Source organism: Macaca fascicularis, chromosome 12, assembly GCF_037993035.2.
Source record: "Macaca fascicularis isolate 582-1 chromosome 12, T2T-MFA8v1.1".
In the NCBI taxonomy this organism is placed as follows: domain Eukaryota; kingdom Metazoa; phylum Chordata; class Mammalia; order Primates; family Cercopithecidae; genus Macaca; species Macaca fascicularis.
In genome coordinates, this window is record NC_088386.1 from 43,128,137 (window position 1) to 44,200,000 (window position 1,071,864).

The window sequence follows — 1,071,864 nt, forward strand, 5'->3', positions numbered from 1 at the left end:
GGTGATGCTAAGTATTACACACACATTCACCCATACATGTTTCTGAAAGAAATTTTATTTGGGCAAAAGAGCAGATTCCATGAATCTCTTCGGAGACACAAGGCTAAGGTATAAACCTACATTTTTCCAGGATGAAAAAACTAAACAAAACCAAACCAGGAGAAATGTTTAAGGTCACATCAGTAGTCTACAATCACTATTCCTAGAGAGTACAGTCCCTCAAATAGAAGAACTTTTTACAACAATTGTAATTTTTAAAGGTTAAATGTATTCCAAGCTTCTAGCACAGTGCCTGACACACAGTAAACATGCAAAAAAATGATGACTATTATGATCCCACACCATTTAAAAGTGAAATCAGGATGGCAGCAGCAAACTGTTTATGCTACTGCTCTCCCACATCTTGCCCCCACTTTTCTGGTTAGGAAGATCAGAGGTTTGCTGCTGGAGGCAGGGGTCGCCTGTTATATTCACTACTCTAGGACCTGGAATAGTGCCTGGCACATAAGAAGATCAATAAATAATTAGTGGCCAACTCACTGGCCCTTCCTCTCTCCCCCTGGCCCCCTTCCAATCAATCCTCTTCCTGCCTCTCCTTCGATTTCATTGGATCCTAAACCCAGGAGACAGGTGGAGGACCGAGAAGGTGGGTAGGTACTGAGTGCCTAGATGAAGGAGGCCTCAAAGCCTGGGACCACACACTCTGGCTTGGATTACGTGGTCTTTTTTTAGCTCTAAGTCGCCTGTAAATGCATTAAAGATTAATGCACTAATGCATTATTAGGACTTGACTGTTCATTATGGTAAATGATGCTTTGTTTGACATTTGTAAATAAAAAGTAATTCCTTCAAGCTTCACAGAGGTTTCCATCCAAATCAATAAGACCCTTGGAATCATTCAGAGTGGCAGGAGATTCAGATGAGAAAACATTTTAAAATGCAAATCAATATAGGAATCCCATAAAATGCTTGAAAAACAGTATCAGTTAAAAAGAACAACTAGGTTCTTATTTTTTGAAACAAAAATTGAACTAGACATGGCATATTGAATCACGTAGAAGGACCATTAATCTCCAGATTAGAAAAATATCACATTCTGGGATGCCATAATATTGGCAGGTTTATAAATTTGCCTTATTTTGCTGAATCATTTGATAAAATATAAGATTTGATCCTATAGTCTTCCTAAGTGCAGGCTGCTTTGGAAAAAAAAATACATACATACACACACACACACACACACACACACACACACACACACAGTGTTATTTACACATACTTACATAGAAAAATATATACACATATAACAGGAAAAAACACATCTACATTTGATCCATATTTTTTAAAGAAACCAAATAACATAAGAAAAGAAGTTGAATTCTATACTTTATCCAGATGGTTTTACTTCCTATTATTCCCTATTTTATTCCTCTGGATAAAATACTGTTTTCCTCACAAATAATGCAGCACAAATATTCTGTGGGCACTGTGAGAATAATGCTAAATATAATCGTTAAGTGGTATTAGAATTCTATTAACACACACACACACACACACACATAAAGGCCAGATATTATTTTCTTTATTGCTGGAATAAAGAATAATTTATTTAACAATGTTAATTACTTGTAGGAGATCTTATGGGAAAAATGTAGAATTTCTAGCTAAAAAAAAAAGTTATGGCTGGGCGCAGTGGCTCATGTCTATAATCCCAGCATTTTGGGAAGCTGAGGTGGGAGGACTGCTTGGAGTTCAAGACCAGCCTAGGCAACATAGAGAGACTCCGTCTACAGAAAATAAAAATAAATTAGACAGGTGAGGTGGCACATACCTGTAGTCCCAGCTACTTGGGAGGTTGAGGCCCATCTCTAAAAAAATAATTGTATTCTAATAGTTATCGGTTGATTTTTTTTACATCAATTTAATGCCAAAGACACATGTCTGGAAACATTTAGGTCCTTAACAGCCTCATATTTGGGGGAGGAGGAGGGAGAAGGGGATAAGATGTTAAACTGGTGTAATGAATTACAGATATTCTCCTCGAATTGAAATATCACTGCTATTAGTAAAATAGGATATAATTCCAAAAGAATGTTGGAATATACTGAAACATATGAGCCAAATTACAAGAAAGATAGAATAGATAAGTAAAATAAGAGGTGTGCAGTCCAGTCGTGATGTAGAAGAATTTATTGACTTCGAGAAGTGTAATTCCCTAAATTGAAAGTCACAGGTCACTCTCTCCACATATATGCACACAATTAATATTGGTTCAGAAATAAAAAGTGAATGAATGAATGAATTGCCACTTTACAGACTAATAAATTGTGACTCAGAGAATTTAAATATCTTGGTGAGGGCACACTTTTAGAAAACTGAACCTAAACCCCAGATCTCTGAGTTCCCTTATCACAAGCACTGCTCCACGAAACGCAGACAGCTCAGGTCTACACCCAACTTTGCAATGAGAAGGGGAGAGAGGGTAGAAGAAGGGTAGGAAAAGAGAAACTGATAGGATACTGTCATTGGGGAGGGGAGCAGTCAGAGTCCAAAATTACAAGTCCAAAGGATAGGAGCCAAATTCAAGTCCATCTCAAGCAGGGATTGATTCCAGGCAGGAGACAGGCAAGAGAGAGGTGACATCAAGACTTCTACAAGGCACTATTCTCAATAGCAAAGACATGATGCCCATCAGTGCCCATCAGTGACAGACTGGAAAAAGAAAATGTGGTACATATACACCATGGAATACTATGCAGCCATAAAAGAGAATGAGATCATGACTTGTGGGAACATGTACAGAGCTAGAAGCCATTATCCCTAGCAAACTAATGCAGAAACAGAAAACCAAATACCACATTTTCACTTAAAAGCAAGAGCTAAATGCTGAGAGCTCATGGACACAAAGTAGGGAACAACAGATACAGGGGCCTACTTGAGGTGGAAGGTGGGAGGAGGGAAAGAGTCAGAAAAAATAAGTATTGGCTAAGTACCTGGGTGACAAAATAATCTCTAAAACAAACCTGCATGACACAAGTTTACCTAGATAATGAACCTGCACAGGTACCCCTGAGCCTAAAATAAAAGTTAAGAAAAAATTCATTTCTTCTTGACAGTCTTTAAAAAAAAAAAGACTTCTGCAAGGGGGTAGTTCTGCCGGGAAGCATGGTTATCAAGTAGGGAGTGAAGGAAGGTAAAAACCAAATAAGAGAGAAGCTCTCTACCTACTGACAAGAGCTCCAGAGTAAACCCTAGAACACTGATGTGCACTTACCTTCTTCATAGAGGAGAGGCAGCAAAGAAAACAGAGGCTGGGGCTTCAATCAGAAGTTGTGTTGGAATTGACTGCCACACACCAGTGAGAAGGCTTTAACATGAGCCTATTGCTAGACTAAGACTATAATACTTTCAGACACTTAGGCCACCAAGCATTATCTCCAACCCAATTACTAATAGGGATGTGGCTATAGATACTGTGTCTGCTTGGTGCCCACTGGTTCAATGGCTGGGAGGGCTGAGTCTGCAGGTGTTGGCTAGATGAAACTGGGATAGGCCAAGGTGGACACAACTCATCCAGAACTATTCCAACAAACCACATGATAGACAATAGCCCTATGTCAAAAAGCTGGCATAAGTGCAGGCTTGGTGATTTCAAGGCCACATAATAATGGGCTGAACGTACAGGACACTAAGAAGGCAATAGAAATTTAGTTATTATCCACCAACTAAGAGGGGCAAAATGATAAATATGCCATAGGAGATGGCATGAGGTTGAAAATGTAAAAACAGTTTTAAACTCACTATGAATTATGTGAAATACTAATATACCATTTTAACAAAAAATTGGCAATTGATTTTTAATAACAACATTATCTGCAGTGAGTGATACTAATACTCTCATATATTAGCAATAAGCATATAAACTGAAGACTGCAACTTGGCTGTGAGTATAAAAAGCCTTAAAAATTGTGCTCATACCCAGTAATTCTACTTCTAAGTATACATCATGAGCAAATAATCTGAGATTCAGATGAAGACTTTTAAGCCATAAAGTCCACCACAGTATCACTTATAATACTAAAAAAGTTGAAATGACCTAAATATTCCAAAATAGGTAAATAATAGTGTGTAATTGAACATTGGAACATCAGGTGATCAGTAAACATGTTGATATTGAAGTATTTTTCATACTATATTGCTGAAGTAGACCATAAAATCATTATATGCCATACAATTCCAATTATGTGTATAAATGTATACAGAAAGGTATACATTTCTATATGTTTGTTCATATGTTTGTACTCATATATATCCACATAGATATAGGTGTAAACATAGGTACAGATGAAAAATACAGAGATATAACATGCAGATAGTAAAAGACTAAAAGTAGCATGGGTAATTTTATGTTATTATTTATTCTGAACTGTCCAAGTTTCCTACAGTGAACCCATGTTGCTTTGTATAATCAGAAAAATATGATAAGCTGTTCCTTTGTGTTGGTCTGTTTTTCATTTTAGATAGAAAGACATAGCTTGGACTTGGGGTCACAGAGCTTTGTACTAGAATCCTATTTTGCCCCTTAAACTAGCCCTGTGGCCTTGGACACATCTTTTATCTTCTCCAAGATGAATTTTCCTCATATGTAAAATAGACATAATATCACCTCAAATGGTTGTGGAGATAAGACATTTAACACAATATATAAAAACGGTGTAGAGACTCAATACATGGCAGCTGTTATAATGCTATTCCCAGTAATTTTTCCCCAACCCCAGTTTCACCCTGCCACTGCATACAACTCCCTAAATGCACACATCTAGTCTTCAGAAACTAGATTTACAGTGATGTTAAATGAGCAGCCCTTTGCCAGGCACTACACTGCCTCCAGGGTTATAAGGGACTAAACCCTGAAACTAGGAAGGACTATTTAGAACACGTGGCTCAAACATGTCAGTTCCAGCTGCTCCCCTATCAATTCATTTCAGCCCCACAATTTCTTCCTCCCATATCCAAAGAGCTCTAGAGCCGTTGCTACTTATAAACCTAACTCTTGTGTGGAATTTCGCAATGTTCTATACTCTCATACTCTATAAGATTAATTTTATGTGTCATAACTTGGCCTCCATGCTAAAAGCAGTCTCCCTCGTCTTTATTTATTTTTTAGAACTTATTTGCTCTTCAATTCTGGGCATATGTTGAGTTAAACAATTTGCTCCACACACAGAGTTCCAATTGCAGTCTCCCCAAAGAGTATGTCCAACCAATAACTCACTGCAAAAAAGGAATGTGCTTATACAGATTAAAGATGATTCAACAGCTGTAAATTAAAACTCAACAAAAAAAGACAGAAGGAACATACATTGTTTATCTTGGGAAAGTGAAAACTATGGCCTGTTAGTCTAAGAGGTTTCGCTATGTCAAGTTATTGTTTATCCTGGTACCACATAAAAGAAACACACAAAACGACAAAAACCAAGGCAACGAGGGTGGGGGATCTTAATATACAGTAAGATAAAGAGTTCCTTTCAAAAAAAGAAAAAAAAAAGAGTCTTCAGATGATAGAGTTCTTTAAATATTGATATAAATGCTTGTTGTACTTTTTTTTTTTTTAATTTAGAGTGGGAGGAGGAAATGGGAAGAAAATTTGGAAATGTTTTCATCTGCTTAAACTGGTGGCTAAAGGTGGGGTCCACCTGACTCCACAGATCATAATTATTTAATTATTATACTTTAATCCTCTCCTTTGAAGATTGTATGCAAAAAATAACCTACATGGTAGATATATTTGCAGATTTCAGAGATGTTTCTATTTGAGGTCAGTATGAGAGAAAGGGAGAAAACAATGCTATTCTCTGCACCAAGTGCCACTTGCAAATCACTCATTAATTCATTCAATAAATATTTATTGAGAACCTGCTCTGTGCCATGCTCTACTCTAGGGCTGGGACTATAGCAGGGAACAAGACCTTCAAGTCCTTGATCTCACGACTACATATTTTTAGCAGTCTTAAAACTAGAAAAATATATGTCACATTTGCAATGTAGATTACTCCAAATAAAGTGATCAGAAATTCTTAGTAAGCTTCATGCCCTGAAAATAAATAAACATATGAAGAGATGGATGGATGGATGGATGGATGCATGAGTATATGGAGGGATGGAGGGATGAAGGGATGAAGGGATGGGTGGGTAGGTGAATGGGTGATGAATCAATGGGTGGATGGAAGGAAGGAGGGAAAGAGGAAGGGAGGAATTGATGTGTGGATAAGTGGAGGGATGGAAGGATGGGTAGATGAGTGAGTGAGTGGGTGGTTGGATGGATGGATGGACCTATGGATGGATGGATGGATGGATGGATGGATGGATGGATGGATGGGTGGAAGGATGGATGGGTAGGTGAGTGGGTAGATAGGTGAATATGTACAGTCAATCCTCATTATTTGCAGATCCTGTATTTCCGAATTCACCTGCTCACTGAAATTTATTTGTAATCCCCAAATCAATACTTGCAGTGCTTTCAGTTACTCATGGACATGCTCAGAGCAGTGAAGAATTTAAGTCACCCAAAGCTCAGGTTTCTAACTGAGGCCAACCAAGGTGACACTCTACCTCCTTATTTTAGCTCTCATATTGTGGACAAGTGTCCTTTTTGTGGTCCATTTAGTGGCACGTTTATCAAATGTTTGTGTTTTTTGTTGCTGATTTTACCATTTGAAATGGGCCCCAAGTGTAATACTTTAGTGCTGCCTAATGTTTCTAAGTGCATGGAGTCTGTGATCTACCTTCAGGAGAAAATATGATGTCAGATAAGCTTTGTTCAGGCATGAGTTATATAGTACATTGGCCATGAGCTCAGTGTTAACAATATACATTATATAAGGTGTCTTTAAATAGAAACTCACATACAAAAGGGTTCTACATAGTTCCATTAACAAAAATAGTGTGACTCACAGGAACCTAATTCTGTATTTCCCCTAAGAATAATGGTTTGGTATTCACTAGTTCAGTATTCACAGAAACTTTATAAAATAAAACCACCACTAATAATGATAATTAATTGCAGATAAATATGGATGGATGGATGGATGGATGGATGGATGGATGGATGGATGGATGGACGGACGGACGGACAGACGGATGGATGGACGGATGGACAGACAGATGGGTGGGCGGGTGGAAAACCGGATGAATGGATGGATGGATAGACAGACAGACAGCTTTTAGAAGTGCAGAAGAGGTCATATACAGTGGAGTCAAGGCACATGGATTTTGTTTGGTGGTAAATGTCTGGCTTCCAGATAGAGACATAATTCACTTTGCGTTTTTCTGGAGTGATCAGCTTCAGTGAGGAGGCTGAACTTCCTGAAAGTGCGTTTTGGAAAAGGAGGCTAACCCTTACAGATTTCCATGTGTGCCAGCTGTTGGCCTTTCCTGCCTACTTCATCAAAAAGGAATGTTTTCCCAGGCCTGCATTTTATTTCAACGCTCAATTATTTTCTTCAACCTCACCCACGTGCTAGTGCATGTCCAATAAAGTGTTGAATTTTTTTCTCTTTAGCTGTAAACACAGTACAAATCCAACTCCCACATAAACAGTATCTGCTGCAAAATCATGTAGCACCCACATATTTGTTTAATGAAACAAGGCCCAAATGGAAAAGTTACAATCTCATTTAAAGTTTAGATGCCTGGGGACAATTCTGATAATGTTTAGAGGTAGATAATTGTGGGAAACAGAAGAAATGAAAGATAAATATTGGCAGTGACTGAAAGAAAATTAAAAGACTACATTCAGATCTGTGAGCAACACCAAGAAATGGTATAATGTAACGTACTAGAGATTTCATGAGTATTTGATGTCTAGGTATATATTTTCCTCAAGTGCCAGGAGCCTTCTGACTTCCACAGGCAGTAATTTATGAAAAGAAATAAGAAGTATTTATTATTGCAAAGCATTCAGGAATGGCCTTGCATTTACAAAATTTAACTAGAAGACCTACTGCTTTCAGAGACTAAAGACTTCTAGGTAGATAAAGAATGCTCTAAGAAAACTTAATCCTGGTATCTGGATAATGCCATGAGGTATAAACAAAGGAAGAAAGAGATGCAAAACAATGGGAGAATGAAATGCTTTGGAAGCCTTCATTTATTCTGACAGGGTTGGTACCACACTTCACAAACATGGAAGAAAGTCACTGAGAAGCCAACATTTTGTAAATGGATAAAGTACAGCAATTAATTACAAGAATCTTCTGTTGGCTTTGTTTTGCTTTTCAAGATTAAAAAAAATTAGAAATTACATAATTAGGCCTTGACGTTTGTGTGGCTTGGAGGATGACTTATTGCAACATTTTGACTGATGTTTACAAGAAACTTTGCAAGTTACTTATTTTCATTGAAGGATCCAAAACATTCAAAATTCATTTGAAAGGGGAATAGCTTCGTAGAAACATCTGATGACCAGATTTGGCTTTAGCTAAAATTATACATTTTTATTATTCCTGTTTTTGCATCTGGTGTGTGTATATGTGACTGACATTAGAGTTCTTCTCCCAGAAAAGACCTTCTAAATATATTCTCGGGTTCTCATTCTCAGTGGCCAGGAAGAACATCCCAGAAAAGTTTGTCATAGCGGGAGTGGGGAATTAGGGGTTCAGAGACAAGGCTGGAAAGGAATGATGGAAAGAAAACAGTTCAACAGAGAACACAGGTGCCAGGAATTCAGCCACAGGGACATGGGCCCTGTGTGCTGATATAAATTGGCCAATCTGTAGGCTCTCAACTGTACAAGAGCATCTCTTGTTCTGTTCCTGACTGTGACCAAAACAACCTGGGCACCCCCAGGTGATTCCATGGTGCTAATAAAACAATAAGTTCAACTGCTGTACAGAACCATTACTTTCCGTCTATTTTAAAGCCAAAGACATCCTCATCTCTGGTACATCACTAATTAAAGTCTTTATCACTTACAGTTTTGTTAAAGGACATGGTTCAGAGTATGAGCTCCAGAGTCAGACTTCCTGGGTTAAGCGCCTGCCTCCACTACTTTACACCACTGGGCCATGGGCAAGTTACTTTACACTCTCTATGTGCTATTCTATTCTCCTCATCCGTAAAAGATGGGCTAGTGAATATTTGTTGTCATCGTTGTGGTTTTTAGCTAACCATTATTTGAAGCTTTTTTCACATTTGGAGAATCTCTTACTTTATGAATCTTGGCATGAGACACAGTTGCCTCTCATTATGCAAACTGGAAATGCAGAACATTTGTCATACCTGGCTCCCTTGCAGCTTGGGTGCAGTCGCATGGTCAGCACTGGCCCATCAAACTCACCCACTCAGAATTTTGCCTCAAAAAAAGCAGAGACAGTGGAGAATCATTTTGGGGGTAGGTGGCACAGCTCTGACCAGAAGGTCCATGCTCTCAGGCAGCAGGGGCTGAAGGGACAGTGAGGATAAGGGGGTTGGCAGCATCCGCACTGCAAGTCGAGGTATCTGAAATTGTAGTAGTGTCCATTCTGAAGCATAATTTTGGCTAAGGCAAAAAGTAATTGCTTAACAGAAATACATTAAGACTAAAAGGAAATCTTTAACTACTTTCCACCCAATACAATAATATGCAAATTGTTAGCTAGGTTCATAAATCTGGCCAAGCCATACTTTCTAAACAAAAACGCTGTTGCTAGATTCACACAACTTAGTCTTAAACCATAACAGATTTCTTTCCAGGTGGCAAACATTATCGTGCACATTCATACTTTCACCACCCACTCCTGTTCACCTGTAAGGGTCCTTCTCAAAAACCCCTTCCTGGGTGCAGCCTTTTCTAACTCTTTTACCAAGGAATCAACAATCGCTTCCTTTCCTATGTTTCCCTAGTCCTTGATAAGTGTCTCCTAAGAGTGTTTGCCACATGGAATTGTGCTTTGCATGCCTGCCCTGGAGGAGACTCGTGTTCTCGTTTCCTGATTCCTAGCATCTAGCTCAATGACAGTCAGTTAATGGGCCCTCAACAAACAAGTATAAGCTTAAGGGTCAAGAGCATAGTTTGGGCAGAAACAAACAAACAAACAAAAAAATTTTAATAATTAAGACACAGCTTGGTTCCAGCCAGGAAATACATTTGGGTTTATACAGGAAAAACAGAGAAATGTGATTTTATGTTATCTTGTTGGCGGAGGAACCACAAAAATTCAGACATCTAACTAGAAGGGGAATTAAGTGAACAGATGCTGACATTCCGGTAAACATTTTTCTCTAACAAACTCCCACAGACTTTTCACATCAGTTCTTGAATTATTTGCAAAGCCTTCAATTGATGGAGGTCAAAGATGTCAAATCTTTGAATGACAAGGAGCCCAGAATACTTCTCCTGTTTAGTAAAGGACATCAGATCAGGCTCCTAGACCATAAAATCAAATATCTACTTGATCAGATCTCATCAAATACTCATTTTACTCTTCTACTTTTATTGGGAAGCATGTGAGTTTTTGTGGAGTTCTAAATATACCTTGCAATACGACGTTCAAAAAAGAGGTTGGGGGCAGTTGGGAAAAAAAAATGCAAGAACCTAAATATGCATGGGTGAAGCCAGTGCCTAAAGTAGGGATTCTTGTTTTCAACGCATTCACTGCAGTAGTCCATGTTCCTCATTAAGGTTTCTAATCCACTGACTTCTCTCTACTCATGAAGAGAGAACTTACGTTCTCACTTCGTTTCTTACCTAGATCAAGTCTGATCTATCATTAAAATGACTCCTGGCAAATACCTGTTAATCCCTCCCACTCTTTGCTTCTGTAAGCCCTGCCTTGCAAAATCCCAACCCTGTTCACTGTGGCATGTTGGTACGACTCACCCTTGATGTACCATCCCTTTCCACGTTCTCAGAGAGGCTGCTCTGTCTCTCTTGCTAATTCCCACTGGTTTCTAAACATGCTGTAGTGCCCTTCATGTCTTCAAAAGTACTCCCTTAACCCATAATTCTCACCAGAGACCACTACTCTCTCTGCTTCCCTTGACAGTCAAACTTTCCTCAAAATGTTGACTACACAGTCTATATGCACTTGGTCATTGCTTATTTACTGTTCAGCCTACTGTAATCTATGTTCTGCCTCTACTTCCAAAACTACCCCTACTAAAGTCACCAATGGCCTCTAAGTTTTAAAATTAAGTCTTCATCTTACAAAACTACTAATCATATTCAACAACTTGGCCTCTCTTTCCTTGTTGAAACACCCTCCTCTGTTCCTTCTATGTCACCATTTCTCCTGAATGTTTTCTTACCTCTCCTACTAGTACCTTCTTAAACTCATTGACAGTACCTTCTTTATGTGATTTTTAAATTTTAGAGTTTTTCAGGGCTAAAAACTCTGGGCTCAGTCTTGTGGGTTATTTATTTCTTATTGTATTCTTTTTCTCAGTAAAATCTTATACACTCAACGTGGCTTTAAGTAGCATCTGTATACCAATGTATTTTCAACCTATATCTTTAACCAGAGACCCTTATGTCCAACTAATTCTTTAACATCTTCACTATAATGTCTCAAAAATATTTCAACCCTGGTATATTCAAAATGAAATCGTTATTTCCCCCTCCAATTTGCTCCAACTTCACCCTTCTCTACTTCAGTAAATGGCATCTTCTCTATCCACCCAATTACACTAGCCCCAAATCCTTCTCCTTCATCTCCTCAACTAAGCCATTTCCAAGTCCTTTCAATTTTACCAACAAAATATCTGAAATCTGCTAACTCCTGCTCATCTTTGGTGCTAACCCTGGAGTCCAAGTTACTGTGATCTTTTCCTAACCTAAGCAGTAATACTCCATCACCTATTCTTATCTCCTCCTTCAATAATTTTCCAGAGTCGTCTCTGGCTAGTTAAATCTAGTTGTGTTATTCCTTTGCTTAAAAGGGTACTGTGGCTTATTGTATTAATCAGGGCTCTCCAGAGAAACAGAACCAATAGGTTTTAAGTATATATATTTAAAGATTGAGAGGTTTATTATAAGAATCGGTCCATGTGATTATGGAGACCAAAAAGTCCATCTGCAAGCTGGAGAACCAGGAAAGCTGGTGATATAATTCAGTCCAGCTCCAATGGCTAAGAACCAGGAGAGCCAATACTGCAAGTCCTGGTCTAAGTCCAAAGGGCAAAGAATCAGGAGCTCTGATACCTGAGGGCAAGAGAAGATGAATGTTCCAGCTCAAGAAGAGAGAAAACTAGCTCTTCCTCGCCTTTTTTATTCTATCCAGGAATTCTATCAATGGATTAGATTATTCCCAGCCACAGTGGTGAGGGCAGATCTTTACTCAGTCTATTGATTCAAATGCTAATCTCTTCTGAAAACACCTCCACAGACACATCCAGAAGTAATGTTTTAACAGCGATCTAGGCATCGCTTAGCTCAGTCAAGTTGACACATATCATCAACCATATGACTTATTCTTCTCATAATCTAGCCCCTGCCCATAGCTCTAGACATATCCCATACTCCTCACTCTCACACATATACCATGTTCCAGCCATCCTGGTCACCTTTTCATTTCACCAATGCTCCCAGTTCTTCCCCTCTCCAGCGCCTTCTCACTTGTGCTTCCATATGCTTGGAATGATTGTCTCTCCAACTCACTTTTTGGCTAACTCTTGCTCATCCATCAAGTAACTTTAGCACCATTGTTAGAAAGGTCTTTCCTGAATTCCCAAACTAATGTAAATTTTAACCTTTGGTTGTACCTTACATTTTTCTGCGGTAGTTTTTGGAACAATTTGAAATTATGTAATTTTTCATTTAATTAATATTTGTTTCCAAAGTAGACTATACATTCTTCGAGGACAAGAATTGTGTGTGTTTTGTTTACTGCTGCATTCTCAGCATGTACATCAGCATCTGGTTCATTGATAGCCGTTTGTTAAATGAACAGGAAGTTAATGTTTTTGTAAAGCTGCATTTGGCTGTCCTCACCTGATTTAAGGAGGGAAGGAAATTACCGATTCCAAAGGGGAAAAAAATAACTATATGCCTCCAAGACACAGAAGGACAATATTCAGAGCAATTGACATGGCCAGGATATTACAGAATAAAGCCCCAGCACAATTCTCTTGATTCCTGTTGTAGAAAGAAGGCCTCAGAATGTGAGATCAGACCAAAGTGGAGTTATAAACTCTGTTAGATACAGTTGCAACTATTCAGCTTAATTTTTGTGTCATGTGCCCCTCTTCACATTGTTTGTGAACTGAACTCCATTAAACCACCAGACCTAAGGCTTCAACTATGGTGTACACACTTTTGCAAGTATTTATAGGTATATACTTTTGTACATTTTGCGCAAAAGAATAAGGCTGACTGCCTCTTATCACTGAACAGCACTCTGATTTCTCTGTCCACAGGTATAAACAAGAACATTTTGCATTTGATTTTATGATTCATCTTGTTACAGATAGAAGATAATGAGGCTGAAAGAGATGGTACATGGATGGAGAAAAAGAAAATTCAGGGTTGTGAATAATATTCCTGTGGATTCCCAAGTCAAATAAAATGATAAACAAATCTCATACCATTCCGGGTCCAGATCTCATGATTAAAGTGTTATAGTCCAGAAATTCCATCAATGTTCATTGGAATTACATGCACTAACAACCAGAAAAGAATCCTCTTATCCCCCATTGCTGTCCCTAAAGGGATAAAAGAACAAATCCTAGAAATTACATAAAGTTTGCTTCACTTTCTTATTTCCTTTTCATAAACTGTCTTATTCTGAAGTTAAAAAAAAAACTATGCTTATGTATTAATATCTTCCTTTTGCCAGGTGAATATTTCCTAAGCATAATTTTTCCTATTCTACAGAGTACTCAAGCCAAATGCATTTAGAATGAGGTGGCTAATAATTCCTTAGCAACATTGGTGAATAAATCTAAAGTTATTATATTACAGCCTGAAAAATATATCTAAGCTTAAATATACTGTCTTCCATGCCAAATGGGAGGTCAATACCATTCAATTCAAGAAATTAGCTCAGCAAAATTTGGCTCTCTTTCTAAAGGGTTAGTAAAACTTAAATTAATCAACATGTTTAATATGAGATTTCATAATAAGGGTTAAGCAAGAACAAACTGAGTTTCAAACTTTGTTGTTCTTAAACATTTTTGAATCTTTAATGACTTGAAGTTTTGTTTTACCTTGGGTCATTTCTGAATATTAGTAATAGTCATGAATGGTAGTTATAAGATAGCAAGTATTAAACAGATTTTCCACTAATCGCAAAGCAACTCATGAAAGTTGTTTTCTTGAACAGAGCACCAGTAGATACTTCACCGGCATTTTTTTCTCCTGAAAACGGATTATAAGAAAATTGCAACCAACAAAACATTCTGCTAAATTAAGGCCTTTGTACTTTTAAGAACAAGCAAAATGTCCCTAGGTGCAGTCCCACAGCAGTAAGGAATTTCTAATAGAGCTATCTTTTGACCCTATTACAACTAGTCCATGAGTTCACAAGTACATCTCTCTCTCTTGGAATTCAAAATAGAGATGCAGTTGTTGAAAAGAGGGGTGCGCTTTAGATTCTGCAAAACACTGAAGCTATGGGATTCAGATTCTAGAGAGCACTGAAGCTATTTTCTCAAACTACTGTGATCTCTGCTTACTGAGTCAGGGTACAGTAGTCCCCACTTATCCATGGTTCCACTTTTTCCATGCTTTCAGTTGCCTGTGGAACAGTACAAGATATTGAGAGAGAGAGAGAGAGAGACCACATTCACATAACTTTCATTACAGTATATTGTTACAATTGCTTTATTTTATTGTTAGTTATTGTTGGTAATCTCTTACTGTGACTTTTTTTTTTTTTTTTTTTTTTTTTTTTGAGACAGAGTCTTGCTCTGTCGCCCAGGCTGGAGTGCAGTGGTGCAATCCCTGCTCATTGCAACCTCTGCCTCCCAGGTTCAAGCCATCCTCCTGCCTCAGCCTCCCGAGTCACTGGGATTGTGCCTAATTTATACATTAAACTTTAGTATTTTATGTATGTACAGGAAAAAAGATACTGTATATAAGGCTAGATATTATATGCAGTTGAAGGCATTTGCTGGGGGTCTTAGAACATATCTCCCATGGGTAAGGGGGTCTATTTTATGAGGCAACTTGTAATAAAGTGAGATGTAGCTTGAGACCCTGCGTTATCACAATCATACCCAATAAACCAGGAGCTTTTACTTCAAATGTCTTACATTTTTCCTTTGCGCCCTGTGTACTTTCCCAGCTTGAGCAACAAAAATCTTATCTGAAAAGCTTATTTTCATTCTCAGAGCTGAGTGCATGAGAACAAGCAACTTTTAAAATAAGCAGAAGTAATGCAAAATATAAAAATAAATTTAAAAGGAGAGGGGCTATGGAAAGTAAAGTAAACATTAAGGAAAATAATGATCATTTGAACTAGGCTTATTCTTAGACCCAAATAGCCTACTCCTACCCTCTGACAGATACAGACCAGTCATCCAAGACACATGATCCATGAAGAGTCAGCTTTCCAAAGGTCTTTGTATAGTGGAATCTGCACTGCCTCACTGGTGACACTGTTCAACTTTTCACCTTTGAACACCCAGGAAAGCCAGTGCCAAAAAGAGCCTCTGTGTTCTCTCCTCACACGGCAAACACTACAGCATTCCAAGTCAGCCTTCGAGAGGCTTCTGAGAAACCCAATTTTATCCATTCTCTCCATTCCTCTTTTCTCAGGCCTGGACGGTCAGAGGGTCACAATCACAGGAGGAAAACTTGAGCCTTGAAGGACTGAGCCATCTTTACCAGCCTCAGGACCCAGTCAGGATCAGAACTGGCCTCTCATTTGAAAAATGAAGAAACCACAGTCTAGAGATGATGTGTCACATGCCCAAGGTCATACCACCAATGGTGGCCCATATTTGGAGGTAAAATACTATTTGGCCCAACAATATGTTTTTCCTTTTCCACCCTATTTCCAACCCTCCACCAAGCTAGAGAGCTGGAAGAAAAGCTGGCGTATGCATCCTTGTGTTTTGCTTGTTTATTTGTTTAAAAATTTTTAAATAATATATGAGGGTTCAGAAGCAGAATAACCAGGGAGGAAGTGCAGCAGTGTGCAGCATTTTACAATTTTAAAGAAGCCACTTCTCCTTGTAGGGTGGTCCAGCTACGAGCTTTCTGCTTCTCCATGTTTCCCAACCATGTTGGCGGCGTATCATCTCTCCAGCCTTGAGAGTTACATATGGTGTAAGATCTCACTGTGTAAACTGACAGCAGAACCACTCCAAGTTCTCCCCCATAGAAAGGGACTGGTGGGATCCCCCTGTGTCAGAAAAACAGAAAGAATTTGTATTGCAAATAGCAACTTTTCTATAGGAGAAGAAAGGCTCCATGGTCCTTATTCTAAGCAAGAGGCCCTAACCTTTTGCACACAGACCTCTTTACAATCAGGTGAAGTCTGTGATGGCTTCTCATAATTGTGTTTTTAAAAGCATAAAATAAAACACATAGGCATACAAAATGAATCATATTTAAATACTAATATCAAAATATTTTTTAAACAAATTACTGATGTATTAATGTACTTTTCATTAATGCATTAAATAACAAGATCTAGTTTCAGGTCTAACAATTATCATATTCTTGCAGCATTGTTGAACCTAAACAATATCTCATGATATAGGAAACAAATATAATGTGATATAAAAATATCTGGGATTTCTAGTAATGACTAAGTCACAGTACTGCTAATACTACTATAATTAGTTGCCTATATTCTAGTGAAAGAAAATACTAAATTTCATTAGTGATTAGTGAAAATAAAGCTGTAGTCTCTTTTTGATCCAATTACACAGAATTCCTGAGTTCTATCCACGAACCCCAGATGGATAATCTCCCCTCTGAAGAATCATTATAACTTTATGAGAGCTGTTTGTCCCACCTAAGGAGTACATACCATGTGCACTTGAGTGTACTCAATTTAGCATTTCTTAACATCATTACCTTTAAATTGAAGATTATCCAGGAGCCAGTAAGAATTAGATTACTCTGTCATCACTTTCACTAAACCAATAGCTAATATATTCTCATTAGCTCAATTAGTGCAGGAGCATTATTTCCCAGAGTGAGATCATCACACCAGAAAATATTGATTATTCACATGTATTATAGCCAGTCTTAGGTGCAGGTCGGTCTGTCCTTGAGGTTGCACATGCAGACCAGATCTCAGTTGAGAATGTGGTGGTGAGACACTGGTTAAATTAGTGTAGAGATCTCCATTTATCAGAGGGAAGTAAAGATCCACTGCATAGCAAATGGAGAGTTTGCCTGCCTTCAGTTTATGGAGTTAGACAAAATCACAACACTGACAGAAATTCAATTTAGTTTATAAAATTGGCTTTGTCTTCTATTGTCTTTACTAATGTTCCTCTCCCATTCTCTTACTCTTTCTCTAAGCCTCTCTAGGTAATGAATGCATTCCTGACTAAACTCTATCTCTAATCATCCTCTCTATGGCTACATATTAGTTTCTGTTAGTTGATTAAATTATGTCATATGTAAGGCAGAATACATGCTTTACTCGGCAAAGCACCGAGCACAGTGCTGGGCACATTATAGTAATTTGTATAGAAATATTTGCCCACTGATCAGAAGTAAATAAGAAATGCATTCAAATGAGGGAAGGACATTTACTAACTTCTTTGATGACTATTCTTTGTTTTCATGGGTGTTCTGTTCTGAAATAAATAAATACATCAGAGGGGTCTGGTGCATTGGGATTGATTGGGCGGTAGTTGATGAGAATAGGTAACATTTTCTTTGGGGCAGGCAGGTTGTATGAGTAAGAACGTTATTTAGAATGGATGTGATGTGATGGTCCTTGGCAACAACAACAGCATAACAGCCTAGTTTTCATTTGCTCACTCATTCATTCATTCTACAAACCTGTTAAGGGTTCACTAGGTGAGAAAAAGGAAAGAAACCTGGTGCAGACCTTAAGAAAACTTAAGCTTGGGAAGGTAACAACAACCCAATTGATGGCCTCCTTTTCTTTACTGCTACTGAATTTAGGCTTTGAATCACTGAAATCTCTTCCAGTCTTTGGCTCTCATTTCCAATCATTTGCTATTTGTGCAACATAACCTTCTTCTCCAAATCATATTGCTGCCAAGTGAATCTTAATAAAATAATTATAACACTATTGAATAATAGATAAATAGATAATCCAAATGTTCAACAATGGGAAATGGCTGAGGAAATAATTGTATTTCCACAAAATATTGTACAACCAATAAAAGCTATATTCATGAAGGGTTTTTAATAATATGGGGCATTGATGTTAAGTACAAAAACAGAAAATAAATTGTACAGTGTGATATCAACCATATAAACACACACACACAAACACACACACACAGAGAACAAAACAAGGCTGGAGAGAAACATACCAATATATTAACCATACTTATGACTATAAGTAATGATAAGAACATTTTTTGTTGTATTTTAAGTTCTGGGGTACATTTAGAGAACATGCAGATTTGTTACATAGGTATACATATGCCATGGTGGTTTGCTGCACCCATCAACCCATCATCTACATTAGATATTTCCCCTAATGCTATCTGTCTTCTGGCTCCTCACCCCATGGCAGGCCCTGGTGTGTGATGTTCCCCTCCCTGTGTCCATGTGTTCTCATTGTTCAACTACCACTTATGAGAACATGTGAGAACATGTGGTGTTTGGTTTTCTGTTCCTGTGTTAGTTTGCTGAAAATCATGATTTCCAGCTTTATCCGTATCCCTACAAAGGACATGAATTCATCCTTTTTTATGACTCCACAATATTCCATGGTGTATATGGGCCACATTTTCTTTATCCAGTCTATCATTGATGGGCATTTGGGTTAGTTCCAAGTCTTTGCTATTGTGAATAGTGCTGCAATAAACATATGTATGCATGCGTCTTTGTCATAGAATGATTTACAATCCTTTGGGTATATACCTAGTAATGGGATTGCTGGGTCAAATGATATTTCTGGTTCTAGATCCTTGAGGAATTTCCAAGCTGTTTTCCACAATGTTAAACTAATTTACACTCCCACCAACAGTGTAAAAGCATTCCCATTTCTCCATATCCTCTCCAGCATCTGTTGTGTCCCAACTTTTTAATGATTGCCTTTCTAACCAGCATGAGATGGTATCTCATTGTGGTTTTGATTTGCATTTCTCTAATGACCCGTGATAATGAGCTTTTTTTCATATGTTTGTTGGCCACATAAATGTCTTCTTTTAAGAAGTATCTTTTCATATCCTTCACCCACTTTTTGATGGGATTGTTCATTTTTTCCTTGTGAAGTTGTTTAAGTTCCTTGTAGATTCTGGATGTTAGCCTTTTGTCAGATGGATAGACTGCAAAACTTTCTCCCATTCTGTAGGTTCCCTGTTCACTCTGATGAAAGTTGCCTTTGCTGTGCAGAAGCTCTTTAGTTTAATTAGATCCATTTGTCAATTTTGGCTTTTGTTGCCAATGCTTTTGGTGTTTTAGTCATGAAGTCTTTACCCATGCCTATGTCCTGAATGGTATTGCCTAGGTTTTCTTCACAGTTTCTTATGGTTTTAGGTCTTACATTTAAGTATTTAATCCACCTTGAGTTAATTTTTGTATAAGGTGTAAGTAAGGGATCCAGTTTCAGTTTTCTGCATATGGCTAGCCAGTTTTCCCAACACCATTTATTAAATAGGGAATCCTTTCCCCATTTCTTGTTTTTGTCAGATTTGTCAAAGATCAGATGGTTGTAGACATGTGGCATTATGTCTGAGGTCTCTGTTCTGTTCCATTGGTCTATACACCTTTTTTGGTACCAGTACCATGCTGTTTTGGTTACTGCAGCCTTATAGTATAGTTTGAGGTCAGGTAGCATGATGCCTCCAGCTTTGTTCCTTTTGCTTAGGATTTCCTTGGCTATATGCACTCTTTTTTGGTTACATATGAAATTTAAAGTAGTTTTTTCTTATTCTGTGAAGAAAGTCAATGGTAGCTTGATGGGGATAGCATTGAATCTATAAGTTACTTTGGGAAGTATGGCCATTTTCACAATATTGATTCTTCCTATCCATGAGCATGGAATGTTTTTCCATTTGTTTGTGTCCTCTCTTATTTTGTTGAGCAGTGGTTTGTAGTTCTCCTTGAAGAGGTCCTTCACATCCCTTGTAAGTTGTATTCCTAGGTATTTTATTCTCTTTGTAGCAATTGTGAATGAAAGTTCACTCATGATTTGGATCTCGGTCTATTATTGGTATATAGAAATGCTTGTGATCTTTGCACATTGATTTTGTATCCTGAGACTTTGCTGAAGTTGCTTATCATCTTAAGGAGATTTGGGGCTGTCATCTGCAAATAGAGGCAAATTTGACTTCCTCTTTTCCTATTTGAATACCCCTTATTTCTTTCTCTTGCCTGATTGCACTGACCAGAACTTCCAATACTAAGTTGAATAGGAGTGGTGAGAAAGGGCATCCTTGTTTTGTGCCATTTTTCAAACTTCCAGCTTTGGCCCATTCAGTATGATATTGGATGTGGGTCTGTCGGAAATAGCTCTTATTATTTTGAGATATGTTCCATCAATACCTAGTTTATTGACAGTTTTTAGCATGAAGAGATATTAAATTTTATTGACGGCCTTTTCTGCATCTATTGAGATAATCATGTGGTTTTTGTTGTTGCTTCTGTTTATGTAATGGATTACGTTTATTGATTTGCTTATGTTGAACCAGTCTTGCATCACAGGGATGAACTTAACTTGATCATGGTGGATAACCTTTTTGATGTGCTGCTGGATTCAGTTTGCTAGTGTCTTACTTGAGGATTTTCGCATCGATGTTCACCAGGAATATTGGCCTGAAATTTTCCTTTTTTGTTGTGTCTCTGCCAGGTTTTGGTATCAGGATGATGCTGGACTCATAAAATGAGTTAGGGAGGAAGCCCTCTTTTTTCTGTTGTTTGGAACAGTTTCAGAAAGAAAGGTACCAGCTCCTGTTTATACCTCTGGTAGAATTCAGCTGTGAATCCGTCTGGTCCCGGGCTCTTTTTAGTTAGTAGTCTATTAATGACTGCCTCAATTTCAGAACTTGTTATTGGTCTATTCAGGGATTGAACTTCTTCCTGGTTTTGTCTTGGGAGGGTGTATGTGTCCAGAAATTTATCCATTTCTTCTACATTTTCTAGTTTATTTGTGTAGAGGTGTTTATAGTATTCCCTGATGGTAGTTTGTGTAATTGTGGGATTAGTGGTGATATCCCCTTCATCATTTTTTATTGTGTCTATTTGATTCTTCTCTCTTTTCTTCTTTATTAGTCTAGTCAGTGGCCTATCCATTTTGTTAATCTTTTCAAAAAACCAGCTCCTGGATTCACTGATTTTTTTTAAGGATTTTTCATGTTTCTATCCCCTTCAGTTCTGCTCTGATCTTAGTTATTTCTTGTCTTCCAGTAGTTTTTGAATTTCTTTGCTCTTGCTTCTCTAGTTCTTTCAATTGTGATGTTAGGGTGTTGACTTTCAATCTTTTCTGCTTTCTCCTGTGGGCATTTAGTGCTATAAATTTCCTTTAAACACTGCTTTAGATGTGTCCCAGAGATTCTGGTACGTTGTGTCTTTCTTCTCATTGGTTTCAAAGAACTTATTTATTTCTGCCTTAATTTTGTTATTTATCCAGTAGTCATTCAGGAGCAGGTCATTCAGTTTCCACCTAGTTGTGTGGTTTTGAGTAAGTTTCTTAATCCTGAGTTCTAATTTGATTGCACTGTGGTCTGGGAGATGGTTTGTTATGATTTCTGTTCTTTTGCATTTGCAGAGGAGTGTTTTACTTCCAATTATGTGGTCAATTTTAGAATAAGTCTGATGTGGTGCTGAGAAGAATGTATATTCTGTTGATTTGGGGTGGAGAGTTCTGTAGATGTCTATTAGGTCCACTTGTCCAGAGCTGAGTTCAAGTCCTGAATATCCTTGTTAAATTTCTGTCTCATTGATCTGTCTAATATTGACAGTGAGGTGTTAAAGTCTCCCACTATTATTGTGTAGGAATCTAAATCTCTTAGTAGGTCTCTAACAACTTGCTTTATGAATCTGGGTGCTCCTGTTTTGGGTGCATATATATTTAGTATAGTTAGCTCTTCTTATTGCATTGATCCCTTCACCAGTATGTAACGCCCTTCTTTGTCGGTTTAAAGTCTGTTTTATCAGAGACTAGGATTGCAACCCCTGCATTTTTTGCTTTCCATTTGCTTGGTAAATATTCCTTTATCCTTTTATTTTGAGCCTATGTATGTCTTTGCACATGAGATGGATCTCCTGAATACAGCACACCAATGGATCTTGACTCTTCATCCAATTTGCCAGTCTATGTCTTTTAATTTGGGGCATTTAGCCCATTAACATTTAAGGCTAATATTGTTATGTGTGAATTTGATCCTGTCATTATGATGCTAGCTGGTTATTTTGTCCATGAGTTGATGTAGTTTCTTCATAGTGTCAATGTTCTTTACAATTTGGTATGTTTTTGCAATGGCTGGTACTGATTTTTCCTTTCCATATTTAGTGCTTCCTTCAGGAGCTCTTATAAGGCAGGCCTGCTGGTGACAAAATTTCTCAGTATTTGCTTGTCTGTAAAGGATTTTCTTTCTCCTTCACGTGTGAAGCTTTGTTTGTTTGGATATGAACTTCTGAGTTGAAAATTCTTTTAAGAATGTTGAATATTGGCTCCTACTCTCTTCTGGCTTGTAGGGTTTCCGCCAAGAGATCCACTGTCAGTCTGATGGGCTTCCCTTTGTGGGTAATCTGACCTTTCTCTCTGGCTACCCTTAACATTTTTCCTTCATTTCAACCTTGGTGAATCTGACAATTATGTGTCTTGGGGTTGCTCTTCTCGAGTATCTTTGTGGTGTTCTCTATATTTCCTGAATTTGAATGTTGGATGTTGGCCTGTCTTGCTAGGTTGGGAAGTTCTGGATAATATACTGAAGTGTGTTTTCCAACTTGGTTCCATTCTCCCCATCACTTTCAGGTACACCAATCAAACATAGGTTTGGTCTTTTCACACAGTCCCATATTTCTTGGAGGATTTGTTCATTCCTTTTCATTCTTTTTTCTCTAATCTTCTCTTCATGCTTTATTTCACTAAGTTGATCTTCAATCTCTGATATCTTTTGGTCCACTTGATCGATTTGGCTATTGATACTTGTGTATGCTTCATGAAGTTCTCATGCTGTGTTTTTCAGCTCCATCAGGCCACTTATGTTCTTCTCTAAACTGGTCATTCTAGTTAGCAATTCATCTAACCTTTTTTCAAGGTTCTTAGTTTCCTTGTGTTGTGTTAGAACATGCTCCTTTAGCTTGGAGGAGTTTGTTATTACCCACCTTCTGAAGCCTACTTCTATCAATTCGTCAAACTCATTCTCCATCCAGTTTTGTTCCCTTGCTAGTGAGGAGTTGTGACCCTTTGGAGGAGAAGAGGCATTCTGATTTTTGGAATTTTCAGTCTTTTGCACTGGTTTTTCCTTATCTTTGTGGATTTATCTACCTTTGGTCTTTGATGTCGGTGACCTTCGGATGGGGTTTCTGTGTGGATGTCCTTTTTGTTGATGTTGATGCTATTCCTTTCTGTTTCTTAGTTTTCCTTCTAACAGTCAGGCCCCTCTGCTGCAGGTCTGCTGGAGTTTGCCTGGGTATCACCAGCAGAGGCTTCAGAACAGCAAAGATTGCTGCTTGTTCATTCCTCTGGAAGCTTAATCTTAGAGGGGCACCTGCCAGATGCCAGTCAGAGCTCTCCTGCATAAGGTGTCTATCAACCCTGCTGGGAGGTGTCTACCAGTTAGGAGGCATGGTGGTCAGGGACCCACTTGAGGAGGCAGTCTGTCCCTTAGAAGAGCTCCAGCATTGTGCTGGGAGATCCACTGCTCTCTTCAGAACCAGCCGGCAGGAACATTTAATCTGCTGAAGTTGTGCCCACAGCCACCCCTTCCCCCAGGTGCTTTGTTCCAGGGAGATAGAAGTTTTATCTATAAGCCCCTGATTGGGGCTGCTGCCTTTCTTTCAGACATACCCCGCCTAGAGAGGAGGAATCCAGAGGGGCAGTCTGGCTACAGTGGATTTGTGGTACTGCGGTGGGCTCCATCCAGTTCTAATTTCCCCATGGCTTTGTTTACACTGTGAGGGGCAAATCACCTACTCAAGCCTCAGTAATGGCAGACGCCCCTCCCCGCAACAAACTCAAGCATCCCAGGTCAACTTCAGACTGCTGTGCTGGCAGCGAGAATTTCAAGCCAGTAGATCTTAGCTTGCTGGGCTCGGTGGGGCTGGGATCTGCTGAGCTAGACCACTTGGCTCCCTGGCTTCAACCCCCTTTCCAGGGTAGTGAACAGTGCTGTCTTGCTGGCCTTCCAGGTGCCACTGGGGTATGAAAAACAACTCCTGCAGCTAGCTGAGTGTCTGCCCAAATGGCCGCCCAGTTTTTTGCTTGAAACCCAGGGCCCTGGTGTTGTAGGTATCCAAGGAAATCTCCTGGACTGTGGGTTGTGAAGACCATGGGAAAAGCATAGTATCTGGGCCAGATAGCTCAGTCCCTCACGGCAGGGTCCCTCACGGCTTCCCTTGGCTAAGGGAGCGAGTTCCCTAACACCTTGCGCTTCTGGGGTGAGGCGATGCCCCACCCTGCTTTGGCTTGCCCTCCATGGGCTTCACCCACTGTCTAACCAGTCCCAGTGAGATGAGCCAGGTACATCATTTGGAAATGCAGAAATCACCTGTTTTCTGCATTGATCTCACTGGGATCTGTAGACCGGAGCTGTTCCTATTCTGATAAAAACATTTTAATGTAAAAGTTTATAGAAAAAAATTATGATAATACATAATTTTTATACATTTTTAAATCCATTATTTTCTCGTATTAACCAAAAAATAATTTGAAAATGTAAATCTGATTATGTAAATCATAATCCTGGTTCATAATCTTTCAGTGCTTTACTCTGCCTTAGTGATCTGACACCAATTCTCTTAGATAGACTAGCCTTCAAAGACCTCTCTGAGCTGATGGTATTTGCAGCATTTCTTCCTTCTGTCTTCTCACATTCTGATCTGATACCCCCAAGCTCTCCAGCCTCTGAACCTTTGCTCAGGCTGTTGCTTCTTCCCAGAACTAGATTAAGGAAAGGGCCAGATGGCAACTACCCCAGCAATGCTTAAAGCTGTAATGAAATGGAACAAACTGTGTTTACTAGGACTCCCTTCAGATACAGCACTGTAGGTGTTAGGAAGGAATAATTTAATAAAGCCACTTAAGGATGAGGAATATTGGCAGGGGTAAGTGTGAATAGCCACAGATGGTAGGTAGCTACACTGCCTTCCAAGGAGAGTAGGTCCAGGTAACTGCAGGGCTTTTCTCCTGCTAAATAGGGTATACAAGCTTGAGGCCAGGTCAGAATGACTTCAAGTGATAGAGAAGAGGCTTATGTTGGGCTTCTCTCTCTCTGCTAAACAAATGCTGAGCAAATGGATTTGATGGCAAAGGCCATCAGTCTGAAGGAACACCAAATCCCAAACTGGTCAGAGCGCTTACACCTCTGCCCTGCTTCTTCTGCAATGCTCTCAATTATGTCCTCCTCCAGGGCCTTCTACCACACATCACCATCTGAACATCTCCCTTCTCTGAACTCCTTTTGCCCTTGGTTGATATAGCACTTTTCATTCCACTCTGCCTTAAAACTGTTTGAGGATGTGCCTTATTTCCTTCAGTAGATGAAAAACTTCCAGAGGACAAGATTTCTGTTTAAGTGTACCTCATGTACTAGCCAATGCATATTAAATATATGAATGACTGAATTAATTGGAGAACAAGTAAACTATCTCAGTACTAAACCAAGAAGACAGAGATTAATGAGTAATGAGAAAAGGTCCTTCAGATACATTACAAAAGGCAACTTACTGAGACAAGTTTGACATAGGGTGGAGTGAGTAAAGGACAGAGGCTTACTGAAGATTCTGCTTTGGCCTGGCCATAACCTAGAGAAATAAAACCCTGAAGTGTCTAGGGCCCTCCTCAGAGCACATTTCAGTGTCACTGTCTGTCTGACAGTTGGCTCTAAGCAGTCCTATATCTTTCATGAGAAAATGTCATTGAAATGTGAATAATTCGAAGCTCCATTGGCATCCCCTAAGTAATTTCACCTAGACAAGCAGCTCTCCCCAGCCTGATGTAACATTGAGTTTTTTGGGTGGAGGTTGGAGTTGAACAAATGCTCAGACCCACATGCTATATATAGGATAAGACTGCCTCATGCATTCTAATAACAATAACCATCCCTAAACTATTTAGCCATTGCCTGCTGTATTTCACACTCTTCATATTTCCTGACTCATTTGCAAGAGTCAGACCTCTGCTGTGAATCACCCTCCATTGCTAGCTCAATCCATTATTCCAGAATTAACCTCTAGACTCAGCAGAAAATCCCAAATCCCAGAGTAAGTAATCCCTTACACAGGTAAATTGGACCATCTCCCTTCCAACCCTCTGGGGGACACATCTCCCCTAGGATACTGTTCCCAACCAAGTGCCTGGCCGGCTCCTCACACAGTCTTTTCCGCAATGACTTTACTGCTCTCTCCAGTCATCACTGCCAAGGCACAAGGGTCTCACTTCCTACGGTTTGTTTGGTGGGAATTTCACTTGTACAGGATCTGGTTGTCCATGTAGACCAGAATTTTCTTAACACTAGTCAATTGGTCTTTTTTCCCCCTCCACATCAGATCTCCACTAATAACATCTGCTTACAAGAATGAACGGCTTATGTATTGTGTCATTCATTTTTTATCTTGCAAGGTTCTCACTAAAAGTTCTACTTCAAACGCAATTCAAAAATGGCAAAAATAAGAATACAACTCAAAGAAGATGCTTCCGTATACATTAGGTTACATGCTGCCCCTTAGTACAATTTATATATCTTAAGTCCATTTTGTCTGTGTCTAATTGACCATTCTAACTTTCACAGTGCTGGTGAAAAAAAATCCAAATGGATCATGTTAAACTAGACAGTCAGTATTACTCAGAAGTCAATATTTTCAGCTCTTCTAAGTGAAGATTCTGCTACGCAAAAATCTTCCTTCTCCAAATACCAGAAGTCAGCCTATTAGGGATCTAATTATGTACTGAGATTTATAGGGACTCTAAAAAAATCCATCATCCCTGTGTCTCCTCCCCACACAATAGGCTGCCACGGGACCTGAAGCTGCTGGAAACACATTTACCCCTTTGAGTAAAGGCCATGAGTTTTCTGGCTATCTCCCCAGTGGAGGGTTTAATGTCCCTTCCAACATGCTAGACCCTGCAAGTAAAGGGAAGCATGCTGCCTCTTAAGTCATTTCATCCTCTTTTGGACAATTCTATTTTCTTTTAAAAAGATTTCTTAATATATAATAGTAAAATCGACCTCCAAATATCTACCATTTAGAATTTACAACTTTGGTATTTTGTCATTTTACTCACTTTTATAAAAGAAAATAAATGTTACAGATTAAGTTGAAGTCTCTTCTCATTAGTTTAGGCCCATCTTCCCCACAGGAATTTAGTGCTATTACTTCAAGGCTATTTCTTAAACGTCTCTATGTTTAATTTAAATAATATGAATTTGCCTATATTTAACTATTTTTTGACCTAAGGAATCTAAGTATGGCCAGGCATGATGGCTCATGCCTGTAACCCCAACACTTTGAGAGGCTGAAGCAGGAGGATCACTTAAGGCCAGGAGTTCAAGACCAGCGTGGGCAACATGACAAGACCCTGTCTTCTACTTAAAAAAAAAAAAAAAAAAAAAAAAGTTTTTTTAATTAGCCAGGTTTGGTGGTACATGCCTGCGGTCCCAGCTACTCAAGAGGCTAAGATGGGAGGATCGCGTGAGCCTAAGAGGTTGAGGGTGAAGTAAGCCATGATCCCACCACTGCACTGCAGCCTAGGTGAAGGTGCAAGACCCTGTCACACACACACAAAATCAATTTATGTGGTTCAGCCGAACATGTATTAATATATTCTTCATGTGTTGGCTTTCAAAATATATATAAATTATATGGTACAATACCTGTCACTCTGTAATTTTCCGTTTTTACTCAATGTTATGGTTTTAAGGTCTATACATACATTTTGAGAGCAAGTACATTCACTTTAATAGCTGTATGGGACCTATTATATCCAGGTGCCACTTTGTATTGATCCATTATGCAGGGCTTGGTTTGCTTGTTTTGCTATTACAAAAAATGGTTAACAATGTATATTCTTGCCCATTCCTCTTCAAAGCATATGAATCAGTTAAAAAAAAAGATTGCCAGTTTGCTCTTATCAATGATCATACCACTCAGACTTCACCAACAATGAGTGAGAGTTCTTATGTTTACCTACTCTCACCAAACTTAACACTATCAGATTTTTAAAATATTTTGCCAATGTAAGGGGTAAAAAATTGTTTCTGTCTGGGTTGTTTAAATTTCATTTTTCTGATGACTAGTGTGATTGAGACAGCTCTAGTTTTCAGATAGTATTTCCTTACCTGGAAGCCACAATCTGCAACTTCCACCCATTGATTTTCTATGTCAGCAGTTCTCAGAATTCTGTCCTCAGGGAGCCTTTAAAACCTTTACAAATTATTGGGTACCCCAGAGAGCTTTTGTGTATGTGAGTTTTCTCTGTTAATATGTACTGTATTCAAAAATTTAATTGAGAATTATTTAAACCTTTAATTAATACAAAATGTAATAAATCAATTATTTATTAACATAAATACTTTAAATAACCATATTATTCAAAACAAAAAATTTAATGAGAAGAGTGACATTATTTTGCATCTTTGCAAGTTGCCGTAATGTCTGACTTAGTAATAAAAGACAGCTGGATTCTCATACCTGTTTCTGCACTCAATCTGTTGTGGTATATTGAGTGAAATAGGTGAAGAAAATTCAACCTCATACAGATACATTCTTGGAAAAGGAGTGAGAATTTTAATAGCCTTTGCAGGTAACCGTGGAAATTCTTTGGTACTATGCAGAACTCAACAAGTGGTAGTGTCTTAAAGGTTAGCTGCAATATGGAATCTGAAACCATATCAAAGAACATTTTACCTTCTGTTACATTAAAATTCACTGGCCTATCTTACACTTTAAATAGATCTTTGGCCCATGAATGATTCTGGGACAGCATACATTGGTCGTTTAAAAAATATTAATTTACTGGGTTATCAGATTTTCTAAACATTGATACATTTTACACAATATCAAAAAATCATGTTTGTAATATCATCAATCTAGAAAAGTTTTTAAGGATTGGGAAGCTGGCAAGCTCATGGTGACAGATACAAGTTTTAAAAAATTCTAATCTCCACTTGAAAGCTTGAATTTTATCACTGGTAACAAATGCTCAGTTTTTCCTTAGAGTGACAGGCTCATTTTGTTGTTAATTTTAAAGAAAATGTCTACCAAATACCCAAGTCTGCATAACCATAGTCTGTCAGTCATGCATTCAATTTAAAATGCCATCCTATGAAAAAAACAGCTAGTTCAGCTTGCAATTCAAATAATTGCACACTTGCTTTTCCTCAAAACAATTATATTTGGATATGCAGCAGAATTACTTTATGCATTCTTCCCATTTTGCCACACAGAATAATAAAGAGATGTGTATTCAAAGTTTGAAATTTCATAAAATTAATAATTCCTACAGCTTCATCAGGGATTCTCAAGAGAAACTGATCATTTATTATATATGGAGGTGAAGAATACAATGACAACTAGTACAGTTTGGTGTCACTGCTTTGTTTTCTGCTTTGTTTGTTGCCGAAAGTTTTACCACCACTGCTTTTGCACCATGAGTGCAAATGTCAACACCATAAATAGGCAAATAAAATTGCAATATTATCATGAAAATAGTCTTGACCTCACCAACCTCCAGGAAGAATTCTAGGATGTCCAGTCATGCACAGATCACATTTTTGAGAATCACTAACTTACTTGCCAGTTTTCAATTATTGCCTCTCAACTCCAAATTCACCCTTCATTGCCTGCTCTGTGAATAGAGTTGAGCCCTGTAAATATTTTCTTTGCCACCTGGAATGATGTCACACTTTGTCAGCAGAGGGTGCTGGAATGACACTGCAGGAAGAGGAGGCCTTCCTCCCTATTTCTGAATCTGGCATTCAAGGCTTCTCTAGTGCCCAGCTCCTGCAGCACATATACCTTCTCCAGCATCTGGCTCCTATAGTGCATAGAGGCTAGTACCAGTCAGTGACCAGCCATTTCTCCTGGCATCTCCCTTTGGGTAGTTTCACAGCAAAGAGCCTCCAGCAATATACCTTCCTGTGAAAAGCTTTCTCTGGCATCCTTGTGGGTGGAATTCTAACAAGTTCTAAAGGACACAGTTTCAGCAAGTTCCACCAGCACAGCTTTACAATTAATTCCCCACTACCCAGGGAACCATGGTCACGCCCTCCAGCAAGGTCTATAGCACAGCTGTGGGCAGTCAGGGGGCTCTTCCTTGGGTGCTCTAGCTCAGCCCTAGGGATAGGGCTGCTCTTTTATACCTGCTCTGTCCATACTCTCTCTCTCTCTCTTTTTAACTTTTATTTTAGGTTCATGGGTACATATGCAGGTTTCTTTCTTATATAGGTAAACTTGTGCCATTGTGGTTTGTTGTACAGATTATTCCATCATTCAAATACTAAGCCTAGTTCCCAATAGTTATTTTTTCCGATCCTCTCCCTTCTCCCACCCTTCAACCTCAAGTAAGCCACGGTGTCTATTGTTCCCCTCTATGTTTCCATGTGTTCTCATCATTTAGTTCCCACCTATAAGTGACAACATGTGGTATTTGGTTTTCTGTTCCCATATTAGTTTGCTAAGGATAATGGCCTTCAGTTCCATTCATGTTCCTGCAAAAATATATGATCTTGTTCTTTTTCATGGCTGCATAGTAGTCCATTATATATGTATACCACATTTTCTTTATCCAATCTGTCATTGATGGGCATTTACATTGATTCCATGTCTTTGCTATTGTAAATAGTACTTCAGTGAACATTTGTGTGCATGTATATTTATGGTAGAATAATTTATTATATATTCCACTAGGTATATAGCCAGTAATCAAATTGCTGGGTCTCCATACTCTTTTAAAGTTCTTTTTAGTCTTAGTATCCAATGCCTCAAACCTTTAATCTCCTGCTATAGTTAATAATTTATATTCATATTTCTTTGTTCAAATAACTATGTGATTTCTGTCTTTTGATTAGATCATGACTGATATAGAACAAAACTTATTTCTCCCATATCAAAAATATCATCTTTGATACCTATTATCAGAAATTTTCCATCAATAGAAAGAAGCCCTAAACAAGGAGACACAGAACAAGTAGGTTTTGGAGAGGAACATATAAGATATAGAGAAATGAAAAGTCCATGGAATGAAGCTTGAAATGAGGAGGATATTAACGAGGACTTAGAATGGGAATGGTTTTAGGAAATTCAGAGGGACAATTGGAAGGCCCTGATCAGCCAAAAGGGAAATTAACTGAGTAATCTATTAAGGTGACCTGTTCTGTATTTACCTTGTGTATTAATTTCCCATTGCTACTGTAACATCTTAACACAAACTTAGTGGTTTACAACAATATAAATGTATTGTTTGTAACAATGTTATACAAATGTAATAATACCTTTGTTATTTACACTGTATTACAATGTATTTGTTATTATATAAATGTAACATTACATTTGCTACATTTGTGTTGTTTTAAGCTACTAAGTTTGTGTTAAGATGTTACTTAAAATTCTGCAGGTCAGAAGTTCAAAATGGTTCTCACCAGGCTAAAGTCAAGATATCAGCAGGGCTGCATTTCTTCCTGGAGGCTGTAGGGGAGAGTCCATTTCCTTGCCTTTTTAGCTCTAGAGGCTGCCCACCTTTCTTGGCTTGTGGTCTTTTCCTCCATCTTCAAAGCCCACAATGGAGGGTTGCATCCTCATCTCACATCTTGGATTGCTCTACTGCCTCCCTCTTTTGCTTTTAAGAGCCCTTGTGATTACCTTGGGTGTGCCCAGATAAAACAGGATAATCTCCTTATTATAAGGCCAGTCGATTGGCAGCCTTGATTCCATCTGCAACCTTAATTAACCTTTCCAGTAAGGTAACAGTTACATATTCCAAGGATTAGAACGCAGAGACCTTTGAGGGACCATTCTATTGCCTACCACACCTTAGGACAGATTGCTTTGTGGAGTTCACTCAACCAGGATCAAAGAAAGAAATGTTGAAGGCAGAAGATTAATGATACCCAAGAAATTTACCATTTTTGAAGACGTATAAGCCTTTCTGACATTGTATTGTGTTGATTTCAAGTGTGTTTATGCATAGGATGCCTCTTTTGACTCTCAAAGAGATTAAAATCTAACATAGAGAAATAAAATGAACCAAATGTTTCTCCAACAGAAGAGAACCTTGTTATTAAAGAGAGAGAATATTTTACTCTTCTTTGTTTTCCTGAGCCCAAAACACAGTGTCTTGCAGATAGGAGCAAATGCTTGTTTAGTAGAGAGGAGGTAGAGAGAGGGTTGATATACAGAATAATATATTTTATACACACACGCACACACACATTCTGGAAGGCAAAGAAGAGGATGTAAATTAAGACAATATTTAAAAATAAAAGAGAGCTGTGGAAATAGAAAAAAGTTGAATTCCAAGTCCATATTACATTATCTTATTTCAAAGGTCTCTCAAAAATAGCTAAATGAAGTAGGCTTTCTATGTTTCTCTTCTAATTTTAACACAGGGAGAAAATGCATTCTTCTGCCTCTTCAAAAATTGCAAAATATCAGCAGAATAAGTTCCAAGGTGATAACTTTCCATTCAGAGGGTAAGTTTTTATAGTCACATTAAATTATAGCCCCCTGAGGTTTCCATAATGGAAACACCAACAGACCCTGAAATGTATTTGTTAGTCACAGCTGGGCACTGTGGCTCATGCCTGTAATCCCAGCACTTTGTGGGGCCGAGGCAGGTGGATTGCCTGAGGTCAGGAGTTCGAGACCAACCTGACCAACATAGTGAAACACCGTCTCTACTAAAAATACAAAAATTAGCTCGGTGTGGTGGCAGGTGCCTGTAATCCCAGTTACTTGGGAGGCTGAAATAGGAGAACGGCTTGAAATCAGGAGGCGGAGGTTGCAGTGAGCAGAGATGTCACCATTGCACTCCCGCCTGGGTGACAAGAGAGAAACTCCATCTCAAAAAAAAAAAAAAAAAAAGAAAGAAAAAGAAAGAGTCAGTCACATAAGTAAGACAAGGACATACTCAAAAGAGCAAACTAGAACAGCAAGAGGTACTGAAATTACACCAGAGACCCCCACCCTTTCTCTCTTTCTCACCCTCTCCCACCTGCCCCATCACTACTCTCATTTCTACCACCGAGAGAACTGAGGTTTTTTTGTTTGTTTGTTTGTTTGTTTGTTTTTACCAGTTTTTTTATTCTGCACTCAAAGTAAACCCTGCATTATATCAGGAAAATGTATGAAAATATTATTACATATTTGTCAAAAGCCATGGTATCTTTGGTTGACTTGTCTGTCCTGGAACATGTTGTTGTTTGACATTGCTACTTTGTGTGACTCCAGACACTCCCAATTAGGGATTCAAAGGGCAAAATCAGAAGAATGACTGCCAACGTTTTATTACTGAGTCCCTTGCTGGCTGTGTAAGAGGCTCCTAAAAATGGCAGGGGGTGGGGGGTGGGGGGACACAGTTGGGAGGTGTCATGGGACTTACTGCCTCTGACTGTTGTCAGAGCTTCCTTTCTCTTTGGAGAGCTCTATGATTCTTATGGTCTCCCGAGATCACCCTCTAGGCTTACATCCTGCTTTTTTGGAGGATTTTTAAGGCAGTGAGTAATTTTTGGGAATTTCTCCTAGGTACAGGGACCTAGGAGAGGATGAATGTGCTCCTGGGTTATTGCTCACCTGGCAAGACTACAGCTGTCTACAGTTCTGCTAAGTGTCATCATTGGGGTTGTGCACAGAAGCAGGTGAGCACTTAGGGGTCAATATTGTGCATTGGCAGTTCTGAATGCAGGCCTCAGACAGCATTGCAAAACCTAAGAGCAGGATTTTCTGATTGCCCAATGTCTTCAAAGTCTCCATATCTCATGCTGGGAATCTTATGAAAGATGCAACATATACCTCTTTTGATACTGCCTTACTGCCTTTCAGCAGCTTTCACCCCCGGATACCCCTGCCTGGGACTGTCCACACCAGCAGCCTCACAACTTCCATGCTTCCTTCCAATCTTCTCCTTTCAAAGTGCATCCACCTGTGTCCCATGCCTTCAAAGCTCTCTTCCCAGATAAAACTTTGTTTTACCAGATGCTTTCTGAAAAAATAATAATAATAATAATAACCCTAAGACAATGAAAATGAAATGAACAAAATTTCAAATCTGAAAAGGGACATGGGTTTGGTATCCCTCAACTCAAACCATATAGTTTGTTAGTAGGGCAGGCATACATGATTTTTCCCTTCTATGTTTCTCATTTATTAAATAAATATTTATTAGTCACCATTAATAGTGAAGCATAGCTGAAGACATGGAGATGACAGTGAGCTGTTGCCTTTAAGGAATTTACAATATAGTGGATAAAAAATAGACATAAATAAATGTAACACTAGGCACAAATACATAAACCGAGTATTACAGGACTCCTAACACTACTGCCTCCCAAAAATCGGGGTGTCTGCATATATTTAGAGCTAAATTCTGACACTATACTCTCTCTCTCTCTCTCTCTCTCTCTCTCTCTCTCTCTCTCTCTCTATATATATATATATATATATATATATATATATATATATATATATACAGTCGTGATTATACCTTTTTCAACTATACACACAAGCCTCACTAAACCCCAACTAGCCTTAACTCTTTTCTGTTTATGATTTAATGGAAGTAATAGCAAATGGAAGAATAAAGTAACCTGATGAGGGGCGAAGAGCAATTACACAGCTTATAAAAATACCTAGGATGATTTTTTTTCCTTCCTAGCTGTCACTGATTTCAAAAACAAAAAGAAAATTTATAACCTGAAAAAGAAAGCACAGAATTAGGTGCTGATTTGATTTTGTAGGAGATTAGGAACGTTGTTAAATGCATTGCAGTCCTTTACACTTAGAGTAGCAGGGTCAGGGAAGGACATCAGATGGTCATTTTCCTAACTCTGCTTATCTATATGTTGCTAGGATAAAATTTAAAATATTCATCAAAAGTGCATTGGAATTATTACTGGGACTGGTAGAGGAATAGCATCCCAGGCTTCTGTGTATTTCATTGTCACCATTTCAGAAATCTCACCTGCCTGGCAGATTGCTTTGCTTAAAGTGGAAAAAAAAATAGTGGTATCTATTTTAAGCATCATGATTCTTAATTTCTTAATCTTCTGTTCTTGAGTTCTATAATAAATCCTTTCAAAGCTGTACATATGCATTAAGAAGCACACAAAAGTCACCTTTTCTTTTCTCCCCAAAACATGAAAGCTTTTTTATTCTGTTTTAAAAGACTCTTAAAACAAGTTCTCCTAGCCAACTTTCTAATCCACATATCATAGAACACTAGGACCCAGTTTTTCTGGATGCAGAAACCGTTGTATCTGGTAAAGTTATTTCACCCCTTGTCATCCCATGGAAAAGTAGTGCTACGGTTTGAGCGTTCATGTTATCCCAAAATTCATAGGTTAAAAGTTTAATCCCCAAAGTGATATCAGGAGGTGGGGACTTTGGAGATTATTAGAGCCCTCCTGAATGGCATTCAGGAGACCATGATAAAAGAGACTTCTCACCACTCCACCATGTGAAGACACAGTGATGAGGCACCATCTGTGAACCAAGAAGTGGACCCTCACCAGATACTGAATCTGCTGGCGCCTTGATCTTGGACTTCCCAGCCTCCAGAACTGAAAGGAATAAATCTCCGTTGTTTGTAAGCCACCTGGATTATGGTACTTTGTTATAGCAGCCCAAATGGACCAAGACTAGTAGCTTCGAGCAGGGTCAGTTCTAGGAAAAGGGAAGGGGAATGTTGTGTTCAGGGTCTCTCTCTCTCTCTCTCTCTTACTTAAACACAGCTCAGTTTTCACCAAAGCCCCTAAATAGTAGTTAATAGTAACTACTAAGAACTAATTAGGAAATACCTTAAGACTGATAATATTTCAAGATCTATTCCAGAAAGACGTCCCTAATCCATATGCTCCTTTACATGCCCAAACCAAAGGATGCCAGCCATGGCCCCAGAAGGTTCTGAGATGGAGGTGTTTGTCCCAAATTATTGATCAGGATAGGAAAGTTAACCCTCTGGATCCCTAAACCTAATATATATATATCTCCTCTCACCTATCTTTCTGGAATGAATGGGTGAATGAATTAATGAATAAATGAGAAAATAATAAAAGCCCAAGCTGTTTTGCTCAAGTACCACATCTTCTATACATTCTTTCCTAACTAGTGGTCTCTCCTGCCTCTTAATAACTGCCTGTTGATTTTATCTTGCTTTGTGAGAGGTCTGGCATAATTAGAACATCTCATATTACCCTGCCCTTTATCCACTCAAGGACACTTTCAAGCTGCCTCTACACCAGGTTTCTCTAGCACTGCTGACATAACTTGGTGACCTCAGCATTTACACAATGGTTCTTTGAACGTTCTCATTCCTCACTGACAAACTCCAATCATTTCCCTGGGCCATTTTCAGTCATTTATAAGTCTTGCTGCAGGACCTCAGTTTCCAAACTCACCATTCTAATGGTGTTTGCCCCCACTCGACACCAACCTTTTCCATATCCCAATCTCCTAGCCGATCAGCTTCATTTATCTCCGCATCCAACCCCAAGGTCAAGCATTGCAACGTTATTCTTGCCAGCACTGTGGGATTCCTCCAGATGTTTCTCTTTTTCACCTATGTAACTCATGTTGCCAACTCCTGTAAAGTGGGCCATGCCTCTATGTTCCTGCCCTAGACCTGCTGACCCTGAGCAAAACCAGCAGCCAGGGGTCTGGCTCCTCTGTAAATGCACACCTGAGTCCCACCAAGAAAGGGCACTGATTGCCTCCTGCCCTGGACAGATATAAAATGCCCTGAAATGTGCTGCCATGGTGGGCCCTGGAAAAGTCTCAAGTTATTCCAGCTCTCTCAGCCTTTTTGCACCCTCTCCTTCAATGCTGGCATTTCCTGAGGGTTACAGCTTTCACTTCCTCTGCCCTGGAATATCAGCGGGGACTTTTTTCTGCAGGAGCCTGGAGGGACAAGAGAGCTCAGCAGTGTGAGCACATTCCTCAAATGGCTTCCTAAGCTAAGGCACAGGGCTGAGTGCAGACATCCCACAGGAAGACTCTTGAGCTTCAGATCCTGGATCTACTGCTTCTTTGCCATGTGACATGGAGCAATTAACTACACCTCTCTGTGCCTCAATTTTCTCATGTGGAAAATGGAGCAAGTAATAGTATCTAACTCATTGTGTTGCTGTGAGGATAAAAGGAAGTTAACACTTGTAAGCGGTAGAGAGGGCCCATGGAAAGTGCTCAGTAAATGTTATTTTTAGCTCGCAGAAAGCTTATTTTATTGCATGGACCTTCAATAACAGTTGCGTCCCCATCAGTGAGCATCCTTGTCCACCTCCACTCACCTTACCCTCTCCCCCAGGATTCTCAGTTCCACATTTAAATGCCCCCCATGCAAGAGGATGTTCTCCATACTCTCTTCTCCCAAAGCGCAGACACTCTAAGGTTTTACTTATTTTATCTTTTATCCTCTGGGTTACATTGGTGAGTCTTAGGACCACTGCTAAATGGAAGGCAAGAGCTTACCTTAGACTCCCTCATCTTCTGAAGGGCTATGACCATCGTGCTCAATAAATATTTCTTTATCAGAATTTGACTTGATTTTTGTATTCAGATTAAAACAATTTCCTTAAGTGACCTGAGATATTCATCCCTCATACCTAAAGAAGCCCAGCCAATCACCCACAAGCCCCAGGAAACCCAAACTCAAAGAGTTTACTTTTCCAGGTCTCATGAGTTTGTTTCCAAGCCTGGACACACAGGTGTCCCTCCACTTCTAAGTGGAGATCTTCTAATGTTTTCTCACTTGCCTTCCTTCAAACTTTGGGGAGATTAACATGGGAGGCTTGTTTCAATAGAAGATCCCTGGGCCAGCATCCCAGAGATGATAATTTGGCAGGTTTGGAGTGAAGATCAGGTGTCTAAATGGTATCAAGTCTCCAGGTGATGCTGATGAGGTGATGACCTTTTGGAAGAGAGGGGAATGGGTCTTATCCTTGAGCTCTTTTTTCCAAAACCTAGCACAATGTCTGGCACAATCTAGAGACAAACCAGTGTGGAATTGAATTAAAGTTGGGGCATTAGAAATGAGTCTGGAAATCCCAGTGGTCCCATGCATTATCTGCACCATTCTTTTCCCTGCTCAGAGCCATTCTCAGTCTCACTTTGCACCTTGTTGACAACTATCTGGCTGGTTCTGGGAGCATCCGGCTCTCTTACATCACCATCTTGGCCCTTGCAGTTACACGTGGGCACGTGGTTCTGTGTTCCACCATCCATACCAGCCTCAAAAATAAGCTCAGGTGACAAGAGACTACAAGCAATCTGGAGGAAAGTGAAGAAACTTGGGCCAAATTCCAAGAGAAAACCGAGCCAAGAGTGTTCAGCCCTCCTCTCTGTTTCCCTTTGGCTTTACAGGAACTGGTGGCTTCGGGAAAATTGAGGCTGTGGCTGCTGGCATTTGTACTTGTTGTCTGATGGGGAATAAGAGGATGATTAGGTGGGCAGGGAGTGAAGCCAATGCAAATGTTGTGGGCTGAAAAAAAAATGCTGAGGAGTTTTGAAATCTTTTACACGGCTCAGTCCCATTGCATCCTGACTGCTGCCCACCCCCATCCCTTACATACTGTAGCTCCATCCAGAAAGCAAAGCAGAGGCAAGGAGAGCAGCTTCCCAGATAATGGAGCGCCTGGGGTGGCTCAGCGTGTGGCACATGACGGTTGAATGAAACCAAGCTTGAAGAAACAGGCAATCTGGGTCTGAGTTACAGGTCCTTCACCCATCATGTGTTCATTTAGGCTTGGTTGTCTCCTTTGAAAAATGAGGTGATGGGAGGCGGTGGACTAAGAGGCTTTTTGCATTGTAGTCTCTCGTCACCTGAGCTTATTTTTAAGGCTGGCACGGGAGGTAGAACACAGAACCATGTGTCCATATGTAACTGCAGGGACCAAAATAAACTAACGATCCAAGTTATTTTACCCACTCCTTTCTCAAAGTATAGTATCGTAGGAAGCTCACCTATGTGAGCTACAGAATTCCTGAATCTGTTAAGTAAGAAAAATTTTGATCGCCTCCATTTTACAGATATTGGTGAAGAGAAAACTAATAAACAAGAGTAAGCACCTAGAAATGGCAAATTATTATAAATGTGTGCAATCATCTTGAGAATGATAGTGTTCTGCTGTCCTCTTCATTATTAACGAACTAGACAACCTTATTTAAAACAGACAATAGTGAATAGCAAGAAGATAAATATTTCACATTTTGCATTCAAGACCTTCTCTCTACAAAGAGAAATTTCATCTCATAAATATCTCATGTTATTTATTCAGTTCCTTCATTGTACATCGCTCTTTCCCACCTCAATTTATATGGGGATAAGAGCCTAGATTGTTTTCCTTTGTACTTGAAACTCAGGGTGGTTCCTGTATTTTGCACTAAGTAATCATCTTAACCCATTTTTCTTTGCCTGCCTTAGATTTTAATATTTGAAAATAGGCAACTGCTTACCTTCTAGAGAGGTGGTGATTTACTACTCATATAGCTCAACTCCAAAGTATGAGAGAGAGCACAGAATTTATGCAGGTAATGACACTTTTTGCTGTACCAATTTCAGCTAGCCCTACTACTTATTCTCCAGTTCTCAAGAAATAACACAGGGCACTAGGTTGAAATCCCATCAACGCCTAAACTCTGCAAATATTCAGTCTTAGTAAAATGCATTGAGTATAACCAGTACTCTTCAATAACGTTAGTTAATCTGACTACTTGTCTTAGTTGCTTGGGGCTGCTGTAACAAAATACCTTAGAATGATCAGCTTACAGACAACAGAACTTTATTTCTCACAGTTCTGGAGGCTGGTCAGTCCAAGAGCAAAGTGCCAGCAGATATGGTATCTGGTGAGGGCTTGCCCTCCTATTCACAGGTGACATCTTGTTGCTGGGTCCTAACATGGCAGAAGAGACAAACTCCCTCAGGCCTCCTTCATAAGGGCACTAGTCCCATTCATGAGCACAGAGCCCTTACGACCTAATCACTTCCCAATCACTTCCCAAATGACCCATCTCTTAATACCATCTCCTTGGGGGTTAGAGTTGAACATACGAATTCTGGCGGGGACGGGGGTGGAAACAAACATTTAGCTCATATTACCACTCAAAGCAGATTCTAGATGAGGTGAGGGCATAATGCTTTGTACTTAAACTGTACTTCCTAGTTTACAAAATGCTTTAACATATCTCATTTGCTCTCTACATTAATGTAGCCATTAGCCCATTTTACAGATTAGATGCTAAAAAAAGGCAAGAGGTCATTCCCCTGCTTTGCAGAAAAGCATAAAACCATCCCATATGAGAAGTGGGAGATATCTGTAGCCCCCTCACTAACAAGTACTATTAATAGAGATAAGGCAAAGCAGAATACACAGAGTGCTGGAAGCCAATATATCTGAATCCAAGTTCTGCTTCTGCCACTTATTAGCTGTGTAGCCTTGGGCATTTCACCCATAAATATTGAGCTAATAATAAGCTACCTCTCTGGGTTGCTGTGATGGTTAAATAAAATAAGTCAAGGAACAGGTCTTGCTTTGATGCTGTCACTCAGTAACCACTCAAAAAATGATGCTTTATAACAAAAGTACACAGTGCCACCTGTTCTTCCTAATTAACACCCCTCATAAACACACCCAAGCAAAATATCAAACCATGTAAAATTCTATCCATGTCCCTAGGAAGATATAAAAAACATGCCACTGTACAATCGGTAACACTGTTCCTATATCTCTTGTAATAATTAGGTCTTTCTCCCGAGGAGCTTACAGAACCAGATCTTACTTAGACCAGATACAAAGAGTATCTCCTCCTATGACAATTTCCTTTACCATCTTTGACCTACACAGAGAGGCTTCCTTATTCCTCTTTACCCTTGATTAATGGCATATTTCACAGGTGATTTACAAGCTTGTAACTCATGATGTCCTAAGAAGCCCGATGGAACCATAATCTTTGGTTTATCCATCCATCACATTTTAGTAACCTAACCTGAGAAATAGATATCATTCTTTGTCCAAAAGAACTGCTTCATGCTCTCAGGCAGTCCAGCAGTCTATGTTCCAGGATTCCTTCCTCCCTTCCTATTCCAGCACAGACACCAAGAAAATGGGATTCCTTCAGGGAGGGCTTGGATGGAATCCAATTCAAAGACATATAATTGGCAGTTTTTTCATCTGAAAGGCCTTTTCAATAGTCATGATGCTACACTCAGACTTGCTTTGATTCACACAAAGCATTGCCTCACCTCCACGACTGTTGCTAGGATATAGGGGATATCACAACTCCTGAATACACGGGTGGAAGGAAAAGATTTTCCTCCTCCTTACAAATGTCTTTCCAATTCTTGCTCTGCTTTTCTTCAAGGCCAAACTGAGGACAAAGAATGGGGTTACCAGAATGAAGTATTCAACATAAAAGTCAGAAACCATAGGGACCAGTGCCTGACTGGGAATGGGGGTAGGGAAGATCCCGGGGGAGAGAAAGTTTTGCCTGTGACAGTTGTGAGGTGACCACTATGTGGACCAGATCCAGAGCCACAGGGTGATTGTGTGCCTGTGTGCATGTCTACCTACATGAGCATGTGCATTGCAGGGAGGAGAGGGTATTACAAATCAACAGGACTGAAACGCCCCATTCTTCTTTGTCTAAAGTCAATAAGTCAGGGAAGGGAGCTCTAGAATCTATTAAGCCTTGAGCAGCTTTAGGCCCTATTAATATGTAAATATGGGATCTGGAAAGGCTAGCATATTAAAGGGTTATCCACTGTGGTCGGTTTTCAATACTTCCACAAAGTCTTCGATACTCCTCCCTTCAAAAGGTGGAGCCCAATTCCTCTTTTCTTAAGTGTGGATTGTATTTAGTGACCCACTTCTAGCTAAAAAAAAAAAAAAAAAAAAAAAAAAAAGGCGGGGAGTAGACCATGTAACAAACCTGCACACATACTTTCTGAACCTAAAACTTAACAATAAATTTTAAAACAAATAACTAAAAAAGAAAAATAAGAAAATTACAGATCAAAATGAATACATATAAGTATATCCTTCTTTTTTATCTTAATCACTATACATGCTGTTACTAGATTAACCACAGAAAAGCTTCTACTTAAAGCCATGTTCCTGCACTTGGCCCATTTTAAATAGGCTAGGATTCTACAGAAAGTCTTTATAATTATATTATTTTTAAAGAAAACAGAATTATTTGAAGTAAAATATTGGGGACTGGTAAAAGGGGCATATTTTTAAGGGTGCATGCAAATCCCAATCACTTATTTTTACCCTTGTAGTTTTGGAGCAGATTGTTTTTGCATCTGTGTAGAAAGTGCTATTAAATTTTCTTGCATGGATTGTATAATTTCTATTTAGAAACTCAAACCACTGATATTAGCTATGATATGTTTCTCTGTATTCCAAAAGGAAAGTTACAATATTGTGAAATATAAAAGACTGTCTTGGGGAAAAAAAAAAGAGTGTGGTAGAGTGACAGCCACACTGTCATGAGATTAGAACATAAAAGGCTGAGTGGCTCCCATCTTATTTCTCTTTCATATCAGCCATTCTAGGGAGAGCCATGCCATGGGGATACTCAAGCAGCCCCGTGGGGCCACTTACAAGGAAAGAAACTGAGGTGTCCTGACAGCAGCAGCCCACCAGGAACTGAGGACTCCAGCCAACAGCCACATGAGTGAGCCATCTTAGAAGCTGATCCCCCAGCTGCTGCCAAGGATCAAGGATGACTGAAGCCCCAGCCAATATCAGGAAAGACCCATGTCAGTGCCATTTGACTAAACTCCTCCCAAATTCCTGACCCAAATAAACTTGAGATAATAAGTACTTGCTGCTTTAAGCAAAGCAGTTCAGTATTGAGTTAATTTGTTTTGCAGCAGTAGAATCTAATACATCAATTTTTCTCCAGTAACATATTAATTCAGATTAGCTAACCACACAGGCACCAAAGAAATTAGGCCTAGGACTAAGGTGTTTGAAAGAGAGGAGAGTCTGACATTTTTTATATCCTTTTATTATTAATGTATGCTGACAGAGAAGACAAGCTGGGGTAGAGCACAGTGGGAAACCTATGACACCAGAGCCAGCAGGCCCAAGAGGCGATAGGAGGGATCCAGAGAGGAACTGTGACCTTTTCCCAGGGTTACCGAGAACTTGTATCTTCGTCATCACAGGTCTGGACCCACCTTCTGCCTCCCAATGATGAGAGTCACCTGCACCCAATGGAGTAAGATGGCAAGTACAGAAAACCAGAAGCAGGAAGACCAATCATGGACAAGAAAGGCCTGAATATCTCCAGTTTGATTACCCTAAGATGGAGGAACTGACAGTTCAAAGTTTCCCAATATTTTATAAAGACCAGCCTGTGCCATGCACCACATGGGTTTAAATTACCAGGCCAGTGAATGTGAACATAACGACGTTCCTATAGCAAGAGTTCCTAGACCTAGCTCTACATTAACACGTGAGGAGCTTTGGGGAAATGCCTCATCTCAGAACCTATGGAATCAGAATCTCTGGAAGTGGGTCCAGGGCTACAACTGAGAAATTATAAGCTTCTCAGAGTCAGAAAGCATCAGAAGATGTTGGATCAGTGGGTTTTGGTCACATGGTTGCCTCACTGGCCCCAGATTTCCCATCCACAAGAAGAAATAAAAACAACTTCCCCACAGTAATTTAGATACTGCCAGAACACCTTGAGCTCATCTGAAGAAAGTTACCACCCAAATACAGGGTTTGTTGTTGCTGTTATTCTGCTCCAGGAGCATAGTTGCTTGTAGACCTCTTTGAGTTGCTGCAGAAGCCTACTTTCCTTTGGAAATAAACCTTTGAAGCTGTTCAGTATCCACCTGCGGTGAAAAACATGCAAAATGGGGCTTCTTCCAAGGACATTTACTCTGAAAGTGGCCTTCAAGGCAACCGGGTTTTGAAGTGTGTGTGTGTGTGTGTGTGTGTGTGTGTGTGTGTGCGCGTGCGCGCGCGCGCACGTGCACACAATTTGGTAGAGGGTCAGAGTCTCAAATCCATGACTTGCTGTTTTTTTGCATTTGTGCCCATCATCCTGGGAACTGGCCTGATATTCTCTGGTAGCACAGGCTCTTATCACAGAAGCTTATCCACAAATTATAGCCCCGAGAAGCCACTAGTAGCATCTAAATGTTTCCCAAAACACAGGGAGAAAATACACGAATATGTTGATTATGGTCATTGCTGGATAGTGGGATTTCAGGTAATTCGACACTTTTCTTCTTATAGTTTTATGTTGTTTACATTTTTTTTACAATGGTCATGCATTGTGTATAATCAGAAAATAATGTGTTGGGGTTTTGTTACTACAAGTGGGAGGAGGTAGCAGGAGGAGGTAGGTAGTACCAGAACCCGCACAGAGAAGCGCGGAAAAAGCTGGATCTAACAAGCTTGTGAGGGCGGGGTGTGGGGGCACAATGGCAGAGCCTGTTTGGAAGTTAGAAACACTGCTGGAGATGCTACCTGAGGCAGAGAGTTGGCAGAATAGCCAGTATCTCCCCTCCTCCCTCTATGTAATTTCCTGCCTGTGCCTCTCTATGGCTGACCCTGACTAGGCAGGGCAGAGGCTGAGAACAAGAAATCAGTCTGAGAGCAAACAGAGAAATGACCGGCACCATCACTTTTCATAATTATTTTCCATTTTATCTTTCGATGTTTGGGAGCAGGGAAAAGATAAGCCCACACTCTCCTACAGCGCTCCTGGCACCATGACACCAAAAAGAGAACGCATTTTTAAAGCACTGTGAAAACCACCTAGCTAGATTGCATAAGTTCATCTTTTTATGGAAAGGTCCTAAGGCACCAAAACCAGAGTGGGAGGAAGGAGTACAATTCACAAAACGAACTGTATTGCTCATTGGAAATGTTTTCTACACAGGTTTAGGTATTTAGGCCTATTCGTAAAATTTATAAACAGGTAGATAAGGTTTCATCACTTATTTGCAAGAGGCAGAAGATAGTTACACAGGCTAGGTTTTCTAGGTAAGTCATCCCTTTCCTCATGTTCTTTGTTCTGTGTGTAACCAGGCACAGCTCTGAACCATGGTGACTCCATTGCAACAGCAACAACAATAATAATCCACTTGAAAATAAGAGAGAAACAAATAGTCACCAAACCACCTAAGAATGTGCAGACTTTTTGTGGTTATACTAGTTCTGGAAGAAAAGCATCATCAACTCCTCCAGTACCTAGTCGTGCACTTCACCTTTTAAACATCAGATTCGATCGTGGTTTATGGAATATCCTGTAAGTATGGGTTAACTAGGTTTCCTTTTTAATTCTTTTTATACACACCTCCCATTCATTTATTAGAATATTTAAAACTGCAGTCTTTGCTAAAAGCCAGTCCACAAACACAATAAAAATTTTCATTAAAATATTTAAAACCCAGAACAGCAGCCATAACATCAAAACGAAATACTAGCAGCCTGCAACAGCAAATCTCAAGTGGCCTTTCCATTATGCAGCCCTGTTAAAAGTGCCAGCGTTTCACACTTTGTCCTAAAAGCTATGAAGCCCAGTTTTTTGAAGGCCAGGGAAGGTAAGCAGAGCCATCCGAAATCTTGAACTGTCTAGAGAAAATGTCTGAAAGGCTTCAAGCCCTTCCCTCTATTCTCTTTATAATGAACAGTTAGACGATTGCTAGATTAGATGGATGGATGGATGGATGGATGGATGGATGGATGGATGGATGGATGGATAGATGGATAGACAGACAGACAGACAGACAGAGAGAGAGACAGAATTACTGCGTGGAGCTGAGCCTACTATAAATGTGCTTAGCAAACTACAGCACCCTAACCATGAATGGCTGAAGAGGATCAGGAACTGTTGCTACCCCAAGGAAGGGCAAGAGGATCAACTTACGACCAGCAGATAGAGGCACTTACATACCCTGCCATCTAGCAAACCCATAAAAATAAGAATTAAGTGCCTACTATGCACCAAACATAATTACATTTCCCAAACAGAACCCAGGAAACAACCCAAAAAATGGTGTGATGTACAGACCAGAATATCTGAAATGAGGTCTGCCCTGGAAACATCGGCCTTGAGGTCTATGAGAGAGGCCCAGGGAACTCCCAGGACATGAGTGTGTGGTTTTCTTCCAGGATTCTGTCTATAAGACCTACCCACATAGGTTCTTTTTCAGAAAGTTCTGGAATTGTCTGAAATCCCTTTAAGAGGGCCAGAGTGCCACAACTGGCCAAAAAAACCAAACAAACAAAAAAACAACTCAAATTGCAAACACACCTGGGAAAGGTAATGTTACCCTGATTTCACACAAGGTCTAAATGGCTGCTTTCTTGAAAGTGGTTTCAGTGTAAGGGTGAGGACTGAGTGATAACAGGGAGGAGATACAAGACAACAATCTTGTGTACCTGAGAAGGTCTCCTGTGGAAGAAGAAAAGGGCAAAAAGGAATGCCTGAAATAACTTCAATTATGCCACAGTTTAGCCCAGGGAAGAACTTCTGTAGCTCACTTTTACACCCCCCTACACACAACAAATACATCATAGCACCTGTCTCAAAAACCTCACTCCAGCTTGGCTTAGGCTTATGGTCACTCCCCCAGATGGAGGTCAGGGAATGGAGGTCAGAGCAGACTCTGGAGCATGGTGTCATGAGCTCGCCTCAGTAGCAGCAGGCTGCCTGTTCTGCAGCCAGGAAGAGAGCATCACCAACATGAAACGCAGAAGGCTGCAGAGGGAAGGGATCACATTCTGAGGAAAGGAACAGAGAACCTCACATTCCTTTAGAATATGTTAGTTGTTTTTGTTTGTTTGTTTGTTTAAGACCTTGTTTCCTGTTTGTTTTGGGGGGTCTAGTGATTCCAGCTCTACAACGCACTTGTTAGTTGTTTTGTAAGAGAGTCCCTACTTTCTCATAATAACCAAGTATTATTTGCTACTACCAGCAATCCTGGAAGGCAAATACTATCACTGCATATTAGAGATAGGGGGCGGAGGTTTAGCAAAGTTACAGGGCTTGCCCAAGGTCACAAAGCTAACGGCAGGTACTAGAACTTCAGTCCAGGTCTGCCTCCTCTTTTGAAACTCTGAGTGCCTGAGAGCAACACTATCAGGATATAAATCTATCCATATTTCAACAGACTTAAAAATAGTTTCCTTATCAACACATATTCTGCAAACAAACATATTAATTCACAGAATGTTTTTACATTGTTTTACGTAGTTTCTCTCCCTCTGCTCTTGTTGGATGACTTTCTTTCACTTTCTCTCCCTCCCTGCCATTTTGTACGCTCACTGCCTTCTCTCCACCCTCTACACTTTTCTTTCCCACCTCTCCCTGATGTTTCTTCACCCTCTTTGCATGACCAAAAGTTCTCAAAGCAAAGATAATTAAGCTAAATTGGTTGAACTTAACAAAAACAACTTCGAAACCTTTCTCGTGTAGCGGTTCCACATCTGAACCACAGAACATAGAGGGACTATTTTCCAAATCTTCCCAAAATGGTACATTGATTATATTATTCTAAACGCATGCATGAAAGGTTCATTCGTTAAATACAGTGGACACTTAACTCTGCTGAAGATCCCTGAGAAAAACATATTCCTGTACCTAGAAAGTTAGTAAGAATTTTAAAGAAAATTATGATTTTTTACCATTCATAATCATATAATCTAGGAGTAGTGAGAAGTCAAATTAGTCATAGGTAATTCCAGTAAAAATATAGAAAGTGAAAACAATGGTTAAATTTAGGAATAAACCCAAGTAGTAAGGGAATTCTGTCATTCTCATAAACCAATTTTTTGACATTTACACACACTGCCTGGGCTATTGTTTACTTAATATTTTTCTATAAATATTTTCATTTTTTTCTACCTAAATTTATTATAAAACAAACTTTATATCATTATGAAAAATGGATAACTAGCATGCTTTACACCAAAAACTAAATAATTAAAGACATATCAATACCCAAATAAGGCTACCCCCATTAAATAATCAGAAAAAAATATAGAGAGAGAATCGGAAAACTAATAACTTTCTATGTGATGGGTCTCAGCCCCATCTAAAATCGTCTTGACCATCACCAAAGCTACTCCTATCCCTGTGGGAAACCCTATATTTAAAAAATCAGTCAACAAATGTCTACTGAGCCCAGGAATGTTCATTGCACTGTACAAGGAATTACAAAGTCTCTTTGAATGAAGAGCAGATATTCTAATTTTAGAAGATCTACTCCACTACAATATGGCAGATGCTCAAAGTCAACTCCATCTGCCTCTTTAAAGGATACATAAAACCTTGCTACATGGAACACATTTCAAGTCCCTAGGACCCCAGAAAAAGCAAGCAGTTGCCTAGACAAAACCCAGCTCTACAATAAACAATCAAGTCTTTGTCAACCAAGTGGTATGATAGGAGAACCTAAGCAAGGGCAGAAACAGCCCAGGGTGCACAGATTTAAAGATTACGTTCATACAACTTATCAGTCTCCGATGACATGGATCATTTGCATGATCCTCATTAACGAAAATTTCTAAAATCCCATCCCAGGGTACATTTCTTCTTCATGTTTAAAGACTCTTGTTTTAAGAGCTTCTCTATGAAATGATACCCTAATTGCTATGAAAATAATCAAGCCACCACTTAACACTCTTGTCACAAGATATTTATTTTTATCCTCTTACCCTTCGCCATGCTGTAGAAACTGCTACTTCCCCAGTCCGTTATTATTCAAAGATTATACATATTAGAGAAAAACAAGAAAATGCCCATCAATAAAAAGGTAAAATTTACTCACTCACCTCACAATTATTCCTATAATAACTAGAAACACAAACACAGGGATCATTATATTTCAGCAATTGTCATGGGGACAAAGTAAGGCCAGACAGCTGCATATGATTTTTTTTTAATGTTTTCATTTGTTAAAATATTTTAAACATTGTTTGGATCCTTATACCAGCTGACCAGAAATGGATTTCAGTTCACTTTATGTTACAACTTCTCTAAGGCCACAGAGCCTCAGACTTTTTGAAGTCCCCACATTAACAGGGTGCACATGTGTAAATAAGGAAAGCCAGCTTACAGCTTGGAGATTTGTAGGCCTGGTTCTCACTCCCACAATGACTGAAAAATTCCCAACTTGATTAACTTTCAGAACCCATAAAGTGCTTTGAGTTCCTCCAAGAAAGACGCTATATAAATACAAAGTATTATTATTAGGTGGCACTGGAATTTATTAATGGTTTAGTTATTCCATCAGTTTCTTGGCATGTAGATTTTGTTCTGGCTTGCAGAAATCCACCTGTAAGGGTAAAACAAAATTCAACTCCATGATTCAAAAAGCCACTCTCTCTGAGGCAGTAAAGAAAGCAAAGATGTTCTCATTAGCCTGAAACAGTTAATTAATCTTGCAGCCTCATGTTTCAACTACCCATAAGTAAAATCATGCTAAGCCATTCCCAGGGTCAGCCAAACCCTGTTATTCTGTTTTGGATGGCACTTTGGTGAGCCATCACAATTACCTTTCATGATATCTTCTACCACAAAAATAAATGCATCCAAAATATTCTTACGTTTTCTTTATTTTTTTCCCGAGACAGGGCCTCATTCTATCACCCTGGCTGGAATGCAGTGGCATGATCATGGCTCACCGCAGCTCCACCTCAGCCTCCTGAGTAGCTGGGACTACAAGTGCATGCCACCATGCCCATCTAATTTTTGTATTTTTAGTAGAGACTGGTTTTGCCATGCTGCCCAGGCTGGTCTCGAACTCCTGGGCTCAAGTGATCTGTGCGCCTCAGCCTCCCAAAGTGCTTAGCTTGTTTTCTCACTCAATAATTTAGCTAAATGCCAGTGCTCTCCCTTTTTAATATACATTTCTGGATATAATGATTTTTATAAGTTTGGTATCAACTATCAGCATTTCACAATTTATTTGCCAATTATATAAGAAATATGTACTGATATACACGTGCCATGGTGGTTTGCTGTACCCATCAACCTGTCTTCTACATTAGGTATTTCTCCTAATGCTACATGTATATCTATGTAACAAACCTGCATGTTCTGCACATGTATTCCAGAACTTAAAATATAATAAAAAAAGAAATATGTATTGATTTTCTATAATAATTTAAAGAAAAACTCACACTGTTCTATGGATAAGGTATTTTAGTAGGTTTTAGAGAGGAAGGAGTGAAGAATATAAAACAGATCCAAAGGATTTACGATTCAACTGAAATTATTAGACATACACACCTTGAAGGATGATGAATGACATACAGCAGATAGTTGGTTTTTGTTGACCGAATTATATCAGACATATTAATTACAAGTGAATGTCTCAGCAGGCAGTCAGAGGAACAAGTGAAACTGAGGAATGCGTCACCAAAGTCGAGTTAGAGCTAAACTGGTGGCCCAGGTCTATTAAAATCACATGGAGAGCTTTGAAATAATTCTGATGCTTGGATCCCACCCTGGATCAATTAAATTAGAATCTTTGGAAGTGGCGCCCACGCATAGTATTTTTAAAAGCTGCCTAGGTAATTCTAATATGTAGCCAGGGGTGAAAAACACTGGGCAAGACTTAGAAGGATTCATTAGGAAAGAAATGCAGCACAGACAAGAGTAAAGGGAAAGAGAGGCCCCCCTCGTGACTAGGAAGGTGCATTTGGGGAACAGTGAACCAACCCAGGGTAGATGGACAGAGAATTCTGATAAGGGAGCAGTGAAGAACAGCATGAGGGAGAAGGGCTGGGACAAACTACTAAGGGCCTTAAAGTCTAGAACCACAGCTTGACTGATCACCTCTTCCTAGGCCACAGCCATTCTAAGCCTAAACTCTTCTCCAGATTATAAGGCTTTTTAATATTTCAAAAATTGGTTTTTTAATTTAAAAAAAAATGGCCTAAAGACATGGTCTCACTCTCACCCAGGCTGGAGTGCAGTGGCACAATTACGTCTTACTGCGACCTTAAACCCCTGGGCTCAAGCAATCCTCCTGCTTCAGCCTCCTGAGTAGCTTGGACTATACCACATCCAGCTAATTTTTAAATTCTTTGTAGAGACAGGGCAGGGTCTTGCTATGTTGCCCAGGCTAGTCTCAAACTCCTGGCCTCAAGCAATCCTCCTGCCTCGGCCTCCCAAAGCATTGGGATTACAGGCCTGAGCCACCATGCCTGGACTTTAATTTGAAATATTTTAAAACATCCATCATATTTCTAGAAACTTCACTTTTTTTAGGCTAAATCCCTCTCAGTTCAACCATTCCTAAAACACTCAAGTTTTCTCAAAATCTAAAGCCCATAAAAACTTTGTTTTGAGAAGTGGCCTTTGCAAGCCTGAGGAGCCCTCCTTCAGCCTTGGTGCTAGACACCTGCCACATAGAAGCCTCAGTGCCTGAGCACTTTGCATTCAGGTCATATCACTGCACGTATATAGAGCTTTTAGTCAACAAAAGTCTCTAAATTTGGGTGGATGCTGTTTTGTCTTGCTTTGTTTTGATTTGTTTTGCTTTAATAAACTGCATAGTTATTCTATGGATATGCAGTCAAAAAAAATTTTTTTAACGGCAGGACTTTGCATACAGCCCTGTTCTATTTCAGCATATTTGTTTTGACCCACTCTCCCAGCCTCCTTCCTTGAAAGTTAATTATGTTTGATTAACATGATCTGAATGTGTCTATTTCCAAGTGCCAAAGTGAAGTGTCCATTAGCCCTTCAGTGAGATGCACAAATTACTCCACCAAACAGTAAAAAACCAATTTGGACCCTTGGAAACAATTTTACTCAATTCCAAGACACTTCCATGCCACTTCCCTGGTATTTCTCCTACCTAACCAATTTACGTGAAGGAAAGGCAGTAAGGAATCCATGAGTTAAACAAAGAAATAAGGAATCATGAACCAGGAGTTTCCTACTGACTTTCCATGACCTTGGAGCACTCAAAGGTGATCTGCACTTGCTTCGTAGAAGTCTTGAGCCAGAAGGCAATGCAGGCTCTCAACTCTCCTTCTGCCCGTGTCTCCACCAACACAGACTGACTTATTTCATTCCAAGATCCCAGACTTTAACCTATTGTTCATTATAAGCCTCTTCAAAATTGAATCTATGAGGAAAGTTTATGTTAGGAAGACAGGTGGAGGAAGGCATTGCCTCCAATTAGCATTCCTTTCCAAAGAGTATCTCCACCTTTGCCTGGACTTAGCTCCGGTCAGGGTCCCCTTTCCTCCTGTGTAAATCAGAAATTATATTGACCTACTTTCTTCAGCATAGCTAATAAAAGGTTGTGTGAAGCACCATCCAGATATAATGTGGCCTATAAATGTTCTGCAAGTGGCATGGGACAGTCATGTATTTCTAAAGCTTAGGAGCCATATGCCTCCAAAGTGTGCATCTTAATTACAACTAAGAGAATTCCATGTGTTTGCAAGTAAGAGATTCTACTTTTTACTTGGCAGGTTCATTTTTCTTAAATAAATTAGATATTCCAATTTGGGTTCTTTTGGTTCTTGTTATTTTCTACTGTTTTCTTCTGAGAAAGAAAGATGAAAGAAAATACAAAGAGTGGGAGCCTAAGGAATGTCTGAGTTCAGAAATAAACATGAGTCTGAGCTTACATTGATGGCTGATCTTTCTGTGTGTGAACACATATGCATATGAGAGTATGTTCTCCAGTACATCTATCTGGGAGGAACTGACTCACTCAACTCTTTGAGCAGTGACAGAATATGACAGTGAAGGAGAAAGGGAGCTCTGGACACCCAAACAATGAAGACAAAAGCCTGCTTCACATTTCATCAGGAAGATTCGAGATGGTGGAACTGACGAGTCACATGGCACCAAGCACTGCATGTTCAAATTCTGCAGTTTCTAAAAGTGTTTGGCATGCTTAATTTTTCCCCTTTGCTGATATTAATAATGATAGCACTTAGCATTTCTAAAACACTTTTCATCTTCAAAGTACTATGTGAACATTACCTAATTAACTGACATTAACTAATTATAATTAAACTTGCCCTGGGCTCACAAATCAGGAGAACTTTGAGAAGGGAGGGGAAAAGGAGGAGAAAAAAAGAACAGCTTTCTCACCAGACAGGTTTCCCAACTTTTCTCAGACTGAATTTTGATTCAAATTATCACAGATTTTTAAGCAATCCTTGAGATAACCTAATGGGCCTCCCCTGCTTCCCAGTGGTTAAATATTGATGAGAATGATGGTAAACGGCCTCCAGAAAAGAAATTTGTCATTCTTATACCAACTTCTATTAATAAAAGAATTTAAGTGCCACTTATAGGGATTTCTCTGAAGCAACATGCTCTAAAATATTGACCCAAAGAAATTTCTTTCCCTAAAGCATCCTCCTCACTTCACCCACACACACACACACACACACACACACACACACACACACACACACAAGCTGTTGAGTGGCATCGAATCCTGACTTCCAGGCTTTAAGTGCAGTGAGCTCACTGCTCTAACTCATGAGCCTATTTCAGACATTTTAATGCATCTATTAAATTTCCTTTTTATTAACCTTAGCAAAAACTTTCAGTAATATTATATCCCAACATCAAATAAAACATCCTGTTTCCATAATTCCTAGACAGAAAAGCCATATAATCAAATGAGCCTATTTGGATGCTTATGTTCTGTACATTACACTTATCTAAATTTATACTTGAAGGAGAGGGTGGGAAGATAGGGTTTAAGGCCTCTTAAAAGTTCCCTCTCGTTTTCATTCTTGAAATGTCCAAATGAAATATGTAGTTAGGCTTCACTGGAAGCTGTTGCTAAGACTTTGTTCTAGTCAGTACTTGCTCAGACTTCGTTGTGAAGTATCCGCTTTAGTAATTTGCAAGTTCTGTATGGTATCAAAATATAATAGTCCTCCATTATTTAAACTCTTCAAATGGCAGTATTCAGTAGGGTAGCTATGGAAAAGCCTAGCAATATGGCGTAATTTATCTTGGTTTTTGCTTTTGTTTTAATTCATGCTGCTTGCACTGGTAAAATTACTCTATTTCCATCGATAAACCAGACATTTGTAATGTTATAGAAAAATCATTGCAACATGCCTGTATCCCTATAGGTTTTCTGACTTTAAAGGCTTCCAGGCTTGAAAGGGATGTAATCTTCACTTCTCTGTGCGTCTTGGAGAGAGACTGATACAGCTGGCTGACAGTGGTTACACTCAGAAGCTGGTTATCGATCAGCTAAGAGGATGATGTGTGTCATTTATCTCTGCTGAATTTGATCTTTTTATTGTGCCCCTCTAGCCTCTATGTAATGAGAGCCCGCGAGCCAGGGCCATCCACTGAAGTCACTTCCACCTTCTTATTGCCCGTGTGTCTCCCTATGAAGATGCACTTCATCTTTCTCCTCTGAAGCCTGAATATCAGAGAAAATAGAGGGTATGGGCATCATGAAGGCTGGAAGCACCATTAAAACATCAACCAATAAGAGGTCAGACTCTCTCCAGAGCTAACATTTTTAGTTTTTCCAGTATGATCCTTAGGCTTCTGCTTTGCAAAGACACACAGGCGTATTTGAGTTCTTTGCCCTCTTAAGAGAATTGGTGCTGCTTCTGCAGTTTTGTGGAGGTTTTTTTGTTTTGTTTTGTTTTTAGCAGCACAATTAATTCAATGCTTAGAAAGTATCCCATATCAAAGAAAAACTATATGGATGTTACAGAATTCAACACGTCACACTACAAAAAGGATAATCCCTTGGGCACCCCAGTCACAGGTTTCTTTCAGAAATGTGAGACAAATAAAAAGGACCACAGAATAAATCAAAGAAGAACATAATTTTGAAGAAAGATATTTAAAATCCTCTCCCAGTGAGGCTAATGGCATGTGCCATTTTTACTTGATGGCCTGAAGCAAAGTCACCTAACAACCCATAATGCTCACAGAATTGCGTCTTTATTTTTAGCTTCTGCCTGGGAAGTTATATGGCTCCTTAAAGCATCTTATAAAATCTCAGTACACAGTACATACAAATCTGCAAAAGCTTGCTCTGCTACCTTAATCCTTTAGAGAGATTTATTCACTACTGATGAAAACCTAATTTTTGAGCCCCGCCTATTTGCTGAATCCAAAATCTCTGTTACACTCTTGATAATTGTTCTATATAATTTCAGTTTCAAATGGTGTAAAATCTGCCCAAGCAACAAACAGCTTTATACAGTGAGACCTTCCTCAAACATTGTTCTAAGTACAGAAAAAAGGAAATAGTTTGTACACCATGTGTACTAAGCTTGACAATACATAATAAGCAACAAAGATTTGGTGTGCAAAGGTAATGCAAACACAACACTAATATTTGGAGGTCAGAACTTGCTGCGCATAGGCTCAATACACAGTCTATTACATAATACTTTTAAATTATTTAAATGTATATGCTCAACACTGTAATTCCTGCTGAAAACTCATGAGGCTGTGATATGCAGAATCTCCACCTTCATTTCTTTGATCTGTTCTACTTGAGAGAGAATGAGGATTCTAATTAGAAGTTGAGTTTTTAATAACTTTTTCTGAATAAAAGTAAAATCACTTCAAAAGCTGAAACCATTATCTTCGAAAAAAGAAAGGTTTCAAGATCAAGGTTGTTTATTTGGGAGTTTTGAAGCCAAGAAGTGTTTCACAAGTGAAGGGCTTGGGAATGAAAGAAGGATCATTTAGAAATTTAATTTTTCAGAGGGAACTATCTAAAATATTCAGAATAGCTGAATAACATACCCATGCCATATGCCAAGATCATCTGCATTTCTCCCCACATTCCCCCCCCCCCAACAAAAGGAGCCCCATGTGTCCTTCAACCTGAAATTTGCATCAAAGTAGGGGAGAGAAGCCAAGCCAGGAAGCCGTGAGCAGAAGAAGAGAAACTGAGGACATGAATTCATGTTTAGTAAATGAACTAAGACAATCTCTGTAATGACTGTTACATTTCATTTGTGTACCCCAAGCAAAATCTGTTAAAAATAAATTATATATGTTTAAACTGGAAGTGTTCCTAGCATAATGGTATAAGGTACCCAGGGCTAAATTGAAATGATCATTCTAAAACTACAAAAATCTCAGTAACATAAATTATAATTTCACGGTATGCCTTGAAATGGTGGTTTTGCAATAAAATTAAAATATATATTCTCAGTGTTTGTCTGGCAAATGCAAATACATGAAACAAACATGGTTAGTAAATGAACCAACAATTTGCTACATTTGAAGAAATCTGTTTTTACACTGAATACTTCAATTGGCAAAAAATCCAGAAATTTTGTCTTTCTAAAGGAATTACCACTGGTACAATTCATATGATAGTCCCTGAATAATCAGAGACGGTAATAAGATTTACTGTTTAAAAAAAAAAATTAAAAAGGAAAAGCTTAAGCAACAGAAGAAATATTCTTGCTACATTAAATTTGTTTGTTTTTTTCTATGTACATTGACTGTAAGTAAGGGCAAACACAAACCAATTCAAGTACCCTTACTAAAAATCAAGTAGTGGTAAAACCAGAGGTTAGAATTACAAAATAAACAAAAACCAACCTACAACGAAGATATATTACCCAGATGGTTTTTGCTTGCTTCTACCTACGTTGCTTGCAAGTGTAAGTAGACAGCCCAGGGACTAAGAACCCTCAAAATGGAGCTGCTGGTGTTTTCACCACTCACCCATTCAACAAACCTGCCACCAAAGAGTTTATTGAATGCTCATCAATTCTATTTTTTAATGTAAACAAACATTCTTGATTTACTAATTTTCGGAGTAATGACACAAATTTAGCATTCTCCTTCAATGAAAAACTTGCTTAGAAGTTACTTCATTCTTTTTCCCCTTTTCAGAAGCACATCTTGTAGCACCAGCTGCTTTTCTCTGAAGGAAAGCTTATTTTTTGACCGGACATACTAGCTATACCGCACCATCATCAATTCTATTTTTTAAGAAAGATATGAGCTTATTTGAAAGATGCCAGTTTGTTGTTGGTGTTGATATTTACTGAGTTTTGCACCAAGCAAGTACAGATGCTGTAAAACAGACACTCTAGGAATCTATAGTATTTGATCATGCAGCTCTGTATCTTCACAGATAAATAAAAGATCTGAATTACCATACCTGTTTAATCTTTTCTGTGAACATCTTATGAACATTGTCTTTAAAACTCTGTTTAAATCCTACCAACTGAAGCCCTTTTGTCAGGAGGTAATAACGCAGAGTGTAGAGACCAGAAAGCTGCTAATTTAGAGACCAGCCTTCACTCTGGTCCTAGCTCTTCACCTGACCACCAGTGGAGCTTTGGCCAATAAGCTGCTAAAGCTGCCATCCTTTTAACTTCAGGATCTTCATCTATAAATGGAAGCTTTTGGGTTCAGTATGAATTCTGAAGGCAATATCAGAGCGTCTGATCATACAGTGGAGTCCGTCAAGTGACTAACCATTGTTTAAGAAGGTTGGTTGATTTTTTTTCAGAGCTCATGAATGTTCTAGCCTACTTAGAAATGCCAGTGGGTAATATGTTAAGTGGTGCCCTAACAGTCTGGAAGATTTTATGCCATCAGATGGGGAGTGGTTTACTCCTCGGGAGAACCATATTATTCAACATACGCTACATTTGCAAACTCAAATTTTGTAGTAGTGAGAGAGAACGACTTTCTGTTTTCATTCAATAGATCTTTCCTCGGGTTTCTACTGTCTGAATTAAATTTTAGCTTATTTAATAATAACATAATTTGCATTTTGTTGTGGTTTGAAGAAGAGAGGAGAGGTGTCATCCAGGACAACCTTACCAAAGCACCTACACTCTCCTCGCCCCTTACCATGAGCTGTTTTTCTGTATAGCACTTATTCCCATCTGGCATGATTTTAAGTATTTATTTACTATTTGGTAATTTTCTGCTTCTCCCAGTAGAATGAAAGCTCCATCAGTTGGGATTTTTGTTTGTCTTCTTTACCTTTATATGTCTGGTATGTAGAAAAATACATAGCATACTTGTAAATGGTATCTTTTGATTATTTTAAAGAAACTATTATATGGAATATCATCATACTAATAAAGTAACATTAAGTGTGCCGTACTTTTATACATTAAGTATATATAAATATATATGTATATATATGTATATATTTATACACACACACACATATATATATAAAAGCTTCATCTCAGGAAAAAGAGAGTCAAGAAGAGTCAAGGAAGAAGAATTCGAAGAACAGAACCTTCTAGACTCTTGCTACTCAAATCTAGGAACCAGCAACATCAGAGTAGCATTACATAGGCAGCTGTTAAAAATGTAGGACCTCAGGCCCTACCCCAAATCTACAAAATTGGAATCAATATGTTAACGAGATGTCATATAATTCAAATGCATGTTAAATTTGAGAAGTACCACCCTGGAGACCTACATAGGTGACCTATATTTTGTGGAAGACACCAGAACATGTCTTTCCTCTCCTGGTACAGGTTTTCAGCATCCATATCTGAGTGGAGTGTGATTCCTAATGATTTTCTTTTGGATCTTTCCGGTGTGATTAAATCAGGTTCACCTCCAGAGACTTACAAGAAGGTCTAGAATGAGATCAGAAGACTGTCTAACCCAGTTCCAGAAAGACTCCCTTCCTGCTTAATGATGCTTGAAATTCCTTGAATAAGGGAGAAAACCCTATATCTCAGCCAGAAATAAAAAGCCTAAAGTGCAAATACCCAGAAAAGGTAAAATAGAGACAGAAACTTAATCATACTAAGGTAAAATCTAACAACAGAATAAAAGACTGAGATCATATTTCTGCAAGCTTTATTAGGGAAGGAGTTGTCAAGGGAGGAGGATAGTATTCAGTGCTTGTAGGTTATTTGCTAGGGACATAATATAACAGAAAGAGAATGTGAGAATCAGAAAGTAGAATTTAAAGTCATGTGAAAGTTTGTGGGGCATTCTTCATCTATTTTGAATAGATCTTGTCCAGATAAACTTACGTTTTTAAAATTCTAACTTCTTTATGTTTAAAGTGCTTTATTCCACAGTTTTAATAATCCAATATTATCCAATAATCCAAAATAAATGTACAGCCCAGTGAACTACAATCTTAGTATTAGCAATTCTACCTGTAGGAACACATCCAGCAAAAATAAGTGAGGGCCCCAGGAGGCCATGTTGAAGAGGAGTACCCTACCAGGTTTGCCATTTGGAGAAATGAGGACAATGAAAGTGTCCTTTTTCTGGGAACTCAACCTGCTACCAGCTGACAGTCATCTTAAGAGGCATCTTTCTATAAATCACTATAATTTAAAAACCAAATGCTTTGAAACTCCTTTTGCCAGATCAAATCAAACTGACTCTCAGTTGGTGGAAGGCCCAGATGTGAGTTTCATAACACATATCAATTACTATCTAATCCATCACTTGTAATGGTTGAATGTGCTCAGTGCCATTCCCAGAACCAGTGTCATGGAAACAAATAACAGAATCTAGGTAAGAGTAGAATTTTAAAATGCTCTCATCACTATCTGCAAAGCATGAGTTGAGCATGTGTAAGCACATTCTCGATTTGGCCTTTTAATCTCAAGCCATATCATCTCTTGAGCTTTTTAAAGTTCAAGCTGTAAGGGGCAAGAGATATTGCCATGTAAAGATATCAGTTTCTCTAATGGCTCCTAGGATACTTTTTTGGTGATAGCCAAAACTTTTCAGGTAATGGTATGTCCCCTAACATACTCATTAACCTCTGTGATAAGCACATGGGTGTCTTTCCACATAGAAAATGTTGGCTAATTTGTGTCCTTTACACTGTTATAGGTTGCTTTCAACAGAAAATAACATTGCTAGTCTACACAATGTAAATAAGCTGACATAAATATGAAATAGTACACAGTCTATCTGAACAACAAAACCATCTTTACAGCTAAATTTCTAATCCACTTTCTCCCTAGAAGAGTTGTGGCAGTCAAAACTTTATTTTCTACTTGGACTGGCTGACTGGACCATGGCCAGTTATTATAGTGAGAGATTATCATGATCCTCATTGTCATCATCACCATCATCATCATCACTAAAATTTATTTAGTGCTTAGTATGTGCCAGGTATTGCTCTGTACATGTTATATGTACTAATTTATTTTATCCTCTTAAAATCATTATGTGGTAGGTATTATTATCCACATTTTACAAATGAGAAAACTGAGGCCAGAGTGGTTAAGGAACTTGTCCAGGGTCATACAAATAACCTTGGATGTGTTGGGTGCCTGACAGAATACAGAACCTGTCCTCTGTTGCTTTTTCCATAGTTCTAAATTTTCACATGCACAAACACACTGCCCCCTAGTCTTTCTGACTAGCTAGAATATTATTGAAAAGAAAGCCAGATGGATAGAGGAGATGTGAAGGTACCACTGGGGAGATCTCCTTGCGCCAGTCATGTTAGCTGTTTAAAGAGAACATCCACGGGGTTGGTATTGTAGATGTCTGGTGTGTGGCTTTGGAGGTCCAATGTGTAACCTAGAACCTAGGAACTCCTTGAATATGCTGCTTGGGAGCATGGCCCAGGTGGCACAATCACATGGAAATCATCCCAATGTGAGTATCATTCCATCTCAGGTGTTACTCCTGTTGTCTGCTCCCTCTGGGCACCAGAATCTTAACTGTACCACTATAAGGGATCCACTAGGTTAAAGATTTCGTGGAGACTACAGATGAGTAACTACAATGACAGATTTTTTTTTTCCTATAGAATGAGAGCCAGAAGCAGTTTTCTATGCTTTTAAGCAAAAACCATACAAAAGAAAATGTAAAATTCACTGGACCTTAGACTACCTAACATTATATGTGGCCAATAGCACTCACTATACAAATGTTTTTCTTTCACCTCAATTCCACTCCTTAAAGAATTGGTGAAGACTCAGCTACATAGAGCTAAGGGAAATGTCCCTATTCTAAAGTTCCTTTCTAGGTCTCTCCTTACACTGTCCATCATATTCTGGTGCCCCACACCACCCTTGTCATGCCTGTACCCTGTGCATTGATGTGTCATTTCCTCATGTACATTTCTTCATTACTAAGTCTAGGTAATTTTTAGTCTTTGGTTTTGCCCTTGCACAGGATGTGGTTTAAGTATAGCATTCATAGTAATAGTATTTCTAGGGACGTTTGCTTTCTCCAGCACATTTTACAGTGCTTCAACCCAGGCAAGACTCCTCTTTCAACGCACATGGACCCGCATGCTGCTCTCACCTGTATGGCCCTGCTTCAGGTCACTCCCAGTCTTGCCCCACGTTTGGCCACTCTAAGATCATTGGATTTTTTATATATATATATATATATATATGTAATTTTTTTTTTTTTTTTTGAGATGGAGTCTTGCTCTGTCCCCCAGACTGGAGTTCAATGACTCAATCTCAGCTTACTGCAACCTCTGCCTCCCAGGTTCAAGCGATTCTCCTGTCTCAGCCTCCCAAGTAGCTGGGACTACAGGTGTGCACCACCACGCCCAGCTAATTTTTTTGTTTTTAGTACAGACAGAGTTTTGCCATGTTGACCAGATCTGCCTGCCTCAGCCTCCCAAAGTGTTGGGATTACTGGCGTGAGCCACCGCGCCCAGCTGAAATTTTTTATTTTGTTTTGTTCCTTTTGTTGACAAAAATATTTCCTAGATTGGAGTCTCAACAAAGGTAACTGGCCTTCCCCAACTCTCTGGGGGAAAATATGCTGTTTCCCTACCCATCCTTATATTTTATTGCTGAAACAATTAAGTGTTCTTATTGACCTTTTTTTTTTTTTTTTTTTTTTTTTGAGACAGAGTCTCACTCTGTTGCCCAGGCTGGAGTGCAGTGGCACAATCTCGGCTCGGTCACTGCAAGCTCCGCCTCCCGGGTTCACAGTACTCCTGGGACTACAGGCGTCCGCCACCACGACCAGCTAATTTTTTGTATTTTTAGTAGAGATGGGGTTTCTCCGTGTTAGCCAGGATGGTCTCTATCTCCTGACCTCATGACCCGCCTGCCTCGGCTTCCCAAAGTACTGGGATGACAGGTGTGAGCCACCGCGCCCGGCCCTTATTGACTCTTCTAAGAGAGTTAGTACATGATCTAGCTAGGCTCAGAAGAAAGAATATTAATTCCCCAAATAATCTGTTTTAGGTGCCTGAACCAGGACACAATAAAGGGCAAGCTGAGAAATCATTTGTGATTCGCACATGGTGCCCCAAAGGAGGATTCTGGTCTCAGTTGGTGCTGTCAGGAGCTCTTGCTGTATTCTCAGCCCGTAGAGCAGTATTTAATGTACTAGGGTAATAAGTGTCCATATGCTATTAGCTAAAGAACTAAAAACATTTTAAAATTCCATAAAGTTGTTAACTTTGATAAATGAGGAAGGAAACTCAGATGCCAACATGTGAAAACATACTAAACAAACTCAGTCAAAACACAAAAGACTAACTTTTATTTATTTATTTATTTTGAGGGAGTAATGGTCTGTCGCCCAGGCTGGAGTGCAGTGCCACAATGTTGGCCCACTGCAACCTCCACCTCCCAGGTACAAGCAATTTCTCCTGCCTCAGTCTGCTCAGCAGCTGGAACTACAGGTATGTGCCACATACCCAGCTGATTTTTGTATTTTTAGTAGAGACGAGGTTTCACCATTTGGGCCAGCCTGGTCTAGAACTCCTAACCTCAGGTGATCCACCTGCCTTGAACTCCCAAAGTGCTGTGATTACAGGCCTGAGCCACCACGACCAGCCAAGAGTAACCTTTTATATTTGTTGAACTGCCAAGGAGAAGTTCATCCTTCAGCTCCTATGTTTGCCTGTTTGTTTGTTTTATATCTAATCAATACTTTGTATTAGAAATAGTCTTTAAAATAACTTTTAGTCCTTCAGTGAAACAAGCCCCTGAAAAAAATCATATAAATAGCAATACAATAGAAAAATCAAAGCAATTTAAAACTTAAGGTATCATTTGGATGCAAGTAAAAAATGTTCAATTCAACATGGATGGAGTTAATAATGAGAGGGAGAAAAATGATTGGCTCACAAAATAAAAAGCTCAGAGAAACCTGAACCAGGAGTTCAAATGGTACCATCTGGACTCAGTTTATCTCCACCATTGGCTCTGCAAACTTCTAGGTTGACTTCATTCCCAGATGTACCCCTTCTTTATGGTAACCTTATAGCTCATGCTTACCTCAACCCAGAGCTAGCAATTACTGCAGAAATGGATAGTCTCTTGCCCATAATTCTGATAAATGTGCCAGAATTGAGCACCATTGTCTTAGACTAGGTTATATGCCCGTCCCTGAACCAACCATATGCCAAGGGAATATAATATACCAGAGTCGGGGTTGGAGGGAGGTGCTGCATGCAAGGCTCATCTAAACCTCATTTACTGAGGGCCGGTTCCCAAAAGTAAAATCAAGGTGTCACTGCCAGAAAAAAAAAAAAAGGGAAACGGATGCTATACAAGATAATAAAAAAATAAAAATGTACAAACCACTTCTCAGATGAATTAACTTCCCAACCTGAGCTTGTACAATATTGATAAGAATTTTTTTAAAAGGAATTAAGCACAGTAATACAGTGTCACAATTCCAACTCTTGACTAATTGGCAAAGGCAGGAATATTTACATAAATGTACTAGAACAGTAGCCCTTCCATTTCAACAACAAGAAAATATGTGGGTCACTCAGATGGAAATTAACATCTGAATCTAGTCCAAAACAATTGTTAACTTGGTTCTAAAATTATAAGCATCCAAGTACATACTAATATGCTCTCATGTCAAAGAGGTCCTATTCCTCCTCACATCAGTTTGCATCCGATTCTGACATTATACCATGTCGTGAGGGCCCACTGCTCTCGTTTGCAAAGCAGGTTCAGAGTAAATGAGCTAAAAATGTCTTATATACATAATGGCTCTTGTTTCAACTTAGCTGTGAATACTAGATTGCTGCAAACACCAAAATAATAGTGCTGCTAATGAGGAGATTTGTTCATAACTTACTACACTGTCAACTTTAATGTTCAACCATAATGGTTATTATTTATTGATATATTGTGTGTATACAAAGCAGTGGCTGAGGCCAAAATCAGCCTCTTAAGAGAGTTCAAGCCTAATAGATTGTGAATAATCTCCTAAAAATAACTATTTTTTTTTTAATTTGGGGGCCCAAAATCTTTGTTGTTAAGACAGAGGTCTAGAAATAAAGTCAGAATACTAGGGCTCATTCTATAGAATAAATTTACAAGTGACAACCTCTAGTGCTGGTGACGATGCAGACAAACACGCACTTTCATACCTCATCAGCGGAAATGCCTTTGATCTACCCCTTTAGAAAAGAATCTGACATATATATTAGAATTTTAAAAGCACATATCCTTTGACTCAGCAATTTGACTTCTGGGAATCAATCCTGTAAAAATTGAAGTACCAGTACATAAAGATATATATAATAAGGATGTTTATTGCAATTGTGTTCGTAATGGCAAAAACTTGAAACAACCTACATGTCTACAAAGGGTGGAAAGTTTGAATAAATAGCAATAGATCCATATGGTGCAGCTTATCATGCAACTGTCAAAAGAATGAGTCTGGCCAGGCTCAGTGGCCCACACCTGTTGTCCCAGCACTTTGGGAGGCTGAGGTGGGCGGATCACCTGAAGTCAGGAATTTGAGACCAGCCTTGCCAACATGGCAAAGCCCCATCTCTACTAAAAGTACAAAAATTAGCCAGTCATGGTGGCATGCCTGCAATCCCAGTTACTTGGGAGGCTGAGGCAAGAGAATCGCTTGAACCAGAGAAGTGAAGTCTGCAGTGAGCCAAGATCACACCACTGCACTCCAACCTGGGCGACAGAGCAAGACTCCATCTCAAAAAGAAAAAAAAAAAAAAAGTCAGATTTACCTATTAACTTCAAGAGATGTCCATGATATAGTATTGAGAAAAGCAAATTGCAGGGAAGAAGAGAGAGAGATATAGAAATAGTGTGATCACATCTTTGTTTAAAGGAACAAAATAGTAGGGTTTGAATTTGGGCTTTGCAATTTAAGCGATCTTTGAAGCTTAATTCTTTTTTTCTTCTTTCTTTTTTTCATTGTTTTGCTGCATTCAAGGTTTGCCTAGAAGAACCTTAATTCTTCATCTGCAAAATAAAGGCAATCTTTTTGTAAGATGATGATGAAAATGACTTGTGAACTGTCAATAACAACTAAATGTCACATAATATTCTTATAAAATGGTCTTGTGTGAGTCTGAAGTTTAGGCTCCACAATGTCCTCAAAGGTAATATCAACTTGCAAAGTTTTATTTGGGTCTATCCATGCCAATATCAGGCACCTCTTCTGGTTTCCAGTTGTGTGCAACCAGATTCACAAGGGAGAAGACAAATGGTAAATTATACTTAAGACCACTGCAGATCACTCTTATAATGCCAAGAAAACAACTGCCAATGTTCCTCCAAGGAGTCACACAGTCCATTCAGTACTTTCAGGACTGACAAGATCATGTTTATTTCAATGACTGGGTAAGTAGAGCGTCATAGAAGATAATAGCTTTGTAGAAATATGGTTGTATATAAAAAGTGTTCTCACCTTTTAAACTCAATATATTCTCTCTTCACCTTATCCTAACAGACAGTTTTAATCATATAATAGACATAATTTTATATCCTATCTCTGGGCCAGATGGCCTGCATTCCAATCCTGGACTCTACTTCCAGCTGTGTAACCTTGGAAAATTACTTGACGACTCTATGTCTCAGTTCCTTTATTTGCAAAATGGGAGTAATAATAATATGTACCGTGTATGATTGTGATAATTAAATGAGTTAAAACATGTAAAGAATGTAAAATTGAGATATTAGCTAATAGGTACTAAATGTTAGTTTATTATTAAATATTATTATTTTAATCTTTCCATTCAACATGAGTATATACACTTTTTCCATATTTATTATATAGTCTTCATAGCCAACATTTTATTGGTGCATAATAGTATATAAATAGCATACTCTGTTAAGTGGGTATGCTATAATTTATTTCAACATTATTCAAGACATGGGAATAATGCTTGCTTAATTTTCAAAATTTTTTACATTTTACATTTATTAATAATATCTTAATGTCTTTGTACAGTCACTTTTTCCATATTCTGGATTATTACTGTAAGCTAGATCCCTAGAAAGAGTTTAGAGGAATAATTGGTATAGCTATCTTTAGGTATTTTGATACATCTTGAAAGTTGGACTTTAGATTTTGAATATTCTACCTTTGCTTATTCTTTTCTGAACCTCTACTCAGAACTTAACACGAGGCTCTTCATCCAGCCATTCAACACCTGCTGATATTTTTTCCTCAAGGTTCATTTAAGAAAGGTCATTATAAGAAATTACCATATTAAAATTCATCTACAAAATTATTTGAGTTTCATCTCTGAAAGATAGTTTTCTAAGTATAATCACTTTCTATTAGAGCTTTGTTGCTAATAAGGCAAATTTGAACTCCAAAAAACACCACCAGAAAAACCCACTTACTCAGTGATATTTTTAGCACATGAAATTCCCCCTATGAATCATATGCTCACAAACCACGCACCCCTAAATATTTAGCTCTTTCTGACTCATTCTGAAACATTCTGACAACTTCTCCAATGAAATTTAAAATTTCCCAATACTGTAAGATACTGTAAGATCCTCCTTTCCTCTAATTAATTAGTTCCCTTTACCATTGGCAAAATGCAGTAGTGATAATCTCTACACTTACAGATTGTGAAGTGGAGCACACAGCTGGAATCTTTCACTGCCCACAAGTCTACATTTTCCCATCTTCCTGGTATGTCTCTCTCGCCTAATACTGGATTTTCATTGCTCTCTTTTCCTGCCACTGACTACCACCACCCACAGGTAAAAATCTTATCCTTCAAAATCTTGGATGTGTCCTAAAACCCCATTTTCATCTGTATTAGTTGACAGTTCTCCAGAGAAACAGAACCAATAGACTATGTGATATGCATATGTATGTGTGTATAAAATAGAATATATATATGTATACATATAGAAAGAGAGAGAGAGAGATTTATAAAGAATTGATTTATATGATTATAGAGGCTAAAACGCTCCAAGATTTGCAGTTGGCAATCAGCAAACTAGAGAACCAGGATAGCCAATGGCATAAGTTCCAGTCAGAAAGCTGACAAGCTTAAGAACCAAGAAGAACCAATGTTTGAGTCTGAAGGCAGGAAAAGACCAATGTTCCAGCTCAGGCAGTGAGCTGGGAGGCATCCCCCCTTACTCAAGTGAGGTTCAGCCTTTTTGTTCTATTCAGGCCTTCATCTGATTGGATGAGGCCCACCCATATGAGGGAGGACAATCTGCCTCACTCAGTCTACAGATTCAAATGTGGATCTCATCCAAAGCACCCTCACAGACACACCCAGAATTAATGTTTGACCAAATATCAGGGCACCCCATGGTCCAGTAAAGTTGACCCATAAAGTTAACCATCACACCATCTGCAGACTCTATGGTTTCTGTGCTCCTCTGCACCGTTTGCTTAAGAAATCACACCCTCTTCACTAATGTCTGTGGATTGAGGCAGTCTTTCTCTCCCATAACAACCTTCTTACTTCCTACCCTACCAACAACACACTCCTGAGTGCTCTGTCTTAGGTAGAGGTCACTCCACACAGAAAACTCCCACCACATGTGAGAAAAATTGAATTCATAATGCTTGTTCTCAATGGCCCCTTCTCTTATTGCCAATGATTATAGTACCCAAAAAATAAACATGAAACTCATTCCTCAGGTATTTTTCTTTTCTGTTGCTACAAATCACACCAGGTTGCTGGTCTGGCCAGCTTTCAAGTTCCTTTGCCACCAATTATTGAATTAATTAATTTTCCAGCAAGCTTGCTCTTTGTTCTGTGTAGCACATAAGTGGTACTCAGGGATGGAAAGTTTATAGTAAGAAAGCAAGACAAGTGTTCATTTAAGTCACCACAAGAAGCATTTAAAACCCCCACACCTTCCAAGTAGACCCTTCCTGACCATTATCTACCTCTCAGGCACGACCAAGTGAGTGGCTTTAGAGACCTGAAAATTTCACCTCAGCGGCCTTGCATGAACCCAAACTAAATTTGAAATTAAAGTCATTCTTTGAAACCTCACTGGAAATGCTAGCAATATGTCTGGGTGATGCTTCTGGCTGGCAAAATGGCAAGTCATTTATCCTTTCTGCCCTTGTTTCCTCATATGTGAAATGAGGAACACTGACTCACTTCACAGGAAGGCTGCATGCGTTTAATTAGTTAACAACACACATCAAAAATACAAACTGCAGAATACCTTTGCTCAGCCGGAAGCTCAGTAAATCTGCCAGGAGCATTTGTTGCTTAGTTGATCTAACCTAGATCTTTCCTTACGTCGTGGCTCTGGTTCTGCTATGACCCATAAACACGTTTTTGTCTACATGTACAGATTCTTACAGACATGTGGATTTTAGATTTCTATTTTAATGTTTTCTTTTCATGACTGCAATTGTTGAGGTTTTATGTTTTCTTTATCAAATGTTCACTAAGATCCCTATTTACTACAGAAAACTTTAGACACCCATGCCAAAAATATTGCATGTCCGACTAGCATACATCTAGCCAAATGAGCCCACATCAAACTCGGCTTTACTTTCCTTACTCCAAAGTACCTTCTGTGACTAGACAAAAGATGATGGAAACTTCATCCTAGAACATCAGACCCTGCCAGGCACATTTCCATCTGTCCTATTGAAGATTGCCAAAAGCATTTTCTGAAGACTTTTTTCCCCATAAAATTCATCAATCAAAAATTCTTTCAGGCAGAAGTTATTTAAGGACTAGGAAATGTAGTGATTCCTTCCCTGACTGACCTTTTGGACTACAGGAGACACACCTAACCACAACGGAAGGAGGAAAACAACTGATGCACCTTCAGGATCTGTTTACTTCCTTCTTTCAGCCACACACTCCCCACCGCCACCAGCACACATACAGACATTTAGCCTAAGTGATCAACAATCATAGTCGTACAAAAAAAGAGGAAATCAGCTGTGTTGAACTCTAAAGGAAGTGGGAAACTTCACAGGTAGAGCCTGAAACCCAGAAGTTAGGAGATAAATCAAATTGATGCCAAGGAGGGAAGCTGAGGCCAACAGCTTGGGTTTGAATGGATCAATGGCTGGCCAACCAAGTCAAAAAGTAGCCTGACTATTTTGACATTGGAGCAAGGGAAAGTCTTGCTGATAAGCAGTGGCAGGGATAGAAAACATTCATATTAAATGTGTTTGTTCTCTTCTGCAGTGAAGACTAAATAGTTGAAGGGGAAAGCCTTCTTAGATTCCTCTCCCTGAACTAGCACTGTGTTAATTTGCTAACCTGTGCCAAATTACCAGTCACCTCTCATCAGTCATCTCTTGTCAGTCCTACTTCTCAACTTTTCCCAAAGATTCTTAGGACCACTAAATCTTCCCATAACCAGTTCTCTTCCTTTTAGGCCCTATTGCTTCAGGCTCTTTTTTTCATTTTTCTCCTAAATAGCCATGGCAGAATTATGCTGGGACATTGTAGTTTCTAGGTGCATTAGTATGTGAATTAGTCTTTATTTAAAGAAACTGTGGCATGCTGATCACCATGTTGGGTACTATGAGAATGCTTTTAAAAAATGAAGTCATTTCTTCTACTAATAAAATTTTCTTTCTAATTAAATAGTTCATACCACCACAAATACAACAGCACTAAAAAAATGCATTAACAAAATGAGGTGTAGGCAAACAGAAGTCAAAATACTACCAAATAAGCAGAATACGGAGGTCCTAAAGGAGCACTCTCCGACCACAAACCCAGGAAATGAGGTCAGAGCTAACTGGGGAAAGTGATCACTCCAGCTGCCTTCACTTCTTACTTCGTAGTCACTCCTTCACCCTCTGGCATCTGGCTTCCTTTCGCCATATGTTTGCTATCTAGCAGCTGATGGTTCTCAAATTTAGCATGCATGAGAATCACCTGGAGGGAGGGCTGGTTCAAACAGATTTCTGAGACCCACTCCTAGTGCATCCAATTCAGGAGGTCTGAGGTGTGGCCCCAAAATTTGCATTTCTGAAAAGTTCCCAGGTGATGATGATGATGTTGCTCTAGTCCTAAATCTTTCCTCCTTGTGAAGCTGCTTAAAATACTGCTTTGGTCAAATCCCTCAAACTCTTAAAATCCACCCTGATTTTTGTGGCCTAAATAATGAATTCCCAAAGCTGACTCAGGTATTAGGGTCTCTACAATCTGCCCTGACCTTCAAACCGAGACCAGATGGACACCTGTTAGGTCAGTGGTAGAACGGACTCCCACACTGAGCAAACTTCCAACTCTCCAATTGTATCAGGTATATCCAAGTTTTAGTTTTACTATTTCTCTGATAAAATCATGGCTTCAACCAATCCATCCTACTAATTTTTTGCACCAAGATTCCATCTTAACTATCACGTACACACCTTTGCTAATAATGTTCACATTGATTTCTGTCTTCACAAATCCTATCACCCGTCGAAGTCAAAGCCCAATGCCTTCTTTTCTACTGGTGTTCATAATACCATAGCTCTCGGGCACTTTGTATTTAGTCTTCCCTTTCCTCTTCCTCTTCCTCTTTTTTATTCCTCATCCTTCCTCCCTCCCTTCTTTCCACTCTTTCCTCTCTCCCTTGTATCATTCCTCTAACTACAAAACATGATTTAGAACCTCTTATCCTTTAAAAAATGGTTTTGATGAAAATAATCACCACTGACACATATGATTCACATGCCTACCATCTACCAGTCGGTCCATTCCTTTATTTGCTTTTACAATTTCTCTACACATAGCTTCTTTTTCACTGGGAATTCATTCCTTCTTTAATCCTCTGCAGTTTAGCATCTAACTCCACTAATTTTCTCATTTTAACTCACCCACAATCTCCTCTGTGCCAAAGTCAACAAAAAACACCTATCTTCTCATCTCATTCACCTCTCAGTAGTAAACATATTTACCGATTTCTCTCTTCTTAACTATCTTCCTTCTCTTGGCTTCCAGGTCTCCACACTCTTTTGCTTTTGTTCTTACCTCATTGGTCACTCATTCTCAGTCCTCTTCCATAAACTCTCTCTTACTCAGCCTCCAAATTTTGGAGTGCCCAGGAGCTCAGTGCTGGACTCTCCTCTTACCATCTACACCCAGTCCCTACATGACCTCATCTATTCTCATTGCTGTAAATACTATCTGTCTGCCAATGACTCCTTGTTTTACCTCCAGGATTAACATCTACTTGAGACCCAAGACTCTATCTTGATATCTTAATTTTGAAACATAATATGAACATTAAACTTATATATACTGAACTACTTGTTGTCCTCCAAATCCCTGTCTTCATTCTACTCCAATCCTCCCTCTCTCAGTGAATGGCACTATCTATTAAACTCAGGCCAAAAATGTAGACATCATCTTAATATCCACCCACATTCAATCTGTCAGCAAATCCTCTACATTATATGAGCACAACATATCTCAAATATATCCAATTCTCTCCACTACCATTGCTGCCACCCGAAACCAAGCCACCAAAATCTCAACCTTCATTTAACCAAAAACAAAGGGTCTCGATCCCCTGTATGGCCTGCATTCCATGGGATGGCCTGGGAGTTCAGATGTTCCTCATGGATAAGAATCTCTTATCCACCAAAATCTCTTCCCTAGAATATCCAAGCTTGGCCTTCTTTCATAGCAGTTATCTTTTAAAAACATAAATAACATCATATCACTCTCCTGCTTAAAATATTGCAATGACCTCCTATTTTACCTAAAATAAAAATCAAGCTTCTTACTATAGCTGTAACATGAGGTTGTTGCCTCTCTGAGCTCAGTCAGTACCACAGCTAATTCCCTGCAAGCACCTTCCTCAGGCCATATTGGTTTCATTTTGTTCCTCACACAAGCCAAGCTCCTTGATCTTAGGGCTTTTACTATGCCCTCTTTCAGGATCACTGTCTCCTAGATTTTAATCTAGTTGACTCTTCCTCATTCTTCAGCTTTTTAGCTACAAATGTCACCTTCTCAGAGATGTCTTTTTTGACCACCCTGTCTAAAACACCCATGAATAAAAAAGCACCCTCTATCTTACCACCTTGGTAGGAATTATTGTAATCTAAAACATTACTAATTTTGTTATTTGTTTACTTGTTTGTTATCTGTCTCCAGCTTCACCTCTTAACCTTCCCTCAACCAGAACAGAAGCTTTAAAAGAATAAGAAACGTATCTGTATTTTTCTATGATTTATTACTAGCATCTAAGAATAATGCTTAGCATTCTGCAAGAAACATTTGTCAAAAAAAAAATTAAATCAATGGGAAACCCATCCATGAGACTGGATGGGTTACAGAAATGTACAACTCCAAAATCTCAGTGGGCTAAAGCCACAGTGATGTGCATCTTATAAACGCTTTAGGGCTCAGTTCATCGTGGTACTTCAGGGAAAGTGAGTGACAGAAGCTTTCTTTCAACATTTGTGTCCAGGAAGATCACCACACCAGTCAGAAAACAAAATGTGGCTAATTGGATGTGGCTATTATGGTTCCCAGCAAGAAGTGATGCATATCAAGTTTGCTTGCTTCAACCAAAACAAATTATTTGGTGAGGCCTAATTTGAAAGAGGGTGAGAAAGTATTATCCTACATGAACCCAGAAGAAGGAAGGATGGAAGTACTTGGTTAGCAGCATTTAGGACTTTCACATTTACTTTCAACTGGAAGGTTTCTTCCATCAGGAAAAAAAAAAAAAATAGAAATATTCGGTCATATGCACTTTTGGCTTCTACATGCTGTATGGTAGATGCACCTGACAGCAATAACTTAACTTAAGCACACCCTGAGAATGACCCTGTATGGCAGATGCACCTGACAGCTATAACTTAAGCATAGCCTGAGAATGACCCTATGGTCTAAGAGGAACATGTGTTTGGAGTTCCAGGCTAAGGAATCTGAGAATAGTCAGCCCAGAGACTCATTTCTTATCCATGAGGAACATCTGAACTCCCAGGTCATCCCATGGAATGCAGGCCATACGGGGGATCGAGGCCCTTTGTTTTTGGTTAGATGAAGGTTGCCAGGTGGAGGTTGCTAGGGGGAGGGTGCTAAGTAAATATTCTATATAAATTGCATGCTTTTTATAAGTGATTGCAGTTCTTCTGTCCAGCCTGCTGCCACTACACCGCCTTATATGTAAATTCCCTCAATTAACCCCATGTCTTGTTCGCTGGCTCTAGGTCTCTTCTTCAGTCTCTTGAACATGGTGCCATCCCTATTGAAGTAAATAGGGATTCACCCTGACACATTCACCTTGTACTTCACACTTTCTGCTACTGAGCCAGTCTAACGTAACCTCTCTGAATACCTCTAGCACATGTTTCTATAATCCTCACTTCGTGTAATTGTTCAATCATCTGTCTCCCTATCTACCTGTAAATAAGGAAGGCAGAGACAAGATCTATTTTTTCCATTGTATTCTGAAAACCTAGCACAGTACCTTTCAGTTTTATTTTTATTTATTTATGTATTTTGAGACAGAGTCTCACTCTGTGGCCCAGGCTGGAGTGCAGTGGTATGATCTCGGCTCACTGCAACCTCACCCCAGGCTCAGCAATTCTTCTGTCTCAGCCTCCTGAGTAGGGACTACAGGCATGTGCCACCACATCCAGCTAATTTTTGTGTGTGTGTTTTTAGTAGAGATGGAGTTTCATAATTTTGACCAGGCTGATCTTCAACTCCTGACCTCAAGTGATCCACCTACCTCTGCCTCCCAAAGTGCTAGGATTATAGGCGTGAGCCACCACACCCAGCCTCAGTACCTTTCACATAGCAGATTCTGAACAAACATTTGTTGGAGGAATGTCTTGTAGCTTTGTGTGTGTGTGTTTATCTGCACAATTAGACTGGATATTCCTTTAACACAGTACATAAAGACAAGAATTTATATTCTACATATCTTCCAGCTGACTCATCCGGAAGATATTCACATATTGGCAGGAATACGGTAAAGAATTGTTGAACTAAACTAATTAGTTGTATTGGGGCTACTCCTCTAGGTGTGAAATGCAAAACACCCCTATTAAAAAGGTGCTCTCAAAGCCCCCAGCACCAACATCTTGTGAACACAAACAGAAGACGCACATTGCCATCCCTGGCTTCCAGCAATAGATCATTGCCAGTTTTCTTTAGCAGGGAAAAACCAACAGATGATTGTGTGGATTTTCTTGGTTCTTTTGCTGGTCAGTCTGTGTCTGGAAGTGAAACTCCCCTTTCCACATGATTTCATCATAGCAGTAACCACAAGGCTCAAATTTTGGTCATTGATAGTGCTGCAGCTCAGCTGTGTAGCCTAATGTGGGTGGGGGAGCAGGGGGGGAGGGAAGCTTGTATTCCACTCCCTTATGCTCTCTTTTCTTATAGTGCCAAATCCTAAAATGATGTCAAGATTAAAATTGGCTCCTTCTCGAGCAGGGTCATCCTGTGTGATGACAGATCTTTCTCTAAGACCTTTACTGCATGAGAGAATACTACAATGTCGTTGAGATTTTTACATTCAGAAAATAGCCTTTGGCTACCAGGTGGTTTCTTTTTCTACTGACAAGTGCAAAGTACAAATATTCAGACATCTTCCCTGCTGCAACACTGTTGAACTCATATACTTCTTTAGACAAAATGCAGTTTCAGTTGACTGAGTACTTCCTTAATCTTCCAAATCACACAAGTAATATAAGAAATCAGTGTGGCATACTAGAAAGACAGAGGCCTTCTTGAATTCCATAGCTTATTATGGGCAAGTTACTTAACCTGAATTCCAGCTTCTTCATCAAAAAATGGGGATAATAATACCTACCTCATAGCATAGGAAGTGTTCATCTGTGTTCCTGGCACACAAGGGATATTCAATAAACGTTTGTTGTTTTCTAACAGCTGCTTTAACTGTTAAACAAGGTAGCAATTTAAAGTCCCTTCAAATAAAATCACCTCACAATCACAGAGTTGTTTTGAGCTAATGAACACAAGCTCCCACAGCAGGGATGGGCAACATTCATTCTGCGCATGAATGTTGGCCATCAGCAGCTATGCTGGGACATGCAACTGTGCTACACTCTGATTTCTGCAACTTTCCCATGTTTTCATCTCAGATATATAGCTTTTCTAAAATGTATCATTGTTTTACGTTGTGATTGGGAGTGTATATAGGTATAACTTGTTTCTATGAAGAACAGTTTAGCAACAGCTACCAAAATTTTTAATGCACAATTCTTTGAGCCAGCAATTCTACTTCTAGGAATTTAGTGTATAGATATGCTACCACATGCACAATATGAAATATGTAGGAAAATACACACTCTATTATTGTTTATAAATAGCGAAACATGGAGAACAATCTAATGCCCATTAATAGAGGAGTAGTCAAACAAATGATGGTATGCACATATAGAATATTGTGAGTGAAGCAACCATAAATACTTCCAGAAAACAGTCTCCAAGGTGTCATTAAGCAAAAAGAACAAGATGCAGAGCAAAGTCTATGATATGCTGTCATATGAAGTAAAAATTATGTGTACATATATGCTGTGTAAATATACAACATCCCTAGCAGGACACACAGGAGACTGATAATGTCAATTGTGTCTGGGAAGGAGAAACAGGTAGCTTTGGCAAAGGGTATAATAATAGTTATTTTTCACAGGATACCACCTTATAACACTTTGAATTTTGTACTATGCACATGTAGTTTATTTTCAAAAAATACGTTACCAAAAGTTCTCCTTAATCCTATCATAAAGCAATGATTAATCTGGAAAGGGGACGATAGACAGAGAAAATGCTATAATGCTTTTTTTAAAGCAAGATATTCATAATACTTGCAATTATTTTAAAATAACAGAAAAATGAAAAATGATGGGAGGAGTAAAAAGAAAGTAACTAGAAAGGAAAAGACAGCTGGTTAAATCAGTGTCACTTCCACACCACATTGACTGTCTGTCAATCAACAAACATTTATTGAGTAGTATTGACTCCTTGATGTTCTGTTGGACACAGTGAGGCGACAAATGCAGCAAAGAAAGAGGGTCCCAGGGTCTCCCCTCAAGGGGTTCATAGTCTGATTGGATGAATGAGACTGACCGGTGAAATAGTGAACAGTGTCCAACAGCAAAGAAGTATCATGAAACAGGAAGGCTGATCTGTTAGAGGAGGCTTGATAAGAAGAAATTTGCTGAGTCTCTGCAACTGAGATAATGATGACTTTGGGGACAAGTTATGGCTCCTCTTCTCTTCATTTCCTTGTCTCTAAAATGGAATCTCCTTTCATAGGGATGCTGTCAGGATGAATGAGGTAAAGTTTGTGCTTATGTAGCGTCTTTCTTCTGGGAACTCAAAGTGCTTTGCAAAGTATTCTTATTAATATTCATAGGGTGGTTTATATGTTTTTCTACCTTCACTTTGGAAGTGGCACATCTATACCTAAACACTCCAGTTCTTCTCTCACTCTTTCTCAACATCAGTCTCTTTTTTTTTTTGCACCAAAATGGTGCAGGTTCAAGCTTTAAAGTCTTGATGGTTTTATATATAGCTCAGGGCTAATGACATCACACAGCTTGTCTGCCAGAGAACCCACCTGTACATTCTAAAATTTCTACAGTATCCATTGTATCCATATGCATGATAAACCTGAGCACATGGTAAGAGATCAAACAAATATGTAACCAGGGGAAAAACTGTAACCGAGACTGTTCTCCAAGAAGGGTGACTCCCAATATTACTAAAGGGCTTGTAAGTCTAGGAACAGAGGCTGAGCCCCACCTCCCTCTGCTGCCCTATTCTGCATAAAAGGGGTAATTTGGGGTTGGGGTGGAAGGCAGGAAATATGGAAAGAGAGAGCAGAGATGAGGGGAAGGAGAATGGAGCCAAGAGAGAGCAGGAGGCCATGCAGAGTAAGAGACGACTCTTTCCCAGATTCCTCCTCCCCAGGTACGGAAAAGTCCCACTACAGCTTACAAAACACCAGGACTGCATGGATTTCATAGGCAACTGGGCTGAGTTTGCACCCAGAGAGATGGGAGCGGTAAAGCTGTGTAGGCTGGGAAATTACAGAAATCATCGGAGATCTCTGGACTTTCCATGTGTTGGGACTGACTAGGATCCAAGCTAATCAGACCAAATCTCTGATGGAGAAAGGGATTTGGCTGACAAGTGGATATACTGTAGATACAGGATGTCGATTTATGCCTGTTATTTAAGCATGTATGCAAAAATGAAAGTTTTTAAAAAGTAAAATTTTTCACTTTGGAAAAGATGGCCCTGTTCAGCTCTTTTCTTGGACCAAGTGGAGAATGTGAGGCAGAGAAGTGAACAGACATCCTCCCAATACCACAGCCAAGATTGGAACCCAGTCTCCTATCTTCCAGGCAGATGCTGGCTCCACGTTAACTAACCCAAGCATCCTCACAATGCAACTTTCTTATGTCTGCCCTGTTTGGATGTGGATAACAGTGCTGGCTGAAGCCTTCCACTGGAGAGGCAGTAGGAGGGCTGCCTACTCATATCACACTACCTGTTTGGCCCTAGGCCAGTATCACAAAACAAAACTTCTTGCAGCAACTGAGAAGAAACAATTTGCATAACTTAAAACTATGTTGGAGTGTTGTGCTTCACGTCTGAGCAGCATAAGTCTTGAGCTTTAAATAGCCCGACCCTAACATATATTTAAGAGCAATGTTCTAAAGACTGTTACATAAAGTAGAGTACTTAGTGACACCAAAGCAAAGTGCAAGGTCCCCTTTCTTGCAAATTGACAGAAGGCAGTATCAGTGAGGCAGCTGGGAGGAAAACCTTCCTGTGATATGTAATGCAAAAGATGTCAACCCTGCTTTTAATTTGAAGAGTCCTACAGTATTCTACCAGCTCCAACTATCTCCTACCCTGGTCTGTGTTGGTCTCACCAGACCTCTGACAGAGCCACCATAAGGTCACTCCTTTGGATTAGACAACAAAAGAACAGTCATAATTCCTGGAAGGACACTTAGGAATGCCTAAATGTGCCATAGGTACAAAGGAAGAGCCTTAGTTGGTGGAGGGAAGTGGTAGACAACACTTTTCTCCTTTTGACCTTCTCCCCCTTAACATACAGACCCAGCTGAGTTTTCATTACTCTCTTTGATTTCCTATTAGTTGCTTCACAGTTTAGAAAGCATGGAAGACCAGGTTGTGCACCAGAATTATCTATGGAACTTTCATAAAATACGCATGCCTAAAGTCCACCCCAAACTTATCCAGTCAGAATTTAGAAAGGGGTGGAGGTTTGACCAAGTATTTTTGAAAATGCTTCCAAAGGCATTGTGACACAAGCTCCTATCTACCAACCACTGGAGGCAGGGTGGAATGTAGGTCAAGGTCAGGGTTGGGACCCAGGTATCCTGAAGACCTGGTGATTGGAGAAATAAGGCTGCTGGGAAGAATAGGTCCCAACCACTGTTCCCCAGGGCAAGTCCCTGATACGAAGGAGCACAGTGCTGAAAGACAATCCCTGTAGAAAGAGTCTGACAATTCCAGACCATGGTAAGAATTAGTGCCCCAGAGTGGACTGCCTGAAACAAATAAGAAACTTTATCAGTGCACACTGCCTTATGTGTCTGCATTTGTTTCTGTATTCAATTTAATATTTGTTAGATACTGAATACTAGGCACAAAGTCAGCTGCTGGGGATAGAATATTGAGCAAAACCAGACACAGTTCCTGCCCTCATGGAGCTTCCATTCTAACAGGGAAGGCAAAGGATTAAGTAACTAATTACAACTAAATGCAATGAGTGGTTTGTTAAGGGAAGTAGAGCATGAATAGGAACACATAATGAGCGAACTAACCTTGTCTAAGGGTAATCAAGGAGGGCTTCTGGAGCAAGTCTTAAGTGGAGACCAGAGGGCTAAGTGAATATTGATCCCATCTACAGAACAGGGGATGAATCAAGAAGCCTCAGTGGTTCTCAGCCTACTCTGGACATTAGAATCACCTGGGAAAATTTCTAAACTTCCAGCTGCATCCCACTCTAGGGTGGGACCCAAACATCAATAATTTTTAAAGTTCTCCAGGTGACTCTAATGTGCAGCCAAGGAGAAGAACTACTGATTTAGAGAGAGGAATTTCCATAAAAGGGACTAAGAGAAATTCAGAGCACTGAATGCCGGTGAGAGAATGACAGGGATGAAGCGGAGAGACCAGGTCATGTAAGCCATGCTCAAGCATTCATATTTTATCTTAAAGTTGTAGGACTCTTTTCAGCAGGGGAATATGAAGTGACTCATATTTAGTATGGGCACTCTGGCTGTGCTCGTGAGACAGGAATAAAGGGGTACAGATGAAGGTAGTGACGTCATTAGGAGGCTGTTGCAATAATCTAGGCAAGAGATGGTGGCAGCTTGGACTAGGGTGCTGACGGAGAGTTGGAGAGATGTGGAGAAATGTGCATCCACTTGCAAAAGGAAGAATCAATAGGATATGGTGATTGATTGGATATGAGGTGTGAGGGAGAATGAAGAGTCAAGAGTGACTTCCAGGTTTTCACTTGAACAGCTGGGTGAACTTGGAACTCTACCAAGATAGGGATTCATAGTTCTGCAAAGACCACTGTCCTGCAAAGAGAACACGTGTGCTTTTCCAAGCAGGTGGGTATTCCAACTGGATTTCACCAGTCCCTAAGGACGTCTCACCTGCTTCCAAGGTAACGCCAAACTGAAAAGATCCGAGGGTGAAGAAATTATGAAAAAGGGCTGGAAAGTCAAATAAATGGAGAATAAGTGTGCTTGCACTGAAGGGAAACTGATCCTAAAACTTTGTCTTTAGAAACACAAAATGTGCCCTTTTGTTTCTGATCATAAAGCTGTGGTTCTATTTACTAGCAAACTGAAGGAGTTTTGGACCATACCCAGGCATTAGTGGCAATAGGATGCTTTCGCCTAGAAATGCCACTCTGGTAGATGCAGCCAGCTTGGTTACCCACATATCATGTCTTCTAACGCAGAGGCCTCAGTCAGATGGCCAGCAAGCCCTCTCATATCCAGAATAACCTTCTATTTAGATTATCTGCAGCCCCTCCCCTGCCTACAACAAGGAGCATGGGCCCTCCAAGTGTAGACAGCAAGACCACACCCAACAGCTCCATCATTCTTCTACATGAGGGGTGGCGTAGGGTTAGTTACTGACACAGGGGCACAGGGGTACTGTATAATTGGGAAACACTGTGGGCCCTGGGCCATATTTTAGCCACAGAAAACCTAGAAGTACCAGGTCCTCCTTTGCGAAACTCTTTTTGTAGGAGGTTCCCCTAAATTCAAGTTCAACAGCAGCTTGAATGATTAACCTCAGTAAACAGCTGTGTTTGGTATCATAAAGCACCTAAAGCTATGGTTATTAACTATTAGAATGAAACTGTTAAGCCATTGTGTTCATTTCCTAGGGTTGCTATAATAAATTACCACAAACTTGGTAGCTAAAAATAACAGAAATGTATTTCCTCACAGAAATACTTTCTGTGAGGCCAAAAGTCCAAAATCAAGGTGCCAGCAGGGTTAGTTCCTTCTGGAGACTCTGAGAGAGAATCTGACCATGACACTCCTAGTCTGATGGTTGCAGGCAATCCTTGGGCTTCCTTGGTTTGAAGATGGATTATTCCAATCTCTGACTCTGTCTTCACATGGCATACTTCTCTGTGTGTCTGTGTCCCCTCCTCTTCTAAAAGGATATCAATTATTGGACTTGGGGCCCACTCTAAGCCAGTATGATCTTAGCTCAATTCTTAACTAATTACATCAGAAAAGACTCAATTTCCAAATAAATGCACAGTTTGAGGTTCCAGATGGATATGAATTTTGAGGGGACACTATTCAACCTGCTAGGGCAACATATCAACTTTTTATGTTACTGAATGGAAAGTAACCAACTACAATGTATAGTTTAGCTAATGGCTAAACCCAACTGCATATGCAAGGTCTAAACATTTTTCTAAATGTATGTCATTCCTTCTCATGCCAGGAATCAAACATGGAATTTCAAATAGCCTATAGTGTTTACTTCTGGGCCTGGGGCAACCCCCACCCCTCCCCTGGCCTCCTGGCCTCTTCCCAATTAGTCCTTTTTAATGAATTGCCCCAGCCATCACCACTTTTCTTTCCTTGTCCTAAATCCCAACCCCAAGTAAACAAAACACAGCTGAGGTTGGGTCCTAAACATTTCTGAACTAATCAAATGAAATAGATTGCCTTGGTTTCCCACTTCTCATATTATTTAAAGAATCCTAACTTTTTTTTTTTTTTTTTTTTTTTTTTTTTTAGTAAAGGGATTTGATGACTTGTAGGGGTCATGGGACCTCTCGGGTAAGAAGAGTATTCAGGGTTAAAGAGTTTGAGAATCTGCTTTAGAAATTGTGACCCCACTGTGGTAAGATATTTGGATACAGATAACAATATTATCTGAAGCTATTCTGGTTTAAGATGTTTAAGTAGCCTAATATATCAGTCTGTTTTAAATGTAATACATTAAAACACACCTCAACACAAGACTATAAATGAAACAAAGATGTCTTAGCGGAATCGTTTAGCTATGCTTCTTGCAGCCTAAATGTAAACTCTGCTTTAGTCTGAAAGCATTAAAATCATAATAATGAAATTTTGCCATTAAGAGCCAGAAAGCACTTTTCTCTTTAAAAAGACAGATGCATTAAAATTTAATTATTGTCTCCCTACCTGATTATCAGACAAGAATAAAGCACATTTGGGGGAAAAATATACATTTGTTCAGCCAGCACAGGAATATTTTTAAAGACTCTTCAAAGAGATGTTCCCCAATACCCACCACAAGTGGAAAAAAACCATAATTGACTAGATACAGATGGGCAAAAATAGGAGAGCCAGTGTACCGGGAGCAAACAGATACAAATCAGGTGCTTAGGAAAGGATTGTAGGTTTTTAATCCTATGTCTGTGCTCACTGTCTGAATAGCCTGAATCGTGTATGTGCATTTCACTCAGTACTGCCCCATCAGAGGGTTCCTTAATCCACATTTTTAACTTCTTCAACATAGGTAAGTGGAGATTCCTTCCTGGAGTGTGAAAGCTCGCAGCAGCAGGAACACAGCATATCTCATCTCTAATTTATGACTGACTAACTGAAACTCCTCACTGTCAGCAAACTCTGCCGTGTTTACTGGTTTGACAGCATACACACATATGGCAGAAGCCAGATGGACCTTCTCCCCCAGCTTCGAGCTAAGGGTGCTTCATTAGGAAAGAGATGCAGCCAGTCTTTGAGATCTTTGAACAAGGCTTTCCAGCGTGACAAGAAAGAAGTCAGTCAGCAATCAGGAAAGAAAAGACCCTCCCCTAGGCGAGAGATTAGGACAGAAGAGAATTTATAGTTGCCCAGTTGAAACTCATCAAGTTTTAAAGAACAAATGGCCTGTCCTCCTATCCACAGAAGTTGGGCAGCTGCTTCCAAAGAAATAGTTGATATGAAATTTGCATTTATCTACCCAGACAAGGATATATAGGACAATAAATCTACTTCCTAAGCTCTGATCAATAGTTTACAGTGTCAAAAAGTTCTGGAAACTCCAAGAAAATAGCAGTGTTCTTTACACTTACAAATATTACAGCAAAGAACTTTCCTGATACAACAAAATAGTATTCATAAGTTATAAAATAAAATACAACCTACTGAACCCAGCTGCTTTATTCTAAAACTTCAAGAAAAAAAAAAAAACCCCACCTATTTTCTTCAGTTTCTCAAACTGTTTTGTTTTTGTTTTTTTTTCCTGGCATGTGATATCCTCTGCACCTTTTCTGATTTCTTAGTCTGAGTCCTTTTTCTCACTATTCTCTGGACTCCAAATTTTAGGATGTGTCTCAGGAGCGTGGGTCTAGATTCCCATCAGAGTCTTTATTATTCACACTTAAACCATCTGGAACAGAGATCTCTGCAAAGTGAGATCTTTCCCTTCCCCAAATCCAGAAAAAAGGATTTCTTGGGTGGTAAAGGATGATAAGAAGAATTGAGGGAGAATGAATACCTTACCAAGGGAACACACTGCCTTAGTCTCTAAACCATCAAACTAAGATGGGCATAGCCACACAAGTTTGTAATCCTAGCTACTACGGAGACTGAGGTGGGAGGATCGTTTGAGACCAGAAGTTCAAGACCACCCTGGGCAACATAGTGAGACCCCCCTCTCTGTAAAAAAGAAAGTTTAAAAATGTTTTAAAAAAATTAATAAACTATCAAACTGACCTTCTGATTCCAATAAATCCATTAATTCCACTTGTCTCAGTACATAGTTCTAAATTGAAAAAGGTCTGTCCCAGGGAGTAGTGTGAGGGAGGTTCATGGCTTAGGGGAATAGCCCTTTTTCCATAATATTGTAGATTTTTTTGGAAATCTAGAAGCCCCTCCACCACCTCCAAGGCCTTTCTGGTGATTAAGCTCTAATGAATGGAAGCAGTGAGGAGAAATCGCCAAACTGTTGAGAACTACCTCTATATACACCCTACAATTAGTTCAAACTGACTCAAAATTTTCCCTTCTCTCAGAGGGGCAAAAAATTATATATTGCTACAGAATGGGCTATAGAAGCAACTAACAATTTTCTCAATATTCTACAATGTAGTAAAAAAAAAAGTTTATTTCTCAAGAACAGTCTTGTAATTGAATGTTGGAATATATAGGGCCATGTCTGGCCTCTGCCATTCTAGGAAGAGTGATTAGATCTAATGCTTTTTGTAGGCACATCAGGACTGCAGGTTGAGTGTAAGGCATTAACCTCCTTTTTGAATGTTATTTCACAGCACTAAAGAGAAGCACCAAGCTGTGAGTGGATTTTAGCCTAGTTCTCTTCCCCTTGCTAATGGGAAACTTTGATATGATTTGAAACACCGTGGTCATTGTTGGTGAAACTCCATGGAACCAAAGCTCCTTCAACAACCAAGCAGCAGCTGAACAGAGTGCTCCGGGGCAGGATGGCATGGGATCCTCAGGGCACTGTGTTTTACACTGGGCCAGAATACCATACTCCTCAAAGGGTTCCACAATCACCCATCGGCACCTCAGAAAAAATGGTGAAATAACCATTTTTTTAAAGTTATTATTAGTCCCCTTTTACAGTTAAAAACACTGAGGACCAGAGAGTTACATGATGATATGCACCCAACTGGTTAGTGGTAGGCACAGAATAAATTCTATGGTTTTTATATCCAAGAATCTAATATCCTTTTACAGAGGATTTCTCCTGATTAAGTGAATACCACTGTTGTTTAAAGGCCTAATATTCATTGAATGGGATTAAGAAACCAATGGATTGGAAAACATAGGCTACATTTGATTACAGTTTAGAGTGTCTAAATGTAATAAAAACAACTCAGAATAAGGGGAGGGGGAAATAAAATAAAGCCAGAAGAGCCAAGTTTACCACTCAGCAAACACTCCTGAATCTCTCCATGGTTTGCACCTCAGACAGCCCCAGTCCATGAGAGTGGAAGTGAAAAGAAAATGCAAATTCAGCTGCATGTTACACCCACAGTAAATGCAAAGACAAATTAACAATTAAAGACAAATGCAAATCACCCTGCTCATAAAAGAAACCTATACAAAAGACAGGGAATGAAAAGGCTCTGACAGTTATGGATGAATCTCTGAAGAGGCGCACAGCGACCGTATTTCGAAATTCAAGTCTTTTAAAAACTAGTGAGAAGAATGAGAACAGCTGCTGCAAAAAAGGGAGGGAAACTGCTGCTAACAGTAAACCAAGCTACAGAGTAAAACTGGGAATTGTGTCCTTATTGTCAAGGTGAGGATAAAAAGCAACAAAGGGCTGAAGCCAAAAGAATTCTCTCACCAGAAACTCAATGGCAGACTTTAAAAGCTAAGCCCCTGGCAAGCCTTAGGCTGGGAGAGATGGAGATGGGAAGAGAACAAAATAAAGAGGCAAGGTAGAAAAAGAGGCGAGTGTTGGAAGACAGAGGAAAACCACAGGATGTCAGATGGGGGAAAGGGCTATAGAGGTCAGGGGTCATTTATGAACTCAAATGATGGACAGGTCAGACAGGTAATGAAGATCTTGATGACTCGGCCTGGGGAGACAGGGGCTGTGGGAAACTGCCTAAAGGCATTCAAATTCACTCTTTTTAAAAAAGATTTAGATATCAGCATAGAATGTGTCTACACATCATCAGTTTACGTCCTTTATAATTGAGTACTTTGGTGCATCTTCTGTTTTAAATGTTAGTTGAATGAGTCAATTGAATAAACAAACCCCTCATTTTACAGATGAAGAAACTGAGACTCCAAAAGATTAAGTGGCTTTTCTGAATTCACTCAATTAGATAAAAGGAGTTATCACTCAGGACTAGTCCCTGACTCTCAATTCAGGTATCCTTCATCTATGCTACAATGCCTCCACAAGAAGAAAAAGAATGTCTCCACCAGAGAGCAGAAGAGAGAGATGAACAGCTGCCACAGGTAGCACCTAGGAGACTTCGTGGGCAGCCTGCCACCCCTGTGCTGGAGTGAAGCATTCAGCCTTTGGCTTTTTGTCAAAGGCCTGCAGGCACCAAGGAGACAACATATATGAACAAAGTGGTCCTCAGCAAACCTATGGTAATCTAGAGAGTACATGTTCCACCTGAGGATCAACTCTACTAGTTCCAGCCAATCAAGAACAAGCGGGGATGTGCACTAGTTCTTTCTAGAACCTATTTTTCAAGAGAGTCCAGAAATCTGTATTTTTATTTGAAACATTCTCATTTTAAAATGTGGCAACTAATTCATTTTTAAACACAGTGAGAGCCAAACAAAATATCACTTTCAGGTCAAAGGTGGCCTGATCACTGCCATGTTGACAAACTCTGGCTGTAGTCATGCCCGCCATTTTACAACAAGGTGTAGTATATTTGTTCTAAAACACTCCCCCCCTTCAGTTGTTTAGAACCTTGAGATCTAAAAATGTTATTTTTATTAAAGGATCAAATATATAAAGCCTGTATTATTGTTGAAACAAGTGCCTTCAATGAGGCCACAGCATTTATACGCTTGTCTATCACATTTCCTGAAGGTTCATGTTCTCTTGATCTCTGGGTGGCATTGACTTGTGTTCATTTTTCTTATCTACCTGCAGTTAGGAAGGTTGTCAAAATGAGACGTTATGACTTTTTCCTTTCTAGAATTTATAAAATACTTACCAGACTTCACATGGCAACTTATTCAGTCAGGTTTAGGCCTTGAGTAGTTACACAACCAAGACAATGAAACCTTGAGCCCAGTCTTTGTAAAAGCATTTGTAATAAGATTGGATTAGAAAATGAAAACTTGTAGCATTTACTATGACCCAGACTGAAAGAATTTCAAAGCTTCCATCCAACAGATAGCAACTTGTCTTTCAGGGCAGCTTATTTATTTAATTTTGGGAAAAAACATTCTCTTATGAAGCTATTAGAAAACTAGTTCCATGAATTATCCAAGAAGTAGGATTCAAGTTGTTTATAAGGCAAAATCAGCCCCTGAAGAATGATGTTCATACAATGAGCTTAGCACTCAGAGAGGAAAAACTGTAATTTAAACTTGTAGAAATGCAGTTTTAGCTTAAGGTACCTGCCCCTTTCTCCTCACAAAATCCCAGGCTGTGGAAAATAAAAGTGGTAAATGTTATATAAATAGTGCATGACATTTGCAAAGGTTAAGAAGAGTCTCTTTACCCCTTTTCTTCTTTTACCAAGTATTATATTTGAGCAGTGAACCCCAAGGTTTCAGTATTCAGGTACAAGCCTGCAGGTCGGATTACTGGTGACACAGAGCTAGATCAGGAATTTCCACCCTGTTTGTTCCTTGGAAGAAAGCAAGGAAGACTGTGCACAAACACCGCCCAAGCAAGGGCGAGGTGGCATTCTGCCAAGGGGTCCTAGTGCTGCTGAATTTGCACAAAGCAAACTTGGCTTTGCCTTTAGTTTTCATAAGGAATACAGGCACAATTTAGAGGCACCGCTTTACAAAACAATCTCCATGCCATCTATTTGTGGCTAGTCTCTGATTTTTTTTTTTTCTTTAATCCTCCTTTTCAAGTGGCTAAACAAAGAACTAGGGTATTCCTGCTACCAAATCGGTGACAAAACATTGCGTGTCTAGGATATTTGAGCAGTGAAGGTGTTGGGTTTTCCAATCCATAAACAGAACGAAACTTGGGGCTGGAAGGCCATACTGAGAGGCCATCTGAGTCCTGCCCTACCTCCAGGCCAAGCAGAATAGAAGCCTGAAAGAAAACTTTGAAATTTGCAGAGAATCAGGTTTTGAAGTTCTTTCCAAAGTGAAATGATCGGAGGCTCCTCAAATCTGGGGGAGGAAATTCTCCTGCATGCCTAATTTACCTAAATTTGCTCCTTTCTTACTGCCTATAAAGAACAACTGTCCCTCACATTGGTAATATGAACACTGGACATTCTAAACTGCATCTTCGTCTGTCCAGCAGCGTGCACATGGAGTTTTAGTGGACTGCTTGACCAAGGCATAACAATTGTCCATCTATACATTCACTCATGGGTCTTTGGGGTGAAGTGGTTTTGTTGGGTGACTAGGGACTCAGTGTCTGGCTCTAGGAAAACAGCAGGGCTTCTGCAAGCCAGGTTTCTTCTCTGACTCACAGGCATTTACACAAGTCATTCATCCCCCGCACTCCCTGCCACATGACACCCACCCGGTTTAGGACTGGGAGGTAGTAAACAGACAGGGAAAAGCTGCATATTGATTAATTAGTGATTGTTGACAGGTTGGCCTCATGGGAAGCCATCTTGGCCCTTTTAAGCCCTTGGCTAAACTTTAACAGTCTCTCATCCCCTGCTTTCAATCGCCTTGCCCAATTAACGTACCCTTACTGTACTATCTTTAGATCCTAACCAACCAGACAATTTGGCACTAAACAAAGACCAGGCTAGCCACACCCTCCACTGTGGTTCATGCTGGATTCCCAATTGCTTTGGTTGGTACTACTTGCTGCCCTGATTGTCTGCACAAGGTCCTCTTTCAATTGTGCCCCAAGCTAGGTATTCTCCTACCTGGCTTCCTCACCTGTGGAAACCTATCAAGAGATGAGCCAGAGCCGATTGCCAGACCTTGTCGGGGCCACTGAGGGCTGGAGACTATAGATCCACAGAAACTGAATTGAATAGGCAAGAGCAAGTGCATTTGTCTAAAGAGAGGAGATGTCAGCCAGCACTATCTTTGTTTTGGTAATTTAGATTGGTCATTTAGGGTGCATGCTTTCTACTCTAGATCTTGCTACTTGAAGTGTAGTGTGAAAAGCAGCAGCAAGAGCCACACCTGAAGCCAGTTAGAAATGCGGAATCTAGAGCCCCACCTTGAAACTACTGAGTTGGAATTTTCATTTTAGAAGATCCTCAGGTGAGTTACAGGCACATTAAAGTTTAAGAAGTACTGAGCTGGAACACTGCTTCTTAATTCTGGCTGTATGTTAGAATCTTCTGGGGATATTTGAAAAAATCCTGATGTCCAGGTACCACCCCACACCACTATCAGAATCTTTGGGTGTGAAAACAACACGCAAGTAGTTTATAAAGGCTTTGCAGGTACTACTTTCTTAGTACTCACTCCCTGGTTACACATTAGACTTACCTGCAAAGCCTTTATACTACTTTCTCAGAGTTTAATTTGCTTTACAGAAGGGAAAATCTGACTTTAAGTAGTTAAATGAACTGCTTTTGGTCCCATGGCTTATAAGCAGCAGATGAAGGTTTTAGATTCACACAGATTCTGTAGTTAAAAGAACACTGACATTAGAGACAGGTTTAAATCCTAGTTGTCACTTTCTAGAAGCATGTTTTGGGGCAAGTTTTTTGACCTCTCTGAGATACAGTTCCTCATTTGTAAAGTGGGATGAATGATAAAAATCTCATGGGGCTGTTGAGGGATTAAAGGAAATAATGTCTATAAAGCCTCTTTTATAGTATATCCTCTCCTTTTTCCTTTTACTCTAATCCACTGAACCTTCTGATAGGCAACATTTGCAGGAGTCCAAGTTGAAATTATTCACTTATTCATTTAATAAACATTTTTGGAGCACCTAGGAGGTAGAAATAACTGAGACGGAAGCAAAGGAAACAGTTCTTGCCCTCAAGGAGCTAGTTCCTGCCTCTCCTCTAGGAGGAGAGATAGGCATGTAAGCAAATTATGGTGCAACTTTGTAGAAGCAAAGCTGGGGTGCTTCAAGGTACAATGGTACAAACAGAATAAAGTTTCTATTTGAGCTTTCAAAGAAATCTGCCCAAAAGATGTGACATCTGAGCAGAAGAAAGGAAGGGAAGGGATCCAAGCAGACAAGGGAGAACAGCATCGCAGAAGGAAGGAGCAGCATGTACAAATGCAAGGGAGTGTGAGATGCCATGGTGTGTTACAGAACTGCAAACAATTCCTTGTTACTGTAGCGCAAAGTGGAAGGGGAGAGGGGCAGGGATGAGCCAGCAAGTAAGTAGAGCCAGGGCACAGAGGGCTTTCTCTCCTATGCTAGGTGGCATGGGCTTGATCCAGTGAGTGCCAAGAGCCAAAGAAAGGCTCTAAGGAGTTTGTTTAGGTGGTGTCTTGTGGAAAGAAAAGAACCTACAAAATTCACTCTGATGTCTCCCAGAGTGTGGCAAGTCAGGGAATAGATTGAACTCAGGGCCTCAACTTTATATGTGGGATTCTGTAGGACCAATTGAATCTCACATAACACAGTTGATAGTTGCACAAGTAAGGCAAGAAGGAACTGGAGAGAAAATCTAGAGATCTAATGAGCATCAGTAATCACTGTCGACAAATTCCATTCCTGTGATGGTACTGACAGCTATCTGAGAGGGTTTTCTTGAAAACAAATACATTTAGAAATAAAGAGCCAGCCACTTTGGGTGTGTGTGTGAAGCCTCTCCTGCCATATTCCCTAGTGATTTAAGCCCTCCCTCCCTGTACCCAAGACCTGGCACATACCTGCTCCATTCTTGGGTTTAGTCCTAGACTACTGGGATTTACCATATGTATTTTACCTTTACTTTTTCTTCAATAATTTTTTTCACAATTACAAATATAGTATATGCTAACGATGGAAAAGTACACATATACTCAAATAAAAGCATTTAAATCACCCATAATCCCATCACTTAGAGATAACTATTAAAAACACTTTAGTGCATTTTGCTCTAGATTTTTTCCCTAAGCATACGTACACATATTAAAATTGTTTATAGAGGAGGATTATACTATGTATATTTATTTATAACCTGCTTTTCACACATATTTATTCATTGAGCAGGACTAGTTCTAGTGAGTCTCTTTTTAAGAATGAACAAGGAAGTAACGTAAAGACAGAAGCGGGAGTAACCCTGTGCTCAGAAAAATATAGAAAACCACTCTCCAGAGTCACACAAACGAAGAGGATAAGCAGAGAGAGGCAGAAACAGGAGACCACAAGATTCCAGAGATCTGGAGAAAATAACTCCCTTCTTCATGACTTTCTAGTTAAAGCTCCAGCATCCTGTGAGCCCCAACTGACTTTCTTCCCTTGGGTTTCATGCTATTGCCTTGTATCTTCCTAATAAATTTCTCCAGTTTTTCTTAAGAAGGGGTTCTCTTTCTTGCAGACAAATAATTCCTAATCAAGGCAAAATTCTGAAATATACTAAAGAAGATGTGGGTATAAGAAGACAGCCTGGGCAACAGAGCGAGACTCCATCTCAAAAAAAAAAAGAAAGAAAGAAAGAAAGAAAGAAAATGGCGTTAAGTATATAAGTAATTTTGTCCCAAAGGTAAAACTTCCCCCAAAATAGCCTAACCTGTTCTTGCTGAAGTTTCTGTCCCATGTTATTTCTCACCCTCAGATGTTAGATGAGAAATTTTATTTAACACACCATGACAACCTGTCAAAAAGAATGACTACTGTGCATTTTGTGGTCCAAGCATCTCAATTTGGTTTTCCCTGGAGTTGGATAATTGCCTTGCTTGTTCCTGTCATCACTGGGGACAAGGTACAATAATAAACTGAATCAGTGTCCAAACTGGGCTTGTTCAGTGGTCCTTACTATTGCAGATTTATATTACTAGCAAAACTAGAACTCTACATACTTTCAAGCCAAGGGAATGATAACTTTCTGGCAATGAGACCCTATGAGAGTTCAAGGTCTTTTTCTAAATATTAGTTTAATGGTAAAGCCAAAGGAATTACAAAATTCCAAAGAAATTCTGGTGAACTGTCTCTCTTAGTCACCCTATGCCCTAGGCTTATAGTACATTGTACTTGCTATTTTTTGCTCCATTGAATTTTGGTACAAACTGGTCCTTTGTTCAAGCGGTATGATCTGAGAGTGTCCTTTCCAAATCACTCTGTATACAAAAGCATTCCTTCCATCAAAATCTATCACCCCCTACCTCTTTTTTTAAAAAAATATATCACTCAGCACCTTCTGACATAGTACCATATTTACTTGTTGGTTGTCAGTCTATCTTACAAGAATGTCAGTTTCTTGAGGACAAAAATTCTGCTTGATTCATCACTGAATGCCCACTGTGAAACACAGAGCCTGGTACGTAATAGACCCTTAATAAATATTAATATTTATTGAATGAATGAACTCCTAGACATAATGTCCCAAAACTTGGGCAGGGATTAAATTCCCGATGGAATAGGATGCCATAGTCATTTCCTTTCTTGCAACGACAACACTAATTCCTACTTAGACTTGGGCAAGAAAGTCAAAGCCTACTCTTTTCATGTCTTTTCCAACCAGTCCATCGGAACACAGAGTTTCCTTTCTTTATTGCCTCAGCTCTTAAACACTACGTCCAACTGTTCCTTCTGAATTACAAATGGAATGAGGTAGCACATGGGTTTCATTTCCATAATGCCATAATTCCCAGCCCTGGGACGCTTCCCACCACAAAGTGCCTCTAATTACCTCAAGGGAGCATCATTAAAACTTCAGAGAAAGAATCATTATAATTCATTTGAAGTTTTAAATAAACATAGACCACATATGACAAAATCAAGCAAACAACGATGCAAGTATTAAAGTGGTAAAAATGTTAGGAAGCCCTGTTTTAATGGATTTCAGAGGTGAGGCTCACAATTCTGAGCTGCAGTTAGTGTGATATACGCCTACTATACATTTCCAAAATGACTCACCTTTGAATTTTCTGTAATTTACACACTTCACCTACTCTCCTTCCAAATTACCAGGTCAAGAAATTTCTCGCGTTTTCCTCCGTTAATCTGCTGTTTTGCCCATTAAGCTTCACATATTAAGTTTTAACTTATTGGCTTCAGTGACACTCAATGATCCCAAAGGGGGGTGGGATAAAATATGTGTTTTTCCAAGGTGCATTCATGCCTGGATTGCAATTTCTAATCTCTGAACTATTGCTTGCTCTATATCTATGTGTCTTGTGGAAGAGCTATTGATCTGTAATCTCATCAGTGCATTTTTCCCTCCTCATAAAATCCCAGGGATGTTCTAATTAAGGATAGATTACAGCTACAAATTGTAGAGAAAGAGGCACTCAGGCATCCAAATAGAATTCAGCTCTTTGGCTGTTCACATCCTGGGCAATTGGGAAACAAGTCTGAAATTTTCCTTAATCAGCCAGATTCTGCTGCATTCCAAAGGCAATAATAGTAAATAAATAATAAACAAACAAATACACAAATGCAAATCAGACTCATGTTATTGCAGACAAAGCTACTGATCCTATGCTATACAATTTGTAAATTATGAGAGGCAGCATGAGGGAGTAGGAAAACATAGGCTCTGGTGTCAAAATGACCAGGGTATCCAAAGACCTGTATTTGAATCCAGGCTCCTTTCCTGCAGGATAAATGTTAATTTTCTCTCTGAGCTTCAGTTTCCTTATCTGCATAATAAAAATAGTATGCATCATACCTCACGGATTTTTCATGGTGAAAATTGATTACTCTGTATAAAGTACCACAATGTGGGCTCAATAGATGATAGTTAACACCCCCATTTTAGATTTCCATATTCTAGACTACAAGTCAGAGACTACATATAAAAGCACTTATGTCCTTATTATTCAAAGGAATAGGGAAAAAGAATTGAAACAGTGGAGAGGCCTGATATTGGCCATAGGAACGTGCTACTGTAAAGATGAGGGGAGGAATGAGATTTGGCCCCAAGAATGAGTAGATTATTTGAGGGCATGTTTGATAAAGGGTGAGAGTCTCCTCCTTCAGGCCAAGGTTATCTGGGCAGGGAAGAAACAGCTCAACAAACCAAAAGTGCACAGCTCTTCAATGCCAAGCATTGGGGACTGAATAGACTCCACTGGATATGTCCAGCAAGGTCACTGGCAACCTTGACCAAGGGAAAGGCGGGGAGTCAGGCTGCCTTAGGCTGAAAGGCTAGAAGAGAAAGTGAAGACAGCGAGTGGAGACTATTGTTTCTGACAGCTTAGTTGCAAAGGGAAAGTAATTCTCATCTGCTTCATTTTAAGGACTAGAAATTTTAATGCTCGAAATAGTGTAAGTGAGAGTACTAAGCTATTTAGAAAGTCTCAGTTATTAGGAAAATCCTCTCCCCCTTCTCCGTATCCCCCCAACCTCCCATCCCTAGTTCCTCAGCTATGTTTCTCTGGATGCCACAAGTGCCTGCCTGGATCTTCCCTGACTCTCTGGAAATTTTTATGCCACGCTTGCCTGACTTTGTCTCCTGCCTTTGGATCTTCCCACAGAATGGAAAGTGTACTAGGAGCTTGGAGTGAGGGATGAGTCAGGCCTGTCTGATATTTTGGCTCCACCACTCATGAACTGTGGGGCCTTGGGCAAGAGGCTAAAAATCTCTGTGTGCTTCAATTTCCCCATGTATGAAATGGGAATAACAATACTACCCAGATGAGATCTTATGAAGATTGGGTTAATATTGTAAAGAACTTAGAATAGCATCTAGCACATTGTAAGTGCTCAATAAATGTAAATTATTACTGTTGTTGTTAGATTTGTGCTAACCTGCATGACTACAGCTAAGAGAGTCCATAGTTCGTCTGACCCTGGATTCTGCCTCGCCCTAGTCCAATGTATAACCTTGTGATAAACCTTTCTTCTCTGTGCCAAGCTGAGCCAACCACTCTCTGGCTCATCTATGGTCCTGGTAAATCCTGTCTCCAATTCAGGCTATGCCACAGCAGTATCCTATTATAACCACAACTACAACAACTGTTTTTTTTGTTATCACTTAGTGCCTGCTGGGCACTGTGCTAAGAGTTTTACTTATATATAATTCTCACAAGCCCAGCAGGTAGTTATCATAAATAAAGAACCCAGCCAGTCAACAACACAGTCAGGATTTGAATCCAGGTCTGCCTGGTTGCACAGTCACACATCTAAGCTCTGAGTTACATTTCCTACACAGGGTATCAGATCTATTACTCCTGCTAGAGCCTTGATTCTCTTATCATTTCTTCTTTAAATTAGATATTTAGGTGTTTGTGTAATGAATTGCAAAAACAACCAATCATTTTCCCACACACTCTGGAAATTCATCAAGAAATACAATTTATTTTTTCACTCCTTCCATCTGGGCTGGTCTTGTAACTTGCTTTGCCCAAAAGATGGGTACAGAAATAACCTTGTACTAGTTACAAGCCTGGGCCTTAAGAAGTCTTGTACACTTCCCCTCACTCTTCTGAGACCCTTACCACTATCACCACGTAAACAAGTCCTGGAGAACAAGAGGCTGCGTAGAAGAAAACCAGAGCACCCCAATCAAAGCCTGGCACTCAGTTGCGGATACATAAATGAGCTCCAGCCAAGAGCAGCCACGTCTGGCTCAGACCATCAGAGCGCTCCATCTGAGCCCAGCCCAAGTTACCAGTTTATGAAGGCATCACTTAAATAGTTATTGTTTTAAGTCACTGTCTTAGTTCAGCCCGCTAAAACAGAAAAAAATAAACAACCATAGGCCGAGTGGCTTAAATGACAAACATTCACTTCTCACAGTTCTAGAGGCTGGGAAGTCCAAGATCAAAGTACCAGCAGATTTTATGTGTCATGAGGGCTCCCTTTCTGGTTTACAGATGGCTGCCTTCTTTTTGTGTCTTTTCATGGCATACAGAGAGTTCTAGTTTCTCTTCCTCTCCTTATAAGGGCACTAGTGACTCGTGCCCTTATAAGGAGGCCATGGAGCTCCACCTTCATGACCTAATCTAAACGAACTTACCTCCCAAAGACCCCTCCCTCAAATACTATCACTTTAGGGACTAGGACTTTAACACGAATTTTGGGGGGAATGCAAACATTCAGTTCATAGTAGCCACTGTGTTTTGGGGTGATTTTCAATGCAGCCAAAGCTCACTGATGCAATCTGAAAGTTTTTTTTTTTTTTAATTATTAACTAATTCATTTTGTTTTCCTCTGTTGGAGATCCTGTTTACCATTTAATTTCAGTTGCTGGCCATGCTGATCCCTGCTTTATACTGCTTTTGATCATGCCTTGGGCAAGAAATAAACAATATTAAACAAGATCTCACTAGCACTCCAGTAATAAACTTTCTTGGATGAGAAGCAAACCTATTCTCTTTACACCAAATTTCATGCCTTGATAACTTGCGTTATAGCAAAGTGCCCAGGAAATTGCCAAACAGAGTAGAAGAATTGAATTCAACCACGAATAATAGAGATCCAACTATGACTTTAGTGCCCATTGATTCCCAAAACATTTACAGGTAAAGGAAGACATACTTTAGTCAACCTAAGGCTAATATTGGGGCTCCACAAAGTCATCAAGGACCCAGGCTTTTTCTTTCTATTCTGCCACACACAACTTTCATAGTCCAAGATGGCAGTTTTCCATCTATTACTTCTGGATTCCAAGCGATAAGAAGAAAGACACAAACTTCTTTCCACCCCTGTCTGCTGTCTGTTAATAACTCTGCCCACACAGCACTACTTACTCTTCATATCTCACTGGCAAGCACTTTAGTCACAGGGCCACACATCACTCCAAAAGAGGCTGGGAATAGCAGCCCAGGTTATGTTGCTAAGGAGGAAAGGTAAATGTATGTTGCAAGGTCATTCACTATTATCTGCAATAGATGATATTTCACTATCGTCATAACAGGGTATCAGGTTGTTGGCAATGCAGACCAACTTGGTGTCCTACATCATAAAAGTCTAATAATCTCTCAAGAGGCATTGGAAATAATATTAATTGGAAGATTTATTTCACAGAGAGGGCTGAGAGGGCCCTTTTGCCAACAATCAAGATCTGAAGTATTGGTTCCAATACCTGAAATGTTTACCCAACCATGATTCAGGCAGTTACTGGCAGCAATTTGCAACCCAAACTGTACTGCTACCTCCAGACTTGTATATCCAGCTACCTACTCAATATCTCCTCTTGGATGTTTTAAAGTCAATGCAAATCCAATGTGTTAAAAAATAATTTTGCTCAAAAAACCCGGTCCTCTTCTGGTATGTCTCATCACAGTGAGCAATACCACCATTCACCCAGAAGCTTAAGCCAGAGTGCTGGGTGCCATCCTCGGCCTTCCCATTTCCTTAGCACTAATAACTACTCAGGCACCACCTCCTGCCAATTTTCACTCCCTAATGCCTATTAACTCTACTTATTTTTATCCATCTCCAAAGCTACTGCTCCAATCCAAGCTGACTTCATCTCTTGCCTGGACAGCAGAAATAGTTTCCCAATTGGTCTCCCCACATCCATTCTTACCATACCTCCAAATCCACTGTCTACATGGCAGCCAAAACATTTACTTAAAAACATAGATGAAATCATAAAACATCTCCTCATAAAACACTTCAATAGTTTTCCATTACTTTTAGCATACACACTTAAATTCTTCACATGGCCTGCAAGGCCAAGTACTTCTCCTGTTCCCCAGTTCCACTTATTCACGATGATCTAGTCACACAACCTTCTTCAGTTCCTCAAATAAATCAGTTTCTTTTTCACCTCAGAGGCTTTACACACACTGTTCCTTTGCATTGAAGGTTCTACTTTTTTCCCTTACCTGGTTAACACACCCCATGCTCCAGAACTCAGTTCAAATGTCACTTCAAGGAGTGAGCTAATCAGGCTAGTCCAGTGCCTGTTGTCAGAGATCCTGATAGTACACCACACTTTTCCTCTGTTGTCTTCTTCACAACTGTAACTGAGCATTCAATTATGTCCACTGCCTTCTCTGCCTGAAAGGAGGCTCTTTGAAGATAGCATTGTTCTGTCTTGCTCAGAGCTCTATCCTCAGTTCCTGACAGTGGTGAGCATTGTAGTCTCAATAAATATTAGCTGAAGGGAAAGTGAATGAATAAAGAAGTACTGTACCATGCAAGCAGAAAGTCTCCTCATCTGAGGATGTCGGCAGTAGATTTGACCCAATCAAGAGAGAAGATTCAGTCATTGGGGAGGGTAGTATGAGGAGGACACCCAGAAATAGGGTGAATAAAGAATACTTTTACTCACCATAAGATTAGAGTTGGACAGCAATTATGACTGGCAAGCAACTGAAACGGGGTTTTATACTCATCCCAGCTAGGACTGGTTAGGTTCCAGGTCCTTGGACTAAAGCCGATGGGTATTTGATAGGCTCAGATTTGATAGGACCCTCATGGTCCCTGCTATGGCAAGTTGTCCTCATCAAAATATAAACTCCATGGCAACAGGGGTCTGATCTAGTCACTGAGTATCCCACACACCTAGAATGGTGCCTGCTAGAAAGTCAGTGCTCAGCAAATATTTGTTGCATAAATCTCAACATTCATAGCCACAAGTAAGAAAGAGGTCAGTATTAACAGTCACAAATTTTAAACAGACACAAGAGGCAGGGAATGATTTAAAAGTACAAGCTTGCATTTAAAAAAAAAAACAAAAAAAACAAAAACAAAAACACCTTTTTTACAAGGGGACCCTGTGCAGTCCTTTTTTGACCCAAGCACAGAAGCTGCAGACCACCTCACTTTAGTCACATTTTTGGTACCTTTCAATTTCCTCTTAGAGCTCTGCCACTTTACTTTGCCTTAAACGTGGTGTTTCAATACCAGTTAGTTCCTTTATAGAGCATATTCTTATACCATTTGAACTACACCACAAACCAATGAGTTAAGGTGTTTTCAGTTCCACTTGGCACATGGAAAAAAAAAAATGAGCATCAGGAATGTTAAGGCATTTGCCCAAGTTAGCACAGCTCACAAAGTGGCATAGGTGAGATGTAAAGAAAACTAGTTTTTTTTCTCTCTACTCACACTCAATGAAGAACACTTCTATTGCCAGAAGTGGCGGGAGTGGTGGTTCCCTATACACTAAGCAATTCTCCAGCAGACACCAACTGCATGTCCTCTAATTCAATTCCATTCTGACACTATCTACCAGAAGATAGTGTCAGATTCCACAGGGTGAGGGCTCAGTTCCACAAGACTGCTTCCCATTGCAGATGTGAATTGCAAGTAGAAGGTTGTCCGCTATACTTGTGACTGACTGGCTATAAATCAGGGTTCCCACTAATCCCTCCTCGGATTCTATTAATTTGCTAGGATGACTCACAGAACTCAAGGAAACACTTACTTGCATTTACTGGTTTATGATAAAGGATATTTTAAAGGATATAGATGAACAGCTAGATAAAGAGATGTATAGGGCAAAGTATGGGGAAGGATGTGGAAACACTTCTATCACTCAGGAAATTTCAATGGTTTTAAGAGCCCTTTGACAGGAACTGGGGACAATTATCAAATATATTCCATGTTACACCACTCTACATGGTATGTATAACAAGGGGACTTAACATGGTCTTTTACTTCTAGAGTCTATTCTTCTTCTGCCACACTCACTACTGGGTGATGATCATGGAGAATGGAATAACACATTGAAAATCAATGTTTAGGTCACCAGACCTATATGTTTAGGTGACCTAAACATAGAGAAACTATTAAAAGTTTAAGGAGATCATCATTAAAACCCTGCTTATAACAGTTCCCTTTTCTTACCTTCAAATGCACAATTTCTGTCTCTCTGACAGCATCTTCTATTATGGTTTAAAAAACAATGTATGTGAGTCTCACCTGAAGTCTATCAGTGTGGAAAGCATATGATGATCAAATGTCCTGCATTGACTGATACAAGATATGGTCACATGGGAATAGACATTTGCTTTCCCACAACATACTTTAATACATTTTAAAGACCCAGTTTTCTAGAACTCATCTTCCAGCTATTCTCAAACAGTCAGCAGAGAGGCAGTTTTCAGCCTCTTCTTCCGAAATTATTCCAACTGTCACCCTAATCTCCACTCTCTGGCTTGCATTTGCTTCAGAGTCTGGCCTGCAGTGTTTGTTCAGGCAGGATCAAGAACCAGACATTGCAAGCTTTTCTCATTGGAATGGAGCTGTGATTCAGGGCCCCCACTGGTTCTACACAATCCTGGTAGACTGGAGCTGGGAGGTCTGAGCCACAATAATCAGATTGAAAGTAGATGCTCTCATGGGATCGCTCTTCTGAGGTGCAGAGCTTGTTAAAATGCAGACTCTGAATCAGTTGTAACTGTGGCAGGATCTTCATTTCCAATAAGCTCCCAAGAGATAGCAATGCTGCAGGTGATGGACCTCATTTGGCATAGCAAGGCCCTAGACTAGATCAACACATCCCCCTCCCAGTTCCGTGCTCTCATTGTGCATGTACTTCATAGCATATTTCAGTGTGTCATTACATGTTTATGAGACTATTTGAATAATATCTGTTCCCATTTTCAAAAACTTTAAAGTATTGAGATTGTAACCCACATTAGTCTGTTCTCACACTGCTCTAAAGAACTATCTGAGACTGGATAATTTACAAAGAAAAGAGGTTTAATTGACTCTGCATGGCTGTGGAGGCCTTGGGAAAATTATAGTCATGGCAGAAGGCGAAGGGGGAGCAAAGCACATCTTACATGGCAGCAGGAGAGATAGAGAAAGTGTCACACTTTTAAGCCATCAGATCTTGTGAGAACTCACTTGCTATCAGGAGAACAGCATGGGGGAAACTGCCCCCATGATCCTATTACCTCCCACCAGGTCCTTCTCTCAATACCTGGGGATTACAATTCTAGATGAGATTTGGGTGGGGATGCAGAGCCAAACCATATCGTACCCCTCAAAGCCTAGTCAGGTAAAGAGAGACCACAGCAGATAGTTTAATGGAAGGAATTTAATTTAGTAAACTAGTTACAAAAGTGTTGGAGATACTGAGAGTGAAACAGCCCAGATTTAAGCAAGAGCAAAAAACAGCTACCATTTTTAGGGCTGGAGGAACAAAGAAAGAAAGGACTCTCACACAAATCCGAAGGCCTGGGTTGCCTGTGGAAGTGGGATTCATGGCAGAAGCTACCATGGGAGCTGGAACACAGAGAAAATGTAGCCACTTCCCAAAGTGGTAGGTGGGGGACAGAGTAAGAAATACGATTGCTCCTCCTCTTCCTCCTGCTCTATTATCTCCTTCTAGTGTCTCCTATTGGTCAAATATACCAAGAAGCCACTTGCCAAGAGTACCTGGAAATACAATTTGCAGATAAAGATTAGGAAATGAATCTGCTTGCAAATAACAGTAAGAGCATGTCTACACTACTTGCATTTAGAGCATAGTGCCTAGCATACAGTGGGCACAGTCAGTAAATATTTGCTGAAAGACTGAACAATTAAAGGAGGAGTAAAAGCCAGATACCCTTATCATACACACACGTATACATGCACTATATAGACACATACTTATTAAAACCATGGTAATGGTCATTGGTGACCACTAGCCTTGAAATTCTCAGCCTCTACATCATCCAAAGTTTACCATCATGCCCAGACTCCAGCCAATTGGAATGAATGGTTATCCTGGAGCAGTGAATGTGGCAAGCAGCTACTACAGTTGAACAAATTTCTTCTTCAGTAGACTGTGATTCAGCCTTGAGAGAATAGGGACAGGTGAGCACAAAGGACTCTCAGGACAATTCGGTTTCACTACGGCATTATCTACAGCCAGTGCAAGCCTGATAGTGGAACAAGCTGAAATTTAATTTCCCCTAAAGATTCATCTTTTGTCAATACAGCATCCAACCAGCCATTCCCTTATAGGATAAGCTCGAGTACTATTGCTTACTACCTGGCTCTTGAGGATCAACACGGACTACAGAAATCACTCATAATAGCAGCCACCATTTACCCAGATCTCATTATGCACTCAGTGCTTCATCAAAAACCCTTCATGTTTTGTCTCACGTAGTCCTCACCACAACTCTGTGAGGTTGGCACTATTATCACTTCCATCTTACAAGACAGGAAGCTAAGCTCACCAACTAAGTTTTCCTGCTTGAGATCATGCAGCAGGTAAAAAACAGAGCTGGACTCAAATCCAGGCAATGTGACTTGAAAGCCACTTTCCACCTCTGATTCATCAGGGAAGATTCCCATCATAAGGACAGGGATTCCCTCATGTGGGCTTTGGTATATGACTTCCTTCTTCAGAGCACAGCACTGCGCTGACTACAAAGTGAAACTGATATTCCTCACATTTGCTTGTGTTGCCTTTCTCAGTGTCTGTATATCACCCTGACTTATTGTCTTAAAAAAGGACTTAGATGTTCAGTACCTCTTCATAATCTCAGAAAGTTTTCCAAGAGATCTGAACAGAGACTAACAGCCTTTCTTAGATTTTTAGCAGCATTCTAAAGCATAGCTATGCAAGACAGAGCAAAATGAATCTTTGGAGCAGTCCTTCCTCACTCCTTTGATGATGGAAACTGACTATGACACAATGCCATCAACTCTGACCCACCTGACCAACATCCACGAAGCTCAGCGATTTTCTCTGGCAGTCTACTTAGCATTTGTCAGAGCAAGCTTTACTAGGAAGGACAGGCTTTCTAGAAAAACTGTCAAATGAGATTTAGACTCCAGAAGGTATATTTGGTGTTTGTCCTCTGTCAACTCCTCTTTAAAGAGAACTGTGTCACCCAGCAAGGTATCCTAAAGCTCACCAGAGCCCAGGGATGTGGGGCAGGGAGAGGCTTCACTTTCATACAGAAAGCCCACAGAGCAACCCACCCAGCCTCCTCACTTTCCCCCTTTCATGGGCTGCCTCTGGGGCCTTTCTCTCCCCATTGCTGAAAAGTTTTAGAAAAGTCATCAGCATTTGTTCAAGAAAGTTCCCATTTTTCATGACTATGTTTGTAGTACAGGCTGAGCATCCCTTACATGACATGCTTGGGACCAAAAGTTTCAAATTTTTAATTTTTTTCAAATTTTGGAATGTTTGCATATATATAATGACATATTTTGAAGATGGGGACCCAAGTCTAAAGATGAAATTCATTTGTTTCATATATACCTAATACATGTAGCTTGAAGATAATGTCATATAATATTCTTAATAATTTTTTGCATGAAACAAAGCTTGTATACCTGAGGTCAGGTGTGGGATTTTTCTACTTGTGATACTATGTTGACATTCATAAATTTTCAAATTTCAGAGAATTTTGGATTTCAAATTTTCAGATTAGGGATGCTCAACCTGTATCAAAATCCCTGACAGTATCTATTAACCTATATCTATCAATTACTAATTATTCAACACTGGTTAAAAAAAAGGAGAAAAGATGTGGTCCTGCCCTCAAGGAGGATACAATCTATTTGGGTAGTGTTTAAGTTCTACATTTCCATAATAACACTAAATAACAAAAAAATCACATGCAAAATAAGTGCTTAGTGCTTGCCTATTGGAGGTTGTTAGGTGGATCTGCTGACCATGACTGAGTTGTGTCACATGTCTGGGGCTTGGCTGGCTACAGGCTGGTCTAGCATGGCCTTGGCTAGGTTGACCAGGGTGACTCGGCTCCCCTCACATGTCGTTCATTCTTCTTCTGGAACTAGTAGGCTAGCCTAGGTATATCCCTCTCATGACAGCAGCAGAGTGCAAAAACGCAGTCAAAATGCACAAGCACTTTTTAAAATAGGTCTGCAAACATCTTATTAGCCAAAGCAGGTCACATGCCCAAATCCAGATCAAGGGAGAATAATAGACTCTGCCTGTCTAGTAAGAGGAACTGCAATGCCACATGGCAAAGAGGAAGGTCACAGAAAAGGGTGAGAATTGGGTCTAGGGATAGAATCAATCTACAGCAGATAGCTGAGAGAGAAAAAGCAGGAGGGAATCTATGACCAAGCTCCTTAGGCATGGCCTTCATGATCTGGCCAGTTCTGACCTATAGCTCAAGCTTCCTGGTCTCCTCTCCATCCATTCTGTCTCCTTCCCACCCGTATCACTCCGTTCCTCTCACTAAGTGACCTAAGTGTTCTCTCGCTTCTTGCTTGGCTTGGGTCCATTTCTGTCTGCCTGAAAGGTCCTTCCTTCCTTCCTTCCCCATCTTACCTGACATTTGCCCAGTAAGCTCCCAGTCACTCCTCCGGCCTCAGCTTGGCCATCAGTTCCTCTGGCAAGTCTTTTCTAAACTCTAGAACCTGAGTTAGAGCCTATCTGTAAGCCCTCCAGCAGCCTGTTCCCACTCCATCGTAGGTATTGTCATTTTCTGTTTACCTGTCTCTAGCTTCCACTAGACTTCACATTAAGTTGTGTGTTCAAAGAGGGTCAGTACTGCAGCCCCAGGGCCTCACGCAGAGCTCTAAAATCAATAAATGCTTGATTAATGAAACTTCTTAGTGCCTTGGGAAGGGAAAGGGGCCAGGTGCAGTGGCTCACGCCTGTAATCCCAGCACTTTGGGAGGCCAAGGCAAGTGGATCACTTGAGGTGAGGAGTTCAAGACCAGCCTAGCCAGCATGGTGAAACCCTGTCTCTACTAAAAACACAAAACTTAGCCGGGCGTGGTGGCAGGCACCTATAATCCCAGCTACTCAAGAGGCTGAGGCAGGAGAATCGCTTGAACCTGGGATGTGGAGGTTGCAGTGAGCCGAGATTATACCACTACACTCCAGCCTGGGTAATAGAGCGAGACTCCATCTCAAAAAAAAAAAGGAAAGGGTGAATTCTTCCCAAAACACAAGAGTAGGAATGGTGCAGGTTAGAGAAGGCCCTGAAAACTAAAATGAACATGTAGACTATGGATGGAAATAAAGTTTCCAAGAAAAGGCAGGTGGGATAGATCATTTTTCAGCAGATACTTGGGAGGTGCACTGTTCAACAGAAACATAATGTGAGCCACAAATGTGGGCCCACTTATGTAATTTTACATTTTCTGGAAGCCACATTTTTAAAAAGTAAAAATAAACAGCCAAAATTGATTTTAATAACATTTATTTATCCCAATGTATCCAAAAGATTATCATTTCAACATGTAATCAATATAAAAAAAGAGTAATAAGATATTTTACATTTTTTATACTACATCCTTAAAATCTAATGTGTGTTTCACACTTAAAGCACATCTCAGTTTGAACCACCCACATTTTCAGGGCTAAATAGCCACAGTAACTAGTGACTACCGTGTTGAACAGTGCAGCTCTAGGGCCAAGAAATCATCTGGGACTAATCCAGGATGATAATAGTAGTGAAAATGATGACAGTATTGAGAATGGAGAGAAAGGCAAGTGCATGACATTCCACTGGCAGAATTAGTGTGTCAGCTTATCTGAGAGCCGGAGCACTGGTAATGTATATTTACACATTTGGCGTTCAGTCTGTATTGGAAAGGAGAATCGGTTCACATACAAGCTGTGATTTTGTTCACATTTCTGTTCTCAGAGATAACTATTTGTTAGTGAAATCTACCACCTTTATCCAAGCCATGAAAATAGTGAAAATACTTTCTGAGGCTGATTCCTAGTGTGGAACGCAAGATTTGTGAAATTCGAGCATACTTGCTATAATTCAAACCCATTTTTATGTACTATGGATCACAATCAATTCAATTCAACAACCATTGAATAAGTTCCTGCTAATTGGAAGCCTAAGCTACTGAGCAATTATCCTTGGGAGAAAAGTAAACAAAAGCATAATTTATTAATATACTTGTTATTCTCCCAGTTATACAATTAGTTAACTGTTGTAGACTTATTTGTGATGTGTTTATATAAGCATGTGCAGATATATTTTATTCGACTTTATGTTAAACCATACTTAGAAGTTATCTATTCTAAGTGTATCTCTAGCTTTAATTTCTTCATTTTGCAAGTGAAAAAACTGAAGAAGAATAAAGAACTTGCCTAAATGTAGTTGATGGAAGATCTGACGAGAGAATACTGGTTTCTTTCTCTTTCCAGGCAAATGCTTCTTTTGGGGTATATTTTACATAATGTGATGAGTTTTATAGAAAAAATTAAATAAGCATTCACACACTTAGGTTATTTTTAAAGATTTCTATGGCTATGTGTGTGTATAATAAACAAAAAATATTAATTGATTAAACAATTTCATGTTTATGGAAGTATTTTAAGTGCACATGTTTCTAATAAAATGGATTTCAAGCAAAGACCTCAAGGCTCTTACCACTAAATTTGATTTGTCCCCAAACTGTATCTTCATATTAGCTGATAACTCTCTTACTCTTACGAGCATCTTTAACATATCTTTTTAAATGATCTGGATTGACTGTCTAGACTGTTTCAAGTTCCCTGGATAATTTTGCAACTCCCTCTTTACTCTGACAGTGTGCATGTGACCTTGAGTTAAATTAGAGAGATTTCTTCTAAGTGCTTCATATGCACTACATACATTACTTAATATCGAAGATTTTTGCTTTATAAGTATAAGGGGAAAATTTCCTGTTGAGAAATATTAAATACCACTTATCTGAGGTTATCAGGTTATGTGACTGCACATTTCCAGCTCTTTCTTTCGGAAAATGAATCCATTGTTATTGAAATTTAAAGAAATTAATGCATTTTTAATCAGATCAATATACATTTACTATAACAAGCACACAATCCATTTTCAGTTGAACACTATGTTTTTTGAAATAAAATTACTGTAGGCCAAGAGACAAATATATGGGAACTTAAAGGTATATATCTTTGTTACCAATAATAACGTGATTTCATCAGGAGCATCTGATAAATCTCAAGGATGTGATAAAGTCAGGAACACCTTGCAATAGGAAGCAGATATTGAGAACATTCTCTTCTGCTTTTTCACTTGGCAATGTGGGCAATTAAGACTTCATAAATTGGCCAGGGGTGGTGGCTCACGCCTGTAATCCCAGCACTTTGGGAGGCTGAGGAGTGCAGATCACCTGAGGTCAGGAGTTTGAGACTAGCCTGGCCAACATGACGAAACCCTGTCTCTGCTAAAAATACAAAAATTAGCCGGGCGTGGTGGTGGGTGCCTGTAATCCCAGCTACTTGGGAGGTTGAGGCAGGAGAATCACTTGAACCTGGGAGGCGGAGGTTGCAGTGAGCTGAGGTCACTCCATTGCTCTCCAGCCTGGGCAACAAGAGTGAAACTCTGCCTCAAAAACAAAACAAACAAACAAACAAACAAAAAAAGACTTCACAAATTAGTTTAAAGGACATTCATTTCAGGATAAACTCATCTCATGAAAATATGAGGATCCTGAAGGCTTTGGATACAACAGGTAGTTTCCAAATTGGACACAAAGAATTTTTTTTTCTTACAAGATTTCGACCCCTTAGAGGAAGGAGGAAGAGATATACCCTGAGGCATCTCACAATTTTCACTAATTATATATAGAACCACAGAATATCAGAGACTCTTGGAATTATTCTAATCCAAGTCTTTCAATTGCAGATTCAGTGTGAAACATAAACAAATCACAGGTCCAGCTGTTAGCATCTCTTGAGGTAAACATCCACAAATCTGTTAAGCAGCCTCTTAGAATTCTACAGCATTTCCTTTGTATCACTAAACTAACGTTTGTAAAGCTGCAGCTAAGTGCAATGAGTTAGCCCTTTAAGCTTCAAGGCATTGACCAGGGCTTTAGCTTTCAGAGATTTGGTGAGCAAGTCTGTATTCATTCTTCCAGACCTTTCGTGACTTTATAGACTTCAATCACAACCCTGCCAGCCTTCATCTTTCATATTAGTCCATCCAAACTAAAGACATCTGAGGATTCGAAACATTTGGAAGCATTCCCTTTCATTTCCAGCCAAAACAAAAATAAAGGGTTCCATTGTGCTCTCAAGGAAAGAAGTCTATGTTTTTGGTACTTAGGGCTGTCTCCAAAAATGGGATCTTACAAAGTATAATTCTGTAGAAGGCATAGCAATGGGAGCCACTTAGACCTAGAAGAGACCCAAATATAAATATCTATATCCACTTTCACCTTGAAAACACTACTCTTGCTAACAGCAACCTTTCAGAAGTGGGGATGCTGCCTCATTTCCTTCTTTGGTATGTGTTGAGAGAAACGTGTTGCCAGAGGAGGAAAGGTACACTGTTTCAAGATATTTCTTCCACAAAATATTTCTTCTTTACCTTTACCTTGCATATAGATATTGCTGATGTCTTTGATTTAACAGATTCTATGGGTTTTTTTCAAGTAAGAATATTTCTCCTAGCATGAGTTGTAAAATGCAACTGCCTCTGCATTAATTTAGCCATTATCTAGTCTCGTTGTGAATTGCTTTAATCAGGTTGCTTTCCTGACTGGTACCCACATATGATGAACACTAAGAACCATGGGTTCTGACTGGGAGAATAAAAAAAGAAGTCCCAGGCACTGACAAAAATATAAGGTTTGAATTGGCACACCAAGAAGAAGCATTGGATCACCAGTGGATAGTCTGAGGTTCATGACTTTTGGGTAGAGAGAACTAAGCAAGAAAACACAGAGAGAAGAAAGAGAGGCATGGAGGACAGAGCGGAAGATGCTGAGACACCCGGACAACTGTAGGTGTTTTCAAAAGAACATTGATTGAAATTTTACACTCATTATGTCACTTAACACTCACGTCTTGCACATTATAAATTATTGCATCAATTTACAAATATAAAAAATGAGGCTCCGAACATCGCATCTAATGAAGTTTCCAAAGACCATAGGGATAATCTGCCAGTAATTGAGTATTGTGTACTAAATCCCTTACATTAATTTTTTCATATAATCCTCACAACAATTCTACAAAGTAGGTATTATTATCTGCATTGTAAAGTTGAGAAAACAGAGGCTTGAGGTGCTCAAGATATTATCCAGAGCTAGTAAGTGACAGCTGGGATTAGAACCTGGTTTTTCTGACTCCACAGCCATGGCTCCAGACCACTAAGCAGCACTTTCCCTCTAGCTCAAAGTCAAACCATTTCTGTTACCCTATAGCAGCCCAGGGCATTGATGGTGAGAACCCTACTTTGCTGCTTAGGGCCTTTAGTCAGTAGTTTTTCTGGGAGGGTCTTTGTGTAACCCAACCTCCCTTCCTTTGCTGATTAATATTACCCAGCAGATTATCACTCTATCTTCCATTATACATGTTTGCACACAATAGTCTTTGTCAGAAAATCAGATGTGTTGGGTAATGGTTCCAGACCTTCCAACTCCTCATTGTATGTTTCTAGATCAACCACAGAGTCACTAGGGACAGACTCACATCTCTGATGTGAGGGGATTTGAGGCCTCCTGGCAACAAATTCCACAATCCTATCATAGCCTTCTGTCAACCTGACGTCCTTCACATCTTCTCCTAAATGTTGAAACTTGGCGTATGCTCAGCAGGTCCTGGAAGAAGTGGAGAATGGAGGCAGAGGATGTGGTGTTTAACCCCCATTGTTTCCTCTTCCACACACAAGGTAGTGTTGTTGAGGATAACATGCATCTATTGTGTTCTTGGTGCAGATACTCCATAACATTAGCTGTGAGGCTTGGATGGTGTTTGCTTATTTTGTTTTGCAAGCTGGATTACACACTGTCACTAAGAGTAAGGCATTTATCCATTCAACATCTATTGAGAACCACGTATGTGCCAGGATCTAGAAAAATAAGCACAAATGTTGATATATGAATTGGCTCCGGTTGGGATTTCACAGTGTAGAGGAGGAGCCACACAATCAATTATTACAGCTAGCTAACTTTTAATGAGCATCCAATATATGCCAGCCAGCGTTCCTAGCACTCTATGTGGATTATCTCCCCGAATCCTCATACCAGCCCTCTCAGGTTAGTACTAGTGATGCCCTCATTTGAAAGAGGAAGAAACTGAGTCTAGGGAAGTTAATTAACTTGCCTAAAGTCACACAGATGGCAAGTGGTGGAGTTGGTATTGAACTTCAGCCTTTAGGTTTTATTTTATTTATTTGAGACAGGGTCTCGCTCTGTTGCCCAGGCTGGAGTGCAGTGGTTTGATCATGGCACACTGCAGCCTTGACTTCCCAGGCTCAAGCCATCCTCCTACCTTGGCCTCCCAAAATACTGGGATTACAGGCATGAGCCACTTTGCCCAACCGGCCTTTAGGTTTTAGCTTATACACTTGCCTTCCTTTCTGTACTATATTTTTATAGCACTTGTAGCAAGAGTCATGTTAAAGGCTTCGATGGGAAACTGTGGGACAAGAGATAAGGGAACACAAGACCTAGCTAGAGTTTCACAAATTTGGGGAAAAATGTAGCTTGAACTTGAGGCCACTGATTTTTCTTCAGTGAAAAGTGGAGAAAGGAAAAGGGTCTTTCCCCCAGTATTAATTTATCAAATGCATTTTAGTTAAATACTACTTATTATTAATAACATTAATATTAGAATTGAGAAAAACATTTATTTCATTAAAGGAAAAGGGATCTGTAGAAACTCATCTACTTTGGAATTATTTAGTCAGGTTATTTGTTTTAATTCAACACAAACTCTAAAACTATTAGGACAAATATCATGAGGATAAATTCTGAATAAGTGCAGAGCTATGGAGCAAAGGATAAACTTAATGACTTCACACATAGTGTTTAACAAACCAGTGAAAGGTGTTTCTTTTTAGGGCTCTCTTAATTGTGCTTTGGTGAAAAAGAAAAAAGAAAAAAAAAACAACTTTTAAAGAAACGTGATTTTGCTTCATGTTAAGAAAAAAAAAAAAAAGAACAAGGGAGGTGGTAAATGTTTTCTGAAAACACCAACCTGAGACTGTCAACACAGAAGTTTACTTTTGACATCCTGGGCCAGCCTCATCTGGCCTCTTTTGGTTATTTTTCCTAAGCAGAACTTGCATTCCAACCCCATTTTCTTCCATTGTTACGTTGTTTAATTCAAAATCAAAGACGAAGTTCAGACTAGACAGTAAAAATATTCTTGCTATTGGGATGTATTTGTAGGGGTCGGAAGGGTAGAAGAGTGAGAACCAGCACTTCCTTGCACATTATCAGCCCCCTGTGATGATACACAGGCCAGTCATCTGTGTAACCTCTAGGAGATGGTGAATTTCTACAGAGCTTTCTCACTGGAAGAAGAGTGGCAAGGAAGCCAGAATAAACCACCCAACTTTTAGGGTCATGCCCATGCATGCTTATGGCAAAGAGCACTGACAAACTCTTTTCTTTGCCACCACTTCTCATGTATCCCTACCAAACCTTAAGGCAGAGTTATGACCCATGCTTGACACTGAAAGCAATTCTCAGGTCCTTGTGTACAATCTGTAGCCCCAAGGCCTAGACACTGGCTAGCTAGAGTCTTTAACCAAGCACTAGCAAGCAAGAGCTTTCAGACTTAATCTTCTCACTTTCCTTTCCCCACTTAACCTATAGGCCCTGTATATATCTCCACAAATCCACAAGACCAGGTTTTATTTACCTATCTTTTCCCTACCTACCTCCCAGATAGTTGTTTGAAGATGACTCCCTGAGGATAATTGACTAGGAAAATTTTGTGTCTTGAAACAGCTCTAATAATTTCCTTATTTTTGTCTAGTTCATGCATGCTCCAAAATGCATTTGAGATCTTTTACCAAACAGATTTTTTATATTAGTCTTTACATCATTTTATTTTTAAATTTATTAATTCTCATTTAGTAAGAAAGCAGAGGACTGAATAACACCATTTCTTTACATCACTTTCAACTTCAAGATTTTATGATCCCATAAGAATTTGCAGTAAAAGTATTAAGGCCAACAAAGAAAAGCAGCTATAAAAGTGAAACAGAATTGGCTTGTGAAACACAAAGAAGGAATTTTTAAATATCTGAATATGTTAAAACCAGGACTTTGTGGAATGCCTTTTTTTTTTTTTTTTTGAGATGGAGTCTCGCTCTATAGCCCAAGCTAGAGTGCAGTAGCACCATCTTGGCTCACTGCAACCTCTGCCTCCTGGGTTCAAGCAATTCTCTGTCTCAGCCTCCCGAGTAGCTGGGACCACAGATGCCCGCCACCACAACTGGCTAATTTTTTGTATTTTTAGTAGAGACAGGGTTTCACTATCTTGGCCAGGCTGGTCTTGAACTCCTGACCTTGTGATCCACCTGCCTTGGCTTCCCAAAGTGCTGGGATTACAGGCATGAGCCACCGCGCCCGGCCTGTGGAATGCCTTTGTATGGTAGACTTTGAGGGTAAACTCATTCTGCCTTTGAGGATAGAAGATTGAACTTATTTCTTGAGCTTCTTCCTCTCCTAAGACAATTTTATTTATACCTTAAATCAGTGTTTCTCAAAATGAACTCAGGGACAATGACTTCAGAATTACTTAGGGCATTCCTAACTATTATGATTCCTGAGCCCTACTTAGAATGTAAATTTTTATCAAGCCTCCTAGTCAACATTTATACACCCTAACATTTAAGAACGACCACTGAATTAAGAAAAGACCTCCAAACAGTATTGCCATGTCTTGCTCACCAGGTGCAAATTAGATATCTAGGTGGAAACCTTAGCTCCTAAATATTGGCCCCTTCTGTTAATACCAAATTGCAATGCTAAAGAACTTTGAAAAAGGAAATTGATCCTTTGATCTTTTAGTCTGCTGAAGTACTAAGTTGAGTTTTTAAAATTCATCACAGAATTTTTAAATGCTGAAGAGAGCCTCAGAGATTCTCCTGACCCAACCCTCCTGCTTTACAGAAGAGGAGACTGAGGATAGAAATATTGCAGCTTACCCAAGGTCAGTCAGCTTGGAGAGTCAACAGAAGGCTTAGAATGAACCTCTTGGCTCCTGTTCCAGTGGCTCATTCTACTTCACAAAGTCAATTTCTATCTACATGGACCATTTATAAAATATATGCGTTTAACAACTGCTCTTTGATTTATTCATTTTAATGACTGCTTGAAATTTATTTTAAGCCAAAAAATGAGCAAGTCACAAAATCAACCACTCAAATTTTACCAAATTTTGTACTTTGGTACAACTCAAATTTTACCAAAATTTACCAAGGCCATCCTTTAGTTTCCCACATTGGGTAGTAACAACAGCTATATTTTGGAAAACATGATAGATAGATAGATAGATAGATAGATAGATAGATAGATAGATGACACACATATACATATGGTGGCTGGGATAATCCTCTGAGACATTTTTAGCAGAGCTATTGAATTTTCTAGAAACACTGTCCTCTGTCACTCTGTTCTGATATTTACACATTCATTTAACCAATATTTATTGAATGCCAACCATGTGGTAGGTATGATGCCATTCCAGTGTAGTTGCATCATGTTCTAGGGCCAGCACTTAAGACAAAAATCATAGATAATCAAAATTATCCTTAGAAAAAATCCATTAGGAAGACATGTCATCCCATTTTCCCTCATTCTTTCATTGACTGTCAGATGAAACTGTTAGTTTGCTTTGAGTGGCCATGTTGTTTGAAAGTCATCTTATTAAACATTCGAATTGCTCATGGCATGCACAGATAATCCATGAGAGAGGCACATAAGAACTGAGACCATAAGAGGAGACATCTTGGGTCCATATCTCCCATCTCAGGCTCATTTGTTAGGTAGAATGGCAAACAGAATCAGTCACCCCATTTAAATTATTCTTTTCTCTTTCCTTTTCCCCCAAGGAGTTGAATCCAAGCCATTTAAATTTAGGTATGTTGGGATCTCTCAACATTTGTCATTTTGCCCTCATTTTGCCGCTTAACCTAGATGCTATTTTCTTAAATTGGCCACCCTAGTTCACTTTGTGCTGCTATAACAGAATACTCAAGACTGAATAATTTATAAAGACAAAAAGTTTGTTTAGCTCACAGTTCTGAAGGCTGGGAAGTTCAAGACTGGATGGCCAGTTCTGATGGCGTCTGGTGAGGGCCTCATGCTGAATCAAAACATGACAAAGAAATGAAGGTGAACATGGTATATGCAACAAAAGAGAAAAAACATGATAGGCAACCTCCCTTTACAATAACCAACTCTGGAGGAAACTAATCTGTTCCCAAGGGAATTTATCCATTCCCACAAGAACCAATCTAGTCTCACAGTAAAGACAGTAATTCATATGAATGACCTACTCACTTCATAAAGACTCCACTTTCTAACACCAATATATTGGCAATTAAATTTCAACATGAATTTTGATGGGATAAACCACGTCCAGACCATAGCATTGGCTTCCTTCACCCACTGAAGAGAAAAATATAAGAGACTTTTTGTCAAGAAGGAGCGCCTCAGTTTCAAACTCTCTATTGCTAGTATATTAAATCTGTTATTCAAGTATGTGCCCAGTGTTTTTCCATCTTCCTGTCCTTGGCCCTCCTGTGTCCTCTGGCCTGAAGACTGCTCACCCTTTCCATAGTGCTCTCTAGCCTATCAGGCTGATGATGGATTCTAGCTTCCTTTGACTCTCACAGTTCTTGCCTCCTATTATGGCCCCATTCTTCATGTAAGCCCACAATCCTGGAACAACTCCAAATCACATATCTGGATCAGTAATAAAGTTTGGTTCCACTTTTTTTTTTTTTTTTTTTCCTATCAAATTGCCTAAGCTCTTAGGACAGGGGAATAAATTGTGTATAAATTGTTTCCAGAAACCATTCCATTCACAGCCCATTTATCAACCCTATGGAAAAAGGGATACCATGTGGTGCTGAATTATGGGGATTCTTGTTCATTAAAAGTAGGATTGACAGCAACAGCTTATTCCACAGGATCCTCTAACTGGAGGTCATTAAACCCAATGTCTTCTTGATTGGCCCTGAACTGAGAACTGAAAGATGAAAGACTCCACATTTCCCATCTCTAATCTCATGAGTCACTCAACCCAAATCCAGGGCTTTATTGTCAAGCATCATACTACATGTAGCAGCATAACAAACCCCTTACCAGATCCAGCTAACCCAAGATAAAGCATATCAGTATTGGCATTAGTAACTTCCAGGCTAGTGACTATAAGCCATGGAAAGCTAACATTTCTCCAGCTTTGGAAAATGTGCAAACATCATGCCACCAAGAGAAATAGTAATGGGACAGCTGGCAAGCACTGGAAACTGGGACTCAGTTGTATTTTATTTTGCTTTTATTTCCCTGTTCTCATTATGTTTCTTGCCTCTCTCCTTTTCAATAAATGTATCTTAATGAAAGACTTCAAGAAAAAAAAGTTACTAGAAACATGTAAAGAAATATTCTTTAATACACAAGTGGTAATTAAAATGTTAGCATGTCCTGAGGGCAGAAAATGGATACTTCTGTTAGGAATTTCAAAGCTAATTAAATACAGCAATATAAACACACCATTAAATTGTATTGTAACCAACAAACAGATATGTGAGTTATTGAGCCATATATAAACTTTGGGATCTGACTGCTGAAAAGGGCAAAAAGCAAACCAAAGGAAAAGGCCCAAATTAATTGTACAAGTATAGGGTCCAGGAGAGCAAAAGGCTTAAAAACGGAACAGCTGACGTATTGAAGCATAGATTCTCAAAAAGAAGAATCCCGAGTAGAGAAAGGTAACAGAAGAGAATCAACATAGAAAAGTTCCAAAGTTGGTCTGGTAAATGTATACCTTGTGGTTTAAAATCTCAGCATTGATGCCAACTTGATTCTGAAGACAGAACATGCTTCTAGAAGCACAGCTGTGGAAATAAACTATGATTCTGTTTTGAACATAATATACAGCACTGTCTGTAACCTTCTTAAAAGTCTACTGTGGGCTTCCACTTCTGGCCATGATGGAGTATTGAGGACCAGATTTACCCTCCCACCTTAAATAACTTTAAATAATAAACTAAACATATGAAAACACAGTTTTCAGACATTGGACAACAGGGCGTGCAGGACAGTGATCCCTGAGCAAAGGGAAACAAACCGAGTGAGTTCCACCTTGATTTCTCCCTTTTATTGCCTGGAGAGACTTCCAAAGCTACACCAAATGGAGGAAGCCCAAACAGAACCTGGCTTTCTCCCTGAGTTGAGGAGGAAGAGTCGAATGTTCACAGAGACCACGATGGCTATAATTCACAGCACACATGACCAGAGAGGAAAGAGTTGCACAGACAGTAAGTACCCTGGAGGTCTCCGTGGGTTCCTCTGTGTCTTCCACTGAGCACTGACCAGTATGTTTGTGTAGGAAACTACTCAGGGCAGATAAAGACCACTGAGAAGGAGCAATCCACAGTGCTCACACAGCTGTGGAAAGAGTTCATGCTTCCCTCCGTCAGAGTGGAAAAGCTCACAATACACAGGGCATCAGGTAGAGTACTCATCTACCTAGTGCCTCAGTAGTGGGGAAAAATGTTCCCTAAATTAGAAGTTACTCTGGGCCCAGCTGAAAAAGTTTAAAAACACACCTACAGGATCACACTGTCTGTGAGTAACTTAAATGTGTCTAGAACAAAGCTCAAGAATATTTGAAAGAATACAAAAATATCCAGCACCCAAGAAGATAAAATTCACAGTAGATGGCATCCAGTAAAAAATTACCAAGTATGCAAGAAGTATAAGGAGAGAAAAGCCAATAGAAACTGACTCAGAGATGATACAGATGATAAGACAAATGGACAAAGACATTACAACTACTCTAACTATATTGCATATGTGCAAGAAGGCAGAGCAGGGCTTCTCATCCCTGGCACTACTGACATTTTGGACCAGATCATTATTTGTTGTGGAGGCTGTCCTGTGCATTACAGGATGCTCAAGAACATCCCTGACCTCTACCCATGAGATTCCAGTAGCATCCCAGATATTTTGAGACAACCAAAAATATCTTTAGACATTTGCTGCTGTGGGGCAAAATCACCTCCAATTGAGAACCACTAAGGTAGAGGAAAACATGAACGAGTTAAGACACATGGATAATACAAAATAAACCCAATTTGAATTTCTATAAATGAAAACTACAATGTCTGAGGTTTAAAAAATACACTGCAAAAATGAACAGGTTAGACACAGCAGAAGAAAACATAAGTGAACCTGAATATATAGCAATAGAAACTTTCCAGAATAAAACAGTCTACCATGTAGTATAGTTACTTATTGTAGCAAATGTTTAAAGAATGGAATTAGGAATATTAGCTACAGGGCTATCATAGCAACCCAAGCTAAAGAAAGCGGACGGTAGGGTGAGAGTAACAGCAGTGATGGCGGTACATTAATACAACTACTGCCATTATATCATTAAAAGGACTACCTAATACTGAGTTTTTGTGTCATACATTTTACCAAATATTTAAAATGCATTTCTCATCAAATATTCACAACAATCTTGCAATGTAAATGTCACTATCCCCTTTTAAAGATTAGAAAGTGGAATTTCAGACAGTTTAAATAAAAAATAAAGATCACAAGGTCACACAGCTAATAGTAGCAAAGGAAGAATTTGAACCCAAATCTGTTCTACTCTAGAACCTGTGCTCCTAACTACAGGGTTTCCTGATACAAATTAATTGGTTGAAAGGAAATAATTTGAGAGATATTTTGAAGATGAATTAAAGTGGAATTTGATGACTGACTTGAACATGGAAGAAAGAGAATACTGTACATGGAAAGTATATTGTCCACAAAATAGCAAAGGGGTCAAAAACATAAAGTTGCACACATGTGCAGCCCATAGAACGTTAGTGTTGAGAGGAATATAAAAGATAATTTCTTCCAGACACATGTTTGTGCACATATGCGTGCACATGCACACACACACTTTTAAACAGTAAAATAAACACAGGTCTAGAGAATTTGCTTTCCTTGCTTACATTTGTTGAGTGCTTTAAACGACTTGTTTAGTACCCCCTACTAGTTAGAGATCATGCCAAGACTAAAGCTCTAATTGTTGTGCCCTTGCTACTTCAATACCCTGCTTCTCCTGAATAAATATGTAAATGTTCCTACCCCATGCCTAGCACATGGCAGATTCTTAATATTAGATGTTTCTATTGACAACCAATTAAGCTATTCAAAACGACTTATGCATATAGACACAGCATTATTGCATAGGCCAGACCCACTCTAAAATTGGCTCAGCCTTTTCTTCATGGAATAATCTTATTTACTATCAAATGATGTAGCCAAGTCACAGTGACTGAGAGAAAGAGCAGATGTTCTTAGGATTATTTTCCCTCATATAGTGTGTTCTTGAAACCCTCTCATGCTACAGTGCCTAACGCCCAAGCAGAATGGGAATAGAATAAACATTTTCACATAAACATTGCCCATGTTTACAATCATTTTCACAGGAGGGATGAGCTGATGAAGGCAGCCAGTCTGAATGTACAATTACATGAGCATGACAGTAGCCAGGTAAGTCATTTTCCACAGGGCTCTGTAATGTTCAGACTGCGTGTCAGCCCCACACCAAAAGGCTGGCCTTAATCACTTTATCCTCACCATTCTACTCACGCAATTGGTGTGCCCAGTTAGAGATGGCTTTCTCTGCGTGAAATTGCTGTCCTGGGCAACATGTGACACAGTTTGTCTTTAAAGAGCCTTTCCATTGCCCTTGGCACCAACATTTCCTAATGTTTATGTTTTTAAGATGAGAGTGTTGGTGCTAACGCTCTCAGTCACACGGAGGTGACTTTTTGCTCTAGCGGTTCACAAGATCTTCAGTTTTATTTAATGGCTTAACTGCTTCATAATTGCTCATATTCAGCTGCTCCTAAGCCTGAATGATCTCAGCTTTTAATATGCCTTGTCTAATTTTTAGGTACATCAATCTATACAAGTAGTTCATCACTACTCTGAAATGCTAATGGTTGTCACATATTTCAATCGCCTCTATAAGACCTTGTTCCTGTGTTCATAAATCTTGTTAACATTTTAGGACCTTTATTTTCTTGTCTAATGATTTAAAGATATATACACACACATACACAAAAGGCCTAATCTTCTCCTCCAAGGTTGAAATGCTTTAAAAATAGAAATTTAAAAGGATAAGAAATCTATTTTTATTTTTTTTCACTAATGCTACTTAAAACAATTTGTAATTATTTGTGGCATTTTATATCCTTACCTAATTTTTATGATTATTTTTACGCTTTCCTCACCTCTCCTTTTTTATAAACACCTTGGGATAAGCAAGGAGAATAACTAAAGGGTTTGGGAGGTTGTCTAGAGATTGTCTGAGAGATGGGATCCAAGCTGGGACCTGAAAACTGGGAAAGATGAGCAGCAGTGAAAACTGGTTCAATATTCGCACATCCTCTAGAGTAACAGCAAGCTGGTCAGCCAGCCGCTCAATGACAGTTGCCTATTTCAATCAAAATGCTAACTTCTTTTTTTTTTTAAAGACAGGGTCTTACCGTGTCACCCAGGTTGGAGGGCAGTGGCTCGACTTCAGCTCACCGCAACCTCCGCCTCCTGGGCTCAGTCTATCCTCCCAAGTAGCTGGGATTACAGATACATGCCACCAAACCCAGCTAATTTTTGCTTGTTTGATAGAGACAGGGTTTCACCATGTTGCCCAGGCTGGTCTTGAACTCCTGAGCTCAGATGATCTGCCCACCTCAGCCTCCCAAAGTGCTGAGATTATAGGTGTGAGTCAACAGCCTCGGGCAAAATACTAATTTCTACAGTGAGGTTAAGTGATGACATCATCAGAAGGGGATGGAAAAAAAGCAAGAAAAAGTTTCCAGAGGTACCCTATAACAGGGCAAACTAGACACCATGTCCAAGTTGAGATTCACAAAGCTCCTCTGAGGTGATGATACCACATCTCTATATTGATATAAGTATGTGCTGATATATTAGTCTCTCCAACTACACTGAGAACTCCTCCAAGGCAGAAACCATTTCTCAAATGTTACCTCTGTGTCATTGTTATTGTTCATTGCATATCACTTACACTAAAATATAAGCTCTAAGAGTGCAGAGACCCTGTTGTCCTAGTTCATAGCTGTATACTCAGCCCTGGAATAAAGGACATAATAGGCACTTAATGTGCTAAATAAATAAATGGTACCAATCTGGTATCATTGTGAACATAAATTGGTCATCAATAAGACTGTATGGCCCCTGGATCAAAAGAGAAGCCTTTATAACTAATTTAAATGGTGTTTATTTTAAAAACCAATAAAGTAACCCTAAAATAATGACTCTTACAATAGCCCTATGTTCTTAAGCTGTAAGTGCTGGACATGGCAGACCTGACCAGCATACTAACCTGCCCCTCTTCCAATGCCATGCACCCCGGAGACCCAGGCCCAGGGAGAAAGCCAAAAAAAAAAAAAAAAAAAAAAAGGTTACTGGAACCTTCTAGCAAGAGCAGGTGCTTATACAGGGCACTTTCAGTGTACCACTATTGGGTTTAGGAAGGCTGACCATCTGGCTCCCAGCTCCCAGCTCTCCTCCTCCTTACACCCTATTCTAAACAGAAAATGTATAGGCTTTCTCTCTCTTTTCAGGAGCCTAATAGCATACAGCACCATAGATTCAATTCCTACATGTAAATATCCATTTGCCTTAAACCCAGTGTCATCACCTTTAAGGACATAATCATTTAGTAAGGTTGGACTAAGTGTTTCGGGTGTATCTACCAGAATTCATCATTACCCAAACACCATAAGATCACTTACAGATCATGATGTTCCCCATGGACTGGAAAATATGATACTTAACAGAATTCTCGACTACATTGACTGGACCTTCCATGAATGTTCCAAGAAAAGAATTGTTCAATCTTACTCTCTAAGTACTTATTACCCTTAATAACACCTGTTATGACTGAGGCCTTTAGCAAAAAGAATGTTAGCTTAAAATTATATGTTGTTAGTTATAATTCACCTGCTGGGGAAAATGTTGCCTAAGTAATAAATATATTTTATTCATACAAAACTAGGTCAGAATGTAAAGACATTCCCTCTCCAGCCACCTTTCTCCTCTCTCCTTAATTTGTGCTACTTTCCAAAAGCTGCAAGTGTTCCCAGGAATGTTTATAGCAGCTGGGGCAGGGTTTGTCTTACAAGGCCATCCCTAGGAAAAATACCTGGATTGGTCAATTGGCCTCCTGTGTTCTGGCCTCCCTTTTCTGCAACACATTACCTTTATCATCCCCCGCACCATCCACTTTCATGAATGTCGCATGGTGTCACGACTGGATAAATGCACTCACGCTAGAACATCAGAGACATCGGAGACTTAGTAAGTCACCCGTTGCAGGGATATTTGTGTTTCAGTAGAAGGTGTGAGAAGGAAAGGGCAATGTTTAAAATGAAATGAATTCCTAACAGTAGAATTTCAAAAATGATGAAGGATCTACAACAGTCCTTCCCATCAACCAATAAAGGCCAACTATTGGCAGATCTTAGAAGGCATTCATTTTGTCATTCATTGATTCAGTCAGTCACCAAATATCAATTGAGGGTTTATTATATGCCAGTCACTGAATGAGGGGCTAAAGATATATCATATGGTGGGCCTAGACCTTGACCTCACAGAACTTATAATACACAATTCTCTTGATCTTGGTTCAAAAAAGAAAAAAAAAAAACCTGAACACTGTTTTCACATTTGGGCCAATATATTCAAATACTCTTCACTTATTAAAGGCCTCCAAATTCCCAAAACTTTTAATACTAATTTTAGTTAAAAAGGATTACTTAGCTGTGATTTCTGTTGTCTTGCATTTATCTTCAGCCTCTGTGGAAGAAAAGATAATCTGCCACAAGTATTCCAAAGCTTTTCTCGGAGCCTTCCAGGTCCGTTTCAAACTTACAAACTAGAGAGACTCCTTAAAGAGTTTCTATGTAAAATGATCCTCAAAGTAGAGGTAGCAGCTTTCTTCAAACAGAAGAGCTGCTCACCACTTTAGGAAGCAAGACCCCTCTTTTCCAGAAGCCCATCACAGAGAAATAAGTAGCAGACCAGCAGCCCCAGAGCTTGAGAGGATTCAGGCAGTAGGAAGAGGCCAGAAGAGGCCACCAGTACCACTAAGCACCACGACAATTGTACCGGGCATTTACATCCAGCCTGTGTTGTGATTGTCAGTGCCTATGACTTACTCCTAAATATACCCGCTTTTAATCACTGGTTTTTAAAAAAATTCGTATAGGTTCTTTCTGGTTTTACTTAACTCTCTATTTTCCTATTTTGTTTAGGCTTATCACGGATAGTGCGTCTTGATCCCTCCTTCAGAACCCTGGAACAAAAGACGATTTTGCGATTGAAGCCCAAAGGTTGCCATCCAAAACATGAGGAGATTTATTTTAAAAAGCAGAACAGGCAGAAGACTCATTCCTACATGATCTTGAGGTTCCAGGCGAAATTTTCAGTGGCTACACAGGAGCACTGTAGGTGAAATCTATGATCAAAAGTGCATTGAACTAAAGAAAGTTGTAGTCATAGTGAAGAAAAAGGATGTTATGGCAGAACAAACAACATGGGCATGGCTAACTTAAATTAGTGGGGTGAGTAGAAAGTTAACTCTTTCTGGAGATAATTTTCTAGAATTTCTCTATCAGACTTTGAGAACTAGGACTTAGAGATACTTTTAAAAAGGGTTTGATCTATACACAGAGAAAAGAAGTATGTAAAGGAAAAGGAAGTACTGAACTGGTCCTGTATGAAGCAGGGCAAAATCTTCTCCAGTGATTTTTTTTGCATGTAGAGCCCTGCTTCAGTTCCTTTAAAATGATTAAGCATAATACCTGGAGCATCCAAACAATATTACAGATCTTTAGGAGGCTGTAAATTGGTAATTATTAGGACATTTGGGAGATAAGTCTAAACAGGTATACAGATCTTGATGGCTAAAATAAATAAATGTTCCAAACAAAAACAAAAAACCTGCAGATAATGATCAAGATTTTATATTTCTCCTTTGGATTTAAGCCAAAGGCATCTACATCTAAATTTGACCTACAACTTTGGTCTTCTCATATCTATTTTTAGTGGGCATCATCCATCTACTGTCTTAAGCTTTTATGATTAAAGCATAAAATCCTCTCTTGCTATTATCCCCAACTTCTTTCTTGCAAGGAGACAGACAAGACATATTCAATATCTGAAAGAAATTCCTTACTGCTGCAGCCCCTGCATACACACACATTTTCTTTCCACACAATCACTCTTCCCAGCCATGCAGAGGGGTTGGCACTTGGGAATGGTGCCCTCACACTGTCCTGACTACACATGTCCTCAGGAACCACAGTCTGAGGAAGGAGTCTAATTTTTCAAATTAGAGTTACGGATTCGTAATCCTTGCTCATGAATTTTTCCCATCTCCATGATTCAGGACACTCTACTCTGTCCCCTCTATCAAGTCAAATTGTACCTGCACTTCAAGGTTTCATTCAAGCTCCACCTCATCTGCACACATTCCCTGGTCCATCTAAACACTTTCTCCACTGAGCTACATGACACCTACAATAAGGACAACACTATAGAATTTGGGACTATCCCAACCAGGTTAAACACTCCTCAGCCACTGACTGTGCGGGGTTGAATAGTGTCCACCCCAAGACTCATATCCAGCTGGAACTCAGAATGTGACCTTACTTGGAAATAGGCTGGTTATACTTCCGGGGGTCCCATGGTTGTTTTGCAGATATAGTTAACATGGGATCACACTGGCTTAGGATGGGCCCTATTCCCATGACTGCTATCCTCATAAGAGAACAGACATGAATACACAGGGGGAAGACAGCCATGAGAAAACAGAAGCGGTTATGCTGCCCCAAGCCAAGGGACATGAAGGAATGCCAACAACCATCAGAAGCCAGGAAAGGCAAGAAAGTTTTCTTCCCTAGAGCCTTTGGAGAGAGCATGGCTCTGCTCACACCTTGATTTCAGACTCACAGCCTCCAGGACTTGAGAGATTTCTGTTGTTTTAAGCCACCATGTTTGTGGTGATCGGTTTCAGCAGCTCTAGGAAAGTGATTATAATAGTTCATGTCTTACATTTGTATGTCTTCAGATTTCACAGAGCTGTGAGCGCATGGTTAGTAATCAATAATCGATACTTGTTGACTAACAGGAAAATGGTCATGTGAGTCTGGGCAGCTAGCCTGTGCTGCCAAAAATGAGAGCTAGTCTTTAAGTGAAGACGATGGACCATTTTGAAGACACCTGTGAAGCACAAGAACGCTGTTAGTGATTTTCCAGTGCTATTCAAGCTCAAGAGGTGAGCAAGAGCACAAGTTTTATGGATTTGTTATTTGTAACAAAATTTGTTACATTAATGTATTTTCTATTCTAAAGCATCTTCTCTCACCTACGTGTCATCTTCTCTCACCTACATATTACTTACTTACTCCTCTTTTGAATGAGAGCTGATAGAATGGGATTATAAGCAGGGGCAAAATTTCGCCTTAAGAATCATTTTGCTCTGAGTCTTTGATATGCTAATTTGATCACTAACTTCAATGACCATATATAGTTTTCAAATTTTCCATATTTATTTTATCATGGATTACTTTGAGTTGCATGGATTTTGAATTGCATATTTTGAGAAGCTGACCTAATTAATTATTCTTGCCTGTTTTAAAATATTTTTTTAATTGACACATAAAAATTGTACATATTTACAGGGTACATAGTGATGTTATAATACACATAATGTATAGTGATGAGATCAGGATAATTAGCATTTCATCATCTCAGACATTTATCATTTCTTTGTGTTGGGAACATTCAATATCCTCCTTCTAGCTATTTGAAACTCTGTGACATATTATTGTTAACTATAGTCATCTGACAGTGCTATAGAAAAATAGAACCTCTTCTATCTTGCCATGAGAGTCTTTGGACTGAAAATCATGGAGAAAGTAATTCAGAGTATCTTAAACCATAAGAAAACTACTTTCTCCTATAAGAACTTTATTAGGGGTCTCTAGGGTGGTTAATTCAGCCAGTCAGTGATGTCATCAAGCCTTACAGACTTTGTCTGTCTTTGTTTTTCTCAATATGTTGTATGCCTCTCCTCATGATTGCAATAGCATCAGCCATCACAACCATCTACCCCAATGTCTACCAGACAAATATTTTCTTTCCCCAACATGTTTCTTTAGTCGGAGAGGCAACCCTTTTCCAAAAAGCTCCTGTCCAGTTCCCCTTACATCTCATTGGCCAAAACCATGTCACACTTCCATGTTTAACCCAACCATTGGCAAGAGGAACTGGACCACCATGATTGGCTGAGATCACTTACAAATCATGGTTTATTGTTTAGAACTGGGACGGTAGCCTCCCAGCATGAGTGAGTCACACTCCCATGATAGTGTGAAAGAGAAAACGCAATCAAACTGTGTTGGTTCATGTATCAGACACTGTTGACTGGCCCCTCAGTAATCATCCACTCCTTCTTTCATACAAATAGAAGCATGATTTTGTGCAGAATAGCAATGTGCTCAGCCCCCATGTGTTTGAATCATGTTTAGCTAAGCCATTTCTAGCAATCTCATTCATTTTTCCCAGATATTTGCTTTGCTAGACTTTTGTATTGTGGTTGACCATAGGACATAGCTCTAGTCAGTCAGATATGAGTGATAGTCTTCTGGGTCCTCTAAATAATGTATCTCTGTATCTGTATCTAACTATATCTGCCTATCAGTCTATCTACACACACAGGAGGAGACACAGGGACAGACACACACACATACACACACACACACACACACACACACACAGAGAGAGAGAGAGAGCATTAGCTTAATTAGCTTAAGCCACTTTCTCTCTCACCTATGCCCACCTCTACTCTCTGCCTTTGAATATGGCCATATTGCCAAGAGCTATGACAGCCACCCTGTAGTCATGAGGTAACCAACACAAGAGCCAATTGCCAGCACACTGAGAAAGACTGAGTGTTAGACAAAAAGAGCCTGGTTCATGGATGTCATCACTGAGCCACAGAATACTCTTTATTTAATACCTATTCCCATCAGGCAGAACATCTACAGAATACAGAAAGCATGACTCTAGAACCCCAAATTCTAGAGTGGAGACACTGCCACAACTGAATAATCCCCTCTCTCCCATCAAGAAAAAAGGAAAAAAAGAAAAGAAATATTGGTTGGAGGAAAGTATGTTAAAGACAGTCAGAAAAGCACTCACAAGGCAAGTTTGCCTGGACTTTTCACTCATCCTACACCATTTGGAGATGCATGAGAGGTACCTCTGTACTCCTCCTGTTGTGGGAAGGGATGCACACAGTGCTTCTGTGCTGCAAAGCAGTATGTTGGAGCCTCAGGGAGATCAGGGATGGGGAGAGGAGGCAAGTATTTCCCTGCAGGGATTCCCATGATAATCATTTTAACCAGATATTGACTGCATAAAACCATGAGGTAGAAAGAAATGACCCACCCAGGATTATTGCACTGGTTCTGAACCCCAGGATGGTCCTGGCAATGAAACACTCTCTTGAGTACCTTCCTGCACTCCTCCCCCAAATCCCCTCACAATCTCCTACTGATTCGTGACCACAGTTTTCTAAAGTGCAGGCAAAACACTGGACTTTGCAAGTATGCTTAGAAAAAAGGAAGTGAAAGCATCAGTAATGAAATAAGATGAGCTGGCAAAGCAAGCACACACGGGAGGCTGAACCACTGACAAAGAGGAACTTGACAAGGGTGTGGAATCAGCCTGCTCACTTTCCTCAAATTATCATGCCTTCATTCTTACCAATAGTACAAGAACCATATCATATACCTTCCTCACGCATCTTCATCATGTATCACGTACGTTTAAAACACTCTCTTTCATTTATTTGTGGATTATATCAGTCTAAGAAATATATGTGTGATTCATGGCTTCTGAAATTTTAAAATCTGAGTTCAGGTGAAATGAAAGAGGACAAAGAGGAAGACTCTGGAATGAAGGATGAGGAAAAGAAAAAGAAGTACACTTTTTAACTGAGGTCTGCATGCAGGTTTCCTCATTTTACACCCTTCTCTATTCAGGCAAAGAACAGAAAAATTAGTTCTGTACCAGGATAAGAATCTGTATTTCTACATTTTTTTTCTCCATTGCTTTTCTCTAAGGACTCATATTTTAATTAAACACAAATTTGTCAGACTGAAGGGTGGGAGAATTTTAATCATAAATTATTTGCCTGGTGGTACATTAAGAACACACCATAAAAGATATACATAAAAGTATGCCTTTCATACCTTCCAGCTCTTTGATTGGTATCATCAGTGATATTGATTAGGCTCATAATAGATGATGGACTAAAAAATGCTTTAGAAGGCTTTGCAAACAGGATCATGTCATCCGTCACTGGACTTTCCAACCAAAGGATTTTCAGGACTGACAAATATTTAGCCAAAAATGCTATCCAAAATCACCGAAGGTCTTGTGAGTCCAGATCAATTCCCCCACATCCTTAAAGAGTGGTAGAAGCAGAGGGAGTTGGGGAGGAAGGTCCCACGGATGCTCTAAGGCTTCAAGAACTTCCTGTGGCTCTGCCTTCCAGAGCTCCCTTCCCAGCCTTCTGGTTCTTGCTGGTTTGCATCTTGCATCCTCTCACGGCCATGTCATTGATTTCCATCTCTACAGTTCCCACAGATGGAAACTTCAATTTGGACTGAACAATGGACTCTCATCTGGTCAGACTTCCGGAGGTCCCATGGCTCTGTTTCTTCACAGTCAGTGAGCCAATCTCACCTACTTCATGCCCCCCAACTCCCCAAGTCCTGCTAGCTCAGGTCAAACCCTTTGAACACAGTTGGGGATCAAACATGAGCAAAAATGAGTTTTGTCAGCTTTGCTTTGAAAGATGAGCAAAGGGAAACAAATGGAGAATGAGCATGGATTTGGCTTGAATATATGGCCAAAAAACCTAATTTGGAAAATGTCTATGTCATACCTGGAAATACCGTTGTACCAGGAGTTAGAAGACCTCTAAATAGCTGTATGACCCTGATTAAAATAGCTCAGTTTTCTAAAGTCTAAGATTAAAAGATTTGGACTACTTAATCTATGTGATTCCTTCCAAATCTAAGATTCCACGGTTTGATGAAGTAAATGGATCAGAAAAGTTGAGTATACAAACTTTCTGGTGACAAAGATTCCTCTAAAAGCACAAGAGGACTGGGGGAACCTAGGAGGAGGCATCAAGCAAACAAAAATTAAGATAACCAAATTCTCCTCTGTTCCCTCATCCCTCTCCTAGAGAAAACAACAGAGATGTGGTTCTAGGAATGCTCACTAAAAACCCAGGAGAAACCAAATATATGTATTTACAGGATCACCAAAACCTAGCCATTTCCACAGATCAGTGAATGTTAAATCATGATTAGGAAGGTATATGTGTGGTATTGTAATCCAATTCTTTTCAAGTTCCAGAGGTGGTTAATTTTATGTGTCCTCTTGACTTGGATAAGGGATACCCAGATAGGTATTTATTATTTACCCAGATAGGCATGGTAAAATATTATTTCTAGATGTGTCTGTGAAGGTACTTTCAGAAGAGATGAGTATTTGAATCGGTAGCCTGAGTAAAGTAAATGACCCTTACTCAATACGGACGAGCATCATCCAGTTCACCGAGGGCCCAAATAGAACAACAACAACAAAAACGACAACGAAAAAAGAAAAAAAGAAAAACAGGAAGGCTGGATTCACTCTGCTTCAGCTGGGACATACACCTTCTCCTGCCCTTGCACACTAGCACTCCTGGGTCCCGAGCCTTCAAATTCAGACTGAATTATACCACCTGCTTTCGTGATTCTCCAACCTGCAGACAGCAGATCATGGGAGTTCTTGACTTCCATAACTACTTGTGCTAATCCGTATAATAAATCTCCTCATATACAGTTGACCCTTGAACAACACAGGTTTGAATTGTGCAAATCCTCTTACATGAAGATTTTCTTCCCCTTCTGCCACCCCTGAAACAGCAAGACCACCCCTACCCTTCCTCAGCCTACTGAGTGTGAAGACAAGGATAGAGACCTTTATAATGATCCACTTCCACTTAGTAACAGTAAATGCATTTTCTCTTTTTGTATGATTCTTTAACATTGTTTCCTCTGGTTTATTTTAAGAATACAGTATCTAATACATATAACATACAAAATACATGTTAATCAACTGTTTGTTGTTGGTAAGGCTTCCAGTCAACAGTAGGCAGCTAAGTTTTGAGGCATCAAAACTTGTATGTGGATTTTCAACAGCTCAGCAGTTGGCACCCCCAACCCCAGCATCGTTCAAGGGTCAACTGTATGTGAATGTCTACACACACACACACACAAGCGCACACACACACAATGTCCTATTAGCACTTTTGTTCTGGAGAATCCTACCTAATACCGAATTACAGAACAATTTTCACCCCATTTGGAATAAGTCTGAATATCAACTTTTAAAGGGTCCAAACTTAAAGTATATACAATGAAATGAACAAAACCCCCTGAATTATATTCAAATACAGTACAGAATATATATTTTGTCACAATTTAATCATGTATTCAATAGAATAAAGAAGCACAAACATACAAATGCTGAGACTTAGCCTGCTAAAGTAAGGAAGACATTCAGAAAGTAAGAACCCCGACAAACCCTGGCCTCCACTTCCTTCGCTTACACATCCAGTTTCTGCTGCTCTTCAACCAGTTTTCATTGCCCAAAAACCTTATTCTTAGATGTTTATCAACCAGGCTCTCTATAGATAATGCCTTTTATCTAATAGTGGTTTGAGGTGTTTCTTTTCCCAGGTGTATTTCCATATATAAGAGGAAGTTTTAAACCATCAGCCTCAGGTTTAATGAACTAATTAGATGAGGGAGATAGAAAGGTAGAAACTAGGAAAGGTTTTTTTGGTGGTTTTTTTGTTTGTTTTTTGGAAAATTCTCAATTGGCCAGCTCTCTTTGTCAAAGTTCAAGGGAAAGAGAATTGCAAACAGATATCAAGATATTTAACCAAAAACTGTCACCTGCTGAACTTTTATATTTCTTTGACTTGAAAGTAACAAAAAATATTGGACTTTGCTGACTCATGATATTCAAGAAAGGAAAGAAGAGTACGACATGGGAAGAGCAGGGACATTGTTGAACTTCTGAAATGCCTAGAATCAGGACTCAAACACTCATAAATGCACTCCATTCTTAGTTCCTGCCTCTTGGCCTGTCAGCTTCATTCACTCCCAGCAGATTGGCATTCTTTAAGTGAGAGGATACATGTCCCTTGACAGTTGCTAATTAAGTCTGTGAGACATCGTGCAGACTTAACCTCTAGAAAGGGGTTGCACTCAATCTCTTTCTAGTTCCCTGTCCACCGAAGGAAAGGATTCATTAGCCAAGCTTGAATTGGCCCTTGGACAAATCACCTGGGGCCAGAGGAAGAGCCACCAGAATTGGGCGTTTTCAGGGTGGACTCGTCGGGTGGGAACTGGGAATGGAGACATGAAAGGTACTCAAGTGTTTGTTCTTGTGTTAACTATGAGAGGAGAGTAGGGGAAGAGGGAGTTCTTAGCAAAAGGATTCTGGCTGTTAATCCTAGATGCCATATACCTTCTGCATCTGGACACAGCACAGTGCTGCTTTACCCTCAGTGTTTCACATTGGCAGAAAATCCTCACTCCTTCAATATGGAACATTACAATGGCTTCAACTCATTGGGGACCCTAAAAAAAAAAAACAACATAGCTTTCTTGGATAGAACCATTATAACTTAGAGGTAGCAGCAAGCCAATATTGAGTAAACACTCAAACAAGCGAAAAGGATTTGGTAGATATACCATATACTGATCTCCACAGGTCCACACTCAACATTCTCTGGGAACTCTCAGAAATAATGTGGGGTGTGGAAAGGAAGAGTTGCCGGAGACTAGAGTTTCTGCAGTAGTAGTTAGGTGCTGCAGCCAGCAATCTAAGAATTATTGCAGTTAGTGTGTGACACAGCATATGGGGCTAAGAGCTGGGGTTCTGGAGTTTGACTTTCTGGGTTTGAATTCTTTCTCTACTACTTCCTAGCTGTGGGACCCTGGGCAAATGACTAGTGCCTCTGTGCCTCAGTTTTCTCATCTGTAAAATGGGAAAAATAGCAGTACTTACCTCACAATGCTGTCTTGAGGACTACATAAGTATCTATCTATCTATCTATCTATCTATCTATCTATCGATCTATCTATGTTTATATGCGTGTGCGTGTGTGTGTGCGTGTAAGAACTTAAAAAACTTTATTTACCAGGCAGGAAAGATGTTCTAACACTAAAGCATGTCCAGATCCAAAGGAATGAATCTCTAGTGGTAAAATTGCAGATGTTAAGAAGGATATTTCAGAGCAGAGAGTTATGCCAAATACCCCTCAATCTACCCACCACATAAACACCTAACACCCTGATTTTGGGTTTCTGTGTCAGGCAGGAAGGGGCTGTTTCCATCATTATTCTCCTGTCACATCTCTAAGGGTCTGCTCTCAAGCAGCTTTATGATGGCTTAGGAATTCTTAGGTCCAAGTCATAAATCAGATCCCCAATTTGTGCCCCCTGATTCTAGTCTCTGAAACCTGGAACTTCAGAGTCCCTATGAATTACTGGTCGGGTAAAAAAAGGGGAGATAAATCCTGAGAGAACTGAGGAATATCTCACCAGGGGCTCATTGAAGAAGAGAAGAAATATCTCACCAGGGGCTCACTGAAGGAGAAAAGTGTATACCTGCACAGCCTGGTGTAATGGTCTAGCCTGTCTCAGAGACAAATCATAACACCTATCTGCCCTCTAGGACAAGGTCAAGGCAAACACATTCATCCTTGACCACCTACCATGGCTCTGAAATACAAGGGAGGCAGAGGACAACCAGGTTAATCCAGGGAAGCTAAGATCAAAGGGTGGCAACAGCAGGCAGTCTCTACACGAAATCAGAGAAGTGTCAACTCAGACACAAAATGGAAAAGTGGACTCCTTTGAACTATTGACTAAAGACAACCATTGGTTGTGAGTGCAATGAGGGGTTTGGGTTTTTTTTTTTTCTCTCTCTCTCTTTAAAGGAAGTTGCTAAACTTGTTACTGGAAAGAGTCTGATTCCTTAGATTGTTCCATATGCCCAAATCTGACAGTTACACTGGCACACTTCGATTCCCCATTTCAAAACCGTGTGTGGAGACAAAACTGAGCGACTTCCATGTCACATCCTGTTCTCTCAACCGAGCTTTGACATTTGCAGAGGACTCTTCCAAGGGAATAAACTAAGCGCAGATAGAACTGAGTCTTTTCCCTTTAAGCCATCTCTTGCTTTAACATATTCTTCATCAAAGATGCACTAGAAAACACTGTCTAGTGCGTAGAGAAGGTGTAATTTTTCAGTTTCTCACTGAGACGCAGGTTGGCAAATAGGTTAATTTTAACTTCGCAGATTGCAAGGTGTGTGAATAGAATAGCTATATCAAGAACAAAATAGAGCTGAGAAGAAAGAGCTGCTCTGAGCTACCAAGCTGTTTCATCCCTAAGGTCATAGAGGGCATCAGGGGCCACCACATTAACTACTGAAACAGCACTGGATTGAGGAACCTCAGCAATATATGCCCTTTTCATTCTTATCAAGAATAGAGAAGTGTGTGGAACACAAAAGGAAAAAAGGGACACCTAAAATTGTCATAGATAATAATTATAGCTAACATTTATTGAGTGCTTATTACATGCCGAGCAGTTGGCTAAGAATATGACATGCATGATTTCATTGAATCCATACAACTCTATGAGAAAGGGACAATTTCAGTCTCCTTATATAGATGGGGAAGCTAGGGCTCAGAGAAATTAAATAATTGCTTGGAATCACATAGCTGTGGATGGTGGAGGTGAGATTTGTACCTAGGTCTGTCTGACTTCCAAACTGGTACCCCATTTCTCTATTCTGGCTTGTGCCACAATCCCAGTGACAAGAAAAGATCATTTACTACCAGCCCTTATCTTCCCAGGGTTCCTTGCACTGTTTGTGGATTATACAGCCTCTCGCTGCTTTCTTCCCAGCACCCATTTGCTTCATCCTCCATCAGAGGAGTAATGAGCAGGGACTTAGGGCACGGGAAAGAGGATACACAGAGCAATTGATTGGACCCACACTGGCACCAAACCCATCAAGGAAGTAACTAAAACCAATAGATAGAGTGAGATTTCAGGATTATCTGCATGTTTCAGTTATCAAAAGCATTCACTGTTCTTCATAAACCTACATAATCAGGTTGGCTCCAAAGCTGTTTTGTTTGCTTTGTCCGTTTCCCAACCTCATTAGCCTACACAAAGACTTCACTTCTGATTTCAGATGAACAAAGTCAATCTGTATGAAACATAACTGGTTCTACAAGTCATACAGCAGCAAGGTCCCTCCCTTAGATTAAATATAATTTAAGGCCAGTAATGAACAAGATCCTTAAGTCATTTTAAGGCCTCTTACTCCTACTGTCTACCAAACCAGGTGTGTTTATTTATTTTCAAATGCCAGAAAAGTCCAAAGAAGCAAATCATGCTCACCTTAATAATGAGTGAGTCTTAAAGGGTTTAGCTTACAAATGACTTTGATTCATAGTTATGTCATTCCCTGGATATAGACCTAATGTTAAAAAATACACACAAACACATACTCAAACCAGTGTTTTGAATGATAAAATATTTAATTAAGTAAATGCTTTGTTTAAAATGTTAAATGCTTTGTTTAAAACTGAGTAATAGCCTTGAGATACTAAATAACTGCCTTGGGAAGTGAAGACAGAATGCTATTCTTGTTTGATTTGGGGGCAAAGCAGCCAAAGTTCGGGCAGCATGTGGTGCTGAAGTTTTGCAAACTTGTACTTTGAAATAAATATATCTCTTTTGATGAAGTCACAGGTATTCCAATGCTTTGGAAAAGAAAGCTGTCTTTCAAATGTTTTTGAGAAAATTCATCCCTTGAATAAAGTATATTTATTTCTACCGATCACAACAGCTATTAATTGATAAACAGACACTGGGCAGAAACTGTTGATTAAAACACATGTTCTCCACCTCTTCCTGGGAGCACAGGTAGACTGTATTTCCCAACCTCCTTCTGCAGTTAGATGTTGCCATGTGGCCAGTGAAATGTGAACAGAAGTGATGGATGACACTCCCAGGTCTGGCCCATACAACCCTTCTATGTTTGCCCCCTTGACCCTTTTCTCCTACATGTTGTGCAAACCTGGAAGCCATATGTTGAATATGGCACAGCCTCCATTGGCCTGAGCCTCTCAATGACTTCATGAAAGAGGCCACTCTGCTGACCTGTTCGCTTGCCCAGTATCATCATGTAAGCTAGAAAAAAACTTCTGTTGTGTTTTAGCCATAATATATGTTGGGGTCTCTTCTTAAGATAGTTACCCTTCCCTAACCAATACAGACACATTTTTCAGTTAAAAATCAGCTCCAGAATTGTTTAAATCATTTCAATCTTGACCGATCTCCTAGGCATTACTCAGGGGAAGCACTAACCATCCATAAATAAAACCCTGTAGTTATTTCTCTAGAAGCACAGCCACATAGAGTTGCCCATGTGAGAAGCAGCTTGACTGCAAACTGACAACCTTAAATCAGAACACCTGCCCTGAGATTTTTCACTTAAAATTCATTTTGAAACAATGGTAGGTTTTCTCTCCCAAGGGTGCCTTGACGCAGGTGAAGCATCTTTCCCCATTCACAGGCCAAGAGTTACTAATGATGTCTTCATTTCAGCCTCTCTGGAAAATAAGTATCTATCTCTTTGAAGTGACCCACAGGAACCTCACAAGTGAGTTTCTGATATGCCATAAAGTGATCATTTAAGCAAAATTATTAAACTTTATATGCACAAATTGTGCATCAATTCCTATCTCAATTGTAGGTGTAGAAGGAATTTTCAATGTTTTGAACAACGTGAGGACCAACTAGAAAAACAATGTGCATACAATCAGTGGAGAGTACGTGCTGTTTTCTTTACTATTCCATACAACTATTCTGAAGTATTTTTTTAAAGTGGTTTCAAAACTGTTTTTAAATTATTTATTTTGTTAATCTGCATAAACAACAGGTATAATTTATTTGTTGAAACATGCGAGTTGTTTTTCTACATAGAAGAATGCCAACCTTTCCTTCCTTCCCTATTCCCGAAGAGCTGGCATTTTAAGGAAGTTATTTGGTTCCTACATTTCTGCCTTCACAGTTTGCTGGAACAGGAAATCAGAATAGGAGGCAGAGCAAAGGTCAGTCCTAGAAACCGGGGAGAAAGATTAGGGAGAAGATAGTAGAGAAGATGTGAGGGAGAGGAAAAGAATCTGAGCTTAAAAGCAAAGGAAAGGAAGTACTATGCTCAGAAAACCAGGGAACATGGAGTTGAGAGCAGGGGAACTGGAGAGTGACAAGCAGTTGGTTATGCAGTGACTGATGGCGAGGTTGGTCAGTGTACAACCCCCTCACAGGTTGCTTGAACCAGCTCAGTAATACAATCGAGGTATTGAGATTTAATTTACCTACAAATTTCAGAGTACATCTACTTTTAATTCTCAAATCACAGTGGCTCTCCCTACAAATCAAGATATCAGCCTCCCTGCCCAACCCCTGCAAAAGGCTCCCCTACATTGCTTGTAGGAACCTCCGAAGGAGTAAGTCCTCTGTGCTTAAAAAGAACTATCTGCTGAGGCAGGAGAATCACCTGGGCCTGGGAGGCATCGAGATGGCGCCACTGCACGTCAGCCTGGACGACAAAGTGAGACCCTGTCTCAAACAAACAAACAAACACAACTATCCACTGGTTACTAGTCAGTGTCTTCTATAGTTAATGCCCACTTCCCTACTAGAAGAAGCTTCTTGGTGGTCGCTATTAGCACACCCTTTATGATCTCTATCACTAACCAACTCACAAGGGAAAGCTGGGATGCTGAAGGCTACGGTAAAATGAAAAAGCCAAATGAATGGCCTGGGTCTGAATATCCGCCTGTCCTCTCATCCAAATTCTGCTCATGTGAAGCACTGGCCAGATTAAGTGACTCTTTGGTGGTATGTTATCTCCACTTTTCAGTTGTTCCTCCGCTTCTTCCAATCTCAATTTCTTTGGACACATGTCTTGTATTAGTCTGTTCTCGTGTTGCTAATAAAGACATACCTAAGACTGGGTAATTTATAAAGGAAGAAGTTTAATTGACTCACAGTTCCGCATGGCTAGGGAAGCTTCAGGAAACTTACAATTATGGAGAAAGGGAAAACAAACACATCTTTCTTCACTTCACACGGAGGCAGCAAGGAGAAGTACTGAGCAAATGCGGGAAAAGCCCCTTATAAAACTATGAGATCTAAGAACTCACTCACTATCATGAGACCAGCATTAGGGTAACCACCTGCATGATTAAATTACCTCCCACCAGATCCTTCCCATGACACGTGGGGATTATGAGAACAAAAATTCAAGATGACATTTAGGTGGGGACACAGCCAAACCATATCATGTCTTCAAGACAAAATAAATCTGATCTCAAAATGGATTATTGTTTTGGTTTTTGAGGTCGGCCCATAATTTGTACCATCTAAGGGCATCGGGAACAGCTATTTTGACCATAACCACATGGCTCCAGCCTCCAAATTATCTGTATCTTCAGCGTAACTTTTTTTACATTCGTTTTATGAAACTTTTTGTGAGTCTATTGGTATCTTTTATTTTAGCAACAAAAATTCCCCCAGGGAACATCTTTATGGCCTCCTCCTCAACTTTTCCTAATAGTTGAAATTGTGAGTTTAAAATATAAATTGAATGATCTGTTCAACTTTATAATGCTGCAAAGAAATATCAGTAACTGTTTAGTCAGCCATGCAATTTATATAGACAAATTAGTCTGGACCCAGAGTCTCAATATCTCAACCTCCTTCCTTTCTCCATTCCACCCCCCCAAAAAAACTTAAGAAGAAAAAAGTAGTAAATAACATATACTATAGATAGATAGATAGATAGATAGATAGATAGATAGATAGATAGATAGATATCATTAGGAAAATAAAGGTTATGTTTAAGCTTGAATTTCACCCAAACTGGTCATAAGATGTGAAGAAGACCCTCAACCCTTTGGGGTTATTATAATAAACAAGTAACAATTGAGATTATTAACAGTAATTGGTGTGATCAGGAGAGAATTTAAATGGAAGCAATGGAACAGCCATAATTACTGACATTGGACTGAAACACATATAAGAATATGCAGTCTCTTTCTCTCTCTTTCTCTTTGTTTAGAGACATGTTCTTCTTTAGAACAACAATACACATGATCCTCATCTCTTTCTCCCAAAAAGGTAGCAGTAGGAGGTGGTTACTGAGAAGTTTACACAAGACCAGCAGATCTTTTGCATTCATTCCAGTCCTTCAACTGGATCTTTGTGCAGGTTGGTGTTACTCTGACCATACAGTGACAAATAATGCCTCTTCCAATAGAGCCTACCCTGGGAAAGACTTTGAATGACAGTTAAAAAGGAGTAAATGAGACAAAAAAGGGAAGGCGGCTGGCTGAGGTGGGGCAGAGGGCTGAGGGTGGAGACGTTATTGTAGAAGCAAATGGGTTGCAGTATTAATCTGCATTCTTCTGCACCTGATTTCATTTATTATACTAGTCCTTAAGTATGTGGAAAAATCACACACTTTGGGTTAATAGACTCATTTTGGAGGTGGCTCGAAGTCTATCCCTCAACTTTGGGGGTCCTTATTTGCACCAATTGTAAATCAAGAACAAATCCTTACTTTTTTTTAGGGAAGCGCTGCGAATTTGAGATGTTAACGTGTTGGTTGTTACATATTTCAGTTTTGTATTGTCGGGATAGGCTGGATATACCGAAGTTAATAACAACAAAAACTGAACTAAACTAAAATATCAGTGACATAAATAATACAAGTTTATTATCTCACACAAAGTCCATGGCAGATAGGAGCCCCTGTACCAGGCAGCTGCCCTCCAAGTCTCAGGGTAGCAATCCCTGCCACTTAGATCCTGGGACCTCACCATCTCAAGGCACACTCCTTTATGACTCTGGTGGTACAGGAAGAAAGAACCTGGAGAGACCAGTGGCACTGCCACCCACCACCTTGGCCATAATTTGTCATATGATGTCTCCCAAATGCAAGGAGGGCAAGGAAGGTAGGGCCCAGAGGAACTGAGAAGTAAGAGTCTCTTTCACAGAGTTATGTCAGGAATACAGAAAGTATATTTTTAAATGATACAAAATACGAAAAGCATAGGTAATAGCTTAGGAAATTATCAGTATGCTCACAAGTACCTAAAAAACAGAATTTTTATGCTCAAGATACAGCTACATGCTAAGGGAGCTGTATTAGTCCATTTTCACACTGCTATAAGGAAATACCCAAGACTGGGTAATTTATAAAGGAAAGAGGTTTATTTATCACAGTTCTGCATGGCTGGGGAAGCCTCAGGAAACTTACAATCATGGCAGAAAGCAAAGAAGCAAGGAACTTCTCCACATGGTGGCAGGGGAGAGAGAGAAGCAAGAGTGCAGGCAAAACTACCATTTATAAAACCATCAGATCTGATGAGAATTCACTATCATGAGAACAGCATGGGGGAAACAGGCCCCATATTCAATCACTCCCCTCCCTCAACACATGGGAATTACAGGTCCCTCCCTCAACACGTAGGGATTACAATTCGAGATGAGATTTGGGTGGGGACACAGAGCCAAACCACATCAGGAGCTGAAGACAATTCTAATAATAGTCCCTTCTTTCAAGGAGCTTTCACTCTTCTGGTGGTGACAAGATATATGCTTCAAAGAATCAAGACAGCTGGAAGTAGTGAAAAGAGCACTCTATTAGGAGCCAGAGTTCTTAGATTCTAGTACCAGCTCTGACATTTACTAGTTGTATCAACATGGACAAGCACCTCAGCCATTCTCAGGTTCCTCACCTGAAAGCCATCTATATGAGTATTTACTTTATCCACCTTCCAGGGCTGTAGCAAGGGCCAGATGAGATGACAGACATACCTGCCTGAGCACTGTAAAGGATAAAGTGTTTGTCACATGTAAGCTATAACTAGAGAACACAGAATATAATGGCAATAGTGCTCAATCCATTTCTTAAGCACCTACTCTTTTATAAACACTTCGCTCTACATAGGATTTCTCTTTATGCAATTTCACTGTGGATTTTAGCAGGAAGGCAGAAGAAAGAAATTCTCTTCCACATGTGGAGAAAAGTTTGAAACAGATAGAGGGGCTGGATTCCTATGAGTTTAAGACAAAAAGAATGTAGGTCTGAGTAGCACAAATAGTTTCTAAGAACTATGTGGAAGAAACTTGAGTGGGTGAAGGAGGAGCCTGTTGGAGAATTTTGAAGGCAGGCTGACAAGAACGGCCTAGATCTAGGGGTTCAGAAGAAGCCACAGTCAGTTCTTGGATAGGAAAGTGACATGACAAAAAATGCTGTTTAACAAGATTAATTGGCACAATATTTAGGGTGGCTTAGAGTAGAGAGAGGCTAGGAGCAAAGACCACATACAATTATGTTTTAAACGGAGCTACGGAGTGGGGAGGAAGAAAATTTGGCTAGGAAGACAACAATTATTGCTGTGCCAAGGTTAGTTAGAGAAGGGGGATAATGGAAAGAGGATAGTCAAAGATGTTCCCAAGTTGGAATCTGGAAGGTAACAAAAGCTACTTTGCACTTTTGATAATACAAAAATGGCAACTTAAATATTTTGACACATGGAAATTATGTGATTACTTAATAATAAAATGAGAGCTAATGACAAATTGTTCATTTAAATCCATTTGAAATGGCTACATGAGTTCTCATAAGAAAAGTGGGGGTCTGAGTGAGGTTTAGAAGTATAGATCATACCCCTGCTTCACCCCCTTTGATGGCCATCTCCTCATTACCTCTGAATAATCCAGTCTGGAGCATAACACTCAAGGCCTTGGAGAGTCTGGCCATGGCTCACCTTTTGAACCTTTAACTCACCACATCCTCCTATACGCCTTCATGTTTTCCACACCAAAAATGCTTCAGGCATCTGCAAGCAGGCCAGGTACTTTCTCACCTCCATACCTTTGTTTCTTTAGTCTCTCTGCATGGAATGTTCTTTCCCTCTTCTCTGTGAAAGAACTTGCCATGCTTTGCCATGTGCCTCAACATAACTTTGCGCTTCTAGCATGCAACTTGATTTATTTGATTTGGGACTATGACTAACTGAATAGATGTTCCTCTATCTCTAGGGTGATCAAGTCACCCAGATTTGACTGGCACCATCACCATTCAAAACTGAAAGAATCATGTCCCAGGAAATCCATCAGTCCCATTCAAACTTGGATGGTTGGTCACCCTATACCTTCCTTGCTGTAGATCACAAACCCAAGGACAGAGAGAACATCCTAGTCTTCTTGAAACTTACACATTGCTGAGCATACTAACCTGAACACAATAGTATGTACTCATGCTATATGTAAGAGGTATTTCTCCAAGAACTTTATATGTATTATTTCAATCACCACAGCCACCTAAGAAAAGTATTGTTATTCTATTTTGCAAATGAGGAAATTGAGGATCAGAGAAGGTTTGTTGTCTATGTAGCATGTTTGGAAAATGGCAGGGCTGGAATTGGAACTTAGGAGGTCTGATTTCTGAGCTTATTCAATGGGGGCTCAGACAAGGAGTTGGAGTAAGACATAGACAGTTGTTTCCCATGTTTGTCCTCAAGCCAAATTCTGTTTTTCTTAATGAAGGAATGTTTGTTCTACATTCCAGTTGTAGCAATGACTAGTTAATAAGTGCTTGATAAATGCTCATTGAAATGAGACTAATTGATTGATAGGTGCCTAATGTGAAGAATAAAAGAAATGGATCAAGGGTAAGGGAATCATAAAGGAGAACTATTAACTAATTTTCAATATTACAAGGGAGAACGAAGGATGCAAATGATGCTTCTTGTTAGCGCTTAAGGTAAAATTCCATCTAGTCTGACTGCTCTCCCAAGTCTCACCTCTTTTCAATCAGATACAAACCAGGCCCTTTTTTCATCATTTTCTCAGAACATTTCCAAGTATTACTTCTCATTATTCTTATGTTATTCCATTTGCATTTTAAGCATACAGTGTAAAGGCTGGAAAACAATGAAACATGCAAATAAGGAAGCTGAAAGTGTTCTTTGAAAAGTTAAGTGATGAAAAGTAATGGCATTGAAATTCTTTAAATGCAATACATTATCTCTTAAATCAACTCTCTGTGCTTCTCCTAGCTTCCCCTTCTATTGTTACACTGTGCTTTTAAATTAAAAAAAATCCACAATAGTATTTTTGCAGGGAAAAGTAACTTTTAGAGATTGAATTATTTGTTTTTAATCTTCTAAGCATAATATCCTTTTTGAAAAAGAAAAGTTTACTTTGAGTGGATAATTCTATGACAATTCTCTATGATTGCTATTTAAGATAGATTATATAATTAACAGAGATGTATATCACACTGAATATTCTTACATTTTGAACTATAATGGCAGTCAAAAGTTTTCTCTCTTTCCAGGTGAGGGCTAATGACCTGAATTCCACTAAAGAATGTTTGTAACCAATTGGATCATCACATGGCCATTCAGAGTTTCACTGAGGGGAGTTACAGTTTATAAAATAAGCTTTTAATTGTTATCTTTAATAATTGTCAAGCTTTTAGAAGAAAAGGAAATATTTCTACTTTATTTTCCGGCTTTTTAAATTGTCTAAGATAGCCCTCCTCATGGATCAGTTGAGGAAAAAATGTATCTACATGATGACAATGGGGACCATAACAACCAAATAATGGATGCTTCCAGGATATATTGGGTATCTATTTTTAAATACGTTAGAAAGATCTCTGCAGCCACAGAATGTCTTACGTAAGCCATGCCCCAATCTTTTCACTATAAGTCCTGGGCTCCCACCCTTGACTTTCACTTCTGAGCCCTGGTCAGACTCATTCTAGATTCTTGTTCTGTCTATGCTGCCCCTAGATAGATAATCTTGGATAGCATCGGGCTCTAGGCAACATATCTTCTGTGTCAGAAAACAATTTACCTTAGTTAGGAAATTATAAATACAGGTTTTGGGTAAACTGTGAAGTAGGTGAAGCTTTTCTCTTGCTCTATCTTTAGGGTCTTACCGTCTCCTCATTCTGCAGGTTTTCCCACACCAAGCCTTCTTTCTCAGTGCCCTGGAAAGTTCCTCCTACTTCTCCTACCTTCACAAGCTACTATCCCAGGTTTTCACCATCTTTTCCTTCCAGGAGTATTTGCATTTTAATCCAAAAATGGCTTTAAATTAAAGAGCTTTATTATTTTAAATTATGAAATCAATACATATTTGTCTTAGTCCATTTTGTGTTGCTATAAAGCAATACTCAAGGCTGGGTAATTTAGAAAGAAAGAGGTTTAGTTGGCTCATGGTTCTGTAGGCTGTACAAAAAGCAGGGTGCCAGCATCAGCTTCTGGTGAGGGACTCCAACTGCTTCCACCCATGGTAGAAGGTGAAAGGAATCCAGTGTGTGCAGAGATCACATGGCGAGAGAAGAAACAAGAGGTTGGGGAAAAGTGCCAGGTTCTTTTTAACAACAAGTTTTCATGGGAACTGATAGAGTGAGAATTCACTCACCCCCAAGGGAGGGCATTAGTCTATTCAGAATGGATCTGCCCCTGATAATCCAAACACTTTCCATTAGGTCACACCTCATACCACCACCACACTGGGGATTAAATTTCAACACAAGATTTGGTGGGGACAAACATCCAAGCCACAGAAATACTTCTTTCATAAAATATAGAAAATTATAAAGAAGAAAATAAAAATTACATATCATTCCACAACCTAGAAATAGGATGTATTCTAAATTATTTTCTAAGCTTACCTGCATATACAAGTGAATGAGACCATATATACACACTCTATTATAGCCTGCTTTTCCACTGTACTATTGAGTTAATAAGGGTACTCAAAAGCTCTTTTACAAAGTGCCTTAATAGGCCGGGTGCTGTGGCTCACGCCTGTAATCCCAGCATTTTGGGAGGCTGAGGCAGGCAGATCACTTGAAGTCAGGAGTTTGAGACCAGCCTGGGCAACATGGTGAAACCCTGTCTCTACTAAAAATACAAAAATTAGCCAGGCTTGGTGGTGGGCATGTAATCCCAGCTACTCAGAGACGCTGAGGCAGGAGAATCGTTTGAACCCGGGAGGCGGAGGTTGCAGTGAGGTGAGATTGCACTACTGCACTCCAGCCTGGGTGACAGAGTGAGACTCCATCTCAAAAATAAATAAATCAATCAAATAAAGTGCCTTAATACATTCTAACAGAATGTGAATCTAATATTGTGTCTTTTCCTGATAGAAAAATATCTGCTGTATGCTCTCTCCACACCCCAACACCACCAACATATTTGGCCAGAATAATGTAGAGAAAACTCTTTATTCAGTAAGTAAATCACTGTTTGCTCTACATGTACAATTCAGAACAATTCACTAAATGTGCCAAATCTAACTCTCCCCTACACTGGGCTCCCCAAGGGCAGATATCAGGTCCTATTTTTTTCCTTTGTGCCACTGGGTCCTCAAACCACAGCCTTTATGGATTCACTGAGTGGGTCCTTGCAAGCTGAACATTGGTGTATTTCAACTGTAAGGAAACTGTTTTCTCTTCCTTGATTATTTCTTCTTCATGTTCTCTGTTCTTTTGTTCGGAACATGTTGGACCTCTTGGATTGGTTCTTTTATCTCATGTGTTTTCACATACTTCTACTTCTTTTTATTACGACTTTACATTCCTGGAACATTCCTCTACTTCATTTTCTAGCTCTTGCACTAAATGTTTTCATAGGCAATAATATTTTTATTCTTTAGAGCTCTTACTTTTCTGTTGCTTTTATGTAATATTTTCTTGATTCTCTCTGTTTTTTAAAGTTTTATCCTGTTTATAAAGATCTTGGTTTCCTTTAAATTTAGGGATATTTTTCTGTTTATCTTGATCTTTCTCTTTCATGGTGTTAATTTTCTTTGTATTCCTTCGCTGTCCTATCACACTTAAGAAAAGGGGATAAAGAGGATGCTGAGGGTTTCACTGCTGCTGCATAAGCCAATCTATTTCTTGGAAGAGTTCTCCCCTAAATTGGAAACCTAATAGATAACTATGTGTCCATGGGTAAAACATAAATTAGCAAGCTTCATGGATTAGTCCATTTTGTATTGCTATAAAGAAATACCCAAGGCTGGGTAATTTATAAAGAGAAGAGGTTTATTTGTCTCACACTTCTGTAGGCTGTACAAGGAGCACAGCACCAGCATCTCCTCTGGTCAGGACCTCAGGAAGCATACAGTCATGGCAGAAGACAAAGAGGGAGAGGGCACATCACATAGCAAGAAAGGGAGTGAGAGAGAGGAAGAGGTGCTAGGCTCTTTTTAATAACCAGGTCTTATGTGAACAAATAATGCGAGAACTCACTTATCTCTAAGTGGATGACACCAAAACATTCATGAGAGATCTGCCCCATGACCCAGTACCTTCCACTAGGCCCCATTTCCAACACTGGGGATCATATTTGAACATGAGATTTGGAGGGGACAAACATCCCAACTATATCACTTCATTTAGGAAATGAGGGTATGAAGCCCACTTGGAGGCTAAAGACGCTACCACCATCCAAGCTCCCAAACAAAGAATAAGAAGGTCTTCCCTCCAGGTCCCAGTACCCACACCAACTGTCCCAACTGTCCTACAAGGGTTTGTTCAATTATTTAAGAGATGAGGTCTCAGAATATGTTTCTGGGAATAAATGGTCCTTTAGGTCACTAGTGATAAATACCAATTCACACTAGTTTAGGAAAAAAAAAAAAAGCCAAGATTGTTAGCATAGGTGCACAATCTCATTTCAGTTCTGATATCCAAAGAGCTCTGAAAACCAAAGTTTGGGGCTGACTCTTTAGGTGGCAAACCTGAACTGAACTGATTGCAGCTATTACGATCTTGGTTCATCTTCTTAGTGTGAATAGGCACAGGCTTCACTGTAGAAATATGAAAGCCTCTGATTGTGAGGTGTTATCCCAGATCTTTCTAGGGTAGTATAATATGTACAGTGTATATTCCTCCAAAACACCTTTCTTTCAAAGGGGTTTCTCAAAACAAAACAAAAAAAAATTGACTACTCAAAAGGTAAACTGAAAAAGACAAAAAACCTGATTTCCATTTTTAAATAGTTATATTTTAGTAGTAACTTTGTTGTTGAAGGTTTTGTTGTTTGGTTTTGGATTTTTTTTTTTTTTCAATTTATACCTATAAAGGTTTTTGGGTTTTTTTTTAAGTCTTAAGACTGAGTACAGGAAAATTATTGGTAATCCGTTAATCTACTTATTTTATCACTTTGAGTTGACTGTATGTTGAGTTTTCTTGCCCCTTTCTAATTTTTTTTTAGGCCTGGATCAGTTCTTTAAAGAACTGACTTTATGTCTTCTGACATATGCATAATGGTGGGATAAATTAACTTAAAATCTATAGTGAAAGATCATGGTGAAAAAAATATGATAATAAAACTTTCACTTAGAAATGGCTTCTCACCCAGAGCCATTTATATCAGCTACATGTAATTCACTAGTTAGCTGGTCAGAATCATATTTCCAGTTGCATGTGGAGTCATAAAGCAGAAATCCGATTAGCCTCTCTCTTAACAGAGCCCAAAGCTATTAATAATAAATCCAAGAGACATAGTTTAATTAAAAAAAAAAAAAACTAGAAACTATTGTCAGACAGAAATCACCTAATAAAAAAGTAATTTATAATGTACACCCTAATTAATAATTTACCTCCTAGGGTGAAAAAATATCAAAAGTAATTACAATTAGAACACACTATTTTTTTTTTAACAATAATAGGATAATACTCAGAAGCTAGGATAATATCAAGTAACAAATTCAACTGCTGCTATCATTCCTTTCTGTCAAAACTCATGCTTAATTTTAAATGCTTCTTTAAACACAGAAGTTCCTTTGCCTCAGCTCACAGTCCGCTAAACTGGTCATTGAGACTTTATAAGTGGTAAAAGCTTCTAAACATAATCTAGTATAATTCTATCTAAAAGAGAGAATTTAAAAGAATTTGAGAAACAAGAACCGAAGGCTTAAAGCTTAGATGAGAAATTTAAATTGGCTTAAATTAGGCCACATTAAATTACTGATCCAGAACCAATTTCTGATTAAACAAGAGACTTCAAGGAAAGAGATTATATATAAACAACCTTCACCAGGCAATAAACATTATAAGAAAAGGAATTTGATGCATATTTTTCATTCATATCCCCAGCCTCTCACATAGTGCGTGGTAAAAATTATATGCTTAAATATTATATTTTGGTTAAGTAAATGAATGATCAAAGAATGACTGAAAAGTACATGTGAATATAAACAGTTGTGGTGGGTGCTCCAATGAGCTGTCCAGATCTCCTTAATCAAAAGGACTTCCTCTCCCCAGCTGGGGGCAGATGCTGTTGGTTGATACCTCTCAGTGGGTAGTCCTCTTCGTGGTTCTATGTATCAGCGAAGGGGCCACCTCACCCACGGTCACACCTTTTTCCCAGGATGGCCTACATCCAGGAATAGATCTATGTAGCTGTGAAACGCCCAGCCTCCCCAACCCCAACTCTGGAAAGGTGATCCTTGCTTCCAAATTCCCTATAGGATTGTCTGAGAAATCAGCTGAAATTGCATCATAGCTCAATTTCTTCCCTCTGTCCAGTTTTGCCTTCTTCCATTTTCTTTGAATATGTTGATACCAAGAGAACTCCCTAATAAATCTGTTTGTTCATCTCCATTCCAGAGTCTGCTTCCCAGGGGACCAACCTATGACCAGATGTACTCTTTAGTTGAGAAAATTAAAGATTTAGAAATATAAAATATGTTTAAGGCAATGCCCAAAGTCCTTTTGTCAATTACTGAATTTACAAGTAAATTTAGTGAGCCAGTGAAGAAAGACTGGAGAGGGCTGATTCCAGTTGAGACAGACAAAAATCACCACAGGCAGACAATCAGGCAATGCCATGTTGTTGGAAGTCAGTCTTGAAAACAAGTGTGAACCTAATTTGTCTGCCTGATGTCTGGCAGCAGTGGTATCAAAGGATTATTGCATGGTCATCAAAAACATGGAATTAGATGTCAAATGAAACTGGACTGGAATTCCTTATCTACCACATATTGGTTCAGTGACCTTGGGCAAGTTACTTACCTTTCTAAGCCTCAATAATGGAGATGATAATACATAAAATTATTGCAAAATACTTAACAAAATAGTGGGCACATAGTATACACTCACTAAATTGCAGACATACTTAATTTTTCAAAATATTGATTACTAAGAAAGCAGAAAGATGATACCCTTCCACTCTCAGTCTCCCAACCTGAAAACTAAATGACTTCTATTATTGACAAGAAGAAAAATAATCCTCTGCACCCTGGTTATCAGCACTTGGAAATGAGAGCACTGAGTACTCACAAAGAAATTGAGGAAGAGGTATGGGAAGAACTTCAAACCTGTTTGCTTCTTGAAGGATAAGTAATGCATGGAGTATGCCCATTTGGGGACATACTGTCAAATACAGTGCATGTCCTTTGGAACATGGACTGAGCTTTTATACTCACATGCAAAGAGTATGGACCAGCTCATATTCATTGACGATCTTGTCACTAAAACTAAGCATAGGAGACTTGCAACTTCCACCATGACACAAAAAGGCAGTCAAAAAAATCCTCTGTCCCAAAAGCAAATATAAATGGACAATACACTAAAATGCAACCATCTCATCACTCTGGAATTTGACCAAAGATATACAACAAATGGAGATGCATTTATTCCCGAAAACCACTTAACTCTGGATAAGAACAGCACACATCTCTGGAATTTTGCCTGGGGTAACTACCATCCCTCCTTCAGGTCTCAGCCCAGTAGTTGAACCAGAGTGGGTCAGGCTGTGAAAATAATATGCTTTCCTGATGCTGCTTCTGCTGCTGCTGTTTCTGTTGCTGCTACTGCTGTTGCTGCTGCAGAGAACTCACTTGATTTAGAGTGTTGTTAATAAAAAAGGAGATCTTGGAGTTTGGGCATAGTGGTGCATGCCCGTAATCCCAGCACTTTGGGAGGCTGATGCAGGAAAATCACTTGAGACTAGGAGTTCAAGACCAACCTGGGCAACATAGTGAGACTTTGTCTATACAAAAAAAAATTAAAAATAGCTGGGTGTGGTGGTACATGCCTGTAATCCCAGCTACTAAGAAAGCTAAGGCAGGAGGACTGCTTGAAAGCCTGGGAGATTGAGGCTATAGTGAGCTACGACTGAGCCATTGCACTCCAGCCTGGGTGATAAAGCAAGACCCTACAAAAACAAAAAAGAAAGGAAGGAAGGAAGGAAGGAAGGAAGGAAGGAAGGAAGGAAGGAAGGAAGGAAGGAAGGAAGGAAGGAAAGGGAGAGATGAAAGAAAGAAAGAAAGAAAGAAAGAAAGAAAGAAAGAAAGAAAGAGAGAGAGAGAGAGAGAGAGAGAGAGAAGAAAGAAAGAAAGAAAGAAAGAAAGAAAGAAAGAAAGAAAGAAAGAAAGAAAGAAAGAAAGAAAGAAAGAAAGAAAGAAAGAAAGAAAGAAAGAAAGGAAGGAAGGAAGGGAGCAACAAAAGAAAAGAAAAGAAAGGAGAAGAAAAGAAAAGAAGAAAAGAGAAAAGAAAATTTTGGTGGCAAGAAAGGGCCAGGACTACAGTAACCTGATGTAATTGGCTTCTTTGAGGCAAAAAAATGGACTGGCAGACTAGCCAGAATTTTAACAGGGAGTTGTGGAAAATGAGACATCTAAAGTGGACATGATAAACTCTTCAAATATCCTGGATTGACCAGCAGCTATGCTACTCACACATTCCTGGTTGACAAAGCTAAATTGAGAGACATGAAAAGATTAAAGAGAGCACAGCAGAAAGCAAAAGCTGGTGCAGACTTGAAAATGGCCTGAAGTTTCAATATACTCTCCTGGCCTACACACAGGTCCATCAACAGAGAATAGAAACCATACTGGCTCAAGGTGTTCAAATACAACCTTTGACCAATAGTTGGATGAACAATAAACCATGTTGACACAGATATGACTCCTAGGAATCCAGGCTTAAAAATATAAACAAGAAAAAAGAAAACTGAGTAGAGGCATCTGGGGCCACACATTTCAGAGGAGACAGACTACAGATTTGGTCCAAACAAGTTATTAAACAATAATAAATCCCTCAGGGGAAAAGGTCACAATTCAGAGTTGCTAAAGCAGATACCTAAGATGTTTGGTATTCAACAAAAAGAAATTATGAGACATGCAAAGAAATAAGAAATTATGACTCATACTCAGGGGAAAATAGCAATCAATAGAAAACTGTATCTGAGAGAATGCAGATATTGGATTTAGCAGAAAAAAGCTTGAAAGTAGTTCTTATAAATATGTTTTAAAAACTAAAGAAAACTTTGTTTAAAGAATTAAAGGAAAATAGGATGGCAATGCTTCAGCAAAAAAGAGCATCTCAATAAAGAGATACATATTATAAATGAACGAAATAAAACTCGAGATGAAAAGTACAGTAACTGAAATGAAGAATTCATTAGAGGATTTCAACAGAAGATGTGACATGGCAGAAAAATATGGAAACTTGAAGATAGATCAATAGAAATTATACAATCTGAAGAACAGAGAGAAAATAATTATAGAACAATGAAAAGAGCCTCAAAGACCTGTTGGTGTGCAGTATTAAACACAGCAATGTATATGTAAAGGGAACTTCAGAAGTAGAGGAGACAAAGAGACAGATAAAATTTTAAAAGTTTCAAACTTGAGAAAAACATTAACCTGCATATTCAGGAAGCTCAGTAAACCCCAAGTGAGACCAACACAAAAAGATCTACATGTAGAAATATTCGAGTCAGACTGCTGGATGACAAACACAAGCAGAAAATCTTGAAAGCATCAAGAGAGAAATGCCTCATCTTGTACAGGTAAACCCAATGCAACTAATGACTAAACAATGGAGGCCAAAAAATAGTGGAATGTCAAACTCAAAGTATTAAATGTATTGAATAGTACTCTTGCCTTGTGTGAATTTTATGGCAGATAAACAATAATTCAATAAAGTTGTTTAAACAAAAACAACTGAAGGGTGAAAGATGACTGCTCCGAAATACTTGAACCACATCTGAAAGTATTCTGCCACTCCCATTCTCTCCTTTTATTTCCTCTTTCCCTTTTTCGATTCCCCCTTTTTCTTTATCCCTCATCACCATCTTTTCCTTTTCTCAGGCAGTGCCATCTGTGGCAGCTATAATCTATGGAGATTGCTCAGGCCCAGAAAAACAGAGAGGCTCCAAACCCTATCTTTGAGTGATAGATATTCTCCCATCCAAGTACTAACCATGTCTGACCCTGCTTAGCTTCTGAAATCAGGCATGTTTAGGGTGGTGTGGCCATAGACAGCATTAGATATTCTGAAATCAGCCTTCTCTGTGTTCAGATCATTCCCCTTTCCTTCTTACAGAAAAATTTGTATTTCCATTGAGCAGTCTGACTTTATAAATCTTTATAAGAAAGCACAAAAGAGGCAAGTTGGATATCCAAAAGTATAATTTCAGGATGCCTAGCATTCAAAGACAGCTTAAGAAATTTACTTGGCTTTGGCTCTACAATTTGGCACAGCAGTAATTTTTATCTAAACCTAGATGCCTCAGCATAATGGTCAACTGTTCACAGTATGCTCTTGTTATTTATGCTGATATTTTCTATGGAAAAAACTCAATTTACTTCTGTGCATTAATTTGAAGCAAGTTTTGGAGAAAGAATTCCTTGGAAATCACGATACACTAAAGGCAGCCTCTTTCTCTAAGATTAGTCAGATACAGGGGAAATTGGGCAGCTTTTTAAAATTAACACTGAACATGACAGATAGGGGCTAGCATCAGGTGGGAAAAGTTACACGATGTTCTTGGAGCCTAGTGATGTTACTGTACCGGCTAAGCTGGTACACTTAGTTGGTGCAGTATGCTACAAGGACATTCAAATTAAGCTCCTTTTCACAGTGCCGAAAGGACATAATGTGATGCAGGCTTCACAAAACAAACTTTTATCAAAAGTGAAATATCAATTATTAGAATTCAACCCAAGCCAGCAGCTTGATCTGGTGGGGAAATCTAAGGCAGCAGGCCCTGATACCAAAGCCTTGGGCTGAAAATCAAGAATTCATTCTGGTTCTACTGCTAAGAAGTTAAATAACCTCAAACATGGCATTTACATTCTTTGGACCTCAGTTTTCTCATCTGTAAAATGAAGGCTTTAGACCATCTACCCTAGGTCCCCTTTCAAGCTTAACTAGGAATGAAGCATATAAAATAGTCACCAAATCTATCTCAATTTTGTTAATTTCTAATTCAGAAATCATTTTTTAAATGTTTGCCCAGTACTGGATGTTACCCTCCCTGAACAATCTGGCAGATGATGATCATGAGGGCTCCAAAGATACCAGGGAACAACTTGTTATAAAAATTTACCAAATTATTTGTGTTATTAAGGAACTTTCAAAGCCAAGTCATAACTAAATATGAAAGAGCTTGAGATTAGCATCCATGAAAATGCCTTCTTCCAGACATATTTTTGTGTGTGTAATTGTGTCTGGAATTTCATCACAAGATATTCAAAATATTCTACCCACTTTCCATGGAATTGTTAGAAGGTTTAGTCAGATATGAAGCGGGGATCAATTTACCAGCCTTTTCTACTCAGGTTATTCACTGCCTTTGTGCCTAACAAAATATACCCCCTTATGCTTCCAACATTTTTTTGGAATGAATTTTCCTACCCCAGAAGGAAATTGCAGAGTGCAAACGCACAGAGGTAGAGGGTCTACCCAAAGATACTCTATTTCACTTCCAACAGAGAGTCAATGTTCAGTGAAGAGAAAGCAGACAAGAGATTAGGAGAAAATGAGAAAAGAGCATAAATTTACAAATTGAGAATCTGGTCATTCTGCTCCCTACGTTGAGTAATAATCTTACCATAAGATTATTGATCCCTATTGCCTCCTATGCTCCCTGAGTCAAAGCTCCTATTTTTGTGTTTTTCTTCAGGAACTTACTGCTGAGAGATTTATGTGTTAAGCTATCTATTTCCCTGAATCAATTGATAGAAATTCTTTAATTTGCATAAGCTCGTCTAGTCCTGGAAACCTGTCCAGTAAAACAGGAACAGGGAAATTTGCATTTGGGCTTACTGATTTCTCACAATTTAATCAGCAGGTGAAAGAGAATCATCTTGCAAAATACACATTATCTTTAGATGGTCCTTGGTTATCAATAAACAAACTCTTCAAGGATTACATCTGACAATAAGCATTGTTTGCTTCACTTTACAGCTCCTTAGAGTAGCAAAGTTGCAACAACCTAGTAAGAAAACAATGATTTATTTCAGCAAATAGTTATCTTCTTTCTCTAAACCATCTCTCTAATATCTCTACTAATTTTTTCTACACAAATTAAATTATTAATAAATCAACAAGAAATAAATTCCTTTCATTAATCATTCCCACCAGCCTCCCACAGACTCAATGTTATTTTACTACTGTGGATTTTTATTGACTGTATTCATTCTCTCCAAGAATCAGGAATAAATGTTCAACTGAAGATGCACAATTGGGCATAATTGAGGGATGTTGTGCTTGAAACTTTTCATGGTCACACCTCCCCTATTTGCCTGACCAAAGCTTACTTATATCACTTCTTATTGTGGGAAGGACAGACTGCCATCTGTGATTTTTAATGAAAGATGATCCCAAGCCGTAAGACGCAGCTAACCCTTACCACAGCAGCTGGGCTCTGTCTCCTAAGAGAGTTACAGGAGAATCGTTGCATGCATAGCATTGCTTTGGAAGAATCTGATTAGTTACAGTGTGGTAATCAAAAATGTGAACAAGCACAGTAATACTTCAGAAAGTGAGATTTACTATTCTATTTTCAGTTCCACATTCTTTCTACATTATAAGTAGAAAGCCATTGTCTCTAAATTTCACAGAAGCAAATTATTTTACATTGTCTATCTAGAAGTAAAAGTATGAAAGGTGAAAAATTTAATGGAGGTGTGAAAATTAAAGCCAAGCTTATTCCTCCATTACTGCCCCTAAAGAAGGGACAAAGTAGAAGGGGCCCTGCACAGGTAGAATACATATTCTTCGTAAGAATGTAAGTTCAGAAAGGAATGAGAGGAAAACTGAGATCTTATGAGGCAGAAGAAGAAAAGTAACATGTCTAATGAATTTAACGAATTTAAGAGTAACTAAAATTTTCCCACAAAGTTCCTTGAAACAAAGCTCAAAAAGTTACATCGTTTTAGAAGATCACCAAAAAAAAAAAAAAAAAAAAAAAAAAAAATCCTGGCAAATGCAAGGATAGCAAATGAAGGAACCTACAGAACCCAGGAAATTGGTTGTGATTTGAGAATGCAAAACCTCTTGGCACCAGATCTTTCCATTTGTTAAGAAATATTAAAATCTTACATGAAATCTCCTGACTTTTAAAAGGACGTGTAGCACCCCCCCCCAAAAAAACAAAACCAAAAAAAAAAACCTGAGTACCTTACATTCAAACCATGAGCCACCAGCTTGCAACTCTCTCATTTCACAAAGTGAGTACACTGAGACTCAAGGAGTTTAAACTAGGTGTCAAATAGTTACTTGTGGGCAAATCCTGATACAAATTCTGTGTTCTGTCCATGTTCTGCAGCAACTGGATTACCCCAAATATGTTAACAATATGAAGACTATGGAAAAGAAAAAATAAAACTACAGGTGATAAAGACCCTTCCATTTTCCCATATTCGCTACCCAATTTGTAGTTAATGCTGCTGAAGATAAAAACCAAAGCCTTCCTGACAGCCATGGGCTACAAGAAGCAAGATGCTTACAACGTGCAGCCATGGATCTTTTGAGAGATATGCAGGGATACACAGGCACTTCTAAGATTAGAATCTGACTCAAGGAGTGTAAATCATCTTCTTCTAGGATTGTGACACTTTCTCAAAATGACAAGCATGTTGACATAAGGCAATAAACACAACTGACCAGTATTTTTCTATGAAGATTTTACTCATTAATGCCTTGAAATAACAAACACTATTTTAAAACATTTAAAAATAACTCATACTGCAGTATTTACTTGTTCTTGTTGAGAACTACAAACAAAAAAAAGAAGACACTCACGGAGACTTGCCTGAGTGTACTGTGTCTTTCAATAAAATCAAGACCAGTTCTCTAAAGTCAGAGGTAAAATCCACAAAACTTTAACAAAACAAAATAATGCAAACTAAGAGTGATATTTCATGCCTTTAAAAATGTTCTATGTAAGAACGTTATTGGGATATTGTTACTTTCATCTTCCAAGAATATAGAATGCATTATGTGTGCATAATAGATTTGCGAAAAAGATGAAAACTGATATTGAACAACTTTGCCTTAAAGAAACCTTCAGCCATGGGCTCTAAGATCTGAGAACCTTAATCTATGAGCAAAAATCAAATATTTTCATGTTAAATGCATATATTCCTTTTGCAAATAAGATACATGTAATACATAGATATTTAATATATTTTTATAATAAAGTTGAATCAAAGCATGGCTTGGCACATTCACTGACTGAAATTCTTTCACCTAGCTAAGAAGAATTCCTTTACAGAAGAATTGATTAATTTCTTTTCAAATGTTACTATCTAGGTGATCTGTTTTCTGCGACTCCATAGTCTCTGAAGACTCTGGAAGTATGAAATAAATCATACTTACCAAAGAACATACAACTAAATATCCTCTTATGTTATCAAAAGGAATCAAATTAGAACAGGGGCACATTGTAAACAGCTGGTCACATGATCAGACATTCAGCTAGGAGGTCATTTTGTTAGGACGTAGGAGCTTTAAAAAGATCTAAGAACACAGGAAACTGAACCAATAACTAAATAGTACCATGATCTCATGCTTCATTTTGGGAAACAGTGTAGAGGCAATAAAGAGAATTTTAGGACTATTTTAGATACAAGTATGCAAGGATGGTGAGCTTGCTGTCTGCAAAGGAGCTAACTGCTCCCTTATAAATGTCAGAACCGACTTAAGAAGAATCTGGGCCAATATAACATCATCTCAAAAAATAACAGCTATTATTATAGATCATACTGCAAATGGTGTTTTGAATCATGCCACCCATACCAAATTAAGTTTGCAAAAGGTAAATTATGTAATTCTATAACACTTCAGTGGCATACAGGTTCTTAAGACCCACCATTCACATAGGCAAGAAATGTTGGGCCACTATTTTTTTATTGTATTTCTTATAGTGAGAAATAATTTTGCTCTTCCAAATGTGCCATACTTTTTAAATGAACATAAAAATTCCAACCTTATATTATAGCATTTGTCATCTCTCACGTACACATTCCTTAAAGGCAGTAACAAGATTTATTCATCTTTATATTTCTTACCATCTAATGGTACTTTTCACATGTATATTTAAAACATGTTTATAAGTTGATATTCATGAAAACTCCCTTTCATTTTCCACTCAATTTGCTATTCATTCAGATAATTCACATTTTTTAAAGATTAAAACATAAAATTTGTGGTATTTGCTTCATATGCTTTTTTTGATACACTTTTATCAGTTAAGTGTTTTTTAAACCAAGTTTTCTGCAGTTCTATGAAGCATGTTTTCTCCCTTGACATTCCTAGATTTAGTGTCGCAATTAAGGGAAAATAAAATACTGGTTCAAATGCTGTTTTATAACAGAAATATGGTCCTTAAATCTCTTCCCTACATGTAATGACATATAAGAGTTCCATCATCTCATGGAGAACTTACAAGGGTTGCAATACCAACCTCTTATGTCATGAAACTTAATCTCCTAATGTCTGGCCAAGTTTAAATTGGAGCACATCCACTATGTTTTCATAATCCAGCAAGATGCAAGCAGGAGTTCTGGGACCATTTATCTCCTCCTTCTTAGTTAATGGGGGTCCCTTTCCCCCGTTACCCTGAGAAACATCCTTTGGCAAGGTCCTTAAGCCACTGCTGCTTTTGGATTTTCAGTTAGCAGCTTGAGCTGACAATGTTAAATTCCAGCTGTGTTAGGGCAGAGACTGTGGCCACTGTCTGAGACTCACACCTCTGCTGATTGCCTACCTCGTACATCTCCAGACCAATTTTCTAAGCAGCATTCAGTAAAAAGAGAGATTAGAGCTGGAAGGTAAAAGACCTGGTTTTTGATCCTAGCTGTCACTATTTTCAGTCAGACAGAGTCATCTTTCAAACGTATTTCTTCATGAGAAAAATGAAGAGTTCAAATAAAAATATTGTCTAAGGTACCTTCCAGAGTTGAAAAATCTATTGTTTCAATCTCTTATGGCCATAATTTTCTCATCTATTAAATGGGGACATTGTACAGATTAAACTAGATAATAGAAATATTAAGGGCCAGGTGTGGTGGTTTATAAGGCTGGGTGGGGTGGCTCACACCTGTAACCCCAACACTTTGGGAGGCTGAGGCGGGTGGATCACTTGTGGTCAGGAGTTCAAGACCAGCCTGGCCAACATGGTGAAACCCCATCTCTACTAAAAACACAAAAAATTAGCCAGGTGTGGTGGTGGACACCTATAATCCCAGTTACTCGGGAAGCTGAGGCAGGGGAATCACTTGAACCCGGGAGGCAGAGGTCACAGTGAGCCAAGACTGCACCACTGCACTCCAGCCTGGGCAACAGAGTGAGATTCTGTCTCAAAAAGAAAAAGAAAAAAGAAAGGAAGAAAGACAAAAGGATATGAGGTCAGGGAATTTAACTCTTGTCACCATGATAGCCCAAGTGACCAGAACAGTGCCTGCCATGTTGTAGGCACCCAATAAATATTTGTGGAGTTATAAATATCAGTGGATGCTTTGACCAGGAGCAACATGAATATAATTCCTTCTAATAGCTGGCTACATGAGTGCTAACCACGGAGATGATCCAATAGTCTGCCTGTCTATGGAGCAGCACCAGCCACAACAGCTGTCCCACACTTTACATCTTGTCCATTTATCTCTGGTGCAATTTAACACCGTGCCTATCTTGGAAATGTCCCATAGTCTTTCCCCCATATCTCCTAACTATCTAGGCAGCAGTGTTAGAATTGTAGGAATGGTCCGGATTACCCCATTTTCAGTATCATGCACCCACTTTTTCAGTGATGTTGCCAATTGCTGAAAACAACTTTGGCAATGGAGGAACAAAGACACTTGTTTTCAGATGGCTGCCTGGCAAAGTTTGTCAGATCTGGACCACCCCCATCACCCTCTTGGCATGAGGCACACATTGATCAAAAGTCCTGGATTATTTGAAGCAGATCCAATATCAAATTGTCTACTATGAGAAAGCATATTAAATTAATTGTACTAATTTTTGCTTCCAGGTATGTATCTTCTCCATTCCCTATTTACAGTTCTTATTTAGGAAATTTAAGATATCATTTTATTTCCCAAAGCATTTTCCCTAAAACCTAGTCCTCAGAAATGTCCTGTGAAGAAAATTTTGTGGAAAATCATTTGGGGAGGATATCAGATACATAATGAATATTACCGTGTTAAAGGTTTTTATAAGTCCTGTAGAGAAGAAATCAACTTGTTTTTCTAGTGGTTCCCCAATCTTTTCACTGAGAAATATTTTTCTTTTCCAGGAACACTTACAAACACCCATGGAATGAAAGGAACAAGTTTTGAGAAATGCTCATAAGTCGATTTTAATTGGGGACAATGAAGTAAAAAAAACACAATTTATGAAAAAGAGACAATCTTAAAATTCATACTGATAAAGACATTTTAAACTTCATAGTGAGGAGGTAGCTCTGTCTTTGATAAATGCTAGCATTTAACTATTGAAAGCCTGGGCCCCACTGAGGTATGCTTTCTTTAGAAGGGAACAGTCTGTAACCTCAGCTATTACAGCCAAATTTGAGGGTGTGGAGGGAGATGCATTTGATAGATTAAAACAGTAAACTGCAACAGAGAAAAGGGCTTCTGACCAATGAGGGGAAATTTTCCAGGAGACATGCAGACAGACCATCTTCTTACTGCCCACATAACTTCCTACAGATTCACTGTAGATATGATCAAAAATTTTATTTTGTTTTGTTTTAAGGTTAGTTTAGAGCATGTATCCACATTGGAGGAAAACAAACATCCCAAATTTGTCCCATTTGCTCCATTTGCACAAGAGCAACAGAAAAAGTTTGAGTCACAGATGAATGCAAATTGACAGAGGTCACACGTGAAGTCAGAAACTATTTGTACTAGAGAATAATGTCCAAACAGGACTGATAACTTTATGGGCACACTGCCCCTGAGAGGTAGACATGAAGCCCGATACCTATGGAGGGATGTTCACAGGTCTCTTGACTGCTTAATACAATCATAAGTGGCTCTTGCCTTCTTCTGACTTGACCAAGGGTTACTCTATGGAGAATTAGGTAAACCGATTAGGTTAGGTGCCCTGTGTGGATTGGGCATCAGGTACCCAGCCACCTACACTTTATTAACAGTTCTACAACTGATCCTGAGGCAGCCAGAATTGAGTACCACTGCTCCGTTCTCACCCAGAAGATGCTTAATCTCTCTGGCAATGCAGAAAAAGAAAGCAGGAAAAGACAAGAGGCCAAAAATAGCCAAAGCCAGAGTCACAAGATTCTTGCTTCTGTGGCAGACATTTCCTTCACCCGTCAGGTAGGAACTCCCTGTGTAACTTGGTAATTGGTTGCAGGGGAGAAGAGATCAGAGCTAGAGAGCTAGAGACTGAAACTGACTTTAAGTGAGACCAGTTTACAGAATAGGGCTGACCACGGTGACAGTGAGCAGAGGGAAAACAAGAAGGCTTTTACAAGCCCCAAGAAGGTTTTTGTATAATAGTATAATACTGTTCCTCATAGCAAATACATGTAACCAAATACCCAGAGACCAGTTTCTTAATGCCATGACATTTTAAGAAAAATCTTTGTTTTGCAGAGTCCTTTGTTGCAATGTCTACCCGAAAGTTCCGACTGCATCTTCCCATCAGATAGCCACTAATAATACTAACATCCATTGAGCCTTCATCACATGCCAGGCAACATGCTAAAAACACTGTAAGTACAGTAGCTCATTTACTCTTCACCACAACCCAATGCAATGAGTAAAGTTATTCTTCTCATACACAGAGAAAAGTGAAGGTTGGAGAAGTGAAGAACTTACTCAAAGGTACACTGCTAGCAAGCAAGCAATGGAGGCAGCATCAAGTTAGACCCTGTCTGGCCAAAGTTCCTGCTCTTAACCACTGTGTCTGACTGCCAGGACAGATGAAGTTTGATTATCTGCTACACCATCTCCAGAGTATGCATCTGTGTTCTGAGCAGAGACCAGGCCGACCTCTCCATCTTTCCTGCTGTGAAAGGATGCTAGAACTAGGGACTCTCCTCCTCCCAGTGCTTCCTCAAGGCAGAATAGTGTTTCCCTGTGGGTCAAATATCTTCAGAACTTACACATTCTCAGATGACCCAGCTTTCATGTTTTCTTGGATTTGCAAGCAGGACCTTTACCCAGCATCACATGAAGGATATGTCTGAGAAACACCATTTCATCCGTGGTGGATCCAGGTGTCATCTGTCCTAGCTTTGTATCTGGTAGTGTTCATAGCTACATTGGTGATCAGCCTTGCTGCTCCCTCTAACAGGGTTCACTCTGTTCTGAATGGTGTGCTCTTTAACCTTCATATGTGCCATGTATCTGACTGACGAGGGAGCCTATTGTCTGTAGACACTGAACACAAATATGTTTTATAATATAAGGAATAATATATTCCTCTCTTCAATTGCCTTTGGCCAAATAATTGCAACAATTTCTAGAACAGCTTGTGAGTTTCATTCCAAACAGGTAAATTATCATTTAATCAGTTCTGCTTAGTACAGCAATTTCCAGGTCTCCACGGTAGGCCATAGTTACAGTGCTTTGCTGATCTAGTTTCCACACACACAAAAATCTATTAAAAGAAAATTCTTTAGAACAGATGTGTTGACAAATCCCTGTCCACAAAGCAGTCAAGCTATTTAACAAAAATGTTAGTTCAGTATTTGTTCTATTTGTTGTAACTGTATGAGTTTGCTGAGTCTCAGCGGGGGTGGATGGAGGAAGTAGACTGGGGGAGAACAGGGAAAGAAGCCTTAGCAGAGCCAGGTGAGGATGAAAGAAAGCAGCAATGGGGTGCCATAAGAAGGAGTCAAAGAGGGAGAGAGAGAGAGAAGACAGGGTGGGACAGTTGAAACCAAAGTTTCAGAGACAGTGCCAGAAAGCAGGAAAAAATATTCCATGACTTTTACCATTCTAGGCAATGCTAATCCCAACAGTCTTTCCTCTGATGCAACAATCTTAAATCATCTTCCACCTCATACCTTCTCCCCCTCCTCTCTTAGGAAGAGAAAGCACTGGATTTTCAAGCCTGATATCTCTGAGTTTTCTTTGACTCCTCTCTCTTTGTCATACCAGCGTTGAGTCAACCACCAAGTTCCAACAACTCTTCCAATTTATTGTTGCTCACATCTGTCCCTTTCTCCCCATTACTGTCATTAGCTCTCCAGCAGGCTTTTTCAGTCACCCCCTACTGCCCTCAGGCATACCCTCCTTCAATCCATTCTTCACTCAGCAGCCCAGAGAGTATTACCTAAAACCCAAAACATCACCTAATTGTATCTACACACAGTCCTTCTACTCCCACTCTCAATTCTTTCCTTCTGCGCTCAACACCAACATGATGCTTAAATGCTCTCCCATGGCATTCCAAATAAAATTCAAATTTTTTAAATGGCAGACAAAACTGTTTTATATTAGACTCTGTCTACACTTCCAGCTTCATCTTTTCTCCCATCACTCTTACCAGTCTTAATGTGTATTCCAGCCAGCATCCTTAGCCCCAGAGTATTTTCTATCCTTATAGCTTTGTACATGCAGAACCCTGTACATAGATTGGACCAGCACCCTCACCAGCTCCTCCTCTTGTCCACTCATCAATTCTTTTGTTCTGGTAGTAAAATTGGAAGCAAGGCAATTTTAGATGATTTTAATGCAGTTATTCCAGCTGAATAATTCCCCAGATATAAAAAAATTGTAGATAGATGATAGATAGATAGATAGATAGATAGATAGATAGATACCATGTACAGAGATATGGCACAGATTGAGCAGACTCTCCCACCTGCCCCATCCCTGAGCTGACACAATCCTTTGGACGTGCCTCTCTTAGAGCCCTTGTAATTGTCTTTTGTCTTTGACAAACCATAGTCTTTTAATCACCAGAAGGTTTTAACCTCTTCAGGATCAATAACTCTGTCAGGATAGTCTCAACATCAGCTGAATTCTCCCCAACACAATAGCTATTGCTTCTTAAATGGAAAAAATTCTTACCCACACCAAAACTTTCAACGTTCAGAAATTATTATTTGCAAAGAGTGCATGCCAAAGTAAAGAGGGTAGAAAGTAAACTTTCCGTATCCTTCAGTAATCAAGTTTTACTTAAACACAATTTGAATTTAACAAAATCATCTAATCCCAAGCAAGCAAAAGCTGAATGAACTCATCCCTACTAGACCAGCCTTATAAGAACTGCTGAAGGGATTTCTGTATCTGAAAGCAAAAAAAATGATAATCATCATAAAAACAGGTAAAATGATACAACTCACCTGTAAAATAGAAATATAAAGGAGAAAGTAAAGAATCAAACCTTATCACTACAAAAAAACTCACCAAACTACAATGATTAATAATGAGGAAGAAAGGAACAAAGGATATAGAAAACAACCAAAACACAATTAACAAAAGGACAGGAGTAAGTCCTCACCTGTCAATAAACTTGAATGTAAACATTTTAAATTTTCCACTTAAATGATAGCTTTTAAGATAAATTCCCCACCAGCTGAATGAAAGATAACATGATACAACTATACGCTGCCTACAAGGAACTCACTTCACCTGTAAAGACACATATACAATTGACCCTTGAACAACACAAAGGTTAGAGGCACTAACCCCCATGCCGTCAAAATTTCCCATATAATTTTTGACTCTAAAAAACTTAACTACCAATAGACTATTGTTGAGTGGAAGCCTTACTGATAACATAAACAGTCCGTTAAAACATATTTTATATGTTATATGTATTATATACTTATAGTAAAATAAGCTAGAGAACAGAAAATTTTATTAAGGAAATAATGAAAGAAGAGAAGATATATTTACTATCCATTAAGTGGAAGTGAATCATCATAAACATCTTTATCCTTGTCTTCACATTAAGTAGTCTTAACAGGAGGAGGAAGAGGAGAGATTGGTTTTGTTGTCTCAGAGGTGGCAGAGCCAGAAGTGGTAGAGAAGGTGGAAGAGGAGACAGGAGGGTTACACTCAGTGTAACTTCTATTGAAAAAAATATTGCATGTAAGTGAACCCATGCAGGTTCAAACCTGTTATTCAAGGGTCAACTGTAGACTGAAAGTGGAGGGACGGAAAAAGACATTCCATGTGAACAGAAACCAAAAGCAAACAAGAGTAGCTGTACTTAAATCAGCTAAAAAAAACTTTAAGTCAAAAAGTATAAAAAGAGATAAAGAATGTTATTATATAATGATAAAGGGGTCCATTTGGCAAGAGGATATAACAATTATAAACATATATGTACCCAACACCAGAGCACTCAGATATATAAAGCAAATATTATTACATCTAAAGGGAGAGATAGACGGAAAAACAATAATAGTTGGGGACCCCACTCTCAGCATTAGACAGATCATCTAGACAGAAAATCAACAAGGAAACATTAGATTTAAACTTCTTTAGACCAAATGGTCCTAACAGACATTTACAGAACATTTTATTTAACAGCTGCAGAATACACTTTTTTTTGTCATCAGTACATGGAACATTCTCCAGGATAGAACACATGTTAGGCCACAAGCCAAGGCTCAACTAATTTAAATGAATGAAATTATCTTTTTGATATTATCAAATATCTTTTCTGACCACAATGGAATAAAACTAAAAACCAATAATAAGAGGAGTTTTTGAAAGTGTACAAATACACGAAATTAAACAACATGTTCCTGAGTGACCAATAAGTCAATAAGAAATTAGGAAGAAAATTTTAAAATGTCTCGAAACAAATCAAAATAGAAACACAACATACCAAAACCTAGGGGATACAGCAAAAATAATAGTAAGAGAGAAGTTCACAGCAACAGACACCTACTTCAAAAATGTAGAAAGATTTCAAATAAGCAACCTAATGATGTACCAGAATAAACTAGCAAAACAGGAACAAACCAAACTCAAAATTAGTGGAATGAAAGAAATAATAAAGATGAGAACAGAAGTAGATAAAATTAGGACTAAAAAAATATATAAAACAAGAAAGTGAAAAGTTTGTATTTTGGAAAGATAAACAAAATCAACAAACCATTAACTAGACAAACCAAGAAAAAGAGAGAAAAGACACAAATAAATAAAATAATAAAGAAGGAGACATTACTACTGATACCACAGAAATACAAAGTCTCATTAGAGACTATTATGAACAGCTGTATGCCAAAAAATTAGGTACCTAATGAAAATGGTTAAATGCCCAGGCACATGTAACCAACAATATTGAACCAAGAAGAAATAGAAAACTTGAATAGACCCTTTGTGAGTAATGAGATTGAATTAGTAATAAAAAGTCTTCCATCAAAGAAAAGTCCAGGACCTGATGGCTTCACTGCTAAATTCTACCAAACATTTAAATAATTATGACCTATTCTCAAACTCTTCCAGAAAATTGAAGAGAATGGAATTCTTTGAAACTCATTCTATGATGCCAGCATACCCTTGATACCAAAACCAGACAGCAGCAAAACAAAATAAAAAAAAACTGTAAGCCAATATCCCTGATTAACACAGACATAAAAATCCTCACCAAAATACTAGGAAATTTAACCAAGCAGCACATTAAAAAGATTATTCATCATGATCAAATGGGATTTAACAGACATTTACAGCACATTTGATGCAAGAATGGTTCAACATATGCAAATCAATAAACATGATACCTTACGTCAACAGAATGAAGGACAAAAATCATATGATCATTTCAATAGACATAGAAAAAGCATTTTATAAAATACAAAATCCCTTCATGATAAAAATTCTCAATAAACTAGGTATAGAAGAGCCATACCTCAACACAATTAAGGTCATACGTGACAATCCCACAGATACTATTATACTGAAAATTATATTGAACTAACATTATACTGAAAAACTTTCATCTTTTCCCCTAATAACTGGAAGAAGACAAAGATATTTACTCTCACCACCATTATTCAGTGTAGTTCTGCAATTCCTAGACAAAGCAATTAGGCAAGAGAAAGAAATAAAGGGCATTCAAATTGGAAAAGAGGAACTCAGTTGTCCCTGTTTACAGAGGACATGATCTTATGTTTAAAAAACCCTAAAAAGTTCACCAAAAAACTCTTTGAACTAATAAGCAGATTCAGTAAACTTGCAGAATATGAAATCAACATACAAAAATCATGCTTTTATGTACCAACAGTGAACTAACAGAAAAAGAAATCCAGAAAGGAATCCCATTTCTAATAGTTACAAAAAATAATAACCTACCTAGGAATAAAGTTAACCAAGAAGATGAATGATTTTTACAAAGGAAGCTATAAAATACTGATAACAGAAATTAGAGAGGTCACCAAAAAATGGAAAAACATCTATATTCATAAATTGGAAGAATTAATATTGAGAAAATGATCATACTATGAAAAGCAATCAACAGAGTTAATGCAATGCGTATCAAAATACCAATGACATCCTTGAAAAAAGAGAAAAAACAATGTTAAAATTCATAGGGAGCCACAGATGACCCCAAATAGCCAAGGTAATACAGAGCAAAAATAACAAAACTGGAGGCATCACATTACTGAACTTTCAAATATACTACGAAGCTATAGTAACCAAAGCAGCAGGGTGCTGGCATAAAAACAAACACATAGACCAATGAAACAGAATAGAGAACCCAGAGATAAATCCATGTATTCAAGACCAACTGATTTTCGACTGGGCACAGTGGCTCACGCCTGTAATCTCAGCACTTGGGAAGGCCTAGGCAGACAGATCACTTGAGGTCAGGAGTTCAAGACAAGCCTGGCTAACATGGCAAAATCCTGTCTCTACTAAAAATACAAAAATTAGCCAAGCTTGGTGGTGCACACCTGTAGTCCCAGCTAATCAGGAGGCTGAGGCAGGAGAATCACTTGAATTCAGGAGGCAGAGGTTACAGTGAGCCGAGATTGCAGCACTGCACTCCAGCCTGGGTGACAAAGTGAGACTCCATCTCAGAAAAAGAAAAAATAAATAAATAAATAAATAAATAAATAAATAAAACCAACTGATTTTCAACAAAGGTGTCAAGAACATTCAGTGGGGGAAAGGACAGTCTCCAACAAATGGTGCTGAGAAAACTGTATATCCATTGGCAGAAAAATGAAAATAGATTCCTATCTCTCACCATATACAAAAATTAAATCAAAATGGATTAAAGACTTAAATGCAAGACCTGAAACTATAAAACTGCTGGAAGAAAATATTGAGGAAACATTTCAGGACATTGGTCTGGGCAACATTTGTTGGATAAGACCTCAAAAGCACAAGCAACAAAAGTAAAAATAGACAAATGGGTATTGGCTGGGTGCAGTGGCTTAGGCCTGTAATCCCAGCACTTTGGGAAGCTGAGACAGGCAGATCACTTGAGGTCAGGAGTTTGAGACCATCCTGGTCAGCACAGTGAAACTTCATCTCTACTAAATATCAAAACAATTAGTGGGGCATAGTGGCACATGCCTGTAATCCCAGATACTTGGGAGGCTGAGGCAGGAGAATGACTTGAACCCAGGAGGCGGAGGTTGCAGTGAGCCGAGATCATGCCATTGCACTCCAGCCTGGGCAATGGTATGAGACTCTGTCTCAAAAAAAAAAAAAAAAGAAAAAAGAAAAAAAGAAAGAAAAAAAGAAATTGACAAATGGGATCACTCAAACTAAAATGTTTCTGCACGGCAAAGGAAACAATCTACAGAGTGAGTAAACAGAATAGGAGAAAATATTTGCAAACTATCCATCCAACATGGGATAAATAACCACAAAATATAAGAAACTCAAACAACTAAAAAGTGGGCAATTGATCTGAATAAACATTTCTCAAAGAAGACATATACATGGTCAACAGGCATATGAAAAAAGTGCTCGACATCACTCACCATCAGGGAAATGCAGAAAAACCCACAATGGGGTATCATCATCTCACCCCAGTTAAAATAGCTATTATCAAAAAGATTTTAAAAAAAATAACAGATGCTAACAAGGATGCAGAGAAAGAGGAATGCTAGTATACTACTGGTAGGAATGTAAATTAGTAAGAACACTATCGAAAATAGTATGGAGATTCCTCAAAAAACTAAAATAATAAATCTACCACAAGCTTCTGCTATCCCACTGTTGGATATATACCCAAAAGAAAAGAAATCAGAACATTGAGGAGGTATCGTTAGGCTTATGTTTATTGTAGCACTATTCACAATAGCCAAGATATGGAATCAACCTATGTGTCCATCAACAGATAAATGGATAAAGAAAATGTGGTACATATAATGGAATACTATTCAGCCATAAAAAAGAATGAAATTGTGTCATTAGCAGCAACATGGAAGGAACTGGAAATCGTATGTTAAGGGAGATTAGCCAGACACAAGAAGACAAATCTCATATATTCTCACTCATATGTGAGAGCTAAAAACATTGATATCATGAAGGTAAAAAGTAAAATAATGGGTCCCAGAGACTGGGAAGGGTAAAGAGGCAATGAGGAGAGGTTAGTCAATGGGCACAAAAATACAATTAGGTGGAGTAAGTCCTTTTCAATAGCTCAGTAGGGTGACGGTAGTTAATGATAAATGATTATGTATTTCAAAATAGCAGAAGAGAAGATTTAAACTGTTACCAACACAAAGAAATGATAAATGTTTGACATGATGGATATCCTAATTACCCTGATTTGATTATTACACATTGTGTGTGTACCAAAATGTCACATGTACCCCGTAAAAATATGCAAGTTATTATGTATCGATAAAAAGCTAAGTAGCCCATCTGATCGATTAAAATGGAATTTTTACCTGCAAATATGAAGAAGGATTTTTTAAAACATTGTATAGTATCTGAATAGTTCTCTTTGATGGTACCTTATCTGGAATTTAATCACAGTGTTCATTGATGTTTCCATAAATACATCTGTATTGAAGCACAGTTTATTTTCTGGACCACAGAGCTCTAATTTCACCCACCCCAGAGAATACTCATCATTTTCATCCAATTCCTTGACTTCATAGGAGGTCTTCTTTCCTCTTCAATGTGACAAATGAACCATTTTCCATCACTTAAGCTCACAGTAGCTGCTACAGTAGAAGTCCTTTGCACAAGAGAAAACGATTCATTAGGCACTCAGCAATACTACACTAAGTACCATGAGGAGAAATTAAGGACCTAGATAAAGACCCTGCCATTGAGAAACATCCATTTTTAGATGCGAATAGTCAGCAACTTTGAAGAAGCTGCTGTTAGTGCTCCCTAATCTTCCTAGTCTATAAACTTCTTTTCTCTGCTTACTTTTTGTTTCCCTTTTCTGCTTTACTGGCCTTAGGCCTGACATTAACACACCCAGGTACTCAAATTCCCAGAGTGATACTAAATTTTTCTCTTGCTTCTTCCTTCAACTTCTATGGCTCCCAGCTCCAAGGTCAGATTCCCAGCACCCCCACCCTACTAGTGAGGAATTCTTCTGTAAAGTATTTAACCTCTCTGCACTACAACTTCTATTAATGGAAGTCACATCTGCCTGTTACAGAAAATCAGATCTGGAAAAATCTGGAACAATCTTACAAAAGTTCACTATATCAGATGAGATAATGAATATAAAAATATGCTACCACCATAAAGTGCTACACAAATCTTATCATGATGACATTTATAATTTTTTCAGTGAAAAGGTAAGAAGTAAGCCTGTGAGCCACCTGGACCAAAATAACTCATTTGATCTTCATTTGTAACTCTGCCCAAATTTTAAGACTATATATGATGGATAGGTGAGAGTGGATAAGGTGGGTGGGTGGGACTGGTGCAGAGGGGATTAAAGATGGGGGAAGGGTAAATTAAGTGATGAAAGACAGGGATTTCCACATAATCTCTTTGGGAAGCACACTCGCATTGGCTAGAAGGACTATAGTAATAACAGAGTTGATACTATATAGGTAGTATTTATTAAGCGATTTGCTATGCGCCAGGCACTCTTTTAAGAGTTTTACATATATTTACTTTCTATCCTCCCAACAAAACTATGAGAGAGGAACTGTTATTACTCTCATTTTACAGAGAGAGAAACTGAGGCACATGAGGTTACATAACTCAGCATCTGAGTCTGAAGCCCACAATTTTGACCAGCGTGCTCTATTGCCTCTCAGTACAGTACTGTGCACTTAAGCACATGGATTTATAGTCCCAAACTGCTAGGGTTGAAGTCTGTGCACCACTTACAATCACCCTCAGATTAATGAGAGAGTAAGTATCAGGTGCGTGGTAAGTACACAGTAGATGTTAGCTAGCAACACATTGGCTCAATTTGCTTTTGTTTGCTCCTCAAACAATGAACTGGCTCTTTTGATTGTCCTAAAGCAAAGCCATTTTTGAAGGCAACATATTTAAAATAAAATGCCAAGTGGAAACTTACACAGATGCATAGTGAACCAGCTGAACTGGGATCATTAAATGTGTTAGACTCAGACCCTCCCAGGCTTTACAGTGGAATGGGGCAGCATTCACTTGCCATTTGTGCAATGCTAAGAGGGTCTACTGTGAATAGAATTAATTGAATTTTTTGTCCCCAAATCAACCTATACAGGATAAAGCAGACACAGCCTAAGGTCTGTCTCTCTAAACAGATAAGGTGAACGAGGGAGCAAGGCAATTTGAGATAATTTTAATGTAACTAGTCCAGTTGAATAATTTAAGCTAAAGCTCCCTGTTTAGCCTTAATGAAGGTTTTTAAAAATGAAATAATTTGGATAATTGTCCCAGATTTCCATTTCACTTTGTGTCTATCGACAGAGCTTAAACTTGCAATTGAGAAACTTGTTTTTAAAAAGGACTGGGACTTAGCTGTATGTTTAGATAGAAGGGAGAATCTTCTGCAGCTTATACTTACCAGATCAGGACCATCCTTAGGTAGTCTTCTTTCACAAGTCCTCTGTCAGTACTTCCCCTCTAGTCTCTCTTCTAACAGAAAAGGTATGATCAATTATTTCATAATAGGGTGTGAGTTACACGGTATGTTATACCTCCCTGGAGTATTTGCAATTCAGAAAAGAGCCACTATATGAGGAAAAAGCTCAACAGAAAGCAATGAATCATTATCAGTGGCATTTCAACTATCCACAGTAGGCCTATATCTTTGAGCAGGGAAACTTCCCAGCTTCCTGTCAAATCCACAGGCATCTATTTACACTCTATCCATCGAAAACACCTCAAAATTGTTGGCATTTTAAGAGTCAGAAATAGTCCATCGTGATATTATAAAAACCAAAGCAATACAAACCTGCATTAATGGAAAATAACAGACAATATAATTATCTATTCAATACACCAAAAAGCTATGAAATAACAAAAAGCATTTTCCCACTACAAATGTAGATGTTTCCTTTGCTTTAATACAGTATGGAAGCTAGAGGAGATATTATTTTCAAACATAATGACACATGCATTTTAAAAGCCCTGCAGGTAAGTCTGACCGTGATATTTGGCACCAGACATGTAACTTTTTTAGATATGAGAGAGGGAAGTGTAGACAAGCACATTTGTCACACAGCGGAGGCACTGACTCATTAAATAATACGTTTTCAGAGGAAGTTAAACAGTCAGAGTATGTGTGAGGTAGCTGTGTCTCCGCATGAACATAACACGTATGCATTTTCACACACAAAAAAGAAAAGCAATTCCAACTAAGCTGTAGAGACATGATGCAGTGTTTTACATTTTTACCGGTTTTCTTAATCACTGTTCAACACCATGATGATCTTTGCAAAAACTGTTTTAATGTGCCCAGACACACCTTCATAGAGTCATATCTTAAATCCATAATTCAAAACAATTGCATTATGTAAGGATTTGGCCCCTTTCATCATTAGAACTACTGCCTTCAGTAGCAAAATTACATTGTGTATGTATTATTGGACATAGCACAATATTATATAGTATTTCAGTTCACCCTCTGTGTGTAAGAATATTATTTTAATTGTGAAAAAATACACATAATGTAAAATTTACCATCTTAGCCCTTTTAAGTGTACTGGTCAGTATTAAGTCTATTCACATTGTTGTGCAATCAATCTTCAGAATTTTCATCTTGCAAAACTGAAACTCTATAGCCATTAAAAAACAACCCCTCATTTTTCCCTCCCCACAATGCCTGAAAACAACCACTCTATTTTCTGTTTCCACTAATTTGATTACTCTAGATACTTCATACAAGTGGAATTATACAGTATTTTTCTGTTTGTGACAGGCTTATGTCACTTAGCCTAATGTCCTCGAGGTTCATCTATGTTATAGTATGTGTCATAATTCCTTCCATTTTGAGGCTGAATAATAGTCCATTGTATGCATATGCCACATTTTGTTTATCCTTTCATCTGTCAATGAATACTTGAATTGCTTTCACTTTTTGGCTACTGTGAATAACGCTGCTATCAACATGGGTGTACAGATATCTCTGCGAGACCCTGCTCTTAATTCTTTTGGATATACAATCAGAGGTGAAATTGCTGGATCATATGTTGATTCTATTTTTAATATATTGAGGAACTGCCATACTTTTTTCATAGCAGCTGCATCATTTTACATTCCCACCAACAGTTCACCAGGCTTCCAATTTGTCCACATCCTCACCAATACTTGTAATTTTCTATTAACAAGTGTTGATACTAGCCATCTTGATGGGTATGAGGAAGAATAATTTTTAAAATACTTTTTTCTAAAGGCAAAGTCAAGAATTATTCTCTGATTGAACTCAGTGCTGTGTTTTGTTTTTTAAGAAAGTATTTGGGCCGGGTGCAATGGCTTACGCCCTTACGCCTGTAATCCCAGCACTTTGGGAGGCCGAGGCAGGTGGACCACCTGAGGTCAGGAGTTCGAGACTAGCCTGGCCAACATGGTGAAACCCTGTCTCTATTAAAAATTTTAAAAAATTAGATGGATGTGGTGGCATACACCTGTAATCCCAGCTACTCAGGAGGCTGAGGCAGGAGAATCACTTTAACCAGGGAGGCAGAGGTTGCAGTGAGCTGAGATTGTGCCATTGCACTCCAGCCTGGGCAACAAGAGCGAAACTCCATCTCAAAAAAAAAAAAGTATCTGGAAGCAGAAATACATGGATTTAAATTGTAACTCCACTGTGTTCTAGTTTCTTCTCCAGTGGTATAGGAATATTTATACCTTCCTTTAAAAATTATTTTAAATACTAAATAAATGTAAATAAAACACTTGGCACAGCAGCTAGCATGTTGTAAGTGCTCAAAAATGGTAGCTGCACTGATACTGAAATAAGACTTATGATACCTACTCATAAGAAACTTATCATCTTGTTGAGAAGAGACCACTAACTTACATGGAACATCTAAATAATAAAAGTGAACTCTGGGGCATTCAGAATGTGTTGGTGACATTCCATAAAGACAGAAATCAACCAGCAGAGTTCAAAGCACTTAATGTTCATTAAACTCTTGGATGGGATGAGAGAAAAAGAGCTTCTTCCATCCCCTCTCTTTCATCTCCATGATTTTTTACCTCTAGGTTCACTCCCCCATCCAAAAGAGATCCAAGTTGACTTTGCCATTCGCTCATTGTACCTCCATATAAAGAGTCAAACAGGGAGTGAGTTGGTGGCAACTCCAGTTGGCAGGACCTGGAGACACAGATATGGCATTAACGAAGGAAACCTGAGATGATGGAGCAGTTTTAAGGAGTTAGGCAGAAGGCAATAAGTAAAGGTCTAGGAGAAGAGGTGCTTAGGTCTGCTATCAAGTATCAAGTCTTCAGCCACAGGAGTTAGGAGACAAGGGATAAGACTCTAGCAATTATATATATTCTACAGCAACTGCTATATCAGGCAAATTATCAAGGTAGGCCCAGAGCTATGTTTTGAATACCTTCTCCAAAACTCATATTGACATTTAATTGCCATTGTAACAGTATTAAAAAGTGAGATATTTAAGTAGGTCATGAGGGTTCTGCCTTCATGAATAGACCAATGCCATTATCTCTGGAGTAGTTATTGAGATCGTGCATTTTTGGTCAAAGAATGAGTTCAGTCCTATCTTTTTCTGTCTGTCCTTCACGGTCACTTGCCTTTCCACCATGTTATGGTACAACACAGAATCCCTCGCGAGATGCCAGCATCATGCTCTTAAGCTTCCCAGCCTCCAGAACTGTGAGCCAAATAAATTTCTATTCATTATAAAACCACCCAGTCTGTGGAATTCTGTTATAGAAGCAGAAAACAGACTATGACAGAAAATTGGTACCAGAGAGGGGTTGTTGCTGTAACCAATATCTAAAATTGTAGAAGAGGCTTTGGAACTGGTAGATGGTTGGAGACTGGAAGAATTTGGAGGAGCAGGCTAGAAAAAGCCTTGACTGCTGTGAGTGGAGCATTAAGGGCCATTCTGGTTAAGGGCTCAGAAGAAGAAAAGCACTGCAGGGAAAATCTGAAACTTCTTAGAGATTACTTAAGTGGTCATAATCAGGATGTTGATAGAAATATAGAAGGCAAAGTTCACTGGATCAGGTCTAAGATGGAAATAAGGAACAAGGTACTGGAGTAAGGGCCATCCTTGTTATACAGTTGCAAAGAACTTGACAGACCTGTATCTGTGTCCTAGAGCTTTATGGATTGCAGAATTTATGAGTGATAAACTAGGATATCTGGTGAAAGAAATATCTAAGAAACAAAGCATTTAATCTGCAGCATAGTTACTTTTAACTCATACAATGAGATGCGAGACCAAAGAGATGCCCTAAAGACAGAATTTATTATTAAAAGAGAAGAAGAAGTGAAAGGTTTGAAAAATTTCATCCTGGCCATGTAAACAATGAAAGAGTATGTTCAGGAGAGAATACCAAGGACTCAGCCAAGTGACAGTTTGCTAAAGGGATTAACATGACTAGAAGGAATTCAGGTGCTGTTCATTAATACAATGGGAGAGAGACTCTGAAAGCATTTTAGAGATCTTCAAGGCTGCCCAGGGCTGCCTCAGGTCTCTGCTCCCTGTATTCTGGTGTAGTGCCCCTCAGCTACCCCAGCCATGGCTTAAATGGACTCAGGTGAAGCTCAGCCCGCTGCTGCAGAAGGTGAAAGCAGCAAGCCTTGGCAGCATCCGCATGGAATTAAGTCTGTAGGCTCACAGAATGTGAGAGCTGTCGGGGCATACGCACCTTTACCTAGATTTCAAAGGATACCACGTACCATCAGGGAACCCAGGCAGAGGCTTGTCACAGGAGCGGAGCCACCTCAGAGAGTCCCCACTAGGGCAATGATTAATGGAGCTGTGGGAGAAAGGTCACCTCAGAGACCCCAGAACTCTAGGGTCAGCAGCATGCAACGCTAGCCTAGAAAAGCTACAGGCACAAGATTCCAACCCGTCACAGCTACTGGGTGGACTAAGCCCAGCAAGGCATAAGGGGCAGGGCTGCCTGAGGCCTTGGTAGCCCAACCCCCACACTAGTGTGTCCAAGATGTGAAACAGCCAACCGAGAATATCATCCAGCTTTAAGAGTTAATGTTGTTCACGCTGTTGGGTTTTGGACTTACTTGCAACCAGTTATCCCCTTTTTGCTTCCTTATTTCTCCCTTTTGGCATGGGAATGTCTATCCCATTCCTGTCCCATCATTGTATTTTAGAAGTAGATAATTTTATTGATTTCATAGGCTTACAGCTGGATATATTTGCTTCAGGATAAATCATGCCTTCATTCTCACTCATATCTGATCTAGATGACTCTGGAATTTGGACTTCTGAGTTGATGCTGGAACAAATTAAGACTTTGGGAGCTACTAGGATGAAATGAATGTACTTTGAGTATATGAGAAGGACATGAATATTGGGAGGACTAGGGATGGAATACTATGGTTTGAATGTCCCCCTCCAAAACTGATGTTGAATCTTAATTGCCATTGTAATAGTATTAAGAGATGAGACCTTTAAGAGGTAATTATGTCATGATTGCTCTGCCCTCATGAGTGGATAATGCTGTTATCATGTTAGTGGTTAGTTACTATGGGAGCAGGATCCCGATGTAAAGGTTGAGCTTGGCCTGATTTCCTCTCCCTGTCTTATATGTTCACTTGCCCTTCCACCATGTTATGATGCAGCACAAACACTCACAAAGATGTCAGGGCCATGCCTTTGGACTTCCCAGGCTTCAGAATCATAAGTCAAAATATTCATTATAAATTACCTAGTCCGTGATATTCTGTTATAGCAGCAGAAAACGAACTAAGACATCCAGAAAAACAATGATATCATTACTGGGATTGAGTACTGAAGCAAAACAATAGCCTAGTAGTCCTCCACAGAATGTAAGAGGTGAACCAGCAAGCAGAGCCTTTGGCTCTCTGGATTATTCCTCTAAAAAACAAAAATAACCCTAACAAAAAGCAGGCTCAAAACAGCAGACAATGCAGTGGCTCCATCCAAAAGAACCAAAAGTGCTATGGGGTCAAGGAATCAGAGTGACTCAAGAACCCTGCCCTCTGCTAAAAATTGGAAATGACCTGGAACATAGACTACAGGGTAAGCTTACACTCTAAACAATAAATACTTGTTGAATCAACAATTTGTGGCTATGAATCCTCTCCAGCATGATGCCTATCACCTTCCACCACAATCAGATTATTCATTCATTTCTCCTACCAACATTCGTTGAACACCTTCTACATACTAGTCCCTGCTGTAAGTGCTATGAGTACAGAAATGAATAAGCCACAGTACTGAATGGCTCTCAAAATGTTCCTGATCTAATGGGCAGTGAAAATCTCTTGACAACCAAGATTCTTTGTATCAGACACTGTTCTCCATGGATTATTTCAGCTTTCTACCAATGTTATACCATGAAACTAGAAAATGAGGGGAACATAATTCATATCCATATGATTTCATATCTGTGATTTCATATCCATATGAATTCATACATTGTACCTCCACGCAGGGTAAAAAGGAAAAATGAGAATTGCTTCATTAGTTTTCAGAACATTCTCCAACCACTTAGGCTTTGGTCAAATAGATGGACTGGCTCCTCTACTTACTAGCCATGAAACAATGGACAAGAATTGTAAATCTCTGAGCTTCACTTTTCTCATCTTTAAAACAGGAATGATAATGGTGTCTACCTCAAAGGTAATATTATACACGGAACAAAATAATCACTCCATAAAAGTTGATATTTTATAAACTTACATTGCTTTTAGCTTCATACTACAGTTATTAAAATTCTGAGCAGTGAGATTAACTTGGCCACAGTGGTTACTTTAACCAGTGGTAAAGATGAAAATAATAATCAAACTTTATTTCTCCAAAATTCCTTCTAACATATGTTCCTGGTTCTCCTCACCACAAATCTGAAATATCGGAAATCTTTCTTCAGTATTACAAAGAAAAAAAAAAAACCTTATATCTCAGTAATACACCACAGCTTAAAAATACATATCTCAATAATACACCATAACATTAAATAAAATAATTATGCAGTATATTTTTAAATAAAAGATAAAGGAAGGGAGAAAGGGAGGGAAACAAGAGATTGCAGTTATATCTGAGGTTAAAATACATTGTGTTTGGTACTTGGAAACTGGTCTGAGATCTTTGAAATGTGTAATTATCTATTATTCATTCAATAAATATTTATTGAGTACCTACTGTGTCCAGGGCACTATTCTAGGTGCTGAAGATTCTACCATGAGCAAAGATAAAATCCTGACCTCATGCAACGTACAATAAATTGAGAGAAATGGGCAATAATCATACGATCGTGTAATATAATTTAGTAAACGACAGGTAAAAGGAAAATAAAACAAGTTAAAGTGGCATATGAGGGGGATACTTTAGAGAGGGTGACCCCTCTAAGTAGGTAGTGTTTGAGACCAAAATGGAAGAGGAAGCAAGGTATGCAATTATCTGGGGAAATCCAACCAAAGAAACAGAATGTAGAGGTTCTAAGGGAAGAATGAGCTTAGTGTATTCAAAGAACAACAAGAACACCACTTTGGAAACTACAGAAAGAAATGACAAGAGACAAAAATCACAAAGGTAGGTAGAGGCTAGATCACCTAGACCATAAAAGGGGGCTGGAATTTGTTATAAGTATGATAGAAAGTCACTGGCTACTTCTTAACAGACATGTGGCATGATCTGACTTGTTAAAAGCTCATCTTGAATGCTGTGTGGAAAATTAACTAGACAGAGACAAGATTGAGAACTGAAGGTTATCGAATTCATCTAGATAAGTAATGATGTTAGGAGGACTGGGTTGGCATAGTGGAAGCAGCAGTAGCAAGAGAAAGGATAGTAGCAGAGGTAGTAATTAGAATTTGTAAGTTTCGGCCGGGCACGGTGGCTCAAGCCTGTAATCCCAGCACTTTGGGAGGCCGAGACGGGCGGATCACGAGGTCAGGAGTTCGAGACCATCCTGGCTAACACGGTGAAACCCCGTCTCTACTAAAAAATACAAAAAACTAGCCGGGCGAGGTGGCGGGCGCCTGTAGTCCCGGCTACTCGGGAGGCTGAGGCAGGAGAATGGCGTAAAAACCCGGGAGGCAGAGCTTGCAGTGAGCTGAGATCCGGCCACTGCACTCCAGCCTGGGCGACACAGCGAGACTCCGTCTCAAAAAAAAAAAAAAAAAAAAAAAGAATTTGTAAGTTTCAGGATAGATTCTAAAGGTGGAGCTGGTAGGCTTACTGATGAATTGGCTATTGAGAGTGAGAAAAAGAGAAATCAAGGATGACTTCTATGATTTATTTTGATCAGCTGCTGGAATGGCAGATCTCTTTAGTGAAATGGAAAGTACTTGAAGTGGAAGGGGGTTAATCAAGAGTTATACTTGAGACATACTAAATTTGAGATGCCTATTAGAAATCTAGGTGATGTAGAGCAGGCAGTTGACAAAAGTCTGGGCAAGAGGCCAGAATTGGAGTTGTAAGTTTGGAAAGCATCACCTCTTATATAGAAGAGGAGAAACTTATATAGAATAGGAGAAACTCATTTGATAATTAGTAAATAAAGAAAAAAAAGCTGGAGACAGAGCACTGGGACATTCCAGCATTTAGAGATCTAAAAAAGAGGAAGACCCAGCCAAGAGACTGAGATCAATCAGCATGGTAGCAACATCCAGAAAAAAACAAATGAGTAAAGGATATGAGAATATCGTTCATAAAAAATGAAATACAAATGGCTCTTGGAAACAAAAAGATACTCAACCTCCCTCATAATAAGAGAAAACAAAATTTAAACTTCATTGAGATAATATTGTTCACCCATCAGATTAACAAAAATCACAAGTTTAATAATGCACTATATTGGTGAGGCTATAGGGAAACAGTCTCAGATATTGTGGTGGGAGGTGGTGGATAAATTGGCACATTCTCTTTCAAGAACAACTTGGCAATATCAAAATTTCTGGTGTAAATATACTCTTTGACTAGGCAATTCTATTTCTCAAAATTCATCCTATAGTATATTTAGACATATGCAAAATGACAAACAAACTAGGACATAGATCCCAAAATTAAATTCAATAGCAAAAGATTAAAACCAATTTGAATATATATCATCATAGAACTATTTAAATAAATTACACTTCATCTTAAAAATGAAATACTATTCAGTTATTAAAAAGAATGAGGTGGTTCTTTAGGTACAATATGGAAGGCTCTGAAGATATATGACTGAATTAAACAAGTCAAAGCTTTTATTTTTAGTATGTTAATATCTTTAGCATGTTACCTATCTCTTATCTAAGAAAACAAAGGAATAAAGAAACATATATCATTGTATATGCCTAGAATATCTCAAAGGATACACAATAACCTAGTTACAAGGTTACCTCTGGGCATGAGAACTGTGTGGGATAGAAGAGAAACTTATTCTCAGTTCACATCCTTTTGTATCTTTTGAATGTTATAGCATATACATGGATTACCTACTCAAAAAGTATTTTTGAAAATTTAAAGAAGGAGAGCTCCAAGAGGTCAAGTAAAATAAGGACTGAAAATCAACCATTGTTAAGGCAAGATGGAGGTTCTTGGTAGCCTTGATAAGAGTGAGTTCACTGGAGTGATAGGCATGAAAACGTGATTGGATTTTCAGGAGAGAACGGGAGGTAAGTGGCGATAGTGAATGTAGAGTTCTATATGGGAAAGAATACTGGACTTTATTTTAAGTTCTGATTCAACCATTTCTTATCCTTTCAACCTGGACAATTCACTTAATTTCTGTGAGCCCCAGTTACATCACAAGTAAGATGAAGAAAGCCATGTTTGCCCTCCCTACTGTAGAGTATCCTTGTTGAGCTCAAATGAGAGAGTGTCTTTTAACTGGTAAGCTGCAAAACTCTGATAGGACATGCCATTATTGTTATTAATATACAAGCACCCTTGCATTACAGGAAAAAAAATCTCAAAATACGTATTTTGGAGAGTTTGAGATTTTGTTTTTGCTGTACTGGTCCATTTTTATAATGTAACCTGTATTATATTATAGGTGTCTCTATACTGTTGCTTTCTTAAATGCCTCTTTTTTCCCGAAGGGAAATATATTTTATTTCTGATTTAAAACTCAATGGTTTTGAAGCCATAGCCCTAGAAAAAATCTTAAAAAAAAAAAACTATTGGTTATCTTTTCTTTAACAATATTGCGATAATAAAGAAATACATAAAGTTTAAAAAATGCAGTATCACAACAGTCTCATTTCTCAGAGATAACCACTATTAACCAGTACACTTTAAAAATCTTTCCAGACATTTCTCTGTCATAGTCACAATGGAATCAATGTCCTTGTATGCATTTACTTTGGATTTAAACAAAAACAAGTTGATCTCTCCTGATAGTTCTTAATCCAAAACTGAAACTTAGTCACAATGTCCCACCTCAAACATACATTACCCATTCAGATTTGACTTATAATAGGAAAAATCGAGAGCTTTTTTTTTTTTTTCTTTTGGTGTGAAAAGAGTCCATGTAAAAGTGTGAATAAAAACAACCACTTTCGATATTAGTTCCTTCCTAAATGTTAAGTTTCTGGTTTGAGCAGAAGTTGTAACTAATTTTACCCTGCCAAATAATTCTTATCTTATTGGAAGCTGCGGTAATAATGTGGATGAATGCCTTGCAGAATAAAGAATTCAAAACTCCCTCTGCTACTAACTTCTTTGACCAAGATAATTAGGAATCACCTAATTTAGCCCTGAACATTCAATAGTGAATAACATACTCTCATTTGAAAGAAAGATTTTAAGATGTAATAAATATTCTTTTTAATCAAATTAATCTTTGTTGGCATAAGCAGACCCATCTTCTCAAGGGCAGGCCCAAGAACAGAATTTGCTCATACATTATACAATACACCTCTGTCTACAACTGTGAATTCGCAAGTTGCAGAAACTTAGCATGCACTGCAGGGATGAGTATGCTTCTTACTTTCTAACTGTAATGTCAATACTTGCAACATCACCAAATCAATGGGAAAATAGCCGAATATGGCCATATGAAAAAAAGTACTTTTTAATTAGTTGTTGGCTGCTCATCTCTCATAACAAAATGCCACCTACTATGTGACTTTAACAACAGAAACATGTTCTCTCACAGCTATGGAGGCTAGAAGTCCAAGATCAGGGTGCCAGCATGGTCAGTTTTTGGCAAGGGGTCTCTTCCCAGCTTACAGATTGGTGCCTTCTTGCTGTGTTCTCACTTAACAGAGAGAGGGCCAGCAAGTTTTCTGTTGTCCTTTCTTACAAGGGGCTGTAGTCCTATCATGAGGGCCCTATCCTCATGACTTCATATAACCCTAATTACTTTTGTAGGAGTCCTATATGCAAATACCATCACACTGAGAATTTGGGGCTTTGACATCTGAGTTTGGGGGAAACACAAACATTCAGTCCATACCATTAGTCCTTTCTATGGTGATTTTATAATTAAAAGAACTATTAAAGAATAAATGAAAAGTAGTGAAAAATGTCCTGGATTAGAAGTCAAGAGATTTGAGTTGTATTTATAATCCGTTTTGTCCTTGAGCTAGACATTAAATATCTCTCAGTTTCTTTCATTTGTTAAAAAGAAACAGGTACACAAGAGACTCACCACCAAAGCTAATATTGCATTTATTCAAAGCAAAAGAAATGTTATAGAACTTAATTTTTCTAACAATGGCTGAAATTAATTTCTCTCCAGCTGTGAAAAGGCAATTGAATTATAACCTCCTTTTCCCTTTCAGCAACTATCTTTTCCAAACAAAAATCTAGTTTTGTTGCTAGAAATAAATCCCAATATCTATAGGAAAGACGGTTTAACATTGCAAAACCATGTATAATGTATATCACATGACTGATGAAGAATTAACAAAGAGACATTGGGAACAATCCACTGGAGAAAAAGTTTAAATTATTTCAAATTTCTTATTAATTTTCTTTCATCATCTCACCTTCATCTCTGAATTCATTCCTTCATACTATAATGTTATCAGGACCGGATTTAATAAAATTAGTTAATAATCTTTCCACTTTCATAGTGATACATAATTGCCTAAGCTTCATTTTATGAAGGTGATATGTAGGTTACATGATTGTCACAAGATGCTTTTAGATACCATGAAATTTAGATAGTAAGTATTTGAAGATTTTGTTATTCACAGGATTCGGATACCTCACACTCTAAGAACAAAAACAACAACTCAAAAGTTACTCAATAACTATTTATTGAGAGTTTAATAGTGGCATGTAACTCAATCAATGCTTAAATTTTTTAAATTAGAAGTAGGCATAGAAAATATTCCACAGTGACACTAGGAAGCCATAAAAATGATTTCTACACAACATGGGATCATTTTCTAGGTGGAATCCAACCAGTGGCTGTTTCCTCATATCAAAAAGCCACAGAAATACTTCTAATGACTTTCAACTCCTCAGTATAGAACAGATCAAAACCTCTCAGAGATTCTAAGCTGCCACAATGCTTGCAAAGTACAATCCCACTCCAGGAACCAAAATGGGGATAAGGATTTTGCAGAGTATAGGAGAAGCACAAGAATCCTTATATTTCATGCAATTATAGAGTTGAAACAAATTACATTTGATACAATTAGCTAAAAAAATGGTTTATTAAAGTGCTACTTAGAGATTGTCCTGTGTGATTGTAAATGTAGAAACCAAACATCCTCTTCTAGTCATAACCCAGACTCTGAGGCAATGCGTGTTCATTCTGAGACAGGTAGATGTAGGACACGCAGACTGCAGGACCTGGAAAAGGAGCCATGCAAAGGGGCCAACACTATGTTGGAGGCATTTCTCTGGTTCACACTCACCTAAGGTTTTATCACGTGAAGGGAATGAATGTTGCTGTCAGAATAATGTTCAATATCCATTGTAGTTTGCTGGATACATGTTCTTGTTTAACTTAATTAGAATTATAATAGTACTAATTTTATAGCATGGGTTCAGTTATTAATTGTACACATTTCCTTCATACCTTCTTAAAGAATGTTAACTGGGCTGAGCGGTTCCCAAGGCCCCAGCTAACTGCAGTCAAGATTCAGTTGCCCAAAGTGAATGAGCTAAGTGAGCATTACTCCTAGCAGAGGGTGTCTGAACAAGTCTTATTTCTACCTGGGTGTATATAGAGTACACCAGCCTTTAACTAGGTAATAAATGGATGACTACTCTAGAAACTTGTTACAAAGTTGAGAAGGCAAAAACTAATATACATGCACTCACAAATGTAGCAAACGAGGGTCTATGTGTAAGACACTATGCTACGCAGAATATAAAGATGAACAAGATATGCATGGTCTTGAATTCAAAATGATCATAATCTTGTAAGTAGTAGAGGACACAATAATAACAATGAAATAATAATTTAAAATATATGGGGCTCACATAATGTGGCAAGGACTACACCAAGAGACCCATAGCACATTCTGTTTAATTCTCTTATTAATACTTATGGGGTAGGTATAATTACTCTCAATTTACAGGAGAACAAACTAAGTTCACAGAGTTTAAGTAAGCAGTTCAAGTTTATAAAGCTACTTAGTAGGACTTGTCTGTCTGACTCCAAAGAGCATTAGCTCCTTTCTGTGACATCATATTTCCACATATAGACAGATCACTGTGATATGGCAAACACCACAAAAACAGACCAAAATACTGAAGGACTTTTACAGTACTCGTTTCCAGCCAGAGGAAACTGGAAACATTTGGTGGAAGAGGTGTCCTTTGAGCTGGCCCTTGAGGACTCTAATAGGGGATGAATAACTGTAGAAAGCTGGATTATTCCAGGAGGCAGAAGGCATGGGAGCAAAAACATAGAGGTAGGGGAGCCTACATTTTGCAAAGGAAGAATGATCAATAATCTATTTTGGTGATAACCTAGAAAAAATATGGTGGAGTGGTGGGAAAAGTGGGTTGGAATTATGTTGGAATCAAATGGTAACACACAGGTCTGGAATGTGACTTTAAGAAGTTTAGAATATTTGATAGGTACCACTGACCTACTAAAAAGCATTTGAGGAAGAAGGGCTTAATCAAAACCATGCTCTAGTGTGAACAAGCAAACGATAATCAGGGGATATGTGACAACTTAACAAATATTTGATAAAATCTAAAGTCAGGAAATATTCTTGTTGTAACATAAGGAGAAAACTAGTAGGCCATTTCCAGAGTAGTTAAATGACACATCACATCCTGACCAGAATCATAACAGTCTAGACTAGGCCAAGAAGGTTTACAAACTCAGTTTCATCAGTGTCGCTCCCAGAAGTTTGATCCCCCTGGAAGAAATAACCAGAAAAATAAAATAATAAACTATAATAATAGCTAACGTTTGTTAAACACACATTATGCGCCAGGCTCTGTCTCCAAATTCCTACAATAACAATCAGGTATTCACTCTGTGAGCCCAGGTTTGCTGCAAAGGAGGTAGTAAGTCAGCAGTCCCCAACCTTTTTGGCACCAGGGACTGGTTTCATGAAAGACAGGTTTTCAACCAACCAAGGGGTGAGAGAATGGTTTTGGGATGATTCAAAGTGCATTACATTAATCGTGAGTTTTATTTCTATTATTATTACATTGTAATGTATAATGAAGTAATTATATGACACACCATAATGTAGAATCAGTGGGAGCCCCGAGCTTGTTTTCCTGTAACTAAACGGTCCCATCTGGGGGTGACAGGAAACAGTGACAGATCATCAGACATGAGATTCTCATGAGGAGCGCACAACCTAGATCCCTCAGATGCTCAGTTCATAATAGGGTTCATGCTTCTAAGAGAATCTAATGCCGCTACTGCTGATCTGACAGGAGGCGGCGCTCAGGTGGTAATGCATGTGATGGGGAGCAGCTGTAAATACAGACGAAGCTTTGTTTGCTCACCCACCACTCACCTCCTGCTGTGCGGCCCAGTTAGTTCCTAACTGTCCATGGCCCAGGGACTGGGGACCCCTGCTGTAAACTATTTAAATCAAGCTGTGAGAGATCAGAGAATTCATCTCTTTTCAAGTGATCAGGTCACTAGTGACATCAAATATAGTCTCTTCCTCCTGTTGAGTGGGCATGAATAAACACTGAAAAATACTCTCACCAACTTTTTCTTTCCTAAACTCCATAAGGACCATTTGTCACTAACATGCCTCCATTTCCAAGATTACAGTTTCTTTTACATTAGTTATATTTTGTGGTGCTTGTTTCCCAGCACTTCTGTCCCTTCAGTAAACTCTCTTCTCCAAATCAGACTGTAGGATGGGTTATTTCTAGGAAAAGCTCCTCCAAATAAACTGATTCCACCCACTATGTATTCATTCTGATGTCTTGTTCCTGCAATTTGAAGCACTTTTGGAACCTGAAGCTCACAATTTATAATTGCTTCAACTTTCTCAATGTAAGGAGGGGCAGGGATTGCAAAGCAAAAAGCAAGAGAAAGATTTTGCGACCATTATCATTCTTAACTAGCAAAGGAGAATTAGTCACCCATGTTCTCATTCACAAAACATTATCTGTAAGTAAGCTATGTGCTTACAAGCTCCATAAGTACAGAGTATGGGGGAATAAGCACAAGTTTGGACCACATTATTACATATCAATTCTTTAACAATAGAAATTACTTCTTAATTATTTTTATATCTCTGAATTGCCTAGCACAGTGAACTGCACACTCTAGATACTGAATAAATATCTGGTGAATAAATGAATAAATAAATGCTTTCTTAGCAAACTATAGACTGGTAAAAGGGAGAGAAAGTAAAATTCAAATGTGAATAATTCACATATTTTAACAGTTTGGATTAAAGTATCTCATGAAGAATGCAGATAATGGCTAAATTTGAGCAGAATGTTGGATTTTTGTGGATATTTCATTATCTATTATTTCACATGACCAATGCAATAAATGCCTTTAATAATAATATTAGATTATTTAATCTGACAACTCAGGCTGTTATCAGGTGTAGCCTCCAAAAAGATATGTCCAAGCCCAAATCCCTGAGACCTGTGAATAGTGCCTTATTTGGAAAAGAGGACCTTGCAAACGAAATTAAGTGGAAGTTCTTAACTAAAGATTATCCTAGATTGGCTGGGTGGGCCTTGAACTCAATGACAAGTATCCTAAGAGACAGAAGAACAGGATGCAACATGACAAAGGCAGGCAGAGATTGGAGGGATGCCACCAAGAAATGCCAATGAATGCTAACAGCCACCAGATGCTGAGACACAACATGGATTCTCCCCTAGAACCTCCAGAGGATGTAGAGCCTTGCCGACATGTTGACTTTGGACTTCTGCCATGCAGAACTGTGAGAGAATACATTTTTGTCATTTTAAGCCACCCAGTTTGTGGAAATTTGTTACAACATGCCTAAAAATCTAAGATAAATAATGACCCCGTTTTTCCCCTAAAATCAACCTTGACTTGCATCTTTTGTTCATCAACAATCCATCCAACAGCACTGCTTTTAAAATATACCCAGCATCCAACCACTTCTCACCACTTCCACTGCTCCCACTGATCCTAGCCACCATTCTGTATTAGCCTCTTAAAGAGTCTCCTCGATCCTGCCCACCCCCACTACAATCTATTCTTAGCACTTAGGCTGCAACATTCAAACCTAAGTCATAGAATGTGAAAACACTGCAAGCCCCCACCCCGTACATTGCCTCCAGAGTAAAAGCAAATATCCCCACATTGGCCTACACAGCCCCCAGTAACCTACTGACCTCATTTCCTAGTACTCTCCCCAGGCATCGCTGTGCCCCAGCCTTGGCCCCTAGCCCTCTTTGCTCCCCTCCTGCACTCCAGGCATGGTCCCACCTCAAGGCCTTTGCACTGGCAGTTTCTTCTGTTCTGGAAGTCGTTTCCTCAGGTAGGTGTCTTCTTGTTCTAATGTCACCTTCTCAGTAATGTATAAAAATTTATTGAATATGTAATGAAGAAAATCAATATTGTTGTAACTATCTTTATAATTTTGTTTACTTTATTCTGTTTTCTCTATTATTGTTCTTTTTTTATCATATGACCTGGTCTTCGCGTCCCATGAGTATTTTCTCAGCTCATACAGAACTAGATTCCTCTATAATGTCCCATGTGTTAAATCTATGATTTGTTAATGACTTTGGATATTTGGGAAACACACAGTAATGTCCAACATTTTCTGAAGTAGTACATCATGCCTTGCGCAAGTAATTAATTATTTTTAATTTGTGACTGAAGTAAAATAGTCTTTGCTTTATGATCAGGCAGACAATTGTGTATCTCCTCTTTATTTCCAAAGTTACAAACTACTCTCAGAAGCACAAATAGTGATTAATGAATAATGTAAGAGAGTAGTGAGAATAACATAGAAATTTAGCTTCAAAAATGAGCAAATCTATCAAAGTAAAAGCTATTTCTCCAATATGGTCAGGATGGTAGCAGGTATATTATCACTACAGGAAGCAAATTTGACTGTCAAGTTGATGAGGAATAATTACGATTGTCAGGCAGAGAAATGATGAGATTGTGGGAAATTGAGCATTCCAAAATTCTCATAAAAGTGTTGACTTCATGTCATAGTCCCCAAACTCATTTTAATGCTATAAGATCCAACTCACTTTTCCAGAAGTTATTGTTGCCAGTTTTCATCCTGCCAATTGTGAGACATTCCAATGTGATTTTTGTGTTTGTTTGTTTTATTTGTTTGAGAATTCATTATCACATTGTCAGATTTCTAGGTCATTGCTTGGAGAGGCAATTCTAGTAGTGTTTTAAATCACCCATGTGATAAACCTTTCCTTTGGAAAGACCTCTCCCCCAATCATCCAAAATAAGTTCATAATCTTTCTTGGTTTGAAAGTTTATAGATTTGAGGCCCATATAATTCTTTCCTTGGCTAAGATAATATGCTAAAAAGAACTTTCCCAAACTATATTGAAAACAAAATTGTGACATTCTACTAAGTATCAGTTTCAACAAATACTTCTTTAAAAATGTCAAGCATATCAAATACTTCTACAAGTTAGGCATTGTGGGTCTCCTTCTATTTTGTTAGGTGCATGGCTTATGGAACTCCTAAGACCACAGCGCTTCCTTTGAAGTCAGTATTCTTGAAGGCTCTAGAGACTGTGGGCTCAGAAAAGCACCTCAGTTCTCTATACAGGAGACAGACCTGGTATAATTTGTACAACAGCCCACGGCATTACCAGTTCACCCTTTAATTTTGCCAGATCTTATAAACTAAGCAGGCTTGGCCCTAGTCATTACAGAGATGGGAAGCCTCCAGGGTAAACCCAATTGCTGCAGAAACTATCATTAAAACTATTATTGAACATCTATCTGGTGCCAAAAATACATCCAACTCATTGTAGTCATTTGGATCTGCAGCAAGACGATGCTTCTGCACTTCACAAGAAACACATGAATGCCTTGGCAATTTTAACCTAGGGAAATGCTGAAATGGAAAAGCACTTGTCCCAAAAGGCACTTAGGCAACATTATGCTGCCCCCACAACCCCAAACTGGATCACTGCCAGTTCCAGCATCCTTTATCATTCCCTCATGTAGCCAAGACTGTGAAGGGAGGCCCAGATACAATTTGATCCTATTTGGACAATTTTATAACTAAAATACTTCTCAGTCTATCTCCTCTTTCTTCATGCCAAATACCATTGCCTTAGTTCAGTCCTTCACACCTTTGACCTGGACTAACACAAAAGCTTCCCAATTGATTCTCTTAACTCCTATCTACCTTCCTTCCACACCGCAGATCTATCCCCTTACATACATCCCCCACACTGCAGACAGAATGATCTGCCTGAAACACACATCCAATCATTTCACTCCCGAGTTTTGAATGGCTGTGAATTCACTCATTGATACACTCATTTAATTCATTCAATAAATACCCAGTGCTTGACACTAGGAATACAACAGTAAACAAAACAGACACATCTCTACCTTCTTGAAGCTTACATTCCTGTGGACAAGACAGGAAATAAGCAAACAGATATAAAAATATATATACATATGGAGAGAGAGAGAGTAAGTGATGGGGTGGGGGATTTTTAGAAAGAGTAGTCAGGACAGTCCTTTATCAACACAGAGGGATGAGGGGAGTGAGTCAGCCATGAGGCAGGGAGCGGGGGTGTTTGACCAGCTCAAATGAGGCCTTGCCTTTCAGGCCTTGGTAAGAATGTGGATTTTATTCTAGATGGGGAAGAAGCCATTGGGGGTTTGAGTACTGGGGAATGACATTATCTAACTTGTGTTTTAGAGGAAACACTCTCACTCTGTGCGTGGGGTAAACCACAGAGGGGCAGGAGTGGGAGCAAGGAGACCTGATTACCAGACTAATTGTGGAGCCATTGATGTGATCCTGGTGGAGGTAGAAGTAGCTTGGATTAGCTTGGTGATGATGATCAGATTTGGGATATCTGGCCAAAAGGATTTGCTGAAGGATTGAATGTGAGTATGCAAGAAAGCAACGAATAAAGGACTCAGCACTGCCTACAGAAAAAAGCAACCCACATGTGGCATCTAAGTCCTTCCCGATCTGACTCCTCCTTCTCTCTTCAGCCTCATCTCACACCACTCCACACCTGAAACATTTCCTGTCAGTAATTCTGAATTCTGGGAGTTTCTTCACTCAGGCTTGCAAACAGCAAAGGCTCAATGAATGTTGATCTGAACTAAACTCCTAAGAACTCTCCATACCATCAGGTCAGCCAGATCACAGACCAGAGGAATGATATCATCAAAGAAAAATGGAAAGCAATGCTTTCCTGGATAAATCCCCTTACACGAGAGGGTGTGCTGACCACATGAATCAGGCACTCTTCCTATGGAGTCAAGTCCTGTGGCCAAAGTTAGCCATCCCCAAAACATCTCTGGATGTGACAAAGATAGGCATCAAAGATAACTGGCTTGGGAAAGAAGAGAAAAAGAACACACTTGCCTGTTCTATTTTACAATGAGGGTAACAGGCATCTAGAACAATGAAAAAAAAAAACAAAAAAACAAAAAAACAGGCACTAGCTGCCTGTTACCTCCACATGCAACCTCAACAGCAGCCCATGCTGCTTTTCACAGTCATGCCCAGTAGACAACGTTGAGAGAATCAGTCTGCAAGCTGCAGGTACAAAGCAGTGTTCAGGGGATCTATAATCATGTTACATAAAGTGGGGTTTATATAAAGTTGACAGAATGTGCTGATGTGAGCCATTTACAGTTCAATTGTAACAGAGCAGTCTGGCAAGCAGCTAGCTTTATCTGGGATATGATGTACTCTGGATTCTGCTATCAAGTCAGATTTAGAATAACAATCTGAAGGGAATGCAATCCCCCTTTTAAAAATCCTGCATTTTCTTTCTTGGATCTAGGAAATAAAAAGAAACTAGATGAGTCTACATAATCCCACCAAACTTTTCATTACTTTATAAAGAAATAAAAATCATCTAAAAATTTTGTTCAAGAAAAACATATTCAGTACACAAAACTTGATTTAATACAGTGGAGAGAAATCTTTAAAAATATGTATATGTTTTCTTGAACTTAAGATATTTGCCAGATGAATTAATCAAGTATTTTAATGTATTTCAGCATAGCTTTACTATGCACCATAAAACACAAAGCCAGTGAAAATTCTACAAAGGGATTAAATTATAGAAGAGACACAGACTATCAGTCTATATGTGTTATGTGTGTGAAAAGTTTGAGAATTGTTCTCCTTAAAAACCCAGAACTATATTGTTACCTGATTTTACTGTCAGATGCATTTTCAAATATTTGTTTAAAATGTTTTCCCAATTTGTTTTAGATTCTTCTGGGTTTTTAAATTTTTTTACTTGGCTGAAATTTTTTATTTTTATAGATAAATTCAATATATTCGTGTGTGTGTGTGTGTGCATGTGTGTGTATGTTGGGAAAAGGCTTTCCCCACCACAAGAGTGTATAATACTAGCCACCCTTGTTTGTTTGTTTATACTTCTATTATTTCAATTTTTCACTAAATATTTAATCCATTTAGGATTATACATTAAATACATTAAAGTCAGTATTCGTCTCTTTTTTTCCTGAATGACTAAACAGTTTTCTTCACTATTCATTAAATAATTCACATTTTTTACACTGCCACCTTTACCATAGATTTTGTTCCTTTATTTACATTAGTCTCTTTCTGAACTCATTGTTATATTTCATCCTTCTGTCTATTCCTATGCTAGGAGAATCACATACCTTTACTTATCCCTCATCACTTTTCTTTTTCAGAATTTTATTAGCTATGATATCCATTGACTATTATTATTTTTTTAATATTGCTGGCTATATTTATGTATTTATTTATTACTTTATTTGTATTTGTTGAGGGGGATTGAGTCTCGCTCTGTCGCCCAGGCTGGAGTGCAGCGGCACAATCTCATCTCACTGCAACCTCCACCTTTCGGGTTCAAGCCATTCTCCTGCCTCAGTCTCCTGAGTAGGTGGGATTACAGGCGCATGCCACCACGCCCAGCTAAATTTTGTATTTTTAGTAGGGATGGGGTTTTGCCATGTTGGCCAGGCTGGTCTCGAACTCCTGACCTCAAGTGATCCACCCACCCAGGCCTTCCAAAGTGCTGGGATTATAGGCATGAGCCACTCCACCTGGCCCGTTGGCTATATTTATGATCCAAGATTATCTTTAGAATTATTTTGTCAAATTCCCTCCAAAAAACCCACTTGTGGTTTTGATGAGGATTACCGTTCATATATAGATTTTGAGACCACTGTCATCTTTACATATAGTGTGCTTTTCTAGCCAAGAAAAGATGTCTTTCCATTATTCTTATCTTGTTTTATGCCTCTCTATTAGTCCATTTTCACACTGCTATGAAGAAATACCAGAGACTAGGTAATTTATGAAGAAAAAGACATTTAATGGACTCATAGTTCCACATTGCAGGAGAGGCCTCACAAACATGGCGGAAGGCAAAAGAAGAGCAAAGGTGTATGTTATGGCGGCAGGCAAGAGAGCAAGTGCAGGGTAACTGCCCTTTATAAAACCATTAGATCTCATGAGACTCATTCACTATCATGATAACAGCACAGGAAAAAACCTGCCTCTGTGATCAGTTACCTCCCACTGGGTCCTTCTAGGGATTATGGGGGCTACGATTCAAGGTGAGATTTGGGTGGGGACACAGCAAGACCATATCAGCCCCTCGGTGCATTTTATCCCTCTCTTCATAGGTTATGCACATTTCATGTTACATTTATACCTCAGTATTTTGGGTGTTTGCAATTTAGAAATTATAATTTTGTCATGTCCTATACATCAAGATTCATAAAAAGATCTTAGCCCCTTTCAGTCACATCCTGTTAATGAATCACTAATTTTAATTGCTATCTCATCCCAAAACAAATATGTCTTTACTGAGTTTCTTCAGTCATAGTCTTTGGAATTTTATCATTTATAGCTGCTTGGTATCTTTTAAACACTCTCAATATTTTGATAGATTCTCACATTGTGAATCCATCCTTGCCAAAGTAGAATTAAACAAAACAAAAGAAAAACAAAAAACACTACTCCTTCCAGACTCACTTGCAGCTACAGTACAAGCATCAGACCTAGACTGTACCAAGGAAATATGATAGAAGACTAAACTTGTGGAAGGTAGCAACATGACCAGTGACCACATGGGGGAAACTGATCTGGAAAATGTGGTAATGAAGGCATCTGATTCTTCGGGAGATGTCTGACTGCTGGTATGTGGCACCACACACTATCAGTGAAGGGTGGCAGCTGGTTTCTTGGAGATAGCAACCCTGCAGCATGGTGAGGCAGAGCTTCAGCCTGTATTGGTGGAGAATGTGTTGCATTCAAAAGGGGTTGATGGCCCTTGCAGAGATTCTGTAAGCTACCTGAGATACTGTAAGAAGCCTCTCTCTTCAAACTATCCAGAGTGGATTCTGGGATTTGCGACTAAAAGCCATGACCAATTCATAAATGGAAGATGGAAATTCACGCAATAGGCACTGAGAAGAAAGAACTAGAAGCAAAAGTGGATGGATTTTGTCTATGCTTATCTTTCTAGTCCTCTGGCATTTATTAAATTATGGCCTTTACCATGCATGCCTCTAATTAGTAAACAAGGTTTCTGTTTGAATTCAAGTGCTGGTAAACTTGGCTCCCTGGTGTGAAGAGCAAACATACTTTCATAGCACAGGACTTCGATCCCTCAGTTGTTAAGTTAACAATGCCTTATGGAGAAAATGTGTGAATTTGCTCACTTTTTTAATCCTTATTAATATTGGCCACCAGTATGTCTAGAGAAGATTTAAGTATAGGTATGCTTAAACACACAAATTATGCATTCATATATAACTATTAATCCACAAATAAGACAATAAACATATATATATACTATATACTGGTCTCAGCTACACCATTTACCACCAATAATTCTACATATTTTTACAGGATTTCCAAGCCACATTAATAAGTTAGAAGAGACCAAGCTTTTAGAATCGAATGGGGACTTATTGCTTTGGTTATTGGTTTCCCATTCCTGAACACCAGCTGAAGATTAAAACAAAAAAAAAGCTCTCTTTAAGATTGCTAGGTATAACATATGGAAAAGGGAATCCCAATATATATTCCACTTTTTTCTTTGTCTAATTCCATTTTTCTCTCCCATCTCATATACATAGTTGACCTCTTTCAACTTTTTTGTCTCCTTTCCATTTCCTCAACTATATAGTGAAATCTCTGCTCTGTTCTTCCTTAAAGTTCAAAGACACCTAGGACTTCTATTTGCCTTAACCAAGACTAAGATCACCCCTATTGATTTCCATAAATACACCTCATATTCTGTTTAAGTTATCTGCTAGTCTTTAGAAGAATAACGATTAACAGAGGATTAATTCCCAGAATGTTCACACCACCTCGAGTGCCATTTTATTTCTCAAGCTCCAGAATCTGTAACCTCCATTAAAAAAAAAAAAAAAAATTATGTCTTCTCCAGAGCTTAACACAGTCCCTGATACATATGTGGTGGACAAGCAATATTTATTAAATGATGCTTTGGTATTGATCAGTTTCTTGAATATATGTGAAAATGCATTATAACTACATTTTAAATTTCCAATGCATTTGAGGTGGTCCATGGTTCAAATAGCAAAAATATTCTTCATCGGTGCATATTTTTTCCTTCTGAAATTTATTTTTATAATTTACTTTAGAACAGAGAGGATGAAAGTAAATTCATATTCATCCCAAAATTGCCTTAAATGAATACATTTTTTGAAAAGTTCATGGTTCTGCTCATATTAGCAACTACATACACCAGACATAGCTTATTCAAATGAAGTAATCAACAGAGACCATCTCACAGAGTTGAACTGAAACATTTAGCCAGTGAGAGTCAGTGGGATTATCTTTACTATTTTAATAATATATATTATTAATACATATTGGAATGAGTATTTCTAGACTCTATATTATATAATTATGTGGAAAAATTTCTATCAAATTGAAAAGTCTTTTCTTTTTTCTGATCTTTTCCTGTGAGGACATGGCTAAAATGAGTTTTTAAATACTGGTTTCTTTGGCTCTAAGGTTATCCAATTGTCCCTCTAAAAGATAAGCCACAACTCAGGTAGCTGCTATAAATTTTATTTTTTGTGCAATTGTTCATTTTTCTCCAACTGACCTTCCTTTTTCAATAATAATTGCAATAAAAATTAATAGCAATTGGGAAATCGAGAAGGATTTTACCCAAGAAACTTGACGACGTAAGAAAAACTGAACAAAGGTAGTGGCCTTTATAAATACTTTCTTGAAATCTTGTATTTATTGCTTCAGACTAATCATGTTGCTTGTAATTATTGGCTTGCATATAAATAAAATTAAGAAACATTTTCTTTTCATATAAAAAAGATGGATACTTGTTCTCTAATAAAGCAAAAATGATGACAGAATGAAAAAGAAAAAGAAGGTAAGCTCTCCCAAACCTACAACATTGTCATTCATTCTTCTTTTTAAAGAATACAAGGCCAGGCACGGTGGCTCGTGCCTGTCATCCCAGCACTTTGGGAGGCCGAGGCAGGCGGATCACGAGGTCAAGAGATCGAGACTATCCTAGCTAACGCGGTGAAACCCCGTCTCTACTAAAAATACAAAAAACTAGCCGGACGAGCTGGCAGGCGCCTTTAGTCCCAGTTACTCGGGAGGCTGAGGCAGGAGAATGGCGTGAACCCGGGAGGCGGAGCTTGCAGTGAGCCGAGATTGCGCCACTGCACTCCAGCCTGGGCAACAGAGCGAGACTCCGCCTCAAAAAAAAAAAAAAAAAAAGAATACAAAACGGTCCTTTCTTGGCCCTTTATACACTAGGAATTTATCTCCTCAGCTTCAGTCATATTTAACAGGAATCTTATGGTTTAATGTCTATATATCACATTGAAAAGAGAGGACAAAACTGTAAATAAGCATTGTAAAGTGATGAGTTTGCTGTTAGAGCTCTTTCAAAGCCATGCTGAAGAAAATCAAGTCCATAATCGCTGGAAACAAACAAAAAAAGTGACAGTTACTAATAGTAAGCGGTCACCTACAAAGCAGAGGATTCTTTTACTCCTAAAGTCTCCACATTGTTGACTTCAGTCTGGGTGACCCATTTCTTTGCTATTTCAAATTTGTGTCAACCTCAGTGATCTCTTTTCCTTATGTGCCACACTGCAGATTAAGGTCACTGATTTCGCACAGAGCAATATGAAGGGGAAGAAAAGGAAAACAAAAACAAAACAGAACAAGAACCAATTTCAGTCAGTAACTAGGAGGAAAAAGGTCAGTCTGTTAACAATTATCTATTAAACAGCCACTATGTGTGGAGGCCTGGAATAAATTCTGTATGGGGAAACAGGAAACAGAAGATGGTAACCATACCTCTTGAAGAACTCAAAATCTAACAGCAATAGAACAAATCTAACAGAGACAGAACAATCATAAAAATCATGACATATAAAAATCTAGGAAAATACATATGAACAGCCTGAGTTTTCCATGCAGGAACAAAATCGAAGATCTTCACTGCTTTGTTGAATTTAAGGGGTAGACTGTAGGACAAGAAAGCTGGGTCAAACAAGCACCACCCACATGTATCAACCTTTCATCATGCAGTTGTCCGAACATTTCAAAGTTTATTCCTTATGTGTGAATTCAAAGGTTTAAAGAAACCTTTTAATACCAAAACTATATCCTAGAGAACCATTAACTGAAATCTTCATTGGAAAGTGAATGTTTCCCATACCCCTCTGGTTTAATGAAAACAATTCAATTTTATTACTATTTTTCACTGGATTTCTTGAGAAAAAAAAATTGGAAAAAAAAATTTCTCCATTTGTGAATCCAGGCCAAGCAAGCAGAAGACTATGTGAAAAATGAAAGATGGCTCTGGCTACCCCGTGGAGCATCAGGGCTGTGTAACTGCTGCTTCTCCTCACAGGGAACTGTCCAAACAGAGGGAATTTTTGAAAAATGGTAGAAGATGAACAGTGAACAGCAACCTGGGGAAACTCACCAAGCATGCTAAGCTTGCCAAGGAAGCTTTTCCTTCCTTCTTTTGTGTTGGCAATAAGCACCACCAAGACACAAGGTCGCATGCATTAAAATTTTTCAAGACAAGTTCCTATCTCAAAAATAGCAAGTTCCTAATGGGAGCAGAATAAAAGGTATGTTGATTCTTTTGCAGATAGATGGTTACTGCTGTGAATGCCAGTGTTTTTGTTGGGCTTGAGTTTTTTTTTTTTTTTTTTTTTTTTAAGTACTCAAAAAAAAAAAAATGCCATCCATCTGTCCTTAATCTGGAAATGACTCAATGGTTTAAAAGCTTTTGTTTAAAGCTCACAGGATTGCTATACATTGACTTGACTGCCTAAATGTGAAACTCAGGCCTTCAATTAGACACCCAAGTGAGAAAATTATGAGTAACCGAATTGTGTTTTTTAATAACCATTTATTGTCATCAGTATATTTAACTTAGTATCTTATGTCTTCCTTGACATCTAGTTAAAATGTTAGTCTCATTTCACTGAAATTGATGAAATCTAAAATGTATAATTAATGACCTCCTTTGCAGAAGAGTAGAAAATTAACTTTATTTCTTTTAGAAAAAGGTGTTATTCTCATGAATAACCAAATTTATCTAAGTTGTTGGAAGTAGTTTAGCTTAATAGTCTTATAAAAAAGATCACAGAATTTTTATTCTTCCTTTTGCAAAAGAAATGAAAGCTGCATGTTCTGTAACACTAATGCTCAAAAACAGAAATTTTGTACTAACTACTTTCATTCTTAGCCCCTCACCTCGTTGCTTGCTATAACCCCCCTTTTCTACTCTTTTGTATTATTTCTGCATTTCTCTGTCCCCTACCCCACTCCCACCCTTACAAGACAGTAAGCTCTTTGGAAAGCAAGAAAGGGGTCTTATTCATTTTAAGTTTCAGAGCTTCCATCTCCTAGTCCAACAATGAGTATCTAGCAAGTGCTCATTAAATATTGGCTCACAAATATTTTAAAATCTAATAAACAGGCAAAAGACTTTTATTTTGTTTCTATATACAAAAATGAAAAATTGTTGACATCACAGCCCTGATGATGGCAAGACTTCCAGGTATGCAGATGATATGTGAGCAGTCCCTTGCCCAGCTCCACCTTCCCCATCTGGCCTGGAGCTGCCGTTAGAGTGAATCACATAACATTCCTTCCTATCCTTAAGGCTGCTCTTGATACCAGAATAAGTCATGTGTTCCAAGATTGAGAACCCATGTTGGGAGAGCTTAGCCATGGTAGTGTCTTATTCCAAATACATATATGGCCCTGGCCTGGAGAAACCCCACTAAACTTCCCCAGGTCCCTAATCAGTAGGAGGAGTCCATTGCTTGCCTGAGCAGGAAAATGCAAAGTTCCTTAGAGAATGTACATATGCTTTGGGAGGATGCTCCAATAGCCTAGGTCTGTTTGGAGAAGGAAAGATTTCAAGCTGCTGGAAGTTGGTGATCTAGAGCACTGCAAGCATGGAGGGGGTGAGTATCAAGACTCTGAAGAATGTTTGTCTAAATGTCCTTGGAGTCAACTGTGTTTCTGCAATCAGCAGATCCAGTGCCCCATCACACATGGGTTAGAGTGTTTGGCTCTTCGCTGTCCATTCACACTCCACCCTGGTTAATATCAGGGATCCTCAGTAGGGAATGAAAGGGCTGGAACAGAAACCCTTTGGCTTCAACCTCCCCAGCTCCAAGAGTAATGGCATCTAGGAGAAGAATGATCAGGGTTAGCTTGAGGTGTTGGCCAAATGGGGCTCAAAGTCCCACTCCTGCACTAGATAACTCAAAGCATCAAGCTCAAGCATCAAGCATAGAACAGAAATAATAGTTCTAAGCAGAAGGTTTGCGGTGAGAGGCAGAGGGCCAAAGGGTTCAGAGACAGAGCTGCAATGACATGGCAAGAGTGGAAGCCTTTGATGGAGTTCCATATACAAATCCGCCAACAAGCAGGGAACTGTGAGTGGCCATGCTGGTTTGTACTTACTGTTTTCTCAGTACCCAAGAATATCAGAATAGGAGGAGAATCTTATAGGATCCCAGACCATTCCCTTCCAAGAGGTTTTTAATTTTTGAGTTGTTTCCCAAAATCAGAATCAGAGAAGCACCGATTTGGCTCTGGGAGGAAAAGAGCATTGATGTGGAAGATGACAAAAATGATATGAAGGCAACATTGGTGATGGCACCAGAAAAAGCCCCAGGGAAGTCAGCAAAAACAGAAACCCATCTATGGTTCCAGGAGTGGCATCCCCGACTGAGACCAATCAAGGTGAAGCCAGAATAACTCAAATACTTGTACTAATGTGTTGCCTTCACCAAGTAACATAAGTATTTGAGTTACACGAGGCAGACATAAGGCACAGTTTTCTAAAGGAAACAATCAGCGTGCTACACTCTCCTGTAGTATGCAAATTCTGTGCCTGTGAAGAAACTGCCACAGTTAGATTGGACGGCTACAACTTTCCCTTAAGAAGGAGCATTCATGTGAGAATGGGATTCACCTGGATGCTTCATGCATAGGCAGAGCGGAAGAGAGGCCTTCATTTGTCATCTGCATAAACATTCTTCAGCTATTCATTGAACGACCAGTAGGCACAAGATTTTGTTGTAGGCACTGGTGATAGATAGTAGTGAGTAAAAAAGGTAAAATCTCTATCCACATGGAATTTTCTTTCTACTTGGAGAAAGAGATCAATAAGCAAAACATATTTTTGAGATGGTAGGAAGCACTGTGTAGACAATATATCAAGGAAGTTGGATAAGGAATGTTGCTTGGGGAGAGTTTACAATTGCAAATAAGGTATCCAGACAAGGTCTCACTGAGAAGGTGATATTTGACAGGTGACATCCTCAAGCATTATTTTTTTACCATGAAAATGCATACTATCTTTAAATAAATATGGAGGGCTGTGTAGAAAGATCAAAGAGGAGGAAAGTATGTCACATGGGGTAAGGTGTCTGCTGAGAATTATATGTGGCAATGGGGGAGGACCTGCAGCAGGTCCAGCACTTGCAGCATTTATAAGGAACTCGGGAGTTCACTGGGGTTCCCACCTCCTCCTTCAGGAAAAGGGTGCTTTCTGTCCTCTGGGTGCAATCAGAGCCTGTTCTTACTGCTGTTCCTCTTCAGAAGTGGCTCCCTTCCTGCTGGTTTCTTTGTGGGTTGCCCTTCAGGACCAGACCTCTGGTGTGGAGCTCAGAGTGTGACTGGAACCCAGGAGAGGATGGAATGGAATAGGCATCCTTTCCTTTTGCTGCACAAACCTTTTAGCTTCCATAAAAATAACTCACTAGATTGCACAAAGGCAAATTTCTTTTCTAAAGGATTAGTGGAATTTCAGAAGGGAATAAAACAAGCCAAACAAATATTAAAATTTCATCAATCCCAGCACTTTGGGAGGCTGAGGTGGGATCACAAGGTCAGGAGTTCAAGACCAACCTGGCCAACATACTGAAACCCTGTCTCTACTAAAAATAAAAAAAAAATTTAGCTGGGCATGGTGGCAGGTGCCTGTAATCCCAGTTACTTGGGAGGCTGAGACAGGAGAATCTCTTGAACCTGGGAGGCAGAGATTGCAGTGAGCTGAGATCACGCCACTGCACTTCAGGTTGGGTGACAGTGAAAGACTCTGTCTAAAAAAAAAAAAAAACCAATAAAAACTAAAATATCCACTTGAACTTCTTCCTTGAGTGTCAAATGCACCTCACAGACACACATCGAGACTTAAACCTTCACAAAGGATGGTCCTGACTTTCCCTAGCTCCAAGTATGTTTCTCTTACTCTCACTTTCTCTCTCTCTCTTTCACACACACACACACACACACACACACACACACACACACACAGAGAGACTCATACAACCAACCTTCCCTGCACCACCACCTCCTCACAGATGGCTATTGATGCTAAGGAAAAACAAAAAAACAAACAATGTAAAACAATTCTCTCTGGTTTTTACAGGGTCCTAAATGTCACTTGGCTGGTACATACATAAATCCTTCAGTAGTGAGTCTCCAGGATACTTTCTTATTTTTTAATATTTTTTAGTACTATCTGATAGAAGTATCTCTGTATTTACCCTGTTTCCGACCTATAACCAGCGATTTAGTTCCAAAGTCCTAGGGGTTCATCCTCCCATCCTTTCCTAAATTGACTCTATTTGAGAAATAGCTCCAAGCACAAAAGCAACGTAGAAATTCAATCACATGGAAAAAAAAGATTTGAAATAGGAAAATTAACCCAAATTTTCCTCCATACTAGAAAATATAGTTTGAGATTCATCTCTGAAAGTTCTTCTTTGAATGGACATCCAATTGAATAAAGAAAATAAAGTTACCAGTATATCATTTGTTGAACAGCTGTGAATACTCAGAAGAGTGAAGGTTGAATGATTTGCTATTAAATATTTTTGACCTAACAAACTGTTATAGAGAAAAAAGGGCCAGTTTAAACATAACCCACACTGGACCATGCCTCAGCATGGGAAACACATCAGTGTGGCCACTCAGATTTGTCAAGGGTCATTTTAATATTTAGTAGAGGAAAATGTGACTATTCTTCTAACATTTAATTAGAGGAATGTCATCTTGGAGAGCTCAGGGCACTCATGTTTTCACCTCCATCTGATTTAATGAGCACTGTCCCTTTTTCTCCCTACAGATTATTTTCCTGTAAATTTTTCTGGATAAGATTGCATTTTCATCTAACTAATATTCTCTTTATGCAAATAGATGTTATTTACATACATAAAACTGGTTAAGAAATCAAAATGACATTCAATTGATATTTACAGGCAATTTCATGTGCTTATTTTTCAGTTTCATAGAATTTAAATTTAGCATTTTCTGACTTGGAATCCATTAGGTTGGTATACTTAAGAGTTAAGCTGATTTTCTTTCATTAAAGTTTAGTTTCTGTGGTTTAATCAGTGAACATATAATTGCTTAAAGTATCCACTTTATAAGATTTTTCAATAAATTATCAAGGATGTTTAAATCTAAAAACTGATGCTATTTCTGTACTTGTGGTCATAGATACACAGCACAATTTTTGCAGCTAGTCAGCTTGCTGTACTTTAATCTAATAAGCCAGCTGGAAAATGGTTCTGTTTTCTCCCTGTGGATTCTTTTTCCTATATGAATATGACCATTTCATACTCTATCATTCTGTTTCAAAGGCTATCAAGCTTTACTTTGAATCATTTCTTGATTCATCAGGTATACTTAACGTTGATTGAAAGCTTACTACATGCTAAGCACATAGTAATAGATTAACTCATTTGCTCCTCATAACAACCCTAGGAGATATCTAGAAATAATGCTCACCTTCCATGTCTGCCATGTCTTCAACAAGTGCAAGAATATATATGTAAAGCATGTAGCTTTGTGAGGTCTGCCATGTTCTTATTCCACGTGGTGATATATGTGAAGTGTGCAGCATAATATCCAGCATCTTCTTCGCACTGTAAGCATTCAACTAGAGTTATCTCCTGTTGTACTTTCTGTTTGCATTCCGCTATTATAGCAAGTGGCTCACCATGTTCCAATTATGTATTTAGCTAAATGAACTTAAAGTGCTTAACAGCTAGTAAGTAGCATGGCAGGATTCTTACCCAGGCAGTTCTTGCATTGAGTCCTAGCTCTTAATCAGTACAATATAGTGCTAGATAAACAATGAAATATTAGTAATTCCATCAAATCAACATATGTTCCCCCTTACTACACTATTATGAAACACAAGGGATAACCCTATTACCACAGTTACTGAGAATATCATCCATAGTCATATCTAGATGACAATACCATGGGGTAAATACCGAGGGAAAATATAAATATGCAATAAATGCACACAGTAAGAGGTGTAGTCTGTAGTGAGCACTCTATAAAACCTAGTTAAGATTGGGTAGGACAAGAGCATGAGTCACCTAACTCTGAAGAAAAGGGAAAATGCAGAAACCCTGTCCCAAAATAAGAAAGGGATAATGAAGTGTTTCGTTCATGGCCTTTGTCCTGATAAGACTTTTAAGTCAATAAAGAAAGCAGCGAAGTAATTGTAATTTGTAACACTTTTAAAGATAGAATCATTCTTACCTGCCACCAGATTGCTCTCTCTGAAACACAAATCCAATATTCCTTTGCCGAAACTTTGTGGAGGCTGCTCACCACCCACGAGGTTTCCCGTGATCTGGTCCTTTCTCTTGCAGCTGTCTCTCCTTTCCTCACCTTGCATTAACCACTTAAGGTGGTGGAGAGAACTTGGGTTTTGAAGCTAGAAAGACACATTGAAATTCCTTACTCCATGACTACAAACTGAGTAATCTAGAGGAATTTACTTAACCTGTCTAACCCTACTGAACCTTAACCTCTTTGATTCCTTCTCTGTAAACTGCAGATAATTATACATACCTTTAGGGTAATATTATTAGGATTAAATGCAAAACATACATATATATGTGTATATATGTGTGTGTGTGTGTATATGTATATATGGCATGTAACATAATGCTCAACATACCATAAGTATTGTAAGCATTCAATGAGCTTTAATCCCATTATATTTCATTTGCATATTTTTCTATTATAGCAAGGCTCACACTATATTCCAATGCCTCCAAGGTCCTTCATTTATTTAGGCCCCATTTTCCTCATCTTCAAAATGGTCATAGGAATACGCATTTACCTAGAATTTTGTGGGAATTAAGGAAAATAAGGAAAGTGAGCTGTGTTGTAATCACTCCATAAGTGGTAGCTGTGTTTTATCACTGCTGCTGCTGTCAGCCCATGAGCTTCTCCGGGACAGAACTCTGTGTTCTTTTTATCCTGGTGTCTTATGTAGACAGCATCAAACAGATGCTATGCAGTAGGTGCTCAACAAAATCTCAAAGAGTGAACAAAGGACTTTTATTCACTCCGCCCTGGAGGCAGGATTCCTTGGGATCCTCCAACAACACTGGAATTTACAGCAGTTTCAAATCTCATATTATTAGTCCTATTGGAAATTTCAGAATCCAACTTTATTAGTGAAGGTAAATATCTACAATTGCTATAGCAGGCAACCCCCAAACCTCGATAGTTCAACCCAAAGGGTTTATTTCTTACTCATAGTACAATCTATAGCATGTTGGATTCTCAATGGTTTGTGATGGGGATAAAATTACCAAAAGCTTCTAAGTTCCTGTGGAGTAGGATCAGTGTTGTATAGTATATTTATTTATATATGTGACTTTCTCAATCACCACTACCCCCTTTGTCTATAGATATTAGCAAGTCTCTTGTCCTCTGTAAGAATATTTATTATTTACAAATCAAACTACACAATAAAGTCAGGTTATTGTCCAAATATTTTAGAAAAATATTATCTTATTAAAGAGAAGAGAACTGGAATATAACTTTAGGCAGCTGAGCTCAGAGCCTGTACTTTTAACCACCTCCTCTACTGTAACTGTAATAAAGCATGGATTGAAGAAAAAGAGTGTATTTTGGTTTTCAACTACTGTCTTGGTCTTTGCAAAAAACTGTGTAGAAAACCACCTGGGCAAATTGTCATTAGAAACAATATAAGCACAATTGTCTTTTATTATTTTAGCTTTAAAAAAGCTAAAGCTTTAGAATCACCTAAATTGACAGCACTTGAGTTATGAATTAGCTTGGGAGCTGCTTTCTTTGATGCCAAAAAGGCACTTGATTTGATGTGGCAAAATAATACAATCCAGTTTTAAGGGTAACATTTGAGCGGAACTCAAGATTTGCTTTTTAAAAAACAATCTGCAATCTTCAGTTACCAATGGCTGATTTCCAGGTTCTATTTTGAAAGTGATAATTAGGCCTGAAATTTTTTTTGCTAACTTTGTTATGTAAATCACACCTTTAGGGGGAAAATTGGACAAAATAACACAATAGCAATAAAAACCATTTTACCCTGAATCATTTTTTAAAATCTATTCAATCAGATGAGATATATGCCAGGCTTTTTGTCACACTCCATGATTTCTAGAGCATTTAAAATTTTAGTCCTCAGTTTAAAAAAGAATGGCCCCTATTTTTGTTTAATCCAACCTCAGATATAATCTGGAGTTCCTTAGGTCTTGAGTCTCCATCACTTGACTAGTTAGAGGCTCGTTATAGAATCTCAAATGTTAAACATTTTTCGCTTTTACATCACATTCCCTTCCCCATCCCTCCAACCCCATTTGTAACAACTCTACTCTGGAAAGACTATAAATAAATCTCCTGTTCATAATTTTTCATTTCTATTTCTACACTTTTTTAAAAACTTTGAGATTAAATTACACAACTCCTGAAGACTTTTGTTATTCAAGTCAATGGCCAAGTAAAAACCCTATAGCCTGCACTGCACAACCAATGGGAGGTGGCTTGTTGGGGACAGACAAGAGAAAGAAAGAATAACTGTATCAGTTCTTTAGCTGCAGTGCTGCATCACAGTGGGAGACAAAATAAAAATGGTCCTACTGAATAGCACTGAACATCCAATTCTGACTCCTCAAGAAGCAGTGTCTGGTTTTGATGGGAAAGTCCAATTCCAATGACAGACTCAAGACATCTGCAGAACTAAATATATCTCTAAATACAGCACAGCTTGAAAAACAGACCAGATCTGGTTTCAAAACACTATGTTGTTAACCCTTTTCAAGATGTGGAATTCCTTGAAATGATTATCCTCATAGTTATAGAGAAAAAAAAAGTCATAGAAAATCATTTGGATCCAAATATGTGCTTATATCTTAAGATATGACATTCACATAGTGGCTGCATCCTACCTCAAATTACTTACTGTATGATATCCAGTGACTTACCAATTGCTAAAGCCAAGAACAAAAGCAAATGGATATAATTCTCCCATTCATATGTCGAGGTCAGAACAGAGAGGCTGACTCATCATAGAGTCGTTAGCAAGTCATAGTCCTTGCTACTATCAGTTTGTTCATTTGTTATTATGAGCTATTCAGTTGCTGTTTTGCTTTATTCATTCAGGGCAGAAACATAAGGTCTAGGCCAGAGAGAGTGGAATCCTTAATGGCTCTTTTCTCTCTCATTTCCCCACTTGACAGAATGGCCAGTTGGCTTACGAAGCCAGTTGGATACAAATGCCTTTGTCATTTCACATCCTCATGTCTTCCTGCATTAATCACTTGCCAGTGTGCTTTTGTCTCTTGTCTGTTGAGAGGGTAGTTTTTCTGAGCACATATGCTCTCTTTGTTGCTAGATATGACATTTATCACAGTACAGTTTAAATTTAATGTGTATTTTAACAACGCACCTACTTTAAGGATGTCACTTTCCCTTAATTGACATTCTTCCCGTTGATGAAGATCCTACATGAATAAGGGGACCTTGCTTTTTCTAACTCCAGATCCTAGCGTATCTAGGTTTCAATAAACATGCTGACTCGAAGAAATTTTCTCTAATATCATAATAATATTTCCCTTTTCTTTCCCTTGGCAGTATTATTTGGAGTACATATTTAGTATCTTATTCTATTCTTTTTTAGTCTTGGCTTGCCTGTCAGTAGTTCCCAAACCTGTTGTATATTGGAAATGCTACTCCTGTGCATTCTGACTCAGTAGTCCCCGAAAAACCTAGGAATTTGTATTATTTTTAAAGCTCCTACAATTTTTTCTTATTCTAATTCCCACCCACAAAAAGAGATTGTTTGCATTGCACAATGTGAAATAGATTAAGAGAAGCACAATGTCTATGAGGAGGTGACCTGGGAATATACTTTTTAAGTTCCATTAATGATTCTCAGATAGTCCCTGGGCCAGTAATTGAGAATCTTTGTCAGCAACTTATAGTAGAAATAGGGGATGCTAAAGTGGAGATAGGAATGCAGAGAAGACTAGCGTGGCTGGAGGATACAAGAAGGGACTAAAATGATGGGTTACACTGAATGAATAAGGACCTCAAAATGCTGAGTTAAGGAATGTGGGTATATTTTGTAGATAGCGAAATGCTATCAAAGCTTCTTAGAAAATGGGTGTCAGCCAGGTGTGGTGGCTCACACCTGTAATTTCAGCACTTTGGGAGGCCAAGGCAGGCTGATCCCCTGAAGTCAGGAGTTCAAGACCAGCCTGGCCAACATGGCAAAACCCCATCTCTACTAAAAACAAACAAAAAAATATTAGCCAGGCGTGGTGGCGGACACCTGTAATCCCAGCTACTCAGGAGGCTGAGGCAGGAGATTTGCTTGAATCCCAGAGGCGGAGGTAGCAGTGAGCCAAGATCATGCCATTGCACTTCAGCCTGGGCAACAAGAGCAAAACTCTGTATCAAAAAAAAAAAAAGAAAAAAGAAAAGAAAAAGAAAATGAGTGTCATGATCCAGCCACAATTTAAAAAATATAATTTTGAAAGGATTAGAAGGATGGAGTTGATGAGGGACGAGACTAGAGTCAGGTGAAACCATTAATGGACTAGAGATGAGGAGGGTCTAATTAATGAAGTGGGGGAAAGAAGAAGTAAATGTGAGATGGCAAAGGAAAACTGTCAGGTGTTAACGTTAGAGCAAAGATGGAGAGTCAGGTGGTAGGAGAGATTGAAAATGACTCTCAAACCTCAAACTGGATCACAAGAAAGTTTGTAATCCCATCGCTTTAAAAAGGAGGCACAGGTTTTGAGGGAACGATGATGACTACAGCAATGTATTTCTTACTTATAAATCAGATTCAACTTAATTTTGGAAAGATTCTCGGTAGCCAGCTGAAAGTTTAGGTTCAGAATTCAGGAGAGAGTTGGAAACTGGAAAGGTATGTTTAGAGTCATCTACATAGAGGTACTAATTAAAATAGCACACATAACCACTTCTTAGGGCACTAGAATATTGAGAGCGTAAGGAGATTGGGATCAATGGGGGACTTACCTTTGAGTGTAGGCTAGCTGCATCTTCTTTCCTGAATCTATCAGCTCTGTGAAGAGACCATTGTGGGGAATGTGAGAAGGAATAAATCAAGGAGGAGTAAAAGATCATCTAGCAGCATCAATGGCCGTATCAGGCTTTGCCAACTGTTATCTCAGCCTCCAAAACTCAGTGGCTTAACACAACAATGGTGTATTTCTTATTTATGTCACAGTTCAACGAAGGTTGGTGGTGGCATGGGAGGAGTAAAGGATTACAGTCAGTGATGTGCTTGACTCTGCTCTGTGCACTCATTCTGGGACCCCAGTTTCTTCACTCTTTAACAGTGGTGTTAAGGCCAACCTTGCATCATCTAACCAGAGGATGGGGAAAAGGCATATTGTGGCAGATTTACAAGAAGTCTGGCCCAGAAGAGATTTATACTGCCTCCATCCACATTCCACTGGTCAGAGTTCAGTTAGATGGTTTCATTCAACTGCAAGAGATGCTGGGAAATATAATTTTGCTGCATGACCAGTGGAAAAGAAGACAGACTTGGTGAGCACATGGAATTGTCTCTGCCCTTCTGGTCTCCACATATCTCTTTCAGCCCCTCCTCCTACACACAGAACAAAATCACACCCTCCCCATGAGAAACAATCCCAGTCCCCATTTAATCACCATATCCAGCCCAAAGACCAGGATCTCTGAGTCATGATCGGATGCTCCATCAAGTCCAGCTAAGGTTCCTCAAGTTCTTACAAACTATGAACTAAAAGAGACACAAATTGTCTGCCCCTCAACACACACACACTCCCGAAATTCAGTGGTAGAATGATCACAGAATGACCATGAAAAAACACCTCCCATTTGGGAAGAGAAAGCAGACATGAGTTAAAGCAGTTCTAAAATTGTGCTGGGCAGGCACTGTGAGGGCCTCCTATGCTGGAATGAGGAAGGGGTGGGGCTAGGAGAAGATTTTATTGTGCAGACCCTGATTCCACTCTTTGGGAGTTGACCATTTTATCCACAGCCACTATCCCTTATCCAACAGCTTCTCTAGCCACGTCTGAAACGGGCACTAGGGAGTATTTCCTTCTTACAGACTGCATAGATTTATAGGCTGCTTCCTGTTAGAGCAACTTGAAAGTCTAAAGATTGTCTTATTGCTTAAACATTCAAGTTTTGGGTTTTTTTTGTTTTTTGTTTTTTGTTTTTTAATACGAGTTTGCAGTGTTTATGGTTCCTTCAAAAGCATAGAATGTTTCTGGTCTACTTGACTCATGTTCATTCCATTAGCTAAATAACCATCTCAAAGTTATTTCTTACATGAAATTCTCAAATGTGCTTTGTTTCTTTTTCTTTCTCACCCTGAGCCTTGCTGTCTCAATTTAATGACAGTTACCTCAAAAAGCCATCAAGCTTCATTGTAAAGCCACATCCTTAATCTGATCTTTGCCAAATGCTTGGCTCTTAATTGGTTTTGGGATTTTTTTCAATCTTACTTCCTACTGATAGGAGCTGAGAAATGGTCCTTTGCCAGCCCATCAAAGCCCCAAATTTCTAGACTCTTACTTTCATTTCTGCTTGCTAAGTGGCCAATTCTTTCTTGATCTGATCTTTTAAAAATATTTTTCAGAATGCAGCCAATAGGAGTCAATACACATGGATACTTTCTTTCCATCCACTTCCTCTAGAGTTATTTGCTCAATAGGGATGTCATCTGCCTCCCAAAATATAAGAGGTGATACTTTTACCAAACCATTTACTACAGTGTAACATGGAGTGCTATCTTTTAGCTTCTAATATCAGTTTACTGTCTGCTTCTTCCCCTGAAAACTGCTAAGCCAATGCCATATATTTTCCCACAAAACATGCCAGGAAAAACCCATTTTCTTCTCTTTGCTCATGCTTTTCTTGTCTTTTGGAATATCAACCCCATCCTTCTCTGCTTATCAAGCTAAGTCCTACGAATTCCTCAAGTCTCTTCCATGTCCTCCTCTGTGGAGTTTTGTAAGTATTGCAGCCCACCTCAATTCTCAAGTACTAGAACTCACTATTTTATGATATTATTTTAGCATACTATCCTTACACACCTTTTATGTAGCTTTTTTCAGTCCCCAATAGACTTAGAATAAAATGTATTTTAAAATATTTTAAATACATTTTATTCTAAGTATTTCTAAACTTCTCGGGCTTTCAAAATTCATTTGGTGGCTAGAATATGTTTGCATGAATTACCTGTTTATTTACTTCTTTCAAAGCCATAAATTGGCAAATCTTTTTTCAGTGTGGTGTCTAGATATGGCCTTCCCTGGTCAAAAGTGTGAAATAGATAATGTTGTGTAGTCTTTCAAAGCTTTTTCCTGCATATTTTTCCTTTAAAAAAAAGTGTACTCTTTGCCACCTTCCTACCACTGCCAGGGTATCAAGGGCTGCCTTAATTGCTGAATTGTGTAGTTCTATCTGGGATAGCTCCTATGACCATAGATATTCTTCATTTTTCTCATCTCTTTCCCCTAAAAAATACACTCGTCCTCTCTCCCACCTCCAGGTGTCCAAACCGAATCTGATAAATAATTTTAAAGTAAGGTATAGATGCTCAAGATGGCAGCAGTTTCATGGTTGCAGTTTCATGACATTCAGGATTGTTTGTGCAAATTGTAGGCAGTAAGGTAACACTGGAAGTGGGAGGGCAACGTGGGAAGAACTTTGCATGTCCCTCAAATAACAAACCACATGGGCTAAACTCAGTGGTCCAAGGGTATCCAGTAAAGTATCATCAATGTAAGGGGAAGAAAATTCCCCTTAAAATCGATTTGAGTAGTAAAACATCATAAAATGAGTACTCTGTAGAAATAATTTTAGTATTGAGGATTTGTATTCCTGTTGTAGCTATTGTGGCTGTATGTATATTAGTCTACAGTTATAAAACAATTGCATAGAAGCTGAGCAGCTACTTAATATAAAAGTTTATTTTAAAAAATAATCATTTTCTGACTTATAAACATCTAGTAAGAGAGATGTAATAACAAGCAGTGCTTTAGGGAACACCTTTCTGTTTAACAGTAAATTCATCTAATAGAAAAATAATGACTAGATTTAAGCATGAAAATATCTACCTTCTCTGCAAGTCAGCTGGATGGCAGGGCCACAAATATAATGACCCAAGCCCTCCAGACATAGTCGAGCCAGGCACTGACTGCTTCTGAGAGTGATCTGGAGACGGGCAGGCTCTACTTTTAGATTATGAGCCTCATGTACCTGGAGACGACCGTGTCTCATTGATTCTCCTAGAATACTTTTGCATAGTACCATGTGCATTTTTAACACTCAAATTTCCTTCAATGCTGATATCAAAAAGCTTTTCATCTCTGCACAGCAGAGAAACCTTCACCTACACTCAAATGTTCCCATATCAGTTAAGGCCCAGCAGCTGAGACGTCTTCCCCCACTCCATCATAAAATATTTTATTATGTCAATTATGGGAAACCCAATCACTCAAATAATTCACAGTGAGCTGGAGCAAAGTACCTGGAGAACCATGGGGAATAGTCATAAAACTGGCGATGGATGTGAGTACCATGGTATAAACGTCTTTTTAATTTCAATGATTCCTGATTCCTAAAAATAAAGGAAATTAATCATTCATTCCTCCCTTTTAAATGCAAACCTAGATATAAATGGATTTAAATACAGGAGTTAGGTTGAGCATCATAATCACCAATTTTCATTATGGATGAGGTCAATTCAAAGAAAGAAGAAAAAGACAAAAACTAGCAGCATTCTCCTTCTGTTTCTCTCTTTCTCTCTGTATATATATAGTTCTCTATATATCTCTAGCGAGAGAGAAATATAAACATACACACACACAGTTATCCCTAGTATCCCCGGGGGATTGGTTTCAAGACCCACAAAGATATCTAAACCCTCTGATGCTTAAATTCTTTACAGAAAGTGATATAGTGTTTGCATGTAACCTACATATATCCTCCCATATACTTTAAATCATCTCTAGATTACCTATAAAGCATAACGCAATGTAAACGCTACATAAGTGTTATAATAGTCATTATACTGTATTATTATTTGTGTTATTTTTTATTGTCTTATTATTTTTATTGTTTTTCAAAAATATTTTAATCCTCAGTTAATTGCAGAAACTGCCGATACTGAGGGCCAATTCTGTGTGTGTGTGTGTGTCCATTAGCAAATCAAGCTTCACATATTTTTATTTGATTTTTGAATAAAAGTAATTTAAGGATCTTCGTTATATAACATCAAAATGGAAGACAGAGTTAATCTCTTCTTTCTTTCTTTCTTCCTTCCTTTCTTTCTTTCTTTCTAGAACAGTCCTAACCATTTATAGGTATTTTAAAGCACATCGAAGGATAAATTGCTAATTATAAAACTAAGTCATACTGATTACCTGTATGTTTCTTAGCTATATTTTTCTTTACCACACAAAACTACTATTTTAGTTTTATTATTCTTTTTGTTTTCCATTTCAACAATTTTGCCACCAACTGAATTAATATTAACATGTTTGTGAATTTTACAAACAAACCAACCCCTGTAGAATTTAAAAGTCTGCCTAATAGCCTTTTTGTTGTCAGAAATTCTTCTTTTCCACATCTTTGCTGTAACCAAAAAAAAAAAAAAAAAAAAGCCAATCCCAAATTTTATTATAAATGACAAACATCTTAAAAAGAACAATTGGTTTCAATGATCCTTTCTCAATTCATGGTAAAATAATTTCTCTGATACACCAGTGACAATGTATTGGCACCATTCTTCATGAACACTTTTCTCTGTCCTATAATATCTAACCTCTCTGGCTTCAAATAGCTAAAGGCAGATACAAAGTTGAAAAGAAGCACACCTTTATGCCTTTCCAGAGAGAAAGAATGAAGTTCTGTGGCCACATGGCTTCATCTCTGAATGGGTGATTAGTCAGCTTTCCCTCCCTTGTGTTCTCTCCTCTGCCCTGGAATGTGCACTCACAAATGTAGGTGGTGGAAACAGGTAGGGTGACTGTCACAGGTTCAAACTCCCCTACCCGTGGCTGAGTCAATGGGATCTGTTTATGGCCTCAAACATGTTTGTGATGACAAAAGAAAGGAGAAAATACAAAGAAGGGACTTCTCTACCGTTGGCTATTTGAACACTTAAAGATATCCTGCACCCACCTCCAACAAGTTACTGTTCCTGCAGAGCCCTGTTCAAATTAGAGCTTTCATCTCCAAAGAGTGGCTTTTCTAATGGTCCCAATAGATAACCTACATTCTCACAAGAAAAACACATTCTCATTTATTTAAAAAACGTCTTATGTGCTTGGAACCAAAACACTCTTCTAAACAATATCATGTGGTGAAAAGTGAAAGGAATAAAAGATGTTTTAGTAACTGGGTTTTGTTGTGTTAAATAAATGCAGCATGAAGTTTACATATTTATGTGGGCGTAATGATGTAATCCAATCTCAGAAAACTCATACATTAACAAATCGATGTTGGATTATATGCGTTCCTGAACAGTGACATTAACAATGCATTTATATAAAACGATAAAAACTGTTGATGAAAAAAACAATTGCCACTGTTAAGAGAAGAAAAATAAAGACAAAGGCCAACCATTCATATAAAGTATCTTGATCAATTCTCTGTTAGCTTAAAATTGAATTAGCTCAATTTTCTCCTTCCAGTTTAACAGGGTCCAGCAAATTCTCCTTAAGTACTCCTAAACCATCCTGAATCTTCTTTTCCAATTCTTGTTTCTTTAATTGTACCCTAAAATTTCCTCTTTTTTAAATCATGTTCTATCATATATAGCTATCTACATTTTTTTGAACAATGTGAAAAATACACCCATTCATATATCCTTTCCCCAGTCCCAAGAACAAGATGGCACCTACTCTGCCTTCTTCAGAGGGCCTGTGTCCAAAGCTCACCTCAGAGCTGCCTTGGGAGAATTACTCAGCCCTCATAGCAGCTCCACTGTTAGCTTCATGTGGTGGACAAGTTTTGCAGGGATGTGTGTGGGAGCATTAAAAATCATTATGTAGAAAGCCTGGCTTGAAGAACATACAGGATCAGATACTGTATGTTAGAGCAGCTACGATTAGACCTAGCTCAATTCTGCCCCTTCTTCCAGGGGACTTCAACAAATTGATCACTCCTTCATGCCCTTTCCCCAATAACACTAAACTCCTAAGTGGGAGGATTATGGCCCCAATGCCCCAACACTCTTCGCATTCCTCTTGCATTTCTTATGACCTCATCCAATCCTGTATACACAATGCAAATATTTGTTGAGCACTTACCATATGCCCAGAACTGTTCTACTCCTCTGCATAATTTTTATCCTATGTTTGAATGGTGGCTCTGGACATCACATCCATAGTCAGGACAGAAAGAAAGTAAAGGGAAAACACCAGCCATTCCTTTTATCAAGAAAGCAGTACTTTACCAGAAACCTCTATTTCCACCCCAAGTAGGCTATTACTCATGTATCACTGGTCAGCATTCTGTTACATGGCCACCCATCTAAAAGGAAAGCTGAGGCAGTACATTGTCTTTTCCAGTCTTCCTAGTGAAAGGAGACAAGAGAGAAGGGGGATTGGAAATTGCTATGGTTTGGCCAACCAGCAGTGCCTGCCACAGATTCTTCCCTCCCCATCTTCTTTGCCCCCGTAAGAACGTCGTCTCGGGGAAATTCAGATATATGTGCTCTTTTCACCACCTCTTACCAGTCTACATATCAAAACTAGTTGTACGGAAAGAATCTGCAACTTAGGGTAAATTCTGAGTGACAATGACAATTCTGGTATTTACACGTTAAAATTAAACCAAAGCCTTAAGCTAGACTCTATCAGTACTTCTCACCATATGCAACATTGACCCACATTGACGCTCGGGATGGGATGGGTCGTTCTGTGTAACTGACTGCTCATGCGTAACTGACTCCTCCTGCAAGATATTCTTCATTGTCCCTGTCCCCCACCCCAACTGACTGTAGTAATCCAAAATGTTTCCTTTTATTTCCAAATGTCTCGTAAATGGTTCTCCAGTTGAGAACCATTGAGCTAAAGGAATGGACCTCCAGGGTGTGATGTCAGAAACCAACAGCTGGAAACTGGGTAAGAAATTGGGTTGGGAAAAAGTGTGACAATGACAGTCTAATGAGTCCATAAGACCTCCTCAGAACCCCTGAAAAGCTAATGCCAGCTGGAAAAAAAAAAAAACCTAAATAACTTTTCATTATTGTTTGCCATTAGCTCTTCAGAAAGAAGAGATCATTTGGGATTCTTATCTGACCAACATCACTGCATTCCACAATCCATCAAAGACCACAAATGGAATGAGAACAGAGTTGGTAAAGTAGGTCTGCCACCCAGTTAAAGGAATGGCCAACGCAGCAGGCATTTACACACACACACACACACACACACACACACACACACACACAGGCTATGCAGAATTTTTTTTAAAGTTATATTGCAATGTCATCTGCATACCTTACAGTTCACTCACTTAAAGCATACAATTACAGTTTTCTTTCCAAAGTGGATTTTACTCGTGTCTGAGGACTGAAAGGTTGGGCTCAATGGTCTCTAAGGGATTCTCTCCAGCTTGCTGTGCTCTTCTAATTTTCTTATTTCTGAGAGAATAAAGGATGATGGCAAGAGGATTGCCTAGCCCTGCAATCAGTGTGTGGGCAGAGACTTTCTCTGCTTCACCACCCTGCACCCAGTACACTGGGAATGTCGTGCCACTGAGCAATAATCATAACAGTTATAAATACGTATTTAATAGTACCATCCTGCAAAGAGCTCAAAGATACCATTACATAAATACAGGAGTATTTATTTTCATGTCTGCATTAAGTAGGTTGGGGTTAAGGATGAATATATTTACTTCACTGACAATGAAAATGAAGGCATTTGTTTTAGATGGCTTAATCAAAGTTCCATCATTTTTCACTGGGGCAACTGCACTGATATTTCCAGTGAGAGTAATCTGCTTTTGGCCAGGAGTGGTGGCTCACGCTTGTAATCCCAGCACTTTGGGAGACCGAGGCAGAAGGATCACCTGAGGTCAGGAGTTCTAGACCAGCCTGGCCAATATGGTGAAACCCTGTCTCTACTAAAAGTACAAAAATTAGCTGGGCATGGTGGCAGGCTTCTGTAATCCCAGCTACTGGGGTGGCTGAGGCAGGAGAATTACTAGGACCCAGGAGGCGGAGGTTGCAGGGAGTGGATATCGCACCACTGCACTCCAGCCTGGGCAACAGAGAGAGACTCTGTCTCAAAAAAAAAAAAAAAAAAAAAAAAAGTGCTCTGCTTTTATCTCTTAGGAGAATAAACTTTAATGGCAGTTTTCAACAAAGTTGAAGAGAAAAATTACAATAAAATACAATTTTTGTACAATACGCTTGATGTGCTCTTTCAAACTTGATCTTTTGTTACTAACAATGAAGACTTATCACTTACGTAGCACTTTTAATCCACAAAGCACTTTTCAAATGTTAACTAATTAAACATCATAAGCACCCTAGATACGAGAAAGTTATTATGTTAGAATTATATGCTTTCTGTAACATGTATATTAATTACTTTATTTTGAGTTCATCAGAATATTAGTGACATCGATGAAGGAAATTTCATCTTAACTAATTAGCTGTCTTCTTTACATAAGGCTATAGAAAATGTTATTGAAAGTATTGATTAGATATTCTGAAATTTTCATTTAAATGGAATATATATGGCTTGAGACTCTTAATGTCTATTTGGTGTGACATATTGTGAATTGAAAACACAATAAAGTAGCATCATTAACTAGGATTATTTTAAATCAACCATTGAGAGGGTAAAAAAATCATCAACAATAATAAAAATTGCTAACATTTATCAAGCCTCCTCTATGCCAGATACATTTCTAAGTGGTTTGCATTTATCAGTTTAATCCTGGGAACAACCTTATAATCAAGTATACAATTATTCCCATTGTACCAATGAGGAAACTAAGGAAGAAAGGTTAAATATCCTAAACAAAGTTATGGTTAGGGTCCCAGAATCCATGTTCTATAATTATATAATATACTATTAAATTGTACAATAATATACTGTCAGTGTCAGGACTCTGAGAGGCTGAGGTGGGAGGATCGCTTGAGACCAGGAGTTCAAGACCAGCCTGGGCAATACAGTAAGGTTCCACCTCTAAAACATTTCTTTGTTTAATTAGCTGGACATAGTTGTGCACGCCTGCAGTCCCAGCTACTCAGGAGGCTGAGGCAGGTGGATTTCTTGAGCCCAGGAGTTTAAGGCTGCAAATGAGCTATGATCACAGCACTGTACTCCAGCTTTGGCCAAAAAAAAAAAAAAAAAAAAAAAAAAGAGATCTCCATCTCTTCAAAAGAAAAAAAGAAAAAGAAAAAGATTTTGCAATCTTAAAAGGCCCAAAAAGTTACTAGTATAAAATCTGTCCAGGCACCTTAGAAGTCTTAAACGTATTTAATTGTGAATATAGAAAATGAGCTAAAGTTCTGGCAATGTTTCAAATTTATGGAAAATAATGATAGATTTCATATTTTTCAAGATGATTTTAATGCTTAATATTTACTTTAAATGCACATATATTAAAAGTATTCTCCAACACCAACCACAGTTAAATTTTTGAATTTTTAATTTGTCTGTTAACATCTAAAAACAACTGTTAAACCTAACATTGAGTGGAGAAAAAAAGCCATATGTAAAATGTTTCCTGTAGATATGTAAAGTACCTAAAGATGTGTGTGGTTGTGTGTGTGTGTGTTTTACATAATATAAGCTCAGAACAAGTGGAATAAAATACTTATATCAGGAAAGAACCAAATCTAACCTTGGTAAGCATATACTGTTTCAAATACCATAGTAAATTCAGTGGGTATTCAATAAGCATTCTTCATGCATGCAGCATCTATTGAGCTTCTGCTGTGAATCTTTGGCAAGGAAGAAGAAATTTTTTTTAAAAAATTGTCTAGCATCTTATCTATAATTGAGTATATTACTACAAATATCTTCATAGAAAAAGAAATGCTCACTTGTAGGATTCAATGTGCCAAGACACATGACTTAACATCCAGGTTGAATCAAAATAATGTGTCATCCTGCAGTTAATTGTTTCATTTTACTATGGATTAGATGTATACTTCAATTCAAATAGTGACCTTGAGTTTATCCCACTAAAATGCAGGAAAAAACCTTAAGTTATGAATGTAAATTTCATGTCTGATACCCATGTTATAACAGTGGCTTCATTGTATCATCAATGTTTTAAAAGTCATCTTTGAGAAAGCTACAGAATCCTCACCTCCTTGTTGAACCAACTCAGAGCAAATTCCCCACTCTTTACCACTCCTCTTGTCATCCTTCTCCTACCACAATGCCCTCCCCACCCCTACCCACAGAGTAAGAGGCATACCCCTAAAAAGCCATATATGGTCAAAGACCAAAAAATAGGTCAAATTTTAAAAAACACTCTAGCTATTATGTGACTTATTGGGAAGATACATGCATTATACCACTTTGTTGCTTTTTCTCCCCTGTAGCAATTCATCACTTCCATATTCCTGGAAGTATAAACATACGCTCAAAACAGTTAAAAACAACAAAATTAGTCATGGAGTTTACAAACCAAACATGTCAATGATATTTTGAAATGCTTGTTAATGTCAGCCTTATTAACCCTCCACTAGGAACAACTCATTTCTTTTGATTTGTCAGAAAGACAATTAACTATTTTAAAGGTATATATCACGATAGCAACAATAAAACTTGTAACGCTTAGATAGTGCATAGAAAATCAATAAGACATTTCACATTTACCTTCAAGACTGGAAAGTTTTTCTTTCACTTTCCCTTTATTTTTTAACTACAGCTTCAGGAATAAGAAACATTGTACCTAATATGTGTGTTATGTAAGGCCAGTGGAGAAAATGCCACTCACAGGCACTTGTAAATCTTAAGCAAAGCTTTCTGATTCAAGATATGGAGCCTAACCATCAAACAAATCTTCCACTTAAGAAGTCAATCATTTTGATAAAAAGCACCAAATTTGGTGATGTTAAAAGAAAGTTACAATAAAAAGAAGGAAATGTGACAAAACAGCAGGGCACACTATATTCTAACTTGTCTCACTAGGGAATTAATGTGCTGTAATGTTTGATCACAATCTAGTTGTTAAGTGAAATGATTGTGTAACAAATGAGTGTAACGTAAGTGTCACAAGGACTATCTAGATAGGGAGTGTTTCATGCCTAAGAAGGACAACATCCTATTTTAATAACTCTATGGTAGGAAGGCATTTGTTTAATAAATATTTAGTATTTTTTAACATAAAGGTAATGTTTTCCTTTGTGTGTCCACATAGTTGACATTGTATTCTGTATAGAACTATATTTGTATTATATTTATGAGTATGTAAGTAGGTTTTTTGTCCTGCTTTTTTCATCTTGCATCTAACACCACATTTTCTTAAGAAAGAGTTTTGAAAATATAATTAAGGGATTCCTATTCTGCTACACAGCCTAAGTCAAAAGGAAGGAAAAGAAAGAGTGAAAAATGTACAGCTAAAAGCAGGACTTTCATTTACCATCCCCTCAAAAAGATTCTTGTCACCATTATTGATCACCTCAGGTTTAGGCATATAAATAAGGGTGTGGCATGTCAATACATCACTCTTTATGTTGCAGATGACAGAAAACCCAACTCAAACTGCCTTAAATAATAAAAGAAATGTGTAAGGCTTAAGGAGTTGGTTTTCTCTGGGAAGGCTGGATTTAACAGCTTCATTGATTTTACCAATGAACCAGTTTATCTGTATTTTCTACGTTTTACCTTCCTTGGTGTTGATTTTATCCTTCAACACCATAATCTGCCCCGAGCGGCTGCATCTGCAGCAGCTGCAAGCCTGACATCTTCAAAACACACCAGCCAAGAAAAGAAAGACTTCAAAAGTCAAAGACAAATCTTTGGTTCAGGATCTCCTTGGTCCAGGTTGGGTCACATGCCTGACTCGGAACTAATCATGAGGGCCACAAGGATGAGATATCAATAATGCAATAAAGGCCCAGTCCATGACTGAGAATAGTGTCAAGCTCATCAACCAAACCATTGCCATGGTTTAGAATGGAGGAAGATAGAATGGAAAATGACAAGGATTGTGAGACGGAATAAAACCCAATAATAAAATAGTAAAATATGTACTCTATGCCACACCAGTATTGTTCCACTGTGGTTGCTTCAGATCAGACCTTCTTGGATCTATTGTCTTCACAAAATAAAAAGGGAAATGTTAAAAATGTGCAGACGATTCATAGATGAACAACAAAAATAACAAAGTATTTGGCCTTCTTAGCCTAAGGAAGGAAAATCTGAAATCTGATCCAACAGATTCCACAAGAATTGTTGTTTTAAAAAAGCTACAATCTACTTTGTTTTCCCTTTTGGAAGGACAAAGTTGTTGATCGCTTAGATTTTTCCCCGTGACTGAATTTTTCTTGCTGTTAGACTGCCTATTCTACCAGAGAGCCAGGCTAGAATGCTCTATCGCTGTATTATGGCTTAGAGTGGCAGAATTAGCCAGGCCTCTTAGCTAAGCATATTGTCACTCACAAGTGTAACGACCACAACAAGGGCCAACTTCTATTGACTGCTTACTATGAGCTAGACAGTGTGCTAAGAGCTTTACATGCATGCTTTTTAAGGTTCACAACTCTGTTGGGTGGTAACTGTTATTATCCTCATCCTATAGGTGAGGAAACAAAGTTGAGTTTCTTCTTTGAGGTGACATGCTCTAAGTATTACAGAATTCCTTCTCCATGTCCAAATGAAAAGCAACATAATGAACCTACTTAAAATAAGCCTATTGCAGGACTCTTGGATAAGGTACTACTTTTTTAAAAGAAGAGACTCACTTTTCTTGAGGATGTATTCATGTACTCTTTGAGGATGGCTACCAAGTTTTACCGTCTTTGAATGACTGTTACAGCTATCCTAGGACAATGACCATAATTGGCCCACATAGACTATATTAGTGGAGGATTAATCTGGTCAAAGATAGTCTTAAACTATTGTTCAAATATATCTCTCTATTTTGCAAAGACACATAGACTCAGTTGAGTTTCAAGATTTCTTTTCATACTAAGTCTATAGGTATGGATTTTCTCTTTACAATTAAACCCTTTTGTAACAGATAGCTATTTCTCCTTAACAAACTGCCCCACACTCAAATCAAAAAAATGTAAGCATTGATTCTTTGTCATGTGTCTATAGGTTAGCTGAAGTGTCTTTGCTTCAGACTGGACCAGGACTACTCTGCTTCACTGCTGAAGAGGTATGACTACCTGGGGTGTATATTTATCTTGGTGGAGCCAGAAGAGAAAGAAAAATAATCCTAGTATGGAAGCATATGCCAAAACTTTGCTCACATCATATTCTCTAACATCCTGTTGGCCAAGGCAAGGTACATGGTCAAGATCCACATCAATGAGATAGGGAAATGTACCTCTTTTATGGAGGCATTTGAGGGAGAAGAGACTAAATGTTGTCTGAACAATAATTTGCCACAACTCCTTAAATAAATGAGAAGAAAAGATTAACATGTATTAAGCACATACTCATTTATGCTTCAATTTAGAAAATATTAAAGAGTATGTACAATGTAGCAATTTTGTGCTAGATACTGAGGCTGCAGTAATGAACAATAACCTAGTGAGAAAACAAATGTTTATTTCCTTGTGAGCCATAACAGCAATCCTGCTGCTAGACACACAGTCTTCCTTATTTTGCAGCTGAAGAAACTAAGGCATCAAGTGATTAAATAATTTGGCCAAAGCCACATAGATAGGGTTCAATCAGGTAAGCAGGCCTAATATGAGTGATAGAGAATAAGGAATTCATTTATTAGAGAAATTGGCCCTTACACAGTTGAGGATGTCTGTTGCCTCTAGGTCTGGTGCTGAGCCCAAGGGCCAGCAGTCAGGAGGAGAAGATGGGTATGAAGTAGGAGAGATCAAGGACAAATGGGAACCTTTTAGGAGAAACTAAACATTCACCAAATCACTCATTACCTCAAGTTCCAGTGACATGGTGACTTGTGGGATAGGCCAGCATCCTTTAGCATAGAGCTGTATGCGCCCAGGACTCTCAGAATCTGAAGGAGTCTAAGGGAGTTGTAGCAGCTGTGGGCCCAGCAGCTGCCCCTTGCCAGCAGCAAATCTGTGACACTGCACACAAACTGCAACTGCACCTGCCTGACAGCAATCTTCAAAACCTAAAAATGGTTCCCCTCCACTTCCAAACCCTGCCCAAATAATTATCACGGCCAACCCTAACCTGAAACCACATAGGAAGGGAATTTGAGGAAATTGACATGGTCCAAAGCCAGCATACTCTGTTAGAGCTCTTACTGTGAATCAATTAAAAGTAGTATTTGAAATAGGAAGATATAAAGTAAAATGATTCACTAGAACTTTCAAGTGCTGTAGTGTGGGAAACACTGAGAGTGATCGGAGAGTTTGCGTCCAGAAGCTTTTCCCCCTGCTTCTCTTTATTGTCACATTTGGGAGTTATTCCTTTTAGAGGTTGGTGACAGATTATGAGTACTTTTCATTTATTTAACATTAAATGTCATGCTTAAGGATTCTTTTTTTTTTTTTTCCAGACGGAGTCTTGCTCTGTAGCCCAGGCTGGAGTGCAGTGGTGTGATCTCAGCTTGCTGTAACCTCTGACTCCTGGGTCCCGGTTCAAGCAATTCTCCTGCCTCAGCCTCCCAAGTAGCTGGGATTACAGGCATGTGCCACCATGCCCAGCTAATTTTTGTATTTTTAGTAGAGACAGGGTTTTACCATGTTGGCCAGGATGGTCTTGAACTCCTGACCTCGTGATCCGTCCGCCTCGGCCTCCCAAAGTGCTGGAATTACAGGCGTAAGCCGCCACGCCTGGCCGCTTAAGGACTCTTAACACTTGTTTTTTGTCAGCATAATTCCTCTTTGATGTATACTATTTCGGCTACAAGTGATAGACCTCCAACTCAAACTTGCTTAAGCAAAAAGGAGAAAATTTATTGGCTCAAATGCCTGGAAATTCAAGGATGACTCTTGCTTCAGGCATAGCCTCAATTCAGGAGTACAAATCATATCATTAAGGTTAGGCAGTATCCCAACTATGCTAGCCTCTGCTTATCAGTGTGTGTAAGGTTCACATTTTCCTATGCCAAATGGACTCTCTTCGCATGGAAGAAAACCCAAGTGCCCGTATTCCCAAGTGTGCATCTTTATAGCTTGAAATGCAAAAAATAAATAAGCCATTTCTCTTCCAACAGATACACACACTGACATTCCTGACAAAAGGACTCTAAGTTGTCCTGTCTGGGTCATACGCCCACCACTTGCATCAAACACTGTAGGCAGAAGGAAGAGAGACCATAATCACACAGGCTTGGGTCTTCTGCCCATTGCTACAGCCACAACCGGCCCTTCACTGAGACTGACATTTCCATCAAAACCCCCGGCATGAGGGAAGAGCAACTCCTTAAAGAACATGAGGGTTCTGGTGAAATTAAAATGACTGGTATCTGATTCACACGTACTTTAAGGGAAATAATTGTAAGGCCTCCTTTAATTGAGAGAGGGAGGATGTTGACATGTTGTTATTTTCCCTTTTCTAGAAAGCATGGCAGTGGCATAAAGAAGCACCTTTATTAGTTTTCTGATAATAGATGGAATATAAGGAGACAAACACACACTCGCAATAGAACCAAATGCAATTTTCTATAGATAGCACTGGTCTACTACTATCCCAATTTAAAATACTTTCAAAAAATTGCCACCAGATGAACTCTTTATAGCCAGCTTTAGCTTTGAGGGAAATAAAAGAAATCTAATGGCCAACTGATATCCCATAATGGTTTGCTTTTGTTTGGGATTTTTTATTAACAAATAATCATGCACGCAGCTGTTACGCATTGGTCATTCACAACTCACATTTTTATATGAATTTTCTCATATTCTTATGTGTGTGTGTGTCTATGTGAAAGGAGAGGCTTCTAACAGTGAAGAATGGCCTCTAATTGTAATGGATTTTACTTTTAGGTAAATTGGTAAAAACTAATTTTTACAGCATGACTTTAAATGATTATTTTTCTTAATGATTTTTTTTCCAGACAGAAGGTGAATCCAGAAGTAACATAGTACTGAAGCCATTTCACAGCTAAAAGTACGAAAGGATTTATCATTCACTCCTTCCTTCACTCTGTATTGCGGGGCTACCTTATGTCATGCACTGAGCCAAGAACTAGGGATACTAAAAAGAGTAAGACAGGCCCTTGCCCTGGATAAGCTCACAGAGTGATGGAGGAAAATTCAAGAAGCACAGAAAGTGCTATAAGCCACTTATGTTCAAACGACTATTACAGCACAGAAGAGCAAACATCTACCTTTCCTGAGGGTGTCAGAGAAGTCTTTTTAGATGAGATATTTATGGAAAAATAGTAATTTTCTAATCAGAAGCCTAGAAAAGGGTATTCCAGGAAGAAAAAGCAGTATCCACTACTACAGAGCTCTTTGGACTAACTGGGTTACTGGCAGGACAGGGGACAGTAGGTAGGAGTGCCCAGGAAGCTGATGGGGGTAAGATCAGACAGAATGGGATGAGAACAGTATGTCATGTGAAGGAGTTTGGAAAGATAACTCTGGAAGCAGGGAAAAGGGTTTGTGACAGATGAGAGAGACTGGTCACACTGAGACCTTATAGAGGTTGTAGAGAAGGTTTATAGAAGGTTGTAGACAAGGGGCCTAAAGGAAGACAATGAAAGCCTACAGAGACTTCTCCGATTAGAACGGAAACTAAGTAATGGATTGAATGAAAGAGCCTAGGAGGAAGAAGGAATGAAAATATTTCTCATGTGTCTAGTTTAGGAGAAACTAGTTGTATGCAGTTACCGTTAAATATATTAGGGAAAATGAGAAGAAACAGATATAGGGGTAGAGACTGGGGCAGCAATGAACTAGAAGAGAGAACAGAGCTATGATTGCCTGTGCTACTAGGCATTAATTTTGTGTTCTGTGCAAAAGCTCATAAAATAATGTGTTTTAATCATAACATATTACTCTTTGATATATTTTGATTAATGTCACTTATGAAAGTATTCATCATGTCAATACACGTGTTATTAAATAATAGTATGGATCAAGTCATCTATTTCCATATTCCTAATACTTTATGAGAAGTAGAATATTTTGAGTAGCAGTACTCTCATAATATATTTAGTATTGTCTTCATAATTAGTATATTTATTATAGATGCTTTGGGGGAGGGAGATACTGTCTATAAGGTATATGACTGCACAATATTTTGAGACAAAAAAGTTTTGCTGACCTCAACTGGTGATCTCTTTATTAAAGCTGAGAGCTAATACAGTTCATATTTCCTAAGCTCTATTTTTCACGTACAGATGTTTTCATCTATAGGGGTATAACAAACATTAAACCTTTTCAAATGGTATCTTTTGGTTTAATTTGTAAAACTGGAGGACTACGGATTCTGTTGAACTGGGATTAAACTGTGTGCACCAGAAACAATAATAGCTAATAGTTGTTGAATATACACAGCATTTTTCAATGATGAGAAGCATGCTTATCACTATAGTTTAACTTTCACAGTGATCTTAGATAAGGCAATAAAATGTACTGCAAAAGAGGTAACTAAGATTTTTTTTCTTATCAAATGTCAGGTCGCAGGGGGTGGTTTGGGTGTCTAGTCTTATTTCAGAGTGAGTCTTTTTCATTTACTTTTCTTAATGCATTCAAAAGTTGTTAAAGTTTCTTATATAAAAATATGATTGATTGTTACAGTGACAGTAATTGCATTTTAGCAAAAGTAACCATTATAGTAATTTTCTTCAGGGAAGAGAAATCTAACTAACTAAAGTAGCTAGTTACTTCCTCACACATTAACTCTGAAAATTTTTAACATAAAAATACTTTATAAGGGAAGTACAGAGTGAAGAACATAAAATGGCATGCAATATTTATAAAACTACTTCCATTAGGTGGCTCACAATTTTATGTAGCTGTTAATCACAAATTAAGTGAAACAAAATGGAGAGAAAAACTAAAATTTCTTTGCTATCGGGTCAATTAAACTAAGTCCTCAATTGAAGCCTTTTAAAAATGACTCTCACATATTTTTTTTCATTTGTAAACTACAGAAGGTAATGATCTTTTAAATCAAAAAGATTTATTCATATCATGGCCTTAGAAGACTGAATAAAATAACTACATGAAGATACTATGATTGCAAAGAAAAAAACAACTATTATACATGTGCATACACAGGGTAATGTGGCATACAGTAACTTGTACATGTTAAATCACAAATGAAGCAGCATTAGCATTTAATTTTATGTATTCCACTGCACACCTGAATACTAATCAGCAACTAAAATAAGAAATGTGTGGTACTGCATGTATTGATAAAATCTCAGTTTGGTAGTCTTCAGACACCAATTTAATATGAATTGGGTACTAGGAAAAGATAGTTTATCATTTTTACAGTTTTGTTTCTAAAATCATTTTTCCTTATTATTGAAAGCAATATACTAATTTCAAAATCAGTTGAAAGTAACTGAAATGCTGGCTAAATCTGGAATTGCATTTTTAAATATTTATTGTTAACAATGTATAGACAGCAGCTGCCATAGGAGTACAAAGCAGAAGCTGCAAATTCAGTATGCAAATGCAAGAACAGTAATTCAAGATAACTTAAATCAACTGAGTCAACTCAAATTTTCCTTTTTTAGTGAGGCACAGAGAACACTGGTACTTTGTCTCTGCCCTTCCTTAACCCTGTTTTTGAAATGGCCCCCAGAACTGCAAAAGAAAGATGTATTTTGAAGACTGAGATACAGGAAAAAGAGTTTAAACTTCATGATTTTCCCCTGGCTGCCTCTATTCATCTCTCTCCATCTCCATTCCTTTGCCAGCCTCTGTATTTAAATTGACCTTTGCACTATCATTTGATTTATTTTTGAAGTTATCGTTATAGAAGAAAATTTCATTCACAAAACCACATTTCTTTAAATTAATACCTTCCTTTATTTTTCTATTATCCCCATAGATTACAGATCCCCTTCCATTCATTTGTACCGTTCTGCCCATCTATTGCATCTATAATGCAAACTAGCACTTATTATATATGTCAGGGAGTTCAGTGGGGGAAATTGCAGGGATGTGTGTGTGTGTGTGTGTGTGTGTGTGTGTGTGTGTGTGTGTTTGCTTTTGAGTTGCAGTTGCAGTCTAAGGATTTAGTACACAGTTGGCTTATTTTAGTCTTTCAGCAAAGTCCTATTTGCTTAATGTATGGCTGGTATCTCATGTATTTATTAGCAGAACACAAAGGTAAAAGGTAATTTTAAAATAATCACAGTAGCAGACATCAAAATAAAATGTTTCAAAGAGAAGGACGCAATAAATATCTACCAAGAAAATCACAAGGACTATATCAGTTAGGATTCTTCTAGTTACAAACAACAGGAAATCCAACTCAAATTTGCATGAATAATAAAGGGAATTTATGGGCTCATATAAGTAATAGTCCAGAAGATGGGAGACTTAGGTGCAAATGATGAGCTCCAGTTCCATTGGGCTGCCATTCTCTCGGTTCTTTCATTCTTTGATTTTTAGGTCTGCCCTTAGGCTACTTTCTTTCCAGGTTGCAAAGCTTTAGCTAGCAGCAACCGGGATCATGTTATTTCTCATTTACATCTCCCAAGAGAAGGCATGTTCTCCTTCGGCCAAAAAAACATCAAAGTCTGAGCTTCATTCTGACTGGTCCAATTTAGGTAATTCTTGAGTCATTTGTAGTGGCAAGAAGGAAAGATACATTGGTAGGGACCAACTTCAGCATGTACCTGGCACATGCTGATATAACCCCATAGGTATATAACATATTGAAATGCTTCTGTACCAGAGGATAAGTAGCCAGTATTCTAAGCTCCCCCCTCTCTCCGCTAAAGTGTTCCCTGTACCAGCATCCCAGCCTGGAATGCCCCTGACTTCTCTACTATCCAGCTGTTAAAAAGTTAATACCTGCAAAGCAAGCATTCATTTGGACTCTGTTACAGCAATGCAGCAGACCCCTCTTCTGCTTGGGTGGATCATGTACTGGTTGTTAGACATCTTGACAGTCATACAAGCCTTCAGCTGAGGGCGGGACCAATCACACTATATTGGTTCCATAGGGTTGCCATAACAAAGTACCACACACTGAGTAGCTCAAAACAATAGAAATTTACTCTCATTATTGTATAGCCCTAGAAGTCCAAAATCTAGGTGTTGGCTGGGCCATGCTCCCCATGAAGGCTCAGGGAAGAATCCCTCCTCATCTCTTCTAGCTTCCAGTTGTTGACGGCAATCCTTGGTGTTCCTTGGCTTGATGCATAACAATTCCCATCTCTGCCTCTGTCTTTACATGGTGCCTTTCTTCTGTGTCTCTGTCTAAATTTCCCTCTTCTTGTGATTCAGTTAGGGCCCACTGTAATTCAGCATGACTTCCTCTTGACTTGATCACATCTTCAAAGACCCTATTTCCAAACAAGGTCACATTCACAGGTTCTGAGTGAATATGAATTTGAGGGGAGGAACTATTTAACCCAGTACACTCACCCAAGTGGAATGGCTGTTATGCAGCAGAAAAGTAGTAAAGTGATGTTGGGGAAATGACCACAATGTCCACTACAGATACCGGACTCTCTGGGTCTTTGCTCTCCTCACTTACCTAGTTAAAGTCAACAGCTTCATGGTTGAACTGGCATGTCAACTTTTATTTGCATAAGACTTTCAGAGCTGGCTCCCATACTGCTTAACCTCATTTTTAACTCTAAGGCCTGAATCCATGGACTTCAAAAAGTAGATTAGAGAAGGAGGTTGGCAAAGAGTTCTTAAATCCACATGCTAGTTCACACAACATCAGTAGAGTGAACAAGCAATACATCTCATCTGTGTAAGTACTATTATTTTTCAAGTATATGTAGCTGTGATTAATTAAATAAAAATTTACATAAAACCTTCTTGCATTTATAATATCTCATTGTCATTATGTATTTTCTCTATCAACAGATAATAGAGAACAATTGCTACTGTACTTTAGCACTCTGGCCTCTATTAGAAGGGCCATGGGATTCAAGTCTGGCCTCTGTAGTGAAGGTGAAAACAACAATGGCTCAAATAAATAGTCATTGATTTCCTTCTTATATAAGAGCTGGAGGGCTGGACACGGTAGCTCAAGCCTGTAATCCTAGCACTTCGGGAGGCCAAGGTGGGCAGATCACTTGAGGTCAGGAGCTTGAGACCAGCCTGGCCAACGTAAGCCATTTCTAAATGACTTATGTGGCTCTGCTCACTGAAAACACTGGCCATCACCTCTCAATGTTGTTCATTACCCCACTTTTCTGCTTTAGACGTATTTATAAGCCATTTCTAAATTTACTAATCTTTGTTCAAGGCTTGGTTTTTTTTTTTTTTAGAGACTTTAGTCTCTTCGATATGGAGATAATTTTTTGGTCTACTTTCCATAGAAATGTCCTGAAGTTTTCTGACGTTTTCTGGAGTTCTAAGCTTCTTAACCAATAGATATGCAATATTTGTTATTTCAACGAAGCAAACGTCTCACTCTCTAAAAGTTTGAATTGCGAAGTGAGGTGAATATAGATAGATTTCCTCAAAATACATTCCCCAAATTACGTTTCATTATGAGCAATACATTTGCAAGTCAGGTAGTTCCTCCTCATCTCCAGCTTTTCTTCATCCTAATCCTTGTGCTGGTGGGTCTCTTGGCTACGTATACCCATCTTCTGGTATCCACAGTCTACTTATGTGGCTTAAAACCCTAATGAACATTTTCTCTTCTTAGTCTAATAAGCATTTTAATCTCAAACTTAACATATCTAAATCCACACTTCTGATCTGTCCCTCATTCTCATTTCCAAACATGTTAAGGTCCCAGTCTTAATCTTTCATTTACCAACGACTCCAGTTTCTTAAGCTAAAATCTTTAGAGTCATCCAGAATTTTATTTGTCTCTTTTTTCTCACACCCTACAAAAATCCTTCAGCCCCTATATGCAAAATATATCCAGATTACAACCCCTTCTGACTGCTTCCTTTGCTACCCACAACTCTGATTCAAGCCACCACTACCACTTGTGTGGATCACTACAGTAACCTCCTCATTGATCTTCCCTGCCTCTGTTCTGGTCCTTCTAGCAGTATCTTCTCAACAGAGGAGTCAGACTGCTTTCTGGTTAAACCATAGTCAGATATTATCATTCCTCTGCTCAATCCCCTCCATTCAGAGTAACACCCAAAGTCCTTACACCGCCTCCAAGGTGCCACATGATGGGGCCTCTGCTATCTTTCTGGTTGCATCTCCTACTCTCCCCAGACACACCTGCCTCTTTGCTTCAGGATAAAGTACTTGCCATTGTCTCTTCCACCAAGTATTCAAATGGTTCACTCCCTCCTCTCCTTCAAGTCTCTGCTCAAATGTTACCTGCTCCTGGCCCAACTTGTTCTCCTACAATGGTGATCATCATTTGATATACTATATATTTCACATGTTTATATTTTCAATGTTTGTCTTCCCCAGAAGAACATAAATTCTTGTATAAAAGTAATATTTGTTAAATAGTATTGGTTTTTTCGTTTTGTTTTTTGGGTTTGTTTGTTTGTTTTTTTGCTTCGAGACAGGGTCTCCCTCTTTCACCCAGGCTGGAGTGCAGTGGCTTGACCATGGCTCACTGCACCTTAACCTCCCGGGCTCAAGTGATTCTCCTGCCTCAGTCTCCTGAGCAGCTGGGACTACAGACATGAGTCACCACACCTGGCTAATTTTTAAATAATTTTTGTGTGTGTGTGCAGATGGGGTCTTACTGTACTCCCCAGCCTAGTCTTGAACTCCTGGATTCAAGTGATTCTCCTGCCTCCACCTTCCAAAGTGCTGGGATTACAGGCATAAGCCACTGTACCTGGCCTATTCTAAGTTTTATTTACTACATATTTTCAGCTCTTAAACCTGTACCTGGCATAAAGAAGAGCACAACAATATTTGACGTATGAATGAAAGTATATTTTTTAAATTTTTTAAACATAAACCTTTTCACAAAAATAAATAGGCATGCAAATATCCCAAATAAATTTAAAAGAAACTCATACCTATAGAGTGCCAACCACGCGTCAGGCTCTGGGTAGCACTTTACAAGCATGGAATTTTCATAGCAGGTCCTGTGTGATTGGTCTTATTATAAACACTTACCGACGAGATGTTACATAACTAATTTTAGAAGTGGAAAAAGTCAGCACATGCGTAATATGCTCAAAGTCTGACTTATCTGACTCCAGAGTCCATTCTTTTAACACGCCTCTTTGAAAACAAACAAACAAAAAAACGCGATAACAACAGCAATAAAAAAAGATGGGGTGGGGCTGTATGCGGTGACTCATGCCTGTAATCCCAGCACTTCAGGAGGCTGAGGCGGGTGGATCACTTGAGGTCAGGAGTTCGAGACCAGTCTGGCCAACATGGTGAAACCCCATCTCACTAAAAATACAAAAATTAGCCTCACGTGGTTGTGCATGCCTGTAATCCCAGCTACTCAGGAGACTGAGGCAGGAGAATCCTTTGAACCCAGGAGGCAGAGGTTGCAGGGAGCTGAGATTGCGCCACTGCACTCTAGCCTGGGTGACAGAGCGAGACTCAGTCTCAAAAAACAAAACAAAAAACAAACAAACAGATGTCATCAAATTTTTGTGTAAAAGAGTACAGCTAAATGCCTAACTAGGATTCCAAGTGTGTGAAAATTAGAAACACGAATTTTGAAAAGGAAAAAAAAAAAACTCAGCAGGCCGGGCAAGAGACTGAGTGCAGATTGGAATGGAACACCTGTACAGTCAAGCAGATCAAGAGATTCTGGCTAGAGAAAATACTCTGAAAACCCTATCTTCTCTTCTCTTGTGTGGCCATCACAGAAGCAGTAGTATCCAAAACAAAAGCCAGTCCCTTTGTGACATGTGACCAGAGCAAGAACTGGAAAAGTCATTTCAATGCGCCTTCCCGCATTCACAAGAAGATTATGTCTTCCCCACTGTCCAGAGAGCTAAGACAGAAACGGAACATTCAATCCATGTGCATGTAAAACGATGATAATGTACAGGTTGTCCAAGGACACTACAAAGCCAGGAAATTGTCAAAATAGTCCGGGTTTAGAGGAAGAAATACATGATCTACATTGAATAGATGCAGCGGGAGAAGGCTAATGGCACAACTGTTCCTGTGGGAATTCACCCCAGCAGGATGGTTGCCACTAAGCTAAAACTGGACAAAGAGTGCAAAAATATCCTTGAACCAAAAGGCAAATCTCACTAAGTACAAAAGGGAAAGGACAAATTCGAGGAAGAAACAATTCAGAAGATGCAAGAGGCCAGGTGCAGTGGCTCACGCTTGTAATTACAGCACTTTGGGAGGCCGAGGCAAGGGTTGCTTGAGCCCAGGAGTTCCAGGTTGCAGTGAGCCATGATCACGTCACTACAGTGTAGCCTGAGCAACAAAATGAACCCTGTCAAGAAAGAAAGAAAAGGAAGAAAGAAAGAAAGAAAGAAAGAAAGAAAGAAAGAAAGAAAGAAAGAAAGAGAGAGAGAGAGAGAGAGAGAGAGAGAAGGAAGGAAGGAAGGAAGGAAAGAAAGAAAGAAAGAAAGAAAGAAAGAAAGAAAGAAAGAAAGAAAGAAAGAAAGAAAGAAAGAAAGAAAGAAAGAAAGAAAGAAAAAGAAAGAAAGAAAGAAAGAAAGAAAAGAAAGAAAGAAAGGGGAGAGGGAAGGAAGGAAGGAAGAAAGAAAGGAAGGAAGGAAGAAGGAAATAATCTTATATACAATTTTTATTAAAAACTGCTAAAATATATTTTTAAAAATCTTAGCCCTATTCCTGTGTACACCTGCTACCCCACATTCCCACTACTCAAAAGGTAGAGGATGGTTTTAAGTTCTTACTTAGTGATTTGATATCAGTTTGCACCAGAAGAAAGACATAATCAAAGACTTCCAGGAATACAAGTAGGGCCCTCTTTATGAAAGAGTTCTCCTCTCTTTGTCAATTATAAAACAGTAGAAAGGGCACTCCTTTGCCCTGCTGCTGACCATGTGAAGAAACCTGAGCCCGGCTCTACCTCTGTTCTTCTGGAAGTCTTCTTTACTTTGAAAGATGCATTACCTTTGAAAACAACTATGTTTTAAAAATAATCCAAAAAAGGAAGAAGAAAGAGGGCAAATGTAATGGCACACCCTAGATATAAGGAAATGTTCTTGGGAAACATTTGCAAGTAGGTACCTGAAATTTTTTTAAACCACATCAATAAAAGAAGAGATTATATGAATGACTTTTGAATATTGAAACTTCAAGTATGTTGGCAAACAAGAAGGCCCATAAAATAAGACAACACCCTTTCTAACTTCCCCTAAGGTCTCTAGCCCATAAACAGACATTCTACAGGAACGTTTATAGAAGAAATTTCTATTTGGAGCCAACAGAAGCCTCACAATTGCCAGTATCTCTCAGACAATAACGACAATAATAAGTGCCTTAAGATTTCAATTCTTTATGTTATCTGATCTGAAGTTTCACTGGTTTTATTTCAGAAGTAGTGTCTAGGAGAAAACTAAAATGTATATAAAAATCTGGGATTTTAAAAGCATTTTATACCTTGGCTTTCTTTAGAGAATTTTGTAGAAGACAGACAAAATATTAAAACCATAGCTGAAACAAGGCAATAAATTTGAATTTACTAGAGCAAAGTCAGAATTTTAGTACCAATAGTACAAATCTACATATTCACACATTCATTTCTCTATTGTACATATTTTATATAACACAACTGTCCAATATCCATGCTTATGTTTTCTCTAACAATTAGAAACATGGCTTGAGATGTACTGCAAATGAAAATATTCTTCAACATACTAAATTTCACATTACAATGTCTAGCTCAGTACTAAGACTTGGGTGACAGCTGCAGCTTTTCAGAAGCTAGCATTTAAAGGTAGTAATATTCTAGGAAGCACTTAAAGAAGACACATTGTCCCCATCTAATTTAAGGTAGAGAACTGTATATATATAAAAAAAAAACTGGCAGAAATTCAGCAAACAGAAGCCTGTGTCTCATAGCAAAAGACAGTTGGACAACTTCTTCAAAAGATAGTAAGATATTATTTAAGTCAAACATTTATTTCTCTACTTACTAGGAAAAATTAGATTATCTCATCAAATCCAGTATGTGCCATTTTTTAAAATTACATGCCCATAATTAAGTGGTTGAGTTCACCTACATATTTGAGCTAACATATCAAACAAAGAAAACAGGCTTGGCCACAAAGTCAATAAAAGTCAAATAAAAGGCCAAACTAAACAGATGAGACACCATGCCCTGAAGATCAACAAAGGAGATCACTGTTAGGTGAGGCAGGTTTAGAAACTTTTGGCAAGGAGGATTTGCTGTGCCCATCACAAGCACAAAGCAACTCATTCAAGCTAGTTAAACACAATCGTACTGCAAGATTGATGGATAATTGATTGCCTACAACTGAATTTCTTTTTTTTTTTTTCTTTTTTTTTTTTTTTGAGACGGAGTCTCACTCTGTCACCCAGACTGGAGTGCAGTGATGCTATCCTGGCTCACTGCAAGCTCTGCCTCCCGGGTTCACGCCATTCTCCCACCTCAGCCTCCCGAGTAGCTGGGACTACAGGTGCCCACCACCACGCCTGGCTATTTTTTTTTTTTTTTGTATTTTTTTAGTAGAGACGGGTTTTCACCGTGTTAGCCAGGATGGTCTCGACCTCCTGACCTTGTGATCCGCTTGCCTCAGCCTCCCAAAGTGCAGGGATTACAGGTGTGAGCCACTGCTCCCAGCCGCTAATTTTTCATATTTTTTAGTAGCAACGAGGTTTTGCCATGTTGGCCAGGCTGGTCTTGAACTCCTGACCTCAGGTGATCTACCCACCTCAGCCTCCCAAAGTGCTGGGATTACAGGCATGTGCCACCGTGCCTGGCTGAATTTCTTTTACCATACTGTACTAAAGTTAAACTCCAATAAGCCTTACATAGACAGCCCAGAGATATTTTTTAAACTTTTGGTAATAACAGAGTAGTAACAAATAGGTAGTTTTGTATTTGTTAATTTTTTTAAATAAAGAGAGGGAGATATATATATACACACACATATATATATATATACACACACACACATATATATATATGAGATGTGATGGCAAGAATGACGGCTGATGTTAAGATAATAATGCAGTATTCCTGTTTTAATACAATCCTCATTCAGGTGTATCCCTCCTAAAATAACTCTATACCTTTTGAACACCTGTCATCACGTGGTCTAGTCTAGGGTACCAAAGAATCCATAATATAACCATATTTGCCATTTCTGGGATTTGTCAGAAGAAACCTCCATTCATTAAACTTTGCAAAGCACAATTTCTTCTCCCTCATGCATTCATCAGGATTCTTCCTGCAGGTATTACAATTATACACCTAGAAAACTCAATAGACTTGACTAAAAAACCATTTAGCAAAGTATTAAGGCACAAAATTAATATACAGAACTCAAACAATAAACAGTACGAATATGTAATGGAAGAAAGGACCCACTTACATAGAAAAACAAAATAAAATACACAAAAGTGTAAGGGACTTTTGAGAGAAATACAAGAAATTTTGAACAAAGGGAAGATGTACCTCTTCAGTGGAGTTAACATCCAAAAAATATCAATTCTTTATCAGCTAATTTATCATTTCAACATGAGCCCCATAAGAAAAATATTGACAGTGGGTTTTTGTGAAACTAGGCAAACATCATAGAGTTTATAAAGAAAAATAATTTACCAAAATAAATCAGGAAAACTCTGAGAAAAAGAAGCAGAGAGGGAATTAGCACTATCTGATATTAAAACATATTATAAAAACCTAAATACTTAAAACAGTGTGGTGTTGATTCATCAGTACACAAATTGACCAACAGAACGTTATAGAAAGTCCAGAAATAATTCCAAAAGCATTCTTCAATTCAATATATGATGGAGACAGCATTTCAGATCGGTAAGGAAAAGATGAACATTTTAAAAAATGATAATAGACTATCTGAGGGAAGAGATGTCTTTTTTCCTATTTAGATGGGTACTTTCTTCCATTGTATATTCATACTATTTGTTGTTTGATTTCTGCATATTAATTTTGTGCCCCAGTACTTTGCTAAAGAGTTTTTCTGTCAAGTCTCTTGAATTTTCTAGATATACAATTATAATATCTGACAGGAAGGATTTTAATGGATGCTGAGAGGAGGCATACTCCAGTAAAACCAGTATAAATTTCAAATGAATCAAAGATCTATACATAAAATACAGACAGCATATAAATATTAGAAGAAAGCACAGAATTTCTTTTTAACATTGCAGTGGAGAAGGGAGTTATATTTGTGACTTAAAATTCAGAATTCATAAAATACAATAGTAAATTTAACAAAAAAGCTATGAACAAAGTCAAAAGATAAACGATAAATTGAGAAACTCAAATCATAGACAAATACTAATCTCTCTAACTCATAAAGAGCTACTAGAAACTAATATAGCCCAATCATATAATAAGAAAATCAGCAAAAATATGTATATTCAAGTCATAGAAGAGAATGCAAATGACTTGTAAACATAAATAGATGTAAACATACATAGATGATCAAGTTCACTTAAAATAAGATAAATACACGCTGAAACTACACTGGAATACCATTTTTTTCAGATTGGTAATGGTGTAAGAGCTTGATCGTAGGAAAACAGACCCTCTCATACATTAGGGACAGCTGAAATTAGACAACTCTGATGGAAGGAAATTTTGCAATATTTATTAAAACCAAAATTGCATATACCCATTGATGCTGGATTGTACTTCTAAGGAATTTATACTTACAGATATACTTGCCCACACGTGAAATGACTAATGTGTGACTGTATCCATGCCAGTATTGTTTGAAATTTAAAAGATGTTTTAAATGTTTGAAACAATTTGAAATAACTCAAGTGCCCATCAGTAGGAGAATGGTTAAAAAGTTATTGTACATTTACAGAGTGGAGTACTACACAGTGGTATTTTTTAAAAAAAGAATGAGGACGCTCCCTAGTATTGAGCCTCAAGATGTATTGTTAAATGTAAAATTAAAAGCGGTGTATAAAATAGTGTATATTTTATGCTGCTTTTTGTAAAAAGTGAAGGAATAAGACTGTATATTCATATTTTCTGGTGTATGTGTAAAGAAACTCTGCAAGAACATTTAAGAAAATAATAACAGTGATCATGGTTGTGTGTGTAAGAGAGTTGTGCAAATAGTATACAGAGTGAGAGCAACACTTTTCACTGTGCCTTTTAACTTTTTTTTTTAAATTTGAACTATTTGAATATATGACATTTTAAAGAAGGGGTTTGAGTAGACTGTTTTAGCCAAGAGGAGATGTTCCATCACAGACTTAGTCACAAGCCAAACCATTTGCTGTTAGGGAGAGTGGGAAGTCAATTAAAACTACCTTCTTCATTGACAGAAGACTCCTTCTAAAAAGTACACCACTAATGCCACACTTTGGAAAGAGAAGTAAGTAACATACATTTTTATTTATTTTTGTGGCTTTACCTAAAAGAAAGGGAGTTATGACCAAATACAATGTCTTCTTAAAGTTTCTCTTTTTCTTCAACTATTCTTTTTTTACGGGGGCAGGGGGTGGTGGGACAGAGTCTCTCTCTGTCGCGAGACCGGAGTGCAGTGGTGCGATCTCGGCTCACTGCAACCTCTGCCGCCCAGGTTCCTCGATATCTTGACCTCGAGATCCACTCGCCTCGGCCTCCCAAAGTCCTGGGATTACAGGCATGAGCCACTGCGCCCAGCCTCTTCAACTATTATTTATTTATTTATTTATTTATTTATTTATTTAGCGACGGAGTCTCGCTCTGTCGCCCAGGCTGGAGTGCAGTGGCGCCATCTCGGCTCACTGCAAGCTCCGCCTCCCAGGTTTACGCCATTCTCCTGCCTCAGCCTCCCGAGTAGCTGAGACTACAGGCGGCCGCCACCACGCCCGGCTAATTTTTTTTGTATTTTTAGTAGAGACGGGGTTTCACCGTGTTAGCCAGGATGGTCTCAATCTCCTGACCTTGTGATCCGCCTGCCTCGGCCCCCCAAAGTGCCAGTATTACAGGCCTGAGCCATCGCGCCCTGCCCTCTTCAACTATTCTTAAACGTTTTTTTAAAAAACCACTCCTCGCCTTCCTGGTAACGTTAGTGGTGGTGTTTTGTTTGAAAAGGAGTCTTGCTCTGTCACCCAGTCTGGAGTGCAGTGGCACGATTTCAGCTCACTGCAACCCCCGCCTCCCAGGTTCAAGTGATTCTCCTGCCTCAGCCTCCCAAGTAGCTGACATTACAGGCACCCACAACCACACCTGGCTAATTTTTGCATTTTTAGTATAGATGAGGTTTCGCCATGTTGGCCAGGCTGGTCTCGAACTCCTAACCTCAGGTGATCCACCTGCCTCGGCCTCTCAAAGTACTGGAATTACAGGCGTGAGCCACCGCGCCCGGCCGTAATCTTTTTAATGTTATTTTGAAAGCTGAATTTTCGTCTATCTTTGTTGATTTTGCCATTGACGTGGGAAATGATTTCAGTTTGTCTAAAGAACTTTAAAGTTTTCTCATCAAGGTGGAAACATTGTTTTAGTACAAACTTGTCAAATGAAAAGTGTAGTGGAAAGGATTGTTTCTCAAACTGAATTTATGTGTTTCTTTGTGCTTAGGCTCACCTTGTATGTGTCGCCTCTGATTTCACACTCTGGTTTCAGACTAACATTTTACCAACTTAATCAAGGTCACTTTTCTCTCCTCTAAGGTATTAATTAACAAGCCACCCAGTTCAGCTCCCTGTAACAATATGTTTTGAATTCTTTCATCAGGAAATCAATGAAATATGAAAACAACTACACTCATCACAGCTTTGCACTATCATTTGATTCATTTCCTCTAGAAGCATGGCTGTAACTGACTACTGTTCGGCTGCAAATTTGCCAAATTGTTCAACTACCTAGAAGTGAGGTAAACCAGACTGTACTATTTTAGTTCTTTGAAAGCTTCTTCCCTCTTCTCACAGCTGCTGCAGCTGCTAATACTTCACCATAAGTAGAAATCCTTAGACCTCAACCTGCCTAGATTGAAACTGATCCAATCTTCTGTCCACAGGTTTCACAGAAGAATGCAGCATAGGGTAACTATGACAACACTAGTTTGATTAAAGAAAAGTAAACTCCAATAATCTAGAATTCCCTTTAGCCATTGTTTCAAAGGGGAATTTATCATACTTTGCATTGCAACTTGGCGTATGTGGTAACAATAATATGAAAGAGCTACTGCTGGAATTAAAAGACTTACATGCAATCCATTTTTCTTTATCTCCCCTCTGCCTCACCACTGTTTTTTCCCCTTGTGTTTCAGTTTGGTTTCAGGACTGTATATAGAATAAAGGGCAGATTGATATTGGGGGAAAACCATTTTAATACAATATGGTGACCAAAAATGTTTGTTTAAAAAATAAACATAAGCAAGCCAGGCTTGGAGTCTCACGCCTGCAATCCCAGCAATTTGGGAGGCCAAAGTGGGTCAGGAGTTCAAGACCAGCCTGGCCAACATGGTGAAACCCCATCTCTGCAAAAAACACAAAAATTAGCTGGGCATGGTGGCATGCACCTGTAATCCCAGCTGCTCAGGAGGCTGAAGCAGGAGAATCACTTGAACCTGGAAGACAGAGGTTGCAGTGAGCCGAGATGGTGCCACTGCCCTCCAGCCTGGGCAACAGAATGAGACTCTGTCTCGAAAACAAAAATAAAAATAAAAACATAGCATATTATAATAATTGTAGTAGCTAGGTGGTAAATCCCTAAAGGTTTAATATACTCTCCCTCAACTTTTGTGTATGTTTAAAACTTCATAACAAAATATTAAAATCGGTAAGCATTAAAGTACATTCTCATTCTCTTTTGCTGTGGTGCATCTTATCAGATATCCTCTGAATTACCCTTTGCCTCATTCGCCCAAATTGGATTTAAATCCAGAGACAGGGATTAAAATATAACTGAGGTAAAATGTGCTGTCATTTTATTGTATTTGAGAATATAATGGGGAAAGTACAGAGATAATAGCAAAGTGATAGTGATCCCTGAATGCTAGAAAATGGGGGCCACTCGGGCAAGTTGTTGATGTTGATTCTGTATGTTTAGAGACAGGGAGGAGAGAACATGGTGAGGGGTTACACAGGGTTGCTGTGAGGAAATAAGGGTTTAAAGAAACTCTGAATTCAGACAGTCAAGAACACGAGGGGAAAAAAAAAAAAAAAAAAAGAAGAACACGCTCAGAAGGGGCTGGTAACTAAAGGTGGAGCTCAGGAGATCTCCGGATATTTTTACATTTCCAAAATAAAGGAAAGAAGGCTGATCATGAGATATCTGTGGTTTCAATCCCAATGGCTCTGGATAGGCTGGACACTCAAATGGCTACAAGGATTGCTGTTTTAATCTGAAGCTCATCCAGGCAGAAAAGGACCCTGCATCTATAAGATACAGTTTTTTAAAGAAAGGTTTATTTGCCCTTGGCTTGAGAATGGAAGTAGAGTGAACTAGAAAGGAAAGTGATGTCACGAGTTAGGATTCAAGGGGAGAATTGAGATTGCTTAAGAGAGGTGGTTTATGGCTTTCAGGCTGTACTGAGCTAATGAAGCAACATACAGCAGTAACTTACCTCATCTAGCTATAGTTTGTCCCTGAGATTGCCCAAGAGGATAGTAATATAGTTGTGGAATTGTTCAGATTGTGTGTACTATATTTTGGTGAATATAATGGAAAAGGCATGCTCCGGAGAGGAAAAGGACTATCAGTCTGTAGAGAGGTATTTGGAAAAGAGATCCCTCCTGGCTTGAATCTTTAAATGGTTGAAAGGTAAGCTTTTGCTTAAGATGAAGGTCAGATAAAACCTATGTGAAGTTGCTTTTTGTTTGGGATTTGAGAGTGGTGTTTCATCAAGTATTTAGAACCTACTTGCAAAAGTATAAATAAATTTCTCAATTCCCTTATTCTCTTTATAAATAGCAATTTCTCACTTATGTGCTATTCTTCATTTGCCTGAAAAACAAAATAAGGCTTTCTAGTATCTATCCACAAATACTCAGTAGCTTTGTGGGTCCTGCTTTGTTATTCCCATTTGTGATCTCAGAATTTATCTTGAGAATATCCCTTTGAAACTAGCCAAAGATGCAAAGTTGGAATGCCCATTACTTAAGAAAACATGATTAAATTCTAAGTCATCTTCACAAATCTGATTACCTTTAATAGGGGCAAAAGCAGATTAAATCACTTAAAAGAAATAGATGTCATAAATTTATGTAAGAAAGCAGAATATTATCTAGTGTCATGATGTATCAGAAATAAACAAACAAACAGAAACCTCTACATTGACCACTGACCAGGTCTTAATCAGGGTACTGTTTTTCAGGAGAAATCCTTGTAATGTAGATGAAATGACAAGGCAAAGATCTCTTCTGAAAAGGAGAAATTCAACCAATGTGTCAAGGTTTACTAAATGACAGGAGGAAAGCTTAAATGAAGTAGAGAAAAGATCACTAAGTTAAGAATAGAATCTAATAATCTTCAAATATCTAGAAAGGAATCATAGAATTGTGATCAATCATTCTACATTTGAATATAAGGCAGGGAAAGAGCAAGTTGCAAAAATACTTATTATTATCATGGAATGACTTCCTTATCATAAAAAGTATGTAAGATTGTAGTGAATAAGCATTAAGAAATCTCATCAAAAGACATGCTTAAGTTGGGATTAGGCACGGTGGCTTACACCTGTAATCATAACACTTGAGGAGGCTGAGGTGGGAGCATTGCTTGAGGCCAGAAGTTTGAGACCAGCCTGGGAAACATAGCAAGACTCCATTTCTACCAAACAAACAAACAAACAAACAAAAAAGCTGGGCAGTGGCACGCACCTGTAGTCCTAGCATCTCAAAAGGTGGAGGCAGGAGGATTGCTTGAGCCCAGGAATCTGAGGCTGCAGTAAGCTATGATCACACTGCTTGCACTCCAGCCTGGTAACAGAGTATAACGCTGTCTCATAAGGAAAAAAATATATATGTTTAATTTGGATGACAAATACCCTTCTGTCTCACAGAAAGCATTAAAAGGAAGTTCAAAATTCTTTCTATCCCTAAAATCCTAAGATTATCTGTAGAATCAAGAATTAATATTGTTCTTTATGAATGACCTAATAGAGATTCTGAAACCTCAGATACCTATCAAATTTTGATAAGTTGGTGACTAATAATATTCTAAAGAAACTGACATGGCAGTAAGTGTGGTAGAAAAGCATAATAATCCTAGAGCCTTTCGGCTCTCTGATCAGCACCATGGCGGTTGGCAAGAACAAGCGCCTTACGAAAGGCGGCAAAAAGGGAGCTAAGAAGAAAGTGGTTGATCCATTTTCTAAGAAAGATTGGTATGATGTGAAAGCACCTGCTATGTTCAATATAAGAAATATTGGAAAGACGCTCATCACCAGGACCCAAGGAACCAAAATTGCATCTGATGGTCTCAAGGGTCGTGTGTTTGAAGTGAGTCTTGCTGATTTGCAGAATGATGAAGTTGCATTTAGAAAATTCAAGCTGATTACTGAAGATGTTCAGGCCAAAAACTGACTGACTAACTTCCATGGCATGGATCTTACCCATGACAAAATGTGTTCCATGGTCAAAAAGTGGCAGACAATGATTGAAGCTCATGTTGATGTCAAGACTACCGATGGTTACTTGCTTTGTCTGTTCTGTGTTGGTTTTACTAAAAAACGCAACAATCAGATACGGAAGACCTCTTATGCTCAGCACCAACAGGTCCGCCAAATCCAGAAGAAGATGATGGAAATCATGACCCGAGAGGTGCAGACAAATGACTTGTAAGAAGTGGTCAATAAATTGATTCCAGACAGCATTGGAAAAGACATAGAAAAGGCTTGCCAATCTATTTATCCTCTCCATGATGTCTTCGTTAGAAAAGTTAAAATGCTGAAGAAGCCCAAGTTTGAATTGGGAAAGCTCATGGAGCTTCATGGTGAAGGCAGCAGTTCTGGAAAAGCCACTGGGGACGAGACAGGTGCTAAAGTTGAACGAGCTGATGGATATGAACCACCAGTCCAAGAATCTGTTTAAAGTTCAGACTTCAGTTAGTGTCAAATAAAAAGTGCTATTTGTGAAGAAAAAAAAAAAAAAAAAAAAGAAAGAAAAAGAAAAGCATAATAATCCTAGAGTAAGACAATCCTGACTCTTTCCTCACAAATCTTATGACTGTCTACATCTGAATCTCCACATTTGGAAATTATTACATTTGAAATCCAACTTCAAGAGTTGTACAAATGATAAGATAATATATGTGAAAAGTTTAAAAACTATAAAGCATTGTAAGCATGTAAGTTTTTGTTAGTAGTAGTAATACTGTTAGAAACGAATCATTCCTATTTCTCAGTGACACATGTGTGAATCTCTGTACTATGAGTACAAAGCCTTTCCTCTCGTTGCACAAAACTATGCAAGGGAATTTTTTTTTTTTTTTTTTTTTTTTTTTTTTTTTTTTTTTTTTTTGAGACGGAGTCTTGCTCTGTCGCCCAGGCTGGAGTGCAGTGGCCGGATCTCAGCTCACTGCAAGCTCCACCTCCCGGGTTTACGCCATTCTCCTGCCTCAGCCTCCCGAGTAGCTGGGACTACAGGCGCCTGCCACCTCGCCCGGCTAGTTTTTTGTACTTTTTGGTAGAGACGGGGTTTCACCGTGTTAGCCAGGATGGTCTCGATCTCCTGACCTCGTGATCCGCCCGTCTCGGCCTCCCAAAGTGCTGGGATTACAGGCTTGAGCCACCGCGCCCGGCCTTATGCACGGGAATTAATCCAAGAATTAAAGAAGGGCCTCAAGGTTAATCATTTACTTTTATTTGTTTTTAAAGTTGTTTTTACAAGAATATACATTCATACAACAAAGCTCACAAAGTGTATTTTCAAATAATTTTAATAAATGAATATACCTGTGCATCCACCATTAAGGTCAAAATATAGAACATCACCAACATTCTAGAATGTTAACTTATGTTAATACCTCCTTCTCAAAGATAACTACTGTTCTGATTTTCATTTTAACTATCTTAGAAGTTCACATAAATAAAACCGCACAGTGTGCACTCTTTTGTGCCTGGCTTCCTTGGCTCAACATGTTTCTATGAGATTCATCTATGCTGTTGCACGAAGCAGTTGTTCATTCTTTTATTACTATAGGCTGTTTCAATTTAAGAAAACACCAAAATAGAAGCACTTGTGGAATGACAGAGTAAGGACCTCCGAAAATGTCTACCTCTATAAAAGCAAAAAGAACACTAGTAAAAATGGTCACGATTAACTTTTTCAAAAGTCTGGAAAGAAACAAAAAATTTACACCAATCTGAGTAGCATTAATTAAAATCACAACTGGATTTTGGTAAAAACAGTGAGTTTTGTGGCATTTTAACTTGACATTTTACCATAGTCCTCTTCCCACCCAAATCCAGGGTAGCTTTGAAAATCAGCAGACTTGCATCATGTTTTGTAAAAACCACCCTAGCAGTCACTGAAGTGGGAAGAAGGGTTTGGAGTTCCAAATACTCCTCAGTGAGTCGTCAGTATTCGATCTGTCTGGCAGCTCCCTGGAAAAGCTCTTTTCACAAAACTTGTCATTTTTACCTGACTCAAGAGTTCACTCAGCAAGGAGAGCTCTATCCAGAAGACAATTTTCAGAAGCATTCAGTGACAATTGTTTGACATTATAGCTGCCTAGGAATTTTAGCCAAATAAGAGGTTTGCCAAAAAACTTTCAATGGAAAATCTGGAAAAGGAGATATGCATAGTGGATTTTAAAAAACTCCAACACATTCCTTGAAATGTAGAAGGCCACATGCATGCCCCAGAAAGTCCTGGCAAAGCTCTATTCTTTTATCTCTTGCACAATTTGAGGCTCTGTGCAAGTAGGAAGTGAAGGTTGAGGAAGGTTTATAAGACACCTGAACACTGAAGGCATGTTCCAACACAAACACACATAGAGCCTCTGGGCAAAATCTGGGAGATTTATTATTTCAAGGCACTTAAGAAAATCTTCCTCCAATCATTAGCTGACCACTAAGCTAACCAAGCAGAGACTTCAGTGGCTACATGCAACAGAAAATACAAATTTTACAGAATTAGTCCAGGAAAGTCACCAAACAAAAAAGAACAACAATAAGCAGTAACAACATTAAATGCTGGAGGGAGAAATTCTGATTTCTGAAGTTACCACATTATATTATACCAATAGTCCAGTTTTCAAAAATAAAAACATGTAAGACATACAAAGACACAGGAAAGTAGGTCCCATACACAGCAGGGAAAAAGTAATTAATAGAAACTGCCCCTGAAGTTCCCAGATATTGAGCTTTCTAGGCAAAGCATTTAAATCGGCCACTAGAAATATTTTCAAAAACTCAAAGGAAATATGGTTAATGAACTAAGGAAAGCATAAGAAAGGTGTCTTATCAAATAGAGAATATGAAAGATATATAGAAGTTACTTTTAAAAAAAAAAAAAAGAACCAAAGATAAAATTTGTAATAACTAAACTGAAAAATTTATAATAACTAAATGAAACAACTAAAATGAAAAATTTACCAAAGGAATTCAAGACCAGATTTGAGCTGGCAGAGGAAGAATCAGCAAAATTAAAGAAAGGACAATTAAAGTTGTCAGTTCTGAGAAATAGAATTTTTTATTAAGAAAAATGAGCAGAGCCTGTGGAACACACTTAAGAGTACCAAAACGCACCTAATGAAAACCGCAGAAGGAAGAGCGGGAAAGAGAAAGAAAGAAAAATTATTTGAAGAAACAATGGCCAAATACTTCCCACATTTGAAGAAAAACTTTAATCTATAGATCTAGGAAGCTCAACAAACCCAAATGTAATAAACATGAAGAGATGTATCTCTAGATAAATCATAGTCAAACTGCCAAAAAACAAAGAATAGAAATGTAATTTTGTTTATAACACTTTTCTTCTCCTGAATGATTTAAAAGATATCTGTATAAAATAATCATAGAACTCTTTTGATGGGTTTTGATGTATAAAAGTATAATTGGTATGATAAATACAAATAGCACAAAAGAATGGGGAGGGAAGGAGGTACAGTGGAGCAAAGTTTTGGTACATTCTTAAAATTAACATAGTATTAATCTAACGCAGATCATTTTAACACATCAATTGCAATCTCCATGGCAACCACTACGAAATTAATTCAAAATAATAGAAGAAACAATAAAGGAACTAAAATGTTACACTAGAAAGTAATACAAAAGCAGGCAGTGACTGAGAAACAAAACACGTAAGACATATAGAACACAAATAGCAAAATGGCAGTTGTAAATTCTACCTTATCAGTAACTACATTAAATGTGGATGGAGTAAGCACTTGAATCAAAATACAAAGACTGGCAAAATAGATTTTTAAAATCTAACCTCACTATTGAATCTAAAGTCTTTAAAAGATATACTTTAGATTCAAAGAACAAAGAGATTGAAATTAAAATAACAGTAAAAATCTCTGGGGTTGTTGTAACTAAAGACACTTAGTACTCAAAAGAGACTGTGATTGGCTATATTAATATCAGAAAAATAGAAGTGAAGATTTAAAAAAATGGCTATTAGAGACAAAAAGAGCATTTTATAAGTTATTGTTAACAATTCATCAAGATGGCTAAACAATTATAAACATATATGCACCTACCAGCGTAGCTCCAAAGACATGAAGTAAAAGGTTATAGAATTGAATAAAGAAATAGGCAGTTCAAAAATAATAGTTGGAAATGTCAATATTTCACTTTAAATAATGGATAGAACAAAACAAGAGAAGACTAACAAGAAAATGGAAGACTGGAACAATGTAAGCCAACCAGACCTAACAGGCTTGTGTAGAACACTCTCTAATAATAGCAAAATTCACATTTTTCTCAATGGAACATAGAATAATTTTCCAAGACAGACTGTGTGTTAGGCCATAAAACAAGCCTCAATACATTTTAAAAGACTGAAATCATACAAATTATGTTCTCCAACCATAATACAATGACATTTAAAATTAATAGAAACAATTGAGGAAATATACCAAAAATGTAAGTCATGAAGTAAAAACAGTACTCAGAGAGATGTATAATTATCTATATTTAAAAAGAAGAAAGACCTCAAATTAGTAATCTAAACTTCCATGTTAAGAAACTAGAAAAAGAGCAGCAAGTTAAATCTGAAACAAGCAGAAAGAAATTAAGAAATATTAGCCGAGGGAACAAATAAAATAGATAACAGAAAAATCGAGAAAAAACAAAACCAAAAGTTGGTTCTTTGAAAATATCAACACAATTGGTAATCTTTTAGCTATACTGACCCTCTCTGCCCCGTGCCAAAAAACACTGCAAATAGAAGGTTCAAATTACAAAAATCATAAAGGAAAAATGGACCATTACTACAATCTTACAGAAATATAAAAGATTATAAAAATACATTATAAACACTGTATGGCAACAAATTAAATAAACAAGATGAAATGGACAAATTGATAGAAAGACGAATTATTAAAACTAACTTAAAGAGAAATAGAAAATCTGAATAGACCTATAAAAAGTAAAGAGCTTTAATTAATAATTTGCAAAAAGAAAAGTTCAGGCCCATGTGACTTCACTGGTAAAAATTACCAAATGTTTAGAAAAAAAAATACCAATCTCTACAAGCTCTTAAAATGTTAGAAAAAAGAAAAAAGGAAATCTTCTCAAGTCGTTCTGTGAGGCCAGTATTAACCTGATACCAAACCAGTCATCACAAGAAAAGAAAACCACAGGCCAATATTCCTTAAAAATATAGATGCAAAATGTTCTCAACAAAATACTAGGAAAGCAAGTCTAGTTACATATAAAAATGATTATATGCCATGACAAAATAAGATTTAACTCAGGAATGCAAAGTTTGCTTAACATTCAAAAATCAATCAATGTGTTACATCCTATCAATAGAATAAAGAATAAAAATCACATTATCATCTTAATAGATACAAAAAAAAAGCATTTGATAAGATACAACACTCCTCTGTTAAAAAACACTCAAATGGCTAGGCATAGATTTCCTAAACCTGATTTAGAGTATCTACAAAATGTACAGTTACCACCATTCATAAAGGTGAAAGACTAAATGCTTCCCCACTAAGGTCAGGAATGAGACAAAGATACCTTCTCTTGCCACTTCTGTTCAACATTGTATTGAAAGTTCTAGCCACAGCAATTAGAGAAGAAAAGAATAAAAGACATTCACTTTGCTAAGCAAGAAGTAAAACTATTCATAGTTGCCAATGGCATGATCTTATTATTTATATAGAATATCCTAAGGCATGTGAAAGTGCACTAATACATACATTTAGAAAGATTACATGATACAAGATTAATAAATAAAGTCAATTGTATCTTTATACACTAGCAATGAAATTTCTAAAAATGAATTCAGAAAGACAATTCTATTTACAATAGCATAAAAGGAATAAATAGTTAGAAATAAATTTAACAAAAGAAGTGCAGTGCTAAGACTACAAAACATTGTTTAAAGAAATGAAAGGGATTGGACACGGTGGCTCATGCCTGTAATCCCAGCACTTTGGGAGGCCAAGGCGGGCGGATCACCTGAGGTCAGGAGATTGAGAACAGCCTGAACAACATGGTGAAACCCCATCTCCACTAGGAATACAAAAATTAGCCAGGTACGGTGGCGCACCCCTGTAATCCCAGCTACTAGGGAGACTGAGGCACAAGAATCACTTGAACCCAGGAGGCGGAGGTTGCAGTGAGCTGAGATGGTACCACTGCACTCCAGCCTGGGCGACAGAGTGAGACTGTGTCTCAAAAAAAAATTGTTAAAATAGCAATATTACCAAATTGATTCACAGATTGAACATAGTTTTTATCCAAACCCCAGCTAGCTTTTCTGCAGAAATTAATAACTTTATCTCAAAACTCACAAGGAGGCCGGGTGTGATGGCTCATGTCTGTAACAGCACTTTGGGAGGCCAAGGCAGGTAGATCACCTGAGGTCAGGACTTTAAGACCAGCCTGGCCAATTTGGTGAAATCCTGCCTCTACTAAAAACACAAAAATTAGCCAGGTGTGGTGGTGCACACCTCTAATTCCAGCTACTCGGGAGGCTGAGGCAGGAGAATAGCTTGAACCCAGGAGGCAGAGGCTGCAGTTAGCCAAGATCATGCCACTGCACTCCAGCCTGGACGACAGAGCAAGACTCTGTCTCAAAAACAATAACAACAACAACAAAACTCACAAGAAAATGCAAAGGACTCCAAATTGCCAAAATGATCTTAAAAAACAGGAACCTACTTGGAGGCTAACACTTCCTGATTTGAAAACTTATTACAAAGCTACAATGACAAAAATAGTGTGGTATCGGCATTGAGTTATTGGGAATCCAGAAATAAACCGTTACACCATCTTCAATTGATTTTAACAAGGTTGCCAAGACAACTCAATAAGGAAAGCTCAGTCTTTTCAGCAGTTTCGAGACCACTAGATACCCATATGCAAAAGTATGAAGTTGGGCCCCAAACTCATACCATACAGAACAATTAATTCAAAATGCAACAGAGACCTAAATGTAAATGTAAAATTATAAAACTCTTAGTAGAAAACACTGAGTTAGAAAAAAATTGATGAAATGAATTTTATCAAAATTAAAACCCTAGCCGTGCACAGTGGCTCATGCCTGTAATCCCAGCACTTTGGGAGGCTGAGGCAGGCAGATCACTTGAGGTCAGGAGTTTGAGACCAGCCTGGCCAACATGGTGAATGCTGTCTCTACTAAAAATACAAAAAATTAGCTGGGAGTGGTGGCACACACCTGTGATCCCACATACCTGAGGTCCTGAGGCAGGAGAATCACTCAAACTTGGCAGGCAGGATCATTTGAACAGTGAGCCAAGATTGTGCCAATGCACTCCAGCCTCAGTGACACAGCAAGACTCTGTCTCAAAAAAAAAAAAAAAAAAAAAAAAATTTAAAACCCTAAGTACTTCAAAGGAACTCCACGAAGAAACTGAAAGTGACAGCCTACAGAATGTGAGAAAATATTTTTAAATCATATATATATGGGATTACAACTCTTTTTTTTTTTTTTTTTTTTTGAGACAGAGTCTGGCTCTGTCGCCCAGGCTGGAGTGCAGTGGCAAGATCTCGGTTCACTGCAAGCTCTGACTCCAGGATTCACGCCATTCTCCTGCCTCAGCCTCCCAAGTAGCTGGGATTACAGGTGCCCACCACCATGCCCAGCTAATTTTTTGTATTTTTAGTAGAGATGGGGTTTTACCGTGTTAGCCAGGATGGCCTGTCTCCTGACCTCATGATCTGCCCACCTCAGCCTCCCAAAGTGCTAGGATTACAGGCATGAGCCACCGTGCCTGGCTTATTACAACTCTTACAACTCAATAATAGAAAGACAAATAACCCGATTTAAAAATAGGGAAATTATTTGAAAAGACATTTTCCAAAGAAGATATTCAAATGGCCAATAAGTTCAAGAAAAGATGCTCGACATCATTAATCATTAGGGAAATGCAAATCAAAGCCACAATGATCTATCACTCCACACCAACTAGGATGGCTAAAAAAAAAGATAGAAAATAACAAGTGTTGTTAAGGAGGTGGATAAATTGGAACCCTCATATGCTGCTGATAGGATTGTAAAATGGTGCAGCCCCTTTGGAAAATAGCTTGGCAGTTCCTCAAAATGTTAACCATAGTTACCAAATGACTCAGCAATTCTACTCTTAGGTTCATACCCAAGAGAAATGAAAATAAATACTTACACAAAAACTTGAACATATATGTTCATATAGCATTATTCCTAGTAGCCAAAAAGTGGAAACAACCCAAATATCCATCATCTGATGAATAAACAAATAATATTTATACTACACATACAGTGGAATATTCTTCAGCACTAAAAACATCAATTACTGATATATGCTACTTCCTGGATGAACCGTGAAAGCATTATGCTACATAAAAGTAGCCAGTCAAAAAATACTACGTATTATATGATTCTTTGTATATGAAATGTCTAGAATAGACAAATCCGCAGAGACAGAACATAAATTAATGGTTGCTAAGGGATGTAGGGGAAGTTAGGAGTGACTGCTAATGAGCATAGTGCTTCTTTTCGTGGTAATGAAAATGTTATAAAATTAGATAATAGGCATAACTCCACAACTCTGAACAAACTAAAAACCACTGAACTGAACACTACAAAGGTGAATTTTATGAGTCGTAAATTATATCTAAATAAAGTTGTTTTATAATCACATATAGAAAACTGTTATATAGGTATCATTGTATTTATTCATCCTACTGTTTATGGTTGTTTTTAGAATTTTGCTATTGTAGATAAACCTTTATGGACACTTTTGTATTTGTCATGCACATATGTACCCACTTATCTTGGACATAGAACTAAAATTGTATTTGCTGGGTCATAAGTTAATCAACTATAGTAGACATGTTAGTAGAAAGTGAAGCAGCTTTCAAAAATGCATGTATCAATTTATGTTTTTGCGAGCAACATATGAGAATTTCAATTGATCTACCTTCTTGCCAACAATTGAGTGGTCATTAAAATAAAATTTTCAGCTATTCTGGTGGATGTGCATTAATATCTCATTGTGGTTTCAGCGAGCATTTTCACTCCTTACTGATGATATTACTTTTTCATATGTTTATGAGATATTTGCCCATCTTCTTTTGTGAATTGCTGGTTCAAGAATTTTGCCTGTTTTAAAAAATTAGTCTGAGGAATTCTTTATGTACTCTCTTTAAACAGTGTCTTTGATCACAGAAGTTTTTCATTTTATTAAAATTCAAGCTTTCATTGTTTTTTATGCTTAGGTGGTTTTGTGTTTTGTTTTGGTTATCTTTAAGAAATCTTCACCAACCCTAGGCTCATGAATATATTTGCCTGTGTTATCTTCTAGAAGGTTTGTTGATAAATATTTCTCATGGAGGTCTATAATATATCAGAAATAGAATATGATTTTTATGTATGATGTGAGGTAGGGGACAAGTCTCATTTTTATCTATAAGAATGTCCAGTTTATTCAACTATTTATAGAACATACCAACATTTCTTCACTACATTGCAATGGCACTTTTGTCATAAAACAGGTGACTGTACACATGTGGATATGTTTCTGGACTGTCTGATTTGTTTCTTCAGTTTTTTTTTTTTTATTCTTGAGCCATTACCACACTGTTTTAATTACTGCAGCTTTACAATAAGTCTTAACATCTGGATGTGAGCCCTCTTTGCTCTTCAAGATTTTTTTGAGCATTTCAGACTCTAATTTGTGATTTCATATTTTAAAATTAGCTTGCCTATTTGTATCAATTTTTCTAAATTCTAGCATCACTTTATCCAATTGCCACCAAACTAAAAACAAAAGCACAACCTGTTGTGCTTTTGATTAGCAATGCATTGAAGCTAGAGATGAATGAAAGGGAATTGAAATCTTTATAACATTATCTATTTCATGAACGTGGTATGCCTTTATTTAGATCCTCTCTCATTTCATTCAGTGATATTTTGTAGCTTTCTGTGTAGAGGTATTTTATATCTTGCATTAGTTTTAGTCCTAGGTAATGTATTTTTAGATGCTTCTGAAATTGGTGTTCTTTAAACTTTCATTTTCTAATTGTTGCTAGTATGTTGATATACAATTGCTAATTGACTTTTTATCAAGAGACTGCTGAATTCACTTTGTAATTCTAGCGGTTTATTTGTAGATTCTTTTGAATTTCCGATGTTACAATTATGGCATTTGTAAATAGTGAGAACAGTCTTATTTCTTCCTTTCTAATCCTTATTTATTATAATACTAACACATCCAGCATAGTGTTGAATAAAAGCAATGATAGCAGGCATAAGCTTTCCTTCCCAATTTAAGAGTGAAAACTCTCAATATATCATCATTAAGTCTGATGTTAGCTACAGTTTTATTTTGTTTTTGTTTGTTTTGCAGATAGTGTTTATCAGATGAAGAAAGTTCCCTTCTAGTCCTAGTTTAATAATTATATTTTTAAGTTACAATCAGGTGTTGAATTGCATTTAATAATTTTTCTGGATCTATTGAAACATATCTATTGAAATCAAGGGGGCTTTTCTTGTTCGTTATGTTAATACTGTTAATTACATTTTTTGATGTGAAATTAGCCATTTATTTTTAGAATAAACACAATTTGATTGTGACACATTGCTTCATTAATATATCACTGGATTTTATTTGCAAATTTTTCTATAGGATTTTTCTGTCTCTCCACGAAAGTTATTTTCTTGTGATTTTTCTTTCTTGTAATGTCTTTGTTAGATTTTGGTATCAAGGTTAAATTATCTGGAAGAGTTTATGTAATAATAGTATTATTTTTTAGTGTACTATTTGGAAGAATTCACAGGTGAAATCACGTACACTTGGAGTGTGTGTGTGTGTGTGTGTATGTGTATGTGTGTGTGTGAGAGAGAAATGGACTGTGTAAAAGTTTCTTATTAAATGTTTTATTTATTTAATAGATATAGGATGATTTAGATTGTCTAGTCATCCTGTGTCCATTTTTCTAAGTTTTCTTTTTTAAGGAATTTTGCAATTTCATCAAAATATTCAAGTTTATTAGCAGTTCATGTGATAATATTCTCTAGCCTTTAAAATATCTATAGGGTGATGTCACCTTTTAATTTATAATACTGATAATATTAATTTTTTCTTGATTAGACTTGCTAGGAGATTGCCAATTTTATTAATCATTTCAAACAACCAAGCTTTAAATATTTTCTCTATTTTATATTTTATTGATTCCTGTTTTTAACTTTATCATTTACTTCCTTTTGTTTTCTTGCATTTACTTTGCTGTTCTTTTTTTAGGATCTCAAAATGGAATCTGAGCATGATTTTCAGCATTTATTCTTTACTAAATGCACTTATGACTATACATTTCCTGCTATGCATTTTAGCTGTAAGCACTAGTTTTGGGATGTCACATTTTTGCTAACAGAATTCAAATATTTTCTAATTTCCATTGCAATCTTCACTTTGGTCCATAAGTAATTAAAAAATGTATTGAAAATTTCCTAACATTGGGGATATTTGCTTACTCTTCTGTTAATAGTTTAATAGTTTTTAGCTTAAATCTATTAAGGTCAGAGAATATACTCTGTGTAATTTAAGTGATTTGAAATCTACTGTTACTTGATCCAATTATATATAGTTGATTTTGAGCAATGTTCCATGAGAATTAGCAATATGCTTGCATTCTGCAGTTGTTAGGTATAGTGTTCTTCACCATAATTACTGAAATAGTTATTAAAAAGATCTTCAACTATGGTTCTCTAATTTGTCTATTCAATATTTTATTTCTGTAATGTCTTTCTTCCTGTATTTTAAGGCTATATTATTATCTTTAAATTTAAGTTTAAAATTCTATCGATCCCTTTATCATTATGAAACTATTATTTTCTCTACTAATACCTTTTGCTTTAGAATCTACTTTGCCTGATATGAGTACAGCTGCACCATTTTCTTTTGGTTATATTTTTATGTTATGTCTTTCATACTATTACTTTCAACCTTCAAGAGTCGTTATATTTAAAATGTATCTCTTATAAGCAGCATATTGTTGGGTATTTTTTTTCTTACTTACTCTGACCATCTTCGTCTTTTAATTGGAGTATTAATACCACTAGTTTAATGCAATTATTTACATATTGGGATTTATACTACCATCTTAATATTTTCTCTATTTTGCTGTTTTCTGTTTTTCTTTCTATTAGGTTAATCAAAGGTTTATTATTCCATTTACTCTACTAGAGTGTTAGTTATATATTTATTATTTTATTGGTTACCTTAAAATAATAGATTCCAATATTAATCCTCGCTTGTTACAGACTACCTTAAGTTAGTGCATTTATTACTCCTTGAATAATGCAAGGACCTTACAACACTCTAACTTCATGTATTCCTTGTTATGAGTGGAATGTCCATAATGAAATTTGTGTATTGAATCCCTAATCCCTAGCATAATAGTATTTGGAGGTGGGTGCTTCGGGATGAGCCCTGTGATAGAATTAGTGCCCTAATAAGAAGATAAAGAGATCAGAGTCCTTGCTCACTTGCGCACTCATGCACTCTCTCTCTTCCCATGCAAAGACAGAGCCAGAAGGCAGCTGGCTGGCTGCAAGCCAGGAAGAGGGCCCTCACCAGGAACTGAATCTTTTGGCACCTTGATCTTGGACTTCCCAGCCTCCAGAACTTCGAGAAATAAATGCTTGTTGTTTAAACCACACGATCTATGATATTTTGTAATAGCAGCCTAGACTAAAATACTCTCTTTTTACTTTTTGTGCAAGTGCTGTCATGTATTTTAATCTTACATCTATTTTTAAAACCTATAATACATTATTGCTATTGTTTATATTTAGATTTACTCATATATTTACCCTTCCCTGTGTTATTAATTTTTTCTGCAGTTCCATGTTTAAATATGAAAAATTAAGCTTAGGTCTAGAAACTAGAAAAAAAAGGAAACGAAAATAAAAATGAAAAAAATCCTTACATTCTCTTTTAGTGTGAGTCTACTAGCAACAGACTTGCTCCAATTTTGTTTGTCTGAAAATATACTTATTTAACATTCCTTTTTGATGGATATTTTTATGATTATAGAATTCTTGCTTGGCAATTGTATTCTTTCAGAACTTTGAAGATGTCATTCCATTGTTTCCATAGTTTCCATTGGAAAGTCAGCACTAAGTCTTATTTTTACTCCTTTGAAAGTAATGTGTATTTATTCTCTATTGTCAGTATTTCATTTTTATCACTGCTTTTCAGATGTTTGAATACAATGTTCGAGGTGTATTTATAAACAAATTTTCCCGAATGCAGATTGTGGAGCTTCTCAAATTCATGACTAGATTTCTTTATTAGTTTTGTAAAATTAGTTGCCAACAGTTTTTCAAATGTTGCTTTTGTTCAATTAATGTTCTCCTATCTTTCTGGGATTCCAATTACAGATACATCAGAACTTAAATTGTCCTATATATCTCTTATGATCTCTTCTGTATTTTCCATCTTTTTTACTCTCTATCCTTACATCTGAATATTTACTACATCCTTCCTCTCAATTCACTATTGTTTTTTCTGTTGTGCTTAATATACTATATACCCATATTTTAATTTATTATAATTCTTCTAATTTTGGTTACAGCATTTCCATTTGGCCCTATGTTTTACGTGGTTGGTAAGTTTTTAATGAATGCTGGGCATTGTGAAAAATTGCAAAAGCTCTCCATTAAGTTATCTTTTTCCAGAAAGAATTTAACTTGCTCCATCAGTCATATAATGTATGGACTTATCATATCAATTTAGATTTGGATTTCAGATTTTAGGGGGCTCATCAACTTCCAGTTTGTCCTAAATCTTAAAGCTTAGCCTTTACTTTGCAAAGAATCATCTTCTTGAGTTCTCATCTGACATCCTGAGGTATTTTACTTGGGCTCTCCCTCCTTGGTGGTCCCCAAATTCCCATCTCTGGTTCCCAAGGTCTCCAAAATTGCCAACATCTTGGCTAAACTCTTTAACCTCCAGCTTGCTTCTTTACCCTTAATTTCTCTACATTTCACCCTTCATAGTTGAGGAGTCAGCACCTGCCTTGAAGGGATATTGCACAGAATTTTGGACTCCCTCCCTTTTGGTTTTCTCAACTCCTGCACCTTAGTTCCTCAAGTCCTAATCACTTTGGCACCTCAAACTCCAACATCTTTCTCCCCCACCCAGTGAAACTACGGAAGCCCAGACTGCTACTTTCCTCTTAGCGTCTCTTACTTATGCTGTGAATCTGCAGGTACCAAAGTGAAAAGCTTAGGTGAATGTGGGGCTCAATTCATCTCCTCTCTGGGTTCTTTTCCCCCCAGTACTGTCTTCATTACTTCCTCTCTAGTGGCTTCAAATAGTTGTTGAATAAATTATTTTAAAATAGTTGTTCATAATAGAGAGTTAATGTAATACAAAGTATTCTATCATAGTCAGAAGCGGAAATAGAATTATTTACTTTTAATTTGCAATTTAAAAAGAATCTACTTTCAATAATCTTCTCATTTGTGGTTTTAAAATTACAGAGTCAAAATTGACTGAAAAACAATTATGTACCTGGGTGGACTTGAAATAAGAAAAATGAGTCAGGAAGACATTTATTCAAATATTAAATAAAATTTGTACAATTGCTATTTTTCTATGATTAGCCTAAATAACAAAGGGCAAATTGGATGCCTGAATTATCTTGGTGTTTATCTGATACAGCAAATTCACCATTCTGTGTAACTCAGGTCTAATGACAGCACTGAAAAACAATATCAGAAATTCTTTTGGTTTTATAACTATAAAATTTAGTGCTTTTTTGTAACGGTTATTTTGTATAAATTTTCGAATTGATACCAATTATTTCCTCTTTAACAAAAAGGCATGTTTAACAGTTCTGTGGCCGGGGGGGTGGTTTTATTTGTTTGTTTTTGGTTTTTTGTTGTTTGTTTGTTTTAACTAAGTAAAAGAAGTAGGTCTTTTTACTGTGTTGCATAGGCCTTCTGGATGGGACATGCTCCATTTAGAACTCTGTTTCCTGCTTGAAGGAACAATTAATATGCTTACTACTTGAGAAACAGCATGGCTCATTGGACTAAGCTTTGAGTTAGTAGTTTGGAGTTATAATCCCATTTCTACTACTGATTCAATTTGTGCCCCTGGGCAAGCCATTTAACCTTTGTATTTGTTCACTGGAAAATAGGATAAAATTACTACTTAATTTCAGGAGTAGCTAATAATAACTGCTTTTGAATATAAAGAAATGCACACGATGTATTTTGACCAGATAAAATCACTGCAAACATTCCTACAATTTAGTTTCTCCTAAAGCTTCAGTATGGCTTTGATTAAAATTATTCTGATTTAAGTTAAAATGAAGCACAATAAAGTGCAGTTAAGTGTTTTGTTTAATTTGCATTCTTAAACAGGTGGGAGAATCCAGTGTAGTGAAGCCTAAGAAAACAAAAATTAAAAAAAAAAAAAAGAAAAACAATCGTTCTTTTCTTTACAGGCTTTAAAAAAAACTGTAAAAAGTACTCTATGTTATTCTCTGTCACCAAAGTGCAAAAATTTACATTCACACCAAATAATATTAAACTTACACCTATTATTTTTCTTTTCTTATTTATAATTCTTTAGAAATAGAGAATTAAATAATAATTATTCCTAAAATGTTATGATAATTTTCTCTCAGCACAGATGGACTCATCCAATACCCTGGATGCTTTGACATCCCAATTCTTGGACCACCTCATCACCAGTGACCATTTTTTCTATCACTGCTGTGGTAACTCCCTGGCCATTGTCATTACCAGACACAATTCCTCTCCAAAACCTTGCTAATTTCTAGTCTCTGGCCACAGCTCCTATCCTTCTAGCTCACTTCCTTAAATATCTGCCAAGAAGCAATGGATCCTCCTAATGGTATGAGTCCTCTAATCCAGCGGTCCCCGACCTTTTTGACATCAGGGACCGGTTTTGTGGAAAACAATTTTTCCATGGGGGGATTGGATCATTTCAGGATGAAACCGTTCCACTCAGGTTATCAGGCATTAGAGTCTCATTAGGAGTGCACAATTTGTATTCCTCGCATATGTAGTTCACAATAGGACTCGCGAGAATCTAATGCTGCTGCTGATCTCTGGAGGTGGAGTGCAGGTGATAATGCTTGCTGGACTGCCGCTCACCTCCTGCTGTGTGGCCTGGTTCCTAACAGGCCACAGACCAGTACAGGTCTGTGATCTGGGAGTTGGGGACCCCTGATCTAATCCATTCTCCTATCAATTCTTTCTATTCATGTAGCCTCTTCTAGACTGTCCTTTTTGTCCAACTCATATTCTGTGAGTCATTGTTCCAATGGCTCCCATATAATTCCCACAACTTCATTACTCCTCACTTCCTCAAAATCACTTACTTAATAAATCCAGCCATGTAAGAACTCAATCATCTGCCTTCTCCATGCCTGCCAACACCTCTATGTTGCAGAAAATAATCACACAGCTGGGTAGACTGGAGTCACCAATCTCAAATGAGCACTCAACCCTGGCAACTCCACTATAAACCCTCTCTCTCTAGTCTCACTTAGGACTCTTTTGTACCTTTTCATCATGCCCCTTTTACTTTAAGCTTGCTTTATATTTCAGAGAAAAGAAGAGCCCACAGCTGGGATTGCCATCATTCTCTAGTGTTCAGTTCTGTAAACTCATCTGCTTTCTGCCTCAAAAGGAGGAGGAGGAAGAGGAGGAGGAGGAAGAAGAAGAGAAAGAGGAAGAGAACAGCCGCTGTCTTCTCAAAGGCCAACCTAACTCTCATGTTCTGAAGCTTGTCCTTTCTTGCCTTCACAAGTATTTTACCCATTCAGTTTTCCTTTCTTCAGCATTTTCAATCTTTCCTCCTATGGCACCATACCTATGAGTTTACATATATAATTTATGATGTCTCCTCTAAAAAGAGAAACAAAATAAAACCCTCTCTTGATTGTGCATTTCCCTTTAGCCACCACCCCATTTATTTGATTTTTAAAAAATAGCCAAATGTCTTTAAGGCTTTGTTCTTTTTGTATTTTGTTTTTATTTATGTATGCATTTATTTACTTATTTTTGAGACTGAGTCTTGCACTATCCCCTGGGCTGGAGTGCAGTGGTGTGATCTCAGGTCCCTGCAGCCTCCGCCTCCCAGGTTCCAGTAATTCTTGTGTCTCAGCCTCCTGAGTATCTGGGACTACAGGCATGCACCGCCACGCCTGGCTAATTTTTGTATTTTTAGTAGAGACGGGGTTTCGCCATGTTGGTCAGGCTGGGCTTGAACTCCCAACTTCAGGTGATCTGCCCATCTTGGGCTACTGAAGTACTGGGATTACAGGCGTGAGCCACTGTGCCCGCCAAGGCTTTGTTATTTTTGATGTTTCTAAATTTTCATTTACCATTGACTTCAAATATTTCCATCTAGCTTTTGCTGACACTACCGTCAAGGACATTAATTCCTTCCATGATGCCACATCCAATGGCTTACATTTTTGTTTTTCATTTTGCTGTATGCCTCTATTGGATTCAACACTGTCCCTATCTTCCTTTTGTAAAAGACGCCCACATGTGACATCCATCGCCCCTGGTTTTTATTTCATCTCTGCCCACCACTTCTTTATTCCCTTTCCTGGCTTTTAATCCTCCACTTGATTGCTACATTTCTTCTTCTCTCTCTCTACTCCCTATTTAGAGACTCTTATTCATTTCTATGGCCTTAAATACCATTTGTATGGTGACAACTCCCAGGTTTATATCTGTAGCATTGCATGTTGTTCCAAACTTCAGTCACGTAGATCCACTTGCTTATGTTATATCTATCTCCATTTGAGTGTCTCACAGGCATCTTAAATATAATATTTTAAAAACTGAGTATTTTCACTATTCATCTTTCCAGTTTCTGCCCTATAATGTCTCTTCCCTTTAAATCTTCCCCATCTCAATAAATGACATGACCTCTACTCATTTGCTCAAGAAAAAAAGCAGGAGTCATCCAATCCATCAGCATATCTTCCAGAACATATCTTAAATCTGCCTACTTCTTTCTGTATTAGTTTACAATATTATCGTCTCATGTCTGACTTACTGTAATACCCTTCTAACTAATTTCTCTGCTTGCTTTGGTAATCTCTTGCAACTCACTCTCCATGTAACAGCCAGAGTGATCTGTTAAACATAAGCCAGACTACACAACTCCCTGACTTAAAACCCTCCAATGGATTGCTACTTCACTTTGACTAAAATCCAAGGACCTTACTTTGGTCCATAGGCTGTTGCATAGACTGGAGCCTATTTTCCTCTCTCTCCTTATTCATACTACTCTCCTCATTGCCATGAGAGCCTTCTTTCAATTTCTTAAATACATCATACATACTGTTTCTTCTTCACTAGCTTCTTTCATGGTTATCTTCTTTTCATCTTCCAGGTTCCAGTTGAAATGTCACATCCTTTGTAAGTCCTTCCTGAATCATTTTCTCTAAATAGATTCCCTCTTCCTATATTATCCCATTGCTCTTTATCTCAGCATTCTGGCTGCTTTTATAAATAATCCTTTCCATTTGGGAATTACTTGTTTACTGGCTGTTTTCCTGTCTTCTTCAGGATACTGTCAGCTCAGTGATGGTGGAGACTATATTCATTTCATTTGACACTTGTACAACCAAAACCTAGCACAAATTCTGTACCTAATAGTTACTTGTTGAATAAATGAATGCCACAGACAGTGTAATGGAAATGACTGATCCTTATGCAGACTTGTATTATAGAAAATTTCAGGACTATAACATCAAAGCTTTATTCACGATTTTAAGCACTTGTCAAAATGGATGAAAGACTTTTTTTTGAGAAAGAATTGTGTATGTAGTCTGCTTTCTACTGCAGTAGGAAATCCACTCTTAGATTCTCTATGATGAATTTCCAATCTATGAGACTTTCGTGAAGTCAAAGTACAATAAAATTTAATCACTAAGAACTTGAGGCCAGGCATAGTGGCTCACACTTGTAATCTGAGCAGTTTGGGAGGCTGAGGTAGGCAGATCACTTGAGCTCAGGAGTTCAAGACCAGCCTGGGCAATATGGCAAAATGCTGTCTCTACAAAAAAATGGAAAAAAAAAATTAGCTGGGTATGTTTGGCACATGTCTGTAGTCCCAGTTACTCAGGAAGCTAAAGTGGGAGGATCACCAGAGCCTGGGAAGTGAAGACTGCAGTGAGTGGTAATTGCACCACTGCACACCAGCCTAGGTGACAGAGTGAGAACTATCTCAAAAATAAAAACATAAAGCAAAACCCTTGAAAGTAAAACAATAACAAAATATAAGCTCAATTATTTTATAGTTTCAACAGACATAAATTATTATCAAGTTGCTACAAAATTTCTAAACGATTGTTGTCTATGTCCATGTGTATCTCATTAAATATTAATAAATTGTTTGAGACCAGCACTGGTTTAAGACATACACTTTGAGTAATGCAGGTTTACTCCATCATCCTTCCATTTGATATTGGTTTAAGGTAATAGATCTCAAATCCTGAACTATTCTTTGTTGGGTATGCTAAATGCCCAACCTCCTGCGGAGTATTTAGCATCCTAGTCCCAGGACACTAAAAACCAGTGCCACCACCCTTACAAGTTATTGTCCAAACCAACACCTTTCCCACCTGCTACCTGCCAATGGGGGAGCATCAGTAATGCCATAATTCAGGACCACTTGGGGGTGTGGGTTCTGACAGTTGCTCAGTAGCATTAGAGTAGGCACTGTGGTTATCAGCATGGGGAGGAATTGAGTCCTAGTACCTGGTCAAGAAAATTAAGCAACTGTGGTCATGAATTTAAAGTGGAGGGTAGGAAAGAATCGTTGCCAAATTAAGCCTGTTAGTTTTGTTTCCTACACATTTCTTGAATTTTGAAGGGGGTGATATTGGGGAGAAAAAGTCAAGTATTACCTCTGGGACGTTAGAGAGAAATCAATTGGTCTTTGAGATTTATATTACATCACAGTTTCTCTGAACTCTTCTAACTCACTTTCTTCACCTAAAATCTTTTGTCTTAACACTTTTCCCCTTATCCATTCCCACATTCTTCTCCTTCTCGATATGTCTTTTTGACCCCCTTGGCACAGTGCAGTACTATGTAGATGGACATAAGTAGAAGGGGAGGAATAAATAGCAGCAAAAGCTAGGATGTAGACAATTTTCTTCCCACCTTGGGCACTTAAGGAGAGGGGGTTATTTATAAAAGAGACATCGATCATTTCTCCCTTCCTTGGACTCATCAAGTTACCAAATTTATTCCCCATGCATTATGCCTTACAGCGTTGGCATATAAGAAATTCGTTACTTGTGCCACTTCAAGAATGCCCATGTCATCCGAACACATGAGATTTTTATAGTAGCTAGAAAGCAGCTGAAATGCTCCTAAATCCTTCATTTAAGGGGAACTTAACATCCTTCATACTCCAAAGGTTTTCAGTCATCTTCCTGAAGATGAAGGAAAAGAGATTAGACATGTCTTGCTAAAGTGTCTGTTGGTGGGTCCAAAGTCAAGTTCAATTATAACCCAGTTCATTTCCAGCTCTTTCAGAACTGAAGATTTAAACTTCTTCGTATCTTTTTGAGACATGAGTTTATAACACAGAATCTTTTACTCTGGAAGCAGTCTGTGTCACTTATTTACCTCTATCTCCTCATCCAGCCAACACTCTAGATTGAACTGGCTTCTCAAGATTCTTCCACCTGGGAATAATTTTCAGTTCAATTGAACTTGGCAGGACTCTGAACTTCAAATTCTAGCATTGGAGTGGCCACAAGGCTAGGTCTTGGGGTTGAGAAGTGAATGAAGTTAGCTAAAGATGTTTATCTAATAATGTCCGATGCTCTGATCGATTAGAATTCATATTTCCTTTTCCTTTCCTCTCCTTTCTCATTTTCCTTCCCAAACCAGGTTTTACACCTTGCAGTGTGTTAGGAAGTGGTTGTTGGATTTGTGGATTTAAAAAAGTGATTCTAGAAAACAGGAAGGAAAGAAGGGCAATGGGGTTAGCTGTGGCCACCTCCTTTTAAGCCTTGAAGCTCCAGTGGGAATCAGTCATAATTCCTTGTCATTTTAGGTTACATTATTTTTGAATTAAAAAAAGGGGGGAAGGTAAACAAACACATTTAGGAACAGAATAGCTGCTGTTACTGGTTAATACTTTTCCCATGGGGTTATTTTTTGTCTTTGTTAGAAAGGAACGTCCTAGTGAAGCCCAGCTGCTTCTCTTTAATACTACAGAAAAATATTTTTCATGCTTATTCTTATACTGGCAAATTTAGTTGGTAAGATAAGGAATATATTTTCAAGTTTCAGTTGTATTACTCGCTATTCCAGTTATTCCACTTGCTCTGGTTTCACAATTAAAGAAATATTGAAATGATGCACAGATAAGACAAGAGTGCGGCCTGACCCTGACATGAAATTCTGTAATGAACTTCAAGTGTTTCTAGAGTAAAATATACTCTTCCATTCCAGAACCGTTAGTGCAACTCTTAATTCAACCAGAGAACGGAAGGTTTATACATATTTCTTTGACCAACTCATAAAGATGGGAGTACATGAGATCATTCAGACACCTTTAACACCAACTTGGGACTTTGTAACTGTTGCAAGTATCAGTCAAATTCTGAGCACCACGATTTGAGAACTGGAAATCTTGGAGAGAGTTTAAAGTGCCACAGTGATTATTAATAACCCTGACAAGTTGTAGAAATGGGCAGATAATTACAGGATGAACTTAATAGACAGATATACAGAGTAATTTAGAGGAAGTAAACTGCTATAAGTGAGAAGACTTGGCTTTGTGGGAAAAGGTGGGAATCAGTAAACCACAAGCGAAACATGAATTAGCCATATAGTACAGTTGCTTTATTATTTAAAAACCAAAACTTTGTAGAGTACATTAACAGAGACTGTATTCAAGAGAAAGGCAGTCATCCCTTAGTCATTTAAACAATTATTTATTAAGCACTTATGTGCTAGTTGATACTTCTGGGTGCTGAAATAAAATAAGGAAAAAATCAAGATCTGTACCTTCACGAAGCTCACTAAAGTGTGGTAAATGATACAGCAACTACCTTCAATAGTCTTTAGTTTGTATTCTGCAGCCAACTACATACAGCAAATACTAAAAGCTACTTGAGGTAGGGAATCCATCCTATTTTTACCTGTTGGATCCCATTCCGTGCCTAGCACACCAGCTTGTAAGCAATCAACATGGATTAAGGGGTAAAAACAGGCCCTTAAAGAGCTAAAATTTAAACAAGTAATCACTTGTCTGATCATCAAATATGTCGTTCGAAATTCTCAGTTTTTTCTTCAAAGCGCAGTAAACAAATATTTGTGCACCTATTACTTGCAAAACAGTTCTCAACACAATGCTTTGTGTGTAAAAGGAACGGCGGGAATGGATTAAAGTTGCGCATCGTGATAAATGGCGTGAATATCCTGAGCGGGTGGACAGCCCTTCTTCCGTGAGTTTTTTTCTTTTTTTTCTTTTCTTTTCTAGTCACCAAGACAGCACGCGTGTGCAGAAGCTGCAGCGGTGGGACGCAGTGCTAAGTCTGGGGGCGCAGACAGCAGCTCGCCCGTCGCGAGCTCGCCTGGGCAGCTCGGCGGGCGCGGCGAAACAGCTCCCACGTCCGCCTTCCACCGACTCCTCGGTCTCAGAGCGGACGAGGCGTCCCCCCAGAGGAAAGACTGGGCGCCGCAGACGCCCCTTGGAGAAGTCCCCGGCCACTCGCCCCACCTCGGGGTCCTGTTCCCCTAACCCTTCGGGCGGGCGCTCCAGAGAGGCCCGTGGGACGCGATTTGAAACGGGTCGTGCCCAGCCCAGCCCGCATCTACTCGCCCGGCCACAGCCCAGCCACAGCTTAGGGACTTTGAGGCGCCCGCGCCCCTCTGTCGCGGTATCCCTCGCCCAAGCAGGCCGGACGCCGAGGCCTCGCGGTATCGAGCCTCCGTCCGCCCCGCCTCCTCGCCCTCCACTCGGCCCCGCCCTCGCTCTCTTACCCCTCCCCCTCTCCCGCCTCGCTTCCCCGACAATCTCCTCGCGCTCCCGGCCCGGCACGCGCGCTGCGCCCGGCCGCCGCCGCCGCTGCCGCCGCCGCCGCCGCCGCCGCTGCCGCCGAGCGTTCCTCCGCTGCGCCTGGCTTCCAGCTTCGGGCCGGAACCGGAAGTTTGGGGGGCGGAGCCCGGCGGAGGCCAGGAGACCGAAAACGCGGCCGAGCCCGGAGCCCGGAGCCGGAGCCAGAGCCTGGACCAGAACTTGGCCGCCGCCTGCACCGCCGCCGCCGCTGCCGCCCGCCGCTCCTTCCCCGCGCCGCAGCCGCCTCGCCGCTACCGTCGCGAGCTCGGCCGCCAGTGGTCCTCGGACTTTAGGTGTCCGGGTTGAAGGTCGGTCCGGACGTCGGACCCAGTCGGTTCCCAGACTGTCCGGGCGGCTGCGGACGCCGCCGCCGCCGCCGCCTCCTCGTCGCCTCAGCCTGGCGTTTTGTTCCCAGAGACGGGAGAGGCGAGCGGAGCTGACAGTGATTTTGACAGTGATTTAAACCCGCTTTTGTTGTTGTTGGCTTTTCGTTGTTTGGTTTTGTGTGTTGTGCGTGTGTGTGGCGGTTTTTCCCCCGTGGTGCATTTTATTTTTTATCGTTGTGCTCTTTTTTCTTTTTTTTTAAACAAACCCAGTGAACGTTTTTAAAAAAATTTTTTTAAATTTTTTTATTTTTGGTCTGGGCTTCCGAATATGTTCTATGACGGTTGATTTTACACCAGGAGGTTTGTCTCTGAGGAAGACCCAGGGAACTGGATATCTAGCGAGAACTTCCTCCGGATTCCCCGGCGCCTCGGGAAAATGGGAGCTGCTGCAAAGTTGGCGTTTGCCGTCTTTCTTATCTCCTGTTCTTCAGGTAGGTGCAGCGAGCGCGGCGCGGCGGGGCTGCTCCTGCGGCCGCGGCGGCCGCTGCTGGGGGCCGCGGCTGGTGTCGGGTCGGAGAGTCCAGTGAAGCCTGGGGAGGTTGCCCACTCCCTGCGCCCCTCAGCTGCCACCCCCCTCCCAGGTCTGATTGTGATCTGCAAACCTCCATGCATTTTTCTCCTTTTGAGTTGGGTCGGCGAGCTGATAAGAGTGAGTGCTGTGTTGTTGTGGAAGTGAGAAAGTCATGTTTTGTAGCCATAACACTGGATGACAGCGCTGGTTGGGTTGCAATTAAGCCGCAAATACCACAAGTGACAATTTATGCAAAGGTTGAGATCTGAAAGGAGTATTTAGTGTGGGCTCCTCCAAAACAAGGGTTGCTTTTTGTCATCGTTTAATTAGTGCTTCACCGGTGAATATCACGACATAGATCAGGCCAGTTGCTTCTTAATTTTGGCTGTGAGAAACAATACATCCTAACAGCAATTTAATCTGGGTCTCCCCTCACGTTTTCTTCAACTTCAGTGTCCAGCAGTGTTAAAAATAGTTGTAGTGGTTGTTGGAGTGTTAACTATAACCCAGTGCAGAAGAGGTATGCCGCTTGGTGTTGGTAATGTGCTGGCGTTCAACCACCATTTGTATGCTCTTTTGGGGCATAGATTTTGCTTACCTACGGAATACTTACTTTAACCGCTTTGTATTGAAGCATTGTGTTCGGTTTAGAACAATCCATATGAAATTGATTTTGTTAAATATAGTGGACTCATAAAATAGGTTTTAGCTCAAGGTTGGGGGAATAAACTGGCCATTTTATATTGGAAATTTTGATTTTGTGAGGACGTTCTATGGTTGCAACCAGTGGTTGGAAAAACTATCTAGTCTTTTGTATTTGAAATTCTATAAATGAATACAACATCTAGCTCAAAGGTGTGCAGATGTACATAACGAGAGAGTTAGTTCAATAGATGAAACATTTTAAATAAGTCTCATTGGATTTATTTATCGTAAAATTTAATATTCAGTTACGAGCTTGTGGCATAGAATTACAGGGGACTCTTGGGGGGGGGGTGGCGAATTGACAGGTTTCATGGCCATGTCTTTATCTCGTTTGCCACAGGAAAATTAAAGGGTGGTAGTCTTCTTTGTGTACCTCTGTGGGGTGTGTGTGTGTGTGTTTGTGTGTGTGTGTGTTTGTGTCCGTCTTCCCCACCCCCCTTTAAATAGAATCTTTTGTAATGTATAGAATTTTGCTGAATGGTACATTTCCTTGTGGTTAATAAATGGATAAAGTCTAGTCTTATGTCTGTAGTGGTATTGATCAGTTCCGGGTGGGCTGAATGTGTTGTGAAATGGCGATCATTGCCAGAGATTAACCAAAAGAATCATGTCTGTTTAAATGGAAGAAGGAACATGCTTAAGGCAGGCTGACAGTTCTTTTTGTGCACGGTTTGGGAAGGAAGCTAAACAATGGTGTGTCTGAAATGAATGAAGGCCTTGATAACACTAAACCTCTTGCTTTTGTGACATGACTTAACCATGTAGTTTTTATCTTTCCAGTAGTACTCTTTTTTTTCTCTGCTTCTATATGTTGTGGCTGGTGAACTCCTCTTGTTCAAATCCCTTGTTCTGATCTCTTGCCCTTGAGGAGGGGCATCATGGCCACTGACCAAGGAATTGTGGACCTTATTCCCTCCCAAACCCACCTGAGTCACACTAATTGATGAAGGAGGTTATTCTTGAGCAGTCTCAAGGTATTACTTCTTGAAAAGCAGGCTGTCGCTACAGATCTTACAGCTTCCTCTGCTTGGTTTGGTAGTAAAAATAATTGAGCATTAGTTTCTCGTGGGATTATTTTCATTGGGCCAGAATTATTTTCAGTGGGCCAGGAGGTTAATAGCTGTAATTTTGAAATAAAGTGATTTTGTTGCTCTAGGGCATATAGATATTCCACTTACATTAAACTAATACTATGTTGTTGCATAGGCTCTTTAAGATGAACATTCCCAGTTGAACTAAAATATGTGATTCTGTTGAAGATAATTGAAATAATCATAAAGACCTTAATCCATATTTATACATGAAGATTTTGAGTACTTAAAATGTCTGATTTTTAAAAGGCTTTTGTTATGGATCAGATGCACTCTAAAAAAGGATTATTGTGTTTCTCCAACTAATTGATTTTTCTACAAAATATGTAATCTGACATGTTGGAAGCAGGAGGTGACTGTTTTTATGATAATTTTAAAAATTCTCAGGTTGTCAGTTTTTCATTTCTAGATACTTGATTTTTTTTTTTTTTTTAATCAAAGTGGGAAACAGTAGTAAGGAACAGTTTTGTTCCAGGTATTTAGAAGGAATGTTTACTATTTCGTGGACTCTGATTTTTCAGTTTCCATCCCATGGTATATATTGTGGAGACTGATTATGCAGACTATTCCTGTTGGATATGGCCAAGTGTATAATTTGCTCCTCTCTCTCATTCCAGGGGAAACATTTCAAATTTTGCCCCTATCCTGGAGTGCCTTCAGATTATCTTTGATTTTGAATTTTTTCATTCCTCTCATACTTCCTCAGATTCTGTTTCAAAACACAAATCTTAGTTTTCTTTTTATAGCCATTGTGGTTAATTTGTATCTTTCCCCACAGTTTGTTAAAGTATGAGAATGACTTTAATACTTGCCTTAGTACTTAGATTTATCATATCTACAGTTATGCAGCTATTGTGGTATTTGAGTTGCATTGAAGTAAGTTGAGAATTCCTTTGGATTTTGTGGGAGCTGGAGCAGTATGGTCAGTGTATTTGATGAAATAGGAAATGGAAATATGGTAATTATGTTTTCTTCAGTTCAGCTAGGCAGTACTGTGTATGTGTGAATGTATGTGTGGTTGGAGGGGGAGTTGACAGTACAGAGAATCTTTTGGGATTCTCTTGAACTTTAACAAGTGATGGATGTTAAATATTTTGTTTTCTAAAAGGCAGAATCTCTTATAAATACTGTCTGTGGTCAAATTCAAATATAGTATGTTGAAGCATGGAGACCAGAAACAAAATGAAACAAAATTCTCCCTCCATTCATTTTGTATTTTTTTTTTTTCCTATTTATGATCTAAGCCAATAGTTCTCAAGCTGGGGTGATTCCCCCTCCCTACTTCTCCAAATCCCCATCCATGGGACATTTGGAAACATTTTTGGTTGTCACAACAGGGGGCGGGGTGTGCTACTGGCATCTAGTTGGGTAGAGGGCAGGGATGCTTCTAATTGTCCTACAATGCACGGTACAGCCTTCCACAACAAAGAGTTATCTGGCTCAGTATGTCACTAGTGTAGAGGTCAAAAAACCCTGTTGTAAGAAAACCAAATACTACATGTTCTCACTTATAAGTAGGAGCAAAATAATGAGAAAACATGAAAACAAAGAACAGAACAGCAGACACTGGAGTCTACTCAAGGATGGAGGGTAGGAGGAGGGAGATGAGCAGAAGAGATAACTATTGGGTACTGAGCTTAATACCTGGGTGATGAAGTAATCTGCACAGCAAACCCCTATAATACGAGTTTACCTATGTAATAGACCTTCACTTGTACCCCCGAACCTAAAATACAAATTTTTAAAAAAGGAAAAACTCAGTTCTAAACTCTTAAATTTTAAAAGCATTAGTTTATTAGTAAAAGTGCTCTGCTATCTTCCCCCTAAAGTTAGTAATCTAAATTTTACAAGTACATGGTATTGGTGATCTCCAGGGGACCTTGTATTGAAAGTTTTTAATCTTTTCATTATCTTTTAAATTAGAATATGATTAAATTAGAGAAACAGACTATAGATAAGCACATTCTTTCATCCTATTATACTATACTAAAAATATTCTGATGACTTATGGATAAACTCTCCTATCACCGATTTTGATAGAGTGCTCATGAAGACTGCATGTTCCTGGACATGACGAATGATTGCTTAAGGTGTCAAGTTTAGTATATTTGCTTTAGATTCAGGATTTTCTTTGCCATGATATGATCTTTAAGGATATTTGCCTTTACTTTATTCTTACTGACATCATTGGTTGCCTTATGGTGATACTCGTATGTGTTTAACGTGTTGCCTGAAATATGTTCACTATTACATGTTCCCTGAATAGTTTCTAGGTAGAAATTCTGTTTTTTTAAAAAAGATATTTCCTTTGTCTAGCTAACTTTAATTTCAAGAAACTTTTAACCTAATCTCTTAATTACATAATTACCTTGAGAATCATTAGCTGGGTTTTGGTTACCGTTAGACTAATTTACGATACAGTAAGTAATATTTTATGATCTATTGCAGATCCTTTCCCTTATTAAGGTTAAATCTTGACCATAATTAATAAAATGCTTACCTTGTTTTGAACTCTGGTTTTAAGGAAGTTAACCCAGCCAACCAAGATAAGAATTACAGTGAAACACTTAGCAAATTAAGCAGCATTATACCATAGAGAGGAAAATTCTGAAGTAATTCCCGCAAATGGTGTCCAGATGAGCCTCACCCCAGTGTCTCTGTAACACACCTCACCATACCCTTCACTGATACTGACATTTTCACCTTTTGGGTCCACCAGACTCACTGTTCTTAAGAAGTGAAGCGCAACTAAACCGAATGAGATTTTAGTAATCTCTAAATTGTTTATTTAGATTCTGAGACTCTATTTTGTTGCATTTTGACTTTTTAAAGTGTTACTCTGATTTTCTCATCTTTGATATATCATAAGTCTGTGATTACAATTTGTCTTTTCATGGTCTGTTATGTTGCCAGTTGCCATATTGTCTCAGATTATAGGTAAGCTTGGCAACATTTGATACTAGGGTCACTGGTATGCCTTAACTTTTTGCTCACTGCTCTGTAACTCCTTGTTTTTTCCATTCCCTTTCATCATTGTTCCCTTTCCATTTTGCTCTCTTCTTTGTCTACTCCCTTTTCTTCCCCTGACCCTTCTGTACTTCCCTATACTGCTTGCTTGTGGAACCCAGTCGTTGCTTAGCATCATGGGTGGCTCAAGAGGGCTTACCCATGGTTTTAATGAAAACGGATTGAATTTAGAATGCTTGAGAATTGACCAGATAGTCTTTTCCACTTTCTTTCATTTGCTGGTTTCTGGACTACCTCACACACCCCCTTGGGAGTAGTGTTACTCTCTTGGAATCAAATGGCTTGAACTTTAGATTGCTCTGATTCTCTTTTTTAATATTCAGGTTTTCCTTAACTCTTTGCTGCTTAAGAAAAAGTTTCACTCATATTATTATTCATTCATCATTTCTGTTTAAGCCAACATTTGACTGGACCCAAGAGTATATTTATTGCTGCTGATAGGACCACATTAGACTTCCTCTGTGGTAGATTTAATTCTGTTAGATTGTAAAATAGTCATGTCTAGACAGAACATTGATTTCAAATTGACTATTGAACATGAAAATTCCAGGAATAGTGTATAGAGGAAGGAGGAGGAGGAGGAGAAATCAAGAAGGTAAGAAAACTACTGTAGATAGCAGTTGACTTTCTGTCATTCTCCACCTAGATTTCTTTTTAGTCACTTTTGTATACCCAGTGCATCTAGAGGTCAGGCTTTGTTTTAATAAAGAGACTTAAGGGAAATATGTTTTTGTCTCTGAGGTTGGATTTTTTGAACTGTTAGAGTGGTGGGCCTAAAGGAAAAAATTGGAAAGTTCATATGGATAGTGGTCAAGAATGTGGTCATAGAGGTTGGTAGACTTGAGCTCTGGTGTCAGCACTGCCAGTATCTAGCTTATCTATCATTTTCTATTACTTGATTATTGTAGCACTTTTCTAACTAAGATTCACCAGTTCCCTATCACTACTTCCTTTTCTTTATAGTCCATCTGCATAGCTGCTGGAGTGATCTTATTAAAAAATAAATCTGAATATGTCACCTTTGCTTAAAACCTTTCGCTGACTGTGGGTCACCTTTATCATAGAATCTAAAGTCTTAGAATGTCATAAAAAATCCTTCATCATTTGGTTCCTGCCTATTTTTTTAACCTCTTGGTATTGGTTAAGAGTATAGACTCTGGATGTAGACTTAATTGGTTTAAATCTTGGTTTCATAACCTAGCCTTGGTCAAGTTACTTCACCTTTGTGTGTCTTAGTTTTCTCATCTACACAATGGGGGGATGTTAATAGTGCCTACCTCAGAGAGTGGTTTGAATATTAAATGCTAGGTATTCTGCTGCAGCTTCTCCTCGCGATGAGTACTATACTATATTCCATCCATACAGACTTGACTTGCAGTTTCTTAAATGTGTCATCCTTTATTATATGTCAGTATGGTGCCTTTGTATATGTTACTCTTCCTCTTCCCTTTTTGGTTTTAAGACTGAGAAGTATCACCTCCTTAGAAACATTTTCTCTGTCACCCAACCCAGATTGAGTTAGTTGCTTTCTGTTCGTCTAACACCTTGTAAATGACCTTGATTTCAGTAATTATTACAAATGTTTACTTGCCTATTTCCACTTTAGACTGTGCAAATGTTTACTTTCCTGTTTCTACTCTTTGAAGACATCTTTCCTTTATCCATACACCCATTTCTAGAACCTGGTACACAATAGGTGCTCAGCAAATGTTTATTAAATGAATGAGATGAAATTATTTCACTTCTCTCAGCCACAGTTACCCTCTTAATGTATTGAAGTGGTGAACTTGGATTAGATAACCCCTGATTTTTTTCCCTACTCTGAAAACTTTATGATTCTATAATTTTAAGGTTAGAGTTCAGTGGTGACATTAAGAAAAGATTTTGCTGGTTGTTTTGATATCTTTAAGTTATGTTCAAATTTAAATTTTTAAAAATAATTAAAATTATAATTTGAATTATATAGATTTAGAGGGGATCTTAGGTATCTTCATGTTCCATGGCTTTCATACTTTTTTGATTATAATCCACAATAAGAATTACATATTGCATTATGACTTAGTTCCCATGTAGTAGTAGGGGTGTGTGTATATGTGTGTGTGTGCATCGGAAATGAAAGTTTCATGAACTGTGTACTCTTAACTATGTACAGGACACTTATGTATTTTTATATTATATTTCATTTAAAAATCATTGAACATGACCCATTAATTGATTCATTGACCCACTAATGGATTGTAAATCCCTAAAACCAGTGACCTGGTTCAACAATCCTTATTTTCTGTATTCAATACTCTTTTAGTGGATAAGGAAGCTACCTACATAAATGTGTGCAATGAAAAATATATGCACTGAAAAATATGGTCATTAATTAATCTACAATAGAGAATGTATGCCTATTTAGAGAATATAGGAAAACTGGTCTCAAGGGACAGCGTGGCTCTTCCCTGACTAAGCTCTTCTCTTTTTTGGACTAGTCGAATAAACACGAGGGCACTGAAACAAAATTAGATTGTAATTTTGGGGAGCTGGTATTTTTTAATTTAGGAAAGACTTGCTGGACTTAATACTGGAAAAAATGTCTTAGCAGAAGATTAGGAAGGATATTAATCTTAATATGAAGGAAAAGACATAAAATAGCATCAGGAACACAACAGGCATTTGAGAGTAAACTTGACCATGGATGAAGGCAAGGTGGGATGGAGAAATTTTGACTAAATCTGAGGAAGAGATTTGTGTGATGAAGAGAGTTCATAATTGCTTGATGAAGTAGGACAATCTCAGGGGATTAACTCTTAAATTCAGATGAAAACTAATTAAAACTGAGGAGGTAAGAGTGAATGATACATATCCTGATGTATGTCCCAAATACCCCATATGTGAACATAGGACTGAAAAGCAACTCGAAGACTAAGGTAGGATGGTAGCACTACTAAATGAAATTGGTAAAGAAGTAATGAACCAGAGGAAAATTGAAAGTGCCTTCATAACTAAAAAAGTTTACAGGCAGATATAGTTTTAGATGACAAGCATGAAAAAAATAAAGACATATATTTGGAAAAACAAGAGTACATAATAAAACATGATAGCATGTAATACTCTCTTAAAAGGGCAGGCTGTATGATGGATATGTCTTCATTGTGATGTCTAGTTAAAGAATTCTAAGCATTAGTGGCTCAGTATGTTGTTTATGTTTAAATGATGGTCAGATTTCAGTAATTACTCATACTGGTCTTCCAGATTATATTCTTTGAAATCTGTATGAGACCCTACAGTAAAATATACTGTTCTAAAGAAGTAGATTTAGATACTTTTCTGAACTTGGTATACGGTATTCATGCTTGAAACCTAAACTTTTCAGTGACCATTCTTTTGGACTAGTTTTTTTCTTTGGTTGGCTGTAGTCACACTGGGAATCACTTTATTCCCTAATATTGCTAAAGAAAATAAATGTAAAGCAAGAAGATAGTTACTACATTAGAAGCACTGGCTACACATGTGGGGAGGGGTTGCCTTTCAAAAGATTTAAAAAATGAATCAAGTCTTTACATATTGTAATAAAAGTAAGCCTATTTATAAAGCTTAGAGGGAGTAGTTTTCCTAGTTATGATTATTAACTTTAAAATTTTTATTTTAAAGGAAAAGTCTACTGTTCTTCACATCTTCATAACTATATGTGATATATCAAGCTTGCTCCAAGGCATTATTTCAAGAGGAAGGGGCATGGACAAGTTATGAGATCTTGGCATATTTCTAAAAATCTGAGATTAACTTTTAAAATTTGTAAACCAAGATGTATTAAATGAATTGATACGCCACATAACACAGTAGCTGGTCCAGAATAGATCTTACATATTAGTTTTTAATCTATCTTTAAGTCCCATATAAAAGGATATGGTATGTAAAACATTATAAAGATAGATTTGGTTCTTGGGGGACATTTACATTTGCAGGTTACTTATCAGTTAATGTGCAATAATACTCTGACTGAAGGATACAGCCAAAGAACATATCATTATAGAGAGCCAGATAGCTGCCAATAAATATCTAGAATATTCAAATATCATGGTTCCTTACAAAGAGGTCTTTAAGGTCTCATTGTTTTAGCATGCATTAAAAAGAAACAATGGAGTAAATCATCTCTATTTATTAGTGGGAATTTAAAACATCTTTTTTCTTGGGCAACTTCTCTTAAACTTTTTAAGTGTTTTAGAACTTTTCAGTAGAAGTAAAGTTTTGAAAGATTCTCAAGTCTGTTTTTAGGTACCGGCTACTTTAAGCTTTGAAAACACAAAGCTTTTCAATGACTATTCTTTGAGATCAATATTTTGAATGTGGTATAATATTTTGGACTAAAACTTAAGAGTCTGTCATTCAGATTCCTACTTTCCTACTGACTCTTCTTTGACCTTTGACAGCCATTAAGATTTCACTTTACTCATCCTTAAATTAAAGAGGGTGAAATAGGTATTCATTCACTTAACAAATCAATATTGAACTACACGCTAGACACCATGGTAAGTGCTTGGGATACAGCATTAAATATGAAGACAGATATGATTATGCCTTTCTGGAGCTTATAGTCATAAAGTAAGTAGTCAAATGAATAACATAATTACAAATTGTCATATGTGCTCTGACAGAAACTAACAGGGTGCTGAGAGGATTACTCTTTATTTGCCTTATCACATATCACATCTGTTTACTTTATCTACCTATTTCTCTCTCTTTTTTTCTTTTTTTTTTTTTTTTTTGAGACTGAGTCTCACTCTGTCGGCCAGGCTGGAGTGCAGTAGTGCGATCTCGGCTCACTGCAACCCCAACCTTTCAGTTCAAGTGATTCTCCTGCCTCAGCCTCCCGAGTAACTGGGACTATAGGTGTGCGCCACCATGCCTGGCTAATTTTTGTATTTTTGGTAGAGAGGGGGTTTAACCATGTTGGCCAGGCTGGTCTCGAACTCCTGTCTCAAGTGATCTGCCCTCCTTGGCCTCCCAAAGTGCTGGGATTACAGGTGTGAGCCACCGCGCCTGGCCTATTATTTGTCCTTTCCAATATTAGAGTGTAAGCTCTACTGGGGGTGGGGGAGGGTGTGACTTTTTCTTAATACTTACAGTGCATGGCACAGTTTCTGGCACAGAGGTGAAGCTCTGTAAATATTTAACTAGCTGCCTGAAGCAGTAAATGCAGGGATGGGACTGGAGAGAGAGGGACAGGATCATGCAGGTCTTTGATCTAACAGGGGAAGGAATTAGAATAAAATGCAAAGGGCAGCGTGAAGCAAAGAGTTTTAAGGAAGAGCAGATCTGGGTTATGTGTTAAGAGCACTTTGGCAGCTATCTGAAAAACATATTGGAAGAGTATAGGAGTGAAGAGGTGAGACCAGTTAGGAACCTATTGCTTCAGTGTAAGCTAGAGAGACTCTGCAGGATCCCTTCCAGCTTTGAACATTCTCTGATTGTATTGTAAAGCTTGCCTACACTCATCAGTCTTCCTTTTGTATCTTATTTTAGTCATCTTATTTTTTTTTCCTGCTTGTCATTGCTTAAAAAAAACCGTGAATGGATAGGCTTCTTGTGAACTTCGAATACAAATTCTCAGAAAAAGAAATAATGAAACACAGACTAGAGGTTATTGAATTTTTGTAACAAATTTCTATCTTTAGAGTTTGTACATTTGCTAATTTATATTCTTATTTACTTAAACATTCCTATTTCTCTCTGAGATTGACTTTACTCCTTTTCAGGTGCCTCTTTTTTCATAAGCTTACCACCTCTTTATTGTTTCAAATGTCATATACTATATTGTTGGTATGGCTGAAGATTCAGAAGTAGAAACTCTGTGTATTTTATATCTTAATTCTTAGAAATTTGATATCTTTTCAGGTTATCAAGATCTTACAATAAAGGCTGAAAGGATAAATACTTAATACTTTAGGCTATTAGTTTTACTCAGGGCTACAGCCTCTAACTCTAGGTATTCAGCTTGAATGTTTTTATCTGGAAAGATTTCAAGCCTTTCCTGTTGTTGGTAGAGAGGTGGTGCTTGGCACAGGGAAATAAGCTCTTTATTATGGCATAAGTTCAGCTGCAGCATCTTTGCCTGGGAAAAACTGCATTATTACACACAGGTAAAACCAGAAGAGATGTTAAACTTTACTGAATTTAAAAAATGTAATGGGGCCTGCCTCTTTCCATCTGGTTTCACTTGGATTTTTTCATTTTGGAAGCAGGTAAAGCTAACCATCTTTGATAAGCCACCTTCTACAAAGTTCAGTTTCACCCTATAAATACTATAGTTCATTTTATTTATTATTACCTTAAGTAAAATAGTTCTAGAAAAAGAACTGGATGCTAGGCCTTTCTTTTACTTGGTAGTGGAGTTTCATACTTTAGGATTAGTAAATACAATTTGCTAATTAATTTTATATAATCTAAGACTTGGAGTGAACTTGTAATAATCACTAAAATTGTATGAGGAGAAACAAAAAGTCAGTGAGTAAATGAGGACGATGATGAATAATGAATAATTGCGAGATAACATATACAAGATGAATATGGTAATAGTAAAGTAATTTGATTAGCGGGCATTCAAAGTAGAATAAAACACCTTTCTGAATGGCCAGAAAAATGGTTGAATAGCCGCTGACCACAAGCTTTTACTGCTGGGAGGGCCTAACAAACTGTCAGGTACTATTTTCTTCAGTAACTACCTTTATCAGAATGATTCTTTGGAAGAAATAAAATTCTCAAGTTGATCCTCACTTCTGAAGGATGGAGTAAAAGTAAAAGATTAGGGCCAGAGAAGAAGAGTGGTTATGCTTCATTTTCCTTTTGAATCATTGAAGAGTAGTTTTGACTTTTTACCACCGATCTTATTTTTCACTACTGTAGCCCTAGAATATCCCCACATCAAGAACTGTAGTTTCTAGTTAGTCTAGCAACATATATTTAGCAGTCCTCAATTAGACAGTATTTTTGTAATTAATATATAGCCTTGCATCTATGATGGAAGGAAATCAGCTCACTAAACCAGAGCACGGAAGAGTAGAGGAGCCTACTCTGTTATAGATAATAGAACCATTGAAACGTTGTATTTGTCAGTTAGGGCTGGTTAATAGAAATAAAAGCTCATATTGTTGGTACATATGTAGCTGTTTGTTGGCAAGAATGGTTTTCTTTTAAAAAAAAACCAAAAAACAAAAAACAAACCCTAACACTTGCTTTATCTTCAAATTCAATGCAAGTAGTTAATTATGCAAATTCTTGGGTTGATATAGTAGAAAGAGCAAACATTCTGCCAGGAGAAAACCTGGGTGTTGTGCCTGTCTACCACAGTGTGGGATATCATGTGAACTTGGGAAAATTCCATAAGCTTAGTTTCTGTTTTATAGTACCTACCTCAAAGATTTGAGTAAGGATCAAAGGCTACACACACAAGCCCAAGTGTACTCACATAAAAATATATACATGCAACTTAAAAAAAATTATTTTAAGTTCAGGAGTACATGTACAGGTTTGTTACATCGGTAAACTTGTGTCATGGGGGTTTGTTTTATGGATTATTTTATCACCCAGGTATTAAGCCTAGTACCTATTAGTTATTTTTCCTGATCCTCTCCCTCCTCCCTCCCATAGGCCCCAGTGTTCCCTTCTACTTGTCCATGTGTTCCCATCATTTAGCTTTCACTTGTAAGTGAGAACATGTGGTATTTGGCTTTCTGTTCTGTGTTAGTTTGCTAAGCATAATGGCCTCCAGCTCCACCCATCTCCCTGCGAAGGACAGGCTCTCATTTGCTTTTGTGGCCGTACGTGCAACTTAAAATTTTCTTCTTCTCTCTGACTTTCTGCTGAACATGCAGCCTTTAAAACTTTGAAATGCTATGGCAAATATTTGTAATTAATACAGTGATGTTTTTCAAGGAGTAGAGAGTAATAGGAAGAATTGAAGGGAATTATACCAGCACTTCGAATTCAGAATTTGTGATGCCTGATGGGTCGACATTTATCTTTAGGCTGTCTACAAATAAAGGGGTTAATTCCATAAACAACCGAATATTAGATATTAGAGGGTTTATTCCTTACAGTGACCTTAAAGGCTCTGTATAATATGGACCCTTTCTATCCTTATCTTTTGCCATATTGGCCCTCTGGTAGTTCCTACAACACACCAACTGCTTTTTATTCCTCTGAGCTTTTTTTTACTTGTCTTCCGTTAATATTTATGAGAAGGGCCATATCAGACTTACAATGTAGTTTCCTCCATGCCTGGCACATAATAGATGCTTAACAAATATTTATCAATGAACGTTGAATGCTTTTGAGCACTTAGAATGGGGGTCCACAGACTTTTTTGTAAAGGGCCAGATAGTAAGTATTTTCGGCAGTCCCTTTTGCAGTTTCTCAGCTCTGCCAGCTGTAACACAAAAGCAGTCAGACAATATGTAAATAAACCAGTGTCACTGTGTTCCAGTAAAACTTTATTTGTGGGCACTGAAATTTGAATTTCATATAATTTTCATATGTCACAGAGTATTATTCTTTTGATTTTTTTTTTCAGCCATTTAAAAATGTAAAAACCATTGTTCAGGGCTGTATACAGACTGGATTTTGAACTGTGAGCTGTAGTTTGCCAATCTCTTGGACATTGTATAGGTGGCACCCCTCCCCCAACTTAGAAATATGTTTAAAAAACTTTGTGTGGGAGCATTTTCTTACAGAATTATTGTTATATATGTGGGTTAAGTTCCTAGGAAGACTAATCCACAAGCCTGTTTTACCTCCAGTGTTTTAATCTAGCAATACAACTTTATTTTACCCCCAAGAATAACTCTGTCTCGCCGGATGCGGTGGCTCACGCCTGTAATCCTAGCACTTGGGTAGGCCGAGGTGGGCGGATCATGAGGTCAGGAGATTGAGACCATCCTGGCTAACACAGTGAAACCCAATCTCTCCTAAAAATACAAAAAAATTAGCTGTGCGTGGTGGCGGGCACCTGTAATCCAGCTACTCGGGAGACTGAGGCAGGAGAATGGCATGAACTAGGGAGGCGGAGCTTGAAGTGAGCCGAGATGGCTGCACTCCAGCCTGGGTGAAAGTGTGAGACTCCCTCTCAAAAAAAAAAAAAGAAAAAAGAATAACTGTCTCTGAGGGAAAATAGATTTAGTATTCCTTCTTGGACCAGAGACAGCACGTATTCTCCCCAGCACTCTCACAATTTCCTTCTTCCCTGATCTCTCTTCTACCTGCTGGGGTTTGCATCCTAGGAAATCCTCTTCTAGGGGCTCCTGTAGGGTGGAATGGTAACAAAACTAACAAGAGCTTTCTGTGTGTGATTAGGGAGGAGGGCATGGGAGGAGAAAGGTGGAGAGAGAGAAGAGTGCAAAGTAGTTTCTTTTCAAACTGCAGGTTACAACCCATTGGAAGGTTATAAAATCAGTGTAGAGGGTCGCCACAGACCAAAAAAGAAAGAAAAAAAATAGAAAATGTTAGAATGAATCACACATAGCATAGTATTGTTTTGTGAAACTTCAGTTGTGTGTGTGATTGTTTGTGTGTATGTACCAGGTCACAATGAAAAATGTATTTCTTACGGCGCTGTGTGGTCAGAAAAGTTTGAGAGCCTGAGTTCCAAGGGTTTGGGGTACTGATCCTGAGTTTTTTTCCCTTACTGCACATGAGAGGCACGTGAAAAATGTAAAGGCAGCCTCTTGATTTCTTGCTACAGTACGTTTTTGGTACTCAGTTACCTTATGAGGTGGTTAACTGTTTTACAGATGAGAAAACAGGGTCATACAGATAAAAAGTTTCACAACTGAGATTGAAACAGAAACTCACCAGAAGCTCACCTTATTTTAGAATATGTTCTTCTTCCATTATACCATGTTGTTTTCCTTGTAGGGAAAGGAGTTATGTATGACTTCCTTTGTGTTTCAGAGGACAAAAATCATTCCAGTTGGCCACAGCTCACTGATTTCTTGAGACAAGGCATTGGCTTTAGTAATAGGACAGGGCCACTGAAAGGTGTGAAGAGAGTGGTTAGGAACTCAGTAGAAAGGTTGACCTAGTATCTAAGAAAGGAGGGATTTCACCTTTATTTTCTTCTTTGCCCTCTGTACTACTGTCCCTGCTCCTTCATTCCTCACCGCCAGTTGGGCTCGTAACTCATGCTAGAAATAGCATGGAATTGAGGATGAGGTTTAGTGAGGAAGGGTAATATAATCATGTCTTTAGCTGAAAGGGGAATGAGGAGGGAAACCTAAGTAGCAGGGCCACCTGGCCACCCAGATGGGTTGGCTGTTCCCAGGTGGCAATTTACAAGTGGCTGTAGGTAAAACGGGGCCTGCTATTAATTGTGTTACAAGCAGAAGTCTTGGCTGTGGAAACTGGTAGCTTTGATATGCTAATTGAAAGTAGTTCTTTTTAAAGTTATATTAAGGGAAAGCCTGTCTTAAGCAACACTTGGTTAGTCCAGAGTCAGTTGCCCGTTTTAAGTACTTAAAAATCATAATACAGATCTTTTAAGAAATCTCTTTCTTAGTTTCTGGTAAAAACTAATTTATGCTGATTTTGATCTCTACCTTGATTTGGAATTGTTTTGGGAATAAAAAGGTTGATGGGAAGGCTGTTCTTCACTAGGAAAGTAACAGAACCATAGCAGACAGGTAGGTTAATTGAACGGAAAGATGAGAGACCCTTACAGAATGTGTTCATCTTCCCCAGGCCGAGTTGGGATTCTTGCTTTTACAATGGAAATTAGTGTTTCATGGGGAATGAGTTTTAACTATGTAGTAGTATCTGAAGACTTAGTATTTTTCAGCCCATCACTCGCCCCTACAGTATTGCTTATCATTCTGTATTATAATATCTTGTTAATGTGTCAGACTCCCAGGTGACCTTAAGTTGTTACAGATTTTTCAGTGTAAAGTTAGTGTTCAGCTTAGGTTAAGAGTATTGAAGCCAGATGCCTGGTCCTCATCTGGAAAATGGAGATAATAAGGGTAACCTACTTTGTACAGTTGTTATGAAGTATAAATGAGTTGATATATGCAAAGTGCTTTGAATGATTTCTCACATGTAGCATTCTAAATAACTCAATAAATATTAGTTGCTGATGCTGGTTGGTATTACCCACCAGTGTCTAGTCTGAACTATTTATTGAATATGAAAAAGTTATAATGTAGTGAATGTGTTAATAATATTGAGGACATTCCAGTATATTTAGTGAGAAACTGTACCTTTGTAGATGGCCATGCTGTTTTGTTTAGGGTGCAAGTAGTGTTTGTTTTATTTATAATATTTATATTTATTTGACTGATTAATTCTAGAACATCATCTGGTATTCAGGGAAGATACTAATATTTTCAATTATGTAATTTATTGGTATTGTTTTATGTAAAGATTTTGGGGAGAAACTTTTCAGAAAAGTGTAAAGTAGCATGTCATTCAGTAGTATACAGATTGAGCATGCCAGATCTGAACATCCAAAATTTGAAATTCTTCAAAATTCAGAATGTTTTGTGTGACAGCATGATGCTCAAAGGAAATGCTCATTGAAGCATTTCAGATTTCAGATTTTCAGATTTGGGATGCTCAACTGCTATACCACCAATATTTTGAAATCAAAAAAAAAAAAATCTGAAATCCAAAACACTTCTGATCCCAAACATTTTGGATAAGGCATATTCAGCCTGTATTCCCGAATGAGAGCACCTGAAAACCTTCTTTCCAAAGTGAGAGCAAGATAAAGCGGTGTGATTGTGTGAGGGGAGTAACTGAAATTTCTAAAAGTGTATCTTGTTTTATTTTCTCAGCATCTGAATATTAACATTTCTGGGTAAATAGTTTCTGTGTTTTATAGTTTTTTAAGTAATTTCCTGTCTGTTTCTGTTGATCCTATTTGAGCCTGTTTGAACTAGGTTCTATGTTTTGTTTTAGCTCAAACCCTGAGATAATATAATTTGCCTGAAGTCACTAATCAGCGGAGCTAGAACTAAAACCCTGATTTTCAAGTTCAGTGTTCTTTTGTAGTAGCAAAAAATGCTTTCTGGCTTTTAGAGAGTCCTCTTCCACTGTCTCCCACCCTTAGTGTTTGCAGTGATTTATAGAGTTGGTTGCTTTGCAGATAATCTTTGTACCACACTTTCAGATACCCATGTTTAGAGTCTGGGGAGCCAGAAGTAGCAATATAGCAATAGTAAGCACCAAAGCGAGCTCTTAATTCTAGGGCAGATTTTTTTTTTTCTTTTTGGAGTGGAGTCTTGCTTGGTTAGCTTGATGTTGTAACTGTAAATCCACATATGTTAATTGTTGCCTGAAGTAAATTTGTAGGTAAATCCTGCCATTGATTGCTGCAGATGTGCTTTACTCAATCACTTTTGTTTTTGATTAAGAACATTTAAAATTGTTTTCCTGGGCAGGGTGCCGTGACTCATGCCTGTAATCCCAGCACTTTGGGAGGCTGAGGCAGGCAGATCACCTGAGGTCAGGAGTTTGAGACCAGCCTGGCCAACAGGGCGAAACTCTTTACTAAAAATACGAAAATTAGCCAGGTGTGGTGGCGCATGCCTGTAATCCCAGCTACTGGGGAGGCTGAGGCAGGACAGTTGCTTGAACCCAGGAGACAGAGGTTGCAGTGAGCTGAGATCACGCCACTGCACTCTAGCCTGGGTGACAGAGTGAGACTCCGTCTCCAAAAAAAAAAAAAAATTGTTTTTCTAGTGGTCCATTGCTAGATCAGTCTCATTACACATGTGCCAGAATTTTACATTGTTTTCACATTGCTGCATTTCTTGGGACAAAATTGGAACTGGCGAGTTATGTCACAGCACAACTGTTATGTATAACAATAGTATTGCTAATGATTACCATTTGTTAAAACTGTTGTTATTAACCACCACTTATAGCATGCTCCGTGCTAAGTGCTATTAAGTTTTCATGATAATGTGCCTGACTAGCCCTACAAGATAATTGTTATCCCCATTTTATAGATAAGGAAACTGAGACTCAGTGACTTGCCTAAGGCTACGTAACTAAGTAAGTAGCACAACTTAGGTCTGTAAGGCTTAAATCTATTCTTTGGAGTCTACTATGCTAAAATAATGAATTACCAATTCCAGGACTGTGTGATGTTTTTTGAACCTGTTCTGCCAAGGTTCTATATCCTGCTCATGCTAACAGCAGCTACTGTTGCCAGCACCCCTTGAAACCTATGATGTAAAAACTGCTGACTTATACAATTTAGGGGAATGATGATCTACTATGTTTCCTGTGGCTGATATAGCAGAGCTTTCTCCACCTCTGAAATGAAAGTACACTTGACCCTTGAACAACGTGGGGATTGGGGGTGTTGACTCCTGTGAGGTTGAAAATCCAGGTATAACTTTTGACTCCACCAGAATTTACCTAATAATACCCTGTTATTGACTGGAAGCCCTACTGATAACATAAACAGTTGATTAACACATGTTTTGTATGTTACATGTATTATACAGATACATACTATTTTGTGTGTTATATTGTGTTCTTACAATAAGGAAGCTAAAGGAAAGAAAATGCTATTAAGAAAAATCATAAGGGAGAGAAAATATTTTTACTCTTCATTAAGTGGAAGTAGATTAGTCTTGCTATCTCAGGGGTGGCAGAGGTAGAAGAAAGTCTGCATACAGGTGGATTCACACAGTTCAAACCCATGTTTGAGGGTTGTTTGAGGGTCAGCTGTAATTGTCCACAGCTGCTTAAAAACTGAATAACAGAAGTTGTTCCTTTTGGTTACATAGTGAGCCAGAATCAGAACTAGGTCAGAAATCGTTTGCTCTGATCACCACTTGAATAATTAGAGAATCAGATGTTCAAAGTAAATGCATCTTCTTAAAATGATTATACCTTGACTCAGAGAAGTTGAATTAATTTAAATTTGCTTATGTAGAAGAAAACAAATCCATGTTGCTTTTGACTCATATTTAGAACATAAGTTAATGTTAGTGGTCGTTAATTGCTCATTGGTGCCTATTTCCTATGTAGGGTGAGTGAAGAAGAACATGCTAGATAAGTATGAATGGTTCTGGCATTAGGATTTGTGGTTCCCCTCTTCACATTATTTTTATAGACAAATTGATTAAATGATGAGCATACTTTGTTTTTCCGAATTGAAGGACCTCAACTTTCTGTTACTGTAACTTATTTTTATTTTATTTCATTTTAATTTTGTTTTGAGATGGAGTCTTACTCTGTTGCCCAGGCTGGAGTACAGTGGCGTGATCTTGGCTCGCTGCAGCCTCCACCTCCCAGGTTCAAGCGATTCTCCTGCATCAGCCTCCTGAGTAGCTGGGATTACACGTGTGTTGTACAACGCCCAGCTAATTTTTTTGTATTTTTTTAGGCCAAGGTGATCTGAAACTCCTGACCTGGTGATCCGCCTACCTTGGCCTCCCAAAGTGCTGGGATTACAGGTGTGAGCCACCGTGCCCGGCCTGTTACTGTAACTTTTAAAGTATTGACTAGCTTGCAGAAACTGAGATATGAAGAGAATAGGAAGAAAGGGAGATTTCTTATCTGTGTTTTTTAGGCTAGGGAATATGAATAAAAGGTGGCAAAGGAGTAATGAAGACAAGTAACAAATTCCTAGGGACTTGATTTGAATTTAAGGGGTTGAATTTATAGAAAACCAAATATAGCCATAATCCATTTAGTTATAATTTCCATTATAATTAATAATCCATTTAGTTGTTGAAGTCAACCAACAATTAAGGGGACCCTAGTATGTTCTTCTCATTGTGCCAGGTACTATGGAGCTTACAAAGAGAGTGTAAAGTGTTTAATTGTCTAAGAAAACAGTCACTTTGGAGTGATAAACCATACGCTCTAAAAATACACATTCTGAAACTAAAAATGCAATATAAAAACACGAGACACATTGATTACTAAAATTAATGATATCTGACACCAAGTGACTTTTTTTTTTTCTTTTTTGGGAGGCGTGGCTTATCTTTTAGGATTTCACTAGGTGAGGGATGCATTTCAGATTCTACTCCACCTAGTCTGAGTTCTTGCCCTTGTTTCTTTTTGAATTTATTGCTGCTGAAATAAAAGCACCGTGAGGATAGGGATATGGCCCTCATGTTTTTTTACCACAGTCCTGGTGTCCAGTGCTCAATAAATACTGTTGAATAAATTGATATGAAAGTCTTCCTTTTTCTTCTCACTGTCCAGTTTCTTCAAATGGTTCCTCTGTATGTGGCTCCACATCTGTATCTTTGTTTCCTCTTTAACCAATGGTTAATCTAAAGTAAGTTACATAATTCTCTCAAAGATTGAGGATTTTTTAGTAGTGTAATCTAAAGCATTCTTATTATATTTGATTATGAATTGACTTTTCTGTAAGTTTGACGCTATTGTCTGCCTGTTCTTTCTCAAAGTTCTCTTGTTCTATTACACTCCCAATTCTGTAGCTCCTTGCCACCTCAGTATTCATTCTGCCCATCCTTTTTGTGTTGCTGTTTCTCAGAGTTTAATCCTTAATGGAATTTTGCTCTACATACCCTTCCTGTTGAAGTAATCCCATCTCATCTTCACTTTTTATCTAAGTGTAGGAGATGTCCAGAGTTATCTTACAGATTCCGATCCCCCTCCTGAGCTCCAAACTTATTTATTAGTCATCTAGGAAACGTTAAGTATATGTCAGAACTGGGAGAAGAGATGCATAAGACACAGTCTTTACCCTAGAGGATTCATAGCCTACTGGGAGGAGAATTATTAGTAAACTAGCATTTATGCAGCACTTGGTATCTATGTTACAGTCCCTTGGGATAGCAGAAGAAGCTTTTGGAGTGGGGTCAGGTAATTTTTCCTACAAGGACACTTGAGGTGATCTTGAAGGATGGATGATTAGGAGTTCACCAGGTAAATAGAGAGGGAGGAGTATTTTATGTTTTCACTGTCAGGCCTGGTGAGTTTGCTCCCTGGTGGTGAGACAGCTCAGTATGGACAAGTTTTCCAAGGCCTAAGAACAGTTAGACAGTAGGCCCAGGGGAGTCAATGTCATGGCCAGCAAAATGGTATCAAGCATTAAAGCCAGAGGGTTAGAAGTGACTGAGAAAACAGGGGAGTTAATAACAAACGAAATACATGACTACTCATTCAAAGCAGTATATGTAAGGGAATGATTTAGACTAAGACTCTGAAAGTGGCGTGTGCTGGGTTTGTCCTTTTCAGTGATACCTGTTTTATATTGCCGTAGTCATCATGATAGATTAAAGCAGTGCTTCTCCAGCTTTAATATGCATAGGAACCACATGGAGATATTGTTAAAATGTAGATTTTGATTTGTTAAGTCTGGACTGGGGCCTGAGGTTCCACATTTCCAAGAGGCTCCCAGTGGTTCAGGGACTCTACTTTCAGAAGAAAGAGATTAAAGGAGCCAAGAATGGCCGAATGCAGAGGAAACAATTTATACAGGCACCTGAATAATTGTTACGTGTTTGAGGAATACAGATTAGTTCAGGACACTGACATCTTAAGGCATATATGGGGGATGGAGCAGTGATGGGGGGATGAGTCTGCAGAGGTGGGGTAGGGGTCAGGTCATGAGGGGCTGCATTTGCTAGGGAGTGTTAACTTCATACCAAAGACTGTGGAAGGGCCATTTTGAGCAGAAGAGTTCTATTATCATTAATGCTTTAGAATGAAGAGATGAATTAGGTTTTTAATCAAGTTGAGTTCAAAGTACTTATGGTCCATTCTGATAGGAATATCAAATAAGTAGTAGAGGTAGATCTAAGCTGGACAGAGAGATTTGAGTATTCAGCCAATAGATGTACAGCATGAAATCAACTAGGCAGAATGGGGAATGAAAAGAGACCAAAGATCTAACTCTGGGGAATACATTTTCAGAGCAGGGAGAGAAGTTAAGGAAGAGCTTGTAGAGAAGACCAAGGTGCGTCCGGAAAGGTAGAAGGAAAACAAGTATCGTTTCATTGTAAGAAATCTAGATGGAGAAAGTATTTAAAAAAATGTCAGATCTAATAAGGTAGAGCCTGAAAAATCACCACTAGATTTGTCAATTAGGAGATTATTTGTAAGTTTACCAAGAAACATTTCAGTAAAGTAGTAGAGACAAAAGCCATGTTGTAGGAGACGAGTAGTGAAATGTAGATGAGGAAGTGGTTTCAGCTGTGGTCTATTACTTTTCAAGAAATGTTGGTTAAGAAGGGATATAAAGCGATATAAAGCGGTGGGGAAGAAAGCCAGAGTCGAGGTGTTTCTGTGCTTGAGAGTTGGGTTCAGGAGAGAGCTTACAGAAAGGGGAAAATTAAAATTGAAACCATTTGGGGCCAGAAACTTGGCTGCCATCTTCAACGTGTTTTTCATACGGTTCTTCAAAATCCAAGCAATTACTAAGTTCTGTCAATTTGACTCTCCATGTGTTTCTTGAGTCTATACCTGCTTCCTTCCCGTTACCAACGCGTTAGTTCCATCCTTACCAACTTGTGTCTGGACTCTTAAGTGGACCTGTTCCTCCCTTACTCCAGAAACAAAACAAAGCAAACAAAAATGCACCAGAGAAACAGAAAACTTCCCTTCCACACTCTTTGCTAGAAACCGTGGAGATTACAGAAACTAAGGGATCTATGAAAATGTACAGATCTGCCCCTGACAGTTAACTTCTTAAAACCCCTCACTCACTTCTTGTCACTTACAAATGATGAAGGTCAAGTTTTTTTAACATGACACGCAGCGCCCCCAGGTTTATTCTTTTCCAGCTTCATTTCCTGCTACTCACTGCCTCCCACTTTGATCTTACACCACTAAAACTTCTGATCTTTACTACCCTTGTGCCTTGTGCCTCTACACTCCACTGATTTTGTACTTCCTGCAATTCCTGTGGGACACCTCTATCTCACCTCTTCCCTAGCAAGTTGTTAGGTGCTTCTTTCTGTGTTCCTGTAGCACCTTACTTATTTACTGATTGTTATACTTTCTACATTATTGATACTTTCTCTACTTCTCTCTCTCCACGTTAAGAACTTAACAAGTTTTTCTCATTCATCTCTGTATCCTCCATGAGTGGCTCAATGCTGTTGTAATTGGCGCTCAGTTCATGTTCACTGAAATGTGAAAAGAGTTATACAAGGAGGTAGTGGCATTTGACTGGACCTTGGAAGAATGATAGAATGTCACCAAGTTCCCTTTGATGGGGAAGAGGATTCTATACAGAGTGGCTAGCATACGCAAGAGCTTTGAGGCAGTCAAGATGATGATATTTATAAATAATGCTGAATACTCCTTTTGGACAGGAGAGAAGAGGTAGAAAATGTAATGGCACGTAACGTTAGAAAAATAAGTTGGGCACAGATGAAATGGAGCCTGAGATGCCATGTTTTAAGATTTTTCTTTCCTTTTTTCCACTGTAGCAATGGGCAACCTTTGTGTATTGTTAAAACGTAGAAAGTAACACCAACTCTTGAATTTTGAGGAAAGGTTCTGTATTTTCTGTAAGTATCTGATGTGGATAATCTTTTTTTTTTTTTTTTCCCCAAGATTTTAGTCATTTTGGTTTCTGTTATATTTAATTTCATTTATTTATTTTGAGACAGGGTCTCCTTCTGTAGCCTAGGCTGGAGTGCAGTGATGGGAACATGACTTACTACAGCCTCCACCTCCCAGGCCCAAGCGATCCTCTCACCTCAGCCTCCTGAGAAGCTAGGACCACAGGCATGCCACCACACCTGGCTAATTTTTAAATTTTTTTGTAGAAATAGGGGTCTTGCCATGTTGCCCAGGCTGATCTCCACCTCCTAGGCTCAAGCAGTCCTCCTGTCTTGGTCCCTCAAAGTGCTGGGATTAGAGATGTGAGCCACCATGCCCAGCCTTTATTTTTTTTTCAGTTTCCTTCCTAAAGATAAGATGTTTTGTGTTTGTTTTTTCAGTTCTCTTCCTAAAGATTATAGCATGTTGCCCATTTTGGGTATAAGTACTTTCTGTCATTGTTCTTTCATATCTTTAAAAGCAGTCCTTGACAACTTCTAGATTTCTCTCAGAGATAATTATTTAATAATGTACCTTGCATTATTTTTTTCTTTAATATTAGAAAATATTCTAATACTCTACTTTCATATTCCTTAGAGAACTTTCTACATTTGTTTCCTTTCTACATTTGTTTCCTTTTGGCTGGTAACTTGGTGTTCAGAATTGCTTGTTGAAACTGGTAAACCTGGAGGTGTTGCTATACATATGCTTTTCCAGGTTATTTGTGAAAGTGTCGAAATTGATTTTGCATCATTCTCAAGGGAGACTGACTATTCTTCCTTGATGTTTGCTTATTCCCTTAAGCCAATATCTAGTTTATGATTGCAAGACCCTCGCAATTGTGTTTGGGTGTGTTTAAATGTGGTGTCATGAAGTTGTGGAAGGAAATCCAGGGATTGAATGTGTTTGGGGAACTGTTAGACAAGATTAGGTTAAATAGGGGAATAACATATAGGGTAACAGCCATTGAAAAGCAGTGTGCCTTTTATTTTGTTGCTGTGGAGAAAACAGAAAGCTGTGGCCTATGCTTATGCTCTAGTTGAAGGGAGAATTCTATATATAAATCAACAGTAAATGTTACAATATAGTTTATATTTAAATGCAAAATTGCATGAGAAACCAGATGAATACCAGCTGAGTAACTAAGAAATCCAGGACAAAGAAAAATCAAGAGGCAAAGTAGGCTGGAAAGCTTCATGAAGGAAATGGGACTTCAGTGATCCTTGAAAGATGAGTTAAAATCTATATAGCTGGAAAAGTGGTTGTGGTGGGGGGTAAGAAGTTGCGGGGAAGGCAAGGGAAAGGGCATGGACTAAGATAGGGTGGGACAGTGAGAACAGTATGTTTGCAGTGTAGGGTTTAGAACTGGGTTGGGAGGGTAAATTATTGCTAGGTTATTTATGTAGGTCCTTGAATGTCACAGTAAAAGAGTTGGAAAGGTGTTTGGGGCTGTATGAAGGAGTATAGGCAGGTGTTCGGGGTATATGGGAGGATGTATGAGGAGGGGGGATATGAGGTATGTGGGGGATGTGAAGGTGTTGTCAGGTGTGTGAGAGGGTCTTAATGTGGTATATTCTCTAAAGCAAAAGAAAAAAATTAGTAGAGTGAAAAATGTCTGACGTATAAGAAAACCTTCTATACCATAAATGCCTATTAGTCATTGTGATTAGCATAACATTATATTAAGTATTGGCCTATTTTTTCCTCTCTTTAATATTCTACTTGGTCATCTTTACTTGTTATTAATTTAATAAAAAATGCTACTTTCAATCTGAAATAACTCTGTGTATCTGCCCTTTTTTGATTTAGTCTTTGGGTGAAGTATACCTTGCCAGAATGCTGAATTTAACATGCCACTTCTGATTTTTCTTGTTAGAGTGTTTGAGTCTTGAGAGCAGATGTCACATTTCGTACAATTCTTTGGCCTGTCTAGTACCCTGTGGGCTGCCCAGTATGAAGTTGGCACTAAATATTGGAGATCTATGCGTTAACCCTTACGTCTTCAGGCTTGGTAACCTATAAAGTCAGTATGCAGTAACTCTGAATATCATAGATAATTGTCGTGAGTCTTTTAGTTGCCAGAACTGTTTACCCTGATTTATCTCATTTCATTCTCCTGTTTAATCCACTGACTATATCGTGAAGACGACCCCATTTTTCCTTCTTCCCTTTTAATGAGTTTCCTTTTTCATTACTTCTCAGTACAGACTGCTTTCTGCATATGTGCCATTCTTTTCCCTGAGTACCCTCTTCCTTCTTTATATACTTCTTTTTATACTTTCCAAATATAGCTAGAATCTTTTTCATATACTGCTTCTATGAAGCCTTTTTTAATTAATCTTTTTTATCCCTTTTAGTCTTTCTTCACATTCCTCATGTATTTTGTTTGCCAATAAGCTATAAATTATTTTCAATAAATTTCTAAATTCTTGATATGTTTGATATTCAGAATGAATTGCAGATTCCCCAAGGGCAGAAAAAGACTCTTCTATTTCTTTTGGTGTGTTTCCATAATGTTTTGCATATTCTGAGCATTTAGATATGGTTATTGTTACAAGCTCAGTCTCCTCTCCTGTGCCCAGAGCTCATGTGTGGAAAGGTGCCTGCCCTGCTATATTAAAAGTACTCTGGTTCTCAGACTTGATTTTTTTTTTTTTTAAATAATATACATTTCCTAGGAAGAAATTGTTTTTCCTTTCTCTTTGTCAATGTTGAGTAAATGCCAGTGAGTTAATATATTAATACGACTAAAATTAGTAGTTGAATACGCTTTATTCTGCACTTAGCTCCTGCTAATAATTTTCTTTGCATTTTAATACCTAAATTCTAAGAACCTGAAGGGACATCAAGAAATAATTTAATTTGATCTGCTTTTAGGTCGTGGTTTTATTCAAATAAGAAAATTTGCAGAATATCTAGCCTAGATGCCTCTGCATTTATGTAGATGTGATGTATAAAATTGTAAGTACCTTTTTATTATCAGATATATCAATATTTTGTGAAGAAAAAATAAAAAGAAAGAACATGCTATTTTCTCTATGTTCTAGCAAGCAAAAGTGTAGAATAGCTGCTCTTATGCCTTGCACTGCCTTTTCAGTTTCAGTGGAATTGAGCAGATATATATTGAAAAACTCATTGTGTGATATTCTGAGGACTAAGTCCCCTTGTTAGCCATCTGTTAAGATTTCATTTTAAAGACAAACTTGCCTTCTAGTCTTTGGGGTCACCTAGAGAACTACTTAAATTTTCATCTTCTTGCTCTTCTTTTAATTTACATCTTGTTAATTTTTCTTCTCATTCTCTTCTCTTGTTTCCTTCTCCCCTTTGCATTCCTTATGACTTGATTTCATTTGTTTGTTGGTCTTTGGCATGAGTAGAAGAAAAATAATTTGTTGAATGCCTACTGTATTAGAGATTTTTATTTATGAAGATTGCTTGTTCTCTGATGCAAGTTATTTTACCCAACATAGTGACAGACCTGATCACGTATTTTCCATTTTCTCCTTTCAGTTAGCATTGAAAATATGGAGCCCGTGGTTTGATACATATTTACTTTACCACAGCAAAATTTTAATGATTGATAGCTGACTTCTTAAGTGTGTTCCACCTGCCACTTTTGCATCTACCAAAAAAAGTCATACATTATTTTTTCCACATTAGCCATAGTATGTAAAGCCCAATTAAAAGTAAGCCATGCCTTGATGCAAAAAGCTTATTACGTCTTAATGGAAAGTTAGTATCATGGATATTCAATGTGTTGTGTAATTGATTTAAAGCATTGATAGCTTACCTTATGTTGTGCTTCATATTTTCAGAATACTTTTCAACAGAAATTTCTCTCTCTTGCCCTTTTTTCAGTCTGGCAGCAACAGACTGCAGTGGTTTTTTTATTTGATGTTTTGGTTTATCACTGCCACTTGTGAAAATTCAAGAAAGTTGTCATTGATGTATTTCTTGGCCCATACAATTAAAGAAGTATTGGCTTGATCTCTTCCTTTGACATACATGTTACTAGATGACCGTGGTAGAAGTCTGTGGTCCCTGAGTCATTTTTTTTGAACAGGATTTGTGGTAGATGTTTAAATGCATCCTTTCTGAAAATTATGATTATTTTTTTTTTCTTAATAACACATCTTTTAACTCCCAGCATTTTATATGCATTTAGTTTTACATATAGATATTTTATGAGTAGAAGTTATACTTGTCTTTCTGTAGTTTCCAGGATTTTCTTTTTCCTTTGTTGGAAGTAGCCATTACTTTACCTTCTTGGAGGCACATTTTAAGTACATGGGAGAGAAAGCAATAAGAAACATTCCAGAAATTACTCCAGAGAGTAATTTCCAAGTACAGAATAAGACTATTTCTAGGGTAGGCAAGGTGGTTTATGTGTTCATTTGTTTGACACTTGCATTGGAGACATTCATGGTAGCTTATAGTTTTCCTTGAAATGTCCACGTATATTATTTGTGATGAGACATCTTTTTAGATTTTTTAATTGGATGAACTAGTTGGTACAGCATTGAGGAAATGGTTGAACAGATAGAGTGGCTGTGTTTTAAGAATGCCTCATATGGCATGGGTTATAATGAGGTCATTGGGACAATCAGTGGAGTGTCTCGAGTGGTGCTACAAAAGAAATGCAATGCAAGCAGCAAATACGAGCCAAAAAATGAAATTTCAGATTTTTTAGTAACCACATTAAATGTTTTTAAAATAAAAATAATTTTAGTAATGTATTTTATTTAACACAGTGTATTCAGAATATCATTTCAACGTATAATCAGTATGAACATGATTAATGTGGGGTTTTTTTGTACTAATTTTTTGGAATCCAGTGTGTATCTTGTACTTATGGCACATCTCAATTCAGATTAGCCACTTTTCTAGGGCTCTGTGACTATACATGGCTAATGACTACTGTATTGGACAGCTAAAGTCTAGAGCATTTAGTGAAATTGTGATGATGCCAGGAAATTGGGGAAAGCATAAGAGGAGCAAATATGAATCTCTAAGGTAGACCTTGTGCAGGGAATTCTATATGAAATGATATCTATATACTTTTGGGAGAGAGTCAGAAACTGATGTGAAATGAAACTTTGATGATGGTGAAACCATTTGGAAGATGAGAATGGCAGAGATTCAAAAGAAAATGAAAATAGGAAATGGCAGAACTTGACAATGGTTAATATTCTGTAACAAGGCCAAAATATAATAGTTGGTTATCTTTTTAAGAAAAACATCTTTTTCATCCAAGGGCTTTTTAGCTTAGGTTGTGTCTACATAGCGTGGAGGAGAGAGGTAGTTATTCATGAAACACAAGAGAAACCATTGAGATCAGCAGATAAAATTGATTGCAGAGGAATAATGTGGCTAGCAGGGTGGCATGGAGGATGATATATACTAATATAGTAGAGAGGAAGAGTCTGAGGTAAATGATTGATTTTTATAAACTAAGAACTGGACAAAGTTCTTGGTGACTTAAGAGCAAATGAAAGATTAGGCAGAATACTGTATCAGAATTTATTGCTTTGACAGTGAAATAAGAGGACCTAGTGATAGGGACTTTGGTCACAGTATATAAGTGGTTAAGAGCTCATGCACTTAACTTTAATCCAATCTTGACCACCTAACTGTATTTCTTTGCAACTTACAATTATCCAAGTCTCAGTTTTTTCATCCATAAAATGGGCAGAAACATCTGCTTCATAGAATTACGTGGATTAAATGAGATTATATATGTAGCGACTTTGACTAGTATGACACATCTTCCTGTTATTTCTCTTAGTTTAGGATGTCCAGAGGGGAAAAAAGAGTTACCATCGTGTTTTCTTGGAATACATGTTTATACCACATCTTCTAAGCTGTTACCGTTAAAGCAGTTTTCAGAGTTCAGCTTGGTGAAATCTCTTGATTAGTAGTTGATGAAATTTCCTTATACATAATTCCTATTAGGTGAAGAAAGAAGTTTCTAAGTCTCATTTTGTGATTGGTGTTGATAACGAAAATGAGGACAGACGTCTGGGATTGAATCTCAGCTCCACCATATAATGACCTAATCACTTCATCTGTGTAGGTCTTAGTAGGACTTGAATTGAGTATTTCTCCAACTGTGGTGTGAGGACCTCTGGCATTAGAATCGTTTTGGTTGTTAGATAAAAATTCAGATTCTTGAGCTTCACTTTAGGGCTGCTGAATCAATCTCTGAGAGTGGAGCCAAGGAAGTTTTATTTAACACTGAAATATAGCTGTTGCATATCACATCCAATTGGAGAGCCACTAGAATGGATGATTCTAAGATCTGATTTGGTTCAAGATGAATCTGCTACTCACTGTATTAATCTAGAGTAGGAGTTGGGTAGGAATAATAATACCTATTCCTGTTTACAACGTAGGATTGTTGTGGGGATCAAATAAAGTATTTTTAAGTTTGCAAAAGTAGGATTAAGTTAAAAGATATTTGAAGTTTAGACTCCTGTAGATTGTGACATCTAAAGGGCAGTGACTTTTCTGTACTAGGTGAATCTAGGTGGATCATAGTTCCATTAAGTAGTTTTTAATGACAAATTTCCTGTCTACCAAATTATGAGCTTATTTTTATCTCTTTCATCCACATTTAATTTTTTGCTTCTTTTTCGTTGTGTAGAGGTGAAACAGGATTATAGACGTTGAAACCAGATGGATATATAATTTGAAATATTAATATCTGTTCTAATTTTTAAATTTAGAGGTTGAGAGTGTGTCAGTATTATAAATTTTTTTCTCACAATCTCTGTAACTCATTAATCATTCAAGGTAGATTGTTCTGTTTAAGGATTATCTGTAATCTACCCATAATACTCTTTTTCCATCAGTTAACCCCTTCTGCTCTCAATTAACGATAAAACCAACCCAGAACAAAAAGCCACCCTACCATGGGTGTACTTTATGGGGATAAAATACAATCTCCCATTTTCTCCATTTCCAGAGAGATATATATGCTCTCTTATTGAGCAGTGTAACTACTTTGTATTCATTACAGTGTTTCATGCTTTAAAAATTTTTGTTTAATCCTACACATAACTAATAGAATCTCTTTTTTCCCCCCATGGAAATAAAAAAGCTGCTTATTAAAAATGCAGAGCCCCAGATAAACAATACACTTAGAGATAATTTCAGTGGGTCTGGAATAGGCCTGGAAGTCAGCATTTTGATGATTTTGATGGAGGTTGTACACTGTGAGAAACGTTGCTCTGTTTCTTATTACCTCCAGAGGCATAAAGATGTGGGTACTGGCTACATAAAATAAATTAGGAATGGTATGCTTCCAGATTGAAATGAACAAATAAATTGTACATCAGAACTCCATGTATGTTGGTGTATGTTTTCCATAGGAACTGAAGATGATATTAACACAGATGTCAAATGAAGGGACAAACCTACCATCCACAGGTTACAAATGTTTAGTATTACAGAAAACATTTTTATAAAAAGGAAGATCATAGGACACTTAACCTCTCAAAGTTTATACTTCTCAGCCTTCCCTTTTAGGTTAGCTTCAGGGATCTAGAAACATTACCATCCATTACAGAAAACTGTTAAAGATTATGTGGCACAATAAAGGGGGAAGCAGAAGTAGAATAGACAGTGTATTTCTGTTAAGAAAAGTACTTATATTAAGAAAAACTATTGAGCTTTATTGTATACGGAGTACTGTGCTCTTGCAAGCATCTTCTACAGCACTAGTGTTCACCTCTTAAAAGCATTAAATGATACTGGCATTGTCTTCATTCCCTTCAGTCCTCAGTTTTTGGTCCTCTTTCCTCTTCCTCACTTAAACAGTCTACTCACTGTTATTCTGTTTTTGTAATTTGTCTCATGTTTTTGACTTCCCTGACTTCTTGCTTTTCTTTTTTATTGTATAGTATAATTACAAAATGAATAAAATAACTTCTAAAAGAAAATTTAAAATATATATCAAAAGTGAGCAAAAAATTTAAATTTGGTTTACTAAAACCCATTTTCTTTATGCCAGTGTTGCTGTTTTTTCTGTTAGGTATTTACCCCCAAATTATGCATTGAGGCATAGCCATAAATTGCTTCTTTATATTTTAAAAATGCTAATATTAAAGGCTGAGATCTTGGACTGTGTGGCACCTAGGGACATAATTCTCATCAGCCTATCACTGTCATTCACTTCATCAGACTTAAACAAGGGCTTTTAACATCTGTAGATATTTAAGTTCCTCTTGGGCTTTTTCATTGCAGTTGTTTCCTCTTCTTAATTTGTTTTTAAAAAGCAGAAATGTTCTTCATTAGAAATTGGGGCAGGTGGATGAAAGTGATAAACAAGAAGAGGATATGTGAGTTCCACTAGGAATTGGTCTTCAAATTTAGTGGAAGGCCAGGGATTAGAATTGGTGACCCCTGACTCATCTGCCAGCCAGCTGCTTAAATTGAGAGCAGTTCTGATAGATACAGTTGTTCCTTCTGTCCTTTCAACTGCATTTTGTCTCCTTTTCTTCTGTGTGTTGCTCCTGTCCCTTCCCCATGTCCTCAATGCACAGATACGCCACTGAGTTTGAAAAGGGGTAACTGGTAGCCTTATTAGTAAAGATGCTGTGTCTCTCTATTCTTTTACTTTCTTCTACACATGTCTTGATCACAGAATTTTATGCTCTGGGTAGACCTGAACCTAAAAGTTGGACAACTGTGGCCTTACTTAGTTTTTGGCATTCCAAAAGTAACTTTTAACGTGGAGAAAAGTGCCCTATTATTTGAACTTTTTTGAATCCTCTTTTGGTATATTTCAGTGGCCCACTAGTAAGAATTTTTTTGTCTTATGTTTAAATGTTTCACTAATAGAAGACTGGGAACAGTTCCTAATAATTATTATGGTTCTGTGGATCTCTGTTTTTTAAGAAAATGATGGATGTAAACATTTCTCTGTGGAAAGAAACAGGGGAATGACATTCAGGATAGGCTAACAAAAGTCACGACGTTTTTTTCAAGACATTTGTTTTATTAAAACATAAGCAAGGTGCATGCTTTGGCAGCACATATACTAATATTGGAATGATGGAGAAAACAGCATGGCCCCTGGTCAAGGATGCCATACAAATTCGTGAAGAACATAAGCAAAGATATATTACCTTCTTAATTTAACTCTTCCACTATTGAATTTAAAGTAAGGAGTTTAACTGTATTCTTTAGTTCTACTTTTCCTGAACAAAAAATTTCCTTGACTCTTTGCTTAGTAAACAGTTTTTCTTGTTTTATTAGTTCACATAGATAGCAAAACTTATCAGTCATTGATTATTGTTGAAGTAAACATGACTTTTCAAGTGAAAGTTGTATTAGTGAAGTTGATAAAATTTGTAAACTAAATGTGAGTAATAGGCTTTGCAGATGTTTATATGAAAGCTTTCTGTTTCTGTAGGGGGCTAGTCTAGACTATGTTGTCCATGTTCTGTGGCTGTGTCTTATCTATGTTCTGCTGTAACTTTGATCCTTTCTTTAAACTTTACATTTATCATGCTGCTTTTTTTACTCTTAAAACTATATTTCTCAATTACTGACTATACAGAGAAATATGAATGCTTATAATAAAAGCTGTTGTCTGTTGTGTGTGATTTTTTTTTTCTGTTAAATTATGAGGGCAAAATCTATAGAGCTACTATTAAAATAATTCTTTGTGATAATTAACATAGGACAGAACTGTCTTTTTGTTAGATTTTAGGCAGTGTTAATATAGCAAGACTATAAAAGTGTCAGAGGAAAATTTTTTATTTTGGTTTACAAGACAGAATTAAGCCGGATTTGGAGGAAATATTTTAAATTGTAAACATGAAAGATTTAGATTAAATATACTTTGGAATATTAAACAAAAACATGTGTGTGAATCTGATTATTCCTGCTACTCCTCTTTTATAGTACTTAATGTAAGCCAGTATCGAAAACAATTTTGGTGATTGTTGAAAGGTGTTGGGTTGAGGTATTTACCTTTAAAGTGGACAGACATGACTTTCACAAATAAGACTTTTTTTTTTTTTTTTTTTTTTTTTTTATTAAGAGGCCAGGAACTATGAACTGGATTTAGATATTTATCTGATTTAGAATGTTTATCTGAAATTTTTGGTTGCCTTTTCTCTGAGTTTGAGGGGAAGACTGCCCTTTTTTTGTGTTACAGTGACTTAGAGATTTTTAGAGAAAGGTTTTTTTTTTTTTTTTTTTTTTTTTGAGACGGAGTCTCGCTCTGTCGCCCAGGCTGGAGTGCAGTGGCCGGATCTCAGCTCACTGCAAGCTCCGCCTCCCGGGTTTACGCCATTCTCCTGCCTCAGCCTCCCGAGTAGCTGGGACTACAGGCGCCCGCCACCTCACCTGGCTATTTTTTTGTATTTTTTAGTAGAGACGGGGGTTTCACCATGTTAGCCAGGATGGTCTCGATCTCCTGACCTTGATATCCGCCCGTCTCGGCCTCCCAAAGTGCTGGGATTACAGGCTTGAGCCACCGTGCCCGGCCGAGAAAGGTTATTAAAGTTTTTCCTAGGCTGGGCATGGCAGCGCATACCTGTAATTCCAGCACTTCAGGAGGCTGAGGTTGGTGGATTGCTTGAGCCCAGAAGTTTGAGACTAGCCTGGGCAACATGGCAAAACCCTGTCTCTACAAAAAAATTAGCTGGTATGGTGGCAGCCACCTGTAGTCCCAGCTATTTGGGAGGCTGGGGTGGGAAGATCAATTGAGCCCAGCAGGTTAAGGCTGCAGTGAACTGTTGCCATGCCACTGCACTCCAGCCTGTGTGACAGAAAGAGACCTGTCCAAAAAAAAAAAAAAAAAAGTCTTGTCTCTTTTTGGAGGAAAAGGTAATAGTTATAGAAAAATCATATAAGCTTAACTGATTATTTTAATTTTTTAAGAGTTTAGAGATTAGTATAATAGTTTTTTGGGAGTGGACCATATGGTAAATGTATGTTTTTCAAACTTACTAAATGCAATCAAACTGTTTTCAGTTAAGAAGTATTTGCAGATTAGAGATGATATTTTGCTTTTTTCCATTTGATTTCATGAACTGATAACTGTTTTTCAACTTTGCCTTACTCTGTTTTGTGTTGCTATTACAGAATACCTGAGAGGAGGTAATTTATAAAGAACAGAAATTTCTTCTCTTATATTTCTGGAGACTGGGAAGTCCAAGATCAAGGCAAAGGCATCTGGTGTGGGTCTTTTTACTGTGTCCTCACAGGGCAGAGGGCAGAAGGACAAGAGACAGCCCACTCCTTAAAAGCCCTTTTTATAATGGCATTAATCTCTGACCTAAACACCACCCATTAGGCCCCACCTCTCAATACCAGTACATTGGCAGTTAAATTTTCGAAGGGATAAACATTTAAAAACATAGCAAACTTTTTCAAGCATTTTCTCAATGTTTTACTCCACTCCATTATCTCACCTATTAAAAGGAAGTTAGGGATGGGGAGAAAGTGGTAGAAAGAATGTATCAATGCCTGAGATAGTTTGATGTTCAAAGAGTGTCTACTTGTCTGATGTGAGTTGAGGCTAAAGAAGAGCAAAACTGTGGAAAGCCCTGTAGGATTTGTTAAAGATTTTGATTTTAAGGCCAAGGGTAGTGGGAAGCTGTTGATTGGCTTTAAGTTGAGATAGTGATTTGATTTTGTTTGCTTTAGTAAATTGACTTCTGGATGAAGAACTGATTGGATGGGATAAAATGGAAGCTGGGAGACCAGTTAAAGAGGCTGTCACTATAGTCCAGGGAGAGATGTTGGTGACTTGAAGTAATAACCTTCCAGTGATACTCACATTCTTTACAAAACTAACTTAGATTTTCTAATTCTGGTGCTTATGCCTTAAACCTCTTCCCTCATGTTCTTTTGTTGTTGTTGTTTCAATTATCTATAAATTCTCATTTGACAAGCTAGATAATATGGTTTTATTGTTGTACTGATTAAGAGAGCTAGTGTGAATGGGTGATTTCTTTATGAGCAGTATGAATTCCTTTATACAGGATTTATTTACTTTGTAACGTATCATTACTACCTACCAACAAGAAGCTGTTATGGTTGCTGCTCTGTATTATCAATCAGTGATGACTAGTAAGCATTTTTTAATTAAAAAAATTTTTTTTATAGCAGATTCTTGCTATGTTGCTTAGGCTGATGTTGAACTCCTGGGCGTAATTCTCACACCTCTGCCTTCCAAAGTATTGGGATTACAGGTGTGAGCCCCTGTGCCTGGCCCCAGTAAACATTTTTTAATGGCAACTCAGGATACTTCACTCATTTTTAAAATACTTCTTTATTAATCTTTTTATTTTCTAAAGTCAGTTTTAAGACAAAAATCTACTCTTTCCAGAGGTATTAACATTATTTTAAAAATAATAAAGAACATTGATAAAGATGTATACTTGAAATTCTCTGTCTTTATGATCTTCTGGTTACTTACCTATCATTCCTTCCTTCCTTCTCTCTTACCTTGCAAGATAAATTAAAATAGGCCTTAGTTGAGTTTTAGAAGTATTGAAAGATTTGTGAATTCTTTTATTTTCTACTTTTAGTGTCTTTTGAAAATTGAGCTCATTTTTCTCTTCCTTTCAAGAAGTTAACGATTTCTTAAACTTTGGAATTAGTTTTTTACTATTTCTGCTTAATACCAAGGTGTCAAAGTGCCTGCAACTAGTATGCCAGCATTAGATATTTGTTGAATGCATAAGATGCTGTACCTGTGTGAAAGACATAGTGTCCTCTAAGATTTCTTGTAGCATGTCACCAGAATAGATTTCAAACTGTCCTGCCCAGGGGTAGAAGGGCTAGAAAGGGTAAAAGTTTCTCATCCTGAAAGGAAATCATTGGGCTCCTATTTTTCCCTTTTTGTTTAATGGAACTCTATTCCTTGTATAATGTTATAAGAAGCTTACTTATATTGATTAAAATGAGAAAAAAGCAGGTCTTTTCTTAAAACCATTTCCCCTACCCCCTTTTTAATTATTAAAAAGGCACAGGGAAGTTGAGGTCTAGAACATTTTCAGGCTTTCTTGGCCTATCCTAGCAAAGCGGTCCTAAATGTGGTCCCAGGTGCTATTTAGTTGAATGATAAATCCGAAGGTTTGTGATTTGCTCTTTTCCTGGTTCCTTTTATTCTATATATACTTTTTGTATTTAGGAAAATGAAGTTTTTTGTTAGTTGATTTTAAAATCAGTGTCTTTGTTCTGGGCTACCAACCAAATAATAACAATTTGAAGTATATTTCTTGCCCACAAGATGTCATTTCTTAAGAGTGTTAGAACAGTTACCTTTAAAGATGAAATACTTCTTTGTTCTGATGCCTTCATATTGTATTTTTTCTGCCTGTACATCAGTGTGTCTGTATCTGTGACTTGAATTTTTTTTTCTTTCCTTTAGGTCTTTTTGGAGAAAACATTATAATAGATGTTAGTTATTTAGTAATTGAATGCAGGTTAGTTAGCATCCTTTTTTTTCTCCTCCTCTCTAGAAGAAGGTGCATAGTTGTGTGTGTGTGTGTGTGTGTGTGTGTGTGTGTGTGTTTTAGATTGACAGGGCCTAAAATGTTGCATTGCCAATACATACATTTTATTTGAAAATTTATTCTTTTTTCATATATCTAACTTGCCTATCAAAAGTCTTAAGTTTGTGAGAGGATAGGAAAGAAAGATGCTAACTAACGTACATTCAATTACTAAACTAAATAACAAAAAGCCCTGTGTACAGTATCTTCTGTATCTAGAGAAAGGTTTAAGAAATGAAGTCCTCTAAAAATATCGTTAATACAAAAATGTACCGTTTGTATTGAACTGGATCTACAATTTAAGTGAATTAAGAAATAAACTATAAAGAATTGTTTTAAAAAGGCAGCTGCTTGTGTCTTTTATGAAAGGAAATTCTACCATTAGAAATTTGCCACTCTCTTTGGGACTCTAAAACTTTTATGTTGAGGCATTTTAAGACAGTGATTTGAGAAATTGATGGAATTACTCAAATTTTGGTCTGTATCCAGGTAGATGTATATTTATTTGGAGCCATCTATGTGGGGATAATTAGTCATTTAAGTGTTAACAATATCAAAATACATTTTAGGTGCTTGCCTTTGTAATTTGTCAGGAATTAACATTAGAAGCCCTTAAATAAGGCTGGATGCAGTTGCTCAGGACTATAATCCCAGCACTTTGGGAGGCCCAGTGGGACGGATCACTTGAGGTCAGGAGTTCGAGACCAGCCTGGCCAACATGACGAAACCCTGTCTCTACCAAAAATACAAAAATTAGCTGGGTGTGGTAGCAGGCGCCTGTAATCCCAGCCACTTGGGAGTTTGAGGCAGGAGAATCGCTTGAACCTGGGAGGCGGAGGTTGCAGTGAGCTGCTAAGATTGGGCCACTGCACTCCAACCTGAAACAACAGAGTGAGACTCTGTCTCAAAGGAAAACAACAACAACAGAAAGAAGTCCCTAAGTAACTAGTGATTAAATGTTGACTTCCAAGTATTTTTACTCTCCTTCTTACACATGCCACATGCACATTGTCTAATGCCACAACATACAATGTTTATATTTTTAGTTTATTCTGTGCTAGTTGTGCTTTTAGTTTAGTAATAGAAATATATTACTTTAGTTGGATGGAATCTTGTAATGTTTTGTCAGACTGATAGTAAGTACTAAGTATGGGATATTACAGAGAAGAGGAAAAAAATTTCTGGGAAGAATGCCAGACAATGTTTGTGTTTTCCTTTAGAAGTGATTGTTCGGTGGTGGGAAGGGGCTTAGTTTAAAAAAAAAAAAAAAAAAAAAATTAAATTGACAGGGCCTAAAGTGTTGTATGGCCAATGCAGAAATTTTATTTGAAAATTTATTTTCTTTCTTCATTTATCTAACTTGTCTATCAAAAGTCTTTTGGGACATTTTGGACTTTCTGCTAACTTTTGAACAGTGTTACTTTTCATAATGCTTAAAAGCAACCCAGGGCAGCCAAATAGGAGAGGTGACTGCCTCTAGGATGTGTATCAATACAGAAGAGAAAGGCTATCAAAAGACTCAATGTGTTTATAATTGTACGGAAACCAAGTAGTAAAATGAGTTTTGTTTGTTTGTTTGTTTTTTGTTTTTGAGATGGAGTTTTGCTCTTGTTGCTCAGGCTGGAGTGCAATGGCATGATCTCAGCTCACCGCAACCTCTGCCTCTCGGGTTCAAGCAATTCTCCTACCTCAGCCTCCTGAGTAGCTGGGATTACAGGCATCCACCACCACACCCACCTAATTTTTGTATTTTTAGTAGAGACGGGATTTCACCATGTTGGCCAGACTGGTCTCGAACTCCTGACCTCAGGTTATCTGCCTGCCTCGGCCTCCCAAAGTGCTAGGATTACAGGCATGAGCCACTGCGCCTGGCAAAATGAGTTTTCAAGTAGGAAAGAAACTACGTAATACACAAGAATTTTAGATTTTTTTTTTAATACTCATAATCTTGCTTCTTAAAAGTTGAAGCGACATAATTATGAAAAAAACTGTTGGTGATTATGGCCTGTTAAATGATTCTATATCAATTGTTATTTAAGGTCATTATGAATTATCAGTTTACCATCTTTTACTGTATTTAAAGCTACTCTTAATACGTATTGTTAATTTTCTTCATTAGCTGGTTTTAAATGACCAAATATTGCTTTGATGGAAATGTTTGTCATGAGGTTTTTATGCTTTGTTTTATTTTTGTTCAGATTTCTCACTCTTAACATTGCTGGTTCCTCAAAGGTGATTTCACATTATCTTCATAGCAAGCAGAAGTGATCCATTTTTACTCTTTCTGTAACAGATTGATGTTTTATTAAAAAGAGGGCCTGCATCTTCCCAAGTAAGATAAAGCACTAAAAAAAACCTTAATGTAGGTAGTGTCTTTTCAGTGTAATTGACACTTTTAGGTTGGATTTAGTACGAACTAGTAGGAACTACTGTGTGCATGTTTGTTTCCTTAATCTGTCTATTTTAGGAGCTCTGTTCTGACTTTGAGAATTTACCTTTTACCTCTTATTCTTCTAAATTTCTGCCTGATTTTGGTTTTTGTGCATTCAAAAAAATAGCCTATAAATTCTGATTCAAGTATTGGCCTCTAGCTGCAGTCACCATTATCCCTTCTCCCCGCAAAGAAGAACATCTAATATTAGAAATCTGTTTTGCACAGTCTCGGTAAAACTTGTACTTACTTGTACCTGTTTTGATGTAATTCATCTTATGAGTTAAGGCCAGAGAACTGCATAGAACTATTTTGATCTGAAAACCTGGGCATTTGTAGATACTCTACACATTTTGTAGCTGTAGGCAAAAATAATTTTCTGTTGTGTGTTAGGTATCTTTGAAGATATGTAACTTATTCTGGGCAATATACAGTATATGTTTCGTGATAGTAAGACTAAAATATTGGAAAAAAAATTACCAATGAAGTGAAACATAAGATAAATATATATAGAAGCAAGCTTTGTTTTCTCAGAAGTTTGTAAGATAAAACATTTAGAAACAGCTAACTACCCAACCCAATAAACCAAATCATTTTTATCTTTTGCTTTCTTATGCTTAGGGAAAACAAATAAGGGACTGTGAAAAGCAAAACGTTCTTCTGTGTATTCTAATTTGACAATCCTTTTAATACCTGTGGCCATTTAATCAGCATAGATATTGTATACCTCTTGTTTTTATTTATATTTATTTATATATATATTTATATTTATTTATTTATAGTGTCCTGAGTTTTGTTCTGTTCCAACACAGTTTACTCATTAATCTTTAAAATACTACCTCTATTCTTTTAATGACTTCTAAACCTCTCCTGGCTATACCCAGTACTACAGAATATAGAATGCTCTAGTCCAGTGAGGGCAGTCTTGTCAAACACTCTGGTTATTCACAACCCTGTTTATTTGGTCTTCATCTTCCCTACCTCTGTTCAACTTATAGTTCTGTGTCTCCTTAGTAGCCCTGCTTTAGTTTCATTTTCTCTGTAAAGCCCTCTTTTTTCTTACTATTCTAGGCCTTGTGAATTGTTGATTTAGTGCAAATTTAACTGAATTCCTATACTGTGCTAGGCACTGATGATACTTCATCTGTATGTGTCCAGTATTAAGCAAAGTTTTCTCTAAAAAAAAATTTCTAAAAAAAAAAAGTCATCTTATATTTGAATCCTTACAAAGTTTTTCATATTTTGAGCTCTCTCAATTATTTTGAATAGAAGTATAGTATTTGGAGAAGATAGATGAGCTTGAAATGATGCCAGTCAGTACTAGTTTTAAAAGTCTGTAGAGGTTTCGTGAGGGAATATATATAAGGGTATAGTAAAAAGTTTAAACAAATTAGAAATTGTTTGTGGGCAGGGAGTTAACACTCTTATAATTTGTTGTGAAAAAAGCCTTTAAAATCACTTTTAAAAGAGATATGTAAGAAGTTACATCGTGAAGATCATAGTATGTACCTGTAGAACAATTAAAAAACCAACCATCTTAAAATCATGTGAATGGATATTTGTGGCTTGGAAAAACATTTTCAATGATGGTATTATGACTTCCAAAAGTATTGTTTCTCAGAACGACTTAAATGGAAGTAAAGATTATTCACTTCATGATACTTACAGATTTCTCAGAAAGTAATGAATGATACTTCTGGAAGATGTAGGTAAAGTTTGAATAAAGTTATTTTGTAAAATTTATGTGCTTTGTGATTTTAAAACATTCATAAGACTAAATTAATAAAATTATATATTGGACTGTGTGATATACATGGAAAGGTTTGTATATTTCAAATTGGTAAAAATTTTAAAAAAGAACTTTTTATTGGGGAAAATTGGGAAATCCTTTGTGTTGAGGTTTGCCTGATACTCATTTATTTATGGTAGCTTGCAAATTTCTGGGCAGTAGGATGATTATTAAGCATAGTGAGAGAGTGTTAAATAATACTTACTGAACTAATAAAATTCTGTATACATTTACTTATTGATGCCACGAAAGATTATACTATACCAGAATTTTCCAATTACCTAAAATCCTTTTGTGTAGTATTTTTAATACTTTAAAAAATTTATACTGTGAGATGTTTTGGAATAAAACCATCATTCAATTTAATCCACCTTCTGTAGCTGATTCCTTGGACTTGTGGTTTGTCCCCACAGTGGCAGGAGTAATGACATGTGAAAGGGAAACAAGAATTGCTTTGTAAGTTGGATTTATTACATTTGAAACTTCATTAACTCTTTCCAGAGGACTAAGTTGCCTGTGGTAGGCACAAGTGTTGGAAAGAGATTGTTTCATACCTCTTTATACTATATCTCAATGAGTTTTTGATGGTTTCAGACAGCATTAGAATATTTTTCCAGAAATTCCTCAAATTTGTAAGTTCCCAGAACAATTCTTATTTTTCTGCTTAACATTGGTTGCATACATAGGAGAATTGTGATAGGTGAGCTAGTCACAAGGCTGTGAAAGACATTGTCATCTTAATCAGAAAAAAGTGTAGTGAAATTGATAATTGTAAAAGATTTGAATTTCATCCACCTGTTTCAAAGAGTAGAGGGAAAACAGTAGTAGTTGGTTGGTTTTTATTCAATTGTTGTAATGTGTTTTTGCATTTTATCATTCGTTAAGTACTGTTTGTGTTTAGAACTCAAGTAAGATGGATAGTCTTAGACCCTAGTGGCATTCTTTTTTTTTTTTTCTTTTTGGAACATTTGTTTTACATTGATTTAATTCAAAGCTGCAGACCACAAAAACTCCTTAATGCCAATGATAAAATTGTTAGATATTTCATCATATTGAGAATGACACATTCTAAGCAACTATAACTGTACTCTACAAGAAGACAAGGCTGAGTGCTTGGCTCACACCTGTAATCCCAGCACTTTGGGAGTCAGAGGCAGGAAGATCTCTTGAGGCCAGGAGTTCAAGACCAGTCTGGGCAAAATAGCAAGACCTTATCTATACAAAAAAATAAAAATAATTAGCAATGTGTGGTGGCACATACCTGTTGTCCTAGTTACTTAGGAGGCTGAGGCAGGAGGATCACTTGAGCCCAGGAGCTCAAGGCTATAGTAGGCTGTGATTGCACCAATGCATTCCAGCCTGGGCTATAGAGTGAGATCTTGTCTCAAAAAAAAAAAAAAAAAAAAAAGAAAAAGAAAAAGTTTAAAGAAGGGAAAGTAGTGAAAATGTGATTAAAGAATGTAATAGATGGAAGAGTTTAGAAAAAAAAAATGTTTAATTTTACGTTAAGCTACATCGAGATATTTTTTGATTGACTACATCTATTTGACAATTTACCAAATATTAATTGAATGCCTTCTGAGTTTCAAGAATTGTGGTAGATATTAGGGATTCAGTCATGAAAATATTACACCATTTGCTTGCAAGAAACTGACAGTCTGGTGAAGGACATGCCATTCTATCACCACCTTCTATCTTCTGTCTAAATAAAGACATGTCAGTTTAGGTCATTCTAACTCGTATATCTTCTCTGGTCCTTAAATCAGGTGTCCATCATTATTTTTATAAAAAATTTATTTTTAATTGACAAATAAGAATTGTGTATGTTTATTATCAACATGGTTTGAAATATGTATATGTTGTGGGATGGCTAAATCAAACAAATTAACATATGTATTACCTCATATATGCAGTACTTATTTTTTATGGTGAGAACACTTAAAATCTAACCCCAGTGGAATTCTCACATGTAGAAGAACGTATATAGATAACTGATTTAAAAATCAGTGAGTAAATATAAAACAGTTATATTGGATTGCAAGAAGTGTGCACTTTGGGAGAAGGAGGAGTCCTGATTATAAGATTTTTAGGATTTTATCATGCATACCTTGAGAAAACTTGGAAATTGTCACCATATGAGAGGTTTGCCTGGGAGGCTTTCTACAAGAGCTGGGCTTTCCGGAACTACTGGAATAATAGAGTGAGAACATTCAAAATGTATTTGCCTGAACCATGTCTGACTGCTCCAGCTCCATTTATTGGAAAAGCTATCCCTTTTCCATTGAATTGCCTTAGCTTATTTGTCAAAAACGAATTAGACATATTTGTGTGTGGTTCTCTTTCTGGGTCCTGTATCTTTTTCACTGATCTATGTTTCTGTCCCTCTGTCAGTACCTTGCTGTCTTTATTATTGCAGCTATACTGTAAGCCTTAACGTCGGGAAAGTGGGGAGTGATTTCTCCCACTTTATTATTATTTTTCAAAAAAGTTTAGAATATACTTGTTTATATCTACAGTGAAACTTGCTGAGATTTTGATATGAATCACATTACACCTATATATCAATTTAGGGAGAATTGACATCTTTACGTTCAGTCTTCCAATGTTTGTCTTTCCAAATGTTTAGGTTTTATTTGACTTCTTTCATCAGCATTTTAAAATTTTAATCATAGGGATCCTATACATGTTTTGTTAAATTATACCTCAGGATTTTATTTTTCTTCGGAGCAACCGTAACTGGTATTGCATTTTTAATTTTAGTTTTACTTGTTCATTGTCACCAAATACAAATGCAATTGATTTTTGTGTCTTGTTCATCTATCCCGTGACCTTACTTAATTCACTTATTAGTTCGGGGCTAGGGCTGCTGCTGCTGCTGCTTTTTTTTTTTTTTTTAAGATTCCTTCGGAATTCCTCCATATACCAGCATGTCATCTGCAAATAGAGATGGTTTTATTTTTTCTTTTCTAGACAGTAAGCCCTTAAGTTCTTTTCCTTGCCTTATTGTAGTAGTTACAACTTGCAGTACTGTGTTTCATTTCAGTGTTAGAGTGGTGAGAGTGAAATTGTTGACTTGTTTCTGAGCTCACTGAAAACATTTGTTCTTTCACCGTTAAGTATGACGTCATCAACTGTAGGTTTTTTGGTAGGTGCTTTTTATGACATTAAGTTCCATTCTATTCCTAGTGTACTGATACATTTTTTTTTAATTATTATGAGTGGTATTCAATTTTATCTAATGTTTTTTCTGCAACCACTGATATGACCATATGATTTTTCACTTTTAGTCTGTTGATTTGTTAGATTGTGTGGTTGATTTTTGAATCTTGAGACAGCCGTGTATGTCTGGAGAAGATCCCACTTTGCTGTGATAGAATACTTTTTCTTTTTAAAAATATATTGTTGGATTCTCTTTGCTAAAATATTGTCTAGGACTTTTGCACTTGGGTTAATGAGAGATACTGGTCTGTGTTTTTCTTTTGGTGCTTTGTTTTTGGTACCGAGCTAATACTGGTCTCATAAAATGAGTTGGGAAGTCTCTTTTATTTCTGGAAGAGGTAGTATAAAATTGGTGTTGATATATTAATCATGTTTTTAAAAAACAAAACTTGAATTGTCCTCAGATACAGTTGCTTGAGGTGGAAAGTTTCTCATAGAAGTAGACTTCTGGCCAGGTGCGGTGGTGGCTCACACCTGTAATCCCAGCACTTGGGGAGGCCAAGGCGGGCGGATCGTTAGGTCAGGAGATTGAGACCATCCTGTTTAACACGGTGAAACCCCATCTCTACTAAAAATACAAAAAAATATTAGCCAGACTTGGTGGCGGGTGCCTGTAGTCCCAGCTACTTGGGAGGCTGAGGCAGGAGAATGGTGTGAACCCGGGAGGCGGAGGTTGCAGTGAGCCGAGATCGCGCCACTGCACTCCAGCCTGGGCGACAGAGCGAGACTCCGTCTCAAAAAAAAAAAAGAAGTAGACTTTTGCAGAGTTATGGAAAACATTCTACCAAATTTCAGATTCTGTGTATTGCTATTTTTTTTTAATGGTAGGAAGAATGAAGCAGTCGGTACTAGTCATTAGATCATAAGCAGTATGTTGAATATAGAACTATTATATAAATTAACTCATACTAGATAATGTGATTAGACTTACTGATTTACTGTAACTAAACAGTGTGAATTACGGTTCTGGAAGAGAATTTGGAAATTGAATCAATCTGCTTGATTTTATAGATGTGGAAACAAGGTAGTGAGGGATTTGGTACCTTGTCCAAGGTCACAGTTTGTGAAATAGATTCCAGATTCAGGCCACGGTCTATTAAGCCAGTGGATTTTACCTAGGGAGGAACATTAGATTACCAGTGGGTCCTTCCAGAAAAACAAAAACAACAAAAAACTCCACACATGGGCATATACTATATTCTGTATACGTAGAAGTAGCAGCCCTTCTTTTATATAGTTGAGACAGATTACCAGAGGAGTTTGCAGTATGTCAGTTCATGCTATTTTTTCTTCCGTAGTTGAGAGGAAGTCCATGGCACAATTAGTATAGTGTGTGTGTGTGTGTGTATGTGTGTATACACATACGTGTACTCTCTATATAGTAGCGTGTATATATGTAGTGTATGTATGTGTATATTTATATATATACTCAAAATAAACTTTTCACCTGCCCATTCCCAGGACCTACATAATGGCACTCAGATATCTGAATGTGAGAAAATATAGAGGGGATTGTGATGCACATCATTGGTTAAGAACTGCTGTACTAAACCCTGCCTGCAAACCTTTTATGCTTATATCTTTTGAAAATGTCAATAGTAACTACTTAGAGTTACTTTGATAGAATAAACCTATGGGTAGAGATTTGAAGTTTCAGAAAGTTTTAAATTGGGAGATGTCGTTAAAATTTAATATACGTAAATAACCGTGCCATCCTTCTTAGAACTATACCTTTAAAGTTGTAATGTAAGCTTAAGAATATAAAAATACATATAATTTACTTATTTTTATAATCATTATGTTACTATATTGAGTTCTTTTAGAGACTTAATGGGATAGAGACTGATTGCAGAATCAGCTTGAGGAGGGGTGGGGAAATTGTCACAGCATTCCCCATAAGCCATTTTCTTTCTACTTATGAAAAATATCACTCTAGTTTAGATGTAGAAAACCATCCTGAATCCTATTTACCTTTAAAAAATAGTGGAAATATCTTTTTATTAAGTAAAATGGCCCTTTGTTTACCTTTTATGTAGACTGGGATGGCAAATACAAGACACTAATGCTGCTCCCCTTCCCTTCCAATACTGTAAAATCCTCTCCAAAAATATTCTCACAATCTTCCGTGGTGTAGTGCCCCAGGCAGCCATTATTAATGCTGATTGCAGTCGACACCGAAGGTAAAACCTATTTGGCATTTTTGCTCTGGGCAGTGTTCAATTTTTTTGTCAGTTTTGTTTAGTTTTAGGGGTGTTCCTATGTCTGAGTGGGATTCTTCTTTTGGAAACTGGAAATAGTTGCATAGTGGTTTTTAACATGAATGAAATGGGTGATAATTCACAGAGCCCCCTTTCCCAACAAAATAAACAAAAGTTAGGTTAGACAGACTATTGGGATTAGGACGTTGTTTTAAGCCAGGAGGTAGCAGACTGCACAACCTATGGGCCAAATCCATCTTGGAGCTAAGAATGATTTTTATATTTTTGGATGGTAGCAAAAAAAGAAGTCCAGAAAAAACGAATAATATTTTGTGAGTTGTAAAAACTACATGAAATCCAATTTTCAGTATCCATAAATAAAGTTTTAATGCAACATAATCATGTTCATTCACGTATTGTCCATGGATGCTTTTGTGCTACAAGGGCAGAGTTAAGTAGTTGTGGCAGACCACATGGCCTGTAAAGCCTGAAATATTTACTGTCTGGATCTTTACATAAAAAAATTGCCATCCCTGTTTTAAGACAACAATGGGGCATTGAATATTGCTTTTGTATTATTTGGTAAAGGAGGAAACTTACATTGCTCATATTTTCAACACGTTTCTGAAAATAATTTAGAAAGTGCCTATTGTTTGCATACAGGTAAGTGGTGGTAGCAGCCTTTTTTCTTTCTTTCTTTTTTTGTTTTTTGAGACAGTCTCTTTCTGTTGCCCAGGCTGGCGTGCAGTGGCACGATCTCGGCTCACTGCAGCCTCCACCTCCTGGGTTCAAGGGGTTCTTCTGCCTCAGCCTCCTGAGTAGCTGGGATCACAGGTGTGCGCCACCATGCCCAGCTAATTTTTGTATTTTTAACAGAGAAGGGGTTTCACCATGTTGGCCAGGCTGGTTTTGAACTCCTGACCTCATTATCCGCCTGCCTTGGCCTCCCAAAGTGCCAGGATTACAGGAGTGAGCCACCATGCTGGGCCTATTCTTTTATACACAGTTGAGGTGGAGTTACCAGAACATAGTTTGCACTGTCAGTTCATGCTATAATTTCTTCCACAGTTGAGAGGAAGTCCATGGCACCATTACTGCCCACAAATACTGGCAACTTATAACTACATCGCTGTGCTAGTATATTGTAGAACTACTGTTCTCAAACTTTTTAGTCTCAGGACTTCTTTAGAGCTCTTAAAAATTAAGACCCCAAAACTTCAAAAAAATATGAGTGATATATATCAATATTTACCATATCAGAAATTAAAGAAAATTTTTAAATATTAACTTATTTAAAATAACAGTAATCCGTTATGTTAGTAAAGAACAAGTTTTTATGAAAAATATTTTCTGAAACAAAATAATTAGTAAAATTTTTACAATCTCTTAATGATTGTCATAGTAGAAGAAAACTGGATTATTGTATCTGTTTCTCCATTCAGTTTGTTGTGATATGTTATTTTGATTGAAGCATATGAAGGAAATCTGGTCATACACAGATAGATAGTTAGAAAAAAAGTAAGAGTATTTTAATAATGTTTTTTAAGATATGGGTGTGTTTCTTTGATATCATACCATAACTCAAGATATGGCAGTTTCTTTTCTATTGTTTTTTTTGAAGTCAATTTTATTTACATAGAATAAAATGTGCTTTTTTAGATATACAATTCCATAAGTTTTGATGAGAATATATGAAACATACATATTATACAATCATAATACACCCCAGTCAAGGCGTGGTGTTCCCATTTCCTTCATCCCACAAAGTTTCCTCATGCCCTTTTGTAATCACCTCCCTTTCCCTCACTCCCAGCTTCTGGCAATCTCTGAGCTGATTTCTGTCCCTATATTTGTGCCTTTTCCAGAATATCGTGTAAATGGAATCCTACAGGGCAGCCTTTTGAGTGTGTCTGCTTTCACTTAGCATAATGTTTGAGATTCATCCATTTTGTTGTAGGTATCACTAGTTCATTCCTTTATTATTGTATGGATGTTTGCTTATCTATTCATCATTGATGGACATCGGAGTGTTTTTAGTTTTCGGAGATTATCAGTAAAGCCACTGTGAACAGTCATGTACAGATTTTTACATGGACTTACGTTTTTATCTCTTACGTGGGTATCTACACGTGTGATTGCTGGGTAGTAGGGCAGGTGTGTGTTTTAACTTTAAGAAGCTGTAAAGCTGTTTTCCAAAGTGGCTGGGCCATTTTGCTCTACCACCACTAATATGTGAAAGTTCTAGTTGCTCACATGTTCAGCAATACTTGATATTGTCCGTTTGTGTTTTTGTTTTGTTTTAGTCATTCGAATTAGTGTTAGTATTTAATTGTAGTTTTAGTTTGCTTTTCCCTGATGATTCATAATATTGAGTAGCTTTTTTCAAAAAAAATTTTTATTCTTTGCTCTTTGGCAAAGGACCTATTTGAATATTTTGTCCATTTAAATAATTGGACAGTGTTTTTTCCTGTGATTGACTTGTAAGAGGCTTTATATTTTCTGAGTATCAGTCCTTTTTTAGAAATGTGTTTTGCAAGTATTTTCTTCCAGTCTGGGACTTTTTTCGTCCCCTTAGCCTTCAAAGAGTAGAAGTTTTCATTTTAGTGAGATTCAGTTTATCAGTTCTTTCTTTTGTAGGTCATATGTGTTGTTCTAAGAAATCTTTGATAATTCAAGGTCACAAAGATTTTTCATTTTTTCTTTTGAAAGTTTAATAGTTTTAGGTATTATTTTAGGTCTGTGATATGTTTAGAATTAATTTTTGTATATGGCGTGATATATGGGTTGAAGCTTTTTGTTTTTTCTTTCTGCATATGGATATTCAGTTGCTCCAGCATCTGTGGTTGCCATGACTATCATTTTTCTATTGAATTACCTTGACATCTTTTCTCTACATCAATTGACCATTTATATGTGGGACTATTTCTGGATTCTCTGTTCTGTCCCATTGATACATGTATCTGTCTTTTCACTATAACCATACTGTTTTTATTCCTGAAGTTTTATAGTAAGTCTTAAAATCAGTAAGTATGAATTCTCCTTTGTACTTTTTCAGAATTATTTTGGGTATTCCAGTTTTCTTGTTTTTCAGGTAAGGCAAGACGTAATTTTGTAAATGCTAGTTGCAGTGGGGAAGTTGAAACCATTGATGAACTTTTCGTCTTTTGTAACATTAAAATCTGCTTTGTCATGCACATTGAGTGGATTTTTTTTAAACCCATGAATATTTTTGTAATATCACAATTTATTTGGAAAATATTGTTTCTCTGAATTATGTAGACTTTCTGAATACTGTCACATTTCATTATTCAATATTTAAAAGTCACATTTATTAATATCACCACTGATCTCATCAGAAAATTCTTTGACTATTGGAAAGGTTGACACCATCGCCTACTGCTGATGGTAGTAGATAAAAATTTTCAAAATTTTAATTTTTGCTTGAAAACTTAAATTTTTTCATTGGAAATGCATACTTGTTAGTTGCTTTTCTTGGCGTCACAGGTTCACTTGGTTTACTTTTGAGAACATGCCTGTCAGATACCCAAGTCTAAACAGCCATAGTTTGTTAGTTTACAATTCAGTCATACGTGGGCTTTTTCTTGAGGCAACCATTGTATAGTTGATCCTTGAATAACAAGGGTCTTAATTGTGTCAGTCTACACATATGTGGATTTTTTTCAATAAATATGTCGAAAAAGGCTTTGGAGATTTGGGACAATTTGAAAAAACTCACAAATGAACTTTGTAGCCTAGAAGTATTGAAAAAATTAAGAAAAAGTTAGATATATGTCATGAATGCATAAAATATATGTATAAACCAGTCTTTTGTCATTTACTACCATAAAATATACACAAATCTATTATAAAAAGTTAAAATGTATCAAAAAACTTACACACACACACTTACAGACCATATATGGCACAGTTTGCAGTTGAGAGAATTGTAAATAAATGTAAAGATACAGTATTAAATTATAATTGCATAAAATTAACTATAGTACACACTGTACTACTGTAATAATTTCATAGCCGCCTCCTGTTGCTGTTGCGGTGAGCTCAAGTGTTGCGAATATCTACTTAAAACACCATATGATGCTAATCATCTCAGCTTGAGCAGTTTGTCTCTCCAGTAAATTGTATATCGCGGTCAAAAGTGATCTCTTGCGGTTCTAGCATATTTTTCATTGTGTTTAGCGCAGTACCATGAACCTTGAGTAACACCATGGGACCCATACAGAGTGCCACTGGTGATATTGGAATTGATCCTAAGAAGAGAAAAGTCTTGACATTACAAGAAAAAGTGGAATTGTTTGATACATACCATAGATTGAGGTCTGCAGCTGTGGTTGCCATTTATGATTTATTTTGTGAACAGAAGACATAAACTTATGGTATTGATAAATATAGTTCAGTACTGTAAATGTATTTTATGATTTATTTTGTGAACAGAAGATGTAAACTTATGGTCTCAATAAGCACAGTTCAGTACTGTAAATGTATTTTCTCTTCCTTATTTTTAAAATAACCTTGTCTTTTCTTTAGCTTTAGTGTAAGAATATAGTATATAATATTATAACATAGATAATATGTGTTAATCAACTGTTGATGCTATTGGTAAAGCGCCTGGTTAACGGTAGTCTATTGGGAAAGTTTTTGGGGAGTCACAAGTTACACACTGATTTTTGTTTGTGTGCAAAGTCGGTGGTCCTTACTCCTGAGTTGTTGGGGGTCAGCTGTATTCACTATGCAGCAGAGTTATGTTTGCTTGGTTTTTGTCCCATACAATATTAAAAAGTAGTCTGCTCAAGGGCCAAGGTTTAATAAAATTAATAATTTCAGTGGCTTTTCATCAAGGACATTCTCAAGTGAAGTGAAACTGGTGTTCAGAGAAATATTGTAATATGTATGGTTATTTCCTATTATATAATGGCGATTTTTATATTTAAAGTACAGGGATTAACCTGTAAACCTAAACCCAAAGTTATAAGTGGGAAGACAGTAAATTATTGACACTTTAGGAATACCTGAAGTTGCTATCTTGGGAAACAGTCTTTTATTTTAAGAGCTAATGTGGTTATATTGTTGTTTTTATTATCTTATAGGTGCTATACTTGGTAGATCAGAAACTCAGGAGTGTCTTTTCTTTAATGCTAATTGGGAAAAAGACAGAACCAATCAAACTGGGGTTGAACCGTGTTATGGTGACAAAGATAAACGGCGACATTGTTTTGCTACCTGGAAGAATATTTCTGGTTCCATTGAAATAGTGAAACAAGGTTGTTGGCTGGATGATATCAACTGCTATGACAGGTAAGAACGCATTTAAGATTTTATGGTAGTACTGAGTAATTTTCATCCTTCCCCCCTTTTTGAAAGGGGAAAGATCAGTGCATGAATTTTCCCTTAAATGTGTCTTGCTTTTTTAAAAATGGGAGTATAAAGAATATTATAACATGCTGTAATGACAGTATATTTTAAAGTAATAAAATAAACATGGCATATTTATGTTTTATCTTTGATATATTTTGAATAATCTACCAGGTAGTGAGAACTCTGAAATAAAAACCATTTTCCCCAATGTTGTTAGGATTATAAACTTTTAAAATGCTAGTTTTTTAAGGAAAACATTTAAAAAATTACTTTAAAAGAGTTTATCTGTTGAAAATCTATCCTCAAGAAGAATAAAACTTAATCATGTGTTTAATTTTCTTTCAGTTTCCTTCTTTATGTATCTGGAAGAAATTTATCTTTCTACATTTTTTTCCTTTTTTTTTCTTGCAAAGTAGGCCCTTCGCTCTTTACCCTAAGAGACTTTTTTTTTTTCCCGGAGACGGAGTTTTGCTCCTGTTGCCCAGGCTGGAGTGCAATGGTGCAATCTTAGCTCACCGCGACCTTCGCCTCCCGGATTCAAGTGATTCTCCTGCCTCAGACTCCCAAGCAGCTGGTATTACAGGCATCCGCCACCATGCCCGGCTAGTTGTGTATTTTTAGTAGAGACAGGGTTTCTCCATGTTGGTCAGGCAGGTCTCGCACTCCTGATCTCAGGTTATCCACCTGCCTCGGCCTTCCAAAGTGCTGGGATTACAGATGTGAGCCACCATGCGTGGTCTACCCCAAGAGACTTTTTAACTTGACGTTCAAAATTTCATCAGAACTAACACAGTCCTCAAACTACATACTTGTTTAAATTGCTTTACTCTGTACTGGAAGTAAAATACAGTGGTCATGTTATTGACTGCCTGTGATCTTTCTGTATGGCGTCCCATGGCAGTTAGGGTGATCCGTTCACTGCCTGGGCCACAGGATTTCTGCTGTGGGTAGGTGCTGAAGACAGGCAGAAGCTGTAGTCCCAGATAAACAGACATTTTGGAGCCAGAGAGTACTGCTGTATACAGTGAACACTAGATACTTCTGGATCACTTTTGGGAGCCTCAGTTGATAACCTGGAATCTGTGTTTGATTAGCTATATGTGACTAAGAGCAAAATGCATTGAATAAGCCCTTGAAAATTAGATTAACTACACTTTTCATGAGAAATTACAACACAGTCATTTAGATTTAGATATATATTTTGTATTTAGGATGTCCTTCTAAGTATGTGAATTTTCCAGGGATTATTTCTATGTACTTATATGTTTTAGCTGCATTTCTGATTATCAACCTCTACTAACAGAAGTGGTCGAGTGATATGTGCTGTTATGAAAGGTAAACAGGAAGAAATTGGGGAAAAAAGTTTGGGAATCATCTTTATCCCAAACTGTTTTTTATCATTTAGTTGGAATCAGGGATTCCTATTCTTTTTTGTAGTAGAAAACTACTTTGCTCTTTACCTAAAGACACTACTCCAGCTATGTGAGACTCGATAGTGCCGAAAAGAGTAGTGAGCCATTTTCACTGGAGTCTGCAAGTGTGTTATTCATTGCAAATACTTGCTCTTGGAATGGTAATTAGTATACTACCTTTGTGTCTGGAGGTTAAATGCTAATTTTAAACTATAAAATTTTTGTTTTTATACTCTAAATTTGATTGAAAACAAATAGGATAGTGAGAAGTAAGAGGAAAAGAAGATTGAAGAATTGTCAAAGTGTGGAAGAAAAGAAAATGATAAAAGAAGAATGAAATTGAATGGTGAAAAGTAACTTTATTGAATTAATTAGGCTAAGTAATCATGTTAATCTGTTGTAATTTGAGACATGATTTTAAATATCAGTTTTTAAATTTATATATTTCTCTTTATAAATTGTTAACATTTAGCTTTCATTCGTCTTTAAAAACCTCCTGCCAAATAGATGTTGATGTTGAGTATATTTTAGTTTGATTTTGTTAAACCTCCTATCTCCCTGAAATTTCTTCAGCTTTTCACTTAAGAATTAAATTCTACATTATTATTCTGACAACTATCAGAAAAGTTCAGTTTGTTTTTAAGATACACTGTAAGTTCATCTGATGTTGATTTTTTTTAAATAGGTTTAGCTGTTTATTAGTGGGTGATTAGGATTTGTTCTAAAGGCTAAATCCAGGTCTTTTCATGACTTAAGCTCCTATGTAGAAGGCTACTTTATTTTTATTTTTTTGGTGTGATTCTAATCAGTTTGAGTTAGTAGGTGCTATATAATTATTGTTACATGTTTTTTTTCTACTTACTGCTCATCTCAACCCTGTTCATTGCATTCAGGGAATTTAAATCTACACTCTGAAAAACAATGACAGTATTAATTCCTCAGCCTAGTTGGGGTTTCTGATGTTGAAATGTTTCACCCATGAGATATGAGCTTTTATCATTTAGCATGTGTGTATGTATTTATATGTATACATACACAGTTTTATATATAGTTTTCAGTTTTTGTATTCACAAAATGGGAACGCTATATTTCCTGTGAGCAAAAGCGCTCTTAGACCAAATTGTCTCATTGACTTTATGTCCTCTTCAAGCTTTTCTAATAATTAAAAAAATAAAAAAAGTTGCTTGCCTTAGGTTGCTCATTAAAAACCAAAGTACAGCGATAGTCTCTAGTAGTCAATGTGATTGTTATAAAGTCAGTCGTTGATTTTTTTTTTTCTAAAGAGATTTAGTAACAGGAATCCAGGAATATTTTTGGTTTTTAAGAATTATTAGATATTAATATGAATCTTGAAGTTGAATATAAATGACTAATTTATTTTATTGCAGAATAAAAACACCTGTTGTAGAGTCAGTATAATAATATTGATTTTAATTATTTTTTCTCTGCTTATTTACAGGACTGATTGTGTAGAAAAAAAAGACAGCCCTGAAGTATATTTTTGTTGCTGTGAGGGCAATATGTGTAATGAAAAGTTTTCTTATTTTCCGGAGATGGAAGTCACACAGCGTAAGTTCACAGGGAAAATACATAGGTTTGCTTAACTGTAGATTGGAAACAAAATATATTTGTGTTGATGGAATAATTTACCCCCACCTCTTCATATTCTTCTTTTCCCCCAAAATTTGAGACTATGACAAATATTTATTATAGAATTTTGTAGACCAAATCTGAGTTATTTTCCCCCCCTTTTCCACAGCCACTTCAAATCCAGTTACACCTAAGCCACCCTATTACAACATCCTGCTCTATTCCTTGGTGCCACTTATGTTAATTGCGGGGATTGTCATTTGTGCATTTTGGGTGTACAGGCATCACAAGATGGCCTACCCTCCCGTGCTTGTTCCAACTCAAGTAAGTTATTGTCCTGTACTTTGTAGTGTTTTAAATTTTATATTTTTGAGAAATATTACTGTGGTGAAACCCATTAACTTATTACAAATTATTTTCCTTTGGAGTTAATTTTTTAATGTTTATTGTCATGAGAAGTCTAGCTAACTTTGCAAGCTTATTAATGTACCATGTCCTAAACTTTTCTCACTTTAGGGTTGAGGTCTAGTAGAATGAAGGGGTATTTGCATTTCTGTTCCTCTTTGGAGAGTTTTACTTTCATGCTAATACTTTTCAGTATTAACCTGCTTTGCTTCTTTAGAAGTCGTTTATGATGGAGAAGTTAAATCATAACCCTGTCTTTGCCCTCTGTCCCCTCCCCCGTTTCTAAATTTCTGTGTCTTTTTCAAGACCACTTGGCAAAACATTTTATCCATGGGGATAGACCCAGGAAGGTAACCAAAAAAGTATAGAAAAGAGAGGTTTCATAAAGGCTTCAGGAAGATAAATCCATAAAGATGTTTTTTTAGGGAAGGGGAGCAGAAAAGTAACCTTCCTTACCATATGTTGTTGGTAGATCAAGTATTTTTGTAGATCAAGTATTTTTTTTGGTTGCCTCATATCAAGTGTGTACTGAAGACTAAAAACTTTTTTAAGGTTCTTGATTGTCACACACCACACCCCAAATATTTCTGGAAATATAGGTGTGGAGGGTAATCGGATTAAATTCATTAAATTTTCTGCATTCTCTTATCATGTAGACACTTTGTGCAGGTCTGGTATTTATAAGGACTTTTCATGGAAGCAGTTAGGATTCTACAGGCCTATGAAAGCTGATAACTTTCGGTTTTACTTGCTTGAGACATCTCTGAATTCTAGTAGTTACTGTGTTTCTTTCAACTCTTAAGATCACATTACCTCAGCCTTCTGGATCTCTTGGTGTAACTTTGCTTCTTTAATACCAGAAGGATTAATGGTTAAAACTTGATAAAAGAAAATGGTAAAGTACTATAATTTAGTGACCAAAACAACTCCTTCCCTCTAAGCTTTGTTTATGTAACACACTTATTTCTCAGTGCTTGCAGCACTCTGTTAGCATTAGATCATGGATTCCCATAATCTTTGTAAGATGTGTATATAGAGAAATAAACCCAAAGGTAAAATACCGTGTTTGGTAATTAGGTAAACATTATTTTGTACACCTTGAGTATTTTAACTTTTAAACATTAGTAACTAAGTTTGTGTTCATTAAGAATCATTTCCTAAAAGTGTTTTAAAATAAAAAGTTTTAGTACATAGTCTATGTAGTCTACTCCAAATGACCATAGGATACACTCTTACCTTCTGTCAGTGATAACTTCTAAAAAAATTTGTTTTAGTATCAAAATTTAGAAGAGGGATTATTCATTATTATAATAGTTTCCTGAATTTACCCGATCTGTGATATGATAGAAACAAGCTGGAAACCACATTTATAAATAAATTTGTTATGGTTTTTATAGAAGGAGTTTTAAAATGTAATCTTATAGATAACACTGATCTGTATACAGTATTGTTGCAAAAATGTGCTTAAGGCTTTTCTTAAAGGGCTTTATATCCTATGTATGTGGTCAGTTTTTAAGAAATACTAAATAATTTAAGGGTTTGGGCTTTTAAAAAGGATTGATGTTATTCATAAATAAGAACCAGGGATTTCCTGTGAGTATTCGTACATCTCTGTGGGTTTTAGCTGTTTGTTATGGTTAAAGTTACTGTACACATTTATTTAGTACTTACATGCTCTGTCATGAGTTTATATGAATTTGTATGAATTTCTGAAAAATAAGGAAGAAATGTAAAGATTTTGTGATAGAGTGACCTTGTGTGATCAAGCTTTGGTATGAAAAATACAAGACAGGCCTGACTTTATGCTTTCCTTCTGTCATAAACTATGTTGTGGAAAAGGGGCGTTGTCATCAGTGTGAAACTTCACTTTTGTCATCTCTCGCAGTCTCTGAAGCAGTATGGTTTCGTGCTTCAAGTCTTGTTTTTGCTGAGAGGTTTATGCGAACTGTTCTGCAAGACCACTTCGTGGCCATGATGTTACAAAAGGCTTAGTTTTATCTCCTATTTCACAATAATAATTACATAAAGCATTTATTGAACATTTTAGAGTGTACTAGGGCGCTGTTAAGTTACATTATACATAAAGATGTAAATTATATAGGAACATATAAAAAGCATAAAATTTTTTTTTTCAGTGATTTCCAAGTTGTAAGACTGATACCATCTTTGGAGTTTGTTAAAAAATACAAATTTTGGGACCACACTCCTGAAAGTATGGAATGGGGCATGGGATGGTATGTTTTTAATAAGCTTCCCAGGTGATTCTGGTGACCAGCCGGGTATGGAAAACACTAATTTACTTTTATCTCACAGACTTGTTTATGTAGTAAAATATCCATTTTATAGATAGAAAAATCTGACCCAAGGACTCTTTGTCACCAAAGCTTTGTTCTTATTACTTAGGCTGTTCTGCTGCTTTTTTCAGAAAGCAAATGCCTTTTGTTTCATATAATTCAGTCAACTTTTCTGCTATCTCAAAATCATCCTGTAGGCTAATTTATTTTCCTACTTTTGGATATTGAATAGTTTGTATGACTACTAAAATGAGGAATAACATCATCTTATATTAACATTGTCTCACATAGGACAAAAAGAGAAGTAAAGAAGTCATAGATATATAGAAGGGCATATTCATGTGTTTTCCATTAAAAATTTCCAAAAATTCTAAAGTACATTTTGGAATAGGGTTGATGACCGTTTTTAGAATAGAGTTTATAAACATGTGATTGGATTGTAGATAAAAATTTCTGTGCTCGAGTTGATACTGCCAATTCCTATTAAGACTTTTTCGAAGGGTAGGAGAAGTAGGAGAGAGAGATTCGAAGTCTTAAGGTGACTTCTGTATTTCACCCCATATTCATGTCCCCATATTTCAACTTTAATTCCATACCAGTCAGGAAAAGATCTTACAGTCTTGCCATAGAGTTTTGGAACATTCTTCCTCTGGATTGTTTAAGTGCTTTTAGACAGTGCCATAACATTTGCCATTCTTTTTCTTAGGGAGTCTTTTCCTCAAAGCTTTGGCTAAAGGATGGTTTGTAAATGAACTGGTCTGTTGTAAGACATTGTTCTCATTACTAGTAAGCTGATTCTGGCAGTTAGGTGAGGGATTCTTTATCTCTATGACATTAAATTGTTTAGACTTTTTCCTGGTTGTGTTAGTATTTTATCCTGAAGAAGTGGTGTAGGGGTTTAAGTACTTTAAAATCTGGTCTTTCATTATGGTTCCTAATAACCAATAAAAATACAAATTCTGGAATAAATTTAGCACAGTTGAAGGCATAGAGAAAAGCAGTTTGCTGGTTGTTTTTTTTTTTTTTTTTCTAAGTCCTATATTTCTATCATAGTTGCATGGTATCACTTTATTCTTGTTCATCCTGGATGAAAGTCTTGGAGACAACTATTCTTGCCTCTGTCATTTACCAAATCCTGTTCATTTGCCTTTTCATCCTGATTGATCCTATTGTAGTTCAGGACATTATTACTCCTAAGGCTAAGATTATTTCTATAATCTCATAGTTGGGTTTCTTGCTTCCATTTCTCTCCCTTCATCTGTACTATTGCCAAAATAGCATTTTACATGTTTGATTATGTTACTTATGTGCTTAAAATATGTGTGGACTCTCAGTGAGCCACAGCAAAGAATACCAAGTTTGGAGCATGACATGTGGTCTTCCACACTCTCTTTGTCTTTTGGTACTTTCTTACCATTACACCCCAAGACATCTGTCATATGCATCTAGCATTGTATTAGTTGTAATCCATCCTTGAAAGATTTGAGAAAATAGTGCTTGGGTCCTTCTTTCATTTGTCATTCAGATAAATAACCCCAGTTGAGAAGGGCTGATAATGTGTTTTGTTCTCCCAGTAGATTGTAAGACTCTTGAAGATGAGGTATATATTGTAATTACTGCTGTGTGTTACACAGTATTTGTATGTAATAATCATTCAGTAAGTGCTGAATTGCTGAATTGAGTTTGTTGCATTTGGAATTATACTGAGATAATAATGTAGTATGTCCAGGGATTCCTTTAATAAACATTCAGGTGCTTTAGGGCTTTGCCTTGAGAGAAATCTTGAGGCCATGATTTTGCCGGGGGCTGTAAAATAAGTTGAAGTATTTCAGGCATTTATAAGAGAATGACATTATTTAGTTCTTTCTGTAATCACAGACAAAGCATCCTCTCTGTTTTCATTACCCAGGTCACTTTTCTTTTGCCTGTGCTGAAACTATCTTCCCACTTATAGGAAGATGCTTTTATAATATGCATTGAGTAAACTGAATGCAAACTGGTTTTTCTAGTGACAGTGAGTCATGAATATGAGGGAATTGATAGACTCTATTATTAAAAAGTCTTATTGTGGTTAGAGCTAATGCAGTTTCAGTAAAATGGCGCCGCTTTCATAACCGTACGTGAGCTTGTTTCCTGCTTATAAGATCTATATTTGTGCTGATAAAATACCACTTGATAAGAAAAAGAATTTTAATGGTTAGAAATGACCTGCCTTTAACAAGGCACGATGTTAGCTTCTTGTTTACTTTTAAAGGCTATATAAGTAGTGCTTCAGTATTGAAAATTAATTCTTTCTTAAATAACATCAGCCTGTTCAATCCTTACTTTATGATAGTTTGTCTAGGTGTGGGTCTGATAAAGACTAAAGCTTTGGGATACCTAATTTAGGCATACAAAATAATCCTTTTGACCTTAACATTAAAGTAATAATAGGTTGTCATTTCATGCTATGTCAGATTACTATCCACTGAGAAACCAAGCCATCTGTGAAAATGCTTTGTAGGATTTTCTTCTTGAACATGAGTTTATGTATTTAAAATTAATAAGAATCTGAAAGGGTAGGAAAACATTTTTCTGCCAAGTTAATTTAGGAGAGTATGCTGCTTCCTTATTGCGGGAGGGTGCAGGAGAAATTTACTAAATTTATTTAGTATTTAATATGCTAATAACAAGTTATACTTACAAAATAAATATTACATTCATAGAAACACGTCTTGAAATAGGTTGACTACTGATCGGAGTTTATGAACACATCTCCCTTCTGCTTTTTCTCTCATTTAAAATTCTCTTCTAATTAAAAAATTAGTTATAAATACATGTTTGTGGTATCAAGACAAACTGTACAGAAAGAAGTATGAAAAAATAGAATCATTTTCTGCTCTTCCCTTTTTCTGTCACTTTTCTGAAGTAATCATTTTTAACAGATTGGTGTGTATACCTTGGTACCTTTCTCTAACCTTATATTTTTGAGTATATATGTTTTCTTTTTTATAAACTATAAACTATTCCACAACTGGCTTCTTTTAATTTAACAGTATATGGAGGACAGCTTTTCAGATTGATATTATTAATCTTTTGGTTTATTAAATTTTGTGTTTTTAAGTGAAATGTAGTGGAGTTTTATTATATGCTTATGAAATACCAAAATTTGATTTTTTGGTAAAAATGGTATATATTTAAGGTGTACAGTGTGTTTTTTTAAGCTTAAAGTTTGTATTAAGTTTCTAAGAGATAGAACTCATATCTCACAAATATTTGCAACTTTTTTTTTAGTATGTTTAAAATATGACATAATGCTATTGTCTTATGCATGAACATTCTTTCGTATGTGTGTGGGTGTGTGTATGTGTATGTCTGAGAAATAGTGTAGGGCTACTGTAGATGTTGTTCTGTGTCCTGCCTTGGTGTGTGATCATTTTTGTATTGGTAACCTAAATTACAACTTACTTTAATATATACTTTTAATTGTGGGGAGAAGTGTCGTAAGTTATCTTGACATGCAGCTTGACAAAAGAAATTACTCTCATCAGGCATATATAATTTATTCCACTTACAAATGCTCAAACAAGGCCAGTTGGAGATTGTCTAAAATTCTATGTCCAAAAGCAAAAAGGGAGGAAGGGGAGAAGGTAAAAAATTTTAAACCTTTATCAATAACTTAAAATAAGGTAAAGTTGCACATTAAAATTAATTAATGCACCTTATTTCTAAAAGTGACTTCTGTTTAAATTTTGAAATCTTGAATTCAGGTTTTCTTTGGCTTGTACAGGGTCTCGTCTGTCAATTTACAAATGGATTGGTGCATATGGACCAGACTATGTAATTTATCCTCCTTCTCTGGCAAGGAGATGTGTATTTAGGAGGAAGTGTGTTTGTTTTTTTCCTGTGTTCTTCATTTCCTGGACCTCATCCTAGACCTTGTTCTTTCATTCCTAGTTACTTCATTGCTGTCAAATATATATATATTTAATTAAGATAATAGACGTGAAAAACGTCCCATTGTTAGCTAAAGCTGCTTGTAGCAGATGAACTAGAAATTGTTCAGGGTTTTCGTTTTTGCTTAACTGCTCACCCAATGTTTGATTGCCTGTGGTGTGCCAGGCACCATGCTGTGTATATGGTAAAAGTGGCACGAAGACAGTACTTGTTTCCCCTTCTGGGGCCTATAGTTAATATGTAGGTGAAGTAACACAGGATGATTGTTTGATTGTAGCCTGGAAATGGAGGGTAAATAGTATAAGAAGTGAGTTGCTTCAACAATTTTAGGCAAAGACTGGAGGAAGGGAGGAAAAATGTCTGATTCCAGATCTGTACTGATTGGGAGAGGAGCCACATGTGGGTGCCTAGCTAATGCTAAGTGCTCAGTAAGTATTCACTGTTATTGGTATTAGAGTAACGACTTCAAAATTGAACTCAAACAGAATCGTTTTTACTGAAATTATTGTTGATATATGTTAATACTTTGAAATTAACTTAGTGCAATAGAAGATTCATTTTATTATGTCAGGCACTATACAGATCACATGACACATATTAACTCATTTAATTTGTTAGTACCATGGGGATTCTGTCCTATTTATCAAGTCCATTTTATTTTAGGTTTGTTTTTTTTTTTTAACTTTAAATTCTGGGATACATGTACAGAACATGCAGGTTTGTTACGTAGGTATGTGCATGCCACGGTGGTATGCTGCACCCATCAACCCGGCAACTAGGTTTTAAGCCCCACGTGCATTAGTTATTTGTCCTGATGCTCCCCTTCCCTTGTTCCGCTGCCCCTTGACAGGCCCCAGTGTATGTTGTTCCCCTCCCTGTGTCCATGTGTTCTCATTGTTCTGCTCCCACTTATGAGTGAGAACATGTGGTGTTTGGGTTTCTGTTCCTGGGTTAGCTTGCTGAGGATTATGGCTTCCAGCTTCATCCATGTCCCTGCAGAAGACATGATCTCATTCCTTTTTATGGCTGCATAGTATTCCATGTGTATATATGAACCACATTTTCTTTATCCGGTCTGTCATTGATGGGCATTTGGGTTGGTTCCATGTCTTTGCTGTTGTGAATAGTGCTGCAGTAAACATACGTGTGCACGTGTCTTTATAATAGAATAATATATATTCCTTTGGGTATATACCCAGTAATGGGATTGCTGGGTCAAGTGGTATTTCTGGTTCTAGATCTTGAGGAATCACCACTCTGTCTTCCACTATGGTTGAACTAATTTACATTCCCACCAACAGTGTAAAAGCGTTCCTATTTCTCCACAGCCTCGCCAGCACCTGTTGTTTCTTGACTTTTTAATAATCAGCCATTCTGACTGGTGTGAGATGGTATCTCATTGTAGTTTTGAAGTCCGTTTTATAGATAAGAAAATTGAGGCACTCATAGATGAAGTGACTTGGCTTAGAGTCACCCTAGTGGGTGGCAAAGCCTGGGCATTTATATCCAAGGATTATTGCCCATTGATTGAATGGCTTAATAAATAATTGAGTGGAGTCCATTAAAAAAAACCAAAGCAGGGGCTGGGTGTGGTGGCTCACACCTGTAATCCCAGCACTTTAGCAGGCCGAGATGGGCGGATCAAGTGAGGTCAGGAGTTTTAGACCAGCCTTGCCAACATGGGAAATCAACATGGGGAAACCCCATCTCTACTAAAAATACAAAAATTAGCCAGGCATGGTGGTTCACACCTGTAATCCCAGCTACTTGGGAGACTGAGGCGGGAAATCGCTTGAACCTGGGAGGCGGAGCTTGCAGTGAGCCAAGACCGTGCCACTGCATTCCAGCCTGGGTGACAGAGCGAGACTCTGTTTCAAAAAGAAAAAAAAAAACAAAGTAGGATAAAGAGATCAGAGTATATAAACTACATTTAAAATTGTTTAAAATAGTTTTCATAGTGACTATATGTGGCCTTGTAGGTAAACGACCATTTTACCATCTCACAATTTATTCATGTGTAACATGATCTCCTTTCTGTTTTTTTCAGCTACACTTGCAGAATACAGATATGAAAATAAATCAAAATAAACTTCTGTAGCCAGTCATAAACCTGATTCTTTTAAGCAGCAACCCCGAAAGGAAAATGGGCATGCCTGCGTTTCTTTCAGACTTTTAACTCCAGTGCTGGCTACCTTGGGGTGCTCTACTTCTTAGGGAACATATCCAGAATCTTCATTTCACCTGTCTTGGCCTTTCTTTGCTTTCCTTTCAAGAGGAGTAGGATGAGAGAAACTGTAGGAAGTAGGAGTTAATCACAGAGGAATTTTGATGACCTAATTGGATGGAATCATTGCTGTGCAATTGACATGTCAATATTGTTGAATCTCTTAATGTATGTCTTGCTTTCCTTAGTTCAGAAACATCGTCCTCGCATATACTGTATTATTTATAAATTCTGTTTGTATTCTGCTTGGCAGGATACTCTTTTTAAAATTTAAAATGGTAAAATTTCTTAGAATGTAAAATAATTAGTTGATATTAAGAGGAAACAAATTCAGAATTTGTCAGTTTTCACATAGTTGGGTAGGAGGACCTTCATTCGTCTTGGTAGTCCTAAAAAGTTGTTGAGTGAGGTATCTCCACCCCCAGAAAAAAATCAGTCTCTCTCTCTCTGGATACAGAGATACAGGTATTTTTTGGAATGGTTTGACTAGTAAGTAAAAGAAAACTTACAGTACATATCATATACATGTTTAAAAAATCTATTTTCTAGAAAGATTTTTTTTTGGTATTCCAGATCTGTGTATCTGTTTGCTAAATATCTCCATTTATATGTCTCCAGGCACTTACCATTCACAGGTAATGATTGTCTCTCACAAACCTGGTTCTCAGTAAATGGAACCACTGTCCATTTGGTTGCATAAGCCAGGAAACTAAGATGTCTCAACTCTGTTTTTCACCTTAGCTGCTTCCCCCTAGTACTTACTCCATTTCTCAAGGGTCTTCTCCACAGGGAAATCTTCTCACACTTTACCTGTCATTATAAGTCAGGTTTCTCTTCACAGATGTTGAAGGTACTGAATTCCTTTTTATTAGTGTGAATTGTTGGTTAGGCCTGCCCTGCACTACTGCAAGCTTCATGAGAGCCTGGCTAGTCAGTGCCTGGCACAGACTAGTTACTCAGTAAAATTTGTGGATGAATGAATGAATGAATGAATAAACTATTCTTCATTCTTTTCTGATATTTGGCAGGTTCCCCCCGCCCCCCCCACCTCAGGGGTAAGCAACAAGTAAACTACAAACCTAATAGCTTGATATTAACATGCAGATTCGATTTTCGCCATTACCTACAGTGATAGTATGTAATATCAAGCTACATTTTCTATGTTGTGAATCCAAAGAGTTTGTTTGCTTTTTGCTTAGTTGTATATTTCAGTGCATTTTATTTTACTTTATTTTTATTTTTGGAGAGGAGGTATCGCTCTGTCACCCAGGCTGGAATGTAGTGGCATGTTTTCAGCCCACTGCAGCCTCAGCCTCCCAGGCTCAGGATGTCTTCCCTCCTCAGACATCCGAGGAGCTGGGACCACAGGCATGTGCAGCCATGCTCAGCTCATTTTTAAAAAAGTTTTTGTAGAGAAGGGATCTCTCTATATTGCCTAGACTGGTCTCGAACTCCTGAGTTCAAAGATCCTCCTGCCTTGGCCTCCCAAAATGCTGAGGTTATAGGTATGAGCTATCACGCCTGACCATTTAAAAAAATTTTGCTTTACCCCTCTTATTTTGTCATGTAGTTTATACATTCAGGACTGTTGCTGGTGTCTCTCTGTTTATTCTAATCCTCATTTATTGAGAAGTGTATTAAGCAAACATATATGTGGTTATTTTGTATTTATTTGTGTACTTAAGTGAATGTTTTTTAAAATTCTGTTTTTACCCTTCATATTTTGTTGCATAGTTGATATTTTGAGGCTTGTTCTTGGTGTCAGTTTGGGTTATTTTATAGCTTACCCTAATGTTCATTTCTTGGGAAATGTATTGAGCAGAGAAATACTTTTTGGTAAGATGTATGGATAGCACCTACTTGCACAGTGCTAGTATGGTGGCATCTTTATCTCTGAAAACACCTGTATTTAAACAAGATCTGAGAGATCCTTGAGCCTTTGGAAACCATATTCTAGTTATTCAGTTGGCATGTATTTCTTTCAAGGGATTAATTTTACTCTGGAATACTGATAAGATGTTTTGATAGTAGGATTATCTCAGCCTTTTGGATGAATTATAAATACTCTTGAATCATTATTACAGGAATGAAATCTAGAAGGAAGAAAACTAGTTAAGCAACTGGTACAGATAAATGAGTTGTCAGTTCTGTTTTGTCAGTGCTCTTGTTCTCTATAGAACTGTTGGAAACTGGGGAACATAACCATCATCCATTGGAGGAATTCTCAGCTTCCCTACCACTGGTGATGATATTTCTTTTAATTTTAAATTTAGACCTTAACCTATTTTGGGATGACTGGAAAAATGAAAATCGTGTTCTCTGACAGTGTCTGAGTGTCTTTAGAATGTGAGATGTGTGATTACTTGTTCCCAGGGCTACCACTGCTTAAGTGCTTCACCTTGATGTGCTGGGCAATTTGGTTTGATAATATTCTGTCACTATGTTTTACTTAATTCTGATGATCTTGTTTTCCTGTCTTAGTTTCTTGCCATGGTGTATTATGGTGCACGCACATAGCCACCAGAAACATTTTTCTGTCTCACCATTATGATTCTGTCTTCCATGAAAGGGAAGTAAGGCAGTTCAGGAAATTCTAGAGGTTCTTAAGACAACTGTCAGAAAGTCTGAGAAACTGATTCTAGCTATATATAAATTTTTTGGGGCTGCTAACTGGTTTTTGCTAAAGGCAATACTGCCCTCTAGTGTCCAGAAGGCAATTCCAATTTGTAAATTCCTTGTTTTATGGTTTAGACTCTAGAGGCTCTTAGAAAAATAAATAATCATTATTTAAGACTTGGTTTAGTTTGTTTGCAGGCATGAAGTCGTTGGATCAGTTAACTTGGGATTATACTGGAGTCAAGAATTTGTTTACTACCTATCTCTCATATCTAAGGGGTTCTTTTTGATATTACTTTCCTCTGTTTATAAGGAAAGTGTTCCCTATCTTTAAACAATGTAAAACACTGGATCATTGCCAACTTTTAAAATACTAAACCACTATTCTCTTTCCTTCACTTTTGTAACTGATGTGTCATTTTTCATTTCATTCTGGATATGAATCGTAATTTCTTTTGCCTGTGTTTTTTCTTCACAAGCACGCCTTTCATATAATGATAGAGGTAAGATGCATTGATGTTTGTTTTATGGTTGTGGAACTTTCTGTGGATGCATACTAAACATTTTGTTCTTAGATTTTTGTTGTTACTGCTTTACTGTGCATCCTCTATAACTTATACATTTATGTCATAAAGGGTTCTCCCCCACCCAGCTTTTATTATTAAAACATGATTGATTTGACTTAGTAATGGCTTTTAGTTTTAAGGGACTAACAGTATTTATATTTATTTAAGGTAGGATGTGGAAAAAACTATTTTACTTGATTAGAAGTTAACACTAATGGCTCCATTAGTCTCAAAAACCTTGTATTGGTTAATTTTTATAATATGTCATTAGCTTAAATGTCAGCATGTGTTCATTTTTAACAGGAGTCGATTTTCTAATCCAGCCCATTGTATTTAAATGTGAAATAGATATTTTTAGATAGCTTCATCTTTGGCATCTTTAGTAAATGAACTAGCTACAGGAGTATAACTTTTGATGATATATTGCTATCTGAGGTTTAAGCGTTTAATTAGATTAAAATTCATCCTTCAAATGGAGAACTCAGAATAAGTTAAATGATCAGAGATGACTTTGTAGCTTCCCACCTCTAATAATTTATTCCACTGTTGGTTATAGTAATGATATTGGGTAGAGGTTTGGGGGCAGGGGATTACTTTTTACAGGTTATCATTTCAGTTTGTCTTCTCAACCTGATGTCTTCTGATACCATAATTTTCATATACAAATGAGTAAAGATGAAATGTAATCAGAACCATGTTCTAATGCATATCTTTTTAGTTTTGCAAAATAGCATGGATGTTGTAAGAGAACTGGACATTTAGGGAAGGTTTTAGGAATTCTGAAATCCTTATAGTTGCCTCTCTGCTCCCCATTGGTTTCTCTGTGTAGCCAGGTAAAGCCATATTTTGTGGATGACATCAGAAATTGCTTGTCATTTATGAAATTGGTGTCTACATTTGTCTTCCCAGGGGCTTATATATTTTAAAGGTATACATTTTTATTTTTAGAATCGAGTATTGATTTTTTTGTGAGTAAATTACTATAATAATGCCAATTAATTAAAAATCATTTCTAATATTCTTAGATTATAGGATGAGTAAAACTTAGAGATGAATTTAAAGTTTCATTCTAGTAATTTTTTATTTAAAAAGGCTTAGAGATTTTATAATCTGTGCTACAGTTACTCATTTTTGAACCCAGTCCTTTGAGTATTAAAGAATATTATTTAAAATTCCATTGAAAAGCTCATGCCATTACTAAAGTTTTTGAGATTCTACCCCATGAAGATCTTGTAGACCTTTTTCTCACCCTTTCAAAATTGACCAGTATTCTTTTTAATTGAAGCTTTTACCTTTTAAGTCATTTTGACAATAATATTTTTCTGGCTGTTACTATACAGTATTGAATAAATTATGGTAAAAGGGTGATAGATTATTTCTTTCTGAAATAATGGTAGCTTAGAAACTTGTTAAACAGAGCCTTGGGAATGTATGGGAACTTGAAGTATATACATTTGGAAAATGCATAATGAACTTTTTTTTCTAAATTTAGATATTGAAAATTATGTTTTCTAAAATGTTATACTAAAATCGTAGTTTGAATTGCTAACATATTAATTGTGGATTAAAAAATCTATATCTTATTTTATAGATTGAATCATATTCGTGGTGTTGGTATCCTTTAGAACAAAGAGTGGGTAATGTGTAGATTAACTATGGAGACATTACTAGTCAATATACATAAAAGCTATTAAAAATCTTAATATTGAATTTAGCGCTGTATTCCCTCTACCTAGTTATTTTTCCTCTTCAGCTTTCAGCCATTTTCTGCGTACTTTAGTTTTTAGTTTTTGACATCCCCTCTGGTTTGAAACATAACTCTCTACCTTACAAACATTTTCTATTTAGTTTAAATATGTCTTTATGCAGTTACACAATAACTCTTCGCCCTTGAGGACTGAATGGTTTCCTTTCCTCTAGAAGAGCAGTTTTCAAGCTTTTTTTTCTCCTTTCTCCACATGCATATAAGCAGTCTGCTCCAATCAGTAGAATCTCTCAGACAGAGATGATCACTTGAAGAATGAGGGAGGGAGGGTATAGTTTTTAATAAAAATTCTCTAGAGGTTCTTGTGTCCCCTCCACTGAGAATCACATTTGAGAGCCTATCCTTCCTATAAGATTTATATCTGACTTCCTTGACCCGTCACTCTACTAAACAGAAACGTTCTTTCATGTTTTGAATGTGGAAAGGACAAGAAACTTTGTAGACAAAAAAAAAAAAAAGTCTGAGTTTGAAATGAGTCACAAGAAGTCTTCTGTTTTATCTTACTGTTTAAATAAGAATTCTAAAGCCGTTTTATAAAGATGGTCTCATTTAGAAGAAGAAATTGCATGTTTTTCCTATATAACACCTTGCAATGTTTCTGTTGCTGAGGTTCTTTCTAGTACACAGTACACTTTTAAAACTCCTGAGTGGCACCAGTGAGCGGAGGAGTGATGCCTAAAGAAAGCACTAACTGTCTTTGAGGCATTAGAAGAAGAGATAAAAAGAAAGGCAGAGAGAGATGCATTGATCTGGGATCACATAACATTTCCAAGTGTCTGAAGTGCCACCCAGTGTCATCATATCAGTTGCTTTTGCCACAGAAATTTTAGTTCCTCTTCAAAATACTCATTATGCAGCCCTCCAAACCCTTCTGTTGCTTTTCTCTGGAAGCTTTCCAAAAGGCTTCCTGCGTCTTGCTTTAGTTGCAGATAGGGAACTGAGAGAATGCTTTCAATGAAGGGTTGCATTCTGCTTTGATAGGATTCCCTTGTGATTTGTAGATGCTATATTCCCATTTATATATTATGTTTGCTCTATTTTTAAAAAACTATAGCAGTGCACGTTTCTTTCATATACCATATCCTGTTATCTACTGTGATGACCACTTCTTTTCTGGATTTTTATTTGTACTTCTTTGCCAGTCAGTTCCAGAACACAGATAATTTTTTTATCTCGGATCAAAGGGATGAATTGTTAATATGTTTAAAATTAGAATAAACCAAACAGTTTGGTTAAAGAAATATTTACCTACATATTTCCTGTATGTGCTTTGTATTTAATATACCTATCTGCAATGTGTTTAAGAATGACTTGTGGGTATCTCTGAGATTAATGAAGAAAAAATTTAAACAGTCACTGGAGAAAGTAATAGATCTTAAGGAGAGGTTTTTGCTGATACATAGTCATAATTTGCTGTTTCTGGCACCTTTCAAATCATCCTCCTCGAAGTACACACTGGATGAAACAAATGAAATATTGTTAGGAGTATTCATAGTTAACAGAAAATCTTAGTGGGGAAAATTAGTGAGACTGGATCAGAAAGATTTTAGATCTTTTCTCCTGTGGTACATATAAAGCAATAATGCTGAACGTTATTATGAAAGCTCTTAATTCAGGTTGCCTGCCTTGTGATCACTATAGATAATTAGTAATCTAATTATGGCAAAATTGAAGTTAATGTCATCCATATGTGTTTACTGTTTCTGTCAGTTGACTTTTCAGTATACTCACTTTTTTTCTCATTTCCAGAGTTGATATGTATCATATTCTGCTTATTTATAGTATTATTATTATTTATCTGTAGGACCCAGGACCACCCCCACCTTCTCCATTACTAGGTTTGAAACCACTGCAGTTATTAGAAGTGAAAGCAAGGGGAAGATTTGGTTGTGTCTGGAAAGCCCAGTTGCTTAATGAATATGTGGCTGTCAAAATATTTCCAATACAGGTATGTTTATTGCAGTTTTGTCATCTTACATATATGTTTTATGGCTAGGTCATCATAACTCAGAAATAGTCTCAAAACAGAAGCCATACGTTCCAAGGTGGTTCTTTGTGATACTGGGGAAAGCAGTTAGCTCTTTTAATGCCTGCCTTTGCATCTGAGAGATTGAATTGTTAGTATAACAATCATTATGTTTGTGTGGAGTGGTGGAATTAAATGAATGCATAGGAGATCTTTTGCCAATGAAAATTCTATGGAAATGTTAAATAAAGATAAGGATTCCAATAAACAAGTCTAATTGAGTGGTTAAATTTTAATATCCCCCTACATTGTCAGAAAAAGCAAACAGAAAAACAAAAGAGTAGTATATTTTGTTTTGGAATTGGTATTTGGAGGTATATTACCAGACTTGACTTACTTTCATTCTACTTTGAGTGTTTAATTATTTCAGTTTTTGTTTGATGCATTTTCAGAGGCAATCAAGATTTCAAATAGTTGGTTTATTGTTGAATTGTTTTTATTTTAAAGGTTGGCCGGACTTCTCATAAAACTCTGATCTAATGTACCTTTGAGCTCTTCTTTTGTTCTGTTCTGTTGGTGGTGTAGGTTTATGAGGATTCTGTCCTCCCCGTCTCTTATATACCCTGGCGTCTCATGATATCCGTGGCACTGATGTCTTGGTTGGATTTGGTGTCACAGGCTCTACCACTACACTTAGAGAGTGGATCTTTCTTTTTCCAAAGTTGTCATATAAGCAATTTCTTTGTCTTAATATACCTAGATTTTAAGCTTTTTACCTCCTCTGTTCAGTCTATGAACTGTATTACATAGAGTTTATGAACTATATTACATTTTTTTTGGTAGCTATAAACCACAGTTTAGTTTTCAGAGAGAAAGTGTATTCTATTGTGCCAAGATTCATAAGTGAGATAAGGCAAGAAATTATTTCCATGTGTAAGGAAGCATAAGGATGAGAGAAAGGCATTTGGATGATATTAACTTAAGCCCAACAACAGCAACAACAGTAGCTAACATTTGATTGTATGTTTTTCTTGGGTCAGGTAGGGGTGTTTTACATATATGAGTGCTCACTAATATGTGTACATATATTGCCCACATGTACGTAAAATGCAACATATAATACAACAATTCTATAAAACAGACACTATAATGCCTGTTCTACTTAATGAGGACACTGAAGGATTATGTAACTTGCTAGAGGTTAGTGGGAGAGCCAGGATTTAAGTTTGAACAGTTTGGATGCAGAGGATTTCTAAGGGTTTCTAACCATTATGCTGTGGTACCTCTCACTATTACTGTCTTTTAGTAGTGAAAAGAAACTAATCTTTTATAAAAAGATACTTAGTAGACATGGATCGCTTGCAGGCACAAATGAATATATGGTGTCTTAAATTATTGCATTGCATATGTATGCCCCTTGCTTTCTCATTGACTTTGCAGGGTATGCTAAACATTTTTTGAAGGATGTTTGGTATTATGTTAGTTTTTGAAAAGAAGATGTTTTCTATTTAGAGGAAGTCATTCTGCCTGAATTTCATCTTTCAAGGAGATTATTCTGAATAGTACCACAAGTAGCTTCACACCATGATGAAATTACAATGTAATACTTGCAGTAACTTATGTGTTGCCATTGTAAGATACAGAATGCAGCATTTCAGATCAACTTCTGTGTTTGTAAACTAGAAACACAGAAAAGTACGTTTTGAGGGAATGGACAGGGCAGGCATTTCCTATAAATTTGTTAACCTATTGTCAGAGCTTTTTTCTTATTACAAAACAGAACAAAAATTTTTTAAAATACTTTTTTGTTTTGTTTTGTTTTGTTTTACTTTGGAACTTATTTGAGTAATCTCTTAGACATGGTTTATTTACCCGTATTCCTTGTGTTCTTACTATTCTTTCTTTTTGACTCTAGGACAAACAGTCATGGCAAAATGAATATGAAGTCTACAGTTTGCCTGGAATGAAGCATGAGAACATATTACAGTTCATTGGTGCAGAAAAACGAGGCACCAGTGTTGATGTGGATCTTTGGCTAATCACAGCATTTCATGAAAAGGTAAAACTATTTAACGTTTTACTTTAGTAAAGTCTGAATTGGCCTGCGTACCTAATGTTAGCTATAAATCCCTCAGCGTTATTTTTCGAGACATGTTATAGTTGATTAATATTTAACCTGAAAATAAAAATCATTCTTGAATAAAAATGTTTTGAAAGGTAGTTTATTTTAATAAAAGAGCAAAGATGGCAAATTTTCAACCTAAAACCCTACTCATATAAACCACCCTTTTGTTCCTTATTTCTTGTGCTGTAATTACTCTTACAAACATTTATTTTAGTATAGGTAATGCTTAGTAATTTTCACTTACCATTTACAATTCATTTTGATTACATGAACCATTTTTTTCAGTTTTAATCAGTCTTGCTTAGTGACAAAACCAGCGTCAGGAAATTTATCTCATCTTTGATCTGTCACTAACTTGCAGGGTAATTATCACCAACACATAATTGCTAGTTTTCCTCATTTTTTCTGCTTTTAGAGTCAGTGTGAAAGTACCATTAATGAAGTAGGAAATTATGTTTTTGGTAATTGGTTTCATCATTGTGAAATGTAAGTGGTTCTTTTACTTCTGTTAATTCTTGACCTAAAGGACAACAATAATCTCTAGAAGAATATTCTATATATTAGTTGTTGTTTTATGTTGTTATTTTGTGTTCTGCTAGTCCCACGATGTAAGAACTCTATAGTCAGGATATTTTAACTATTAAAATATTTTCTAGAACCTTAGATATTCAGCTAGTGTTTAAAACAAAAAACTTCTCTTATGGATTGGTGGAAATTGACTATTCTTGTAACAAAAGTTTAAAGCTCTGGTATTTCTTTCTGGTCAAATGTTTATTAATGTGAAATGGAAGGAAATTTTAACCATTCCAGAAAGATTGTTTCTTGGATATTATTTTTCCCTGAAAGGAAAGATAATGCTGCCTTCCACAACTTCTTATAGGTAAAAAGAAAAGTCTCCTTATACATAACGGCCTTTGTCAAGAATGTAAGTTTCTATTTTTCTGTCTTTTTTTAGGGTTCACTGTCAGACTTTCTTAAGGCTAATGTGGTCTCTTGGAATGAACTATGTCATATTGCAGAAACCATGGCTAGAGGATTGGCATATTTACATGAGGATATACCTGGCCTAAAAGATGGCCACAAACCTGCCATATCTCACAGGTAGACTATATTTGTATTGTTTTCCCAGGTAATTGAGTATACATTTACTAAACTTTTAAGCCCATGGGTAAGTTTTAATTTTTCCTTTGTTATTCAGTCATGCTTTACAAGACAGTTGGTTTTCATTTGTTTTTTAAAGTTAGCTTTGAGATTGGCCAGGAAGTATTTTGGATAATGTATATATTAACATTATTGGTAAAGTTTAATGATCTACTTCATCTCATTTCTGAAAGCATGATTGAAAATAAACTATATTTTCTCAATCTCAAAGGAAAAAGACATTTGTTTTACCTCAAAACGTGATATACTTTAAAGATGATTATAAATAGGGATTATTATCCAAGGGCATGTAATGAAGGAGAGACTTTGAATGTCTCCCTTGCTTGTTTTTTGAATGACCTTATTATCTTTACCCTGAGCCAAGGTAGAGGGAGGCATCACTTAAACAGTTGTCCAGTGAAGAAATAGTTCTTAGACCCAATACTTGTCATGCCCGCAAAAGGAAAAATGATTGCGTCTTAAACATGGAATTCAGTTTGCCATGTATTTAATTTTCTTGAACGTGGGATTCAATTTGTCGTCTTGTGTTCAATTTAAAGATGGTTGTTTGAAAAGTAGGCATTAACTGATTCATGGAACAGGTACTTAGCTGAGTGCCACCAGGTGATGTTTTAGGTTGCTGGGAGCCATTATTGTAAGTCAGCCTCTAATTTAAGTTCTGATTTTGCAAACTTTAAATGACGTCTACCTCAGAAATAACTCTTTCTTCTCACTTTCTTACATGCAGTCTATTGGCCTCTTCTTGGATTTTCCCTTGCTCTACCTGGCCACATAGGGAATTAATCCTTAAGAATCCCCAGAGTTATTAAGAAAAGGTCCTGAAAGTCTTTTGAAACTAAGATTGATTGGCTTTTATAGCATTTGGGAGTGTCTACTCTTGCTTTCAATATCCCATTCTTGGTCTATGTATCTGTACGTAAATTTAACCACTAGTCATGGCATAGATGTATTTAATTAGGGTATAGTAATCTCTAGGATGAGCCAGTTGAGACAGGTGTGTAGAAGAGGATATCTTATTGCCTTAAAACTGTTACCCTTTTCAGAACACCAGGATCTAGCTAGAGCAGTGTATGTTTATGGTAAAAAGTTTCTATTATCCATGCCGTAAGATGCTTTTCTACAACTGGGTGGAAGAATATAAGAACCTCTATAATAAGGGATTATTCTAAAATGTAGGTCTGTACCAATAAACAGAAGGCCTCAATTCAGCAATATTTTAAAAATTTCTTCATTTTGGTTTAAATTTCAGTTTCTATGGGAGTTTGCAAGTAAGAACTCTAAAATATTATCTTAGAAAACAGTAGTTTTGTGATTGGTAGGTGGGTGACATAGGTAACATATCTTTTTGACATGGCAAATGTTTATATAACTGCTTTATAGATAGGATTCCTTCTTATTGTCCATGTTATGAATAGGAGTTTGTCACTGTGCTCTTGTGTTAAAGGCTACGTGGGGGCTCTGAGCTTTTTCTTTCTCCCTTTCTCTGCATTTCATAATTTTAAGTAACTATTTTTTCATAGTGTACATATTCCCCCTCTTTTCTGCTTTCAATAAAAAATTTAAAACGTAACTTGTCTAAACTTAATTTGAATACTCTTTTTATTTGCAAGGGACATCAAAAGTAAAAATGTGCTGTTGAAAAACAACCTGACAGCTTGCATTGCTGACTTTGGGTTGGCCTTAAAATTTGAGGCTGGCAAGTCTGCAGGCGATACCCATGGACAGGTAAGGATGATGATTATAAAATATAAGAAAAAATAAACTTGTCCCATATTTTCTTAGAATGGCATGTCAGGACTGAATTAGTCTAAAATTGTTGTGGTGGTTAAATCAGCATCTAACAGTGTTATGTGTTAAAGTTTCTGAGGAAGACATTTTCATACGATGGTAGAGGACTCAGGTGGTTTAGATTAAGCAGTTCATAAAACAATAACTTAGACACGTGTCGTAGGATTGTTTTTGAAAAATTGATCAAAGAATAATCCAGCACCTTTTAATAGACCTCATTCTTAGGGAATTCTTCGTATGAACTCAGTAGTTTTAGTCTGTTAGTTCTTTCACCATATTAAGAAGAGTGGAAGAATAATTAGTCACTATCCTTACCTACAGTGTATTAAATTCCCTGTCCATTTTCCCATGCAATAATAGTTTATTGCTTCTTGTTGTTTATTGCTTCATTCATTTCTTTAATCAACGTGATGGCTTTTCTCCAAATTCTCTCCAGAGTTCAGAGCACTTGTAAACCCCTGAATTAGGTAACTCTGACACCTCTGTATGCCTCTGTGTGCACAGAGATCTTAGTAATAGGAACCTCTAGGAAGGCCAGAAGGGAAAAGAACATTATCCATACATTTTATTCTCAGAAACTTTGAGGCTGGAAAAGATGTTTTCATTCCTACAAGGTCACCTTTTATTTTTATTTATTTATTTATTTATTTATTTATTTATTTATTTATTTATTTTTTTTTTGAGACAGAGTCTCGCTCTGTCACCCAGGCTGGAGTGCAGTGGCATGATCTTGGCTCACTGCAGCCTCTGCCTCCCGAGTTCAAGTGATTCTCCTGGCTCAGCTTCCCAAGTAGCTGGGATTACACGCATGCGCCACCATGCCCAGCTAATGTTTGTATTTTTAGTGGAGACGGGGTTTCATCAAGTTGGCCAGACTTGTATTCAGCTCCTGACCTCAAGTGATCCTCCCACCTTGGCCTCCCAAAGTGCTGGGATTATAGGCATGAGCCACCACGCCCAGCCAAGATCACCTTTTAAATCAGGGAAACCAGTTCAACCTAAAAGGTGACATTTTCTACAAAGCTGAATGATTCAGGCCTTTGACATTATCATTTCTTCACCTTTCATATCATGTAAATTATTTGACCAACTAATTCTTAGCTTTCTTTTCCCTAGCATATCCTGTTGGTTCCTGAGGACACGTTTTTTTAAGCAGTCATGGCACCACAATTTTTGGCAATATTGACTAACGGTTTAAGAATGTAGTTTGGGGTAATGGTCAGTAGCCATATAGCTCTAGAAAAGTTGACTGCAAATGTATATGGGAATGGAGGCAATTTTGTGGAGAATACTACCAAGGTTGTGTAGGAAGCCTGAGGACAAACTTCTAAGCTAATTGAATGATTGACTATCATAAGACTAAATTCTGGGAACATATTCTTAATTTGGTACCTCATAAGCCCTCCTTCCCCTATTTTTTGAGAAAAAAATTTGTGACTCATTCATGTCATATTTTAGCTCCTTCACAATTGGGTTCTATGATTAGTTAAAAATTAATTGCTTACAGTAATGACTCCTCGACTTTAGATTTCATGGACCAGAAAATTTCAAAAATATCTGGAGGGACTTGCATATTATTGCACATTTTATATAGTACAAAGAACACATATAAAAGAGGTGACATTTTATGTCAACATGGTAAATAAACCATAATCTTGTAATAAAAGAGGTAGGTACTTTGGATGGCATACATTTACCTTTAAGAGAAAAGTAGGTTTTAGGGAAACAGTCACTGATAACACAATTAAAATAATTATTCAGAGTAGTAAATTTTTTAAAAGTAGAGCCACTTTTCCCTTTAATGTGTTCTCCTTGAACTTTAATGACCTGTCTTTATTCTTAAAACAATCTCTGTTACATGTATATTTGCATAAATTGCCAAACTTTTAATCTAGAGTAGAGATTATAGCCACCTAAGGATGGAGCTTTATGGACATACCAATATCTAGACTGTTCTCTAGTTCTGATATATCGTAAGTATGTTGTGATGTACCCAGCTATCTCACAAATATTTTTAAGCATTCATATATGAATGTTGTCAAGCACCAACCAAAGCTAGCTGTACTAGCTTAGTAACCATAGTTACAGTACTAAGAAATACCAAATTGTTGGGGACAGATATAAATAAAGGACTCCAAGACAGAAGAATTTATGAATAAACAAATACATAGATTTTGTACAGATAGAACTTTTTAATGTCAATGTGTCCTTTACTTAGCTAATTCTTTTTACAATATTAGTTTTTTTTTAATACAGAGAAAAGGCCTCAAAAAAGTTTTTTTTAAAGCTACATTTCAAACAGTATGCAAAGGTAAAACTGCAAAGTATGCAGCATCCTTCTCCCAGCTGACCATCGGTTCAGTTTCTTGTGATTACATCCAGAAAGGGGAACATAAAAACTTCTAAGTCTGTACCAGCATAATGTCTGTTTGATGTATTCTTTAAGTATACGCAGAAAGGATCTTACTATTTATACGCTATAGTCTGGTATACCTTACCCTGGTAATAGACCACATTTGGTTTTGATTCATCTTACAAAATCATACAGTGTTAGTTCATAAAGTTAATGAATGAGTACTCTTTGCTTTTAACATCTTTTTCAGGTTGGTACCCGGAGGTATATGGCTCCAGAGGTATTAGAGGGTGCTATAAACTTCCAAAGGGATGCATTTTTGAGGATAGATATGTACGCCATGGGATTAGTCCTATGGGAACTGGCTTCTCGCTGTACTGCTGCAGATGGTAAGGGAAAAAATATTTTTAAAAAAGATATATATGCCTACCACACATGTATGAAAAGGGATGATACACTCCAAGGTAATATTTTAAAGTACAGTTTTTTTTTTTTCTTTTTTTAAATTGACTCCAAGAGGTGGTAGAGAATTCAGGAGGCAGAGGAGCAGAGTGTGGGGTAGGACAGGAAAGGAATTGCTATGTATTGATCCTTTACTAGCTATGTTACTGGACACTTCACATACCTTAAGGTTATTTCCTAAAAGAGCTTCAGAGGTAGTTATTATGCTTTACATATGAGGAAATTGAGATGCAGAGAAATTAAGTAGTTTGCCTACTTTAGCCTCAAACTGGTGAATGATGAAACCTAGATTTGAAACTCTGATCCAGACATAGGGAGAGGTCTGCTTTAAGGTCGTATGGGTCGTGCCCCCCAGGTTAAAGGGTTTCTATTACTTGTTCTTGTTATTGAAGCCCATGTTAAGTCTTATAGATATTTGTTTTTATGTATTTATTTTTCTGGGTAAGCTTTCAGACGATATTCCTAGTGTGATAGAACTATAGTGTTTCAAGCACTCTCTCTTTAGTATTCCTTCATAAGGTCTTTACTCTGTCTTCAAGTATGTTGCGGCATTTTTTGTTTTGAATAATATAGGCAAACTTGCTGACTGCTGAACTCCTAAACAGATGTAAATGAGCTCGATCTGTTTATTAAGTTTTAATTTATAATTGTCTAAAGCCTTCCTGTGATTGTCAAAGACCATAGGAAAATTAACAATATTTTATTTTCTGAGTACGGTAATAGGCTCTCATTGTAGGACAGATTGCCACTGGAATATGAAATTCAATATGGGGTACTAGTAAAGGGAATTTAGTAGAGTGCTCAGAAATGGGCACATAGTCTATAGGCATCTTCCAGGATTGAGGGATTGGCTTGGGAGTCAGTGCTAAACCTACGAAAAGTTGAAGCAATTTGGGAATGATTTTAGAAGTCTTTAGGAAGAAGAGTAAGAATTCAGAGTATTTTGACTCAAAGTGGAAGAGGAATTACATTTATGATGTGCATTTATGGAAGCAGAAGTAGGTTAGATGGCAGATATTATAGGAAAATATATTTTATAAGAACTTGATTAATATGAACTCTCCATAGCAAATCATTGGATTAAGTAATTTAGGAGACACAAGACCCTGTTCTCAAGTAACATACAGTTTAGTTAGGGCAATAAAATATATCCTGGACAATTAAATCTAGAGTAAGCTAAGTGTGAGTTGTCTAGCCCATTCCCTGGTACTTAGGTATTCCGTAAATGTTTCTGGATGAGCGCAATACTTAAGAAATACAAGCATGTGTCTTAGGAGTTTAGGGGAGAAATTGCTTTGTTTATGGGGAAGAAGAGTTATCCGAGAAGTTCTTTTGGAAAAAGAAAAGGCTAGATACTGCCTTTTCTTAAATACCATGAAATAATTTCAGAGTCAGGCATTTCTGACTCTTATGTCAGAACCCAATTCTTTAGTCAGAAATTGGGGTAGAGAGGATAGTGTGAGCATTAATTGCTAAAGTAGGTGCTTTCACATTTGTTGATGGTTACTTGTTTGTTAAATGAAGTAGTTCTCAAACTTTAATGTGGCATACCAGATTCTTAGGAATCTTGTTAAAATTTAGATTCTGACTCAGTAGGTCTGGGTTGAAGCCTGAGTCTACATTTCTTAAAAACTAAGCTACCAGTTGACGGCAGTGTTGCTGGCCTGTAGACCACATAAGTGTTGGTTGAATAGACACCTTAGAATGTCAGTACTCTGTCACTGGAAGTGCTCAAGCAGAGACCAACTGTCCAGCCATAAAGAATTCTTATATTTGAAGAGGGGTAAGTTAGATGACCCCTTTATGATTCATTGTATTCTATCCAGGAGTATTTACTGCATTTCAAGAGCTTCACAAAATTTGTGTTTATGCACACATATAGCTGGTCACTGATATTGCTCAGTGGTGACCTGTGTCTGTCAAAGTAAGGCAGTCCAGCAATTAAAACCACAGACTTCGGAGTTATTCAGAGAGTTGGGTTCAATTCCAGCTCTACCGTTTAACAGCTGTATGTCTTTGTGCAAATTATGTAACTTTTCTGAGCTGCTTGTAAGGTAAATAGAGGTAGTGCCATCTTAACCCTGTGAAGTAAGTAATATATGTAAAGTTCCTGATCAGGATAGGTGCTCACTGGATATTAGTTATTATTAACTCCTAAATACAGTTTTCTATTTATCTGAGTAGGCCTAAGAAAAAAGGAATTATTTATATTGTTTAATCTTGTCTATGAAGGCACATCCTGACTTGTTGGAACCCCTAGTTGGAGAGCCTGTTTGTGATTTTCTAAAAAATTAAACGTACTTTTTGGCAGCTGTTGTGAGGGAGTATAGAGAAGAGGTATGACTCTGAGGTGCATAATTCCTCATGTGGGGCATGCAGGGGGGTTGGATATGCCATAGAATAAGCATGGTTATAATACATTGAACCTAGAGTCTCCAGAGATGGAAGCACCACTGTTAACATTCTGATCTGAACTGTAAGGATTGAGTACCCTAAAGGGATATTATATAACCTTAATTTACAAATACTGATTGTTCCTTATGTCCTCTATGCAGATGGAAATAGGCATCCTTTATACCTAGATAAGAAAGCTCCTTATACAATCTTTAAGGAAATTACATGCCAAATTATAGACCTTTTCATTTCTCATATGTTAGTTTGGTCACACTATGGTATAAGTATAGTTGAGAATCTGTTTCTCTTCTGTCCTCATAACATGTAAACAGTTGGGAAAAGGTGACAGAGTATATTTTAGAAAGTTTTTACCAGTTTGAAAGTCAGGAGGATTTTAATGAAAATGATTTATTTTTCTTTTCTTACTTTTCAGGACCTGTAGATGAATACATGTTGCCATTTGAGGAGGAAATTGGCCAGCATCCATCTCTTGAAGACATGCAGGAAGTTGTTGTGCATAAAAAAAAGAGGCCTGTTTTAAGAGATTATTGGCAGAAACATGCTGTAAGTTATCCAGTTAGCTTTTCATTTGAGATTCCAATAAAACACTTTTCAGAGGAATTATTTATCTCTGCACATTTCTCTTTCTTCAAGTATTTTCTGGGAGGTGATCTTCACACAGGATATTCTAGAGTTCTGGATGCAGAATTAGGGCTATGTCTGTATACCCCTGAAGGTGATTGTAAACTTATAGAGCTTTAGAGGGCTTTTGTCTCAATGGTCCTGCGCAGAAGAGTGTGTCATCTAGTTTCCCAGGGAAAAGGCATGCCAGACTCGGAACCTGTGGATAGTTGGGTAACTTTGCTGATGACCACTTCCAATATGATAACATTTTAGAAAGTGTATGAAGCACCAGGTTTTTTCCTCTCTATGGGAGTTTGTTGTAGCCTTTTGATTTCAGCTTAGAGAAGACTTTCAAGTCTTAAGAGTGCTTTAAAACTAGAGACCAGGCACACAACAGTATTGCCTGGTTATTTTGGTCTAAATACAACTAGAAACATGGCTAAAACCAGGCAGATAAATCTCAAAAGGGGCTTTCCGCTCTTCTGTTTAATTGGAAGATAGAAATGCTGATATTAACTAAGAAAACAATAAAAATGATTAGGTCCCCCTTTATCCTTGATTTTTGAGTCCATTTGAAGGGTTAGCATTGAAATGACCTGGTTTGTGAACAAGGGATAGAGTTGTTTTTTTTTTTTTTTTTGGGGGGAGTTAAAAAAAAAATTCCTGTTGTGATAATCTCATGCTTAAAAAGAAAAAAAATAGTTCTCTTTATGCTTTTCTTCATGATTCTGCACATGGTATTCAATAAAAGTGAATGTTGACAGAAACTTCTTTGACCCAGAAAACTAGCCATTTCTTCATGAAATTTTTATTCTATTTCCTAATAGAAAACAAAAATTGCTGTGGCGTTTGAGTATGTTTTTCTCCTTTTAGGGAATGGCAATGCTCTGTGAAACCATTGAAGAATGTTGGGATCATGACGCAGAAGCCAGGTTATCAGCTGGATGTGTAGGTGAAAGAATTACCCAGATGCAGAGACTAACAAATATTATTACCACAGAGGACATTGTAACAGTGGTCACAATGGTGACAAATGTTGACTTTCCTCCCAAAGAATCTAGTCTATGATGGTTGCGCCATCTGTGCACACTAAGAAATGGGACTCTGAACTGGAGCTGCTAAGCTAACGAAACTGCTTACAGTTTATTCTGTGTAAAATGAGTAGGATGTCTCTTGGAAATGTTAAGAAGACCCTTTGTTGAAAAACGTTGCTCTGGGAGACTTACTGCATTGCCGACAGCACAGATGTGAAGGACAAGAGACTAAGAGAAACCTTGCAAACTCTATAAAGAAACTTTTGAAAAAGTGTACATGAAGAATGTAGCCCTCTCCAAATCAAGGATCTTTTGGACCTGGCTAATGGAGTGTTTGAAAACTGACATCAGATTTCTTAATGTCTGTCAGAAGACACTAATTCCTTAAATGAACTACTGCTATTTTTTTTAAATCAAAAACTTTTCATTTCAGATTTTAAAAAGGGTAACTTGTTTTTATTGCATTTGCTGTTGTTGTTTCTATAAATGACTATTGTAATGCCAATATGACACAGCTTGTGAATGTTTAGTGTGCTGCTGTTCTGTGTACATAAAGTCATCAAAGTGGGGTACAGTAAAGAGGCTTCCAAGCATTACTTTAACCTCCCTCAACAAGGTATACCTCAGTTCCACGGTTGCTAAATTATAAAATTGAAAACACTAACAAAATTTGAATAATAAATCAATCCATGTTTTGTAACAAATTCACTGTGTTATTTAAGGGAAAAAAGGTAAGCTATGCTTAAGTGCCAACAGTAAGTGGCCATTCGTAAAGCAGTGTTTTAGCATTTCTTGTGCTGGCTTGTAATGTAGGGAAAAAAAAGTGCTGTTTTTTGAAAAGATGGTGTCATTTCCCCCTTCTTCCCATGTTTTAAAGTCCCATCTTATATCCAGTTCCCAAAATTTGCATACTTACCTAAGTATTTTTTTTAGGTGTGCTGTGTTTGGGGAATATTTGAAAATTTAAAGCATGATATAAAATTTTTTTAAGTGAGCTGTGACACTGGAAAGCTCTTCATTTTGTCTTTTAAAATAGAGTTTTTTCTATTTATATATGTAAAATTGTAGTGTATTTCTTTTCACCAAACAGTGTGTGGGACATTCTTTATCACTGTTTAGGATCACCTCAGGAAGTGTCGTTACCCAGAATTCCTCACTGTCTGCTTTGAGACTTGTAACTTTATCACTATACTTCTGCTTGGTGCCATCTTGTCAGAGTAATATTTGATGTCTGTGATATGTAAAGAATTATCCTAGGATAGAGATATTAAACGTTAAGCAGATTTCAGATGTTACTGCTTTAAAACAAATCAGGGATAACAAATTAAACATATAACTTAAAATATGCAATGACATTTAGAGGTAACCAATGTTGATATAGGTAACATAGCCTAGCCACCGCCCCAAAATTGCTTTTACAACTAACACTGATATTAATTTAGGATAGTTCATGCCTTATCCTTGCTAAGAAAATGGAATTGATGGTAGGCAGGTGCCAAAGTGCTTTTCAAAACCATATTATGTTAGAATACAATTGGATTCTTCCTCAGATTTATACAGGCCAAAGTAAAACATTAATTTCCTGAATTTCCAGATTACCAATCAACAAATAGCCAGTATTATGCCATGTTATTTCTGTCAGGTCATTTTAAAATCCATACATTAATTTTATAAAAGAATTTTTTACATGTCACTGTCAGGAGCTCACTGTGAATGTGTTGTCTTAAAATGGTTATTTAACCACACAGTACACTACATTTTACATATATGTACGTAATCTCTGGGAATAGTAAATTATGTTACTTATAAAAAATACATAGGTCAACAGACTTTAAGCAGGGAGGAAAAGAAGAGTAATAGCGTCTGTGTGCCGCAGACCATTCAGAACTGTCATGCGTGTCCCCATGGTCTCATTGTATTCCTAGCAATTCCATTTTCAATGTTGAGTTCACCTCTATTTCAGAGTACTTGGTCTCTCAGTTTCTTGATCTGGCTTTGCTTCCATTTAAAAACTAATCAAGAAGGGAAAATATTGAGAATGTGCATACAAGAAAATCATTAATTTCCTGAAGATGAATTTCTACCTGTTGTGAACATTCAACTTTCTTTTTAAAAGTTAAAAAAAATCAAAACAAAAATAAACAAGGGATATTATGATGAATGTTTGGCTTATGTGAGTACTAGAGATAAATTTTTTTAAAACCAGTTATTCACCATATAAAATGTTTTCAAGTTAGAAAAAATTTTTAGGAATCCTGGTTATTGTATTTAACTGTAGCTAACCAATTTTAAAACTTGTATTCTTTTGAGAACTATGATTAATAGAAAAACTTTTTTATAAGCAGTAAAATAAGAATGTTCCAGTGACTACCTGTCCTTATACCTAGTCTTGTTAAAACTTTCTTTTGCAGGGTATTTAGTGTTTGGTTTACAGTCAGTGCAGAGTGGGCAAGTTAACAGAAAGTTTGAGCTAGAGATACTGGAAAAAAAGAAAGATCAAAGAATGAGAAAAATGGTGATCCATTTTGGGGCAAACTGAAACCCCCCAAATAACTCTTTCCTCATGTGTATGGTGCTCCTCATGACTCGTCTTGTATTTTGCCTTTCTGATACCCATCAGAACTGCTGCTGCTCTAACTTATACTCTTTACCTTGCCCAGATCTCCACGTAAGGAATGCTTTATGATCAACTTGCCATAGGACTGATGGATTAACCAGTGTTCGGCTTTATTTGAAGTCTATGCCCTGCACAGCTCTTGTATGTATTTTAGATGCTAGAAGTTTTTTTTAGCATGTGATGTGTGATTCTTGTTTGAATTCTAGGTACCTTGTGAATTCCAGAAAAAGAGACTGTGCCTCATGATTGTTAGTCCCATGAACTTGCACTATCTTTCATGGCGATGTTTTGAAAATACAATCAGGAAAAAACCCAACACCTTTGGAATTTAAAATAGAATCATATCATGAAATTTAAAAAGAATCTCTTTGGTCGCGTTTCCTCACCTCTAAGTAACAGCTACATTTAAGTAAAATGCAGGTGGTAGGGAAAAAAACCATGGCCAGATGGTGGTTTAGTGGAATAAACTGATTATTGGTCTTTTTTTTTTTTTTAAAGAAAGAAGCGTCATCACAGATACTTTCCAATTTCTCTTTTTTACTTTTTTGAAAGATTACTTTTTAGGAACATTTGGTATGATACGCATAAAATTATTTATCAATTTGTGGGCAAAATGATACAAGTAGCATCTTGATTGAACATCATTTACCTCAGATATTCAACCAGCAGTACGTTTTTTATGCAGTCTCAACCCATATCCCATTTGTTACCTCTCAGAATATTGGTAAGCAGTTATTTTCGCTTTACTCTGTATTTCTTGTGTTTTGGGCACAGGTTATTGTACTACTGTCAAATCGTACTTGCTATTTTTTCTGCAAGTATTTAACAGAAAGCTTAAAATCCCCATAAAACCCCACCTTGGATAAGTGATTGTTAAATATTGTACAAATAAAATGTATGCTATCCCCATTCCATCCCCAAGTTAAATAAAAAAAAAATGAACATGGTATGATTTGCATATGCAGTTTTTCTTTAGCTATGTGTTCTTAAAGAGGGGAGTGGTAGCTTTGTAACTTACAGTGAGGCTTACACCTTGACAACTGCCAAGAATGAGGATAGTGGTGAGTGAAGGGAGATTTGTTAATTATGGTATTTCCCTCTATTATCGTCTAAACAGATTATATTCCCACTCAAGTATGTGTGTTGGTCCTGCCAGTATTAGGAAGCAGAGGCTTGTTGGCATTGTGTCACACAGCACACACCAATGAATTCTCAGATTTTCTAGGGTAAAGGTGAAGGACGGGGCAGCACTTAGATTATGGTGGTTTGAAAGAAACAGAATTGCTTTCTAAACCAGATGAGGCCGAGAATGCGAACCATGGTGAAATATGCATGGAAACTCTACAGAAAATACTGAAGTGTTTCTTACAGTGTTTTCTGCAAAACAGTGATTCGTTAGGACATTAATAGGTATTATGTTTTCAACATGTACAGCATTATGATACAGTAAGTTTGGACCAAACAGGCATTCATTCCCCAGAGTCTTTCACGTGCACGAGAATCAGTCATTTTAACAAGAATTCTGTTTCTGGTAGGCCACTTGGAGGGAACACAGATGTAAAAAACACACTGAAATATTCCTCCTTCACCTGCTTGTCAGTCTGAGGTAGTCAGATTAAAAAGCAGTTTGTGCTTTTTTGGTTCTATTTTTCCTCCTCTAGTAAATGAAGAAAGTATCTTGAAGCTATATGTGTAAGTTTACATTATTCTTGAACCGCTTTTTAAACTAGGGTTTTTCAGACTTGTTTTTATTGATGACAGTTCAAGCAATTTAAGAGATGAAGTTAGCTCAAAACTCTTGCAAATAGACTTTAGCTTTTTTGTATGAGAGAATATGGAAAGGCCAACAATCAACACTGCTCCTCCCCACAAAAATGCTTCGGGAATATAATACGCATATGCTTCATTTGTGTAACTTTTCCTAATGTATTTTTTGAATTTGCTTTTAACTGTTTCATGTTTACCTCAATTGGTACTTAAAATCTGTATACTTGGTTATTGATAGATCTTCTGTAGCTCTTACGTAGCCAATGAGACAGATGAGGGCTGTCAGCTTTTAAGTGACATCTTAAGCTAATAAGAAATTGCAATCCTCAAGTCATTTCATGAGGCTGTTACCCTTTAAGACAAATAATACTTTCCTCAAATAGTTTAGAAAATTTTTAAAAGGGTCAGTTAGAGCGTAAGTGTAAAATTCTTGCTTCTAGTATATAATAGTGATGTTACCATGTTAAGTATTTTGGTGAAATATCCCCTAAAAATGTGTAGACTATGGCACAGAATCAGTATGCAAGCCTTAGCCTGAATGAGACTGCTGAAAAGTAAATGACAGGGATCTGAATACTTAGAAGGTTTGACTTTTTGCAGGGAAGGAAAGGCTATGTATGCAAAAGAATATGTTGTAACTACTGAAGAGCTACTTTTATGCACAGAAATTTTTTATTCCACTTTGTATCCAAGATTTCATTAAAACATTGTGCCTTAGAGCATACTTTAAAAACTATTTGGTAAGGAATCCACTGTCGAACTTCAGGTTTTAATAGCACTGCCTTTGGTGTTAAACTGAGTTGAATTCCAAGCCTGCTGGCTATTCCCAGCATTGCCACTGCTTTGTTAGTTTTCTAATCTGTAAATAACAGTACCTACATCTCACAGGGCCTCTAACAGTTAAATGGATTGTAAGCTGTACAAGCATAGGGACAGTCTGTCTTTTGTAAACCTCCCATGCACACAGTAGGCAATCAAATATTCTTGAACAAATGAAGTCACTTAAGTGCTTATTAAATTTCATTTTAAATATATGCCTCTGTTAATTCATGGATCTTGGAACTTACTTAAAAGACAATGCTTTTACTGACATTTCCACATTCCTCAGGGATTTACTGTTTGATACAGGTTCAGTTAACATTGCCATACATGTCTCATTACTTTTGGGAGTGCTTTTCCAGAAATCTCTGGTACAGTCACGTCACTTCATGATGGGGCTATGTTCTGAGAAATGTGTCTCTGGGTGATTTCATCATTGGATGAACATCACAGAGTGTACTTACACAAACCCTGATGGTATATAGCCTGTTACACACCTAGGCTATACATACAGCCTAGCCTATTACTCTTAGGCTACAATGCTGTACAGAATGTTACTGTAATACTGTAGGCAACTGTAACACACTGGTAAACATTTGTATATTCAAACATAGAAAAGGTACAATAAAAATATGGTACAGTCTTACAAGACCACCCTCATATATACAGTGTCACGGACCAAAATGTTATGTGGTGCCATGACTATACTTGTTAAGAAGGCAAATTCCAATCCTTTTGACCTATGGTAAGCTCAACAATCTGTAATTTTAGAAAATCCTACAAGGGATTCTGATGTGGATGGTATGAGTACCACATTTTGAGATATCTAGAAGAAAAATCTTCAAACTCCTTGGCCTTTTCCTTCCATGTGAACCATCTTCTGACTAAGCTGGTTAGTCTCCTGAACTAGAAAACCTGAGTCTGGGATAGAATCCAAAATTTGCTTGTGGACAGAAAAAAACCCTGCAGCAAACCTACTGTACCAAAGGTTACTTATACTTCAGTTGTTACGATTGTTTTTTTTACTCCTTTGGTTTAAGGTTTGTAAAGACATCTAGCTGTTAGGTTGAAGTGAGCTCTTCAAATAGACCATTATATATATAAGTGTTAAAAAAGCACATGGTCTAGTCCCTAAAACAGTCATATTTTATTCTTCTGAACTGCTACTTACAAAGTAATCTCAATTACTGAAATTATAAATCATGTAACTGTTCATGATTAAAAGGCAAGACACAGCCAAGACAGTAGACATGCAAGTCTCACATAAATACAAAAATATTTATAGAATGTTTAGTATTATCATGTTAAAGGACAATAGTTTTTCGTTCTCTACAGAAGTATGAATGAAATGCCAAAGTTGAAGTCACTGGTTATATTCATAACCAGCTCAGTGAGGATGTTGCCCACTGCCTCACATCTGTAGGACAGTTGGGATATTTCTGCAGAGCATTCATAATTTGAGTATTATCCAAAAGCAGTTTCATCAGCTGGTACTCTCTCTGTGAATTTCCTGAAGTTCTTTCCATGGGCTTTATTAATTCTAATTGTTGCAAGTGTTCAAAAGCCTGAAAGATGAAAGAAATAGTTTAGGTTGAATAGGAGAGGAGAGTAACAACTCTCCTGGTCTCTCCCAGAGAACAGTTAGTGTTTTGGTCAGCTGCAGAACAGAGTACTGGGAAACAAACTAACAACTATCAACAGGACTAAAAAAACTCTCACAACCCCATAAAAAACTCTATTATCAGGTAAAACAGTGTCAATGCACACTTACTTGTCCATATATTGTTGAATGTAAACATGGCAAACTTTAATTCAATATATACAATAACGGTTTTCTTCCTGGCCTCATTCTCTATCATAGTTCCTCCTAGTACTTTAATTAATAAAGTGTTTCCAGTTGTCTGTAAAAACCTAAGAATCAGATAAGACTTTCTGATCGATTACCTAAGCTACTCAGATTTGCATTTATATTTTGTCTGTCTCTACCTTTGCTTTGCTATGTGAAAAGTTAACAACTGTAACAAAGAGGGAGGCAGAAAAAGACCCTGGAGTCAACTAGGCATATTCAGCTGATCCTGTAAGTAAAGGATTCAACAGGGTGGTATGGACATGGAGAGGGGACAGGCTCCTGTTTCCTCTAAGAAGTCAGACTGAGACTGTCACAACATTCTTCCATTTTCCCCATCTTAATAGGGCTCTTTCCTGTCTGCTTCCTCTTATCCTTAATATTCATGTATTGTATCTTTTCTGACCTTCAGTGTTGTGTTAGGTACGTTATTAGGGTATGAAAAAAACGGAAACCATTAAATCATGATATACTAACCATTAAATAACGATACACTGAAATAGATTCCTGAGGATTCTACTACATTCTTACAACTCACTGTAAAAAAACATCACTGGAGCATATTCTCTATGTATCACATAAATTCTTCTGATAGAGAAACAGCTCAGATACCTTCATATCTGCAAATGAGAAAATACTGGAGGCTGCAGGTATTAGAGCTGAATAGAACTGTGCAGATTTAAAACATTTCTAAATAGCAAAATACTTCATTATTGAAAATTCAGAAATGAGCAGCTACAAATTATTGAGAATTTAAATGCAGGCCGGGCACAGTGGCTCAAGGCTGTAATCCCAGCACTTTAGGAGGCCGAGGTGGGCAGATCACAAGGTCAGGAGTTAGAGACCAGCCTGACCAACATGGTGAAACCCTGTCTCTACTAAGAATACAAAAATTAGCTGGGTATGGTGGTGCACGCCTGTAATCCCAGCTATTCAGGAAGCCGAGGCAGGAGAATCGCTTAACTCGGGAGGCAGAGGTTGCAGTGAGCCAAGATTGCACCCACCACTGTACTCCAGCCTGGGTAACAGAAGGAGACTCCATCTCAAAAAACAAAAAACAAAAAAACTCAAAAAATTTAAATACTTGGGTAACCTTTCCATTTTCACAACTCTCACAAAATAAGACTATTAGGGGAAAAAAACCATCCAGTATTGTAAAATACTTTTCCTGTTTCTTTGAAGAAATGGCAGTGCTCTGTACTTACTTTTGTTGCTACAGGAAATGAAATTCTGATTACTAGGGCCTACAAGGGATGCCAGTGGACTTGGGGATCCACTGTTTTAAAAAAGTTTCATTCCTTAAAATCCTCAAGAGCTGCACTGTCCACACTAGGCTACTCAGCATTTCAATGGTGACTCAATTTTTATTTAAACTTAAAAATGGATATTTAATTCTATTAAAAAATTCTGAGCATGTTTAGAACAATTTCAAAATGTAAATTTACTTTCTCAGCTACAAATTTTATGGAATCTAAACAGCAAGAATTTCCAGTGAATATTTAGGCCACTGAGATGTGCTTTGTAAGTATAAATGTACACCAAATGTTAAAGACTTAATTCAAAAGAATGTAAAATACTTTGTTTTTCTATGATTATAGAATGACACATATTTGATATGTTGAATTAAATATAATATATAATTAAAATTACACCTTTTTTCTTACAGGTACTAGAAAATCTAAAACTACATTACATGGCTCACATTATCTTTGTAGTGGACAATGGTAATCTACATGAAGTCCTGAAGTTGTAAAACTCATGACTCAGCCCTCAAATAACACTTTGTCTGTATCCCCTCACAGGCCAGTGAGATTTTGTCTTTTAAGTTTCTTAATGGCTCTTATTTTCATTTTTTTTCTTTTACTGCTGCGATTATAAAAGCCAATCAATCCTTGGGTTGGAAAGGGAAAGGTTGTATCACACACTATACTGAAGTTGTTTTCAGGATGCAAGTGCTATGAAGAGACAGCAGAGGGCAGTATACCTCCACAAACTAAAACAACTGGTCACTTCCTCAGATTTTTTCAAAATATTTCATTTTTAGATAATTGTTTTAAAAAAATCTCTATAATACTTAATATTTAAAAATGAAAGTGCAATTTTAATACATAATCAAATTGGATGTAAAAAATATACTTGTCTGTAGAAAAATAGCAAACTAAATCTTACCTTCATGACAACAGGTTTTTCAAAATTATAAACAGAATGTGCTTTCCTTTGAACAAACTTCTGAAACTCTGGGTAGAAAGCAATGACAACATTATACCTTCAAATAAGCAGTGGGGAAGAGTCAGAAAAAAGCTACTTAAGTCTCATCTCACCATTATAGACCATTTGAAAATTAAATGGCTCTTCCTCATAGATGTCATTTAAATGTTTCATTGCTATTATAAGACAGATTTCCAAGACTGATAGACCTATAGTAAAAGGGAAAAAAACTATCAGTTTAATGACACATAAGACTGAAAAAACTGTTCTCCAAATAGCAAAATACTTCATTATTGAAAATTCAAAAATGAGCAGCTACAAATTATTGAGAATTTAAATATAGTGAAAGATCTATGGTTTTGAGGGGTGAAGAAGGTCAAGATTCTAGATTTCAAATGTGTTCCAATCACTATTATCTATATAAATTTAAGTTACTTCACCTCCCTGTGCTTAGTTTTCCATATCTGCAAAATAAGGATATTTTTAAACTTTTAGAAATGTCACAAAGATTAGCGACAATATTATTAAGCACTCACCATATGGCCCACAGTAAACAAAATAAACTTCAATTTTTATGTGACTTTAAATCACACAGGGCCTTTGGATAGGCTTTATCCAGAGACTTCCTAAACTGGAAATTATATCCAAATATGTGTATTCCTTTTTTCCCCCTGGAGAGGAAAAGGTTCATTACGTTTGCAAAAGGAAATAACGAACCCAAAATGGCTGAAACCCAGCGAATGCTCTTCAGTAGCTCTTGATACAATGATAACATCAGCAACGTAGTCTTACCTGGATTTCCAATGTGGCAAAAAAGGCAGAGTGTCAAATTTTTTTTTTCATTTTAAATGGGAGTGATAGTACCTTCAAAAGGACTAAGTTAAAGGCTATATGGATAGAAAAGTATTTTATAAAGTATTATGCCCATGTTTACTGTAATTTTAAAAACATTCCATTATCTAAATTCAAAGTTTTAAAAACCACAATTTAAAAAATAAGGCTGGGCTCTTACCATGTACAATATTTGCTTTTGAGTCCATGCTACACAGTTGACTTGCTTCCATTAGATCTATGGCAGTCATAAATGGGTGTGATGCTGTTACTCGATTTAAAGTAAGCATCTAGGGAAATGTGGATCAGAAAAACAATTACGTATTTACATGGGCATTTTGGAGATACTACTGTGCAAAACTTCTGAATTTGTATAGTCAATTCTTAAGGGAGAGTAAATATTAATGCTGAGGAAGGTATTCTCAAATTCAGTTCTATTAAAATACAGTATTTCAATTTGTGTGTCACATAACTGCAGATGTAAAGCATAAAAGAAGTTTTTGCTGCTCTCTCTAGCCCATCCCACTTGCATAACTTGTTTACTTAATGTTCGGAAGAACAATATTTAAAGAGGAGTAGGTCAAGGAGAAGAAACTGAAAATAATTAAGAATACTTACTAATAAAAGCCCCAAACACAAGTCCAAAAGGCAGATCTATGCCTTGTTAACTTTTTCACCACCTAATCATCCAGCCACGTTAGTGTTAATTTACATAGCAGTTAGCTGTTTTATGTTCAGTTATACAAAAGAGAAAAAAAATAGCACATTTATACTCAGGAATAACTCCCCTTGAAAGCAGAGTCTACTTCTCTTGTGCTGCTTCTTTAGTTTCCAAAAATGAACAGAGGTCCTGGAGCAGAGCTGCTACTCAAGTATTTGAAGATTTCCTTTCTTCCTTATTTGTATTTTTCATAAAAGTTAAATTTGGTCATTTAGGGTTAGAAGATTTACCAGATAAAAATGCATGACCTCTTCTTAAATTTCAATTTCAAATAAACAATAGTTTCTTAGTATAAGTATGTGCCATGCAATATTTGGGATATAATTATCCAAGAAACTCTCTCCTCCACCTTAACCAGGGCGCAAGGCGCCAAGTGATTAGCTGGGCAAAGAGTCTGGCAATCCTTGTCCTTCATTCTCCTACTGGTTGGGACCTAGATTGCCAGTGCTCCCTCTCTTTCTCCTTTCCTTTTTCCTTTAATTATGAATTCTGTTTAATTTTTATTTTTTAATTTCATTTTTCCATAAGTTATTGTCATACGGGTGGTATGGTATTTGGTTACATGAGTAAGTTGTTTAGTGGTGATTTGTGAGACTTCAGTGCACGCATCACTCGAGCAGTATACACTGCATCATATTTGTAGTCTTTTATCCCTCGCCCCACTGGAAAACAATGTGGAGATTCCTTAAAGAACTAAAAGTAGAAATACCATTTGATACAGCAATCACACTACAGGGCATCTACTCAGAGGAAAAGAGGTCATTATGTGAAAAAGATACTTGCACACCCATGTTTATAGCAGCACAAGTCACAACTGCAAAATCGTAGAACCAACCCAAATGCCCATCAATCGAGTGGATAAAGAAACTGTGGTATATATATACTGCGGAATACTACAGAGTCATAAAAAGGAATGAACTAACAGCATTTGCAATGACCTGGATGAAACTGGAGACTATTATTCTAAGTGAAGTAACTCAGGAATGGAAAACCAAACATCATATGTTTTCACTGATATGTGGGAGCTAAGCTATGAGGACGCAAAGGCATAAGAAATTTTTTTTTAACAAAGGCAACAGAGAATAATAAATTAAATATCCATGACTACTTTCCCTGTTTAAGAAAATGATCTTAGAGTCCATCTCCTCCGGACGGGACTCTACTCTTCCCCACATAAAAAAACCAAGCATGTCTACACTATTAGGTTGGTGCAAAAGTAATTGCCATTTTTGGCACTGAAAGTAATGGTAACTTTTCGCCAACCTAATACTGTGTACTTCTACATATACATGTATTATACAACAGAGTAATTTTCAACTTTTATATAAATACACTTTCACAACTCTCTTCACTGTGAGGTTTTATCCATGTTGAGGCAGTATCAATTCTGGTTTATTCATTTTTTTGTTATATTTCTTTGTATATACCCACAATTATTCATTTGCTAATTTCCCATTGACAGACATCTGTCATTTCTTTTTTTTCCCCAATTATAAACAAGACTGCAGTAAACAACCTTGGACACGTCTTCCTGTGCATTAGGTAACTAGAGTTTCTCTAGTATAAGTATGTTTCTCTAGTTAACTAATTTGCTAAATTACTCTCCAAAGCACTTACACATATTTATGTTGGCAGCAGTGATAAATATTAAGTCACAGTCACGATACCATCAAGCATAACCTTTAACCCTGCCACTAGATTGGCAAGAAAAAAAGTTTAATTGTAGTATTTCTCTGGTTACTGGAGAGGCCGAAAATCTGTAATCTATAATGAGCTTCCACAGGAAGACAATGACAACCAATAATGGGATGAGCTAAGAATATGAGTAAGCAGCCCTCAAAGTAGAATCCCATATGACAAAAAACAAGCCATTATTTAATTAATTACCATGAATTAAAAATTAATGGAAAAATGGCAGAACAATGGTCATTACTATTGACAATATGGAGGCAGAGATATTTTCCGGATGGAGATACATATATATACACACATACCTCCTCTAAAAATTACTCGTCCTCAAATTCCTTCATGATAAAGACAGTTGTTGCTGAAAATGGCAGTATGCTTTTGACAATAGAGGGAAAGTAAATAGGGATAAAAAGACTTAACTTTCCTCAGCAAAAACAGCAATGAGGAAAGAAAACTTGTATGTAAACATGGGTGAACCATACAGCCAAGTAGGACACAAACTTGAAGCCAGAGAGCTTTGAATTAAGTCCTGGCTTTGTTATCTACTAGTAATGTGACCTTGGGCAAGTTATTAAGCTTTAAGGAGCCTGAATTTCTTTAGGGGTAAGAATAAAAAATAAGATTATTCCAATGGTCAGACATAATATAGGTACTACTAGTATCTACAATACTTGGCTCATATGCTGGTCAATAAATGGTAGCTACTATCATTATTATTCTATCATTATTATTAAAAATGACTTTTCTGTGAAACCAAAACTATCTTCTCTTTCAAAGGTATCTGCCATAATTTTCTAGAAATATTAGACTAAAACCAAATTACTCTTAGTGAAGAAAGTTAATTTTCAGAACAATTAAGTACTTCTTGTTTGATACTGGTATTATGTAAGCTTAAGACATAATTACTTGGCAAAACATCATAACCAAGTAGGATTTATTCCAGGTATATAAGGCTGGTTCAACACTCAAAAAATAATGTAATCAAATATATCAACAGGTTAAAGAGAAATATGATCATGTGAAACAAGAACAAGCACTTGACAAAATCCAACACCCATGTATAATAAACTCTCAGCAAATTACAAACAGATGAGGATTACCTCAACCTGATAATGAACATGTATTAAAAACCTATAGCTAACATCATACTTAATGGTAAAAGTTTGAATCCTTTCTTCCTAAGACTGGGAACAAGAAAGGATGTCCTCTCTCACTGTTCTAATTCAGCATAACACTGGAAATTCTAGTCATTGCAAAAAAGCAAGGAAAGCAATAAAAGGCATACAGATTGGAAAGAAAAAAAAAGTCACTATTTGTGAAAAATGTAATGGTCTACATCAAAAGTCCCAAGGAATCTATTAAAAAACCTCCTAGAATAAGTGAGTTCAGCATAGACTATAAGATCAACACACAAAAGTCAATCACATTTCTATATATTAAAGTGTATATATGTAATCAATCACATATTCTATATGTAATGAATATGTGGGAAACCAAAACTTCAAGCCACCATTTACAATTGTTCTAACAAATTAAATACTGGTATACACATTAAATAACTACATCATCTGTGTAGTAAGAGCTATAAAATGCTGATGAAAGTAATCAAACAAGAAATCAAATAAAAGGAGATATGAACCCTATTCAGAGATTGGAACACTCAATGTAGTGTTCCAATGCATGTCGATTCTCCCAAAATTTACCTACAGGTTTAATCAATTCCCATAAAAACTTAATTATCTAGTGAAAGACAGAAAATGATAAAAGTAGGCTAGGCACAGTGGCTGATGCCTGTGATGTCAGCACTTAGGGAGGCAGAGGTGGGAGGATGGCTTAAGGACAGGAGTTCGCAACCAGTCTGGGCAACAAAGTGAGACCCCATCACTATCAAAAACAAAAACAAAAACAAAGCAACAAGCAATAAAACAAAACTAATACAAACCAATAGCATGTGTAATGACCGCAGGTTTTTGCTGATATTGAAATGCTTCTGTAGTACTTCTTGCACACTTCTATCTTCTGAGAGATACTAAGAGGGGGGGGGAAAAGCCAAAATTGAGGAAAGATGTAGTTTAAAACCCAAATATAATCCTGTGCCTTACTGGTTGGTGTGCCTTATTAATGCTATCTAATATTAATTCATTATTAAATAGATGTTGGTCTTATTTGTAGAACACTAAAACCAAAATAAAGTTTCCAGTCTACTGATTTCCTTATCCTGTTCTTTACATTAATTCAATAAACACTATGATAATACAATCCTTGCTAACCCCAAATTCCTACTTGAATAAAGGAAACTACAGTAATACCAGTGAAATGAACAAAATGCAGCACAAAAACACAAGCACATGAGTTACTGTACCTAGGGAAACAAGGTAAAGCACTACAAATAATGCTTAAACTGGATGAGACAAGAGATTTAAAAAAGAAGGAAGAGCATTCCAGTTACAGGGAACAGCATGAGTAGTAGGAAAATCATCACATATTGGCAGAAAATGAGTAGTCACGTACTGGAGTTTCAGTTACTGGCAAAGTGAATGTACAAAAAGACAAAGGCAGAAAAACCTAATTGGAGGCAGCTGTCCAGACAAGAGGTAAGGAGGGTCTGAACTATCTGAGTGGTAATGAAGACAAAAGAGAATTAAGACACTTATAGGAGATATATCTGGTAGAGAATTAACTGGTAGCAGAAGAGAAGGAAGGGTTTGAAAGGTAGAAGATAAAAATCAAAGATAATCTATGGGAAACAAAATGGCCTGTGAAAAGTGAAATGTGCTCAAGAAATGAATCTTGGATTATCAATATTTAAGTAGTAGGTGGGAAAAGAGAAAAACTAAGAAAGTAAGAAAAATACCAAAGACTGGAAGAGAATCTAAGACAGCAGAGATCTAGAAAACAAGGGAAGAAAGTTTTAAGAGAGAAGTGGGGTTCAACAATATGAACTACTTTGTAAAATTAAGATATATTTGAGAAGAGGCTAATGGCTTTAGAAATTCAAAGGTCACCAGGGCCTTTTGAGAAAGCAACATCTAAAGAGGCAAGTGACTGCAGTATATTAGGGTTGAATGGAAGGTGAGGCACATTGGCATTGAAGAAAGGATTAGATGAAAAGAGAGTAAATTCAGAGGTAGCAGAGCCAAGAAAGGCCTGGAAAAGATCGACATAATTTTTCAAAAATTATCTGCATGGAATAAGAATTCTTTTTTCTTAAAAAAACAAACAAAAAAACCCCAGAAAACTAAGCATTTCTGTATTTTCTAGAGCTGAATTACATGTCTTTACTTTGTCCACTCTAAGAAGACCAGATTCAGAAGTAAGTTCTAGTCTACTGGAATGAAATTTTATACTCTCAGGAAATATATTATTAATTATAGTTCCCACTCCCTTGCTATTGTTTCTAGTCTTTGTATTTTAAAGGACTTCTGGTTACTATATATATCTTTTTCTATCACAAACAGGGTAGAATTTCCTTGGAAGTACACAGGGTGAACATAAAAAAAAATAACTTTTGGAAATTAAAAAAAAAAATTTGTTTAGCTTTTCCACAGTTTTAAAATTGAAATATGGAAGATATGTGGCTAAATATCACAGGCAAACTATAGTCTTTGCTTCTGTAATCTGTAACTTGTAAAAGTTGATGTGGTAAAATCAGAGCACTTAGGAAAACTAAAGAAAATCCACCTGAGACAAAACTGATTTAAGAAATTTTCTCTGCAAGAATCAATTATTTTTAAAACCTGTATTTGCCTCTTTTTGGCATGATGCTTCAAAGGTTAATCTTCTATACTCCATCTTCCTACTTTATCTCTTTATTATTAGTGGTTTGACTCCAGTCCCCCCTCTTTCTAAAAGCTATCACCTTCTTGCTTCTATAATTACTTACTCTGCTTTTTAAAATGCCTACCTTATCTACATGAGCCATTTAAACAAAAAAAAAATTGTCTAACATCGTTTATTATATTTTTAAATCCATCTTGATTCAAACACTATACCCTATTTGAGGATAAGGCTATTATCAACAACCACATGAGCTACAGTACTTTGGTAGATTTCATTTGAGGAGAATAAGGTATGATTCTTTTAAATGTTCTTTTTAAAGGATCTCTCTTATACTGCCATGCTAAGATAGAGTCTACTCTGCTTACTTATTTGACTCATTTGAAGTAGGGCTAAAACAAACCTTCAAATTAGGCAGGATATCAAGGTTTCATCTTATCCTGAAGATATTTTGTGGATGAGATTCCATGTGTGACCTGTTATCTGTATCACTGCTATTGGCTTAATCTTGCCATTAAAAATAACTTCCTGGATAATCAGCACTAAGAGAAAGAATAGCTCCCTTAATGCAGCTACCACCCTACTCCACAAGGCAGGGACTCTGACCATGGTGCTGACAGATTTTTCAAGTGAAGCTCATTTTATTCACATACCAAAGAGAGGCATAAGATAATCAAGATAGGGGAAGAAAATATTAGAACTCAAGAGACACAAACACCAGTGATGCTGCTTCTACTTAATGAAATGGACTATTAAGACTGTCAAAAAGATGACAGGATAGTGCTCACATTCAGGGGATTTAAGGTCTGCAACAAAAGTCCAGAAAGTAGAGTAGTTACACTATTAACATATAGTTACCATTTCCTAAGTCATGCAGAGTTATACTTCTTCACCAGTAACTCCCAGCATCCTCTTTATTTACAGACCCACTTTGAGATGCTCAGAATGCAATACAGTTGGGAAGGACGGTGGATGGAAAATGGCACAATGCAACCTGGACCATGTAGTTAACTTAGGAAGATTAAGTGTGAGCAGGTATGGAAAAAATAAGAGCCCATGTAAAGTACAGAAATTTAAATACTATGAAAGACTACATTTGAATCTCTAAAACAGCCAGAAAAATATACTGGTGGAATAAGACAATCAGTTCAGGAGTTGTAGAAGACGAAAGTCTGTGAAGCACTGAAAAGTAGACCTAAAAGCTGAAGATCCAGAGGTCTGGTCCATACCAGACCCCGGTAAGAGGGGACAATGTGGGAGTACCAACTACAAAGAAAGTGCTCCTATAGATGGAATCCTATAATTAGAAATAGTATCAAAGACACTTGGCTCAGGTAATTGAACTATCCAAGTCTCAGGAATGATTAATTTGAGTGGAAGGGAGGATCCATACCTAATTATATCAAGGCATAGTATCTGAATTTTAAAGATAATGTGAGCTATTTTTACATACAATTATGTATAGTTGTATTAAGAAAAAGAACAAGGAATTATCAGTCATAACAATGGGAAAAAGTAATATAAACATATGTAGGCTTTGAGTCCTTTACGTAAAAACAATATATTTAGCATGTATATAAACTCTGCAATGTTATAGACCAAATAATTACTCCATAGTAGAAGGAAGGAGAATTGATATAGTCTTATGGGAAACTTCCACTGTTTATCATGTATTTTTTTGCACTGATTACATTTTGTTCAATAAACTTTTACGACTTTTTTAAAAAATGAAATGTGTCAAAATTAATAGTGCTTACATGAGCAGACTATATTTTATAATCAAAACAATAATCATTTAAAGAACAAACTAAATGCAAAATGCTTCCAATTTAGTATTAGTATGTAAGAATTCATGGTAAAAACACAATCTACTTGAGGTCAGGTGTGGTGGCTCACGCCTGTAATCCCAGCACTTTGGGTGGCTGAGGCAGGCAGATGACAAGGTCAGGAGATCGAGACCATTCTGGCTAACGCAGTGAAACCCCGTCTCTACTAAAAATACAAAAAATTAGCTGGGCGTGGTGGCAGGCTCCTGTAGTCCCAGCTACTCAGGAGGCTGAGGCAGGAGAATGGCGTGAACCTGGGAGGCGGAGCTTGCAGTGAGCCAAGATTGCGCCACTGCACCCCAGCCTGGGCAACACAGCAAGACTCCATCTCAAAAAAAAAAAAAATACAATCTACCACTACTGCTTTAAAATAAAACAATCTTTTTTATAGAGTCACTGAATATAGACTGTGTAATTCTATTCAAAGATCTAATTATCCTTACCAGTATTTTAATATTATCAATCAATTTTTCCCAATTCCTTCAGAGCCAGGGACTCCATATTATTTTCCACTCTCACGAGGCCAATATTTTTTGAGATTCTACCATAAGGGACTTATTCATTAACAATGTTTTTCAATTAGGTTATTAAATACACATACACATGCATACTTCCTCCTTTCTCTTTGCCAACTGAAGCTTCTTGACAGCATAAGATTAAAATGCTAGTGTGTTGAGAATATTTTAAGCACAGGTAAATTTATAGTCTCAAAGGTGTGGCAAATCTTTAAAACAACATATGAACCTGCCTTTGTATCTAAGATTCTCAGGTCTCCAGGGACTGAGAGATGTGATCACCTAATAGATAATATAACCGGAGGTGCCACAGTCTGTGCTGCCTCTTAAGGCCCAACAAAGTAAAAGCTGAAATTGCTAATGAAAACTGGAAGAAAAAAAATCCACACAGAATAGGTATGAATCACTAACATTTATTTATCATTATTTACTATTTATTATTATTGCTAAATATGTAAAATATAAAAGTAAATTATGCAAATTCACTAATAAAATTATCTGAAATATAAACCACATATAGATAAAACTAAAGCCTCATTAAAGTTTACTTCAAACTAATAACATAAATCCTAAAGCTTGACTGTAATGTTCTTTTGAGATAGAACTTAGCAGATACGACATTTCAACTGTTACAAGAAAATTTTAAAAAAGCATATAATTTGTATTCCTGTAGCTTTATCCCTCAGCAATATTAGAAACTTTGTGTTAATTTACTAATTTCTAAAATTTGTGTTTTAATTGCTTTAAATCATATAGCAAGGAACATTTAGTTTTATTGCCTTTAAGTTACCTGAACATTTTCATTCCACTTCTCAGCAAAAAGCTTGTCTGGAAATTCTGCTGGTAGAGATAACTGTTCTTTAAATATTTTAACATACTGTGGAAAACCAAATGAATTCATTAAGTGTATCTGCCGGTGAGAAAATCTTGACTTCACTCTTTTTTCTAAGAGTTCCAAAATATCCTTAAAAACAAACAGAAATCTCTATAAGCAAGATGAATGTTTAAAAAAAAAAAAAAAACTGTACCAATATTAGAGATATAAGTAAACTATCACCTATAATTAGTAATGTTTAGTCTATAACACATAATTAAACATTTAAAACATTTTATGCAAACTAAATAATCCCCCTCCAGGCAACTGCTGGCCTGGTGATGTCATGCCTTTTTCCTACCATGTTACTCTCAGCTAATCTGTAACATTCCAAGACCCAATATGATTGTTTAAAAAAACTGACTATATTAAATAGCTATATGTCACAGTAACAACAAGAGTGTCAGTAAGGAATTCTGTACATTCTATGAAGAACTGAGATTAAAAAATTAATAGCATGATAGGTAGCAGAAACCAACTTTAGGAGAGGAAAGTGCCAGAAATGCAACATGGCATTTGTAAGTTATCTTCCGGCTTTTTATTTTTTATTTTTATTTTTTATAGTAATGCTTTTAGACTTTATTTGTATTTGTACTATTTTTCCTTAGGAAGAAATCAGGAATCAAATTTACCGTCAAAGAACACTAAAAACCAAAGGATAACTAATATGTACTGCTTGCAAGGACATACGAAGTGTTCTTAAATGAAGAAAATACTTCCACAAAACTGATAGGCATTCAAACTATCCAAGATATCAAAAGCACAATAGGTAAGTTATCTTCCTAAGTCACATAAATTGCAGGAACTGTCATTCCTAAATCTCTTTTTAATATTGAACTTGAGGAATTTTTCAAAATATATTATAGTACACAGTATAATATATATAATATATATAATTTATATATGTATATATACATCTACACATATAGTATAGTATAATATATATTATTTAAGTTACACTCCAAGGTATACAACCAAGACAAATGAAACCAGGTAACTACAAAAAAAGTGTATGTGAATGTTTGCAGCAGTACTATTTTTAATAGCTTCAGAAATGTAAACAACCCAAATGTCCATCAACTGATGAATGGATAAACAAAGTGTGGTATATCTATACAACAGAATATTATTTGGCAATAGAAAGGAATAAAGGGCTGATATATGCTGTAACACAGATCAACCCTGAAAACATGTTAAAGAAGCCAGTCACACAAAACTATACGTTGTATGATTCAAAAATTACTATACAGTCAGAAAGTGGATTAGTAGATTAGTGGTTGCATAGGGCTGTGGAGGGAACAGGGGATTTGGGGTGACTGCTAAAAGGTATGTGGCTCTTAAATTGTGGTGATAAATGCACAACTCTATAAATAAAAACCCTGTTAACTGTATAATTTAAATGAGTGAACTGTATGGTATAAATTACATCTCAATAAAGCTGTTTTAAAAAGCCCCCACCCCCAAATATGAACATGATGTCACTGTTGTTTACATTTCTTAAGCTATTAAAAATAATACCGCTACAAACATTCACATACACTTTTTTTGTAGTTACCTGGTTTCATTTGTCTTGGTTGTATACCTTGGGAGTATACCTTAAATAATACATATTATTTAAGGAATTACAGCTAATATAACAATTATATTAGGGAAATATATTTTTAGAGAGCCCTTATTTCCTAAAAATACATTCTAAAACACTTACTGATAAAATGATATAATGCCTAGTTTTTGCCTCAGAATAATACAGGAATTAAGGGAGATGTTGAGGATAAATAAAACTAGTCTGTAGTAATTGAATCTTGGCAAGGAGTGGAGAAGGGAATTCAGGGCTTATTATTTATTCTTTCCTATGTATATTGTTAAAATGTTATAGAATAAAGTTTTTTAAAAGGGGAGTAGTTTAAGCCCAGAACTATACATTTCCACATCTAGCAAGATGACTCTCATAATACCTAGGTCAAGAAATCATGATATAGAGGAAAGAATTCAAGTGATCAAAATGGGATCATGGTTAGTCTGGGAAGGAGGACAAGAAAGACTAACAGCCTGAGGTAGGAGGCGCGAGGGTGAATAAAAAATTTTGAATGTTTTTATGAGGTCAAAGAAAAGTATAGTGCCAGCATGAGAATTAAAAGAGAAGAAAGGTTATATTCAGAGATTCAGATATTGCACATTTATCTTCTATTAAGAAAGAGTTCTAGGTCACCCATATAGGTAGACAGTAGAAGTAATATCAATACAAGCAACAATTAAGACCCTAAATTTGGGAATGAAAAGAGATGGAAGTAAATAATGTCTTTGTAGTAGGCAGTAATGACAGAAGTTGGCAATGTGGGCATAAAGGAACTAGTAAAAACAAAACAAAACCAAAAAACAAAAATGGAATTACTCCCAATGGGGAAGAAGATGCTTGCTGGCAAAGTCACTACTCCCTCTATATATCTCTCCCTATAAACATGGATACACAGATAAAATTATACTTGAGGCCAGGCGCAGTGGCTCACACCTGTAATCCCAGCACTTTGGGAGGCCGAGGGGGGCGGATCACAAGGTCAGGAGTTTTGAGAGCAGCCTGGACAACATGGTGAAACCCCGTCCCTACCAAAACTACAAAAATTAGCCAGGCATGGTGGTGTGTGGCTGTAATCCCAGCTAGTCGGGAGGCTAAGGCAGGAGAATTGCTTGAACCCGGAAGGTGGAGGTTGCAGTGAGCTGAGATCACGCCATTGCACTCCAGCCTTGGCGACAGAGCAAGACTCCATCTCAAAAAAAAAAAAAAAAAAAGAAAGAAAGAAAGAAAGAAAAAAGATTACACTTGAAAGAACTACACAGTTGGAGAATTATATATATACACAATAAAAAAGGAACATCCGATAACACTGCTAAGAAGTTACTGACATTTTATTTGGTTCTTCATCGGGTCAACAACACTTGCCACAGCCGCTTCCACCCAAAGGAAGTTGTTTTTTTTTTTTTTTTTTTTTTTGGCAAGAAGGAGGGTGCTTCTTTGATCCTTGTCATAGCCTGTTGCTTTTGGCAAGGAGGAATAAAGATATGTGGAGCACCAGCCAGTGATGTATGAGGGGAGTTTATACTAAAGCCATACATCATAAGCTCTAGAGCACAGGGAAAGAGGGGCAAATGACAGTGACTCTATAGAGAAACAGCACTGGAAGGAGGACTGTTAAAATATGAATTAGTAAAAAGTTTCACTTTTCTGAAAAGGAAAAAGGGCTGTACGAAAGGAGATGTGAATGTATACATGTGCCTGAATATGTCTGTGGAGAATGGAGGGGGAAGAGGATGGCAAGCAAGCTATGGAGGCACGGCAGTTATAGCATGAGAAAAGAGATAACTGTGCTATGGTATGGACGTGGTTTGTCCCCACCAAATCTCATGTTGAAATTTAATTGCCAGTGCAACAGTGGGAGGTCACTGGAGTGGACCCTCATGAATAGATTTAATGCCCTCTTACTGGCCTGAGTTCTTGTTCTCATGGGGATAGATTAGTTCTTGAGACAGCGAGTTGTTATAAATTGAGGTTCCAACTACCATCTGGTTCGTTTTTGCACATATCTGCTCCCCATTTGACCTTCCACCATGTCATGCAGCATGAAAGCCCTTGCAACAAATCCAGTGCCATGCCCTTGAATTTCTCAGCCTGCACAGCTGTGAGATAAATAAACCTCTTTTCTTTAAAAATTACCCGTCTCAGGTATTATGTTATAGCAACACAAAATGGGCCAAGGCACTCTTCAATGCCAGTTTATCTGAATTCAGTAAGGAAGTTCATGCTACGAGTGTGTAAGAAGGTAAACACAAAAAGGCCTGTATAGCTGTCCAAAGGTACACATGGTTCAATACGTACAGAGCCTTCACAAAGCAAAGTGATAGTGATATTGAGACTATAGTTAAAATCATTCTAAAATATCCCATGGAATGAAAAAGCCACTATCTACTGTCAGTGCTTGGTAGAATCTTTTCCATTTCTGGAGACGTGTACTTTGAAAGTTGGAATAGTATTATTTAGAGTTGATTTCAATCCTGTTCAAAATATGGAAAAAAAATCTTACAACAAAAACTATTACCAAGTTTTCTCAAATACTGGTGGGATTACTTAACTGCCTCATTACTTGATAATGTAGAAATTATATTTATTAGCATAATCTGATTTCACACTTTTTTCTTCAGTGATTTCACTGGGGGGAGGGAGGTATTCATTAATGGGCTAAGGTAACCATTAACCTGTTTTCCTAAATTTGAATTGAAAAGCAGGATAAATACACCAGGCACTGCTGAAACAAAATTTTTAAAATGCCTAATATAATGACCTAAATAAGTGAAAAAAGACTAGTAGTGTCAGCAATTAAGCTTGAATTTTAAAATATTATAATCAACTTTTTTAATGAAGAAAAAGACTTACCAATCTACATGTAAGGCCAATAACTGCTATTGGGGTCTGTGCAGACTGAGAAATGTCAAAAAGATTATAGAGAAGTGTTTGGTTTTTATGATGAGCAAAAAGATCAAATTCATCTAATATGAAGATCACTGGGCAACTGCTAGTTCGGTCACCTAAGATAAAATAAGAGCATTACATTATCAAGAAATTATATCCACCTTTCCTAAATTTCCAAACTATTTACTATATTTCAGTTTTTAAAACTCAATTCTACAAACATACTGATAGCCTACTTTGGGTAGGGGATTTACTGATGCATATATATTCATTCAACAGAAAAAAAATATTCAAAGGACAAAGACAGCCCCGACTGCTCTCAAGAAGTTCAGTCTAGGCTGGGCGTGGTGGCTCACGCCTGTAATCCTAGCACTTTGGGAGGCCGAGGCGGGTGGATCACCTGAGGTTGGGAGTTCGAGACCAGCCTGACCAACATGGAGAAATCCCATCTCTACTAAAAACACAAAATTAGCTGGGTGTGGTGCTGCATGCCTGTAATCCCAGCTACTTGGCAGGCTGAGGTAGGAGAATTGCTTGAATCCGGGAGGCAGAGGTTGTGGTGAGCCAAGATCGTGCCACTGCACTCCAGCCTCGGCAAGGAGAGTGAAACTCCATCTCAAAAAAATGGTTCAGTCTAGGCCGGGCATGGTGGCTCATGCCTGTAATCCCAGAACTTTGGGAGGCTGAGGTGGGTGGATCACCTAAGGTCATGGGTTTGTGACTAGCCTGGCCAACATAGTAAAACCCCATTTCTGCTAAAAAAAAAAAAAAAAAAAAAAAAAAATTGCTACTTGGGAGGCTGAGGGAGGAGAATCTCTTGAACTGGGGAGGCAGAGGTTGCAGTGAGTCAAGATCACACCATTGCATTCTAGCCTGGGCAACAAGAGTGAAACTCCGTCTCCAAAAAATAAAAAGTTCAGTCTAGTTCCTAGACTCTAGTAGAGTTTGTTGTTGAGAAATGTCAAAAATCATTTAAATTACTAAAGACTATTATTTTTATAATTATGTGAACATAATTCTTATTTAATGATTATAAAATTGAGAAAGAGTTTTCTATATCTGCACAGAATGAAAACACTTTAGGATTAAAATATAAGAGGAGTTATTAATTAATGAACAAAACTAATGCTTTAAAAGAGAGTTGTTTAGTAGAAATACAAGGTACATTTTTTGTAGAAATACTTGTTATAAACAAACTTTTAGATTATAAAGTTCAACTAAAGCCATTTAAACTCCCTTTATGCACAACTTTTAGCATTTCAACTACAATGCTTTTCATTGGGAAAGTTCCACATCACCCTCTGGTTACATTTTTCTCACTTCAATGATGGAAACAACTTTAGTAAAAGAATCCCTTTTACCTTAGGCTTAATGCCTTTACATTTGTGTTAAAAGGTAAAACAAATATCTGATAAAAGAAAGACTTATTTCACACAAATAAATACAGTAGCCTAAATGATTTAATACTGGTATAAAACTAAAGGGATTACTCAAAAGTCTAGAAAGAGACCTATGTACTAATACAGAATTTTAGTATTTGATAAAACATTGCATTATACATCAGTGGGGAAAATCAGTCTATTCAAAGTTAGATCCCTACTTTACAGGTAAAATCAGAATAAATTCCAAACAAATTATAAATTATAAATATATATATTAAATAAAAAGATCAATGTTTTTATAATCTGAAGGAGAGAAAAAACTTTCTAGATAAACTTAACTACGTGGAAAACGTAAAACTTTAGATCATCAGAAAAGTCCAAACCAAACTTAAGGGAAGAGAAAAATAAAACACAAAAATTCCGATAAATAAATATAAGATAAACATTACCACAATAGGTCAAAGACCCAACAGGAAATACAGTCGTGTGTCCCTTAATGACAGAGATACGTTCTGAGAAATGTATTGTTTGGTGATTGCATCATTGTACAAGCATCCTAAGAGTGTACTTAAACAAGCCTAACTGGTGTAGCCTACTAGACACCTAGGCTGCATGGCATAGCCTATCACTCCTAGGTTATGAACCTATGAGCATGTGATAGTGTAGGCAACTGTAACACAATGGAAAGTATTTGTGTATCTAAACATATCTAAACACAGGAAATGTACAGTAAAAATATGGTTTTATAATCTAATAGGACCACTGTCACATATGTGGTCTATCATTGAATTAAAGGTTGTTATGTGGCACATGACTGTACATAAACCAGGAAATTTCAAAGGTCAATAAAAATATGAAATGACAAGCATCACCACTAACAGAATTATGCAAATTAAACAAAGAACAAAATTATTCAAATTAAACTAAGAGATGAAAGTTTTTCTATTATATGGGCAAACATAAAAATAATTGTTTTTGAGGTTGTGAAGAAAAAGGTATTATCAAATATTTTTACAAAGTAAACCTTTAGTTTTTAAATGTCTTTTAAAGACGGTGCCTTTCAACCCAGAATTCTACCCACAGAAATTCCAGGAAATATCTGGATGATCATCTAAGTATCTCTTCTTAATTATAAAAAATTAGAAACAAAAGTCCATAATTGGTGATTAATAAATAGCACCTTATAAAACAAGATGAGAATCATAAAAATGATGCAGATCAAAATTTGCTGATTACAAAATGATAGGTAAAATTTTATTGTAAAAAGTTACATTTATCTCCATCAATAATATACTGATATAAACATCATCAGTATATACAGTATATTATACTGTATATATTATTGAATAAAGAAACCAAATGCTAATTGAGATAATCACTGTTATAGTGGTGGGAATACAGTGATCATTCTTTTTAATGTTTCTGTATTTTGAGAGTTTTTCTTTTGGCAAAAGCTTGTATTACCTTTATAATCAAGGAAAAAATAAAAGTTAAAACATATCTTCTGAAATGGCTGAATATGTTAATATTTACCTTTTTTTAAAGCTTCCAGAAGAAATGAAAGGTTTTCAGCAAAGCTTCCCTGAACAACAAAATGAGATAAAATGATTAAAAGTTTAGTGAAATAAAGAATAAAAGAGGGCTGATTCTCAGATTTTATATAAACACTGTATATCTTCTAGTTATTAGAGTCACTGCCCAGACTTTGCTGAGAGTCTCTATACTTCCTATCTAAAACTTAAATACTTAAGCAAAGATGGCACAACACTGAAAATGGCAATTACAGTGTCATGCTTGAAATTTTATTTCAAGCAATTATTTCAATTACAATGTCATGTTAGAAATGTGAAGGTAGTTTTGTAGAGTTGCCATATTCTAAATATTGTTTCAGACATAGAAATGGATTCTATTTTGTGTCTTCAAACACAGTGGGGTCTTGCAAGTCTCAAATTAATTTGTACTGGTAAAGAAATAACCATGAATTTAAATGAGATACAAAAACAAAAGGCTTTTTTGAAACATTAGATACTATAACAGCGTTTGTCTATTCAAGAGTATACTGAAGAAGTTTTTTATTTTTATTTATTTTTTTTGAGACAGAGTCTCGCTCTGTCGCCTAGGCTGGAGTGCAGTGGTGCGATCTCCGCTCGCTGCAAGCTCCGCCTCCCAGGTTCACGCCATTCTCCTGCCTCAGCCTCCCGAGTAGCTAGGACTACAGGCACCCGCCACCATGCCCGGCTAATTTTTTGTATTTTTTAGTAGAGACGGGATTTCACCGTGTTAGCCAGGACGGCCTCAGTATCCTGACCTCGTGATCCACCCGCCTCAGCATCCCAAAGTGCTGGGATTACAGGTGTGAGCCACTGCGCCCGGCCAAGAGTATACTGAAGAGTTTATGTATATCATATCATGTTTGGCTATGTTTACTTGTAATATAGCCAAAACGTTTTTGGATACAATTAAATATTCTTGATGAAACTTAACGTAGTAGATGCCTTATCCAGGTGCTTCAGATTGTGGGTAGAAGCCCCATTAAAATATTTTTTTCATTAAAGTTATTAATTTTTATTTCATTCAGAGTTCATAATTAAAAGAAACAGCCAACTTTAAATTTGAGGAGAGATAAAGGAGAAAAGAAACGCACTTATTCGTTCTCCAGTTGAGAGATCTAACATAAAAATAGCATACAGTTTTTTAAACTTTCACATATTGTGATGTTGTTATGCTATTTCCAAGGTAGGCAGACCAAGAGGTGTTATCCATAATTTATCATAATATAACATAAATCCTCAAAGAGACAATCTGTTGGGAAATCAGTGGTCAGTTACTCAAAGGTAGTTTGTCTTTCAGGCTTTTTGTTTAAAAGATTATTATATCTGATACTAAATATATACTTCTTTTTGTTTTGTTTTGTTTTTTTGAGACGGAGTCTCGCTCTGTGGTCGCCCAGGCTGGAGTGCAGTGGCGCGATCTTGGCTCACTGCAAGCTCCGCCGCCTCCCAGGTTCACGCCATTCTCCTACCTCAGCCTCCCTAGAAGCTGTAACTTACAGGCGCCCGCCACCACGCCCGGCTAATTTTTTTGTATTTTTAGTAGAGACGAGGTTTCACCGTGTTCGCCAGGATGGTCTCGATCTCCTGACCTCATGATCCGTCCACCTCAGCCTCCCAAAGTACTGGGATTACAGGTGTGAGCCACCGTGCCCGGCCCTAAATATATACTTCTATAAATATGTATTTCTGCATGTATAATATACATATATATGTCTGCTTATATCAAACCAGAAAAGCTGTGGGTTGCATTAAGTGACTTAGGTTCTTATAATGTCTAGCCTCTGCCATTTTATGACCTTTGGCAACCTAATTATGCTCTCTGAGAAGAAACCAAATGTATATAATGAAATAATTAAACTAATAATTTCTATACCAGTATTTCTCTATTCAAGAGTATATTGAAGAATTTATGTATATCATATCCATGTATGGCTATGCTTACTTGGAAAGCCAAAACATTTTTGGATACAACTTAAACTAATAATCTCTATATGTGATGATAATAGTGAAGATTAGAACAGAATGATAAAAAATTGTGTTTATTATTTCACATAAACCAATATGAATATGTAACATTTAAAAATGTCAGAAACACCTATCCAGATCAACTGGGAACCAAAAGCCAAACTGAGCATACTTAATAGGAACTGTCTTTGGCTCAGTATATGCCACTAGCTTCAACATCACATTTAAACAGGAGGTAGAATATTAGATTTATAGAAGGGGCATTTTGAAATTACACTTCAAAGACCTATAGACTATGGAAGGGACAAATTTACTCAACCTTTTAGATTATTAGATTAGTATTTTTATTATGTTAATATTTTCATAGATTAATATATTTATTATATTAATTTATAGATTGTATAATCTATAATTATATAATAATCTATAATTATATATAATCTATTACATAATTATATAGATATAACCTATTATAGATTTATATAGATGATATAATTATATAGATTTATAGATTAATTTTCTAGATTCCTGTTAATAGTAATCTATATTTTATAGATTAATTTTATAGATTATTTTATAATTAATAATAATTTTATAGATTAATTATTAAAGAAAACTCATAAATGCTAGGAGTCTTACACAACTATGGCGGTATCATTGCAGCACAAAGCACACAGTTCAGAAATTAGAGTGGTGCCACTGCATGGTCACCAGTAACCAGAAAATGAAGTTGGAATGTATATAATCCACTCCAACTGCATAAGCAGTATGAGGCTAGGTAATTTCATCATGAAAATTCAGGTAGCTGCAAAATTAAATTATCATGTTTTCCTTAGGCCCTATATATTAAGTGAAAGGTAAAAGTTTAAAACATTTCAAGTCAGTTTCTTTTACTGATGTTCACTGTCCTGAGACTATAAGATATGATAATGATGTATGAATAAATTTCTGAAAACAGAGTAAGATAACTGACATTTGTACAGCACATTACCATCCAGCAAATTATTTTTTAAGTTAAATGATGTGTAATGTTTTCTTTCTTCTTCAAAATAATCCTGTGAAGTATGGATAATAAAATAATGCCCAATTAACATGTAAAGAATCTGAATTCAGAGATACTTGTTAGCTCTGTATTATCAGGTAGTCAAAGGGTTGTAAGGCATGACTGAAACCCACCTATTGCAGCTTCAAATTTAGCACATTTTCTACTATAGACAGGCTACTCAAGTCTCAAAAAAGTAGAAATAGGCTGCTGGAGCATGGTATTTTAAAAAATGTGTTAATCTATCTCCAGAGATAGAGAACCAAAGTATTCACCTTACAGAAAAAGAAATAAACTCAGAATATCTACATAAACTTGGGTTTCTTAGCTATTTTACAGCTAGTATAACCTACTATGAAAAAATCCAAATATTGTAGAGACTTAATGACTAAATGTATCCTATACATTACACATTTTTATGAAAGAATCTTATATATTTCAATTTAGAATTTCTGAACCTCTCCCTACCATTCTAGAAATATAAAAATATATATGGTATAAAGACATTACCTTAAAGCCTATTTAATAAAATAACTGAAATTATACTTACAAAAACTTTATCTCCAACTACATTTTCCAGATTTAACTGCCTCGTGATTTCCTTTAGGGCGATTTTGTCATTGATCTGCAGCAGTCCTAAAATAAAGTCCATTTAAAAGTATTTAATTAAAATGAAACATGTATTTGATATAGCAGGTTGTTTTCCAGTTAAGTAAATCTTCCCAGTCAAAGCCTGTTAGTTCACATCACTTTCTTTTTAAAACTTAGCAATAAAGACATTCTGTAGAATCAAAAAATAATCCTCCTTGGGATTAGAATGATTTAAAAAAGAAGAAAAAAACCAGAGTCCTTCTGAGACTCCTTCATTATTAGTATTTTAATTTCTAAAAATACTGCATATGGTGTGCTAAGTAAAACATGGATCTAGTTTTCAAAATCTATTAAATGAATTTGAAATATACAAGTGAATTTAGTTTCATCATATAAAAACCCCACAAAGTTTATGTAATCTCCAATGGCAAAATAATGGCATACTTACCATTTAAGTGAACTTGTAATACATTTTCACTCACTTCTTCTATTTCCATGAGTTCTTTCAAAGCATGATTTATTAACTAAATATGAAAAGTTTATGAGATAATAATAGGTAAAAGATAAAAAAAAAAGTCCATATTCTTTTTTAAACTACAAGCGGTAAGAACAGAATATAAATAAATTGACCTCTTTAACAAATAAGTTTTCAAATTCTTTACAGATAAAAGGTTTAACTAGAACATCTCATATCTGACTCTTTTTAAGAAACAAGAGCCAGGACTGATACAATATTCTCTCAATCACCTACCCAAACTTTTAATACAAATTTAGAAACAACCAAGTTTTAAAACAAATATGTCTCCATATGTCACATTAAACATGCGACATGGCCCTTATAAACTTCATGTCTCAGTTAGTACATTACACATCTCTCTGACAATTATTAAATATCATTGTAATCAGTTAAAAGCCTATTGAATTAAAGGTTTCTATGCAGCATACTTTTTTTTATAACACTGTACTGCTCTCGTACTGTGATATCATATATATCTCTTCATATTATCAATGCATTCGAATTTGTTTAAAGAATTTGAAAGTGAACAGAATTAAGAAAAGCCAAAAATCTTTTTAAAGAGTAAAGATGGACTGTTCCTTCCAATATTAAAATATAGGTACTATCTAAAATAAGTGAACTGGGAAAAGCAGTTGTATATACAAAATATTAGTAGAGATGGCATCAAAACTTAGGACAAAAAGGATTACTGAACAAAGGCACTGGGACAACTAGTAAACTGTTTTCCAAAACAAAATACTATTTGTATTTGCAATATGCTACTTATTTGTCATTGCAATACCTTATCCAAAAGGAAAAAAGCAAATATGATCCTCATTTTAAATTATATATGTTTCACAACAAAATACCAAAAATAAAAAAATTTTCCTGGTATACCTGCATGGTTTTTAAAGCATAGGGAATTCTAGGTCCTCTGAAAAGGAGACAATCTCAAGATATCACCTGTCATACTACCAGTAATAGCCCAACTGAGAAGTGACATTTAATGAGAAGTAACATTAAAGGACTGTATAGAGGTACTTCTTCACCTCTGGATCAGGTCAGACACTATAATAAGAGTACATCCCCAGATGATATACGGTTGGTCTCTCAAAACAGTGCTTTCAGCAACTTTTTTTTTTTTTTTTTTTTTTTAAGCAATCCATGGTATTTTCTTTCCTCCACCTCTTGATATTTTGCTTAATATATTTTTTCCTAGGTTATGTTTTGTTTTAATTCATAAAATGTTTTATGTTTTGATGAATTATTCAAAACAATTTCAAACCCTTTGCTAAAATGAATAGGGATTTTAATAATATCTTCCATTTTATATATGTATAAGGAGAGTTGTAACAGGTTTACAGCTTTCTTTCCACTCAACTTACTTTAAACACCAACTTATGCTTTGCTTGGATCAGCCCACTAATATTTTATGGGTTGTGTGTATGGTTTGAAATGATAAATATATTAGCAAGTGATCTTCAAACAATGTTACTTCTAATCTGGGTATTGCTAAAATTTACTGTGTAGTTTAGGCAATCAACCATTTAAGTTAGCTTTTTTCTTGAATATGTCGTCATCATTTCAAATATTTAAACTACATTATACACTAAAAATATTTAGTTGGTTATTAATGTCACACTGAGCAACATAACCAAATTTGGTAATCTCCTTTCTATATTCTTTGTGCCTAAAATTTAATATTACAAACATACCAGGATAATTTTCTTAGATCTCCCCACATCCAGTAATTTTTATGCTCACCAATGATTATACTATTTCTAAATATTATAATAAACACAGGTTTCACCAATATGCAACTAGGAGAAATATCCTATTTAACCATCTAGGAAATCTGTCTACAGTAAATTCCATGTGTAAGAGCATTTCCTAAGGGTCGGTACAGTGGCTCACACCTGTAATCTGAGTGCTTTGGGAGGCAGAGGCAGGAGGACTGCCTGAGCCCAGGAGGTTGAGGCTTCAGTGAGCTATGATTGAGCCACTGGGCTCCAGCATGGGTGACAGAGTGAGAGCCTGTCTCTTAAAATCAAAAGGTATTTTCCTGGGCTCAATCTGTCACTTGAAGCTATATCAATTTTTTAAAAATAAAATGCTTGTAATATTATAAGCCACACTATTGCCTTTTTCAATTAACTGTAGAGTTAGAATTTTTGTATTTCAGACAGTTTGGCCAAGTATAGTGTTTTAAATATACTATAATCTCGGGGTTAGGATTAGAGTTTAAAACAAACATAAGACTACAGGTCTTATGTTTTAAAATTTGAATTTGTATAATTATACTAATGAGGTTAGGCACAGTGGCTCATGCCGGTAATCTCGGCATTTTGGGAGGCCAAGGTGGGTGGATCACTTGAGCCCAGCAGTTCCAGACCAACCTGGAAAACATGGTGAAACCCTGTCTCTACTAAACATAAAAAACTTATTAGCTGGGTGTGGTGGCACATGCCTGTCCCAGCTACTCAGGAGGCAGAGGTGGGAGGATCGCTTGAGCCTGGGAGGAGGAGGTTGCAGTGAGCCTAGGGCGTGCCACTGCACTCCAGCCTGGGCAACAGAGTGAGACCCTGTCAAAAAAAAAAAAAAAAAAAAAAAGAGAGAAAAGAAAAAATAAAAGAAAAAGAAAAAAATTATACCATTGAGAGTTCTTGTATAAAAATAAATTGTATCTGACAATTTATTCAATCCATATTTTCTCTCAGGATACTCCCACACATACAACAAATTACAAAAGTAGCAGAAGTCAAACAATGTTCATCTCTTCAACCTGCCAACATCAGAGTACATCAGGAATACATGAAACTATATCAAAATGGAATGCCAGGCAAGGGACTCTTCCAGATTCCACTGTAGTGAAACCCAATAAATGACTGCAAAACACCACAATAGGGCTCTGGTTTAAGAAGCAAAAAGTAGATAAACCGTCAGTGTGGCCAAGAATAACCAATCCATTTTGTTAACTGATAAATACTATGACTTAATGCTTTCGCCTTTAAATTTCAGTACATTGATTAAACCTATAGGGGTTTATCAAAAGGTGCTGTAACATGGAAGGAAGGGAACAACAAGCAGATTAAAAAGTTTAAGCGCAGATTTAAAATATTAAGCAAGATGGCTGTTTAGAGACTCCTGGTGCTCGTACCCCACACAAGAAAGGACCACAGCAATGAATGAACAGCTAAGATTTGACTGGCGTGTTGAAGGGAGAGTGCTGGAGTACAGCAGGGAAGGGGAAACACATGTGTAGTGACTGAAAATCCAGGAGGGTAGTGTGTAGGCACCTGGCCTCTGCAGCTACATCTCCTGTACCCGGATCAAATCTTCCCGTAGTCAGGAGGGACTTCCCATTTTGGGGAAAAGGTAAGCAGAAGATCCCCACCAGTCCTCACTGACACTATAAACACCTACAGTCCTTACCACAGGAGAATTCCATAGTCCTAGCAAGCCCTAAGTCGAGGTGGAGAGCTGCTGGGAATTCAAGCAGTTGCACTGCTCCAGATCATGAGAATAAAGTACGCACTCTCCATCCCTCATCCACCTGTAGGCCAACCTGCTGCAGCATGGCACCGTTGAGGCCAAAGCCACTTCTGTTGTGCGCCCTGCTCCGCGGGCCAGTAACCACTGCACCTTTCCAGTACTAGGGGTCCATCTTCATTCCACCAAGCCCACATAGGTGGTTGAATGCCACAACTCTAGCTGCATGGAGACTGAGCCTATAATTGGTTATGACTCTGGTCCTACACAGCAGGGAAACCAACCTCTTGCTGCCACACTTCCGGCCAGAGGACCAATCTGGCAGTCCCACCCAGGACAAACTCTCGCTTGAGCTGACCAAACCAGTGTGGGGCTCTCTCTCAAGAAGGACAGGCCCCCGAGCATCCAAGCAGCTGATACACCGCTTGTGCTGGTAGAGTGGCTATGCACCCATACTCAGAACCTGAGAAACAGCCCCACAATACCCTGCGCCCCTCACTCCTGCAGACATACCTCTGGCTTGCCCAGTGGTCCTGTGCCCACAATCAGGGCCTGAAAAATAGACCAGAAGGTTACCCCTGGCAGGCATGCCTCCAGCCCAGCTGAGCAGCTGTGAGCCATGACCTGTACCTGAGAGACAGCCCTATGGGCCACCCATGGTGAATACACCTCCCAAAGGGTGGCCAAGCATCCTTGTGAACACATACTAGGCCTGAGAAGTAGCTCTTCAGGCCATTCTTGAGCCTGCCAAGCAGTCTTGTACTCACCTCCCAAACCTGACAAACAGCACAGCCTCCCTATAACCCATCAGACATGCCCCAGAACCAGCCAACCAATCGTGTGCCCACCCTTCTCAGGTGCCCTAACCTGAGAAGTACACTAGCCAACTGGCCCTAACAGACACATTACCCTAGCTGGCTGAGCAGCATTACACCCTAGGTCTACAAATCAGCCCTGAGGGTTGCCTCTGGCAGACACTCTTGGGCCAGTCAAGCAGCCCTGCTCCTACTTCCCAGGTCTACGAAATGGTCCAGTGGGCCATCGCTGCTGAAAAGTTCCCAGGCCAGCCAAGCAGCAGTGTCACAGGCCTGAGAAACAGCCTCACGGGATGCTCCTAGTGGACATGCCCATAAGCCAGCTGAATAGCCTTGTGACTGCATCCTGAACCCCAGAAACAATCCTGTGGAACCCCTCAGCAGATATGGCCCCAAGCCATTCGAGGAACTGTATCCCTATACCTCTGTTGGGATCAAGCAGCCTTGCACCTGGATCCCAGGCATCTCCTGGGCCTGAGAAACAAACCAGTGAGTTGCTCCTGACAAACATTCACCAAGGCCGGCTGAGCAACTGCATGACTATGCTCCCGGCCACATTAATAGCCCCATCTGCCAGTGTGTCAGATCCCAAGGTGGTTAACCCACCACATGCATGCATATGCCCCTAAACTGAGAATCAGCCCAGCAAACCCACCCCTTGCAAAGCTGTACAGCTACCACCAGAAACTCTCAGCCTAGGCCACTGAGACACTTGTAAATGACACTAGTGTGGATTACAGCTTAAAAAAACTATACAAAGACCACACGACTGTATACAACTAGAACCAAGGGCAATGAATCACACCAAACTGACACCTCAAGACACATTCACACAAGTAAGTACTTCCTTATGACATCAATTCTGTCAGATTGGAAAAGGCAATTTTACTTTTCTACCTGAGGCATACCAATCAACATAGGGACACATTAAACATTAAACATAAAAAAGCAAGAAAACATGACACTTCCAAAGGAAAACAATAACCCCTCTAGTAACAGACAAGAATCATACGGAAATACAGAAAATGCCAGAAGAAGAATTTAAAATAATAATCTTGACAACACTCAGTGAAATTAAAGAGAATACAGATAGAAAATTAAACAAAATCAGAAAAACAATTTGTGATTGAATAAGAAATTATCAGAGATACCATAAAAAACAAACAGAAATCCTACAGCTGAAGAAGTTAATTAATGAAACAGAAAATATAATTGAGACCTTCAACAACAAACTACACCAGGCATAAGGATTTCTTAAATTGAAGACAAATTGTTTGAAATAACACAGGCAGATAAGAAAAAAAAATAGAAAGAATGAATAAAGTCTACAGGATTTATAAGGCTTCAGTAAGTGAACAAATATTTGTATTACTGTCCTTTCAGGAGGAGAAAAGAAGGAAAAGGTGAGAAAAACATATTTAATAAAACAGTAGTTGAAAACTTCCCAGTTCTTGAGAGAGGAATGGACATCCAAAGGAAGCTCAAAACTCCAAACAGACTCAACACAAACAGAAGGTCTTCTCTGAGGCATATTATAGTCAAATTGTCAAAAGTCACAGACAAATAATTAAAGCAGCAAGAGTAAAGTGTCAAGTCACTATAAGGGAATCCCTATTATACTAACAGTAGGTATCTTCTTCTTTATAGCAGATTTTTTTAATTAAAAATTTTAAACTCTTTATCATTTCTAAAAATGATATTTTAAAACATCTTTCATCCTTCTTCTTTACATTTTAGCTGATTGTCAGAATATACAACAGCAGATTTCTTAAGAGAAACCTGACAGGCCAGAGGGGAATGGGATGATACACTCAAAGCTCAGACTGAAAGAACTGTCAGCTAAGAATATAATACCCAGCAGCTTCAGAAATAAAGGAGAAATAAAATGTTTCACAGATAAGCAAAAAGTAAAGCAATCTGTCATCACTAGACCAGACTTATATGAAATGTTCATGGGAGCCTTACATCCATAAATGAAAAGATGATAACCACCATTATGAAAACAGGGGAAACTATAAAACTCACTGGTAGTGCAGATACATAAAGGAGAAAGAGAAGCACCCAACTGGAAAAATAAATGAGAGGAAGTAAGAAACAAAGGATATACGAAACAACCAGAAAACAATCACTAAAATGACAGGGTAAGTCCTCACTTATCAATAATAATCTTGAATATAAACCAATTAAGTTTCCCATTAAAAAAATATAGAACAGATAAAAAAACAAAACTCAATTATATGCTGCTACAAGAAACTCACCTCACCTGTACAGACACACAGACTTTTTAAAGGTATGAAAAATTATCCTAGGAAAATGGAAAATAAAAGTGATACGAAAGATGTAAAAACAAAGAACATTATATAATAATAAAAGGATCAATTCAACAACAGAATATAACAGTTGTACATGTAAATGTACCCAACACTGAAACACTCAGATGTATAAAGCAAGTATTATTAGATCTAAAGAGAGATAGATTGCAATAAAATAATTGGAACTTCAACACCCTATTCTCAGCACTGGACAGATAATTTAGACAGAAAATCAATAAAGAGAGACTGAATTTGAACTTCACCATAGACCAAATGGACCTAAAAGACATTTATAGAACATTTCACCCAACAACTGCAGAATGTATATTCTTCTCATCAGCACACAGAAGATTCTTCAGGACTGACCTTATGTTAGGACACAACAGAAGTCTTAAACATTTTTTTTAAAAAAGCAAAATCATATCAAGTATCTGATCTGGCCACAGTGGAATAAAACTAGGTATCAATAATAAAAAGAACTGGCTAGGTGTGGTGGCTCACACTTGTAATCCCAACACTTTGGGAGGCCAAGGTGGGAGGATCCCTTGAGCCCAGGAGTTTGAGACCAGCCTAGGCAACATAGGGAGACCCTGCCTATATATTTTTTTAAAGTAGTAAGAGGAACATTAGAAACTATACAAAAATACAGAAATTAGACAACATGCCCCTGAACAATGGGCAACAGAAATTAAGAATATTACAGATTCCTAGAAACAAATGAAAATAGAAACACAACATACTAAAACTTAAGGAACACAGCAAAAGCAGTATGAAGAGGCAAGTTTATACCAATATATACCTACACCAAAAAACTAGAAAAATTTCAAATAAAGAATCTAACAATGCAATCCAAAAAATTAGAAAAATTTTAAATAAAAAATCTAACAGTGTATTCCAAAGAGCTAGAAAAGAACAAACCAAACCCCAAATTGGTCAAAGGAAATAATAAATATCAGAGAAAGAATAAACAAAATTGAAGCAAAAATTGCTTAGATAGACTAAGAAAGACCAAACTAAATAAATGAGAAAAGAAAAAAGAGACATCACACTGAATATCACAGAAATAAAAAGGATCATTACAGACTACTATGAAGAACTATACATCAATTAATTACAAAACCTAAAGGAAATGGTTAAGTTCCTGGACACATAAAACTGCTCAATATTGAAGCAAGAAGAAACAGAAAACCTGGAGAGACCAATAACAAATAATGAGGTAGAATCAGGAATAAAAAGTCTTCCAACAAAGGAAAATCCAGTACTGGATGGCTTCACTGCTGAATTCTACTAAACCCTTAAGGAATTAATGCCAATTCTTCTAAAACTACTCCAAAAAATTCAAGCACAGGAAATCTTTCCTAATTCATTCTATGAGGCCAGCATAACCCTGACAGCAAAACTAGACAAGGACAAAACAGCAACAAAAACTACAGGTCAATATCTCTGATGAATATAGATGCAAAAGTCTTCAACAATGTATTAGTAAGCTGAATGCAAAAAGATCATTCACCATGATCAAGCGGGATTTATCCCAGGGATGCAAGGATGGTTTAACATATGCAAATCAATGAACGTCACATAGCACATCAATAGAATGGAGGCAGAAAAAAATGTGATAAAATCCAACATCCCTTCATGATAGAAACTGTCAATAAATAGGTACAGAAAAAAAGCGCCACAACATAGTAAAAGCCATATATGACAAACCCAAAACCAACATCATACTGAATGGGGAAAAACTAAAAGTTTCTCCTGTAAGAACTGGAACAATACAAGGATGTTCACTCTCCCCATTCTTACTCAACACAGTACTAGATGTTCAAGCCAAAGCAATTGGAAAGGAGGAAGTCAATTCGTTCCTTTCTGCAGATGACATAATCTTACATATAGAAAAACCTAGAGACTCTACCAAAAAACTCTTAGAATTTCAGTAAAGTTGAAGGCTACAAAATCAATATACAATAACCAGTAATGTTTGTATATACTAACAACAAACTAGCTGAAAAAAAAAATCAAGAAGGCAATCCCATTTATAAGAGCTACCAAAAAAATTGAAGTACTGAGGAATAAATTCAGTCAAGGAGGTGAAAGGTATAGTTTTGTACAAGGAAAACTACAAAGCACTGAAGAAAGAAATTGAGGAGGATACAAACAAATGAAAACACACCCATACTCACAGACAGAAAGAATGAATATTGTTAAAATTACTATATTACCAGAAGCAATCTACAGTTTCAATGATATTCCTATCAAAACACCAATGATATTCTTCACAGAGACAGAAAAAAAAATCCTAAAATTCATATGAAACAACAAAAAATGCCAAATCGATAAAGCAATCCTGAGCACAAGGAATAAGGCTGGAGTCAATGTATTACCTAACTTCAAATATACTACAAAGCTGTAGTAACCAAAACAGCATGGTACTGGCATAAGAACAGATATGTAGATCAATAGAACAGAATAGAGAACCCAGAAATTAATCTGCTTATCAACAGCAAACTGATTTTTACAAAGGCCAAGAACACTCATTAGGGAAATGGCAATTTCTTCAAAAAATGGTGCTGAGAAAACTGGATATGCAGAAGAATTAAACTAGATTCCCATCTCTCATCCTACACAAAAATCAATTCATAATGGATCCAAGACCTCAATGTTATAAAACTACTAGAAGAAAATATAGGGGTAATACTTCAGGACACTAGTCTAGGAAAATATCCTATGAGTAAGAACTCCAAATCACAGACAACATAAAAAATAGACAAATCCGATGACATCAAACTCAAAAGCTTCTGCATAGCAAGGGAAACAATCAATAGAGTGAAAAGACAACCTACAGAATACATGACAATATCTGCAAACTATTCATCTGATAGGGATTCATATCCAGATTACACAAGGAATTCCAGTATCTCAAGAGCAAAAAACTGATTTGCTTAAAAAACAGGCAAATTATCTGAACAGACATTTCTGAAAAGACATACATATAGCCAACAAATACATGAAGAAATGCTTAACATTATTAATTATCAGGGAAATGCAAATAGAAACCACAGTGAGGTATCATCTCACCCCAGTTAGGATGCCTATTTTCAGAAAAACAAAAAATAATAAATGCTGGTGAGGATGCAAAAAAAAGGGAACTTTTATACACCATTGGTGGGAATGTAAACTCCTATAGCCAATATTGAAAACAGTACAAAGGTTCCCCCAAAAACACTACAATTAGAACTACCATATGGTCCAGCAATCACACTACTGAGAATTTATATAAAGGAAAGGAAATCATTAGATCAGAGAGACATCTGCACCCTGTATTTATTGTTGTACTATTCACAATAGCCATGATATGGATCAACCTAGTTGTCCAACAACAGATGAATGGATAAAGAATATGTGTATACACACACAATGGAATACTGTTCAGCCATTAAAAAAAGAAATGAAATCCTGTCATTCACAGCAACATGGATGGAACTGGAAGAAGTTATATTAAATGAAATAAGACAGGAAAAGAAAGTTAAATACCATGCGTTTTCATTCATCTATGGAAGCCAGGGAAAGTAAATACTATAGAAGTCAAAAGTAGAAGAGAAGATAGGGTAGGAAGGGTAGGAGGAAAGGAGGGATAGGGGAGAGATTCAATCACGAATACAAAATTACAGCAAGATAGGAGGAGTAAGTTACAGTGTTGTACTATCATTGTTCTGTAACTATAGGATGACTATAATTAACAATAATATAATTAACAATAGCTAGAAGGATACTGGATGTTCCCCACACAAACAAATCATTAATGTTTGAGATGACTGATATGCTAATTACTCTGATTACTCACTATACATTCTATGTATCAAAACATCACTATATATCCCATCAAAGTGTATGATCAATTTAAAAATAAACTATAAAAATGTTAATTACTATTTAAAATGACTATTTTATGAAATAAATGTTTTGAGCTATTTAAGCCAGACTTAGACAAGAAGGAAAGATTCTCAGAAAACTGAAATGCAGTATCAGATTAGAAGAAGCAAAAGACAGCACTGGCAGTAAAGAAAATCACATTGGCCATATGATAGAATGCTGAGAGGAGGGAAAAAAACATGAAAAAGATGGTAGACACAGAAAAATGAAAACAAAGATTTAAGAACTGAATATTCTAATATTGGATATTCATTGTTTTTCTAATCCTAAGAAAAAATGAAAGAGAATATTCAAAAATAAAAGAATATTATTCTTTAGTGAACAATACCCTCTAAATTTATACTAAAACAGTATGCAGAATATTAGTGAATTTTATGATCAACTGTTAGACATAGTCAATGAATAACTAATGCAATAAGAGAAGAAAAGGAATAAAAGGTATGGAGATAGGGAAGGAATAATTAAAACTGTCTTTGCTGACAGATAACATAACTGTCTGAGTAAAAAATCTCAAAGAATTGACAAAAAAACTAATGGAATTGAGAAGCGATTATAGCAAGGTTGCAGAAAACAAGGTAATATACAAAAGCCAACTGTTTAGCTATCTACCAGCAATGAAGACTTAGAAAAGGAAATTAAAAACACAGCACTCTTCACACTAGCACCAAAAAAAATGAAAAATTAGGTATAAATCTAACAAAACATGTATAATATCTTTATTAAGAAAACTACAAAAACTGACAAAATTCCTAAATACATAGATACTCCATGAATGGGAAGACTTTCCTAATGTGATGTATAAAGTCAACACAAAATCCCAGCAATTCAATACAAAGATTCCCAGAATTTTGTGGGTATGTACAAAGTGATTCTAAAGTTAATATGAAAAGGCAAAGTATGCAGACAGCCAACATAATACTGCAGAAGAACAAGGTCAGACAACTGACAGTACTTACCTTAAAGACTCACTAAAAGTCTACAGTAATCAAAACAATGTGATATTGGCAAAAGAACAGACAAAGCAAGGGAACAGAAAGAGAACCTAAAAATACACCCACATAAACATAGTAGCTGATCTTTGACAAAGAAGCAAAGGCAATTCAACGGATAAAAGACAGTCTTTCTCCAATTCGGCATTCATTTCCAAAAAATAATAATAATAATAATCTAAACACAGACCTTACACCTTTCACAAAAATTAACTCAAAATGAATCACAGACCTAGATATAAAATGCACAACTATAAAGCTTGTAGAAGATACATAGGAAAAAATCTAGATGACCTTCGGTTTGGTGATGAAGCTTCAGACATAACACCAAAATCGTAACTCATGATAGAAAAAACTGACAAATTAGATTACTAAGATCAAAGACTTCAGTTGGGCACAGTGGCTCCTGTCTGTAATCCCAGCACTTTGGAAAGCTGAGGCAGGATTGCTTGAGCTCAGGAGTTCAGGACCAGCCTGGGAAACATAGGGAGAGCTTGTCTCTAAACAAAATTAAAAAACACATCAGGTGTGATGGTGCATGCTTGTAGCCCCAGGTACTCAGGAGGCTGAGATGGTACCCAAGAGGCCGAGGCTACAGTGAGCTGTGATCATGCCACTGCACTATCTTCTAAGTAAATAAGTAAAACAAATAAATAAAAACTACTCTACCAAACATACTGTTAAAAGTATGTTTGACATAGCAAATAGTATGTTTTGTATGTATACATAGCAAAATAGTATGTTTGACAAGCAATAGTATGCTTGACTTTGACATAGCAATAGTATGAAAGACATAGCAAGATCCTGTCTCAAAAATAAAAATAAAATCTTCTGCTCTGCCAAAGACAATGTTAATATTAATAGTATGAAAAGAAAAGCCACAAACTGTAAGAAAATACTTGCAAAACAAAACTGAAAATCAGAAATATAAAGGACTCTTAAAACCTATCAATAAGAAAACAACCCAAATTAAAAATGGACATAAGACACCTCACCAAACATATACAGATGAAAAAGAAGTGTATGAAAAGATGCTCAACAGCATGTCATTTAGAGAATTACAAGTACAATGAGACACCAATCTACACCTATTAGAATGGTTAAAAAGTTTCTTAAATTTAAAAATTTGAAATTTAAAAACATTTCACATAGTTCTCTTGTGAAAACCACCCAAAATAATAGTGAATTCAAATGCAAAGAAAAACCATAATAAAAAACTCAAGAATAAAGAAATAGTGATTTATAGAAGCTGAGTATGAGGACTAAAACAAATTAAACATAGATTTGAAACCTAAAACTTACTGTAAATATGATTATAAATGTGAAAATTTGTGAACTATTAAAAGAAATTACCTAGATCTAAATTCTCAATTTACATACTTTAAACAATACTTGAGATGAGTGATAACAGTAAAATCCTAACATATTCATCATAATAAATTTCAATATATATTGCTTAAAATGTTAAAAAAATTTTACTTATCCATTTTTTAAAGTACATTAGTAAAAAATTTAAATTTATTGTATATAATACATGAGAACAGATTTTACACAGACTACTTAGCATTGAAATTAATTACTTTCAAAAGTTAACACCCATAATTTGTCTCCTATATTGCATAAAGGATATGAAAGAAAAGAGCAAGGGGAAATAAGTAAGAATATCTTTTTGAGGTAACTAAGGAAATACAATAAAGAGGAAAAGGAGACAAGAATGATATAAGATGTGAACATGCATCTTATGTAAAACTACGTAAATTAGGGTTAAACAATAAATAGTAATAATGTAGGAAAAATAAAAAGAATGCATGATATGATAGTTCTCTAACCTATAACAAAGGGAAAAACCCTACCTTGCAGCATTGATGTAAAGAATAAGTGAGAGAACATAATAAAAAGACACATAGTACATGCTCAATAAATGCTATTTTCTTTTTCCACTGGAAATCTCTACTTCTTCAAGGACAAAAGACCATGTTGGAACAAACATCAAGTGACAATTTGTCACTAGGAGGACAAATAAGGGGAAAAAAGGTCTGCTACACTCAAATATACCACCCTAACTTTATAAAGTTTTACATATCTTCTATGATTAAAAAAAGTAAAATGTTACAAAATAATGAAATGAAAAATATTTTCAGTATTATATAAAATAAGAATCATCATACGCCAACAAACACCAGAAATGAACAGCTTTTACCATAGTTTTTCCTGATCCTCGGGGTCCGATAATGAGGACAGAGTTACTCTCTCCATGGAGAGCGGTCCTTTTTAGCAGCTCACTTATGTGTCTAAAATGATATAAATAGGACAAAATTTTAAAAATGAAGCTGGAATACTTTGTTAGGTTGTAGTTTTTTAAAAGGCATATTTGAATATGCATAGAAATTTCCTCTCTTCTCTCCCTCTGGGCACTTGGCCTAGCCTCTGAATGGTCCTAAACAGAAAAATACAAAAGAAATAGGAGGGTAGTATAGACTCTGAAATCTTCAGGTGAAAATGTATCAGATTGGAATATATTGATTTGTATGATCGTGGGGACAACAGTGGCAACTCTCAGGACTCTTGGATTCAAATCTCTTTTCCTACTAATACTCTGAAATTTCACTCCATAGTTGGCTGCTGGGTATTAAGGGCAAGATGGTTAGAATTCTCTCCACAGTATTAGATAACATAAACAAAACAAGATTGAATGTTAAAGTGCTATTGCATTATGGAAATATTTGTATCTGCTTCTGCTTCACGCTATGTGGTGTTTCTATTCACAAAGCAAAATTTTTTACTTCTATAAAAGTGTTTGTTAGGTTTATTTAATATCAAACTTGTTACATAATTTTTGCAAGACCTGGAAGGCATCTGTAAGTTGGTCCGTAACAGTCAAAAGGACAGCTAGACTTACTTGTATTGTACTTGCACTCCAAATAGGTTACTATGTGGACTCTGATGACAAAATCTTTCACGTAAAATTCTTTGTACCTGATGAAAATAAAGTGAATAAATATAAAAATATTACACATGCATGGTGCGAAAAAAAAAAAATATTACACATGCAATAAAAAATGAGTAAGAAAGCACATTTACAATAGCCAGAATTAGTTATTAATGAATCAATTCAACCCTCCCTAAATTCTTATCCTCTAGAGTTATGGCACCATAAGTTAAAAAATTAATGGTGTTCTTATCTATCTCAAGTCCCACAGGAAGAATGAGAATTTAGTTGTGAAGGTTTCAAAAAAGGGAGAATCACTGACTTTAGTTATGTTAGCAACTCAAGGGCTGTTTCAATGCATGTGAATGAGTTCAGAAAAAAATTCTTATAAGGAGCTGTATTTTGAGTTCACCTTAGAAAAAGGGCCTTAGACTTAGTCATGAAAAATTATGTCAGATAATCTACCATACTCTTTAAAAAGATGGACCATTAAAGTCATTCCTTTTTGGATCTGCAGCTAATACAGAGGTCTTTCAAGGACAACCTTAGGGTGCTATCTCAGATTTGGCCCCATGAACTGGAATAAAAAACCTCCAAAAATATTTGCTTCTCCTAGACTGATGGCATGGAACTAATCCTTCATGTATCAAAGAAATAAATCTGAGTTCTTGTTCCATGTACAGAGGCTAAGCAAAGAAAATGATTCACTAGGGACAAAATGATACATACTTGTTCATTATAGAGGAAGTTAAAGAGTAAGGACACTGGTACCAGAAGAGGCTACTATATGAATTTTAAAAGGTTAAGTCTGTTCTAAATTTTAATTTCTTTATCTATAAAATAGGGACAATAACACCTTGTTGCAGGCCTGTTTTAAAGATTAAAAAAGTGGGGTGGCCGCGGTGGCTCACATCTGTAAATCCCAACACTTTGGGAGGTCGAGATGGGTGGATCGCTTGAGGTTAGGAGTTCAAGACCAGCCTGGCCAACATGGTTGAAATACCTTCTCTACTAAATATTCAAAAATTAGCCAGACGTGGCAGATGCCTGTAATACCAGCTACTTGGGAGGCTGAGGCAGGAGAATTGCTTGAACTCAGGAGGCGGAGGTTGCAGTAAGCTGAGATTGTACCACTGCACTCCAGCTAGGGCAACAGAGCAAGACTTGGTCTCAAAAAAAAAAAAAAAAAAAAAAAAAAAATTTAAAAAGGCAAAAGGCAATTATCTGTAACACAAATAGGCTTTGTACAGGTAATAGCTAATATCTATAAAAATACATAAAAGAACATATATATGTACTCAACTAGTGTATTCCTCTACCTAGATGAGATCAAAAGAAAAAACTCAATCCCTTCCTTAAAAACAAAACAAAACAAAACAAAAAACCAAAACTTCATTAAAATCTCTTAGAGGCAGTAATGGGGTGTAAAACATAAGCTAGATAAAGCTGCAGTGACTAGTTAGAAGGTTCACAAATCCCAAAGTGATCTGGCATGGAAGTTAAACAGGTATATACATGTATTGAAATTAATTCAGCTGTACATGGAGGATTCGTGCACTTTACATACAAAGGTACGTAAAGCATATTTCAGTTAAATTTTTTTTTTTTTAGAAATAGAGTTAAACAACTTCCTTCAAAAAGAAAGCCAAGTCTTATGAAGGAATACCAGTAACATTTAATTTTTATTTAAAAACTACATGTAGTTCAGGTCAAGCTAGATACATACAAACGTAGAAATACCATGCTCATTTCCCTACTAGACTATAAGCTTCTTAAGGAAGAGATATACAGATAGATGTTCAGCACTTGGAATACAGTATGCACGTCTGATAACATTCATTATAAAAACACTCGATAGACGAGGAACATTAACGGAACTTCCTCAACTTAATAAAGGGCATCTAAAAAAAAATCCTACAGCTAACATCATATATAATAGTGAAAGACTGAATGCTGTCTCTCTAAGATGAAAACAAAGACAAGAATGTCCATTATTTCCATTCCTATTCAGCATTTGTTCAAGCCAGGGCAATTAAGCAAGAAAAGGGGAGAAAAAAAAGGTATCTAGATTAGAAAGAAAAAGGAAAAGCTAGAATTCTGACTACCCGGACTTAATAAGGATAAAATTAAATTATAGTATAAAACACTAATATTAAAAAAATATATGAACTGACAAAAAGGATAGAGAACAATCATAACAACAAGAAAATCTGTTGGTCCACATTTAATTTTTACAGAGTCTGGAAAATTTTGCTTCCAGATGATTGTTCTTACGACCTTGTACTGATATCTCAAGGTCTTGTACTGACATCTCCTTAAGGTTAGAAAGAGTGATTCTTCTTATACGCTAAAGTGAAAATTCAAGTTAAGAAGATAACTATTTCTCTCAACACTTTTATAGGGTAAAAGGTCTTGAGATTAATGAAAATACATACTAACCTGTGAAAGGCACTCTGCGTGAATTAAGCTGTTACTCTTTGATTTACGACTGCTCATTTCAACAAATTCAAATCCTTAAAAAAATTGGCATAAATATTATAAACATAGTGACTTGAAGAGATAATACCTAAGAATATACTGTTCTAGAATTAAATACAAGTTTTTAAAAGTAAAAAATGCTCAAACCCTAAGACCTTCAAAATCTTCGATGGCTTCATTTTGTCCAAGTACAGGATTATTCAACACTCTCATACCATACTTTAGGTACACTTGGTTTTATTGTGCTTTGCAGACAGTGCATTTTTTTAAGTAAACTGAAGGTTTAGAACAACTCTGTGTCCAACAAGTCGATAGGTACCATTTTTCAAACACCATGTCCCCATTTTGTGTCTGTCAGCATTTTTCAGCAATAAGGTATTTTAAAATTAAGGTATGTACATTTTTTAGACATAATACTACTGCACACTTAATGGACTAGTATACTGTAAATATACATTTTATATGTACTGAGAAAAGTTTTGGGTGATTTACTTTATTGTGATATTTGCTTCACCGCAATGGTCTGGAACTGAACCTGTAATAATACCTCCAGGCCTGTATGTGGTTCTTAACAGCTACTCCTCCGTTTCCATTAAATCTTCTATTCACCTTCCCTTTCTTCCTTTTTCTTTAACTTATATGCTTCCTTTATGATTCTCCCACCCATCCATCCCACAGGATCATCCCTCATAGAAAACCTTCCTTTCTTGCTCCACTCACCAACCATACACAAATAATCATTACAGACTAGGTTAAATGCCTCTTCTTTAATTACTTATAAGTGCTTGTATTTCTCTTTATTATTTAATTATTTTGAACAAAATTATCTGTTTATTTGCTAGTGTTTCCAAATTGAGATTTTTTTATATTCCAAGCATTGTAGCATAATGCTCAAAACAAAGTTGGCAATGAATAAATGGAATGAAAAAAAATTAATGAAAAATGTATAATTCTTGTAAAATTCTCCTCAAGTTACCATACTCATAGACAAATACCTTTGACTAAAAGACCTAATTTTCTTAGCACTGATTTCCTATAGGACTACTTTAACAGTTAGACAGTAACAGCTTAAGCAGTGTTTACTTAGGTATCAGGAATTGTTACAAATAATTTGCATTTATCAACTCATTTAATCCTCAAAACTACCCTATGGGATAACTACTATTATAATCCTCTTTCAAGGTTAGAAGACACAGATAGGCTAACTATGTTGACCAAAATCAAACAGTATGTAAATGGAAGAGCCAGGATTTGGATCCAACCAAGTTAACAGCTTTTTTAAAAAACTGTATTCTGGTCTCATCTAGTCTCCAGAAGGAACACAGCTTTGCTGACACCCTGAATTTTGCCCAGTGAAAGACATTTTGGAACTTTTTTACTGCCAGAACTCATAAAACTCAAGAAAAGCTGACCTATCATCAAATCACCAATGATTAACATTATAATAATGTGAGAATGACGGCAGCAAGATGAAATAGGAGGCCCTTCAGCTTGTGTTCCCAAATAGCAACAATAATTTCACAGCCACCCACGGACAAAAGTGTCTTTGTGTTAGCCTTGAGATGCAGGCAGGCGTCTGTGAAACCCCAGTGGGGCCCAAGACCTGGGAAAGTCAATTTGAGGGCAGATCTTCATTCCCCAACTGTGGTCCAGGCTTCAGACTTGGAAAGGGCCCTGTCCTCCTGAGGGCTTAGCTAAAGCCTGATAGGACCTTGTTACCAGGGGCTGTAGCAGGATATGAAACCTATCTGGTGGTGGACTGGACTTTTTCTAGGACATTGGTCTGTACAGGGGATGAAGATATGCAGAGAAAAGACCTGTTACCAGGTGTGTGGATGGTGTGGCTTTCTCTGGGAACCTGGGAGGGCTCCTACTGGATCACTGAGTGGATAACCTGAGCAGGCACTACTGCCATAGTCCCCAGCTGCGTAGGGCTGGAACTAAGTCACAGGGTTGCTTCAGGGCCTACAGTCAAGACTTAGGTCTTCAGGCCTGTCTAAGGTGTCATGAACCTGCATGCCTCCCTTCAGGTCCTTAGGTTGGTGGGCCTGCTCTCAAGCTGTACTGAGAGGGGCTGGAGCTACTTTTAAGGGGTGTTTCAGGGACTGATGAGGGACCTGGGTCAGGTGGCCTGTTGGCAGGGCTATGGACAGCCCCATCTCCCTCCAGGATGCTGGGTAGGCAGAACCGCTTTCTGACCATAGCTGAGTGGGGCTTATGCCAAGATTCAGGGTTGTTTCAGGACCTGCTGTGGGACTGAAATCTGCCTGCCTGTCCTGAGGACATGGAAGGGTGTATCTCCTGACTACAGGAGAATTTCTGTGCAGGATTTCTGTAAGACTGTGGCTAAGATGTGCTGGATTCCCAATTCAGAGCTTTTTCAGCATATGCTACGGGACAGAGACTGGTAAGTCTGTACTGATAGCACAGACAGGTGAGTCTCCTAGCAGTTCCTTGTGCAGGCAGGGTTGCTCTCAGGCTGCAACCAAGAGTAGCAGGAGCTGAGCTTCAGGGCTGTTTCAGGATATAATGTAGGACCAAGTTCAGAAAGCTTGACCCAGGGATTCAGACCGTTTTGTCTTCTTGCGGGTCCTTGAACTGATCTCAGACCACAGACAAGTTAAAGTGTCTTATCAGGGTCCACAGTTGAGACTGAGGACAGTGGACTTATTTTCTGAGGTACCAGTGTGCATGACCTTTCCTGGGCCTCTTGGTGAATAGTTTCGGTAGCAGGCTAATATCCTTGATGAATATAGGTACAAAAATCCTCAACAAATACTGGCAAATCTAACTCAACAGCACATTAGATCAATTACCATGATCAAGTGGTATTTATCTTTGGGATGCAAAGATGGTTCAACATATGTAAATCTATAAAGTGTGCTATAATGTATTAACAGAATGAAGGACAAAAATCATATGACTGACTCAACAGATAAAGAAAAAGCTTCTAACAGAACTCAATATTCCTTCAGGATGAAAACTCTCAATACATTAGGTATAAAAGGAATATACTTCAACACAATAAAGGCCATATATAACAAACTCACAGCTAACATTGCACCCAAAGGTAAAAAGTTGGAAGCTTTTCCTCTAAGATCAAGAACAGGACAAGAATGCCCACCTTGGCTATTTATATTCAATACAGTTCTGCAAATCCTAGCCAAAGGAATTAGATAAGAAAATTAAACAAAAGGCAACCAAGTCAAAAAAGAGAAAGTTAAATGATCTGTTTGCAGATGACATGATTTTATATAGAGAAAACCCTTAAGACTCTACCAAAAAACTGTTAGTACTAATACATACAGTAAAGTGGCAGGATACAAAATCAACATACAAAAATCAATAAGATTTTTCCACACTAATAACTATTTGAAAAAATTAAAAACCAGTCCTAATTACAATAGCATCAAAAACAAATTAGAAAGAAATGTAACAAAAGAGGTGAAAGGTCTGTCATTGAAAACTATACAATATTGATGAAAGAAAGTGAAGACACAAATAAATGGAAAGACACTCCATGCTCACGGATTGAAAGAATCAATGTTATTAAAATGTCCCTACTACTGGAAGTGAAGGTCAAAGTAATCTACATCAAAATTCTAATGACATTTTTCAAAGAAATAGAAAAAAACCTTAAAATTCATATGGACCCACAAAGACATTTAACAGCTAAGACAATCATGAGCAAAAGAACAACGCTGGAGGTATCAGACTACCTGATTTCAATACCTAGTGCAAAATAAAGATAATTCAAAACAACATGGTTCTGGCATAAAAACAAACATACACACCACCAGAATAGAGAGTCGAGAAATAAATCCATACTTTTATAGTCGACTTATGTTCAACAAAAGTGCCAAGAACACACCATGGAGAAAGGACAGTCTCTTCAAGAAATGGTGTTAGGAAAACTGGATATCCACAGGCAGAATAATGAAATTGAACCCTCATCTCACATCATATACAAAAATCAACTAAAAACGGATTAAAGACAAATGTAAGACCTGAAACACAGGGAAATAAAACACAGGGGAAAAGCTTTTTGACACTGGACTTGGCAAAGATTTTTTTGGATATGACTCCAAAAGCACAAGCAAGAATAATGAAAACAGACATAAAACTGAAAAGCTCCTACAAAGCAATCAATCAACAGAATGAAGAGACAACCTACAGAATAGGTGAAAATATTCGCAAATGTTACATCTGACAACAGGTTAAAATCCAAAATATTATTTGGTCCTCATCAGCAGATTCAACCAACTTAAGAGAGAGAAAATTTAGAGGGGGAAAAAATGCAACAATAAAAATTAATACAAATTTAAAAAACAATACATTATAATGACTATTTACAAAGCACTTACATTGTATTAGAAGTTATAAGTAATCTAGAGATGATTTAAAGCATATGGGATGGTATGTGTAGGTTATATGTAAATACCATGTCAATTTATAGAAGAAACTTGAGCATCTACAGATTTTGGTATCTGAGGGGGGTCCTGGAACCAGTTTCCTGTGGATACAGAGGGATGACTGTATAAGGAACTAAGAAAAAATAGCAAGGAAACAACCCAATTTAAAAAATAGTCAAAAAGATTTCTCACAGGACATAAAAATGTCAAATAGGTATTTGAGAAAATTCTCAGTGTTACTAATTTTCAGGGAAGTACAAACAAAACCACAATGAGATAACATTTCACACTTGCTAGGAAGGCTATTTGTTCAAAAAAGACAAAAGATGATGAGTGTTAAGGATTATGAAAAAAAAGGAAACCCTGAAACACTGTGGATAAAAATGTAAATTAGTATAATCATTATGGAAAACAGTAAGGAGGTTCTTGAAAAAATTAAAAGTCAAATTATATAATCCAGTAATCCCACTGAATATCCATCCATATATACAAAGGAAATGATCAATACATCAAAGATATATCCTCACTCCCATATATCCTGCAGCATTATTCACGGCCAAAATACGGAATCAACCTAAGTGTCCATCAATGGATGAAAAGATAAAGACGACGTGGTGTATATATACACAATGGAACACTAACTCAGCCTTAAACAAAAAAGAAATCCTGTCATTTGCAACAACATAGATGCATCTGGAAGATACTATGTTAGCTGAAATAAGCCAGGCACAGAAAGACAAACACCACATAATCTAATTTATACAGTAGTCTCTCCTTATCCATGGGAGATAAATTCCAAGGCACCCCTCAGATGCCTGAAATCATGGATAGTACAAAACTCTCTCTCTATACTATGTTCTTTTAATCTGATAACCTAGATGGCTACTGAGTGATTAAAGGACACGTAGTATCAGGGGAACCCGCCCCCAATATTTCAACGTCGGTTCTATTTTCCGTAAATGTTGGCTGGCTGAGAAAGAGTACAAAGAGGAATTTTACAGCTGGGCCGCCAGGGGTGACATCACATATTGGTAGGACTATGATGCCCAACTAAGCCTCAAATCAGCAAGTTGTTTATTAAGGGTTTTAAAAGGGGAGGGGGTGTAAGAACAGGCAGTAGATCACATGCTTCAAAGGGCAAAAAGAACTACTGACAAGGGTCTATGTTCAGCAGTGCACGTATTGTCTTGATTAACATCTTAAACAACAGAAAACAGGGTTCAAGAGCAGAGAACTGGTCTGACCACAAATTTACCAGGGCGGAGTTTTTCCCCACCCTAATAACACTGAGGGTACTGCAGGAAACCAGGGTGTATTTCAGTCCTAATCTCGACCACATAAGACAGACACTCCCAGAGCAGCCGTTTATGGACCTCCCCCCAGGAATGCATTCCTTTCCCAGGGTATTAATATTAATATTCCTTGCTAGGAAAATAATTTAGCGATATCTTCCCTACTTGCACATCAATTTATAGGCTCTCTGCAAGAAGAAAAATATGGCTCTTTTTGCCCAACCCCGCAGGCAGTCAGACCTTATGGTTGTCTTCCCTAGTTCCCTAAAAATCGCTGTTATTCTATTCTTTCTCAAGGTGCACTGATTTCATATTGTTCAAACACACATGTTTTACAATCAATTTGTACAGTTAACACAATTATCACAGTGATCCTGAGGTGATGTACACTGTTAGCTTACAAAGATAACAGGATTAAGATATTAAAGTAAAGACAGGCATAAGAAAATATAAAAGTATTATCTGGGAACTGATAAAAGTCCATGAAATTTTCACAATCATGTTCCTCTGCCACGGCTTCAGCCAGTCCCTTGGTTCAGGGTCCCTGACTTCCCGCAACAACGTAGCATATACAGCATGGATATGCTGGACAAAGAAATTATGTATGTCCCAGGCAAGATGGAGCAGGACACTGCAGATTTCATCACACTACTCAGAGTGGCATGCAATTTAAAGCTAATAAATTGTTTACTTCTGAAATTTTCCATTTAATATTTTGGAACCTCAGCTGACCAAAGGTAACTGAAACAATGGAAAGTGAAACTGAGGATAAGGGGGGGACTACAGTAGGTGGAACCTCTAACAGGGGAACTCACAGAATGAAAGCAGATTTTAAATTTTCTTGTTACAAAAAAATGGTATGTGAGGTAACAGATATGTTAACAGGCTTAATTTTGTCATTCTACAACGTATACATATATTAAAACATCATGCTGTATACCATAAATGGATAACAATTTTATTCATCAATTAGAAAAAAAAATACATATAAAATACATATCAAAAAGCGACTAAGTGGCAGAGCCAGGATTTGAGCCCAAATAAGTTATACTCTTATTCAATTGTTACTTATTTAGCCAACTTTTTAAAAAAAGAAGTACAAACACATTTCAATAACCTGAAGGAAGATCAGCCAATATATTTTACATTCACATTTATTAATTTCATATAGTGGCAATTAGAAAGCAAACCATGGCAATGCTGTTTTCTTCTCTAGAAATGTTAACAGGCCCTTAGCTGAGCCAGGCCTTGACAGACAGACCAGCAAGCAAATCTGTGTCCTCCTTAATGTGTAAGCCAGGTAGCTAAGGCCTCAGCCACCAAAAGTCCTCTGGCTCCAGGCTTCCTAACTGAAAACTAAATAACAGAGTACTCAATTATTGTCTTGACCCTTAAGCATCTTCTTTCTTAGAAGAAAAGTGGTCTTCTCAGTTGTCTTAAGATACCTTCTAGCAGTCTTTTATGTCTAAAGTTTTATCTTATTCTATTTAAGTTTTTATCTTCCCTAATAACTATTATGAGAGGGAAAAACCTTTGTAGCTACATTTTATAGTCTCAACTCTGGTTTATGATGCTCTTGACTATCTCTCAGCCAAAACCTAAAATCACAAGGAACTATGTGATAATTGTCTCCTAGATTATAAGGCTAATTAAAATGTAAAAAGGAGAAAGGGTTTTGTAGTATGTTTTATTCTGTAGAACTACATTAGCTATCTTACAGTACTGTTAGAATTAAAAGATTTTTTTTACCCACTTCATGAATTAAGAAAGAATTACTCAGAAAAATGAAATAAATGTCCACAGTTCCAAGGTAGGTATCTAATCTGCCTCTTTGCATCATATATAAATCAGGTATGCTATTAAGATCATTTTTTCTTCATTTGGGGCCAGCATTCAGAAAAGAAACAACAAACACACCACTATGGTATCTACCTTATAACCTACATAAATTTTGACTGTAAATAAAGTTTTAGTCCAAAGGTTATTTTGACATCTTGCCCCTTCATGTAATGGTCAAATATCTACTACATAATAAAGAATATTTCAAAGACAATTCTAATACTACAGATGAGACAAGCTTCATATGGGAGAAAATACTTGCAAACTGCATATCTGACAAAATATCTGTATCTAAAGAACCCTCAAAACTCAGTAATTAAAAAAAAAGCAATCCAATTAGAAAATAGGCAAAACACACACGTAGACATTTCACCAAAGATATACAGGTGGCAAATAAGCATATGCAAAGATGTTTAATATCATTATCCACTAGGAAAATGCAAATTAAAACCATAGTAAGATATCACCACACACCGATTAGGAGAGCTAAAATAACTCAAAGATGGTGAGAATGTAGAGAAAATGAATCCTTCATTTAACCACTGGTGGGAATGTTTCTTGACATGGCTACTCTGAAAAGTTTCTTGTCAGCAGTTTCTTAGAAAACTATAAATACACTTAACAAGCCACATAGCAATTGCACTCTTGGGTACTTACCCGACAGAAAAACTTATGTTCACACAAAAACCTGTAAAATGTATGTTCATAATAAATGTACTTGTAATAGCCAAAACACTGGAACCGATTCACTCAATGAGCCAATGGGGTTAATGAATTAGTTCCACTGATGCTTTTTCACTGAAGTCAGGAAGTACCCAGACAGTAAGGGACTGCCTTTTAAAGTTCTTCTGATATTGGACAATGCCCCTGGCTACCCAGAATCCCATGAGTTCAACACCGAAGGTTTTTGTCCAAGTAGTCCACTGGTCCCCAAACACAAAGTCTCTAATTCAACCTGTAGATCAGGTCATAAGGACCTTTAAGGTTCATTACACACAGAACTCTATGGAAAGGAATGTCAACACTATGGAAAAACCTCCACAGAGAGAACACGATTAAAGTCTGGGGGGATTATCCCATTGAAGATGCCCTGTTGTCACAGAAAAGGCCGTGAAACCCAACAAGCCTGAAACAAATTCCTGCTGCAGAAATCTATGTCCAGATGTTGTGCGTGACTTCATAGGATTTACTACAGTCAATCAAGAAAATCATGAAAGAGATTGCAGATATGGCAAAAAGGGTGGGCAGTGATGGGTTTCAAGATACGGGTCTTAGAGAAATTCAAGAGCTAACAGATACCACACCAGAGGAATTAACAGAAGACAAGTGGAGACAGATGCTTCTGAACCACTGCCAGACAGTGAGAAAGATGCAGAAGTTAACAGTGCCAGAAAACAAATTGACATTAGACAATCTGGCAGAACAGTTCTGAATATACAAGACTGCTCTTGTTTTCTTTACAACATGGACCCTTCTATGATACAGGTACTGGAATCAAAGCAAATGGTTGAGGAAAGGTTGATACTGTATAGAAACATTTTAAAACAAATTAGAAATCAAAAGAGATAGACAGAAATTACAATGTGTTTCTGTAGTTACACCCAGTGTGCCTACCTGTCTTGTCTCCCCTTCTACTTCCTCCACCTCTTCTACCCCTAGGCAACAAGATTAACCCCTCCTCTTCCTCCTCAGCCTACTCAACATGAAGACGAGTAGGATGCCGACCTTTACGATGAGCCACTTCAATTTAATGAATAGTAAACATATTTTCTTTATATAGTAGATATATTTTCTTTCTAAATATTTTTTCTTTAGCTTACTTTATTATAATACAATATGTAATACATATATAAAATATATATTAATTGACTATGTTACCAGTAAGACTTCTAGTCAAGCAGACTATTAGCAGTTAAGTTTTTGGGGAGGCAAAACTTATATGCAGATTTTCAACTGCTTTGGGTAGGGAGGGGGGTGTTTCGACCCCTAACCCTTACATTGTTCAAGAGTCAATTGCATATGGAGGAAATTCTCATTACTGCAATTCCAGAGCACTACTATATTATACATCAGAGAGCTGCTGACCATTTTAAATTTATTTCTGTATTGACAAAGTACAAAAATTATAGGAATTGTAAAAATGTGTCATCTAAAGCTGTCTGCTCTCTGAATGGTCTATGCGCATTTCCCCATGACAGTAAGTCCCCTACAATCTATACCTTTACAAAGGAAGAGATGAATTCTGAAATATCTTCACTGACCACTACTTACTGTATCTGTATTTGAAATTTTATAGTTACATGCTAACCAAAGCAGGATGACTAAATAAGCTCAAGACTAAATCACGTGTATATTCATACTTCCCATTTTTCAACTGAGGTGGCTTATTTGTCGTAATTCTCCATTCCTATGCTTTCCAAGGGTTGCTTGTTGATAAATTCTAAAAATTATGAAGTACATCCTTTACTGCTCTTGAGATTTCATGAGTACTTATAACTCTTCTTTCTCATTATGCCTTCCTCAGATCCAAACCCTCACTCAGTGCCTCTATGTCTACCTCACCAATTCTGCATAACGTATTTTAGACTGTTTGGCCAACAACAATGATAACTGTTTAGTAAACTCTCTTAACATCTAAAGACAGAATTAGAAAATAGCTGACACTAATAACTTATTCCTACATATAGCTCAATAGCCATTCAGATGTCAAATGTTTTCCTACCTTAGAAATAGAATATAAAAGCCCTCCATTTAGTTTGCACAACTAACTTAAGCTCCTCATCTTAGGTTAGTTCTAATCACTGTTTTTTAGACTAACATAATCCTAAACTTTGTGGGAGAAGCAACCTGGATGAATTCCTGATGACAGTCCTTCATGTCAAATTTGAAGTTTGGTCAATTTACCAAATACTTCTCTGCTTGCTGACTAGCAAACGTATACAACTTCTATCTATATTATGAGCAGATTACAACTAACTTAGAATAGCTTCTTAAAAGAATTCAGAATTATCAAATCTTACAAGGGCACACACATGAGACTTGCTTTGGTATACTCCACCAACTCCATTTGAAAATAAGTTGCTCAATAAATTACTGCTGAATGAATACGTTGCAAATATAAGTTTCAAAGTATATTAATATATGTTGACTATGTTAATTAATACAAAATATGTTTTCAACAGATTATTGCTTCACCTAAATAATACTGTTGTCATAAGTCACTCACAAGTCCTTTCATGCAACAGACTGTATGCATTCAACTTGCTACTGTCAGCAATGTAAATAAGATATAAATTTTCTGATGATGCTGAGTTAAGCTATGATAACAATTCATGGTTCATGAAATATGACCAAGCACCACAGATTGGCATTATCTGCTCAATTTCCATACGTGTGTTTCAGTATGGGTAATAGATATTCATATATAAATGAGTTCATGGTTTTAGTTTCCAGCGTTGCTTAAAGATGTATTTTCACTAAACTGAAAGACAAATTTTTACTGGAATGACATTACAACTGATCTAGAAAATGAGCACATTTTGAAAAACGATTAAATAAAATGTTTAATCTACATAAACTGTAGTTAATAAGACAACCAAGTAGCTACAAGTCAATGCCAGACCTTCTCAATCAATTTAACCTAACATTTTAGTGTTTACTTATTACAAGGCTGTGACAAGCATTATGGGAAAGATGAGAAATATAAAATTGGTCTCTAAACAAAACTTACAATCTTGTTGGAATAATATATATGTGTATATGTATGTGTACATATGTATCTCCCACTGATAAGGCAGTATCTGCATAAAACGAGGGATACACTCATAGGGTTAGTAAAGAAAGGGACCTCAAAAAACACATAGTACTACCTATAGAAGTGAAAACAAACACAGAGATTTTAAATGACCTGCCCAAGATGACATAGCTTACTTAACAGCAGCAGTAACTGTTAGGTCTATTGACTCCCAGAGGTTGGTTAGTCTCAACTGGCATGAAAAAAACCCTGCAAACATCAGAAAAGTCATCAAAATCATCATTGTGCTTTTCTTTAGGAGACAAAACATAGCACAATAATACATTGTGAAAGAACACGGTTAGTATAATAGATGTTCAATACCAACAATTCACTTCTCTTTGAAGGTCTATGTGTACAATTTGTATTTTCTTCTGTAGACATCTTTATTTATAGATCATAAACTTTCTTCCCGTCACTAAAAAGGAATACATGTTTCATATAGAAACTTTGGAATTTTAATAAGGAATTGTGCAGATAAAATGGTAAAAAATGGAATCAGAGAATCTTTCTCCTCTATCTAATAAAGCAAAACAAAAAGTTGTTAAACAGAAATACCTTAGCAGTAACTAAAGAGACAAGTTAATAATAAACAAGCCTAGAAAACTCTATAGGAGTTCTCCATAGCTCCTAACTTTAACCTCACTCTTAAAAGCTATACTGGCATCAATAAAATCTCCTAAATTCTCATCAATATTTCAAATATGAAAAGAAGAAAATTGATGAAAATTGTAATTCAATTATTAAATTTCAAGCCAAAAAAAAAGAATTCACTGGGACTCCAGGATGAAAAACACCTACAAGGGAGGAAAAAATGCTAAAATATGGTGTCATAATATCTACAAAGTTCTGAGAGAGAAACCAAGACTCATACGTAGCAAAGATGTCACTCACATATAAAGGTAACAGGTATAGCCTTATCAAATAAGAATGAACTTATTTAGTACACAGAGCCAATAAAGCCTTGTGTTGTGGCGGGATATGGGGAACTCAACAACAAAATCCAGCCAACTAAAGCATAATTAAAAACACAATTTTACACACACACACATATACACACACACACAATAGTGACCTGTGAGTCCACTAAAATAAAAAACTAAAATCAAAAAAAGGTAAATAAATAGTAGCAGGTGGAAACATAAGCCTTCACAGACTGAAAATAATCATTCAACCAAAAAAAAAAAGAAAAAAGTGGCATGAATGCATAAGGTTGCTAATTTCATTTTTCAGAGTAGAAAGATAATAATGTCTAAACTTAAAACATGAAGTGCAAAAAAGGAACTAAAAACAATGTTTTTTTTAAGACCCAGGGTCTCACTATATTGCACAAGCTTGATTTGAATTCCTGGGCTCAAGAGATCCTTCTGCCTCAGTCTCCTAAGTACCTGGGTCCACACCTTGGCCAGCTTGAAACTTTTTTTAACCTAAGATTGAGATCTTTTAAAAAAGGAATCTCTTGGGTTTAATAAATATCTGAAGTCCAGCAATTCCTATAATTTTTATTAGGTTAAAAATGTGGCATGCCTACACACACACATACATTTTTAACCAAAATGGATGCTATTTCATATTTGTCACTTAAAAGAACACGAACTTTCCATAATTTATATGTGGGTGCGTGTATGTGTAATACATATACGTATATGTAATATACGTATATATCACATGTATTAATATATGTATGTATCACATATACATATGTATATATGTACATATGTAACATATGCAATATATGCATACATATACATTTGTATGTGTATATGTGTAATATATACATATATTGATATAAGTATATATTACATATATTAATACATGCACATATGTATATATACATATATGCTTCCCTATACATATACTAATATATAAACATATGTATCTATGTATATATTACATATATACATATATATGTGCCTATGCATACTTTACATATACACATGTTATATATGCGTATATGTGTATTATATATGCATGTATGTACATATGTAATATATGTGCATATATGTATGTATATATGCATATACATATATATTACACATACACGCACAAAGTAACATATTTTAAATTATTTTTTTCTACAGCTGCCTTAAGGTAAAAAACCAAAAATAAGAATTGTTTAAGAAAAAGAACCATGTACCTCAGCTGGATAATCAAAAGTACTTTAGTGTTATGAGCATCTTACTAGTAAGATGAGCAGGAGCTGTAACACTGTGTACCAAAAAAAGCATTTACAAGAGATAACAGGTGTGAACATGTCCTATTTATTTAGTTGCAAAGCTGTCCAAGTGCAGGTCAAAGAGGCAACAGATAAACAATTTTTCCTATATTTCATATCAATGGTCAGTAAGGTGGCTGGCACAAAATAACCCTCTGGAATAAGAAAGTATTATAGGCCGGGCATGGTGGCTCACACCTGTAATCTCAGCACTTTGGGAGGCCAAGGCAGGTGGATCACCTGAGGTCAGGAGTTCGAGGCCATCCTGGCTAACATGGTGAAACCCCGTCGCTACTAAAAATACAAAAAATTAGCCGAGTGTGGTGGCGGGCACCTGTAATCCCAGCTACTTGGGAGGCTGAAGCAGGAGAATGGTGTGAACCTGGGAGGCGGAGCTTGCATTGAGCCAAGAGAGTGCCACTGTACTTAGCCTGGGTGACAGAGTGAGACTCTGTCTCAAAAAAAAAAAGAAAGAAAGAAAATATTGTAATATGTTTACCTATAAATATTTATCTAAAAAATAATAACTAAATTAAGCTTAACTAGTAAATATATAAATTGACATATTTTTACTTGGTCTTGTATCAGCAGGTCAAGTCATGTTACCAAGAGCAACCCAGAAGCCCTAAGGAAAGAGTTCAAGATCAATAACAAGAAGGGGTTCCGAGTGGCACCATCACATATTCATTTACTTTCAGCTCATTAATACACAATGTAGGTATATGAATCCAGTTTGGAGACATTACTAAATCCAGCTGACTTGTTGAATTTTTTTTTTTTTTTTTTTTTTTTTTTGAGACAGAATCTCACTGTTGCCCCGGTGGGAGTGCAGTGTTGCAATCTTGGGTCACTACAACTTCTGCCTTCTGGGTTCAAGCAATTCTCCTGCCTCAGAAGACAGTAGCTGTGATTACAGGCATGTGCCACCACGCCTGGCTAATTTTTATATTTTTAGTAGAGATGGGGGTTTCACCATGTTGGCCAGGCTGGTCTCTAACTCCTGACCTCAGGTGATCTACCTGCCTTGGCCTCACTTGGGATTACAGGCCTGAATTGCCACACCCAGCCTCACTTGTTGAATTTAAAGATGTTATTATTTTTAAAATGTAAGTGAAATATTCTCAGCTGTTCCAACCGCAGCTTTTTCCTGGAATGAAAAATGACTGCCTATCAACAGCATTCTGCTAAGTAAATAAAAAACAAAAAGCAAAAAAAAAAAAAAAAAAGATTTACTTCATCTGGAATTTTAAAATAAAAGTAGGAAAGAAACTGCTTTTTAAAAGCAATTTGTGTTATAGGACATTTTGAAAATATTTCCAACACTGATTTTATCGCCAAAAAATTAGGTATTACCTATAAAAACTCTCATATCTATACACTTAAAATAGTTATAAACAGAACTTTTTATTCTACTCACAAATATTTCTGTAAATAATATAAGTAAGTTTTATATGTGTTGACCTAAAAGGAAGTTGAGGCAAAATTAATAACATACACAGAGACTGCATTTGGACCAAGATTGAGGGTTGCAACCAAGGAGCATAGATTCAAGTTGCCCTGAATATATGCTCATTAGCAGCAGTTACAAGTAGATTTTTAAAGAGAAAAAGAAATGTAAAAAGGCAGGTTCGGAGTTGTTCACCAAGAATCTACATTAATATAACATTAACTATCCATTGGCTACAGATCAGCAGGGGGTAGGGAGTTGGGGGTTGAGTATGGGGGCATAACTGAAGTCCCATACTACTCACATCTCTCTGGGCCAGCATAACTCAGAGCTCAGACTGCTCTGAGCATTTTTTGTTTTCTCATACCCATTTGTTAAAAATATAAAAACATACCACTTTTTGGCTGGACGCAGTGACTCACGCCTGTAATCCCAGCACTTTGGGAGACTGAGTTGGGCAGATCACTTGAGGTTAGGAGTTTGGGACCAGCCTGGCCAACATGGTGAAACCCTATCTCTACTAAAAATACAAAAACTAGCCAGGTGTGGTGGTGCGTGCCTGTAACCCCAGCTACTCGGGAGACTTGAAGCAGGAGAACTGCTTGAACCCAGGAGGCAGAGGTTGCAGTAAGCACTCCCACCGGGGCAAAAGACCGAGACTCCCATCTCAAAAACAACAACAACAGCAACAGCAACAACAACAACAAACAAAAACTATGCACCACTTTCCAAGAACAATTAATTTATATCAAGTTTTTCTTAGTTTGGAAGAAGAACACACACATCAAGAGCAGATGAAATTGGCTAACAATTCCTACAAAAACCTTGGTAAACTTGGTGGATGAGACTGGAAAATATAATTCAAAAATACACAAATGATCATGTATTATTTTCCTTAACAGCCTTATTTTGAGGTAAAACCTTACAGCTCCAGCAGATGGGGGCATTACTTTGTAAAGAGAACTCTTAGTAAATTAAAAAGATGTTTAATACTACTCTGTTTCCAGATGGTGGCAGAAGAAAACACTGAAAACAATACCACTACTCCCCTCCCTTTATCAGAAAAAAGTTAAAATACAAACTCTATTACTGTTTACCTAGGACCTAACTTTATATGGCTGACATTTTTCAAAGACAGGTAAGTATGGACAAAAGGTCAGAACTTTGCCTCTTTTCAGTTAGATATAATGTTCTTGATTTGCTCACTAAACAGTCAAATAACGTAAAATGAAAGGTATTTTAGGAGAAATTTGTAGGTGGTTTCCATGTTTTGTTACTGTCCTTTGAGATGAAACTGAGGCAAGAAAAATACATTTAAGCTGTTTTTCAGCCCATCAGAATTAGTTTTCATTCTTTTTCTTTTCCCAGTTGGATTGTTTGTACACAGGTAAAGATTAAAATAGAGTTAAAAGAATGGTTGAGGGTGGGGAGAAATAAGAGCCAATACTGATATAAATTCCAAGTTAGAAAGTAAGTAAACTCTGTTAGCTCTTCCTAAAGAGATCAGCTCAAAAATGTTATCTATATCAAGTTGGGGCACAGCCTCTGGTGAGAAGTTTCCTTGAGTTCTCCAGAGGTGAAGAATCATTCCACACAAATCAACTTTTGGACCACGGGTGAATAAACCATGGTAATTACTGATAGTTTTGTAAAATCATTTTTTTTCCTCATTTGTTGCCAGTGAATATAAAAGGACACAATTTACTTAAGGACATGTTCAGATCAAATGATTCCAAGCTTTGATAATCTTCAGTCAAGTAATATGATGCCATGATATTTTCTCATTGATATTAAAATAAAGAAAAATATTTTATATTGTCTCGGTACTTAAACTGATTAAATAATTGAAAAGACTTGCAATTCTCCAGAAAAGCCATGTTCTCTCTAACCTCTGAATTTCAGTAGTCTTCACAAGTACATGGCAGTATGTCTGGAATCATATATACACAGACACAACCACATATACGTAACATATACACACATGAATATAAACATATATACATATATATATATATATATATTTTTTTTTTTTTTTGAGCTGGACTTTTGCTCTGTTGCCCAGCTGGAATGCAGTGGCACCATCTCAGCTCACTGCAACCTCTGCCTCCCGGGTTCAAGCGATTCTCCTGCCTCAGCTTCCTGAGTAGCTGGAATTACAGGCATGCGACACCACGCTCGGCTAATTTTTGTATTTTTAGTATAGACGGGGTTTCACCATATTGGCCAGGCTGGTCTCGAACTCCTGCCTTGTGATCCACCCACTTCAGCCTCCCAAAGTGCTGAGATTACAGGCGTGAGCCACCACGCCTGGTACATATATTATCTTTTAATAAGTGTACTTACTTTATAAAGTACCTATTACAGCCTTGATATTCATGAATAAGACAATAAAGTTGTTTTCAAGAACATGGAAGGTCAATAGTTACAAAATAAACAACTCCCAGAATGATAATCACAGAGTTAATACTATGGTATCTTCAGTAAAGAAAGACATTTCAAAATCACTACAGTTGGCTGGGCATGGTGGCTCACGCCTGTAATCCCAGCACTTTGGGAGGCTGAGGCAGATGAATCACCTGAGTTCAGGAGTTTGAGACCAGCCTAGACAACATGGTGAAACTCCATCTCTACTAAAAATACAAAATTAGCCAGGTGTCGTGGTGCGCACCTGTAATCCCAGCTACTCGGGAAGCTGAGACAGGAGAATTGCTTGAACCTGGGAGGCTGAGGCTGCAGTGAGCGGAGAACACACCACTGCACTCCAGCCTAGGCAAGACAGAGCCAGACTCCATCTCAAAAAAAGAAAAAAAGATATTACTACAGTTGTTTTGATTATTAACCATGGAATACACCTTGTAAATGATACAAAGTATCAATTCTGCGGTAGTGTTGATGAAGGAAGGAACAAAAAAGAAATACTACTTGGAGGACTTCTTTAAAGTATATGTCTTAAAATAAAATGCATTTAGTTCTGAATTATATAGGCTAACAAAAGAACTAACACAAATTTGCAACCTATCTAGAAATCCTTTAGAAGCTTTGGAAATGCATTACATGATTTTGCTGGCAGTGACATAACTACCATACATCTTAAATATTATAGTGATCAACAGTAGTCTATGTTCTCTGAGTACATGGAAGTAGGCTACCTTCTCTGACTAAAAACATGCTGAAGAGGAGGAGGATTTAAGCTCGTGAATCCAAGCTAATGTGTTTACTTGGATGGATAAATAGTATAAGGGCAACAGACACTTGAATCAACAAAAACTTTCTTTTTTTGGTTTGTTTTAAGAGATGGAGCCTTCCTCTGTCAACTAGCGCAGTGGCATGATAATGGCTCACTGAAGTCTCCAACTCCTGGCCTCAAGCAATCCTCCTGACTCAGCCTCCTGAATAGCTGGGATTACAGGTGTGAGGTACTACACCTGACAAAAATATCATTTTTGTGAAGGATGGTTGCATTATATGGGACACAAGATTTAAGACTAGGGCACTAAAATTGGTGGGTGAGAAGGCACATGTAAGTCAAATTTTCCTTGAAAAGCCCCAAACTACCCATAAATTACAGAACTGTACTTTCTTGCAATATCAATTACTTCAGGGTATATGTTCATTTGAGAATAATAATGAATACAGTACTATCCACTATTCAAATAAGTTTTTCCTTTGCCATGTTTACAGACTTGAGTTTACTTAAATGTAAGTATGATATTGTTAGGGCTCAGGAAATGATACTCCAAAATAAAGTCCTCTGAAGCAGCTCTCTCTGACCATCTCCTAACTTCCTGTCTCTGGCCTCTCATTCTCCTGAGACTAGCCACCGAAACCACAATCCCTCTTCCCCAAGGCAGTTCACAGAAACCAGAACCCCCTTTCCCCAAAGCCAGCCACAGAACCTAAATACATTACTCTAATGTTCCCTGCCCTCATCTTTCTGTGTAAAAACTAACTATAAAAAAAGTTACCTATTCTGTTTGATTGTAGGTCATACGACCCCCATGCCAGAAACGGTGCTGTACCATACCCAGAAGGAAAGAATGCTGCACAGAGAGGCCAAGAAGAATCTATACAGGCAGGCCTTGCTGGGTTTCCCCACTCAGTACATGGCTGTCCAGACTTTGCTGAACCTAAGCATACCAATGGACAGTTTTTGCCTTTATCTTTAGGTCTTTATTCTGAAGGCTCCCATGTCATGTAAAACCATGATCAAATGAAATCATATGCCCTTTTTCCTATTAATCTGTCTTTTTTCAGCTGATTTTCAAAGAACCTTCAGAGGGTGAAGGGAAGTTTGTTCTTGGCCTCTACAATATGCTACAACTCCAATAAATTACTTAGTAAATATTAAACTATTTTTGGAAGGAAAAAAACTGAATATAACATTGCTTTAGAGATAAATTATTTAAGAATTGCTAAAAATTACCCTAGAAATTATCCTAGAAAAATCTTAAAATTTTCCCTAAAAACTTTTAGGAATAATACATCGTTTCTAATGAGACCCTTCAGCTTATGCAGAAAGCACAGCAGACCAAATTCTAGAGTCAATGAAATGATATTCTCCAATTCTGTTTTACTAATGAATATGTTGTCCACCCCCTCCATTAGCATGCTTAGGTAATTTTGCAAGAATAAATGGAAATGTCAGTTGACATTTAAAATGAAATAGGATTTTTAGACAGTTGTGTTTTTTGGGTTGGAAAAGGACAGCTAAAAGTTTGGGGTGGGGGGGTGCTTTAAAAAGACAGTATTATATGGCTTAGAACTTTGGTACCCTACCTTCATCCTTTTCTGCAATCCCTTTTACTCCCCAAAGTTAAAAGGCTATCAATGGGACAATAACTGATGACCAACTATGAATAGGCTCAAATACATTGTTTTATTATATTTTTATCATTCTTTATACACCTTTTCTCATCATTCTTTGTCCCAATAATATGCTATGATTATGCATGTAGAAAATCCCAAAATAACAACAAAATCACTGGAACTAATAAACTACTGTAGTAAGGTTGCAGGATACAAGGTTAATATACAAATTGTCAACTTCTTTCCTATATATCAGTAATGAACAATTGAAATTAGAAATTAAAATAATACCATATATATTAGGAACAACAACAAAAAAAACTCACCAAAAATGTAGATATAAATCTAACAAAATATGTACAAGATCTCTATGAGGATAACTATAAAACTCTGATTCAAGAAATCAAAGAAAGTCTAAATAAATGACATCATTCAAGAGCAGAAAAAATTCATATTGTTAAAATGTCACTTCTTCCAACCTTGATCTATAGATTCAACGCAATCCCAATCAAAATCATAGATAGTTATTTTGTGGATATGACAAACTGATTTTAAAGTATACACAAAAAGAAAGAAAGACCCAGAAGAGCCAACACGATACTGAAGGAGAACAAAGTTGGAGGACAAAACCTACCCAACTTCAAGATATTATAAAACTATACTAATCAATACAGTGGGGTAATGGTGAAAGAACAGACAAATCAAGGGAACAAAACAGAGTCCAGAAACAGGCCCACATAAACATAGTCAGTTATGCTTTTAGAAATAAGAAAAGGCAATTCAATGGAGAAAAGAACAATCTTTGCAACAAATGGTAATGGAAAAACTAGACATACACGTCCCAAAACATGAATTGACACAGACCTTACAACTTTCACACAAAGAAAACTCAAAATGGATCACAGACTTAAACATAAAATGCAAAACTATAAAACTCCAAAAATGGCCAGGCACAGTGGCTCACACCTGTAATCCCAGCACTGTGGGACACCAAGACAGGTGGACCACCTGAGGTCAGGAGTTCGAAACCAGCCTGACCAACATGGTGAAACCCCGTCTCTACTAAAAATACAAAAATCAGCCGGGCGTGGTGGCGGGCGCCTGTAATCCCAGCTATTTGCTGAGAGGTGAAGCCAGCTGGACTTCCTGGGTTGAGTGGGGACTTCGAGAACTTTTCTGTCTAGCTAGAAGATTGTAAATGTACCAATCAGCACTCTATAAAAACGTACCAATCAGCACTCTGTGTCTAGCTAAAGGATTGTAAAAGCACCAATCAGCACTCTGTGTCTAGCTAAAGGATTGTAAATGTACTAATCAGCACTCTGTAAAATGGACCAATCAGTGCTCTGTAAAATGAATCAATCAGCAGGATGTGGGTGGCGACAAATAAGGGAATAAAAGCTGGCCACCCAAGACAGCAGCAGCAATCTGCTCGGGTCCCTTTCCATGCTGTGGAAGCTTTGTTCCTTCGCTCTTCACAATAAATCTTGCTGCTGCTCACTCTTTGGGTCCGCACTACCTTTATGAGCTGTAACACTCACCGCGAGGGTCTGCGGCTTCACTCCTGAAGTCAGCGAGACATAAACCCACTGGGAGGAACAAACAACTCCAGACGTGCCACCTTTAAGAGCTGTAACATTCACTGCGAAGGTCTGCAGCTTCACTCCTGAAGTCAGCAAGACCACGAACCCACCAGAAGGAAGAAACTCCGGACACATCTGAAGATCTGAAGGAAGGAACTCCAGACACGCCATCTTTAAGAGCTGTAACACTCACCCCGAGGGTTCACAGCTTCATTCTTGAAGTCAGCAAGACCAAGAACCCAATGGAAGAAATAAATTCTGAACACATTGCAAGGCTGAGGCAAGAGAATCACTTGAACCCAGGACGCGGAAGTTACAGTGAGTTGAGATTCCACCACCGCACTCCAGCCTGGGCGACACAGCAAGACTCCATCTCCAAAAAAAACCCCAAAAAACAAAAAACGGGCCAGGCACGGTGGCTCCTGTCTGTAATCCCAGTGCTTTGGGAGGCAGAGGTTGGTGGACCACAAGGTCATGAGATCCGAGACCATCCTGGCCAACGTGGTGAAACCCCGGCTCTACTAAAAATTCAAAAATTAGCTGGGCATGGTGGTGCGTGCCTGTAGTCCCAGCTATTTGGGAGGCTAAGGCAGGAGAATCACTTGAACCCGGGAGGCGGAGGTTGCAGTGAGCCAAGATCGTGCCACTGCACTCAAGTCTGGTGACAGAGTGAGACTCCATCTCAAAAAACAAACAAACAAACAAAACTCCAAAAATGTAACACAAAAGAAAATCTAGGGGACCTTGGTTATGGCCATGTGTTTTTAGATACAACAGCAAAAGTACAATCCATGAAAGAAAATAAAAAATTGATTTAGGCTTCATTAAAATTAAAAACTTCTGCTCTACAAATGGCACTATTAAGAAAATTAAAACACAAAATACACACGGGGATAAAATATGTGAAAAACACTTACTTTGTTACAATATACAAATAACAAGAAAATAAACAACCCAGTTTAAAATTGGCATCAAAATAAACATCTCACCAAATAAGATATGCAGGTGGAAATAAGCATATGAAAAGATGCTCAACATCGTATGTCAACAGGGAATTATATAATCAAACAATGAGATACCATTGCACACTTATTACAATGGTTAAATCCAAAAACAATGACAATACCAAGTACTAGTGAGAAGGTAGAGCGATGGAAACTCTCATTCATGGCTGATGGGAAAGCAAAATGGTACAGTGACTTTGGAAAACAGTCTGGAAGTTTATTATGAAACTTAACATATTCGTTTTACACAATTTAGAAATCATGTACTCTGGTTACCCAAATGAGTTGAAGACAGGTTCACACAAAGACCTGCATCTTCCTGTTTATAGCAGCTTTACTTATAATTGCCAAAACTTGGAAGTAAGCAAGAGTGTTCTTCAATAAGTGAACGGATAAACAAACTGTGGTACATCCATGAAATGGAATCTTACTCAGCATGTAAAAGAAACAAAGCCATGAAAAGACATGAAGGAAATTTAGATGTATATTGCTAAGTGAAAGAAGCCAATCTGAAGAGACTACCTACTGTATGTTTCCAACTGTATAATATTCTGGAATAGGCACAACTACAGAAACAGATCTTTTAGTCATCAGTGGTTGTCAAGGAAAGAGAAGAAGTACGGAACACGAGATTTTTAGGGCAATGAAACTATTCTGTATGATACTGTAATGATGGATCATTATATATTTATCACAATCCACAGACTGTACAAAACAAAGAATGAATTCATTCATATGTTTGTTTTTAAAGAAATAAGACATTTCAATAACATTTATATACCAAAGTAAGCAAATTTTTTATATCTTATTTTTCTTTGTCAACACCAATCATCACACTATTCAAGGGCATAATTCCTAATGGTTGGGAAGAGACTCTCGCAATGTAAAGGAAACAAACATATTGTTATTTTATAAGTATTTAATATAATAAAAAGATGTTATCTATGATTATTTCTTCTCAAAGTACCTGACAAAGCTCTGTGATCCCATGCTGCTATTAAATGTATAAAAACATAGTTTAAAAAGACTAATATTATACATATTAGCATCTTGGAATTATTTCTGGGTGCAAAGGTTATAGGCAATTTTCATTTTTTAATCACTTTCATACTGAATGTATATTACTTATTTTTGTAACTTTAAAAATTTTCTTGCACATTTAAATCAAATCCTGTACTTTACAATTTGAACATATAAATTCCTAAGTGTAAATTACGATGCTAAAATTCTATTTTAACTTTTAAACATATGTTACAAACATAAAATGTGTTTTACCATAAATTTTTAAAAACATGATGCTCACCAGATATTGCAGCAGTGTTGGTATAACAGGTTGGACATAATAAAAAAACCCACCAAAGTCTAATGGGTATTAGCTGAAACCCAGCTTTTCAGGGAAAATAGTTTTGGTATTTACTCATTATAAAGTAAGTTGACTGAGACACATACAAACCATACAAGTGGTCATATTAAGAGTGCGTTTAAGACCGACATTTCTGGGTTATCTATATTAGAAAATATGTATTTTTTGTAAACAATACAAAAAAGAAACAAGGAGAAAGTGAAACTGTGCAAGTGAAAAGCCAACAGATCAGAACTTAATTCTTGAAAAGTCTGACCTCAACTCTTTGGTCATGCTACAATTTGGATATGGTTTCTTTATCACCACCAAAGCTAATGTGGAAATTTGAACCCCACTGTGGCAATATTGAAAGGTGAGGCCTAGAGGGAGGTATCTGGGTTCTAGGGGTAGATGCCTCATAAATGGCTTAGTGCTATTCTGGAGTTAGTGTGTTCTGGCTCTCACGAGACTGGATTAGTTCCCTGGCGAATGGCTTAGTTCCTTCCCACAAGAGTGGGTTGTTATAAGGCCACTATGCACTCCTCAGATTTTCCTCTTTGAATGTTTCTTTTCCTCCTTTGACTTTGTCCACCATGTTGTGAAGTAGGAAGTATGAAAGCCCTTCCAGAAGCTAGTTCTATGTTCTTGAACTTCTCAGTCTGCAGAACTGTGAGCTATAAGACCTCATATCTTTACAAATTACCCAGTCTTAGGTATTCTTTTATAGCAATACAAAGGCAGGTCAAAATTTTACACTATTCTCAATTCCCCTATTAATCAAGAAAGTAGTATAGGACTAAGAATTTGCTATGTTTTATTGGAGGTGAGGAGAGACATGGGAGAATATAAGATAAAGGGTAAAAAGAGATTAGGAAAAGGTAGCAAACCCAAAATATGTTTAAGATCAGCACTTTGGGCAAGATCTGGAATGAAAAGAGAGAATAAAACAGAAATGAAAGGATGGGAACAGCTGTCAATTCCAGGTTTCATCTGCCTTTTGGTTTATAATCTTCAACTCATATCTTATTTTTCTACTTATGCATTTAGTAAAATATACAAAGCCATCCAGTCTCATCAGCTAATACTCTAAATAATATAAACACAACAAATTCACTTAATAACCGGTCTTTTAATTTGGGCTAGAATTCAATGAGAAAACCATTCCTAAAAGACTTGCAGTGCTAACATGGTTTAAATTAAACAAAAGCCTCTAACCCACTTCATCAGAGGCCATGAGGCTTATTTTCTATAGAGGATAAGACAGAAATCTACCCTAGGGACACAAGACACAGCAGATGATGAGGGTATCAGACAAAAAAGTTTTGAGGGGGAGGAGAGGATTAAGATAGTGTTTATATATTGAATATTGAGGCTCTCCAGCTACCTTCTTTCACATAGTTCTCATAGCACTGGCAATCAGACTTATACCTTAAAGCAGGGTTTCTCTGGATAACATTTTAAACTTGATTGTTCTTCGTTGTTGGAGCTGTCCTATGCACTGTAGGATGTAACAAGACCCCCAGATTCTATGTATCAGTTTTCAGTAGCAACCTATCTGTGGCAATCAAATAAGTCTCTAGACACTGCTGAATTTCTTTTAAGAGGCCAAATTGTCCCACTTGAGAATCACTGACTGAGAGGTAGAAGATTGGAGAACTCTTCTTATTAGACTCTTATTAGGCTTCCAAACCTAAAGATAATGACACCAGGGGTTTCCATCCCAAAAATGCCCAGCCATATTCACAGAACTCTAAAATAGCTTTCTAATGCCCTTGACATAAATTTGAACATGCAATCAAAGATTGCTACATAGCTGACGAAAGCTTCAAGATTAAAAAGACCAAAACATATTAACAGAAAGAATAATTTGGAAAAAACAGAGAAAGCAGGAAGCAATAAATTTCAAAACAAAACAACAATAATTTTAATTAAATTCACAGAAAGAGAAAATAACAGAATATAATAAGAAAATTATACAGAGATCAAAAAAGGTCTTTTGGAAATTACAAGTATGATAGCAGAAATGAAAAGTCTCAAAAGTTTGAAAAAGGTAAATTTTCCAGAAAGTATGAAGAAAAAAAAAATGACAGAAAAAAAAATAGTCCCAGGAGGTAGAATGTTTAATTAGAGTTCTAGAACCAAAAACAAAGGCAAGAAAATTAAAGAAAAAATATGAGGAACTTTCCCAGAGTTGATGGACACAAAATGTCAGACTGAAAGGATCCATAAAATGCATGGCAAAATGAATGACTATAGACTCATAATAAGTCACATCGCTGTGACATTTCAGAACTCTAGATACAACAAAGAGAAACATTTGATAAGCTTAAAAATGAGATTGTATAATCTTCCCGAGAGGAGACAAAAGTGATCAGAAGAGCGATGGAAGTAAGAAGGGCTTCTAATTTTACAATAGATGCTACGAATACCTTCAGAGCTCTTAAGAACAATTTCACTTTTATAATTTGAAAGCCAGCTAAACTAATAGTTGGAGTAAAATAAAGACACTTACATAAATATAACACCACAGAACATTTGCCTTTCAGAAAGCTACTAGAAAATGGAATAAAACAAGAAAGTACACAAGCCGAAGGATTAAATAGGATATAGGAAACAGAGGAACCAGCATAGGATAGAGACTGCACCAGCAGCAACTCTATAAAGCAATGGGCCAAAACTGCAGTACATCAGAATGGTCTGGGAGAAATTTCTTGATAATGGATAAACTGATAAAAATACTTGATACCTCTGAATACATGGAGAGGCTATTTTGACAAGCAGCAGATAGTTTGGGTCTAAATGAATAATAAATATTTAGAACTATACAAATGCTAAATGGTTGTATATGAAAAATTAAGCTATCAATGGGAAGAGGGGGGACAATGGATGGGATGTTTGTGGAAAAAGGCTAAATCTACATCACCTACAGTAAGTCAAGAGATAATGCCTAAAACCAAAAAGACAGGAGGTAGCAAAGTAAAATGTTATTTAGAGATACAGAAGTATATACCAGAAGAATAAGCCAAAAAAAGTTTCAAAAGTATTTGCCTCTAGATGGGAAAACTGGGGTAGTGACAGCCACCTCATCCAACATCATAGCCTTCCTGGCATTGAGCAAATAAGGTAATAAAGGCCCGAACATTTTGTTGCACCATGGTATCAGTCTGAAGGAAAATATTCTGGAGAATCTAACCTATGACAAAGAAGTGAGAACTGTTTTTAATAATAAGCCATGGACAAGCAGTTAAAAATGTAAGCATGTGTTCTCTGACCTTTGCAAGAGTTAAAAGAAAAAGAGAAAGAGAAGAAACACGCTGCTTAAAAATATTTTCTAATTTCATTAACTTGGCTTCTTATACTGCAGAGCCAAATGTTATTTTAGAAATCTGAAACCCATCAGACTAACTACGGATCTCTCTGCAGGAACCCTAAAAGCCAGAAGACAGTGGGGGTCAATATTCAACATTCTTAAAGAAAAGAATTTTCAACCCAGAATTTCATATCCAGCCAAACTAAGCTTCATAAGTGAAGGATAAACAAAGTCCTTTACAGACAAGCAAATGCTGAGAGATTTTGTCACCACCAGGCCTGCCTTACAGGAGCTCCTGAAGGAAGCACTAAAAATGGAAACAAAAAACTGGTAACAGCCACTGCAAAAACATACCAAATCGTAAAGACCATCGACACTATGAAGAAACTACATCAAATAACGGGCAAAATAACCATCTAGCATCAAAATGATAGAATCAAATTCACACAAAACAATATTAACCTTCAATGTAAATGGGCTAACTGGCCCAATTAAACAACACAGACTTGCAAATTGGATAAAGAGTCAAGACCCATTGGTGTGCTATATTCAGGAGACCCCTCTCAGTTGCAAAGACACACATAGGCTCAAAATAAAGGGATGGAGGAATATTTACCAAGCAAATGGAAAGCGAAAAAAAGCAGGGGTTGCAGTCCTAGTCTCTGATAAAACAGACTTTAAACCATCAAATATTAAAAAAGACAAGGAAGGGCATTACATAATGGTAAAGGGATCAATGCAAAAAGAAGAGCTAACTATCCTAAATATATATGCACCCAGTACAGGAGCACCCAGATTTATAAGGCAAGTTCTTAGAGACCTACAAAGAGACTTAGACACCCACACAACAATAGTAGTGGGAGACTTTAACACCCCACTGTCAATATTAGATCAACAAGACAGAAAATTAACAAGGACACTCAAGACTTGAACTCAGCTATGGACCAAGTGGACCTAATAGACACCTACAGAACTCTCCACCCCAAATCAACAGAATATATATTTTTCTCAGCACAACATCACACTTATTCTGAAACTGACCACATAATTGGAAGTAAAACACTCCACAACAGATGCAAAAGAATGGAAATCATAAAAAACAGTCTCTCAGACCATAGTGCAATCAAATTGGAACTCAGGATTAAGAAACTCGCTCAAAACTGCACAACAACATGGAAACTGAACAACCTGCTCCTGAATGACTACTGGGTAAACAACAAAATTAAGGCAGAAATAAATAAGTTCTTTGAAACCAATGAGAACAAAGACACAATGTACCAGAATATCTGGGACACAGCTAAAGCAGTGTGTAGAGGGAAGTTTATAGCCCACAGGAGAAAGCAGGAAAGATCGGAAACCAACATCCTGACATCACAATTTAAAAAACTAGAGAAGCAAGAGCAAACAAATTCAAAAGCCAGCAGAAGACAAGAAATAACTAAGACCAGAGCAGAACTGAAGGAGATAGAGACACAAAAACACTCTCAAAAAAAAAAAAAAAAAAAAAAAAAAAAAAGAATCCAGGAGCTGCTTTTCCAAAAATATTAACAAAATAGATACACCACTAGCCAGACTAATAAAGAAGAAAAGAGAAAAGAATCAAATAGACACACAAAAAAAAATGATAAAGGGGATATCACCACTGATTCCATAGAAATACAAACTACCATCAGAGAATACTATAAACACCTCTACACAAATAAACTAGAAAATCTAGAAGAAATGGATGAATTCCTAGACACACACACCCTCCCAAGACTAAATCAGGAAGAAGTCAAATCCCTGAACAGACCAATAACAAGTTCGGAAATTAAGGCAGTAATTAATAGCCTACCAACTAAGAAAAGCCCAGGACCAGATGGATTCACAGACGAATTCTACCAGATGTACAAACAGGAGCTGGTACCATTCCTTCTGAAACTATTCCAAATAAGAGAAAAAGAGGGACTCCTCCCTAACTCATTTTATGGGCCCAGCATCATCCTGATACCAAAACTCTGGCAGAGACACAACAAAAAAAGAAAATTTCAGGCCAATATCCCTGATGAACATCGATGCAAAAATCCTCAATAAAATGCTGGCAAACCGAATAGCAGCACATCAAAAACCTTATCCACCATGATCAAGGCGGCTTCATCCCTGTGATGCAAGGCTGGTTCAACATACACAAATCAGTAAATGTAATCCATCACATAAACAGAACCGATGACAAAAACCACATGATTATCCCAACAGATGTAGAAAAGACCTTCGACAAAATTCAACACGCTTTCATGCTAAAAACTCTCAATAAACTAAGTATCGATGGAACGTATCTCAAAATAATTAGAGCTATTAATGACAAACCCACAGCCAATATCACACTGAATGGGCAAAAATGGGAAGCATTCCCTTTGAAAACTGGCACAAGAAAAGGATGCCCTCTCTCACCACTCCTATTCAACATGATATTGGAAATTCTGGCCAGGGCAATCAGGCAAGAGAAAGAAATAAAAGGTATTCAAATAGGAAGACAGGAAGTCAAATTGTCTCTGTTTGCAGATGACATGATTGTATATTTAGAAAATCCTATTGTCTCAGCCCAAAATCTCCTTAAGCTGATAAACAATTTCAGCAAAGTCTCAGGATACAAAATCAACGTGCAAAAACAACAAGCATTCCTATACACCAATAATAGACAAACAGAGAGCCAAGTCATGAGTGAACTCCCATTCACAATTGCTACAAAGAGAATAAAATACATAGGAATACAACTTACAAGGGATGTGAAGGACCGCTTCAATAAGAACTATAAACCAATGCTCAACAAAATAAGAGAGGACACAAACAAGGAAAAACATTCCATGTGCATGGATAGGAAGAATCAATATCATGAAAATGGTCATACTGCCCAAAGTCATTTATAGATTCAATGCTATCCCATTCAAGCTACCATTGACTTTCTTCACAGAATTAGAAAAAACTACTTTAAATTTCATATGGAACCAAAAAAGAGCCCGCATAAACCAAGATAATCCTAAGCAAAAAGGTCAAAGCTGGAGGCACCACGCTACCTGACTTCAAACTATACTACAAGGCTACAGCAACCAAAGCAGCATGGTACTGGTACCAAAACAGATATATAGACCAATGGAACAGAACAGAGTCCTCAGAAATAACACCATACATCAACAACAACATCTGATCTTTGAAAAACCTGATGAAAACAAGCATTGGGGAAAGGATTCTCTATTTAATAAATGGTGTTGGGACAACAGGCTAGCCATATGGAGAAAACTGAAACTGGGCCCCTTCCTTACACCTTATACAAAAATTAACTCAAGATGGATTAAAGACTTAAACATAAGACCTAAAACCATAAAAACCCTGGAAGAAAACCTAGGCAATGTCATTCAGGACATAGGCATGGGCAAAAATTTCATGACTAAAAAACACCAAAAGCAATGGCAACAAAAGGATATGAACAGACACTTCTCAAAAGGAGACATTTATGCAGCCAACCAACATGTGGAAAAAAGCTCATCATTACTGGTCATGAGAGAAATGCAAATCAAAACTATAATGAGATACCATCTCACACCAGTTGGAATGGCAATCATTAAAAAGTCAAAAACAACAGATGCTGGAGAGGATGTGGAAAAACAGGAACGCTTTTACACTGTTGGTGGGAGCATAAATTAGTTCAACTATTGTGGAAGACAGTGTGGCAATTCCTCAAGGATCTAGAACCAGAACTCCAGAAATACCATTTTACCCAGCAATCCCATTACTGGGTATATACCCAAAGGTTTATAAATCATTCTACTGTAAAGACACATGCATATGTATGTTTACTGCAGCACTGTTCACAGCAGCAAAGACTTGGAACCAACCCAAATGCCCTCCAATGATAGACTGGATAAAGAAAATGTGGCACATACACGTCACAGAATATTATGCAGCCATAAAAAAGGATGAGTTCATGTCCTCTGTAGGGACATGGATGAAGCTGGAAACCATCATTCTCAGCAAACTAACACAGGAACAGAAAACCAAACACCGCATGTTCTCATAAGCGGGAGCTGAATAATGAGGACACATGGTCACAGGGAGGGGAACGTCACACACAGGGGCCTACTGGCGGATGGGGGGATAGGGGAGGGATAGCATTAGGAAAAATACCTAACGTAGATGACAGGTTAATGGCACATGTATACCTGTGTAACAAACCTACATGTTCTGCACATGCATTCCAGAACTTAAATTATAATAAAAAAGAAAAATTTAAAATAGATGTCTTTTTCCTCGCAGAAGAGGCAGAAAAGATTGCCGAAGAGAATCTCCCAGGAATCATCCCCCAGCAGGAACACCAAAATGAACAATTATCCATGCAAAAATAAAAAACAAAAACAAAAACAAAAAAAAAACACCTTCATAAGAATCAGCTGGGCACAGTGGTACATGCCCGTAATCCCAGCACTTTGGAAGGCAAAGACAAGTGGATCATTTGATTTCAGTTCAAGACCAGCCTGGGCAACCCGATGAAACCCTGCCTTTACAAAATGTGAAAAAATTAGCCGGGCATGGTGGCATGCGCCTGCAGTGCCAACTACTCGGGAGGCTGAGGTGGGAGGATCACTTGAGCCCAGGAGGTCGGTCGAGGTTGCAATGAGTTGAGATCACACCACTGCACTCCAGCCTGGGTGACAGAGTGAGACCCTGCCTCAAAACAAACAAACAAACACACAAAGAAACAAATAAACAAAAAATCCAAAATCAAGTGAGCAATCATGACCCCTGGTTTTAACCAGGAAAGAGGCACTGAAGAGGGCAGAAAAGACAGTCTTGCACTGACTACACCACCCCTCCGCCAACCCCAGGCAGCACAACACTGAGATAGAATCTGTGTGCTTGGGAGAGAGAGCGAAAGTAAGTGTGGGATTTTGCACTGGAACTCAGTGCTGCTCTGTAACAGCAGAATATAACACAGGGCATTGTGCTGGCGCCCACAGAAGAAGCATTTAGCTCAGTCCTAGGCCAGAGAGAAATCCTCCACTCCAGAGGAAGTAATTGGCCTTCACCACATTCTGACTAAAGTGGTCTAGGGCCCGGAATAAATTGGAGTGACAGGCCACAAGGACTGCATCCTTTGGCAAGCCTTGGTACTGCACTGGCCTTGGAGGTAATGGACTTGAGTTAAAACACAGTGCAACACCACCTGTGGCAGCTAAGGGAATCCCTGAGGCACCCCTCCCCAACCCCTTCAGCTCGGGGTAAGGAGAAGGAAGAGTACAGAGAACTTTGCTTTGCAACCAGAGTATTGGTTCAGTCACAGTAAAATAAAGCAAAAAGACAGATTTCTGAAGCTTTTGATAGCAAGCTGTTGCTCTGGGATGGCATTTACAGATTCACCATAGGCAGGAAGGGAATGGCTGCCCTGATGGGATGGACTCAGTCTTGAAAGAATTCACCACCTGCTGACTAAAGTGGCCTTTGGCCTTGAATAACCAGTGGCAGTCATGCAGGATTGGCCGTGGCCCTTGGGTGAGCCCCAATACTGTGCTGGTCTGCGAGGCTTCAGAGGCAACTCAGCACAGTTCCAACTGTGGTGGCTACAAAAGTGCCTGTATCATCCCCCACCAACACTGGGCAGGCCAGTACAGACAGACTCCTGACTGAAGGAAAGGGAAGGTAGAGAGCAAGAGACTCTGACTGGTAACCCAGGGAATTCTCCCAATTATCTTCCCAAGTCCATCAGAACTGTGTATGTAGGAGTCTGCAAGAGTCACAGCGTTCCTGTGCTTTGGACGCTTTTTAATGCCAAAATGGCTGCAGTGACTACAGGCTTGAGTCACAACACTCAATCTGCTTTGATTTCTTGGAAAGCCCCCCTGGAGAGTGACAGGAACAAACAAACCCAAACTGTGAAGACTAGCTCTTCCATGCCTAGATATCAAAGAATGTCCACAATTACCAAGAACATCTAGGAAAACAGGACCTCACCAAACAGACTAATCCTGGAGCAGTAAAGATATGTGACCTTTTAGATGGGAAATTCAAAACAGTGGTCTTGAGAAAGCTCAATTTAATTCAAGATAAAAGAGATAAAAAATTCAGAATTATGTAAGAGAAACTTAACAAAGAGACTGAAATGATAAAAAAAACAAGCAGAAATTCTGAAGCTGGAAAATTCAACGGCTGAAAATGCATCAGTCTCTCAACAGCAGAGGCATGAATTAGTGAGCTTGAAGACAGGTTATATGAAAATACAGTCATAAGAGAAAAAAATAATAAAAAACAATGAAGTATGCCTACAAGATCTGGAAAATAGCTCTCAAAAGGCATAATCAAAAAGTTACTGGCCTTAAAGAGGGCGTAGAGAAAGAGACTGAGGTAGAAAGTTTTTTCAAAGAAATAATAGCAGAGTACTTTTCAAACTTAGAGAAGCCAGAAGAGAGTAGGATGACAAACTTTAGCAGAAACCCTGCAAGCCAGAAGAGAGTAGAATAGTATTAAGCTGGTGCAAAAGTAACCACGGTTTTTGCAATTACTTTTCATGGCAATTAATATTGTGGCAAAAACCATGATAACTTTTGCACCAAACTAATACATCTACTGAAATTATCCTTGAAACATGAGGGAGACATGAAGATTTTCCCAGACTAACAAAAGCTGAGGGATTTCATCAACACCAGACTCATCTTTCAAAAAATGCTAAAGGGAAGTTCTCCAATCTGAAAGAAAAGGACATTAACAAGCAACAAGAAATCATCTGAAGGTATAAAACTCACTGGTAAAAGTAAGTGCACAGATAAATACAGAATACTCTAACCGCTCATATCTTTAGTAGGAAGATTAAAAGACAATCCTATTGTTAGATATGTGTTCTAACCTCCACCTTATCTGGAGAAGCTTCTTCTTTTAGAAAATCCAGCAAAATAACTAAGCCAAGACACGTTAACAAAAAAAGTTTGAGGCCGGCACGGTGGCTCACGCCTGTAATCCCAGCACTTTGGGAGGCCGAGACAGGAGGATCACGAAGTCAGGAGATCAAGACCATCCTGGCCAACACGGTGAAACTCCTTCTCTACTAAAAATACAAAAAAAATTAGCTGGGCATAGTGGTGGGCGCCTGTAGTCCCAGCTACTCAGGAGTCTGAGGCAGGAGAATGGCGTGAACCCGGGAGGCAGAGCTTGCAGTGAGCCGAGATGGCGCCACTGCACTCCAGCCTGGGGGACAGAGTAAGACTCCATCTCAAAAAAAGAAAAAAAAAAAGTTTGAAAAGAAAGTTGTAAGGAAATACAAGGGGGAGGGATTGTTAGATATGAGTTCTAAATTTCTTTTCAAAGAATATGTCAGTATGTTCAATTCTTTGCCTTCTACTTTTAAACTTCCTCGTAAAGCAACCTTTTCCGATTATCTACTCCACCCTGATTCATTCTGATCACCTGCTCCACCCTACATTCCAATCACCTGCTCTACCCTAACTCATTCCAATTATCTGCTACCTGCTCTGCCCTGACTCCCACCAAAGCGCTCACTCCGTCATTCTCTTTAAATTAGCCAATCGGAATTAGTTTAGCCTGTGAGGGCTAACTAAAGTCAACAGGGGAACGACAAAGCAGCAGGGGCTACATGCATCAGGGATAAGAACCCCTTACCCTCCCTTGTCCAAATGTGCACTCACCATTGTTCCATCTGTAAGGGCGCACCTTTCTATATAGAAGTAACTTGCCTTGCTGAGAATTAAAAAGAAAATTTTATATTCGAGTGCTATTTCTTTTGTGGCACCGAAACTTTATATATAACATTATCAAAACAAACAAACAAACAAAAAAACAAAAACAAAACTACTTCAAAACTTAAAAGATAATATAAAAATATATAGAGACAAAACGTCAAAAAGTGAAGGGATGGAGTAAAAGTGTACAGGTTTTAAAGTTTTTTCTGTGCGTGCATTTTTTCTCTTCTTTGCAATCAGAGTTGTCATCAGTTGCAAATAATTGGCTATAAGTTGTTATTTGCTAACCTCATAGTAACCACAAAACAAAAACCTCTAATAGGTACACAAAAAATAAAAAGCAAGAAATTAAAACACTACCAAAAAATAACTTTAGCACAAAGGAAGACAAGGAAAAAAGAAAGGGGGAAAAGCCCAAGAAAAGAACCAGAACAACAATAAAAAGGCAGTAGTAAGTCCTTACCTATCCATAATATACTGAATGTAAATGGACTAAATTCTTCACTATAAAAACATAGACTAACAACAAAAAGATGGAAAAAGATACTGCATGTGAAGAGCCCAAGTAGCTTTGTATCTATTTTTAGATAAAATAGATTTCAACACAAAAACTGTGAAAAGAGAGAAAAAAGGTTATCATACAATACAAAAGGTTTTAATTCAGCAAGAGGATATAAAAATGATAAATAATATCTATCCAAAACAGAAGCACTTAAGATATATAAAGTTAAGCACTTAAGATATATTAGAGTTAAGGAGACAGGACCCAATACAGTAATGACTTGGGACTTCAACAGCCCACTTTCACCATTGGACAAATCATCTAGACAGAAAAAAAGTAATGAATTTAATCTGCACTATAGATTAAATGAACCTAATCGATATTTACAGAAGCCATCATACAACAGCTGCAAAATACACATTCTTCTCCTCAGCACATGGAGTATTTCTCAAGGATGGATCCTAAATTCTCCAATCAAAAGAGAGGCGCTGAAGGCCTAAACAAAACAAGGCCCTAGTACCTGCTACATATAAGAAACTCACTTCATTTATAAAAACATAGATAGACCAAAAGATGGAAAGAGATACTGCACGCAAACAGAAACCCAAAAAGAGCACCATCATGTTAGGCTGCAAAACAAGTCTGATAAAAATTATAAAGTATCTTTTCTAACCACAATGGAATAAAAGTAGAAATAAATAACAAGTGGAACTTTGGAAACTATACAAACACGTAAGAATTAAACAATACGTGCCTGAACAACCAATGAAGTAATTAAGAAGGAAATTTAAAAAATTTCTTGAAACAAATGAAAATGGAAACATAACCTGCTAAAACTATGAGATACAGTTAAAGCTAACACTAAAGAGAACGTTTATAGCGATAAATGTGCAAATCAAACAGTAGAAAACCAAGAAATAAACAATCTAGTAATGCATCTTAAAGAACTAGAAAAGCAAGAGCAAACCAAGCCCCAAATTAAGAAAAGAAATAATAAAACAAGAAAATTAATTAAAAACAGAAATAAAATTAAGACTAAAAAAAAATAGAAAAGATCAATGAAATGAAAAGGGTTATTTGGAAAGATAGACAAAATCAATGAACCTTTACCCAGACTCAGAAAAAGAAAAAGAAGATCCAAATAAAATCAGAGACAAAAAAGGTGACATTACAACTGATATCACAAAAATTCAAAGGATCATTGGAGACCGTCATGAACGATCGCATGCCAATAAATTGGAAAACCTAGAAGAAATGAATAAATTCCTAGGCACATACAGCCTAATAAGAGTGAAACATGAAGAAAATCAAAATCTAAATAGAACAATAAGTTTCAAGATACAAACAATAATAAAAAGTCCCCCATCACAGAAAAGGCCAGGACTTCATGGCTTCACCGAATTCCACCAAACATTTAAAGAAGAGCTAACATCAGTCCTACTCAAATCATTCTCCAAAATCATGGAGGATCTCCAATTTCATTTTATGAGGTCAGATTTATTTATTTATTTATTTTGAGACAGAGTCTCACTTTGTTCCCCAGGCGATCTGCAACCTCTGCCTCCTGGGTTCAAGTGATTCTCCTGCCTCAGCCTCCTGAGTAGCTGGGATTACAGGCATGAGTCACCACACCCACCTAATTTTTGTGTTTTTTGTAGAGATGGGGTTTCACCATGTCAGCCAGGCTGGTCTCAAAATATCTGCCTGCCTCAGCCTTCCAAAGTGCTCGGATTACAGGAGTGAGCTACCATGCCCAGCCCCAGATTTATTCTGATACCAAAACCAAACAAAGATAAAACAACAACAAAAAAGAAACTACAGGCCAGTATCTCTGATGAAAACAGATACAAAAATCCTTAACAAAACAGAGCAAACCAAATTCAACAGCACATTAAAAAGATCATCATAATTAACCGGGATTCATCCCAGGGATGCAAGGATGGTTCAACATATGTAAATCAATCAATGTGATACATCATATCAACAGAATGAAGGACACAAAGCGTATTGTCATTTCAATAGATGACAACAAAATCCTTTTTGATAAAATTCAATAACCCTTCATAAAAACTCTCAGCAAACTGGGGACTGAAGGATCATACCTCAACACGATTAAGCCATATACAACAAACCCACAGTTAGTATCAGACTGAATGGGGGAAAAACTGAAAGCCTTTCTTCTAGGATCTAGAAGAAGGATGGGCATTTTCACCATTATTACTCAAGTTAGTAAGAGAAGTCCTAGCCAGAGTAAACAGAGAAGAGAATGAAATAAAAGACATTTAAATTGGAAAGGAGAAAGTAAAATTATCATTGTTTGCAGCTGATGTGATCTTATATTTAAAAAACCTAAAGACTCCAACAAACTATTAGAACTAATAAATTCAGTAACATTGCAGGATACAAAATCAACATACAAAAATCCATAGAATTTCTCTATGCCAACAGTGACAACCTATCTGAAAAAGAAATCAAGAAGGTGATCCCATTTACAATAGCTACAAATAACATTAACTATCTAGGAATAAACTTAACCAACTACAATGCAAACTACAAAACATTGATGAAATTGAAGAGGATACAAACAAATGAAAAGACATCCCATGCTCATGAGTTGAAAAAAAATAATGTTAAAATGACAATACTCCCCACAGCAATCCACAGATTCAAAGCCATCCCTATCAAGAGCAATGACATTCTTCACAGCAACAGAAAAAAAAAATCCTAAAATTGTATGGAACCACAAAAGATCCTAAATAGCCAAAACAATCCTGACTAAAAAGAACAAAGCTGGTAACTGGTAGAGTTATCACACTACCAGACCTCAAAATATACTACAACGCTGTAGTAACCAAAATAGCATGGTATCGGCATAAAAACAGACACGTAGAACAACAGAACAGAACAGAGAGTCCAGAAATAAATCCGTATATTTAAAGCCAATTAGTTTTTTACTAAGGTGCCAGAAACACTCATTGGGGAAAGGGCAGTCTCTTCAATAAATGGTGTTGGGAAAACTGGATGCCCACATTCAGAAGAACAAAAGTAGACCCCTAACTCTTGCCATATACAAAAATCAAAGAAAAATGCATTAAAGACTTAAATCTACGAAACTACTAAAGGAAATCATTGGACAAAAACTCCAGGACATTGGTCTAAGCAAAGACTTCTTAAATAAGACCTCAAAAACACAAGAAACTAAAGCAATAAGATAAAATAAAATATCAACAAATGGGATCTCTCCAAGCCAAAAAGCTTCTGCACGGCAATGAAAACAATAAAATGAAGACATAACAGGTAGAATGGGAGAAAATATTTCAAACTAATATCTGACAAAGGATGAATAACTAGAATACATAAGAATCTTGAATGAACGACTCAATAGGAAAAAATATTCTGATTTTAATATGGTCAAAAGATCTGAGGAGACATTTCTCAAGAAGACATACAAATGGCCAACAGGTCTATGAAATAATGCTCCACATTATTAATAATCAGAGAAATACAAATCAAAACTATAATGAGGTATCATCTCACCCCAGTTAAAACGGCTTTTATCAAAAAGACAGTCAATATCAGATGCTGGTGAGAATGTGGAGAAAGGGGAACCCTTGCACACTGTTGGTGGAAATGTAAACTGGCACAGTCACAACAGAGAACAGTATGGAGCTCCGAAAAACACAACAAATAGAACTATAATCCAGCAATCCCACTACTGGGTATATACCCAAAAGAAAGGAAATGGCAAAGGATGGATAAAGAAATGTGGTACATATACACAATGGAATGTTATTCAGCCATAAAAAAAATAGAATGAAATTCTGTCATTTTCAACAACATGGATGTGACTGGCAGACATTATAAGGGAAAGAAGCCAGATATAGAAAGGCAAGTATCACATGTTCTTACCCATATGGGGAAGCTTCAAAAAAATTGAAGTCATAGAGATAGTGAGTAAAAAGATGTTACTAGAGACTGGGAAGGGTAGTATTGAGAGGAGAATCAAGAGGAGATGGTTGATGGGTAGAAAAATATAGTTAGAAGGAATAAAATATAGTGTTCAGTAGCACATATAGTAATTACAGCTAAAAATAATTTAGTGTATGTTTAAGAACAATTAAAGGAGTGGAAATGAAGTGTCTCTAACACAAAGAAATGATAAATGCTTGAGGTAATGGATATCTCAATTACTTGATTTGATCATTACACATTGTATTTTTGTATCAAATATCACATAATCCCCATATTATGTATCCATAATAATTAAAAATTTAAAAAAATTTAAACAAATATATGAGTTAAGTTAAAAAATTTTTGGCTCAAAGCATAAATATCTTAAAATCAAATCTCAGAAGTAAAAAAGAAAAATAATTAGATTTTATTTATGGTAGTGGCGGACAGGACCAAACTTTCTGCTGAGGCCAACAAAAAAACTAAATAATAATGAATGAAATAAGGTAATGTGAAATTTCATACCAAATTCCACGTGAAGGTAAGCCAGAAACAAACCATACACCAAGTAACTTTTGTTCTGAGGACATTTTCCTATCTAGAAGAAAAGGCTGAGAAAAAAGGCTGAGCTAATGGAAGATGTGCAGGTCTGTGGTAAAAAAAAAAAAAAAATCAAAGCACAAGGCCAGGTGTGGTGGCTTATGCCTGTAATCCTATCCTTTGACAGGCCAAGGCAGGAGGATCAGTTGAGCCCAGGAATTCAGGATCATTGTGCACAATAGTGAGACCTCATTTAAAATAAAATAAATAAATACAAAAAATCAAAATCAAAAATAAAAATAAAAGCACATGGCCCGCCAAAGCTGGGGACTCAGATAAGCTACCTAATTTACGTTCAGAGTTTAAAGACAACATCATTAGGATAAGAGGAAATTGAAGGAAAGTAGAATTCATGATCTTAAAATCTTGCTTAACAACTGTAGAATGGTCGAAGTTGAGTTCTTATGTTGAGTTCTTCAGCAACTTCTCCTGTAATTGTAAGAGGATCAATCTGCTTCAATGATTGCTTTCAGTTGGTTGTTGTCAACTTCCAATGGCCTACCACTACACTCCTCATCCTCAAGGCTCTGGTATCCTTCGCAAAACTTTTTCAACCACCACTGCACTGTACGTTCATTAGCGTTCATTAAGGAATTCCAACTACTGAACATGAATAAAGCAACGTAGGACTGACAGCACTCCTAGAGATCTTTCCTAGAAAAATGTACCTTCTTAAGAAAGAGACTATTATTCTAGGACTCATATTCCTGTAATTTTTTAAATACAACTGGTATCAAGGCACACAAGAAAAAAATATCATGAGCTAGCAGACACAGACTTAGAAAATTTAGAAACTGGAATTATCTCCAACAAACAACAAATGAACTACGAATATAGGCGGCCCTTCATAGCCACAGATTCACTCAACCAAGGATTAAAAATATATGTATATTTAAAAAAAAATGATGATAAAAAATAATAGAAATTTTTAAAAAGTCATGACAGTATAACAATATTTACATAGCATCTACATTGTATTAGGTACCATAAGTAGTCTAGAGATTATTTAAAATATGTGGGAGGATGTGTGTAGGTTGTATGCAAACATTATGGCATGTTATATAAGGAATTTGAGCTGCCTGTGGATTGTGGTGTCTGCATGGGGTTCTGAAACCAATCTCCCACAGATACTAAGGAGCAACTATACTAAGCCAACAAAAGCAAGATTGTAATTTTCAGCAGGTAACTAGAAACAGCAAGAATATCACCAATATCTTTAGAAAAATACTGATGCATTGATTTAATAATCTTGATGAATACAGGGCAAGATAAAGAATTCCACACGATGATTTAACATTTCCTCTACCCCCACAACCACACTTGACTAGGAGGAAAAAAAAAAAAAGAAAAAAAGAATTCCACACAAAAACATCAGAGTGAAACAGCAGAAAAATTACAAACAAAAAAAAAAAAAGAAAAAAAATTCTAAAAGACAGATTTCCTTCAAAGCAGCACGAACTATTAGGTTGGTACAAAATTAATTGTGGATTTTGCATTGTTGGAATTTGCCATTTGATACTGGAATACATTCCTAAATGTGGTTATGTGATATATAATTTTATTTATTTATTTTTTTTTGAGACGGAGTCTCACTCTGTCACCCAGGCTGGAGTGCGTTATATATCATTTTAATGGGCAATTCTCACTTTATGTTTTTTTGCTAATGACTTATTACTTGCTGTTTGTATTTATTTTGGACTATGGAAATGATGCTAGACAAAAAGCAAAGTCGAGTGATTTTCTTATTCAAGTTCAAAATGTGTCGTAAAACAGCAGAGACGACTCACAACATCAACACTGCATTTGGCCCAGGAATTGCTAATGAACGTACAGTGCAGTGGTGGTTCAAGAAGTTTTGCAAAGGATACCAGAGCCTTGAGGATGAGGAGTGTAGTGGTAGGCCACTGGAAGTTGACAACAACCAACTGAGAGCAATCATTGAAGCAGATCGATCCTCTTACAATTACAGGAGAAGTTGCTGAAGAACTCAACGTAAGAACTCAACGTCGACCATTCTACAGTTGTTCAGCATTTGAAGCAAATAGGAAAGGTGAAAAAGCTTGACAAGTGGGTGCCTCGTGAGCTGAGCAAAAATTTAAAATAACACCATTTTAAGTGTTGTCTTCTCTTATTCTCCACAACAATGAACCATTTCTCAATCAGACCGTGAGGTGCAACAAAAAGTCGATTTTATATGACAACCAGCAATGACCAGCTCAGTGGCTGGACCGAGAAGAAGCTCCAAAGCACTTCCCAAAGCCAAACTTGCACCAAAAAAGGGCCATGGTAACTGTTTGGTGGTCTGCTGCCGGTCTGATCCACTACAGCTTTCTGAATCCTGGAGACACCATTACATCTGAGAAGTATGCTCAGTAAATCAATGAGATGCACTTAAAACTGTGATGCCTGCAGCCAGCATGGATCAACAGAAAGGGCCCAATTTTCCACAATAACACCCAACAGCACATTGCACAACCAACACTTCAAAAGTTGAACAAACAGGGCCACAAAGTTTTGCTTCAACTGCCATATTCACCTGACCTCTCATCAACTGACTACCACTTCTTCAAGCATCTCCACAACTTTTTTCAGGGAAAATGATTCCACAACCAGCAGGACACAGGAAAAGGCTTTCCAAGTTTGTGGAATCCTGAAGCATGGGTGGATCACTTGAGGTCAGGAGTTTGAGACCAGCCTAGCCAAAATGGTAAAACTTCACCTCTACTAAAAATAAAAATATTAGCCAGGCATGGTGGCACATGCTTGTAATCCCAGCTACTCGGGAGGCTGAGGCAGGAGAATCACTTGAATTTGGGAGGCAGAGGTTGCAGTGAGCCAAGATCATGCCACTGGATTCCAGCCTGGGCAACAGAGTGAGACTCCATTTCGCGGCGGGGAGAGGCGGAATCTTCAAAAATCAAAAATAATAATTTAATAATTTGAGGTTAAGAAAGGTTTATGTATCTGAGTTGTTCCAAACATAAAGGTTTCACAGTAACTGAATCAAGTGTCAGTTTTTAAACTTAATTGAACACTAAACAAAACTAAAAATTCAGTTCCTCAGTCACACTAGCCACATTTCAAGTGCTCAAAAGCCACACGCAGCTTGTAGCTACTATAATGAACAGCACAAGCATAGAACTTGTTACCTGGAATTTAAACTACATATAAAATTCAAAGAACAATGATAGCATATAAGACCTACATGAAGATAAAGTTGCCATCCCAGAAGAGAGTAATGCTCCAAGCACAGAGAAGATACTGGCCATACTGCTAGAAATCCCTGAGTAAAACAGACAACCCAATTAAAACACCAAACAAACAAACAAAAAACCAAACCTCCACAAAAGATTTAAAAAGACAATGCACAAAAGATTTAAGAATTAAAAAGACAATTCTAGAAAGAGGAAATCCAAATGGCCGGTAAGTTTTTGAAAAAGTGTTCAAACTCTTTAGTATCCTGGGCAGAGTAAATTAAAACAATAAGATAAAGCCACATTCCTCAATTTGGGAAAACGGAAAAATAACTCTTGGTGAGACAGTAAAAGTAAAGGGATCTACCATATACTGTTGTCAGGGTATAAACTGGTGTGAATTTGAAGATAAACATACGTACTCTACAAAAATCCATGGTAATGTACATAAGAATACATGTACAAGAACATTCATAATAGTATTGTTCATAACTGCTAAAAACGAAACAATCCAAAACTTTATTAATATTAGACTAAACTGTGGCTCATTTCCATTAAGACTTTTTACACTATACTTTTTATACTATAGATTACTATAATCCAATATAAGAACTAGAGCTAAATGTACTAATAGAGTTAAATCTTAGCTGTATGAGAGAAAAAGATACATAATGATATGTAATATATAATTCACTTACAATTAAGAAACAGGCAAAACGAATCTAAATTGCTTAGGAATGCTGACATAGGTGGTTAAAGAAATCCTAAGAAAGAAAGCAGTAAATAATTGCCATAAAAATCAGGATAGTGTTAACCTCTGAAAGAACTGAGGAAGGGGATGAACAGGAATAGAATATAGAGGGCAGCTTCTCAGGGGCCACAAACATTTTAATTCTTGACTGTGGTAGCGGTTACATAGAGTTCACACTTTATAGCTATTCATTATACTATGTATCGATGTTTGCATGCTTAAATACTAAATGTATGGAAAAAGACACAAAAGATTTAAAATTGTATCTAAGGCACATTAATTGCCTTGCTGTATTTTTTTTTTTCATTACAAAGTGGCAGACAATTGGTTACACTATAAAGAAAATTTTAAAGCACAGGAGTCTACTTTTGATTCCATCAGACATGATTACCGTACACAGTACAAAAGATAGTAAGAGCTAACAATGGTGCACAAATGGGGTCCACTATCCAAACTTACAGAAAGATGTGGAAAATTAGTAACTTTAACTGATAGTGCACCCCTAAAGAAACTACACCGGCCGGGCGCGGTGGCTCACGCCTGTAATCCCAGCACTTTGGGAGGCCGAGGTGGGTAGATCACTTGAGGTCAGGAGTTCGAGACCAGCCTGACCAACATGGTGAATCCCCCGTCTCTACTAAAAACACAAAAAAATTAGCCGGGCGTGGTGGCACATGCCTGTAGTCTCAGCTACTCGGGAGGCTGAGGCAGGAGAATTGCTTGAATCCAGGAGACAAAGTTGCAGTGAGCCCAGATCGCGCCACTGCACTCACTGGGAGACAGCAAGACTCTGTCTCAAAAAAAAAAAAAGAAAAAAAGAAAAAGAACCTACCCAACAGAATTAAATACCAACATAATAAATATGAAGGATTTTAGATTCTTGGTTTTTGAAAAACGTACAAAGATGATATTCCTTCAAAATACCTTTACAAAACAACTGAGACTGTAATGGTTTATATTGATTGTATGAAAACAATGTGAAAAAGAACCAGTACTATTTCACTATAAAAGCTTTACTAATGTAAATGTATAAATTCTTTCTTAAATATTTGAATTCTAATTTTATGATAGAAATTCATTATTTTCATCAAAAACAGCTGGCATTTGGGAAACCAAAGGCTCAAAAACTAAGAATAGTAACCATAGAAGACGAAACAGTCCTTTTAAAACTCATCATCTACACTACAAGGGGAAACTTTGATCACGTCCTTTCTCTTCATCAATCGTAAAACTCAACATTAAGGACTACACAATCCCACATCCCTCTCCGAGAGAAAGCAAAGGCTTTGTGTTGTAGCAACAATGCAAGACACGGAGGGAAGCTCCACTCAAGACTTCCCTGCCTGCTCCTTCCCCAAAGCCACTCCAGAATACCAGGGAGGGTTAAGAGGTAAGGCATGAAGAGCGCAATATCCAATATAAGCAACGCGTCTGATGCATCTGGTCAAAATGCATACAGAGGACTTGTCTCTGTCCCTAGATACAGGTCTCCCGTTCTGCAGTCATGAGGATCAGCTGCTGAGCCTTCACAGTTCCCTTCTCGGACCGTCACGCTCCTCACTTACCACCCCGATGCAGAGCTAGTCTCAGGACTCCCTGCACGTGTCAAGGATTCGTCGGCAGGCTCATGGGGGTGCCAAATGACAGAGCTCGCCTGGTCCTGGCCTTCCCGGCCTATACAAGCCTGCCCCCTTCCCAATTTCCAGTCTCCACAGCCTTCCATCCTCCCCCTTTCGATTCACCTTTCGCCACTGACGCCCCTGGCCTTCGTTTGCAGCAAGTTTACCCCACCATTACCTCCCGCATAAAAGCCTGCCTTTGCCAGGGCAAAGGGGGGTACCAACGCCTGCAGGAATTGCTTCACAGGATCGGCTGGACGCGTCCTCTGCTAGGCTTCACCTGCTGTTGGCGACGGTACACAACCACTCCCAGCATGCCCCGCGCACGCACCACCTCTCCCACCCCGCCCCTCTCCCGCCCAAACACGTGACCCCCTTTCGTCTCCGTCCACGCCCACTTCCGTTCCTCCACTTTCCCTTAGGAAGGAGGAGGGAGCTGGGGGTGTTAAAAGCGTAGCGACTTCCTCCTCTTCCCCGCCCCCGCCCCTGTACCCCTTGCTACAATGTCTTCCGGGTCGCGAGCGCCTCTGAGCCTTCTGGGAAAATAGCTCATTTCCTCCCCTCCCCCTCCTCCTGCCTTCAACCAACCAGCCACCCGTCAGAGAGGGACATGCGCAGTGAGTGCCTCCCGTCTCTTCTACCCGAACCCCCCTCCCCCCCAAGCAGAGAGACCCCAGCAGCAGCAGCAGCTGATGATGAAGAGAGAGGCAGTGGCAGAGGGGGGGCACCTTTTATTTCTATTTTTAAAGGGACAGGACACTAATTCTATCCCACTTCAACCTTGAATTGAGGGGGGTGGGGGGAAGGCGGCTGAGTTCCTTCCCCCACCCTCCAGCCCTGAGCCCTGAGAGGGGGATTGAGCCTGAGAGAGGAGGAGAAGGAGTTTCTTCTTCTTCGAAAACCCCCATCCACGACTCCTACCCCCTCACCCCTCCAACTCGCCTCCCTCCCGAGTCCCCTCCACCCTCCTCCTCTTTGGCCGTGAGAGGAGGAGAGAAAGAAACCAAAAGCCTCTTAGCAACACAGACCCTTTGCTGCTGCTGCTGCTGCTGTTGCTGCTGCTGCTGCTGCTACTGCTGCTGCTGCTACTGCTGCTGCTTGGCCCTGGCTGGAGACATCTCACTACACCCAGGAGCAGCCACTTCCCCAGCTCTCCTCCTCCTCCTTCGCCTCCTCCTCCTCCACTCCCCCCCTTTATTACCCTTTGTGTCATCCTCCACAGCTCCAGGGAAGGCACTCAAAAGTGGGGGGCAGGAAAGGTAAGTGTGTCTGTGGGGGCTTCATTGCCTTCCTCTGGCTCTGACTTTCACTCCGGGGCAACAGTAGCACCAAACCACATACGCAGTGGAGCTCCGGGGTGAGGAGGGGGTGGTGCTGGGGGGGGGGGTGAAGGAGGGGTTGGAGTAGGGAGGGGTGTGTGAGATGGGGTGCCCATCCTGTCAGGGGAGGAAGGGCACTTTTATTTTTATTTGCTGTTGTCAAAAGTGGTTTCTCTCCTCCAGCTAACATCTGATTGTGTCTTGCTCCAGTGGGGGAGAATACAAAAACAACCCCCTCCTTCCTCCAATGAGGCGCCAGGGAAAGAGACAGAAAGAGGCACACTTTCTAGATGTCACTTAAAAAAAATTCATTGGAGAGCTCTTTTTCCCCAGGAAAAGCTTCACTGCATTTGTTTCTGAGTGGGAAAATGTCGGGATCTGGATTGTATTGGAACTGCTTATCCATTTGTAGACCTGAGTGTTTTCCCCTTTTTGGTCCTGTATGAGATTTGGATATTGACTTTAGTGTTGGAAGACTTGATTGGTTTTTGCTTTAGGGGTTTCATTTTCCATTTTTTCGTTTTGTCTGACTTCCATGGAAAATTTCAAATTTTTAGTTGGTAGAGGCCTTTGGTTAGGTTTTGACTTGCATTATTGCTTTTTTTTTTTTTTTTGTTAAATGTCTGTTTCATATATCAGTATATAAAGTCCAAAGCTCTAAAACGCTTAAAGTTTAAATGCCACTAGTATTGTCTGTTCCCACATATGTTCCTGATACTTATTTTCCATATGATGAGAATATTAGGTATTTTATAATTAATCTGGGTATTTTTGTAATCTTTGTAACTTGTCTGAACAAGTAGTCCCCATTGAAAACTTTATGTTGTTCTGGCTGCATGGAAGGCCAAACCTCTCCATCAATAGTTTGCTGGATTGGTACCACTTTCAGTTTTAGCTGAATTATTTATTTACTGTTGAAAATTGAGATGAGCTTTTCATCTCAATTTCTCTTCGGGTTCTGAACCAAATTGCTCACTATATGTAAAAGGACACAAATTTCTAAAATATGTTTTGATGAGTCAAAGCAATCATGAACTTATAGTTAGTATATTAATTTCGGTTAGCTATAAATTGAAAGGTAAATCCAGATTTAAGTTTATGGAATAACAGTATTGATAAAAATCACTATTCATTTTTCTATAGTATGTTCTTAGTGCATAGCTTTAAAATCCAGTGTTGTCTTTTATTTCACAAATGCTAGAAAGTATGTTTCTGATGTAGGCCTTTTACTAGGGCTTATATTGGAAAGTGTTATTTTGTTTCATATATACATTTCTTTATTCTCTCCTTGAAGATGGATGCACACATGCATATACACACACTCTGTCGCTCTCACTGTCTCTCCCTCACACCCTTTTTTTTTTTGTAACTGCATTGGTATCTCTGATCCCATAATTTATGTCAGCAAAAAATATTCTTCTGTAAAGCAGCAATTTTGTGATCAGACTGGCAATATGAAAACAGCAATTTGATCAACTAGAAAGGATTGAAGAAATACAAATCTAGAAGTATATTTGGCATAAATATTATAAAGACATGGTAATACTTCTAATTTTTTATTTGCTTGATGGTTAAAGTTAAAACATAATATACTCATATTTTAGTGACAGTAAAGCATTGCATATGTAGAAACTTGTTCTGTAAAATTTTAATTATCAACTGTGTGCAAAAGTAGACATTTACATACCGAAATAAAAAAGCTTTATAGCAGTAAACAATATGATCTTATTTCCCTTCTGTTATAAATTTGAACAATTTTTTACCTTTCTCTGAGATGTAATTAGTGTGCTTAAGCAGAAATCTGTGTCAAGTTCAAGTTTTTCTTCCAACATCAATACTGCAATTCCAAGTCCTTGTAAGGTTTCTTGTTCTCACCTTAAAACCTCAGCAACCTTAAAGGTAAGAGAGAGACAGTAGAACTTACTGAAGAAATTAATTTTAAGTAAGCGAATTATGTAGGTAATTGGGGTGGTAGTTGCCCAGTAGGCAGCTGAGTGAAAATTTAGTCTTGAGTTTAATGTCTTTCCTTATTTTGTTTCTTTTTTTTTTTCAAAACATTTTTTATCACACCCCTCACCCTCACCCCCATGATCCTTTTGGTTAGAAGATTCCAGACTTTATCTGAGTTGGATAATGATTTATGTTTAGAAAACCTTGTTAAGTATTAAGAACTGTTGATTCTTTAGGATTGTAATTGTTCAACTGGGTGATATCTTGGAGGTCACTTTATCCAACTCTATATATTGCCGAAGTTCTGAGAACTCGAACTTGCCTGAGGTTCCAAGGCCTGTAAGTGGCAGAGAAGGGAGCAGAGAACTCAGGTCTCCTGATGCTCACTATGCTGCACTACCTCATTTCCTTTGTCAGAAATGAAACTATTATGTACAGTTCTGGGTATACCACTTCAGGATTTCATATGGGGGCATATTATTGTACGAATATTAAGGTGAATAGCTTTAAAGCTATTATTTTGTCTACTTAAATTCAGTAATTTGTTAATTTTTTAAAGAAGTACTAATTGTACCTATTGTAGGTTATTACTATTTTGAAGATAATTTCAGCTTTCTCTAATACTTATTTTCCTCCTGCACTTACAATTAATCAGTAAATATACTTACTGTTGTATTAAGGACCCATACTTATAAGAATAAATGGAATGCATATTCTATTATAAATGCTTACTTGTGAGTCTTGCCCTATGTACTGCCTAAAAACAAACATTTTTATTTTGTTAACACATCCTTCTACTCTCAGCACAATATCTGGTACACAGTAGGTCCTACTGGTAGCTTGTCATAATCCATGTTAGTTTTAGAGTTAGGCATATTTGAATTTCTTTACTTCCATATGTGGAATTCGTTTCCTCTCCTTTTCTTGTCCTCCCTTGCCACAATTTTCACTACCATGAACGTTTTTTCTTTATCCCTACTGTGGCTCTCATTTTATCTAATTAACAGCCAAAGTAAATACTATTAGCTATATGGTACTCATAGTAACAAGACATATTCCCTTCTTATACCGGAAAAAATTTGGCAAAAGTGATTTATTATGAATAAGCAATAATGATCCAACACATTCCAGTTAAAAATATGCTTGTAAAAATTGTTCAGGATGCACTTAAATTTTGTTTCATTGACCGGCACAATAGGTTGTTGGAATGATTAGGCCGCTTTTACCAGCTCTATAAAACAAGTGCTACTTAGGTGACATGTTTCCCTGACTTTGTTTTTTTGGTCCTTACCCAGACAATTATCAACTTTCCAGTTTTCTATGGATATGAAGATATACTCCTAGTCATCAGTGGGACCCCCATGAAGTCAGCCAGAAAGCCTATATCCAAGTTATGTACCTTTGCAAACTTGTCTGGATTTTGACTGTATGTGCAAAACAGATTGTATTTAGCGATTCATTAAACATCTTTTGATCATCTGCTGTCTGCCAGGCACTGTGCTAGGCATCTGAAAAACAAAGATGGTCCCTGCAGTTTAATGTGAAGAGCTACCTTAATTGTATTCCACAAGTGTATTGGTCATATCTTTGTTTTGGTGTTTCTACCTAAATAAATTTTATATTAACTAAACGGATACTGTTAGGTGGAAAAATGCATGTCTAAGAAGAATATTGCTGTTATTTTATTAAAATACAAATATATAAAGAAAAATTTTCCACTTAATACTGTATTCTAGGGATTTATATTCTGTAAATAGTTAACACATTTTAGACAATGAAAATAGTCTTATGTGGCTGCCTTTGCTGGATTTTTATTGCTAACCGTAATTCTTTTAAGATGACCAACAATGTTCATTAAATTATCTCATTAAATTTTTCCGGAAAAAACACCCCAAACTCTCTAAACTTAAATCTTTTTTTCAAAAGTAACTTTTTTCTTTTTTACCTCATATAACAGATTATCATTCATGATTCATTGGAAGACATTGTACATTTTCATTTTGAGTTTTCAGATATTTTCTACCATATTTTAGCAAATCTAACAGCATGATTTAATTATTCTGCAGTAATTAGTGTGCACTATTTAGGAGTTTTGGAACTTTTAGTATGTAGTAGAAATATCATTGCAAAGTCCTCATAAGAAACTTCCCAATTCTAGTTCTAAATCAGTTGTAATTTTTACTCTTTATTAAGTGGTATAGTTTCTATAGCTTTAGTAAAATGAATTAGAATTTTCTTTGTAGATGGATGTTTCAAAAACAAAGAATCTTATCTCAGTGCCTGTCATGGCTTTCATGTGTAATCGAAAAGTGTATTAGAGAGAAAAAGTACTGGATTCAATTTGTCCTTGTTAAAGTATACCTTTTACAAAAGTATTGATTAGCAGTTAAAAAGAAGGTGGGGATGCCTCTGCTGGTGCAGTATCTTGTGAAGATAGACTCCTGAGTGGTGAATTCTGATCTCTTTCACATTCATTTTTAAATTTCTGTTTTAGTAATAATCATAGTTACCATTTATTATAAGTACCCAGCACTGTGATAAATTCAATTCACATTACATTTATTACACTTTCTAATTCAAAACACAGTCACAGTAGAGTTTTTATCAATCTGTACACTGGTAAGCGATGGTAAATTATGGCTCTGATAGCTTGACAGACAAATGGAAAATTTCTGAACGTTTACAAGGATAGAAAAACAAAGAAAAAAAACCCGGTCTTTTATAAGAAATGCAGATATAGACCATTGTACAATTTAAAATATACATAATGTCAGTCTTTTCTTTGTATGGCAAAAATGTATGGCAAGAATAGAAAAACAGAAAAAAAAACCCCAGTCTTCTATAAGGAATGTAGATACAGACCATTGTACAATTTAAAATATACGTCATGTCAGTCTTTTCTTTGTATGGCAAAAATGACATCTGGTAGCTGCTCATGGTGACTCAACACTTGTAATGTAATCCCAGCTACTCCGAGGCTGAGGCGGGAGGATTATTTGAGCCCTGGATTTTGAGGCTGCAGTGAACTATGTTCACATCACTTCAATCCAACCTAGGCCACAGAGCGGGACCTTGTCTCTAAAAATAAAAAATAAGGTCAGGTGGAATAGCTCAAGCCTGTAATTCCAACAATTGGGAGGTGAGGTAGGAGGATTTATCACTTGAGGCTAGTAGTTCAGGATAAGCCTGTGCAATATAGTGAGACCTGATCTCTACAAAATCAAAATAGTAGCTGAGCTTGGTGTGGTGCAGACTGTAGTCCCAGCTACTCAGGAGGCTGAGGTGAGAGGATCTCTTGAACTCAGGTTGAGGCCGCAGTGAGCCATGATCATGCCACTGGACTCTATGCTGAGCAACAGAGTGAGACCCTGTCTTTAAATAAATAAATAAACATAAAAATAAACAGTAAAAAAAAGTTCAGTTCAATCCTTCTCTCTATTAAACTTCCTATAACTTGCATGGAGTTACATTAAATATTTTCTTATATGAAGTTAAAGGGTTGTAACAATTTCTGATCCAATGAATATTTACTATAAAATTTTTAATATAAATGTGTTGATGGTGTAAAAGCCCATAAAAAATGGGAAGTTTGTATTATCTTGTGCTTTGGTGTATGTATACACATTATCTTCTGGACTCTATCATACATTTTCATAATTACTACATTACATATATAGGATTAAGTTTAATGTACTCTTTTTAGTATTAAAGTCAGAAATAGTATAAGAATGATCAACTTGTTGGGTTCTCTAGGTACCTAAATTATTTCATATTTGTACTTAAAAAAAGCTACTGAATTAAAATACTTTATGATACAGCTCTCTTTGGATAGTTGAGTTTTACGTCCTTTACTTTTAAGAGAAAAAAACAATTTTTTTTTCGTATTTTTATTACTTAAGTAACTTTTGTGTCTCTAAGTAAATATATGTTCATATTATAAATTTATACAGGTTGAGTATCTCTAATCCAGAATTCCAAAAGTCAAAATGCTTCAAAATCTGAAACTTTTTCAGCACTGACATGATGCTCAAAGAAAATGCTCAGTGAAGCATTTTGGATTTTGGATTTTGAGGTTAGGGATGTTCAACAGATATATAATGCAAATATTCCCAAATCTGTAAAAATCCAAAATTCTGAATACTTCTGGTCCACAAAACCTTTTGAATAAGGGATATCAGCTTGTATTGACTCTATCATCCTACAAATACTATGCCAGTACATAATGACCTGCAGAGTTTGGAAATATTTTTAAATGCTAAAGAAATATTCTTTATCATCTGTTACACATTAGAAAGAAAAGTTTATTGCAAATGTTTTTTTCCTTATAAGAATAATCTGAATAATCAGTAGTATGATCTTAAGTAATTTCTTTAAACAACCCAAAGATAATTCAGTTAAAAGTAAATATTCTAAGTCTTACACACTTAGAGTATTTCTGTTTGAAGTATTTCTATGTCATGTAAGATGTCAAGCTGGAATGACTCACTATAACTCACTGTAACTCTTCAAAGAGACAAAGTGAGATCCAGGCTTAACTTACATTAAGGTATAATTTATTCAAAGTTGGATATGACAGATTTTGATTTGCGTCCTTATTTCAGTTGACCTATATAACCTTTTATTAGAGAATTTGTAATTAAATTCAGTGTCATTGAGTAGATTATTAGAACACATTGTTTTAAAGGACTAATATGAGTTATGTAAATCAGTCACCAACCTTGAAATGGTGAAAAGTTTGTGTACACACATGCTTCACTGAATTCTTTTGCTAACCAATCAAGATTCTAGCAATGGGAGGAAAATTTTCTGTGTGGTGCTAATGTTAAAACTTAAGTTCATGTGTAGCTTTTTTAAAAAAAATTTTAATGTCTGTATCTCAGAAGTTAGAAGTAATCCCAAAGTGTTTTTTAAGATTGACTGTGTGCTAAATTATATTTAAGGTTATCCTTGTATTCACAACTGCTGTTTTTTATACGCCATGAGTCCAGAAGTATCTACTAATCTGTTGGCCATCAACTAACTTAATACATACATTCTTAATATTATTAGGATCTAAAAATAATAATTTAGACTGTATAAGTACATTTACTGTTGTTGGGGGAGGGAAATATTCCACATTCAATAAAAGCAAATATTGATTTTTAAATAGCTTTGTTACTTGGGATATACTGACCTAAAAAGAGTTCGCTGTGTAAGATATAAAGGATTCTTATTTGAAAAGTTATAAAGTATCATTAATGAGTATTAAATAACATAAAAATATTTAGGAAATCAAATACGTGCTCCTCTAATATTCAGAGGCTATTTTTTTAGTGTTATTCCAAAATCATTTTCCTTCTATATTTGTCACACTGGAGTTTGTGCTGAAGGATTTCTTGGCCATTTTAGACAATGTAATCTAGTTAAAAGGTTTGTTTATGCTTCCCATCTCTGTTCTGCTGATGGTATTAGAATGCAGGCCAGAGCCAGACATCTAACTGTTTATAACATTCAAACTTCAATTAAAGCTACAGTGTTCAGTTTACTATGTATCAGAAAGCTCTTACTAGCTACAAATATCACTAATAGTGATGACAGTGATGTTGATTAGCCATAAGCTTTCCTAAATCATACCACTCCTTAAAAATACTTTTTTAAAAATTTAGGTGTTAACCTTTAATTCTTTCATAGAAGTGTAAAATTAAGCTGTTTTTTTTTACTAGAAGTTATAGTCTTTTCCTTTAACACTTTTTATAATAAAACCTAACAGCGTATATTATTGCATGTATTATTTAAATGGTCCACCTTAGTTGTTTTGAAATTAATAAATTCTGTAGAAGGTGTTACTTTGCTGTTCAATTTATTCAAATTTTCTTCCCAGCTTGAAAAATATAGCAATATGTTGCCCACTAGAAAATAAATCTAACAGTCACATTAGTCAGGTGTTCTTATACGTATGAAAGGAGTCTACTCCCACATAACACAGATTTTAATTTAACATTATATAGCTTTTCTGGGCTGCTGCTGTTATTGTTTTAAGTATTTTGGTAAATTGTTTTAGAAGGGTTTTTTATTTTTAAAAATTATTAGGAATTATTTAAAACAATTTCTTCAACAGGTTCTGTTTTTGTGCAGTTTACCTGGGCCAGTCAGAAAAAGGACTTGAATTTTATGTGTGTTTAATTTTTCTAATTAGTAGGCAAATTTGCTATATTACATTGGTTTATTTTTTTACAAAACCAAATTTTAGTTTTTATTAATTTTAGACCTTGAATGACTAAATCTATACATTCTTTATGTATGTACATGTATTTTTTGTTGACATCCAAGTTTATAAGAGGTATAAGCAACAGATCATTTAGGAAAGATGAAAAATCATATTAAATCGAATGAATTGCTGGTAAAATGCTTTTAATTAAGAAATACTATGATGGAGATATTAAACTATTTTAAGTAATATAAAATGTTAGGGGTTGGGTATGGTGGCTCACGCCTGTAACTCCAGCATTTTGGGAGGCCGAGGTAGGTGGATTGCTTGAGATCAGGAGTTCGCGACCAGGCTGACCGACATGGTAAAACCCCATCTCTATTAAAAATAAAAAAGTTAGCCAGGCGTGATGGCACATGCCTGTAATCCCAGCTACTCGGGAGGCTGAGGCAGAGGTTGCCTCCTGAGTGCAGAGATCATGCCACTGCACTTCAGCCTGGGTAACAGAGTAAGACTCTGTCTCAAAAAAAAAAAGTTGGGAAATACTATCAAGTGTATCTGAAGATAAGAACGAAAAACAACCATGCAAAATTTAGTTTTATAGTTTAAATCCATGGAAAGATCTCTAAGATAAGCTAGGTTGAAAAGCACATCACAAAATAATATACACACTATGATTTCATTTGTGTAAAAAATGTACAGAATAATAAGTATGTAATGTTTACGAATGTATACGTTTACATCCATACAATATGTTTTTTATACTATTTATACCATAAAGACATACAGTATATGCCATATAAAAATACTTCAGTACATTAAGATCTGGAAGATAGGTATCAAATTACATGCTTTGTATACAGAAAGTATATATGTGGGATGTGGGAAGGTTGAAGAATTCTTTTTATGTAATCTTTAGCATTACTTGGATTTATTTGTAGCAATAAGCTTATATTCATGTAATGATTTTGTGATGAGAAAATATACTTATGTATTAAAGAAATAAAAAATGACCCAGGAAAATTGCAGATCTAGTCTAAATAGTCACATGAATATATCCCTAGAATATCTTGAAGAGAATGTAGTATTGGCTAACAGTCATCATTGCTTGATAGAGAATAAAGTCTGTCAGACTTATCTAATCTTATCTAACAGGGTGAAAAGCCTAGTCAATTGAGGAAGGAACAATGGATATAATGTAGTTTTTAAATATTTTGCTTCTTACCGAAAAATGTACTTCTCACTGTCCTGGAAAAAATATAGACTGGGCTGCTGGTTATAAAGGATGTCAGTTATGAAGTGGTAGACAATTTCAATCTGAGATAAGATACAATATATGGGAATAAAATGAACTTTATTATTTTAATCAGTGATCCAAATTATTATATGTTCACTCAAAATACAGATAGTATAATCATGTACTATTTTTGTAATGTTTTCTATAATCAGGTACTGGTTTGAATAGAGGACAAAAATAAAACAGAAGGTTTGAAGACTAAGTACTTTTTTTTAAGTGACTGAAACCTGTACTTGAAAAACACTTTAAGAACCTTTGTAAAATAACATTAAACTGAGTGTGTAAATATGCCTTGTAAAAAAAAAAGCAATTAGAATTCTGTAGAGTTAATCACAGTGTGCTTTTGGGGAGGACCTGAGTTAATCAGGGTTTAGGTGGAGTTTAGATACTAGTTTGTCACAGAAGAGGGTAATTCAGGTAAAGACAAAGCTTCCAATGGGATGAGAGGATTGGGAAGCTTATTTTTACTAGTTTGAAAGCTGGGATTAAAATTCAGAGTAGCCTGGTAAATTAGGGAAATGCTTAGAAATATACAGTACCTTTACTTTTATGGTTCTAAAATTTTATTTCCCTGAATGTAGTTTTGCAAAGAAAGAAGTAGAGAAGGGGAAAATCATTTGCACAAAAAATAAGGAAATGAATAGGTCTTCGCAGTTATGACTGGAAAGTCCATTTGAGTCTGAAGTAAGTGTTTTCTGAATATGAGTTGGAAATGAAAACACTGTAGTTAAGGCAGCAAACATGGAAGAATACTAACTGTGGTTCTTTTTTCTTTCATAAATAAAATTTTTACCCAGGTTGATCCCTAGGATCAATAGTAAATAGTACACAGTTACAACTATAAATCATATATAAATGCTAAAAGTAACAAAGGATACAGCTTATGTTTTCTCCATTTTCTTTATAAGTTTTGTTTGCGTCTACTTTATTTCCAGGTACCCTTATGATGTAAATTACCATCTAGTCTTCACTTACACCCAGAAATTGAACTTTTTTATTTCTTCTGAAAGTTTAAAGAGCTCTTTCTAATATGGCTCTGTATTTTTTTTTAGCTGAAAAGTCATAGTGAATTTCTTTAAACGGTAGTTATTGTTGACTCAGTGTTTATCTCTTTTTCACAAAGGGTTTGCCAGAGTCTTTCTTTGACAAACATATGTTGTTACTATTATGTGCTCAGTGGGATAGTGAGCGAAAATAGACATAGGTCTTGATCTCCCGGAACTTATATCTAAAGATAGAAAAGGATATTAGTGAAATAATCATACAAATAAATGCAAAGTGGGAACCGTTTCAATTGTTGTAAAGAGGTACATAATATTTAATATGAGGGCTTTTAGGAGAATTTACTCAGTGGGATCAAGAGGAATTTTTTTTTGGAGGAAGTGTTTAGCTGAGATCTCAAGTAAGTTAATTTGATCAAGATGAAGAAAAGAGTTTTCTGGGAAGAAGGAGTAGCATATACAGAGGTTCTAAGGTGGGAGGGAGCATAGTAACAAATATTAAACAAAGGTCAGTGTGGCAGAATTCTAGAGCAAGAGGTTGCATGGTAAGTGATGATGCTAGGGAGTTAGATAGGAGCCAAACCGCAGAACTTTGTGTAGGCCAAGCTTTTCTTTATCCTTAGGGTTAATATTTAAACTTAGACTAATGTTCCTTAGGTTTAACAAGAAAAACCTACTATTAGTTATAAAAGGTTTGTATTATAGAAGTTCATTTTTATTTCAGTTTAAAACCAATAATGCTTTTTCCCATAGAATCATAGTTACAGTGTCAGATCTCATAAGAAATCCGTTTAACAGAAATGACACTGGAAACCAGTCAACGTAGTGTCATAAATATAACCAGGTAGAAGTCAGAAAAGAAAAGGAAGGAGATTAAAAATTATGTCTATATGTATTCAAAAGAGAATGCCCTAGGTATGATTGACTAAGCTGTGAATAATGAAGAAAAAAGCCTTACTTCAAGTGCATTAGACTGATGTAAGAGATCCTAACAAATGATGGTGAGGGACACATTCAGCTGGACAGCTTAGAAGATCCTCAGCTGGCACCTCCTTATAGAACAGTGTGATAATGTCGAGCAAACCAAGGTGGAAGGAGAGTAGAAGTATCACATTCATAATTTGTTATGAATCTAGCACATATTCGTGTCAGTTGTTAGAATATAAACATTTAAAAATTTATATACTGGTAAGAAATGCAGAGCTACCAAATGTCAGCAATACAGATGCCAACTTTATTTTGATTATGTCTAGAGTGATTTCATACTATTAGAAGTGATTATAAATTGCTCAGTTGTACTAAGTATTTTAGGCCATAATGTTAGCTTTGAATATCTTAGTGTGTATCACTTGGAGTGATACTTTAAAGAGGAAGTTGAAGAAATTTAATTTTTTAATTCTTATTTTTCTTTTAACTTATAACACTGTCAATAAATTATCTTCATTTCATGTTGATCTTAAGTTTTAAGCCTTTTTGGACACTAGTTTCTGTCTGTATTAAGTAATTAACAATCTATTTAATAACTGAAGATTCAAGAAATGTCCAAAATATTAAGAGCATTATAAAAAAATAATTGGTTAAGCCACTTGTATTAAGAAGAAAATGTCACAAAGATGTAATAAATTGTAAGAGAAAAGGAAGATATGTACAAGTCTTCTTTAAATAAACAGCATATCATGTAACAGTTGGTTGATGAATTCTGCCAATGCATGAAGTTGAAAATTGATGAATGTACTTCATCAGGTGATCTTGAACTTAATTTTCTCGCATTCTCAGGTACAGCAGACCATACTTTTATAGCAGATTGGCATCTAAAAATAAGAACTATAGAATTTGGAGCTTATTTATTTGTTTACTTATATTTACAACATTCTAATTGAGACAGTACCAGCATTGATTCATTTTCCGTGCAATAGCTAGCAGACTAATTTTAATTAATAGACCAACAATGTTTGGAAAGCTTATTAGAATGTTTGACAGCCTGGGCACCATGGTAAAACCTCATCTCTGCAAAAAATGCAAAAAATTAGCCAGGCATGGGGCAAGTGCCTGTAGTCCCAGGTCCTTAGGAGGCCGAGGTAGGAGGATCACTTAAGCCTGAGAGGTCAAGGCTGCAGGGAGCCGTGATCATGCCACTGCACTCCAGCCTGGGTGATACAGTAAGACCCTGTCTCAAAACAAAAGAATATTTGAAAAGACAGTTTACTAAATTTAGCTAATAATTCTAAGAGGTCAGTGTACCTCTTAAATAGAAATGAAGTTTCACTTGTGCATTTTTTAGGGATTGATACATTTCTTCTATTTTACAGCTTTCTACTGTCATTTAGCAAAGTATATTCCAAGGTCCTCTAGTTCTGTGATAACTTAGTAGGTATGATTATCTTTGCGCCTGAAAAAACCCAAAAGGCTGCTTTATCAAATAAGGTTTTAAAACCATGATTATGATTAATGAATGCTGGATAAAGATTTTTACCGCAGTATTTTTTCAAGGGGTCTTAATATGTAATTCTTCTGAACTTCTAATAATGGTCACTAACATTTATTGAGTACTTAACTTTGCACCACTCATTGCACTAAACATTTTATAGACATTATCTTATTTTATCATTGTAACAAACATTCTGAGGAACATACTTAAGGAAGTGTTTCTTCATATTTCACTGCTTGTAAACACCTATCCAAAAACTTACGTGTAGAATACAAAAGTGAGACGAACATCATTTTCTTTTGTTGCATCCTTAACGGCTTTGAGAAAGAAAGGTCATGAAAATTATTTTTAAAGTTAAGTGCTGAGCTTATCAATATGTTTTTACACTCTTCTAATTACCGTTACTCACAGATGACCAATGATAAACATTATACCCTTTTTATTAATAGGCGACAACCTGTAGAGCTTTCAGAGACCTTCCTGGGTTTGAACACTGGCTGCATAGACTGAATACTACAATATAGAACCTTTAATGAACTGTTAAGGTTCTGAACTTTAGTTTCTTCATCAGTAAAATAAGAATGCATATCTCAGAGTTGTCATGACTCTGAAGGATAGAGTATGAAGTCCTAGCATGTTGTGGACATTTACTAAATTTTTTCATTTTCCTTCTCTCCTATTACTAATAGCATCTACTACCATAGTAGATGAAAAAAAATGAAAAAAAAAAGGATTAAGTTACCTTTATTAAGAACAAAATATCACAAAGATGTAATAAATTGTTGAGAGAAGATATGTACAAGTCTTCATTGAATAAACAGCGTGCACTATTAGTAATAGTACAAGGCAAAAATGAAAATAAAATTATATTACTATTAATAACTGTTTTAGAATCTTTATATTATGCATTAAGAAATTTTCTTTTTTTCTTCTTAGCAATAAAATTATCTGTTAATCTTAAAGCTATTTTAAAGCTTTCTTGAACTCCTACATTTTTCTGAGGACCTGATATACTTCATTGTGGGTCTGTTCTGCACTTTGCCAACAAAGTGGACATCTGTAAATGTGAAACTCAGATGGTAGAGAAATTTGAATAAATGCTCCCCAACTTGGTTAATGTAAATATTCAACTCATAACTTACAGCATTGGTTTTCGTGATTGTTGCTAAGTGAACAAATATGTGAATATATTTTCTTTTCTTGTCTTTGTTTCCTCACATTAGGTGGGCAATATTGCAAAAATGTTAAGAGCATGGACCCTAGAGCCAGACTGTCTGGATTCAAATCCCTGCTCTACCACTTAACTAGCTATGGGATATTCTGTGCCTCAGTCTGTTCATTAGTAAAATGGGCCTAGTCAGTTGTGTCCACCTTAGGGTTATTTAGTGATTTTAGATATAAACAATGCTTTAGATGTATACAATGTTTTAAAAATGCCTGGTACATGCTAAGTGACACAAAAGTGTTAACTGTTATAGTGATTATCTGTGTTGTCTTTATATTAGTTGTACTACAGAAAATAATGACTATTATGGTAAAGCTTTAACTTGGTAATATTTCATTTGGTACAATAAAACAAATTCTATTTATAGTTCTTTGAAAAGTATACCAGACTTTTATGTGTCTTTTTACATTTGCCAGATTCTTTACATTATTTTTTAACTTCTTGTTGAGGGAGATAGTGGGAAAAATAATCTTTGTTGTTTCTCATAAGGAAACAGACATACAGAATGTTTAAGACCTTTTAAAGTATAGCAATAAGAAAGTCAGTGGAAAGACTAAAATTAGAACCCAACATATTCCATGTGCCAATGTGTTGAGCCAAGCTATCTGTTCTCCTTATTGAGAATTCAAACAACAAAACTATTAGCTGGCATTCTCCTTATTGAGAATTCAAACAGTAAAACCATTAGTTGGCAAAGTAAATGTAAAGATAGGTTATTCTAGTCTTTAAAAATTGTATTAACTTGTGTCTGCTTTAGATATATCCTGTTACTTAAGGTTGGTTCACTCAAAGATTACTTGAAAAGTTTGATTTAAATGGGTGTAGACAATTAAAGTATTGGGCTAGCTATCCCTTAGGACTTTTAAGGGCTAAATATCTTTTATAGCCGTCAACTGGCTTTTTCTCCATCTTTGATGAACTAGGTCAAAAACTGCTATTTCTCATAGTCAGTACTCTAGTACTATATATGGGCTTAGTGTGCTCTTGTGAGCCATCCTAGAAACTTAACTGTCATTCTTAATGTTTCATTTCTATTATGTGATTCCAAGTTTCAGGGAATAAATTAGTGAGCAGTAAGGTTTTGAACAGCAGTAGATTTATAAGGTGAACAGTATCTATATTTTAATTTACATATTAAAGAACATTTTAAATAGGTTTTTATTTTTTCTTAAATATTGCAGTGTCTATAATTCATAAGTTTAAGAAAGTGATGAACAGTTTGGTTGGGGGACCCAGAAAATAATAAATATTGGCAATCAAAGCATTCAGAAGCACTTTTTAAAGATAATTATGAATGGTTGCATAGATAACAAAAAGTGTCTAATTTCAAATTTATAATTTATGCTCATAATTGCTTAAGACGTAGGGGTTTTTATGTAAAGGCAGAATGAATTTTCTCTTCCAGAATAACCACACTTAACATTTAGTATACTACTCTAAAAATTGCAAACACTTAATGGAGATTTTCACATAAAGGCCACTTTTATTCTAGAAAACTAAACAAAGATAATTTGTTTTTTTCAAATAACCAAGTATAGACTGGATTCTGGTACACAATATCCCTGGTATTTTTCATACGAAATAATGCTTAAATGTTACAAACAAGTTCTACAAAATGTTCTAAAATCTTTTGTGGTATTTTCATATATTCATTCTGCATAGAATCAGGAAACCTAATCATCACCCAGTAACCCAGTTTGAAAACTCATATTATTTTGTAAATCCTGATGTAATTAAGCTACTTTAAATTTCTGCTAAAAAAATCAAATTATATTTAAATATGCTTTTTTAAAGTTATGCCTTGTGAAAAATATTATTATCTTTAAATGAGACAGTTATAGACATCTTAGACAATTAAGGTTAACATCAACTGCTAAGAGACATCAAATCCTGATTCAAGAGAATAGTAATACTTTCATAAGCAGAAATTTTTCTCAAAGAGAAAACACATAGAATGTGCAATGTATTCACATTATAAATACAGTTAGGAAAAACGTATTTACAGAAAGTCCTAGGACTTGAGAAGCAAACTCAGGTTTTTCATAGTGATGTAGAGAAGCATAAACGTTCATTAATTCAGTTACTCATTCTAAAAATATTAAGTACTTGCTGTATGCCAGGTATTCACCTATGAATAAGACAGGCAAGGACTATGGAGATTATAGGCTTTCCATTGAACACCAATACTAAGGAAATATTTATGAGCGATATACATTACAAAAGAACAAACAGTTCTTTCAGCTATTTAGAGAATGCAGATACAAGTTGAGTTGTAAGGCAAACTTTTCTAGGTGATAATAATAGAAGCATGTAATTTTTCATTCTCTCAATGTTTTGGATAAGGAAAAAGAGACCCAGAAAAGGTCTCTTATCCAAGGTTATATAACAACTGATATATCTGGTACCTCGGTCACCTGCCTCCTGTTGCATTAATATCTGCCATAAGAAATGAAGCAGGAATGTGAAAGAGAAGAAAGTCAGGCAGGATGCCTAGAAAGTTCAACCAGACACTGGATTTCAGTGTAGTCTATATAACAGGAGGAATCACATTTTTAAAACTTTTTTTATGCTTATTTTAATTTTAGTGGAATTTCATTAAATTTCTTTTCAGTTTCTTTTAGCATTTATTAAATCTTTCAGGACTTTGCTAAGTTCCATATATCTACAAAATTTCTAAACAGGAGTCTTATGTCCCTGGAAGCTAACTGTGTTGGTACTATGGTTCCCAAGTCTCGTCTCCACAAAAACTTTTCAGGGCTATATCTTTTTTTTTTCTTGGTAAAGAAAGTTGTTTTCTTTAATTACCTTGAATTTAATAAGCTACAGTCTCATCATAGCTGACAAAAAATAAAAAGAAAAAGAAAACTTGAGGATTTGGGGAAATTAAGGACACTTTTTTTTTTTTTCCTGGGGTGGTTTTGAGGTAACACCAGTTTGAAATGCTGTTACTGTGAATTAATCGTCACTGTATCTGATAATAAAAGAGTTTATAATAAGTCAAAAAGCATATCCCATCAATCACATTTAAGGTTTTGACTAAACTAATGGATAAAGATTTGTAAGAAAGTTAGGTGATTTTATCTTACTGTCCATTGTATTTTTTTTTTAGTTTGGTTTTTGATGTTACTGTTTAAATTATCCCAGATTAACAAAGGGTTTGATTTTTGTTTCAAAAAAATATATTAAATAGAAAAACTGAGTACACATCCTAATTCTTACTTTGACTTGGGGACAGCAAAACACAATTATAGGATCACACTTTGAGAAGTAAATAAACTGTTTGAAAATTGAGTCTGCAAAGCTAGACATAGTAACAACAGGAAACATCCCACCTACAATGCATATGGCAAAGGAGAAAGATAGTGCAGCAGACTACAGACAAAAATAATAGCTGAGAGCTGAAAACAAGTATTCTGCTTTACAACCTTAGATCTATCATCTCAAAAATAGAGATAATCTTTCTTCAAAATATAATATGGTGATGTGAGCATATTTTAATTTATAAGAAAAATCTTTTTCTTTAGGTATCCCATTTCATATTTTTGCATTCTTTATAGTTGAGGGTACAATGTCTCCTGTATGTTTTAAACCTTATTATTTTTCTGGTGTCTATTTGTGGTTTTGTCTCCTAGGGACACATACTGTTTTTACTTCATTGTTGTGCCAAATTTTAAGGAATTTAATACGTAAAAAACAATATGCAAAGTTTGTAAAGTAAATGGTGAAAAGATTTCACTGAAGAATTGCTTTAAATAGAAAGCTCTTTTGATGTACTTAAGTGTTTGTAAAGTCACTTCCTACCCTCGGCTAAAAGAGACACAAGAAAACTTGAGGCTTAAAATGTTGGAAATCACTGTTGCCTGAATAGTAAGCGGAAATGAGGGTAAATCATTTCTGAAATTTTAAGTATAAACTAATGAAAAAATGCTCCGCTATAGATATTGCATTTTCATCTAATTGTCTGAATATATTCATTTTATTAAGTGGGCTACTACTGTTTATTCTTAAATTTCATTATCTTCAACATTAATTTATGGAGTCTATAAGAAAACACCATGTGGAATAGGAGTTATATTTTATAAGGAGTTACTATGTTTTAAGGAGTTATATATAAAAAAGACATTATCTGGTGAGTATCAGTTAACCACAAGGGTACTGGCCAGTCAGTTATGTTTCAAAATATCCGTTACTTAGTTTGAGAAAAAGTGTCTTTGGGCACATATCCCTGCTTCTTATTTTGTAAAAGGGAATCCAGTGGTTTGCAATACTATGCTATTGTCTAGTTTGATTCAAAGCACCCTACTCTATTCAGCCTGGGCAACATAGTGAGACCCCATATCTACAAAAAAATTAAAAATTAAGGGTGGGAGGAGGGAGAGGATCAAAAAACTATGTATTGGGTACTATGCTTATTTCTTGGGTGACAAAATAATCTGTGTACCAAACTCCCGTGACATGCAGTTTACCTGACAAACCTGCACATGTGCTCCTGAACCTAAAATAAAAAGTTAAAAAGTAGTAACTAAATAAATAACAACTAAGCTGGACATGGTGGCATGAGCCTGTAGTCCCAGGAGGAAGAGGTGGGAAGACCCCTTGGGCTGAGAGGTCAAGACTACAGTGAGCCCCAATGGTGCGACTGCACTCCAGCCTTTCGCAAAAAAAAAAAAAAAAAAACCCTGCAAACGCACCCTACTGGTAGATAATATCTTCTTTAAAATTATAAATAATGTCATGTTCATTAAATCTGAGTGTGTATACTATATGGACAGAATAGATTATCCAGCCTTTTGATTATTTAATTCCATGTTTCTGTGATCTAATTAAATAAAACTAAATTACTTTGATGTATATATGGGTATTTATATCATTATTAATTCATAATAATTAGGCAAAATAAATAATTGCTATAAGTGACAATGATAGCTTTTTAAAAAATATGGCCAACATTATTTCTGTTATATTTATTCAAACTCCCAATTTTGATAATAAACACAATTTAATCTTTATCATATATATGTATCCATTAATTTATATTTGGCCCCATCCTTAACAGTTAAACATATTATAGCAGTAGTTTTTGTTTTTGCATGTGTTTTTCTCCTAGGTCTGGAATAATGATTCTTGACCCTGTGGGCACACATTAAAATCATGTAGGACCAGGCCCTAAATTTTAAATCAAAATCTTTGAGGGTGGAGGTCCTGGTGTTTTTTAAAGCCCCTCAAGTGATGGCTTTACAAAATAAGCCACAAAAGCATCTTATTGGTAGATAACATCTACCAGTGCTTTTGTGGGGTTTTGTTTGTTTGTTTGTTTATTTTTGAGGCAGGATCTCCCTCTGTCACCCAGGCTGGAGTGCAGCTGTGTGCGATCATGGGTCACTACAGCCTCGACCTCCAGGCTTAAGGGATCCTCTCACCTCAGCCTCCTTGGACTACAGGCTCATGCCACCATGCCCAGCTTATTTATTGAAGTCCAGCCAGTATTGAGAATTACTGTGCTAGGGCTATGATCCCCTGTGTTAACATTTTCTTACCTTGCTCTTGAAGGATCATTAAACACCAGTTCACAGGGTGTTGGAGGATTGACGACACTACAGAATCTGGACTCTGACTTGTTTTGGGAGTAACAGGAGGGTGTGATGAGGAATTTCTGTGAAGGTGACTTCTGGATCCTCAGCTTCAATTACCGAAACTATGGAGAAACAGATGAAAGCAACCCACCCTGGTTCAGGCCAGGAAAGAATTAGGAGAGGGGACTTCTGACTGGTTAGGTGAAATTGAGGAAGGGTTCGAAGTTCAGGAAAGTAATACTTAAAAGTAGCAGATTGTATAGACTTTCATGTTGTGAAGTACCTTGAAATGAATTTGGAGAAGAACCACCACGAGGCCATCATGGATGATCTTTCTCAGGAGAAAGATGAGAACCAGTTTACAACAGGCCATTTAGTTTAACAGCATTCACTCTTGTACCTGTGCACACGATACACACTTATGCATACTCATGTACATCATACACACAAACACTCGTTATTCTAAAGCAAGTAAGATGACATGTTTTGATGCAGAGATTGATTACTGGGGCAAAAGAAGTTTCTGCTTTGGTCTTCACTGCCTTTCTTCTACTTTCCACCCACCTTTCCTGTCTCCAAAAACGTAAAAATCCTTTAATACCTATTTGCTTGTACTTGAAATTTTTTAAGGGGAACAAACTTTCTTCTTAGATAAGAAAGGCTTAACATGGAAATATACACAGAAATCTTCTCAGAGCATTGTATAGTCTTTTAACAAGGTAAAGCCATCTTTATCCTTTCCTTTATTTTAATCTGAGAGAGAGCGATAAGGAGAGAAAAGCTGTGGCCACCTAAAGGGGACTGTCTTCCACTTCGTTGTTTACTATTTACTTTTAATTGTGAAAAAAACATCAAAAGATATGTGCAGAAGTACTTGTAGCCTACCAAACCTCTGCTTAGCACTTTAGTTGCAGATACATCATTAGCATATAATACTCTTGCTTTCAAAAGATGTGGAATTTCTCTTTTATAAGAATCTATGTGGATATAAATAGTAAACACTGTAATAATGAGAAGTGTTAGATAGATATTACTATGATTTGGAAAAGACATACTTTTTCTTCCTCTCTTTTCTACATGATAACCATTAAAAAAAAAAACTAAACATACTGGTGATCAAGGCACTCTCATAAGAGTTCAGTGATGATACATCTCTGTCCTTTCTTGGCAATTTTTCCTACCATTTATTTTTGGTGCCTATATAACATTTTAAAGTTGCATCCTCCTTTTTATGACTGATGAGAAGCATATGCCTCTATGAGGAAGAAAAGGTATTTATGACTTACAGAAAAAACATTTCTCACAGCTATGAGTAAGCTCCAGGGAACTGAAAAGAAGAGGCCAAAGAGCCTTTTTTTTTTTTTTTTTTTTTTTTTTTTAATGGCCTTGGATACATAAAGATATTTAGACCAGCTTTCAAAAATAAGAACAGTTTTTAAAATGTACCATATCAAGCCTCAGCACATTTATTCTAAAAAACAGCTTTAAAGTTCCTCTATAATCTACATTAAATGAAGAGTAAAATAAAACTACAAATTTAGGAAGATGAAGGAGGACAAAAAAAGGTGCAAATAAAGTAAATAAAAATTACAAACCTCAAATCTCTTATAAAGAAAATTATGATATTAATAGTTTCCTTATTCACATTTGGTAATTGTGTAAAGACTGCAGAGTGACTGCCTGTACATCTGAAAAAGGGGAAAAGGGACCTAACTAGTGTTGCTGAAAGAAATTTACAAATAAAGGGATCGATCTGGTAGCTGGTCAGGTTTATTTTTACCTGGGATTTAGGGCCTTCTGAGGCAATGTAGCCTTTACCGTTTTTTAGGTCTTAGCTCCCTTTGAAAATCTGATGAAATCATTAGATTTGGGGGGTAGGATGTCTTGTATGAAAAATTTTTTATGGACTTGTTTATGTATTTCTGGGAGTTCGTGAGTGCTCTGAAAATGAATGAGCCCCTAGACCACCTGTATCAGAATCCCCTGAGTTGCATATTAAAATGCAGACTATTGGACTCCACCCTAATCTTATTGTATTAGAATTTCTAGGCCTGGTGCTGTGGCTCACACCTGTAATCCCAGCACTTTGGGAGCCCAAGGCGGGTGGTTAATGAGGTCAGGAGATCGAGACCATCCTGGCTAACACAGTGAAACCCTGTCTCTACTAAAAATACAAAAAAAAAAAAAAAAAAAAAAAAAAATTAGCCAGGCATGGTGTGGGGCACCTGTAATCCCAGCTACTCCTGAGGCTGAGGCAGGAGAATCACTTGAACCCAGGAGGTGGAGGTTGCAGTGAGCCAAGATTGCACCGCTGCACTCCAGTATGGGCGACAGAGTGAGACCCCGTCTTAAATAAATAAATAAATAAATAGATAAATAAATAAAATAATAGACTTTCTAGTTACTTGGGCTCAGGAATCTAGATTTTAACAAGCATTCCCTGATGGTTCCCTGCTCATCACTGAAGTTTGAGAATCACTGCTCTAGAGCTTTATGGATTATACCAGTTCTGCCTTTGGCCTAGAAGCAGGTTTTCTTATTCTCTGCTCAGTGATACTCACCATACTCACCATATGTTGCCTACCAATTTCTTACCTGTCTATAAAATCAGGATTGTAAAGAAAGATATTTGTGCTGGGTTGATCATTTTAATTGAAGGAAATAAGTCATTAGAAATACATATTTTAGATCCTGGGTCTGTCAGTACATATGATATGCAAAATAAGTAAATTTCACTTATTTCCAGTCTTTTGTAAAATATTTATTTGCTCTAAAAATGTATCTGCAGTTATTTAAGTGTTTAATACGTCAGACTGTGATTTTCAATTATAGCTACTTGAAAATACTGCTAACTCAGAATAATTGAGGTCGGATCCAGTGTAAATTTTGGGGAAGCATGACTTACAGAATTAAATTAAAAATATATGCAGTTTAACTTCAGATGTACATAGTGATATGAACTGTCTCCAAGAAGAGTAATCTGTATATCTGAATAAAGCTTATTTGTAATGCACATATTAAGTAGTGTTATGTAAATTAATGCTTTTAAGATAATTTAAAAACTGCTTGAAAATAATATGCAAAATTTGACCAAACATTTCCTTGCAAATCTTGTTATGGTCTTAATTTATTTTTGCTGGTTTACTTCACAGATAAATTTAGAATTGAACTTTAGACTAGTAGGGACATGCCATTATTTCATTTCCAATTATTGGATCTGGATTAATGAGTGAGTATACCCATGGGGCTGAACTATTTAGTATTAAGCAGAAACATCTTTATACCATGACACTGAGAACCAGGTTATAAGTCTAGTATTCCTGTGACTTTATTAAACACAGAAGAAAAAAATTCCTAGACAAGGATTATGCCATATATTTTAGTCAACTTTCTCATCAGATGCGTTGTTGGGAGTCATGGGAGACCAGGTAAAATAATGTAGATGACTCAGTGAAGGATACTTGTTGCTAAGAGGAAATAAATCAATATAAGATGATTAGTGGGTAGGTCAGAAATACCTTTCCTGTGTGGGAAAAATATATGCTATTGTTACTATTATTCATTTGTATAATAAAAGTACCTATTAATGTTTATCTGTGTCTTTCTTTCTTAAAAGCACATTAAAATTAGTTCAGTAAATATTATGTAAAATCTGTTATTCCTAAAGTCCTTATTTTGGGAAACTACATGAAAACACCTTATAAAAATTTTTCATGTCTCCTGTGGTCATCCAAATTTATGTAAAAATAGTTTCAGTAGTTACTCTACAAAGACTAAAATTTAGTTGGTGATTTTCCTGCTGCCTCTTATTCCTCAGTAAAAAATCATTTATGTTTTACTATAAGATGATACTGCTATTTATGGTATATTATTTGGTGACTGTTGAATTCAATTTCTTGGTTCCCCTTGACTTTGTCCTCATGTATTCCTCAGTGGCACACACATGCACACATGCACACAAATACATCATTATGTCTTTGTAATAAGAGGCGTATTATTTTTTCCTGTTTGACAAAATGGAGTATAATGGTTATAATAGCAGCTTATTTTTGATAAGCATACTAACTGGTACATAGTAAATACATACTGTGCATGCATTATGTCATTTATATCCACACAGTCACCTTCAAATTCAGTACAGTTTTTATTCCCATTTTACAGATGAGAAAGCATATTTTGGTGAACTCAACCAAGGTTACACAACTAGTAAATTTTAAATGACATTTAATTTTGGTACTTAGTAACCACTATGCTTTACTAAATTTGAACATTACTTTAAAATATAACTTCTAAAGTGTTCATATTAGAAACTTTTAAATATACATAGATTTGTCTCCTCTCTTATGAAGAACACATGAAAGAAAGAAAGATACTAATTTGGTTGCTTATCATATGCCAGACATAGATATAGATGCTTGTATGTATGGCATTTAATCCTTATCTGTGAGATAGGTCTTTTTATGCTTTTCTGTAGATTTAAATTAAAGGTTCAGTTTAGTAACTTATTTGAGGTTATACAGAATGAGGCAGAACTAATATCTGACCCCGTAGTGCTTATGACTGGTAAATAAAAAACAACTTGGATTAGGTCACTTTCTCAAGTGTACTGGAGACTAATTGCTCCAAGATAAAAGGCAGATAGACTGTTACCTACTAGTAAATGTAAAGAGGAAATGTCATTTCTCTTTTTTCTTCATTGTCTTTATGCTGTTAAGTATATTAGAATTTGTTGTATATACCAACCTAGAAATTTTGAAAACTTCCCCTCTTAATCCTAGAATGGATAATAAAATTGTTTCCTAATTTATGTACACAATCATGGTTCACACAAGTCAAACAGTTTACCAAGGGTTTGTTGTTAGTATTGTCCTAATGAAGGGCCTTTTTTTTTTTTTTTTTTTTGAGACAGAGTCTCGCTGTGTGGAGCGCAGTGGTACAATCGTGGCTCACTGCAACCTCTGCCTCTCAGGTTCAAGCGATTCTCCTGCCTCAGCCTCTCCAATAGCTGGGACTACAGGCGTGTGCCACCATACCCAACTAATTTTTGTATTTTTAGTAGAGTCAGGGTTTCACCATGTTGGCCGGGATGGTCTCGATCTCCTGACCTTGTGATCCGCCCACCTCAGCCTCCCAAAGTGTTGGGATTACAGGCGTGAGCCATTGCACCCAACCTTAATGAAGGCTTTTTATATACTAGTGATGTTATGAAAGAAATAAAATACAAGATTTTCAAAGATTTTGTGATTGGTTGAGAAATCTACTTAAACACGTTAAAATAATTCAACATATGATTAAGTTGTAGACTGAGTGGTTAGCAGTCCTGAGGTCCTTCAAACTCAGTATTTATATAATTACTCATTAACATCTCCCACAAATCTCTTTTGCCTATATTTACTTTCTTGGATGGTGCCGTCCCTGTCTACCCCAATTCCCCAAGTTAGAAATATCATAGTCCTCTTCCGCCCCTTCTTTACCTCCATAGTCAGCCTATCACCAAATCATATAGAATTATTTTCCTTCCTAATTCCTAAGTCCACTCAGTTCTATCTTTGTGTTATGCATATTGCTGCTACTTTAGTTCATTCCTTGACTAGAGAATGGCAATAAGTAGTCTCCTTAGCTAATTAATCTGCCTCTGACTTTTCTGTCCTCTGGGCCATATTCTGTCTTTTGCTGAGTTGTTACCAAACATAAACCTGGTTATGTCACTACCCTGCTTAAAAACCCTGTGGGTCATTCCTTTTTCTTGGTTTATATAAAATCCTATTTTCAGTCTGATGTATAAGCCCTTCATCTTTATATCTTATGTCAACTTAGACCTCCAGCCTCATCTCCCATTACTTTTCCCCTTATGATGTCTTTCATTGAAGCTAACCAGTCCACTTCCTCTTCAAGATTATGTTGTGCTCCTTCAGGTCGCCCTGGCTTTGTTCACATGCTGTCTTTTGTACAGTGCCTCTTGCCTTATCCACCCTCTACCCCAACATAGTTTTACTGCAAATCCCAAATCAGGTGTCACTTCTTATCAAATCCTCGTGGCCATCCTCAGACAATTTTCCCCTTCTTAGTTAATGATGCACTTATTTAACTTTTATGATCATATAAGATGGTTGTCTTTTTACTTTTAGTGTTAATCACCAAGATTATGAAGTTCTTGCTTTGTTTTCTTTTGTACCTTCAAATCTAGCTCAAGCCATAACTAAGACCATGACCTTTACTAAGGGTCATACAAACGTTAATTGAAGTAAGGGCTCTGCAACGAAAAGAAATGGAGTACGTTTTGTGTGGAGACAGAAGAAGTTTTAAAAAGGATCATGGGCAATGGCAATTCTAGATGCTTTTTACATCCTGCTTGGCCAGAATTAAGCAGATAAAACCTGAATCTACCAGAAGGCCAAATTGGGAGATGTAGAAATTGTTAACTAATATTTTTACCATGTGCCTTGATAAATGTTTGTGTTTGTACAACACAGGCACTAGGGGTACAGAGATGAATAAGAAAGGAACTCTGCCTTTGAAGAAATTTAGAGTGACTGGGGAGACAGACATGTAAATAAATGTATAAGGTCATCTAGAGTGTGCATTTAATGAAGTAATTGTAATGAACAGCAAGCAACTGATGAGAATACCTCCTTTGGCAGAATGGCCCTAAGTTCAAAGTGATACTTTAGCTAAATTTTAAGTTATGAGTTAGAATTCTACAATTGCATAAGATGGTAAGGGCTTCCTAGACTAAGGGAACAGCATGTACAAAGAGACACGAGTTACAAAAGCAACAAAACTAGAGAAACCATTGTTTGTGAGATCTCATACATAGGGTTGTTTATTTTAGAAAGCCTCGCAAAGAAACCTCTAGTAAGATACTAGAGATAATTCCCAACTCAAATATGCTGTCTTGAAACAATCCTCTTACATCAATTTATTCATTGTTCTTTGAAGTCTGATGTGGATAGGTGTATAAACTTTGGTGATGATTAATTTAAGTTCAGATCCTGAAATATTCAGTCTCTAAAACATCATTTTACCTGTTCAAAAAAAGGTTATTAACTACCTCCTCATGGTTTTTTGGAAGATTCAGAGGGATAATGCATACAAAGTTGTTGACAAAATGCCTGGTCCGTCTCAGTAGGACTCGAGAAATGTTAACATGTATTAAGCCTCCTGATAGGCCTTTTTTGGTTTCCCACTCATTTATTTAAGAAATGATTTTTAAAATGCTTACTACTTATTAGGTGCTAGAATTACAAAGATGAGTAAAACACAACATCTGCCCTCGAAGAATTTATAGTTTAGTGAGGATATGCACATACCTATGTTGAAAATCAAGAAGAATAATACAGCCTGGCAAATGCTTTAGTGGAGAGTTTTGTGAGAAAATAAGAACTGAGAAAAGAAGCTACCAAATCTATTTTGGTACATTAGGAAAGTGTTCTTCAGGGAGGACTGACATGAAGAATGAAGAGCAGTTTGCTGGTTTGGAGTTGGAGAGTAGAGAAGAGTAAGGCTTTCCAGGAGTCAGGAAGAACATATTCAAAAGGAGGGTCAAGGTAACATGATTTGTTCAGTAAAAGACAGATGATAAAAAAAAAAAAAAACCACTAAAAGAGAAAAGAGACTGAAACTGAAGGTACTCGGGGGGAACTCTGTGATTGAAAAGTCCCCCAGATGGCCTGAAGTTACTACTTTGCTCCCTTGAGAAAAGAGAAGTGAATAAATTTCCTAGGGTGGATATGAGATAGGCCTCTCTGTGAAAAATTGCCCTGTCTCATCCTGGGATGTTGGAATAGTCTAGTCCACTCTTCTGACACGAATTCCTGTGTAGTCCCAGAAAGCATTGCCATGCTCAAAGGGTGAGGCAGGAAGAGCAAAGAAATAGGATTTCATTAGTGATGTTGGTGTCTGAGAAGTGGTGCCAGCAAGAGTAGTAGTGACCACATCGTGGGAAATGGTTAAAAAAAAAAAAAAAAGAAGCATTTTCCTGTGGTTGCTGGGAGTTTCTGGTAACATATGTGATGGATTGACTGGACTGTGGCCTGACTAGACAGTGGCATTAACCTGTGTATTCACTGGTTCTCAGCTGCCCAGTGGTTGTACCCAGAAATTGGACAGCACCTTAGCTCTTTAAAAGCTAGAAATCTTGTGGCAAGTGGATTTCGTGTATCATCCATCTCTCACTTTGCTTTGACCCAAGGGAGGAATTTGGATAGCACTAGAAATTTATGGAAATCTGTGAGTGGGAGCTAGCCATAGAATAATTGTTATGTTGTGGTTTTGCACTCCAGCTGTATTTCCAGCTAGTTAGGACTATGGCAATATCTTTTGAACAAGAAAGCAAAGAGGAAAAGTAACTGAAATTTGTTGAGTAATTACTGTATACCTAGTACTGTAGTACTTGCTTTCTGTGGGGGAGAGGGGTGGATTTCATTTTTTATTGAGGTAAAGTCCACATAGCATGAAATTCACAATTTAAATCATTTCAGAGCATGCAATTCCTTGGTTTTCAGCATATTCACATTTTTGTGGAGCCATCACCAAATCTAATTCCAGAATATTTCTATCTCCCTGAAAAGAAACCCTATACCTGTTAGCAGTAACTTCCAAGTACCTCCCTCCTTCCCATATCATCTGGCAACTCTTAGTCTACTTTCTAACTATATAGATTTGCTTATTCTGGACATTTAATATAAATGGAGTTATATAATATGTGGTCTTTTGTGTCTGGCTTCTTTCACTTAGAATAAGGTTTCATTCATATGCTAGTGTGCATCAGTATTTCAGTCTCCTTTATGGCTAAGTAATTTTTCATATGAGGATGTACCACATTTTGTTTATCCGTTCATCAGTATTTGATGATGGACATCTGGGTTGCTTTCACTTTTTGGTTATGCATAATGCTGCTGTAAACATTTGTGTATAAGTTTTTGTGTTAACATATATTTTAACACATTCCTAGGAATGCAATTGCTGGGTCTCATGGTGACTCTATATTTAAAATCCAAGGAACTACCAAACTGTTTTTTAAAGTAGCTGCACCATTTTCATTAGCATACAAGGGTTCCAGTTTCTCAACATCCTTACCAACACTTGTTGTGTCTTTTTTGTTATAGCCATCAAGTGAGGTTGAAATTTTATCTCATTTGGTTTTGATTTGCTTTTACTGATGGCTAATGATGTTCCAAATATTTTCGTATGCTTATTAGCCATTTGCATACCTTCTTTAGAGAAATGTTTATTCAAATCCTTTTCCACTTTTTGGTGTTTGCCTTTTCATTATCTTTTTATTATTGAATTGTAAGAGTTCTTTATACGTTTTGGATACTAGACCCTTATCATATATGATTGCAATATTTTCTCCCATTCTGTGTGCTGTCTTTTCACTCTGTTTATAATGTCATTTGATTCACAAAAATTTTGTCTCATTTATTTTTTTCTCTTATTACTTTAACTTTTGGTGTTAATTTAATAAATTATTGCCTAATCCAAGGTTATGAAAATTTACATTATATCTTGAAGAGACTATTTCCCCCATTGAATTGCCTTAGCACTCCTGTTAAAAATCTATTAATCAAAGACATATGGGTGTATTTCAGGCTTTCAGTAATATCCTGTTGGTCTGTACGTCTCTCCTTATATCAATACTACACTGTTTTGATTACTGTAGCTTTGTGTAGTAAGTTTTGAAATCAAGGAGTGTGTTTCCTAACTATAGTTTTTTTTTGTTTGTTTCTTGCTTTTTCTAAGGTTGTTTTAGCTATTCGGGGTTCCTTATATTTTCATATGAATATTAAGATTAGCTTGTCCTTTTCTGAAAATGAAAAATAGACTGTTGAAATTTTAATAAGAGATTGTATTGAGTCTGTGGATCAGTTTGGGAATTATTGCCATCTTAACAGTAGTAACTCTTCCAATCCATGAACACAGTATGTCTTTTCATTTCTGTACATTTCCTTTAATTTTTTAAACAGGGTTTTGTAGTTTTCACTGGACACGTCTCACACTTCTTGACTAAATGTATTAAGTATTTTATTCCATTTAATGCTATTGTAAACAAAATTGTTTTCTTAATTTTATTTTTGGTTTGTTCATTGCTAGTTTTTAGAAATATAACTGCTCTTTTTGCATATTCATTTTGTATTCTGTACCTTTGCAGAACTTATTAGCTCTACAATATTTTAGTGGATTCTTCTGGGTTTTTTTATGCATAAGATTATGTCATCTGCAAATAGAAATAGTTTTACTTCTAATCTGGATTCCTTTTCATTTCTGTTTTTCTTTTTTTTTCACCCAGTTTTCCTGGCTGGAATGCTTAGTAACACATTGAATAGAAGAGGTGTGAACAGACATCCTTTTTTTGTTCCTGATTACTTAGGGGAAAGCTTTTACTGTCTTACCATTATGTTAGTTTTGAGGTTTTCACAGATGTTCTGTCAGGCTGAGGAAATTTCCTTCTATTCTGTTTGTTGAGTGTGCGAGTGTGTGTGTGTGTGTGTGTGTGTGTGTTATGAAAGGATGTTATATTTTGTCATATGCTTTTTCTACATTTGTTGAGATGATCATATGGTTTAATATGATCATTTAATTATGATATAATTCTTCTAGATTAAATTTTATAGTGTTTTGTTGAGTATTCTTGAATTTATAAGAGCTATTGATCTATATAGTTTTCTTGGGATTTCTTTGGCTTTTGTGTCAAGATATGCTGGTCTTATAGTATGAGTTAAGGAGTATTCTTTCCTCTTCTGTTTTTTTAAAGAGCTTGATAAGGATTGACATTAATTTTCCTTGGATGGTAGAATTCGCCAGTGAAGCCATCTAGTCCTGAGCTTTTTATTTCTGTAAGGTCAGTAGTGACATTCTTGTTATCATTCCTAATTTTAGCCTTCTGTCTTTTTTTTTTCTTGGGTAGTCTAGCTAAAGGTTTGTAAATTTTGTTGATTATTTTAATGAACAAACTTTTGCTTTTGTGGGTTTAGTTTTCTCTTTTGTTCTAGCCTCAGTTTTGTTATCTCTGTTGTAATCTTTATTTTCTTCCTTCTTTGGGTTTAGTTTGCACCTTCTTTTTCTTATGGTATAAGACTGTTATTGAGATTTTTATTTTTTATTTTTTTTTATTTTTATTTTTTTGAGACGGAATCTCACTCTTGTTGCCCAGGCTGGAGTGCAATGGCGCAATCTCGGCTCACCACAACCTCTGCCTCCCAGATTCAAGTGATTACCCTGCCTCAGCCTCCCGAGTAGCTGGGATTACAGGCATGTGCCACCATACCCGGCTAATTTTGTATTTTCAGTAGAGACGGGGTTTCTCCATGTTGGTCAGGCTGGTCTCGAACTCTCGACCTCAGGTGATCCACCTGCCTTGGCCTCCCAAAGTGCTTGTGTTACAGGCTTGAGCCACCATGCACAGCCCAGATCTTTTTTATTGTAGGCATTTACAGCTATAAATTTCCCTCTTAGCACCGCTTTTTCTGCATACTGTAAGTTTTCATATGTTATATTTTCATCTTAATTTATCTCAAAGTATATCTAACTTTCCTTCTGATTTGTTCTTTGACCTATTGATTATTTAGGAGTATGTTGTTGAATTTCCACATATTCATGAATTTTCCAAGTTTTCTTCTATTAAATTCTCATTTCATTCCATGTAGTCTGATAAACCCACTTGTTTGGTTTCAAACTTTAAAAGAATATATTGGTGTTTGTTTTCTATATCATAAACATGTGACTTATCCTGGAAAATGCTGTGTATTTACTTTAGAAGAATGCATATTCTGTCACAAGTCCAGGAGGCAGAGGTTGCAGTGAGCCAGTATCGCACTACTGCACTCCAACTTGGGTGACAGATCAAGAGTTCATCTCAAAAAAAAAAAAAAAAAAAAGTGTATTCTGCTATTTGGGGTGGGGTCTCCTATAGATGTCTATTAGTTTATAGGGTTGTTCAAGCCTTCTATTTCCTTGCTCATCTTCTATTAGATTTGTATGTTCATTATCGAAAGGGGAGTGTTGAAGATGCCAGCTGTTATTGTTGAACTCCTGCAATTCTGTGAGTTTTTCCTTTATGTATTTTGGGGCTCTATTGTTAGGTGCACATATGTTGATAACTGTTATATCTTCTTATTGAATTGACCCGTTTTTCATTATATGATGCACTTTTCTTTCATAACAATTGTGTCTCAGTACCACTGTTTTTATAAAATACTTTAGCATTACATTAAAAATTTTATTGCCTAATATTTAATACAAAATAAAATACACAACATGGTAAATTTTGAAGTTTGATAATAAAATAAATATCTATGAACCTGTAATAACCGTAATAGTGAGACTATAAACATTTTATTATCCTGTGTTGCTGTCTTATCCTATCTGCTTGACTCCTCCCAGAGGTAACTACTAATGTGAATTTTGTGTTTAATCATCTCTTGCTTTTTAAAAAAATAGTTATATTGTCTATTTATCTTTAACAGTATATTTAGTTTGGCCTGTTTAGAAAATTTATATAAAGGGACTTACACTGTATGCATTCTCTGGCTTATTTCACCCAGTATTATTATTTGAGATTCACACATATATTGGTATGTGTAGCTATAGTTTGCTCATGTTCAATGATTTGAAGCATTTTATTTAAATGCATTATAATCTATTTATCCATCCTACTAGTGATGGGCATTTGAGTTATTTCAAATTTATTTATTTATTTGCTGTTAGGAATACTGATCCAATGAAGTTTTTTTCTTTTCGCTTTCTTTTTTTTTTGTATCTTTTTATCTTTCTTTTCTTTTCTTTCTTTTTTTTTTTCTATGACAGGGTTTTGCTTTGTCATCCCGGCCAGAATGCAGTGGCACAATCACAGCTCACTGTAGCCTCGACCTCCTGGGCTCAAGTGATTTTCCCACCTCAGCCTGCTGAGTAGCTGGGACTACAGGTGGGCACCACTACACCTGGCTTATTTTTAGTTTTTGTAGAGACAAGGCCTCCCTGTGTTGCCCAGGCTTCTCAAACTCCTAAGCTCAAGGAGATCCTCCTGCCTTGGCCTCCCAAAGTGCTGGAATTACAGACATGAGCCACTGTGCCCAGCGTAATCCAATGAACTTCTTTGATTATGTATAAATTCTCTTGGTGCATATGTTCAGGAATTACTCTGAGGCTGCACTATCTGCAACAGTAGCCACTAGCCATACATCACTACTTATATTTAAATTTTATTTGATTTAAATGAAATTTTAAAAGTTAGTTATTCATCTCTTTTATTTGTGCTTAATAGCCCACATATGACAGTGGACATAGCGGACAACGTAGATATAGAACATTTCTTTTATCACAGTAAGCTCTTTGGATAACACTGCTCTAGCACAATACTTTCTAAAATGTGTCCCATGGATCACAGTGGTGATCTGTAAGCTGTCACTGGTCTGAGACAAAATAGGTACAAATATTGAGACTTTTTAGAAAATTTTACGGCAACTTCATGTTGCTGCAACATGCAAGCACATGATCACTTTTGCAGTCATTTTAGAAATGTAGTATTCTAGAATTTAGTAGTTCATTTTCACTATATTTTTACACAAGTATTAATTAGCAAAAGATTAGAAAGAAAGAAAAACAAGAGTTTGCTCACAATGGATACTTTGAGAAACACTACCCTTGGGTATGTTTAGGTGGAACTGGAAGATCACAGTGTGTGCTTATGTAAAACTTTACAGGATAAATTTACTATGTTTTCCAAAATTATTGTGTCAATATTATTATTCCCACCATTAGAGTATGAGAGTTTCCATTGTTTTGCTGTTTCTCCATCCCTGGCTTTTATGTCCCTCATTTTAGATTTAAATTTTGCCATGTGATGGATGTGAAATGGCATCTTATAATTTTAGTTTACATTTCCCCAATTGCTAGTGAGATAAATATATTTTTATATGTATATGATGCATTCATGATTCTACTTTAGATGATTAGGGATTCTTTTTATGTTCTGATACTGATCTGCTTCGTAAGTGTGTTGCAAATGTCTTCTCCAAATTTGTGATTTGTGGTGTCTTTGAGAAATAGAAATAGTTAATTTCAACTTAGTAGAAATTATCTTATTTTGTGTGTGTGTGTGTTGTGTTTAAGAAAGTCTCCTAGAATTCTTGTTTGTCTAAGTTTTAAAGCTTTATCTTTCACATTTAGGTCTTTATACCCATCTGCACCTTGATTAAATTTCCCTCCCGTGTTTGGGATAAGGATCTAATTATTTTTGCCTTCTTTGATTGACGATCCCTTCATTGCTTATTGAATAGGTTTTTATTTTTATTTTTATTTTTGAGACAGAGTCTCTCTTTGTCGCCCAGGCTGGCGTGCAGGAGTGCAGTGGTGCGATCACGGCTCCCTGCAACCTCCGCCTCCCGGGTTCAGGCGATTCTCCTGCCTCAGCCTCCGGAGTAGCTGGGACTACAGGCGCCCGCCACCACACCCCGCTAACATTTTGTATTTTTAGTAGAGATGGGGTTTCACCGTGTTATCCAGGATGGTCCTGATCTCCTGACCTCGTGATCCGCCTGCCTCGGCCTCCCAAAGTGCTGGCATTACAGTCGTGAGCCACTGCGCCTGCCTGGCCATTTATTGAATAGGTTTTTCTTTACCATTGATTTTCAGTGTCTCCTTGGTCTTATAGTTTATTTCCATAAGTGTGTGGGTCAGCTTCTGAACTGATTATTGTGTTGCATTGGTGAGGTAGTTCTAAAACTTTCCTTAATCGCTGTAAGTTTAGGTAGGTCTTGGTAGTTGATCATGTAAGACATGTCACATGTTAGAAATTTGATAATCAGTTTGGCATGTTCTGTAAGAAATCTTGTGGGGATTTGGATTGGAATTGATCTAATTATTATAATTTAATTTTATGTCCAAGACCATGGAATACCTCTCCTTATATTTTACTCTACTTTAATGTCTCTTGAAGTTTTGAAATCTTCCTTGTAACTTTCTTATGTGTAGTCTTGGTACTTTAAAACTCATTTTCTACCGCTCGCTTATATAAACAAATGCAGTTGTCTTTTGTACATTTGTCTTTTATGTATTTGTTTAGAAAGCTTACTAAACATTCTTTTTAAATCTGATAACTTATTTGTGGATTCTTGGGTATTTTTAAAAGAGATGATCATTCTCAGCAAATAATAATGCTTTTGTTTGCTCTTTTCCAAACCTTATGCCTTTTATTTCTTCTTTTGGCTTTTTGTGGGCTAGAATCTACAGTGCTGATAATGAGCATTTTCTTGTAATGTTGCCAATCATAAAAAGAATACATTCCAGGTGTTGCCTTTAATTATTACTCTTTTTTTCTTGTGGATGCCTTTTATTATATTTAGAAAGTTCTAATTTTTGTATAAAAGTTTATATCATACACAAATATTGAGTTATATTAAATGTGTTTATGGAGATGATGACTGTATAGTTTTTTCTCTTTTAATTTGTTAATGTAGTGAATTATATTTATATGATTTCCTAAATTTAACCCAAACAGACTTTGTCATGTTATATTTTTTAGACTTTCTGGATTAGTTTAAAAATGTTTAGTTTTGGCATTTTGCATTTCTGTTCAGGAAGTGAGATTGGCCTGTAATTGCCCTTTTTAAAAAATGAGTTGAGTTTATACCTTTTTTCTGTTCTCTGGAAGTTTTGTATAAGATTAGAATTGTGTTTCTTGAATGCACAGTGAAATTCATCTATAACCTATCAAGGTTGCTTTTTGTGTGTGTGAGAGCATTTTTAACTTTTGATGTAATTTTTTTTTTTAGTTGTCAAAGGATTATTTAGAGTCTCAGTTTATTCTTTAGATAATATATTGTATTTTTCTGTGAATTCATCTAAGTCATCTGTGTTTTCACATTCATTGGTATAAAGTTCTTAATATACTCTTGTATGTTTAATGTATGCATTATTTGTTGTTTCATTTTAAATATTTAATATTTTTTATTAATGTTTCTCTTGTTCTTGAATAACCCTATAATAAGATTAGCAATTTTATTTATCTTTTTGAAAAGGAACCAGTTTTTTTATTACTGACATTTTCTATTGTATGCTATTTACTATTTCATTTATTTTTGTAACTGTCTTTTCTGCCTTCCACATTTTAATTTTGCTTTATTCATTGTATATTCTGCTGACTTTTAACTTTTAAATTTATATACTTTCTCATTAATTTTCAGCCTTTTGTCTTTTTAAACTTTTAAGTACTTATGGCCATTAATTATCCTTTTAGTACTGCTTTAGCTATATTTCACAGGCTTTGTTATATAAGGTTTTTATTTTTTTTATAAGTGTCTTCTAATTTCTATTGTGATTTTTTTTCAGTGACTCCTGAGTTCTTTAGAAGTGTTTTTGCCCCAAGCCTGTGAGGATATCTTTTTTTATTACTGATTTCTATGTACATTTAATGGCATTGTAGTCATGGAATGTGGACTGTATGAAGACCTTGTTACTTAATTAGTAGAACGATTATAATTCTTAGAAACCCATACTGCAACACTAGGATTAATTTTTTCCAATTTTAAATTCAGTGTGCTAGAAAACCCCACAACAATATGCTTTAGGGTTTGTAATTTAACCAAATGACTGTGCAGTACTCTCATTACTTGGGTTTCTTCCCTTGAACCTGAGATCTTAAAGTTTAGCAGCTGCATGCAGAGAATGTCCACAAAATTCTTTTCTTAGTTAAAAACAATAAAGTTAGATTCTAAAAACGGACTGAGTTGTTGCTGTTTTATTGCTGCTTTATAATTTGTTTGCTTTTGCTTTCTGGGACATGCAATAAGCACTAGTGTAAATCTGGTTCAAGTTTATTGATTTTTAAAGAACAGATATTAAAATCTCCAATGTGATTCATAATTTATTCCAAAAGACATTATATCAAGAATGATGTTTTTTACCCTGTACATTTGAATACTTTAAATTTCACAATGAATACTGTTTTTATAGTGTGTTTTTCAAAATTTCTCACCTCCCTACCCTTTACCTCATTTTGGGTCTGCATTGTTTTCTTTGTATTTCCCCTTGCCCTTACTTTCTTCTTATAATACGTATTACATTTATGTAGCATTTAAACTTTCGATGAATACTTTCCCTTGGCACTATTCCTTGGATACTCACAGAAACCCTACAAATTAGGTAATGTCCATCTTTTCCAGATAATAAATCCAGTACTGAAATGTTAAATTGAATTGTTCAATATTCCTTAGCTAGTAAATGGGAAGAGCCGGAATTCAAATCTATCTCATCGCTTTATACTTAAATTTTTCTTCTGTTGATCTTTTTTCAGTATTTGCGATCTTATTAAGAAGGAAGTTTAGACCATGGGTTGCTTAACATGCCCTAATAGGTGAATTTTTTTTTTTTTGACTTTCCAGATTGCTTTTATTTATTTGCATTGCAAATGCTTTTTTAAAAAAAGAGGTTTTCTGAGGCTCTTAGTTGTTTACTACTTAATATTCTCCACTGTCATTTCTCTTTAATGACTTCATTAAAAATAATTGAGCAAAGTGTTATAAAGTTTGACTCTATCTCCTATTTTTCCATTTTTGCTAACTACTATGTAGGACAGAAAAAGTGCTTGAAGTTTCCTCAAATAGATTTTATTATTTAATTCTGTCGGACTTTAAAAGATTTGCTTTAAAAATGTCTGTTAAGCAAAAAGTATGCTTGAATTACTAATTTAAACACTTCCTGCCAGAATGCATTTTTTTTGCGTATTAAACATGGCATTCCAGAAGAACATAGTGGCCTTATATGAGCTTGATCAGAACTTCTTTTGGACATCTGAGTTTGGAAATTGTCATTGGAACACAATGAAAGTGTTTTATGAAGTGTATTTGATGGATAAGTGAGTACATCAATGAAAAGCTTGCATATAGTTTTTTTTACAATATCTACTTACTTGCACGTGTACCTTTGTGATGTTGCTGATATTTTAGAGGCAACAACAGAACAAAGACTTCTAGATGAAGAACGCTGACAAGTACTTTGTACAAATTGTTTATTGTGATATTATTTGCTTTTATAAAAGTCATGTATCTATTTCTGTAGTTTGCATATAGTCTAACATCATTTATAAATACATATTTAACTGAAGTGTTGGCAATGGCTTTTTTAATATGAAAATATTTTTGAATGTGTGAAAGCTGGTTCTGCCAATTAAAAAAAAAGTTTTCTACTTAGTTTCTACATATACAAGAAATATACACACTTAGTAATTTAGTACTGGTAGCCTGTAAAGAACTTTCCTGTCCTACTGCTATTACCTCTACTGTTAAGTTTATATACAGTAAAACAATTTTACCTCAATGCATTAGTTTACTGGAAAGTTACTGTTAAGTTAGCCATGTAAATATAGTAGCATAATTAAAATGTTATTTAATAAACTGAATGTAAATACATTTAAAAATTATTTTTCAATTAAGAAATGTCAAAGGAAGTGGGGCATGGTGGCTTACGCCTGTAATCCCAGCACTTTGGGAGGCCGAGGCGGGCGGATCACGAGGTCAGCAGATCGAGACCATCCTGGCTAACACGGTGAAACCCCATCTCTAGTAAAAATACAAAAAAAAAAAAAAAAAAAAAAAAATTAGCCGGGCGTGGTGGCGGGCACCTGTAGTCCCAGCTACTCCGGAGGCTGAGACAGGAGAATGGTGTGAACCCGAGAGGCGGAGCTTGCAGGGAGCCGAGATCGCACCACTGCACTCCAGCCTGGGCGACAGAGCGAGACTCCGTCTAAACAAAAAAAGAAAGAAAGAAAAAAGAAATGTCAAAGGAAATTCTTCTAGTTCCTTTAAGGATTTCTCTAGCACAGGATCGGGGAGGATCTTGGTTATTGGTGACTTGTGAGAGTCTTTTGGGTGTTTGGAAGCTTCAAATGCATGGAGTCATGCCTTAAAAATGTCTCACTGGAGGCAGGCATGGTGGCTTACGCCTGTAATCTCAGCATTTTAGGAGGCCGAAGCAGGTGGATGGCCTGAGTGTACTTTGTGAGCACCGTGGGCAACATGGTGAAACCCTGTTTCTACAAAAAGTGCAAAAAAAAAAAAAAAAAAAAAAAAGGCCAGGCATGGTGGTGCAGGCCTATAGTCCCAGATATTTGGGAGGCCTGTGAGGTCAAGGCTGCAATGAGCTTTAAACACACCCATTGCACTCCAGCCTGGGTGACAGAGTGAGACACTGTCTCAAAGAAAAAAAAAAGAAAAGTCTCACTGGAGAGGGATACTTTATGTATCTTTTAATTATATGTTTTGTAAGAAAAACCAGATTTTATCATTCATTCTTGTGACACTTGATAAATTTTCACCATATGTTTCCTTACCACAGTAGTGAAGGTTAATTGTACTTGTCTGCTTTCATGGTTGTATACATTGTAAACTGATTATTTCAGGACCTAACTGAGACATGAACTGCTCTCACATATTCCAAAATATAGTGACATATTTAAACTTAAAAGGTATTTACTTTTTTAAGTATTCTTAAAAATACCCAAAATTTTGTTATACAATTAAACAGGACTTCACAAGCGAAATGGAAAAAACAATTACTTTCAAGTTTCCTTTTTTTTTTTTTATAGTGACTGATAGGGTATGATTATTTTGTTCTGTAAATATATTTTTGCCATTTCTCCCTAAATGCCTTACTTTAGTCAAATCATATGTATGATTTTTGCCACTCTTCACAGAGATATTTCTGCTGTTTATCACAACAGAATTAGAGATAATGCTGCTGTTTATCTCATCGCCTGACCATTTCACTGTCTGTTCATTAGCTTTCCAAAGAGGCTTTATAAGTTTCCAGTAAGATTGTTAAAAAGTTAGATAGGACTAATTCTGGTGCTGATGCTATTTATCCCTTATTTTATTCTTCATATTCTTTCTCATACATTTTCTTCTCCATTGTAAAAAGTTTTCCCAATCCCAGAGTGAGTCATTTTTTGAAATAGATTTTGCAGTTTCATTCTGTCAAGGTATTTAAAAATCAAATACAAATAATTATTACTGACTTTTTATTTTTCTGAGTTTATAATCAAAGAGGATTTTATTTTGATCATTACTCCTTTACAAAATGTTCTTCCCCTTTTTCATAACCCTGCTTTCCTGTTCATGATGTTAAGTCTCAATGATAGATAAGATTATTGTAACTATAAGTAATTGGTAATAGCATTCAAATGATCAGTCGCTCAGTGGCCATTTCTGTTTTTCTTTTAGTGTTTCTCTTTTTAAGTCCACTTCATGCTCACTTTAGCAAATCTAGGAAATATTTAAAATTAGAAGAGTTTGGCATGTTTCTTTGTCTTTTCTCTACCCTTGTCCCAACCCTTCCCCCCTACGTAATTGACATATTGTGCATCTAGTTTTTCTTACTCATTTAAAAGGGGAAATCTACCATATCATAAATATATTTTCATGTTATTAAAAGTTGTCAAATGTAATATTTCTTTATATGTATACATCATAATTTACTTAGCCATTCCCTTAATGTTGAGCCTTATGTTGTTTACAGTATTTCATTATTATACTACAGCAGTGAGTGTGTGTGTGTCTGTATGTCTGTGTGTGTAATACTTTGTCAACATCTCTATTTCCATAGACTAGAATTCTTGAAAATGAAATTCTTGCATCAGTCTATGAAAACTTTTAAAGCTATTGATTCATATCATAAACATAATTTTTAAGAAAAGTGAAGTTGATTTATCTATCCCAGCTGGCAGTATATCAGAATGTCTAGACTGTATCATTGAACGCTTTAGATTTTCTCCTCTTTAAAATCTTTAATTTTAATTTTTTCAGGTCCTCAGGATTTTAAATATTTCCCATGGGTTTTTTTTTTTGCATTTTTATTTCCTTTTGTTTGAGTAAAATATATATTCGTGTACTTTGTTTTTTTTACATCTATAGAGGGCTTAATTTTTTATTCATAAATATGTAAGGATGTATTATATAGTATGCATAGAGAACATTGCATTGTCATGATGTCTGAAAATGTTTTCCCATTTTGTTTACATATTAGATTGAAAGCAGAATTATTATAGAATTGTTCAACTAATTCTCTTTCTGTTGCCATCTTAACCTTAAGATGAATAGATGTAACAATATGTGTATACATACATGTATGTATATACATGTATCATTTTAGCTTTTTTTTTCTGTCAAAGGAAAGCTGCAAGATACTAAAGTTTGACAGTAATCCCTACAATCTTAATTTGTAAAAAGTAAAAAACTACAAGGTTTCTACTTTGAAAACAGTTATAGTCTTTATTCAAAATGTAAATTAATAAATGTAAAAAGTTTGTAATAGTATCATAATGTATAATAACATAATAGTATAAATGAAGTTGCTTAACATGCTTTTAAAATGTATGTAATTTTATGTATTATATTTGATAACTTAAGCATGATAAGCTCTTAACTGTTTATATTCTACAAGCTCAGTGTAATGTAAAAAATTTGCTAAAGTCATTTTGTTTTAACTTCAAGTTAACAATGTTTTCTGAATTTTTTTTGGCATATGTGTGATTACTGTTACAGGTGATTAAATATCTTGTTTGAACTTTGATTTAGGAAGTTTTAATAATTGATAGTTTTTGAATCATAAAATCGCTTCTGAGTTTCATTAACCATGGTGGTGTGATTCTTTGGATGTTATTTCTCTTTTCTTTGCCAACATACTCTTATATGGATTTCTCAGATTTTACTGCTGTATTTACAACTCTAAAAGAAAGAAAAATCACACTCTTTTTCTAGAAAGTTTCTTAAAAATGTATATAGTGGTATTAACCAAATGTAAATACAGTTTCTTATATTTCTTACATAGCTATAACCACCATCCTCATTAACACAATAAAGTACAACCAAGATGAAAAATAATTATAAATTATCTTGGAGAATGCCAAAATTTCTCAGTACATATTTGCAGATTCCTTGAGATCTATGACCCAGTTTGTGAAACAGTTCACTTAACCTCTTTGTTTTAGTATTCAAATAAAAACGTTGTTAATAATGATATCTCCTCTTGAGTATTAATTAATAAAGGAAAACACAAGTGTTTTTCAATAAAGTTGAGGTACATATTCATTTTATAATCTCCTTTAGGAATTGTGGATGGGTTGAGTACAAATGCAGCTTCATCACAGTTTAAGTTATTAGTTTTGAATTTGTGTCTTTCCTGAGATTTCAGTATCTTTACTCATTTATTTTCTTCATTTTAGTATAAATTTTGCTTGTGAAAAAATCCAAATTTTAATTGACCTGAGAAATAGAAATAAAATAAATGACAGAGATGGAAGTTGGGAATCCTTAGGATTCTTTCCAGATTATATTACTCTAATGCAGGGGTCAGCACACTTTTTCTGTAAAGGGCCAGATAGTAAACATTTTACCTTAGGAACCTGGCTCAACTCTGCGTTTTTAGTGCAAAAGCAGCTATTGACAATACATAAATGAATGGGCATTGCTATTTTCCAAGAAAACTTTTTTTTTAAATACAAAAACAGGCAGCAGGGCTTAGTTTGCTGACTCCTGTGCTAAGCATATCTTGGATGACACTGCCTATGTGAATAAGGGCTCACTTACTTATTTTTTTTAGTGGAGATCTTAGCGGCCTTCATATTGGTGGCCCTTCCCCCCACTGTACAATTTACACATCCTGAAAAGCCTGTTAATATACCAGTTATAATATTGCTTCTTTCTTATTTTCCAATATCTAAGCTCTTTGATATTGAAAACCGACAGGTTGGACTCTACCCAACTTGTTCCTGAGTCAAGGTATTTAATAATCCTTTTCTTGGATGGGGATTAATCTGTTTTTAGTCCGGTAATCAGGTGCCTGTGTTGAGTCCATAAGTGCCAACAAGTTGTAGTTTTCTCCTACCATTGCCATCCTGTTTGCTCAGATTGAAGATTGATAATATAATACTAGCAAACTTATTTTTCCTGAGTTCTGGTGGGACTATAGCTTCTTACACCCAAGCAGGGAGTCTTTATGCTCTTGCTCTTTCATATATAGGGTGAATCTCAAGGAAACATACTATTCCCACCACCTTTTTTTTTTTTTTTTTTTTTTTTTGAGACGGAGTCTCGCTCTTTCACCAGGCTGGAGTGCAGTGGCACAATCTCAGCTCACTTCAAGCTCTGCCTCCTGGGTTCATGCCATTCTCCTGCCTCAGCCTCCCAAGTAGCTGGGACCACAGGTACCTGCCACCATGCCCGGCTAATTTTTTTGTATTTTTAATAGAGACGGGGTTTCACCGTGTTAGCCAGGATGGTCTCGATCTCCTGACCTCGTGATCTGCCCGCCTCGGCCTCCCAAAGTGCTGGGACCACAGGCGTGAGCCACCACGCCTGGCCCCCACCAGCTGTCTTTAAGTACCGCCACTCACAAAAATTCTTTCCATAGTGTGCCTTCTACCAGATTAGATTATCTAGAAACTGGTAGTATCCTGGATCAGAGCTATATTCTTCATAACCCCTTGGACACTCTAATTTGGCTGTTAGATACCTCTCTGTGAGGCAAACCAATTCTCCTAGGCCCAACCCTGCCCATTCCCAGCTATTAATTATTTTGTCTAGGGCCCATCAATCCTTACACCTGAAATCAATCTTCTCTTACTCAAGTGACAAATGAATTAAAGGAGCAATAACTTTAAGATAGATTCCCGAAAAATAATTGGAGGCTTTATATTGGCTCATTTTCTTCCCCTTCATTATTTCTTAACTTTCTTCTTCCTAACCTTTCTTCTTTCCTTCTTCTATTTCTTTAGTAATTGATGTATGAAAAACAGAATACTTACAATCTTGACAGTTTTTCTTGTATATAGCCCACTACTTTTTTTTTTTGTTTTTTTTTTTTGAGACGGAGTCTCGCTCTGTCGCCCAGGCTGGAGTGCAGTGGCCGGATCTCAGCTCACTGCAAGCTCCGCCTCCCGGGTTTACGCCATTCTCCTGCCTCAGCCTCCCAAGTAACTGGGACTACAGGCGCCCGCCACCTCGCCCGGCTAGTTTTTTGTATTTTTTAGTAGAGACGGGGTTTCACCGTGTTAGCCAGGATGGTCTGGATCTCCTGACCTCGTGATCCGCCCATCTCGGCCTCCCAAAGTGCTGGGATTACAGGCTTGAGCCACCGTGCCCAGCCTAGCCCACTGCTTGTATATTAATGTATTTCTGATAACATACCTGAGAGCTGAAATTATGTATTACACTCACTTCCTAAAATTATGGTTCCTGCTTGTGTCCTACTTCTTTCAGGCCCCGTACACGAGTAGGTAGGGGAGATTCTTCCCTGCTTTGGAGTCTGATAGAGATGGAGTTGCACAGCCAGCATCCGGAGATAATAAATTTATAATTATCACTTTCTAAAAGGAAGATTAGGGGTTTGATAGCTGCTGACTTTATCCACAGTCTTAAATATGTAAGCCCAACCCCTTGGGTAGTACTCAGGGAAAGGCAAACCATTTCTGCTTTCCTCTGGGCCATGCATCAAGAGGGGCCTAGCAGATCTTTTCAGTCTTTGTGATGAGCCTCTTCTGTCTTCAAATAGCCTGGTATTTCCCCGCATTGTTAAGGTAGGAGGGGGAGGAACATTTTGTGAGAACAGCTTTAATATTGGAGGAGGCTGGACCAGTAGACCTGTGTGAACCATAGGTTCAGTTAGGAGAGCAAACCCATGAGTTTGTGAGATGCTTCTGTGTTGTCCTAGCTTTTGAGCATGCTCTGTCGTGTGGTGGAAACCAGACTATTTCCTTTAACAGTAACAGCTCAGAGGCAGTAATATGAGCATTTGAAATCATCATTCAGCAAAATATGTCAGAAAAATCAAACTCAGAAAAGGAAATTAATATAGGATATCATAGTTTAATGAAAGATCATATGAGTTGCTTCAAAGTTGAATGTGTTGAAGTTAATGACTGCCTATCATGTAAACCATAGATGACATGGAAAGTAGGGAATAGGAACATCAGAAAATAAAATGCTGAAGTTTGATATTCTGTGAATTATAGACTTTTCAGTAGAAAACACTAAACTCTGAGCCTCATGTGAACTTTCTTAAAGGTAGGAAGATTATTTATGTTCATTGCCTGGAATATATACAAAACAAAGCTAAAAAGATGAACTCTACATTTAATTGATGTGTAGTTAATAAGACATCTGTAATTTGTATGTTCCAAAATTAAACTTATTATCTAGCATTATTTTCACTGAGTAGATTTATAAGCACTAATTTTAAATGCCATTGTTGGGCCAGGTGCAGTGACTTCCACCTGTAATCCCAGCACTTAAGGAGGCAGAGGCAGAGGGATCAAGACAAGCCTGGACAATATTATAGTGAGACTTCATGTCTCCAATTTTTTTTTTTTTTTAAATGAGCCGAGCATGGTGGTGTGTGCCTGTCATCACAGCTACTTGGGAGGCTGAGCCCAGGAGGAGGAGGTGGCCGTGAGCTGAGATCACACCATTGCACTCCAAATCCAGCCTGGATGACAGAGCAAGACCCTATCTCAGTCAGTCAATCAATCAATCAATAATAAATGTATACCATTGTTTTACTGGGTAAATATTTTATATTTATCTCCTGATGAAGCCTCATCTTTTCTTACTTCCTCACTATAGTATTGTGTTTTCTTCAGCAATACTAAACTGTTTTTATATCTACCACATATACCATTTTTTTCTTTTCTTTCTTTTTTTTTTTTTTTTTTTTTGAGACAGTGTCTTGCTCTGTCACCCAGGCTGGAGTGCAATGGCATGATCTCAGCTCACTGCAACCTGTGCCTCCCAGTTCTCCTCTCTCAGCCTCCTGAGTATCTGGGCGCATGCCACCACGCCCGGCTAATTTTTTGTATTTTAATACAGTCGCTTTTCACTGTGTTGCCTAGCCTGGTCTTGAACCCCTCAGCTCAGGCAATCCACCTGCCTCAGCCTCACAAAGTACTAGGATTACAGGCAAGAGCCTCTGCGCCCAGCCACCATGTTTTTTTTCACCTCAACACTTTTGCTCAAGCTCTTTCTTCAATGCAGAATGTACTTCACTTACCTGCGCTTGTCTCATTCTACGTTAAGATTTGGCCTAGACATCCTGTCAGAAAGACTTATTTTCTCATTCTTCAGTGCACCCATCCAATTTTATACTCTCTGTCATTGTATTAGAATTTTGGGAGAAGACTTGGAAAGCAAAAGTGATGTTCCCAGTACCTACAACAGAGCATGGCACATAGAGGTGTTCAGAAGTATTTGTTGAACTGAGTGTAGATTTAAGGTTAGCTATGTCCATTCTGGTTAATGCTAAGAAACATTAATTGATACTGATAAAGTTTGGATTTATATATGTAATGGCTGTGCAAAATAGAATGCAAAAGTACAGTTTCTGAATGTTCATCAATTCAGCACTTCTGTTGAGCACCCACTCTGAACCACACACTGTATTAGACATTGAAATATCTATGACCTTTAAATGTATCTACATCAAAGAACCATTTTGAACTCCAGTTTAGAGCCACTCAGCAATTGTTAGTAACAATAATAAGACATTTTTGTCATAATTGATTTTCTTTACAAATTATCAATAGACAGAACAAGCTAAAAAAAAACTTTTAAGATTTTAGTAAACATTTTATTTGCCAAGACATAAAATTTTCTTAAGTTCTGATACCTCTAAGGCTCAAGAGGTAAATCTGTATTTTATAGATTCATTATAGATGAATTATTTAAATAAAATATTCTAGGACCTCACTCTAACTACTTGCTTACAAAATAAAAACCACACATTTAGATCTATTTTTATTAAACTGCTACCTAGAATTAAAACAAGTAGAAATAAGATGTTGTTCAGTGTTACAAGAAAATTTTCTTCAATTCATTTCCCTTGCCTTACATTATCCCCAGCTTCCTATTCTCTCCCTACCCATAGCCCCATGCCCTAAGCTGGCTTCTAACATCTCATAGTAACTGAATGGTCATTCTTATCTCAACTCTTACCAATGCTATAAAAAGGCATATTGCCCTGTGTGGGCAAAAGTTTTAACAAAATCTTTTCCTTCAGCATGAGAAGTTGACCTTCTTTTAACTCTAGCTGTGTTTCCTTGGTAATCTGATAAGGGTAGTATGTCAACTATGTTACTAGACAGCATTGCTCATGGTAGAAATGACCTCTAATTGGTAAACTTCATCTGAACTAGTAGCATTACAAACACCTGGCAGGAAGCCATATCTTTGGGCCTCTGTATGTGGTGACTTATAAGTGGACATGTCCCTTGATTCTGGCAATTGTGGCCATTGAGTTGTTACAAGAGATATTGGCTCTGGTGGGGCATGAAGCCTCTAGGTCAGTGCAGCTCCTTCACCTGCTTGATGTAAATCTCAAGTTGTACCTAAGCCGTGATCTAAGAGGCCAGGAAAAAAAGCTCCCAGATAGCTGTGTGAACCACTACTTGGATTTTTGCAGAGACTCCTGCAGAAGAGGAATACCTGATACTGCCCTGTGCAACATGCATTGGTTCTTGTTCTGTAACATTCTGGGTGGACAGGTGCTCAGGATGGCCTATGGTTGTCCTGTGAATTTGCACGTTCAGTTGAACCTAAGGAGCCCTCCTAGTGGGCATTGAAGATCTGATTACCTTTTGTTTCTTGGATCTTACTGAGAGAGAGAGACAATGTAATGAAAGAATGAAAGCAAGTATTTTTGATGGGTTATTTCACAGTGATGCTGTCTCTGTAATCATAGTACCCATATCTTCTGAATCTAAGAGCTCTTGTCACACTAGATTGTTGAAGGAATGCTTCCAGTAGGTAACTTCATGGCAGAAAGTCTGGTGTGGCTATACACTACAGTATTTGTGTATTCATCAAATATTCTCCTCATCATGTATTGATAGGTTCCTTTTTTACTGTTTTTATGTTTTAGAGACTATCTTAAGTCAGGAGGTGACTGGTGATAATTGTAACTAATTAGCACTTAGTGGATACCTTATTTCACTCTTCACTATATTATTGTTCTCTGTATCATGTTGATAGATTCTTCTTCTAATTTTACTAATAATTTGATTATTTTGTTTAAGATTTGACCTTTAAGGTCATTTATAAGGAAGCTATTTAGTCCTTGACTATAATTTTAAGTAATACATTATAACCAATAGGTGAGAGAAAATATCACAGTTTTTTAATAATTGAAAAACACTTAGACTAAAGCCAGTTTTTCTAGTAGTACAAGATTTACTCATTTAAATTTTTGTCTGTGTTACAGAAACAATGTGTCTTCTCTTTTGGAAAATTAAAATGTATGGATACATGAGAAAAAAATTCAGAATATCTAATTCCCTTAGAGCTACTCAGTGTTAGCAAGCATGTTTTGCGTTCCAAACCTTTTGTTACTCTGTGTATAAATGGAGAGAAAGGTGAAGGGCAGCAAGTAAGACAGAGGAGAGATGTGTTTATTTCTATTATTTTTGTAATGGAATAAGAATGTGCATAATGTTTTGAATCTTTTTTTCACTTGCTCCATCTTGAATTTGTTTTTATGTCAATACATATTCATCAACATTGTTTTAAAATACAGAATAGAAACTAAATGGAAGTACCATAATTTATTTGATCAATCCACTATTGTTGGCATTCATAGTTTTTTTTTAATGATTGGAATCTCTCTTTAACAGCTCACAATAAATGATCATCCAGCTAGTGCTTTTTTCTAGATTTAACATTTATATTAAATATCATTTTATAGTATGTTACTGTGTTTAGAACTATGTCACAATGCTGGGTAATAAGGAGCTTGTGGAGAACTAGAGCAGGCAGTTTTTGTCTATGCAAACTGCTGTTAAACGAGTTTTCCTTGACCTTTTTAATGTCTTAATTAATTAATTAATTAATTAAAATACTGAAGAAAAGCAAAGGACAAAGGCAGACGACTCTCCCTGAAGACCTCTCTTTACATTGGCATAGCACTCTACTTTGAGAAGCAAGATTGTTAAGCCATTAGTGATTCTTTTTTAATTTTTTAAAGTAATACATAGTATTTGTACCTTTTTATGGGTGACAGGTGGTATTTTTTTTACACACATTGACAGTGTAATGATTAAGTCAGGGTATTCAGTTTAGCCATCATGTTGAGTAGTTATCATGTCAATGTGTTGGGAACATTTCAAGTCCTCTCTTCAAGCTATTTTGAAATATGCAATAATTGTTGTTAGCTGTAGTCACTCTGGTCTGCTACGGAACATTGGAATGTATTCCTTCTACCCAGCTGTATGTTAAGGCCCATTTACCAACCTCTCTTCATCCTCTCCATTCCCCCACCACAAACAGCCTACTTAGCCTCTGGTTACTATCATTCTACTCTCTACCTCCATGAGGTCAACTTTTTTAGCTCCCACATATGACTGAGAGCATGTCATGTTTCTCTTTCTGTTCCTGGCTTACTTCACTTAACATAATAACCTCCAATTCTATCCATGTTGCTGCAAATAACAGGATTTCATTATTTTTTAATGCCAAGTAGTATTTTATCATTGGTGCTATGTGATAGTAGACATTTAGTGATTTGATATTGGTAGCATGTTTGCTACTAGTAAGGCAGAGAGCTAATCCCTACTATTTTTTCCAAAAATATTACAACAATTGTTGAAACATAAATCATTAAGAGAGCCACTATAAAAATAAGTTTAAAAAATTCTTAGGCAAAATGACCATTTTGTTTTTATCATGGTGGTACCAAGATTACTTAATAGAGAAATTGGATGGATAAAGGGTATGAAAGTCTGAGGGCCTTATCTCCAGTATATATTTCACTGTTTTGTCCAAAAGTATATGTTGGAAATCTTTGGTTCATTGCTTTGTTAAACTTCATGCCATTCTGATACTACCTGGCACATTTTAGGTTTTTAGAATTATAGAAAAGCCTGGCAACTTCTCTAGTGTGAAAGTTGGAAATGCAGAAATAACATTATACAGGATCTTAGTACTATTTTATTTACACAACAGTCTATTTAAAATGGAAGTGTAAAAATTAACTATAATAATACCATAAATTAAGAATTAAACAAAGTTTTTTTTTTTTTTTTTTTGACGGAGTCTCGCTCTTGTGGCTCAGGCTAGAGTGCAGTGGCACGATCTCAGCTCACTGCAGCCTCTGCCTCCTAGATTCAAGCATTTCTTCTGCCTCGGCCTCCCAAGTAGCTGGGATTACAGGCATCCACCACCATGCCCAGCTAATTTTTGTATTTTTAGTAGAGACAGGGTTTCACCATGTTGGCCAGGCTGGTCTCAAACTCCTGGCCTCAGGTGATCCACCTGCCTCCGCCTCCCAAAGTGCTGGGATTACAGATGTGAGCCACCACACCTGACCAAATTATTCCGAGATTTAACAAAATAGCAGACATATATTAAAATATTGAGAACCGTTTTGTTCAAAGTCAAAAATCACTAACACTGGCCTTTTTCTTTCTCTTTCTGTGTTTAGATATATCTCTGTGTGTGTTTGTGTGTGTGTGTGTGTGTATGTGTAAGTATGGGTTTATGCATATGTAAATGTGTGAATAGTTAGCAGGAAGCCACGGTTATTGAGGCAGGTATTATGCTAAGTCACTTTATATTCTCATTTAATCCTTCTAATAATCTAGTGAGATAACGACTATTTTTATCCTCATTTTTGAGATGAGAAAAGTGACTTCTAGAGAGAGGAAGTAACTTGTGCAGGATTACACGGTCATTAAATTATAGACTTTGGAACTTAGATAAGATCTCTCAGTGCTTTTTGATATTGTAGCTAAGAGATTGCTCAATATGTTTTTACCTGTTGGAGAATCTGGATCATTAAAAGAAGAGATATTTGCTCTCTGATAATTCAGCATTACATTTATCTTAAGTTTTCTCAGGCTTCCCTCTGTCTTTAGAATGCATTCTATGTCTAAACTTTTGAAGAACAAAGCCTATTGCTTTTGTCCTACAAATGTTTCATAGAGGATGCTACATTGGCTCTCTCTCTTTTTAAGTTGAAAATAGAATAAGAATTTAACTTCACATAAGAACATAAGAAGAAGAATGCTCTAGGTTTTTAATCATTAAGTTTAGTTTTTAAAAAATGTTCATTGTGAATTATATTTGTAAATTTGAAAGATTATGTGAAGAAAATGTTAAAAGCTTATTGGACAGTACATTTAAAAAAGTCTGGCATGATCAGACATTCTCATCCTGTAGAGGAAATCATAGCTAAATATACATATCTGTACTTCTTGTTTTAGCCTTTGTATACCAGTGTTTATTCATCTAGAGAATTCAGTATTCTAAATTGAAGATAGATTCTACCCTGCTCATGCTATTCAATATAATAATAGCACTTATCGTCATAGATATACTGGCTTGAGACTTGAAATTCAAGTGAAAAATACCTTTGGGTAATTAAACTACACAAACATATGTGATTACCTGAAATCTACATAGTAAAAATGAATCATCATTTGGTTTAAAATAAATATACTAAATTATAACATCTGACACAATGCCATCCAGTAGGATAACATATTTAAAATGTATGGGCCACAATGTAGACTTTAGTGTTTACAGGTAAGACTTCTATTACAGAAATCATCATCATGGTTTGCTTTGTGTCTAAAAACAAATTCTCTATGTATATAAGTTATATAGTGTAAATAATGGTAGTAGATCCTTTTGGGAATTACTTAGGCTTCGATTTTTTTTTTTCTGGGAGTAGAACATATATACCAACCAAAGGTTTGATTCAGCGGTAGGTTGAATGATTTTAGATTTAATATAACATGCCTCTTCAGTTCTTTGGGCACATATGAATTAATTGTTGCATGAAAACTGAATAAAGTGACACTTGATTGCCCCTGATAATGAGATCTTTACTTTCTGTAAGAGGTTGCTGTGTTGTGAATGCATCAGATTTAGTTATTAACTAAAAAGTTTTATTCCAAATTTTCATGTCCTATGAAGGCTAGATCTGACTGGGGGGTGATATTTCTTTTCAACAGTGGTAAATGTTTATGAATCTTTCCAATAAGCTGTCTAAACCACAGTGATTTGATTGAGAAATACAAATTTCTGGTTGTATTTTGTTAATGTTCTGGAGTACCTATATCCAGCTCTAAAGTTTAGCTTTATAACAAAAAATGATATAGGAGATGAAGTGATAGACAGCTGGAGTGGATATTCCACCTAGGCTTCCTTGAAAACCCAAGGCCTTAGGCACCCTCTGCCCCCACATCACCACCACAGAACTGGCTGAGAAACCTTAGATAGAAATATTTCGGGTTTTTGTACTGATTTAATATAAATAACTTGCACTTCTTAGAAGTGTGAGTTTCTCGCTATCATGGTTTTCTATTACTGTATGCCAAGAAGATAGATCAGCTTAAGACCCCCACTGTGGTGATGAAGTCAGTGTGGAAGAGAAAATTCTCACCATTGCCTTAATTCTAGATTTATCATTTGGGGTGGGGGATAGTAGGTATAGGCAATCACACAGCCCAATAAACATTTTCTCCTGATGTACAAATTAAACTCTTGGAGTTAAGCAGTGGGGATATTAATATAAGGGGTGGTTTTGAAGTTGATGTTAAAAGTCAGTGTCATAGTTTTTCATGAATCAAAACTGTATAAATGATTTTATCACCCTTCCTTGCTCTTACATTTAAAAGCATTGCCTCTGTGGAAACAACTTAAATGTCTATCAGTAGGGGATTATTTAAATATATATGGTACATTCTTATAATGGCATACTGCATAACCATTAAAAATGACTTCTACATACATACAAGTAAAAGTTATTAATATTTGTCAAGCACATACACTTAATGTGCTAGACACTATTCTAAGGAATGACCATGGAATGTCTTATTGTACCTACACAACAACCCCATGAGAGAGGTACTATTCTCATCCGTATTTTAAAGATGATTTACTTGAGAGTGAGAAAAATAATTCATCCAAGGTCACACAGCTATCAAGAAATGCTAAGTTATGGACATAGGCAGTCTGATTCTATAGCAAGTGTTACTAGCTACTATGCCATGTGCTGTAACTACTATGTGGCTAGTATGAAAATGTGCATTTTTAATAAATCAACAGGTAAAACAGCATATCATGTATAGCTTGATACTGTTTACATAAAATTGTTGCCGCTGGTTATTTTGGGCTTATAGGATACCAGATAATCTTTTTTTTTTTCCTTTTAAGATTTTTTTAATCAGTGAATATTTAGGATTTTTCTAATATAAAGATATCAATAAAACTTTTATATTTTGTAAACAATAAGTAAATCACTGCTCCAACTAATTTCTCCTCCACTTCTCTCAATTAAGTGTTTCTTCCTTTCCCTATCAATTTTGGTGCTTCGACTTCTGCGAAGCAGCAATGATACTGCTTTGTCTGCTTACCTTCAGCAACACTCTAAGTGTTAAAAGGACCTTCTACATTTGTAATTTGTTTGTATCTTATTTTTAACTCCTTTGGATTCTTTCTCTTTCCTTTGTAAAACTCTATCATATTTAGCTTGGTGTTCATTGGACTTCCAATAAATATTGATGAGGTAAAAACAAACTCTAATGTGAGCATTCTGGTTTAACAGTTTTATAGATTATACTGTTTCCTTTTAGAAAGAGTTTTGGATATAACTGGAAACTAGTAACCTCAAAGGAATAGAATTTTTTTATTTTTTATTTTTTTATCTTTTTTTTTTTTTGAGACGGAGTCTTGCTCTGTCGCCCAGTCTGGAGTGCCCTGGAGCCATCTCAGCTCACTGCAACCTCTGCCCTCCCCAGGTTCAAGCAGTTCTCCTGCCTCAGCCTCCCGAGTAGCTGGAATTACAGGAGCCTGCCACCACGCCCAGCTTTTTGTATTTTTAGTAGACAAGGTTTCACCATCTTGGCCAGGCTGGTCTTGAATTCCTGACCTTGGGATCCACCCACCTCGGCCTCCCAAAGTGCTGGGATTACAGGCATGAGCCACCACACCCAGCCAGGAATAGAATTTTACATGAGAATATGGCAGTAATGATTTGGAAATGATCGTATGTGGCTAGAGGAATGCTGTTCTTCTCTTTCCTCCAAACTCTGTTATAGTATTATTCTAGGGTCTTGGAGAATAAAGACCTCCTCTAGCAAGGACCACCAGAGAAAAGCATCCTCTGGTTTTCTGTTAAGACAGAGATGTCAAAAAGCATTTTTGAAGACATGAGGCATACAGGATTGTCGATTGTTAATTATGAAATATAGCAGCAGTAATAGAGATGCAGTAGAAAAGCTTTGTGGGAAGAGATTATTGGAAAGATGGCTCAGGGAAGAAGCAGCCCAGAGTAGAACAAGGCAACTAAGCAAGACTATACACTGTGGAAGAGGGGTTTATGTGTCAGCGTGTGGCCAAAGATGACAGGGCTATAAGGAAGAAACGGAGACTTAAATATTCAGTCAGGTTTATTTCTTTGTGTTTTGAGTATCAGAGGCAAAAAACATCTTTACTGTTTGAAACCAGAATGAGGGTCTAGAACCCTGCCTGCCATATCTGTTTTCCTTGCCTCTTTTCCATCCTGTGGCCCATCTTACATCAGGTATTAGCCTGAGCTAAGAGAAATGACAATAGTTTTCCTAAAGAAGTTACAGCATCAAGTTATTAAAACTCTTTTCATCCATAAATATTTCTGTATGTATATCTAAAAGATAAGGACTCAATTTTAAAATTACTACATTATCACACTTTTAAAAAATTAGAAATACTCCTTAGTTATGTGCATTGCATCAGTTTCAGATTTTTCTGATTGTATTATAAGTGACTTTTTGTGGGTTTTTTTTTTTTACAGTTGTTTGTTTGAATCAGGATCCAAATAAGATCCATATGTTGCAGTTGATTAATGTATTCTTAAGTGTTTCTGAATCTATAGGCTTCTCACTCAGGATTAATAATTGATTAGACTTTTATAAGTGCAGTTCCTCTAACTGTAGTGATTTTAAAAAGTAATAATCTATATTGCAAGAGTTAAATATATCAGAAAGATCTATTCTCAGTATGGGCTTAAATATATTTAAAATTCCACAGCTTGGAATCTTATCTAGTTTTTTATTCAGTGCCCACATAAATGTATTAATGATTAAAATAACTAGTTTGTAAGAAATCAGGAGCCACTAGTAATTGGCCAACTTATTCTATTGTAAATAACATCTATATAGTAATTTTCTTAATTTGTCCTACAATCATGGCCTTAGAAAGTAATATTATCCTGATTATCCAATGCTAGTTAAAGAAAACATATCACAAAAATTAAATGTTTAGAGATTTTTCCTACTTTACCAATAGGAACTAATTTGAAAACTCAGTCTTTTTTTTTTTCAGAGTGATAAAGATGTTTCTGTCTTTCTGCTTTGTACTATAGCCCAATATGGGTTTTAAAATAGGCTGCATGTAGCCTGAAGAAGCAATAATGATTGGTAGTGTATCAGTCAAGATGGGCTATATTATGAAGTCGTGAGAAATAACCACAAAACCTCAGTGGTTTAAAAACGACAAAAGGTTTATTTCTTGCTCTCCTTGCATGTCCATCATGGTCAGCAGCATCTCTGCTTATAACAGTCACTTAGGGACTTTATGTAGAAGCCACCGTTTCAATCATTGCTTTCATCATGCTGGAAAGAAAGACAAAAAAAAGAGGCCTCAAAGGGCTGACATCTGCAATTAAATGTTCCGGCTTAGAAGTCACACATTCACTCACAAGGAAGCTGTGAAGTTAGTCTTCTAGATGCCAGTGAGAGAAAGACCAGCTATTGGTGAGCAGTACAGATAACTAACAGAAGTTATCATTGTAATAATAGGTTAAGTGATAATTCTAATTACTAGCTTCTGATGAATATATTCACTCATTTATTCATTTACTCAGTTATTCATCAAATATTTATTAACTGCTATGTACAAGTCACTGTACTGGACAGTGGGGACATTAAAGTGAATAAAACACATCCATCCCTCCTCTCTATGTTCTCATAGTCTAGTAGAGGCAAATGGCAAGTAATTTTATATTGGAGACTGGCAAACTATTGCCTACAGGCCACATCTGGCCTGCAGCATGTTTTTGTGTGGCCCATAAGCTAAGAATGTCTTTCACATTTTTAAAGGGTCAGGAAAAGAAATGAATGAAGGGGAATATGCAACAGAGACTGTTATGTGGCCTGCACAGCCTGAAATATTTACTGTCTAATCCTGCACAGAAAAAAGTTTGCACATCTGTACTATAATAACTGTACTTAAATTTGAAGCTCTTCAAACTAATTGCTGTCTAGCCCATTGTCAAATAAAAGTCACACAATTGTCTTGTAAGCTCCACATATCTCTTAATAGTGTGCCTTTTGTTTAATCTGATACTTTATTTCATGGAAATATAAATCTTTTCCTGTGTTTTTGGAACGACAATTTTATTGGTATCTTGAGTTGTCTTGTTACTGGGCATTGTAGACACAGGTGACTATTTGATTTGTTACATAGTTAGGTAGCTGTGAGATGGCCAGATTCTTAAATGTCTTTATGCAGATATTAAGTAATGACTTGTTTTGGAACAGGAATTATAGCAACCAAGAAGATATCTGCTTCCTTAGTTTTAGAAATCAAAATCAGAGAATGGAAGTACATAAAAGTAGATTTTTATTTTCTCTACTATAAACTGGGTAAGTCTATTGAGGATGATTTTAAATGCAGTAAGAGACTGTGGTTCAAAGTATATAGAATGTAAAAACAATATATAATGTCCTGCTCTGTGTGAAGCACTTGGTGGTAATACCTAAGGATGTGTAAGAATCACTCATGGTACTCAAATCCATAATAGAGGAGGAGGGTATTCTGATTCAGACTGAGAGGAGTGGGATTGTATAAAACAAGTCTGGATTGTTTTAAAGCAGTTTTTGAGGAAAAGTCTGCAAAAGATGTGACTTTTACAGCATGAGGGTAGGGTGAGCAACAGGAGAGAAAAGATGCCTTGAACTTATACATAATATATGCTCATATTGACCATCAGAGCTCAGTTTATGATAGAGTTGGGAAACTTGGTAGATTAAAGAAGTCTGCTAAATTCCACACCAGCTTTAGGATCTACTTAAGGTGTAAGGTGTCCTGTCATGTGGAATGTAGAATGTCAATGCCAAAAACACCTGTTTAGCAACAGTTTGTAGAATTCTAGATGGCCTTGGTAAAGGACATTTCCTATGCCGTTGAGTTGCTTATAGGAACTAGATTTTTTATAGATTTGGTAAAAATCCTCCTTCAGGTCTATTGCTTCAGAGCTTGTATCCTTAACCATCATTCTGAACTCTTGTAAGGATTAGAATCAATTACCTTAAGAGTGAACAAGTGTATTTTTCCAAGTGATTCCTAAGGTTCTTTCTAGTTTTTTGGCTGACTATGACAGTCAAAAATGACAGCCCTGGCTCAGATCTGTGACTCCAGTAACTCTAACCAGATTCTGAGCTTATATACTAGAAGTCCTGTGTATCCAGTGGGTGCTCATTTACTTGTGTGTGAGATTGACATAGTATTTTACCAGCCTTCTGTTTGTTGGAGACTACCAGATAGACACAAAATATGCCAGTGCTTACTATGGATTATATACAGTCCACTTCTCCTGGCTATTGACTGTTGCTATATGTAATTCCGAGATTATAATTTAAAATCTCCTTTCTCTTGTGTAGTCATTTTATTGTTAATTTCCATAAAGTGAACTGCTCGACCACATAGTCCCTGCAAATGTACCATTAAATAACAAGGTCGTATGACTGCTCTTTCTATAGTAGCTAAAATTGTGTAGGTATGTATTATCCGTTGGAACATCTAACACACATTCTTTGACCCTTTCAGAGCTGATATCTACATTACAAATATAATATTTTTGTTGATAATTGTGGGCTTCTTTTGGTTAATGATAATTGCAAATGTAACATCATATAACTGGATATCATAGCCATAAAGTAATTTGGGTTAGCCAATAATCCTGTCTTTATGTTGGAAAATTTAATATTGTAAAAGAATAAGTGTGTTAGTTATTTTATTAACTGCCCCATTGTTCATGGAGATGAGTGCTACAGCCTGGAACAAATGACTCCATACCCAACTTTTAAGACATGCTTATAGGAAAATGTTTAATATTGTTCACTCATTTCCCTTATGGTAGTGATCTTCTTGATGCATAGCTTTATAGCTTCCCTGTCTTTATTTTGACTGTCCACTGAAATGTATTTCCAAGTCAAAAACATTACAGTTTTAAAAACAAAATTTAAGTGGTCAAGTGTCTAAAGTTATTTATTGCCACCTAAGCCAGTGCTAATTCATAAAATGCTGACCTGGGATCTCAGCAAAATTGCTTCTATCTTCCAATTTCAAAATGACTGCATTTGTGTTGGCAATATCCTAAGTACTGGGTTTGGTCTAGCCTCATCCAGCCTGATATCAATGATTTTCAAATGTTTTAGAGGGTGATAGTAGTGTTGGCAGCAATCTCAATGGATGAGGATATTGTTATAGTTACAGAATCATAGTCAGTTTTGATAATATAAACTGGAGAAAGTGAAGCTTCATAGAATCTTCTTGGCTAGTGAGCATTCTACTTGTGTCTACTCTCCTCTCTTAAAACTTGCTTTTGGCCTGGCGCGGTGGCTCACGCCTGTAATCCCAGGATTTTGGGAGGCCAAGGCAGGCAGATCATGAGGTCAGGAGTTTGAGACCAGCCTGACCAACATGGTGAAACCCCATCTCTACTAAAAATACCAAAATTAGCCGAGCATGGGGGTGCACACCTGTTAACCCAGCTACTCGAAAGGCTGAGGTAGTAGAATCGCTTGAACCCAGGAGGCGGAGGTTGTAGTGAGCTGAGATCGCACCATTGCACTCCAGCCTAGGCGACAGGTGGAGACTCTGTCTCAAAATCAAACAAACAAACAAAAAAAACTTGCTTTTACCCATTTTCTATAAAGTCCAGAACCCCATGGCTAGTTTAATAAAGAGTGTTGTCATGATGTTAATAGGTTCTAATTTATCTCTATTAGTTAAAGACGTTGAATAAAATAGTGACTCTTCTAGAATTATTAAAACAAAATAAAATCAAAACAAATAAACAACAAGAATAATAAAAAACTCTTGGTCTTATTGTGCAAAGGAAGTTTAGGATCAAGGTGAAGGTGATGTCAGAAGGCATGGAAATAGGGGCAGCAGGTTAATCTTTCCCTCAATTATAGCAGGCAGGCATTCGTATACTAAATGTTTGAGTAAGTTGTGGTACAACAGAAGCATTTCTGTCTCATAATACAAGAAGTGTATTAAAATCATAATCCTTCAATAAAATTCGTGTATATGGAAATTCATTATATTTCGTATTTAGTTTCAGACACATCTCCTATAGATAGCTAGTTTCCAACTAACTTCAAAAAATGATCTAGGAATATTGAATTGTAAGAAAAACAGAGTTTAGTTTGGATAAATATTCTTTTCTTTTAAAAGTATTTTTCTTTAACTTTTGATTTATATGTTTGGAACCTGATATTTTACTAGTTGCTAGTGAAATATGTTTTAAAAAGTGATCGCATTAATTTGTTTGTCCTAGAAACTATTCTGAATGCTAAGCATACAACAACTATTCCTAGCAGACAAGAACCCCACACTATTTTTTTAAGTGATCTTGTTAATTTTATTCAACAGCAAATTTGAAGTACATATTCGTGATAATGTGAAAACAACATTTTGCTCTATATATAATAATGCTTTTTAAAAAAAATCTGGCATCCACTTTTGAAACTAGCATTGTTTAGGCTTAAATCTTTTAGTATTGAACCCTAATTTAAAGACTAGTTAGGTTTAAATAGACATTTTATTTCCATTCTTAAAGTTTTTAGATGGCCTAGGGGAAAGATAATACACATTTTGCTGTTTTGCTAATTTGTGAATCTACTAAATTGAAAAGGAAATAAAATTAAGAAGTAGTGAAAAATACATAATATACAACCTAGGTCAAAGGTACTTGAAATTATTATATATTATGGTAGCAACTATATAAACTAACATTTAAATATGCAATGATTTAAACATTTAAAAAGTATTAGAAGCAAATGTATGGAAATTCTGAGTGATTGTATTAAGGTGCTAAGATAAGGGCCTTTTTACTTCTAGATTCTGATTTTTCTATAATACAGTTGTACTTTTATGATGAGAAGAATAAATATGTTTTAACAAAATGCAATATAGGAAGCTAAGATTAAATATAGAAAAGCATTTGCTGCTTCTAATTATGGAAAATGTTTCAACGGCACTTATATTAAATATAAGAATATTTCATGTACCCGAAATCCATATTTTCTATAGAGTATATTTCAGCATAAGAAGCAGCTCACAGCTCAGAGTGTCAGGGTGCTGGGCAATCTTCAAAATTAATGTCCAGTAAATTTTAATGGAAAAGGGTCTAAATAAATGTTAACTTGTTATTGTCTCCTCCAAACTTCCTCATTCCCTCCAACAGTTTGAATAAAAGCTGTACAAAGGTAGGGTTCTTGGCTGTCTTTTAAAATTGTTGTATCTTTAGCATTTATAACAGTTTCTGGAAGAAATTAGGAGCTTAGTGGTATTTGTTGAATGAATGAATAAATAACAGATGAGGGAGATAATGCAATTAACTCCTAATTATATATGCACAGATATTTCCAGTATAAATTAATTATGTTCTCTCACCATGTCTCCTGGTTTCGACTACAAAACTAGAGAAATATTAAACTTTTTACAAGGATTAAAGATACCTTGAACTAGCTGAGAAAGAAGATAGCAACTTGGAGCCAAGCAATACCAGCCGTGGTAAGGAGTTACATCCCATCACTCATATCACCCTGACTGTAATAAGGAATGAGAGTACAGTAGATAGGAAAGAGAGGTAAGAGGAGCATATCGTAAGTCCTGATCTGCTTTTTTTCAAATGGACCCTGTGTTGCCGCAGAACCCATGGTGCCACCCACTCAGAAGACTTCCTGGATGGCTCTGTGCGTGCTTAAGAACTGGTCTACATTTTTTTGGTCCTTCCCCATTCTTATTCCACATAGTACATACTGCACTGTAACTTGTGCTTTTGTGGGAGAAATTCCAGGTATCTTAGAATACAGAACCATATAAAAGAGCAGTAACTGCTCATTTTGAGAGTGATTGCATTTATTTCATAAGTAAGTAATTTAATCTTGCCCATAGCTAATATACTTATTATTTCCTTTTATTCACTTCAGCATGATTCTATATAATTCATTTTTAGGCTCTTCTGAATTATTCTGCTTCCATTCTGTAGCATCATTCTTTTTGGTTGCTGTTTTCTTCAATACTTTATTCCTCTTTGAGGAAGTACTTCACTCTTCATATGCAAAACCAGAGGCATTTCTCATGAATCCTTTAGATTATGAGAAAGCAAAATTTCTTTTCACAAACCCCACACATTTCTATAGTTTTGGGCTGAAACTGCTCTCTACAAGACCTTCTGAATGCTTCTACAACAGAATCTCTTATCTGAACCCTGAGTTTTTCAATTCTTTTCATTTATTCAGTGTCTTCTGTGGTGTCTTTCCTGTTCCAGAGCACTTATCATTCTCCGTCAAGCTTCTTTCAAGTATCTTTATTCCTTTTGGCTCTAACAGGTTCTCTGAACTCTTCAGGTCTATGCCATTTGCCCAGTACTACCAGCATCTCAGTCTTTATTATTCATCATCTTAGATGGTCATATTTTCTATTATTCACCTTTTTGTACTTCTGTTTCTTCTCTGATTGGCATTAGCATATTCATTCACTTACTCATCAGATATTTACTGAGTCACTACCATGTACCAGAGCTCTGCTAAATGTTGGAATAAGTGGTAAAAGAAACAGACATCGTCCTAGCCCTTACAGAGTTTGCTATCCACTTGAAGAATAAAACAGTAGGCTCACACATCTACAACTCAGTTATACCTCCATGACTTAATCTGCATGTGATTTCAGAGGAAGGAGTTTTTTTATTATGGAACTCTCTTGTTTATTTGCAACCCAAAAAGTAGTAAAATAATCTTACCTTTTTGCTGGTGGCCTTGGAACAAATTCAAGATCATCTGGTTTCTTTCCAACAAAATACATAGGTTATCCTCTATAAAAGCATTATTAATAATTATAAACAACATTTATTAGGTATCATCTCATTGTCTTTCTTGCCCTTTGTAAGCACAATCTCCTATAGTCCTTCAATAAACTTGTGACAAAACTGGGACCCAAAGATGTTGGCACTTGCCCGAAATCATTCAGATACTAAGTGAGAGAGGGGATTTAAATCCAAGTCTGTTTGGTCCCGGAATCTGAGCTCTCTTGTCATGTTTGCTGGTTTTCATCACTAGTAAAAGGATTCAAAAGTTGAATGTCTAAAATCTGTGTTCTTCCTTTGTGCTTAGTAACCATCCAATAATTCTGCTATATAAAATGTTAAAGAATCTTCATTGCAAAAATCAGGATATCAATAAAATCCATTCACAAAGCAACTTTATAGATGGTTAATTAGTTTGGCTTATTAATGAGATTATGACTTTTGAAATACTAGGAAATATTTACTATCAAGTGGAAAATATTTTTGTGAAAGGATTGATTTCACTTTAGTGTTATTTATTATTTTAAATCATAGCCTCTGGTTAACTGAAATCAGGGAACATATTTTCTTTGTTAAAAATGAAATTTTTATTTTATTTATTTATTTATTTCACAAATAGGACTTTTTTATTTGCCACTTTAAACATCTGAGCATTAAACAGATTCTTGGACTGGTGGTTCATATCCATCAGTTCATTCAACTTTAGCACCTGTCTCTTCTCCAGTAGCTTTTCCAGAACTGCTACCTTTGCCATGAAGCTCCATGAGATTTCCCAATTCAAATTTGGTCTTCAGCATTTTTACTTTTCTGATGAAGACATCATTGAGAGAATAAATAGATTGGTAAGCCTTATCTATGTCTTTTCCAGTGCTGTCTGGAATCAGTTTATTGACCACTTCTTTCAAGTCATTTGTTTGTACCTCTCAGAACATGATGTCCATCATCTTCTTCCAGATTTGGCAGACCTGTTGGTGCTGAATGTAAGAGGTCTTCCGGATCTGATTGTTACGTTTTTTAGTAAAAGCAACACAGAATGGACAAAGCAAGTAGCCATCAGTAGTCTTGACATCAACATGAGCTTCAATCATGTCTGCCATTTTTTGACCGTGGAAAAAAATGAAATTTTTAAAAATTGAGGAGATAAAAAGACATATACATGGTCTGTCCAAAATATATTATTTTAACTTTATACTATTAACATATTTTATTCAATAATAGGAAATAGAGGATCACAATCAAGGTCCTATAATACACCCTGTTCTTATGCAAATAGTTTCATTTTTTATTTATTTTTATATTATTTTATTTTATTTTTGAGACAGAGTCTCGCTGTGACACCCAGACTGGAGTGCAGTTGCGCGATCTTGGCTCACTGCAACCTCTGCCTCCCGGGTTCAAGCGATTCTCCTGCCTCAGCCTCCTGAGTAGCTGGGATTACAGGCACATGCCACCACACCCAGCTACTCTTTGTATTTTTAGTAGAGACGGGGTTTCACTATGTTGCTCAGAAGAGTCTCGATCTCCTGACCTCATGATCCACCCGCTTTGGCCTCCCAAGGTGCTGGGATTACAGGCATGAGCCACTGCGCCCGGCCAAATAGTTTTACTTTTATTCTTTGTTTACATAGTTTATTTTAAAAGTATTTTTGTACCCTTCACATTTTCAATACCAGAAGACTTTTGTCCCTCAAGATGTAGTTTACACAAAAAGATTGAAAACTTGATGTAGAAAGTCTCCCTTGTTTTGCTGTTTGCAATTCAAGATGAAGTTTCACGTGGTAGAACACAGATCTGTATAGTACTTATTGCATTTAAAGTCAAATACTAAGATCTTATGTCACCATTAATATTGGGCAGACCACTTAGCCTTTTCCATGCTTCTGTCCTCCTATGGGGATGCCACCAACTCCTTGTGACATGTCTAGCTAGAAGATTTAATCTTTACATTAGGATTATATTATGTAATTCTGCCCAACTAGAATTAAAAATATTCTAACATGAAGGACATATAAAAGGTATTGTATTATGATTGATGAAATAAAACAATTTTGACAGATCTCAGGTAATATCTATTCTAATTATCTGCCTTTTAAAATATAGTTTAAAAAATACTTCAGTACAATGTTTATTGATTTCCAAGTCATTATTTCAATATAGATTTTTCAGCATTGTTACATTAATCTTTTCATGGAACTTAGGCCAATTAAGACCTTTGCCTCAGAAACAACACAATTATCTTTAATAGGTTCTGTTTTTTTTTTTTTTTAGGGCTAAATAATTAATCTGCAGTATGTGAATATCATGTACTTTTGGTTATTTACATTTAGTTGATTTTTGCTCCTTTTCATTTTTTTAAAACTTTTCTGGACATTAAAAAGTACATTAACATGAAATTTTTGGGAATCAGCCATTATGTAAATACAGGGTATCATGTAAAATATTTTTGTCATTTTTGTTTAGTGATGGCTGGTTTTTTTTAATCCTGAGGCATTTGCCCACATTCTTAAGAAATCCACTCCCCAACTCTGTACCTCTGGCTAACAATATTTCCTTGTTGCCATCATTTTTTCTTAATTCATAAACAATAGAAGGTGGAGTCCAATTTGAAGTCAAATAATTCCATCAAGGCACAAATGAGTTGACTCCAACTACTGAGATAGAAACTGTCACCAAAGGGGTTAGTAGGAAGAAGAGAGAAGGAAACACCCATGCAGATTGACCCAGAAATAGCATCCTCTGTGCCACATATATGTGTTGGTCTGTGTAAACAACACAGCAGGTTATGACCACTGAAACAAGAGCAGAGGTGAACAACATTGCCCAGGTCCAAGGAGTTTTGCTTGAGTGGGAGGAAACAAGGAATGGTGGGTTTTGTTGGCAGTCTGGGTAAGGTAAGGTTCCCCACATCACTATTATTCTTGTTACTGGTAATTGTGGTTGATTGTTGCTAATTTAAGATTAGAAACTAATTTAAACATCCTATTTTGAACAATGTCATTTTCTAACATCCAAAACAAGATAAATTTTGTTCTTTTCCCATTACTGAGACTCTTGAAACTTTTACAGGAATCCTTGGGCACCAGAGCAATTACTTCCAGTGCTTTTAAAAGCTTTGGAGCTGGTTAGAAAGCCCAAATTTCTCTTTTAATGGTAATCATGAATCATCTATATAAAGACATTGAGAGAATAGAAATACTGATAAAAATGTTCATAGTCCTTTATCTATAATTCTGAACTTTCAAAAAGATCTGGAGGGAAAAATCTACTCTTTTATTTATAAGAAAATTTATGTTAATGTATACATAATTCACACAGCAAAACCTGACTTGAACTAAACTCTTGGTGGAAGTACAGAGCTCAACTTCCATGAGACTGTTTATGGGCTTTATATTTCCCATATGTAACTCTTCTTGTATTTCACTACAGACATACTGATGCGTGTGATTCTCAAGTGCTGTCTCAGTCACTTCTGGGCTTTTGCATCATATATATAGTATATGTACTATATAGCCTTTCTAAATTTAAATATATATGGTATATATTTTATATGTTTAAAATGTGTTTGTGTGTGTGTGTGTGAGTGTGTGTGTGTGTGTGTGTGGTTTGTGAAACTTTACTGGCCCCGAGGATTTCTAGAGAGGGATATTTGTGTATCATTAGTAGTATAGTCACGTGACTGTGGAGTCACATATTTTGTAACTGTTAACCATAACAAAGAGTTATGCAATACTGAAGAGACAATACAGTCGGTCTCCAATTTGCATATCAGTTTTGTCATTCAGAATCGATTTTCTCATAGAATTTTTTTTACATGGTGGTTATGCATGGTGATACTATGTTTGTTTAATGTACATAAGGCATGATATTAGCGGATCTATGGAACTTATGACAGTGTTTTAATGCAAAATATTTTGAAGTATACCTGTCTCCTTACCTGACCCTGGCTCATCCCCAAACATAAACAAACCCCTACCACAGCCTTCGCATAATTTCTGAGACTCACTTATCCCACTCATGCAATTAGAGTAGGAATTGGAACAGGCTCAGACCACTGCTAGAGTTTCATTTACCCAACAGGATACAGAGTAGGGGTGGGAATCCTTTTGTCTTTCCTATCTTCACTGTTCCCTTCGTTCTTTTCTTCTTTAGATCTTAGGAAGTGCCCTGCCTAAATCCTTTCCCCTCTATGCTACCTGTAGTTCTGGTATTTATTTGCAAGTAAGTGGGAATAGACTTCCATCTCTCTTTACTACCTCACCTTTATCTTTAAGTTTGAATTACCCATTTAACCCTTCTCTATCTCTCAATCTTCCTTTTATAAGGAAGGCTAATGGTTTTTACCACAATAATGATGTAAAAGAGGAAGCAAAAATACATGATAGGTGATTGCAGTTACAAAAAAAACTAAGGTCAGAGGTAGAGGGAAGATGACAGACAGGAGACAGGGCTGACCTGCAGCTCCCACTTGGATGAACAGAACAGCATGTGGAGACTCACACCATGGACTTTTGCTCCAGGAACCACCACAGAGTATACCAGAATAACTGAAAGAAATCACCAATCCTTTGAAAGCAGCAGCAGGCTGCTGCAAATTCCTGGAGACTGGCAAAAAAAACTCTGGTGCTCTCTCCAAATTGCCACCTTCTGGCTGGAGGCCAGCCAACTCAGGACATTATAGCAACTCATGAACCAACACCCCTGCTCCAAGGAAGGAGAAAACAACAGGGAATTCCACCGCCTGCAACATCCTGGCTAACCAGTGATCCTGAGTTTGTCCATGTGACTGTCACTGCTACCATAACCAGCATTCGAGAATGCCAGCACACTAAACACATCTACAACCAAGGACTCTTACAGAGTCTACTTCACTCCCTGCCACCTCCACCAGAGAAGGTTCTGGTATCCATGGCTGGGAGACCTGAGTATGTGTTGCATCACAGGATTGTTTGCAGACATTCCCTAGCACCAGCCCAGAGTCTGGTAACCCCACTTGGTGGCTAGACCCAGAAGAGCAATAACAATCACTGCAGTCTGGCTCTCAGGAAGCCCTATTCCTAGGACAAAGGGGAATGCACCATATCAAGGGGTTGCCCCATGGTACAAAACAATCTCAACAGCAGCACTCTAGTTCCACATTTTTCCGCTAAAGTAGTCTACCCAAATGGGAAGGAATCAGAAAATTAGTTCTGGTAATATGACAAAACTAGGTTCTAGAACAACCCCAAAGACCACATTAGTTCACTAGCAATGGATCCAAACCAAGAAAAATCTCTGAATTGCCAGATGAAGAATTCAGAAGGTTGACTATTAACCTACTCAAAGAGATACCAGAGAAAGGTGAAAAGCATTTTAAATAAATATTTAAAAAATACAGGATATGGATGAAGAATGCTCCAGAGAAATAGATATCATAATGAAAAAAACAATACGACTTCTGAAAATGAAAGACAGACTTAGAGAAATATAAAATGCACTGGAAATTTCAACAATAGAATCAAACAAATAGAAAGAAGAACTTCACACCTTGTAGATAAGGCTTTTGAATTAACCCAATCAGACAAAGACAGAGAAAAAAGAATTTAAAGAAGTAAAGCCTCCAAGAAATTTGGAATTACGTTAAATGGTCAAACTTAAGAATAATGGTTATTCCTGAGGAAAAACATAAATTTAAAAGTTTGGAAAATATATTTGAGGGATTAATTGAGGAAAACTTCCCTGGCCTCACTAGAGATCTAGACGTCCAAATATAAGAAGTTAAAAGAACATCTGGGAAATTCATCTCAAAAAGATCATCACCCAGGCACATGGTCATCAGTTATCCAAAGTCAAGACAAAGGAAAGAATCTTAAGAACTGTGAGGATGAAGCATCAGGTAACCTATAAATGAAAACCTACCAGATTAATAGCAGATTTCTCAGCAGAAACCCTACAAGCCAAAAGGGATTGGGGTCCTATTTTTAGCCTCCTCAAACAAAATAATTGCATCCAATAATTTCATATCCAGCAAAACTAAGCTTCCTAAGTGAGAAAGAAATAAAGATTTTCAGACAAACAAATACTGAGAGAATTTGCCACTACCAAGTGAACACTACAAGAAATGCTAAAAGTAGTTCTGAATCTTGAAACAGAATATTGAAATGCACCAAAATAGAACCTTCTTAAAGCATAAATCTCACAGGACCTATACAAAATACCACAGTGAAAAAAATCCAAGGTATTCAGGTGACAACTAGTATGATGAAGTACCTCAAATCTCCATACTAACATTGAATGCAAATAGCCTGAATGCTCCACTTCAAAGGTACAGAATGGCAGAATGGATAAAAATCCACCAACTAAGTATCTGTTGTCTTCAAGAGACTCACCTAATGCATAAAGACTCACATAAACTTGAAGTGAAAAGTGGAAAAAGTATTCCATGCAAATGGAAACAAAAAGCAAGCAGGAATATCTGTTCTTATATTTGACAAAACAGACTTTAAAGTAACAACAGTTTAAAAGATAAAGATGGACATTATATAATCATAAAAGGATCAGACCAACAGGAAAATAGTGTAATTGTAAAGATATGTGCACCTAACATGGGAGCTCCCAAATTTATAAAATAGTTATTACTAGACCTAAGAAATAAGATAAATGGCAACACAATTAATAGTGGGGGACTTCAATACTCCACTGACAGCACTAGACAGGTCATCAAGATGGAACATCAACAAAGAAACAATGAACTTAAATTACACCCTAGAACAAATGGACTTAATGGATATTTACAGAACATTATACCTAACAACTGCAAAATAGACATTCTTTTCATCACCACATGAAACATTCTCCATGATAGACCATATGATAGGCTGCAAAATAAGTATCAATAAATTTAAGAGAATAAATTATATCAAGTACCCTCTTAGACCACAGTGGAATAAAATTGGAAATTAACTCCAAAAGGAACCCCCAAAACTATACACATACCTGGAAATTAAAGAATCTGCTCCTGAATGATCTTTGGGTCAACAATGAAATCGAGATGGAAATAAAAAATTATTTGAACTGAACGATAATAGTGACACAACTTATCTAAACCTCTGGGACACAGGAAAAGTGGTGCTAAGAGGAAAGTTCATAGCACTAAATGCCTACATCAAAAACTCTGAAAGAGCACAAATAGACAATCTAAGGTCAGACCTCAAGGAAACAGGGAAACAAGAACAAACCAAACCCAAACCCAACTGAAGAAAAGAAATAACAAAGATCAGAGCAGAACTAAATGAAATTGAAACACAAAACAATACAAAAGAAAATGAAGTAAAAAGCTGGTTCTTTGAAAAGATAAACAAAATTGATAGACCATTAGCGAGATTCATGAAGAAAAGAGATGATTCAAATAAGCTCAATTAGAAACAAAATGGGAGATATTACAAACAATACCACAGATATACAAAGATCATTCAAGGCTACTATGAACACCTTTACACGCACAAAATAGAAAATCTAAAGGAGATGGACAAATTCCTGGCAATATATAAGCCTCCTAGATTAAATGAGGAAGAAGTAGAAACTCTGAACCGAACAATAATAAGTAGCGAGATTGAAACAGTAATTTAAAAATTGGCAACAACAAGTCCAGAACCAAATGGATTCACAGCTGAATTCTATCAAGCATTCAAAGAAGAATTGGTACCAATTTTACTGAAACCATTCCAAAAGACAGAATCTTCCCTAAATCATTCTATGAAGCCAATATCATCCAAATACCAAAACTAGGAAAGGACGTAACAAAAAAAGAAAACCATAGACTGATATCTCTAATGAACATAGATGTGAAAATCCTCAACAGAATACTAGCAAACTGAATCCAACAGCATATCAAAATGGTAATACACCATGATTAAGTGGGGTTTCATACTAGGGATGCCAGGATGGTTTAACATAATGCAAGTAAACAAATGTAATACATCACATAAGCCAAATTAAAAACAAAAATTGTATGATTATTTCAATAGATGCAGAAAAAATATTTGACAAAATATAGCATTTTTTTAATGATTAAAATCCTCATCAAAATCAGCATAGAAGGGATATACCTCAAGGTAATAAAATCCATCTGTGACAAACCCACAGCCAACATCATACAGAATGGGGAAAAGTTGAAAGCATTCCACCTGAGAACTGGAACAAGACAAGGATGTCCACTTTCACCACTTCTCTTCAACATAGTACTGGAAGTCCTACCCATAACAATCAGACAAGAGAAAGAAGTAAAGGGCATCCAAATTGGTAAAGAGGAAGTCAAATTATCACTATTCACTGATGATATGATTTTATACCTAGGAAACCCTAAAGATTCTTCCAAAAAGATCTGATAAATGAATTCAGTAATGTCTCAGGATACAAAATCGATGTACACGCGTCAGTAGCACTGCTATATGCCAACAGCGAACAAGCTGAGAACTCAACTTCTTTTACATCTGCAAAGAAAACAGAATGCTTAGGAATCTATCTAACCAAGGTGTTGAAAGGCCTCTACAAGGAAATAAAACACTGCTGAAAGAAATCGTCAACAATACAAACAAATGGAAACACATCCCATGCTCACAGATGGGTAGAATCAATGTTCTGAAAATGAACTTACTGCCAAAATTAAGCTACAAATTCAGTGCAGTTCCCATCAAAATACCGTCATCATTCTTCACAGAACTAGAAAAAAACAACCCTCAAATTCATGTAGAACCAAAAAAGAACCTGCATAGCCAAAGCAATACTAAGCAAAAAGAACAAATCTGGAGGCGTCACGTTACCCAACTTCAAACTATACTACAAGGCTATAGTTACCAAAACAACATGGTACTGATATCCAAATAGGCATGTAGACCAATGGAATAGAATAGAGCACCCAGAAATAAAGCCAAATACTGACAACCAACTGATCTTCAACAAAGTAAACAGAAACATAAAGTGGAGAAAGGACACCCTATTCAAAATATCATGCTAGGATAATTGGCAAGCCACATTTAGAAGAATGAAGCTGGATTCTTATCTCTCACCTTATACAAAAATCCATTCAAGACAGATCAAAGACTTAAATATAAGACCTGAAACCATAAAAATTCTGGAAGATAACATTGGAGAAACTCTACTAGAGATTGGCTTAGGCAAAGAGTTGATGGCCAAGAACCCAAAAACAAATGCAACAAAAATAAAGATAAACAGATGGTACCTAATTAAACTAAAAGTTTCTGCACAGTAAAAGAAATAATTAGCAGACAACTCAAGAGTATGAGAAAATATTCTGAAACTATGCATCTGACAAAGAACTAATATCCAGAATCTACAAGAAACTCAAACAAATCATCAAGAAAGAAACAGTCCCATCAAAAAGTCGGCAAAGGACATAAATAGACATTTCCCAAAGGAAGACATATAAATGGCCAATAAACATGAAAAAATGCTCAGCATCACTTATTATCAGGGAAATGCAAATCAAAACCATGGTGATATACCACCTTATTCCTGCAAAAGTGGCCATAATTAAAAAATCAAAAAATAACAAATGTTGATATGGATGTGGTGAAAAGGAAACACTTTTACAATGCTGGTGAGAACATAAACTACTACAACCACTGTGGAAAACAGTGCAGAGATTCCTTAAAGAACTAAAAGTAGAACTGCCATTTGACCCGGCCATCCCAGTACTGGGTATCTACCTAGAGTAAAAAGAAGTCATTATATGAAAAAGACACCTGCACATGCGTGTTTATTGCAGCACAATTTGCAATTGCAAAAATATAGAACCAGCCTAAATGTCCATCAGCCAACAAGTGGATAAAGAAAATGTAGTATATAGTATATACCATGGAATACTACTCAGCCATAAAAAGGAATGAAATTATGGTATCCACAGCAACCTGGATGGAGTGGGGACCATTATTCTAAGTGAAGTAACCATTATTCTAAGTGAGTAACATTGTGTGTTCTCACTTACAAGTGGGAGATAAGCTATTAGACTGCAAGTGCATGAGAATAATATAATGGACTTTGGGTACTCAGGAGTAAGGGTTGGAGGGTGAGGGATAAAGACTGCACATTGGGTACAGTATATACTGCTCAGGTGATAGGAACACCAAAAGCTCAGAAATCTCCACTAAAGAACTTTTCTATGTAACCAAACACCACCTGTTCTGCCAAAACTTTTGAAATTAAAAAAATATTAAACAAAACAAAACAAAAACTGAGGCCAGGAAGAAAGAATGTTGGAGTACTGTTGCCAAGAAGTTAGAAAAGCTAGCTTCTTATCTCTCATGACCTTTTTTGTTTGTTTGTTTGTTTTTTGATGGAATCTTGCTCTGTCACCCAGGCTGGAGTGCAGTGGCGCGATCTTGGCACACTGCAACTTCTGCCTCGTGGGTTCAAGTGATTCTCCTATTTCAGCCTCTCGAGTAGCTGGGATTACGGGCACGTGCCACCACGCCTAGCTGATTTTTATATTTTTAGTAGAGACAGGGTTTCACCATGTTGGTCAGGCTGGTCTTGAACTCCTGACCTCAAGTGATTCACCCACCTTGGCCTCCCAAAGTATTAGGATTACAAGAGTGAGCCACTGCGCCTGGCTGGTAGACTGCTTTCAAACTAATGTCCTAGAAACAATCCATGCAAACAGGCAACGTATAAAGTAATCTCATAGGAGGCTATGTGCTTATGTCATTAATGCTGCTTCGCTTAAGCACTGGAAACTCTTAAGGTTGTCTTCAGAGACTTTGCTGTGATTTTGAATGTTATTTGTATTATCAGTCATTTTTTTTTAGGGTTATGTTTCATTTTTACAGACAGCTGTCTTTGGGAGTAATGTCTGATGAGGCAGGTTTTTGATTTTGTGTTTTGTTAGTTAGATTTTTGATCAAAAGCAAGTAAAAATTAAAAATAGATTTTTGTGGAGCTTTAAAATTCATTATCATACTGGGTCGAGAAGAGAGTTCAAAGCTATTTTGAATAATTGTAGCCCTGTGATCTTATACTTTAAATGGAGCAACATCTATTTAGTGTATAGGTTTTAATATATTGATTTAAAATACATGCTCATTATTATTCTTAACTGTGTTAGTGTACAAGTGTATTTAAATATTCAGATATTGACACACATATAATATGTATTCATTGAGATGTTCAAGCTATGGAAATTTAAGTGTAAAAGAAAGAATTTTCTTAAAACCTAGCGTGTATCAATCTATCTTTGGTTGTTTTGAGATGATGAATCTATCTGGAAGAGCAGAAGAAACTAAATTGGAATAACATAATTATTATAAGAACTACTTATTAAGTACCCACAAAATAACAGGTAATTTCTGAATATTGTGTATTTGTTATCATATTTCATTTTCATAACAATTCTTGGAGAAACTTGTGTTCTCTTTTATAGATAAAGAAACTAAGGTGCAAAGAGCTGAAGAGACATGCCCATGATCACATGATTATAAGTGGCAGAGCCTTCCAAGCCTCTGACTTTTTTTAACTGCCCTAAATTTCTTAGACCATGCTTAATGCTGCTGGCACTACACTTCAACTAACTGAATGTATATTGTTATTTGTATGATGATACCTTGTTTTTGTAAATACAGTTCCAACAGATTAATTGTAGTGCTCATTATTTGTACTCTACTGGCAGCATTTTAAAGTGTGGTGTATTGGAGCTCTTTCCTTGCATAAGACTACAAATTATTTACTCTGACCCAAAAGACATGATTGATTTGGCCACCCTCATTTATAATCCAAATTGACCTGCCAATTTTGGACACACCAAGCTTGTTTCCACTTCAGATCATTTACACAAATTGTTCCCTCTGCATGTTCTTACTTTCTGTTATTCAGTGGCTGGTTCCTGTTAGATCTCAGCTTGAATGTCAGTTCCTAAGAGAAGTTATCATAGAAGACTTGAGAGAAATCATTTTCATAGGTACCCTTTAAGTAGTATTTTACTGTACTTAGTGGTATGACTATATAAAGCAGTTCCAAAAAATGAATGAAGCCAGGGTGGTATCTGTATTGTTATTTTGAAATATTGATGTTTTTCCTACCAGGCACAGTACTAAAATCCTTATTTCTTAAAATCTGGATGAGAATGTTATTAAAAACATATCACAGTTATTTTTCTAAAAGTCTAATTAAATATTTAAGAAAAAGAAAAATGACTCATGGAATGCCAGCTACAAGCCAGGTACATACAGCTCTACATAGAGATAATAGGTATAGGATCTGCTGCTCAGAGAGTAGGATAAGTGACTTGACTAAGATTCTGTAGGTACTTTGCTGCACAGACAGGATTTAAACCTAGGTGAATCTGATTTCAAAGCTAGTGTTTTTCCTATAGTCAGTGCTACCTCGTAACTCCAGTATATAAAAGGCCAGGTGAATCATCCTGAATTATTGGAAGCTAGCAGGGTATAAATAATAAATGAATAAATAAAACTGTGGCAAGTGATTTTACTTTGTTCACTAAATATAGTTAAAAGATTGACATTCCCAGCATATGCCTAATCACTTGGAAATGTTGGATCACTTTTAATAAATCCAGATTCAGCAGCCCTGTTTAACAGGTGGAAAAATGTTACTTGTTGTAAAAATGCTCATTTTCAAATTTCTAAAAGAATACAGTGAATATTCAGATAACATTTTTAAAAGTGCTTGAAAGTGAACAATTTTCCCTTATTCTGTTGCTTAATAATTAAACTACTTCTTTGTGGTATTTCTACATTAGATCTTATAGGAAATATGAAATATAAATCTGGTCAAGAAATGATTTATAGCTGACTACCTCATATTTTGTATTATTGGTTTCATTATTTAATCCCTGTAATATACATGCAATCTGTATGTAAGTAAAAAGTGTATATGATTTACTTAGTATTAAAGTGCTATAGTGTATTAGTGCTATAGTGTAAAGTGCTATAGTATATTTAATATAGGGTGTATTTTGAAGACTTTATTTTTAGGTGCATAAAACTAATTCCTCTCTTATAAAAGGTGGAAACAGTTAACAGTTAGATTTAACATTATATTGTGGGGTGTGCAGAATAACGCAGATGTGTACATTTATATAAATTACTTATGAGCAATACATATCTTTATGTATAATATCTATTTTAAAATTAATTCAGTTACTCTGAGTTAGATTTTTTTTTTTTTTAACTTTTCTGGCTACCTTCATCAGACTTGAGAAAAATGCTGTGAGTGAGGAGCATTTTGAGATGTTCTGTGTTTGGAATATTAAATGTTAATTGGGATCTCTGAGCTATAAAGCCACCTTAAACCATCTTGTGTGGGGAGAAAGAAGGGAAATTGAGGTACCCTTTTCTCTTAAAAGAGAATATAGGAAAAGTAATTGAAATACTATTGAAAGTTAAAAGAGTGATATTATTAATTTTTAATTTTCTAAGGACAAATCAGTTGCCCTTGTATAATCAATTTAACATTTACATTTTTCCACTTTATTTTTCTGGTATGCTTTTGACCATTTCAAAGCAAATTATAAGAAAGCACGGGAAAAAAAAAAGGAATGACACAGACTGTAAACATTTAACTAGAAATTTATTAAGCATTCTGGAAAAAAGCTAGCAGATAAGTTGCTAAAATGACAAAGCTGTAGAATCAGACAGTATTCTTATTCCTTACTGCAAAGCAGCAGTCCGCAACTGGGAGTGATTTTGCCCCTCCAGGCACATTTGGCAAGGTTTGGAAATAATTTTGACTGTCCAGACCTGAGTGCTTGGGGTATTGCTACTGGCATCTATTGAATACAGGTCATGGATGCTGCTAAACATCCTACAGTGCACAGGACAGCTCTCAATAACAAAAAAATTATCCAGTCCAAAATGTCAACAATGTGAGGTTAAAAAAACCCTACCATAGAAAGTGATGTACATCTCTCATTTAAAATGTAACAGAAATACAGAGATATGCTTGAGGCCATACAACTACTGAGTGAAGTGGCCAACACTTGAACCTGGATCTTCTGACACCAAGCCATTGTGCTTTCCTTGGCTCTCATTGTTCTGAGAATCAAAACCTCAGTTGTCTTTGAAGTACTATGGGAAAAAAATAAGAGAGAGAAAGAATCATTAAAATCAGTGCTATGTCCCCATTTTTGTTATGTTTCTTTTAATTGTACTGTCATTGGATTTATATTTTGTTCAACGATGTCTTCTTAATACAACACCCAGAAGTACCCTTTGTTTTGAAATTGATAGCTTCACTAAAAATGTAATACATATTATCAATGTTTATTCAAGGCACCTAGTGAAGCATATTATAGAGGTATAACAATATTAAGACAAAATTCAAACTTTCATGGAAACTGCAGTGTAAAAAAGAAAATGAAACCTTTGAAATATGGGGGTAGTTATTCAAAATGTAAGTTGAACAGGGATAGATACAACCTTGCATTTGAAATTGATTGCAGGAAACTACCTAAATGTCCAAGAATAGGGAATATTTGGGTAAGTGACAGTATTTCTATAAAAAGGAATATTATATATTTATTACAAATGATATGATAAATTTGTAATAGCAAAGGTATATGTTTATGTTAAGTGAAAAAAATAAGATACAAAGTTTACACAGCTACTTTTAGCTAAGATGAAAAGTTACAGAAAAATACTAGAAGATAAAGTATTTGGTGGACAATATTACTTATAAGTTCAAAGTGGTGGCACTACTGCATTGTACTAAACAAGGTAAGTTATATTGATCCATTCATTCATATAGTGAATAGTTTCTCAATGCCTTCTATGTTTCAAGCACTTGCTGGATCTTTGTAGTCTTATTAGGGAAGACAGGTGAGCAACACAGGTGTGTTAAGTCATAAATAAGTCCTGTGAGAGTGGAAAGCTGAAGCCGTGTATTGTTATTAGTAAGGGTAGGCTAAGCTAAGCTGTAGTGACCAATTAACCCAGAAACCTTCTTAATTTATCACACAAGGTATTTGTTTTTCATTCAAATAGTGTCCAATTTGCATTAGGTGGCCCTTATCCATCTTGCAGAAGCATATGGTTTCTTAGGTCGCCAAGAAAGAGGAAGGGAGAGTTTGAGAATCCCACAGGATGTTTTGAAGGACCAGTCTTGTAAGTGGTTTGTAAATCAGCTTTATTTCCTCAACCAAACTGGAAGCCAGCCTGGGCAATGTAGAGGAGGTACATTTGACTATTTGGTAAATACCAACTCTGCCTCTGGTCTTTACCGCAGATTGAACAATTCAGGAAAGGTTTCCCCAGAAGCCATAGCATTTAAATTGAGACCTGAAAAATAAAAAAGTAGTTAGCTAGAGCAGGAAGGAGGTAAAAAGATTCTTTCAAGTAAAAATTTTATGCCAGTGCCTAGAGTAAGAGAAGAATGGTCCCTTCTAGGAACTTCATGAAAGTTTAAAACTTGAACATTGAATGTAGGGGCAGAGCAGGCAGGGGCACAGTCCTGAAGGTCTTTATAAACTGTGTTAGGGTGTTTAGAAATTATTCTGATGGCAGTGGGAAGTCACTTGCAGGTTTCATGTGTGATAACATTTGAGTAATGTGAGGAGAGTAATGTGATAAAGTTTGCATTTTAGAACGATCACTCCAGTTGCAGTGAAGAATTTGGATTGGAGGAGAGCAAGATAGCAGGTAGGAGACCAGTTCAGAAGTTCTAGCATCAGTCCAGTTAAGCAGTGGTGGTGACCTGTACAAGGAATGGGAATAGAAAGAAATAGATCAATTGGAGAGATATTTAACAGGTATAGTTGTTGGAATTTAGTATTCTTTTGGATTGGCAGTATAGGAAAGGGTTACAATGAGAGAAAGGGAGTGATTGATTCAGTTTTGGACACATTTGAGTTGGAAACATACAAGATATCAAAGTGTTTATATCCAAATGAGACAAGAGATCTTAGCTAAATATATAGATTTTTCAGCATATAAATCCATGCTATATGCTGAAAGCCATGAGAGTACATGCGTTTGCACAGGGGGAATGCATACTGAGAGAAGAGAAGAGGGTGTATGACGGAGCCCTGTGGACAGTATTTAAGGAAGAGGTTATTAACTTTCACATTGCATCTGAATCACCTGGTAAGCTTTTCAAAAATATCATACCTAGGTTTCTCACTTCAGGAATTGCAAATCAGGTGGTCTCCGGTGTGTGCTAAGGTAATCTACTGTTTCAAAAGTCCCGTGGTGATTCTAGTGTATAGCCAAGGTTGAGAACCATTGATGTAAGGGTTAGGCAGGAGACAAAGAGAGGCCTGGTGCAGTGGCTCATGCCTGTATTCCCAGCGCTTTGGGAGGTAGAGACTAGAGGATTGCTTGAACCCAGGAGTTCAAGACAGGCGTAGGCAACATGGCGAGACCCTGTCTCTACAATAAATTTTAAAAAATTAGCCAGGCGTGGTGGGACACACCTGTGGTCCTAGGTACTTGAGAGGCTGATGCAGTTGGATCGCTTGAGCCCAAGAGGTCTAGGCTGCAGTGAGCCGTGATCGTGCCACTCCACTCCAGCCTGGGCAGCAGAGCAAGACCTCATCTCAAAAAGCAAAAATAATAAGACAAAGATAATACAAAAAAAAAACTAATGGGAAGTGGCCAGTGGACAGGAGGAAAACTATCTGGTATTTCCAAGCCAAAGAAATAAAAGTTTCAAGGCGTGAATTTTTAGCTGAGTCAAAAGCTGCTAAGGAGTAATGAACTTACTTATAATTAGTACTGAGGAATGGAAGTAAAAACTTACAAGAATTAGAGAAAGTAATCTTGGAATCTTTAGTTAAATGTGCATATTTTGGCCGGGCGCGGTGGCTCAAGCCTGTAATCCCAGCACTTTGGGAGGCCGAGACGGGCGGATCACGAGGTCAGGAGTTCGAGACCATCCTGGCTAACACGGTGAAACCCCATCTCTACTAAAAAAAATACAAAAAACTAGCCGGGCGAGGTGGCGGGCGCCTGTAGTCCCGGCTACTCGGGAGGCTGAGGCAGGAGAATGGCGTAAAAACCCGGGAGGCAGAGCTTGCAGTGAGCTGAGATCCGGCCACTGCACTCCAGCCTGGGCGACACAGCGAGACTCCGTCTCAAAAAAAAAAAAAAAAAAAAAAAAAAAAGTGCATATTTTATCTCCAAAAAGAAAATTGTGATACATCTTATAGAAGAATACTTTTGTCAATTCATGAATGTGTTTATATATTTTTATAATGATATTTCTTATAGTTTCAGACTTAATTAATGAAAAGAATAAAAGCAACTAGTACTGCCTTGAAATGTGCCAAGTGCATGATCTTTTAAGTATGGGACACTTTCAGTGGCGGCTCTGGATAAGTTCGGCAATTTTGGGCATTTTGGAGGTTATCATGAGGTTCTACAGACTAGGGTAATAAAAGAAAAGTGAGAGAGTCAGGAGAGAAAGGTAAAATGAGCTGAGGGAGAACTGTCTGATATGTAAAATTTTCTAGAACTCAAATGAGACTGTTTTCACCTCTGAAATTCATCAGATCTGATGCCTTTGGTATATTTTGGGTGTTCTTAATTAGAAAGGACTCATTTGGAAGGATGCTAACTCCAGTTTATCTTTGTTCAGTTCTAACCTACTGAATTTCTGAATATCTACTTCCTCCAGTTTTCCAAGGTCTACTTTTTCAATCCATGTATCTTTCAGCAGGGTATAGGTGGAAAAGATTCATTCACATAAAAATATTAATTCAATTGATATTTATTGATCATCTAGCATTATTTGATGCTAGGTATGAAATGGTAAATAAAAGTCATGCCCTCAAAGAGTTTACAGCCTAGTGGGGTAGACAGATAATTAAACAATTGGAATATAATGTGTTAGCTTACTAAAATCTGATAGACAGGGCACCCAAATACATCCCTTAGCAGTTAGATGAATCTTCTGGGAGAATGTGACATTTCAAGTGAGACCTAAGATCTTTAAGGAGAGTAGGAACTTGCCAAGCAAAGGTCAGAGTGAGTGTTGGGTCACTGGAGAGGAAGAATGTGCCCCAGGCTGAAGGAAGAGTTAGAGGAGAATGTTCTTGAAGCAAGAGAAAACAAAGAGCTGTGTATTGACTATGAAAATTAGATCACGTTAACTTCCCCTTGGCTTTCCTAACTCAGTTATCAGATATACTCAGATTTTCCTATAAGTTCAAACCTCTATTTGTAGCCTTCAAATAATGGCAAATAATAACTGAACCTTCTTTCAGTTATCTCCTGCTGCATAACAAATTACCCCAAATTAGTGGAATAGAATAGCCATTTTATATACTCACAGATTGCGGGTCAGAAATTCAGGCAGGGCACAGAAGGGATGGCTTATCTCAGTTTCATGCTGTTTGGGGTCTCAATTTGAGGACTAGGAGGCTGTGAGGGCTGAAATAATCTGCAACATTGCTTATTCGTGTGTCTAGCAATTGACTGTGGTTGGCTGGGGGGCTCTTTTCTCCAAAAGGGCCTGTGCCATATGGTCTCTCCTCATAGGCTAGTTTATGCCTCTTCACAACACAGTAATCAGATCCCAAGAACAAATATTTCAAGAGGAAGGAAGCTAGGTGGAAGCTTTATCCTTTGTATGACTTGTCCTTTGCCATACTCTTTTGGTTGGAGCGTCATAAGCCTTTACCCACATTCAAGGGATGGGCGCATACAACTTACTTCCCCTCTCAAAGGGGGAGTGTCAGTCACATTGTTAGAAGAGAATGTGGGATAGGATTGATTGATGAATTGGCATCTTTGTAAAGTACAACTTGCACACTCCTCATTTCAGAGTGTTTACAAATAACAAATCTATGTTCCACTGCATGGGTAGGTCACTAATTATCATTTTTAGTTTTAGCTTACCTATTGGTTATTCATCCATGATGTCTTTGACCTTACTTTTAAGGTATATTGTAAAATTTTTTGTGACCCTATTCTCTCTTAATATTTGCAAAAATGGAAAGAAGCCTAAAAGTGGTAATAAGAAAAATTAGGTCAGGCACAGTGACTCCTAGTGCTTTGGGAGGCTGAGGCAGGAGGATCACTTGAGGCCAGGAGTTCAAGACCAGCCTGGGCAACACAGTGAGACCCCATTTCTAAATATTAAAATTAGAATTTTAAAAAATTAGCCTGGTATGGTGGCACATGCCTATATTCCTAGTTATTCAGGTGGCTGAGGCAGGAGGATTGCTTGAGCCCAGGAGTTTGAGGTTGCAGTGAGCTATGCTCACTCCACTGCACTTCAGCTTAGGAGATAGAGGAAGACCCTGTCCCTAAAAGAAAAAAAAATCATATGGTTCCAGTGGAAATCAAAAATACTTTTAATTAAAATAGTGATAAAACTGACTACTGCTTATGTGTTGTCACTTTAGTTGTCACATATATATAAATGGACTTCAATGAACATTCTTTCAGAAACTGTAGGGATTTTAAGTAGAGGATGTTCAGTACTATTTTATCATCTTTACAAACATGCTAGCTAGGTAGGAAAGTTTTTTTTTAAAACTTCATCTTATTGCACTATGCTGTCTGCTAGCTTCAGATGGTAATATAGGCAGAATATTAAACTAGAAAAATTGTGTTCTCTCAGTAAAAATAGGTGCTAAAATTAAAAACACAATATATTACACTTTATTTGTTTTGTTTTTTGGTTGGCCCTGATATTCTTGTGCATAGAATTGTTTAATATCTATGTCTGTGTGAGATATGTGTATATGTGTGCATGCATGTATATACTTACACACACATATGCTGAACAATTTGAATGTCATACTTGCATATTGAACCATAAGTCTGAAATTAATCCTTTTCTTGTTTCTATCTTAACCCATCACTGACTCTTTTGATTTAAAATGTTCCAGGAAGACCTGAATTAAATTGAAAGGAAATTTTTTAAAACTCATATATCTGTTCCTGATACCAAGTTTGCTGTTCTAATACATCCTATCTGCCCTTCTCCTGCCTCAAAATACTGTAAGAACAAGGTTGAACTGTAAGAAGTTAAACAGGATGTTATTTTCACCTACTTTGGCCAAATCTCAGAATCACAGACCTGAAAACAGCTTTCCAATTATTTTATCAGTACCTAAGTTAAGATTTTTCAAAGGCGGTTTCAAAAAAACCAAAAAACAAAAAACCTAGTTTAAGAACATGGTAGTGTCCGCTGTTTCTGTCAGGTGCTTTACATTTGTTACCTTATTTAATCCTCACAGTTCATAGGAGTATGTGTTATTCTTTATTTCACAGAGAAGAAAGCTAAAGCTGGAAGAAATGAAGTAGCTTGTCTGTTACACAGCTGTGACATAGTGAGGTTACACAGCGGTGACATAATGATGACTGCAGAATGCTAGGCCAGATTTCCCTAATTCCAAATACTGTGCCCTTTCAGTGGTATCAGTATTGGTTGCTTTTCTGTAATATTTCTCAGTTATTTTGATTTTGAGTTGACGTTTATATGAGTCAGAATTAAATTGCTTATTTTACACACACACACACACACACACAGAGAGAGAGAGAGAGAGAGACAGACAGAGAGAGAGAGAGAGAGAGAGAGATCCAAATCGTTTGTATAGGGCATTTGTAGAAGCAGTAGAAGACTTAGGAAAGCAGAACATTGGCACTACCAGGAGCTCACAGTCTGTTCACTGGCAGATCAAATGTTTTGTGGGGAATTTTTTTTAGCTCTTTGTTATGACCAAAAAAGTATACAAAAGAAACTATGAAAAGCATAATTTATTATATGTTGTACAAAACCAGAACATTCTAACTCACCAAGAAAAGATAGATGAAAAAATTTAATCAGAACATATTGAATTGTCTGTAAAATATATATATATAACTAATTCTGTAAGAAATCAGACTGTTGTCTTAGAATAAATTTCTCAGATATCCCTGTAAGCTACATGAGGAAAATTAAATGTGCTTTATCCGCTTGTATTGTGTTTTTCTTTATTGTTCCCAAGCCAAACCTGGCTCCAACTGTGTTGCTACTTACTGATTGATCCTTCTGTTATTTTGCTTTCCATCAATGGCTTTTTTTTCTCTTCAGGGTAGCATATACTCTAATGCTGGGGTTGCATTTCTAGCAGATCAAAATTAATCGGATTGAAAACATTGCAGCTTTGAAAATATTTTAATATTTACTGTAGTGTCTCCTGGGTAAATATATCTGGGACCATAGAAAAGTTAAGATAAAAGTAGTGGTGTGAGATACTCTCTCCGAAGCTCATCACTGATAGAGGGAGAGCAGGACTGTGGCCTTAGTTTAGGGAACCTTTCCAGGAAGCAACCCAACCTGTTGATGTTGTGATACATGCTACATGCTAAGTAGGCAAATTAGTGCATATAGTTTTGAAACAGCCTCAGAATTCAGTGATGTGCCCTTTCTTTGCTCTAGACCAGAGATATACCTACCTTTTCCATCCCATCATAGATCCCCTGGATTTTTTCATACAGTTTCTAGCCATACAGTGCATAGAAAACTCAAATAAGATGGATGTGATTTTCTTAAAAAATTTCATTATATTTTAGTCAAACATGAATCTCTGAAGTTTTATTTCAAATTAAATAAAGGTATCTGTGGCAGAGCTAGGAGAATAATTTTAAAATATTGTATAATTCATATTATTAAAACTTGTTTTGGGCAGTATTCAGTAGTAAATTTAAATTCCTACTCCTTATGAAATAATTTTTATAGCAAGTACTATGCTTAACCAAGGCAGTATGGCATATGTTTGCATGATGGGGCTGTGAGAATATGAGATTTTGCATCATTAACCTGAGTACTCCTCCCTTTCCCCTAACTCTAATTTCTTCTTTAATAAACAGCTTAGAAGTCATCCTTTCAGGAGATTATCTTTGATCTCTTCATTTTTGATTAGGTATATCTCCCCTGTGAACATCTGTAGTGCCCTGTGCTTGCTTCTGTCATGGTACATCTGTTTATTCTGTCTCCCTCACTGGACAATAAGACCGTTTGTTGCAAGCTGACTGTTTTTCATCTTGTATCCTTAGCAGCTAATCTTGTACCTGATACTTGGTAGGTACAAACATCTTTGTTCATTAAATGCATACATGAAAAAAATGAATATGAATAGATTTACAGGTATTTTATGAAGCACAAATTCATAGAAGATTGTGTTTCCAGAGAAAAAGGCCTGAATTCATTACTCATGAAACATTAAACCAGTGTCTTTGTTATGCTTCTTTGTCCCAACCTGCAATATTATTTTTGTTCCTTTGGATCTTTATCCTATTGCATTAAACAAAAAATGATTATTTAAGCTAAATTTAAATTTTACAACTTTGTCTGTAATGTTTTAACACCCAATCTTAACAGTTTAAAAAATGAGTGTTTAAAATTTTTCAGCATTCTCGATTTGCAGTTGTATTGTTAATTTTCTTCCCAAAGAATGTGGCCTTAGTTAGTGCATGCCAGTAGCAAATTAGATTTGCCTTATCATGAAAACTTGACTTTTTGTTGGACTCTTTGGAATGTGTCTATGTTTAGAGTTATGGGCTTTCTGATTTAAACCTAAAATTCGGTGAATAATATTTTCAATTTTTATGACATTTTCATGTTTACAAATTGCCTTCATGTACTTTTTAATATAATTCTCAAATAACAAGCTCGTGAGATATTTAATGCTTGTGAGTTAATATAATGGGACATTATAATATCCAATTTTTTGAATAAATAAGCTAAGAATTATAGAGGTTAAATAACATCCTAAATTGTATAGCTACTCTTGGAATTTTATTTGTGGGTAGATTTTTACTGTTTAGCCCATTTATTTTATAGTAGTAGTCAGATTTTTCTATTTCATCTTGAGTCAGTTTCAGTAAGCTGTATTTTTCTAGGAATTGGTCCATTTCATCTATGTTTTCAAATATATTGGCATGAATTTCTTTTAATATTTTCTTATTATCTGTTTAATGTCTGCAGCATCTATAGTTATATAGTTAGATTATAACGTTTCTTTTTCTTTTTCTTTCTTTTTTTTTCGAGATGGAATCTCGCTGTGCTGCATAGGCTAGAGTTGAGAGGCGCAATCTCGGCTCACTGCAATCTCCGCCTCCCAGGTTCAAGTGATCCTCTAGCCTTAACTTCTCAAGTAGCTGGGACTACAGGCATGTGCCATCACACTGGTCTAATTTTTGTATTTTTAGTAGAGATGGTGTTTCACCGTGTTGACCAGGTTGGTCTTAAACTCCTGACCTCAAGTAATCCACCTGGATCGGCCTCCCAGAGTGCTGGGATTGCAGGCATGAGCCACCACGCCCTGCCAGTTATATCGTTTTTCATGTTAGCAATTTCTATGCGCCTACATCTTCCTTCTTCTTATTACTTTTTTGTAAATCTCTCCAAAAGTTTGTCAGTTTTTTAAGACTTTTATCAGGGCCCACTTTTAGCTTTGTTGTCAGTTTCATTTTACTTTTATTTTCTATATCATTAATTTATCTTATTTTGATTATGTCTTTTCCTTTGTTTCATTTTATTTTTCTTATTAAACCTATTCTATTCAATTATCAGATCAGTAACTTTCATCCTTTTCCATATTAAGCATTTAGGGCTATAAAATTAAAATTCTTACCAAATATTGCTTTTGTTATATACCACAAAATTATATTTAGATTTTTGTTTTCATTTTGAGATTTTTAGAAGTGTGCTGCTTGTTTTGAAAACAATTGGATTATTTCTAGTTACATTTTTGTTAATAAATTCTAACTTAATCTCATCATTATTAGAAAATACGGTTTATATGTCAATTATTTGAAAATTGTTCAGTTTTAGTTTTTTATCCTAGTACACGATCAAGTCCTGCATATGTTTCATTTTGGAAATATACTTGAAAATAATATGTATTCTATAACTGTTTATGCAATTGTGTATATATATATGTCCTTTATATAAAGATAATTGTTGTTCAGATCTTCTGTATTATGGAATTGTCTTCTTCACCTTTCAATTACTGACCGTCATTAAATATCTTCCATTTTGGGGTGTTCGTGTAGTTCTTGTTAAATTTTGACTTAGGTATTTTGAGGTCATGTTATTATTTACGTACAAGTAAATAAATTAAATCTTTTATCATTTTTAATGACATTCTTGTATCTAGGAATGCCTTTTTCCTTAGAGTATATTTACCTTAGACTAATAATAATATAATTTTTGCTGGCCGGGCGCGGTGGCTCAAGCCTGTAATCCCAGCACTTTTGGGAGGCCCAGACGGGCGGATTACGAGATCAGGAGATCGAGACCGTCCTGGCTAACACGGTGAAACCCCGGCTCTAAGAAAAAGTACAAAAAACTAGCCGGGCGAGGTGGTGGGCACCTATAGTCCCAGCTACTCAGGAGGCTGAGGCAGGAGAATGGCGTAAACCCGGGAGGCGGAGCTTGCAGTGAGCTGAGATCCGGCCACTGCACTCCAGCCTGGGCGACAGAGCGAGACTCCGTCTCAAAAAAAAGAAAAAAAAAAAAAATTTTGCTAATAATTTCCATGAAAATCTTTTTCTACCTTATACTATATTTTATGTAATTGTCTCTTTAAAAGAAAAACATATAAATAATTTTAAAAATCCAACCTGACAATTTTTATTTTTTGCTGTATCATATGATACATTTATATTTATTGTATTTGCTGTTATATTTGAATTTATTTCCACCACTTTATTTTGTGTTTTTATTTTCCTATTACTTTTTACTTTTTTCTCCTTTATTGCCTTCTTTTTGTATTACTTAGTATTCTTCTTATTACTTGTTTTACCTTCTACTAGCTTGGAATTCCTGCACTCTATTTGTAGGTGGTTACTCTAGAAATGTTGTCATGTGTACTTTTCAATTTATCTGCATACTTTTACTATCTAACGAAACAAAACAAAGGCCTTAATAGAGAACATTTTGATTACTTTTTTCCAATTTATATATTTGTTTTATTCATTTAATTCGCTCATTTTAACAATGTAAAAATAATTATTGTTTTATAACATTTATATTCCTTATGTTTACCAACATATTTATCATGTTTTTCTTACCATTCCTTTGGCATTACAGATCTTCTATTATTTTTGTCCTTTTACCTGGAAGGATAAGACATGAACTTCTCCTACTTACTCTATCTGGTATTTTAGTTGTTTTAAGTGGTATTCATCAAATAATATACTGTGAGGATATTAGAGTAGTAAAACCTCTCAATCCTTATTTATCTGCAAATGACCTTATTTCACTGTGATTCTTAGAAGTTATTTTTGGGGGGTATAGAATTTTGGACTGTGAATGAGCTTCTTTTAGTGTATTGAAGATATTATTTTAGTGTCTTCTGGCTTCTACTATTTCTTTTTTTTTCTTTCTTTTTTTATTATACTTTAAATTCTAGGGTACATGTGCACAATGTGCAGGTTTGTTACATATGTATACATGTGCCGTGGTGCTGTGCTACACACATTAACTCGTCATTTACATTAGGTATATCATCTAATACTATCCCTCCCCACTCCCCCCTCCCCACAATAGGCCCTGATACGTGATGTTCCCCTTCAGTGTCCAAGTGATCTCATTGTTCAGTTCCCACCTATGAGTGAAAACATGCAGCGTTTGGTTTTCTGTTCTTGCGATAGTTTGCTGAGAATGATGGTTTCCAGCTTCCTCAATGTCCCTACAAAGGACACGAACTCATCCTTTTTTATGGCTGCATAGTATTCCATGGTGTACATGTGCCACATTTTCTTAATCCAGTCTGTCACTGATGGATATTTGGGTTGATTCCAAGTCTTTGCTATTGTGAATAGTGCCACAATAAACATACGTGTGCATGTGTCTTTATAGCAGCATGATTTATAATCCTTTGGGTATATCCCCAGTAATGGGATCGCTGGGTCAAATGGTATTTCTAGTTCTAGATCCTTGAGGAATTGCCACACTGTCTTCCACAATGGTTGAACTAGTTTACACTCCCAGCAACAGTGTAAAAGTGTTCCTATTTCTCCACATCCTCTCCAGCACCTGTTGTTTGCTGACATTTTAATGATCGCCATTCTAGCTCGCGTGAGATGGTATCTCATTGTGGTTTTGATTTGCATTTCTCTGATGGTGAGTGATTATGAGCATTTTTTCATGTGTTTGTGGGCTGAATAAATGTTTTCTTTTGAGAAGTGTCTGTTGATATCCTTTGCCCACTTTTTGATGGGGTTGTTTTTTTTTTTTCTTGTAAATTCATTTGAGTTCTTTGTAGGTTCTAGATATTAGCCCTATGTCAGATGAGTAGATTGCAAAGATTTTCTCTCATTCTGTAGGTTGCCTGTTCACTCTGATGGTAGTTTCTTTTGCTGTGCAGAAGCTCTTTACTTTAATTAGATCCCGTTTGTCAATTTTGGCTTTTGTTGCCATTGCTATTGGTGTTTTAGACATGAAGTCCTTGAGCATGCCTATGACCTGAATGGTATTACCTAGGTTTTCTTCTAGGGTTTTTATGGTTTTAGGTCTAACATTTAAGTCTCTAAGTCATCTTGAAGTAATTTTCGTATAAGGAGTAAGGAAAGGATTCAGTTTCAGCTATCTACTTATGGCTAGCCAATTTTCCCAGCACCATTTATTAAATAGGGAATCCTTTCCCCATTTCTTGTTTTTGTCAGGTTTGTCAAAGATCAGATGGCTGTAGATGTGTGGTATTATTTCTGAGGGCTCTGTTCTGTTCCATTGGTCAATATGTCTGTTTTGGTACCAGTACCATGCTGTTTTGGTTACTGTAGCCTGTAGTGTAGTTTCAAGTCAGGTAGCATGATGCCCCCAGCTGCTTTTGGCGTAGGATTGTCTTGGCAATGCGGGTTCTTTTTTGGTTCCATATGAAATTTAAAGTCGTTTTTTTGATGTGCTGTTGGATTGGGTTTGTCAGTGTTCTATTGAGGATTTTTGCATCAATGTTCATCAGGGATATTGCTCTAAAATTCTCTTTTTTTGTTGTATCTCTGTCAGGCTTTGGTATCAGGATGATGTTGGCCTCGTAAAATGAATTAGGGAGGATTCCCTCTTTTTCTATTGATTGGAATAGTTTCAGAAGGAATGGTAGCAACTCCTCCTTGTACCACTGGTAGAATTTGACTGTGAATCCATCTGGTCCTGGACTTTTTTTGGTTGGTAGGCTATTAATTATTGCCTCAATTTCAGAGCCTGCTATTGGTCTATTCAGGGATTCAACTTCTTCCTGGTTTAGTCTTGGGAGAGTATAAGTGTCCAGGAAATTATCCATTTCTTTTAGGTTTTCTAGTTTATTTGCATAGTGGTGTTTATAGTATTCTCTGATGATAGTTTGTATTTCTGTGGGGTCGGTGGTGATGTCCCCTTTATCATTTTTTATTGCGTCTGTTTGATTCTTCTCTCTTTTCTTCTTTATTAGTCTTGCTAGCGGTCTATCAATTTTGTTGATCTTTTCAAAAACCAGCTTCTGGATTCATTGATTTTTTGAAGGGTTTTTGTGTCTCTATCTCCTTCAGTTCTGCTCTGATCTTAGTTATTTCTTGCCTTCTGCTAGCTTTTGAATGTGTTTGCTCTTGCTTCTCTAGTTCTTTTAATTGTGATGTTAGGGTATCAATTTTAGATCTTTCCTTCTTTCTCTTGTGGGCATTTAGTGCTATAAATTTCCCTCTACACACTGCTTTAAATGTGTCCCAGAGATTCTGGTATGTTGTATCTTTGTTCTCATTGGTTTCAAAGGATATCTTTATTTCTGCCTTCATTTCGTTATGTACCCAGTAGTCATTCAGGAGCAGGTTGTTCAGTTTCCATGTAGTTGAGTGCTTTGAGTTTTCTTAGAAACTCAATCAAATCCTGAGGTCTAGTTTGATTGCTCTGTGGTGTCAGAGATAGCTTAGCCTGTTATAATTTCTGTTCTTTCACATTTGCTGAGGAGTGCTTTACTTCCAACTATGTGGTGAATTTTGGAATAAGTGCTATGTGGTGCTGAGAAGAATGTATATTCTGTTAATTTGGGGTAGAGAGTTCTGTAGATGTCTATTAGGTCCACTTAGTGCAGAGTTGAGTTCAATTCCTGCATGTCCTTTTTAACTTTCTGTCTCGTTGATCTGTCTAATGTTGACAGTGGGGTTTTAAAGTCTCCTATTATTATTGTATGGCAGTTCAAGTCTCATTGTAAGTCTCAAAGGATTTGCTTTATGAATCTGGGTGCTCCTGTATTGGGTGCATACATATTTAGGATAGTTAGCTCTTCTTGTTGAAATGATCCCTTTACCATTATGTAATGGTATTCTTTGTCTCTTTTGATCTTTGATGGTTTAAAGTCTGCTTTATCAGAGACAAGGAGTGCAACCCCTGCCTTTTTTTGTTTTCCATTTGCTTGGTAGATCTTCTTCCATCCCTTTGTTTTGAGCCTATGTGTGTGTCTGCATGTGAGATGGGTCTCCTGAATATAGCAAACTGATGGGTTTTGACTCTTCATCCAATTTGGCAGTCTGTGTCTTTTAACTGAACCATATAGTCCATTTACATTTAAGGTTAATATTGTTATGTGTGAGCTTGATACTGTCATTATGGGATTAGCTGGTTATTTCACTCGTTAGTTGATGCAGTTTCTTCCTAACATCAAAGGTCTTTACATTTTGGTATGTTTTTCAAATGGCTGGTACTGGTTGTTCCTTTCCATGTTTAGTGCTTCCTTCAGGATCTCTTTTGGGCAGGCCTGGTGGTGACAAAATCTCTCAGCATTTGCTTGTCTGTAAAGGATTTTATTTCTCCTTCACTTATGAAACTGAGTTTGGCTGGATATGAAATTCTGGGTTGAAAATTCTTTTCTTTAAGAATGTTGAATATTGGCTCCCACTCTCTTCTGGCTTGAAGAGTTTCTGCTGAGATACCTGCTGTTAGTCTGATGGGCTTCCCTTTGTTTGTAACCCGCCCTTTCTCTCTGGCTGCCCTTAAGATTTTTTCCTTCCTTTCAACTTTGGTGAATCTGACAATTATGTGTCTCGGAGTTGCTCTTCTCAAGGAGTATCTTTGTGGCGTTCTCTGTATTTCCTGGATTTGAATGTTGACCTGCCTTGCTAGGTTGGGGAAGTTCTCCTGCATAATATCCTGCAGAGTGTTTTCCAACTTGGTTCCATTCTCTCTGTCACTTTCAGGCACACCAATCAGATGTACATTTGGTCTCTTCACGTAATCCCATATTTCTTGGAGGCTTTGTTCATTTCTTTTTACTCTCTTTTCTCCAAACTTCTCTTCTCACTTCATTTCATTCATTTGATCTTCATTCGCTGATACTCTTTCTTCCAGTTGATCGAGTTGGTTACTGAAGCTTGGGCATTTGTCACGTAGTGCTTGTGTCATGATTTTCATCTCTATCAATTCATTTATGGACTACTCTGCATTGGTTATTCTAGTTATCCATTCTTCCATTCTTTGTTCAAGGTTTTTAGTTTCCTTGAGCTGGGTACGTAGTTCCTCCTCTAGGTCTGAGAGGTTTGATCGACTGAAGCCTTATTCTCTCAACTCATCAAAGTCATTCTCAGTCCAGCTTTGTTCCCTTGCTGGCAATGAGCTGCGTTCCTTTGGAGGGGGAGATGTGCTCTGATTTTTTGAATTTCCAGCTTTTCTGCCCTGCTTTTCCCCCATCTTTGTGGTTTTATCTGCCTTTGGTCTTTGATGATGGTGACGTACTGATGGGGTTTTGGTGTGGATGTCCTTTCTGTTTGTTAGTTTTCCTTCTAATAGTCAGGGCCCTCTGCTGTAGGTGTGTTGGTGTTTGCTTGAGGTCCACTCCAGACCCTGTGGGTCCCTGACCCACTTGAGAAGGCAGTCTGTCTGTTCTCAGATCTCAACCTCCATGCTGGGAGATCCACTGCTCTCTTCAAAGCTGTCAGACAGGGGCATTTACCTTTGCCAAGGTTTCTGCTGTTTTTTGTTTAACTATGCCCTGTCCTCAGAGGAGGAGTCTACAGAGGCAGGCCGGCCTCCTTGAGCTGTGGTGGGCTCTACCCAATTCGTATTTCCCAGTGGCTTTGTTTACCTACTTAAGCCTCAGCAATTGCAGGTGCCCCTTCCCCAGCCTTGCTGCCAGGTTGTAGTTAGATCTCAGACTGCTGTGCTAGCAATGAGGGAGGCTCTGTGGGCATGGGACCCTCTGGGCCAGGCGTGGTATATAATATCCTGGTGTGCTGTTTGCTAAGACCCTTGGTAAACTGCAGTATTAGGGTGGGAGTTAACTGATTTTCCAGGTGTTGTGTGTCTCAGTTTCCCTTGGCTAGGAAAAAGAATTCCCTTCCCCCTTGTGCTTCCCAGGTGAGGCAATGCCTCACCCTGCTTCAACTCTGGCTGTTTGGGCTGCACCCACTGACCAGCACCAACTGTCCAACACGCCCCAGTGAGAGGAACCCGGTACCTCAGTTGAAAATTCAGAAATCACCATCTTCTGTGTCGCTCATGCTGGGAGCTGGAGGCTGGAGCTCTTCCTATTCGGCCATCTTGGTCGCCCCCCTACTATTTCTTTTGAAAACTCATACATTATTATTTCAGTCCTTTGAATGTTTCCCTTTGAGATCTTTTATTTTTCCTTGATTTTCTGCAGTTTCACTATGGTATGTACAGTGTGTATTCTTTTTTATTTATCCAAGTTGGGATTCATTGGGTTTCTTGAATTGAGTATTTTTATCAGATATGAAAATTATTTCTCCCAGTATAGCCTCTACCTTCTGTCTTTAAATAAATTCAACTTTGATATATTTTACTTCTTGTCATGTTATTTTTCATGCCTCTTCCTCTCAAGACTACATTTGGTATAATTTTTTTATTTCTCCATTCCAGTTTTCTAATTCTCTTTTCAGCTATATTGAAGTTGCTGTTGAACTTATTCATTGATTTTTTTGCTTTAATTATCATACTTTGCATTTCTAGAAATTGTTTTGCTTTTGAGTTCATGGTTATTTTTGCATTATTTCTTGAAATATATGAAACAGTTATATTGTATGTATAGTGTGGTAATTCTAATACCTCCATCTTCTTAGAATTGATTCTGTCATATATTTTTGTTTGTATGTTTTACATATAATGTCTTATTTTTTAAATGAATGTAAATGATTTTTTATATCTTGAACTACTCTTTTTTTTTAACTTTGCCTGTGAAGAGATTGTTTCTGTTTCTGTTAGATGCCTGAGAAGAGTATTAGTACAAGACTATTAATGTAGGATCACTTTAAATTCTTAGCTTGAGGTTTTGTGGATCAAATGAGTAGTGAGGATTCAAACTACAGACTTCAATGAAGACTCTCTTGTGGTTACAGATTCTCAGAGAAGATTTATTTTCCCTCTCCACTCAGTTCCAAAGTTCTGTACAGCCAATTTTCCTTGCGTTTCCTTGGGGAAAAGGGTTGGCGGGGGGTGGAAAGGTGAGTACTGTGTCATAGTGCTTTAAAAGCATAGTCTGTAGACACAGACTGTCAGAATTTGCATTTTGGGTCTAATACTAATTCATACTAATCTATACTAATTAATACTAATTTACCATGAGTAAATTATTTAACCTTTCTGTGCTTCACTGTCTTGACCTCTAAGGTGAGGATTACAATGATACCTTTTTTATAATTTTTGTGAAGATTAAACGAGTTGATATCTTTGACACACTTAAAACACGGTAAGCTTTATAAATGTTTGCTATTGTTATCATAATCAATATTGTGTGTCTAGTTTATGCTTGCACTAAGTAGCCTTTTGTGGTCCCAGCATTATGGATAGTCGGCTATTGGACCTCCCACCTTCTGAGGCAAGAAAAAAAAACAAAAACAAAAAAAGCTAATGCTCAAGTTCAGCTGATTCAGCAAATATTCTCAAGGTAAAAACCAATTTAAGTGCTTGTCATACCACTTTCAGTACCAGTCTTCCCTTAGTCTTGTCCTCAGTATTTCTTTTTTTGCTAGCTCCTGGGTACATTTAAGAGTTTTTTTGTTTTTATTTTTGTTTTTTTTTAAATCTATCTGGTATTTTGTTTTAAGTGGTACTCATGTTACAGTAAACAGAAGTCCATCATACAGCTTGTAAATGCCAAAACTAAGGCTAAAATGCCAACTGATTATGAACATGTGCTTCAAAAAATAGCTAGACAAAGAACATATGTAGACACTTCCTAAAGAAGAAGTGTTGCATGGGCATTACACTTGCAGTCACTGGTAATACCAAAACTACCATTTTCTTATCAAATTAGGAAAAAAAGGATGGAAGAGAGGGAGGGAGGGAAACAGAATTTGAAACCTATTATAGAACATTCAAGAATTCAAATGACTTCCTATCTTTTACTAGCAAGAATGCTAATTGCAATAGCTTCTATGCAAAGCAGTTTGGCAATGTATGTCCAAATTGTTAACATACTTATATTTGGCCACAGGCACGGTGGCTCATGCCTATAATCTCAGCACTTTGGGAGGCTGAGGTGGGAGGATCACTTGAGGCCAGGAGGTGGAGGCTGCCATGAGCCGTGTTTGCACCACTCTACTCTAGCCTGGGCAACAGAGTGAGACTCTGTCTCAAAAAAAAAAAAATTATATTTGTGACATAAATTTCAAATCTAATAATTTATAAAAATAAATAAAGATATGTACAAAGCTTTAACCACAGTATGGTCATTGCATCACTTTATAGAAAATTAGAATATTAGAAACATAATTATTTCATCATACAAGAATGGGTTGATTTGACTGTTAAATAGCCATGATATATAGCAATTTTAAAAGATGTCTTTGAAGGATAGGTATGCCGTGAAAGAAAGTTCATGATAATTTGTCTACTAGGAAAAGAGATGATTACAAATGAAAATATACAAATGCTCAAAAATTTTTTTAAACAATGATTATATATAACCATAATCAAAGAGTTTAAAGTATCCAAGCTCATCAAACTGTGTGCATTTAAAATGCGCAGTTTTGTGTGTATCAATTAGAACTCAATAAAGCTGTAGGTTTTTAAATGGTTACAAGTAACAACTCTTGGGACGGTGGCTTGGGATGATTTTCAAAACATTCTCATTTTGCTTATTTGTATTTTCTACAATGATCTGAACATTATTAAAAATAGATAATATGCCATTTAATAAATTCCTCAATAAGTTATATAGATAAAATTATTTTGTATCTATATTTTATAATCTGCCACTTTGTTGGCATGTTCTAAGTACTTTTCCATGTTTCTTCGTGGTTTTGGAATTATCCCCCGATGACCATATCATACTCTATTTCTTTTTTTTTTTTTTTTTTTTTGAGACGGAGTCTCGCTCTGTCGCCCAGGCTGGGGTGCAGTGGCCGGATCTCAGCTCACTGCAAGCTCCGCCGCCAGGGTTTATGCCATTCTCCTGCCTCAGCCTCCTGAGTAACTGGGACTATAGGCGCCCGCCACCACGCCTGGCTAGTTTTTTGTATTTTTTAGTAGAGACGGGGTTTCAGTGTGTTAGCCAGGATGGTCTGGATCTCCTGACCTCGTGATCGGCCCGTCTCGGCCTCCCAAAGTGCTGGAATTACAGGTTTGAGCCACCGCGCCTGGGCCATACTCTATTTCTTAAAGTACTAAAGTTAATATATTTTCACTACTGGTTTAAATATTTACTTTGTTGTCATTTACTATGAATAGTGTATCAATTAAAATAATTCTGAAGATAATAGTAACAGTTACAATTTACTAAGTACCTTTTTGTTGCCCCACAAAAGTTATCACATTTAATTCTTGGAATAATTCTATGAGTTAGGTATTATTAGCCTCTTATTAAAAATGATGACACTGAGATTCAAAGATGCAAGCGATTGATTAGACCTAGTGAGAGGGTGAGCCAGAATTCAGTCTAGGTTTGTCGTACTGTTTCTTGATTTGTCTAAATCTTTTCTGGTAGTGTTTCTAAAACTGTTTTGTGAATGTCGACAGGCAGTGTGATCAGGAATGAGAGTTAGTTTGCATTAATTCTCTTTTCGGGTTCTCATCTGTATTTCAGAATTTTTAAGACTTGTCTTTTCCTTTAGAGTATTGTTATTAATACTGATACCTTTCAGATTCTCATCTTGTGCATCAGAGCTCTCCTGTTGAATCTCTAGAAGCTTTTAAGATCTTTTTCCTTAGTGTTCTATTCTTTCATAATGATAAACCTTGTTTTTTCTGTTTTCATCCTTTGTCCTACAAATTAAGTAAACTTCTTCCATTGGGGAATTGTTCATGTTTTGTTTGTTTTTTTATACTTTCTTGTCTTCTCATTTTGTTTGTGGTGATGTTGCTGCAGGATTGTTTTTTAACTCTCATCTTATTTGGATGCTGGCCCTCTCAGGCTGGTCCTCTAATTGTCTTACCTTTTTTTCCCCCCTATAGTTAATTTCTCTATCATTTAGTTCTACCCTGTAAGAGACTTCTTTAGCTTTGTCTTCTAACCCTCTTTTTATAAATTTATGCTATTTTTATCATTTCTCGTGAATCTTTCTTGTTCTCTGAGAGTTTCATTTCTATAGCTTCTGATTCTTGTTTCCTGGATACAACACAGTTTCTTATTTCTATGAGATTTTTATTTTAAAATTTTTTTGAAGTTTATTCTATTCTCCAGATTTAATTGGGGGATATATTGACTTCGGTTTTCAATTAGTTCATTATTTTTTAATGTGATGACATGCTCAAAAACTGAGGAGACATGTCCAAAGGACTCAGAAGCTAGTTTAAAGGGGATTCCCTCTGGAATATACTTACTAATTGAAAAGGAAAAGATACCTTTAAAATGGAGAAATCTGGCAGATATTGTCTTAGCCAAAAGATTAAATTTCACAGCACCAGTAAAGCGCAGCCTGATATCCTGTGCCTTCAACTATGGTAAACTCCAGAAGAAAAAGATGCCACTTTTGTTCCTGCCAATAATGTTTAACCTAAGTCTAACCATGGGGAATTGACCAGACACATTCAAATTGAGGAACAGTCTGCAAAACAACTGACCTGCACTCTTCCAAAATGTTAGTGATGTGAAAAACCAAACAAGATTGTAGAGTTGCTGTAGGTGAAAGGAGAATGAGAGTGAATTAATTCTAAATTGAAAGGGAAAAAAAGCAGAAACAACAAAAGATTGTCTAGGACACTTTGCAGGCAAATGGAAAATGCAAATATAGATTATAGATTATATCACATTAAACATAAATGTTAAATGTCCTCAATTTATCATTATATTATCACTATCATATATGAGAATATCATTGTTCTTAGGAGATATCTACTGAAGTATATATTTTCATGGTGCATGCAACTAATTCTCAAATGGTTCAGCAAAAATTATAGGTATATATACAGATACACAGTAGTCCCACTTTGTCTGTGGGGGATAAGTTCCAAGGTCCCAGTGGATGCCTGAAACCACTGATAGTTCCGAACCCTATATATACTATGTTTTTTCTATATGTATATACCTATGATAAGTTTAATTTATAAATTAGAGACAGTAAGAGATTAACACAAATAATGGTAAAATAGAAAAATTATAACAATATGCTGTTATAAAAGTTATATGAATGTGGTCTATCTCTCTCTGAAAATATATTATTGTACTGTACTCACCTATTTTGGGGCTGCAGTTGACTTCAGGGAACTGAAACCATGGAAAAGGAGCAGCAACTGTACATATACACAAACACATACCCAGAAATAAGGGAAGGCAAATGTGACAAGAGCCTAGAAATTGCTTAAACGAGATGAAAGATAAATGTTCTATGGGAATACTGTTATTGGAACTTTTCTTAGGTTTGAAAATTTTCAGAGAATTTATGGTTTTCCTAGCCTTTATAAGAAATTATGTGAATATGTGTTTGTGTACACACATGCGTTTTTGAGAACATTTAGGGTATTTACTAAAATCCTATTTCCCAAGGAATCTCCTCAGCATATGTATATTTTATTAGTAGTTCTGGTCTGTCATAAATATCCTAAACTAAAATGCTCTGTTTTTCTCTATAAAATTATACCATTTATAAGATTTCTTAAAGTGTTTTCCTAAAATGGCCTAACAAACCTTTGTACCAAATACTTTCTACTTGGTGCAAAATGAATGTCTTTATGAATTTTTAACACTTTGCAAAATAAAACAAGCATGATTAATTATCACATGAGCCCCTTTGCAGTTCATGGTTTACCCTACTTAATAAAAATAGTCTTAGGTGCTATTTCTTCTCTCAACAAATTTAATTTTAAATGCTTATTGTTGAGTCATTATCTCATTTGTTACCCAATTATACTTATATTTTATTTAAATCTAATTCCCACCATATTCTGTTAATGGCTTGTCCATCTCATTTGGTCTACTATGGTGCTGAAATTGGGAAAAAAAAAAAAATTCAATCTGGACTCAGAAATCCCAGGAGTCCCGTTCTGGCACTTACTACTTCTAAAACTCCCTGTTTGATCATCTAAAAATCTCATTGGCCAGGGATGGTGGCTCATGCCTGTGACCAGTACTTTGAAAAGCTGAAGGAGGAGGATTGCTTAAAGCCAGGAGTTTGAGTTTGAGTTCGAGACCAGCTTGGGAAACAAAGCAAGACCCTGTTTCTTAAATAAATAAATATCACATTAGACCAGTTACTCAGACAGCAATCACCAATATTCTACTTTTGCATACAGTGAGTCAGCCATGTCCCTCATTATTATATGGCTTCTACAGCTGTTCACTCAGAAGCTATAGCTAAAACCTTGTTGCTTTTATCACACAAATGCCTAATACTTGAGGTGCAGTTGGCGTTATAAATAGGTGGTATGACCTGCAGTTTCTTCTTACCCTTTGTAATAATTCATTCTATTTTCTAGTGATCGATGCTTCCCTTTTGTTCATAAAGTTAAACTTTTGCGTAATGTTAGGTGCATTGTGTTTCATCTCCTGGGAATATTACCTTGTGAAAAACTTATTTTTTAAATAGTACTTGCTCTCTAACTTACACTATTGATATTTTTGGCATTTACTATTAACAGCTTCTAATCTTGCTCACTAAAATGCCGTTGACATCCCCAGTTTTGTTGGAGGACTAGAAGATAGAGGAGCTTAAAATAACATGTGTAGAGAAATCACTTCATTGCTGCTTCTGTTCAAGAGGAATGTGAGTAGTCTCAATATACCTTAATCTGTTATAAACAGCTAATTTTCAGCATGAAAGCAGCTGCTAGGAAAAGTTAATCAGTAGGACAGAATGGTGAAACTGGAAAATGATGTGCCCATCACTCTGCCTTTCAACTCCATTTTTTTCCTCTTTGTAAATAATCTGAACTATGTCTACTAAGTGGTTAACATAACACACAAATTTGATTCTTTTATATTTTTAAACTAATTTTCTGTTACAAAGTAATGTCTTTTTTAGGAAACATAGAAGAAAAAGGAAATAAAAATCACATACAGAGATAATCATTTTAGCCCTCATTCTTCCAGATTTTTGAGGGATTTTTTAAATTAGTTTATGTTATATTGTTACCTGATTCTTTTCATCAACAGTATATTGTGAACATCTTTCTAGGTCATTTAATTTTCTTCTGCACTGTTATTGGCTGTATAATATTGTGTAGTTTTTCTATGATTATTTAAACAGCTTCCCATTATTGGTTCAAATATTTTATATACTAGTGCTCTGATTACATTGATGAAATAAATCTTTGGACACAATTTCTTTTGAATAAAAAATACAATTGCTAGGTAAAGAGTATTCCCATGGCCAGGCGTGGTGGCTCACACCTGTAATCCCAGCACTTTTGGGAGGCCAAGGCAAGCGAGATCACAAGGTCAGGAGTTTGAGACCAGCCTGGCCAACATGGTGAAACCCCGTCTCTACTAAAACTACAGAAATTAGCCGGGTGTGGTGGTGTGTGCCTGTAATCCCTGCTACTCACGAGGCTGAGACAGGAGAATCACTTGAACCTGGGAGGCAGAGGTTGCAGTGAGCTGAGATTACACCACTGCACTCTAGCCTGGGCAATAGAGTGAGACTCCATCTCAAAAAAAAAAAAAAAAAAAAAAAAAGAGCATTCCAATTTTAAAGTTTTTGATACGTAGTGCTGAACTACTTTCTCTTAAGGACTCTATACCAAAATGGTTTAATTTAATTGTTAGAGAAAACCAGTCAGGAATGTGGCTGGTTTAAATACTGCCTGAGAATTCCAGATGACCTCTCAGCATGCTGAAAAATTGTTGATGGAAGGTCTGGAGGTGAGAATAAGTTACTTACTGTGTGCTATCATTAGAAATAACATATTAGGAATTACCAGTATAAATTGAAAGGAAGACTTTTGTAACAGTACAGGATATTTTACCAATATATAAAAACTACGAACTATAAGGTATGTTTGATTAATGTAGTTTCCCCTTCTTTTTTCTTAAATTGTAAAGTCTTTATTTTTTATTCTAATAATGAAAATAATGTGTACGTTGAAAAACAAGTCTACTAGTATACAAATATAAAACAACAGAGAATAATAATTCCCACCTGTAGCAGTACTCCTTATAGATAAGTACTGTTAAGTTTGTGTGTATGTATATATATGTGTATGCATATGTATAAAGTATCCACATATACGTATGTATATACAATTATGTATATTTAATTTTTAAAATTTATATAAGTGGGATCATACTCTAATCCCTCTCTATAAGTTGCTTTTTAAATATCTACCAATATACTGGTAACATCTTGTCACATTACTACATATAGATTTATTTCCTAATGATAATCGTTTGGATCATTTTTCATTTTTCTTTGTTACAAATAATGGGTGTATTGATTATCATATACAGACATCTGTGTGCTTTATTATTATTTTCACAAAATGAATATTTCTGCAATGGTGAAATTGTTATTGTTGAGCAGTGATAAGATTCTGATCTCTGCTAAGAGAGCTTGCATCCCAGGCTTCGCTGCCGACATGCTGTGTAATTTAGACAAGCTAATTAACCTCACTATAAAATTGATATGATTCTCGAAGTCACTTTACAGAATTGTTGAGAATTCTGTATTCTTTTTTAACAAGAAAATGCATGTAAGGTATTTAGTATGGGTACCTGGCACATAAGAAATACTAAAATATTCCCTATTGTTAGGAATTTCCTCCTTTAGTGAATTTTCTATTTATTTCTTTCATTTTCTTTTGGATAATTTATGTTTTTTATTGATTATAGGAGAATTTTGCATACTAAGAATAGTTACTATTTTGTGAGCTATAAGTATTTTTCCTAATTTATCTTATCTTTTGCTGCATTTACATTTCGTATTTTTGTTTACTCAAATGTGTCAGTCTTTCATGGTTTTTTGCCTTTGTGTCATGTTAACAAAGAACACCTCTACTGCAGTATTATAAAATATCTTTCTGTATTCTGTTCCAGAGATCTTATCACTTTTATTTTTTACATTTATTCATTGATTTGAGACAGGGTCTCACTGTCGCCTAGGCTGGAGTGCAATGGCATAATCATGGCTCACTGCAACCTTGACATCATTTTTATTTTTATATTTATTCATTGATTTGAGACAGGGTCTCACTGTCACCTAGGCTGGAGTGCAATGGCATAATCATGGCTTACTGCAACCTTGACATCATTTTTATTTTTTACATTTATTCATTGATTTGAGACAGGGTCTCACTGTCGCCTAGGCTGGAGTGCAGTGGCATAATCATGGCTCACTGCAACCTTGACCTCTCCAGGCTCAGGTTATCCTCCTACCTCAGCCTCCCAAGTAGCTGGGACTACAAGTGGATGCCACCACACCCAGCTAACTTTTTTGTATTTTTTTGTAGAGGTGGAATTTTGCCATGTTGACCAGGCTGGTCCCAAACTCCTAGGCTCAAGCTATCCGCCTGCCTCAACCTCCCAAAGTGCATTAGCCACTGCACCTGGCCCCATTTTCTACATTTAAATATTTACATTTACCTACATGTTTTTTAATGTGGCCAGTAGTGTTCCTTCTTCTCTCCACCGAGAGACATATTGGAAATTATAGGGTTCTGTATAGATTATCACCATGACTGAGAAGTCACTACTGGTATTCATTGCTCAGAAGCCAGAGATGTCTGCCAGAGTCCTGTAGTGCACAGGATTGCCCCTCAACAAAGAATTCCTGAGTCCGGCATGATGCTGAAACGTCCTGCCAGACCTCAGAATCTTACTATTGCTTTCTGCCAACAACAAACATGTGAAAACTAAGCATCTAAGAATTCTAAGTAACAAACAACAGGATTCATCTGTTGCTTCTCAGATTAACTGAGCTTAAAAATAATTATACTTCAGGATGTGGAGGAATTCTAAATTTCATGTACCAGGGTGGGTGTGTAGATTAATTCAACTTTTTTTGGTTGTTTTATTATTGATTGCTCCTTTGCTTTGGTAGTATAGTTCGGTTTTATTGACAAAATTCCTCTCCATATAACTGAAAACTAAGTTAGAAAATTTCAGTCACCTCTCCTGATTCTTGCAGTATCTCTCTTCATTGGATACCATTTATACTGATTGCTCACATTGATCTTTCTCTTCTTAGCTGCTGATTCTACTTTTATATCTGGTAATCCTTATTCATGTAAGTCTCCACTAATAGTATTGTTTGCTTTCTTGCCCTTCCACAACACCTAGGTAGGTCTGATTGCAGGGGTTCCCTGGCAGGAGTGGGCTAGGGAACAGTGGTTTTAACTACTGATTAAGTGTGTGATGAACTGGTAAAATGGAAGTTCATTCCTTTTCTATATGTTAAGATAGATCAGTCATTCCTTGTTATTTTATATCTTTTGCTTTAATATAGATAATTACAGTAACTTGAGTTTCTGGTGGTAAAAGTTTATTTAAAAACAGTATCTAAAAGGTGGATAAACATATAACTAACAAATAATTTCCCATAATACCATTTCTCTCATCATAATTATCATTATTATGTTGATTAAGTACTTAACTACATGGCAGACAATAATCTATACGCCTTCAATGGATTATCTCATTTAATTCTTGTAGGAATCCAACATAGTACATATTATTATCCCCATTTTACAACTGTAGAAACTGAGACAAAGAGATTTAGGTCACTTGCTCAAAGTCTGATAGCTAGAGTAAGACCTAAACTGGCTGAGTTAAAAATGTATGCTTACGCCGGGCGCGGTGGCTCAAGCCTGTAATCCCAGCACTTTCGGAGGCCGAGACGGGCGGATCACGAGGTCGGGAGATCGAGACCATCCTGGCTAACACGGTGAAACCCCGTCTCTACTAAAAAAATACAAAAAACTAGCCGGGCGAGGTGGTGGGCGCCTGTAGTCCCAGCTACTCAGGAGGCTGAGGCAGGAGAATGGCGTGAACCTGGGAGGCGGAGCTTGCAGTGAGCTGAGATCCGGCCACTGCACTCCAGCCTGGGTGACAGAGCGAGACTCCGTCTCAAAAAAAAAAAAAAAAAAAAAAAAAAAAAAAATGTATGCTTACAGTATCATCTTCAATAAAAAAAAAAACTCCAGCACATGGGGTAAAAGTTTTGGCTGAGTCCTGGAAATCTGCACTACAAAGCATAATAAAGCATCTTCTGTGCCTTACTAGAGTAGGCATTACCAGTATTCCACTATAGCCCCTAAAGAATGGTCACCACCATTACCCAGAACTTATCACAGTGCCAAGCTCATAGTTGGTAAGTAGTAAATATTAACAGAGAATGAGAGAATATCTGTAATCATGTTCTCATGAACTGACTAAAATGATGAACGACAGAGTCTCATTCTGCCAAATAAGTTAGTGTCAAAATGTGCCCTCCAAATTACAAAGATGAATTAATTTGCCATAGTAGCTTATTGCTGTAAGTCAATTACATTATTTTTTTATTTTTCATTTTTTATTACACTTTGAGATCTAGGGTACATGTGCACAACGTGCAGGTTTGTTACGTATGTATACCTGTGCCATGTTGGTGTGCTGCACCCATAAACTCGTCATTTACATTAGGTATATCTCCTAATGCTATCCCTCCCCCCTCCCCCGTCCCCTCTCCCCACAATAGGCCCTGGTGTGTGATGTTCCCCTTCCTGTGTCCAAGTGATCTCATTGTTCAATTCCCACCTATGAGTGAGAACTTACGGTGTTTGGTTTTCTGTTCTTGCGATAGTTCTCTGAGAATGATGGTTTCCAGCTGCATCCATGTCCCTACAAAGGATATGAATTCAGCCGTCTTTATGGCTGCATAGTATTCCATGTTGTATATGTGCCACATTTTCTTAATCCAGTCTGTCACTGATGGACATTTGGGTTGATTCCAAGTCTTTGCTATTGTGAATAGTGCCGCAATAAACATACGTGTGCATGTGTCTTTATAGCAGCATGACTTATAATCCTTTGGGTATATCCTCAGTAATGAGATGGCTGGGTCAAATGGTATTTCTAGTTTTAGATCCTTGAGGAATCGCCACACTGTTTTCCACAATGGTTGAACTAGTTTACAGTCCCACCAACAATGTAAAAGTGTTCCTATTTCTCCACATCCTCTCCAGCACCTGTTGTTTCCTGATTTTTTAATGATTGCCATTCTAACTGGTGTGAGATGGTATCTCATTGTGGTTTTGATTTGCATTTCTCTGATGGTGAGTGATTATGAGCATTTTTTCATGTGTCTGTTGGCTGTATGAATGTTTTCTTTTGAGAAGTGTCTGTTCATATCCTTTGCCCACTTTTTGATGGGGTTGTTTGTTTTTTTCTTATGAATTTGATTGAGTTCTTTATAGGTTCTAGATATTAGCCCTTTGTCAGATGAGTAGACTGCAAAAATTTTCTCCCATTCTATAGGTTGCCTGTTCACTCTGACAGTAGTTTCTTTTGCTGTGCAGAAGCTCTTTAGTTTAATTAGATCCCATTTGTCAATTTTGGCTTTTGTTGCTGTTGCTTTTGGTGTTTTAGACATGAAGTTCTTGCCCATGCCTACGTCCTGAATGGTATTGCCTAGGTTTTCTTCTAGGTTTTTATGGTATTAGGTCTAACATTTAAGTCTCTAATCCATCTTGAATTAATTTTTAGCATAAGGAGTAAGGAAAGGATTCAGTTTCAGCTTTCTACTTACGGCTAGCCAATTTTCCCAGCACCATTTATTAAATAGGGAATCCTTTCCCCATTTCTTGTTTTTCTCAGGTTTGTCAAAGATCAGATGGCTATAGATGTGTGGTATTATTTCTGCAGGCTCTGTTCTGTTCCATTGGTCTATATCTCTATTTCGGTACCAGCACCATGCTGTTTTGGTTACTGTAACCTTGTAGTATAGTTTGAAGTCAGGTAGTGTGATGCCTCCAGCTTTGTTCTTTTGCCTTAGGATTGTCTTGGCAATGCAGGGTCTTTTTTGGTTCCATATGAACTTTAAAGCAGTTTTTTCCAATTCTGTGAAGAAACTCATTGGTAGCTTGATGGGGATGGTATTGAATCTATAAATTACCTTGGGCAGTATGGCCATTTTCACAATATGATTCTTCCTATCTATGAGCATGGTATGTTCTTCCATTTGTTTGTGTCCTCTTTTATTTCCCTGAGCAGTGATTTGTAGTTCTCCTTGAAGAGGTCCTTCACATCCCTTGTAAGTTGGATTCCTAGGTATTTTATTCTGTTTGAAGCTATTGTGAATGGGAGTTCATTCATGATTTGGCTCTCTGTTTGTCTGTTACTGGTGTATAAGAATGCTTGTGATTTTGCACATTGATTTTGTATCCTGAGACTTTGCTGAAGTTTCTTATCAGCTTAAGGAGATTTGGGGCTGAGACAATGGGGTTTTCTGTTTATAGAATCATGTCATTTGCAAACAGGGACAATTTGACTTCTTCTTTTCCTAACTGAATACCCTTTATTTCTTTCTCTTGCCTGATTGCCCTAGCCGGAACTTCCAACACTATGTTGAGTAGGACTTCTGAGAGAGAGCATCCCTGTCTTGTGCCAGTTTTCAAAGGGAATGCTTTCAGTGTTTGCCCATTGAGTATGATATTGGCTGTGCGTTTGTCATAAATAGCTCTTATTATTTTCAGATACATTCCATCAATACCGAATTTATTGAGAGTTTTTAGCATGAAAGGCTGTTGAATTTTGTCAAAGGCCTTTTCTGCATCTATTTAGATAATCATGTGGTTTTTGTCTTTGGTTCTGTTTAGGTATGTTTATATATTATTTAAACATAAACAAATATGATTATGTTTATTGATTTACATATGTTGAACCAGCCTTGCATTCCACAGATGAAGCCCACTTGATCAAGTTGGATAAGCTTTTTGATGTGCTGCTGGATTCGGTTTGCCAGTATTTTATTGAGGATTTTTGCATCGATGTTCATCAGGGATATTGGTCTAAAATTCTCTTTTTTTGTTGTATCTCTGTCAGGCTTTGGTATCAGGATGATGTTGGCCTCATAAAATGAATTAGGGAGGATTCCCTCTTTTTCTATTGATTAGAATAGTTTCAGAAGGAATGGTAGCAACTCCTCCTTGTACCACTGGTAGAATTTGACTGTGAATCCGTCTGGTCCTGGACTTTTTTTGATTGGTAGGCTATTAATTATTGCCTCAATTTCAGAGCCTGTTATTGGTCTATTCAGGGATTCAACTTCTTCCTGGTTTAGTCTTGGGAGAGTGTAAGTGTCCAGGAAATTATCCATTTCTTCTAGGTTTTCTACTTTATTTGCGTAGAGGTGTTTATAGTATTCTCTGATGGTAGTTTGTATTTCTGTGGGGTCAGTGGTGATATCCCCTTTATCATTTTTTATTGCATCTATTTGATTCTACTCTCTTTTCTTCTTTATTAATGTTGTTACCAGTCTATTCATTTTGTTGATCGTTTCAAAAACCCAGCTCCTGGATTCATTGATTTTTTGGAGGGTTTTTTGTGTCTCTATCTCCTTCAGTTCTGCTCTGATCTTAGTTATTTCTTGCCTTCTGCTAGCTTTTGGAAGTGTTTGCTCTTGCTTCTCTAGTTCTTTTAATTGTGATGTTAGGGTATCAATTTTAGATCTTTCCTTCTTTCTCTTGTGGGCATTTAGTGCTATAAATTTCCCTCTACACACTGCTTTAAATGTGTCCCAGAGATTCTGGTATGTTGTATCTTTGTTCTCATTGGTTTCAAAGGATATCTTTATTTCTGCCTTCATTTCGTTATGTACCCAGTAGTCATTCAGGAGCAAGTTGTTTAGTTTCGATGTGGTTGAGCGATTTTTATTGAATTTCTTAGTCCTGAGTTCTAGTTTAATTGCACTGTAGTCCAAGAGACAGTTTGTTATAATTTCTGTTCTTTCACATTTGCTGAGGAGTGCTTTACTTCCAACTATATGGTGAATTTTGGAATAAGTGCAATGTGGTGCTGAGAAGGATGTATATTCTGTTGATTTGGCGTGGAGAGTTCTGTAGATGTCTATTAGGTCTGCTTAGTGCAGAGTTCAGTTCAATTCCTGGATATCCTTGTTAACTTTCTGTCTCGTTGATCTGTCTAATGTTGATAGTGGGGTGTTAAAATCTCCCATTATTATTTTATGGCAGTCTAAGTCTGTTTGTAAGTCTCTAAGGACTTGCTTTATGAATCTGGGTGCTCCTCTATTGGGTGCATATATATTTAGGATAGTTAGCTCTTCCTGATGAATTGATCCCTTTACCATTATGTAATGGCCTTCTTTGTCTGTTTTCATCTTTGATAGTTTAAAGTCTGTTTTATCAGAGACGAGGATTGCAACCCCTGCTTTTTTTTTTTTTGTCCATTTGCTTAGTAGATCTTTCTCCATCTGTTTATTTTGAGCCTATGTGTGTCTCCGCATATGAGATGGGTCTCCTGAATACGGCAAACTGATGGGTCTTGACTCTTTATCCAATTTGCCAGTCTGTGTCTTTTAATTGGACCATATAGTCCATTTACATTTAAGGTTAATATTGTTATGTGTGAACTTGATCCAGTCATTATGATAATAGCTAGTTATTTTGCTTGCTCGTTGATGCAGTTTCTTCCTAGCATTGATGAATTTTACATTTTGACATGTTTTTGCAATGGCTGGTACCTGTTGTTCCTTTCCATGTTTAATGTTTCCTTCAGGATCTCTTTTAGGGCAGGCCTGGTAGTGACAAAATCTCTCAGCATTTGCTGAGAAATAAAATAAAAGGATTTTATTTCTCCTTCACTTATGAAACTGAGTTTGGCTGGATATGAAATTCTGGGTTGAAAATTCTTTTCTTTAAGAATGTTGAATATTGGCCCCCACTCTCTTCTGGCTTGGAGAGTGGCTTGGAGAGTTTCTGCTGAGAGATCTGCTGTTAGTATGATGGACTTCCCTTTTTGTGTTACCCGACCTTTCTCTCTGGCTGCCCTTAACATTTTTTCCTTTATTTCAACTTTGGTGAATCTGACAATTATGTGTCTTGGAGTTGTGCTTCTCGAGGAGTATCTTTGTGACGTTCTCTGTATTTCCTGAATTTGAATGTTGGCCTGCCTTACTAGGTTGGGGAAGTTCTCCTGGATGATATCCTGCAGAGCATTTTCGTACTTGGTTCCCTTTTCCCCATCACTTTCAGGCACACCAATCAGACGTAGATTTGGTCTTTTCACATAACCCCATACTTCTTGGAGGCTTTGTTCATTTCTTTTTACTGTTTTTTCTCTACACTTCTCTTCTCGCTTCATTTCATTCATTTGATCTTCATTCGCTGATACTCTTTCTTCCAGTTGATCGAGTTGGTTACTGAAGCTTGTGCATTTGTCACATAGTTCTCGTGTTGTGGTTTTCATCTCTATCAGTTCTTTTAAGGTCTTCTCTGCATTGGTTATTCTAGTTATCTATTCATCCATTCTTTTTTCATGGTTTTTTAGTTTATTTGAGCTGGTTATGTAGTTCCCCTTTTAACTCTGAGAAGTTTGATCAACTGAAGCCTTCTTTTCTCAGCTCGTCAAAGTCATTCTCCTTCCAGCTTTGTTCCATTGCTCTCCTTTGGAGGGGGAGATGCACTCTGACTTTTTGAATTTCCAGCTTTTCTGCACTGCTTTTTTCCCATCTTTGTGGTTTTATCTGCCTTTGGTCTTTGATGATGGTGACATACTGATGGGGTTTTGGTGTGGATGTCCTTTCTGTTTGTTAGTTTTCCTTCTAATAGTCAGGGCCCTCTGCTGTAGGTGTGTTGGTGTTTGCTTGAGGTCCATTCCAGACCCTATTTGCCTGGGTATCAGCAGCGGAGGCTGTAGAAGATATTGCTGGACATGGAGTGTTGCTGTCTGATTCTTGCTCTGGAAGCTTCGTTCCAGGGGTGTACCCCACCATGTGAGGTGTGAGGTGTCGGTCTGCACCTAGTGGGGGATGTCTCCCAGTTAGGCTACTCAGGGGTCAGGGACCCACTTGAGAAGCCAGTCTGCCTGATCTCCGATCTCAACCTCCATGCTGAGAGATCCACTGCTCTCTTCAAAGCTGTCAGACAGGGGCATTTACCTCTGCCAAGGTTTCTGCTGTTTTTTGTTTAACTATGCCCTGTCCTCAGAGGAGGAGTCTACAGAGGCAGGCCGGCCTCCTTGAGCTGTGATGGGCTCCAACCAATTCGTGTTTCCCAGCAGCTTTGTTTACCTACTTAAGCCTCAGCAATGGTGGGCGCCCCTCCCCCAGCCTCGCTGCCACCTTGCAGTTAGATCTCAGACTGCTGTGCTAGCAATGAGGGAGGCTCTGTGGGCGTGGGGCCCTCCAGACCAGGGGTGGGATATAATCTCCTAGTGTGCCGTTTGCTAAGACCCTTGGTAAAGCGCAGTATTAGGGTGGGAGTTACCCAATTTTCCAGGTGTTGTGTGTCTTACTTTCCGTTGGGTAGGAAAAGGAATTCCCTTCCCCCTTGCACTTCCGAGGTGAGGCGATGCCTTGCCCTGCTTCAGCTCTTGCTGGTTGGGCTGCACCCACGAACCAGCACCAACTGTCCAGCGTGCCCCAGTGAGATGAACCTGGTACCTCAGTTGAAAATGCAGAAACCGCCCGTCTTCTGTGTCGCTCACGCTGGGAGCTGGAGGCTGGATCTGTTCCTGTTCGGCCATCTTGGGCGCACCCCCCAGTCAATTACATTATTAAGAATAACTATTAGCCTGGCACAGTGACTCATGCATGCAGTCCCATCTACTTAGGAGGCTGAGAATGGAGAATGGCTTAAGCCCAGGAGTTTGAGACCAGCCTGGGCAACATAAAAAAATATATATATATATATATATATTCTTTAAATTAGTCTGGAATGGTGGTGTATGCCTCTAGTCCCAGCCACTCGGGAGGCTGAGGTAGGAGAATCTCTTGAGCCCAGGAGTTCAAGGTTACAGTGAACTGTGATTGTGGCTCTACACTCCAGCCTGGCTGAAAAAAAGAAAAAAAAAAACTATTAAAACTCCTCATTTTGGCTTGTATTACCTGTCACAAAAACTGTATTTCCATTAGTAATCACTCCCCAGTCTCCTTTGACCCTACTGCCAGCTCTAGGCAATCACTAATCTGTTGTCTTTCCCTATCGTTTTGCCTATCCTTGACATTTCATGCAAATGGAATCATACAATATATGGTGATTTGTGAGTGGTTTTTTCATTTAGTGTAGTTTTCATGGTTTATCCATGTTTTAGTATATCTCCTAACTTCAGTACTTTTTATTGACAAATAATATTCCATTGTATGAATATATACCACACTTTGTTCACCCATCAGTTGATGGGCATTTGAGTTGTTTCCACCTTTACTTTTATGAGTAATGCTGATGAGAATATTATGTAGAAGTCTTTTTGTGGAGATATATTTTCACTTCTCTCAGGTATATACTTATTAGTGGAATTGTTGGGTAAATGTATATTTAACATTTTGAGGAACTTCTAAAGTATTTTCAAAAAGCAGCTGTACCATTTTACATTTCAAACAACATGATGAACGTTCCAGTTTCTTTATGTTCTCACCAACATTTTTATCTATTTTTTTTAATTGTAGCCATTTTAGTGAATGTGAAATTGTATCTCATTGTGGTTTTGATTCACATTTCCCTAATGACTAATGATATTTAACATCCTTTTCTGTCCTTATAGGCCACGTTTATAACTTCTTTGGAGAAATGTCTATTTAAATCCTTTGTGCAAGTTTTAATTGAATTGTCTTTTTATTACTGAGTTTTAAGTGTTATTTATGTATGTTGATTATAAGTTTTTAATCCGATGTGATTTACAAATATTTTCTCTTATGCTATGGGTTTTCACCTTCTTGATGGTATTCTATGCTTTTGGTGACATACCTAAAGAGATGGTATCTATGCTTTTAGTGACATACCTAAAGAGTTCTTTAGCTAACCTAAGGTCACAGAGATTGATTCCTGTGTTTTCTTTTAAGATTTTATAGTTGTAGCTCTTACATAAAGGTATATGATTCATTTTGAGTTACTTTTTATGTGTGGTGTGAGGAAATGATCGAATGTCATTCTTTTTCATGTATCTCTCCGCTTTACCCCGCAACATTTATTGAAGGTGATTCTTCTGATTGAATGTTCTTAGTACCCTTGTCCAAAGGCAAGGATTTACTTCTGACTCTCTGTTCCATTAATCTTTATGTGTACCCTATGCCAGTGCCATCTTGTCTTGATTACTGTAGCTTTGTAATTTGCCATTTTTTTTTTTGGAGACAGGGTCTTACTTTCTCATGCATGCTCAAACATGCTCAAATGCAGTGGCACGAACACAGCTCACTGCAGCCTCAATCTCCAGGGCTCAAGCTATCCTCTCATCTCAGCCCCCTAAGTATCTGGGGCTACAGGCACATGCCATCATGCCTGGCTAATCTTTATATTTCTAGAGATGGAGTTTTGCCATGTTGCTCAGGCAGGTCTCAAACTCCTGGGCCCGGGCAATACTTTTGCCTCGGCCTCCTAAAGGTGTGATTACAGGTGTGAGCCCCCGTACCTGGCGTGTACACATTTTGAATGGTAAAGCCTGAGTTTTCTAACTTTGTTTCTCTTTTTTAAGATGGTTTTGGTTATTCCTGCATTTCCATGTGAAATTCTAATCAGCTTGTCAGTAGCTGCAAAATCGCCAGCTTGAGTTTTGATAGGGATTACATTGAATCTGTAAATCAGTTTTGGGATTATTGACATTTTAACATATTAAGTCTTCTAATTCAGAAATGTAACTTGTCTTTTCATTTATTTAGGTTTTCTTTAATGTCATAAAGAAATGTTTTATAGTTTTCTTAGTGTAAGTCTAACACTTTTGGTTAAATTTATTCATAAGTATTTTCTTTTCCATGCTATTATAAATGGAATTATTTTCTTAACTTCACTGTCCAACTGTTTATTGCTAGTGTGCTGACATATTGTTAACTTTTGTATATTGGTCTTGAATCTTGCTACCTTACTGAACTCGTTTATTACCTCTAATTGATTTTTTGTTGATTTCTTACGATTTTCTCTACATAAATCATGTCCTCTGCAAATAAAGATTGATTTAATTATTCCTTTTAAACCTGGCTGTCTTCTATTTGTTTTTCTTGCCTAATTTTCTTTTCTGGAAATTCCAGTACAATGTTTAATACAGACGGTGAAAGTCTTGTTTCTGATCTTAGAGAGAAAGCATGTAGTGCCTCATCAATAAGCATGATGGCTATGACTTTTTCATAGACGCCCTTTATCAGATTGAGGAAGTTTCTTTCTGTTCCTAGTTTGTTGGGTATGCTGTTTAAGTTATTGATTTAAAAATACTCACTGCATTTTTACAATGGATTCAACATTTTATATTTTAGAATCCAGATCAGATGGAGACTAACGTAACCAAAATATCTTTCAACTTTATTAGCAGCATAGTCTGGTGCATCCATTTTCTAGCTATGTTAAATTGGACAACTTTAACTTCTGTCGATCTGAGTTTCCTCATCTGTAAAACAGGGTTTGATTTTAGTGCCTACCTCTTAAGGTTTTGTAAAGATTTAACTATTTACAAGGAAAAGATTTAGAGTAGCAGTTGACCCTTGCTAGTACTAATATATCTGCATTGTTATTAAGAATATGCATAATTTATGCATGGATTTCATCCAATATATTTTTCAAATGTATAGCCTTTTTACAAAGGCACGCCTAAAATAAGTAAGATTTTATTTAAAGCTTTATTTCTATCATTTGGTTTTGTTTTTCTTTTTCTTTTTACAATGGTATGCATTTCAGTAGTAAAATATTCAAGCAAACTTGTCTGTGGCTACATATCTAGCACCTACAAAAGCAGGTAATGTAAGATTCAAGAAACCATTACTCAATTATTGGAAACTTTTTAAGTCAATTTGGTTTGTTTTTATACCTTGCCTGTTTTTACAGGCAGCTTCAGTTTTTCAGGTAATTTTTCTTTTAAAAAGCCATACACCATATCTGAAAAGCTTGAGAGACATCGTCCTGGTTTTGATATATAGTTAGCTAAGCTGATTACTTCGAGAACCTGAATGAATGGATATGAAAAGCAACACATCCTGCCATGAGGGGTTAGTTTCACTAAGGAGACCCTAAAATCTGAAAGAACTACATTTGTAGGCTTTTTTATCCACGTTTTTAAAAAAATTATTTTGTGCTTAGAGAATTCCTTTGGATATAAGTTAAAGAAACGAGACAGATATTATATTTTCTTATTTTCTATTGTTATGTAGACATATAGGTCTAAGAAGAAATTTTAAAAAGAAGTTCTTTTGATTCTTTGGAGTCAACTCTCAGTTTCAACATGTTAATTTCTTTACATTATGGAAACCCTTGCATATGATTTACTATCATCTGATAAGACTTGCATCCCATTTTTAAATCATTCTTTTAAAACTCTAGATTTAACTGACCTCCACATTTTTGGTCAGAAATAAATTTTTGCGCACGTGACCATTTGAGCACAACTCCTAATACAGAGGTAAAATAACGTAAAGGTCCAGAGCCCTGCACATAGTTATCACAAAACTCTTGTTAAAGCAGTTCCCTTTCTCTTTAGACCCTCCCTAAATTTATTGACTTTTAACATTCTAATTATCTGGTATATAAAAGTTTAGAAAAAATACCTAATTATAGAGATTTGTGGAAGTGTTTTGGTAGAAAAGAGATGGCCTTAATTAAAAGAGGAATCTAAAAAATGAGACACAAATGACATGTGAGAGTGTATCTTAATAGATGTACTAGAGTTTTCCGGTAAAGTTAAAATTATTCTTTGCCTCTCTACTTACGAAGGCAGGGAGATACATGATATGTTTTAGAATGCTTTTCTTCAAAAGTTGTTAAAGTTCTAAAAACGGCGTAAATGAAGTATTTTATTTTCTTAACTTTTTCCTCAAGGTGGCTTGATGAAACTAACGGATACCATTACCCATTCAATAGGTTGACTGTCTTTTGCCTGTAGTTAATAAACTATGCTATGTTGCATTCAAAATGTCCAGTAAACAGTGAATAAGTGAATATGTTAAATGCAGTGGATGTGAAAATAGCCTTTGTAAACTGTGAAATACTTTATAGAGTTAAGTCTTTGACATCTTTATCACCTTCAAAGCTACATTTTATTTTACTTTCACTGCTGCCTTCTTTTGTAAGGGACATAGGATAGTGAATGAGAGGCCATATATGAGGCCAAATGACTTGGCTAAAGGCAGAAATGACTGAGGATAGACAGATTGGGTTGAGCAATGAAGAGCTGGGTGGATGTAATTAGAGCTAAGAACATGTAACTTTGTAGTCTCACCAAGTGCTGCTCTTCCTATCTTTTACCTCCAGTCCTAATGGTTTTCTGAAGTCTTTCTCCTGTTTAATCACATATGTGGGCACACAATGAGTGTAATGCGTGTCCATGTGAAGAGACCACCAAACAGGCTTTGTGTGAGCAACATGGCTGTTTATTTCACCTGGGTGCAGGTGGGCTGAGTCCCAAAAGAGAGTCAGTTAAGGGAGATAAAGGTGGGGCCGTTTTATAGGATTTGGGTAGGTAAAGGAAAATTACAGTCAAAGGGGGGTTGTTCTCTGGCAGGCAGGAGTGGGAGTCACAAGGTGCTCAGTGGGGGAGCTTTTTGAGCCTGGATGAGCCAGGAAAAGGAATTTCACAAGATAATATCATCACTTAAGGCAGGAACCGGCCATTTTCACTTCTTTTGTGGTGGAATGTCATCATTTAAGGCAAGGCAGGGCATTTGCACTTCTTTTGTGATTCTTCAGTTACTTCAGGCCATCTGGGCATATACCTGCAAGTCACAGGTGATACAATGACTTGACTTGGGCTCAGAGGCCTGACAATGAGTACTTATTAAATATTTGTGAAATTATTAAAAAGAGTTTGAGCTCTATCATAATGGGAAACTTTTCAAATTTTAAAGTTAGAAATGTCACATGAACAGATATATGTTTTAAGAAAATGACTGTGATATGAATTGACATGAAGAGATTAGAAACATAATTTAGAAAGCTATTATAATCCAAGTATGGGACCTTGAAAGATGGGGAAATGTTAGAAAACAATATACCACAATGGTGGCATAAATTAAACATTTTTTGGTAACTGTTGACTGAGTTGATTGAGAGCCTTGTAAAAAATATAGTCACAGGTGATTCTGAAATTTATAGCATGAAAATTTATGATTTTATTAACCAAGATGTAGAACAAGGGTCAAAGTAGGATGGGGGATGGATAATATAGGTTGTGTTTTGAATGTGTTCATTGTGTGTTTAGTATGTGATATCTGCCTAGAAATGTTCACCAGACAACTGGAAACTTACCTCTAATATTCATACATGAGAGGTTAGGATTAGTGAACAGATTCTGAATAGACATGAGTTGACACTATTAAAATAGGTGAAGTCCCCAAAGTTAAGTATCTGTGCAGGAAGAAGACTGCTGAGATCTAACACTTGCAGCAACATATGTAAAATTGAGTAGAAGAGTGTCCAGTAAAGGAAATTCCATAGAACACATAGGAAAACAGGAACTCAGAAGAGGAAAGGATCAAACAAGACAAAGGACAGATTACTTCAGTGGTGATGGCAATTAACAAAAATATCTGTAGTGATTTTTTAAAAAGAAACTTTAATTTCAAGAACAACTCATTGTGTTGTTAAAAAATTACTGCAGGCCAGGCACGGTGGCTCACACCTGTAATCCAGCACTTTGGGTGACCAAGGCGGGTGGATCACTTGAGGGCAGGAGTTCGAGACCAGCCTGGCCAACATGACGAACCCCGTCTCTACTGAAAAATACAAAAATTAGCCAGGTGTGGCAGAACAAGCCTGTAATCCCAGCTACTTGGAAGACTGAGGCACAAGAATCGTTTGAACCCAGGAGGCAGAGGTTGCAGTGAGCTAAGATCGCCCGTTGCACTCCAGCATGGGTGACAGGGCAAAGTTGTCTCGAAAAACAACCAACCAACCAAACAAACACCAAACAAACAAGAAAACAGTGAAGGTTGGGCACATTTGCTTACACCTGTAATCCCAGAACTTCGGTAGACCAAGGCAAGAGGATTGCTTGGACCCAAGAGTTCAAGACCTGCCTGGGCAACAGAGGGAGACCCTGTCTCTACAAAAAAATCTAAAAAGTTAGCCAGGCATGGTAGCACATGTCTGTGGTCCCAGCTACTCTTGAGACTGAGGTGGAAGGATTGCCTGAGACCAGTAAGTCAAGATTGCAGTGAGCTGTCATTGTGCACTGCACTCCAGCCTGGGTGACAGAGCAAGACCCATTTTCAAAAAACAAAAAAAGGAGAATAATTACTGAGGGTTTTAAAAGATAGAAAGTGAAAAATAGGTGTCTCTCTCCTCACTAAGTTCCTGGAGTGTTAAGGTTAGATTTCTTCTGCATATTTTTAAAATCCTTTTTCTTGCATATACAAGCATAACTGTATTTTCCCTATTTCAAGATGCAAAATTTTTTGTATTTTCATATTTCTGAAATCTGGAGTATCCTACAATTGATGTATATATTCAGTTTAATGGAATTTTTCAGAAAGATTGGTATTTAATACGATTTGAGAATCAAGGAATAGTTATACATAAAGAATAAAAATATATGTACATATATTTATAATATATCAAATAAAATATGGTAAATAAGTATAAGCTATACATGATATATATGTAAACAAAATATATATAAAAGTGGGATCAGGATTATACATATATATTTATTTATATTGATTTATTATTCTAGAACACACTTTTTAAATGTAAGATTTAGTTATATCTAAAATTACTGTATTTCATCAATTCTAAGAGGTACTTTCTTCATGTTTTGACATCTCTGAACTCAGGTTGTATTTAATCATTCCAGCATCTAGATGTGAGGAAAATAGTTGTTAATTCTTTCTCTTTGCTGTATTTTATTCTGTATGAATCTTTCATAATTTTTGTAACCAGTTCTTTATTTAGGAGCTAGGGATTTTTCTGTTTATTATGGTTTTTGGCTTATGTTTTGTTTTTGTTTTTAGCTTTTTACTATTACCAAAAATGGTTTAGTAAGCATTCTTTGTCTACCTCAAATGTTGTATTTGTTTCATTTTATATAATGCTTATAAGCTAAATTGCTATTTTATATATACATTATGAAAATGGAATCATGGTTAAAATCATTTTTTACTTTTTAAATTTATTCCTCATATTACCTTAGTTGACTTTCTGAAAGATAAATATGATCATAACAAACATATAATTCAGTATATAAATTCTTATGATATTCCCTTTGCTGGAAATGCCCTTCCCAGTTTTTCACTTTCCCATTCATACTTCAGGGCTCATCTTTGGTGTCATCTTGGAAGACTATCTACAACCTCTCTGGTTTCTCCAGCACAGCCTGATGGCTTTCTATGCTTAACTCCTTTTATACTTACCACTGTGTAGTGCAAATGCATTACTTAATTTTCTGTCTCTCTTACTAGGCTTCCTTGATGTCTGGAACTGTGTAGCTAACACAAGGGCTATGGCTGCCACTTAATAGGTCAATAAATATTGAAAGAATGAATCATGCTATAAAGTGTTTTGTTTCTAAATATTTTTTTAAAGGTGGCTATGAAAAGTTCTTTGCTATGCTGAAAAGGAAAGTAAAAAGAAAGATTTATAGAGTCCCATGACTAGCTTAGAAGGAAGTGAAAAATACATTGGTAGTATAAGTACATGCTTTCTTTTCTAAAAATCCTGCTTTAAAGGAAGCAGCAATTATTAATAAAATAAAGATGTGTTCAAGAGATCTGTTTACTAGCCAGCCAGTGCATCATGGAGAATTGTAGGTCAAGAAGTAGGCCGGGCACAGTGGTTCACACCTGTAATCCCAGCCCTTTGGGAGGCCAAGGCAGGCGGATCACACCTGAGGTCAAGAGTTCGAGACTAGCCTGGCCAACATGGTGAAACCTGGTTTCTACTGAAAATACAAAAACAATTAGCTGGGCGTGGTGGCGTGCGCCTGTAGTCCCAGCTACTTGGGGAGGCTGAGGCAGGAGTATCACTTGAACCCAGGAGGCAGATGTTGCAGTGAGCCAAGATCACACCACTCTATTCCATCATGGGTGACAGAGGGACACTCCATCTCAAACAAACAAACAAACAAAAAAGTAGGTGTCTTTACAAAAGAAAGATTACCAAAGATTTTGGATGAGGAAATACATTTTTAGTTATTAGATGGCTAGATATTACCTTCCAGCATTTGCTGTATATGCTGAGTGTTTTCTCCCAGGTGTTCCCCTTCCGTATTCTCCATACACACCAAAAGGGAAAAAGAAAGCAATCCTTGTTTATACTTACATTTTTCAGGATGAGGTATCATATGAATTACAGTGTTAAGAGGAAGCCCCTAATCTGGGCAATTTGAAGAATAGAATTAATGACAGTAATGCCATCTTTTTCCCCTGGCTCTTTATTCTTAAAAAGCAGTTGGCAATCTATCTCTTATCCAACATGTTAGATAGTAGTCATATGTACAACACACTGCTTACCCAAAAAAGCATGTCACAATGCACTTTTATTGAGAGAGAATATAATTCATAGTATACTGATAGTGTTGAATCTCTATAAATTAAAAATATGTAAGATGTTTTGCAAACTTCAGCAGTAAATTATTAGTAACAAAGTACTGTTGGGTTTTTGGCTTCAGCTTTATTTCCTTTTTTTTTTTTTTTTTAGACGGAGTCTCGCTCTGTTGCCCAGGCTGGATGCGGTGATGTAATCTCGGCTCACTGCAAACTCCGCCTCCCGGTTTCAAGCGATTCTCCTGCCCCAGGCTCCTGAGTGGCTGGGACTATGGGCACCCACCACCACGCCTGGCTAATTTTTGTATTTTTAGTAGAGATGGGTTTCACCATGTTACCAGGATGGTCTCGATCTCCTGACCTTGTGGTCTGCCCACCTTGGCCTCCCAATTTTCTTCAGCTTTTATTTCAAGTTCTGGGGTACCTGCGCAGCATGTGCAGGTTTGTTACATAGGTAAACATGTGCCATGGTGGTTTGCTGCACAGATCATCCTATCACCCAGGTATTAAGCCCAGCATCCACTAGCTATTCTTCCTGATGCTCTGTCTCCCTCCAGCCCATGACAGGCCGCAGTACGTGCTCTTCCCGCCATGTGTCCAAGTGTTCTCATCATTCAGCTCCCATTTATAAGTGAGAACATGTGGTATTTGGTTTTCTTTTCCTGTATTAGTTTGCTGAGGATAACAGCTTCCAGCTCCATGCATGTCCCTGCAAAGGATGTGATCTTCCTTTTTATGCCTGCATTGTGTTCCATGGTATATATGTACCACATTTTCTTTATTTAGTCTATCATTGATGGGTATTTGGATTGATTCCATGTCTTTGCTGTTGTGAATAGTGCTCCAATGTGTATACGCATGCATGTATCTTTATAACAGAATGATTCATGTTCCTTTGGGTATATACTCAGTAATGGGATTCCTGAGTCAAATGGTATTTGCTTCTAAATCTTTGAGGAATCACCCACACTGTCTTTCACAATGGTTGAACTAATTTACACTCCCACCAACAGTGTAAAACAGTTCCCTTTTCTGCACAATCTCACCAGCATCTGTTGTTTCTTGAGTTTTTAATAATCACCATTCTGACTAGTGTGAGATGGTGTCTCATTTTTGTGGTTTTAATTTGCATTTCTCTAATGATCAGTGATGATAAGCTTCTTTTCATATGTGTGTTAGCTGCATGAATGTCTTCCTTTGAGAAGTGTCTGTTCATGTCCTTTGCCCATTTTTTAATGGGGTTGTTTGTTTTTTTCTTTTGAATTTGTTTAAGTTTCTTGTAGACTCTGGATATTAAACCTTGTCAGATGGGTAGATTGCAAAACTTTCTCCCATCCTGTACATTGTCTGTTCACTCTGGCGATAGTTTCTTTTGCTTTGCAGAAGCTCTTTAGTTTAATTAGATCCCATTTGTCAACTTTTGCTTAACAAAGTACTGTTAACTCCCTGGTTAAAAAACCCTACTTTAAAAAGCATGTTTACATATATTACTTTTTATGCATATATGTGTGTGTGTGTATATATATATATATAAAAAATACAGATATGTATTATTAATTCTTTTAATAGCCTTGTACTTTTCATAGAACAGGTTGTAGCATCCTGAACCCAGTGACAAACAGTTGTCCAAGGTCACACATTAATTAGAGTTGGAGCAAAAACTAAGTCTCAAGTTTCTTTGTGGGACTGTCTTTTTTTCTTCATACCACATTTCTATGTCATGGACTGTAAATGACAGCACAAAAAAGTAATGCATAAATCTTTATATACATATATGCATATATACACATATATGCTTTCTTTTTATACTTAAAAAGCAGTTAGTAATCTCCAACATGACTATATGGTAGATAGTAGTCACATGTACAATATATGCCTTGCTCAAGAAAGCATGTCAGAATGCATGTATGCATGTATTGCCAGTGAGCCACTCTTTAAGTGTCTGAAAATTGCTCTATCAGCAAACATATAAGGCTTTACTTTTACCTACATCTTAGAAAAAAAAAAACTTAAAGTACTGGATTTATGTGCATAAAATGTTTGTGTTTATTCAGTATATAATGACAATTCTTGTTTCCTTAAGAAAATGATCTAGCATCTGATTGAATGTTTCTATCAGCATAACTGTGCAAAGATCTAGTGCACACGTTTGATCTCTAAGAGTTGAAGCTTTAGTCTAGTTATTTTAGGCTAGCAATTTCAAATTGCCTTTTGTCTTTTTTATAAGGACATTTAAAATACTATCCAACCCCAATTTTAATTATTTTCATACTCCCAGGAAATTAAAAGCAACAAAGAACTGTTAGCAGTCTTGACCAAGAAAACAGAACACATGGATGTCTGAGAGAAACTTAAGGAACTTCTTAACCAAAATAGTGACCCAGACCGGGTGCCGTGGCTCATGCCTGTAATATCAAAACTTTGGGAGGCAGAGGGAGGTGGATCACCTGATATCAGGAGTTTGAGACTAGTCTGGCCAACATGGTGAAACCCTGTCTCTACTAAAAAATACAAAAATTAGCCAGACATGGTGGTACGTGCCTGTAATCTCAACTACTCGGGAGACTGAGGCAGGAGTAATCACTTGAACTGGGGAGGCGGAGGTTTCAGTGAGCCAAGATCACACCACTGCACTCCAGACTGGGCAACAGAGTGAGACTGCTTATCAAAAAAAAAAAAAAGAAAGAAAAGAAAAGAAAAAGGAAAAAAAAAGAAAATAGTGACCCAGATATACTCTATCTCTAAAAAGATTGGCTCCATGAAAATACAGCTGATATATTGTACAAAGAAGGTTGTCACTGTATTGAAAGTGCCACTAAGCATTAAAACAAAAAACATTTTATTGGTGGTAAGTTTTAAGAGTATACCAATTTAGGAAAATGTTGAAAATATGGGGAAGAACTTGTATATCTACTTGCCATTTTGTAGCTATATAATATAATAATTGATAATTCAGACATTACAAATATAGTTCACTGAATAAGTGAATAGACAAAGGTAGAATTTGGTATTCATAATTATTTGTTATTATAGAACATGGGCCTTTAATTTTTTAAACTTTCTGAACTAATTTCCATCTACAGACTACTTAAACAAAATTTATTAGCATTCTGAAATTTGGATTACCTCCCTAAATAACACCATCAAAATGTTTGAATTAATAACATTTTTCTATTGTTCCAATAATTGTGATTCAAATACAGTTTTCAAATTTAAGCAATTTCATGACATGGCAGACATTTAGCTGACCTCTGTAGGCCTTAAAATAACTTCATTATAGAACCATGAATGTAGAAGCAGTCTCTGAACATTTAGGAAAATAATAGCTTCAAGCCCATGCATTTTGTCCTAAAAGAGAAGACTATAACTATCATCATTATTTTGAAGAAATGTTCGTATACATTTTAATTTAATTATTTAAATAAACTTTATCTTCCATTTTCTCCCAACAACTCTCAATTTTTCTTACATAGCAGATTAGAACTACCGTACTTCTCATAGCTGACACAGTATAGCAATGGCCCTGTACACCTCAGATGCCCCTAGAGTATCATTCTTTTATAGAATGGTACAGCAAATGATGAACTGGGTCACTGAAACCATGCAAAATTATTTTTGATATGCTGTTCTTTATGATGGATATTTTTGTTCATTATTATATAAACATGTAGAAACAAGCATGTAGAGAATTTTCATTAAGTATGAAACATTTGTATCGGATGGTCTAACAAAATACTGGCTGTGTGATATAAAAAAAAAAATGCACTCTGGGGATCAGAGGAACCTGTCTCACAGACCAGTTAAATTACAATACCAAAGAGGTTCTTATGACTACTTATCCGGAGTGTGTATTAAAACACTGTAGTAGGAAAAAGCAGTCGTGTTAAATATGAGTCTCCAATCAAAAGTTCCAAGGATGGATCTGCCAAATTGCAGGCTTGGTTTGCTATCCAGCTGTTTCTCATGTAGCATGCTCCAGAGTTAACAGCAGCAGGAATTTACTCACTTAGTGATGGTTAATGATTCTCCTGGGCAAGGTTGGGGAGACTAGCTAATATGTAATATATTTTTAAAAAGCTCACCAAAGGTGATTAGAATCAAAATAGTTCAGGCACTTAATAAGTGAAGCTTCACTTAACTGAAAACTCCATCCATCCATAACATCTCATTTCCTGATAATACGAGATGAAAGTGGAGTTCTTTGGCATAAAATGTAGTATACAGGTTATTCAAAGGAACATACTTCTTGCTGTTTTTATAAAGAGGAGTTATAGGTCAAGTTATATTTTCAACTATTGCAATGATTAATTGTCCATATTCTAAGATAGAAATTAATGAGGGCTTACTAGTTTGACAGCACTTATTTTCCTGTCTTTACAAACATTAGACTCTGAGGTGTTTTTTGTTTTTGTTTGTTTGTTTGTTTAGTTCAGGGAATATCTCTTGGTCATTTTTATTTTATTGTTACCTAGATATGCTGTATGACATGTAATGAGTGGTCTACAAATCTTTAATGAATGAATGAATGAATGAATGAATGTCCTTTCATCTTTTCTCACACTCTATTTGGGGTCCTTCTACTTATAAGCCATCACATGCATCTTGTCCTTTTATATCATCACAATGTCATTCTATCTGGAAAGAGATTCCATCTTATTTATGCTAACAAAATATAAGGCTTAAGTGGACAGTTTGTGATCCCATCCTGTCTGGTAACTGCTCTCTCACTATATAGGATACCCTCTATGTTACTGAGCTGTGTGTCCTAATAATGACCAAAAAAACCTAATATTTTAGAGAAATTATTTATCAGTCATTTATCACTATATTTAGTCATTATACTTATTGTAAACATAACCAGCATTTAGCATAGTGCTCGGCACCCTAAAAGAGCCACACGACATTTGTTGAATGAGTAGACAGAAGAGAAGAAAAAACTTTATTTTCTATTTTCCCACCCTGCAATTATTTAGGGAATTCTTTTTCAGTGGAGTGAGGGTCATACCACATAGAGATAGGCATGCTTACAGTAGCCAACTAATAAGAAGAAATAAGAAGATTACTACAAAAGATTTAAGAGATCAAGAGCATGGTCATCTGAGTCCTATTACAATAAAGGCAAATAGTGGTACACTCTTGACAGCTAAAGTCACCCTTATAATTACAGCATGTTGACTATATTTGTGAACCAGAAGAGTTCACAATTTTCATAAGAACTAGCTTGCATTACCAAAAGAAAAAAAGTTATTGGGGGAGTTTGGTGGCTCATGCCTGTAATCCTAGCACTTCGGGGGGCTGAGGTAGGAGGATCACTTGAGGCCAGCAGTTCAAGTCCAGCCTGGGCAACATAACAAGACGGCATCTCTTCAAAAAGATTAAAAAGTTAGCTAGGTATGGTGGCATGCAGCTTCAGTCCTAGCTACTCAGAAGGCTGAGGCAGGAGGATGATGAGCCCAGGAGTTAAAGGGTGCAGTGAGCTATGATTATGCTACTGTGCTCCAGCCTGGGTGACAAAGAGCAAGACCCTGTTTCTAAAACAGGCAAAAAGCTATATTCATTTTTTAAGAAATGAGGAAATTTTTGTATGCATTTAGAAAAATTCTCTTAAATATTTTAAATGGTAAATAGAGTGCTATATTTTATTTATCTGGAAAAAACCTTGAAAGTTTTTTATTCCTTGATGGTTATAGATGAGTGGGATATTACCATCTTTTCAGTATGATGACTTCTTCACCTAAGGGGTGTCTGTGTTTTCATGTGTGTGCTTTTTTGAATGCTATTCACTAATAACTGCTTTGCATATAGTCAGCTTAGAGTTAAATGTTTTTGATAAATGACATTTCCATTATTTTAAAAAGCTTTAAAGTCAGACTTGAGCTGCGATTCTGCTCATGTGACCTCTCTAAGTTTGTTTCCTCACTATTAAAATGACAATAATTATGCTTACTGCATAGATCTATTACAAGGCTTAAATGAGATAATCTACTGAGTATAATGCCTGGCACATTGAAAGTGTTTAATAAATAGTCAAAACTATTGTTAGAGGATCACAAAAAGAGAGTTTTATAAGAACTGTGGGTAGTTTTTAAGGATCTGCTCCTTCGCATTTTTATTTTTCTAGAGACCTTCAAGTCTGCTATTGAAAAACTGAAAAAGAAATAATATATATATAGATGATTCATAAATTATCCTCTGTTGCTTTCACCTTATTGTAAACAAAAACTCTCCAGGCTTTCAATAGAAATGAATCTTCAGTGAAGTACATCCATATGGCAATTCTGAAATGTAAAAATGAACTGCTTTTTTAATATTGAATAAGCATAAAAATCAAATTATGTTGCTTAAAAAGGAATCCTCATACATCTTTTCCCATCTTGCATAACACAAAAATAGCTAACTGCTTTGCTCAAATCATATTTGGAGGGTGACTAAGCATGAGACAGTTCCCAAACAAATCTTTGAGAAAGTTATGCAGGAGTGAAAGTGAGATTTCAGCTGTAATCAGTCTCTTAATCTAGGTTAGCTAAATGAGGGTAGACTGGTAAATTTTTAAATTCATCAATTAATCATACATCATTTTTCAAGATATTTTGGATTTTGCTGAAATATTAAAAATTGATGTGATTTCTTTTAAACCACACCTGGTTTTGTAGGCTATAGCTACTATGTACTTTTGTCTTTACAGGCACATGCACATATTTTCATAAGAATGTTTATTAATTTACATAAAATGCATTAAACAGTGAAACCTTATCTTAAGGCTGACTTAAAATGTAACATATTATATATTGGTTATATAACATATAACATATTATAAAACCTAAAAAGATTTTTTACCTAAAAATAATTGGATGACCCATGTGTAACAAAAACAGCATTTTTATTGAAAAGTGAATATATTGATAGTACTATAACAGACTGTTAATTTTATAAAAAAATTTACAGTTCATGTCTCAAAACACATAATTTAGAAGGATTATGCAATCACTTTTAGAGGAAGCAAAAAAATCTATCTGCTGTTTCTTAGGTTCAATAGTAGTTTAATTTCTTAAAAGATAATACATATATTTTTAGAGAAATCTTTGTTTAATTTTCTCTTGGAGTTGTTAAATGCCATTTAAGGTATGTTAAGATATTTGGTATTGCAGTTTACCTTAATAAGCCTTAGATTTGTTCTCAGTAGAATATTGAGATATGAGTTTGCCCTGGTTTATGTCCAACTTGTGATTTCCATTGTATAAACTTTCCTAATTTGAAGCTTCTGCTTTCACTTTGTTTTATTCTTTTTTTTTTTTTTTTTGTCATTTTGGTTGTCAAATATAGAAAATAGTATGTTTAAGTAAAACCATCCTAGGCTGGGCGTGGTGGCTCACGCCTGTAATCCCTGCACTTTTGGAGGCCAAGGCGGGTGGATTACCTGAGGTCAGGACTTCAAGACCAGCCCGACCAACGTGGTAAAACCCATCTCTACTAAATACAAAAAATTAGCCGGGCATGGTGGCACATGCCTGTAATCCCAGCTACTTGGGAGGCTGAGGCAGGAGAATCACTTGAACCCAGGAGGTGGAGTTTGTGGTGAATTGAGATTATGCCATTGCATTCCAGCCTGGGCAACAAGAGCAAAACTTGGTCTCAAAAACATAATAAAATAAAATAAATAAAACCATACTATTTTCAGGAAATAAAACAAGTTACATATACTACTTTTAAGTTATGTTGAAAAGTTACTGTTCAAAACTAACATGATATTAGGAAAATGTATTTGCCAGTGTAATGAGAGCAGATATTCATCCAGTCAATTGCTGTGAATTTAATAAATATTTCTAAAAGAAAATATCCAGAATATTCCAGAATATGAAATTTTTTTTCTGCTGATGGCCATGTATTAGCCAGTCTTTGAACTAAATTTGATTTTACTTACTGCTAATAATGCCCAGCTCTTATTTAATTTTCATGATTGATTGATAGATGATTGATAGATAGATGATTGATAGATCGATCTACCTATAGAAAGTAATAGAGATACAGATGTACATACACCCATATATACATATATGTTGAAATTCTTGGTGTTAAAACAATGAAAATATTTAGTACTCTCTTTTCAATGTGTTTTTTAATAAAATATCGCATAGCTGGGCTTTACTTTTTAACCCGATCTGAAACTTTCAATATTGGAGTGGATTATATTTCCTTTGCACATAGATAATAGGGAAATTCTTTGCTTTGCATTCTGATATTCATTACCTAACATGTATTTCTCCACAGTCATCTGAAAAGTATGAACTAAATAAACACCCTACAAGTATACTTTATTCTCTTCTCCTAGATGAAGGCTTAAGAATGTTTAATTCCCTATTCCATTCTTCCCCCCAAATTAGACCTCTAGGATGCTTTTACATTTCTCCACCGTCTTCTTTTTTTTTTTTTTTTTTTTTTTTTTTTTTGAGACGGAGTCTCGCTCTGTCGCCCAGGCTGGAGTGCAGTGGCCGGATCTCAGCTCACTGCAAGCTCCGCCTCCCGGGTTCACGCCATTCTCCTGCCTCAGCCTCCCGAGTAGCTGGGACTACAGGCGCCCGCCGCCTCACCCGGCTAGTTTTTTGTATTTTTTAGTAGAGACGGGGTTTCACCGGGTTAGCCAGGATGGTCTCGATCTCCTGACCTCGTGATCCGCCCGTCTCGGCCTCCCAAAGTGCTGGGATTACAGGCTTGAGCCACCGCGCCCGGCTTCTCCACCGTCTTCTAACCCCTCAGTTTTGCTGACGTAGTTCAATACTTTTGGTTCTAGATTTATTAGCTTTTTCCCTTACCATATGTCTCTTCTATTTTAAGAATTCTTACTTAGCTGTTATATTATGAATACCCAGTCACAATTCTTATCCATTTAGTTTTGACGTGTATATTGCAAGGCTTATTGCACTATTTTCTATTCATCTTCATGTGTCTTGAGATTTCTATTCTGATTCATATGTTGTTTGGTTCAAATGCTTCTTGAGTAGTTTCCTCAGACAGGGTATAGGGGTGGTTTTATCTCTCACCTTTGAATATCCACAATTGTCTCTCTTCTAACCTGAAAGATGAATGATAACTTGCTTGGTGGGGCATAGAATGCTTTGCTGGCAGTTCTTTTCTCTCTGTCCTCAACAGTACAGTATCTTCCAGCTTCAGGTATTGAAGATGCATGGTAAAATGCCTGTCTGAATTATTTTTCTGCTGTAACTTGTTTTTTCTAGATATTTGAAAGATTTTCTCTTAATCTTTAGAATATGGGAATTTTACCAAAATATGTCCAGTTGTATGACTTGTTTTGATTAATCTACTTGGAATTTAATGAGCCCTTCTATTCACAAATAAAATTCTTCAAACCAGGGAACTTGTGTTATTTCTTTTTTCCTAATCTCTATTATTTTCCCCCTAAAGATTTCCCTCTCTGCATTTTGCTGCGTATTTTCAGCTGTTTCTTCAATTTGATGTTAAGAGCCAGTTATTGTGGGCTCAAAGACAACATACTTTTTTTAACTCTCTATTTTTAAATTTTAAAAACATATTTTTACATTCTAGAATATGTTTTAAAGTTGATAATTCTTTTGTATTGCTTGTGTTAAAATTTTTCTTCTATCTTCTCCAGCAAGTTTATTCTAGGAGCCCCCTAGGTTTTAGGGCTCTACTTGTTTTTTCTATCTTTGATTTGTGTCCCCTTGAATACATTATTATTTCCCTTTGCCTAACAGTAGGTCTGTATATCCTTTGAGTGGTGAGGGGCCCAGGATTCTTTGCTCTGTGAGCTTTAAAAACACCATTGGTAAGCTTATTCACAGCTTCTTGAGGCAACAGGATTATTTTTGGTTAAAGTTCTTAGGGATATAGAGCAACTCTGACCATGTTTGTGTCTTTTTGCAAGTCTTCCACAAACACCAGATAGACCTCTTAGGACTACACATGTGGGCAGGCCCTTTAACTTTCAGCAAAGGCCGAGACCTCTCAGGGCCCTATAAATTTTGGTCCTACCTTCTGACCCCCAGGCCACAGCACCTCCAATCTCCAGCAGCCTTAGCAGGGAACAAAACTGGTTATCTGATGCCTCCTTCTGGAATTCCAGAATATCCTATGGCCTTACACGTGTTATAAACTATCTAATCATCAGTCTAGTATTCATAGTGGGAGGTGGCGGGTATCAGAATTGGGAGATTAAAGCATCAGGGACACATTCTAAGGTGACCACATTTCCAACAAGTTAAATGGAAAGAATTTGTTTAATTTCAAAGCACAACTTTTTCAGAGAACTACAAAATCATGGTCTTATATGTACTCTAATTGTGATATCTTGTTTTACAAATGAGGAGCCTGAGACAGGAACTGTATTCTGTGTTTCTGTATATTCATATTGAATTTATAATCTGGGGGGTAGGAGGAAGAATGGCCATAGACAAGTTGTACATAGGTAAGTTAAAATAGAAAAGAGAGAAGTCAAAATTTTGGCTAAAAGAAGAGAAATTTCAGGAGATTTGATATTGGGAAGGTATACAAATGAACAAATTAAGCAGATTGTGTTGTGACAGTGGTCTCTCTCTGGGTACATTTGTTGTAGCCATCACCAAATATTTGGAATCTCTTTCCAGAAAAATCTTTGGTCATGTAGCTGTTTCTTTTAATTCTTCCCTTACTTTTGAAGGCATTAGGTCAATAAAGGAGGTAAACAGTCATTAGGTCAATAAAGTTACTTGACTAAAATGTGAAGTTTCATCAGTTGCCAGTCAAGCTGTAGCTAAATTAGGCAGTACCTGGCTTTACACAGCAATCTTGCTTAGAAAATCCTTAATAAAAGAATCTTCTGTCCAGTTTATTAATTTTTTTTTTTTTTTTTTTTGAGACAGAGTTTCACTCTTGTTGCCCAGGCTGGAGTGCAATGGCGTGATCTCGGCTCACTGCAATCTCCACCTCCCGAGTTCAAGCAATTCTCCTGCCTAATCCTCCCGAGTAGCTGGGATTACAGGCATGTGCCACCATGACTGGCTAATTTTGTATTTTTAGTAGAGACGTGGTTTCTCCATGTTGGTCAGGCTGGTCTCAAACTTCTGACCTCAGGTGATTAGCCTGCTTCAGCCTCCTAGAGTGCTGAGATTATAGGCGTGAGTCACTGTGCTCAGCCCAGTACCTTCTTATTTGAGTCTGTTTATACATTATTATTAGCAACTTGCAGCTCTTCTTAATTTCCTTTATACTCCTTGCCCAAGTTCCCTAAATCTCCTGTTTGTAGCCAACAGGTCTGTTCCTCCTGATTTTCTCACTTAACACACAGCATTTCCATATCATACTTGCTAGGCTGAGTCTTCCTGAAACTTTTTCATAATGTTACTCACTACAAGTTTTGCAATGATGACTGGTTCAAAATCAGTCATCACTGACCATTATTTCTATTTTATCCTGAGGTTCATCCAAATTGGGCCACTCTGCCGCTCTCTGTACTATCCTTGCCTTGCACCACCTCTGTTCCTTTTCTGGTTTCTTCCCTTCTTCTGGAGCATCCTCCTTTTCCATCTTTGCTTATTAAAATCTTACCCATCTGTCCAGGCTTCTTGGCTCACACCTGTAATCCAGCACTTTGGGAGGTTTAAGCAGGAAGATCGCTTGAGGCCAGGAATTCAAGACCAGCCTGGATAACACAGAGAGACCCTGTCTCAGTGATCAGTCAGTCGAATCAAGTCGTACCCATCCTTCAAGGTCCATTCTGAACTTTACCTCATAGGATGTGATGGATGAAACTATGGTCATGTGCCACATAACAACATATATGGCAACAATGGAGTGCAAATAGGATTTTGGTCCCATAAGATTAAAATGTTGTAATTTTACTGTATGTTTTCTATGTTTAGATATTTTAGATATGCAAACGCTTACTATTGTGTTAAAATTGCCTACATTATTCAGTATAGTAACATGCTTCAGGGGTTTGTAGCCTAGAAGCAATGGGCTACGTCATATAGCCTACCTGTGTAGTAGGCTATATCATCTGGGGTTTTTGTAAATATACCCTGTGATGTTTACATGATGAGGAAATTGCCTAACCATGCATTTCTCATAATGTGCCCCTGTCGTTAAGTGACACATGACGGTATTTATATATGTCAGGTTACAAATTGCAAACTATGTCTTAGATAAAAAAGAAACTTAAATTTCAGGTAACAACAAGGACAAAAATAACAACAGTAAAATGTAGAGCCACTAGCAATAACTATCTTTACTGATGGCCTACTGTGTGAGAGACACTTGCAAAGACCTCATACACAGTGCCACATGAATTATAAAACTTATATGTATTTTTACATATCTTTATCCTTAAGATGATCATATGAGATATTTCTGTTATTCTCATGTTACTGATATAATAAATTAGGTACATGAAGGGTGAAGAAATGTGCTTACAGTCATTGAAATCCAGACAGCCTAGCCATAGATTTCAGGCTTAAATTTCAATTAGTATATGGAGAAAATGTATTTATCAAGGAATTTTGCCAAGATTCATTTGGAATAAATTTTATTCTTCAAAGAGAATGCACACATAACTTTTTAGAATGTAGCGGGTACCACGATGTGACTTACACTTGTATAGAAGAATGTCACCTCAGGAAAGATAATAGGGAAATTGTTATTTATAGGAATCATTATGGAACATAAAATGAAGTGGGGAGGTTGGGAAGCTATTATACTAACCTAAGCGAGAGATAGTGTGATTTTAAACTAGTCAAGGCAGTGAGAATGCAAAGAAGAATTTGAATGCTTGAGATAAAGAAATTGAACATATTTGACCTGACATTTGAATGGATATGGGTAGGGAAAGATAATACTTAGGTAACTCAAATCCCCAAATTTTCTGTCTGCTGAACTCCACAAGATAAATCCTTTTAGAAAGAACCGCTAAAGCACTGGGGTTTGAATTTTAAAAAGTGTTTACCTTGGAAGAATGATTAAACAATTGATTTGAGTTTCATATCAAGGCAACAGTTCAAATATATTTCTTCTCAGGAGATGCAAATCTCAGAGAATTCAGTTTCTAGTGTTACGTTTTGTTTCTTTTTGAAAGCTAAATTCATTCTTTGTGATGTTATTAATGTATTTGCAAATTATTTTTATATATTGTCTTAGATACATTTTTACATTTTTGAGTTTAGCAAATTTTGAAACTATTTTTATGCCCTATTGATTATCTATAATTTATACAGTTAGAGACTGGGCTCAGAGGATGTGTTGGTCCAGAGGAAATGGTCAATTTCCTGAGAATATTGTCCCAAGATGGGTGTTTTTAAACTTTTCTTTTTTTTAGAAACAGAGTTTCGCTCTTACTGCCCAGTCTGGAGTGCAGGGGCGCAGTCTCGGCTCACCGCAACCTCCGCCTCCCGAGTTCAAGCGATTCTTCTGCCTCAGCCTCCCAAGTAGCTGGGATAACAGGCATGCGCCACCACGCCCGGCTAATTTTGTATTTTTAGTAGAGACGGGGTTTCTCCATGTTGGTCAAGCTGGTCTCGAAATCCGGACCTCAGGTGATCTGCCCGCCTCGGCCTGGGAAAGCGGTGGGATTACAGGCGTGAGCCACCATGCCCAACCTTCTTGAAACATTTTAAGGCAATATATAGATGTGAAAGGTGTTAAGTCTCTGATGCAAAAACCAAAAAAGCAGTGTGAAATCTAGGCCTTGGTATATGTAGAGAAATTGTCCATAGATAAGTCTTTTTCATGTCCACTCTCTCCAGACAAGAAAAAGTACAGAACCCATCATTCTCGTACCTTTCTTCCCAGGATGACTTGTCCACTTTTAAACAATAGCTGCCCCCCTGCACCCATTATCTCTCAATATGTTCACTGGATGTACATGTACGGGTGCATCTCTGAGCTTTGGTTTTGACTTTTCCTGGCTTGGTGGCTGACTTTTCGCCAACATATCTTATTCACCTCCCAGCCTTTAAGGTCAAGCTGCTGCTCAATAGTAATGGCAGAATGAATGATTGTGACAAAACCTAAGCATCCAAATTGAAACCCAAATTATCAACTAGTAAATATTGTTGCTGTGAAAATGATTACATTGGGGTAATTGAACTTTCGGTGATACAGTGGCCTTAAAGATTATCTAGTCTAATGCTTTTATTGAATAGTGGGGAAACCTGAGGCCCAAAGAAATTAAAGGATTTGTCTGTATTTGAAATATTGGTAATGTCCTAGAACACAGATTATTTTATTCCCATTTCAGTGCTCTTTTTACCACATCATATTGGAACTACTATTTAAGTATATATAACTGAAGGCATCTTGTTTTTTTCATGTATGTTGACAATGGATTTTTGCTTTGAATTTTAGAAAAATAGTGCATTTTTAGTGTAACTAAATTGAAAGCACCAAACACTACTACTAATTTTAGTTTTGTTTAAATATTCAAATTTTGTAGGTTGTTTTAGACAAAAGCAGATAAAAATTATGTTATACATTTACTTTAAATATTTTACCACTTTTTTGGTAAGTTTATTTGCATTTTGCCATCCCATGTAAAGGTAGTTAACTAGTCACAATTCTCCCTTTTCGTTAATCTCTTGAGGAAATTACTCAAATACTGTTTATTATTCTATAAAATAAAATAGATGATGTGGAATGATAGCTTAAAATTCTTTCTAGCTCTATATTTATCTGAGTAAGAGCTATCTAAAACTTGAATTTTAAAATGCTGTCATACAAAGTACTTTTTTCCTAATACATTTTCAGATAAGTAGGATGTATAAAACATTGCTAATATATTGTGAAAATCTTTGGAAATGTCTTAAGTAATGTGAACTTTATTGTTGGTAATGCTGTTTTTTTTGTTTGTTTGTTTTTGTTTTTTGTTTTTTTTCCCAGCGGTAGGGTCTCATTGTATTGCCCAGGCTGGAGTGCAGGCAGTGATGTGATCTTGGCTCACTGCAACCTTTGCCTCCTGGGCTCAAGCCATGCTCTCACCTCAGCCTCCTGAGAAACTGGGACTATAGGTGTGTGCCACCTCGCCCAGCTAATTTTTTTATTTTTTGCAGAGATGGGATTTCACCATCATCATGTTGCCCAGGCTGTTCTGGAACTCCTGGGCTCAAACAATCCATCTGCCTCAGCCAACCAAACTGCTGGGATTACAGGTGTCAGCCACCGCACCCAGCTGGTAATGCATTTTAAATTGACAAATTTAAAAGTGTAATCAGAATTAACTATAAAATAATTTTCACAATGTCAGACTAGGTAAATGTATTTATGAAATATCCTTGAGATTGCTATGGGTTTTGGAAAACCTACTCAATGTAAAGTTTCAACTTGTATAGGAAAACAGAGCAAGAAAATGTCACTTCATCATTGAGACAGCTTGAATATTATTCATGCAAGATCTTCAGGTTCTTACAATTGGAGACACTCCTACAAATAGGCCATCTTATCTGATTAACCTGATTAACCCCCAATAAACTCCACCAGTTGACAGGTCCTGCCCACTCACTTCCTTTTGGTGTTTCATTCTTAACATGAATAAATGTCCAACAGTTCATTCCAACAATTTTCTAATAATTGAAGGAAAACCTTTAACATGAAACAAAATGAAACAAATAGTATAATGGAATTTGGAGGAAACTGACAATGAAAGTTGTCAGAAAATTAAAATGCAATAAGGTGATATTTAAAGTTTTCAAATTATATCCACAGGCAGAGCTTTGAAATACAAAATATCATAACATAAGTAAAAACTGAAAGCGAGGCATGGTAGTTCATGCCTATGCTCCTAGCTACCCAAGAGGGTAAGGTAGGAGGATCGCTTGAGCTCAGGAGTTTGAGGCTGCAGTCAGCTGTAAACATGCCACTGAAGTCCAGCTTAAGTGACAGAGCAAGACCCTGTCTCAAAAAAAAAAAAAAAATGTTTTTAATAAAAATGAAAATTCGAGGCTGGGCATAGTGGCTCACACTTGTAATCCCCCAATTTGGGAGGCTGAGGCAGGAGGATCTCTTGTGCCTAGGAATTCAAGGCTGCTGTGACCTATTATTGTGCCACTGTACTGCAGCCTAGGCAACATACCAAGGCACTGTCTCAAAAATAATAATAATAAATAAAATGATTTAGAAACTTAAATAGGCTGGAAGAAAAACTATGGAGAACTCCTAGAAAAATAGGACAAAAAAATTGAAGTGATAAAAAGGCAGACAAAACCATGAGACTCAAGGCTTAGAAGGCCTATCTTATTGCAAATAGGAGTCCCACAAAGGAAGAACCAAAAAAAATCGAGTGAATGAGACATGATCTAAGGAAGAATATGTTAAATTTTCTCAGAACTGAAGGATATGAGTCTGCACATTGAAAAAGCCCACTGAAATATCCAGCACGATGAATAATAAATAACCAAACTCAGGAAAATAATCACAAAATTTAATCATAATGGAGATAAAGAGAAGATTGTGAGGTGCTTCCTAAGGTCAAGGAATGTGGATGGTTCACATTCAGAGTAGTAGAATGGCATTGAACTTCTCAAATAATTTAAATTATGAAAGAGCTTCTTCAAAATTGTAATGGAAACAAATTTTATTACACAGAATTCTATATCCAGACAAGTCAAGTGTGATGATAGAATAGAGAGAATACTACCCTCACACCCAAAAATACTTTCTGTGTACTATTTCTTGGGAAACAACTGTAAAATGTGATTCATTGAGATGAACGAGTAAATCAAGAAAGAGAAACACATAGACAAAACAGGGTCCTACCCAGGAAAGGGGCAAAGAAAAGTACCAGCATGACTGTTATTCAGCAAACTTAAGAGTGAAACCGAGTCCAGATTGTACCCTAAAAACAGAGCCTTCAGGAAGGAGCTCTCCAGGAAACTAAGGAAATTGATATGTTTGAACATACAAAAAAAAAAAATTGATACCCAGACAGCAGTGGTGTTGGAAGAGTATATAAAATTTTTACTAAGTACATATAAACCTAGGTGATTGAAAAAATAATGCAATTAGTAAATCCAGGAGAAATAATAGCCATGTTCCTAGTTCACTTTTGGGCCTATAATATTTATAAGTCATGATAATGTAGACATTGGCCATAAATTTAGCCAAAAATTAAAACATTACTTTGGCATTAGAGATAGGTAGAAATGGCAACTATAGGGATGCAGAAGAGCTAAGTCTTCATATATGATGAGAAGTCAACCAATAGTGTTTAAAAAAATTGTTAAGTGAAGAAGTAGAAGTACAGTAAGTCCTCATTTAATATCATTGATAGGTTCTTGGAAAGTGCAACTTTAAACAACCTACAGCAGGTCCTCTAATAATATCCTTTCAGCTGGTTTCACTATACCGAGTTTTGCTTAAAGTCGCAATTTCCAAGAATGTATTGACTATGTTAAGTGAAGACTTACTGTATAAGAATATCATTTAGAAATAGGCTAATCGCAGAGAAAAAAGACATAAGAGTTGAGGATGTTTGCCTCTAGAGACAGAGAGAGTAGAGAGAAACGTGGCAGAAGAATGCTGTTTTTTACTATGAGTCTCTTAATATTATTTTACTTCATACAGTATATACATTGTATTATCTTGATAAAAATAAAATCAATTTTTTATTATTATACTTTAAGTTCTAGGGTACGTGTGCACAATGTGCAGGTTTGTTACATATGTATATATGTGCCATGTTGGTGTGCTGCACCCATTAACTCATCATTTACATTAGGTATATCTGTTAATGCTATCCCTCCCCCCTCCCCCTCCCCCCACCCCACCACAGGCCCCAGTGTGTGATGTTCCCCACCCTGTGTCCAAGTGTTCTCATTGTTCAGTTCCCACCTGTGAGTGAGAACATGTGCTGTTTGGTTTTCTGTTCTTGAGATAGTTTGCTGAGAATGATGCTTTCCAGCTACATCCATGTCCCTACAAAGGACATGACCTCATCCTTTTTTATGGTTGCATAGTAATCCATGGTGTATATGTGACACATTTTCTTAATCCAGTCTATCATTGATGGATATTTGCGTTGGTTCCAAGTCTTTCCTATTGTGAATAGTGCCGCAATAAACATACGTGTGCATGTGTCTTTATAGCAGCATAATTTATAATCCTTTTGGTATATACCCAGTAATGGGATGGCTGGGTCAAATGGTATTTCTAGTTCTAGATCCTTGAGGAATCACCACACTGTCTTTCACAATGGTTGAACTAGTTTACAGTCCCACCAACAGTGTAAAAGTGTTCCTATTTCTCCACATCCTCTCCAGCACCTGTTGTTTCCAGACTCCATAATGATCACCATTCTAACTGGTATGAGATAGTATCTCATTGTGGTTTTGATTTGCATTTCTCTGGCCAGTGATGATGAGAATTTTTTCATATGTTTGTTGGCTGCATAATGTTTTCTTTTGAGAAGTGTCTGTTCATATCCTTCACCCACTTTTTGATGCAGTTGTTTGTTTTTTTCTTGTAAATTTGTTTGAGTTCTTTGTAGGTTTTGGATATTAGCCCTTTGTCAGATGAGTAGATTGCAAAAATTTTCTCCCATTCTGTAGGTTGCCTGTTCACTCTGATGGTAGTTTCTTTTGCTGTGCAGAAGCTCTTTAGTTTAATTAGATCCCATTTGTCAATTTTGGCTTTTATTGCCATTGCTTTTGGTATTTTAAACATGAAGTCTTTGCCCATGCCTGTGTCCTGAATGGTATCGCCTAGGTTTTCTTCTAGGGATTTTATGGTTTTAGGTCTAACATTTAAGTCTCTAATCCATCTTGAATTAATTTTTGTATAAGGTGTAAGCAAGAGATCCAGTATCAGCTTTCTACATATGGCTACCCAGTTTTCCCAGCACCATTTATTAAATAGAGAATCCTTTCCCCGTTTCTTGTTTTTGTCATGTTTGTCAAAGATCAGATGGTTGTAGATGTGTGGTATTATTTCTGAGCACTCTGTTCTGTTCCATTGGTCAATATCTCTGTTTTGGTACCAGTACTATGCTGTTTTGGTTACTGTAGCCTTGTAGTATAATTTGAAGTCAGGAAGCATGATGCTTCCAGCTTTGTTCTTTTGGCTTAGGATTGTCTTGGCAATCCGGGCTCTTTTTTGGTTTCATATGAACTTTAAACTAATTTTTTCCAATTCTGTGAAGAAAGTCATTGGTAGCTTGATGGGGAAGGCATTGAATCTATAAAATACCTTGGGCAGTATGGCCATTTTCACGATATTGATTCTTCCTATCTATGAGCATGGAATGCTCTTCCATTCGTTTGTGTCCTCCTTTATTACGTTGAGCAGTGGTTTGTCATTCGCCTTGAAGAGGTCCTTCACATCCCTTGTAAGTTGGATTCCTAGGTATTTTATTTTCTTTGAAGCAATTGTGAATGGAAGTTCATTCCTGATTTGGCTCTCTGTTTGTCTGTTACTGGTGTATAAGAATGCTTGTGATTTTTGCACATTAATTTTGTATCCTGAGACTATGCTGAAGTTGCTTATCAGCTTAAGGAGATTTTGGGCTTAGATGATGGGGTTTTCTAAATATACAATCATGTCATCCGCAAACAGGGACAATTTGACTTCCTCTTTTCCTAATTGAATACCCTTTCTTTCTTTCTTTCTCCTGCCTGAATGCCCTAGCCAGAACTTCCAACACTATGTTGAATAGGAGTGGTGAGAGAGTGCATCCCTGTCTTGTGCCAGTTTTCAGAGGGAATACTTCCAGTTTTTGTCCATTCAGTGTGATATTTGCCGTGGGTTTGTCATAGGTAGCTCTTATTATTTTGAGATACAGTCCATCAATACCCAGTTTATTGAGAGTTTTTAGCATGAAGGGCTGTTGAATTTTGTCAAAGGCATTTTCTGCATCTATTTAGATAATCATGTGGTTTTTGTCTCTGGTTCTGTTTATATGCTGGATTAGTTTTATTAATTTGCGTATGTTGAACCAGCCTTGCATCCCAGGGAAGAAGCCCACTTGATCATGGTGGATAAGCTTTTTGATGTGCTACTGGATTCAGTGTGCCAGTATTTTATTGAGGATTTTTGCATCGATGTTCATCAGGGATATTGGTCTAAAATTCTCTGTTTTTCTTGTGTCTCTGCCAGGCTTTGGTATCAGGATGTTGGCCTCATAAAATGAGTTAGGAAGGATTCCTTCTTTTTCTATTCACTGGAATAGTTTCACAAGGAATGGTACCAGCTCCTCCCTGTACCTCTGGTAGAATTCAGCTGTGAATTCGTCTGCTCCTGGACTTTTTTTGGTTGGTAGGCTGTTAATCATTGCCTCAATTTCAGAGTCTGCTATTGGTCTATTCAGGGATTCAACTTCTTCCTGGTTTAGTCTTGGGTGAGTGTATATGTCCCAGAATGTATCCATTTCTTCTAGATTTTTTAGTTTATTTGCATAGAGGTGTTTATAGTATTCTCTGATGGTAGTTTGTGTTTCTGTGGGGTTGGTGGTGATATCCCCTTTATCATTTTTTATTGCGTCTATTTGATTCTTCTCTCTTTTCTTCTTTATTAGTCTTGCTAGTGGTCTATCAATTTTGTTGATCTTTTCAAAAAACCAGCTCCTGGATTCATTGATTTTTTTAAGGGTTTTTTTCTGTCTCTATCTCCTTCAGTTCTGCTCTGATCTTAGTTTTTTCTTGCCTTCTACTAGCTTTTGAATGTGTTTGCTCTTGCTTCTCTAGTTCTTTTAATTGTGATGTTAGGATGTCAATTTTAGATCTTTCCTGCTTTCTCTTATGGGCATTTAGTGCTATAAATTTCCCTCTACACATTGCTTTAAATGTGTCCCAGAGATTCTGGTATGTTGTATCTTTGTTCTCATTGGTTTCAAAGAACATCTTTATTTCTGCCTTCATTTCGTTATGTACCCAGTAGTCATTCAGGAGCAGGTTGTTCAGTTTCCATGTAATTGAGCAGTTTTGATTGAGTTTCTTAATCCTGAGTTCTAGTTTGATTGTACTGTGGTCTCAGAGACAGTTTGTTATAATTTCTGTTCTTTCACATTTGCTGAGGAGTGCTTTACTTCCAGCTATGTGGTTAATTTTGGATTAAGTGTGATATGATGCTGAGAAGAATGTATATTCTGTTGATTTTGGGTGGAGGGTTCTGTCGATGTGTATTAGGTCTGCTTGGTGCAGAGCAGAGTTCAATTCCTGGATATCCTTGTTAACTTTCTGTCTCGTTGATCTGTCTAATGTTGACAATAGGGTGTTAAAGTCTCCCAGTATTATTGCTGGGAGTCTAAATCTCTTTGTAAGTCTCTGAGGACTTGCTTTATGAATCTCGGTGTTCCTGTATTGGTGCCATATATATTTAGGATAGTTAGCTGTTCTTGTTGAATTGATCCCTTTGCCATTATGTAAGGGCCTTCTTTGTCTCTCTCTTTTTTTTTTTTAGACGGAGTCTTGCTCTGTTGCCCAGCCTGGAGTGCAGTGGCACGATCTTGGCTCACTGCAAGCTCCGCCTCCTGGGTTCACACCATTCTCCTGCTTCAGCCTCCCGAGTAGCTGGGACTACAGGTGCCCACCACCACACTTGGCTAATTTTTTGGGGTGTTAGCCAGGATGGCCTCAATCTCCTGACCTCATGATCCACCTGCCTCAGCCTCCCAAAGTGCTGGGATTGCAGGCTTGAGCCACCGTGCCTGGCCTCTTTTTCTCTTTTGATCTTTGTTGGTTTAAAGTCTGTTTTATCAGAGACTAGGATTGCAACCCCTGCCTTTTTTTGTTTTCCATTTGCTTGGTAGATCTTCCTCTATCCCTTTATTTGAGCCTATGTGTGTCTCTACATATGAGATCGGTCTCCTGATTACAGCAACTGATGGCTCTTGACTGTTTATCCAATTTTCCAGTCTGTGTCTTTTAATTGAAGCATTTAGCCCATTTACATTTAAGGTTAATATTGTTATGTATGAACTTGAACCCGTCATTATGATGTTAGCTGGTTATTTTGCTCGTTAGTTGATGCAGTATCTTCCTACCATCGATGGTCTTTACATATTGGCATTGTTTTTGCAGTGGCTGGTACGAGTTGTTCCTTTCCATGTCCTGCTTCCTCCAGGAGCTCTTGCAGGGCAGGCCTGGGGGTGACACAATCTCTCAGCATTTGCTTGTCTGTAAAGGATTTTATTTCTCCTTCACTTATGAAGCTTAGTTTGGCTGAATATGAATTCTGGGCTGAAAATTCTTTTCTTTAAGAACGTTGAATATTGGCCCCCACTCTCTTCTGGCTTGTAGAGTTTCTGCCAACAGATCCGCTGTTAGTCTGATGGACTTCCCTTTGTGGGTAACCCGACCTTTCTCTCTGGCTGCCCTTAACATTTTTTTCCTTCATTTCAACTTTGGTGATTCTGACAATTATATGTCTTGGAGTTGGTCTTCTCAAGGAGTATCTTTGTGGCGTTCTCTGTATTTCCTGAATTTGACTGTTGTCCTGCCTTGCTAGGTTGGGGAAGTTCTCCTGGATAATATCCTGCAGAGTGTTTTCCAACTTGGTTCCATTCTCCCCATCACTTTCAGGTACACCAATGAGATATAGATTTGGTCTTTTCACATAGTCCCATATTTCTTGGAGGCTTTGTTCGTTTCTTTTTACTCTTTTTTCTCTAAGCTTCTCTTCTTGCTTCATTTCATTGATTCGATCTTCAGTCACTGATACCCTGTCTTCCAGTTGATCAAATCGGCTACTGAAGCTTGTGCATTTGTCAGGTAGTTCTCGTGCCATGATTTTCAGCTCTATCGGGTCATTTAAGGACTTCTCTACATTGATTATTTTAGTTAGCCATTCATCAAATCTTTTTTCAAGGTTTTTAGGTTCTTTGCAATGGGTTCGAACTTCCTCCTTTACCTTGGAGAAGTTTGATCATCTGAAGCCTTATTCTCTCAACTCGTCAAAGTCATTCTCCATCCAGCTTTGTTCTATTGCTGGCGAGGAGCTGCATTCCTTTGGAGGGGGAGAGGTGCTCTGATTTTTAGAATTTCTAGCTTTACTGCTCTGTTTTTTCCCCATCTTTGTGGTTTTATCTACCTTTGGTTTTTGATGACGGTGATGTACAGATGGAGTTTTGGTGTGGATGTCCTTTCTGTTTGTTAGTTTTCCTTCTAACAGTCAGGACCCTCAGCTGCAGGTCTGTTGGAGTTTGCTGGAGGTCCACTCCAGACCCTGTTGCCTGGGTATCAGCAACAGAGGCTGCAGAAGAGTGAATATTGCTGAACAGCAAATGTTGCTGCCTGATCATTCCTCTGGAAGCTTTGTCTCAGAGGGGTATCCGGGCGTTTGAGGTATCAGTCTACCCCTAGTGGGGTATGTCTCCCAGTTAGGCTACTTGGGGGTCAGGGACCCACTTGAGGCAGTCTGTCAGTTCTCAGATCTCAAACTCCGTGCTGGGAAAACCACTACTCTCTTCAAAGCTGTCAGGCAGGGACATTTACATCTGGAGAGGTTTCAGCTGCCTTTTGTTTGTCTATGCCCTGTCCCCAGAGGTAGAGTCTACAGAGGCAGGCAGGCCTCCTTGAGTTGCGGTGGGCTTCACCCAGTTCAAGTTTCCAACCTGCTTTATTTACCTACTCAAGCCTCAGCAATGGTGGGTGCCCCTCCCCCAGCCTCGCAGCCACCTTGCAGTTAGATCTCAGACTGCTCTGCTAGCAATAAGGGAGGCTCCGTGGGCGTCGGACCCTCTGAGCCAGGTGTGGGATATAGTCTCCTGGTGTGCCTTGTGCTAAGACCCTTGGTAAAGCGCAGTATTAGGGTGGGAGTGACCCCATTTTCCAGGTGTTGTGTCAAGGTTTCCCTTGGCTAGGAAAGGAAATTCCCTTCCCCCTTGCCCTTCCTGGGTGAGGGGATGCCTCACCCTGCTTCGGCTCTCACTCGCTGGGCTGCACCCACTGTCCTGCACCCACTGTCCGACATGCTTCAGTGAGATGAACCCTGTACCTCACTTGGAAATGCAGAAATCACCCATCTTCTGTGTTCCTCACTCTGGGAGCTGGAGGCTGGAGTTGTTCCTATTTGGCCATCTTGGAACCACCCCCCGTATTTGGGAAATTTTTAGCTATTTAAAGAAATTATTATTACTGCCGCTTTCTGTTGCTTCTTCTGGGACTCCCTTATGCATTGTGAGGAAGCTGGATGATGTCCCACAGATATCTGAGGCTCTTTTAATTTTTTAATTTTATTTGCTTTTTGTTTCTCATATAAGATAGACTCAATTAATCTGTCATTAGTTCATTGTCACCAAGTTTACTGATTCTTTCTTCTGTGTTCTGTGACCTCAAATATGCTGCTGGTCAGACATCCTAGTAAATATTTTGTTTCTGTTATTGCCTTTTTCAACTCCAGGATTTCTATTTGTTTCTTCTGAAAGATAATTTCTTTCTGTTTACTGTTATTTTCTATTTGATAAGACATTATTTGTATACTTTAATTCATAGGCATAGTTTCTTTTAGTTCTTCGAACATATGTATTATAGGTGATTTAACACCTTTATCTAATAAATCTAATATTTTGGTTTTGGTGGGGACAGTTTCAATCAGCTGCTATTTTCCCTGTGTATAAGCCACACTTTCCTTTTTGCATATAATTTGTTGTCAAAACTGAACATTTTATTTATTTATTTTTAATGTTTTTTTTTGTTTGTTTTTCGTTTTTGTTTTTGTTTTTTCTGAGACAGAGTCTCACATTGTCACCCAGGCTGGAGTGCAGTGGCACGATCTTGGTTCACTGCAACCTCCGCCTCCCAGATTCAAGTGATTCTGTTGCCTCAGCCTCCCGAGAAGCTGGGACTACAAGCATGCACCACCACCCCCTGCTAATTTTTGTATTTTTAGTAGAGACGAGGTTTCAAGGTTTCACCATGTTGGCCAGGCTGGTCTCAAACTCCTGAACTCAAGTGATCCCCACCTCAACCTCTCAAAGTGCTGGCATTACAGACATGAGTCACCACTCCTGGCCCAAAACTGAACACTTTAAGTAAATGTTAACTGTCAACTCTAAAAATTAGATGACCTCCCCCCCTTAATTTGTTATTTGGTTTTGTTGTTGTTGCTATGTGTTTTTTGAGTGATTTTTTCCTTAAAACCTGTATTCTTTGTTGTGTGTGGCCACTAAAATTTCTGCTCTGTTATCTTTATGGCCACTTAATGATTAGTGGGAGATTAAGCCAGTAAGTTTCCCCGCCTTTGTGAAGGGCCTCTGTGTATGTGTTGGGGGATGACCTCAATGCTCCAGCAGACTGTCTACTACTCTGTCTTAGCCTTAGCTTTCACTTTCTGCTTGCACAGAGCCTCAAAGTCAATCAGAGGTGAGAACTTAGAGTTTTCTCAGGTCTTTTGTGATCATGCACAAGTCACCAATATGCATTGCTCTATAGATTCCCAGAAATATGTTAGACCTTTTTTAAAACCCCTGTGAACATTTTTCTCTACAATTTTTTTCTTTAATTTTTTTGTAAGCCTCTTGTTAGCTCCAACTATTAAAACCATCTCCAACACCTGCATTGTTAAACAGTTGCCACTGATTATTTTTGACAAATATTCTGTAGGTAGCACTGGTTGCATAGAGGCAGTTCTGAGTCAGCTGAAGTGAAGACAAGTCCTGAAAATGGAGCTTAGTGAGATGGGTCAAATGGTGACTATTCTATGAGAATGGACATTTGGGAACTCTTAAAACGTAGAATGTAGAATTTAAAAAGTGTTCTGACCTCTTAGTGACTGTTCAGCTGCTAGTTTACACAGCTACCATAATAGTGAAGCTTTTGGCTTTTGGCCTAGTCTACAGCTGGAGAAGAGGATGGGATTAGTGCAAATTAAAATGCCACGAGATTCGCTCTTCATATGGAAATTCAGCCACTTCTCTTGAATAAACATTCTTTGGATTATTTTAAGTTTTTAATTTCCAGAGTTCTGAAAAAGGTGATTTTGACAATGTAGCCAGTGTTATTACCTCAGAGGTTCTAATTCAATAAATCTGAGTTAGGGCCTGGGAATTACTTTTTCTTCATTAATATTCTCCCAAGTCCTTTGTCTATTCCTTTTTAGATGTTTTTGCTCTTCTTCCTTTGCCTACTCCTTAAATATTTGGTATTTCCCAATTTCTATGGGTTTTATAAATTCTCTTGATCCCTTATACATTGTCTATGGATATGACATGCTTGATAGAACCAGCTGAAACATTTCCCTTGAGCACCAGTTTAATGTCTCAGAGACAGCCCCTAATTTAGCATATCTTAAAATGAACTTATCATCTTCTACATTTATTTTTATCTCTATATGCCCATGTGTACAACACTGTTCAGTTCTTCATTGAATAATTAATTAATTAAATAAATATTTATTGAGTGCCTATGAGGTTCTATAGGCCCTGAGGGTACAATAGTGACCTAAACAAACAAATATTTACCTTTCCAGAAAGGTATATTTCTAGTGAAAGAGGCAAAGCAAATAATTAAAATATGTTGCGTGTCTGATATTGAGAAATTCTTTGGAGAAAAATGAGCAGGGAAGATTGCTAAGGAGAGCCAAGATGAGGATAAAAGTTGCAGTTCTAAGTAGGATGTTTAGGGAAGTCATCACTGAAAAGTTACCATTTAAGCAAAGATCTGAGGAGGCGATGGAGCAAGCCACGTGGGTATCTGGGGGAAGACTGTTACAGGATGAGGAAACAGCAGCTGCACAGTGTGAGGCAGGAGTGTACCTGGCATTTTGGGAAAATGATGAGGTAGCCATTGTGCCTGGCTTGAGCAATAGGAGAAGGCTCAGACAGGTAATAGGAAATATGATTGTCTTGGTCCTGAATTCCTGTTTTCTTAAAAACTGGGAACTATCCTTCAGAGATTAACTAATTTCTATCATTCTTCTCTTTGTCCTTTGTCCTCTACATCTTGCAAGCTATCACATTTTATTGATTCCAACTCCTATGTTACTCTTCTGCTGTGCTCTTCATCCTTGATACTTTTGCCTTCATTTGGGCTTTCATTGTGGTCACCCAGCTGGTCTGCTGCCAGGCTTACATGCTATTTTCAACACTCATTCACGAGATATTTATTGAATACCTTCTGTGTTCTAGGTCCTGTGGTATGTATTGGAGATAGAATGGTTATTAAACTTGAAATGATCATTGCCCTTAGAAAAGTCATAATAACTGGTGTATACAGACTGTTAATGACATAGCATTGTAATAAGCACTTTGAGAACAAGCACTCTTAGTAGCACATGGGGGGCTGGTAGGTCTGATTTATGAGTACAAACTCTCCAGAGTAAGCTATACTCCTGTTGCTATCTGAAAGATAAGTGGGAGTTAGACCTTCAGAGAGAGAAGAAATACTGTCCAAACAAAGGGACCACTTGTACAAATGCCCAGAGAATGGAACCGAAAACAGTTTAGTGTTACCAGATACAGCATAGGGGAAAGTGGCTCAAAATCAGCCCGGACAGGTACAAAGGAGCCAGATCATACATGATATCTTTAGGCTCTGTTTAAAGTTTTGGTTGATTAAATGATTTGGTTGACCAAAATGATAATTTTAAACGATCATACAATAATTTATCTCCCAGAATTAAAACCCACCAATGATTCCCTGCTGGCTTTAGGTTAAATTTAAACTGTATAACATAGCACCTGAGGTGCTTTGATCTGGCTTTTGCCTCTTCAACATCAGCTCCCACAGGCGCCACTCGTTTGTTTATACACTAACAGCAAAGAACTGCTTATAACTACTCCCCAGAAGAAACATTTCAAGTCTCCAGGCCACAACAGATTCTAAGAGCGCTCTTTGGTCCTTGCCAACCTCATGAATTCATTTTTGTCCTTCAAAATTAATCTCAGATGTCATCTTCTATAAGAATCGTTTCCTGAAAATTCAAATAGAGCTAATCATGTCCTATTCTGTGGTACCACCACTTCTGTATGATCTTTTCTTGCAGTTATCATAATCTGCAAAACCTGTTTACATGTTTAACTTCTCCACTAGTGTGAGCTCTTTGAGGGTCTGTGGATTTTTTTTTTATTTTTATTTTTAGTTTGTGCATATTTTAGCATAGTGCCTCTCACTTAACTGAACTTAATAAATAGTGAATTTAGTTACTCTAATAGAAGGCTTGGTTTATTTTTACCAAAAACCAATGACAATTATTTATAGGAAAGAACATAAATTTATAGGTCATTTAAATCACAAGACTGTGATAGTGCTCGTCACACTTGTTATTTATTGAATGATAGCCAACCTTATTATAACATAATTTTCATGAGAACAGAAAGCTTATCTGCCTGTTGACTGCTCCCCCTCCACAGCTAGCACAGTTCCTGGCATGTAGAAAGGTATTTCACAAGTACTTGTCCCGATCCCACTTGGTACATTATTATAGTTTATATGCTTTTTTAAATTCTTTACTTTCAGTCACATAGCGATATGGTCACCATTAAATATTTAAATAATTTTGTAAGTTATTATTTGAATCAAAACATCTGTTCATTTTTGTTTTACTTTATTTTTTTCTTATTATTATACTTTAAGTTCTGGGATACATGTGCAGAATGTGCAGGTTTGTTACATAGGTATACACGTGTCATGGTGGTTTGGTGTACCCATCAACCCATCATCTACATTAGGTATTTCTCCTAAGGCTATCCCTCCCCTATTCCCCAACCCCTGACAGGGCCTGGTGTGTGATGTTCCCCTCTCTGTGTCCATGTGTTTTACTATAATAATGCGTTAAAATTTCGATTTCTGGTTATTGTTTTTTTAAAAGCATAGTATTTTATCATAGACAATAGGTTGTCTTCTCCAAAATGAGTACTTAAGTCCTAAAAGCATGAAACTACCTTCTAGGCACTTCAGAGACCTTGAGCAGTATCTCTTATCCAGCCCAAGCTCAGGTATTCCTTACATAGCAGCCTGCAAAGCATCCACCATAAACACTACTACAAATGCCTCACAGATAACATCTCAGAATTATCTCATCACTGGGGGCAGTTCCGAAAAGAAGAAACTTAGATAGCAAGTAAATATTTTTAAAAGATACAGCCTTACTAGTAATCACTGAAATTGAAGAAGTAGGATTTATTAAACCTTTCTCACTATCAAAGTTTTTTTATTTCTTTGATACTAATAATACACATAGAAGTACACATAGAAGTAAGTGTGCTGTGAAATGGACTCTCTCAGATGCCACTGGTGAAAGTGTAAATTGGTTTAACTTTTTTATTCCAGAAGACAGTTTAACAGTTTATGTTGAAAATATTTAAAATGTTCATATGCATTAATATCTCAAAAATATTCATCACAATGTAAATGTTTTAGAACTAGATAGAGGTGGTGGTTACACAATATTGCGAATGTATTAAATGTCATTGAATTGTGCACTTTAAAATGGTTAATTTTACATTATGTGAATTTCACCTCATTCTTCTTTAATAATTATCCTAATGAAATAATACACTAACATTAATTAGAGTGTTAATTTCAGCATTATTTACAATAGTAAAAATTTAAAAATAAAATAAATGTTTAATAGAATAGTGATTGTATATGATCCATCATATGCTAGAATACTGTGCAACCATTGAAAATAATATTTTAAGGGATTTTTAATGATATGGGGAAGTGCTCAAGAGAAAATGTCATGAAAAATGTTGAATATAAAATTATACAATTAAAGAGTTACGCAAAACAAGCATACACAGCAAAAGACCTAAAGAAAATTATAAGTGTTACTTGAACTCCTTTAAGCACATGAAGCCCTTGTCTCAGGGGTTTAAATGGCAGGTTTTTCTTTAGTCTTTTGCTGTTTTTTGGCCATTTGGGACTCTGATTTTGTCAGTGGTCTGCTCATTATACCCAGAGCTTAAACCTTCATGGTACGAAGAGCCAAGACAAGAGAAAATGTTACTAGTATACCAACTTGGGAGGTTATACTTGGCTGTTTATACTGTCATTTAACTATAAATTGGTTAAGTATGATTTGGAGGACTAGCTTAGAGCATCAAAGTTATTGAATATTTACCATGTGTCTGACCATATACTAGATATGTTCACATCCATTATTTCCTGTAATCTTTTTTAAATTTTATTTATTTTATTTATTTTTATTTATTTATTTTTGAGATGGAGTCTCACTCTGTCGCCCAGGCTGGAGTGCAGTGGCACCATCTCAGTTCACTGCAAGTTCCGCCTCCCGGGTTCATACTATTCTCCTGCCTCAGCCTCCCGAGTAGCTGGGACTACAGGCGCCCGCCACCACACTGAGCTAATTTTTTTTTGTATTTTTGTAGTTTTTTTGTAATTTTGGTAGAGACAGGGTTTCACTACGCTATCCAGGATGGTCTCGATATCCTTACCTCGTGATCTGCCCGCCTTGGCCTCCCAAAGTGCTGGGATTACGGGCATGAGCCACCACGCCCGGCCCCATCATTTCCTGTAATCTTTATAAAAACATCGTAAAGTAAAAAACTGCTTTTTTACCTACTTTACAGATGGAGAAACAAAAAGGGCCATTTACTTTCTCTGGGTTACACAGGTAGTTAATCGAGACTGAAACACTAGTATTCTGTTTCCAAATCTATGCTTGTTCTCATAAACCACACAGCTGTTATTCCTCTATGCCACACTGGACATCACAACACAAAGCCTCAAATACAAACAGCCCTCAGTTTGCAGATAAGTTGTCTTCTAACTATATTTCTGTTTTGTTGTTGTTGTTATTATTGTTTTGAGACAGGGTTTCTTTCTGTCTCCCAGGCTGGAGTGCAGTGGTGCAGTTGGCTCACTGCAACCTCTACCTCCCAGGCTCAAGCGATCCTCCAGCCTCAGCCTCCCAAGTAGCTGCGACTACAGGCATGTCCCACCATGGCCGGCTAATTTTTTTGTAATTTTTGTAGAGATAGGGTTTCACCATGTTTCCCAGCCTGGTCTCCTGAGCTCAAGCAATCCACCCACCTTGGACTCCCAAAGTGCTGAGTTTACAGGCGTGAGTCACCACACCCTACCCTAACTATATTTCTCAATTAGAAGTATATATATGTAATGCTTTTTCTCATAGGTACAGCATTATACTCATTAAGACTCAACCCCCAAGAGTGTTTCTCAGGTCTGAATTGGCAAATAACTCAAAACTCATAATGCCTCTTCCATGACAATTGCTAATATTTAGTTAAGCTTTCCTTGTGCAGGTACTAACCCTTTTAATCCCCTCAACAACTCTAGTAAACAGGAGCATTATCTCTGTTTTCATAAAAGGAAGCTGAAGTACAAAGTCAGACAGGTAATTAGTACCAAAACCAAGATTTGGATCCAGGCAGTCTGAACTTGCCCTGGCTTTAGTACCCTTCTTAACATGGTGTTTCAGGCAGCAATCAAAATTGGCACTCAAGAAGAAATCTATGTGCTCTTTAAAATTTGTCTGTGTTCTGAAAGTGTGTGATACATACTGGCTCTCAACCCTGGCTGCACATCAGGAGTTTTCTGGACATACAGAACCCAAACCCAACTATGGAAATCAGTGTTAAGTTGCTCCACAGAGGCCGGGCACGGTGGCTCACGCCTGTAATCCCAGCACTTTGGGAGGCTGAGGCCGGCGGATCACGAGGTCAAGAGTCCAAGACTAGCCTGGGCAGCATGGTGAAACCCCGTCTCTACTAAAAATATAAAAATTAGCCAGGCATGGTGGCGGGTGCCTGTAATTCCCAGCTACTTGGGAGGCTGAGGCAGGAAAATCGCTTGCACCCAGGAGGTGGAGGTTGCAGTGAGTCGAGATCGCGCCACTGCACTCCAGCCTGGATGACAGAGCAAGACTCCATCTCAAAAAAAAGAAAAAAAAAGGATGCTTCACAGATTGTTTTGGTGTGGTATATAAGGGAGTTATGAAAATGTGGAAATGTATCCGGACATTACAATAAATAATGAGTAGTGTGGCCATTACATGCTATAGAGAACAATCATAGCTTTTGGAATCAGGTGAGAAAGCTTCCTAGAGGTGATGGCATTTTCAGTGGTCATGTGAAATATCATGGGAAACTGTTGAGCAGCATCATTTCAAGGGATAGGATGTACTATAGGAGAAGGATAAGCAGAAGAGATTTATATGTTTTTTCATTGAAAATTATAATTAGGGATGAACTTGCATCTAAGCTCCTTAGTATTAGATTTTAAATCTTAGTCCACCAAATTTTAATTTGCTTTATATCAGTTCTTTAAGAATTACAAAGGAATTAATAATCCTTCCCTCTTTTTAGCTTGCATGGCATTTTATTTGTACCTCTACTTTTATAGTGATTTGTGTGTATTTGATATCCTCAACTCTGTGTTCTTAAAACATCCAAGTACCTAAAACTTGTTTTGCACGTAGTAGGAGTTCAAAATATTGTTATATTGAATTATGAGAAAAGACTCAGTTATCTTCTGTATTATTAGTTTTATAGAGGAGCTGTGATGTATATATAATGCTAACAATATGGAAGTCTAAATTGGAAACATAAATCCAATTATATGTAATATATGGAAACATATACAATGGAGTTAATAAATTATTTGTAGCTTAGAGAGCCAGGTTTATTAACAAAACAGAAAAGATGTTTGGTAAGTGAGCTTTTGTTATTTGTTCAGAGATATATTTTAGTCATGGTATTTAAATATCATTGTTAAACTGATGATATTTATTTACTATAACCTGTTTGGAGAAGTAATGGAGAAGTAAGCAATACCATATAGAATCTCTATATTTGAAGCATAAAAGAGAGGAAGAAAGGAAGGAAGATAGTTAAGCAGGTAATCAGAGAGGAGAATTTAAAATGTATGTCATTGTAATTTTGTCCCCTCATAAGAGGTTACAGTGACTGGCTTAAGGTAGAGGACCTGGAATGTCAGGTTTTCAGTAAACTACAAAGTACCACACCTACTGAGAAAACCAAAGTGTGTGCTGATCAAGAACATGCCATGCAGATGGGACTGAGCCAGTGTGGATTTAAACTTCATTCCCTTTATGTGTTTTCCACCACGTCTGTCATTGAAGAGACCCAAGAATTTAAGTATTGACAGACACACTGGACATTTTACCCTTTAGCCCAGTTGAGGGGTGTGTCAGTTTTTCACAACAGTGAGGAATTTGTTGTCACAAGGCCCAAAAGCATTTATGGGATAAAAGCCAGGCTAGTAGTAAATCTTGTTATACTGCATACTATTTTTATATTATGTTAAATAGATACACTTTGCTTTTTTCCAGGAGGAAATTGTGGCTTGAATTCTAATTAATAAATATTTAATTGAAAATATGTGTTCAAATGGGTTTTACAAGGTGTTATTTTGGAAAGGGCTTTTAATCCTTAGAAGTTTGAGTTTTTTATGATTTTTTCTTTTCATTTTCCATATATAATATGACAAAAATTGGGTATTAGTATAACTTGTTGAAGCGAGTTTCCTCTGATTTGAATTAAAATCTCTCTGGACAGAAATATGTTAGGAACTGGAAACATCTGTGTAGGTCTCTTCGTCATTGCAGTAGTACTCCCATAGACTTTCTGTATTACTCCATTAAATAGGAAATAACTAAAAACCCCAAGCCCCAAATTACAGATATATTATTTTTCTTTTGAAATTTTCTGTTTTGGAATTGTGAATACATTTTTACTTACAAAACTATGTAGTAAATGGATCTAGATTTCTGGGGAAATGTTCCCAAAGATCACACCATCCGGGGCATCTGGGGAGAAGGAGGCATTGATTGATTTCAGATCATTGTTGAGAACTACACCACTGGAAATGAGAGGAGACCATGGGGAAGAAAATTCCAGAGACAATTCATGCCTTATAACATCCCTGGGCCTCTCATGCAGTTTCTGTTTTGGTAATGATATTTTGAACAAAGCTCTACCTTGATAAAGCAGGTCTTATATATTAATTGTTAGTGTATTATCCATCATCAATAATATATTTTAAACATTCATGTCCTACTGTTCATTCTTAATCTTAAACTTTTGCCACTCATAATTTTCCTTTGAATTACTTTTCTCACTTACTTTTTCGTTTTCTTCCCCTCCCCTTCCCACCTGCAGGGTTTCACTTTGTTACCCAGGCTGGAGTTCAGTGGTGCTGTCTTGGCTCACTGCAATCTCTGCCTCCCAGGCTCAAGCTACCATCTTGCCTCAGCTTCCCAAGTAGCTGGGAGCACAAGTGTATGCCACTGCACCTGGCTAATTTTTTTCTGTATTTTCTTTGTAGAGACAGGATTTCACCATGATTCCCAGGCTGGTCTTGAATTCCTGAGCTCAGGCGATTCACCCACCTCAGCCTCCCAAAGTGCTGGGATTACAGGTGTGAGCCACTGCACCTGGCCTTATTTTCATTTTAATATGTGGTGCTGGCATTTTATAAGCTACCTTGATCACTTTGGAATAAAACAGAGACAAATAAATATTTTTAAAATGTGATAAATAATAGTTTCGGCACAACCATAAGCTATTTTCAGAGGAAGCATAAAACAGCATGAAAAGATGACATAGAATACTAGACCTAAGTTCTGGTTCCAACTCTGCCATTTTCCACCAGAGATTTTACTTCTTAGTCTCAGTTTTCTCATCTGGTAAATGAGGCTAACACCTGTACTCTAAGATACTTTAAGTACCCTAAGGTACTTAAAGAACATTGTATTTGAAAAGGTATATGGCATAAACCAGAAACTTCGTAGTAAATATTAGTTAGATCTGGATCAGATTTTCACAGTTTGGGAAAAAGTATTTTCATTTTTATCCCTTCAAAATCTGCCATTCCTATGGCTAAGTTGTTAATGGTTTGTTCCGTTCATTAGGAATATGAGTCAGGGCACTTTAAATTCAGAGAATCTGATTCATTAAGACCTGATAAATGCTGCATTTGTGCTGTATCTGGGGACCTTCTCCTGGAGAGGAAGTATTACTCTATGAGCCTCCATATTGCCTCTTTGCCAGTAGACAGCATCCACTACCAGAGAAAGGTGTTTTTCTAGCCTTCAAAGAAGAAACATAAAGCACATTTTCTTATAGAAGCTGTGCTATAAATAGCATTACTTTTCTTTTTTTTTTTTTTTTTTTCACCAAAGGCTATTTCACTCTTAACATAATTAAACAGTTGTGCATTTGTGAGAGCATAACTTTGCTCCTACATCTTTTATTGCAAATGGACCTTTCCCTCAGCTGGATGTAGACTAGTCTTGTCAGTTCCACGTTGGCCTTCATTCTAAGCCTGCTTTTTGAAGATTAGAACTTCCTTTAACCTGTTTCACATCCAAGCCAACAAACTCTTATCTCCAGATGATTTGTGAATGAAGTAGGATTATATTGTTACTTAAAAACCTTTTATGGATTAATGAAGAACCGTATGAGTATTCTTTTCACACTTGTATGTTGTTTTGGAGTGGAGTTAAAAACTTAATAAAAAACAATAGGCACAGTGGAGGGGGAAAGAAAAACTTTCGGTTAAAGTGCTGGGATAATTTTTAAAGATGTTAGAATACCCACTTTTCCCCTTTTCCTCAGTTTGCTTTATTTTAGAAGGTATGCCTTTTAGCATATGGCTTCATCTTTGAGACTGGTGACTTGCTATAAATTTAATAGAATAATTTAGAGTATAAATAGAGTAATTCAGATATATTTCGTATTAATGGAATTGCTAAGAATACAGTCAAGGCCTAGTTCTTAATATATAGCCACATATCAATATCTTTTCTCAAGTATTCTCTTAGTAAGAAAATGAATTAAAAGTAGAGATACACAGATTCGAAATATGTTCGTGTTGGGAGGTGGTACAATGCTAATAATACTTCTTGAGGTATTATTTATGTTGAAGGTATTATGTTGTGGAGCTTAAATGAAAAGCTCTTCAAATTGCAAAAAATAAAAAAAAAGAACTACATTAGTAATATTTTTTATTTGTTTGTGTAAAGGACATTTGAAAGAAATGGGGAGAGCTGGATGCTAGCCCTTCTTCTGTCACTGACTATGACCTTCAGCAAATCAACCTTTTTGCTGTGTGTTCCCTTTATCTGGAAAAGGAAGGCAAACTCTCAGGGACTGCTAAGGTTCGTTTCAGATATACATTTCTGTTTCTATTAAAACTTTAGATAAGAATTTAGTCATATACTACATAAAATGTTGCTTTTCTTGGGAGTTATTTATAGTATATAATTTTATATTGCAAACAACTCTTTTACAGTATACAAAAATTCCACTTTATTCTTTTTTCCTAAATGGTTACTGCTTAATACATTGTATTTCTTGTCCAGGTTTTTTCATTTTTAGAAAGAAAATATCTTTTTTTTTTTTAAGGTAAATCTCCTTTCCTTCTCAGTTCCTGCTACCTCTCTCTCTTCACCACCTCACTTCTCCCCAAAAACCCACTCCCACACTTTAAAAGTAACTCTGGCAATCACAGAAACCTACAGAATAATGACATAGGCACCCTGACAAATTCTGGGGCACTACTCTGCAGTAGCAATAGACCAATGCCTGACGACTATGCTGTGAAAATATAACTCAGAGGAAGCAAATGTATGCATAATTGACCCAAATAATATGATTTTATAGCATAACATAGTTTAAGGAGAAATGTCATTTCTCCATTTTCTTGCACATATTGCTTTTCACCTTTTCTTCTCTGTACTCTCTGCAAAAAGTAATCACAACCATGAGTCAGTTTCACAGCTACAAATATTAGTCCTGGTACCAATATATAGTTTACATACACTTAACTTTTTCACTGATGCATTTAGCTTTCAAGAAATTACTACTCTTTAATAAACCCACATCGGTGGGCAGTATGTGACCACAAACACCCCTATCTTTGGGTTAACCATCCAGTCTGTTTTAGCCATCCATTCAGCTGTGAGCTCTAATCCAGAGTGGGACATTGAGCAAAGTGAAGATCCAGAAATAACCCACTGGACTTAGCATCTCATTGACCAAAGAAGCTCTGGCTTTATGGAGATGCTGGGATCTGGACCTGAGCCCTCCTGGTCAGCATCTATTACCTGACCCAAAGGAACACAAATGATGTTGAACAATTCAAAAGAAGGAGGCCCTAAGATTCAAGGCAGAGGACTGTTAATAGGGACCGAGAAAGACTTTAAAGTTAAGGAAAAATTTAAAGCTTAGTAAGAAGAATCTTACTTAGATTGAGGAAGTATTATCCACACAAAGAAAGTATTTGTGGATCCTACAAATGACTTTAATCCATACTTGTTTTTTTTCTTAATAGTATCTTCCTTCACGTTGCAGTAGGAGTGTAGCCGTTTACTAGGGGAACAGACAGGCTGATTATTTGGGACAATGTTTCACATCCTTGACTCTTGTTCTGGTGGATGTTTGTTCTTCCTATAATTTGGATCATACCAGGAACTGTAAGGAGTATTTCTTGAATGAGTTAGAGCATAGACTGATATTATTATTCTTTGAATTTTTCTGTGTTTTCTAGTATCCTGATACCAGGCTCTTATTTTGTTACCATTTTGAATTGAGAAGTTACAAACTACATTACTGTAACAATACTTTGCTATTGTTAGTGTATTTTCAGCTAGTTTGCCAAAATTTCACCATCATTTAGGGCTAAATTTACTTTGTCGGAACTATCACTGTGGTAATTATGGATGCCTAATGGTTTTGCTAATGTAATAAGTGATGTGAGTGGTCTGCTCATATGGTTTGAAATCCCTTGCCATTTTGTGCACATCTGCCTTCCAAAGGCCAGCTCCTGTAAGCCTTTGAGCTTCTAGAAGCCACTAGGGGAAGACCTTAAGCAGTGATTGGCAGGTTTCAGCATACAAACACACTAACTTCTTTGGCCCTTACTTAATCAATTCTAAGGAATGTGCCTATACTATTTGTCAGAGTTTCCTCTACAGGATTAAGCTTCAGTTGGCCCCTGTGATTGCTATCTTAATATATTAGCTGCCTTCCCATCTGTTATCATGTTCCCCACTCCCCTGTCCGTTTACTGAGACCCTCCCAAATAACTTATCTTCACTCATTCCTTGTCTCAGAGTCAGCTTCTGGAGGAACTCCAACTAAGACAACTACCTAATTAACCCAACAATTAGAATCATTCACATTTAGACTGATGTTAATTTATTTTACACTGTTACGATAAATTGTTTAGAAAAAAATTGACAATTTTTCTAAATTGCTATAAGGGTGATCTGTTTGAATTTATTTGAGATGTAAAATATTTAGGATGACAGATCTCTTTTCATTTTTTTGTGACACAACATTGTTAAAATTGCTGGCTATCAAATACTAATAAAAATTAGCAATAGTGTGTGAGTAAAAGGGTGTTACATGGTCACTCTTTTATTAGCATTCTAAACCTAATTTTTAGTAAAATCAATATAAGTAATAAAGTCTTAACACTGATAGAAGTAATGAAAAATACATTCTAACAAACAAAAAAGAATATAATTCTAACAAAAAGTTTATATAGATCTATAGTCTAAACTAAAATGAACCTTAATACCTCTAAAATGCTCAAATGTAAATGTTTAGGGGCACCTAAAAATGCCAAAGAACTGAAAACAATAAAAGATGGTAAAGAAATAAGATCCTAAGACACTAAAAACTATTATTCAGAGAACTTAATGTACCAAATAAACTAATAAAATATTTAACAGCCACCTTGATACTAAAAGTAAGATGTAATAAAATACTCAAATGAAAGTATTAAGACAATCCACTTTATATCTCCACCCATCTTATCTGTCTTGGCCTGCTTTTCCTCAAACCACCAGCATGTTAAGATAATTCAGTATACTTTTCTTGTTCTTTTGCTTAATTTGACCAGTTTTGTTTATATCACAAGTTGAGAAACTGCCACGTATTTTTTCTAAATGTTTTGATTTTTTAAAAATGTTCTTTTATACTTCAAATAACTCCACAGACATTGCAGTATAATGAATAGGATCATAGGTCTTAGAGCCTAAGCATGGACCTTAGGCCCATTCCTGGGTCCAATCCTGGCTCTGACACTTTCTTGCTAAGTGACCCAAAGCACTTTACTTCTTCTCTTAGCTTTGATTTCCATCTGTTAATTTGGGGATGATCAGAGCATACTATCCATAAAGTTGCTTTGAGAATTAAATAACTTTTTTTTTTTCCCCCAAGACGGAGTTTCGCTCTTGTTGCCCAGGCTGGAGTTCAATGGTGTGATCTTGGCTCACTGCAACCTCCGCTTTCCGGGTTCAAGTGATTCTCCTACCTCAGCCTAGCAAGTAGCTGGGATTACGGGCATGTGCCGCCACGCCTGGCTAATTTTGTATTTTTAGTAGAAACGGTGTTTCTCCATGTTAGTCGGGCTTGTCTGGAACTCCCCAGCTCAGGTGATCCGTCTGCCTCAGCCTCCTAAAGTGCTGGGATTACAGGCGTGAGCCACCATACCCGGCCGAGAATTAAATAACTTAAGTGTACAATATATGCCCGGCCGAGAATTAAATAACTTAAGTGTACAATATTTAGAATAGTGCTTGATGTGTATGAATGTTCAATAAATGTTCAATTTTTTTCATGTAGAAACAATGTATTATGGCTGAAATTAGAATTTATAAAGTTGAGTTGAGATAAAAAGTGGTTGACATATATAACCACTTTTATATAATGATTAGTATGGGGAAAATGCATTCTAATTACCAGACTACTGACTTCAAAAATGAGTGTTTGAAACACAACTCGTTTGTAAAATACTACATTTTTTACTAATTTTTTCATGTAGTGTTTACTATTTTTCTAGTAAGGCAAAGGAAAAGTGAATGGTATGCCTTCTGTGTGCAAATCAGCACTTTTATGTCATTGCATGTAATCCACAAACAGTCCTACTAGGTGTCAGAACTTCGTTTAAAAGGAGGAAGCTGAAATTTTACAAGGGTCCAGGGATTTACTCAGATAGTAGCCCTGTTGTAATGTAGTCTCTTTAACTCCAAGCTCAAAGCTTCTGCTACTGTCTTCTGTTATTAACAGGAGAGAGGTTTGATACATGTAACAACTGTTATGCTACAGGCACCAACCATTCTGGCATCACAGTGGATGCCAGAATACTAGAGGATCCCTGCTGTACCAGGTGTTAACCTTAGGGAATATGGAGGTGTGTTGGTGGGGGTAGGGTCCATAGAGAAGGGGCTATTTGGAGAGCTTGGAGCAGTGGCCATTTTCCAACCGATATTTAAGTATTATATTATTTATTATTTTAACAACTAGTACAGCCACACTGTTCTTTCTGACCAAACATTAGCCTTATCAAAATTTTGATATAACTAGTGTTATTATTAAGTATAAGAAAAAATTTAAAGACCACATTAATTTTTGTTTTCATGTTATTTCTACAAGATGTTTTTAGGACCAGGCATAATTGAGAATTTCTTCCTTGTAATTCTTGCTAAACCCTAAGTACATAAATATTTGGTCCTGTTTCACTTACATTGATTGATTAATCACTGGTTGTTTCATTTCCTGTTGCCATAGCAAGAATACCTGAGACTGGGTAATTGATAAGAAAAGATAAATATTTCTTACAGTTCTGAAGGCTAGGAAGTCTAAGACTGAGCAGCCAACATCTGGTGAGGGCCTTCTTGCCTTTATTATTTTCAGCCATTTTTTAAAACCATTATGAACTTGCAGTAATTTAGAGGAAGAAGCTTACATATTAATGTACTCTGTCCAAAATATTTCTTAATCTATTATAAATATCATAAAGGACTTTATTGTTTACTTGTTTTCCAAATGTGAATTTGTCTCATTTATAACTTTCCTCTTGTTACATATTCTTTATCATCAAAGAAGAATAAAACATTGTTACCTAACAATCTACATACTATCTGCTCAAATTTGCTAAAAGATCCAATCTCTTTATTTTGTAATTTGGAAGCAACACAAATCACTGATTATATTTGTTCCTCTTTTATCTTTTTTATGTGGTAGAAAATTTATTTGAATTACAGATGTTAGACAGTGACTATATTTTCTTCATTTATATTGTAATATTACATAGAATGTCATTCATTTCATTCTAATGCTTTTAGCCTGAACCATATGAAATTACCAATATTCGACATTTTTACCAATAAAAAGGACAATTTCACCAATTCAACCCAATTTAGAAGCATATATTGCCAAAAATATTTAGTACTTTTGAGGTAATCTTTTTATTATCTCCATTTATGAAGTGAATGCTTAATTTTTGTTTCAGTTACTAATGGTTAGTTGTTCTCTGTTGCAACTAGCCAATGAATAGATGTTTTTATATATTTTATATTTTATTTTTCCTGAAAATCATACTAAGATTAATTTACGTGTATTGATTTGCAGTCTTCTGTGCCAATTTAAGATTCTATGTAACATATTTTTATATAGGACATATTTTATTATAAATATCTATATCTATATCTGCAACAATATCTACAGCTGTATTCTTAGTGCCATAAAATCACAAGAAAATCATAGCATTATAAAGGCCAGCAATATAGGGAACATTTAATATTTGATTAGTTCTAAGTAGCATTTGAGGCTATGTGTGAGAGGCAGTATTAAGCCTTAAATCACTCATATGGAGCAAAATGGCTGATAATATTTTGGTTTAAACGTTTGAATAGTTATTTTTCTGCATCGTCATTTCAGTTCATTATAAACAGAGAAGATTCAGCAAGTTTCTGGAAATACTTAACATACTTCACATTTTATTTTATGGCTTTTGAATTGTCACCTATGAAATCTAAAATTATGTTCCATTTATTTTTTTGTGTATCTTAAAAAACTTGACAGGACAATTCTCTAAATGTAAAAAAAAAAAAAAAAAAACATCTGATAAACAAGAATGACTTAGAAGTTCTTTATGGTTGCACTTGCTCATATTCAGATTTTATTTTTTGATTTGTGAATTATCACCAAGTCAATAATGGCCCCATCTTTGTTTACTCCTGTACATAATTTGTATAATCCAGACATCTTTTTTTGCTTATAAGGGTTTTATTTTCATGTCAGTGTGTTATTTTCCCTGTCTAAACTCTTCATTATTTGTCAGATTGGCATAATATTGTGCTGCTCTGGGTAAGATTTGAAATATTATTCTCTTCTGGTAAAAGATATCTGTTTCTAGACATGATAAAAATCAGGCATTACTGCTGGCTTACAGAATTCCTTACATAAAATGGTTTCTTTTACTGTTATGAGTGCCTGCACCAAAAATCTACAGAAACTCAGAGCCTAGTGTTTCTCCCCAGTGCTGGCTGTTTTGATGCTGTAGTCACATTTACTTACCTAGTTTTCCTACATCACTGCGTATGATATGATACTCCTGTTCTTCTGTATATTTGCATTTTCTCTGCCTCTCATTTAATTTTTAAGTATTTTTACATGAGGGTACTTCTCCACCTCCTTGCACAGAGTTCTGACACCTCTCCCTGCTATGTTTTTGTGTGTGTGTGTGCCTACTGGAAATTTTTGGAATTATTTGTGCCTATTGGAATTTGTTTTAGTTATGTCAGAAATTTTCGTTTTGCTTTGTTTTCTTCTGCATTTCTTTATTTTATAACTTCTTAATTTATTCCTAAGATGTAGCTACTTATTGCATTTTTTTTTCTTTTGTCAATTATGCTGCCTGAAGTGTTTTCGCTTGAGGATTTATTAATGAGGATTCTTTATTTGGGGGTTTTGTTTCTGTTTTTTTGATAATTTTTAAAGTCACATAGGCTGAAGTACGCATCATCTAAAAGATTATGCTTTACATTCTCAATGTCATAAATACTGGACAGAGATTGTTTATATAAAGTCTTATAACAAATTTGATCTTTGCATATAAGCAATTTATTTGCTAATTTTAATCATCTATAGCTGCGTTTTGACGCTACTCCTTTAAAACATATCTACAGGAAAAGAATTTTTAGTCTTTATGTCCATTAAATGGTATTTATTTAAAAATTTTTTCTATAAATTAATTCAAATATATCTGCCCTCTAATTCATTCCCCTCAAATTAGTCTTAATTATCAAATACTGATTCATGAGTCTATCATATTTTATTGTTTAAACCTATAAGATTTCCTTTTGTTTTTATACAGAGAATGTCTTCTAAGTAGATTTTAAGCTCTGATTCAATATTTTCTGCTTTAGCTCCTACAACACCCTAGTGGTTTGTTCTGTTGAACATACTGGAGTCACTGTTAGACCTATTCATTTCTTTGCTACTACCATATAAATAAAGGATTGTGGTCTACATTCTAGATTTTTTTTAAGCATTGAAGACGATTTATGATAGCTTAATGAAATGTATCTTTATAATAGTGTTTTTCTTGGAATGGTAGTGTGTTACATGTCCAATGCCCAAAAATGTTATCATTGTACCATTAAAATACTAGAAAATATGTGAACGTCCTTTAGGATCTCCTAATTTTTGTTGATAAAGACAACAGCACATCCCTCCGTCCTCTTCCCACTCCAGAGTCAGGGACCCATTTTCTATTTTATCACCAATAAGAACGTCATTTTTTTGTTGAGCCAAATCCCAAATCTTTTGCTGTTTTTTATCTGGTGATTTGTTTGTTTGCTTGCTTTATTTTGTTTGTAATGGTGGCCCACCACCAATTTATTATGTTTGTTTTCGCTTTGGGGTTAGTTAAATATGTTAGGTAATGGACTGCTGACTGGTAAAACTAATGCCTATATTTTACCATATTGCTTAAGCCTCTCTCTCTCTATATATATATATATATACACACACACACACAAACACACACTTTAAGTTTAAATATATACTTTAAGTTTAAATATATACTTTAAGCCTATATATATATATACACTTTAAGTATATATATATGCTTTAAGTTCTAGGGTACATGTGCACAACATGCAGGTTTGTTACATATGTATTCATGTGCCATATTGGTGTGCTGCACCCATTAACTTGTCATTTACATTAGGTATATCTCCTAATGCTATCCCTCCCCTCTCCCCCTCCCCACAATAGTCCGCAGTGTGTGATGTTCCCCTTCCTGTGTCCAAGTGATCTCATTGTTCAATTCCGACCAATGATGAGAACATGCGATGTTTGGTTTTCTGTTCTTGCGATAGTTTGCTGACAATGATGGTTTCCAGCTTCATCCACGTCCCTACAAAGGACACGAACTCATCCCTTTTTATGGCTGCATAGTATCCCATGGTGTACATGTGCCACATTTTATTAATCCAGTCTGTCACTGATGGATATTTGGGTTGATTCCAAGTCTTTGCTATTGTGAATAGTGCTGCAGTAAACATACGTGTGCATGTGTCTTTATAGTAGCATGATTTATAATCCTTTGGGTATGTCCCCAGTAATGGGATGGCTGGGTCAAATGGTATTTCTAGTTCTAGATCCTTGAGGAGTTGCCACACTGTCTTCCACAATGGTTGAACTAGTTTAAGTCCCATCAACAGTGTAAAAGTGTTCCTATTTCTCCACATCCTCTCCAGCACCTGTTGTTTCCTGACTTTTTAATGATCACCATTCTAACTGTGTGAGATGGTATCTCATTGTGGTTTTGATTTGCATTTCTCTGATGGCCAGTGATGATGAGCATTTTTTCATGTGTCTGTTGGCTGTATAAATGTCTTCTTTTGAGAAGTGTCCATTCATATCCTTTGCTTGCTTTTTGATGGGGTTGTTTTTTTCTTGTCAATTTGTTTGAGTTTTTTGTAGGTTCTGGGTATTAGCCCTTTGTCAGATGAGTAGATTGCAAAAATTTTCTCCCATTCTGTAGGTTGTCTGTTCACTCCGATGGTAGTTTCTTTTGCTGTGCAGAAGCTCTTTAGTTTAATTAGATCCTTTTTTTCAATTTTGGCTTTTGTTGCCGTTGCTATTGGTGTTTTAGACATGAAGTCCTTGCCCATGCCTATGTCCTGAATGGTATTGCCTAGGTTTTCTTCTAGGGTTTTTATGGTTTTAGGTCTAACATTTAAGTCTCTAATCCATCTTGAATTAATTTTCATATAAGGAGTAAGGAAAGGATCCAGTTTCAGTTTTCTACTTATGGCTAGCCAATTTTCCCAGCACCATTTATTAAATAGGGAATCCTTTACCCATTTCTTGTTTTTCTCAGGTTTGTCAAAGATCAGATGACTGCAGATGTGTGGTATTATTTCTGCGGGCTCTGTTCTGTTCCATTGGTCTATATCTCTATTTCGGTACCAGCACCATGCTGTTTTGGTTACTGTAACCTTGTAGTATAGTTTGAAGTCAGGTAGCATGATGCCTCCAGCTTTGTTCTTTTGGCTTAGGATTGTCTTGGCAATGCAGGGTCTTTTTTGGTTCCATATGAAGTTTAAAGCAGTTTTTTCCAATTCTGTGAAGAAAGTCATTGGTAGCCTAATGGGTATGGTATTGAATCTGTAAGTTACCTTGGGCAGTATGGCCCTTTTCACAGTATTGATTTTTCCTATCCATGAGCATGGTATGTTCTTCCATTTGTTTGTGCCCTCTTTTATTTCACTGAGCAGTGGTTTGTAGTTCTCCTTGAAGAGGTCCTTCACATCCCTTGTAGTTGGATTCCTAGGTATTTTATTCTCTTTGAAGCTATTGTGAATGGGAGTTCATTCATGATTTGGCTCTCTGTTTGTCTGTTATTGGTGCATAAGAATATTTGTGATTTTTGCACATTGATTTTGTATCCTGAGATTTTGCTGCAGTTGCTTATCAGCTTAAGGAGATTTTGGACTCAGACAATGAGTTTTTCTAAATATACAATCATGTCGGTACAAGGAGGAGCTGGTACCATTCCTTCTGAAACTATTCCAATCAATAGAAAAAGAGGGAATCCTCCCTAACTCATTTTACGAGGCCAACATCATCCTGATACCAAAGCCTGGCAGAGACACAACAAAAAAAGAGAATTTTAGACCAATATCCCTGATGAACATCGATGCAAAAATCCTCAATAAAATACTGGCAAACCGAATCCAGCAGCACGTCAAACAGCTTATCCACCTTGCTCAAGTGGGCTTCATCCCTGGAATGCAAGGCTGGTTCAACATACGCAAATCAATAAACATAATCCAGCGTATAAACAGAACCAAAGACAAAAACCACATGATTATCTCAATAGATGCAGAAAAGGCCTTTGAAAAAATTCAGCAGCCCTTCATGCTAAAAACTCTCAATAAATTAGGTATTGATGGGACGTATGTCAAAATAATAAGAGCTATTTATGACAAACCCACAGCCAATATTATACTGAATGGGCAAAAACTGGAAGCATTCCCTTTGAAAACTGGCACAAGACAGGGATGCCCTCTCTCACCACTCCTATTCAACATAGTGTTGGAAGTTCTGGCTAGGGCAATCGGGCAAGAGAAAGAAAAAAAGAGTATTCAATTAGGAAAAGAAGAAGTCAAATTGTCCCTGTTTGCTTTAGACCTTTTTAAAAATCATGATACCCTGTTAAGTACTTATTGGTTTCTTTTGGCTGCATCCAAAAGGGGGCAGTACAACTTTGGTGTTTAATTTGTGAAAGTGTTTTTTTTCTTGTTTGCTCCTACAAGTTCTAGTGATGGCTTATTCATCAAATCATAGAATTGGAAGAGACCTTCAAGGCTACCATGATGCAGAAGGAATTTAAATATGCCCTCTGGTTGAATTCCTTCTTCAATAGCCCTGTCTCTTATCCAGTAATTCCATCCATATTTTTAGGATAAACCTGAACAGTGAAATCAGCAGTAGTTGTCACTGTTGCATTTCTTCCCTTCCCTTCTTTTTTCTCCTCTATAGAACTTTCTAGCACTGAAAAATAATTTCTGGCAAACTAGAAATGTAGACAATTCCTGTTGGTGGTCATAATGAGAAAAAGAGGAATATGATATTTGAGAAAAGTAAACGAAGATGATGTCAGTGGTAGTGATTTTTTAAGGAAGTCATGAAAATGATAAAGTGGGAAAGTAAACCTGGGATTTCAAACTGCACTCCATTGGTACCAGTGAGGAGGTATATACTGTTAGAAATGTGTACTAGCTGGGCATGGTGGCACACATCTGGAGTCCAAGCTACTTGGGAGGCCTAGGTGGAAGGATCATTTGAGCCTAAGAGGCCAAGGCTGTGGTGAGCCACGATTGCACTATTACAGTCCAGCCTGGGTGCCAGAGCAAAACCCTGTCTCAAATTAAAAAATAAGAAATGTGTCAGAGAGACCACTGAGTAAGGACTCAGTGCAGCAAGAAACAAAACCTGAGAAGATATGAAGAGAAGTTAGTATAAATATACTAGTCATAAATTTCTAAAGGTGCCAATATTTGGATGGAAGCAGACAGTAAGGTTGTGTGTGTATATATATATATATATTCCAAAAGTAAAGTAGCTTCATAAGCATTTCTATAACACTTCCCAGAGGACGTTCTTGAAAGGTACTAGCAAGAATGGAAAAATAAATGGAAATTATCCCTAAAGTTAAAATATGTGAATTGTCATTGATCATATCTTTAGTTTACTATCCTTTTAAAAATTTTGTTTTAGTGACTGTATGCCTATTGACATAGACTTTCATGTTCACATGATCTTAATCACCTAATTCTGTTTTTCTTCACAATATATTAGTTTTCTCAACCTTGAGTTCTTGATCCAGAGAGATTTTCAAGAAACCTTATTTTTGAAGTCAGGGAGAAACTATATAGAATTAGAGGAATGAATGAGCTTCCAGCTTATTCACTGAGTTCCAGCCTTATTAAATCATTAATGTCAACAAGCCCAATATATTGATAAGGTACATGTTCTTGGAACTATATTTGATAAAACATTGTACTTCTTTCTCTCAGAAAAAGCTCTCAAGATGTTTGCATACAAGTTACACAAAAATCACTCACTGGTCTTCCCCAAGTAATGGATATAACAAAGGTGGGCTCTCAGAACCAAACTGCTTATTTATTCCAGCTGAAGAGATCCCCTGTGTGGATCTGATAGACATTCTTAGGAAATGCTTGTGAGGAAAAAAGGAGTGTTTCTTTTTAAATCTCTAATGAAAATATTTCATTTAATGTTAATACTCTGAATAGCCTGGTTATTATGAACTTTCACAGATATATTTCATTTCTTTGTACTTTTTTTCAGTGAGCTCACATTCCACTGAAGCCATATTGTCTGGGCAAGTTGCAAGAGGGGTAAACACAAAGTTTAATTTGGTGAACAGGATTTAGAATTACCTTTGGTTCTTTGTTTCTGAAAGTGACCTGCTCATACCCAATAAGGGATTCTTCTTCTCTTTGCAACAAAAGGATAATAGTTGCATTAAAATCATTTTAAAGTAATTTAAGGCCCACTAAGAGAGTAATCTGGAATAAACCTACTAATAGTCTGAATTAGTACTATGTAGTGGCTGAAATATGCTTAGGCTAAAATCATTCTCTGTGATAAATACAGTAAAAACAATTGATAAAACAAATATTCTGTGGATTGCATGATTAGAGCTATGGTTATACTGAAGAAATTTGGAATATTTTAAAAAGCAAATATAAGCTAAAAAGATTTTTAATTCTTTGAATATTTGATTCCTGTTGAAATGAAAGATTCTTTGCAGTTTTATTTTATTTTATAACTTCTTGCTATGATCGGTTTCCATTCAACCATGTATGATATTTGTGAATTAGAATTTTTTTTAAAAGTCACCTATCAGATCAGAATGACTGGGATCTTGAAGGCTATGAGAAAGTTGCATAATACTAATACTATGAAAACAATCACTTACAAAAGTTTATGATTTGATATAATCCAATAGCTCAGAGAAGTAGAAAGCATATTTTCTTTCTATATGAATTGCCATGTTTTAAAACTAGAATGAAATTTTATTGGAATGAAATGAAAGAGAAGACATTACAACAGATTCTACAGAAAGAGAATGGATCGTAAGAGACGACTATGAACAATTCTACACCAACCAATTAGTTAATCTACAAGTGGATAAATGCCTAGACATACGCAGCCTATGAAGACTGAATATGAAGAAACAGAAAATCTAAACATACCAATGACAAGTAAGGAGATGGAATTAGTAATCAAAATCTCTCATCAAAGAAAAGCCCAGGACCTGATGGCTTATAGCTAAATTCTATCAAACGTTTAAAGTAGAACTAATACCAGTCCTTCTCAAAATCTTCCAAAAAATCAAAGAGGAGATAATACTTTCAGACTCTTTTTATGAGGCTAGCATTACTCTGATACCAAAGCCAGACAAGGACATTACAAAAAAAGAAAATTACAGGCCAGTATCCTTATGTGTATATTATGCAAATATCCTCAACAAAATACTAGCAAACCAAATCAACAACGCATTAAAAATATCATCCACGGCCAGGCGCAGTGGCTCAAGCCTGTAATCCCAGCACTTTGGGCGGCCGAGACGGGCGGATCACGAGGTCAGGAGATCGAGACCATCCTGGCTAACCCGGTGAAACCCCGTCTCTACTAAAAAATACAAAAAAACTAGCGGGGCGAGGTGGCGGGCGCCTGTAGTCCCAGCTACTTGGGAGGCTGAGGCAGGAGAATGGCGTGAACCCGGGAGGCGGAGCTTGCAGTGAGCTGAGATCTGGCCACTGCACTCCAGCCTGGGCGACAGAGCAAGACTCCATCTCAAAAAAAAAAAAAAATCATCCAGTATGATCCAGTGTTATTTAACCCTGGGATGCAAGAATAGTTCAAAATACACAAATCAATAAATGTGATACCTCATCTTAACAGAGTGAAGGGGACATATCATCTCATATAGATGAAAAAAAAATACTTGACAAAATTCAACATCCTTTCATGATAAAAAACTGTCACCAAATTAGGTATAGAAGGAATGTACCTCAACACAATAAAGACTATGTATGACATTCAGCTAACATCATACTGAATGGGAAAAGCTGAAAGCTTTCCCTCTAAGAACCAGAAAAGGACAAACATACCCACTGTTACCTGTCCTTCTCATTATAGTACTGGAAGTCCTGGCCAGCACAATTAGTCAAGAGAAAGAAATATAAAGCATCCAGATGGGTAAAGAAGAAGTGAAACTGTCGCTGTTTGCTGATAACATGATCTTATGTATAAAAAACCCTACAGATTCTACCAAAAAACTATTAGGATAAACAAGTACAGTAAAGTTGCAGGATACAAAAAATCAACATACAGAAATCAGTAGCGTTTCTATTCACTAAGTGAACTCCCCAAGAATCAAGAAAATAATCCCATTTACAATAGCTACAAAATATTTAAGAATAAATTTGCCTGGGCACTGTGACTCACACCTATAATCTGAGCACTTTGGGAGGCTGAGGTGGGAGGATCGCTTGACACCAGGAGTTTATGACCAGCCTGGACAGCATAGCAAGACCCCATCTCTATAAAGAATTTTGAAAGTTAGCCAGGTGCAGTGGCATGTTCCTGTAAATCGCAGCTACTCAGGAGGCTGAGGTGTGAGTGATGTCTGTGATGGCCTGTCTGGAACTGCCCTTGCAAAGAATACAGCTGCAGTGGGGGAGGTGCAGCCAAAGCTGGGTGCTCTGAGGAGCCTACAGGAACCAGGAACAGCAGTGCCCCGCCCTCCTGGGTGTACCTGCAGCCACCCAGCAGTGGCTGCAGACCCTGGCATCCCTGTGCTCTCAGGGGCCTGGGAAGCCCACCCTGCCCCTGGAAGCTCCAAAACACCTGCTCCTGCTGCCTGGCCTCTCCTTGCTCCGGGTGCCTGCTCCCATTTCAGAACAAGGTTGAAGGCGAGCCGAGGCACTGTTGTGATCCAGTCAAGTGTGCACATGCTGGGGGCTGTGCAGACGTGCCAACTCCCCCTGCCACCTCAGCCCCCTCTGAAACTTTGGGAGGGAGGCCTGGGGTTGGGGAAGGCAGAGGGTGGCTGGGGCAGGCCTGTAAGCACCCCTCCACAGGAATAGCCTGGGTGCCCTGGTTGACAGGATTGATGGCAGCAGGAGGCAGACAGGCTCCTGGGTAGAAAGGGGCAGGTCCCTGGTGAAGCCCCACCTTCAGACTAGGGACAGCCTGAAGCATGGGGGCTAGGCTGTCAGTTCCAGATGGAGCCCGCCAGCCAGAGTGAGAACTCATGGTGCTTTTTCCAGACCCGCCATGGCTGCCCATGGACCAGTCACCATGTACTTCCTCCCTTCTGAAGCCCATAAAAACTCTGAACTCAGTCAGACTCATACAGACCGTTGTGACTACCAGCTGCGAGAAGGACCTACCCATTTCAGGTTTCCTTGGCTCTTCAAATTACCAGCCTGCAGAAAGCAGCCACCCACCATGGGTCTCCTCTCCACTAAGAGCTGGATACTCATTCGGACGACCTGCCTGCAGAAAAGAGCTACCCACTTCAGATCTCCTGAGAGCCGCTCTGTTGCTCAGTGAAGCTCCTCTCTGCCTTGCTCACCCTCCAGTTGTCGGCATACCTCATTCTTGCTGGATGTTGGGACAAGAACTTGGGACCCGCCGAATGGCACGACTGAAAGAGCAGTAACAAACAGGGCTAAAACACGCGCCCCAACTCACCACAATGCGGGCGACGAGAAAGAGAGACGAGCTGTGGCCCTTCTGGGAGCCCAGACCAGGGCCAGTGCTGTGACACCCTCTTTGGGGCTCTGTGTATCCTAGCGTCTCCAAGCTTCCAGGCGCCACTGTGTTCCCAGGTGTCTGCGGTGGAAACTGCTTGCGGTATGCCTGGTTCAGCCATAGCCTTGCACGGAGCAGGCACCTGTGTCACTGCCTGGGGCAGCCCACCCTGCTGCAGCCAGCATGCCTGGCTCTACGCAGCAGTCGGCCCCCACACTTGCTCATACACCCGTTGCCACTCCGTGCCAGGCTCACCCTTGGCAAGTGTGGGATCTGGGCCGGTATCATGAGCTGACCTCAATCTGCATGTGCAAGTGGGCAGAATGAGCCCAGTGGGCCTGAGCAAACTTCAGGAAAAGGTGCCACTAGCCACAGAGGTTTCTGGCTGGCAAAGTGACATCCCGAGGATCCCATGATAGGAGGTTTGCTTGTGCCCAGCAGTAAAGAGGCTACAGTGAGCTATGATCCTACTCCTGCACTCCAGCTTAGGTGACAAAGCAAGACTCTGTCTCATAAATAAATAAATAAATCTAACTACACAGGTACACTGAAAACTAAAACATTGATGAAAGAAATTGAAGAAGACATAAATAAATGGAAAGATATCCTATGTTTATGCATTGAAGAAACTAATATTCTTAAAATGCTCCTATTACCCAAAATTATCTACAGATTCAATGCAAGCCATATCAAAATTCCAACATCATTTTTCATAGAAATAGATTAAGAAATCCTAAAATTTATATGGAGCCACAACAAAAACTTGCATAGCCAAAGCAATCATGAGCAAAAGAATCAAAGCTGGAGGCATCACACTGCCTGAATTCAAATTGTACTACAAACCTATAGTAATTAAAAATACTGTAGTACTGGAAAAAAAATTAAAATAAAAATGAACACATCCCCAATGGACTGGAATAGAGAGCTTAGAAATGAGTCCAAGCATGTATGATCAATTGATTTATGACAAAGATGTCAACAATAAGCAATGGCAAAGGATAGTCTCTTGAATAAATGATGTTGGGGAAAGCTGGATATTCACATATAGAAGAACGAAATTGGACCCTTATCTCACTCCATATGCAAATGTCAACTCAAAATGCATTGAAGACTTAAGTGTTAAGACCAGAAACTGTAAAACTACTAGAAGAAAACTTAGGGGGGAAACTGCAAAATTGGTGTGGGTATTGATTTTTTGGACTTAGACCCCAAAACTGCAGGCAACAAAAACAAAAATAGATAAAGGGATTATATCAAATGAAAAAGCTTCTGTACAGCAAAGGAAACAATGTGCAGAGACAGCCTACAGATTGGGAGAAAATATTTTCAAGTCATACATTGGATAAGGGGTTAATGTCCAAAATATATAATAAGCTCAAACACCTGACTAGCAAGAAAATTTAAAAATATAATAATAATTTAAAAAAACATTAAAAATGAGAAAAGGACCTGAATATACATTTCTCAAAAAAAGACATACAAAAGTCCAACTGATATATGAAAAACTTCTCAACATTGCTAATCATTCAGGAAATACAAATTAAATCTGCAATGATATATAATTTCACACCTCTCAGAATGACCATTACCAAAAAAAAAAAAAAAATACAAAAGATAACAAATGTTGACAATGACGTAAAGAAAAGGAAACCTTTGTACACTGTTGGTGGAAATGTACACGTGTGGAAAACTATGTGACGCTTCCTCGAAAAACTAAAAATAGGATTATCTTATGATTCAGCAATCCCATTTGTGAATATTCACCCAAAACATTTTAAATTAGTTTGTTTTAAGAGATGTCTGCACTTCCATGTTCTCTGCAGAACTGTTCACAATAGCCAAGTTACAGAATCAAACTAAGATGATGAATGGATAAAGAAAAAGTAGAGTATGGTAAAATTCAAAATTGCTAAGAGAGTAAATTTCAAATATTCTCACCACAAAGAATATTAAATATTTGAGGGGCACATGTTTACTGGCTTCATTTAGGTTTTTTGCATCGTAATCATAAATCATAACGTCACTTTGTATTTTATAAATATATATAGCTATTGTGAAAATACAATAAAACATTGAGATTGCAGTCATAGTTTAAGAAGGTATAATTTTTATAAGAGAATTGAAAATGTTTTAAAACCGCAAATTTATATCTCAGTATTGAACCATACTTAATGATCTTAATGTGATTAGGCACATAGAATATTACATGTAGAAGCAAGACCAAGGTTTTAAGAAAACTCTTCGTATCATAGAGACCTTATTATTTAGATTGCACAGGAATAATAGAATGTATGTAGAGCTAAGTGGAGCTTAGTAATCGTCTTTTTTGTGAGGAAGAAGAAAAGTTGGAAGTGGAGCACCATGGCATTCTGTTTGCAGATGGAAAACCTGACAAAAGATATCTTCATATTAATTTCTGAGGCTTCCAGAGTTATTGGAGATTTTAGGTTACTGGATGGGGCCTTCAGGAAATACCATAGTTAATTTGTAGACGGCTGGAGTTTGAAATGCAGTTCTTCCAGTTATTAGCTATGGAACCTTGGATAAGTTACGTGATCTATGTTCCTCACTTTCTTTATCTGTAGAATATAGATGATAATAGCACTTCTTTATTTTCTAGTTTTTAAGAACATAAGCACTTCTTAAGATTGTTGTGAGAATTAACTATACTACTTATAATTTAGAACTCAGTGAATGTTGGCTGTTATTTACTATATTTAAAAGCAAGAAATAAGTTTTAGTAATTTATATGACAAATGTTAGTGATACTTAACAATGCCTATTATCTGGAAACTTGTATTTTTAATAATTAGAGATTAATATGATTGAATTATTTTGTGATATAGACTATTTGTGATTTACAGAGCTATTGGTTCTTATTAAAATATGTTGGAAAAGATAAACTGCAATGATAAACTGTCGATTGATTTGTAGAAATCTGCATTTGTAGAAAATCTGAAATCTTTAGCATTACATGCATGTAAAAAGAATACTTTATTAAGAGTACTTCAAACTAGGTAAGGAAGATAAGAGCTAAAGTATAGTTTTCTTTTTGGTTTAGTAGTTTTTAAGGTCTCCATCCTTGTTATGTATAACAAAGACTCAGATAATTACCTCTGTTTATTAGAGTTTTTTTCAGAAAAAAAAATCTTAAATGGTATATGTCTATGAATGTATTTTTATTGCAAAGTATTTGGGGACCTGTTTATAAGAATTTTCTTTCTTTTCTTTTTTTTTTTTGAGACAGAGTCTTGCTGTGTTGCCCAGGCTAGATTGTAGTGGCATGATCTCGGCTCACTGCATCCTCTGCCTCCTGGGTTCAAGAGATCGATTCTCCCATCTCAGCCTCCTGAGTAGCTGGGATTGTAGGCGCACACACCACACTCAGCTAATTTTTGTATTGTTAGTAGAGACAGGGTTTCACCATGTTGACCAGGCTGTTCTCAAACTCCTGACCTCAGGTGATCTACCTGCCTCGGCCTCCCAAAGTGCTGGGATTACAGGCGTGAGCCACTATGCCCAGCAACAATTTTCAAAACTAAAACATTAACAGCCTATTTCATGTTATTTTTAGTAGCTGTGTGTGTGTGTGTGTGTGTGTGAGAGAGAGAGAGAGAGAGAGAGAGAGACCATTCAAGACTTTCTTTATAAAATTTTTGACTTTGTATTTAAACAGAAAATGAAGCTAGAAGTGCTTCTCCCCAGCCCACCACCCCCACTAACTTAAGGAAGAAAAAAAAAAAATTAATTCTGAGCCATGAAGGGAATGTTTCCAGTTATATGTGAGGTTTTCAGTAAAATTTTCATTACAGAATATAACATTTCTCTCTTTTTTTGCCACAGTATTTTATTGATTGTCTACCTCCACAGTTTACCTAAGAGGATAGCAAAGCTTACAAAAGATATAATCCATAAACATTATTTTAATATGTCTACATTGATTTATTGCTGAAGTCCTATTTACTATATGTTCAAAGTTCCTAAGCCAGTGGATCTCGGGATTATCTTTAATGATTAGAAATATAATCTTAGAAAACTCAAGAAGTATTTACATAAATACTAATAATGAGAGTCTAGTAATAGCATTCATATGTGTGCTTTACATCACAATTCTACATGAACTGTAGATCTACGTTATAATCAAGATGCCTATAAAAAATAGAGAATCTGCCTCAGCCTACTTCTGAACCAGAACTGTGGGCAAGCACCTGGGGTTCTATATTTTAAAGTACTACTTTGGTCCTTAAGTGCATTACAGTTAGAGATTCACTCCAGCTACCAATTACATCATGCTTGCATCCTTGCATCTAAGATGTTACATGGTCATTGAGGTATGTTTGTGTGTATCATGGAAGCTTTCAAATCATTTTGACATTTAGCATTTGTATTAGAAGTAACTCAGTATTTTTCATAGACATCTGTCAATAGTATTTTTGGAAGTTAATGTCTTATTAATATGTAGAAACTAAGCTAAATAGTTGCAGTGAAATTGTTTCTCAACTGGAGAAAAAGATATCCTTCCTTCATGCTTTTTAAAAATACCTGAGCCCTGGCCCTACCTCATACTAATTAAATGATAACATGTAAAGAATATGCTGAGTGTGAATATATTTTATTTTTTTTTTTGGTGTCCAGAATAACTTGTTGGTTTTATTTTTCATTTTCAACATAAATATCAACTGCCACTGTGTAATTGAATCACAAACATATTTGAATTCAGGAATTTTTATACTGAAATATTTCTCTGTGAGCAAATCCCATCTCACCAAACAGAAAGCTTTTGTTACTGTTTGTGTGTTCTAAAAGCGAGAAAGCCTTATGTTATATAATTCTCTGTTGGGTATTTTATGTATCTGTATACTTTTTTGTTCCACTCCCCTCTCATTTTTGTATTCCTCAAAATATCTAGGACAGCATTTTTGCATGCTTGTATACAATTAAGAATATAGCATAGTGGTTAAAAACTTGGCTTCTGCAACCAGACTGCTTAGGTTCAAATCTTGGTTCCATAATCTTTAGTGCTATGACCTTTGCGATTCACTCAAACCTCCTGTGCCTTGGATTTCTCATCTGTAAACTGGAAGGTGGATTAACTGTTGTGGATTAAATGAGTCAGCACATGTAGAGCACTTCAAGTAGTAGCTGTTACATATCAGACTCTTAGTAAACATTACCTAGTATTATTTTTAACAAGTACTTATTAAGCACCTGTTACACTGAAACTGTGCTATGGATGCTGGGGATGCCACGATGAACAAGATAGTCATCTTTACTTTTATTATAGAATTTAAAGTTTCGTGAAATATTCAGGCAAACACACGGGTCATTGTAATACAGTATGATAACTGCTATCATAGGGTAGTGTGCGGTGCCACAATTGCCTAATGGAGGACACCTTACCAGAATAAGGGTATCAGGAAAGTTTTTCTGGTCTAAGCAGTGTCTAAGCTGAGATCTGAAGGATGGTGATATAGCTTGTACCCTCCAAATCTCATGTTGAACTTTGATCCCCAGTGTTGAAAGGGGGGTCCAGTGGGAGGTGTTTGGGTTATGGAGGTGGATCCCTCATGAATGGCTTTGTCATTCTTGTGGGACTGAGTGAGTTCACACTCTTATTCCCGTGAGATCTTGGTGTTAAAAAGAGTCTGCCACCTTCCTCCCACCATTTCTTTATTTTTTTTTTAAGATTCCTTCCTTCTTTTTTTTTTTAAAGGATTTTTATTATTTTTTATTTTTTTAATTATACTTTAAGTTCTAGAGTACAGGTGCACAGCGTGGTTTGTTACATATGTATACATGTGCCATGTTGGTGCGCTGCACCCATTAACTCGTCATTTACATTAGATATATCTCCTAATGCTATCCCTCCCGCTGCCCCCACCCCACAAAAGGCCCCGGTGTGTGATGTTCCCCACCCTGTGTCCAAGTGTTCTCATTGTTCAGTTCCCACTTATGAGTGAGAACATGCAGTGTTTGGTTTTTTGTCCTTGCGATACTTTGCTGAGAATGATGGTTTCCAGCTTCATCCATGTCCCTACAAAGGACATGACCTCATCCTTTTTATGGCTGCATAGTATTCCATTATATATACCACATTTTCTTAAATCCAGTCTATGATTGATAGACATTTGGGTTGGTTCCAAGTCTTTGCTGTTGTGAATAGTGCCGCAATAAACGTACGTGTGCATGTGTCTTTATAGCAGCATGATTTGTTTTTTTTGTTTTTGTTTTTGTTTTTTTGAGACGGAGTCTCTCTCTGTCTCCCAGGCTGGAGTGCAGTGGCGCGATCTCGGCTCACTGCAAGCTCCACCTCCTGGGTTCACACCATTCTCCTGCCTCAGCCTCCTGAGTAGCTGGGACTACAGGCGCCTGCCACCACGCCCGGCTAATTTTTGTATTTTTAGTAGAGACGGGGTTTCACCGTGTTAGCCAGGATGGTCTTAATCTCCTGACCTCGTGATCCGCCCGCCTCTGTCTCCCAAAGTGCTGGGATTACAGGCGTGAGCCACCACGCCCGGCAAGCAGCATGATTTATAATCCTTTGGGTATATGCCCAGTAATGGGATGGCTGGGTCAAATGGTATTTCTAGTTCTAGATCCTTGAGGAATGGCCATACTGTACAGTCCCACCAACAGTGTAAAAGCATTTCTATTTCTCCACATCCTCTCCAGCACCTGTTGTTTCCTGACTTTTTAATGATTGCCATTCTAACTGGTGTGAGATGGTATCTCATTGTGGTTTTGATTTGCATTTCTCTGGTGGCCAGTGATGATGAGCATTTTTTCATGTGTCTGCAGATATTTTAAAAGCGTTTCAAGTGTTTGAATTTATAGCTGCAACTGAAAAACTGACATCTGCTCTAATGACCAAAAGGAGCAATGATATTTCTAATCCAAAAATAATTTATGTTTGGCTTGAGAATCTCCAGTACTCAAAACCACTTACTTGGGAGGATAAGATAGGAGGATCTGTTGAGCTCAGGAGCCTAAGACCAGCCTGAGCAACATAGGGAGACCTTGTCTCAAAACAAAACAAAAACAAAAACTACATACTAAAAGTATGGCACTGTAGCATCCAAATCCTGTTTCCCTAACTGCATTGTCAAGGAATTCACAATCAAGTTCTTTAGGCAAAAAACACTCTCTGGATAATCACGTTTGTCTGTTAGAGGGAATTTTATTTAAAGGGCTTTTTTTTAACGCTAAGTTTAGCAGGTTGGTGTAAAGTACGATTGGGGAGGTTTAAGTAACAAGAGAAATAGAATTTTGAATTTTTCATGAGGACAGAATACTGAACTAATTGATTTCTATGATTTTGGCTTTTATAAGCAACTCAAGTGCAATTAAGAATATTTTTGTAATAACTTTGTGCAGGGAAACTGTTTTCTAGAATGGGGCTCTGTTCATGTAGGACATCAGAATTTATGTATTTTAAATTATATAAAAATTTTGCATAGAAACTAGGTAGCCAGATCAAATTAGTATTATAGAAAGTACTCAACCCTGTGACATGGATCATAACATGTGTTCCACAAAATATTCTCATTCTTCTAAAGGGTAAATCCTAATGTTATTGCTGTTTGTATACATAAAATATGTCCTATAATACCCACATCCCTTTGCCCAGGCTTATTATAGAAAGTCATGGAGAATAACTTCAGTTTTTTTATATTTAAAATAAGTGAAGCAATATCTCTAATCTCAAACTCATTATATTTTCTTATGCTTCTCTTTTAGATGTACATTGAAGATGTCAGTTTCTACATGTGGGAAGTAGACATTGAAGGCTTTATGGTTTACAGACAAGATCTTTAGGAGTTAAGCACTAAAGGTAAATAGTAACTATAGCCCCATGTATAATTTCATGTAAATGGTTAGGGTTGTCACATTATAATTTGACTTGTTAAACTTGTTTACTTCTTATCACTGCCCCTAAGTTACCTCACAACTGCATTCATTCATAGTCAGACACAAATTTTTATTCTGTAATATCATCTTGACAGAAAGTATCAGATTTCATTTGTAATAAGCTGTTGATTAAAAAATGATAAATTGTAATGCACAAGTGCAAACCAGCTAAGAATAAAGAATAAAAAAAGTCACTTCTGGCCAGGTATGGTGGCTCACGCCTGTGATCCCAGCACTTTGGGAGGCCGAGGCAGTTGGATCATGAGGTCAGGAGATCAAGACCATCCTGGCTAACACGGTGAAACCCCGTCTCTACTAAAAATACAAAAAAATTAGCCGGGCATGGCAGCGTGTGCCTGTAGTTCCAGCTACGTGGGAGGCTGAGGCAAGAGAATGGCTTGAAACTGGGAAGCGGAGCTTGTGGTGAACTGAGATCGCGCCACTGCACTGTAGCCTGGGCGACAGAGCAAGACTGCATCTCAAAAAATAAAAACTAAAAAAGTAACTGCTATCAGACCTGTGAATACAACTCAGTGAATTTAATGTGAAAAAATAATTAAACAGAAAAACTATCATCCATTGCACTGTTTTCTTTTCATGTATTTATTAGTCAGCCCTTTTAACAAGTTAAGAGCTTGTTCTTTATCCAGTCCAAAACACTCCGTCATAGTTTCATATACTCATAGCATTTTAACCCCTGAATACCAAACCCCTTTTCATTTTGTCATGGCTCCTCAAAAATTTCTCTTTACCTGGCATATTCTTTCATGTAGCACATTCTGTTCATGCCTCCCATGACTGCTTACATACTTACATGACTAAGTAAATTTCTGACCACATTTTGTTAAAATCTCAAGGGAGATACAAGTGGAATAAACCTCCAGAAACAGTATTTTCATGTTGCTTGCCAAATGGGGACAATGGAAGCCTGGAGAGTATGTGACCTGTAAACAGGATGCTCCTATTCAGTTCTAGGATCCTTGCTAAATGGAAATGAGATGCTGTAAAAATCAATTCTCAGTAGTTTTTTTAAAGAACAGAAATAGATTTGAAAAATCCTTATTTTTAAATATCAGCATAAAATATTTTCTTTGAAAAAAAGTCTACTTTTGCTACTACATAAGCCAAGTAAAACAGTTTACAGCCCCTAGTGCAGGAGTGTTTTTTCTTTTTCCTATTTTTCTTTATTATTTTAGAGTGCAAGTATTTAGAGTCTATTTTTTCTCCTTACTTTGTGGTTAACTGTTTAATGATTTTTGCCAGTTTTCTATGATGAATATTATTGTCAGAAATGACTTCTCTTGAAAACATAAGTGATATTACTTATTTCTAATTCATTTACGTAGTTATATATGGTGACTTAGTTACTTGAAAGAGCTATTCAATTGTTTTCTGAATTATAATGATTAGATAACTATTTTTATGGTTCCTTTTTCTCCACAGTCTAAATCAGATGCTTCTAGTAAAAAAAAATTTTATATATATAATTTTATATATAATACATAAATTTTATTATATATAAATACATCATTATATAGAGATATAATAAATTTATTATATATAATAAATTATGTTATAATTGTATATAATATAAATAAAAGATATATATATCTTTATTTTAAGAGATGTAGTCTCTTTAAGTTGCTCAGACTAGATTTGAGCTCCCGGGCTCAAGCAATCCTCCCACCTCAGCCTCTCAAGCAGCTAGGACTACAGGTGTGCATTAACCATCCCGGGAACTTTCTGTTTTTTGATGTTGTTGTGTGTTTGTTTGTTTGTTTTGAGACAGGGTCTTATTCTGTTGCCCAGACCTCCTAGGCTCAAGCCATCTTCCTACCTCAGCCTCCCAAAGTGATGGGATTACATGCATGTGCCACCTCGCCTGGCATCTTTTTATTTTTTTTAAAAAGACTTTTTACACAAAGAGAAAGCAGAGTTAATCACACTCCTAGGTTCATGGGGCACAGTCATTACTGGTTCATGCAAAGCACTTCTTGTTTTATTTATTTATACATTTTCCAGTCTCATTCTCCTGCCCTTGACCCATAGGAAATCATTCTAATATTATGATATTCTAAAATAATATTTATTGTACTGTTCTATTTTGTTTATATTTTCATAATGAGTATTGTTTTGTATGCATAAATTTTAAAATTTTTTATGAGAAATTTCAATAAATAAAAAGGAAAGGGAGAATATTATGAACCGCCATGTGTCTATATGTCAGCTTCAACAGTTATCATCTTATGGTACAATTTGTTTTACCTCTGACCTCTCCTTACCCTGACCTATATACATGAAATTTAAATAAGCATAAGTGATATCATGCTGTGTATCTTATTGTGATTCTTACTATTTTATTTCATGTAACCTTAAGTTTTAAACTTTATTTATGTTGCCATGTTTTTACTGCTTCTTACTGCTACAAGGTAATCCATAGTATACGGCGGCCATATTTTCACTACCCATTTTCCTCAGTGTTTGCCATCCAAATTGCTTTCAATTTCCTTTTACCACAAACATCATAATGAACATCCTCATGTTCATCATGTCCTATCATGGAACTTTGCAAGGATGTCTTTAGAATATATACACAGGAGCAGAATTGCTGGGTGACAGAATATATGTTTATGATTAATTTAACCAATCTCTATCAGATGCTCCCCCACATAAATACTTTGGTCTTACAGCCTCCAGCAATAACCTTCTCATCATCCATGCCAACCCTTAATATTATCCAGCTTATTCATGTTTTCAGCCTAATGTGTGTAATTTTATAGATCATTGTTTTAATTTGGGTTTTTTAAAATCACTATTGAGTTTGAGTATCTCATCATATACTTGTTGGCCTTTTGATTTCCCTCTTCTGAACTTGCTTCTACATATTCTCTTTACATGTTTTCATTTGGGTCCAGTTGTTTTATAGGAATTTGTTGTATATGCTCGATATTAATTTATATCAGTTTAGATATTATAAAATATCTGCTTCCATTCTTTCAACTTTTAAATGTTATGCATGATGTTCTTTAAATAGACATTCAGATTTTAAATATTCCATTAAAAATATTTTCTTGATGTTTATTGCTGGAGTACATGAGTGCTACTGATTTTTTTAAAAGTTTGTCTTTGTTCTAACTATATTGCTAAACCCTCTTATTCTTAACAGATTGCTCTTTTTTTTGGAAATAGATGATTATAATCATTTGAAATTAATGATGATATTTCCATTCTTCCTCTCTTTATATTTAAACTTCTTTCTTCTTTCCTATATCTTTGGATAGTTCCTCTGGAACTATGTTAAAGAGTAGTAGTGACATTGGCCATCTCATGTCTGATCATAAAGGAGGTGAACCTAAAGTTTCTCAATACTTTCAAAATGTTTTTAATATATAACATTTACCAAATTAAGAAAGGTTCTTCTATTTTTAGTTTGCTAAGCAGTCTTATAAAAAGCTATTACACCTTATCAGTGCTTTTTATGATGTGTATGTTAAAATAATCATTTGGTATTCATCCTGTGGTATATTAATGTTATGTATTATGTGTATAGAATTTCTAATATTAAACCATCCATGCATTCATAGTTTGCATCATGAAGTATTACCTGATCGTGATGTATTATTCTTTAATACACTGTTGTGTTTGGTTAGCAAATATCTTATTGAAGATTTTGGAATCTATATTATTAAGTGAAATGCAGTGTAATTTTCTTATTTTCCCTGTTTGGTTTTATAATTAAGATTACACTAGCCTTCTAAAATGAGATGTGCATGTTTGCTCCTTTTAAGAAAGGAATTTGCTGTTTCTTTAATATGTACTAAACTCATATATAAAACTATCTGGTTCTGGGGATTTTTGTGAGGACATATCTTTGACAATTATATACATCTTTAATGCTTTTTGGTCAATTCAGGTTTCCTTCTCAGCTTCTTCCACTCGCCTTCCAGTGGCTTTTGATGGCAGCTGGTATTCTTCTCACCCTCAGGTAGACCCCAGACTGAGTTTCCTTTGAGTCAGGAAATACTGAGCTAATCTCAGTGCCCACATTCAACTGAGCCATGTAATGGTCACCCCACTTTTGTACTGACTGGGAATTGATTGTCCTAACCCTGATCACTGGTCTCTGATCTGCCTGATCTTCAGTTAAACTCCCTCTGCCACATACCTAAATTAATCCTGCACTACAACAGTATCCTGCTTTTGCATAACTAGAAATTTTGGTTAATAATGCCCTGAATTGACTTCCTTATAGCTCTTAAAACTTCTGGTTACATGTGTCAAGATGAATATTTTGATAAAAGAATAAGTAAAGCATCATGTTCAGGAAGGTAAGTGTTGCAGAAGAAATGAGCAACTATATGGTCTGATGTCCTCTACATTTGATATATAGTATGTATCTAATTGTAGTTAACTCCAGGAGATTTTCCCCTTATCTTAGAGTTTGAACCATATAGTGACCATGTATTATCAGAAGAAAAATGAAGGGTATTTCCCCTTACAAAAGGAAAAAGGAGTAAAGATCATACATAGGAAGTTCATGTACACACTAACAAAAATAAATGAAATAGTCAGTAAACATATTATAATTGTTTATACATTACCGTGTGTTTCACCATTTTCGATGTTTAAGTTTTTCCCACACTTTGAATGTTTTCTGAATTTATTTTGAATCTGGATGTGTATATATATATATATCTCCTACAAAGAATCTTGTACATTCTGACATCCCTTTGTCTCTTCATCTTCTCCTACCCCATCATTTGTTACTATCTACTTTAAATCCTAAACCATTATGCTCCTATGTTCTCCTTTTCTTAGCTGTTGGCTATTTTAAAAAAACAACAAATTTTGCCAGGATATTTTATCAGCATTACTTCACACATCTTTTAATTATCTTTCATATTTGTTTCTATTTAAGCATTTTATCAGAAACTGTCTTCTGAGGCCTTGTATGCTTGGAAATATATGTCATCATAGCTTCATATTTGAATGACTGCATTGCCATATGTAAAAATCTAGGTTTTAAGATTTTTCCTTCAATACTTTGAAAATCCATGATCTTCCCTAGTCACCATTGTAAAAAAAAAAATAAATAAAATAAAATAAAATTAATTTAAAAAATAAAATCCATGATTTTTTTTTGTCCTGTTCAAGTCCATTATTCCTTCAAATACATCCTTGTTTTTATTTTTTATTTATTTATTTATTTATTTATTTATTTTAAAGACAGAGTCTGACTCTGTCACCTGGGCTGGAGTGCAGTGGCACAATCTTGACTCAACCTCCTCCTCGTGGACTCAAGTGATTCTCCCACCTCAGCCTCCTGAATAGCTGGGACTGCAGACACACACCACTATGCCCAGCTAATTTTTGTATTTTTTGGTAGAGATGGGGTTTTGCCATGTTAGCCAGGCTGGTCTTGAACTTCTGGCCTCAAGTGGTCCTCCTGCCTTGGCTTCCCATAGTGCTGGGATTATAGGTGTGAGCCACCACACCCAGCCTATTTTTCTTTCTGAGTCTCCTGTTATTCAGATGTTAGCACTGTCAATCCCTTAGCCTTTCTTTTATATTTTCTATATCATTGTTCTTAGGTTTGAAGATTGCCTCAAACTGATCTCCAGATTCATTAATTTACTCCTCATTTAAATTCTATTATTTATCCAGTCTATATACTTCAAGTATTATATTTTTGTACCTAATATTTCTGCTTGCTTCTTTGTTCTCTTGTTCTTATTATATGCTGCTAATATCTTCCCTTATGTCTTTTAGTATGTTTACTAGGATCATTTTAAGTTCTTGGGCTATCATATCTAATATTTCTGCTTCTCTTAGAATCTGTATGCCAATATTTTATTTTTCTTTCAAAACAGTTGTGCTTCTTCAATGTCTTGATATGTTGACCTGTAAGATAATTTTTCTTTGGGGATATTGGCTACTATGATTTCACATGTGGGAAGAGACTAGCACTCAGTCTGTGTCATTTTCAGTGAGCTCAGAGGATGGAAGGTAGGTAGAAAAGCCCCAGGCTACTTGAGAAATCACAGTTAATTTATCAAGTCTACAAAATGACACCTCAGATATCTGCTTCACCATCTCTCCCCTCCTTCCTGATCCCACCAGGGAGAACAGCAGCCAAAGCTATTGGTTGTAATTTACCAGCTTTATGGTTTAGTGGGAAAGGGCAGAGAAATTACTGCCTACGGTTAGTTAGTCTCCACTTGTTTTCCTCAGCTTTTTATAAGTACAGTTTACTTCTGAGGGCATTTAGTCTGTAGTCTGAGTCCCTGTAGATATGGGAACAGTAAGTTTTTTACTCAAGTCATGGAAAAATCAAAAGCAGAACTCCAATAGTTCATTTCCTGTTTTATCCTCCGACATCTTTGAAGGACTGCCTCCTGCCCCAGATCCAAGGCCCAAGCCACCAGCTAGCACACTTACCAGTTCCAAATTATCCTTTTTCACCCCCTTTATTCCCTGGGAGTTTTCGGGGTTTTTTATTTCTTGTTTTTTTTTTCTTTATATTTCCTATAGGAGTTGGTCTTTGGAGAGGGAACTAGACATTGTACTATTCCAACATCTTGGTATTATTTTTCTGAAAGAAACTCAAACAAAAGCTATATATATGTGTGCACCCTTTGACCCAGAGACTACATTTCTAGAAATTTCTCCAAAATGTATTATCAAGAACTATTTAATCATGATATTCGAAAACAATTTAAATATCCAAAAGTGTGGGGTGAAATAGATATACATTCATGGAATAAACTATTCTGAGTAATATACTACTCATTTCTGTTTTATAAAAAATTGATGTTCAGGTGTGGTGGCTCATGCCTATAATCCCAACACTTTGGGAGACTAAGGTGAGAGGATCACTTGAGCTAAGGAGCTCAAGACCAGCCTTTGCAACATAAGTAGAGAAGCCTCCTCTCTACTAAAAAATATAAAAAGTAAAAATTAAATATATATATATGTATATATATATAAAAAAGTAAAATATCAGCCAGGCATGGTAGTACATGCCTATAGTTCCAGCTATTCAAGAGGATTGCTTGAGCCTAGGAGACCTTGATCTGTTTCTAATGACTGTCTTTTCTCTTGTTTTAGGTCACATTTTGCTACCTTTTAAAATGTCTTGTAATTCTTGAATTGATGGGTTTGCATAGGGTAGTCTTTAAGTGTGGATATTTAGCATGATTTGCATATGTCTATTAAAGTACTTCTCAAACTGTAATTATTTCTTTACCTCTATAACACATAGAATGTTAGGGCTGAGAAAAGGATGACTGGAGCTGGCAGTTGAATTGCTGGTTTAGTTTCAATATAGTACTAGAATGAAAGTCAAAAAAATAATAAAGAATGAGTAATATGGTTTGGCTGTGTCACCACTCACATCTCATCTTGGATTCCTACATGTTGTGTGAGGTACCCAATGAGAGGTAATTGAATCATGGAGGTGGATCTTTCATGTGCTGTTATCTCTCATGGTAGTGAGTAAGTCTCACGAGATCTTATGGTTTTAAAAACGAGAGTTTCCTAGCACAAGCTCTTCCTTTGCCCTCCGGCATGATTGTGAGGCCTCCCCAGCCATGTAGCACTGTAAGTCCATTAAACCGCTTTTTCTTCCCAGTCTTGGGTATGTCTTTATCAGCAGTGTGAAAACAGACTACTAATACAATGAGTAAAAGGAAACAAAGAAGAAGCAGTCACAATCCTTTCATGTAATTTGTCAACAAGAGGGTAGATGCAGCATCGTGGAGGAAACACTTTACAGTGCCTTGAATATTACCAAAATCAAATTGCCCTTAAAAGAGTAAAGAGAAATTAAAACAGTCATGCAGAAAAGAGCCTCAAATTAAGATAGAGACTTATGATTATTTAACAGCAGGACATTTTGCCATTGTGATTTGGAGAAAGTTTTTCCTTATAGTTTTTAACCAAGTTGAGAGTAGACACAAAGAGCCAGATGGGAAGACAACTAAATCTAAACATTTTACAAAACCCCGATAGTGATCAGCATCTAGCCAAGAATAATAAGACATGAAAAAGTATGAAAATGTAACCCCAAACAAAGAGAATAGACAATCAGTAGAAACAGAGCAAGAAATGACAGCAATAATGTAAACAGCAAAGACTTAAAAACATCGAATTGTACATATATACAAGGATATAAAGTAAAACATTAAAATAATGAAGAGAGTCCTAGAAAATATATTTTTTAGCTCTAGGAATTCCTGCATCTGAATGAAATATCCACTGGATGGGTTTCTCAATGCAATAAACATCGCCAATAAAAAAGATCAATAGACTTGAAGAATATGAAAATCTGAACCACTGCTGGGTACAGTGGCACATGCCTATAGTCCTACCTACTCAGGAGACTGAAGTGGAAGAATACCTTGAGTACAGGAATTTCAGGCTGTAGTATGCTAAGATCACACGTGTGGATAGCCACTGCACTCCAGCCTGGACATCCTAGCCAGTCCCCAAGTCTAAAAAAAAGTAAGTGAAGTAAAATAAAAACTGAATCAGAGAGTAAGAAAACTGAACCCTCCCCCTCCTCTGTACCAAATAAAAAACCCCAGCACCTAAGTGTCCTGGTACCATGAGGTATAACAAATATGGAATTGGAGTTGCAGAAGGGGTGAGGGCAGAAAAAATATTTGAAAAAATAATGGCCAAAATTGTTCCACATTGGATAAAAAATAGAAACATAAAAATCCAAGTTCATTTAACTTCAAATAGAGAAGAAAACCACACCAACACATATCATTTCTCAAACCAGTGATAAAGAGAAAAGTCATAAAAGTAAATGAAAAAAAAGGCACATCACAAACAAAACGCAAGATAAAAATGAACTGACTTCACATCGGAAACAATGCAAACCAGAAGGTAATGGAATGAGATCAGTATCAAAAGATGAAGACTTATAAACCTTAAATTCTGTATCCAGGAAGAAACATCTAAAATGATGACATTTTGAGAAAAAAAAAAATCTCTTCTTGTTACAAGAAATGTTAAATAAAGTCTTAAGGCAGAAGAAAAATTATACTAGATGGAAACTCGATCTCTGCAGAGGAATGAAGAGCCCTAGAAATTGTAAATATATGGGTATACATAAATTTAAACATAAATATATAAACATAAATTGTTTATATATTTAAAAACATAACTGCTTAAGTAAAAAACACTGAAAAATAGGAACGAATATTTTGTTATCACATATGTAGAAGTAAAATATATGACAACACTACAAAGATTGGAAGGGAGAAATGGTAGTACAGGCGGAATATTCCTAATCCCAGAATCCAAATTGCTCCAAAATTCAAAACTTTCTGAGTGCCAACCCGATGCTCAAAGGAAATGATCATTGGAACATTTCAGATTTTGGATTTTTAGATTAGGGAGTCTCAATCTGTTTAACATAAATATTCCAAAATTTGAAAACATTCAAAATTTGAATGAATTCTGGTCCCAGACATTTCAGATATTGTGTCTTAAGGTCATTATATTATTAGGTAATTATAGGCAATTATTTAAAATTAGGCTGTGATAAGTTAAAGATGCATATTTAAACCCTAGAGCAATCACCAAAGATATAAAACAAAGAAATATAGCTGATAAATCAATAGAGGAGATGAAGTAGAATACTAGAGAATTGGCCAGGCATGATGGCCAATGCCTGTAAGTAAACACTTTGGGAGGCCAAGGGAGGAGGATCACTTGAATCCAGGAGTTTGAGACCAGCCTGGGCAACATAATGAGACCCTGTATCTACAAAAAAATTAAAAATTAGCCAGGCATAGTGGTGTAAACCTGTAGTCCCATAGGCTGAGGCTGAGGCTGAAATGGGAGGATAACTTGAGCCCAGGAGGTTGAGGCTGTGGTGAGCCATGATTGCACGACTGTGCTATAGCCTGAGCAATAGTGTGATACTCTGTCTCAAAAAAAAAAAAAAAAAAAAAAAAAAAAAAATCGATCATTTCAAAAGAAGACAACATTAAAAATGAAAGAACAGGTGGAATAAGTAGAAAACAAATAGCAAGGTTCTAAACTTAGAACCAACTATATCATCATTGTATTAAGTATAAATTGTCAAAACACTCAGATAAAAGGCTTTTTTTTCCATCAGACTGATAAAAACCCAATAAACAACTCCAGGGGTTGGCAAACTTTTTATTAAAAGGACACATTGTAAATATTTTAGGATTAAGGTTCATACTGTTTCTGTCACAACTACTCAACTCTCTTATCAGAGGTCAAAATGTAAACAAGTAGGTATGTCTATGTTCCAGTAAAGTTTTATTTACTGGAACATAGACATAGACAAAATAAGCAATTGGCTTTTTGTAGGGGGGTAGATATAGGGAGTAGACTCCTGCTATACTAAATAGAAGGAGTGGCTTTTAAATATAAAAACACAGGTAGGTTAAAAGTTGAAGGATGTGTTAAATATACCATGCAAACACTAATAATCAGAAAGTCAAGATGGCTAAAATAATATTAGACAAAATGGGTCTGGACAAGTGTTTCAACAGATATAAAGAGGAAATTTTATAATAAGTATTCTACTTATTTATTGATTTAACAGCTATATTTCTTTGTTTTATATCTTTGGTGATTGCTCTAGGGTTTAAATATGCATCATTAACTTATCACAGCCTAATTTTAAATAATATTTTAAATATATATTATATATATTATGATATCATAATATATAAAGGACAATAAATAAGTCTAGGTTTTCTCCTATAGATGAGTTACAGTGATTTTACATGTTTTTGTAGTAAGTTCATCATATATATTAGATATACGCCCTTTGTTTTATTTTTTCATTGTCATTTTTCTTCTTATCTTTTGATCTCATTGCATAGAAGTTATAAATGTTTATTCCTGGAAGAAATGGCAAGAAAAAAAGCTTATAAATGTTCATATGATAATTTCTTCTGCTTCTTAATGGTTAAAAGTACCTTCCATCTACCTATGAAATTAAAATATTCATTTATAAATTATTCCATCAAGAAAGCATCATGCTATGAGCTATATTAAACACAGGGATCATAAGAAGACATGATGACTTTCCTAGAGTAGCTTCTAATCTAGTCTAAGAGGAGGATTGTATTGTTCAGGGTTCTCCAGAGAAACAGAATCAGTAGGGGGGAATATATATATGTATGTGTATATGTATATATCTGTGTATATTGTATATATATGAATATATCATATATGTATTTATCCATGTTTATGTACATTTACAGAAATTTATTTCAAGAAATTGGCTTAAGCAACTAAGGGGCTGACAAGTATTTAATTTGTAAGGAGGCCAATGGGCTGAAAACTCTCGGGCCACACTGTACTCTTGAAGCAAAATTTCGTCTTCAAGTATATCTCAGCTTTGCTCTTAAGGCTTTTCAACTGATTGGATGAGGCTCATTCAGATTGTGAAGATAATGTCCTTTACCTAAAGTCAACTGACTGTAGGTATTAACCCCAGTATTGTTTAACTGAATAACTGGGTACTATAGCCTATCCAATTGAGGCAGAAAACTAACCATCACAAAGGCAAATAGTGTGGCAGACTTCTGACAGTAATTTTCATATTAACACATTTCAGCACTTCAATATTAAGTCATTCTTTAAATTGTGGCCTTTAATAAATAAACAAATAAAGTGAATGAACTAATATGTTGAAAGGGAAAAGATGGTCAGGCACGGTGGCTCACGTCTATAATCTAACCACTTTGGGAGGCCGAGGTGGATGGCTCACTTGAGGCCAGGAGTTTGAGACCAGCCTGGGCATGATGGTGAAACCTCATCTCTACAAAAAATTAGCTTGGCATTGTGGCTTATACCTATGGTCCCAATTACCCTAGTGGCTGAGGTGAGAGGATCACTTAAGCCCAGGAAGTTGAGGCTGCAGTGAGCCAAGATCGCACCACTGTACTCCAGCCTGGGTGACAGAGTAAGACCCTGTCTCAAAAAAAAAAAAAAAAAAAAAAAAAAAAAAAAAAATTGGAAAAGATTTGTTTCCAATATAGATGTCATGGATTTCTTTATTATCCCAGCTCTCTATAACATGTATCCTATGAGTCTCTCTCTACAAAAAGAAACCATCATATGCAGTATACAAAGTGTGACTAAGAAATAAAGTGATTTGACTTTTAAACTACTACATCATGCCATCCAAATAAATGCTAAGTCTTCCAAAATAATCATCTTAGGAAGCTGTACATTTATCTTATGATAGAAAAATTCCTTAATCGTTTGCATATCCTCTTTTAAAATTACCTCCTCAATCTGAAGTGCATTATTTTGACCATACTGATAGTTTCCTCACCTTCTTTAAACTTTTGTTCAAATGTTACTTCCTCAGTAAGGATTACTCTGACCATTCTATTTTAAATTGCAGCCCCCGCCCCTTACCTTGCTTTCTTTTTGCCCCCTAACATTTAAATTTTCTAATGCATGTGTAATCTACATATTTATTGTCTGCCCACACTAGAAACTACATAACACCGAGGCAGGGTTTTTGCAATCTAATAGAGATACTTTCTCAAAGAGTTTGTAGATATACAATCCCAGTTTTTATAAAAATGTAACACTTAAAAGCAAGTGTAATTCAGACTTAAGTTGTTTTCAAACAGAAATGTGATCTGGGGCTGGGCGCGGTGGCTCACACCTGTAATCTCAGCACTTTGGGAGACTGAGTCGGGCGGATCACGAGGTCAGGAGATTGAGACCATCCTGGCTAACACAGTGAAACCCCGTCTCTACTAAAACTACAGAAAAATTAGCCAGGCGCGGTGGCGGGCGCCTGTTGTCCCAGCTACTCGGTAGGCTGAGGCAGGAGAATGGCATGAGCCCAGGACGGGGAGCTTACAGTGAGCTGAGATTGCGCCACTGCGCTCCAGCCTGGGTGACAGAGCGAGACTCCGTCTCAAAAAAAAAAAAAAAAAAAAAAAAAAAGAGAGAGAGAGAAATGTAATCTGGTTTCAAAATAGAAAAAAAAAATGACATCCTACGTATACTGATGACTTTTTAAAATACTTCGCACATCATTAAGGAACACTTTAAATGTAAGAACTTCTAAAGAAGATCTTCTAATCTAAATAGTTGGCCTTTGTATACTTTATTTTAACCTATTAAGGCAATTTTTTTTAAAGTTACTTTAAAACTTTTTTAACATTCATCATTGAAAACGTCATCCATTTATTTATTTGTTAATTCATTCATTTAAAAATAAAGCAAAATTGTGTACCAACCATCTGCCAGGGATTATTCTAGGGATACAGGATTTTTCTTGATTACTTTGCCAACAAGAGACCTCTGGCCAACGATGCCCCTCCCCAGGCCTTGCTCAGGCCTGGCTTGCCACAGGAGATGCCCTGTTTACTTGACCCGCCAGGCCACGCCTGTCTTGCACTCCAGCATGGAACCCACGGCTGCCTCAATTGCGTGCTCAGTCCCTGGCAGGAGCGGATGTGTGCGCCCCTGAATGCAGGGTCTGGCTGGCCATTCCAAGTGCCCGCACAAGATTGGGCTCCACATGGGGCTTGTTCCTGGACCAGGTGTGTTGCAAGCGACTTCCACAGTGGGCTCTGGTCTCCAGACGAGGGGAACACAGGGGCGCCCAGGTAAGGGTGCCCACGACCCTGAAGCCCCAGAGGGGCGTGTTACAACATACTAATGAGCTCTTTTAGTCCCATTGTCTGCAGCCAGACAGACAGAGGTGCCTTAACAACGCTGTCAGTCCGGTTGCCCTGCTCTAGCCTGCGCCTCCAGAGCTGCCTTGGCCTTGCTGCTGCTTCCTGTCATGTGGGATGTGGCCCCTCTGCCAGCAGAGGGCCACAGTGTTACAGCCTTCTGTGTACCCGCCTTCAGTGGGTCCCAAGTTCTTGTCCTGCATCCAATAAGAATGAGGTTACACTGACAATCAAAGGGTGAGAAGGGTGGAGAAAATTTTTATTAAGCAACGAAACAGCTCTCAGTGGAGAGGAGCTGCAGCAGTGGTCCCCCACCTGAAGTTGGGTGGTTTCTCTCTCAGTGTGGCTAGGTCTGGGGCTTTTATGGGCTCAGAACTGGGGAGTGTGTGCTGATTGCTTTGTGACTATGCAAAAAAGGCTAAAACAAAGGCTCCAGGGGCACAACAGTTTAGAAAACAAATTAGGAAACGGTAGGTACATGTAAAATAAGTGAAGGGTAGGGATGAATCAGAGGAAAGCATGCCAAAGAGGAAGAGAGGTTCTCAGTTGAGTCTGTGGATTTACCGGAGATTTGTAGCTAGGCTTTAAACTGTCATCGGCTTGAAGGCCGGGTTTCACTGGGGACCTGCCCCTATCTGCCTAGGCATTTGACTGCCTCCTGCCACTATCACTAGGAGCTGGCATAAACAGTGAAGGAGATGGAGTCCTTGCCTGCATGGAGCTTACTACCTTATTAGGGAAGACAAACAATAAACAAGTAAATAATTACATAATATAATTTCAAAATGTGACATGTTCCAAAGAGAAAAATAAAGCATGGTAAGTAGATAGAAGGTAATTGGGTTTGGAATTGGAAGTCCTATTTTGATAAAGTGGTCAGGGAAGCCTTCCTTGAGGTAATGATATTCAAGCAGAAACTTCCAAGGTGATGGAAGTGGTGGGCAATGTCTAGAAGAGTGACCTAGGCAGCAAAATGAAACAGCAAATGAAAAGACTGTTGATTCAGCAAAAACAATTGTACTTGAGGCTTAGCAAGAAATCTAGTCTGCTCCTATGGAGAAAGTGGGGGGGAGAGAGTGGTTTGAAATGAAGTTGAAGGGATTACAAGGCCAGAAATGTAAGGGGCTTATAGATCATATTAAAGAATTTAAAATTTAGGTTTAATTTTAATCATGAGAAACTATTAGTGAGTTTTGCACTTGGGATTGATGTGATCTGAGAAATTTAAAACATCTTTGGAACATATATTGGATTTTTTAAGAGATAAGTTCGATGATAAATAACTTTTGTTTAAAAACCTGTTCTTCAGGCCAGGTGTGGTGGTGTATACCTGTAATCCCACCACTTTGGTAGGCTGAGGTGGGAGGATCACTTGAGGTCAGGAGTTCAAGACCAACCTGGCCAACATAGCGAGAGCCCATCTCTTAAATAAATAATAAAAAGCAACTATTTAAAAGCTGTAAAGTAGACTGGCCAACATAGTGAAACCAGTCTCTACTAGAAATATAAAAAAATTAGCCAGACGTGGTGTCAAGCACCTGTAATCCGAGGTACTCGGAAGGCTGAAGCAGGAGAATTGCTTGAACTTGGGAGGTGGAGGTTGCACTAAGCCAAGATCGCACCATTGCACTCCAGCCCAGGCAACAGCGTGAGACTTCGTCTATTTAAAAAAAAAAAAGCTGTAAAATAATAAATTTTTAATTTTTTACCATAACAATTTTTAATAATTAGGAAAGTTAACAAATGAAATTAAAAGGCACTAATGAAATTAAAAGGAAACCTAGGAACTAATACTTGGTAGACGCAACAAGGAAGATGCTGATTTTCTTTTTTTTTCTTTTTCCATTTCTTTTCCTTTTATTATTATTATTATTATTATTATTATTATACTTTAAGTTCTAGGGTACATGTGCACAACGTGCAGGTTTGTTACATATGTATACATGTGCCATGTTGGTGTGCTGTACCCATTAATTCATCATTTACATTAGGTATATCTCCTAATGCTATCCCTCCCCCCGGCACTCACCACAGTAGGACCCGGTGTGTGATGTTCCCCTTCCTGTGTCCAAGTGATCTCATTGTTCAGTTTCCACCTATGAGTGAGAACATGCGGTGTTTGGTTTTCTGTTCTTGCAATAGTTGGCTGAGAATGATGGTTTCCAGCTGCATCCATGTCCCTACAAAGGACACAAACTCATCCTTTTTTATGACTGCATAGTATTCCATGGTGTATATGTGCCACATTTTATTAATCCAGTCTGTCACTGATGGACACTTGGGTTGATTCCAAGTCTTTGCTATTGTGAATAGTGCAGCAATAAACATACGTGTGCATGTGTCTTTATAGCAGCATGACTTATAATCTTTTGGGTATATACCCAGTAATGGGATGGCTGGATCTAAAGGTATTTCTAGTTCTAGATCCTTGAGGAATCGCCATACTGTTTTCCATAATGGTTGAACTAGTTTACAATCCCACCGACAGTGTAAAAGTGTTCCTATTTCTCCACATCCTCTCCAGCACCTGTTGTTTCCTGACTTTTTAATGATTGCCATTCTAACTGGTGTGAGATGGTATCTCATTGTGGTTTTGATTTGCATTTCTCTGATGGCCAGTGATGATGAGCATTTTTTCATGTGTCTGTTGGCTGTATGAATGTCTTCTTTTGAGAAATGTCTGTTCATATCCTTTGCCCACTTTTTGATGGGGTTGTTTGTTTTTTTCTTGTCAATTTGTTTGAGTTCTTTGTAGGTTCTGGATATTAGCCCTTTCTCAGATGAGTAGATTGCAAAAGTTTTCTCCCATTCTGTAGGTTGCCTGTTCACTCTGATGGTAGTTTCTTTTGCTGTGCAGAAGCTCTTTAGTTTAATTAGATCCCATTTGTCAATTTTGTCTTTTGTTGCCGTTGCTTTTGGTGTTTTAAACATGAAGTCTTTGCCCATGCCTATGTCCTGAATGGTATTACCTATGTTTTCTTCTAGGGTTTTTATGGTATTAGGTCTAACATTTAAGTCTCTAATCCATCTTGAATTAATTTTCATATACGGAGTAAGGAAAGGATCCAGTTTCAGCTTTCTACTTATGGCTAGCCAATTTTCCCAGCACCATTTATTAAATAGGGAATCCTTTCCCCATTTCTTGTTTTTCTCAGGTTTGTCAAAGATCAGATGGCTGTGGATGTGTGGTATTATTTCTGAGGACTCTGTTCTGTTCCATTGGTCTACATCTCTGTTTTGGTACCAGTACCATGCTGTTTTGGTTACTGTAGCCTTGTAGTATACTTTGAAGTCAGGTAGTGTGATGCCTCCAGCTGTATTCTTTTGACTTAGGATTGTCTTGGCAATGCGGGCTCTTTTTTGGTTCCATGTGAACTTTAAAGCAGTTTTTTCCAATTCTGTGAAGAAACTCATTGGTAGCTTGATGGGGATGGCATTGCATCTATAAATTACCTTGGGCAGTATGGCCATTTTCATGATATTGATTCTTCCTATCCATGAGCATGGTATGTTCTTCCATTTGTTTGTGTCTTATTTTATTTCACTGAGCAGTGGATTGTAGTTCTCCTTGAAGAGGTCCTTTACATCCCTTGTAAGTTGGATTCCTAGGTATTTTATTCTCTTTCAAGCAATTGTGAATGGAAGTTCATTCCTGATTTGGCTCTCTGTTTGTCTGTTACTGGTGTATAAGAATGCTTGTGATTTTTGCACATTAATTTTGTATCCCGAGACTTTGCTGAAGTTTCTTATCATCTTAAGGATATTTTGGGCTGAGACAATGGGGTTTTCTAAATATACAATCATGTCATCTGCAAACAGGGACAATTTGACTTCTTTTTTCCTAACTGAATACCCTTGATTTCTTTCTCTTGCCTGATTGCCCTAGCCAGTACTTCCAACACTATGTTGAATAGGAGTGGTGAGAGAGGGCATCCCTGTCTTTTGCCAGTTTTGAAGGGGAATGCTTCCAGTTTTTGCCCATTCAGTATGATATTGGCTGTGGGTTTGTCATAAATAGCTCTTATTATTTTAAGATATGTTCCATCAGTACCGAAGTTATTGAGAGTTTTTAGCATGAAGGGCTGTTGAATTTTGTCAAAGGCCTTTTCTACATCTATTGAGATAATCATGTGGTTTTTGTCTTTGGTTCTGTTTATATGCTGGATTACGTTTATTGATTTGCGTATTTTGAACCAGCCTTGCATCCTAGGGATGAAGCCCACTTGATCATGGTGGATAAGCCTTTTGATGTGCTGCTGGATCCGGTTTGCCAGTATTTTATTGAGGATTTTTGCATCGATGTTCATCAGGAATATTGGTCTAAAATTCTCTTTTTTTCTTGTGTCTCTGCCAGGCTTTGGTATCAGGATGCTGTTGGCCTCATAAAATGAGTTAGGAAGGATTCTCTCTTTTTCTATTGATTGGAATAGTTTCAGAAGGAATGGTACCAGCTCCTCCTTGTACCTCTGGTAGAATTCAGCTGTGAATCCATCTGGTCCTGGACTTTTTTTCGTTGGTAGGCTATTAATTATTGCCTCAATTTCAGAGCCTACTATTGGTCTATTCAGGGATTCAGCTTCTTCCTAGTTTAGTCTTGGGAGAGTGTAAGTGTCCAGGAAATTATCCATTTCTTCTAGATTTTCTAGTTTATTTGCGTAGGGGTGTTTATAGTATTCTCTGATGGTAGTTTGTATTTCTGTGGGGTCGGTGGTGATATCCCCTTTATCATTTTTTATTGCGTCTATTTGATTCTTCTCTTTTTTCTTCTTTATTAGTCTTGCTAGCGGTCTGTCAATTTTGTTGATCTTTTCAAAAAACCAACTCCTGGATTCATTGATTTTTTGGAGGGTTTTTTGTGTCTCTATCTCCTTCAGTTCTGCTCTGATCTTAGTTATTTCTTGCCTTCTTCCGGCTTTTGAATCTGTTTGCTCGTGCTTCTCTAGTTCTTTTAATTGTGATGTTAGAGTGTCAATTTTAGATCTTTTCAGCTTTCTCTTGTGGGCATTTAGTGCTATAAATTTCCCTCTACACATTGCTTTAAATGTGTCCCAGAGATTCTGGTATGTTGTATCTTTGTTCTCATTGGTTTCAAAGAACATCTTTATTTCTGCCTTCATTTCGTTATGTACCCAGTAGTCATTCAGGAGCAGGTTATTCAGTTTCCATGTAGTTGAGCGGTTTTGATTGAGTTTCTTAGTCCTGAGTTCTAGTTTGATTGCACTGTGGTCTGAGAGATAGTTTGTTATAATTTCTGTTCTTGTACATTTGCTGAGGAGTGCTTTACTTCCAATTATGGGATCAATTTTGCAATATGTGTGATGTGGTGCTGAGAAGAATATATATTCTGTTGATTTGAGGTGGAGAGTTCTGTAGATGTCTATTAGGTCTGCATGGTGCAGAGATGAGTTCAATTCCTGGATATCCATGTTAACTTTCTGTCTTGTTGATCTGTCTAATGTTGACAGTGGGGTGTTGAAGTCTCCCAATTTATTGTATGGGAGTCTAAGTCTCTTTGTAAGTCTCTAAGGACTTGCTTTATGAATCCGGGTGCTCCTGTATTGGGTGCATATATATTTAGGATAGTTAGTTCTTCCTGTTGAATTGATCCCTTTACCATTATGTAATGGCCTTCTTTGTCTCTTTTGATCTTTGATGGTTTAAAGTCTGTTTAATCAGAGACTAGTATTGCAACCCCTGCTTTTTTTTTGTTCACCATTTGCTTGGTAAATCTTCCTCCATCCCTTTATTTTGAGCCTATGTATGTCTCTACATGTGAGATGGGTCTTCTGAATACAGCAAACTGATGGGTCTTGACTCTTTATCCAGTTTGCCAGTCTGTGTCTTTTAATTGGACCATTCAGTCCATTTATATTTAAGGTTAATATTGTTATGTGTGAACTTGATCCTGCCATTATGATATTAACTGGTTATTTTGCTCGTTAGTTGATGCAGTTTCTTTCTAGCCTCGATGGTCTTTACATTTTGGCATGTTTTTGCAATGGCTGGTACCGGTTGTTCCTTTCCATGTTTAGTGCTTCCTTCATGGTCTCTTGTAAGGCAGGCCTGGTGGTGACAAAATCTCTAAGCATTTGCTTATCTGTAAAGGATTTTAGTTCTCCTTCACTTATGAAACTTAGTTTGGCTGGATATGAAATTCTGGGTTTAAAATTCTTTAAGAATGTTGAATATTGGCCCCCACTCTCTTCTGGCTTGGAGAGTTTCTGCCGAGAGATCTGCTGTTAGTCTGATGGGCTTCCCTTTGTGGGTAACCCGACCTTTCTCTCTGGCTGCCCTTAAGATTTTTTCCTTCATTTCAACTTTGGTGAATCTGGCAATTATGTGTCTTGAAGTTGCTCTTCTCCAGGAGAATCTTTGTGGCATTCTCTGTATTTCCTGAATTTGAATGTTGGCCTGCCCTACTAGGTTGGGGAAGTTCTGGATGATATCCTGAAAAGTGTTTTCCAACTTGGTTCCATTTTCCCCCTTAGTTTCAGGCACCCCAATCAGACGTAGATTTGGTCTTTTTACATAATCCCATACGTCTTGCAGGCTTTATTCATTTCTTTTTCTTCTTTTTTCTTTAGATTTCTCTTCTCGCTTCATTTCATTCATTTGATCCTCAATCGCTGATACTCTTTCTTCCAGTTGATCGAGTCGGTTACTGAAGCTTGTGCATTTGTCACGTATTTCTCGTGTCATGGTTTTCATCTCTGTCAGTTTGTTTATGGCCTTCTCTGCATTAATTATTCTAGTTATCAATTCTTCCACTCTTTTTTCAAGATTTTTAGTTTCTTTGCTCTGGGTACGTCATTCCTCCTTTAGCTCTGAGAAATTTGATGGACTGAAGCCTTCTTCTCTCATCTTGTCAAAGTCATTCTCCATCCAGCTTTGATCCGTTGATGGCGATGAGCTGTGTTCCTTTGGAGGGGGAGATGCGCTCTTATTTTTTGAATTTCCAGCTTTTCTGCCCTGCTTTTTCCCCATCTTTGTGGTTTTATCTGCCTCTGGTCTTTTATGATGGTGACCTACTAATGGGGTTTTGGTGTGGGTGTCCTTCCTGTTTGTTAGTTTTCCTTCTAACAGTCAGGACCCTCAGCTATAGGTCTGTTGGAGATTGCTTGAGGTCCACTCCAGACCCTGTTTGCCTGGGTATCAGCAGCAGAGGCTGCAGAAGATAGAATATTGCTGAACAGCGGGTGTACCTGTCTGATTCTTGCTTTGGAAGCTTCCTCTCAGGGGTGTACTCCACCGTGTGAGGTGTGGGGTGTCGGTCTGCCCCTAGTGGGGGATGTCTCCCAGTTAGGCTACTCAGGGGTCAGGGACCCACTTGAGCAGACAGTCTGTCCGTTCTCAGATCTCAACCTCCGTGTTGGGAGATCCACTGTTCTCTTCAAAGCTGTCAGACAGAGTCGTTTGCGTCTGCAGAGGTTTCTGCTGCTTTTTGTTGTTGTTGTTGTTGTTTAGTTGTGCCGTGTCCCCAGATGTGGAGTCTACAGAGACAGGCAGGCCTCCTTGAGCTGCTGTGAGCTCCACCCAGTTCGAGCTTCCCAGCGGCTTTGTTTACCTACTGAAGCCTCAGCAATGGTGGGTGCCTCTCCTCCAGTCTCGCTGCTGCCTTGCAGTTAGATCGCAGACTGCTGTGCTAGCAATGAGGGTGGCTCCGTGGGCGTGGGACCCTCCCGGCCAGGTGTGGGATATAATCTCCTGGTGTGCTCATTTGCTAAGACCCTTGGTAAAGCGCAGTATTGGGGTGAGAGTTACCTGATTTTCCAGGTGTTGTGTGTCTCAGTTTCCCTGGCTAGGAAAAGGGATTCCTTTCCCCCTTGTGCTTCCCAGGTGAGGTGATGCGTCACCCTGCTTCAGCTCTCACTGGTCGGGCTGCAGCAGCTGACTAGCACTGATTGTCCGGCACTCCCTAGTGAGATGAACCCAGTACCGCAGTTGAAAATGCAGAAATCACCTGTCTTCTGTGTCGCTCGTGCTGGGAGCTGGAGACTGGAGCTGTTCCTATTCGGCCATCTTTCTAATGTTCCTGATTTTCCTAATATGCAAAGAGTTGTAACAATTAAATATGGGAAAGACAGCCTATCTGCATAAAAGACCCAAAAATGCAGTTTATCAAAGAAGAAATGCAAATGGCTAATAAACCTATAAAAATAATTTTCCAACCATTCCCTTGCACTCTGATGACATTTTTCTAGTGCTTGCTCGATGTCTGTGTGTTTTGCTATTCTGTTTATTCTTTTCCTGAATTATCTTTGTTATTACTACCGTTCTTCTATTGCTCATGACAGAATATAATGGTTTTATCTGGCTACCTATTTTCAAGAGGTGTGTGTGCATTAGGAAGGAGGGTCAAGGTAAGTGTGGGTTCACATTATTGTTGCAATTTTGCAAGTCTTCACAAGAAGGTAATCTCTGCTGCAACAGAAACAAAATATTTCCTATAAGAATGGCTTGTCTGTGGATCCTTTGTGTAGCCCTATCTTTTACACTTCTCTAAAGCTGAGTCTAGCAGGATTCTCCAGACAACTCATCTCACCTTTGTTCCCGTACTTGTGATTATAAGCAATACCTGTAGCAACATAGTATGTGATATATATGATCAAAGAATAGACTGTGGACATCATTTTCTTGGATCTACACTGCAGAGCCCTTTTCCATGGATAAATTTCTCAAAGACTGCTTCTGTTCATGTATTTTCATATGGCTCCTCCTAATTTTGCATCCCCTTTTGCCTATTTTAGAGAACAAGGGTCAAACCTGAACTCTAATTTTGCTGAAAATATAATGTTTAGCTTTCTTCAGGAAGAAAGAAAAGGAGAGAGGGAAAGAATGGGAGAAAAGAGAAGTGAGAAAATGAATAAAGCAATCACCTTTGTCAGAAAAACCTACAATCCAGAAAGCAAGGACTCTGGAAAAGACATCATGAAACAATAGTAGAAGATGAATTATGAGCTGGCCAAACTTAGGAAAGGAGGATTTATTTCAAATATGATATCGGAAGGAGCACAAGAAAGGCTAGACATCATAGAAAGCACCTTAAGGAATATTGTGGATTAAAATGTGAAGAATGAATAAAATAACCCAAAGAAAAAAAGATTAAAAATAAAATTTTGGGAATGTATATGGATAGACTGAGATAAAGACACAAAAGAAAACCAAAAGAGTAGAAAAGAATGAGTATTTAAAGATAGGGCTCAATAATAATGATTTAAAATATAATTTTGATCTACATATTGAAAGAGCATATCATGAACCAGGGAAAATTGACCTAGAACTGTCAATACTGAGACATGTCCTCATAAAATTGCTGTCCATTAAACATGAAGAAAGAATAGTCAGGTCAATAATGGGAGGGGAAAAAGTCAGACTTGTCTCTGTCTTATCCACATCAACATTTAGTACCAGTTGGCAGTGGAGTAATAGCTACAGGATCTCATAGAAAGGAAAGTATTTAATATTTCAAATGTAGCCCAAATGTCTTCAAGTTTAAATGCTAAAGACAGTTTTGAACTCAACGAATATAAAGACAGTTTTGAACTCAAGAAATACTTTTTGAAAACATTCTTAGAAAATGAGTTACAATAGAAGGACTGTTAGCAAGCATTGAAAGGATTTAACTGTAAAAGAAAGACTAAAATGTGGGAATTAGAGCTAAAGAACAAAATGTAGACACCATATATAAATATAGATATAAAATGTTTCCTAAAATTCCCTAAAAGTAGAATATGTTCCCTAAAAATATACCACTTCTACCTGTTTTCTCCAGTTTTTTTCCCCAGTCTTTACAATTGTCTTATTTTTATTTATTTATTTATTTATTTATTTATTTATTTATTATTTTTTTTTTTTGAGACGAGTCTCTCTGTCACCCTGGCTGGAGTACAGTACCGTGATCTTGACTCACTGTAACCTCCACTTCCCAGGTTCAAGTGATTCTCCTGCCTCAGCCTCCCAAGTAGCTGGGATTACAGGCACCCTCCACCATACCTGGCTAATTTATTTTTATTTTTCTGTATTTTTAGTAGAGATAGGGTTTCACCCTGTTAGCCAGGCTGGTCTTGAACTCCTGACCTCAGGTGATCCGCCCACCTCAGCTTCCCAAAGTGCTGGGATTACAGGTGTGAACTAATTTTCTCATCTTTAATACTTGGAAGTCAAAGAATATCAATTAAAGCTGACAAAAAATAAAAGTATAAACATAATTTAACAATACAAGGAAAAATAGTGAGTAACATTAACTGAAATATGACGGATGAAAGAAAAAGGACAGAGTAATAGAAAGTATGCCAATATTATAATTGCTTATAACAGTGAACTAATAGATTTTGAATACAGAAATAAGGACAGAGATATAAATTACATGTTTATTTGTAAAAACAAAGTTGCATAAAATTATAAACATAACCACTGGAACAAAGATACAGAGAAATTACCCATGGAGAAAAATAGGATAAACAGTACCAATGATATTTTTGTTTAAAAATATGTGGAAAATAGGCCAGCTGCAGTGGCTCATGCCTGTAATCCCAGCACTGTTGGAGGCCAAGGCAGATGCATCCCTTGAGCCCACGAGTTTGAGACCACCCTGGGCAACGTGGCAAAACCCCACCTCTACAAAATATACAAAAATTAGCCAGTGGACCCAGTAACTTGGGAGGCTGAGGTTGGGAGGATTGATTGAGCCTGTGAGGTGGCGGTTGCAGCAAGCCAAGATCGCGCCACTGCACTCCAGCCTGTGCAACAGAGTGAGACCCTGTCTCAAAAAAAATATATATATATATATATGTGTGTGTGTGTGTGTGTGTGTGTGTGTGTGTGTAGAGACAGAGACACACATACTTATATATGTAAATGTATATATGATATACACACACATATATATGTATACAGAGAAAAAACAACAGAATGAAGAACAGTTCTTTTTGTTAGATGTCCACTGTCACATTATCATTTAACATTTTACTAAGGGGAAACAGCCAAGAGAAAAATTAATGTAAGTGGATTTTAAAAACATGTTTTGTTGAAACATAATTGTACATATTTATGGGGTACATATGATGTTTTGATACATGTATACAGTGAATAATGATCAAATCAGGGTAATTGAGATATCCACCACATCAAATGTTTACCATTTCTTTGGGTTAGAAACATTCCATACCTTCCCTTCTAGCTATTTTGAAATGTACAACAAAATATTCCTATTTTGCTATTGAACCCTAGAACTTATTCCTTATATCTAATGGTATTTTTGTACCCATTAACCAGCCTCTCTCCATTTCCCCTCCCCACAACCTTCCCAGCCTCTCACTTTTTAAAAAGTAGATTTCTGACCAAATCATAGAGCACTCTATTCTCTGATGTGTTTAAAAGATACAATAAAGTATCTTATAAATGTCAAAACGTAAAGATGAAAAGCCAGATAAAGGTAAGCAAGGTATTTATATTAGACCAGAGAAATTCAGTCAACAAAAACATTAGGTGAGATGAGCACAGTCTCATTGTGAACACACATGAAGTTGAAGCAGTTATGAATATCTACAAATTAAATAGCATGGCATCACTAATTGGAAAGACAATGTAGGTACCACTGAAAATAGAAACAATGAATACAGGTTCAGCTGCTTCCTGCTTGCAAAACCAAATAACAAAGACGAAGTTCAGTGGAAGAAAAGTGACTTTATTTCCAAACTAGCAGTGGGGAAATAGTCTAGACTTCCTGCCTTAAAGAAACCATTTCAAATTTTTGGCCAGAATACAATAATTTAAAAGTGAAATTTGGTATGAAGGATGTGCAGGAGGGGCAAGGAGATGCAGGACCACGTAACTTGCTTCAGTGCTTTATTCTGCGCTATTGTCTGATCTGGTAAATGGGCTGGCACTATGTTGAGCATATATAGGTTGTAAATTAACTGCACATTCACATAATCTCTTGTTGGGAGAAAATTGCATAGGTACCTGGATTGTCTCAAGATTCAGTCACAGAAACTTCTAAGCAGACATATAATTAGATAAGTGAGCAGTGCAAGGGCGTGCCTGGGGGAAAGAAGAAGAGTAAAGGTCATTATTTTATTATTAACAAGGAACAGGCACCAAATAAGGGAGAGAAGGAAAAAAGAAAAAAGGACAAAAAAAAAAAAAGGCCCTTAAAAATAGGTTACTTGGTTACAACACCACTAGATTTCTCAAAGTTACTAATTGTCCCCTCAGTCCATAACAGATCATTCAGGGGTGGGGGATGGTGGAGGAATGAGGAAACACTGGAAGCATTTGTGCAAAAGTCAGGAACATTGCAAAGATGCCCACTGGCGTGACTATTATTTCACATTGTACTAAAGGGAGCCAGCTGAGAGAGGTATTAGAAGTTAGAGAAAAAAAAAAAGTTAAACCGCCTGGGTGTAGATGACATGATTAGATACCTGCATTCACCACCCAAAATAAAATCAACTAACTATCACAAATAAATTCCCTAAGATATATGGCACAACAATAATGTATGTTCATATACATAACACTTCATGTATACCAAAATAACTTTCAGTTAAACCCTAGCCCCCTAAAGCATATTGTTTGTGTATTAATGTCCTATGGCTTCCGTAACAAATTACCACAAACCTGGTGTCTTAATGCAAAAAATAATTATTTTCTCATAGTTCTAGGGGCCAAGATTCTGAAATCAGTATCACTGGACCCAAATCCAGTGGGTCCAGTGTGTTGGCAGGGCCATTCTCCCTCTAAAGAATAAATCGTTTCTTACCTCTTCCAGCTTCTGCTGGATGCTGCTGGGGAATTATTATTAAGATTAATTAGTTAATCAATTGATTTTATGTAGTTTGTATATTATTCAATCTAGAAAACATGGAATAAGGACACTCTACCTTGTATTTGTTTCCCCTATATACCTACTTTTATTTTATTTTACTTTATTTCATTTTATTTTTTGAAAACGAAATAAATTACTCTGTTGCCCAGGCTGGAGTGCAGTGGCATGATCTCAGCTCACTGCAACCCCCACCTCCTGGGTTCTAGTGAGATTCTGGTGTCTCAGCCTCCCAAGTAGCTGGGACTACAAGCACATGCCCCAACGCTGGGCCAATTTTATTTTAATTTTTATTAGAGATGGAGTTTCACCATGTTGGCCAGGCTGATCTCGAACTCCTGACCTCAAGTGATCTGCCTGCCTCGGCCTCCCAAAGTGCTGAGATTACAGGTATAAGCCACCACGCCAGGCTATACCTACTTTATATGACTGCTCGTCTCTTTTAGGTGAAATGTGTGACTGGATACAATTTTGTGATCTTGCTGCCTTTTCATTTTTGGTTATCTGTTCTGTTGTTTTTTTTTTTTCCCAAGGTTGCCTGTAAACATCACTTGACTATTACAATTATTTTTATAGATTACTTTTACCTGTTGGTTACTTTAAGGGACTCTTCATTCCCCATTCCCTAGCTTTTCTCTTCTCTTTAACTACTTATTTTTTTAGAGACTTTAACTTTTATAGCAAAGCAAATATTTCCACGAATTATAAAATGAATAGAAATAGTATCATCAAATGCCTCTGTTCTATAAATTGTAATCAAAGGAATTTACTTGAAGCAAATGGTATTTTAATTGTCTCTAGTTATGTTTTCACATGGGATTGATGAAACACTTTTATATGTGATACTAATTTTTTTCAAATCCAAATATTATTTTTAACCTTCATTATTACTTCCGTCTTTTCATTGGCATTGGCATAATATATTATAACTTTTTCATTTTGAATTTACCATGAATAGATAGTTTTTAAATTACATTCTAAAACTGATTATGTTGACATAGAAGCATACAGCTAAATTTGCTACATATGATCATTTTATTATATATCTCATTGTGTTATTTGAGATTTGTAGTTTTGTGTATTACTTAGTGCTCTAGTCAGAATGTTTCTGTCTCTGTTGAAAATTCATATGTTGAAATCTAATTCCCAATGCAATTATATTAAGAGGTGGAACTTTGAGGAGCCAATTAGATAATGAGGGCAGATCCCTCCTGATGGGATTAGTGCCATTATAAAAGTGGCCCAAGGAAATTTGTTCTGTCATTTGAGGACACATAAAAGGCACCACATATGAAGAAGAGGCTCTTGCCAGACACAGAATCTACCAGTTCCTTGATCCTGGGCCTCCCATTCCCCAGAACTGTGAGCAATAAACTTTTTTTTTTTTTTAATAAATTACCCAGTCTAAGGTACTTTGTTATACAAGCTCAGACTAAGACACTGTGTTAGGTTATTTTTGCATTGCTATAAAGGAATAATGAGACTGGCATTTATACAGGAAAGCGATTTAATTGGCTCACAGTTCTGCAGGCTGTATAAGCATGGCACCAAGATCTGCTTGGCTTCTTATGAGGGCCTCAGGAAGCATACAACCATGGTGAAAGGCAAAACAGGAGTGGGTGTGTCACATGGTTAGGGGAGGAGCAAGAGACAGAGAGAGGGGAGGTGCTACATACTTTTAAACAACCATATTTCACATGAACTCAGAGTGAGAACTCACTTGTCACCAAGGAGATGGCACTAAGCCACTCATGAGCTATTCGTCCCCACGATCCAAACACTTTCCACCAGGCCCCACCTTCAACAGTGAAGATTACATTCAACATGAGATTTTGAGAGGACAAATATCCAAACACATCAAACACAAATATAAAATAGAAACTACTACCTCTTTGAGGAAGCCATTTGTTTTTCATTGCTTTTTAGTTCCAACTAAAATTCTAATGTGGACTTTAGGAAGCCTAACAAATACTTTTTGATCACAGTATGTTACATAATAGATCTTAATTTTATTTTCATTTCACAAAGAAAAGCCATAAAACTACTTATTTAGAGCTGCAAGCATTAGCCTAATTCCTACATTTTAAATAAGACCTACAGGCTGATTTTCATACAAACCAGTCGCTACTAGTAAATTATCTTCATTTATGTATACCCTACCCCTTTCTACCTCCGATGTTAAGGATGTACCATTTAGAAAAAACTGCTTACTTCTCTTTTTTTGAATACCTCAAACGTACCTCATTTATTATGTTGTTCAAGAGATAATAAGTCTTATAAAATGACTGGCAAGCTCATATTTTGCTAAATTACCCAGATGCAATTATATTTTATAGTTTTTTAATATTGTTAAACTTTTTAAATAATATTAAACTTATATTATCTTAATAGCCCAAAACAATAACAATTTTTTAAAATTGTGATTTACCACATATTAGGGTAAATATTGGGAGCTGCTTAAATTTAGCTCATGTCATATGCTAGAATCTAGTAATCATCTTATTATATTATAAATCAAAGTTTACCCATTTATTTTACTTATATTGCTTAACCTGAAGAACACATACAAATTATAAAAAATAACTTAGATGACTAAATAAACATCGGTAATATAAAAATTTTATCTTGTTAATTTATTTTCTATGAATATTAAAGAAAGTATGCTGAATTTTTGTTACATGTAGACTTTTTTCACTTCTACTAAACTTTCAGTTGTATCTAATTTTGATTATTTAAGATCTTAAAAAATCGTGTCTTTAGATAGTTCCCTTTTTATATGTATATACAGTAGAAGATTATGTGATGGTAAATTCAGTGTAGATTTTCCCAATCTGCTGAAGTAAATTTTTCTCCTTATCCATTGCTAACCAGCTGTAATCCACCAGTGGAAGGGATCATCCAGCATATTTTCATACGTGAATCGACAAACCAATTTGTAAGTTTTATTGAGTGATTTCATGCATAAGCCTAATAGAACATCAGTCTAGGACCCAAATGAATTCAGATAGATTTAGGGGGACTTTGCTGTCCCCTTCTTTCTTCGTTTCTTTTTTTCTCTATGAATTATCCTTTATATGTTAAAGCTGAAGGTTGTTCAAAGTTAGTTTCCAGTTTCTTCATTCTTTCATTTTTCTAGTTGAATCTTCAAATTCACATTTTCTTCAGTTTTCAGAAGCCATAGTTCACAGTGATCCTATTGTAGTGGATTCAAATTCATTTACAAACATTCCTAACCTCATTTGGTGTAAAAAAAAATGTAAACTTTGGACTCAGAGAAAACTACTTTCAGCATTTGATTGAAATTTTCTATTTTTGTTATTTTTTTGGAATAAGGACACTGTAGGCCAGCCTTGTTCTGTTATTTCATTATTTTCCTATGTTTATTTATTCATACTAATTATAGATGTTCCATGATTATATTTATTTTAAAATGTGAAGTATCTGAAGAACTCTTTTACAATTTTTTTTCCAGTGGGATCTTACAAGATCCATGTGGCTATTCAAAGTCACAAACAAGTATATCCCTGCAATAATTCATCTTGACAGCCTATTTTAAATACTTTAAAATGTGCATGTTCACGAGATTAAAAAAATATGAATTTCTTTTTTGAATCAGGGTCTCGCTGTGTCATCCAGGCTGGAGGACAGTGGTGTAATCATGGCTCGGTGCAGCCTCAACCTCCCGGGCACAAGTGATCCTCCCACCTCAGCCTCCCAAGTGGCTGGACTACAGGGGTGTGCCACCATGCCCAGCAAATTTTTTTTCTGTATTTTTTGTAGAGACAGGGTCTTACTGTGTTGCTCAGGTTGGTCTCCACCTTCTGGACTCAAGCAGTCTTCCTGCCTCAGCCTCCCAGAGTGCTACGATTACAGGCGTGAGTCACCATGCCCAGCCCATTGTTTTTTAAAGAAAAAATAACAGCTTTATTGAGATATAATTCATGTCATAAAGTTCAAAATATTAAATTGTACGATCCAGTGCTTCTTAGTATATTCACAGTGTTGTATATCATTCACTACTGTTCAATTCTAGAACATTTCCTCACTCCAAAAAGAAACCCTGTACCCATTTCCTACTCCATTTCCCTCCACTCCCAGTCCTGGCAAACACTAGTCTACTTTCTGTCTCTTTGGATTTGCATATTCTGGATGTTTCATATAAGCGGAATCATACAATACATGGCCTTTTCTTTCTTTCACTCATGGTAATGTTTTCAAGGTTCATCTGTGTTGTAGTGTATATCAGAATTCCATTCCTTTTTATAGCCAAATAATATTCTATTATGTAGATATACAGTACTGCATTTTATTTATTCATCAGGTTCTTGGAGTCTGTTCTTTCTGAATCATTATCATTCGTCAATGATAAAAAGCCTGAAATTATAGTTTGGTATAGAGCAATCTTTGATGTATATTTTAGACATTAAAACGGTGTGTGTATGTGTATGTGTGTATGTTTTGATTTTTATATGTCTTAATCTTACCTTTCAAAACTCTAAAAAATCCTTAGTTCTAAAACACTGTCATTCTCCAAAGGTTTTGGATGGGGGATTTTTTATAATAACTTGAAATTAAGAAGGAAGAGGATTTGGACATCTGTAGAGGAAAATTTTTAGTATATCCCTTTTTTCTAGGTAAACATTCACTAGACCCTTTCTTTCTTCTCCTTATATCTCTAAATATAAGGCATCTCCTTGACAACAATTTTAATTATTTATCTTTCTTCCCTCATCTAATTGGTCAGGATACTCAGTGTGTTCTACCTTACCAATAATTCCCATTTGTTCTTTCTTTTCTGTTCTCACCACCAGAAACTGAGTTCATCTTTATTCTACGTGATAACAGAGTGGCTTACTTTACCTGTATCAGAGAACTTACCAATCTTTGCACTTGTCCCTTCCAGCCACCAGCCAGTAAGCTCTTTGAAAGCAGGAACTGTTATTTTTGTCTTGGCTTTCTTCCATAGTGTCTGGCAAAGAGTTTGTACTCATCTGTTTGCTGAAAAAATAATGATGAACAAGTGGTATGAATAATATTATCAGTTAATTTTTTCCCTCTTCTTTTTTTTTTTTATTATACTTTAAGTTCTAGGGTACATGTGCACAACGTGCAGGTCTGTTACATATGTATACATGTGCCATGTTAGTATGCTGTACCCATTAACTCGTCATTTACATTAGGTATATCTCGTAATGCTATGCCTCCCCCCGGCCCTTGCCACAGTAGGACCCAGTGTGTGATGTTCCCCTTCCTGTGTCCAAGTGATCTCATTGTTCAATTTCCACCTATGAGTGAGAACATGAGGTGTTTGGTTTTCTGTTCTTGCAATAGTTTGCTGAGAATGATGGTTTCCAGCTGCATCCATGTCCCTACAAAGGACACAAACTCATCCTTTTTTATGGCTGCATAGTATTCCATGGTGTATATGTGCCACATTTTCTTAATCCAGTCTGTCACTGATGGACATTTGGGTTGATTCCAAGTCTTTGCTATTGTGAATAGTGCAGCAATAAACATACGTGTGCATGTGTCTTCATAGCAGCATGACTTATAATCCTTTGGGTATATCCCCAGTAATGGGATGGCTGGATCAAATGGTATTTCTAGTTCTAGATCCTTGAGGAATCGCCACACTGTTTTCCACGAGGGTTGAACTAGTTTACAGTCCCACCAACAATGTAAAAGTGTTCCTATTTCTCCACATCCTCTCCAACACCTGTTGTTTCCTGACTTTTTAATGATTGCCATTCTAACTGGTGTGAGATGGTATCTCATTGTAGTTTTGATTTGCATTTCTCTGATGGCCAGTGATGATGAGCATTTTTTCATGTATCTGTTGGCTGTATGAATGTCTTCTTTTAAGAAGTATCTGTTCATATCCTTTGCCCACTTTTTGATGGGGTTATTTGTTTTTTTCTTGTAAATTTGATTAAGTTATTTATAGGTTCTGGATATTAGCCCTTTGTCAGATGAGTAGATTGCAAAAATTTTCTCCCATTCTGTAGGTTGCCAGTTCACTCTGATGGTAGTTTCTTTTGCTGTGCAGAATCTCTTTAGTTTAGTTAGATCCCATTTGTCAATTTTGGTTTTGTTGCCATTGCTTTTGGTGTTTTGGACATGAAGTCCTTGCCCATGCCTATGTCCTGAATGGTATTACCTAGGTTTTAATCTCCTGGTGTGCTGTTTGCTAAGACCCTTGGTACAAGCGCAGTATTAGGGTGAGAGTTACCTGATTTTCCAGGTGTTGTGTGTCTCAATTTCCTTTGGCTAGGAAAAGGAATTCCCTTCCCCCTTGCGCTTCCCAGGTGAGGCGATGCCTCACCCTGCTTCAGCTCTCGGGCTGCACCCACGGACCAGCGCCAACTGTCTGACACTCCCTAGTGACATGAACCCAGTACCTCAGTTGAAAATGCAGAAATCACCCATCTTCTGTGTCACTCACGCTGGGAGCTGGAGGCTGCAGCTGTTCCTATTCAACCATCTTGGACGCGCCCCTTCCCTCTTCTTTAGTATAGTGTTCCTCAATGTTTCTTAGCAGGTAAACCTTAAGATTTTCGAAAAAGGATGTTATTATTTTTGAGTTACAAAAATTTCAGAAACTATATTGTTAAGAATTATATCATTAAATTTATTTTAAATATAAACTAATATTATGCATAATAAAGACATTAAAACATTTTCACTTTTAGTAAATGATCTACTTTTATTTTACTTTAAATTATGTGTGGGGCAGGCAGTGGGGAATAGGAGGACTTACCAACAGTAACTATAAAAGTCAGATGATACTTAAACAGTATTTAACTTTGAGGCCGAACTAGTATTTAGGTGGATATTGAAAAGTAAATTTAAGTTGCCGCATGAAAAGCACATGCAAAACTGTGTTTATGATGCTACATTTTAGAGTTTTTTATATTTTATGCTTTCTAAATCAACTGATTTTAATTTCTAAACAAGAAAATTTAAGATTTGATCATCACCAAATTTCTTTTAACACGGACTTTTAACGTATTTGAGACTTACCTCTTTTAACTACATAAATACACCTTTTTGATGTGGTGATGATTATCTTGAGGCAAATTTATAGACATCAAAGAATGTTTTTGCTTCTCGTTAATTATATGTCACCAAGTGTTTTTTTATTCTGTCTTTAGCCAGCAATCTATGAGTCAGTAAATTATAAAATGTCAGACTGAGAGTTAAATAATTTAAACCTGTGTATTAATTAAAAATACCATGGTGTCCAGAGGTCATCCAAGTGATCAACTGACTGAGTGGCTAAGATGCAAGCATGCTTCTTAGGCCTCTAGGATATTCATTCGTATGACTCCGGTGCTTTCAAATCACTCCATTTTAAAGGAAAGAAATATTTAAATAACTATGCATTTACTCATTTTTAAAATTATAAGTTAAACAGATGTTATTACTGCCTTTAACATTAACTCTGTGACCTTCTGGATGAGAGGCCAACAAATTTTTTCTGCAAATGGCCAGATGGTAATATTTTAGGACTTGAGAGCCAGGTCTTTGTGGAGCTACTCAACTTGGCTTTTGTAGTGTGAAAGCAGCCATAGGCAATACATAAATAAGGATGGCGGTGTTTCAACTGTATTTATAGACACCGAAACTTGAATTTTATGTAACTTTTTGCTGTCAAATATCTTTCCTCTTTTAAGATTTTTTGAACCATTTAAAAATGTAAAACCACTCTCACAGGCAATATAAAAACAGGTAGCAGATTGGACTTACTCCATGGGCTGAAGTTTGCCAACTTCTGCACTAAATGGTTAAATTCATTAGTTGGAAAAATCTACTTTTGTAATTCATTCATAAATTTCCCCAGTATCACATCTATCATACCACCCCGAAGTTCTTGCTAATGTGAGCTTATGCCTGATAACGAAAAGTGTTCAAGTTGTTACCAGTAGCTCCTATATGACCCATGTTATGTTGCTTCTCTGCCCCATGTCACAAGTAGATTATGGAAGTAAATAAAAAGAAATTTCAACGCTGTCTGCTGTGAAACTTGTCTTTGCTTGTGATGATGTAATGTAGTATAAAGGAAATAAAACCAGGAGATGTGAAAACTAGGCTACATTCCTGGTTCTACCGCTAATCAAAATGGTCAAGTTTGGTGAGCCTCTAAGGCTCCATTTTCTCACCTGCCCATCCTGACAGAATATTAAGAAGTTATAATAGCACATATGAAATTACTGGTAAGGTAACCTTAGCATTGCTATTTATCTTTATTGTCACTGTGGTAGTTAGTAGTTGTACTTTATTACTGTTCTTAAACTTGACTATGGCAGGGCTCCCTTCATATGTTAATATATCACTTAAAACTAGATATAGGTTAAGGATTGCACATTAATTTCCTCCAAGCATTTTGTGTTTCTTACCCTCACATTTTAAACTGCTCTAATCTCATTGTGGTACTTGTGCCAGGTTCATTACTAACAGTATTGTGAAATTTTATATTCTGCATATTCTTTCTTACCACTACTCTGTGAGGGCAAAGACTGTCTGTTTTGTCCCTGCTATATCGCCAGCACCCAAAATAGTGTCTGGAATATATCTGAGCACTTCTGAGTAAATCAGTGACATAAATAATCCCATATGTTCACTTGCCTTGCATTATCAAAAGGAGTAAACAAAGCTCAATAGAAGTAAAATGTTTTAATGCATAAAATACATAAGATTACAAAGGATATCTACTTTATTCAGTTTCACTGATATATAGTTTATCCACAGACTCCTTGCGGGCCCATGGACCCTGTTTTTTTATTTGTTTGTTTTTTGTTTTTTTGGTTTTTTGGTTTTTTTGAGTGGGCGGGTTGTGGGCGGGGTTTTTTTTTTTTTTTGAGACGAGGTCTTAGTCTGTCACCCTGGCACTGTTATATCTCAATGCAGCCTGGAACTCCAGGTCTCAAGTGATCCTTCCACCTCAGCCTCCCAAATAGCTAGGAATGCAGGTGTGCAGCATCATGCCTGGCTAAATTTTTTAAATTATATTTTTGTAGAAACAAAGTCTTGCTATGTCGCTGATCTCAAACTCCTGGCTTCAAGTGATTTTCCCACCTTAGCCTCCCAAAGTGCCAGAATTTCAGGCATAATCCACCATGCCCAGCCAGACCTTGGTTTTTGGAAATATGGAAGAATTTTTAACAAATATCAGGGGACACATTGTCCATAACTATAAATTGCAAAACTACTTTGATAGGATATAAAATAAATGCAAGCTTTATTTGGTCTTGTCTTTAAGAAATCCTCCCTCTGCACTTTTAAGTTATAACAGAAAAAAAGCAATGGATTTTTTAAACTTGTTTTGGTTAAATTTCTTAAGATTACAAGAAGAAAAACAAATTTTGGCAAGCTTATACAAAAAGGGTATTTTCTGGGGAAATGCTGGAGTTTCTTATGCAATTGACAGGTGGGAAGGAAGGGAACAAAGATAGCTCTGGGGACAGTAGCTTTCTCCAGAGTGGAGCCAATGATAGAGGTGCCCAGTTATGGGTCCAAATTTGAAAATATTAGTGGCAAAACCTGGGCTGATCAAGCTTAGATCACAGATGCATGCCTCAATTGGTCAGCCAGAGCCAGAGAAGAATCTGCAGTAGATCTGTTAGCAGTAAGGGCCATTATTTGGTATGGGAATGAGCTGGGAAACTACCCCAAGAGCTGTCTATAATGTAGTTCTTATTAATCTGACTCCGGAAAGCAGTGCATTTATTTTATATTATTGATGTCTCAAGATAAAATACATTTTACTCCAAATTGCAAGACAGCTTTGTCCATTTACATATAGACAATATAGACAAAATTATGAATTTTAATATGTGCCAGATTACTCACTAGCATATTAATACATAATTTAATATCATACAATATAGCCAGTATAGTGTAGTGACAATATAGCATGGGACTTAAGAGTATAAGCCCTTGACCAGACTTGCATGGCTTAATATCCTAGCCCTAACACTTAACTAGCTGTGCAGAGTTTGTGCAAGTTTCTCAATCTCTGCCCCTCATTTTCATTACCTGAAAAAAACAGAAGGAGGTTGCCACAATACAAACAACCAGAAAATCTCTCTGGTGTACCACAGTAAGCATTTAGTTCTTCCACAGAAGTTTGTGTGTAAGCTGGATAGGTCTCATCCAGGCTGGGCTCACCTGGACTTGGTTCTTGGTAGAGGGTAAGTCTAGGTTTGTATCACATATCTCTCATCTTCCTTGGATCAACAGATACCTGAGGCATTTTTTTTTTCTTTTTTTTTGTCAGTATGAAGAGCAGGATTGCAAGGGAACAGGCTACTCTGCATAAGCATATTTCAAAGTTCTACCTAGGTAATGTCTGCTATTATTCAGTTAGCTAAGAGAAGTTACATAGCCAAGCTCCAAGTCAAAGCACAGAGAGGTGCACACTTTCTGTGGAGGTATGATAGTGAAACACATGGCAATCTACTGTACCACAGGAGATAATACAGTCATGCATCGCTTAATGACAGGAGTACTTTCTGTATTGTTAGGCAATTTCCTCATTGTGTGAACAGCATAGAGTGTACCTACACAAATCTAGATGGTATAGCCTACTAGATATTTACCCTATAGGGTATAGCCTATTGCTCCTAGGTTACAAACCTGTACAGCATATTACTGTACTAAATACTGTAGAGAATTACAGCATAATGGTATTTGTCTATCTAAACAAAAAAGGTACAATAAAAGTAAGATATAAAAGATAAAAACTGGTACATCTGTATAGAGGATTTACCACGAATGGTGCGTGCGGGACTGGAAGTTGCTCTGGGTGAGTCAGTGAGTGAGTGGTGAGTGAATGCAAAGGCCTAGGACATTACTGTATACTACTGTAGATATGACAAATAATGTAGACTTAGGCTACACTAAATTTATTTTTAAAGTTTTTTCTACAATAATAAATTAACCTTAGTTTATTGTAACTTTTACTTTATAAACTTTAAATTGTGTAACTTCTTGATGCTTTTATAATAACACTTGGCTTAAAACACAAAGCACAATCATGTTGTACAACTGTGCAAAAATATTCTCTATCCTTATCCTATAAGCTTGTTTCTATTAATTTTTATTTTCTTTTTAACTTTTTGGTTAAAAACTAACACACAAGCACACACATTAGGCTAGGCTTACCCAGAGTTGGGATCATCAATATCACTTTCCTGTACCTCCATATCTTGTCTCACTGGAAGGATCTCAGGGGCAGTAACCCACATGGAGCTGTCATCTGCTGTGATAACCTTACTTTCTTCTGGAATACCTCCTGAAGGACCTGCCTGAGACTGTTTTACAGTTAACTTTTTTTTTTAATAAGTAGAAGGAGTACACTCTACTATAACAATTAAAACATATAGTAAATACTAGGCAATAGGAATTTTTCGACTTCATTATAATCTTATGGGAGCACTGTGATATATGCAGTCGATAGTTGACCAAAACAACATTATACAGCACATGACTAATAAGAGAGTTGTAAGGTTAATGGATGTGAAAAGCTTAAAGTAGTTTCTGGTGCATAGAAAATGTTCAATAAACATTTGCTATTATTAGGCATACAGAAACACACAAAAATTCAGTATTGTGTAACTGTTACATAAAATACATATTTGGCGAATGTGTCACTAAGTGACACTTTTTGCTATCCTAAGCAAAAAAAACAAAACTGGGGATATCACATTACGTAACTTCACATTATCCTACAAAGCTACAGTAACATTTAAACAAACAAACATGCTTAAATTTAATTGAAAAGCTAGTGTGAGCCAACTTCTAGGATAGTCAAATATTATCCAATTATTTACTGTTAGCAGAATCAGAGAACGGCTGAAGATCACCAAGTTTTATCCACTCATTTGACAGATAATGAATCGAGCCAAAATGGTGAGATATTTAAGTCAAAGAGGAAGAAGTGGATGAATGGAGGATGGATAGGTGAATAATAAATAGGCAAATAGTTAATAGAAAAAGGAAAGGGATGAAATCAACCTAGATCTCTAGAACTCTAGTTGAGAACTCTTCCCACTATATTACACAGACCAGGTGTTGTTTCCTGTAGTTTATATACTGTTTATCACATTTTTTCTATCCTTCTGCCTTTCAATGAGCCTTAAAAGGAGAAATAATTTTAATAATATTTTTAAAAGTTCAACTATTGCTTCAATTGAGAGATGACTGTAGGACAGGATTTACTTAAAATGTAAAACTAACAAAGCTAATCCTTACAGAGGCCTTCATTTGTCCACTTAACTAATATTTGTTCAGTCATTATTATCTGTTAGGCACTGGACTACAGAGCAAAAACAAAACAAATCTTTGTTCTTGTGAACATGCATTATGTGGAAGAGACAAGCAATTAACAAATTAATTAGTAGTATGTTCCACAATCCCTTATCTGCAATTCTAAAATCAAAAAGCTTGGGAAACTGGAAAATTTGACAACTCGAATAGTGGTAAAAGCTGAATCAGACTCATTTAGTAGTAAAGCTGATATGAGACTAGTCATAGTCTTTTTTATTTTTTATCTTAATTTTTGTGGGTACTTATGTGTATATATTTGTAGGATATATGAAATGTTTTGATACAGGCATGCAACATGTAACAATCACATCATGTAAAATGGGGTATTCATCACCTCAAGCATTTATCTTTTGTGTTACAAACAATCCAATTATACTTTTAGGTTTTTTTCTAAGATATCTTGTTATAAACAATTTTTACTTATTTTTAAATATACAAAATTACTATTAACTATAGTCACCCTGTTGTGCTATCAAACACTAGGACTTAATTCATTCTTTTGGGGAGTTTTGTACCCGTTAACCATCCCCACTTACCCCCCGACCCTCCATCTACCCTTCCCAACATCTGGTAACCATGCTTCTATTCTCTATCTCCATGAGTTCAATAGTTCTGATTTTTAGATCTCACACATAAGTGAAAACGTGCTTTGTCTTTCTGTCCCTGGCTTAACTTAGCATAATGACCTCCAGTTCTATTCATGTTGTTGCAGATGACAACATCTTATTCTTTTTGATGGCTGAATAGTACTTTATTGTGTATCATTACCGCACTTTGTTTTATTCATCTGTTGATGAACACTTAGGTTGCTTCCAAATTTTGGCTATTGTGAGCAGTGCTGCAACAAACATGGGATTGCAGATAGCTCTTCGATATGCTGATTTCCTTTCTTTTGGGTATATACCCAGCAGTGAGATTACTGAATCACGTGGTAGCTCTATTTTTAGGTTTTTGAGGAACCTCTAACTGTTCTCCATAGTGCTTTTAGTAATTTACATTCCTACCAAGAGTGGGGTTCCCTTTTTACCACATTCTTGCCAGCATTTGTTATTATTGCCTTTCTTTTGACTAAAAGCCATTTTAACTGAGGTGAGATGATATCTCATTGTAGTTTGGATTTGCATTTCTCTGATTATCAGTAATGTTGAGCACTTTTTCATATGCCTGTTTGCCATTTCCATGGCTTCTTTTGAGAAATATTTATTCAAATCTTTTGCCCATTTTTAAATCAGATTATCAGATTTTTTCCCACAGAGTTGAGCTCCTTGTATATTCTGGCTATTAACCCCTTGTCCAATGGGTAGTTTGCAAATATTTTCTCTGATTCTTTGTGTTGCCTCTTCACTTTGTTGTTTCCTTTGGTGTGCAGCAACTTCTTAACTTGATATGATCCCATTTGTCTATTTTTGTTTTGATTGCCTGTGCTTGTAGGGTATTACTCAATAAATTTTTGTTCGGACCCATGTCTTGGAGATTTTTCCCCAGTGTTTTCTTGTAGTAAATTTATAAATTGAGGGTCTTATATTTAAATATTTAATGTATTTCTATGTGATGTTTCTATATGGCTTGAAATAGTGGTCTAATTTCATTCTTCTGCATGTAGATATTCATTTTCCCCAGCACCATTTTTGAAGACTGTCTTTTCCACAGTGTATGTTCTTGGCACGTTTGTTGAAAATGAATTTACTGTAGGTGTGTGAATTTGTTTCTGGGTTCTCTATTCTGTTCCATTGGTCTATATGTGTGTTTTTATGCCAATACCATGCTGTTTTGGTTATTATAGCTCTGTAGTATAATTTGAAGTCAGGTAATGTGATTTTCTCAGTTTTGTTCTTTTTGCTTAGAATAGCTTTGACTCTTTTGAATTTTTTGTGGTTCCATATAAATTTTACAAAATTTATGTGTGTGTATTTGAAGAATGTCATTGGTATTTTGATAGGGATAGCACTGAATCTGTAAATTGCACTGGGCAGTATGGACATTTTAATAATATTGATTCTTCCAATCCATGGACATGGAGTATCTTTCTGGTTTCTTTTGATGTCCTCTTCAATTTCTTTCATCAGCATTTTATAATTTTCACCATAGAGATCTTTCACTTCTTTCATTAAGTTAGTTCCTAGGTATTTGTGGCTACTGTAAATAGGATTCCTTTTTTAATTTATTTTTCAGATTGTTCACTGTTGCATTTTGAAATGCTACTGTTTTTTGTATGTGGATTTTATATCCTGCAACTTTACTAAATTTGTTTATCAGTTTGAATAGTTGTGTGTGTGTGTGTGTGTGTGTGTGTGTGTGTGTGTGTGTGTGTGTAGTCTTTCATTTTTTCCAAGTATAATATTATGTCATCTGCAAACAAGGATAATTTGACTTCTTTCCTTCCAATTTAGATGCCCCTTATTTCTTTCTCTTGTCTGATTTTCTAGCTAGGACTTCCAGTATTATGTGGAGTAACAGTGGTAAAAGTGGCCATCCTTTTCATCTTCCAGATCGTATACAAAAGGCTTTCAGTTTTTCCACATTCAGTATAATACTAGCTGTGAGTCTGTCATATATGGTTTTTCTGATGCTAATGTATATTCTATATCCAGTTTTTAAGGGTGTATTATAAAGGAGTGTTGAATTTTATCAACTGCTTTTTCACCATCAATTGAAGTGATCATATGGTTTTTGTCTTTCATTCTATTGATATGGTGTGTCACATTGATTAATTTGTATATATTGAACCATCCTTGCATCCCAGGGATAAATCCCACCTGATCATGATGAATAATCTTTCTAATGTACTGTTGAATTTGGTTTGCTAGTATTTTGTTGAGGATTTTTGCATCAATATTCATCAAAAATACTGATCTGTGATTTTCTTTTTTTAATGTGTATTTGTCTATTTTTGATATAAGGGTAATACTGGACTTATAGAATAAGTTTGGAAGTATTCCCTTTTCTGTTTTTTGGAGTAGTTAGATTAGTATTGGTATTCGTTTTTTAAATATTTGGTAGAATTCAGCAGTGAAGCCATCAGTTTCTGGACTTTTCTTTACTGGGAGACTTTTTAATACAGCTTCAATCTCATTACTTGATACTGGTTTGTTCAGGTTTTGGATTTCTTATGGTCTAATCTTGGTAGGTTGTATTTTTCTAGGAATTTGTCCATTTCTTCTAGATTTTCCAATTTATTGGTATATGGTTGCTCATAGTAGCAATTAATGATCATTTGAATTTCTGTGGTATCATTTGTAATGTCTCCATCTTCATCTCTGACTTTATTTATTTGGATCTTCTCTCTTTTTTTCCTAGTCTGGCCAAAAGTTTGTTAATTTTGCTTAACTTTTTAAAAAACTATCTTGTTTATTTCAATTTTATTTATTTCTGCTCTGATCTTTATTTATTTTTTCTTTCACTTATTTAGGGTTTGGTTTGCTCTTGCTTTTCTAGTTCTTTAAGATGCATTTTTTGGTTGTTTATTTGAAGGTTTTCTTATTTTTTGATATCGGCACTTATGGCCATAAACTTCCCTCTTAGTACTACTTTTGCTATATTCCATAGGTTTTGCTTGTTGTGTTTCCATTATCATTTGTTTCAATAGATGTTTCAATTTTCTTTTTGATTTCTTCATTGACCCACTGGTCATTCAGGAGCATACATACAAACACATACATTTCCATGTATTTGTACAGTTTCCAAAATTCCTCTTGTTATTGATTACGAGTTTTATTCCACTTTGGTCAGAGAAGATGCTTGATATTATTTTACTTTTTTGAATGTTTTAAGACTTGTTTTGTGACCTAATGTCTTCCCTTGAGAATCATCCATGTGCTGAGGAAAAAAGTGTGTATTCTGCAGCCATTGGATGAACTGTTCTGTAAATGTCTATTAGGTCTATCTGGACTATAGTGTAGATTGTCCAGTGTTGCTTTGTTGCTTTGTTGATTTTTCCATCTGGACAATCTGTTCTATCTGATGCTGAAAGTGTGGTGATGAAGCCTCTAGCTTTCTTTTTTGTTGTTGTTTTTTAGTAGAGATGTGGTTTCACCATGTTGCCCAGGCTGGTCTCGAACTCCTGAGCTCAGACAATCCGCCTGCCTTGGCCTCCCAAAGTGCTAGGATTACAGGCGTGAGCCACTGCACCTGGCTGCCTCTAGCTATTAGTGTATTGGGGCTCATCTCTCTCTTTAGCTCTAATAGTATTTGCTTTATAAATCTGGGTGTGTCAGTGTTGGGTGCATATGTATTTAAAATTGTGGGTTTTATTTTTTCTGAATTGACCTCTTTTATCATAATATAGTGACCAGTTTTGTCTCTCTTATAGTTTTTGACTATAAATCTATTTTTTCTGATAAAAGTATGGCTACTCCTGCTCTTTTGGTTTCCATTGGTATGGAATATTTTTTTCCATCCCATTGCTTTCAGTCTATGTGTATATTTATAGGTGAAGTGTATTTCTCATAGGCAACAGATCACTGGGTCTTGTCTTTTTTGTATCCATTCAGCAACTCAGTGTCTTTTGATTCCAGAGGTTAGTCTACTTATAGTCAGTGTCTTTATTGGTAAGTAAGGACTTACTCCTGGCGTTTTGTTATTTGTTTTCTGGTTATTTTGTGGTCTTGTTTCCTTCCTGTCTTCCCTTCAGTGAAGGTGATTTTCTTGGGTCTTGCTTTTTATGTTTTGTGTATTAGTTGTATGTTTTTTTGGTTTGAGGTTACCATGAGGTTTGCAAATACTACCTTATAACCCGTTATTTTAAGCTGATAACAACTTAACACAGTTTACATAAACAAACAAAAAACTGATAAACACTCTATGCCTTAACTTCATCTCCCTGTTGTTTTGACTTTTTGTTGTTTCCATTTATATTTTATTGTATTGTTTATGTCTTGAAAATTTGTTATGGTTTTTTATTGGTTAATTGTTTAGTTTTTCTATTTAAGATAGGAGTAGTCTACACACCACAGTTACAGTGCTATGATATTCTGTGTTTTCCTGTGTACTTGCTATTACCAGTGAGTTTTGTACTTTCCATGATTTATTGCTTATTAATGTCCTTTTCTTTCTGATCAAAATACGCCCTTTAGCATTTCTTGCAGAAAGTTCTGGTGTTGATAAAATCCCTAAGCTTTTGTTTGTCTGGGAAAGCCTTTATTTCTTATTCATGTTTGAAGGATATTTTCACCGAATATACTATTCTAAAGTAAAAGATTTTTCCTTCAGCACTTTAATTATGTCATGCCATTCTTCTCTCCTGGCCTGTGAAGTTTGCACTGAAAATTCTGCTGTCAGACATATTGGAGCTCCATTGTATGCAATTTCTTTTTTCTTGCTGCTTAGGATCCTTTCTTTATCCTTGACCTTTGGGAGTTCAATTATTAAATGCTTTGGGGTAGTCTTCTTTGGGTTAATTCTGCATGGTGTTCTATAACCTTCTTGTACTTGGATATTGATATCTTTTATAGGTTTGGGAAATTCTCTGTTATTATTCATTTGAGTAAACTTTCTGCCCCTATCTCTTTCTGTACCTTCTCTTTAAGGCCAATAACTCTTAGATTTGCCATTTTGAGGCTATTTTCTAGCCTGCTTTGCTTCATTGTTTTTTCTTTTCTTTTTCTTTTTTCTTTTTTTTTTTTTTTTTGTCTTTTCTGTGTATTTTCAAACAGCCTGTCTTCACACTCACTAATTCTTTATTCTGCTTGATTATGTCTGCTATTAAAGGACTTTGATGCATTTTTCAGTATGACAAATTGCATTTTTCAGCTCCAGAATTTCTGCTTGATTCTTTCTAATTATTTCAATCTCTTTGTTAAGTTAATCAGATAGAATTCTGAATTCCTTCTCTATATTATCCTGAATTTCTTTGAGTTTCCTCAACACAGCTATTTTGAATTATCTGTCTGAGAAGTCACATATCTCTGTTTCTCGAGAATTGGTCCCTGGTGCCTTATTTATTTCATTTAGTGAGGTCATGTTTTTCAGGATGGTGTTGATCCTAGTAGATGTTCTTTGATGTCTGGGCATTTAAGTGTTAAGTATTTGCTGTAGTCTTCACTTTCTGGACTTACTTATAGCTGTCCTTCTTGGGAAGGCTTTCCAGATACTCAGAAGGACTTGATTGTTGTGATCTAAGTGTTGTGATCTAAGCTGTATCTGCTTTAGGGGCACCCGAAGCCTGGTAATGCTGTAGTTCTTACAGACTCATAAAGGTACTGCCTTGATGGTCCTGGACAACATCCAGAAGGATTCTCTGGATTACCAGGCATAGACTCTTGTTCTCTTTCCTCACGTTCTCCAAATGAATGGAGTCCGTCTGTCCCACTCCACCCCGTCTCTGTCTCTGCCTCTTTCTCTGTTCTAGGCCATCTGGAGCTGGGGATATTGTGACATAAGCACCTCTGTGGCCATCACCACTAAAACTGTACTGGGTCAGACCTGAAGCCAGCACAGCACTGGGTCTCACCTGAGGCTTGCTGTAACCACTTCCTGGCTTCAGCCTGTGTTCACTCAAGGCTTTGGTGCTCTACAATCCGCAGGTGACAAAGCCAGCCATGCCTGTATCCTTCACTTCAGAGTGGCAGGTTCCCCCAGGCCCCGGGCATGTCCAGAGATGCCATTCAGGAGCCAGGGACTAGAGTAAAAAATCTTAGAAGTCTACCTGGTATTCTATTGTACTGTGGCTGAGCTGGCACTGAACTCAAAAGACGTAGTCCTCCCCACTCTTCCCTCCCCTATTTAAAAGCAGAGGAGCCTCACCCTGTGGCTCCCGCTACCACATTCCATGCGGATTACTGTACCACTGATGTTCCCTTAAGGCCCAAGGGCTCTTCAGTCAGCTTGTGTTGAATGCTGCCTGGCCTGAGACTCACCCTTCAGAGCAGCACATTCTCCTCTGACCCAGAGCAGGTCCAGAAATTCTATTCGATAGCCAAGTCCTGGAACCTAGGACCCCCAGAACCTGCTTGGTGCTCTAACCCCTGTGACTGAGCTGGTAACTAAGGTACAAAACAAAGTTCCCTCTGCTTTTCCCTTTGATTTTCTCAAGTAGAAGGAGTCTCACCCTGTACCCACCACAACTAGGAATGTGCTTAGTCTCACCTGAAGCCAACAAGTCTCACAGTCTCACCCAAGGCCCTCAATGTAGTTCCTGGGTATTACTGCTGGTTGTTTAGGGCCCAAGGTCTCTTCAGTTAGAAGGTGATGAATGCTACCAGGACTGGGTTCTTTCCTTCAAGGCAGCAGGTTGCCTTCTGGCCCAGGTTGTATCTAGAAATGTCATTCAGTAGCAGGATCTGGAAAGGGGGCTTCATAACTCTAACTGGTGCCCTACCCAACTGTGGCTGAGCTGGTATCCAAGATCCCAGACAGAGTCCTCTTTATTCTTCCATCTTCTTTCCTCAAGTGGAGTGGATGGGTCTTTTTCAGAGCCACGAGCTGTACAGCCTGTGGTTAGGAGGAGGTGATGCCAACACTCCCTTCCCCACCCTGGCTGGTGTCTCAGTAAGTCCCATTCCCCCGCTCCCCCAGTCCACTGTCTCTGGCCCAAGTTCAACACTAGGACTTGCCTTGGAGTTGAAGTCCTTATGGCCTAGCCTGCCTTTCCAGTTTATTTTGGGCTCCAGAACACTTTAGCCTGCACCGATGAGTCTTGCAGGGACTCAAGTTTGGACCACTGGGATCAGCGATTCCTTTCTGGCTAAACAGGCCCGGTTAAAATGCTCGCTTTTTGGATGGACATCAGCTGCGTTTGGTCTAGTTTTGTTTTCTGTTATAATAGGGCAGCACTGAGCTCAGTGCCTCATAAATGCTACACTCTCTCTCTCTCCAGCACACCAAACATTCTCCACACCATGCTTCTGCTGCCGGAGAGGTGGCATCAGCTATTTGAGACTGTTTTTCCTGTTCGGTGCCTCATGTAGTGATAGGAAGTTAAAGCCACGTACTGTGAGTGCTCACCTGATTTTTGAGTCTTATGAATATGCTTTTTTTGATAGTTGTTGAATTGATGTCCTTGCTTGGGGGGACAATCAGTGGAGATTTCTATTCTGCCATCTTGCTCTGCCCCTAGTTATAGTCTTTAAAAAATCTCACTTAGAATGAATATATGTTTTACTGCAAGGTTATTAACGTTTTTGACTTCAGGGTGCCTTCCCAGACCTCTTGGATGGGAGGGGAGAAGAGTAGGAGATGTTGCATAATTATAGTACATGTACTATATTACCTTAAAAATACCAAAAATACTTAATTCCAAATGACATCTGGCTTCACCAGGATGGTGGGGCTACATAATATCTAGGAATTATAAACACTGTGAATGGAAATGAAGCAGGTATGGATATAGAGAATAAGGGCCAATGGCGAAAAGGGTAAAAGTCAGAGGCGGAGGTTTTTTAGCTAGACTGGTGAGAGAATCCTCTCTGGGAAGTGATATTTGAGTAGATCCAGAAACATTCCAGGAACTTTCAAGGAAAAAGAGTGTTTTAGTCAGTGGGAACGGACATGTGGTTATCTAAAGAGACATTCCAATCTAAGAGAAGACAAAGGTCAAAGACTTAAATCAAGAGCGTGCTTAGCATGTGTGAAGAACATGAAAGCCACTAAGGCTATAGAATACGAAACAAGAGGAAGAGTCATCAGATAGGCTTTCAGAAAGGTAACCAGGATCCAAGTCCTTGCCTTAGATGTTATGGAAAGTCTTTGGGGAATTTTGAACAAGGGAGTCTGAAATTCAGTTTTCTTTTTAAAACTGTCATTCTGTTTCTCTATAGATAATTTTTAAAAATCACTCGACTTTTGTGGATAGTAGAGTAGTAGATGTTTGCAGTGGTGAGGATTGGAAAAGATAAGTGATCATGACAGTGGATAAAACTCAGAAATTTGATGATGTGTGATCATATGGATACTTTTTTTTTTTCAAGAAAGCATCTCGCTGTTACCTAGTTGGAGTGCAATGGCATGATTGTAGTGCATTGCAGCTTCGACCTCCTGGCCTCAAGTGATCCTCCTGGTTGAGGCTCCCGAGTAGCTAGGACTATAGGCATGCAACACCATATCTCACTTTTTGTTTCTTTCTTTCTTTTTTTTTTTTTTTTTTTTTTTTTGGTAGAGACATAGTCTCACTATGTTGCCAACACTGTATAGATACTTTTTAATAAAATAATGTCCTAGTTATATTTTAACAAAATAATATCTTTTAGGTATCTGTTGAGTGAATGGTGTGCTATGAATTGATAATCTAAATATTATGCTATCATGTTTTTTGGGTTTTGTTCTAGATTTTTCCCTAAGTATTAGGGCTAAGAAATGAGCTTGGTCATTATAGTGCTCTTACCAGCCTGCCTCTCTTTTCTCAAAGAGGGAAAGAGCCCCAGCTCGAGGAAAGAGCCCCCAAACTTGGAGTAAAAAGAACTGTTTTCTTATGTCCGATCTGCCACTAACTGACTATAACATGGTTTATTTAACCTCTTTTGATTTTGGTTTTCTATACTGTAAAGTGGATTGAATTACCTGATTGATAATAGCTCTGTTTGAATCTTCAGTCTTAAATTTAACAAGCCCTTTCTGTTAGATTCTACAATTCTATGATTTTTAAATGAGACTGCATAAAAATCTCAAAACTTCCTTAAATGTGAATGTAAAAGAATACGGAATAACTGGATGTGTTCAAAATTGGTAAATTTACCCTGGTATCCTTTTTAACAGGACCAAGAAAATAAATACCAGAAATCAACAAGAGCACAGACTGTTTCCCTTCATCAATCCATAGAACCCTAATACTTCTTTAGTTCCATCAAACACAGAGGAATGACCACCATGGCAGATGGCGACAGAGGATGTCAACAATTTTTTGGAGGCAAGCAATGAAATATTTCTACTATGAGTTTTCTGTTATTAATCATGTAGAAGCAAGTAGAATTATATTGGGTTTTAGTTTAAAATGAAAAGCCTTATTTACTGTAGGAATTTGTGTATGCATAGCTATTTCTTTATTTTCTTTTTTTCCTCTTTTAACACCCATGCATGTCAGAAGTTACATTAAGATGCATTTGCCCTTACCTCCAGAGTAACAGATAGAATAAGACTATCTTAAATCCTTAAATACAGAACAAGGACTTAAATAACCGAAATTAAGTACCTATATTTGAACACAGGACTTTTTCACATCTATCTTGGACACATATATAACTGTAAGTACTAAATAAAATTAGAAATTAGAATTATTTTAATTATTTTCTATTTATTTTAGAGTTGTTCATACTATTTGTGAATTTTATGTAGTTAAAGGTATCCCAGCATTTTTCCTCCCTTTTCTTTAACAGCTAATATAAAGTGCTCCAAAATCTTGGGAAGCCATCCCTTTACAACTCTCACAGCTTTACATTTTGTGAAAATTCCATATCAAAATATTTACTTGAACTTTTAGTTAATTCTATGACAGCTCCTATTGCTCCCAAAAGAGCATTTGGGCAAGGATTGTGGATCACAATGCCACCTTCAAATTTCAAATTAATTACATTACCTTTAAAAGAAAAGCTTGCTTGGAAAGAAATTCACCATATATATTTTTAAATGTATAAGGAATCTGGCTTTTCTTCATTCATGAAAAATAAAGACTTAAGTAGATGAAAATAAAGTGAAATAAAAATATACACTTTAAAAAATTTAAGTAGAATTCTCTAAAATGTAATCTTTCAAGGGATTTTATACAAAGAAACTATATATATGCTTAGAATTTTTTATTTAGTGTTAATTCAACTCATCAGCCTAAGGTCATCCATAAAAACATGTCTGCTTTTAAGTTTCACATAAGAGGAATGCTTTCTCTAGATAAAGAAGAAGATAAATGTTTAAAAATCCCAGTGTAGAGATTCTGAGTTTTCTTTCAGTAACTAGAGTCAAAATTAATTCTTGCTTTTCTGTTGGGGAAAATTTCATCTAATTACATTCAATTTATTCTGCAACTTTTTGGACAGCAAATCCTGATCACCAAAGAAAAAGCAGCTGTGTTGCCCTTGCCTCACAATTATAACAATAGTATTATTATGCAGTCACCAGAGTTTATGGAACCATGAGGTGGTTATATCCACTGGCTGTTTTCTGACAGAGACACACCTAAACCTTTCTGAATTGCTGATAATGTATGCCTTCTATTTGTAAGGATCTTCAAAGAAATAGATTCTACTGCTTCCTTCAGCAAGCCAATTTAGTATAACAGCTCTCAGAAGCAGAAAATTCTTTCTTATAACCCTTTATGCACTTTCATCAACTGTTTCTAAAACTCATTTTCCTAGAATTGCATTTTAAATATTATTTAAATATTTTCTTAGTTTGGTGTAATTCACTTAAGTATTTTTTAAAACTACTAAAAATTGACCATTGTTTAATTAGTAGAAATATTCCTATAAACCATGCTTCCTCATAAGCAGTGTACATTTCTCCCTCAGTATCTGCAGGGGATTGACTCCAGAACCCCCTATGAATACCAAAAGCCAGGGATGTTCAAGTCCTTTATATGAAACGGTGCAGTTTTTGCATATAACTCACACATATCCTCCTTATACTTTAAATCATCTCTATATTACTTATACTACCGAATACAACCTAAATTCTAGGTAAATAGCTGTTATATTTTTTTACTCTGCTTATTTTTTATTGTTGTCATGTTATTTTTATTGTCTTTTTTCTGAATATATTTGATCCAAGATTGCTTGAATTTTTAGATGCAAAACTTGTGAATACCGAAGACTGACTATACTATCAAATTTCTTTTTCTTACATTCCCTTTTCTAACTCATCCACATACATCTTATTTTGAACTTCAGTTATTCAGTTATTCAGACTGTATCAATGGTATATAGCTTTAACTTATTAACAATTAAGCCCTTTGTTCTTTATTAATTTCATTCTATTTGTGACCAAGTAATTAATAAGCCATAGATATTTATAATTCTAATCCCAGGTGCTATTTCATTTATTTTCCACATTTTTAGGGAAAGTTATACTGGTAAAAACTTTTAGAGGTTAGAAAGGCAGTTGAACATAGCAGGTATGATTTATAAGAATGCTACAGGAATACCTCAGAGATATTGCATGTTTGGTTCCAGACTACCACAATAAAGCAAGCCACACATTTTTTTCCCAGTGCATATACAAGTTATCTTTGCACTATACTATAATCTATTCAGTGTGTAATTGCATTATGTCTTTAAAAAACAATGCACATTTCTTAATTTTAAAATAGTTTTCTAAAAATGGGGGGATGCTTTGGGGGGTTGGGGGGCAGGGTCTCACTCTCTCTTCCAAGCTGGAGTCCAGTGGTGCAATCATGGCTCACTGCTGCCTTGACTTCCTGGACTCAAGTGATTCTCCCACCTCAGCCTCTGAAATAGCTGGGAATACAGGCATGCACTATCACACCAGGCTAATTGTTATATTTTTTTGTAGAGACAGGGTTTTGCCCTGTTGCCCAGACTGGTCTTGAACTCCTGAGCTCAAGCGATCTGCCTGCCTTGGCCTCCCAAAATACCGGGATTACAGGCATAAGCCACACATGCTGGCCTCCTTTTGATAGTGAAACGTCTTACCTGGATGTTGATGGTTGCTAACTGGTCACAGTCATGGTGACCAGTCAGCAGCCATCAACATCCAGGCAAGACCCTTTATTGTGGCTGAAGATTGGGATGGCTATGGCAATATATTGAAATAAGACAGCAAAGAATATTGCCACATCAATTGACTTGACAAAGTAAATTGGTTTTCAGTTTACTTTGCCCAGATCCGTCAGAGGATTCGCTATCTGTATTTGTAAGGCAGATACTATTTGTAAGGCAGATACAGCCTTACAAAATACATTTCTTAAGTAGTCTTGAAAGTCAATGGGCTTTTCAAGTTAGAAGAGTTGATCCATGGGCTACAGAAGGAATGTTATGTTACCAAGCATAAGAACAGCATGAATCTCCTTGTATATCTTAATCACAGCTCTTGGGTGACTAGGTATACTGTTAGTGAGTAGTAAGTTTTCCAAAGGAGTATTTTTTTTTTTTTTTTTCTGAGCAGTAGGTCTCAACAGCAAGCTTAAAATAGTCAGCAAATCATGCTGCAAACAGATGTCCTCTAGGCTTTGTTGTTTCATTTACAGAGCACAGGCAGAGTAGATTTAGCATAATTCTTAAGGGCGCTGAATTATTTGAATGGTAAATGAACATTGGCTGGAACCTAAAGTCACCAACTGCATTAGTCTCTAACAAGAGAATCAGTGGCTCCTCTGAAGCTTTGAAGTGGGGCATTGACTTTTCCTCTAGTTATGAAAATCCCAGGTGGCATCTTCTTCCAATTGAAGGCTCTTTTATCTACACTGAAAATCTGTTATTTAGCATAGCCACCTTCATCAGTGATTTTAGCTAGAGCTTCTAGATAACTTGCTGCAGCTTCTCCATCAGTGTTTGCTGCTTGACTTTGCACTTCTATGTTGTATAGACAGCTTCTTTCCTTAAACCTCATGAATCAACTTGCTCTGCTAGTGTCAAACCTTTCTTCTGCAGCTTCCTCACCTCTCTCAGCCTTCATAGAACTGAAAAGAGTTAGGGCCTTTCTCTGGATTCAGCTTTGGCTTAAAGAAATGTTGTAGTCAGTTTGATCTTCTATCCAGACCTCTAAAAGTTTGTCTGTATCAGCAACAAGGCTGTTTTTCTTTCTTATCATTTGTGTATTCACTGGAATAGCACTTTTAACTTGCTTCAAGAGCTTTTCCTTTGCATTCACAATTTGGCTAACTGTTGGACGCCAAGAGGCCTGGCTTTCAACTTGTCTTGGCTTTTGACATGTCTTCCTTATTGTGCTTCATTCTTTCTAGCCTTTGATTTGAACTGAGAGACATGTGACTCTTCCTTTCATGTGAACACTTAGAGGCAATTATAGGTTATTACTTAGCCTCATTTCAGTATTGTATTTTGGGGGATTGGGAGCCCAAGGAGAGGGAGAGAGACAGGGAAACAGCCAGGCAGTGGAGTATTCAGAACACACAACATTGATCAGTTAAGTTTGCCCTCTTATATTGGGGCAGTTCGTGATGCCCCAAAACAGTTACAGTGGAAACATCAAAGATCACTGATCACAGATCACCATAACAGATATTATAATGAAAAAGTTTGAAATATGGTGACAGTTATGAAAATGTCACTCAGAGTCATGAAGTGAGCACATGCTGTGTGTGAAAACGGCAATGATGGACTTGCTCAGTGCAGAGCTGTCATAAAACTTCCATTTGCAAAGCACAATAAAGCAAAGCACAATAAAATGAGGTATGCCTACATACAAGAACACAAATCGACAGACCTGCATAAGGCTGATTTATTAACCACAACCATGCATTCTACCAGCTGTGTGACCACGGGCAAATTGTTGATTTTTTTCACCCCCAATTTGTAAGTCTTTAAAATTTGAGTGCTAATAATAATGTAATGTGGGGATTAAATGGAATAGATAATATAAGTAATAAGCTTAGGTTCTTAGCACTGCATAACATGTAATTCAATAAACAGATGACATAGTTATCCCACTCTGCAAAATAATTGAAAACAGGTTTCTTCATAGCAAGCTCAATTCTTAAAAAAGAACAATGATTCTTTTTATGCCAAACTTGTTTTACATCACTATATCTGTTTTACTGCTGCTAAATTTTGTTCACATTGAAATGTCCAAACAAGCAGTTTAAAGTTCATGTTTAAAACTATGAAAATGTGATTTATCCAGAAACCACATTAGAAAAATTATACCAACAGTTATTAACCTGAGTCTCATAGAAACTGTGTACATTCCAAATTTTGTTTAAAAATGTAGACAGCATGGACTGTTCTAAAATTTTAACTGAAGTCAACCACTATTATTTGGAGAAATATTCCATTTATAGGACAGAGTGATTTGAGGAATCTTCTTGGGATTAAATCTCTTTTATGTATATGTTGATCAGATGTTTATTTGGTCTGAAAAACTGATTCAATATTTCCACTGGAAAAACAAAAAGAAACAGATAATTTTGTTCTATTAATATTAGTGTTCTGGGTCTACTGTAACAAATTACCATAAATTATGTAGCTTAAAATAACAAAAGTTTATTCTCTCACAGTTCTGGAGTCTAGAAGTCCAAAACTAAGATGTTGGCAGAGCCTTGCTTTTTGAAGGCTGGTGGGGAGAATTTGTTCCTTTTGCTTGGCTCTGGGGTTGCCAGCAATTTTTGGCATTCCATGACTTGTAGACATATTACTTCAATCTTTGTGTTCATCATCACGTGGCATTCTCCCTGTGTGTCTGTTTCTCTTCTGCTCTTCTTATAAGGATTGGATTAGGGCCTACCCTAATTCAGTATGACCTCATCTTAATTACATCTATAAAGACTGTATTTCCCAATAAGTTCACATTCATAGGTACTAGAGGTTAGGACTTCAACATATCTTTGGGGGAACATATACATGTATATATATGATAGAGTATACATAGAGTATATAGATATAGATTTATAACTGGGAATAGAATTAGAAAAGAAAAATGAATTTTGAAAACAAATTTCTTTTGTTCAGCCTCTGAAAAGAGGTTATTTCACTTGTGATAAGACATGATCTATGACTAGATCTACATGTTTTGCTTAGTAATATTTGACACCACCATTTCTTAGACATCGACAGTTCCTCGATCATTCATTTTTCCTATCTACTCTCTAGCTTTATTTATTAAAATTTAAAGCAATAGCTATCATTTTGCTTGCTTTGTTTACTTGATGTCAGAGTTCAAACAATAGGTTTACAGATTCAAGACCACAGGATACAAACTACATGCATCAACAAATGAAATGCCCTACGACTTTAGAGATGGTATACCATTTATATTTATAATCATACTTATAGTTATACTTTGTAAATGAACTTAGGTCAGATTTCCTTTTCCATATTCGCTTAAACCAGGGCCACCTTTTATTATTATGGGTAAGAAATTAAGAGAAATTGTTGACATTTATGGGTAATGTTTATGGATAAGGCTTATGGGTTATATTATGGGTAAGAAACTAAGAAAAATTATTGACATTTCAAAATGAACAAGTTTATTTTATTTACTTACACAAACACACACACACACACACACACACACACACACACGTATATTGAGATAGGGTCTTGCATTGTAACCCAGGCTAGAGTGCAGTGGAATGAACGTGGCTCAGTGCAGCCTTAACCTCCTGGGCTCAAGTGATCCTCCCATATCAGCCTCCTGAGTAGCTAGGACCACAGCTGCACGCTACCATGCCCAGCTAATTTTTGGATTTTTTGTGGAAACGGGATCTTGCCCATTCATCCCATTACTGGGTATATACCAAAAGGATTCTAAATCACGCTGCTATAAAGACACATGCACACGTATGTTATTTTGGCACTATTCACAATAGCAAAGGCTTGGAACCAACCCAAATGTCCATCAATGATAGACTGGATTAAGAAAACTTGGCACATATACTCCATGGAATACTATGCAGCCATTAAAAAAAGATGAGTTCATGTCCTTCATAGGGACATGGATGAAGCTGGAAACCATCATTCTGAGCAAACTATCGCGAGGACAGAAAACCAAGCACCGCATGTTCTCATTCATAGGTGGAAATTAAACAATGAGAACACTTGGACACAGGGTGAGGAACACCACACCGCAAAGCCTGTTGTGGGGTGGGAGGAGGAGGGAGGGATAGCATTAGGAGATATACCTAACATAAATGACAAGTTAATGGGTGCAGCACACCAACATGGCATATGTATACATGTGTAACAAACCTGCATGTTGTGCACATGTACCCTAGAACTTAAAGTATAAAAAGAAGAAAAAAAGAAAGAAACGGGTCTTGCCATGTTTCTCAGGCTGGTCTCGAACGCTTGGGTTCAAGCAATCCTCTTATTTCAGCCACCCAAAGTGCTGGGATTATAGGCATGAGCCACTGCACCCAACCTCATTATGAATTGTTAACATTAATTCAATGGCTTATTCTAGTAAAGCTCATTCTAGTGAAGGCTCTTTCTAATCATTACTACATTTTTAGTATTACGTCTTCTTTTTGGTCATGTCCCATATAGTATTCAGGCAATTGTCACAGATATTTCATGTAATAAAACTTACACAGAACTATTCTTTAGAAATTTCTCTGTTTCTTCAAGTTCACTGGCTGGTTTCTCTGCCATGTCCAATGTGCTGTTAAGCCTATCCAGTGAATTTTTCATTTTGATACTATACTTTTTAGTTTCATAATTTGCATGTGATGCTTTTGGAAAATATTTGTTATGGTAAAATATATATAATATAAAATTTTATCCATTTTTAGGTATACTTGGTTCTTTTTTATTGGTTTTATTTCTCTGCTGAAATGCTATTTAGGCATTTATTATGATTATCTTTTTCTTTATGTTCTCAGTAATAGCTGCCATAAGGTACATGTATGAATCATCTCAGAGTCTGTTCCATTGGCTGCTTTTTCTGTGGACTTTGGTTTGTATTTTTCTGTTTCGTTACATTTCTAAGAAATTTTTTATTGTATATTAGATGTAGATGACACACTGTAGAGACTCTAGATTCTGTTATCTTCTTCTGAAGAGTATTGACCTTTTTCCTAACAGTTAAATCAGTAGCTGCTCACATTTATCTAGTGAAGGTTTGGTTTGATGTTTTGTTAGAGAGTGGATCTATTTTGGTTTTGTTCGTAATCCTTGGGTGACTTCCTTAGTGTAGGGATATAATATTTACTCCTAAAACGTGGTCCTTTATGGATTTCTGTGGAAAGCCTGAGGTGTTATAATCTGCTTTTATTTGATGGGATTCAAACTTGAAACTCTTTGTCTCATGTAACGGGCAGTAGAAGAAATCCTTATTTTTGCTTTCCAGCTGTTACTTTCCATTGGGTTTTTGGAGTCTTCCCCATGCATGCATGTACAGTTTAGGTGCCAGCCTAGGTAGGAATTGATATATAAATATTGTATACTCCTCCTCTGTATTTTCTTCCTTTCTGGACTCCCCCTCCCCAACCCTCGATTTTCAGCCATTCTCTCAACCCTGAATTCTGCCCTCTGATACCTCAAGCAAGTAAGACTGTGGCTTTCTGCTTAAGTTCTACTTGCTCATATACCATTGTACCTCAGGAGAGCCATATAAATGTAGAATTATATGTTGCCCAGTGATGTTATCTTCTTTCAAGGGTCAAATCCTCACTCTTTCTATTTCTGCCTACATTTGGTCACTCTGTAGTATGTCTTCAAATAATTGTGTTTTGCTTATTGGCTTTAGTATTTTTTCACAGTTTATGGTTGTTATCAATGGGAGAATTAGTGTGATTTAAGTTACTTGGCATTACTTGAATTGGAATTACTGGGTCTTTTCACTTTCATACTTACCTGTTCGCTTTATTATTTCATCTCATCATTAGTGTAGTCACTTTGACCTAGGTTTGATTCCTGGTTCTGCTGTTTATTACTGTGTTACTTCAAACTTCTGATCTTCAGTGTTCCTGTATGTAAAGTGGAAATGATCATATGTATCTCAGAGTTGCTTTAGAATATTAAATGTGAAAATATACGTAAAGCCTGTGACACGTAACATAGAAGTTAATTTACACCTGTAAATGCTACTTCCCTTTATTACCATAATTATTTTATAAGGTTGGAAGGTCAAATATTACTATGTAGGATGAATTGCTTAAGATCTTACTACTAGATACCAGAAGTATGGTTTAATTATATTAAATATATAAGGTAAATTTATGCCTACCAGTGATTCATTTCTGCTATATATATATATATATATATATATATATATATTCATTTCTATATTATTACATCAAGAAGAATTACCTGCGATTTTGAGGAAAAATAGAAAAACAAGGGTTAATAACAGTAAGGCATTATCGCATGCCAGTGTTCTGGGCTGTGTCCTTTTTCTCTTCTGGGTACACTTAAAGCCAGCCCACTGTCAGGTTGCCAGAAGATATTACTGCAGTATTTCTTTTCTATCAAAGAAGAACGAGTCCAAGGAAGTTTGTGATTTTAGAGCCAGACGGAATTTGCAGTGAGAAATCAGGCCCAGTGAAATAAATACGTGTGTATGTGATCAGTGAAGAATATATTAAAAAATATACCACTATATAATGAGCTATTCTATCGTCAGAGTTTCCTTATGACTAAAATATGAATGAGTTGTACCCTTGCTAAACACGTAATTTTAGAAACTGCGTATTGAATGGTCTTTGCCACGAACGAGTAGTTAACATAAGCGTCTGTCCTGCCTATTAGAATCATGTTTTGAATGTGTGTATGTATAGATTGTTTTGTGTTATTTTTAAGCAATGCATAGGATTTTATGTGTGGATTTCAAAAACATTTTGCTATAGTGGAAGTAATATTAAGGTGAAGATAACAGGGGAAACTGGTTGAGGTTGCTCTGTAAGCATTATTACAGTTGCCATTCACATTTGTGCCTGTTCAAATAGAAACCCATCAATCATGTAAACTTAGGGCCAGATTCTGATCTCTAATGCACAGCATGAATTGCCACATATCTTTTTTCCACCAAAAAAAAAAAAAAAAAAGTGCTCAGTCACATCTGAGATTAAAATCTGTCCTTTCAAATTGATTTTATTTTTATCTAGACTAAGAAGCAAAGTATAGTGTCAGTCCTGTCAGGATGTGATTTCTTTTTTTACATATAATTCTTACAGAATCAAGTGTTTATGTATTTCTGTAATCATAATAGCTCTGAGAAATATAGAAAAATTATTGTTGTACTTTTTAAAATGGAATCTTTTTATCCCTACGTGATCACATGTGCTAATGTGGATTGTAGGGAAAAGCTGTATTATTAAAAATAAATTACCTAAGGTTATAATATATGAAATGCAAACAAAACCTGTTTACATAGATTATTCTGTTTATAAGAATATATTTTATATTTTCCATTAAAATTTAACAATCGTATTCAACCTTACCAATAAAGTAAAATATTTAAAATAATAAAGTTACCTTGTTTTGGCACTTGTGTGAGGGTTTTTTTAAAAGTTGTGAGATAATTGACAAAAGTTGGAAGATAACATTTTTATTTGAATTTTTTCTTATCCAAGGAAAATTAGTTCAATTTATGTATATTTTTATATTTAGCTGTGTATATTGAAAGCTTCTTATGACCAAAGCACCAGGCTAGACCTTTTTTGGGGACCCAAAAAGATGAATCTGATATCACCCTGCCTCAAAGAAGCATATGGTTTAGTAGGACAAACAAAAGCACACATATCACACATAGATAAGTATAGAGTGGAGAAACTTTCAGACTGTACTTCTCAGCACTATGATTCTATAGAAGAATCTGGGTATGTGCCATTTTTTGGTATGTATTTCTGAATTACAAGTGATCTTTAAGGGAACCTAGCATAGTGCCTGGAACATAATAGGTGTTCAAAAATGTTGAAAGAGTGGGCGAATATTCTCTAGTGCCTGGGATAAGACAACATGCTAGATGTAATGTGAGCCTATGTATGTGTGTTAACTGTCTCTGCTGGAAAACAAGGTACTTTCGAGTTAAACTGATTTTATCTGGCTTTCACCATTTTGTAGAACAAAATAGGCAAATTATTTCTTCGAACTCCAGTTTCTTCATCTGTAAAGTGTGGTGACAATACCTATCTTATAAGTTTGTTATGAAGAGTGAATGAGATAATGTGTATAAAGCTTATATTTTTATGGTGGCTATAAGAGTTTAGGTTAGAAATTAGTGTTACAGTTACTATTACTATTATTTTTACTAATAAAGAGTGGGTAAAAGTACCACATTATGAGACAGTAGTTAAACCATAACATTGACTTTGCATGTCTGTAAGAAGCAGAATTTTTATTTCGAATGGGTAGCCCTTCATTCAATCTTTATTATGTGATTTTTTTAAATTAAGGAAATATGTCATTAGCTTTAAAATTAACATTATTTTACTTTGTACTGTATCATTTTGTCTTTGTATATTGAAAACTCAAATAAATACTTAGGAATTAGTATTTACTTTTTAAAAATGTATTCATTCAACAAATATTTACTAAGTGCTATTTGCCGAGCATTGTAGTGGGCACTGATGACAAAGCAATGAACAAGGCTGACAAAGTCTCTGCCCTCAGAAAGTTTACGTTTTCTGTTTCATTTGTAATGGCCCTGGATTTGCAGATCTGGCCCTTCAAAACTGGTTCACAGATTGTTAATGGTGTCCTAAACAGTGTGCTTGAGATGTAGGGAGTAGTTATCATAGGAGTGAGACATGTGAGGTTTTTTTTCCTGTGACCCATGAATCATAATCAGGCCAGATACCAAGTGTAAAAAGTTACTACATTCAAGCCCACATTCCTGGAAGTTATATGTAATTGTTCTCCTTTGTCATCTTAAAGTAGAGATAAATTTTAGAGCATGCTTTACAAAATTATGAGGGCCTAGGTACAAATGAATAACAGAGTTAGGTAAGGAAGGCACATGATCACTATTAAATCTAACTTGTTAGCAATATTTTACTTCAAAGTTGGGCACTGTGGCTCACGCCTATAATCCCAGCAGTTTGGAAGACCGAGGCAGGAGGATGGCTTGAGTTTAGGATTCAAAACCAGCCTAGGAAACATAGTGATACCCTGTCTCTACAAAAATTTTATTTTTATTTTTTGAGACAGAGTCTCGCACTGTCACCCAGGCTGGAGTGCAGTGGCACTATCTCGGCTCACTGCAACCTCTACCTCCCGGGTTCAAGCGATTCTCCTGCCTCAGCCTCCCGAGTAGCTGAGATTGCAGGCGCCCGCCACCATGCCCAGCTATTTTTTTGTATTTTTCATAAAGACAAGGCAAAAAAAACCTTTTTTTTTTAATTAGCTGAGTGTGGTGGTGCATGCCGGCTTGTGCCTGTGGTCCTAGCTATTCAGGAGGCTGCAGTGGGAAGACGGGTTGAGCCCTGGAGGCTGAGGCTGCAGTGAGTTCTGATGGTGCCACTGCATTCCATCCTGGGTGACAGAGTGAAACCCTGTTTCAAAAAATATATGTCTATATATATTACTTTCAGTATAAAGAATTAAGTTTCTTTTTATCTTTTGAATATTAGAAAACCTTGGGCTTTGGGCTGGTACCTAGATTCACAGTTATTTTCTGTTTGGAAATTTTATTCTATCTCCCCCACCATTAATCACCTTATAGCTAACTTTACTGGTTAAAACATTCTACTAAGCAGAATAGACTATCACTTCTAATTTTCTATGCTTTCCTGTTTGTTTACATCAGACATTAAGTAAACTAAGAGTATACAGTTTTGTTGCTAATTTAATTTCTTACTAATAGGAGAATTTGGGCAAGTTCATCTTTTTTTCCTTCACTGTAAAGTATAGATGATAACGTTTAACTGATTGGTATGTGATTCAGATTTCAAAATGAAAATGAAGTCGTAGGATACATGAGGTTTCATGTAGTTATTATTGGCAAGAAGAGAGATAATGATTAATGATAGAAATTGCTGTTAATTGAGCATTTTTAAGTGCCTGTGCTACATATAGATTATAGTTTGGCCTCAAAATAAATCTGCATGATAGGAATCATTATTTCCAGATTCTATATAAAGGAATATACTCTAAAAAACATTAACTGACTTGCTCAAGGACTTTCAAGTTAGTCAGTTAGTGAGCCAGAATTCAAATTGGGATTTGTATGTATCAGAATCCAGCACTCATGACATCACATTGCCTTTCTTGGGTGCTAAAACACAAGGTCGAGTGAAAATGCATATGCATCGTTAGATTCTCTATTATGACCTTACTCTTTTCTCCTTTTAAAATTTTTATTCATGTATTATGTGTACATGTTAAATAGTACTGAGTGCCCCAACCCTTGGAGTTCATCTGCAGATAACTGCTTTTAATTGTTTGCTACTAGCCAGGCACGGTGGCTCACACCTGTAATCTCAGCACTTTGGGAGGCTGAGGCGGGTGGATCATGAGGTCAGGAGTTCAACACCAGCCTGGCCAAGATGGTGAAACCCCTACCTCTTCTAAAAATACAAAAATTAGCGTGATGGCAGGCACCTATAATTCCAGCTACTCAGGAGGCTTAGGCAGGAGAATTGTTGGAACCCGGGGTGCACAGGTTGCTGCAGTGAGCCGAGATCGTGCCACTGCACTCCAGCCTGGGTGACAGTGAGACTCCATCTCAAAAAAAAATTGTTTTCTACTGTTCAGGTACCTGTTCCTAAATACGTTTCTTTTTTAACTGCTAGCTCTAGGTTTGCCAATATGAGACGTTATAGAAAGAAGTTATAGGTCATTTGTCTATTATCACGGAAGATGACTTAGCATACTTCTACCACCTAGTACCTCTTTGTTATCCCATCCTTGAAATATAGTTAGTTAAACCAAAAACAAATATTTTCCTTATTGATGTTATATAAATATTCTCTGCAACACCAAATAGTTATAATTACATTTCCTTTCTTGTAAAGCTTTTTTTTAATTGTCTAGTTCTTCTCTCATTCTGCATTCAGCTTTTTATAATATAGAAAAAAAATGTCTTCCGCCTATTTATTTTCCTGTCTTTATCACTATTTCTTGAAACCATGGTTGATATAAATATTACTTTTTATTCAGTTTGTTTCTTGAATAAATTTTGCAGCAGATTTTCTTGCAGACTCTATGACTTACCTCTGTCAGAAATTAATTTTAGTTTTTAAAGAGCCTCTGTCCTTGTTTCCAAAAGTTTACCAAAAACTACATTTGAGCCATTTTTGAATAAAATACACAAGCTTTAAAACAAACATTGGCAGTCTTTTTTCACATCAAATAACCTTTATGGTAGGAGGAATGTTTTAACCAGGCCATCCTTTAAATAAGTTACCACAGGTTTTCAGCACGTAGCCAGAGAAAATGGTGGCCCAAAGCCAGTTCATATATTGAGTTCCTTTAACGAGCATAACAGCTACATAGGGGCATTCTAAATTTAAGCTTGTACAGCATATTGAGTGGTGGCATACAGTGGTAAGTCCACTGAGCCTAACAATTTATAAAATTATAAATATTATATAAGAGCCAACAATTAACAGTGTCTTTTCCTTGGGGTTATGTGGAGGGAGGGATGGGGGCTACAACTCTTTACTTTCATACTTCCATACCATTTGAATTGTGTTCAAAATGAGTATTTGTTACTTTTTGAAACCAGAAAGAAAAAGGATTAAAGACATTCTAAAAGCAATAAGGTAAAGGATAAAGCTGAGGGGAAAAAAATAAAATTTAAACTTTATGTCTTGTTAGTATGGTGAACTTAGGTACCCTGATATTTCATGATAAACAACTAAAAATAATGTGAAATATAAAAATAGTGTTTATATGCAACTATGAACTGGAAAGATGGCAAATACTAAGAGGCTAAAACAAACAAACACAAACCCTACATAAAAAATAGTGTTCAGAGAGGTAAGCTTTAAGGATACTTGCTGAACCTGGTAAATTCTGGGTTACAATTTTGTTTTCATGGCCTCCTATTGAAAGAGGAACAGGAGACAGTCAAAATCCTGGACACATCCAAGGTAGAGTCTATTCTTCAGGTCCCCTCAGTATGGACGTCCAAATATCTACATCTTTATTGGAAGGGTACCTATTAAAATCAGCTATCATTTCCCATGACACTGCAAGGAAAATTGGTTAATTTAAACCTTGACATTGTGCATAGGAATGAAATATCTCTTTGATCATTTGAATATCAAGCTGGTATTGTGGGTTTGCTACTGAAGTTCACACTACATAAGTGATACCAAAAAACAAAACAAAACAAAAAACAAAAATTAAAGCCAAGAACTTAAGGTAGTCCCACATAGCTGGCAGAAGCAAACATAAATTTTTGTTGAAGGAATCTGCCTTCAAAATTTCCACAGGTAAAATTCCCCCAAAATATGAATTTACTGTCAAAAATTATAAACCAAGGCATCATGAATGAGTGTCAGAAACCATATTCTAAAGAAAGACTCATAAATATTTTATATATTAAAAATTATCAGGGAGAATATAAAATAAGTCTGTTTAATAAAGAAATACGAGATTAAAGATAATGATATGACATTCCTGAGGAAGAAGAACAAAGTAGGGAGACTTATATGAAGATTTAATATAATGCTATAGTGATTAGTAGAGTGTGATACTGGTGAAAGATAGACAGATTGACCAGTGGAACAAAATAGACTGCTTAGAAACATCTATCTATAGGTGGTAAGTTGGTATATAAAAGAGCTAGCATTAGGATAAGGGTTGACTTTTCAATAAGTGATACTGGGATCGTTGATTATCCATTAAGAGGAAAATGAAATTTGACCCCTACTTTATATCATATGTAAATATCAGCTCTAAGTGGAGTAGAGACTTAAATATGAAAAGCAAAACTATACAAATTTTAGGAGAGTATCTTTCGAGTAGAGAGAAAATGAAAAAGCCATTAAGGAAAATGTTGTTAAATTGTATTGCATTACAATTGTGATATTCTTTTCATCGAGAGTCACCTTAAAAAGAATGAAAAGACAAGTTACAAATTAGAGAAGACATTCACAGTACATCTAATTGAAAAAGAATTATTGCAAGTTAATATAAAAAAGACAGAATTGGAAGTTGGCAAAGACTTTTTGTGTCTTAATCTGACTTTGCTTTCCAATAACCCTTTATTTCTGATCATCTCAACCTGTTTGACCACCTGCCTACCCATAAAAGGGGCAAAATCCACTGCCATGAGTTCTTCGGTTATTGTTTTGGAAAAAACAATAAATAAAATAATTAAAAGGAAAATTTTAATCGGCATACTGAAAAAGTTACTCTTGAGCTTACTCGCTTTCATATCTTTTTCTCTACCCCCACACAATTCATTTTTCCCTTCTCTCAGCTTCTGACCTTTGACACAGTTCATTGCATTGCATTCATTATTCTTGTATGGTATCAGGTAGATACTGTATTATATACTGGAGAATTATACTGATAGTTTTCCTCTGACATGATTTATATAAATATATATATCATTTTTGCATTGATAAGTCTTTTAAAATTGTGCTTCTTTTTAATTGTGAATTTTGTGGGCAGTATTATTACTTACCTCACTCTTTTTCCTCCTGCCTTCTATTACCATCTAAATCAGTGGTTCTCATCCAGGGGAATTTCGCCCCCTAAAGGAACATTTGACAATATCTGGAGACATTCTCAATTGACATTACTGGTGGGGTTTGACTGCAGGCCAGGGATGCTGCTTCGCATCTGACAGTGCACAGGATAACCCTCCACAGCAAAGTATTATATAAAATGTAAATAGTGCCACAGTTGGAAACTCAGCTCTTTAACTTTTTTTTGCTCCTTTCTTATTATGCTTGTCTTCTGTTTTTGGCTCTACCTCTCATAACTACCCTAGTAGACCCACTCATCTTCCTAATACAATAAAGAATACGTTCTCATTTGGCTACTACAATTAATATATAGCCATAAGATACAACTTTTTCAAACAAGATCATGTCTTTTATGGGAACATGGATGGAGCTGGAGGCCATTATCCTTAGCAAACTAATGCAGGAACAGAAAACCAAATACCACATGTTCTTACTTATAAGTGGGCACTAAAGGAGAACTCATGAACACAAAGAGGGTAACAACATAAACTAGGGCCTACTTGAGGGCGGAGGAGGGAGAGGATCAGAAAAAAATAACTACTGGGTGACAATAATCTGTATAATAATATGTACAATAATCTGTACAACAAACCCCTGTGACACAAGTTTACCTGTGTAACAAACCTGCACATGTACCCCTGAACCTTTTTCTTTGCTGGGCCGCACAGAATAGTACTGAAAGTGGAGAATGGATTGGCAGAAACAGTTTTAATTGAAGAAAACTAGGGCTTTTCTGCTGTTGAAGATCAGGGCTTTTTCTCCACAGAGATTATGAAATTTTGACCAGTTAATCTAACATGATGAAAATCTTCACCAGATAGTAATCCTACCTTGTTTTTCATTTCTGGGCTTTATGGACAAGAAACATTTAATGAGTGGCTGGTTTTATGTGCCAGTCATTATACTATGGTGGTGCTTTCAGAGAGCTAGCTTTTTAATTCCCAGAACAACTCTAAGAGAAATGTTATTATTCTTATTTCACAGAAAAGAAAGCTGGGACTTAAAAGAGAAGTAGATGTAAATGCCTTGCCCAATGTCACTCGGAGGAGCCTGATCCCAAGTTTTCTAACTCAAGTTTAGTGTTCTTTCTGCCGCCCTACTTTGCCACTTTATCACTTGCAGCATGCATGCCTGTTTCATCTAGTTCTTTTTAAAGCTTTTGCTCTCTGGAAAATAAATTATTTTTTAAATAGAGGGTTTTTTAACATGGTTTTTTTTGTTTGTTTTTTTGTTTTTTGTTTTTTTTTTTTGCTTTTTTCATTTTTTACCCTGACACAATTCAGAGTGCCTAGTGTAGTGCTATAGGTACTAAAATAATGCATAATAAATATTCTTTAAAAATAAAAAAGGGTGTTGGGCAAAAGGGTACAAAGAGGAAAGGCAGAAGTGCCTGACCTCTTTAGAACAGTGCAAGAAGTCTGCCAGAGCAGTTATTTTATAACAAAAAAGCTTAGATTTTTTCAGTCTAAATAAGGACTTAATTAACATTTCCATTCAACTCAAGAAATACTGTACTTCAGAAGCCCTTGTTACTTGATGTATTTGAATTGTTTATTTCACTGATTTTTTTCTGGTTGCAGTGAGGTTAAATGTTGTAATAAGAAAGGCAAGAATTCCCGTGCATTATGGGCTTACCTGTGACTTACCATTCTTATCATCAAAATACAACATGATTCGTCTTCATTTTCATAATTTTGTTTTACAGTGAGAAAAAAGCAATTGAAAGTATTTAATACCCACTTATGGTATTAAAACTAAAGTTCTCAGTAACTTATACCTCATAAGCCAAAGTAGAATGGCTAACATAAATTTATTCAAAGTATACATTTTGCATAATTCCTGTTCAATTGAAAATACCTCTTGGTCATAATTCTTGAAGAGTTGTTATTTTTCAGAGTCATTCCTTCATATTTTAAGGTGTTCCAAAGTCTGCATATTTAGCTTAAATCTTAGTATGTGTAAAAATGGTTCAAAGATAACATTTAGCAAATGTACGTATGGTCAACAATTAATGCAATTGTTGACTTTTCTAACATTTGATTGCTGTATGTTCAAAATGACAGGTCATTTTGAGAGGGGAAGAAGTAATCTTTGCAATTTCCCTGCCTTGCTATCATGAGTGAGGTATCAGCAGCAAAATAATAATTGTATTAGATAAATCAGTACATTTTAGAAGTTACATGAATGATCCAACTCAAAATTATTCTCAGCCAAGTGTGGTAAATTTTGTTTTCCCACACCTCACTCCTGCCAGAGACAGTTTAGAAATGTGTAGAGGCATTGTTGGCTGCCACAGTGATTGGAGAGAGAGAACTATCAAGAGGGTCCAGGAATATAAAGTTTCCAGTGGATCAGGGGATAGTTCCATATAACAAAGACTTTTGCTGTCCAGAATATCTGAAGTGTCCTTATTAAGAAACACTGGTCACGGTGACTCACGCCTGTAATCCCAGCATTTTGGGTGGGTGAGGTGGGCCGATTGCTTGAGCCCAGGAGTTCAAGACCAGCCTGAACATAGCTAGACACCCTCTCTACAAAATACAAAAAATATATATATATATAGCCAGGCATGTTGGTGTGCACCTGTAGTCCCAGCTACTGGGGAGACTGAGATGGGAGGATCACCTGATCCCGGAGAAGTTAAGGTTGCAGTGAACCCAGATCATGCCACTGCACTCCAGCCTGGGTAAAAGAGTGAGACCCTGTCTCAAAAGGGAAAAAAAGAAATACTGAAAGATACAGACTCATATTCTAGTTATGAATAGGTGTGAAATACCAGATACCAGGTATCTTTATGGAAACCTCTGCGAGTTAGTGGATCTTTAAGGGGAAAAATAAAAAACAAAAACACTTTGTTTGTTTGTTTTGTTTTTTTTCAAGACAGAGTCTCACTCTGTCTCCCAGGCCCGAGTGCAATGGTGCAATCATGGCTCATTGCAGCCTCAACCTCCCAGGCTCAGGTAATCCTCCTACCATAGCCTCCCATGTAGCTGGGACTGCAGGCATGCACCATGATGCCCAGCTAATTTTTGTATTTTTTGTAGAGACAGGGTCTTGTCATGTTAGCCCAGCTCGTCTCAGACTCCTGAGCTCAAGCAATTTGCCTGCCTCGGCCTCCCAAAGTGCTGGGATTGCAATAATGAGCCACTGCACCCAGTCTGGAAAATATTTTAAATTTAACAAATCTCTAGCCATGAGCATGTTTATTGGAAGAATCGCGTTTACCCATGTCATCATGGCATTGTAGTGTCTGAAGAATGTATCTTGAACTATTGTTATGGACATTTTTCTCTAGTGTTCACTTTTTAAAAGAAGGCCCAGAAATGGAAATAGGGACTTAATCTCCTATTATGAGGAGATTATTGGGGTTTGGGTTCTGAAACTGAGCAGTAAAAATTGGCTTTCATCTATGTAAAAAGACTCACCTAATGGCCTGGTACTTCATGCAGAAAGTCAAAATAAAAAGTAGAGGGAACTTTACTAGGAGATTGTAACACCATCATCTTCACCGCAGACTGAGAAAATTGAAATATATTGACCCCTTACTCTTTCCTAGGCATTGAGAAAAGACCTTTATATGTAGTTATCCATTTATTTGTACAATAAAATTTCACTGTAATGTACAATAGGAAAACTGCTGGGGAAATATATAGCTCTTACAATCCGGGGACATCAAGTATGGTGATGGAGACAGAGAAACAGTCAGTTGTAACTACATATGACAAATGCTATAATATGTAATACATATTGGTTGCAGTGGGGGCATATACAGGCATACCTCAGAGATACTGCAGGTTCGGTTTCAGACCACCCCAGTGAAGCAAATGTTGCAATAAAGTGAGCCATAGGATTTGTTTTGTTTTCCCAATGCATATAAAAGTTATCTGTATTCTATACTGTAGTCTATTAAGTATGCAATCTTATTATATCTTTAAAAGCTATTGTCAGGTTCTAACTGAGGTCCAAGGGGAGTCAATGAGTGAGTGGCGGGTAGCTGGAAGTCACTCAAGGAATTGTAGACAGTTTCAACATGGCTTTACTCTTTCTCTGGGCACGAGCAAGCCATATGTACAGCATTAGCAGGGTAATTATACCTTTTACAGACAATAGTGGCTCCAAGTCAAGCACAAGCTCATGTGGGTGATCACCTAATGTGACTCACATGACATGGTTACATAAATGTGCAGGGTTGTGCGCCTATGCTCCAAACCTGCTGAGTCATGATGCACTGGAAGTCTACCCCAGCCTACTCCTGACTAAAGCACAGCCATTTCCCTTACTTTCCACCCTTTAGGCCAGGGACATCCCCTGGGCAGGGACACATACCCATAGGGTAGAGCCCTGAATCCATAACTCACAACAACAATACGGAGAGCAGTAGCTCACCACTAGGATCCCAGCTCTGCTACTCATGACTATTAGGGCCCAGCATAGGCCAGAGCCTAGGATGCCCACCCTCTCTGCAGGGTTCATCAGCAAGGCTCTTGACCGCCTTAATCTCCCATGACACCCCTTGCAGGGCTGCTGTTATGTTCTGCTGATTGTTAGGGATAAAGGTGCAACGTTGTGTTCGTAAAAGGCAGCAGTTACTATGTCTAAGGCCATTTGGTTTTGCAACACCACCTTTCTGATCTAATCAACCTCATCCATTAACAGGAGGAGTGTCACTCAGGTGGAATTCAGAATCTGAGTGGTGTGCTGTGCAAGAGCAGTAACTTGTACTTCTACAGTTATGACACCTGCTCCAGGGATAGTCATTGTCAAGGGGTAGAACCACCAGGGGGCTCGTCGCACTCACAAAAGCTAAGAGCATAGCACCTCCCATTTATGCAGGCATCTGGGCAACATGGGGAGAACAGTGGCAGGTACATAAGGTCACCCCCAGGCACAGCATCCAATTCAGTTCACTGGTAGGTAAGGCCACCCTGTGTCCCCACAGACCCATAAACTCCCAGGGGGGCACAAAATCCATCAGGGACCAACCTTGGTGGGACCGCTTTTCCACCATATGTTCAGTGTGATGACATGTGTTATGTTTACACAGGCTGTGACGGATATCCATCCCACACAGTGGTGTTACCCCAATGTAGCTCTCTGCACCGCGGTGCTTGGGCTGGGGGTACTACATGTTCCCCCACTAGCCAGCTCCACCCATCATAAGCACTATGGGCCAGCCAGGGGGCAGGCGTGCTGTGGGTCTTGCAGTGTCCTTTGTCCAAAGCTTGCTGCATCGTGTTCCAGGCATTGGCCATGGAACCCCAAGTCTCCAGCCATGTCCAGTTCTCCGCAGATGCTGAATGCATGTGCCAAGGCCGGCCGTCTTCAGCTGCTGCTGGAAGGGTGGTACAGAACCAACAGTTGGAAACACTGATCATCTCAGCATAGGTGTGGGCCCAGTCCACAATGCAGTTGGAGCCTGTTAACCTATGGTCAAAATGACAGAGCAGGCACAGGTACTAACAAAGGTAGATCATGGCAACACAGGCAACACAGAGGCTAACTTTTCATCCCTAGATAACAATGCAGCTGCCAAGGGCTTCTGCCCTGGGCGATGGTACCACACCTCCTCAGCTCCCCATGGTTCCTTTGGGTCTTGTATCTGTGCCAAAGTCACAGGGGAGCTCTTAATAGGCCACACAGACAGTACATGTGTCCCCCGGAGGAGGGTTCTTTCCCTGGCCATTCCCCTATGAGCAGTCAACCACGGGGGCCATGTATTGAACACCCAAGGAATAACATGCAAGTCATATTGTTGGCCCTCCACCCAGAGAGCTACAATGGCCAACTACTGGCAATGGGGGGATTGGAGGGTCAATGGCCACAGCCAGGTTTTCTATTCCCCTGCCTTCAGGTGCACTGGGTCAGGCAACAGCAGGTTACCATTCATCATCATACCTGGTTGGAGGAGGTCATCCTTAGTGTGTATCTGCAACTGAATGGGGTTGGCAGCCTGTTGTAACAAAGCCTCCACCAGGGCCGGGCTGTCTTTCCATGGCCATTCATTCGAGGTTTAGAGCACCAGGTCCAGCCTGGAACTCCAGCCCTACAAAGACAGGAGTGTGACATGCAAGTATAACCCCTTCTTCAAGAGCCCATTATATTGCTCAATCATACCTGCAGCTTGTGGGTTGTATGGCACACAGAATCTCCACTTTATGTCCTTTCGTTGTGCCCAGTGTTGTAAGTGTCGTCCAGTGAAACGTGTTCTCCTATCAGTCTCAACGGCCAGAGGGCGACCATACAGGGGACATAAGTGTTTCAAGGCCTGGATGGTGTTCTGTTGGTCAGCCACCCCGCAAGGGTAGGTGAACAACAGGCCTGTGGCTGTGTCCACATCTGTTAGCACATGCATATACCCTTGTGACTTTGGCAGCGGCCCGATGTAGTCTGCTTTCTGCCTGGTCAAGGGCACTCGCCCTGTCGTTACTTGTTGCATAACACTGGACAGGTGCCTCTGTCTGTTTAGGGCATGCCTGAGCACATGCCGGGCACTTCTGAAAAGCCTCCCAGATGTCTTGTGTGGGCAGGGACAGACCCCAACGCTTAGTGACCTGTTGTATCAGTTTACCCCCTGCATGTCCCAGTTTCCAGCGTAGCCACAAGGCCACATCTCATGTAGGTGCCAACTCTAACCATTGGACCTTGGCCAAGGCATCTGCCTCATCATTGCCAGGGGTGGCCAAAGGCATATGGCCTGACACATAGTAAACAGTTACCTGTTTCTGATGACCCATTTCCCAGAGGTCTTGCCACATGGCTTGACCCCAAATGGGTTAGTGGCTGACTAGCAACTTCTGTATTTTCCAGGTAGTTAACCACAAAGTTAAGCCTCGGTAGACCACCCAGCTATTGGTACAGATTACCACCAGGGGGGTGCCACCACTTCTAAATCTGCAAGAGAATCAGTGTCACCTCCTTGGTGATCACCATCCACACTGCTAAGTTCAGCCCATTGGCTACTTTGTCCACACCCGGTTTCAAACCATATGGTATCAGTACTAGGTTGGACTGCAACAGCGGTCCAAGCAGTTATAGCACCTCGACTAGACCCATCTGTGTACCATGGCCTATCGAGAATGGGGGGACACCCTCCTTTAAATGCTGAAGGCTCAGGGTCTAGGGGTGCCTTAGGCCCCATGACCTTATCTTGTGTTAGGACTATAGGTCCCAAGACCGCTTGCAGCTCTGCTGCTAAAGGGACTTGTACTCAGTGCACTCCACTGCTCCAAGTAGTCACTCTACTTTGCCAAAGTGGATATCTGTGCGATCCCAGTCCAGGGGGTCGTTATCCATGAACACACCCATCCTGCTATCGGCTGAGTCATCCACACGACGACTGCACCCTGTCCTGTCACACTCTCACAAGCCTGAAGGGTGGCATATATAGCTGCTAGCTGTTTCTCTCTCAAGGAATATCAGAGCTCAGCTCCCTTCCATAGTTGAGACCAAAAGCCCATGGTGTCCTCAAGTGCTCTGTGCACTGCCACAGGGCCCAAACAAAACCATCTGTGTTCATCTGTGGTCACATGCACATCCAGCTCAAATAGGTGCCCCTGGTCCACTACCCATAGGGCTTATGCTTGCTGAATAGCCCACTTGGCTGCCAGGAAGGCAGTCTCAGCTGCATCATTCCAATCCCAGGTAGCTCCCTTCTTGGATAAATGATGGAATAGTTTTATCATTTGAGCTAAATGGGGCATAAATGCCCACCAGTATCCCAGGAGGCCCACAAAAATTTGCAGCTGCATCATTGTGGTTGGCTGGAGATATGCCTGAATCTTATCAACGATAGTCTCTGGGATGGCCTTTGTCTTACCCGACCAGATAACTCCCAAGAATTTGACAAATGAACCAGGCCTTTGGACCTTAGATTTGTTGACGGCCCAACTGCATGCTGCCAAATGTCGCCACAAGAGGGGTGCCACCACTTCTAAATCTGCAAGAGAATCAGAGGTTAACATATCATCAATATAATGGAATAGGTGGACCCCTTCTGGCATTGGCCAGGCAGCTAAATCCGTGGCAACTAGACCATGACATATGGTGGGGCTATGCACATAGCCCTGCAGCAACACTGTAAAAGTTCATTGTCGCCTATCCCATGTGAAGGCAAACTGTTCTTGGCTCTTTGGAGCGATGTTGATGGAGAAAAATGCATTGTCTAAGTCCACTACATAGTGATACTGTCCCGCTTCCATCATCAAACGATCCATCAAATCCATGATTGACGGTACAGCTTCATGCAAAGGGGGTGTTACTTTTTTCAGTTCCCAGTAGTCCACCATCATCTGCCAGTTTCTATCAGGCTTTCTAACTGGCCACATTGGAGAATTGTAGGGGCTATGGGTGCCATGCACTATCTGCACCTCTTCCAGCTTTTTGTCTCAGTTATCTATGTATGTCCACCCGGCAAGCAGTATTGATGGGTGGAAGTAACCCATCGGTGTGGCAGAACCTGAGGCTGGTGATGCATATGTCTGTGCAGCACCAGCTTCACCACATGCACTTGGAGTTTGAATTCACTGGCTGTGGTTTGTAATGCCAGGCCATGTAAAATGTCCACCCCCAGAATGTATTCAGGTATGGGAGAAACACACACAGTATATAAACAGGGAGCCAAACAACTGATGCCAAGATACAGAGATACAGGTTTCACGTTCACTGACTGGCTTTCATAACCATCAAGGTAAGCAGGTTTGCCCAGATACTTATTCAGGTTCCGATAAAGAAGGCTGCAATCTGCACCAGTATCCACCAGTGCCAGCACCTGCACCCACTGTACGTTGGTGGGGGACGAGTGGATCGCTAATTCTGCATGTGGCCTCCGATCATCCAGTGTCCCCCCAAACTGGGCATCTCGGCCAGTTCCCTAATCAAGCAGAAACAGCTCTACATTTCCACCTGGCTGCAGCAAGTAGTCTTTGAGCTAAAGCACCCGGGTGGGACCAGGTGGCGCAGCAGTGTCTTTCTCCCCCTTGGGCATTTTCTGGAATTGCTGCTCTGGAGACAACTGTCTCCACAAAGCTAAGAGTACTTCATTGGGCTGCTTCTTGATTTTCTCTTGGTCAACCCCAGCCAAAATCCAATCTATTCACATCCATGAGCGTGTCACTTGTTGAGGCCCCCTTTTCTCTCATGGGGAGGGCATTTTCCCCTTCTTTAAGGCGCAGACCCATTGGTCCTGCCAGTAGCCTTCTGCTTCCCCCAAGGCCGCCATAGCAGTGGTCACTTCATGTCTGTGTCACCCTATGTACAGGGTGGGTACAGCAGCTAGGGAGCCAAAGGCACTCGAGTGCAGAACCCAACATGAGACTCCTCATGTGGGAGGTGAAATGTTCATCATCTGGCCTCTGGGTATTCAGGTCAGACATAGCCTGCTGCATACCCATCTCCTGGATGACTTGCACCAAGTCAGCATATGACTGCCATTTACTCACAGTTTCAGGTATTTCACCAGTGTCATTCCACACAGTCCATATGGCTGCACATAGCCACTCAGTCAGGGTGTGGTCACCTTGCCCTTGTGCCAACCGCTCGCCTCAGGGACTGGCTATGTAGTTCTCGTAGTGCAGTCAAAATGCCCATCTAACTCTGCAAGCAAAGACTCGTTCATTCTCAGTGCTCTGTGATTCCAGCTGCTTCAGCATCTTCTCCATGCTCGCTCGGGACCCATCTACCTCTGCCCATGTTTCCATCAGAGCCCATCCAAGCAGCACAGCTGCCACCGGGTATCACAACCCATGTTGTGGACACATGGCCGACCCGGAATTAGTGGAATAAGTGGGCTCACTCACCTCAGGATCGTATTTGTGATGCCAATTGTCAGTTCTAACTGAGGTCCAAGGGGAGTTGGTGGGTGAGTGGCGAGTAGCTGGAAAAACACTCAAGGAATTGTAGACAGTTTCGACATGGCTTTACTCTCTCTCTGGTGCAAGTGAACCATATGTGCAGCGTTAGCAGGGTAATTATACCTTTTACAGACAATAGCGACTCTGAGCCAAGCATGAGCTCACATAGGTCATCATCTAATGCTCCTCACGTGGTGTGTTGTGTACCTGCACCTCAAACTCACTGAGTTATGCTGCACCAGAAGGCCACCTCAGCCTACTCCTGACTGAAGCGCAGCCATTTCCCTCACAGTTATATAAATGCCTTGATTTAAAAATAGTTTATTGCTAACAACAACAACAAAAAAGCTACTGATCACCTGAGCCTTCAGCAAGTAATAATCTTTTTGCTAGTGAAGGGTTTAGCCTCAATGTCGACATCTGCTGACTGGTCAGGGTAATAGTTGCTGAATATTGGGTTGTCTGTGGCAATTCTTTAAAATAAGACAATGAAGTTTGCCACATTGGTCGACTCTTCCTTTCATGTAAGATTTCTCTAGCATACGATGCTGTTTGATAGAATTTTACCCACAGTAGAACTACTTTCAAAACTGGAATCAATTCTCTCAAACCTTGCTGCTCTTTTAGCTACTAAGTTTCTGTAATATTCTAAATCTTTTGTTATCATTTCAACAATGTTCACAGCATCTTCACCAAGAGTAGATTCCTCCTCCAGAAGCCACTTACTTTCTAAGCCATAAGAAGCAGCTGCCCATCTGTTCAAGTTTTATCATGACATTGTAGCAATTCAGTCACATCTGCAGGCTCCACTTCTAATTAGAGATCTCTTGCTCTTTCCACAACATCTGTGATACTTCCGCCACTGAAGTTTTGAACCCATCAAAGTCATCCATGATGGTTGGAATTCACTCCTTCCAAGTTCTTGTTAATATTGATATTCTGACCTCTTCCCATGAATCAAGAATATTCTTCTCTCCTGTCCCCATATTTTCCACACATGAACCAGGCATGGGTACAGACCAAAGGCCAAGGGATAAACAAGGGATTGCTGTATCGCTGGCTGATATGAGATGGGCACCACCAAGCAGATGCTGCTCTACCCAGGTCAGAGATAATGAATATTCCTAATGGCATCTAGATTGGTAAATCCTTTCCAAAAGGTTTTCTATCTGCTTTGCCCAGATGCATCAAGGAAACACTGTGTATGGCAGGTATAGCCTTACAAAATGTATTTCTTAATTAAAAGGACTTTAAAGTTGATGCATTTTCAAGTTGAAAGACTTGATCCATGGGCTACAGAATGGATATTGTGTTGGCAAGCATGAAAACAACATTAATCTCTTTGTACATCTCCATCACAGCTCTTGGATGACTAGGTGCACTGTCAATGAGCAGTAATATTTTGAAAGGAGTATTTTTTTCTCAGCAGTAGGTCTCTCAACAGTGAGCTTAAAATAGCAAATCATGCTGCAAACAGATGTGCTATCCTCTAGGTTTTGTTATTCCACTTATAGAGCACAGGCAGAGTAGATTTAGCATAATTTTTGAGGACCCTAGGCTTTTTGGAATGGTTAGTGACCATCGGCTTCAACCTAAAATCACCAACTGCATTAGCCTCTAGCAAGAGAATCAGTGGGTCCTTTGAAGCTTTGAAGTTGAACATTGACTTCTCCTCTAGCTGTGAAAGTCCTAGATGGCATCTTCTAATAGATAGATGGCTGTTTCGTCTACACTGAAAATCTGTTGTTTGTTCATCAATGATCTTAGCTAGAGCTTCTAGATAACTTGCTGAAGCTTCTCCATCAGAACTTACTGCTTCACTTCACACTTTTATGTTGTGGAGATGGCTTCTTTTCTTAAACCTCAGGAACCACCTTGCTTTTCTAGGGTCATACTTTTCTTCTGCAGCTTCCTCACCTCTCTCAGCCTTCAGAGAATTGAAGAGAGTTAGGGCCTTGCTCTGGATTAGACTTTGGTTTAAGGAAATGTGGCTGGTTTGATCTTCTCCCCAAACCACTAAAACTTTTTATCAGCAAAAAGGCTATTTCACAGCAAAAAGGCTGTTTCGCTTTCCTATTTGTGTATTAACTGAAGTAGCACTTTTAATTTGCTTCAATAACTTTCCTTTACAATCACAACTTGGCTACCTGTTCAGCACAAGAAGCCTAGCTGTCAGCCTGACATGTCTTCCTTACTAAGCTTAATTATTTCTAGCTTTTGATTTGAATTGAGATATGTGATTCTTCCTTTCACCTGAACACTTAAAGGCCATTGAAGGGTTATTACTTGGCCTAGTTTGAACATTGTTGTGTCTTAGGGGAGAGGGAGAGAGGTGGGGGAACAGCTGGATTCTGGGGTAGTCAGAACACACACAACATTTATCGATTGAATTTGCCTTTTTATATGGATATGTGTTATGGCACCCCAAAACAGTTACAGTAGAAACATCCAAGGTCACTGATCACAGATCACTATGTTAGATGTAATAATAATGAAAAAGTTTGGACTATTGCAAGAATTACCAAAATGTGACACAGACACATGAAGTGGGCACATGCTGTGGGAAAAAAAGGCGCCCATAGACTTGCTGAGTGCAGGGTTGTTGCAAACCTTCCATTTGTAAAAAACACAATAGCTGTGAAGAGCAAAAAAAACAAGGTATGCCTGTACATTTATTCCTACACTGGGGAAATGGGAGATCAAGGAATGTTTACCAGAGGATGACATATAACATTAATCTCTTTTATCATCTAAGGTCAAAAAAAATGTGTCATACATATTATTCCTATTTGTAGAAGAGGAAGAGACTGAAGTCCAGAAAGGTTATACATTCTATGTAAGGCCATATAATAATAGCATACGTTTATATGGCTGTCACTCTACAAGAGCTTTATGTTCATTCATGTAACCCTCACAGCCACCCTATAATACAGATGCTTTTGTCATTTCAGTTTTATAAAAAAAAAAAAAAACTGAGCCCTGTGGAAATAAATAAATAGAAAGAAGGGGAAAAAAATGAGCCCTGTGGGGTTAAGTAATTTGTCCAAGGTCATATATGAAGGCAATGCTGGATTTGAACCAAGGCAGACAGACTGTAGTGTCTATGTGCTTAACAACTATGGCATACACTGTCTCTTCTTCCTAGTTGGTCATTAAGCCTGATTGAAAACTCAACAGTCAGACTGGAGAACCCATATAGTTAAGTAACAGAATGCCATTGGTATTTTAGATAGATTGTTTTGACTATAGTAAAAACAATAGACTTAGGTGAGACTGATCTGGAGGTGGGAAGACCAAATAGAGGAAAGCATGGATGCTAGTCTGACCTAAGCTAATTGCAACGAATATCAAGAGATACTTAGCAAATTCAACAATCAACTTCCTGGTTCATGAACACTGAGTGTGATTCAAAGGAAAAGGTCAGGAATCACTCCTTGTTTGACTGACGAGATGAAAAGTTGATATTTGGGTGGAGAATACAAGAAAGAGACAATTTAGGGGAAAAGTTGATGAGTTTTTTATTCTCCATAAATTTCATATTTGAAACGACCATAGGGTGCTCATATGAAGATATCCAGAAGACTGTGGAATTTGTGAACTGAGCTCAGAAGAAATATCTGGGCTGAGAAATAGAGAAAAGGACTAGTCAGGGAAATGTAGGATTGCTGAGCATTTTTAAAGACACAGTGGAGTTTTTAGATCAAAATATGTTGTGGCACAAATGTACACAGTTGTGGTATGTGCATTGGGAGGCCGAGACAGAGAGGGAGATGAAGAGAGGAGGAAACTTCTTGTAAGCCATGGGAGAAGATAAAAGATTATTAATACTTAAAAGTTTATAAGTCTTTCCCTGTTTCTTGCTCAAATTAAGGGCCAATTTTTGGTGCTGTTTTAGGTACTAGGAAGGGAGGAAACTTGAAAGAAGCCAATAAAACTGGAATCACTTACATTAGTAAGTTTGAGGGAGAATATAATCAATCTTGAAAGACCAGAAAAGTGGATGTATTGAAGGAAAAAGTCATATTGGGTGGAGGATAGAGTTTGAGGAATATTTCGGGGTGTGAAATAAGATCCCGGGACAGCTGCCCTGCTGCACAATTAAGGGAGAAGACAAAAGAATCTAATTATCTTTTACTATGCATTAGCAATGGAATTCTACATTAGTGTATCTTCATGAGAGTTCATTAATGATTTAAGTTGTTTTTCATTTTTCAATGATTTTTACATATAGGCTCCTGTTTTATTTGTTTTTAATCTGAACATAGTTTTATGAGTCTGGCCAAAAGCCATCTTGGCTTTTTATGGGTTACTTCTAATTTCTCTAGCAGTACTCCAGCAACCTATGTATTGAAGAAAGCAGACATTTGCATTTATTTGTAAGAGTTTATAGTTTATGCATTTAGTTTATAACCTAGTGAGTAGAAAGAGTTGATAGTATTGACAAGTAGTGTTCAAGATAATGGAGATATATACATCATTTCAAAGTGCACATGTAGATGTGGACCCTGAAATACCAGAAGAAATTTAAGAATTTGAGATAAATATGAAAGATGCAAAATGTTAACGTTGTTGGATGATCAAAAATAGTTTACAGGCTCGGTAGGATGACTCATACCTGTAATCCCATCACTTTGGGAGGCCTATGTGGTACAATCGCTTAAGTCCAGGAGTTTGAGACCAGCCTGAGCAGCATCGTGAGACCTTGTCTCTACTAAAGAAGGAAAAGGAGAAGAAGAAATAATAATAATAATAATAATAATTTACAGATGAAGAAATTAAGACTGAGAGAGGTTAGGTCTATTGTCTAAGGTCACACACAACTAGTAATTATAGTAGCTGGTATTCAAACCTGATCAGTCTGGCTTCACTGCATTCTCTTTCTAGTATGCTTTTGAACTACCTAGAAAAATAGTGGCAGTTTCTGAAATGGAAGACTATGATTCATGATAGTTGCTAGGCATCGTACCAATCAGAATTCTTAGTTTTAAACAATAGAAGCCAGCTTTGTCTAAAGCAGAAAAGGAATATTTGGTAATATCATACAGCCCACAGAATCTTTAGGGGTGCTGCAGAACTAGACTTAAGAAACTAGTAGAAATGAGGAAAGGTAAAGCCCTACCAGTGCCATACCATAGGAAAATTCTGCTTTGAAATCTGCTGCTGATACAGTTTCCACTGGACAATCTTTAACATGCAGCTGGGTTCTGCTGCCTTTGGACACTCATTGAAGTTTGCTGTTTCAGTGTGACCGCAGCTTCCATGAGTAATTTCTGATGGTCTTCTACACCTCTGCCTTACTCTCACAAAATTCAAAGTCCTGGGTGGGAGCATTAGTTTGGTTAACAAAGGTAACATGACTGATGATCAATAACCAAATAACTAGGAAAGGGATTATCCCAGACTTTTTGAGATTTCCCAAAATAAAAAATGTGTTCAGACACTGGGCAGCCATCAACAGACTGTCATTTACATATATGTGTGCATGTACACACACGCATACGCAAACACACATACTTGATGATTACTTCCCAGTGCCCGAGATTTCTCATTAAATTGGTAACAGCATGGTGTTCACATACTTTTCTTTTTAAATTTATGTTTTGCTACCTAAAACATAATGTTTCATGGTCTACAGGAGGAAAAACACAAGGAAAAGAAAAGAAAAACTTTTAAAATTCCAGTACCTGATGAAAACAACAGCAACATTTTTGTGTATATTTTTCCAGGCTTTGTTCAATTCATAGAAATGAACTCTTTAGCCAAAGTAGGATGATACTACATATTATATTAGGACCATCTTTTTAAAATTCACAATGTATTCTAAATATGTTTCTATGGCAATTTTAGAAGTACATACTATTCTGTTCTATGGATGTATCATAATTTGATGAAAAATCACAGATTATTGAACAGTTAGGTTATTTAGTTTTTTGTCATAAGCAATGCTTTAATAAAAAATATTTTTCATCCCTTTGCACATTATTGAATTACTTCAGAAAAATAAATTGCTAGAAATGCACTTGCTTCATCAAAAGATAGCACATTTTAAAGGCTTTTAGTTGTTACCTTCAACTTACTCTTTCAAAACATTATATTAATATATGCATACCTACGTACATTTTGCAATATGGATATTATAAGTTTTTGTATTGCTAATTTGATGGATGAAAAGTAGGATTTCATTTCTTTTATTTGTTCAAAAAGTATTTTTGAGACTCTGCTATATGCTTAACACAGACTTCATTTCTGGAAATAGACAAGCTGCTTACTTTTGTGGAGTTTACATTCTAGGGAGTATGTGAGGTGGCAGGCTGGGGAGAAAGAACAAGTTCAGGAAAGAGAAAAAATAAATGCTTAAATAAATTTGAAAAGAAAGGGAGGATTAAGAGGATAATCCAAATGGTGACTTAGGTTAGTGTGGAGAGGGAGAAAAGTGTTTCAAGAAAAGAGGGAAAGCTTCTCTTTTGATTTTAATATCTAAATCAGGCAAAGATAATACAAGAAAGAAAAATTATAGGACAGTCTCACATGGAAACTTCAATGCAGAAACACTAAATAAAATATTGATAAATCAAAGTGAGTTGTTTGTGTTGGTATCTCCTGACCACGTGGGCTTTATTTGAGCAATTCAAAAATGGTTCAATGTTTTTCTTTTTTAAAATCTATCAGTGTAATCTATAACATTGAACAGATTAAAGGAGAAAAACCATATGGTCATCCCAATAGATACATTAAAAGCATTCAATAAAATTGAACAATAATTATAAGAAAAACTCTTAGCACATTAGGAATAGGAGGACAATTTCTTAATATGATAAAAAGGTATTTACAAAAAATAAGGAAAAAAACATTTTAAGAATAGCAAGCATGCCACTTTAAAGTGTGAAAGAAAAGGTTACCTGTTTTGTCATGCAAACTTTTCCACATTATACTAGAAGTTCTACCCAATGCAGTAAGAAAAAGAGAAATAAGAGAAATAGAAGATTGACTAGCAAGACAGAACTGTTATTTGCACATGTTACTATTGCCTATGTAGAATTAATAGAAAATGTCTGCAAATATACTAGACTAAAAATTACTTTGTAAAATAGTAACTCCCCTATCAATAATCAATTAATAAAAAGAAAAAGCTTACCAGTAATAATAACAAAACCTATAGAATAACAAGGATTAACATAACAGGCACTTATAAACAATTTATCTGAAGAAAACTATAAAACTTTTCTGAGAGACATTTAAACAAATAGACTGGTAAGACTAACACAATAAAATTCAAATTTCTTCCACATTAGTCTGTAAATATAATCCTAGGTTTTCAGATGTTTTGTTCTGTTTATTAAAAGAAAAACAGAAGAACAGATACTTATTCAGTGATTACTGTATGTCACACTCTACGGAGGCTGTTGGGATACAGCAAAGAATGAAACAAGCTTTATCAGGAATCACTGAAGATCTTCTAACATTTAATCTGAATGCCATAAAGAACAAAAAACATGCAGGAGGTATGAGGCTAATGTTGATTTGGGAGGTGAAGGGTGTGAGTAGAAGGAGGAGTTATGCAGGCTTTGACATCTATCCATTTAAAAATGTATTATAAGGGGTATTGAGACCACAGTAGACAGATAAAAAAAGAATTAAAAAGATAGAAATAGATCTGGGTATAGAGAAAGTTACAGTTTGTTTTAAGTGGCATTTCAAATTAAAATAGAGAAAGGATGAATTGTTCAATAGAGTTGTGAAATTTGGGATAAAATGAGTACACTAATCTCACAATTTAGCATCAGCCCAAATAAAGATCAGATGGATTAAAGATGTTTACATTTTTCTGATTTTACTTTTCCTTATGAAATATTTTGAACATATTAAAAAGTACAGAAAATAATGACATTGGTAACTTTTAATCAAATGACATCGCATTGGTTCTGTTTTCTCTCCCACTTTTTTAAAGAAATAATATATTACTGACAAAGCTAAAGCCAATCTCCATTCCTTCCCCTTGCCTCCCTCTCCAGAGGTAACCATTATCCTGAAATCAGTGTGTTCATAGTGTTCATATGAATGGATATTTTTATGTTTTTACTAAATATACATTATTGTTCAATAATATATAGTGTTCTTTAACTTTTTAAAATGTTGTTTGCTTTTATGCGTAAGTCTTTAATCCACCTGGTTTTGTTTTATGTATGACTTGGGGTAGGTATCTAATTTGATTTTTTCCATATGAATTACCTATCCTGCAGAAGAACCAATCCTACGCCCACTGATTCTAATAATACATCTTCTGTTTTATTTATTCCAGGTCTGTCCAGGTCTATATATTCTGGGATGCTATTGTGAACTATTTTTTTTTTTCTTTCTCTCTCTCTTTTTTTTTTTTTTTTTTTTTTTTGAGACAGGTTCCCACTTTTTCACCCAGACTGGAGCGCAGTGGTGTGATCTCGTCTCACTTTGACCTCTGCCTTCCAGGCTCAATCAGTTCCCCATCTTGGCCTCCAGAGTAGCTGGGACCACAGGCATGCCCCACCAAGCCCAGCTAGTTTTTGTAAAGCTGTAGTTTCACCATATTGCCCCGGCTGATCACGAACTCTGAGGCTCAAGGGATCTGCCTGCCTTGGCCTTCCAAAGTGTTGGAATCAGCTGGGATGAGTGCACCCTTCCTTCTTTTTTCTTTTGTACAGCCTTGTCTCCCTAAACGGCCCCCAGGCTGGTCTTGAATTCCTAATCTCAGGCGATCCCCCCACCTAGGCCTCCCAAAGTGCTGGGATTATAGGCTTGAACCACAGCATCCCCCTCTCTTTTCTTTCTGTTATACTTTATGTTATCTTTCTATTTATACGAGGCTCTCCTTGTTTTCATTTTTATTGTATATATATATTTTTAGAAGCCCATCTTTCTGAACTGTTTTATTAATTTAGTTGGTAGGCTGAGGGTTTTTTTCATGTCGATTATTTTATCATTAGTAGTTAATTGTAATTCTAAATCTTTGCCATTATTTATATATAATATCATATTCTTATCTGGTTGTGTTGGCTAATTCTTACAAAATAATGTTAAATAAATGTACCATGTACAGTTTCTAATTTGCTAGGAGTATTTTAAATAAAAATGGATATTGAACATTATCAAATAACTTGAGGCATTTATAGTGATAGTCATTTGGTTTTTGTTTTTTAGCCTATTATTATAATGATATATTTTATTAAATTTCCCAACATAGACATTTCATATTCTCCATTTAAACTCTACTTCATTATGTATTTGGTTTGCTTATTTTTAAAATCTAATATCCATAGAGGTGGGTGGGGATTTCTATTTTTATTTACTTATTTTTATTTATCCTTCATGCCTGGTACAATGCTTGGCATAGAATAGACACTCAGTAAATGTTTACTGAATGAATAAGTGAGATTGGTTTTCAGGTTTTATTTTGTCTTGTCATTGTCATGTTTTGTAGTAAACTACACTAGTTTGATAAATAAAATTAAAGACTTTCTTTCTCTAAGATCATTGAAAGTATTGAAATATCACTAGAATCATTTGTTGTATTCATCTTTAAAAGGGAGCAGCTTTTGTTGCAGTTGTTCAAGTCTGCCTTTCTGTTTTTTGTTTCATTTATTTGTATTTATCTTTATTCATCTCTTATTTTTTTCTGTTTCTTTAGGTTCATATTTTCCTTCTTTTCAGTTTTCTTGAATTCAATGCTTGGTTTATATTTTTCAATTTTTTTAATAAACAGGTTTAAAGCTCCAAGTTTTCTTCTCAGATCAATCCAAAAAAGTCTGTAATTTATTATAGATTTCTTCTTTAATAGAGGTATTAAAGGATACATAGGAGATAAAATTTTAAGTCCTTGTATTTCTAGAAAATTTTTATTTTACTTTTGTATTTGAGAACTGCTTTCCCTAGATATGTGAGTTTAAAATCATTTTTCTCACAACTTTTAAGACATTGTTTCACTTCCTCCAGTGATGTTGATCATATAATTGATGTGTGACCTGTTTCTATCTAGAAGCCTTTAAGATCTCCTTATCTAGTGGTCCAAAATTTTATAGAGATATATCTAGTTGTGAGTTTTTTGAGGTTTTTTTTGTTGTTGTTTTGTTTTGTTTTGTTTTTGTTTTTGTTTTCTTAGTGTAGTATACTTGGCATACAAGGACTTTCAGTCTGAAGTCTTATACCCTTTTTTGTCTCTAAAAAATTATCTTCAATTATATCTATGATTATTTTCTCCTCTATATTTCCCTACATATTCTCATTCTGGGATTCCTTTTAGCTGAACGTCAACCCTTTAGAATCAATCTTCTATAACTGTTAACTTTCTCATATTTTACCCACCTAGTGCTTATATTCCACTTATTGAAGATTTTTCTCAACTTAGATTTCCAAATCACTTATTGAATTTAGCAAGCATATATTCAATTTCCAAGACCTCTTTCATATTTGATGCTTATTCTTTAAGATATCCTCCTCTTGTTCATGGATACAGTGTATTAGAAGTTTTTCAAAGTTATTTTTGTATTTTATAAATATTCTCCCTTTTCTCAGTGGTTGATATCCCGCCCCCCATTTGTTGTCTTTCTTTTTCTCTTCATTGTGGCAGATGTGACTCATGTGTCTGATGCCTGTTTACTTTTTAAATAAAGTAATAGGAAAGCTCGGATCTCTCTGTGTATGAACAGACTAGTGTATTGGTTGGCTTGTCTTGGATAAGGTATGCATAATGTTAGCCTTATATTTTGCAACCACTAAATATGAAAGCTGATGTCTCTGATAGAGAGCATTGCCTCTCATTCTAGCCATCCTTGTTCTCAGCAAAATTGTGTTCAATATTTTGGAGAAGAGACCTCCATTACTTCCTTTCTATTTCTTTTTTCTTTCTTTTTTTTTTTTTCAGAGTTTAACTCTGTCACCCAGACTGGAGTGCAGTGTCACCATCTCGGCTCACTGCAACCTCAGCCTTCAGGGTTCAAGCGATTCTCCTGCCTTAGCCTCTGGAATAACTGGGATTACAGGCATGCACCACCATACCTGGCTAATTTTTGTGCTTTTGGTAGAGACGGGGTTTCACCATGTTGGCCAGACTGGTCTTGAACTCCTGACCTCAAGCAATCCTCCTGCCTTGACCTTTCAAAGTGCTGGCATTGCAGGTGTCAGCCACCATGCTCGGCTGTCTTCTGACTTTCAATTATTTTTTTGTTTTCAGCCTCATAGGTCTCTACTAAAGTTCATTGTATTTTGTGTTTCCAATTTCCCTGCCTTTCTTGGATTCCTACAGCAGGTTGGCCCCTTCCTCACCTTTTGTCCCTTCCTCTACTGCTCTTCTTTATCCCTCACCACTCCTTCTGATTTCCTTCTTTCTGAAATTTTTTAATTCCCTTTTCCACAAACAGATAGCCCTTTATTCCTTTTCCTTATTGTTTGCTATCCCTTTAAAAATGTATTTATTTACCAGTATTTTAAGGAGATCTCAAGAGAGAAAAGATAGGAATATGAGCTCAGCCTCATATCTCATATCTCACTCTCATAACAAAGACCCATCTTAAGAGCTTTTGCTGCCTTTATTTTTATTGTTAAAATATGGAGTCTGTAATTGATGTTTCAGTTTCATCTTTAGAGAATGATTTTTAGGCTCTAGGTAATTTTATTTACGTTCTTTATCTTTAGTCAGTTGTTTCTAGTTTTATTACCCTATGATTAGTGGCTGGCCTATAAAATTTTTAATTTTTGGAGTTCAGTGATGTTTTCTTTGTAGTACGGAATATAATCAATTTTGGTAAACATTCTGTGGACATTTGAAGAGAATTACATTCTCTGTTATATACAAGGTTAGGTACATCTGTTATGTTGGTTAATTCTTTAATTTACTTGTGTATGTTTGATTTGTAAATGACTTTTTGAAAGAAGTTATTTTCCCAAAACAATTATTTCCATCTCTTCATGTTCTCCTTGAATTTCAAATAGCTTTTATTTTGTATTTCAGCACTATGTTATTTCTAGTATAAAAGTTCATAAAGTACATATCCTCATTGTGGATCTATACTTTTTAATCACTTTAAAATAATTCGTTTTGCCTATATAATACATTTTGCTCTAATTTCCATCAGTATGCTATTGATGTTTCCACTCTGCCTTTTATTATTTCTACTTTTTTAATTGACAAAGAAAAATTGTATATATTTATGGTTTTGAAATATGTATACATTGTGAAATGGCTAAATCAAGCTAGTTAGCATATGCATTACCTCCATTTTTACCATTTTGTGTGATGAGAACACTTAATATCTACTTAGCAATCGTCATTGTGTCATAATACACAATATATTTGTATTAACCACAATTGCCATATTATGCAATAGGTCCCTTGGACTTATTTTTCCTGTCCAGCTGAAATTCTGTACCCATTGACCAGCATCTCCCCCATGCGCTCCTCCCCTCCAGTCTGTGGTAACCACATTCTATTCTCTGCTACTATGAGTTTGACTTTTTTAGATTCCACATGTAAATAAAATCATGCAGTATTTGTCTTTCTGTGCCTAGCTTATTTCACTTAACATAATCCCTCCAAGTTCATCCATGTTTTCACAAGTAACAGGATTTCCTTCATTTTAAGGCTAAGTGGTATTGTCTTATGTGTTCATACACCATGTTTTCTTTACCTGTTCAACTGTTGATGGACACTGAGGTTGATTCCATATCTTGACTATTAGTTGTATAATGCTACAGTGATCACTGGAATGCAGATATATCTTTGAAAGACTTATTTCATTTCCTCTGGATAATACCCACTAGTGGGATCATGTACTAGTTGTTTTTAAGTTTTTTGAGGAACTTCCGTACTGTTTTCCATAATTACTGTATTAATTCACATTTCTACTTAGTGTACAAGTGTTCTCATTTCTCTACATCCTTGCCACTACTTATCTTTTTTTTTTTTTTTTTTTTTTTTTGTAATAGCTATTCTGACAAGTGTGTAGTGATATTTCATTGTGGCTTTAATTTGCTTTTCTTTGATGATTAGTGATGTTGAGCATTTTTCCATATACTTATTCACCATTTGTATGTCTTCTTTGGAGAAATGTCTATTCAGGTCCTTTGCGCACTTTTTAATCAAGTTATTTGTTTGCCTCTTGTTGAGTTTTTTGTGTTCTGTATATATTTTAGATATTAACTCCTTATCAATTGTATGGTTCACATATATTTTCTTCCATTCTATAGATTGTCTCTTCACTCTATTGATTGTTTCTTTTGTTGTACAGAAGTGCTTTTTAGTTTGATATAATTCCATTTATCTATTTTTACTTTTTGTTGTCTGTGCTTTTTGTTTGCATTTGCCTGATATATCTTTATATATCTTTGTATTTTCCTTTAGTTTTAACCTTTGCCTAGAAATTGCTAAGGTGCAAGTATCATAAGCAACGTAAAATTCCATTTTGTTTCCTAGACAAGGCTGAAAGTAATATATTCCTAGACAAAGAACTGAATGATCTCACTGTTATTGTGAGAAAAAAAAAAAACATATTCTCATTTTATGCTATTTTTTACACTTCTTTTTAGAAAACATTTCTCTTTCTTTCTTTATTGTCTCATCTCCTACTGAAATCACCTTTGCAAAAATTATGACAATGAGAGAAATCTGACAGAGCTGACTCCATCATGCTTCCAACCTCACAAAATGCCTTTGCTCATTCCTGGGCATCAGTCAAACTGTGCACTAACTCTGGGAGGAATTTAGTTTACAGTTTAACTTTAAAACAAAGATGATTAACAGTCCCTCCCTGAAGCTAACCCCCACTTTGCTTGGGGATTGAAACTGCATTTGTAAAATTAGCAAATTGGCCACACAGTTAAAACTATGGTTCAAGAGTCATGTAGCTGGAGGTCACAAGATTTGTAACTCCCCACTTGTTTCTGTATATAACATCATTATGGTAAAACTTAAGACTGGTGTTTGAGGTATTTTTCAGACCTTGCATTCTGATGGCTGAGCTGGCACCATCCTGACCAGTAACCCCTACCAAGAAACTGACTCAGCAGGTTGTGACGCCCCCACCCTCAGGAATAGAAACAGCACAAGAATACAGCTTCGACCCCGTGTGATTTCATCCCCAACCCAACCCATCAGCATTCCACATTCTCTAGCCTCGTACCCACCAAACTCCTTGAAAAACCCTAGCCACCAAATTCTCCCAGGAGACAGGCTTGACAATTATCTCCTGTCCTGCCACTGGCCTGCCTTATGATATTTAAACTCTGTCTTTGCTTCAACACGTCTGCTGTTCTCATTATATTGGTATTTTTGGGCAGCAGGGAAGAACCTAGTTGGGCAATAACAATACATGTACTGGAAAGTGAGAATGCTTGGATTTTCCTGTGTCCCTTATTGATATGGGAAGTCCACTTTCATCGTTTGTACTTTTCAATGCCAGATAATACTTCTTTGCTATTTTATTTTTCTCTTCCTTTATTCTGCTATATCCATCAAGTTTTTCTTTATCTTTTTCTATTCTGGTTCTCATTTGGAAGTTTTATATCATATTCTTATTCTACTAGTGCTTCATTTCTCTTTCAGTGTCAAGAGCAAAATTGTCTAATACTTTCCCATGTGTACAATGAGACATTTAACATGATTTTGCTTTCTCCTATTCTTATCCTCACCCCCGACACCACCACACAGACACACCACTGTTTTAAAAAAATTATACTCTAAGTTCTGGGGTACATGTGCAGAACGTGCAGTTTTGTAACATAGGTATATGCTTGCCATGGTGGTTTACTGCACCCATCAACCCGTCACCTACATTAGGTATTTCTCCTAATGCTATCCCTCCCCAGCTCCCCGCCCCCTGACAGGCCCCGGTCACACATCACTTTTGTTGAAGTAATCTCAACTTTTAACTTTGGATTAATGTTGCTTATTGTTTTACACTATGTAAATTTTGTTATTTGAACTTAGGCATAACCCGAAATTTTACTGATTTTGTTGCTAATACTCCTTCATAGTTAAAACATTTTGCATTTCTTAAAGTCCTAATTTTTTAAGAAGGATGGTAAAATTTCTGGGTCCTTGCATGACTATGAAATACTTAGTGTCTTTGGAAATGAACGATAAAGCTAGGCTGGGTTTAGAATTCTTTTATAAAAACATTTTACAGTTAAAAATTAATTGAGTGTTTTCCTTTTTGTTTTTCTTTTTTCTTTTCTTTTTTTTTTTTTTCTTGATGGAGTTTCTCTCTTGTTGCTGAGGCTGGAGTGCAATGGCATGATCTTGGCTCACTGCAACCTTCACCTTCTGGGTTCAAGCAATTCTCCTGCCTCAGCCTCCCAAGTAGCTGAGATTACAGGTGCGCACCACCACACCTGGCTAATTTTTGTATTTTTAGTAGAGATGGGGTTTCATGATGTTAGCCAGACTGGTCTCGAACTCCTCAGGTGTTGACCTCAGGTGATCCACCAGACTTGGCCTCCCAAAGTGTTGGGATTACAGGTGTGAGCCACTGCACCTGGCCTGTTTTCTTACATGTAGTTGTGTGAGAGAAATCTGATGTTAATCTGATTATTTTTTTGTTTTAGATTATGTGTTTTCTTATGCAACCCATATGATTTTGTTTTCCTTTATTCTTTAAATTCGTTAAATTTATAAGCATCACTAGGTTATTCTAGTTGTCTTTTTTGACTGCATTTGAATAAGCCCTTTGAGTATGAAAATTTATAAATTTCTTTATTTCAGGAAAATTCCCAGTATTAGTTCTTTGATTATTGCTTCCCCTCCATCCATTATCTTCTCATCTTCTCACATTTTTATTACTGGACTCCTGGATTTGTCTCTCTATTAATCAGGGTTCTCCAGAGAAACAAAATTAGTGAGATGTATGTAGAGAGAGGGATTTATTTTAAGGAATTGTCTCACAGGAGTGTGGGGTGGGCAAGTCTAACCTACAGAGCAGGCCAGCAGGCTGGAAATTTCTGCAGGAGGGGATGTTCAAGTCTTGTATCCCAAAGCAGTCTAGGGAGAATTTCTTCACAGAAGACCTCACTCTTTTCTCTAAAGACCTTCAAGTGATTGGATGAGGCTTATCCACTTTACGAGAGTAATATGCTTTACTCAAAGTCTACTGATTTAACCTTTAATCACATCTAAAAATTACCTTCACAGCAACATCTAGACTGGTGTTTGAGCAAGGAACTGTGTACCATAGCCTAGCTGAATTGACGTATAAAGTTAACCATCACAGCCTGGAAATCACTTTTTTTTTGGCCCTTTTTTCTTTATTATCTTAGTATGAGTTCTAGGAGAATTTGTCAAAACAGTCTTCTAAAATCACCTGTTTGCTGCTTACAGCATTTATTGCTTGCTATAAATTTGTTAATTTTTATTTAAAAGTAATATTTTCTGATTTTATATTTTTCATAGTTCAAAGTTTTCTCATATTTTATTGAAAAAATATTTTAATTTGAAATGTTTCTTGGATATTTATATTTTTGTTTTGACTGTTTTTTAAACCTTGGCCAAGCATGGTGACTCATGCCTGTATTCCCAGCACTTTGGGAGTCCAAGACAGGGGGATCACCTGATGCCAGGAGTTTGAGACTAGCCTAGACACCAAAGCAAGACTCTGTCTCTACCAAAAAACAAAAAAACAAAAAGTTAGCCAAATGTGATGGTGCATGCCTGTAGTCCTAGCCACTTGGGAGGCTGAGGCAAGAGAATAGCCTGAGCCTGGGAGTTGGAGGCTGTAGTAAGCTATGATCATGCCACTGCACTCCAGCCTAAGTGACAGAGTGAGACCCTATCTAAAATAAATAAATAAAAATAGAATTTTATTTAGAAAAATGTCAAAGCTGTGCAATATTTTTATGCATACTGTAATTAATATTATTCCACTTTTCACTTAATCGATTACCATTTGTCATAATTGGTTTATCTCTCACCATACGCATACATCACTTATTTTGCTAAACTATTTAAGAGTAAATTGCCGACCTTATAAACTTTTACTTAAATACTTAAGCATGTATCTCTGAACAAGGCCATTCATTTACATTATTTAAAATAGTTGTGAAATTCAGAAAATTTAACATTGATACAATATTAATAATAGTCTATGTTTAAATTTTTCCAGTTATTTCAGTAATGTCTTTTTATAACAATTTTTTCTCCAATCTGGGTTCCAGTTGAGAGTTATACATTGCCTTTAGTTATCATGTAAGAGATTTTTTGAAGTAATTTGCTCTTTCTTGACATAAATCTGTTTCACAAATATTTTATATGACTCCTTAGAATGTGCCTCTTCTTTTTATATCTATGATGACTTTTCTTTATTACCTTTAAAGAGTAGTTCTGCATGTTTAGTATCAAGATTTCAGAATTTGGGGTAAAAATTCTATTGGTTCTTATTTTTAAAAATTAACTGCAAAGGAGAAGAGAAAGTTTGTATTTTCTCTCATTTTAGTATACTCAGTTGTGGTACTTTTGGCTCTGTGGCTTCGGAGAACAATTGTGTCTCCCTTTCTTCAACATCACTCTTAAGGGGCAATTTTCAGTTGTCCACAGTATTTATAAAGTGTTATGTTAAGTCCAGTTGAGAATACAAAGTGTGTGATCTGGTTCAATGAATAATAATTATTAAGGTAAAGCAAGTAAAGAGCATTTATGAGACATGGTAAGAATTTATGGAAAGTTCAAAGCCTTGAGTCTAAAAATATGAATAATATTTGGGTGATAGGGGAAACATTCCTGATAAGAGTTTAGGATAAATATAGATCATTAAAATTTGGTCTTAGTGTAACACTAGGAAGCATATTGTAGAATTCACTCCTTTATTTAAATTTTACCAGAGAAAACACAAAGTTAAATATGTAGCTAATATATATTATGCATATAATACAAACAAATATAAATATATGTATAAATTGTTCAGTTCATCTAAGCTGTCAAATATTTCCTAAAGTTGTTTTTAATATTCTGTAACTTATTTTTTAGAGACAGGGTCTCACTCTGTTGCCCAAGCTAGTCTATTGAACTCTTGGCCTCTAGCAATGTAGTTTTTCGTCTCTACTTTACCTGTAATTACTTAAGCAATGTAGTTTTTTGTGTCTACTTTATCAGTATTATGTACTGTTTTTCATTCATAATGCCTTATATTTGTGCCTGTTTCATTTTCTTCATCAGTCCTGCTAGAGATTGGTCTATATTATCATTATTGTCCTCTTTCTTCTTTCTTACATTTACTCTTATTTCTTTTCTCACTTATTTGATTGGGACATAATTGATTAGCTTTTGATCTTTGTTTTTCTAATTTAATAAATGCATTGAGGAAATGCTTTTTATTGTTTTAACTAATTGAACAGTTTTAATATCAGGTTAATTAAGACATAATTTGCATAAAGTCAAATCACCTTCTTAGTGTATAGTTCTGAGTTTTGGCATGTGTACACATTCATTTAACCACCACCATAGTCAAGACACAGAACCTCTGTCACCCACGAACATTTTCTTGGGTCCCTTTGTAGTAAATCCCTCTCCCAGCTTCAGCCCTTGGCAATCAATGGTTTGTTTTCTGCCCCTGTAGTTTTACTTTTTCCAGAATGTCATCTAAACATAATTACACCATATGTAGCCTTTGATTCTATCTTCTTTCACTTAATATAATGTATTTGAGGTTCATCCGTATTGTTATTATGATATTGTGATCAGAGGGCTGGTTTATATGATTCTGATTCTTTGGCACTTATTTGGGCTTATTTTGAGGTTTAGTGTGTTATCTGTTTTCATGAATGGTTTGTGTGTGTGTTTGAAAGGGATTCTCTCTTTTTTAGTACAGGGTTGTATATATAGCTGATAGAGATGCTTGTTGATTGTGTTGTTCAAATCTATTTTTACTAACTTTTATCCTTATAATCCATCAGGTTTTGATAGGGTTGTGTATGTGTATGTGAAAATCTCTCACTGTGTCTGTGGAGTTTTCCATTTCTTTGGGTAATTTGTATGTTTTTAAGTATATTAAGGCCACCATTTTAAAATCTTCATACATTTTTTAATGCCACTTTTTTCTCATTTAATGTTTATTTGCCCTAAATTCTATTTTTTAAATTTATTTGTTTTAGTCAGGGTTCTCCAGAGACAGAACCAGTAGGATATATCTAGAGGTATGTGAAAGGGATTTATTAGGGGAATTGGCTCACTTGATTATGGAGGCAGACAAGTCCCATGATAGACTGCAAGCTAGAGAACCAGGAAAGCCAATAGACTCGCTCAGTCCAAGTATGAAGGCCTCAGAACCAAAGAAGCTGATAGTGTAATTCTCAGTCTAAGACTGAAGGCCTGAGAGCCCAGTAGGCCACTGGTATCAGTCCTGGAGTTCAAAGGTTGGAGAACCTGGAGTTCTGAAGTCCAAAGTCAGGAGAAGAGTATCATGACTCCAGGAGAGAAGTGGTGAAAAATTGCCCTTCCTGCACTTTTTTCTTCCATACGGTTCCCCAAGTGATTGGATGGTGCCTACCCACATTGAGGGTGGATATTTTCCACCCACTCCACCAACTCACATGCCAGTCTCCGCTGGGAACACGATCACAGACACATTGGGGCAGCCTAGTCATCCTAATCAAAAGTGAAGCCATCAAGTTGTCGTAGCTCACACCTGTAATCCCAACATTGGAAGGCAAGGTGGGAGGATCACTTGAGGCCAGAAGTTCAAAACCAACCTGGGCAACATAGTGAGATCCCATTTCTAAAAAATGGGAAAAGTTATCTGGGTGTGGTGGCACGAGCCTACAGTCCTAGCTACTAGGGAGGTCGAGTTGGGAGGATCGTTTAAGCACAGCAGTTCGAGGGTGCAGTGAGCTATGGTTGTACAACTGCACTACAGCCTGGGCAACAAGCAAGACCCTGTCTGTAACAAATAAAAATAAAGCAAAATAAAGCAAAGCCATCTGAATTTCTCTTTCAGCAGAAAAAGGTCAGGCACAGTGCCTACTGAAACATTGAGAGTAATTAATCGTTTACCAGCTGTCTGAGTATCCCTTCATCCAGTCAAGATGACACCCACAATCCACTATCACAGTATTGCTTTGCTACTTTTCTTTTGGCTAGTATTTACTTGGAATATCATTTCCTTTCTTCTTTATTTTCATTTAGCTCTAGATGTATCTCATGTGAGCATCATAAAGCTGGATTTATTTTTCTAATTCCATTCCGATAGTATTTTTCCTTTAAGAAGCTAATTTAATTTATTATAGTTACACATTTGGACTCTTTCTCGTTTAAGAAGTGAGATGTCTCTTGTTGGACAGGTGGAGTGCAGTGGCTATTCACAGGCGCAGTCATAGTGTACTGCAGCCTCAAACTTCATAGGCTCAAGTAATCCTCCTGCCTCAACCTCCCCAGTAGCGGGGACTAGAGGCGCATACCACCACACTTGGCTTTGGGCTCATTTTAACCATTGTATTGTGGTTTTGTTTAGTTAATTTTTCTTCACTTTTTTCCTTCTTTCATGACATCTGTTGAACTGATATTTCTCTTGGTTGCTTCTGCTTTTTTCTTTTTTCTCATTTCCTGGTTTGGAAACTACAGATTTGTATTTCTATTCTTTTAAAAACTAACTGGAAAAAAAAAAAAAGAAACAAAAAAATTAACCACCAATTTTAATATACATGTGGACTATATTATATTTCTCAGAGTCTAAAATCATTTACTGTATCCTTTAGTTAAACAATCCTTGCACATTTTATCTGCTGTCTTTCTTTACAGGTTTTCTAGAACTTAATTCACCTTTGTATTTTGTGGACTTTATTTTAAAAGGGACAGTAGTTTGATTTCCATCCTCACAGTTACTTCTTATGTCCCTTGCCTTCCCTCAATGTTCAGTTTTCTTTTTCTCTGCTTTTTGTTTCATTTTTCTTGAGGTGGGTATCTCACTCTGTCACCCAGGCTGAAGTGCAGTGGCACGATCACAGCTCACTGCAGCCTTGATCACCCATCCTTCCACCTCAGCCTCCCGAGTAGCTGGGACCTCAGGTGCGCACTTCCTGCCCAGCTTATTTCTGTATTTTTGGTAGAGAGGGGTTTTGCCATGTTGCCCAGGCTGGCCTCAAACTCCTGCACTCAAGTAATCCATTCATCTCAGCCTCCCAAAGTGCTGGGTTTACAAGCATGAGCCACCACGCCTGGCCTAAAATTGTTTTCTTGCTGTGAAAAGTAGTTATTTCGGCAAGCACATGTAGCAGGTAAACTACTTTTTGTAGTTCTGAAAATATCTTTATTTTGGCCTCTCTAATTAATGGTAATTTAGCTAATTTTAAGTGTTTAGGTTACAGTTATTTTTACCTCAGCAATTTGAAGATCAGACTCTAATATCTTTCAGTATCTTTTGAGAGAAAAGAAATCTCCCATTTAACTGTTGTTACCTTACAGATCATCTTTTTCTCTCTGATAGCATTAAGACTTCTTATTAACCTTGATTTTGTACTTGCTCTGTGGTGGATTGAGGTGTGGATATATTTTTATGGATTTTATATTCTCTGGATTTGATGATAATGATGCTTTTAATCTAAGGTATTCTACTGACCTTTAGTACTAGGGATATCTTAGACATTATCTGTGCAAACATTCTTATCTGCCATGGCTTCTATATTCTATTTCTAAAATTTGTTCTGTGTTAAGGCTTGTATCCTCCATGACTTTTAACGCTGTTTCAGTTTTCATCTCTCTGTATCTCTGTATCACATTCTCAGTGAATTGCTCTATCCTGTTTTCCAGTTTACTAGGTGCCTTTTCTACTATATCCTTTTCTAATATATCCTCTCTACTAGGATTTTTCTTTTTCAAATAATTAATTTCAATTTCCAAGAATTTTTGTCATTTTTTTCTGTACATCAATTCTTATATTTTCTTTTGATTTTGTTTTCAAAATTTCTTTTTCTTTTTTAAGATATTTCTTCCTTGACTTCTGTATGAATCGTCAACTCTTATTTTTATGTTTTATTTTGATTGCTCTGTAAATATATTTCCTCTTGCATTTTTTAAAAAATTCATGCTCTTTCAATTGTGTTTGTTGACTTTCTTAGCTTTAGTTTTCCTCAAGTGCTTTGGAAATCATTTTGCAGGTTCATCCTGACAGTGACTTTTTTTCTATCTATCTCTATCTCCTTCTGTTTATCCCAATCACTGAGTCAGTGGGTGGGACTGGCTTAAGTTTTAGGAGCTAGGATTTGTCTGCCTCCTCTGTCTTCCTGGTTTTATATAATGGTTTATCTCCAAAAGCTTTTTTCAGCTTCTTTTCACAGTTTGGGGAATCACATCTTAGTGCCATTTTTATGCACTGAGACTTGCTCAAGTCTTTTGCCAGGTGGTTCTTTTTAATCTCCGCTAACATGCAATATTAACCCTTGGTGCATCTAACTGCTACTAGACCTGGAGCTTAACTATTCTATAATGTCAGCCTTGCATACTACTTTGTGTTCGGTTACACAGTGACCCTTACTTTTAGTACGGCAGTATCTTGATTTTTTCTTTGCTATATCTCTTATATTTTATTCTTTTATACTTTGTCAATAATATATCTTATACTTTATCTGTAATTGCTGAGTACTGTTTTAAATAGAGACGTCTCTAAAGTGTCTATTGCCAGTACCATCTTGACCAGAAATCCTGTCAAAACAGTTTGCACATACATATTTGGAAATTAGGATATGACCTAATTTCTTTGGCATATATGTGATTCATTCTATTTATTTGTTTAATGCATAGATATGCTACAGCAAAACAAGAATAAGAATACGAATTCATGTTCTCGGGGCATGACTTCCAGACTCAAATTGGGTGGATTCAAATTCTGTTATTGATACTTGCTTCCTGCATGACTCATCTTTTCAATACCTTTGTTTCCTCATCTGTATTTATGACATATCTACTTCATAGACATCTTGAAAGGATTAAATAAAATCTCAAAAACTCATGTTGTTCAAGGTTAAAAAATATGTATATATATAATGTGTGTGTATATATATGTATAATTAGCATAGCAGTGTGAACCCTCAATGAATGTTAGCCATTATTTGTACAGTGGAGTTGTGTGATATACATGTTTAATGTATAAATTCATTTATAGCCATTCTCTTTTGTAAAATACATGTAGCATAATATATTTTAGACATATATATTACTATATATGATATATTAAATTGTACTTTAAAATGAAATATTATCAAGGTTGTTAAACTTCCCCTACACTGTATTTCTGTACTTTCTGGGTCATTTAAATGATCCTCAAAAGTAACTCTGACTACTGGATATTTTTTCCATATGGACTGACTTTTAAGACTTAAACCACCGCTCCCCCCCCCATCAGATGCAATTATTAGTTGTCTCTATACTAGTCAGTGTATTTTTATGTCAGGCATTGGCAATTATATAAAGCTGTACAGTACTGAAAAATCATTTGGGCTCAAAATCAGAAGATCTAGGTTCAAGTCCGGCCTCTTCCATTATCCAGTCACCTCACCTTTCTGGATGTCAGTTTCTTCACTTATAAAACAGAGATGATAACACCCACACATCAGAGTGTGTGTAAAGATTAAATGCAATAAGGTGTGAGAATGCAATCTATAAACTGTGAATCACTAGATAGTAGCTATGATTGCATGTCTTTGTTACAGCAGCTTCCTTCCATATTTATATAGTCCTATGGAAAGTAGGTAACCCTGAGCCTGGAAAGTTATTGGATCTCCAATCCATCGTGGACTTTTTGCAGTAAGGAAAAACTCTCAATGAGAGTTTTATGAATAATGATTCTTTGGGGATGGGAGTGAAGTAGATATACATTATCTGGTATTTGTATTTGACAGCTTTAACTGCTAAGACCAAAGTATTAGAATCCTTTGCTCTTTCAGCCACAGCATACAATATTTAGCTTTTAGCAATTGGAAGCAGAAATAGGAAACCTAATTTTAGTCCTGAGGTAAGTAGAGCAGGCATTTCCTTTCCTATTCAGATAAAATTATTACATACCTGTAGTGGAATATGCTGAACAAATCTAAGAACTAAGCCATTTATCCTTCACTGATGGCCCTATTTTAAGTCACAAGAAATGTGCTCTCCACCAAAGTCCCTAATACAGTTTTCTCCTCCTCCTTCACACGCAAATATAGCCAAAAGTACTCTAAATGGATCATATCTATGCTTCCTAGAGCAGTGCAAAAGTTAAAGTAAAATTTCTGCTTCTGGGAGCCCAGAAAAAGGTTAGCACACGAACATAGCCACACTCAGCTGCTTTATAAACCCTTTCTTTCTTAACTATCTTCCTAACTTGCCACATTTGATTCAAAAATCAAAACAATATTAGAAGGTATATACTGTGTATCCTGCTTTTACCCCGTTCGGCCCCCACTACCACCCACTTCTGGTCACTGTTATCGCTAGTTTCTTTTGTACTCTTCTGGTGTTTGTTTATATAAACACAAATATAACAATATAGATACAGATGTATTTTCCCTCTTCTTACACAAATGGTAGCATACTATATATACTATTTTGTCCTTGCATTTTTTACTGAATAATTTTTATTGGAGTTTCGGGGATTAAATCTCCACACATGGAGAGCTTCTTCATTTCTCTGTAGAGTTGCATCTTATTACATTAGAAGTATATGCCATTGCTTATTTAACCAGCCCCTCATAAAGGAACACTTTTTTTTTTCAATCTTTTGCTGATGTAAAACCAGCACAGTAAATAACCTTAAATATTGTCATTTTGTATATACACAGGATATCTCTAAGGTACATTTCCAAAGGTATGATTACTGAGTCAAAGAGTGAATACATTTTTTAAGAATTTTCCATTATTTCAATCACCTCAAAACAACAGATAATAAGGGCATCAGGGAAGGAACCTGGTGGCCATGTTGTGCAGGCAGACTTGCCTTTGATCTGGGTATCATCCTTGACTTGGTCATGGCTTTGGGCAAGTTACCTCCCATTTCATGGAGCCTTGGTATCACCCTCTATCGAAAGTGGGGGCTGGTCCCTGTCTCAATGGAGTAATTATAAAATTAGAGGAGATAATGGCTGGATCTTGTCTGTACTGCCACCTTTAAGATGCTGGGATTATTAACCAAAAAATGGCTACAAACCTGATGCCAGGCTCACTTGCTTTTTTTTCTTTCTTTTTTGTTTTTAAATTATCAGATTGTAAAATGACTTTTTCTTTCCTTTGATGTACTATTCTATCAATTTTAATATATACATAGATTTGTGTAACTACTCAGAATCAGAATACAAAATAGTAAATGTATTTTTAATTTGGATAGATACGGGCTAGTTGCTCTCCATAAAGGTTGTCTACCCACACTGCACTCTCCCCAACAATATGTGAGTGACTTTTTCCTCACAGCCTTGGCAAATGATAGAGTTGGTTATTTGTTTGCTGTCTGTTATTATAGCCTTCCCCATGCAGAAACATAGCAGCAGACTAGGGCCACAGCAGCTGTCTGGTCCTTCTTCCCTTGATTAAAGTTCCTTAAGCCACAAATCTGAAGCTTAAAAAGAAAAATAAATACTAAACAGAGGCCTCATATTTTAATCACATTTCAGAGCAGCTACTTTCCCCATCTGCTCTTCAAACAGCTTAGTTTACAGCCCTCTGTTATTCTGAATAACTGAAGGATAACTGAAAGAGAGTAGAAAAAGTCATCTCAATGACAGTTGTATACCTTTGACATGGTAACTGTTCTTGTTCACAAGTTCCAGTGCACATACAACCTCTTTTTTCTCATCTGCCTCCTACCTAATGTCAACACATTAGAAATAAAAGCTGATTAAGATCTTATCGTGTTGAATTTTATAAACATACTAAAAGAAAGAATGATATTAATAGAATTGACATGAGAAAATTGGACTAAACTGTTTGAACCATCTACTTTCTTTGTTGTAGATGTAAATTAACCAAACTTAACCAAAATATTAGATTTACAAATCTCTGGCTTATGGGCCAGATTCAGCCAACAGGCTTGTATCGCTGGCCTCACATAATCTTTCAAAATTAGGAAATATTACATTAAAATCCAGATTTTCCTGAATAATGAGAATATCTGAGAATAATATGCCCATATTATCACATCACCACTGTTAGTTGGGGCATACACTCTAATTCACCACATTTTTTTTTTTTTTTAAATAGAGACAAGCTGTCACCATGTTGCCTAGGCTGGTCTGGAACTCCTGAGCTCAAGCCATCCACCCACCTCGGCCTCTCAAAGTGCTGGGATTACAGGTGTGAGCCACTGTGCCTGGCTTCTCATTCATTACGTTTTTATACATGATCACTTTATTCATTTTTTTCTACTTATTCTTCAGAATACTGTATAATTTAATAAAAATTTTAAAAAGTTTTAACAGCAGCAAGCACTTCTTTTTGTTATTAGTATTTTCAGATGTCCATATAGTATTTAGCAATAATATTTCAGTTGAAATAATTTACAGTTATTATGACTAAAGTGTTTGTTCTTACAGACATGAAATCTGCCATTTGATTTAGTAGTTGGATTACTTAATATAAAGCTTTTTTTCCCTTTTAATACGTGAACATATTTTCTTACCATTTTGGGAAACTGATTTTTATTACTTTCTTAATGATTCTTGCTTTTTATCATCTGATATATTGATTATTTCATAATCATGTATGTTATTTGACTTTTAATATATATCTTTTAAAAACTTTAGTTGCTGAGAAATGTTGGGCCAAGGTTCATCAGAGTTATGATCATATTTCTTCTGCATTTCGATCCCCGAGCTGACAAGCAGACTTACCATATAACTTCTCATTGATTTTAATTTTCCAGACTTTGCAGATCCCTGTTTATTTAGGTGAGCTGTAATCACTTTCTTACCCTACTCCCTACACTCTCTGCATTGAAATCTATCATTTTATAAACAAAGATTGCAGATGATGGACATTGCTTTCTTTGTTAACACTGTACCAGAACTATGAATGCTTTGTTTATTAGCACAATTAATTAAGGTTTGCCTCTGTTTTAAAAAAGGAATTAATTTAATCTGGTCATACTCATTTTTAAGAAGCAAAATTATTTTTATGACTTGTTCTTTGTTATTATTATTGTTGTTATCTAAGAATAATTGCTGCCAGAACAAGGAATCTAAATGAAATAGGAACCAAAGACTTATAGTAAAGGAACCAAAGATTTATGGTAAATAGTAGTGGTACGTTTAGTGGGACTTAATTATGAAAAATATTTAACAGAAGGCTATTTAAATGCAAGTTATAATTTTAACTGTGGGAATAATGAAGAGCAACAAAGGATAAATGACACTTTAATTTCCATTTTTGTAATTTCTAACAAAGTTGATGGTAATGCAATATGACATCTTGCCCTTATTGTTTACCTTTCTATTATGGTTTTTAAAGAGGTTCTTGTTTTTTGCAAAAATATTCAGAGGGTTTTTTAGTTTTCCTAAAGGTGTCTCCAGTCACTAATGTTTATATTATTCTCCTTTCAAACACCCATCGAATCATGATCCTTGCTCATTTTCTTTATTTCACTATTCAACTGCTCTTACTGGCTTTGTGATGTGAGTAGTGTTCAAATATAATTTTCATTAACTCCATGAAATCCCACATCTTTCCCAATATTGACTTTGAGTAAATTTGCATATTTTTATAGGCATAGATAGCATCCCAAAAGAACAGACATGTTTACACCATCCAATGATTAGAGAAAGACTGACCAACAAAACTTTTGTCATGAAGAGTAAGAACAGGCTCTTTAGTGTTGAGTAGGGAAGGATATTTGAGAAGGGCCCAATTAGTGAGTGATGCATGTATCAGTCAGTTTTTTATGTTGTTAGAACTTTTGATTGCGTAAAGAATATTCAGGTAATAGGACCTCTCTCCTGTTTTGCCTTCAGTCTTCCGAATATGGGAATTGTCTTAGTCCATTTTGTGTTGCTATAACAGAATACCACAGATTGCATAATTTATAAAGAAAAATGTATTTCTCATGGTCCTGCAGACTGGGAAGTCCAAGGTCAAGGGGCCTACGTCTGTTGAGGACCCACTTGCCATATCATCCCAATGGCCAAAAGCAGAAGAGCAATAGAGCACGTGTATAAGATAGAACAAGAGAGGGTCAAACTCACTTTTATTAACAAACTCACTCTCACAATAATGAACCCAGTCCTATGATAACCACATTAATTCATTTATGAGGGCAGAGCCCTCATAACCTAATCACCTCTTGAAACTCCCACTTCTCAACGTTGTTGCATTGGGGATTATGTTTGCAACGCATGAACTCTGGAGGACACATTCAATCTATAGCACAAACGGTGAATTTCTGGATAGCAAGATTCTGAAGCTTTTCAAGTTTATTATAAATGCTTTCTCATCTCAAATAACTCATCAACTATGGCATTTTTTAAGTACCATAAAAGTGTGTGTTATGTTGGTGTGTGCATGTGTATAAACTTCAGACCTTTAAAAAAGTTATTTCTTCACAGTAATAAGATGGAAATTCATTCATAGCATTGACTAAAGTGGGCTGCCAGTGTTGATAGTGACATTTATTTAGCATGAATAATATTCTACTATCCAAGAAGGATATTTTGCTATGTCATAGATATGAAACAAAAGAACCTAGCGCCAATTGATTCACCATTATATTATAATAGATGCTCCAAAAAAAAATACATACCAAGGGAAAAAAGCCCCGATAATTGGACTAGGTGAACCATAGGTGCAAGTAACTACTCAAAGCAGGGGTTTGTTTAGTGTAATCTATTACAAGATACTTTGTTGGAAGTAGGTCTTGAAGTAGAAATAATAAAAAGGAAAAAAAAACAGTAATCTAAAAATGAAATGATTAAATGTTATAAACACTAAACAGAATTTTTTAAAGGCTGATGCTTATGGTTCAAAGGCTTTTGAATAATTAAAGACCAAGACTTTTCTATATTTTCTATATGTTTAGTAAGTTCTGTAATTAATAAATCTTATCCTAATCTGAAATGATCTCTCGCATCTGAATTTCCAGAGGCTTCATTTTTCTGTATTATATCTTTGACAAATAATTTTGTGCAGACCCTGAACAACTCTTCTGCTGTTTTCTGAAACTATTTGTTTAAATCTCATATGGTTATTGAACTACTTTTGTGCTAACAACTTCCCAAACAAACTATAAGCTTCCTATAATCCTTCATATTTCCTAAAATTCATTACAGTGCCTTGCTAATAGCAGAAATGGCCAAAATAGTTTTTTGATTTGAATCAAGCTGATACAAACTCATTCTTTTACACAATAAGTAAAATTAACTTTACTCTTATTTAATGTATAGTACATTTATCTCATAAAGCTATGCAAAGTCTTTATAGCAAATATTAACAATTTCTGCTTTTATGAAACTTATAATTTCTTCTTTCAATATAGGTTATGAGTGGAATTTCAGATTCATGTTCTAGAGATTTGCTAAGACAATAGTGCTCGTGAGGGTAACATGACATGTTTGTGAAAATGTCCAGAAACAGGTATTTTCTTACACTGTGGGTAGGTATAAATTAGTACAACTCTTGGTAAACAACTGATCTATGTATGTATACCATACCTAAAGATGTTGTTATCCTTTCACCCAGTGTCTAAAAATCTGTTTTAAGGAAGCATAGAAAAAGCATTATCCACAGGAAACTTTACAACAGTATTTTTAACTAAATTTGGAAACAACCTAAATGATAAACAATAGTGAATGGTAATGAAAAAATTACGATGCAATAATGTCTTGTTATTTTACATAATTTTTTCAAATAATTTGCTTAAATGTGGACTTTCTTTTTAAAAACGTACGAAATTTAGTATTATCACTACTTTGCAAAAAATGAAAGCAGAAAAAAAGTCTGAGAAAGATATGCAAAAATATCAACAGTTTAATAGTTATTTGGTTTTAAATAATAGGTCTGTTTTCATTCTTACACTTATTTGTATTCTTTAATAATCCTATAAAAATCGTGTATTACCTTTTTTTTTTTTTTTTTTTTTTTTGAGATAGAGTCTCACTGTGTCATCCAGGCTGGAGTGCAGTAGCACAATCTCAGCTCACTGCAACCTCTACCTCCTGAGCTCAAGCAATTATCCTGCCTCAGCTTCCCAAGTAGCTGGGATTACAGGTGCCCACCACCACATCCAGCTAATTTTTTTGTATTTTTAGTAGAGACGGTGTTTTGCCATGTTGGCCAGGCTGATCTTGAACACCTGACCTCAGGTGACACACCTGCCTCAGCCTGCCAAAGTCCTGGGATTATAGGCATGAGTCACTGCACCCAGCCAAAAATCATGTATTACTTTTTAAATGAATGGAAAACTTAGCTGCTTTTTTTAAATCTAAGAAACAATAATCATTAAATCAAACTTAAATCATTCTCTTGGGAAAGATATATTTCTTTTTTTTAGTTTTTTAGTTTTATGTGTATATACACACACACACACACACACACACAGACACACACATTTAAGTCCTAGGGTACATATGCACAATGTGCAGGTTTGTTACATATATACACATGTGCCATGTTGGTGTGCTGCACCCATTAACTCATCATTTACATTAGGTATATCTCCTAATGCTATCACTCCCCACTCTGCTCACCCCACGACAGGCCCCAGTATGTGATGTTCCCCTTGCTGTGTCCAAGTGTTCTCATTGTTCAATTCCCATCGATGAGTGAGAACATGCGGTGTTCGGTTTTTTGTCCTTGCGATAATTTGCTGAGAATGATGGTTTCCAGCTTCATCCATGTCCCTACAAAGGACATGAACTCATCCTTTTTTATGACTGCATAGTATTCCATGATGTATATGTGTTGCATTTTCGTAATCCAGTCTATCATTGATAGACATTTGGGTTGGTCCCAAGTCTTTGCTATTGTGAATAGTGCCGCAATAAACATACCAATGCATGTGTCTTTATAGCAGCATGATTTAGAATCCTTTGGGTATATACCCAGTAATGGGATCACTGGGTCAAATGGCATTTTTAGTTCTAGATCCTTGAGGAATCACCACACTGTCGTCCACAATGGTTGAACTAGTTTACAGTCCCACCAACAGTGTAAAAGTGTTCCGATTTCTCCACATCCTCTCCAGCACCTATTGTTTGCTGACTTTTTAATGATCGCCATTCTAACTGTGTGAGATGGTATCTCATTGTGGTTTTGATTTGCCTTTCTCTGATGGCCAGAGATGATGAGCATTTTTTCATGTGTCTGTTGGCTGCATAAATGTCTTCTTTCGAGAAGTGTCTGTTCATATCCTTTGCCCACTTTTTGATGGGGTTGTTTGCTTTTTTCTTGTAAATTTGTCTGAGTTCTTTGTAGATTCTGGATATTAGCCCTTTGTCAGATGAGTAGATTGCAAAACTTTTCTCCCATTCTGTAGGTTGCCTGTTCATTCTGATGGTAGTTTCTTTTGCTGTGCAGAAACTCTTTAGTTTAATTAGATCCCATTTGTCAATTTTGTCTTTTGTTGCCATTGGTTTTCGTGTTTTAGACATGAGTCCTTGCCCATGCCTATGTCCTGAATGGTATTGCCTAGGTTTTCTTCTAGGGTTTTTATGGTTTTAGGTCTAACATTTAAGTCTTTAATCCATCTTGAATTACTTTTTGTATAAGGCATAAGGAAGGGATCCAGTTTCAGCTTTCTACATATGGCTAGCCAGTTTTCCCAGCACCATTTATTAAATAGGGAATCCTTTCCCCATTTCTTGTTTTTGTCAGGTTTGTCAAAGATCAGATGGTTGTAGATGTGTGGTATTATTTCTGAGGGCTCTGTTCTGTTCCATTGGTCTATATCTGTTTTGGTACCAGTACCATGCTATTTTGGTTACTGTAACCTTGTAGTATAGTTTGAAGTCAGGTAGCATGATGCCTCCAGCTTTGTTCTTTTGGCTTAGGATTGTCATGGCAACGCGGGCTCTTTTTTGGTTCCATATGAACTTTAAAGTAGTTTTTTCCAATTCGGTGAAGAAAGTCATTGGTAGCTTGATGGGGATGGCATTGAATCTGTAAATTACCTTGGGCAGTATGGCCATTTTCATGATATTGATTCTTCTTATCCATGAGCATGGAATGTTCTTCCATTTGTTTGTGTCCTCTTTTACTTCATTGAGCAGTGGTTTGTAGTTCTCCTTGAAGAGGTCCTTCACATCCCTTATAAGTTGGAGTCCTAGGTATGTTATTCTCTTTGAAGCAATGGTGAATGGGAGTTCACTCATGATTTGACTCTCTGTTTGTTATTGGTGTATAAGAATGCTAGTGACTTTTGCACATTGATTTTGTATCCTGAGACTTTGCTGAAGTTGCTTGTCAGCTTAAGGAGATTTTGGGCTGAGGCAATGGGGTTTTCTAAATATACAATCATGTCATCTGCAAACAGGGACAATTTAACTTCCTCTTTTCCTAATTGAATACCCTTTATTTCTTTTTCTTGCCTGATTGCCCTGGCCAGAACTTCCAACACTATGTTGAATAGGAGTGGTGAGAGAGGGCATCCCTGTCTTGTGCCAGTTTTGAAGGGGAATGCTTCCAGTTTTTCCCCATTCAGTATGATATTCGCTGTGGGTTTCTCATAAATAGCTCTTATTATTTTAAGATACGTTCCATCAATACCGAAGTTATTGAGAGTTTTTAGCATGAAGGGCTGTTGAATTTTGTCAAAGGCCTTTTCTGCATCTATTGAGATAATCATGTGGTTTTTGTCTGGTTCTGTTTATATGCTGGATTACGTTGATTGATTTGCATATGTTGAACTAGCCTTGCATCCCAGGAATGAAGTCCACTTGATCATGGTGGATAAACTTTTTGATGTGCTGCTGGATTCAGTTTCCCAGTATTTTATTGAGGATTTTTGCATCGATGTTCTTCAGGTATATTGGTCTAAAATTCTCTTTTTTTCTTGTGTCTCTGCCAGGCTTTGGTATCAGGATGATGTTGGCCTCATAAAATGAGTTAGGGAGGATTCCCTCTTTTTCTATTGATTGGAATAATTTCAGAAGGAACGGTACCAGCTCCTCCTTGTACCTCTGGTAGAATTTGGCTGTGAATCTCTCTGGTCCTGGCCTTTTTTTTGGTTGGTAGGCTATTAATTATTGCCTCAATTTCAGACGCTGTTATTGGTCTATTCAGGGATTCAACTTCTTCCTGATTCTTAATAATGAGATTCCTGGCTTTTAACAGGTTTTAGGAACTTCAGAATAAAAAAGGGGAATTAGAGCAGTTTAAAGTACTGGGCATCTGATCGAATTCACCGTTACACTGCCATGACTCTTTATCCTTCTAGATGAAACAGGCCTCAATACAAATTATCAATCTCCTCATACCTTTACTGACCTTCTCTTGGCTTATCAATACTAAGCCTAATGACTGTATGTTTTCAGTGTGACCACGCCAGGCTCTTCCCTGCTCATTATTTTCTCATTTCCTTCTTTTACTTAGTACAGTATTTTTAATGTTCATCAGTATTGTAGCATGTATCAGTAATTTTTTCTTTTCTATTACCAAATAATATTTCAGTTATGAATATACCACCTTTTATTTTATTCATCTATTGATGAATATTTGAGTTGTTTCTACTTTTTAGCTATTGTGAATAATAATACTATAAATATTTGTGTACAAGTTTTTATGTAAATATATATTTTCATTGCTCTTTGTTATATATCTAGGCATAGAATTACTGACTCATATGTTAACTTTATGTTTAACATTTGAGAGACTGTTAGGCTGTTTTCCAAAACAGCTGCACCATTTACAGTCCTACCAAGAGTGTATGAGGGTTTCAGTTTCTCCACATCTTTGTCAATACATGCTGTTATTTATCTGTCATGTCTATTTCCTTGATCTGTACGTATCTATCTTTTTGTAGGTACCACACTATCTTAATCACTGTAGCTTTGATATGTTTGAAATAAGGAAGTAAGAGTCCTCCAATTTTGTTCCTGTTTTTTAAAATGGTGTGTTTGGGCTATTCTACGTTCCATCAATTTCCATGTGAATTTTAAGATCAACTTACCAATTTTAGCAATGAAGTCAGCTGGGATTTTGATAGAGATTACATTGAATCAGTATATCAATTTGGAGAATTTTATCATCTTAACAACAGTAGAGCTGAGATCCATGAACGTGAGATGTCTTTGTATTCACTTAAGTCTTTAATTTCTTTCACTGATATTTTGTAGTTTTTAAAATGTAATTTTACTCTTCCTTTGTTAAATTTATTCACAAATATTTTAATTTTTAATACAATTTTAGATGGAATTGTTTTATTATTTCATTTCAGATTATTCATTGCCAGTTTAGAGAAAATAACCAATTTTTTTAACACTGAGTCAATGCCAAAAGAAAATGATTGATTTTTGTATATTGATCTTGTATCCTGCAATCTTGCTGAACTTGTTAATTTTTGTAGATTTTTAGAACATTCCTTTGGCTTTCTTATGTATAAAATCAGTGTAATGCCTATCAAAATACCAGTGACATCCTTCACAGAAATAGAAAAAACAATCCTAAAATTTATATGGAATCACAAAAAATCCAAAATAACCAAAGCTGTTCTAAGCAAAAGAACAAAACTGGAGAAATCACATTACCTGACTTCAAATATACTACAGATTTATATATGTAAACACCAAAACAGCATGGTATTGGCATAAAAACAGACACACAGACCAATGGAACAGAGTTGAAAAACCTAGAAACAAATCCATACACATACAGTGAACTCATTTTTGACAAAAGTACCAGAAGCATACGCTGGGGGAAGAGATAGTCTTTTCAATAATTGGTGCTGGGAAAACTCAATATTCATATGCAAAGAATGAAACTAGACCCCCATCTCTCACCATAAACAAAAACCGAATCAAAATACATTAAAGACTTACACCTAAGACCTCAAACTATGAAATTACTACAAGAAAACATTGGAGCAGCTCTCTAAGACATTGATCTGGGCAACTATTTCTTGAGCAACATTCCATGAGCACAGGCAGCCATAGCAAAAATGGACAAATGGGATCACATTAAGTTAAAAAGCTTCTGCACAGCAAAGGAAACAGTCAAGAAAGTGAAGAGACAACAAACAGAATGGGAGAAAATATTTGCAAACTACCTATCTGACAAAGGATCAATAACCAGAATATGTAAGGAGCTCAGAAACTTTACAGGACAAAAATCTAACAATCCAATTTTAAAATGGGCAAAAGATTTGATTGAATAGACATTTCTCAAAAGAAGACATACAAATAGCAAACAGGTATATGAAAGCGTGCTCTATCAATCATCAGAAATGCAAATCAAGACTACAATGAGATATCCTCTCACCCCAATTAAAATGGCTTATATCCAAAGATAGGCAATAACAAATGCTAGTTAGGATGTGGAAAAAAGGGAACCCTCCTACAATGTTGGTGGGAGTGCAAGTTAGTACAGCCACTATGTACAACAGTCTAGAGGTTCCTTTAAAAACTAAAAATAGAGCTACCATTATGCTAAGTGAAATAAGCCAGGCGCAGAGAGACAAACAATGCATGCTCTCACTCATTTGCGGAATCAAACAAAACAATTGGCCGGGTACAGTGTGGCTCATGACTCTAATCCCAACACTTTGAGAAGCTGAGGTCAGGCAGATCACTTGAGCCCAGGAGTTCGAGACCAGCCTGGGCAACATAGTGAAACTTTGCCTCACAAAACAAAAACAAACAAACAAAAAAAAAAAGCCAGGCATAGTGGCACATGTCTGTAGTCCCAACTACCTGGGAGGCTATGGTTGTCAGAGGCTGGGAAGGGTAGTAGGGGGATTGGGGGAGAGGTGGGGATGGCTAATGGGTACAAAAACTATAAAGAATGAATAAAATCTATAGTCACAATAGAGTGACTATAGTTAATAATAACTTAATTGTATATTTTAAACTTAAAGAATGTAATGGTTTATATCTCAAAGGATAAATGCCTGAGGGGATGGATACCCCAGTCTCCATGATGGGCTTATTTCACATTGCATGTCTGTATCAAAACATCTCATGTACCCCGTAAATACATACACCTACTATGTACCTACAAAAATTCTTTTAAAAAAGATCATATCATCTTAAATAGAGGTAGTCTTACCTCTATCTTACTCTTTCCCAATCTGTGTGCCTTTTATTTCATTTTCTTGTCTAGTTTCTTTGGCTAGAACTTCCAGCATAATGTTGAATAGAAGTGGCAAGACTAGATATTTTTTGTTCCTGATCTGGGGGGGAAACATGCATTCATTCACCATTAAGTATGATATGAACTGTGGATTTTCCATAACTGCCCTTTAATGGGTGAGAAAGTGCTCTTCTACTTCTTGTTTGTTGAATATTTTTAACATGAAGAGGTGTTATATTTTGTCACATGCTTATTCTGTGCTCCTTTATGTTATTCTTGTCGAATATATTTATACATGTGATAGGCCCAACAGTACTTTATCCTACAATATTGTTTTGTACAATTTCTTTTTCAGTCAAGGAAAGAAGGAGACGAAGTATGCATTCGTTGTATCTTTTATAATTACTTTTACTTGTGCTGCCCCTTTTCATTTTCTTGATGTCAAATTATCAACTGGATTCTTGAAGAAGTTTCTTTAGTGTTTCTTATAATGTAGATAGATGTGTTATCAATAAATTTTCTCAGTTTCAGTTTCCTTGGGAACATACTTATTTCACCTTCCTTTTTGAAATAGAGTTTTGCCAGAATGAATTTTTTTTTTTTTTTTTTTTTTTTTTTTTTTTTTTTTTTAAAGATACAGCTGTCTCCATCACCCAGGCTGGAGTGCAGCAGTGTGATCTCGGCTCACTGCAACCTCCACCTCCTGGGTTCAAGGGATTCTCGTGCTTCAGCCTCCAAGGTAGCTGATATTACAGCCACATACCACCAGACCCAGATGATTTTTCTGTATTTTTAGTAGAGACAGGGTTTCACTATGTTGCCCAAGCTGGTCTTGAACTCCTGGCCTCCAGTGATCCACACACCTCGGCCTCCCAATGTGTTGGGATTACAGACGTGAGCCACCATGTCCAGCCCATAATTAAAATTTTTAAGTAACAAGTTTTGGGGTTTTGTTTTCCCGTCAGCACTTTGTTTATATCATCCCACTGCCTTCTGGTCTCCATTGTTTCTGATGAGAAGTCAGCCACTGATCTTTTTGAGCTTCCCTTGTATGTGAGGAAGTATTTTTCTCTTACTGCATTCAAAATTTTCTCTCCCTTGAACATTTTCACTTTGATGTGTCTGAGTATGATTTTCTCTGTCCTCATCCTACTAGGAATTTGTTGAGCTTCTTCAATAGGTCAATTAATGAATTTTCATCAAATTTTGGAAGTTTCCAGCCATTCTTTCTTTGAGTATTATTTTGTTTCTTTCTCTCATCTCCTTCTGGTACCCCCTTATGCATATGCTGCTGTGTTTAGTGGTGTCCCATATTTCTCTGAGGCTCTGTTGTTTACTACATTCTTTTTTCTCTGTGTTTTCATTACATAATCTCTATCAATCTATCATCGTGTTCACTGATTCTTTATTCTGCCAACTGAAATCTATGACTGTGCCCCTCTAGTGAATTTCTTACTTAATTATATTATATATTTATTTCCATCCAGAATTTCCACCTTTCTCTTTTTTCAAAATCCATATCATCAAAATCCTTTGCTTTATTGTGTGCGAAGAGTATTAGTGGCTTTTGACCTTCCTGCATTTCTATTTTCTTGAAAAATTAGTGATTGATCCTCTCCAAAATAACCAGAGGAGAAATAAGGCAGAAAGTATGTCCTGCTCACGGTCTCCACTCAGTTCTGAGACTAATAGAACAGAATGTAACCAGACTCAGAGTTCTTTGCGATATCTGGGGTCAATACATAGAATTCTTCAGTAATTTGTACATTCATTTTTTTCTACAGTGTCATCAAAGGACAAGCAGAAATCTTGATTCTTAACTATTACAATATAATGGCCTCACCTGTGGCCACTTCCACAGTGAATCATAATAGCAACAAGGTCATGCATTCTGTCTGGATTGCTTGCATCCTCTGAAGTGTTACACAGACAAAGTTCCAAACGAAAAACTACCTAGTAAGAAAGTTTCGTACATCCGTGAATTTAATCCATATATTTAAATCTTTTCAGATGTAGAGCTATAATCATGGGTGGTTTTTAAACTTTCATTCATGTGCTTCCTGTTTGCTACAACATTCTTCACAGTAATGTTTGTATTCACTTCATAGAGTTTCTGTGTTGCTAAAAACCCTTAAACAGTGAATAACTGATGTATTTTGTTCTACATCACAGGAAGTTCTTTAAAATCTTCATCTTTGCTCCTATAGTTTCACAAGTAATACATCTGGTTTCATTAGTTAATGTTTTCTGAAAAATTTCATGCACTACATTGGGTCTGGTGTGCTGTTGTTATTTTCTGTATCAATATTACCATTTGGTAAGTGACCATTTTGTTTATCCTGCCTTCTCTCTTCTTATAAAATATCAGCAATTGTATTTAGTAGGTAATTTAAGAACCCATGGGCATCTTGTTGCATGCGGAAAAGCTCATTTTCTTTCTGTAATCTTGTTTTGAACTTCTCGGGAGATATTACTTCAACCTTTTCCTTCTGTGTGGCTACACTGTGGAAGAAAGTTGCTGAGCACATTAAAATTTTCCTTCTTCCTAGGTTGTCTTGTATGCTAGAACTTTTTCCTGAAATGGATGACAAAAATAAAGCGCATGAAGTACTGAATTCCCAAAATTGCACATATTCCCCAAATTGACTAACCCAAAAGTGCCCATTGCAGGTATTCCCAAAATTGACTAACCCAAAATAGTGCTCATTGACTGGAAACCGTTCTGGGCCAATCTCTTTCTCTAATGCTGAAGCACTGGCACTCGTGATCCAGATGGAGGCAGGGGAGGAGAGAAGCCAGGCCACCCACTTGCATTGCAAAGCACAGGCCACAAACCCACGCACCACACCTGGCCAGCCACAATTGCCCGATTTTTTTTTTATAATTTCTGTCTCTTTATTAATATTATATATCTGTTAAAATTTTATAATCATACTTTCCTTTTGTTCTTTAAGCATAGTTTGCTTTAGTTCTTCAAATATATCATATTTATAATGACTCCTTTAAAATCTTTGTTTAGTCTGAAATCTGGGTCCTCTCACAGGCAGTTTGTGTTCACTATTTTTTTCCTGTGTATGAGCTGAACTTTCTTGTTTCTTTGCATGTCTCTCCCTCTCTCTCTTTTTTTTTTTGGAGATGGAGTCTCGCTCTGTCACCCAGGCTGGACTGGAGTACAGCTGCACAGTCTCGGCTCACTGCAACCTCCACATCCCGGGTTCAAACAATTCTTGTGCCTCAGCCTCCCAAATAGCTGGGATTACAGGCACCTGCCACCACGCCCGACTAATTATTTTTATTTTTTGTACTTTTAGTAGAAACAGGGTTTCACCATGTTGGCCAGGCTGGTCTGGAACTCCTAACTTCAAGTGATCTGCCCACCTCAGCCTCCCAATGTGCTGGGATTTACAGGCATGAGTTACCGTGTCTGGCCTCTTTGCATATCTTATAATATTTTATTGAAAACTGGACTTTCTAGATAGCATATTGTAGCAATTCTGAATATTAGTCCTCCGTACTCATTGTTGTTGGCCTCTTTATTCATTTAATGACTTTCCTGGACTATTTTAACAAAGTCTATTCACCACCTATGTGAAGCTTCTGATGTTTCTCTTCAGAACACAAGCGTTTCCCATGCATATAGTCCTCCTGGGATGACAGTAGCTATGACAGACTCCCTTTGACTGTCTCTTTCCCTGATCTGTTATGCTGTTTGCTTCTATTGGTATCATACCTACCCGTTAAGCTCTAGTAATTGCTGGGGTAATGCTCTGTTGTTTCCAATAATACCCCAGGGAACAAATTGCTCTACAGTCTGTTCCAATTAAATTCTGTCCCCTATACTGAACTAATTTTGAGGCCATTCTTTGAAGTTTATTCTGAAGCCAGGAGGATTGTTCTTAGCTGTCTCTTTGATTCTCTCTGGCAAATACCTTCATGTTCTTGGGCGTGTTTTTCTGTTTTGTTTAATAACTGATATCCAGTCATTTCCTATTATTCACTGAAATGACCTACTACTTAGCTTATTTCTCTCATGGAGATACTAGCCTCCTCTTGCTTACCATCAAAATCTTCATTGTTCAAGCACTCTTGGGCTTGAACTCTCCCACACTCTATTCTCGATAAAGTCAGTTCTCTTGGGGAGAGCTTTGGAGTTCTCTGTTCTTATGACATTCTCCTCCCCCTGGGCAAAATCTTGGAACTACTAGCGGTTAGGAACAGCAGCCCACTTTTCATGCAGTGGTAAACCTGTTTTATGAGCAGAGCAGTGTGCAGAGGAGTAGCCTCTAATCTCTTGACTTGCTTCTCCCAGCATGGAACCTGTGCCCTAAGGGTGAGCTGGGGCATGGATGCTTTAAGCTCCAGTGTTCTTAGTCTACCTCACCTGGAGTAGAAGAACTTTTGCTCTACAGATAAGGTCTTGGTGCAGAAAGGGAACCCCTGGCCTCTCAACTGTACTTGAGTGGAATTTTACATCTGCAATACATAGCTGGGGTCATGAGAAATGTTGATGGCTTGCCTCTCTGTGGAAGATATCAGAGCCCTTGGCTGGGAGGTGGGGAGAAGGGGAGCCCTGTAATCTTGACCACACCTGCCTGTAGTGGAGCCTCTGTCCTGCTGAGCTGGTGAGTGGGAGTGAGGAAGGGAGTGGGTTGTGACTCAAGTGCCAGTGATTCTCATTGTTCTTCCCAAGAGTTAAGAAATTGTCTTGCATAAATGTTTCCTCATTGGCTGTGTGCCCTTGAGACAATTTTCAGAGATTTTAAATGATTGTATTTTTATAAATATTTTACCAGTTATGGTTGTTTCACTGGGGAGCTCCTCACTCCGCGTCCATTCCAGAAGTGAGTCTGGGCTATTATCTTTTGGACATTATCCCATAAACCTCTCTTCTTCTTCTCAGAAGGAACTTTATTACTGTGTCATTTATAATTTTTTAATATATTACTTGTAGCTCTAGAAATCGGCATCATGCCATAAACCACTTTGTACACTGCATGTCAATAAATTACAACATCCTCATATATCAATATTGTATGTATAGACTTAGTGCCAACATGTATGAATAGGCACAACCTAACATAAGTACACCTGTTTATATACATGGCATTCTGTAGGTCATATACAAGGAAAGAGAATAAGCAATTCTGGGTTACAGCTAATCTCAGTTGTAGTCATGCTACTGCCTCCAAACCCAGTGTGACAAAGCAAGGATGGGGAAACTTTCTCCTTTCCCCATCCTTGATGGTCCCCCAGTTAACCGAGGATATGCCGGGCCACGCCAGGCCCTTTTTCTTCTCTAGCAGTTTCTTCCCAGAACCTCCCGGCAGAAGGTGGGCTTTGTTTTGTCCTCTGTTTAAAGAACTTTTTCTTTTTTTTTTGGAAACAGAGTCTTGCTCTGTCACCCAGGCTGGAGTGCAGTGGCATGATCTGGCTCTCTGCAACCTCTGCCTCCCGGGTTCAAGTGATTCTTCTGCCTCAGGCTCCTGAGTAGCTGGGATTCCAGGCATGCACCACCACACCTGGCTAATTTCTGTATTTTTAGTAGAGACAGGATTTCTCCATGTTGGTCAGAATGGCCTTGAACTCCTGGCCTCATGTGATCCACCTGCCTCATGTGATCCAGCCTCCCAAAGTGCTGGGATTACAGGAATGAGCCACCATGCCTGGCCTAAATAACTTTCTTTAAAGAACTTTGTCTAAAGTTGTTTGGAACTTTAAGAGTTCTTCTTTGCTCCTGCAACCCTCTATTCTGTCCAAATGTTCACTGACTACTAATGCTGTATTCTAATTTACCTGAAAAAATGAAGGACTGACCTTCTGGATCTATTGCTTGATTAAGCCTTCAGGTACCTGCATACAAGATATATAAAAGGCTCAGTTTTATTCCATTTCCTTGGGTATTTTGTTTTGTTTTAATAACTGATATCTAGTCGTTTCCTATTTTGTTCACTGAAGTGTCATGTTATGTTTTACCCACATGCAGAGTTAACAAGTTTCTATTATGTGTGATCTCCATTCTCAAAAATGTCTGAGGGCCTGTAAAATACACTTTAAATGCTTCAGGAAGTCAATCATAACCTTTTATATTTGCCATAGTTTGCTTTCTTGCCTCATCTCTGATCTCCCTGAGCGCCACTTATACTTACTGCTTTCTCTTGAGCAGACCATCTATTTTATGTGTCAGTGCTTGTGCTTTCACAGATACTTAACCAAATGATTGTCACAGAATATCCTGATAGTAATATGAGATATCAGAGATATCAGGGACCCACTCCACACCTATAAAATAAGTGACTACGTTTCGGGTTTTTTTTGTTTTTGTTTTTTTTTAAGATGGAGTTTCACTCTTGTTGCCCAAGCTAGAGTGCAGTGGCACGATCTCAGCTCACTATAACCTCCGCCTCCCAGGTTCAAGCAATTCTTCCGCCTCAGCTTCCCAAGTAGCTGGGATTACAGGTGCCCATCACCACGCCCAGCTAATTTTTTGTATTTTTTAGTAGAGACAGCGTTTCATCATGTTGTCTAGGCTCATCTCAAACTCCTGACATACGATCCACCCGCCTTGGCCTCCCAAAGTGCTGGGATTACAGACATGAGCCATTGCACTGGCCATGGGGATTGTTTTTTATAAAGCTCTTCATTTGATTCCAAAGCTGCTTAAGAACCAATGCTATTCTCTCTTCTTTTCCTGCAGTGGCCTCCCTATCATCAAGACTTTGCTTGACAAAGTCTTGCTTAACAAAAAGTAGGAAAAAAAAAAAAAAAAAAACCTAGACACAACTAAAATATTACCTTCCTTGAAAAGTTTTTCTCAATTCTGTCTGTATTCCTCAGCTAGCGGATATTTGTTATTCTTGGATAATTAGTATTAGAGCTCTCTTTCTGGGTTTAGGGAGTACCCTACATTCTGAATCAGAGATATTTTCTATCTTACAAGCTTAAAATGCCTACTACTTACTCTCCCAGCCTCTCTTACACATTGGGCATAAGTCCATAAACAGGACTGCCAATCAGGCATACTCACCACAGACTTTGAAACAAAAATTAGAGACATGAAAAAAACGTAGACTACAGACTCCATTTCTGGAGTCTTCATTTCTGAAGCAGCAGTAGCAGCTACTTCCAGTTTCCAAATATAACAGAAAAGTTATTATAGTGGCAACATATATCTTGCAGCTTCCAGACAGTAGCATTGCATGCTGCACGCTCCTTTCCTGGTTGGGTAACTTCCAAAGCTGTTTCTATAGCATCCTGAAGAATTCTGTGAGGTGCTTCCTATCCTTTAATAAATGTATTTTCTGCTGAAATTACAATTTGGCTTCTATTGCTGGTAACTAAGATGGAGGGACACCTCTGTACCCCCAAAGCACTTCATTCATAAGCCAATATCGCAATAAACCAAACTATCTTATCGTTAATTGCCAGTAGAATATCAGTTAACTGAGTCAAGAAGGAAAGAAAGCACATTCTAGCCAGAAAAGCATAGCAGGAGCCTGTGTAGCTGGAAGGGACATAGAAGGTACCAGGGACTAAAGGGACAGTGTGTCTGGAAGATCAAGTGAAGTAACTGGTGAAGAGTGTCCATGGATAGGAAGTTGTTAGAGGAATTAAGTAACTGAATCATACTGTTAGCAGTGGTGAATCCATATGGGTTTGCAACAGCCTCAGTTCTTACCTCCTCAGAAGAAAGAATTCAGCAGGGCAAAGTGAGAGACTGAGGCAAGTTTTAGAGCAGCAGTGAAAGTTTATTAAACAGCTTTGGAGCAGGAAGGAAACGAAGTAAAGTACACTTGGAAGCGGGCCACGCAGGTGATTTGACAGATCAAGTGCATGGTTTGACCTTTGACTTGGGATTTTATATGTTGGCATGTTTCTGGGGGAATTACGTCCCTTTTCCCCTGATTCTTCCCTTGGGGTGGGCTGTCCTCCTGAGCAGTGGCCTACCAGCACTTGGGAGGGGCTGTATGCATAGTGTATTTACCAGAGTTGTACATGTGCTCACTTGAGGCATTCTTTCCTTACCGATCTAGTGTTCTTAGAAGAAGGTCATATACCAGTTAAACTCCGCCATTTTGTCTCTTAGTGTATATGCTTGCCCCCACTTGCCTAACTCCTGAGATCTTACCAGAAAGCAGCTGATCACCAGTTTCAGGTGTTTTTATCTATTGGGAGGCTGCCTTTCCCTGGCACCAGCTGTGACCAATTATTATTTTAGGGAGACAGACCATCTGCCTGACGATCACCTGATGGTTGCCTGACATTCTTGGTTGGGGGTGGGGGGCCCTCTCCTGCCCTGCTCGTGTCTGACTAGCTACCTACTGTAACAATACTAGCTGTATAAGACCATGTGAATATATTTTTAAGTTCAAGAATAACATAAAGCTATTGAGTCTTTATAAATGGCAGATACTATGCTCAGTTTCATATTTTGAAAAAATCCTCTTGCTGTGGGCATGAAGAATAGATTGGAAGTGGGAAAATACTGGTGATTTCAGTTGGATTTGTGATTTGCTCATAGTGTTAAGTTCTGTATTATTGTTCCAAGTGATCACTGCCTCCAGACCATATCTTTCTATGAATGCTCACTTTTTCCTTTTGGAGCAATCTGGAATGAAGACTTTCCCTTCCCATCAAAAAGCCTTTCATTTTAACCTTTAAAGCTGCCTAAGACACAGAACAGGCTAGAGCAATATTTTCTCCATGCTTCCTGCTGTTATTAATAGCTCTTGCTAATAGAGACCTAATTTTTTAAAGTCAATGTTCTGCTGAAGAGACTTAAACTTATATCAAGTCCATTTAATTACATATAGATGTGTGACTTAGATTGGATTATTTTTCTATCCATATATTAAAGCAATTCTGTTTTGGGTTTTTGTTCGTTTGTTTTTTGGGGTTTTCTGGAGACACGGTCTTACTCTGTCACCCAAGCTAGTGTGCAGTGGTGCTGTCATGGCTCACTGCAGCCTCAACCTCCTGGTTTCAAGTGATCCACCTCAGCCTCCTGAGTAGCTGGGGCTACAATGTACACCACCCTACCTGGCTAATTTTTTTTTTAACTTTTTTAGAAATGGGGTCTCACTATCTTGCCCAGGCTTCTGTTTTATTTTGAAAGCATGGTTGCTTTCATCTTACTCTTTTCAAACTAAAGTGAAAAGTAAAATGATATACCACACTAAAATGTATATGTTTCATTATATCATATATACATTATATGTTATACATTATTATATACATTATATATCTTTAAGAGCTATTCAAAAATAAAATTTGAAGATATTATTTATATTTTTCGTGGGTCTCAGAAAGTGAAATAATGATTGCAGATCACCAGATTGCAGATGACCAGCAAAATAATTGGAGCTGCTATTGGTTTTTAATAAGTGGAACCTTCTGAATTTTAGCAAATCCAGCAAATCATTACAAAAGACATTGAGCAGTAAATCAGACAAACAATTTGGTGTTTCGTTAATTAGTATATTCAAGCCATTTAAGCTTCTGAAGAATAAGGTTGCCCTGCCAGAAAATCTTTCCAAGCATACTTAAAAAAGCAATATTCTAAACAAAGGCACAGCATTTGGTTGCTAATATATGCAAAGTTGGTAGGGAAAAAGTCTGTGTGGCTACATGTCAGGCCAGCCGGCTTACCACAACATCACAGCAGGGAGCAAGGGAAAGTATTAGAGGTTAAAGGCAAAGACAAAGAGGAGATAACCAGTTCCAGAGTGTTATTTCATATAAGAAAAATTTTGTTTGCTGTTGTTGACCTTATCTGTCCACATCATTTCTTAGTTATTTTAACTGACAAAAAAAGAAAAGTGTAGAATATGAATAAGAAAAAATAAAAGCATATATTCTTTGTCTAGTAAATTTCAGGAAATACTAGGTTTAACAATTTGAAAAGATCTGTCATTTTTGTGAGTCAAAAATGATTGATTATGGGCAATTTCATGTGGTTCAACCTAATCAAACCTACCAGTGGATTGTAATATATCACAATATACAGCATGTTGCAAATACAGTTTGCTCACTCTGAATAGATTTGGATATCTTTTTCTTTTTTTGTTATCAAAAATTATTTGTAACAGAAAATATTTATACTTTTATCTAATGAATTAATTTTATTAGGTGTCAGAAACACTTGATGTGGACATTTTTAATAGAGATTATCAAGCTCAAAAGAAACCTTTAAAGTACTGAGGGGGCAATAGAGTACAAATGACCTCAAAGCCTAATGCTGATGAACTGAGCCAACCTATAATGCCCTCATCAATCTCTCAGCTGATATTCCAGGATTCAGAGAGTTTCCACAACCATATATCCACACTGCAGATCTCCCTGATTTCTAGGAGTCTGAAATCTCAGGAAAGATAAGAGTCAATGTAAGTAGTAATAATAATAATAGCAGCTAACACCTAAATAGTATTTACTCTACACAGGCACTGTTTTAAGTGTTTTACATATATTAATTCATTTAATCCTCAAAGCAATCCAATTAAATAGGTAATATTAACATCAACAAATAGGTGAGGAAATGCAGGCACACAACAGTTAAGCAATTTGCCCAAAAGTGCCACAGTAAGTAAGTACCTGAGCCAAAATTTAATCCCAGGCTTTCTGGCACAAGAGTCAGTACTTAACCAGCAGCAAATTGCTTCTCAATATTAAAAAAGTCTAGCATCACTGAATCAATTCTAGTACATTGTGGATTGCAAAATTAGTTAAAATACCAACATCCTTAATAAAGCTTTTCAAGCTTCTTTTCATTCTAATAGCTAGTATTTTGGACTACGTTAAAGAAAAAAATATGGATGACATTTGATGAGACAATAAAGACTTTGTGGCCGGGCGCGGTGGCTCAAGCCTGTAATCCCAGCACTTTGGGAGGCCGAGACGGGCGGATCACGAGGTCAGGAGATCGAGACCATCCTGGCTAACATGGTGAAACCCTGTCTCTACTAAAAAAAATACAAAAAACTAGCCGGGCGAGGTGGCGGGCGCCTGTAGTCCCAGCTACTTGGGAGGCTGAGGCAGGAGAATGGCGCAAACCCGGGAGGCGGAGCTTGCAGTGAGCTGAGATCCGGCCACTGCACTCCAGCCTGGGCGACAGAGCGAGACTCCGTCTCAAAAAAAAAAAAAAAAAAAAAAAAAAAAAAAGAAGACTTTGTTCAGGGACGACTGCACTGGGGGCTGCAGTGGGAGAAAGAGATTGGGCCCAACTCTAACTCCAATAAGGGCAGTGGGTATCTATAGCCAAGGAGCAGAGTGGGTGTCAGTGGATGGAAAATTACTGAAAGGAAACATCAGAAGTAAGGAGAATTCTGGCTACACTGACTTGACAGGGTTATTTTAAAAGGCAGGCCATTTGATCAGATACCAAGGATGGGAGATTTTTGCTAAACTGATCCAGCAGGATACTTGCTTAAAGTGGACTAAACAGGCAGAGTCCCTAGACTAAGGATGGAGCCCAAGATTGAAGCCTTGTTGAGAGGAGGACTCAGAGGAGCCTAACTAATGTTTAGTCAAAGGAGGGAGTTTCTGTCAATCCTCCCTGTGGTTCAAAGGAAAGAAGAGTCGATCTTCTTTCCTTTGAATAATAGAAGTCTATTCCTCGTTTGGTAGAGGATATCTGCCGGATGTATGAACAATCAGGTATTTAATGAGGGGCATTTCTATGAAACAGAAAAAGAAAAACCAAGATTAATGTCTACAAACCCAGTTTCTGTGTCCAGAAGGCAGCCAGTCAAGAACATTTCTGGATATTGGGCTCAAAGCATCTTTAAATGATTGACTGAGGGTGAAAGAAGCAACCCAAGAAATTTCCTGGTTTGCAATTTGAATGTGTTTAGCGATGACATCGGGTGAACTTTCTGAGGGGCCCAAACAGCAGCAGCATGATGGTCGCCTGCACACAATCTGTTATGGTAATTTGTTTGAAGTTCGTGTCAAGTTGTCCAGCTTCAGCTTGCAGAGCTTTGGGAAAATGGCAGTTTTAGTTCGTAGTGATGCCAAAGCAGAAGGATGGGAGAAAAAATTAGAATGTTAGTTTGGACACTTATAGCCAGATATCAAAGGAAACTAGAATTCTGGATCCTGTCCAGTTTACAAGAATATAACGAAACCTCAAAGACAATGAACAGAGCTAGAATCTAATAATAGGTCCACTATAGTTTTCCACTGAAACAAATTTTTTTACAATCTCCCCCCTTTTTAATTTTGTATTACAAAATAAATCTAGTGTCATTAGATTTGGCCTTATTATTTAAATAAGCATAGCAAGAATGTTAATCGATCACATAGGCCTTTTAAAATTTGCTTTGTTTGAACTTTTCATAAGGAATCTCAGATTAAACTTTTAAAACCCAGGCTAGGATACCAAGCCAAGAACTCACCATCAGATTTTGCCACCTATTATGCCTACAGATTTGAGTGAATTCCTCTCTTCTCTAGGTCGCCAAGGTATCCAGAGTTTCCTGGGCCTCACAAGAAGAGACTTCTGTATTCAATTTTAAGAATGGGAACCCTGTAAGCCAGATACCAGACTGGTATCTCAAGAGGGCTTTCTAAGCAATGATTTATAAAGTTGACTCTAGTTTCTTAAATCTGTTTAGTCATATCTGATTCTGTGTACTTCATTCTAAAATATGCCATTTCAGTCAAAGCCTTGGTAATATAATCAATGTTTCCAGCTCTGTCTTGCTATAATAAAGACATATTTTTATTGACCTTGTACAAATAACTATATTGTCATAAAAATAATAGTCAATAATAGTATCCATATTTTGGAGAGATTAGGCAGAGAGAAAAAAATAAATGTTTCATTTTGTTTACAAAGGCATAATCTGTAAGATTGCTGTAAGCTATAGATAGTTTAAGATAAAAACATTTCTTTTAATATGGAAAACAAAACAATAAAGAACCAGCAATGTTCCAAACAAAAACTAATAACAATTAGTTCATTCAGTCTCATGTAATTAATTTTTGTTCTGCTTGATCTTGAATTAATAGTTTTATTAGCCCATCAACTTCTAAGGATCTGATAACAGTTTATTTGAAAAGAGAATTTGGTTGTTTCTGTGACACACAACAATAATAACTGGAAAAGAGGGTTTTGACAAAGTCCTATGAATGTCATGCAATTTCTGGAATATTTATATCAAAATTCCAAATTTATTCCAAACTTCTGGAAATTTATATCAATGACATACACTCATACAAATAGAAAATAAATAAGCTTAAACATCACATTTTATTTGACAGTGCTTCCTATGTAATTTAACATGTCAAATACACCAATGTAGGGTAACATCCTTTTTTTTTTTTAATTATACTTTAAGTTCTAGGGTACAAGTGCACAACGTGCAGGTTTGTTACATATGTATACATGTGCCATGTTGGTGTGCTGCACCCATTAACTCATCATTTACATTAGGTATATCTCCTAATGCTATCCCTCCCCAACCCCACGATAGGCCCCAGTATGTGATGTTCCCCTTGCTGTGTCCAAGTGTTCTCATTGTTCATTTCCCACCTATGAATGAGAACATGCGGTGTTAGGTTTTTTGTCCTTGCCGTAGTTTGCTGAGAATAATGGTTTCCAGCGTCATCCATGTCCCTACAAAGGACATGAACTCATACTTTTTTATCGCTATTCCATGGTGTATATGTGCAATATTTTCTTTATCCAGTCTATAATTGATAGACATTGGGTTGGTTCCAAGTCTTTACTATTGTGAATTGTGCTGCAATAAACATACTTGTGTGTGTGTCTTTATAGCAGCATATACCTTTGGGTATATACCCAGTAATGGGATGGCTGGGTCAAATGGTATTTCTAGTTCTAGATCCTTGAGGAATCGCCACACTGTCTTCCACAATGGTTGAACTAGTTTACAGTCCCACCAACAGTGTAAAAGTGTTCCTATTTCTCCACATCCTCTCCAGCACCTGTTGTTTGCTGACTTTTTAATGATCACCATTCTAACTGGTGTGAGATGGTATCTCATTGTGGTTTTGATTTGCATTTCTCTGATGGCCAGAGATGATGAGCATTTTTTCATGTGTCTGTTGGCTGCATAAATGTCTTCTTTCAAGAAGTGTCTGTTCATATCCTTTGCCCACTTTTTGATGGGGTTGTTTGCTTTTTTCTTGTAAATTTGTTTGAATTCTTTGTAGATTCTGGATATTAGCCCTTTGTCAGATGAGTAGATTGCAAAACTTTTCTCCCATTCTGTAGGTTGCCTGTTCATTCTGATGGTAGTTTCTTTTGCTGTGCAGAAACTCTTTAGTTTAATTAGATCCCATTTGTCAATTTTGTCTTTTGTTGCCATTGGTTTTCATGTTTTAGACATGAGTCCTTGCCCATGCCTATGTCCTGAATGGTATTGCCTAGGTTTTCTTCTAGGGTTTTTAAGGTTTTCGGTCTAATATTTAAGTCTTTAATCCATCTTGAATTACTTTTTGTATAAGGCGTAAGGAAGGGATCCAGTTTCAGCTTTCTACATATGGCTAGCCAGTTTTCCCAGCACCATTTATTAAATAGGGAATCCTTTCCCCATTTCTTGTTTTTATCAGGTTTGTCAAAGATCAGATGGTTGTAGATGTGTGGTATTATTTCTGAGGGCTCTGTTCTGTTCCATTGGTCGATATCTCTGTTTTGGTACCAGTACCATGCTATTTTGGTTACTGTAACCTTGCAGTATAGTTTGAAGTCAGGTAGCATGATGCCTCCAGCTTTGTTCTTTTGGCTTAGGCTTGTCTTGGCAACGTGGGGTCTTTTTTGTTTCCATATGAACTTTAAAGTAGTTTTTTCCAATTTTTTCCAATTCGGTGAAGAAAGTCATTGGTAGCTTGATGGGGATGGCATTGAATCTATAAATTACCTTGGGCAGTATGGCCATTTTCACGATATTGATTCTTCCTATCCATGAGCATGGAATGTTCTTCCATTTGTTTGTGTCCTCTTTTACTTCATTGAGCAGTGGTTTGTAGTTCTCCTTGAAGAGGTCCTTCACATTCCTTGTAAGTTGGATTCCTAGGTATTTTATTCTCTTCGAAGCACTTGTGAATGGAAGTTCACTCATGATTTGGCTCTCTGTTTGTCTATTATTGGTGTATAAGAATGCTAGTGACTTTTGCACATTGATTTTTGTATCCTGAGACTTTGCTGAAGTTGCTGATCAGCTTAAGGAGATTTTGGGCTGAGGCAATGGGGTTTTCTAAATATACAATCATGTCATCTGCAAAGAGGGACAATTTGACTTCCTCTTTTCCTAATTGAATACCCTTTATTTCTTTCTCCTGCCTGATTGCCCTAGCCAGAACTTCCAACACTATGTTGAATAGGAGTGGTGAGAGAGGGCATCCCTGTCTTGTGCCAGTTTTCAAAGGGAATGCTTCCAGTTTTTGCCCATTCAGTATGATATTCGCTGTGGGTTTCTCATAAATAGCTCTTATTATTTTGAGATACATCCCATGAATACCTAATTTATTGAGAGTTTTTAGCATGAAGGGTTCTTGAATTTTGTCAAAGGCCTTTTCTGCATCTGTTGAGATAATCATGTGGGTTTTGTCTTTGGTTCTGTTTATATGCTGGATTACATTTATTGATTTGCATATGTTGAACCAGCCTTGCATCCCAGGGATGAAGCCCACTTGCTCAAGTTGGGTAAGCTTTTTGATGTGCTGCTGGATTCAGTTTACCAGTATTTTATTGAGGATTTTCACATCAATGTTCATCAGGGATATTGACCTGAAATTTTCTTATTTTGTTGTGTTTCTGCCAGGTTTTGGTATCAGGATGATGCTGGTCTCATAACATGAGTTAGGGAGGATTCCCTCTTTTTCTGTTGATTGGAATAGTTTCAGAAGGAATGGTACCAGCTCTGCCTTGGACCTCTGCTAGAATTCGGCTGCGAATCCGTCTGCTCCTGGACTTTTTTTGGTTGGTAGGCTATTAATTATTGCCTCAATTTCAGAGGCTGTTATTGGTCTATTCAGGGATTCAGCTTCTTCCTGGTTTAGTCTTGGGAGGGTGTATGTGTCCAGGAATTTATCCATTTCTTCTAGATTTTCTATTTTATTTGCGTAGAGGTGTTTTAGAGTGTTCTCTGATGGTAGTTTGTATTTCTGTGGGATCGGTGGTGATATCCCCTTTATCATTTTTTATTGTGTCTATTTGATTCTTCTCTCTTTTCTTCTTTATTAGTCTTGCTAGCAGTCTATCAGTTTTGTTGATCTCTTCAAAAAATCAGCTCCTGGATTCATTGATTTTTTTGAAGAGTTTTTTGTGTCTCTATCTCCTTCAGTTCTGCTCCAGTCTTAGTCATTTCTTGCCTTCGTCTAGCTTTTGCATGTGTTTGCTCTTGCTTCTCTAGTTCTTTTAATTGTGATGTTAGGGTATCAATTTTAGATCTTTCCTGCTTTCTCTTGTGGGCACTTAGTGCTATAAATTTCCCTCTACACACTGCTTTAAATGTGTCCCAGAGATTCTGGTATGTTGTATCTTTGTTCTCATTGGATTCAAAGAACATCTTTATTTCTGCCTTCATTTCGTTATGTACCCAGTAGTCATTCGGGAGCAGAACATCCTTCTTTTTACAAGATTAGAGCATTTAGGGTTTGATTGGGGAACTTTGTCAAAAATGTTAAGAGTTGTAACACTTGATTAAATGGGATCACAGGTCACTGTGAAACAATACTTAGTTGTTTCTTTAACCATAGTAATTATAAAAGGTTTTGCAGGCAAATACAAAAATTTACATAATTGTAAAAAAGAAACCTTAGGTCTTTTAAAATTGATAAGACTTAGGTTTTTTAAGTAATTGAAAATGGACTAGAAAACTTTATTCTTTTAACAAAGAGAAAATTCAATTGTAGCTTTTCATCAGTAAATTATGAGCTCTATTTTTTTAAAGAACTTTATAAGTAAATCCATCCAATCTTAGCAACTTGACTATACAAAATTTCTTTTTCACAAACCTTTTCCAACCATTTTACGTCCATTCAGTTTTTATCATACTCTTTTCCTTTTTCACATCCTAAAACAACAGTCATCTTACTTTAGTAGAAAACTATCCCTTTTTCCTCAATGAAAACACATTTTTAAATCTTTTATACTATTTCTCACTAAAAACACATCTTCCTTTTCTTACACACTTTGCACACAAAGTTGTTCCCCTTTACCTTTATTATTTCTAGTAGTTTAAATTAAACATATTGGTTATACTTTTTTATTATACTTTACGTTCTGGGATACGTGTGCAGAACATGCACGTTTATTACGTAAGTATACACATGCCATGGTGGTTTGCTGTACCCATCAACCCATCATCTACATTAGTTATTTCTCCTAATGCTATTCCTCCCCTAGCCCCCCACCCCCTGACAGACCCAGGTGTGTGATATTCCCCTCCCTGTGACCATGTGTTCTCATTGTTCAGTTCCCACTTATGAGTGAGAACATGTGATGTTTGGGTTTCTGTTCCTGTGTTACTTTGCTGAGAATGATGAATTCTAGCTTCATCCATGTCCCTGCAAAGGACATTAGCTCATTTTTTTTTTTTTTACAGCTGCATAGTATTCCATGGTGTATATATGCCACAATTTCTTTATCTAATCTATCACTGACGGGCATTTGACTTGGTTCCCAGTCTTTGCTGTTGTGAGCAGTGCTACGATAAACATATATGTGCATGTGTTTTTATAGCAGAGTGATTTATAATCCTTTGGGTATATACCCAGTAATGGGATTGCTGGGTCAAATGATGTTTCTAGTTCTAGATCCTTGAGGAATCACTGCACTGTTTTCCACAATGGTTGAATTAATTTACACTCCCACCAACAGTGTAAAAGCATTCCTATTTTTCCGCATCCTCTCCAGCATCTGTTGTTTCCTAACTTTTTAATGCTCACCATTCTAATTGGCATGAGATGGTATCTCATTGTGGTTTTGATTTGCATTTCTCTAATGACCAGTTATAATGAGTTTTTTTTTTCATATGTTTGTTGCCCTCATAAATGTCTTCTTTTGAGAAGTGTCTGATCATATACTTCGCCCAGCTTTTGATGGGGTTGTTTCTTGTTTTCCTGTAAATTTGTTTAAGTTCCTTGTAGATTCTGGATATTAACTCTTTGTAAGGTGGATAGGTTGCAAACATTTTCTCGCATTCTGTAGGTGGCCTGTTCACTCTGATGATAGTTTCTTTTGCTGTGCAGAAACTCTTTAGTTTAAATAGATCCCATTTGTCAATTTTGGCTTTTTTGGCATTGCTTTTGGTATTTTAGTCTTGAAGTCTTTGCCCATGCCTATGCCCTGAATGGTATGGCCTAGATTTTCTTCTAGGGTTTTTGTGGTTTTCGGTCTTATGTTTAAGACTTTAATTCATCCTAAGTTAATTTTTCTATAAAGTGTAAGGAAGGGGTCCAGTTTCAGTTTTCTGCATATGGTTAGCCAGTTTTCCCAATAACATTTTTTAAATAGGGAATCCTTTCCCCATTGCTTGTTTTTGTCAGCTTTGTCAAAGATCAGATAATTGTAGATGTGTGGCATTATTTCTGAGGCCTCTGTTCTGTTTCATTAGTCTATATATCTGTTTTAGTACCAGTATCATGCTGTTTTGGTTAGTGTAGCCTTGTTGTATAGTTTGAAGTCCGGTAGCATGATGCCTACAGCTTTGTTCTTTTTGCTAAGGATTGTCTTGGGTATACAGGCTCTTTTTTGGTTCCACATGAAGTTTAAAGTAGTTTTTTCTAATTCTGTGAAGAAAGTCAATGGCAGATTGATGGGGATAACATTGAATCTATAAATTACTTCGGGCAGTATGGCCATTTTCATGATATTGATTCTTCCTATCCATGAACTTAGAATGTTTTTCCATTTGCTTGTCTCCTCTTTTATTTCCTTCAGCAGTACTTTGTAGTTCCCCTTGAAGAGGTCCTTCACATCCCTTGTAAGTTGTATTCCTAGGTATTTTATTCTCTTTGTAGCAATTGTGAATGGGAGTTCACTCATGATTTGTCTCTCTGTTTGTCTGTTATTGGTGTATAGGGTGATTTTTGCACATTGATTTCGTATCTTGACACTTTGCTGAAGTTGCTTATCAGCTTGAGATTTTGGGCTGAGGTGATGGGGTTTTCTAAGTATGAAATCATGGCATCTACAAACAGACAATTTGACTTTCTCTCTTTCTATTTGAATACTCTTTATTTCTTTCTCTTGCCTGATTGCCCTGGCCAGAACTTCAAATACTATGTTGAATAGGAATGGAGAGAGAGGGCTTCATTCTCTTGTGCCAGTTTTCAAAGGGAATGCTTCCAGCTTTTGCCCATTCAGTATGATATTCGCTGTGGGTTTCTCATAAATAGCTCTCATTATTTTGAGATATGTTCCATCAATACCTAGTTTATTGAGAGTTTTTAGCATGAAGGGGTGTTGAATTTTATCAAAGGCCTTTTCTGCATCTATTGAGATAATCATGTGGTTTTTGTCATTGGTTCTGTTTAAGTGATGGATTATGTTTATTGATTTACATATGTTGAACCAGCCTTGCATCCCATGGATAAAGTCAACTTGATCGTGGTGGATAAGCTTTTTGATGTGTTGCTTGATACGGTTTGCCAGTATTTTATTGAGAATTTTTGCATCGATGTTCATCAGGGATTTTGGCCTGAAGTTTTCTTTTTTTGTTATGTCTTTGCCAGGTTTTGGTATCAGAATGATTCTGCCCTCATAAAATGAGTTAGGAAGGAGTCCTTCCTTTTCTGTTGTTTGGAGTAGTTTCACAAGGAATGGTACCAGCTCCTCTTTGTACCTTTGGTAGAATTCGACTGTGAATCCATCTGTTCCTGGGCTTTTTTTGGTTGGTAAGCTATTAATTACTGCCTCAATTTCAGAACTTGTTATTGCTCTATTCAGGGATTCGACTTCTTCCTAATTTAGTCTTGGGAAGGTGTATGTGTCCAGGAATTTATCGATGTCTTCTAGATTTTTCTAGTTTATTTGTATAGAGGTGTTTATCGTATTCCCTGATGGTAGTTTGTATTTCTGTGGGAACAGTGGTGATATCCCCTTTATCATTTTTTATTGTGTCTATTTGATTCTTCTCTCTTTTCTTCTTTATTAGTCTGGCTAGTGGTCTATGTATTTTGTTAATCTCTTCAAAAACCCAGCTCCTGGATTCATTGATTTTTTGAAGGGTTTTCATGTCTCTGTCTCCTTCAGTTCTGCTCTGATCTTAGTTATTTCTTGTCTTCTGCTAGCTTTTGAATTTCTTTGCTCTTACTTCTCTAGTTCTTTTAATCGTGATGTTAGGGTGTCAATTTTAGATCTTTTCTGCTTTTTCATATGGGCATTTAGTGCTATAAATTTCCCTCTAAAAACTGCTTTAGCTGTGTCCCAGAGATTCTGGTACGTTGTATCTTTGTTCTCATTGGTTTCAAAGAACATCTTTGTGTCTGCCTTGATTTCATTATTTACCCAGTAGTCATTCAGGAGCAGGTTGTTCAGTTTTCATGTAGTTGTGCAGTTTTGAGAGAGTTTCTTAATCCTGACTTCTAATTTGATTGCACTGTGGTCTGAGAGACTGTTTGTTACAATTTCTGTTCTTTTGCATTTGCTGAGGAGTGTTTTACTTCCAATTATGTAGTCAATTTTAGAATAAGTGCTATGTGATGCTGAGAAGAATGTGTGTTCTGTTGATTTGGGGTGGAGAGTTCTGTACATGTCTATTAGGTCAGCTTGGTCCAGAGCTGAGTTCAAGTCCTGAATGTCCTTGTTAATTTTCTGTCTAGTTGATCTGTCTAATGTTGACAGTGGGGCGTGAAAGTCTCCCACTATTATTATGTGGGAGTCTAAGTCTCTTTGTAGGTCTCTAAGAACTTGCATTATGAATCTCTCAGTGCTTCTGTATTAGGTGCATATATATTAGGTTAGTTACCTCTTCTTGTCGCATTGATCCTTTTACCATTATGTAAAGCCCTTCTTTGTCTTTTTTTACCTTTGTTGGTTTAAAGTCTGTTTTATCAGAGACTAGGATTGCAACCCCTGCTTTTTATTGCTTTCTATTTGCTTGGTAAATATTCTCCATCCCTTTATTTTGAACCTATGTGTGCCTTTGCATGTGAGATGGGTCTCCTGAATATAGCACACTGATCGGTCCTGACTTTCTCCAATTTGCCAGTCTGTGTCTTTTAATTGGGACATTTAGCTGGTTTACATTTAAGGGTAATATTGTTATGTCTGAATTTGATCCTGTCATTATGATGCTGGCTGGTTATTCTGCCTGTTAGTTGATGCAGTTTCTTCATAGTGTCAACAGACTTTACAATTTGTTATGTTTATGCAGTGGCTGATACCGGTTTTTCCTTTCCATTTTTAGTGCTTCCTTCAGGAGCTCTTGTAAGGCAGGCCTGGTGGTGACAGAATCTCTCAGCATTTACTTGTCTGTAAAGGATTTTATTTCTCCTTCCCTTATGAAGCTTAGTTTGGTTGCATATGAAATTTTGGGTTGAAAATTCTTTTCTTTAAGAATGTTGAATATTGGTCCCTACTCTCTTCTAGCCTCTTCTTCAGACAGAGCTGCTATTAATCTGATGGGATTCCCTTTATGGGTAACCTGACCTTTCACTCTGGCTGCTCTTAACATTTTTTCCTTCATTTCAACCTTGGTGAATCTGACCATAATGTGTCTTGTGGTTGCTCTTCTCAAGGAGTATCTTTGTGTTCTTCTCTGTATTTCCTGAATTTGAATGTTGACCTGTCTTGCTAGGTTGGGGATGTTCTCCTGGATAATATCCTGAAGAGTGTTTTCCAACTTGGTTGCATTCTCCCCATCATTTTCAGGTACACAAATCAAATGCAAGTTTGGTCTTTTCACATAGTCCTATATTTCTTCGAGGCTTTGTTCATTCCTTTTCATTCTTTTTTCTCCAATCTTGTCTTCACACTTTATTTCATTAAGTTGATCTTCAATCTCTGATATCCTTTCTTCCACTTGATCAATTCTGCTATTGATACTTGTGTATACTTCACGAAGTTGTTGTGCTGTGTTTTTCAGCTCCATCAGGTCATTAATGTTCTTCTCTAAACTGGTTATTCTACTTAGCAGTTCCTGTAACCTTTTTTCAAGGTCCTTAGCTTCTTTGCATTGAGTTAGAACATGCTCCTTTAGCTCAGAGTTTGTTATTACCCACCTTCTGAAGCCTACTTCTGTCAATTTGTCAGACTCATTCTCTGTTCAGCTTTGTTCCCTTGCTGGCAAGGAGTTGTGATCCTTTGGAGGAGAAGCATTCTGGTTTTTGGAATTTTCAGCCTTTTTGAGCTGGTTTTTCCTCATCTTCCTGGATTTACCTACCTTTGGTCTTTAATGTTGGTGATCTTCAAATGGGGTTTCTGTGTGGATGTCCTTTTTGTTGATGTTGATGCTATTTCTTTCTGTTTATTAGTTTTCCTTCTAACAGTCAGGCTTCTCTGCTGCGGGTCTGCTGGAGTTTGCTGGAGGTCCACTCCAAACCCTGTTTCCCTGGGTATCACCAGCGCAGGCTTCAAAACAGCAAAGATTGCTGCCTGTTCCTTCCTCTGGAAGGTTCGTCCCAGAGTGGCACCCGCTAGATGCCACCTGGAGCCCTCCTGTATGAGGTGTCTGTCGACCCCTGCTGGGAGGTGTCTCCTAGTCATGAGGCACAGGGGTCAGGGACACATTTGAGGAGGCAGTCTATCCCTTAGCAGAACTCAAGCACTGTGCCGGGAGATCTGCTGCTCTCTTCAGAGATGGCAGGCAGGAACATTTGCGTCCACTGAAGCTGTGCCCACAGCTGCCCCCTTCCCCCTGGTGCTCTGTCCCAGGGAGTTCTATGTATAAGCCCCTGACTGGGATTGCTGCCTTTCTTTCAGAGATGCCGTTCCCAGAGAGGAGGAATCTAGAGAGGCAGTCTGGCTACAGTGGCTTTGCCAAGCTGTGGTGGGCTCCGCCCAATTCAAACTTCCCAGCGGCTTTGTTTACACTGTGAGGGTAAAACCACCTACTGAAGCCTCAGTAATGGCAGACACCCCTCCCCGCTCCAAGCTCGAGCCTCCCAGGTCGACTTCAGACTGCTCTGCTGGCCACAAGAATTTCAAGTCAGTGGATCTTAGCTTACTGGGCTCTGTGGGTGTGGGATCCGCTGAGCTAGACCGCTTGGCTCCCTGGCTTCAGCCCCCTTTCCAGGGGAGTGAACAATTGTCTCACTGGCGTTCTAGGTGCCACTGGGGTATGAACAAAAATTCCTGCAGCAAGCTCAGCGTCTACCCAAATGACTGCTGCGTTTTTGCTTGAAACCCAGGGCCCTAGTGGCGTAGGCACCCGAGGGAATCTCCTGATCTGAAGGTTGTGAAGACCACGGGAAAAGCAGAATATCTGGGCTAGAACATCAGAATATCTGGGCTGTTCCTAATGGCACAGTCCCTCAGTGCTTCCCTTGGCTAGGGGAGGGAGGTCCCTGACCCCTTGTGCTTCCCGGGTGAGGCAACGCCCCACCCTGCTTCTGCTTGCCCTCCATGGGCTGTACCCACTGTCTGACCAGTCCCAGTGAGATAAGCTGGGTACCTAAGTTGGAAATGCAGAAATCACCCACCTTCTGCGTTGATCTCACTGGGAGCTGCAGATCGGAGCTGTTCCTATTTGGTCATCTTGCCAGCCACGCTGCTTGTACTTTTAGCCATCAGTAGTCTTTTCCTTACAGAGAAAACTAGGAAGTAGAAAACTGTAAACTGTCATAGATCAGCATTTTATAAACACACCATCTCACAATTCCTACAGACATACGCTTCCTCATACTATAGTTTTTCATGTGGCAAAAGGACTTTTTTTTACAGACCTAGATATCTTAACTTCTTTATATTGTATGAAAACAAGATGCCAAAAGTTGATAAACTTATGTTCAGCAATTAATGTTTCAGTGTTATGGTTTTTGTTTTTGTTTTTGTTTTTAAGACAGAGTCTCACTCTGTCACGCAGGCTGGACTGCAGTGGTGCCATCTTGGCTCACTGCAACCTCCACCTCCCAGATTCAAGCGATTCTCCTCTCTCAGCCTCCCGAGTAGCTGGGATTACCGGTGGTGCCACCACGCCCAGCTAATTTTCTGTATTTTTAGTAGAGACGGGGTTTCACCATGTTGGCCAGGCTGGTCTCAAACTCCTGGCCTCAGGTGATCGGCCCACCTTGGCCCCTCAAAGTGCTGCGATTACAGACGAGACTGGGCGCATTCAGGGTGGTATGGCCATAGGCAAGTGCTGGGATTACAGATGTGAGCTGTGGTGCCCAGCCTGTTTCAGTAGTTTTATCTTTCTTAGAAATTATCTAGATATTCAGTAACTATCTCTTACTCAACATAGCATAACTCTAAAGTTTCCAGTTACCAAAAAGATTTTGGCAACTGTTTTTAGGCATATATATATATATACATATGGTTATTTTAGGGATAGTTATTACTGAAAAGCTCATTTATAAGCTTTTATTGACTTACATCCATTCAATTCACTTGTTTGTAACAACTGTGTATTGTTCATGGATATGGGACATTAAACAAAGCTAGCCATTATCTTTTTTTCTTTCTTTACTTTTTCTGAGGAGAGGGGAACTAAGAACAGAGCCCAAGATTGGAGCCTAGTTAAAAAGAGGACTCAGAGGAGCTTGATTAAAATTTTGTCAGAGGAACTTTTTCCATAGTTCTTTAGCTAGGTTACAGATTGCTCATCTCCATATTCTAGACCAACCTGCATCCTGCTGCTACATTAAGTAAATCATCACTTTAATCCTGTTGGTACCTTGCTCAAATCCCTCTTATGGTCCCACATATCCACTGCCAGAAAAGGATTTATACAAAAGTAGCATAGCTGAAAGCACCTCCCCACAAGCTCAATATTTCCTTGAAGTCTCTTGTTTTACATTAAAAATTCACATGTTTTACATTTCACTCCAAAATACACCTGTTTGTTTTAATATAAAAAGAATGTTTTAAATTAGGTATCACTTAAATCTCTTCACTTAATTCTTCAAATGTTCAAGTAAAATTGAAGAGTCGAGAAGATGCTTCATGTTTATCCTGGGCCTTCCAGTGGACCATGAGGTATATATTTCTACTTGAAAAGCCCAAGTATACAGAGTACATTTTAGGTGACTTCGCTTCATTTTTAAGACCCTCAATTATCTGGCCCCAGTCCAACCTTCCCATCTTGCTGTTTCCCTTCATTAATCCTCTGATAAATCCATTCATCTACTCATCTACCATTATTTACAACATGCCCACCATGTACCAGGCACTGCTTTCTGAAGATGTCTTATAATGTATACCACCCATATATCTTTGCTTTTGTCCTTTCTCCTTACTTAGAATATTTTCCCTCTTTACTTCTGTCTACTGAAGTGCTAATCTTTAAGACTAATTTTAACACTAGTTGTATTAATCAGTTCTCACGTTACTGTAAAGAACTGGTTAAGACTGGGTACTTTATAAATAAAAGTGGTTTAATTGACTCACAGTTCCGTAAACTGTACAGGAAGCATGGCTGGGGAAGCCTCATGAAACTTAAAATCATTGGTGAAGGGGAAGCAGGCACGTGTTTTATGGCCAGAGTAGGAGGAAGAGAGCAAAGGGGCTAGTGCTGCATACTTTTAAACAATGAGATCTCATGAGAACTCACTCCTTATCATGAGAACAGCCAGAGGAAAATCTACCCCCATGATCCAATCACCTCCCACCAGGGCGCTCCTCCAATACTGAGGATTACAATTTGACATGAGATTTGGCCAGGGACACAAATCCAAATCACAACACCTGCTTTTCCTGACTACCCCAATAGGACTCTGAATTCCTATAAAACTTACTTGATACTTATTATACAATAGCCTATATTTTTGATATTTGTATGAGTAGGTCTTGTAAATTTTTTAAGGAAGAGTTCATCATGCAGAGAAGCATGTAGATTACATTTGGGTATATAAGTTGGAAGTAAACATGTATTTATAGTTTCTTATTTATTATGTGCAATCTCATATCCTCAGCTTGCTACCAAATTAGTGGGCACTTAGGAGTTGTTGTTCCCACCAGTAATATAACATTATAACACTTGAAATAGACCCATTCAGTGACTCAAGATTTAAGTTACAGTGTAGTGATACCTTACATTTCTTAAATAAAATCATCGTATTTCTTAAAAAAATTCAACCCAGAATCTAGCATAGTACTTGGTTCATAGTTGATATTAAATAAATACTTCTTACAATAATAAATGAATGGATGAACAAATTGAAAAACATGAAGTTGATGGTTAATAATAAAAATATTTTTAAAAGGAAAAAGGAGGAAAATTGTACATAAAAGATAGAAGCTTATTTTACATCAGAGTGTTTGGTAGTAAGAAAAGTCAAGAATATGCAGAAGATTAAGTTGATTAGTCTTTCAGACCAGGTCAGTTTTTGTGTTGAGCTTGTGCTTTGTTATTTTTTGTTTTGAGGTTTTAAAAGCATTTAGATGGAACTACAGTTACACATCTTCAGTTAATGGGAAAAGCATCAGGGTACTTGAAAACCTAGACAATTTTCTTCACAACTTAAACCATGCTAAAAAAGGGACTAAATAATACCCCAAAACTTGAGCGTACAGTGGCTCACACCTGTAATCCCAGCACTTTTGGAGGCCAAGGAGGGCAGATCACCTGAGGTCGACAGTTCAAGACCAGCCTGACCAACACTGAGAAACCCCGTCTCTACTAAAAAAAAAAAAAAAAAAAAAAATTAGCCAGGCATGGTTCATGCCTGTAATCCCAGTTACTCGGGAGGCTGAGGCAGGAGAATCACTTGAAACTGAGAGGCAGAGGTTGCAGTGTGCCAAGATCATGCCACTGGACTCCAGCCTGTGCAACAAGAGCGAAACTCCGCCTCAAAAAAAAATTATTCAAGTTAACCACATGTAAAGAACCATGTTTAAATCCTTTGAAGTAATAGATGAGGCCAAAGTAATTCTTCAAAAAAATTCTTTTAATTTTTGTATATTTAATGGGTACAAGTGCAGACTTTTACATACATGTATTGCGTAGTGGTAAAGTCTGGGCTTTTATTGTACTTGTCACCTGAATAATGAACAATGTACCCAATAGGTAATTTTTCAACCCTCACCCCTTCCCATCCTCCCACCTTTTGTTGTCTCCAGGGTCTATTATTCCACTCTGTATGTCCAGGTGTTTCCATCATTTACTCCTCGCTTGTGTGAAAACATGCAGTATTTTACTTTCTCTTTCCGAGTTATTTCACTTAGCTATAATGACCTCCAGTTCCACCCATGTTGCTGCAAAAGACACAACTTCATTCTTTTTTTATGGCTGAGTAGTATTCCATGACATATATATACCACATTTTCTTTATCCAGTCCTCTGTTGATGGACACTTAAGTTGATTCCACATCTTTGCTTTTGTGAATAGTGCTGCAGTGAACATGAGTGCAAGTATCTTTTTGGTATAAGGATTTCTTTCCCATTGGGTACATACTCAAGTGGTGGGATTGCTGGATCGAATTTTGTTCTATTTTTAGTTCTTGAAGAAATTTCCCTACTGTTTTCCATAAAGGTTGTACTAATTTACATTCCTACCAATGGTGTGTACATATTTTTATTATCCCCATCCTCTGCAACATCTGTTGTTTTTTCACTTTTTAATAATAGTGCTTCTGACTGGTGTCAGATGGCATCTCATTGTGGTTTTAATTTTTATTTCTCTGATGATTAGTGATGTTGTGCATTTTTTCATGTGTTTGTTAGCCACTTGTGTGTCTGCTTTTGAATAATGTCTGCTCATTTACTTTGCTTACTTTTTAATGTGTTTCTCGTTGTTGAGTTGTTGGAGTTCCTTGTAGATTCTGGATATTAGCCCTTTATTTGGATGCAGAGTTTACAAAATTTTTTCCCGTTCTATAGATTGTCTGTTTTTTCTGTTAATTGTTTCTTTTGCTGTGCAGAATCTTTTTAGTTTAATTTAGTCATATTTGTCTATTTTTGTTTTTCTGGCATTTGTCTTTGAGAACTTACTCATAAATTCTTTGTCTAGATCAGTGTTCAGAAGAGATTTCCTAGGTTTTCTTCTAGGATTTTGTAGTTCCCAATCTTACATTTAGGTATGTAATCCATCTTGAGTTAATTTTTGTATATGGTGATATACAAAAATTCTTATGCATATGGCTATCCAATTTTCCCAGTACCCCTTATTGAATAGGATGTACTTTCTCCAGTGTATTTTGGTTTTTTCCTTGAGACAGAATCTCACTCTTTCCCAGGCTGAAGTGCAGTGGTGAAATTTCGGATCACTGCAACCTCTGCCTCCTGCGTTCAATCATTCTCGTGCCTCAACCACCCTAGTAGCTGGGATTACAGACATGCACCACCATGCCCAGCTAATTCTTTTATTTGTAGTAGAGACAGGGTTTCACTGTGTTGGCCAGGGTGGTCTGGAACTCCTGGCCTCAAGTGATCTGCTAGTCTCGGCCTCCCAAAGTGCTGGGATTACAGGTGTGAGCCACTGCACCCAGCCTCTCAGTGTATATTTTTGTTGACTTTGTTGGACATCAGTTGGTTATATGTATATGGCTTTATTTCTGGGTTCTCTATTCTGATCCATTGATCGTTGTGTCTGTTTTCATACCAGTACCATGCTATTTTGGTTACTATAGCCTTGTAGTGTAAACTGGAGTCAGGTTATGTGATGTCTCCAGCTTCATTTTTTTTGCTTACAATTGATTTGGCTATTTGGGGTCTTATTTTTTAGATCCATATTAATTTTAGGATTGTTTTTTCTAATTCTGTGAAAAATGGTGCTGCTAATTTGATAGGGATTGTGTTGAATCTGTAGATTGCTTTGGGCAATATGGTCGTTTTAACAATACTGATTCTTCCAATCCATGAGCATAGGATGTTTTTCCATTTGTTTGTGTCATCAACGATTTTTTCATCAGTGTTTTGTAGTTCTGTTTATAGAGATATCTCACCTTGGTTAAATATATTTCTAGGGTTTTGGGTGGTTTTCTGTAGCTATTGTCAATGAGATTGCCTTCTTCATTTGGTCCTTTACTATATCGTTATTGGCATATAGATATGCTACTGATATCTGTGTGGTAATTTTGTATCCTGAAACTTTACTGGATTCATTGATCAAATCTAAGAGGTTTTTGGTGGAGTCTTTAGAATTTTCTGGATATAAGATCATATCATCAGTGAACAGGGATAATTTGACTTTCTCTTTTCCAATTCAGATACCTTTTATTTTTTTTTTATCTTGCCTGATTGCTGTGGCAAGGACATCCATTACTGTGTGGAATAAGAATGGTGAATGTGGGCATCCTTATCTTGTTTCAGTTCTTAGAGGCAATTCTTTCAGCTTTTCCCCACCAAGTCTAATGTTGGCTGTAGGATTGTCATAAATGGCCTTTATTATTTGGAAGTATGTTTCTTCTATGCCTAGTTTGTTGAGGATTTTTATCATGAAGGAATGCTGAATTTTATTGAATGCTTTTTCTGCATCTATTAAGATGATCATATGATTTTTGTCCTTAGTTGTGTTTTGTGACGTATTACATTTATTGATTTGTGTATGTTGAATCATCTTTGCATAAATCCTATCTCATCATGTGTTATGTTTTTGATGTGCTGTTGGAATTCTATTTGCTAGTATTTTGTGGAAGATGTTTCCATCTATCTTCATCAGGAATATTAGTCTTTAGTTTTGTTGTTGTTGTGTCCTTGTCTGGTTTTGGTGCCATATGGACCTCATAGAATGAGTTAGATAAAATTACCTCCTCCTTGATTTTCATCTGCTCCTGCACTTTTGTTTTATTGGGAGTTTGGGGTTGTTTTTTGTTTGTTTGTTTGCTTGCTTGCTTTGGGTTTTTTTGTGTGTTTTGTTTTTCTATTTTTTTTGACAGAATCTCACTCTGTCACTCAGGCTAGAGTGACAGCCTGAGTTATGGTTCACTGCAGCCTTGACCTCTCAGGCTCAGGTGATCCTCCCATTTCACCCCTCTCAAGTAGCTGGGACTATAGGTGCATATGTCACCACACCCAGCTAATTTTTGTATTTTTTGTAGAGACAGGGTTTCACTATATTCACTATATTGCCCAGGCTGGTCTCAAACTCCTGGGCTTAAGCATTCCATCTGCCTTGGCCTCCCAAAGTGCTGGGACTATAGGCATGAGCCACCGCACTCAGCCCTGTTGGGACTTTTTTTATTTACTGACTTAATCTTGCTGTTCATTGTTAATCTGTTCAAGGGCTCTATTTCTTCCTGGTTCAACCTCAGGGGGTTGTGTGTTTCTAGGAATGTATCCATCCCTCTAAGTTTTCTAGTTTTTGAGCATATAGTTGTTCATAATAGTTGATAATCTTTTGTATTTCTGTGATATCAGTTGTAATGTCTCCCTTTTCATTTCTTATTGTGTTTATTTGGATCTTCTCTCCTCTTTTCCTAGTCTATCTAATGGTTTATCAATTTTGTTTGCCTTTCAGAAAAACAACTTTTCATTTCATTGTTCCTTTGTATTTTTTTTTCTCTATTTGATACCTTACATTTTAAATAAAGGGAAACTAAAAAAAAGTTTCAAATCAAAATGCCAATAAGAATTTTATAACAAAAGAGTTCTGTGGTCAAATTAATTTGGCAAAATATACTGGATTGAACTGCATTCTGCAAGCATGTATTGCATTTCTGTAGATGTATATTGTTCAATGAAATATAACTTAGTAAAGAGTTACATTATTCCAAATTATTATAGACCAAAGGTGTCCAATCTCTTTGGCATCCCTGGATCACACTGGAAGAAGAATTGTCATGGGCCACACATAAAATACACTAATACTAATGATAGATGATGAACTAAAAAAATTTACCAAAAATCATATAAAGTTTTAAGAAAGTTTACGAATTTGTGTTGGGCTGCATTCAAAGCCATCCTGGGTCTCATGCAGACTGCAGGCCATGCATTGAACAAGCTTGTTATAGACATTTGAATTATGTCCTGTCATGCAGATAGGTTCCCAAGGGCCATTTTTGTGGTACCTGTTTTTGTCCCCTATGTATGCAGATCTGGGAAAGCAGACCCACTCAGATCCCTACTAACTTGCCTAGGAGAAACATCTAGACTAACCCTCAAGATACTACTAATACATCTATCAATCAATCACAAAATCCTGGAATTCTGAAAATACTAGATTATAAATATTTTTAAAGCATCCCCAGTACTTTTTTACCTTTGTGCTTTTGCAAACCTTTCCCATTCCATTTACCTATTCTCTGTTTCCTCTATTTCTATATATTAAAATCCCAACTCTTTTTTTAAGAGATGAAGTCTCACTGTGTTACCCAGGCTGGTCTTGAACTCCTGACCTAAAGCAACCCTCCTACCTCGGACTCCCAGAGTGCTGGGATTACAGGTATGAGCTGCCATCCCCAGCCTCAATTTTTTAAAAATGCTATACTGTCTTTGAACCTTTCTTCAAGCTCTCCAATGGTAATTAAACTATTCCTTGTTTGGTTTACTCATTCTCACTTTGCACTTATTTCACTGATAGCACATCTAACAATCTGCTTTATTGATTGATACAATTATTATGCATGTATGCTACACTAGACTCCGTAATATGACCTCTCTTCCTCACTCTAGAGAAGCTCATAGGCTAGCCGAGAAGGCAGATACATAACCAAATTTCTACAGTGTAAAGTGATATGTATTCATAAAGGTATACAACACTGATGGTAATCAGATTGACCTGGGAAAATATGGACTAAAGTATTTGAATGTAAATTGGCTTATACAACGGAGCTTTTAGCTTCATTTATAACGTTCAAGTCTAAAGTAGAATGTTGTCATTCTTATTGTATGTAACTTACTATTCAACAGCTTGTAAGTGCCTTGAGGACCTGACCTGTGTATTATTCATTTTTCTATTTCCTATTGTACCTAGTACTACTTCAGTTACCTAGAATACACTCAATAAATGTTTGTTAAGTTTCATTAGTTTCTAGGAGTTGCTCTTTTTTATGAAATTTGATCTTAATCTGCAGTTTAATTTATCTTCATATTCAGACTCCTATTTTTTCCTACTTTAAAATGTAATTGTAGGGAAGGAGACAACACACAAAACTTACATACTTGGATTATTATTTGACTTTCTCAGTAGCAGTTTGGAAACCGTAGACTTACTCCATGGGCATTGCCTTTGCACAAAATATTTATGGAATTGCTTTTTTTCCACACTATTTTGAACACACATGTTAGTTAAATCAGAATTCTTAGTCCAACTCAATGTCATCTAAAACTAAGTTTAGTGGGTCAAAAGTTATGTATATATGTATATAACTTTTATATATAAAAACGTGATGAAGAGAGATGCGAAAGTTATATATACCTTTTTAGATCCGACACAACAGGGGCATCTTTAAAGTTATCTTTAATTCAAAAACGTCATTCTTGTTTCATTATTTTCTTTTAAAAAAGTCATTATAGCTCAATTTTTAAATTCTTAATTGAATATTTTTAATTGAGAAAATGTATACATTCATGCTCATGATGATGATTTTTGCATTATTACATTCACTGTCATTAGGTAATGATAATGGATGTGCGACAAAAATCGGCCTCATTAGCTGATTATCTGAACTTTTACCTAAAGGAGCCTAACCTGGAGATAAAACCAAGGATATATCAGATGGAGCAAATACTGTAAAACAACATTTATTTCAACTGCACTTACTCAGTTTCTGAGAAATCAAACAGTAGTTGAGCTGAAGTTTACCTCTCCTTTAGCCAGAAAGAAAAGAAGTGCCAGTCAAATCAATCCTATTAGACATAAATAGATAGATACATTTAAGAAAACAAATGCTTTTTTAAAGCCTGTGAGCTCATTTGGAATATCCATTTACTTCCAATTTTTATTCTGACTTCAAAATATTTTATTTTATAAGTTTATGAAATCATCTTTTTAAAAATATGGACTAGGTACCTTTTTTCAATTTCCCCTTAATTAATGTTTTATTTATAAGTAATAAAGCAATTGTACTTCTCCAGACTGTACTAATTAAGCCCGGCAAAATTCACTTATAAGTAATTAGTACAAAATACATATTTTCATAAGGGTTCAAATAGGTTTATGGAGCATAAATATCACAGGGTAAAAATAGAGGTTTGAGGGGTACTAGCTTAACCTTTTATGTTTGATGTATCAGAAAGGCAAATGAGCTACTGTCAGAGGCCTAACCTGGAGTGATTTGAGCAACAATTGCACATTGTTATATTTTATACAAAATATATATTCACAAATAATATCCAACATGTCCAGACTTTTAACAGGGTACTTTGGTTTTTATAAAAATTATTTAGAACTGTTACAAGGCATACCTTGCTTTGTGTAGGCATTAGGCTTGTTTTATAAAAAATTATGTTAATAATAACAGTTACCATTTGCATGCTGCTTTGAGTTTACCAAATATTTTTATATTTATCATGTCAGTTAATCCCAGAAACGTTGGAGATAATACCTATAAGGTAGGCAAGAGTTAAGACTCCTTTGGTTGTAAGTAAGAACATTCCCCCCACCACACACACACACACTGCCTTAAGCCCTCCTGCCATACACGCGGACACACACACACACACACACACGCTCTCGCTCTCTCTCTACCTTAGGCCAAAAAAGGGTATGTTGGGTCATAGGATGGAATGTTCAGATAGGCTGATATGAGACTCCCAGCTGTTTCTCTCTGGATTAGCGGCATTGTTAACTCCAGTCTTGGTAGCCCTGACAGTTTTGAGTATCACTGGCCGTGATTTGGCTAAATGCCAATCTCTGGACCCATCACTGTAGACAGAGAGAGAGAAGGATATGCTGATTGACTTTGGCAGCTAGATACATCTCTAGAGCTGGGATAAAATTTCCAAAGCAAAATCCATATACGGCTACCAGAGTAGCAGAAAAGAATGGTGAGAAGTCAAACAACAAACATCCACTCCAGCAGATGCAATCATCTCCACTTTACAGATGAGAAAATGGATACTCAGGCTGAATGACCTACTCAAACCTAGGTCTTCTCATTACAAATCCTGCTGTAGATTCCTTAAAGGAAAACAGGGATGGAAAAGAAAAGAGACGTGGTTTCAGGTATGACATCTATTTCTAGTCTATGTTTTGTAGTTAATCAGGCATGATTGTCTTTAGGGAGATAAGTGAGTTTGATCTATGTGGGGTGGTTGAACAAGACATTGTGTGAAATAAAATGTCCCAAGATGAGTGTGGAGGAGTAGGAGGAGGTGCAGTGGACATGATCCTTATGATCCCAAGTTAGGAATTTTGGAATACTAAATAAAAATAGCTAACAAGTATTAGCTACTTACTGTGTCTCAGGCATTTTGCTAATTACTGTTCATATATCATTTGACAATCACCACATTCCTATGAAATTAAGATTTTACAGATAAGGGAGCTTAAGCAAAAAGAGGTTTAATATCTTATCAAGGATTATATAACTAGAAAGAAATAGAGCCAGGATTTGAATCTAGTCTAGAACCTATGCTCCTACCCACAGTAGTGCCTGTTTTTGTCATGGTTACCAAGTAAAGTAGTGATGTTTACATATCTGCCATATGCTGGCTTCCATGGCAGATACTTGTCTGGTACAATACCTGTTTTCTAGAAATTTCTCCTCTGAAGTTGTATGACACAGCAATTCATATGCAGCACACTTAAGAATTTATAAATGCCTACTAAATTTCCACAGACTATTAAAATTAATTGTATGCTTTTTTAATTTATCAAAGTTACACATCAAATTATTTTAAAAATTAAGTAGTCATACAAGATTTACAACAGCAGTCTCCTGCTCTAAACTTCCTTCCATCATTTTCCAATCCCCAGATGCAATCATTTTCTTTTTTTTTTTTTTTGGTAATTTAAGATTTGCTTTTGTAAAACCATGTGGACAAAGATTAAATGTTATGCTTGCATTTTGAACATTATAAATACGAAACACAAAACAGCCAATGTTAAATACTGATTGCTCATGCCTGATGTGGATTTAGATATTGAGTATTTCCCATTTTATAGAAGGAAACTTTCAAAGTTTTGTCAATGCTTAAAGTATGTACTGTTATTCCTCACCAAAATCTTCATGAAATTTAAAAGGCTGATATTAAAAGTAGTTTTTTTCTTAAATATGCTAAGACATGTGAGTTTGGATTAACCTTCAGATTTTCAAGGCATGAAAGATATACAAATAGAGTGCCCAGGAATATGTTTTAACATATTTAGGATAAGTTTGTTTACAGTTGTGGCAGGAATGCCTTTTACTTTCAGACATTGAAAAAAAATACCCTAAGCAAACATACAGGGTGTTTTGGGTCAAGTTACTTCTTAGTACAAATAATACATTGTAGCAATCAATTTTTAAGCCAAATTCTTAAAATCACTCAAAAAACACTTGCATTTTATAAGTGTCAAACAATGCATTTATGTAATAGAAGATACAACAAAAACTAGAAATAAAAAATCTCACACTATATTCCAAGTACCAAAATAAGAAAGAAGAAATTTGCAAATTCTTTTTTAACTGTGTCTTTTGGTAATTATAAAACAGAATATCTCTGAATCACATGATTATGTTTCTACTTCTTGATTTTTTTTTTCAGTTTCACAGATAATCTACTAAATCCTTACTATGCAAGCTGTAAACTTAGATCTCTTTATGATCTCCTACCCTACTGCCACAAGCACACCATCATTTCTATATAGTTATATAAAGATTTTGGTAAGTTTAGTATTCAATTGTGCATGTTATTATAATGATATAAACTCAGTTTGTAGCTGAATCGTATCGTGTATCTAACTCTGCTTTTCCTAAACTTAATAATTGTCTTGTCATTTGCTTGGTTCCCTATGTACTTATTTCTGATTTGGTTGAAAACTGTGTCCCACATAGTACAGATCCCTTTTCACTATCAACTTGAGGCTTATTTTTGTCCCTGTTTTGAATTGGATCTCCCAGTTTTCGTGTCTTTTCCTTGTTGAGTTGGTCTTGCCTGTCTGAATATGTCTTTACTATTTACTGACATTTGATTGATATTGTGCCTGAGTATAGGATTCTGGTTTGTAATTCATTTTCTTTCTGACTTTTTATGGCTTCCCTCCATTGTCATTTAGCCTCCAGTGTTGAAAAGTTGAAAGATATTCTGATTTCTGTTTTACCTATTTTTCGTTTCTAGAAGCTATTAAGATTTTCTATTTCTATCAGAGATTTGAAATTTTATTAGGATATGCCCTTTTGGAGACCTATTTTCATTCATTCAGCCAGGTACTAGTGAGCCCTTTTAATCTGAAAATTCATCTTCTTTAGTGCAGGAAAATTTTTATAAATTATATTTTTGAATTTTTTTCTTTTCATTTTCTTGGTTCTCTCCTTCTGTTATTTGGATGTTGAACCTCCCAGACTAATTTTCTAATATTCATGCCCTTTCTCTCCTATGTTCGTTTTCTTAGTGTCTTTACTTGCTGGGAGATCTGACCTTTCTATTGAGTTCTTCAATTTTATCATCATTTTGTCTCTCAGCAGTACTTTCTTGTTCCCTGAATGTTCTTTTGTTTTTGTTTAGACCATCTATTCTTCTTTCATGGATGTAGTTCTTCTCTTACATGTTAGAAACTTCTTTGAAATTTTATGTCCCTAAGGAGTCTTATTTTCTGTTTGTTTTACCCTCCATCTTTCCTGTTAAGGGCTTTCCTCAGAAGTCTAGTGGTCCTTGACTGACACCTTATAGTTAAGGTAGTAAGGAAGTGGATACCTCGATAACACATAATTGGGGCTTAATGACTATGAATTTCCTAGATCTGACTGCTGTTTTATCCAGGAACCTAATGTTTTATTGAACTTCTTTCTTTCGGGCCTGTTAGATTCACCAAAGAAGTATCCTCCACTTTCCTACCTAGAGGCTATAAGATGGGCTGCTAGCATTGTGTGAACCAAGTAGAAGAGGACTTAGAGTCTCAATATTCAGCAAATAAAATTTCATTCAGTTTTCCCCCTTTCAACAGAGTACCCTACAAAATTTCTCAGTTCAAGGCTGGGCACGGTGGCTCACACCTGTAATCCCAGCACTTTGGGAGGCTGAGGCAGGTGGATCACTTGAGGTCAAGAGTTCAAGATCAGCCCAGCCAACATGGTGAAACACCATCTCTACTGAAAAAAAAATATATAAAAATTAGCCAGGTATGGTGGTGCATACCTTTGATCCCAGCTACTTGGGAGGCTGAAGTGGGAGGATCACTTGAGCCCAGGAGGCGGAGGTTGCAGTGAGCTGAGATCACACCACTGCACTCCAGCCTGGACAACAGAGCAAGATGCCATCTCAAAAATAAAAAAATTCCCCAGTTCAAGACTATTTTACTCATGCCAAAGAGTGAACTTTTGGTCTTCTGCTAGGATGAGAGAGGGAAAAGTACTTGGCTGGTTGTGAATGGTGGCAGTTAATTAGAAAGTATCTAATTCTTTTTAGTTTCTTCTTCATTTGTTTGTTTGTTTGTTTGTTTGTTTGTTTTTGCTACCTATTCTTTTATTCCTCTAAAGAAAGTATCTAATTCTTAAATAAATTTCTAACCAAGTTTTTTATAGTCTTATCTTTATCTTACTTTCATAAGCACTGGCTGTCACCAATTCCTAAGTCTTTTGGAAATTGTAGTACAAAATTGCTCCCTAGCTTTTCATTACCAACTGCTGGTTTAGGAACCAGCTTGCTTGGGTCTGCTAAATCAGTTTGCAGTAGTCCTGCTTTCTAGCTTCCAAATTGTGGTTACTGTCACTCATCTCTCATTCTCCTTTTTCTTATTTGTTTTGATTTTTTTTTTAAGAGACAAGGTCTCATTCTGTCACCAGGCTGAAGTGTAGTGGTGCTAACATAGCTCATTACAACCTGGAACCCTTGGGCTCAAGTGATCCTCCTGCCTCAGCCCCACAAGCATTTGAGACAACATGTGTGTGCCACTAAACCTGACTACTTTTTTTTTATATTTTATAGAGGCAAAGTCTTGCTATGTTGCCCAGGCTGGCCTCAAGCTCCTGGCCTCAAGTGATCCCCTTACCTTGACTTTCCAAAGCACTGGGATTACAGACATGAGCCATTGTACCCAGTCTTGTTTTTGCTTTTCAATAAAATATTTAACATAAAATTGTATTTTAGTTTGGTTTTGGAAAGGGATAGATTTAAGTACATATGTTCAATCTACCATCTTTAATGAATAATAGATACTGTTGATTTTTATTATCTGTTGTGAAGTTTCTTCTTTTTAAAATTTGTTGGATTTGAGGCAAATACCTTTTAAAATGACAATATCTATTTGGAGAAAGTGGAAAATTATATATCCAACCCTTGTACTCAGTCTCAGGGTAAGACTTGAGGAGATTTCTGTTTATGTATCATATATTTTATATTTAAATGTTTATATATTTAAATGCTTATATTATGCTTCCTTCACTGCATGTAAGGGTGTTTATTACTCAGTAAACCAGGAGCAATAACTAGGAGTCATATATTACAGAGTTTAATCTCTTTTAGTTAGGACATGTGATAAGATGATCAAATATTCCAAATCAAAAGCTAGGCAACTGACCAGGTGCAGTAGCTCATGCCTGTAATCCTAGCACTTTGATAGGCCAAGGCAGGCAGATCACTTGAGCTCAGAAGTTCAAGACAAGCCTAGGCAGCAAAGTGAGACCCCATCTCTACAAAAATTATCCAGGCGTAGTGGCACATGCCTGTAGTCTCAGCTACTCAGGAGGCTTAGGTGAGAAGGTGGCTTGAGCCTGGGAGGCAGAGATTGCAGTGAGCTGAGATCCCAGTACTACACTCCAGCCTAGGGGACAGAGCGAGACCCTGTCTCAAAAAATTAATTAATTAATTTTAAAAGCTAGGCAACATAGTTTAAACTTTAAAGGAAGGCTGAGCATGCCTGTAATCCTAGCACTTTAGGAGGCAGAGGCAGGAGGATGGCTTGAACCCAGGAATTTGAGACCAAGGACAACATGGCGAGCCCTGTTCTCTACCAAAAATAAACAAAATTAGCTGAGCGTGGTGACTCTCACCTGTGGTCATGGCTACTTAGGACCCTGAAGTGGGAGGATCACTTGAGCCCAGAGGTCAAAGTTGAAGTGAGCCATGATCGCACCACTGCTCTCCAGCCTAGGTGACACAGTGAGACCCTGTCTTGAAAAAGAATAATAATAATAAAATACTAAATAAATAAATAAACTTTAGGGAAAGAAGATAGGCCCACCAACCATGAACCAGACAATGTGCTTTGTATGTTTTATTGTCTTACATAATACATGTATGAAATGATTTTTGACTTCTATATTTTATGGATGAAGACTCAAAGATTCAGAGAACTTGTTTCCCCAAATTCATACAGCTAGTGCATGACAAAAGTCGAATTCAAATTCAAGATTCATTTATTTCAAACTTAATGCTCTTTGGAAGTGAGTCTGTATAAGATAAGGTGGAAGGTATGGGTTCTACATATGGGACTACAATAAACCTCCCAAAACTTGGAGAAAAGTCAAAGAAAAGTTACTATCAGAAACTGTAATCAGAAAATCACACCATTCTATTTTCTCACACCCATGTCATTGAATCCTTGTAACACCCCTAAGAGCTGGCTGTGTAAGTTTAAGTTTTGTAGTTATTGATCTTTTTTTTTTTTTTTTTTTTTTTTTGAGATGGAGTCTCACTGTGTCGCCCAGGCTGGAGTGCAGTGGTGTGATCTCGGCTCACTGCAAGCTCCGCCTCCTGGGTTCACACCATTCTCCTGCCTCAGCCTCCTGAGTAGCTGGCACTACAGGCACCTGCCACCACACCCAGCTAATTTTTTGTATTTTTTAGTAGAGATGGGGTTTCACCGTCTTAGCCAGGATGGTCTCAATCTCCCGACCTTGTGATCCACCCGCCTTGGCCTCCCAAAGTGCTGGGATTACAGGCTTGAGCCACCGTGCCTGGCCATAGTTATTGATCTTAAATCTGTAAAACATTATTTGCCTATATTAAAAAAATTTATTGATCTCAGTGTCTTTTCCTGGTACTCCCACCAATAACATTTCCACAGATAAATTTGAAGTTACTTGGTCATTTCTGAATTAAAATTGATTTCAGCTTTAAACTAAGATTCTACCCCTCTCTCCTATTTGTATCACTTCTACTCTTCTTTTCTTTCTTTTCTTTTGAGACAGGGTCTGGCTCTGTTGCCCAGACAGAAGTACAAAGGCTCAATCCTGGCTCACTGCAACCTCCATCTCCTGGGCTCAAATCATCCTCCCATGTCAGCCTCCCTTGTAGCTGGGACTACAGGCATGCACCACTACACATGGCTAATTTTTGTATTTTTGGTAGAGGTAGGGTTTTGCCATGTCACCTAGGCTGGTGTCGAACTCCTGGACTCAAGCAGTTCTCCCACCTCAGCCTCCCAAAGGGCTGGGATTACAAACGTGAGCCACCGTAGCTGGCCTCTTCTTCCCTTTCACTCTTCCTCAAGTTCCTGAGGAAGACTGACAAATCATAAGGCATCATCAACATGTTTGGGTTTGCATATTCTTTTCTGTCCTTGCTGGCCTCTTTGAGTAACTGCTTGGCCCTTGGCCTTTTGGTACCATGTGCCAACATCTACTTATGTCAGTTCCACTTGCTTGGCCTCCGAACTTCATTTACTGGATCCACTGCCATAGTCCTTGCTGTAATTTCCAATTGTGAGAACCATGTATTCCTTACCCTTCTCCTTTATGTCTCCCAGTCTCCTTTATGTCTTCCAGCTTAGTCTTAGCCACTTTTGCACCCCTCTCATGATAGAAGCTTCAATAACTTTTCACATGCTCTGCCACAATACAATGGAATGTTTAGGATTCAAAAATGTCTTCAGACAAATCTTCCCATCTACCTTTCTCAGCCTTTGTCTTTGGTACCCAATGCTCAGATACCTTAATCACAGCCCCTCCAAACTCTTCCCTGCCCAGCAGCCAGTACCTTATTTATTTGCATGAGAAAACATCTAATACATTCTCTTGCATTCTTGTGTACTCTGTGTTTTTAATGGTACTCTAAGTTTTTAGTGGTATATTTTTATATAAAGAATACAGCCATATTCTTTATATAAAATAAAATGGTTATATCCTCTTGCATTTTTGTCTACTCTATGGTTTTTATCATGTAAGCTTTATACAATGATGCTCTTAAAATAACAAGGCAGCTTTGTATGTGCTGATATGATCAGGTGACAAAACATCTTACATGAAGAAAGCAAGGTATAGAACAGTATGCATAACCTGCTTCATTTGTGGAAATGTATGTGTAGTATGGCAATGCATTGAACATCTCTGAAAGGACATATGAAAGTGGTAATGGGGTTGCCTCTGGGGAGTGAAGAAAACAGATGGCTGGGGGACAAGACTGGGAGAGAGATTTTTTACTCTCTTTTTGTATCTTTAAAATTCTATGTCATGTGAATAACCTATTCAAAAAATAGACACAAGATAATTATGAAGCATCTGTAATTTGGCTTCTTCACTCTTACTAATGTCCAGATCTCCTATTCTCAGCCACGGATAAAAAGTAGCTTTATTGGCAAAGACATCTTTTTTTCCTTCACTGCCTCCTGACCTTCCATTCTTTCTTGTAGGACTTTACTGAAGGCTGCATAAAGCAGCCAACCTGCTCCAACAGTCTGAATTTTTCCCTTCCATTAGAAGGAAAAATACTTCAGTAGGCAGATGGTCTGAGTCCTGAAATGTAACAGATGATGGTTTAGTTATTTTGCTAACTTGCCAGACTGAGATAGAGGGGTCCTCACTACCCTTCACCTGACCCTTTTGGCCAAGCCAAGTCTGTATTTTAGGTTCTGTTACTTACAAGAATTTTTACCTGCAGGGTTATTACACTGAATAGGTACTTAATATTATTATAAATGCATGAATGAATAATTTTATCTAAAGAAATAAACGACCTAAGATAGTTTTCAATGTGTTTTTGACAGAGATTCTTTTAATCAATATTTAAGATTTCCCAGTTGTCCATTAATTATAGCTGTCTTTTTCCTCCTGATCTAAGGTCCTGTCAAGGTTCATACATTGTATTTAGTTGTTATATCTGCTTAATCTCTTTTAATTAAAAAAAAAAAAATCCCAGCCTTTTGTGTCTGTCATGTTGTTGACATTTTTTAACTTGGCAAAAACATTTATTGGCCACCTATGAAATGGCAGGCATGGTGTCAGGTTCTAGGCATTTGTACATAATAATCAGTAAAATGTTATAAATACTATGATAAAGACCATATAAAGTCCAGAAGGAGCACAAAAGAGGCAGATGTCTGTCCTCTCTCAAAGATTCAGGAAAGACATGTCAGTGGGGAAATGACATTTCAGCTAACTTGAAAGATAAGCAGACAAAAAAGGGAAAGCAGAGATCATCATATGAGCAAAATATAATGTATTACTTTTTATGTTTTTGCAAAGCACACAGTTTAGAGATCTGAGTCACCTGTGAGGATATTACCATGAAACATGAGTCAGGAGAAACACACAGGAGCAGGCCTTTGTATGCTGGGTCAATGTATCTGGACTTCCTCCTGTGTTTCAGAATTCAAAAGCTTTAAGGGACAGGCAGAAAACAAACACAAACATATGATGTGAAATGATAGACCTGTGGCAAACTGAATTGTATGAGTTCTGCCTAAAGACATTCAAATTTGGGCTGACCAAACCATGCCAATGGGCTGGATTCCACAGACAGGACCCAGTGAGGACTTTTGAGTAGGCACTCGTGACAATGTGGAGAGGAGCTAAGTTGGGGATGATGGGGACAGGAGACAGATCACAGGTTGGATATAGATACCCCAGTGTGAAGGAGGACAGACACCTCATGCCTATCAGGTCTCTGTGATGACTGTTAAAATCTCAAGCTCATTCTTGGCACTGGACATACATAGCATTCTGAAGGCAGAGGTGCTTCCATCCCCTTTTCTGCTGTGTCTTCCTCTGGATGAAACACATTCCTCACTACCGTCTCAATACATGATCTAAAAAAATTTTGTTTTTTTCACAAAAAGGATATGGTAGGCTGTTCCTTCCCGTTTCCCAGCTTTGTTTCACCCACATGGGTCAAAGTGAGAGGCCCTCAAGTCTCCAAAGTGAGTGGCCTTGCTTTGCCCCTATGTCCTTCAAGTTTCTCACCCAGGAGTTTTCATTATCTTTGACTATGTTTTCCACATTTCTTCTCAAAGTATCATTTATTTCTGTATAAATAAGCAAGAAAATGGAGCAGAGTTTGATGAATCTCAGTGAACTCATCTGTCATTTTCATATGAGCTTCAGACCACATCATGCCTCCAGATTAACAACAGTACAATACACAGTCAACTCTGGCCACTCAGCAGAAGGCCATCCAAGCACTGCCCTGTCTCCCTCATCCCTAAGAGCAGGAACAAATGTCCTAGTACCTACCAACACCTGAAAGTCTTTCTTTCGTTCCTGTGAACAATGATCACCAAACATTTTGGTCACATACTGTATAAAAACAATAATAATAAATAAAATTTAAAATTTATTGTCTATCCTCAATAAAAATATACTTTAAAGGTACTAGTGTTAATCTATATTATTTATATAATTTTTTTTTATTTTTATAGAAAACAGGTAAGTACTGATATTTCCTCCCCACATCAGCAGATTATTTGTGCATAACTATACCTGCTGTGTAATTCCCAGAGACTGTATAATTCCCAGGGTTCAGAGTTTTTTCTCCTCCCCTGTTTTCTCTGTATCAGTTCTTCTACTCACCAACATCTCAACACTGATTTGAGTCCCTCTCTCCCTTCAGAATCCTTTATTCCCTGGCTGTTTATTCTCAGCAACTCCGTCCATTCTGCCTAAAAACTCTTTTAAAATCTTTAACAAAGTAACAAACAGTCCTTAGGACAAGCCAGGGTTCTCAAGTGAAATTTCAAATCTCTATGAGGCTTCCCAATACCTTCATGCCAGAAGGTAAACACATTACTTGCCTATCCCCAGTGGGACATGAAATTCTAGCCTTTGGGCTCTAATCTCATTGACTTTTTTTTATTAGCCTGGGCCAATTGTTTGCAAGATGGGTTAGTTTAGATAGTTCTGAAATTTTTTATTGTTAAATTTAGGTTAAATATTCTTCATGAAAATACTACACTGGTGATGGTGTGCCTTCTCAAGGTATCATATCATGTAAAAGGAAATTTTTAACACAGTAGACAAGCAGACTACTATGGCTTGATGGGAGGTCTAATTTGAATTTTCAATTCTCCATGTTTTAATTTTATACTAATGAAGTAATTTCTTGGTGGTTTGGTACTTAAGATAGACTTGATATCGATAAATAGTGTTTTATCCAATTCATTGGCTATCATTTTGGAACAACAACAAAAAAAATTCCCTTTTAAGTTGATGAGTTTCTAATGATTGGAGGAGTTGCTAAAATCAAGTTTCTGCCTTTTGAAGCTAAAAGCCAGCTGGCAATAATATCTACCTCATAGGGTTGAAGTGAGGATTACTTCAGATGTTAACAGACATAAAATATAACTGAGAGTAATATGTTGCATGAAAGGGCTCTGTTAATATAATTAACCCCACTCAGATACTTATTTTAAACCACACATACATACACACACACACACACACACACACACACACACACACACACACATATATATAGCATTTATTATTGAAAATGATACTTTAGGTACTTTGTGAATGTTAATCCTTATAACACCTCTATTAGTTGGATACTGTTGTTATCCTCATTTATAGATAGGAAACTGTAGCCCAGAGAAGATAAGTAACTTTCCTAAGGTCATAAGCAAGGAAGTGGTAGTATTTCCTGCTATTTTTCTGTGAGACCCCTCTTGAAAGTAAGCAGCCTGTGTAGCTACAATCTGTATTTGAGGATGATTTGCATTCAGCTTCTCCTCCTAGTTAGTTGCTTTGCCCTGTCATCCTCCTCCCACCGCAGTACTCTTTTACCAGATAATGATGGGTGTTTGAATGGCAGTACCACAGTCCATACAGGTGTGTGACACTGTGTGTTTTGCATGTGTATGCATACATCAGGCGGCTTAAATAAGTTGTTTTTCTTACTTCTTTGTTGCTTTCTCCATTTTAATGTAAGTTTTTCTTTTCTTATTCTCCTTTTGAGATTTTTAAGCATTAGAATTAGGCAGACCCAGATTTAAGGTGAACATTTCTAAGACAGTGTTCTCATCTACAAAATGGTAGTACTAACACTTATATCATAAGATTGAGTGAGGATTAAATTAGGTGATATTGCCAATTATAAAGGCTATATATAGGTATTTTCTATATATTTTATACTACATTTAGATGAGTTGTTGGGGATTTTTTGGTATTTTTTGGTATTTTCCATTTTAACTTAAAAGATTTGGAGTTTATTTAGTGGTGATGGTGATAAGACTAGCAAACTCCTTTTAATTGGGCTATAATAGAAAGAGTAGGTTTGAAGTTAAGCTATTTAATATTAAATCCCAGAGCCTCAATTACCTCATTTTAAAGTGGGAATGTTAATGACTATCTTGTATCATGGTAGTGATCACCATTATATCTCCAGTGTTTCCCGCAGTACCTGGCACAGAGCAATAAATATTGTTGAATAAATATCAGATAAAAAGATGTTGAGAGGATTAAATGAGATATAAAGGATCTAGCATTGTGTCTGGTAGATAGTAGATATACAAAATTATACTACTATTTTTATCAATAATTTTTAATTTATTAAATATATTTCTTCTGGTTATATTATTAAACATATGAAAATAAAGTATATAACATTTGCTTTAATTATTTCTGGTAGTTAATCACAGTATTTCTGAAGGATGAAGATACTAAAACCTTGATTCTCTCTAGTTCTTTGGCAAACATCCATTGATGTTTGGAAGTGAAAAAATGCCAACAATACTATTATTGATTTTGAAAACCAGCCTTTAAATAAATGTGTGTACTCAGTGTTATTTCTGTTCCAGAGAGAAGAGGTACTCCCTTATAGGGACTTGTAAAGACATAGAGCATCTGGAAATTAACCGCCTCCATTACGCTGCTGAGTCACACACAACGCTTGTTATGTTTTCGTCACTTCTCACCAGAAGGTAGGCATCATGGTTTCTCTTCATAGATTCTTCATACAATTGTAGTTTTTGTCTGCAGACTTAGTTTGTATTAAATATGGAAAGTGCCTGACATCTATAGATTAAAATGCTGTATTTCTCCAAAATTAGGATGCTTAAACACGTTGCCTCTAAAAATTATTTCTATTGGAAAATTAATACATGTTTACTATTTTTTTTAAAAAAAGGTAATACAGAAAAATATAGTTATCCTACTACCTTGAGGTAACTATTCTTCATATTTTGTTATATCTTCCTAAATTTATTTTTATATATGTGTATTATGTATAATATGTGGATTTATATAGTTACAATAATTATGACTAGACACCATAGGGCTTAAATGGTGTTTCCCTATCCTGCTTCTTTTACTTAGCAGTTTATTTCAGCCTTTTTAAAAATTTTATTTATTTTTTTCTCCTCCACTTTTATTTTAGATTCAGTGGGTACATGTGCAGATTTGTTAACTGGGTATACCGCGTGATGCTGAAGTTTATGGTATAGATGATCTCTTCACGCAGGTACTGAGCATAGTGCCTAGCAGTCAGTTTTTCAACTCTTGCTCCCCCTTCCACCCTTTCCCTCTAGTAGTCCCTGTTGTCTATTGTTGCTGTCTTTATGGCCATGAGTACCTGATGTTTAACTCCCACTTATATGTGAGAACATGCGATAATTGGTTTTCTGTTCCTGTGTTAATTTGCTTAGGATAATGGCCTCCAGCTGCATCCAGGTTGCTGCAGAGACATGAGTTTATTCTTTTTTTATGGCATGATATTCCATGGTGTATATGTACCACATTTTCTTTATCCAATCCACCATTGATGGGTACCTATGTAGATTCCATGACTTTACTATTAAGAATAGTGCTTAATATTGTGAATGCATGTGTCTTTTTGGTAGAACAATTTGTTTGCTTTTGGATGTGTACCAAGTAATGTGATTACTGGGTTGAATGGTAATTCTGTTTTAAGTTCTTTAAGAAATCTCCAAACTGCTTTCCACAGTGGCTGAACTAATTTAAATTCCCGCCAACAGTATATAAGCATTCCCTTTTCTCCGCAGGCTCACCAACATCTGTTGTTTTTTGACTTTTTAATAATAGCCATTCTGACTGGTGTGAGAAGGTATCTAATTATGGTTTTGATTTGCATTTCTCTGATGATTAGTGATGATGAGCACTTTTTCTTATGTTTGTTGGCCTCTTGTATATCTTCTTTTGAAAAGTGTCTGTTCATGCCTTTTGCCCAATTTTTAATGGGGCTGTTAGTTTTTTGCTTGTTCAATTGTTTAAGTTCCTTATAGATTCTGGATATAAGACAATTGTTGGTTGCATAGTTTGCAAATATTTTAGCCCATTCTGTGAATTGTCTATTTACTCTGTTGATAACTTCTTTTGCCGTGCAGAAGCTATTTGATTTAATTAGGTCCCAATTGCCAATTTTTGTTTTGTTGCAGTTGCTTTTGAGAACTTAGTCATAAATTCTTTCCTAAGGCCTATGCTCAGAATGGTGTTTACTAGTTTTTTTTTCCTACCATTCTTATAGTTTGAGGTTTTACATCTAAATCTTTAATCCATTTTTAGTTAATTTTTGTATATGGTGAAAGGTAGTGATCCAATTTCATTCTTCTGCATGTGGCTAGCAAGCTATTGAATAGGGAGTCCTTTCCCCATTGCTTAATTTTGTCAGCTTTGTCAAAGGTTAGATGGCTGTAGGTGTGTGGCTTTATTTCTGGGTTATCTATTCTGTTCCATTGGTCTATGCATCTGTTTTTGCACCAGTACCATGCTCTTTTGGTTACAGAAGCATTATAGTATGGTTTGAAGTTGAGTAACGTGATGCTTTCAGCTTTGTTCTTTTTGCTTTGGATTTGCATTGGCTACTCAGGCTCTTTTTTGGTTCCATATGAATTTTAGAATAGTTTTTTTCCAATTCTGTGAAAAATGACATTGATAGTTTGATAGCAATAGCATTTAATCTGTAGATTGCTTTGAGCAGTATGGCCCTTTTAACAATATTGATTTTTCCAATCCATGAGCATGTAATGTTTTTTCATTTGTTTGTGTCATCTGTGATTCCTAGCAGTGCTTTGTAGTTCTCCTTGTAGATATCTTTCACCTCCTTAGTTAGATGTATTCCCAGGTTTGTGAATGTGTGTGTGACTATTGTAAATGGGATTATGTTCTTCATTTGGCTCTCAGCTTGAACATTATTGGTGTACAGAAATGCTACTGATTTTTGTATACTGAAACTGTGCTAAAGTCATTTATAACTTCCAGGAGCCTTTTCATGGAGTCTTTAGTGTTTTCAAGGTATAGAATATACCATCCTATTGCAGCAACTTTTACGCCAGTAAATATCATCTACCTTAAATTCCAGTTTAAGGTTATAACGTGAATCATGTAACCACCTTCCTCTTATTAAATATATAGAATATTTCCAGTTTTCTTTGTGTTAAACATGACTTAAGTGATATGTACTCATATCTGATGATTTTTTAAGATAATTTCTAAAAGTAAGTGTTATAGAACATAAGGAAAGACTTGTTCACTATCTTAGAAATGTATGTCCTAGTGTATAGTATTATCGTATACCAAGGTTGTAGAAATCAAACTTATTTAACCATGGAATGCATTCTTAAGATAACATATGCCTTCAAGATGTTGATAGTGAGGGAGGCAGTGTGGAGATGTTTTAGTCAGGGTTCTCTTAGAGAAACAGAACTAATAGGATATATATATTTTTATTGTCTATGATTCCTAGCAGTGTTTTGTGTATACACACACACACACACACACACACACATATATATTTGTTTCTATCGTCTATGATTCCTAGCAGTGTTTTGTGTATATATACACAGATATATACGTATCTATGTATATCTATATATGTATATCTATGTATATAGATATGTATATATGGATATGTATATATAGATACATCTATGTATAGATATATGATACATGTATGTATATATACATATCTATATACATATACATGTGTGTATATATATATACACACACATGAAGGGAAGTTTATTAAGTATTAACTTGCAGGATCACAAGGTTCCACAGTAGGCTGTCTGCAAGCTGAGAAACAAAGAGAGCCAATCTGAGTCCCAAAACTGAAGAACTTGAAGTCCAATGTTCGAGGGCAGAAAGCATCCAGCACAGGAGAAAGATGTAGGCCTGGAGGCTAGGCCTGTCTCTCCTTTTCACATTTTTCTGCCTGCTTTTACATTTGCTGGAAGCTGATGAGATTGTGCCCATCCAGATTAAGGGTGGATGTGCCTTCTCCAGCCCACTGACTCAAATGTTAATCTCTTTTGGCAACACCACACAGACACACCCAGGATTAATACTTCGTATTCTTCAATCCAATCAAGTTGATACTCAGTATTAACCATCACAGGAGGCAAGGGGTATATGGGAGTCTCTGTACTTTCCACTCCATTTTGCTATGAAACTAAAACTGCTCTGAAAAATAAACTCTATTAAAAAAAAAAAAGAAGAAGAAGCAGCAGCAGCAACGGAAAAACTTTAAAAAGGGAAATTTTTTAAATGACATTTGATAAATTTACATTTAAAATTAAGTTTACACTTACACAAACACAAATAACATCTGTCAACATCCCACTATACACTTTGGAAAATGCTAGATTATGATATATTCTTAAGAATGGAATTGGTAGATCAAATAGTAAATAAATTGAAAGGTTATACCAATTTACATTTCTACCAACAGTGTTTGACAGAATGAGAATGTCACTTTCTCTATAGTTTTGTCAACATTTGACATTAACTTTGTTTTTTAAAAAATCTGATACAAGAAAAGTATATGGCATTTTAATTTTCATATGTGTGATTACTACTGAGCATGAGTATCTTTTTATATTTTTATTTGAATTTTAAGTTCTTTTATGAATGTCCCATTCATGAGCCATGCCAAATTTTTCTTGTGGGTGGGGTCTTTGAATTTTTTCTAGATTGATAAGAATCATAATCATATTAAGAATATTAAATCTATAAATTACGTATATCACAATTATGTCTTCTTTTTTATTTTTAATGTTTTGTGTCTTTATTTTTGTTATATAATGTTATCATTTTTATGAGCTATATCTGTCATCTTTATCAAAACCCATGGCTTCTGGGTTTTGATGTTTCTTTATACCTTGGCTTTATTTTTAAATAAAAACTATTATGGAAAGCCAGAAACAGAGGAGTTGACAGGATAATAAAATGAACCCCTATGAACCTCAAGTCTGGCTTCATTAATTGAGAATTCATGGCTAATCTTGTTTCATTTATACTTCCTGTATTATTCTGAAGCAAATCCCAGACACTATATGATTTTCTCTGTCACTATTTCAGTGTATATACTGACTTTAGATGAAATTTTGCCTAACCCATTTCTTTACATCTGCCATAGTTTGGCTGAAATCGCTGACTTCCATTACAATATACTTATTTTATATCAAACATCAGCATTAAGCCTGGGCAACATAGACCCTGTCTCTGAAAAGAAAAATTAACTGGGCATTGTGGTGTGTGCTATATAATTCTAGCTTTTCAGAGGCTAAGATGGGCAGATGGCTTGAGCCGAGGAGTTTAGGCTGTAGTGAGACATGACTGCACCATTGCATTCCAGTCTGGGCAACAGAGTGAGATCTTGTCTTTAAAAAAGAAAATCAGCATTGGATCAGTGTTATTTAATTTACTATTTTTAAATGGCCTCTATAATAATTCAATTATTTTAATATGGCATGCCTCACCAACCTCCCTCGTGCCATCCTCTCCTGCTCTCCCCGCTCTAGCCTTTTAATTCCCTGAGCAAGTAAGCCCCTAGAAACTTCTCTATATGCTATTATCTCTATCCAAAATGTTCTTGGCCCAAACTTCCCCGCCTCCTATGCTAACTTATCCAAAAGGCACAGTAAGCACAGTGCCTAGGGTTCATAAAATTTTAAGGGGTCCACAAAAATGTTTAAATTTATTTTAAAATCAGAAAACAAAGGACTTCTAGGTAAAAGAAAACATTTCAATATACAGTATTAACTAACATATTCATCTTTTTTCACGCAAGTTGCAAAATATAATTTTTAGTTTTATTTTTTATGTTAGAAGGGGCCCATGATGGCAGAAGTACCTATGGCGCATCCCTCAGGTTTCGATGAAAATGCCCCTTGTTCAGGGAAGCTTTGTCTTATTCTTCCAGATTATGTGAAATCCCCTGATACATGCAAGCTCATCACCTTGTACTATGAATATAAAATAAGTAATTGTATAATTCTGTATTTAAGGAAATCAGGAACTGGGCCTACCTCGTTTAACACTGTATCCCCAGCACAAAGCACAATGCCTTGTAGGGAGTGATATTAGACCCTGGAGGACTGGTCATCTTTCACTGTGTCTCTCTCATGCCCTTTTATCCAGTGGTTGTTCCTCCCCAAACCTTTTTGCACACAACTTCAGCTTGTACCTGTTCCTCTCCTTCCCTCTTGATAAAATCTAGATTGCACAAACAGTGGCTACAAATCGGCAAGGACAATTCCTCCCTCTTCCAAGAGCTATCCCTGGTTAACTCTTCCTCAAACTAGTTGGACTTTGGCTGACCCTCCTATACATTTCAACTCACTTTAAATTAGAATACACCCTTGAAGCCTTCTCATGTCCAGTATTTTCGAATAAAGGTTTATATGCCCTGGCTAGTTTTGTTACACAGTGGCCATTCAATGAAGTCATACAGAATAAATTGCTGCTGCATAAATGATAGGCTTGGTGTCTTGGAATAATGAAGACATTTTTTGAGAGTAGCCTTGCAAATCTAAACATACTAAGTAATAGCTAACATGACAGTGATAAATAGTTCTAATAAGAATTTCAATTTAAGTAAATTCAATTGTTTTTATTTGTGTTAACAGAAGGGGTTGCTGGTATAGACATTCCAACACTGTGAGCAATATCCATATAGCTCTGTTGTGGGTTTTTTGTTCTTGCATTCGAACTTGGGTTTTACATTTTGGGGAGACTTTAGAAGTCACCAGAAAGTTGTCCAGTTTTCCTATGTTGCTCACAGTTCAGAACTGGTTTGCTTTCAGTGTCCATAACAGCCCCTGGAATAATGTTTGACAAATAGTAGGGCTTCAATAATTATTTGCTGAATTAACAGAATGAATATCATTTCAAACTAGTCAGGCTCAACTAGAAACAGGAGGAAGGAGGGGTAGCTTAAAAAAAACATCTGAGCCCTATATTATTGTTTTGATTTATTTTGTTATTATATTTAATTTATTCTAAAAATGAAATAGAAACCATGAGATTTTATGTTTTATCAAGGAAAATAGAAGAATAGATTTTATCAAGAAAAATAGAAGAATGTTTTATCAAAGAAAATAGAAGAATAGGGTTAAAAAAAGGTCTCAGTGGTTAAAAAGCACTGCTCTAAATTCTAGGTTTCTATAAGTAGGGTACGTATTAGTCCAATTTTCTGATCCTAGATTTACCGATGCTATTTAATCTCATTGAGTTTCTTATTGACTCAGTTTCTCATTTGTAAAATGGGGATAATGGATAATGATGGAGTTATGAATTAATATACGAGTCAGAATAGTGTTGGTATACAGTAAGCCCTATTTAAAGCCTATTCTTCATATTGTCAGATCATTACTACTGCACTACTATTTTTATTACTATCATCATCATCGTTACTCTATAAATTGAGTGAGTTAAGTAAATGTTTTGATTTGTTAAATTCCCCCCCTTTACTATTTATTATGTAAATATGTTTTTAAAAAGTGGGTGTCATTCACACAACTTAAGTCACAACATTTTAATGACAGGGAAGAAAACAGCATTAATATAATGAGAGCAGGAAACTGAGGTTCTGGTAAATAAAAATACATAATTACCCATGAATTCAAGACTTCAGGGCTTTCAAAATAGCCACACTAACCAGTTCATAATTTTGCATGATTAAATCTGGCTAAAAGAATATTTTTGGCAATACACAATAAGTCAGGATTCTCTGAAATTCAAATTTGCCATGAAAATCTAATAAAAATGAGAGGGAAAATTTATTCTCTTAAATCTTATCTTACTTCCCTTGAATAGGCACTTAACATAGTAGAACACAATTTTCAATAGTGATTTTGGGGTTACAATTTTCACATGTAATTTTTTCTGCAGGTAAATAAAAATATAAACCCAGAACAGTAAAAATAACATAAGGTAACAGTAAAAGCCTACCAAGGCTTTTGTTTAAGTAAACATTTATCTTAACACTAGAGCTTCAGAATCCTGAGAAGACCCTTGGGAAAAAGTGACAGACACAGGTTTGATTCTTCCTGGTATTTCAAACAATGCCCCCACAACCTAAGGACCATTTTTTGAGGATAAATGACTGGCTCTGAGCACCAATGTCCTCAGGCCTTGCTTGGGGCCTATAATATCACCTAATCATTATTCACTCTCCCCCAGAAAAGCCTCAAGCTAAAATTGTGATTGCTATTTAGAACTAAACTTGCAAATTCATTTTTGAACATCCGTTCTTCTGCCCTCATGACTTCATTTTTTAATTCATGTGCACCATTACATAGCAGCTGCACTAAGCATTAAAACCTACAGCAACAGTCAATGTGTTCTGAGTGCTGGCCTTCTTTACTCATTTATAAAAAGATATTCCGATAACAAAAATGCCTAAGGATTACATTGCATAATTCATGCAACTGGATATATAGTCATTAAAGGGGATAGGAAATGCAGTGATAGTGGGCAATAGTTCAGTTAACTCAGAATTTTGCAATACAGTTTTTATAAGCCAGCTTTTACTTGAAAAATCAAAATAATTTTTATAAGTGCAAAAATAAGTTTAGAATGCAATGGTCTCAGAAAACCAGGGGTAAGCTAGAGTCAAATCAGGCTGCAAATTTCCTTAATGAGACCTTTCAGTTTTTCTTACATGGGATGTAAAATATATTATTTCTTAGCCTCTATCCTGCTAAAACTTCCCATTTTTGCTTGGTTTCTAGGATTGAGCATTGCAGTCCTTTCCCTGTTCTTCCAGTAACTCTGTCTGCTTCAGTTGATAGTGAGATACAATTTCTTACTGATTATCACATTTAAGTCTCCTTTATCTCTTTTTATATGCAATGCTATTCTTTTTCCCATTGAGGCTAACTTTGTTTTTCTTTCTTTCCTCATTGAATAAGAACCACAACTGACAATATTGTGAACTCTTTCTGGCATTAGTTATTATGCAATATTTTCCAATTTCCTATGATGAGCTATTACAGTCACTATCAAATCTTAACATTAGACCTTAAGGTATTCCTTTCTTTTAATTTTTCATACCTTAAAAACTAATCAGATATTCATCACATATAATAACACATGAAATTTTGTATTCTATTTAATCCAAGGACTTTTTTTCATTTCGAATATACAGTTTAATATTTTTTACAATTTGGAGTTGTGCACCCATCCTCACAGTTAATTTCAGACCATTTTCATCACTTCAAAAAGAAACCCTATAAACATTAGCATTCACTTTTTCCACAAATCCTCCAGTCCCAGGCAACCACTAATCTACTGCCTCTGTGGATTTGCCTGCTCTAGACATTTCAGATAAATGTTATCATAAAATATGTGGCCTTCTGTAACTGACTTGTTTTACTTAATATTTTTAAGGTTCATCCATACCGTACAGGAATCAGCACATCATCTCTTTCTATTGCTAAATAATATTCCATTGTATGTACATACCACATTTTATTTATCCATTCATCAGCTGGTGGACATTTGGGTTGTTTCCACTTTTTGGCTACTATAAGTAATGCTGCTGCACACACTTGTTTACAAATATTAGTGTATTTATGTATTTTTATTTCTCTATGGGTAGAACTGATGCGTCATCAATCTGGTAAGTTCTTAAGGAATAAGGGTGTAAAAATAGACAAAAGATAAATACTCCTGATGTCTGAAACCCTTTCAAGTAAAAGCACCTCGACCCTAATCCCACACTTGTTGCCAATATGTGTCTTCCTTCTCAATGTAGAGTGCCTCCCAAGGTTCTGCTATGTAAGAACTGGGGCGTTTATCACTACTTCCCTCTACCCTTCATGTCCTTCATGTCAGATAACAGATGATCCCGGCACTGAAGTCTAAAAGTATAATCCCTGACTCTTGGTTCTGCAACCTATGTGTTTAGCGTAGAGATCCTATCTGCCGTTTGTACCCTGTCTGGCTTCCTTTTGAGGTTGTCATTAGATACTGGCAGGTTTGGTATCCACAGAAATGACAGGAGCTTGGGTAACTTTTGGAGTCAAACCCTAATGAGTGGGGCCTTAAAAAGATTTGTGTGTCTTTGCTTGACTGGTTCTCAGTTTTCTTGCTCTTACAAAGCAGAGGAAGGCTCTGGAGAACATAGCTTTGATATCAAAGTGGCTTGATAAAGCTGTCTCCCTCTCTATGTGTCTTTCCTCCTTTGCTTGAAGGTCTGAATTACCACCACCCCACCTCCTTGCTACCAATGGAGAACAATTCATATTTTTATAATATGTATCAGCTTTTTTTCCAAATTAAACTTTTTATTTTGAAATAATTATATATTCACATGCAGTTGCAGGAAATAATACAGACATATGGTGTACCCTTTACCCAGTGTCCCCCAGTGGTAATATCTGTCAAATTATAGCACAATGTAACAACCAAGTTACTGACATGGATGCAGTCAAGATAAAGAACATTTCCATCACCACAAGGGTCCCTCATGTTGCTCTTTTATAGCACACCCATTTCCCTTCCCTCACCACCTGTTTAATCCTTACAACTCCCTAATCTATTCTCCATTCCTATAATGTCATTTGAAAAAGTATTTTATAAGTAGAATCACATGGTATGTAAACTTTGGGGATTGACTATTTTCACTCAGCATAATTTTCTGGAGACTCATGCAGCTTCCTGAGTGTATCAGTAGTTTGTTCCTTTTTATTGCTTAGTAGTGCAGGCTGAGTATCCATATTACGGAATGCTTGGAACCAAAAGTGTTTCAGATTTCAAATTTTTGAAAGTTTTGGAATATTTGCATTATCAAACCCCACAGAAGACCCTAATAAGGTATTGCTTTCTTTTGAAATGATAACATAAAAACTAATCAGATATTGATCACATATAATAACATGTAAAATTTTATATTCTATCTACCCAAGGATTTTTTGAAAAATCAAAACTGTCATGTTTCTGCAGAAAGCATATATAAAATTTTACTCAAAAGACTTGGGAAATTCCATCATAGTATTCTCAATTTAGTACAATACCTCCTGAGGATAGAGAAATAAAATTTATATAATGATGGAGAGAAGAGCTATACTTTCCAACAAAATATTACTTTAGTAAAGAAGGAAACTGAGGGTTTTTCTGTATGTTAAAGGTTCTGCTTTTAACATGAGAGATAAAAGACACTTTTTTGTCACAAGTATTTAGTATAATTCTTATAGAGGCCATATTTGGGATTCTGACCTTTATGCTAAGAGTGATGGAAAACCTCTGAAGGGTGTATATGTGAGCAGATGTATGTGTTTAAATCAGATTAAAACATGTGCGTGGTTAAAATAAATGGTCCTTTGGCCCAGATTTTTCCACGTAAGCCTCACTTCTCTTTCCACTTTTCCTTTGGTACGTACCTCTATTTTTTCAGGTAAAAGTAATTTGCTTCCACCTGAAAATTTTTGTTAGTCATTTTTAAGACATCATATATTAATAACACTCACACAAACACGTAAAGGAGGCATTTTACACTCACTCACTCAACCCTACCTCCACTTTTCCTGTCTCTATCATTCAGCATTTAGTTTGTTGGTGGTGTTTTGAGACATGGTCTCTATCACCCAGGTTGGAGTATAGTAGCATAATTGTGACTCATTGCAACTTCCGCCTCCCAGGCTCAAGTGATCCTCCCACCTCAGCCTCCCAAGTACCTGAGACTACAGGTGTGTGCCAGCAGGTGCAGCTAATTTTTGTATTTTTTTGTAGAGCCAGGGTTTCACTGTGTTGCCCAGACTGGTCTCAAACTCCTAACCTCAAGTGATCTGCCCGCCTCTGCCTCCCAGAGTTCTGGGATTACAGGTGTGAGCCACCATGCCCATCCTCCATTTAGTTTTATCTCTACTTTTAGTTTCTCTGTTGTAACTATAATACCTTTCTTTTTCTGTTCCCTTCACTACAGATACTTCTTTGTGATTGCCCTCATCAGATGAGGATATTAGTGCACCCACCTTCTCCTTCAACTCTTCTTCTTCCTGATTTCATTATCAGGTCTTTCATTTTTGTATTTCTAAAATTAATGCCAGTTACATATTTAAAATTTTTTTTAATTTTACTTTAAGTTCTGGAATACATATGCAGAACATGCAGCTATGCTATATAGGTATACGTGTGCCATGGTGGTTTGCTGCACCTATCAACCCGTCATCTAAGTTTTAAGCCCTGCATGCATTAGGTATTTGTCCTAATGCTGTCCCTCCCCTTGCCCTCCAGTCCCCACCAACAGGCCCCAGTGTGTGATGTTCCCCTCCCTGTGTCCATGTGTTCTCATTGTTCAACTCACACTTATGAGTGAGAACATGTGGTGTTTGGTCTTCTATTCTTGTGTTAGTTTGCCGAGAATGATGGCTTCCAGCTTTATCCATGTCCCTGCAAAGGATGTGAACTCATTCTTTTTTATGGCTGCATAGTATTCCATAGTGTATATGTGCCACATTTTCTTTATCCAGTCTATCACTGATGGACATTTGGCTTGGTTCCAAGTCTTTGCTATTGTGAATAGTGCTGCAATAAACATACATGTGCATGTGTCTTTATAGTAGAATGATTTATAATCCTTTGGGTATGTACCCAGTAATGGGATTGCTGGGTCAAATGGCATTTCCAATTCTAGATCCTTGAGGAATCACCACACTGTCTTCCACAGTGGTTGAAATAATTTACACTCCAACCAACATGTAAAAGCATTTCTATTTCTCCACAGCCTCACCAGCATCTGTTGTTTCCTGACTTTTTAATAATTGCCATTGTAACTGGTGTGAGATGGTATCTCATTGTGGTTTTGATTTGCATTTCTCTATGAGCTTTTTTTCATATGTTTGTTGGCCACATAAATGTCTTCTTTTGAGAAGTGTCTGTTCACATCCTTTGCTCACTTTTTGATGGGCTTTTTAATAATTGCCATTTTAGCTGGTGTGAGATGGTATATCATTGTGGTTTTGATTTGCATTTCTCTAATGACCAATGATGATGTGCATTTTTTCATATGTTTGTTGGCCACATAAATGTCTTCTTTTAAGAAGTGTCTGTTCATATCCTTTGCCCACTTTTTGATGGGGTTGTTTTTTTCTTGTAAATTTGTTTAAGTTCCTTATAGATGCTGGATATTAGACCTTTGTCAGATGGGTAGATTGCAAAAATTTTCTCCCATTCTTTAGGTTGCCTGTTCGCTCTGATGATAGTTTCTTTTGCTATGCAGAAGCTCTTTAATTTAATTAGATCCCATTTGTCAATTTTGGCTTTTTTTTTGGCCATTGCTTTTGGTGTTTTAGTCATGAAGTCTTTGGCCCTGAATGGCAATACCATCCTGAATGGTATTGCCCAGGTTTTCTTCTAGGGTTTTTATAGTTTTAGGTTTTACATTTAAGTCTTTAATTCATCTTGAGTTCATTTTTGTATGAGGTGTAAGGAAGGGGTCCAGTTTCTGTTTTCTGCATATGGCTAGCCAGTTTTCCCAACAGCATTTATTAAATAGGGAATCCTCTCCTCATTGCTTGTTTTTTCCAGTTTTGTCAAAGATCAGATGGTTGTAGATGTGTGATATTATTTCTGAGGTCTCTGTTCTGTTCCATTTGTCTATATATCTATTTTGGTACCAGTACCATGCTGTTTTGGTTACTGTAGCCTTGTAATACAGTTTGAAGTCCAGTAGTGTGATGCCTCCAGCTTTGTTGTTTTTGCTAAGGATTGTCTTAGCTATACAGGCTCTTTTTAGGTTTCATATGAAATTTAAAGTAGTTTTTTCTAATTCTGTGAAGAAAGTCAGCATTAGCTTGGTGGGAACAGCATTTGAATAGCATTGAATCTGTAGAGTACTTTGCAATAGCACTGAATCTATAAAGTACTTTGGACAGTATGGCCATTTTCACTATACTGATTCTTCCTATCTAGGAGCATGGAATGTTTTTCCATTTGTTTGTGTCCTCTCTCACTTCCTTGAGCAGTGGTTTGTAGTTCTACTTGAAGAGGTCCTTAACATCCCTTGTAAGTTGTATTCCTAAGTATTTTTTTCTCTTTGTAACAATTGTGAATGAGAGTTCACTCATGATTTGGCTCTTTGCTTGTCTATTATTATTATTTTACAACCATAATTAACCATGTACATTATTGTGTGAAAACGGCTTTTGCATTTGGTGTTCCCTCTACCTGCAACATAAATTCACTGAGATGACCATTTAATCCCTCTTTTTCTTAAATTCTTGACGATAATGGTAGCTGATCAATAGGGCCTCCCTTGCCATACTTATTTTAAATAGCAACTTCCCATGCCTGAAATTTTTGCTCTGGTTTCCTTATTTTTTTTTCTTCATAGCTCTCATTGTTAACACAAATTATATATTTTATTTTTCTTAATTTTTCAAACTACTATCACTCTCCCCCACTGGACTGTAAGCTTCAAGAAGGCAGATAATCTATTCTAACTAATTTAATTCATTTTTTAATTCATTACTTTCCCCATCATTACTGTATTCCTAGTAACTAAAACAATGCTATATAACCAGCTGACACTAAATATTAGCTTAATTAGTGATTAATTACAGTGCCAAGTAGTCTTCTTTGGTTATATATATGTGTGTGTGTGTGTGTGTGTGTGTGTGTGTGTATTTTTTTTTTTTTTTTTTTTTTTTTGAGACAGAGTCTTGCTCTGTCGCCCTGGCTGGAGTCCAGTGGCACCATCTTGGCTCACTGCAAGCTCCGCCTCCCAGGTTCACGCCATTCTCCTGCCTCAGCCTTCCGAGTAGCTGGGACTACAGGCGCCCGCCACCACGCCCGGCTAATTTTTTGTATTTTTGGTAGAGACAGGGTTTTACCATGTAAGCCAGGATGGTCTCGATCTCCTGACCTCGTGATCCACCCACCTTGGCCTCCCAAAGTGCTGGGATTACAGGCGTGAGCCAGTGCACCCGGCCCTTTGGTTATATTTTCTTAAGTCATTTTTCTGTTTTCTTAGAATTTCTAATTCCCTTTTGTTTTTCTTGTATTATTTTTCTTTATCATATTCCCAGTTCTTTCCAACTCTCCATTATATAAAACATTCTGGTGTATCTCTTTCCTTTTCTTCCCCCTTTTCCTTGGGAACTGCTCTTCCAGAGTCTTGACATCCTCTGGCTGCGCAACTGTCATCCTGAGACTCCCCTTTCTTGATCTTCTGGGTGGTGCTATTTCAACCCCCATTTTTTCTCTTTTCATTTCGTTGTTTTTTTTTTTTTTTTAATTCTGCTATGATGAAGCATATCCCTTAGCAACTCCTAAGAGCAAGTGTATGGATAATCGATTTTTAAAATTTTTATGTTTGAATTTTTTCTTATTTTATTCTCACAAATTATCCATGTTCTAACATTAGAAGATGCAAGCCTAGGGGCAGAGCCTGACAGGTGGCAGGGGAAAGGAGAGAAGTAGTGAGTGTATGCATCCACATTAGAAAAGGAGAAAACAGATTTAAAAGGTACTATGTTTGGCCACCTGCTCTACATGAGACACTGTTTAAAACTGACATTTTGTACCACTTTTACTAACGGTTTTTTATAATATTGTTAACAATTCATCATGTTAAAAGTTGTAGAACAGGCACATCTTTAAAGACTGTGGTGAGAAGAAGCAATTACTATCCATTTTAATTGTTTGCCATGTTAATTCTAGTTTATCTTGGACTCTAGGTTACAAATCTTCCCTCTGAACTTGGAAGGTAATACTCTACTCTCTTCAAACATTCATTTTTGTCCTCTGTAGGTCATCTGCTTTTTTCTTCTGACTTTTAGGATTTACTCTTTTTTTTTTTCTTGGTACTTTGCAATTCCTGATATGTCTAGGTGTAGGCCTTTTAAAATTCATGTTGTACTTGAATTTTAAGTGGGTACTCTCTTCTGAGGAGTTGTGTCCTTCATATCTAGAAAATTATCTTGCATTATTTTCTTATAATTCTCCCCCCACCCACCTTTTTTTTCTTGTTCTTTCCTTCTATAACTTTTATTATTCTATGATGGTCCACATGGGCTGATCACGGTTTTATTTCCTGAGTCTTTCATATTCTCTGTGGTCTCTGTGTGTCATTGTTCATTATACAAATATTCAGTAAATCTCCCCATTTTCAGCCCTGTTTCTCCCTGCTGTCTTCTCACCAGGCATCTCAGAGCCCCTGAACCTCCCTGTGGATCTACAGATCGATGGGTCCTGTATACTGTAGGCTGAGGTTTCCTGTCCCCACTTCAGCAGTTCCTATCGGTTTTCCTGCTTACATTAATATATTGAAATCTCACATCTGTTAATGGCCTATCCTCTACCTACTGTGGTGTTACTTATTTTTTATTTCTGTATTGTCATTTTATTGGGTCTTAAAAGAAGTAAAAACATGCGTGGTCTACCTGCTATCTTTAACTAGAAGTCATTGAACGTTTGCAGGCAAAAAAAAAAAAAAAATGACCAGAGGAAATGCCATTTTACAAAGATCACTCCTGATAAAGTTTGAGTTATAGCAGCATAAACTAGCAGATGAGGTTACCCTGCATGTAATTATGTGAGGCTTATAACACAGCCCAAGATATAGGTAATAGGGCTACTTATTAAAATAATATAGGAGGGATAGAATTAGTATATTTTTACATATAAAAAAATAGGTGCATTAATATTTAAAGGAATGCAACCACCTAGGAACAAGTTAAATACAATACTTTTTCCTATTATAAAGCAAAATAGTCTGGGTGCAGTGGCTCACGCCTGTAATCCCAGCACTTTGGTGAGGCTGAGATAAGTGGATCACTTGAGCTGCGGAGTTCCAGACCAGCCTGGGCAACAGGTGAAATCCCCATTAAAAATACAAAAAAATAGCTGGGTGTGGTGGTACATGTCTGTGGTCTCAGCTACTCGGGAGGCTGAGGGGAGCAGATTGCTTGAGGTGGGGATTGGGAATGGGTAGATGAAGGTTGCAGTGAGCGGTATGCCACTGCAGTGAGCGGGTGACAAGAGTGAGACCCTGTCTTAAAAAAATAAAAAGGTAAAATACAATTTATTCCCCAGGGCAAAATTGAAGTGACTCTTTTCAGAAATAATATAATCTCTACCTACTCTACCAGTGCTTTCTATCACTTGATTTCAATGTTATTTTTGCATAGTTAGCTTTATACCAGCCTTGGACTTCTAGAAATTTATTTTCTGTTGACTGGGTGTGGTGACTCATGCCTGTAATCACAGCACTTTGGGAGGCCAAGGCATGTGGGTCACCTGAGGTCAGGAGTTCAAGACCAGCCTGGTCAACATGGTGAAACCCCATCTCTAATAAAAACACAAAAATTAGCCAGGCTTAGTGGCACCCCCCCATGCCTGTATTCCCAGCTATTTGGGAGACTGAGGCATGAGAATCGCTTGAACCTGGGAGGAGGAGGTTGCAGTGAGGCGATATCACACCACTGCACTCCAGCCTTGATGACAGAGTAAGGATCTGTCTCAAAAAAAAATTGTAGTCTTTTATTTTCAGTTAACAGCAATAAGGATCAAAATGCTATTTCATAGGGTGGTAATGATGAATAAAATGAGATAAAACATATGTTCATTTTTGTTCTTTGTTTGTACCATATACCCATTTTTAAACCACCTCTAGAATATCTCCATAACTATAGTAAATTCTCTAATATCAAAATCCTCCTACTATATGAAAATTTTGGTTCTTTAAAAGGGCGCTATTGCCAAATAATGGAGTGTGATATGTAAAAAGCATTTTTCTTGCCTTCTTAAGTCTTAAGAAAGGCTTTGCAGTCATAAGCAGCTCCTTTGTGTACTCAATTGAAAGATCCTTGTAAGCTTTAGTATCATTAAAAAAAATACATTGTTTATAGCCAGTTCTATAGATCTTTTTGATAATAGGAATAAACTCTTTATCAAAGCACGATCTCTATGAATCCTAGTCATTTAAATGTGGTTTTTCAGTGTTACTCATCTTAATTGTTGTGCTGACATATGTGACTGCTCTTTATGTATTGCTTTTCAAATAGATTAAGAAAAATTCACTTAAAAAGTTGTTTTCATTTCTATCTCCCTTTAAAAGAAGTATACATATATAAAAGTTATATGTGGTAGCAATTTTATTATAGATTATTAGGGACTCTCATTTTGCTGAGTGACATGTTTACTTCCTGTCCTTCACATAAAAGCTTGGAAAAATGGGGGAGAAATTTTAAATCTATAACTGAATAAATTCAATAGATTTCAAGGAAAATAATAAAATTATAGTAAAGATCATTTCAGGTTTCAAATATCTGTAAATCTATATTATTATGGCTGAAAGAAATTGCAAATGCAGTGTGCATTTTTCATAATCAAAATGTATATAAACCCTTCATGTCTCTTTCATATAAATAAAAAGGATTATAATTTCAAATATCATTATTATCATATCTGTTTGCCTTTATTGTAAGTGGAAGCTATAGTTTCTGATTACCTCTAACTACTGCCGGATTTTTCCCTAAAGTGCATATGTTTTTTGGATTAACAACACATTTATTTTTAGTATATGTTCTTTTTACCTGCTCCTGACCATTCAGTGTGCACATACGCACACACATCTCAGAGAATAGGAAAAACAAAAGACATTTTATTAAGTAAATAATACTCTACAAAGGTTTTATTTGGTTTACATAATAGATGAAAAGTTCCTTTTTAGGGTACTGTCTTCTATTTTATGTAGGAATTATTTTTAAAACCATGGTATCGTAGGGTTTTTTTTTTTTTTTTTTTTTGCATGTTATGATTTTCTGGTGGCTATACAGAAATCTTCCGGCTTTTTTTCCTCTGTTCACAGTATTCAAAGTAGTCCATGTGACCCAGATATTGAAAATCTAGGTAGAGTGTGCTGCATTGCTGATATTTACTGTGAAACGTTAGAAACATTCTGGTACCACATGCTGGAATTACGGGGTGCACACTCTTTAATATTGCTGGTATTTTTGTGATAGTCTATATGATCATTTTTTAAGCTGTCATTAAAATTGTTGAAAAATATTCAAAAACAAATAAAAAGTAATGTTTTTATATTTCAGTTAAAATGCACATATAATCAATGTTCATTTTAAAATTTTAGCTCAGACTAGGTAAGTTTTATTATGAATTTTCCCACCATTATTTACCTTGTATTTGGAATTATAATCGGCTAACTACAGAAATCCTCCCTCCCCTCCTCTCCTCTCCTCTCCTTCCATGTTATTACTGGGAAGAAAAATAAGAAAAAAAGTGTTGGGTTGGGGCCCGGCGTGGTGGCTCACGCCTATAATGCCAACACTTTGGGAGGTCAAGGCGGCCAGATCAAAAGATCAGGGGTTCGAGACCAGCCAGCCTGGCCAACATTGTGAAACCCAATCTCTACTAAAAATACAAAAATTAGCAGGATGAGGTGGCACGTGCCTGTAATCCTAGCTACTGGGGAGGCTGAGGGAGGAGAATCTCTTGAACCCAGGAGGCTAAAGTTGCAGTGAGCCGGGATCGCACAACTGCACTCCAGCCTGGGTGACGGAGCGAAACTCTGTCTCAAAAACACAAACAAAACAAAACAAAAAAAAAGTGTTGTATTTACAGGTTTCTTTTCAGTACATGTTCTTCTGAACATCAGTTGGGACACTGACTCCCCTGTTTCATTAGTATTTCCAAACAGAAATCTGTTGCAGAGCCATTTTTAAAAGGTAGGGTATATGTTGAATGGCAGGCTTAATAATTTGTCCAATATAACTAATGTAACCTTTTGCAACATTGCCGAGGATCGAGGCTATGAAACAAGAAGGGCTCACATCATCTATATAGTCAGAGAAACAGGAACTTAACAACAGTTATTTTTAAAGACACGTTGCCAATCCCATAGTTTGAACAACAATCACTAGACGTTAATAAGAGCATCAAAATTGTAGTGGCTGCCAAGATGGCTGAATAGGAACAGCTCCAGTCTGCAGCTCCCAGCGAGATCAATGCAGAAGGCAGGCGACTTCTGCATTTCCAGCTGAGGTACCCAGCTCATCTCACTGGAACTGGTTAGACAGTGGGTGCAGCCCACCCCACCTGGGAAGCACGAGGGGTTGGGGACCTCCCTCCCATAGCCAAGGGAAGACAGGAAAGACTGTGCCATGCGCAACAGTGGACTCCGGCCCAGATACTATGCTATTCCCATGGTCTTTGCAACCACAAATCAAGAGATTCCCTCAGGTGCCTACACCACCAGGGCCCTGGGTTTCAAACACAAAACTGGGTGGCCATTTGGGCAGACACCGAGCTAGCTGCCGGAATTTGTCATACCCCAGTGGAATTTTTCATACCCTTGCTGGAATGCCAGCAAGACAGAACCATTCACTCCCCTCGAGAGGCGGTCGAAGCCAGGGAGCCAAGTGGTCTAGCTCAGCGGATCCCAGCCCCACAGAGCGCAGCAAGCTAAGATCCTCTGACTTGAAACTCTCACTTCCAGCACAGCAGCCTGAAGTGAACCTGAGACGATAGAGCTTCTTGTGGGGAGGGGCGTCCACCATTACTGAGGCTTGAGTAGGTGGTTTTCCCCTCAACAGTGTAAACAAAGCTACCGGGAAGTTCGAACTGGGCAGAGATCACCACAGCTTGGCAAAGCTGCTATAGCCAGACTGCCTCTCTAGATTCCTCCTCTCTGGGCAGGGTATCTCTAAAAGAAAGGCAGCAGCCCCAGTCAGGGGCTTATAGATAAAACAACCATTTCCCTGAGACAGAGCAACAGGGGGAAGGGGCAGCTGTGTGCACAGCTTCAGCCAGCTTAAATGTTCCTGCCTACTGGCTCTGAAGAGAGCAGCAGATCTCCCAGCACAGCGCTCGAGCTCTGCTAAGGGACAGACTACCTCTTCAAGTGGGTCCCCAACTCCCGTGCCTCCTGACTGGGAGACACTTCCCAGGAGGGGTCGACAGACACCTCATACAGGAGAACTCCAGCTGGCATCTAGTGGGTGCTACTCTAGGACAAAGATTCCAGAGGAAGGAATAGGCAGCAATCTTTGCTGTTCTGCAGCCTCGGCTGGTGATACCCAGGGAAACAGGGTCTGGAGTGGACCTCCAGCAAACTCCAGCAGACCTACAGCAAAGGATCCTGACTGTTACAAGGAAAGCTAACAAACAGAAAGGAATAGCATCAGCATCAACAAAAAGGAAATCCACTCAGAGACCCCATCTGAAGGTCACCAAAACAAAGACCAACGGTAGATAAATCCATGAAGATGAGGAAAAACCAGTGCAAAAAGGCTGAAAATTCCGAAAACCAGAATGCCTCTTCTCCTCCAAATGATCACATCTCCTCGCCAGCAAGGGAACAAAACTGGACAGAGAATGAGTTTGACGAATGGACAAAAGTAGGCTTCAGAAGATGGGTAATAACAAACTCCTCTAAGCTAAAGGAGCATGTTCTAATCCAATGAAAGGAAGCTAAGAACCATTTTTTTTTTTTTTTTTTTTTTTTTTGAGACAGAGTCTCACTCTGTCGCCCAGGCTGGAGTAAAGGGGAAAGGTGTTGTCAAAATAAGGAGGAGATCTATCTTGAGTGACTGTATCTTCCTGGGACACCTTTTTTTTCTTGAGACAGGATCACACTCTGTCGCCCAGACTGGAGTGCCGTGGTGCAATATCAGCTCACCACAACCTCTACCTCCCAAGTAGCTGAGATTACAGGCGGGTGCCACCACGCCCAGATAATTTTTTATTTTTAGTAGAGACAGGGTTTCGCCACATTGACCAGGCTGGTCTCAAACTCCAGACCTCACAGACCTCAAATGATCCACCCGCCTTGGCCTCCCAAAGTGCTGGGATTGCAGGCGTGAGCCACCATGCCTGGCCTTCCTGGGACACTTTTACAGGTAGGAGAGTGGTTTACTTGTCTAGGAAAGTTCTGCTGAAAGGGAACAGCACTGTAGAAGCCTTTTCTGGTTCTCCCCTTAGAGCCCAAGTTTTCTGGATCTACTACTGAGAGTGTTTCCTAGATGAATTCCACTGTCCATGAGGCCACACACAGAAGTGGATCAGGGCAGAGTCAGAATCGGTATAATTCAAGAACTTCTAACCTTCAGCCTGAGTGAAGCTGGAACCAGCTCTATAAATAAATAGCTCAGGACTCGAAAAGTATAAACAACCTAAAATCAGTCCAATCAAGGAATGCAGAGTTCAGTACAGGGGAAAGTATATTTTTAACCTGAGAGACTGAAATTTGGGGGCTTAGATCTTGCCACTGACTGGCTCTGTGATCTGTGATTCGCTACAAATCACTAAAAAGATCCTGGAACCAGACTCCTAGAGTGTGGATCCAGTCATTTCAGGAGCTGTGTGACTTCAGGCAAATTCCCCTGCCTTAGTTTTACTAACCTAAAAAATTGGGATAATAGAACCTACCCCATAACATTATGTGAGGATTGCATAAATGAATACAGATGAAACACTTAGAAGGGTGTCTTCTATGTATTAAGTGCTATGTAACTTAGGTTATTGTTACTATTATTACTGTTTTGTTTTGTTTTGTTTCATTTTGTTTTGTTTTGTTTTGTTTGAGACGGAGTCTCGCTCTGTCACCCAGGCTGGAGTGCAGTGGCGCGATCTCGGCTCACTGCCAGCTCCGCCTCCCGGGTTCACGCCATTCTCCTGCCACAACCTCCTGAGTAGCTGGGACTACAAGCACCTGCCACCATGCCCAGCTAATTTTTTTGTATTTTTAGTAGGGACGGGGTTCACCTTGTTAGCCAGGATGGTCTCTATCTTCTGACCTCGTGATCCACCTGCTTCAGCCCACCAAAGTGCTGGGATTACAGACATGAGCCACCGCACCAGGCCGCTAAGAACCTTGAAAAAATGTTAGACAAATTGCTAACTAGAATAACTACTTAAGAAAAGACCTGTTCTGCAGCCTCCACTGGTGATACCCATGCAAACAGGATCTGGCGTGGACCTCCAGACCTGATGGAGTTTAAAAACACAGCATGAGAACTTCATGAAGCATACACAAATATCAATAGCTGAATCAATCAAGTGGAAAAAAGGAGGATATCAGAGATTGAAGATGAACTTAATGAAATAAAGCGTGAAGACAAGATTAGAGAAAAAGAATGAAAAGGAACGAACAAACCCTCAAAGAAATATGGGACTATGTGAAGAGACCAAACCTATGTTTGATTGGTGTACCTGAAAGTGACAGGGAGAATGGAACCAAGTTGGAAAATACTCTTCAGGACATTATTCAGGAGAACTTCCTCAACCTAGCAAGACAGGCCAACATTCAAATTCAGGAAACACAGAGAAACCACAAAGATCCTCCTTAAGAAGAGCAACCCAAGACACGTGATCGACAGATTCACCAAGGTTGAAATGAAAGAAAAATGTTAAGGGCGACAGAGAGAAAGGTCGGGTTACCCACAAAGGGAAACCTATCAGCCTAACAGCGGATCTCTCGGTAGAAACCCTACAAGCCAGAAGAGAATGGGGGCTAATATTCAAAATTCTTAAATGAAAGAATTTTCAACCCAGAATTTCATATCCAGCCAAACTAAGCTTCATAAGTGAAGGATAATAAAATCCTTTACAGACAAGCAAATGCTGAGAGATTTTGTCACCACCAGGCCTGCCTTACAAGAGCTCCAAAGGAAGCCCTAAATATGGAAAGGAAAAACTGGTACCAGCCACTGCAAAAACATACCAAATTGTAAAGACCATTGACATTATGAAGAAACTGCATCAACTAATGGACAAAATAACCAGCTAGCATCATAATGACAGGATCAAATTTGCACATAACAGTATTAACCTTTAATGTAAATGGGTTAAATGCCCCAATTAGACACAGACTGGCAAGTTGGATAAAGGGTCAAGACCCATTAGTATGCTGTATTCAGGAGTCCCATCTCATGCAAAGACACACATAGACTCAGAATAAAGGGATGGAGGTATATTTATCAAGCAAATGGAAAGCAATAAAAAGCAGGGGTTGCAATCCTAGTCTCTGATAAAAGAGACTTTAAACCAACAGAGATCAAAAAAGACAAGGGCTTTACATAATGGTAAAGGGATCAATACAACAAGAAGAGCTAACTATCCTAAATATATACACACCCAATACAGGAGCACCCAGATTCATAAAGCAAGTTCTTAAGAGACCCACAAAGAGATTTAAACTCCCACACAATAATAGTGGAGACTTCAACACCCAACTGTCAATATTAGATCAACAAGACAGAAAATTAACAAGGATATTCAGGACGTGAACTCAGCTCTGGACCAAGCAGACCTAATAGACATCTACAGAACTCTCTACTCCAAATCAACAGAATATACATTCTTCTCAGCACCACGTCACACTTATTCTAAAATTGATCACATAATTGAAAGTAAAGCACTCCTCAGCAAATGCAGAAGAACAGAAATCTTAACAAACAGTCTCTCAGACCACAGTGCAATCAAATTAGAACTCAGCATTATGAAACTCACTCAAAACTGCAAAAATATATGGGAACTGAACAACCTGCCCCTGAATAACTACTGGGTTAATAACAAAATTAACACAGAAATAAATAAGTTCTTTGAAACCAATGAGAACAAAGACACAACATACCGGAATCTCTGGGACACAGCCAAAGCAGTCTTAGAGGGAAATTTATAGCACCAAATGCCCACAGGAGAAAGCGGGAAAGATCTAAAATCGACACCCTAACATCACAATTAAAAGAACTAGAGAAGCAAGAGCAAACAAATTCAAAAGCTAGCAGAAGACAAGAAATAAACAAGATCAGAGCAGAACTGAAGGAGATAAACCCTTAAAAAAATCAAGGAATTGAGGAGCTGATTTTTTGAAAAGATTAACAAAATACAAAGACCACTAGTGAGACCAATAAAAAAGAAAAGAGAGAAGAATCAAATAGACACAATAAAAAATGATAAAGGGGATATCACCATTGATCCCACCAAAATACAAGCTGCCATCAGAGAATACTATAAATCCCTCTATGCAAATAAACTAGAAAATATAGAGGAAATGGATAAATTCCTAGACACATGCACCCTCTTACAACTAAGCCAGGAAGAAGTCGAATCGCTGAATAGACCAATAACAAGTTCTGAAGTTGAGATAGTAATTAATACTCTACCAACAAAAAAAGTCCAGGACCAGATGGATTCCCAGCTGAATTCTACCAGAAGTACAAAGAGGAGCTGGTACCATTCCTTCTGAAACTATTCCAAACAAAGGAAAAAGAGGGAATCCTCCCTAACTCATTTTATGAGGCCAGCATCATCCTGATGCCAAAAGCTAGCAGAGACACAACAAAAATTCTAAATCTCAAGCCAATATCCTTGATGAATATCGATGCAAAAATCCTCAATAAAATGCTGGCAGACAGAATCCAGCAGCACATCAGAAAGCTCATCCACCATGATCAAGTCGACTTCACACCTGGGATGCAAGGCTGGTTCAACATACTCAGATCAATAAATGTAATCCATCACATAAACAGAACAAATGACAAAAACCACATGATTATCTCAATAGATGCAAAAAAAGGCCTTCGATAAAATTCAACACCCCTTCATGCTAAAAACTATCAACAAACTTGGTATTAATGGAAAGTATCTCAAAATAATAAAAGCTGTTGGTGACAAACCCACAGCCAATATCATACTGAATGGGCAAAAGCTGGAAGCATTCCCTTTGAAAACCAGCACAAGACAAGGATGCCCTCTGTCACCACTCCTATTCAACATAGTATTGGAAGTTCTGGCCAGGGCAGTTAGGCAAGAGAAAGAAATAAAGGTATTCAGATAAGAAAAGACAAAGTCAACTTGTCCCTGTTTGCAGATGCCATGATTGTATATTTAGAAAACCCCATTGTCTCAGCCCAGAATCTCCTTAAGCTGATAAGCAACTTCAGCAGAGTCTCAGGATACAAAATCAATGTGCAGAAATCACAAGCATTCCTATACACCAATGATAAACAGAGAGCCAAATCATGAGTGAACTCCATTTACAATTGCTACAAAGAGAATAAAATACCTAGGAATACAACTTACAAGGGATGTGAAGGGCCTTTTCAAGGAGAACTACAGACCACTGCTGAAGGAAATAACAGAGAACACAAACAAATGGAAAAACATTCCATGCTTATGCATAGGAAGAATCAATATCGTGAAAATGGCCATAGTGCACAAAGTAATTTATAGATTTACTGTTATCCCCATCAAGCTACCATTGACTTTCCTCACAGAATTAGAAAATCCTACTTTAAATTTCATATGGAACTAAAGAAGAGCCCATATAGCCAAGACAATTCTAAGCAAAAAGAACAAAGCTGGAGGCATCACACCACCTGACTTCAACTTATACTACAAGGCTATAATAACAAAAACAGCATGGTACTGGTACCAAAACAGATTTATAGACCAATGGAACAGAATAGAGGCCTCAGAAATAACACCACACATCGACAACCATCTAATCTTTGACAAACCTGACAAAAACAAGCAATAGGGAAAGATTCCCTGTTTAATAAATGGCATTGGGAATACTGGCTAGCCATATGCAGAAAACAGAAACTGGACCCCTTCCTTACACCTTATACAAAAATGAACTCAAGATGGATTAAAGACTTAAACATAAGACTAAAACCATAAAAACCCTAGGAGAAAACCTAGGCAATACCATTCAGGACATACACATGGGCAAAGACTTCATGATCAAAACACCAAAAACAACAGCACCAAAAGCCAAAATTGACAAATGGGGTCTAATTAAACTAAAGAGCTTCTGCACAGCAAAAGAAACTATCATCAGAGTGAGCAGACAACCTACAGAATGGGAGAAAATTTTTGCAATCTACGTATCTAACAAAGGGCTAATATCCAGAATGTACAAGGAACTTAAGCAAATTTACAAAAAAAAAAAATAACCATTACAAAATGGGCAAAGGATATGAACAGATACTACTCAAAAGAAGACATTTATGCGGCCAATAAACATATGAACAAAAGCTCTTTATCACTGGTCATTAGAGAAATGCAAATTAAAACCACAATGAGATACCATCTCACACCAGTTAGAATGGCGATCATTAAAAAGTCAGGAAATGACAGATTCTGGAGAGGATGGGGAGAAATAGGAACACTTTTACGCTATTGGTGGGAGTGTAAATTACTTCAACCATTTTGGAAGACAGTGTGGCGATTCCTCGAGGATCTACAACCAGAAATACCATTTGACCCAGCTATCCCATTACTGGGTATATACCCAAAGGATTATAAATCATTCTATTATAAAGACACATGCTCACGTATGTTTATTGCAGCACTATTCACAATAGCAAAGACTTGGAACCAACCCAAATGCTCATCAGTGATAGACTGGATTAAGAAAATCTGACACCATGGAATACTATGCAGCCATAAAAAAGGATGAGTTCATGTCCTCTGCAGGGTCATGGATGAAGCTGGAAGCCATCATTCTCAGTAAACTAACACAGAAACAGAAAACCAAACACTGCACGTTCTCACTCATAAGTGGGAGTTGATCAATGAGAACACATGGACACAGAGAGGGGAACATCACACACTGGGGCCTGTCAGGGGTTGGGGGGCTAGGGGAGGGATAGCATTAGGAGAAATACCTAATGTAGATGATGGGTTGATGGGTGCAGCAAACCACCATGGCATGTGTATACCTATGTAACAAACCTGCACATTCTGCACATGTATCCCAGAACTTAAAGTATTAAAAAAAATTTTTTAATAAATAAAAACAAAAAATATTTTAAAAGAGCATCAAAATGTGTTTCACAATAGTTACATTCTGCTCTTACTAATTCTTGGTAAAGGGACTCCAACTGAAGCAGTACTAAGGCAGTCTTGTGTTAATGTAGTCCCAGCAGCCAAATGTGGGGCAATTTGAGCATTAAAATAAACAATGATAATAATGATTTATAACACACTGTATAAAATGAGAATCTTATCAATCCAGACCAATATAAATGAATACATAAATGAAGGAGAACAGAAAATTCTTTCTTACATCAGAATGCCAACTAATAGAAGGGATAATAGAGTTATAAAATCATTTTCTAACACTATTATCCCTTCTATTAGATGCTAAAATTAGCGAGTAAAATTTTATATTAGTTTCAAAATATTCAAAATTTAATTATAAAGGAAACCTACTAATTTGGCAGTGGAGAAACCAACAGATATCACATTAACGAGGTGATCATAGTTACCGCCACCAGTATTGTAATAAACTTTCATTTCATGGGTCTCCTGATATGATGCATGGAGAAGGACACAGCATCACCTCTGTAACATTCCCACTAAAATGCATGACCTGAATTGAATTATGAGGAAACATCAGACAAATGCAACATGCAGTAAAACTTTTTAACAAAATGACTGGCCTACATTCTTCAAAAGTGCCAGAGTCATGAAAAAGAAAGACTAAGTAGTGGTTCCATTTTTTAAAAAAACTTAAAAAAAAAAAAAGGCAGGAAACTGAAAACACTTAGCAACTAAATGTCATGTGATAATTGATTGGTTCTTGGCCTAGGGTGTTTTTTTAAATCTATAAAATCCCACAAAGGGCATTATTGGGACAATTATAAAAATTGAATAGGGTATGTAGATTAGATACATTACATTTTTTAATTTGATCATTGTAATTATGCAAGAGAATATCCATGTTCTAAGGAAACGAATTATTTAGAGGTAAATTGGAACATTGCTCCAGTTTACTCTCAAAGATTCCAGAAGTACAAATTAAGCAGATAGATACTAAGATGACAAATTAAATAGAGAAAAATGTAAATCGTTGAGGAATCTGGATAAAGAGTTACAAGAGTCCCTCAGCCTATTCTTGCAGCTTTTCTATGTGTTTGAATATATACTGAAATAAAAAGTTGTAATACTTTCTTTTTTTGTTGTAATACTTTTTCTTTTTGTTGTGATTGGTTTTATTTCAATAGCTTTTGGGATACTCCTGTGTTCAAATCAATAAAATTATGAAGCAAAATTACAGTGACTAATCTGCCTCCCTCTAGAAAAGATAGTTTATGTTATATTTGTGAGCCATGTTAAATTCTTTATGTTAAATGTACCATTTGAATTCAGGATATTAATATTTTAAGTGAATGCACTTAGGGGATGTATAATAAATAGCTATTTCAAAACACATAAAACTGCTACATCCAGTCTCTTCCAATCCCCACCCCACCTACCATACATTTACTCATTCTTTATTCCCCACTTTACCTGGCTAATTGAAGTGTAACAAAAGCTTCATCCAGGAACATTTTTCTTCCTCCGTATTTTCTTTTTTTTTTTTCTTTTCTTTTTTTTTTTTTTTTTGAGACGAAGTCTCGCTCACTGCCCAGGCTGGAGTGCAGTGGCCGGATCTCAGCTCACTGCAAGCTCCGCCTCCCAGGTTTACACCATTCTCCTGCCTCAGCCTCCCGAGTAGCGGGGACTACAGGCGCCCGCCACCTCGCCCGGCTAGTTTTTTGAATCTTCTAGTAGAGACGGGGTTTCACCGGGTTAGCCAGGATGGTCTCGATCTCCTGACCTCGTGATCCGCCCGTCTCAGCCTCCCAAAGTGCTGGGATTACAGGCTTGAGCCACCGCGCCCGGCCTCCTCTGTATTTTCTACTAAAGCATTGTCATCACTTTATAAACGTGATAGATTACATATTAAATTGAGAAACATGTGTTGTTAAAAAAGACTTTGTACAAGAAATTGCCTAGTTGTTGATATTTGCTTTGTATCATAAATTACCATAATACGTTTATATTTTTAAAATGGGACAATTATCAAAATATCCTCAATTTTAAATATTTTGCATGCACCGTAGTTTTTAAAAACCTGGCACGATACATTTACAATATATTTTCTTACTTTAATGTAAATTCTGCCTTCATTGTCCTAATGAGCTATCTGGTCTGTATTCCCAGAAATGTAGTATTATACCTTTCTATTCAGAAGTTAAATATTAGTGTTTGGTGGTTTTTTGACAATGAGAGTTAGTAAATTCAGAGTAAAATGTAGACAACTAAATTGCACCATATCCTATTTATTTATTTACTTACTTACTTATTTTGAGATGGAGTCTCACTCAGGCTGGAGTGCAGTGGTGCGATCTCGGCTCACTGCAACCTCTGCCCACTGGGTTCAAGTGATCCTCCTGCCTCAGCCTCCCAAGTAGCTGGGACCATGGATGTGCACCACTACATTTGGCTAAGTGTATGTATTTTTGGTAGAGACAGGGTTTCACTGTGTTGCCCAGGCTGGTCTCGAACTCCTCAGCCCAAGAGATCCGCCTGCCTTGGCCTCCCAGATTACTGGGATTACAGTCATGAGTCACCATACAGGCATGAGTCACCATCCCGGCTGACAGCCTAATTTTTTTAAAGATATTTACCATGTAATAGGAAATTAGGAGAAAAAGACTGTTACAGATTCAGATATTACCTGCTTTAATTTTTTTAATCTAAGAGTCCAAACCAAAGCAAGAACATAGATGAGGGATAACTAGGAACCAAGTATTTGCAAATATATGAGTATATTTGAAGCAGGATTTTAATATTGTTTTGGTGTTTCTGTTTTTTTTTTATTTTTTTTATTTTTTTATTTTTGTATTTATTTATTTATTTATTATTATTATACTTTAAGTTGTAGGGTACATGTGCATAACGTGCAGGTTTGTTACATATGTATACTTGTGCCATGTTCGTGTGCTGCACCCATCAACTCATCATTTACATCAGGTATAACTCCCAATGCAATCCCTCCCCACTCCCCCCTCCCCATGATAGGCCCCTGTGTGTGATGTTCCCCTTCCTGAGTCCAAGTGATCTCATTGTTCAGTTCCCACCTAGGAGTGAGAACATGCGGTGTTTGGTTTTCTGTTCTTGCGATAGTTTGCTAAGAATGATGGTTTCCAGCTGCATCCATGTCCCTACAAAGGACGCAAACTCATCCTTTTTGATGGCTGCATAGTATTCCATGGTGTATATGTGCCACATTTTCTTAATCCAATCTGTCACTGATGGACCTTTGGGTTGATTCCAAGTCTTTGCTATTGTGAATAGTGCTGCAATAAACATACGTGTGCATGTGTCTTTATAGCAGCATAATTTATAATCCTTTGGGTATATACCCAGTAATGGGATGGCTGGGTCATATGGTACACCTAGTTCTAGATCCTTGAGAAATCGCCATACTGTTTTCCATAATGGTTGAACTAGTTTACAATCCCACCAACAGTGTAAAAGTGTTCCTATTTCTCCACATCCTCTCCAGCACCTGTTGTTTCCTGACTTTTTAATGATCGCCATTCTAACTGGTGTGAGATGGTATCTCATTGTGGTTTTGATTTGCATTTCTCTGATGGCCAGTGATGATGAGCATTTTTTCATGTGTCTGTTGGCTGTATGAATGTCTTCTTTTGAGAAATGTCTGTTCATATCCTTTGCCCACTTTTTGATGGGGTTGTTTGTTTTTTTCTTGTCAATTTGTTTGAGTTCTTTGTAGGTTCTGGATATTAGCCCTTTGTCAGATGAGTAGATTGCAAAAATTTTCTCCCATTCTGTAGGTTGCCTGTTCACTCTGATGGTAGTTTCTTTTGCTGTGCAGAAGCTCTTTAATTTAATGAGATCCCATTTGTCAATTTTGGCTTTTGCTGCCGTTGCTTTTGATGTTTTAGACATGAAGTCTTTGCCCATGCCTATGTCCTGAATGGTACTACCTAGGTTTTCCTCTAGGATTTTTATGGTATTAGGTCTAACATTTAAGTCTCTAATCCATCTTGAATTAATTTTCGTATAAGGAGTAAGGAAAGGATCCAGTTTCAGCTTTCTACTTATGGCTAGCCAATTTTCCCAGCACCATTTATTAAATAGGGAATCCTTTCCCCATTTCTTGTTTCTCTCAGGTTTGTCAAAGATCAGATGGCTGTAGATGTGTGGTATTATTTCTGAGGACTCTGTTCTGTTCCATTGGTCTATATCTCTGTTTTGGTACCAGTACCATGCTGTTTTGGTTACTGTAGCCTTGTAGTATAGTTTGAAGTCAGGTAGCGTGATGCCTCCAGCTTTGTTCTTTTGACTTAGGATTGTCTTGGAGATGTGGGCTCTTTTTTGGTTCCATATGAACTTTAAAGCAGTTTTTTCCAATTCTGTGAAGAAACTCATTGGTAGCTTGATGGGGATGGCATTGAATGTATAAATTACCTTGGGCAGTATGGCCATTTTCACGATATTGATTCTTCCTATCCATGAGCATGGTGTGTTCTTCCATTTGTTTGTGTCCTCTTTGATTTCACTGAGCAGTGGTTTGTAGTTCTCCTTGAAGAGGTCCTTTACATCCCTTGTAAGTTGGATTCCTAGGTATTTGATTCTCTTTGAAGCAATTGTGAATGGAAGTTCATTCCTGATTTGGCTCTCTGTTTGTCTGTTACTGGTGTATAAGAATGCTTGTGATTTTTGCACATTAATTTTGTATCCTGAGACTTTGGTGTTTCTGTTTAAGAAGAAATATTATTGGCCGGGCGCGGTGGCTCAAGCCTGAATCCCAGCACTTTGGGAGGCCGAGACGGGCGGATCACGAGGTCAGGAAATCAAGACCATCCTGGCTAACACGGTGAAACCCCATCTCTACTAAAAAAAAATACAAAAAAAACTAGGCGGGCGAGGTGGTGGGCGCCTGTAGTCCCAGCTACTCGGGAGGCTGAGGCAGGAGAATGGCATAAACCCGGGAGGCGGAGCTTGCAGTGAGCTGAGATCCGGCCACTGCACTCCAGCCTGGGCGACAGAGCCAGACTCCCTCTCAAAAAAAAAAAAAAAAAAGAAGAAATATTATTATTCTCAACATTATAAGCATTAAGAGAGAAAGGATTGTCTTCTCATGGAAAATTTAGTAGCTTTGTAAGGATAGATATATGTATAAGCATTTTAACAAATTATTTTTATTTTCTGCTGTTCCTTAGTTTTTTTTAAATTCCATCAAGAATTGTAAAGTCTACATTTAAGATGTACTGCATAAAACATGTTAATACTCTTGCCCTTTTAATGACCATATAATTTCTATGAGAAAATGGTCATGTGTCATCATGTAAATGATTTTATAGAATTAAATCTTGGAGCTCTTATTTACAACAGAAAGAATTCCGCATCAATGTTGACCTACTTTTTTTTCCTCTCAATTAGTTGTTTTTTAGCAAGAGAATAACTGTCTCACACCGGGATATGAAGCCAGAATTCTTATTGTAACATATTAAAAAAAGAAAAACTCTTTCTTGCTGTGTTTCTGTAATCTGAATATAAAGTTACACTGTATCAACAACCAACAGATGGAGAAAAAGAACACTCTAGGAAACTAGGCTATAAATACTACGTTAATTTCAGAACTTCCAAGATTTTCCAGATTTTGCTAAAGCATCCCTAAACTGTGTGATCTTTTAGTAAGAAATTAATAACTTAGGGTGGAAAAGAAGGACACAGAATTTCAAGTCAAGGCCTGTTTATTACATCAGGCGGGTTTCATCATCTTCTTATACTTAATGTGGGAGCCATTTTTGGTTCTGAATTCGTAACTTGTAGGAGTTCAAAATAATAACTCCATCAGGAATTTAAAAATGACTTTTTTCCTCCATCAGTGTTGTGATTCTCTTATACATATGGTGACCTTCCTATAAAAACATCAGCATATTAAATTCACCCTTGATATTGGTAATTGAATACACTATTGAAAAACCTGCTTTGGCTTATATTCATTTAGCTTATATCATATACATATGTACCAAGTACTGTGGTTGAGCTAAAGCTGTAGACTTAGAAGATACAGTCCCCATTCTCAACTTGTTTAAAACAAGCAAACTGGACCATGATAAGGTAATATAATAGATATAAAAGTAAGTAAAACACTGTACGGAGGTATGTAGTAAGAGCTGCTAACCCATATGGGGTAGTTATGAATGTCAGTGATTTTAATTAGCAAAGTTACGAATAGAAAACTATAAATGAATTTTGGATCCAAATCACATTATTTAAAGATAAATAGCAGTCTTAATAACATTACCAATACATTGAATGTCTAGGATATGCTAAGCGTTAACAACAAAAACAATCTTATCATCTACATTAGAGATCTAAAATAATAATAATGAAGATTTTTTCCTAAGAAAATATTTGTCTTATTTATTCTGATTGTTGGGCTCTTTATCGTTAATTGGTATACAGCAATTCAAGCCACACAATCTTGTCATACCCTTTCAGAGGCACCTTTTCAGAGCAACACAGGGAAAAGAATATGGGTTTATTAATGAAAATCCATGCTTTACCACTAGAAACACAAGTCAAATTCATGGCCTACTAATGATTGTTAGATCATGAGGTTCATCCTTATGTAAAGGACAGTAACTCATGATTACACCATGAGCCCTCACCGGTGGGAAAAGCATTATGATATGTTGTTTGAGAAAGACAGTAGTGGTGAATTTGGAGAAATGGCCTTGGACAAAGAGGGAGATTGCCAAATGTAAGAAAAAGTGTGAATATAGAATTAAGATGAAAGGCAAGAGCTTGAGAAAGGTTAGCAAAGGGAATGTGAGTGTAAGTGAAGTAAATGGAAGAGAGTATAGTGGGCTCAAGAAACTCGAAGTGTTTGATAGCTAAGTATCATGAAAAAAAAAGACTTAGTGGAAAGTAACTTCTACTTGAACCTGGAATGTTGGGCAGTCATTGTTATTCTCTATAATTTTTCCTCTGATTTTCCACCAACTCTGCTAGCAAGGCAACTGAGGAATAGTAATTTAGCCTTTGAGCAATTATTCTAATTAGCTCTCTGTAGTATATTAAAGACCTACATCTTTTGGTTACATGCTATAATAAACACATAGTTTACCTGTAGATAGTCTTTACCTTTTTTTAAAGAATTATGTTTTGATATGGCTACAAAATTGAATTTTAACTTTGGTGAATAAATAGATTTTAATGAAAAATGGAAAGTCAGTTCTATTTTACCACAGGAAAGCAAGAAGGCCTGTTTTTGAATAGGTTTCAATACTCAAAGCTTTCAGAGAACAGAGGGAAAGGGTATCTTTGATAAGATTTTATTTATTTAAATTTTATTTCCACTCATGATTTTGGTAGATTTCCATCAATTCTGGATATAATACTCTTGTTCATTGGTAGCATTGCATTACAGTGAGAAGTGCATATTGAATAACCAGATAATGACCTAACACAGTAATGAACCTTGCTGATTTGGATTAATTATAGGGAAAAATACAAATATGTTCTTCTATATTTGTTATTGGAAGGACAAGTTTTACAAATACCATTTTAGCTTTCACTTATCATATATCATATGCATTATCTATCCAATGATAGATAAACCATAAGGCTTTCTAGAGCATGCTATTTTAGAGCCTTTAAGATTTTCAAAATTTCAAATTAATAGTACATATGTGGCATAAATATTGATGAATTTAATCTAAATTTAAAAAACCACCTCTCTATATGCAAATTACCTTTTTTAGAGACTCTTGAGATGAGTAACATTTATTAGAAGATGGTTAATGAAAACACAAACAGAATAAGCTACTCTCAGTGATCAGGTGACTACAATACTTTTAAAAATGTTTGTTGGTTAGAATTATTCATAATACTTTAATTTACTTTGTGGCTTTCCTCTGTCCTCTGTCCTTATTTAGTGTGTTTCTTTTAGTGATGAATCCAGGCTTACCTGATATCAGCAGTAACATAATATAGGCTGGGCATCCGTAACCCAAAAATCTAAAATGCCCCAAAATCAGAGACTTAGCACCAACATAAGGCTCAAAGGAAATGCTCATTGGAGCATTTTGGATTTCAGATTTTCAGATTAGGGATGCTGAACTGATAAGTATAATGCAAATATTCCAAAATTCTTCTGGTCCCAAGCATTTTGGATAAGGGGTACTCAGCCTATATACCAAAATGTTTGATTGGGTTGTAGTGACTTACTAGATGCCGATTTGCCAAACCCAGAACGTTGCTTAGCTTTGTACGTTGCACACAAGGCCCATTTACTTATTCCAAACTAAATATGTTTATACATACACACACACACAGACACACACACACACAGGAACATGCATATGCCCATGTATTTTCTTACTACAAAGTCAGAGGGTCTAACAATTCTGAACGTATATGTAGATATTTAACAGTCCTCAATTACCATATTGTCTCTTACAATGCAAAAGACCCTTGAGCAAGATTAAACAATATGCAACCTGCTTCTATTTTTCTTGTTACAAGTCTTACTAAGATGTCCAGTTGTTGTTTTTTATAACTTCCATAAATTATAGTTAGTTAGCAAGTACTTATTGAATGCTTTCTAAGTGTAATGTAGAATTTAAAGTGATATTAAAGAAAATTAAGGCCTAGCGCCTGTTCACCGTCTGTTTTAAGTTTTTCTCCACAGTAGGTGGGCCTGAAGGTGACCCATGTGCTCCCTCACCCTGAGGTTAAGGTGCAAAAGACAAAATACCTCGTCTCAGGACTCTGGGATGCAGAAGATGGTCTCTCAGGCAGATGTGCAAATTGGTACAATACATACAAAATAATCATAGTACAGATTATACTATCCTCTTGAATTGTCATGTCTAGCTTCCTTTCTGCCACACATGCATATGACTATACTTATATTTTAAATTATTTTTACTCCTATGTGTGCTTTTTTCTTAATATTAGAAAACAATACTTTTAAAATACTTGATCGCTTATCTAACTTAGTGATATTATTTCAAATTCATTTAAGTTCTTAGCTAACATTGTTTAATACCTGGTATGTATAACATTATGTTAAATATCTATCCTGAATGCTACAGTCTCAGACTTCTCATATTTTAGCATCTTCTCCAAAGTATAATACAAGTCATCAATGAAAATACAGTAAGCACCAGATTCAAAACACTATGGTTTGATAGCATATCATAGGCCTCCTAACTGCTGACTCTTCAGTAACTTTTTACAAAAGAATTTAGGAAAGAAATATTTTTTACATTTTACACTTTTTTACCAGTCAGTATTCTTTATTGCAAACCACATAATCCTCACTGACCAGTATAACAGCAAAAGGAACGTGTTAAAGGTATTGACAATGTTGCTAACAGATATCAGCAAGACAAGAGAGCTGGCTTTGGAGTTGTCTAATCAGTAATGTTGTGCAAGCACATTCCAGGAGCTTGATCCACTGCACGCAGCACTTACAATGCACAAATCTGAACACCACTGTCATCCCCAAGGAACCTGATGACTCTTCCAACAAATCAATTCCCTCAGGAAGATTTGCATCCCCAGTTCCTTTGCTTCCAATTTCAAATCATATTCTGTGGATTTCATTGCTGGGATATGGGATCCTTGCCTTGCTGTTAGAAGTCTGGAAATGCTAGTTTTCTGATTTCTGCCTTAAGATTGGAGCCATTTCATAGAAAATTACCAAAATATAAGGAAAGCGTTCAAAATTTGAGGGCTGTCACAGGTGATAAATGTCCACCAATACCAATGAACTAGATTAATTTTCATCTTAAATCTTCATTGCATTATTTGAAATTTTTAGGGGTCAGATATTTCTTTGGGAAATTTACCCCTATTTTTGCCTTCAGTAATCATTCAAATTATTTTCTCAGTAAATCACTCCCACCAAATGTTAGCTGCTCTAACTATCATCATCCGTGCTTGAGTGAAAGAGAGAAGCACATCTGGGGTTGTAGTACAGAATTTTTTATCCTTAGCACTATTGACATTTGTAAATGAATAAGTCTTTGTTATTGGGGCTTTCTTGTGCATTGTAGGATGTTTAGCAGCATCCCTGACCTCTGCCTAGTAGATTCCTATAGCATACATACACATACTCAGAATGATCAACAAGATTGTCTTCCCTTGAGGGGTCCTAAAGGAAATTTCCAAGGTTCTGGTTCTCTATCCTATTTGACCTGATGCTGATTACATGGGTGTGTTCACTTTGTAAAAATTTGTTAAGCTCTACAGGTATGATTTGTATACTTTTAAAATATTCATATTATATTTCAATAAAATGTACTTAGTATTTATGAAGAAAAAAATTGTCTTCATACGTTGACAGATACTAGATTAGGGTACTGTATTGGTCAGGGTTCTATAGAGGGACAGAACTAATAGGATATAGATAGATAGATAGATAGATAGATAGATAGATAGATAGATATGAGTATATATATATAGTTAGCAAGTACTTATTGAATGCTTTCTAAGTGTAATGTAGCATTTAAAGGATATATATATATAGAGAGAGGATATATATAGGATGTATATATGAGATATATATACATATATGGGATATATATAGGATATATATATCCTATTAGTTCTATCCCTATATATATAAAGGGGAGTTTATTAAGTAGATTAACTCACATGATCACAAGGTCCCACAATAGGCCATCTGCAAGCTGAGGAGCAAGGAAGCCAGTCCAAGTCCCAAAGCTGAAGAACCTGGAGTCGGATATTCAAAGCCAGGAATCATCCAGCACGGGAAAAGGATGTAGGCTGGGAGGCTAAGTCAGTCTAACCTTTCCACATTTTTCTGCCTGCTTTATATCCTGGCCATGCTGACAGCTGATTAGATGGTGTCCACCCAGATTAAGGGTGGGTCTGCCTTTCCCAGCCCACTGACTCAAATGTTACTCTCCTTTGGCAACACCCTCATAGACACACCCAGAATGAATACTTTGCATCCTTCAATCCAATCAAGTTGATACTCAGTATTAATCATCACAGATAGTAAATTATTGCTGGTTGAGAACCAGTAAGGGACCGCTATGTCTTTGCTTCATGGGCAACTAAGCAAACAAATAGACACGTTGTATAACTATTACACTTTCTCTGCATTTCTTACAGTTTGACCACTGATGTTGTGATTATGTCTGTCTCACTGCTTCCTCTAAATTATTTTCATCAAAACATAAGAAATTATATAAATCTAAAGAGGAGGCTGAAAATTGTCTCTACTGTGGAGGCCTTCAATAACTCACTCTGCTTCCTCCAATACTTCTTGTTTGTCCTCTGCCCCTTATGGACAGACAGTCTAAGTATTCTCCATCCCCTTCCTTCTTCTAGGGTATCCTTGACAATAGAAACCTACAAAAAGGTAAAGAAGAGAAGGATAGTTAGTTCATACTTTGAATTTGAACTTTGTACTTAAGAAATTTGGTTAGTTGGGTGAGTATATATTTCTTAAGGTTATCATGGGAGCAAATGAAATAAAAGTATCCATTTTTTCATTGCATTAATTTTGCATGAAAAAGTGTTCCCTCTTAATAGAAATTAGCTATTATGTAGCTAAGATTTGGGACTGAGGCTATAAACCAGTAACTTTCCTGTATTTCCTTTTGTAATTCAGAGTATATGCAGGAAACTGTAGATAAGCTGTATGAATTGCCTTTTTCTTTTAATGCATTCTACAGTATTCATTAATTTATACATATTTTCACTCCTTAAAAATGATACTGTCTGTGAGTAAAATGGTTTTATGTGTTAATCCTTAACTATTCTAAGCAAAGATAAAATACTAAAAAAAATCAGTTTAATGACATTTGGTTTCCCGATAAATTTCAAAGTTGGCCTGAGTCATATTGCTGCTTTTTCACATTAACCTCCAAAATTTCTAACCTGTTTTAAGAGTTTAGGAGCCTGCCTTTTCAAAACTGAAAAGTAATATTTCATTTCCTTACTTTAAGCATTTCTTTTACTGCCTAATAAGTTATAGCTCTGCAACTATGTGGACATGATTAAATTTTTTCCTCTCACTTTTAAGTAGAATAAATCAGTTTTTTGTCAGAGTAGTTTTAGTTTTATACTATATCATAAATAGCTCATCAGTTGTGTTCGAGAGAACTTTTTTCTCACGAGAAATACTCAGTTTCTCTACTATTAAAAAAGATACAAAATGTTTATCTTCTTATGTCTTAAATCATTAATTGTAATCAAGTTTTTAAAAATATTCATTTGGCTACCTTTGTCTTAATGTGTTTATGTAGCACTCATATTCTAATTAAAATTCACTTAGAATTTGGTATAGCTTCAATATATTTTAATAATATATGTAGAAAAATGCATATTTACAAATATGCGATTAGGTAAGTACAAACGTATAGTTATTGCTTTCCATTGACCAGTTTGGAAAGTAACAAATGTCTTGTGGCTTGAATCTTCCTATTTTTATATTTAGATGCAGGTGAAGAGACAATTGGTGGATTGAGAGAGTTTTTTTAAATGACACAGAACATAGCGTAGAAAGAAAAATACATGAAGTATATGAAAGGGAGAGATTTGTAGACTAAAATGTGAAAGTCTGAGACTAGTAAAAGACTCACAAAGACAAGATAGAGCAAATGAAAGAAAGATAATATTTAAAGAGCTCATGGCTAATGATTTTCCAAAAACAGTAAAGAACAGGGGTCTACAGATAGTGAAAACAGTGTATAACAAACAAGAAATAAAAAGAAATCCATACCTTGAGATAATATGGCAAAGCTGCAGGTCATCAAATACAAAAAAGATGCTAAAGCAGCTTAAGGGGGAAAAAACACAGATAACCTGAAAAAAAACAATGAAATTTACCACAGACTTCTCAACAGCAATAATAGAAGCTAGAAATCAATGGAATAATATTTTCAAAGTGCTGAGAGATAATACTTGTCAACCTAAGAATGAATGCCTACCAAAACTTTCCTTCAAGCCAAAGATGAAAAAAAGATAATCAAAAACAGAGAGCGTACTATCAAAAGGCATAAACTAAAGAAACCTCTGAAAGATAATGGTTAGAAAAAATTCAGTAACTGAATTTTTATATATACATTTATATATGTATATATAAAATGTATACATTTTATATATACATTTATATATGTATATATAAAATGTATATATAAAAAGGGAAAAATAATTTCAAAGGAGAATCTGAGATGCCAGAAGGAACATTGAGTGAAAAAATTGGCAAATGTGAGTAAATCTAATAAAATCTTTATAAAACACCATTACTGCTGCTATTAATACTACTAATAGGTATTATTATCTTATCTAGTTTCAGAGATTGATAAAAAGGACAAAAATAAAATGTTAGACAAAAATAGCATGAAAGCCAGGGGAGGGGGTATAGCAGGAACCATCAGTATACCTAGTAAAATGTCCAAGGTAACCCACTAAGAGATTATAATCCCATAAAGGATTGCAATCCAATAGAGGGAGGAAATGAAATAAATACAGTTTCAAACAAATAAATATAAATTTTGTAAGTCTATTTTTAAGACAATAAGTGAGATTTTAAGCATAGAAGAAGTGGCGCAAACAGAAAGCAAAAAGTAAGATACTGAAAACAAGTCTAAGAACATTGTACTCTGCAACATAAAAATGTGAAAAGATTGAAAATGAATCAATAGCAAAAAGTTATGCCAGGCAAACACCAACCAAAACAAAACTGGGCATCGATTTTAATGCAACGAATATGACTAGAGATAAGGAAGGTCACTGCATAATAATGAAAGGTACTACTCAGTAGAAAAATATATTCATAAGCCTCTTTATCCACTTAATATCATAACCTCTGAATATATAAAATTCAATTAAATTAAAGGAAGAAAATGGCAAATTCAGTATTATAATAAATCTTAATATACATTTGTCTGTGTTGAACTGTGTGCCCAACAATTAGAGAATATACATTCTTCTCGAGTGATTAATCATTTACAAAAACTGCCATAGTTTTACCACAAAGTCTCAGCAAATTTCAAAGAATTGTCTCATAGACCACATTCTCTGACAAATAAAAGTCCGTATCAAAAAGATAAATTTAAAATTTATTACACATTTAGAAATGTTTTAAATCTTTGAATAACTGTTTAACCAAAGAAGTACTTTTAACTGGGCAAAAACTAAACATGTAAAATTTATAGATACACAGTCTCAACCACTTACATTAGAAAAAAAGAGGCCACAAATTAATGACCTAGGTTTTCAATTTATTGAGTTAGAAAATGAACAACAGCTTTAAAAAAAAAAAGGTAAGAATGAGATAATAAAGAACAGAAACTAATGAAATGAAAACATACATTCAGCCAGTGGGATCCACAAAACCTGAAATTACTTATTTTGAGAGACCCATAAAATTGACAAACCTGTGGAAGTTTATTTAGTTAAAATTTAAGAAGAAAAAACAGAGATAAGTGATGTGCGTAAAAAAGGGAAGCACACATCTCTGTGAGTAGACATTTAAAAGATAAGATATTTTATGCCAATAAACATATGGTATATGTTTTTATATGCCAATAAACTGTGAAATCTAAGATGAACTGTACCCACTCCTAAGAATTATACCTTACCAGAAGTGACTCAAGAAAATATTGAAAGCTAAAATGGTCCTGTAAATATTAAAGAATCAAACATTTAATTAAAAACTTCTCATTAAAAAAATAAAAAGCTCTAGGCCTACATGGCTATAACTGACCCCTGGCCTTTCAAATGAAGGTCATTTCAAACTTACACATTCCTCCAGAGAATAGAAAAAGATGGACTATCTCTAAACTCAGCAACATACATCTATATCAAACCCTTAATAGCCAAACCAGCCAAAGACAGCAAGAGAAAGTAAAAGCACAAGGCATTCTCACTCATGAACTTTAATACAAAATCCTAAACAAAACATTAGCCAACTGAATATAATAATGTATATATAAAAAAGAAAATACATCATGACCAAGGAAGGCATCCAAAGAATACAAGTATGGTTTGACATTGGAGAGGAAAATTATTTAACGTATTAACAGATTAATAGAGAAAAAAAACATGATCATCTCAATAGATATTTTTAATTCAACTGACTCATTCATGGGAAGAATGAAAGAAAAAAACCTCTTTGCAAAATAGAAAGGAAGTCCTTAACATAATGAAGATTGTCTGTGAAGAACATACAGCAAGTATCTTTCTTCCCAATGAAGTACTAGAAGCATTTACTTTAAAATCAGAGCAATACGATTGAACATTTTAGTGGAGGTCAGAGTTCTCACAGCAAGAACAGAAAGTAAATACAAAGTATAAGCATTAAAAAGAAAGAAATAAAACTGCCTTCATTTGTCTGAAGGACATGACAAATGAAAATTAAATTATTAGATTTAATAAATAATTAGAAATAGGAAAATTATTAAAAATAGTAGGAGAATTTAGCTGCCATTTATTTGACTGTAAAATCAGTTTACAAAAATAAGTTGCATTTCTAATACAAAAAAGTTAGAAAAGATAATATTTACTATAGTAACAAAGATATAAAGTACACAGAAATGAAAATAACAAAAATGTGTGTGATCTCTATGGAAAAACCATAAACTTTATTGAGCAACATTAAACATCTAAATGGAGCTTATACTAATATATTAGATCCAATATAATCAAGATGTCAGTTCTCTCCAAATTGATTCATAAATTAATTTGATTCCAGTGAAAAATCCTAACAGGGTTTTCGAGGAATCTAAACTTCATATGAAAAAGCAAAGAGCATGGAATAGACAAGAGATGAGGAAAATAGGATGGAATTGCTCTGTCAGAAAATGAGATTTGTTGTAAAGCTGTAGGATTTAAGAAAGTGTGTTATTGGTGGAGAAGAAGACAGCTTGACCAAAGGAACAAAATGTATTGTTTTGCACTACCTAAATATGTGGTAAAAGTTTTTTTCCACAGCAAAGGAATGATGAATATAAAATTTAGAAGAATGCAATTGAAAAATATGTTCAAAGTTGGATTTTGTAAATGAGTTAAGGGAGAATTGTTGATTCCTACATACAGATAATTTAGAGAAGGCTTCAGTGACTTATATATGAAATCATTGTGGATATAAACTATTAAAAATGTTACTTTTGAACCATTTTATTTAAGATAATTCAATGTTTTCCTGGAAAAATAATTAGGATAATAATTACTTCTGGGGCAGGGAGTTTGAGATTAGAGTTAGTGTGGATTTGTAAGCATGTGTTATTATGCTTCATAGCTCCCATATATGTGTATATATATTTTATACATCATATAATTATATTCATTTTCTAGGGCTGCCTAAGAAAATACCACAGACTGGGTTGCTTAAACAACAAATATTTTATATTCTCACAGATCTGGAGGTTGGAAGTCCAGGATCAAGGTGCTGGCAGGTTTAGTTTCTACTGAGGCCTCTCTCCTTGGCTTGCAGACAGCTGCCTTCTTGCTGTCTTCTCACATGACCTTTTCTCTGTGCATGCGCATCTGTGTTGTCGCTTCCCTTTTTTATAAGGACACCAATCCTACTGGATTGGAACCATGCCATTATGATCTCATCTTTCAAAATTATTATAATTTCAGGGGATACATGCACAGGTTTGTTCAATGAGTATATTATGTAATGCTGGGGTTTGGCCTTCTAGTGAATCCATTACCCAAATAGTGAACACAGTACCCAATAGGTAGTTTTTCAACCCTTACCTCCCACTCCTTACCCCTCTTTTGGAGTCCCTAATGTCTATTATTTCCATCTTTATGTCCCATTGTTTAGCTCCCACTTTTAAGTGTGAACATGCAATATTGAATTATCTGTTTCTGATTTATTTCACGTAGGATAATGGCCTCCTGCTCCATCCATGTTGCTGCAGGGACATAATTTCATTCTTTTTATGGCTCCATAGTATTCCATGGGGGGGGTGTGTAATGTGATATAAATAGGAAAATATATATATATACATATATGTATATATGTATATCTCCAACCCAACCCACCATTGATGGACACTTAGCTTGATTCCATGATTTTTGCTATTGTGAATAGTATTGCAATGAACATAAGAGTGCAGGTGTTTTTTGAGGAAATGATTTATTTTCCTTTGGATATACACCCAGTAGTGAGATTGCTGGATAGAATGGTAGTTCTATTTTTAGTTCTTTGAGAAATCTCCACATCATTTTCTATAGGGATTGAACTAATTTGCATTCCCACTAACAGTATATAAGCATTCCCTTTCCTCCACATCCTCACCAACGTCTGTTATTTGTTGACTTTTTAATAATAGCCATTCTGACTGGTGTGAGATGGGATCTAATTGTGGTTTTGATTTGTATCTCCCTGATGATTAGTGATATTGAGTATTTTTTCACATGTTTGTTGGCCATTTGTATGTCTTCTTTTGAGAAGTGTCTGTTCATTTCTTTGGGCCACTTTTTAATGAAGTTATTCACCTTTTTCTTGTTGATTTGTGAATTTCCTTATAGATTCTGGATATTAGACCTCTGTGGGATGCATAGTTTGCAAATATTTTCTCCCATTCTGTAGGTTGTGTCTTTGTTGATTTTTTCTTTTACTATGCAGAGCTCTTTAAGTCTTATTTGTCTGTTTTTGGTTTTGTTGCATTTGCCTTTGGTCTTAGTTAAAAATTCTTTGTCTAAGCCAGTGTCCAGAAAAGGTTTTTCCTAGGTTTTCTTCTAGAATTTCTAGTTTCAGGTCTTACATTTAAGTCTTTAATACATCTTGAGTTAATTTTTTAATATAGTGAGAGGTAGGAGTCCAGTTTCAGTCTTCAGCATATGGCTAGCCAGTTTTCTCAGCACCATTTATTGAATAGGGAGTCCTTTACCTGTTGCATGTTTTTGTTGTCTTTGTCTAATATCAGTTGGTTGTAGGTGTGTAGCTTTACTCTTGGTTTCTCTGTTCTGTTCCATTGATCTGTGTGTCTATTTTTGTACCAGTAGCATGCTGTTTTGATTATTACATTATGACTTATTTAATCTTAATTACCTCCTTAAAGGCCATATTTCTATATGCAGTCACTTTAGGGGTTAGAGCATCAACATTTGAATTTTCAGTCTATAATAATAATTATATATGTGTATATATACTTTTTGAGATGGAGTCTCACTCTGTCACCCAGGCTGGAGTACAATGGCATGATCTCAGCTCACTGTAACCTCGACCTTCTGGGCTCAGGTAATCCTCCCACCTCATCCTCCCAAATAGCTGGGATTACAGGCATGCACCACACTCAGCTAATTTTTGGTATTTTTTGTAGAGACGGGGTTTCACCATGTTGCCCTGGTCTCGAACTCCTGGGCTCAAGTGAACCTCCCACCTCGGCCTCCCAAAGTGCTGGGAAATCAGGCGCAAGCCACTGTGCCTGGCCTATAGTAATAATTGTTAATTAAATTTTTTAAATAAAATATACATCCTATGCACATCATTTTTGGTGTTGAGAAGTTCTTAATAATATTAATCCCTTTTGGAATTTCTTTTCCTATTTCTCTAAGGAATTCAATTTCAAAGGTCTACATAGGATAGGAATGATTACAGCCTTTAACAGGCACATTCACAAATCACTCTGCAAAGTTCAAAGTCTACATTTCAAGCCAATAAATTCAAACTCCCAAGACTCTTTAATAAACCTAGTAATCGATGAGACAAGAGAAGAAAATGTCCTGAGGTTTCTGAATATTTTATTTAATCAAGTCATGTTTCAGGGTTATTTGTTTCCTCCGTTAAGGGCTTACAAAAATGCTGATTGTTTTTAGATGTTTTAGAATACAGAGTTAAAGAACAGTATTTACTAGGGAAAATCCATAGCTAAAAATAATTTTATCATATTCGTATATATTTTAGCACGAACAGAAAAATTTACAGGTTTAATTTGCAGCTATATTTTTGACATTTTATTGCTTCACTCAGACTAAATGACTCAATGACTTACTATTTCTCTGCACTGCATACTAGGGATTTTAGCAAATACCAGGATGATTTGATGTAATTTATATTATTTAAATCTTTTTCCTGCCTGAATGTAATGTTTGACTTTATAATGTTTTTCTTTTGACATTGTATATTTCACAAGCAATATACTTTGGGGTCACCTAAAACAAGGAATGGATTTCTTATCAGCAGACAACATTCCTGTCTAATATGTTCATCTTCCTGAGTTTAGAAGGTATATAAATAAAAATTAATGGAAGCTTCCAGATGTTTTTACAATAGGCACATTTTTTCAATTATTCTGTATCTCATCAAAGATACAGAAAGCTAATAGATATACTGATGAAGTTATCAGATAAAAGCAAATATTTACAAATCATCATTCTGAAAACAGGTAAGTTAATATTGTCTTAGGTTTTGCATCTGTTCATCAAGGAATAAAGATATACAACATGTATTTCTACAAAGGGATATTTCCCTTGACCCTTATATGTGTTCACTATTTTTTCCTGTTCTTTCTTCTTGTATTGCATTATTGGAAAACTTCATAATTTTTTGTTGTAGCTTGCCTCCAAGCCTAGTATAGCACATTATGTACATTTTTGTTTTTCTTTTTTCTCACAAAGTAGAAATTAGTTCATTGGGTTCTTTTCCTGCATATAACAGTGATACTATTTATTACAAACATCTGTTTTTCTAATAATGTAGACAAAGTTCATATTAGACTATGGGTTTTGGAAGACATGATTATCACATTTCATTATTGCTATAGTTTTCTATAATAAACAATGTAAACAGCGACATAGCATGAATCCAAATTTCAAATCTTTGTTACGGGTTTTGATTGGCTTTTATTAACAAAAATAAACTGGGGAACTGCCAAATACTCTTATTTCTTTGTGATATTATAGATCAGTGTTTTTCAGTTTGTTGTGTCTAGACTTTCACTTCTATAAAAATTACCTGGAGTTGCTCGTTAAAAATACAGATGCCAAAATGCTACCCTAGTCTTCTCAATCTGGTATCTTCAGTTTGGCCTGGAGTTCTGAATTTTCACACACAATGCTGGTGATTCTTAATCATGCTGCAGTTTGAGAGCCACTTATGTACACCATAGCCTGAGCACTGTACAAGCTTTGTTCCCTGACTTTTTTGGTGTGTTTATTTTTCCAAATTACTTCTTGAGGATATTTTATCTGTCTGACAGTTATTTTATGCCTTTGTTTAAATCAAACAGTAACTTAAACCAAGGAGAGCCAGCCTCAGCTCCAGCTCTGTGCTAAAAGGCCTCCCCTACTCCAGTTTACCTGAGGAACTTCTCTTCATCCTTTACTTACTGGTCTGTGTTCGCCTTCATCAGGCCTGGAGTATAGAGAGCATTCGTAAAATCGGACCCGTTCTTTCTTAATACAGTGAGCTTAGGAATTATTTTCTCTTTATTTATTTAAATAAATATTTAGTCCATTGTTAACTTAGAGAATAATGTTACAATGAAAGATTTATTTTCATTTCTTTATTTAATGTCATTGCAAATTGGAAACATTTGTAAAAACTCACTGCCCTTCAACCTCTTAAATATAGCCTGTAATCCTCTGCTAGGGGTTACAGTATATTTCTTTTCTGTATTTCCAGGATTTAGTTAGTCCTAGAAATATTATAGGCCATAGGACGTTTGATATTGTTTTTGTTATAGAGAAGCCAAGGGAGTTAAAGATGAAGGCCTTCTAAAATTATTAAGTTCTCACTCCTGTGTGAGTATCTGGATAAAGGAAAACAAGAAACTATCAGCATGTTTTAGAGAATTGAGAAGTTTGGCAATCCTGTGGGAAAGTATTTCCATGTAATTTTTTAAATTTATGCCCACCCAATCTGTTTTCCATAGGTTTCAGAATCTCCTCTTCAACCTACAATGAAGAGATAAATCACCTCCAACAGTCAAAAGTCTGAAATTAAGGAAAGTAAACAGTATATTACCCAGACTAGTTAAAATAACAAGACAGTAAAGTGGCACAGTCTATGATTGACGTCTCCTTTTCCAAGGACATCTCTCACAGACGTAATCTTCACAGGTTGGCAGGGAGTTGATGTTGAAACCATACCAAGAAACAGATTGTGCACCCCCAAAATAAAAAAGAACAAAAAAAAATTGATCCCTGTGCATCAACGCTATAAACCAGTGCTTCTAAATTGTCCAAATTATCCTAATTCAAGTTAACCAGATACACCAAATATGAGTGTCAGCAGCAAACATCTCCTTGTCCTTGTCCACTACCCTTGTCCATTACCCTGGTCTCTTCTCACTTTATCCTGGTTTTGGATTTTAGCCTCTAGTTTTCCAACTTTGATAGATACAGAAAGCACAGCCTCCTTTCAGATAAATTGCAGACAGAACAGATATTCTTGGTGTTCACGTTCAACTCTAATTCACCTGAAGGATTAGTAGCAGTAACACAATACAGTGGCATGGGAGGGGAAGTTGGTACGTTGAGGGTAATAGGAGTTATTGAGAGTCACTGAGGATATATTGAAATTTTGAATTGAAAAGAAAAGGTCATGCTTATAACTAGGGTAGACATTTAGACAATGTTACCTTATTGCTATCTAGTGTTATTTGTAATTTTTACTGCTTTATGTTACAAATGTTCTAAGATATACAAATAGCAAATGCATTTTTGCACCCATAAATATGTGGGGTCCTATTGTTTTCTGACATCCTGAATTCACTGTGTGGCTATATTGTTTTTTTCTTTCGTGGCATTATTTTAACCTTATATTGGAGTCAAGTTTATGATAGCCTCATAAATAATAACTTGAGTAGCTTTTGCTCTTTCTATGTTTTCTGGAACAACTTAAAATAGGAATTCACTATACCTTGAAAATTTGGTAGAATCTACAGTTATTTTACTCTGGGGTTTCCTGAGAAGGGTGGTCTTTGATTGTCACTTTAATTTCTTTATTTCTTATTCAAGCTCTATATTATAACAATTTGGATATTCTATATTTTTCTGGGAATTCATATATTTCATTTCTATTTTCATATATTTTAGTATATAGTTGTTCATAATAACCGTTCTTATGTTTCTTAATCTCTGTGATGTCTCCAGTTAGTTCCCTTTTTTCGTTCTATACTTTGTTTTTGTTTTTGTTTTTGTTTTTCATTTTTTGTTCATTCCATACCTTATTTGAACATTCTGTCTTTTGTCTCTTTTTAGTCTCAACAAAAGTGTGCTTATGTTATTAATACTTTCAAGTAATCAGCTTTTGGTTTGCTATTTTTTCTTGTTATTATTTTGTTAATGCTGTTCTCAATGTCATTCTATTTTTATATTTGTTATTTCCTTCTTTGTTTCTTTGCGCTTGCTCTGTGCCTCTCTTCTAACTTCTTTGGTTAGATGCTTAACTCATTTAATTTAAACGCATTTTGTTACATGATAAATATATTAGAGCTATGAACTTTCTTCTGACTCCTGTATCAATACCTTTTCTTACTTTCTTCCTAAGATCAATGAAGTGTAGGTTTTTCATTCCTGTTTGAGGCCAACCATTTCCACATTGACTTTTCCTTTCCTATCTCCTCCATGGCTTTGTTTTTAGTCTTTGTCTTGGTGTTGGAGTTCAGGATGTGGAACAGAAAACCCGTTCATGCTAAGAGAAAAGGTGAGTTAGTATAAGGATACCAGTGGACCATACCTGGAAAGCTATGAGATACCAATGCAGTTCACTGTCTCCCCTTAAGGGATATAGTTTCTCACGGAGCCTCTGCTTCTCTCTATTCATCTTTGGCCTGTTCTGCTTTCTCTAAAAGCTAGTGTTCTCATGTTCTACTTCACAGACGTTTTCTTTAGCAGCTTACGGATTTTGTTTCATCTAACTTCATCTTTAACATGGCTCATTACTGCTGCACCATCCTTTCTCTTTACACCACTACCCTTTCATCTGAGTTTCTAGCACTATTCAGCCAATTATTTCCATATTTCTTAGTTTATACTCCTAATAAAGAGAATCCATTGGTCCAACTTTTTTTTTTTTTTTTTTTTTGACGGAATCTTGCTCTGTTGCCCAGGCTGAAGTGCAGTGGCGTAATTTGGCTCACTGCAACCTCTGCCTCCCAGGCTCAAGCAATTCTCCTGCTTCAGCCTCCCAAGTAGCCGGAATCACAGGCGTGCGCCACCACACCCGGCTAATTTTTGTATTTTTAGTAGACACAGGGTTTTACCATGTTGGCCAGGCTGGTCTCAAACTCCTGACCCCAGGTGATCCGCCCTCCTTGGCCTCCCAAAGTGCAGGGATTACAGTTGTGAGCCACCGCGCCCGGCCCCAACTCATCTTTTCATAATAGATAACAGGTCACTAACCAACATGTATGCCTAATGTTAGTCAGTCACCTATATTGATGAGGAATCACACCATATAAGCCACGCTGTCATGGGCAAGGGCTGTGGGCAGGGCATTTCCCTCTCATGATGTACGGTGAACAAGCTCCAGCAATCTCTAATAGCCCTCCAATTCTTATACATTCAGTTTTACTCCATTAGTTTTTTTTTACCTTATACCTTAATGTTATTTGTCTTGTCACTCTAAAAAGTATTCTCTTTTGATGTTGTTTTTTTCTAGCTGTGTTCAACTCATTCTTCTTTTCCCCTCATCCATTGTTCTCAAAAGTATAGAGTTTGCTGTGTTCACATTCTCATCCCTCATTAACTTTTTATCCCATTAAAACTGAGCTTCGTCTTCTATTACATTCCTGGAACTGCTCTCACTAAGGGCAACAGTGATCTTCTAGTTGTCATATCCAGTGGATATAGAGGCAGTCAACTGTGTAGGAGCCTGGTATGGAGACCTCCTTACTTACCCCTCCTCCTTCAGCTAGAGCTTAGTGAGCTAGAGCCAGAGCTGGTGTTAGAGAGCAATGGCAGCATGGTGACCATGCACAGCGGCGGCTACAAACACAGTTCCACTGCCCTGTTTTCAATATCTAACATTCATGGCAGCTTTCTTCCACAAATTTTCTACTCCCTTGATTACCATGAAATCTACACTTCCACAGTACTGCTCATAACCTCTGGATATTCTTTCTTTTTTCCCTTTTGTAGATTCCATGCTCACCTACTACTCTTTTTATTCTGTGTACTCTCCACTTTTGTAGATTCGAGTATCACAGATAAGCTGCTGATTCCAAAATTCACATTTCCAACCTAGACTTATTCTCCACCTTGCTCTTTGTGCAGTCACCTTTATGACTACGTCAAAGAGCTTTCTTGCCTTCTGGCTTCCACTTGGGTGTGGCCCAATGGAAGGCATTTGGAAAAGATCAGAAGGTGGGAAGGGAGTGAGATTGGGGTATTCTTACAAGGTTGCCACAATTTAGCTACATCCATTTACTGAAGGGCACAACTCCTGTCAACACCCAGGAAGTGCCCTTTTCTGACTTAGATATGATAATGGGTCTCCAATATTGCCTGTGTCAGTTCCCCTAAATCTTACCCATGTCTTTGTAGATAAATTTTTCTGCAAATTACACTTTTGAGTGTACTGTCTTGTTTTCCACCAGGACCCTGACTTATATAACAAATGAGTTATAACTCATATGTTATAATTTATTTATCACACCTTTCCTAAACTCCTTACGTTGTCCTCAGGCCCCAACAGTCATGTAATTACTAAGACTTGCTGATTTCAGATGCCAAATATTATTCAAGTACATACCTTTTCTCTCTTTTCACTCTTAAAATCCTAAAGGGTCTCAATACATATATGAAATTAAATGTGAGATAGAAAAGGCTTGATTAAGGTAAACTGTGTAGTAAAAATTGTCAACCCCCAGCAAACTGCTTATATGATCAACTTGATTATATTTGGCTTTATTATTCTCTAGCTAATACATGAATGTGCATCTTGTGGCCCCAGTGTTTCTGTCTTCTGATCCTTATATTTTAAAAGATCATTGAATTGTTTCAGTTTCATTTTATTTATAAACATAGAATGCTTTTATCTAATGGAATGTTGACAGAATCCTTTTTTTAACTTTTTCTTTTTTACTTTTTTTAAATTCTTTTTTTTTTCCAGTAATATGGTATTCCACAGAAAGAACCATAATATACAAAATAAATTAAAGTGGAGCTGGTTCTAGCTAAAGCAGGGTTAGCACCTAAGACACAGCAGGAATGTTACTTCTTTATTACCAGTGCTTGTTAAGTATTTGTCTTCTCCCAGTTATTTTCTTCAACTCTAACTCTATTGCCATCCTGGCCCTGGGCTGAAACTCTTATTCACTGACATAATCAGAAACTGGTTATAATGAGATCCTAACTCCTATTCCATCTGGGCAGGATGATTTTTCAACAAAGATTCTTGTTTCACAGGTATTTGGAATCTCCGTCCAGCATGAAGATTGATTTATTATTTTTTTATATAAGAATTAAAGAAACTTGATGAATGAAATATGGAAAAACTTTCAGTAAATCAGAAGAGTTCCCCATTGTAACATAAGCTCTGAATATCACTTTCTGAAAATTATGATCCTATTAACCCTATTACTAACTATATTGTATGAGTAGACTTATCAAACTTGCAGTTAGCCGAATGTCTTTTTTATGTCATATACTATAAATTATATCTCTTCCATTTTATCTTATATTTAAGGTGATTTTTTTTTAATTTATTTATTATTATTATACTTTAAGTTGTAGGGTACATGTGCATAACGTGCAGGTTTGTTACATATGTATACTTGTGCCATATTGGTGTGCTGCACCCATCAACTCGTCATTTACATCAGGTATAACTCCCAATGCAATCCCTCCCCCCTCCCCCATCCCCATGATACGCCCCGGTGTGTGATGTTCCCCTTCCTGAGTCCAAGTGATCTCATTGTTCAGTTCCCACCTATGAGTGAGAACATGTGGTGTTTGGTTTTCTGTTCTTGCGATAGTTTGCTAAGAATGATGGTTTCCAGCTGCATCCATGTCCCTACAAAGGACACAAACTCATCCTTTTTGATGGCTGCATAGTATTCCATGGTGTATATGTGCCACATTTTCTTAATCCAATCTGTCACTGATGGACATTTGGGTTGATTCCAAGTCTTTGCTATTGTGAATAGTGCCGCAATAAACATACGTGTGCATGTGTCTTTATAGCAGCATAATTTATAATCCTTTGGGTATATACCCAGTAATGGGATGGCTGGGTCATATGGTACATCTAGTTCTAGATCCTTGAGGAATCGCCATACTGTTTTCCATAATGGTTGAACTAGTTTACAATCCCACCAACAGTGTAAACGTGTTCCTATTTCTCCACATCCTCTCCAGCACCTGTTGTTTCCTGACTTTTTGATGATCGCCATTCTAACTGGTGTGAGATGGTATCTCATTGTGGTTTTGATTTGCATTTCTCTGATGGCCAGTGATGATGAGCATTTTTTCATGTGTCTGTTGGCTGTATGAATGTCTTCTTTTGAGAAATGTCTGTTCATATCCTTTGCCCACTTTTTGATGGGGTTGTTTGTTTTTTTCTTGTCAATTTGTTTGAGTTCTTTGTAGGTTCTGGATATTAGCCCTTTGTCAGATGAGTAGGTTGCAAAAATTTTCTCCCATTCTGTAGGTTGCCTGTTCACTCTGATGGTAGTTTCTTTTGCTGTGCAGAAGCTCTTTAGTTTAATGAGATCCCATTTGTCAATTTTGGCTTTTGCTGCCGTTGCTTTTGGTGTTTTAGACATGAAGTCTTTGCCCATGCCTATGTCCTGAATGGTACTACCTAGGTTTTCCTCTAGGATTTTTATGGTATTAGGTCTAACATTTAAGTCTCTAATCCATCTTGAATTAATTTTCGTATAAGGAGTAAGGAAAGGATCCAGTTTCAGCTTTCTACTTATGGCTAGCCAATTTTCCCAGCACCATTTATTAAATAGGGAATCCTTTCCCCATTTCTTGTTTCTCTCAGGTTTATCAAAGATCAGGTGGCTGTAGATGTGTGGTATTATTTCTGAGGACTCTGTTCTGTTCCATTGGTCTATATCTCTGTTTTGGTACCAGTACCATGCTGTTTTGGTTACTGTAGCCTTGTAGTATAGTTTGAAGTCAGGTAGCGTGATGCCTCCAGCTTTGTTCTTTTGACTTAGGATTGTCTTGGAGATGCGGGCTCTTTTTTGGTTCCATATGAACTTTAAAGCAGTTTTTTCCAATTCTGTGAAGAAACTCATTGGTAGCTTGATGGGGATGGCATTGAATCTATAAATTACCTTGGGCAGTATGGCCATTTTCACGATATTGATTCTTCCTATCCATGAGCATGGTATGTTCTTCCATTTGTTTGTGTCCTCTTTGATTTCACTGAGCAGTGGTTTGTAGTTCTCCTTGAAGAGGTCCTTTACATCCCTTGTGAGCTGGATTCCTAGGTATTTTATTCTCTTTGAAGCAATTGTGAATGGAAGTTCATTCCTGATTTGGCTCTCTGTTTGTCTGTTACTGGTGTATAAGAATGCTTGTGATTTTTGCACATTAATTTTGTATCCTGAGACTTTGCTGAAGTTGCTTATCAGCTTAAGGAAATTTTGGGCTGAGACAGTGGGGTTTTCTAAATATACAATCATGTCATCTGCAAACAGGGACAATTTGACTTCTTCTTTTCCTAACTGAATACCCTTGATTTCTTTCTCTTGCCTGATTGCCCTAGCCAGAACTTCCAACACTATGTTGAATAGGAGTGGTGAGAGAGGGCATCCCTGTCTTGTGCCAGTTTTCAAAGGGAATTTTTCCAGTTTTTGCCCTTTCAGTATGATATTGGCTGTGGGTTTGTCATAAATAGCTCTTATTGTTTTGAGGTATGTTCCATCAATACCGAATTTATTGAGCGTTTTTAGCATGAAGGGCTGTTGAATTTTGTCAAAAGCCTTTTCTGCATCTATTGAGATAATCATGTGGTTCTTGTCTTTGGTTCTGTTTATATGCTGGTATTTAAGGTGATTTTTTAGCTTTTTAAGGATATTTGGATTCTACTTCTGTTCTGCATTCATTCTTGTTGATATTGTGTTCATCCTAGTTAATGGAAAATAATGTTTATTTGAATAGAACTGCAGAGAAAGCCTTTTGATCTACCAATAGAGAACTCTCTAAAAGGAAATTGAGTCATAAATCTGTGGATGGTTGTCAATAATAAGTATATCTGACTTTTGAGACATCATCTAGCTCTTGTTTTGCCATCTGGTCCGTAAGGAGATTTTGAATGGCTTTGCCAAATACCTTCTTAAAATCAAATTAACTATGTCTAGAGCATTTTTCATATCTGCCAACCAAGTAATTCTTTCAGAAAATGATTAAGATTAGTCTGACATGTCTTGTTCTTGATGAAGCCAAGCTTGCTTTCACTGCCTTCCTTTCTAAACATGTATAAAACTATCTGTTCATTAATTCCTTCAAGAAATTTTGCAGAGTTCAGCAGCATGGCTTAAAGCCTGGCTGGTTAATAATTTGAGGCCTCCACTTCTTTTCCTTTAAAAAAAAAAAGGAAACAGTTTTATTCTCTAGTCTTCCAGCATGACTTTTATCTTTATAGTGCTTCAAAGATTACCATCATCAATCCAGTCATTTCATCTCCAGTTTCTTGTATTCATTTCTTCCAGGAAATCGTGTGGGTCAGAATGCTTGCCCTAATTTAAAGCAGGTGAAAGATCTGCTACTATTTCTTCATCTGTCTGAGCTTATGATTTATTCTGTTTTTTAAAAAAATTATTTTGAAATTATTTTAGAGTTCAGGAAGCGTTTAAAAATTGTGCAGAACATTCCCATATACCCTTTAACTAAACCCTGTAATGTTAATATCCTGCCTAACCATAATGTAATTATTAAAACTAAGACATTAACATTGGTACAGTATTGTTAGCTAAAGGCTTTCTTCTCATTTCACCAGTTATTCCCTTAATATACTTTATCTTTTTCAGGATCCAATCCAGGATCCCATATTACATTTAGTTTTCATGTCTCCATCATCTCCTCCAATCTGTTAGAATTCTTCAGTCTCTCCTTATCTTTCATGACCTTGACACTTCCAGTACTATTCAGGCATTTTGTAGAGTGCCCCTCAATTTGGGTTCTTCTAATATTTCCTCCTTAGTAGATTAAGATTATGCATTTTGAGGACACATACTTGGAAGTGATATGCCCTTCTCAGTGCTTCATAGTAGGGTGACATGATGTTGATTACATCTTATTATTGATGAGACTAACCTTATTGCTTGGTTTAGAGGTTTACATCAGTCTTCTGCACTGTAAAGTTGCTATTTTCCCCCTTTGTAATTAATAACTATGTGGAAAGAGATACTTTGAGATTATACAAATATCCTCTGTCTTCTTAAACTTTCACTTACTATTTTTAGCATTAATTGTGATGGATCATGCCTGCTGTAATTATTACTAAGGTGGTCATTATAATAGAGTTTTTTTTTTCCTTCGTTTCTTCTACTTTTATTAAGAGAAATTCTTCAGTAAAGAAGAGCTGTTTCTTCTTTTATTTATTTTTAACAGCCTTTTGAGATATAATTGACAATAAAACAGCACATATTTAAAGAGTACATTTTACTGTTTTAACACACGTAAAACATCACAATCAAGATAATGAAAACACAACCACCAGCAGTTTCCTTGTATTTCCTTCTAATTCCTCCCTCCTACTTCTCCCCATCTTCCATGCTGTCCCCAAACACTGTACTGCTTTCTGTCACTATAGATTAGTTTACATTTTCTGGAATTGTATATACATGGAATAATGCAGTATATACTCTTTTGTCAATTGGCATCTTTCACTCGGGATAATTATTTTTATATTTATTCTTGCTATTACATAAATCAATAGTTCTTTTTTCTGAGTTATGTTCTACTATATGGATATACTACAACCAGTTTATTGACTTCTTGATGGGTATTTGGGTGTTTTTTGTTTTGATTATCACAAATGGCTATTCTGGCTTTCTTTTGATTGGTGTTAACAGAAGTTATCAGATAGTTGTGTTGTTTTTTTGTTGTTGTTGTTGTTTTCTTAAGTCTGGGTGCTGGAGATAGAATCAGGTAGCAGAGTTATCAGGCCACTGATAATTCTGTTCATTTTATTTTCAGTTTCATTTCTCCCTCTGTTTCATTTTGGATAGTTTCTATTGTTATATCTTCAAGTTCACTAATCTTTTCTTCTGCAATGTCTAATCTGCTATTAATTTCATCTAGTGTATTTTTTATCTCAGACATAGTTTTTATCTCTAGAAGTTCAATTTGGCTCTTTTTAAAAATAGCTTTTATATCTCTTTATCTCTTTAAACATATGGAATACAATTATAATAACTATATTAATGTTCTTCTTTTTTTTGAGACAGGGTCTCACTCTGTCACCCAGGCTGGAGTGCAGTGGCATGATCTCAGCTCACTGCAACCTCCACTCCCCAGGTTCAAGCGATTCTTGTGTCTCAGCCTCCCGAATAGCTGGGATTACAGGCACACACCACCACACTCAGCTAATTTTTGTACTCTTAGTAGAGACAGGGTTTCACCATGTTGGCCAGGCTGGTCTCAAGTTCCTGACCTCATGTGATCCACCCTCCTTGGTCTCCCAAGGTGCTGGGATTATAGGAGTGAACCACCAAGCCCAGCCATAATAACTGTATTAATGTTCTTGTTGCTAATTCTAAAAATCTGTGTCAGTTCTGATGTTTCCATTGATTTCTAACTAAAAATTTAATGGATTTAATTGTAGATTTGCATGCAATTTTAAGAAATAATACAGAGAAATCCTGTGTGCCCTTTGTCAAATTTCCTTCAGTGGCAACATCTGGTAAAATTGTAGTAAAAAATCACAACCAGAATATATTGATACAATACACTGATCTTGTTCAGATTTTCCCAATTCTACCTGCACTCTATCTGTATGTGTGTGTATTTAGTTCAATACAATTCTGTCCCATGTGCAGACTCATGGATCTACCTTCACAGGCAAGGTATAGATTTGTGCCATGACCAAAAAGATCACTTATGTTGCCTTTTTATAACCATACCCACCTCTCTCTTGTCTCAACCCTCACCCCCATTCCTAACCCCTGCAACAACTAATTTGTTCCCCATTTCTAAAAGTTTGTCATTTCAAAAATGTTATATAAGTGAAATTATAGAGTATATAAATTTTGGGTATTGGCTTTTTCATTCAACATAATTGCCTGGAGATTCATACAAGATTGATTAATTTTTCTCCTCATTATGTGTTATGTTTTCCTGCTTCTGTGCATGCCTGATCATTTTTATTGGGTGCTAGCATTGTGGGGTTTTGTGTTGTTTTTTTTTTTTTCTTGTTGGGTCCTGGGTATTTGTTTATGCCTTTAAATATTCTTCAGCTATGTTCCAGGATGCAGTTAAATTACTTGGAAAAAACCATTTGATCTTTTTAGGTTTTTGCCTTTAAGACTCATTAGATGTTACTACAACAGTATCAGTCTAGGTCCTCTTATTCTCCACTGCTGAGAAAGATACTTCTGAGTATTCTAGCTTATGCCTACAAGTTACAAAGTATTTTAGTTCTGAGCCCTGTGTGACTATCTTTCTTTCAAGCAATTATTTTCTCAGCCTCAGATATCCCCTCACATGCTGAATACTCAAAAGGAGCCTTGAATAGATCCCTGCATTTCTCTCCCAGTGTGTTTCTCTCTTCTCCAGCATTCTGTTCTGTAAACTCACATTGCATTGGTCTCCCTTGACTCTTCAGATAAGCTTCCTCTACTTAGGATTTCTGCTGAGCTCCAGCTAGGTTTAACCTCTTTGCATGCAGCCTGGAAACTCTCTCAAGACAATAAGCTAGGGAAGTTCTAGGGATCATTTCATTTGTTTACTATTTCTGAGGGATTGCTCCTTCATTGCCTGCTGTCCATTGTCTTAAAAACCATTGTTTCATATATTTTGCCTGTTTTATTTTTGGTTGTTTCAGGCAGGAGGGCAAATCTGACCCTTATTTTTCCACGTTGATTTAAAGCCAGAGTCATTACTTATTATTTTACAGTTTATTACTTATTTTTTATCTAATTTATCACTTTGATATAAGGTTGAAAATTGAAATATAATTTTATTTTTATTTTATTATTGCATTATTCATCCAAGTAAAAGTCTTTTCCATACTATTCTTGTTGTTCTGAACATAACTTTAAAGATTTCTTTCTGTATCTTTAGGCTTTTAGTTTGTTCTGGACTTGATAAACTTTTTGATATTTTTCTCACATAGCTTTTCATTTTTTCTCCCTTTTCTTTCTACCTTTATTCCTTCTTTCTATTCAATAAATATGTTTTTGAGCGTGTATAATGTTCTAGATGCCATGCTAAGCACTGGAAATAATGTCATGAAAAGGATAGAAAAAATCCTTGATCTCTTGCTTAAATTCTAGTGATGGGAGAAAGGAAATAGACACATAAATAAAATTATTTTATTTCAGAATATGTGCTGTGTAGAAAATAACGTGCTTTTCAAGGCGATATTTGAGCTAAAATAGTAGCAAGTACCACACCAGTGTTTAGAATAAGTCTGCTTACTTCCCACAACTAAGTAAGATACTTCTGAGTATTCCACCCTATGCCCCATGAATTATGAAGTGATGAGCAAGAGCACTTATCAGAAGAGCTGGAAGAGCATTCCAGGAAAATGGAACAGCACCTGCCAAAGCCCAAAGTCAAGAATAAGTTTGACATGTTCAAGGAACAGAAAGAGGAACAGCATGACTGGAGGGTCATCCAGGAAGAAGGAGTGCTACAAAATGAGGTCAGGAAAGTATTCAGAAGTCAAAGCACATAAGCGCTAAAGGACTGAATCTTAGATTATGTACCTTGCCTTTTACTCTTGAAATATGGCTTCATTATACCTGAGGCACTTAGAAAAATCCCTGTACAACCATTTGAGCCTGTACAGTGCTCTCTTTAGGCTTGTATATTCAGAGAGTCCTTTTTTTAAAAAAAAAAAAAAGTAAATTAATAACTTCAAGACCTTCTTTGTCTTCCACATAACAGTTGCTGGTAGCGGGGCACAGTGGCTCCTGCCTATAATCTCAGCACTTTGGGATACTGAGGCAGATGGATCACTTGAGCCCAGGAGCTTGAGACCAGCCTGGGCAGCATAGTGAAACCCAATCTCTATAGAAAATACAAAAATTAGCCAGGGTAGTTTTGTTTAGTGTGCTGGTTATATACTAAGTTAATTTAAATAAATAAGTAATAAAAAAATAAAAATTAGCCAGGGGTGGTGGTGCATTCCTGTAATCCCAGCTACTCTAGAGGCTGAGGTGGGACAATCACTTGAGCCATGAGGCAGAGGTTGCAGTAAACCAAGATTGTGCCACTGCTCTCCAGCGTGGGCAACAGAGTGAAACCCTGTCTCAATAAGAACAACAAACATAATTGCTGACCATGTACTTTTTTCTGGCTTTGAATACTTTGAAATAGAGTTGTCCAATGTCTAAAATAACTGTAACACTCCCATTGTACACTTCTTAGGCTGTTATAATCTCCAAGAAAACATGACCCATTATTCCCATTATGCCTATTATTATCGGTCAGAGTTAACTACAGAGAAGCAGCTTGAAGAGACAGCTATAAACAAGGCATCCAAAATTTCATCAGATTGTCAGCTTTTCTCACAAAGACTTCCAGCAGATTGCTTCTTCCAGTCAATTCTCAACATAGCAATAAGAGATACCTTCCTAAAGAGCAAATAAGGTTTTGTCACTCCTCTGCTTATATTCTTACAATGGCTTCTCATTGCAATTAAAATAAAAAGCAAAACATGATGATGGCTAATAAGTCCATACATGATTCCCTGCCTGCCTATTTTTCCAACCTCATCTCATGCCAGTCCCACTCTCCTCATTACACTCAAGTTACACTTCATTACAGTGAATTCTTCCTTCAGCTTCTAAAACATACCTACCCAGCTTTTGTCCAGCTCTGTAGTTTTTCGCATCCTGTTTCTGTTGCCTGGAATACTTTTCCCCTGATTCTCTTCTTATGGTCAGCTTGTTTCCTCATCCTTTAGCTCTTGTTGAAATGCCACCCTCTTAGAAGACACTTCCCATTTATCTAAAGCCGGTCTTTCCTACCCATATGCTCTCTTGAACCCTTATTTCTTTCATAACATCACCTGCAATTATTTTACATATGAAGTTGGTTATTGGTTTTTGATCTGTATGCACCATTACAATGTAAACTTCAGGAGAGCAGGGTCCAGATCTCTGTTCTTCCTTACAGAATCCCCAGTGCCTAGAATTATGTCTGATACATAAAGTCCAGTAAGGGAAAAAGGACATTTAGGTGTTGTAAAATCCTCATTATCCAAATATTACTGATTCAGTATGACCTAATAACTCTTATGAATCTATTGTTGAACAAGATGAAAAAGATGAACATAAATGTTATTGTCTCATAACATGCGTTTTTACTAAGTATAATTTCATTTTTAGTTGTTTATGACAAATCTTCCATTTGTACTTTGTAAGACTAATGAAGACTTGATAATGTGGAATTTCCCAGTGGCTTTCTGAACGTGTATGTGCGTGCGTGCATATGTGTGTGTGTGTGTGTGTGTGTGTCTGTATGTATGTATCCTTGAAGTAGATTGAGGCTGCCAGAAATTTCTTCGAAAAACATAATTTATATAGTAGTAAGATGTTTGGCAATGCCTGATGTAAAACTATGGTTGAAAATACAAATCAGCATGGGATTTTATCTCTGTCATTCAGCATCAGTCACTTAATACTGTTAAATTATAGCACTCATATTACAATATCCTAGATTTCTTTCTCAAAAATAATATTATCTTGTTGAAGTGTTCATGCCTGAAACACTAGAATTATCATTGCAAACACATCTATAGATTCAATTGTTTAATCTGAGTAAGAAATGAGTGGACGGTCTAAATTTAAAGTTTATTAGAGGGTTTCAGGGCTGTTTTCCTGTACATTTGTTGGAATCCTTTCATTTGTCTCTCTTGTTTTTAGTGTCAAAATTCAAGGTACTTTTCCAGGTTGCCCACTGTGTTTAATAGATGACTTATATGTCAACATCTGTTTTCTGATTCCATTTTGTATGTTTTTCTGACAAAAATAGCCAATCAATAGCTGGTAATACTGCTTAGCCATGAACTAGAATTAATACATGCTCCCAAACATTACATAACCTATTTCAGAGAGTGACTGTGTAGATCATTAGAGGATAGTTTATTAGCTGATTGGTTAGTCAGACTCATCAGTGTCCATCTTGAGAATCATAAAAATAAAAATTTTAAAGCATCCCAATTGATGTTAAAAAAGAAAAAGCTGCAATAAAGAATAAAATCTTCAAATGGTACCTTCTGTTCAAAATAAAGAAATCTTTATATTTTATTCTGCACCTTTGCTTCTGTATCAGGTTGCCATGGAAATTTTTTCATTAACATTAGATTGATTTGCCTAGAGATAAAATTGCTTGCATCATTTCATCTTTTAATGTTCCTGAAGCCTCCTAAGCCATCTTCAGTGTTTTAACCTCCAGGTCATTCCAGATTCCCAAGAGTTTCTGCCATGCTGAGTATTTTTGAAACTCAAACACAGCACATTGATGTCTTCAATGTTAGCATCAACGTTGCTGTCATGTTTTCATTCTGTATGGATGCAAAAATCATTTTAAGCATTTTGTGTCATCAAATAAAAATCTTGGATTATAATCTGTAGAATTCCAAGGACATTTACATAATAAGTATAAAGAAACAAAGTCAAATGCTTGTATAAAGGCTTCTGTTTAATGTTCTAGCCTTTTCTGCTGTAAAATATTAAAATCCATGTTAATGAGCATAAAAAATAGTACATAATTTGGGTAATTGGGCTTCATACACTCCTATTTATGTGTTAAAATTTGTGATTGAAAGGAAATATAATTGGCTCTCTGTTTCTGAGGATTCTACATCCATGGAATTAACTAACCATGGATCAAAAATATTTGGAAAAGAAAATTACATCTGTACTGAACATGTACAGGCTTTTTTTTCCTCTTGTCGCTATTCCATAAACAATGCAGTATAGCAATCAGTCACATAGCATTTACATTGTATTAGATATTATAAATAATCTAGCGATGATTTAAAGGATTTAGGAGCATAGACATAGCTTATAGGCAAATACTATGTCATTTTATATCAGGGACTTGAGCAGCCATGGATTTTGTTATTCATGAGAGGTTCCAAAACCAGTCCCCCATGGATACTAAGGGATGATTGTATTCAATTTGTGTATATTGTCTAAAATAAACATAATTTTGGCTGGGTGTGGTGACTCATGCCTATAATCCTAGCACTTGGGGAGGTTGAAATGGGTGGATCACTTGAGCCCAGAAGTTTGAGACCAATCTGGGCAACATAGTGAGACCCTGTCTCTACAAAAAAAAAAAAATTAGCCAGGCATCGTGGTACGTGCCTGTAGCCCTAGCTACTCGGGAAGCTGAGGTGGGAGAATCACTTGAGCCCAGGAGGTAGAGGATGCGGTAAGACATGATCATGCCACTGCACTCTAGCCTGATGACAGAGCAAGACCTGTCTCAAAAAAAAAAAAAAGAAAGAAAGACAGAAAGAGAGAGAGAGAGAGGGAGGGAGGGAGGGAGGGAGGGAGGGAGGGAGGCAGGGAAGCAGGGAGGGAGAAAGGGAGGAAGGGAGGAAGGATTGATTTTGTTCTAAGTACTGTGATTGCTTCATGCTACTTAAGTGTAGCTCTGAAGTGATTTCTAAAAGCTATTCCACAGATTTTGAGGGAACATACCATGTATTATTTCTCTTTTGAACACCTAGACATATATATAAGTAGATGCTCCTACATGTTTTATGCACTAACATTTAATTTTAGTGTCTAAAAATGAAGATACAAAGAATAGTTTTACCAAGGCCAACCAGGGAAGAAAAGGTTGAAATCTCAAGATATTTTGTGTTAAAGGAAACCAATTTCATCATCTGTAGATACTCAAATACTATATGTGTGATATTTAAATGTCAATATTTTTACACCCAACATGTTCTTTGACTCACTTTTCTTCACTTGACAGTATGTATGGGAAGTCTTTCCATATCACTATAGAACTAGCTTTTTTAAGTGTTGTATTCTCCCTATAGTATGAATGTTTTATAGATCATTCATTCCCCAATTAATAGGAATTTAAGGTTTTTTGTATTTTTTACTGTAACGCTCAATGCTACCATATGATTTTATGTAACTTGTGCATATGTTTGATTATTTCTTCAGACCTGTTGAAGAACAATTGTTCTTCCAAAGGATATGCACGTTTAAAATTCTTCTAGATAATGATACATTACCTTCCCAGAAGAATATAAGTTTGTCCTTTTACTAGTTGTTTATAACACTACTTTCCCATATCTTTGATAAAACTTCATATTAGCAATCATTTTAAAATGTTTACAAATTTTGTGAGTAAAAAGCAATACTTCTTTATTACTGTATTTTGTATTTTATGATTACTTCTAAGATTGAGCATCATTTATTATGCTTACTGGCCTTTTGCAATTTCTCTTCTCAGTCTGTCCATATATACTGTCCATTTTACTTTGGGGCTCTCTATCTTTTTCTTATTGGTTTGTAGGTGTTCTTTATACATTCTGGATATTATTTTTTTTTGAGAGAGAGAGATTCTTTATACATTCTGGATTTTTTTTTTTTTTTTTTTTTTGAGAGAGAGACAGAGAGAGGGTCTCACTCTGTCACCCAGGCTGGAGTGCAGTGGTGTGATCTCAGCTCACCACAGCCTGGACCACTCTGGCTCAAGCAGTCTTCCTGCCTCATTCCCACTGAGCGGCGAGGACTACAGGCACACACCACCACTGCTAGCTAACTTTGGTATTTTTTGTAGTGACGGAATTTTTCCACGTTGCCCAGGCTGGTCTTGAACTCCTGAACTCCAAGTGATTCATCTGCCTTGTCTCAGGAAAGTGCTGGTATTACAGGCAGTGCTGGGGTTACAGACATGAGCCACTGTACCCGGCCAGGATATTAATATTTCAACTCTTGAATATGTCGCAAATATTTTCCCCAGGCTATCAGTTGAATTTTAAGGGTTTTTTACAGTTCTTTTGCAGAAGAGAAGTTTTCATTTTTTTAACTTTTATTTTAGATTCGGGGTACATGTGCAGGTTTGTTATACAGGTAAATTGCATGTTACAGGGAGTTGGTCTACAGATTATTTCATCAGCCAGGTAATACGCATAGTAACCAATAGGTAGTTTTTTTTACCTTCCCCTTCCTCCCACCCTCCACGCTTAAGTGGATCCTGGTGTCTGTTGTTCCCTTCTTTGTGTCCCTGTGTACTCAGTGTTTAGCTCTCACTTATAAGTAAAAACATGCAATATTTGACTTTCTGTTCCTGCATTAATTTGCTTAAGATAATGGCTTTAAGCTCTACCCATGTTGCTGCAATGATATACTCTTGTTCTTTCTTGTGGTGTCATAGTATTCCATTGTGTATGTATGCCACATTTTCTTAATCCAGTCTACTATTGATGGGTATTTAGGTTGATTCCATGCCCTAATTCTGCAATGGTCATATGTGTGCATGTGTCTTTATGATAGAATGATTTATATTCCTTTGGATATATACCCAAAAATGGGATCGCTGGGTTGAGTGGCAGTTCTGCTTTATGTTCTTTGAGAAGTCACCAAACTGCTTTCCACAATGACTGAACCAGTTTGCAGTGCCACAGGAGCGTGTAAGCATTCACTTTTCTCCCGGAACTCACCAGCATCTGTTCTTTTTTTTTTTTTTTTTTCTTTGTAGTAATTGCCATTCTGACTGATATCAGATGGTATCTCCTTGTGGTTTCGATTTGCATTTCTCTGAAAATTAGTGATGTTAAGCATTTTTTTAATGCTTGGATGTCTTCTTTTGCAAAATGTCTCTTAATGTCCTTTGCCCACTTTTTAATGGGGTGTTTGTTTCTTGTTCATTTGTTTAAGTTCCTTATAGATTCTGGATATTAGAACTTTTTCAGATGAATAGTTTGCAAATATTCTCTTGCATTCTGTAGGTTGTCTGTTTACTCTTGATAGTTTCTTTTACTTTTCAGAAGCTGTTTATTTTAGTATTGAGTTCCATTTCTCACTTTTTGCTTTGGTTACAATTCCTTTTGGCATCTTCATCATGAAATATTTCCCAGGGCCTTTATCTAGAACAATATTTCCTAGGTTATTGGTTATCTTCCAGGGTCTTTATAGTTTTAAGTTTTACATGTAAATCTTTCATTTATCTTGAGTTTGTTTTTCTATATGGTACAAAGAAGGGACTCAATATCAATTTTCTGCATATGACTAGCCAGTTATCCCATCAACATTTATTGAATGGGGAATACTCTCCTCATTGCTTGTTTGTGTTGACTTTGTTGAAGATCGGATGGTTGTAGGTGTGCAGCTTTATTTCTGGGCTGTCTATTCTATTCCATTGGTCTATGTGTCTGTCTTGGTACCAGTACCATACTGTTTTGGTTACTGTAGCCTTATAGTATAGTTGTGTGTGTGTGTGTGTGTCTGTGTGTGGAGAGAGAGAGAGAGAAAATATAGATAGAGATAGAGAGAGAGTCGGATAATGTGATGTTTCCACCTTTGTTTGTTTTACTTAGGATTGCTTTGGCTGTTTGGGTGCTTTTTTGGTTTCGTATGAATTTTAAAATAGTCTTTTCTAATTCTGTGAAGACTGTCATTGGTAGTTTTATAAGAATAGCATTGAATCTGGAAACTGTTTTTAGTAGTATGGCCATCTTAATGATATTGATTCTTCCTCTCCATGGGCATGGAAGTTTCTTCCATTTGTTGTGTCGTATCTGATCTCTTTGAGCAGTGTTTTGTAGTTTTCCTTGTAGAGATCTTTCACCTCCCTAGTTAGCTGTATTCCTAGGTATTTTATTCTTTTTGTGGCAAATGTGAATGGAATTGTGTTCCTGATTTGGCCTCAGCTTGGATGTTGATGTATAGGAATGCTACTGACTTTTGTACATTGATTTTGTGCCCTGATAGTTTGCTAAAGTTTTTTTTGTTTTGTTTTGTTTTTAATGAGATCTAGGAGGTCTTGGGCAGAGACTATGGATTATTCTAGATATAGAATCATATCTTCTGCAAACAGATAGTTTGGCTTCGTCTCTTTCTGTTTCAATGACTTATTTCTTTCTCTTGCCTGATTGCTCTGGCCAGGGCTTCCAGTACTGTGATGAATAGGAGTGGTGAGAATAGACATCCATGTCTTATTCTGCTTTTCAAGGATGAGGCTTCCAGATTTTGCTCATTAAGTGTGATGTTAGCTGTGCATTTGTCATAGATGGTTCTTATTACTTTGAGGTTTGGTATGTCCCTTCAATGCCTAGTTTGTTGAGGGTTTTTGACATAAAGGATGTTAAATTTTATCAGAAGCATGTGAGTTTTGTTTTTAGTTCTGTTCATATGATAAATCACGTTTATTAATTTGCATATGTTGAAGTAATTTTATATCCCAGGAATAAATAAATCTTAATTTATCATGGTGGATTAGCTTTTTGTTGTGCTTCTGGATTCAGTTTGCTAGGATTTTGTTGAGGATTTTTGCATTGACGTTCATCAAGGAGATTGGCCTGAAGTATTCTTTTTTTGTTGTGTCTGCCAGCTTTTGGTATCAAGATAATGCCGGCTTCATAGAATGAATTAGGGAAGAGTCCCTCCTCGCCCACTTTTTTTTTGGGGGGGGGTAATTTCAGTAGAGATGGTACCACGTATTCTTTATACACCTGGTAGAATTCAGCTGTGAATCCATCTGGTCCTGGTTTTTTCCTGGTTGGTAGGATTTTTATTACTGATTCAATTTCAGAACTCATTATTGATCTGTTCAGGGATTCAGTTTCTTCCTGGTTTAGTCTTGGGAGGTTGTATGTTTCAAGGAATGTATCAATTTCTTCTAGGTTTTCTAGTTATGTGCATAGAGGTATTCATAGTAATATCTGAGAGTTTTTGAATTTCTGTGGAGTTGGTGGTAATGTCCTCTGTGTCATTTCTGTTTGTGTTTATTTGAATCTTTTTTCTTTTTTTCTTTATTAGTCTAGCTATCAATCTTATTTATTTTCCCAAAAAAAGCAACCTTAGGGTTTCTTGATCTTTGGTCTGACTTTTTGCCTCTTAATTAATTTCATTTGATTTTGGTTATTTGTCTTCTGCTGGCATTGGAGTTGGTTTGCTGTTGTTTTTCTAGTTCTTCTAAGTGTGATATGCTGTTAATTTGACATCTTTCTAACTTTTTGATGTGAGCATTTAGTGCTATAAACATTACTCTATACACTGCTTTAGTTGTGCCCCAGAGATTCTAGTATGTTGTATGTTTGTTCTCATTAATTTCAAAGAGTTTCTGGATTTTGGCCTTAATTTCATTATTTACGCAAAAGTCATCCAGAAGCAATTAATTTCCATGAAATTTTATGATTTCGAGTGATTTTCTTAATATTGATTTCGATTTGTATTGAACTGTGGTCCAAGAGTGTGTTGATATGATTTCAGTTTTTTTGAAGTCACTGAGAATTCTCTTACAGCCAAATGTGTACTCAGTTTTAGAGTTTGTGCCATGTGCATATGAGAAGAATGTATATTCTGTTGTTTTCAGTGGAGAGTTCTGTAGATTTCTCTTAAGTCCAATTTGTCAAGCGTCCAGTTCAGTCCCAGATATCTTTATTAGTTTCCTCTTTGGTTATCTGTCTAGTACTGTTAGTGGGATGTTGAAGTCTCCCACCATTATACTGTGGGAATCTACATCTCTCTGTACATCTCTAAGAACTTGTTTTATGAATCTGGGTACTCCTCTATTGGTGCATATGTTTTTAGGATAATTTGCTCTTCTCGTTTAATGGAACCCCTTACCACTATGTAATGCTCTTCTTTGTCTTTTTTGATCATTGGTAGATTTTTTTCCATCCCTTTAATTTGAGCCTACGGGTGTCATTAGTTGTGAGATGGGTCTCTTGATGACAGCATACTTTTGGCTCTTGCTTCTTTATTCAACTTGCCACTCTGTGCCTTTTAATTGGGGGATTTAACCCATTTATATTCAAGGTCAGTATTGATGTGTGAGAATTGGATCCTGTTATATTGTTAGCTGGTTATTATGCAGATTTGATTGTGTAGTTGCTTTATAGTGTCAATGGTCTATCTACTTGAGTGTGTTTTTGTGGTGGCCAGTAACAGTCATACCTTTCCATATTTAGGACCTCTTGTAAGGCAGATGAGATGGTAGTGAATTCCCTTAGCATTCACTTATCTGAAAAAGGTCTTATTACTCCTATTTATCAAGCTTAGTTTAGCTGGATATGAAATTCTTTCTTGGAATTTCTTTTTTTTAAGGATCCTGAATGTAAGCCCCCAGTCTCTTCTGGCCTTTAGGGTTTCTGCTGAAAGGTCCACTGTTAGCCTGTTGGGGTTTCCTTTGTAGATGACCTGCGTCTTCTCTCTTGCTGCCTTTAACATTTCTTCCCTCATTTAAACCCTGGAGAATCTGAGACTGTGTGTTGAGGATGTTCATCTTGTATAGTGTCTTGCAGGGGTTCTTGGCATTTCCTGAATTTGAATGTTGGCCTCTCTAGCGAGGTTTGGGAAATTTTCATGGCTGATATTACCAAACATGTTTTCCAGGTTGCTTGCTTTCTCTCCCTCTCATTCAGGGATGCTAATAAGTCATAGATTTGATCTCTTTACACAATTCTGTATTTCTTGGAGGTTTTGCCCATTCTTTATTATTCCTTTTTATTTTTGTCTGACTGAGTTATTTAACAGAACCAGTCTGCAAGCTCTGAGATTCTTTCATCAGCTTGTTCTATTCTGATGTTAATAATTGTGCTGGTATTATAAAATTCTCATAGTGTGTTTTTCAACTCTATCAGATCAGTTTGGTTCTTTCAAAAAATGATCATTACATCTTTCAGCTCTTGTATCATTTTATTTAATTCCTTAGATTCCTTGGATTGCATCTCAACTTCTCCTGAATCTCAATGATATTTGTTCTGGGTCATATTCTGATCTCTATTTCTGTCATCTCAGCCATTCAAGCCTGGTTAAAAAACAGTGTTAGGGAACGAGTGCTATCATTTGGAGGTAAGAAGAGGCTCTGGTGTTTTTTTTTTTTCTTTTGAGTTACCAAAGTTCTTGCACTGGCTTATCAGTGTGGCTTGATGTTCCTTCAATCCTTGATGTTACTGTCCTCTGGATAGGGTTGCTTTGCTTTTGTCTTCTTTCATGCTTTTGCATTTGATTGTGGTCTAAGGTGGGTTCAGTTGATTGACTTTGTTTCTGGAAGATTCTAGGGGGCCAAGGCTCAGCCCAGCACTCACGGCCTGCATGCTGTAACTTTAAGGGGCTGGTACTGGGCCCCCAGCTTTGTTCTCTAGCTCCTTAAGGTTAGAAACCTGCTGCACCAGAGGGGCCAAGGTGTACCAAATCCACTGGCCACAGTGCTCCAATGGATGGTGCCAGCCAAAGCAGTTCATTAGGGCAGTGGCTGCAGAATCCATGCTCACACACATGCCAGCAACCATGGCAGGCAGCAGGTTGCACACATATCAGCTGGGGCCAGGCACTTGTGGGAGTGGAATTGCCAGTATCTGTGCATGTGTTTGCACAGGTACTATAAATATTTATGTAGTCAAATTAACCAATCTTTTGTTTTAGGGCATTTGCTTTTTAGTTTTTTATATATTTAAATTTTTTTATATCAATAGCTCTAGGGACACAAGTTGTTTTCTGTTACATGGATGAATTGTATGGTGGTGAAGTCTGGGATATTAGTGTACCCATAACCCAAGTAGTATACATTGTACTCCAGTAGCTAGTTTTTCATCCCTCATATTCCCCACCCTCCCTCATCTGAGTATCCAATGTTCTTTATACCACACTGTATGCCTTCGCATACCAATAGCGTAGCTCCTATTTAAAAGTGAGAACATGTAGTATTTTGTTGAGTATTTTTTCATATGTTTTTTGGCCATTTGTGTATCTTCTTTTGAGAAACGTTTATTCAAGCCATTTGCCCACTTTTTATTGGGTTGGATTTTTCTTGGGGGCGGGGTTGTTTTTTGTTTGTTTGTTTGGAGACAAGGCCTCACACTGTTACCCATTCTGGAATACAGTGGAGCGATCTTGGCTCACTGCAACCTCCACCTCCTGAGCTCAAGCGATCCTCCCACCTCAGCCTCACGAGTAGCTGAGAATACAGGCACCCACCACCATGTGCAAATAATTTCTTTATTTTCTGTGGAGACAAGGTTTCACCATGTTGCCCAGGCTGGTTGAACTCCTGAGCTCAAGCAATACCCCCATCTCAGCCTCCCACAGTGCTAGGATTACAGGTGTGAGCCACCACGCCCAGCCTTATTTGTTATTTTTCTTACTTCTTTGAGTTCCTTGTAGAGTCTGAATATTAGTCCTTTTTCAGATGCATAGTTTGCAAATATTTTCTCCTATTCTGTGGGTTGTCTGTTTACTCTGATGATTATTTCTTTTGCTGTGCAGAAGTGTTTTAGTTTAACTAGGCCCCAGTTATTTATTTTTTGTTTTGTTGCATTTGCTTTTGGGGTTTTCGTCATAAATTCTTTTTTTTTTCTTTTTTTTTTTAAATTTATTTATTATTATTATACTTTAAGTTGTAGGGTACATGTGCATAACGTGCAGGTTTGTTACATATGTAGACTTGTGCCTTGTTGGTGTGCTGCACCCATCAACTCGTCATTTACATCAGGTATAACTCCCAATGCAATCCCTCCCCCCTCCCCCTTCCCCCCTCCCCAATATAGGCCCCGGTGTGTGATGTTCCCCTTCCTGAGTCCAAGTGATCTCATTGTTCAGTTCCCACCTATGAGTGAGAACATGCGGTGTTTGGTTTTCTGTTCTTGTGATAGTTTGCTAAGAATGATGGTTTCCAGCTGCATCCATGTCCCTACAAAGGACACAAACTCATCCTTTTTGATGGCTGCATAGTATTCCATGGTGTATATGTGCCACATTTTCTTAATCCAATCTGTCACTGATGGACATTTGGGTTGATTCCAAGTCTTTGCTATTGTGAATAGTGCTGCAATAAACATACGTGTGCATGTGTCTTTATAGCAGCAAAATTTATAATCCTTTGGGTATATACCCAGTAATGGGATGGCTGGGTCATATAGTACATCTAGTTCTAGATCCTTGAGGAATCGCCATACTGTTTTCCATAATGGTTGAACTAGTTTACAATCCCACCAACAGTGTAAAAGTGTTCCTATTTCTCCACATCCTCTCCAGCACCTGTTGTTTCCTGACTTTTTAATGATCGCCATTCTAACTGGTGTGAGATGGTATCTCATTGTGGTTTTGATTTGCATTTCTCTGATGGCCAGTGATGATGAGCATTTTTTCATGTGTCTGTTGGCTGTATGAATGTCTTCTTTTGAGAAATGTCTGTTCATATCCTTTGCCCACTTTTTGATGGGGTTGTTTGTTTTTTTCTTGTCAATTTGTTTGAGTTCTTTGTAGGTTCTGGATATTAGCCCTTTGTCAGATGAGTAGATTGCAAAAATTTTCTCCCATTCTGTAGGTTGCCTGTTCACTCTGATGGTAGTTTCTTTTGCTGTGCAGAAGCTCTTTAGTTTAATGAGATCCCATTTGTCAATTTTGGCTTTTGCTGCCGTTGCTTTTGGTGTTTTAGACATGAAGTCTTTGCCCATGCCTATGTCCTGAATGGTACTACCTAGGTTTTCCTCTAGGATTTTTATGGTATTAGGTCTAACATTTAAGTCTCTAATCCATCTTGAATTAATTTTCGTATAAGGAGTAAGGAAAGGATCCAGTTTCAGCTTTCTACTTATGGCTAGCCAATTTTCCCAGCACCATTTATTAAATAGGGAATCCTTTCCCCATTTCTTGTTTCTCTCAGGTTTGTCAAAGATCAGATGGCTGTATATGTGTGGTATTATTTCTGAGGACTCTGTTCTGTTCCATTGGTCTATATCTCTGTTTTGGTACCAGTACCATGCTGTTTTGGTTACTGTAGCCTTGTAGTATAGTTTGAAGTCAGATAGCGTGATGCCTCCAGCTTTGTTCTTTTGACTTAGGATTGTCTTGGAGATGCGGGCTCTTTTTTGGTTCCATATGAACTTTAAAGCAGTGTTTTCCAATTCTGTGAAGAAACTCATTGGTAGCTTGATGGGGATGGCATTGAATCTATAAATTACCTTGGGCAGTATGGCCATTTTCACGATATTGATTCTTCCTATCCATGAGCATGGTATGTTCTTCCATTTGTTTGTGTCCTCTTTGATTTCACTGAGCAGTGGTTTGTAGTTCTCCTTGAAGAGGTCCTTTATATCCCTTGTAAGTTGGATTCCTAGGTATTTTATTCTCTTTGAAGCAATTGTGAATGGAAGTTCATTCCTGATTTGGCTCTCTGTTTGTCTGTTACTGGTGTATAAGAATGCTTGTGATTTTTGCACATTAATTTTGTATCCTGAGACTTTGCTGAAGTTGCTTATCAGCTTAAGGAGATTTTGGGCTGAGACAATGGGGTTTTCTAAATATACAATCATGTCATCTGCAAACAGGGACAGTTTGACTTCTTCTTTTCCTAACTGAATACCCTTGATTTCTTTCTCTTGCCTGATTGCCCTAGCCAGAACTTCCAACACTATGTTGAATAGGAGTGGTGAGAGAGGGCATCCCTGTCTTGTGCCAGTTTTCAAAGGGAATTTTTCCAGTTTTTGCCCATTCAGTATGATATTGGCTGTGGGTTTGTCATAAATAGCTCTTATTATTTTGAGGTACGTTCCATCAATACCGAACTTATTGAGCGTTTTTAGCATGAAGGGCTGTTGAATTTTGTCAAAAGCCTTTTCTGCATCTATTGAGATAATCATGTGGTTCTTGTCTTTGGTTCTGTTTATGTGCTGGATTATGTTTATTGATTTGCGAATGTTGAACCAGCCTTGCATCCCAGGGATGAAGCCCACTTGATCATGGTGGATAAGCTTTTTGATGTGTTGCTGAATCCGGTTTGCCAGTACTTTATTGAGGATTTTTGCATCGATGTTCATCAGGGATATTGGTCTAAAATTCTCTTTTTTTGTTGTGTCTCTGCCAGGCTTTGGTATCAGGATGATGTTGGCCTCATAAAATGAGTTAGGGAGGATTCCCTCTTTTTCTATTGATTGGAATAGTTTCAGAAGGAATGGTACCAACTCCTCCTTGTACCTCTGGTAGAATTCAGTTGTGAATCCATCTGGTCCTGGACTTTTTTTGGTTGGTAGGCTATTAATTATTGCCTCAATTTCAGAGCCTGCTATTGGTCTATTCAGGGATTCAACTTCTTCCTGGTTTAGTCTTCGAAGAGTGTAAGTGTCCGGGAAATTATCCATTTCTTCTAGATTTTCCAGTTTATTTGCGTAGAGGTGTTTATAGTATTCTCTGATGGTAGTTTGTATTTCTGTGGGGTCAGTGGTGATATCCCCTTTATCATTTTTAATTGCGTCGATTTGATTCTTCTCTCTTTTCTTCTGTATTAGTCTTGCTAGTGGTCTGTCAATTTTGTTGATCTTTTCCAAAAACCAACTCCTGGATTCATTGATTTTTTGGAGAGTTTTTTGTGTTTCTATCTCCTTCAGTTCTGCTCTGATCTTAGTTATTTCTTGCCTTCTGCTAGCTTTCGAATGTGTTTGCTCTTGCTTCTCTAGTTCTTTTAATTGCGATGTTAGAGTGTCAATTTTAGATCTTTCCTGCTTTCTCTTGTGGGCATTTAGTGCTATAAATTTCCCTCTACACACTGCTTTAAATGTGTCCCAGAGATTCTGGTATGTTGTATCTTTGTTCTCATTGGTTTCAAAGAACATCTTTATTTCTGCCTTCATTTCGTTATGTACCCAGTAGTCATTCAGGAGCAGGTTGTTCAGTTTCCATGTAGTTGAGCGGTTTTGATTGAGTTTCTTAGTCCTGAGTTCTAGTTTGATTGCACTGTGGTCTGAGAGACAGTTTGTTATAATTTCTGTTCTTGTACATTTGCTGAGGAGTGCTTTACTTCCAATTACGTGATCGATTTTGGAGTAAGTATGATGTGGTGCTGAGAAGAATGTATATTCTGTTGATTTGGGGTGGAGAGTTCTATAGATGTCTATTAGGTCTGCTTGCTGCAGAGATGAGTTCAATTCCTGGATATCCTTGTTAACTTTCTGTCTCGTTGATCTGTCTAATGTTGACAGTGGAGTGTTGAAGTCTCCCATTATTATTGTATGGGAGTCTAAGTCTCTTTGTAAGTCTCTAAGGACTTGCTTGATGAATCTGGGTGCTCCTGTATTGGGTGCATATATATTTAGGATAGTTAGCTCTTCCTGTTGAATTGATCCCTTTACCATTATGTAATGGCCTTGTCTCTTTTGATCTTTGATGGTTTAAAGTCTGTTTTATCAGAGACTAGGATTGCAACCCCCGCTTTTTTTTGTTCTCCATTTGCTTGGTAAATCTTCCTCCATCCCTTTATTTTGAGCCTATGTATGTCTCTGCGTGTGAGATGGGTCTCCTGAATACAGCAGACTGATGGGTCTTGACTCTTTATCCAGTTTGCCAGTCTGTGTCTTTTAATTGGAGCATTTAGTCCATTTACATTTAAGGTTAAGATTGTTATGTGTGAACTTGATCCTGCCATTATGATATTAACTGGTTATTTTGCTCGTTAGTTGATGCAGTTTCTTCCTAGCCTCGATGGTCTTTACATTTTGGCATGTTTTTGCAATGGCTGGTACCGGTTGTTCCTTTCCATGTTTAGTGCTTCCTTCAGGGTCTCTTGTAAGGCAGGCCTAGTGGTGACAAAATCTCTAAGCATTTGCTTATCTGTAAAGGATTTTATTTCTCCTTCACTTATGAAACTTAGTTTGGCTGGATATGAAATTCTGGGTTTAAAATGCTTTTCTTTAAGAATGTTGAATATTGGCCCCCACTCTCTTCTGGCTTGGAGAGTTTCTGCCGAGAGATCTGTTGTTAGTCTGATGGGCTTCCCTTTGTGGGTAACCCGACCTTTCTCTCTGGCTGCCCTTAAGATTTTTTCCTTCATTTCAACTTTGGTGAATCTGGCAATTATGTGTCTTGGAGTTGCTCTTGTCGAGGAGTATCTTTGTGGTGTTCTCTGTATTTCCTGGATTTGAATGTTGGCCTGCCCTACTAGGTTGGGGAAGTTCTCCTGGATGATATCCTGAAGAGTGTTTTCCAACTTGGTTCCATTTTCCCCCTCACTTTCAGGCACCCCAATCAGACGTAGATTTGGTCTTTTTACATAATCCCATACTTCTTGCAGGCTTTGTTCATTTCTTTTTCTTCTTTTTTCTTTTGGTTTCTCTTCTCGCTTCATTTCATTCATTTGATCCTCAATCGCAGATACTCTTTCTTCCAGTTGATCGAGTCGGTTACTGAAGCTTGTGCATTTGTCATGTATTTCTCGTGTCATGGTTTTCATCTCTTTCATTTTGTTTATGACCTTCTCTGCATTAATTACTCTAGCCATCAATTCTTCCACTTTTTTTTCAAGATTTTTAGTTTCTTTGCGCTGGGTACGTAATTCCTCCTTTAGCTCCGAGAAATTTGATGGACTGAAGCCTTCTTCTCTCATCTCGTGAAAGTCATTCTCCATCCAGCTTTGATCCGTTGCTGGCGATGAGCTGCGCTCCTTTGCCGGGGGAGATGCGCTCTTATTTTTTGAATTTCCAGCTTTTCTGCCCTGCTTTTTCCCCATCTTTGTGGTTTTATCTGCCTCTGGTCTTTGATGATGGTGATGTACTGATGGGGTTTTGGTGTAGGTGTCCTTCCTGTTTGATAGTTTTCCTTCTAACAGTCAGGACCCTCAGCTGTAGGTCTGTTGGAGATTGCTTGAGGTCCACTCCAGACCCTGTTTGCCTGGGTATCAGCAGCAGAGGCTGCAGAAGATAGAATATTACTGAACAGCAAGTGTACCTGTCTGATTCTTGCTTTGGAAGCTTCTTCTCAGGGGTGTACTCCACCCTGTGAGGTGTGGGGTGTCAGACTGCCCCTAGTGGGGGATGTCTCCCAGTTAGGCTGCTCAGGGGTCAGGGACCCACTTGAGCAGGGAGTCTGTCCCTTCTCAGATCTCAGCCTCCATGTTGGGAGATCCACTGCTCTCTTCAAAGCTGTCAGACAGAGTCGTTTGCGTCTGCAGAGTTTTCTGCTGTGTTTGTTATTGTTTACTGTGCCCTGTCCCCAGAGGTGGAGTCTACAGAGACAGGCAGGTTTCCTTGAGCTCCTGTGAGCTCCACCCAGTTCGAGCTTCCCAGTGGCTTTGTTTACCTACTTAAGCCTCAGCAATGGCGGGTGCCCCTCCCCCAGCCTTGCTGCTGCCTTGCCGGTAGATCACAGACTGCTGTGCTAGCAATGAGGGAAGCTCTGTGGGTGTGGGACCCTCCCGGCCAGGTGTGGGATATGATCTCCTGGTGTGCCTGTTTGCTTAAAGCGCAGTATTGGGGTGGGAGTTACCCGATTTCCAGGTGTTGTGTGTCTCAGTTCCCCTGGCTAGGAAAAGGGATTCCCTTCCCCCTTGCGCTTCCCAGGTGAGGCAATGCCTCGCCCTGCTTCAGCTCTCGCTGGTCGGGCTGCAGCAGCTGACCAGCACCGATCGTCCGGCACTCCCCAGTGAGATGAACCCAGTACCTCAGTTGAAAATGCAGAAATCACTGGTCTTCTGTGTCGCTCGCGCTGGGAGTTGGAGACTGGAGCTGTTCCTATTAGGCCATCTTGCTCCGCGAGCCCCCATCATAAATTCTTTGCCAGGGAAATCAAGAAAGAGAAAGAAATAAAGAGTATTCAAAATGAAAAAGAGGAAGTTGAACTATCTCTCTTTGCCAATGATGTGATCTGATCTGATACCTAGAAAATGCTAAAGAGTCCTCTGAAAGACTCCTAGATTTAAAAAATGTATTTAGTAAAGTCTCAGGTTACAAAATCAATATATACAAATCAGTTGCATTGGTATAAACCAAAAACAACCAAGCTGAGGATCAGATTGAGAATTCAGTCCCTTTTACAATAGCTACAAAAAAATAAAATAAAATATTTAGGCATATACTTATCCAAGAAGGTGAAAGATGTATACAAGGAGAACTGTAAAACACTGCTGAAAGAAATTATAGATGACACAAACAAATGGAAATATATCCTATGTTCATGGATTGGAAAAAACAATATCATGAAAATGACCATAGTGCCCCAAACAGTCTACAGATTTAATGCAACTTTTATCAAAATACCAATGTCATTCTTTATAGAATTAGAAAAAAAAAATTATGAAATTCATATGGAACTAAAAAAGAGCCAGAATAGCCAAAGCAATTCTAACCAAAAAGAACAAATCTGGAGGCATCACATTACCTGACTTCAGATTATGCTATTATACAAGGCTATAGTAACCAAAACAGCATGGTACGGTTATAAAAGTAGATACACAAACCAATGGAACAGAATAGAGAACCCAGAATTAAAACCAAGTACTTACAACCAATTGATTTTCTAGAAAGAGTACAGTAATATGACTTGGGGAAAGGACACCCAATTCAATAAATGGTGCTGGGAAAATTGGATAGCCACATGTAGAAGAATGAAACTGGATCCCTATCTCTTGCCATATGCAAAAATGAACTGAAGATGGATTAAAGACTTAACTCTAAGACCTGATAACCATACAAATTTCAGAAGAAACCCTAGGAAAAATTCTGTTGGACATACACCTAGGCATTTGCTTTTTATATCTTTTAGAAGGCCATCATAAATATGGCACAAATACACAAATTCTTCTATACTTTTTTAAAAACGCATATATTTTACTTTGGTTTAGTTTTTAAGTCCTGAGTCATCTGGAATGCATTTTTGTGAATTTTGTAAGTTATGAAAATAACTTACTTTTTTTCAAATGGGTATTCAGTTGCTCCAATATCGTGTATTGAATTAGCCAGCCTTTTTTCAGTGGTTTAAAATGCCACCAGTGTCATAACTAAATTTGTTACACAATTTGCCTATTCCTGCACCAACACTATGGCTTTTAAAGTATATTTTACTATTTGGTAAGGTAATTTACCTTGCTTTTTATATGTTAGTACTATGCCCTTCCACCCTACCTACCTTTCTCATTGGTTCTCATAATTTTTTCAGTTTGGGTTTTCTAGGTAACTGATCCTATAGTCTTCAACTACTGACAGTTTTATCTCTTTATTTCTATTAATCATACCCCATATAAGAGTTATGTATTTTCCCAAACATTTAAGATCAATCTAATTCCAGATTAACACCTGTGGAGGAACTCATTTCTATCAACTTCCCCAGAAGTTTTTCTTCCTTCCTATCCATTCCTTAGCCAAAGTTAGTCCTCCTCTATTCATCCAAGGTGGATTTCAGTTATTTTTCCCAATTACTTTAAGCTTGAGTTATTCTAAGCCATATGTAAGCCTGAGGGAGGTAAGGAAGAGATTCAAAAGTGAAATATCCCATTATGATATTAACCTTTTCTGACCTGATATAGAATTGTTTTGAATTGTTTTTCCCCTTCATATGAGCATTTTATGACTTTTTTGTTATACTTTTCATGAGTCTGTGTTTGTCTCCCCAGCATTTTGTCTCTTTCCTGCCAGACTGTTCATCTTGCTTGTTATATGTCCAAAATTACTTTCCTTCTTCCCTTATACCCATACGGCAACTTCTTTAACTTCATGTAAACATTTATTATGGCTTAGAGTCTATTTTCCATATTATCAGTAACACAGTTAGCATATCTCAAACTTTATTACCCCTCTGTCTTTTGTCCCCTAACTTCAAAACCAATCTATTTCATTTTTGTATTTTTCTTATATTTTAAAAACGTTATTTTTGAAATAATTTAACAATGACAGAGAAGTTGCAATAATTCAGAGTTCAACACAAATTCAGCAATTATTAGCATTTTCCCACATTCTCTTTATTATTCTTCTCTGCCTCACCTCTGTGTATTTGTGTTTATGTTTTTAGAACAGTTTGATACTGTATTGCAAGCATCACATGATCTGTTTTGTTTTTGCTTTTTCTGTCACTATACTCAACAAGCCAGGTCCAGCTCTACCCATATTACCCTCTTGTCTGATAAGTCATGTTTTGTTTTGTTTTGTTTTGTTTTGTTTTGTGACAAGGTCTCACTCCGTTGCTCAGGCTGGGAGTATGGTGGTGCTATCTCTGCTCACTGCAACCTCCTGCCTCCCAGGCTCAAGCGATCCCCCACCTTAGCCTCCCAAGTAGCTGGGACCACAAGAACACACCACCACACCCAGCTAACGTTTTTGTGTTTTTGGTAGTGACAGGGTTTTGCTGTTTTACCGAGGCTAGTCTTGAACTCCTGGGCTCAAGTGATCCACCTGCCTTGACCTCCCAAAATGCTGGGATTACGGGCATGAGCCACCACACCCATGAAAAATGATGTTCTGCTAGATAAAGTCACACTTTGAATTCTGCTACAAATTTGTGATCATTATCCTCAAATTGCCTGTTAATACTGCCTGTGAGAGGTTTAAGCTCAAGATGGCTGAATAGGAACACCTCCGGTCTGCAGCTCCGAGCGAGATGGACGCAGAAGGCGAGTGATTTCTGCATTTCCAACTGAGCTACCTGGTTCATCTCATTGGGACTAGTTGGACAGTGGGTGCAGCCCATGGAGGGCGAGCCAAAGCAGGGTGGGGCATCACCTCACCGGGGAAGCACCACAGGTCACGATTTCCCTCCTCTAACCAAGGGAAGCCTTGTGAGGGGCTGTGCCATGAGGACCGGTGACCTCTGGCCCAGATATTGCGCTTTTCGCACGGTCTTTGCAACCCGCAGACCAGGAGATTCCCTCAGTGCTACACCAAAAGGGTCCTGGGTTTCAAGCACAAAACTGGGCAGCCGTTTGGGCAGACACCAAGCTAGCTGCAGGAGTTTTTTTTCATACCCCGGTGGTGCCTGAAGCCAGTGAGACAGAACCGTTCACTCCCTTGGAAAGGGGGCTGAAGCCAGGGAGCCAAGTGGTCTAGCTCAGTGGATCCCACCCCCAGGGAGCCCAGCAAGCTAAGATCCGCTGGCTTGAAATTCTCTCTACCAGCACAGCAGTCTGAGGTTCACCTAGGATACTGGAGCTTGGTGGGGGAGGGGCATCCAGCATTGCTGACGCTTGAGTAGGCAGTTTTACCCTCATAGTGTAAACAAAGCTGCCAGGAAGTTCGAACTGGGTGGAGCCCACTGCAGCTCAGCAAGGTTGCTGCGGCCAGACTACCTCTCTAGATTCCTTCTCTCTGGGCAGGGCATCTCTGAAAGAAAGGCAGTGGCCCCAGTCAGGGGCTTATAGATAAAAATCCCATCACCCTGGGACACAGCACCTGGGGGAAGGGGCAGTTGTGGGTGCAGCTTCAGCAGACTTAAACATCCATGCCTGACAGCTCTGAAGAGAGCAGTGTATCTCCCAGCACAGTGTTTGAGCTCTGATAAGGGTCAGACTGCCTCCTCAAGTGGGTCCCTGACCCCCGTGTATCCTGACTGGGAGACACCTTTCAGTAGGGGCCAACAGACACCTCATACAGAAGAGCTCTGGCAGGCATCTGACAAGTGCCCCTCTGGGAAGAAGCTTCCAGAGGAAGGAATAGGCAGCAATCTTTGCTCTTCTGAAGCCTCTACTGGTGATACCCAGCAAACAGGGTCTGAAGTGGACCTCTAGCAAGATCCAGCAGACCTGCAGCAGAGGGGCCTGTTACAAGGAAAACTAACAAACAGAAAGGAATAGTATCAACATCAACAAAAAGGATGTCCACTCAGAGACCCCATCCAGTGGTCACCAACATCAAAGACCAAAGGTAGATAAATCCACGAAGATGGGGAGAAACCAGTGCAAAAAGGCTGAAAATTCCAAAACCCAGAATGCCTCTTCTCCTTCAAAGGATCACAACTCCTCACCAGCAAGGGAAGAAAACTGGACAGAGAATGAATTTGACAAATTGACAGAAGTAGGCTTCAGAAGGTGGTTAATAACAAACTCCTCCGAGCTAACAGAGCATGTTCTAATCCAATGCAAGGAAGCTAAGAACCTTGAAAAAAGGTTAGACAAATGGCTAACTAGAATAACCACTTTAAAGAACATAAATGACCTGATGGAGCTGAAAAACACACTATGAGAACTTCGTGAAGCATACACAAGTATCAATAGATGAAATGATCAAGTGGAAGAAAGGATATCAGAGACTGAAGATCAATTTAATGAAATAAAGTGAGAAGACAAGATTAGAGAAAAAAGAATGAAAAGAAATAAGGCCTCCAAGAAATATGGGACTATGTGAAAAGACCAAATCTACGTTTGATTAGTGTACCTGAAAGTGACGGGGAGAATGGAACCAAGTTGGAAAACACTCTTTAGGATATTATCCAGGAGAACTTCCCCAACCTAGCAAGACAGGCCAACATTCAAATTCAGGAAATACAGAGAACACCAAAAAGGTACTCCTCGAGAAGAGCAACCCCAAGACACATAATTGTCAGATTTACTAAGGTTGAAATGATGGAAAAAATGTTAAGGGCAACCAGAGAGAAGGGTCGAGTTACCCACAAAGGGAAGCCCATCAGACTAATAGCAGATCTCTCTGCAGAAACCCTGCAGGCCAGAAGAAAGTGGAAACCAATATTCAACATTCTTAAAGAATTTTCCACCCAGAATTCCATATCCAGCCGAAGCTTCATAAGCGAAGGAGAAATAAAATCCTTCACAGACAAGCAAATGCTAAGAGAGTTTGTCACCACCAGGCCTGCCTTACAAGAGTTCCTGAAGGAAGCACTAAACATAGAAATGAAGAACCGATACCAGCCCCTGCAAATACATACCAAATTGTAAAGACCATCAACAGTATGAAGAAATTGCATCAACTAATGGGCAAAATAATCAGCTAGCATCATAATGACAGGATCAGTTTCAGACATGACAATATTACCTTTAAATATAAACAGGCTAAATGCCCCAATTAAAAGACACAGACTGGCAAATTGGATAAAGAGTCAAGACCCATCAGTGTGCTGTATTCAGGAGACCCAGCTTGTGTGCAAGGACATACATAGGTTCAAAATAAAGGGATAGGGCAATACTTACCAAGCAATTGGAAAGCAATAAAAAGCAGGGATTGCAGTCCTAGTCTCTGATAAAACAGACTTTAAACCAACAAATATCAAAAGAGACAAAGAAGGGCATTACATAATAGGTAAGGGATCAATGCAACAAGAAGAGCTAACTGTTCTAAATATGTACGCATCTAATACAGGAGCACTCGGATTTGTAAAGCAAGTTCTGAGGAACCTACAAAGAGACTTAGACTCCCACACAATAATACTGGGAGACTTTAACACCTCACTGTCAACAGTAGACAGACCAATGAGACAGAAAATTAACAAGGATATTCAGGACTTGAACTCAGCTCTGGACCAAGCAAACCTTATAGACATCTACAGAACTCTCCACCCCAAATCAACAGAATATATATTCTTCTCACCACCACATCACACTTATTCTAAAATTAACGACATAATTGGAAATAAAACACTCCTCAGCAAATACAAAAGAACAGAAATCATAACAAACAGTCTCTCAGACCACAGTGCAATCAAATTGGAACTCAGGATTAAGAAACTCACTCAAAGCCATACAACTACATGAAAACTGAACAACCTGCTCCTGAATGAATACTGGGTACATAACGAAATTAAGGCAGAAACAAAAATGTTCCTTGAAACCAATGAGAACAAAGACACAATGTAACAGAATCTCTGGGACACATTTAAAGCAGTATTGCGAGGGAAATTTATAGCACTAAATTCCCACAAGAGAAAGCGGGAAAGATCTAAAATCAACACGCTAACATCACATTTTTTAAAAACTAGAGAAGCAAGAGCAAGGAATTTCAAAAGCTAGCAGAAGACAAGAAATAACTAAGATCAGAGGAGAACTGAAGGAGATAGAGCTGCAAAAAACCCTTCAAAAAATCAATGAATCCAGGAGCTGGTTTATTGAAAAGATCAACAAAATAGATAGACCGCTAGCCAGACTAATAAAGAAAAGAGAGAGAAATCACCTGGATGCAATAAAAAAAATGATAAAGAGAATATCACACTGATCCCACAGATATACAAACCACCATCAGAGAATACTATAAACACCTCTAAGCAAATAAGCTAGAAAATCTAAAAGAAATGAATAAATTCCTGGGCACATACACCCTTCCAAGTCTAAACCAGGAAGAAGTCGAATCCCTGAGTAGACCAATAACAACTTCTTAAATTGAGGCAGTAATTAATAGCTTACCAAAAAAAAGTCCAGGACCAGACAGATTCACAGCCAAATTCTACCAGAGGTACAAAGTGGAGCTGATACCATTCTTTCTGAAACTATTCCAAACAATAGAAAAAGAGGAAATCCTCCCTAACTCATTTTATGAAACCAGCATCATCCTGATACCAAAACCTGGCAGAAACACAACAAAAAAGGAAAATTTCAGGCCAATATCCCTGATGAACATTGATGCAAAAATCCTCAATAAAATACTGGCAAACCAAATCCAGCACCACATCAAAAAGCTTATCCACCATGATCAAGTCAGCTTCATCACAGGAATGCAAGGCTAGTTCAACATATGCAATTCAGTAAACAAAATCCATTACATAAACAGAACAAGTGACAAAAACCACATGATTATCTCAATAGAGGCAGAAAAGACCTTTGATAAAATTCAACACCCCTTCATGCTAAAAACTATCAATAAACTAGGTATTGACTGAATGTATCTCAAAATAATAAGAGTTGTATATGACAGATTCACAGCCAATATCATACTGAATGTGCAAAAACTGGAAGCATTCCCTTTGAAAACCAGCACAAGACAAGGATGCCCTCTCTCACCACTCCGATTCAACATAGTATTGGAAGTGTTAGCCAGGGACATTAAGCAAGAGAAAGAAATAAAGGGTATTCAAATAGGAAGAGAGGAAGTCAAATTGTCTCTGTTTGCAGATGACATGATTGTATATTTAGAAAACCCCATCATCTCAGCCCAAAATCTCCGTAAGCAGATAAGCAACTTCAGCAAAGTCTCAGGATACAAAATCAATGTGCAAAAATCACAAGCATTCCTATATACCAATAACAGACAGAGAGCCAAATCATGAGTGAACTCCCATTCACAATTGCTACAAAGAAAATAAAACACTTAGGAATACAACTTACAAGGGAAGTGAAGGACCTCTTCAAGGAGAACTACAAACCACTGCTCAAGGAAATAAGAGAGGGTGCAAAGAAATGGAAAAACATTCCATGCTTATAGATCGGAAGAATCAGTATCATGAAAATGGCCATACTGCCCAAAGTAATTTATAGATTCAATGCTATCCCCATCAAGCTACCATTGAGTTTATTCAAAGAACTAGAAAAACTACCTTAAATTTCATGTGGAACCAAAAAAGAGTCCATATAACCAAGACAATCCTAAGGAAAAAGAGCAAATCTGCAGGCATCACACTACCTGACTTAAAACTATACTACAAGGCTACAGTAACCAAAACAGCATGGTACTGGTACCAAAACAGAGATATAGACCAATGGAACAGAACAGAGGCCTCAGAAATAACACCACACATCTATAACCATCTGACCTTTGACAAACCTGACAAAAACAAGCAATGGTGAAAGGATTCCATATTCAATAAATGGTGTTGGGAAAACTAGCTAGCCATATGCAGATAACAGACTCTGTACCCCTTTCCTCACACCTTATGCAAAAATGAACTCAGGATGAATTAAAGACTTAAATGTAAAACCTAAAACCGTAAACACCCTAGAAGAAAACCTGGGCAATACCATTCAAGACATAAGCATAGAAGAAAACCTGGGCAATACCATTCAAGACATAAGCATGGGCAAAGCTTTCATGACCAAAACACCAAAAGCTATAACAACAAAAGCCAAAATTGACAAATGGGATCCAATTAAACTAAAAAGCTTCTGCACAGCAAAAGAAACTGTCATCAAAAGCAAACAGGCCACCTACAGAATGGGAGAAAATTTTTGCAATCTATCCATCTGACAAAGGGCTAATATCCAGAATCTACAAAAAAGTTAAACAAATTTACAAGAAATAAAGAAACAATCCCATCAAAAAATGGGAGCAGAATATGAACAAATACTTCTCAAAAGAAGACATTTATGCAGCCAACAAACATATGAAAAAAAAAAGCTCATCATCACTGGTCATTAGAGAAATGCAAATCAAAACCACAATGAGATACCATCTCATGCCAGTTAGAACGGTGATCATTAACAATTCAGGAAACCACAGATGCTGGGGAGGATGTGGAGAAATAGGAATGCTTTTATACTGTTGGTGGGAGTGTAAATTAGTTCAACCATTGTGGAAGAGAGTGTGGCAATTCCTCAAGGATCTAGAACTAGAACTACCATTTGACCCAGCAATCCCATTACTGGATATATACCTAAAGAATTATAAATCATTCTACTATAAAGACACATGCACACATGTGTTTATTGCAATACTGGTCACAATAGCAAAGGCTTGGAACCAACCGATATGCTCATCAATGATAGACTGGATAAAGAAAATTTGGCACATATAGACCATGGAATACTATGCAGCCATGAAAAAGGATGAGTTCATGTCCTTTGCAGGGACATAGATGAAGCTGGAAACCATCATTCTCAGCAAACTAACATAAGAACAGAAAACCAAACACCACAGGTTCTCACTCATAAGTGGGAGTTAAACAATGAAAACACATGGTTAGAGGGAGGGGAACATCACACACCAGGGCCTGTTGCAGGGTTAGGGGGGCTAGGGGAGGGATAGCATTAAGAGGAATACCTGATGGAGATGACAGGTTGATGGGTGCAGCAAACCACCATGGCACATGTATACCTATGTAACAAATATGCACATTCTGCACATGTACCCCAGAACTTAAAGTATAATTTTTAAAAATGCTGCCTGTATATTGATGACTATTTTAAAAATTTGCAAACATATCGGTTTTTGGCAATAACATTTTCTTATGGCATTTTATTTTTATGAGAATTTGATCAGAGGATACATTCTGTGTGATTGTAGTTGTCTGGAATCATTGAGATTTCCCTTGTGGCCAACTATTTATTTACAATTAATGAATTTAGTGCTTACTATTTAATGCTTACTTAGTGCCAGGCACTAAGCCCTTTGCAAATCTTCCTTTATTCCATTTTCTGGACAACCTATATCTTCATTTGGCAGATAAGGAACCTAAGGGTTAGGGAAGTAACTGTCACTAAATCTCACAGCAAGTAGCAGACTAAGATGTAATCCTAGCAGTCTGGATCCAGAAATTATGCTCTTAACCAACATACTGTGCTAACTTTTTTAATTTCATATGTTGTTTTTTAAAAAAAAACATGTATCTATAATTCCTGTAAATTTATGTCATTCCCTGTGTGTTTCTAATAGATTGAGCACATTGGTTTATTATAGTTTAGATCTTGTATATCTTCATTAATTTCTTGCCTATTTTATTTATCCATTTTTGAGAAATGTTTGCTGGCTGACTGTTAGTCAACTTCTCATTGTAATTCTATCATTTACAAATGTCAGTTGTTTTTGGGCTATTGTTAGGTATATTTATTTTCAGAGATTTTATATCTAATAGATATTTCCACTTAATATTACATACTATGTTCTTTATCTATATGTTTTTCAAAATAATAAGAGAATAAAATAAAAAATCAACCTTAAACTCTATACAACTTCATCTCAACATGAAATTCAGATTCTCGCAATTAAGTATTACTTTTGCAACAGTAAGAAAAGGCCCCTTACCCCACACAATCTGAACCAATAGTTGGTTAATGGAAAAGATTTGTTTAAACAGATAATTATCTAAAATTACTTATAATTAAACATTTTGTTTTATCTTGAATAAATTTCTACTGGCTTTGTATGAGTTTACTGATTGGAGTACAGTCTGTCTTTACACATAGTGTAACATAAAACACTTCCCTTTTTCCTCCCCCACTTTGGAGAGGAACAATAACTCAAAGCCACTTGCAAGGTGATCTGAGTACAGAATTATTCCAGATTTTTAGGATTCCTTTCCCTATAATTCTCCTCTCTCTCATTTCATTCAACCCAGGAGGCTGGTGTTAAAACTTTGCTTTCAACTTATTTTTCATGGAAACATTCACTTTTTATATTTATATTTCATCAGTTTACAAAATATTTTATTAAATTTCCAAATTAGACCAATAAATATTATTGGCTTATAACACTTTGGAAACAACACAACTCATGTTGGAAACCATACAACCAGTAAGAGCAGAGGTAAACATTCTGTCTGAGTTTTAACATTTATTTTAGGTTTGGTGTACATGTGCAGGTTTGTTATATAGGTAAACTGCGTGTCACAGGGGTTTGGTGTACAGACAATTTCATCACCCAGGTAATAAGCATACTACCTGATAGGTATTTTTTCTGATCTTCTCTCTCCCCCAACCTCCACTCTCAAGTAGGCCCCAGTGTCTGTTGTTCTCCTTCTGTTATCCATGTGTTCTCGTTGTTTAGCTTGCACTTATAAGTGAGAACATGTGGCATTTGGTTTTCTGTTTCTGTGTTTGTTTAGGATAATGGCCTGCAGCTCCATCCATGTCTCTTCAAAGGACACGATCTTATTCTTTTCTGTGGCTTCATAGTATTCTATGGTGTATATGTGCCACATTTTCTTTATCCAGTCTACCATTGATGGACATTTAGGTTAATTCCATGTATATCCTATTTTGAATAGCACTCCAGTGGACATACACATGCATGTGTCTTTATGATAGAATGATTTATATTCCTTTGGGTATATACCCCAAAATGGAATTGCTGGATCGAATGGTAATTCTGTTTTAAGCTCTTTGAGAAATCACCAAACTGCTTTCCACCATGGCTGAACCAACTTACACTCCCGTTAAACACTCACTTTTCTCCAGAACCTCACCAGCATCTGTTTTTTGTTTGTTTGTTTGTTTGATTTTTACTTTTTAATAGTAGCCATTCTGATTGGTGTCAGATGGTATCTCCTTGTGGTTTTGATTTGCATTTCTCTGATGATTAGTGATGTTAAGCATTTTTTCATATGCTTGTTGGCTGCATATATGTCTTCTTCTGCAAAGTGTCCCTTAATGTCCTTTGCCCACTTTTTAGCGGGGTTGTTTGTTTCTTGTTCATTTGTTTAAGTTTCTTATAAATTCTGGATATTAGAGGCTTGTCAGATGCATAGTTTGCAAATACTTTCTCCCATTCTGTAGGTTGTCTCTTTGCTCTATAGATAGTTACTTTTTCTGTGCAGGAGCTCGTTAGTTTAATTAGATCCCATTTGTCAATTTTGGTTTTTTGTTGCAATGGCTTCTGCTGTGTTCATCATGAAATCTTTGCCAAGTCCTATATCCAGAATAGTATTTCCTAGGTTATCTTTCAGGAATTTTATAGTTTTAGGTTTTACATTTAAGTCTTTCATCCATCTTGAGTTGATTTTTGTGTGTGGTGTAAGGTAGGGGTCCAGTTTCAATCTTCTGCACATGGCTAGACAATTATCCCATCAACATTTATTGAATGGGGAATTCTTTCTCCATTGCTTGTTTTTGTCAACTTTGTTGGAGATCAGATGGTTGTAGGTGTGCAGCTTTATTTCTGGGCTCTCTATTCTATTCCATTGGTCTATGTGTCTGTCTTGGTACCCGTACCATGCTCTTTTGGTTACTGTAGCCTCATAGTATAGTTTGAAGTTGGATAATGTGATGCTTTCGCCTTTGTTCTTTTTCCTTAGGAGTGCTTTGGCTATCTGGGTGCTGTTTTGGTTTCATATGAATTTTAAAATAGGTTTTCTAATTCTGTGAAGAATGTCATTGGTAGTTTGATAGGAATAGCATTGAATCTGTAAATTGTTTTCAGTAGTATGGCCATTTTAACGATATTGAGTCTTCCTATCCATGAGCATGGAATGTTTTTTTATTTGTCTGTATTGTCTCTGATTTCTCTGAGCAGTGTTTTGTAATTCTTGTTGTAGAGATCTTTCACATCCCTGGTTAGCTATATTCTTAGGTATTTTATTCTTTTTTTGGCAGTTGTAAACGGGATTGTGTTCCTGATTTGACCTCGGCTTTGATATTGTTGTTGTATGGGAATGCTACTGATTTTTGTTCTTTGATTCTGTATTCTGAAACTCAGCTTAATTTTTATCAGATTAAAGGAAGGGACTATGAGGTTTTCTAGATATAAAATCATGTCATCTGCAAACAAGGGTAGTTTGACTTCCCCTCTATTTGGATGCCTTTTATTTCTTTCTCTTTACTGAGTGCCCTGGCCAGGACTTCCAGTACTATGTTGAATAGGAGTGGTAAGAGAGGGCATCCTTGTCTTGTGCTGGTTTTCAAGGGGAATTCTCTCAGCATTTGCCAAGTCAGTATGATGTTGGCTGTGGGTTTGTCATAGATGGCTCTTATTACTTTGAAGTATGTTCCTTGAATGCCTAGTTTATTGATGGTTTTTAACATGAAGAGAAGTTGAATTTTATTAAAAGCCTTTTCTGCATCTATTGAGATGATCATGTAGTTTTTGTATTTAGTTCTGTTTATGTGATGACTCACATTTATTGACTTGCATATGTGGAACCAACCTGGCATCCCAGGGATGGAGCTTACTTGATCGTGGTGGATTAGCTTTTTGTGTGCTTCTGTATTCAATTTGCTAGTATTTTGTTGAGGATTTTTGCACTGATATTCATCAAGGAGATTGGCCTGAAGTTTTCTTTTTTTGTTGTGTGTCTGCCAACTTTGTCATCAGGCTGATGCTGGTTTCATAGAATGAGTTAGGGAGGAGTCCCTCCTCCCCATTTGTGTTGTTGTTTGTTTGTTTGTTTTCTTTTTTTTTTTTAATAGTTTCAGTAAAAATGGTACCAAATCTTCTTTATACACCTGGTAGAATGGTAGAATTCAGCTGTGAATCCATCTGGTCCTGGATTTTTTTCCTGGTTGGTAGGCTTTTTATTACTGATTCAATTTCAGAACTCATTATTGATCTGTTCAGGGATTCAGTTTCATCCTGGTTCAGTCTTGAGAGGTTATATATTTCCAAAGTTTATACATTTCTTCCAGATTTTCTTGTTTGTGTTCACAGTGGTGGCCGATGGTTTTTTTGTTTTTTTGCGGCGTCAGTAGTAACGTACCCTTTGTCATTTCTAATTGTGTTCATTCAGATCTTCTTTTTTCTTTATTTGTCTAGCAACTGGTCTATCTATCCTATTCACTTTTTCAAAGAAATGAATTCTGGATTCGTTCATATTTTGTGTGGGTTTTCCTGGCTCAATTTCCCTCAGTTCAGCTCTGATTTTTGTTATTTCTTGTCTTTTGCTAGCTTTGGGATTACTTTTGTCTTGCTTTTCTACTACTTCTAGTTGTAATGTCAGGTTGTTAATTTGAGAGTTTTCCCACTTTTTGATTTGATTGTTTAATGCTATAAACTTTGCTTTTAACATTGCCTTAGCTATGTCCAAGAGATTCTGGTATGTTGTAGCTTTTTTCTCATTAGTTTCAATGAGTTTCTGGATTTCAGTCTTAATTTCATTATTTACCTAAAAGTCATTCAGGAGCAGGTTGTTTAATTTCCATGTACTTGTATGGTTTTGAGTGATTATCTTACTGTTGATTTCTGTTTTTATTGTGCTGTGGTCCAGGAGTGGAGTTGGTTGATTTTGGTGCTTTGCATTTGCGAAGGATTGTTTTATGTTCAAATGTGTGATCCATTTTAGAGTATGTGTCATGTGGCGATGAGAAGAATGTATATTCTGGTGTTTTGGGGTAGAGAATTCTGTAGATGTCTATTATGTCCATTTGGTCAAGAGTCCAGTATAGCATTTTTAGTTTTCTGCCTTGATGATCTGTCTAACACTGTCAGTATGGTGTTGAAGTCTCCCACTATTATTGTGTGGGAATCTATACCTCTTCATGGGTCTCTAAGAACTTGTTTTATGAATCTGGGTGCTCCTCTGTTGGGTGCATATATATTTAGATAGTTAGGTCTTCTTGTTGAATTGAACCCTTTGTCATTTACATAATGGTAAGCATTACATGTGCTCTTCATTGTCTTTTTTGATCATTATTGGTTTAAAATCTGTTTGTCTGAAATTAGAGTAGCAACCTCTGCTTTTTTCTATTTTCTTGGTAGAGTTTTCTCCATCCCTTTACTTTGAGCCCATGGGTGTCATTGAATGTGAGATGGATCACTTGAAGACAGCACACTTTTGAGTCTTGCTTCTTTTTCTAGCTTGCTATTCTGTGCCTTTTAATTGGGGCATTTCATCCACTTACATTCATAGTTAGGATCAAATCTGTACATATCAATAATGTCATTGTTTGGTTAGCTGGTTTTGCAGATTTGTTTGTGTGGTTGCTTTATAGTGTCACTCATCTGTTCCCTTTTTCTGAAGTGACTGGTAACAGTCTTTCCTTTCCATATCGAGGGAACTCTTATAAGGCAGGTCTGGTAGTAATGAATTCTCTTAGCATTTGCTTGTCTGAAAAGGATCTTATTTCTCCTTCACTTGTGAAGCTTAGTTTGCCTGGATATGAAATGCTTGGATGGACATTTTTTTCTTTAAGAATGCTGAATATAGGGCCCCAGTCTCTTCTGGCTTGTAGGGTTTCTGCTGAAAGGTCTGCTATTAGCTTGAAGAGATTTCCTTTGTAGGTGACCTGCCCCTTCTCTCTAGCTGCCTTTAACATTTTTTTCTTTCATTTCAACCTTGAAAAATCTGATGATTATGTCTTAGGAATGGTCTTCTCGTGTAATATCTTGCAGGGGTTCTCTGCATTTCTTGAATTTGAATGTTGGCCTCTCTAGTGAGATTGGGAAAGTTTTCATAGACAATATCCTCAAATATGTTTTCCAGGTGGCTTGCTTTCTTCCCGTCTCTTTCCATTCTGTCTGTGTCCAAAAGGGAATGCAATTTTGATTAATTCAGTGATTTGTTTAAATAGAAGTCAGTTAAGAGAGTTTCCTCTATAGTTCAAATCAGAATATATTCTTCAAGTAAATGAAGGCAAATTCAGTGAAAAGATATTCTACATCTGACAGATGTTATCAAAAAATAGCTACATAGGAATGAAATTGCATTTGTAAGTTAAGATACCTATAGACCAGCAATATTTCTGTTTATAAGGTGTCATGGATTGATGATACCAAGCTGTTTTTAGCTTATCTGTGTAGGGAATCTGCCTGTTTTAGGAAGATTGACATGTTTTCTTAAATGTAATATTTCTTGATACTCCCTAACACAAGTTCTCTACTTCTGTCTGATCAGGCTCTTTCTTCTCCCATGAGTGTCTAATCTCAGTAAATTTGTACAAGATTTATTTGAAGAAATCAAAAAAATCTTTATAAATTATTTCTTGGTTTTTTTTTGTTTTTGTTTTTGTTTTTGTTTTTTGGAGACATAGTCTTGCTCTGTTGCCCAGGCTGGAATGCAGTGGTACGATCTCGGCTCACTGCAACCTCCACCTCCTGAGTTCAAGCGATTCTCTTGCCTCAGCCTCCCAAGTAGCTGAGACTACAGGCATGCACCACCACACCAGGCTAATTTTGTATTTTTAGTAGAGACGGGGTTTCTCCATGTTGGTCAGGCTGGTCTCGAACTCCCGACCTCAGGTGATCCGCCTGTCTCAGCCTCCCAAAGTGCTGAGATTACAGGCGTGAGCCACCACGTCTGGCCCTTGCTTTTCTAGATTATGTAGAAATGATAGAATTGAAAGGACTAGAAAGAATATCCAGTTCACAGGAGGTTCCTCAAGGTTTCCCAAATGTTGGCTGCAACATTTAAATATTTTAAGCATATTAAATATTTGAAGACTGTAATAAAAATAACATGCACACTCAGATGTGTTGTACCAAAGTGTAACACATTAGGGATCACAAAATAAAACTAAGCTGCCCTATTAGTTTATATTTTTATGGACTGCCAATTAAAGCTTCCTTACTAATTTTTATGTAGGTATTTGAACTTCCTATGAATATATGTTTTTATTTATTTTTTATATGTTCGCTCTGTCACCCAGGCTGGAGTGCAGTGGTGCAATCTTGACTCAGTGCAACCTCCACCTCCTGGGTTCAAGCTATTCTCCTGCCTTAGCCTCCCAAGTAGCTGGGACTATAGACACATGCCACCGCGCCTGGCTAATGTTTTGTATTTTCAGTAGAGACAGGGTTTCACCATATTAGCCAGGATGTTCTCGATCTCCTGACCTTGTCATCTACCCGCCTCGGCCTCCCAAAGTGCTGAGATTACAGGTGTGAGCCACCACGCCCAGCCCATATGTTTTTATTTTTAAGTTTATAGCTGGCCTTTTAAAATCTTGGGTGCAATATTACATATCCAAATCAAATTATACAAGCAAGACCACTGCTGCAGCATGTGTATGCCATAGATTTGGGCCAAAATCCCAGAAGCCACAATCCTGAAGCTATAATCCCAAATATTGAAATCCTGAAACATCAAATTCCCTAATGTCTAAAATCTTGAAAGTTACTATCTCAAAAGATCAAAATCTCAAAAATGTTATTCTGGAAAAAGTAATTTTAAAAAGTCTTTAAAGATTTTTATTTACACTTTGAAAAGAAAATCTATTTGATAAACATAAAAACATGTCACAACACTTCACAGGCCACTTTACACAATGAAATAGGAAATAATAACATTCATATTTTTGCAAGCAGAAACAGGTATACTAAAGACAGTCACATAGGTGAAACAGTTATGAGCAGATGAACCATATTCATGAAGAAATAGGCCAAAAAGTGAAATATATAAGCACATGTTACTACAGTTGGTAATTGTTTGCACCCAGCTTTATGATTGCAATCATCTGAAATACCATGACAGACAACGTAAGACTTTTGATGAGATTAATCAAAAGCCTTAATGGGTCACCACCACATATGCCCAAAGAGCCAAGATCACGAGAATTTTAGTTTTTATCTTTTAGAAATGCAGATATACGAAAAGGACCTCTCTTGATTTATTGAGGAAGTTTCAACATTTTATATACACCCACAATGCTTTCACACAAAGTCAACTGGCGATAATGTACTTTCGTGAAGTCAAATTTGCGATAAATGCATAAAATGAATTAGAACTCTCTAAAAGTCTTACACATTTTGTACATCCAGTATTGGAAATGATGCAAAGATGAAATACATAGTGTATCATATTGGTGCTATATGTGAAGCTACAAAGTCATACACAACTGATAATTTGGTAGGAGAGATTTTTTGTATTTTTCGTCTGCCTTTTCACTTCTGTGATCTTCAAAACACTCACTGCACTTGTATTTGGAGAGTCGTAGTGGTCTACACATTTTGTAAGTAAATGCTGTCACTTGAAAGTCTGGTTACTGCCCAGACATTTCAATTAAGCAATTTTCTGCTTTCACACACCAATAATAATTAGCTTTTAAACTTTGTATCTGTCATTATTAAGCAGCCTTGTACACTTACCTGATCACAGCTCTTTTGCAACAGAACAATTTCACAGATCTCTTCCATAGTGTTGTGAGGAATACAGTAAGAAGGAAGGATATTTGGCTTCTTGATACGAAATCTATATTAGACAGAGTTGACCAGAGAGAGAGAACCAAGAGAATATGTATATAGATATATGAGGGGAGATTTATTAGGGGACTTGGCTCATGCTATTATGATGGCTGAAAAGTCCCATTGCAGGCCGTCTGCAAGCTGGAGACCCTGGGATGCCACTGGTGTAAGTCCTGGAGTCCAAAGCCCAGCAACCTGTAGTTCTGATGTCCAAAGCAGCAAAAGAAATGTGTGTCCAAGTTCTCAAAGAGACCAGTTTGCCTTCTGTATTACTTCTCTCTAGGCCCCCATCAGATTGGATGGTGCCTGCCAACAATGAGAGAAGAACTTTCCCAGTTAGTTCACTCAGACTCACACTCCTGGAAACACCATCACAGATACACTAAAAATAATGTTTTACTAGGTATTACTTAACCTAGTCAAGTTAACACCTAAACTTAAGCCCACCAGTCCACCTCTTATCAACCTGACATCCAAACACATCCCCTTAAACTACACTTAACTTCCAAATAAAGACAAGAACAAAGTAATCGTTCCACCTAACATGATCCAACTGTCTCGTGTACAAGTGAAAATCACTAATCCCTTCCTCAAAATTTGGCTTTCAGGATTTCAGCATTTGAAATTTTAAGTTTTTGGGATTCTGATTTTCAAGATTTTAGACTTTAAAGATTTTGATCTTCTGGGATTTCAGCATTCAGGATTAGGGTGTTCAGGACTGTGTCTTTCAAGGTTATGATTGGCACTAGGATGGCACATTAAGTACAAACAGAAATAGGGGTATCTTTCTGCCATGTGTTCTTTGGCACTTTAGTTTGCAATGATAAGTTAATATGATAATACTATATTAAAGAAAGTTTTCTTGCTTAATTTAAGTTTTGGGTGGTTCTTGTCTATTTTTTATATTTGTGACCAGAAATATGAATAATGATTATAGTCCCTCAGTTTTGAAAACAGAATTTTCTATACTCCTCATTCAAGCCACTGGACCATTTTAATTGCAGAAATCTTAATATTGCCAAATTATTTTTTTAATAACTGTTACCATTTGTAATAGTGTATTTGTGGTAATCAGAATTGTATCAACATTGTAAAACCAAAACAAAATACAGAAAATGCCATTGCTGATGAGGATAATTTAAAATTGCAGTTGTCACCTATGTTCATTCTTTTTTTTTTTTTTTTAAGAGATGCACTTTAGCCCTGTTGCCCAAACTGAAGTGCAGTGGCATGATCATAGTTTATTGCAGCCTCAAACTCCTGAGCTCAAGCAGTCCTCCTGCCTCAGTCTCCCAGGTAGCTGGGACTACAGGCATGCACCACCATGCCCAACTAATTTGTAAAAATTTTTTGTAGAGACAGGGTTCTGCTATGTTGCCCAGGCTGATCTCAAGCTCCTGGCCTCAAGCAGTCCTCCCACCTTGGCATCCCAAAGTGCTAGGATTACAGGAGTGAGCCACCGGCCCATTCTTAATAATGAATTTAAATAAGTAGTATCATAACTTGATCTTACGAATTTTTACTAATGAATCTTTTCTGTTTTATTTAATGGCAATTCCATTTACATTTCATTCAACAATGGAGACTTCTGGTAAAATAATTTGAAAACTAGCCTAATCTATTATTTTTACAAATTAAGAAGTTAAAGATCAGTTTAAATGTTTCTTGCTCAAAGCTATAAAACTAGAAAATGGCAGATACCAAACTTTCTACTCCTTAGTTCACTGTTTTTCTGATTTGTTACTTTATTTCTGAGTTCCTATAATACATCTAGTTTATGAAATGCTGTTTAGCATTTAATGACATGGTTTTTATGCAAGCATTCATTTATTCAACAAGTCATTTTCTGTGTGCCAGGCACTCTTCTAGGCACTGGTGATATCCCCTGAAGGTGGAATTGTGCTGAAAATAAAATAAGAAAGGTAGATTCAGCCTCCACTCAGTTTTGATTGAATATATACCTGCAGTTAGCATCTATCTGTGTGTATGTATTTACCACTGGGTGATTTTAATATATTATTAAGAAGAACTTTTCTATCTATGGTTCTATTTTGGGAGAGTAAAAAAGAAAATTTTTTAGTATTTTGAAAGGAGAGAAAAATGGGTAATTAAACTTGAAGCACATTGTTTGCATACTATGTACCTGACAATTTGTTTGGAAACCAGGAACACAAAGGTAAATAAGACAAGTAATGTGTGTATATTAAAATAGAGTTTGGCAAGTGCTGTAACATACATGTAACACATGTAGGATGAAAGAGGAATAAGCAGGTAACTCTAGACAGGATAATAAAAGGTTACTTTAAAGAAAATGGGGGGAAGTTTTTCTATGCCCAGAGAGCAATATATGTGAAGGCTCAGAGTTGTAAACACATTGTTCAGGCATTTACAAGAAAGTTTAGCGCAACAGAATACAATGGTATCTTGGGAGGAGCTGTGAGTAGGCATTTTTAGACATTGTTAGATGATTGAGAATGAAATTATTGACATGTGAGGACTTCTTTTATGCCCTTGGTATTCCTCATGTTTCTTTATATTTCATGCTTCATCCCTAGCTCTATTCCTAAGTGTTATTTTAAATCAGAGACTGTATTTTGTACTTCCTTATCTTACGGCGACTAGTTCAGTGCTGAGGGCTTGGTATATGCCTACTAATTAATAGTGTTCATCACTCACTCAGCAAATATTTTTGGTTCCAGTACGTGCAAGGCTTGTACTTTGTGCTATGGGGGAAGAAGTGATACGAAGCCAACCTTCAAGGAGCTAGTGAACCCAAAACAAAAATTAGCAGAGATTTTTGTCTGCTATGATGACTGCTATATCCCATGTACTCACAGAGCTTACATTCTTGTCAGAGGAGACAGACAATAATAAGATAAATTGTAAAAAAATAGACTATGTTAGATAGTAATAAATACTAAGGAGAAATGAAAGTAGAAAAAATGATAATTACCAGAGAAAGAAAGATAGTAAATTTACGTAATTTCTCATCCCATTTCCACAACTCTAGAACAGAAAAAATAAAAGCATTGCCTTATACAATTGCGATAAGGATTAAATGAGCTTGGATATCCATATATAAAAGATTGAAACTAGACCCCTATCTCTTGCAATATACAAAAATCAAATCAAAACGGATCAAAGACTCAGATATCTAAGACCTCAAACTATGAAACTACTACAAGAAAACATTGGAGAAACTCTCCAGGACATTGGAGTGGGCAAAAATTTCTTGAGTAATACAAGCACAGACAACAAAAGCAAAAATGGACAAACAGGACCACGTCAAGTTGAAAAGCTTCTATACAACCAAGGAAACAATCAACAAAGTGAAGAGGCAACCCACAGAATGGGAGAAAATATTTACAAACTACCTATCTGACAGAGATCAATAACCAGAATATACAAGGAGCTCAAACAGCTCTATAGGAAAAAAATCTAATAATCTGATTTAATAATGGACAAAAGATCTGAACAGACATTCCTCAAAAGAAGTCATATAAATGGCAAACAGGCATATGAAAAGGTGCTCAACATCACTGATCATCAGAGAAATGCAAACAAAACTACAGTGAGATACCATCTCACCCCAGTTAAAATGGCTTTTATCCAAAAATCAGGCAATGAATGCTGGTGATGATGTGGAGAAAAGGGAACCTTTGTACATTGTTGGTGGAAATGTAAATTGGGAATGTAAAGAGAGAACAGTTTGGAGGTTCCTCAAAAAACTAAAAATGGAGCTACCATACGATCCAGCAGTCCCACTCCTACGTAGATACCCAAAAGAATGGAAATCTGTATCAGATATCTGCACTCTCATGTTTATTGCAGCACCATTCACAATAGCCAAGATTTGGAAGCAACCTATGTGTCCATCAACAGATGAATGGATAAAGAAAATGTAGTATATACACAATGGAGTACTATTCAGCCAAAAGAAGAATGAGATCCTATCATTTGAAACAGCATGGTTGGAATTGGAGATCATTATGTGAAATGAAATAAGCCAAGTGCACAAAGACAAACTTCACATGTTCTCACTTATTTGTGGGAGCTAAAAACTAAAATAATTGAACTCATAGAAATAGAAAGTAGAAGGATGGTTACCAGAGGCTGGGAAGGGTAGTGGGGGTTTGTGGGGAGAAGTGGGGATGGCTAATGAGTACAAAAAATAGAAAGAATGAATAAGACAGAGTATTTGCTAGCACAACAGGGTGACTATTGTCAAAAATAATTTAATGGTACATTTTAAAATAACTGAAAGAGTATAATTGGATCGTTTGTAACACAAAGGATAAATGCTTGACATGATGGATACCCCACTTATCCTAATGTGATTATTATGTATTGCAGGCCTATATGAAAATATCTCATGTAACTCATACATATATATATACCTACTGTGTACCCACAAAAATTAAAAACAAACTTACAGGATTAAATGAGCTAATTTGTGTATATATAAAGTGTTCAGTGCAGTTCCTGGAAGTGGATAAGATAAATGGAAATATTATTTATTCATTTGGCTAAAATAACTTTAGCACCACAGCCATCTTCTTCTCATAAGTTATAGACTTCTTTTATTAAAGGATGCACATTTCAGTGGTTTTAAACTACTTTATCTAAGGCTAATACTTTCTCACCCATGTGTTGCTCTTTTTGTCTTCTGAAGAAGATGCACTCACATCTAATATTCCTTTCTTATTGAAGCAAATCATCATTCTTTCATAATACTTTGTCAAAAAAACAGCATTTGCTTATCTAAATGTCTGGTCATCATTTTCTATTTCAGGCATCAGGCAGGGATCCACATCTTCCTTTGGAAAATATTTATTACTGCTTCATCACTTACCACATCTCAAGGTTAAAAAGTCTGACAAAATGATACCTCTATGTTTGTTTACCAGCTAAAAATGAATACGATATTAGAAATGTTATTAACAGACAGAAATATAAAATCTTCAGTATTAATCTTCCAGAAATAAGATCACTTGCAAAGATTAGGTGAAGTTTCAGGTCTCCTACTAACCTTTTCTTTGCCCATCTAAGCTCCATGCAGCCCTAGATGTCTCCTGCCCACACCTACCAATTCTTGAAAACTAGATTAACTCTCTCTTTGAGCTTAATTAGCACGCCATACTTAGCCCTATCATAACAACTATCATTCAGTGTTATGCCCCACTTCCCACCCCTCCGCTCCCCAGACAGTAAGCTCCTTAAGGTGAGGACTACGTTCTCTTCATGTTTGGATTCCCAGCATCCATCACAGTGCCTCACATAGAGTTGATGTCCAATACTTGCAACATTAATTATAATGCCTGGAGGCATTTATTATATCAGGATTATATAATAGAAATGCCAGTTGACCTTGTTTCCACATCCCTTGGTTGCTCCTTTGTCTCTCTTGGCTGCTTTCTGAGAAACAGCACCACCCAAGCATGTTGCCACACCCTGTCCTACACTTCCCTTGTCCTGCTCTGGTTCAAAAATCATTCCCTAGTTTTTCTAGTAATGATGTAGTTAGAGGGAGGTGGCATCCAAACACAAACAAACAAACACAACAATAGTCTGGATATGAAGGGAAGACCTCAATGGTGGGAGTACCCTATGGAGTAACTGTGGTCCAGGGTAGCTCTTCCGGATTAAAAACTTGATTTTGTTCTTGTTCTCAAGAGTGATGAGCCTGGCCTGTGGGATCTAACACAGACCATCCATATTTACAAGAAATTAATTTGTATACCAGATTACCTATGTGTGTGTGTGTGTGTTATTTAATGTATTTATTTATGTGTGTGTGTGTGTGTGTGTGTCTGAAATACTTGAGCTTGCTATCCGAGTAACTTAATTATATCAGAGCACCTATGAAATCCATCAAATAATCAGAAGGTTATCCAGTGGTGGCCATGGAAATAGAACAAAATAAGTTAGACTGTTCCAAGGATTATTTTACCCAGGCTGAGGAAGAGCCTTGTCACACAGAATATAGTAATATCTTCCTGATGACTAAGAGAAAGTAAACAGGTTGTAAGATCTCAAGTATACCTTTGAAAGACTTGATGAATTTTTTTATTTGCTGAAAGAAAACAATTTTTTAATCCAGAAAAAAATCAGTGCCATTTTATATATCCTAAAATAAGTAATTGTACAATTCGATTCCATAATTATTTGATTCCCAAGATAAGTTCCTGAGATAATGATAATGTGATATTGCCAATGATGGTGGAAAGAAAGAGAAAGAAAGAATGGAAGGAAGGAAGGAAGGAAGGAAGGAAGGAAGGAAGGAAGGAAGGAAGGAAGGAAGGAAGGAAGGAAGGGAGGGAGGAAGGAAAGAAGGAAAGGAGGAAGGGGGGGAGGGAGGGGGGAGGGAGAGAGGGAGGGAAGGGAAGGAATGAAAGTAGAGGATTGATATTGGATGGTTCTCTGTACCCTTTACTTCCTCTAAGTCAATAATCACCACAGTCTCAATTTCCTTAGGAAAGTTACCTGTGTGCTTATGGTTTTAGCTGGCTTACTGGCCCTCCTACACACATTGGTAGTGCATAATGATCTACTAAGAATTCGTCATTTACCCTTTTGAAGAAACTATGAAATGTAGGATAAATGGCTATGTAGCAAAATAAATTGTACCTCTTGTTAAGGGCTATAGTGAAACCTTCAGCCTTATCTCAAGGTACTTTCTATTCCAGAAGTTGGAAACCCAAATGCCTATAGAGGCCAGGCTGATGGGAATGAAGCAGGAAGTTATTGCAGTGAACTGGAGAGCCAAGTTGTTTCTGGAGGAGCAGCCACTGCTCCGTTCCAGATAATTGTTGTAAGGCAGGAATGTTGGCCTAGTGTTACCATATTGTCCAGTTTCTCAGGTAAAGCAGGAAATAGAATTGTTATGTGAAATCTTTTGATTTAAATATTGTCAATTAATTTACTTATATTATTATTCTTAAACCATGTGCAAGCCAAACACTTCTGTAGGTGGGGTTTGACCCAAAGTCCTCCTGTGTATGGCTGCTCTTACATTTTGCTTGTCTGTTTGTTAAATTAGAGACTTTTACAGTTTTTGCTTTTTTCAGAACATCCTCTAAAACACTGTATGCCTCATTTGGTTATATTGAAACTCCCTCCCTCTCCAACCTGAGTACTTTGTGCATAAGTTTTCTGTGGCCGCTACATTTTCTCTGCCATCCTCATCATTCCAGTGAACAGTCAGTCAAGTACTGAATGGAGTCTCCTTGAGACACTTTTCATATGAGGCTATTAAACATCCGTGGGTTTTACTACTTGTTTCATTCCTGATATGTGAGCTACAGAAACACAATAAAAGATCACTTATTTCATGGGACTTAGAGATTATATGCTCTTTGGGCTCCCTTTTCTAAAATCTGCACAGAAATAATCTTCCTCCTCTTGTTTATTGAAAGACCTTACCAGATACTTTACTAGACTGTAGTTATCTTGAACATTTAATAATATTTGCTGGAGAGACTTATTGGACTTGGGTGTTCCTAGATACATAGTCAGACACAGTGTCTTTGGGTATGTTTCTTCAGTGGTGGAGGAGTTGTCTTATTTTTCCTTTGAGTAACCTGATTTTCAGGGTTACTAGGGGACTAGTAGGGTATTACTTTACCTCTGTTTGGTATTGATTTATTTATGTTTATTTATATACTTTATATAAAGTATAAATTACTTTACCTCTGTTTGGTATTGATTAATCCAAGTAGGAACTTGGCAGCCACTGTTAAATGAATTGAAGAGTACTAAATATTTTTATAGTAAAAGTGTATGTAAATATCAAGTGTATATATGAATACACCATTTGGTGTGTTGCAAACCCTCAAATAGACATAATTTACATTATTGTATTCTCATCGTACAGGTTTGGGAATAAACAAAATTGATATACATCATTTTTCAGCAAAGATTTGACATTCATATATTAAGCTGCATCCTGAGTAGATAAAATACTAGTCATGCACAGATAAGATGTGAAAATTACCCCCCAAACCTTGTTGGTGTACTCTTAAATAGATTATGTAAATGCAGCCAAGTTTTTTTATCGGTATTCCTTATGAGAAATCACCATATTACAGAAAAGCAAAAAATAACCGCTGTGCTGACAGCTAACATACAGGAATAAATCATAAATAATTTTTCCTTGAGAATTATAGTGAGTTTATCGTTTTGTTCATAGATGTTCTGGTATAACTTGTTACTATTCTTTAAAACAATTCCCTACATTTCTTAAGTACATTCCTAGGTGGATTTGCAGAAAATATAAAAAATAAATTTTTTTTAAAGATATGTATTTGAGAGCTGGTAATTGTTCACTTTTGGCTTTAATGAAAGGAAGTGTTTCATAGTAAGTATTTTCCATATATGCATACAGACCTTCACTTCCCATCTCATTATATATTTTCAAAGGCACAAAGTGAAGCTTTAACCTGAACTTCTTTGTCTCAACTGCTTTTTCTTTTGCAATATTGCAGGATGTCAAGGGCGAAGAGAAAGCTCAGTTGTTTGTAGTAACTTCTGTGAAGCAAAATAACTGTATATTATGTGGGAGAATTACAAGGGGAACCTAGTTTAAAGACTCGGAAAGTTAAGTAAAGATTAGGGAGACGAGGGAAGACTTCTCTGAGAAAGTGACATTTAAACTGAGATAAATGGGCACTATTCAGTGAAGAACAAGAGGGTGAGATGGGAGACAATATTCCAAGTAGAAAAGTGAGCATGACACCCGGAGGCATTTTAGAACCAATCTAAAGGACAGCCTTGATTTTTACTTGCAGTATGTAGATCATAATAGGTTAATGCAGTATTCTTTCCAACTCTCCATATCTTTTTCTCCTTTTGAATAAAACAGAAAGAGAAATAATAGCATATTACTGGGCATGAAGCTTTCCAATAAAAAGCTTCCCTAATACTTCTAAGGATTAGGGAAACATTAATTAGCTCTTCTACAGATATAACACTTAATTTTTTGAAGGTAGTATTTTCCCTGATTACAGAGCTAATATATGTTTATTATAGAAAAATTTGAAAATCCAGAAAGGCAATGAGAAAGTATGTTTATCCATTACCAGAGAACATATAGAGTATAGTGGTGTTCTATTCCTATGTCTATATAAATAGTATCATTTTGTAAATTAAGATGATAATTATATGTATAATTTTATAGTACATTTTTTCACCTAACAAAATCATGGTCTTTTTCCCAGTGCTATTAAAATTTCTGTAATATGACTTTCATAGCTATATATGACTAATAACAATTTGGATACTTACTGTGTGCTAGGCACATCTACATTTACTTACTTTTTTCCCAGAACAATCCTATATGGTTATAATCCCCATTTTATAAGAAATTTTAAAACTTGTGCAAGGTCACAAGTTAATAAAGGGTAGAGCCAAGGTTCAAACCCAGCCAGCTTCTAGCTTCTGCTGTTAACCATTAAGGCTACGTAGCCTGTCAATACTATGATTGGTTTAAGTTAAACCCTATTTTAGGCTTTGTAATTGTTTTTAGTATAGTTTTTGGCTATTTGAAATAATATTTTTCATTCTGTGAGTCGGCAGTTAAGACTGGGCCCAGCTCTAGCAGCTCATCCCTGTTCCACATGGTGCTGGCTATATTTACTTACAAGTCTAGGGCCTCAGCTGGACTGGCTGGACAGCTAGACTTCTCTCTTCATGTGATCTCTCATCCTTGATGGGGCTAGCTCAGATTGTTCACATGATGATGGCATTCCAAGAAACAAGAGCAAAAGTTATAAGGCCTTTTGAGTTTTAGGTGCAAAACTTGAACAGTATCATATGCATCAAATTCCACTGGTCAAAGCAAATCACAAGGCCTGCCAAGATTCAATGTATGGAGTGATAAATTCATTTCCTGATGGAAGGAACTGCAATTTTGTGGCAACCTACCACACTTAGCATTTTGTTCAATGAAGGCTTCTATGTGACTAGAGTGTACAAGTTCCTGAATTTTCGTAGCAAAATATGGCCTGGTATAAATAATCTTATTGACCAAAGATGGGCACAGACAAGCATGCCTGCTACCTTGACTCTGAGGACTGGCCTCACGCTCAGGAGCCTGTCTCCGTACCTTGAGAGCTGATGAAAAATATAGCTTTCCTACATCATTATGATCCCTCATCTCAGGTTGTGAACTTTTACACTTTTCTGCACTGAACGGTCAAGGACATCTGAAGCTAGAGAATTTCTCTCTAGTGAGTGGCAGGGGCAAGAGAGATTTGCCTTTCTAGGGTATCCTTGTACAACTATATAAAACAAATGTAAATGTGCTGGGGTAGTTTGAGTGAATAAGTGGAGCCTGGCAGAGGTATTGGGTCGCTTACAAAGGATGTATCTGAGAGGTATATTTTGGAAGAAATGACTGCACAGTGAAGATAAGCAATGGAAAAATAACTAGGCCAAAAATGGGGCTAATTATTGCACAGTTTAAAAATATGAAAAAGATGTAACTGCAAGATAAGTGTGCTCATAAATAAAAATGCATGTCTTCAATAAATAGGTGAAAGGTGAAACAGATGGGGGAAGGTTGACTGAGGGATTGACTAGGTACTGTGAAGGAACTGTTTGAATAATTGACATGATGGTGAAAGATAATTAGAACGGGGAAATGTCATTTAGGGTTACTCTAACAAGCATAATTCAGCCACTAATGATGGAAAGATTATGAATATGTTCATTTATTATCCAATAAAATGATAATTATGTTGTAGCCACTCAGACTTCCCTCTCCAAAATAGTAATGTTATTATTTTTAATCCAATCATGTCTGTTGTTACATGTATATATTGTTTTGGAATATAAATATAAAGGCGGGTTTTATGTAGGACTTGTTCTCAATTGGAGAATATGAGGTGTTCACTCTTGCAGATATAGGAATAGAGTGGACTTCTTAATTACCTTTAAATATTTCATGAGCTAAATTTATAATCATAGTATTAAAAGTATAAGCCATGATTTAGATATACCAAATATCTATGTTTTACCTAATGTACATAGTCTCATCTTGATAAATCAATAATTAATTGGGTGCTAATTCTGTCCTGTTGTGTCTCCCAGTAGTCCCATCCACTGAGCACAAGATCAGTGTGTGATGTCATTATAAATATTTTAATAGAATTTACTCATAATATCACATGACTCAAAAACCAATTCATTATTTTTATCATTAATCATTTAATCAGAAGAATTTGGCATTTGATGTTATTCAGCAAGGTTTATGAAGAATAGCTATTTACTTATTTTCATGGTGTCACTTCATGTTGTTTTGAGTATAACTTAAGAAATTCACATTTGGCCAGGTGCGGTGGCTCATCCCAGCACTTTGGGAGGCCGAGGCGGGTGGATCATGAGGTCAGGAGATCCAGACCATCCTGGCTAACATGGTGAAACCCCGTCTCTACTCAAAATACAAAAAATTAGCCGGGCGTGGTGGCGGGCGCCTGTGGTCCCAGCTACTCGGGAGGCTGAGACAGGAGAATGGTGTGAACCCGGGAGTCAGAGTTTGCAGTGAGCTGAGATTGCGCCACTGCCCTCCAGCCTGGGTAACAGAGTGAGACTCTGTCTCAAAAAAAAAAAAAAAAAAACACATTTAAGCCAAGCACGGTGGCTCGCACTTGTAATCCTAGCACTTTGGAAGGCCAAGACAAGAGGATCATTTGAGCTCAGGAGTTCAAGACCAGCCTGGGCAAAAAAAGGAGACTCCCATCTCCACGAAAAAAATCAAAAAATTAGCCAGGCCTGGTTTGGGCACCTGTGATCCCACCTATACAGGAGGCTGAGGGAGGAGGATAGCTTGAGCCCAGGAAGTCAAAGCTGCAGTGAGCCGTAATTGTGCCATTGCCCTACAGCCTGGGCAACAGAGCAAGAACTTGTCTCCAAAAAATTAAAGTAAAATAAAATACCCATTCAACACTTCATAAAGTAGTGAGTTTATTCTTAGGTTAACAATAATGTCAGTAAAGCAAAATGAGAAAAAAAAAGATCTATTCCATTAATTAGCATCCTGTTGAAACATAAGTTTAATTTTTATTTTGCTGCATTTATTTATTTTAGGGATTCCTTTATTAATCCAATTAAAATGTGTCTGTAAACCACTTAGTAAATAAAGCTGTGATTAACTTTATAAATAAAATTTAAAGTTAGCATATTAATTTTCTTAGATGCCCTATCACACTTTTTCAACACAGAAATCATCAAAGATTGTGAGATCATCAGGGAAAAATCTAGAGCAAAAGGCTCTTTTGCGGTTTTATCAACATGCATAGTCATTGGCTTCTTTTAAAAACCTGTTTCATTTCAGACACATGTGTTGCTAAAAGTTTATAAGCCTACATGGTAAAAAATCAGAATGTAGGCGGAGCAAGATGGCCGAATAGGAACAGCTCCAGTCTCCAACTCCCAGCGCGAGCGACACAGAAGACCGGTGATCTCTGCATTTTCAACTGAGGTACTGGGTTCATCTCACTGGGGAGTGCCGGACGATCGGTGCTGGTCAGCTGCTGCAGCCTGACCAGCAAGAGCTGAAGCAGGGCGAGGCATCGCCTCACCTGGGAAGCGCAAGGGGGAAGGGAATCCCTTTTCCTAGCCAGGGGAACTGAGACACACAACACCTGGAAAATCGGGTAACTCCCACCCCAATACTGCGCTTTAAGCAAACAGGCACACCAGGAGATCATATCCCACACCTGGCCGGGAGGGTCCCACACCCACGGAGCCTCCCTCATTGCTAGCACAGCAGTCTGTGATCTACCGGCAAGGCAGCAGTGAGGCTGGGGGAGGGGCGCCCGCCATTGCTGAGGCTTAAGTAGGTAAACAAAGCCTCTGGGAAGCTCGAACTGGGTGGAGCTCACAGCAGCTCAAGGAAACCTGCCTGTCTCTGTAGACTCCACCTCTGGGGACAGGGCAATAACAAACACAGCCGAAACCTCTGCAGACGCAAACGACTCTGTCTGACAGCTTTGAAGAGAGCAGTGGATCTCCCAACACGGAGGCTGAGATCTGAGAAGGGACAGACTCCCTGCTCAAGTGGGTCCCTGACCCCTGAGTAGCCTAACTGGGAGACATCCCCCACTAGGGGCAGTCTGACACCCCACACCTCACAGGGTGGAGTACACCCCTGAGAAGAAGCTTCCAAAGCAAGGATCAGACAGGTACACCCGCTGTTCGGAAATATTCTATCTTCTGCAGCCTCTGCTGCTGATACCCAGGCAAACAGGGTCTGGAGTGGACCTCAAGCAATCTCCAACAGACCTATAGCTGAGGGTCCTGACTGTTAGAAGGAAAACTATCAAACAGGAAGGACACCTACACCAAAACCCCATCAGTACATCACCATCATCAAAGACCAGAGGCAGATAAAACCACAAAGATGGGGAAAAAGCAGGGCAGAAAAGCTGGAAATTCAAAAAATAAGAGCGCATCTCCCCCGGCAAAGGAGCGCAGCTCATCGCCAGCAACGGATCAAAGCTGGATGGAGAATGACTTTCACGAGATGAGAGAAGAAGGCTTCAGTCCATCAAATTTCTCGGAGCTAAAGGAGGAATTACGTACCCAGCGCAAAGAAACTAAAAATCTTGAAAAAAAAGTGGAAGAATTGATGGCTAGAGTAATTAATGCAGAGAAGGTCATAAACAAAATGAAAGAGATGAAAACCATGACACGAGAAATACATGACAAATGCACAAGCTTCAGTAACCGACTCGATCAACTGGAAGAAAGAGTATCTGCGATTGAGGATCAAATGAATGAAATGAAGCGAGAAGAGAAACCAAAAGAAAAAAGAAGAAAAAGAAATGAACAAAGCCTGCAAGAAGTATGGGATTATGTAAAAAGACCAAATCTACGTCTGATTGGGGTGCCTGAAAGTGAGGGGGAAAATGGAACCAAGTTGGAAAACACTCTTCAGGATATCATCCAGGAGAACTTCCCCAACCTAGTAGGGCAGGCCAACATTCAAATCCAGGAAATACAGAGAACACCACAAAGATACTCCTCGACAAGAGCAACTCCAAGACACATAATTGCCAGATTCACCAAAGTTGAAATGAAGGAAAAAATCTTAAGGGCAGCCAGAGAGAAAGGTCGGGTTACCCACAAAGGGAAGCCCATCAGACTAACAACAGATCTCTCGGCAGAAACTCTCCAAGCCAGAAGAGAGTGGGGGCCAATATTCAACATTCTTAAAGAAAAGCATTTTAAACCCAGAATTTCATATCCAGCCAAACTAAGTTTCATAAGTGAAGGAGAAATAAAATCCTTTACAGATAAGCAAATGCTTAGAGATTTTGTCACCACTAGGCCTGCCTTACAAGAGACCCTGAAGGAAGCACTAAACATGGAAAGGAACAACCGGTACCAGCCATTGCAAAAACATGCCAAAATGTAAAGACCATCGAGGCTAGGAAGAAACTGCATCAACTAACGAGCAAAATAACCAGTTAATATCATAATGGCAGGATCAAGTTCACACATAACAATCTTAACCTTAAATGTAAATGGACTAAATGCTCCAATTAAAAGACACAGACTGGCAAACTGGATAAAGAGTCAAGACCCATCAGTCTGCTGTATTCAGGAGACCCATCTCACACGCAGAGACATACATAGGCTCAAAATAAAGGGATGGAGGAAGATTTACCAAGCAAATGGAGAACAAAAAAAAGCGGGGGTTGCAATCCTAGTCTCTGATAAAACAGACTTTAAACCATCAAAGATCAAAAGAGACAAGGCCATTACATAATGGTAAAGGGATCAATTCAACAGGAAGAGCTAACTATCCTAAATATATATGCACCCAATACAGGAGCACCCAGATTCATCAAGCAAGTCCTTAGAGACTTACAAAGAGACTTAGACTCCCATACAATAATAATGGGAGACTTCAACACTCCACTGTCAACATTAGACAGATCAACGAGACAGAAAGTTAACAAGGATATCCAGGAATTGAACTCATCTCTGCAGCAAGCAGACCTAATAGACATCTATAGAACTCTCCACCCCAAATCAACAGAATATACATTCTTCTCAGCACCACATCGTACTTACTCCAAAATCGACCACATAATTGGAAGTAAAGCACTCCTCAGCAAATGTACAAGAACAGAAATTATAACAAACTGTCTCTCAGACCACAGTGCAATCAAACTAGAACTCAGGACTAAGAAACTCAATCAAAACCGCTCAACTACATGGAAACTGAACAACCTGCTCCTGAATGACTACTGGGTACACAACGAAATGAAGGCAGAAATAAAGATGTTCTTTGAAACCAATGAGAACAAAGATACAACATACCAGAATCTCTGGGACACATTTAAAGCAGTGTGTAGAGGGAAATTTATAGCACTAAATGCCCACAAGAGAAAGCAGGAAAGATCTAAAATTGACACTCTAACATCACAGTTAAAAGAACTAGAGAAGCAAGAGCAAACACATTCGAAAGCTAGCAGAAGGCAAGAAATAACTAAGATCAGAGCAGTACTGAAGGAGATAGAGACACAAAAAACTCTCCAAAAAATCAATGAATCCAGGAGTTGGTTTTTTGAAAAGATCAACAAAATTGACAGACCACTAGCAAGACTAATACAGAAGAAAAGAGAGAAGAATCAAATCGATGCAATTAAAAATGATAAAGGGGATGTCACCACCGACCCCACAGAAATACAAACTACCATCAGAGAATACTATAAACACCCCTATGCAAATAAACTAGAAAATCGAGAAGAAATGGATAATTTCCTGGACACTTACACTCTTCCAAGACTAAACCAGGAAGAAGTTGAATCCCTGAATAGACCAATAGCAGGCTCTGAAATTGAGGCAATAATTAATAGCCTACCAACCAAAAAAAGTCCAGGACCAGATGGATTCACAGCTGAATTCTACCAGAGGTACAAGGAGGAGTTGGTACCATTCCTTCTGAAACTATTCCAATCAATAGAAAAAGAGGGAATCCTCCCTAACTCATTTTATGAGGCCAACATCATCCTGATACCAAAGCCTGGCAGAGACACAACAAAAAAAGAGAATTTTAGACCAATATCCCTGATGAACATCGATGCAAAAATCCTCAATAAAATACTGGCAAACCGGATTCAGCAACACATCAAAAAGCTTATCCACCATGATCAAGTGGGCTTCATCACTGGGATGCAAGGCTGGTTCAACATTCGCAAATCAATAAACATAATCCAGCATATAAACAGAACCAAAGACAAGAACCACATGATTATCTCAATAGATGCAGAAAAGGCTTTTGACAAAATTCAACAGCCCTTCATGCTAAAAACGCTCAATAAGTTCGGTATTGATGGAACGTACCTCAAAATAATAAGAGCTATTTATGACAAACCCACAGCCAATATCATACTGAATGGGCAAAAACTGGAAAAATTCCCTTTGAAAACTGGCACAAGACAGGGATGCCCTCTCTCACCACTCCTATTCAACATAGTGTTGGAAGTTCTGGCTAGGGCAATCAGGCAAGAGAAAGAAATCAAGGGTATTCAGTTAGGAAAAGAAGAAGTCAAAACTGTCCCTGTTTGCAGATGACATGATTGTATATTTAGAAAACCCCATTGTCTCAGCCCAAAATCTCCTTAAGCTGATAAGCAACTTCAGCAAAGTCTCAGGATACAAAATTAATGTGCAAAAATCACAAGCATTCTTATACACCAGCAACAGACAAACAGAGAGCCAAATCAGGAATGAACTTCCATTCACAATTGCTTCAAAGAGAATAAAATACCTAGGAATCCAACTTACAAGGGATGTAAAGGACCTCTTCAAGGAGAACTACAAACCACTGCTCAGTGAAATCAAAGAGGACACAAACAAATGGAAGAACATACCATGCTCATGGATAGGAAGAATCAATATCGTGAAAATGGCCATACTGCCCAAGGTAATTTATAGATTCAATGCCATCCCCATCAAGCTACCAATGAGTTTCTTCACAGAATTGGAAAAAACTGCTTTAAAGTTCATATGGAACCAAAAAAGAGCCCGCATCTCCAAGACAATCCTAAGTCAAAAGAACAAAGCTGGAGGCATCACGCTACCTGACTTCAAACTATACTACAAGGCTACAGTAACCAAAATAGCATGGTACTGGTACCAAAACAGAGATATAGACCAATGGAACAGAACAGAGTCCTCAGAAATAATACCACACATCTACAGCCATCTGATCTTTGACAAACCTGAGAGAAAGAAGAAATGGGGAAAGGATTCCCTATTTAATAAATGGTGCTGGGAAAATTGGCTAGCCATAAGTAGAAAGCTGAAACTGGATCCTTTCCTTACTCCTTATATGAAAATTAATTCAAGATGGATTAGAGACTTAAATGTTAGACCTAATACCATAAAAATCCTAGAGGAAAACCTAGGTAGTACCATTCAGGACACAGGCATGGGCAAAGACTTCATGTCTAAAACACCAAAAGCAACGGCAGCAAAAGCCAAAATTGACAAATGGGATCTCATTAAACTAAAGAGCTTCTGCACAGCAAAAGAAACTACCATCAGAGTGAACAGGCAACCTACAGAATGGGAGAAAATTTTTGCAATCTACTCATCTGACAAAGGGCTAATATCCAGAACCTACAAAGAACTCAAACAAATTGACAAGAAAAAAACAAACAACCCCATCAAAAAGTGGGCAAAGGATATGAACAGACATTTCTCAAAAGAAGACATTCATACAGCCAACAGACACATGAAAAAATGCTCATCATCACTGGCCATCAGAGAAATGCAAATCGAAACCACAATGAGATACCATCTCACACCAGTTAGAATGGCGATCATTAAAAAATCAGGAAACAACAGGTGCTGGAGAGGATGTGGAGAAATAGGAACACTTTTACACTGTTGGTGGGACTGTAAACTAGTTCAACCATTATGGAAAACAGTATGGCGATTCCTCAAGGATCTAGAACTAGATGTACCATATGACCCAGCCATCCCATTACTGGGTATATACCCAAAGGATTGTAAATTATGCTGCTATAAAGACACATGCACACGTATGTTTATTGCAGCACTATTCACAATAGCAAAGACTTGGAATCAACCCAAATGTCCATCAGTGACAGATTGGATTAAGAAAATGTGGCACATATACACCATGGAATACTATGCAGCCATAAAAAAGGATGAGTTTGTGTCCTTTGTAGGGACTTGGATGCAGCTGGAAACCATCATTCTTAGCAAACTATCACAAGAACAGAAAACCAAACACCGCATGTTCTCACACCATATTGGTGTGCCGCAGCCATCTACTCGTCATTTACATCAGGTATAACTCCCAATGCAATCCCTCCCCCCTCCCCCCTCCACATGATAGGCCCCTGTGTGTGATCTTGAGATCACTTGGACTCAGGGAGGGGAAGATCACACACAGGGGCCTATCATGTGGAGGGGGGAGGGGGGAGGGATTGCATTGGGAGTTATACCTGATGTAAATGACGAGTTGATGGCTGCGGCACACCAATATGGCACAAGTATACATATGTAACAAACCTGCACATTAGGCACATGTACCCTACAACTTAAAGTATAATAATAATAAATTAAAAAAAAGAAAACCAGAATGTAAAATTATATTGACTAATTAGAATATGCACAGTCTTTTGGAAGTATTTAAGCACCTACTGTATGCTAGGGATTATACCAGGAACTGGGAATATGACAAGGTCCTGCTGTTAGACTGTTTACATTCCAATGGGGAGAGCTAGTCAATAAACACACAAATAAATGATAAGCAATAATAATCATCATCAGATAATAAAAGTATCAGTGAATTAACAAAGTGTGAGAGAGTACCCCTAGAGTTTACATTACGGTCTTTTTGAGGAGATGATGTCTAATTTGAATGCTGAATGGTTAGAAGAAGCCAATGTAAAGAAGAAAATCCAGTTGCTAAAATTCATTCCACCAAAAGCCATTTCCAGAGACTAATTTGCATATTTAAAGGAATCAGGAAACTGAAACCATTGGTGGAATCGTGGCAGGTATGTCCCTCAGAACATACACACATGCACACACACACACACGCACACAATTTTGCATCTCATTATTATTGCTACAGAACTGTTTGTGAAATAAATATAAATTAAGTCCTAAGTATAAGACCTATTGTGGATCCTGAGTCTTAGTAAGATGGAGGTACCTTCATATCACAAAATCTTTTATGTTTTGACCTATGCTTATTGGGCTTAAATGAAACCATATAAGCAAGGTGGGTCTTTGGAGAGGTGAGGCAAGATGCTGTGAAATAGATACTTCTAAAAGCATAGTAATATTAAAGTGTTAAATTTGGAAAACAGGAGAAGCTTTAGTTTTCATAATATCATAATTATAAAATTATAAAAGTAAAGCCTGACTACATCTTGGATGAGTCTATATAGAAGGTGAAGTTATCAGAATCCTGAAAGCAAGTAGAATCGATTTTAATATTTAGCAAAAGAAGGTATGCTTCAGTTTCAAAAGTTTAAGAAACATGGCCTGAAATGATTTCCTAGTTCTACCCTCCTGGCACTTTAAGAAATGTAAGGACCCTAGAATTATGCAATTCTATGCTATCAAATAATTTTAAATGAGTTATCAAGATGGGCATAGATATATGTACAGGAATATTTTTATGAGATTTATTTGTCATTGTGAAAATTTGGGAGAAAAATCTATGTCCACCAAAGGAAAATTAGTAAAGAAATTATATATATATTTATGACAAAGTTATACCCAACAATTAAAGATCATGTTTTGGAAAAGTGTTTAATGTCATAGTAAAATGCCCAGGAAGAAAAAAAGTGGTAATGATTCAATATTTAAAAGACACACATTTACACATAGAAAATATTTGGAATCAGTACAACTGCTTCAGAGAACAATTTGGCAATATCTGTAAAGTTGAAAATGTGCAGATCCATTAACATGATTATTTACAAATAGATGAATAGTTGTATAATCATATGATAGAATACAATTTTGAGGTTAAAAATTCATGAATTGGAATCCTGTATCTGCAACAGAGATAAATCTATATACCTCAATAGAGATGGCTCTCAAAACATGTTGAATTTTAGAAAAGCAAGTTACAGAATTATATGTACCATATACCAGTATTTATATAAAATTTCAAAATACATATAACAGTAAAATATTATTTATGTATACATATATAGGAAACAAACATATTAAAACATGACCTGAAAGGATACAGACGAGAATCATAATACTGGTTGCTTCTGGGGTGGAAGGGAGGGGATTGGGCTGAAAAGGAAAATGGGATGGGGGTGGGGGTAGTATTTAACTTCATCTGTAATGTTTTCATCTTTTTTTTTTTTTTTTTTTTTTTTGAGACGGAGTCTCGCTCTGTCACCCAGAACCCGGGTTCACGCCATTCTCCTGCCTCAGCCTCCTGAGTAGCTGGGACTACAGGCGCCTGCCACCTCGCCCGGCTAAGTTTTTGTATTTTTTTAGTAGAGACGGGGTTTCACTGTGTTACCCAGGATGGTCTCGATCTCCTGACCTCGTGATCCGCCCGTCTCGGCCTCCCAAAGTGCTGGGATTACAGGCTTGAGCCACCGCGCCCGGCCAATGTTTTCATCTTATGTTTTAAAATAAGCAAAAATGACAAAATGTTTACATTGTAAATTTAGAGTAGTGGACGTTGTTGTTTACTAAACTCATTTTTTATGTAAGCTTTTAAAACTTTCTAAAAACAAATGATTGAAAAGAAGCATATCAATGGTTCCACAGACATTTAGGACTTTTTTGTTTCTGTGAAGAATGTCATTGGTATTTGATACAGATTGCACTGAATCTGTAGATTGCTTAGGGTAGCATTGTCATTTTAGCAATATTAATTCTTCTAATCTATGAGCATGGAATAGCTTTCCATTTGTTTGTATCCTCTTCTATTTCTTTAATTGGAGTTTTATAGTTTTTTTGTATTTTCCATGGTTATTATTCAGCAGTGAGATTACAGTTCAGTATTTATTTTCATCTTCAAACTTCTCTGTATTTTCCAAATTCACAAGATGAATGTTGAGAAAAAAAAATGCCACTTAACAGATAAATGACAACTATATTGGATTTTTGCTATGAGGGCTTCCTAAGACCCTTACAATTGTGCTGCCTCTGGAAGGCTGAAGTAGCAGCAAAAAAGGGCTGATCCTCCCATACCCCATCCCCAAACCCTGAACAAAAGAAATTAGAGGGCTGGCTGCCTGCAAGATGTAAAGCTATGAAACCAGCCTTTTCTTGGGAAGAGAGGCAGACGGATTAGGGTGTCAGTCTTGATCAGGCATCAAACTTTGAACAGACATCAGAACAAGAACCTAGAGGGTTTACTAAAAAATAGATTGTCCCCAGAGTTTCTGATTCATTAAGTCTGCCTGTGAATTTGCATTTTTGACAAGTTCCCCGGTGTTACTGGCAATAATGATGTTTGTCCCAGAACCATGTTAGAGAACTGCTGGTTTAAGCAAAACCCAGCCATCAGATATTGGTATTTTTGATTACTGAAATGTGAGGGAAGCATTTGGCAGCAATCACTGCAATGTTATTATCTGGCAGATCCACAGATTACTTAATGGAGTGCGCCAGCCAGTCTCAGGGAAGTTAGAGCCACATTTAAGAGCAGGCAGGAAGAAAAAAAAAGGTATCAAACAGAAAGCTGAAAAGTAGGGAAAATGGGAATGGGCCCAGTGTAATGATGAGACCACTGAAGAGATTTCTTTGGAAAAGCAAGGTAGTAAAACAGGCATGAAAAGGGACTATAAAAAAACAAGTTTGGTCATCAGAGTCTGTTGCTATTTGACAAAACTAGGGGTCCAGGATGGCACAAAGTTCATACCACTTTCACAAGCACTAGAAATTCCATGAGGCCACAAACTCCTTGTGAACAGGGATTGACCCATCCTCATCCCTCCCGTCCTCTTTCCTTTCTGTTCTTCCACATTGAGTAGCTCATGAGAGCCAAATATTACACTGGGCTTTGGATAAATAGTATTTTGCTGTCTTAATTCAGGCTGCTATAACAAAACACCGTAAACTAGATGGCTTATAAACAACATAAACTTTTGTATCATAATTCTGGAGGCTGGCAAGATTAAGGCACTGGCAGATCCAGTGTCTGGTAAGGGACTACTTTCTGGTGCATATGGTCTTTTCGCTGTAAACTCACATGTTGGAAGAGAGCTCTTTGTGGCCTAATGCCATTCATGATGGCTCTGCCCCCATGACCTAATCATCTCCTAAAGGCTCTATCTCCTAATACCACATCACCTTGGGGGTTGGGATTTCAACCTGTGGATTCTGGGGGGAATACGGACATTCAGACCACAGTACTTACCATCTTTGTACTCCCAGCACCTAGCATAGTATCTAGCACATATATTAGCTACTCAGTAACTGTTGAATGAAATGTGAATAAACACAGACATGAACAGCTGGAGTCATGGTCAAAGGTATAGTGAGTGGAAGATGTTATGCCTGCAGGTAGGACATTTCTGTGAGAAGCATAGCACAGTGGACTGGGGCCAGTGATGCAAATTACCAGCTTGAGACCCTATTGGGACTGCTACTACTTGGTACTTTTCTTTATACTCCAAAATTTTTCCCAGTAAATTTTTGATATTTTCCCCATTGCCTGCCAGTGTTTGCCACGTCCATACCCACAGTTCCTTGCTTTCAGTTGTGAGTAGATGCTTCATTACAACACTCTTAACCTGCCTCAGAGCCAAGGCTGCAAATAAGGCATATACCTGAATATATGATGCCTTTTATATATCAAAATGCCTGCAAATAAGGCATATACCTGAATATATGATGGCCTTTACCCCAAGATGGTCTCCTGCTTTCCTAAGGAGAAATCCAAAACAAGGGTTTGGGCCAACTTAAATACACAGACTTTTAGGAATGTAGTTAAGTAGTTGTGTGTCTATTTACAGTGCTTAATTTGTTACTTGATTAAGTTATACATGCGTATTTGAAATGCATGTTGTCTAAAATAATACATTAGCTTTTTCACTTACATGTTTTGAAATGATTTTAATTTAATACTTTCATATGAATCTCAAGTCATTTAACACACTTTTTCAGAGTGTATCTTCACTTCCATTTAAATTTTTTGAAATATAGTACTTTTTGAATCTATGGACAATGCTGCCACTGAAATATTTATCACAAACCAAAAATCCCATTCATTCAACACTATGATAATTGTTTTTCATCCATTCTTTAGTGTAGTTTCATGAATCCCACAATGTAACTATATACAGTATATTAAATTGGTCATAAAAAGGCTTCTTTATAAAAACAAATAATACTAACAACTGTGAAGTTGCATTCTCTACAAGACTGGGTACTAAATCTTCTACAAATTTACTTGCCATGATTTTTTATTTAATAGCTCAATCAAGATAACCTTTATAAGCATTCCACACTATCATTGATTATGGCAGTTTCAAGCTAGTATGTCCTCCTCAAATAGCACCTCGTAACTGAATAAGGGAATTAAAAGAGCACCCCATAATATAAGGAATTTTGTAAACTCTTGACTATAAAGCAGATTACACTCATATTCAGTAATATTGGAGGGAAACCGCCTCTTATATTTGGAAAAGTACTATAAATTTATTTCCTTCTAACTTTTTATTTAAAAAAAAATAAACATTTTCTTCTCTAGACCAAAACTGTATAATGATTAGAAAAGAAAACTGAATCAAAGGGTTATATAATATTAAGAAGTTATTAAAATATGACTGGATTAACACACATCTCTGTAGTTTACAGGTCATAAGAAGTGATGGATATATTTTTATGTCAAGTTAGAAGGAGGCCTTATGTGTACGTGTGTATGTTTGAGTGTATGCGTATATGTAATGCCATAATTACGGGTCTGTCTCCAGTAATTAGAAAGTTGAATATGCTGAAGAGCAAGTAAATTGGTTTAATTGGAGTAAGTGGACTAAGTTGGAAGAAGGAAACAACTTGAATTTGACATATGATTTTGATAGCGAAGGACATCAACGTCATTGGGTACACTTCATAGTTTATTCTATTTTAAAATTGTAAAGCATCTCAGTTTTCAACATTAAATATACAAGTTCACATATTTACATATGTTTCAGGCTACATTATTGGAATTTTGAAGTCATGAAAACATCAGATGAACCAACCTGCAACACCTTGGATTCAGATTGGAAGATAAAGAGAAAGTTTAAAGAATGTGGCCTATAAAGGCGGGTACCTGGAAATATTAACTGACTCACACTGTAAAAATGAGACCAGTTTCTAAACAATAGAGATTGTTTTAGTACGACATCAAGGTTCAAGACAAATGTTGAACTAAAAACTTTACACTCCCCACCCCCAGTTCACACAGGTACCAGCATTGGTGAATTATGATTTTCCTTAGTCAGAAGCACTCATTTTTACCCATGTAGACCATCCTTAGGAATTAAATATTGGTTATTTAATGTAGATTATAATGGGAAGCTGATTTTTTTCACAATGGCAGATTTCAAGGACTTGGTTCCAAACTGAGCTGAAGCTTCCCAATGAGTTTTGTACAGTCTGGGAAAAACCGTGCTGCACTGGCCCACTGTTGAAGGCCATCATGCTCTGTAATATGAGGATATCATCTTATTGCTGATATCTTTGGAGAGTCCCTAGCAGACACAGAAAATGAATGGAGGCAAAGAGTGTGACGGAGGGGACAAGGAAGGAGGTCTTCCAGCTATACAAGTTCCTGTGGGTTGGCAGCGTCGTGTGGATCAAAATGGAGTGCTTTATGTCAGGTAAGTTCTTATTATTACCTGTGGCACCTGCAAAGTTGCACTCCAAAGACTAAGGAGAGAACCAAACATGGTGACTGATGGCTCCTCATATAAATGTGAATAAGTGACCTTTGTGCTAGAAACATATGAGAGTTTTTAATTACCTTAGATTTCCAGAGAATTTTTGTGCATTACTTGTTTATGTAAGGTGTCGTTCTGCTTATCTCTGTAACAAGAATAAAGAAAAATATGATGATTTCTAAAAGAAACATGCAATCATCATTACCACATTCACAGGAGAATGTAAAATACTTGAAGTATCACTTGACTTGAATTACTCTGTCCTTCAGAGTATGTCAGCTGGCTTTTTTGATAAAATTGAGTTTTTATACATAGAAAGTTTCAGTTATTAGACTTCTTAATGCCTTCTGTTAACTAAAAATACATTTCTTTTTTTTCTGCATAGTCTTTAATCTATTTCCTTGCACGTAATAGTAAAAGTGAAAAAGTCATGGAGAAGGCTCTGCATCTTACAAGTAAATAGTCATACAAATAAAATGCCTACTCTTTTCAACGTCAGTGCTATACATCTCTTGTAGAACAAGTTGAATGGAATGATTAAACTGTTAAAAAGAAGTTTTAGTCTTACTTACTAAATAGTTGACATCTAAGTTCCCTACTTCATAGTTTTTCTGTAAGTGTATGAAAGAAGATACCATAAATCTTTCTTTGTGATGTAATGAAAAACTTTCAGAAACAGACTATAACTTTTTAAAAGGTATCTCCTTCCATTATTAAATGGATGCTATTACTCTCAGTGTGACTATTTATAGCCTAGCTTCAACAGAATTTGCCAGTCCAGCAAGAATGTATTTATAGAAATGAGATATTTTTGGTTATGTAAACACAGACTATTTTATGGCATAATAACTCAGAAAGTCAGTTCAGATTCTGTCTTGAATTTGTTTGCTTGTTGTGTGTAAGGCATTTCTTGAGGTAAATCTAGTTGCCAATTAAAAGCATTTTGTCACATAAATTTTACTTCTATAATATTAAAGATGTGATCCATATTTATTGGGGTGAAGGGATAAGAAAGCAGAGAATATGAAGCTCATCCCATGGTAGATAAGATGAACAAACACACATGAGATAACTTCTTCAGAGTTTCTATTGCCAGTGCTGTTAACAAACTACCAGAAATACTTTGTTATAAATATAATATAGCAAGTTATCTGTGTTATACGTTTATACTTATGTTTGTTCTAGTTTGTAAAGAGCAAATGTATATTCAGCATAGAACAAAAGACTCTAAAATCTGGATAATTTTTTTCACTTCATTTTTATTCCTATGAAAGATAAATGAGCTTTTTCAATTTCTGCAAGCAAAAACCAAATTAAGTCTAGGAGTCAAAAACCAAGTTAAAGTCTAAGAAACTGTCAGTTATCATGTTCATGATTTTCCAAGTCTGACTAGACTTTATACGATCTGATATCCTTGTTAGTATGGGTTCTTCAACTTCAAATCTGTATACTGATAATTATTTTGGAAACAAGCTTTCCTAGATTAGGTAAAACACTCTCAAATTAAATTAACCAGTATAGATTTAATTTGTTTGTGTATAACTAAATTACTACTTGAACATGTATAGCTCCTTCTATAGCTCCCTGCTCAATGTGCAGTTTGCTCATAATTTTTAGGTTAGTCTCCAGCTGCTCCTGCCTCAGCGTGGCATTGAGGCTACACATTAAATTTTCCACCTACTTCCAATCTTCTAAGCTTTATCTATGCTGTAAGTTTTTTAACTATTTTTTTCCATTAATTATTACTCTGAGAAATTAATTAAAGAGATACAACTGAAAGAAAGAACCCAGCTGACTTGTTGAGAGGAAATGTTTTTAAAGCGTCTGGAGTACTTTAATAGAATTAAGGAATTCTTGTCTTCAGGTTTAATTTTACAGTTAAATTCCTCTAGGATTCAGTCCATGTACTTTCTTCTAAGTTAAAATGTCGGGCAGTTCCTTTTCACCAAATTCATGAATGCTTCACATGAAAAATCAACAAGATATTATACTTTTTTTCTTGTTGTTTTTGAGACAAAGTCTCACACTGTCGCCCAGGCTGGAGTGTAGTGGCACATCTTGGCTCACTACAACCTCCGCCTCCTGGGTTCAAACATTTCTCGTGCCTCAGCCTCGCGAGTAGCTGGAATTACAAGCACGCACTACCATGCCTGGCTAATGCTTATATTTTTAGTAGAGATGGGTTTTCACCATGTTGGCCAGGCTGGTCTCAAATTCCTGACCTCAAGGGATCCGCCTGCCTCAGCCTCCCAAAGTGCTGGAGTAATAGGCGTGAGCCACTGCGCTTGGCCTGATTTAATTTTATTGAAATCACCACACCTGCAAAAATATCTTTTTGCCCTTCCCTGCTGTGGTTGAACTCATCACTAAAATGAGAATTCTCTGCATATCACCTGAAAAAAATTAGCCTAAGTAAATGAGTAATTTGACAAAGTTGAGGATTTTTGTTTAGATTTTCTACATGCTGAAATTACTTTCATAACTGTCCATAAATATGAATTGCATTTTAAAGCTGGTTCACTTATAGATTTAAAAAAATACTACTTGTGTTTTTGTAGAGATAGAATAATCTGTGTCCAGTATTGTAATGTTTTGTATATGAAATGGAGATTATTGTTTTTGGATGAACTTGATCAGAGGGCTTAAGTGAAGGTTTGGTAAATAGTCATAAATGAAAGGTATTCTCAAGTGAAAAGTATATAATTTCAAAGCATAATATGTATTTAATTTAAAACATTGACATGTTAATATAGTCCTAAAATGCAGATTGTCCATCTCACATGAAATATAGTAACTCCCATTGTAAATAAAAATCAGAGACATCTCTTGTCATTTGAATTAGTATCTAGTCTGTATTGATGAGTATTCACATATCTCACTGACTTTTGTGATCTGAAACTTAGTAACATTGAAGCACCTACACAATTACTAGCCCAGAGACCTGCAAGGCATCTTTCTGCTGCCTAAAACCCTATTTCCTCAAAAGTTTCCTATCTTTTGTCAACTCTGCTTAATTTCTCTCTCTCTCTCTCTCTCTCTCTCTCTCTCTCTCTCTCTCTCTCTTTCTCTCTCTGTCTCTCTCTCTGTAGAGTTTGACTCTTCAGTGTATCTTCAGATATAACTGATCTATTATATCTTTAAAGAAACACACGGGTGAGGGGGAGAAAAAAGAAACCTGTTTTTACATAGGGACAACTTGGTTCTAGATTCCAAGATAAACAGGGACTTGTTCACTCCGACTTTTGTGGACTTGCCAACTTTCTGGTTCGAACCTCAGTATGTTTCTAAATTTCAGTTTTTCCTCAAAGAGCTTTAAAAGTAGATATTCTAGTTTAAAATGAGAGTCGTTGCTTTTATGTAGTTTTCTTTTTCTTTGTTCCTTTCTTGCCTGCTTCTGTCCTTAAGAATAGCATTTTTACCACCTTTAGTCTACTCTTGGTTTTCAAAATACTTTTATTTAATTTTCTATGGAGATCTGTATTTTTCTGAGAAATATTTTGGTTCAAAAGAAAACACAATAGTGTTAAAGGCTATAATTTAGTAGCTAACATAATATTGACAAAGAAAATGCTTTTCCCTAGTGGGAAAATATCCCATAAAGGACAGTAAGACTATAAATTATGCCTTTTTTCATATAATATGTGTAGTCAAAATTATTTCCTGATGTTTTTTAAACTATTTTTACAGTCCCAGTGGGTCTTTGTTATCTTGCTTGGAGCAGGTTAAAACATACCTGCTTACCGATGGAACATGCAAGTGTGGCTTGGAATGTCCTCTTATTCTTCCCAAGGTAACCGTTTCACAATAGATCTACAGCAGTATTTTATTTTTTAGGTATTTTATACATTTGTCTTTCTCATTTCACATTTTATTTTTTATTACTTCTCCAATCATACATTTTAATTCTTTATCTAATTATCATATTTTGCATGCATTTTGGAATACTTAAAAATTGTGGAAAATAATTCATGTCTGAGAGTCATTTTCAAAGATGTCAAATCTATATTCCTATTAAATATTTCATTAAAACCACCTTTGTACCTTTTCATTAGAGCTATATCTAATATTGCTCAGCATTTAATAGTGCAATATTTTCTCTCATTACTGTAACTGCTCAAATCTGCAATGTTATTGTTAGCACTGGCATTGATAAATCTGCCACATATATTCTCAGAATCACAAAACTGAACCCTCATAGCCAAAATATGAAACTGTTTTACTAATTTGTAAGGTGAAAAGTAAAATCATGTAAAATGGTAAAATATTATTTGCTATAGAAATAGGTCATTATTTTGTGAATGTCTATTATAATGCTAATTTTAAAAGTAAAGTTTAGACAATTTTTCCTTCTCATTTGTGTGTCACCACATTCAAAGAAAAGGATTTACATAATAAATAAATTTTTAAAAAAACAAGTAATAGATTTTCAAAATCAGTGACAGGATAATATTAACATAGTAATAAAATGAAGCCAAGGAAAAAGTTAAATGTAGAAATATCATAGCTTTTTGTTTTGTCTTTTTTAAGTGTATTTCATCTGTTTTTACACTGTTAGAACATCAGGAGGTATCTAAAATTTAGAACATTATCAGATATTATACCTTTTCATATGTTTATCTTGGCTGTGTTAGAATTAGGATAATATTCATTATTTACTTTGCCACTAAAAGCTTGAGTTCAGCAGAAGTACTTACTAAGTTATATAAAGTTGCCTTTCTTAAAAACTTGAGAAAGTTTTATTCATATGTATGGCTTAATCTATGCACAACTTTTTTTTAAAGAAAGGGATCTTTTTATTAAATGTTTTTACAGACATATTCTAAACAAAGGCTGTGCTTTTTCCAGGTGTTTAATTTTGATCCTGGAGCTGCTGTGAAACAGAGAACTGCAGAAGATGTTAAGGCAGATGAAGATGTCACAAAGCTATGCATACATAAAAGAAAAATTATTGCAGTGGCCACACTTCATAAAAGCATGGAAGCCCCACATCCTTCTCTGGTGCTCACCAGTCCTGGAGGAGGAACAAGTATGTAATATGGTGAAAGGTTCAGGAATTCTCCTCTCCCTAGGGAAGGAGTTGCTAGAAATCATTTTGCCAAGCATTTTCTCATTCTACTTTTCAAGCATGCACAATGCTTTTAAAATTCTGTATGTTCTATCATTTTATTACAAATAGCAAACTAGTTCTGAAAAAATACAGTGAGGTTATTTCCCAAAATTTCTTACCCAGAGCATTCAGTTAAACAGGCAGAATAAACACTAATTAGTACATCCAAATGCTCTGCAAGTGTGTAAAGCTGAGCTAACAAATCTTCGCTTGGTTTTTAAGAAATAAATGTAGCCTTTTTCCAGGGGGTGGATTGGAATGTGTGGTATCACGTCCCCAAAAGCAGTGTTATTCTTTTAGTTATTTGTTAAACACCTACTAAACAGAAATCACCTTGCTGAAAACTTTTTATATCCCCACCACCACATATGCACATGCATGGGGGCTTTCTTTTTTAAAGATTTCAAAGCTGCAGAAAAGTTGCAAGAATAGTTCGTGGAGTATCCTTCATCTAAACTTACATTTTGTTGCAGAAGTTGCAGTTATTGTGACAATTCAACCCTAAATATTTCAGAGTACAAGGGCACACTCCACCACCATATATGTGCATGCATGGGGGCTTTCTTTTTTAAAGATTTCAAAGCTGCAGAAAAGTTGCAAGAATAGTTCGTGGAGTATCCTTCATCTAAACTTACATTTTGTTGCAGAAGTTGCAGTTATTGTGACAATTCAACCCTAAATATTTCAGAGTACAAGGGCACACTCCTACGTAAACACAATTTAAGGCTCACATTCAGGAAATTTAACATTGATATAATATTATTACCTAACATGCAATCTATATTCAGATTTCTCCAATTGTCCTAACAGTGTCTCTCATAGTTTCATAGAAATTCAGTCTTGACCAGGTGCAGTAGCTCATGCCTGTAATCTCAGCATTTTGGGAGGCTGAAGTGAGAGGATCGCTTGAGGCTAGGAGTTTGAGACCAGTCCAGGGAACACAGCAAGACCTGTCTCTAAAATAATTTAAAAAGGAAAAAAAAAAAAAACTAGCCAGGCATGGTGGTGGCTCACACCTTTAGTCTTAGCTACTCGGAAGGCTGAGGTGGGAGATCACTTGAGCCCAGAAGTTGGAGGCTGCAGTGAGCCATGATCACACCACTGTGCTCCAACCTGGGTGATAGAGCAAAACTCTGTCTCGATTAAAAAAAAAAAAAAAAGAAGTCAGTCTTTTTAAAGATTTATAATGCCATCAAAGATTGTACACAGCATTTAGTGGTTACATGTCTTTATATCAATTAACAAGTCTTTTTCAATTTTTCGTGACATTGAATTTTTTGAAGAGTCTAGGCCAACTTTGCACAGTGTTCCTCAGTTTGGATTTTCCTCATATTTATGTTCAGGCTAAACACATTTTGCTAGGAATACTGTATAGATGATGTTAGCTCCTCATCAGTAGACACATAATGTCGGTTTATCCCATTTTGATAACATTAAGTTTGATTGCTTAGTTAAAACTATGTCCATTTGATTTTCCCATTATTGAAGTACCCTTTTCCCTTTATGATCAATGTGTACTCTATAGAATTACACTTTTTATACTTTGGGACTGAGGAACTTCTCTTTGTAAGGGATAGAATATGAATGCTCTCCAAAGTATTATAATCTAATGTCTGAATATTAATTCAGAATAAAATATGGCTAAACACCAAAGCATTTATGAGGGATTATTGATACTTTCCAACGGAACTCTGAAAAATAGGGATGAAGAGTATAACCTGTAGTGATCAGAGAAGGCTTTATGGCAGAACTCAGATTTGGACCAGCCTTAGAAAATAGTAGGATTTAGACATCTAGGGCGGATAGGAAAAACCTTCTCCATAATGAGTGTAGCATAATAAGGGATGTTGTAGAAACTGACTTGAATAGATTAGACTGATGTAGGTAAATTGGGGCCAAATCATTGATTGCTTTGGATACAAAGAAGAACAGTTGCCATGTCATGCAAGTAATTAAAGATTCACACTTAGAATTCATGTGAAGAGGTGTAACTATGTTTTCTTTCTTTTTTTTTTTTTTTTTTTTTTTGCATACTACCATGGACATACTCTTACCTGTGGTTGCTCTCACATCACATTATATCATATAGTTTTATCTGTTTCTAAAGAGTCTTCTTATTGCCTTTCTAAAGACCCTGTCAGAATCTAGATCTGGCTTCTTTGTCATACCTATATATACAAGTTTAATTATTGAAATTAAAGGTAAATATTTAACTAGCACAGGTAATAATAGGTACACCTCCATTCCCTTTTAAAATGATACTCTTTATGGGATTGATTACTTTTACCAGCTTCAGACATAGCATTTATTTTAGTTTCCTAATTTTAAACTATATTATCATAAGGTTGAGATTTGAATAATTAAAAGTTCAGAAGACTGACTTAGTAGTTTTTCACCTCCCATTATTTAAATACATAAGCATCTGTTTCTGTTTATTCTTATGGAAGGTCTACTTGAATATACATGAAAGCACTTGATGGGTGCCTAGCATTTCCACTTGCCAACTCTGTAACAAAATATCAGCCTTACTTTTGTTTATTTTGTATTTCAATTGTTTTTAAGATGGTAACTATTTTTCCCTAAGTTTTGAAGAAATTTTTTCTGAATCACAGTTATTATCTAAATTCTGTTAGTTGAATATAAAAATTCCAGTGTCTGTATTTTTAATCACTGAACTGTAGATAATTATATAAATACACCGACACCTAAGAAAAAATACAAGTAGGTTGTTTTGTCACTAAAGAGAACATGGTCAGTCATAGGATAATGCTAATGATATTAGTGTTCTCACTATATGCCAAGCATAGTGCCTAAAATATTAATATTTTTCATTTTATTCCTTTAATTACAAACTTTTAAAATCTCTTTTTAACAAGAAAATAAGCTGCAGTTGAGTTTACCTACTGTAATTCTCTCATATCATTGGATCTCAACTTTTCATATATTATATCCAGAAATCATTCTATCAAAGAACCTCTACCATGATAAAATGAGAAAGTCCACGTTTTCCAAGAAAAACATATGTTCACTGCATTCTCTTACTAGTTGAATGTGCCCTATGTAGATTTATTTGGACCCCAGGTTGAGAACCACTATCTCAGAAATTGTTATGATATGATTTGACCTGTATAGTGTCTAGCAGATAGGATAAATATATTTAATCTTAAATGTGTAATTATCCATTTAAGTAAGCGTACCTATGATTGTAGATGAATGTAACTCTACTTGCTAATATAAGTCTCAAAATAGGTATGACAGATGTATAGTTTGAATGGTGCCATTCTCATCTCCTATGCCTGTAACAGACTCATTGGCATTTTCTCATGGAGCCCAGCTAGAGTTCAGCTTCCTTTCCAACACAGCTTTCTAAGCAGCTACCACCAGTTGGTGGGAATTGGCATATGAAACAAATTGTATTTGCCATTTTCATTTTAAAAGGCATAACTTTATAAAATAGTTAGATATCGCAAGGGGCTAAAAAACTGAAATCTAGAATTCTGATGTGATAGAATGAAAATTCTGTATGATGAGTCTGCTTGCTTTTGTTGCCTGTATTCTGTCTGATCTCCAGAAAAACTGAAGGGATTCCAAAAAGCCAGGGAAGGAGAAATGCACTCATGTAAAAAGAGAATATGCAATTGGAACCCAGTACTGAAGATTTTAGCACTTCAACTAAATTTTACATGAGAAACCTATCCTAATAAAAGAATTGAAGTTTGTGGCCATACCACCCTGAATACGCCCAATTATCTAATGAAAGAATTGCAGTCTTTTACCTAAGTTGAGGTAAAAGGCTGTGGCTGTTTCTATAACAATGACTAATTAAGGGCAAAGAAATCACAGCATTAGAAACATGATGTGAAACTAAGCATGGGTTAGTTTGCAATATCACTGCATTTATTCTTCTTATTACTCCCATTATAAGAGATTTGGAGTCCCATTAGACAGAAATTAAGTCTTACTCTAATAGTGAAAATGTTGGGGTAAAGAAATATTACTATACCTGTTCTGAGAAGGTTGCAGTAAGATAACAGAAACATTTTTTATAAGGGTGAACATTTTGTGGTGAAAATGGCAATTCATTTAAATCACCCAAGAAAATATTATGCCACACAGATCACAATTTTCTATTGTAACTGCATTCTTAAAAATTCTAAATCCAACAAAATAGTAATATCACCATTTCCATCTGGACTGCCAGTCTCGATTTTGCATATTCTAAATATTATTAGAATGGCTAATGTCATTATGTATTGCTTTAGCTGCCTATGCTTTCTCAACAGATAAAAAGTAAATAAGCACAATGAGCAGTTACCGAGCACCTTTGGTCAACAAAGGGAAAATAATGTACATTTTTTAAATCAAAATTTAAAATAGTATTAATATATAGAACTATTTTTAATTGCATAGAATCACAGCTTTTATTTACAGATTCAAATTTCCAGATGTCCTTCCTCCCTCTCCCGTCCTGATTTACTCCATTCCTTCCCTCCCTCCCCCACAAAAGAGTTGAGACTGTTAACAGAATTCTTTTTTTCTCTTTCACATCAGATGCAACTCCAGTAGTACCTTCTCGGGCAGCAACTCCAAGATCAGTAAGAAATAAGTCTCATGAAGGAATTACAAATTCTGTAATGCCTGAATGTAAGAATCCTTTCAAGTTAATGATTGGATCATCAAATGCCGTGGGAAGGCTATATGTACAAGAACTGCCTGGAAGCCAACAACAAGAACTCCACCCTGTCTACCCCCGACAGAGATTGGGCAGCAGTGAACATGGACAGAAATCTCCATTCCGTGGCAGCCATGGAGGCCTGCCTAGCCCAGCGTCATCAGGTTCCCAGATATATGGAGATGGTTCAATCTCTCCAAGGACTGACCCACTTGGAAGTCCTGATGTTTTCACAAGAAATAATCCTGGTTTTCATGGAGCTCCCAATTCTAGTCCTATTCACCTGAATAGGACTCCTCTTTCTCCACCTTCAGTAATGCTACATGGTTCTCCTGTACAGTCATCCTGTGCAATGGCTGGAAGGACTAATATACCTCTTTCCCCAACCTTGACTACAAAGAGTCCAGTAATGAAAAAACCAATGTGTAATTTTTCAACTAATATGGAAATACCACGAGCAATGTTCCACCACAAACCACCCCAAGGCCCACCTCCCCCTCCTCCACCTTCTTGTGCTCTTCAGAAAAAGCCATTAACATCTGAGAAAGATCCACTTGGCATTCTTGACCCTATTCCTAGTAAACCAGTGAATCAGAACCCCGTTATCATTAATCCAACCAGTTTCCATTCAAATGTCCACTCTCAGGTACCTATGATGAATGTAAGCATGCCTCCTGCTGTTGTTCCTTTGCCAAGTAATCTCCCATTGCCAACTGTAAAACCTGGCCACATGAATCATGGGAGTCATGTACAAAGAGTTCAGCATTCAGCTTCAACCTCCCTGTCCCCTTCTCCAGTGACATCCCCAGTGCACATGATGGGGACTGGAATTGGAAGGATTGAGGCATCGCCCCAAAGATCACGCTCATCTTCCACATCATCAGATCATGGAAATTTCATGATGCCACCTGTAGGACCCCAGGCCACTTGTAGTGGTATTAAGGTTCCACCCAGGTCACCAAGGTCAACAATAGGGTCCCCAAGGCCATCAATGCCATCAAGCCCTTCTACCAAGTCCGATGGACATCATCAGTACAAGGATATCCCTAACCCATTAATTGCTGGAATAAGTAATGTACTAAATACCCCAAGCAGTGCAGCTTTTCCTACTGCATCTGCCGGAAGTGGTTCTGTAAAGAGTCAGCCTGGTTTGCTGGGAATGCCTTTAAATCAGATCTTGAACCAGCACAATGCTGCCTCCTTTCCAGCAAGTAGTTTACTCTCAGCAGCAGCCAAAGCACAGCTAGCAAATCAAAACAAACTTGCTGGTAACAACAGTAGCAGCAGTAGCAATTCTGGAGCTGTTGCCGGCAGTGGCAACACTGAAGGACATAGCACTTTAAACACCATGTTCCCTCCTACTGCCAACATGCTTCTCCCAACAGGTGAAGGGCAAAGTGGTCGAGCAGCACTAAGAGATAAGCTGATGTCTCAGCAAAAAGACTCACTGCGGAAAAGAAAACAACCACCTACGACAGTGTTGAGTTTGCTCAGACAGTCTCAAATGGATAGTTCTGCAGTTCCTAAACCTGGACCTGACTTGCTAAGGAAGCAGGGTCAGGGTTCATTTCCCATCAGTTCAATGTCTCAGTTACTACAGTCTATGAGTTGTCAAAGCTCTCACTTGAGTAGCAATAGTACCCCGGGTTGTGGGGCCTCAAATACTGCTTTGCCTTGCTCTGCTAACCAGCTGCATTTTACAGATCCCAGTATGAACTCTAGTGTTCTTCAGAATTCACTGACACAGAACATACCTTTAAGAGGGGAAGCCGTGCACTGCCACAATGCAAACACTAACTTTGTTCACAGTAACAGTCCAGTCCCCAACCACCATCTTGCAGGTTTAATAAATCAGATTCAGGCTAGCGGGAACTGTGGGATGCTCAGTCAGTCGGGCATGGCTTTAGGAAATTCCTTACATCCCAATCCACCTCAGTCAAGAATTTCAACGTCCTCCACTCCAGTGATACCAAACAGCATTGTTAGCAGCTATAATCAAACAAGTTCTGAAGCAGGTATGGTTTTATTAGAAAAAAGTACCCAAAGGTACTAAACTTTTCTACTTTTTTAAAAATTTGTACCAAAATATTTATTATGATAAGAAATGATCCTTTCCCCATTGTGAAATTCTCTTCATTTCTTTAGTATTTATAATGTTATTTACAGAATGCTAGGGATTTGTCTATTTGAAAGATTAACAGCTAAGAGGATTCCATGTGTTTCCATTATTTGTTGTCAATCTGTGTCATTTTGAATATTGTTCGACTTTCACTTGGTTGTATAACCAGTGGACTCCAAAATGCAAAATAAGCCATACAAGGCAGGGTTTCCTGGTTCGTGAGACATGTCCTTGGTCTATGCCAATATATAAGCCGTCTCCCTAGCTTTCGTTTGTGTTCAGGTAAATGAAGTTTATCTTGGAAAATCCAAAAAGGCAAAAATAAATGGATTTTTTTTCTTGCTGCTGAACAGAAGTAGGTGAATGGGTAGGAAAAGGTAACTAGAAGTTGTATGAAGTAGAAAGCTGTCTTCTAATGTGTTTTCTTATCCTAGTTTGCTATCCTTTAATTTGTTTGAGAAAACTCAAAAATGGATATTGGCTACTCCGTTTAAAAAAAAAAAAAAAAAAGCTAATTTAAGTTTTCTAATAAAAAAAAGGCTTGAAAACCTGATTTCCAGAATTTTTAATCTTGAAATTGCTTTTTGATCTTCTTGTAGAACTAAACCATTTTTACCATTGACATTAAGGTTTTGAACCCAAATCTATTGTATCTCTTCATCCACTATTAATTAAGGAAACAAATTTATTTAAAAGCAGGCACATTAGAAAAAGACCTGTGTTTTGTGCAATAGGGTCCTCAGAAATTGTTATAAAAGCTGTACAGAAGCACCTAAGAGGTGCTTAGGCATCAGAAAATTTGACTATGAAAACATTAGAAAAATATTTAAAATTCAACACTAATGATTGTGAGAAATGACAAGGAGGAAATAAAAGATGATTGTAAAGACATTATTATTCACCATGAAAACAGTGTGCTATAAAAACCAGATTGCTACTGGAAATGAGAAAACTGCTGAGTTTTTTAATAATAAGCTAGTGTGTAGGTATAATACCATCATGCTGGAAAAGCATTCTAACCCACATGTCTTTGTTGCTGATAGTAAAAGCTTTTTTCTTCCTGGTGTTGCCACTTACACCTGCCATCCTTCACATCTTGTGTTATGTGTTATGTTTTGATGTCATTATTTAATGAAGAACTATTCAATGACCTCTTATGTTAAATATATATAATATATATATATATATGGTTTAGAAGATATTTGAAATTATTAGTGCCTTCTTGATATTCTTAGTATAAAGAATCTCATGAAACTTTATTTTTTATGTGTCTAACAGTATACTTATCTCATAGGGGGCTTCCAACTTTTCACTAACTCATCATATTTCTTTTTAGATAACTCGACACAAATGAAAATTTTATTTTATGTATTTAGCAGAAAAGTTATACAGAGTTCATAACTATTTAAAATACACCGTATTTATTGAGCATACCTTAAATAATTTTGATGAGACATTTTTAGTCTCATTGTATTATACAATTTTGATACCCCTTACCTCAGTTTACTTCATTTCAGGTCTAAGTTCATGTGCAAAGTATATGTATTTCATTGATGTATTTCAATTCATCTATAATGGAAAAGACCAACATTTACTTATATTCTTGTTTCTTTTGATGGTCAAGTTTAGACTTATTTAATACTGTTTTGGTCATTTTTGTTTGTTTGTTTCATTGTAAAACATCTGACCTGTACTGTTACTGCTGGGGGTGTCAAAGCATATAGGTTAAAAATTTATTAGTGTCAGAAAAGTGTTAGCATATAAATAGCTAAAAAGGATAAGGATACATGTCTAGTAATGATATGGATATGACCAACTAGTGTAAGCTAACAGGAAGTATGTGCTTAATAAATACCTAAGTATGAATTTTTTAAGTGTTAAACCTAATAAAATTAAGTACTAATTAACATTCATAGGTCTGATGTGCAGCTGGTTATGAAAACGGATTGATTTACTAATGAATGTAATTCTTTTGATGAGCTAAATATTGAAGCAGTCTCTGATGCCATGTTTCTTTTTGCCATGTAGTGAACTGTGTCAACTGAATGTACCATCACTGTAATTGCCTAGCCTAAATATCTATTTACACTGACATTTATTCATTCATCAAATAACCATTAAGCCTTAAAGGTAGGCATTCAGAATGAGACAGTAAATGATAGTCACAGCTATCCCTGTAGGAGTATTACTGAGTATTCCTATGATACCAGAAAGACATTAGAAGAAAACCACATTTTATTCTTAAAATGTTGCTCTAGCTATCTATCATCAAGGACCTATTATGTACCAGGTGATTTCCCTGTATTATTTCTAATCTGTGCGGTTTTCTAAAGTATAAAGTATTATTGTTCAATTTTACAGATCAGGAGGCTGAGGCTCAAAAAAAGTAACTGTTCTGTAACAAAACCTCAGGATTTGAACTGAGGTTCATCTGATTCTAAAATCCATTTTCCTCCCAGCTGCATAAATTCTTCATCTGAAACATTTAGTGCTCAAAAGTATTGTGTTCCCTTTCAAAATCTTTTAAAATGTTCAATAGATAATGAATTAAATCACATTAATGCATGTTAAAAGCCACATTTGTTAACTATTGATATACTTCAGATGAAAGTCAGTTATTTTTGCCAGTATTATAGCAAGTAATGATTAGAATTTTTATGTCAGTGCAGAAGAAGAAATACCCAAAATGTCAAGAAAACTGCCCCTTATTAGTGAATCACATTTAGTGACCTTTCTTTTAATGAATTATCACCTCACTCAAATTAGAATGGGTTTCCCAGTAGGTGACGTGTCAGTAGGCCTTTAAAAGAGATGCAGATGCTAATCATGTCATTCCAAGCATGGTAGCACAGTGAGGATGAAAGAAACCGTCAGGTAACATGGTCCAGCTGTACTCTGTGGTTACAGAGCTTAGACACAACTCAGGTGACCTCCTGCTAAATCCAGTGCCTTTTTCCACTCTCCTAAGTAAAAGTTCAAAAATATTACATTAAGACATTAACAAGATAATAACTTGCTCTGAAAAATGCTTAGTTCCATTGGTAATCTATTTTTAAATCTTCTTTTAAAGAGAGTTTTCCTATGCAAAACAATCCAAATATTGATTTTTAGGCCTATATGTGAATTATATGGAGCACATTTAAAACATACAACTAAAGTATGGGAATTGAAGGCAAAGATAGTAACAAAATCCGATAAAAGATATTAAATACTTGGAAGAATTTCTAAAACTTATGAATATCCAAGGCTTTATTAATTCTACTTTGTGTTTTCAAGTTGCCTCTCCACTAAAGCTTCAAAATACTTTGCATTTTAAAGTTTACAGATTTCCACTGGCTTTTTCAATATCAAATTACAGATAAAGTTTAATATTTCCACGTAACAGATTTAGAAACTGATCAGTAGGATACTTGGTGACATTCCTCAAGTTGTAAAGCAAATCTCTGTTGGATCTGGCATCCAAACCCCAAAGTTCCCAATTCTCAGTCCAAACACTCAAACTGCCAAATGTAGGTATGTTCTGGAAATCCGTCAGTAGCATACATTTAAAGCAACTTTCCATTTTTAAAGAGAGACACATTTCAGCATGAGAGTGGCTATAGCACATGTCCTATAATATTACAGCTTAAGGAAAACTCCAAAATCAAGTACCCTTGTCTAGCAAACTTCAAAATGCCCAGGCCTCTTTAGTCCTCTGACTACTGCACACGTACTTACCAGATAACAAAAACACATGCCAGTAACCCAAGCCCCTGCAGAGGACTTAGCCCTGTTAGTATCCACACGGTGACCCATCCTTTCCTTTGCCCTACAGTTTTTCACAATTTTCAAAGAAGGAAAAAGATTTAGATTATTCTGCCAACATACTTATTAGCAGCCCTGCCTTCTTCCAGTATGATAAAGTCATTAAGTCATTCAACACAACATAACTTTTTTCACTTTAAAATGACTTTTATGTTCTCTTATTTTTTCCTAATTTAAAAAAAAAAAAGTAATCAGCTCTTTTAAACACATGAAAATTTAATCCTCTGAGGGGACACACTATGGGTTTGTGCCAGAAGAGAAAATAATTCAAACATTTATTTGCCTTAACTCTTAAAGATATGCATGACAAGAATATAAATAAGCCTACAAATAAATAAGTGTTCTTGAGTATTTATATACTTATATTTTTTTAACTGCAAAAGTAAGTTTTCTTTCAGCACAAAATACATTTGATTGAAACTCAGGACAGCCATTAATATGGTAGGTATAAGACAATGAAATAGTGAGACCACAAAAGAACTCTTTGGGTAAAAGACTACAAAGTAATGAGTTTGGTTTTTATGTCCTGTTTGTTCATTTGTTCTTGGAACATAGCAGTAAAGAAAATAAAGGGAGTTGTCATCCTGTTTTTTCTAGATGAAGCTACAGGGGCAGAAAGATTAAGGGATAAAAATGCTCAAAGGTGGATTATACTATAAAGTATCCTTCTCAGGAGATGAGAGGTTTGTATAGAAATAATTCAGTGTTACATAGATTAATGTAGACTGAAGAAAGAGGAAGAGCCTCCTTGATGGCTGTAACTGAATAAACATGAGTTGCTAGTGAACGTATTTTCACTCAAATTTTTAAATGCTTAGATTTTATCCCCCATCTGATGCACAAAGTTTATAGGTTAAAAATTGTCCTCTGCACTTGTTTTTTAACCAAACAACAGAACTATACTAAATTCTGGATTGTGTGATAAAAATCCATGTCTATTATTTTAGTAAATTTTTGTAAAATGAGCCATTTATTCTTTGCTGTAAGATATTCTTAATATAGTCAATGCCTTGTTGTTTGAAAAGGTCTCCTAATATCAGGGTTACCCCACTTATTTTTTTTACATATTCCAGGTTTAACGTTTCCTTGTATTAAAAAAGAAGGAGTTAAAATATGTTCAGCTGTAGACGTTGAGTCTATGTAATCAAAGGTGATGACAGAACTCAGAGTGGTGATGTTTGCTGATTCAGTGATCTATTTTGTACCTTTCAAGAAATAAATTGTCCCAGTGTGCAAATTGGGAGAATTTTATTCCATTACAATACACTGAGCTCACTTATAAACCCACTAGAAATCCTTCAGTTCTCTAGAAGATGCCTAAGCTATTATTACTAAAATCAAGTGGTCCAAAAAACATTTACACAGTTGCAAAACATACCCAGATTCTATGGAGTAATGTTAATTCTGCAATGTTTGAGTCAAAAAAATAATGCTAAAAAATACTCCTATGGTGTCATCAAAATGGATTTAGTTTTCTCATGCGTGTAGTACTAAATAATTCAAATCATAAAATTCTTACCTTCTAGGAACTTCTATCAAACAACATTAATGCCAGCTAAGCCAAGAGTAAAGTAAAAATTATTTCTAAGCCTTATACTACTTGCAAATTCGAAGTAACAACTCACCTTTTTACAGATTAAAAGTGGAACTAGACAACAGAAGTCTGAAGGAGTTGCTGAGGTATTCCTGGGGTTGGAGCTAGTCCAGGGAAGTCCGGAGTATCTATCCAAGACCCATGGGCACAGGTATAAGAGAGAGAATTCATCACAGACATACTAGAGCAGGGCTCCAGTGCTGCATAACTCCACAGGGACCCCTTTCTCACTGTAGCCTGATAAATATGCTCCCTGGAGAACAACTCCGTAGACCATCTCCTACAGAGTTGAGCAACTCAGAGGCCTGATCCTAAAGCAGTATTTTTCAACTTTTTAAAATTCTTCCCACAATAGGAAATTAACTTACATTACAGTCCATTAGACATACATTTATAATGTGTAACAAAAAGTTTCATGAAACAAATACTTATTACATGTAATAACTTCTGATGTTTTTTTATCCCATTCTATTTTATCTTATTCTATTTGGTATTTTTAATAACAGCCATGACCCACTGAAATGATTTTAATGACTCACAAAACAGATTATTACCTAGCACTCAAGTATATAAGCTAACAGAAAGAGCTTCCACAAAATACTAACCTAGCCATGCAATGTTCTTTACATTTTCTTTTCTATTTCATTGATCAAAAATATACTAGTTGGGGCATACTAAATTGATTTTGCAGCCCACTAATAGATTTCAATACTGTTTTAGAATATCCATGAGGTAATTCAGCAAATACTTGTTGAGCACCTAGGATGTGCTAGGCACTGTTTTAGCACTGTAGGTAAAACAGGGAACAGTAAAAGGATACAAAGCTAAGCATATTCATAATCTAGAAACTCAGCCTACTCTGCTCATTAAATAAAATGAGATAAGACTTCCAGTTGGAAGACTGATGAAGCGTTTTAACTATTAGGTACTGTAGTGCACATTAAAGAACAGAAATTCTACCAGCAAGGGACTTATACTCTTTCTCAAGATTTGTTTTCCCACAAATATTGAGACATGTAATAAAAGAGGCATTTAAAAAAAAAAAAAAACCTATGACTTGAGTAAACTGAAAAATCCCAAGCATTTTAAAGTTAATTCCAACAGTTTTCAGAGTAATTATAGGTGTTAAGAAAGGAAACAAAACATGATTACCGGGGCGGGGGGGTGGGGGACAAAAAACAAAAAACCTCTTTTTCTGACTCTGACTCCATCACCACCACAAGACTGAAAAGACTGATCCCCTTGATAGTCATATAGTCATAACTACACAGACACCATATTCCAAGACTCAAGCTGCATCCCTTCTACTGCTCTTTTCTCCTCCCCATCCTCTTGACCCTGTTGAGTGTGGAGAGCATTTCCTTAGATACTGCCATAGCTCCCTTCCCCATCTTCTCTACCTTCTCCTAAGTCCTTTGGTTTGGGACCCCTTCCTCCCTCCTCCCTCCCGTGACGAGAACAAAGTAGACTCTAGTGCCTAAGATTTCCTTTCTGTTGCTGATAAAAGAATGTTAACAATTTACATCAGAATCCAGAGCACAAAGATAGAGATTTGATATGTTTTTGTAAATACACATTACCATTCCCTCTTACTAAAGCTTGAGAAAATAAAGTCTCCTGGAAAAATCTAGTATTCTTATAAAAGTTATCTTTCAATTTATTATTGTTATCATTAAAAATCGGTCCTTTAAATATAGAGGAGAAAATTTCACTATTTCAATGGGATTGAAAAGTGAATTATATTTATTAGACTCACTAAGCCATGATATTTTCTCTTATCTCTACAAGCATTCATTTTTATTAAGGATTACCATTGTCCCTGTTTGCAATGCAAGTACACTTACCAAAGTAAATGATAAAGGTCAGATGGTGAAGGCATACACATTCTATACGACTTATTTCTTAGGTTCTTGAATTTTATGGATAAAAATCAGTGTTTGGGCATATTAATTTAGAAAAGGTTTCTTAGCATAAAGTAGCATTTGTTCAAAATTACAGCTAAACAAACCGGTATAATGAGGTTTTAAAAATACTTCATTGGTCTTCTTGATATGAGCTTTATATTCTCTCTTGTACACATACAAAGACATGTATAACAATATTATTAATATTTAAGAGACAGCCATATAAGAGTTTAGCACAATACAAACAATGACCAGGAAGAAGAGAAACGAATCAAAAGAGGTAGACATTAACTTTGTTTTGAAAAGTAGTTTTAAAAATAAGACAGATAAAACATGTCAAGGATTAAATTAATATTAGGAAAATATCCTTTAAAATTTACTCATACTATTTCTGTGTACACACACATATGCATATACATATATCATGAATTGTAAGTGTGTACAGAATACTGTTTACATACAGAAATTTGTCTGGGCCAGGCACAGTGGCTCACGCCTGTAATCCAAGCACTTTGGGAGGCTGAGGCAGGCGGATTACAAGGTCAGGAGTTTGAGACCAGCCTGGACAATATGGTGAAACCCTGTCTCTACTAAAAATACAAAAGTTAGCCAGGCCTGCCTCAGGAGGCTGAGGCAGGAGAATCACTTGAACCCGGGAGGTGGAGGTTGCAGGGAGCCAAGATCGTGTCACTGCACTCCATCCTGGGCAACAGAGTGAGACTCCATCTCAAAAAGAAAAAAAAAAAAGAAAGAAACCTGTCCTACTGGGCAAGCTACCACTGTCATTTCCTCATCAGACAGACTGTCTTAATCTCTGGGTGTCTAAGCATGAGATCTCACACCAAAGTTTGTTTGGGTGGCTTTCCAGTCTTCTCTCCTACTCTTGAAAAGCAACAGAGACAATGAGAAAAAGAAAGTATGCCAGTTCATGGTGCTGCTGGCCAATGTGAAATAATCACTTTTTCCCAGTAAAGGACTACTCCAACTTACTAACTTGTTCCAGGATCCCAGCTGCCTTTTGGTTATTTAACTGGTAAACATGTAATGAATAATTTCCTTTTTAAAAATCTCAGTGACTATCCTTTTTATTCGATTAAGCACAAAATACCTTGGCTGCAAAAACAAAACAAAACAAAACAAAACAAAAACAGCTTTAACAAAACATTTTTCCTCACGGTTCAACAGACCATAGAGTTTTTGTGCAGAACTATGAAATACGTTCACCAGAGAGTGCCTATTCAAGATTAAGTGGTTCAGAAATAAGCAATTTCCAAATTTCCCTGCATCTATAAAATTTCATACAAATTCAGGGTCCTCTTTGAATGACTGTAAGCATGAATGAGTAACTTTAAGAACTCAGAGTAATTTGGGATAGACCTCTCCCTCTGTGGGGTGATTTCAACTTCTTGAAATATCTGGAAGCCTTCTTAGGTAATTTGTCATCTTGCACCCATCTCCTTTCCAATGTCCCTTATCTCCTAGCATTGGACGAATACACTGGAGAGTTCATTTTCACTTTCTCCACAAATGGGTGGTATTCTTTCCTTTTGTCCACAAACACACCAACACATAGCATCAAACTACCTACTTCTAAAAGTTGAGTGCAAGTTTTATGATTTTACAATCTTTTTTAATACCAACAAATATTGTTTGAATGCTGATCATGTGTCAAAGCATGTGTTAGGTCTTGGAAATACAGCGATAAATAAGAAATGATTTTTGTCTTTAATGGTTTGGAAAGATGATTTCAAATTTCTTCACTGCTTATCTCAGGCAGCAGGTTCGACCATGGGTAGGAGGAGCCGGAAGCATAGGGAAACCTCACAATATTTTCAGTCATATTTCTTTGTTTGGGGGAAACATAGGACTCTTCATTACCTTCCATCTACTTTATTATCACCTTGTCTTTGCTTGTTGTTTTAATCATCTTGCTTCTGCATAGAGGCCCTTTTTATTTTCATTTTCGTCTCTCAAATTCCAGATCAAATGTTACACCACTTGACTAGTTTTCCCTGACGTGTTCAGTTTTACAGTGGTCTCCTTGTTATACACCTGTTACACCTCTTAGCATATTGCATTATAGTTATACTAGCAATATAAGAACAAAGCTTTACATTTTTCTAGTTCCTAATAAACTCTGAATAAATATATATTTGAGAGAAGAAAAAGACAGAGAGATCTCTGTGTTTATTTCTTTACCTAAACTCTTAATTCCTTCAGGAAAGAGCAAGGTTTGTTTGTTGTTGTTTTTTTGTTTTTTGTTTGTTTGTTTGTTTCTTTTTTCGTAGTTAGTTCTATTCTATTTTCCAGCAGAGTACACCTGTTTGTTGAATAGATTTCTTGAAAATTAAAGAAAAATTTTAAAAACTATACCTTTATCTTCATACTACATTTAAGCAGCTTGTGTGCTTCACCGCTTTCTTGATGGTAAGACAAAAATACACCCAGAGTATCTATACTTCGCTTCTTCTAATTCTTCAAGAATATTTAGATAGAGAGCTTTTATGTATCCCAAAATGGCTACTTCTTTGAATCATAAGTGTGGATACTTCTCTGTTGCAAAATAAAGATTAAAAATTATAATAATCTCTAAGGAAAGCCTTCATCTATAAAGCCTTGACATGTACACTCTAGATAGAGCATTTTGAAAATGTGTTCTGCCTTTGGTTAGAGAAATTGTGATCTCTACATCTAAATATGTCATTATTATTTAGCAGAGAGGAAAAATTGCCACAGATATTGCCACAAGTAGTGATTACTAGTAAATAAGACTTTTTATTTAAACTCTCAAAAAATTTGTAAAGGTTTAATAAAAGTTTTTTAAAAATTTAAAAAGATGGTTTCCAAATGGAAATAATCCATAGTATCTATGGAAATAGCAACAAGATTTAAGAAGCAACTAAATGTTTAGGGTTTTGATAATTTTGTAACAAATCTGAATTAGTATTTAAAGAATTGTATACTATATGCCTATTTCAGCATTTGGTATGTTTTCTTACCCTACTCTTGGTGAATGTGGTCATTATTTCGTAAATATATATTTTCAAATAGGGGTTTTTTAAATCTCATTATTTAAATAAAACACTGAAAACTAAAAAAAAAAAAAGGTAGACCATGACAGCCAGGAAAAATGACAAATCCTTGCTATACGGATATTCTGTAAAGTGTGTTGAATGTGCTGATTTGTACTTACTGCTGTTACCACAGCACCACTACTATGACTACTAATGTCAATAATAATGATAACTCCTTTTATTTTTATAGACTTTTACATATTTCAGAACTTTTGCTTCCCTTTTTTTGGTTCTCAAAATAATCATGCCAGTTATGCAATTTTTTCTACGGAAAAAGTTCAAAGTAGCAAAGTATCACATGTAGAAAGATATTTATCCCTGTATTATCTATAATGATGAAAAATCAAAATATGAATACCAGACTTTATCACAGTGGTTCAATAAATATAGTAAATACATACACTACACAGTTAAAATGTAAATACAAAGTCTATTTATCAGAAAGGAAAAATCCTTGTGTTATTCTATTAGGTGAAAAGAAGAAGAATATACAATTATATTCATATTACTGTTACAACTATGGAACATTTCTGTGTATTTGGATGAAGCCTCAATGGTAACATGATAAAATGTAAAGTTTTTTAGGATAGCATGGCATAACATCGCCCAAAATGTTTAGTTTATTTTAGATTTTCAGTGACACTGGTGTTGTTCATTATGCCATATATGTGTTTAGTATTTTTAAATAAAACTAAATGTGTATTCTTAAAATAATAAAATATTTGTCAAATGCATGTATTACATAAAACAATGCATTTACAATGGGGAAAGACCATTTACAAAAAAGTGATTATAGGTTCCTTTTCAATAGATGTGGTTTTCACCCTATCCACCTCACCCCTTGTGCATCTGGATCACCAGGGGTGATTTCAAAGAATACTACTGCCCAGGCTGTACCCCGAGAGATGAGTTTTCAACGGGTCTGGGCTAGGGCCCAGGTATTGGTTTGTTTTTGTTTTTTTAATTTCTCCAGATAATTCTGTTGTGCGGCTTGGGTTGAGCATCACAAAAACAGTTATAAATACGTGAAATTTCCTCTTTTCCGATATTAAATTCCCAGAATTTTCATCTCTAGTGTAAGACTTTTAAGAATAAGAATGCTATTTAAGACTGGTCTAATTTAAGAAATCATAAGTCCAAAGTGTCTTTATGCAATAAGAATGGTAAAGATTCTTAATTATTATTTTTATTCATTGTCAAAATAATGATAGAGTATTGGTAAGAGAAATGAACACTGTCTTCCACTGCTTATAGGAATGTAAATGAAGTGTGTATTGATCAACTTCACAGGAGGGTAGTTTGACAATATGTATTCAAAGCTTCTAAAATATGTAAACCCTTTTGTCCCTGAAATTTCACTTTTAAGAATTTATCCTTAGAAAATAATTAAGTGAACTGGCAAAGAAATATTAATAAGAATATTTGTCATAGTGTTGCTTACAATAGTAAAAGATTGGAAATAATTTAAAAACTTATGACTGGATTGATTAAAGTACAGTATATCGTACATGATACTAATAAAATGGTTCTGTAGCTATATATAAGTTAACATGGAATGATAATCACATTACACTGATAAAGCTACAAAATAACATTATAGCATGATTCCATTTTTAAAAAATATATGTAACATATATATGCATATATATATGCATACCTGCATATGTATAGATACGCAGGTAGAAAAAGCCCAGAAAGCTATAAACTAAAATATTATCTTCATAGGTAGTTATCTTCATAGGTACTTTTTATTTTCTGCTTTATATTTTTATGTGCATTCTACTTTTGTGGGTTTCTTTTCACTAAAAAGAAGTAGTAGTTTTATAAATAAAGACAACTTTTTTAATGAAAAAAACTTTTTAAATGAAATTATTACTTTTATCTACCAATTGAATGAAGAACACGGATTCTCCCATCTTCAGCTTTCACTTGTTGTCTGCCTGTGAAAAACAAGCTATTTGATAGTCAGCAACACCTGTTTCTTTTTTTAAACCCCCCACCTCTCCTGCCACCACAACCTACCAGCTATTTCTCAGTAAAACTTCTTCAATATATTTATTTTCAAAAGTGTACATTCTAAACTTAAGTCCCATTAACAGATGTCAAGTGATCTGATTACAATTAATCTAGTTGCAATCAATGAAGGTGCCATGTAACAAATAAATTGAAATTTATGTTAATGCATTTTTATGCCTAGTCTCACATAATATCCATGATTAATAACTATTTTTTTATTATTTTTTTTCATTTTAGGCGGTTCAGGACCATCATCCTCCATAGCCATAGCGGGCACCAACCACCCTGCCATCACAAAGACAACATCTGTTCTTCAAGATGGCGTCATAGTCACCACCGCAGCTGGAAACCCACTGCAGAGTCAGCTGCCCATTGGGAGTGATTTTCCTTTTGTTGGCCAGGAGCACGCACTTCATTTTCCATCCAACAGCACTTCAAACAACCATCTTCCACACCCCTTGAACCCCAGCCTCCTCAGTTCTCTACCTATCTCTTTGCCAGTGAATCAACAGCATCTCCTAAACCAGAATCTATTAAATATCCTCCAGCCTTCAGCAGGAGAAGGCAAGTCTGAGATCAACCTCCACCCTTTAGGTTTTCTCGACCCGAATGTAAACGCTGCTTTAGCTTTTCTCTCCAGTGACATGGATGGGCAGGTATTGCAGCCTGTTCACTTTCAGCTCTTAGCAGCCCTGCTTCAGAACCAAGCCCAAGCAGCTGCCATGCTTCCCCTGCCATCTTTCAATCTGACCATCTCAGATCTTTTCCAACAGCAAAATACCCCTTTACCCTCATTAACACAGATGACAGCCCCACCAGACCATTTGCCAAGCAATCAGTCAGACAACAGCCGAGCTGAGACCCTTTTAACCAGCCCCCTGGGGAACCCTTTACCAAGCTTTGCAGGCAGTGACACTACTTTTAACCCCCTGTTCCTCCCAGCTGTCAATGGGGCCTCAGGATTAATGACCTTGAATCCCCAGCTGTTGGGAGGTGTCCTGAACTCGGCATCGGCCAACACCGCTAATCATCCAGAGGTTTCCATAGCAACCTCCTCCCAGGCAACCACTACCACAACCACTACATCATCAGCAGTGGCAGCACTGACTGTCTCAACACTTGGTGGGACAGCAGTGGTGTCAATGGCAGAAACATTGCTGAATATATCTAATAATGCTGGGAATACACCTGGTTCAGCTAAACTCAACAGTAACTCTGTGGTGCCACAGCTACTTAACCCTCTACTGGGGACAGGTCTACTTGGTAAGTTAAATTTTTTCACAAATTTTTTACAAAAGAAACGTTTTTCTAATTCTATTTTCTCCTTTTTAAAAACTCCATTTTGTCACACTATTTTTAAAAATGTTTTTGTTATGTCACAGCTTGCTTAAGGAACTAAATATAACAACACCCACACACAACCATAGTTATACAAACATGAGTGACTTTTTCCTTTTTCCCCTATTCTAGCAATACTAAATATCATTTTAATCTGCTTTCTCTTCTAATTCTGATGCCACCTAAACCTAACCTACCCATCATCTCTTAAACCAAGTAGAGTCTCATTTTTCAAATAATAAAGCACAGGTACATCTTAAAAATCACTTTCATTTGAATTTTCGTTGGTGTGGCATCACAGGGTTAGTATGAGCAGCTGCACTGTGGATGGAAACAGATTGAGAAAGTATTTTCCAGGTGAACCCTAAATAAACAAAACTAAATGCTTGTCTAGCAAAACAAGAAGCGAGACGTAAAAACATGCAAAACTGAAGTTTGCCCAAGTTCAAAAGAACAGACAGCCCCTCTAGCTGCTACTAGATTTCCTCAGTATTATTTTTTTGACCTTTGTGGCTTAAAAACAAAGTGTTTCATCTGTATTATCCTATCACAAAATAGTCAGAAAATAATGCCAGGTATATTTAACTGATGGATATAGGTAACTATAATATAAAGTGTAGGGATGGTGTCCATAAAGTCTGGAAACAGAGAAATGTACATGATGATGTCAATGGCATCTTCCATGTGTGAAAAATAATTTGTTTATTATTTATGTTTTTTTGATTTCATGGATGCCTTTATAATATAGTAAAATTAGTTCTATTTGGCATTGAAATCTTTGTAATTAAATAACCTACAAAGCATATTTCATTTACATATTACAAGTTACAGGACAATTTCTATGACATTGTCCTCAAGAAAATGTCAGAGTAATTTCAGAATAATTTTGAATTTTGAATATAAATTTAGTTATTAATCCTACTGATTATATAATATTTATTTTGAATGATTATGACAATGAATTCTTTTGTGTTGTTAGCTTCTTTTCCATTTTAATTTTAGGTGACCAACCTTCTATCACAAAACAATGCACATTTCTAAACCAAATCAACGATTTGATGTGGTATCTACTGATTATTATGGCTTGAGAACTAAATTTTGTAAACAAGGCCTGATCAGCTCACTTATTTTAATTATCTGGTCAGATACTTACAATTGCTAAAACATTATAGGACTAATTTCAACCTTTAATTTTGGGTCCTCTAAAATAGATCTAAAATCTAAAAATAATAGATCAAGGAATCATATGACACTGCAGCTCAATATATAAGGACTGCCTAATGCATAGAGCAAAGACTAAGTAGCCTTTCCATGATATAAAATTTAAAAACTAATTATAGAAGATAAAACTAAATAATAAAGCTACTCTTTCCTTATGACTTAGTAAGACTTTGAGAAGTAAAAAAGAAAAGCATTACCCAAGTAAGCATAGCACTTAGTTTTTTGTTTTTTTTTTTTTTTCAGGAATTCTCAGGTACAAAGAAAGGCATAGAATCTCCAAAGAATCACATTTACTTATATTTTATGTTTTTCAAACTGTAGGTGATATGTCATCAATAAACAATACTTTGAATAACCATCAACTGACTCATCTACAGTCGCTGTTAAACAACAATCAGATGTTTCCTCCAAATCAGCAACAGCAGCAACTTCTCCAGGGGTACCAGAATCTCCAGGCGTTCCAAGGACAGCCCACAATTCCTTGCCCAGCTAACAATAACCCCATGGCTTGTCTGTTTCAGAACTTTCAGGTACTCTCCTCCCCTGTGTCACTTTAGAAGAAAACAATGTCTGGGTTTGTTTAAACACTTAATTTGCAGGAAAGGGTGAAAAAAGTAGGTTATGTGCCCTTTCACCTCTATTTACTGTTATTTCTCAATCATGAGTATTGTTAAACATTCCAGTCTTTTGTGTGAAGGTTTTCTTTTTTTTTAATTTTGTCTGAAGTATCTCAGCAGTTCTTTTGGAGCTGTTAGTAAAAACTGATCGTGTGACCCCCATAAGCCCTTTCGTCATTTCTCATTGTTCTCATGACTGAGACTCACCTCCCTCGCATGCCCACCTGTCCATCCTCTCCAGCGTCAGCTCTCACCACTCTTCCCCTGGCTTCAGCCACATGGTACTTCTTTAGTTCCACGAAGTGAATCAATCCCTGCTAGATTAAGGAGATAGGTGGAAAGAGTAACACTAAATCCACATGGGAAGAAAATATGGACTTTTTAAAAATAATCTTGGGGTAGAGAAGGCTCTTTCAGCATGACAGAAAACCAAGGCAGTCAAAAGGAAAAGAAACAAATTTGATTACCTAAAAATTTAAAATCTCTGTGTGATCAAGGATATTCTAAACAAAACTAAAGACAAGTGACAACCTGGCAGAAAATATTTTCCTAATACATACTAAATAACACCTATAATGTAAAAAGAGCTCCTACAAATCAGAAAGAAAAAAGATAATTGATTAGAAAGAGTTAGCAATAGATATGAACAGGTAATTCATAGAATTTGAAAGATAAAGTATTAATAAACGTATAAAATAATCAGAGTTACATAAATTATCACAGTAATGTGTCCATCAGATTGATGATATCCACTGCTGATAAGGGTGCAGAGAAATAGATTCTCTCAGATTACTGGTGGTCTGATTACATGCTGATACAGTCCTTTTGGAGAGTAATTTGATAGCATATCAGATTTTTAAATATCTTTTGACCAGAAGTTCAGCTTCTATGTATTAATATCTCATTTTAGAGAAATCTTCAAATGTGAACAAACAAGCACATATCAAAATGTTCAGTGCAGTATAATTTGTGGTGTCAAAAATTATGAACCACTCCATCAGTAGGGAAATGGTTAAATATATTGTGGTACAGTATATCCATCTACCTAGTGGTTTAGAAAATTAGGTAGACTTACATAATCTGATATGGAAAGATCTGTAAGACTGCAAGACTCCAGTGCTATAGTATTGCAGAACAGTACTTTTAAATCTGGAAACCATGAATGTAATCATACGCTAAAGGAAAGACCCAGGAAAGTGGAACATCTTTATGTTCAAGGGATAATAAATAAGGCAGATTCCCTGAGGAGGGGGTGTGGGATCCAGAATCTAGTACCATCCCAATTAGGTTGAAAGAAAGGAGGGAAGCAAGGAAGGGAGGTAAGAAGGATGCACTCCAGTGCTGGTTAGTTCTAAGTAAGGAAATAGGACTGGAGTAGGGTGAGAAACTGTGAGTATGGGTGAGAAGTAATGATGAAGAAAACTTGTATATTTTTGACATATATATATATATATATATATATATATATATATAATCCATAGTAAAATAATTCAGAAAGGAAGAGGAAGTGCTCAACCGTGTCACTGAGAAAAAAGGTAAGATAAAGCCTGAAGAGAATCCTTTAGATTTACCAATTAGGACATCATCAGTGACTTAGTGGAATGCAGTTTTGCTGGAGTGGTGGGAGTAGGAGCCAGATGGCAAAAGGGAGGAACAGCGAATGGGAGGTTAGGAATTAAAGAGTATAGATTAAAGAAGTATACTTCAGCTGTTCTTGACAAACACACACACACAACACACACACATACACACAACTATATGAGATGATAGATAGGCTCATTTGTTTCACTATAGTAACCCCTTTACCATCTGTGTATGTATTCTATAACATTATGGTGTTAACTTCAAATACACACAACAAAATTTATTTTTGAAAAAAACTTAACTTTGAAGAACGTAAGAGAAATAGGGCAGTGCCCCAGCAGGGGGTCGGGAGTAGATGAATGCAAACTTTAAAATACGTAAGCCATGAACATAATCATGTGCTATAGGAAAGACCCAGAAAAGTGGAAGAGATTGAACATAAAGAAGGGAAGGGATGCCGGGCGCGGTGGCTCACGCCTGTAATCCCAGCACTTTGGGAGGCTGAGACGGGCGGATCACAAGGTCAGGAGATTGAGACCATCCTGGCTAACACGGTGAAACCCCGTCTCTACTAAAAATGCAAAAAATTAGCCAGGCGTGGTGGTGCGCGCCTGTAGTCACAGCTACTTGGAGGCTGAGGCAGGAGAATGGTGTGAACCCGGGAGGTGGAGCTTGCAGTGCCGAGATCACACCACCGCACTCCAGCCTGGGCAACAGAGCGAGACTCTGTCTCAAAAAAAAAAAAAAAAAGAAGTGATAATAAATAAGACAGGATCCTTTAGAAGGGGGCTTGGGATTCAGAACGTAAGTGGAGGGCACACCCTCAGAGAGCAGAAGGGAACCCTCTTATGGGAAGCAGGACAGAATTTAGGACAGGTATAGTTGCAGAGAAGTCTGCTGCCAGGGGCAGGGAGTATCAGAGTATAAGAAATTGTGAGAATTCTTGCCTGATGGGCTTTATTTTCTCTATTACGTAAGGTCATCTACTAAGAATAGTCTGGGAGATGGTGAAGAAGTTGGTGAAGATTTGAATAGTTGTGGAAAATGAGTGACAACTAACTAGAAGATCTAGGATTGATGGGCAGCAATAAGCCCTCAACTGAAGTTGGAAGCTACAAATTCCTATAGACAAATACTCAGCATCCTCACTGTAGATGTAGATAAGGCAGGCAGTTGAATTGATCCAAGATTGGGATTTTGCCTGGTAGGTGTAGACAGGGTGATAATAGCAAGAGAGAGGCTGATGTGCTGACAGATCCTAGGTTCTGGATTAGTAGGGAAGGATGTAAAGAAAGGGAGAGATCATTGTGGAAAAAAATCTGAAACTCCAAAGTATCAAGAATCTAGAGCAGTAATTCTTAGATGGCATGGGGGTGGGGGTAAAATTAGAATAACCTTGGGCACTTTTTCAAACTGCCCTCATCCTTCCTATACCAGAATTCTGATATGCTCCCCCGGTAAGTATGCTGTCCCTTCACCACTTCCCAATTGAGAATCACTTCTGCAGATAGCCATTGTCACTACTGACAGCATGGGGATATGGCCTGAAAAGGTTGAGGAGCAGGTATTACTACCCCATCTGAAAACTAGTGTCATGTTATTGTTAAGAAAAGAGTTTATATATTTTTTAATTTTATATTGTATTTCACTTAGTTAAGTGGAAACATCAGTGAGTTAGAAATCACTTTCAAAATATTTTTCCTTTGCTAATTTGATTACCTGTGACTTGACTTTTTTTTGAATCCTAAATTGCAAAGACCTGTAATGACACCGGATAAATGGAATCATCCCAACCTGAGTATGTTTTCTGTCCAACCACGTCAAGTTTAATTTTTCTAGAGAAGGTTTTGCAATGATGATTTTAAAAAATCTGTTGAATGATTTTAACCAAAGAAGCAGCCTGCAAATATAATCAAGACATAAGCTTTCCTATACAAAGTGACTTTTTACTTCATTTTTTGAGTCTTGTTCTTTATATTTCCTTCCTTGTTATATTTGTTTGTCTTTTGGTAAATCTTAAAGTTGTAGTCTTTCTCTTTGAGGCCTTTAAAATTATTTCCCTTTCTCTCACTGCTTCCTGTCTATTTCTTCAAGGTGAGAATGCAGGAAGATGCAGCTCTCCTAAACAAAAGAATAAGCACTCAGCCTGGGCTCACAGCACTTCCTGAGAATCCAAACACTACACTTCCACCTTTTCAAGATACACCTTGTGAGTTGCAACCGAGGATTGACCCATCTCTTGGTCAACAGGTGAAGGATGGCCTCGTTGTGGGTGGCCCAGGTGATGCTTCCGTAGATGCCATTTACAAAGCAGTTGTCGATGCAGCCAGCAAGGGAATGCAGGTTGTCATCACCACTGCAGTCAACAGTACAACTCAGATCAGCCCCATTCCAGCTCTGAGTGCCATGAGTGCCTTCACTGCTTCAATTGGTGACCCATTAAATCTCTCCAGTGCTGTCAGTGCGGTCATTCATGGACGGAACATGGGAGGTGTTGATCATGACGGTAGGCTGAGGAATTCAAGAGGGGTTCGGCTGCCCAAGAATCTAGACCATGGGAAAAATGCGAACGAAGGAGATGGGTTTGAATATTTCAAGTCAGCAAGTTGCCGCACATCCAAAAAACAGTGGGACGGGGAGCAAAGTCCCAGAGGGGAGCGAAACAGGTGGAAGTACGAGGAATTTTTAGATCATCCAGGCCATATCCACAGTAGTCCTTGTCATGAAAGGTCCAATAATGTCTCTACACTGCCATTTCTGCCTGGGGAACAGCACCCAATACTGTTACCACCAAGAAACTGTCCAGGGGATAAAATTCTAGAGGAAAATTTCAGGTATAATAACTACAAAAGAACTATGATGAGTTTTAAGGAGAGACTAGAGAACACTGTGGAAAGATGTGCACACATTAATGGGAATAGACCTCGACAGAGTCGGGGATTTGGAGAGCTGCTAAGCACTGCAAAGCAAGACCTGGTCCTAGAGGAGCAGTCTCCAAGTTCCTCAAATAGTTTGGAAAATTCTCTGGTCAAAGACTACATCCATTACAATGGAGACTTTAATGCCAAAAGCATTAATGGGTGTGTGCCTAGCCCTTCAGATGCTAAAAGCATTAGTAGTGAAGATGACCTAAGGAATCCAGACTCCCCCTCTTCAAATGAATTGATACATTATAGACCAAGGACGTTCAATGTTGGCGACTTGGTCTGGGGCCAAATCAAAGGACTGACTTCCTGGCCTGGAAAATTAGTAAGAGAAGACGACGTTCACAATTCATGTCAACAAAGCCCAGAGGAAGGGAAGGTATACCAATCTTTATCCATTGTCAAATACTAACCTTTGTTCAGATATCAATTATTGGTTTTTGTTATCATCACTTTGGATTCTTTGGATTTGAAATTAGGATTCTTCATGACTTATTGAGGTCTCACAAGCTTCTGGAGCATAAAATGAAGAGGGGATGGTTATAGTCAACAAAATGTCATATCAACAAGGGGTGAGTTGTAAAGCATTTATAGATCACACTAGGGCTCAGGGTGGCTGTAAGCCAGGAACCAGATTTCCAGAATTTGGTCCACTCTGCCTTCCCTCTCTACAGTTACCTAGTTCTTCATTTCATACACTGAGGAGGAAGGCAAGTGTCAATGACTGGGGAAAAAAATCTGGTAGCCTTTGGAGGTCCAGGAGTGTGGCAGGGGTAAGGCGCTCCCAGGCAACAGATGCGCCAGGGGACGACATCTCCTGTATGTGCTTACATGTGGCACACAGAGCTGGGAAGGGGGTACAGTCTGGGTGGAGATGCAGCCGTTTCTGGAAGCAGCAGGTAAAGTCTGAAATCAGAATTTCCTGAATACCTTTCAGGAAAAGTTCTGGGCCTTTAAAACATATGGAAATGTTTAACCCCATAGTCTGGTTCTACTTAACACAATTAGATCATATAAATTAAATGAAAACTTCTCCATGAAACTACCGTTCAATTTAAAAGAAATTAGTAGGGGTCTTCTGGGCTTTTTTTTTTTTTTTTTTTCCGGCCCTTACAAAAATGGTGGAATTGGCTCACTAGGCAAGAAATATGCAGAGTGTTTAAAGTAGATAGAAAAATTTATATCTGACCAGGAGGAGATCATTATGCACATTCCCCCATATGATGAAGAAATGTATAATTTTTCATCTTCCTAGGTAATAAAAATTACTCTTACAGGTATATGTTATTCTCGTAAAGAGTATATTCTATAAAGCAATTTCAACTGTGCTCAAACTTTCACTGGCACTTAGGTTTAATGACAGGAAACCAAAAGCATTTTTGCCAGCACAATAAAAGGATTGTCTTTCTCCAAATGACTAGGAGGTCCTAAAACCTTGCTCATAATGCCTAATATATACTTGTCAGGATACACTCTGGGCATAATGTTTGTACATTTGATAAGGAAATGAATTCCATACCCCTATTCACAAAATATTTTATTCTCTATACTCTCAGAGATCAGACAAACATTCTTTAGGTTGAAAAACCTAAATATTTTTGACAGTTTATTCAAGAAATAATTAGAAACAGAAAAAGTGGGCTTTTATGATATAAATGGAACTGCTACAAATACAAGATGTAGACATTGAACTGTTTTACAATGTCTGTGCAAACGAACTAAGTCTTTTTTATGTGCCATTTTACCAAAAGCTTAACTGAAAAAAAAGATTATGGCCTCCCTTCCCTGGAAACATTCTTCCTGTCCTAAATGCCTTGTCTAAATATCTTTTTATGCCCTTAGGAGAGTAAAGGCATGTACTTTTAACACATTTCACATTAAACAATGGTCTAGATCTTCTGATTAATCTCTGCTCGAAAACTCCTGAGACTGAGGTATTCACTGATGTTAGGGGAGATGTACTTTAAAAAAAAAAATCGAAGAGTCCAAGAAACACTTATTTTTCTTCACTTAAATAAGCAAAGTAGTATGTAGTATTCATTCCACTATAAAATAATATTTTTAAAATTCAGATTCTTCTTCCTTAATTTTGGCAATAGATGAATTGTAATAGGAAACATAAAACTGTTGCTGTAAATTCACATATTCTTCCTCTCGCTGGCTGACCTTGTCGTTTTGGATTCTCAAGTAAAAACCTTTATATCAAGATATACTATACACTAAAAATATTTTTAGTAATTCAGAGAATTTAATTTAAAGCACACATTTAGAGGTGAAAAACTGAAAACATGCAATAAAATATTAATGATAATACATGAAACATTTATCTATCATTTAAAAAGCAAGGTATAACAGCCTCAGAAGCTCTAAGGACTCAGCATTTTTAAAAACCTCTGGTCTTTTCAGGACCTACCACACTTTTGAACATAAGTAAACTAAGTACTACTTCACAAACATTCTTTTTTCCTCTATAGTTCACAAAACAAGACTTCCCAATACCTTACTTAGTGATGCTCCGTGAGTCAAAGTTCTCATTTTACAACACCAGAAAAGGTAAAATCTCAAACACAGGTCCGACTTCAAGCCAAGTGTCTGATATATTGATGACCCTAGTTCATGAAGAAAAAGTAAAACTATGTTCAATACCTGTATAAGACAAAACATGATGTATTTCAGAGAGATATCTAGTAGAACACTTTTTAAAATTTGTACTCATTCAGGTGAACCAGTTTGGATGTAATTTTATTTATGTAGAACTCCTTAATGCCCAAGAATGTTGGATAATGCCTTGTACATTAATAACTGGACTTCTGCTTCTAAAAAGGTAAGCATTGCCTTAGGTTACCTTCTATACACTATGGCAATGCCTGACATTTTTATAAAGTCTAAAGCAGAAAGGCAGAGACTAGCTCCGACTTTGTTTATTATAGTAAAACCTTTCTAATTCCGCCTTGCTAATGTGGAATGTGGGATCATTTTCCATAATGTTTATCTTTGTAGTGTCTAAGAAGAAAAAATTTGCCAAACTATTTTCCTACATTATCATTTTAAACTTTCTTAGCTTCTCAGCTTTCATACTATTTCTATGTCCACCAAAGAATCCAAGATTCTGTCGGATCCCACCAGATAAAAATCTATGTTAACTCAAGTTTTAGAGTAGATTTATTACCCCTGACTCCACCCCACAACATACCATTTATTATTTTCAGTTACAGGCTTTATTCTCAGCAAACCACTCCAAATTCTTTATGGAAGCAGGCGAAATAGAAAATAAAGATAATTAATTGACAGGATAGAAGATTACTATTTCAAAACAAGCTGGATGCCTTTCCTATTTTTAGGTTGCATGAATGGTCTCTGGTCTAAGGAAGTCAATGCTGTGTGATCAAAGCACTGATAATTGCCAAGGGCTGAGACCTCCCATTGTCAATACATTAATATTGTAGCAGATACCGTTAGTCATAATAGTAACTGACTAGGTCAGCTTATGATCTTAGAAAGGCCTTTTTGGTCTTTGGAGGGATAGTAAATGTAGCAGATTACTGATATGCATTAGACATGTTCTGTAGTTTCTGAGATGATTTCCTAAAAGGTATGGTTTCTAGACATCGAATACTGTATAAACACAGTCTGCAGAGAACTAGAGAAAAAGCAGGGTGTAGCATAAAGAGGCATGGGTTTTGGGCACTCTGATGTGAGCCTACTCTTAGCTCTGCTAGTTACCTAAGTGGTCGTAGTAGGTATATTAATCTCCTAGAAGCTGCAGGCTACTCACCTCTTTCAAGTGAGAACATTAATTTCGATTCAAATAGATGCCTTAAGATTTCAATGAAATACTGTAGATTATTATCTGGCACATCAAAGAGGTTCAGTAAACATTAACCTCCTATTCTCTGCCCTTTATGGTAGATAGTCTTATTAATTTAGGTTCCACCATTATGGAATTGTGGTAATTTGACCTTAGTTATTGTTTACCTCTGCATTGTCCATGTATAAAGGATTTATTAACCAAGTTGAGAGTAAAGGATTATAAGGATTATATTCAATGAATGAAATAGTTCATAAGTATGTTTATAGCACATATACAAATCAGCATATCTGATTATAAGTTAGTGTTAGCTGTTAATTTCAAGCAGGAGTTCTACTTGGAAGCGTTTTAAAGCACTCAGTTTGTTGAGTGAACTTCAATGTTTCTAAAAAAAATCAACTCAGGCTTTCTTCCTCTACCTTCCCACATAACTCTCTTTCACACGTAAAACAATATTAATTAGTGGAGATTTTTAACAGCCTATGAAAAGTTGGGATGAATTGCTTGTATGTATTACTTTCCTAAGATTGAAGCTATGTGACAGCATTGGAGGACATTATGTGCCTTGTATTTTACCACTCAAGAAGTACTATATCCTTCCTAATATGTTTTTTCCCTTGGTTAACCATTTGTAATGAAGTACATTCTGGGCCGGGCACGGTGGCTCACGCCTGTAATCCCAGCACTTTGGGAGGCCGAAGCGGGCGGATCACGAGGTCAGGATATCGAGACTATACTGGCTAACACGGTGAAGCCCCGTCTCTGCTAAAAATACAAAAAATTAGCCGGACGTGGTGACGAACACCTGTAGTCCCAGCTGCTCGGGAGGCTGAGGCAGGAGAATGGCGTGAACCCGGGAGGTGGAGCTTGCAGTGAGCTGAGATCTGGCCACTACCCTCCAGCCTGGGCGACAGAGCGAGACTCAATCTCAAAAAAAAAAAAAACAAAAAAAACAAAAAAAAACCCAGAAGTACATTCTGGGAGATAGTTATACTTGTTCTAAATAACTGGTGCAAGTTTCTCTCTGAACCATGAACCCTTTATTGTTCGTGGCTCAGTGACCAGGAATAAGACCTCAGGGTTGTGCTCCAGTACATAGCCAGAGCCAGACAGATTCAACTTCCAGATCTTGGCATAATGTTAGGGAATTCTTGGGAAGAAAATGGCTACCTCTGACATTACACCTCTATGCCTTAATATGCAAACATTTTTAAGCCTATGCAACTACGGAGGAAATGGTTATCTTTATGTACCTATTTCATTAACTATTTAAATATAAAGAAAATGCTCTTGTTTTCTAAAATATATTTTACAATTGTCATCTGTCATCTTTGATTTTATGTTAACTAGCTTAAAAGGGTTGCCTCTCAAGCAGTAATAATCAAAAACTAAAATTTTTATTTTTTTCTGCATAGATCATTTTTACTTTTTGAACATCCTCCCTTTGGTCTTCATATGTCATTGCTCTTACATTTGATGTATATTCTGACCCAAGCCAAATTTAAGAAATAATTTATTACTAGACTGGTACCAAAATGTTTCTTTTCAATGGACAGTTGCAGAAACACCTGATTACCGAAAAAAGTTTACGTCTCTGTTCTACACTACCTGGTTAAATGAAGACATTATTTTCAAAGCATAAGTGGGTAGGGTGTTCCCTCTTCAAAACTACTCTTTGACTTTCTTCCACACAGTTATTTCTGGCAAGTAGAGATAAAAACAGCTCTCTGAATAGTCATTCAAAACCGACAAAATTCATCTTTATTAAAACTCATAACCAAATTTATTGGGGGGCAATACATTTTCTGTATGTCAGTTCAGCATCACACGCACACGTGTTTTGACAGCATGGAGCATAACGAGATACAACTTACCTCGCATTCTGGGGGTGGGTAACTTAAGAAGTTGAGCCCGGAGAACTAACTTTGGGAGGTGCCCCCTCCTGTGATGTTCAGACATTTTACTTTGAAGAACGTTCTTTGTGTGTTTATCAGTGTTAGCTGTTTGTATTCTTTGGTACTGTAATTCTCTGTTGAGAATGTTCTTAGTGTATTCACTTTGCCTTATCTATTTTCTTAACTGCTGTTGGAGATGAATCCTTTTCTCTGTACCACGGCATCCACAATACTTGGGTTGCATTTTGGCTGGTAGTGTGACAGAGGCAATCAATGCCCTGTCAGCACCAGAATCTCCTTGAAAGGGAGCAAAATAGTTTTTCAAAAGTAATAAGAAAGATAAAATCCAGGCCAACAAAGTCAATTCCTGATCAGAATTTGAAAGATAATAAAAATGAAGAACTAGCGAAGACCAAAAATGTGACTATCAAGAAAAAGACTAAGCTGAGTAAAACAACTGTAAACTTTACTATAGTGAATTGTGAAATATTGTGAACTTTTTTCCTGAGCCAGATTAAAGAGGACTAGGAGGCCTGTCTTCAATCACGTAGGTAACTGAGCCCAACGCAGACTACATGAGCTTGTTCATACAATTTCAGATAGGAAGCAGGAAATAGAATCTCAGGTCTGAGGCAACTACTTGCTTCTGTTACATGAACTTTCAAGCATTGTTTCCTTAGAAATTACAAACTTATCTGAAACATTTAATTCTATCTATGTGTTGTGGATTGATATGCAAATTATTGTCACATTTAGAATGGATTTACCCCCATCCTGTAATGTAGTTCCCTAGTGCTTAGAAACACTGCTATGCAAAGTGAAGAAGAAAGGAAGCACCGAAAAAGGCCTCAGATAATGCCACTGACTAAATTGTGATAAAGAGAATTTGGTTAGTTCATTGGAAAAAGTTGGGATTCATTTAAAGGAATGATTAGTACTCTGCCATGAGAACTTTGTACTATTGTTGGAAAACAATTAGGTTCATCCTTTCTGTCACAGGTGAATCAACTTTTTACCCTAAATTATTTATCATATAATATTAATTCCCAGTCTTTTAAAAATATTGAAATATTGCACTTAAGTTAGCAGGAATTTTTTCAGTTTGAAGATGTTATTTTTAAAAATATATATTATTTTTAATATTTACTGTTTAATAAATGTTTGATAATGAACTTAATAAATGCCTCATATTTGCTTTCTACTTCAGAGCTATATTTCCCAGACTTCAGCTAAAGTTGCATATTACATATATTATTATTTACTTAAATTTTTTCTTTAAATTTATCACTTAATTGATTCATTCAAGAAATATTTATTAGGCACATATGTTCTAGGCACTATTCAAGCCACTTTTTAAATTTAAACAACTTTAGTTTTATCCTAGGATATTGTATGTGTAAAATCATAATGTTACTTGTATTTTTCTAATGTAAACTTATATGAATAATATAACTATTAAAAATGTGCAAAGGAGGCTGGGCACAGTGGCTCACACCTATAATCCTAGTGCTTTGGGAGTCCGAGATCAGAGGATCACTTGAGGCCAGGAGTTCAAGACTAGCCTGGGCAACATAATGAAACCCCATCTCTACAAAAAATTGTTAAAAATTAGCAGGCATGATGCTGTACACCTGTGGTCCCAGCTACATGGGAGGCTAAGGTAAGGTGATCACTTGAGCCCGTGAGGTCAAGGCTGCAATGAGCATGCCAGGCATGGTGGTGCACCCCTAAAATTTTAGCTACTTGGAAGACTGAGGTGGGAGGATCACTTGAGTTCTGGAATTCAAGGCTACAATGAGCTGTGATCACACCACTGCACTCCAGTCTGGGTGACAGAGTGGAGACCTTGTCTCTAAAAAAAAAAAAAAAAAAAAAAAAACTAAAAAAGAATATTTAAAGGTTTGTCCATGTTTTACCTAAAATAATTTTACATACCACCAGTGGCACTTTGGACTGCTTTGGTGTTCATAAAGCACCTTCATGTTTGTGGTCATTTTAGATCCTTTCAATAACCCGTAAAGATGTGCAGAATTATCCCCATTTTACAGATGGGAGAACTGAAGCTCAGAGAAGTGGCATCCCAAAGAATACAAATCACGGGTAAAGCCAGGTCCCAACCCTGGTCTTCTAATCTAAATTTAGCACTCCTTACATTATGCCATTCCCCAGCAACAGGACTTTAAAGAAATGGAATGGGGAAGTAAAGAATGAAAAGGGGAGCTCGAGGTCTACTCTGTTATGAGATCAATGATGTGGCTAGTGCTCCATTATTCTTTGATGTTTGCACAACAGCTCTGCTTCAGCAATAAGGAGGACCAAAGAATTCACAAAGAGGGGTGTTATCAAGATTAAAGCCTGCAGAAAAATTTAATGTAATCTCCAGTTAACCAGCTGTATTTAAAAGTGATCTAGGATCATTGACCCAGGTTCTTCGTTTTTGTTTGTTTTTTGTTTTGTTTCTGAGATGGAGTCTCACCCTGTCGCCCAGGCTGAAGTGCAGTGGTGTGATCTCGGCTCACTGCAACCTCCGCCTTCTGGGTTCAAACAATTCTCCTGCCTCGGCCTCCTGAGTAGCTGCGATTACAGATGCCTGCCACCACGCCCAGCTATTTTTTGTATTTTTAGTAGAGATGGGGTTTCACCATGTTGGCCAGGCTGGTCTTGAACTCCTGACCTCATGATCCGCCCACCTCGGCCTCCCAAAGTGCTGGGATTACAGGCATGAGCCACCTTGCCCAGCCAGATCCAGGTTCTTCAAATATGTACTATACCTCTGTTTCAAGGGTTGGTGTACCTCTCTGAAGGGTTTATGTCTTCTTTTGTCAGACTTTAAGTTTCTTCTGAGATACATGAGGACCCACTGTGCTGACACCAAATCAAAAACTTAAATTACCAAATGTGTAATATGGGCCTTCTGAACAAAATAAGCAAATAAGCAACCAGAGATTTAGCTTGTTCAGAAAAACTCTTAATCATCCACCACATAGTAATGTCTGGCTTTATGAATATGTTTCTATCTACACTGAACAAACTGTAAAACTATTTATGTTGAAGAATTATTGTATCTAAACAATTTGAATGAAAGAAGAGTTTTTAATAGTCAAAAAGTATTGGTAGGGCATGGTGGCTCATGCCTTTAATCCTAGCACTTTTGGAGGCCAAGGCAAGCAGATCACTTGAGCCCAGGAGTTTGAGATCAGCTTGGGCAACATAATGAGACCCCTGTTTCTATTAAAAAAATTTTAAAAATTAGCTGGGCATTGTGGCACACACCTGTGGTCCCAGCTACTCAGGAGACTGAGGTGGGAAGACTACTTGAAGCCCAGGAGGTCGAGGCTGCAATGAGCCAAGATCACGCCACTGCATTCCAGCCTGGCCAACAGAGCGAGACCATGTTCAAAAAAAAAAAAAAAAAAATTAACATTTAACGTTTGTGTATATTTATATATTAATAAGTTAACTGTGAATACATATAAATTCCAGGTAACTTTATGATTCTTAAATGACATGAGTAAGGAGTTACACCACGATGGCCAGTACTATTAGCGTCATTGCTATCAGCATGAAACTGTGTGGGTAGATGATGAGTAAAGATAAAAAAGATAAAGCCCTCTCCTAAATTCTCACTAAGATAGAGTTAAATAATTTGTGAAACTCCTGGCTTGTGATTGTATAAGAATACAAGATTTTAATTATAGATAAAAGTATTATCTTAAATTACTTGTTCCTTTAGTGTAAGTTTTATAAAAATATTTGTGTGTGTTTAACCTTTTTAATGTTACATTTATGTATTTGATTTCCTCGTATTTTTAAAATTTACAAGTTAGCTAAGTAATTTACAAGGGAGTGTTCATTAAACATGATTTCTATTTAACTAGAAGCTGAATTTATTTTGTTGTTCTCTGATACCATTTTGGGAGGGTATCTTTAAAATTTCTTGAATATTTTTCAAATGTATGAGTATTTCCCCAGAAAAAACATACACTCTTCATATATATTTCACAACACAGCAAAATGCTGAAATCCTGAAACAAACTAAACTTTCTTCTGAATATGTATGATCTTGTTATAGCAGAAATGCACAGCGGTATATATCTTACTTATATTTAATTTCAGAAAGACTATCTTTGCTTTCTTTTTCAAGGTCATTTAATCCTTTATAAATAATATAGTTCATTATAAGAGTATGTTAGAGGCTTAGAGGCAGATTTAAATGAAGAAACCATGGTAGAGTATTAGTTCAGAAAAAATATCCCTGGAAAATTATTCAAGCATAAAAAAATTGAGTATAAATTTGGGCAAATTGTCATCTAAATTTTGTAGAAATCTAATTTTAAATAGTTTGACCTAAATTTTTTAGTGTGCCTGTGTGTGTGTGTATTTTATATATGTGTGTGTAATTTTATATATATAAATGCTATATATATATATAAAATGACTATATTTCAATGTACGTTGGAGTTGGTATGGTGGAGAGAAGTTGAGCACGTTGGAGTCAGACCTGAGTTTCAATTCTGGCCATGTTATTTAAATGCACCAAGTCCCATCTGTAATAATATAAAAGTAATACTAGTTTGCAGTAGTATCATATTAAATGATAAAACAGTGCCTTTTACATAATAAATGCACAAGAAATGTTTTTACTGTCCCTTATTCCATAATTAATTAAAAATAAAAATTGAAGACTTAAAAAAATACTCTGACCTAACTTTGTTTTTTAAATTAAGACCAATGGGGTAAGTTTTAATTGCTGTGTCTTGCTTTGTTTCATTGTGAATCTGATTCTGTGACCAGATTAACCCCTTCTGAGATCCCTCGCTACACTAGTTTAAGTCTAATAGAAGTTTGTTATATAGCACAACTCCTTTCCTGCTGCCAAGAAGCTTATTTAAATATAAGTGGAATCATTTATTGATTACAAAACTGAAATATGCAAAGCATTTTTCATATCCCCTTCATGTGAGTGAATACAGGATGGAGGCTCATTTCTAACATGAAATGTGAAAGTGCATCCAGGCACCTTTTTTTTTTTTAAACAACACATGGATACATTTAGCTTACTTTAGCTTTTCCAGTGGTGCCAGTAACCCAATAGGACACTTTTCTTTACGTGAAGTGTTATTGGAACAAAGTTGTCTCTTGTGCTGCCACACAGTGAGTTGGGTATGTATGAACTTGTGTATAAGACATTTGTGCGGGCAAATACAAAAACATGAAAAGGAAAACATTTCCGTTATTTGACTGTTTTTCTCATTGAATATTAGAAATGCTTGTTTTCAGACTTAATAATGAAATCCTCTCGTTAATCATAACTGTGTTCTAGATTTGAAGGGGTCATAGAGAAGTTATTTCTAAAGGACATTCATGAGTCAATCTTGAGGATACAAAGGCAAAAGTTAATAATCATTTCATTGCTTATTAGTGTTTATTTTCTTACCCATGAGGCATTTTGTTTAACTCTGTATTTTTATATAACAGTGGATTGGGGGTTGGAGGAGAAATGGGAGTAAAGTGGCTGGCTTTCACCCCAATTAAAGAGCTGAGTTACTTGCCTTGAAACTATGCTTACGCAGCAAGCAACACTATTTTTACTTAGATTGTGTGTGTGTGTGTGTTTACAGAATAAAAATAGCCATGTTTTTCTAAAAGTGTTTTTATTCCCAAGTCACATACAAGTTTTCCTAATTATTAATTGTTTTTATTGTGGGGAGGTGGCTTCAAGAACCATGATAGAGATTCTCAGGGGTGTGTAGCAAAGGTTGCACGCTCCACACACACACATATCCCCCCACCACCCTTGGTGGCTGACCTCTGTTGACATAGCTGACTACACACAGACTGGCAGTCAGAAAGCAAGATAGGACAAAGGACACACCCACAAGGCATAGCAACACCTTTTTCTCATGTTTGATGGCCTCTGTACACTGCCAAATGTGTACTAGGTCATGATCATTGCTGAATGCTAAGATAAGTGTTCAATAAGACTTGTCATATTTTAATTTTCACAGCAGTTCTAGCAGGAAGGTAGGTATTATTGTCCTCATTTTACAGAGGCGGAGACTGAGGCTCAGAAAATGTGTTTTACTCCTACAAGGAAGTGAAAAGTAGGATTCAAACTTTGATCTGTTGGCTCCAAAGCCCACTCACTTCACTAACTACCACTCTTGTCTTCCCCTGATACTTATATCACAGTAGTCTGATACTACAGATTTGCAGTTGCTAAGAAAGTGAACCAGGATCTCTGATTTTTATGATTTTGTGAGTTGAAGGTTGTTTAAATTCCAGATTTTATTCCCAAAATATTATTTTCAAAATGTTGACAATTTTAAAGCCAAACAGCTTTTCAGTTCCACTGATGTTGCAGCCTGGAGCCACAGAATCAACCTCTAATGATTGAGTGAGAACAGAAGATTTGACAAGGCAGTGAAGGTTAAGGCTCCCCTCCCCACCAGTGCAGCACCTGCTCCTACGGCAGGAAAGTAAACACCATGTTTAACAATTACAGGTCTGGGTAATGTGGTTTGGTCTTCATACCTTCACTCAGGTGGAGCCCGAGAAGTTGAAGACACTAACGGAAGGTTTGGAAGCCTACAGCCGTGTCCGGAAAAGGAACAGAAAGTAAGCACTTTTTAAAAATTTTACTTTGTTTTTCAAGGATATAATTTACTGTTTATCCATCAAAGGGACAACGAAATCTCACTGATTCTGTCCATGTTGTGGCCTGCCTAAGTAAAGTTTGTTACCACCAAAGAGGACCATTATAGACAAGCCAAATTAGTGATTACAGAAAATATCCTCTTAACAATTTATGTTTACACTCTGTGTAATATTTGCCTCTTCATCAGTTCTTTCTTCATTTCCTGCATCTTCATTCCTCTCATTTAGTGGAAAATAAAATATAATTCATATTCTCAACATATAGGAATTAAATAGGCTCTGGAAGTGTAGTGAATCATTCCATTTGCAATTCAAATAATTTGGGGAGCAAATATCCCTCGTTGTACACGTAAATAATTTTGGCAGATTAACTACTAGTCAAAGTGATGCGAAATAAAGATTGTTTTTGTTGTTGCATCAGGGGTGTGGACTTGAAAGTAAGTTTTCTTTGGAATTACAACAAGAAGTTGAATTTCAGGCCAGTATTATTAAAGTTTTTCTAAATATTTATTTTCTGAATAAATGTAGTACAGACAAGCAGATAATATTCGAAACACAGTTTTTACTGTGATACAATGTATGTTTATGTATCATAACTATTATTTCATATTAAGGTAGAGAACTACAAATGTGCTTCTCTATATGTACATAGAAAGCTATTTTAAAATGTGTAATTGATATACCTGTTCCGTTGCTATACTAATTTCCACATTATCAAGCAACCAAGAATTACATATTAATTAATTTTTATTCATTTGCAAAATGATCCTCACATTTCCCCCAAATATTGACACATAGGCTTAATGTGTTTATGTATTATCATCTTCCTAAAAATACCATTTTAATTTCTGTTTGTACATCAAGACTTACAAAGTGGAGATCAGAATGATTCATAGTGTATCTTGCATAGAAGACTTATCTAATGATATCAGTAATATCTATTAGAAAGCATTCTCTTTCACTTTATGGTGTTTCCCATAATTCTGGCCAGAGGCATAGTTTTAACAGTCAACAAATCTTAGGAAGACTCTTCACCTCAATAAAAGGTATCCGAAAAGATGACAGCTGCAAGGGGCAAACTCCTATGTCTCTATGTCCTGGACTCCTTTAAAAGGTAGCAAATTGGTATTGGTTGTGTGAAAGGCCAAGTTAATTGCCAGATAACATCCCTCTAGACCCAGTAAGGAAAACAGGGATCAGGGTCCCTCCTACTCTTACTGAAGCACACTTGCTATGCAGAGCTTAGCAACAAGATAAGGCCACTAAAATTAATACAAGGTCTGGATGAAAGGAGGAAAATTGCAAATTACCTACATCACAAATTTGCAGTGGGCCAGTTGCTGTAAACTATTCAATGGTACCCATTTTTTTGGTATAAAAGAGCCCTAAAAATGTTTCCTACAGTGAAACATGCCAGTTACTTGGATTATGTACAAAATAAAGTTAATAACAGAAATAAAATAACTCCTCCAAATATTCAAATACACTGCCTTGAAATAAGCTGAATTTTCCCCATGTATTTGCTATTAAGCAATTTCTGAAAGGTAATGAGTAACAAACTATAATTTTAAAATTTTTTCTTCAAAGCCAGTTTCCTATTTGTAGTAAATTAATGTGAGATCTATCTAAAGGAATTCTCCTCATGATAACCATAAACTTAAAGTACAAATTGGAGAAGTAAAAGTAGAAAATACAAAACTAACACTTATAAAAAGAACTTTATTTACCATACTATTGTCTAAGCGGACAGACTTTCCTTTTCGATGCCTAGTAGAATGCTTTACATTTTGCACATGTAATTGTAAATTCATCATTTTATTCTCCCAGTCACAAGATGGGCCAAAATTACTGAGTCCATTTGCAGATGCGGACACTCAGACTGAAATAGTTTAAATAATTAGTTGAAAGTCCTACAACTGATAAATTATATGTTGAAACAAATCATTTTTTAATTTATGCATTTATTCCCAATTTAAGGAGACAAATTTAGCAAAAAATCTGTGCCAGGAACAGTGCTACAGTCCCTGAAGCTCACTGTTTCGTGAAAGAGACAGATGCAGAAACAAATAATTCAAATGTCAAAATTGCAACAACAGCAATATATACATACTATATTTTGGGGTCATAGGGAAAGGGCAGGTAAAGGAAGGGTTCCTAGAGGGGATGATATGTGGGCCAAGCCTTAAACACTACATAGGCATCAGCCACACAAAGGAAACAGAGACCAAGGTGGGGTGGGATAGCGTGTAGATGAGAGCAGCAGTTGGATTTTGAGGACTATAAAGTATCGAATGGGAAGTTATAAGAGGTATAAGCAGGAACCAGATCAAAAAGGGCCTAGTAAGGGCGAATTGGATGTTTTATTGTTTTGGAAGTGCCTAAAGGGGGCAGGTGGTTGCATTTTTCACCTTAGGTATGGCGGTGTAGGAGGACAAATTTTAAGGCAACAATATTGAAGATGAAGAGATTGTTCAGGAGCCATGGCAGAATACAAGGGAGAATGAGGACCCAAACCAGGAGCTGGCGGAGTTGGGGATGAGGATGGAAGAGAAGGAATGTGGTCAAGAAATACTTAGGAGGTAAAATAGAAAGAACATGGGGTGATTGATCAGAATGTAAAGGAAAGGGAACAAAATCAAGGACAGCTCTCAGGTTTTCAGCTTGGGTGACTTGGTAGGTTGTAGAAACACTGACTGAAGTGGAGGTTACAGCGGGAAGCTGTTGAGTACAGTTTGGGGTGCCTGTAGGATAGGCTGGACATACATGCCTGAAACTGGGGAGAAATGGTATTTGACAGTGTACAAATGACTGAAGTCACACAAAGATACTTTGACCAATTTGAAGAATAGTAGGCTAAGGATTGAACATGCATTAGAATGAAGAAGATGGGAAGAATGGTCAGTGAGGAGGAGGAGAATCAGGGAAAGTAGATAGAGTCTCAGAAGTCAAAGACTGATAAAGTGATCAACAGAGGTCCAGTAAGACAAAAACTGAAAAATCTCCATCAGATTAGACAGTTTGAAGGTCATTGGTAAACTTAAGTGAGAACAGTTTCCAGTAGAGTGATGCGTATACACACAAAGTGGCTATGGGTTGAAGATTAAATAAGAATAAGGAAATAGGGAGAGGAGATGTAGATTATTTACTCTTCTTTCTACCCATAATGTGAAAATTTTCTGAAAAATAACAAAGAAAGAATTTTTTAAATGACAAAGATTTGACTGCTTTTGTAGACTGAGGGGAAGAAGAAAAGAGGAAAAGGCTGAAAAAGGAAGGTGTCATTTGGAACAAGATAATTAAGAGGTTGGTTTTTTACCTGGACTCAAGTCCTGTTTCTACCACTTCATAGCCGTATGTTCATAATCTCCCTGAGCCTAAATTTTTCATTTCTAAAATGGACATAATCCTACTTTAGAATTGTTGTAACATAGATAATATAGAGAGAGCCTCAGCACAGTACTTGGCACATGTCATTTAGTAAATAGCTATTTTTCTTATGAAGACACAGGTGAAAGAAAGAAAATTATCTGTTATTTTTGCCAGTTGAAACATTCTACCATGATATTAGATGTTTAGTCGTTTTAATCTTCAGTGTCCTCAAACTATACAACAAATAAATATCTTTAAATGTATGTTCTAATTATATCCTAATAGCAACATATTTATTTAACACATTACTTAGGACAATTTTGTACTTAAAAGCAGAAATAGCTTTATTAAAGAAAAATTCCACAGCTTTTACATATGTTATGGTTTTCATTTAAGCAAGGAGCAAATCTTCTGTCTATAGGTATGTATACATTTCTTGGGAAACCTGATTTTTTGTGAATCTGGAAAACAGTAAATAAATCATACTTTCACTTTAAAACCAAGGAATGATACTTACCATGTTAAATTTTCTTAGATCTTCATACATTCCCCAGGCATTCGGTTTCAGAGTGCAGGGTTCTTGACTTTTATGTCTCACCCATATTTGTTACGTACTGGATGAAGTGAGTCACTTAAACTCTAAACTGACAGTGAAGAACAACTTGCAATTTCTCATTTCCCTTCTATTTCTTGTACTATTCATAGATGTGTACCTGGCTTTTTTAAAAAATTAGTGAATTTAAAGATAATATATGACAGTATAGCCAATGAAGTTGAGAAGTGGCAATTATCTCCATTAATAATTAGAAATGTGATTATATGAACATCTGTTACTTAATCAAGTAGGTTTTAGAGTGTCCATTAGTAAAAATGTTTATTATTAAATGTCAGCGGGGAATAGAAAATAGTAGAAGAAACTCCACAGGGAGGCCCTCTGGACTGAAAGACTGAATTTTGACTAATTGTTCATTTCTTGAATTCATAGAGCTTTTTCTTCCTCTTTTAAATTCATTATTCCCTGACCTGACCAGTAGCTGGTCTGCAGATTTGACATCTGGGAGAGTCTCTCTTTATCTCTCGAATCTCATGAGGTATACAAATAATTTCATGCCCCACATCTATGTATTTATTTTCTCTTCCAAAAGTAGTCATTTCTCCCTCTATTAACAACTAAGTTGTGTTAAAGGTGAAACATTATACTAGTTTAACTTGAATTAATGCAAAGTGTTTACAAATATTTTAAATATCTTGAAGAATGAGATGACAAAACTCCTGAAACTTTTTTTCAACAAGTAATGTTGAATCGTTTTTGTGTTTGAATGGTAATTGTTATTGCAATTTTTCATGGTTAGGTAAAAGTTTTTTACCTATGACTATTACTTTTGAAAACTATAGTCAAATATCCATTTTCTTCATTACAAAATTAGAATTGATTTCACCAATTCTCCTTAAAAAGTCATGAAGTATCACATACAGTTGTCATAATACCTATTCCATCAAATTGTTGTAAGGATTAAATGAGATAATATATATAGAGTTTTAATCCAATACTTGGCATATAGACATTTTAAAATAAATAACAGGTATTTCTTTTACTAAGATTAAAGGTGAGAGAACCAAGGTTCTCTGGAGGTTTTTCGTTAAAACATTGTAACTTCATTTTAAATATTTAGAACTTTATATAGTCAATTTTAAACTCCTAAGATATTCTAATCAAAATTTATAATAAATAAATGTCTTTTAAAACTTATGTTAATACATCAAACTTATGTTCATACAAAAGAAATAGTAAGGATAAATTTATTTAACACATTACACACAGTGTGATATTGTCAGGCAACATGGCAATGATAATACTGTCAGAACCCTTGCCAAGCAGCTTCAGCAAACCCCAGGTGGCCTTACAGAGTGCTCCCAGGAGCTTGCTTGGCAGACACTTCATTAGGAAAACAACTGAGACTGACTCCATGAGATGACCAGGGCCCCTTGAAACTGGAATGGGTAGGTAAATGGAAGACAGTACATGCATAATAAAAAAACTTCTTACATAGCAGTTAGAAGGAATGAATAGATTATACAAACTAGATGGTATGTAAAACAGTTATAAGGAGAAAAAAAGTCAAGTATGTGTATCTGACACCTTTTGTGTGTGTATATTTTAAAAAACACGTATAAAACAATACTAAAGTATAAAAGCAGACTAAAAGTTGAGGGGGGAAGGTGAGGGAAAATGGGACCAGAATGGATAACAACTGGGGACTCCAGCTTTATTTTTTTAATATAAAAGACTTAAAGGAAATAGGTAATTTATTAACATTTCGTTCCAGGAGGGGAATATGTTAGGTTTATTTTATCCTGTGTACTCCTCTGCATTTTTAAATTTCTAAAAATAAATGACAAAAATATAAAAGCTAAAGACTAGCTTACAGGGCAGCAAAAGGTAGAGGGGAGGTGGTTGATGCCATATTACCCTTATAATTTGGTTAAAACCAATACACTAATTTTTCCTTTCAGTTAAACTGACCTAAGTACATATATTTTTTTTTTTGAAACATAGGACCATCTGGGCCACCTTTGACAACCATTTTTGTTTAGCAAATACATAGAGCATCTATGATATGTCTAGCACTATGGTACTCAGGGGTGGAAAACTCGGAGTTCTCAAAGTGTAGACAGAAACTCAGTGTATACATTGTCCAGTCCTGGTGTGTGAGGATAAAACCTAGTGAAAGCTATGGTAAACTGAACTAAAGTTCAAAAATATTTCGAAACACTCTGCTAACCAAACTAAATACGACAGTAAATCAAATTCTCCCACGACTGCAGATTTCCAGTCTCCATGGTAGATGCTGAGATAGGACTTAACTCATGGAAACCCATGCTAACCGCCTGTTACGAAAACGTTACCTCCAGCAGCTTTTCTAGTAATTGTCATGACAGGATAAATGAAAAAAATCACCTTAGTATTTGGAAAAAATAGGTAATTATTTATTTGCGTAAAGGAGGAAAAACAAGTTAACAGTCAGGATGGGCAAAGTGTACATAACCACAGGGGTGGGTAGCATGGATTTACCCGATTTTAGTTCAACAGCTTCATAGATGTAAGCTTCAAAAATGGTAGATGCACCGTGTGTGTTATTCAGGCCAAACATGTGTAATGGAATGCTAAGTGGAGAAAAAAGGTCAGAGAAGTGATAGGCACCCTGAGGCTGTCATTCTTTATCTGTTCAAATATTTACATCATTTTGGCTTTTGGGAAAATGCGCTGGGGGGTAGGCTAGGAGCCTCAGGTGCGTTAGAGTTAAGCTGTTTCCCACCCTGGAACGGGCCCTGGGATTTCAGCCTTCACTAGCTCAACTCCAGAGCCAGAACGCTCCAGAGAGGGCAGAGGGAGCTCCCTAGTGGCCAGAGCCTGCAGTTCAGCCCCTCCGCCCTTCCTCTGGTCACACAGCCAGGCTGCTTGAGAAAGAAACGAGAAGCAATGCAGGGCCGGCCGGAGCCAGGGAGCATGAGCAGTGTCTCTGGGAGAGGGACCCCGTGGCCCAACTTTCTTCCCAAATCACCAGATTGTGGAAGAAGCATGTGGAAGAGGAAGAAGTCCATCTCCCCGCCCGACAATCTGTTCAACTTTTCTTTTCAGTAGTTCTGTGACTTTAATCATTAGTATTCAGTGGTAAGAATCCCAGAGTGATGTTTTGTCATCTGAATTTTTCCAAACGCGAGTATAAATTGGCTTTCTCTCGTGGAATTGGTACTTTTGTTTTCTGATTAGGAAATTAAATTGAGTTTTGTTTCTTTAATTTTTTAATCTGGTGTGTTGTTTTCATTAATTCCAGAAGTGGAAAGCTAAATAACCATTTAGAAGCTGCTATTCATGAGGCCATGAGTGAACTGGACAAAATGTCTGGGACTGTAAGTTAATTTATTTTTCCATTATACTGTGTTTCTTAGAAAATAAATTATGTTACACTTTTTGGTAAAGTCTCTTGAATATTGTCAAACAACTCACGTAGCAATACTAAATTACTAGCCTAGAAAAAGAAGACAAATATCAGAAAAGATTCAAAGTCATTTAAGGAAAAAAAAAAAAAACCTACTGCATTAACTATGTCTTTCTTCCTGAGATAAGTAACTTTTGTTTTGCCACATAACATTCTTTTAAAATATGAGCAGCAAAATATTGATGTTCAAACCACAGCTTTCTGCACTTGACTCTGTGAATGGCCGTGGCCATTACTGTTGCCTATATATTTAGTAATGCAAATTTTGTTCTGTCCTTTGAACCAAAAGACAGTGGGGGTCAAGATCAAGAGTATATAGACCTCTCATATCCCATTTTTATTGAACTGTGCATGTAATAGCATTGAGTGTGAGAAGTTTAATCGTTATCCTCCAGTTCACACATTGACTGATGTAAATACTTAAAATATAATTTTGGTAATCTGTTAAAAATGTGAATTGTCTAGGCTATTTCACATGAAAAATAATTTATTTTATTTGACCTTATGTTACAAGGTTATCTGAATCCCAACAAACCATCCAATGGCAATTGAATGATGGGATTAGTATGGGTTTTAGAGATTTTGTAATCCAACCAACCCATCATTTCACAGATGGGTGAATTGAAGCCCTGAGACATTAAATTTCTTGATAAAATTATAGGAAAGATCTAGATTGGGGACTATAAACTCAAATGTTTTCTAGGGCCAGTCAAATAGTATCAGTAAGTAAAGTGGGCCAGGTATGAGAAAACAGCAGTTGGAATGGATGAGAAATGCCAGTGAAGATCCACGGGTTAGGGTAGGCTACCAATCTAGAGGCTCAGCACAGTAAAAGCCATTACCCACCTGAGTCTGGTGCTGGTTGAGGAAGGGCTTGCTCCACACCAGCGCACAGATTCTTTCTTTATCTAGTGACCACCTCTCTTAGGACCTCAGAGTGCTTCATTATATCCTTTGCATTTTGCCTTGAAGGTAAAAGAAAAGAGCATGCTAAGAATACTGCCAGCATAGGTTTATGAGCCAGACCAGTCATTCTGTTGACTTTCCGCTGACCTGACCTAATCACATGATCTTCTTAAGTAGAATAGGAAATAGAGCATAGAATGTGCCTGCCCAGGAAAAAGAGAAAATGAGTTTGGCCATGTCTCTCTAGACTCTGCCTCAGGACATTTGGCCCTGGTGGAAATCAGGTAGTTGAGAGTAGTAAGGGCCGGGGCAACCTAGGAGGCATGTGCTGTCTCCAGAAGGCATTCCGTCCATGCTCCAGCAGATCTTAGACATCTGGGAAATTGTGTTCATGTTGCAAGATCTTTCCATTTTTCATACAAAACTAGAAGTCTAGAGGTAAAATTTCTCATTTTTATGTGTTGACAACTGTTTTAAAAAATATTAAAGTGCCATATGGCTAAACAAAATACCATTTGAGGCCACATTTGGTCCACAGATTACTAGTTTGCAGTCTCAGTTATAAAAAGTTTCTTTCCTCAGTTGTAAAAAGTTTTGGCTCTTTACTACAGACTAGTGGCTTTTAAAAATGTGTATGGAAAAGATTAGGAGGAATAGGCAGATTGAAAAACCCATAAATATTATTTAAAATTTGAAAATATTATTTTTTTAAAAGCATTCTGCATTTGAGTCTGGATAGCATTGCCCTTTGCTGTTGTCTAAACATTATTTTTAAGCATGTAATTGAGCCAACTTGTAGTGGATCTTGAGAGTCACTTGTACTCATCTCTTCCTAACCCTAAGTCCTGTGACATAAGGTTGGCCAGGATAAAAGTTTTACACCACAGAAACTGGCAAAATGCTACAATGGACTTGTGTCCAAATGCTGATAAAGCATTTGCTACACCACTGCCTTGGGTTCATCCCTCCTCTCCTGGGTCTTGGACCTTGCTCCTTCCCACCGATAGCTATAAGACAATTTGATCACTCCCTCCTCCAAATTATATCTGCTATCTAATGCTGCTCAGCCGCTGCTCAATCTGATAAACAGCACTAAATGTTGCTAGTTCCTGCATTAGTACATAAAGAAAGGTGAATTGTATTAACTGTTCCTCCCAGACTACACAATTTCAGATCTGCCAACAGATGATAGTGGTATTCTCTTTTCCATTTTGAATCTTCTCATGAACAAACATCCTTAGGCTGAGCTATGTGTGCATGTTCTTGTAATTTGTGACCCTTCCTAGTCATTGTAAAATAAGTAGGGTAACAGAGTGAGGGAAAAAAAAGGGGCATGTTTGTTGTGTAATTATTCACTCTTCCAGGCTGTAGTGAAATTGGTGATCTAGGGTCTCTGACAGGGAAGGCTTTATTTTTGTTTTAAATGGACAATGGGGTAACAACTGCACATTGCATTTCCCATACTTGATTTTGTCCAGTTCATCCTTTGTTTTCCACTGTCTATTGGCACCCCCAGAGTGTTGCACTGCTTATGAGTTTCTAGCATTCTGCATTCTCTGTAGTGACTGTGGGCACACTGACATCTGGGGTCTTGGTAAACATTTGAAGTGCCTCAGGATATCAGTAATTGAAAGTGAAAGCCAGAGTCTACTCCCTACCCTGTTTCTTTGTCAGAAATTGTATGGTGTTTGTGATTTCATCCTCTGTTGTTGTTGTTTTTTTCCTACCTTTTTATTTCCAGGTACACCAAATCCCACAGGGTGACAGACAAATGAGACCCCCCAAACCCAAGAGGAGGAAGATCTCCAGATAACAGAGACTACTCCACTAATGCGCAGTGTTTAATAAAGGAACATGCACAGATGTATCTGTATATAGGTATTGATATAGCCACTGTTATATCAATATTTAGACTATGGCAGATAGCTACCACCACCACAGGGTGCTAAAAGAAACAGTGATACAAAAGTTTTTTGATCAGGAAGGATAATGAATGCTGGAAAAACCAATCAAAATATTTGTGTGATGAGAGTGATAAATGGTCAAGAGATTACTGAGAAACTCCTTTTCTATAATACTAAATTGTGATTATAAGAAATAGTCCAAATGTTTCTGAAGAATTTTCAATGTTGTATATAGAAAATACAGAATTTCATGGTGATATCAGAAATGTAAATATTGTACAATATTGTCATGTACAAGCGTACCTAATGCACACTTTATCTTTTATTGTACAAAGAAATAGTGTACAAAATTCTTTGGTTTCTATGGAGTACACCTACCAGAGACTACCAGTGTAAAGTGATAAATAAAAATACAACCTAAATGCTTTTCTATGATAATGTAAAAGATGCTGTTTTTGTATTTAACAGCAGAGAAAAGGCATGATGATGTAATTTCTGAATTATGACATACACTGCACACCACTGAGTGTCCATTTATATTGTGTGTTTGGAATGAACCTTGCCTGGAAGCACTGGACTCAATTTCGGGTGTCTAGGAAATTGCAACCTTGCAGATTTCTAAAGGGAAGAGGGCTCACAGGTCTAAATTAAGAATTCAGAAACTGCAACCATTTGTTGCATATTTTTTTTACCTAAGTTTTAAAATAGAATAGGTTTTATAAAAAAAATCTTAGATGGAATATTTTACTCAGCCATTTCTGTAGTTAACGTTTGATAGCCACCTGTTGAAGCAGATAGCTTATACTGACTGCACCATCGCTGGTGCTCAGAATTGAGGGGTTTTTTGCAAATGATATCTGACAAGGTAAAACTTTCTATTTCCATACATGGAGGCAAAAGCCCCACTTTGCAACCATTATCAGAGGTAAGGTTGATTATAATTCTTTTTTTTTTTTTGTAGTGGCAAAAATAAATATGAATCATCAAAGCAAGTTTCATATCCATTCATCAGTATTACTTAACCCAGAAGTTAAGGTGGCTTACAAAATTATTAGCAATGGTAATTTTTTTATCAGTATTGTGTAACATATCAGATTTATTTTATTTAAAGAATTATTTATACCATTAACAGATTCTTATATATATTAATGTGGCTAAAATGTGCAGGTTAAATCTATTAACCAAATTATTTATATTATATTAAGTAAGAAAAAATGTGAAACAAATGTAGAGAGAAAATACTACATTACAAGTATACAAACCTAAAACTGTGAGCCATTGTAAAGTACAAGGTAATTAATAAGAAATGTAGCACAACATAATTTTCCGTCTTCTTCTCACAATTTTTGTGGTGGTGGTATTACCCTATCTTCTAGGCAGTTAAGCAAAGTTTAGGCTTCCAGCCTGACTTCAGTTGATGGATTGTGAAAAGAAGGGATCTATTATCCCTTTATTCTTGGAACCACCAGTCCCTGCCCCAAACCCTTAAACCCCTAGAGAGCACTGTCTTGTCCTCTAGCCTGGGGCTCAGGCAACAGTCTGCCACTCAGGCTGCTAGGAGGTTCTCCAATAGCAGGCTCAGCAGCTCAACCTGCCCACCACCTCACCTACTACTCCTCTCCCACCCACCACCCAAACTCCTCAGTCCTGTCATGTAGCAGAGTTCCAGTAACTCAGGAAAATGGAGACCAAGGTCATTCCTTGAGTTGGTTTCTTAGGGCCACAGCACAGAGCATGCCACCTGGGCTCGCTTTTGATAGCAACAGCTCTTAGTTATTCCCCTAGGTCTCCTTTGTCTCTCTGTCCCTCTGTTCCACTTTCAACCTACCCGCAAGCCTGACGGAATGCAACTGGCTACCCTGGGCTTCATGACCTCAAAGTAGGAACCCTTCCTTCAGGGGGTAGGTTCATTTTGTCTCTCTTATAATGGTAGGATTGCCTGCCCAGTTCCTTCATGCAGTCACAGGAAGTAATCTTTTGTGTAGTTTAGTTGACACATGTTTATAAGTTAAAAGTTGATGTGGCTAATATGTTTAAACCATTAATGTCTTTTTTTTTTTTTTTTTTTTTTTTGCGCCAACCTGTTTTTCTACTGTTTTTTCCTACACATTTTTGTTTGTTCACAGACAGACATACATGTGTGTTTGTAGGCTGGGTGTGTCTGTATGTGTGTCTGTGTTGACATGTAGATTTTTTAGCCTTTGCTTTTCTGTCTTCAGGCTGAGTTTGTGTTGACCAAGCCTTCTTTTTGGTATTTTGAGCTAATTCAGTTTGTGCTTCCCTCCCATTGTATACTTTACATCAGTAGACAATGTAAAGTATGTTTGTGCCCATGATTTCACTGGTTGCTCTGGCTTTGATATGGGTGCTAGGTGTAGTAGTTTCAGTCCACGTGGGTTTTTTTCCTCTCTCTTACAATTATATGGTTTTGTGTAAGCAGTTAATGTAAATATTGTTAGCATTACAGGTCATACAGTGCTGTAACATTTTTTAAAATGTTGCACCTACTTTACAATTAAAAAATTGGTCACTCACACTTCAATTTTGCCCATAGAGCCATTTCTTTCTCTTTGTATTGAAGCCAATTCATTTTTTTAAATGAAGGCTAGGCCTTCTATGTTACCAAAATTTTTATTCCCTAAAATAAACGTTTTTTAAGAAACAAATCCAAAAATGGAAACAGATGAAAAAATTTTTCTTCTTTAAAGAACATAATAGTTCCTGCTGGAAAAGGAAATCTAATTTTATTTTGTGTCCCTTAACAGTCTTAGGAAGCACAAGGAGAATAAACTAAACCTCTAAGAAGGTTTTAAAAATTATTTCAAATGAGTGGAAAATTAACTGAGCAGCTTTTGTGTGATTTGTCTTGTTTGTAGCATTAAATGCAAACCAGGGTTTTTATTTATTTAAAGGAACATTTTGGGCTTGTACTTTTTAGTACCATTATGAATGAAAACGCTTTAAGAACATTCATCCCTTGTGATATCATGGGCCACTTTTAGTCTTTTATTTGGACCCTGACTTTGAGTTTTTGCTATGTCTGTTTTTTAAGTAAACACAGCCTTCTTATTGGAACGTAACACTGCAGAATTGCAGGAGGAGAAGAGGGCAGTTATTTCACTTTCTGTAAGTTTTAGGAAGATTCTTATATCCTACGAGGTGACTCATTTTTCATTTTAGACCATGATAGCACATTGTTGTTAACTTTGGTAATCTTCCATGCAGTTTGCAGTGTTCCCTTGCAAGTCACAAGCATATATGCATTAAGATTTTGAAATCTAAGATGCTTAAGATGTTGGTGGCATTGCTCTTTCTGAAAAGAAAGCCAAAAGACTAGGCCTTGCTCAAAATTGGATATCTTGTTTACTTTGCCCATTTATGCCCAAATGGTGTAATGCAAGACTCAAGACTTTTCAATGTAGTATATCAAATGAGTTGTGCATTGATTCATTTGGGGGACATGAACAAAAATTATCAACCAGCCAGAAGTGTAATATTGAATTAGTTTATCTTTTTCTTTCATTCACTCTATCACATTTGCATTAGCCAAAGAGATAAGAACATTAGTAATTCATATGTGTAAACAACCCAGAAGTGAATATTAAATCAGTGAGCCAAAAAGCAATAAACAACTCAAGCATGGGAAATCCTGCTAACAGTGGGGAATCTGATATAAAAAAATATATAAAAAGCATTATCTTCAAATATGAAAGATTAATTTGTATCTACTGTAAATATGTATTACCAGCCTTATCTGCATTTATACACACTGTGTGTGTACCTCAGTGACCTTTTATAAACCGGAAAAATGGTTGATTTAATAATTTGTTATGTAAATACAAAGTTGTCTATAAATTGGAAAATTTGATGCCAGATGGCTTCATAATATACAAATGTGTTTTGTAACATCATGCCTTTATGGATTAAGTATAAATACACTGGATTGTCTATGTAGAAGTGTAGCAGTTTACATTTCACCTGCATTTCACATGGATATTTTTGTCCAAATGGTTATACTAATAGGAAAAGAAAATGACTTGAACATTTTCAATATGAAAAACAAATATGGTTTTGATTTTACCAAAATTCCTTTCCACACCCAAGAATCTGTTAAGTTCCATGCCAAATGTTTTGCATTATGAGATTTCCACAGGAGATTAATTGATCCATGACAGGGATCTACCTAGGAAAACTCTCCAGCTGAATTATTCTTTTTGAGAGACAAGCTACACATCTTTCATTCTAACAGTAGGCAGGGGAAGAGCCCAGCCTCTTATTGCTTTTTAACTTATTCTTGTCTTTGTTTCCACATGTCTTAGAAAGCACCACACAGATGAATGGGGTCTAGCTTTTGTGAGCAAAGGTGGCTACAGAATGTCGCCTCAACCTTGGGCTATTGACTTGGGCAACCTAGGCTTCCCAGCTTAGGTACTGTTGATGTTTTGGGCCAGGTCATTTTTTGTTCTGGAGGCTGGCCCATGCATTATTGGATATTTGTCAGCATCCATGGCCTCTACTCACTAGATGCCAGTAGAGCCTCCTCCTAAATTGTGACAATCAAAAATAACTCCAGACATTACTCCCAGGGTGAGAGGTGGAGGTGGGGTAGGGGAGGGAGGGCAAAATGAGATTTGAAAACCACTGCCTTGATGGAATCAGTTAGCTTATGTCTGTGTGAAATATGGGCATATTTGCATGCAGTAATCAACAGGAACCTGATTCCTAGAAGCAGCCAAAATTCATGCCAAATGAGTGCTTCTCAGTCCATAGATAAAGGAGTAAATACATTAATGTCAGATTTGCTTTGAACACCTTTGACACTTTCGATCCTAAGACTCAGGACGATCATGTTTTGAGGACGCTCAAATAGTAGTTTAGTAGAGATACCTAAATACTCATGGCTCAGAGTTTGCAAGAAAACTGATAGCTCTCTTTGGGTAATACAAGGAGCTTCAAGTAATGGAAGACTTCTAGATGATAGTGTAGCTGCCTCCATTAGGCCAAAATGAGGAACTGGGCTAAGGGGAGCATGTTATGTATATATTTTAACAGCTTTCTACAGCAGCCTACTTCAGGTGTCAGTTTTTGTGCAATCCTCTTATAAGTTCTGACAGAAGCAGTTCCGTAGAGCTTGGTGGTATTGTGGATACATTTATTCATTCAATACATTCTTTTTTTGTTTTGTTTTGTTTTGAGACGGAGTCTCGCTCTGTCACCCAGGCTGGAGTGCAGTGGCCGGATCTCAGCTCACTCCAAGCTCCGCCTCCCGGGTTTACGCCATTCTCCTGCCTCAGCCTCCCGAGTAGCTGGGACTACAGGCGCCCACCACCTCGCCCAGCTAGTTTTTCGTATTTTTTAGTAGAGACGGGGTTTCACCGTGTTAGCCAGGATGGTCTCGATCTCCTGACCTCGTGATCCGCCTGTCTCGGCCTCCCAAAGTGCTGGGCTTACAGGCTTGAGCCACCGCGCCGGGCTCATTCAATACATTCTTACTGAGTGCGTAGCCATGGGGATACAATGACAAATAAGACAAGCCCATTCTCTGCCCTTACAGAGCTAACGAAGGAGATGGCCCAACAAACATGTAAGTACAAGAAAGGATGATAAGGGATAGGGGAGCACATGGCAGGGCTGCTGACTTCGTTTAATAGGGATGGGGGCTTGAACAGGGATCAGAGAAAGAAGAATAGAAAACAGGCAAAGGAAGACTGTGTGGCCTCAGGGAGGGTGAAGGACAGTGTGTTTGAGGCAGAGAGAATGGCTCGTGGAAAGGCTTGAAGGTTAGATGAAGCAGGAGAGAAGAATGGCTGTAGAGTCGCAGAGGTCAAGGCAAGTCTTCTCAAGATTTTGCCCTTAACATGGCAGTAATGGGGAATTATTGTAGGTTTTTAAGGAGGGGGTGATAGGATCAGGTTTGTGTTTTGGAAATATTTATTCTGGCTGCAGTGTTAAGAATGGGCAATTGGAGAGAGGTAAGACTGAAAAGCACGCAATACATTTATCTCATTTTAGCACAGCATTGCAAAAAGCACATCCTTCCTCGACAACTAAAATAACAATTCAGACTCACCATAATTCTTCGTATTACATTTGCTAAGCAGTTTCCTTCTCAGTCTTGAGGTTATTGTAAATATGTGTGTGTGTGTGTGTGTATATATATATATATATGTAAATTCATGATAGTAGTCATGAAGAAATGTTCTCCAGTACACTGAAACTTACCGCCAACATTATTCCCTATTTCGTCTACACAAATGGGAAAGCCATAATGATCCTACTTTGATGATTAAAGGTCAGGAACATTTAAAATCCTAGGACATTTTGCTAACATGGTAGGAAGCAAGGCCCGCCAAGCAGAGCGCACAGGTAAGTGCAGGCCAGGTATGGGCTTTTGGTTTCTTACACGCCTCCCCCAGTATGCAGGAAGCTGCAGTGGAGAACTCAGGATGCCAGAGGTACCAGGTGAGCCCTGAGGATTATGAAAGCAAAGAAAATCAGGACCACAGGCGGTCAGCGCCCAAAACAGGGCCATCTGGCTACCAGGATCTCTGCCCCACAGCAGGGGAGACCACGGTGGCCTTTCATCATCCACTCCAGCCTGTGATTATGTACATGCTCTTCAGAGTATCCCCAGCCGCCCTTACTCACCTCCTACACTCAATAAACAGTGAACTTTAGGGTTTTTTAAGTTAATTATTTTTTAAAAAACAAACAGAGACAGTGCAATAACAGGCACCCAATCCTACGATCCTGAGGCCAGCCAATAGCCCCTTCCTCTAGCACAGGGCCCCGTGCACAGAAAATGAACCAACTGGGGGTAGCCCATTGGAACAGTTACAGACTGGGCCCTGAAGGGTCCCAGTCTGGATACATTCAAATCTAGACTGTGCCACTAACTAGTTGTTTGATTTGGGGCAAGTTACTTAACCTATCTGTACTTAGCTTTTGACAAAGAGGGGGTGATAACAGCACTTCCCTCGTGGGATTGATTAAAGATTGAATGAGATAATGTAGATTAGATAAAGTTCTTCATACCTGGCACATGCCAGGCACTCAGGGAACATGTATTATTAAACTGCAGTATGAAAGTTTTAGGTTAGCAAAGGGGAAAGGTGTTGTCAAAATAAAGAGGAGATCTGTCTAGAGTGACTGTATCTTCCTGGGACACTTTTTTTTTTTTTTTTTTTTTTTCCTTCTTGAGACAGGGTGGCACTCTGTCGCCCAGACTGGAGTGCAGTGGCGCAATATCAACTCACCACAACCTCTACCTCCCAGGCTCAAGCAATTCTCCTGCCTCAGCCTCCCAAGTAGCTGAGATTACAGGCGGGTGCCACCACGCCCAGCTAATTTTTTATTTTTACTAGAGACAGGGTTTCGCCATGTTGACCAGGCTGGTCTCAAACTCCAGACCTCACAGACCTCAAATGATCCACCCGCCTTGGCCTCCCAAAGTGCTGGGATTGCAGGCGTGAGCCACCATGCCTGGCCTTCCTGGGACACTTTTACAGGTAGGAGAGTGGTTTACTTGTCTAGGACAGTTCTGCTGAAAGGGAACAGCACTGTAGAAGCCTTTTCTGGTTCTCCCCTTAGAGCCCAAGTTTTCTGGATCTACTACTGAGAGTGTTTCCTAGATGAATTCCACTGTCCATGAGGCCACACACAGAAATGGATCAGGGCAGAGTCAGAATCGGTATAATTCAAGAACTTCTAACCTTCAGCCTGAGTGAAGCTGGAACCAGCTCTATAAATAAATAGCTCAGGACTCGAAAAGTATAAACAACCTAAAATCAGTCCAATCAAGGAATGCAGAGTTCAGTACAGGGGAAAGTATATTTTTAACCTGAGAGACTGAAATTTGGGGGCTTAGATCTTGCCACTGACTGGCTCTGTGATCTGTGATTCGCTACAAATCACTAAAAAGATCCTGGAGCCAGACTCCTAGAGTGTGGATCCAGTCATTTCAGGAGCTGTGTGACTTCAGGCAAATTCCCCTGCCTTAGTTTTACTAACCTAAAAAATTGGGATAATAGAACCTACCCCATAACATTATGTGAGGATTGCATAAATGAATACAGATGAAACACTTAGAAGGGTGTCCTCTATATAGTAAGTGCTATGTAAGTTAGGTTATTGTTACTATTACTACTTTTTTGTTTTGTTTTGTTTTGTTTTGTTTTGAGACGGAGTCTTGCTCTGTCACCCAGGCTGGAGTGCAGTGGTGCGATCTCAGCTCACTGCAAGCTCCACCTCCCGATTTCATGCCATTCTCCTGCCTCAGCCTCCCAAGTAGCTGGGACTACAAGCGCCCACCACCATGCCTGGCTAATTTTTTTGTATTTTGAGTAGAGACGGGGTTTCACCATGTTAGCCAGGATGGTCTCAATCTTCTGACCTCAGGATCTACCATGATCCACCCGCCTTGGCTTCCCAAAGTGCTGGCGTGAGCCAGCGCGCCCAGACTATCACTGTTAATATTAGAGGCTGAGCCTCACTCACGTCATGTATCTTAGAGAACCAGCGTTCCTTGTGGTGGTCACTTAAGAGGGTCCTGCTGTCCGCATTTAACCATGTAGCTCTCTTCTTTAATTTAAACATGGATAGTCTTGAGAGGAGTAAGATTTTGAACCAATCAAGAGTCAGGAAGTTCCCAGAAGATTTGGGAGTAAGACAGTGGGTGTAAGGGGGTGTTCATAACTATCTTAGGATTAGCTGTACTCAAAATACTACCATAAAAATGACAAGAGATAATACATGGAAGAATGCTTTTAAAAGGGGAGAAGAAAGAACTAATATACTAAGTGGTAATATTTTTAAGTGCTATTAAGGATGATTGTTTATTTCTTAATTGGAAGTTCGTGTCTAAATTCTGTACCTAGACTTTTCCAGACTGAAGACTTGGGCATATCTTGCTAAAAGAGGGGGGCAGAATGTATTCAGCACTGGTAGAAGGGGTAGGTTTAGCTGAGCCTCTGTGAGGGTTTTAGCAGAGCCTCTGTGGGGTTTCCTGTCCTTCCAGCTCCCACTGCAGAACACTGTGTATGAGGAACACAGCCAGAAGGACGGATGGCCCTGAGGCTTTGGTCCCTGAACTGTGGCCAGGTCGCCCCAGAACATAGCTGTCCCTGCCAAGTTAATCTTAAATACCTTTGGTGGTCAGGGAGATAACCTTAGGAAAAATCTCCTGTGACCTTTTACAGATTCTATCTCCCTTTTCCAATCAAATCAGGATTATTTAGAATCGGTGGATTCCTTTGAATTTCTAAATAAGCATGGAGGTCAGGAGCTTGTGATTGCAGGCTGATTCTCACTGTTCTGGTTTATTTGGCAAAATGGGAAGCAAACATTCACCAGAGCTGGGAGAAAAAAGCATGCAAGAATTGGAATGAAGAGATGCACTGGGCTGCTTCTGGACAAGCTGTCTGTCTAGGCAAGAGTCAGCAAAGGCAAGAAGAGACCGTTTCCTCCCCCATTTCTCTTGGTTTCCTGGCTCTTCCCAAATGTCCAGGGGATCCTGAAGGGGGTGAAGTGTCGGGGTGGTAGAGGAAGTGTGTGCCTTGTGCCTTCTAAGGCAACCATGTTGGCCGAAAGAATCAAGCCATGACAATGGCCATCATGAAGAGCCCGCAGCTTTCTGAGCAGAGAACACAGTGAAAGAGCTGTGTGGTTCCTGTCTCGGAGCATAGCTTTCCTTTCTCTAAGGCAATGGTCTCCAACCTTTTCATCAAGAATTCCTATCAGTAAAAATAAAATTGAGGACATATTATGTACATATATATATGTGCATATGTACTTTATGTGTGCTACTGAATGCATATATCATATGTGTTGTAAAACACACAAAACAGAAACTAGGAAACACTGAGATGAACTGATAGGTTTATATTTTCCTCTCTTGCCCCAATGGATTGCCTTGCATCGTGCCCAGGGTGTGTGAATTCAACTTTGGCAATCTTGGCCTGAGTGACAGAATATTGTCACTTTGGAACACTGAGAGGCTTAAATAAATCGAGTTAAGTGACTTATGAAAGAATAGGAGATCGAGACCATCGTGGCTAACACGGTGAAACCCCGTCTCTACTAAAAAATACAAAAAACTAGCCGGGCGAGGTGGTGGGCGCCTGTAGTCCCAGCTACTCGGGAGGCTGAGGCAGGAGAATGGCGTGAACCGGGGAGGCAGAGCTTGCAGTGAGCTGAGATCCGACCACTGCACTCCAGCCTGGGTGACAGAGTGAGACTCCATCTTAACAAAAAAAAAAAAAAAAGAATAGGAATACAGAAAGGTCCTAATAAGCTTCTCCAGTGAGCATAGGCAGTGAGGGAACCAAACCATCAAAAAGAGCTCTTCAAAGAATAACCCAGGTTTTCCTCTTCAGCTGCATATGATCAATTCTAATTAAATGGTAACAGAAAGAAGAATAGAAGGAAAGAATTCTTGAAAATCTGGTAACTAACATGGAAGCTATGCTTTATATTAGGTTATGTGAGTAACCTTGATCTCTCTACAAGCTCAAAGTTTCTACCCAAATATATTTATCTGTATTCGAGGCAGGATCACTGCCAGGCTCTGTCACCTGCTCAGGAGAGTCACCTACCCAGTATGCAGGGAGATAACCACAGGGCACACCAAAGCCATTGCAGAACTTCCCAAGCCTGGGTCAGGCCTCCTGACTCTGCACACGCACATGTACTCCCCCATTCCCAGCCTCCCAGCTTTCTTGACAAGTACCCAAGGAGGATGGTTCTTGGCAGCTCATTCATAAGGTCATGGTATTGTGGAGCAGGAGCTAACCTGTGTTCTATTTTCAGCTCTGTAGTTAGCTGTGTGAGCTTGGGCAAATGTCTCACCTTCTCTGAACCTGAGTTTTTACATCCGTTTAGGCCCTGATATTACCCTGCCTACCCCACAGTGTTATCACAAAGTTCACATGAACATACATATGAAGGTGCTTTGCAAACACTGTACAAGTGAAATCATAAGGTATCCTGACTCAGTGCTAAGGCCTTTTCAAGGCACAAGGACACATGTTCCCCAAGGATCCTATAGTTAGCTACCCTGAGGCATTTTCTCTTGAGGAGCCCAGCCCTGAGGGAAACTGGCTTATGGCAGATTTTTAATCTGAACCCAGAGCTCCGGAGGCTTTATAAGCCTAAAGACTAAACCAGGTGAACAACGAAAACATCCATAAAGCAATCTGGGTAAATTTTCATGCTTCCAGGTAATGCCTCGGTTTCTAAGGGGTCACATTTGTTTGTTCAGTCATTCAAGTATTTATAGATCATCTTAACTCTGAGATAAAGTGAAAAAAGAACTCATGTTCCAGTGGATGAGAAAGACATGGAAACAGTGATTGTAAGACACTGACAGGAGCCACAAGCCAGGTATACATTACAAAGGGCTTTGGAACACTGGAGGCTTAAATAAGGCATGGCCAGCAGGGGCTAAAGACACTCAAGAAAGAGGAAAAGAAGTGCAGAGATCAGGGGTGGGGCTGAGGGGTAAGGAGGGGTGGAGAACAGTATGATTTTCTGTGAACTGTAAGGGGTTTAATAACTCTTGAATGTAACATAAGGAAGAAGAGGGGTAGACAGTAAGCCTAGAAAGTCAGCAGAAGCCATGGTGGAAGTGGGGTGCTGGCAAGCCAGTAGAAAGTGGAAAAGGGCAGGTGCTCTGCCCTCAAACCCACCCCATTTTCCATAGGAGGATCAGGAAGAGATCTGGGGAGAAGAGACTTACCTAAAAGAAAGTTTTTTCTTGAAAAGCCATTTATGCCATGTACTGCGCAACATAAACTCCCCTTGTGCCTCCAAAATTCTTTAGAGAAATTGCAAAAAAGTTATGATGGGTGTGGTATAATTGCTTTTATTGTTATAGCTAGTTTAGAGGCTGAGTTTTGTATGAAGGATGGCTCAGAATCAGCCCATGCTGATAAAGAGGGAACTGACCTCTGAGTTTTTAAATCATGCCCTGTAATGAATAGTTCATGTTCCTGACAAAGTAATCAAATTCATTAACTAGCTTTAGTCCTAGTAGGAGCCCCTTTTTTTCAGGAATTGACATCAGGCCTAACCTGTTCCAGGAGGAATAAATCTCCTCCATTGAACATATGCTTACCAAATGCCTATCACACTTACCATATACAGACACGAGGAAACCTCAGGAAGACTAAATTCTGTATTGAGGGGCTGTTTGCCTTTCTTGCCCACTCAGGATACCAGGCATCTATAGGAAGGCTGGGCCCATTCAGTCCAGATTTATAACAACTCCTCAAGGAGTCTGTAAAACCAACTGTACTTGTTGAGACTAAGCCAACATTCTTTGCGGTAAGAACCAGAGAAATTTTATTCTCTGTGCTTAACAACAAAGAACTTCAAGAATTGCTTCTGTCTCTCCTTCATGAGAAAAGTGGCTGGCAATCACTCTTAACCTGTCTAGTTGAAGGCATAGCTCTGGTCTGATCTAAGTCACCACTGGGCTTCCTGTGCTGTCATCTGCTGCCTCTTGCCACAGATTCTTGGTAGTATGTCTCAGCCTTTGCATGAAACACAGCCACGAAATACTAAATGCCAATCGTTTCCTATAAACTGCTTTGATTTCCTCCATGAAGCTCTTTAAAAAAAAAATCTCGTATTGTGGTATTTATAGTTTCCTGTTTCTGCCACCTACATATTCTGGTGGTGGTTGTGCTTTCTCTTTGGAGATAGATAAACATTCACAGCACCAAAGGGAGCAAGGGCTTTTTACCTCTTTTTATGGCAAGAGTTAGTTATGTTTAGATTGAAGTTATAGCTTAAAAAGGAGCCCTCATTGTATAGAAATATGGATGCCATGACACCTCCAGTGCAATATTTTTAAACTTCTCCCTGCCATTGGTCACTTACATAGTACTGTTTAATCGCTTTGTGGCATATTGTTTCTGTCTTCTAGAAGCTCACAATCTATGTCAGAAGATTAGACACACAAGTGTCTGTTGAAGTAGCTGGAGAGTGAGGCAGGAGGAGCAGAAGGATGGCCAGCAGCATGGAATCCACAAGGGGAGATTTCACAGAGGAGCCTCAATGATGCGGGGGGTCAGGAAGAAAAAGGACCAGACAGTCGTGAATTCCAGGACATAAATAGGGATTTCTAGCAAATACACCCAGGTGAGTGCGTAGAACGGGCAGTCAGATGAAAGGAATTAAAGAGGGAGAGAGGGAGCAAAGCCATCCAGAAAGATTATTCCTTCAGCATGCGCAGTGAAAGATCATGGCAAAGGGAAAGTCGGGATTGAGGTTGTTTGGTAGGATGGTGCAGTAGGCATTCTCAGGGGCTTCTGCTCTACCTGCTCTCTCTTCTCACAGTCTACTCCTACCGATGTGCCTGCTGAGTGGAAAGGGAATTGGTTATCCCAACAGTTATTCCAATCTCCTGGCCTCGGATGGTTGGACCAAGAAGAGCACCTTTGAGGAGGGCCAACCTAAGTTTCCAATGACATGTCACCTGACTGACTGGGCTCAAAAAGATGAATATGGAACCATCAGATTCGTTCTCGTAGGAAGTCCACACCAAGAGGCACAGAGAGGAGATGCCCTTCAGGAATGGATCCTTGAGATGAAAATCAAGTTGATGAGAATAAAGTGGCGGTTATCAGGTCGTGTGTATGCATAAGTCATGGGGTACCACAGGAAGTAGCTGGGAAAGAAAGAACAACAGATACAGGGAAGAAAGTGGAGAAGCCATGAACGAGAAAGAACAATCATCTCTAGCACTTCCTGTATGCCCAGTGCTGCACTAAGTCCTTTACATTAAATTACCTTATTAATTTCTCATAGCAATCTTATGACATGGATGCTATGATTATCCTCATTTTATAGATGAGAAACCGAGGCACAAACATAGTGTCCCCAAAATGACTCTCTGGAAAGCCATGATGTAAACTAAATAGGCTGGCTCCCAAGTCCTTGCTTTTAGCCACCATAAATTACCACCTCTCAAAAGGGAGATGAGATAGAAGTGATCCCTGAAGCCACCTGAGATCCAACCCTTCCTAAACTCAGGTACTTAGAGTTATTGGATTTTCCAGGGATCATCTGACCTCATGATCCTGAATGGCTTTCAGTTCCTGGCAACCAAAAGAACCCTAACCCAACTGGATAATGAGATTGAGCATTCTGGATGGGAGAGAATGATGTTAGAAAAAGGATTGTTGATGAAGCTGACCCACCTATGAGGAAGCACAAAGGGATGGGATGCATGGATAGGGAGAGATTTTTCTTCTCCGATAGCCAAGACTATCCAGCTTGGTTTTACCATCAAGCACCCACAGGGCCACATGGTAAGTCAACTAGATAACCAAACCTACAGGGAGTGGCACATAACCCAGCAGCAGTGCCCTTCCAGCTGGCTCTGCCACCAGTGCAATGGGTGAGGTTGGTCCTGTTATGCCTCCTCCCTTCCAAGCCTTCATTTCTCTATCAATAAAACGGGGATGATGACAAAAGATGGAGAGAATTTGACTTACTAGGACTCTGGGGGAGGCTGGGAAAATGCAGATTACCTTGATGGGGTGCCCCCAGGGGCAGCCAGACCCAGGTTTTCCAGAGATGGTCTCGCAGAGGGAGATTGGCATGCAAGAAGTTTACCAGGGAAGGTTCTCAGGTTCAGCACCTGTGAGGGTAAAGAGGCAGCAGGACATTGAGCAGAGAGGAAAGTGGCAGCACAGTCATCTGCCAGTTCCATGGGGAACTGGAACTAGGGTGGCCTTTCACATTGCCCCAAAGGGAGACATAAGGGCTGTGCTTCGTACCCCACCTCCCATGGAGAAGTCACTGGGTATAGGACGCCCTGTTGGGTGAGGCAGCTCCCTTCAGTCTGGGGCAGTTCCTGGGGAAGGGCTCAGCTGTGAGAGCTTCTAGGGGCAACATCCCATGCAGATAGAAGATGGGCTCCTCGGTCCTGAATGGGAGCTGGGCAGGGCAGCACAGCATCAGCTGCACATGAGAACAGGGCCGCACTTCCCAGGGGCCAAATAAGCAGGAGAGCACCAGCTCTGGGGAAGATGAGGGACTGAGGGCCAGGAGGAGGTCGCAGAAGTTTGTTACACGCAGATACAATCCTGTTCTGTCTCTACCTGAAACCATCTGGAAGTTAAGTGACCAAGGAAAATGCTGCTTGTGTCTGGGTGTGAGTGTGTGGAGCCTGTAAAGGGATGGACTTCTGTAGCTGGTCTGAGGCCAGCAGACCTAACGAACTTAGCAAGGAGTCAGAGAGAAACTGGTGACCAAAAGTTGGAAACTGTAGGGAGGTTGTAGAATTAAGAGTTTGGGCCAAGTTAACCTAAGCCACTCGTGTCATATTAGACAAGGGCACTTTTCCCAGCATTCAGGTGGGTTTTGAGGATTTCAGACCTGAAAGAGCAGAATACATCTATTCCCAGCCCATGCCAGGGGCTGTTGAAAGAGATCCTGAGAACCGTGCCAGGCCTGATTCAGGTAACAGGAAGAGACGTGGGAGAGGATAAGCCTCCGACCAAAACAGCTTCACTTCAGAGAGTTAAGGGAGTTTTATAGACTGAATCATGTCCTCCCCAGAGTCATACACTGAAGCCCTAATTCTAGCATGACCATCTGCAAGCCAAGGAGAGAGGCCTCAGGAGAAACCAACCTTGATGACGCCTTGATCTTGGACTTCCAGCCTCCAGAACTGTTGTTTAAGCCACTCCAGTCTGTGGGATTTTGCTATGGCAGCCTGCGCTAAGACAGGGAGACAGGCCACCCACCAACTGAGAAGGTGGGTGCCAGAAGCAAAGCCAACCCGTGTGTCCTCACCTCCCTCTCCCTGCTCTTTACTGATCCACAGTCTCTGACTCTGGAGGGGACTGCTCAGCGGCCAGCAGATGCCTGGCAGAGGCACGTCTTTCCCGCTACATGTGAACCCTGGACCCACGTAAAATGCCAGAAATCAGGAGCTCCTGGGTTGCTTTGCACGTCTGCAAGCACCAGCTTCTTGTTCAGCTTCATGCACTTGACTTGGAGGGAAAGCAGCAGCTTCACACACGGGCCTCCTCGTCCCCTGCTGTTGGCCTGGTCGTCGCCAATGTCACTGACCTGAATTCAGTTTTCAAAGGAAATGTGATTCTTTTGGTTCCAGCTCAGAACTTGGATAAAAAGTATGCTCCAATTTAAGAAAAATACCCAATTCCCAAATCAAAACTGAAATCTAGAAAGGTGAAAGAGTTGACTCTCTGGGCCTCCTTATCTGAAAAATGAGGCAGTTGCACTAGATTTGTGGGTTTTCTTTAAAAGTTTTTTTTTTTTAACCACAAGAAAACTTTCTTCAAAAGAAATGTTACCAGGAAGCAGAAACAAAAGAGGGGCATAAGGGTTGAGCTGCTTGATCAAAAGGGGAGAGAAAGGTTGAATTCCAGAATTCTGCCCTCCAAGGCAGGGCTTTGCAAAGCAAAGTCTAAAAGGCATTTTACTCTCATCGCCTACATGCTCCTCTAGCTCCTGCCTGAGGATCCACAAAGAGTCTGTATTCCCACACACCCTGCTGTAACCCCACCAGGCACCTTGGAACCAGTCACTGGGAACTTGGGCCGCCCTAAGAAGGGAGCAGATGCGGGGCTCGGCAACGGCAATTTAGCCCGGGTCCAGGTGAGCTTCCTCAGCTCCTTCTCCCAGACTCTCCATCCAGGAGCCAACACTGACCACAGGGAGAGGGAGGGCTGGGTGGGGAGAGAGCCAGGGGAGGTAGGCTTACTGAAATTCCTGCACATAAAAACAGGAGGGGTGGGTCCAAAGTGGCACATCCTGTCACAAAGAAGGTGGAAGCAGCAGATGAGAATTTGCTCACCTCCGAAGGCCAAAATCACTTGGAATAAAGAAAATGTGGTACCTACACACCATGGAATACTATGCAGTCATAAAAAGGAATGAGATCATGTCTTTTTCAGGGACATGGATGAAGCCGGAAGCCATCAACCTCAGCAAACTAACACAAGAACAGAAAACCAAAGACTGCATGTTCTCACTCATAAGAGCTGAACAGTGAGAACACATGGACACAGGGAGGGGAACAACACATACCAGGGCCTGTCAGGGGGGAATGGCAAGGGGAGGGAGAGCATCAGGACAAATAGCTAATGCACACTGGGCTTAATACCTAGGTGATGGGTTGACAGATGCAGCAAACCACCGTGGCACACGTTTACCTGTGTAACAAACCTGCACGTTCTGCACAGGTATCCCAGGACCTAAAGTAAAATAAACTTTAAAAAAGAAAACACTTGGAGACTCTCCCCAGGGCCACCTCTCCTGCGCACCTTCAGCCTCCCCTTCTCTACCAACCTCTTCTGACCATCAGGCAAATGTGTCTCTCCTCGTGACAGATCAAACAAAACTCGACAAAAAGACCTTCAGCTCCTTGTTCTCCTCCTTGCTGACAGCTTTTTGAAAGTACAATTGTCTCCATCTCCTCGTCTTGTATTCACTTTCCAAATGTTCTTTTCTGCATGCACATGTCTTGATTCCTTGCTCTTTTCTGGGTTTGCATGGCCAATTCCCTGTCAATCACTTATTTTTGTGAATGGGTCACTAGAGCAGAGGTCATGACCTTGGGCTTGTGTCTTTGCAGGAAGAAGCTGAGACATCCCTCAGGCTTACACGGAGCCCCCTCCATTGAAACCAAGCACACTAAGCTCACCGCCACCCTTCTTGGTGGGTCCATTAGTGCTCATCTCCCGTTCCCTCTGCTTCACCAGAACCTCAACTCCAGTCGCTCACCAGCTGCCCCTTAAAGGCACCCCTCACTGGCTGCTGCCCTGTCAGTGAAGAGCAGCTCCCTCCACCAGAAGGCTTTCCACTCCCTTTCCCCTAAGCCAATCACTGCCTCCCTAACATCTCTCAATTCTCTCCATTCCCACTGCCTCTGTCCAGTTGAGACCACCATCACCTCCAATCTGCATCACTGCTGATGCAGCCGTGACTTCTGAACTGGGCTCTTGGCTCTGGTTCCCTCCTCTCTAATTAAGAATCCACATTGCTGCCAGAGCGAGTAACAGATCTATCAAATCTGTTACTCTGTTGAGTAAAAGTCAAGGGATAAAAATCTCAACTCCTGAGTGTGGCTTGAATTGTGTCCCCCCAAATTCATATGTTGAATTCCTAACCCCCAATATGACTGTTTTTAGAGATGGGGCCTTTCAGGAGGGCATTAAGGTTAAACATGGTGAGATGGGTGAGGTCCCAATCTGACAGGATGGGTGTCATTACAAGAACAGGGTGAAATGCCAGTGGTGTGTTCTGCACAGAGGACAGTGAGAAGGTGGCCCTTTGCAAACCAAGGAGTGTGGCTTCAGGAAAAAACAACTCTACCAGTCCCTGAATCTTGGACTTTGAGCCTCCAGAGCTGTGAGGAAATAAATGTTGCTTAATTCAGTTGTTATGCCACAGGGTCTGGTATTTTGTAAAGGCGGACGAGCTTCCTGGGATGGAGGCCTTTCATACGCTTTGCGCCCCCACATCTTGGGCCTGCTCCCTTTCATGCCCATGCTCCAGCTAGATGGAGCTGCAGGCACGTCCTTCAATGTGCCACATCCTCCTCAAATCATGCCCTCACCATTTCCTCCACATGGATGTGTCCACTGCGCTTACCATCTCTACCACCCGGATGGCTTCCATACACATATTAGATGTGGGCTTCAGACAGCTGTCTAGAATTGTCATCTCTGCTTCGCATCCCATTTAACCTGTCTCTTTTATATGAATTAATGATGCTATATTTTTTCTTAATTTTCACTGATGCTTCTTTACAGTTGTATCATTTATTCTTGTGTGTCCGCTGTGCTTTGTATCCTTCTCCTTCAAACTCATGTTAAAACTTGACTACTCCACACCATATGTCCAGACCAGGTGACTGACACCCACTGATGCCAGAGGGCTTGCAAAGCTCCCTGGACTCCGTAACTCTGCTCTTCATGTGCATCTCTGTGCAGGTGTGTGTATGTGCATGTGTGTGTGTTGTATGTGTACAGGTGTATGTGTGTGCAGGTGTGTGTCTCTGTGCACGTGTGTGTATGTGTTTGTGTACACATGTCTGTGTCTTTGTGCACAGGTGCATATATGTATGTGTCTGTGTAAACATGTACATGTGTCTGTGTGATTGTGTAAGCATGTTGATGTGTCTGTGTACATGTGTGTACGTGTCTGTGTCTGTGTGTCCATATATGCATGTATGTGTGTGCATGTGTGTGTCTATGTGTCTATGTATGTACGTGTGTGCATGTGCACATTTGTTTTTGTGTTTGTGTGGCTATGCGCCTGCATGTATGTGTGTGCGTGTTTGTGTGTCTGTGTACATGTGTGCATGAGTGCATGTGTGCACCGCTCCAGATAAGCCCTCCTTCCTGTCAGTGCCCTCTCTCCCACAGCCCAGCTGGATTTGTCTGTCCCGGGAATGCTCCCACAGGGAATGTTGTGCCTGCAGGCTCTTGTTGATATCGAGCTAAAAATGCAACTGTTGTACACAATTTAAGATTAAACTCTTCTCGCCCTCATGCACACCCTTGCCAGCTAGCTGCCTCCTTCAGTGACCTCTAGATGTCACAAACAAGCCAGGTTTATTAGCTGCTAGTGCCCTTAGAGAAGGGAGATTTTCCCAGCTACCCCCAGGTTGGGGTGGGGGGTGTTAATGCAAGAGCAGGAATGAAGTGGGCTAACCACCAGCCGCTGTGAGGGGCCTCTGAGCACCGGGCAGCAGGACTGCCCCGCTAAGCACCAGCCCCAGGACCACACTGTCCACTGGTTCCTCCCAGACAGGCTTAAGGCAGGATAGTGCGACCCTCTGACATCCTATGGTAACATTAAAAATCCGTACATGGGGAGTTCTAACATTTTCCTCCTGAGCTCAGTGGATTGACTTAGGCTTCCCTGGCTTCAGCATCTGCTGGGCACTCAGGGGTGCACAGACGCCTGAGAGGACACGGTATTGTGCCAGAGGCACTGGAAGCTACAATAGACAGGACATGTCTTCATGGAGCATCAGTCGTCCTCAGCTATGAGTGATTCAAAATACTTTAACATAGATACAAACACCGCGGTGTTACGGAGGAGGATGCACCACCCACGCATGTTGTGAAGGTTCAGCAGGAGGGCTCGGAGGAAGCTTCCGTGCTCTGGGACATTCTGGAATCCGAGCCAGATCACCAAGAGTGTGTCTTCTTCTGAGATACGGGCACTAGGCTAAAACATTTCTAAAACAATGCGCTAAGTGGAGACTGTGAGGCCTGAACGTGAGGAGCTTTAAGAAACTTGGAGTTACTGGGTGGCTGAGTGTTAAATAAGAACATTTGTCCTTTACCTTAAGTGAGCTTTTACTCACTCGCCCATCCATTCATTCAACAGATATTTCCTGAATGCCTACTCCAGTCCAGGCACCATGGAAGATGTTGGGCCAATTATTTGGGAAAAGTCTCATCTTAATAGTATCAGACACAGGGAGAAGGAAAGGACAATTATGTTTGGAAAATAGGAGTAGCAGTTCCTCTAAATCCCAAATACTCTTATGTATCTCTGTTTCCCTAACTGCAATGACGGTTACAGAGAGGATGATAAAGGAGAAATACTTTGAAATGAAAATTGCTATTTATTTGCAAATTAATCTAAATTATGAGCATAATTTGTTCCTCTGGAAAATACGAATTGAGCCCCAGTGCATGCTAGGACTTGTGCTGGGCGTGACGGGGAGGACAAAGATGGTCCCGAGGAGAGCTGCCCACACAGGGGATCTTGGTAAGGAGACAGGAGACGGTGCAGATGAAAAGCCTGGGATGGATCAGTGGGTGCTACGGGACTTCCACATGGGGAGAGGTGGTTTGCATTGTACACTATTAGTGGTGTGGTTACTCCTTTTTCTCCTAAGATTTCACGATGCTTATAAATAAATACAATAAACAGAACAATGGCTATACCGTGAAGGCCTGTGAGCAAGTGGCTGGTTCGCCAATGGTCATCAGCAACAACGTCTCAGCAGCTCAGACTTAGGACCATGACGAGCCTCATCACGCCTGCATGGATGAGGCACAGGCCCTGTCTGAAAAACACAAGCTGCAGGCAAGCGTGTGTCTGTGTGCTGTGCTGGTGTTGCTGGAAATACACTTGGGAAGGTGATGCCCACTGGATTAAACCCGTGATGCAGAGAAGAGTTGTAAGATCTGGTAAATCGGTTAGCTAGAATGGAGGGGACCAAGAAAGTGGGTCGTACATGCGGGTCCTCTCCTCCCCTCTGTTCCTCTCCACAGACTGTTCCCCAGCCAGAAACATCTGGTGAGCCTCTGCAAGTCCTCAGAGCTAGAAGGATTAGAAAGAGGGAGAGACAGAAATCACATGTGGATGACACCACAGTCATTGAGAAGGGCCTCCAAGCTCACGCCTACTGGGGATGGCCTCGTTGCCATCTCTGGATCCAGAGGGCAAATTATTAGCAGTTCTATTCAGAAAAAGGGCTAGAGAGCAGGGGCAAGAAATCATGCTTGCAGTTGCTCTTGAGGGCAGATGTATTAGCTTGCTAGGGCTGTCATAAGAGAGTACTACAGGTTAGGTGACTTAAGCAACAGAAATTTCTTTTCTTACAATCCTGGAGGCTAGAAGTCCAAGCTCAAGGTATCAGCAGGGTTAGTTTCTTCTGTGGCCTCCCTCTCTCTTTGGCCATCTTCTCCCTATGTCTTCACGTGGTCTTCCCTCTCTGAGTCTGTGTTCTAATCTCCTCTTTTTAAGGACACCAGTCATATTGTCTTAGGCCCCACCCATATGACCTACTTTCATCACCTTCTTAAAGGCTCTGTCTCCAAATACAGTCACATTCTGAGGTACTGGGGAGTTAGGGCTTCAACATAGGAATATTGGGGGGACACAATTCAGCCCATAACCAAGTGTCTCCTTACCTTTGGTAAAATGAAGCAATAGGAAAGAATAAAAAAAAAAAAAAAAAACAGGTCTCTGTGCAGAATGCTATAAAGGCCTCACTGGGTCCTGGTGTAGATGACATGAAGACTAAGCCAACTTGGCCCTTCTTGGCCAGGACCTCGGGAGGGACCGGCTCCTCACAAAGGCCTTCTCTGAAGAAGGGTGGTGAAATTTTAGGAGTTTGTTGACCCAACCACATGCATGAAAAGGGAGACCCTCCTTGATCCCAAATGTGGTTTGGTCTCACGGCCCAGTGGAGTGAAGCCATCTGCACAGACGGCTGTCAGGGCCTGGTCTGAGCTACAGGCAGCACTTCCCAGAGATGAGCCCTGATGTTTCCTCTTCTTTCCCAAGAACATGCCCCCAAATTCACGTTTCCCCACTGGCCCAGGCCAAATCCCCATCTTTTACATGTGGTGTCCCAGGAGGCCGTGTGGTACGGGGTTGAGATCTCTGTCACTGTAGAGGCCTGAGCCTTCAAGAACCTGATGGAGAAGCAGCTCCCCCAGGAGCATCACTTTCCTGTCTGGGGAAGTGTGGGCTTTCCTGGGTGCTGACAGCAGGAGGCATCTGTAATGCTGCTAACAGCTCTGTGTGGCTGTAATCTGGTTTATGCAAACCCAGTCACTTCGCAGCCCACAAGGAAGGCTGGAAGGAGGGATCTGCTTTGATCTCTTATCAAAGAAGATTTTGCATTTACGTGAGAATGGCTAATGCTAAAAATATTGCTCTTTGGGAGAAATGGCCCATCCATGCCCTAAATTTATAATTTATAATGATAATGTAGCATCTTGGAACACTTGTCATTAAACAAACAAATGTGAAACTCCTTCTTTATTTTTCACATAAAGACCAAATGACGAGAGGGCAAAGCACCCAAGTGCTCATGCCTGTGTCCAAACCCTGCTCTTGTGCAAGAGTCCTCCACCGCCCTGTGCTCCAATCTGACTGTAGCTTCCAAGACACGGGAAACTGCTTTCCCTGGCCCAAGACTCTGCACAGAAGGGCTGGGCTCCAGCAACTTGGTTTCAGAAGGAAATTTCTTCTCATTCTGATCCAGCCCAAGGAAACAGGATTTAAGTCAGGAGACTGGGTCTGAATCTAAGCTCTGCCACTCACCAGTTGTAAGGGATTCACCTGGGTGAGCTCTTACCTCTGAGTCTGGACTTCCTCATCTGTAAGATGGGAATGATACGATTTGACCTTCCTCCTTCCTCCTTCATGGGGTTTGACCTTCCTTCTTCATGGGGTTTGGTGAGAATCAAATGAATTAGTGTATGTGAAGGTGCTTGTAAGCAATGAAGCTTCATATACATTGCAGGGGACATTTTTTGGTTTTGTCACCCACCCAGCATCTTTTACCTCACCTTCTAGTAACAGTATAATGACTATACTATAACCTAACCTGAACTGTTAGTCCCCAGGCTACTGGTAGACTTGACCTTTCTCTTGTCTCCAGTGGACTTGACCTTCCCCTAGTCCCAGGAGCTGAGTGTAGCTCAAGGCCTGGCAAAGGGAAGCCTCGCTCCCCCACCCCCCGCCCCCGTCCTGCCACAAGCCTCCTGCCGTGGTGGACTGGCTCTCAGAATCCTTTCCAACCTCTCTCCAGTTTGCCATCCTGTATTGCAACTTGCAAGAGCTGTACAGCTAAAAACTACCTTTTCCTGACTATTCTGTGGGCAATGATCTGAATGCAAATTATTATCCAAAATGTTCCACTCAAGATTTGGAAGACAGGTATGTGACACTTGTGTCTTGGGTTTGAGAAGCAGATGGGTGGCAGTGCTGGCCTCCTGACACCTGAATTACAAATGTGGTATGTGAACTTGAACTCAGTTGTTCCCATGGCAGCCTCCTGATCCCCCATCTTGCCAGGTGTTTCAAAGACCATGCTCCCTGAAGCAGGTCAGTTCTGCTGTGTTCTGGGAGTCATTTCTGAAGATTCCACCTGGAACTCACCCCTTCAGACCACCCAATAATTCTGCAAGCATCCAGTATCGGCATTAAATCCTGCTCTGCTTTCGATATCCAGAGTGACTTATGTGTTCTACAAATGAAACCCGCCTGGTACCAATGAAATGGGCACTTGGAACCTGACTTGGACCCAAGAGTTAGATCACACAACATCATTCAAACAGCTGAGAAATGGAGGCTAAGTTTCTGATGGACTCGGAGGTTATGAGGCCAGAGCAGCTGGCAGCCCTCCTGCCTAGTCTGAGGTAAATAACCAACCTGAGAAGGGCCATGCCTAGAGGAGAGGAGCCCGTTCTTAACAACTTTTGAGTAGCTGAACAAAACAATGTCTTGTGCCAAACCTACCTCTGGACTCTCCAGTTACATGAGCCAACACATTCCTCTAGTCTAAGACAGTTGGCATCAGACTATTCCATCATTTGATCAAAACATAATGTGTGAGGGATGTGATGCTAACAGGAGCGAAACCGCATGGCAGCAGTGATCAGATGGTTATAGATCACATATTCTCAGCCAGAGGCTGGGGATCTCCTGGGAGCATTTTATAGGATACACATGAACAGGTGTGAGCCTGGGCCTTCTGGATCCCATGAGGGACACATGTGAGCAACTGGAAAACCTCACAGGTGAAGGGGGTCCCATATGCACCCCTAGGGATGGGGGCTGCTATGGACCAATGCATAGGGAAAGGAAGGCCAACAATGGATAATTCCTTGGAAACATTTGAATGTTTGAATCCCAGTTTTAGGCACTAACATTATTTTTTACTTAATTTTGATTTTCTTCTTTTAGGGTTAAAAAAAAAAAAAAAAACCCTTGCATTAAGTCATTCAGTATTATAACCAGCAGATGAGAATACTATCGAGTGAAATATTTCAGCCCGGCTTGTGTAAGCTGAAGCAGCTGGGCCATGTTTTTAAAATTGTAATAAATAAGTGAATGCATAATCAATCCCGCGAGTGTCAGCTTTCTGTTCTGTGTGCTCCCAGAGCTGTGCTTTTTCATCTCTATTCTACGCCCCTGAAAAGAAAAGCAACATAGAGAAAAATGTTCACAGACTGTTCCCTGTGACCTTAACCAACAGAAAAAGGCTAAACTGTTGATGCTTATTCCAGAAGGTATTTCTACCATGGGCTGGGGTGGGTGCAGATTTAGAATAATGCTTCCTTTTCAGGGATACCTGTTCAATCCCAAAAAGCCACCTGGGAAGAAAAGGCAGATGTTTTGATTTTGGGGGTCTGCTATCTGCAGAACCTAACAGTGTTGGGAACAGCCCTGTGGAGTAGAGTGAACAGCCTCAGAAGAAATGTGGATCAGGCATTTTTGAAGTGCCTGGCTGGGGCTTGGATGGCCAAAGATGAACCAGGCATTCGCCATTGGTTCAAGAAATTTACATTCTACAGAGGAGGAGGCTTGGTGGACGAGCATTTTTTGACAAATGATTTTTATCTTTGGAATCAAACAAAAATTATTCAAAGGCAAAGCTGAAGAATAAATTGGGTGATCAAACCAGGAGACTCCAAAGTATGACTCACAGAATGGCTCTGAAGTCAGTTTTCCAAGATAATTTCTGGAAGTATCATGAGCATTGTTGGAATGCATGGGTAACCTCCTGGGATACTGTTTTGAAGGGGCAAATTCATTCAATATGTAAGTTTCAGTTTGTTTTTGTTTGTTTGTTTTTGTTTTTAAAACCATCCATGGGCAAAAGGGATCACATGATGAAATGCTTGGTTGATGGCATTTTCCTCTAAGCTGAATTTCCCTAAGCCTTTCCCAGATGTGGAGGTTTGTCAGGCCACACAAATATTAACATTAAATTATACTGGGTCATCGCCTCTGCCCTGGCATCACCTGGAGCCCTGCCCCTTCCCCACCTCCCCACCCCCCGCTAGTATTGCTGGGGTCTCCCCTGTGTGAAAAAACAGCTCCCCTCTCAGGATCCTCTGCCTGGATCCCTCACTGATCGCTGTCCACGGTGTCACTCATTGGCATTTTGGCCAGAATCTCCAGGAGCGTGGCCATCTTCTTGAGCTCCTACTTACCTGCAGATGTGGGAGAAAAATACTTTCACCCCAATGCTGTGTTGAATTCCAACCTCTGGACCAGGTCTCCAAAGTCCTTACGGCAGGGAGCTCATTGACCTTCTGTCTGTAGCTTCTTTTTAATCCCATCTCTTACCCACAATAGGGGGACAAACACCATCATGTCCACCTCCTTCCCTCCTCCTCATTAGGCTCTGAATGGAAGTCTGCATGGGCTCCTCTCTTCATGAAAACAGATCCCTGAGCACCTGGCTACCAGCTCACGACAGCTCCGAGCAGGGAAACTGTCAGATTCAGCCAGGACCTCGGCTACTTAGAAAGTAAGATCAGGCAAGGGCCTTACGAAGTTAGTGTCCCTCCTGTTACTTCTTTTGGTTTCTGATGGAGTTGACATCAGGCCAAAGCTTACATTTGATGAACAAAATGGGAAACAGGCAGGAGGCTGTTCTCTGGGCACAGGGCAAGTCACAGTGCAACCAAGACACACGCCACAGACTCTGGGGGGCAGGGATGTTCCACACTCGGAGGGCTGATGGAAATGAAGATGCCACAGATACTGTTTACCAGGGGCTTCTTTAAGGAGTTAGATTATAGAGGACGTTCACATTCTGCTTTTTAAAAACCTGTAATGTTTTAGTTCTTTCACAGAAAGATATTTCCTCTTAAAAAAAAAAAAAAAAAAAAAAAAAGCCTCTACCTCATAGGGTTATGGGGAGAATTGAACAAGGTTTCAGATATGAAGGGCCAAGTTCTCCCTCCTTTTCCTCGACACCCAGCCCCCTTCTCCCAGCGACTTCCTAGAACTGTATATTCTATTTGAATATTTGAGGAAATGAATATATTTATATTAAAACAAGCATGAATAGATTATGGAGTAAGACGCAAAATTCACATGAATTTTTAAGATAGAACAAGGGACTTAAAAGAAATTTCCTATCCACGGCTCGGGGGCAGGCATTTGCTCTTGTTAGGGACACTTCAGCAGAAAAGTTCGAGAAGTTCTGATGCGGGCTCTGGGGAGCACAGAGCTGACGGTGTTCCAGAAGCCACTGTGAGGGCAGCATGGCGGCACAGAAGGCACCAGTCAAGCCCCTTGGGCTCAGCCCCCCAGACATAGCTGTGCACGTCTTTTCTTGAATCCATCCAGGCAGCCTTAGAGCTCAGAAATCCACGCGCATTCTCTCCAGGTCCACACAACCAGCTCCATGTTATTATACCAAAGAACAGTCGGCCTTGAGGAGGAAGAGCTCGAAGTCACACGGCTACGTCCAAACCTAGGCTGCTGAACTCCGCCACGCTGCAGCGGCTGACACTGTCCCAGGCTTCCCACCCCCTCCCCCACCCATCTCCAATATGGCGCCCCCCCCCCCCCCCCCCCGAGCTGCTGTGGCCAGGCCCACCTGTAGGACGCCTTGATTTCTCAGCCATCCTGGCTAGGGCCAGGTGCCGGCCACTGTGCTCCTTGAAATGGAGTTTTGCTCTGTCACCCAGCTGGAGTGCAGTGGCGCGAACTCGGCTCACTGCAACCTTTGCCTCCCGGATTCAAGCGATTCTCCTGCCTCAGCCTCCCGAGTAGCTGGGATTACAGGCGCCCGCCACCATACCCAACTAAATTTTGTATTTTTAGTAGAGATGGGGTTTCACCATGTTGGCCAGGCTGGTCTCGAACTCCTGACCTCGTGATCCACCCACCTTGGCCTCCCAAAGTGCTCAGGTGATCCGCCCCCCTCAGGCTCCCAAAGTGCTGGGATTACAGGCGTGAGCCACCGCGCCCGGCCACTGTATTTCCTGGCAGAACAGTCTCCGCTCTTCCACACGAAACTGCAGGATAAAGCAACTCTGATATTTCCAGAGAGGCACATGGAAATGAGCTTCAGGTGTCTGTGGTTGACTCTGAAGAAAGGGAGTGGAAAGGAGGCTCCCCTCCCCCTGAGAAAGAGGCCAACAGCCATCCATGGAGGAGAAGGTGCGTTCCCCTGCAGCCACATCTCCCTTCAGGAAGTGAGCTACTCTAAGTGCCCATGTCCTTCCAAGGGAAGAAACCAGTGGCTCCCACACATGGGGCCTCATGGGAACCTCACCCCACCCCTAGCATCCCAGCTGTGGTTTCTCCCACCAGACCTCTCTCTGCAGCCCAGGAGAGACACTGACTTGGAACCTCCAAAGTTTCACATACTACTGAGGAGGCAGGAGGGGGACAAGGACGCCCTCTCCCCTGGCGGTGTACTGCAGGGGGAACAGGAAATGGCTCCAGCCTTTCTTCCTCTCAGCCTGTGCTTTCTGTTTCAGGTCTGTAGTCCGTATCTTTGAGTGACACCAACATTTTACAACAAACAGTAAGAAACAAGTCCACTTGTGTGGAGAATGTCCAGAAATCTAACCAAGACATTTTCTCTCTGGAAGGCAGCCTTGCTTCCAGGTTCCAAACCGACTCTGTCTACATCCGTTTCTTTCCATGTTCTGTCCCCGCCAGCAGGAACTTTGTAGATGTGAAGCTCCCTAGATGCTTAATTAAGAAGCCAAAGAGAGTCTCGAGGGGGTAGTTGGGGCCACACCTGATAGGCAGCCAGCCAATATTTATTTACTAATCATTGATTGTGTGCCAGGCACTGTGATAGCTGCTTGCGATGGAGTGTGGAACACTGTGAACAAAATCTCTAACCTTTTAATTGAATGAGGAAGAAGGTTTCCGTTATATCGAATATTTGAAGGAGACAGGCAAGATATGGTGGGCGCATGTAAAGAGGATGGGACTTAGCTGGAATTGGGAGACAGAGGAAGAAAACTTCTCCTCCAAGAGGTAACATGTAAGATAGAACAGAAAAGACTTGGGACTGTGGAATGAAGGGGCAGGTGGGGAGCTAACAGCTCCAAACCGAGGCATCAGCCTATGTGGAAAGCCTGAGGTGGGAGAATGGGGTGTGTGTGGGGAGTCAAGATGTCCCGGGCGTCTAATGGTGATGGGGGAACAAGGGCCTCAGCATGGAGAACACGTGGGCAGTGGGAAGCAATTGGCAGGTTCCAGGAAAGGAAAAGACACTATGAGATTTGCATTTTTGAAGGATCGTTCTGGCTTTTATGGAAAGAACTGAGTAGGCAAGCAGCAGTAATCAATTCAAAGAGACCATTAGGAAATATTGCAATTGTCCGGATGAGAAATAGTGATGATTTGCACCTGGGTGGTGGCAGCGATGGTAGGAAGGACAGGACAATTCATCAGAGACTGAGGAGCTAATAGAGTGAAAAGTTGGGGCTTGGCTGCCTGCAGTAGTCATGAAAGAGAGGAGAGTCCAGGACAACCCCTGCTCTCAGGTTTCCCGAGGTTGTATATTAATTGCTTCCTGAAATGCTCAACACCAGCTCTCACTGGAAACCTAAGGAGAGCTCTCTGCTTTATGAATGACCCCTAAATTCAGCCTTGCTGAGGCTCAGTTCAATGATACCGTCCGCTGGATTTCAAGTCTACTTAAGCATGAGACTTGGAGAAGGCGGAAGACCAGCAACTCCATCTCTAATATGGGGGACAAGCCAGAGCCCTTTACAGGCTGCATGCCCTCCCCTGCCACAGGAACTCCTGGTCCAACGGCCAAGCCATAGTACAGCCTCCTGCTCCTGCTAATGACCTTCTCAGCATCTCGTGATAATAAAAATGGATTTGCATCATTTCCATCATGAATATTCTGTCAGGGAAAGGGTGCCATTAGTATTTGTTATTGAACTGAACAGGGTTCACTTACCCGGTGCAGCAAAGCCAAACACTGGTATCAGGATTGCAGCAAGAGAAAGTGAGGCATTTATTGCAAGGCACCAAGCAAGGAGAACTGGGCAGCTAACTCCCTGAACTCCCTGATGGCTTACAGGTAAGGGTTTTTAAAATCGAAAAGGTGGCCGGGCACGGTGGCTCAAGCCTCTAATCCCAGCACTTTGGGAGGCCGAGGCGGGCGGATCACGAGGTCAGGAGATCGAGACCATCCTGGCTAACACGGTGAAACCCCGTCTCTACTAAAAAAATACAAAAAACTAGGCGGGCGCCTGCAGTCCCAGCTACTCCGGAGGCTGAGGCAGCGTAAACCCGGGAGGCGGAGCTTGCAGTGAGCTGAGATCCGGCCACTCACTCCAGCCCGGGCAACAGAGCAAGTCTCCGTCTCAAAAAAAAAAAAAAAAAAAAAGGCGAAAAGGCAAAGGTTACAAGCAAAGTCATAAATCAGTGCATGGTGGTTATACACTGGTTTGACCTAAAAAGGCTTGACATCTCAAAGAGGGTCATAGGTGGATTCAAAGATTTTCTGATCTGCAAGTGGTTCAGGAGGCAAAGCTTTGTCTAAAAATTTGAGCTCACCAGCCTGGGCAACAAAGCAAGACCCTGTCTACACACACACACACACACACACACACACACACACACACACATATAAATTGGTGCAATGGCTCACATTCATAATCCCAGCTTTCAGGAGGTTGAGGCAGGAGGATCGCTTGAACTCAGGAGTCGGAGGCTACAGTGAGTTATGAACACCACTGCCCTCCAGCCTGGACGATAGAGTGAGACCCTATCTAAGATAATAAAATAAAATAATAAAATAAATTTGGGATCAGCAGGAAAGAGTGTTAGTTCTGGCCTGGGGTTGTGACCTCCTCCAGGGCCCCCAGGAAGAAATTGACAGTAGTCAGAGTTCAGTCCTCAGTTCCCCCTTATCTGAGGTCTTTGTACCAGCAGGTGCAAAGTCTGGCAGGAGGCTGGGTGTCTAAAAAACACATGTTAAGATGCGTTCTTTAATTTCTAGAGGGAACCAAACATCCCATGATTCTAGCTTCCCTGGCTATTGTTTTAAGCTACTATTTACCTTCTTGCTTATCAAGTTGCTTGCTTACTTCTCAGGGCCAGCTAGGTGCCTGGAATTCCCCTTAAAGAAACCCAGGAGTTTCCTTTGTTTCCATGCTTTTTGGCAGTGGTGAGGTGCCTGCTAGGCCTCTACGAGGGGTCCCTCCTTCATCTCATATTCTCACAGCAATCCACAGCAGCAAAAGCCGGGCACAACTTTCCTATCAGCCCCTTGGAAGGTGACACTTAATCTTGTGTCCAGAACTTCAGATTAATGTCATTCAAAGAAGGACGGTGTGACATTAGGAAAAACTGTCTGGGTCGAAATGGTGCCAGGGTATGCCAATGTTTCCACCTTCTGAGAGACCCCTTGTACCACTGCCTGCCTCCTGCATTCCCAACGACAGGGGTGACTGAAGGATCAGGGACCCCCTCCCTTATCTTTCAAAATAAGGAAACGGAGATCCAAAAAGGTTTAATAGCTCTTTCCACCAGTTACGGAGAGTGGTCACTCAGCCCTGGGTTTGTTAGAATAGTCTTGGTTATTTACAAAGATTTATCTCTTTGTTGTTAAAAAAAAAAAAAAAGTGGCTTGAAGGATATGAAAATTTATGACATGGGAGGCCGAGGCAGGCATATCACTTGAGGTCAGGAGTTTGAGATCAGACTGGCCAAAATGAGAAAACCCTGTCTCTATGAAAAATACAAACATTAGCCAGGCGTAGTGGTGGGAGCCTGTAGTCCCAGCTACTCAGGAGGCTGAGACAGGAGAATCGCTTGAATCCGGGAGGTGGAGGTTGCAGTGAGCCGAGATTGCACCACTGCATTCTAGCCTGGGCAACAGAGTGAGACTCTGCCTCAAAAAAAGAAAAAAAAAAAAAGAATGAAAATTTATGATATCATGTAAAGGGGAACTGAGCAATCAGATGGACTTCAGGGCTGTTGATCCGGCATCTCAGCACCGCTGCCAAGGGCTTGGGCTTCTCCGATCTCTCTGCTCTGCTGCTTAGCACATTGGCTTTATCCTGAAGCTGGTTTTCCTCCAGGTTGCAGCATGGTTGCTGGTGGTACCTGAGGCCACCTCCTTCCTCCCTCCTGTTTAGCTGAGTAGGAGAGCAGGGAGAACATTTCTCAGAGACCCACCAAACCTCTCCTTCTATCCCGTGTCCTTCTGGAACTAATCATTGGCAGGAAGGTTGGGCTCACTCTGATGGGCTGAGACTAATCGGGGCTGGAGGTGGGAATGGGTCACCTTCCCTTGAGTCACAGGGCTGTGTGTGAGATGACACCTGCATGAAATCAAGCAGTTATTTTAGGAAACAGCAAAGGAGCAAGAGATGTGGGTGACCATCCCAGGGCCCAGCACAAGCTCTGACTGCGATGGGCACTACAGGGCTGCAGAAAAAAGATTGTTTTCTTTGTTTTTTAAACACTTTATCATGGAAAGTTTCAAACATATAAAAAGTGGACAAAATAGCATAACAGATCATCCTGTACATATAATCCAGTCTCAATAATTATCAACTCAGAGCCTGTTTTTTAAATCAATTTTCCTACCCACTTTTCTCTCCAATTTATTAAAATCTCAGATATCAGCCTGGCACAGTGGCTCATGCCTATAATCCCAGAACTTCGGGAGGCCAAAGCAGGCAGATTTCTTGAGCCCAGGAGTTCGAGACCAGCTTGGGCAACATGGCAAAACCCCATGTCTACAAAAAAAAAAAAAAATTGGCTGGGCATGGTGGCACACACCTGTAGTCCCAGCTACTTGGGAGGCTGAGGTGGGAGGATCGCTGCTTGACCCTCGGAGGTCCAGGCTATAGTGAGCCAAGATTGTACCACTGCACTCCAGCCTAGGTGTCAGAGTAAGACCCTGTCTCAAAACAAAACAAAACAAACCAAACATCCCAGACATCATGTCATTTCATCCCAAATTATTTCAGCATGTAACTTTAAAGGACAAAGACACTTTTTAAGACAAAATCATAGCTCACCTAAAAAGTGATTAATTAAAAGTAATTTCTTAACATCTTCAAATTATGTGGTCAGTGTTCAAATTTCCAACTGTCTTATATGTGACAAAATTTCTTTCTGCAATGCATTCGAGGGTAAGTTCTTAGAGATCAGTCTTGTCCAACCTTCTTATCTCGCAAAATAAGGAAACAGAGATCCAAAAAGGTTTAATAGCTTACCCCAAGGCCATTAGATTTCTTTTAATTGATCATTTTATCCTGCCTCTTTTCTTAATGTATTTGAGGCAGATCATCACGCAGTGGAAGACCCAAAAATTCATTCATTCATTTAGCAAATGTGAGTTGAGCATCAGCTCTGTGCTTAATTCGGTCAGTGTGGTCAACAGAACTGGGATCTGTAATTAGAAGAGCTAAGCTTCTACTCACAGGGTTTCTGCCTATGACCTTAGGCAAGTCTCCCCTGTCCATCTGTCTTGGTGCCTGAAATCCCCATGAGAGTCATTCTTTTGAGTTAGGGTGTTGTGTTGGGAGGCCCCCCTTATGAATGTATACACATATTACTTTACTGGACAGTTGTTCTTTTGGGCTGCCCACATTGAACACTCATCCTATTTTGGAGAAATCCTAGAATAGGTGGTGGGATGGGGCAGTGGGGGAGAAAGGGCTCCCCCCTCACTACAGAAACAAATGGATGTGTAATCTTTTCCCATTCCAGGCAGCTAGAGAGGGACGCTGGGTCTGGGGCTTGCAATCAAGTGCTGCAGCCCGAATCATCAAGCTTGAAGGAGTGAGACAACGGCCTGGGGCCACTGAAGATGACCCCCGGGTGCCTCTGCCAAGGCCAGTCCAGGGCAGCGGTGTTGAGCGTCCAGAGCCACCAGGGTGGCACCAAGATGATGGTCCGCCAGGAGCCACCTCTGCTCAGCCTGGCCTTGTCTGCTTCCACAGCAATGTGGTTCCTTCCCATCTGTCCATGCCATGAGCTGCCTGTCCTTTCAGTAAGTGGTGTTTCTGCTTCAATTGCCTAGAGTCACTTCCTGCAGTTGGAAAGCAACGTCTCTGACTAAAGGAGTCCATTGAGAACAATAATCTAGTAACAGGTTAGGTCTTTTCCAACATTGTTCTGATTGGCTTATCAAGTTCAATAATTGTCATCTATTAAGAAATAAAATAGAACCCAAGGCAGGGCACTTGACTGGACACTGCTGGAGACATGAGAGGTTCAGAGCTGTGGAGACCCATGGCCAGGACCTGGAAGTCTAGTGTGTTACCCCAGAATGCTGGGGGCCCAGGGGTTGTGGGGGAACCTTCACCTCCTTTCCAAATTTGCCAAGGGATGACCCTGAAGAATGGGCCAGTGTAGAACAAGGATTTAGGCCAGTGCTCAGCACTGTGCCTGGAAGGAGGAGACACATGGTTCCCTAGAACTCCAGACAGAGCAACCTGCTCCACTCACTCCAACCCATTCATTCTCTACTGGACCCACAGCAGAGTCCCCTGCGGGCAGAGATCAGTAGGACGGTCTTGGGGATTATACTATAGATGGCTGCTGGGAGTGGTGTTTCCTTCTGGATCCAAGGGAGCTTGGAGCTGTACCTGCTTTCCATAGAGGGTCTGAGACACTGTCTAGCCAGGGCCTGGGCTCAGCTCCCAAAGGAATCAGCTCCACACCCTCCAGGCAGTTCTACCAGTCCCCTTGCTGGGGTGTCTGTCAGCCTGGACTTAGGTCCACAGCTCAGGGATGTGGCTCAAAATACCATAACCCTGGCTTCTCCCATGTGCTCATCCACTTCAAAGCCACATGAAGCAAGACCATCAGCTGGCTGAGCAGAACACCCACTGCCCTTCCAGCCTCAGGCAGGAAGTTGCTTAATGAACTCCTAAATAGTTACCCGCAATAACCAGATTTCCTACACAGAGTCTGTGGTTTCCTGCCCTCCAGAAGGTGCTCCCAGCCATCCTCCTCCTTGTTCCTCACTGCCCATGAGTCTCCCTGGGCTCAGGTGCCCCCTCCTTCCCTCAACCTCCCTTCTCCTCATTCTCGCCCTACTTCCTCACTCTTTTCTCTTATTTTCTTCCTAACCTGTGCCCTTATTGTTTGTTTTCTCAGAATATTTCCACTCTCAAGGGATTTTGCAGCCATCCCTGGATCTCCTTCCTGCTAGACTAATAGCTCAGAAGGCATACCCATCTATAACCCTAACCCCCATTTCTCCCAGATCCAATAATGTTATAGTTGAATGATATCCCCTTAAAAAGATATGTTGACATCCTAATCCCTGGTACCTCAAAGTGTGGTGTTATCTGTAAACAGGGTCTTTGTAGACATAGTTAAGAGTTGTACTGGAGTACCATGGGCCCCTAATCCAATGCAACTAGTGTCCTTGTAAGAAGACAGCCATGTGAGGACACAGGCAGCTGAATAAATAAATGACTGCCTACACAGAGGAACTAAAACTCCTCCACGCTGGCAGGGGCAAGAGAGGGAGTGGCAGGGCTGGAAATAGTAAACACAGTGAGCAAGTGACAGAGAATGAATAAAAGCTAATTTTTCATTAGTCTAATGAATCCAAGTGAGAGCTATAGTGAACGCAAGTCCTCCCTGGGTTCTTTTCCATCTTGTGATCACCATTTCTCTGCTGCTAGAGGACCTCATCTATTTGATTTTCAACTTGGCATAACAAGGTGAGCCCACCCTGGGTGACAGAGCCCACCCAGGTGGTTCCCATCCAGCATTCCGGCCTGGCATCTCCAAGGGCGACCCTAGCCAGCACAACCAATGCATCTGATGGTTCCAGACTGGAACAAGGAGGCTGAACATGAGCCCTGGGGGAGCCGTGGGGCTCATGTGTTGCATGTTTGGAGGCTGAAGTGCTCTCCCTCACACTCTGAGCCTGAGTACTGCTCTCACAATGAAGCTTTACCATTTGTGAGGCTCCTGCTACTGCAAGGCATGGCCAAGACTCATCCGTAGACACACATTAGCAACTCTAAGGCAGAAATCAGTGCCATTGAACTGGGCAGTGGGCCACTGGAATTCAGAGAAAGAAGATGTCAGTACTGTGGAGGGCATGGTGGGTAGATGTCAAGAGACCCAGAAGTAGCCCTTGAAGGGAGAGTAGCCCTAGAAGCCCCTTTCCCAAAAGACCCCCACAGAAGCCCCCATTATAGAAGGCCCCTCCCTAGAAGCCCCTCCCTAGAAGCCCCTCCCTAGAAACCCCTCCCCAGAAGCCCTCTCCCTAGAAGCCCTTTCCCTAGAAGCCCCCTCCCTTCAAGGGCGACTTCTTGAGTGGCAGGCATTTCATGGGAAGACAGCAAAGACATGGGTGTGGGGATACGTTTAGAAGACAGTCAGCCCCTGGCCGTACACGAGCAAACAAATAGCTCCAGAACAGACAATGCCAAGGTGGATGGTACCTGGACCTTCCCACCCAGGAACAAATGTGTCCTTGATGCCAAGAGATGCAGAAGGACTGCTTTCTGAGTTAAAGAGGGAAGCATTGGCCTTTTTTCTATTTGGATGAATAACATCCAGATCGTTTTGGTAACTTCAAATAAAATATAGAGGCAGAGGTAATATAGCATCAGCCAAGTTATTATTTAAAAATAACAGAAGGCAGTCATTGGCAGTGCTGGACCAGAAACACAATCCCCCTGAGGAGCCGACATCATCCATCGGCTGGTAGAGGGGCCTCTCACTTGCTCTCTGGCTGGTGTGTCCTTGTTTCTCCACTGGCATCTGCAGGCTGGGGGGCTATTCAGGTGGCTGACCCAGGGGGATCCCACTGAGTGCTTCCCTATTGGGAAATGGACAGTGAACATTTAATGAAGGGAATGGGATGGGGGAAGTGAAGAGGCAGCGTGTGAATTATCTTCTGACAGTGTTAATATGGAATCAATTTCTAAGAAGAGATGAGCATTTACCACCAAGGTTAACGTGATGGAATATGTGGATACAAGCCTTTGAGACTTTTAAACCAACCGTGTTCATGGTAGGCAATTGCTTTTCTTTATAATGAGAATTGTAGGCAAATTGATAACATACTGTAGAAGTTATTAATTGATGTTTTAAAAGTTACCCCATGGCAGAAAGTTAGAGAAAATGCGTTGCTGACTTAAGCTTCTTCTCCTGAAGATCATCAAGATATTGTCCAACGAAGTGCCTTCATTATGTCACACTTAACTCATCCATCTTCATTTTCAACTCAACTGGTTCAGCTGCTGTGTATCTCTGGGTCCCTTCAGCCTTTCCCCAGGACAAGCACTGTTTAGATACTCACTTGATCATTAGATGTTTAATGGCTGGGACGTTTGCCACTTCTTGGCAGTCTCAGGGCCCTCGTGTGTTAGGAAGTGGGCCAAATGCATCTAAATGGGGAATGAGGTGAGATGGAGGGGCTTTTGTGTTAACTTCTGTCTGAAAGATGTGCATAGACTGCTTAGTGTGGAACCTGTCACAGAGCAGCAATGGGAATGCTTCCGTCTTGTCTGTCCCCATCAGTCCATCAGTGACCCAGGCGAGGAAGTCATAGGGGGTGGGGCTCTTTTCCACCCCCAGGGCCCAATTCCCACCAGCCTCTCAGTGTGAGCCTTCCACATACAAATATGATTCTTGGGCTTAAAAAAAATACATTTTTTACACAATATGGCTCTTAGATGCAAGCCAACTACACATCCAGTGCTTGACCAAAGCAGTGATCTGTCCTCACTCAGCCAGAAGAAAAAAGTGGACTCTGTATTGGCCATTTTGACAGATGGTGCCTTGGTCTCCAGTGTGGCACACAAATACCAACTCTGTGGGCTGAATTCAGGTGTTTTTTTGTTTGTTTTGTTTTTTGTTTTTTTGAGACGGAGTCTTGCTCTGTCGCCAGGCTGCAGTGAAGTGGCACAATCTCGGCTCACTGCACCCTCCACCTCCTGGGTTCAAGCAATTCTCCTGCCTCAGCCTCCCAAGAAGCTGGGACTACAGGTGTGCGCCACCACGCCCAGCTAACTTTTGTATTTTTAGTATGGGTTTCACCATGTTGGCCAGGATGGCCTCGATCTCTTGATCTCATGATCTGCCTGCCTTGGCCTCCAGTAATTTGGACCTCATGCAATTTTCATCTTAGGAGCAACCCCTAGTTTAGACATGACGGCCCTGAGGACGGCACTCTAATCAGTCCTAGGTTACTCAGACTACCATTACTGAGTCAACCCCTCGCAGTCCTATGCCCCCATGCTAGTGAACTGCAATTCTCCAAACCTGTCTCTATTCTGCATTCCATCTGAAGTAACTGCAGGTCTAGGGAGGATGGCATGATGTGAGGAGGGGCTGATGGAGCAGAGTGTACTGGGAAAAAGGCATTAAGTCTTGCCTTGCTCATCCTTGAGCCCTGGAAGAAGGCAGGCCTGGGTTTGCCCCTTTCCACTTGGAACAGGCTTAAAAATTCCAGCTGAATGAGTCTTGGAGAGCAGGCCAGAGGTCTGAGGCAAGGACACTGACAGGGCCACCCTGTCTCAGCTGGAGGGGACCCCGGGGACTGTCCCTTATCTTTCCTCTGTGGCGGGTCTCAGTTGAAGCCAGTAGTGGTAGGCAACTGAGTGCTAAGCCCAGCTTCCACCTTCTCATAGCAGCGGTCTTCAAACTGGGGTCAAGTACACCTGAGGGTGTACAGACCTTTCAGGAGGATAAATGTCCATGAGTGATTTAGAGGAAATCCACTTCCACAGTCTTAATGTCCAAAGCACTGATTTCTAAAATCATCTCATGGAAGTCTCCATGCCGTAGTCACCCATCGTGATCGCAACATGCAGCCTTACTCTGGGGTGTAAAAACTTCCTTGAACCAAAAGAGGGGAGATTGATCCATTGGTTTCTGGGGGCTTCTTTAATGATTCATCAAGGCATCTTCCATCCTCAGGGCGCACTGTCTTTCCCTGTCTTATGTATATTATTTCTGTCAAGGGTGAAGCGTGGCCCACATTGAGGTGCTCTAAATTTAGAACAGCTAAGGCAGTATAGGTTAAAGCATTTTAAAATGATTTCTTTCAGATTCAGTCTGCATTATTCAGTAATTAAAACTTACTTTATCAAACCAGCTCATGAAATACTTATTCAAATTATAGTTGGTCCTCATCTTATTTCATCTTATGAAATGTTTAATCTTTTATAGCTCCTAACAAAAATAAACTTTTAAACTAAGGAGGAAGCATTTAGATGTCAACTTTAATTTCTGCAAAGAGATATACAGTTGTTTAAAACTGTTTTAGGGAGCACATGTGCAAAAATGTTTGGATACCATGACTCAAGGGATCTCGTGCTCCCCACCCCATATCCCACATGTGCAAGCTCCTCCCAGCCCCTCGCCCCGGCACATCCAGGATGTAGTCACTAGCCACAGATAGCAATTAAAATTTAAGTTAAAAATTTAATTCCTTAATCGTACTAGCCGAAATTTCAAGTGCTAAGTAGACACATGAGGCTAGCATCTGCTGTACTGGACAGATCAGATACAGAATAGTTCCGTCATCCCATAAAGTTCTCTTGGACAGCCCTGGTCTAGACTATCCTGGGAGCTGACATGGCCAGGACAAGCTGTGACATCGTCAAAGACATTTGATCATTTAATATTTTTGGAAATGCAGTTCAAGCCCATGATGAAACATTCAAAAGATGCAAAACGGTCTACAGGGCAAAGTCTCCTCCTGCTCCGGCCTCCAGTCACCCAGTTTCTCCCGGTACCAGCTTCTTGGGATTCCCTCCAAAGATATTCTACTTAAGCTCATGACAATACTGTACGGTATTTATGTTTCTGATATCGCCATGAAATTCTGTATTTTCTACATACAACATGAAAATTCTTGGCTGTGCGCGGTGACTCACACCTGTAATCCCAATACTTTGGGAAGCCTAGGCGAGCAGATCACTTGAGGCCAGGAGTTCCAGACCAGCCTGGGTAACATGGTAAAACCCCATCTCTACTATGAATACACACACACACACACACACACACACACACACACACACATATTAGCTGGGCGTGGTTGTGCATACCTGTAATTCCAGCAACCAGAGAGGCTGAGGCACAAGAATCGCCTGATCCCAGGAGGTGGAGGTTGCAGTGAACTGAGATCATGCCACTGCTCGCCAGCCTGGGCAAGAGAGTGAGACATTGTCTCAAAAAAGAAAAAAAAAAGAAAATTCTTTGGAAATGTTTGGACTATTTTTCAACACAATTTTAGTATTATCTCACATAAGTTGTCTCTGTGGCAGCTTTAAAACATGGCCATAAATCTTCCTGAACATTCCTTCCACAGAGAAGAGAGCTTTGTGCTTTTTTCCCCATTATCTGGGTGAGGTGTTGACTGCTTCCATCATTGCAACAGGGGAGAAGCAACCCTATGTGACTTCCAGGCAAGGTCATAAAAGGCCATGAGACCTCCACCCTGTCTCAGGAATACTCACTCTTGGAGTCCTGAACTGCGGTGTGAGAAGTCCCACTCGCCTACCCTGGCCACACTGGAGAGGCCACACACACGCACAGGTGACACTCCCAGCAGAGCTGTTCATTGGTGGTAGCTGGATTTGGGGGTGAAGAAGCAGTCTTGATGGTTACCTGTGACTCAGGAGAGGACTTCTGCAATTTGATTGGAAAGCTTAGCAAAAACTTAGTAATTGATATTTGGAAGACTAAGCAATGAAAAAATGAGGTAATTAGTAACTACAAGAAAACCAAAGTTGACCCATAAACGAGTAACAGCCTATATGGTTCAGCTGTGAGTACTTATAGTAATGCTAGCACAGAACATTGATTTAGCCAAAAATGGTGCTGTAACGACGTTGGGAGGGTGGGTGGAGGGGAAATATGCACAAGGAGGGTGCAGGAAGGCAATAAGTGTCTAAAATTGAAGAACCTAAAAATAGCTGTATTATTTGGAAGTACAGATATAAATTACAGAAGAAACAGATGGGCGATACTGAAGCAGGTGTGTGTGCCAATGGGAATGATCCAGTAGCAAGGGAGACGCTGATGGGAGGGACTGAATGGATGATAAGAGGCCACTTGGACACAGCTGAGCAGAGGGAAGGGGCAGAGGAGGCCAGCAAGTGTGGCTGTGCTTGTAGGTTTCAAGGTGGGGGAATGTGAGCATTTCCATTGGACAGCGTCTCTTTCCTCAGTCTAACATGAGGAGAGTTCATCAGCTGAGACTAAAAAGCAGGGAAGGGCAGTGGGAGTTTTAAGGATAAAAAAGGAATGAAAAAGTAACCTAGAAGAATAGGAATGCTGGTTTTAACAGAGAAACACAGCAATATTGCCTAGGAGTTCCAAGTACCCCTTTGAGGTCTGCGATGAACTGAAAGGGAAAGCAGCCTGCTTGTTTGACTTTTCCATAGTAATGTCGAGCTGCTTGAGTGGAGAGATAGATGAGTGGGTTTGCTTAGTGTTTTGTAGGAGACTCCGTGGAAAGGCAAGGGGATTCTGAGGATGAGAGTTTTGGAGAGAAGTGTTTATGATGACGAACCATAAGCCCTAAGCTGGACACGAGGAGTGAACAGAAAGGTGGCTGACAAATTGTAAAAGGTGGTGAAGCCAACAGAAAAGAGATCAAAAGAGTTGAAGAATTGTTACAGGACATGCTTAAGCATGCGTCAAGGACAGAAAGCTTATGAGAGAGTGGGGCTTTGGGCTTGCAGCAGCAGAACAGTTTCTGGTGGTGACAAGGTTCAGGCTATCACCTTGAGGTGGAGTGGAGGGAGGAAACATCATTAGAGATGAGAAGGTCCAGGAAACTGAGAAGCCAGGCTGCTAGAGGGGACATTGTATGGTTACTTCAATGAGATTGTCAAGAAGGGCTATGCAGAAAAAAAGATGGGGAGCCAGGAGGTGTGGTACAGTGAATGAGTGAATGGATCACATGAATGAGGACATGTGATCGAGTGGTACAGTCAGGAAGCCAGAGCCTTTAATGGGCAGGATATTTTGTAAAAGGTAACAGAGGTTAAGCTCCAGGAGCAATAGTAGAGAACAAGCAGGCACCAACACTCCTTCCAGGCCCTAAGGTTCATGGACTGTAAGATATCAGACAGGCTCTGCTAGAAACAGCTGTGTGAATGTTGTATTCTTGGGACCAACCAGGCTCCAATTAAGGCAAGGAAGAAAGAGGGAAGGCTCTGATGTAGGCTGAGGACAGGTAAAATTGAGAGAGTCAAGGAGTGGGGCTTCCAGAAGGCACAGTGGACGTGTTTGGGAGGAAATGAAGAGAATGGGTGGGAAACTGGACCAAATCAGGTGACGAGCACAGCAGGAAGGGGATGTGAGTCCAGGTGATAGTGGATGATTGGAGAGGTCTGCTCCTCTGGGGATAACAGAGGAAAATGAACATCAGCTCTTGTCACTCCCCTGCTTAGAATCTTCTGATGGCTTCCATCACACTTTGAGTATAACTGAGCTCCTTACAAGGACCCGCAACACTCTCCATCAGTGGTTCTCCAAGTGCGGTCCTTGGACTTGCAGCATCACCATCACCTGGGCCTTGTCAGAAATGCCAATTCTTGGGCCCCACCCCAGAGCTACTGAGTTAGAAACTCTGGGGTAGGACCCAACAACCTATGTTTTAACAAGCCCTCCTCCAAGTGATTCTGATGCACGCTAAATTTGAGACTCTTTGGTGCACATAATCTGGCCCTTCTCTAGCTCTCTGACCTCAGAGTTTCTTAATTTGCTGAGCTTCAGCCACACCTGTCTCCTTTATCGCTGTTCTCAAGTTCATACTCTCCCTGGGGCCTTTGCTCTCACTGTGCCATCTGCCTGGAATGTTCCTGCCCCAGGCTACCATGTGGCTGCTCTGTCTCCCTGGGCAGGTCTCTATTCAGACTGATGCTGCCTGACCATTGCATCTCACCCTTGACTCCCATTCGTTTGCTAATCCATTAGAAAACTCTTACTTCTTCAGGCACTTGCCACTTCCTGACATCTTTACTTTTAAATGCGTTTATGTCTGTCTTCCCCACTAGAATGTAAGCTGCATGAGAATCAGGACCTTACCTGCCTTTTTAACCACTGTGACCCCAATATCTAGAATAGTGGGGTGTCTAGTGAGGTACCTGATAATTGTTTGTTAATATATGAATGAGATATGATGAAATGAATGTTGGTATTTCTTAGGCTTTGTGCATATAAATGGCTTGGGGGTCTGTTCAAATGCAGATTCTGCTTTGGGAGGCAGAGGGGTAGGGGCGGGGCGGGGGGTGGTGGGCGCTCAGATCTTGTATTTCTAACAAGTTCTCAGTGGTACCTGGCTACTGGCTCACAGAGTTTACTCTGAGTGGCAAAGTTTTACAGTGAGCCCTTGGATCTGCCTCTTGTGGTCTCAAATACTTGATAGTTTAGTGGTTTCCAGACAATATCCTGAACATGCAGTTACATCTATGATGATTCTGTTTGAAACACCTTCCAGCCAGGAAGAATAGCAGTTTTCCTAAACCAGCTCTCCTTGGGGAGATATGATGTTTGGGCTTTTTCCAGAGTACAGGGTAAGGAAAAGGAGCTTACTAAGGAGGCTACTGCTTTAAAGGTTTCTGCTGAGTTGTTCAGCAGAGACCAACTTCCAAGTTTCCAGATTAATAAAGAAAAGAGAGCCTAGATAATTACAATCTGTGGCTCATCTGCCAACTCTAAAGTAAGGAATAGCTAAAATCTGTTTCCATCCAAATTGTTTTCTAGGAAAGCCAACAAGAAACAGCTGAGTGTCCAAAACACATTTTTGTCTCTTCTCTTCCCTGCCCAGACACCATGGGTTGGCAATTAGGTGGAGAGATATCAAAAGAAGAAAATATTTGAGGCTATATCATCTTAAAACTTGGTAACAAATACTCTAATGGAAAACTATGAGCATCAGATATGCCTTTCTCAGAATGTATTCTTAACAGGTGATAACATGCACTAAAGAGCTCTTTGACCAAAAATATTTGGGAAACCCCTGGCCTAAATGTACACCAGTCAGAGAAACTTCTTGGAGCCATGAATTTGCTAACTTATTTATGACTCTCTGAGGACTTTCAGTACACAGCATTTCCCAAACTTACTGGACTGCAGAATTTTCTAACAGTATCATGTAGAACCAGTGTTTCATGGAGCAAACCTTTAGAAGCTTGTGGAATGAGGTTGGCCTCCCCTGAGGCATTGCTTCAAAGAAGGCGGCCAAGGAGAAATGGGAAATAAGACCAAGGAAAGAGGTAAAAGTATGTGGCTTGTCTCCAGGCCCCTCACTCAGCCTTCTGCCTGCCAGGGATTTCCCAACTTGAATATCTCACCTGTCCCAGCTTTTCCAATCAATGTTCTCTTAATCCCTCTCTTCTTCATTCCCCCATATTCCCATCTCTCTCAGAGCCCTGATGAAGAACTAAAGGGATCACCCATTGTTGTGAGTTAATTTGATACCCCTGCCAAACGTGTTAGTATTTTAAAGAAGATTTATGGAGTGGACCTATCTGACCCAAAAGGAATGGCTCTGCATGGGACTCTCAGGCTGGTGCGAGTGGGTTTTGTTTCAAGAATGTGCCTACACTTACTGAGGGATGTGTTCTTCCTGCTCCTGATATTAAGGGGTAGAGGTCTTGGCTGATAAAGAAATGGCTCTTATGTCAATCTGTTTTATTCTGTGGAGTTTGATGGGAAGGCCTGGGATGCTACTGCTGCCCTGTAAGCCTTCAACCAGTTCTCTTTCAATAGGATGTCTGGGAAATATCAGCTACAGTTCCAAGCACTATTTTACAAGTAGAACATAGTTTTCAGCATTTTGGGGTAACGATCAATTTTTGCCACCCCACTTTGCTTATGTGATATTTCTGAATCAAACTCTTATTTTTCTTCCTCTAAACTGCACTCACTTTGACCTTGTAACTGTATTTGTCACCAAGTATATAATCAACAGCAGTACAGAAAGTGAACATACAAGTGTAAATGAATACTGGATGAACTGTTTTGCATTTATTTTCCACAACTTGGATGAAATATAACCTGGACATTTTTTGGGTTTGGGTTTTTGGTTTGCTGTAGCACAATCATAGCTCACAGCAGCCTCAAACTACTGGACTGACGCGATCCTCCTATGTCAGCATCCTGAGTAGCCGGGACTACAGGCACGCACCACCACTCCTGGCTAATTTTTTTTATGTTTTGTTTTTTGTAGAGGCAGGGTCTCGCTATGTTGGCCAGGCTGATCTCAAACTCCTAGCCTCAAGTGGTCCTCCCACCTCAACATCCCAAAGTGCTGGGATTACAAGCGTAAACCACTATGCCCAGCCAGTTTTAAAAATAATATGTAAGCACTTCAAGGAAAATGACCAAGATCTTGTTCCCGTTTATTCCCCAGTGCTGAGTGCCTGGCATATAACAGCTATGGTAGTTGTTTGCTGATTTGAATATCCCAGTTATGTTACACAGAATTGTTTTTGTTTCACCTTATTTCTATTGTTACCTTATTGCCATTATTTCAGACCCTCTCCCCGTTGAACATGGTAGTTGACTATAAATCTTTACGCATTTTGTTTTGCTACTATTTTCGACAAAGCCTGAACACATATATATCATGAAAGGTTTTTTCATCAAGATTTTTCAAGTTTTGAAAGTATTTTTAAGATGCTAGGATATTTAAAACAATTCGACCATCTATGCATTAAGGCAATGTAGAACCAATCCAAATCGCCAACGTTGACTAGGCTTCTAGCCACTGATAACACCCCAACTCAAATGGAAATAAGCGGTATAGAAATGTATTATCTCACGTGACTGGAAGGCGGGGGTAGGACCACCTTCAGGGCTGGTGGAATCACTGGCTCACCAATGGGCTCAAATTGTAGCAGCTGCAGGCATCATACCCGGACATGCCATGTCCAGGGGAGGAAGAGGGATAGAAGGGCCATCTCTTCCTGTAGCTCTCTCACAGAAGATGGAATTGTCCCAGAAACTCTCCAGATTTCCCTCTGATGTGGCCACATTTTGGACATGTCCATTCTTGGACCACTTGCAAGGGGAGCAGGATTACCATAATTGCTTGGAAAAACCAGGAATGACCCCTGGATATAAGGTGGGGTCAGCTTGCCCTGGGGCACAGGTTACCTGTGGGTGAGGCAGACACCCATGTCAGACAGGCTCCTGCAGGAAACAGGTGACTCACGAAAACTGAGTAATGTGAAGAGAGGTTAACAGTGAGACTACGACAGTATGAGCGGTCTAAGGAAAGCAAAACAAAACAAAACAAAAAAACCACTGCAACTGGAAGGCCAGTAACAACAGGGCATACTGTTACCATCTTACCATCTATATTGGTTTCCTGTGGCCACTATAACAAAATAACACAAATTAGGTGGCTTAAAACAACAGAAATTTATTCTTTCACAGTTCTGGAGGCCAGAAGTCTCCAGAGGCCCCAGGCCACACTCCCCCGGGAGGCCTGAGGAAAGAATCACTCTGCCTCCCCAGCCCCCTGCAGCTGTGGGCACTCCTTGGCTTGTGGCTGCATCACTCCAATCTCTGCCTCCTGACGTTGTCTCCTTCTCTGTTGTATGTCAAATCTCCCCCTGCTTCTCTTTTGTAAGGATACTTATTGGATTTAGAGCCCACCCAGATAATCCAGAATAATCTCTTCATCTTAAAATCCTTAATTACATTGACAGAGACCTTTTTCCAAAAAAGGTCATATTCACAGGTTCTAGGGGTTAGGGTGTTGACATGATTGGCGAGGGGGGGAACCAACACCCAGCCCATTGCACCACCCCAAGGCTGGCAAAGGAAGGTGAGGGTACCACAGACAAAGAGAACTGTGTGAAGACAAGCATCCGAGGGAGACATGGCCTTTTGAAGAGGGTCGCAGCCAGCCTGCTGGGAGGAAGCCCGAGGGATCAACACCCAGCTTCACATTCCCAACTCCCTTTGATCTCCCGCTGGTGTCCCCTACTAGCCAAACCCAGCCAAGGCTTCTGATGTTGTCCATAAAGGTCAGCCTCCCTCCAGGACATAAAGTGGGGAAGAGAGAAGTGGAGAGTGGGTCTGGACGCGTGCATGGAAGTCGCAGAGCACAGCAAAGGAGAGAACTGAAGGAAGGAAGAAGGGGGAATGAATGCTGGCAGGCCAGTAACAGAGCCCACCCAGCCCCTTCTCATTTGCCCACAGCTCCCTGACTCTCTGACCTTTAAATGAAACTAGTTTAAATAGAGCGAGTGCTACCATTTAAATAAACAATTATTGTCCTCTGTTTACAAAAGCAAAGCATGTTGATTACAGAAAGTTTGGAACACAGAGAAAAACATGAAGAAAACAAATGGAGGTTGCAGTTAGCCAAGATAGTGCCACTGCACTCCAAACTGGGTGACAGATTGAGACCCTATCTCAAAAACAAAAAACAAAAATAAATAAACAAAACAAGAAACAAATATATAATAATTTCCCCATATAAATATTCTTAAAGAATAGCATGATTTTTAATGACTACGTAGTATTCTATTACATAGCTATACTATGCTTGTCTGGGGCTTCAGGTTTGAAATCACGTAGGCCCCACCATGCCCTTGATCCCTGGAGAGGTCAACTGTCAATCTTTCCATAGGCCCCGTTGGATGCCTGGCCCGGCAGCTTGAAATCCAGTCCAGCCCACCAGGGTTGGCTTCCTCTCCAAAATAGCCAGGAGCAGATACCTAGACTTGGGCTGGGCTAACCCATCAGCTTTGAGCCTCCTTTTCTTCCTTTCTCGAGCCTGCCCCTCTTCCGCCTGAAGTGCTCCTGCAGGGATTCTGGTGTACCTCACTGCCTCCTGACTGAAGAGCACCCTACCTGTGGTACCCCTTAACTGAGTGTATAACAATGAACTTGGGGCCTCCCTGTTTATCATCACACCTCTACCCACCATCACGACCTCCTCTGTCCCCGCCTTGCTAGCAGTACCTTGCAGAAGGTCCAAATATGCATCCTATATTAAGATGTTCTTAGCTTAACATTATCCTCTCCCTGGGTTTTTTGCAGCTGTAAGGAACAATTTCTTCATATACCAGAAGAATAAGTCTCAGGAGTTTGGAGGAGAAACAAAACACCTCCATTCCTCTGTTCTGGTGAAGTCCTAGACTCTGTGCACTGAGGTCTGTCCCAAAGATCATTCCTTAAACTCAGGGGCAGATCTCTTGCTTGAGCCCGGCCAAGGGATGGGAGTGACTTCCCAGGTCTCTCTCCTTAGGCAGCCTCAGCCTTTTTCTCCCACTCTTCGTGGAGATTCCCAAGACTGTGGTACAGCCCTGACTGGCACCAATAGCACTGGCTGTGTTCCCAAAAGCGTCCCAGCCGCCTAGTAAATGGCTCAAGTTTCAGAGCGTTTTCTTGCCAGAAAATCTATACTAACTCAGGACCCTGAACAGCTGGGAGTGATTAAGCAGGAATCAAAGGGGCAGCATCTGGGGGAGGCAGGGCCTCAAGCTAGCCCTTAGCCTCCAGGAGTTGATGAATCTGCCTCCAGGCTGAGATAAGGGCCCCAGTTGGATGTTAACATATGCTCTGAGCAGTGCTGGGCAGGGAAAGGGCAGCCCAGCCTCTAGGACCAGGGTCACTGTGGGTGGCCCTGAAAGGACCGAGCAACTGGCCCTGACGTTCCCCTTCATGCCTAGGGCACTTGCCCTTCTACGGGAATCTAGTCCATCGCCTTGACTTAGAAACCTCACCGGACCTCTCAGGAGTCAAGAGAAAGCGGACCCTAGGACAGGCTCCTAGCAAAATCAGGGCTGGTCAAGAGGTCTCAGTCGGGAGAGCTTGTGCTTCAGGCCAACAGCCAAGCTGCAAAGCCTTTTTCCCAGGGCATCTGTGAGAATTCAGGAGACAGATAAGCCTTCATAGGCCTGTGTATTCTTAAGAAAACAAGGTAATTTCTTGACTCAGTTGTAGTTCCCTCACAGCTTGATTGGATGGCTACTATATTAATAGTTCCAGCCTCTCTCTCTGGAATAGCCCCGCTGGAGCCCTCCTCCGGCAGGCCGCCTCCACAGCTGCCTCCAATTCCTTCCTCTCTAACGCTGCCCCAGGCCGGCATCTCTCCAGCAATCCCGTCCAGCAGCCTGCTCCCTCCCAGGCAGGAGGCTACTGTCTGGGAGGTTCTTTTCACAGAGCCTGGCTTGAGTGAAGATGGTCGAAGGCCCTTTTTCCCCCAGCTAGGGCTCCTTGAAGCCCCTTAAACTGTGGAAGGACTTCCAGCTTAGGAGAGCAGCTCCTCCTCCGTTCTCCTCGGAGGGAAAACCTGGGAGCGCCAAGAATGTGCTGGGACAGACCAGACTTCCTGCCTCAGGTGCCCTCTGACCTCCGGTAATTACCAGCTTCGGAAGTGGTCGGCTCCCCATCTAGACATTGGAGATAATGAGCCCAGACTTGCTGGGGCTGCTGGAGGTTTAATTGGTTCATGGTGGCTAAGCGGTTGGCGATCCTGGCCTGGAATTCCGGGGGACGCTGCTCTGTCCACAAGGTAAGGGGCAGCCCGAAGTGGGGACCTGGCTGGCTGCCAACCGCCTCTCTCAGCCCCAAGTTTCCTCTCCCCCCACATCCTCAAGCTGTTCCTAAGTGTCCTGCTGCTTACTAGACCCTCTGTCTGGCCTGGGTGGTCTATTCCCAGCCCCCTCCTATTGTCCCTTTCCTTACCTGGAATGTCCACTCCATATGTCCTTGTCTCTTGAATTTGAATCATGCCCTGCAGAAATCCCACTGTGCCAGAAGTCTTCACCGTTGATACCAGCCCTACTTGATTTCTCTTCTATGAAGTCCTATCAACCGGCACTTCTCAAACTCTTGTGTGTAGGAAATCTTACTGAAAGGCAGATCTTGATTCAGAAAGTCTGGGCAGGGGCCAGGGATTCTGCATTTTTGCCAAGCCCTCCATGCTGCCTTTGCTGCTGGTTTGCATGAACACTTGGAGGGGCGGGTCATGGATCTTCCCGTTCCAGTGCCCAGGCCTATTTGTTAGTAGCACAGGCCTTTTCATTTCCCCCAAATGAAAATCAGTATTTCATTCAAATTTATAAGTTTAAGTTTAACATTTACTTGTAAAATCAATTAGACTGTTCAATAGATACAAAAATATGAAATTGAGTGCTGTAGATGACAGTAGTCTTTCATCAGCTTCAGCTTCCAAATTTATTTCTGCATTTTATCTCTTAAACCTGGTACACACAAATAGTTGGAAATAATGGTTTTTTTGTTGTTGTTTTGTTTTTTGTTTTGTTTTGTTTTGTTTTTAAATAACAGCTCATCTGGAAATTTGAGGAGATTCTTCAGAGTAGGTAATCTTGTTAGAAACTCTTCTCCTTTACAGTTGCTGTGCCAGCAAGATTTAGTCCAGGTTCTCCACAAAACCATTTAATCTTACAGCAGCGTTTAATCCTTTGGTGAGTACAATGTGTTAAAATTTAGTATGTAATCTACGCAAATCAATAAACATAATCCATCACAGAAACAGAATCAAAGACAAAAACCACATGATTATCTCAATAGATGCAGAAAAGGCCTTCGAAAAAATTCAACAGCGCTTCATGCTAAAAACTCTCAATAAACTGGGTATTGATGGGACGTATCTCAAAATAATAAGAGCTATTTACGACAAACCCACAGCCAGTATCATACTGAATGGGCAAAAACTGGAAGCATTCCCTTTGAAAACTGGCACAAGACAGGGATGCCCTCTCTCTCCACTCCTATTCAACGTCGTGTTGGAAGTTCTGGCCAGGGCATTCAGGCAGGAGAAAGAAAGAAAGGGTATTCAATTAGGAAAAGAGGAAGTCAAATTGTCCCAGTTTGCAGATAACATGATTGTATGTTTAGAAAACCCCATCATCTCAGCCCAAAATCTCCTTAAGCTGATAAGCAACTTCAGTAAAGTCTCAGGATACAAAATCAATGTGCAAAAGTCACAAGCATTCCTATACACCAATAACAGACAGAGAGCCAAATCATGAGTGAACTCCCATTCACAACTGCTTCAAAGAGAATAAAATACCTAGGAATCCAACTTGCAAGGGATGTGAGGGACCTCTTCAAAGAGAACTACAAACCACTGCTCAACGAAATAAAAGAGGACACAAACAGATGGAAGAACGTTCCATGTTCATGGATAGGAAGAATCAACATCGTGAAAATGACCATACTGCCCAAGGTAATTTATAGATTCAATGCCATCCCCATCAAGCTACCAATGACTTTCTTCACAGAATTGGAAAAAACTACTTTAAAGTTCATATGGAACCAAAAAAGAGCCCGCATTGACAAGACAATCCTAAGTCAAAAGAACAAAGCTGGAGGCATCACGCTACCTGACTTCAAACTATACTACAAGGCTACAGTAACAAAAACAGCATGCTACTGGTTCCAAAACAGAGATATAGACCAATGGAACAGAACAGAGCCCTCAGAAATATTACCACACATCTACAACCATCTGATCTTTGACAAACCTGACAAAAACAAGAAATGGGGAAACAATTTCCTATTTAATAAATGGTGCTGAGAAAATTGGCTAGCCATAAGTAGGAAGCTGAAACTGGATCCCTTCCTTACACCTTATACAAAAATTAATTCAAGATGGATTAAAGACTTAAATGTTAGACCTAAAACCATAAACACCCTAGAAGAAAACCTAGGCAATACCATTCAGGACATAGGCATGGGCAAGGACGTCATGACTAAAACATCAAAAGCAATGGCAACAAAAGCCAAAATTGACAAATGGGATCTACTTAAACTAAAGAGATTCTGAACAGCAAAAGAAACTACCATCAGAATGAACAGGGAACCTACAGAATGGGAGAAAAGTTTTATAATCTACCCATCTGACGAAGGCTACAAAGAACTTGAACCAATTTACAAGAAAAAATCAACCCCATCAAAAAGTTGGCAAAGGATATGAACAGACACTTCTCAAAAGAAGACATTTATGCAACCAACAGACACATGAAAAAATGCTCATCATCACTGGCCATCAGAGAAATGCAAATCAAGACCACAATGAGATACCATCTCACACCAGTTAGAATGGTGATCATTAAAAAGTCAAGAAACAGGTGTTGGAGAGGATGTGGAGAAATAGGAACACTTTTACACTGTTGGTGGGAGTGTAAACTAGTTCAATCATTGTGGAAGACAGTGTGGCGATTCCTCAAGGATCTAGAACTAGAAATACCGTTTGACCCAGCCATCCCATTACTGGGTATATACCCAAAGGATTATAAATCTTGCTGCTATAAAGACACATGCACACATATGTTTATTGTGGCACTATTCACAATAGCAAAGACTTAGAACCAACCCAAATGTCCATCAATGATAGTCTGGATTAAGAAAATGTGTCACATATACACCATGGACTACTATGCATCCATAAAAAAGGATGAGTTCATGTCCTTTGTAGGGACATAGATGCAGCTGGAAACATCATTCTGAGCAAACTATCGCAAGGACAGAAAAACCAAACACTTCATGTTCTCACTCATAGGTGGGAATTTAACAATGAGAACACTTGGACACAGGGTGGGGAACATCACACACTGGGGCCTGTGGTGGGGTGGGGGGAGGGGGGAGGGATAGCATTAAGAGATATACCTAATGTAAATGATGAGTTAATGGGTGCAGCACACCAACATGGCACATGTATACATATGTAACAAACCTGCACGTTGTGCACATGTACCCTAGAACTTGAAATATAATAAAAAATTTTTTTAAAGTAGTATGTAAGCATTTTCAGCATATCTGTTGTTTTATTACTATTTTTAAATAAAGTATAGTTTTAAAAATAAAATCAAGTAATTGTATTACCCTAGAGCAGCTTTCTCAACCTCTCAAAAAGACTGTTGCAATTTTGGGCTGGATAATTCTTTGCTGTGGGTTCTGTCCTATGCATTGCAGGATGCTCCGCAGCATCCCTGCCCTGTGCCTAATAGATGTCAGCAGTGCACACCCTCCAAGGTTGTGAGAATGAAAAATGTCTCCAGACATCACTGTCCCCTAGGGGGCAAAATCATTCCACCCTTTGAGAACCATTACTCTGTAGGAACTAGGATCTGGGGTTTCCAGGGAACGCAGTTTTGAAAATAGTTTACAGCCTTCATTTTGCACTTGGAATATGCACCCCATGTTGCTATGTAGCCCCTATAATGACTCTTTTTTAGACAGTAAAATTCTTGTAAGCAGGACCATAAGGAAAACTTCACATGAACAGTGACTTGCTCAGTGTGATGCCCAATTATTTGTTGATTGACTGATAGAGACACTAGCATCTACCCTGGCTGCCTTATACAGATATTTTGAGAGTAATCTGAGATAAGGAAAGCATAAAAATATAATAAATGTAAGGTGTTAATAAAACTGCCAATGTGCATTTGTTCATCCACATGTATCAACCTGTTTTCTCCCAACCAGAAATAGGAACAATGTAAAATTCTTTTTTGTTTCCTGAAATTCTCTTTTTCTGATAAAGCGGTATCAGCTCTGCCATTTATTAGTTGTAAGACTTTTAGAACATTACTTAATCCTTTTGAATCTCAGTTTGTGCATCTATAAACCAGACACAATATTCGTTTCACTACTGTTTTGAGGGTCAAATGCAGTTATATAGGTAAAGACTTTACCCATCCAAAGAAGTCACAAAGGAAGCACGTAGTAAATGTTAGTTCTTTGTTCTGCTTTGGAGTATCTTTATTCTCACTCTAAAGAAGAGAAGAGGTGGCAAAGATAATATAAAATAGCAGAAAAGCTAAACGTCTTTTCCATTTAGCTTTGCAAGGAGTCTTTCACTAACTTCACTCCTTCCACTCATATGTACACATATTTCCCTACACTCAGTCCCTCATCTTCATCCTGCATCAAGTAAGAAAGTTATCGTTCCACTTGCACACCCCTTGTCTCCTGAATCACCATGATCCACTCCAATTACCCAAACCAGAAACCAGGGAGTCATCCCTCCTCCTATCAATAAGTTCTTCAAGCTCCACTGATTTTGCTTCCATACCTGGATTCCTGGATTCCTCTGCTTTAGCTCAGGCTTTCATCTGTCCTGCTTGAACCACTGCAGGAGGTCCGTAACATTTTTCCCACTGTCTAAGCATAGTCCCTTCAAAACCATTCTACACTGTGTTTCTAAGTGGCATTCCCCTGCTCAACACCCTCTGGTGATTTCTTACAGCTCGGAAAAATCAAGTTCAAGTGCCCAGACAGGACACCTGGTGTGCTGATGCAACCGTCACCCTCCAGCCTTATCTCCCTCTCCTTGTACTTTAGGCTCAGGTCATGCTCTAGTGCCTGTGTATTCTGGACTTACCATGCTGTGCCTTGTACTTGGACCGCTAGACACATTCTCCCCACTGAGTGTTATGTCTGCCTCTTCCCTGCTTGTCTGCTTGGAACTTCTTCTTCATCACTCAGTGGCACTCACATCAAGGCATGCCAGATTATCAATAGCAGGAATATAGTCAAATGACATGTGTTCCCGCCCTTTACCCTAACATTCCTGAGAATATATGAAGTACTGGGTAAATTATCTTCATATTTACATTAAGAAATATAATCAGGCTGGGCACGGTGGCTCAAGCCTGTAATCTCAGCACTTTAGGAGGCTGAGATGGGTGGATCATCTGAGGTCGGAAGTTTGAGACCAGCCTGGCCAACATGGGGAAACCCCGTCTCTACTAAAAATACAAAAAGTTAGCCGGATGTGGTGGTGGATGCCTGTAATCCCAGCTATTTGGGAGGCTGAGGCACAAAAATCACTTGAACCCAGGAGGCGGAGGTTGCAATGAGCTGAGATCACACCACTATACTCCATCTTGGGCAACAGAGCAAGACTCTTGTCAAAAAAAAAGAAAAAGAAATACAGGCTGGGTGTGGTGGCTCACACCTGTAATCCCAGCATTTTGAGAGGCTAAGGCAGGCAGATCATGAGGTCAGGAGATCGAGACCATCCTGGCTAACATGGTGAAACCCTGTCTCTACTAAAAATACAAAAAAATTAGCCAGGCGTGGTGGCGGGCACCTGTAGTCCCAGCTACTTGGGAGGCTGAGGCAGAAGAATGGTGTGAACCCAGGAGGTGGAGCTTGCAGTGAGCCGAGATCATGCCACTGCACTCCAGCCTGGGTGACAGAGTGAGACTCCATATATATATATATATATATATATATATATATATATATATATATATAAAATTAATATTCTATATAACATAACAACACAGATAGCACCTATAACACTCAATATTATATACACAACTGACTTCCTTGGGTGCCATCCATGTTTCCCCCCTGCTGTTAACACTGCATTCACTTCCTGGGCTGGCATGTGAAACTTTGGAGTGTTTATCCTCCAAAGTTATGGCCTTTCTCAGAAATCAAGATACTGCCATTTTGTTTCCCGTGAGCCCCTGGGCAATGCGTCTTTTTGGACTGTGTAACTCAGTTCTTCTGCAAGGTGATTCCAACTTGGCACATGGAGGCATGGAGGTGCCTGGGAGACTCCCCATCCACCCAGGGATTTGCCGCCCGTTTCTCCCCTTCTCTTCACTCTTCCAGCCCCATCTTTTCTCTTCTCCCCACTCTCTATCTCTTGGGTTTTGCTTTTTCTTCCACTTTTATCTCCGTTGGACAAAATGAAAAGATTCTCATCCCAGGAAGGGTAAAAGCAGATGTTCTGAAGTTGTCTACTAGCTAATTCAGCACTTAATATATACCAGAAACTGTGCTAACAGCTTCACACCTGTTAACTCATTCAATCCTCACGATAAGCTTGCCAGACAGGAACTTGTGTTTCCTCCACTTTTATAGATGAGGAAACCATGACCCAGAGAGGTTAAGTCACTTGCTCAGGGCCCCATAGCTAGCAAGGAGCATAGGCCAAATTTGACCTTGATGTCTGACTGTGGCACCCACACTGAGTCCTGCACCAGTTTTGCAGGCTGTGTCTCAACATCCCACAAAGGTGTCTACTCCATGGGGCTTCTTGACCACCTCTCCTTCAAAGAAAACAATTTTAAGAAGAGAAAATAAACCAATAGAATTTCTTCCTGTATGCTGTTTCTGTCCATGCTTTTATTATTGCATGTGCCACAACTCTGTGGTAGGACTTTAGAACTATGCCTTTTTGGCCATCTTTCTATCCTAAGAGCTTAGTGCACAGAAATTTGTCTGGGTGAAGATATTTTTCTAGAAGCAGCCTAGTCACAGAGCCATAGTCACCAGCTCATGCCACCACTGCAGTGGTCTTGTTTCATCTCTTCTGTAGGTCAGCTGGTCAAAGCCACAGGACTGAAGCTGATGGCTGAGCCTGCAGATGGTGCAAGGCTTCTGATGGAAGGACCTAGCAATTGAGGTAAAAGTGCAGCAAAATGTTCAAGAAAAATATCTGAGCCCGTGGCAAACCACAGTCATCATTGCCCTTCTGTTAAACCAGAAGGCTTCCGAGCCAGAGAGCGGGCATGTTTGCCTAACCACAGGCTGTCCTCATTGATTAAACAGTTTCTAAATGAAAATGAAATAAGAGCTCTCTGCACTGTAGTAGAAAACGTTCCCTGTGGGGCCAGTACTGCCCAGACCTGGGAGTGAGTGGGAGACAGCAGCGTGGGTGTGTGCGAGCGTGTCACCTTGGCCGCATGCCACCCTGCACCACTCCACAGTGTGCCGTGGGGTTACTCAGTGTCACCATATCCTGGCTCGGCTGGTGCCCGTAGGTGTCATATGGCGCTTCTGTGGGGCTAGCTTGATCAAAGGAGGCTCCTGGGCCTTCTAAAACCCCCCACACCAGGTCTTGGAAAAGGAGTCAGAGAATAATGTCAGGGAGAAAAATGAGTGGGGGCTGGTGACCCACCCCCCCCCCAGCCCAGAGGGAGCAGAGGGGACAGCGGAACAGGGCAGGGCTGTGCTCTGCGTGTGCCTGTTCCTGTAACTGAGTTCCAGTCTTGAGATGTGAAGGCATCTGCTGGAGGAAAGTGGGCTAGATGGCTCTGCCTGGGGAATGGTCAGGAAAGAGAAAAGGAGAGCCTGGCCATTAGGACGTCAACCATGCTGCCAACAGGCTGCTGCATCAATGCGTCTTGTGGTAAACTGTCCCTTTAATGAACTGAAGATCCTCAGGTGACACAGCAGCTTCCATCCTCCAGATCAGTCCTGGCCCTGTGTGCCCCACAGCCGGGGAATGGCTGAAGTAGCCACTCCTTCAACGCCCACTTGGCTCTCACAATGCCCCCCACCTTCTGCCCAGGAGAAGCCAGGCTGAGGGTGGAGGGAGGGGAGAGGAGAGATCATAACCCAAATCAATGCCAAATCAATGGCAGCCTCGTGTCATCGCATCCTTGGCGTAGGGAGTGGGCACCAGAGAAGGCACTGGGTGCAGGGAGGAGGCAGACGATGCAGCATGCAACCCCACATCTCTGAACCCACTGTGAGATGCGGCCTTTCTCCCCACCTCCCTTTGTAGGATGGTACAAGGGTGGGGAAGAAGCAGCTGCAATCCTTCCTCTACCACTTCTTGTTCGTTCTTCTTGCCCTTTGGGTCCTCCTCCAATTCTGACATTCAAACATGGAGACTTAAACATTTGAGACTGGAGAATCTGGCTAGAATGTACACAGTCACATTCTGGCTTTGTGCTGGGACCGAGGACCACAAGGGGACACCATCTGATTCATTCATTACCTCTTTGACTTTGCTTCTGGTCTGCTCTCAATGTCTTTTTGGTGACCAACTCATAGATTTTGGTAAGGACACATTTTAAAAGGTGAACATTGATGTATTAGTCCATTATCACACTGCTATAAAGAACTGCCCAGAGGGGCTCTGTGGCTCACACCTGTAATCCCAGCACTTTGGGAGGCCAAGGCGGGCAGATCAGGAGGTCAAGAGATCGAGACCATCCTGGCCAACATGGTGAAACCCCGTCTTTACTAAAAATACAAAAATTACCTGGGCATGATGGCGCACGCGTATAGTCCCAGCTACTCAGGAAGCTGAGGCAAAAGAACCGCTTGAACCCGGGAGGCAGAAGTGGCAGTGAGCCAAGATCACACCACTGCACTCCAGGCTGGTGACAGAATGAGACTCCATCTCAAAAAAAACCAAAAAACTGCCCAAGTCTGGGTCATTTATTATATAAAGAAAAGGTTTAATCGACTCACAGTTCAGCATGGCTAGGGAGGCCTCAGGAAATTTACAATCATGGCACAAGGCGAAGGGGAAAAGAGGACCTTCTTCACAAGGCAGCAAGAAGAAGTGCTGAATGAAGGTGGGGAAAAGCCCCTTATAAAACCATCAGATCTTGTGAGAACTCACTATCACAAGAACAGCATGGGGGAAACTGCCCCCATGATTCAGTTACCTCCACCTAGTCTCTCCCTTGACATGTGGGGATGATGGGGATTTGGGGGATTACAATTCAAGATGAGATTTTGGGTGGGAACACAAAACCTGACTATATCAATTGAAATGCAAAGAAATGGTTTTGGGGTTGGTAATGCTTCCTTTCAGATAAAACTACCTTTTCCAGTAGGCTGCAAAAAATATATTTAAAAAGCTGTGTCCTGCCTGGAAAATATCCCTTAGCTTCTCTTTGAGGAGACATTGACAAGCAGGCTGGAAGGAGCACTTTTATTTTCATGCCTGGCTGTCCTTATCTCCGTCACTAGTTAACAGGAGGTGTCTCGATGCCACTACAGGTAGAATGGAATCTGCCGCAAAAGAGCAATGAGAAGCAGGGTTCTCTGGAGTCCAGCTCTGGGAGAAGCCTTGAGGGAAAAGGAAAATGGCCGAGTCTGTAGAACTCTTGGCTTCTCTCCTGCTGCTGCAGTTGTTCAAAAGAGCCACCCATCAGCCACACATGCAAGGGATGGGGGGATTCCTGGAATTTCTCTGCCACCTTACTGCACTCTCCACCCTCAGTGTCACTTTTGCCTCTTGGGGATTTAGTGGTTGGTATCCACAAAGAAGCAGGTGGAGTCAGCTTCTCAAATGTCTAATCAGCACTATTGTAGTTTGGGTTTCCTGGGAAACAGACTCTGAGATGGATGTTTGCATGCAGGGGGGTTGTTGGGGAGTATGCTCAGGAACAATACTGTAAGGGAGTGGCGGAAGCAGAGTGGATGAAAGGAGAACTCGAACCACGATGCAGTTACAACAAGGCCTCAGTTCTGAAGCTGGAGTGGCCCTCAGAGGTGTCTCAAATTGAAGCAATGGGGTACAGGCCTTTGGGCCTCCACTTCAACTAGACCCTGGCTTACCTAGCAAAGGGCATAGCCTTGGCTGAGGTAGCTCCCTTCAGCCAAGGACAATTTGTGGGGAAGGCTCGACCAAGAACAAAGCCATCAGCAAGCCCACTCCTGTACGTATCAACTGGAGGAACGAGTGCCTCAGTCCTGGACCGGGATTCTTGTGTCCACTGCCGTCTACCCCTGGTGTCGCACAGCATACCTCCCTAGCTAGAGAGTAAGTCCCTTGATCTTTGTGATAGTTTTCAGGAGTCTATGTTAGTGGATGGAACATTCTGGAAGCCCTTGGATAGTGGTGCTGGCTGAGACCCTGTGGGCAGGAAAGGTGAATCAAAACATGTCACATGTATTCTTTCCAGTCAAGAGGAATCAGTGACCCTCATGGGGTGGGAGGAGTCCAATGTTCTCAGCTTGCCAGCAGTTGGTTCATTGGTCTTCATGAGGGTTGGTGCTTTATAGGGGACTCGGTGTTGGTTTCTGTTGCCAGGGCTTCGGTCATTCCACAGTGGCAGCTCTAGTGAGTGGGAGCACCGATTATCTGTTGTATTACTTGTAAATAATCAGCTTTTGGATTTATTTAGAGTAATTGTACTGTTTTCAGTTCATTTTTTCTTTTATTTTTATTTACTTCTTCTTGCTTCCTCTAGTTTTTGTTTTGTTTTGTTTTGTTTTTTCTTTGTTTATTTTGTTTTTTTGTGACAGAGTCTTTCTTTGTTGCCCAGGCTGGAGTGCAGTGGTGCAGTTTCAGCTCATTGCAACCTCTGCCTCCTGGATTGAAGCGACTCTTCTGCCTCAGCCTCCCAAGTAGCTGGGATTACAGGCACGCACCACCATGCCCAGCTAAGTTTTGTATTTTTAGTAGAGACAGCGTTTCTATGCTGGCCAGACTGATCTTGAACTTCTGACCTCAGGTGATCTGCCCATCTCGGCCTCCCAAAGTGCTGGGGTTATATGTGTGAGCCACCGCTCCCAGCCTAGTTTTTTGTTGTTGTTGTTGTTGTCATTTTGTTTTTTTCGTTTTTTTGTTTTGTTTTGTTTTTCTTTTTCTTACTTCCCCTGCCTACCCTTATTTTTTCCCCAGCTCATCTCTTGAATGTCACAGAAGGATCTTGGGTTGGGAGTCAGCCAAAGCACTGCAGAGTCCACTGTTCCAAAGGCTCCGAAGTTCATCCCTCCTCCCCACCCCTCTGAGGTTAGTACTCTCCCAGGTGACCTGTCTTCATCTTGCTCTAATTTAGGGAGACCAAACACTTTGTTAGGAAGGCATCCAGGTTCCTTGCTAGGGTAAGAAGCCTGTTGTACTTTTTGTGACTTTTTTTTTTTTTTCTCAAACCTAAGGAGGAATTTTTCCTTTGTATCTTTGATCCTGCCCTTGGCTTGGAAGGAAAGTAATGGAAACCAAAACGCTGGACCTTCGGCTCCAAGGCACAGCCCTTCCTGTGAACACCACCAAATTGACAGGGGCAGCTCCAGGTTGCCCTCAACACACTTTAAGTTTCTGCAGCTCGGCTGGGGAGGGCTTTCTTTTAACCTGCTTCAGCATCAGTTCCCTGCTCTGTAAAATGCCCTCACTGGTTACCATGTGGATTAAACAAAATGCCTAGCACAGAGCTTAGCACTCAGTCCTTGCTCAGTAAATGTTCATTGTAATGGGTAGTACGGATAAGGTATTCCTTATTTGAAATGCTTGGGACCAGAAGTGTTTCAGATTTTGGATACTTTTGGATTTTAGAATATTTCATATACATAATGAGATATCTTGGGGATGAGATCCAAGTCTAAACAGGAAATTTATTTATGTTTCTTATACACCGTTATACACATAGCCTGGGGGTAATTTCATTTTGCCATTGGAGATGCTAAATAAAGTGCATGTTGTGTGCCTGCGTTTTGACTGCGACCCGTCACATGAGATCAGGTATGGAATTATCCACCTGTGGTGTCGTGTCAGCACTCAGAATGTTTTGGGTTTTGTAATGTTTTGGATTTGGGGATTAGGGATGTGCAACCTGTGATGATCTTTGCACTCCTTTCAAGCCTTCCTGAGGGCAGGCAGCTGTCTTAGTCACCTCGTTATCCCCCTGAACTTTGAATATGCTCAATGAATGCTTTGAAGGCTAACAGAAGAGTTTCCATCTGGAAAATGTGGGATCCCTGTAAAAGTGCCCAGGCCTGATTTGTTTTTCCCAATAAACCTCTTGCATTCCTACTGATTTTTCTACTGCAGCCCATGTCTTGGTGTAGGCATCAGGTCTCTTAATCAAGCACAGCCCCCACACAGCAGCACTTCATAATGATGCTGTTGGTTTGGATTTCCATCACAGTCTCATTTGGCCTGGCCAGGCCAGGTAGATTTGTTTATGATGCAAAAATTCACCCGATGCAGCTTTATTCAATATTGCTCAGCCTTGGAAGGAACTCAGGTGTCCTTCAGTAGGTGAACAGATGAATAAACTGGGGCTGATCCAGATGAAGGAATATTATTCAGTGCTAAAAGGAAATGAGATATCAAGCCATGAAAAGACATGGCAGTACCTTAAATGCATATTACTAAGTGAAAGAAGCCAATATGAAAAGTCTGCATACTGTATGATTCCAACTGTTTGACGTTCCACAGAAGCTAAAAGTATGGGGACGGTAAAAGAGCAGTGGTTGCCAGGGGTTAGGGGCCGAGTGAGATGCATAGAACACGAGGATTTTTAGGGCAGTGAAAATATTCTGTATGATACTACAATTATGGATACATGTTATTATACATTTATCAAAAAACATGGAAAGTACACCACCAAGAGTGAACCCTGATGTAAACTATAGACTTTGGGTAATAATGATGTGTTCAGGCAGGTTTGTTAATTGTAAAAAAAGTACCAGTCTGGTGTAACTGGTGTGGGGTGTTGATAGTGGGGGAGGTTGTGCATGTAGGGAAAGGGGGTAAAGGGGAATTTTCTGTACTTTCCTCTTAATTTTACTTTTAACCTAAAACTACTCTGGCAAAAAAAAAAAAAAAAAAGGAAAAAAAAGAAAAAGTCTATTGAAAAGAAAAAGCCTGCCAGATGAATGAGTGTGGAATTCTGTGATGGGGACTCTGTGTGGTCTCTGTGATGGGCCATGCATCGTGGGAGTTCGCAGGGAACATGAAAGCCTTTATGACTGGCTATCTTCCCTCATCTTTTCTTGGAAAGGACCAATTCAGGAAAAATAATAGTTATAGCCACATCTCTTTTTAATCATTCAAAATGAAAATAGCTCTTTTTGACTCTGATAAGAAGCATTTTCTTACACAGAAGATTACCTATTTTATTGAAAAAAAAATGTCAAAAAGAAAATTAGTGTTAGCCTGCCACAGTGGCTTATGCCTGTGATCCCAGCACTTCGGGAGGCTGAGGCAGGAGGATCGCTTGAGCCCAGGAGTTTAAGTCTGCAGTGAGCTGTGATTGCACCACTGCACTTCAGCCTGGGTGTCAGAGCAAAACCTTGTCGGAAAGAAAGAGACAGAGAGAGAGAGAGAGAGACAGAGAGAAGAAAGGAGAGAAAGATAAAGAAGAAAGAAAAGTGAAGCTGATTTTACTTTTTAATTTTTATTATCTGGTCATGTTTAGAAAGTAGCAACATGGAGGTGGGTATCTAGTTTTTTATCCTGAAGTCAGAGAACTGGCTGTTGAAGCTCAGAGGATTACAGTTGGCTTTCTCAGCTCTTGATTGTGCTGGTTGCTGGTGCATGTTCCTGGATCTTACAGAAGCCAGAGCACACACAGGGAGCAATCAAAGGGCTGCAAGGAGCCACTGGGAAGCAATGAGCTTCAAGTGGTATTTTGTGAAGATTAATATGTCAGCTGTGATGAGAGTAGATTCAGCCAGGGGAGAAATGGAGGCAGGGAGACCCATTGCATGATGTTATTGCAAAGGTGTGAGGTGAACAAGATGCAAACTTTGGTGAGAATCAGAGGACTATAAGAAAGGACTGTGAGCTGTGAGGATAAATGAAAAGTCAAGACATTCATGGGGAGGAGGTGTTGGTCACTGGATGTAGATGTAAGGCCTTCTCCATTGGGGGGTGTGGTATAATACCTAAAATGAAGGCTCCACCATTTTAGAAGGCTGCCTTGACAACTGGTAAAATTGGGAGAGCTGCAAGTGGCCTAATTCCAACTTCCCATCCCCACTCAACTCCCATAGGTAAAGTCCTCCAACCAAACTCCCTGCATTATCAAAGACCGCAGATACAGTTTCTGCTGGCCCTGAACACCAGGTCTCGGTTCCCTGCCAGCCCATGGAACATGTCAAACATGACAATCACATCTTTGCATGGGAACCAGGGGTCACCTCACCCTCTTGACACTGCCCAGCCCCTGGTGGTTCACTCTGTTCCCAAGTGCAAATCCTGTGTAGCCCTACATGGCATGCAGTGTCTCCTCCCGCAAGCTGTGAGTACATGTGACTAGTGTATACATATATGTCCACTGCCAGCTGTCCTTTCTTTGGCCATCCCCATAACCATAGGCAGGAATCCCCCCAGCCCCCTCACTGACAGGGTGGATGGCAAGTGATTAAAACAGGATGTAACATAGTTGGGGTGAGGCTGAGGCTAGTTCCACATATAGAGGCAAAGAATTTCAAAGCCAGAGAGCTGGTCTCACACTGTAGATAAGAAAACAGACCTAAAGGGCAGGGTTTCTGATTGTCTATGCCTTGTCCATGTCTCAAGAAGATGATTTGAAAGCTAAGGGCAGGAGAGATGTATATATAAAGGTAAGTGCCACTGAATAATGGCATGAAAATTATAGATGTTCTAGATGATGTTATCTTCCTCCAGAGTAGACTGACTTTTGCTTCTATAGGGCAATTAGAATAGGGCTGTTTGTCTTAATCCAACCTTGAATTGAGCTGATCTGAGGTTAGGTTTCACTCTTCCTGAGACAGAGGTATTTCTGGTTCTTTTTTATTCCTATGGTGTGGCCCTTCAGGGATCCCAACTGAGAACCTGAGGTACTTACCCACGCCCCTTCTACTTGGCTCCAACTTTTATTTCTTCAATCCTGTGAGACTACTGGAAACTCCATTCAGTCTCTCTGTCCCTTAGCCATCTCTTTCTGATTGCATTCTCAGCCTCTCAGCCCCATCTCTCCTATGAACCAAATGCCTGGATGGGATGGGGGGTGAGGGGAGTGGGTCCACTCGGGTCTGCCTCAATGCATTTCCTTTCTTTCCTGGACCTTGCCCCTAATTTATGCCTGCCTTGGTTACTCCATCTGTTTGATGACTTCTAAGAGACGGATCTTTTTAAAAAAATTGAGCCATTCTAGTTGTTTTCAATGGAGAGTTGCTCTAATACAAGTTAAACTTTTGGAGCCAGAGTAGAAATCTAGCTCATGTAGCATTTCTTGAACATTTACTATCTGCTCAGCATTGTGGAGCTTCAGTGCATATAAAAGAGATAAAAACTCATTCCTGATCTGCATCCATTTGGGGAGATAAGACAATATCCAGAATAATTATAGCGTACTACAAAGAGTACATAATTGGGTGAGAAATGCAACACTAGAGTGAGCCATAGTAAGTAAAGAAAGTTTCTTTGTTCCTCAACTCCTAATCCAAAACAATAGTAAAGTCTCCCTGTCAATTTATGAAGATGTGTATGCAGGTAGATGTGCTCCTGTGCAAAGAAATGCACATTTGGCAGGAGGGACTGGGTCTGGACTGGAGAGCGTGAGGCCAGAGTAGCCTCAAATTAAGACCATGCATGTTGTCCTAGCCTTGCTTTGGCCAGTCTGATGCATCTGAGTAAGATCTGCCTTGCGGTGAAGTTCTAGGTGCAGAGAGGTGCTCCCACTTTAAGCAGCTAGTTTCCTTTTCTTGCTTTGGTTGTCCCTCTTTGCCTGTTCATTCCTTTCTTGCCTTAGAATCAGGACTATATTGAGATATTTCTGTTGAAATAGGCAAGAGAATTTGCCTCCCAATGACCTGTAGAGTCAAAAACATTGTAATTCAGCCTATATTCAGCGACTTAATAGTCACTTTTGAGGTAGGAATCATTTTCCCTGTTTGACAGATTTGAAAAGCAAACATTGAGGTTGAGAGCAGTTAAGTCACATAATTAGTAAGAGACTTCTTTGTTTGTTTGTTTGTTTGTTTGTTTGTTTGTTTGTTTGAGACTGGATCTTGCTACGTTACCCAGGCTGGACTTGAACTCCTGGGTTCCAGCGATCCATCTCCCTCAGCTTCTCGAGGCCCTCCCACTCCCAGCTGGGGCTATGGTGTGAACCACCAGCCTGGCTGTAAGAGGTGTTTTTACTCCAAAATGGATGCTCCGTCCACCACACCCATTGGGTTATGCTCCTTGCTAGACACTTCTCAAACAAAATGTGCTTCCTCACTTTGATACCTTCTTGGTGTCCGTGGTTCTCCTGGGAAATAACCCGTTTGGAAATGCTACTACCCAGATGTATTGGGAGATGATTTGGGGTAAGCTTTTCCCAATCTCTGGGAAAACAGCTTACAAAAGTTTCCCAGAGGCAAAATTCCCTTTTATTTTTGTTGATGTCAGAGCATTATGAGGACACAGTGATTGTTACTAGTTTGTTTGCTTTAGTTGCGAGCAAACGAACCAAAAAAACAAAGGAGGCAGCTAAACCACCACTCACCTTTGCAGCTCTATTCCCCGTCTGAGACAGGGTAAAGGGTGTGCTCTCTGTAGCGAGGGAGCCAACAAGAAACATCATGGGCAGGTCAGAAGAGTGAACCTGAGGCTTCAAGCCGAGTTTTCTGGAAGGCTATGTTGACTCTTCCATTTATTTTCTGCTTCATTTCAACTCATTTCCCCACCCCCAGGTGTGGCATTTTCAGCCCATCCTGCTGACCTCTTTACTCACAGATGAGCTTATTGCTCATCTGTGGGTCAGTGATTGTCTCCTCAGTCCGGGCTGCTGAGAGAGACAAAGAGTTCACAGCAGGAAGGCTGGCATCTTGCCTGTTTGAGAAAGAGTCCTAGATAGGTGGCTTCTTTGGCTTTCTGGAAAGCAGCCGGTAGTGACTTAAGCCAGAGTGACTTCTGAGAAGGGTCAGAAGGAAATGTCAAAGGGGGTGACAGCTTGGGAGAAGAGGTGGGGAGTGGACAGTGGGGAGGGATGAGGAGAAACGGGAACAAAGATATGGAGAGTATGAGTGAGTTTTTGTTCTCCCATAGAGATGATGGGCAGGTTCTTTGAAACCAAGTCACTGCTTTCTCTCTCTAGCAATAGCTATTTCCTTTGAAGAATGATGATACCAAGTGAGACCAATGTCAAGTGGTCAAAAGACAGAATGAAACTGGGAGGAACGGCCGATTGTCTAAGCAAGCCAGCTATTGAGGAAGGAAGACATTTCTCAGTCCAGTCATATACATACAGCACAGAAAAAGGCATCCCTGTTACAGATGGAACTATGTCTCCCCAAAGCCAAAGTCCTAACCCCTAGTATCTCAGAATATAATCTTATTTGGTAATAGGGTCTTTACAGAAGTAATCAGGTTAAAATGAGGTCGTTAGGGTAGGCTCTAATACAATATGACTAGTAGCTTTAGGAAATGAGGATATTTGTCCACAGACGCACCCACAGGGAGAATGCCAAGTGAAGATAAAGGCAGAGATCAGGGCGATGCTTCTTCAAACCAAGGAACACAAAAGATGACCACTCATCCTCCAGAAACCAGGGGAGAGGCACAAAACGGATTCTTCCACACAGCCCTTGCAAGGAACCAACCCTGCTGACACCTTGATCTTGGGTTTGCAGCCTCCAGAACTGAGAAACAATACATTTCTGGTTGTTTAAGCCACCCAGTGTATAGTACATTGTCATGCAGCTCTAGCTAACTATTATATCACCTTTGGTATCCAGCACTAATTCTCAAACATACTTCCCTACATAATTGTAACTGTTTCCTTTCAGTAAAGAAACGGAGAAATTGAAGAATGTGAAAGGAAAAAAAATACATCAAATTATGAACAATGCAGTCAATCTTTCATAAACAAAACGCCAGGAAAATTTTGTGTCAGGAAAATGAAGGCAATATGGTTAGCACCTCATCTAATTTTCTGCCTAATAATTATTCCCTGTCAGTTAAATATCAATACAGGGAAAGAGATGGCTTGACAAATCAGTGGTTAAAAGCTTTAGAGATGCTGGAACAATAAGAGAAAGACTATTGCAAAATTACAAGAGGAAGGAGTAAAGAAATAGGATGGAAAATAAGTTGATAAAGAGGCAATTTAGCAGCAGGTGAAATGGGGCAAGTTATGATAACAAATGTAACAAAAAGAATGAGATGCTTGAATCTATGTATTTTATATGTTGTATCATATAGATATATGTTTATTTCTTATCTTCTCATTCTAGAAATCAGGTGTATTTTTTAAAGTGATAGGCAGGGCATGGTGGCTCATGCCTGTAATCCTAGCACGTTGGGAGGCCGAGGCAGGTGGATCACCTGAGGTCAGGAGTTTGAGACCAGCCTGGCCAACATAGCAAAACTCCATCTCTACTAAAAATACAAAAATTAGCCAGGCGTGGTGGTGACACCTGTATTTCCAGATACTCAGGAGGCTGAGGCAGGAGAATCGCTTGAACCCAGAAGATGGAGGTTGCAGTGAGCTGAGATCGTACCATTGCACTCCAGCCTGGGTGACAGAGTGAGACTCCGTCTCAAAAAAAAAAAAAAAAAGAAAGAAAGAAAGAAAATCTGATCAAGATCACAAAGTGAAAGTGTGAGTAAGAGCATTCATGAGAGAGAGACCAAGTGAGGAGGAGGGTAATTTTTTTGTAAAATCTTCTTTCTGCAAAGATGCCATTGTACAGAAGTGAACCCTCTCCCTGCCAATGTCCCAATTTCCAAATGATATTGTGGAATGGATCTGCGTGCAGCTCAGTCCCCCAGAATTCCGAGTAACTTGTGCTGCCTCATCAGAGCACACAAGGCTCTTTGCATGTCCCAGTAAGAAATAGTGGGTGCTTCCACTTGAGCCAGCATCTACTCAGGTGACACTCTTGGACACTCTAATTACATTTGCAATGGCTAGTGCTGCAGCAGGTGGCATCCTCCTAGAATAACCTGCATAGAGCCTTACACACCAGCTACATAGATTAATGTCAAATAGTGAAGACTTCTTTGTCATGCAAGAATTGGAGGATGAGACTAGCATCTATCAAACAGGTGGACTATGACAGAACATGGCATAGTATAAAAATAGCTTATAATATTATATTAGTATAAGCTTCACAAAATAAGCTGGTCTCTAATATATCCAAATATGTGTAATAAAAGGTCTATTGTCTTGGGAAGCTACCATGATAAGAACACAATGTAATACATCTTGTATAGCATGTACCAAGGCAGCAGGATATGCTACATAGATTCTGGTCTCCCAAATTGTTCAAAGGAATTCTTTCATAGAAGGTGACATTTAAATACAACTTAGACTTACAAAAACACCTACGCATGCGTAGTATGCCTTGATCATAGGAATTTTGTTCAATATCTGACAGCCCAGTCAGTTGTATCAAAGAGGGCAAAATTTTTCAAAGGTCAAATGGTTGACTCTAAGGAAATAAAGGAGAGTTACTCTCACAGAATTCAGTCCCTGGCTACCCAAGCCTATGGAACTCTTTCTTCTCCCATGGTGCTAATGTCATGTCTGATTCTCCCACGGAAGGCACTCCTTACCTAATCACACTTTGACCCTGACAATGACAAGCCCCGGATGAAGCAGGGGAGGGTCCAAGGACTTCTACAGCTGCCACAGAGATAGGTTCGTGGAGCTAGTTCACTAGGTCTTCTTTGACTCAGGAAGTCTAATTTCTTTGCCTTCCTTGACTCAAGGAAGTAATGTGGTACTATGGTACCACATCGTCATTCCTTCATTAATTGAAACCTATTTATTTATTTATTTATTTATTTATTTGTGAGATGGAATTTTGCCCTTGTCAACCAGGCTGGAGTGCAATGGCGCAATCTCGTCTCACTGCAACTTCCACCTCCCGGGTTCAAGTGATTCTCCTGCCTCAGCCTCCCACGTGGCTGGGATTACAGGTGCACACCACCACGCCCTGTTAATTTTTGTAGTTTTAATAGAGACAGGGTTTCACCATGTTGGCCAGGCTGGTCTTGAACTCCTGCCCTCAGGTGATCCGCCTGCCCCAGCCTCCCAAAGTGTTGGGATTATAGGCATGAGCCACCGTGCCCAGCTTTTTCCATTTATTTTGTATTTCTATTTTTTGTAGAGATGGGGTCTCGCCATGTTGCCCAGGCTGGTCTCAAACTCCTGGCCTCAAGCAATTCTCCTGCCTCAGACTCCCAAAGTGCTGGAATTATAGACATGAGCTACCATAGCTGGCCTCTTTTTTTCTACTTAATAGACATATATTAACCACATGTGATGGGCTAGGTGGTATCGGTATGATGTTGAGAAGCTTCCCAATAGTCATCATTAAGATCTTCAATACACATTGAAGATAAGTACTGGAAATATAAGACCTGGCCCATGTTCTCAATAAGCACAAAGAAAAATATTCTTTCTATTACACTGAAATCTCAATAAACTTACTACTCTGACTTATATATGCATGATTTTAATACAATATGATAAAAACATATATTTCAAAGTAGTAGTTTTCAACCTTGGCCCACAGGCTGATCAAATAGAGAACTTCTTAAAAACCCTGATGTCCACTGCCCCACTTCAACCAATTGAATCAAAATCTCTGGGAATGGGGTCCAGGCATTAGTATAAATTTTTAAAGATTCCAAGTGATTCTACTATACTGCCAGGGTTAAGAACGACTACATCAGAATTTCTGTTTTAGATCCTTAGAGCCGGAAAGAGTACCAAGCACATAGTGGGCTCATCTGTGATGTATTTTAATCTACTGCTTTACCCGACTCTTAGCAGGTACCCAGCAGAATGCCTGGCACAGAGTAGGGGCACAGTAACTGGCCACTCCTTTCCATTCTTCCTCCTTGCTAGACAGTACTTGGAGAAAACTGAAGAACGTGAATATTTAGGATTTGAAATGTGCTTGTCAAAATGTACATGTTGAGGAATGCTTCCTCTCAGATAAATGATGTTACTCTTATTTGTATGGACTTATCAAAGTCCTTGATTATATATAATTACATGAGATAATGTTCTTCATGTTTGTTTGTTTTGTTTTTGTTTTGAGACGGAGTCTCACTCTGTTACCCAGGTTGGAGAGCAGTGGTGCTATCTTGGCTCACTGCAACCTCTGCCTCCTGGGTTCAAGCAATTCTCCTGCCTCAGCCTCCCAGGTAGCTGGGATTACAGGTGTGTACCACCACGCCCGGCTAATAGTTGTATTTTTACTAGAGACGGGGTTTCACCTCGTTGGTCAGGCTGGTCTCAAACTCCTGACCTCAAGTGATCTGCCCACCTTGGCCTCCCAAAGTCCTGGGATTACAGGTGTGAGCCACCAGGCCCAGCTGATAACGTTCTAACAATAACCTTTATCACCCCCAACAGCAAATGTTGAGAAGCTAGTTGGGAAAGTTTTTGAATATGCTGAAGAAATATGACACAGAAATGAAATGGTGGCAACACTGGAGCCTAGAATGTTTTGAGTTCAGACTAGAAACCTGGAAACAGGGAATGAATAAGCTAAAAATAGAAGAATTTCCTCTTATATCTAAATATTAGAGTATGGCTGATGCAAGAGGATAGAATCTCCATGGTTAGGAGCAGTCCCCTGGCTTTTGTTTGTTTGTTTGTTTGTTTTCTGATTGGCTCATTTCATTTGGCCATCCTAATAACTAATTTCTGCTTAGTCATTAGAAATTTTAAGAAATGGTTTTGATTTTATTTTGTTGTTAGGATGGCAGAAGACTATATCAAATAGCCTTTGGCAAAATTCCAGAGATTCCACAGGGGCTGAGAGGAAAAGGGGGCTTTCTGGGTTATTGCCCATGAGGGGAAATGATTTCACTCATTCATTTCTTTAACAAATATGTGTTGAATGTTGACTAAATGAATGAATTAAGGAAGGAACAGGAGTTCTGAGATCAATAAGAGAGCCCTCTGGGCAATGCTTTCCAGATAAGTGTTTCCTCATAAAAACGCCCATGTCTTCTCCATGTAGAGGTAGACATTTCCTTTTTTATGTGAATAAATTAACCCATACATCTTTTACTTCATTTGGATGTGTGCACTTCAGGTGTTCATTTGGAAGGTTGCATTTTGACAACATGCAACAGGTGTGTTTCAGGCCAGTGAGTGCTGGGGTGTGAGTTGGTGAGATGTGATGGGAAGAGGAGGAAAATGAGTGCTATTTTTATGTTAACCTCAGTGCCTCAGAAGGACCACAAGTTATGGTTTGGGGTTTTGATTTTAGTTTAAATTGGTGTTTATTTTTTCCCCTAAATGAAATAAACTTTCACTTCCTAAGTCTTCTGTGTAATGTGGTGTTCCTCAAAGACGGTGGAGAGGAAACACTTGAAAATCTCAAGTTTTTAATCCATCAGTATCTACTGCTTTTCTTGCTTACCTGCCCTGGGATATGTCTATGAAGGACTATTTTTAGATAAGCCACGGTTAAGGTAGGCTTAGATGGCTTAGAGCAGTGCTTCTCAAACTTTATTATGCATACAAATCACTTGGGGCCAGGAAAAATGGCCAATTGGGCCAGATTCCAATTCAGCAGGTCTGCCATTAGTACCCAAGAGCCTACATTTCTAACAAGCTCCAGGCCATGCTCATGTCTACCAATCATACTTTGAGTAGAAAGGGCTTAGAGGACCTCTGGCTGGTTGTCATAAAGGAAGCAGCTCGAGTAGTTTCTAAAATCTTTTCTTCTCTAAGAGGCTTTCCCAGATTAATCAGAACAAACCTGTTTTCCTCATTTCCTAACAAAATTCAAAAACAAACTTTTTTGAAGCAAAGATCATATGTGTTTCCAAGTATCAAGAGATTTGAAGCTTTTTGCCAACATAAAGCTAATTAAAGTTCAAGTTCCAGTACTTTCAACACAATTATCCTTACTTTGCCATGTAAATAGTTAATAGGATTTATTTTTGTGCTTAAAGAATATGTGTCACTGTCCATGTCAGTCTTGACCCTTAGATTTTGAATTTTGGGGCACAGATGGTGTATATCTGGCTTATAACCACAGAAACACCAAACACAGGAGCTAAGAATATTCCTAGGGGCCAGCTAGTTCCATGTCTTCCCAAGATGGCATGCATGGCTCCCACTGTGGGTGAGAGAGATGATTTTCGGTGTAACATGAAAAAACATCTTATAAGTTTTTATCATTATGTATGTATCTTAATACATAAAATATATGTTATATGTTAGGGAAAGTTACAACTAGATTTTTAGGGAAAGCTAGCGCATCTTGCCCAGGATTTCATGGATATGATTATGAGGAAAATGCCACATTAACTTACCTTTTAAAAGGGGGTTGCTGTAGAGAACAAATATGATATGAATGTCATTATTATAGCACATACAAATAGCAAAGGTGGTGAGAGTTATTTGCAAATAACTGAGGTTTGGGAAATAGTATTTAATCCACCACTAAAACTCACAACTGAGGAAACAAGCTCAGAAGAATCACCATGTTTCAGATAATTTAAGATGCCATGAATCATAGGATGTGCCTTAATTTCTGAGATGCTAAAATGTGAGGAAATTTCAAGAATAAATGAAATATGAAAGTAGGTTACTCAAAGTCAGACATCTAAGACTAAGGGTATTTATTTATTTTTATTTATTATCAGTTTTTGAGCCAGGGTCTCACTCTGTCACCCAGGCTGGAGTGCAGTGGCTCACAGCAGCCTCCACCTCCCAGGTTCAAGCGATCCTCCTGCCTCAGCCCCTCAAGTAGCTGGGACTACAGGTGCATGACACCACGCCTGGCTAAGTTTTGCCCAGGCTGGTCTCAAACTCCTGGACTCAAGCAATCTACCCACCTTGGTCTCTCAAAGTGGTGTGATTATAGGCATGACCCACCACGCCTTGCTGGATTAAGAGTATTTAAAGGGTAATTTCTTCTCTAAGAACCTTTCTACTTTAATAGGTGATAAGTGTTCACCCAAAGGAATAACATTCTCAGGATGGAATTTCAGGCATCGCCTGTGGTGAAATAGTTTCCGGCAACAGCCCTTCCAAGGTCCCCTGAAATCATCCTTGTAGAAGCTGCCTGTTCTCCTGCCAGTGTCCTCCAGCCAAATATCCCCGGGAACACAGCTGTAAATGAACAAGTTGGGTTTACTACTCATTGCAGTGAGGGAGAACTGTGAAGCATCTCAGCTAGAAGTGTTTGAAAGGACATATGGTAGGATTTGGGCTTGAATTATATGATTTTGAAAAGGGTTTGAGGAAGCTGGGCCTTGGTCTGGAATAGATGCTGTCAGGTAGCCAAGGCAATTCTGTGATTTGGCGTCCTAATAAATCTTTGCTAGAGGGTGAGAGAAATGCAGGAAAGCTAAAGCTGGGATTAGTAAGGAAACAACATTCACTCCTATTAGCCAGGGCAAAGGGACGTTTGGCTATTTTGGTGGTTTGGACAATGTTCATGTTTTTGTCCATATTCAGACATAAGAGAGTGGTCTCGTCTTTGTGTTGAGCCATCAGGATCACAGAGTGGCTTTATCTGATGTTAATGTTCTATGAAATTGTTTATGTTCAACAGAATGAGACCTGGCTGTGAGTGCCATGTCAACCCCTGGATGTCAGAGCTGCTCTTCCTTCTCACACCCAGGCAGCTCTCTCCTAAACTGTCTTGCTCTATTTAGCAGAAGGATGGTTACCAGAGGTTTGGAAGGGTAGTGCAGGCTTGGGGTGGGGAGGTGGAGATGGTTAATGGGTACAAAAAAAAAAGAAAGAATAAGACCTAATATTTGATAACTTAATTGTACATTTTAAAATAACTAAACAAATGTAATTTGTTTGTAACACAAAGGATAAATGCTTGAGGGGATGGATACCCCATTGTCCATGACATGCTTATTTCACATTGCATGCCTGTATCAGAACGTCTCATGTACCCCATAAATATATACAGCTACTATGTACCCACAAAAATTAAACATTTAAATATTTTAAAAAATTTAAATGAAAACAAAATGTCAGATGCAAACTGTCAGCAAGTTAAGAGTTTTGTATAATGCTAATAAATGGAAGACCCAGACTTGGACTTTGTGATGGCAAATGCCTTTGTTTAACTGAAAGTAACGGCCCTGCTATTTTATCTCTTCTAGAGATTGTGATCTTCAGCCATCCATGACAATCAATACTCTACTTCAGTAAAGGCAATAATCTGTGTGCTCATCAGTTCATCCTTCCCCAGTCATCTCATACACACCCTCTCTTTTTACATGACAAGGAGGAATTGCCCTACTGAGACTTCCCTGGGATTTCTTTGCTTGGTCAATAGCATTTAGTGGTGGTGGCAGAGCAAGAAAAGTATCTTAGAAACAGAACTCTCTCAAGGCCTGTGATGCTAACGGCCACCACCTCCCAAGGCTAGAGGCATTATTAACTAGAGGAAAGTAGGAGGAAATGAAGGTAGATTAGTAGCTGCCAGGAGCTGGGGGTAGGGAGTTTCTTTAGGGGTAATGAAAGCATTCTGGAATTAGATAGTGGTGATCGTTGCACAACCTTTTGAATGTACTAAAAACCACTGAATTGTACACTCAAATGGATACATTCTATTGAATCATATATCAATTAAAAAAATTTTTTAAAGAAATTAATAACAAGAGAGATCAAATAACACTTCAGAAAGACTTATCTTATTGGTCATTGTTGGATTTCTTTTTTTTTTTTTTTCAACTTTTAAGTTTAGGGGTCACATGCATGATATGCAGGTTTGTTTATAGTAAAAAGTATGCAATGGTGATTTGCTGCACAGATCATCCCCTCACCTAGGTATGAAGCCCAGCAGCCTTAACTGTTCTTCCTGATGCTCTCCCTCCACTGACCCTCAACCCCCAGTCAGCTCTACTGTGTGTTGTTCCCTCTATGTGTCCATGTGTTCCCATCATTCAGCCCCTACTTCTGAGTGAGAGCATGCGGTGTTTGCTTTTCTGTTCCTTTGTTAGTTTGCTGAGGATAGTGGCTTCCAACTCCATCCATGTCCCTGCAAAGGACATAATCTCCTTCTTTTTTATGGCTGTATAGTGTTCCATGGTATATATGTACCAAATTTTTTTTATCCAGTCTATCATTGATGGACATTTAGGTTGATTCCATGTCTTTGCTAGAATTTCATTTTTATTTTTGTCCCCTAAATTGTAGAGTTTTCTAGTTCATCACTAATGTGGCATTTGATGTGATGGATTCATTTAGTAACAGGGTTGCTAATAGTAATCACAGCTTTCTTCTCTGGCTAAAGGTAACCAGTAGAATTGGTCATTGCGATTGTGGTTAATTCAGTCTGCTCAGCACAGCACTATCAGAAGTGTAAACTTCCTCTTTGGAATAGTGTAGACTGAACCAGGGTAGGAGATTATATTCTGTTCTTGTAATAGGAAGCTTCATTTTTAAGAAATCAGTCAGTTGTGTTTTCAGAGAGAATCCATACTTGTCTTTTAAAATATTTTGTCATCAATTCTAGCAAAAGTCTAAACCAGTAATTTCTAAAGGATTTCTTTAAAGGCTAAAACTCAACTGAGAGTAATATATTAAGCCATTCTTGCATTGCTATAAAGAAATACCTGAGACTGGGTGATTTATAAAGAAAAAAGGTTTAATTGGCTCATAGTTCTGCAGGCTGTACAAGCATGGCACCAGCGTTGCTCACCTTCTGGAAGACCTCAGGGAGCTTTTACTCATAGCAGAAGGCAAAACGGGAGCAGGCATATCACACTTATAAATGACCAGATCTCATGTGAATTCAGAGCAAGAGCTCATTTATCACCAAGGAGCTGGCCCATGATCCAAACATCTCTCATTAGGCCTCATGTCCAACACTGGGATTACATTTCAGCATGAGATTTGGACAGGGACAAATATCCAAACCATACAAAGAATTAGAAAAGTAATAGAAAGTATGTCATCCTGCACAGATTTATAATACATACAAGGATACTCTCAGCTCATTCATTCATCTGTGTGCCATGCATTCTGCCAGGCAGTGGGGAATACAAGGGTGAATTGGACATATCACCTGCTGCCAGACAACTTCAAGAGCAGTAGCACAACTAAGTGTGCTTCTTATGTTATCTGGGTATATGGCCGGGCTGCATTTTGTTAGTTTGTTTAAGGTATTGTCTTATACTGATTCTATAATAATGGAAATTAAGACCCTGGACTTGGAAATAAAAAAGAGAAAAGATATCTTTATTCATTACTTAGGAAAAAACTCCTCTCAAAGAGGAATCTGGTCTTTCCTTGGGGCTTCTATGAATCCCTGGGATGATATTGTGTCAGTTCTGAGGGAAGGGACAGCTGCCTGGGCCGCTCTGTCTGAGGTCCACTCTGCTATTTCCTCTGGGTAGTATGATGTTAGATAGTATTCTCATGCAGAAAAGAGTTCTCAAGTATTGCAAGCTTCCAAACATTTTTTAATATGAGCACCCCATTTTTAAAATAAAATAACAAACTTCTACATGATAGTGGTTTAAGTAGCTATTGATTGAGAAAATACATAATAAGTAGGTCAAATGAATGTAGTAATACTTTGACAAGATTGTATATTTCGACGATCACAACAGCATCTGTATACACTTGAAACATAGAATAGCATTTACTCAGTTTACACACAATTCTTCTCAACCATCAGATTTCCAAAAATTTAAAAGTTCTCTGATACTCTGTGTTAGTGAGAGTGTGGCAAACTTCTGTGCCCTGGGTGGGATAGATTGCTTTTTGGAAAGCAATTAGACAATAGCTATCAAAAATTTAAATTTAAATGTGCATTCTCTTTGACTCAGCTATTTCACTTTCTCTTAAAAAAAACAAAGGTCTGTGACATATTATTAAGAAAGAATTTAAGTTATAGAACAACACAAATGGGACAGTCCCATTAATATAAAATATATTCCTATGTTTAGTCTAAAAGCCTACACAGACACAAGAGACTTTTTTTTTTTAGCTTATTTGCACTAGGATTTCTCAAATTTGGGTAATGTATTGATCCCACAAAGGGAAACAGTTCTTTGGATACTTACTATTGGCTTAAAATTTTCAATCCTAAATTTTACTTAACTAGGTGTAAGTACTAGAAACCAGTGTTCTCTTTATGTTTTAGCACTCACAGAAATGTAAATCCAAAGATAATTTACAAATTAAATGCCTTAGGAATCTGTGTCATAAAAACCCAAATTCACAGATGATGTGCTAAAAATGAGGTTTCTGATGAAGTTACAATTGTAGAAAGATGTACAAGTCTATCATAAATCTTTTTTCATTTGGCTATACCAGTATTCTTTGTATTGTTATTATGCTAGAAAAACTATGAAAAAACTTGAAATCTATGTTTAAAATTCAAGATAATCAAACCACACTGAACCAAAACTGTAGAGCAGTTTTAATGATATGACACTTGATAACTCCACATTGGTTTTGGCCTCTTAAAAGTAAGGTTAATGTTGGCCAGGCGCGATGGCTCACGCCTGTAATTCCAGCACTTTGGGAGACCGAGGTGGGCAGATCACCTGAGGTCGCAAGTTGGAGACCAGCCTGGCCAACATGGTGAACCCCATCTCCACCAAAAATACAAAAACTAGCTGGGCATGGTGGCAGGTGCCTGTAATCCCATCTACTCTTGAGGCTGAGGCAGGAGAATCACTTGAACCCAAGAGGCAGAGGTTGCAGTGAGCAGAGATCGTACCACAGCACTCCAGCCTAGGCAACAAGAGTGAAACTCTGTCTCGAAAAGTAAATAAAATAAAAAGCAAGGTTAATGTTGTGATTTCTTTTTCAAGCATTAAATATTCTGGGGGAACAGAAAATAATATCTGAATCTGCTCTATTTTTTGTAAATGTTGAAAAAAATGCATAGTTTCAACACAGAGTTAGCTCATAGTCAAAGTGTAGAAAGAAAATGCTAAAAACTGGAAATGAATCATTTATATCATTTAGAAAATAACCAAAATTCAAATATTATTGTTTCTATCTTTTCTATAATTGAAATGTTCAAGCTAGTATCAGCATGATGTCCTGTGGCTTTCAGATAGGCCAAATGTATCCTCTTCATATTAATTCTGCTTCTGGACTTTTCTCATTACTCCTCATTAATTAAAGTAGTGCATTACTCATTTTAATTATGTTAATTTTCAGGATGTTAATTTGAATCCTCAACTTATTAAATAATTCTTAAAACTGAAGTCTTTGCATTTGAAAATGTCACTCAACTGTAAATTATCACAGCCAAAGGGAGGCTTTGTCTTGATAATGAGAGAAGAATTCAACGTAACGGTGACAGTTATCATTTTGATGCTAAGGCGTGCCAACCTTATGGCAGTCAGGCTTGCTTTCTGACTCACAAATGATTAAAAACCAGAGAAGGATGGTCAAAGCGTTTATGGCATGAGTGGTGGCATTATCCTTTCATGTAGTATCTGAAACTTTCTATATGATAGTGATTGTTTACATAAACTTAAAAGTAAATGATAAATCTAATTTCATTGTGGAAAATATAAAAAGATAAAATGTTATCATTGTAAGTTTTCATTGACTCCCAAAGATTTTAAACACAAATGAAAATGAGGGCGACAGAATTGGGGTCTAGCCTTAAGTTGAATGTGGTCATCTTCTGGTATCCAGATGGTGCACATTTTCATATTTAATCACTGAGGTGGCTATCCAAATGAATAGATAAAATTAAAAATAATTTTGTGGGCAGGGCACTGTGGCTCGCGTCTGTAATCCCAGCACTTTGGGAGACCAAGACTGGCAGATCAACTGAGTTCAGGAATTCGAGACCAGCCTGGCCAACATGATGAAACCCTGTCTCTACTAAAAATACAAAAAGCAGACTGATGTGGTAGCTGTAATATCAGCTACTCAGGAGGCTGAGGCAGGAGAATCGCTTGAACCTGGGAGGCAGAGGTTGCAGTGAGCCGAGATCACACCATGCACTCCAGCCTGGGTGACAGAGTGAGACGCCGTCTCAAAATAATAATAATTATTATTATTATTTGTGTAAAGAACTTGTGGGCCTCAGACAATATGTTCAGAATTCCCAGGGATCCTTAGACCTGGCTGAAAAAAATACTTTATATCCTCACGTGTCATTTAAAGTTTTTATGGTAAGCAAGATATAAAGTAAGTGTGCTGTCTTCTAGTTCCCCACCTTCTTACCTGCTCTCCCGTTTCCATTACAGGGTTCCCTCCCCTTGCGTGTCTACCTAGAACCTCTCCTGGCTCCTTTCAGTTGCTCTTGTCTCACCAAAAAGTGCTTTGATACATGGACAGGACTGCTACAGAAACAGCCAGCTATGCGCATGTCCAAGACAGAAAGGAACAGATCAAAGATTGGGTGCCACACAGGAAGCCCAATATGCACAGTCCCAGCTAGGATCAAGAGGTTAGAGGGAGCCCGGGGTTTTAAAGCATAAAACTGCAGTTATTGGCTCCATATTGGAAAGCAAAGTCTCTGAGTGCTGCTGATTGGCAACCAGTGTCAAGGCTTGAGGTTGGGGAGCACTGAGTCCCCTGGACGGTCTCCAGTGTACCTCTGGTGTCCACCCACAATGCCGGGTCCAGCACCTCTGCTGTGTGAGTGATGTACCTGAATTCTGGAGCCCAACCAGGTTTGCAGTTAGGTGCCCTGATTGGGATTAGTTAGCATCTAGAAGATGGTTTAAAGCACCCACTTTACAAGGAGACTCGGAAAGATAGGGGAAAGCTTAAACATTAGCTACTCTACCTCCTACAAATGGGAGAATACGACTTTAATGGTGCTTATTACTTGCCCAGTGGATCCATTGGAAATAGAATCCAATTATCTTGACTCATCTCAGAACTCTTTGAAATTACAATGCATTGCAAAATCATCTTAAATGAGATAACCACCTTCTCCCTTTCAGAAAAACAAAAACAATGTGGGAAGTGTCCATATTCAGCAAGACATTGTAGGGAGCACCCATTAAGCCAAAGTTTTGTCAGAAAGAGTTGCCTTTTATGAACCTCCCCACTGCTTCCCCTCTCTCAGGCTGGGCTCCCCCAAAGAGGACTCTGACAGAGTCAGATGCATGTGCAACCCCAGTGTCAAAGCAAGTGCTTCAGGAAACCCAAAAGGAATGGGGCAAGCAGGATGGGGAAGGGAGAGAATTCAAGCAAGGGTGTGATTCAGGCAAAGTCTAGAGAAAGGGAACTAGCCTGATCCCATAGTGGACATCTGGATTGAAAGTTACACTTCAGAGTTCTGTCCTCACGACTTGAGCAAGAGGATTACATTTCATACCCCACTGTCTTGACCAAAGGCCTGCCTGCGGTAGCTTAAACTCCTGGGTACCTCCAGCTGCTGCACAGGCAGGCAAAGCTGCTCTGAGAGCCCGAGGGCAGGTCTCTGCAGAAAGCCACAGGTGCAGGCCACAGAAGGCACAGGGGCCAGGGGAGGGGCACACAAAACAGGACAGGGGATGTGGGGAGGAGTGGCAGTGTCCACAACATGCCTAGAATCCCACAGTGCAATCTTGTGTCCGAACCTTTCCCTGTTTCTTCTATAAACCAAATTAAACAGATATATAGACTTGAAAAAAAATGCATCATAACAATGAGGCCTCTAGATCAGAGGTCGGTAAACTTTGCCCATAAAGATAGAAAATATTTTAGGCTTTGTGGACCATAAAGTGTCTGTTGCAACTACTCAACTTTGCTAAAAGCACCACAGACAATACATAAACAAATGGGTGTGGCTGTGTTCCAATAGTACTTTATGGACACTGAAATTTGAATTTCACATCATTTTCACACATCATGAAATATCTTGCTTTTTGAATTTTTCCAAACATTCCAAAGTGTTAAAGTCTTTCTTATCTTTCAGGCCATACAGACAATAGGCAGTGAGCTGATTTTGGCTTGAAGACAGTATTTTGCCAACCTCGACTCTGGCAAAAATCAGTGGTTTGTGGACTCCTTTGACCATAACTGTAAGCAAAGAATTTAATTTTATATTAAACCTGGAGCATACATAAACACACATACACATATGTGATTAAAGCTGAAGTTTCATAAAACAGTTCTTATGTTTTCTCTGAACTGTAAACTCTGGTATTCTCATTTGCATCCTCCTTGATTTTGTTGTGAAATGCTGTCGTGATCCATTGACTTGTTTCTCCAACCCACCATGGGTCATGCCGCTTCTGGCTGGAAAGCGCTGCTGTGGATCCATTGAAGTCTGTGCTCTTGGTAGTGGCAGGATTGCAGTCACAGTGGCTGTTTTGTATTCATCAGCTCTGACGTTACTTGGAATTTGTCAGTAAATAACATAAAGACCAAAAAAAGATGCTATCACAAACCTGTCAAGGGCAGCATGACAGGATTGCCTGCCTCAACCTGCCCGGCACCAGGTGTTTCAGGAAATTTCAGATGGCTCCCTGTCGTTCTTGATGTGTGATGCACGCATTTCATTTGAACTGAGCAGAATTCAGAGCAAAGAGAGAATTTAAAGTAACTGCAAGTCCCAGCCTGAAACCTCACGTTTGGCAATTTTGAAGGGACGCTCGGCCATTTGCATTATAGCCATGTTTGTCACCAGCTGAGGTATTTGAAAAGTGTGACAATTTCAAATAGCAGCCTCCTGGTATAACTCAGCCAAGTATTAAGGTAGACTAGACCATGGTTGGCTTAAAAAAAAAAAAAAAGTTCACTGTGGTTAGAGGACAAAAGCTCCAAATCCAGGACAGCTTCACACTCCTCCCCTTGCAGTTCAGGGGTCAGGGCTCAGCTCTGGAAAACAGGGACTGGATGGAACTTGCCTTTGTCATTTCTCGTTGTCCATCTCCCTCTTGTCACTCTTCTCTGACCTCTCAGTCTTGTCTTCCTATCTAGATTCTACAGGTGTGGTGAGGGAGGCAGGGAGGGAACACTTTGAAATCCTATTAAAAGGCCAGGCACCGTGGCACATGCCTGTAATTCCAGCACTTTGGGAGGCCAAGCTGGGGCGATTACTTGAGGCCAGGATTTTCAGACAAGCCTGGGGAACATAGCAAGACCCCATCTCTACAAAAAATAAAAAATAGTGAAATTCACCTTTTGCCTCTTTGCACTCCTGACAGCAAGATGGGTCACCAGCAGCTATAACTGGAGCCACCCGTGAAAATTCAGCCAGGGTTCTCGCTCTCATTGCGTCTGTTCAAACGGGCACGGTCTGATCCAGAAATATGGCCTCAATATGTGCTGCCAGTGTTTCTGTCAGTAAGCGAAGGATATCGGTTTCATTAAGTTGGACTAAATGATCTTCCTTCAAAGGATTCTCCAAGGCATCTATTCAATGAAAACCCATGATAGTTATTTGTACATAAAATAAACATTTGAAAAAATAAATAAATAATGAAATTCTATTAAAAGACTTTATGCTTATTCCTATTTTCACTATTCTCCTCCCATCTCCCATTTCCCCCAACCCCTATGCGTGATGATAATGGGGATCTTTCTGCTCCTTTCTCTCCACACCTTCAGTTCGGTTTGGCTTAGAAAATATCTTTTGTGCCCATGGCCTGTTCTAGACCCTGGGGATGGTAGTTGATGAGATATTGAGCCACTCTAAGAATTTGGGCCTTTATATGAGTGAAATAAGGAAAATGTGCAGGGTTTTGAGGAGGACAGTGGCATGATCTAACTAATGTCTTACAAGGATCATGGATGCTCCTTTAAGAATAGACTGAGGTAGGGCAGGAGTGGAAACAAGGAAACCAGTAAGGAAGCTGTTGTGAAAATTCTCATGAGAGATGATGGGCTAGAGTGTGGCAGTGGAGACAATAAGGGATGATCAGATTCTAGATATACTGAAATGTAAAGCCAACATGATTTTCTGATGAATTAAACATGGAATGTAAGAAAAAGACATTAAGGATAAAGCTATATGTAGTAAGTCTCTATTGCTCCATAAAAATTAGCATAAAACTTAGTATCTTAAAACAATATCATAGTCTCTCACAGTTTCAGTGGGTAAAGACTTTGGAAGTGGCTTAGCTGGTGGTTCAGTCATGATATTGCAGTCCAGATGTTGGGCAGGGCTACAGTCATCTGAAAGCTTGACCGGAGTTGTAGGACCCACTTCCAAGATAGCACACTCAGATGTGTGGTTAGTTGGTGTTGGCTGTGGGTAAGCACCTCAGTTTCTTGCCATATGAACTTCCCCTTAGGGCTGTGTGTGTGTCTTCATGACATGACAGCTGGATTTCCCAGAGCAAGTGTTCCAAAAAAGAGCAAAGTGAGTGCAGCTGTTTTTTTTTAAGATCTAATCTCAGCCAAGAGCGATAGCTCACACCTGTAATCCCAGCACTTGGGGAGGCTGAGGCAGGCAGATCACGAGGTCAGGAGTTCAAGACCAGCTTGGTCAACATGGTGAAACCCCGTGTCTACTAAAGATACAAAAAAATTAGCTGGGTGTGGTGGCACATGCCTGTAATCCCATCTACTCGGGAGACTGATGCAGGAGAATCACTTGAACCTGGGAGGCAGAGGTTGTAGTGAGCTGAGATTGCGCTATTGCACTCCAGCCTGGGTGAAAGGGTGAGACTCTGTCTCAATTCACAATTCACAATAGCAAAGACTTGGAACCAACCCAAATGCCCATCAGTGATAGACTGGATAAGGAAAATGTGGCACATATATAACATGGAATACTATGCAGCCATAAAAAAGGATGAGTTCGTGTCCTTTGCAGGGACATGGGTGAAACTGGAAACCATCATTCTCCGCAAACTAACACAGGAACAGAAAACCAAACACTGCATGTTCTCACTCATAAGTGAGAGTTGAACAATGAGAACACATGGACACAGGGAGGGGAATATCATACACCAGGGCCTGTCAGGGAATGGGGGACTAGGGGAGGGATGGCATTAGGAGAAATACCTAATGTAGATAACGGGTTGATGGATGCAGCAAACCACGTGGCACATGTATACCTATGTAACAAACCTGCATGTTCTACACATGTATCCCAGAACCTAAAGTATAATTAAAAAAAGAAAAGAAAAGAAGAGATGGTGAGAGGTCTGCTTCTCATTAGCTGCATTGAATGCAGTTTAAGAGAATGCTACTGTGAGGGGATGATCAAGACAATCACAGAGAACAGATAAACAAAATATAATATATCTATATATTGGAATATTATTCCACAATTAAAAGGTGAAACAAAAATGAGTCATGTACAACATGGATGAACCTTGAAAACATTATGCTAAGTGAAAGAAGCCAGACAATAAACCCCACGTATTATATGATTTCATTTATACAAAGTATCCAGAGTAGGCAAATCTACAGGTAGAGAGTAGATCATTGGTTTTCTAGGGCTAGGAGAGGAGAAGGGGCTTGGGAATGACTGTTAATTTGTACTTCCCTACGCTGTCCTGGTCCAAGTAGAGCAGCTCCAGGATGACCTCTCTTTGGCTACTATGGTGCTCCTCTCCTCAGCGTTATTTTTATCTTTGAGAATAAGAAACTCATGCAGTAGGTAGAATTCTAAAGATTCCTATCTCCTGGTTATTAAATCAAATATTTAATCTAGGTTCTGCTTTGGACTTGTGGATGCAATTAAGGCAACTAGCCAGCTGAATTTAAAGTAGGGAGATTATCCTGGATTTTCTGAGTGGGCCTGGTGTAATCATGTGAGTCCTTAAAAGCAGCCGCAGAAGGCAGAAGAGTCAGTCAGAGCGATGAGGCAGACGGGGAAGTCAGGGACACTTGAAGCATGAGAAGGACTCAACCTGCCGTTGCTGAACAGGAGATGCATATGGAAAGCATGAGAAGGAAGGTGGCAGCCTCTAGGAGAAAAGATCAGTCCATACTGGCAGCCAGCAAGGAACCAAGCACTTCAGTCCTACACCTACAAGGAACTGAATCTGGCCAACAATGTGAATGAGCTTGGAAGCAGATTCATCCCCACAGCCTCTAGAATGGAATCCAGACCTGCCAACACCTTGATTTCAGCCTCATGAGGGTCTAAGCAGAGGAACCAGCAGAACCATGCTGTACTTGGACTTCCAACCCACAGAACTGTGATTTAATAAATGGCTGTTATCTCCTTGTAAGGAAATGTCTCCTTATTTATTGCGCTAAGATTTTCACTCTGTTCCTTCCACCATCAGACCTAATTTTATTTCTTGTAGCCATGTAGACTGACACTGCTATAGATTGAAGGCTATATCTGAGCCTTCTCCTCTTTGAACCAAAGATTCCCTGTGCATTCTCCACCCTGGTTACTTTTCTGTAGATGTATTTTATCTTGTTTAGGTCCCTGGATATATATTCTAGATAATGGGGAATTTACTCTAATGACAAAATAAGTTTTCAGAAAGCCCTTACTACTCTGAGGTGTCTTACTCTTGCATTACAAAGAAGAAATTTTCTATCTTTATCACCAAAGAGAAACATCGTTTTCTGGATCATCGACCATTCTATTGTCCATAGTAGAAAAGCATCATTTAGAATGACCTGGAATTGAGGAAAATGAAGTAGAAAATTGTCAGGAAGCTTTCACAAGTATGAATCTGTGTGAACATTATTATAGGTTGTGATACTTAATGAGGATTAAAATTCAGTGCTTAGGAAGTTAAAGAAATTTTGCCGAGTGAAATGAGCTCAGCAAAAAGCAGCAGCATTTGGGAATTAGGATATTGTATTCCATCTGTCCAGCTGGGCTTCTGATTAGAATCAGTTTCCTTGGTTGGTTCTTGGAACATGGGGCAGGACCAAAGGCTTTGCCAAGATATCAGGGAAGGCAGGTGGGGCTGATTATTGCCATGATCCTCAACTGAGAGCTCCTGAAAGCTTCCAGCAGCATGATTCATGACTGACTAGAACAAAAATGGACAAAAAAAGAAGCAACAGCCTTATAATGGGAGGAAAACTAACAGGGTAAAGAACACTTGAGTCTTCATTAAAATTACTGAGTATGCCATAAAAAGTGACTTTAAAGATATGCAGACATAAGGAAATCATGGCTATTGGGAATACTTTGGAAAGTGACCAAACAAACAAACAAAAAACAAAAAAACAAAAAATCTAGATTCAATAACTAGGAAATGAGTAATTATATTGTTTGCTTTGTATTGCAATTGAACCATTTCCAATTTCCTACATACAGGGGTATTATCCTCAATTAAATTTTAGCACTTTTGGAAGAATGGTTACGTCTTATGATTTCTTTGAATAAGATAAATAGCATGTTCTCAGAAACTCTCAATTAATTGAACTGAATGAAATTGCCTGTTGACTGGCTGAATAACGAATAAAATCATTGTTGTTCTAATTAGAATACAAGTCCTTTGGGAGAAAGCTAGTTTGAGTTGGAAGAAACCATATGTTCCCGATTCCTCCATCCTTCTGGCTTAAATGACCTAGAGCCCTGGGGTTTTTTCAAAGTGTGGCTAAAAGACTTCTGCATTACAATTGTCTGGAGATGCTTGCTAAAAATAAAGAATTCTATACCCTACTTCCCTAGACCCACTGAATCTGGAAGAGAGGGCTATTTGCCTTTTTCTAAAATTAAAGCATAATTTACATACAACTAAATGCAGAGATTTTAAGTGCACTTTTCAATGGGATTCAACAAATGTATGTACTCCACCACCTCAACCAAAACTTCTATCACTCTAGAAAGTTTCCATAGGCCGCTTTCCAGCCAGTCACCCACCCTCCCAGAAGTGGCCACTGTTCTGATTTCTATCACATGTGTATACTCTTTTGAGCCAGGCCTCTCACTTAACATAATGGTTTTGAGAGTCATCCATGTTGTTATAGATATTAATTGTTCTTTTTCATTGCTAAGTAATACTCCACTGTGCTACATATGGAATATGCTACAATTTGTTCATACAGCCACCTGCTGAGGGGCATTTGGGTGTGTGTTAGTTTTTTAGGCTGTATAACCAGTTATCACAAACATAGCAGCTTAAAACAACATACATTTGCAGGTTGAGTCTCCCTTATCTGAAATGTCTGGGACCAGAAGTGTTTTGAATTTTTGATTTTTTTCAGATTTAGGAATATTTGCATTATACTCACTGGTTAAACATCCCAAATCCAAAATACAAAATGCTCCAGTGAGCATTTCCTTTGAGCATCTTGTCAGTGCTCAAAAAGTTTTGGATTTTGGACATTTCAGATTGGATTTTTAGACTTAGGACGTCCAATCTATATTAGCTCACAATTTCCATGGCTTGGAGCTGAGGCATGGCTTAGTCTGGTCTTCTGCCAGGGTCTCGCAAAGCTGCAACCACAGTGTCAGCAGGCTCCATTACTGTCTGGAGCTGGAAGTCCTCTTCCAAGTTCACATGGTTGTTGGCAGAATTCAGGTCTTTTCAGTTGTAGGACTATGGATCTTGGCTTTGTACTGGCTGTCAGCTGGAGGCTGCCCTCTGCAGTTCCCTGCCACATGGCCTTTTCCAAGGGCAGCTTACAATATAGCTGTTTACTTCTTCAAGGCCAGCAGGAAAGTCTCTCTCTCCAGCCTGCTAAAATGGAGTCTTATACATGTAACATAATCATAGGCATATGACATTTCATCACCTTTGCTATATTGGTTAGGAGCAAGTCACAAGTTCCACCCACACTCGAGGGGATTATACAAGGCTGTGGATTTTTGGGAGGCCACCTTATGGTGTGTCCACTGGAAGATGTTTTGCATTCTCAGCAATTATGAATATTAGCACACAACTCTTTGTGTTAACATATGCTTTTACTTATTTTGGGTAAACACCTAGGAATGGAATTGCTTGATCACAGGGTAGGCGTATGTGTAACTTTGTGAGAAAATGCCAAACCGTTTTTCAAAAAGGTTGTACAGTTTCATACCCATATCAGCAATGGAATAAACGTCTCAGCTGCTCCACATCTTCACCAATATTTGCTGTTGTCTGTCTTTGTCATTTTAGCCACTTTCTACTGATGTGAAATCTGCATTTTTAATATGCTCTGTGGGTGCTTCTTTCACATCCTCCACCACTGCTTTGTAGAAGTGAGTCATAGAGAAACTGCCCGAGACTACTCAGCTCTTGCTATGGGTCCCTCAGAAGTCAGTCCCCAAACCTAACTGATCAACCTGACTCACAGGGAGCATTTGTTAAGAACGTGGATTCTGGGGCCTATTCCAGACCTCCTGAATGAGCATCTCCAGGAGTATGAATTGGGTATCTATTTTCCAAAAACCCTCAAGGTGATTATTTGAACTGCTGGAGCTCGGAACCATTGCCTTCACTGCTTCAAGACCCAAAAGTGCCTCTAGTGTGCTCCTTACACAGAGAAAATGTCCATAAAGTGGGGCTAGGACCCTGCAATGGCACCACAGCTGTCCCTGCTTGCAACATTGAAAAATTGTAAGTTGAACCATTGTACAGAGACCATCTATAAAATTAAATTGTTTCCAGTTTTTTATTCTTGATAACAATGCTGCAGCCAATAGCTTTAAACATTTTCTTTTATGCTGATGTGCATAGGATAATTTCTTAAAAGTCAGATTGCTTATTCAAAGATGTAGGGCTTCCTTAATAACATCCTTTGCATATTAGTGCTTATTTGCTCATTTGTTTCTTCTTATGTTAATGACACAACTTCGTGGGAGAAAAGAAGTTGGGGGAATTACAGCTCAGGTGTTTCGCTTTGCTAATAAGACTTATATTTCTTATTTTCATCTCCAAATGTAACTCAATCATTGCAAGTCACATTCCCTTTCAATTTTCAGGAAGACATTAAATTTCTTTAAGAAGTAATTCATAGAAAAATACTTGTTGAGTACATATTATGTGCCTATCAGGCCCTGTGACATGATGTGAGCACTAGGTGGAAGCCCAGAAAGAAGACAGACAATAAACCAAGCAATTGCAACCCAGAGTGCTGGGTGCAGAGCCCTCTGGGGGCACACAGCAGGGACACTTAACCTGATGGGGGAGTGATCAAGATTCCCCCTGGATTTTTTTTTTTTTTTTTTCTTTTTTTGAGACAGAGTCTCGCTCTGTTACCCAGGCTGGAGTGCAGTGGCACAATCTCAGCTCACTGTAAGCTCTGCCTCCCGGGTTCACGCCATTATCCTGCCTCAGTCTCCCGAGTAGCTAGGACTATAGGCGCCCGCCACCACGCCCAGCTAGTTTTTTTTGTGTGTGTGTGTGTGTATTTTCAGTAGAGACAGAGTTTCACCATATTAGCCAGGATGGTCTTGATCTCCTGATCTTGTGATCCGCCCGCCTTGGCCTCCCGAAGTGCTGGGATTACAGGCGTGAGCCACCATGCCCAGCCCAGGATTCTTATTCTCTAACTTAACCTTCGTTTTGTTAAAAACACATTCATATGAATAGACATTCGTGCATTCACCTCTGATTAAGTCTTTTCCCCTCAGGCCAGATCCAAGGAAGCTACCTGTCTAGGATGAAACATTCAGGAGGACTGCTCAATCCCTTGCTGCCACTGCAGTGAGAAAGATGGAGGATCGGACAAACAGGAGGACAGGGGCATATGGCCAGCTACACATTTGAATGCCTGTGGTGAACAGTTGATGGGATGTAGAGCAAGAATCAGGAGAGCCCTAGCTGTGCTGCTAGTTGATTCCTCTGGGGTTGCATACCTCTGCCTCTTCTACAGGAAAAAATAAAATATCAGTGTCTCAACAACCTGTAGATGGAGGGTGTCCAAAATGTGTAGGGATGTAAACCTATTTACATAGGTTTACATGCTCAATAGTCTCTCTTCCCAATCTCCAGACAGCTTTTCAAGTAAAATTCTTCTGAATTTCACTATATACTACAGAGGATTCACAAAAGTCTGGACACAGAGAAAACAAGAACTTACTGTATTTTTTCAAATGGACAATTGGACTTATTACTTTAAGTTGAGAAGTTCTTCACCTGAAAAGGTGTCTGGAGAATGAAGAAAAATAGATTGAGCACAGTATTGGAAAATATAACTGACATACTGTTTAAACATAAGTTTGTCCTATGTGGTCCAACTTTTCAAACACCCTGTACATTGTCCATTTCACCCTCAAAGCAAGTATGGTTGCTGAGGTCAGGGAGGTTATACAAGTTGCCCAAGGTCTCCCAAAGACTCAGTAGCAGAACCACGATTGAAACTTCACATATCTGAGGCCCAAGCTCACCTGCTTTCTCCCTGAGGGCATCACCTCTGAGTTCAGACCACCACACAGTGTTATTGTAAGACCACGGTACCTTCCTGACACCTTGATTGCTGCCTGATTCTGTTCAGTAACAGGCTCATCTCTTAACATTGTGAGCTTCCGGAACCTTTTTGAGACACAAATGAAAGTTATGGACCCCTCTCTAGACAACTGGAATTTTGCGTTCCATATTAAGGCATGCACAAGACCCCAAACGCTAAACCTAGACTCCCTTGGGGATCACAGACCCAGGTAAAGAATCATTTCTTTTGGCTGTAGAGTTCCTAAAGACAAAGTCTAGACCTTATGTTCAGGTGCCTTAGAAACTGTTGGAGGGAATGTAAGGAGCCAGTGAAGCAGAGAGGAAGGAAGAGAAAACCCTTCCAATAATAAAGATGCTATGGAACATCATAAGGCTCAAGAAATGATATTAATAGTTTTCTTCCCTTTCAACAGAGCCATGTAATTATAAAGGACACTCATGAGGCAGTAGCTGTCAGTGCTCCCCTTCTTGTCTGTGTTGCTACCACAGCCTGTGAGCACATGAATGTGTACCTATGCATGCACTCCAACCCGAACCTCTCTTGGAGTTAGAGGAACATGTACATTTGGGTCTGTTCCATGGGGTACCCAGGAGGCTTAAAAGCTATTTTCTACCTCCTATATAAATAGAAACTGACCCCTTCTTTGAGCTGCTGGCCATTTTTGATGTCAGAATTTTTTTATATTGTTGAGAATCAGAATGATCTATCATTATGTATAACTTCCTAGGAAAGGCATGCAATATTAAACCAAGCTTCAAAGCACTTTTGAGTATAGAATGTTCACTCCCTTCAAGCTCAAGAAAGATGTTGGGAATGAATTAGTTTCCCTCAATTTTTCCTCCTGAGCACTCCTTTTTCCTCCCTCCCTCCTACCATCATCTGGCATCCCCTGCCATGCCCTACGCACCCCATTCTGATGGCTTTATTGCCCCTCTGGGAAGCATTTCTTACAAACAAAAATAAGCAAAGCACTCAGTTCACACAACATCTTCCATCCTTGCATGAAGTTCTCATTCACTAATGAATGCCTCCCTGGGGCTTCACAGGTTATGAAGGCAAACATAGGCCTGGGGACCAAAAAGGGAATTATTGATCACTTGGGCACAAGCATCTTAGTGAAGTGAGAACAAGCAATGAGCCCAACCCTTGGAAAGTCGTTTCCAAGCTGTATTGTCTACCTCTTTAGTACATGTGTTCTGTCCTGTGCCAGGTAAAGTAGATAGCTGCCCACAGAAAGAGATTTCGTGAGACACAAGGAGTGCATACATTCATTCATTCATTCATTCATTCCATAACTATGAGGACTTATTATGTAGTAGATACTAAGCAAAATGTGGTGGATGCCATGAGCTTATCATTTAATAGAAGACATTTATAAGTGTCTATACTAAAGGGAAACATAAGGATCCCGGATACAGGACTGCTTCCAGGTAAGATGCCAACAGCTGGGCCAGGGGTTGAAGACCTGTGTGAATCACCTGGAAGTGTCTGTGGGGAAGTGGAGGGCCTTAGAGAGGTCCTCCTACGCAGAAAGAACAGAATGGGTAAAGACTCCAGAGGAAGAGGTGTGCTGGAGCCTGATGGGGAAAGGGGATCGTGGCCTTTCCTCCCACCTCCACATTCATGGATGTCACATTACTAGCTGGAAATCAGTCATGATGAGAGTATTTACACAAAAGAAATTGGCAAATATCGTCAGGGCATTTTTTTGCCCCCGAAGAGCGAGATGATAAACACTTACGAACATACCACTGCCCCGAGGTGAGGTGACCAAGAACATGGTAGCCTGGGGCAAACTGCCAGAAGGCCAGCATGTCTGCTGTTAAATACCGAGACTGGTTAGCAGAGACAGGGTGGCTGGGTGTGTCAGCAGGGAGCAGGTCATAGCCACACAAAGGAATTGGGAGTGATGCTGTCTTGCCAAGTTTGTTGTTGTTGTTGTTGTTTTTGTTGTGACGGAGTTTCACTCTTGTTGCCCTGGCTGGAGTGCAATGGTGCTATCTCGGCTCACCGCAACCTCTGCCTCCAGGGTTCAAGCAATTCTCCTGCCTCAGCCTTCTGAGAAGCTGGGATTACAGGCATGTGCCACCATACCCAGATAATTTTGTATTTTTAGTAGAGATGGGGTTTCTCCATGTTGGTCAGGCTGGTTTCGAACTCCCGACCTCAAGTGATGTACCCTCCTTAGCCTCTCAAAGTACTGGGATTACAGGCGTGAGCCACCGCGCCCGGCTATCTTGCCATGTTTTTGTGGTGGACATTTGTTGTTTATTCTTGCCCAGCATCTATACCTCTTTCTTCCAGTAAATGCAGTTCAGTTTTCCTCTAAGGAAGCATCCCCTTCTACTTTTAGGTCTTATGGTTTCAGGGGTAGGTTTATAGCCCAACTGTGGGTAATCTAGAAACTCTTATCTATAGTCAGAGAGATGCAATGCGAGCCAGCCTTGGGATTTGTGCTGGGGCTACAAGGAAAGACACATGATTTTTCCACTGGGATGGCTAAGTCTGGAACTGTTGGTGACCATTTTACCACCTTGAGCTGAGAGCCTACCTGGGACTGAAGCCAATGGTAAAGAAAAACACCTGAGAGACTGAAAAAGACACATTCCTGATGATATTATTTAAGCACCTTGATTTAGTTGTAGTCTAACTAGACTTCATCATATGAGACTAATATATTTTCTCTTCTGCTTCTGCTGGTTTGAATTGTATTGCAGTCTTCTGAAAACGAAAAAGTCCTAAGGTAGTATCTGAAGTGCCAATCCTACTCCTCCCAATTCCTGCACTTTTTTGTTAAACATTATCTCTCTAGGAAGTGCCTCTTAAAATATAATTACCTTATGGGCTTGGTGGTGTGCACCTTAGTCCCAGCCACTCACGAGGCTGAGGTGGGAGGATTGCCTGAGCTCAGGAAGTCAAGACTGCAGTGAGCTAAGGCCATGCCACTGCATTCCAGCCTCATGGAGCAAGAAAAGAAAAGAAAAAAGAAAGAAATCAAAAAATTTTAAAAAATTTAAAATACAATTACATTAAAAGAGTAAAATAATAAGAATATTATTTTAGCATAGATTGGCTAATCAGCAGAAAGCATGTGTGATAAACACACACACACACATACACACACACACACAAGCACACAAATGCATCCAAATCTGAATTAGCAGACTCTAGCATGAACAACCGAATAAATGAGAATGACAAGGAAATTACTGCGTTCTTTATTAATCTTTGTTTAGGGTCTATGCACACCTAAGATAATTACCTAGCTTCAGCATAGCTGAAGCACACACAACCTTATAATGGTCCCTTGGGCCTCAAGAGTGACAAACGGCAAGTTTCTGTGACAGCGACTTTAAGGAAAGAGAAAAGGCTTCCAGGAGATGGCTGGCATGGCCAAGAAGCCATTTCTGCCATTCTCCAAAGAGAAGCTGCCTGTCCTCATTAGAAAAAATCTGCTTAGCTTTGGAATCAGGACCACACAGGTACGGACATCACAGCACATAATACAGTAAAAAATAATGGGGCTCTCTTGACACCCCAAAAGTCGGAAGTCTTGGGACTAAAAACTGCACCAAGACCCAAAGTGACTTAAGTTGCATAATATATTTGTAAGATAAATCAACAATCACAAAGCTCTAGGTAGAGGAAAGCTGTGGATAGAGGCTGCGTTCTAATCTGAGCCCTAATGAGCTGTGGGTCACTGCACGGGTCAGGACCTTAATTCCCTACCTATAAAATTCTATTTGTTTTTTACTCAATTGGTTCTTCAGTTTCCTCACCTGTAACCTAAAGGGGTGGATCTCACTCTAAGATTTCTGAGGTTCTTTTGAGTTCTAATATATATGATGCTATCTTTCTCAGCATGGCAGTCAGGGTCCCACAGGAAACAGAAGGCATGCTCAGCTGGGGATTTGAAGAGATGTGGGTATAGTTAAGGCAACTAGCAAAGGATGTTGAGTGTATCAGTTATCTACAGTTACCTAACCAACTACACCAAAACTTAGTGGTATATTACTTCTCATGGTTCAGGAGGTCGAATGGGCTCAGCAGGGTGGTTCTCACCAGGGTGTCTCATGCATTTGTAGTCAGACGTTGGCTAGAACAAGAATCATCTGAAGGTCACCTATTCCCATATCTGCACCTAGACAGGGAGGCTCACACGGGTGGGGCTAGAACAACCAGTGTCCTCAGACAGAGCTCTGTCTCTATGTGGTCTCTCCATATGGTCTCTCCTCAGGGTAACTAGATTTCTTACATGGTGGCTGAAGGCTCTAAATGTGCATGTTTCGAGAAAGCTAGGAGGAAGGTTTACCTAAAGGAGATGACCTAGCCTTGGAAGCTACATTATGTCCCTGCTATTGATTCTATTTGTCAAGGCCAACACAAAATCCATCCCAGGTTCAAGGGGGGGCAGAGGGGACAGAGATTCCACCTTTTGATGCAGGAATGTCAAGGTTCTTTAGGAGCAAGTAGGAGAGGAAATTCTGTGATTGTCCTTTTGGAAAAACAATCTGCCACATTGAGGCACCCAGGGCCTAGCAAGCGTGGTATGCTGTTATCACACCCAGCTTGGCCTGAAGGCCAAGGAAAGGAAATAGTGACAGCTGAACCAATGAAAGAGAGCAAACTGATAGGAGCTATAATCCTGAAGGTAAAACCACTGGCTGACCACAGTATCAAGGGCAGGGAGAATGTGGGGTAAGAAATACTCCAACTTCTCTATTCTCTGATCTCCTGTAGATGCTTTCCATCAAGAAACTATAGGACAAAATGGGCTTCATGAGGCAGTGTATATGGGTGTACCTCCCCCCTATCCAGAGTGCAGAGAACGGCAGTGAGGGGTGGAGAACAGATGGAGGAAGGGTGGAGATTAACCACCATATTTGCTGATGCCCTGAAATCACCACAAATATTCACCTGAGAATTTTTAAATACAGCTAACTGATAAAAGCAACAACTCTTACTCTGTGGCTGATAATTCAAGTACAATTTGAAAAGTGCTGAAGATTCTATCTAAGACTTGCTCCAGACAATAAAAATAAATTGTTTCCCTAGAACTTTCTCAAGTAAGAAAGAAACCATACCCCAAAGGAAAATCAGAGCATAAGCCACTAGTTTGATTACTGCGTGGAAGGAACAGTAAAGGGTTGGAACTGAGGAAGAGGTGAAAGGTAAGAGGCACACATTTATTTACCTAACATATTTACATGGTGCCAACAATATACTAGATGTTCTGAATATCTTTATTAAAGATGTCAATATGTCACAGAAATAACAATTCAAAGCAAAAAATGGAATCTGGATCTAAACATGAAAAAAAAATGTCTTTGAAGTAAGTATTGGTATTAGTATTCTTTTAACTGCCAAGGGCAGAAAACAACCCTCTGGTTTTAACAAAAAGAGTATCATTGGCCCTTGTATCTGGAAAGTTCTAGTTAGGGCTGGCTTTAAGTATTGCTCAAAGGGCATCACCAACCCCCAGATCTCTGTTTTTCACTTGAAGGGATAACTGTGCAGCCCCTAGGATCTGAATATGTGGGAAAACAGCCAAGCTTCATCACTTAGTATCTGTTATCACAATGGGTAGATCAGTTAACTTTTATGTGCCTCAGTTTCTCCTCCTATTAAGTGGGAATTGTAAGAATACCCTACACATGGAGGGTTGTGAGGATTATCTGCCATAAAGGCTTTCCCCCCACTTTTCAATAAGTTATGTTATTTTATAAAGTAGCTCAAAAGAATTACATGAGGATATTCTAGGTAAAGAAGCATTTCAATTATGATAGAAGAAAAAGTATCTCTTAACATAAAGTCTTAAATTAGGTCTGCTAGTGAATATGGCAGGTTCAGAAACTCTACCAATTGCTCTGAGAGAGCGTTCCAAGCAATGTAGCTTGCTGGGACTGGAAGAGGATTTGTTACTTTTGATTTGATCAGTACTTTCCAATCTAATTGGGGGCAACAGACTGGTTGACGGCACCTAGTTCATGAACAGTCCTTGGTGACAAATAGAATAAGCTCTAATTATCCAAGTGTTGGCTTCCCCTGTGATTCTGTGTTTGTGTTTGTATTGATTGGGTGGGGAATTGCAAATTGAAGAAATTACCAGTTCAACCACAACAGTGTTTATCAAAATGTTGGACCAGGCTGGGCACGGTGGCTCACGCCTGTAATCCCAGCACTTTGGGAGGCCAAGGCAGGTGGATCATCTGAGGCCAGGAGTTCAAGACCAGCCTGACCAACATGGAAAAAACCCGTCTCTACTAAAAATACAAAAATAGTGGGGCGTAGTGGCACATGCCTGTAATCCCAGCTACTTGGGAGGCTGAGGTAGGAGAATCGCTTCAACCCGGGTGGCGGAGGTTGTGGTGAGCCGAGATAGCGCCATTGTATTCCAGCCTGGGCAACAAGAGCAAAACTCCGTTTCAAAAAAAAGTTGGAACAATCACGTCAGATCACTCAGTGGTTGTTTGCAATGATGAATCCTGGTTTCTATCCTAGAAATGCTTGATGAGAATATTTGCAAGGGATCTGCATTAACAAGTACCAGGTGATTCTTATGTACTTTGGTTTTCTGTTCTTGCGATAGTTTGCTGAGAATGATGGTTTCCAGCTGCATCCGTGTCCCTACAAAGGACATGAACTCATCCTTTTATATGGCTGCATAATATTCCATGGTGTATATGTGACACATTTTCTTAATCCAGTCTATCATTGATGGACATGTGGATTGGTTCAAAGTCTTTGCTATTGTGAATAGTGCCGCAATAAACTTATGTGTGCCTGTGTCTCTATAGCAGCATGATTTATAATCCTTTGGGTATATACCCAGTAATGGAATGGCTGGGTCAAATGGTATTTCTAGTTATAGAGCCTTGAAGAATCACCACACTGTCTTCCACAATGGTTGAACTAGTTTACAGTCCCACCAACAGTGTAAAAGTATTCCTATTTCTCCACATCCTCTCCAGCACCTGTTGTTTCCTGATTTTTTAATGATTGCCATTCTAACTGGTGTGAGATAGTATCTCATTGTGGTTTTGATTTGCATTTCTCTGACGGCTAGAGATGATGAGCATTTTTTCATGTGTCTGTTGGCTGCCTAAATGCCCTCTTTTGAGAAGTGTCTGTTCATATCCTTTGCCCAGTTTTTGATGGGGTTGTTTGCTTTTTTCTTGTAAATTTGAGTTTTTTGTAGGTTCTGGATATTAGGCTTTTGTCAGATGAGTAGATTGCAAAGATTTTCTCCCATTCTGTAGGTTGCCTGTTCACTGTGATGGTAGTTTCTTTTGCTGTGCAGAAGCTCTTTAGTTTGATTAGATCCCATTTGTCAATTTCGGCTTTTGTTGCCATTGCTTTTGGTGTTTTAGACATGAAGTCCTTGCCCATGCCTATGTCCTGAATGGTATTGCCTAGGTTTTCTTCTAGGGTTTTTATGGTTTTTAGGTCTAACATTTAAGTCTCTAATTCATCTTGAATTAAGTTTTGTATAAGGCGTAAGGAAGGGATCCAGTTTCAGCTGTCTATTTATGGCTAGCCAGTTTTCCCAGCACCATTTATTAAATAGGGAATCCTTTCCCCATTTCTTGTTTTTGTCAGGTTTGTCAAAGATCAGATGGTTGTAGATGTGTGGTATTATTTCTGAGGGCTCTGTTCTGTTCCATTGGTCTATATCTCTGTTTTGGTACCAGTACCATGCTATTTTGGTTACTGTAGCCTTGTAGCATAGTTTGAAGTCAGGTAGCGTAATGCCTCCAGCTTTGTTCTTTTGACTTAGGATTGTCTTGGCAATATGGGCTCTTTTTTGGTTCCATATGAACTTTAAAGTAGTTTTTTCCAATTCTGTGAAGAAAGTCATTGGTAGCTTAATGGGGATGGCATTGAATCTGTAAATTACCTTGGGCAGTATGGCCATTTTCACAATATTGATTCTTCCTATCCATGGACATGGAATGTTCTTCCATTTGTTTGTGTCCTCTTTTATTTCATTGAGCAGTGGTTTGTAGTTCTCCTTGAAGAGGTCCTTCACGTCCCTTGTAAGTTGGATTCCTAGGTATTTTATTCTCTTTGAAGCAATTGTGAATGGGAGGTCACTCATGATTTGGCTGTTTGTCTGTTATTGGTGTATAAGAATGCTTGTGATTTTTGCACATTGATTTTGTATCCTGAGACTTTGCTGAAGTTGCTTATCAGCTTAAGGAGATTTTGGGCTGAGACAATGGGGTTTTCTAAATATACAATCATGTCATCTGCAAACAGGGACATTTTGACTTCCTATTTTCCTAATTGAATATCCTTTATTGCTTTCTCTTGCCTGATTGCCCTAGCCAGAACTTCCAACACTATGTTGAATAGGAGTGGTGAGAGAGGGCATCCTTGTTTTGTGCCAGTTTTCAAAGGGAATGCTTCCAGTTTTTGCCCATTCAGTATGATATTGACTGTGGGTTTGTCATAAATAGCTCTTATTACTTTGAGATACGTTCCATCAATACCAGATTTATTGAGAATTTTTAGCATAAAGAGCTGTTGAATTTTGTCAAAGGCCTTTTCTGCATCTATCAAGATAATCATGTGGTTTTTGTCTTTGGTTCTGTTTATATGCTGGATTACGTTTATTGATTTGCATATGTTGAACCAGCCTTGCATCCCAGGGATGAAGCTCACTTGATCATGGTGAATAAGCTTTTTGATGTGCTGCTGGATTCAGTTTGCCAGTATTTTATTGAAGATTTTTGCATCAATATTCATCAGGGATATTGGTCTAAAATTCTCTTTTTTTGTTGTGTCTCTGCCAAGCTTTGGTATCAGGATGACGCTAGCCTCATAAAATGAGTTAGGGAGGATTCCCTCTTTTTCTATTGATTGAAATAATTTCAGAAGGAATGGTACCAGCTCCTCCTTGTACCTCTGGTAGAATTTGGCTGTGAAACCGTCTGATCCTGGACATTTTTTGGTTGGTAGGCTATTAATTATTGCCTCAATTTCAGAGCCTGTTATTGGTCTCTTCAGGGATTCAACTTCTTCCTGGTTTAGTCTTAGGAGAGTGTATGTGTCCAGGAATTTATCCATTTCTTCTAGATTTTCTAGTTTATTTGCGTAGAAGTGTTTATAGTATTCTCTGATGGTAGTTTGTATTTCTGTGGGGTCGGTGGTGATATCCCCTTTATCATTTTTTATTGCGTCTGTTTGATTCTTCTCTCTTTTCTTCTTTATTAGTCTTGCTAGTAGCCTATCAATTTTGTTGATCTTTTCAAAAAACCAGCTCCTGGATTCATTGATTTTTTGAAGGGTTTTTTGTGTCTCTATCTCCTTCAGTTCTGCTCTGATCTTAGTTATTTCTTGCCTTCTGCTAGCTTTTGAATGTGTTTGCTCTTGCTTCTCTAGTTCTTTTAATTGTGATGTTAGGCTGTCAATTTTAGATCTTTCCAGCTTTCCCTTGTGAGTATTTAGTGCTGGGAATTTCCCTCTACATACTGCTTTAAATGTGTTGCAGAGATTCTGGTATGTTGTATCTTTGTTCTCATTGGTTTAAAGAACATCTTTATCTCTGCCTTCATTTCATTATGTACCCAGTAATCATTCAAGAGCAGGTTGTTCAGTTTCCATGTAGTTGAGGGGTTTTGATTGAGTTTCTTAGTCCTGAGTTCTAGTTTGATTGCACTGTGGTCTGAGAGACAGTTTGTTATAATTTCTGTTCTTTTACAGTTCTGAGGAGTGCTTTAATTCCAACTCTGTGGTCAATTTTGGAATAAGTGTGATGTGGTGCTGAGAAGAATGTATATTCTGTTGATTTGGGGTGGAGAGTTCTGTAGATGTCTATTAGGTCTGCTTGGGTCAGAGTTCAATTCAATTCCTGGATACCTTGTTAACTTTCTGTCTCATTGATCTGTCTAATGTTGACAGTGGGGTGTTAAAGTCTCCCATTATTATTGTGTGGGAGTCTAAGTCTCTTTGTAGGTCTCTAAGGACTTGCTTTATGAATCTGAGTGTCCTGTATTGGGTGCATATATATTTAGGGTAGTTAGCTTTTCTTGTTGAATTGATCCCTTTACTATTATGTAATGACCTTCTTTGTCTCTTTTGCTCTTTGTTGGTTTAAAGTCTGTTTTATCAGAGACTAGGATTGCAACCCCTGCCTTTTTTTGTTTTCCATTTGCTTGGTAGATCTTCCTCCATCCCTTTATTTTGAGCCTGTGTGTGTCTCTGCCCGTGAGACGGGTCTCCTGAATATAGCAATCTGATGTGTCTTGACTCTTTATCCAATTTGCCACAGTCTGTATCTTTTAATTGGAGCATTTAGCCCATTTACATTTAAGGTTAATATTGTTGTGTGTGAATTTGATCCTGTCATTATGATGTTAGTGGTTTACTTTGCCCATTAGTTGATGCAGTTTCTTCCTAGCATCGATGGTCTTTACATTTTTGCATGTTTTTGCAATGGCTTGTACCAGTTGTTCCTTTCCATGTTTAGTGCTTCCTTCAGGAGCTCTTGTAGGGCAGGCTTGGTGGTGACAAAATCTCTCAGTATTTGCTTGTCTGTAAAGGATTTTATTTCTCCTTCACTTATGAAACTTTGTTTGGCTGGATATGAAATTCTGGGCTGAAAATTCTTTTCTTTAAGAATGTGGAATATTGGCCCCCACTCTGGCTTGGAGAGTTTCTGCCGAGAGATCCGCTCTTAGTCTGATGGGCTTCCCTTTGTAGGTAATCTGACCTTTCTCTCTGGCTGCCCTTAACATTTTTTCCTTCATTTCAACTTTGGTGAATCTGACAATTATGTGTCTTGGAGTTGCTTTTCTCGAGGAGTATCTTTGTGGCATTCTCTGTATTTCCCGAATTTGAATGTTGTCCTGCCTTGCTAGGTTGGGGAAGTTCTCCTGGGTAATATCCTGAAGAATGTTTTCCAACTTGGTTCCATTCTCCCCATCACTTTCAGGTACACCAATCAGATGTAGATTTGATCTTTTCACATAGTCCCATATTTCTTGGAGGTTTTGTTCATTTCTTTTTACTCTTTTTTCTCTAAACTTCTCTTCTTGCTTCATTTCATTTGTTTGATCTTCAGTCACGGATACCCCTTTCTTCCAGTTGATCAAATCAGTTACTGAAGCTTGTGCATTTGTCACATAGTTCTCATGTCATGGTTTTCATCTCTATCAGGTCGTTTAAGGACTTCTCTATATTGGTTATTCTAGTTAGCCATTTGTCAAATCTTTTTTTAAGGTTTTTAGTTTCTTTGCACTTGGTTCATAGTTCCTCCTTTAGCTTGGAGAAGTTTGATCGTCTGAAACCTTCTCTGAACTCATCAAAGTCATTCTCCATCCAGCTTTGTTCCATTGCTGGTGAGGAGCTATGTTTCTTTGGATGGGGAGAGGTGCTCTGATTTTTAGAATTTTCAGCTTTTCTGCACTGCTTTTTCCCCATCTTTGTGGTTTTATCTACCTTCGGTCTTTGATGATGGTGACATACAGATGGGGTTTTGGTGTGGATGTCCTTTCTGTTTGTTAGTTTTCCTTCTAACAGTCAGGACCCTCAGGTGCAGGTCTGTTGGAGTTTGCTCAAGTCTACTCTAGACCCTACTTGCCTGGGTATCAGCAGCAGAGGCTGCAGAAGAGTGAATATTGCTAAGCAGCAAATGTTGCTGTCTGATTATTCCTCTGGAAGCTTCATCTCAGAGGTGTACCCGGCCATGTGAGGTGTGAGGTGTCAGTCTGCTCCTAGTGGAGGATGTCTCCCAATTAGGCTACTCGGGGGTCAGGGACCCACTGGAGCAGGCAGTCTGACCGTTCTCAGATCTCAAACTCCATGCTGGGAGAACCACTAGTCTCTTCAAAGCTGTCAGACAGGGACATTTACATCTGCAGAGGTTTCTGCTGCCTTTTGTTTGTCTATGCCCTGTCCCCAGAGGTGGAGTCTACAGAGGCAGGCAGGCCTCCTTGAGCTGTGATGAGCTCCACCCAGTTCCAGCTTCCCAGCCACTTTGTTTACCTACTTAACCCTCAGCAATGGCAGGCGCCCCTCCCCCAGCCTTGCTGCCACCTTGCAGTTAGATCTCAGACTGCTGTGCTAGCAATGAGCAAGGCTCCGTGGGGATGGGACCCTCTGAGCCAGGTATGGCATATAATCTCCTGGTGTGCCGTTTGCTAAGACCCTTGGTAAAGTGCAGTATTAGGGTGGCAGTGACCTGATTTTCCAGGTGTTGTGTGTCACGGTTTCCCTTGGCTGGGAAAGGGAATTCCCTTCCCCCTTGCACTTCCTGGGTGAGGCGATGCCTCACCCTGCTTCAGCTCTTGCTCATTGGGCTGCACCCACTGTCCTGCACCCACTGTCCAAGACGTCCCAGTGAGATGAACCTGGTACCTCAGTTGGAAATGGAGAAGTCACCCATCTTCTGTGTCGCTAACGCTGGGAGCTGGAGGCTGGAGCTGTTCCTATTCGGCCATCTCAGCGCCACCTCAGGAATTTTTTTTTTTTTGAGATGGAGTCTTTCTCTGTTGCCCAGCCTGGAGTGCATTGGTGTGACCTTGGCTTACTACAACCTCCGCCTCCCAGATTCAAGCAATTCTCCTACATCAGCCTCCCAAGTACCTTGGATTACAGGCACCTACCACCATGCTCAGCTAGTTTTGGGATTTTTAGAAGAGGTGGGGTTTCACCAAGTTGGCCAGGCGACCAACTCCTGACCTCAGGTGATCTGCCTGCCCTGGCCTCCCAAGGTGCTGAGACTACAGGCGTGAGCCACTGCACCTGGCCAAGAGGATATTTTAACTACATACTCACACATGTACATTAGACATGTCAACCATGGTGCCTACCATTATTAATAGGAACTGCCCCCTTCACTTACTCTAAGTAGGAGACCGCCCAAGACTGCCATGGGTTGGGCATGGTGGGTCACACCTGCAATCCCAGCACTTTTGGAGGCCAAGGCAAGAGGATATCTTGAGGCCAGGAGTTCAAGACCAACCTGGGCAACATACTGAGACCCTATCTCTACTGAAAAATGTTTTTAAAAATTAGCCATGTGTGGTGGTGTACACCTGTCATTCCAGCTACTAGGGAGGTTTAAGAGAGACTATCACTCGAGCCCAGGAGTTGGAGCTTACAGTGAGCTATGAGCTTGCTACTGCACTCCAGCCTGAGCTACAGAAAGAGATTGGTTGTTAAAAACAAACAAACAAACAAAAACGACTGTCATGCTTTGAACCACATGACCTTATTCCTAGTTTACAACTGGCTGTATCCAAAGGCAATCAATCCTCAGGATGGCCAGCAGTATAGAAAAAGATAAACAGGACCATCAAATTCTCTACCAAAAAAAAAGGATGAGAAGATACTTGGTGCTATGGTTGGAGATTGTTTGTTTGGTTCTGCCAAGTCCCATGGTGAAATTTGATCCCCAATATTAGAGGTGGGTCCTGATGGGAAGTGTTTGGTTCATGGGGGCTGAACCCTTATGAATGGCTTGGTAATGAGTAAATTCTTGCTCTTGATTCCTGCCGGCACTGATTGTTAAAAGGAGCCTGGTACCTTCCGCACCTCTCTCTTGCTCCTTTTCTCTTGCCACATGACACACCGGCTCCCCTTTGCCTTCCACCATGGAACAGTCTGAAGTCCTCACCAGAAGCAGATGCTGGCCCTGTGCTTCTTGTACAGTCTGCAGATCCATGAGCCAAATAAACTTCTGTTTTTTATAAACGACCCAGACTCAGGTATTCCTTTATAGCAATGCAAATGGATTAAGACACTTGGTGAATGAGGCAAGGAGAAGCAAGTTCTGGGGCTGAAAGGGTATATTGAGAGAAATTGTAATGCACAGTGGATCAACACATGGCTAGAGAAGCTAAAGGGAAACAGAAACTCTGAGTAAGATGAGGAAGCAAAAACTATGAGAAAGCAAAGATAATGAGGTGGAAACTCAGGCCCGCCAAGTGTAGCTGGTTGTCACATGGATGGCAACCCACCTGTGTGGAGTTGGACAAATTCCTCTTCTCCCTTTTACCTGACTCTACTCCAGTTCCTGTTCTTCCTGTGGCTAGGATATGTGGTTTTCCTGGGTTCCTAAATGTTTTAAATCACCAACAGCAGGAGTAGGAGAAGCACTGCTCTCAGCACACATTTTTTGAGATAACTTGAATGTGTCTCTGTCACTGAAACTATTTATAGTGTTGTTTTGAATGATGTAATTGTAGTGGGATTATTGCTTAAACACACACACACACAGACAGACACTCGTTTTTTTTTGTGCCTGCTTCCTGCATGTGAGGGAAGTGAAGTGGTGTTATGCTTATTCATTTACACATAACTTCTGGAATTCCACTCATACCCCCCAAATACAGGCCATGCCTCAAAAGTGCCCCTGGCACATTCTTGTTTACTTTTCTCGCTAGCAAGTGAACAGGTGAACAGACTTATTTTGTGGGTCTGCAACAGCTTCAAGGGATTTGGAGTTCATTGATCCCAAATAACAGAATACTTTGCAGTAACTGTCCTCCTAAGTTGATTTTATTCTGATGAACTCTTATCAGTGAGTGGTTTTTCCCTAATAATAGTTTCTGAAAAGGCTCATACAGTGGCTACCTCCCTAGCAAGAAACAGAATGTATAAATGGAACATGCATCTAATTGTCAGACCCCATCCTCAGTTCTTTTGTGTAATATGAAAAAGAAATGTTTTAAAGCAGTCAAGATATTTAGCTCTAAAAATTAGCCAGTAAGAGGCTACTTGGATAATGTTGAGTATTTTTTTTTTTTTCCTTTTACAAACCTCCCTTTGAAATAAACCAGACAGAGGTTCCTTTCACTTCCATGGGAGTTTTCAGCAAAAGGAGAAAGGAGGACTTCATAAGCTCTAAACAGCCTTGGAAGTCATTCATAGACTTCCTACCATTCTCTGCCATTTCCCAGTGCTAAGGGCCCTGAATGTAGCTTCTCACTATCGTTATTGTCCCTTTTGGGCACTAGCCTGGCAGCTGAGCTCTCTGAAGCTTATAGGCTTTGGGGTATGGGAAGGAGTTACCAACAGACACGATCACAGGCTACACAGAGAAGAGATGAGCCAGGAACTGGGGCAATGGGAAGATGAAGAACATAGGGCTATTTTCACACCCTCCTGAATCCCATTTCCTGTTTCCTGTGCCTGCTGCTCCTATAGCAAGTCTGCAAAAGCCCCTGGGGTGAGGGCACTCAGAAACCATCCAGACATGTACAGATTTCTCTACATCTGCCTCCAGAAACAAGACCTACCTAGCCTGCTGCTTCTTCAAAATATCCTCCTCATGCTCTGTTGTTGCTAGCATGGCACTGGCTTGGTTTCAAGAATCCTGTCTTTTAGGGGATCAGAGGCAGATTCTGATACCTGGCCAGTATTCCACATGCTAGTTTACTATTTCCTCTGCTAGAAAATCCTCATCCTCTTCAGGTGCCTATTTTCTCACAGGTATGATGGCGTATTCTTTTCAAATTTCGTTTCTCTCTTTGAAACGGTAATAGGTGTAGCTTTTGCAGTGTCCCACCACCATCTCCACCAAAACTTCTTTTGTTGTTCTGCCAGCTCTGAGTGAATTCCCCAGATAACATTTTTGGCAAGCTTTCAAAATAACTCAGGACAAAATGATCCTAAGAGTAATCCTAAAAAGATCCTAACGATATTATACCTAGAGAAATATCCTAAAAGTGGGATCTCAAGATGTCAGTGCACAAATCTCTTTCAGAACTTCAGTAATGTCCATCCCTGCTTGACTCAATTATAATAGCTGAACAAATCCACACAAATCCAGAGGGAAGTCCCCATTCTTTGCCTGTCTTCTCTTCCCCACAATATGGCCCCCAATCTCGGATCTCTGTGGTCTTTGAGATTAGAGCCAGGATGGGCTTTATAAGTAGGCTTATTTGAAAAAGAACCCTAAAAGATGGGGTTTTTTCCGTCAACTACAAATTATAATCTGGGAAACTTTGAAAAGACAGCTACATTTGCAATATATTGACCTCCCTATATTAGATAGGGATGCTTTTGAATACAAATCACAGAGATATAATTGCATTTTAAACCATTATTATTAAAGACAGGCAAGTCCAGAGTTCAATCAGTGGCTCAGTGATGTCACAGAAATAGACACTCTCTACTATTCTGCTCAGATGTCCTCAGGGAGTTGGGTTTTTTTCCTCCCTGCCTGCCTGTTGCCTAATGGTCACATGGCGTCATATCCTCAAACCAAAGTGAATAGACAGAAAAGGGCTCAAGAGCTTTCTTCTAGTAGGAGTCTGTTTCTTTTATTTGAGAATGAGCCAGAACTCACTCATATGTCCATTGCTAGACCCGTCACTGGTGGAGGATACTCACATTCCTGTGACTGACTAGAGCAATCACTATCCATCCCTGGGGCTGGAAATTAGGGTTGGGTCTTACCTTCCCTGAAATCAAGGGATCTAGTTCTTTCATGAGGGAAAAGGGGTAAAGGTGGGTTGGGGGGAATGAGGAATGGTTGTTAAGTAGGCAGCCAAAAATGTCTCCAATAACCACCAAGCTTGCTGATACCTGGAATCCAATCCCATAATTTTTTTCACTGATGCTTTAACTCAATAGAGGCTCTGCCCCAGCAAAAGAACATTCCTTATATTTTTAAAGACATGTATATCCCCAAAATATTTAGTTCATCATATTTTTAGAACAATACCAAATAGGAAATTGAAAACTAAGAGCAAAACATATATTATCATGAGCAGTGGTAGTGTGCTTGTAAATCTTTAGCCGCTAGCTGGGGACGAACCCTGATTTGTGGCTGTTGATTTTTGTGGTGTAAATCCTCCCACCACAGTCAGTTTCAAGCTGCCAATGGTTTAGCAGTTGGCTAGCAGAATTCCTGGAAATATAATAATCAGCTCTTGTGCGCTCATACTAATCAACTCCAGCACAGCATTGAGGGAGTCTACTCGATACTAACACGCCGTGCACTTGTTCTGTATACTTTTGTCTGTGTGATGTCTCCTTTATTCTAGCTCTTATAACACTTATGAAGTAGGTACTATCACATTTTACAGATAGGAAACCTGGGCTCAAAGAAGTTGAATCTTTTGCTAGTCGTTGCAGATTACAACCCAGTTCTATTGACTCTAGGTATAGAGGAAGCCAGTGGCAGCTCAAGGCTGAGACAGCCCCAGATGCTAGCAATTTTACCCAAGTACCAAACAAATACTTATTACTAGAATGGTGTGTACTGTCAACTATTAATGGCCTTGGAGTAATAAAGACAAAAGCAAACTGAAAGTCACTAGAAGGCTTTTTTCTTGTTTTGAAGAAAAAAGAAAAGAAAAATGTAAAGATCTCATCAGAAATATCCAAAACAGAATACCTTCTGTTCACATGGTGAATGTTCTACATTTGAAGGAAAGGTTAGATCCTTCTTGTTTTTCGTGACATCAAAAAGAAAATTTCCAAAAAAGCATTCATATTGGCATTCATTGCTATCTTTAGCTTTACACCAAGGAAAAGCCTTGTGGCTTCAATATATGGGCAGCTTTTACAACTTGTATATTTCCTTATTTTAAAACTATTTCCCGGCTGGTCCGGGTGGCTCACGCCTATAATCCCAGCACTTTGGAAGGCCAAGGCAGGCAGATCACGAGGTCAAGAGATCAAGATCATCCTGGCCAACACGGTGAAACCCCGTCTCTACTAAAAATACAAAAATTAGCTGGGCGTGGTGGTGGGCATCTATAGTCCCAGCTACTTGGGAGGCTGAGGCAGGAGAATTGCTTGAACCCGGGAGGCAGAGGTTGCAGTGAGCCGAGATCATGCCATTGCACTCCAGTCTGGCGACAGAGCAAGAGTCTGTCTCAAAAAGAAAAAATATTTCCCAGCATTCCTTCAAGCTGTGAGACTCACTCTTCCCTTTGCCTTCCTCATTTGGTTGTAGTGAGTTGTAACTATGGTAATATAAAATGTGAAAATGCTCCGTAATGGTAAAGTGCTTTGTAAAATACAAGGCACCATTCTTTTTGTTATAATGAACAGCCTTGGCTTAGGTTGAGCTTTCTTCAATGAGCCTCTCCTCATGAGAAGAAAAACATTCTGGTTCTCTTTCCCTTTCTCCTGTTTCATAATCTTTTCTCTCTTGGCCATTGACACAGCAAATTAGTAACATTCTGTTGATTCCAACTCACCAGACAGGGCTTCCAGCAGTGTCCATATCATCCATCATAGTGCAGGAACATGAGGTAGTTGCTGACCCATTTCTGAAATTCCATCACCATGTCACCCCCAATGATCTGCCTTCACAGTCTCAGAGTAAGGCCTGCCAGTCAGTGACATTCGTCAGTGTTTCAGGCTCACTGGCCTGGTGCTACTGTGAGTTTTTGGTGGATACCTAAAATTCTCAGGGTGGAGTAAGTTCTGCCCAGCAGAACTCTGCCTGAACCATTTAGAGTCAGAGGAGATGCCAAAGAAACCCAGAAAATGTTGTTTTCCCTGACAACAGCCAAGGTGCATGGATGTGATAATTAATATAGCCTGTTATCCTGTCTCCCATTTCATCCAGATTCTACCTCCATGGCCCCCTCAGCCAGGCTCCCCAAGCCTAGTGCCAGCCGTGAAAACGCAACATCCTGGTTTGTTCAACATTACACATTGAAAGATGGGCTTACTCCTCTATTCACCGCTCTTGACTGTGAACACAATATGCTTATAGAGAACTGTGCTCCACCCTGAGAACAACTCTATGACTGCAACATTCTTTAAAGGTGCTTTTCATTTTAAACATAAAGTCTTGCCCCCCAAATTAATAAAGCTGTCCTCACTCACAAAGTAGTCCTCTCCCAAATGTCATGAGGCATTTATTAATAGCCATGGAATGCTATCATCAGTACCCCAGAGAGAGAGATGTAGTGTAATTAGCCAGAAGTAAGAGCTTAAATCGGACTGGTGAGGAGTAGCCAAATTTCTGCCAAAAGGCAAATTCTGGCCTGTAAGACATCTCCTCCCTGAATTCCTCCCTCCTCCTCCTCCTTTTTCCCCTAAAAACCAAACTCATATTTCTGTATATTCTGAGCAACAGGAATTTGTAGAAGGCAGCAAGACATACTGACCATGAAGATTGTTACAGAAGCATATCATAGGCAAACTAAGGCAGAGTTTATCATTCTCATCTGCTAATAAAGACATCATCTGCTAATAAACCTCATCATTCTCATGCTGCTAATAAAGACATACCTGAGACTGGGTAATTTATAAAGAAAAGAGATTTAATTGACTCACAGTTCAGCATGGCTGGGGAGGCCTCAGGAAACTTACAATCATAGTAGAAGGGGAAGCAAGCAAGTCCTTCTTCACATGGTGGCAGGAGAGAGAAGAGTGACAGCTAAAGGAAGGCGGAAGCCACTTATAAAACCATGAGATCTCGTGAAAACTTACTATCATGAGAATAGCATGGGGGAACCACCCCCATGATTCAATTACCTCCCACCGTGTCCCTCCCAGGACACATGGAGATTATGGGAACTACAATTCAAGATGAGATTTGGGTGGGGACACCCAAACCATATAAGTACATTGTAACAAAAATTGCCAAACCATATCAGATACATTGTAACAAAAATTGCTTATCTTGTCTATAACTGAGTCTCTCCTCTCCCACATTATTTTTCCTCTCTAGTTCTGAAACCATTTTCCAGTCTCAGTCTTATACTGTTTTACAGGGGCATTGTCTGGTCACATGATACTAGACGATGTGCCTAACTCAGTCAACAGTATTTTCCAAGTGACCAAATACGTGACATTACAAACTTACTCCTAAGTCCATTCAAAGTGCAAGATAGAGGAATGAACTTTAATGTAACAGTACAAAAATTTTCTTGAAAAGGCTCCCTATTTTATATTGAACTAGCCTTTAAGAACTACCAATTGTTGAATTTTGGTATAGTATCAGAATATCCACAATTATCTAAAAGGGCTATTAAAAAATACTTCTTCTTTTTCCACCCACACATACCAATACTATATGTATATGCTGTATGTGGGTATATATACATACATGTGTGTATATACATGTAGCAAGTATATACACATATGTATGCTATATGTATATATGTATAATATATATACTTCAACCAAAACAATAAATGTTTTAAGATTCTCATTTTTAACTTTCAGTATAGTAAATATCAATAGATATAATTCTTATTACAAACTCTTTGAGGGTCGTCAATAATTTTTTTTTTTGGAGACAGACTCTTGCTCTGTTGCCCAGGCTAGAGTGCAGTGGCACAGTCTTGGCTCACTGCAACCTCCGCCTCCCAGGTTCAAGTGATTCTCCTGCCTCATCCTCCCGAGTAGCTGGGACTACAGGCACCCACCACCATGCCCAGCTAATTTTTGTATTTTTAGTAGAGACGGGATTTCAAATGTTGGCTAGGCTGGTCTTGAACTCCTGACCTCAGCCTCCCAAAGTGCTGGGATTACAGGCATGAGTCACTGTGCCCAGCCCTCAATAATTTTTAAAATTATAAAGAGATCCTAAGTTCAAAAGGTTTGGGGACTCTAGGCTAAACAGGCACATGGAAACCCTAATTAGAAAGCAATAAAGTTATTTTAAACAGATGTGCTAGAACTTATGCAACCAATTGTGTTGCACCCTGTAGACTGTACACTGCTTAGGACTGCTGACATTAGGCAGCCATCAGCACCCCTCTTCTGTAGGCCACACACACACCATCTTATCACTTTATAATCACAAGGCATTTTGAACTGACATTAGGTTATCTGATTGTGACAAACTTGCTCATTGCAAATTGGACCTCAAAATACTTTTATCTATAAATAAGTAAAACCTACCCTCAGAGGAAAAGAGGGTACTTACTTCTCAGCAGTAAGCAAACAGTGAAAAGCATTTGCCACAGACTAAATAATTTAGGTAGTATATGGAACTTTGGAAGGTTCTAAGATGAGAATACCAGAAGGGAGTCTATTCATTTATTCCTCTATTTGAAAGGTGTGATGTCTACTATGGGTCAGTTGCTGAGATGAGTGTTGGAATATGGTGCTGAGCAAAACATACCCAGTCCCATCACTTTCAGAGCAAGACAAGACATTAGACAGTAAACATGCAAAGGAATATTTATTGAGATAAATGCAATGAAGGAGAAGAACAGGATGTATACAAACAGGAGAGACAGTCTAGGCCTCTATGAGTAGGACATATGGAAGCAGACTTGAAGGGCGAGAAGGAGCCCACCATGTACTACATGAGGGAAGGTGCTCCGGACCAGAAGGCATGGCTTATATGAAGGTCTTGGGTCATCTCCTTTCTGGAGGGTGAGACACATTTTGGGCACATATAGCATAGTGGTTGAATTACAGGCTCGGAAGTCTGAATGCCTGGGTTCCAACCCCAGCTCTGCCAGCAGGCTACCTGACCTTATGAAAGTCACTCAACCCTTGTCGTTCTTGGTATTTTCATCTATCAAACAGGAAAGGTAGTTTTCTCTTACATATAGGTATTTCTTCCTGATTGCATGAGATAATTCATGCAAAGTGCTGCGCTTATAGGAAAAAAATCTAATAAATATCAGTTATACAATATTGATTTGCAGCAATTTGAGATAGTTGGCCTTGGCCAGGCTGATGTTCTCTTAACTTGGTTTAGCATCAGACCCCAGTTGCTTCTGGTAATGATATAGGAATAGTATATATGTAGAGCCAAGATAGTGACAAGAATTTTGAACAAGATTGGAAGAAATATATTGTTGAGAAAAACAGTTATCACAACTTGCAATTCACACCCATGCTAGGGCTAGAGTTTGCAGAAGGGGCTTATCAAAGGCACAAACACGTGGAGGCTGAGGTTATGAATGGGAAAGAGTGCCAAGCAGTGAGCAGGACAGATGGGAGCATGGGCAACAGGCCCAGATCAGGACTCAAGAGATGATGGGACAGGCAGAAGCCAAGGCTTGATCTCAGACAGCAAGTACAGTCATCCCTAGTAGTCTTTGTTATCTTGAAAGGGAGTCTATTTGTAAGTGTGGCTGCCAACCCATTCCTTAAATATTTGAGTCTATTAGTATGTTGAGCTGAGCTGTACTTCTTCACCCATAAACCCTTCATATTGCACTTGATGAAAGTGTTTTCTCTTCCTGGAAAATGGGAATGAGGGTAAAAGTTCACCTAGCCCTACATTGAGGCTGGCATCTCTGAGTTCCCATGCTTTTTGTACTTTCCTCCTAGAAAAGGCTCTCTGTCCAGATGGCCATCTGTTCTTTGCTTCTGTAGCCTAAATTAAGGCTGGGATAACTTGGGGTCTCTATCCAGTTTCTTCTTCAAATAAAAAACTGGGATGCAATTTAAATCTTTTCTTAGGTGTTTTAGAAAATTCCAAAGGGAAAAGAATGTAATATTGAATGAACACGGTCAAACAACCTAACATTCCTTTTTACTCATCTGCTGCCCTGAGGTCCCTCTCATCCTAACAGCAACTGCTTCTCTTACTCTACTCACTCCCTCCCTGCAAAAAAAAAAAAAAAAAAAAGCAAAGCTCAAACTTTCACTCATATCTCAGGCCGCGGCTTTTCTTTACTTCTGCCTCTTCTACTTCCTTCACAGCAAAATGACAGAGAAGATTTATGATGGTATTGTGTGATCCTATCATACCCCGAAAGGAGAGAGGTGGTGGTATAGTTAAGTTTTGTTCCCTCTTTCCTGCAGCCATGCTCAAGAGTGTCACAGGGGGCTTGGAGGTGGGTGCTAGCCTAGTGTTTAGTCTGAGCCAATACAATGGCTAAATTATCAACTCTCTGGGACAGACATGTAGGATTTCTTTTTGTCGTATCTACTTTTAACATACATACCATCTCCCAGTAAAAACTCTATGTCCCAAATTCAATGCTATTTTACAAATTGTTGGTGTCAAGCCTGAAATAAGGTGATGGTCCACCGTCTGGAAGTGGTACGCAGTGAGGCACTGGGCTGCATATTTTCTGCCACCCTCCCCTCTCTGTTTCCATCCTTCTCCTTTCCTTGGGCCCCCAAGGGACTCATCTTTGTGGACTGAATCAGCAGGCAATTTTGCCTGCTTCAGGATTCAATTGCTACCAATGAGGAGAAACAGCAGATATGGGGGCCGGGGACAGTGAAGAAGTTGGGCGTTGATTTATTTTCTGTGCTGTCTGACTGCCTGTTCACTGCATCCCTCTTCTGAAGGCCACAGCTCATTGTAGGCGGCTCCCTTTATCTATATAGTTCTCTCTCTCTCTCTCCCCCCTCTCTGTCCCTCCCTCTCTCTCTCTTTCTCTCCCTCCCTCTCTCCCTCTCTTTCTCTCTCTCTCTCCCTCCCTCTCTCCCTCTCTTTCCCTCTCTCTCTCTCTCCCTCCCTCTCTCCCTCTCTTTCCCTCTCTCTCTCTCTCCCTCCCTCTCTCCCTCTCTTTCCCTCTCTCCCTCTCTTTCCCTCTCTCTCTCTCCCTCCCTCTCTCCCTCTCTTTCCCTCTCTCTCTCCCTCCCTCTCTCCCTCTCTTTCCCTCTCTCTCTCTCCCTGTCTCTCTCTCTCTCTCCCTCTCACTCTCTCCCTCTCCCACCACACCCTGCCAGGCCTAGTGTTGGCCTCACTGTTACCAGACCCTCGATACGGCACAATCCTTGAGGTTTCTCAACACACTCCCTAAACAAAACCATATCAAGCCTATCTTTTTCCTGCCCAGACCCAGCCCTGAAATAAATAAACAAATCAAAACAAACAAACAAAAAATTAGAGCAAGAAAATGTGAACAATTTAAGACCCTTGATTTAGAAGGTCTTGACAGCAGATAGATAAGTGGAAATACTTTAGTTCCTGTCTTGTTTACATCTTCATAAAGGAAAATCATCTGTTATTCATTCATAAAAGGAAAGATAAATTGTTGATTTTGTTTCAAATTTAGCCACGGATACAGAATGTATCAAAAGCCAGGAGTAGATCCCACACATGCTCCCCTAGCTTGTGCTGGGTTCCCTTAAGGGCCACAGCTACTGCTGCTGTCATTTTTCCATGCAGGTAGAGTCCTGCCATCTAAACGTGGTATTGGAAAGTCCTTCCTGTAGTCTAGGCATTACATGAGCCTCAGCTCCTTGTGGGTGGTAGCCTCCATGGCACAATTCTTGCAGATGCAAACATCTACCTCTGTCTGTCTCTTCGTTCCCCTATAGTGTCTCTCAGAGACTTTCCTCCCACATTAGGTTCATAGCTGCTCTCCACTCTCTCCCAATTACATAGAAAGAATATTATCAAAAGCACCCATCCCTTTCAAATGGTATTGCTTCTTAGATACTTCTGGCCTGTGGCTCACACCTATGTTTTCTCTGAATGTTTTAAAGTTTTGCTACTGAGGGAAGAGATTATACCACTTGTTGATGGGGTACCTAATATAAGCCAGATACTCTGCTAGGGACAAAGCATACAATAGTGAGCAAAACAGAGCCAGTTTCTACTTTCATGGAGCTTACAGCTTAGGAGAAAAACAGTAAGCATGTTAATAACTGCATAATTGCAAACCTTGATACATGCTATGAGGAAATGTTATATGATGTTATAAAAACATTCATGAGATCCCAGCACTTTTCGGGGGCTGAGGTTGGTGGATTGCTTGAGCTCAAGAGTTCAGGCGGATTGCTTGAGCTCAAGAGTTCAAGACCAGTCTGTGTAATGCGGTGAGAGTCCATTACTACAAAACAAAAAACAAACAAACAAAATAGCCATGGTTGGTGGCATGTACCTGTCATCCCAGCTACCTGGAATGCTGAGGTGGAAGGATCGCTTGAGCCCAGCAGGAGGAGGTTGCAGTGAGTCAAAATCACACCACTGTACTCCAGCCTGGGTGAGCGAGATTCTGTCTAAAACAAAACAAAACAAAAACAAATAAAAACAAAAAACAAACACACACACACACACACACACACACATAATGAGACATTAGATTTATTCTGAGGGGTCAAGGAAGGCTACCAGCAGGTGATGACATATTAGTTAAAATATGAAAGATGAGCAAGAATCAGCTAGGTCAGTGATTCTCAGCCAGTTGTGATTTTTGTCCCTCAGGGTACATTTGACAATGTCTGGAGATGTTTATGGTTGTCACAACTTGGGGATGCTATTGGCATCTAGTGGGTAGAGGCAAGGGATTCTGTTAACATTGTAAGAAACACTGGAGATTCCCCCCAATGACAAAGCATTATGTGGCCACATATTTCAACTGCACCAAGGTTGAGAAACCTCAGCCAGGTAAATGATTCCAGCCAAAGAGAAGAACAGAAGAACATGTGCAAAGATCTAGCCTCACACCTAGCCTGGCACAGAAAGGCCATCAAATATTCGACTAAATTTCTGGTTTAAATTGGTTGGGATATCATCTCTATTTTTCTTTTCTGTCGTTACTTACGTTGGATAAAATCCTGTTTTAAAAGGCGAGGGTAGGAATGAATATAGCAAACCCATTTCTCTTCAAAATGTATGTATAATTGAAAGCTTGACTCATGCAAGAGAGTGAAATATAGTTGCTGAATGTGAGGATTTTTCATTTACTCTAGATGAATGTTGCTTGAAAACAGAAAATGACCTCTTCCACTCAATTGGTAAAGTGACTCCCTAAAAGTAGACATTTGTGGATGGGGTCCCCATATGAGTTGAGCTGAAATGGAAATTAGGGTTCTTAGGAAATAAATGGAATAGGGGATAGGAGAAAGGGTGAAAGAGAGTTAAAACTTGTGGACTACTTGCTAAAGTCAGGACCTATAGCTACTCTATTTCTTCATTTAACAAGTATTTATTGGGCTCGACTGTCCTAGACATCAGGGCTTGGCAAAATAAAAGACTCAGGATCTAGTGAGGAGACAGATAAGCAAACAAACAATGATAACATAATATGAATAATGCTCCCACAGAGTTAATTTTGCATGAAGTGCTGAGAGTAGGCCTGAATCAATGATAATCAAGGTTGGGGGAGGATGAGAGGGCATCACTGGCAGGGAGTCTTAGCAAAGAAGCAGTTAATACAGATGAGATCTGATGGTGGAATAGGAGGATACTGATCAGAAATTCCAGGGAATAGCACATGGAAAAAGAAGGAAATTGTGAAACAGCATGATCTGCTTGGAGTGCAGTGGGTGTGTGCTATGATATAAAGGATGTGAATGTTGGGGCTTGGGTTGTGATGGGTGGAACAGTGGCGGGGGGTGAGGTTGTAGAGGGCTATATGCCATGCTAAGAAGCAAAGGAAAGGCACAAACAGATTTACATGTTCAGAATGAGTACTCTGGTATCATTGTGGGAACTGGATTGGAGGAAGGCAAGACTGGGAAAGAGTATCTAGTTAGGAGACCACTGGCGCTAGACGAGCAGTAGTCCAGGCAAAACCATGTAGACATGGAGAAATGGTGCCACAACCGACAGCAGGCGGTGGGTGGGCCACAGGAATGAAAAGGCTACCACATCACGAGGACTTCATTTTGTCTCATTTTGAATGGTTTTAATTTTGCAAATAATCCATTGTTAGTGGCAACCCAAAAGTTTAGCATAAAATAAAAACCACCAGAAATTTAGAACTAATGAAAGTTAGACTTCTACCGAAGATTCTTTGAGACATTGTCTGGTATAAATGTACTTATCTTTAATCAATTAACTGTTTTCACCTGTGTGAAGAGGAAATTAATTTCAATCTGAAATGACTAGTGGCTTCTGTTTCCTAGATCAGGACTGAGTTTATTCTTTAGGGATCAGTGGAGCTGGGAGGAGTGGCCTAGAGTGGGTCTAAGAGTGGTAGTTATAAGAATAAGAAACCTGAAATAGTGGCCACCATATACAGGCCAGAGGACATATCTGTCAGAGTGTAGGAATGGAAAACAGGGAAATTTGAAGGCTGCACTTAAAACTGAATCTGTAGCAAATTGATTTAATGTGAGTTATGAGTGTGTAATTTACCAAATGTGTACACAGCTGGTATACTAGATTATATTACATTATGTAAAATAAGTAGCTGGATTTCCCCTAGAAGCAATGGGAAGTCTCAGTGCAGGACCTTGCTTGGTCTGATGCAGGTGACTTATTCAAAATCCTTAGCTTGATGTTCAAGCCTTCCATCATTGGGCTCCAACCTACCAATAAGAACTCTATCCTCGTGTCTTCATTGGTTTGTGCTGCTATAACACATTGGTTTCGTTGGTTTATGCTGCTAACACCCGAGACTTAGTAATTTATAAAAGGTAGAAATTTATTTCTCACAGTTCTGGAGGTTGGGAAGTCCAAGATCAAAGTGCTGGCAGGTTTCATGTCTGGTGAGGGCTGCTTTCTGCTTCTAAGATGCCACTGTGTTGCTGCCTACTCTGGAGGGAATAAATTCTGTGTCCTCACATGGCAGAACAAACAGAAGGGAACGAATCCACTCTCTTAGGCCTTTTTGTAAGGTTCTTAATTCCATCCATGAGGGGCCACCCTCCTGACTTAATCATCCCCTAAATGCCACACCCTTTAATACTATCACACTGGCAATGAAGATGTAACATATGAATTTTAAAGGACATTCAGATCATAGCAATATATATATCTTTTTGTGGTTTATATAGCATTTTCACCCACTTTATTGCATATTCACAATAACACTGTGGGATTGTCAGGTATTCTGTTATTGGCAACAATAAAAACTGAGAATGAGAGAAACTAAGTATTTTGACTAAATAGCCATTAGTAGGCAGAACCAGGACTGGAAGCTTTGTTGATTACATCTTTGCATTCACCATCCTCCATCCTTTGGGTTCCTGATTCTGGAATGCATCGTATCCTTCCTCCCTTTTTGTGTTTGCTCGCACATTTCTTTTTTTTTTTTTTTTTTTTTTTTAAATTTATTTCAATAGGTTTTGGGGGAACAGGTGGTGTTTGTTACATGGATAAATTCTTTAGTGGTGATTTCTGAGATTCTGGTGCACCCATTACCTGAGCAGTGTACACTGTACCCAGTGTGTAGTCTTAAACCCTCGTCCCACTCCCACCCTGCCCCCAGAGTCCCCAGAGTCCTCTGTACCACGTTTATGCCTTTGCATCCTCATAGCTTAGCTTCCACTTCTAAGTGAGAATGGATGATGTTTGGTTTTCCATTCCTGAGTTTTCATTAGAATAATGGTCTCCAGTCCCATCCAGGTTGCCATTATTCATTCCTTTTCACAGCTGAATAGTATTCATATATATATATGAATATATATATATATCTCACAATTTCTTGATCCACTCATTGATTGATGGGCATTTGGGGTGGTTCCGTGTTTCTGAAATTGCAAATTGTGCTACTATAAACATACATGTGCAAGTGTCTTTTTCGTATAATGACTTTTCCTTTGGGCAGATATCCAGTAGCAGGATTCCTGGATCAAATGGTAGATCTACTTTTAGTTCTTTAAGGAATCTTGACACTGTTTTCCATAGTGGTTGTACTAGTTTACATTCCAACCAGCAGTGTAGAAGTGTTCCCTTTTCACCATATCCATGCCAATATTTTTTTTTCTTTCATTTTTTAATTATGGCCATTCTCGCAGGAGTAAGGTGGTATAGAATTGTAGTTTTAATTTGCATTTCCCTGATAATTAGTGATGTTGAGCCTTTTTTCATATGTTTGTTGGCCATTTGTATAGCTTGTTTTGAGAATTGTCTATTCATGCCCTTAGCCCATTT

General features: G+C 37.7%; 4 protein-coding genes, 1 long non-coding RNA gene, 2 other non-coding genes and 3 pseudogenes across 60 annotated transcripts; 7 read left to right on the top strand and 3 right to left on the bottom strand.

Annotated features, from left to right (window-relative positions):
- The first annotated feature begins 225,874 nt into the window (after nucleotides 1-225,874).
- Nucleotides 225,875-230,631, top strand: LOC135966670 (large ribosomal subunit protein uL24 pseudogene; annotated as a pseudogene).
- A 10,016-nt stretch (nucleotides 230,632-240,647) lies between these two features.
- Nucleotides 240,648-241,545, top strand: LOC102120740 (small ribosomal subunit protein eS1-like). Its single transcript, XM_065525457.2, has one exon. It carries the CDS (start codon nucleotides 240,670-240,672, stop codon nucleotides 240,955-240,957), a length of 288 nt encoding a protein of 95 aa, XP_065381529.1. The 5' UTR covers nucleotides 240,648-240,669; the 3' UTR covers nucleotides 240,958-241,545.
- Nucleotides 241,546-264,097: 22,552 nt separating this feature from the next.
- On the top strand, nucleotides 264,098-348,333 carry ACVR2A (activin A receptor type 2A). 4 transcript variants are annotated; one of them, XM_015432187.4, is made up of 12 exons: nucleotides 264,098-264,962; nucleotides 316,647-316,854; nucleotides 319,786-319,895; nucleotides 320,086-320,240; nucleotides 331,871-331,894; nucleotides 335,527-335,670; nucleotides 337,604-337,747; nucleotides 338,769-338,914; nucleotides 340,585-340,699; nucleotides 343,366-343,504; nucleotides 346,405-346,535; nucleotides 347,469-348,333. In XM_015432187.4, the coding sequence occupies exons 1-12, from the start codon at nucleotides 264,908-264,910 to the stop codon at nucleotides 347,661-347,663; spliced, it is 1,566 nt and encodes a 521-aa protein (XP_015287673.1). In that variant the 5' UTR covers nucleotides 264,098-264,907; the 3' UTR covers nucleotides 347,664-348,333. The 4 variants fall into 4 exon arrangements, with proteins under 4 accessions (XP_015287673.1, XP_005573168.1, XP_073865170.1 ...); XM_005573111.5 differs by lacking the exon at nucleotides 331,871-331,894; XM_074009069.1 differs by lacking the exons at nucleotides 264,098-264,962; nucleotides 316,647-316,854 and adding an exon at nucleotides 318,590-318,672.
- On the top strand, nucleotides 297,408-297,510 carry LOC123568133 (U6 spliceosomal RNA). Its single transcript, XR_006691356.2, has one exon. It is a non-coding gene; the product is annotated as a U6 spliceosomal RNA (small nuclear RNA).
- Nucleotides 348,334-350,766: 2,433 nt separating the features above from the next.
- ORC4 (origin recognition complex subunit 4) lies at nucleotides 350,767-442,098 on the bottom strand. Of its 16 annotated transcripts, none has more exons than XM_065526483.2 (15): nucleotides 441,109-441,241; nucleotides 430,260-430,311; nucleotides 395,511-395,584; nucleotides 393,042-393,118; nucleotides 392,343-392,433; nucleotides 378,563-378,638; nucleotides 378,074-378,159; nucleotides 374,497-374,545; nucleotides 371,546-371,697; nucleotides 367,036-367,209; nucleotides 362,070-362,156; nucleotides 357,899-358,007; nucleotides 357,000-357,095; nucleotides 356,848-356,915; nucleotides 353,961-354,397 (listed from the first exon to the last, which is right to left on the bottom strand). In XM_065526483.2, exons 1-15 carry the CDS (start codon nucleotides 441,115-441,117, stop codon nucleotides 354,209-354,211), a joined length of 1,389 nt encoding a protein of 462 aa, XP_065382555.1. In that variant the 5' UTR covers nucleotides 441,118-441,241; the 3' UTR covers nucleotides 353,961-354,208. The 16 variants fall into 16 exon arrangements, with proteins under 16 accessions (XP_015287589.1, XP_065382555.1, XP_065382557.1 ...); XM_065526485.2 differs by having other exon boundaries at nucleotides 441,054-441,241; XM_015432103.4 differs by lacking the exon at nucleotides 430,260-430,311 and having other exon boundaries at nucleotides 350,767-354,397.
- On the top strand, nucleotides 441,512-956,841 carry MBD5 (methyl-CpG binding domain protein 5). Of its 36 annotated transcripts, none has more exons than XM_074009051.1 (16): nucleotides 441,512-441,547; nucleotides 620,191-620,284; nucleotides 668,905-669,055; nucleotides 721,427-721,519; nucleotides 777,530-777,652; nucleotides 885,803-885,949; nucleotides 897,645-898,313; nucleotides 902,061-902,163; nucleotides 903,219-903,399; nucleotides 908,032-910,167; nucleotides 922,901-923,926; nucleotides 925,544-925,752; nucleotides 929,518-930,726; nucleotides 942,556-942,668; nucleotides 949,913-949,988; nucleotides 952,725-953,332. In XM_074009051.1, exons 7-16 carry the CDS (start codon nucleotides 898,201-898,203, stop codon nucleotides 952,794-952,796), a joined length of 5,238 nt encoding a protein of 1,745 aa, XP_073865152.1. In that variant the 5' UTR covers nucleotides 441,512-441,547; nucleotides 620,191-620,284; nucleotides 668,905-669,055; nucleotides 721,427-721,519; nucleotides 777,530-777,652; nucleotides 885,803-885,949; nucleotides 897,645-898,200; the 3' UTR covers nucleotides 952,797-953,332. The 36 variants fall into 36 exon arrangements, 32 of the variants coding, with proteins under 32 accessions (XP_073865152.1, XP_073865164.1, XP_065382550.1 ...); XM_065526475.2 differs by lacking the exons at nucleotides 441,512-441,547; nucleotides 885,803-885,949 and adding exons at nucleotides 441,595-442,189; nucleotides 596,820-596,954; XM_074009053.1 differs by lacking the exons at nucleotides 441,512-441,547; nucleotides 885,803-885,949 and adding exons at nucleotides 441,595-442,189; nucleotides 596,820-596,954 and having other exon boundaries at nucleotides 898,034-898,313.
- Nucleotides 696,239-696,370, bottom strand: LOC123568165 (small nucleolar RNA SNORA48). The gene has a single exon (XR_006691386.1). It is a non-coding gene; the product is annotated as a small nucleolar RNA SNORA48 (small nucleolar RNA).
- On the bottom strand, nucleotides 733,108-736,401 carry LOC102136992 (ubiquitin carboxyl-terminal hydrolase 12 pseudogene; annotated as a pseudogene).
- Nucleotides 956,842-965,812: 8,971 nt separating the features above from the next.
- Nucleotides 965,813-970,974, top strand: LOC141408172 (uncharacterized). Its single transcript, XR_012421101.1, has 2 exons — nucleotides 965,813-966,027; nucleotides 970,499-970,974. It is a non-coding gene; the product is annotated as an uncharacterized lncRNA (long non-coding RNA).
- Nucleotides 970,975-1,030,727: 59,753 nt separating this feature from the next.
- On the top strand, nucleotides 1,030,728-1,035,267 carry LOC135966426 (small ribosomal subunit protein uS14-like; annotated as a pseudogene).
- The last annotated feature ends 36,597 nt before the right edge of the window (nucleotides 1,035,268-1,071,864 follow it).

Coding starts and splice junctions, on each gene's coding strand:
- LOC102120740 (XM_065525457.2), top strand. CDS start 240,670: ATGGCGGTTGGCAAGAACAAGCGCCTTACGAAAGGCGGCAAAAAGGGA.
- ACVR2A (XM_015432187.4), top strand. CDS start 264,908: ATGGGAGCTGCTGCAAAGTTGGCGTTTGCCGTCTTTCTTATCTCCTGT. Junction 337,748..338,768: donor TCACAGCATTTCATGAAAAG/GTAAAACTATTT, acceptor GTCTTTTTTTAG/GGTTCACTGTCAGACTTTCT. Junction 343,505..346,404: donor TCGCTGTACTGCTGCAGATG/GTAAGGGAAAAA, acceptor CTTACTTTTCAG/GACCTGTAGATGAATACATG.
- ORC4 (XM_065526483.2), bottom strand. Junction 371,698..374,496: donor TCTGGAAGCTTTAAAAAAAG/GTAAATATTAAC, acceptor ATTTTATCTTAG/GTGACCGAACTAGCAGTTGC. Junction 367,210..371,545: donor TTGGCCTTACATGTAGATTG/GTAAGTCTTTTT, acceptor TTTGTTTTTAAG/GATATTTTGGAACTCTTAGA.
- MBD5 (XM_074009051.1), top strand. CDS start 898,201: ATGAATGGAGGCAAAGAGTGTGACGGAGGGGACAAGGAAGGAGGTCTT. Junction 898,314..902,060: donor AATGGAGTGCTTTATGTCAG/GTAAGTTCTTAT, acceptor CTATTTTTACAG/TCCCAGTGGGTCTTTGTTAT. Junction 903,400..908,031: donor CAGTCCTGGAGGAGGAACAA/GTATGTAATATG, acceptor CTTTCACATCAG/ATGCAACTCCAGTAGTACCT.